The sequence below is a fragment of the Thermobia domestica genome, chromosome 8 (assembly GCF_964235325.1).
Source record: "Thermobia domestica chromosome 8, izTheDome1.hap1.1, whole genome shotgun sequence".
Classification (NCBI taxonomy): Eukaryota; Metazoa; Arthropoda; class Insecta; order Zygentoma; family Lepismatidae; genus Thermobia; species Thermobia domestica.
In genome coordinates this window covers 106,995,971-108,149,403 of record NC_137461.1, presented here as the reverse complement: position 1 = coordinate 108,149,403, position 1,153,433 = coordinate 106,995,971, and the positions used below count along the sequence as shown (strand labels likewise).

The window sequence follows — 1,153,433 nt, the reverse complement described above, 5'->3', positions numbered from 1 at the left end:
TATAGCTCATGAAATAAAAGCCCATCTACGTTTGTGTAAAATGTTAGTGAACTATAATGGATCAATATTAATAACGGAAGAAAGAAGAGGAATAATAACCGGAAAAATAACTCTAAGAAAAGGAAACCCAAGGTCCCAGGGTTCTGATAATCTTCAAAGAAGATCATCGTCCATGTCGCACGCCATTTATGAGCGTGTGGCCCCCCTCACTCCCATTCCATTTTAAATTCTCCCAGTTTTCCTTGGCTGAATTGGAATGAGGCCGCATGGATTATACGTCGACGCAAACTTTGTGTTAGTTTTATCCTTTTTATGAGTTGGCAGTGCTGTGAGCAGTAACTTGTATTTCCGGTTGACCGAACAAAAAGGGACATGATGTGGTGATGTTCCAAAAAATAGTGCCGTAGTTTCAAAAGCCATCCTAAGTTGTTTTTATTGATTTCAGAATTTTAAGTATAATATATCAATGGCAAGATTATTTATCACCCGTGATCCATATTTTTGTTAACAATACTGCTTATGGATATTTTTTTTTAAATAATCCTTTGGTGTGATTGGAGTAAGCTAACCGACGCTAGAAGAAGAAGGCGGGAACGGTGTGCGCGAAAATGGATGCAGCAATGAATAGAAGAGGTACTTGGGACAGCATCAAAATCCTAAGTTAATTCACCAATCCTTTGGGAAATCGCATCAATATAAGTCGAAGTGAACTGCAGAAATTGTGTTATTCTATATTTCAAGTAAGTTTCAGTGAAGTTCTACGAAAATAATACAAAATGCCTCAAAACAGCTCCAACTAAGTACGAGCACACCTTTTTAGTTTTGTGACAGCGTTGTTGTTCAGCTCTAAACAACAAATCTAATGTTGAATTTCACTCATGTTATGGTAAAGGAACATAGGTAAAACAAGAGATCAATATATTTTGTAAATTGTCAATCAGTGGAAACATAAGCCAGTACATTGCCAACTACGCAGCTGAATGATGAGAATAGAAACTATGTTGGAAAACAGGACATCCCTTCGAAGAAAAATGGAAAGAAGATTCTAGAAAACTGCCCTCCAATACATCTATTGGCCTCCCCCTTCCTTTTTCAAAATCTCCAAAGCCCCAGTGCGTGTGTGAATTGGTGATTTGTTAAGCAATTTGCCGGCTTCGTCGTTATAGTTCAAAAATTCAAATTCAAGTGTTCAAAACACCTTTTTTTTTTATTTTATTTTATTTTTCTAATAAAATTCATGGGCTTGTATTCAATATGGTAAATGACAAATGAAAATCCTAAAATATAAAAATCACAGAGGTATCAAACTAAAACGTTGAAGTAAGTATGTATGTTGTATGTATAATATTTGTGTTTAAGTAAATCAATATCATACATGCATTATGTTTCAGTTGCTCCATACCAGTTTCTCACGCAAATCACTACTGGAACGGTAAGAATATTTGGTTGGTGTAGAAATTGTACGGATGTGCATCGGGCGTGTCACTGAGCGTGGGTACGCGCATAAACTGATTTGGATCGAACCCATCTTAATTAATGACTACATGCAATTCATCCCACAATCTCTAACCACTACTGCACAAAAGAGAATTTTATACTCCGTTCCATCATTCACATTCATTACAAATGGGAATTCTCAGTGTCTAAATGAAATAATTATACTTAGTGAAATCATAATTCAGTCGTACCGATCAAGACACGAGCCCCACAGGTCGTAAGTATACCTGCCCCGAACTGGAACCGAACCCAACACAATCCAATTGTGTTACAAAAATGGCTAGCCCGAACAGGAACCGAACCAATTGTGTTATATACTTTTCGCATACATGTATTCTGATCAAAAGCTAAAAGCAAAGCAAAGATTAAAAGAAATACGTCGCTTTCCTGGAAGAAAAATTTGTGTTAGTATAGGAAGTCTCTGTTACCTTTTTTTAATGAAGTGAACCTCACTTAACATCTGTTTTAATTTCTTCTCTCTGCATAAATTCTATGCAATTTTAATCCACCGGTAAGGTTAGGTGCCATTAATGGAATACACGTAGGCTCCCAATATGGTGAATTGAAGTAATAATGTAACGAAGGATCTCCTAAATAAAGAGATAACAAACGGGTGGTTGATAAGTTATTAACCTGTAAGGGATTTGAATTATTCTCATCGGACTTGTCGTTTTCGGATTTTGACAAGTTAACTTCTCCACTAGGGGAAAAAGAGATTGGTTCTTGAGTTTCATTAACAGATGACAAATTAAGGTCATGCAAAAGATTTTCTGGTAGTTGGCTTCCAAGGCCATCCAAATTTCACGGGTTGAGCGGGAATCGAACTCGCGATCCTTTACGCGTGAATCGTGAATGCTCCACACTTTGCCACACCGTTACTTGGTAATTTTAGGCATCGTATATATACGGCGAGTCGAAACTTTAAGACGCATTTTCTAGGCTATTTCTGGTTATTGCGCTCTCCCAGTTTGTAATATTAACATTTTAAATATGCACTACTACCTCGCGAAAGTCGATTTATCATAGTATCCTCTTTCCTTGTAAGATATAGTCATTTCAGGTAAGTAAATAGAAACAAATGCAAAAAGAAAATAGAGACCCTAAAAGTAAAATGTAGACAAATTCACCACTGTTCAGAGGATGCTATATACAGTGCACTAAGCAGAGTGCGTCGGTGGGTCGTAGTGAGTCTGTATGTTATGGTGGATCGCTGGTTTATGGAGGGTCACGGTGGGTGGAGGATTGCAGTGGGTCGCATCCTGTTGACCCACTAACCGACTTACACTTCTTGACCCACATGTCTCACTTGACACAAGACCCACTTAATTTCTGGTAAGAAGTTTCCAATTCAGCATGGGAGAGACAATATAGGCTTTGTTAAATCCGATACGAGACGACAAAGCGTCTGTCTCGTCTCGTTTTCCGAGACGAGACGTGACATGTCCTTGTCTGGACTCATCACGTTTTAAATGTCTCGATAGCATTCCATAGCCCTCTGTTGTCCGATTATCAATTCTAACTTGTAAACTTCATTACATTTCGAAGTCGCATGGCTTCCAAGTTCACTTCTGTTATTATGAGGTTTAAGAAAATTAGACGAAAGCAGACGAGATAACAATTTGTCTCGTTTCGGAAACACGAGATGACACTGGGATAGCCACGAGACGAAACACAGGCTTCATCTCGCATCGCTAAAATGAGACAATTTAACATAAGGAGAAGAAACAGACAATCATGTTGTGTCTAGTGGATCATAATTTCTTTTCTAAAGTTCTATTTTCATTTCATTATCAAATTATTTCTCGACGTCCAACATCGGATCATGTTTCATTGACCGTCACGGTTCCGGAACCTTAGGTGATAATGCTTGCAATTATCACTTTGATGTTTTATAGTTGTTTGTATTTCGCATTCTCATTATGTAAGCGTCTATTTGTCAACTCGTTGATTTGAATGGAAGAACCTCACTCTCAGTTCCGAGAACATATATATCTCTCTCTCTCTCTCCGTTTCAGAGGTGATGATAGACAAAAGGGCAAAATTGCATAGAAATTTTACGGCATTTCTGGCAAGATGGTCTCTGCAATAGGCACCTTTCTGAAGAAATTTGCCTATCGTAGAGACTCACATGTGCGAAATTCGGGAAAATTTGCAGTTTTTGAGATTACCACCCTCTGATATATACCCCTGATTAAATATACCTGCTTCCCCGTTTTCATTGTTTCACTTCTCTAATAAATTTCACCGAAATTTTTAACTCTTTTTCATTAGCGTATTAAACGGATAATACGCTCTCTTTCACCACCTCTCATGTGCTCTATGCAAAAAACTAATATATATATATATATATATATATATATATATATATATATATATATATATACTTCTTGAAGCAATTCGAACCGCCGTCCTTTGGATTTGTAATCTAGCGCCTTAACCACTACACGAAGATCGTTACTTGGTAAACGTTTAGTTGTTGGAATATATGTTCCCACTTCGACAATTTCTACTTTCTTTTTCTCCACTTTCTCTGTATTGATTTAATTCTCATATTCTAGATGGTTAGAGCGCAGGAATGTAATGGCTAAGACGCTAGATTGAAAATAAAGAGGACGTAAGTTCGAATTCACTACAAGTAGAATGATTTTTTGATAATGCATACAGCACGCGAGAGGTGGTAAAAGAGAGCGTATTACCCGTTTGAGATGTTAAGTGAAAACTTGGTAAAAAATTCCACTGACATTTATTAGAGTGATACAATGAAAATTAGGAAGCAAGTATATCTAATCAGGGGTATGAATCAGAGGGCGGTGATCGATAAAACGAAATTTTTCCGAATTTCACACATGTGAGTCTCTTCAATAAGCAAACTTCTTCAGAAATATGCCTATTACAGAGACCATCATATTCCACCGATTGCGCTAGCAAAAGTTAGGTTAACAATAACAAATAGTGTAGTGTTTTTTTCCTTAGAACGATAAATTAAAAAGTGCATACTGCAATGAACGAAGTGTTTCAAATGTCCTAGTAATTTCCTTGCCCTTTCCCAATTAACATGCGTAAATCGTCTCTATCATGATACAAGTGTTTGCGTCGACTTTCTTAAGGATTGCTCATTTAGTATGAGAAGTCACTCTGATTCTTCACGATTGCTTTGAAAATAAAATAACTTGAAAAGGATTTGAAGCTATATTGATTATCTGTATTACTCACAAGTCCAGCACTTCACCCCTACATTATCTTCACATACAACATCATAAGCTAAGTATTGCTAAGTTCAGCCCTGATGTTTGGAACGAACCGGTAATGTTCCTGTAATGATATTTCCACCAAAGTGCATGCCAAAGTTAATTTATTCGATGATCTGGAGACAATTTAGTGCCCATTAATAAACTAAATAACATACAATGGAGTAAAATTACAGAAATGATATCGTATTATACATAATTTCACCGTGCAAGTTCAATAGTATAATAATAATAACAATAATAATAATAATAATAATTTTTCATCGGTCCTGCACGGAAAGTGAGAATTAAATCAATCACATGTCTAGTCAAGGTAAGGAGAAAAGCCTAAACTGAATAAGACATTGAAGTGGGTCACAAGCTGGGAATAAGAATAGTGCATGGTGTAAATAAAGGACGACACGGAAAGAGAAATCCAGAAACAGCAGGTAAACGGAGAAAAAAGAGTAGAAATTGTTGAAGTGGAAACAAAATACGAATAGGGATGAGCACGAGTCGAGTCAAAGGTAATTTTCTCGAGTTGAGTTCCGAGCCAAGTCGCTGTTTTCGAGGTCGAGTTTCGAGTTGAGTCGAGTTTGATAATGGCTCGCTCGCTCGTTCAGCTCGTTTTAACTCTTTTTGAAATAACGGCCTGATTAGACTGGAAAGCGAAAGCCTTGAGAAATGTAAGCAGTAATGTGGAATACTTTTAGTGTTGCTCACGACAGGGGTGCATCTCGTCTCGTAATTTTAGTGCATCTCATGGGGCAATTTTAATGTATCTCGTCTCGTCTAGATAACGAGAGAACAAGAGTTTTTTCTTATTATTACAAGACAGCCTCAAATGTAATCACCAATATAAGTATATACTGTAGTTCTTAAAATCAAGGCAGAGACCTGCACGGTCGAATTCTTTAGCCTAACCAGAAGACCAACCCGGGTAGTGATATCAACCTGCTCTGCTCGTATCAACTGAGCGACCAGCTCGAGTTGGCTCGGCCCAATTGAGCCGATGACCTGAGCCGGCTCAGTTGGAACGACCCATCGACTCGGCTCAATGGAGCCGATGGCTCGAGCTTTCTCGGTTGGGATGGATCACCTACTCGGCTCATGTGAACCGGTTCGAGCCAGCTAAGTTGAAGTTAGTCCATCGGCACGGTACGACTCAGCTCAACTAAGCCGATGGCTCAAATCGGCTCGGTTGGATGAGCTGTTGGCTCGGCTCACTTCTCGGTTCGGTTCAATAGTGAATGAGCTGTAAGCCGAGCCGTTGAGAAGACTAAACCCGGTCCCAGCTGTTTTGAACATGTTTGGCTGAAGCCTATAAGTTTTAACTTATCTATTAGGCTTCTAAACTTATCTATTAGGAAACTACCTGATGCAATGGTACTCCAAAAGGTTAAGCAAATATAATTGTAAAGTTTAACATTATATAGTAAAATCATTGTTACTCTGCGTATGTTGTGTGCAAACTAAGGATGGCCAAAAATTTTCGGATCCGGATCTTGCCGGATCCGGCTCCGAAATTCGGATCTCGGATCTGGGTCCGGACCTCGGATCTGGATCCGGATCTCAGATCTTGATTCGTATCCAAACCTACATCTGAAATTGTGATGATAAAATTGAATATCTAAAATTCGTCAAAACTTTTTTCGGATTCACTGATATAGTAGGTTGCTGTGCTTTTAAATGTTTCCATAACACGTTTGTGCTACCTTTGTTCTTTATTTTATTTTAACCTTGCAGTATTTACATGTTGCACTTTCTCTCGAAGTCTCTTTAGTAAAATGTTTCCAGGTTTGATTTCTTCCCATTTCAGAGTATAGTGAACTGTCTGAAAACTGATGTAAATTGTAACAAATTCTTCTGTTTAGCTCCTCTTCGAAACCTAATGTTAGCTTCACATTGAAAATATTTATTTTATTCTTAGAAAATAAACTTTCTTCTTTTCTCATATACAAATGAAATATCTTTTAGATAAGGCCCTTCTAATCGCAGGAATACTAGACAAAACAAACTCTTTATTAATAGCAGTTTCTGACTCACTAGAGTTTAACCATCAACAAATGTAATAATGAATATCTTTCACTTCGAAGGTATATACAACAAAAAATATAGACTGGTTGGCGTGGAACAACAGTAGATTTTTAAACATACACACGAGAATTTCAGGAGAGCGATATGGTTGTGTTCGTTGTATGACTTTATCACCTAACTTATGGCTCGCCCTTCTGAGGCCGGGAGTTTGTTGAAGGAATAAATATAAAAGAGATTTCTGTTATTTTTTCTTCACCCTCCAGGTTTCTTTAATCACACTTTGGAGGACGTAACCAAAACATATCCATGCATCGTATCATTGAAGCGTTTTGTGTTTTGTATATTAAAGTATTCAAAAATATTTAACATATTCGCATTTGTTTATGTGATATCAGGTTCAATTCTCGGTGGGAACATACATGAGAAAATTGAAAGCTGAAACAATATGAAAATAGTATTTAAAAGTCAGGAAATTGATATTAAAACTTTAGCTATCTATTGGGACTGTAAGGCTGTAGTTAAATTAACCCACACGTTTCGTGGAAATATATTACGTCGTTATTGTTTATTTACTATAAGCTACCAGATACATCCTCAGAGGCCACTTTACACTGTAGTAATCAACATATGAAAACATTGGAAAAGGAATGGAAGGAAGGTCTCCAGAGCCTTAGATCAAGATACTAACCTAGCATTTGCCCAGTATAACTGAGGAACAACCCTGGAAAATCCTCAGTCAGGATGGCTGGTCTCCGAGTTCGAAGCCGGTATTATCCAGTTGCGAAGCAAGAATCCTAACAAGTAGCCTGAGCTTGCTCCGTATTATTATTATTATTTAATTAACGTAATGTTTTAAAATTAGTGCAAATTAAACCCTACTTTCCTTATTGCTGATGTTATAGTTAATAAGCCTACATGAGACATCAGTCTCCCATCAAGAAAGAATACTAGAACTGGAATTGAGGAAACGAGGGTGAACAGATTAATGAGGATGAGGAAACTATGTACGATGCAAAAACTGAGTAATTATGACCGTCACAGATATATTCACTTACATACGTCAATTAATATTTCTCTGATACAGTGCACTCTTACTTCCTATAGTGGCAGGAAAATGGCCCGCTTTTGTAAACGAACACACTAAGCATGCGTATAGGCGCAATGTCCGTGCAAAGAAACATAGGTAAAACTAGAAAAAAAACAGGGAAAGCGAGGGGAAAATGATAAACCGTCCTTAAACTTAAAAAAAAAAAAAAAACTAAACTTAGAGCTACGAAAGACGCGAGGCGAATTTTATTGAAGAGAATGTTTTTCCTTAGTGATTAGTTGTGCTATGAACATGAATTAAAAAGAAAGCAAGTAGCTAGCTTTGAGTTTCGCAAACTAATTGCAAAGAAAGTATTGGATAAAATTTAATAATAAAAAAGGCATTTATAATAATTAAAACAAACTAAATTATTGGCACGACAGTCCTTTGGTTCCTACCAGCGGGCTTACGTTGAAAGTGGGGATGTGTAGTCAACGCATCGACATCCGAAGTCCCTAATGCTGGCTTTCTAGACTGGAGTCCTCTACCTCTTACTTAAGATACCTCCCCAATTGTCTTCACGATGCTGGGTCAACATCGAAATTGTTGAGTGCCTCTCCGGAAATTGAACCCATGCCCACGGGCACCGAAGGCACGCTCTCCGTCTTCTATAGACGAAAAGCTATAGTTACTCACATTATCTAACACAGAAATAAGTTCTGATTCTCTAATAGCTGCTGATGGTGATAGTCAAGGTTCACCGAAGCATGATCCCAAACCCAAACTGAGATATTGATGTCACTGGAAAGTCATTGTGGGTAAGTGAATTGCCCACTTGTCAGGATGAAGGGCGATGGTGATGTGAAATGCGGGGCTGTCAGAGGTACTACTTATGATAATTTGAATTATAATATTCTATGTTGCCATAAACCCTCTTCAGGAACATAACTGTTAATCTTAGCTTCGAAAATGTTACATAAGGAGTTTTATTGCTATCATTAGGTTGCATTAGGAATTATCGGATTTATTTTAACGCTTAACTTTTACATCTCTTCTCATTTACGAATATTTAAATCGCGATTATCCCTTTAAGGTCAATTAGTGATATTTTAAATCATTTCGTACCAACTTTATATACGGCTGGTCTTGTTATATGGGAATAATTGAGACCAGAAGCAGTCTACAAGCTAAGTCCAAAAGTATCTTGGCCGACTCTCATCCGGATTAAATCAGATTATTTTTTAGTAGGGCAAGCATTTGATCTTTAGTGTAGATTGAAGGAGACAAATAGACTTGTAAATATTCGTCTTAATTTTCTGTTTTCTTCTTCACTGTCAGGACTTCGTGAAATTACTTTCGGCTAATTTTTGATATTCAAGTTTATCACAATTTGGGTGGGATGTGGGTTTGGATAAGAATCAAGATCTCAGATCCGGATTTCGGATCCAGATCCGAATTTCGAACCCAGATCCGAGATCCGAATCCAAATCCGAGATCCGGATCATGATCCGAGATCCGGACCCAGATTCGAAATCCGGATCCAAAGGATCCGGACCCAATCAGATCCGGATCTTCGGATCCGGCCATCCCTAATACAAACCCTTTCTGATTTACGGTGTTTCTCGTTCGATAGTTGCCAACTCTTGGCACGTGATTGAACTACGTTATACGTGTTTCAATTTTCTCACTCGAGGTGCCAGTTAAACAACACTCAGCAGCTCAAACAGACGAAACTACTCAACATCTTAAATCTGGTGGTGCCTGGCATAGAAGAATCAACTATATACTCGATTTAAAAAAAAAAAATGCTTAAAATAGACTAGAAGATACCAAACACAAATAGTTATTGTGTGTTCCCATTATATTCCACATGATGCAAGTGTTTGTGTTTTTATGACGAAGGTTTCAAAACAATAAAATTTCCATGTAATTTTATTTCAGAGCCTTGGTCCATCTTTCACGTTATTGATTAGTTTCGTGTAGCCAAAGTATAATAACATACACAACCTATGACAGTGTTTCTCAAGTTTTTCCTAGTAAGAATCACCATTATTAATCGGCATGTTTCACGGCCACAATACTCTTTCTCATTCGAAAGCAAATTTATCATTTCTTTTTATCTTTTAACCTTACGTTAATGTTAGTATACTCATGTTTTTAAACCATTAATAACACTGGTCTACAGTGGATTTTTTACAGAAACGAAAGTAGCCAATCTTTATAGATTTTGAGGCGCTAAACACGAATATCACACTTAAAATTAGCTGGTATCTCAGGGTTGCCAGTAAATGTGAAATTTACCTTTAAAAAATCATGTTTTTCACATTTATTTTGTTAGGTTTTACTCAGGAACGTATAATTACGTCCCTATTTATCGTTGCGGAATGTGTTATACCTCTTTCTATTCGTCGATGACCGTACTTTCTGAAAATTTAACAATCGTTCCGGTAACCGGTACCGTTGGGAAATTATATACCCATATATTCGAAAGTATCCCGTTTTGGAGGAAAATCCGATTTTTTAATTTTTTACTGGCAACCCTGCAATAGTAAAATTATAATTTATATTTGAAAAGTAACCTGTTAATATTGGGAATGTTTTCTGCAAATGTCGTCATGATCGAAGCGAGCCGAACTGTGAAAAAAAAATATCCCTTCTACCGAAATGCCGAAATTTTCCCTTCCTTTACAACATGTACATTAAAAATGTAATATTCACTTCTGTATGCCGAACAAAACTATAAGACTATACATTCAGACAATGTAACTATCATTTCGGTAGTCTGTACTGGGGTGGGGGATTTTATGTATTGAAATATTGCACGAAAAATTCCCTTTCTGCAAAATTTCGATTTTTTTCTGCCTACAGCTGGCAATCCTGCAATATATAACTGGAAAGAATGCTGGAAAAGTTATTCTAAGACTGGTAACATTATGTGCCATCAAGAAGACCGAACTGAGAATAAATATTATCCTTTGAACTGAAATACCGCAAATTTCCCCTTTCTACTACATTGTTGGCCAAAAAATAAATTGGTTCTCGGACCTTCGTTATTGCTGCACAAAAGTAAATTGTACACAAATGTATTGCCTAGGACAAATGAATGCACTCACCTTCAATGAATATGCCGTTTCTTTGCCTTCCTCTTGTAGGTTGTGTCTGGAGCATCCCTCTGTAGCGTCCAGCAGAAGTCAGCCAACATTGCAGCTGTCCACCGACCCGTGTATCGATGTTCCATGAGAGAAATATCCCTGTGAAATCTCTCGCCGTGTTCATCACTGAAAGCACCAGTTCTCTGGGAAGACATCGAGGTGTGAGTGAAAGTGCATTTTCAGTGCCATGTTGCAGCCAATGTTTTGATAAGCATGAATTAATTCATCCACAAGGTCCCCGTAATTGTCGGCTCTCTTGTTTCCCAAGAACAATGTAGTCAAATTACGGAAACAACGCCACGAATGCAGCTGATCAGGGGTTAGAATGGCCTCAAAGTAAGGGTCATTTAGGAGCTGGCGTATCTGTGGACCAATGAATATTACCTGTTTGATCTTCTCTGTACTTAATCGTGGAAACTTCATGCACAAATATCCGAATGCTGCTTCATTCGTGTTCACTGCCTTTACAAACGCTGTCATAAGTCCCAACTTAATATGCAGTGGTGGGAGAACAATTTTCTGAGGGTTCACTAGTTCATTGACAATATTTTTTGAGCCAGGAATCAGAGCTGTTCTTAAAGGCCACTCCTTTTGTGTATAGTGTTTATCTCTTGCGCGACTGTCCCACTCACATATATGACAACAATACTTAGTATAACCTCCTTGCAAACCCAACAAAATCGAAATTACTTTGAAACCTCCACATACTAGCCATTCATGCTGATTGTAACTAATGACGCGTAGAACAGATTTCAATGTAGTGCACGTTTCTTTCGCTAAAGCAGCATATGCGACAGGGATGGACGGTCTTTCGTTATTATTATGTAACAGTACACCCTTCAGGCTTGTTTTGGAACCATCTATGAATAGTCTCCACTCGTCAGGTTTGTATGAAATATGTATGTCATGAAACAAACCTTCAACATCACTGCAGAATGTAATGTCACCTTCAGTACTGAAATGGATCTCAAGTTCTTTCTGACGATTCCGAAAAACTGACACTCGCACTGTTTCAGCTAGAAGGTTCCACTGCTGTAGTCGTGAGGCTAACACTTCAGCTTTACACTTCGGGAGGTCTAAATCCCTAATCAGATCATTGAGTTCATGTTGTGTGATTTTTTGTGTTTCGCTGGATGAAGATGGCGTAAATGAAGGATCAACAACACTGGTGGATGGATGCACTTCTTCGGCTGGATGTGTAGGATCAGCATTCTCGGTATCACTGCTTGATGTTGTTGCGTTTGGGGGAACAGGAACTGGCAGTCCTTGTCCATGAGGCACAGGGCGAATTACAGATGGGATGTCAGGGTATTCGATATTTCTCTTCCTTAGATCGTGGGCACATAAGTGAGCTTTACGCATTGTTGCCAGATCCAACAAGTACAACTTGCTTAACGACGGCAGCAAAACCGTTGTTACACTTCTTTGTATATTGCTATTATAACAACAACGCATTAATTTGTTCCCTAAGTACGTGTGACATTTACCCCTTCGAAATTTCTTGACAATACGGTCATCCCACGGGAAAAACATTTTTTGTGTGGATTTAAATAAAATATAAATTGTTGGAGTCAACGTATATTTAATGATTATATTTATCGGAGGATTGCCAGTGCAGTTATTTATTGCAGGATTGCCAGCTGTAGGCAGAAAAAAGTCGAAATTTTGCAGAAAGGAATTTTTCGTGCAATATTTCAGTACATAAAATCCCCCACCCCAGTACAGACTACCGAAATGATAGTTACATTGTCTGAATGTATAGTCTTATAGTTCTGTTCGGCATACAGAAGTGAATATTACATTTTTAATGTACGTGTTGTAAAGGTAGGGAAAATTTCGGCATTTCGGTAGAAGGGATAATATTTTTTTTCACAGTTCGGCTCGCTTCGATCATGACGACATTTGCAGAAAACATTCCCAATATTAACAGGTTACTTTTCAAATATAAATTATAATTTTACTATTGCAGGGTTGCCAGTAAAAAATTTAAAAAATCGGATTTTCCTCTCAAAAAAGGATATTTTCGAATATATGGGTATATAATTTCCCGGCGGTACCGGTTACCGGAATGATTGTTAAATTTTCAGAAAGTACGGTCATCGACGAATAGAAAGAGGTATAACACATTCCGCAACGATAAATAGGGACGTAATTATACGTTCCTGAGTAAAACCTAACAAAATAAATGTGAAAAACATGATTTTTTAAAGGTAAATTTCACATTTACTGGCAACCCTGAGATACCAGCTAATTTTAAGTGTGATATTCGTGTTCAGCGCCTCAAAATCTATAAAGATTGGCTACTTTCGTTTCTGTAAAAAATAAAAAGTGAAAATTTGTTGACCAGTGTAATTAAAATTTTCTTAACTCTATTTTTCTTATTATTAGAAGAAAATATATCTTACAGGTTAGTATCCATTAATACTAATTAAAGGCTTGATTTGATTTTTAGTTTAGCGTTCCTTTCAGCAGGGAAGCTATATAAGACGTGGACCTACAGCTTAACGTGGAATTCGTACATGAACTCCCGCCGGGAGTCGAAACCACGGTAGAGGCGCATACGCTAAATGCTTAGCCATAAGGGAGCTCGTAAAGGGTTTTAAAAATATTATACAGGGTAGAGTGATATATTTCATAAAATATCAGTCGTGGGGAAGAAAGCGAAAGATGCTTGGTTGCAGTGGCGGATCTAATTTAAGGTAAAATCTGGGGGAGGAGGCAGCCAGAACCCAGACTATATCATGAGTTTATTACAAACTTTCAAAAATATATAAATAATTTCAATTATTTTTGTAATGAAAAAAAAAACTGCGGGGACGAGGCTCTCCGACCCGGACTGGGAGGCTCTCCGACCAAGTGCTCGGTTTTGTAATTTTCACACTATGTTTGTATTTTCAACTATATCGTGTGAAACAAAATTCAATTAACCTTTATTTTTCCTACATGAATTCCGTATTTTTTTCTGTCTTTATTTCGACTGATGTTCACTTTAAGAGGACCACATCTGAGAGATGCTGGATTATAACGTACGTAAGAAGTGGGTCGAAGGCAATGATTAAAAAGCCGGACACAATGACTTAGAAAGCTGGACTAATATAGATTTGTAAACCTTGTCCCCACATATGAGATTGTTTTTAAGCATCTTTGGCTTAAGCAAGCTGGGAATCCTACATTTACGTTACAAATAGCTACATTCACATGTTAAAATGCAATGCCAATATAGGGCCATTCCACGCGAAAGTGAGTCTGAACCCAAATTTTCGAAAACTGTCAAAACCAATGCATTTTTACATATATATGAAGTAAATAGAACGAAATTTACTTTTTCACAAAGAAAAACTTATTTATACTTAGAATTCAGGTAAAATTTTAAATCTAAATTGTGAATTTGTAACATGACAGCTGCAAGGAATTTTTTTATTCTTGTTATCGGCAACATTTTACGGAAATTTGTGCATGTTTGGCTGAAGTAACTTCGAGCTATTTAAGATGCTTCTTTTTGCTACAAGCTGCAGTTGAAAAAGTGTTTACAGGATAAAAATTGTTTATAATTTCATTAAAGATATAAACGTCAACTTGAGTGTCCTGCCTGTGACAGAAAACTACCAAAAGTTATTGTACTGAATTACTAAATTTGAGAATGTGGTTCGTACTTAGTAGAAATAACAATTTGCATGCGTACTTCACATTTACCAAATTTTGGACTAATGCTAATAATATATTTCGATTTATTTGAATTTGAAAACTTGTCCTGCCCGTGACAGTGGGCATGCCATTGGTGGGAAAGTTTGTGTACATTGGTTATTCATGATAGAAATTGATTCCATGTGTACTAAAATAAAGTTTTCTAAGCATAAACATTATTTACTTAAATAGAGGTTTATCTATTACTGTCAGTATGATGTTTTAACTTAAAATAAGTGCCATATAAATATTATCATTAGCGTCACCTTTCTGTTCGTTTCAAGGGAGCAGTAGATGGGATTGGAGTGCGTACAAAACGGCCAGTATGGAACTTTGTGAAACAAAATAAAGTAATTGTAGAATATGCTGCTGATTTCGTAGCAGCTTTAAGCTCTTCGTTTCAAAATATATCTGTTTTATTACTATCATCAGCAGAAATTGAAAAAAAAAAAAAGACGCTTTGAATAAAAGACGGGAAAATATGAGTGTGAACTTAGCAGGACCACTTTTGAAAATTATAAATGTTCGCACACCATACGATTGTACTGCGTTTGTACCGGTTTGTACCTTAAAAATTTTCGTTTGTACCGGTCCCAAATTCGAAAAAATCGAAAAATAAAGCGGTCCTGCTAAGTTCACGTGAACATAGCAGGACCACTGATAAATTTCTACAAATTTGATGATTTTTCTGTACGATTCGTTTGTACTGCGTTTGTACCGGATTGTACCGTAAAAAGTTTCGTTTATACCGGCCTCAAATTCGAAAAAATTGAAAAATAAAGTGGTCCTGCTAAGTTCACGTGAACTTAGCAGGACCAGAATAAAAATTTCTGCAATTCTTAAGATTTCTCTGTTTGAATCGTTTGTTCTGCGTTTGTACCGGATTGTACCGTAAAAAGTTTCGTTTCTACCGGTCATCAAATTCGAAAAAATAGAAAAATAAAGTGGTCCTGCTAAGTTCACGTGAACTTAGCAGGACCACTGATAAATTTCTACAAATTTGATGATTTTTCCGTACGATTCGTTTGTACTGCGTTTGTACCGGATTGTACCGTAAAAATTTTCGTTTGTACCAGCCTCAAATTCGAAAAAATCGAAAAATAAAGTGGTCCTGCTAAGTTCACGTGAACTTAGCAGGACCAGAATACAAGTTTCTGCAATTCTTAAGATTTCTCTGTTTGAATCGTTTGTTCTACGTTTGTACCGGATTGTACCGTCAAAATTTTCGTTTGTACCGGTCCCAAATTCGAAAAAGTCGAAAAATAAAGTGGTCCTGCTAAGTTCACGTGATTTTTCTGTACGATTCGTTTGTACTGCGTTTGTACCGGATTGTACCGTAAAAATATTCGTTTGTACCGGTCCCAAATTCGATAAATTTCTACAAATTTGATGATTTTTCTGTACGATTCGTTTGTACTGCGTCTGTACCGGATTGTACCGTCGGTCTCAAATTCAAAAAAATCGAAAAATAAAGTGGTCCTGCTAAGTTCACGTGAACATAGCAGGACCAGAATAAAAATTTCTGCAATTCTTAAGATTTCTCTGTTTGAATCGTTTGTTCTACGTTTGTACCGGATTGTACCGTAAAAATTTTCATTTGTACCGGTCTCAAATTCGAAGAAATCGAAAAATAAAGTGATCCTGCTAAGTTCACGTGAGGTTGGGGATTAGGTTGAGCATTAACTGAGACAGAACCACGGTCAGTGATACTTTTACAGTCCAAAGTCAACAAAACACTGGTCTTGTAAGATCTTGAGGTTAAAATCTACTAAAAAAAGAATTGTGCTAGTATCAAACGTTTTAGTTTCAGTAAAACTATTGTTCATTGTGAATAGGATACTAAACAAACAAAATTTTTATTGTATAATATAAATTTGTGATTCCAAATATAAAAATAAGAAAGTAGAGTATTTTTTTGAGTTAAACTGGCAGATAATTGCAAGTAGCCGAGAACGTAATGGGTCGCCCAATTTGAAATTTTGGTAGGAACTTTTGGATCAAAAATTGCCCAATCCGCTTCTTGTAGCCCAATCTGCCTACACTGTTGAGAAGGCGCACGAATCATTGAAACCACCTTTCCAAAAAAAAAAAAAAAAAAGCAACTGATTCATTCATTCATTCATTTATTTCGTCTTTTTAGTCATACATATTGCACGATTACGTGCGTATGAATAAGACTCGTCAAGGGTACAAATATATAAAACACGTAGTAATGACAAATACATACCTATTGAAATAAACTACTATGCTACATCTACGATATAAAAGCATTACATAACAATATATTTCCAAAACTATCAATAGACAATTGAATTAAACTACTATGCTACCCAAAACTATCAATAGACAAATTCACTTACATATCTAAAAATTCGTTTACAGAATAAAAACAGTGCTGCAACATATAGGTTTTCATTAACCTCTTGAACTCTCCTTTTTGTTCTGTCCTTCGAATATTCTGAGGTAGTTTATTGTACAATATAGAACCCATAAACATTGGATTCCTTTCATATAACTTAGTGAAGTGCTGTTTGCTGGGGATTTTATCCTTGCGCCTGGTATCATATTTATGTGTTGATGGTGTGTTAAATAAGTCAATGTTGTTTTTGACGAAGAGCAGCAGTCGAAACATGTAAAGAGAGGGTAACGGCAAAATTTTAAATTCCTTAAATATTGGCCTACATGGGTCGTTTATTTTGGCCCCTGCTAAAGTTCTTAAAAGCCTTTTTTGTATTACAAACAACATATTACTTTTTCGAGAATTTCCCCAGAAGATTATGCCATATGTAAGTAAAGACTGAAAGAGACCGAAATATAAGTTACGAATCGTGTCAAATTGTAAAACATGTTTAATTGATTTTAATGCATAGAGCATTTTATTGAGTTTTTGGGCCAGTGAAAATATGTGAGTTTCCCAGGAGAGGTTGTGATTTAGCCAGAGTCCCAAAAATTTGGTTGACTTTGAGTACATGATTTTATGATTATTTAGCGCTATGTCAATTTCTACGCACTGCTTATTTTGAATGTGATGGAAATTTAGAGCTGTAGATTTGTCTGTGTTTAATTTTAGTTTGTTTTGGGCAAACCAGTGTTCTAAACTACGAGTTGTCTCGTCAATTTTATCGCAGACAATATCATAGTTTGTACCTGTTATTGTTAGGCTTGTGTCATCTGCGTACATAGTTGTACTTGCTAATGATACGTCATGTGGCAAATCATTTACGTATAACAAAAATAATATGGGTCCTAGTATCGAACCCTGAGGGACGCCGGTAGAGATGCTTCTAAATTGAGATTTATAAGTTGCTGATTCAGCTGTGTCTGACGAAAAAGATATTTCAACAGCTTGGGTGCGATTTTGCAAATATGATTTAATCCATGAGTTAACGACTCCTCTTAGACCGTAACTGTTAAGTTTTTGGATAAGAATGTTATGAGGATCACGAAGATCGAGAAGCAAGAGGCGATTCGCGAATTAGCAACATTCAGTTAGAAAAATTTAAGGTATAGGTTGGAGGGACCAGTATAAAGAAAAAAAGCTCCAATCTATACTTAATATTGTTACTGACTGTACAAGATTTATATGCTACAAATATTGTCAATCCCAAACTACCGTGTCTTCCTCAAAACTCGTACTCCTAAAGAAACCTAACTGCCAAAGACCATAACCCTAGAAGAACCACGTCTCCTTAGAAACTACGACTCCTGAAAATACACGAATCACCAAGAAACACGACTCATAAAGTACAGTCGATCATTCCTAGTCAGAGACGACAAACTCACTCATCCAAAAAAGTAGTCAAAAGATTCGGTTCATCGCGAGCGACACATTATTAATTAATCTTTAAATTCGTACCATAGTTTGACACCTAGCGTTTTAGCAACAGATAATGCAATAGAATATAATGAAAATTGTTTCAAAAACTATTACACGAATGTCTCATTTTGTTTTAGCAGAACACTTTCCTTTCCGAGTTTTTGAATTTCACGCCGATACAAACGAAACTTTTTACGGTACAATTCGGTACAAACGCACTACAAACGATTTGTTAAGAAAAAATCCTCAGATTTCTAGAAATTTGTATTCTTGTCCTGATACGTTCACGTGAACGTAGCAGGACCACATTGTTTTTCGATTTTTTCGAATTTCAGACCGGAACAAATGAAAATTTTTAAGATACAATCCGGTACAAACTCAGTACCAACGATTTGTTAAGGAAAATCTTCAAATTCGTAGAAATTTATCAGTGTTCACGTGAATTTAGAAGGATCATTAATTTTTCGATTTTGTCGAATTTGAGACCGGTACAAACGAAAATTTTTATGGTACAATCCGGTACAAACGCAGTACAAACGAATCGTACAGAAAAATCATCAAATTTGTAGAAATTTATCAGTGGTCCTGCTACGTTCACGTGAACTTAGCAGGACCACTTTATTTTTCGATTTTTTCGAATTTGGGACCGGTACAAACGAAAATTTTTACGGTACAATCCGGTACAAACGTAGAACAAACGATTCAAACAGAGAAATCTTAAGAATTGCAGAAATTTGTATTCTGTTCCTGCTATGTTCACGTGAACTTAGCAGGACCACTTTGTTTTTCGATTTTTTCAAATTTGAGACCGGTACAAACGAAAATTTTTACGGTAAAATCCGGTACAAACGCAGTACAAACGAATCGTACAGAAAAATCATCAAATTTGTAGAAATTTATCAGTGGTCCTGCTAAGTTCACGTGAACTTAGCAAGACCACTTTATTTTTCGATTTTTTCGAATTTGGGACCGGTACAAACGAATATTTTTACGGTACAATCCGGTACAAACGCAGTACAAACGAATCGTACAGAAAAATCATCAAATTTGTAGAAATTTATCAGTGGTCCTGCTAAGTTCACGTGAACTTAGCAGGACCACTTTATTTTTCGATTTTTTTGAATTTGGGACCGGTACAAACGAAAATTTTTACGGTACAATCCGGTACAAACGTAGAGCAAAGGATTCAAACAGAGAAATCTTAAGAATTGCAGAAATTTGTATTCTGGTCCTGCTAAGTTCACGTGAACTTAGCAGGACCACTTTATTTTTCGATTTTTTCGAATTTGGGACCGGTACAAACGAAAATTTTTACGGTACAGTCCGGTACAAACGTAGAACAAACGATTCAAACAGAGAAATCTTACGAATATCAGAAATTTGTATTCTGGTCCTGCTATGTTCACGTGAACTTAGCAGGACTACTTTATTTTACGATTTTTTTGAATTTGAGACCGGTACAAACGAAAATGTTTACAGTACAATCCGGTACAAACGTAGTACAAACGAATCGTACAGAAAAATCATCAAATTTGTAGAAATTTATCAGTGGTCCTGCTAAGTTCACGTAAACTTAGCAGGACCACTTTGTTTTTCGATTTTTTCGAATTTGAGATCGGTACAAACGAAAATTTTTACGGTACAATCCGGTACAAACGCAGTACAAACGAATCGTACAGAAAAATCATCAAATTTGTAGAAATTTATCAGTGGTCCTGCTAAGTTCACGTGAACTTAGCAGGACCACTTTGTTTTTCGATTTTTTCGAATTTGAGATCGGTACAAACGAAAATTTTTACGGTACAATCCGGTACAAACGCAGTACAAACGAATCGTACAGAAAAATCATCAAATTTGTAGAAATTTATCAGTGGTCCTGCTAAGTTCACGTGAACTTAGCAAGACCACTTTATTTTTCGATTTTTTCGAATTTGGGACCGGTACAAACGAAAATTTTTACGGTACAATCCGGTACAAACGTAGAACAAACGATTCAAACAGAGAAATCTTAAGAATTGCAGAAATTTGTATTCTGTTCCTGCTATGTTCACATGAACTTAGCAGGACCACTTTGTTTTTCGATTTTTTCGAATTTGAGACCGGTACAAACGAAAATTTTTACGGTAAAATCCGGTACAAACGCAGTACAAACGAATCGTACAGAAAAATCATCAAATTTGTAGAAATTTATCAGTGGTCCTGCTAAGTTCACGTGAACTTAGCAAGACCACTTTATTTTTCGATTTTTTCGAATATGGGACCGCTACAAACGAATATTTTTACGGTACAATCCGGTACAAACGCAGTACAAACGAATCGTACAGAAAAATCATCAAATTTGTAGAAATTTATCAATGGTCCTGCTAAGTTCACGTGAACTTAGCAGGACCACTTTATTTTTCGATTTTTTCGAATTTGGGACCGGTACAAACGAATATTTTTACGGTACAATCCGGTACAAACGTAGAACAAACGATTCAAACAGAGAAATCTTAAGAATTGCAGAAATTTGTATTCTGGTCCTGCTAAGTTCACGTGAACTTAGCAAGACCACTTTATTTTTCGATTTTTTCGAATTTGAGACCGGTACAAACGAAAATTTTTACGGTACAAACCGGTACAAACGTATGGTGTGCAAACATTTATAATTTTCAAAAGTGGTCCTGCTAAGTTCACACTCGTCGGGAAAATGCTCTTGTCAATTGAATGTCTCCAATCAAAACAGATATACGGTATATTTTTCCTGCAATTTGACAGCGAAAATATGGTAGTTCGTCGACCTTTTAAATCAGAGCTTCATCCCGTGTAAAATCTTTAACTCCTAACAGACTTTTATTCAGATTCTGAAAATGATGATTCCGAAAGACATGAAGCTATCCTGAGCGACGACTTAGGTTTGCATGTTAACAAGGCTTGTGTTAGGCCAGCTGTTGAAGATATAACACAAGGAACATTTTTGTTGGTGGAATTTTTCTCTAGTGGACAGAAAAAAAAAAGCATAAACATGCAACCAAGGATCTTATAAAATTTTTAGATATATTTTATAAGATCCTTGCATGCAACTATCTCACATAGCCCAGAGGAAGAGGACGAAGAAGTCAAGGAAATTCATATGAAGACCGTAAGCGATTGCGGTAAAATTTTCAAGACTGTTGAAGTGTCTTACATGCATTTCAATCAAACCTGTGATACCAGCAGTGCCGTGGCGTTGGGGGGAAGGGGCGAGCGGGGCGACGGCCCTAGACGTCAAAGCATGGGGGCGCAAAATTCAGGAGGAAAAATAAAAGATATATAAAAATGGAAGGAAAAAATATTATATAGTGCTCAAAATCAAGGAAAAGCATGGTTTATTTTTGAAAATTTTCTTACGCATGGCGCCAACCATGGTGACGCTTTGAGGCTGGTCTGTCGACCTCACTCATATTTACGGGGGCGCCGTCGTATACTCTCGCCCCGGGCGCTGATTTTCCACGGCACGGACACTGAATACCAGCACCTATTTTATATACTGTTAGACAGTGTTTTGTACGAATTTCTCTACAAGGTGCATCTAAATGGACAAATAAAACCATTTACTAAAGTATAGGTGGTGAGAAATAAGTGTACTACATATTTTTATATTATGTGATAAAAGCGAGTCCCAAGTAAAGTAAATAGAACTATTTGTTGAGTTGAGTTGATTTTTGTTTAGCATCCCGTTCAGCAGCGAGGCTATATGAGAGGTGGACCTACTGATTAACGTGGAATCCGAACCACATGAGCTCCCGTCGGGAATCGAACCCGGGTCTCCCACACCAAAGGCACGTACGCTAACCGCTTAGCCACGAAGGAGCTCTAGAACTATTTGTGTACAATGATATAACAGAACAGCAGAAATTGACTTATTTTTGATTTTATTTCATTTTTGAAATCATTCTTATTGAGATTTTGTGTGTTGATTAACACGGTGTCCTGCCCGTGACAACCATGTGTCCTGCCCGTGACACAGTAAAGTTGAGTTTTTTCACTAATATAAATATTTGGCAAATTTCTCTTAAGTGAAGTTTGGTAAAAATTTCATCATTTATATTTTTCCGTTTAAATAAAAACATTTTGAGCTAAGAATTCACAGAGTTTTGTAACATTCACTTGGTGTGTCGAAAGTCACTTCTCTTTTTTGTCCCCGCCCGTGACAGACAATTAGGATTTAATATTTTCTACTCTAATCAGAAAAAAATACTGAAGACATCAGCTACATATACTCCTAATGGGGCGTTTACACTTAGTCGATTTCCGTTCGATTCAGTTGAATTGACGTCACTTTCAACTTAATCGACCGTGTAAACGGGACTTCAACTTAATCGCTTGTTGATCGAAGGCGACTAATCGACTGGCAACTGAATTAAAAGACGTTCTATTTTCTGTGGTTGAAATAATTGAACACATCCATCAATCTGATTCGGCCTAGTTGCTTCGATTTAGTGGCAAATGCAGCGAGTCGATTTAGTCGTGCGACTAAATCGACTAAGTGTAAACGCCCCATAAGACTGTACTGCTTATGTATCATACAATTAGCAGGATTTATGCTGTATTTTTAGAAATATACAACTTTAAAGCATCAAAAATGTAGTGTAAATGTCCTGCCCGTGACGATGGAATGGCCCTATAATAGTTTTCCTATGAAATTTTGAAACTCTACACTTTTCTTACTTTACAACTTACAAAAATGTACTGAAATAATTTGCAAATTCTGAGATGTCTGAGACTGGACCATCGAGACATCAGAATAATGGAAAGACAGCTGAAAACCAGAACAAAATAACGGGCGTCCGCAATGGCGTATTTACGATTTTGTTTCGGGAGAGCTTTGCTAACTTTCGGGGGGGGGGTCTTTGCCTGAAAATGTGAAAATTCTGCAAGATATTTCATATACTTTACTATAGTAAAATTTTGGGGGGGACTAAGTGCGGAATCCCCCCCTAAATACGCCACTGGGCGTCCGGCTCGACTACTAAGCCAGACACGGGACAGGACCTCCAAAAGTCAGACTGTCCGACCAAAAGCAGGGCATCTGGCTACCATAGCCAGACTTCTGGATCCCCTCCAAAATGGATACTTTTCTGTAAATTTAATGTAATTTTAAGGTTGATTTTTACTTTTAATACAATTTATCCCCGTATTGAATTATTGAACTCCCCCCAAAAACCTATGGGCCCTTTCCGAAATAAATTCCTGCGTATGTCTCAGCCTATAATTATACTGAGATGCCAATGAACACATGAAACCTAATACTTTATCGGTTTACCGACGCAAATTTTTGTGTTTGGGAGTCATTAGCCTTCCACTTTTTTCACAACCTCAACATGAAATGTTATTAAATACATATTTTGTGTTGCGTTAGTTAATAGTATTAAATGCAGGGGCAATTGACCCCCTGCCCTCTCCAGATGACGCCCCTATTCGAATCGAACATAACGAAGTAGTGAGAATCAACAACTACTTAACTGTACGAGATAGGCTATAGTAGAAACACACACTCAAAAATAGTTTCAATTGTATTCTAAGGTAATTAGTTTCGAAGTAGTTTATAACAGCTATTCAATAAATCTTCGCACAATACTTACAAGTAACACTTCACATCGTTGCTGCCGGTCTGACGCTAAACTATACATTTTCGGAAAGCACTAGTCCTAAATAGGATAACTACACAGTGCGACGGTCAGACGTTGCCGCGTTCAGGACTTATGGAGCGTCAAACATTAACATGGGGTTTATGAGAGTTACAGGAAACGAAGAAGAACACAAGGTTTGTGACGTTTGAATCGACGTTGTCTGATTGAGCACTTGTTTGCGTAAGTTAAAGGGTACAATCAATGTGCAAATCGTCGAACAGAGCATGAGAGATGCAAAGAGTGCGCTCACAGTGTGCACACTTGACGAACGGTAGTTCGCCGCACGTGAAGCACACGTCACCTTCGTCGAGGGAGTCAAAGCAGTACTCGTGCGGAGAGATCCACATTCCCGGCTCCTCGTCCAGATAGCCAGCCTTGTGGAAAGCGTACCGGATCAGGTTCTTGAATCGGGGTGCGCTGAACTGGTAGAGTGAAAACGACTGTAGTGCCAGGAATCGATCGCGATGCCAGATATCCATGACACTGTCCATGGCCAGTGTGTCGGTCACAAAGCGTACAAAGGACTTGTACTGACGGAAGAAATGCACATCTAAAGGCTGAATCTTTCCAGTGCAACCACCAGGAATCAGTCTCTTGTGCAACGCAACGTCGGCAGGCTTCAGTGCGTTCGATAGATTGTCGTCCTTGTTCAGAGTCCACGAGTCCAATAGCAAAACGATCTTCTTCCGATCATCAGGCATGCTTGGCCAGAACACTTGCTCGTAGAAGTCCTTAAGGTCGTCCCTGTTCATGTTGGACGTTTTGCCAGCAAATGATTTGATGTTCGGTGGATCTGCAGGCTTGTTTCCCGGAAACTTTCCACTTGGTTCCGACACCAGTACATACATCGGCCGCAGAATCTCTCCGGCCATGGTGATCACGGGCATGATCATGTAGCTGTGGGTTGTTGCGCTCATGGATCCCACAACCGCTCGCACGACTGTTGTTCCTTTGGTACGGAGAGTGCGAGTACTCTGCAACAACTTCTTGAAGCTACTCTGATCTGCATTGGCAACCTGCGTTGGTGGGATGCTTTCGCTTGCAATGAGCTCGCGAGTCGCTAATACGAAAGCATCAGCCTGCTGCTGCAAGTCCAACTCTTTCAGTTGCCAGGTCCTGCCGACCCTGTGGGTGATTGCACGGTCCACGATGTTGTTGCGCTTCTTGAATCTGTACACCCACGACGGTGATGCCTTGAACTTGAGACTCTTGTTAGGGTCCAGTTCATTAGCTGTTTGCCTAGCCCAAATTCGCAACGTTCGATCGTGAATGATAGCAGTGTGCTGTTTCTCCGCGAACATGCCCCGAACTGCCTCATTGATCTCTGCCATCAGCGTCTTCTTGTCATCTTTGCCTTGTGTTGCCCCAAAGTGACGTAGCACGCCAATGTTCCGAATATACCTGAACTGATTCTGCAGAGTCGAGTGGGTAGCACGACCGGTCTTTGTGTTCCAAGGCCTACCTGTTTTTGGATTTACCGTCCAGTAGGCATAGGCTTTTGCCTTGTACTCGCGCCACTGCTCTGGTGTCATTTTGGAGTCTTCTGGAGGCTGATCCTGGAACTTCGGCTTCTTCACAGGAGAGGGCAGGTATTCTGACGCTGATGAGCCAGATGCGGAAGACGTATGAGACTGCTGCGATGACGAAGGCATCTCTGCATCCTCCTGCTCTTGGTCTTCCTCGTCTCCAAAATCCATGTCTCCGTCCCCCTGGTCACCATCACTGTCACCGAAGCCGAGCGTACGAATCTCTTCAACGACTTCCATCCCGCTGGTCAAAAGAGACTTGATGTGTGCCACCATCCTTTGCTCTTCCAAATTTGGATTGCGCTCATTTGTCCCGATCTCGGCCACCAGAGCCCAAACGACCACTTTCGGATCCATCTTACAACGCATACCTAAAAAACACAAAAACAACACAAATGTTAGCACAGAGTACAAATGCAAGACGAATTAGCATGAAATAATACGACTGCTACAACACACATGTTAGCACAGAGTTCAAATGCAAGACGAATTAGCATGAAATAATACGACTGCTATGGTTACTCTCATAAACCCCATGTTAATGTTTGACGCTCCATAAGTCCTGAACGCGGCAACGTCTGACCGTCGCACTGTGTAGTTATCCTATTTAGGACTAGTGCTTTCCGAAAATGTATAGTTTAGCGTCAGACCGGCAGCAACGATGTGAAGTGTTACTTGTTAGCTTCGTCTACTTTTGTTCAAATGTGTGACGTAACTTATCGTAATAGCCTCTTTTTAGATGTTCTTCCATGCATATTATATATATATATGTTTGAAAGCATTGACTTCTAAAAGCTACGATCATTATCACATGTCACAAATGTGAACAAAATGAATGACTGCGTTTTCTTCAATACAAGTTTGTTCAGGAATATCATGCATGAGCGTGCACGAGCCTGTTTTGACTAGAGTGGTATGCTAGTTTCACCATTACGTCACAATATTGAACGTCATATGTCGGTTAACTGACGTCAGTTGGAACTGGCCAATAGATTTCAAATTACTCCCAAAACAGGTCGAAGTAGATTTTATAATGGCGGATGTGACTGATGCATGGTTTTGAGATCTGTAAGTGTATTACGTATTCGTGAAAATGGCACCGAGTATTGGTGTTAATTTACGTGTTACTGGCCACTGTAATCAAGGTGGACGTAAGTATATGGAGGATATGTTTTCAGTGGCATATCAACAAACGGAAGACGAGAAAGATCTGGAATATGCGTTTTTCGGGATATTCGACGGTCATGGCGGACGAGAAGCAGCAATGTTTGCGAAAGAACATCTGATGGATTCAATTGTAAATCAGAAGAATTTTTGGTCTGATAAGGACGATTGTGTGTTGAAGGCCATTCACGATGGGTTTGTGTCTACGCACTATGCTATGTGGAAAGAATTAGGTAAGTGAAAGTGTACTTGGAACTTTCTCGTTTTTGAATTGACACAACCGTTAATTTCCTAGAAACCATCGTTAATGTTCAGAATTCAAATTTCTCGTGTAGATATGACCATTGCGATAGAAGATAAGTCAAGACGTATTAGTGGTATTTAGGTATAACATGAACAACCAAGCAAATATTTACTATTTGTGGGGGGTAACATGAGTAATATCCCATACGTTTAAAGACAAAAATAGAATATACATAATTGTGAGATTTGTCCGTTTGTAATTAACTGACGTTGTGAATAAACATTTTTAGGATATACATATTTTAAAGGTATTCAAATAATTAACATTGTATTTTCCTCAATTATAAATGTACGTTGAATCTTTTCTAATGAATCATCACCAGTTATAAGGGAGATTTGCGTTGAGTTCCAGATTATATGCAACTTAACCTTTCGTTTAATAACGGCGGATCATGAGGAATAATATAATCAAATTCACGTACGTATTTTTGTAGTGTGATTGCTAGAAAAGGACTGTAAACTCTCAAGAAATCTCTCCAACGAAGAGAAGCATAACCTTTGTACATAAATTTGACTGAATCACATAGCAGTACGCGCAGACGTCATCTTTCATATAATTCTGTAGTTGCAGGGTAAATTTAAATACACCACATTTTTCAAAATTTACAGATAAAATTGAACACTACATAAAAAAGATATTCTTACAAGGAAGGTATTCCTACAGGCGACTGATTTATAGTAAATAATACAACTATATTTGTTGTGTTGGTGTAGTTTTGGTGCACCATTTGTGGTAGATTTACAGATAAAATCCAATACTTTGCTCGAAAAAACATGTTTATAACGAACAAAATACTGTAGGCAACAGAATTAAATATACAGCTGTATTTTAGGTTACTCGTGTAAAATCATTACAAGTGCTTTACGACAGATAAAATAAGTGAATGCATATGAAAAATGACGATTAGATGCTATTTTCTTCCGGCAGTATATTTCTACACAGTGTACAGAGCTTGTATTTTATGTTTACAAGTGGAACGTTACTAGTGTGAAACCAAGACAAGTGCTGTTGAAATTAGTGTCATTGCCAAAACTCAGTTCTTTTCACTACTTTCGCTTACACGCATACCCACCATCGCTGACATGCCTGCATCGGACGCACTATCGTGTGAACCCGCCAAGTTCGGGCTTTTCTCAGATAATTTTGGTGGATTTTAATGTCCACTTACCACAGGTTAGTTTGTTTTCGCACTGGCCTCAAAAATAAATTAGTGGAGAAGCAGTTGAATTTTTAAATGTGAACATCGTAGTGATGATGTGGGTGTATTATGAAATGAACTAGCCTAACCTTTTTGGAAGTGAGGTTATGGTTTTACGCGTATGCCCACCGTCGCTAACATGCCTGCTCCCTATGCACGTACGCATATCCTACCGGTGTGCCCATCAGCTTCGTCCTGTTCTGACTCAGCGTTCGTGCTTTTTTGTGGCCACCTAGCCAATTGGCGTGTAATTTTTATACTGCAGTTTTTATATGTCTGGACGCAGTGTTTATTCGCAAGACGATAAAGTCTTCATAAAAGGATGTGTATTGAGGAATGAAACTCCTTTTTTGAGAAGCGCTTACTTGGTAGATGACATCATTTTAACTTTTTTAAGTCTGAACAGGTTGAACATGCTCTATAGCACAAAGGCCTAAATTTCGCAATGAATGTATTGGTTTAGTTGTACCTTAAATGAGGCTAAAAACGATTTACCTTGTAAATGAGGTTAATCCTCTATGTTCTTTTCCGATAGTTTCTGTTGTATTTTGGTTCAGTATGTTACTTTAGCATACGTAAATAGTATTAGTTAGTTTCTTGTTTAATAACCTTTATAGAATACACCAGATACGTACATTTTACATTTGTTAGACATTTAAGGCGAAAGTGAAGCCTTACTTTTATAGCACAGATTACAGGATAAAGGTTTCATAAGAAATCAACCAACAGTATTTGATTATTCAATAGTATTAATGACTTTTATAGTGTAGTTTTGATATCAGTATTTACAAGATGACAGTGACGTTGGACCATTTTTATGTTGGTTTCTCTGACCTGGTCTATGAATGATCAGTTTGGTTTCTTCTGCTTGCGCGTGAATTATGTGGATATCTTTGTTGTTCACGGGTGTGTGTGACGAGGGGAACAGGGGGGACGTGTCACCCCGAAAATTCTGTGTCAAAAAGGAAATGAAAGAAGGTTGAAGTACTTCTATTGAAGAAGTAAAATAAGGAGGAATGTTATATTTGTTCTTAAGTAGTAGTATTAGACTGTGTATATATATTCGTATTAAATTTGTCTTCTGAGAAGAAATTTTCTTCTGAATACCGTGGTATGATCGGAGCAGAACATGAGAAGAAGAGAGACTGCAATTAATGGGTAGAACTAAAGCATTTAATTGTTATATCAAGACAATGAACACAATGGTTTATAAAATGCGAAAATTGTCAGGTGCAAAAGTTTTTTTTTTTAATATATATATATATATATACTGTCCCTGTCAAATATCAGTAACTTTTGTGAAAAAAAATGTCATATTGATAAACGTTGCTGTACTTTTTCTTTAATGCTTAAGTAACTTTGTTTGGGATTGAAAATATTTTAACGATTGGGGAATAATTCGAAATTCAACCCCAATACTTTCACTTAAATGACATAATTAACATTTAATATTAATTCCTAATGTTTTTTTCTTCAGTTCGCGACTTCTATTATAGGAGGAGAAAGATCTGATTTAAATCAAAAAAATCGATTTAAATAAAAAAAATCAACAAAAATGACTTTTAAAAAAATCATGATTTTTTTCCATCCTGTTTTATGGGTAAGTGAAATGTACTTACGAGCAGTTGATTACTATTTGTCTCTATGGAATAAATGTTCTCATATATAAATATTCACCGTTATTTATTCCTTATGTAGATGCCAACGTCATCCGACACCTGTCATGAATACCAGGGAATTTCCTACCAAAGGTCAGGGAAATAGATTTCTCCAAATCAGTAGGAACCCTGGAGAAAGTAGACACAGGAACAAACTAGTTGTAGGAATATTTTGAACTTCGCGAATAGAGGTAGAGTATCATGAAAGTAGCACAGCAAAGAAACATGGATTGTAGAAAAAGCTATACAAACCAAGGGAAATGAAAACATGGAGCCAGGGTTGGCTGGTTTAAATTCAAACTTGGCTGGCTTAGAAGCTCAAAGAGCTAAGTCGGTCAGAGTATCTTTTAGTTGGATGATGCGAAGATAGACCATCGGGTTTCGATTGTCGTATATTCCTGGTTTCTTAGCTAGATGAATCTCCCTAAACATTTTTAAATTTATGTAAAAGTGATCAGTAAAAGCAGTTCTAAAACCAAAACTGGAAAGTGCAACATGCGAAATTTTAATAGTAAAAGTAATCTAATTAATCATTTGCTCATTGTTCATCGAATAGATGGTTTATTTCACACTCAGTTTTCCAGTTTAACGCTCTTAAATTTGCTTTGTGCTCTTTTTACGTCTGTGAACAGCGACAATTTTATTCATGTTAAATTTTCTTGGTGCCCCTTTGCAAGATTTGATTTTCAACACTAATTTCCTGCTTTCTTGTATTACATTAACCATTTTTCTCCAAGGCATTTTTCCTCGCATAGAGCTCGAAATACACGACATAAGGTATTCCTGTCAACACCTGGGCTCTACAAAGATTGATAAGAACAAAAGAAAAATAAAGCTGTAGAGCAGTTTCTGGGACAAAAGTAATGAAGCATAAATGCCATAAGTGCCTCATTCCTTATTCCACTCATAGAAATTATGGCAGAACACTCAACTTCAGTGGTACCAAAAGTCATAGTCAATATATATGATGATATTCTTTGAACAGTATTTTGTTCTGTAATGTCAATTTTAGCGAAAGAAAAGTACTATCAGTTTCTTCTTTGAAGTTCGGACACCTTTCGCGATATCCATTTCTCCGTTTTGGGTACTTGATTCTCGGATCCAAGGTCAGGTATCCAGTTCTCGATTCTGGATCCAGTTAACCCGAATCCGAAATAATCTGACTATCTGAAGTATGTATTTAATTGACCGTTGTTTTTTTTTTTTTTTCCCTCGGCGTTTCAGAAGTGTGAAAGACGAGAATTGTAAATGTAGCAAGTGAAGTGTAGTAAAGTTGGTACCTCTTGAACCCAGGAAAATTATTCATGTTAGTTTTCACATGTTAAATATTACTTTTTCTAGCGAAATCTGAAACTGAAGTAATTTGTTGTATTTAGTTGTCGATTACGAAATGGCATGAACGAAAATTTATTTACTTTTGTTTGTTTAATTTTCAGAATCCTGGCCTAAAACAGCGTCTGGACTTCCAAGCACTTCAGGAACAACAGCAAGTGTAGCGTTCATTAGGCGTGGGAAAATATATATTGGCCATGTTGGTGATTCTGCTGTTGTCCTCGGCTACCAAGAAGAAGGTAAGAATGAAAAAAAATTACATTTCGAATATATATGTACGAATGTTAAGTCATGTCATGGCCTCTTTTTTTCTTCGAATTGAGCATAACGGACAGATCGAAGGTACACAGTGGTAAGCTTATGGCATGTAAAGTCGAGTGGTCGCTTTAGATTATTTTATTGAAATAGTCTGAATTGATATCTTGTGTCCACCTTGTTAAATTTGCTTTCTCATTTTTGTATTATTTTTTAAATAGGTTTAGAATTCGATAAGCCCGAAACTGTGAATGTTAATAATGGATTGGACTGTGATACTACACAGATTACATTGAGAGTTGCATTCAATAAGAATGTTTCACAGTATATTCTGCTCGAAGCACTGAAATTATCCAAGCCTTTAGACAAAAATATTACCGAATTTTAAGAGTTAATATTTGGACCTGAATAAAATAACAGTAGTTTGAGATAAAATAGTTATCTGCAGTGTCGTATGGGCGTGATTAAAAGGAATTTAAAAGAGCGTATTGTCGCGTAAGGTAAAGAGTTACAAAATGAAACATCAAGATAAGTTTGAATTATGGGACACTAATAACTGAAACGTTCAATAAATTAGTGAATGAAATTAGACTCGTGATGCGATCTCTTTTACTGTCACGCGTTAGAATATTAATGAATCAAATGGCATACAGAGGAATTGGCACTAAGGTAACACAGTGGAAAGGTACTAAGGGAACACAGTGGATATCTTTTTGTAATAGTGCTAGCATTCAACTTTAAACAGCTAACAGTGTTGAGTTTGAAATTCAACATATGTAAGTTTAACTGTTTAATAGACGATTAATATATTCACTCAACACAACACACGAGACCCGGGTTCGATTCCTGGTGTGAGCTAATGGGGTTGGGGTTCGACGTTAATCAGTAGGTCCCGTCTCATATAGCCTCGCTGCTGAAAGGGACGTTAAACTCAAAATCAACTCAGCACAACAAACATAAACCTTACACATTTTAACTTAATAGTATCCGACGACTGAAAGAACTGCGGCTTATAATTTTCTTCCATCTATACATGAATGCTTGTTGCAATAAATTGCAGATTCTTTACTATTAAAAAAAAAAAAAAGCGCTAGGGTTCGAACCAATGCTAAATTAAGTAGTAGTGTAATGTTCCGTGATGCTACCCATCAAACCACGAAAACATGAGTTCGGAAGTGCTCCGTCTGTGTATATCTAACTTTCTTGGTGATCGTTCCTTTACAGGCTTGAGTCATCCTGTATTACCCAATATGCTAGATTTTAACTTTTATCTATCCATATATCATTTATATATTTCGTTCTGTAAATTGTTATATGCCAATTATATATTTACTTAGCAGCCAAGTCTATTGCTCTCGTAAGGCTACGCATGTTATTGTCAGAATGAAGGGAAAATAAATTTCCCTTTAAGCACAAATCCAAGGGACATAAGGATCTAGGTTCAGTATCTGGAAGACAGTCGAGATTTTTGTGACAGAAGTGTACAGCATTGATTTTCCCCGATGTATTCGTTCTCATTTATTTCCTTATTGCTTTCCATGTTTCGTTTAGTTATCTTGATCAAGACTAGAGAAGTGCCGAGAGCTATATATGTGGTATTATCGGAAAGTACAACTAAGAATGAGTATGATAAAACTGAGACTCCCGTACTGTTTGTTCGATTTTTCGACGCTAACATTCATTCGTTTGTACTTGGGTATTTAGCTTGGTGAGAAGTCAGACCTAGGAATAAACGAATAGCGTTGCGTAAATATATAACGTATTTTACATATTTCCGAACTTTAGCTATATGCGTATTTGTACTGTCTGTGTATTAACAATCTCGCAAAATTTCATCAGGATTAATGAATACTTCTGCAAATAAAATTCAGAAGTCCCATAAATGATTAACACAAGCTGAAGCTAACAGTATTACATGTCATTCAGCATAGGCAAGTGCGGAACGTTTTTAATTCCTTTCCTTCCTCCAGTTAATGAGTAGACATTATATATCACTCCTGGGGCCGCGGTGGCTCAGTGATAGAGCGTTCACCTCTGGTGCTTGGGGTCCCGGATTCGATCCCAGCTCCCGCCAAGTAAATTTTGTGGTGGACAAATACCGTGTGCGTGGGTTTTCTCGGGGTTCTCCCACTTTCTTTATTCCACCATTCCATTCATTACTCATCATCGCCGTCTCATTTAGCCAAACCGACATATCCGTGGGACGTAAAACTCAAAGATTTCATTTCATTTTCTATATATCACTCCTCTTTGATTCTTCTTTCATTCATCACACAATGAAGCTTTTGTATGACCTCTCTTGGTTCTATAGGAAATGCGTAACGGAGTAATGATAATAGATGTCTGTCTCCACTGATCCATAGATCTCCAGTGTAATTAGTCATGTAATAAAGTTAATTACGTAGCAGGTTCTAGTATATTAGTGCAGTGTATGCTTAGATTGAATCAATAATAGTGATTTTCGTGTAATTTTGAAATCACAGAAACATATGCCTAATATTTTTTTTCTTTCTATATTAGGTGATGGTACATGGAAAGCGTGGCCTTTAACACGTGATCATAAACCGGAATGTGAATCAGAAACAGTTCGTATCCAGAAGTCTGGTGGGAAAGTAATATGCAAGTCTGGAGTCCCGAGAGTAGTTTGGAATAGGCCTCGGTTGGGACATAAGGGGCCTGTTCGTCGTTCAACGCATATTGATGAAATTCCCTTTTTGGCTGTAGCACGGTCACTAGGTAAGCACTGTTATTAAAATACTTATTATTTTGAAAGTGACACAGTTCTTTTCGCTGTAGCTCAGGCCCCCCCCCCCTTTTTTTTTAAGTGGATAACTTTAAGATAGTGAAGAATATCGAATATATAGCAGGGTGGTTTGATTTAAATCAGTTAATTTTTTTCAATAAAAATCGTTGATTTAAATCAAATTCCGAAGTAATTTAAAATGAAAATAAGTAAAATCCCGTTTCTGTTCTGTTATTTCGATTATGGAAGGTGATAATCATAATACAATGAGACGCAAATGTATGTACAGCACAGTGTGATAACATGTTTTTCATGCAAGAAAATGATTAGGGAAAATCTCATTTTGAACGGGTAACTGGACAGTTCTGCTTTCTTATCTTCGTAACATAGGTTTGTAAATCGTTAACTACTCCACCGGGGAAACCACCATTGACATTTAAGAAATCTCTACCGACATCGAAATATTTTTGTATGCAGGTCTGTTCCAGGGTGTTTATCGGTCACGAAAGTCACGAAATCAGAAAACGGTCATGAAAGTCACGGAAAAGTAACGAAATTTAGCTTTTGGGCCACGATTTTTTAAATTGTGAAAATGTAAGTACAGATTGGAATTTTTTTTTCTATAAAACGTCAAAATTCACCACCAAAAATGTTTATAGTCGGCCTTAGACGCTACCAAATCGCAAGCAAAATACGTTTCTATCTCATGGATGAAAATTCCGCCTCATTCGTACCCAAATTCGCTCTTAAAAATGTTAGAAAATTTTATGATTGGGTACAGAAAAGGTCACGAAAAAGTCACGAAATTTCATTTTGGAATTTTAGTAGATACCCTGTGTTCGTTCCCAGACAATTGGGACGTATTAAGAGGGGTCCGATCATTCTCCGAATCTTATCCATATATATATTCGAAGGAGACATATCCGAGGAGGCTGACAACCACTTTGACTATGTTCATGAAGAATGTTTTGAATCCAGTTTGGATAAATATACATTGTTGGAAGTCATGGCTAATACCGGATTGATGTATATATATATATATATATATATATATATAACTTAAGGCGAAATTTATGTTTCGTGCCGCAAGTTAGTTCCGATTTTTTTTAAAAAAAAAAAAATATGCCCCTGCCGAATATCAGTAACTTCTGTGGAAAAAAAACTGTCATGTTGATAAACATTGCTGTACTTTTTCCTTAGAACTTAAGGAACATTGTTTAATATTGAAATAGGTTAACGATTGGAGATTAATTCACAATTGAACCCCAATACTTTCACTTAAATGGCATAATTAATATTTAATACTAATTCCTAATGTTTTTTCTTCAGTTCGCCACTTGTATTATACGAGAAGAAAGATTTTATTTAAATAAAACAAAATCAACAAAAATTATTATTATTAAATATGATTTTTTCCCCCACCCTGATATGTAGTAAGTCAGAATCCATAAAACGGGGTGAGCTTAGTGGAGAGTTAATTTCTAGAGCAGTTTACGTTGTTTATGAACTAAATTCCAAGCGTTCAATGTTTCCTGACCTTGTACAGGTTTTTAAATGAAGTTGATTATCCGCTGTCTAGGAGGCAAGAAACAAAACTGCCCGTATAGTTAATTTCTAATACTACAGGGTGTCTACTGATACTGGAAATACTTGAATTATACTGGAATTTAATTTTAATACTGGAATTTTAATCCGCATATTAGAAAAAATCATGAAACTGGTAATTTGTTAATCTTTTTTGTAATTATATTAATAGTCTTGGAAATAATTTTGTATCAATTGATATTGCCAATTTTTCCAAAGTAAGAGTTGTATACATTTTGTAATTAGACATTTAAAGTAATGGGTAGAGTGGAGGGCTGTGAGGGGAGTTTAGAGGCCCTTTTTAAAATGTTATAAGATCATTGTATTAAAAAAAAATCGAGGCTAGCTAAATTTATTAAAAATAAACTAATCGTTTGATGTAAAACAATTACAAATCTGAAATCATCAAGAGTGTGATTATTTCTAAAGAATTTTTAAAAGATCATTATATTAGGTATTGGAATAATTACACGGAATTGCTGATAATTATACTGAATATACTGGAATTTTGAAAATGAAACTCGATAGACACCGTGTTCTATTTGGCCTAGGAATTAATTCATGCGGTTGGTACGCACACATTGAAGCTGTAGTACAAACACAAAATACATAAATACCTTAAGAAAAATATTGTCCATCGCTAGCCACCACTTTCGCCCATCTGTCAGGCAATGTACGGATTCCGTGGCGAAAGAAGTCCTCATCCTTGGAAGCGATCCAGTCAGAGACCCATGTTTCGATATCTTCTGAAGAAGTAAACCGCTGTCCAATCAAATCGTTGTTCATGCAATCGAACAAGTAGTAGTCCGAAGGAGCAACGTCTGGTGAATACGGCGGGTGGGGTAAAACTTCCCATCCGACATTTTCTAAATAGGTTTTGACCGGTTTTGCGACATGTGGGCGAGCGTTATCATGTTGAACAATAAGTTTATCATGTCTGTTCTCCCATTCTGGTCGTGTTCTGGCCAGAGCTTGCTTCAACAGGGTGTCTACTGACCTGGAAAACCTTGAAAACCTGGAATTAGCCTGGAATTTACTTTTGGACCTGGAAAACCTGGAAATAGCCTGGAATTGGACGAGGAACCTGGAAGTTTTAAAATTGTTTTTAAAATACCGTTTTTGGGATTGGTATGGAATAAATATATTTTTGTAAAATGCAATAAAGTTACATACTACAACATAAGTTAAAAGCCAATAATAACTTATTCAGTGGAGACGTAGTTGAGAAAGACAGACAGACGTGAGCAGAGTGCAAGCGGTGAATGTTTTGGGAAAGTATGTTGAGGGTAGAAGAAGAGACTGAATAAGATTTTATTTGTTTGGCATGTGAATAACAGTGACTACAAAAAGAGCTAAATTAGTCCCCGATGATGAAAGTAAGGTAATTAAAAAAGTTAAATTTTATTATCTATTAAGTTTGTGTCTTACACTGAGGGAATACTGGCATACAAGCTAGAAGCTTTCTCTGTAGTTGCTGCTTATTTGCATAGTATGAATCAAGCTTATTTTCTGCTTTGTGAAGACATTGGTTTACATGTTTCTGTAGCAAGAGTAGTAGACAGGTCTGGAACAACTTTCCGCTTATACTCCTGTGCCGAAGCTTTTTAACAGGAGTTCAAGTCCGTGGATGTCGCAGTGAACACCATTTCCGGTGGCCGAAAGGTGTATCACCGGAAAAAAAGTAAAATTGCCCACATCTTAACGGAATCACTTTTTGTATTTAGGTTAACATTTTACTAGTCTTGCAATAAATCCTGTTACACACTAACAATTAACATTTTATTTTTCAACCATTAAAATGGGGGAAAGTAAAACTAAATTCCAGGACTCGTGGAAAGGCCAGTGGAAATGGGTTATTAGGTCCAACGATCCATTTAAAGCAAGTTGTAAACTCTGCAGAACTGATTTTGACATTTCAAATATGGGAGCTGGATCATTGAAATCTCATGAGAAAGGAAAGAAACATCAAATAGCTGTTAAAGCTCTTAATGCACAATGTTCGATCGTAAAGTTCTCAAGCAATGTTAACAAGGAGCCTTCCTGTACAAAAAATTCTACAGCGTCTTTCAGTTCAGTGACTGGCACATCATCTACTCCAGTTGTTTAGGAGAAAAATGAAAGCCCAGCAAAAACTAGTGGTGTAATAAAGAGTTATCTTATCAAAGATCAAGTGATGAAAGCAGAAATAATCTGGATATTGCACAAACGTTACAAGTCATGCATCGGCCAGAAGCCAAGCGAGTGCAACGGATTTGTTTCCTTTAATGTTTCCTGAGTGTGAAGTCGCTAAAAATATGCAGTTGCACAAAGACAAAATAGGCTATGTCATCACTTTTGGATTGGGTCCATATTTCCAACAGACATTAGTTCGTAAACTACAAAATTATCGTTCGACGAAAGCGTAAACACTATCTCACAGAAAAATTAAATGGACTTAGTAGTTCGTTTCTGGCACAGTGACGAAAATAAAGTTTTAACACGTTATTTAACATCAGTATTCTTCGGACATGCTACTGCCCAGGATTTGTTAAGTGCGTTTATAAATACTTTCAAGGACAAGGGTCTCGATTTTTGTAAGTTACTTCAGGTTTCTCTTGATGACCTCAACGTTAATTTGAAATTTCTGAGTGATTTGAATCCCTATCTGAGTGAAGAAAATGGTGAAGGTCCACAGCTTTTGGAGGCAGGAACGTGCTCTTTACATATTGTTAATGGGGATTTTAAGACTGCGCATACCAAGGCTGGTTGAAATGTGACAGAGTTTTTGAGAGCGTTGTACTATTTATTCAAGGACTTCCCTTCAACAAGAGCAGATTTCGTGGCAGCATCTGGAACAGCAGTTTTCCCTCTTAAATTTTGTTCTATTAGGTGGGTGGAGCATTCTAAAGTTATCACCGTGCCATAACTATGATTCCTGCCTTAATAGTTCATGTTGATGCAGTGAAAACAAAACTTCCTGAAACATCACTCCTCTAAAGTAAAAGCCCACATCTCTGATGTACTGTTGCCTGCTAGATTAGGGTTCCTTCAGTCCGTATCTGTAGAACTAGAAGAATTCCTCACTAAGTACCAGACAGACAGTCCATTTGTACTACCGTTTCTATGGAATTACCTAAACACGTTGATTCGTAGTCTGTTAAGCCGCTTCGTGAAAGATGTCTTAAAAGTAGCTAAAAAAAACTTAATAGATGTTTTTGATAAGGACATCTTAAAACCACTTAATCTAGTTGATGTTGGATTTTCTGCGGTTACATCGCTTAAAGGAGTGAAGGATGTTAATATATATTGAACTTTAAGAAAGAATGCAGAAGATTCTTGCAAGAACTGTGTAAAAAAAAAAATATGCAAAAATGTCCTTTAAAACACAGTGTAACAAGAGCCGCCAATTGCTTGTCTCCAGAAACTATGACCAACGAAACCCTTCGTGAATCACGTATCACACTCGCCCTGGAGACATTTGTCTAAATGCTGATATGGTGAATTTGGAATATTTAAAACTTTGTTTAAAGACACAGGACGAAAACTGTCAAATTTCAGTTACAAAAATGACAGACGTTTTTCTCCATGATCTGTTAAGTAAAGAAGGTGTCTCCAATGTATTTAAAACATTCATGTTTAAGATATGTGTACTTTTCCATAGCAACGCAGCAGTGGAAAGGAGTTTCTCCATTAACAAAGAGTGCATTGTTAAAAATCTCCAAGAGGACTGCTTGATTGCCTAGAGAAGTGTGTTGGATGCTGTGCGTGTTGCTGGTGACATGCGTAATATGAATATCACAAAGAATATGATCCAGTATGTGAGGAATGCATCAAGCAGAAGAAATGAGTATCTGAAAGATCGCGATGAAAAAGAAGACAGAGCAGCTCGAGAAAAGAAAGATGTTAAGAAGAAAATAAAAGAGTTGGAATTAAAGAAGAAAAGAATACTAACTGACGCCGAAGCAGAAGTAGATGCGTTGGAAGAACAGGCGAAAATGTTAAAAGGGATGTTGAACTCTAGAAGTTAAATGTCAAAAACTGTTCACTGTGAAAGTTGTTTTCTATATTTGTTCATATAATGTGTGTGGTTCCATAACTTTCAGTTTTTTAAACTTTCACGTTACAATACATTTTTAAATAAAATATAACTGATGGCCAGTCCCCATCCAAGAAGAATGTGCAGTAACGTTTAACAATATGGACTACTTTGCGTTAAATTTTTGTATTATATATGATCATTTTCTTTTTACTTCTAAACTAATACTAGTTTGACAAAAATGGCGGGAAAATAGCTTACTCACCGCTAAGTCCTACCAGTAGTTAGCATAAAATACCACAAGAGTGCTTTAAAGGGGAGTGCTTGTAGTAAAATACTCTTGTGGTATTTTATCCCATAACTTAGCGGTGAGTAAGCTATTTTCCCGCCATTTTTGTCATTGTTCATCAACATTCACGTGCTACTACTATAATATTAGTTTATTTGAAGTATTGTTTTTGACGGAAATTTATACAGGGTAAACCTTAACTAAACCGATAAACTTCAGGAGGCGATTCTCGAGCCCGAAACAAGAAGAAAATTCCTCTTAACTTTTCTCCACGGTACATAGTTTTGGAGCTACAAGGTGCCGAAAGTGTGGAAAAATGATCTTTCGAGTTCTATATTTCCAAACCTATCCAACGTAGAGAATGCAGCTTAAAATCTCTGTAAGGAAATCTTATCTGTTCTGAACATATGATTTCCTTTGTGAGATTTTAAGCAGCACTCTTTACTTTGAATAATTTTGGAAATATAGGCGTTGGAAGTTCATTTTTCCACATTTTCGGCACCTTTTAGCTCGGAAACTATGCGCCCTGGAAAAGAGTTAAAGAGAATGTTTTTTTTTTTTTTTTTTCTTGTTTGGGTGCCGGGAATCATTTCCCTAACTTTGTCGGTTTAATTAAGGTTCACCCCTGCATAGTATTGCTACATTAGGATATGTAAAGCTACTGCACATTTTTCTCAACCGGCCTTTTGGTAGGAGATTTTTTTAATTAAACATTTGCTTGTGTAGAATGTTTTGAAAAACTACATTTCACTCAGTTTTTTTCTTTTCATCTTTGTCACTTGAAGAAACTATCACTTCCCATATGCATTCTCTAATTAGAACCAGTTTTTGTTAAGAACTATATAAAATTGCATTAACTTATACGTGTTATAATAAATGTCACTCTACTGAATAGACCTGGAAAAAAAGGAGAAAAAAACCTTGAAAACCTTGAAAAAACCTGGAATTTGAAAATGAACATTTAGTAGACACCCTGTTCAAACGCATTAATTGTCGTCGATAACGTTCTCCATTCATAGTTTCACCCGGTTGCAGCAGCTCATAGTACACCACACCTTTCATATCCCACCATATGCACAGCATAACCTTTGCACAGTGAATATCTCGTTTTGGTTGTGATGGACCTGGTTCACCTGGTTTCACCCAGGCCTTTTTTCGTTTAGGGTTCTCGTAATGGATCCACTTCTCATCACCCGTAATAATTCGATGCAGAAACCCCTTTCTGCTCTGTCGTTGAAGCAGCAGTTCGCAAATGGTTTTTCGTCTTTCAACGTCTCTGTCTTTCAATTCATGTGGAACCCAATGTGACATCTTTTGAATCATTCCCATGGCTTTCAAGCGTTTGGAGACTGTTGTTTGATCAACGCCTAATGCTGCTGCAAGTTGTTCCTGCGTTTGACACGAATCCTGCTCGAGCAATGCTGTCAATTCTTCGTCTTGAAATTTTTTTGGCTGTCCAGTTCGCTCTTGGTCTGCCAAGCCGAAATCACCACTTCTAAACCGTGCAAACCACTTCTGACACGTTCGCTCAGCTAGAGCATGGTCACCATACACTTCCACCAAAATACGATGACTTTCAGTCGCACTTTTCTGCATGTTAAAGTAATGCAGCAGGACACCCTGCAAAAACACTTTATCAGGCACAAATTGCGCCATGTTCACTTAACTACAAACTGGTGTTGTTGACGCTTTAATCCACTGCCCTATACTACGAACGATACGCGATGACAGGGGTTTGCAACACATGTGTGGATACACGGAACTGTGGGACGCTCCGTTCGTTGCGCCATCTCTTGTCCACCCGCACGAATTAATTCCTAGACCAAATATTTTTATCTGATATGTGTGAAATTGCTGGCGTAATAATGCTTTCTTTTTCATTTCTTACATCCACGTAAAGCAATCAAGTATAAGAATAAGAAGTTTATAGAATTAGGTGATAAATTGTCTATAAAGTAGGCTTCTAAGGACGAAATCGAAGGTGTTATAAATAATACTGTAGTAGTTCTGTTTATGTATAGGGTCTCCATTTTTATGTAATGAATATGTGAAGCATTTTTGAAATATTTTAGTTTTGATGTTCAGGCATACATGATACAGTCAGTGTCTATTATAGGGGAAAGAACTGGCCATCCTATCCTTACCTTTACCGGGTTAGTATTTTCACTTTCTGCATTAAGTAATTTAGAACCTCCCTTTAAATAGAACGCAAGGAAATAGGAGCATTTGTACTTAACGTCTTGCAGGTATATAGTCAATATGTGAAATGTCTGGCATTCTGGAAATGCTCTTGAATTTCTCGTGCTGGTAAAAGATCCGAATTACGTACTAAATGGCAACAGCGGAATATTAGAAAAGTAATAGGTGGTAGAGAAGGTACAAACTTGATCTTAACCTGTTACAGTGTCGCGCAAAAGTTTCCATAAATCTCAGTGTGTTCAGCATAAAAAAAAGAAAAAGATTGTTTGCTGCTTTGTTTTCAACAAGTCATTTATATGGGAAATGTCAAAGTTATCGCTATTGTCACAATGTATTACTGAGCATGATGAAACGTACTCAATAATTGGTTGTGGTTTGTCAAGAAATTTTCAGTCAAAATCTAGGTAGCGCTTCTGAATTGAGTGCAACTCCACTGTTGAGTACTTTAAAACTTGCACGGAAAATTTACAGCTTAGGCTAATAATCTACTTATAAGGATCTTGGTATTTTTTCTCGATTTAAATTCCAACGAAAGTATGTAAGTATTGTATAATCGGGTCCGAAAGTCTCTTACAGTCTTTAGTATAAATGATGCACAGAATGAGTTAACGAAGAATAAAGGTTACTGTAAGATTGTTGAGGAAGAAACTCGTGTTGGTTTCTCAAAAGCATCGAGTTGCACTTGCAGACTGGGTGTTTTATGAACACAGGAACAATATAATGAACTGAAATAGAAGTTGCTCTTAGCAACTCACTTTGTGTTTTTAAAGTGTTAAAGGAAGAGAAATGTTTAAATTTCTCTTTATATATATTATTACTGTGTGTATGATTAGTGAAGCAATTGGAAAGAGCTAAGAATCGCTCATAAATGGAAAGGATTTCCTTAAATGTAGGTCAGTGGCTTAAAAGTACTAAATATCTTTTCAATATGTATTTTATGCCTTTCTTTTGTGTAAATAAACTTCTAAAATCGCTTTAAAAACCGCAGTAAAAGTTATTTATGGATAATCCACAGAAAAAAGTTTTTAAGTGTACAGTATATTGCTACTAATTAACAACAATTAAAAGGCGGCGCGGAAGACCTGGGTTGGATTGTCGGTAGCTAATGCAATTCGAATCCTACATGAAGTTGTAAGTCTATATTGGTACTGAAAGGAGTTATAGGCACTGATAAGAATAATATAGTGCGTTATAATAATTTAAGGAACTAAACTAAATCGTGATTACAAGTATTAACTTAGATTTAGATGTTATATAACTCTTTATTTTGATAGTTGTCGAAATTTTCAATAGGAACCACCACCTGATAGTGGCATTTTCTGTAACTTTTTTTGCGGCACGGAGCTTCGCAAACGTTAGGTAAAAGGTGGTATAATACAAGTACCACCGTGCTTCAAAGAGTTAAAACATCAACTGTAAGAGTTAAAACATCAACTGTAAATCTCAATTGAAATCGTACAGCATCAATCGTCATATTTCTAATAAAATCCTTTTTTCTAAAAATAGCAATTTTATATTTACACACACAAACTACCTCACTATCATCAGGAACGGAAATTATATTCTTAAATATCTGTGCATTTACGCTGATACTTTTCTCGAACTCAGAACTTTCCAGATAGGTGCAGATGTACCTTATGATTACAACCTTGAGACTAAATAGTATTAATTTACTACTTCTGAATAATTTTAATACACTCAATTGATATCCTACTGTTTTGGCCTTTAATTTATGTGACATGTGAAAACTTTTTTTATTATTATTATTTATTTTAAATAAAGGATCTATTATACACTTCCTTCTACAATTTATATACTATATACTTCCAACTTCATCATACACTTGTCACAGTCAATTTTACTTTTAACAAAAAATTATGTTAACGGTGTATACGTTTGTCAGTAATTTTTATATATACAGTTTGTGAACTTTGTTGATAGCAAATATCACCCAGTCAGTTTCTTGAATTTTATCGAATTCATTAAATATCTGCTTATTATTGCATTGTACATGAAAAGAACATTGCTCATTATTTATAGTAATCGCGAGAAGTCGCGAAGCTTGACCTAGATTTACCAATTTCACCTCCCAATAGAAAGCGAGGGTGTGTCCTGGTCGTCAACTTTACTCATGATATTTTGCCAGTGTCGTCTCGCGCTATACGGAGAACATCATCTGAGAATCCTGTGTTGTCGCATTACCGAAAAAGTTTCGTTTTGTTGTTGTTTTATATTTTTGCTATTACTATTTTTACGGTTTAATTCGAATAATTGTTAGTGTTCGTGTTATAGTTCTTAAGGTTTTTTTTTAAACTCTTCTTTGCCATGTCTTCTAAGTTTGACAATGTTGTTGGTACACTTCTGTTATTTCATTTTTTATTAAGTGCGCGTTTGGGCGACAGCTTCACGAACGTTTCGAACTCTTCCGATACATTACAGGTGAGAAAAGCAGTTCTATGATTCGTGTAGAGCCCAGGTTTTACGAGTCGTCGCTGTTACTATAGTTACGTTCAATAAAAGGTATCCGCCACCTTTCTGAAAAATCCATTCTTTTCGGTTGGTACCTGGTCGAAGGTTTTTTCCAGTATATATGAATATTATAGTAAACCGATTGTAACACTGATCTTTCTCTGAATTATATTCTCTATTTTGGCTTCACCGTTCATTTGCATATTTCTTAATTTCAACTAGTAAACGTGAAAGAAGTTTCAATTTCTTCCATTAATAGTATTGTATTGAAAATATGATCCTTTTTTGTTGAGTTTTTTAAGGGGAGGCATTTTTGATAAAAAGCTAAAGTTTGTAGGTTCAAATAATGGTAGTAACGAAGAAAAAGTAACTTCATTATCAATGTACCTTGCAGTACTTGGAGATGATTTTTCGAAGATACATGTACAATGATATATTGAACATTGTTTTACAGGTGATCTTTGGAGTTACAATTCTACGTGTGATGAGTTCGTTGTGTCGCCGGAACCAGATGTAAAGGTGATTCCTGTTGATGTGATGAAGCACAGGTGTCTCATCTTAGGGACTGACGGGTTGTGGAATATGCTGACGCCTGAAGCGGCTGTGCAAATTGTATTGGAGGCTGAGCGCCACAATGAGAAACATGTGCTATCCCAAGAAGGAAGTAATGTAAGTTTGCCTTCATATATGCATTATTCTTCGTCGTCAATCTAAATTATAATTTTCGTAAATATTAGCCGCGTCGGTTACAAAGGCAAAATACTTGCAGAGGGATACTTTATATTAAAGGAAACCTACTTAGTCTTCAAGGAATTCCGCAATATGTCTAATTTATGCTCTTATGTAGTTGTCCCCTCACTTTAGTTTTGGCTTTTCAAGGACAACTGCATAGAGCATATATTAAAGACATTGTAAAATTCGGCTAAATTATTAATGTGACTATTGCTTTCGTAAAACGAAAATTGATGGAAAATATAGGGATAATTATTAAGGGCAATCAAAAATCGAAATTAAGTCACTGAATACTTGTCCCTAATTATTCTTTAAGGAAAACAAAACATACATAGGGTGTCTACAAGTCAAGAAAGTCTTTAATTTGGACTAATAAAAGTCGTTGTTAACTAACTTAAACTAGATTAGTTCTTCTGTACTCCGTAGTACTTTGAAATTGTCCATATGTAATTCTGTATAATGGTTTCACTTGTGCAACTGCTTATCTTTTTGTCCTGAAAGGACTCGTGACAATTATATTAAGAAGCATGTAAAGATCAGTACAGTAAAGATCAGGATTCCTTCGTGAATGAGTCGGCAGACATCGTATTTGTGGCCAATTAGTCCTGGTTCCGAGTTCAAATGGAGGACAATTTCTCTCGGATGTAACTCGAGAAGCGGTTTTTGTTCCGCTTTAACATAACCCGGTTGTTGCATAATAACATCAAAGCGAAACAAACTTATTTCTGTCCATATATGATATAAATACATAGAGCAAATTATTTAAACCAAAAAAACCTGTTTAAACAAAAAAATGGTTTAAACCAAAAAAGTTTTTTTTTTTTTTAATTTTTTCAATAAAAACTATGGTTTTTGCCAACCCTGATGTAAACTAAAAATTGCTACGGATGGCTGTGGCCCAGTACGCAGCCAAGGCTCCCCAGATATAAACACTACACTCGTCACACTCAGGGCGAAACAAAAGCGTAGAAATTCTCGTAAACTTAATATCAGTTCACAATTTAAAAGTTAACTGGTCGTCGTCGTTATGTGCTTGTACTATTCACAAAAAATGTTGTCTTGGGAAGTATCGTATTTGCGCGAATATAAGTCGCACTTTTTTTTCTTCTTCTTAAATTTTGTGTTAAAAGATCATGGTGCGGCCTACAATCGAAATTTTTTTTCCGTCATATAATAAATCGTCAATTTCAGAATGACATGTACAGATATTTTCTAGGTTGAAATTAATACCATTTTAAATTACTGCGGTACTTCTGTAAACCATCAAAGACTTAAGAAGAAAATAGCAAAAAAAAACTTATCGTGTTCGCAAAAATTGCCATCTTCATTGGGTACCGATAATACCTTATACTGTTTAGCAATACTGCGTGAGCTTATTTGTACTCACCCAAATCAAGCACAGTCACTTCCCACCACCTCAGCAACACCAGCGTCTGATTGTACACCCTCGCTAGACAAGCCAGAATGCTGCTCAGAGTCACTATCACAGAGGTCATCTTCAGTCCCATCAAGATTTGGAAATTTAGTTTTTGAAACTTTTCATGACAAGTTCTTCCGATATTGAGCGCCAAGCAGCCAAGTCCAACGGCACACTTTTGACATAAAAGCACGTTTCAGTCTCCTGGCGTCAGAGTTGTTTTGTTCGTGATGTAATTTCTAGAAAACTATCTTACACTAGCTTGAATGGATGACTGGAACAAACATCCAAAATTGCATCACACAACTTTCTTGTAAATTTAGTAGTGCGGTCTATACTCACGCAGATACGGTATTTAATGAGTCAATCCGCAGATATTCTTCAACTTTCTCGTACGAACACATATTTCACACTCCGCCACGAAGAATCTCGGCTTTCCTATTTCAATAAAACCATAATTGGATACCTGGAAATGACTGTATTAAGAGATAAAGAACCTGATGCAGTCTTGTAGGTGTGTGGAAGTGGGAATAGACATCTGTTGGCTTTATTTTAAGAGGATACAAAGTTGAACGAATGAAAAGTAAATCGTATACAGCAATGATCATTATCAGATGTTTCAGAATTATCAACAATAGAATTGACTCTATTTCAGAAATTTATATAGTAATTGTTTCTATATCAAATTGTAAATGTCTTAATATCGTATCACTTACATACATCGACATAACATGCCTTTGCATATCATAATATCTTCCTACACAATAGGATAGAACAGGAGTAATGAACGGAGAAGATAAATAGTAAATAGCAATAGAAAAGAAAACATTGAGATTTACCAAAAATAATGGTATGTGTTTTGGGATAAGAAGATGTGAATCTAAACGTTGTAGAAGTATCAGTGAGTGTTGATGTGGATCGAAAGAAAAGTTGCGAATTTCGCCGAAATATATTACAGATACTCTTTATTTGATGTGCCGAATTTGTTGTTCGTGTGACTTACGTTGGAGTAAATAAATAAATAAATAAATAAATAAATAGGTGTGTTAGTTTATATGTAGATGCTTAAGATATTTAATGATCTAATTTAATGATGACAGAAATATAACCATATCTAATGAACGAGTTAATGCAAAAGTTTGTATACTGGTACAGTTGGTGCAGGTTTATTTAATGTAATTACCATCAACTTCAGTAACAGTTAAGATTGGAGGAGGATACATGCACAAATCAGATGGGTATTGCGTGCTTTTCGGGGGCTTTTAAAGAATCAGCCGTATTTTGGAAGCGTTTATTACTGTCTCGTTCAACAATGTCCCAATAGTTTCACAGTTTTAGATTTGGTGAATTAGATGGCCACAAGTTTGGTGTGATATAATCGTGCAGATTGACTGCCATTCAATCGTGGGTTGTCCCGACCTTATGCGCAAGTAGAGCTCTGCTCTGAAATATGTATGGCCTTCTATTGCATACGTTGTCAATCTAGGGCTTGAAAATGGTTTCCAGGCTTTCAGTGTAGCCAGAAACATTCATCCGAAGACCCTGTGGAAAGAAATGTGGTGACATGACATCTTCGACTACCCATCACCATTAGAACCATCACAGTTGCAGGAAACTTGGTATGCATAACAAGCTGTCTTTTTTTCTGTTTATCTCTTGAATTTTTTTTTTCTCTCCATTGAGGGGGAAAAATGGCGAGGTTCTTCCGGATGTTGACCTTGTTTAGTAGTCGCTTTGCTCGAAGAAGTTCAATGTGTGATAACATGAACTTCATTTTCTCGTTACATATGAGTTGTATATCTATTGTTCTCATGCACCACAGTACGGATTATGCCCTCAGACACTTTCAAACCTCTGAGAATGACTCGCAGAATTTTTTGGGACTCACATGAATAATATGCTGCACTTGCTTATGAACTATGATGTTCTCATACTGTCCGAATGGTGCATGCTCTTTACGCTTGGTTACAGGTGACATTTCTCCATAGGAAGCTTCCAACTCCCAACTTATATGGGTATGATTTAAGAAGCAAAGGAAGTATGTAAATTGTAACAGTTCAATGTTTTTATTATATGAAAAACTTCCCGACGAAAATACTGCTAATACAGCAGAGGGTTCAGATCAACAACGTACGTTCATGTAACTTTTTTTTTTCTTTCTTATTTTGTAGTAACGAAAAGTGTGTATGCAAACTTTAACATGTATTCACTGTGTTATTAACGTCATACTATCTTTGAATGTCATCGTATTTATAACTTTCTCCAGTTTGTTTTGTTTTGTTTTGGTAGTTATTGAAGATTTTGTGTCCACTTTTTGCGTGATACAGCTTGACTTGTGGCTGAGCTGTTTAATTTAGTATAATAATTAATATCCATTTCCAGAGTCGAACCTGGATCAATCCTTCAAAAAGGTTGGTTGATGGTGCGCTGGAGAAGTGGACGGCTACAAAGCTGCGCGCAGATAATACTAGTGTTGTTACTGTTATGCTTGATCCCCCTGGACCTCCACGCGCTCAGGTGAGTTTTATAGTATTACTTAACTATTCAGTAAGTACAAAGCACGTCTAGAAAGTAAGTTCCATTGGCAATTTATGCAACAGCTACGTTGCAAATGCAAGAGTGCGCATGTGCGCCGAGTAGATAAAACCATGGCACGGCAAGGATGCCAGTGTTAAGAGTAGACAGAAGTCTTAAGGATCGTAGTGATTTGTGGTAATGTTAAAGAAAGAAAACCGAAACACCCGCCGCGCGCAAAGTATGCTCAGTCATACGATTTTTGAATGCATTTAATTTGTCAGCATCTAAAATTCACCATCTAGTTGAAGTGTATGATGAACAAATCAGAAGTATTTCAATCGTATAGAAATGCGTGTGACAGTTTAAGGAAACACTGTGTGCATGATGAGGAACGCTTACAGACTTCGCATGGAAAACATTTCCTTATCATCCGAATAGCCCAGAACTTATCTTTTGATTTTCATCTCTTTGTGTATATGACGCTTCCTTGCTAACCAGATGGCAACCAACCTACAAGCTGTTAGCACGAGATTATAATCATAGATGGCATAATTCTTCGATATGGGGATTCAATATAAGCAACAGGGATGGCAAATATATTGAAACATAAGAATAAACAATCACCTACTTCTGTATTCGATAACAAATTTTCTGATTATTTGTGTATGTCTGTCTGTTGAAACCTTCCTCTACATCAGTATTGATTGTTGAATTCTATTTTTTATTTACGTAATTATTATGACTTAGTGATTTAAAAAAAAAAAGACAAAATACAAAATTAAAAGGAATTCGATATTCGGTAAAAAGAGGCAGTCAGATTTAATTCACTTAAGAAAGAAAGAAAAAAAAAAGTGATGTGGTTTCTAAGCGAAGAACTGGAGGAGTAACAAATAATACACCAGTAGTTGTGCTTCAGATAATCGTGCATGTTTATTGTTTTCCGCGACAACTTTCAACAATGATTATTTAAATTTAATATATATATGCAACCAATATTGGTATTGAGGAAGGCTCAGTAAATGGAATTATGGTAAATAATGAGGGAATTCGGCACGAGATACAGAGGTAGGTTATTGTTTATTCGTTTCACATGTATCTTGCAGCGTCCATCAGTAAATATGTTGAAACATTAGTACAAGGCATGTACTTCAGTGTACAATGAAGTGTTGTGTTCCATTATAGTTCGAGGTTTATTATTATTATTATTGGCCAATGGAAATTATTATCTGGATGACCCTGTATTTACAATCTCCTGAAATATAATAATTCAAATATAATTTGGGTTTATGCAGTTCATGATACCTTGTTTGTTAGTTCAAGAATAATTGTGTGGTAATTCATAATCGACTACAGATTTTGATAATACTATAATGATAAGTAAGAAAATAAATTCTGCATTCATAGTGTATGTTTCTTTTATTTGAATTATGATAATTTCGATCCTAGTTTCAATAATCTGGGATCTTGTGAAGACGTCACTGATATGTTTGAACCTAGTCTTCACATGATTTTCTCCATGCGAAGACTACACATGGAGAAAACACAACTTTGCAAAGACACTGCTGAATTCCCATACTTAAATTATCACAATTAAATTACATTGGAAAATGCGTATGCGTAACAATCTTCGAGTGTATTTTAGTTGTGACAATTTAAGTTACAGGATTTCAGCAGTGTCTTTAAGAAGTTGTTTGCCAGCTAATGGAGAAAACTATCATATGAAGACTCCATTTAAATTCTTCAGAAGCACGTACTCAAAAATGGATGCCAGATTGCCGTAACAGGTATTTCTCAGGATTCAAATATAAGGAATATTCACTGGATACGAGGAATTTACTTTCGTATTTATAGATAAAGGCGATTAAAATGCATATTCTAGCATAAGTTCGACCAGCTAAGTTATTTGTACAAAACTATGATCTCCATAAGTGAAAGAATGTTACTCAAGTCTTTCTATATTTTAGGTGTTGTCAGAATTTATAGTTCATAGAGTTTAGTCTAGTATCGAAAGAATAAAATTATAAGTATCTTTTAGGTAATATATATTTGAGATAACGGATACTAAGTTAATGAAATAAATACAGGTGTTGGCGTTTTTCACTATATTAGAGACTTGGCAATCTTTGTAACTGTTCGTGATCGTTAAATTTATTCGTAATTCATATTTTTGTTTTCGTATGACTTACATTTTAATTTAGTTACCAAAAATATTGCACAGGTTAGTTTGAAAGTTCCACTGGATTGCTTTGATTTTGAATTTAGCGTCTTTTCAGCAGCAAGGTGTATGAGACGTAAACCTACAACTCCTCACGCGATCCGAACCGCATAAGCTTCCACCAGGAATTGAACCTGGGTCTCCCACGCCAGAGGCGCGTGCGCAAACCACGTAGCTACGAGGAAGCTCAGTCCAGCTGGATTTGAAAACGTCATGGATTCGAAACGAAAGAGTTGCATCGTTATGAACTTTTGTAAAACTTTCCTTAAATTTCAAATTTTGACAACAATATGCAGCTCTTCAATGCCTGACCTCTAACCAGGCTCCTTTGTCGTCCAAATAATGTCCTGAATAACAATTCTAATTTTCTGTTTTATGTTATTCATATACTACAATCGGAGATCGGTGGTCATCAAATTTGAGGGCCGTGATATTTCCTTTGTGCAACTAATCCATCTCTTTTTCAAGATATCTCACATGAAGAGTGAAGTAGGAACTACTACTACTTGGGCATTCCTTCTACTTAGCTCTGGACTCGTTAGAGCATCTTCATATAGAGTTTTGGACTCTACAGCGCTCTCTCGTGCTGTGAGGTCACTGGTTCGATCGCAGCTTGCGCCAGATTGACTGTGGTTGACAAACACCGTGCACGTGGGTTTTCACGGTGTCTTCCCACTTTCTTCATTCCACCATTTCATTCATTTCTTATTATCACCATCTCCTTTAGCCCACTCGGCATAAGCGTGGGACGTAAAACTCAAAGATTTTTCTACAACACTTTTTCCTTCACCGAGTCAACCATTTGTTTAAAGTTCTTAAATAATTCTCAGTTCTCTATCGTCATTAGCTTTCTCTCTCTCTCTCTCTCTCTCTCTTTTTTTTTTCTGAACTTTTTGTAACTTCCACATTCCACGTCATGTTATGACTTGACTTCTGTTCGTGTAACTTTGACGTCATAGTGTTGTCTATTCTGAAGTTTACATTATGACATTCATGTTAAAAGTTATATAATATCGATGTAACTCTCCGCTCAGAATCCATAACTCTTTCGACTCTGATGAAACTTACTGTACTGTAAAACAATATTAAAAAAGGGATACGAAATATTTTTTAATTTCCAACCGTATTTTCCAGAGTAGAAAGAGATGGTTATATCATTGGATATATTAAATGGAATATAGCCTATTAATCAGGTTCATCCTATGTTAATGGTCAAATATAAATTTTGAATTATTGCTTTTTTAAAATGACATTGCAGCTAAGTTAGTAGGAGGAGTTGAAGAAAATTGGAGTTCATGGTTGATTCCGAAAACTAATTCTTAATCAAAACGAAAGAGATTAGCAAAGGACTTGTAACACTGAAAATGTTCTAGTTTTCGATGACTAAACTGTCAATGGTGATAAAATACGGATGTTTATTTTTCCCTTCACAATACGGATATTTGTTTTTCTTTCTTTCTTCAAAATACTGTCTTTGTTTTTTCACTTAAACTGCTGATTGTGCTGACAAATGACTAATATTAATTATATAAATTAGCTTGTGTCTTGTTCATTATAGCTTTGGAAATATTCACAGTATTAATAAAACAAAACTGACCAAAGCACCAAATTAATAGTCTAATATTTGTGTTACAGTTTTGGCAGTGTAACATCACCTTTATCAGACACATTATGCCTTTTAACGTGTCTGATGAAGGCGATGTTACATTGCCGAAACTCTTACACAAATATTATTAATATATAGGAAGAGGAATCCAAAAGAAACAGGACTTTTATCCCGAAAAGTTAATTTATTAAGTTTTAAAAAAAATATTTCAAAGTACTCTGCGCTTCTCCAGTCTTCTTTCCCACTGAAGCACTTCTGGAACTTTTCAACTTTCATATCGTCCAGTGCTCTGTGCGAAGCTCTTTTTACAGCTTCCACATCATCAAAAAACGCTTCCTTTTTAGATTGTTTTGTTCTTTCTTGGGAACAAAGAAGTCGCACGAGACTGGGTCTGGCGAATACGAAGGGTAGAGAGTGATAGCCCAAATAACGGCTCACAGACATCGCCGTGTGTCAGCAGGCGAGGAACAAACTTCGCGGCAACACGTCTCATGTGGAAATCCTCAGTCAGAATCCACTGGCGCGAGCCCCAACTCAGTCCTGTTTGTTCTGAAATTTCCTCGATCGTGAAACTTTTTTTTTTTTTTTTTTTTTTTTTTAATGAATTTTAAAAAGGTTTTCATCGTTTCGAGATGATGAAGGGCACCCAGAACAAGCACGATCTACAACACTCATCTGTTTAAAGTACCCAAACCATTTGGAAACTTGGGTGTGACTCTTACCATGTTTCCTGAAAGCCTGTTGAACCATTTGCTAAGCTTCCGCGGTCCCGAGTTCTCAAGCAGGAAGCAAAATTTCACACACACTTTGTTCCTTTAAATCTGCCATAATGATTTCACAGGCGGCAAAGGAGAGCAGTTGAGAAAAACACTACAATCAAACATTAACCTCTTACGCTGACGCCGCTTAGGCAACTGATTTGAAAAGGTCTCTACTAGACCCATTTAGCAAGATAACTTTACTATGCTTAGGAACGGCCGCGTGCTTTCGATCCGGTTTCTTTTGGGTACCCCCTCGTATTTAATGCTTTGATCAGTTTTGTTTTATTGATATAAATTAGCTTCTAAAGAGACCCTTTTCATCAACTTCGAAATAAACATATTTTATGTAGTAGAAGTGTTCAGGGATCCATTATAATAATTTGTTTTTGTTGCAGGTTCTTTTACGACAGAAGCAGCGGGACATGGCACAAAACCAATCAAGACCAGAAGCGAACGTGCCTTACCTTTCTAGTCATTCTCAGTCGTGTGCAGGCAATCAGCATGAGGAGCCGTGTACGTCAGAGGCACTGGAAGCTGTTCCGAAAGGAGGAGTAGCTATATTTACGAGACATCCTGTGACAGGAGAGTCCATGGATTGTACTGGAAGTTCTTCTGTGAACTCGGGATCTATGCGGGAGAGTGATGATTGTATGGAGAGAATCAGTCCCGATAGTTCATCCGGAGAAGGAGGCAGAGTGAGGGAAGTGACGCGGATATTGCATGAATCACAGCCGAGGAGGACAGCGCATCATAAATCCAAAGGCAAAAGTGGTGATTCTGTGTGCAAGCAAAATCAGTCGGACCCTCAAAATAGTAGCGGTAGTAGTAATAGTAATGTAGTAGTGAAGTGTGAGGACAAGGCGAATTCTTCCAGTGAAAAAAGTGGAGACATTCAGATTAATGAGGTGTCCAGTTCCATGGAGGAGGATGATAAGACTAAATATACGCCACAGCCACCAAAAGAGAAAACAGCTACGAAAGCTGTTAGCCGTACTGCGTCTTCCGCGATTGATGAACCTTCTGGAGTCGGAATTGGCACAAAACGTCGACATAGTGTAGCGAAAGTAGAAACCTCGACGGATGACACGTACGAACCTTGCCAAAAGAGACGCACTCGGTCAGAGGATAAACGGGTTGCAGATGACGAGAGTGCTAGCGATACAGAAAATGAACGAGTCTCTTGGACACAAAGTCGAAAACTCCGTGGAAAGAATAGTCTTAGTTCTTGGGAAGAAATGAAGCTAGAGTACAAGAAGTTAGGTGAACATCTCAAGCAGATCGAGAAGAAGGTAGAGCGGAACGCACAAGAGCTGAAACAAGAGGTAAAGCTGATTAAAACTTCTCTCATGTTACCGAGTAAGAAGTCAAGTGAGGGTGTCATCGATACATGCAGTGAACCAGCGCGCTCACTCCGTTCTCGGACTTCGCCGTGTCCTTCGTTGAGAACTTTGCGTTCAAGAAATGTGAATATAACGCAGCTCCCGTCAGAGAAAGTGAAGCGAAAAGCAAGCTCTGTTGCACTGGACTCTTCGGCAGCGAAATCCCCTCGCGTATCTCGGGGCAATAACAATAATAATACGTGGACTGCACCGTCACGCCGCATGGTGACGCGCAGTAAAATGAGGTTTCAAAAATGAAAATTGTTTTGTTGTAGGAAAGTGTTGACTGATATTTCTGTGACAAAAATCGTTTCTTAAATGTATACGATGTGATGAAATGATATATATATGATTTTTTAAACAGTACTGTTATAATACTCGAATGAAATGCTTTTGTAATCATCTCATGCAGATGAATGTGTTATGGTGTGATTTTTTTGGGCAAGGGATTGTGTTTCTGATATTTTTCAAAGAAAAAGAGGAAATCTAAAAATGAATTTTTCTAAGGTTGAACTATTTTTAAAATAGTGAACGATGACCTGTTTTGTCAGCGTGTGCCGATATGCCGGTTTATAAAATGCACACTGCTTTATGTTACCATATGTAATGAACATATCAGAAGATGAAATTGCAATATTTTTATAAATCGTTAGTAGATGAATTGTGATTTTATGAAGTGATGACTTTTTTTTTCTGATTGAGTCTATTTAATATTTGAAAATTGCAATGTGTGGACAATGCAGTAAATACACTGCAATTGTAGTTCCTACACTTTTTTTTCTCTGAATTTCCATACTGGAAAAATGGGCGGAAAGGGTTTTTAATTACAAATTTTTAATGAAATCTCTAGAAACGTATAATAGTATATATAAACAGGCTGTGACGGAGGCGCGTGTGCGGTGAGTGTGCTGTTTATATTGTTTTTAAAAAGTAGTTGCTCAAAATATGTCTGCGAAAAGCAGTGACCACAGAACATGGGAATAGCGTGCTGTTGGTGAACAGAATATTTTGTGATGAAATAGAAAACAAAGCGACAAATGTAAATTGTGATTACAAGGATTGTAATGTCTTGACGGGAGTTAATAATGTTGACAGAAGTATTGTAAGTAAATAGAAGAAAATATTTAAACTATGTCTTTGTAAAATATAATGTAAGAAATTAAGAGGAAGAGCAGAGAGTTTGTGTCAATCCCTATATTTGCTATTTATTGATCAACAAAGCAGTTGCTGTTGAACAAATTGTGTTTTTTTCATTTAAAGAATATGCTGTTATCAGTGTTGAAAAAAGTCACCTTAATATTCCATAAAGCAGTTGCCTGTCTTGTAGATTTTGAAGATGTTCAGTTAAACGTGCAAAGTTGGTGTCTCCTCTATAAAACCTGGGAACGTTTCGTGATATATAAGAGACATGCAAGCAACATTCTATTTTCCCAATACCTATTTTCTACTATAGGTGAAATTAACATTGAATTTCAGAACAAAAATGTGCGATTGGACCTGATTTCAAATCCGCTGCACCACAGTGTCACTGTATTGGCTGATTATGAGAGCACTGCTGTCAACAAAAATGTGTGAGCTAGTCTCGGGGAAAACTGCGTAACTTAGTTGACAACGTATTAGTGCGGTAAGTTGAAATAATAGTAACGTTCCTGGATTATCCTCTTTAGACTAAAGGAGACGGATGATTAATAGAAGTAACTGATTATGAAACAATTGGTCAATTGAGAGTTTGTAGGAAACGGGAGAGACTCAAGAAAACGAGGAACACGAAGTTGCAATTGAATCCGGAACCCGTCGCATCAGTGGTTAGAATTGATTCAATAGGATGCATAGTGAATACTCATTAAAAAGTACATTTAATGAATGCTTAATAAAAAGTTTTTTTGACATTGACGGTGACCAACATACGCAAGTTTCACTGTACATCATTTCCATTATCGAATCATAAATTAGTATGTTACTACTATTTTTTTTCTCTCTCTCTCATCGTATTGAAAAAATCTCAGGTTAAATTAGTGTGAACAGTTGCATGAGAAAGGACTGAAGTCGAGACGTTGGCTGTATTCGTATTACGAGACCAAACCATAATACGGTTAATAGAATGAGAAGGGTATTATAGTGTGTGACCTGAGCCACGAATACTAAAGTAATAAAGAGTATGGTTGATATTTATCGTAATAAATTGACAATATTATATTACAGAATATTAAAATATGAACTGGAAATGATTAGAAATCTATAAGAATGTCTGCCTTTGCAACAGAATTCGGATAACTATTTTTCGCTTATAGTTACTGATGTACAGTGGAATTTTAGTGTTAAATACGTTAGAATTTCCTGGAGATCGTGCAGGCTAAGGATGAATGTTACACTCAATGAGTAGAGTTAGGGTTATTCCTTCTTTTATCTATGAATTCTGCATCGTTATTTACTTGAACATTTGAATGCAGCATATACTAAGGCATCTTAGATACAAAGGTAGGTTTGTTTCTTACAGGCATACCGGGCGTGTCTTTCGAATGCGATACTTAGGAAAGTGTAGTGCTGTATGTTAGTGGTTGGTAAGAGTTACAGACCAGTTAAAGTGACATTGTTTTGTGAATACATATATATATTTTACGATTATGCAAAATACAGTATGACAGTGATTGACAAAATAGACACTGCAAGGTTAGCAATATTAACAGGCGTACAGTGGCAAGGGTCACCCGTTACTGTAGAAACACCGGCCCTAGGTATCAAGATGAAGACGTAAAATACACACGATGATGGGCCTCCCACCAGGAAACCACTGGTTGTGCGCAAAATACGTACACCTATTCTTACGAACTTCCCGCCATCTCCGAACGCCACCTTACAACAAACGCAGTGTATCACTAAGCACAGTCGTACCATTACCCAAGATTTGGACCTGAAGAACCAGCAGAAAGTGAAAGGTAAAAAGTAACACAGGCATATCAGGGGAGATGGATGAATGCATCAAAGCTATTATACGAACAGTATCTTGCAAGTGACAAATTGCACTGGGTTGTCACACTCGATGAAGCTTGCGTCTACGTCAGTAACTCGAGGGCCATTTTATGGTCACAGCTGATGCGTAAGGCCCCTTTTGAGTTTGTCCAGGAATATCGAGATGACTTCCCAAATAGCTTGAGGTTTCTGGGCCCATGCACAGTTGCAAATCAATAGTGTCCATTCAAAGCCAAGGTAATTAGAGCCTTCTTCCAGAGGAAGTTACGGCATCCTCATGCATAACTTAAAATTCTGGAATTATGTGGCAGTAATATCCAAAAGTTGTGCATCCACATGATACAGTCCTGTCCACTTTTCTAGTTGCTGATGTGCGCCTTGTTCCAAGGTCCGTTTCCCATACAATAGCTTTGAAATTCCAACGCATTGGAGTGATTCGGATTTCGCCTTAAACTGTGGGCCCACGTCTCAATAAGCTTCGGTGCTGGAACGAATAGCTAAATTCAACCACATGGGGAACAGAAAATCCAGGCATACCGCTCGGAGTCCAGTGGTGTACTATCGATGAATGAAGATTGAAACTGATGTCATTCATGTTGTCCATAGATGCTTCCCCAATAACACTTCTGTGCCTTTGGCTTGCCGAAACGAGAACTCCCATGAAGGCTTCCCATTATATTAGCAGTTGTCTGGAAAGGCTTCAAGTAATGTGAATCTGTAATTCTACTCTCCCATCACCGTCATGCATTGCTACAGTGGAAATCAAATTTTAAAGCCATAATCAAATTCTGATCACATATAGCAAGGGACTACCATGCGCACTTTTAGGAGTCTACCCTTCGTACTATGTTACAACAAACAGTTACACTCGATGAAAAGTTACAGTGTGTGTGTCTAGTAACGATAAAAATATACGTAAGTATGAGGACTGAATTGGCAATGTCTTGAACCGAAATTGCTCCCAGCAATACTTTTTTTTTCGATACGTTTCTCCACCTGGCAATAACATGCAGTGTATCATAGGGCACAGTCGTATCATCATGCAATATTAAGCTCTGTATAACCATCAGAAGGCGAGAAATCAAAAGCTAGCACCCAGGCATGTTAGGAAAGATAAATGAACGAATGGAAGCTATTATACAGTATGGCGCTAAATTCGTTGTACAAAAGCAGAGGAGTGATCATTGAGAGTAAAACAAACAAAAAAAAAAGTTCCTATAAACATAGGGCGAAAACCCCATCTTTACGTGTTATAGGCTGCCGAAAACATGAAAAAATGAATTCTAAAGGTCCATAGCTCCAAAACTATGGGACCTACTGTAGTCGGGTCAAGACTTCACTTAGGAACTAGTGTGTGCTCTATCCAAAAATACATGTTTTAGAATCCTAAGTTGGAGAGTACTTTATATCATAGGCCCGTAGTCAAACTCCCTGAATAAAAATTGTGGAAGCACCTCAGTATTCTGAAACACGTATTTTTGGATAGGGCACATACTAGTTCCTAAGTGAAGTCTTGACCCGACCAAGGTAGGTCCCATAGTTTTGGAGCTATGGACCTTTAGAATTCATGTTTTTGGTAGCCTATAACACAAACGATGGGGTTTTCGCCCTATGTTTATAGAAACTTTTGTTTGTTTTACTCTCAGGAATCACTCCTTTGCTTTTGTACAACGAATTTAGCGCCATAGTGTATAAAGAGTATCTTGCGCAACGGTCCAAGTACTTCGTGTAACCCACTAAATAAACAAAATCTTGAAAAGGGTTACATTCTATTGTGTGTTCTCGGTGCGTTTTTTAATAGACAGCCTAGTTGTGTGTTCCAGTTTCTTCCTTCTCGAAAATTTTCAGATTAAGCAAGATTTTATTCCCTCTACACCAACTTGGAAACGAAAGAGCTATTAAACGAATTCGAAGGCTTATAGGATAATGACGCTTATCAAACTACCACTCTGTATATCCAACGTCATAGTAAACAAAGAATTGTTGTTCTATTACATTTCAATAGGAAAATACAGGTTGTAAAACACTTACCTGTAAAAGTTTTCAGAAATAAGAAATCAGATTTTCACGTCTACCAACACAACGAATGTCACAATCACAAGGAAACTGACTAGACCATCATGGGAACGTGAGGTAGTAGTTTCTTTCCTCTCCACTTGGAAGAAACACATCACAGGTGAGATAATGAGGTATTCCATAATACCCGAACTTCCTCTACTAGAGATTGCACTTCCGACCTCGCACTCAAGGGGTTCCTTGTTAGTATATTATCTTTAGAAAATTCGTTTTCTGCTTCCAATGAAGGAAGAGATTCATCCAAAATGAATTTGTGATATTTTGAGGAACCTCCATCTGTTTCCGGCTCTGGAATTCCAAGACCATTTTCTTTGTATATCTACAAACATTCTTGATAAATTTGTTCGAATGTTGTTCGTTGAGAGTTATATTCGCCAGACCTCATCTTCGACAGCGTTTGAACTAGTGAACCTACAAGAATCAAACCTTCTGACATGTCTGCATCTACTTGAGAGTGATCTCAAGTTTTTCCAGCCCGAAAACATTCCCTCCCGTACAGATCACACTTATTTGCCGGATGCAATGATGGAAGTAAATAAATATCACAAGTTCCAGATTTGGTTTAATACCGCATAATAATATAAACAGTAATTTGGTAGATAAACTGTATTAATAATAATAAACTAAAAAGTGATGGACAAGAACAAATGTTCTTAAGAGACAAACGTCGCACAGAAACAAGAACTGAACTCTAACAGGACACTGATTTGCCGTCCCAGCTCATTTTAAATTTTAAGCCTTGCTCTTGAAGCTTAAGTTTCACTTTAAAGTAAATTGCCAATAATTGTGTATTTTTAAAATTTCAGAGAAACCCCGATTTCACGCTCTAAAAATATGATACCCTAATCGGTGACAAAACTAGACATTTGGTGCCCAGGGCAAATTTTGCGATTACCATTATCTACATCTACACCAATAAACACACAGATTAGTTTGCGCCCGCAGCAACTGCTTCGGTTGCAGCATCTTGCTTTGGTCTGGCCGTAGTGCAATTATTTTTGGTTACTTTTCCCTTGAGCTATAAAACAGTAATGAATGTGCCTTTACTTTATTAAAAGATGAAAAAGTGAGCACTCATTGAAGCAAAAAGACGAAATGTGTTTATCTTTCTCTAATATCAAACAGTGTTAGAACAGACATTTCAATCGGGACTCCTTACAACAAAAGAAGTATATGTGGCCTTCTTATTTCTTTCGCTTGTTTACCTTCACTAGTTTTTAGAATTTTGCGTGAATTCAAATACAGAAACACTTCACACCCACATCTAATGGCCAAAGCTCAGCGGTAGAACATCAGCTTAAGATTCGGAAGATGGTGTGATCGATCCCTCGTGGATAAATATTTCGACTGAGGAGATAACTAAGATTCTTTCCCGGTGTGTCTACGGAAATTTTTATGGCTCTATTGACTCATTTCACTTATTTTAATGAGTGAATAAGTCTCTGAGTCTCGGATGTTTCAAAGCCAAAATAAATTCAAATGTAGTTGAAATAACGCTACTATCCCGTAGTCGATGGTAATTAATATTGTTAGTCTTAAGATTAGATTTGAAGGAGGGACATTAATTAGTATATCCTGCTGAAAATTCATGTCACCACTGACTTACTGTTCTGCATAATTCCTACAATGTAGTTTTCTTAGAAATGCTTAATGCTTAATTTTCTCAGAAATGCATATTTTGACGGAGAACAAATATACTGTGAATCTGTGATAAAAATGGGTATTCACTGGCTGAACTTACTGAGTGAAATATCTGTGGACCAGTCCCACAAACTCCTCGTATATCTCTGATTACTAAACATCAGATAACGGGATGATACAACCTGGTCACGGGAGTAACTACCACTTTTACACAAAATAGAATTACTGCCGCGACCAAGTTGTAGGCCTATCATCTCGGTATGTTATCTGATGGTTAGTAATCAGAAGATTGTAGCACTGGCTCTGTGATAAATTTCGGAATTTCTCTAATAGTAGCAGTTTTGGGATTAAGGTACAGTTAAAATCGTTTAAGGTGGATCACTAGGTGTTCTCGGTGCTATGTTAAACGCTGCTTGAATAGTGCGACATTGCCAGATAGAGTCGGTGTTTACTGATGTCAGATAATAAAGGGAGTAGAATAATCATGGAATTCTGCTTCGATACTTACTGGAGAAATTATTTTGCGAAACTTACCGCGATTCCTTTTCTCAAACTGCAACGCTAGAGTCCAGGAATTTTCTTATTGTGACTACTACAGTAAACGTACAAATTTGGCAACAACGCATTATGGCGTTCTGTGTAAGTTTCGTCTCAAAACCTATTTCCCTAAATGTAAATTAATATTTAAATAAAATATGAAACATAACACTAAAAACGGTCAAACAATATAGCTATGTCGTAATAAGATTGATACTTTAAAATACTTTACGCATACAAATAAAAATGTCATGAAACAGAGCACTTCTAGTAAGATCTAACAGCAAGTGCCATCTTGTGTGCTCATCGTCAAACGAAATCAAATATTTTCTTTTATTTGTTACCTTTTTCGATATCAGAAGACACAATCAAATGAATCAGTGTCTTGTGTTGTAGCTGAAACATAACTTTATCTTATAGTACAATATTTATAATATGTAACGTTTCACTGCGCAGTAGTACCGTAAACGCGGGCTACTTGGACCCAATTTTGCAACAAATTCGTTCATTCGGCCTGTTTTCATCCACGAAAACTCCAAAGTTATTGTCATAACCCATATTAAGTGGAACTACAGGCTTTATTGTACATATCCAGGACAGTTTTAGTTACATATATTGAAAACAAAACACAGGCGATTATTGTAAAAAATGGGTCCAAGTAAGACTCGCGTTCGGGCTACTTGAACCCACCCCCATATTTTCCTACAGAAAACCACTGAAATCTGCTCTGACACTAAGTAGGACGTAGGTGTTCCAAGAACAACACTTTTTATTTACTGCAAACCACAAAGAGAACATATTAAGAGGTACTATCAAATATAATGACTGTAATAGCTGATTACGTTTTTTTCTACAGCTGCACGAGCCCTATCTATATTACCAGCGAATCTAGTCGTTGACTGGAGGTGCAGTTTCTAAAATAACTTCACCCAATCTTGACTGGGAAGATTGTCTTAGAAAGCAATGACAGTTCTCCCATGCATGGCTAAATAGGACTTCACAATAAATCTGAAATCAAGTTAATTAACGAGGAATCCTAAATCACAAACTTTATCAAGATGACTAGCGAAGGCTAATTCTTCTTCTTCAGTGAACACTTTCAGATGGTCCGGATTCTGCCTTGACCTATTCTTTAATCTTCTTTCTATGGTGGAACGACTTATCTTGAAGTGAGTTTCTGTTTCTTTTCGCGACATTTTCCCCGACTGAATTGCTGGTAAACATTCTTGAAGCTGTTGTGAAAAATCAGCATATTTTCGACCTGCAGGCAATCTTTTATATTGATGTACCATTTTGTACCGGTATCCTTAAGGAAACAATGAAAAGTCCTTACTTGTGTGACACGTGACAACAGACCTTTATTTTTCATTGATAAAGATAACAAAGGATGGGGTGGGATAAAGATAACAAAAGATGTGGGACAAAATATCCGTGTTTTCCAGGTCATATGTACACACTTCATATAATGTATAATGCAATTACACACACATCTTATTGTATATGAGAAAGTTTACCATGTCAGTTTCATTAACCTATATGTAACTACTTATGTGTTTACTTAGCATTGGTTCCACTTCCTTGCAAATAGTGTCCACACATAAAAGTTTGGCGCTCAATAAATACACTCTTTTCGTCAACGACCTTTCTCACCAATGCTGCTCAATCGTAGCCTACCACAGAACTAGTTTCAATGTCTGTACGCCTACATTATGATCCCATCTAACGGATCTAACTCTGAACTCACTAATTATTGCATTGCATATGGGACTTTAAACGAGTTTTTGGTATGGGTCCAAGTAGCCCCTTAAGGGTCCAAGTAGCCCGCAATTACGGTATAGGGAATGAGCTAAAATATGTACTGACTTCCGGATGGTGATCCACCTTAAAAGAAAATACTTCTGAATGACTTATTTATAAAGAATCACTTATTTTTGTTAGCCTTATTTCCGCAGGCTTTAGTTAGTAGTATAGGTCCACCAAGCGCTGACTACGTTTTCCTTTGAGATCGCTAGTATCGCTTGTTAACATCGCAGCAGAAGGTGTCTACTGAGTTTCCACGGCCAGGAGCGTTAGGAAACTAGACGTACTCGAGACAAGACAAGAAAGTAGTCGAGAAGGAGAACCAGTATCAGTAGCAAATAGTAGGTGTTGGTAGTATTCAGTATCTTAATTTCCTCGAACGATTGGGATATGAACAACAGAGAGAATGACAGAAATAATAAAAACTTCTGCTCTCTTCTTTTACTGTATATTAAACAAGACACCTCGATATTATTTAATAATAATACCAAATTATTTAATGGATGTTGTGTGTTTGTTCTATGTCGCCATAATCAATGGAAATTAATCAGTGATTTATTTGTGGATTTTGTAGAAGGGGGAATAGTTATGCAAGATTGTGTTCCGTATAACAGAACAACTTTAGTGGGGTTGGGACTACGTTATTTTTAAACCTACCTACTTTGAAATTATGGTACTGGTTTGATAGGAGACCCCCAAGTTCATCATTTTTTAAACTTTTTTGAAAACAATTTTGTGATAAATACGGATTACGGATAGGTACGTTAGATAAGATTTTGTTAGGTAGATTAGATTGCATGCGTTAGTTACCTTAATACTTTTTGGCCTTCTGCTGAGGACAAGTGTAGAGCATCCAGTGAAAGCCCTATAGTTGCATTGCAATCTGCACACCTTGTCATAACAAGTGTCACACTCCTACGTAAAAGGGTTTTGCTATGGCAAGTAATTCTTTAGGCTGTTCTAATTTGGTCCTTAAAGACCAAATTCACCGTCCGATCAATAAATACAACATAAGGTAAGAGTTTGCTTTGAGCAGAACAGTGATAGGTTCACATATACTTGAGCCTAATTTTATTAAATAGAAGGAGAAAGACGCTACTAAATGTCATTCCTCATTGTCATAAGTAAGTTTTAGTACCATTTTGCTCCTTGTACTTAATAAAATTAGATTCAGGAGTGTATGCACCTATCAATGTTCTGCTAAAAGTAAACTTTTGGCCAACAAAACATACTGGCATTAAAATGAATCCAGAATTGAACAAAGACAGGGTTAAGCTGAAGCATGATTTACAGCATGTTATCTAACACTGTCTTTAGAAATTAACAATACTTTCACACAGTGGCGGCTAATGTTAGCGTTGCGCAACCACCAAAGTATTTCAAGAAGAAATATTATCAATAGTAGTAAAGAACAGAAAAAGTACTTTTTAATACTCGCATATACACACTTTAAATAACATACTTTTTACTTCTGTAACTGTCCGTTCAGTTAATCCGTTTTAAAAAGCGAAAAATAATCCGTCACAGAGTCTCTAATTTATATTGTGTTGCAGCGAGCTTACAACGACCAGATTCCTTCAGCGCGGCAATTGGAGCAAATGTAAAGTCTCCTTTCCCTATCTCAAAAGTTAAAGGGACTGGTCGTTGCAGTTCTTCTGCAACACAGCACGGTTTCCAGTGAACGAGAAGGTTTCTCGCGCTAAATAAGATTTCTGAATTTTCTTTCACTAGCAATTAACAAATGGAATTTGTTTTTATGCATTCATATTTTTAAATTACGGGACCATACTGAAGCAAAACAATATAATGACAATTAAAAAAAGTGGTTGCAGAATTACAAAATAAGAAAGAAAATATCTAGTAGAGAAGAAAACAAATGAAAGTAGGCCCGCATTTACAAGTTAATTCTTAGCTTATATTGATAATAAAGGCTTCTTCTACAGTAATTTGTGAATCAAATATTAATAAGTCAGTATGTAGAATCGCTCCCTCCCCCCTCTGTGGATAGTATTTTAGTATAAACATATTTCTTTTATAAAATAAGTATATTTTATACTCTTGATAATTTCCACATAAAACTGTATGATGGGGAACGCCACATTGAATTTGGGACTAGTTAGCAATGCTCAGGGGCGTATCCACGAGAGGAGTCCACCGAGTCCGGACCTCCCAAAAATTCGAAACTTGACTAATATTTGTAGACTTTCTTAATGAACTATACTTGTTTAACAGAGAAACGATTGAAGTAGGCTAAATATTTTATTTTACGCCTCATCATGTACTCTTCTTTTCTTATAAAAATAATCGTTCTATCATTTTTTTCTAAAAAAATATAGGTGACAGTAAGTAAGAATTACTTATCGTCTTTTCGGGTGCAGAATAAGACAGGTTGCATATTATGTAGATGTATTAGACCTCCCTAAAATACTTTGGACCTCTCCCAGTTAACATTTCTGGGTGTAGAACTGGCAGTGCTTTTTTTTTTATGTTCTTTGATTTTTGGCTTCTGTTACATGCTGATCCTTCATCTGGCGGGTTTCGAGGTTTCCTTTCCAGAACATATCACATTGGTAAGCGTTAATTCGCCTCATGTGGAAATATATTGTGTTCATCGTGCATTGCGTAACAACCAAGACGGATGATTTGGAATGTAGTTTTTTCTTTTATGCACATGTGTTGATGTATGAATATGTGACATTCGGAATTCATATACTAATACCTCTTTTGTATCAGCTGTTTTAGTTTTTAATTATTAGGTTTAATTTTTTGTGTGTGGTTTAATTCTGTAAATAACTTACAAATTCTGAATGAATTGTATACCATGACTTCTGTGAATAACTTACAAAAAAAAAATATTGACCAGCTTTCAACTGAGGAAAAATTTGCAATTAAGGCTTAGACAAAACAAGCAATGGGCAATTCAGGAGAGTGTTCGAAAAAAAAATCCAGTTTAAATTTACAGGATATCTTATGGCAGTAGTGTTGTTTGCACCAGATACATTTCCTCAATTTATTTTAAATTTTCCTGGATAAACTGTGAATAAAGTGTGTTCAATGTACATTTTTTTAATAACACTAATCTCTGCTACGAACTCTCTTCAGTCAGCGCTGAAGAGGAATTCGGATCACTGTCAGGGACTGAGTTTGCTAGAATGAATCGTTCGCAATATTCTAGAAAAAATATTTAGTGAATCTACAAAGCTTCTGAAATTAATATTAACTGTACCTATGGCCAGGGCCGGCGAGAGCGGTCGCGGGCCCCGGGGCTGAACAATCCCGGGCCCCTTACATGTTTCCTTATGACTTTTTACGTACTTACCACTTTGGACGGGAATAAACTAAAATGAACATTAAGACTTATTTTGAACTCTTTATTAGACCATTAATGCGTTCAATTTACATGTTAAACGGTATTGCTATATCTCCAAATAAGTGAATAATAAGAACTCTGAACCTAACCTATGTTCACTGTTCGCTGAAAAAAAAAACACTTCATTAATTCACTATTTATGATTTTGTTTAGACCCTATACTTGTTGGTTCTAAGATTTTTGAAGGCTTCAAAACTAAAATGAATAAAAAAATATATATATTTAAATACAATGGTATCAAAATATAGAAAAAAAAACAACTTATCTATTTGAAATAGCAAATGTTCTCCCCTAATACTCAATCAAATGCTCAAAACAAACTAATTTGTGAAGGAAATACAAAAAGAAAGTATTAAATAGTTAATAAAAGTTGAGAAAGTAAATGTTCTCAACCATCCAACCTACCCTGTACTATGCATATCTTTGCACAAATTGTTGCTATAAATAATTATATAGAAGTAAGCTATGCAGTTAGTCTTCCTTGACTAGAGACATGAGGCATTAGGCCTAATTTAGTTAATTCAATGACATATTGCTCAAATTAACTATAGTGTGATTAATAATGTGATATTAATAGTAATTGTCTGTAGGAGAAATTTATTATATGTATTACTACTAGACAATTGTTACAGTTACAATGTATCCTTTTCTACGTATAGTTACAATAAAATTCCCTTTCTGGCTTTTTTTTCGGGGCGAATTCATCAATGATAGCATCCAGTTTGGTACACTTGATAAGTTTTGTCTCCACTGCCAACAAGCCTAAGCTTGATAAAATGTCTTGACACATTGTAGAGTGTAAAACATTTTTTACTCTATTTAACAGAGAGAAAGAGCGCTCTGCACTAGCAACGGTAGCAGGGATTGTGGCGAATATACGAAGGGCCACTGTCAGATTTGGAAATAAAGTTTCTAGATTCAAAATTTTGATGTTATTTAGGAGATCCCATGGTGAAAGCGTTTTGTCACCAAAATTGGCCGAATATATCAATTTCAGGCTATGCAGTTCATCAGAAAAATCACCTCCTAAATCTTTTTGTGTATCGCTGGACTAGTGCAGCTGCTTGTTCTTGGATCTGGTCACCTGTCATTTCTTTGCAAGACCACAGTACACAAAAATTGTTACACAAAGAGCGCACTGATTGGAAGCGAACTGAGTAAAAATATACAACATTTAGTAATTCTTTATCCTCGGCCGCCGGGCCCCCTTTGGAGCCCTGGGCCCCAGGGCTCTGGCTCCTCCTGCCCTCCCCTCTCGCCGGCCCTGCCTATGGCGTCAGCAAAAGACGAAAAGTTTTTTTCCACATGAGAAAGAATTGACACTTTCAAGGAATTGAATGTCCCAAGAAAGGTTATCGCCATTGGTTATGCTTTCCATAGAAAAAGACCTGACAGTAAGAATACCAGAATTCAACCAGCATGTATTAGACAGATTTGCTCCAATCAAAGAGAGGATAATGAACTTACTAATTAATTAAGGTGATTAATCGGATAAAATGTTCTGCATTTTTATTTTTAAAAAACAGAATTTTATTTAATTTAACATGTCACATAGCATTTGCATCTAAAGTTATGCTGATTAGTCAATGAGTCAACTTTATATCTTCTGTTTCTTATCGTTCGTACTGCAACACCCGAAACCATAATCCACCAGCCGCCACTGCTTTCACACCGTACCTCACTTTAGCAATACGTAGAATAGTGTAGCAATACGAGGTTGTTTTACATCGGATACCGTCTTTTTCCCAGTTGGTTTGTTGGTAGTTTACCATGATATCATGATGTCCATTTTTTATCCAGCTGATGGCATACTTTTCTGCATTGAACGAGGTAATATCTGGTCCATTAAGGTTTATAAAAATAATAAAATCGAGGGTTTTTACAGATAAATTGTTTATAGTATCAGTATGTTGGAAGTTTAAGCTGGAAAAACCTTTCCATGGACTGGAAGAACACTGATTTCCATGTTAAGATTTTGTAGATTTGGGCCAATATTAGGTTTCATCTTATGCTCTCGAAATTCCTGCAGAATTTTGGCTGAATCATCAGAGGAAAATTTTAATTATTTTATTTTTATTTTTTTTCTTTTTATTTATTTTATTTTTGAAATTTGCATTACTTCTTTGTCGCCGTTTAACTTTCTTGCAGACAATTCTCGCCAATTGGATTCTAGCAAAACCTCGGCCCCACTGAACGTTTCGAGCATATGTTATCTGCTAGACCCTTGCAATCTTATTTTCTGGTACTTCTCAAGAGAATTGTCTAAGGGTTTTGCAGTGAGACTTCACAAAACTGATCAGTTTCTTCAAACTGACGTAATTGTTCCATGGACATGCCCCTTTTTCTTTCAACGCTTCCAGAACATTAAGTTTTTCAATTTTGCTTATTACCTGTAAAAGGGATGCAAACTTTTCTTGTAGAAACAGGCTAAGGATATTGTGGTGGGCTAAAGTGAACGTGTTGGGCATAGCCAGATTTCAAAATTAAAATACTTAAATATTTGCACCACAATGGTGGAGTGCCCTGAATGGACAGTCCCAAGAAGTTTTTAATTAAATAATTAACATAAGTTATGTAAATGAATTATATGAATTACTTGTGATTACTTAAAAGATTAAAGATATAAAAGAAATATTCGGTAGAGCTTTTTTTTTTTAAAAAAATAAGTGATTTGAAATATACAAAATACTCTTCAACTCAGGTAATCAGTGGCTTTACTTCAACTCAGATGCTCCATTGAAATGGTCAGATCACAACCATACACCCATCTCTGTACATGTTCTTGCCATGCTGTAAAAGAAAAACATATGCGAAATTTCCCACATACCTTAATTGATGTCTGGAATCCGTACAAGAAAGACTTCCATGTTATTTTGTCGAATTTTTAACGTTGATAAAAATAAAAAAAACACTCCTCTCCTCCACAGAAATCATACAGATTTTCAACACTGATATTCACACACATATATAAAAAAATTATTTTATATTCACACGAATATTAAATCGAAGTGACCGGTCGATAAAAAAAAATAATTATTATTTTTTTATGAAAATTTGGCCATTATACATTTCTGTTCATAGTTCGTGCACGTATAGTTTTGATGCGTTCTTCATTGTCTTCTTCCTTCTGTCCTCTCTCTTCTCACTGAAGTTCGCTCGGCATCCTGGAACCTCCTAGATGATAACAATTGCTGCTACTGGGCGCTGCTCTGGTTGTTTGTCCGCTGCACTGGTGTCTCTCTATTAGTATCTCTGGATCCATTTGAAGACATCTGGTTCATGCAGTGTTACTGGATAATTATCATCTGTATTGCCTCAAAAGTCTGGAAATGTACTGATTCTACGGTCCAGTTTCAAAGTTCTCACTACACTGGCCACATATGACGCACTTTAAATTTTATCTTTCGAATTTTATATATATATCACACGGCAAACTACATACGAGAGTTATACGCTAGTAGTCATTGTCCTAGCTGCAGGTTCAAAACTCAGTCTCTGCATCTATATAAAAAAATATTCTATCTCTCCTTTTTTTTAAACATCTCGTCTCGCAACATGTGTTTCCCGTAAAACACAGTTAAGTTCTGAGATGACGTAAAGTTCTGAGAAAGACTTACTAGAGTTGATATTTCAGATCGAGACGGAAGAAAGAAAAAAAACTCAATCTCGAGTAACGTCGCAATTCAGCTATTTAAAATGTGCCTATCTCACAAAACAGACCATTGTCACGATGAGTCTTGCACTAACTGTCACAGAGGATGACCTCTGTATATCGCGTCTTAACACCAACTAACTCGCTCCTTCCCTGTCAAACAGTTTTCTTTCAAAGGAAACAACACGTTTTTCAAAGGCTCTCTCCTGACCTACCCAAAATTCAATGTATAGTCCCTTTTCGCGGACCCTAATGGTTTTGTCGCCAAAATGTCTGGGTAGTACACTTTCATGTAATCTTTCATTTATTCTTAGATTATTATTGCTTGTCATCTATACTGAGTTTGACCACTGGATAGAGGAAATACTAAGCTTTAAAACGGTGTATCATACACTTTGTTATTCAAATGTTGAATACTTGTTTTCGTATTGTTTTCCCCGGCGTCACTGTACATTTTCTTTGTAAACAATCTTCCTTGCCGAACCAGTCCATGTGCGTTTGTTTACATCGCCAGAGTACTCTAGCGGTGATCTCTCGCAACCTACACACACACATTTTTTCATGGTTTTTCACTTTTTTTCACAATAATTATCATGAATCAACAATATATTCTATATTACATTGTACCTAATATTCCTCTGATTATATTTACATAGGATTCCAGCAGTGACATTCAATTTAGAATTAATAATCAATAAATATACACATATCGGCTGCTATGACATTCACGGTACTGCGTATCGCTGTCGTCTCAATTACAGCAATGTCAACACCAAGCACAGTAAAGTAATAAGCTTTTGTTTTAAAGTTAAGGTAACAACGAAAACATCTTTTCTGACCAAAATTACATCTTATCTTACATTTCTACAATTCTAAATATGTAATAATGCTAAGATATGACTGCATTCATAATTTTCAATGGGGGAAAACCCACTCGCAGGAAGAGCAGAAGCTCTTCCTTGTCGAAACCGCGCTTTGAAGAAAAAAAAATATAGGCAAGTTTTCTGGCGGGATCCAACCCAAGCTATCGAAGTTTCTAGTGTCAAAAATGGTCACTTGAAGGAAATCTAACACCTTATTGTTCCCAAGAATTCTAACTCATTTGCTAAAATATCTGAGCAAAAATATACAAAGGTAATGGGATAGGATCTATGTCGCCAGGGCACTATCTGCAGCAACATTAGCAACTCTGCTCACTTCTACCTAACTAAGTTAGAAGTATGATTTAAATATATGACCTAGATAAAATTTCTCTCATACCACAATTCTTCTTTAACCTTAGATAGCAATCCTGGGTGCATGTACACAGCTTTTAACTGCTACGGAACATTTTCTTCTTTCTTTCTTTCTTTTTTTTTTTAAACTCAGTGGAGCTTTTCCAAGTTAGGTTTTCTTTCCTACATATATTTTTATATTCCAAATAAAAATGTTTAATTCACCTATTTTATATACTAATTAACCTAACATATACAGTGTGCGAATTAGATAATCTATATTGGGGGGGATAAAATTAGGCCAAAGGACATAGTCTGAAGGTTCAAATTTCAAAATGAGACAATAAATGCCTTACCCCCATATATATATATATATATATATATATATATATATATATATATATATATATATATATATATATATATATATATATGTGTGTGTGTGTGTGTGTGTGTGTGTGTGACATCTGTAATAAATAAGAGATTTATTAATTTAATAAATCTACCGACAATAACTATGCACATATATATTGTCTGACATACACACATCCCACTAAACCTTTCTGAACGTGTTTTAATGTTGTACTCACTCTTGTCCTCGTAGCTCTCTAAGGTTTATTTAGTTTTAAAATCGGTTCGAGCGATAGCCATGATCACAAGCATATGTTAATTTTTCCACTCATATTGAAAGCTTCCACTTTGCATTAATACATACAAGTTGCGAAAAGAAACCTACTTCAGTCTTGTGAAAACCACTAAAATTATCAGTTAAAACGGACATTTTATTATTATTATTATAATATATATATATATATATATATATATATATATATATATATATATATTTAAGAAAATCTAGATATTAGCCTATCAAATAAGAAATGGATTGTTGCTGGTCCCGATTTCTCACATCAAGGTCAAATCGAAGGCCAAATATTTAAATTCTCTCAATTCAAATTTCGAGCTTGTGCTTCCACTTCCCGCTAAAGCTGTGCTCATCACGACTTTTTTCTCCAAATATCGATTCCGTGATGGGCACAGAAAGTCAACACTTAAAAATTACTTTACTGTTAGGTTGAAGATGAGTTGATTCACTATGGGCTACGTTATTCAAATAAAGTAAAATATTACACTGAAGTTTTTCAGACCATAGATGTTCATTTTACTTCGACCTCACTCACCCTCGCCCTCGCAGTAGCAGTTGGCCCTCACCCTCGATCACCCTCGCCCTCGCGAATGGAATTGTCCATCGCCCTCGCGCGCCCTCACCCTCGCTGTCGAAACTTGTCCTCACCCTCGCGCACCCTCACCCTCGTCGTCGAAGCTTGTCCTCGCCCTCGCGCACCCTCGCCCTCGCGGCCAAAACTTGTCCTCGCCCTCGCGCACCCTCACCCTCGCCATCGAAGCTTGTCCTCGCCCTCGCGCACCCTCACCCTCGCCATCGAAGCTTGTCCTCGTCCTCGCGCACCCTCGCCCTCGCTGCTAAAACTTGTCCTCGCCCTCGCGCACCCTCGCCCTCGCTGTCGAAGCTTTTCCTCGCCCTCTCGCACCCTCACCCTCGCCATCGAAGCTTGTCCTCGCCCTCGCGCACCCTCACCCTCGCTGTCGAAGTTTCTCATCGCCCTCGCACACCCTCGCCCTTTTCGTCGAAGCTTTTCCTCGCCCTCGCGCACCCTCACCCTCGCCATCGAAGCTTGTCCTCGCCCTCGCGCACCCTCGCCCTCGCGATAGGAGTTGTCCATTATCCTCGCTCGCCCTCGCCTTCGTGCTGAAAACTTTTCCTCGCCCTCGCGCACCCTCGCCCTCATTTCATTGAGGGCGAGGGTAATTGAGGGTGAGGAGACCTCGAGAGGGCCTCCTTCGTGAGGATCAGAGCATCAATTATTCAACCTATTTGTTGAATTATTTCCTTATCGTCAGTGGCGGATCCAGGGGGGGCCATCGGGGCGATCGCTCCCCCCCAGAAGAGGAAACTTCTTTATTTTATATATACAAATAAAACGCATTCCAGAGTTTGGAGCTCTTAAAAGTAGCTCTAAGTAGCAGTATTACAACCCACCACCCCCACCAGAAGTCCGTTCTGGATCCGCCCTTGCTTAACATACGTCCTAAAGAAAGGAAACTAAACATATCATCGTATAACTTACTGTGGAACACCTAAAATGGAACAACTGTTACAATGGAGATCTCGGTCGATAGTGACGTTTACATCATTTATCAACAGTATCCAATGCCTTTACTTCAAAATATTCCTTGAACTACGATGCAAGCATAAGTATTCAGCCACACAAGGGCGGCTCTCGAGGGTGAGGGTGAAATCAAGGTTTGATGAGTGGCGGTAGAGTGACTGCTGCGGACTATCTGTCAGAATTTAACAGTCAACACGTTGGCCATCCCTGATGTATGTAGCGTAACTGAGGAATTTGAACAAATTCAAAGGGAAAGATCTAAAGAGCTTAATTTGGAACTCCGTCAGCAAATAAAATACTTCAGAACACTATTGTTGAATTATCACTCGGAAATATATACCCACTCTAACCTATAACATGAATGACTTCATTGATTTGAATGTGAATCTAAGTTAATTGGTATTTTAAAATATAAACTGAAATGTGTCAACGTGCTTGTAAGGTTAATTTCGATGCTCAAATATTGTTAATATTCACCACTAATAGAGATACATTTGTCCTACCTTAACAATGTTAAAATTTTGATTTTTTTTTCAATAATTGCCATAAATATGAAACTTTGTCTTAAGAAACTACCCTAGGGGCCAATTTGTGCACTTTATCACTTTGGTCTTGGTTCATTTTTGGCAGCTATCATTGTTGGAAAGTTTATTTTCAGTAATTCCCACAATTATGAAATGATATCTTTCAAACGTTGTCTCAAGGATTCCTTACACTACAAATACGTAAAGGCAAATGAAAAATGAAATCTTTAGTTTAAGATCCCACGATTGTGCAAGCTAAATGCTAAAGGAGACAGAAGTGAATGGTGAAAGAAATAGTTGAATGAGAATGTGGTAGGAAACTGGAGAATCCCCAGAAAACCCACGAACACGATGTCCTCCACCACGAACTTACTTGAACGGGAATCGAACATGCGACCCTTCGAACAAAGGTAATTTCTCTATCGCTGAGCCACCGTTCCTCCCTAAATGGCACGCTAAGAGCTTAGCGCCTCCAGGGGCTTTGGAAAGATTATCGAGCCTAAAATGATTTAGCACTGACTTTTATAAATCCACCAATTCAATAATTAATAATGTCGTGCAAACTTTAAGATTGTAGTAATGAAAGAACAGATGAAATCTTTAGTTTAGCGCCCCAGAGTTATGTAACTGCTAAAGGAGATGGATGAAATTGCAAGTGAATGATGATGAAGAAATGGTGGAACGGGAAAGTAAGAGAACAAACCTTTATTTTCTTTAGCACAAATAATTAAATGTGTAGATTAATTGATTTCCAGAAATTTTATTATAATTAGCAATTAAAAACTGAAAGGGCGATCACAAACTTTTCTTGCCCAGGACCTCGCAACAATTTGTTACACGCTGCCATACGGTACATCATTAAAACAGAAGTAGAGTGACTGAATTATTTTGCTCTGTGGTTGAAAAGTAATAATGCAAAACAGACAATTATTGACTTGAAGAGATAGGATAGTTTAAAAATTCTGACTGGGGAATAAAATCTTCATTTTTACGTCCTACGATTATCGCAGTCTTGTAGCCAACCTGGAACGAAAGAGATTCAGCCCACTGAAGATTCTTTGCGAATATCATTTCAATGTGAATTTCGAACAGAGATCTAAGCTTATCTTCATGCTTACGTTACGTCAAACAACTAACATATAAGGTGGAAATTATTCAACTTTTTTCATAAGATGTAATCCAGCTGACTAATTAAAATTTTATAAGCTTTATGTGTTATATGTTGATTGATTAAATGTTGCACCTGATAATATGTAGTCGTTACTGCTTGTTACATAGTATTAGCGTGTGTAATGGTTGTATGGGGGAGAGGAGTATTTAAACGCTAATATTCTAAAGTGAAATATTTACATAAAAATTAGGATAATTAAACATTTTCAATAACTCCCTCTTAGACTTCGACTCTGGTTATAGGTCGATTACCGGTGATTACTGAAAGTTAATGATATTGAAATATACAAAGAAAGTTAGTATAGTGTCTAGCAAGCATGTCAGCTTTGCAGCAAAAGTCTCAGGTTCGATTCCCTTGAGTGAAGTTTGAACGCATTATGGTGGTTCGGATCCTACCATAAACTATAGATTCACGTACCATTTAGCATCGGCATCGGTGATGAATTATAAAGGGACATTAACTCTAATACGTCAAAATACAGACAGATCGACTGATTCCCAGATATTAATAAGTAAAACTTATATTTTCCAAAACAGCAAATTACGTTAGTAGAGTGCTATTTTTTTCTAAATATAGATCATGAACGGTTTGAAATTGTTTATTCTGTTGTGTGAGAACGTTTCTCTATAGTTAGAATTGAGGACATCCTCGAAAGTTCCCCTTCGGGAGGATGAACACTAAGAATCATGAAATTATAGGTGTAAACCTGAATGCAGTTTTACCCACTTATCTCAATAGTAATCTATGTAAATGTAAGGTCACTTGACAGATCCAAATCTAAGGTCACTTGACCAAAGGCTTAGATAATGTCCCCACAACCTCCACGATGCGGGGCCACCAACTCCAGGGATGTAAAATATATAGAAAATGTTTAGAAAGTAGAGGCGAATAACTAGGGGCTGCAGCGGGCAGGGGCTGTGTTGCAATAATAGACTATCAAAAACTTCCTGCTCAAGTCCTAAAATTTCACACGGCGTACACCATAGTCTTAAAATTTTCACAGAGTATACGCTAGTCTTAAAAATTTCACAGGTTATATATGCTAGTTTTGAATATAGTACTACACGCCTTGAAGCAGAAAGTATGCGCAAATGACTAAGATTGAGCAATACACCTTCGTATACTCTCGACTACACCCCTGAATATATGCTTTTATTTTCTTAGTTTGCTTACATACGTGTGACGAAAATCTGGGAGGAACGCGACCACCCAAGCCCCTCGTTACGACGCCCATGATTAGATGAACCATAGCCGAATACTTCAGGTAGTTTTGCTTCTTTATTTCTAAGTTTTCCTATGCTTTGCTGACTAAATATCAGTTGTCAGGGAGCTTTAAAACTTGCGATATAGAACCAAATCATTCTATTTTAATATCCTATTTAGCAATAATAATAATAATAATAATAATAATAATAATAATAATAATAATAATAATAAAAACGTCGATAATGAAGGGTAACAGATCACAGAAAGAAGCCTACTGGACGCCCAAAATAGTCTCCCTTTTCAAGACTGTGCGCTGCATATTCTTACACTATATTAAAAACGCTTTCAGAGATATCAATCTTAAAAAAATAAAATAAAATAAATCTTTAGTTTAACATCCAACGGTTATGCCTTCGATGGCTAAAGGAGACTGATGGAATTGCAAGTGAATGATGACGAAAGAATAGGTGGAATGAGAAAACGGGAGGAAACGAGAAAATCCCGAGAAAACCCAAGTATACGCTATCGTCCTCCACGAACTCACTTGGCCTGGGATCGAACGAGTGACCCCTGAAACCAGAGATTGGCTGTAGCACTGAGCCAACGTGCTCCCGTCCAATAATACCAATCGTGTTGATCGTTTAATTGCAATAAATATTTTCGTTTTTAGTTTTCAGTATTGACTTAATAGTTTTGCAACTGGGTACTTGGAAAACGGATAGGATTTCAATTAAAAACAGTTTGTGGGCTGGTCTAGATAGTTGCGATTTACACTTAACGTAATTATCTTAGAATGAGATTTTATTTACAAAATTGACAATTCAATTAAACCATTAACAGTAGTGATTTATAAGATAATCCTAATTTAAGATCAATTAAAATTATTGATCAACTAATAACTGACTTCGATGAAGTGGATTACACTAAGTGTTATCAATTTACGGTGTCTACATTTAATTCATTTAAAAAGTTCGTTATTGAATTCTTCGCCCTCGCGCCTTCGCTTTTCCTCGCCCTCGCGCACCCTCACCCCCGCCATCGAAGATTGTCCTCGCCCTCGCGGATCCTCACCCTCGCTGCCGAAACTTGTCCTCGCCCTCGCGCACCCTCGCCCTCTTCGTCGAAGCTTTTCCTCGCCCTCGCGCACCCTCACCCTCGCCATCGAAGCTTGTCCTCGCCCTCGCGGATCCTCACCCTCGCTGTCGAAACTTGTCCTCGCCCTCGCGCACCCTCACCCTCGCCATCGAAGCTTGTCCTCGCCCTCGCGCACCCTCGCCCTCTCAGCCAAAACTTGTCCTCGCCCTCGCGCACACTCACCCTCGCCATCGAAGCTTGTCCTCGCCCTCGCGCACCCTCGCCCTCGCGGCCAAATCTTGTCCTCGCCCTCGCGCTCCCTCGCCCTCGCGTCACTGTGGGCGAGGGAACTTGAGGGTGAGGATGCCCTCGAGAGGGCCACCCTCGCGAGGGTGAACATCTCTGTTTCAGACAACATTAATTGTGTGGACAGCAAACTGTAGACCTACAGCGAAAAGATGGAAAAATGAAGGGTTAACTTAAAAAAAAAACGCTCCAGTTGAAATGCTTATACAGACACGGACAATGACACGGAGAACCAGTCGTATTAACAAATGCTGAAACAAATCTCGAATTATTCGCTTATTCACCAAAAAATCACCTTCATTAACATGTCTGCTCACTAGGAGCGTATCCCCCAGCGTGTACGTTAACATATACTTACGAGAGAATACCTATATCTCAGATTTTGAGTACAGTTTCAAAAGTTCATTTCCGTAAACTGTAAAAGCAGTGATTACTATGCTAATTATCACAAATTAAATGCAACTTTTGAGTTGCATACACACAACCTACTAGGGAATGAAGACCACATGCTAACAAAGAGTACACTGGAAAATGAAATAACATGTTATAACAAAAATTAAAATAAGATGATAATCGATACAAATATAGAGGATGAATATGACATACCCGAACTTTGCCAAGTATGGTAGAAGAAGCTATTTGTTTACTTCTTCTTGGCCAACCGCTAAGAACATTTATAAATTTATATGTGGCTTTGTTATACGCAATTAGTACATTCAAATTCACAAACGATGACGAACTGAAGGGTACGAAGGTACAGTTGCAAGTAACAACCGTAGTCATAATAATATAGTTCTACTAAACAACGTTGAAAATAGTGGGTAATTAGGTGGTAAGTAGAAATGACCAAAACTGAACAGTTTACATCGATCATTTCGAAATACAGCTAGATTAAATTTACAAGAAATAACAAAAATCAGTGAAATTTGGAGTTATACTAAGCATAGTTTGAGGGGGAAAGCGAGCATCCCCGGTGGGGATACTTCAACTGACTTCTTTGGGGGGGAACAAAATGTGATTGAGGGGAAAATCCCCCTCATCCCCCCGGTAATTCGCACCCTGTATATATATGTATATATATATTCCTAAAAGTATATATATATATATATGCATAATCCTATGCATAATTCCAAGAATAAGTGAAAAGAAAAACTTCTATCCTAAACTAACTTATATACTCTTAATTAACATATAGATATGTAAATTATTCTAATATAATGCAAAAATTTCGGTTGAAATTAACATAAAAATTTTAAATAGAAAATAGCTATATGTGTGCCTCTTATAACATCCCCCTTTGAAATTTTTAATGTATTCCTAAGTACATTTAAAATTTCAACACCTCTACATATTAAATAACCTGATATATCTACATACATATACAAGAAATTATTGCTACAAACAAATCTAACCTCTAAATAGTAAAATGTATACTAACAGAGCTATCTGAGTCTGAACTTGAATACATTTTTCTTCTTTTCTTTTCTTTTCTTTTTTTTCTTCTCGAGAGTACCTCAAGTTCGTATTGTTAACCGCACTACCTGTCTCAGACTTCCTGCGGTGTCCTTGCCTTGTATCGTTTAATCGGGTAGGCGTTTCTCCTACATTTCTCTTCTTTTGTCACAGGGTCACCCAATACATACACATTGTGTTCTGTCTTCTTGAGGATAGAAAATGGCCCGGAATATAATAACAACATTTTCCTTGTAATTCCTGAAAATGCATCAGATTTTGGGAATACCCTAATTAAAACAAGTTCTCCTACCTCGTATTGCACTGTTGCATGCCGTTTATTAAATTCCCTCTTTCTTTTTTCTGAACTTTTCTTTAGATTTCGGGATGCTATCTCTACATAATACTCTATGTCCTTTCTATCTTCTATCTCTGGAATTTCAAATAATCGTGCAATGTCTTTTGACATTGTTTGTCCAAAATGTACCTCATATGGACTAAGGTTTGTTGACAAGTGTTTGGCCGAATTCAAACACTTCTCCACCTTCGTTAAAAATTTTGGCCATTGAGTCTGTCTGTCGTGACAGTACTTTCTCAGCATTCGCACTGTGGATTTGACACTCACTTCTGCCATATTTCCCTGGGGATAATAAGGCGTACTAGTAATGTGTTTTAGCCCTAATTCTCTTATCTCGTTTTCCCATCTCTGAGATTTAAACTGTGTCCCATTATCAGTTAACACAAAATCCACATTTGGACATAGTTTTAGGAACTCTCTAAGCTTTCTAATGGCCGAACATGACGTAGCTGTCTTGCATGCATATAGGCCGATCAATTTCGAAAAAGCATCCATGCAGACTAATACATATTTTACATTACCAACCCCTCTTGGAAGTGGCCCTAGCCAATCTAAACATATCAATTGGTTTGGTCTCTCTACTAGCACTGGATTCAGTGGTCCAGGTTGGTAACACTGAGGCGGTGATGCCTTTTGACATATGTCACATGATGTTGTATATTTTCTGATGATGTTCCTCATCTTAGGCCAAACGAAATATTCAGAAAGAAGTGGAAAAAGCTTACTTGCAGATAAGTGACCTCTCTCGTCATGGTAGTACTGCAGCAAAGGTTCTACCAGCACTTCGGGAATACAAATGCGCAGACCGTTACAATCGCGTTTACACAATCTTCCGTTACTTATTTCGTAAGTGTGCTTATCACTTCTTATCTTCTTAGTAACGTCTCCGCTCTCTATACACTTCTTTATCTTTCCACAGAATGCATCGGATGATTGCATTTCAGGAAGGATTGTGATCAACTTGCGCAATTCCCCGGGAATCCCTGTCAAAATTGTCATCAATGACTCTTTTATCTCTAGTTTTCTATTAACGTCGAACTCTTTTCCTGTGTTAGGGGGGTATCTCGAAAAATGATCACTTAAATTCTGTTTTGAAGGCACATACTCGAATTCGAAGTCTAGCATGCTTAACGCTAACACGAACCTTGCTATTCGTTGATTAGTTATTCTACACAACAAAATAAATTTTATCGATAAGTGGTCAGATCTAATCTTGAACCTGTTCCCTATCAAATAGTGCTTGAATTTGTTTACACCATCTATTATCGCAACAAATTCCTTCTCAGTTATCACATAGTTGCGTTGAGCAGCGTTAAAAATTCGCGATGTCATTTCGATAATTCTAATGTTGCCATCATCATCTATTTGATATAAGTGCGCAGAACAGCTGACGTCTGAAGCATCGCATTCAAGAATAAATTGTTTGTCCGGAAGGGGCTTCTTTAACACCACATCTTCCTGAAAGATTTCCCTTATTTTTCGAAATGCCTCCTCATGAATATCAGTCCATTGAAATTTTGCTCCTTTTCTCAAAAGTTGAAATAAAGGAAAAAGGACTTCTGCATACTTTGTACTAAATATGCGATAAAACTGACAATACCCAATGAAACTACGCAATTCTTTCACATTTCTGGGCCTCCTAAATGTCATTATCTTCTCAAGTTTCTCAGGGCACTTTCCTATCCCATCTGGGGACAAGTTATATCCCAAGACGCTAATTTCTCGTCTCGCAAATTCACATTTCTTCAGACGTAAAGTCATGCCTGCTGCTTTAATTTTGCCTAACGCAATGTCTATATGACATATATGTTCGTCAAAAGACGAACTTCCAAGGATGACGTCATCAACATAATTACCGCAAAACTCTCTGCACTCTGAGAGGATTGAATCAATCGCTCTCACACATGATGAAAGAGATTGCTTTGTGCCGAAAGGTAACTTTTGGAATACGTAAGAAATTCCATTATGTAAAAATCCTAAGTATTTTTGACTGTCAGATTTTACTCGGATTTGCAGAAATGACTCTACACAGTCAATTGAAGTTTTCCAACGTTTATCACATAGGTCTCTTAGTGTACTAAGTGCTGGGACTGGCTGATCCCTTTGACTAACAGTGACCTCTGCCAAACGTCTCGCATCCAAACAAATACGAACAGTTCCGTCCTTTTTTGGAACTACAACAAGCGGGCTGGTGTAGCAAGTCTCAGATTTTCTAATTATTTTCCATGCTTCCCACCGATTAATGATGTTGGTCACCTGATTCCTAAACTTCAATGCATACGGATACATTTTAGCTTTGAATTTCCCTTCTTCGCGCAATTCTATACTGTGTTCATAACCCTTTATACACCCTGGTTTTAAATCGAACACTTCTCTATGCTTCATTAACACTTCTTTTAATTTTTTCTTTTCGACCACACTGAGGTCAGTGTACCCTTCTACAAGGCTAGAAATCTCAGCTGGTGTGACTTTAGTTTGTACTTTATTCCATTCATGCGGGCTGTACACTACATTGGCGAGTTCAGTAGCTGTCGGATATTTTCCATCATCCAGATGGGTTCTGAGAGAAGTCATCTCCTTACTATGCCCTTCTCTATTTCTTACATCATCCATCTGAAATGCATAGATGGATTCTATACCCGTTTCGCCCATTTCACCTATTTCGCCCATTTCGCCTATGGGAAAAGAATATAAAAATCTCTCTTCATCTTCAACTCTAAAGTCAAACTCCTGACCACTAACTCACTTTCTTCGATTTCTACATCTCGAAAACTAACCTGAACCTCAGTTGGTGAATTTAGTCTCAAAACTCCCACATTATAATCTAGCACAGCCTTGCTCTCAGCAAAGAACTGTGACCCAATAATCAAGGGACGATTTAATCCTTGTACAATTAATCCCACAGTATAGAATTCTTGATTACTGAATGTCATTACTAGCATCACTTGACCAAGGATTTTGGCTATAGATTTTCCAAAAGCCGAACTAACCTTTATATTGTTTGCTTTTAGGAATGCAGGGGGTGGAGTGGTATTCTTTACCTGTGCCCATAAGTCACTACTAATTGCACTAATTGATGATCCGCTGTCAAGAAGACCACATACATTTTTACCAAATAAACAAGTTTCTACTTCTGGTAACGTTATAACATTGTTGGTAGGTACATTCTCCCTTTCATCTGTTTACAATAAATCTCCAAAAATGGCATTTGATTCATCAAAAGGACCTTTATTTAATTTAATCTCTTTTCCACTTCTCAAAAGCAAGCATAATTCTTTATCTTTACCTTTGGCACCTTTATCATCCGAAAAATATTGTTTATTAATAATTTTGTCACATTGTATGCAATCTCGGCTATTATTTTCTAATCCCATAATTTCTAACTGTTTGACAAGAGTTTCGCATTCTCCCTTACTATGTTCAGCATGATAAGAACTATCCTCATTACGCACACTACTAGGTAAAAATTTAGCACTATCAGATAGAGAACAGTTATCTGTAGCTCCTAGACAGCGTGCGTACGTTTCTCACTGTCTAGAAACTGTTTGTCCCATATTCCGGGGGCTCTGTGACCTAGATCTTTGGTTTTCACTTTCATTAGAAGAACCGTTACCCCTACTGAATTCCAGATTATTAACCTGCTCTTCACCAGAGTATGATCTCCTCCGACCTCTGGGATTATTCCTGCCCCTGAAGGAACCTCGGTTGTTTGAACGACCCTGAGACCTTTCATTGTTATTATTCTCACCATTTCTATCCCTTGGTGGCCATGTCGTTCCATGGTTGCCAAATTGCCTACTCGTGTTCCCTCTATCTCTCTGTGTATTTCCACCACGATTCTGATTATTGTGATTCTTTCGTGGGGAATATGGGCGATGTCTATACGATGTACCGCTAGACCTTTCATTATCACTTTCTTCTATTGACATCATATTAATCCCCCTTCTAATGTTATTGTTTCACTACTATTTTGATACGTCACTTGCAATTCTGCCACCAGACCAACCAATTCTTCAATTGTTTTAGGTTTGGATGATATCAGAGACCTGTAAATCCAAGATGGCAGTTGTCTTGGCAGAATCTTTAAAAGTACTTGCGGTTCTAATGGCGGCGATAAAATACTATTCTTATGCAGCAAGTCTAAAAGGTACTCCGTGGGAAGCCTATTTGAGCGGCTATCAAACCGAGCCGTTAGAATAGTCGCACGTAAGTTCGCCAACTTCTCTTCGCTCAGATAGGTCCGTTTGAAATGCATGATAAAATCGTGATACGTCTTGCACTTAATTAAGGTTACTTGAGCCCATTGCAGTGATGTATTTCTAAAGCATTTCGAGACAAACTGTAGCTTTCGATCTTCCGGTACTCCCGTGAGATCAAAATAATTATCGAGCTCGACAAGAAAATTATGAGACTGCACTTCACTTTCTAAACCAGAAAATATAGGAAGAGACAGATCACGATGCATCAGTCCCACAGCTGATGCTAGCTGGCACGTAGAGACAGGTGGCTGAGCGTTTGACGAGACGCGGATTCTGTCTCGTCTCGAAAGACAAAACAAGGAGCGTCTCGATAGGTACCGGGTTGGTTATTGTTTATTCTTTCACCTCTGTCATCAATTTCTCGAACCGCTTTCTTTAAAGAAGCAAGTTCTTTCTCTAATTTGGTGCAAACAGATGTAATATTCTGTTGTATCTCTTGCATACCATCCCGATATTCGCTCCGCACCTCTTCAAGCTGGTTTTCGTGACCAACTTCTTCGCGTAATCGACCCATTTCTTCTGTCCATTGTATGCTTACACGCTGCATATTGTTCTCCGCTTGAGCAATTGAACCCTCAACGCTTTCCAACCTACTTGTCACCTGTTCTACACAAGTCCTGACGCTTTCTACCTGGTTGTCTACTCTCAGAATGTCTTGTCCTAAAGTTAATTGTATTTCATCTAATTTTCTATTATTACTCGCCTCGAGCTGCTGTACCCTCTCATCGTTCGCTCTTATTGAACCTCGTAACTCGTTGCATGCTCCAGCTAATCGCTCATTGAACGATTCAGCTGTTGCATCCAGCCGAGTACTCATTTCAGCTATACTGTTCATTAATCTACTGCTATTTACTTCCTGTCTTTTCACTAATTCTTGTACTGACTTTTCCTGCTGTTGTGCGATTTTTTCCTGCTTATCAACTAGTTCCTTTACTGACCTTTCCTGTTTGTCAACGAGTTCTTTCACAGTGCTCTTTACCAGCTGTTGTAACATTACAAACAGTGGATTCATAGATGGATCCATTGTCTCCATGTTCACAACACTGGATGGTCCAGGGATCGATTCCTTTTCGTTTTCCTGACTTCCCTGATTTCCGTTTCCGTTACTAACTTCTCCGTGACTTTCTATATTCGCCATTCTCTCCTCTAACTCTAACTCGCCGAGCTGATTCTGCGGAAAGTTAACCAGGTCTTCTTCCATTTTCTTTTTCTGTAGTCTAGTGATCACCATCAAGTTAATAGAAATACTCTAACTTTCTAAGATATGCTAATTTCTGTATCTTATAAAAATAACACGCAAAATAAATCTTATCCCCCTCTTAAATTTTCCGACAGGCACACATGGAAAAACTCTAATCAAAATAACTCTAAATTCTTACAAATAAAACATGTAATTTTGGCTGTTTTTTTTCGAAATAAACAAGAAAACAAAGAAACAAAATTCGTAAATAAAATGTTGCCGGACACAAAGCTTATTACTTCATTTGTTGGTGTATGGCCCTGAACATTTCATTGACAGCATCCACTTTTTTCTTTTCTTTTTTTTTAATATTACAACCCGTGACACTGAAGTGATCTCGCCTTACGCTGGGTAAGCCAGATTTTGTGGTGGGCTAAAGTGAACGTGTTGGGCATAGCCAGATTTCAAAATTAAAATACTTAAATATTTGCACCACAATGGTGGAGTGCCCTGAATGGACAGTCCCAAGAAGTTTTTAATTAAATAATTAACATAAGTTATGTAAATGAATTATATGAATTACTTGTGATTACTTAAAAGATTAAAGATATAAAAGAAATATTCGGTAGAGCTTTTTTTTAAAAAAAAAATAAGTGATTTGAAATATACAAAATACTCTTCAACTCAGGTAATCAGTGGCTTTACTTCAACTCAGATGCTCCATTGAAATGGTCAGATCACAACCATACACCCATCTCTGTACATGTTCTTGCCATGCTGTAAAAGAAAAACATATGCGAAATTTCCCACAAACCTTAATTGATGTCTGGAATCCGTACAAGAAAGACTTCCATGTTATTTTGTCGAATTTTTAACGTTGATAAAAATAAAAAAAACACTCCTCTCCTCCACAGAAATCATACAGATTTTCAACACTGATATTCACACACACATATAAAAAAATTATTTTATATTCACACGAATATTAAATCGAAGTGACCGGTCGATAAAAAAAATAATTATTATTTTTTTATGAAAATTTGGCCATTATACATTTCTGTTCATAGTTCGTGCACGTATAGTTTTGATGCGTTCTTCATTGTCTTCTTCCTTCTGTCCTCTCTCTTCTCACTGAAGTTCGCTCGGCATCCTGGAACCTCCTAGATGATAACAATTGCTGCTACTGGGCGCTGCTCTGGTTGTTTGTCCGCTGCACTGGTGTCTCTCTACTGGTTCATGCAGTGTTACTGGATAATTATCATTTGTATTGCCTCAAAAGTCTGGAAATGTACTGATTCTACGGTCCAGTTTCAAAGTTCTCACTACACTGGCCACATATGACGCACTTTAAATTTTATCTTTCGAATTTTATATATATATCACACGGCAAACTACATACGAGAGTTATACGCTAGTAGTCATTGTCCTAGCTGCAGGTTCAAAACTCAGTCTCTGCATCTATATAAAAAAATATTCTAACTCTCCTTTTTTTTAACATCTCGTCTCGCAACATGTGTTTCCCGTAAAACACAGTTAAGTTCTGAGATGACGTAAAGTTCTGAGAAAGACTTACTAGAGTTGATATTTCAGATCGAGACGGAAGAAAGAAAAAAAACTCAATCTCGAGTAACGTCGCAATTCAGCTATTTAAAATGTGCCTATCTCACAAAACAGACCATTGTCACGATGAGTCTTGCACTAACTGTCACAGAGGATGACCTCTGTATATCGCGTCTTAACACCAACTAACTCGCTCCTTCCCTGTCAAACAGTTTTCTTTCAGAGGAAACAACACGTTTTTCAAAGGCTCTCTCCTGACCTACCCAAAATTCAATGTATAGTCCCTTTTCGCGGACCCTAATGGTTTTGTCGCCAAAATGTCTGGGTAGTACACTTTCATGTAATCTTTCATTTATTCTTAGATTATTATTGCTTGTCATCTATACTGAGTTTGACCACTGGATAGAGGAAATACTAAGCTTTAAAACGGTGTATCATACACTTTGTTATTCAATTGTTGAATACTTGTTTTCGTATTGTTTTCCCCGGCGTCACTGTACATTTTCTTTGTAAACAATCTTCCTTGCCGAACCAGTCCATGTGCGTTTGTTTACATCGCCAGAGTACTCTAGCGGTGATCTCTCGCAACCTCCACACACACATTTTTTCATGGTTTTTCACTTTTTTTTCACAATAATTATCATGAATCAACAATATATTCTATATTACATTGTACCTAATATTCCTCTGATTATATTTACATAGGATTCCAGCAGTGACATTCAATTTAGAATTAATAATCAATAAATATACACATATCGGCTGCTATGACATTCACGGTACTGCGTATCGCTGTCGTCTCAATTACAGCAATGTCAACACCAAGCACAGTAAAGTAATAAGCTTTTGTTTTAAAGTTAAGGTAACAACGAAAACATCTTTTCTGACCAAAATTACATCTTATCTTACATTTCTACAATTCTAAATATGTAATAATGCTAAGATATGACTGCATTCATAATTTTCAATGGGGGAAAACCCACTCGCAGGAAGAGCAGAAGCTCTTCCTTGTCGAAACCGCGCTTTGAAGAAAAAAAAATATAGGCAAGTTTTCTGGCGGGATCCAACCCAAGCTATCGAAGTTTCTAGTGTCAAAAATGGTCACTTGAAGGAAATCTAACACCTTATTGTTCCCAAGAATTCTAACTCATTTGCTAAAATATCTGAGCAAAAATATACAAAGGTAATGGGATAGGATCTATGTCGCCAGGGCACTATCTGCAGCAACATTAGCAACTCTGCTCACTTCTACCTAACTAAGTTAGAAGTATGATTTAAATATATGACCTAGATAAAATTTCTCTCATACCACAATTCTTCTTTAACCTTAGATAGCAATCCTGGGTGCATGTACACAGCTTTTAACTGCTACGGAACATTTTCTTCTTTCTTTCTTTCTTTTTTTTTTTTTAAACTCAGTGGAGCTTTTCCAAGTTAGGTTTTCTTTCCTACATATATTTTTATATTCCAAATAAAAATGTTTAATTCACCTATTTTATATACTAATTAACCTAACATTATATATATATATATATATATATATATATATATATATATATATATATATATATATATATATATACAGTATGTCACATTCTTATTCGTACACACATTAATTTGAAAGAAAACCACTATGTATTAAACATACTAGTGGTGAAATTGACAGCAGATTGCTGAAGGAGTGAGGTAGGACAATGATAGACAAACCCAGTGCAGAAAGGGGCCAAAACAAGGACACCATAGAAAGGCAGAAAAGAAAACATATGAGAACTCCCAAATTTACGCCACATTGTTATTCGTAAACATGTACACAGGTTTACATTTCACATACTAAAAAGGAAAGAAAACAGTATTAGAACACGAGCATAGCTAGTGTGGCGTACAGGAAAAGGACATATTAACAGCTGGTCTTAATCGCGCTGTACACAGGTAAATAAACCTTCAAGAATGGGGAAGAGTAAGGAGCTAGGAGAGAAAGTCAAGGAGACAATCGTAACGCTAGCATTACGGGGATGGTCGTTAAGAAAATAGGACAATTAATAGTAAAAAGGCACACAGCAGTTCAATGTGTAGTAAATAAGTTTAAGTATAGTGGTTCAATGAGAAATAAACCAAGAAATTCGATGAATAAGAAGTTAAGTGAGAAGGACGAGAGAGTGATTGTGAGACAGATGAAAACAAATCCCTGACTAAGTACTCCAAAAATCCAAAAGATAATAGAATGTGCTACAGGGAACAAAGTAAGCACTGAGACGATTCGTCGAGTGCTACACAAATACGCTTACCGTGGTCGAATATCTCGGAAGGGGCCATTCATAAGTCGTAAGAATCCTAAGTTACGACTTCAGTTTGCAAAAGAACATGTTAACAAGAGTCAGAAATTTTGGAACAATGTCTTTTGGTCAGATGAGACTAAAATTAATATCTTTGGGTTTGATGGGGTCCATAGGGTGATGGAAAAACCCAATTTGGACAACAATATTGTCAATACCATACCCACGTAAAACATGGAGATGGTTCTATTATGTTTTGGGGGTGCATATCGGCAAAACGGGTTGCTAAAGTTTAGTTTATTAATGGTACAATGGACAAGGTTATGTACCTTGACATTTTGAGGAAGAATGTTAAGCAAACTGCAGAAAAATTGGGCATGCTACCAACTTTTATGTTCCAACATGATCACGATCCCAAATATAGGCAGGTATAAATAGAGACTGGTTAATTTGGAATGTAAGCAAACAATTGCACATACCTCACCAATTCGCTTACCTTAACCCTATTGAACACTTATGGGTTTATCTGAAACCTAGGGTTCACAATAAAAATGTTAAGTCAAAAGAAGACTTAAAACGGGTGGTGACGGAAGAATGGGGCCAATATCAGCCCTGCCACGTGTACTACTTTTGTCTATTCTATACAGCAGCGATGTATGGCAATTATTAAAGCCAAAGGCTACGCTGCAAAGTATTAATTATTTTGTTCTTTCATAAAATGGCTTCTTACGTCAATGTTTATATCTAACTGTACGAATAACAATGTGGCGAAATATTGCGTATCTTAATTTAGTTACGTACGCATTTTATATTATATCGATTTGTAGATTGTTTCTTTGTATCTGTAACAACAAACAAGTGTTTCAAATGTATTTATGTTCAAGCAGAAATAAATGTCCTTCATTTGTTTACGCGCATCTCTCTATTTTCTTTATGATCACCATGTGTACGAATATAATTGTGACATACTGTATATATATATATATATATATATATATATATATATATATATATATATATATATATATATATATATATATATATATATATATATATATGCATAATTCCAAGAATAAGTGAAAAGAAAAACTTCTATCCTAAACTAACTTATATACTCTTAATTAACATATAGATATGTAAATTATTCTAATATAATGCAAAAATTTCGGTTGAAATTAACATAAAAATTTTAAATAGAAAATAGCTATATGTGTGCCTCTTATAATATGTAGAGGTTCCAGCGCATCTCGGGACATGGACATTTCATAAGCAAAGTTCCACTTAAGTTTTACGTACACATCTGAAAATATTGCACGCTGCTGAAAGCTTCTCTGCAAATTTGTAGAAGCTTCTCGAAAGTGTTCCACTAGAGCAGGGTAGGACTTGCGCAATGCTTCTACTGAACGGTATGAAGAGCCTAACCACCGTAAATCAAAAACTTTAGTAATATTATAGAAGCGAATAGTTAGTTCTCGTGATATTAATTCGATTTCTCTCCTGTTTTCGGGGACATTAAGCAAACACCGTACAATCGCTCTATAAGGCTTTGAAAATGAACCATATCTGAAATCGTATTTACAACGTAGTGAACAGCCAGTTCCAGTTTATGACTCATGCAGTGAAACACAATAAATTGGAGTCTAATTCTCGCTGGAGTAAAGAAACAGTACCATTTATTTCGCCTTGCATGTTATTTGCGCCTTGGAAAGATTCATGCTTTCACATATTTTAACTATGGAATCACAAACCTCTCTGCCTATTGTTACCTATAATTCAAATAAACCTAAAAATATATTGCTACACACCTGATTAACTACAGTACGGATATACACAATGAGAACAGATTTATGAGACAGTGGAGGATTCGTCCATCATTAGCGCGAAGAGTTCATCGGAATTCGCAAGATACTAGGTCATTTTTCGTTCATTTCTGTAGCTACAAAGTCAATAACATTTGAACACGTAACATCAGAGTAGAGAACTTGTTCGAGGTTCATTCCATTTATTTCTTACTATTTAGTAAGATGCACGGTAAACGACAGATGATTTTGCGCAATAACATAGGCAGTTCTAAATATCACAGTTGTATTTTCAACACGAATTTCATTCACATTTAACACGAAAGTCTCTTACTTTCTTACTTTGTGTACCGGAATTACTTGCCTTTTAATCGTCAGGAGCTTTTCCTTTATTAAAATATAGTCTAATATCCATTTCCTTATGTTTTTTAAGGTGCTTGTCAACGAAGAAACTACCAATTCACATCTGCCGTGACTGCTCACTAATAACTGAATATGTTTTATTATTATTATTATTATTATTATTATTATTATTATTATTATTATTATTATTATTATTATTATTATTATTAGACCCTATTATTATTATTATTATTATTATTATTATTATTATTATTATTATTATTATTATTATTATTATTATTATTATTATTATTATTATTATTATTATTACTGTGCTACTCAGATGAAGTATGATAATCAGTGGAATCAGCTGCAATATTTTTCTTCGGGAAACAATTCTATAAACAAGACCAGCATAGCTCGCGACAATAAACATACTAAAAAAGTAAAGATTTGTTACTAAAATATGGAGTTGAATTATTGTACTTTAAAACAGATTGTATAGCCTAAGAAAGGTGGAAAATATCTTCCCAGGCTGGGAAGATAGAATTAAACCTAGAGACAGGGAAACCAAAACTTCGGAGGGGGAAATTCCCAGGCTTCCCTGGCTACAAATAAATCCCTGAAATTACTTCTTTCGTCCAACACAAGTATAATATTTTACTGCAGTGCATGCTATTTGTAAGTAAACATCTCTTAGCGAATGAGAATGCGAATGCCGACTGGTTTTGCTTTTTTTTTCTGGTTCTTTGGCGAAACCAAAGATGATAACCAGATAAGGTACAGAGGTTAAAAGGAACGTTCAGATGGTGACGTCAATGCATGCACCTTACAGATTTCGATTAATTAGATCTTGCTGTACTACAAACAAAAACGAGCCGGAGATGTTTACTCGGAACACAGACTATTGCAACATACTTTATTCTGCAGTTGGTAATTCTGTTGTCGAGACATGTTTCGGTAGTAGATTCACTTGTGGCCACTATCAACTCACCGTTTGTCGACTTATAGCAGTATCACTGTGGAGGAGGGCCAAGAATTTGAGCAAAGGGTCCTGGCCCCCCTAGGCCCTCCCTTGGCTCTGCCACTTCTCTCGGTCCACTCGTCTGGTTCCCAGGCCGCACACAGATAGGCAGACAAGCATACTCTTTATTTTATTTATATTAGTCAACATATTGATGAGCTGAAGTTATTTCTTTCTGGCTACGCCATTGGAATATAGCAGGGGTGTAGCCAAGGGGGGGGCATGAGGGCCAGGCCCCCCAAATGGTTTCCTGCCCCCCCCCCAAATGACCAGCTTTTAAAACATCATAGTAAAATTATCTCGCTTCATTCATTTAAAAGTAACAAAGTTTATTGACAATTAATAATTTATGGTAAAATAGTATGGAGAAATATTGTTTTTCCATACCGATCGAAAAATAATATAGTATCTCTTCCTTATACCGATCGAAAAATAGGATACTTTTTTGTGACAGCAGATTACATAATTTACTGCGATTTATATTTGACAGTTTGAAGACAAACGTTTTAACAAGGTACTACAAATACAGCCATAAAACAAAGGTACTAAACTGATTTGTAAGTACAGTTTATTTTTATATGCTTTAACAAGTGTTTTAAAAGACATAGAGGATGGAAAATTTGGTGAGAAACAATGCTTTTATTGAATTTGGATTTCATTCGCTCTCTCTTTTATTTCTACTCAGTGTAATGAAATAATGTTTTTTTAGTCACGAATAATAAATAAACATTTTTGTCAGGAAACCGTAAAGAAATTAAGTGAAATTTCAAAGAAAATCAATCTTGTGTAGATAGGTTCTGTATACAAGGCCTTAAATTTAAATATAAAGGTAACCAAGAAAAGTTTTATTGCTTTTTCACCCACCACCTTCGAACATCGATGTCACCTAACCTGGAAGATCAAAAATAGTCCTCATCAGCATAGACGACCTTCTGAAAACGTTCTGGAAGGCCATGGAATCCATGACGGTAGAACTTGTTGGGCCGTGAGACGAAGAAAGTATCAGGTGCATTTTGGACTTTTACTAGGGATTTGAACTAGCGTCCTCTAAACTGATTGTCCAAAGAATGGAACAGGTGATAATCGGACGGTGCAATACCCGGGGAATATAGTGGTTGCAATATTCTCTCCCATCCAAGGCGAAAAATGGTGTCCTGAGTCATCCTAGCCACGTGGGACTTAGCATTGTCCCGTAAACGAGGACCCATTTGCAATTCAGAAGTGATGGCTCCAGAGTTTTGAGTTTTTTCTTGAGCACAGCTCAATTGCTGACACTACACAGTCGCATTGATACTCTGACCAGCTGGTAGCAGTTCCTGATGCACGATGCACCAAACACACAGAAGGACCTTCATCTGGTACAGTGCTGGTTTCGGCTGTTTTGAAATCGATTCATGGGATGGTAACCAATGATGACGGCGCCGTGGAGCTTCGTATAGGACACACTTTTTATCACATGTCAACCCCCTGTCCAGAAATGGCTCCGAAACAGTAAATAAACAGGCGACTGCCGCGTTGCCTTCTGGCCCGGAGTCAAAATATGAGAGACCCATCGACCCAACTTGTAGTGCTTCACAAGTTGATGGATGTGCTGCCGAATGGTTTCTCCACACACTGAAATTGTAGTCCCAGTTCCTCTTTGTACATGTGTTGGTCTTCTGGCACGTGGTGTTTTCGGGTGTTTGGTCATCGTTCTTAAGCTTGTTAAACCATCGTCGCAATGTCCGCGTCGGCACGACACCCTCACCAAAGGCCTGGCATATCTTCTGTCCCGCTACAGCGGCGTTTGACCTCCATTTGAACTCGTTCAGCATACATGCTCTTATGACGCTCTGTGGATGTCCCATGTTCCCTCTGTCTTTACGCAAGTTCACGGTGTGTCTGAATTGCCACAACCAGGTAGTATGTTGGATATACCCACACCAACAACTAACGTTCGCCTTATTTCCACTCGCATTCAACTCACGGTGTGAGGTCCAATTGAACACAGACCTCCACGAAAAGGAACAGAACTTTCTTGGTTACCTTTATAGTTATGCACAAAAGTATAGCGTTTGGTCCCGGGCAGTAGTTCTTGATTAAGCATAATAAAAACTATCTTGAATATAATTTATGGATAATAATAATAATAATAATAATAATAATAATAATAATAATAATAATAATAATAATAATAATAATAATAATAAGAAGAAGAAGAAGAAGAAGAAGAAGCTAAAATAGTGTCTTTAGTTTTCCAGAAGGAAACCAAATTTTCCTTTCTTTCAGGCCTCAAAAACACTAGCAGCAACACATTTTTTGGCTTTGTACATTGTAGCTGGCCCCCCCCTCAAAAACGACGCCCCCCCTACACAAACCTGCTGGCTACACCCCTGGAATATAGATTGACTTCGAAAACTGCGAGGGAGTAAATCAAGACTGTTGATTCAGAAATGTAAAGAACGCTTATCGATCGATATCTCTTTATCTCTTTTCTTTGCATTTCCGAGATACAGGATATCGCATCCTGTTGGCGCGCTTATTCAGAATCTGGAGACTGTTTTTCGTCCTTGATCAATAACTTTGTTCTTGAGATGTTAGAGATACCAAAAAAAATGTATTTCTGGCGATGCCATAGAACAATGATAATTTCAGATTTCCACCGGGGAGATTTCAATACACTGGGGATCACAACTAGTAGGCTACTGCCAAATGCTGGGAATCCACATTAGGTACGATAAGAGATATAATTCCTGAGGAAAATTCCGTTGCATCAGGGCTGGGGAGTTTCCTTCCGGACTATCTTCTGAAACAGTTAGGGATGGTACCGAGACCGAGACGGACCTTTATATACCGAGACGAGACCGAGACCGAGACGGACTTTTAAATACCGAGACGAGACCGAGACCGAGACAGACCTCTATAAATCGAGACGAGACCGAGACGAGACTTAGGCCAGTCTCGAAAGTCTCGGTCTCGTCTCGAATATTGATATTGATAGATACTAAAATTGCCTTCACACAAAATTTGTTTCGTTGCTGTGTTAGATAATATGAGAACAGTTGACTGATGTAAAGTGGCGAATTTTCGGGGTGGTTATCGGGCTTAAACCCCTCCCGAAATAAATAATTTTGTGATAATTTTTTGCATTGCACGTAAAACGCAAATGTTTCTAACTCGTTCCTCAAGCCTCTCCCGAAACAAAATCCACTGCTGATGCAAATAGAATTCTCTTTCTCTCTCTCTCTCTCTCTCTCTCTCTATATATATATATATATATATATATATATATATATATATATATATATATATATATATATATATATGTGGTCGTGGTGCCACCCAGGTCCGCCCTGTATGGGTTCCCGGAACCCAACTTTAATTTTAAATGGAAGCAAGGGGTGAGTGGTACCTCGTTCGATAGATCTTGAAAAACTAAAAAGCGTTTTGGCGAAAGATCTTTCATATCGGGCACTGTATTCAAAATGACCGCCAAGACATGTTGCCTCTATCAGATACAGTAAAACGTGCAGTACCACTAATATGAAAACGGTTGAACATAAATGAACCGATCAAAAACTCAAATAGAAAATGTCATGTGGCACATCTTTTGATATTGTCGCGGAGACTCCCAGGGCCACCCTTCATGGGGGCGCAGGGCGCAACTTCAAAATTGTAAATGGAAACATGGGGTGAGTGATACCTCGTTCGACATATCTTTAAAAACTAAAGAGTGCTGTTGCAAAAGATTGTTCATATGGGTAGTGTTGCCACGAGACGAGACGAGACGAGACTTCAGGCTGTCTCGTCTCGTCTCGTGCAAAGCATGTCTCGTCTCGTGTCTCGTCTCGAAAAAACGTGCTCGTCCCGTCTCGTGTCTCGTCTCGAGAGGTTCTGTCCCGTCCCGTCTCGTCTCGTCTCGTTTGTCTCGTTTTGTCTCGTCTTGTCTCGTAAAAGAATATAGCAGCATACCATGGGAACGAAAGTAAAATGTACCAGGCTGCACCATGCTAATCAAGATACAACTAAGTTATTACCCAGAACAAACAAGACAAGAAATGTCACGGTCAGAGTTGGCGTGGGTCAATGAAAACTTGACCCACGACCCACTGACCCACCACCAACCGTGACCCACGACCCACTGACCCACCACCCACCATGACCCACTCTGACCCACCATGACCCATCACCCACGGTGACCCACTCTGACCCACCACCCACCGTGACCCACCACCCACCATTAACCACTCTTATCCACTTTGATCTAGTCTGACTCACCAAAATCTATCGTCATGAAGTCTGAACACGATCCACGGCTTCTTCTGAACTGACTAAAGAGTTTACACTTGTAATAAAACAAGACTGACATTGTCACTAATCGGAGTTTGAATTTCTAGTCAATCGCTCAAGCACCACTCTGTTACAATAACGGTGGATCTGACCTTTACGATATAAAAAGGTAAAATGTTTGTCAGTGAGGAAACAGTTTGAGGTGGGGGGAAATTAGTGTGTGCCTAAAATATACTTGTACTAAGAGAGTATTGTTGCTATTATTGCTAAGAGAGTATTCGTTAAATTTAAGTTACAAATATGCATAATTACAATTATTATGAATATTTATTGAAACGTAGTTTACCTAAACCAAAGAAGAGAGTTACTAAAAAGTAGGTACAAAGTTGAATAACACAAATAAGCCATTAGTAATACAAGTATACATTTTCCGTAACTCGTAATTTTCCACCTTAAAACAAATCTGAAATAGGATTTATTTCCTGTTGGTAAATTTCTGGCGGTAAATCATCCGCAGTGGAATGATGTTCATCCTTCAGCCAAGAAATAACTAGCTCGTCTACTTTGAGCTTGTGGGGAATCTTGTGAATAAATTATCAATTAAAGCCCGCTAAACTGATGATTTCTTATTTGTTTATAAATTTAATTTTTGTAATTACACATGAAGGTTTGATACCATTACCAAGTTTGTTCCCCCGTCTAGAAAGCGAAAGGGAACGAGGTTTCTGGAAAGTATTCAGAGGTGAATGGGAATTTCCCTCCTTCTTCAACTTCAATTACCACACTGCTGTTTGCCATGTGCCAAATTACGATGAGTTTCAGTTAAATTATCATAGTATAATTATTTCCTTGTTGAATTATCAATACTTCTCAGTGGAAAAAGGATGAAATTTCGAAGTTCCAAATCAAAGTAAGTAGACCAACGTAAAGGGAAGAAAGTAAATTTTCCATACAATTATGCGTACAATCCAAATTTCAAATTTCCGTGTAATTAAGCTTACACTACAAATTTTATGTCTATTTTTCTCACAACTTTATGGGTTGATTATCCTGTGCTGTGAGCGCTCCATATAATAAACATAAGCTTCAGCAATTATTATAGCAGAAAGCAATTTATATATGAAGCCAAGCACTGTATTTTTTGTTTCTGATTTTTTTTCTGAAATAACATCGATCGTTTTCGATCCTTTTTACAAACCAATTCACTACCAATTTTCCATGTATAGAAAGTGCGCCCCCCTCCCCACATAAAGGAGCATTTTAAAAAATGCTAGGACACATTCTGTTTATTTTCAATAAAGAGTTAATACACTTAATTTCAGCTCCGTAAGTTTAACGGCTTGCGAGATACTCATTTTGTTTCGCAAAAATTCGGATCCTCACTACCTCCTTAGGATATTATGCATTATAATAAAAGCAATATAACATCCTAATTTGGCTTAAGGCCTAACTATATACCAAAAGTAATTTCATTTGACTTTGCAATTTGACCGTGATGATCAGGCACACATAGTTACATTCAATTTTTTTATAAATAATTTATATATTACAGTGATTCAAAAGTGATTTTTTCCAGTAGTTAGCTCTAAAAACCCACAGGTCTTGAAAGCCAAGTTGTAGTGTAAGTCCTATTGCTATTATTACTATTAAAATATTAATATCCAAAAGTGCCCGAAGTTCTTTTTTCACTTGGTTAGATATACTCACCTTAGGGAAGTAGACAGAAACAAGTGGAAAAGAAAGGGAAATGAAGGTCTTGAAAGTAAAACGGAGACAAATTTACCAGTCTTCAGAAGATACTCTCTACAATGCAGTGAGCAGAGAGGGTCGGTAGATCATACTGAGTCGGTAGGTCGCAGTGGGTCACGGTGGGTGGTGGGTCGCAGTGGGTCATGGTGGGTGGTGGGTCGCAGTGGGTCACGGTGGGTGGTGGGTCACAGTGGGCCATGGTGGGTGGTGGGTCGCAGTGGGTCACGGTGGGTGGTGGGTCACAGTGGGTCATGGTGGGTGGTGGGTCGCATGCTGTTGACCCACGACCCACTGATCCATTTAGAAAACTTGACCCACTTGACCCATTGATCCACTCCATCTCTGGTCACGGTAGCTACACCGTGAAGCATTTACCTCTGGTGTGTGTGGTAGTCGGTTCGATCTCGGTTAGTGCCATGTGAGCTTTGTGGTGGACAAACATGGAGTGTGTGTGTGTGTGTTTTCTCGAAGTTGTCTTGTATCCTATCACTTTCTTCATTCCACTAATTACCCCATCATCATCTATTCGGAGTGGGCCAAAGTTGCCTGAAGGTCTTAAAAATAAATTCAAATAAGCTGACAAGGTAAGGGCAAATAGTTTACAAGATAATATATCTCTGCTGTTAGTTGTCTGAGGCTTCTCGACCCTGGCCTTTTTTTTTTTTTTTTAACATTTTGAAACATTGAAATTTGTTTTACCAGTTTCAATACACGAATATATAGTAAATTGCTCATAGGTACGTGGAAGATGAAGACACTAATGTCAAATGATGTTTTCACGACAAGCAAAGTCCGATGTAAAGGTGTCACCATCCCCGACACTACCGTATACTACCAACCACCATATAGAGGCCCACTTGCTTTATAGTGTCGGTATATATATATATATATATTAGATAGATAGATAGATAGATGTGTGTGTACACTTTGATTTCATATATTCCAGCCTTTAGGTTTCACAGTGTTAACCCATACCAATCCAAAAACTACTTTCCATTTTAGCATGTTTAGATTTGTTGCAATTATTACATATATATATAAAATATATATATATTTTAAAAAGGCTTGGAACCAAATAATTTTATTGAGTAATGGAAAGTATTTGATTGAAATTTTATAGGTTACTGCACAGTAAGCTCTATTTGACACATCGGAGGAAAGAATGCTTGGGGCCAGTCTACACCTCCATGGTACAAATCTCTTCCCATACCCGCGGGGTGTGTGCCCCTATATGGTGGTTGCCCCGTTTGTGTAACAAACTCATGACAGTATACCCAGATTAGCTTGTGGTCTAAAAAAAGGATTTTTGGGTGGCCATTTTGGATTAAAGTTTCTTATATTGTCGTGATCTATTCGTAATCATACAACGTACATCTTCATACCAAACCGAGCAGTCTGCGGTGATAGACCATCGGCTTGAAGGCCACGGGTTGAGTCCCGGAAGGGTCATGTGTATGGATTTTAACAGCATTTGTTTTTCCGTATTGTGTCAGGGGGCGAAATCGTACGGAATAAACGGATTTCAGTCTGAAAAATTTGGAGAGAATATCCTGGCCAGGTTACTTTCATGGGAGTACGGAATTAGTAAAAATATAGGATATACATTTTATAGCAGGGTTAAAAATATGGTTTGGGTATCCTATTTCTTTTCTGTTAATTATGTTCTTCAATGTTCGAATTTTGATCATTGTCATAATATTTTCTGCTTTCAAGGAGTTCCATGAATATCATACCAAATGTTCTTTACATTTATTAAGTTCGAAAGGCTTAATGCGCCTGTAAGAAAACATTTTTGAAGATAATTCAGGTCCTAATGAATATTTTTCACTAGGAAAGTGAAGTATTCTTCTCCTCCCAACATAGAAGCAGAGGGCAATTTCGCACTCTGGTCAGATAAAACATTTCCGCATAACAAAAGGAAGGCCCCCCTGTAAAACCTCTTCAGCTCCAGGGTTATTGTTACTATAGGGGTACCATAAATTTGCTGAAAGCAAACAATTTGAAGGGTTCGTCGACAATATGTTTGCTTTCTTTGTCCTTCGCCGGCTTCCAAACGAAGATGTGAATTTTTCAACATGACTGCTGTAAGCGGGCGATTGGTAAAACGGTAAAAGTGTATTTTTAAGTGTGTGTGTGTGTGTGTGTGAGGGAGGGAGGGAGGGAGGGAGAGAGAGGGAGAGAGAGAGGACAAAACTTTAGTTGCAAGATGTACTTCAATTGCCGTTTTCAGTTCATTTAGTAAAAAGAATACCGCCGCGCCACCAGGGAATAAAGACAAGTGTTGTCTGTTTCTTTTTGCCACCTCAGCCAGAACTTTCAACTACAGCCTATGATGAGTATAGACCTTACCCAGTTTTCAAATTGAATAGCTGGTGATGGTAGTTCGGTTTCTTGACCTTGTAAAAACCTTCCCTGTCTTTGTTTCGTTTGTCATCATTCCAGCCAGAAATGAAAAAAAAAAAAATGAAAAATCCTTGGTTTACAGCAAGGAGAATTTGGGACAAGAGATTAAGGATGATATTCCTGGAAGCTCACGTATCACGATTGTTTCATTCAATAGACAGAGGACACTTTTCTATGAAGGCTTTTCAACATGTTTTCTCACAAAGGGGATTTTCCTTTTGCAATCTATATGACCACTGGCAATTTCAATCTTGTCCATTCCCGCCAGCGTTTTGATTTTCGAGACACGAGACGAGACGAGACATTTCACGAGACGTCCCGTCTCGTCTCGTGTCTCGTCTCGTTTTCGAGACGAGAAAAGTAGCCTGTCTCGTCTCGTGTCTCGTATAAAAGGGTTCTGTCTCGTCTCGTTTACGAGACGAGACGAGACGAGACACGAGAAATGTCCCGTCTCGTGGCAACACTACATATGGGCCACCGTTTTCAAAATGACCACCAAGACATGGTACCTGCATCAGGTAAAACGTCCAGTATCACTAATATGAAAACACCAGAACAAATATTCGAATAGGAAATCACAGAGGGTACTTATCATTCTATAGCTCTGGAATGTTGCAACAGTCGAAAAGATTATTAGAGTGAAAGTGCCATAATGGAGAGGAAGAAATCTAACTCCTAGAAAAGTATCGCTCCAACCTCTCTCTGTACGTGAGTGAAACGGGAAGGATCGGTGAAATTGCAAATGAGAGCCTTAGTTTTTGCAAATTGTATCTACGAAACAAAGTTATTTGAAATGTGTTTTTATAAGAGATAAATGTCTCTGTAATGGGATAAAGTATGTAAAATTCTTGTTAAATGGTACCTTCCACTTTGATTGCGGGCAATGGTTTGATGCAAAAATGAATCAACTGAAATGCGAAACCAATGTGTCGAACAATGCAATTTTAGAACAATGTTTACAAACGTTGGTTTTGTTCAACAGTCGTCTGCATGATATTGGTTCGCTTCTTTTCCTTCTATGTCTTCTTGCATGTGATAGAATATGAGTTTCACTGAGATGTCCACAGTTACATTCCGAATAACTTTCAACGGTAATTTCAGTTGTGATCCTTAGTAACGAAACGGTACATACTGATGCAGATATGTCCCAAAAATCTTGCACGCAATGCGTTAAATTATCAGGGGCGAAGAGTCGGTAAAATGTTGTTAAACTTGAATTTCACCTTATTTTTATTCACCTTATTTCCTTTATGTTTATTAATTATAGTACCAGTCATTTGTACACACAAGTGTTTCAGACAAACCATATCTATTGCAAATAAAACTGAAGTTCTCATTTGAGATTTTAACATTCATTCCCGCTTCACCTACCTACGGGCAGAGATCGGAAAGATAATTTTCTATCATTTCCTCTTTTGCATCATGTCAATATACTTTAATAATCTTTTTCTTCGTTGCATTATACTCGAGTCGTGGAATGATAAATACCCTCTGTGCTTTCCTATACGAGTTTAATTCTGTTCATTTATGTCCAACTATTTTCATATTAGGGGTCTAGCTGTACTGGACGTTTTATCTGATACAGACACCATGTCTTGGCGGCCATTTTGAAAACGGTGACTTATATGAAAAATCTTTTGCTACAACACTGTTTAGTGTTTCAAGATTTATCCAACGACGTATCACTTGACCCCTATTTCGGTTCAAAAATTTATAAGTTTGACCCTCTTAAAAGGCAACCCTGGGAGCACTGCGAGAACATTACTCGACGCTCCCCATGCCTTTCCTGTTTCACTTTCTGATTGTTCGTTTATCTCCAACTGTTTTCACATTAATGGTACTGGACGTTTTATCAGATACAGGCACCATGTCTTGGCGGCCATCTTGAATACGGTGACCGATATGAAAAATCTTTTGCCACAACGCTTTTTACTTTTTAAAGATCAATGGAACGAGGTATTACTCGCCCCATCTTTCCATTTAAAATTTTAAAGTTTGGCCCTGGTACCCCATGAAAGGCGGCCCCGGGAGGCACCGCGACAACACCATTCAGTGTGCCCCATGGCATTTCCTATTTGAGTTTTTGTTCGGTTCATTTATGTTCAACAGTTTTCGAGATATCTCCGTGGAAAGATTAAGATAGTAATATCTCCTCCGTGGACCAGTATATGATCAAAGGAGGGGCTAAACCATGGTTTGCCGCTTTGTTCAGTGAAAAGAAAGTAGGATTGAAGCCCATTTTATCCAGTGCATATCTGAGCGTTAAGGGGGGCTATAGTCCCTATAGCCCTCCCCTAGGATCTGCGATATATATATTAAAAATGCTGAAATTTTGTACCAAGTTGGGAAATTCTTCTTGATACTCTGCAATATCACTAGATAAACAAGCAATGTTGCTAAAGCAAAATAAAGTTGTATTTTCTCAAAGTGCGCAATGTAAAATATTACATATTTCTTATTTAGTTATTTAACAAAACTACAATAGCTCATACATTATTTAGCGTAGCTTGGAAATCTCTAATAACCCAAATGGCATGACGGTGCAATGCGCATCAATTGTACCTTAGCGTCAAATACTGTGATCATAGTATAATATATTTCGAATGAATGAAGGAACAAAGTTACAAGTAACGGAATGTTTCTAAAGACTTTACTTCGAAAACGCGCTGACATCACGTCTCATCATGCAGATGCTTCCAAAAGACATAAATGCTTATAACGCCATTTACAACAATTGTTATTTCAAATCGTTTCAGAGATACCACATTGGTAGTGATAGTTATACTGCTTAAAATGACGTTATTTGTATTATTTTTTTAATAATGATTATTGCTTTCCTTTGCTTTTATAACATTACAACAATAGTTTTTGGTGGTTTTAACATGTCGCAGTTACATTATTTTAAGCAGTGTTGTCCACTTAAATAAATTGCTAAATATTATTCTAAATATGTGCAAATAACGTAGATAAACTGCAAAATGTTTTAAAATTACTGGTAATTTGTTTCATGGTGCAGGAATGCTTTCAAGAGATGGCGTTTTTCATAGTCTTTGGGCTACTTATAATGTTAATGTTTAAATCTTCGTTCCAGCAATACATGTAAATGCAAATTGTAACTGAAATTAAATGTAACTGATACATTTTCAGTAACACTAGTTGTTCTCCCTAAGCCTTAGGACAGGTGTACACTTTAGATTAAGATCGTGCTTAATTAAAAGTTTTAATTACACCCTAATTACATTTCACTTGCTTTAGTTTAACCACCGACCACCTCAAACTCAATACATACCATATAGCTATATGCAATTATTCAAGGACTTACAGTTAGTAATACACAATGTTCACTTTTGTTTTGTTTTGTTTTAGTTTAACGTCCCACACTTATGCTAGGGCGGCTAAAGGAGACGTGGAGCTAATGATTATAGTGGAATCCGAACCACTTCAGTCGTTCAACTTTACCCAGGAGTGTAGCCAAGGGGGGGCCCATCGGGGCCGGGCCCCCCCAAATGGTTTCCTGGCCCCCCCCAAATGACCAGCTTTTAAAACATCATAGTAAAGTTATCTCGCTTCATTCATTTAAAAGTAACAAAGTTTATTGACAATTAATAATTTATGGTAAAATAGTAAGGAGAAATATTGTTTTTTTCCATACCGATCGAAAAATAGTATAGTATCCCTTCCTTATACCGATCGAAAAATAGGATACTTTTTTGTGACAGCAGATTAAACAATTTACTGCGATTTATATTTGACAGTTTGAAGACAAACGTTTTAACAAGGTACTACAAATACGGCCATAAAACAAAGGTATTAACCTGATTTGTAACTACAGTATATTTTTATATGCTTTAACAAGTGTTTTAAAAGACATAGAGGATGGAAAATTTGGTGAGAAACAATGTTTCTATTCAATTTGGATTTCATTCGCTCTCTCTCTTATTTTTACTCAGTAATAAAATAATTATGTTTTTTTAAGTCACGAATAATAAATAAATATTTTTGTCAGGAAACCATAAAGAAATTAAGTGAAATTTCAAAGAAAATCAATCTTGTGTAGATAGGTTCTGTATACAAGGTCTTAAATTTAAATATAAAGGTAACCAAGAAAAGTTTTGTTGCTTTTTTACCCACCACCTTCGAACATTGATATGTCACCTAATCTGAAAGATCCAAAATAGTCCCCATCAGCATCGACGACCTTCTGAAAACGTTCTGGAAGGCCATGGAATCCATTGCGGTAGAACTTGGTGGGCCGTGAAACGAAGAAAGTATCACGTGCATTTTGGACTTTTACTAGGGATTTGAACTGGCGTCCTCTAAGGTGATTGTTCAAAGAATGGAACAGGTGATAATCGGACGGTGCAATACCCGGGGAATATAGTGGTTGCAATATTGTTTCCCATCCAAGGCGGAAAATGGTGTCCTGAGTCATCTTAGCCACGTGGGCTTAGCGTTGTCCCGTAAACGAGGACCCATTTGCAATTCAGAAGCGATGGCTCCAGAGTTTTGAGTTTTTTGTTCAGCACAGCTCAACTGCTGACACTACACAGTTGCATTGATACTCTGACCAGCTGGTAGCAGTTCCCGGATGCACCAAACACACACAAGGACCTTACTCTGGTAGAGTGCTGGTTTCGGCTGTTTTGAAATCGGTTCATGGGATGCTAACCAATGATGACGGCGCGGTGGAGCTTCGTATATGACACACTTTTTATCACATGTCAACGACTCCGAAATCAAAGAAATGGCTCCGAAACAGTAAATAAACACAGGCGACTGCCGCGTTGCCTTCTGGCCCGGAGTAAAAATATGTGAGACCCATTGACCCAACTTGTAGTGCTTCACAAGTTGATGGATGTGCTGCCGAATGGTTTCTCCACACACTGAATTGTAGTCCCAGTTCCTCTTTGTACATGTGTTGGTCTTCTGGCACGTGGTGTTTTCGGGTGTTTCGTCATCGTCCTTAAACATGTTAAACCATCGCTGCAATGTCCGCGTCGTCACGACACCCTCACCAAAGGCCTGGCATATCTTCTGTCCCGCTACAGCGGCGTTTGACCTCCATTTGAACTCGTTTAGCATACATGCTCTTATGACGCTCTGTGGATGTCCCATGTTCCCTCTGTCTTTACGCAGTTCACGGTGTGTCTGAATTGCCACAACCAGGTAGTATGTTGGATATACCCACACCAACAACTGACGTTCGCCTTATCTCCACTCGCATTCAACTCACGGTGTGAGGTCCAATATTTATTGAACACAGACCTCCACGAAAAAGGGCAGAACTTTCTTGGTTACCTTTATAGTTATGCACAAAAGTATGGCGTTTGGTCGCGGGAGTAGTTCTTGATTAAGCATAATAAAAACTATCTTGAATATAATTTATGGATAATAATAATAATAATAATAATAATAATAATAATAATAATAATAATAATAATAATAATAATAATAATAATAATAATAATAAGCTAAAATAGTGTTTTTAGTTTTCCAGAAGAAAACCAAAATTTTCCTTTCTTTCAGGCCTCAAAAACACTAGCAGCAACACTTTTTTTTTTAGCTTTGTACATTGTGGCTGCCCCCCCCCTCAAAAACGACGGGCCCCCCCTACACAAACCTGCTGGCTACACCCCTGACTTTACCCCTACCAGAAATCGAACTCGGGACCACGCGAACCGAAATCAAGAGTGCTAGCCGCTAGACCAAATGGGGTCCTCACATTGTGTTGATTTAAATCATTCAGTCAGTGTTGCCAGATCTGAGGATTAAAAAATAGCGTGTCTGTACTCCGAAAGTAGCGAATTCGAACTATTTGTAGCCCAAATATATAGAAATAAATACTGATGGTGCTAATGAAATAATTTAATATGAGCTGGAAAGTGTGCTGGACGTATTGCAAGAAGAAATTATGATCGACGGACAGAAACAATTCTAGACTGGATCCCACGAGACAAAAACAGCCTAGGAAACCTCCGCATACAAGAAGATGTGACGAAATCAAGAACCCCGGAGGAGTAACCTGGAAAAGAATTGCCCAAGTTAGATAGTTGTGGAGAAGACTTGGAAAGACCTTCATCTAGCAATGGATTGATAATGGTTGATTATGATGATGGTGATGATTTTGTTATATCTGGACCTCGGAGGTAAACTAAACCAAGTCATAATTTCGTAATTTTACAGAAGCGAAAAACCGGTTCCTCAACTAAGACTAAATATATAACTTTTACTAGGTAAGGTAGGGTAAAAATGGATCCAAAATTTAATGAAAGTCATAGAGCGAAAAACAAAATTTGACTATTCAATTCATCATGTTGCAGCAAAACTACGAAAATTAATACAAAAGAAAACTAGAAAGTTTAGAATCACTTGTTTTGGCGAGTGAGAAAAAATAGACAGATAACTCGAATTGCCTATATACTTATATAATATGTATGTCCATGTTTCGCAAGTAATTTTTAATCAATATAAAATTTCAACATAATGAACGCAAGATTAGTTTTCTCGAATAAAGATTGCATGCACCGTTGTGAGCTCAGAAATAAGATTAATCCATGTTACGGCACTGGATATGTGCTTACGTAATGCATTACGACCTTGTGAACTTGTATAAGAAACAGAATGCACTTAAAATGAGACGCGAACTATGTGAAACATCGGACTTCGAATCTAACTTGTTTTGTGATCCAACTCGAGACCTCACATAGCAAAGATGAGTGTAGAAGCTCCCACCACAAGGTTCAGGACGTTCGTGTTATAAAGTGTCAATTAAACACGGAGATGTGAAACGGTAATATAGTATTTCTTCAATTTCAAACAAAATACGTATATTGTAGTAATAATTTACCCTATTTGTTAAGATAATGAAAGTTATATTTTGTTTTTAAAATGACAGTCAAAGCAGAATGTATTGAATAATAAATGAGAAATTGTAAAGTTTCAATTTCGGTAAGATTAAATACATTCGTGCTGCTATGTGTTGCGTTATCCATTAGGAGGTATTGAACAATTCTGATTCAAAGGAAGGAAATAAACTACGGTAGAGTACTGGAGTTAATTTAATAGAGTTTAATTGTATACGCAGTTTGAGACTATATGAGACAAAATCTATTGTTGAAAGTGAAATATGGGTTCTATTAGGGTTTTAGCGTGATATACCCACTAATCATTGAACCTGGAATACGCGCATGGAAAGCATTAGCACTAGCAAATTAGCTACGAAGAGGTACACCATACCATAATTCTAAGTCAAAATGAAAGGAAAAAATAAGCGGAAACGAAGGACTGTACGAGAACAATACTTTCACTATTTAATTTCACAGCATTTATTTCGAGACTTTCGAGACGAGACCGAGATTTGGTACTCGAGACCGAGACCGAGATCGAGACAAGCATCTGTTGACCGAGACGAGACCGAGACCGAGACGGTGATTTTTTACTCGAGACGAGACCGAGACCGAGACCGTTATTTATCAACCGAGACGAGACCGAGACTGTACAAAGTCTCGTCTCGTCTCGTCTCGATACCATCCCTAGAAACAGTGCCGTAACAATGGGCGGTGCAAACGGTGCAACGCACCGGGGCCCCGTCGAGGCCGTTAATTACTAAGTAGTTTACTGAATACTTATATTTTATTATTCATTTCTTATTTGCGAGAGAAAAGCATTGTCAATTTTAAAATTGCTAGCAATTTTAGTAATATTTTTATTTCTGTTTTTGGAGCCCCCAAGCCTAGAGGCCTCACTGAACTCGTTTATTACTCAGTACTGAATATTTATATTGTTATTCACTTATGTGCGGGAAAAAATCATGATCAATGTTAAAATTACCAATAATTTTAGTAAATTTTGTCCCCCCCCTACACAAGCCTATAGGGCCATTTCTTATGTGTAAAAAATAATCAGTGTGGTGACATTCTGATTACTAGTAACTTTCGTAACTTTTTTTTTCGTTTTTTGGACCCAGGGAGCTCCGCTAAACCCGTTTATTACTCGGTTCTGAATACTTATATTCTGTTATTTCTTATGTGGAGAAAGTAATTATTTGAAATTTTAGATTATAAGTAATTTTGGTAACATTTTCTCGGTTTTTGGGCCCCCCAAGCCAAGGATCCATTGAACCCGTTTATTAGTCAGTATTGAAAAGGTACTTATATTCTGTTATTCGTTTCTTATGTGAGAAATAATCAATATGAAATTCTAGATTATTAGTAATTTTGGTAGCGTTCTTTTCTGTCTTGGGTGGCCCCTGTTAACCCGCTTATTACTGAATACTTGTATTCTGATATTTGTTTCCTATGTGGAAGAAATAATCATTGTGAAATTTTAGGTTACTAGTGCAACTTTGATACAATATTTTTTTTCTGGGAATTCCTTTCTATGTCAAATTGCAAGTTATGTTGGAAAGTAAAACTGATTTCGCTGATTCGTATTGTGTTCATAATAAAGCAGAAAAGAACGTAACAGCTGATTGTAAACACTGACTGAGGTCTCCTTCTTCTTCCATCTACTCCCTTCTCCTTTTTCTGACTGGTTTGTATCTTACCTTTCAATACCCAACACATAGAGGGCACTTCAGGAAAAACGTTTCCGACAGATTGAAGCGGAGTTTTTTGTCTTATGGGCCTTGCCGACCACATATTAACTTTCCTGTCAATGTATTTACAAAATACAAGTTTTCTGAAGATTATAACTTTATGAGAACAAAATCAGAGGTTGAATTTCCTGGACTGTGGTTGAGTTATTCTCCTCTCATGGATAAAGTGTACTGTAAAACTTGTTGGTTGTTTTGTTGATAGAAGTGCAAATCATTTTAAGACAGAATGAATCGACGATATTGATGATTGGGGTAATCTTTCTTAGAAAATAACTGTTTATGAGGAAAATGTGATTCACATGGATGCTATGAAGGCCAGAGTTAGTTGGATGATAAATGAAACAATTGATGAGAGTTTCGAGCATCAAATTTCAGAAGAGAGTGCGTTTTGGAGAGAAGTTTTGGTGCGTCTCATTAAAATAATACCTTCTTTAACATCTGGAAATACAGCGTTGAGAGGAAATGAAGGTTAAAAAAATGTGAAGACAAGTTTACAGAAGGAAATTTTCTACGAACAGTGAAGTTATTCGCAGAGTTTGATCCGGTTTTGAACACACTGCTACAAAAACAGAAAGGTGAAGTTAAATATCTGAGTCCCGCAATCAGAACGAACTCATTATTTTTGAAAGTGTTCGAAAATCTCAGTTACTTTCAATAATCGTGAATTCAACATTGGACATTAAAAAAAAAAAAAATGATCAGGTTAGTGTCATTCTTTGCTACGTTGTTGTGAACTATGAACAAGCGACATGAGAAATTAAAGAAAGTTTCGTAAGTTTTCATGCATTACCGGGTGCATGGTGCCGAGAACTATGAACACCTCGTTCGTGAAATTTTACCCACAAACCAAATCGGCATTCAATAGTGCAGAGGGCAGGGATATAATGGAGCATCAGTAATGAGCGGAGATTATAGTGGTTTATAAGCAAGATTTAGTGATACTACTCCAAACGCTGCGTGCGCATAATCTGAATCTTGTTATTGCCGATGCTGCAAAATCTCCACATATATTTCCATTTTTTTTTTTTTATGTTCTTCAAGATATTTTCCTCTTTCTAGTCCTAGTGATCCTAGATGGTCACTTTTAGCTATTGGTGGTGAAAATTAAAAAAGAAAACTCTAAAAAAATGTATAACTAGGAGGGAAACTAAACATACTGCTGTTAGCTGCATGAAAGAGAGAATTGCTGATGTTCAAAAGTCCCTTATCCGCTTTCTCTGACAAGTAAGAAACCAGATGAGTTAAAAGCAGCTGAGGTATTAAAGATGATAGAGACATTTGAATTTGTGTTGATGCTAGTCATTTGGGAAAAGCAAAAAGTTTTGAGTCTTCTGATATTTATCTACCAATAGCAGAGAAAAATCTGAAGAGAGTACATCAGCAAATGATAGATCTTCGGGGAAAGTATGACGAGCTTGTAAAATCCACAAAAGATCTGTGATTCAGTGGCGTAACTAAAGGCTTGGGGGCACTCCCGCTGATAGCTGGAGTGGGCCCCTTCACGATTTGGGGACCCCTTTATGCCTTGGGGCCCCCCTACAATGCGAGGCCCTTATTTACCCCACCCCCCCGGCTGTGGTCGAAATGGAGTATTTCAGAAACATTTCAAGAGAAATTCAAAACATTTGCAAAGAAATATTTTGATGAACGGGCTACGGACAGTAGACTAGATGTATCGGAAGATGCATTTCGTGTTGCTGTATTTTATTCTATTCTGGATTGTATTGTGTCACAACTTAGCAACCGTTTCCACGGAATGACTGAAGTGCTCAATAGCTTTTCTTTTCTCACTCCAGAAACAATGTTGTCTGCATCTGTGGAAGACGTTCAGAAATCTGGATATGACTTTGCTACAAAGTACAGTAGTGATGTAAGCTCAGATTTTCCATGGTAAATATTGGCATTCAGAGATTATAATAGAGCTGAAATAGGTAACCTTCGAACAATTCGGGAAATAGTTTTGTTTAGTGGAAAATGGGTATTCTACGTCTTTTCCTAATATGCTTACCACAAGTGTAATTTTTCTAACAATACCAGTAAGTGTGGCTTCTGCTGAAAGCTCGTAAAGAACTACATGTACTTGAGAAGTAATACCTCACAACAAAGGTTAACAAATGTTGCTATATTAAACGTAGAATGAAAACATACTTCAAGATTAAACACAAAGATAACATAAGATCCTAAAAGGGTTTAAGAAGTAAAGAGGGAATATCAGGGATGTTGCACAACTGCTGAAACAATTTCAAAATAAAATTATTGTTACGAGTTCAAATATTCAAACATGCAAAGTACCATACAATACAACAAAATTTTAAAGTTTTTTTTTAAAAAAAGCTTTTTTCTCCTAGCTTTAACATCAGCAAAATCTGAAACAATCTTGTCTATGATGTTCTTTTCTGTCAATAATATCTGTATTACTATGATACACTATGAATAATATCATTTCTTAATTTTTTTGTTTTCTCTTAAAATGTATGTGATTAATACTCTTTTTTTAATTTTTACTAATACTGAAAATACATTTCACTTACTTTGCACGATGGATATAGTGCTGTGATTTTTAAAAGCTCTGTAAAATTGTCGTAAATTGTGAAATGCTCTCGTAGGCCTATATAAATATATCCTTTCTATCTTATTCCATTATTTAAAATTACTTTGGAGAAAAGTATGGGTCTAGGTCAAAACCCCCACAGCCAAAAAACCCCACACTCAAGAAATGTCAAAACGCCCACACAAACGGTCATGACCCCCACACAAATGGACAAATCTCCCAAATACACGAACGGTCATAACCCCCACACTCAAGAAATGTCAAAACGCCCACACGATCGGTCATAACTCCCACACAAATGGACAAATCTCCCAAACGCACGAACGGTCAAAACCCCCCACACTCAAGAAATGTCAAAACGCCCACACGATCGGTCATAACTCCCACACAAATGGACAAATCTCCCAAACGCACGAACGGTCAAAACCCCCACACTCAAGAAATGCCAAAACGCCCACAAAATCGGTCAAAACTCCCACACAAATGGACAAAACAGCCACACATAGCAACGGTCATAATCCCCACATATATGGACAAAGTCCCCACACAAATGGTCAAAACTTCCACATGCAGAAATTGTCACAACTGCCACACAAATGGACAAAAAACCCACATAATCGGACAAATCCCCCACACTCTGAAATGATCGTTATTGCACGTCTTTTTTGCGGCTCTTTATGACGCCCACTTTACTGTTTCTGTCATTAGAAAACAGTGCAAGAAGAATAGTTGCAACATCAGTTTAAGTGGAATAAAAAATGTTATTAAAAAGTACAAGGGCAAGACATGCAACCAGGATCATTTCAGAGTGTGGGAGATTTGTCCGAATGTGTGGGGTTTCTGTCCATTTGTGTGGCAGTTGTAACAATTTCTGCATGTGGGAGTTTTGTCCATTTGTGTGGGGGTTTTGTCCATTTATGTGGGGATTGTGACCGTTGCTATGTGTGGCTGTTTTGTCCATTTATGTGGGAGTTATGACCGATTACCAGTGTGGGAGTTTTGGCTGTGGGGGTTATGACCGTTCGTGTTTTTGGAGGATTTGTCCATTTGTGTGTGGGTTATGACCGATCGTGTGGGCGTTTTGACATTTCTTGGGTGTGGGGGTTATGACCGTTCGTGTATTTGGGAGATTTGTCCATTTGTGTGGGGGTATGACCGTTTGTGTGGGCGTTTTGACATTTCTTGAGTGTGGGTGTTTTGGCTGTGAGGGTTTTGACCGGTTCCCGAAAGTATTTCTCTGTGTGTGTGTGTGTGTGTGTGTGTGTGTGTGTGTGTGTGTGTGTGTGTGTGTGTGTGTGTGTGTGTGATATTGTGTTTGCTGCTTTTATCATTGTATTGGAAAATACGTTCGCTTGTGGAGGGCCCCGAAATATCTTCTTGCACCGGGGCCCCGAAGAGTTTTGTTACGGCACTGTTCTGAAATCACCATTGCTACAGATCATAATATTGAAATCTGCTGTTCGTTTTACGGAATCCAATCTAAGTCCACTTGTTCATAGCATTTTATTTATTGAATTAAATTTCATTTATTTACATTTACTTGTTAGGTATAGGGCATTACACATAACCGAAAAATATATTCTGGCAATATCATTGGTTAATAGACATTGAACGGTAGATAAAGGGAATATGATGTTCTAACTGTAAATCTGTTGTAGTTTTTTTTTCTTTCGTTCTCTAGAAAGGGTGTGTTTTAGAAAAAAAAAAGTTGCAGACACTATGAAGGTAAAGTAAACGTAAACACGGCTTTTGTTATAAAAAGGTTTTTTTTTTCCCTCCATCTTTAGATAAAGCTAAACGGCTGCAATTAGTAGAAGTACAGGATATACAAGATTACAGCAAGCACTTGCATAAGTGTGCTAATGAAGTCTTGTGCTAAATTGTTCGTTTGAAATATACCGTTTGTTGAAATTTGTAAGATTGTTCGCTCCATACATAAGTTCTTATGTCGTCATTTCAAATTCTATTCGAGGATAAAGGAACCTTTGTTTTTCTCATTTAAATGTTGAAGGCGAGACAACTGTGAATACTTTTAATTATGCAGTTGTCTTTGGAATACTATAAACGAGAAAATGAAATTTAATTGTAACTATAGTAAAATACAAGTACAGGATGGCGCAGGAGAACGGGAAATTTTGAAGTAACGTAATATGTACGAATAAATACCCCCCCCCCCCAAAAAAAATCTTTTATTGACGAAAGTGTATGTATACAGTATGCCATTTATGTTTCAGTTACAAAAGTCATAAACTGTTTCTTTACTTCTTAAAGATGACATCGGAAAGATGTGCTCCCTTTCGGCGTTCACAGTCTTATAGCTTATTATGGCAGCTTGGGAATGCTCGGTGTAGCATATTTCGGGGAATGGCAGTGGTTTCATCTTCAATCTTCTGTTCAGTTCATGGATAGTTTCAAGATGTGTGCGGTATACCTTGCCTTTAAGATGTCCCAACAAACTGCGTCATTGAAATATTTGGGGAGGGGTAAAAATCTATATAAATATTTTGAGGGGGTGTAAAAATTAATCGATCAGATTTTTTTCCATGGAAGAACACCTACGGATAGACAATTGAGGGGGGTGCGTCATGGACATGAGGGGGAGTGGGCACCACTGCTTCCAGTTAGAACCTCACTCTTGAGCAATGAATTCGATTTCTGACTTTGAACTCTCTACCTCCTGGCCAAAAGTGATGATGATCCATCAAATTGTTTTTGATGTTTTGTCTCCCGGGCGGACGAACACTTGGAACAAAATAAATATATAAAGGAGTTTTGTTAAACCAAAATCCTAAATAAATAACAGCAATTTTCCTTTAAATCTGATGTTCTCTTAAATAATACCCAAATTTTTAAATATATTTGGTGAGATCTTGTGTTCATTTCGTATTTTTTTTTTTAATTAGTGTTCAGCGTATTATCAACGAACGTAAAACTAATGTAACTTAAAATTTAGTGGAGTTTCCTCGTGGCTGGTTAGCGTACATGACTTTGGCGCTGAAGACCCGGGTTCGATTCCCGGTGGAAGTTCATATAGTTAGGATTCCATGTTAAGCTGTAGGTCCACATCTCATATAATCTTGCTGCTGAAACTCAAATCAACCATCATTAAAAAAAGAAAAGAAAAGAAAAAGAATCTGCTAAAGTAATCATCTGATTAGAATAATTATTTGCTGTAATAAAGCCAGAGTTCATTACCCTCTAAAAGTATTATCTCCCTGAAAGAATATTACTATTAAAGAATAGCCATGTTACAGTAAAATGATTGTTCGCGTGCACCAGGTTGAGTTTAGACATAAGTAAGGATTTACTTTCACTTCTAACAGTTCTATCCACCTGCACCTGGGAACTCCATTTAAATGCCTTTCCCTTTGCCGTGGTTGGTTGATTTCCATTTATCACCGAACCGATCCCAGAAATTCGCAGTTCATAACTTCATGTAACAGCAATTAGCACGCCTAAATGATTTCATTGCTGACAGCCGCTAACAAGAGTGGGCAGATACCCTTTTAACACAACTTTTAAAACTTATTTTTCCTTCTGTAGTTTAAAAAACTTTGTACAAGATTGTGTAGGAAGAATTTTAACTTCTTTTATGTTTTGTATGTAGAACTTCCATGAACTATAACTGTTTCAATATGTAATTAGTTCCGCGGCATATATGGATATTTTCAATTAAAATATTCCTTAAGATTTGCAATAGTTTCGTTTTCGAAATTATGTATTGAAGAGTAAATCTGTGTTTCCCTGATGGTCCATAACACATGTCTTTACCTAAATTTTCCTGACTATTTCCCACCTGCACGAACAATATCTACTTTTAAATTAACGAAGTGATTCTGACTAGTGTGTAATCCATTTCCGCATAACTGTAATCTTTATTCGGTTTATCAATCATTTTATGATTTATGAGAGCACACTATTTTGTCAAAGAAGATGGGTAAAGATCAGTCTTTTTTCGCCTATGATAGGCATAAAAAGTAAAAGTGTTCATAAAAGCCAGTAATATTATAGTATATTACATGAAGTTCAAACATTAAACATTACAACTAGGTAAGATGCATATGAAACATATTGTAGCAAGTCATACAAAGAGCCTCGCAAACATAGCATAGTTGTTGACATTCTGCTAGTTTAAACGTTTTTTCGAACTTGCAACAATTTTAAGAATGAGGACTTCATGAACCATTATGTCTTGTTTTCGTGAAAAATTGAGTTAATAAGCTTATTAACAAACATTCATATAGTGTGGTTAATGAAACGCCTTATCTATATATATAAAAGAGAACGCACAAATCCTTTGTTACCTCATCACGCTAATACGGCTGAACCAATTTCTTTTATTTTTGGGGGGTTATTAGGATTTGGACCCTAGATGGTTTTTATCATATCACTTTAATTTTTAATTACCAGTGTCTTGAGATAATTGACCATTCAAGTGTCCATAACGTACAAATCCTTTGTTAGTTCATCATAGGTAAAAATAAACGTATTTATATGCAACCCGCATGACCGTGTCACTCGGCGGGTTAACATAAATGACAGGCGATATAATGTTAACATTTACTGCAATCTACTATGGTTTTTATCATATCACTTGAAAGCGAAAACTTCCGGGGTGACCGCAGCGAAGCGGGGCGGGTTAACATAAATGACAGGCGATATAATGTTAACATTTACTGCAATCTTCTATGGTTTTTATCATATCACTTGAAAGCGAAAAAGTAAAAATTATCTAAGTAACAAAGTTTATTGCGTTCCGGGGTGACCGCAGCGAAGCGGGGTGAACGCTGCTAGTCTAGCTATATATTAATAGCGATGTTTGTGAACAAGAAACTTGATACAAATACAAATTGAAAGTGACTATGTTTGTGACTCTTAATCTCTTGAACCACCCGACCGATCTCGATCAAATTTTTGACGTAGATGCAGCTCTGGCCTGGGAGTGATTTTAGTTATTCATTTTGACGGTAGAACTTACGGGTGGAGAGGAGGGGAATTATAAAAAAATAAATAAAACGTAATAACTCTTGAACCAAACGATCAATCTCGATCAAATTTTCAATATAGATCAAGTTCGAACCTGGGAAGTTTTTTTATTATTTCACTTTGATGGTAGAACCTAGAGAAGGGGAGGGGAGGAGGGTAAATATATGAAAATGAATAAAACACCTGACCGATCTCGATCAAACTTTCAAGATAGATAAGGTTCGGAAATGGGATGTTTTCATCATTTTACTTTGACGACACAATGTAGGGGAGGGAAAGGGGGAAAAATAGAAGTGACTGTCTTTGTGACTTCATCACGCATAAACAACCGAACCGATCTTAATCAAATTATCAATATAGATGAGGTTCGGACCTGGGGTGGTTTTTATCATATCCCTTTGACAGTAGAACTTAGGGTAGGACGAGGGGAAGGGAGAGATTTATAAAAATAAAACTTAATAATTCTTGAACCACCTGACTGATCTCAATCAAATTTTCAACATAGGTGATGTTCGAGCCTGTAAAGTTTTTTTTTCACTTTGACGGTAGAACCTAGGGGAGGGAGAGAAGAAGTTGAAAAAATGAAATATTTGAGTTTTACGTCCCACGGTTATGCCGGCTAGGCTAAAGGAGACAGTGATGATGAGTAATGAATGAACTGGTGGAATGAAGAAAGTGGGAAGAAACGGGAGAACCCCAAGGAAACCCACGCACACAGAACTTAATTCTTGAACCACCCAACTGATCTCGAACAAATTTTCAAAATAGAGGAAGTGCGGGTAATATGGACCCCATTTTCATTTTTAAACAAAAATTTGTCAATATACATATGTATTGAATACTAGTATGAGAAAACAGTTGTTTGTTTATTTGTACACTCCGCATCAAAAAAAAAAAAATTGCGACAGCTAACGCCGTGCAGTTAGGCCATCCAATATACACCTTATCCCATAATCGTGTCAGGGAAAGAGACCCTCTCTCTCTCCTCTCCTTGCTTCTCTCCCATACTAAAATTAACTAACAACATGAGCGCAATTCTTATTTCAAACTACACATGTATTAGTTTCGATAAAATGAAATAATAAAACCAAGACGAAACAAGATTCATAAGTTGATGTAGGGAGAATCTGAAACACACACGATGAAAAGTTGAAACCAATGGATTTCTATTACACAGAGATTCAAAAATGAGGCAGAGAGAGAGAGAGAGAAGAAGAAGAAGAAGAAGAAGAAGAAGAAGAAGAAAAAGAAAAAGAAAATGGAGAACAGATAAAACAGTGAATTTCAAACGTAGTAAGAAAAGAACCTAACATTATAATGTTCCGTTTCCGAAAATCCACCACTAATATAGAAATAACGTTTGTTTTCACCACCGCCTCCTCGATTCACTTACCTGCCTGTTCATTCTTTTCGAAAACCATTGCCTTCCGCGTGAACGCTTGTTTTCTAATTTCGACGTTAGAGTGCAGCACGTACTGCCCATTTTTTGCGAGTAAATCTTTATGGTTTGCATAGGAATGACCACGCTTTTCCAATAGTTTAGAAAAGAAAATGGTCTTATATTGTTGGGTATCATTCTGCAAAGCAAGAAAAGGCAAGTTGGAATACAATGGAGTGTTATTTCATGAAATACCATCCGATAATGAACTACGTAAGAACATTAATAGGGGTATACATGAGAGATACTAGATTTTCCGTTTTTTCCTAAAGCCTTTGGCAGTTCCATATACGAAACTCTCTAAGTCAATAAACTACCTGTATACTCCACATTTGATGAGTTGAACAATGACGTATATTGACGAGGAGTTATAAAATGAAAAAGATCTCCAGTATTAGACTTCCAAACTATACTATGTATAAGTGTTGGCAGTCTTATAGAACGGCTATGTCCTTCGGTTGACAGGTATCGGAACAAAAACGGCAAGAGCTATCGACATGCAGTTTTCGGGAATCGATTCAGTGTCCCTGGAATATTTTCCATCTCTTTTGGACTACCTTCTACGTAAGCCGGAAGTGGTTGAAATCGACCACTTCCGGTTTCAACAGTAAAGCTTATAACTCAAAACGATGATATATAACCACAAACTGTTTTCGGAAATTGATTCGTGGTCTCAGAGAAATAGCCTCTGCACCCCTATATTTTAGTAAAACTGGAAGTTGAAGAAATTCAGTACTACGTCAAGTTTCAATGTTGATTTTCATATAGCAAAAATGATAAGAGATTTTGCGAAACGTTTCTCAGTAATCGATTCAGTCCCAAGACCATGTCTTCAATATAGTATTCAATTTGCATAGCTTGGAAGTCTACTGTAGTTTCACAGTCAGAAACGATAAGGACTTGTATATATTGGATATTGTTGCTCTCGAGACAAGATTTAAGCTACTTCATCTCAAGAAGCTGTTGCTATATTGTGAGACAGCTTTGTCATCTCGTTTCTCATAGTTGCTGTTTCGTATCGTGGACAACACTAATTTTAATATTAAAACAATGTACAATTTGGCTTAGAGTAAAAACAATCTATATAACATGTTGTGGTGTGGTTTGCGATAGCCCAAAGTTTATTAGAAAAGGTACAATTCTTTGTGTTTCACATTTGTATTAGTAATGACTAGTGTTGGGGTTTAAACTTCCTTATGATATATATATATATATATATATATATATATATATATATATATATATATATATATATATATATATATATATATATAGAGAGAGAGAGAGAGAGAGAGAGAGAAAGAAAGAGAGTGGGTGGCTCAAAAGTAGGTATACAGTAACTTACTGATCAACCCATTGCTTTTTATATCATTTCTTATTGCTATCCATAAGGTAGACTTAGTTTCTTTATTATTTATTCTTAATGTCTTTGTACTTATATCTTAAGCTCGGAACAGCCGAAACAAATGAACCTATAAGCTAGAATGTTAGAGGGTATACCTGATCAATGCAGGGGTGTAGGCGTATACCTATTTTTGAACCACCCTGTATAATTTCTCTTATAGTTAATGGCACAGATTTCTCAGTAAATTTGGGAGGGGGCATTCAGATGCAGAAGACATATATGAGGATTTTAAGACAAATTGCATTCAAATTATACCGAATATCGCATATTCACAAGTACAATGCGGGGAGCCGAGGCCCCCGCCCCCCAGGATCGGCACTCTTGCTTATAGCATCAGAGTTCCTTCACACGAAAGCATAAAATTATATATATTCTATTTAGGCCAATATATGATTGAGCGTATTTTCATTTTTGTGCCTCAGCCGTAACATTAACAAATGTGTTTCTATTTGAACAAATATTTTTTTTCTACTTCTTCAATGACTATCGCATATTATATCTTTTACGCAAACCATTTAGATTTCTTTACATTCTTTCTATTAGCATGTATTGTGTACGTACAGATGTCAAACTGCAACGCAACAGGATTGACTGTCAAACGGTAGGATGCCATGGTAGGACCTGCCACCTAGTGGCGAATTCGTGATGAAAGGTACACGCATTTTTTGGCTGATTGAGCAGGCAGCTTAGAGGGAGCGGACGGATGTAGAAGGCAGTGGTTTTCACATATTTTTTCAGAACTATTCGAATATATAGAGGATGCTTTAAACATTCGTTATGTCACTTTTATAATGGATAGCATACCCAATTTTCAGTAGAACTGTATTACTCCGAGACACATCTAGGACAATGTCAAAAGTTTAACACACATGCTTTTTTCCGCGTGGTTCGATTGCAAATTCGGTAGTGTTCATTGGAATTACTGATCCAAAAACAATTCTAATATACCCAGAAGATAGCGTTAGTCATATCCTCCATTTTAGACTACTAATGCAAACTGAACAAAAAGAAAGAGAGACGAAAAGAAAAAGAAAGATAGAAAGAGAAAATTGAAGAGTGCTATTTTACTGCTAAATTTCTATCAGATATATCCTATATTAAATGTCCAAACTGTATCGTAATGAAAAGATACAAATGTTCGAAAGCAAAAGTTTGTTTCTCTTAGATGTAGAATGTTTCAAATTTCAACGTGAATAAAAGACATTGAATTATAGGATGGAAACAAATTTTGTGTCGAATTAGTATAAATAAAATTCTGTTTTCAAATAACCAAAGAGGTTACCATTTTCTAGTCTTTTCCGAAGATTTATCTGTTCCGAACATCCAGCATTGATTTCATCTCTTGTAGATATAAGTAATTTGCACAGATAGAATGAACATGCTAAGAGCTCAAACGGATCATCGTGTCAGTCGGATGATGTAGACCACCACTGGGTCGAGGATTCAAATCCGTAGTGACCCGGTAATTTGACTGAGACTCGGTAACCCAGAGGGTAAAAAAGAGATTTTACTTATTTCCGTGTGTTTAAACAGTATTTCTGTCACAGATGGCCAGGACTGGAGATGTTATCCCCAGAGCACGAAAAACACGATGCCGAAGTTCGCAGTTAATTAGATTCTCCAGACCAGGTATATCGAGCTCTTGCTCCGTTTTAACTTTGGAACATGAAGTCTGTGTGTGTATGAAAGAGAGAGAGAGAGAGGGAGAAGTGAAAGATGCAAAGACAGGATAGGGACGTCAAGAAAGACAGAGAGAAGGGATGAATATAAATATGAAACATACTTATCATTGCAGTGTATGATGTAGAACGCACACACTGTTTACTCAAATTATCGCCAGTGATGCTTTGTAAGTTCTCCATCAGAAGATAAATCTCTGCAACCATTATTTTATGCGGAAAAATCATACTACCTGATGGGGAATCGAACCAAGATCTCCCATTTGGAAGTCTAGCACGCTACCACTACACCACCGATTACTTTAGCCAACTTTGTTTAACAAATAGAGCAGTGTTTCTTTCTGAGAACGATAATACGAAAAGTGTATACTGCAGATCAATGATGTCTTTGGAATGTCCTGGTAATTCCCTTGCCATTTTCTTTTTTTCTTCTTCTTCTTCTCTCTCTCTCTCTCTCTCTTTCTCTCTCTCCCTCTCTCTCTGCCTCATTTTTGAATCTCTGTGTAATTGAAATCTATTGGTTTCAACTTTTCATTGTGTGTGTTTCAGATTCTCCCTACATCAACTTATGAATCTTGTTTCGTCTTGGTTTTGTTATTTCATTTTATCGAAACTAATACATGTGTAGTTTGTAATTAGAATTGCGCTCATGTTGTTAGCTAATTATAGTATGGGAGAGAAGCAAGGAGGAGAGAGAGAGAGGGTCTCTTTCCCTGACACGATTATGGGATAAGGTGTATATTGGGTGGCCTAACTGCACGGCGTTAGCTGTCGGAATTTTTTATGCGGAGTGTACAATGTTTGAACACAGCAATTTCACTTACGCTATATTAAGTTTTCAGTTATTCCTTGTTAAATAAAAAATGGCGAGTTTTGCCCGTTTGCAAAATGGTTGGATAAAGTGGACCTCCGGATCACAAAAACATAAGTAATAAAAACAGATGAACAATAACTAAAATAAAAATTACTATGCGCTCTTCATTCACTTTTATGCTAGAACAATTAACAGTTTAGAATTATTTGAGCACTACTTAGCTATCCCGAGCTGAGCAATATATTATCTACTCTTTACACAAATCACAAACAAGGCTCAACAGTGCATGTTTCGTGCAACCACTCAAAACGCTGTACGCACTGGATACACTGTAGGCATCACTGCTAATAACTTCATAAATTTTACGTTATTCATGTAATAAATAGTAACACAAAGAATAAAACACTCTATTGAAAAGATCGAGCAAAGTGGACTCTACTCCAGTTTAGCCGCCATATTGGGATCCAGTTTAGCCTCCAACAGGGATGTTACATGTTTCTTGAATAAAATACATAATATTCATTTTAAGGCCACGCGAAGCTAATGTAACATACAGTGACATTTCATTCGTGATACAACATTGTTTATATAATCCTGCATGTACAGATTATAAGAAGAAAATCATAAACAAACATACCTTTGAAAAATGTTAGAATCTTCTTCATGCATATAATATCTTTTGACTCGATTTCAATGACCTCCTTACTGAAAATTTACGTAGATGACTGGGGACGAGAGTGACACCTTCTGACAGTGTTACCAATTCGCTGTCCTTATTTATTCCGGAGAAAAACAGGGGGTTCACTTTACGTGCCCGGGTCCTCTATACCCGCACTTCCTCTACATGACATTCGGGCCTGGGATAATTTTTATTGTGCCGTGGGCCGCAACATGGGGAGGGGAGAGGGATATATAAAAATCACCGAAAATGACCAATATCAAAGAGCGCTTTAGTAATAGTAAAAGCGGAATATATTACTATTTTTCCTTAATTTAACCCAGCGAAATCGGGGTGTCTTAGATTCGAGGACGTCTTAACTTCGAGTAATTAAGTGGAGTTTTAACTTCTGGGACAGGAAGTAGTCTGCGGGAGGCAAATCTGACAAGTATGGTGAATGGTCAATGATACTGACTTGAGTTTTGACCAAAAAGTGTGTTGCGATCTTAAAATTATGCGAGAGGAGATCTGCTAACTGCAACATTTTTCTAATTCATCTCCTGACTCACTTTGTACCGTAATGCCTGTTGTAAATGTGAAGGTACAAACTAATATAAGTTCAGGATCTCCTCAAATATTTTTTTCTGGAAAAATTACAAGTTCTGTACGTTCACGTGTTTATCAAACATATTCTGTGGGACTTACGTAAAACTCAAAAGTGGCCACTGTTAAGTAGGGTTAAAATATTTTCCGTAATGTTAACAAAATTAATATTTTGGCTAGAAGGATACCTTCTGCAGTACTTCAAATTCTCACTCGCTTTATCATCATGAGTATTCTACCATTGAAGGGTGGTTACTTAAGCTTCCATACAATTCTTGACTGAAAAAAGGGGTATATTATCCATTTTAATATCACACATTATCCATTGAAGCATTTCCTTTCTTCCCTGATCTTGTATAATATGCATCATTACTGTTCTCAGGATTAATATTTTGATCAAGCAATGTGCTAACTAGTTTTTCGTTTTATTACATGTATCAGGCAGGGAGTATTCTACACCCCCACGACACCTCCCTAATACCCTCCCAAATTTCTTCACACACACCCCTGGATGGAAAAGGAATATCCCCCAAATCCAATTGTATCAATCAGCATCACATAGGTTATTTATTAAATCAAGTTAAAAAAAAGTTTAGTGTTCAGGAAAGAAGGCAATATTCTTAATATTTATTTATTTCACTTGAAAACACGAAGCGACCTCGTTCTCATGTACGGCTTCGAGGATCACGACATTGTGTCGGGCGGGTCTACTCATACCTACCCTCCTGAGCTCCGGGGTCGTTTCCGAGAAAAGAGATTGATGGACAGATGCAGATGACTGAAATTGGCAACGTCTTGAGCGGTCATTCACCTAGCTCCTCCTTAACAAGAAAAAGTGTGACAATATAGTAATAAGCCTATAGGCTTACCAGATTCAGCCATTCTCTGCAAGTGGTATATCAACGGACGGCAGTTAGAAGAGTGTATAGTCAAAACGTTTTAGAAATGAAGAGATCGATCGAAGTAAGAATTATATATTTATAAAATATATAGGGTAAGTTTGGGTGAATATATATATATAGGGTAATCCGGGTATATATATCCGGGTATCTCCGGTATGTATAGGATATATATATATATATATATATATAGGTTGGGTGAATCCGGGCAGTTCTGATATTTCTTTCTTTTACTACTACCCCGCTAAACGAAAATATCCAACAATTCGTCATATTATTTAATGATATGTTGGTACGCATGTACAACTGAAATAGTTTTCCTGGAATGGCAAGATAAGAAATAAAAAATAATTTTCTAAAAGTTGACAAAATCTTTGATTTGCAAATTTGGAAGGGTGAATCCGGACAGTAGGTTGGCGATTCCGTACACTGAACGTTGAAGAATACATGATAAGTATATTTTAGCTTACTATCTTGCTACACTAACATTCTAACATGATAGGTACAGAATATAAATACAAATACATGATAAATACATTCAGATTACTAACATAGTAATTTCTATACTAATTACTGTTGAAATTGTAAGCAAAATGCACAGTAGTGTAACTATCGCTATAGCGTTTAATCATTAAACATAGTAATCACATTTGGTTCCATTAGAACCAAATTTACTACTTTTTTCTAGTAACAACTAGATTATTAGTAAAATGTATATGTGTGCACTGAGACCAGCATTTATTTATTTGCATTAATGACGTCTGCCAGTTTCGTGAAGCACTAGTCATAATTCAGATACATCGTCCACAGATAAAATACAGTTCCTTATCACTTCCCACACATCTTTCTTGAAACCAGGTCTTACACACAGTACAGGACACCCAGGAACCGTATTTGCTTGATGATGGTGCATAATAATTCTTCCCACAAAATCCACAGTTGTTTTCATCCATACCTTTGATTGTGTTTAAGGAGACAGTTTGAAACAAACTGCAGTTCGTGCTTAATCTTTTAGCAACACCTGGTTTTTGGGATGTGGGTTTGGAAGAAGCAACAGCAGGAAAATATATGAACTGTTTGAGGACTCTGAAGGCGATTGAGTCGTGTTTGAGGATGAGTCTGATGACAGAAAAGGAATTGTTTCCAGCTACTGGCGGATCATATTCCTTCGACAAAAGAAATGCATGTTCCCGAACTTGTTGCGAATCAAATGGGAATATACCAGATGATGTAGCCATTCGCTAGTGTAGAATTTTTGAGCATCTTGTGATTAGTATTTTGTAATTTAGTTGTGTTTGTAGATCCTAAGATAATTTTATAGCCTTTTCTGGTGATTCCTCGGAGTCCATTTATGGCAAAAATGAATAGACGCTAGATATAAGCAATAGATCTCACGTACTGTTTCACACTCATAAACGTGAAAAGCGGGAGAGGAGAGTGTTCTGAATCCTCTTAGTTCATTAATCACATTCTCCGGATTCAGCTTAACGTAATAAACGTGTCCCTATTCACTCTTCCCTAAATGTCCGGGTTCGCCCGTTTTGAGCACTGTAAACTTTTGCACGCGTTGAGCAGGCACTCGAACAGTAATAGAATTCTTCCAATAAGCAACGAGTAAAGTAGGGTCTTCGCTTCGATATATGTCTTCCTGAATCATTTGCTGATAACCGACTGAAAACCTTTACATGTTCCACTAAAGTTACATCAGGTCAAAAAACGTGCATGAACTTTCCTGTTCCTTCTTCTTTCCCCCACCGTCGAAGCTACGTATAACACTCTTTGCGCTTCATACTCAGCACTGGACTGTAGGAAGGTACAGAGCTTCAAAGAGGCATCACAAGTCTCCACATGCGAAGAACAGTATTATCGTATGCTTAGGATGTCCGGATTCAGCGACTGTCCGGAATCACCCAAACTTACCATATATATATAAACACCCTGGCCAAATGACTTGTCTCATATGTTAATACTTAGTACTTCCACCCTTAGCATGGAATACAGATTTCACACGTCGTGGAATTTTTCAATTAGGGCATGGCATTTGTCGAGGGAGATATCGCTCTATGCTTGATGAAGTGCTGCGTCCAGTTCCGTCAAATTTTTGCGCACCCGGTCAAGAAGGCGTAGCTGGTTTCCAACTCGTCCCACAAGTTTTCAATCGGGCTCATGTCCGGGCTTTGTGCAGACCAATCCAGATGTCCAAAGAGCCCATTATTGTTCGTGAATCAACAGCCTTAGAACGATGTGGTGTCGCGTTGTCGTCCTGTTAGATCCCATTGCCATCCTGATACCAGTCTTCCATTAAGGACTTGACAACACCCTCCAGATGTTCCAGATACTCCTCGCCAGTTCTGTGCCGTTTTAGAGTAATTAAGGGACTCACACCATTCCATCCAAACGCTCTACAGACAAGCACACCGCCGCCACCAGCTTGCACAACAGGATCGATGCAATCTGGATGAAGAGCTTCGTGCTTTTCCCGTTGCACTCGTCGTCTCCCAACAGTTGTAAAGAATGTAAACCGGCTCTCATCACTCCAAACTGTCTGTTTCCACTTTTCTACTTCCCACTGACAATAGTCTTTAGCCCAAACATGCCGACACTTTTTGTTTGTTGTGGTTAAATACGGTTTGCGAGTGGGGCGGCGTCTTGCAAGCCCCATAGTTTTTAGTGCCCGTCACAGTGTATGTTCGGAAATTGCTTTATCTCGATTCTCATTAAATGCCTTCGTGATTTTTAACGTTGCCATGCGTCTGGTTTCACGGTTTGCCTTCACTAGTCTCTTTAGATGACGACGATCACGATCCGACAGGGCTTTGGGTCGATGGTCACGGGATGTTGAAGCACGTTTTCGTCCCTCAATCAGGTAGGCTTTATACAGTCTTGATACACTTCTCGTTGATATTTTTAACTCACGAGCTATGGCCGACACTTTCTTTCCACATTGTTTCATAGCTACAATCTGGCCTCTGATGAAGTCGTCTATTGCTTTCGTGGACGCCATTCACCACGGCTTAAACTGGTTCAATTCTACACAACACACAGCGTATAAGCCGAGTAGTACCACAGCACACTACTACCAGCGCCAACTATCGATAGGCATACAACTGGCCGAATTACTTGCCTTTCACACGTATATCAATGTATATAGAGTAGCACGTATATATTACACTGAGTCTAGTATTATGCAGGAACGCATTTGTCGCTAGCTTAATTTTTTGTAAAGTATATTTTTATTCACGTAAATTCATTGAGCGAATTATTAAAATTAGGCTACATTAAAAACGACAAAATAGAAAGATACAAAATATTTGTAAATTGAAAAACTGGATTTCTGGAAAACAATTAAATCAATGAATAATTTTCTTATGAAAAATATTCAGAGTCAATAACGTAGCCAGGAAGGGGCAGGAGCGGAGATTAAGAGATCAAATAATATTACAACAATTAACGTTAACAACAGGGTTAGAATATTAAAATAATGAAATTGCAACTGTGTACAGTATTAATTACTAAACGAATGTGATTTCAGCATGGGACGAGGAAATTTTTTTCCAATTAATATTTTGGAAACAAATCACCCACTAAAACTTGCTAGAGGTGGATAAATTGAAATAATGGCAGAATTTTGCAAAATAATTACAATAATTCGTATGTAATCAATTCAAATGTAATTACTGGGTAAAATAGTGGTGGTTAAAACCTATGAAACATCTCTTAACGGACATAATTATCTCAATAGTGCACACCTTCATAAGAGGACTTTTCTTATTCTCCCATGCCATAAATATGTTTGGTGCGGTGTTACGAGAGAGAACCTGTCATTTACAGATAAATAATCGTGTCCCACCGTTGTCCGTTTTGAGAGTTTCACTGTATTACTTAGCTTAATAATAATAATAAATGCTCAAATGTGTGAACTTCCTTTATTGAACCTACCACCGCGAAGAGCTGATATTATTATTATTATTATTATTATTATTATTATTATTATTATTACAGTGCGTCCCACTAGCTTTCGAACCCGAAAAAAAAAGTTATAATTTCCGAACAAATGTACATAAGAAAATGAAATTCACAATACACGTACCTTGTTTCATGCTAAACACGAGAAAGGGTTGAACAGAAGCGCACACGTCAAAACAAAGACGATAGGTGGCGCCAGGGGAAGTGCTGCTTGGCGTGGCGCGCATGCGTTAGTGTGACTCGAGTCGCTGCATCGCGAGGATGGTTCTGTACACCGTACAGGAACGCGTGTTCATTGTTTAAAAATATTGGATATCGGAATCGTATCAGACCGTTCAACGTGAATTTTGCTGTGAATTTGGATGCCGTAAAGGACCATCGAAATCATCAATACATCATATGGTGAACAAGCTCGAAACAACAGGAACGTTGCTTACGGGACATGGAGGCGCGCGTCCACGATGTCCGAGGAGACAGTACAGAATGTGCAACAAGGTCTTTTGCAGTCCCCTAAGAAGAGCCTGCGTCGATTATCACAAGAGGTAGGGATGTCAAAGCCAACTGTGCAAAGAGCCGCCAAAAGAGCCAAGCTGTTTCTATATCGCGTTACAGTCGTCCAGGAGTTGAAGACTACAGATTGGGAAAAGCGTGTGATGTATTGTCGTTGGTTGCAAGCTTTGTTGCATGACAATCCAGGAATCCTAGACTATACTTGGTTCACAGATGAAGCTTGGTTCCATCTCTCCGGTTATGTCAAATCGCAGAATACTCGGGTGTGGGCCGCCGAAAATCCGCATGTGTAGTCTACCATGAGGTTCCACTTCATCCCTTGAAGGTGGGAGTTTGGTGTGCAATTTCCCGACAGCGTATCATTGGATCCATCTTCTTTGAAGATACAGTAAACACACAAGTTTACTTACACATCTTCAGTGAATTTGTAAATCAGCTGGACGATCAAGAACTACGTCGCGGTTATTTCCAACAAGACTGAGCAACATGCCATACTTCCAACGTGGCCATGGCAGAAATTGAGTCCTTTTTTGGTGACAGGATAATCTCCAAAAGATTGTGGCCACCAAGATCCCCGGATTTGACACCACCTGATTTCTTCTTCTTTGGGGGTTTTCTTAAAGGTTGTCTCTACAGAAACAACCCACGATCACTGCAAGAGTTGCGAAACAACATTGAGAATGCGATTCATGAGATCACACCGGAGACTCTACATCGGACTTTTCACAATATAGAACGCCGTGTACAAACATGTCTTGACGTCCAGGGAGGACACTTTCAGCACCTGCTGTGACGGTCATGTATTCAGCATGAAACAAGGTACGTGTATTGTGAATTTCATTTTCCTATGTATATTTGTTCGGAAATTATAACGTTTTTTTCGGGTTCGATAGCTAGTGGGACGCACTGTATTATTATTATTATTATTATTATTATTATTATTATTATTATTATTATTATTAGTAGTAGTAGTAGTAGTAGTAGTAGTAGTAGTAGTAGTAGTAGTAGTAGTATTGCAATAGTTGCGTAACAAAATATACAGTTTTCTTTGAGTTTGTTTAAAATGTATATCACTATTCTGAGAGTACTCTCCCTTTTATTTTGAACTCCTTTTCCATCCAGGGATGTGTGTAAAGAAATTTGGGGAGTGTTAGTGGGGTGTTGAGGGAAGTAGATTACTCCCTGCAATATACGTTAAAAATAAGGTTAAAAAAGGGGACAAAATAAATTGCACCGTGCTATGCAAAAATGAACTATGCGCCAAACTTTGAAAATCTACGTAAATGCGACGATTGGTTCCTGATAAGCATTAGAACGTTTTGCACAATCGAAAAGAGAGGAAAACCAACACCTTTCCAAAAAAAAAGAAACATAATTTCACTTTTGATTACGGCTACATTAATGCTGGACATCAACCTTTATACGTAATTTTCTTAAAAGTATGAAAGTGGCGCTTAGTTCATTTTTGCAGGACACGGTACAATTGTGGATCATCACATTGATCTGCTTTAATCATGAGAAATCTAAACATTCACATGGGATGAAAATACTATTCTGAATGTTGAGCACTTTTGAAAATTTTCTTTCTCTGGCAGATTTTTTTATAAAAATAAAATAAAATAAAAATAAACATATGTTTAAAACAAATTTTAAAAAATGCACGTTTTTAAAACATTTTTTTTAAAAACGTATACAAAATTTGTTTTAAACAAAATAAATTGTTTAAAACAAGTTTTAATCATTTGTTTTAAACAAAACAACCCTGCTACATATGCACAATTTTGTTCAATTATGTCATTTTTCGGAAACACCAGAACTGGACATGCTGTGGTTTCTGGTTTTAAAAGCAGGTGGTTTTTCACAAGCTTCTTTTAAAACTAACTGAATACCATTCAGAGAGTTCTACAGAGACACAAATAAATAATATTTTGACGGTGCCAGATCCAGACTATATGGTGGTTGCATTAAAACATTGCAACCAAGTTCTCTTAACTTTCTGACGTGTCGTTAAATATATATGCGTTCTGACGCTCTCAGTGTGGTCAATTGACTAGTTCCGACCATTTCTTTTGAATTGCTAGACACATTCGTGCTAATTGTCGACAGTACAGGGTCGAGTCCAACTCAGTTTTTATAAAATATTTTTAGATATGGGGCGTTCAGAGAACAAGGGATTCAAGTCCCATTTTCAGAAAGGTTCACTTTTGCTCAACAAACGTATAGTATCTTCGTAGCTGAGGGTACGAAATAATTGAAATAAAAACTACGTGAAAGGATGTGAATTACAGTTTTATAGGACAACCGCTAGACAAGTAAATTATGCATAATCACATTAAATAAATGTAGGATGTGTCAAAAAGAATACACCGATGGAAAACGTCATATCTTCGCAACTACGAATCCGAAATGAAAGAAAGAAAAACTACGTGACAAGGTGCAATCTAGAATTTTATATAATTGCCCCTGGAGAGGAGCATTTGTTTAGAGGTCATCCGCCCCTTACCCTGAAAGGGGCAAAGGCCAACATAAAACGTTTGAAGTCCTTACACCGAATAAATACGGATTTTGATCAGTTATAATCCATTTCCATTGGCCGTAAAGAGCTATAGGCCTATATTGCTCTGTTGTATATTTTTTGGCCCAAGGATTCCAAAATTGGCTCTACTTTCAAGTTTCGGGCCTGCTTAAAATTCTGGAAATTGGGCCTAAGCAACTTTCCAGTTTTAATCATCTGTCTGTTCTCCGTATTCATTCGGTGTAAGGACATCAAGCTTATCAAAATATTTCTAAAACTGCCTTACTGCCCCCAAAATCTGAAATCCAGAGTGAGGATGGGGGTGATTGCCCTCCTATCCCACTGATGTCCCTGTCTAGCGGCTGTCATATAAAACTATCCCACGCCATTTCACATGGTTTTAGTTACATTTGTTTTGGACTCTTGTCTGCGAAGATTACGTTTTGAAATAGAATTCATTTGCTCAGCACTGAACTTTATTGACAATGGATTTGGATCTATTGTGCTCTGAACGCCCCAAATATGACCTTTTTTCAATAAATTATTGAGTAAAAGAAAAAAACAACCAATTACATAAGCTTGCAGAAAATATTCTAAAGTTAGCGCAACATGGAGTGTGCTTCAAATAACTTACTTTTCGAAAATTTATTATTTTAAAATAATTTTATTATCATCAGTGTTCTGAAATAGTAATCAAATTTTGCAACTAAAATTTCACCCGCATCCATAAACCGCGAGCTTAGCCCATAAAGGCATAACTAGAAAGGTTTCAGAAGCGGTAACTCCGAAATGATTCCGTAGGGCTAAAATAACCACACAGCCGTACTTCTGGTGAAATTCTAGCCTTAAAACATGTAACATGACAGTAGTACTCCCCCGCGTATATTGAGCCGAGTCAGCAAAAAATTTTGTGACGTCATAGGTCAAAGGTCAATGACCTTGGCCCGGGGTCAATGACCTAGGGGTACCTAGGACCACCCCCTCTAAATTTTGGCAGGGGTACAATGGCCCACCCCCTAAATTTTGGCAGGGGTACATAGGACCACCCCCCTTAAATTTTGGAAATTGCCAAATCTAAAAATTTGGTATGGTAGGGTAGGACCATAGTATGTACCTCTATCAGTATTGGGGGTCTATGTCGTTCCCTTTCATGGGTAAAAAATTGCCAAAAATTCAAATTTCGGGGGTTTTTGACCTAATTTATCCCCTTTGATGAGGTGTTATTACCTTATATAGTTATATAGGCGTATACAGGGGTCCATTCCCTTTCATAAGACATGGGTATATTGGTGCACCCCTTGAAAAATTTGGGAGGGGTACCTTGGCCCACCCCTTAAATTTTGGAAATTGACCAATTTCAACATTGGGTATTATAGTACAGGACCCTAATATGTATTATGATAAATTTGGGTGGTCCACCTCGTTCCCTTCTAGGGGTACAAAATTGCCAAAATATAAACGTAAGCAATACGTAGTACCACGTGTTTGGTTTTTGGTCGATTTTATCCCCTTTGATGAGGTGTTATCATCCTATATAGTTATATGGTTATGTATAGGGGTCCATTACCTTTCATAAGATATGGGTATATTTGTGCACTCCTTTAAAAATTTGGGAGGGGTACTTTTGCCCACCCCTTAAATTTTGGAAATTGCTCATTTTACATATTTGGTATTATACTACAGGACCCTAATATGTATTATGATACATTTGGATGGTCCACTTCGTTCCCTTCTAGGGGTATCAAATTACCAAAATATAAAACGTAAGCAATACGTAGTACCACGTTTTTTGGTTTCGACATAAGTTATCCCCTTGGATGAGGTCCTATTACCTTATATGGTTATATGGTCATGTATAGTGGTCCATTATCTATCATAAGACATGGGTACATTTGTGCACCCCTTTAAATTTTTGGGAAGGGTACCTTGGCCCACCCCTTAAATTTTGGAAATTGCCCAATTTAAACATTAGGTATTATACTACAGGACCCTAATATGTATCATGATAAATTTGGGTGGTCCACCTCGTTCCCTTCTAGGGGTACAAAATTGCCAAAAATATAAACGTAAGCAATACGTAGTACCACGTGTTTGGTTTTTGGTCGATTTTATCGCCTTTGATGAGGTGTTATTATCCTATATAGTTATATGGTCATGTATAGGGGTCCATTACCTTTCATAAGATATGGGTATATTTGTGCACTCCTTTAAAAATTTGGGAGGGGTACCTTGGCCCACCCCTTAAATTTTGGAAATTGCCCAATTTAAACATTTGGTATTATAGTACCGGACCCTAACATGTATTATGATAAATTTGGGTGGTCCACCTCGTTCCCTTTTAGGGGTACAAAATTGCCAAAATATAAACGTAAGCAATACGTAGTACCACGTGTTTGGTTTTGACCTAAGTTATCCCCTTGGATGAGATCCTATTACCTTATATGGTTATATGTATAGGGGTCTATTCCCTATCATAAGACATAGGTACATTTGTGCACTCCTTTAAAAATTTGGGAGGGGTACCTTGGCTCACCCCTTAAATTTTGGAAATTGCCCAATTTAAACATTTGGTATTATAGTACCGGACCCTAACATGTATTATGATAAATTTGGGTGGTCCACCTCGTTCCCTTTTAGGGGTACAAAATTGCCAAAATATAAACGTAAGCAATACGTTGTACCACGTGTTTGGTTTTGACCTAAGTTATCCCCTTGGATGAGATCTACCTTATATGGTTATATGTATAGGGGTCTATTCCCTATCATAAGACATAGGTACATTTGTGCACTCCTTTAAAAATTTGGGAGGGGTACCTTGGCCCACCCCTTCAATTTGGAAATTGCTCATTTTATATATTTGGTATTATAGTACTGGACCCTAATATGTATCATGATAAATTTGGGTGGTCCACCTCGTTCCCTTTTAGGGGTACAAAATTGTCAAATTTTAGTACAACCACGTGTTTGTTTTGGCTCAATTTATCCCCTTGGATGAGGTCCTATTACCTTATATGATTATATGGTTATGTATATTGGTCCATTCCCTATTATAAGACATGGGTATATTGATGCACCCCGGGAGGGGTACTTTGGCCCACCTCTTTATTTTGGAAATGGCCCAATTTAAACATTTGGTATAATAGTATAAGACCCTAATATATATTATGATAAATTTGGGTGGTCCATCTCGTTCCCTTTCATGGGTACGAAATTGCCAAATTTTAGTACAACCACGTGTTTCGTTTTCACCTAATTTATTCCCTTGGATGAGGTCCTATTACCTAATATGATTATATGGTCATGTATAGGGGTCCATTTTCTATCATAAGACATAGGTACATTGATGCACCCCGGGAGGGGTACCATAGCCAATCCCTTAAATTTTGGAATTTTTTTAATTTAAGCATTCGCTATCATAGTACATGACCTCAATATGTATCATGATAAATTTGGGTGGTCCACCTTGTTCCCTTTCATGAGTAAAAAAATGCCAAAATATAAACATAAGCAATATGTTGTATCACGTGTTTGGTTTTTGGCCCAATTTATCCCGTTTGATGCGGTTCTATTACCGTATATGGTCATATGGTCATGTATATAGGTTCATTTCCTATCATAAGACATGAGTACATTGATGCACCCTTTAAAAATTTGGGAGGGGTATCTTGACTCATCCACTCAGTTTTAGAAATTGTTTTAATATAAGCATTTGGTATCTTCGTACAGGTCTTCAATATGTACCACTATAAATTTGGATGGTCCACATCGTTCCCTTTCATGGGTAAAGAACTACCAAAAATCAAATTTCGGAGGTTATTGACCCCTATTTAGCACGTTATATGGTTTATTACCTTTATATGTTTATGTTCTCTTTTAAATTTGGGAACTATAAAATAACATAATTTGGTAAACGTTTTCTAGGACCCATTGGTGTTCCTCTTATGGCCAAATATTCAAAATTTAAAGGTTATTGAACGGCTTTATTATTGAATAACTACAGGATTTATTACTTTTTCATAAGACACAGGTGTATTTGTGTACCAATCTTAAATTTCGGGAGGGGTGCATTTCTTATTGTCATATCAATAATTGGTAATTGTTCTTAAAATTGGATAGTATTTCATTCATTGGGTAAATCATTATGATCACGTGATCAGTTATTGACCTATGATGGGATTAGGAGTCCAGGACATTGGTACATTTAAACTTTGTAGGATAATTTGAGAATGCGTCATTGGTATTGATTATTACAGCCAAATATAAACGTAAGCAATACGATGTACCACGTGATTGACCTTGATGAGGTAGTGTACAGGGATACATAGCTAACCTTATTGAATCTTATGACTCATAGTCTTAAGGGAATACATGCTACAACACTGGCAAAGTTATTGTTGATGTAATTTGATTGGTTGATCACTATCTTTCGTGCAATCTGATTGGCTGATCACTATCTTTCGTGCAATCTGATTGGTTGCTGATTTTCAAATCTTTGCTGCATTCAGTTTTAAGTTTTGTTTAACATTTAAAAATCTTGGTTTCGTTCAACATTTTGCACTCACTGATAAATATGATCAAAACCGTTTATTTGTTAATCGAATAGTTAAAAACCGGATAAAGTTTGACGGTTAACCGTGAAACGTAAAATTTTTAGTTTGACATTTTTTTGTTTGAAACTTTTTGTTTGAAAATTCTTGCTTTCAAATTTTTGTTTGAATTTTTTGTTTCAAAATTTTGTTTGACATTTTTTTGACAACTTTTGTTTCAAAATTTTTTTGTTTAAAAATTTTTCGTTTGAAATTTTTGTTTGAAATTTTTCGTTTCCAAATTTTTTCGTTTAAAATTTTTTGTTTAAAATTTTTTGTTTCAAAATTTTTTCGTTTGAAATTTTTTGTTTCAAAATTTTGTTTCAAAGATTTTTGTTTGAAATTTTTGTTTCAAAGTTTGAGTTGACATTTTTAAAAGTTTGTGCACTTATTAGTAAAGAACTGGAACTGTTTAGAGCAAAAACCTTTGACAACATTGTGGTGCAATAGTACACGTCAGAACCTGGGGTTGTACTTGAAATGAAAAAACACAATTCATTTTATTACACTCCACATACATCCATACCAGATTGTGGTTCTGGATATTGTCGATACAATGTATTTTGAACTTCTTGCACTAGTTTGTCTTTAGCATATAATTTTAATTCCAGTTGAAGTCTTTTAAGGTCTAATGCAATATCAATTGGTGGAAACTCAATGTCCATTTGATCACAAATAAACTGTTTATCAATACAGGTATGCACCCACGAACGATGTTGACAACCATCACAATATCTAGATACATGTTGTACAATATGCATAACACATTTTTGAAGGAATATACTTGTTTTGTTGCACACTTCCACTGCATGTTTCACACACGGAAATACGCTGATGAATTTGTTCCATTCAGTTTGTGTTAGATACACCATATTGCGAGGGACATGGAATGTACTCTTTTTACGTAACAGCACCATCTTCTCTTCGAGGACTGTACACAGCACCACTTCATGATTTGAGCCTAATGATTTGACTATGGTCACATTTAGCTCATCATGAAAATAATCGTTCATTTGGTCGATTCGTGAACATAATATTTGCCATTCTTCACAGGTCAGTTGTACACCAAATTGTTCTGCTTTGCCCAATCGAATCACAGGTTCAAATGTTCTAGCACTGATACCAATCATCACATGTTTTGTTTATTGGATAATAGCTTGCGAAGATGAACTCTTTATCGTAAGAAGTACAAATCTTTCCTCCTGAAAAGCACTTGCTCAAATGATTTCATGAGCTGACACTGTATTTGCTGGTTTATAGTTATTGCTGACGTCATTGGTAAGGAATGTGCTGACGTTTGAATTCATGGTTTCATCACAGTTGCTGACGTCATGCTGACCAACCAAATTCATACAACTATGTCTGACGTTTGAATTCATGATTTGCTGACGAATCCGGCTGTGTACTAAATTCAAGTTGATGACTTCGACCCAAGAATCCTTTGTAACATAAAGATACAGATCCAGTATTTAAGAAACGCAGCAGTTCTTCTTGTTTTGATGCTTCCATGGGTAAATATCTTGCTGGTAAAATTATATTCTTATCATTTTCAAGCTTCACTACGATTCTTAATCCAAACTTTGTAGGGATCATTTGGCTAGCTAAGATTCTATAAGGTACATTCTGTTGTAAATTAGTAATCTTGGTAAATGATTTCATCACATCACGTGTGTTTAGAAACTGCAGACAAGTAGCCATGATGACGTTATCATGAATACTAACTCCAACGATACTTATATATGATGCAAAACTGATGACGTTGCATTATCATGTTCTGACGTGCACCACAACGTTGCCAGATGTTTTTGTTCTAAACAGTTCCGGCTAGTGCATACCTGTATTGATAAACAGTTTATTTGTGATCAAATGGACATTGAGTTTCCACCAATTGATATTGCATTAGACCTTAAAAGACTTCAATTGGAATTAAAATTATATGCTAAAGACAAACTAGTGCAAGAAGTTCAAAATACATTGTATCGACAATATCCAGAACCACTATCTGGTATGGATGTATGTGGAGTGTAATAAAATGATCCATTTCAATGAATTGTGTTTTTTCATTTCAAGTACAACCCCAGGTTCTGACGTGTACTATTGCACCACAATGTTGTCAAAGGTTTTTGCTCTAAACAGTTCCGGTTCTTTACTAATGAGTGCACAAACTTTTAAAAATGTCAAACCAAACTTTGAAACAAAAATTTAGAACAAAAATCTTTGAAACAAAATTTTGAAACAAAAAATTTCAAACGAAAAAATTTTGAAACAAAAAATTTTAAACAAAAAATTTTAAACGAAAAAATTTGGAAACGAAAAATTTCAAACAAAAATTTCAAACGAAAAATTTTTAAACAAAAAAATTTTGAAACAAAAGTTGTCAAAAAAAATGTCAAACAAAATTTTGAAACAAAAAATTCAAACAAAAATTTGAAAGCAAGAATTTTCAAACAAAAAGTTTCAAACAAAAAAATGTCAAACTAAAAAATTTTACGTTTCACGGTTAACCGTCAAACTTTATCCGGTTTTTAACTATTCGATTAACAAATAAACGGTTTTGATCATATTTATCAGTGAGTGCAAAATGTTGAACGAAACCAAGATTTTTAAATGTTAAACAAAACTTAAAACTGAATGCAGCAAAGATTTGAAAATCAGCAACCAATCAGATTGCACGAAAGATAGTTATCAGCCAATCAGATTGCACGAAAGATAGTGATCAACCAATCAAATTACATCAACAATAACTTTGCCAGTGTTGTAGCATGTATTCCCTTAAGACTATGAGTCATAAGATTCAATAAGGTTAGCTATGTATCCCTGTACACTACCTCATCAAGGTCAATCACGTGGTACATCGTATTGCTTACGTTTATATTTGGCTGTAATAATCAATACCAATGACGCATTCTCAAATTATCCTACAAAGTTTAAATGTACCAATGTCCTGGACTCCTAATCCCATCATAGGTCAATAACTGATCACGTGATCATAATGATTTACCCAATGAATGAAATACTATCCAATTTTAAGAACAATTACCAATTATTGATATGACAATAAGAAATGCACCCCTCCCGAAATTTAAGATTGGTACACAAATACACCTGTGTCTTATGAAAAAGTAATAAATCCTGTAGTTATTCAATAATAAAGCCGTTCAATAACCTTTAAATTTTGAATATTTGGCCATAAGAGGAACACCAATGGGTCCTAGAAAACGTTTACCAAATTATGTTATTTTATAGTTCCCAAATTTAAAAGAGAACATAAACATATAAAGGTAATAAACCATATAACGTGCTAAATAGGGGTCAATAACCTCCGAAATTTGATTTTTGGTAGTTCTTTACCCATGAAAGGGAACGATGTGGACCATCCAAATTTATAGTGGTACATATTGAAGACCTGTACGAAGATACCAAATGCTTATATTAAAACAATTTCTAAAACTGAGTGGATGAGTCAAGATACCCCTCCCAAATTTTTAAAGGGTGCATCAATGTACTCATGTCTTATGATAGGAAATGAACCTATATACATGACCATATGACCATATACGGTAATAGAACCGCATCAAACGGGATAAATTGGGCCAAAAACCAAACACGTGATACAACATATTGCTTATGTTTATATTTTGGCATTTTTTTACTCATGAAAGGGAACAAGGTGGACCACCCAAATTTATCATGATACATATTGAGGTCATGTACTATGATAGCGAATGCTTAAATTAAAAAAATTCCAAAATTTAAGGGATTGGCTATGGTACCCCTCCCGGGGTGCATCAATGTACCTATGTCTTATGATAGAAAATGGACCCCTATACATGACCATATAATCATATTAGGTAATAGGACCTCATCCAAGGGAATAAATTAGGTGAAAACGAAACACGTGGTTGTACTAAAATTTGGCAATTTCGTACCCATGAAAGGGAACGAGATGGACCACCCAAATTTATCATAATATATATTAGGGTCTTATACTATTATACCAAATGTTTAAATTGGGCCATTTCCAAAATAAAGAGGTGGGCCAAAGTACCCCTCCCGGGGTGCATCAATATACCCATGTCTTATAATAGGGAATGGACCAATATACATAACCATATAATCATATAAGGTAATAGGACCTCATCCAAGGGGATAAATTGAGCCAAAACAAACACGTGGTTGTACTAAAATTTGACAATTTTGTACCCCTAAAAGGGAACGAGGTGGACCACCCAAATTTATCATGATACATATTAGGGTCCAGTACTATAATACCAAATATATAAAATGAGCAATTTCCAAATTGAAGGGGTGGGCCAAGGTACCCCTCCCAAATTTTTAAAGGAGTGCACAAATGTACCTATGTCTTATGATAGGGAATAGACCCCTATACATATAACCATATAAGGTAGATCTCATCCAAGGGGATAACTTAGGTCAAAACCAAACACGTGGTACAACGTATTGCTTACGTTTATATTTTGGCAATTTTGTACCCCTAAAAGGGAACGAGGTGGACCACCCAAATTTATCATAATACATGTTAGGGTCCGGTACTATAATACCAAATGTTTAAATTGGGCAATTTCCAAAATTTAAGGGGTGAGCCAAGGTACCCCTCCCAAATTTTTAAAGGAGTGCACAAATGTACCTATGTCTTATGATAGGGAATAGACCCCTATACATATAACCATATAAGGTAATAGGATCTCATCCAAGGGGATAACTTAGGTCAAAACCAAACACGTGGTACTACGTATTGCTTACGTTTATATTTTGGCAATTTTGTACCCCTAAAAGGGAACGAGGTGGACCACCCAAATTTATCATAATACATGTTAGGGTCCGGTACTATAATACCAAATGTTTAAATTGGGCAATTTCCAAAATTTAAGGGGTGGGCCAAGGTACCCCTCCCAAATTTTTAAAGGAGTGCACAAATATACCCATATCTTATGAAAGGTAATGGACCCCTATACATGACCATATAACTATATAGGATAATAACACCTCATCAAAGGCGATAAAATCGACCAAAAACCAAACACGTGGTACTACGTATTGCTTACGTTTATATTTTTGGCAATTTTGTACCCCTAGAAGGGAACGAGGTGGACCACCCAAATTTATCATGATACATATTAGGGTCCTGTAGTATAATACCTAATGTTTAAATTGGGCAATTTCCAAAATTTAAGGGGTGGGCCAAGGTACCCTTCCCAAAAATTTAAAGGGGTGCACAAATGTACCCATGTCTTATGATAGATAATGGACCACTATACATGACCATATAACCATATAAGGTAATAGGACCTCATCCAAGGGGATAACTTATGTCGAAACCAAAAAACGTGGTACTACGTATTGCTTACGTTTTATATTTTGGTAATTTGATACCCCTAGAAGGGAACGAAGTGGACCATCCAAATGTATCATAATACATATTAGGGTCCTGTAGTATAATACCAAATATGTAAAATGAGCAATTTCCAAAATTTAAGGGGTGGGCAAAAGTACCCCTCCCAAATTTTTAAAGGAGTGCACAAATATACCCATATCTTATGAAAGGTAATGGACCCCTATACATAACCATATAACTATATAGGATGATAACACCTCATCAAAGGGGATAAAATCGACCAAAAACCAAACACGTGGTACTACGTATTGCTTACGTTTATATTTTGGCAATTTTGTACCCCTAGAAGGGAACGAGGTGGACCACCCAAATTTATCATAATACATATTAGGGTCCTGTACTATAATACCCAATGTTGAAATTGGTCAATTTCCAAAATTTAAGGGGTGGGCCAAGGTACCCCTCCCAAATTTTTCAAGGGGTGCACCAATATACCCATGTCTTATGAAAGGGAATGGACCCCTGTATACGCCTATATAACTATATAAGGTAATAACACCTCATCAAAGGGGATAAATTAGGTCAAAAACCCCCGAAATTTGAATTTTTGGCAATTTTTTACCCATGAAAGGGAACGACATAGACCCCCAATACTGATAGAGGTACATACTATGGTCCTACCCTACCATACCAAATTTTTAGATTTGGCAATTTCCAAAATTTAAGGGGGGTGGTCCTATGTACCCCTGCCAAAATTTAGGGGGTGGGCCATTGTACCCCTGCCAAAATTTAGAGGGGGTGGTCCTAGGTACCCCTAGGTCATTGACCCCGGGCCAAGGTCATTGACCTTTGACCTATGACGTCACAAAATTTTTTGCTGACTCGGCTCAATATACGCGGGGGAGTACTACTATGACTCCCTTTGCATTTGAAATTTCGATTACCAATCAAAGATGTCCGGCATGATGCTTGATAGCACCATCTGATGTGTCAGACCTCTTCCAAGTTTCATTATTCTCCCTCAACCCTTTATCAATACACAAGGATGGTGAGGACTTGTTTTGTCATGTATATTGATAGGTTGTATGAAATCTCTATAGTAGGCAGATTTTAAAATTTACCTAAAAAGCTTATTACAACAAAGAAAGTATTTGCGAGAGTCACTGGCAAGAAGATGTAATAAAAAGGGGGTCATGATTTGAAATAAGTTAAGAATTACTAATTTATACTGAAATATTCTGTACCCAACACAGTATAGTCTTAACGAGAATAAAATAAATGAAAATATCGGTTGCCAGAGCAAAAAAGTCTTAATAAATACGTTATTACATGATTTTGAAATATGTTTAAAATAGTGTTTTAAACTGTTCAAAATGTTTAAAACATGTTTTTTTCTTTCGTGTGTTTTAAAACTCGTTTAAGACATTTTAAACACCTTTTTCATATTTTAAATACATGTTTTGTTCTTTTTGAAAAACAAAAAAAAAAAAAAAAAACTATTTTTACCAACCCTGATATGTAGTCTCATAATGTTATTTTATATTCATAATAAATGTATTCTTAGTTTTGACCTTCAAAGGTTCAATACAACCTAATATTATTGTTTTCTCCCTCTATTGTTCTTAGAACTTGCTTCCATTAAACTCAACTAATTTTATCTATATTTATACTACTTCCACATTACAAAGGGATGCACTATGTTTTTAATCGCTTTGGCGTAGTTTCTATGGTTTATAATAATAATAAACCTATTATTATTATTATTATTATTATTATTATTATTATTATTATTATTATTATTATTATTATTATTATTATTATTATTATTATTTGTATCTCTTTTCAAACTCACTGAATCTCTATCATAAAAGTGAGCATCCTAGAATTCAACCACACTGAGATCTAGGCAGTATTAGCTCTTGAGGGAAATCACGTTGGTAAAAATGTAAATTTTGTTGCTACAATCTAAGGTAACGTAGTTCATGAAGCTGTATTCAATAATTAGTATATTAGGTATAGTTTCTTCCCTGAGCTTGTGGCAATAATATTTTAGTTTTTGCCGTTTCAACTTCTCTCAAGAGCCGGAACTGGTTCTTGGAAACTTTGGAAAATGATATACGTAGTTCATAGCTTTCTTTTTCTTTCTTTCTTTTTTTCTTTTTTTTAAATTCCAGTGCTAAGTTCTTCCGTTTAACGGTACTCACTTGATCCGAGAGATATATCTATTACAGTCCATGATATGCATATAAGTATTTACAGTATAAGTAAATATATATATATATATATATATATATATATATATATATATATATATATATATATATATATATATATATATATATATATATATATAAAAGTAAATCCACTGACTCACTGACTGATTCACTCATCAACACATCTCCGAAACTATCAGGCGTAGAACCTTCAAAGTTTGTACAAGTATTCTCCTTGCAGTCTAGGTTGTAGATACGAAAATATTAGTACGGCAACGTACTAGGTAGAAGTAATACGGCAACTAAAATACAGTATCTTGATTTTTACTTTTTATTTTTTTTTAATTTTTTTTTATTTTTATTTTTTATTTTATTTTTATTTTATTTTTTTTTTGTACACATGTTCTCCTTACACTCTAGGCTATAGATAAGACAGTATTTTGCGAAACGTTGCCCCTAAGGGAGGATAGGAAGGCTTGACTGTTGTTCCCCAGATTTCCGAAACTATTAGGTGTGGAAACTTGGAATTTTGTATAAATGTTCTTACCCACTTACCCTAGACTTCTTCGAATTTTATCAGATCTTTGGAACTTTTGGGCACAAAGACTTGAAATTTTGTACAAATGTTCTACTTGAACCTTAGGACGGGTGTAATGTAGAGTTTTATGAAATGACACACCTACAGGGAAGAATGGTAGTATTAAACCTTTCTGCCAGATCGTCAGAACTCTTGGGTGTAAAATTTGAAATTATGTACAAGCTTGCTCATTGAACCTTAGGCTGAGGAATGAGATGTGCACCTACTGATTAACGTGGAATCCGAACCATATGAGCTCTCGACGGGAATCGAACGCGGATCTCCCACGCCAAAGGCGTACGCTAACCGCTTAGCCACGAAGGATCTCTATAGTTAAATTGAGATGTCTAGGATGGGTAGTACGTATACGCTCATGAAACAAGGTCTTAGGATGTGGATAAAACCACCTTAATAGAACTGGATTAACAGTTGGTACAGAATATCATGGTATTTTGGCAGTTTTTGTTTCTGTGGCTTTTCACCTGCGGGTTTCGTGAGTCATGAATTTAATTAAATCATATAAATTCCAGGAAGCTTTTACATTCTTAATTCTTAATCTAAAATGGATGCAACTGCCTGTCTTATCTTAATTTTTACTTGTCTGAGATCTCATTAGCCCACATTACTTAGAATAATCTTGACTTGCTGTACTTCATTAGGTGGGAAGTGAAATGAAAACTAGATACAAACATAACTTTCAATTCAGTATGAACGAAAAAGAAATCGTAGGATTTAATCGTTTTAAAACCATTCCTAATTAAAGCATTTTGTTTATTCTCTGTCTTTGTAAGTAGTCCATAGGGCGCTGTGTGTGTCAACATCTTTTGTGGCCCCTGGCATTCAGTGTGGAGAATAAATTGCATGGAGGTGGTAGCCGAATTCCAGTTGTCGTTGGGCGTATTCTTCTCACTGTTCGAGGCATTGGGCGTATCAGCGACCTTGAATGCACCAACTCTGCAAGTGTTTGGTTCCTTTCTATTCATCATAACGAGCAGGGCCGCCCACAGGGGGGATGTATGGCGCAAGCTGCGCCATTGAGAAAAATTTTGGGGGGGGATTTTACTCTACTTTGGAACTAGCAATTTTACTGACGGAATAGCATTACAACACGATACGATTTTGAGAAGCTAATTTTCAAAAATTTTCCGGGCTGAACCCCCGTACTCCCTGCTTCGATACTCGATGAATGAAGTACCGCGCAAGTAGCCGTATGAAAGGAAAGGTTGGTTCGTTTTAAGAGAGAAGGGCTGCCCACAGGAGGGATGAATGGCGCAAGTTGTGCCATCGAGTAAAAAAAATTGGGGGGAATAAAAAAATTGGGGAAGAATTTTATTCTAATGTCGAATAAGTAATTTTGCTGTCGTCAGAATAACATTGGAACACGATGCGATTAAAAAAAAAAAAAAAAAAAAAATCGAGAATGAATCCTCCTACCCCCTGCTTAGAAACTCTATGAATGAAGTACCGCGCAAGTTGCTATATGAAAGGATGGCGCCAAGTTCTGGTGAACAACAGTTACAAACACTCAAGGAATCACTTTCAAATTTAGATTTGAAATTTGCCTATGTTGTCTGTTGAAAATTATAAAGTAGTTTGACATAATTGTGAGCTAGTGGTAACCATACAGACAACAGCCGTTTCAAATCTAAATTTGAAGTGAGCCAGTGAGTGTTTGTAACTGCTGTCCACCAGAAATTGGCGCCTATTTTTCTGATTTCAAATCTTTTTAAGGCCACTCGTACTTGGCTCTTTTACAGGAATGTTTTTTGTTGGATATCACTTCTTTTTGTAGGCTAATTTCGAGGATAAGATATTCTTTTGGTATCAAACTCAATAACTTGTAACTTACGTCTTACTTTTCATGTACAAGGGGATTATATCAATATTTTGTAAAGAAAAAATAATACTACTAATTGTAAAAAAAGAATACCTGTGCCATACACAGAGTGTAGAAGTTTTTATACCCTTCAATATCCTTATAGAACATATTTAGTATTATACACTACCAAGACTACTAATAAAAGTAATGCCATTTTTATAATTACTACTGCCCCTACTACTACTACAAGCATTCTATAATACTACTACAGGAAATAAAAACAACAAAAATAACAATTACTAGTACTATAAAAACTACTGCTACACTGGGCAATTGTTTTTAGAGGACTTGAGTTTTGAGGAGGGAAGAGATTATTAGTTTTGGGGGGGAGTGCGACATCAGCTTTGGGGGGGATGGGCACCCCTGATAACGAGTACATAAAGAACTGTCATGAACTCTCTGTACACAACAAATTTCAAACATCACCAAAACAATTCAATTTAATGTAATTAAAATCTTATCTTTAATTTAAGTGAAAACTAAACGAAATCATTAGTTCAAAGTCCCCGTAGATAGAGAGGTTTGCGCGGATACGGATATCCGCGGTTACCCGCACCAATAATGATTTTTGCGGATATATATTTTTATTTTCCGTTCGGTTGGCGGATATTTAGGTGAAAAGAAAAACAATTTTCATGAAAGCACAATTAATTATTCATTTCTTGTATTAAAGTGTTGTTACTTTATGGGACAAATGGTGCGTTCGTTCCACAAGGGAACTAACTTTTTTAAAAAACATATACTATTCATTCTCTCTCGTGGAAAACTTGTTGATGATTGATGCGAATTCACATTCACCTCTAGCTCTGAACCCAGATTTTTCTGAAGTCATCTGTACCGTACATGAAATTTCTTAAAATCCATACAAACTTACATTGCTTCCAAAAGTTGTAGAATGTTAGTTATTAAGCTATCAAAACAAACAAACAAACAAACTAGTTCTACTTTTCAGCACCTTTTGTTCCATCTTTTGTACTATTGGTCAGTTTAATGCAGTCAAAATTAGTGTTGCCCAAGAGAAATTTTATTAGTCTCGTAGGTAACATAGTTCACCAAAGTCTTAGATTTAAAACACTGTTTTAATATTGGGTAGTATAAAGAAAATGATAAATTGATTGTACGAACAAAATGAAGGGCATTCATCAACGTTTGACGATACCCAAGTAATTACACAATATGCTCACATTATAAATATGGTTTACAAGAATTATATCACACCCTTCGGGGATCTCTCGTAACGTATGAAGAAAATCAGAGCACAAATTTTGTACACCAATTTACAAAATGAGAAGAGCTTTCTGAAAATCGAGACGAGACTAAAACAGAATTATTCGAGTTTCGAATTGAAACGAGACTTCTAGAAAATCGCCGAGACGAGACGGAGATCATGATGATAATGAATGATAGAACGAAGCAAGTAGGAGGAAATGGGACTACCCCGAGCGAGCTCACACATTCGCTGTTTCTCCACCACAAAATCCACTTGGCGCCAATTTCATTAACTTTCTTTATGTTTAAATAATTTATAAAATGCAAGGAAAATTAATGTAAGCATTTTATGTGTGTGTTCTTTTTTTTAAAAAATAACAATGGAAGAAAAAAGACATATTAACATTTGGAGAAGATAGATTGTAGATATAGGTAGCGCCGTAAAGTAGAAAGGTGGTTTCCAAATTTAAATTTAGTTTATAGCGAATTAAACGGTGCGAGTGCTATTTTAGTGATTTGCCTACAAATATTATTCGCTTCAATAATAATAATAATAATAATAATAATAATAATAATAATAATAATAATAATAATAATAATAATAATAAGAAGAAGAAGAAGAAGAAGAAGAAGAAGAAGAAGAAGTCTTCCTTGCTGGTCTAGTAACTAGCGCGCGCTTCTTTGGTGCTCGAGCCCTGGGTTCGATTTCTGGTAGCAGAATCTCCCACAAGAGAGGTCAATCCCTAGAAATGTCAAGATCCGAAAAAAAAAAAAAAAGATTTCTTTCTCCTCATTGTTTTTCATATTTGGAATTCCCGACAGCGATGAAACAATCATAACTTTTCTGGATATTAAATTAATTCAAATCAGATTTAAAATATGGATTTAGCGACTTTCTAAATACCATTTGATGAAAAGAGTAAAGTTTAGCTCTTAAACTCAACCAAGTTTATTATTATTATTATTATTATTATTATTATTATTATTATTATTATTATTATTATTATTATTATTATTATTATTATTATTATTATTATTATTATTCTTTCAGTGCTTACAACAGCAAGAATATAGTACTTTTAAGTTTGAACAAGGATGCAACATATCGGAGAGAATGTTACAGTAACTTAAACAACATATTAATAATAATAAAAATAACAAATGTAAAACAAATACAAAACATAACGTAGATAAAAATCAATTAAACAGTATAATTTCCTTGTCACGGTGCTAATATTTAAGTTTTTAACCTAATTAAATCAACTTTAAAAAATAATAAGATAAGAACGGCAGTCTTAAAAGTACATTTTAGCAGAATGTTGCTAAACTTATCACTTAAAATAATCAGTCAGACATTAACAAAATGTTACTTAATGGGAACAGTTGAACTAAATTTATCTGTTTAAAGAATCTGTCAAGATTTTTTAGAATTTCACATTTTTCCAGTGTAGAGAAACTAATATCGTACAATTTCTTATAACTTCTCTGATCTGCCACTTTCAAATCCATGTTACGTAACAGTATTAACTGACAAATAATAATAATAATAATAATAATAATAATAATAATAATAATAATAATAATAATAATAATAATAATAATAATAATAATAATAATAATAATAATAAAGGTTGCGCAGATAATGGTAATTTCAGACATTTTATTTTTTCGTTGGCAAGATTGAAACCACATTAATTTCTCCCCGCAGTAATACCATTTAGAATCTAGAAATTTTACATGAACAGCATGCATTTGCATTAAAATCAGTTTACAAAAGTAAAACTTAGAAGCTGCAAAACGAAGGTTTCGACGTCATTTTCAGCTTCAGCATCATGATGACCATGGTATTCAATACGTTTTGCACAAAGGGGTATAATATCTTCACTAGTTGCAATATCATGATGAAATATTAGGTGAACATACTTTGATCCTTTAGCTTCAAAATGGTTATAAGTTGTTTTCTATTGTTCATAGAACCACAATGGACACTGAAATAGATATCAGGACCCGACAACGGTCGGTAATGAAATTCCTGTTCCAAACCAGTGGTGAATTATCCTTATCAATTCATAAGAAGTTGGTTTCGGCTTATAGGGATCACACATTTTACCTCGCCAGTATTCAATGTTGGCTGCAGCGATTTAGAAACATACATTTTCCAGATCAGGCCAGAAAATGATGTCCTCCTTTTCCTGGAATCAGTGCGGTACCGTGTTCCTAGACTTCTTGGAATATAGCTCCACAATTAACAGAGAGCGTTATTGTTTGTCATTGGATAAGGTACGACGTCCTTTCTATCCTAAGAGACCAGAGTTACAAGGTAAGGCATCCAACTCCACCATGACAATGCCAAACTTCACATGGCCATGATGACACAGCAGAAATCATGAAAATGGGATAGAAAGTTATCCCTCACCCTTCCCATATTCCAGGCACGTAGCCAGGACTTCGAAATAGGGGGGGGGGTCCGTGACGAAATACTGTGGTTATCACACCAGGGGCTCGGTCATTCTAAATTATTTTAGTGGCAACATATTTTCGTTCGTTTAGCCAGGATTTTGTAATCGGGGGGGGGGACATTAAATATAATGGTTACATACCAGGGGATCGAGCAATCTAAACTATTTTACTGACAACATACCCATATTGGTCTTTTAGGACAATTCTTGAGTAAAAGAAAATAAAAAAGTATTGAAAACGATATAGACTTCCGAGGTCATTCCAGCTCGGTTCTAATTGTCTTCTTTCTTCTTCTTTTTCTTATCTTCGTTTAATGCCATCAAGGATAGCAACGAGATACTCTTTCGGGAGTAAAGACATCCTATTAGAGGTGCCGCGAAATTCAAAATGGCACATATTATTGGTGATTCTGGGCATTTCTTAAGTTCTACCTGAGAGTCTATGTTATCTATGCAGATAGATGGAATTCGGAATGCTTCATTACAATAATACCATTTTTCAACTCCCTCCACCCCCCGGTTTCCTCCACACAAAGCTTCCCATAAGAAAGAGTAACCAAACATTTGCTGTAGCTTTATATTTTTGACGCTGATTCATCTTTTTCTCGATTTTTTTTGTTTCATCCTTCCTTAATATGTTTCATTTCTGGATCCGAAGGGGGATGTCCGGACCCCCCGGACCCACCCCTTGGCTACGTGCCTGCATAGTCCGAACTTGGCTCCTTTAGATTTCTTCCTGTATGGTCGTCTGAAGGCCCACCTGCGAGGAAAAACATTCGACGTTGACAAGGCCCTCATTTCTTGTGTGAAACAATGATATAAAAGCCAGTCACCTGAATTTTACCAAAGTGCATTCAAGGCAGGGTTAGAACGTTGAACGCGATGCGTCACAGCAGATGGAGGCTACATTTAAAAAAAAAACATGGTCTTGTAGTCAAAGAATCAAAGTATGTTCACTGAAAATTTCATCATCATATTGCAACTAATAACAATACTATAACAATTGGTACACATTTTGTTGAATGCCGTCGCAAGTTTCCGTCAGCTTACACAATTAAAGACCTGAATCGAGAATTTTGAAACAATAGGATTAGCACTACGCAAGGAGCATCAGAGACGCTAATTTGCAGTTCCCACTACACTTCTTAATAAAGGTTAATGTTTCTTAATGAGAGAAAGAAATACGCATTCTGATGGCCTGAACGATATTTACGGTGCTACAAAAGAGCAATAAACTTTTTCTATTAATAAAAGAAAAGACATCAAAGTGTGCTCACCAATCTCCTACTATAGACTGTATCGTTGTAGTCCGTGCGTCATCTGGTAGTTCATACAATTATAAAAAAACAATTCTGAAATGATTTGTGTTATGTGGTGAAACAATATACTTTTTGATTTAAAAAAATAAGCTGCTATAAATTGTTTAGCATAAATATTAGATGTTAATTATTCTTATTGTTGACTTACTGATGTAATGGAGGGTCTACAATTTACCTAATGCATCATAGTTCGGGGTATATTCACTGTAAATCAGAGATGTAATGGAGGGTATAAGGGTCAGTATAGCTTTACCTACCAAAAAATTCTTACTGACTAAGAATACAGGGACAAATGTAAAAGTGAAACTCAAATTTAGCTATTAGTGGAAATAGTATCTTCATGCTTTCTACACTTTATTTTTGTTGTTGTTGTTTACGTACACCGATACCGAAAAGGTTGTTGATAACCGATTATGTTATCAGCAATTTATACAATGAATAAACATCAGATTATAGAGAAAAACTATTAACATTCTGTTATTACAACAATTTGGCTTCATGTAACTATAGCTATCAAGACATTAGAATAGAGAAAAAATGAAATCTTTGAGTTTTACGTCCCACAATTATGCCGGTTAGGCTAAAGGAGACGGTGATGATGAGAAATGAATGAAATGGTGGAATGAAGAAAGTGGGAGAAAACGGGAGAACCCCCGAGGAAACCCACGCACACGGTGTTTGTCCATCATAAAGTTCACTTCACGGGAGGTGGGATTGAACCCGGTACCCCATGTACCAGAGGTGAACGCTCTACGACATTAGAATAAAGAATAACTTATTTATTTACAAGAAAACGTCCTGTTCCTGTTCAACAAACAGAATCTCATATCTTGGTTGTTCTATGAGATGCTCTCACCTCCCGAATGCGTTTTTGATATTTGTATGTAATTTATTTTGCAAATAAAGCGTATACAAAGATCATATCGGAGTGAGCCGCGTTGCACAAGATATTACTTCTTCTGACGGGATCCAAGAATATTAAGTACGGATATCTGCAAATATTTCAAAGTGATACTGGCTGTTAGCAGATCCACCCTCTCTTCAATCAGAGGGAAACAGCTGTTTACCTAAAAATTGTAGATCCGCTTTTCCAATCAGGAAAATGACGCTTTCCGTAAAAACTCTGTGAAATATTTTTCAAAGTTTTGAAAATACACTGCATTGTTGGATCAAAAGATCCAATATATTTCAGACAGAAATTTTCTTGTAGGCCTTATATTTGGAGAACTACATATACTGTAGCCAAACCAAAACTACCACTTAACTCAGTATGATGTCCTTATTCCGAAAAAAAAAAAAAACGAAATCTTGATTTAGGGGCCAATTTAAAATTTTTGTGGTCCCTGATCCAAAAAATCCAATATATTTCATTCAATTACAAACCTTCTTGTACGCCTTATATCTCGATAATTACATACACTGTAGCCAAAGCAAAACTACCACTTAACTCAGTATGGTGTGCTTATTCCGTAAAAAATATGAAATCCCGATTTAGGAACCATTCAAAATTTTTGTGTATAACGACCACTAAATGTGTATTAACATGAAAAACACCAGTTTATAATTAGCTTAATGCTTGTTTTACATATTTTATATGTCGTTATAGCCCTCAGTCCGTATATTTATATAATCTAGGTTACTGTTTTATCAAAATCCATCTAAGCACTTCATTTAGGTATTACCTTTACACACTTTTAAATATTGTACATGTATATATCACAAGATGGATTCTCTATATATATTATATGTTTTCCTTTGCTATGACGACTTACAAAACATGTTATATCACTGTCACAACATAACATCAATCATAATAACAGAAAAGAAATTACATCTATTTCTCTTTATATTTTCTTCTTCTTCCTTTTGAATAGCTTGTGCATATTTAAAAAGCACATTTTGCCCGTAAACACAAGTTATTATATAAAAATTACACAATACCGTTACATAATGTCGCCCGAAAAATGGGACTTTTTGTTTAAAAATTTTAAAAAAATCCTGGACTGTTGGATATCACATGTTGGTTATTTGAGTTTTCGAATGACCCTCGTATATACAATGATCACACTTCATACAATCATATATCATATTTTACTTTTATATCAATATTATTTTCATATTTATCTTAATTCTTATAATTTATTCTTATAATTTATTATACAATTCAACATTGACAATAGAAGGTTCATTCAAATAACGTTATAAAAGTTGTTTAATTTAAAGTCCTTTCGAGGTTATCAATACGTGTTACAAGTTGGAAGTTAACAAAATCTATGTCATTTTCTTGCAAGGTATATAAAATAACAGGTAGCCCCAGTTCGCGATTAGCATTCTGATTGGTTCCCTGTCCGTGACGTCATGTGGAGGTATCGGTGAAGATTTTTTTCGCTTGCCTGCTTGTTACACTTCGCACTTTATTCGTAAAACTGGGTTCAAAACATAATTATGATATTCCTTGTCTTTCCAAATACAAATAATGAGTTATTTCTACTCACAGATGAGACAATATAATGTAATAAATATATAAATACCGTCAATAATGATTAATTATCTATACAAATAAAAATGAATATAATGTTTACATGCTAATTCATTCTAGAGCTTTGGATCGATTTTTATAATTTTTAGTATCGTACTTGAGTTGACATGGCCCTTATTACTTTGATTAAAGGGCGAATCTTAAGGGATAGAAGGGGTTCAAAATTTGTACCTAAAATACAGTATCTCAAGAACTTATCAAGTTAGAAAGATGAAACTCGATATATAAACTCCTCATTAAGCTTAAAGAAAAATATGTCCCATTGTTTTTGGAAATTTCCGTTTTAAGGAGAAGAGGGGGCATTTTCTATTCATTATAACAATGTTTGATTGCTAACTTCTCCTCGTCCAACTTTAACGATTTTTGGTACTTTAATGCAGCCAAGCCTAACTTAGGATCTTATCATTTTTTCGCTCGGGATGAGAGGAGATAAAAAGGAGGTGACAAATAATCAAAATCAGCCGAAATTGGTGTCCAGTCCATAATTTTCAGGATCAATGAAATGAATAGTGACTTTCCCGGAACAGTTTAAAACCAAATTCATCCTCTTTGGGCGTAGGGAAGGGGTGGCATTATGGATTTTTGTCCTTGCACTTTCATTGAAACGTGAATTCTAAGGGTGGAAGGAGTTCAAATACTTTCCATAAACCAATCCTCTCAATAAAAACATTTCAGGTAGTAAAGTACATAAAGCAAACATTATTCAAAATTTCAGAGATTCCGGGTATGTGATAACAAATTAAGTTAGGTTGTGTAGGCCAATGTCCTTCTCCTTCATCTGCATATCAAAATGCAGATGAGGGACACATTTACATATCATTATGTAAATAAATTATATTTGTAATACAATTAATTGCTTAAATATTAATATACTTATTAAATATTATCTAGTTATTATAATTAAAAAAAATGTTTAAACACCAAGCGTAGTACGGAAATATTAATACAATATTGTATTTATTTATTTATGTTATTTCCTTTATAGGCTAATTATATGTAACTTTACCGCTTGCATCTCATTACTGGGTTATTGTATTATATATAGCATACATAAAAATAAAAAAAATAATATGAAAATACTCTACGTTGAATTAATTAATGAAAAAATAAGCATATTCTATGGCATCATGCATTGATTTTAAAACTTAAAAACAGAGCTAGCGCTGACAGAATTTTTTTTTCTCGTGACTCTTCGTCGCCTAGGATACTATATGTGAGGTCTTTCACGACTCACCGTATTAAAAAATCACTAAATGAGTAACTAAATAAGACTCATTAAACCCAAGAAGGTTCCTACTCACTTTTTTAGTAAAGCAACGCTAATTTGGAAACAGTGGTTACAAACACTCAACTTCTATTGTTGAAAAAGTTTTAAAAATTTTAGCGTCAACATGTAAGTTTTTAGATTTCTATAAGTGTAATTTTCTTAGCAGCAAGCTCCAAGCGTCTCTTCCGCCCCCCTTTTACCCAGGACCGGTACCGTCAGCCGACGGACCTAGGATTTTTACCCAAGATGCAAAGCCAATTTAAAATGTTTATTTTATTTTAACTTATTTTTCTATGTAAAATATTAATATTATCGTATTACGCTAAATCGTTCTTGGAAATACTGTTCTAAATTTCTAACTTATTTTATCAACGTGTATCCCTTCCGTACAAAACATTTGGCTCTTGTAATTGTCAAAATTAATAATAAACAAAAATGTTTCCTCTCCTCTCTCTCCATACAAACATAAATGCCTTTAGTAGCAAACAGTTTTAAAGGACAGCCGCAAAAAATAGGCTTATTTCTGTTACTGAGAGAGATGACAGTTTATCACAAGTATAACAATGTATTCTATGTATATTTTACTTTATTTCTGTATATAATAACATGTATTTCTCTTATTTGTAGTGGTTGTTATAAGTAAAAATAATTATATTGTTTTAAAAATCTCAAAAACTTCTGTTGTAAGCAGAAGTTTCCAAGTTCACCGTCATTTGTAATGACAGCAGCACCTGTCAAAGGGTGCTGAAAAAACTACAACGGGAGGCAGCTAACCGAGCTTAAAATTTACAAGGACCTTCCAGAAGTATTGCCAAAAGGCACATTACTATTTGTTAAAAACTCAAGAGGAAGCGAGTCTTGCCTTTTCTGGTTTTTGTGCAGTAAATATACTTGTTTTGGTTATTAACAAAAAAAAGTTTGTTGATAGCTCTGGTAAAAAAAACATCAAAAATACAGCGGAAGGAAGTCACCTATACTTCCTCCATTATCCGGTAGTTTAACCCAAGAACTGTTGAGTTTTTTTCAATCTCCCAGGGATTTTCCTGTTAAAATACATAAGCCGAACATGTATCGGGAACCGTGTGTGTTTGGTAAACTTTAATATTACATATCACCTTATTTGTGGCATTCATCAGTAACTAAAGCAGTGCCAACGTTTAAAGTTAAAATGCTCAACAACGTCAAATTAACATGAGCAGTTACTTTAAAAAAATATTTTTTTAACACAGTGCTTGTTGTATCTCTAATAAGCAAAACAAAGTAAACATTGTTGTCTAAAACCCCACATAAGCACAGGGGCATTTACATATTTTCATTATGAAATTGTTACCATTAAATATTTTATATCTCTAGTTGAAATAAATAGGCCTGTCACGTCATATACGGCAGGGCCTCCTTGGACATTGAAACAAGGATTCAAGCAATAAGTAATTTGCTTGTTTTACAGACATATGATATGTCAGCATCCTGATAAATGCGTCGTCCGGCGTAAAAAAATGTAACAAACTTTCAACTTTCTCCGGTGGAATGGAAATGTGCAGCAAGGTGGTGACTTAAGCCAAAACAGTGTGCGTGAGTGATATCCACTACAGGAACAGTGCATCAAACCAGTTTAAATATTTAATCATTTTATATTCTTTAATATTTCTATTCATTCCCATTATTAATCAATATATATTATGTGTTTTAAATTACTCCTCTCTGAAACTGTCAGAGACTGTAAACTCTTAAACATAAGAAGATAATGAAATTGTGTCTATAAAATTTTAAATCATTTCTGAGATCAAACAGATCTCATTTTCAAATGTAACACGTCCACTTTATTTTGTTTTTTTTTCTCTTTGTAAAAAAAAGTTTTTAAATATATATATATATATATATATATAGTTCAATAGTGTATGTTTCGTAGTGCACTACCAAAAAAAAATCAATACTTGTAAAAATGGAGTGTTAATGGGTATCTTCAGTTGTTTTTAATGCTATACCAAGACAAAATAAACCGCCATCTAATCCCAGTATCTCTGTTGTTCTGATTTTGCTGCAGGGTAAGTACCTGTTACTAATCAAACATGTTTTGTTTCAGAAATGTAAGACAAGGAAGCATTTTTCCTTGTAATTTGTGTATCTAACCAGCTCTCTGAATGGGGCCCAGGAAGTATCATGCCCATAGAACCAATACACAATCATAAGTATAGTGAGTTTTAAAACAGGCTGCTACCTGTTATTTTAAAGTAAATTTTTTTTTAACCTATTTGGTATTTACATAAACTCACTATAGTAACTTCTAGGCCATAACTGACATTACAAATAACCCTGAAATCGGTTGTTTTAGTTAACTAAATTGTTTTTTTTATGGTCTACCAAATTTACATGTGTCAGTGGCGGCTCTTACAGGAAAGTACCCTTATCTCCAAAAAGGAAAGTAATTAATGCAAATGCCTATAATTTGCATTTTTTGTAAATTTTGCTTTTAATTTTAAATATTCCCAGCCACCCCACCTAAATTATTTATTTTATTTGTGTTGGTGTTCTTTTGGTATTCTTAGTTTTGGCTTGGGCTACCTGCACCTCACAATATCTTGGCGCCCAGCGTGGGGCTCGATAGTCCACGCTCTTGCGCCAACATTATCTTGGCGCCAACAGCGTTAAGGGCAATAGAGTATACTTCATATACTCCCTGGTCAGAATACAATTAAAGTAAATTTTCGGTTTATGTTTGTATTATTCCCCAGAAATTTCCAAGAACTACGGTGTTTATATGTTCAATTTTATGTTTTTGTGTTTTGAATGTTTAATCTACAACAGTGTTACTAAAGAACTCAGGCTTTGAAGTTAGGGGGGAAGAAACCTTTGTAAAAATTTTTTCTTTATGGTCGTAACACGAGCACAGGCTCGCAAAGTAAAAAACATGGACCATCAGTTTGGTAATGAAGATTTCGCTCAGGGAGCTGATGAGCTCACAGAAGAAATTATTGTTGAAGCGCAAGGCGCTAACGAGCGCACGGACAGCGTAGTGGGAGACGCTGACGTGGTGGAAACGGTTCCGCCAGTCACCGGTAGGGAACCGGAAGTGCCGTTGCGGGAGAAAAGGGACGAAACATCAGTAAATCCGAGTGTTGTTAGCCCAGCCGTGAATGAAGGTAGCATGTTGGATAATATTAGTAATTTGAATCTTGCGGCCATTTTAGGCGAAATATTGCAGGGCCAGCGAAAACTGGAAGAAAGTACTAGGAGCCTAGAGGAAAAATTAGAATTAAAACTCGTTGAAAGTGCGGCAAACTTAGAGAGTAAATTTGTAGAAAGTTCACGAAGCTTAGAAAGCAAACTTGAAAAGAAGATAGAAGAGAGCAACCACCAGGTAGAAACTAGTTGTAGTAGGCTAGAGCAGGCTATAGAGTCTAGCAATGCTCGTCTTGAACTCCAGCTGGAGTCCGTGAGTTCAAGACTTGAGCAAAGTGAGCGTCAACTAACGGAGCGTTTGGAGCTCACCACTGCCGAGCTAAGAGGGGAGATTCATAGTACCCGTAAAAAACTGTCTAATCGTGTAACCGAAACATCAAGTTGGCTAGACGAGGTGCACGAGAATGCTAGCAGTGTAGCCAAACAGCTAGAAGAAAATTATACAGATCTTACCAAAAACATACAACAGGTCTCGTCTCGTGTTAAACAGACCACGTTACAGTTGAATAATCAGGTCAGGAGAGTGGAAGTGAGTTTCGCTTCCCAACTAGCCAGACTCAGGGGGGAAATCGAGCAGAAAACGCCACTCGAGGAGATAAGATCAAAGTGTAATGGTAGCATCCAGCAGATGCAAGATACCGTGCAGGATGTATGCACGCAGTTAGAAAAGAAGATGGAGGAATGGAAGAACTCCATACAGAAGGAGACGAGCGAGGTGATCGAGGGGCGACTCGCGAACATCTCTGTCTCCGGCGCACAAGAACGACCTCCTTCTCAGAACAACACCTCGAGTCGCGACTTGCCCGGTTCTCAACCTGGGAACCTAGCTACAGCCCACGAGACAGACCCTGTTCCGTCAACATCTCGCTCATGTAGTCATGAGACGAGACAAAATCTCGCCACAGCGTTAGGTCTCATACACCAAGATGTTACGTTGCCTGTATATACGGGAAATGAGACCGAGACCAAAACATATAATTTCCTGCAAGACCTGGACCGGTACTTCGAGGTCACTGGGGTTCCCGACGAGATAAGACTAAGCTTCATCCCGAGGGCGGTGAAAAATACCTCATACCAGTGGTTCCAGGTGAACAGAAGTAAGATTCGCACTTATGAGGATTTTGTGTATGAGTTCAGACAGTGTTACCTTAGTGAAGAACGTTTGGCAAACCTACGGGCTAACATACTCACTTCTCATTTCGATAGCCGTGTGCACAAATCTCCAGCGGAATATCTGCTGGATTTGCTGCACAAGAACAGCATTTTAGAACCACGGATGTCAGATGCTACTTTGTTAAAAGTACTCCCACGGCATTTTCCAAATTGGTTATTTCGGGCAATAGTCTCGTCTCGCCCGAAAACCATTGCTGAACTTCTTAATCTAGTGCAAGAACTGCAGTCGTCGATGACCAATCGCGACCAGTTCTACCAACAGAACCCTAGGAAAGGGGTCAACATGCTCCACGTGAGCATAGACAACGAAAACAATAACCCCTCAGGCCTGAGTGGTAAGCCGCTGGCTCGTAAAAAAATATACAGAACACGAGATAACCAGCGTCCTTACCAGAGACGCAGACAAAACACAAACCAAAACAACCACCAGCGCTCACCGCCTCGAAACCAGAGCAGCGGAAGTGGGTCAACTGGTTGGTCACGTGGGGGGAACTCCCACACCCACCACAACAACAACAGTCGTGTAGCCCGCGGTAGGAGGGGAGGAACACGAAATGCGGATAGTCAGAGAGGGAATTCCTTCCGTAGGAAAGAGGAAAAAATTCAACTGCTCAAACACTATGACCGAGCACCCCCTCCTCCCACTCAAAATACAAACAGTACCAGGAGTAACCAATCCTCATCTCCTTCTTCAAGGGAATGAGGATTGTCCGCATATACTTGCGACGGCGGTAGGATGGACACGGAGAGAACTTGTTCACCCGAGTTGACAAAATTACATCCCAAGTATGTGCGAAATACAGAAAATAATTTAGAGAATAAAAATGTTGATAACTCTTGCGAAACCGCAGTGAAAGAAATTTATGTAACGAAAAAAAAAGAAGAAGAAAATTGTAATTTGTGTTTACAGATAAAATCAAAGAAGCATTTTAATGAAGGCATGTTTGAAAATAAATTAGTATTGCTTAGTAGGAACGGAGAACATATTGACCTAGATAGGGAAATTTATGAGGAAGCGAATGGCATATTTAAAAACCTTTTTAACTCTTGTAATGATGCATTACCTGCAAATAACGTCATCTCACTACCAAAAATACAAGTGTGTTTATTTGGAAAAGATGTAAATTGTTTATTAAACACCGAAGCGACCTGCTCTGCAATTTCAAAAGAAATTTGGGACACCGTCTCAAATAGCCAACCTCCACCCGTATTTTTAAGTGCAAAAAATATACGGGTAACGTCCGCTTTTGGTAGTAAATCAGCGGCGATAATTGACCAAACTCTGTTAGTCATTGCAATACAAGGGAAGGAATATCATACTCTAGGTATTATAATTTCAGAACTGAAGAGGTCTTTGATATTAGGGTCCAACTTTTTCACCGAATCTCGTGCCGTGTTAAACTATGACACCGGACTTCTACATCTCAAACATCCTTATGATGTAGAAGTGGCGTTTAGATCAGTAGATTGCGAGACTGAGGAGCTAGTAGTTCGTTGTTTGAAGTTAAATGGAGAGTGCCAGAAACCATTTAGTATAATGGATGAAGTAGATAATTTTGTTTGTAATTTTTTCCCGTCAGACAAAAGACGGAAGGCCATACGGGTTAATGCACAAAATGAGTATAAGACCTCCAAAGAGCAGGCCACTCGTGCCCCAAACTTGAACGATGGTAGATTCCCAAGTGCCCAAAAAATGGCAATTCACATATTCCCACCAAAAGAGTGAATGAAAGTGAAAACTCGCGCCTCCCATTCAGAGATAGAAAAGTTTATATCGAACTACTCAGATCTCTCAGCCTCCCAAAAAGAAAGTTTGGAAGCTGTGCTGCTCAAGCATCAAGCCCTTTTCGATGTCAAGCCAGGTTGCATAGCTAACTACGTGCATGAGATTGGAGTAACGGACAAACGTCCAATCAAGACAAAAATCTATCCTTACCCTAAGAGATTTAAAAACTTAGTATCCAATGAAATTTCGAGATGGTTAGCGTGGGGGGTGATCAAGAAACAGCCTACGGCGTATATCAATCCACTGGTAGTGACACCTAAGAGTGACGGACGTATTCGAGTCTGTATCGATGGCCGAGCTCTGGCCAAAATATCTGGCGATCTTTCTAACAGACCAATGCCACCCCTATCTGTTCTCCAGGACATTTGCGATAATTCTTGGTTCAGCTGCGTAGATGCAACCAAAATGTTCCTACAAATCAAAGTTAAGGAAAGCGACCAAAAATACTTAGGATTCTTACATGAAGGCATATCTTATGTCTTTCAGAAACTTCCGTTTGGGACTAAACAAAGCCTTGCTTCTTGTGTCAAAGCTTTAGATATGCTTATAAAAACTGAAGCGCGAGAGTACTGCGGCGCGTATGTTGATGACCTAATTTTAGCCGACAAAAGCTTCAATGATCATCTTGTACAGCTCAACAAAGTGTTGGGTTTACTCACTGCAGGCAGCCTAACTCTCAGGCTAAAAAAGTGCAATTTCGCAAGGAAAAGCTTAAACATACTTGGTTTCCAACTTTCTCAATCCGGTATCGGTAAAGATCCGGAGAAAGTAAAGTCGGTTTTGGATTTCAAAACACCCCAAAACGTAAAGGAACTGCGTTCCTTCATTGGCTACTGCCAGTATTACAGATGCTTCAGTAGGAAGTACTCGAAAGTTCTCCATCCGTTGTTCAACCTACTGAAAAAGAATGTGAGGTTCAAGTGGAAACCCAAACATCAGGCAGCGATGGAGAAGATCAAGGAGATCTTCCAGAAAGAAGTAGTGCTTAAAACCGTCCTGCCTGACAAACAGCTAATATTAAAGTCTGATGCGTGTGACATTGCATGTTCATCTATATTGTACCAGCGTAATGATAATAATGACATTAGGGTCATTGCATTCACATCACGTGTGTTTAATGCGGCACAAAAGAATTACTCCGTAACCGAGAAGGAGTTTTTTGAACTAATAAATGGGGTTATAAAATTCAAACAATATTTAGTAGGTACTAAATTCATAATTCGCAGCAACCACCTTGCTCTTAAGTTTATTTTATACTGTAAGCTTACAAACCAGCGCATCATCAGGTGGGCGATGCTGCTCTTCAATTTCAACTTTGGATTTCAGTTTGTAAAGTCCAAAAAAAATTTGAGTGATTATCACTCTAGGTACCCTCCTCACACAGAAAAAGACCTCAGTGTTGCACGGAAGCCTATCCTCCAGGAGTCGCTGATGTCCATCCTGACGGAAATTCCATGTGAGTTGAGGAAAATAATAGCCATACTACCGGAGATGCAGTCTTCAGATCCTATCTACGGCAAAATCAAAAGAGATGTAAAAGAAAAGACGGACTCACCAAGGGTGAATGGTGCTTGTCACCGTTTTAAAATGTTGAACGGACGCTTATGTAAGCGTGACCGGGAAGGAGTCCGAATATGCATCCCAAAAGTGCTAGTAATTCCACTGCTCGATTATTACCATACAGATCAAGGGCACATGTCGGCCAGCAAATTACTCCCACTTCTATCTGAATTCTTCGTATGGCCAAAGATGCAAGCAAGTGTAAAAAAATTTTGTGCTTCCTGCAAATTGTGCCAGAAGAGCAACCCTCCCCAATGTTATCGTCCGGGACCACTGAATCCCGTCGTCGTTGAGAAGCCAGGCTACTTGGCCTGTGCTGACTGGTTAGGACCCATAACCAAGGGAATTGGGGGGGTCCACTACATTTTAGTGTTCTACAACGCATTTTCAAAACTCATTGGTTTATATGCTTGTAGGAAAGCAAACACTACCACTGCAATTAAAAAACTAAAAAAGTACTTAAAAGTAAACCCTAGTGTAAAACTCGTCTTAACAGACAGAGGGTCACCTTTCCAGTCTCACCGCTGGAAAAATGAATTAACAAACCTTGGTATCAGGCACATCACTTCTACTCCATATTATCCTCAAGGAGAAATGGCAGAAGTGGCCGTCAAGGCAACCGTACGTTTACTACGTAAATTGTGTCAGAATAACCAAAATTTGTGGCCCAAATACTTAAATAAAATAAAAAATGTCTAAATTCGGCAAAACACCTGACAAGCGTGTCAGCCTATAAATGTCACTTTGGACAGTCTATGTCTAGAGACATAGCCAGGCTATTTAAAATCCCAAAAGTAAATCAGCGCCATAACGTGCAGTATTACATTAAAATTACTAAAAAAAATCACAAAAAAATGCTGCTGCACGAAAAAAACTTCAACAAGTCACACCGTACAATAGTGTACAATGTGGGTCACAAAAAAAATGCTGCTGCACGAAAAAAACTTCAACAAGTCACACCGTACAATAGTGTACAATGTGGGTAACCTTGTTTTATCTAAAGTTTTCCCCAAGTCAATTCTTGCTCTTATACTCAGAACCGTAAAAAATTGCCGCTACCACGGGAAAAAAATATCTACACACTAGCAAATCCTGCAACAAATAAGGTCAAGATGACCAGAAATGCCTTCCTCTTAAAACCGTATATTGCTAAAAAAAAGCAAATCACAGTGGTACTGGTGCAATAGAAATGCAATAGTATCACACATGGATGCATCAAACCCCGAACTGGACACAAGTGTACATAGTGTTAGTGCTATAGTGTTATTTAGTGAAATAGTGTATTAATGTATTTGTGTATTTATAAAAATTTATGTAATTCAGGTTTATGTAAAGTTAGGAATTCCTGAATTCTCTACTTTAGCTTTTGTTTATTGGTAATTTTGTTATTATGTTTACTATATGTTTTATTTTATATGTGTGTTTTTTTCGTGAACCTATGTATTGTGTGATTATATTTCAAAAAAAATGTGCCCTCTTTATGATCTACGTCCTGTACTAGCAAGTACAGCACCTAGAATCATAGGGGGGAAATACTGTAGAAGGCCAATGTCCTTCTCCTTCATCTGCATATCAAAATGCAGATGAGGGACACATTTACATATCATTATGTAAATAAATTATATTTGTAATACAATTAATTGCTTAAATATTAATATACTTATTAAATATTATCTAGTTATTATAATTAAAAATGTTTAAACACCAAGCGTAGTACGGAAATATTAATACAATATTGTATTATATTGTATTTATTCATTTATGTTATTTCCTTTATAGGCTAATTATATGTAACTTTACCGCTTGCATCTCATTACTGGGTCATTGCATTATATATAGCATACATAAAAATAAAAAAATAATATGAAAATACTCTACGTTGAATTAATTAATGAAAAAATAAGCATATTCTATGGAATCATGCATTGATTTTAAAACTTAAAAACAGAGCTAGCGCTGACAGAATTTTTTTTCTCGTGACTCTTCGTCGCCTAGGATACTATATGTGAGGTCTTTCACGACTCACCGTATCAAAAAATCACTAAATGAGTAACTAAATAAGACTCATTAAACCCAAGAAGGTTCCTACTCACTTCTTTAGTAAAGCAACGCTAATTTGGAAACAGTGGTTACAAACACTCAACTTCTATTGTTGAAAAAGTTGTAAAAATTTTAGCGTCAACATGTAAGTTTTTAGATTTCTATAAGTGTAATTTTCTTAGCAGCAAGCTCCAAGTGTCTCTTCCGCCCCCCTTTTACCCAGGACCGGTACCGTCAGCCGACGGACCTAGGATTTTTACCCAAGATGCAAAGCCAATTTAAAATGTTTATTTTATTTTAACTTATTTTTCTATGTAAAATATTAATATTATCGTATTACGCTCAATCGTTCTTGGAAATACCGTTCTAAATTCCTAACTTATTTTATCAACGTGTATTCCTTCCGTACAAAACATTTGGCTCTTGTAATTGTCAAAATTAATAATAAACAAAAATGTTTCCTCTCCTCTCTCTCCATACAAACATAAATGCCTTTAGTAGCAAACAGTTTTAAAGGACAGCCGCAAAAAAGTAGGCTTATTTCTGTTACTGAGAGACATGACAGTTTATCACAAGTATAACAATGTATTCTATGTATATTTTACTTTATTTCTGTATATAATAACATGTATTTCTCTTATTTGTAGTGGTTGTTATAAGTAAAAATAATTATATTGTTTTAAAAATCTCATAAATTTCTGTTGTAAGCAGAAGTTTCCAAGTTCACCGTCATTTGTAATGACAGCAGCACCTGTCAAAGGGTGCTGAAAAAAACTACAACGGGAGGCAGCTAACCGAGCTTAAAATTTACAAGGACCTCCCAGAAGTATTGCCAAAAGGCACATAACCTTTTGTTAAAAACTCAAGAGGAAGCGAGTCCTGCCTTTTCTGGTTTTTGTGCAGTAAATATACTTGTTTCGGTTATTAACAAAAAAAAGTTTGTTGATAGCTCTGGTAAAAAAAACATCAAAAATACAGCGGAAGGAAGTCACCTATACTTCCTCCATTATCCGGTAGTTTAACCCAAGAACTGTTGAGTTTTTTTCAATCTCCCAGGGATTTTCCTGTTAAAATACATAAGCCGAACATGTATCGGGAACCGTGTGTGTTTGGTAAACTTTAATATTACATATCACCTTATTTGTGGCATTCATCAGTAACTAAAGCAGTGCTAACGTTTAAAGTTAAAATGCTCAACAACGTCAAATTAACATGAGCAGTTACTTTAAAAAAATATTTTTTTAACACAGTGCTTGTTGTATCTCTAATAAGCAAAACAAAGTAAACACTGTTGTCTAAAACCCCACATAAGCACAGGGGCATTTACGTATTTCCATTATGAAATTGTTACCATTAAATATTCTATATCTCTAGTTGAAATAAATAGGCCTGTCACGTCATATACGGCAGGGCCTCCTTGGACATTGAAACAAGGATTCAAGCAATAAGTAATTTGCTTGTTTTACAGACATATGATATGTCAGCATCCTGATAAATGCGTCGTCCGGCGTAAAAAAATGTAACAAACATTTCAACTTTCTCCAGTGGAATGGAAATGTGCAGCAAGGTGGTGACTTAAGCCAAAACAGTGTGCGTGAGTGATATCCACTACAGGAACAGTGCATCAAACCAGTTTAAATATTTAATCATTTTATATTCTTTAATATTTCTATTCATTCCCATTATTAATCAATATATATTATGTGTTTTAAATTACTCCTCTCTGAAACTGTCAGAGACTGTAAACTCTTAAACATAAGAAGATAATGAAATTGTGTCTATAAAATTTTAAATCATTTCTGAGATCAAACAGATCTCATTTTCAAGTGTAACACGTCCACTTTATTTTGTTTTTTTTCTCTTTGTAAAAAAAAGTTTTTAAAGATATATATATATATATATATATATATATATATATATATATATATATATATATATATATATATATATATATATATATATATAGTTCAATAGTGTATGTTTCGTAGTGCACTACCAAAAAAAATTCAATACTTGTAAAAATGGAGTGTTAATGGGTATCTTCAGTTGTTTTTAATGCTATACCAAGACAAAATAAACCGCCATCTAATCCCAGTATCTCTGTTGTTCTGATTTTGCTGCAGGGTAAGTACCTGTTACTAATCAAACATGTTTTGTTTGAGAAATGTAAGACAAGGAAGCATTTTTCCTTGTAATTTGTGTATCTAACCAGCTCTCTGAATTGGGCCCAGGAAGTATCATGCCCATAGAGCCAATACACAATCATAAGTATAGTGAGTTTTAAAACAGGCTGCTACCTGTTATTTTAAAGTAAATTTTTTTTAACCTATTTGGTATTTACATAAACTCACTATAGTAACTTCTAGGCCATAACCGACATTACAAATAACCCTGAAATCGGTTGTTTTAGTTAACTAAATTGTTTTTTTATGGTCTACCAAATTTACATGTGTCAGTGGCGGCTCTTACAGGAAAGTACCCTTATCTCCAAAAAGGAAAGTAATTAATGCAAATGCCTATAATTTGCATTTTTTGTAAATTTTGCTTTTAATTTTAAATATTCCCAGCCACTCCACCTAAATTATTTATTTTATTTGTGTTGGTGTTCTTTTGGTATTCTTAGTTTTGGCTTGGGCTACCTTCACCTCACAATATCTTGGCGCCCAGCGTGGGGCTCGATAGTCCACGCTCTTGCGCCAACATTATCTTGGCGCCAACAGCGTTAAGGGCAATAGAGTATACTTCATATACTCCCTGGTCAGAATACAATTAAAGTAAATTTTCGGTTTATGTTTGTATTATTCCCCAGAAATTTCCAAGAACTACGGTGTTTATATGTTCAATTTTATGTTTTTGTGTTTTGAATGTTTAATCTACAACAGTGTTACTAAAGAACTCAGGCTTTGAAGTTAGGGGGGAAGAAACCTTTGTAAAAAATTTTTCTTTATGGTCGTAACACGAGCACAGGCTCGCAAAGTAAAAAACATGGACCATCAGTTTGGTAATGAAGATTTCGCTCAGGGAGCTGATGAGCTCACAGAAGAAATTACTGTTGAAGCGCAAGGCGCTAACGAGCGCACGGACAGCGTAGTGGGAGACGCTGACGTGGTGGAAACGGTTCCGCCAGTCACCGGTAGGGAACCGGAAGTGCCGTTGCGGGAGAAAAGGGACGAAACATCAGTAAATCCGAGTGTTGTTAGCCCAGCCGTGAATGAAGGTAGCATGTTGGATAATATTAGTAATTTGAATCTTGCGGCCATTTTAGGCGAAATATTGCAGGGCCAGCGAAAACTGGAAGAAAGTACTAGGAGCCTAGAGGAAAAATTAGAATTAAAACTCGTTGAAAGTGCGGCAAACTTAGAGAGTAAATTTGTAGTAAGTTCACGAAGCTTAGAAAGCAAACTTGAAAAGAAGATAGAAGAGAGCAACCACCAGGTAGAAACTAGTTGTAGTAGGCTAGAGCAGGCTATAGAGTCTAGCAATGCTCGTCTTGAACTCCAGCTGGAGTCCGTGAGTTCAAGACTTGAGCAAAGTGAGCGTCAACTAACGGAGCGTTTGGAGCTCACCACTGCCGAGCTAAGAGGGGAGATTCATAGTACCCGTAAAAAACTGTCTAATCGTGTAACCGAAACATCAAGTTGGCTAGACGAGGTGCACGAGAATGCTAGCAGTGTAGCCAAACAGCTAGAAGAAAATTATACAGATCTTACCAAAAACATACAACAGGTCTCGTCTCGTGTTAAACAGACCACGTTACAGTTGAATAATCAGGTCAGGAGAGTGGAAGTGAGTTTCGCTTCCCAACTAGCCAGACTCAGGGGGGAAATCGAGCAGAAAACGCCACTCGAGGAGATAAGATCAAAGTGTAATGGTAGCATCCAGCAGATGCAAGATACCGTGCAGGATGTATGCACGCAGTTAGAAAAGAAGATGGAGGAATGGAAGAACTCCATACAGAAGGAGACGAGCGAGGTGATCGAGGGGCGACTCGCGAACATCTCTGTCTCCGGCGCACAAGAACGACCTCCTTCTCAGAACAACACCTCGAGTCGCGACTTGCCCGGTTCTCAACCTGGGAACCTAGCTACAGCCCACGAAACAGACCCTGTTCCGTCAACATCTCGCTCATGTAGTCATGAGACGAGACAAAATCTCGCCACAGCGTTAGGTCTCATACACCAAGATGTTACGTTGCCTGTATATACGGGAAATGAGACCGAGACCAAAACATATAATTTCCTGCAAGACCTGGACCGGTACTTCGAGGTCACTGGGGTTCCCGACGAGATAAGACTAAGCTTCATCCCGAGGGCGGTGAAAAATACCTCATACCAGTGGTTCCAGGTGAACAGAAGTAAGATTCGCACTTATGAGGATTTTGTGTATGAGTTCAGACAGTGTTACCTTAGTGAAGAACGTTTGGCAAACCTACGGGCTAACATACTCACTTCTCATTTCGATAGCCGTGTGCACAAATCTCCAGCGGAATATCTGCTGGATTTGCTGCACAAGAACAGCATTTTAGAACCACGGATGTCAGATGCTACTTTGTTAAAAGTACTCCCACGGCATTTTCCAAATTGGTTATTTCGGGCAATAGTCTCGTCTCGCCCGAAAACCATTGCTGAACTTCTTAATCTAGTGCAAGAACTGCAGTCGTCGATGACCAATCGCGACCAGTTCTACCAACAGAACCCTAGGAAAGGGGTCAACATGCTCCACGTGAGCATAGACAACGAAAACAATAACCCCTCAGGCCTGAGTGGTAAGCCGCTGGCTCGTAAAAAAAATATACAGAACACGAGATAACCAGCGTCCTTACCAGAGACGCAGACAAAACACAAACCAAAACAACCACCAGCGCTCACCGCCTCGAAACCAGAGCAGCGGAAGTGGGTCAACTGGTTGGTCACGTGGGGGGAACTCCCACACCCACCACAACAACAACAGTCGTGTAGCCCGCGGTAGGAGGGGAGGAACACGAAATGCGGATAGTCAGAGAGGGAATTCCTTCCGTAGGAAAGAGGAAAAAATTCAACTGCTCAAACACTATGACCGAGCACCCCCTCCTCCCACTCAAAATACAAACAGTACCAGGAGTAACCAATCCTCATCTCCTTCTTCAAGGGAATGAGGATTGTCCGCATATACTTGCGACGGAGGTAGGATGGACACGGAGAGAACTTGTTCACCCGAGTTGACAAAATTACATCCCAAGTATGTGCGAAATACAGAAAATAATTTAGAGAATAAAAATGTTGATAACTCTTGCGAAACCGCAGTGAAAGAAATTTATGTAACGAAAAAAAAAGAAGAAGAAAATTGTAATTTGTGTTTACAGATAAAATCAAAGAAGCATTTTAATGAAGGCATGTTTGAAAATAAATTAGTATTGCTTAGTAGGAACGGAGAACATATTGACCTAGATAGGGAAATTTATGAGGAAGCGAATGGCATATTTAAAAACCTTTTTAACTCTTGTAATGATGCATTACCTGCAAATAACGTCATCTCACTACCAAAAATACAAGTGTGTTTATTTGGAAAAGATGTAAATTGTTTATTAAACACCGAAGCGACCTGCTCTGCAATTTCAAAAGAAATTTGGGACACCGTCTCAAATAGCCAACCTCCACCCGTATTTTTAAGTGCAAAAAATATACGGGTAACGTCCGCTTTTGGTAGTAAATCAGCGACGATAATTGACCAAACTCTGTTAGTCATTGCAATACAAGGGAAGGAATATCATACTCTAGGTATTATAATTTCAGAACTGAAGAGGTCTTTGATATTAGGGTCCAACTTTTTCACCGAATCTCGTGCCGTGTTAAACTATGACACCGGACTTCTACATCTCAAACATCCTTATGATGTAGAAGTGGCGTTTAGATCAGTAGATTGCGAGACTGAGGAGCTAGTAGTTCGTTGTTTGAAGTTAAATGGAGAGTGCCAGAAACCATTTAGTATAATGGATGAAGTAGATAATTTTGTTTGTAATTTTTTCCCGTCAGACAAAAGACGGAAGGCCATACGGGTTAATGCACAAAATGAGTATAAGACCTCCAAAGAGCAGGCCACTCGTGCCCCAAACTTGAACGATGGTAGATTCCCAAGTGCCCAAAAAATGGCAATTCACATATTCCCACCAAAAGAGTGAATGAAAGTGAAAACTCGCGCCTCCCATTCAGAGATAGAAAAGTTTATATCGAACTACTCAGATCTCTCAGCCTCCCAAAAAGAAAGTTTGGAAGCTGTGCTGCTCAAGCATCAAGCCCTTTTCGATGTCAAGCCAGGTTGCATAGCTAACTACGTGCATGAGATTGGAGTAACGGACAAACGTCCAATCAAGACAAAAATCTATCCTTACTCTAAGAGATTTAAAAACTTAGTATCCAATGAAATTTCGAGATGGTTAGCGTGGGGGGTGATCAAGAAACAGCCTACGGCGTATATCAATCCACTGGTAGTGACACCTAAGAGTGACGGACGTATTCGAGTCTGTATCGATGGCCGAGCTCTGGCCAAAATATCTGGCGATCTTTCTAACAGACCAATGCCACCCCTATCTGTTCTCCAGGACATTTGCGATAATTCTTGGTTCAGCTGCGTAGATGCAACCAAAATGTTCCTACAAATCAAAGTTAAGGAAAGCGACCAAAAATACTTAGGATTCTTACATGAAGGCATATCTTATGTCTTTCAGAAACTTCCGTTTGGGACTAAACAAAGCCTTGCTTCTTGTGTCAAAGCTTTAGATATGCTTATAAAAACTGAAGCGCGAGAGTACTGCGGCGCGTATGTTGATGACCTAATTTTAGCCGACAAAAGCTTCAATGATCATCTTGTACAGCTCAACAAAGTGTTGGGTTTACTCACTGCAGGCAGCCTAACTCTCAGGCTAAAAAAGTGCAATTTCGCAAGGAAAAGCTTAAACATACTTGGTTTCCAACTTTCTCAATCCGGTATCGGTAAAGATCCGGAGAAAGTAAAGTCGGTTTTGGATTTCAAAACACCCCAAAACGTAAAGGAACTGCGTTCCTTCATTGGCTACTGCCAGTATTACAGATGCTTCAGTAGGAAGTACTCGAAAGTTCTCCATCCGTTGTTCAACCTACTGAAAAAGAATGTGAGGTTCAAGTGGAAACCCAAACATCAGGCAGCGATGGAGAAGATCAAGGAGATCTTCCAGAAAGAAGTAGTGCTAAAAACCGTCCTGCCTGACAAACAGCTAATATTAAAGTCTGATGCGTGTGATATTGCATGTTCATCTATATTGTACCAGCGTAATGATAATAATGACATTAGGGTCATTGCATTCACATCACGTGTGTTTAATGCGGCACAAAAGAATTACTCCGTAACCGAGAAGGAGTTTTTTGAACTAATAAATGGGGTTATAAAATTCAAACAATATTTAGTAGGTACTAAATTCATAATTCGCAGCAACCACCTTGCTCTTAAGTTTATTTTATACTGTAAGCTTACAAACCAGCGCATCATCAGGTGGGCGATGCTGCTCTTCAATTTCAACTTTGGATTTCAGTTTGTAAAGTCCAAAAAAAATTTGAGTGATTATCACTCTAGGTACCCTCCTCACACAGAAAAAGACCTCAGTGTTGCACGGAAGCCTATCCTCCAGGAGTCGCTGATGTCCATCCTGACGGAAATTCCATGTGAGTTGAGGAAAATAATAGCCATACTACCGGAGATGCAGTCTTCAGATCCTATCTACGGCAAAATCAAAAGAGATGTAAAAGAAAAGACGGACTCACCAAGGGTGAATGGTGCTTGTCACCGTTTTAAAATGTTGAACGGACGCTTATGTAAGCGTGACCGGGAAGGAGTCCGAATATGCATCCCAAAAGTGCTAGTAATTCCACTGCTCGATTATTACCATACAGATCAAGGGCACATGTCGGCCAGCAAATTACTCCCACTTCTATCTGAATTCTTCGTATGGCCAAAGATGCAAGCAAGTGTAAAAAAATTTTGTGCTTCCTGCAAATTGTGCCAGAAGAGCAACCCTCCCCAATGTTATCGTCCGGGACCACTGAATCCCGTCGTCGTTGAGAAGCCAGGCTACTTGGCCTGTGCTGACTGGTTAGGACCCATAACCAAGGGAATTGGGGGGGTCCACTACATTTTAGTGTTCTACAACGCATTTTCAAAACTCATTGGTTTATATGCTTGTAGGAAAGCAAACACTACCACTGCAATTAAAAAACTAAAAAAGTACTTAAAAGTAAACCCTAGTGTAAAACTCGTCTTAACAGACAGAGGGTCACCTTTCCAGTCTCACCGCTGGAAAAATGAATTAACAAACCTTGGTATCAGGCACATCACTTCTACTCCATATTATCCTCAAGGAGAAATGGCAGAAGTGGCCGTCAAGGCAACCGTACGTTTACTACGTAAATTGTGTCAGAATAACCAAAATTTGTGGCCCAAATACTTAAATAAAATAAAAAATGTCTAAATTCGGCAAAACACCTGACAAGCGTGTCAGCCTATAAATGTCACTTTGGACAGTCTATGTCTAGAGACATAGCCAGGCTATTTAAAATCCCAAAAGTAAATCAGCGCCATAACGTGCAGTATTACATTAAAATTACTAAAAAAGTCACAAAAAAATGCTGCTGCACGAAAAAAAACTTCAACAAGTCACACCGTACAATAGTGTACAATGTGGGTCACAAAAAAATGCTGCTGCACGAAAAAAACTTCAACAAGTCACACCGTACAATAGTGTACAATGTGGGTAACCTTGTTTTATCTAAAGTTTTCCCCAAGTCAATTCTTGCTCTTATACTCAGAACCGTAAAAAATTGCCGCTACCACGGGAAAAAATATGTACACACTAGCAAATCCTGCAACAAATAAGGTCAAGATGACCAGAAATGCCTTCCTCTTAAAACCGTATATTGCTAAAAAAAAAAAGCAAATCACAGTGGTACTGGTGCAATAGAAATGCAATAGTATCACACATGGATGCATCAAACCCCGAACTGGACACAAGTGTACATAGTGTTAGTGCTATAGTGTTATTTAGTGAAATAGTGTATTAATGTATTTGTGTATTTATAAAAATTTATGTAATTCAGGTTTATGTAAAGTTAGGAATTCCTGAATTCTCTACTTTAGCTTTTGTTTATTGGTAATTTTGTTATTATGTTTACTATATGTTTTATTTTATATGTGTGTTTTTTTCGTGAACCTATGTATTGTGTGATTATATTTCAAAAAAAATGTGCCCTCTTTATGATCTACGTCCTGTACTAGCAAGTACAGCACCTAGAATCATAGGGGGGAAATACTGTAGAAGGCCAATGTCCTTCTCCTTCATCTGCATATCAAAATGCAGATGAGGGACACATTTACATATCATTATGTAAATAAATTATATTTGTAATACAATTAATTGCTTAAATATTAATATACTTATTAAATATTATCTAGTTATTATAATTAAAAATGTTTAAACACCAAGCGTAGTACGGAAATATTAATACAATATTGTATTATATTGTATTTATTCATTTATGTTATTTCCTTTATAGGCTAATTATATGTAACTTTACCGCTTGCATCTCATTACTGGGTCATTGCATTATATATAGCATACATAAAAATAAAAAAATAATATGAAAATACTCTACGTTGAATTAATTAATGAAAAAATAAGCATATTCTATGGAATCATGCATTGATTTTAAAACTTAAAAACAGAGCTAGCGCTGACAGAATTTTTTTTCTCGTGACTCTTCGTCGCCTAGGATACTATATGTGAGGTCTTTCACGACTCACCGTATCAAAAAATCACTAAATGAGTAACTAAATAAGACTCATTAAACCCAAGAAGGTTCCTACTCACTTCTTTAGTAAAGCAACGCTAATTTGGAAACAGTGGTTACAAACACTCAACTTCTATTGTTGAAAAAGTTGTAAAAATTTTAGCGTCAACATGTAAGTTTTTAGATTTCTATAAGTGTAATTTTCTTAGCAGCAAGCTCCAAGCGTCTCTTCCGCCCCCCTTTTACCCAGGACCGGTACCGTCAGCCGACGGACCTAGGATTTTTACCCAAGATGCAAAGCCAATTTAAAATGTTTATTTTATTTTAACTTATTTTTCTATGTAAAATATTAATATTATCGTATTACGCTCAATCGTTCTTGGAAATACCGTTCTAAATTCCTAACTTATTTTATCAACGTGTATTCCTTCCGTACAAAACATTTGGCTCTTGTAATTGTCAAAATTAATAATAAACAAAAATGTTTCCTCTCCTCTCTCTCCATACAAACATAAATGCCTTTAGTAGCAAACAGTTTTAAAGGACAGCCGCAAAAAAGTAGGCTTATTTCTGTTACTGAGAGAGATGACAGTTTATCACAAGTATAACAATGTATTCTATGTATATTTTACTTTATTTCTGTATATAATAACATGTATTTCTCTTATTTGTAGTGGTTGTTATAAGTAAAAATAATTATATTGTTTTAAAAATCTCATAAACTTCTGTTGTAAGCAGAAGTTTCCAAGTTCACCGTCATTTGTAATGACAGCAGCACCTGTCAAAGGGTGCTGAAAAAAACTACAACGGGAGGCAGCTAACCGAGCTTAAAATTTACAAGGACCTCCCAGAAGTATTGCCAAAAGGCACATAACCTTTTGTTAAAAACTCAAGAGGAAGCGAGTCCTGCCTTTTCTGGTTTTTGTGCAGTAAATATACTTGTTTCGGTTATTAACAAAAAAAAGTTTGTTGATAGCTCTGGTAAAAAAAACATCAAAAATACAGCGGAAGGAAGTCACCTATACTTCCTCCATTATCCGGTAGTTTAACCCAAGAACTGTTGAGTTTTTTTCAATCTCCCAGGGATTTTCCTGTTAAAATACATAAGCCGAACATGTATCGGGAACCGTGTGTGTTTGGTAAACTTTAATATTACATATCACCTTATTTGTGGCATTCATCAGTAACTAAAGCAGTGCTAACGTTTAAAGTTAAAATGCTCAACAACGTCAAATTAACATGAGCAGTTACTTTAAAAAAATATTTTTTTAACACAGTGCTTGTTGTATCTCTAATAAGCAAAACAAAGTAAACACTGTTGTCTAAAACCCCACATAAGCACAGGGGCATTTACGTATTTCCATTATGAAATTGTTACCATTAAATATTCTATATCTCTAGTTGAAATAAATAGGCCTGTCACGTCATATACGGCAGGGCCTCCTTGGACATTGAAACAAGGATTCAAGCAATAAGTAATTTGCTTGTTTTACAGACATATGATATGTCAGCATCCTGATAAATGCGTCGTCCGGCGTAAAAAAATGTAACAAACATTTCAACTTTCTCCAGTGGAATAGAAATGTGCAGCAAGGTGGTGACTTAAGCCAAAACAGTGTGCGTGAGTGATATCCACTACAGGAACAGTGCATCAAACCAGTTTAAATATTTAATCATTTTATATTCTTTAATATTTCTATTCATTCCCATTATTAATCAATATATATTATGTGTTTTAAATTACTTCTCTCTGAAACTGTCAGAGACTGTAAACTCTTAAACATAAGAAGATAATGAAATTGTGTCTATAAAATTTTAAATCATTTCTGAGATCAAACAGATCTCATTTTCAAGTGTAACACGTCCACTTTATTTTGTTTTTTTTTTCTCTTTGTAAAAAAAGTTTTTAAATATATATATATATATATAGTTCAAGAGTGTATGTTTCGTAGTGCACTACCAAAAAAAATTCAATACTTGTAAAAATGGAGTGTTAATGGGTATCTTCAGTTGTTTTTAATGCTATACCAAGACAAAATAAACCGCCATCTAATCCCAGTATCTCTGTTGTTCTGATTTTGCTGCAGGGTAAGTACCTGTTACTAATCAAACATGTTTTGTTTCAGAAATGTAAGACAAGGAAGCATTTTTCCTTGTAATTTGTGTATCTAACCAGCTCTCTGAATGGGGCCCAGGAAGTATCATGCCCATAGAACCAATACACAATCATAAGTATAGTGAGTTTTAAAACAGGCTGCTACCTGTTATTTTAAAGTAAATTTTTTTTAACCTATTTGGTATTTACATAAACTCACTATAGTAACTTCTAGGCCATAACTGACATTACAAATAACCCTGAAATCGGTTGTTTTAGTTAACTAAATTGTTTTTTTATGCTCTACCAAATTTACATGTGTCAGTGGCGGCTCTTACAGGAAAGTACCTTTATCTCCAAAAAGGAAAGTAATTAATGCAAATGCCTATAATTTGCATTTTTTGTAAATTTTGCTTTTAATTTTAAATATTCCCAGCCACTCCACCTAAATTATTTATTTTATTTGTGTTGGTGTTCTTTTGGTATCCTTAGTTTTGGCTTGGGCTACCTGCACCTCACAGTTGTGTTAGGATAGGTTAGGTTATGTTAGAAATCTAATCTGCCCTAACCTAATATAACCGAATCTAACCTAACCTAACTTGACTAGGTTAGGTTAAGTTAGGTCAGGTTAGAGATCTAACCTAACCCGTTGTATTTAGTGTGTATTAACCAAATTGTCAGAAATAGTGATTACAAAATATTTCCTTTACATTACTAATATTTGTTTATTATTCAATATAACACATTTTGCATTATGTATTACAGGTTATAAGTTGCACAGATATCTATAGAGTGTTATACATACATAAAAGAACCATCTTTACAGGGGAAAATTTGCAGTTATTTGTCCTACACTTTGCCCTTTGATTTATCGGAATTTAGTTTTTGTGGCTTAGCCCCCTCTCTCGGCCAGCTCTTCAATTATAAGAATATCGTAAGAGTGCACTTTGATCAGAACAAATGATTTTGTCACACGGTGTGGCATTCGAGAAGAAATAAAAGAAATGTGATTTGTACGTAACAGGTACGGTTCGGTTAAACAAGTTCCGCCTTATGCAGAGTCGTTTCGACGTATGATTAGCATCATACTAAAACACTGACTACTGCAAGAGACTTATGTTAGTTGAATTCTTTAGCATGGCACTAATCGCGCTTCAAAACGACTCTGCATAAGGCCCGATTAGATTAAGTTAGATTAGGTAAAGTTAGGTTAGGTTCGGTTCCTATGAATGTTCTCAAAGTGCACTTTGAGCACTTTGCTAGAATAATGTTTCAGATACTTAACAAAACTTACGAATATCATTTAAACTAAAGAATATATGAGAGTATACATTTATATTCTCGTTGGTACGCCCTTCCACTTTGCTTTACGTACATAAACTACTTAAGCTTCAGGCCCTCAGAAACAAATGACATAAAAGTGAAATTAATTATTGTTGTTACACACCTGTTTTTTCAACTTGACTAGTGCCTAGTTTATTTTTCCCCATGCCAGTTTGGTATCAATAATGAAGGAACTGCGTCAGATCTTAAACACTACTTATGCAGGAAACTTAGAAGACCGTTTTTTCAAACTCTTTGATAATCCTCTGGTGAAAATTGAGCAGAACATATTCGTGCGTTATCCACATTTAAAGTGTTCTTTCACTTACAGCGGGAAATCAATTTACTTCGAAGTTCATCGTTTTTAGGGAATCGATGGAACATTATTTCATTTGTATTGCTTCCTATGTTATTAGAATGAGCTACTGCACAAGTAAGGTAACTTTTCCCCATCTTGAAACAGTAGTGTTATTGTTTATGCAGAATTTCACTTTAAAAAAAAAAAATACCGCGATACCTCCACGTGACGTCACCGACCGCAAAGTATCCTGGGAAAAATGAGAGCAGAAAAGCTATCCCGAATCATAACATACACTAACATAAATAAAGAAATTATCATTTTAAGAATTAGTTCAAAGATTAAATGTCATTCATGTTAATTTTGGTTACAACTTCCGAAGGAACTAATGTCTTAACTAATTGCATCCATTTGCTTTTAGTATATTTCGAAGGACGCCATAACTGAAGTTGATCAATATTGCTTAAGCCCAAAAGTTTTCCAGTCTTCACGCCCATTAATTCGAAAACTTTAGGATTAACTTGTCTTATACATAAATATGATCCAGCAAATAAATCACAAAATTTATAAATCCTTTTTAAGGACGCATCGCTTTGAGGGTATAGTTTTACAAAGACTAAATCATTTGTTTGAACATTTATATTATCTTCATAGTATTCAAATAAAGTACAAATAACAAACGAAATCATAACGATATTTACAGTGAAAATAAACAAAAATCAATTGATTATAGTTTTCTCTGACGCCGTAACTTTAGCTTAAGTTACATGACCAGCGAATTCGTTTAGGTTGCATTGAAAATAATAAATCGGAATACAATCTTGCGCGTTATTTACATCTACAGTTCTTTGTTTCCTATTTCGAGAATTTTTGCCATCTAGGAAATTTCTACGAAATCCATTTCGAGGGAAATTAGATCTAATGATTACATGCTTCCTAAGTGTAATACGATTACTATTACTGTTGTTACTAAGATTAGATTCGGTTACATTACTGGTACACGTGAATTTAACATTACTTTTTACATTGGAATCACACTTTAATCTCACATGGATATTTCGAACTTGGTTTCGAATATGGTTAGTTTGGTTCAGGTTAGTATTGTATTGCACCATTGGTGAATTTTCAAAATTTTGCAATGTCATACCTAGATGATTGAAATCAACGCATTGCATCACGTTCTGTAAAAGCACCATCGGATTGTTCACTATTATCATTTTGGTCTTTTCGTTGAGTGAACATTTCAACAGCTCCAACTCAATCAGCCAATCACTACAAGCATTGATGGAAACACACGTTCTCTTTCTGAATTTCACGAATACTGGAATCAATTTTCTTCCTGCTACATGAACCAATATCGTGTACATATCATTAAACGATTCTATTTTAATTACTTCTTCTCCAGAATTAATATCATGTTGAATATACTGTGAATACAAGCAACCAATAGCATTCACTAGACGAAGATGACCATAACTTTTCGCATATTGATGCATACTGAAATCTTCGTTACACGTAGCATCAGTAAGACCATCAAAAACATTCGAATAAAGAGAGAAGTCGGGATAATCTAATTCAACCAGTACCGCAATATGTTTTTGCGAACACTCAGCAAATTTCATCCACGCACATTTAAATCAATGACGTCATATTCCTTCGTCGATGCAAATTTAGGATCTACGTTCTCTATAGTTTCCATGAAAGGTTCAGGTTCACTTAATTGGTTACTGTGTTCATTAATTATAACTACAACTTTCTACAACTTTAACTGAATTTTGCACTTCGGTGAACCTACGTAGTATTTGTTCCATTTTGTGATCACTCTGTTCAATTCGCTGATTTGTATTCTCAATTTATTGTGATAAATGTTGACTACTACTGTCGAGTTGTTGCTTCAATTGTGCAATCTGCTGATTCATTTGCTTACCAAAATCTTGCTTCAATTGTCCTATCTGCTGATTCATTTGTTCAACAAAATCTTGCTTCAATTGTCCTATCTGCTGTTTAATAAGGTCAGCTAGGTCAGAGGAAGTGTACATTTTCCTATTACCAGTTGCTTCAGGTGTATTTTCACTACCAAAAAGACTCATTTTAGTATTTCTGAAAATTTTTCTTCCGCTCCTTAATGGGCGATTCTCAGCGTTACGCACGGGACACTTGTACACAAAAGCTGCTTTTTTAACCAAAAATGTATTTTCAAATAAAATAAAAAGTATGTCAAAATTATGGGGAAAACTATTAGTGCATAATTAAATAAAATGAAACACTCAAAACAATTGCAAATTTGAGTTATAAGCCAAAATTAAGCGTTACGTGCGGGACTCAGACGAAAAGCTCATTTGACAACTTCAAATTCATTGGACATTCTCTGCGAATTATGGCAGCATTTCATTTTATATGCCATCACTTATGTTCTACATTCATTCTCCTTACTGTGCATTATGTTTTTAAATTGGAAAATAGAATTTAATTAGCGTCAGATTATGTTTTCATTTTTGACTCGCCGTTACGCACGGGACAGAAAAGTAACCATGCAATTGTTTGGTTGTTCTCAGACTATTATTATGCAATATCCTTACTAAAGAGATTGATATTTTAACATTAACATTTGGACATTAACAAGCATAAAAAATTTGCATCCTTAATTTAATTTAAATGAATTAAATTACATTCCAAAGTATCAAAGTCGAACTTTGCTAGGCAACTCGCTTTGTGCTATTACCATGTCTTTGGGGTATTTGTCTGAGTGCTGATTGGTGGCGTTCAAACCACATAATGTTGTACAACTGTTGAGCTGCTCGATCCTCTGTGCTACCTACCAAACGTTGAGTTGTTTGAACGCTGACATTGTCAGGTGAAATGCGGGAAAGTGAATTGAAGGGAAACAGTTGGTTTTTGGTGTGATTGTTTGTTACTTTACAGTGAAGATTTGCTTTAGTGTGACTTTTTAAATAATATGGATTCACACGCAAGTAATTCTGTTCCAAGTAGTATTGTCAGTGATGAACTGAATCAATCAACAAAAGCAATGATGGCGCTGAAAGGGATAGAAAATATAGACTTAAACATAGGAACAATGTGAGACTGAAAAATAAAGTGAGAATGCAACGTTATAGGCAAGTAAAAAGAACTCTTTCCTTTCGCGAAAATCATTTCTCATTGTTTCGTTGTTGGCCATTTAGAAGAGGAAAACACTCTTAATTTGAAGAAGAACAAGGTAATTCAAGTTAGATGGTTCAAGGAAAACGAAAAGAGTGTCAGTGTACAGAATGATATATTTATCAAGTGGTGAGAGCGACATTAATTCAAAATACAACTTTGAAGACGATGTTCATAATGTTATTCGAACTCTCTAACTGTCGGGCTCAGAATGGACAATATTAGAGCACGTGTATTTCTCATAGTGAAATTTGATTGTGGTTCTTCCAGAAATAGGATTAAATATCGGTATGTATCTGTGTCTGAAAGTGATGTAGAAGAAGATGGGGACATTCGAGTAAGTAACAAATCTAAAATACATGGACAACAGTTGTACAAAATTTAGTTTTGATGAAAAAAACAACAGATCTTGTATCTCATTTGATCAAGTTCTAAATATACCTTAAGCACCTAATTTGCTGATAAAGGGTGAAAGAATATAGTATAAAGTTCCAGAACCAATAGCCGTTTTTGTACAGAACTAAAGAGTTTTGAAGCAAATCCATTTGCCCCCTACAAGACAGTCAAACCAACTTAGATATCTACTTTTCTAATGAAAAGAAAAATGTGTAATTTATCATGATAATTTGTTTTTAAGCCTCATGTTTCTATGTAACTTAACGTAGACGTTTTTAGTAGTTATGTTTAGCTGTGTTCGATTTAGTATCTCTCAGCAAATTCATCTTTCTTTAAGTTAATATAAAAGTTTATTCTTCATTGTTTAATCTTAGTAACAATAAACACGCATTGAAATCTTAATAACTTAATTTTATTCACTTCCTTGCATAAATCTGTAAATGCCCCGTGCGTAACGTTACGCACGGAACAACATTTCTATACCTCATGAAATAAATAAGGAGAATAATAATAAACTTTAATAAGTACCACTAACAAGCTAATCATAATTCTACTTTGAGCAAAAATTTCAATACTTTATCTTCTACAATTACAAAGAAAACACGAAAAATACATGTTTTGCGTTACGCACGGGACAGCAAAACATGACATGAGAAAACTACGATTTTTGCTTACCAGAATAAACCATTAATTAAAACAAAATTGTCAAATTTTTGCCAAAGGTCCACTTCATATTTTTCGCTATTGTTCACATAATTACAGATTTAGAATTTAGTTTGAAAATTATTTGAAAATTGGGATATATGGACAGCATTGAACATGGTGTAGAACAGATAAAGTTTATGTGGTCAAAACCTTGTAAATATATTTTACAAAAAGATTTTAAATGTCTCAGTATATAGTTACACTATTTCTTGATAGAAAAACATAAACATCATAGTTTCAAATTAATTTTGAATTTTTACTGACAATGGACCACTTGCCAGAGAATCGCCCTAATAAGGTATATTCCGTTTTGATGTATTTAATAAAATTACTACGTAATCTTAAAATCAATCTGCAGTTATTTATTTAGGAGATTGTTTACTTATCTTCTCACAAATCTCCTGAATTCCTGAGGCGGCAAACTACCAATTTTGTGGCTGCTGACCCAACATCTAATTATTGGCCAAGATCGCAATCTTTTGATAAATTGTTTGGATCATTCCTAAAATTCTTGTTTTGATATTTTACTGTGTATCTGCTATTTGAGAGAGACTAGGTGAACACAATGGACACATAGCGACAACCTGACAACTGGTACTAATACTTCACTCTACTCGCTAATTACTCGATGTTTAGGTCCGTACATATTCTTAATGACAAAACTTCGCATCTATATCATCTCAGGGAAGCATATCAGAAGAGAGTTAGCAACAATCCCATCTCTAAGTGTTTTACATCCTAGTTTTCTGGGAAAAAATAAAGTTTGCAGCTTAGTTCTTTCCAACAACTGATGATATTTCAATATTTTTAATAACATTCTGCGTCTTTCTTCTCTTAAAAAATATATGTTCTTATCAGGTATATATATATTAGGTTGTTTAACATACATAAATATTCTGGAAGTTCCTACATAAATCATAATTATATCCACTTTAAGTGAAGAGTATATGTAATAAAATAGCAACCAGGGCCTAGAGTTGAACGGCATTCACCAGGTAAATTTAATAGGGGATGGTAGGAGAACAGTAGAAATAAATGCAGGAATATTATTAAACGCTTGCAGGGACATGGGTTTAGAAGTAAATGCAGAGAAAACTAAATACATGGAAGTGCGTCGGGACCGTAATACGGCAAATTGTGGAGGCGTTAAAATATTAAATAATACTTTTGATAAAGTGGATACTTTCAAATATTTAGGATCAATATTAACAGACGAAAATCATATTCACGAAGAAATTAAATGTCGACTAAAAGCAGGGAATTCGTGTTACTATTCGGTTCAAAATCTCTTGTCGTCGCGAATTCTGTCGAGGAATTTGAAGCTTAAAATATATAAAACGATAATCATGCCTGTTGTTCTGTATGGTTGCGAAACATGGTCGCGTACTCTGATGGAAGAACATAGACTGAAAGTATTTGAGAACAGGATCCTGAGAAGAATATTCGGACCCAAGAGGAACGAGAATGGGGAATGGCGGAAGCTTCATAACGAGGAACTACATAGTTTATACGGTTTACCCAACATTGTTAGGGTCGTCAAGTCTAGGAGGCTTAGGTGGGCAGGTCATGTAGCTAGAATGGAAGAAAGTAGAAACGCTTTCAAAGTCTTGACTGGTAGACCCATAGGAAAACGACCATTGGGAAGACCTAGACGCAGATGGGAGGATAATATTAAGATGGATCTCGCAGAGATAGGAATACAAAGTAGAAACTGGATCCAATTAGCTAAGGATAGAAGTCAGTGGAGAGCTTTTGTGAACGCGGCACTGAACCTCCGGGTTCCATAGGCCATAGAGTTAGTTAGTTAGTAAGTTAGTTAGTATATGTAATAAAATAGGATAATGCGAAATATTTGCATATATGTATACCTGAGCATTTGATATAATATTAAAAGATATAACAATTAGAAATAAAATATGTAAAAAAAATAAAAATTAAATATCTGTAAGGAAGTTTGCATTATTTTCATATATGTAGGTAAATATTTCGGGCGTCGTGTCAATCATATCATTTACAGTACGCTGCTAGAAAATTGAGTAAATTACTAAAAAATATTCTGATCATTCCTTCCTACACTTGCAATTATTACTTGTTAGAGTGTGTAGACCTGAATGTGGTTCTTGCCTCTCGGATAGTCATGGAAAATAGATAATGGATTCAATTCATATTATTCATAGAAAATATGTTATAATTTTCCAGACAAGTAAGTTTGCATTTGGGAAAAATATAAAATATTTTTCTCCTCAGTGTGGGTGGGATGTTGTTGTTAGTTACATAGTGTAATAAATGAAGAATAAACTTTGATGTCGCTATAAAATGGAAATTACGTAAAATTTTCTACTTTCTATTATGTCCAATTTTTGTGGTAGTTTTTCGCTGTTTGTCAGAAAGTTAGCAGATCTCTTTTTATTAGTCCACGAAAGAGAAGAAATATCAGTAGTACTAATTTGGAAATTAGATTAGCAAGAACTATAAAACATTATTTGTACCGCTGATATGCATAGTACTTGAAAGATTAAAAATTACAATGAAATTTTTTGGTGCAAAGCCCAGACATTCAAAGCAAACAGAAGAAAATGACACCAGAAGGTGACCCCATGAAACCACACATTTTGCTTGTTGCTAAGAGACACTCTTTAGACAACTATGAAAAGAAAATTAACAGAGGCGTGTATATATCTTCTGGTATTTATTTCCTTGTGTAGTAAAGTTGAGTGTTCAAAGGGCGGAGGAGTGTTGTATGCATAACAAGAGGCGCTGCTTCGTGTTGTTTGGAGAATGCTTGTTGTCTTGTCGGTTGAACTGAGAAGTAAAGGGGTCTAACCATTCGGTTCCCATTAGCACCAAAGCCGAACATACACGAAGATGACCGAAGTTGCTTGTTCTGAGCAAAGAGACGAGTGAAGGTACGCGATGCTTTCGTAGGTAAGAAACCCGATCGCAGGTGAAGTGGAACCGTGCATCGGAACAAACGAGGGTGCCTTGCACTACGCTCGGACGGAATCCAGGTGGGCGAGTGAGTGGAGCGAAAGATATTGATCTTTCTTTACGAAAAAAAATAAAAGAAAAAGATCGAGCGGGAGAGAGAGTGTGTGGTCTTACTGTGTGTTGTGGTTTTGTGTTTTTCAGTGGATAATATTGTGTTCAACAAAAAAGTGTGATGTGATGTATAATAGTTAAAAGTGTGTTTAAAACTTCTTTTTTTTTTCTTTTTAAATTAAAATTTCAACATCGTTGACAGACAATACAGAAGAAACAGGTAAGGATATAGAATGAAAGTTTTCTATCATTTCATTCCTATATTATTATGGTTATTATCGAAAGAATCGAATAATGCACAAAGCAGGAAGTATTACATGCTGATTCACTTTATTTTGTAATATATACATTCCAATAGATCAATATGAAAAAAAAAAAAAAATACCGCTCGAAGAAGAAAGTACCACTAACTACACGACATAATTATCGAATTTTTTAAAGAAATAAATCTGTACACCAAAATATATAAGTTGTGTTCTAGCAGTTCATTTATTTTAATATCAATGTCACATATTATTAAATAAATAAATTAAATTAAGCAATGAAAGCAATCACAGCGAAGATACGTACGTAAACTAAATTGTTTTCAAAGAAAATGGAACATATGCAACAAAGTCAATTATTTTCAAGTAAATGTTTATTTAAAAATAATTCATCTTGTTACATGTGTATTTATGTATAGTTTCCGATGCTCTAAAATGCATAGACTAATTTGTACCATTTTCAACTTCATTTCGAAATTGATGTAGACGTACTTTACTTCTAGAGTTTTAAAACTCTATAAAATAACGTGCCACTGATATGAGAATTGAAAAAAAAAAATGGAAATATGTTCGGTTCCAACATTGATATTTCATAAATTATAGTCATACTGTTCATTATTAATTTAGCTTAATTTTGATGAAACAGTAATGCAAATGAGATATTCCTTGGTGAAAAAACGAAATAAAACCTAAGAAATGGATTTGCCTATACTTTGGGAAAGTGTATCTTATGATAACATTAATGCATTTTGCATTCTAGCAACAGAAAGTCAAATTTTATATTTCCTTTAGAATATATGTGTTACATTATTAAATTTGATATAAACGAACATATAATACTTAGGATAAAATTCTGTTCGGTATTACATCTCTATAAACACTATTAGGCTTACTTCATATTGTAAGGTTTCTTTGTTATAAATTTATTTCAAATTTTATTTAATTTTATTTAAATTCGAAGATAAATTTTGTCTTCTGATCCAAATGATGACATCATCTAAGCACTTAGCCAAGGGGGATCGGACCCGCCTTCGAGACCAGAAATGAAAAAAATTAAGGAAGGATGAAACGAAATGAGAAAAAGAAGGATCAGAGTTAAAAAAAAAACTACAGGAAGCTTTTGTTTACTCTTTCTTATGAGGAGATTTGTATTACTTGCAATACATGGTGGTGAATGAGCGGGATATCCTGAAAAAGTCCGGGAATTTCAAATTTCTAGAAAAGTTACGGAATTTTTAGAATTTCTCCTACTAGTCATGGAAATTTCAAGTTTTCGAAAGCATAGTGCCATTCCGTAACAGCGTAGACATTTTTTATCATAATTTTTCGTCATTGATTCTCTACAGTATCAAACATGTCATTTCAGAAACAGTTTTCTATTGCTCCTTCAACCTGTCATTTGGAGCAGACAGTAGTTGACGGAATAATGAAAACAAAAAAGTTATGTGGATATTGTAAAATAGTTTGCAAGACATTATTGAATATGTGGTTTTTATTATAGTTGAGGTCATAATGAAAGGAAAATTGCTATATTTGAATGAACAGAGGAAGGAACATAAATATTTTAAAATCTTTTTCAATTTTTTTTTATTCCTTTACTCGAGATTTCTTCATAGTTTGTTATTAAAATACCTACTAACATATGCTCATTTTATTGTCCTAACAAACCAATATGTTGCCAGTAAAGTAGTTTCGCTTTGTGGAGCTCCTGGGCTTTTAGTATTTCATGTTACCCCCCACATTACGAAATCCTGGCTAAACGAACCAATATATGTTCCAATAAAATAGTTTAGAATAATCGAGCCTCTGGTGTGATCACTACAGTACTTCATGTCACGGACTCCCCCCCCCCTTTACGAAATCCTGGCTACGTGCCTGGTTGATAGTAAAGTAGTTTACATTGATCAAGCTCCTGAGCCTTCAGAATTTCATATCACGCCCCCCCCGTTACGAAATCCTGGCTAAACGAACCAATATATGTTCCAGTAAAATAGTTTAAACGTGTGATGATCACAGTATTTCATGTCACGGACACCACCCCCCTTCACGAAATCCTGGCTACGTGTCTGCACCATCAGTAAATATAAGTGATAGGCCTGTGTCAGTAACAACTTGGTAGTCAATAGACAATTTAGAGGATCTCATATTTGTTAACCATTCTACATAAGGAAAGGTAAAATTTAGATGTGTGAGTGTGAGGGTAGGTGTAGGACGCTATTCATCTTAAAATTTGTAACTCTAAATGCCTCTATACTGTATTTATTAATGTAGCTAATTTTGTTGAGAATTTCAGAATATTTCTTGATTAGGGATGCGCACGAGACAAGATTTGAGGATGTCTCGTCTCGAAAATGTGCTGTAAAAATGATGTCTCGACTCGAAAAATGTATTCTTCTCTATTGGAAGAGCTGCGTCTCGACTCGAATTTTGTCAGGAAAATTCTGTCTCGACTCGTCTCGTGCGCATCCCTATTCTTGATAAAACAATGAAATAAAACCTAAGAAATGGATGTTCCTGTACTTATGGGAAAACACGTTTTGTATTTTCTTTGAAATACACATGTTATATTATTAAATGTAATAAACAAACGAATACATAAGCTAAACGCATCATTTCATATATAATTAAATGATGCAAATAAGATCTTTAAGGTGTTATTATTTTACATTATGAATATTACTGTTAATTGTTATGAATATGACAAATATTCGGTGTCCCAAAAGTTCTAAAATAACCGTACTGAGACTTATAAATCAGAGATAACCGTAATATGGCATTATAGAAACATGTTATGACAAGGAGCAAAATTGTTCGTTCTGGTAACATAGATGATGATGACCATATTGGCAACCGTCATCTTGGATTTCGCTTCGTTTCTTAATGGGATAGGGGGAGCATGTGACACATCATTTTGGGCTAGAATTTTCCATGAAAGTCGATCTAATTAATCAGTTGGGAGGACAAGATGGCTCAGTGGTAGAACGCTTACTTCTTGTGCACGGAGTCACTGGTTCTATTCTCTGCCACGTAAATTTGTGGTGGACATCGTGCTTGTGGGTTTTCTCTCGCTTTTTCATTCCATCAATTCTTCCATTACACTATGCAACAAATTTTAACTTTTTCTTTTTCTGTTCTTCAAATGAAATTATGTGATTCTAACTAAATGGCAGGTGCTGAATTCGTTGGTGAAAACCAAAATGTTCTATCACGTCATGTTTTTGTTGAGCATACCAAAACACATTATACGAAATGTACATTTTTACGTATATTTGCTATCCAATGTAGGCTAGAAAAGCATATTATACTAACATTAAATTTTGTTGACTTACCCTTTAAAATACTTTCTTTGGTCGCTTACGCTTGTACACATCTTCTGGAGTCTCTCTGACAATAGACCAGCAATACTCAGCAAGCATACTTTCAATCCATTTTCCACTGTAACGCTTTTCAAATGTGGCAATGTCCTGATGAAACCGTTCTCCGTGTTCATCACTTACTGCGCCGAGGTTTTGAGGGGAAAAAGTCGAGATGTGAGTGCAAAAAGTGTAATTTTAATGACATGTTGGATCCCATGAGTTGAAATCTGCGCATCATGTCACTAAAATAGCTTCATAATTTTCATCCTTTACATTTCCAATAAAATCTGAACATACCGATTTAAATGGCAGCCAAACTGATTTCTCAATTTCAGAGAGTTTAGTTTCAAAGTCTTCATCCTGCATGACTGTTTTAATCTGTGGACCAACAAATATTCCTTCTTTAATTTTTGCCTCACTTAAGTTTGGGAATTTCTCCTTAAGGTGCGTGAAAGCAATACCTTCTCTATCGAGTGCTTTAACAAAAATCTTCATCAGCACAAGCTTGATATGTAGTGGTGGCAAAAATACATCTTGAGGGTTCACAATTGATGTACGAGATACGTTCTTGGTGCTGGGAATGAAATCGTGTCTTTGAGGCCAGTATTTACAGATGTAGTGGTTTGCTTTGCCACGGCTATCCCACTCACATAGAAAACAATACTTGGTGTATCCTTATTGCATTCCTGTGAGAATACCAATAACTTTTAATTATTGGTACATACATGCCATTTGAATTTTTTATATTCAATGAAGTCCAATATCGCACTTATAACTTCATACGTCTCCTTTGTGTGAGCCGCATATGCTACAGTAACAGATGGGTGAACACTTCCAATATGGAGAAGCACTGCCTTCAGACTTAGTTTCGAGCTGTCAATAAACAAGCGCCACTTGGCAGGGCTATGTTCATGTCCTAAAGACTAAAATATGTCATCTACATCTTTGCAATAAACAATGCCTCCATTTTCAACAAAATAGTCCTCAAAATTACTTTGTCGTTTTCTAAACAAACTTATTTTAACATCTTGAGCTGAGAGATTCCAACCTTATAGCCTGGAGTCCAATAATTCCGCTTTTCTTTTAGGAAGATTTAAGTCTCGCACAAAATCGTTAAGCTCTTTTTGTGTGATGAAATGAGGTAACGTTGACTGGGATGTAGAAGGCTTAATAGTCTACATCTTCTCTGTTGCTTGGAACGTCTGAGGTATCTTCTTCCGAATCAATAATGTAATGTTCTGGAGGTTTAGGTGTAGGTACTGGGGAACTGGTCGGATAGCTGACTTTAAATTAGGGTACTGAATCATATGTTTAGATTTAGAGGAAAAACCGTTTACATCAGTCAAACAAAATTAACAGTCAGTTACATGATTTATTTGTTCGCGCTAAATCATAGGAACATCAAATTTCATAGAAATACGTTTTCCTTGTAGCCAGCTTCTCAAATTTCTGGAACACGTAGTGTAATATATGTGTGGGGCCCAAGACTTATCCTGATCTCCGACCCTGCAGCCAAAATACACTTCATAAGCCTTTTTCACTAAAAGCGTGAGGCCATTTTTTTTAAAGTTTTAAATGTAATTTCACCACACACATAACAAAATAAATCGGGTTTATTTTTACACGCATGGGACATTGCACTTCACTGCATGTAACTAAACGTATTTTCAGCACTTTTTTAAAACCCAGATGCGCAACAAACACTACCACAAAAAGACACAACGCGACAAATCCGACCACTCCAAACGAAACACACTTAGTAACTAACAATACAATCGAGCCAAAAAATACTCAAATGCTAGAACATCTGGCAACAGAGTTAGGCAACCCAAATCTGAACTCGCTTATCACTAGATGTTAATGAGTTACTACCTGAAATGAAGATAAAGAGTGAGAAGAAATATGGGAAACTAGTGTTTCCTATTATAACGCAGAAAAAGACTTACGTATTAGGAGAAAATTAGGGGATGAGACCCCTCTTTAAGCAGCGTATTCCTTCTGTAAAGAAGTAATATTGTCGTTTGGATGGTGTTTAAATGAGCGTAAATTGTAATAATTTTTATCTTAAGTACATTTCTGCCTCTCCACTGATCTAGTGGGTAGCATGTGAGCCTTTGGTGCACGGGGTCTCGAGTTTATTCCCGGTAGGAAAACATTGAGCGACACGGAAACTTGGATTCAACATTAAACTGTAGGCCCACGTCTCATATAGCCTCGCTGCTAAAAAAAAGGTACGCTAAATTCCAATAACCAAACCAAAATTTGATCATATTTCATCACATCCCGTAAAAATACGGGATTTCACAATACAAAATTTCAAACTTTTCAATTTTTCACAAAATTGGTACGTGATACATAAAAAGTAATCAGTAATCACAGATTTGATTTTCTCATGCAAAAATACATAAGGAAAACATATTTCCATGTAAAGGACAGATTTCGTGTTGCACAGTGTTATCATTTACTTGTTTTAATCATCGTCTCCCTTAGCTTAAAAGGTATATACGTGGGACGTTAAACTCAAAGATTTCATGAATAATCAGTTATGCTGTATTCCTTTGTATCTCAATGGAAATGTAGTGTTTTGAGCGTGAGCGGGTTTAGGGTCTGTCTGCTTTGGGGGTATGGTTCTTCCGGGGGTTTGGAATACCTCTCAGTCGAGTGGGGGTTCCCGGAGCATTCCCGCAGGAAACTGTTAATTTAAATGCTCAGTTTTTGAGCATTTACGTACATATAATTATCTATAAAACAACATAAGGGGATACTTTTATTTATTTCAGAAAGTTGTTGGCGAGGGATCAAAGTCTCTCCATGACTCTCCTTACCCCTCGTAATTAAAGAGAGGCTCTCCAATGGTTTTCAGTCATTATGTAAATAGAAATGCAATCTTTTAGGCAACATACCCTCACTGTATTTCAACATTTAGATAGCCGGTACATCGAGTCAAAATCGTAATAGAATATACCACCTCTGCTTTTCTTCCACTTCGACCCCTGGGCGACAGTACAGGTCCAAGTCATTGTTCTGTCCGGCAGCAACAGCTCGTAATGCGCGATGCCCTTCCAATCCCACCAAACGCAACATACCTACCTGGACGTCAGCGTGCACTTTGCCACAAACTGTTGAGCTTCTACTTGCTTCAACCACGATCTTCTTCAGACATTGTTGTGGTATGTTCTCCGCTTTCTATTACTCGTGATCAACTGCTTCAGGAATGCCTCGATCTCTTTACTTTTCAACTGAGATTTGCATATGGAATTTCGATCGAATAATGTTGTAAATCAGATCTTGTGACCCCCTAAACGTCAGGCTTCTTTTTATTGCCAACTTTCTCTAAATGGCTTAGCACTGTTTGGTGATGCACCTTTGTTGAAATGAAATGATAAAATATAGCGTAATATTGAGGAAATTTCACTTACCTTCACGGCACTTACCTTACGTTAAGAATTCCCACATCTTTTGCATATTTACTAGCTTCAACTGGCTGCTGTCAGGCCTGGCCTGCTGTGCCTCATATACACGCCGTAGCCAGCTCAAAAACGTAGGCGGGGGGGGGGGGGGAAGCGGTAGAAGTTACTGGGCCGGATCCAATCATATTATAGCCTAGTTCATTTGCAAGCCTACCGTAAATATTTTAGGGGGCAGCAAAAATTTAGGGGGGTCCGGCCTCCCTACACCTCCCGTGGATACGAGCCTGCTCATATACTCTTAGATTTTGGATATTAGCGCCATCTCGTCTGCAAAAGGGTCAAAACTTTTTAAACGAACTGATATTTGGCTACTATGACTAGTACATTTCAGTCAATAACTATTGACATATTACTCGCCTTCGAATTCAACTTCGTACCTTCATGAAAAAATATACATTGTTTCATAAGTAGTTTAGTGACAGAGTGCTCACCTCTGGTGTGTGGGGTCCATGCACAAACACCATGCACATGGATTCTCTTGGGATTTTCCTATTCCCTTACAACAGGCTACTAACCGCAAATCTCCCATGGACTATAGTTCTCTACTAATCTCTTCGTTTTGACTTCAGAATTATTCTCTTTGGCAATTTCAAACTTCTTCCCTTCTCTGCTTACCTTCCACAATACCTTTCATCACATTCATAAGAATATTTTCTTATGTAACAATAGTTTATAGCTTTTTAAAACTATCTCCAACTATTCTTCCTTGCTCAGCCTTTGTTAACATTTCCTCATTGATTGTCCATTTTTCTAAATACCTATGTTTTCAACGTTTTCAGAAATTATTTCAGGACTAAATTTATTTATTTATTTATTGTCAACACAATAGGCTATAGCCCAATTACAGTGTTGTAAATTACGCAATTACATGTTCGTAACTCTTGATAACATAACTTGAGTTCACAACTCTTGATAACTCATGATAATGGCATTCCGAAATTTCTTAGGCGACATATCACATATATCAAATTCATTGCTATTTGTACACATTCTATTATACAAAGCTGTTGTCCTCCAGATTGGTGATTTCATCATTATATTAGTTCTTGATTTTTTGCAGTAATAAAGACCAGTGTTTCTACGTTCTTTTAATGTGGGGACATGAAAATTCAATAAAGAAACTAAATCAGGACAATCCAAAATATTTTGCGTTACTTTTTTGAATGAATAATAAATCAATCATATGAATAACTGAACAGCAAATAAGTGTGCAAACGTCACTACGCGTCGTGGACATGAGAAGAGCGAAATAGACGATTTCACTCCAGAGGGACCCATATCGAAACGCGCCTTTTGATTTCGCGAAATTGGTTCAAGTATAGGACATGCTCCATGATACTTTATATTAAAATGAGGCCCAATCATTTTTTTTAAAAATATCAACCATATTCCTTGTTACAATTGTTTGTAATTTAACAATGATGTCATTGTAGCATAGTTATCGGTGATTCGTTGTAAATTTACGAAATGATCTTTTAGCTTCGTAAGTTATTTTATTTTAACAAAATTGCTTTATGTATAATGTATTCATCAATTTCAAATAATAATAATAATAATATTTTCTTTTTTGTTTTTTTAAAAAAATGTATTAGTGATTTTCAAGACTGTACCATATACAGATAAAGTCAGAGTGGAGGGAATATTTCTTTTTCTTTAAAAGGAAAAACACTTTTAAAAGGACTTGAAAATAACTTAAAATGACATTTTATCCTATGTAAACGTGAGAATCATAGAAGAATTCTGAATCAATTTCTCCTTATTTTGAACGGACTTTCCTATATACATAGATGGATACTACTATGAAATTACGATTCGACTCAATCCATGTATTTTTATCAAGAGATCCACATTGATCAACGAAAGGATATTCCATCCTTACAGTGCCAATAATTTTGTAATGGAAGAACCCAGTTAAGTGCGGTTTTCAATAGCATACACAGAATTATGTTCTTTACAACTAAGAAAATTGCAATGTGTATTTAAGTTCCAAAATATTTTTATTTTATTTTGCAGACTTTGAAATTTGTATCACTTCCCAAACACAGATGGAGTGGGTCGATGGTCAAGTGGGTCAAGATTTGGAAGTGGGTCAGTGGGTTGTGGGTCAACAGGACGTATCCTACTGCGACCATCATCCACTGTGACCTAACGACCCACTCTACTCAGTGTATTGTAGACAGCATCTTCTGAACACTGGTAACTTTGTCTACGCTTTACTTTCAAGGCCACCATTTTAATTCCTTTTTCATTTGTTTTTATTTGCTTACCTAAGATGAGTATATCTAACAAGGCAGGGTACCCAGGTGTAACACGCCGATTGTGATAAGATTCCACAGACATAAAGAACATCGAAAAAGAAGTGACACGTATTTTTTTATATCGGCCAACAAGCACATTGAAAGGGTCAAATAGGGGTATAAAAATGGGGTCAAAATGAGATTATGTGGAATATAGCGAGAACGAGAAGAGATATCGGAAAAGTTTGAATGTACGAAATACTACCCATAGTCGACGCAATTCAATGAGGTAGAACGTACCCATGAGAAGAGAGCAGAACATCCGGAAATGGACCAATCACGTGTACAACACTGTCACAATGTGTTACGGAAATGAGCGAAAAGGGTGATAAGGAGCAGGAAGAAAGAAGAAACGAAAAAGAAAATACGTGTTTTTGCTTTGGATGTATATGTTGCCCGTATGCGAAAGAGATGCAGATTTATCTTATTGCCCAAAGATGGGATAACACGCAGGAAGGATGCAAATGCCGTTCATATAGACAGCCAGCGAGACAGCACTGCGCGGTAGGTTGCATATATCGCGTAATGAGAACAACGATGAGATGGATGTTAGAAACGAAAATGTGTGTAGGCAGTAGTAACACAAAAACAAAATTGTTACTATTACTGTTATGTTGTCCGCGTATTTTCGTAGTGATATAATGTTGATAATCATGTGTGATACTGATATTAATGTTGCTGTTTATTTTACGTATGTGGACCATCTGCTATTACATTCTACTGTGCTATGAATTTTTGTTCCCATTACCCGATATATGCAACTCACTGCGCAGTACTGTCTCGCTAGCTGCCTATACGAACGGCGTTTGCATTCTTCCTGCGTGTTATCCCATCTTCGTGCATTGAGATAAATCTGCGTTTTTTTCCCCCGCATATGGGTGATGTATGCATTCAAAGCAAAAACATGTATTTTCTGTTTTTGTTTCTTCTTTCTTCCTGCTCCTTATCACCCTTTTCGCTCATTTTCGTAACACATGGTAATAATGTTGTACACGTGATTGATCCATTTCCGGATGTTCTGCTCTCTTCTCATGGGTACGTTCTACATCATTAAATTGCGTCGACTATGGGTAGTATTTCGTACATTTAACCTTTTCCGATATCTCTTCTCGTTCTCGCTATATTCCACATAATATCATTTTGATCCCAATTTTATACCCCTATTTGACCCTTTCAATGTGCTTGTTGGCCGATATATATATATATATATATATATATATATATATATATATATATATATATATATATATATATATATATATATATATATATATATACGTGTCTCTTCTTTTTTAATCTCTTTATGTCTGTGCAATCTTATTACAATCGGTGTGTTACACCTGGGTACCCTGCCTTGTAAGTGGAAAAAGAACTTCAGGCACTTTTGGATATTAATATTTGTAATTGTAATAATAGCAATAAGACTTACTACTTGGCTTTCCAAACACAGCCTGTACGTTTTTAGAGGAGCTGACTACTGAAAAAAATGCATTTTTGAATAATCCTTAATATATAAATTATATATTTAAAAAATGAATGTAAGTTTGTGTGCGTGATCATCACGGCCAAATTTCAAAGCCAAATACAATGACGTTTCGTATATAGTTAGGTCCCAATCCTGACTAGGGTGTTATGATATCGTTTTCATTATAATACATATCCTAAGGGGGAATGGGGGGTTTGCGAAAAATTTAGCCGTTCAACTTAGGGAGCTGAAAGGCATTAGAAATAAACAGAACGTGTTCCAGCATTTTTTTTTCAAATTCTCTTTTATGGGGAGGGCACTTTATATATATCTATATATGAAAAATTGGTAGTGGGTTGATTTGTAAAAATAATCGAAAACGATCGATATTAGTTAAGAAACAAAATTGTGTAATAATTATTAATTGACAAACAAAAGCTACAGTGCTTCGCATCTTATATCCACTGCTTTCTGTCATAATAATTGCTGAAGTTTATGGTTATTATATAGAGCGTTCAGAGCATAAGGCAATCAAGCCATAAAGTTGTGAGAAAATTAGACATAAAATTTGTGCTGTAAGTTTAATTACATGGAAATTTTAAGTTCGTACGGTATGCTTAATTTTATCATGGAAAATTTTATCAGGGTCAGAGTTGATAAAATTTGGGTTGGAGTTGGTCACAGTGGATCAGAGTGGTTCATGGTGGGTGGCTGGTCGTGGATCACAGTGGGTCACAATGGGCTGTGGGTCAAGGTTTCGTTGTCCCACGCCATCTCTGTTCCCAACGTGTTCTCCCTTTATACATATGTACATATTTTTCGCAACATCGATGTCGTGGTTTCGTGGTCGCCAAGAACGTTTCATTTATTGATGTGTTTTCAGAATTGGTAAATCGTTGTTGTCATAGCAGCCTGACTGGAATGGAAACTAAACGTCCTGTAAAGTGATTCATTGATGTGAACAGAAAAAAGATCACTGGGAGCGAGCTCTGGTGAATAGGAATAATGAGGTACCACTTTAAAGTTGTTGTTACGAAGAAGATCATGAGTTAGGAGTGCCCAATAGGTGAAAGCATTGTCTTGATAGAAAAGCATCCCCTTTTATCTCTTTGGCTGTAATGCTAGGATAAGCTTATTCTTCAAAACATGCTCGTAAGATGCAGCCGTCACTATAGTGTGCTCTCTGAAACACAACAAGTGAGGATTGCATTTTTACTGTCTTAAGACATGGAAACCATCACCTTCTGAGTACTGGCGGTAACTTGATTATTTTTGTTTTTATTATTTTATTTATTTATTGTTCGTGTAAGGAGTAGGGAGAAGTAGGGAGTCTGTGTGCTACCGTTGTGATGAGTGTTATTTCGCTTCAGGATTGAAAAACACTACCCATGCCTAATCTCTTGTAACAATTGACGAAAATAAGCACCGTTCACGACGTCAGCACATATTAACATTGAATGACACATTTCTATACGCACTGCCATGACATCAAGTCAGTATTCTGGGAAGCCACCTTGAAGAAACTTCTCGCATTTTCAGGTCTTCATGTAGATCCCATGGAAATGTTAAGTCTAGAGGCGATCGATATCACGCACAATCGTTAGTCGTCCTTAACAACTTCTCCTCTCACACAATCATGTTGTCGATCCGGCTTGTCCGTGGTCGAGGTTGCTTGTCGTATTACACGACATTCAACCTTTAAATTATCACACCCACAAACGCACATTTTTCACGTCCATATACCTTGAGTGCATTGAGTTATCGACCAATATGCATAGATACCACACCACGCAAGTGGAGAAAACGTGTAAATAAACACTGTTCTTGCACACATAACGTCACCATTTGTCGTATCGAAAACGCCGATCACCCTAGTAGCTGTTGTAGGAATTACGAGTACTAAATAAAAATTCACAAAGAGTTACCGCGTATTTTAAAATTAACTGCATTTTCCCGTCTGCTCTCAGCACAAGAAAGAAACAATAGGGGTCACGTTTAATCTTCCGCACCTCAGAGGTCGAATGCACCTCGTATTGTAATTTACAAAAGAACATGCATAGGGATACCTTATACCTTTACCAATGACCAGTGTAGAGACGTGTACTGATACTGAAAGGGAGCGTGCTAGCTATGATACATACAAATCATACAATAAATTTGCAGAGTTCCCTCGTAACTGAGCGGTTAGAATACGCGCCTTAGGCGTGGGAAACCCGGGTTTGATTACCAGGGGAGCTCATGTGGTTCGGATTCCATATAGGGTTGCCAACTGGCCGGTTTTTGACCGGCCTGGCCGAAAATATTGCTGTTATTTTGATTAAAGCCGGTGACCGGTACAAACTTCTTACCAGACCCTTTATGACCGTTTTTTTTTCTTTTTTTTTTCAAATTTGCATCTAGTTCGAAGCAATTTCATCTAGTTCGAAGTAAAAAGATTTTAAAAGTAACTTTCATTCTGTAAATCCAAAACTGTCACCTTTCACCATCTATCAACGATTAATATATTTTGTTCATCTGTTTAGATAATTTTAAAGAGATGACAGGGACTTATCAGGGAAAATTTGAAATTTACTTGTAAGGAATTTTACACATTTATTGAGAGTAAAAAACGAGTACTTAAAGCAATTTCCTGAACTTGAAGTATAAATTTAAAGAATAAATTTCATTTTACAAATCAAAAATTGTCACGTAAAGATTAATATACTTTTCTTCATCTGTTTCGATAATTTTAAAGAATTGGCAGTTACTGGTAAATACAATAAAATGATCAATGCCGTTTTCAGCTTCTCATTTATAGCACAAGGTCATGATTTGTCTCGACAGTGTTGGTTCTGTTCAGTTTTCTTCTGGTTTTTAATTATTACAATAAATAATGTTTTCTTTAAACACAGTCTGCAGAGTGTGAATTCATAAACTCATTTTAATTGATCGAATTGCCTGCTATCAGATTTTTTTCTTTTAATCTTGTTATCATTTTAACAACAAACTAATTTTTGTTTTCCTTTCTTTCTGGCGGGTTTGTGATAAGACACATCTCGTTGTTTGCAGAACATATGGATGAGAAGCAGAACTTTCTCGTGGATATATGGTTAACCTTGGATTCTGTCTCATACACTGGCACAAATTCTGGGGGATAAGAGGGACATAACCCCTCTAATCTTGGAACTGGGAGGACTGTCCCCCCCAATAATCTGATTTGAAATGTGTTTTTTTGTGGGGGGGAGAAATGTGATGATTTGTGTCCGACTGTCACAAAGGAAAGTGAAATGAAATTGATGTCCCTTGCTGTATAATATACAACAGGTTCACCTCAGGAATCAGATTCATCTACCGTAATATGAGTTTCATCTTCCACTCCCCTTACAGTTAGAATAAGCCTCAAATCTACCCGCCTCTCAATGTTGAAGACAACTCTACTTTCCTGATCCTCCTCCACAACACTGTTTTTCAATTTCAAAAATAAACTCAAATCCTACCCAGTGAATATGATGCATTTAAGTTAATATGATAGGAAAATACCTCAAGAAAAAAGATTTAGGAGGCCAAGAAAAAGGTTAGGTTATCCGTAAGGCAGAGTCTTATGAAAATAGAATTTAACAATCCTGATTGGATTGGATTGGACTGACACAGAATAGAATCCATTTTTCTTTCTGCGACGAGAAACCTCCATGTTTCTTAACCCATGGAGTGAGTGAGGTAGATGCAGTCAAAGCATTCGAAGTATTGTTCCTCGTACGTGAATGTTCCTATGTTATCGCATTAAACTCCTGTAGTTTAGCGTTTAAAAATAAAAATTAATATGAATGTTTACAAAATAGATAGAAACCAAATTCGTGAGCGAAGCCTGTTGTCCTCCACTCTGGAGTAATCTCTTCGATCCAATCTTCAATCACAAAAGCTCCCATGATCTGAGTAAAATATGTTGCTGCGTTGGAGATATTCTCTTCGATGATAACCGCAAGCATTTAATGTTTTAGAATAAAGCATTATTAACTTGTTCGTGACAACAAGTCTAAAGGTCTCCATAATTTTCTCGAACGACCATGAAAGGGCAGATAAGATCATCACCATTGATTATCACCTGATTTGAGTAGGCGAGCTCGGAGAATAATGGGGGCTCTGTAACACCTTCTAGTTATCCATACTCTATACTTAACAAGACTAGAATGTAAATCACGCATAAATAAAGTTTTTATTATATTACAACGATATGCCACAGGATATATATTTTTTGTGGTTAGCAATGAATCCAGCTAAAAAACGTTATAGAGAATTTTAAACAAGTCTGATATTTCATCACACTTAAACGATGCACCTTCGTTACTTTGAAACTATAAATTCTTATAGAGCAGGTGTTGTGTCTCAATTTTTCTTGGATATATTAAGAACATATTTCAGCTGCTAGTAAGAACGGAAAAACTGTGAGTATTCTGAATTAATCTGTAAATTTTTAAAATATTTCGCACTAGATATTAAAGCAAAATACCCCTGAGTAACTGATGGAGTGATTGGGTTGAGCATTGTGCCATATCTTCGGAACCCCTCGACCTACTTCCTAGGCGCTCAAAAATTTGCTAGGAAATTTATATTAGACAAACATCAATATAGTAGTCATGTAGGAATCTCATTTTAAAATTTTTCTGTAGTGTTAATTTTTTAATAATGTTATCATACTTTTGTTGCAAATTTCCTATATTAATAATAGTTACTTATTTTTTTTTCAATTTCTCATTTACGTCAATTAGTTAGGCAGGTGGTTATTTAACTAACTTATATATGGGCGTAATGATACTTTACCCGTTGAAATGCATATATTTAGGGAAATATTTCTAAACTCTATTAATTTACGTCATTTTAGTATTATCGTATTCTAAATATTCGATTTCATTAGTTGGGGGATAAATATTTGCAAAATTATTCACTCAAGATACTTAGATAATTAAAAACTAGCAGACTATCCGTTCTTTGCACGTGAAGAAAAAGTTTTATTTTTGACATAAAGGGCTGAGTTTAGATTTAAACGGCATCGGAAATGTCACTATTTATCTCAGTCACCCCGAAAACTATGGATTCGACACTAATATCGGTCATTTTCGATCATTTTAAATATCTTTCTTCTTCCTCTCCTTCTCTTCTCTAAGTTGCACCGTCGAAATTAAATGATAAAAACCATCCCGGGCCCGAGCATCATCTACGTTGAAAATTTTATCGAGATCGGTCGGGTTTTTCAAGAAGTCACTAACTTAGTTACTTTGATTTTTATATATGTAGATAGATAGGTGGATTATATTTATAATCTTGTATGTTTACATTTCTATATACTTTAATGTAACGTTGCCACGGAAACTACTTACTTGATGATGGTATTAAAAACCAAAGTCAGTCGTAAGGAATTTCTTGTTCCTACTTTTATTTTGCAATTTTACTGATTTTAACAGAAGTATGTTGAGACACCTGAAATTTAATTAGTAAAGCCCAAAATATTGAACCGAAATTGTGGAAGAAAATTCCCTGAATAAAACAAACAAAAAAAAATCTCAAGTGGAAAAATACCTCTAGATTCTTGTGACCAGATAGGCTATTGTTTCATCAGTGATTTAACTTGTTTCATATGTTTGCTGATTAGTAAATTTTGGACAGCACCGTAAGCTAAAACATTATTTTGATTGAAAGATTCTTTAAAATGAAGGTAAAACTAGACATAACGTTTTGGAGGTTTTAATAGTGACGTTCATATTACTTTTACTTGGCAGAAGTTGAATTTTGAAAGCATGGTAACCAAGGATCTTATAAAATAGAGGATCTGCCCTTACAACAAAATCTTGAAGCCATTTCGCCTCCCCTACTCTGCCCACTCCGCCCAATAGGATCGCAATGTTTTGAGCCACAATCATGGCGGAAAAGAAAGGTAGCCAATCAGATGATGGCAGAAACGAGAGTTGCCAATCAGACGTGCCGATGCTCGGTTGTTTTTTGCTTCATCGATTTAATAGGATGAAGATACATATGAGCAGATCCTCTATTTTATAACATCCTTGATGGTAACGAACATGATTCATGGCTAGTTTTATTTTAGTCCCTCCTTCTCACAGTAAAATGACTCTATTTCCGAGTATCGCACAATATTTTACTACATATCTAAATTATTAATATCTTGACAAAATGAGAGTTATAGTGAATAAAAATGATTTTTTTTAATTCGATCACATTAAAGGTATAGTATTGACAAAATTCTTTAAACAACTTTTATGCCGTAAAAGTATTTATTATTGCACATAATTATATTCACAGCAGATAATTATTATCAATGGAACAAATACAGTTTAATGGATGCTTTTACTTTGTTTAGAATTGTTCTTGGTTGGTACTTACAAATACTAACAAGGGGAAAGCAGACTTTGGCAAATGAACTTCGGGGCCATTTTTTGCAAGGTGATAGCGCACATTTAAAGTGTTCATATTACAAACTGGGAGAATACAATGGCTAATATAGCGGAGAAAAAGCGTCTTAAAGTTTTCTACTCGCCGCATATATCGTACTATGCTCAAAGTTATCAAGTGACGGCATGGCAGAGTCAGTAGCGTCTGTGACTCACGTACCAAGGTGCCCGGACTCGATCAATGCTGGAGTCAGCTTTTTTTTTTTTTTGCTTCAACCAATAAAGTAGCCATTTGTACTTAAAAGTAAAATGTTAATTCACCATATGTTTATAATAAATTAAAACAATAGAAATGTTCAAATCAATTGTAAAATCTTTCAGTGTTCCCTGTTAACTAGCAATAAAATGTGGTTACCACAATCGTGTAAAAAATGTTCTTGACGCTTCGTGTCTACGTCTGTTGACAGTGTGCCAATTACTGGCGCAAATGGCACGGGGGATGAGGGGAGCGTGTCCCCTCCACTCTTAAAACTGGGGGACTGTACCCCCAATAATCCGATTTGAAATGTATTTTGGGAAGAATTGTGATGATTTGTGTTCGATTGCCACGAAGGAAAGTGAGAGAAATTGATATCCCCCAGAATAAGCCTGAAATCTGCCCGCCTCCCAATGTTGAAGACAACTCTGCTCTCCCGATCTTCCACAGCATTGTTTTTCAACTTCATAAATATTTTGAATATCATTTAAAAAATATGGGAACCGTCTTACCCGTCCTTCCTCCCCCCTCCAATGTTGAAGACAGATTTGCGCCGCTGATTACAAGGGAAATAAGGGGGAAATCTCCTTTGGTTATAGCAACATACAGTGTTTCCAAAGGGGATTTCTTTCTCATCCCACCTTGTAATTCTCACACTGTCAACAGATATAAACATGAAGCGTCAAGAACATTTTTTATATAACGACTGTGGTAACCATAATATAACTCGTGTTATCAATATATTTACGAATTAGCTTACATTTTGTTGCTAGTTAACATCGAACATTGAAAGATTTTACAATTGATTTGAATATTTCTATTGTTTTAATTCATTATAAACGTATGGTGAATTGACATTTTATTTGTAGCCACAAATGACTACTTTGCTAGTTGAAGCAAAAAAACCAGAAAAGTCGACTCCAGTGGGAATCGAACGCGGAACCTTTTGTACGGAACACACATGCGCTACTGTCTTTGCCACGCCATTACTTGATAACTTTGCGCATCGTATGATATATATGGCGAGTCGAACACTTTAAGACGCTTTTTCTCCGCTATATTAGACCATTGCGCTTTCCCAGTTTGAAATATGAGAACTTTAAATGTGCACTATCTCCTTGCAAAAAATGGACCTAAAATTCATTTACCAAAGTTTGCTTTCTCCTTGTAAGTTTCACAAATACTTAGATTACCTTCCTTTTTTTTAATTTTTGGAATAGATGCATGCTTAGTGGCCCAGAAAAAGTGGTTAGATTGTGGTGTTTAATTATAAGTAATTAAATATGAATTATAGAATATAAGTGGTACATGAAATTTCTATTTATGTATGGGCCAATATTAGAGGAAAGTAGTAATATATGTTATAATACGTGTAGAATGCATGCAAAGCTACTACCTTATTTTTGATTTGGTATGTATATTGACATTACATATACAGAAAATAATTTAATATTTCATAAATTATGCATGTAAACACCTAAGCACAGATTTGTATGAAAATGTGATATTTATTTTACTTAAAGTTTGAGAATTTACATATTTATTAAAAAACTTATTATAGTGACGACTCTTAACAAAATTGTAAATTGATACAGATCAGTTGTCACTGGAAGTTCATTGCAAATGATTTTATTTTAAAATACCCATAATAATTTGCTGTGAATAAAGATTAACCCATTTACTACACAGTTTTATTTTCATATTAGGTAAATAATTTTCTTGCATTTTAGAAGTTGTTTCATAAGAATTCTTCAGTGGTTTGTCAATTATGAGAAATTAGTTTTTAACTAATAACAGCAATAGAATCCTCATGTGTATAAAGACGAACGTAAAACGTACCTTCTGAATTATAAGTTGACAGGTTTATAATAAGTCATATTTGCAATTCCGAAAGAATAATAAATTTTAGTTTTCATTTTAAGGAAAATTTTGTTTTTAACATTTGTAGAGACATATTTCCTAACAGCTGCTAAAATGGCGGTTCTATATTAAATATCCAATTTACATAATTTATTACATATTTATTATGAACACATACTGTAAATAGGTTACATTCTATTTTGATAATTAGGTAGTAATTAGGTTATATGGAGTTATTTCACTGTTTATTTTACATACTAACTTGGCACTACAGGGAAAAAAAGTAAGCGTAGTGCATGTAATTTTGGAATGCTTCCAAAGTGTTCGGTGAGTTTTCCTGTTAAATGAGAAAATTAGCTCATTGTTTTTTTCAAGAAAATATTGCGTCTAATACAGTGATCGAATTGGACCGGTATGGCATACCGAAAATAAATTAAGATACCAAAAGTCATGCCATAGCAGTAAAAATTTAAGAGTATTCAAAAAAATTCCCAAGTGTACACTCGTCCACTTCTCATTTCTCTCTGTCTGTTTTTTTCTTCTTCTTACTTGTTTGAATTGTATAAAGTCATGCAAAAGAAAAGGCAGATTACTCAACTACAAGGATTCTGGAAATACTGCTGAAAACGAGTGAAAAGGGATAACACAGGCCAGTGGTCCCAGCACGACTGCCACTTTATCATTTATATCAAAACTAAGGAACCGATATTGCGATTAACATGGGCCCGGTATTTCCGATTTGAAACAAAGCCAGTTTCGAATGGTGGTAAATTAGACGAAGGTGTTAAATTTAGTGTAAAGAAACACGACAGTGGTGTTAAAGAACTAGATGAGCAATCAAAAAAATCGCGGAAATAGGAATACCGCCTCGATGTTCATTCAATAGATGTTCTATATTGTAATCTGCAAGCCATTGAAGTATTAATACTGATAAATGTATTAGCAACGATTAGCAAAAGTATCACAGCCGCTTCGAAATCCTATGTATCAGACAGATACATTTATACTGTAATTTTTAACGTACACTCTACCCTCAGAGATGTCAAATACAGGCCGACAACATTTGGGATGTGATTCCTGACACCAAGATAAGGCAAAAAGTATAGAACAACCTGGGTACACAAATGCTTTCTTTCGGAGTTATAGGCTGTCTAAAACATGAAAAAATGAAATGTACAGTATTGATCCATAGCTCTAAAACTATGGGACATACCGTAGTCGGGTCAAGACATTACTTAGGAACTAGTACGTGCTCTATCCAAATATTCACGTTTCAGAATCCTGCAGTACTTTCGCAACAATTTTTATAGAGTCACTTGATGAGTACTTCAAATTATACGCCTGTAGTCAAACTCCCTTTATAAAAAATATTGCGAATTGTCGTGACTGGATATTCATGGATATTCATAAAATTGTCTTTAATTTTTTTTTGATGGCAAACAGTAAATGATATTTTACTCATATCTATTCATGAGTATCATTTAAGTTTTTACGCGTTATAAAAAAACTGTCTAGGGTTAGCAGACATCCTCTTCTTCGAGCTCTAACAATAATATTGCGAATTGTCGTGACTGGATATTCATGGATATTCATAAAATTGTCTTTAATTTTTTTTTGATGGCAAACAGTAAATGATATTTTACTCATATCTATTCATGAGTATCATTTAAGTTTTTACGCGTTATAAAAAAACTGTCTAGGGTTAGCAGACATCCTCTTCTTCGAGCTCTAACAATAATTCATGAGGACTTTTTCAAAGGCAGAAATGCTCTCTTTTGGGGGTACAGAAACTGCTTCAATTTCTAGATTCGTATATATTCGTATAAGGAAGAATCAATATTTGCGTAGTTGGCATTGTAAAAGATTGATAAATTATATTTTCTCGGTTTGCAATTGGGAGATTTGTCGAGTAATGCATTAAACTTTTTTTTTTTTTTTAAATGAAATTTAAATAATGTCCCTTTCTTAAAGGCCGTCATATGGTAACTCTGCTCGCAGCATGAATAACGAAGTTCATTCAACAGGGGTCATTGTTTGGATATCTCTGTGAATTTCTGTGTAATGGACAGGAATAATATCCATTGTTACAAAATGGAAGAATTGGATGCATGAACATCGTGCTGTAAACCTTTGCTGTCTTGCACGTCTATATTATACGTCATTAAGCTACTGAAAGCATTAAGAATAAACAAACATTACTTTTTAATGATTGTGCTTCTACGTATGTGGATTGCCACTCTCTCTACTTATGGATAGGTAATTTGTCACGCATTTCGTGTTAAAAGGAGGCTGTCTCTGTGAAGTGTAGAACATAACATGGTTACAGAAAATAAAGTGCTTTTTTTTTTTCCTTTTACACTTCATCTGTTGAAATCAGTTATAGTTTACAGCTACACGTGGATTCAGTGTAATTCATACACTTTTTTCGTCACTTATTCTGATGTTATCCTGCAAAAAAAAAGTTCTACAAAAGATGTCACTTTCTATTATTGTGGGCCGTAATTATTGCTACAGCCAATGACTTTCTATAGTTTTTCTCTGGTTGTCTAGGTTAAGTGTTTAATCGTTTATTAACACATTTATAACTCTTTCAGTACTCCAATCTAAGACATTGACAAAAGTGAATGGATTATCTACTGTTTTTATTATTATTGTTTGAAATTTCCAGTTAGCCTGTCTCTTTAGCTTTCTACGCTTGTTTGAAACGATTTACAAATAGGCTATATGCTGAATTGTTTGGCGGACTGTGAGAGTGCAGTATGATCATTACTTTGACAATGGTGCGAAATAACTTCATTAATTGCCTTTTTGAAAGAAGTTGTAACAAAATACGTCAAAGAGAAATGTAATTTCTTCTCTTAATGGAGAATGTAAGACACACTCAATTCGATTACACTGGTTCCATCGACAATTATCGGCTACTCTTCGTTAGTCTTTTGCATACAGCGCTAACGCACTGGTTGTTTGTTGTCCCTTCATCTGTTCAATCTTCGATATTCCATTACGCGGTTTGTCCATACTAGAAGACAAATTTCCCATTGCGTTGTGCGTGATTAACGATCTGTCATGGTGCCTGAGGTTAAACTCATCTGCAAAGCAGGAAAAACACCAGGTTTTCGTCGTGCGTCAACGTCTTTCTTTTCTCATTCAGCTTTACACAGTGATTTGAAACGATACAAGAATAAATTCGTATGTCACCTGTATTTTGATTCATCCTGTACTACAAACAACTAGATACCATCCGATGCAAAACCGAACACATGACAATTATTACATAAAGGGTGGCCATATATCCGATATAGGTTTGGCCTGAATGTTTTCTGCTCTGAGTGTTTGTTCCGTCGATCAGGTTGTGTGTTGTCAGAATGGAAATAAATAAAGGTGATTTTTTGTATAGTAACAACAATTGTATATTCAAGTTAATTTAAGTGAAATTAGTTTTAAGTAACTAACTTAAAATAATAATAATAATAATAATAATAATAATAATAATAATAATAATAATAATAATAATAATCTTGCTGAGAATAGCTGAAAGTAAAAATTTAGCAGAGCTTGCGATGTAATTCAATGCTATTATTGTGATACTATACAATAGGAATAAACAGAAAACAATAAAAATCAGTTGAGAATGCTCCAAGAGCACTGCCAGAACGGACTTTAAAAGAATTTTTCTTATTAACTTCTACAGTCTTTATATCAATTGTTCTATGTACTTTATTATTATACTCATTAAACAATTCTTGTAATATATATATATATATATATATATATATATATATATATATATATATATATATATATATATATATATATATATATATATATATCCATTTATAATTTCCTTGAGTACTACATTTTTTTCCACATATTTTGTTTAAGAGTTCTGTTAAAACGTTCTACGATATGTTGTTTTACGAAGACATGCTCAAAATTGAAAAATTCGCAAAATATTATCTCGTATGACTTACGGTTCCCGAGATATGGCTCCTTAAATCTCCCGAAATCGGAACTTTTTTGGCCAATATCTCGGGAACAGTATGAGTGACGCAAAAAAATTCCATCACTTCGTTTAGATAGTTTTTGACACTCTATCGAATGGAGGGCTCAAAATTAAAAAAAAATCGCAAATAACACTCACACATTCAGGGACATAATGAACTCAGTAACGAACTTTTAAAGTTCGTTGTATATAATGTCAATTAGATCTAAAATCAATTAATAAAAAACTCGAACAATAAAATCAGATTTTACGTTTTAACAAAAGAGACACTGACCAAAGCTTAAAACTTTATTTTAAATTATAATTTGTAACTGTTTCGGATATCTAGCATATCCTTCTTCAGACACGATCGAAATTAATGAAAATACAGACATATATATCCATCTTTACGTTTTAAGATGGTTACGATTTACGTTTTAAGTTAATACAGTTTTAAGATACACAATAATTATAGTATGTACAAATCTTGAGATTAAAACATGTTCCATGTCACTCGGTTGAAACAATATTTTACCCCTGTACCATATAGGCCTACTAATTACACGTTTTTGTTTAAATGTTTATTTAAATATAGCCTGCATAACATTGATTGTCAAATATCTTTTCCATAAAATTCGAGTCAAGCAACAACAATAATAATATTCTAGGTAGATCACTTTTAAAAATGTTTTGGTTTGGGTAAATTAAAATATTGCAATCCTAGAAGTTATGTAATCATTTCTGATTCACATGCTATTCTTTATGCTTTCTATTTACTTAAACTGAAATACAGTATATTATGTAAGTTTAACATTCCAAAGACTTTGAAATTCTTTCTCACATCGCTAAGTGCCTGATTCGAAAAGATCTTACTTCATGGCGGCCTGGAAGCGAAAAAATAGAGCTTGTGCGCACCTAGTAATTAAATTAACGTTCGTTAATTGGCAGCGTTAAATATAGACCGCATCACGTGTGGATGTGGGCTTGCATATTGGGTATACGTATCAGGGACTCATTAGAAGTCATGTATTTTGTAACTTAACTTGCGGATGATTTTTTCTTATCGACTTATAATCTCTCTTTAGTTTCTTTGACCACCTTCTCGTGGTTGTTTTACTGGAAACTAAAGCAATTTAAGTTTGTCTCTATAATTAAAGTAATAATCACCAAGTAAAAAAAAAAAATGTGGTTTATAACTTGGTAAACTTACCATAAAATTAACAAGGTGGAGAACCTAGATTGTATGCAGAGAACAGTAATTTCCTGATTGGCTTGTTGGAAAATGCGTGGTGACTAATTATGGAGGAGGTCTTTTGTCTATACGTTAAAACTTGTTGGCATTGACGAAGAGAATTGCCCTTTTTGGATTGTGTTTCCACACATGTTTTAATAATCAATAAACGTTAATTGCAGCTCTTTTGACGATGGAGATTTGTTATTATGCGTCGAGTAAGCCTTTTATCCCCTAGTCTCCAATGCATTCTTACGTAGAAGTTTCGACAGACCGGATAGAGGCAAATTTATCTTATTTTGCAGCAATGTAAGTTCATCATTTTTCTTTTTGAGAAATAGGGAATAATTGAAGGGTTGATAATCCAATCCGGATATGTCCACAAAATTACATATTTACCGGTATATAAAAAAGAAAGCTGTATCATTTATATTGTAAGACGTATTACAATCTATCGTAAGATAAATAAATCTAATTTTTTTCCTACTCTCTGCAAAGTCAATATCTTGGACATATTCGATGTTTGCTATTACTCTTTCGGTTATTTAAGACGCTATGCTCATAGGTTTGTAATTGAGATGAGTTGATTAAAATTTGGTGCTGTGTTTTGATCAAGACCTGGTTTCTTTTATTGAAGTGTCTGGTTTTACGAAGCTTTAACTCAAAGAAGGCTCTAATAATAATGACTAAATCGGAGTTCTCAAGTTGAATTCCGCCCACAAAACCCAAAACTAAGTTGAGTCTAACATGTTTAGGGTTCAATTGCGAATTGGATTCATGAGTGAATTTGAATTAAGTCTTCCTATTAAAGCAAGTTATAAACAGATAAACAAAATGTTTCTTCCCAATATGGTATAACAAAAAATTTAATCGTACTTTAAAAATTTATAATTGTGTCATGCAAATTTGTTTAAGAATTTTGTTTGCGATTATAATATCATTTGATATTTAAAGATCTAAATAGTGAAAAAAAAAAAAACGAATAATAAAAGCCTTCTTTCTTTTGCGATTCATAGTTCACATTTTAACAGACATGTATACCACTAAATGTCAACAAGTTGGTTAAATTAACAAATCGAATGTTTGAGCTGGGACGGTAAAATATTTGATTAAGGTTAACATTGAGAGATTTATAGCAGATGTATTTTTCATGAATGACTAAGTATATTCAGCCCTATTGTTGAGAAATATATATAACTAATCAGTTGTAATAATTAGTTTTCGTTACAACTTATATGACTATCTTGCTAAAAAGTACATATACATAACTTTTGGCGAAAACATTGCATCCGTCTTTAAGTTCTTTGAAATTATTTATTGAAATGCAGATGTGTACGAGTGCAATTTCTTGATGAGTAATAAGTATACTAAAGGCATAGTCTATACATAACTTCTTTAAGTCCATGAATTGTGACCGAACCATTTCAGTGAACTTTTAAATATCTCATCTGTGTACCGCATATCTACTTCAAAAAAAAAAAAGTTAAAAATGCAATGGCTGTCAATTGAAACAATTGTAAGAACTAAAATATTGTACTTAAAAATGTTAAAACATTTTTTTACACATTTTGAAACAATTTACAGCGAACTCAATTCGAGAACAAAATGTTGTGGCAGCAGACTTAGCTTATAGACCATTTCTAACATCTACTGGGCATTTAACTCAAGAGAAACGTTAAAAGACGGAACAACTCAGAAAACCTTTAAGTAAATATTTTGAGTTGCAAAATAAAATAAATTAAATAATATAAAAATTTGTATTAGCTCAAAATTTGCACAAAATATACAAATGCTTCAAACGAAATTTGATACTCAAATATTAGATATTCCATGTCAGTGATTGATGGAAGGATGGTTTGACTTTTCCAGGATCCACAATTTTTATTAGGCTTTAACATTACTGAGGAATGACAGTTCAAAAAACTACACAACGGCTTTTGTTCTGAAAATTTTGACTACCTATTCGCCCGTATAAATTATCTTAATATACGAATTTTCTTTATTATTTGTAATCTTTGACGAACGGGGACACTATACATTCTGTACTATGACGAAGCCTGCCCCCAGCGGAAACATACACTTGATGGAGTACTTTTATGTTAAATATTAGATATGAGTATCCTGAGTTGGGGACGAAGTGTTTCGTGTAATACGAGTATCCCTCATTTTTAGTTAAAAGAGATTATATGCCGAATTTCATACCTCGAACTTAAGTGAATCCTCACATTGCGCACTTTCTGAATAAAGAAAGTAAAATTTGAATATTTTAGAAGTACTACTCTCTTATCCTTATGAACGAAATTTTTGTAAACATAAACACCCTATATTTAATTATCCAATTTCACATTTCCAACTTAAGCCACATTCGAAACTTTTTCAATAAGGAAAGAAAAATATGGATATTATAGAAAAGATCTTCTTGTTTTCCTTAGAAGTGGAATTTTCGAGAACACTGAAACATATGTTTATTTTAATGAGAAGCCTGTATGCCGTTTTTTTTTCTCTCTCTCTCTCTCTCTACCTTTAGGAATCCCTGAGATACGGCAGAAAGGTTAATCTCCTTAGGATAAGCGTTTCAAAAAATTCTTTCTTCTCTCTTGTTTCCGTGACAAAAAGAATCTACTACTACTACTACTACTATTACTACTACTACTACTACTAATACTAATAATAATAATAATAAAGTCCAAATTTTACGTTTCTACTTATATGGCTTGGGTCAGTATGAGTCATTCAGTACTCTCTCTCTCTCCCTTTCTATATATATATATATATATATATATATATATATATATATATATATATGTCATAGTACAAATAAAGAGCTTACATGGCAAAACAGAAAGCAGACGAAATAGTGATTTATTGAGACATGAATAATACTACCATATCCTTAGTTATGGTGTAAGTGTTAAATGAAGTAGAAAGTGCATCTAGTGAATAATTATGCTGGAATACTTGGGATGGAATAGTAATACATGCACAATCGAATCGTTTTTTTTTTTTTTTTTTTTTTTAAGTTGGGTGATTCCAGCAACTCACCCTTGACCGATTTCACATGAGTAATTCTTAAGAGTCGAAAGAAACACACCATATTTCATGAAAACTTTATTTTCTTTTACGGAAGTTATCCTCCTTTTTTAAAAAAATGGGAGTGATTTTATCCTTTTATAATTTACTAATTTCCACCCTAAGCAATAGGTGCCGTAAAAAAAGCTTTAAACAAGGCATATGCCATGTTTTATGAAATGTGTGTATTTCCTACAGATGTTACGTTATTTAGCAAATCTTTTAGTTTTATTCCTCATAGTCCTTTGTGTTCTGTAAAATATATTATGATAATGAAAAAAAATGACAAAACGACAATATTTAACATTCGTGGTATGACTGGGATTCAAACTCACAACAGATAACTCTTAAAATCGTTAACTTTATGCTTTGGACCAGTTTTTTTAATTGACTTTATTTTTACTGTGTGTGTACATTTTGTTACAAAATCAATTTTATAATGTAATATCAACGTGCATACCTTTACATCAATGAGAAATTTGAATAATCATAATTTTTCACAATAACACCTTGAGAAAGTTCGCAAACGTTTCTACTTCTTCTACATTCTTTGTTGTCATCCATCTTGATCTTTTCAAAAAGCTATGGAATCTTCAACCTGCAACCCTGTAAGAAATGTTTTATAGTATTCAATATATCAAATCCTGTTTACTATTATCCAGTACATAGTGTAATAATTACGTGTATATAGTCGAGACAAATTACTATTTCAGAAAAAACATCCTAAAGCAAGAATCGTTACAAATTTAATCTGTCTTTTATGTTCGTACAAATTGTAAGTCTGTCTATTACAACAGCTCCATATTTTAGACATGAACTTGGATCGGAGCGTTGTAACTATCTCAGATAACACTGTTCAACAAATTTTGATCAAAAGTATGTAAATTCTTTGAAATTGCGATTTTCACATTCATTTAAGCATAATATGAAAGGAAATGATAATAGAAGAATTTTCTTAGCTCAGGTTGTAAAAAAAAACACCCTTGTACAACAGTAGCTGTATATATACAAATGTATTAATATTTATAGAACATTTAAGCAAAATCCTTGTAAAAACCTACATTTCAATTTTTTTTATCTATTTCACTGTGATGTGATAAGCTGGGGAGTTAAGAAGTACCCTAACCTATAGCTTTCTATACCCTTGTACTTCCTTTTTCAAAATTGCGCAAATACCAGTTTCACAGCGATACAGAAAATAAAGTAACCGTGGTCAAGTTAAACATTAACAATTCCGTAATAAAAATCAGTATTAACATCAAAACATGAAAAATATGTACATTGTACAAATACCTTTTTGTGCAAGAACTACACTGCAATGTAGACAAAAGTTTCAAGTGATCCCTTGTACAGGATTATGTTTATTTTATTTTGAGCGTCTTCGCTTGGCTTGCCTTTTGTAGGTTACATCTGGAGCATCCCTTGCAATAGTCCAACAGTAGTCGGCCAATATGTTAGAACTCCACTTTCCCTCATATCTCTTCTCCATGGCTGCAATATCTTGATGGAAACGCTCACCATGTTCGTCACTTACTGCTCCACAATCTTCGGGAAAGAAGTCTAGATGTGAATGAAGAAAGTGGAGTTTCAGAGACATATTGCAACCAAGATTTTCGTAACACAAAAACAACTTTGCTACCAGTTGTTTGTAATTTGTTGCTCGGTGTCTTCCCAAGAACTGTGAACAAACACTCTTCAAGCTTTCCCACGCAGCTTTCTCCTCACCTTGGAGAATTTCGTCGAACTTGTGATCTTTGAATAGTTGCCTGTGGCCCTATGAAAACACCCTCTTTAACTTTGGCATCACTTAATCGAGGGAATTGTCCTCTTAGGTACTTATAGGCCTCATCCTCTTGGTTCATGCTCTTAACAAAACTTTTCATAAGACCTAATTTAATATGTAGAGGGGGAAGCAAAATTCGGTTACGATCTACCAGTGGTTCATGCTGCACATTTTTCACTCCCGGCTGAAGAGTTTCTCTGGTACTCCAATCACTTTTGCGGTAATGAGATCCACGATCTCTACTGTCCCATTTACATATAAAGCAATAATACTTTGTATACCCTAATTGCATACCTAGCAACAGTGCTATTACTTTAAGGTCACCACAAATGAGCCACTGAAAATCGTAATATTTAATGGCTTGAAGTAAACGTTTCAAGTTTTCATAAGATTCCTTCATATGAACTACGTAACCTACAGGAATTGAAGGAAGTTCATTTCCAATATGTAAAAACACTGCCTTTAAACTCACCTTGGACGAATCTATAAAGAGCCTCCACTCCGTGGGTTCGTAATTAATTTTAAGTGCCCTCATGAGACCATTTACATCTGTACATGCCACAAGTGTGTCTTCCATAGTAAAAAATGAAGTGAACATCTTGTCCCTATTCCGATACACTGAAATATTTACTTTTTCCTGCAATAAATTCCATTGCTTTAAGCGTGACGCTAAAATTTCGGCTTTGCTTTTCGAGAGGTTCAAGTCTCTGATTAGATCACTTAGTTCCTCTTGAGTAAGTTTATGTGGTTCACATGGAGGTTCTTCTACAACAAACGTAGGGTCCTTCGAAGTACTTGATTCAGTAGCTTCAACTTCTTGATCATCATCAGAAAAAAGATCCTATTCTTTAGGTGGGTCAGGAACAGATAGTCCTTCTCCATGTGGAACAGGGCGCATTGCAGAAGAAATGTTAGGATAGATCAAGGTCCGCTTCTTCTTCGTGGAAATTCCCTTCTTGACGGAAGGAACCGTACAAAAATAACAGTCTCTGATGTGGTCGCTTGGCTCCCTCCAAATCATGGGCACTGCAAAAGGCATTGAGCGCCCCTTCCCATTAATCCAATTTCTTAGATTGCTGGCACAAATGTTACAACAATGTGGGTGTCCAAGATTTATCTTGGTCTCCAATTTTACAACCAAAGTAATATTGATAGGCTTTTCTTATTAGTGGTGTTATAGTCTGCTTTTGTGAGGAAAATGTTACTTCCCCACACACGTAGCAGGAGCTATCCGCACTGTTTACATAATTTCGCGGCATTTTTGTTTATTGAAATCCCCAAAATGTCACTTGAAATAGTTCCGACAACTATTTAAAAATATACATTCGAAATACCAGTATTTTTGCGTACTTGTAGTTGTATTTTTATGTCCTGCACTACATAAACGTCACACCCAAAACGCTGATAACTGCACCAAACCTGTCTTTTCTAACAACAGCAGAACACTACTGAAATAAGGAACACAATGAAACCAAGCGTTCATATAGTTTCTCCAGTGTTGCCGGATCAGTGTAACATTTTACCCCAAACGAAGCGAATATACGGTGTATTTATTGTTAAAGCGTTATTATTAGACATGCCTGTAAAACGAAAAGTAGAGCTAATATTCGAAAATAACTTTCAAATTCGTGATCAGCACCACAAAATCAATAAGAATTAGCTGATTTTGTTCAATTTACATTTTCGTTGTTGAACAGTGTAATCATTGATGTATTATTAATAACTCATGAATAATCATATATATCAATAACTGCACTTGACCAAATCAGCCGGCAACGAATTTTACCGTTAAACATGTTTTTCTTAATATACGATGAATTGATAGCTTTTTGCCCCTAATTGATTTCAATTCTTAAGTAAGAGTTGAGAAGCCTCGAAGAAAGTAGACGCCATGTTTCATGATTGATTGATTGTATTTATATCATTTGCCAACAGCGAGGTTATATAGGTCTCGACTTAGAGTTTAGAGTGGGATATGAACCACTGATTCAGCCGCCGAAAATCGAATTTTAGACCTTTGCTCATCAATGGTACACATATTAGCCACTATATCAGAGAGTGGAATTCCATGTAGGATAAACATTATACATTTTGAAAGGGAATTTTGGCTAACTTTCTTTTTAAAGATATATTGTTGTATTCATCCCTTACCTATGACTAATTTCAACCCTAACTAATAGCCGGGCACTTAGTTTAATAATATCAAACTACAAGTAATACGCGCTATGTTTCACGAGAACCGACTAGTTTTTTTTTTTTTTTTTTTTCGATATGATCTATTTTAAGATGGGTAAAATTACCAATGGGTAAAATTATCACTTATTCTTAACCGATCTCAACCTCAAACAAGAAGTGACTGGAAAGCCTCAAACAAAAATATCCTATATTTCATTAACATCAATAATTTTGATGTAACTTATCACCGATTTTTAAAAATCGCATTCTTTTATATTCGGAAGATCCCAGTTCAAATGAAATTTACCTCTTTTTTACCTGTTCTATGATTTTTTTATACAAAAGTTGCCGTGTAAAATAATGTTAGTATCATAATTTGTTTATAAGCGAACTCCCAACTTCGAATTGATTTCCTTAGTTTCTGAGAGAGCATATGCAAAATTCTATTAAAATTGTATAAATTTTACAAAAGCTATTAAGAAACTGATAGATAGAAAGCCGGGCACACACACACACACATACACACACACATACATACATACATACATACATACATACATACATACATACATACATAAATGCAATTTGAATAACATCAATATGCATTTGTATATCTTTCTGGTTGTCCGATGATGACGCTTATATAATTTATTTAATTTTAAGCAAATACTGTACTTTCTTCTAGGGTAGGGAAACAAGCTTATTATTTGTGATTAAAATCCTTCGAAAATAAGGGGAAAATGTCTACATGTTGGAGGTTTGCATATGATACGCGTAGATACGTAATGTGAAAACAAAACAATATGACTCCATAACTTCTATAAAAATCTATTAGAGTTTGAAGCAATATGGCGCATGTTTTCTATGGGAATTTTTGATCATCTTCATTACTTGGATTGAAATCCGTCAAGGGTAAGGAAGATAAAATTAGTAAATCCTATTCGATTTGAATATTTTTCCTTATATATGATGCAAAAATAATTTTCCAGCACAACTTTCGTCATTTTTTTTTCGATTTTGGCGTATTACGGTATATATTTCTTTGAAACTTCCTAATCATCTGGATAGTTTGAGATTAAAATCAGCCAACAGGAAGGGGGGTGAATTTACATTCTTCCCATAAAAAAAAAGAGTTCTGCAACAAATTTCGGTTAAAAAACTCATATCTTTTCGAAACATGTGTGATTTGCTTGTAAATTAATATTTACTCCTATTGTTGGGGTTGAAATTAGTAGGAGACAAAAGAGCAAATTCACCCTATTTTGAATAACAATAGTAATGTTTGAAAAGGGTTGTTGCTTACAAACAGCCAATGATCACAAGTGTGCTAAGAGAAGTACAGAAAACTATAACGACATTATTCCAATACAGATAACATTAACACAATTAACTTAGGCAAATCTGTGCAGCATAATGAATGAACATACAGTAATTACAGAAGCGTAATGTATGAAAAAAGGAAAGAAAAGAAAAACGTGCTGAAAGTACAAAGTACATAGTGTATTAGTAAAAATAAAATGTTAAATATTTTGATAATGAACAAAGAGTAATTAATTATTAAGAAGTTTAGTCATTATCAACCATAATTAGCACATATATAGTAAATAAAATACAGATTGCAAAGATGATATTCATAAAAGTTAATAAAATACGCTAGAAACAGAAACATTGGTGTTGCATGAAAATATATACATTTTAGTACATAATATATTGCAAAAACAGAAATAATAAATATTTCAGTTTACTTAACAATACTATTATAAGAGAGTAACATAAAATTATACATGTAGTATCTGATTGTATAAGAAATTAAAAGATTAAAAGTTTTGTAAGTATTTTTAATTTTTTTATATATATAACAAGAAATGTAGTCTGAAAAAGATCCAAAACAGTATTGAACTTATTTGCGGTACCTATATAGTTATAAATTGACGATTTTTGAAAGAGAATTAGAACAAAGAAACGAAAGGAATTCCTTATTTAATTATAAGGGATTTTCATGGGCGTAAATCAATCAAAGTAAAAAAAAACAATGAAAAATATTATGAAAGAACTTTAGATTAAAACCAATTGAGGATGTTCTAAGAGCATTGCCCAGAACGAACTTAAAAAGAATTAATTTTCCTTATTAACTTCTACAGGTTCTATATAAATTGTTCTATTGTACTTCATTATTATACTCATTAAACAATTCGTGTAATATATCTATCCATTTATAATTTCATTGAATACTAAATTTTTTCCACGAGTTTTATTTAGTAGTTTTGTTAAAACTTTCTACGATATGTCGTTTTACGAAGAGACATGCTCAAAATGGAGGGCTCAAAATCGAAAAATTCGCAAAATATTATCTCTTATGACTTACGGTTCCCGAGATATGGCTCCTTAAATCTCCCGAAATCCGATTTTTTTGGCCACTATCTGAGAAATGATGGCCAGTTAGGCAGTGGCCACCGGTTAATATTTGGTACCAAAATGTTCACCATCCCCTTATGTATTGAGCAACACCAATATCATCTCTATATGACTTACGTCCCCGATATATGGCTCCTTAAATCTCCCAAAACCGGTACTTCTTTGGTCAATAACTCTGGAACGAAGGGAGTAATATGAAAAGTTTCATCACTTCTTTCTTTTCCTGCTCTATCGAATGAGGGATTTAAAATTCAAAAATTTGCAAATAACAGACGCACACAGAGAGTGAGACATAGAGAATTCGACAACGAGCTTTTTAAGTTCATTGAAAAGATAGCGCCTATCGTTCAAGTCGTGACAAATATCTGCTATAATAATAATAGGCCTAATAATAAAGTTTCACGGTATTTTTTTTTTTAATATTGCCCGATTTTCATGAAACCTGGCGTGCACTTTGTTTTCCGATTCCTAGTGAGACATATCGTTTCGAGTTGAAATCAGTTAGGAGGTACAATAGGGTGAATTCACACACACACACACACACACACACACACACACGTATATATATATATATATATATATATATATATATATATATATATATATATATATATGTGTGTGTGTGTGTGTGTGTGTGTGTTTGTGTGTGTATTCTAAAAAGCTAGAAATTAGCTTCAATTTCATCAAGCATGACATGTTCATTATTTGAGGTTTCCAATAGGGTCTCTTAGGCAAGACGATAAATTCAGTCTCCAAATTTAAGATCTTCTTTGAGGTTAATATTCGTTAATGGTTGATATAATACTTGACGTGTATTTCCTTGTAGCATTAGGAATTTCCCGTAATGGGTGGAGTTGAAATTTGTGAAGGGTTAGATAGTGAGAACCTCTAATACTACGTAATAATAATTCGTAGTAATTTTCCCCCCTCTTGCTTCTGCAGTGTATTTCATTAGTATATGTAGCTATAGTAGCCTATAGAAACATGAGAAATTTGAAAAAGCAAAGTACTTCATGATACAGAAGGCAGTCCCTGTTGGAATACAGGACAAAATAAAGAATGAAGAGGTGCTATTAGCAATCCATGAATTTCATTGTACGATTTACGATGGGGAGTCCGAAAATAACTTTCCCCAGGCGACTGTGGACAGAGGTGAGATGCAAGACCAAAAATAGCTTGTGGCATCAAAGACCAAATGTATCTTTATTTTTCCACATAAGTACCACGTAGGTTGAGACATTTGTCATACCGGTCTATAAGCTTCAGAAACCCTTCCAAGAAAAAATAAGCGCTCTGCATACGGAAGAAGCGTCGAACAGCTTCTGTGATTTTAGCATTGCTTCCAAAGCGCCTGCCACCAAGAGTCTTCTTCAAATCCGGGAACAGATGGAAGTCACTGGGTGCAAGATCAGAACTGTATGACGCATGACCAAAGCGCTCTCATCCAAGAGTTGCAAGAGACTTCCACGAGGCGGTTATGGATTTCTATTCCCGATATGCTATGCGCCCATTCATAGTGGACAACCGCTCGCACTTCCTCCTTTGACCACGACGTCAAAACGCGTAGCTACAAGGCTCAAACTGAGAGACTCGTCTCCACTTTGCGCAGGCGTTGCGACGACGCCATCTGCAGGATCGTGGACAGACGATACTCACTTTTGTCTAGGTGTGTTGCGCGTGCAACCGCTGTCTTCCCCCCATTGCTGTTCGCTTTCCTAGGAAAAACGATAGGGAAAACTTATTTTCGAACTCCCCTCATATAAGCCCTTCTCTGTAGTACAACCAACATCATTAGTTAGGATTGAAAAGAATATATACATTTTATTTCTGGGTTAAAAAATAACAGACACATTCAAGAGAAACAAAAGGAAAGAGAATAATTATTCTTTTAATTTACAGCATTTTGTCAGTAGTAAAAGGCTTAATTTTCAAAATGTTTAATTTTTTAAAAAAATTATTTGCATTATTAATTACATATCTTTTAAAAACACAAAAGAAGAGGTTTGCGAAGCGTGAACAAATGCCTTAAGATTTCACCACATACACAAAAACCATTAATAAGTTTTTCTCCTGTTATATAATTTTTCTTTCGAAAATCTCGCAATAGAAGTATCAACAACCATACAGTAGAACCATGAACAGCGATGATGCATACAAGTATTAAACAATTAACTAAGTACAAATTTACCTGTTACGTAGACATAAGAAAACGAGGAAGAAAGATTATTTAATGAAAGATCATCAAATTAGCATAGTACTATTCTTGGAATTGTTTTTTGATTAAGGCGAAGAAAGTGCGACAGTAAAATCAACATTTTGAGAATTATGAGTAATCACTTGATTACGAGCCATGAAGCGGAAACAATGGTTGCCTATTTTAATGGTTAAATGTTGTCATAATCTACAAACCTTTCAGTATTGTCTAACATTATGTGTAGTCACGTCTAAAGAAATGGATTCCCTTCCTTTGAAATTTTAAAATTTATTTCCGTTTGAATGAATTTACCGAATTGATTCGCAAGAGAATTATGCATAAAAATAGCAACAATAGGAGAGCCGTCCAGAAAAAGGACAATTATGATCTCAGGCGTCAATGACGAATGATATGAACAGTCTTGTATAAATAATCTTGGTCACCTCCTTTCTTTAAAAGGCAATATTCTGGTAACAGTACGTAGGAAACTCTTAATACCTTGAGTTTAAATAAAGATTTCAATTAACCCAAAGAAAAATCACTTTATTTGATTTTATTTCGACTGTAGTCAAGAACATAGGGCTTTTCAAAGAGAGATGAGTGGTCAGACTTATTTGTACAAGAATGTACAAGACTTATGATACAGAAAGTACTGATGTTATTCTCTTTTTCAACATATTCTCAATATTCATTCAAGCAATTATAATAACGTGATACCATTTTTTCTATACCATCATTGTTCTTTGTAACAGAAAATGTATTCAAAGCATCTTTGAGTTTACCAACAGTTTACTGCAGACAGGAGTCTTTCAGCTTTCGAATCAATGGGAATCAAAATCTTTACCACTAGAGCTATAGGAATTTTAACTACAAAATTTTGTTTTGAAAAGTACAAATTTCAAATACAAATGCAAACAGCACCAAAACTAATTAGCCTATATCACATATAATGACAGCTTCACTGGTGTACTAAAAAGTCTGCATAATACAAGCCCTAGAACTCAATGTTATTAGTTACAAGTCCAGAAAACTTAGAACAGAAAACATTTAATGATTCAGTGGTTTATTATTATTATTATTATTATTATTATTATTATTATTATTATTATTATTATTATTATTATTATTATTATTATTATTATTATTATTATTATTATTATTATAATGAAGCTGCATCTCCGGCCACTAAGTAAGGCTCACAGCTTGATTAGCTTAAGCACCCTTGGTATGGGAAACTCGAGTTTAGTTCCCAGTGAGTGCTTATCTTTTTCGGACCCCACGTTAAGCTGCAGAATCGCGTCTTATATAGCCTTTGTGCTAAACGGTACACTGAAGCCAAAATTAACCCACTGGGTCACTAAGTAAAGATTTGTACGTACAAAAGTACTCAACAATACCGACTTGTGATAGCCGGTTTGATGTTGCTACTTCCCTTTGCTTTCTGTTCACTAGCTTTTGCCCAACGGGACTTCACTGAAAGAAATGTGATGCCGCACAGGCTCAGGTGTGCTTTCTTTATCTATTGTAGAAACTAGGGATGGGCAAAACCGGTTTTTATAAAAACCGAAAACCGGTTTCTATAAAAACCGAAACCCGAAAAACCGACATTTCGGTTTTCTCCAAAACCGGTTCGGTTTTTCACCGAAACTGGTTTCGGTGAAAACTTCTCGAAAACACATAAGACTATTTCTGTGGAAATGGATTCGGTTTCCGGAGAACAACGAAACACCATTCTGGTCAGAAATAGAATAAATTTTGAAAAAAAACGGAATCGGTTTTGAAGAAAACCGAAACCGGATCAGGTAAAAAAACCGAACCGGTTTTGGAGAAAACCGATAACCGGTTTCGGAGAAAACCGAAAAACCGGTTTTTGTGCCCACCACTAGTAGAAACAAAATTTGAAAAAGGAGCCAAAAAATACAAAGTGCAGAAAGGTGATGACATTGAGAAAGGATGCAAAAAAGTACTTGCATTCAAAGAAAGTCCAACAAAACACAACGATATTTATTTAATGTTTTCTTTGCAAGAAAGTTAATTTGCACATTTTTAAAATAGTAACTAGCTAAACCTGCGCTGTTTACACAGCATACAATTCTAGTATGAGCGTAAATCTCCTTCCCATTTCTCACTATATCTGTGCAAGTCCCTTTACGAACACAAGTAAAAGACAGGAAGACTCTCAAAGGGAGTGAATTGCTATAGACAAACACATAAATGTACTATTTTAATATATAAAATGTTGGGGGAGTTTGTGGCAAACTTGGGTAATTAATAGATGATACCAAACGCAAATATTTTTTTCTTGTAATTCCATATTCAAGTACTCCTTATTGTGGTTCCACAAGACTTCGAAGTTGCCAGCTTGCAATAGGTTTTGTCATTCAGATTGCTTGAAATGTCCATCAATCCGCTATACGTAGCTCCTATACTTGCTGCCTTTCACGAGGGTGTCAACCTAGTTGCAATATTAAACTAATAGACCCAAAACGACACCTAAAATGTGGAATAGAAAAATAAAGACAAGTTTGTTTGTTTGTTTGTGTGTTTGTTTTTTGAAAATTTGAATGAGAACAAATCTACACAAAAGTTGGAATCGACCAGCTAAAACGGCACGTTTCTAGCAATTGTAATTTTCTAGATCTCATTGTTTAAAGATTGATCACAAACATACAGACTTTTCTAGCATTTTTATATATGGACTAGCTGAACCTGCGCTCTCTATACAGCGCATCATTCACATATCAGTATGAATCTCCTTGTCATTCCTCACAACATCTGTACATGTCCATTTACAGACACAGGTGAAAGACATCTTGATAAAAATCGGCAAGGAATACCATGAAGGGGAGATTTTTCGGTTATTTTTTCAAGATTCTAGCCTACTTCCGGTTGGAGTTTCTAATTCATGTATGATCAGTGTTTTCTTTCTTCTTGCATGCAGTATGTAATAAGCAAATACATTAGATATACAATTAATTATAATGATAGTGATATATTTTGTTCATTGGGCAAAACACTTCAAATAATAAAGATTCATCTTAGACAGGGGATTTGTTATCCTTCGTTTTTCATTATCATTTGGTCACGAAACAAATGCCTGGGAGAAATGCAACCCTTGTGTACAAATATGTGATGTTGAAATGTATAACTCGTAGGATATTATGATTTACTTTTTTAAAAATTTCAACACTTCCAGTGTATCCCTGAAAATGTCATAAAGAAATAACTGCCATATATTTTTTAAAATATTCAATTAGAACTGGACAATCTACACAAAATTTGGAATCGACCAGTGAAAATAGCACGTTTCTAGCACGTGTGGTTTTCGAGATCTCTTTGTCATATATAAAGCGTAGCACCTAAAATTTCTACTTCTACTTATCACACTGTGCTGGCAAGATTCTCAGTTTGTGACACATAATCAAGACTCACCATGCGATAGTGTTCATATTCACGTCTGCACCGTATTCCTGCTTTTCTCAAACTGAGGGGGCATAGGTGAATTATGCTGCATGCTATAGTCAGATGTTCCTTCTTTCTGGAAAGCACTTTCTCATTGCTGATTAACACAAAGATGGCTTTCATTCGTACTTTATGGGGAACATTGTGCAATGATGGTATAGAGAAACTGACATCACGCTGTGATAAATATTTGAATGTGTTCGGTGAATATGTTGAGAAATTAAGGGGATACGTAGTTTCTATATCATAAATCTTTTGCATACATCATTTGTGGTATGTTTATCACACCAAAATGTTATTTCTTTTCTCTTTCTGGATTGTTCCTGTGTTCGCTACTGAAGACATAGTAACAACATTGAAATATGATTCTTAAGAATAAAGAACCATGGAATTTACAGTAGCTTTTGATAATTCCTTCATACTTGTAACAAATTATCATATCGCCTAAGAAACACAAAAGTTTATTGTCGCAGAAACAAAAGCCAGCAATTGGATTCGATAATGAGGACAACCAAATTCATTCCGAATTGTTATTACTGTCCTCCTGTTTATATAATGATCTTATGTTCTTCTTCACCTGCCCAAATTTCTTTATCGCAAAGGCTTAGATATACCTACTAAGTCTCCCTATGGGCACGGTAAAATTTTCAATTCAAGTAGTTCTTTGAAGTCTACATGTTTTGTAAATCTGTAAGTTTTACGTCCTAGCTATGCTGGCTAGACAAAAGGAATGAATGAATGAGTAAGGGGAGCAATGGGGACCTCAGCATCGAGGCTCTATGTCCCCGTCACGATGGACTCGGTTGCTCAGGACTGCGACATTAAAACAAGAAAAGGCTAAAACGAATAAGGTTCAAATGAACAAAGGTGCTGCAAAATGAAAAGAAGAAAAAAATACAAAAGAAAAAGTACAAGATAAAAGAATAAGATAAAATAGATAACAATAACAATATATAGAAAACAACACTAAAAACTGAGAGAAAATATAAAAATTTAGCAGCAATAAAACAATCACAACAAACTAAAACAGCTCAGAGAACGTGAGCAACCCCGCTACGCAAAAGGAGACGTTGATGATGAGAAATGAATGAATGACGGAATGAAGAAAGTGGGAGGAAACGGGAGAACCCCGAGAAATCCCACGCACGCGGTGTTTGTCTACCACAAAGCTCACTTGGCGCTAGCTGGGATCGAACCAAGAACTCCATGCACCAGAAGTGAACGCTCTACAACTGAGCCACCGCGGCCCCCTTTACATGATTTGTATGCATTGTAGTTTCTTCACCTCCTCTATATTATTATAGTTGACAGTTTCCATTGTTTATTGAAAAGATTGCTATGTTTCGCTAAATACTTCGGCTTATCCATCTACTATTCACTTCTTCGAGCTCCTCTGTGACTAGAGTAGATGCCTTCGTCGCGAGAGACTCGGTTCCAATTTTCGTTGGAAGCTCCGACCCCACGTAAAGCTGCAGGCTCACATATCATATGGCATCAAAGGTGAAAAGAGCCCAACCAATCTTATCTTCCTAGCTTATCCGATATCCTACGTTCATAGGCAACCTTGTATAAATCTTGGTCTTGCAGAGTTGCATACCTTTGTTATAAAATTTTTGGTTCTAATCAAGAATTACAAATTAAACTACGCTTTTGTAGATGATCGACGAACGTTGTTTTATCAGGGAACAACATTTCCTTTTCTATTAATTGTACATTCAAAAATTGATTTGTCCCGCTTCTTGGTTTGTTAGTTGTCTGCTTTGCCAATCAACGATGTTCTAAGAAGGAACAGAAACCGAATCATTCAGATTCATCAAAAACAAACAGCCAGGGCTCTGTCTTCCTGAGTTGTCGATTGATTTTTCTTCTAGTAGATGTGGTTGTTTTTTTAGATTTTGTAATCTTTAAAATGGTAATTACTTGATTGTTCCTATGTAATTTTAACTTCGTTCATTGACGGTTTAAGCAATGCTAATTATTGTCATATAGTATGTTTAAAAAAATATACAATTATGACTTAAGAAAATACACGTTGAATTACGACACTTTAATATGACAACGCCACGTATCATTGAAGCAAAAACTGTGGAATCTACAAGAGGGATGAAACAAAAAACTTAGGATGAATAGAAATATATTTTCATTTTAAAATAAGTTTATTAAAGAAATACGACTATTTTAAAACATTAGGACTTCTCTAATGCAGAAACTCGGGAATGTCGTGTAATGTGTTGAGAGTAAAATCAAACTTGTATCATTACTGTCGTCCTTTTGATGAACTCAGTATGATTTGAGTGCAATGTATACATTTACTTTGAAATTAAGTTCAATATATGTGAATAATGAAGAGAAAACTTTGTTCATTCTAAAGAAAAGATCTGACTGAAACAAGTCGGGGAGGTGACTTCAACTTTCGCCTATTCAGGATTCGCCTAATAGCCTCAGGCAATGGAATTTGCAGATGTTAATTCAAGAGAAAGTGTAGGCGAATATATATTTGTTACATGAATATATATTTGTTACATGCATATTTGTTACTTGCATGAATATTTGTTACATGAAGGTTCAAAATGTATTACGGAAAACATAAAATGAAGTAACATAAATTCTACGTGAGTTTGCATAATCATAAAGCACCAAGAATCATAATAAACAAAGCACCAAGAATCGCTAGTCACGTAAATGAAATGCATTGAGACACTGTATCAACGTACTGTATTATGTCTATTTCTTGTGATTCCTTTTAAGTTTCACAATACGTCGATTAAGACGACACTGCTTTGCTTTCCTAGATTTAGCGAGTACCCCATTTGGAATTGATATATTGTCATTTCATTTTCTGCTTGATTCTGTTTTAAAAGATCTATAAATCTGCATGGGCCTTATGCAGTCATTTTGACATATGATTAGCGTCATACTAAAGACCTGACTACTGTATGAAATATGTATATGTATATAATGCCAATTCTTTAGTATGGCATTAATCACGCGTGAGAACAACTCTGCATAAGGCCTTATACAGAGTGGCCCAAAAGTAGGTATACATCCTTGCTTTGATCAAGTATAACATTCTAACATTATAGGTTTATTTGCTTCAGCTGTTCCGAGCTTAAGACATAAGTAAAAAGACATTAAGAACAAATAATAAAGAAACTAAGTCTATCTGATGGATAACAATAAGAAATGATATAAAAAGCAATGAGTTGATCAGTACGGGACTGTATACCTACTTTTGGGCCACCCTGTACATTCAAGTGTGGATTCCATGCTTTAGTTTGGAGTGCCGTGACTCCGCATGACTAGTCGTCCTTTCTCCTTTGTGGTCGTAGGCTTGTGTCGCTTAATCTTGTATCTGTTTGCTTTAAGTGTATTTTTCCGATTTTTTTCAAACTCTTTCATAAAGAAGCAGATTGCATGAACCAGCCAAAATGTTTTAATACATGAAAGTATAGGAGGAAACATGGATGATGTGATACTGTTTTTACATGAATTTTCAAAAAGTGACGCGACTTTTTCTATTCCAGAAAGGGAAGGAAACTTGTTAGAAACTACTCGAAAGATAGACTGTTAATTGTAACAGGTTGTGAGTATTTTCAAGAAATCTACTATGAATCCTGAAGAACTAGATAAAAGTGGAATAAGATTTCCAATTACACTTTTATGCATCGCATGATGGTTACGCACTGGCTTCCTGTCAATATTTCACATACAGAAGACTTATTTCACACCAGTCACTCATCCCTCAATTTTACCCATAAGAGCAAGTGCTAGCAGACGACACCTATTGAAAATGTACCATCAGGAGCAAACTTGGATGAAGCAAGATATTACAGCAATTGATTGGGGACCGGAGGAGAAAATAAAGAATGCTGCCTCATTACTTGTTTGGATATATCAGCACACTTTTTCGGAAGCTTGTATATTGCAAATGTAAAATTCTCATGTACTTAGTCCAACTATTCTTCGAGATTGTTTTACTCAGATATGTGCATTAATTGTAGGGAAATAACATTTTGGGAATCAGAAAACAACAGGATGAAAGTGGTATGTTGTCATTATCTTAGTGGTAGACTACCCTCAAATTTACGTTACTTTTATTAATTTTTCGACGTTTCTTCTTCCTTTTTCTTTTTAGTTTTTCAGTGATTAGTACCTTTCCTATCCTGAAAGAAGTAGAGTTTATTATATGAAACCTAACAAAACTAACTAACTAACTAACTCTATGACCTATGGAACCCGGAGGTTCAATGCCACGTTATATGAAACCTAAATTAGTAAAATAAACGCTCTCCTTAAAATTCATTGTTTCAACGACTTTTTTTTTTTTTATCTGAAGCAGCAATGGATCTGATCCAACAAAACTGTGTATGTCTCAACAGTGTGCTTTGTAAAAATGAAAAATGAAATGAAATCTTTGAGTTTTACGTCTCACGGTTATGGCGGTTAGACTAAAGGAGAGGGTGATGATGAGTAATGAATGAAATGGTGGAATGAAGAAAGTGGGAGAACCCCGAGGAAACACACGCACACGGTGTTTGTCCATTACAAAGTTCACTTGGCGGGGACTGGGATCGAACCCGGAACCCCAAGCACCAGGGTGAACGCTCTACCACTGAGCCACCGCGGCCCCCACAGTGTGCATTGTCAGGTATGGGTTAATTTTTTGTCTATGTACTATACAGTAAACTATTTCTATCGTTTATTAAAGCTGAAGTTTACTTAAATAAAATAACGTTTTCTCTACGGACTATTTTGCTAAATAAGTTTACAGAAACTTCCGTATAATATTCCGTTTTTCTCAAATGCACCATATTTTGTATATTGTACTTATGACATGTTGACATATTTTCCTTTTTATTTTTATAAAATACTGTATGTTTTAGAAAACAATAAAATCAGAAAAAATATGGTTGAAAGAAACACAGGTACAACATTAAGGGATATAAGCCTATTCTATCATTTGTAACTTTATATCTACTGACTTACAGAGACGAATTATATATCAAACAACGGAAATTTTATTTACAAAATGTTTTGGTATAAGTTCCAAAACCGTAGAATTGAACGTAAGGTAAGAAATCAAGGAAAACATGATTGTTTTATAGACGATGGGGCCAAATTGGATATGGTAGCCATATTGGATGAAGCTCAAAGGGATGTTCAAGGAACTTCCTTTTGGGATATTACTATACTTGATGAAACTATCCTGCATGTTTCATTAAGCTACTAATTTTTGCCCCCTACATACTGAACTATTTAATAAAAGCGTGAGAATAGTTTCAAGTGGTGCAGAACTACCAACGTATGCGAGCTAAACTGAGTTTTTTTTTTTAAATCAACTTTCGCCAAATAAGAAAATGAACTCTTATCGTCGGTTAGATTGACGTTAGCATAGCTACGAGATATTAGGCGAATCATGAATAGACGAAACTTGAAGCTCCGGTCGGGGAAACCCGTCCCAAGTCAATATAATTAGAATGTTATTATATATCTTCCTAGGATTGTGATCTATGTTACCTTCCTACATTTTTCATCGCTTACCCAAATATCTCTTTCGTAAGAATTTCTCAACTAAAACTCTATATTCAGCCTACACCACTTCACGTGTTTTCCAAGCGAGCGATGTAACTATCTATCTTAAACCTCTTAGTTATTTAACAAACTTCCTAATATAGCTAGTATTATTGCCCATGAAATCAGACAAGTTTTTTGTAAAATTCGCGTCTCGTCTCGATTTTCGGAAAGGTTTACTCGTCTCATTTTGTAAATTTATGTACAAAATTTATATCCTTATTTTTTTCTTAATTTCATCTAAAAGTTACCGGAATCCTTCCACATCACGAGAGGTCCATGCAGAGTGTGATGCAGCAGCATTTAAACCATATTTATTATTGGAATATGTTGTGTAATCACTTGATTATCTTTAAAAGTTGATAAATGCTTTTTAATATACGAACAATCACTTTATCCGTTTATAGCTTTCATACTATGAATCGTATAACTACTGTCTCCATTTAGTTGTTTGACCGTCCATTGACGTCCACGTGGGGGGGAGCAAGATAAGGCCGTAGCCCCTCTCTGGAATTATTCAAATGAAGCTATAATTTACGTTAAGTTTCCGCGCACGAGAATATTTTCTAAATTTAATTCTTCAATATTTTCTTACGTTTTCAATTTCTATTGCAAAAATAACTATTATATGATACTAGGTAGAGAGCAAAATATGACAGCACTTGTCTTTTGGCTGAGTTATGCTGTGAATATCGGGAATGGTACCATAAAAATCAGCTCTAAGCGACTCCTTTGCACTTCTTTTCCTTTCCCTGTCCGAAATTGAGCTTTATATGCCAAAAGATCATTAAAGAGAGAGAGAGAGAGAGAGAGAGAGAGAGAGAGACAACAACAAACTTTACCTCCCTCCTGTGAAAAATCATGTGGATGCTGATGTAACCGTCTATTTTAAAATTGCATATTTTCCTCAAATGTTTGGTCTAAAAAGAAACAATCTTCATTCATCGTTACCTGAGAACTTCCACATGCATATAACAGACGACAAAAAATTATGATTAAATAAATTTAGTATTTAATATTTTTTCAGTATTACTCGCAAGGTTTATGCACAGAGTAGTAATAAACATTTCAAACTTTCTCGAAACGAACTTCTGCTTTCTACATAGGAATCCGTCAAATAAATAACTGGATCGTACATTGAGAAAATGATCTGCCCTTTTCCTGGGCGACATACAGAATACTGCACTTGCAAACCAAAGGTACTGCAAATTACGTAAGCATATAGCTAATTAAAAGAAAAAGAGAGAAATGAATATAAAGTAGCCATGTCGTTATTTGGAAGTACCAGCTTGTCTTTGTCCCGTTGAATAAATATCCAAGGAAAGTGCTCACCGCTAAGACATTTTTTAAATTAATTAATTATACTAAAGAAATATTGTACCTATAAAATAGGCAGTTAATTACCTTGTTGAAACTGAGAAAACGGAGTAAGGACGTATGTATATACATTATTTCGTTTAATAACCTCCTGTTCAAAGCAGAGACGGCGTCTATATTAATAGGAGAGAGTCTGGAAAAATCTGATTCAGGTGGGAGTTATTAAAATATTTTACATGACGGAAACACTAATCAAAAAAAGTGCCGGAAGGAAACAATGAATTCTGAACGGGAAAAGGAAATTCTTTCGTAACATGACTACTACTCCATGAGACTGGAAGGAAACTCACTACCCAGCGGAATTGTGTCTGCTATTTTTTTTCTCCTTGTTTTATAGGACACCGACCGACCGAGTTATGGAAGATATTTTTGTTTTACTTTAGTGTATATGTTTGTGTGGGAGGATATTTTAAACAATATATATATATGTATATATGTGTGCATGTTTTCAATGTAAGTGAAAGTTTAAAACTTAGAAGGATATGGTGTGAATTAAGCTTGCCATTTGCAAATTGCTAGGTGACTCTGCACGTGGAATTAATTAGAATACAGTGGGTAGTTTTACATAGTTACGTATGTCAGCTACGACAGTGTGTGTATGTGTATGTGTGTATTTATTCCGTAACACGGTCTCCAACCGTATTTAATTCAGTGTATTTTTTGCCAAGCACGTACAGTTATTAAAAATTAAAATCGCAATGTATCGTTTTCTGAGTGACATAAAATGTTGCATAAATTTGCGTGAAACGATTGTACTCAGTAAGTGAACATTGTGTTTTATTTCCTGATCATTGTACAATAATGCACTGATTTGTGTCGTTTATTATATGAGGTTAGTACGCTTTTGAGTAACTTTTCTTAAAATTTTGTTTAGTTTTGTGCTTTTCTCGTGTAATTCTATTTCTAATATGTGATTTTAAGTTTTGTTTGTGCATTCAGGTTGAAATCAACGACCTGGTAAGTGTAGGGCAGGTCATAAAACGAAATCAATAATCGTATATACTAGAGCTAATTAAATTCAAATATACCCTAACTCATTATTCGAATATTGGAATCAGTGCGTATGCAAGGGGGTTTCCGGGTTTTATGACACCTTGGAACAGTGCAGATCTAACACGGGGCCGGGGAGGCCAGACCGCCCAGGTTTTTGAGTGACAAAAATAATTTAAGCTATATTTATATATTTTTGAAAATTTATAGTAAACTCATCATAGTAAACTGGTTCTGGTTGCCCCTCCCCGCGTAGTTTTTACCTTTTAGATCCGCCACTGCGTTAAAACAAGAAAACGTGTAGAAGTAAACAGTTACCATGTTAACATACCTGAAATGATATGAAACTGGGAACTTGAATTCCTTCCCTTGATAAAAATCTGAATACGCTACTAATTAGAATAATAGATTCTTTGAATATTTGCTATTCGAATAAAATTCATTATTGGACTATTTGAATAACGAATATTCATTCGAACAATTATCCAGATAACGAATAATCATTCAAACAATTACCCAGATAACGAATAATCATTCAAACAATTATCTAGATAACGAATAATCATTCAAACATTTATCCAGATAACGTATAATCATTCGAACATTTATCTAGATAACGAATAATCATGCAAACAATTATCCAGATAACGTATAATTATTTAAACAATTATCCAGATAACGTATAATTATTCAAACAATTATCCAGAAAACGAATAATTATTCAAACATTTATCCAAATAATGAATAATCATTCAAACAGTTATCCAGGTAACGAATAATCATTCGAACACTTTTTCGATGACGAATTATTGTTCTAATATTGAGAAGGGATATTGAAATAACACAAAAAATCATACGAATAATTATTTGAATGTTTCTAACAGATCTAGTACATACTTATTTTATTTAACTCTCCGTACGTTAATGAAAACTGCACTTAAAAATAACCCGTTCATTTCCAGCTTATTGTTTGAAGAGCATGTAAAGAGCATGCTGACATACAAACCTTTGTACGCAAAACACAAATACTTACATATACAAATTTACAAATTTCATTTACCCTATCAATTAATGTGTCAAAGAAGTAAAACAAAATTTCATTCCTTTCAAATCTTACCTAAATTGCATAGAATAATAGGGCCTACATGTTTATATGTCTAGTTCAATTTGGTACACTTTACGTTCTTCGTATAGAAAACATTTTTAAGTAAATAATTACTTAATTTAAAATTAAATGAAATTACTTTCGCTAAAGTAATTTGGAGTTAAACTAGTTAAACAAATTGGATGTGATCTCTTTATTGCTATATGTCTTATCCTTGGACACTATTGTTGATAAATAAAAATTAATATATAGATCATGATTTTGAACTATATATATTCATTAACCATACTGTATACGGTCGTCTTGCTAATGTTATTATGTAAAAAGACGTGGGACCTTTAAGTAAAAGTTTTAAGTATGGAGAATGAGATGTACTGGACGGAAACGACGACTATGCAGGAAAGAGAATTGCAAAAATGGAACTAACAGGAGGAAGGAAGAAGGGAAAATCCAAGATAAGATTGAAGGACAATGAAATAAAATGAAATATTTCAGTGGAGATGATGAGTAAAGCAAGTAGATGATGATGGAAGAAATGGTGGAATGAAATATGGGAGGAAACGGGAGTACCCCGAGAAAACCCACGTAAGAAATGTTGCGGTTATCGTACTGTATCAATTATCAGATTTGCAAGAGATTCATTTTTCTCAAGTTTCTCGAAAAATGAGCGGGAGAATTTACATTCCCTTATACGATTTTGTTCAGCTCATTAAGAGCTGTTGAACGGTGGATATCTCATCTTTGGATTTTTTTTTTCGCTAATCGCTAATAGTATCGTAGAATGTCTTCTCCATACTCATTTCTCAGACTTCTGATATAGTTCCTCCTTCTTCGTCGTTTAAAATATTTAGAAAAGTAATTTGTAAATTGTCAATAAGCACATTGTACAATTTATCGCTAAGGATTTTTTTTTATTATTGTCGTTGTTTCTATGATGCATTGCATATAAAAATGCGTCTTTCTCGCACTGTTAGTCTCTTAATGAACTTCCCGCTTTGGAAGGTTGTTGCGGTGATGGTGATGCTTTCGTTCTCGGGCTGATTAGCTGCCATCGCTAAATGAGCCTCGAAGATTGATGACACCGTCACCGCAGGGCTTCGTCGTTTATAAACCTATAAAAGCCACAATCCTTGTCTCACGTCTCATTATCCTTTCAATCAAATTGTTTGCTTCCATACTTTGACTAATTATAGCTCTTCTTAATGCGTTACCAATAGCAAAGTAAACTTTTCGGTTTTGTTTTTGTTTACTGTGACGCAAATCCTGAAGAGTTAACTGTAATTACTAGTTCTATAATATCTTACGTGACATAATTATTTTGTTTTTGTAAAGTATTTTTGTTGGCGTTGAAAGTATGAAAGATAACCCCATTAAATGTTACCTTATGTATTTCTTTTGTAACTACAAACTCCAATTGTCCGTACTAAGGAGTTCGGGATGCAATCTGGATATGTAGAAGAAACCTCGATAATGAGACGATCATAAAAACGTGTTATGTTGTGAAATTCTGTAAAAAAAAAAAAAAAAAAAAAAAATCTTTAATAATAATAATAATAATATAAATAGTATGTATATTGTATGTTCACTAGGGTGACCAGGCTTAGAAAAAGAGAGAGAGAAACGGGACATGCGGGAAACTGGCATAATTGATTGTTCATATTACATATATTGATTGTTCTATCGTTATTCATCCCAGTGAGGAAGATATATCCAGCTTTTTATAATAACCAGATTTTTATTTATTTAAACTTATTCTAATTTTAATTGTTACGTTTCCTTTTAACATTTATCAGAAAACCCAGTTGAGAATGCTCTAAAACATAGCTATCTCTAGACGGCTATGTCCAAAAGCATTGTCAGAAAGAACTTAAAAAGAAAGATGTTTTCTTATTAACTTCTGCAAGCTTTATGCCAATTGTTCTATCTACTTTATTATTATACTCATTAAACAATTTCCTGTATTATATCTGTCCATTTATAATTTCCTTGAGAAGTAAAATTGTTCCACATGTTTTGTTGAACGTTCTGTTAAAACGTTCTACGATATGCTGTTTTACGAAGACGACAACATTACAAATGGATTTAGCAGATATGCAAAATATTGCAAAGTATAATAATAATAATCACAAATATTATGTTGTATTGATATTTTTTTCACGATATGCATATTGTGTTCCGTTAAAAACAAAGAAAAGTCCTGAAATTTTAAAAATAATATTAATATATATATATATATATATATATATATATATATATATATATATATATATATATATATATATATATATATATATTAAGTTGCCCGTGTTTAACAGACAAACAGATTTAGGTGGTGAATTTTATAATCAACATGTAAAACGTCTGTTTAAAGAATACGAAATCAATCATTATAGTGCTCAAAATGGAGGACTCAAAATTGAAAAACATCCCAAATAACAGGCACACACACAGACACAGAGAATTCAGTAACGATCTTTTCAAGTTCGTTGAAAATTAGGCCCATTGATTGTCACTTGAATGTCATTTTTTAATGACAACTTTCTTGTAGAATAGTTGGTCTTTTCTTCAAAAGCTATAGAAGTACATTCAAGAAATGGTTTAAAATGGCACTTTGGGATTATACCTTTTAACTTTAAGTCAAAAACGAAACACTTATTTTTATTTTATTTTTACATTTTGCTTCATATTTGGATTTCCCATCCCATTTAATACTAAGTTTGCGCGTAAGACAAGACGAGACAATTTTTTGTGACAAGTTTCGAGACGAGCGAGAGATCTTCCAATAGAAACATATACAATTTTCGAGACTAAACACATCACTTTCACAATATCTTTCGGATACAGGACAGCCTTTAATTCTTGTCTTATGTGCATCTCTACTAAATACATAGCAACTATCTGTTTAAATAAGAGATACTGAAGATGACATCAGGCATTGCGTTGCGGGTTCTTTCTTCAATGTTTTTTCCATCTGTTGCAAAATAGCATTTGCTGACAGTATACTTGGTATTTTGATGGATGGATAAGAAGGAATGAGCTGAAGATAAGTTTGTGTTTATATTTCTGACATCATCAGCTGCAGGAGGCATTTGTTGATATCATAATCTTAGTTCATCGTAGACATAGTACAATGACCACCATTTGAAGATTAGGAAAAAAAAAACAATAAACAGCTTAAAGAAATATTTATAATATATTTCTATTATACAAGTGTCTATATTTTTAAGTAGCCATGAACAAAATAGAGAAAAAGTTAGTAACGTATGAAGTGGGAATTCAATATTTCAATGGCTTCATTTCATGATTGGTACATACAGAGTCAAGTAGCAATGTCGCGTGTACATCACGTGAATTTAGTCTCGTTTGTATAGCATGATATTTTCTCAATTAATATTAAAACCGGAAATGCTTGATTTCTGCCATTTCCGGTGAATTTATGACCTCTATCTGCAAACTTGTTTGCTAACTGTTGACCTTCTGCATCCTGGTCAAAATTGATGTGATCCATCTATAATAGTAGTTCTTCAGATTTTCTCTCCCGAACGGACGGACACGCACTTCTTTTTTGTCTCCTAAGACAAAAAAGACAAGTTGAATATATCAAGTAGTTTTGGTAGCCTTATTCCTTAAAAATAAAATGAAATAAAATCTTTCATTTTAAAGTCTCTGAGCTAAGGGAGACGGGTGATTAAGGCAAGTGAATGATTATGGAATAATTGGCGGAATGAGAATGTGGGAGAAAACGGGAATACCATGAGAAAACCCACGGGAACGGTGTTGTCCACCACAAAATTACTTGGCCGGAGATCGAACCAAAGATCCTACACACCAGAGGTAACCGCTCTATCACTGAAAACACCATGCCCCCTTAAGTAGAAAGAAACAGATTTACAATATTGGATTAGTTTTAAACATAGTTTATTCAAAAGCTTCTTGTTATAAGTAGGTTTGAATTGAGTAGGCCGACATATTTAAACTGTAGTTTTGTGTTGGTCAAAGAGTTGTATTCTTTAGAGAATCAGTAGTTACTGATGGAAGCTGCCAACTATGACGATTACTCGGGGCTCGAGCGCCGATCCTGAAGAGCCGAACCCCTCTTCTAAGTCTGCTTGGGCTTCCAGAATTTGGATATATTTTTAACAAAAACTCACATACCTGAACCAAGTTATACAGTGATCGACCTCATTGGCGTCGTAAGGAGCCCTTGGTTTCTTAGTCTTAAAGAATAATTCAGAATAATGTCTTAGTGGGAAAATTTCCTGACTTTTTAAAAAATTTAAATCAACGTATAGAAATGTAGTGTTTTAGATTTTATAATTTATTTTTCAAACTTTTCCCCCTAAAACAACATTTATTACTCTAAGTCTTTTGTAGTGACATGTTTTTAATTTTCACCTACATAGGGATTTATTCAAGAATTAATCAAAATCAAAATCATGGCTAACCATTGCCCTAGAAGCTTTGCCTCTGGCCAGCACTTGGATTGGGGAAACCAGAATATTGGCAATGCGGCATCCATCCAAGGGAATGAGAAAATTGGAAAGCCATTATAATGAAACGAAATCTGGTCAAGAAAAAGCTACAACAATGGCAAAATAATTCACGATATGTTGACCACACATTCCCTAACTTTAAAAATCACTGGCCTAGTTTAAATCCCACGATTATGCAGTGAGACTAGCGAACACGATGATGATGATGATAATAAGTGAAATGTTTAAATAAAGAAAGTGAGAGACAACGAGAGAATCCCGAGACCCACGCAAAGTCCATTTGGTGCGAGCTGGGATTGAACCATTGACCACACGCACCAGATGTGCTTACCATTGAGACCCTGAGAGCAGAGTGGACAATTGTTTCCTTGAGTTTGAGAATTACATGTCAGGTGTTAACTAGTATGCTAATAAAAAGTGGAACTCTTTTGTCGGTGGAAAAATCTCCCCCTCTCCTCCTTCGCAAATAACATCTGGAATGACACCGCTGTAACATAGAAAATTCCTTTTCGAATTTTTGTTTCCGAAGTTATTGACGAAAAGAATATACAAGAAAAAGAGAGAGAGGAAGGAATTTTAATTAGTGACATTATACTGTATGTAAACTCGCTTTTCTTTATGTACGAGGGCTAGTCAAGAAAGACTTGGACTGATTTTTTTTCTAGGCAATTTATTATTACTCAGCAATAGGCACATGATCCTTTTCAAAGTAGTCCCCGTCCATTTGAATGCACTTTTTCATTCTCGTCTTCCAGTCCTCAAACACGTGTCGCAGGCCATTCTTTGAGAGGTCCTTCAAAACCGCCTCCGATGCCTTCAGAACCTCGGAAATATCGGATAAGCGGCGTCCACGCAGTCTGGATTTTAGGGCAGGGAATAGAAAAAAGTCGCACGGTGCGGTAGGCGTCTCCACCATCCTCAAACCTTTGCAACAGCTCCCTGCAAGTCTCCACTCGAACGGCCTTCTGCTCTGGTGTCAGGAGTCGCGGAATCCATCGCGCACACACTCGGCTCATGTGGAGGTGGTCATGCAAAATTTTGAAGGAACTGCCATGAGATATGCGTAGTGCGGCTGCCAGATCGTCGATACTGATGCGGCGATCTTCTCTAACAATGACTGCTGCCGTGTTAATGTTCACCTCAGTAACAGCTGACGCTGATACACCTGGTCCACCAGCTTTCGTGATTGTCATTCGGCACTCTTTAAACTCTTTGAACCACCAGAACACGGTACTTCGTGGTAGAGCGTCATCTTTGTAGGCTGCTCTCAACATTCCTAGAGTTTCTGTTGCACTTTTCCCCAGGCGATAGCAGAACCGTATAGCTGCAAATTGTTCATCTCGTAATGACTCCATTTCTTCTACAGGCGACTTCTAGAGGCGGCGCAGAACATCACCTGCAATAAAAAGTCGTGGTTACCAAACATGCAATGATTCCTTAACAACATTTTATATATATGCACAGCAAGACCCACCCTACTTGTATGTCAAACTATGAAGCTTCAGCGTTAACAGAACTGCCGGGGAAAAAACCAGTCCAAGTCTTTCTTGACTTGCCCTCGTAGGAATCATAAAATGTACGAGCCCATCGAAATATTGAACTCCTTATTTTGTCCATTATAAGTGTTTTTCCACTCTTTGTTGTTCTTAAACACATAGAATTGAGTATTTATATTTATATTTATTAAAATATTTATTATAAATATTTATTTATATTTATTTATATTTATATTTATTAAATATTTATATTTAATGGAAATATAAATATTTCTTTTTCGTTTAACCTTAAAATGCTGGACATGGTATTCTGTCCACCTACTTCTTTTTACATTTCAGTTCGTAAAAGTCTCATAATGATTCAGGCATCATATTAATTAGTCATTTAATATTTCCAATGGGTTAGGTTTTCTAGGAAACAACCTCTATTAACTTCTATTCAGGAAGTTAGGTGTGAACTTATGTTTTTTTTAAACATACCGAAAATCGTTGTTGACACCTGTTAATGTTCGTTCTCGTCAGTTTGTAATTGCCATTGTGACCTTGGTATAACACAGGGAAAGTGATATCCGGTATGTATCTTTTTGTGTATGTGTGTGTGTGAAATAAAACATGTTTGTTGCTTTTAATCGTAAGATTTTTTTTATGAAGAAAATAATAATAATAAAAAAAGTCTTCACTCAGCTGTCGATGTCCTGTTGTGCTCTGATTCCTTTGTCCTTGGATTCCGTTTCAACTTTTACTTTTTTCTTGTTTGTTTGTTTACATTGTAAAGGAAACAAAATAAATGTTTTTTTTTTTTTTATTTCTTAAGATCGGATTAGAAGAAAAGGGAGGAACATGTTGAATAAGGTCGTATCAATCTTCTTGAAAGACTTGTTATAAATGTCTATTTTTATCGCTGGTTTGACAACCTAACGGAGGTGAAGAAGAAAAGATTAATCTGGAAAGTCGTGAATCTTGTTATAAGCAAGGATTCTCAAACTCAACGCAAACTCTTGGGAAATATATTGAAAGGTGCTATAAAGTACGGTAACCATGCTTTTGAAGGAACAAAATTAAAGTCAAAGTGAACAATTAATTACAGTGTACGATAATAGCACATAGATAGTCAATGAAGTAATAAATTATGTCTACATGACAAGTAACAATTTTACTTACTTTGGAATAAGTAAATACTCCTCTTAACTGACAAGTAGATGAACAAGTTTGTAAGAATTATGTTGTTCACCATAGAACATACTATCTGGTATTTTGCAAAAGATTGATTGTCTTGAAATTTACAATTCCTTACATCATTTTCCTCCAGGTTAAATTGTAAGGAACACTCAAGTGAAATCGTAAAGTGAAGCGTTTCTCAAACTGTGATTCAGGGACAATAAGTAGTCCTCGAAATCTGCCTTTGTGGTTCTCTTAAATTGAGCATTAGTAAAAAGAAGGCAAAAAATAAAGTCTAAGTGAATTACAGAATGTAATCAAAGCAGGATACTTGTCAACGATTCTTTGTAATTTGACCGAAAAGTGTCACAGTGTAATACCACCTATTTTATATTGTTTTAACTTTTAGTTTGATCAGTGACTTTAACTTTTTTTGTTCTTCCTTTCGAATTGTCTCACCTTCTTTCTTCCATAGCACACCTAGTGATAAATAAATTTCTTCGGACAGAAATCGCTTATCTGCTATATTATCATCCATTAACAGAATCCATTTAACTGCATTCAGGAAAGAATGAGCAAAGAAACAATGAGCATTTCCACATTTTATATACGAGGGCGGGGTGAAAAGTTCTTGGCCTGATCCAGAGATGGCACTCCAATCAGCAAAATTTTATTGTTCTTGCCTGGGGGCGCTTTTCAGTTGTTCGTATAACTTGTTCTCTCAAGTAGTTTGTGTGCAGGCATTGTTGCAATTAGACGTCTTGCGTGTTAGTTGTGAAAATGGATAAACTTGAATATCGTGCGGTAATCAAATTTTTCGTTTTGGATGGATTAACCCCTATGGAAATTCATCTGAAGATGACAAAAGTTTACGGGGACTCTGTTCCTTCCATGTCAACCGTTAAAAAGTGAGCAGCTGAATTTAAACGTGGTCGCACATCCCTCGAATATGACCCACGTGAGGGAAGGCCGAAAACCGCAACCACACCGGAAACAATCGAAAAAGTGCATGATATCGTGTTGGACGACAGGCGAGTGAAGGTGAATGAGATAGGTGAGAGTGTGGGGATATCGGAGAAACGGGTGCGAAACATCTTGCAACAAAGAACTAGGGATGCGAAAGCTCTGCGCAAGATGGGTGCCGCATTTGCTGACTGCCGACCAAAAGCAAATGCGAAAACAATTTTCGCAACAATCTTTAGACCGATTCAAAAGGGATCCGACCGACGTTGTGCGGCGATTTGTGGCAATGGATGAGACATGGGTTCACCACTATACAGCAGAAATGAATCAGCAATTCAAGGAGTGGGTGGAAGCCGGTGGTGCAGCGCCGGAGAAAGCGAAGACTATCGTATCGGCCGGAAAGATCATGGCCAGTGTGTTTTGGGATTCGAAAGGGATCCTGTTAATTGATTACCTTGCAAAAGGGAGAACAATTACAGGCGAATATTACTCCGACCTTCTTGACAAGCTGGATGCCAAAATTCGCGAGAAGAGGCCTGGCTTGAAGAAGAAGAAAATCATCTTTCACCAGGACAACGCACCTGTGCACAAGAGTGCGTTGGCGATGGGAAAACTGGGATTTTCGGTACGATTTGCTCGGCCATCCCGCATATTCTCCTGATTTAGCACCATCAGACTTCTATCTATTCCCAAACTCGAAGAAATTTCTTTCTGGGAATCACTTCACATCGAATGAAGAAGTTGAGAGGGTCGTGGATGACTATTTTCACAATCTTCCAGACTCTCACTTACGGGAAGGAATACTGATGTTGAAGAAACGCTGGACCAAGTGTATTGAAGTTAAGGGAGATTATGCCGAAAACTAAAACTTTTGAATTGAAATTCGCCGTCTTTCATTGTCAGGCAGAGAACTTTTCACCCCGCCCTCGTAATAAATGAAAGTAAACGTATTTCGAATTGGAAGACCTTAGCTTACTTTTCGGAAATTATATAACTAGTAAAAACAGATAACTTAGCAGTACCCATATATATGACAAAAGAAAGGTACTGTCGGATTTACAGCTTTTAAAACAAATGAGTTTCGTTTCAGAGTGAAACTACAGTAGACTTCCAAACAATGGAAATTCACTAAAACTTGAAGTAATGCATCTATAACTGCTGGTTCCAATAGATTAATAAGATCGAAGATGGAACCTGTTCCTCAGACGCTAAAGCTATATATAAAGCTATATCGTTAGTTTGAACTACTCCCATATTGAATAGATGTATAAAGGAGGAGATTCTAACCTATTCTTGGAACGCTAAATTGATTGGAGGAAACCGCAACTTGATATATTTTACCGTTTTTGTTTTGTAGAAATCAGTATTGAAACCGGAAGTAATATTAAGTTTAACTATTCCTGGTTTAAGGAGAGTATCCGGAATAATCATGGCAACTTGCCATGAGACACTGAATCGTTTACAAAGAGGAAAAAGAAAAGCAGCTTCTCGCTATATGTTACCGTTTTTGTTTTATGGTGATAAAAGTTAAAACCGGAAATGACTATTTTGAATCATTTCTGGTTTGAATAAAGAGTTAAGATGGAACCTATTCTTCGAACGCTGAATCAATTGAAAAAAAATCTCGATATCTCTTACTGTTTTTTGCCTTATAGGCTACCTGTCAACAGGCGGACGGTCCAGACAAAGCCGTTTTATACTGTAATACTTCCGACACTTATGCATAGCATGGTTTGGAAGTCTAAAAATGGAAGAATGAACTGGATCCAGGTAGCATATGGGTGTGGAGCGTATTGAGTTTTTTTTTTTTTTTCGCTACAAAATGAAGATTCACTTCGTGGTAGAGATCTGCACGGACTACTCGGGCCGAGCCCGCGTGCTTAAGCCCGACCAGCTCGCGGACCGGACTCGGGCCTACAAAGCATATATCAATTCGGGCCCAGATCGGGCTCGGACCGTAAATTTTAAAATATATAACCACATTTTTAGGGTCTTTTCGGGCCTAACTTTGTAAATATACTGTACAACGATATTTTTTGGACCGTTCTTTCTGGAGAACCTGTAAAGCACAATTGCAAAATGAAACCTCTAATTGCTTTAGGCCATACAATTTTGTGTTAATTATTAAGTAATTTGGGCTTATTTCGGGCTCATTTGATTATCAACCAGCTCGGGCCTAGATGCTAAAGCATATTTCGGACTAGGATCAGGTCTTACATTATAAATTCATGGACCAGGCCGGGCCAGAAATTCCGGCCTGTGCAGATCTCTACTTCGTGGGGGTACAGGGTTCTAATCCCTTTTTTTTTTTGAGAACATTACGGATTTAGCAACAAAAAAAAAAAACTCCTTATTGAACACATTCAAAACAAGCTAACATCTTAGGTAATCTGTATACTCGAATAAAAAGTTGGTACTTTTAAGGTATATATAATTCATTATTATTCCCTATTTTGCTTTTTACGTACGTTGTTTACGTCCATGTAAAATAGTAAAATACATAAATAATGATTTACTTTGGTTCCGAAAATGCGATACAAAAATTTTAGGTCGCGACGTAAATGCTCCGCAAAAAACAAAATCTTAAAAAAAAAAAAAACTGTTACCGGTATATATATATTGGTTGTGTGTAATAGAAAAAATAGGCCTATACCTTGAAACATTTCGTTTTGTCCTTATAGATAGTCTGTTCCAGCAATGTAGCGTGGTTCTCTTGTTTGTAATGGATTATTCGGAATATTTAAAGCATTGTTCTGTTTACTCAGGGAAGGTGGCGCTTTCACAGCTTCCATTCCAATATGGGATCCAAAATTCGTACTTAATTCCTGCTTGTTTGATTGCTTGATTTTGGTTTAGCGTCTTTTTCAGCACCGAAACTATATGGGACATGGATCTACAGTTTAACTTGGGATCCGTACTATATGAGCTCCCACCGGAATCAAACTCAGGTCTCCCGCGCTAAAGATGCGTACGTTAAGTATATAGCCACGAGTAAGTTCACGAATTCCTGCATGTATTGCCTTCTTGTCAGGTGTGATTTTTGTATTATTATTATTATTATTATTATTATTATTATTATTATTATTATTATTATTATTATTATTATTATTATTATTATTTTCCATTCCGAAGATGTGCTAGAAAATATTCCAAAGAAAGGTGGGCCCAACGAACACGTAAGTTAATGTATCGTTCAGGTTTCTGGTGACTTCACTTAATATATTATGTTTAAGCTGACCTTTGATCGACTACAGATACTTACAATACTTATACTAAGATTTTGAGCATTTGTTAAGAAAAGGTTGAAATGTATTGGTTTTCTGACTTGCAGTTATTACCAGCAAGGTTGTACAGTACAGGTTCCGTGAACAAGTTGACTGTTGACCCCGTGGCGGTCGGAATGTGTGCAGTTTTTCATTTGAATATGTCGTAGTGATGTGTAGGTTGACCTTTGGTAGTTTGTGACAAGAATCTGCAATGCGAATTTAATTGACGGTTGCAAAAGTAATGCGGCAAATAGTTGAAAGTCCTGTTGTAATGTTCAGTCGTCTACTCCTTATGGAAATTCAAATACCGCTACATGAAAATATACTCACACATTTAAGACTTTAGTTATACGTTGGGCTGCGTTAAAAAGAAAAAAAAAAGTGTTTTGTAAAACACAAGAGTACCGGTATATCCCATGACAATTAATAATGTTTTGCAAAACGTTATTGTACGCTTCTTCATGGATAGTAAGTACTATATACCCTTGAACCGCTTCTTCTGCTTGATTGCCATGCATGGATTTAACTTTTACATCTGTGTCAGTGGTGAAATTCAGGAAAAACTCGAGAAGCTGAGTCCCAGCATCGATTTTACAGGGGAGAAGTAGCTTTCCCACCAAATCACTGTTAAAAATAAATTCCATCGATCTTAAAACTTTACGTATAAAGATTTGTATTTTCCAATACTAATTTTAACAGTAATACTAAATAAATGAGAATTGATTATGACCGTAGTAATACTGCAAATTATGGATACGTTAAAATGTCAAATAATACTTTCGATAGAGCGGATACCTTCAAATATCTAGCATCAATATTAACGAACCAAAACCACATTTACGAAGAAATTAAACGTCGGCTAAAAGCGAGGAATTCGTGTTATTATTGAGTTCAAAATAATTTGTCGAGGAACTTGAAGCTTGAAATACATAAATCGATAATCATGCCTATTATCCTGTATGGTTGCGAAACATGGTCTGTTACTCTGAGGGAAGAACGTAGACTGAAAGTATTTGGGAACAAGATCCTGAGACGAATATTCGGACTCAAGAGAAACGGGAATAGGAAATGGCGGAAACTTGATTAAGTGCATAATTTATTCTGTTTACCAAACATTGTTAAGGTCATCAAACCTAGAAGGCTCAGGTGGGCAGGTCATGTAGTCAGAATGGAAGAAAGCAGGAACGCTTTCAAAGTTTTAACTGGAATTCCAATCGGAAAACGACCATTAGGAAGACCCAGGCGCAAATGGGAATACAATATGAAGTCGGATCTCACAGAAATAGAAATACAAAATAGAAACTTGATCCAATTAGCTAAGCATAGAAGTCAATGGAGAAGTTTCGTGAACGCAGCATTGAACTCTAGGTTCCGCATAGACCATAGAGTTAGTTTGACTTCCTTTGCGAGCTGCAATTGGGTGTAATCTTTCTAAGATTTTTAGAAAATGGTTGTGACGAGAACTACTAAACTTGTAGTCGTTATCTTTATATGGTTCTTAATAAACATGTACGCATTCTAAATTATGAAGTAACATAAGATTTACTTATTATTATTGGCCGTAAAATGATAGTCTTACCCTATCAGCCGCAGATTATGTGAACGGTAATGGATTTCCAATATTGACAACGCCTTATCGCCTTACCAGCTACGAAAGTGCGAACGATTACCACTCAAGTAGCCACTGCCTTGTACAAATTCGTAATAACGAAGATAAGATCTTGAAGTGTTGTGATATTTAATTCATCAATTTTCACCAGAGCAAGAAAACAAAGTTTTAATCACATTTGTTCTTATGCCATACAAAGAAATATAGTGCCTTTTATTGAAAAAAGTGTTACTGATTTATTTTCACAACTTGAGATCTTAACGTTTGTTTATTCATTGCACGATTCTTAGTCGTGTGTTAATGTTAAGACTTTTTGCACATTTGTTATCCTTGGTGACAAAACAACCGCAACAGTGATCATAATTCAAGCAAGTGAAGTTTCACACTATTATTTTCGTCATTGCGTAAAGTATGTGTGTGTGTACTTCGGTCTTCTCAGAGTCGCATTGAAGATACAGTACGCGTCCCTACTGCCTTAAAAGGCGAGGAAAAGGATTTTCAAGTGGTCTTGTGAAAATATTGTTTTTAAAGAAAAGATTTAAATGAGATTGCTACATGAGGTACAAGAGAAATAGCATATGAGATTAGCAATGATTTTGATACCAATTGTTGTACCATCTGCTTAGTTCTTCAAAGAAGTCTTGCTGTTACAGATTTGTGATTGTTAGGACGATAGTACCACAATTCTATGTTCTAATCTCAATCTAGCATTGGATGAAAGACAAGGAAGGATTAAATTCTGTGTTCATTAGAACATCCTGTTGATATGATCGTGTTTGTTTGATATCGTCGCAGCACTCCGTTCTTGAACTTCCACGTCCGGTTCCTCTTTCAGTGTTTCAGTTGTATGTTAGTGTTCAGAGATGTCTAAACCCGTGAATCAAGCTGTCGGGCCCAATCAGCCTCGAACTCAATAGTTGAGCACAAAAAAAGAGCCACAACTACTAGGTGTAGAAACATTGGGGTGCAAAAGAGCATGAACCCCAATGAGGAAAATGAGGGTGCTCTCGTCTTTGGTACGAGCGGTCCCGGGCTCGATTCCCGGTGGAGACACTTGATCGAAAAAGTGTAAAAGCTTTTTTAGACCAGCCAACCTGAGTGAGGTTTTCCTGGGTTTTCCTCATTTACACGAGACAAATGCCGGGATGGTACCTAACGTATAGGTCCCAGACCACTTCCTTCCCTCCCTAATTCTTTTTTCCTTCCCTTTCCATAGATAGTATGATCACCGAGGGACATAATCCCTTATACATAACGGGCTAGCATGGCCATAGATGCTGAAAGCTCGGAAATCTAATTCCTAAATCCTAAAACGTAGGAAAATGAGCACAAGATCGAGCCAGCGCAAACGTCATTGAGGATAGTGAGCCGGAGCTCGAGTGAATATGAGTCTGAACTAGCGTGATGTTCATTAAGATTAGTGAGCGCGAGCATCACTGAGCAAGCAAGCGTGAGCCTGAGTTAGCTCCTTTTATAAAATGACGATCTTGGACGAGAATGACGAATTAAATGATCCAGTATTTCTTTTGAGACTTTCATACAATGACATGCATAAATATCTATCAAAAATAGATTCTAATAATAGATTTCAGCTTCCAATCAGCTTCCAATCTTCCATTTCAGCTCTTACCCTTCTATTGAAACCGGAAGTGGTAGATCTACCATATCTACTATAACTTACGGTTTCAATATTGATTCCAGTAGAGCAGAAAATGTACGAGTCAGCAAGAAACGTTTATATATATGGATTCAGTGTTCCAAGAACTGGTCCCATCTCTAACTGTATCCCTCTACTGAATCCAGAAATGATAGGGTCTATTTCTTTCGGTTTCAGTATTTGAATTTCTTATTTTGAAGCGTATATACCATAGTTTTATATTGTGAAACGTACACAACTCACATGTTCGTGGGTTTTCTTTAAGTTTTCCCATCTTTCTCTGTTTATTCATTCCACTATTTTTTTCATTATTATTTGTGTATTTACATCAACTTATTTTGCATGTCGGGCATATAACTGTGGAGAATTAAAACTGGAAATGCATTTCATTCCGATTTCTATTATCACATGATCCAGTATTTGTTGTGGGAATTTCAGGAAATAAATTGTGTAACTCTTCAAAAACTTAACATCTAGCTTTCTATGTAGTTTTCTATCATAAGTAATATTTCTATGCTTATGTTAATCACCTATAGGCTATATATAGGCCTATATAATAAATCCATTAATTCATTGATTCACTCATTACCAGATCTCCTCAACCAGTAGGCGTTGTAATTTGGCATAAATGAGTCCTTGCATCTTTGCTAAGCTGCTGTACATAAGATGAGATTCTGTAAAATGTGCTCCTCTAAAACTATCAGGTGTACAGCTTTGATTTTTTAAAAAATAAGTAATCACTGGGTACTGTTGACCAGGGTTCTAAATATTTTCCACCAACGTACTACCAAACCATATTAGTTATTATTATGACTATAAGTCATACATATCACAAACAGCAGCTCGCGTCCTACAGACTAAGAAACCCTACCTTAGATTTTATACAGGACTTGATTTTGCGAAATTCAACTCACCAAAACTATTATACGTATAGACCCGAACCGAAATTTTATAGAAATAATCTCACTGTACACTAGGCTGCAAGTGAAACCAGATTTTGCTAGGTGAAATCCCTGAAAAGAGAAAAAGGGAGTAAGAAAATGTTATTGCTATTATTACTGGGAAACTATTAGGTGTAGAAACAAGATACTGTTTTACGGAATGGGACTTCTCAGGGGGGAACGCGTTGAGATTTTACGTAACTTCGGTGAAATTGAACTTTATATCAACAAGTATTGTGAAAATCATTTTTTAAAAAATAAATCATCTGCTAATATAATATAATTGAATTGCACTCAGATATATCTTTGAAATTGAACGGAATAAATGTTAAAATTGACCATTTTCCGGTGCTAACAAAGTGTCACTGGGTGTTTTAAAGCATTTAAATATTCATTGAAACTCAGTGCTCTTATTCCATAGTCTTTGCCGTTTACAAGGAAGAACAGCCCACACATTTATAAACGCAGTAAATGGGATGAACAAATGTTGAAATGTCTTTGTTGCGTGGACGGTGCAACAAACTGCAGGTCGCCGTCACTGTTGCATTAATTCACTGACTCATTCAGTCAACATTTTGTCCTTCCCTATTACGTCATCACTTAGTAGGTCGTAAAGAAGACACTGCCTTCGGTTTCTTTAATAGTTTACTATCCTCAAAGAAGAATAACACCGTAGTGTGTTTAATAGTTTACATCTGGCTCGCCCTACCTATTTTTTCTATTTAAATAGTTATCCTCAAAAATGCTTTTCCTGTCTCTTGCTGTTATTTTTATTATTATTATTATTTTAAAGAATAGGCGTATTAACTCATGCGGTAGTTTCCAGGGATCTAAGTTGTTTAATTCCTGATTATCTGTAGTGATAATCAACTCCCGGAATGCCAATGATACAATGTGTCGAGAGTAAAGGATATAGACACCTGATTTATTCCACTTCTAATATGGCAGTGGCGTATTTACGATTTTGTTTCTGAGGGAGGGGGGGTTGCTAATTTGTCCTGGAAATGTAAAAATTGTGCCAGATATTTCATTTACTTAGTATAGTAAATAAAATTTCGGGGGAGCTTAAGCCCGGAAGCCCCCCTTAAATACGCCACTGAATATGAGGGCACTTTGGCTCAGTGGTAGAGCTCTCAGTCCTGGTACGAGAAGTCTCTGGTTCAGTCCCACCTCCCGCCAAACGGTCCTTGTAGTGGACAAACACTGTGTGCGTAAGTTTTTTTTGTGTGGAATCTCCCGTTTCCTCTCACTTTTCTAATCATCATTGTCTCCTTTAGCCTCGGAGCACCATTGTGAGACGTTAAAAATAAATTACTTTGTGTGTATGTTTTAAAATTATTCCGGTAACACTGCACGGCAAATTAAAACATAAGTATTCCTAGTGGAGAACTAAAGTTAATAACATGTGTGCCTATAGATGCCGCACCTGGTTACAATGCACGTGACAGGCGATTTCACACGTTTGTCTGAGATGATGATGATGATGGTGCAGATTTTCTACAGATTGCTGGTGGGCAGGTGGATCAAGATGGTGTGGGCTGAGAATACTTACGAAGAAGAAAGAAAAAAAATCGTAGGAGAGAAAATATTACCGAAGGTCAAGACCCCCACCGGTCAAAGATATACTTTTTAAAAAAATCGTGACAGAATTTCAATTAAACTTCCTTTTCTTGATTATGTTTTTTTTTTTCACAAACAGCTTTTAACTGAGTTGATATACAAACAAATGAAAAAATAAATAAAAATCATATAACAATGAAATACGAAATGTATTAATACATTTATCTCCAGTGCTGTCAGCTTACTTTGGACGATTGTCTGTCAGATTTAAAAAAAAACACTACTGATTCGGCTTAGTGTTGTAAAATTTCCGGAAATTTCGAAGCCGTTGGTAAAAAAAAAAAAACCTTTTTTCCGGTTTCTTTCCTGAAATTTTGGAAAAATTGGGAAAATAATAAAAATCTTTGTATTAGGTTAATTTTACTAGTAATGGAACCGTTTTTTTTTCTCCAATGCGTGCAAGTGTAAGTTGAGAAACTTCAATATTGAGAATATTTAAAAAAGAAATAATTGAAAATAAAACTGTTGTAATTATTCTTGAAAATTTATAGTCTGCACTCATTTCATCTATATGCTTTTTAGTCGTTTATTCGTGGTTGTGCATTAATTACAGGACTTTAACAGTTGCATACGCATCATGAAGCGTTTCTGTTGCAACAAATAGAGCTCTTGAATGAAAATGAGTTCTTAATGTGCTCTTTGATCTGGTGAAATTTTGTTAATTTTAACCAAATTAGTTCTTAAAAGAGACAGCAGTAGGCAAATTTCAGTAATACTCATGCACTAAAACATATAATTACTATTATTAAATACTCTAATATATAGACTTTTATATAAACACTATGCACAAAATTTTGTATGTAGGCGTAAACAAATACCTGTTTCCTAATGTGACAAATTATACAGGGTGTTTCAAAAGAATACCGACAACGTTTGGGAAGTGATTCCTGACACCAAGATAAGACAAAAAGTATAGACCAACCTGGGTGCACAAATGCTCCCTTTCGGAGTTATAGGCTGCCGAAAACATGAAAAAAAAAATGAACTTCAATAGCCCATAGCTTCAAAACTGTGGGACCTGCCGTAAGCGGCTCAAGACTTCACTTAATAACTAGTATGTGCCCTATTCAAATATCCATCTTTCAGATTCCTGCTGTACTTCCGTAACAATTTTTATAGAGGCAGTTGGAGAGTACTTGAAATTATATGACCGTAGCCAAACTCTATAAAAATTCCTTCGTGAGTACCTTAGGATTCTGAAACATGTATTTTTGGATAGCGCACATATTAGTTCCTAAGTGAAGTGTTGATCCGACTACGGTAGGTCCTATAGTTTTGGAGCTATGGACCTTTAAAGTTCAATTTTTCATATTTTCGGCAGCCTGTAACTCCGAAAGGAAGCATTTGTGCACCCAGAATGGTCTATACGTTTTGTCTTATCTTCGTGTCAGGAATCACCTTCCAAACGTTGTCGGTGTTGTTTTGAAACACCTTGTATAAAAATGAAAATAACTATATTTGTAACTTAACAAAATTTGAACCATCAGATCAATTTTGATAATATTTTCAACATAGATGGGTTTCGGGCCTCGGATGGTTTTTATCATTTCACTTTGAAAGTGCAACTTGGATGAAGGAAGGGGGGATACATATTGAAAATGACCGATATTGGCGTCGAATCCATAGATTTCGAGGTTGCTGAGATGAACAGATTTACAGTTACACTTCCGATACCGCTTAAATCCAAATTCAGCACTGCAACTTAGGGGAAAGGGGTGTTAAGTTATTATGGACCCAAAATCTACTGGTGTAATCCTCACACCTAAACAATAAAAAAAGTTCATATGAACACAGGGCAAAAAAACGCGTTGTTTCAAAGTTACAGGATGCCGAAATCGAGAAAGTTGTAAATTTGAGTCTGTCTAGCTCGAAAACTATGAGAGGTATCAACGGCGGTTAAAGACAGATTAGAGGAACTAGTACGCTGTCTATCTAAATAACCGTGTTTCAGAGTTGAGACGTATCGGCGGAACGGATTTTATAGAGGAAGCTGCGGTATAGGTTCCGCTCTTCCTTCCCTCTCTCTAAAATCGTATGCGCCTGTATAACCCAACTCTGAAACATGGTTATTTAGATAGACAGTGTACTAGTTCCTTTAATATTTGTTTAACCGCCTTTAATATTTCTCATAGTTTTAGAGATAGGTAGACTCAAAGTTACAACTTTCTCGATTTCGGCATCCCCTAACTTTGAAACAACGCATTTTTCGCCCTATGTTCACATGGACTTTTTTATTGTTTAGGTGTGAGGATTTCACCAGTGAATTTTGGCTACATATATATAATGATCGAAAATGACCGATATTAGTGTTGAGTCCATAGTTTTGGGGGTCTCTGAGATTAACATTCACACTTCCGATGCCGTTTAAATTAAAATTCAGCACTGTAACTTCATTGAGGGGGAAGTATTGATATAGAAAATGATGATCAAAAATGACCGATATTAGTTTCGAATCCATAGTTTTTGGAGTCGCTTGAGATGAACAGTAACACTTCCTATCCCGTTTAAATCAAAACTTGGGAGAGGGAGAAGGGATAGATACTTAAAAATGATCGAAAATGGCCGATATTAGTGTCGAGTCCAAAGTTTTCGGTGCCCTTTATGTTCAAAATGAAACTATTCTCCCCGTGCGAAGAACGAGTATTTTGCTAGTATTTAATAATAACGAACGGAAGTTTCAAATGTTAAATTCTTTAATATATTTCTCGCTGCTCAAATTTACACTTGTGCGGTGTATATGTAGGCCCTATGTGTAAATAAGATCGTCTCTCTTTCTGAGTTGTACGAAAAATATACAAACAATAAAGAGGGATTTTTACCAGAAATCAGTAAACTAAAAAGTAAAATTAAAATGTGTTGCTTTAAGTACTTTTCCTGCTAGCCAAATACATTGTACATACGCTGCACACACGTTGCAGCAAATAAGATTAACATCAGGCGAAGAAATAGTTTTTAAATTATATTTTCCGGTTTTTGCCGATATTTCTGAAAGATTTTTTAAAAGGGTTCAAAATTTCCGGAAATTTTACACAGCACAAGTAAGATACGCATCTCCGTAAAATATATATTTGATTTTAACATACCGGTATTAAGTAAAATGATTCTGGTCCCGTTATTTTAACACTTCCGTGCCATAAAGCGGGAACTTCATAAGATTACTTTAGATAATTTAAACGCATCTATCTTAATTAATTTTATTTTAGTATCTTTTGTAATCATAACTCCATTCTATCACGGTTCTAACATTAAAGGAGTGGTTCACATCTATTTGTTCACACAAAATTTACCTATTCTAATAGAAGAAACATAAACACTCAACGATCTTAACTGTAAACTAGTAAATATAAAATATTTTTAATTTTGAAAGCATCATGTAGTAAAATATTCGAAAATTTCATTTTCCCCCCAAATTTTCCGTTTTTTTCCAAGCTCGGGGAAAAACCGGTAAAAAACTGTTTTTTACTCAAAATTTCCGGTTTTTTGCAGGCCTTCACAACACTAATTCGGATACATCATCAAGTGCAAGAATTGTCAATTTCTTTATATTAAATACATTAAAGTGACGAACTCTTCTTTGCTTGTTTTCTTGCAAGTTTTATCTTGAAAACCAACCTATCGGTTGACATGGAATCAGGTTTAATATAGTGTTTTCAGAACGGTATTTAGCTAGGTTTCTGGAAAACTCATTTAGAAGCTGTTTGTATACCCACATCACCAAACATCACCAAGCTACCCACTGATTTATACGGGAAATAATTTTACTTTCTTTCTTTGAAGCCTATAGTGATATTAAAACGAGGTGCGTATTAAAAGTACTTACCATTTTGACATAGTTTAAAAACTAATAAGAGTATATATATATATATATATATATATATATATATACAGGGTAGCCCAAAAGTAGGTATGCAGTCCCGTACTAATCAACTCGTTGTTTTTTATATCATTTCTTATTGTTATCCAATCAGGTAGACTTAGTTTCTTTATTATTTGTTCTTAATATCGTTTTACTTATATCTTAAACTCGGAACAGCCGAAGCAAATATGCCTATAAGCTAGAATGTTATACTTGATCAATTCAGGGGTGTATACGCACTTTTGGGCCACCCTGTACTTGTGGTCAAGACAAGTCTATGCGTTTGTGGCCATTTCTTTTTGACAATGAGATCTTGGAAACTACAAGCTCTCGAAACGTACTATTTTACAGGTCTGCTTCAAATATTGTGTAGAGCTGGCAATTCTCATTCTTTTTTAAAGTGCCGTTATTGTTCTATTCAACATTTTATGGATCGTTTTGAATCCATAAGTTTAACGTTGTCGCTAGGGCGAAGCTAGTGATCATATCCTTGTGTTAGGCAACCAGTAGAGTAGTTACTAATGGTGGATTGATGGACATTGCAGGCGCTTTGCTTAAATCTGAATGGCAAAACCTATTGCATTATAGAAAATGCAAAGGCCTCAAGAGCCACAATGAGGCGTATTCGGACGGATGTGGATTTAAAAGGGGAAAAAATCCATTTGACTAGTGATGAGCGCAAGAGTCTTGCATGCAAGACCAAGACCAAGACCAAGACCAAGACCAGGAATCCCGATGCAAGACCAAGACCAAGACCAAGGGGTGCAAGACCAAGACCAAGACCAAGACCAAGACCAGGAATCCCGATGCAAGACCAAGACCAAGACCAAGGGGTGCAAGACCAAGACCAAGACCAAGACCATACCTGCAAGACCAAGACCAAGACCAAGACCATACCTGCAAGACCAAGACCAAGACCAAGACTCTTGCGCAAGAGTCTTGCACAAGTACCGGTATTAATTGAATGTTTTATAGAACGCAAAAAAAGGGGGAAAAGTCATTACAACTTTTACTTGAATTTTTTGGCTTCAGTAAAAATGCCGTTGGAGTGATGTGTTCTCAGTAGTTTATGCAATCCATGTGAGTCGATCTGCCTGTGAAGCATATAGCTACAGTATGTCGTTTTCTGAATTTGTTGTTCGCGTTTTCTGTAGATATTGCTCGTTTTCAAGCCACATAGGGTCATCTTGCGCCAGGTGAGCTTTTTCGGTGGACAAACACCGTGTGCGTGCTTTTCTCGGTGTTTTACCGTTTCCTCCAACTTTTTCATTACACCATTTCAGTCATTTTTCATCATCACTGTCTTCCTTAGCCTTGGTTCATAACTGTGGGACGTGAAACTAGATACTTCATTTCATTTCGAAGCATATTAGTGGTGGTGTTCTTCTTAAAAAATAAAGAGAAATACAGTATTGAACATCGGTAATTCTGTACACACAGATACCGACTACATGGGTATGGCTTTGGCTCCGAGACTGAAGCATCCGTGGGAAATGTTTAATGTGTGCTCATAAAATTAATATCGAAGTAACATTTAAATGACATTGACAAGAACTTACATGTGTATGCGACCGCAAGTTTGATTTCATGGACGCATGCTTATACGTTGAACAATTGTTTATCAATAAAACTTTTAGCCTCATTAGGTATACGGCATATCAAGGATTGAGCGATATAACATACTACAATAATAAATCTATATTATAAAATTGAAAATGAATATGTTTGTGACTCCTAATCTCTTGAATCACCCGACCGATCGCAAATGATTGATATTAGAGTGGAATTTATAGTTTTGGAGGTGGCTGAGATAAACAGTGACACTTCCGATGCTATTTAAATCCAAACTCAGCCCCTTAGTTTGGTGGATGGGAGGAGCTATATATATATATATATATATATATATATATATATATATATATATATATATATATATATATATATATATATATGATCGAAAACGACGAATGTTAGTGTCGAATCCATAGTTTTCGAGGTCGCTGAGTTGAATACTGATACTTACGATACAATTTACTACCAAATTCAGTCCCGTAACTTGTAAGACGAGGAGATACATAAAAATGATAAGAAATGACCAAATGTTAGTGCCGAATCCATATTTTTAGGGATATCTGAGATGAACAGTGACACTTCTGATGCCGTTTAAATCAAATTCAGCCCCGCAACTTGCGGAGGAAGAGGGGAGAGAAATCATCGAAAATGACCGATATCAGAGAGCGTTTTAGTAATAGTAGAAACTGACTGACTAACGAAACATTTAAAAAAATAACCCAACGAAGTGGGTAATTGATGCTAGTAATCCACATTCACAATTGTGAATGATTTTGTACAGTTATTTCAAATAACTTGGAGATTGATGCCATTATTTTGTATTTCTAATATACTATAGGTCAAAAGTATTTATATAAATTGAGTTTACACAAAAGGCAGACAGTTGAGTCGTTTTCAGTTTTCACTCAATTTATTCTAAAATATTAAGAGGTTTTATTAGAATAATTAATATTTTATTTTTTCTTCTTTTTCGGTCAATATTGCTGAACATATATATCATCATCATCACAGCTATTCTGCCATTATTGGCAGGTTGCTTGCTGCAACTGAGAAGCTTCGATGTACGGTGGTCCTCAGCTAGTCTCTTTGTCTTGACGTAGCAATTTTCTGTCCTTCAATTACAGTCTCCTTCACTCACTCCCTCTCTTTCCTTCCACCATATCCTCTAGCGCGTCCCTCATAAAACAGTTTCTCCTCATCCAATATCCCAACCAGTTCCTCTTCCTCCTCTTAACAATATCTAAAATTCTTCTTTTTTCCCCTACTGCTAATATTTCTAACATCTCATTCGTTTTCCGTTCAACACAGCTAATTCTCTCCTTTTTTTCTTCATGCCCACGTTTCGAAAGCCTGTTATTTTTGAATCGCTTTTCCGTAATGTCCATGTTTCTGCCCCATAGATTACATATTGGAATCAGTAAAACAAAATCTCAATATTTAATTGGAAATTTGTTCAATACAAGGTGTAGCTAAACCTTGAAAATGGTTGAAAAGAAAAATATGACGCCTTTAGAGTGTAAAAATAATTTTGCACTTCATGGTATTTTAATAATCTGTGCCGTTTTGATTTTCTTTCTTGCGTTTCACGGGTAGTCTCCCCAGTTTGGGAACCAGTGGAGTGTTGGATCGGATAAACATAACGAAACTTGTGATTTATCTTATAAGTAGTGAAGCGTGGGCACTCATTAAAAAAAAAATAAAATAAAATAAAAATAAAGGTCATCATCTACGTTGTACACTATCATCATATTACAAGAAAGTAAAATATATCACATTTAGAAACATCCATTGTATTTCCGTTACTATTGGCGAATTGTAGAGTTTATTATCCCTTATATCGATAGTAAAATTTACCTATGGAAAGCTTGAGATATCTTAAATGCAAGACTTGCAAGACTCTTGCATGCAAGACCAAGACCAAGACCAAGACTGGGTGTGCAAGACCAAGACCAAGACCAAGACCAAGAATTCGAGTGCAAGACCAAGACCAAGACTGGATGTGCAAGACCAAGACCAAGACCAAGACCAGCCCGGTCTTGGTCTTGGTCTTGCATTTGCTCATCACTACATTTGACATCATATGTCACTTCTCCAGGTTTGCCACAATGACTAACTTTAGACTGTGTAAGGTTTCAACCTTGCATCTATGTTCGTTTTTTGTATATTTATATGTGAAAGAAAGCCTTTTTTGATCCTGACCTGAAATAACGGACTTCACCGTACAAGTGTCGAACAAATATTTTGTCTACATGTTGTAAAACAGGTATTCATATTTATTGTCAGTGAAAGAACGTGGAAACAGTGCTCTTGCTGACAGAACTGTGCCGAAATTGATGCATGAACTTATGAACAAGGGGAGGGAGCGATTCAACTGAAGATTTGTGAATTTCCGGAAACCCATGCATCCATCTCAGATGATATTGCTCTTGTTGAGGCCCTGGTCATGGAGGATAGAAGGGTAACCGTTGAGAATTGCTGTAACCGTACAAGAATCTCTCATTACATTGTGGAAAGAGTTTTGACGAAGATGTTAAGGACGATTCATGTTAGGTCCCTCGACAGCTGGATGAAGAGAAGGTCACCCGGACAAGAAAGCTTTTTACAGGGTAAAAAAAAGAACATTCTTCCAAAGAACTATCCTCCAGTGACCTCTGACCATTTTCCAAACTTAAGAATTCATTGTGAGGTAGAGTTTTCCCTTCAGAACTGCCCTCGGAACTGACATATTCCAGTGCCTAAAACGCACACTCCAAAATTACTTAATGATGCTTTTGTAAGGTGTATACACAGACTGCGATGGTGCGTGCAGGTAACTGGAGATTACATTGCAAAATGACGGAAAGGTCTCGCCCAAATATTGAACATGACTGGTGTTACATGTAAACGGCACGTACATTTGGTACGTACGTCGTACTTTGATTTAGCTGATTTCTTCTTCAAAGTAATTTCAATGTTTCTTACTTTGTGAAAATTAAATTTTGTGATGCATAATGACCATACAAAATAAAGATGGTGCCGATAATAACACGTTCCTGGCTTACAACGTTACAATATATCCATGAGATAATGTTTATAAAGATAACGTTCTTCTAGTTCTAGACTGTATTTTATGGTTAATATTGTCTTCAATTTTCATCAATTAATCTTTTTTTCTTTCACTACGTATTTATTTGTGAATTTAAATAGCGATTTCTTTAAATATTTAGAATTAATATTCTAAATAGTTAATAGTAGAATTAATATGATAAACGCAAGTGAAATACTAATGCTAATGCTAATGCTACTAATGCAAGTGAATACTAATGAAATAATAACATAGTTAACGAACAGTGAACGAATAACATAGTTAAAGGAAATTAGAGAATCCCGAGAAAACAAACTGGTACCATAACTTTACGTGACCTTCGTCATCCTTGTAACGAATATAGTTTTGACATAGACTAACTTGTGGTTGGAAAACGTTACTTCGAAGGTTGTCCAGTAATATGATAGTCTATGTTCTCAATATAAATGTATTGGTTCCGTTGCTTGATAATTGATGCAAGCATAAACGACCTTCTATCATTCGGCTTAACATGCACCGTATGCATTTACGTTATCTGTCAGTTCTTTCGGTTCCATGATAACTTTCGTAAAATTTATCCGATTTAAATTATGTTTGTTGTATGCTGTCTTTGAGGATTAGAAAATAAGCTTATTCCGTGAATAAGGGAGTAAAATGGGGGTGCACAGTGAAAAATGACTATGTTAATTCAACACAATGGCTTGGTGTTACTCCAGGGATAAAGGTGGATCTGAAAAGGAGGGGGATAGATGACGACATGCCGTACTCCACGTTTGCCCATTGTAATTTGTTAGGAAGTGGAGGGACGCCATAGATATTTTTGGAAGGCAGAATGGCGTCCTCCTGCGTTCCCTCTCACTTTTATCCTGTGTTACCCGACTTATGTTAAAATTTGACTCAAGACTAGCGCTACTTAAATTCCATCCCATTTTGGAGTAAAATGTTAAAATGATAACCTTTAAATTAACCACTTGGCAGATGAGGAGTCATTTTATAACAACTCATGATTGCTGTTTTAGAACAACTGCCAAAAAACCACTCATACGAAACATTTCCTTCCCTATTAAATGGACATGACTCTTATGAGAGATAATAAAGTGTTGCATCAAGTATTAATAAGTGATTACAAGGAACGAAATATAGTCGCTAACGAACATAGTAAACATAGGAACAACGGATGGGAGCGCTTCTATTAATGTAAATGGTAGATACTCTTACACTCACAAAACTATTTTCGTTGTCAGGAAATATAATACTTTATTCGCTTCTTGGTATAAATGTCAAATATACCGCGTAAAGCTTTGTTATAGCAGAAAATGAAAACTGTAGTAACAAATTCTCAACGTCAATTACTGGATATTTTCTTGGGATACAATATGGACGCTTAAAATTACAGTATAACTGTATTCTCTGTCCGATACACAGGGTTTTAACACGGCTGTGACACTTTCGCTAATTAATTGTTCTTAGCAAATGAAAGGTTTCGCTGACCTCTGACGAATAAACGTGAAATAATATTACAGTAATATCTCAATGGATTGCTCTCACCATGCTAGCTGGGATGTTACTAACAACATATGGTATAAATAGAAAGACCACCGTGGTGCTGCTCCTATTTCCACTTTCATTCATCCATTTCATTATGTTCTGTTATATTTCTACGGTGCCATTTTCACACATTGAAGTTGAATGAACATACTATCTATGCTGAGATCACTGGTCTGTGTTCAGTGGCGTATTTAGGGAGGTGGCTTCCGGGCTTAAGCCCCCCCCCCGAAATCTATCTTAGTATAGTAAAGTAAATAAAATATCTTGCAGAATTTTCACATTTCCAGGCAAAGCCCCCCCCCCGAAAGTTAGCAAAGCCCCTCCCGAAACAAAATCGTAAATACGCCACAGTCTGTGTTAAAATTATGTTGTTTTACAAGCATTATTTCTCCCCTATATGGATGTTATCAACCCTGAGTTGGAAGTTTCTGTGTATATATAAAGGAAGAAAGTTCTGTCGCTTTTTCACCCACCACCTTCGAACATCGATGTGTCACCTAAGACGTATCTAGAAGATCAAAAATAGTCCCCATCAACATCGACGACCTTCTGCCAACGTTCTGAAAGGCCGTGGATTTCATCGCGGTAGAACTTGGTGGGCCGTGAAGCGAAGAAGGTATTAAGTGCATTTTGCACTTCTACTAAGGATTTGAACTAAGGACAACTTGATAGAGGTGCTGCCGAGTGGTTTGTCCACTCATACTGAATTGTAGTCCCAGTTCCTCACATGTCTGGCCACTGTTCACCTCAATTGCTGCCTGAAGATTTTCATTTTGTACATGTGTTGGTCTTCCGGCACGTGGTGGATCTTCGAGTGTTTCGTAGCCGGCGATGGTTTCGTCACCCTCCTTAAACTTGTTAAACCACCACTGCACTGTCCGCGTAGTCAAGATACCCTCGCCAAACGCCTGGCATATCTTCTGCCCAACTGCAGCGGGATTTGCCCCCAGTTTGAACTCGTACAACATACACGCCCTTATGACGCTCTGTGGAGGTCCCATGTTCACTCTGTCCCTACGCAAGTTCAGGGTGTAACTAAACTGCCACAACCGGGTAGTTTGTTAAATATACCCAATCCAACAACTGACCTTCGCCTTATCTCCATTCACAGTCAACTCACGGTGTGAGGGCCACTTGAACACAGACCTCCACCGACAGAACTTCCTTGGTTCCCTTTATAGCTTTAATAGAGTGATAACAAAACACTTTTCAATGGTAAAAATTATTCAATTTTGATTAAGTACGTCATTTTAAATACTAAAAGATGCCTACTTATCACATTACTTATGGTTGAAATCGGTCAAGAACAAATGATTAAATTTACTTCCATTTAGAAAATAATCTTGCAAAATAAATTTCGTGGAAAATGTTTGGTTTTCATCAAACATCAGTGAGTTTTCTTTGAGAAGGAAAAATATCCTTATTGCCTGGGATTTCAATTAGTCAGAAACGAGGGGCGGTTGCACCCGATTATTATTATTATTATTATTATTATTATTATTATTATTATTATTATTATTATTATTATTATTATTATTATTATTATTATTATTATTATTATTTACTCCAACTTTAAGAGAATGTTTCAAGGTACTTTCGTAAATGTTTTCCTATTTGCATGAAATGTAAGATGCTTTTGCAATTTTGCCTGGGGTAACTCGGAAGGTGAATCTGATTCTATTGCCCTGTCTCTTCTTGTCTCGTGAGAAATGCTTAGCCTCCCACTCAGTATCTAATGTAGGTACAAGTTGTCTAGTTAAACCTAATTCATTTCTATCTCCAATCTGTTCTAAAAGGAGATAATATAATCTTTAAGTTTGTAAAAATCTTTCATTCATTCCTAAATAATCGTATAATATTGTGTACCAAAAGGGTACACAATATTATACAACATGTAATATACAACAGTATTATTCAACATGTTTTATTTTATTAATAAATATCTTGTAGATGATATGTGTTCTATATATACTACTTTACATTGGCCTGCATCCTCAATTTTTAATACATTTCTTATATAAAATATTGTTATATACGAACATCTTTTTCCACACTTAGAAATATTGATTTTTACTCGTTATTATTATTATTATTATTATTATTATTATTATTATTATTATTATTATTATTATTATTATTATTAGTGTAGTAATAGTAGTAGTAGTGGTGGTGTGGTGGTGGTAGTAATACTACCCTGCTTGTCTTATGTGCCAATGACTGGACAGTTAGTTTTCAAATTATTGAGCCGGCCTATCGATGAACTTTCCCCACCTTAGTTCTTAGTTCTTAATTTCTATTTCATGAGCCATCTTAAGTCATTGATTTACCAGAAGGAATTCCCAAATTTGCGTCATCTGTATCCTCACGTTGTCGACGCCTGCCATTGCAACGCTAGATGTCTTGCAACGTGACCCTCAGATCGGTGAAACCATTTACCTGTTTTGGACTTTTGAAGGTCTTCATGCCAAGTACATGTGTGAATTAATTACATAAATTAATTTTGAACTTAAATTTTTGTGTAATAACTATGTGTACAGTAAGAATATTTGGTATAGGTTATATGAGTTTATCGTCCAAGGCTGTTAGAGTTCCTTCCAAAAGTGCAACGGAATTGTTTGTAATGAAAGTATACTGCCACTAGGTGCCTACAGAAGCAAAGAACTATAGAATGTATTAGCTATAATTCGACAATTAAGGAAATACCTATAGTCACACAGATTAAAATAAATTGATATTTAATTCATTAATTCATTGATATAATTAATACTTCAAGATAAGAACATATGGTTTAGACTTCTTTATTGGTTATTTCTGCACTAACCCTTTATATTTACAACAAACTTTTACTGGTCATTTCAGTTGGTACCTGCCCATTCTTCTGTATTTTGGTGTTTGCCGGTTTACTCAAATAATTATTTTTATGTCCGACTTACGGTGAAGACGACAGTGAAGAAGAACAACATAGAGAGACACTATTACACAGTGTTTCGAAACCTAATACCTTCGTCAATGTGTTCTTATTTAAAGGATTTAAGTGGCTTGGAGCTGCAACTCCACGAAATAGATGACCGAAGAGGAAATACTGTACAGACGAGTGTGTTGCAAATGAGGAAAAAGGAAAGAAATGGCACCCATTTCAAGAAGCTGAGGAAAATTTGCTGGAATATAGATCTACTAAGAAATCCAAAACGATTGTGTGACGTCAGAAGTAACCAGTACAAGGTTTAAACTTATATGACATTTAGTGTTAGTATAATATTCAAGAGTTATATCATTTATCATGTACGTCTATCTTTACGTAATATATCAACTTCTTTCTTCGCATCTTGCTTTTCGGATAAGTTTTAAGGATCTTAAAAGCATTTCCTTGGTTGCGAGAGATTTTCAATGTAGAAAATCAGCTTCATAGAAAGGGCTAAGAAACTTAATTTTAAAAATCTGTTTGCTGGCAATATATTTACAATAATATTTTATAGCAAAGTTGTCGTCTTTATATGTCATAATTTCCAACAATTTTAACACTTTTATTTTGTTCTATAAGGATAGAAACAACTATTAAAAGTTTGAGTGACTTTAGTAGTCTTAGGTTACTGTTTAGTATTTATGACGTATATATATAAGCACACCCAGGAGGAAAATTTTGAAAATGTCGGCGCCGCTTGGGTGAGGCTGTTGTTCATCTGTTAAATACCTTTTCTTGTTGTCAACCTTGATCTTTCGGTTGCATCTCCCACGCATAATCTCACTCGCAAAAAGGAAGATGGATGTGCAAATAGGCACCGCTAATTAGCAATAATTAGGAGTAGGCGAAGAACTATTCTGAAAGGGCGAGCGTCTAATGGTTAACAAAAGAGATTGAAGACAAGTGGTTGAGCTACATTTCAGAGCGGCTAGGTGGGTTGCAAACCAATAGTTATTTCGATTTCGTGACCACATACCAAAGTTTTACCCACCATCTGCTTACATTGCGCAAACCATGGTAATGTTTATAAATATTATGAGTTTGGAATCTGGAGCAAAGAGAGACATACAAGTAAATTTTTATCTTTTTATGTTACCAGACTCAGCAAAAGAACATAGGCATAAGTAAATACTGATTATTAGTTCTTTAGAAGTGTATACACTGAGCCCATTAATATTGCTGACAACAGCGAATTTTACAACAGAACATAAAATTGGAATTTTTTGAAGAATTTATTACCTTGGGAATAAAATGGCATTAAGTCTGTTTTATAAGCATACATTTTTGTTACGATTAGATTAGAGGCTTTAATAGCATGGTTTTGTGTTGGAAGTAAAGGATTTTGAATGTCGAGAATCAACTTGCAAAAACTCCATTTTGTGGATAAAACTATTGTCTTTCGTAAGTTGATATAGTTCAGGGATAAAAGGTACACATTAGTTGTAATATATATATATATATATATATATATATATATATATATATATATATATATATATATATATATATATATATATATAGAGAGAGAGAGAGAGAGAGAGAGAGATTCTACATTCTACGTACATTAAACATGAAAAAGACTATATACGTTTGGTACTTTCTTTCAGTGTTGATAGTGGTAAGGTTTCCGGTAGCTAGATTAATATTGGCAACCCTAGTTTCCAACAGCAAACTAGCGTGTTTCCGGAGAAATATTAGAAACTAGAGTTGTTAACTGAATCAAAAATGTTTTTCCTTCTGGTTCCGGAATCTAAATAAACGATTTTAATTCGGCGTGCTTCGGGAAGAGAACCGAAATTATTCTGACATATCGGTTCTTTTCACGGAGCCGAAAACCATAATTTGTAGTGTTTTCAGAAGAGAATTGAAATGCCTTTTGAGACCATCATTTGCAAACATCGTTAGCTCAATATCATTACCAGCTTCAAAAGATGTTGAGACACTCAAGGGAAGCAACTACAGTGGTTTTGTTACAAAATCTATTTTTCTTTTCTTTGTAAAATGAAATGAAATGAAATCCTTAAGTTTTACGTCCCACGTTTATGTCGGCTAGGCTAAAGGAGACGGTGATGGTGAGAAATGAATAAAATGGTGAAACGAAGAAAGTAGAAGTAAACGGGAGAACTCCGAGAAAACCACGCACGCAATGTTCGTCCATCACAAAGCTCTTTTCTCTGTAATTTTACTTTCATTTCATATCGGTTTCGGTTCCAGAACCAGAACTGATTTCCTCAAAATATCAATTTCGGTTCCGCAACCGGCATCGATTTTCTTCGAAAATGTTTCCTGTATCGAATCCGAAATTGTTTGTATAATATCGGGTCGTCTAAAAAGTATTGAGTCTTTTGCGCACAGATGATGGTAACATCCCAAATCTCAGGGCATATGAGTCGCAGCGGGTCAGATCTAATGTCATTCCACAGCTGACAGTTGAACCTAGTAGATATGCAAAAATTGTTGAAATTCTTAGAATCAGATGGGGGGTATTGCGCCGTGAATATGAGTGAACTTCCTGCAAATCTGCTCTACGTTTACAATTTTATTTCGATAATGGATGGCTCAGTAGTACAGCGTTCACCTCTGGTGTGTAGGGTTCCTGGTTTGATCTCAGCACATACCAAGTGGACAAGCACCCTGTGCGTAGAATTTCTCGAGGTTATTCCGTTTCGTCCCACTTTCTTTATTGCATCATTTCATTACTTTTTCATCATCGCTGTTTCCTTTAACCTATACGGCATAACCATAAGACGTAAAACTGAAAGATTTCATTTCATTTATTTCGATAAAGGTACAAATGCTGCACAGATTCGTGAAGAAATTTGTGATGTTTACGGACAAGATACGTTATTAAAAGCAATAGCTAAAATATGGTTCAGTCACTTTCGTCGTGGAAATTTCGATATCCAAGGTATTCCTTGCAAGTGCGAACAATTACAGCAAAAGTGCATGATATTCTGACAAAAAACAAAGAAGACCGGTATGTAAACAGTTATGACATCACTAATGGCCTAATCATCCATCACCAGTGTTAAAAAATTTGGGGAAACTTGGCTACAAAATGGATCTAGACGTTTGTGTACCACATGATCTGACTATAAAACATTTACTCGATGTTGTTTCCATCTGCAAACCTATACTGAAACCTAATGAACTAGATCCATCTCTGAAGCGATTGATCACAAGTGATGAAAAGTACATATGACAACAATGTGCGGAAAAGACCGTGGTCGAAATGACGAGAAACTCTACAGTTTAAGATCACACTGATTCCCAGGAAGGTTGTAATGTGGGATTGGAAGGTGGGGATCGTGTATCACGAGCTGCTCTGCCAGGCGGAATGATAGACTCAGACTTTTACTGTCGATAGTTGGCGTGAGTGCAACTAGCAATTGAACTGGTCAACAGAAGGATGTTGTATATTACGCTGACAACACTAAACCGCATATATTTAACGACCCGTCAGAAGTTGCGGAAACTTAACGGAAGGTTTCAATGCACCCACCTTATAGCCTGGATCTGGCACTGTCAGATTATAATTGGTTTTTAGTTTCTGCAGAACACCCAGAATAGTGTTAAGTTAGTTTCAGAAGAGGTTTGTGAAAGGCACGTGTCACAATTGTTTGGCCAGGAACCAAAGAATTCTATAGCGATGGGGTTATGACGTTGCTGGAAGAATGGAAGAACATCATCGAATAAAATGCTATGTGTGTGGTTTCATCATGTTAATTTCAAATCGTAATATGTGTATTCTAAACCTTGACCTCCAAAAACTAAATAAATTTTAGAAAACCTGCTATCAGAAAATGTCTTTAGGTTCTGCGCCAACAATTGTTCTCTTTTTCTACACGTGAATATTGATTCCGGTATCAGTACCGGAACCCATCAGTAGGACCATTTTATGCCCATGGACTCCGTTACTCCATCTCCACACTAATCTCTCTCTACTAAGACGGAAGTGGTAGAAATCTACTACCATTTCTGGTTTTAATATGAATTGATAAAATATCACGCCATACAGAACAAACTCTTTCACATTGTAGACGTGACACTGATACTTGCTTACACAACAACAATTGTTCTTAGTGTTTTCTGTCAACGAACTTCAATTATACCTAAGAATATACAACATTTGATCTTTACAGTACGTGGTCACAGATATATGAAAGATGAGTAATTGTGATTTCATTACACAGCTATTCATTTCATGTGTCAACTAATATTCCTCCGATACAAGATACTGTAATTTCTTAGCGTATTAAAGAGCCAGAACCCTGACAGAGACCGTGTCCTGCATCAGTGCTGTCAATGTTCCAGTTATCTCGTGTTGGAATTCTATCAATATATTCGAAGAATATATTCTTTTAATATATTAGTTATTGAAACACAATACTGTTTCGAATACGCGTTCTTACGCAACAGCGAGGTTATGAAGGACAGTTGCTACGAAACCAGGACCAGAACTTGAATCAGACCAGTTGCGGGTATATAGACTATCATGCAAGGTCAGCTTGCCTCCAGTCCTTTCCAACCTTTTCCTTATAGCAACATCCTATTAATACACATAGTAATTTTACACAACAATTCTTCACGGTCTTTTTTCTTCCGTATACTAAACGTTCTGGTAATAGGACACCTTTAATTCTTACACCATGCGAAATTCAATTTAAGATATTCTTCATTAAACAGTCTTATTTTCCTATTCTTACAACATTATAAGAACAGAGATATCTAATGTTATCATTAAATGTTACTCACATAAAATTGTAGAAATCAATATATCGATCACACAGTTAAACACACTGAACAAAAAGGAAAGAAATTTGCTATTATTTTATCATAAGTTTTGCATTCATTCAATATTTTAATATCCTGCACGTGGTTTTATATATATATAAGGGTGTTCAAAAAGTGGTCTCTTGGTCTCTATTTTTTTTTTTTATTCGTTGCAGGAGGAGAATGAAATTTTTTGTGAACATACTTGGAACATTTAGCTATACACTGAGCCTACTCAGTGTAGCTTCCATCAGCTGTGACGCATCTGGTCCAACGTTCTTTCTATGATGTAAATGCACTTTTATAAAATTCTGGGGATTGACTTTTACACCATCGCTTGACACAGGAAATAAGATCTTTCTCACTGTCAAATGTTTTACCGCGCAGGTGGGCCTTCAGACGTGTTTTGCTCTCAGGTTCGGACAAAAACAACCATGTTTCATCCTGGGTAATCACGCCGTCAAAACACTGTTTCCACTCTTCAGTAAAGGTCGTCGTGAGACCCTCGCACACATCCTTCCTCATCTTTTTCATTTCTCTTGTCAATAATCTAGACAACCAACGTGCACAGATTTTTCTGTACCCTAGTGACTGTACCACTGATACTACACTACCCAATAACAAACCAGTCATTACAGCAAGCTGTCGTGTCGTCACACATCTGAAATTTTGGATGATTAGATTAATGGTCTGCTTATTCACATCACTCACTACCGTCGACGGTCTACCGCATCGTGGATTGTCCAGTAGAGAGAAATCACCTTCTTTAAACCTCTGCAACCACCGCTGGATACTGCTGCATCCAATGTGTCCTCCCCATAAACAGAGAGCAACTTCCTGTGAATCCATGTGGCAGAGTCATCGCCGGTCTTGAAGAGGAACTCCATCACCGACCGTTGTCGCAACCTGACATCTACTTCACGGTCCGTTATGGCTCACCTGTAAATAAAAGAAAATACTTTTATGTACCAACTTATAGCTAAATGTTCCAACTATGTTCACAAAAATTTCATTCTCATTCTCTCCATTTGGTCATGTGATAAAAGAGAAAAACCAGTTGTACCGCTGCTCAGAAGAGGGTATAAAACTCCATGCATCGCCTCAATCGATATCAGTTTCGGCTGGTCATCTCCCCTCTCTTAGCTTGCCTGGAGCTTTTGAGAAATCGTAACGTAATTCAAGCCTCCCAGCTTGTCTCAGCTTTGAGGTCTACCCACTCAGCTTGCCTGGAGTTTTGTGGGAACCCAACTACTCTTTTAGCTTTCTTAGCTTGCGTGGAGCTTTTAGGGAATTCTAACCGCAACCAACTAGTTTGCATGGAGCTTTGTGGTTTCCCTTCCCGCTTAGCTTGCTTGGACCTTTGCGGGACTCAAACCTATCTTTGCTTCCCTGGAGCACTGAGAATCCTAACCCACTTCCAATCAACTTCCCTGGAGCTTTGTGGGTATCGTTCCTTTGGCTGCTTGCGCCTTGGGACATCTATTTACCCCAACTACTTAGTATATTTTGCATTGGTCTTAGGACCACACTTATAGTGAATCTGTGTTGTATTGTTTTATAACAAAAACTTTTAAAATAAAATGTTGTGCGTGAAAACCGAATCCTGTGCGTAAATTATTCTATCTTCTATCTTAAAAAGGTAATTTTTCAATGTTCTGAATTTATGACAAGCTACTTCGCAATGCCCAACTTGGAAAGCTCTGATAAAGATTATCCTCCACTGAACTCGATAGGGTTATATGGTTAGTGGATGCGGGGGAGACACGGGTTTAAGTCCCGGTGGAGCTTATGTGGTTCGGACTCCATATTAAGCTGTATGTTCACGTCTCTTATAACAGCATCGCTGTTGAAAGAAACCCTAAACTCTGCTCAACCAATCAAACATTCCCCAGTACAACATCTTTCCTCCAGGAGAACTGAATTATGGGATCACACTAACCAATACGGCGAATTGTTCGAATAGCAAAAACGTGTTCGTATTAAAACATAAATATTCAAATAATATTAAAAAAAAAAAAAAAACAACATTAATTCGCAATTGATAAACTCTAAATGTTCTACTGTTTACTTATAAATTCATGGCACATTTCTTCCTCCTCTTTCTTTTTTCCCCTACCATACTTTCTATCACAACTCTCATAATATAATTTATTCTCAATGTTTTACCCACTTTCGTTTCTCAATTATATTCCGATTTCGTTGTTTTTTCTATTTTTACAACTCTTTTCCTTAATGCTAATTCCTACAAGTTAATTTTCTTCATTCTTCTCAACATCCACATTTCAAAAGCTTTCTAGTTGTTTGTCATTTTTATACAAAAGGAACCTGAGCTTTATATGGCAAGTAGTATTAATGATAATAAAAACTAGCTGAACCTGCGCTCTCTATACAACTCATCATTCACATATGAGCATGAATCTACTTGTCATCTCTCACAACATCTGTACATGTCCGTTTACAGACACAAGTGAAAGACGTCTTGATAAAAATCGTCAAGGAATACCATAAAGAGGAGATTTTTGGATTATTTTTTTTTCAATATCTCGCACCGATTGCAAGATTTGAGACTATTTCCTGTTGGAGTTTCTAATTCATGTGTGATCAGCGTTTTCTTTCTTCTTGCATGCAGTATGTAATAAGCAAATACATTACATACATAATTAATTTTAATGTCAGTGATATATAGCGTTCATTAGGCAAAACACCCCAAACAATAAAGATTAATTTTAGCCTGGAGAAATGGTTATCCTTCGTGTTTCATTATCATTTGGCCATAACACAAACGTCTGCGATATATACAACCCCTGTACACAGCTATGTGGTATTGGAATGCATAGGATATTATATGATACTTTTTTAAAATTTCAACACTTCCAGTGTTCCCCTAAAAATATAATAAAGAAATAACGGCTACGTATTTTAAGTATTCAATTAGAATGGAACAATCTACACAAAAATTTGGAATCAACCAGTGAAAACGGCACGTTTCTAGCACTTGTGATTTTCGAGATCTCAATGCCGAAAAGATTGGAGACAAACATATTGAATTTTCTTTGGAAACAAACATATAACCTAGCATTTTATTATAAAGTTTACCAAGAAAATTCTGTCGCTTTTTCACCCACGACCTTCGAACATAGATATGTCACCTAAGACGTACCTGAAAGATCAAAAATAATCCCTTGAGCATAGACGATCTTCTGCCAACGTTCTGGAAGGCCATGGATTCCATCGCGGTAGAACTTGGTAGGCCGTAAAGCGAAGAAGGTATCAAGTGCATTTTGTACCTCTACTAGGAATTTGAACTGTCTTCCTCTAAGGTGATTTTCCAAGGAATGAAATCGAACGATACAATGTCCGAGGAGTATGGCAGTTGCAATAGTGTTTCCATCCAAGGCGTAGAATGGTATCCCGGGTAATCCTAGCCACGTCATCCTTAGCGTTGTCCTGTAACTTGAAGACCCCTTTGCGATTTTGAAGTACTGGCTCCAAAGTTTTGAGTTTTTCTCGAACACGGCTCAACAGTACACAGTTGCGTTGATGCTCTGACCAGCTGGTAGCAGTACCCGATGTACGATGTCGCGAGCAGTCCACCAAACAAACAGGAGGACATTCTTCTAGTGCAGTGCTTGTTTCGGTTTTTTTGGAACCGGTTCATGTAATGCTAACCAATGACGACGGTGCCGTGGAGCTTCGTAAAAGATCCACTTCTCATCACATGTCAACACCCTGTCCAGAAATGGTTCCTTCCTCAGACGAGACAGCAAAGAACACAGGTGTCTGCTCATGTTGCCTTCTGACAGAAGTCAAATCATATGGGGCCCATCGACCTAACTTGTAGTGCTTCCGAAGTTGATGGAGGTGCTGCCGAATGCTTTCTCCACTCACACTGAATTGTAGTCCTAGTTCCTCACAAATGCTGCCTGAAGATCTTCATTTTGTATATGCGTTCTTCTTTCGGTACGTTGTGCGTTTTCGAGTGTTTCGTCACCGTCATTAAACTTGTTAAACCACTTCTGCACTTTCCGCATAGTCACGACACCCTCACCAAAGGCTTGCCATATCTTCCGCCCCGCTGCAGCGGTGTTTGACCCCAGTTTGAACTCGTACACCTACACGCCCTTATGACGCCCTGTTTAGGTCCCATGTTCATTCTGTCCTTATGCAAGTTCACGGTGTAACAGAAGTGCCACAACCAGGTAGTATATTGGATATACCCACACCAACAACTGACCTTCGCCTTATCTCCATTCGCATTCAGTTCTTGGTGTGAGGGCTAATTGAACACAAATCTCGACAAAAGCGACAGAACTTTCTTGGTTACCTTTATATATAGACTAGTTGAAGCTGCGCACTCTACCAGCATATCATTCACATATTAGCATGAATCTCCTTGGCATTCCCCAGAACATCTGTACAAGTTCCTTTACAGACAGTCTTGATAAAAATCGGCAAATGGTACCATAAAGGAGAGATTTTTGGATTATTTTTTCAATATCTCGCACCGTTTGCAAGATTTGAGCCTACTTCCGGTTGGAGTTTCTAATTCATGTATAACCAGTGTTTTCTTTCTTCTTGCATGCAGTATGTAATAAGAAAATACATTACATATACAATTAATTATAATGTCAGTTATATATGGTGTTCATTGTGCAAAATACTCAAAAAAATAAAGATTTATCTTAGACTCGAGAAATGGTTATCCTTCCTTTTTCATTATTATTTGACCATGAAACAAACGCCTGAGACATATACAACCCCAATATACAACATTGTTTTGTTGGAATGTATAACACATAGGATATGATGCTTTTTTTAATTTCAATACTTCCAGCGTACCGTTAAAAATGTAATAAAGAAATAATGGCCATGTTTTTTAATATTCAATTAGAACTGGACAATCTACTCAAAATTTCTAATCTATCAGTGAAAGCGTCGTCTTTTTAGAGCCTGTAGTTTTGGAGATCTCATTGTCGAAAGGACGGCCACAAACATATAAACATAGTTTAAAAGAACTCGGAAGATGGAAGCACAACTCGCATGCATTGATTTTAGAGAAGGCTTATTAAAATACAAAGGCTTTGAACAATAATTTTATATCACAAACCTTATGAAAAAAGATATAGTTAACTAATTTAGACTATTTAAACTTTAAAGTACAATTTTAAAGTACAAATACTTAAAATGTTTGTCTCTGTTAAACGTGAAATCACACACAACCGTAAATGAAAGATTTGAAAGCTAAAGTTATAGGTTGAAGTTCAGACGCTTGTAATTGCTGTTGTACCATTTTAATAGATAGATAATAAATAATAATCCTTATTACATATCATTTTGTAAGTGACGCTAATTTGCAAACTTCGCAACATATAAGAGTTACAAGTTGCAGAAACTTCTAAAGTGAAAATATTTGTGAAGTTTTAATCGTTATCATAAACACAAGACAATTCAGTCAGTTGGTTACACTAATTTCTAATAGACTACTTCACAGTTACGCTAATAATCGTCGCTAGCTGCGCTACCCCATATCTGACGCCAAGAAATGTTAGTTAACGCAGGCAATTTGCAAATGAGCCAAAAGTTAGGAAGGAACAACTAATAATAATACACATCGTGTGACTAAATGTGTAAGAGCTACTGCCATACATGTAACCAATGACAAATTGGCTGAATTGAATGAATGTTTGATAATCCAATCTTCTTAATTTGACTCTGGATTTCTAGTCTACCCTACCATGTGTTTTATTTATTTTTTTATCAATGTTACAAGTAACATTTTTTTAACCCTTCTTGGATGTTTTTGATGGCAGCTGTAGCGTGTGAACCTAATGACGCAAGTGGAAATGGATCTGACAGCTGCGGTACAAGGCTATATGGCTCTCCTTCCTCCCGAAAAGATATCGCTTCCAGTTACATACATATACACATACACAAGAACATCAGAGTTGAGTTCCTGTTTTGTTGTTAGTCGTGATGTTGAGTAAGAGTGTGTGTAAATGTAATATCACTGAGGAAGTGGTAATACGTATGTGTATTCTATTGTGCTTTTGAAAACCATGATATATGTGTTTGTGTGTGGTCTTTATATGAAATGAGATTTCTCATACATAGCAGCACAACAGGTGGGAATTCTAGTCTTATAGTTTTTATTGTTATCACATTTTCGCATGTTCGGAAATGGTCCTCACTGGGTGGGAGATACAGTTAATTTTCTTACTCACAGCAGTAACTGTAAAAAGGAGAAAGAAGAAACAAGTATGCAGTGATCATAAAATTAATCAAATTAAGGTTCACAATATTGATCGATGTCCTATGATTTCTTCTGTGTAAAGAATGGTTGAACTTGGTTTTAGTTTTAATATCGTTGTCATTCTGTTACTTGGAAACAACATTGGGAAACATATACATATGTGTAAAGTTGTCAATAAATGAAGCAATCATCATCATCATCATAGGTATTCTGCCCTTATTGGCAGGTCATTTGCCGCAGCAGAGCAGCTTCCATGCTCCATGGTCCTCCGCTAACCTCTTCGTCTTCACGTATGATCTTTCTGTTTTTATATAATTCATTAATTGTAGTCTCCGCCCCCCTCTCTCTCTCTTCCCCGCCACCATACCTTCTAGCACGTCTCTCATGATACAATTTCTTCTTAAGCAATGTCCCAACCAGTTCTTCTTCCTCTTCTCGATAATATCTAAAAGTGTTCTTTTCCCCCCATCATTTCTAACACCCTCTCATTCGTTTTCCGCTCGACTCAACTAATTCTTTCCATTCTTCTCCTCACCCACATTTCGAAGGCTTCCTGTCGTTTTTCATCACTTTTACGTAATGTCTATGTTTCTGACCCATACAGTACAACACTCCACAGAAGCATTTTATGAGTCTTTTTCTCAACTCTTTATTCAAGGTCCCACGAAAAAGACTCATCTTATTCCTAAAGACTTCTTTCGCCATTTCTATCCTTGCTTCCATTTCACGTTCGCAATTCATGTCATTACTAAGAAAACTACCCAGATATCTAAAACTATTAATGTGTTCGATTTTCTCCCCTCCCACTTTTATATTTGACGCAGAGCGCTTCGTTCCAGTCACCATAGCTTTTATCTTTCTAGCATTTATTTTCATTCCATATTCTTCAAAGCCCTTCCTCAGGTTCTCTAACATCTTATTGATTTTCTTTATAGATTCTGCAACAAGCTCCATATAGTCTGCAAATCTTATAGATCTACCAATTCTACCTCGTACGGAAACGCCTCTTCATCATGTAGGCTCTTTTTCACTATCTCATTTTAGATAGATATTAAATAGTGTTGGCGAGAGACAGCATCCTTGTCGAACTCTCCTTCTAATTGCACTCTCCTCCGTCAGTTCTTCCCCTATCCTAACACTATATTCTCTTTTTGCTGCCAGCAAACTAGGGAAAAATAGAGCGGTGGTTTCCCGTTGCCTTTCACCACGCAGTATCCCAGCCGTTAAAGTCAATCTGACGACGCCTGAGACTAATGTACAAGTTGCCGTACCAATTACTATGATTTCTGCCAACTTGGCTACTGGAGAACTGCTGCCTTCTCCCAGAATACTCTTCGTCTGGCTACTCCATTTAGGCGAGTTCGGTGGGGGTGGCCCTTCTGGTAGTGAACTACCACCGACATAGCTCTAAATTTCACTATAGCAGCATCCTGCCTACCCGACACATAAGTTTGTTCGTAAAGATGGTGTTTATCGGGGAGGAAATGAAGTAAAACACATGGTAGCGTAGACTAGAAATGAAGTAAAACAAAACTAATACAGAGTGCTCCAAAACAGAAAACACACTTTAACATTAGTTGCAGCAGATAGGTATACAGGTTTTGTGGTGTTGTGTACCTTAAGGACATAAATGTTCAAAATATCCACCTTCCACCTCTATAAATCGTTGACAACGATGTAGAACAGAGCTACTACATACCGATGAATTATTTCTAATGATGTACGGATAAAATCGCGCGGCCGAAACTGCCGTCCAAAATCCCGTGAATCAAAATCTGTCATGGCCGAACCCTTGCTGTCCAAAATCCCTTGGGCCAAAGAATCACATACAGATCTGTCATAACAATTTATTCAGTGCAGAATGGCACTATGTTCAACACATTTTTATCTAGCATAATTACAGAATGTTCAATCCATCACAAGCATCCAAAGTTCGGAGGTCTTTACAACAGTAGAAATGCAAATGAGACGGAGGAGCTATACACATCCAAAGTAGCTTAGTGGTGAATAGTATGATCATGGTACATATGAATACAGACAAAGTTAAAATTGATTTAAAATTAGGTATTTTTTAGAAACGCTTTATGTTAAAAACTATTTGGGTAAGTATCATAGGCCTACCCAATCACGTACCTATTTATCAAAAGAAGTAAAGATTATAATTCCGTTTATACTAATGTTATGTATCACACTATATAGTAAGCAACCAATACCATAAAACTAATGATACTCTTGTCATAAACGAACAGTCACTAGTCAAATTGTATAGATTCCTCCATCCATGTAGGGGTCGCGGTGGCTCAGTGGCAGAGCGTTAACCTCTGGTGCTTGGGGCCCCGGGTTCGATCCCAGCCCCCGCCAAGTGGACCTTGTGGTGGACAAACACCGTGTGCGTGGGTTTCCTCGGGGTTCTCCCGTTTTCCTCCACTTTCTTCATTACACCATTTCATGCATTACTCATCATCATCGTCTCCTTTAGCCTAACCGACATAACCGTGGGACGTAAAACTCAGATTTCATTTCATTTCATTTTCCTCCATCCACGTAATTTTAAAATTTTGAGAAGCTTGATCGACCATATTTACTTTTATTTCTCCTGGGTCTCCATTCTTTATGCGTCTAATTTGAAGTAACTGGATTATTTTTGTAGGTTTGCATTCAAATTTATTGGTATTTTATTCTGATATGTTTTACTTATATAGACCCATTTGCCTTGTACAGCTTTGAGAAATATATTCACTCTCCGTCACCCCAAAATGTTTCCGTCTCCGTCTCTGTCTAACATACGTACTCATCAGTGAAATGAGTTAAACTTCTAGCTATAAGTTGTCAGCATCGAGGCCGTATGAAACGTGGGTTCTACAGAAATCTGGTATCCGAACCAGATGGTTACCACTCAGAAATCGAGCCTGAGTCTTTCATGCTGAAAAAGTGAACATTATGTGAGTGAGCTCATATGCACGTCCACAGCATATTCTGTTGGACTCATTTGACTTCCTCTTACAATTTGTGTAATGTGCTCAAAATAAATTACATGTTTTAAGCCAGGGGTGGACTGGCTATGTAAAAAGGGCGCGGTCACATACTCTGGGAGGGCGCCGTCCATCTGAGGCTTTCGCTTTATGGAATACCCCCTCCTAATAAAAGGAAGTCCGGGGGCTTCCTTCGGAAAATTAGTACACAAAAAACAACAAAAGATTAAGTAGCTATTACAGTTAATCATGATAGAATTATACAAATTCAATATTTTCATAAACAAACAAAGAGACTTTGAGTACTAAATACGAAGCGTATTTTTTTAAGTAAGGTCCGTTTTGTTGTAGACACTAGTAGTTCGCGCGCATACCGCAACTAGCGTGTGCGTCGTGTACCGGCATGCCTCGGGAACAACTGTGCTCAGTTTCAACTCTGTAGCTGACCTGTACGGTTGTGTTCTGTGCTTTCACAATGTTTAAGACTATCAAGTCGCCCGCCGCGTGTGAGGTTCGCTCAGTGATACGGTTTTTGTCAGCAAGTAACCTGTCTGATGCAGAAATTCATCGACAGATTTGCGAAGTGTACGGTGATACTGTTACGAGAATTCAAAAATGGCCGTAACAACGTCCATGATGAGGACCGCTCCGGTCGCCCTTCTTCGATTACAGACAATTTGGTGGCTTCAGTTGAAGCGAGAGTTCGTGAGAACAGGCGCTGCACAATAACAGGTCTCTCAAACGAATTTCCTGACGTGTCGAGATCAGTGCTTTACAAAATTGTTTCTGAACACTTAAAGTTTAGGAAACTGTGCTCACGTTGGGTCCCGAAACTCCTAAAGAGGACCACAAAAACCAAAGATTTGAGTATGCTATGAAGTTCTTGACTCGTTATCACGAAGAAGGTGACGGCTTCTTGAGTCAGATCGTAACTGGAGACGAAACATGGGTTTCGCATATCACGCCCGAATCGAAGCAACAGAGCATGGAATGGAGACACACACACACTCGCCTGTAAAGGTAAAGGCCAAACAGACTCTGTCCCAGTACAAAATCATGGCGTCGGTGTTTTGGAATAGGCATGGTGTTTTGTTGGTCGACTTCATGCAACGAGGAACCACTATCAATGCAGAAGCATACTGCCCAACACTGTGAAAGCTAAGCAGAGAGATTCAAAACAAACGACGCGGCATGCTGACAAAGGGCATTGTTCTTCTCCATGACAATGCAAGACCTCACACTGCAGGTCAGACCCGCGATTTGTTGGACAGTTTTGGCTGGGAAGTTTTAGACCACCCACCCTACAGTCCTGATCTTGCGCCGAGCGATTACCATCTGCTCCTCCACCTCAAACAACACCTCAGTGGCAACCGTTACAATGATGACGACGATGTGAAAACGGCAGTGAACTCTTGGTTATCGGAGCAGGCGGCAAGTTTTTATGAAGAGGGTATTTTGAAATTGGTTGAGAGGTATGATAAGTGTTTGAACATTCTTGGCAACTATGTCGAAAAATAGAGTAAAGTATGTACTTTCTGAAAATACATTTACTTTTTTGAAATAACCTTTCGTTGTGTACTTATGTTCAAACGGCCTTACTTAAAAAACACGCCTCGTATATTAGGCCTATATAAATCTGCATACTTTAACTGAGACTACAAAAATCACACCAGTTTTTTAAATTCTTCGGCTACATTTGTTAACAGCCTAATTATAACTGAAGATTTGAGTTAAGTTTGGGGCTTATGCTATTTTTCATACTTCTGTCCTTTTAAAGCTATGTTCATCATAACATTAACTTATTTTTCATCTATTTTTAAAACCGTTAATAAAAAGCATACATGAAACATTTACTACAAATTAACAAAAGTATATTTAGAATTATATACCTATCTAGCGAAAAAAGAAATTCAAAAACAAAACTGGAAAATGAAAGTAAAGTCACCACTTTATGCTTGAAGGAGCCTTCGCATCTCCTTGCTTTTATCACACATTTTGTCAATAATAAGATTGTTGTCTTTTTTGGTCAGAATGTCTCTTTCTGAGTTCATCAAGAACAATGATTCCAGATGTTCATCTGTAAGTCTTGAACGGAGTCTTGTTTTTATGTAACGGCGGGAATGGGAGGGAGAGACATGTAAAAATGATCCAAAATGACCGAGATTAGAGTCAAATCAATATATTTCGAAGTCGTTGAGATCATTAATGGTACCACTAAAGCCTAAAACAGAAAGGACAAGGCCGTAGGCCGAGTAAAGACAGTATCTGGGGGCGGAGCAGTGGGGGTAGGAGGGTTGATATATAAAAATCATCCAAAATGGCCGATATTAGAGTCAAATCTATAAATTTCAGGGTCCCTAACATCATTATAATGACATTCCCAAAGCCAAAAACAGAAAGAGCGAGGCCGCAGGCCAAGCAAATACTGGGATTTGGGGCGGAGCGTGGGGTTGCTAAGGGTGATATGTAAAAATCGTCCAAAATGACCGATATTAGAGTCAAATCTATATATTTAGGGGTAAATCTAATATCATTAATAGCATTTCCACGCCGAAAACAGAAAGAGCGAGGCCGCAGGCCGAGCAAATACCGGGGTCTGGAGTGAGCCCTAGCTGGCCAAAGGCTAGCGAATTTATAAAATTATGTAGCTTTTTTTTTTTTTTAATGTGTTCAGATAGGAAACTGTGCGCCTTCCCGAGACTAAGACGGGTCTTAGCCCCTCCCGAGGAGGGCGCAAAGGCACTGATATGAGGAGGGCGCAGCGGCCATCGGGCCGGTACTTGATTATGGCCAGTCCACCCCTGTTTTAAGCCTGGTGCAATTTATTCGAAACAAAAATTCGAAGCTTGTGATTTACTTAAAGATTAAAATAATAATAATAATAATAATAATAATAATAATAATAATAATAATAATAATAATAATAATAATAATAATAATAATAATAATAATAATTATTATTATTATTATTATTATTATTATTATTATTATTATTATTATTATTATTATTATTATTATTATTATTATTATTATTATTATTATTATTATTATTATTACTTTCGTTAACGAACACAACATGCAAATAGTTGAATATGACAAATCAGGAAAAAGCACAATGGCTTTAAAAGTTGTGTTCGCAGAACAAAACGAAAAGGGCGTCACCCTATTGAGAATTCTATTTTTCAGTGTTTAAAAATAGAATTCGCGCGCCAAATGCTTTTCCAATGTTAAGTCTATGGGCATCCCGTTTTTAGGTGATTAACTCTCAATGGTGTCCGATCGAGATAATGCGACCCTGTACGATATACAGCGCATGCTCTCGAATCATAATCTCAAATTTGAAGAACTGTTCAAGCATCTCAGAGGAGTATCAGGATAAATTAACACCTAAGTCGACATGTTTGATAAGTTTGTCTCGTTTAAGTGGCAACTCTACTACCATCACTTGACTTGACTATTCAGAATTTAATGATATTTTCTCACCAACAAGACTAACTCGGAGAAATTACAATGATTAACACTTCTATTGTTCACGATCTGTAACAAGTTCTCGCTTTTCCGTATACGCCTTTTGAGAAGCTAATAATTCAACTACGCGCGTTTAAAACTTAAAAAAAAAAAAAAAAAAAAAAAAAAAAAATGCATGGGCCAAAAATGTTTAAGTACAATATTAATATAAATATGTCAATTATAGAAAAGTTATCATTTTATTCCATCCTTAAATTTAAAAAAAATGAAAAATACGGGAGAGAGGATAATAAATGAACTGATAGCATTTCTGACAATCAAAACACCTGTTCCTTTAATTTTCGAAATAATATTTATGGGAAAATGGTACCCAGCTTAGCACTAGAAGATGTTGAAAGGGAAAGCGTCTATTTATGTAGCATGAGTGATTGAAGTAAAATTTTCAAACAGAAATCATTACAAAGTAACCAGGTTGACCAGTTCCCCACTGGTTACCACAATAAACTTAACATTTGGAGGCGGGACATTTTAGTAATGAAAGGACAATATATCCTCCTTTCTGATTTTAGAAATCTTGGTAAACCCTAACGTCAATCGATTTCTCAATATGAGAGATGATGGAATAAGAACTGAGATTATTATTCAGTAAAAATTCGTGGTAAATCTTTCAAATTGCAAATGGTAAGGAGTACTTTGAACGTAAATTGTGGATTGTAAATAAATTTATGTTAATAAAGAAAAATATAGGCCTATTTCTTCTTATTTTGATCATACCTTTATGTGCTTCCTTATGAGACGACTAATCATATACATTGATTTAATTCACGTGTTAGGAAATGATTTTCTATCTAAAGAAATTATCTATTTAAATAAAATATACCGGTCTTATTTAATAGAAATAATTAAGTATATAACTTCTAAATGTTAAACATGTATCTAACTTACCAAGCTGGTTGGTTGTAATGGTACTGGATACTTTTAAACAACACCATAGTACATACAAATATCAAACAAATCGTTCCCATGAATCGTTTTAATTCTCTCTATAAGTATAAATACTTGTAGTTTTTATTTTATTATTATTATTATTTGTCAGAGAACGAGTAAGACGAAAGCCTAAAAGGAGAGCTAAATGGGAAATTCATGTAAATTGCTTTGGAGGTGGAGGTTACGTTCCTTCGATACATCGCTTTTCACGCCTACACGAAGCCAGGCTATATAATAACAAAAACGTATTTTTAAAACGCTTCAAGTTTCACAGCACTCATTGAACACTTGTCTTTTTCGCTTCGAGCAGATGTTAATTTATTGCTATTGGTCCAGCTGTTGTAATACAAGTTTAGGAGAAGAAGGATTAAAAATTTGTGTTTAAACTTGTTCGTGAAACAAGAATATAACGAATGTCTTTGTGTGGATTTCAAAACAGTAAACACGTCTAAATACACAGTGAATATTTTAAGTCCTTCATGGTATATGTATTCAGTGTTTCATTCAGAAGCACTATATCTAATTGACTTTAGAGAAGTTCTTGTATTTCTTATCCTTATGCAGGACCGAGGTTATAAAGGACGGGATCCACTGGTAGGCTCCGAACAACGCCTGGGGCTTGAATCCAGTGGAGTTTGCGGCTCATAGACCATCATGTAAGATCAGCCCCACTCTATTGACCATTCTCCACAACACTATCTCGCCCATTGTTCATATTTTTCCTTAAGAAAATTTCCCCCTACAGACACTAAAGTATATCCCTTTTCTTATCAAATTTCCCTATTTTTGTTAAGTGTCCAATTCTTATGACAGAAGTTATATGGTAAGGTTAACTTAGCTATATTAAAGGAAATGCCAATCATATTTGTTTTGTTAATTTGTTTTTCGCTTTTATTTTTTACTTTTTGCTTCACTTTTTTTAATCAAAATTATGCAAAAAACACACCGAGCCAACAATGGATGCAAATTATGCTACTTTGAACCAAGAATGTTATAAATAGAGGATCTACCCATATGTATCTTCATCCTATTAAATCGACGAAGTCAAAAAACAACCGAGCATCCGCACGTCTGATTGGCTACTCTCGTTTCTACCATCATCTGATTGGCTACTTTCGTTTCCGGCATGATTGTTGGCTCAAAACATTGCGATCCTCTTGGGCAGAGTGAGCAGAGTAGGGGTGGCGAAACTGTAACGTATGGCTTCAAGATTTTGTTGTAAGGGCAGATCCTCTATTTTATAACATCCTTGCTTTGAACAAACACATTATTGCTATTATCTATATATTAACAAAACACTTCTGTGAACAAAAAAAAAAAACTTCAAATACAAATTGAAAGTGACTATCTTTGTGACTCTTAATCTTTTGAACCACCCGGCCGATCTCGATCAAATTTTTGACGTAGATGCAGTTCTGGCCTGGAGTGTTTTTAGCTATTCACTTTGACGGTAGAACTTAGACGGGGAGCGGGAGGAGGGGAATTATAAAAAAAATAAATAAAACTTAATAACTCTTGAACCAAAACGACCAATCTCGATCAAAGTTTCAATATAGATGTCGTTCGTGCCTGGGATGGATTTTACCATTTCACTTTGACGGAATAACGTAGCGGATGGGGAGGAGTGGGAGATATATAAACACTAATATAAATAAAAATAAAAGTGACTATGTTCGTGAGTTAATAACCCGATCGATCTCAATCAAATTTTCAACATAGATGAAGTTCGAACCTGGGAAGTTATTATTATAATTATTATTATTATTATTATTATTATTATTATTATTATTATTATTATTATTATTATTATTATTATTATTATTTCATTTTCATGGTAGAACTTAGGGGACAGGAGGGAAGGGGAGGAGGGTAAATATATGAAAGTGAATAAAACAATAACTCTTGAACCACCCGACCGATCTCGATCAAACTTTCAATATAGATAAGTTTCGGACCTGGGATGTTGTCATCATTTTACTTTGACAGCACAATGTAGGGGAGGAGAAGGGGGACATATGTTAAAAAAAATAAAAATAAAAGTGATTGTCTTTGTGACTTCATCACGCTTAATGCACCGAACCGATCTTAATCAAGTTATCAACATAGATGAGGATCGAACCAGGGGTGGTTTTTATCATATCCCTTTGACGGTAGAACTTAGGGTAGGACGAGGGGAAGGGAGAAATATATAAAAATAAAACTTAATAACTCTTGAACCACCTGGCTGATCTCGATCAAATTTTCAACGTAAAGCTGTTCCTTCGAGCCTGGAAAGTTTTTTTTTTTTTTTTTTTTAATATTTTCACTTTGACGATAGAACGTAGGGGAGGAGGAGGAGAAGGAGATATTAATATATAAATATAGATAGAAATTAACTCTTGTACCACTCAACCGATCTCGATCAAATTTTCAACATATATGACATTCGGGTCTGGGGAAAAATAAATAGAACTTAACTTTTGAACCACCCAAGCGATCTCGATCAAATTTTCAACATACATGAAATTTGGGCCTGGGATAATTTTTATCATACTCTGCCTCGCAGCATGATGGGGAGGGGAGAGGAGTATATAAAAATCACCGAAAATGACCAATATCAAAGAACGGTTTAGCAATAGTAAAAACGGAACATATTACCAATGGCGCAAATCCCGGGGGGCTGAAGGGGACATGTCCCTTCCAAACTTGGAACTGGGGGGACTGTCCCCCCAATAATCTGATTTGAAATGTACTTTTTGGTGGAAAGTGTGATGATTTATGTCCGATTGCCACAAATTAAAATGAAATGAAACTTATGTCCCCCACAATAAGCCTCAAATCTGCCCGCCTCCCAATGTTGAAGACAACTCTGCTTTCCTGGTCCTCCATAGCTTTGTTTTACAACTTCATATATGTTTTGAATCGCTTAAATATTTTATATATTTTACCTCGTATTATGTGTGTATATATATAGTGTTTTTAGCTATTCACTTTGATGGTAGAACTTGGGGGAGGTGGAGGAGGAGAGATAGAAAAAAGAAATAAAACTTAATAATCTTGAACCACCAGACCGATCTCGATTTAATTTTTAACATAGATGAAGTTCAAGACTGGGATGGATTATATAATTTCACTTTGGCAGAACAACGTAGGGCAGGGGAGGAGGAGGAGATATATAAAAATCAATATAAATAAAATAAAAGTGACTATGTTTGAGTTAATAACTCTTGAACCACCCGACCGATCTCAATCAAATTTTAAACATATGTGAGGTTCGGGACTGGAAAGTTGTTTATAATTTCACCTTGATAGTAGAATCTAGGGGAGAAATATTTAACTCAAACCACCCAACTGATCTTGATCAAATTTCCAACATAGATGCTGGTTCGGACTTGGGACAATTTTGTCATTTTACTTTGACGGCCCAATGTAGGTGTGGGGGGAGGGCAGAGAAATATGCAAAAATAATAATAATAATAATAAAAGTGACTGACTGTCTGTGACTTCATCACTCTTGAACCACCCGACTGATCCCAATGAAATTTTCAACATAGATGAGCTGGGGTGGTTTTTATTATATAATTTTGACCGTAGAACTTCGGAAAGGGCTACGGGAGAGGGCGATATACAAAAATAAATAAAACTTAATACCTCTTGAACCACCCGACCGATCTCGATCAAATTTTCAACATAGATGAGATTCAGGACTGAAAAGTTAGTTTTTATATTTTCTCTTAGACGGTAGAACTTAGGGGCGGGGGAGGAGAAGAGAAGATATGTATATAATAAATAAAACTTAACTCTTGAAACACCCAACTGATCTCGATTAAATTTTGAACATAGATGGTGTTTGGATCTGGGATGATTTTTACCATTTTACTTTGATATTGCAACTTAGTGGAGGGTAGGGGGAGATATATGTAAAAAAAAAAAAATGAAAGTGACTATTTTTGTGACTTCATTACTTTTGAACCAATCGATCGACCGACCTCAATCAAATTTTCAACATAGATGAGGTTCGGGCCTGTAATGATATATATTATTTTACTTTGACGGTGCAACTTAGAGGAGGGAAGGAGGGTGTGATGCGAAGCTGCAACATTCCCAATGATATATATTGTTATCATATTACGTTTGATCCATTTTATCAAATTACAGTAACGCATTAAATAGCGTAATAATTTTAGAAATGTGTAGACGAACTCTTCAGTAACATATGGAGTAAGACTAATCCAAACAAGCAAATTTATGCCAATGTAGTGCAAATGAAATGGACAATAATGTTTATTATGGTGATTTTCGTATGAGCCGAAAACGTCTCTTAGTAATAACTCATCCTCTGAACTTCTTCAAGTTCTAAAGAATTTAAACCTGACGAACATAGTACACACGCCAAAGCTAAAAGCCACCCTAGGTTTGCTCAGCAAATTCACCATCCTGGAGGATTTCTTCTCTGAACTATTACCGTAGAGTCAAGAAGTCTTTTCAGTACTTCAGCACTTCATTGCTTGTTGTAGGAAGCCTTTTTCTTGTTTTATTTGTATTGCTCTGTATTTTAGTATTTTAAATTTTGTATTGTAAACAGCCAAACTCGTCAATAAATAAATAAATCTGTTACCCATCTCCCAATGAAAACTACAAATAAATAAATACTCATGGTCCAAGAAAAGGCGTTACTTTCTGCTTCAGATGCCCATCTTCAGATGAAAATGAAATTGCACTTTTAAAAATGAAGCTATCATTATTTAATCTATTAATATAAAGTAGTCAAATTTTGAAGATTGATTCACAGGGCTCTCAGACGTCTTACTTTAGCTGGGACAGTCCTGGATTTACATCTGCGCCCGCAAAAGTTGTTCAAAACTCCAAATCTAGCAGTTTTTCTCTAAGGCATAGGCTTAAGTTAATATTTGTGCGATATTGTTAAAAAAAAAAAGTCTTATTACTCACCGATACTCAACTAGTAGAAATGATCTACTCTCTGCCACTCATTTCTGGTGAGTGTTAATCTTTCTGATATTTCAGCAAAAAGCAAGTGCGTTACTATATCATAAAATACCCCAGTTTTTTAACCTGAAAATTTTGGATCCCTAATATATGTTCAGGTATTGCTCTGTAGACACTAGGACTATATTATATATTGAGATTCATCTATGTCAGTTGCGAGATATTCTCTTTAGTGTTTCTGAACAATGAGCTTTTTTTTTTTTTTAACACTACCAATTTGAAATTACAGTATTTTGTGTGACCATTGGAAAGTTGCAACACTTCAATATTGTATTTTTATTTATTTATGTGGTAGCATTTTGAAATTGTTAAAATTAAAAAAAAAAAATCCATTGTAAAATTGAATGAATAGCTTTAATCATACAATAATCTCTAATAATATTGTTTGTCTATTTTTTTTCTGCAGGACGTTTATTTTTGCTGTGATAATCGAGCATTGAACCGATGATCCAGTTGAGTTTAATATCTTCTGGGACAGAGAAAAACGCTTGGATAAAAGCATTTACTGCAGAAGTCGGGTGAGTGAAAAGGCAGCGCTGCTGTCCTTGCATTTCCTTCAAATTAGAAGAAAATCACGTTTATGTCCTTTGGTCCCGTTCTTCTCCTTTTCCATATTTCTTTGTGTATGAGAATTTTCAATTATCTCAGAAAGAAAGGAATAAATGTTATGCTCATGATAGTGAAAGTTCGCTGTACTGATTTCATCAGTGTTGCAAGCTCCTTTTTTCAAAATAAAATTCACTTTTTGTTTCCTGAAAAAAAAATAATTTCATTTTCTAACTTGGATAAGTCTGTATAGTAGCCATACATTTTACAACTAATAGGAGAACTGATGAACATTACTTTACTTCAATGACGTATGCAAGGAGGGGTTCGGAGTTTAATCCCCTTAAAGAACATACGTATCATGGAAAAATTAATATTTACTATATATTTGTTCTAAAAGCAAATGAAATTGAATCTTTGAAATCCCTTCTTGACGAAATTCCACATACGCCAGTGGTTTACTTTAATTCAAAAGCACATATCACATGTCCACTACAAACCTAAACACTTTTCCTCGAGAATACCACTCTTTTCTTTTTCTTTGTGAATTCTTTTAAGTATGTGAACGGGTTAAAGTTTAAGTCACTTTGTCAAACTGAAAGACAGACACACAGGAATTAGATCTAGATAAGTCAATATATTAACAGAAAACGTAAATCAGAAACTTCATTCAATTGCTAACAGATGGCTGTGGAGCTTCTAGTAATAAAGGAAACAGCTGTTTTGTTCCCGAATGTATTACAGTATCTTTCGTGTTATTTTCTGAGGGAGAAAAAAAAAATCACACCATTGTTAGGGGGGATTTAAGACTATTGTAACTTTAACTGTTCCATATTAAGAAACAGAGCAACTGTGTACCAAGCTAAGAATTTTCTTTTCAAAGCTTTATAGGGACGTTTAGAATTGACAACTCTTTAGGTGAAACCACCGTTAATCAGAAAGATGACAATGAGAGTGAGCCTGTGAGCCTCAGATATAGTGGAAGTTTCTGACACCAAACGATCTCAATCAAAGGGGTTTTTGTCCGTTCATGTTGGCAAGTGCCATCGCGATATATTCAAAAATAAACGAACCATCGCAAAATCAAACTACCTCGTCAATTATTTTTAAAATTTATTATCACACGAAGTTCTGGATATCAATTCGCAAGAATCATCAGCCAAACTAAGCGATCTTCTTTGTCACTTAAAGGCCAATATTCCCATTCTTCGTCGAGTTCCACGAGCATCCGTTCATCTGTAGCAGATTCTTTATGTGAAATAATTAAAAATATCACCTCTTTCCATATGTGGTTCTATGCATCCCACCACTTTCTGAAAAGGTCTCAAATCTCACCACTTGGGTGAAACAAAAGTCATAAACTGGTCCCAAAATCATCGGGAAGCACTATTAGACCAGCATTTAAAAGCCTACTATAAACCTCGCAAAGTAGCAAAAGCAAAGCCCTTCAACTCCAAGATCATCGAACAGAAATTATCAGACGGAGATATTAGTGGTGCAGTGAGATTATTGATTTCTGAAAACACAATGACCACACCAGATGCGTCAGTGTTGAAAGTTCTTAGAGAAAAGCATCCTACTCACTCTCACTCATTCGCTAGTCCAGAACGTCCTGAAGCCTCTACTTCTGTACCCAAAGTATCATCTGCAGAATTCTTAAGCGCTGAAATCCTTTCCTTCTGGTTTGGCTGGTGGAATGGATAATATACGCCCCTCAATTCTAAAAGATTTGATACTAAGTCAAGACTTCGAATCAAAACAGCGTGTGATCACTTATACATGTGAACTACTACATTTAATTATATCTGGAAATGTATCTGTCGTGCTTCGACCTATTTTCTTTGGTGCGTCACTTATAGCCCTCAAGAAGAGAAGTTGTGGTATCAGACCAATTGCTGTGGGAACTGTATGGAGACGTTTGTCTGCTAAGATTGTTTGTTTCCGAATGCGTGACTCATTAATCGACATTTTATCATCACATCAATTAGGAGTTTGCGTACCATCTGGGGCAGAAACTGCCGTCCATACAGCACGAATGTATTATTCATCTCCTTACACTCAAGTGAAAGCATTTTTGAAAATTGATTTTCGCAATGCTTTTAATGAAATCAACCGCGGCTCTATGCTTCTTTTCGTCAAAAATAATTTTCCAACCTTCTATTCATACATTTACCAATGTTACTCTCAATCAAGTAACCTTTTTTTATATAGGAGAAAATATCATCTTGTCACAACGCGGAATGCAACAGGGCGATCCGCTAGGCCCGGCTCTGTTTGCTTTGACTCTCCAACCCATTGTAAGTGATATTAATACAGAGCTGAACATTTGGTATTTGGACGATGGAACCATAGCAGGAAATAGGGATTTAGTGTTAAGTACGTTAAACAATATTCGAACTAATACATCAACCATTGGCTTATTTTTAAATTACTCCAAATGCAAAGTGAGCTTTCTGGGAGCCACAGATGATCAAATTGAGAAACTCTATCAGAGTTTTAATGAATCAGCACCAGGAATTCAGTTTCTAACATAATCTAATGCTGAATTGTTAGACACTGCCATTTCGACTGATGCGCGGAGCAAAATATTATGAGAAAAGATCTCCAAATTAGATTTATTCTTTTCCAGATTAGCCAAAATTTCAATCTATTCTGCATATTATACATTACGAACATCACTTTCAATATCAAGGTTATTGTACTTCCTCCGATGTTCTTCTTGTTGGCGAGATAGAATCAATTCTCAACTGTTCCTTAGACGACAAACCATGTCTACAAGCTTCTTTACCAGTTGGAAATGGAAGTCTTAGCATACGTCGCGCGTATTCCATTTTTCCTAGCTTCAGCCTATGTCTCTCGACAATTAATAGGATCTCTGCTCCAGCGGGAAGTCGATATAAACACGGATCAAGATGTGCAGGACTGCATGGCCAAATGGACTGATTTAGTAAGATTAGATCCCCCAACACTCGAAAGAAGAAATATCCAGTCAGCCTGGGATGAACCTATAATAAAGCATGATATAGCTTCACTACTAAGCTCAACTGATAACCTCGAAGATAAAACCAGGCTTCTTGCTGTCACATCATCTGAAAACGGAGCATGGTTTCAAGCTTTACCTTCACCTTCTCTGGGATTACATCTATCTAACGAGAGTTTTTGAGTAGCCACTGCTCTACGTTTAGGAGTAGACATCTGCGAGCCACTCCGTTGCTTCGCATGGAACGACCATGTAGATAGAAAAGGATTGCATGGCTTGTCATGTAAAAACAGTGCTGGCAGGATTTCACGACATACCAGTGTAAATGACATTATCTGAGAGCTCTCATTTCAGCAGGCGTTCCATCAGTGAGAGAACCAAATGGATGCAGTCGCAATGACGGAAAACGGCCTGACGGAATGACGTTAGTGCCATGGAAAAAAGGGAAGGCACTTGTTTGGGATTTCACCTGTGCAGATACTTATGCTCCTTAAATGTTGCAGATACATCGACTCGAGCAGGACTCGTAGCAGGACGAAGAGAGACCGGCAAAAGAAATAAATATGTCAATCTATTGGACAAATATTGGTTTGTTACAATAGCAATTGAATCAAGTGTTTCATGGGGACAAAAAGGGCTAAATTTCATCAATGAAGTTGGCCAACGCATATCGCTAAAATCGGGAGATACCCGAGCAACAGCATTCCTAATACAACGGATTAGTATAGCCATTCAACAGGGGAATGTGTCAACTATTTTAGGAACTTTGCCAACCGGCAAAGAATTAGAAGAGATCTTCCTGTTGTAGGCGGTTTATGAACTTATGTTATGCGAATTTGTAATAAAATACTTCAAGGAAATATCTACAAAGTACGGTATATATTTGTATGTTCTGATAAAACACTATGCAGTGTTGAATTCAGACATTTTCACCCGGGGGGGAATGTGAACTCCTCGGGGGGGGGAAGGGTTGTTTTTCTGTATTTTTGCAAGAAAGCAACATATTTAACAATTCCATTCACATGCACATCTTACCTAATATTGAGACTAATTGCTGATAAATATTCAATGTGAGATTATAATTTTAAAAAATCGTTTAATTTTATCTAAAATATTAAATAGAGACTGGCAAAAATATTTTAGACTAAATTTTAACTGCTATTTACAGTAGCTATTTTTGTTATTATTTCCTATGTTCAGTAGTTACTGTTTGTTACTAATGTAGAAGTTTTCAAAAAGATTTAAATTAATGCAAATATTTTTTTTTTTTTTTTTTGTCCTAAAACAAACATACATAGGAATATCTTAACAAAAAGTTATCATTCTTTCTCACACTTCTGATTCTAAATCAAGAATATTAGCCTTGGTTTCTTCATTGCATACACATCAATAGTTTAGTTTACGAAATCTTCAGTAGGACTGTCTTCAGTAGGATTTTCCACGACTTTGTCCCGTGTTGTGGAAAATCAGCGCTTGGGGCGAGAGTATACGACGGTAGCCCCGTACGTGTGAGTGAGGTCGACAGACCAGCCGCGAAAGGTGAGAAAATTTTAAAAAGTAAACCCTGCTTTTCCTTGATTTTGAGCACTTTTTATTACTTTTTTTCCTTTCATTTTATATATGTGCACATGCCCACATGTGCGTATGTGTTTCATTCCTCTCTTTTTTCTTTCCTTCTTTTCTTTTCTTTTTCCCTCCCGAATTTTGCGCCCCTTACTTCGGCGCCCGGGGCCGTTGCCCCTCCCTCATTGCACGGCTCTGAGCAGGATCTTCGTCACCTTCAATAGCAATCTTTCACTTATATACTACTATTATATTGATACATTCTATATAAATCTCTAACACAGGAGGGAAAGCTGTTCCTCCGATTCCTCCCTGATCCCTCTAAATCTCACCCTTTAACTCACTTATTTTTAGTTAAAGAAAGGTGTGTTTACTTTAACAATCGTAGAACACATTTACGTCTGTTACTTCCGATGCGAGAAATGGAATTTAGGCGCTCTATTTCAAATAATGCAAGAACTGTACATTTTCAAGAACTGAATGAAGTCTGCTGACATCAGATATCATATGGAATGATGAAAACCCTATCTTTCCTTTCCTATCTCAATCTGTGCTAGTGCTACCTACAGTACTAATATATAATATAGGACGAGAGTATAGTCCCTACTAAAATACAAACCTTTCTTCAACAGAGGACAATTTCATGTTCTGCCAAACTCGGTCATAGCTTTAAGAAATACAGGTTTTATTGACTATTTTGGTATTCTATCTTAGATGTTAATTGAGTTTTACGTCCCACGGTTATGCCGGTTAGGCTAAAGGAGGCGGTGATGATGAGTAATGAATGAAATGGTGGAATGAAGAAAGTGGGAGGAAACGGGAGAACCCCGAGAAAACCCACGCACACGGTGTTTGTCCACCACAAAGTTCACTTGGTGGGGGCTGGGATCGAACCCGGGACCCCAAGCACCAGAGGTGAACGCTCTACCACTGAGCCACCGCGGCCCCCTTAGATGTTAATTGTTTAATATTTATATAGAATGGGTCTGCGTCATTTATAGATGTATATTGAGAGATCGGATTTCGTTTGCACGTGCACGGAAATAAAAGCAAATAATTAGGTGAAGTAATTTCTACATTTTGTGACTGAAATTTTGGAAGTTTCTCCGGGGGAATGAATTTTCTTCGTGGGAGGGGGGAGATTCCCCCCGGGCTACCCCCTGAATTCATCCCTGACACTATGGTATCTACAAGTCCCGTATTTAAAAATCACATTTGCGGTATACCAGTATTAATTGTAAATATAATTAAAATAAAATTCGAATGTTATTGTTGAGGGAAAAAATGTTGAAAAGTATTCGAAAATATGTTTAAATCTGTTCAAAAAAAAATACGACATATTTTATTTTAATTAGGCGACCAAGGAGTTACGGAACAAGTTGCTGAATTAAGATTGTAATACGTTAAAAACACATAAAGCCAAAGTTGAATTATTTTAGAGTAATAATTAAATGTACCAAACCAAACATGGTATAAAACGTTACAATAATAATTTAGATAATGAATTTATTTCAAAAACTCAATGTTTATTTTCTTAAAGATATTTATTTTGACTTAAAAAGGATTATAAAATTCCAATGATTAAAATTAAAGTTCGAGCTATACTGTGTTAAATTTTGTTTTATTAAATGTGAACTTGCTCGTGTTGATATAGTTACAACTCTCTCTCTCTCTAACGAATAAAAGAATAAGAGCGTGAGAGAGAAATGGAGTTAGCAATCTTAATACAGAATATATATAATTTACCGGAAATCTCATAATTTCCATTAAAGATATAAATAAATCGTCTACTTTCTCTGTTTTTTATAATATTTTCTCTGTGGAATTAAGTCCTTTAGTTAATACTTTATTTCCTATTTATTTATGGTAAATGAAGAAATCTCAAGGAATCGTGAAAGTATTCAAGACTAGACCTTACAGTATAGAACAAATCAAGTGACTTGTGCTGCAGACATGGATATCATTTTGTGTTTTAGATGCGGTGGAAGCTGTAAGTCTACGTCTTATAGCATCACTGCTGAAAAGAAACTTCAAATAAAAACTATTTTTGAATTAAACTATAATTATAAGACTATTTGATCCAAATTTTAAAATTAATTCGAAATATTTCTTCCAATATAGACTTACATTAGATTTATACAAAACTTGTATTATAGTTGTTATAATTCTATTAAATGTTTACAATTGAACGTAAAATGCATAGTAAGGAATGCTCTTAGCTCTTGATATAAAACCAAGTGTTTTTATTGTGGACAGTGATTTCAGTTGATGGCTCGGAAGGAAAATTGCCCTGAGGCCATATCTCCTATCATGCTAACCAGTATTGTCGCAGTTTTACCGCCCGTGTATTGAAAGTTCCCAGGCGGAAATCTGAAATCGTCACTGAATCTGGAGGGTGTTTCAGAACAACACCGACAACGTTTGGGAGGTGATTCCTGACACCAAGATAAGACAAAAAGTATAGACCAACATGGGTGCAGAAATTCGTCATTTCGGAGTTTTAGGCTGCCGAAAACATAAAAAAATGAACTTTAAAGGTCCATAGCTCCAATACTATGGAACCTACCGTTGTCGGGTCAAGACTTCACTTAGGAAATAATATGTGGGCTATCCAAAAATACATGTTTCAGAATCTTACGGTACTCACGTTAACAATTTTTATGGAAGGAGTTTGGCTATGGAAATATAATTTGAATTACTCACCAACTACCTATATAAAAATTGTTGCGGAAGTACCGCAGGATTCTGAAACTTGGATATTTGGATAGCTCACATACTAGTTTCTAAGTAAAGTCTTGATCCGAGTACAGTAAGTCCCATAGTATTGGAGCTATGGACGTTTAAATTTCATTTTTTCATGTTTTCGCCAGCCTATAATTCCGAAATGACGGATTTCTGCACCATGTTCATCTACACTTTTTGTATTATCTTGGTCTCAGGAATCACATCCCAAACGTTGTCGGTTTTGTTTTGAAACACCCTGTATATAGAGTTTAAAGGGGAAAACATCAAATATATTGATTTTTGCACATGCTTCATTATTCCATAGAATTTAGTGGAACAATGAAATTTAAGTGGTGGATGCCCTTCGCTATGGGTCTGAGAAGCAGCAGTCATAAGAGATATCTATTTTAGGAATCCCACCCTTTTATATATGCAAGCAGAATGTTTAGTATTCTGAGCTTTTTGTTCATAAGTATATATACGAAATGAAGAGCACAGGGAAGATAGGCAAAATGTCACTTTTTGGTCAAAATTGAGTTATGGATATAAGTGTGTAAGCCTTGAGGAGTAGAATCTTCTATCCTAATGTTATAGACAAATAGTGCCTTGGCTACATATTGCCAATGATTTCCTGTTCTTGTTATATACTAAGTAGACTGTGTTTTCAAAGTTGATTTTTTTGAGAGGGAAGACAAGTTGGCCTTTCATTTTTCTTCCCTGTGGTCTTCAAAATGCTTCTAAAGATTTGGCGTCCTACTTACATTGTACCGTACAGTATAACAGTCAGGTCCAACCGGGAATTGAATCTTCAACCATACATTAAAGATTGATGTCTTTTTTTCATTCGATTTCTGGGGAGCTATCTTAAATTTTCAGACAGATTATTTCACGAAAGTTTCATGTGATGTTTCATGTTCTAATATATAAGAATACGAGAAAAGAAAAAGAATTTGAAGAACGTAAATGAAAAGAAAATACGATGATGATTATTATTATTCAGTGAACACTTTACTTATAGGTACATTTCTTGACCATTTTTGTTTATAAACTTTGTATTATAAGTTAACTTTGGTTAGTACATAAATGCTCAATGTTTTGTTACAATCAGTAAATAATTAAATAAAATATTTCAATTTAACGTTCAACGATTATGCCCTTTAAGTTAAGGAAGACGATGATTAAGGCAAGTGAATGATGATGGAAGAATTGGTGGAATGAGAAAGTGGGAGGAAATGGGAATACCCAGATATAACCCACGGACATGATGTTGTCCACCACAAACTTATTTGGGCGGGAATCGAACCAGGGACCTGACGTACCAGAGGTAAGCGTTCTACCACTGAGCCACCGTGCCCCCTTCTGGTAATCAAAATGATAGAAAATGGGATTTAGTTTGAACTAAATATTAATCTTACAATAAAAATAAACTTTAAAATATTAAAATTAGTTTATATTTAAACCTATGTTTACTCATAATATTTAATTGTAAGCACAATACACCTATCTGGACATCTTTTTTGTACATAATCTAGATCTGAGTGTTCCACCAGAACACAAGTACTGATACACTTACCCTAATGTAGCTAGATGAGGCCACTAGGCCAATAGCATAGGAGTAGAGTGACCAGTTCATTTCCCTTATGGTTCAAAAATGATCCTATCATGATGTTGAGAATTAGGATTAGCGATACCACTTTTACAAAATTTGTGGTATTATGGTTTCATTACTCAAGTGAATGCTTGCATACGTCAGTTAAAATTCTTCCGACATCACAAAGCACTCTGACTTGTTATAAGGTCAAGGGACCAGAATCTTCACAGAGAGTTTATATATGACAGTTGAATGAATTTGAGTAATATTTCCTTTGGTATATTGTGAGAAAGTAATTCTATGTAAGTTGCCGAAGAACGTACCCCTAGCAACCTTGAAAGTTGGCCCATTTAAAAAGCATAGCAAAGTTTTTCACTATTTTCTTCTTTATTATTAAAGTTACAAACGTCAAAATTTGAACAAACCTAGAGGAGACACATACCTATGCCTTGTGTGTTTTAGATTTTGAAAAAAACACAGTAAAAATGCTTCCATGTTTGACTTTGAAAACTTGGCAACGCAGATGTAACCCTCCCACTCAAATTTTGAGTTCTTGTCTCCTTTTGTTGAAATGTCTATTGGCTCCTGTGTGAACCTCCCTGTCCGCGTTTAGCGGTCGTCTTTCTGCCTGTCCTTCGAGTCGTGGTTGCTTGAAATGTGAATATCGACTGATAATCACTTTATGAGTGACAGCAGGAGGGATAGCAGTATAAATGTCTGTGCCGTGAAAAGACAACGGAAAGCAAGATATTCCTGCCGACGAGGAAAATTTCGCACCGACTTTCGCCTTCAGAAACATAAGAAAAGAGAAGAAAGAAGTGCTATTGTGTTTCATATTTCTGTGGTTATTTCTTCCGTTTCTATATACCTTTATTTCAATGCAGTATTTGAATGTTGAATGAAAGATGATAAATCGAACGGTTGATAAACAGGTAAACAGATAGAAGTAATATATACCAGAGAGAGAGAGAGAGGGAGACATAGATATAGATAGATAAGCATATAAATGCAGAAAAATATTTTCTAAAAACGATAAATAGCTAGAAACGATGTATAGGACCTAACACATCAAACTGAAGTTCTTGGAAAGTATGTACAATAGTAAAGAAATACTTTCAAACAGTGGCGTACTTTAAGATGTATTGGTACAGGTTGTAATCCCTCCTTTCATATCTATTGAAATGAGAAGATTTTAGCTTTCATGTTGGATCAACAACAATCTTCCTGTGTGGAGAAGGGACTTACATATGCGTACGACGACACATCACAATGTTTAGAAAATGTAAATGAGTAGAGAATATACACACCCAGGCAGAGGTCCCTATTTTCGCCTGAAGGTTACCATTCTTCTCATTTACTGTTCTCCCTCCAAATTTACCCTAGTATTATGACAAATACTTATTTAAAAATGTTATTCATGCTAAGTTCTCCTTCATACTTAGTGTTCAGTCGGTGGCTATCGAGCTCAAGGTCCCCCCCCCCTCCGAAATAAATTTGTTATATTCACAACTTCATTAAAATTTGTCGGCACCTAAGAGGAAAAATATAAGTGCTTATTCTCGTATTGTGCATACCCCTTCCCGAAACAAATTCCTAAATACGCCACTCGTGTTCATAAAAGCATCATTGTGGTATAATTAAAATTCGATTGTTCCACTTTCAATGACAAATTATGTCCCTCCTCTAAAAAAAAAAAAAAAAAAAAAAAAAAAAATCATAGGTGCAACCTGTGCCCCAAAACCTGACTGTGGGCACCCCTGTAATCCAGAGAAGGCTAGGAAATGAAGTTTCTTTGTTTAAAATCTTTCCCAACCCCATAAACACCCCCTAACACCAACCACACTTTCTTTAAACACATCCCTGGGCGTAACAAAATATATTGCTTCCTTTGCGTTTCTGTAAAATGTATCACTATTCTAAATGCTCTCCCTCTTGGGTTTTGCAATACGATTGCAATACGTACATTTCCAGGGTTTCCCAGAGGGAAGTATTGCGTCGCACACTACACCACACATCTTTTAGGTGAGGACTGTTAATTTTATGCAAAGATTGAAGACTATAAAGAAATGCATTCCAGTGAAATTAACAATAAACAGAGAGACGGACCACCGAGACTGATTGGAATCTAAAGATGTGGGGGTGGGGGTGGGAAATGTTTATATGAAGACGGGCAGTGTCAGAGGAAGAAGTCTACATCTGTTCTACGAAACACAATACTAAGCGGATATTATTATTATTATTATTATTATTATTATTATTATTATTATTATTATTATTATTATTATTATTATTATTATTATTATTATTATTATTATTAGGGGCTCTATATTTAAACCCGACTAACGAATATTTCTGACTACGCGTATGCCTTCAAACATAAGTGGAAAACATTCTTGCGTATCTTATTTTATCCTGTAGGGATGGCATAGAGACTTGTAGGCGGATCCTGAGGAAAGGGTCGTTCGCCACCTCCAATGGCACAAGCACCAGTGATGCAAAAGTTCAATTCTGTACATAATAAAACTAAAGTAACCCTAAGTAGCAGTGTTACAACTCACCGCTACCCCATCCCTCAGGAATCCATCCTGGATCCGTCCCTGTGTCGTCTGGAGTCGAAAATATGTCATGTGAAAAGAAAGGTATGAAAAATGTCATCTTACAGCCTTTTGCGTCGATTTCCTTATAAACTGTGAGAGGCCCGTCCTAGTGTGCTAATTGACGAGGGGATGCTAGGGATTTCTCCTCTGAGAAATTTTTATCCCCCTGCAAGAGAAAATTTTCATTCCAGACAGGAATAACTTTTCCCCACTCTTACGTGTGTGATGGCTGGGTGCGTATATGAGTGAAATTCATCCGCCCTGGGAAAAATATTCAATTCGCACACTGACCCGTCGAGTTATCCAATTTTTATATAACGTAGTGAAGAATTTTTTTGCGAAATAAAGTAGTGGTGTTTATTTTGTGAAATAAAGTACTGGTACTGAGGAACCTACTTACATAGTTGTGCAACTACGGCGGGGGTTAGGGGGATAAAATTTTTATCCCCTCAAACCACAATGCATCCGTATGACATTGATACGGAGACCCAGAATTGTTACAATTGCCCCTCTAGCATATTTATGCTCCCCAAACTTCAGTGGCTGGTTGCGATCCTGGTCAACAAGGTTTTCACAGATATTACATAATTTAAACAAATTTGTATAATGCAAAATAAATTTACTACTAAATCATGCTTAGGGATGCGCACGAGACGAGCGAGACACGACTCTTCCAATAGAGAAATATACATTTTTCGAGTCGAGACATCACTTTTACCACAAATTTTCGAGACGAGACAACCACAAATCTTGTCTCGTGCGCATCCCTAATCATGCTCAATTTTAAAATAAGCCAACATCAATCATTTACTTACAAGAACATAAAATGTTGCGTGAGCTGTTACCCAACTTTATCAAACTTGGTTCTCTTCTGTTCGAACTCACAATGAAAGTTTGCACAAGATATTTCACACGAATTTGATCGAGGGTGTATCTATGCACATGATACCCAGGTAGAATCTCACAGCCTTCAGGCGCCTTGCGAACTTCATTTATTAGGAAAAAAAAAAATCTAAAATTAGGAAATGCTAGTGTGAACATTACATGGATCTATATTTTTTTCCTTCTCCGCTTCCAGGAAAAGGGAGATATAGACATTACACATGAGTATATGGTAATTTATACAATATTGTATTGTCACCGGACATATGTGCATGAAAAATTAAAAAAGTTCTAGGGGATAGTATAGAAGTGGCCATGTGGACAGGCAACAAAGAACGAAAGTGATTTTTAAAAAAGCAGGCCCCAGGAATTTTGCCCACATGCCATTTCACTTGATCATGTTTCCCTCAAAAATTATTCATGTAAATATCTTTCAATTATTTCTGAAGAGAGGGTTTTGACCTCGCTTTCAAAGGGTAATTTTGTCCTAGATTGATTCCAACAATATTTTTTCTATAATCTTTCCCAAAGATCACAAACTGACATCTATACTATGTTATTTTGCGAAAATGGTAAGCTGACAAGTGACAACTACCCTTCCAGGAATTCGCAGAATGAAAAGAAAGAAAAAAAGAGAGAGGGAGAGAGATGAGAAAAGAAGGTTTCGATTGTACCGCTGTTTATGAGTCACCTGATTGGAACAACTTGAGCGAGGCAGAGAACTGAACTTGCCGCTCGACTCGGGCGGAAAGGAAAACTATACCGTCGCAGGGAGTTCAGGTCTTACTGTTGCCATGTTTTCAAAGTTGAAGATAAAAGTTTCCTTACTGTGTTTTTTTTTCAAAATCTAAAACACACAAGGCATAGATATGTGTCTCCTCTAGGTTTGTTCAAATTTTGACGTTTGTAACTTTAATAATAAAGAAGAAAATAGTGAAAAACTTTGCTATGCTTTTTAAATGGACTAACTTTCAAGGTTGCTAGGGGTACCAGATCACCTTAAGTGGTCCACTCATGGCAACATAAATGTAGAAAGCATACCTCCGTGACATGAATAGACTGCATTTTATTTTAAAATTAAACGATGTTCAGATGACTATAAAGTTTTGAACTAATGATGATTGAATGACCCGTTTCTCAGACAATGGATAAGGAGAAACAGCTCTTGGAATGGACACTATGTGCACCTGACCTTAACCCATGGACACATCGGAAATTTTGAAATCTGATGTGAATGGTGAGAAATTCCAATCGGGAGAGGATAACCATTGCTCAGTGGCTGTGAATTGCCATACGTTGAAGAAAATTCAGTGATACATAATCTAACATGTGGAGAAGTGTGTTGAGAGTAAAGTAAAGTAATGTGCTGTCCATGTATTCCTTATTGGCTTCATACTTCACGAACGCCCTATATTAATTGTATTCTATAAACCAACTTAAGCGGAGAGTCTGCCTTCTATAGTAATTACTTATTACAGCAGAGTTTCACATTTATTGTGTCATGGAACTGCTAATAATAATGTGTTAGAGTTCCGAAAAGAAACAATAATGCTTGTTAAGCAATACTGCATAACACCTTACGAAAAGTATTGGTGTTGAACAATCGTAAATATCTCCTTGGGAGGAGAAATCAGTGTAATCTATCTATAAGGTGTGTATTCTCACCCTGAATGAATGAATGGCTGGGACATTGCGTGTGCTTAACAGAGCAAAGCACGATTATGAAAGATATAACATGTTGATAGCAACAGATACAATATGCGATAAGCACAAATTAGTATAGAAATAAATGATCGTGTTAAAATTAATGACTGTAGTGGAACGCTTTGTTGTGCTTCTGTCCTCGATTTCTATAATGGTTTTACTGTAGGAGGTTAAGAATACTGAATGTCTGTGTGGGTTTACCAACTACTGCTAACCAGTAAATCCATGAACTTTATGAATTCATTATTTTTCTCTAGTTTTTATTATCTAATTATCAACTATGTTTGGATTTTAATCCCTGTTCATTCAGTAATGCCCCTATGTGAAGTAAAAATCTATAATTTATCACTGGATTTGAACCACATGAACATTTACTGGAAAATCGAACCTTTAACACAAAAGGTGACATCTTTAAGCATTTGACCACGAGTGAACTCATGCGCTGTGTCTGTGTGTGGGGGGGGCGGTGGCTCAGTGGTAGAGCGTTCATCTCTGGTGCATGGGGTCCTTTGTTCAATCCCATCTCGCGCCAAGTAGACTTTGTGGTTGACAAACACCGTGTGCGTGGATTTTCTCGGGGTTTTCCCGTTTCCTCCCACTTTATTCATTCCACCATTTTATTCATTTCTCATCTTCACCATCTCCTTTAGCTCAAACCGGCATGATCGTGAGATGTAAAACTGAAATATTTCATTTCCATGCACTGTGTTCATTGCTACTGTTAATCTATGTGATAAATGAAGGTGATATGTTGTTTGATTTGAAATTTAATGAAAAATCGGAATCACATGAGCTCCCGCCGAAAATCGAACCCGGGTCTCCGGACCGAAGACCGATAAAATAAGAAATAACGTCACGCACCGAATACAAAATAGTGTGTAATTTATAACGCAGCAATATTATTAGCATTTAACAAAAATAATTTAAAATACCAATCATTAGATACTATTGTGGTGAACAAAGTGGTATGGGTAAGGGATGAGTGTAAAATCTTAATGCGTAGAATTCGAGAATATCAAGATAAACTCTTTTGTTTGTAAACGTAAACATTGACGATGTACGATAATTAAGTCACGTATTAAGATGAAACGGATAGTAAGACGCAGCCGTTGGCAAGGAGAGGGAAAGGTGCCCCATCCTTGAATTTTCAGTTCTTCGAACTCCATGTCAAGACATGCTAATATGCTTATTCACATACTGTAGTACTTAATACATTTATATTCAATTCTATAGCATTGTAGTTTATTTACTGTTGTTAATATGGATATATGCGTAAATAATTGTTGTTTTATATGATGTATTATAGCCACGCGTACGTCAAAGTGTGTGTGTGTTCGCGACTGACTTTAGGTGTCGGTCTTTCGCCTCCACTTTCCCCCTCCCTTCCGCCCGTGTGCACAGTCTGATTTATTTTAAAATATATGGTTATAAATTAAACTTACCTAGACTATATGACGATATTCTTATTATGTATGTGACAAATTTTATTGGTGTCAAAAATTAAAGATTATTTTCGTTTCTATATATATTGTTATCATTTTCATTTTATGCGTTTTGTCTTCAATGTGTATAGGTACTGTAGGTAGTAACGTAATTTGAAAGCCGAGATTTGGTCTCTAATGTGGTGAACGTCCGTATTAGTGGTGTTAAAATTATTCCAATATTTTTTTCAAATATTTTTCGATTATTCGAATATCCGGATATTCATTTTCAATATTTGAACAATGATTTGATTAATTATTCATAATCAGAATAATTGTGTCAATAATTATTCTTTATTCCAATAATTATTATCTTTCTTATCTGAATGAATTATTCGAATTTCAAGAGCATTAGTTCATATACCTACGTGTAGGCCTATAATAATAATAAACCTATAATAATAATAATAATAATAATAATAATAATAATAATAATAATAATAATAATAATAATAATAATAATAATAATAATAATAATAATAATAATTATTATTATTATTATTATTATTATTATTATTATTATTATTATTATTATTATTATTATTATTATTATTATTATTTCTCTCATTCGTATTCTTAAAATATTTTCTCATATATTCCTACTGAAATGAAATAATACGACATTTCTAGTTTAATGTTTCATACTTACTCCCTTTAGGTTAAAGGAGGCGAGGGATTAGTGAAAGTGGATGATTACGAAAGGATTGGTGGAATGAAAATGTCACACGAAATGAGAGAACCCCAAGAAAGCCCATGGACCCCAAACGCATGGGACCTAGAATCGAATCAGATTCCTCCTCGCACCAGAAATGAGAGCTTTACCACCGTTTCTTGGTTGAAAGGCTTATTTTTTAAAATTTTACACTCACTTTCTTGTACTTCTTATGATTACTAGACTCGACCGGGACACGAACACAGGAAAGGGGCTCAGTGGTACAGTGCTCACCTCTGGAGCGTGTAACTCCTGGTTCAATCCCGGGCCAAGTAAGTTTGTGCTGGACAATATCATGTCCATGAGTTTTCTCGGGGTGCTCGCGTTTCCTCCCACATTACCATTCCATCAATTCTTCCATCATAATTTAATTACCTTAATCATCCGTCTTCCTTAGCCTAAAGGGTGTAATCGTGGGACGTTAAACTGAAAGATTTAATTTCCTTCATTCTTACGAACACAGGAATATCGAGGAAAGTAAAGTCGCCTATTCTCTTTAGAGGGTCCTGAAATTCCCGATGGATTGCCTTGTGATTCGGAGCAGAACGACCGAAACTAGACGGCTATTGCAACCGGCTTCACTGAACCACCGTAAACTATTTGGATGTGAAATCTTATGCATGGACAATTTCAAGCATATTTATTTATTTATTTATAGCAAAAATTGATAGGGGCATGGGCAGGACTGGATTAAGGTATCTGGAGGCCCGGAACTAGAAAATACAAGTGGCCCCTGCTAGCTTCATCTAATACATTTCTGTGAAAGTACAGTAGGGAAGTTAAGGGAATAGGTTTCATATTTTTGGTCATATTTTATTTTATGATGATGATTGTATCTTCATGATCCTTTTTAGATAGCCAGTTGAGATTTTGATCAAAGTGGAGGCCCTGTCCACCTGGAGACCCGGGGCTATAGCTCCCCTAAGCGCCTCCCTTAATCCGGCCCTGGGCATGGGACGGTCCTATTTACACTGAATAAGACAAAGGCATGCATCAATTCAATATTAATTATACCATCGAGTTCATGTCTAAACATGTACTAAAAGCAGGAAGCAATAGAGCAAGGTAACAGATGTACCTTTTATTGCAAAATGCTTCATGAGAATTAGCACATGTTGATGTTGCGAGATCTCAGATAACTTTATCTTGAAAGTAAATATCAGAAAATGAAATTATGACTCGCATAAACAATAAATAAAATATCTATAAAATAATTAATAATACCTCTTAAATGCTTCATAGCTTCGTTTTTTAGATTTTATGTAGATGTGTTTCTTTTAACCACGCCCTAGTGTACGCCTTGAACAAGAATGCTATTTTTTATGAGTATTGCGTACTATAATATTAAACGTTCTTATTTAAACAGATTTCGCTAGACACATATATAAACATAGTTAATTGCCATTTATTCCTAACTTGAAAGGATTAAGTTCAAAGTAGGCCTGCAGTAATTAAATTAGTAACTAGTAAATTCAAGCAAACCCATTAAAGAATTTGAAAGTTACATCGTAATAACGCTATAAAATGTAGATATTCGTCTTAGTACACAATGCGTAAATTTAAAAGTTGGAATGGGTCGCCAACAAAGTTTTAAGTGGAATAAGATGTAATGTTTTTGACATTAAAGTATAGTTATTTACTGTAAATGATTTACGATATTTAAACAACTTACATAATCCCATTACGAAACAAAGATTTGCACATTGTATTTATGTAATTGTGGACTAAGAATAGTAACTTCAACTTATAATCACCTTTTTAGAGTTCATAAGCTATGGTGTTCATAAATAATATAAGAAATCTTATATAGCGGCTATGTCCGTTCGTCAGAAGCGGATCCATAAGGTAAACCTGCGGGAGGGAGGGGGAGAAACCAGAACCCAGACTATGATAGATATATCATGAATTTACTTTTTCCTTTAAAAATATATAAATAACAGCCAGGGGCGGATCCAGGACGGACTTCTGGGGAGGGGGTTGTAATACTGCTACTTAGAGCTACTTTTAAGAGCTCCAAACTCTGGCATGGGTTTCATTTATTTTATTTATTTATATTTATTTATTTATTTAACAATCACCAGATACAGCTCAGAGGCCATTTTACACTGGATATCCAACAACAACAATGGAAAGGATTTGGGAAGATATCGGCCAGGGCCTGTTTATTAGGTACCATCCCGGCATTTGCCTGGTAGGACTGAGGGAAACCCTGGAAAACCTCAGTCAGGATGGTCGGCAGCGGGATTCGAACCCACGACCTCCCGAATGCGAAGCCAACGCTCTACCTCTTGAGCTACTTCGCTCGGTGCTCAAGTATATAAAATAAGAAAGTTTCCTCTTCTGAGGGGGGCAATCGCCTCGACCGCCTTCCTGGATCCGCCCCTGATAATAGCTTAAATTATTTTTGTTGCTCAAAAACTGGGGTTCCTGGGCTATCCCCGATCCTGGGCTATATCCGCCATTGCCGTTGGTCTGTCGACAGATGGGGCGCTCAGTGCACAAGGGATTCATCTCCATTTTAAATCATTTTGGAGATCTTTCATATTTAAGATGTCTACCTGCTGAAGCTCCTTTCAGTCAGCAGCGTATGCAGGAATTTATTTCGGGAGGGTCCAAACTCAATATGAGGGTATTTTATATTAAAATTCTTAAACTTGCCCCTAAAATTAGGCTAAATGTTCACAAAAGTCGAAATTTCGGGGGGGGGGGTCCGGACCCCCAGGACCCACCCCCTGCGTACGTTCCTGCACTCAGTGCTTGAATGATTCCAAGTCTAGATATTATAAATAGCTCTTATAGTGTTCACTTTTACAGTGCTCCCTTTTACATGTATTTGAACAAAGTGTATAAACTTCATGTCTCTTTTTCTCACAAATTTGGTAATTGGACTTAAATTCCTTGTGTTCTGAATGCCCCAGATATCGGAGTAAAGATGTTAACGACGGCAGAAACGGTTTTATGATATGGATTCATTGTCTAAAATAGGTTATATTTCCTCTCTTAAAGCCTCTGTTTAAGCCGGAAGTGTTGGAAGCCAACCATTTCTGGTTTGAACGTTCATCACTAATTCTCCATAAACAAAAACCGTAACCAGGTAACGAAAAACAGGATTTTTGACCTGAATTTAGCATCCCAATGACAGGTTCCTCTCCACTCTAACTCTTTACTGATACCGGAAGTGGTAGAAATCTACTAACACTTTCGATTTCAATATTTATTTTCATAGAGCAAAGAGGTAAGAAGTATATAGATTTAACATCCCCAACAAAGGTAAGTTTAATCTCAACACTTATTCCTCTAATTCAAACTGAAAATGTGAGCTACGTAGTGGATAAGCGGTTAGCGTACACCCCTTTAGCGTGCGAGGCTCGGGTTCAATTCCCGGCGGGAGCTCATGTGGTTCGGATCCCACGTTAAACTACAGGTCCACGTTTTATATAGCCTCGCTGCTGGACGGACGCTAAACTCACAAAGCAAATAAAATCAATAAAAGCGGAAGTGGTGAAAATCTACGAGATTTCCAGTTTCAACACTGATTGTCGTAGAGAAATAAGTGTAAATAGGCGTCGAGAAGTTGGAATTATTGTCTTAAAGAGTAGGCTCTATCTCTGCTTTTCCCTATTAAAACCGGAAACGGTATAGGAAAATTTGCTACACTACGTTTTCAATATTTATTGCCATAAAGCGGAAGTGGTGATAGGATGACAAATTGTTTATTAATATGGATTTAAGGTTCGAAGAATAAATGCCATGTTGGTTCTTCGTCTTCTCTTGAAAGCTAAAGTAGTAAAAAAAAAAAAAAAATCAGTACAACTTCGAGTTTCAGTACTGATTTCTACAAAACGAAAACTGTAAGAGATAGTGACAAATTAGCCTATTTGTAATTTGAATTGAGCCTTTCTCGGTACTGAGTTTTGAAAATGTTCTTTTGACAATAAAATTGTTTTTTTTTTATTATTGTTTTATCATGTTATTCGTGTTATCATTTATCATTTTATCTTTTATCATCTTTGTCCTTTTCAGTCAGTCCTGCACAAGCCCTGGCGTATTTTGTTGCACCATGCTTGGTATTGATTTAGTAGTCATGGAATCACAAATACAGAAATTACACCTACAAAACAAAGTATTCCTAGACGGTCACGAAATAATGCATACATTGCTGTAAACAATCGGCAATGTTCTGAGTTAGCACAGTACTAATAACGGATTCTTACCTCTATTGAAATAATAACGTCCTTTCACGGAGATTTCCCGAAGCAAACAACACTGCGCGACGTGTCAGTCTCAGTGCTGTCTCCCGGACTATTCGTCAAATCGGACTTGTCGAAGACCGTGGTACATATTTGGAGGCGCATTTTAGCGGATTTCGTCCGAAATGTCCCAGCACTGAACACTTCGTGTATTTAGCTGTACTGGTATATATATATATATATATATATATATATATATATATATATATATATATATATATATATATATATATATATATATATATATATATATATATGCAGTTACCTTAATTCAAAGTGTTGTTAGTACTATACTTAATTTGTATGTATTTGGCGTAAATTGGTAAAAATATCCTTATTCATAGAAATGCTATACGATTACTACAAGGTAGAGCAAAATTCCGTTGCACTTAGGGATGCGCACGAGATGAGTCGAGACAGAATATTCCTGACAAAATACAAGTCGAGACACAGCTCTTCCAATAGAGAAGAATACATTTTTCGAGTCGAGACATCACTTTTACAGCACATTTTCGAGACGAAATAGCCTCAAATCTTGTCTCGTGCGCATCCCTAGCACTTATACACTTACATACATGAGGGTACGACATAGTGTCAGCAATGGAATTCCTTTTGCATTCTGTCTTTGTTTCTGTTTGAATTAAAATTGGTTGAATACTTTTACTGGTGCAGCACGATGATCAACGATAATACGGATTTTAAAATGTGCACTAAAATTAGGTAAATAGAAATGTCACTCTATGATGTAATATTTTCTCAATATTAAAACCAGAAATGGTAGTAGATTTCTAATACTTCTGGTTTTAGTGGAGAGATTACAATGGAGACTGAATATATTCTTGGAACACTTAATTGATTGAAGAAAACTGCTTCTCGCTATCTATTACCGTTTTTGGTCTATAGTGATCAACATTAAAACCGGAAATGATTATTTTCTACTACAGTTTCTTGTTTCAGTATCACCTCTAGTAATGAACAGGATTATTAACTTTAGATTCTGTCCGCCTTATGCAGAGTCGTTTTAATGTATGATTAGCGTCATACTAAAGGCCTGACTACTGCAGGAAACAAATGTTAGTCGAACTCTTTAGTATGGCCCTAATCAAGCGTCAGATCGACTCTGCATAAGGCCCTGTATATCTTGGCCAAGGCCAAAGTGGCACACACGAGTATGTCACTTTTTTTAAAATCCGCTCCTGTGTGGACACTGATTAAGATATCGGGATAATTTATTTTTGGCCAAATATGGTTGGACCATAGTTTATCATATTAGTTTCTTTTTCTTCTGGGTGTCGAATTTCATTCTCAAATTTCAGTCCAAAGTAAAAAATTCGAGAATTTTCGAATTTCCTTCCTTTTCTTTTTTGTCTGTAGCTTTTTTCGTTCTAGTGAGATCTCCTTACGACTCGTCAGGTAGATACCTCGGATGGATACCTAATTGTTGACATCAATTTGACCAGCTTGCGAGCAGTGTTGCCAACTAGGGAAATCAAAATTTCCCTATTTTGGGGTAGAACAATTAGAAATTTTCGAAATTTACGTTTATAAATCCGTACATATATGTACGAACGCAGATCAACTTACGCCAGTCGAACATCAGTCCTTACTGAATAAAAGCAAGTATAGATTGTTACAATTGGGTAATTAGGGAGCGCACGAAAAATTCGAATTTAGGTTCTAAACCTTGATTTTTTTTTTTTTTTTACTTTTCTGTTTACCATAACCTATTCTTTTTAATTAGAAGCTTCGTTTCGTAGATATCGAGATGATACTTGTAGGATATATAGTGTACCAAAGTTTATTTTAAAATAGTCTGCGTCTGTCTGGTAGCAGTTTTTCCAGCCACAGAAAATTTTAATTCCCTATTTTAGGGAAAAAAATCGAAAAATATTCCTTTTATACTCTTGTTGGATACATGGAAACAAATGTACCAGTATCTGAAAGCCTTGTCTTTGGCCTACACAACGCACCATGGAAAGTTTCACTTGGTTAATTAAAGGAAGTACAGTTGAGGTTTACAGTAGAACTTACTCTCTAAGTGGAATGATAATTGTGATTTTTTTAAAAAAGTAAAACGATATATTTTTTTAAATGACATGCTTACTTTATTACACATCATCACGATACTTGTTGGATATATTAGAGGGATACCAAAGTTTATTTTAAGATACATTTTGTGTCTGTCTGATAGTAATGTTTCCAGCCACAAAAATTTTAATTCCCGATTTTAGGTGAAAAATCGGAAAATATTTTTCCCTAAAATATTTCTTTACCCGCTTTTCCCTCTATAATTTCCCTCTTGTTGGATGCATTGCAACAAACGTCCCAGCATATGAAACCCTCATCTTGGCCTACATAGCGCACCAAAAAACGTTTCAATAGTATAATTAGGGAAGCTGATGACCCTACATATCTGTTGATTTTTGCTTCTGAGGCGTAAAAAATTTCAAAATTTCATGTGTATGATGACAGAGAATTTTTCTTTATCTCTTTGTATAGCACCCGCAACTTCAGGTTTTCACTGTACCTTGTTAACACACCAAAGATTTTTTAGGTGACTTGGACCCATGTGGCAACAGTAGTGCTAGCTACTAAAAATTTTGAGATTCGGTTGGGGATTTTTAAAATAAATTTTCATCCCCACATTTTCCTCAATAATTTCCTTCCCGTTCACAACATTACAATGTAACTTACATCAAAAAAAACGAAAAAAAGCCGCATCTCTCTTCTAAAAAACAAGGTCTTAACCATATCAATCGGATAAACAGTTTTTGAGCAATAAGTCACTGACTGAAAATGTCGGAAAACGACAAAAATGATCTAGGTCCGAAAGGGTTAGTGCTGATTCATCGAGAAATTATTGAAATATTTTTGACTTCCGGACAGACAGACATATATATATAGATTACAAAATTTGACGAAAAATGTTACCGAATAGAGACAGCATAAGTTAAACAAACTCATGTTAAAAAACAGTTGATTTTAAGGTTAAACCTTGACCTAGGTTAAAAAAATTTTCTTAATCAGGTAATAGTTTTTTCTCCTGTTTTCTGCAGGTGGTCCACCATCTGTTCACTAGTGAAATTTTAAGCATTTCGTAGTAATAATATAATAAAAGATCACGTTAGTTCTCAAAACTCACCCTGATAGGACTGCAAAAACTGTACAATATACGATTAGTGACAGCGCCTGACATCTAGCGGTTATTCCTGAAATTACTTGAATCTATAGTGAGTAGCGATGCCGGAAGCAGGAAGGTTGCAATCATTGCGTAACCAGTCATGTGCAGCAGAACGAGATTCAAACGAAAATGAAAGGAGAGGAGAAACAAAAATGAGATAATAATGGCGTGGTTTTACTTATTTTTATTAAAATCGAGGAAAATCAAAATATACTACGAGTATTTCATCCTTTAGCCAGTATAGAATAAAGAAACAGTGCAAAGAAAGGTAAATTCTAATGTCCTCTGTAAGGGAACCCTCGGCCAAATGGGCTGAATAGTGTGTTGTAGGCAAGGGCGGATCCAGGACCGACTTCTGGGGGAGGGGGCGGTGGGTTGTCATACTGCTACTTTTAAGGGCTCCAAACTTTGGGGGGCATCGCCCCGATCGCCCCCCCCCCTGGATCCGCCCCTGGTTGTAGGCCTTAATCCGGTAATTGACCTTAATAATTTAACTATTAATTGGGATAAACAGAAGTAAGCCACACCAACACTACCTGAATTACTTACATCTTGTAAGTGTATGAGTAAAATGTATTAGAGTGACTACTACAAACCAGTTGAGAATGCTCGAAACGCATTGCCAGAACGAACTTAAAAAGAATGGAGAGATGGAGCGGGAAGGATAACTGTGATTGTTCCTACATGTAAAAGTAAATCTTTTTATCCGCACCTTCTTTTTTTTCTCGCAAAAATTCACAAAATATCATTTCTATATGACTTACAGTTCCCGAGATATGGCTCCTTAAATCTCCCGAAATTCGAAATTTTTTGGCCAATATCTGTTGGCCAGTAGCCAGTTGATCAGTGGCCATCGGTTACTATTTAGTACCAAAATGTTCACCATCCTCTTAGATATTGATCAACACTAATATCATCTCTCTATAACTTATGGTTCCCGAGATATGGCTCCTTAAATATCTGGAAATCGGCCATTTTTCCTGACAAAATTCGAGTCGAGACATGGTTCTTCCAATAGAAAAATATACATTTTTCGAGTCGAGACATGACTTTTACAACACATTTTCGAGACGAGACAGCCACAAATCTTGTCTCGTGCGCATCCCTACTTCCAGTTTCAGCAGAAGAATAAATCTGAGTTGAAAATTATTCTTCGGGTACTCGATCTATATAAAAATCATTTCTCGCCTACCATTATCGTTTCCGCTCTAATCGGAAATTTATTAGAACTGGAAGTAATAGCACATTTCTACCATTTCCCGTTGCAATACAGGAGTAAAGTTGGAGATGAAAACTATTCTTGTGGTACTGAATCCAAATTTTAAAAAAAACTGCTTCTCGCTATCTATTGTCTTTTTCACTAGGATGATCAGCGTTAAAATCGGAAATTGGACCGGTTTCAGTAGAGAAATAAAAGTGAAGTTAAAGCTTCGTCTTGGGACTCTGAATCCACACATCTCTGTAGCCGTTTTTACAAGTTCAAAATAAAATTTAGCATAGATTCATTGCTTCTTTTGATCACTTGTTTCGCAATCCGATACAGTTAACACAACATGCCACATGCAATCAACATTGGTTGAACAATGCCTGGGCTTCGGTGATCGATAACGCTGTGACATCATTGAGATTTTGCCACTTGTTCCTAAGGTGAGGATTCCAAGTTAAAATTTATACTTAAGAAAATGCACTTTGGGAGTTAAATGAACAGCCCTTGTATTATAAATTTCTTCCCGGAATTTGTAGAATAGAAATCAATTTGCTTCACTACATTAATTCTGTTATCTAAGAGATATGCTAAATTTAACACTGTATGCAAAATGTTATTTATTAACAATTATTCACTAATACAATTATTTTTTATAATGTTTATTATTATTATTATCATTATTTTTAAAATAGGTGATACTTTGTGGCAAAAATTTACTTTTATGTAACGATTCCTCTCTAATGCACTGCTTGCTTGCCTTATAAACATTTAGTGTGGCACGAACTAGAAAAGGTTCTTTTTGATTGGCATTTACTTCACACTGAAATATTTACGATTTTCAGGGAAATATCTGTTAGGTCAGAAAATCTGGATAGAATTTTTCCTTTTTCATGGTTGGTTTTGTCAGGTAGTGAGAGTCGTATAAAAACTCTTTTAGCACATGTAAGTTGCGTTGTAAAAACATGAACGAAATACATGAAATTTCATTGCATTGAACAGATTACAGGCAGTGATGTATATACATATTTCATTTATCACTCTGAAACTGCTTTTGACATAAACCTTTCTTCTACTATATATTTGTATCGTTTCCACTTTATTCACTTTAGGATTTACTTTTCAGCTTAAAAGAGATTCAGATGGCTATAAAACATTGATGATTACCTCGTAACTTTATAACGGAAGGCTTGAGAACGTTGGAGGAATATCTTTATGTCTGGAATACGTTCAGGCACAATGTAAATGAGAAGAACATATGGACGACTTAAAAACAATAAATAAGTCTCCTTCAGACACACGCATCCAAACTTTTTTTTTTTTTTGTTAAACCATGAGGTTAAACTACAACGTTAAACTTTCTTCCTGTTGTTATTTCTCTTCATTCAAGTTAAGGACCATGCACAAAGATATTACTCTGAAGAAAGAAAGAAAAAAGACTACTGTAAGATCAGAAAGAAATCGAAAGAAAATTAAATATTTCAGTTATACGTTCCACGATTATGTCATGTGGGCTAAAGGAGACGGTAATGATGAGAATGAATGAAATTGTGCAAGGAAGATAGTGGGAGAAACAGGAGAATCCCGAGAAAAAATACGCTTGTGGTATTTGTCCAACACAAAATCCACTTGGCGCAAGCTAATTGAACCAGATATTCCAAGCACCAGAGGTGAACGCTCTACCACTGAGCAACACGGCTCCGTAAGGACAGAGAGAAAAATGATATGGACGTTAATATTTCAGTTTAACGTCCCACGATTATGTCCTTTAGGGTAAGGGAGACGGATGATTAAGTCTTCATCCCGGCGAAATTAAAATACCGCTAATTTTACAGTAATTATGTGATATCTTCAAATAGATAAAATATAATCGAAATGTGGAATAAGAGCGCCCTAGACAATATTATTTTACATGAGAAACCGTTATCACAATTCACTTATCTGGTTTCGATTTTGAGCCATTTTGAAAATCGGCATTTATTTTCGCGTTTCTAAACAGCTGAAAACGGAAAGCCACTAGGTGACTTGTAATAACGGTACCTCACGCAAAATAATATTGTCTAGGGCGCTCTTGTTCCATATTTCAATTATCTTTTATCTATTTGAAGATATCACATAATTACTGTAAAATTAGCGGTATTTTAATTTCGCCGGGATGAAGACTCTTAAGGTAAGTGAATGATGATGGAAGAATTGGTGGAATGATAATGTGGGAGGAAACGGAAGTACCCCGAGAAAATCTACGGACACAATGTTGTCTATCACAAGCTTACTTGTCCAGGGATCGAACTAGTGATCCCACTCACCAGAGATAAGCTCTCTTCCACCGAGCCACCTTGCCTCCTATAAAGCCAGAAAGAAATGTTTACTTTAACCTAGCGCTACATGTCATAAGTGCTTTCTAAGATAACATACGTATCTGTAAACTGATCATTGTTGGACGCGCTGTCTCAGTGATAGAGCGCTCACCTCTGCAAGGGATCCTCTGTTCGATCCCAGGCCATGTGCGTTTATGGTGGTTAACATAGTGTCCGTGGGTTTTTTTTTTTTCATTTCTTCTCACGTTATAATTGCATGAAATATTTCATAAAGTCCTTCACTTTTATTATTCGTCTGTCTCCTTAGAACATAAAATTAGAAATTTCATTTCATTTTCAAATCTATCATTCGAAACATCTATTTAACATTTAATCAGTTACTCTTATTACAGAAAAGAACGTTGTTCATTCTCTATTACAAACATATGCTGTAGGCAAGGGCGGATCTAAGGGGGGGGCTACGGGGCTATAGCCCCCCCCTTGACGCTCAGGTTTACACTGGATAAAATGGGCTTCAATTCAGCTTTACACTGGATAAAACGGCAAATTATGGTTTAGCCCCTCCCTTGATCATATCCTGGATCCGCCACTGGCTGTAGGCACAGGTAAAAGTGGATCTGAAAAGGTAACGGGATGCATGACGTCACGCCGTCCGTCGTGCCTATCTTTACTTATTATATTTTTAGGAGGTGGAGGGACGCCATATATATTTTTTGGAAGCGGGGGAACGACATCCCATACGTTCCCCTAAGTTTTACCTTTGGCTGTAGGTCTAGTTTGTACTTTGGCTCGAACTTCAATAGACTCAGAATTGAAATTGTAATACTGCCTCTTGTTAATTCTTCTGCTGTATTCCATTTGTGCAATCAACCAATAATCTTGATTCGATGCCATGAAATATCCTACAATACTCCATTGTTTTATAAAATAAAATAGCCGACTGCTTGTTCACTTAAAATGTATATAATTCAGAAAGAAAGAAAAAGGAGGAAAAGAAAGTTCGTTTTATCAGCAGTTAGTTCTTACCATCTATGAAACACGCATTTGGAAAACTATTTATTTATTAATCGTTAAATAGACGGCATTCACAGCTTCCTCGTTTATTGACTTCCGCTCTCGCAAATTGAAATGTCCATGTTTAAATTTCCAAAAACCATGAAGGCTGTTTTACGTGAGTGCTGTTTTATGTGAAGCGTCTTATCTCCAGCGGCTGCGGTCGTAAACGTAGCAGAGTCATTTTGTCACCGAGGAATGCCTTTTAACATTCCACCATTCTCTTTTAATCAATGACTGCCATTACTGGAAAGGGCAGCTGGTTCGCTCTCTATTGGGAATAATATACAACGGTTTTGTTAACTTTCAATAATGAAATATGCAAGCCTGCTGTTTAGTCCCGACTGTCAGACCAAAGCCGTTCTGTTTTAAGGCATGGGAGTAGTTGTTTCTTCATATTGAAGGGTGAATTCTCTGGTGAGATGTTTCGATTATTCCCTCAAAAAATGTTTGGAAACATGTGCCAAATTGTAATTTTCTATTTGAAGGCAGTTCTCTTTGCAAATGGTCTTTTCCTCCGTAGTAAAACTAAAACTAAATTGCGCTACTGTCTACGAGGGGTTGAACCGGCCAGACTGAAATAATACGACTTCGATAGTCGTTATTTCTGAATTTATGAACTATAGTGATCGCGATGAATCGTGAAGCTTCATCTAGATCTATCAATTTCGGCATCCAATAGAACGCGAGGGTGTGTCCCAGTCGTGAACTCCTATCCATGAAATTTTGCCAATACCGTCTCTCGTGCTACACAAAGAACATCTGAGAGTGCAGTATTGTTGGATTACCTCTAAGTTTCGTTTTGTCGTTATTGCTATTATCATTGTTTTATATTTTTGCTATTATTATTGTTGTTACCGTTTCATATAATTGTTCGTGTTCGAATAATTGTTCGTGTTCCTGTTCTAGTTCTGTAAGTGCTTTTTTCGGCGCTAATTCGCCTTGTCTTCCAAGTTTGGCAACATTGTTGGCAGGGCTGGATTAACCCATCTGGAGGCCCGGGGCTAGAAAAAATATGTGACCCCTGCTGACTTCACATAATACATTTCTGTGTGAAAGTGCAATAGGAAAGCTAAGGAATATATTTCATATTTTTGATATTTTATATATTTTATTTTTTGATGATGATTGTATCTTCATGATTCTTTCTAGATAGCCAGTTGAGATTTTGATCAAAGTGGGGCCCCTGTCCACCTGGAGACCCGGGGCTATAACCCTTCTAAGCCTCTCCTATAATCCGGCACTGGTGGTGCACTTCTGCTGTTTCACTTTTTTTTTTTTTTTTTTTTTTTTTTTTTTTTTTTTTTTTTTTTATAGAGTATATTTAGGTCTTCATATTTGTCAAGTAGAAAGTCATTGAGTTTCATTTGAGCGTTATTAGTGTTTTACAGCCTGACCACTATACTAGCCCGCTAACTTCTATATCATTGCGGGTTGTCTACCAAGCAAGGCTGATATCCATAAGTACTCTCATAGTAATTCATGGGGAAGCGATCTTTAGTTGTCCATATCTCGAGACCAACTGAATGGATCACTTCCACGAAGGAACTCGATTCCCAATTTGTGAGCCTCTACATCTTGGCCAGAATTGATGATCTTTTAAGTAGTTCTTGAAATTTAATACCTCCTGGACGGGCAGAGTAAATGTGTAAATGAATTGGTTGGATTGGGGTTTTAGCGTGTTTATCAGCACTGAGACTTTGTGAGACGTGGACCTACAGCTTAAAGAGGGATCCGAACCTACCAGGAATTGAACCCGGGTCTCTCGTCCCGCCAAAAAAAAATATGTAAAGGAATGGCCGTCTGTAAAGCTCTACGGCCATTTGTTTCCTTTCATTAACTGAAACTCCAGGCAGTTTATTTTACTGCCATATATGTTTCAATATTTAGTTACACCGTTGCTATAATCAGAACGGAGAGTATGAGAGTCACATTGGCTAAACGGTAAGGTGTACTCTTCTGACGCGAGATGGTCCTTCGGTTGATTCCGAACAATATGAGTTAAACCATTAATTTCTGAGCATTAAACTCAAGCTTGTATTTTCATTGCAAAGAATAAAATGTGAACCACACAAAATTTGCTTATACATCGTATTATGAAGTATTTATTTAATATACCAGTGATTATTTTAGTGCCCTGTTGTGCCCTGTTATATGTTAGTAGGAATCATATTGCGAAAATATTCATTGAACTATTTCGAAACTAAGGTCTTATGTATATACGTATATGCAAAGATTAAACTGAAATTCTGAAATTTTTTGCCGTTATACGAAAATCAAATAATTTATTTTAGTATTTTAGGAAGGTATTTAGCAGAATTTTATTTTATTTTCCTTCCTGAGGAAGGTATTTAGCAGAATTTTACTTTATTTCCCTTCCTGTTTATATAACCCTGGTCGATTACTTTAGAATTTTTGCCAAAAGAAATAAACATTTGTGCACATTTCGATACTATTTTATCATTTGAAAAAAGAAAGAACGTAAGTAAGTTTTGGTCCCTTCAACCATCCACTAGTACTTATTCATATATCGGGTGTATATCTCAATTGACGTATTTTGATTTGTTACAGAGGTATTGCTGGAGATTTCAGTATTTCTCCTTAACATACTGTATTTGTATGCCTTGATTTGTTACAGTCTGGTCCATTTTAGTACTAAGGCAACATATACGAGAAATGAAATGGAATCTTTAAGTTTTACGTCCTATGGTTATGTATGTTCTTAGACTAAAGGAGACGGATGATAAATGAACGTCTACAATTAGGAGAAAATTGGTGAAATGAGAATGTGGGAGGAAACGGAGGAGTCTTGAGAAAACCCATGAGCATGATGTTGTCCACCACAAACTCACATAATCTGCGATCGAACCAGGGATCCTTCGCACCAGAGGTGAGAGCTCTACTACTAAGCCACCATGCCCTCCAAAGAGCAAGAAAAGAAAGTTACATTTTTCCTTTATTTGCTGAAAATGGAATCCGTTAGTTGGAATTCAATGTTTACAGGTTATTTTCAATTTATTCGTGATGCTGGGGGAAAATCGGCACTCATGTTGAAACAGTTAGTAACAGCATTTTGTATTTCAATAAAGTGGTAAAATTTGCACTCTTCAGCTGCAGTCTCCATATAAGGATAATATAATTTCGAGATTTAAAAAAAAAAAAAACAAAAAAAAAAAAAAAAAAAACACAATTGTTCTGATGAATGAGGAAATGCAGCATCGTATACGAAGAAAGTATCACGATTAGCAATCAGAAGTGGATGGGTAAACTTTGTCAAATGCATGCGTCCAATTCTAAAATATTCCAACATCATAAATCAGCTTTGCATTAAGATTTTATTATCGAATATTCTTCTTTTTTTTCTTTTTTTTCTTTTTTTTTTTTTTTACTTTAATTTCAAGATTTGGTTTAGAAAGGAAACGCAGGTTGTGCAAATCAGCTTTGCTTGGTAACACTTAAACTCGCATTTACACCACCTGGCACATTTGCTGATAAGAATGTGTAACGCATGATTTGTCGCCTTCCAATGTATGGATTAATACGAGGAACGTTCAGGCTATAACTCGAATTTCTTTTTCTTCTCTGTTACACAGAGAAGACAACATGCGAATCAATTACTGTTCTTTTTCAAAGTGTTCCCCATGTACACCCCGTGGGGCTGGCCGTATTCCTGCGGCATAGAATTAATTTCAGCCATTTCAACACATACGTTTTGACTTCGTCCTCAGTGTAGAATTTTTGTCCTCTCAAGTGCTTCTTGAGGGGAGCAAAAAGATGGAAGTCACAAGGCGACAGAGCGGGGATATACGGGGGATGGTCTCCCAATCAAATTTGGTGATAGTTTTGACCATTGTTGTTTCCCATGTTGACGTGCATTGTCATGCAGGAAGATGACGCCAACCTTCACCGTCTGTGACCGTTTCCTTCTCAAAGTCTCTTTGACTTTGGTCTGGAGGAGATTGCTGGAGATTGCTGCATTTTTGGCACCCATCTGGCTGTGATTTACCGGAAGTGCAGGTGTTCGTGGATGATCGTTTGCACACTTCCCACGCTGATGTTTGTTTTCGCACTCAAATCTCTCACACTGATTTGTCGATTACTCAGAATGTGCTTCTTCACCCGACAAATGTTAGTTTCGTTGACTGCAGTAGTTCGGCGTGGAGTACGGGCCACGTCGAGAACACACTCTTACACTTGCAACTGAGAGAGAATTTCTTCGCTATATTGCGCATTTAATCTTCTGAAGATTTCAGCAGTTTCACGCCTTCCTTTAGGAGGAACTTGATGAAGCATCGCTGCTCCATTGGGGTCGCCATCTCCACACTGCCAGGTTTCTATCGTCCATCACCGCTCTCTGAGACTCTATCTCCTCGGCTGCCCGTTGTCGCAGAAAAGTGTCAGGACCACCCTATCACAGGATGGGACACCGACGCCAAGCTGCGAACAGCAACACCTGGAAAGAAAGAAATTCCGATTATAAATTGAACGTCCCTCGTAGGAACACAATTCACTAAACAACTGAATCTCGAAACTTATGGACCAGGCCGTGTATATAGATTAATATGTCATGAAGTCAGATTGCGTTATGTGCGTGTGATACAACAATAGAGTACGTTATTGACTATACGATTTTTTTTAACAATCACACTCTTCATAGCGATGCTGTATGTAATTTTCAACCAGTACGAGTACTCAAAACTTCATTGCTGGTTCTCTTGTCACGTAGCGGATGATGGCATTTATGGAGAGAGAAAGATCACTTTGGTTGAGTTGTTGTCAGTTGCCCGGAAGGTATAAGACCACACCTGAGTGATTTCACTAGTGTCGTCCCACCCACAAGAGAACCATTATTTTAGGTTCAAACAGAGCAGAAATCCAATTTGAAGGTTCCACCTGGGAAGAAGTAATGTTGCACAAAAGACCTTGCTTTTCCATCTTCTGTTGTTGGTTGCAATAGTTCATGTGATTGATTCCTGATTTGAGTTGACCGCTGGAGTGTAGGGTATTACGAACAATTGTTTTTAAAACAATTTTATGTATTGTCTTCTTTTTCTCCGTTATTTTGTATAACTTACGAGAATGTATATTTCAGCCAAAACTTTCAGATATTTAATAAACTATTGATTATTTCCTCGCAAGTTAAGGGAATTAAAAAATACTAGCTGAACCTGCGCTCTTTATACAGCGCATCCTTCACATATGAACATGAATCTCCTTGTTATTCCTCACATCTGTACATGTCCTTTTACAGACACAAGTGAAAGACGTCTTGATAAAAATTGGCAAGAGATACCATAAAGGGGAGATTTTTCTGATTACTTTTTCAATATTTCGCACCGTTTGCAAGATTTGAGCCTACTTCCGGTTGGAGTTTTAAATTCATGTTTGATCAGTGTTTTCTTTCTTCTTGCATTCAGTATGTAATAAGCGAATACATTACACACACAGTTAATTATAATGTCCGTGATATATGGTGTTCATTGGGCAAAACACTCCAAACAATAAAGATTCAACTTACTGTTAGAGTGGAGAAATGGTTATCCTTCGTTCCTCATTATCATTTGGCCATGAAACAAACACCTGAGAGGTATGCAATCCCTGTATACACATATGTGGTGTTATGATGCTTTAGTTTCTTTTCTTTTTTAATTTCAACACTTCCAGTGTACCCGTGAAAATGTAATAAAGAAATAATGACCATGCTTTTTTAAAAAAAATATTCAACTAGAACTGGACAATCTACACAAAATTTGCGATCGATCAGTGAAAACGTCATCTTTCTAAAGCCTGTAGTTTCCAAGATCTCATTGTCGAAAGGATTGGCCACAAACATATAAAGTCTCACAAACGTATAGTTTAAAAGAACTCCAAAGATGGCAGCACAATTCATTTGCATTGATTTTGGAGAAGGCTTATTAAGTACAAAGGCTTTGAACAATGATTTAAAAAAATAAACTTTATGAAAATGATCTACTTAAATAATTTATTTAAAGTACACATACTTTAAAATATCTGTTTTTGTTAAACGTGAAATCACAAATAACCGTAAATCAAAGGTTGAAATCAAAAGTTATAGGTTGGAGCTCAGGCGCTTTTGTTGCTTTTGTAGCATTTTAATAGATAAATAATTTTAGCTAAGGTAATCATTAATAACAATTTGGATTTTATCTCCTTTATTATTGAACCGGCACTCAGCATAAAGTACACTCACTAGTCTTCCAACTAAGAAGTTCAAAACTAGAAGACACCTATTTTCAGTATCATAAGGAAAATTATTAGAAAGTTTGTTACAGATTTACGTCGTCCTACACAATTTACATCCAAAACGCGACTCTCAGTATTGTATTTCCGAATTCCCTTCAGACAAACACGTAATACATACCTTTTTCATATAGTACGACCTAGACTTTCAATAGTTCAACGTTCTCTGTTCTACAGGCTTCCTAAACTATACAACGAAATGTCACATACACCCATAGACTTATTTAATTCTGAAGTAGCATATAACTCCGCACTACGACGTCATTTTAGTGGATAAATTTTAGTCAACTATTAACCTTTTTTGTTACAACTTACATGTTATTTTATTATTATTATTATTATTATTATTGAATTATTGTACCATTTCTTAGATTTGTTAGATATACTAGTGTAAACGCGTTCAGCTGTATCTGGAATTATGTTTGTAAATAAAAATAAATAAATATCATGTAAATCAATGACAACTGAATGAATATGGAACCAGATACATTGAAAAGTGAGCGCTGTAATCATTTGACTATTTTATAACTCTCCTAAGAGAGAAGTTAGAGAATTAGATCGCTCAAATAAAGTAGCAGAAAGTGAATTATTATCATCTTATGCGTATTTTGATTTATGAAATATCCAAGGAGTAGGTTGTTTAGTACGAGTAATGCCACATTGGAATATAGTATTTCTGGTAACTGCATCGTCAGTGAAAATTTCGTAGAAATCCCAGCCGTTCCTTTTTGTTTTACCCACAGAGAGATCAAACACTATTCCTACGGTTTGTTCATTCGCTTTTGGTGAAGATCCAAAAGAGAAGTTTGTTTATTCACCATAGTGTTTAGTCTCTGTTGTACGAGTTAGTAATAACAAATATTGGCAGCAAATTTGCTAGTTTTTTAAATGTATATAAGAGATAGAAGCTAGATTGAGTCACCGTCAATTATTCTTGCTTAGACTCAAGGGCTCTTTTCTTTAAGCGTAATATTTCAAAGCGTACGTTTAAATTGTGAAATCAAAGCACATTAAACACTAGACTGAGAAAGTAGCCTTGTTTTCGACTAGTAGTCTTTATGCAAGAACACAATAAAATAGAATAGACTAAATTTGTAGTGTAATGGAATGAAATATTTTAATATTACGTCCTACGGTTATGCTGTGTATAGAAGACGGTGATTATAAGAGTGAATGAAATGACGGAATGAAGAAAAAATGGAAGGAAACGGGGTACCCACGTGAAAACCCACGCACACGGTTTGCCACCACAATGGCCGCTTGGCGCCAGTTGGGATCGAACCAGGGACCCCATGCACCAGAGGTGCACGGTTTAGCGCTGACCCACCGCACCCCACTAAGTTTATCTTAAGGGAGAAAGGAAACGAAACGGGGGAGTAAAGGGACATTTGTTCGTTTATTTACAACAAACCTCGTTCGATGAAAACAAAGAGTTGAGGAAAACGCTTGGAAAAATATAGCAAAAATAAACGAATTAACATGTGGACAGAAATTACAGAATGCGAAACTTCAAAATATCTAGAGTGTATCAGAATATCTTATATGATTTGACTAAGTTCCACAAGCGATAAGCAGCAATAATCCACAAATTTATTACAAAACAGAAATTAATTATTGGGGTCGCTAGCCAGAGAGTGTGTTTAAAAAAATGGGGCCGTGATATGAAGTACGTTGAAAAAGCTGATTTAGAGATTATCGAATATCGCATAATAGCACGGTGGCTCAGCGATAGCACAGCAAACACACGTAGATGCACAAACACTATTTTGTATAGTAATATTCAGTTTTCAAGATATGATAGAGTTATAATACAGATGACACTAGTTTGAAATTAATTATACCCCTCCAATAATATTGTTATGAAAAACTGTTATTATTTTAGGTTCTGGAGACATTATTTTAAAAGTATATTTAGTTTAGTTAAATAGAGTTTAGTTAAAGAGAGATTAAATAGAGTTTTCGGTCCATAGCTCCGATTACATATCTATTGCTTTGCTTTTACACCAATGCCACCTGTGCGGAAACTCCATGAACTATTTGAAGCCTGTATATTGCTGTCCAAACAAGCGCTGTTCATCTGGTTCGACTCCAGGTCATGTAAGTTTGCGATGTGAGGTTCTCTCGTTTCATACCAATTACTTCATAATCATTCATCTTCTTTAGCCTACAGCCAGTAGCGTATCTAGAAAGTAAAAACTGAGGCGAGGGAAGCCAGAACCCCTAAGATAGTATATTATCATGACTTTATTATTAACTTTCAAAAAATATATAAATAATAGCTTAAATTATTTTTGTCAGTCAAAAACTGGGAGCCTAGCCCCCAGCCTCAGGCTTGATCCTCCACTGCTTACAGCGGGGTTTCTCAAACTGAGGTCGCGAAGTGAGATGAAAAATATAAATGTACTTAGGATATAGAAGCGGAAAGTTATTATAATGATTATTTTGAATTTCTTATTTTTATAGACATCTTTATATTTCCATAATTGTTGACAAATAGAACAAAAAATATTAAACGAATGAAGAATTTTAAAAAAATCAATTGGAATAAAAGTGGAATGAAACTGGTGAAAAACGGGATATTGAAACAATTTGGAATGAAGGCTAAAGTGAAACTGGAGCCTCAGGGTGACTTCACTACACTTTACAAGCGATGATTACCAATAATAATAAAAAAAGCTTGTTACATACCGGAAATTACTTGTGGGGGTCACTAACAAGAGGGTATGATAAAAGGAGGTCGTGATATAAAATAAGTTGAGAAATCCTGAACTACAGTGCATTAGTGTGGGACGTAAAACTGCAGATTTCATTCCATTTCATTTCAATATCATACGAATAATAATATGAAGCCATAGGAAGTTTCTCGATGAGTTGAGTTGATTTTGAGTTTAACGTCCCATTCAGCACCGAGACTATATGAGACGTGGACCTACTCATTAACGTGGAATCCGAACCTCATGGTCTCCCGCCGGGAATCGAACCCAGGTCTCCCGCGCCAAAGGTGCGTACGCTAACCGCTTAGCCACGAAGGAGCTCTGGTTTCTCGATGAGTATAGTGTTTTATTCATACTTAGGAGACCTGCAAAGAAAAGAAGGGCCTTTTTGTAGTAGGTGGGTAATCAGTGGCTTATTTAAGGGGAGGCTTCCGCCCCCTCCCCCGAAATTGTAATTACTATATTAAAGTAAATGAAATATCTTGCAGATATAGGCTGCCGAAAACATGAAGAAATGTACTTTAAAGGTCCATAGCTCCAAACTTATGGAACCTACGGTAGTCGGGTCAAGACTTTATACAGGAACTAGTATGTACCCTATCCAAATATCTATGTTTTAGAATCCTGAGGTACTTCCGCAACAATTTTTATAGAAGTAGTTGCTAAGTACTTCAAATTATATGCGCGTAGTCAAACTGCCTCTATAAAAATAGTTACGCGAGTACCTTAGGATTCTGAAACATGTATTTTTGGATAGCGCACATATTAGTTCCAAAGCGAAGTCTTGATCCGACTACCGTAGGTTCCATAAGTTTGGAGCTATGGACCTTTAAAATTCATATTTTCATGTTTTTGGCAGCCTATAACTCCGAAAGGAAGCATTTGTACACCCAGGTTGGTCTATACTTTTCGTGTTATCTTGGAATCAGGAATCGCCTTCCAAACGTTGTCGTTGTTGTTTTGAAACACCCCGTATTTGCAATTATCAGTAAGTTTATCATCATGTAATTGAATTGCACTAAAATTGATTTTGCACACAACCGTAAACACTCAATAAAAGAGTGTTAAAATGCACGAATGGGATAATAGACCATTACGATAAATCATTAAGTCATTCCTCGTGTGAAGTTTTCGTTCAAAGTTAGAATATCTTCGTGCTGTCGTTCCGAATCGCTTGTCAGTACTGGAAGCGACAGTAACTCACGTGACTTCCAGTGAAATTGCAAAACAACATTTACTTGTTTCCATAAGGTGAGATCTGTTAACCCAATGATGGACAAACTAAGGTCCGTGAGCCAAACGCTGTCCTCTGAAAGGTTTTATTCGGTCTGCCACATGCTAATCTGACAAACCGAATTTCACTTTTGACAATCAGTGCATCCCAGTTCAAACCAGATTATGAGAGCACTCATAATTTTATTCATCATATTCCCCATATCTTTAATCTTTCAATCGTTAATAGGTCTTAGCACTACAAGAATTGTTAAGGTGTACCATCCTTACTTTTAATAAATTATATCGGCCCACTCTTTTTTTTTTTTTTTTAAGTTTGCACATCACTGTCTAAATCTTTCGAATATGGAGGCTACAAATCGGAAACCAATAGAGGTATCAGAGATCAACTGTGACACTGAGAGAGATTTTTAAATATTTGTTCTAGATTTTGTATCTAACGATTTAAACAGGATCTTATCATCTGCAGGGATTATAGCAGCGTTTTTCAAACTTTTTTGATTTGGAACCACTATTACTAGTCAAAATGTTGTACGAATTACTCTACTCTTCTCTTCGTCGAAACCATTGTTGGTGTTGTTTTGAAACACCCTATTATTATATAGAGTTTGTTTTGATGTTAATATCAATATCCTACGTATTTTAAGAATAGTAATAATTAAAATTTCCTTATTTGGTCTTCACAATAGCAGGACAGGAAGAGGCAAACGTATGGTATAGTATCTTCGGACGGAAGAAGTGAAAAAAACGTAAGTTCCAGAATAGCACAGGCTAAACAAGCATTCAATAGGAAAAGAGGAATGCTAGTATTAAGAAATGTGTCGTTGTACGATCGTAAACGATTTATTAAGACATTGGTGTGGAGCGTGGCGCTGTACGGATCAGAGACGTGGACATTGAGAAAAGCTAAAATATCCAAGCTGGAAGCATTTGAAATGTGGTGTTGGCGCAGAATACTGCGCATATCATAGACCGAAAGGAAAAGGAACGAAGACGTACTAAAAGAAGCTAATTAATGAAGGACGAAGATCATAAAGATAATAGGAAAAAGAAGAAACAGCATGCTTGGCCATCTTATTCGGCACTCCGATTGGATCACCGTGTAGATAGAGGGAAATACAGAAGGAAAACCAGGAAGAGGAAGGCCAAGGATAGAATCTCTATATGCAGTTATGAAGAAGAGACCTTATCAAAGTATAAAACAACTCTCCCAAGAGAGAGAAAAGTTTTAAAACTTCCGTGTTGGCCACCAAGAGGTGTGAAAGAGCATTTGGTCTTAAATTGGTCAAGTGCTATATATGGAGCATTGGACTGTATAGTTTAGACTTTGACATTACGGAAGTTAGAGAAGAAATATTTAGTGAGAGTTTCGAAATGTGGTATTGGAAGAAAATGGAGAAGATAAAATGGACAGGGAGAGCAACAAATGAAGATGTTTAAAACAGATAGGAGAGACGATGACATTTCCAGCGAGCATGCTTCGTAGGAAGGTGTAATGAGTTACAATTGGATTGGACACATCTCGCGAAGAAATTGTTTTCTTCATATCGCCATAGAAGGAAAGATGAAAGAAAAGCGAGGAATACGAAGAAAAAGAACACAACTGATCGATGATTTGAAAAATTGAAGAAAACATTGAGAGTTAAAAGAGGAAACTGAAGATCGAAAAACGTGGAAGTAACATTTTCAGACCAAAAAATAAAATAAACTCATTAGTCCCAGGACCTGCTGAAAGGCAATATACTTAATAATAATAATAATAATAATAATAATAATAATAATAATAATAATAATAATAATAATAATAATAATAATAATAATAATAATAATTTGTCTACATAGAAAAATACATATTACTTAGCTTTTTTAAATAACTGAAGACTATCAAAAATATTTTATAATAATATATCTATATAAGCTGTACTGACGCGATCTTTGCGTTGAAACAGTTGATGCAACGATTTAGGAATATGCAAGCGGAGTTGTGGCTTATTTTCGTAGACTTGTAAAAGCGTACAAGAATGCCCAGACAAGAACTGTGGCATGCATAAGAGAGAATGAAGTTTCTGAGGAACTGTTAATATAATAAGAGACATGTACGAAGGAGCGGAGACCCAAGTGAAGAATTGTGTGGGTGTGACAGAAGATTTCCTTGTGGAAGTTGATCTATATCAGGGATTAGCTCAGGGGCGGATCCCGGACGGACTTCTGAGGGGGCGGTAGGTTGTAATACTGCTACTTAGGGCTAATTTTAAGAGCTTCAAACACTGAGATGGGTTATATTTATATATATATAAAATAATAAAGTTTCCTCTTCTGGGGGCGATCTCCCTCCCCTGGATCCGCCATTGGATTAGCTCTTAGTGTATATTTATTCAATTTTGTAATGGATGTGATGGTGCTGGAAGTAAAAAAGTAGAATGCATGGAGTATACTGTTCGCAGATTATGTTGTTTTATGTGAAACATCCGAAGAAAAGACAGAGATAAAACAGAAGAAGAGGAGAAGTGTGTTGGAAGAAGGATACATAAGAATAAGAAGAATAAGAAGACGATAGCTTCTTACGGCTATAAGGAAAGTCTATTACCTACCTCGAAATTTAAGTATTTTTTAAACGTACTGTACCTCGACTGGGATCGAAGATTATATACACAAAACAAACACAGAAAACAATCTGTCTGACTGAACTGGGGAATGATGAGCGAGGTGCTGTGTAACAACAACAATAGAAAAAAGTAAGTTGCAGTTAAAATGCCGTATACTGTATGTAAAACGGTAATAAAACAGGAAATGATATACAATAGTGAAACCTGGGTAATTACAAGGAAAGAAAAAGCACAAGTGGAGGAGATTAGAATGTAGATGTTTATATAGTATGATGATGAAGGATAGAATAAGATTAGGATAAAGAACGATTATTTAAGAGGCATGGGTCAGGTGAGACCCTTGGGTAAAAAGCTTCAAGAATTGAGGCTCAGATGGTGTGGACATGTAGAACGAAGAAGAAACGACGATGGTGTGGGGAAGAGAATTGGGAAGATAGAAGTAACAGGAAGAAGGGGAAGGCCCAAGACGAGATGAAAGGATAAGAAACGAGATGATCATGTGAGCGAGAGGAAATAGAAAATAGAGGGTGCCAGGATAGAAGAGAGTGGACGAAAAGAATTAAAGGCGATAACGCCGATCTCATATAAACATACGAAAAGGCGGAGACAAGGAAGACAGGGTATTAGAATTTGTAAAATCCTTACCTTATTTTACATTGTATAATCTGTTATTTGTGTATTTTTTACTTGTTGGCCACTTTTTACTATAATGTATAATACGCAATTCAACTAATCTTTTTTTTTTTTTTAACTCGTACAATCTAAGAGAACTATAAGGGTAACATTAGACTTAACCAACATTTTGACCAGAAATATAAAAAAAATTAATGACTCCTTCCTTCCAAAATAGTCTATATCCTTAAGGAAATGTTAACTACAAACAAAGAGATTAAACCTTTAACCTAGATCTAACTGTTTCCCTCAAAATTAGAACATATCCGCTGAAGTATGTTTAAGCCTTTCTGTCTGAAAGATTTCTTCGATAAACACATTTTATTTGCATACTACACTGTACTGTTCTTACTAAAGAAATGAGTATGCGGAAAAACAGTCTGGAAGTCTATATATTTTTTTCTATATATATATTTAAAAAATGTATATATTTCGTGTGTAGGCGTCTGCCAGAAAACTCCAGGAAGATGTTCCGGTGAGTGGCTGTCGCAGTCTGTTTGCGATGGTGGAGGAGGAGGGAACCGAACCGTTGAGTCTCGTATAATAACGGAAGCATTGCAGCTAAATAACAACTGCAGAGGTAGACACAAGAATACAAATGGCAGTCCTCGTGCGCCTCCACAACATCTCAATCAACTTCAAAGTACCGTTGGCCATCGTCTTTCTTATCATGCAAACACAAACAGAGGAGGGAGAGTGTTGTAGCTGAATCATGGAATAAAGTATTAAGGTTCAAGCAAGTAGAGGAAATTTTACAGATGCGATTGGCATTAAATTTGATTGTGGCTGTAAAATGTTGTAGAAAAGTAATTGAAGTAAACTTGAGAGAATTTTAGAGAACGCGATTTACATTACGTTACATTTATTCATAAGGAAAATTCGATTTATTGGGGGTTATAAAATACTGTTTAAAAAGGCAGTGTTAATATACAACTACTAATGGTGTCAAAATTTAGTATAATCCCATATTCGAAGATTCTAACAATATATTATAGAATAACGAATACTCAGAAAAATAAGGCCGTACAGATATATCCATTCAGAAGCCTCGAGCTCAATAATTTAATGTGAGTACGAGTGCTATAGTTGGGTACTGCCGTGTCGTGACAAAACGCTGTATCTTTCGCGGAGAAGTTTTGCGAAAAAGAGCCGTAAAGTTTTCATCCGAAAAAGTGATCTGTATCGTGTAGAACCAGTGTAACTAGGCAATAATGGTCAACCAGTCAATTTTCACCAAATTTAATAACACAACATGCATTTACGTAACATTACATGTAACCACGTGTTCCCAAAGTCAAGATACATTGGTTCTACACGATACAGATCACATTTTCGGATGAAAACTTTACGGCTCTTTTTCGCAAAACTCCTCCGCCAAAGTTACAGCGTTTTGTCACGACATGGCAGGGTAGTGAGCCACAGTTTGAGTGTGAGAGAGTGTGAGCCCCATTGGTAAGAATTAGCCCGAGCCCCTAGCAAGCACAAGATCGAGAGAGCACAAGCTTCATTGAGAAAAGCAAGTCGGACTTTGAGTCTCAGCTAGTGTGAACCTCATTTAGATTAATGAGCTTGAGCTCCACTGAGCTCAGTACTGGAGAATACTGAGCCTCAGTACGCGAAGGGGCCAGTGAGCTCCGTCGCAAAATGCTTATCTCTGATGTGGTGTAGTCGAGTGGTCTGAGGCATTGGTGAGGTGAAACCTATCGGGTATTCGAATCTCTCTGAGGAGCATGGACTTTCTTCTTATTACTGCTTTCAGAGTTTCTGAGTTCGAACATTTAATGTTGTGTGAGTAACGAAAGTTATTACAATAAGGAAAATTTAATTCATTTTCTTTTCATACTTACGCAATAGAGAGATTTAGTGAGGGATTATTGTTTACATGGATTCCAAACCATGCCGAAAATTGAATCCGTTGTACAGACCATCACCTTGCACAGAACTGGCCCTTCCCCACTATAGTTTCTCGCCTCCAAGAGAGGTTATTAGAGAATACATCACAGCTTGCGAATGCTTGAGTAATAATGGAAATAATAACTAGCTTTTTTAGTAGGTAAGATACTGAGCTGAACAAAATGGCATGTGCGAATGTAAATCCTCACGAGTTTGAGATTTTCTTCTTCTTTCTTTTTTTGTAAACCTAAAAATTTATGCTCTACGAGGGATGTTGGAAAAGTCATGTCTATAGCGGGCTAACAAGAAAACCAATGAGCTGAGGGAAAAAAAAAAGAAACATTATTTTTCAATGTAATCACCTTCCACTTCTACACATCGTCTCCATTTTTTTTTTCCAAGTGACTCAATGCCTTCAACATAAAAAGATTTATCCTTGGAGTCAAAGAACTGCATCACAACATCCATTACCTGCTTGTCGCTTGAAAATCGCTGGCCCCTGAGGTATTTTTTTTTTTAATAACGAAACAGATAATAATCACTTGGGGCTAGGTCAGGACTGTAATTTGGGAGGAAAAGTTGAGTCATTCCCTGTTCTGTGATAGCAGCTTGCGCAAGATATGTGTCCAGACGCATTGTCATAAAGAAGCAAACTTCGACGATTTGCATCTCTGCGTCGTTTATTCTGAACTGCTCGGCGTAAATCTTCAAGTGTTTTTTTGTATGTAGTTCCTGTGATGGTATGTCCCTTTGGTATAGCTTCAAGCAAAAGGATTCCTTCCCTGTCCCAGAAAACAGTTTCCATAACCTTGCCATCCGATTTCTTTGTCTTTTTTTTTTTTTTTTTTTTTTTAGTTGGTAACCCCTGATGCTTCCACTGCATGGACTCTTGTTTAAATTCTGGGTCATACCAGTGAGCCCATGTTTCATCTGTCACTACATGTTGGTACAAGTAGTTATCTCCTTCCATAAAATCCAAATTTTCCTGACACATTTGCACCCGGGTTTGCTTCTGAAAACCGTTCAAATTGTGCGAAACCCATCTGGAACAAACCTTTGTGAGCCGAAAGTGTTGGTGTACAATATCCCAAACACTATGAATATCAATCCTTACTTCCTCCGCTATTTCTCCAATTTTTTTACGTCGTTTGGACATTACCAATTTTTGCACACTTTCCACGACTTCAGGTGAAGTTGCTGTTTTTGGTAGACCACTACTAGGCTCATCTTCGACGTTTGTTTTACCACACTTAAATGAGCTTATCCATCGTATTACCTGTCGATGCGAGAGTTCATCATCACCATACACTTCCACCAAGTTTTGATGAATTTCATTAACAATGACGCCTTTACGAAAGAAAAAACGAATCACATGTCTCTCTTGTAAATTAGTGTTTTCTGGGTTTTGCTCAACTTGTGCACTTGTGGAGGTTCTGGTGATCCGGTCACTTGACATTTTCCCTTGAAATCTTGTCCACCTTCTTAAATATGCTTGTCCTTTATGGCCAGGTTGCTTTCATTCACCTAAAAAAAAAGAAAAGAAAAGAAAAGACAAGAAAAGAAAAGAAAAGAAAATAGAGGTAATTAGACACTACTTTCCCAACACTTCTCGTATAATAACAATGTCAACTATTAAGATGAAGTTCATACTAAAGTATGTGAGCAAGCTTTTCACTATGACACTAGCAAGACAGAAATACACAATATGGTCAGTAAGATATATTCTAAAATTATGATGAAATCTTAAAGTTTAATTTTGTTTAATTATAATTTTGTCCAAAGATAAGACATATAGGCCTATAAATCGATAGATGGAGCGACGTACGCAGTGGGTAAGTCCTGGGAGGGTCCGGGTCCCTCTGAAATTCCGACTTTTCTGTAAATTTAGTCTAATTTTAGGGATTTTTTTTTTTTTTTTTTTTTTTTTTTTTTTTTTTTACAAATTTTAATATAATTTATCCTCATCTTGAATTTGGAGTCTCCTGAAAATGCTTTGGACTCGCCTGAAATAAATTCCTCCATACATGCCTAGGTGGATGATATATCGAAATAAACAAAATGAGATGCGTAAGAATAAATGTTCATAGTTATCAAGAAGATAAATATAAATACAAATATTTATGATATTGATAATATATTGATCGTTGATAATAATAATATTGATACTATTAATTCTGTTGAAACAGTTTATTTATTTATGTATGTATGTATTTATTTATTTATTTATGTACCTTATATGTAAAGGAAATACACTGATAACTAGCATATTGCTTGTGTTGTTTGTCTTAATAGTAACACAATTATTCCTAACAGTGCTGGATATATGACTTAATTGTTCTGATTTTTTTTTTTTTTTTTTTAAATGTTGAAAAGTTTATTGTTAAATGTTACAGCACTGTACTACGAAAGCTGCTGACACTCATGTATTGTGATTGACTGGGAAGTTTAAAAATATCTGAACGCTAAGGAAAAAGAAGTGTCGGGCTTCACCTTTGGATAGCGGATCTTTATTCAAAGACACTTTCCGAAATAGACTACTGAGAAATAGAAGAAGAGACCTTTTCGTCGTGACTCGTGAGCAAAGAAGAGCAATTTAGTGAAGATGTTTCCTTTTCTTTTGTAAGATGAATCTAGTACCTCTCTGCAAAAGCAATAAAACTTCTCTCCTGTTTTTCATATTCGTTGAAGAGTAAACCAGCAATGATGACGTGGGTAGAAGGTAGTCAGCTGTAACTTTCTCTCTTTCTCTAGGATTTCATTCTCCCTCTTTCATTTTAAACTCCACGTTAGTTTTCATATGCTGAAAGAGATGTGCAATATATATATATATATATATATATATATATATATATATATATATATATATATATATATATATATATATATATATATATACATTACCAAGTCAAAATAGTAATTATAAAATATTTTAGAAGCTTTAATGAAACATAAGCAAAATAAATTTCCAGAAATGTTATGTTCTTTTTGTATGTGTGTATGCATACTACAATAAATTATTTCGCCGGTCTTATGACTAATCGTGTGCTTTTGGTGCACAAGGTCCCGTGTTTGATTTCCGATGAGAGAGCATCGAATGCACTACTCTGGTTCAGAACCCACTTTAAACTGTAGGTCTCATTCCATGTAGCATCGCTGGTGACAAAGGACTAAAATACTCTGTCAATCATTCAATCAATATCTAAGGTAAAATATAATACTCATACGGAATGTCTTCTTCTGACGTAAGAACGGTACTTTTCAATATTGTACATAAAATAATGTAGCATTCTTCCCTTTCCTCTTTTAGTTTCTATTATGCCTTCTGAAAATACAGTATCGTTTGAAAGTTTTCGAACGCCCCAGATTTTTGTGAGCATTTATTGTGATCCTGTTATTTTCGTACGATAACTTTACCGTCTTGCATCAGATGTACTCCTGCCTAAAGCGTAGAACTTGACAACAGTTGAATCGAGGTCTGAGAGGTACTGCAGATGATATGTGAATTTATAATGCTTAAAATAGAAACCATAAAAGAAAATTTGATATAGATATTACATAGTATAAATAAAGGGTGTAAGGTGAGGCAATATATTAGTTTTGTTTGGAAAGTGTAGACATCGAGGATCAATGCAGTGACAAAAATTTGAAAGAGAAAGTATTTTTTCTCAGTTTTAAGAATTATAATTCGACGTATCATCTGCAATACCTCTCAAAGCTCGATTGAACTGAAGTCAAATTTGATGTTATAGGCTGGAGTACCTCTGATGCAGGGTGCGGTAAAGTTCTCGTGCCAAAATAATAGGATCACAGTAGATGCTTACGAAAATCCGGGGTGTTTGAAAACTTTTGAGCGGTACTTTAGGTTCTTCTGTAAGTTTTAATTAGTGAGATGCTATTCGATACACAAAAGAATATACACTGGTGTGTCAAATGACGTTACAAAATAACTTTAAAAAAGTAAATTGGATAACAAAAGTTCAGGCTGTATTTTTCTTTAACTTTTCAACTAGAATGTCAACTATCCAAATTACATTCCATAAACAAAAGGAAGATGACAAGAACTATTAGAAGGGAGAAAAGAGGAATCATCATAATTATAAAAAGTCAGTCTCTGCGTCATACTATTCTGTAATGTTATACTGTTTTGCATAAGAGATTTGTCTTGTTGGTTGTACAGAGACAAGGGAGAATGGGAATACCCTTTATAATAAACGGTAAATGTCTCAGCGCGTCCGGTTAATTCGTAATAGTAAAAGTCACGCTAATAGGTATCGTTACGTGCATTATTACTCACCTGCCTGACAGTGATGGATGTCGCTCCCTGTGGGATTGTTACATATAACAAAGTTCATGAATACTTACATAAAATATACCTGTATATAGTATGGTGTGCAAACTAAAAAATAAAATAAAATAAAGACGTAAAATAAATAAATAAAATCATAAATTTACAAATAGACTCGGATAGGTACCGTGAAGAGGATCACGCGAAACATACATTTATGAATGAATGGGTTTGTGCCATACGGGCAACAGTATAACAGGATTAACAGTATCTAAATATTTTCGCCTAGATGCTTATGCAATCTGTAACTTTTAAATGTTTTGTGGTTTGCATATTATCGTGTGGGGTAACGAATGTTAGGTACTAACATTATAATCTTATAAGGCCTACTAACACGATCCAAATAGTAAGTACTTACGGGTCGGGGGGCTAGGCCCACCCAGTTTTTTGAGTAACATAAATAATTGCAAGTATTATTTATATATTTTTGAAAGTTTATAGTAAACTCATGATATAGGGCATACCTATCATAGTCTGGACTCTGGTTGGACCCCTAGTTTTATCTTCTAGATCCTCCAATGCTTCTTCATACACACATTTCTAGAGCTTTCTAATCACCTTTCCATAGTGTAAATGTTTCTGCCACGTAGATTGATAATCTTAAGCCATTCAGAGTTTCGTGTCACAAAATTTAGTTTAGAGTAGAAAACTCCACACGAAACAATTGATTAGTCTTTCTCTTAGCTCCTTATTCAAAGAAATACCCACGAAATATTTTTATTCTTATAGTCTTCTATCGCCACTGCTTTCCATGATTTTATTTCACGTTCGCACTTTCTTCTTCACTGATTATACCGCATAAGTAATGAACACTGGTTCTTTTAGTTACTGTCTCCTCTTTACTTCTGTAGTTCATACAGACTGCTTCGTTTTGGTGACCATAAAGTTTGCCTTTTTTAAGATTTCGTTTTTTTTTTAATCATTTTACGTCATATTTATTATCGAAATCCTAAAATGAAATGAAATTTCTAGTTTTACGTCGCAGGATTATATCCTTTAGGCTAAAGAAGATAAGTGATTAATGAATGTGATAATTGTGAAATAATTGGTGGAATGAGAATGTGGAAGGAAATGAAAATGAAATGAAATGAAATCTTTGAAATGAAATCTTTGAGTTTTACGTCCCACGGGTATGCCGGTTAGGCTAAAGGAGACGGTGATGATGAGAGATGAGTGAAATGGTGGAATGAAGAAAGTGGGAGGAAACGGGAGAACCCCGAGAAAACCCACGAGCACGGTGTTTGTCCACCACAAAGTTCACTTGGCGGGGGCTGGGATCGAACCCGGGACCCCTGGAAGGAAATGAGAAAACCTCAAAAAACTCAGGGACACGATGTTGTCCGTCAGAATCTCACGTGAACGGAGATCGAAACGAAGATTCCTGTGACGAAACTCCAGTTAAGAAACAATTTTATGCTGGAAGCAATTGAGAATGAAATGAAGAAATTGATTTTGGAAAGAAAGCAGCCGGGATTTTTATATTTAAAGACGCCATCCCAGTATTTACCTGGTGTGACTGAGAAAGATATCCTAGAAAAAATCTCAACATGACCGGCTGAAGACTTGAACTTGAGACTATTCCTGAAAAATGAAATGAAATTTAATCTTTCAGTTTTACGTCCCGTGGTCTGCGACTGTTTCTGATGATGAAACTGTATCATTTATCTTCACAAATTTTGCATTTTGAATATTTGGAAGTTCATTTACTAATACACCATTGAGCTTGGAGATCACCGACCTCTTTTCACTACAAATTCCATCAGCTAACTTACACCAGGGCGCCAAGCATTGTCTATTTTCTTTTCCGTCTGTGAAAAAAAAAAAAAAAAATGGACTCGATACCTAGGAAGGTTCATTCTATAATGTATCATCAGATGAATGTGGTTGTTATATTTTTGCATAGAGAATATTCAGACTTAACAAAACTGAAATAATGAGACTACTGAACAAAATAAAAGCCATATTTTGAAATACTCAATTTGTATTTCTTACCTTTCAGTTTGCTGGTTGGCCACACTGTCCACTGTCTTTAAATTTAGCAGTATTTTTTTCGTCTAGGATGAGTAATGAGCATTTAGTTGGAAACACTTGCTTCCTCCGATCGATTGGTTCGTTTCCGACGCGGTTTGCTCGACCCACCCCATCGCTAGCACGCCAGTCGCTGCAACCAGCAGTCAGTCAATAGCCGTGTTTCCCGTGTCGTGTGCTGTGGATGGCTTGAAATGAGTTAGTTTGTTATACATAAGAAACCGAGTGATACATTACAGTTGTGGTGCTAGTGTTTATTTATTTTTATGTGGTGTGGTGTGGTTCTCAAACTCTGACAGTGGATAGAAATGGTCGTGGGTATTGATCAACTCCACAAAATGTGTACGTATTTTTTTATAGTATTCTGTGCGTGCGTGTGTTTATATCGTGTGTATGTTTACATCTTATAGAGTGTGTGCGCATGTGTCATTCATTTGTTCTAGACAAGAGCATTTCTATTGTATCCGACTTTAAATAATAATTCAATAGCATAATATAATATATTACTAGTACTTACAATGCGCAAAGTTTATAAATAAACTAACACTAGTTGTGTGTTTCGCGAACAAGTAGTGTGAATATATATTCAGTCACTGACAACGTAATTTTGCTATAGGGTACTTTTCTGGTTTCTTCCTTAGCAGATTGCAATATAACTCAGTAATATTTTGATTTTCAATTGTATTCCCAAAGCTTCTTTTTTGTTTGCTTCTAATAACATCAACTTTTACAATACTTCTCCTACATAATAGGTTCATATATATATATATATATATATATATATATATATATATATATATATATATATATATATATATATATATATATATATATATATATATATTACAACCTAGCGATCCTCCTTGTAAACTATTCGAACTCCATACCGCTCTTCACCCCTCTCTTGTTGATCTATACCATGCGTGCTTTTTTATCATGTGATCTCGAAACCTATGTTCGATTCCAGATGGAGGTTCATTGATTCATTGGAATAATTGTTTCTCCTCCTGTTCTTAGTTTATGCGACAAAACTGTTCAGTAGCTGGTGTCTCCTCCCCTTAAACGGCTTTCATTCTCTTCAAGCTGGAAATCACTCCAGTGGAGAGGATTTTTTTCATATGTTAAGGCCTTATTTCCATTACAACTCTTAAGGAAGATGTCGATGTACATCGAGCATTGATCTACTACGTTATTTGACTTATAAAGTAATAAAATTCTGAACTTGATTTCAGTATTCATAAAACATACAATCTAAACACATGATCACGACCAAGAAAGATTGAAAGTGAAGTATTACTAATAGATCACGTGTAAATGATAATTTTTATACGTACTGATTCACAAGACAAGAGCTATTGGGTCATCTACCACTTGTCGAAATTCTCGAGTTTAAGCTGCATAAAATGATCTTCTCCTACATAATAGGTTCATTATATACCCTCTTCATTATATACCCTCTTTAATAAGCTCTCGTACATTCTTTAGACCAGCATTTTTTAAACTATAATTTACCTTTGTGGTTCTCTTAGACTGAACATTAGTCCATAAAGACTGAATAAATAATGTTCAAGTGAATTGCCTATTGCACATAGTAGTTTACAACTGCAAAAAGATTTATAATCCTGTAATATAATAAGGTACTTAAAAATTAGAAAATTTCTAATAGCTTATAAAATATTCGTCATAGATTTTAGTTATACAAAGAAATACAATCTTTCTTTAATTAATCGATAACTTCTCCTAGACTATTGAACTGATATTGATGATTTTTGATACGTGTGGACGTGATTTTTGGTATTGGAGTGTTTATTATATTAGTGTTCCCGAAAGATGCATCCTAAGGGAAGTAAATGGTGTTCAAAAATTTATATATAAAAATTATATTTATATTTATATTTATATTTATATATATAATCTTAGGACTCCGTCGAGTTAAAACGATGAAACTGGGCATTTAAACTCCCGTTAAGTATGTATAAGAGAACACATGTCCCAGCGTTTTTGAAAATTTCTGTTTTAGGGGAAGGGGATTTATTATTATTATGTGCGTGTGTTGCAGCATAACTCTGGAATGTTTGAACAAAGCAATTTTAGCCAAACTTGGTGCACATACGTATGTCTGGAAAACATACCATAGGGGTAAGACACCCCTATTACGTACTAAGGGACAAAGAGGATTATATATAAAACCAATTAAAAACAACCTATATTGGTGTCTATTGGTGTATATTGGTGCCTATATTGGTGGCTTTTGGGGTTGCTGATATGGATAGTGATATTCTCGATGCCGTTTAAGTCCGCGTTCGCTCTTCAGTGGGGGCAAGATACGGCTAGTACCACTAAAATGGGGATGGGAAGGATTGAAATCTATAAATAATCAAAAATGACTAATATTAGTGTCGAATCTACAATTTTCAGTGTTGCTGATATGAATATTGACATTCCCGTTGCCGTTAAGTTCAAGTTCAGTCGAGGAGGGAAGGGTAAAAAATAATCGAAAACAATAGTGTGGAGTTCATAGTTTTGGGGGTTGAGGAGATGAGTAGTGACACTTCTGATGCCATTTAAGTCCAAATTCAGCTCCCATCGACACGAGAGGGATAAAGGGTGAAAAATAAAAATGTTCAATATTAGTGTAGAATCATAATTTTCAGGGTCATGGGAAAACGGCTGACTCTTTTGAAATGACCTTTGGAATATAGTCAGTATGAACCTCAAGCTGGGTTTTTATATGTCATTTTGATTAAGGAGCTCCGTGTAGGGGTAGGGTGTTTCAAAATTATGCCGAAGGGAGAGTAACATGAATATTATCATTACACTTTCATTGAAATGCGAATCCTAAGGGGAAAGGGAATTGTAATATTTTCCATAAAAAAAATCTCCCCTGCGAAGAACGGACATTTCAGTTAGTACCAATATAAAATCAAAGGAATTTTAATTAATCTTACTTTGAAAATATAAGTAATATAAAATTTAAGTATATTTTAAAAATATAAGTAAATATATGCTCAAACATTTTTAAAAAGTAAATAAATTTGTTTTGAAAGAGGACAAAACTAAGGTGATTCACAAAACATTCCAACTAATAAAAGTGATCTTCAGGTTAAATAGTTTGAGAAACGCTGATTTAGGCAATAAAATTCATTTCTTTCTTTTTTTTAAAAAAACGGCTTTGCTGATCTGTATTCTGAATAGACTAAAATACCCAATTCAAACTAAGGTAATACTAAAATTTGAGATATGAAGTAAAATTAATTACTGTGTTAATAAAGTGGGAAAACAGTAGAGAACTATTGGTGAGGGAAAAATTAGAGAAATAAAAATTTTGGAAGTAATTTAAAAATGGAAAAGAACTAATTGAGATACTGTTTGAGAAGCTGTATTTGTGATTTAACATGCAATGGAATGGTGGATATATATATATATATAAAAGGAAGAAGTTCGCTGTAACTGATGGATGATATTAAAAGAGGATAAACTTTTACGTGAAAATGAAATAATGTCGTTGTATATAATTATAATTGTTCTTTATTTTCTTTATTATTATATTCTTTAATAATAATAATAATAGTTGCACAGGTATGCTCGTTATTTGCTTACGTTTCTTTGACCTCAAAATATTGTTTCATAAGAATACACACTTTTATTATTATTATTATTATTATTATTATTATTATTATTATTATTATTATTATTATTATTATTATTATTATTATTATTATTATTATTATTATTATTATTAAGAATTACTATGTCACCAATAGCTTACAAATTGTACTTTCAATATCAGAAAGATCTTGGATGAAGTGATAATTTAATCCATTGTAGTTTAGAAGTACTGTACTTATAGAAGTTACGTAGAATATTATATATTTTCCTATTATTGGTAGTATATTATGCAATAATTAAGATCAATGCATGTACCCTGCTAAGCAAAATCAGATAGAGTAATCATGTCTGAAAATCGAGGTCTCATTGAATAGAAACATACGAATTTATTTGATATTGTCCGTACTTTTATCTAACGTTACTCAATCGTAAGCCCTTATCACTTATACTGTAATTATTGTCACACAGTCAATATCTTTCTTGGAAAAAGTAGAGAAAAAAACGTTGTCTATAAAAAGAACTCTTATTAGATTTGAAATGAGGGGGCCGCGGTGGCTCAGTGGTAGAGCGTTCACCTCGGGTGCTAGGGGTCCCTGGGTTCGATCCCAGCCCCCTCCAAGTGAACTTTGTGGTGGACAAACACCGTGTGCGTGGGTTTTCTCGGGGTTCTCCCGTTTCCTCCCACTTTCTTCATTCCACCAAATCATTCATTACTCATCATCACCGTCTCCTTTAGTCTAACGGGCATAATCGTGGGACGTAAAACTCAAAGATTTCATTTTCAAAGATTTGAAATGATATTTTATACGCTATGAACCTGAGAATTTCGAGATATGATGACTGGCTCTCGATATTTCCCTTGGATACATTCTTTATACATCAGTGCATACGAATGAAATGAACGTAAAGTTAGGAAATTGTAAAAACAAAGATAGTTAAAGAAATAATAAGTACAAATATAGATATACAGACTAAAGTAATAGTGAAGACTAACTAAAGTAATACCTAAGTTACAAAAGAGTATTAACAGTAAAATATCATTTAGTAATCAGTGTGTCTGTATGTATGAGTACTGAAATTAGCACTTTCATACATAAAACACAGCCAAGGACATACTGTACATACTGACTATTCTCGTCGTTTTCTATTGTGGAAAATCCGAGTTTAATTCCTCTTTGATTCGGATTCCACACTTAAGATGTAATCGCTAGATCTAAGAAAAGGAAAAAGGATGTTTAAAAAAAAAAACTGAAACAGTAAATGTTATTGCTTAAAAGGTTAACCACATAATTATGCATTGTAATAATTTTATAAATTATTTTTAGAAAAAACAAAAATTATTAATTGTAATTAATCACAATTGAAAATAATTTATTGATGCCTTAGAGTTCGATACTTAGTGTACAGTATATAAATTAATGCATTTGTATCAGTGATGCTTGCAGGGTTTCTACAAAGAGCAGAACACAGACACTCAAGTGGTACTACGGGGCGACTAGGGTGGGCTCAAACCCTCCAAAGTGACCCTATCTTCCTGTAGTCCTCTCAATACCAAGTTGATATAAACGCAAACTATTATATGTACGTACAAAAATAATTATTCGTATAATAATAGTGTATTTCTAATAGTCTCCCTAGCCTATATGGTAATCTGCACTCGCTTTTTTACTTGACTAGTTACTCAAATTTGGGAAGTATTGTTTTACATTTTTTATGTAGAATTGGAAATGCCTGAAATATTATGCAACTCTTCATACACTTCAATGTGTATGGTTGCATAACCCGTAAGGAGTATGTTTAACTAGTTCGTTGAATTTTACTACGTATTTTCACATTTTAATTATTAATACTATAAAAATAAATAAATAAAATAAAAGATCGTTTTTGTTAATTTTTTTTGAAGTTTGTAAAAAATAAATCGAACAAATAACCTTAAAACAGTAAAGAAGTCCGTCCGCCAATATTTATTTAAGCATATTTAATACGAGGAAGTATTACTTCTTTATTATTGTTTGTCGGGGCCGGTGGCAGGAGGCGATCAGAACTTTTGCGGCCACTGGTGAGGGAGTCCCACCACAGGTCACGAACATAAAAAGAGATTATTAGCGACAATATCTCTACCAAAGGTAGCCGAAATCAAACTAACAGAATAATTAATAAAGGACCACGAAAGGTCTCAAGAATATCACTGACTTAGAGAGTAGCCTGACATTAAAAATGTAATGGAGCTGAGCAGTCTATGGGGCTCGGCAATTTATTAGTACGGTAAGGAGGAGGTCCGTCCTGTTCAAACAATGTCCGACTAACCAGGCTGTCGGCAAGGTGAGTTGATAGAGAGAGAGAGAGAGCAGGATGAGTGCCTATGTATGACAATAATTAATTACAAAGTTCAAGCACGAGTTTACGAGATTATAAGGGAGCCTTGATCCATGAATGTCCCGCAGGTAATTGGCAGCACTTTAGGGCAGTGGCGGCTCCAAAGGGGGGTCACTAGTTAACGTGAAGCCCACACAACAACGAGATTAATTAGCACACCAAAATAATAGACAACTAGGACTCGTGCAAAGAAATAAATATTTGTAGCGGGACGACAACTTAATAATTAGGCACGTATTATACAACAATGAATTAAAATTAAAGCTAATGCAATGGAGACAGGATTATTAACACACTTAATGGACCTCAAATACATAAACTTCACAAGACAAGGTCAGGCTTGGCTATACTTAAATAATTCAGCCTAATAACAATTTAATCGATAAAACAATAAAAATGGAAGAGATAGTTATCGCTAACAACCTTAGTTGTAGAATCACTTTATAAAAACACAAACGTTGAAATCGGATATTGGGTGCACAGAAGTAGACGTGATTCTGAGTCGATGCGAGGAATCAAGATGCACAATTAAAATCACTAAAACAATTTAAATCACTCACCTCGCAATTGAACACCTACATAGATGAAAGAGTTCCAAGTGGCCTCTGGAGATATCGTCGAGTCCTGTATAAGTCCAGTTGAGCTTAGCGTGGTAACAAGATGTTCGTTGCAACCAAGAATTCCCAGAAGATGTCTGTATTGGTTCGAGCGGTAAAACCAACGAGATGCTTCCACTTCCTACGGAGAGTGAAGTTCTTTCTCCAATCGGAATTCTCACGGCGAATGCAGGAATAGTACTGGAGTCGCAGAACACACACACAGAAGGGTGATGGTTCACTCAACTACAGAAGATAAAGAGTTCGGTCCTCAACAGGCGTGACTGGTGTAGTGGTTCTCGTAGGAACCAGAGAACGGAAGAGATGTGATAATAATGACTTCGACGAACGGCTTCTTCGGAGGTACTTTCTGAGAGAATATAAGTAGGTGAGGTCGTACTTTGAAAACGTTAGATAGGCGTTTTAAATGACTGGGACGCCGAGTTAGAAGTAGTATGAGTTTTATTGTAAGTTGCTTTTGTACAGCGCAGAAGAGTTGATAAGCAATAAGTTGTTATACATCAGAGGTAACTTTAGATGACGCACAAGTCTAGTGGCGTATGCGTGAAACTTGAGAGGGGTCAGAATATGACCAATGATAAAAGAGAAACAAGGGCAGTTCAATGAAGAGATTGAATTACGACTGCCTGCATGTAGTAGTAGGAAACTTACTAGAAACAACGTTCAGCACAGTAACAAAGTTCTTACTGTATTGCACACACGAAATGAAAACAGAGATGGTCCTTGGTAGGAGAACGGAGATGACGGAGTTCTCCACTAACACAGTGTAATAACACACTCTGAGAATGCACTAGTAAACTTACTAGAAACAACGTTCAGCACAGTAACAAAGTTCTTGCTGTATTGCACACACGAAATGAAAACAGAGATGGTCCTTGGTAGGAGAACGGAGATGACGGAGTTCTCCACTAACACAGTGTAATAACACACTCTGAGAATGCACTAAGTTCTTCTCTCTATGACTCTAACAAAGTCAGAGAAGAAACGCAAGTCCGGCGGGCGAAGGACAGAAGCCTGAGCCCGAAGAGTGGGCCGGAGCCCCCGGCGACGAGCACGAAGCTCGTGCCTCGTAGACACACAATGATTTCCCCCTGAGAACAGCTTGTACATCTATTTTGTATTCAGGGAGTTTATTCACACGTTACGTACGTGGGAGTATAGTAGGGTGGTATCTTCCCAAAAGGGCGGATACTCGTGTGCAATGAAATTAGTCTTTACGTTTAGATTGGGTACTGATAATCTAAACGACTATTTAGGGTGTTAACTAGAATAGTCACGCATGCGCGTTATTACAAACAGTATAAGGCTTTAGCGTCATCTAGTACATAATATCCAAATTAAAAGTCAAAGGTTAATTTGATATTACAAAGAAAATCAAGCTTTATCCAGATTTTACAGGTTTCTTAATCGTTTCACAATGATACCAAAAATACAAGTGTTCCCAAGACACTTATTTTATACGGTGTCAAAATAGACATATTTAGTATTTTCGAAGTGTCAACTTCGGCGCCAAAATGTTAATTATACGTCTACCATGTTTTTGAGAACATCTGGGCTTAAACAGAGGACAATGAGAGTATTCAGAAAATAACATCAGACTCTCAGATAAGACACAAGGGTTAGATATTCCCTTGCACGTGCAGCGAATCGAAGGTTATAGGTTACCAATTCAGATCTGTTTCTCAAGATGCAAAGAGGGGAGAAAAAGATATGAGTTTCCTCTTACGAGAAAACAGCTAACTTTAAGTATTCGTCTGGCTTAGTTATTCCACAGAAAGAACAAAATATAAAGAGAGAAATTTAACATTGACTAATACCTGCAATAATTACATGGCAATAAAGCAAGTAAAAGGTTTTTAAATAGTAATTATGAATTTAATAACAGTAAGAAAAGCAAAAAATTAGGTCGGCCCGAAGGCGCCTCAGGTCGGCCGCTACAGTCCTCCCGCGTAAAATAAAAAAAAATAGACGAGGGAACTGAGGAATATTTTTTTTGACTACTTGGGCTTAAATTTTTTTTTGAGAAAAAAAATTAAGTGGCAATATTGTTTTTAAACTTTAGAGTTGGCAACACTTTTTAATCTTTAGGATTGGCAACACTGCTTAATACTCATACATAGATATATTCAATTAAAATTCCTTAGTCCTAGTTGGCAACACTTACTAATTCTTTAAGTAAAGTTCATAAAGGTAAAACTTTTTTTTTTTTTTTTTTGCTTATACCAGCGAATATTATTTTATACACAATTATAGCTAAATAATCGAAGTACTTAAATCCATAAAGTAAAAACCCTTGAAATAATTATATAGTATTAGGTAACACCATAATTAAATAATGACACAAAAGTAGTTATATCAGTAGTACAGAAGTACTCGTTAAAATCCCAAAATAGCTTAAATATATATTTTTGTGTATATAAGAAGATATACGATTATCTAAAGGTCTAATACCTAGGTCATACCCAAACAATTAAAAAGTTAAAGAAATGTTTATATATATACACCTATAACTAGAATTAAATATGAGAACCCAAAATTATTATTAAACTACGTTAATAAACAAAGTTATCATTAGACTACCAATTATTTAGATATAAAATCTCGATTGTGAGTGAATCACAAATTTAAGAAATTACTACATAGCTCTACCAATGGTTATATACGTATAATACAAAGAGTTCCCTAGTTGGTACGATTTGTTCCTACATATTTACAAAACTAAGCTTTGTCTATAAAAATATACAAAGACTAACAAGGCCAATACAACCTGATTTCGTATAAATACACTATACCTATTAAAACATTATAGCGAGGGATAACATAAATGACCTCAATTATGTACAGTACACATTTAAAATAATTTTTTTTTACTCAGTTTTTTTTTAGTTATTATTATTATAATACGAGTTCCTATATATACAAAGGATATACCTATATGTAAAGGAGATGGATGACCCATACTAAAATAATATAGTTAGATATTAAACCCAAGTAACATGCAATTATGCTATACAAATCAATTATAACTACAAAGGAAGTATATATAGATCACAAATATTTACACGCATTTTTTTTTTTTTTTTTTTTTACTAATCTACAATCATTTACGGTAGTTGGATTCTTAATCTCTCTAGACATTCAAGGAACTGCACATGTCCTAAACGAAAGTTCCACTAGGTATATATACAGAATTACTAAATTTAACAAAAGATTTGAATGACTTCTATATTATTAAAAAGTACAAGAATCAACTACTTAAAATTCTAGGGATTATACACACTACATAGAATCGCAAGACTACCGTATACAGAATATAATTACATTAGTTAATGAAGTATTTAATTCATGATTTTTATTATTATTATTATTATTATTACTATATGTAAATTTTCTTTTTCTCTACGTTTTGTTTTCGGATACATTAATTAAAAATTTACACTTTATCACTTACTCCAAAATTGTCAAAACAAACCATTAAATATAAGATAAGAAAGGGAGCCAGTTTGTTTTTATGTTCTTCTAGTCTTTACCAAAATTGGGTTACTGGGACTCCCTGAGGTCGAAGGTTATCCACTACCGGAGGGTAGTTGGGAATTGACGCTCAGATGTTTTCTATTCTTTTTTTTTTTTTTTTTTGCTACTACACTCCACGCTGAGGTCAGGGTGGTGTGAAGAAAAAGAAATTATACTACAGCCCTGTCTGGTAAGGGTCTGGTTTTTCTTTAAACAGAGAACGGCCAAAAGAAGAATTTCTATGTTTCATACAAGCTTTCGAATGAAATGAAGGCTGATTTCTTTTAGCACGAAAGGGATAACTAGAACATATATATATATTTTATTAAACGCTTTATAACATTCATCCTTTTAAACAATTTGAATTCAGTACGGAACAGCGTATGAATGTTTCGAAATGAACCCCTTTTAAATAGCATTTATATGGAACACGGCTCAATACAGGGTGTTCATAAACTAAATGGCAAGTTTATAGTTACGTCTAAAATACCTGAATTACAATATGACGCAAACGACCAATATACAAGATCAATTATGGTCTAAACTTTCAACTTTTACATTTAACAATATGCCAATTAACGCGTGGTTCAATATTATTGTTTAGTGACTATTGTCACGCAGTTGAACAGACGCTTAACAAAATCAATCAAATAAATCATCTCAATTTATAGAATGAACTGCTACAAATAATTAATCAACGCAGTTGAACAGACGCTTAATAAACTTAATCAAATAAATCGTCTTAATTTATAAAAGGAACTGCTACAAATAATTAATCGATAAGAGAGGTAGAGTTACAATATAAAATTTCAAATCAACATATATTTAATTGTACTATTCGCACAGAGGTACTTCACTTTTACGTCATTTTATTAACAAAGGAACCAATTATAACTGAAGTACTGACGTTTAGAAATTAACAATGAATTTAAATATAACTTCAGGCAATTATCTTGTTGCCTTACTATGATAACAACTACCTTTTACAGTAAAATATTGATATCATTCAATTGGTAGGTCTTAATTTCAACCTGGATATTCACCAAAATTCATATTAATTATCACATATAGTAGATATCAAAATACAATTATCATATGCATTATAACGCATAATATATCAAATGCCATTATCATATTTATTATAATGTATATTCACGTTAGAATATTATTAGAATTACAGCTTAAAATATCTATTCCTAGTAAATACAATAATCAATATATCCAAATGATAAAAATAGAATGTGCCACAACTTTATAGAAATACAATCGAACGGGAATAGACTATAATTACTTAAATACATTTAAGAACAATTAATACAATTCAACGAGAATTCCTTACAGGAGACATGATGTCGACTCTTAGATACAAATTAAGTTGGCACTCGGACGGCAGGAGGCAAGAGAGGTATAATAAAGATTACTTTTAGCCTATCTTCTAATATTAACTCATATGACCCTGGGACTTACATTTACTTCGCATTTATTCATAACTTTAGCTTTGAGGAATTTAACCGCGTATTTACATTTTAGAGACCTTTTGGGATATCTATACGCACAAAAGAACGATTTATCATTTCAAATAGGAGACAAGAAAGAGTTTATATGCAATTACAAAGTGATCAATAATGCACTTATTTACTAAACAGGGCGGCTGTATTTGACATTTAGGCCCGATAAGAATTTTATTCTAGAAAATAACTCGATTCCTGGACTTGCAAAAGCATTTCTTTTACTCATGATATTATAACATCACTAATTTACGCGGAAGCTAGAAAACATAACAATACTTGATACATTGGACAAGCGAATTTAATTCTCTCTTCGGACAACCTTAGATTTTCTTAAGGACTCGTGCTCGGACTCATTAGGGAGCAAGAGTGCTCAAAAGGATTAGGTCTACACAAACGCACCTTTGATTAGATTAGGCACTCGCGAGCAAGAACATTCATGACCATTTAAATACAACATTAGCTTCCATACATATCATTACCATCTCGAAAAGCACATAATTAAAACTTTAACACCATAGGGTGTCTTTCGAACGAAACACTGGGCTTCCTTCCGAAAGAACCAAGCATTCTCTGGTCGTTCGTTAGTAAACTGAACGATAATAAACAGCTGCGGGACCTAGGGGGTCCATAGCGACCTGGGATGTAATAGGAGGGTCCCGTACCTTTAAGGGGGTAAGCCTTCTCAAAGATCCGGCTTAACATCCTTACAATTACGCGGACGCACCCTTATACAATAAGGTCGATATAACAGAGGATCCACATCAGAGATTGCGCGATTCTCAGCTAATACAAGCGATAGAAACAAGCGACAATTTTCTGAAACGACCAATTTACGCTTTGGGGCTGATAATTATAGTTAATTATCACGTTTGATGGAATTGGTACAATAAGATCGATTCAACGGAGTATAATCATCAGAGATTGCACGATTCTCAGCTAATACAAGCGATAGAAACAGGTGGCAATTCTCTGAACGACCAATGTACGCTTTGGGGCTGATAATTATAGTTAATTATCACGTTTGATGGAATTGGTACTCTTTTTAGGAAAGGGAATTGACACATCCTAACCTAATCTAGACTCCATGAATTACTGCTGGAACAAGGGAGAGGTATGATCACTGTCTCAATCTTTTCCGACAGGGTGTCTCCCAACGACACGTTCCAAAATTAGATAGCTCGCTAAAATTTACAAAATAATTACACAACTCGAGGCAGTAGTGCTCGGCAAGGAATAGCAAAATTAATAACAATACTACAGAGCACGGTTTTACGTCCTGAACGAATGAAATTATTAACACAATGACTACGGTCGAATTTATCGTGACCGGAAAGTGATAAATTTATAGATAATTCAACTTCTAACATAATGAATAAGAAAAGATTCATTGATTAATAATGTCTACTAATAAATTATTTAAACGTCTCCTTAATTAATAACAATAGCTAAGCACAAACGGAATTGTTAGGATTAGTCTTTCTACTACATTAAGTTCACATATTTCTTCCTTAATAAAACAGCCTTACACTGGCAATTAAAGTTTACAAGAGCTTTATTCAAATTACAAAACTTTGATGCCAGGGACTTCAAAAGCATTAACGCATATCCTAATACTTTACGCTCTTATCATTTAATCAAAATACAAGGGATCTCGCGGTTTTTGAATACAGGGTACTATACTTCAGGGGTGTCCCACATTAGTGTTGTCTTTATTCAAACACGACTTAAAATAATAAAATAACGAGTTAGGATTAATATTACAACAACTTATTAAGAATGGTCTCTACTTAAAACAAATTACTAACTGAATTTATTGCCCTTTTAAACTTTCAATCTTGGTATACTTAATCCTCTCATAATTAACAAAAAGCGCGTCCTTTCATAAACAATAAAATTAAATTGGCCTCCAAGAGAATTTAAAATAATTTGAAAGCTTCAAAATCACAATAATGAATCTCATTATGAACTTTTACTGAGAAACGAAACATATTAAGGCTTTAGTTCGTATAGTTCGTGTAAGGAATCTCTTTAGCACCTAACATAATATTTAATTTACCACTAACGCTGAGAAGCCAGTCGGGGAAAGATCCAGAATTTACCCACAATCAAAGAACTAACAACGCGTGAGTATAAGGACTCACAGAATGAAAATTTCAAAATAAATTTCAAAATTTCAATGATGTTTGTTTTGACTGACTTGTACATTAATTACACAAGCAGAATTTGAATACTTGGAGTTCCTACACCAGCCTTACGACTGATGATTCTTGAAATGAACCTCGCGAAAATCCATTGCAAGAATCGAACTCAGAATACGTTGAGAAGCTTTGAATACAGAACGGAATAGCTTTCATCTCGATAGGTGAAGAAGAAAGTATCTGTTCCGTATTTGGCGCCTTAAACCTTCTCAAGGTATTATGTTGATATTTTTCCCTACAGTTTTTAGAATACTAAGGCAGTACACAACCGAGGAATGCTAACCAACACATTTCCTTTTTCTCGCTTTTTCTTTTCACAAAATATATAGATATATATATATATATATATATATTTTTTTTTTTTTTTGTTTTGCCCAGCTGGGGAAACTAACAGAGAACAGATGTTTTCTCTCTGTGTTGAAGAAAAAGGAACGAACTATTCTTTTGATATATGGACTGTTTCTTTTTCCTTCCCTCATTGACTTCTCTAGAACAAGCAAAATGATAGCTAAACTTTCAGGGTAGAAGGGGGCATTTGCCCAACGCAACACATCAACACAAAATGTTTACATTTAGATTTAAATTTCAAGCAACTTAATAGGAAACCTGTCATTTCAATTAACACAATTTAAACATTAAATTATACGTTACTCATCTAGAATATAGATGTGACCCTAAGCAAACAATATAACACAATGAAAGTAATAATATAAATAACTCCTGCTTTGTCATTTACAAAAGCAACATAGGATTCTATAATCAATATCAATTAACACATTATTAGATGACGAGCTAATGATCGAATCCCACTGTTGAACACCAAATTTATGTCGGGGCCGGTGGCAGGAGGCGATCAGAACTTTTGCGGCCACTGGTGAGGGAGTCCCACCACAGGTCACGAACATAAAAAGAGATTATTAGCGACAATATCTCTACCAAAGGTAGCCGAAATCAAACTAACAGAATAATTAATAAAGGACCACGAAAGGTCTCAAGAATATCACTGACTTAGAGAGTAGCCTGACATTAAAAATGTAATGGAGCTGAGCAGTCTATGGGGCTCGGCAATTTATTAGTACGGTAAGGAGGAGGTCCGTCCTGTTCAAACAATGTCCGACTAACCAGGCTGTCGGCAAGGTGAGTTGATAGAGAGAGAGAGAGAGCAGGATGAGTGCCTATGTATGACAATAATTAATTACAAAGTTCAAGCACGAGTTTACGAGATTATAAGGGAGCCTTGATCCATGAATGTCCCGCAGGTAATTGGCAGCACTTTAGGGCAGTGGCGGCTCCAAAGGGGGGTCACTAGTTAACGTGAAGCCCACACAACAACGAGATTAATTAGCACACCAAAATAATAGACAACTAGGACTCGTGCAAAGAAATAAATATTTGTAGCGGGACGACAACTTAATAATTAGGCACGTATTATACAACAATGAATTAAAATTAAAGCTAATGCAATGGAGACAGGATTATTAACACACTTAATGGACCTCAAATACATAAACTTCACAAGACAAGGTCAGGCTTGGCTATACTTAAATAATTCAGCCTAATAACAATTTAATCGATAAAACAATAAAAATGGAAGAGATAGTTATCGCTAACAACCTTAGTTGTAGAATCACTTTATAAAAACACAAACGTTGAAATCGGATATTGGGTGCACAGAAGTAGACGTGATTCTGAGTCGATGCGAGGAATCAAGATGCACAATTAAAATCACTAAAACAATTTAAATCACTCACCTCGCAATTGAACACCTACATAGATGAAAGAGTTCCAAGTGGCCTCTGGAGATATCGTCGAGTCCTGTATAAGTCCAGTTGAGCTTAGCGTGGTAACAAGATGTTCGTTGCAACCAAGAATTCCCAGAAGATGTCTGTATTGGTTCGAGCGGTAAAACCAACGAGATGCTTCCACTTCCTACGGAGAGTGAAGTTCTTTCTCCAATCGGAATTCTCACGGCGAATGCAGGAATAGTACTGGAGTCGCAGAACACACACACAGAAGGGTGATGGTTCACTCAACTACAGAAGATAAAGAGTTCGGTCCTCAACAGGCGTGACTGGTGTAGTGGTTCTCGTAGGAACCAGAGAACGGAAGAGATGTGATAATAATGACTTCGACGAACGGCTTCTTCGGAGGTACTTTCTGAGAGAATATAAGTAGGTGAGGTCGTACTTTGAAAACGTTAGATAGGCGTTTTAAATGACTGGGACGCCGAGTTAGAAGTAGTATGAGTTTTATTGTAAGTTGCTTTTGTACAGCGCAGAAGAGTTGATAAGCAATAAGTTGTTATACATCAGAGGTAACTTTAGATGACGCACAAGTCTAGTGGCGTATGCGTGAAACTTGAGAGGGGTCAGAATATGACCAATGATAAAAGAGAAACAAGGGCAGTTCAATGAAGAGATTGAATTACGACTGCCTGCATGTAGTAGTAGGAAACTTACTAGAAACAACGTTCAGCACAGTAACAAAGTTCTTACTGTATTGCACACACGAAATGAAAACAGAGATGGTCCTTGGTAGGAGAACGGAGATGACGGAGTTCTCCACTAACACAGTGTAATAACACACTCTGAGAATGCACTAGTAAACTTACTAGAAACAACGTTCAGCACAGTAACAAAGTTCTTGCTGTATTGCACACACGAAATGAAAACAGAGATGGTCCTTGGTAGGAGAACGGAGATGACGGAGTTCTCCACTAACACAGTGTAATAACACACTCTGAGAATGCACTAAGTTCTTCTCTCTATGACTCTAACAAAGTCAGAGAAGAAACGCAAGTCCGGCGGGCGAAGGACAGAAGCCTGAGCCCGAAGAGTGGGCCGGAGCCCCCGGCGACGAGCACGAAGCTCGTGCCTCGTAGACACACAATGATTTCCCCCTGAGAACAGCTTGTACATCTATTTTGTATTCAGGGAGTTTATTCACACGTTACGTACGTGGGAGTATAGTAGGGTGGTATCTTCCCAAAAGGGCGGATACTCGTGTGCAATGAAATTAGTCTTTACGTTTAGATTGGGTACTGATAATCTAAACGACTATTTAGGGTGTTAACTAGAATAGTCACGCATGCGCGTTATTACAAACAGTATAAGGCTTTAGCGTCATCTAGTACATAATATCCAAATTAAAAGTCAAAGGTTAATTTGATATTACAAAGAAAATCAAGCTTTATCCAGATTTTACAGGTTTCTTAATCGTTTCACAATGATACCAAAAATACAAGTGTTCCCAAGACACTTATTTTATACGGTGTCAAAATAGACATATTTAGTATTTTCGAAGTGTCAACTTCGGCGCCAAAATGTTAATTATACGTCTACCATGTTTTTGAGAACATCTGGGCTTAAACAGAGGACAATGAGAGTATTCAGAAAATAACATCAGACTCTCAGATAAGACACAAGGGTTAGATATTCCCTTGCACGTGCAGCGAATCGAAGGTTATAGGTTACCAATTCAGATCTGTTTCTCAAGATGCAAAGAGGGGAGAAAAAGATATGAGTTTCCTCTTACGAGAAAACAGCTAACTTTAAGTATTCGTCTGGCTTAGTTATTCCACAGAAAGAACAAAATATAAAGAGAGAAATTTAACATTGACTAATACCTGCAATAATTACATGGCAATAAAGCAAGTAAAAGGTTTTTAAATAGTAATTATGAATTTAATAACAGTAAGAAAAGCAAAAAATTAGGTCGGCCCGAAGGCGCCTCAGGTCGGCCGCTACATGTTATTATTATTACTTTATTATTATTACTACTATTATTATCATTTTGGTCACTAGTATAATAAATCTAATTAAAATAAAACTACAAGTAAATTACTGTTTTCAAGAAAAATAATCCTCAAAATAAAATAAAGTGATTTTTAAAAATTATTTTCACGTGTCGCTCTTATGTATTGTTACGCTAAAGAAGAATGATAATATGCTTAAGTAAAACTACGATAGAAGAATTTGCGAAAACTCACTAACATAATGTTATCTACCTCAAGTTTACATAGATTTTAATCGAACAAGAGGTCAAAACAATTTCTTTTTATTTGTTAAATAAATAAACTAAACGTCGAAATTAGCTCGTAAATCACTGAGGGTCTTTTCGATTTCTAAGCCTATGCCTTTAGTATATATTCATGTATATAGTAAACTTCTTTGATTAACTTGATTGCTTAAAACAGTTGAGTATTCGTACCATCTTCGTTTTTTTTTTAATGTTTTTAGTCCATTAATTTCTATTGGGAACTATTTATCCGTTTAGCTTTAAAATGAACTGGAATTTTAATGATGGTTTGAAATTAATTACCAATTTCTTCTTCAAAAACATATAATGCAAATATACTTCGACAAAGCACGAGACATTTTGACTAGCCTTGAAGAAATGACTTGGTGACAGCACGCCTAGTAGTAGAACGCCCACTCATTAAAAATGTGCCTGATTCGTGCCAAAACGCTCAGTATCGAACAAAAGATGTTATGAGCTGAAGAAAAATCACTCTGGCACTGATATGAGTGCCAAAACGCCCATTATCAGAAAATGAGAAATGGAAATGCACATCTAAATATAAAGCTACTTGTATCTATTCCTCTTTAAATATTGGGATTCATATTATAGAACTCGGGAGATAAAGTGGACATGAACATGAAATCAATCGATCAATTAATTAAGGAATGGAAAGTAATATTTTGCGCATGAAAGAAAACTAATTTTTTTCTAAGTTATTCTACCAACTTAGTTCCTCTGTAACGTAGTAGCATCAGAGACGATGTAGATGTAATTAATCATTCTTACACTTCACTAACACAAAAAGAATTACAAATGAAGTTCACTTATACCTCGGATTATTCTTCAAATTGGGATCAGTAATCCCCATTCATAATTGAATGCAATTCCAAAAAAGTGTACATTCGTGTCGGTATCGAATACTGTCTATAGAGAAATGTATATGGTTCAAAGACTGTTAACTATATGAAGAGAATCAACACATGGAAGGGCAATGATTCCATGTATTTTGCAAAGTTTCTATAAAACAAAAGACAATATAAAAATTTGGGAGAGAGATCTTTTTAGAACATAGAACGTATTACAAAATAAAGAAGAAACAAAATTTCCACATGTTATTTTTAGCTTAGAAATACGATAGCATATGAGAGATGAGAAGATGTATGAGATACTTCCTTGTTATACATCTTTTCGTAATAATTCTTACCTTGAACGAATAAAATAAGAATTAATATATATTTTCGCAACAAAAGAAAACTGAGAAAAGTAGCACTGAAATGAAAATTAATTATTAGTTTTAGTACTACATATTACCCGAGGTTTGGAAAGATATTGTACATATTTAGAAAAAGAGAAAAACCTCAAACTATCTGTTTGCATTTGGTGTGTAAGTATATAACCGGACTTAAGTTTCGGTGTTTGTTCAATTCGGGTTGAAAGGGAAAAAAGTTTACTTTTTTTTTTTTTTTTTTTTTTTTTGCACTTTAACAAGCATTTTGTCCGTAATATTCTATATATTAAATTTTGAGAAAAACAATTAATGAAATGGAATAAAAGAAAAAAAAATATCTGCACTCTCTGTGACTATGCATAGACTATCGTAATAGGAATGGGCGCTATGGCACTTCAGGTGAATGTAATTATCAAGAGATATCAGTCGTTTGTGACTGGGCGTTCTGGCACGAACTAAGCAATGATTTAATGGCTGGGCGGTATTACACTTCAACAAAGAAATCAGTAAAAATCAAACCTTTAAAAATCCAATTAATTTCAAACAAAGAAAATAGTACTTCCCCGTATAAATCAATCGGGTTGAAAGAAAAAAAAGATAGCGCAGATATTGAACATAATTAAGAAACTCGGATGATCATCACCATAGAAACAAACGTCTTCCATATCCTGTACCGCGACAATCCAAATAAGATCCTTTATTAGCCTATTTCCCGAGATTAAATTTTATATTATCTTCTCATTTTATGGGCCCATCCAAAGGTGTCTTTTCCCAAAAGCTTTTCAATTAAAACTCTATTTTAGAGCTTGTCATAAAACCAGTCTTTTTGGAAAGACATTTCCCATGTTCCAAACAAATTTCAGTTTTTGTGTTTTGCTTTCTAATGTAAGACTGCGGTTATGAAGGAGGGACTTACTGTTAGACTATGGCTGTTCGAGGACTCGTTTCCGATGCGTTACTCCCAGCAGCAAACGCAACGTAGGTGGCTACTCGGTAATTTTACTTTTGCCAGAGTTATAAATCATACTGTGAGCCAGTCAGGGTTTCAGGCCTTACTGCCTCACCCTTATTCTCCTTCATGCGAATGACGAGAAATAAGCCTATTGTGTTACATAGATTTTTCGGTGATTAGCTAATTTTTCGGAATTTCCTGATATTTTTGTGAATTTTCTTTTGTTATACACGCATATACTTTATAATAGCAGAGTTCCAACACTCTGCACAAAACGTCTTCGAAGGAGCTGTTTCTTACTAAAATCCCCTTGCTCGGCAACATGCCTTTCCTCCCCCCTCCCCCACCTTCCTTTAGACATGTTTTACTGATTCCGAAGCAGCAGACGGTCTATTGTTCCGAAACGCACCAAATATGCTCGAGCCGACGTATTCTGAGCATTATGATTAGCCATCCGCATTTAAATACATGGTCAGCGTATTCCAAGCGTACGCATGAGCCATAAAAACACGTTTGCGAACGCATCGAGAGCAATGCACTTAATGTGAGCTCCGAACCACGAGTGGGACTTGAATCCGGTGTTGTTTACTGGTGTACACTAGACCATCATACAACATCAATTCTCATAGTATAAGCCATTCCATATCACACTCGTATCTCGTCTCCAGAAGAGATAGATTACAGGACCATATCATCGGCCTCCTGAGATTGCCTACGAAACAAGAGTTGAGACTGTCGTGTCTCGAAAAGAAGTGACGTAAAACTGATGTGTTGTTTCGGAAAATATACCTGTTCCTATCCAAAGAGCTATGTCCCGTCTCATCTCGTCTCGTCTCATGGATAATCCTATAGGCGCTGACTTCCAGGTGTTGCATGTGGAGTATTGTACTCTAAGGGTCATCAACTGTGGACATTACTAGGTAAAAAAAGATTTTAAAAAAGCCACTTGCAGCTTTTGAAATGTGGGTTTGAAAAAGAACAGAGAAAATGTGTTGAGTGCAACGAAAACCTAACAAATCAATGTTAACGAAAATTGAGGAGAGAAAATCAATAATACGGATAGATAGAGTAAAAAAAAAAGCTATATATTGTTTTAAAGAAGAAATTACTATTTTCAAATGTGGTAGAGTGTGTGAAGCAAGATAAAGGACCTCATGGCTAAGCGGTCAGCGTACGTGCCTTTGGCGTTGGAAACCTGGGTTCGATTTCTGACAGGTGCTCATGTGGTTCGGATCCCACGTTAAGCTGTAGGTCCAATTCTCACATAGCCTCGCTGCTGAAAACGACGCTAATATCGAGGAAAGAAATGAGATAAATAAGGTAAAAGATTACTGCTGTTTATGGACAATATTAGAGAAGGCATCAGGCATCTCTTACACCAACATAGAAAATAACGGGGGATTGTAGTGCGTTGAAGCAACTAAATTTAGACAAGTTACCTTCAAGTTTATTTAATTTATTTATTTATTTCTACAACGTATTTACGAGTAGTAATTAAAATGTAAAAAATACACCGTAAAATTCAACAAACTGCCTAACAGTATTTCCCTGACTAGTTATGCAACCATATAAATTCAATTGTGTGATGGGTTGCATAATGTTCCAGGCATTTCATAGATTTAGAACATTTACTTACTATGGTCGAGCTACCCAAGTTGCTTGGGTTTAATTGAGTCAATTAAATATAATTATCACTTGAAGGAGATATAATTTTACTATTTTACAACCTTTAAAAAAATCATTTTAAGATATTTAATAGTGGCTTGCTATACATTACTCTTATGGGCATAAAGTTTCAAAAGCAAAACAATAGGTTAACTAAACTTGCCCTGATCGTGAAAACGCCTTCAAAATTGCTACTCGTTTCCCCCAAGCCTTCGGCTAACTGTACGCTATAGGTTAAAATTGTGAATAATTAAACGTTCTAGTTGTTTACTTCTATTTATTTATTTATTATTTATTTATTTATTTATTTATTTATTTATTTTTAGGTTGCCCAACCAACTTGCGATTACACAAATTAACTATTAATACAATATACATATCGTTACGGCCTGTTAATGGTAGTAGTATGCTTCATGTGGGTTGGCGGTAAAGCTTGTTAAATATTGCACTGCCCTAAACGTAGACGATAAGAACTACCTGTAGTTTATATAGTGTGTTCATGTTATTTAGTAACTAAATTGTATTCATGAGGAGTCCTTGACATGGAAGAAATATTTGTGGATTTTATATAATTACAACCTTATTTACATTTAATACTGCTTTTTGTTTCTAATAATGAACAGGAAAGCACGTTCACGTTCATCATCATCATCATCATCACTATCCATTTTCAAAGAAAATTAGGCCGATATGCAATCAGCAAACGTAGCGGAGGGCCGATTATTAACTATTGGAAATTAGTTAACAGACTGAGATGATTTTGTATTATAAATAGATGTTATCTGATGGTATCTGTAGGAAAAAATGGATTAATGATAATCCAAAAATCGGATTTGAATTGAGTTTTTCTTTCCTGCCCTAAGTCTCGTATAGTATCCAAAATTTCCTCAGTATTTGGAGCAGTGAATTGTTGCGTATCTTGAATACTTCCGATTATATTATCATTGATGTGTCAATGGACTTCCTCCACTCTCCATCATCGGAATTTCACTCACACATGTGGGCTGGACAAAGTACAAGAACATCTGGCCACATTGTTACTAATTCATGCGTGGATGATCTTATATCAAAGTACAATGGTGCCTTTTTTTCGAACCAGTTTATCTCTTTTTTCTTATTCATTCAGTTCTTATATCAGGAAACAAAAAAATGCTTATCTTCGTTCCCCTGTCAGTGATGTCATCTGCATTCTGAACTACTTCAACAGCTGCTGCCGCCTTTGTATCGAATAGTGCAGGGTTGGACTGAGTTTTATCTCATCACGAAATAATGCATTGTGAATGTTTATACAGCATTATCTTATTTTAATGGAGCTATTGTCCATATGTTTGTTCGTATATCCATTACTTTCGAATTTGCTACAATACATTTTGTCCATATTTGCCATAGCTTAAAAAAAAAAAAAAATCATTCAGGATAATTTATGAAGCATACGTGTAAGTAGTGGATCTTTAAATTTACTTAAATTAGCGTTGCTATATATATATATATATATATATATATATATATATATATATATATATATATATATATATATATATATTTGTCATCAATGTTTCATTTTAAGGATTTTATTAAGTAATGAAAAAACGTTTCTTTATACAAATAGCATATTTTTGAATAAGTTTAAGTTAGTTACAAATAACATGCTACAAGATATCTTTAAATATCAGATAGATATGAGGAGAAGGTACACTTCCCATTAAGGTTTGGCCAGTGTGGCTCACGAGTGGTGTGAAAGTAAGGTTCCGTACAATCTTGATCTCCGCACTTTCCCCAAGGCAACTATTTGAGGAGTTAGTGAATCCCTGATCAGCATTGAACAAACGATCATAGATCGAATCCGAGGCGTCTAGTTGCCTGGTCTTACCGGTGACTACGCCACCGTCTAGACAAACATACCAACACAAAGCTTACACTAGTAATACTACTACTACTACTACTAATAATAATAATAATAATAATAATGATAATAATAATAATAATAATAATAATAATAATAATAATAATAATAATAATAATAATAATAATAATAATAATAATAATAATAATAATAATAATAATAATACTGTTGATAAAGTGGATACTTTCAAATACTTAGGATCAATATTAACAGACGAGAATCATATTCATGAAGAAATTAAATGTCGATTAAAAGCAGGGAATTCGTGTTACTATTCGGTTCAAAATCTCTTGTCGCGAATTCTGTCGAGCAATTTGAAGCTTAAAATATATAAAACGATAATCATGCCTGTTGTTCTGTATGGTTGCGAAACATGGTCGCTTACTCTGAGGGAAGAACATAGACTGAAAATATTTGAGAACAAGATCCTGAGACGAATATTCGGACCCAAGAGAAACGGGAATGGGGAATGGCGGAAACTTCATAATGATGAACTACATAATTTATAAGGTTTACCCAACATTGTTAGGGTCGTCAAGTCTAGGAGGCTTAGGTGGGCAGGTCATGTAGCTAGAATGGAAGAAAGTAGAAACGCTTTCAAAGTCTTGACTGGAAGATCAATCGGAAAACGACCATTAGGAAGACCTAGGCGCAGATGGGAGGACAATATTAAGATGGATCTCGCAGAGATTGGAATACAAAGTAGAAACTGGATGCAGTTAGCTAAGGATAGAAGTCAGTGGAGAGCTTTTGTGAGCGCGGCATTGAACCTCGGGATTCCATAGGCCATAGAGTGAGTAAATTAGTTAGTTAGTTATTAATAATAATAGCTTGATATTGTCAAAATCTCACGTCGGTGATCTCTTCTTTTTCTACACAGTAGTTATGCATCTTCATTCTTACCCTCATATTTAGGGTTATTCATAAGACAAGAGTTAAGGCTGTCTCGTCTCGCATAGGTGTTGAGAAAGTGTTGTCTCTTCTCGGAAAGTGTATATGTTTCTATTGAAAGAGCGCTGTCTCGCCTCGTATCTCATCTCGTCTGGTTTGTAACCGTGCACAGAGAACCCTCTGTGACAAGTACTCATGGCCTCTTACATACATAGAGATACGTACGACCCATTTCAACTTAATTGAATACTTTCATATTAACTATTCAGTATTTTTTATTTAAAATATTTATATTTTATATTCAAAAATAATGTGAAAAAATATACATATATCATTAATGATGTCAGGGATGCAAATGATACGGTTATTATAGCTAGAACTGAAGAAGGGCTACAGGAAGTGATGAACAAAATAGTTGATAGTGGGAAACAATATGGAATGGAAAATCAGCGTCGAAAATTCGAAAGGCAAGACAATATGCCGTGGAAATGCGCCCTTACGGGTCAGAGTAGAATAAAAATAACTTGATGAGGTAGATAATTTCAAATATCTGGGAAGTATTTTGACGAGAGACACTTACTGCACCAAACAGATAAGGTCAAGAACAGCCGTAACCAAAGAAGCATTCAACAAAAAAAAAAGATGACTTAACTACCAAGCTTAATATTATACTAACTTGTAAGAAAGAAGCTGGTTAAGTGAAATATTGAACCGTATGGTTCAGAGACTTGAATATTGCGAAAGTTAGAGAAATATTTAGAGCGCTTCGAAATGTGGATTGGAGGAAGATAGAGAAGATAAATGGATGGAGACAATAACAAACAAAGATGTTTAAAACGGATAGGAGAGAAGAGCACGCTTTTAGCCAGCATTCTTCATGAAAGGCCAATTGGATTTGATACATCTTGCGAAGAAATTGTGTTCTTCATACCGCCATAGAGGGAAAGATGGAAAGAAAACGATGAGTAAGAAGAAGAAGAACACAACTGATCGTTGGTTTGAAAAAAGATGATGAAAATATTGGGAGTTAAAAGAGGAAACCGAAGATTGAGAAACATGGAAAAAACATTTCCATGTCTGAACCTAAGAAAAAAAAAAAACTCATTAGTCTTAGGACTTGTCAACGGGCGTATAAAAGCTCACTGTTAGCTGAAGGAATAAGAAAAAGTCGGACACGTGTAGTTATAACATGAGATAATTGGAAGTATTTCAAATACAGACTTATTTCTTATGAAAATTCTTAAAAGATCATAAAATCATTTTGTCGTATACCGAGTCTGTTTCTAATCAAGGATATACCCTTGAGAAACAGTACAAAAATCAGTGCAAGTTGTCTCTTTATGAGTGTATATATAGTGTATCGGAAATTCATTTTCTTCTTTTTTTTAATGCTATTCTTTAATGATTGAATGGTGCATTTAACTGAGAGAATAATCAATAGAGCTCTATTGATATGGATTTCAGAAAGTAAGAATGGTTGAGTCATACAAGAAGAAGAAGAAAGAAGTTTTCATTTCAATCTTTGCGTATTTCTGCATCTTCAGTCAATCCTCCTTTCTTGTCTGTGGTCAGAAATCCTAATTCAGTTACTTTCAGAGCGTAGTATACCATTTTAAAACGTGGACATGTAATTGCAGAACTCTTTGTATAATCTTTGTCATAAAAGACTATTAAAGATATTTATTTTTAAATAGTGAGATGTGAACCTGCCCGTGATTAAACTCTGCTCAATCATGAATGTAAAATTGTCGAAGTTTAGTAATGAGCAGTTTCAAACTCAAGAAAATTTGTCAAGTTGAGTTGATTTTGACTTTAACGTCCTTTTCAGCAGCGAGGCTATATGAGACGGAAAGTGGAATCCGAACCACGTGAGCTTCCACTGGGAATCGAAACCCGGGTCTCCCACACCAAAGGCGCGTGCGCTAACCATATAACCACGAAGGAGCTCACCAAGGAAATTTATTTCCAGTGTGATGTAAGTTGCTGAAAACTTCGTGTGCAGTACATAAAATTCCAAGATTAAAAATGTATCGATTATTTTTACTGAAGAACTGAAGTATACGTGTTTCTGCAGTTTAAAACTCAGAAATATATTTTCTGTATGTGTACGTGAGCGCTTGAACTCATAATATTCTCTTTTAGAACTTTATGTTCACGCGAGTCACACACACACACAAAAAAATCTAAGTTTCTTGGAGCATAAAGTTCACGAAGGAAGTACTATTGAAGTTAATACTCCTTATGTGAGAGAAACATCTTTAAAAGCCTGGAATGAAAATGAAAAGGGATCTTTACTAAAAATGTTCTATGGCAATGGAAAAATTGGAGGAATGTAGATAACTTTGAAGCAACGAGAAAACAAAAGCTGAGAATACACATGTCCCCCTAAACTCACAGAATTAAAGTCGAACCTGAGACCGTTCGTATCAGACATAACTTTTTCTTGCATTGCTTTCCTTTCCTTTTTTTATTTTTTATTTTATTTTATTTTATTTTTATTTTTTTTTTTGAAACTTGTAACATGCATTATTAAAAAATATAATTTGGCTTTAAAATTTGTACTTCCAAGCTATAAAAGTAGAATAAAATCGATTTTACACGAACATGCCTCAATTCAATGAAAGTATATAGTATCATGTTATGTACCAAGTTGATTATCTCCCTTTTTTTAAAATATGAATCAGGGATCAGCTATACGTATGAATTATCGAGATATAGAAGGTTGATCTCGATAATGACTGTAATTTCAAATTGTTTATCAGTTAGTAATGAAGATACGAAGTGTTTCTTCTAGTAGTACCTATGTAAAGTTGTGTTTCGTTATCTCCAGCATGGAGGGTTCTCCTCGGGTTTTTAAATAACCGGTAGGCGTGTCTCATATAACAAAAATAAAGATTGCGTCGGGAGAGGGGATGCACAAAGAACCCCTCCCTCATCTTTAGGGAAAAAAAACTTCAAAAACAGCAAGGAGGTAGAGGAGTGTGACGTCATTATGTGACGTAGCGGATACGTGATGGTAGATGATCGTGGAGCTAGCGAGGTTGCCGGTTGCCTCGCAACCAACGATGGAGCGGAGTTGCCTGTTTCCCATCCATCGGTTCTTCTTTCTTCCTACAGCCAGTTGTTGTCGGGTTCCTTCCTCTAATGACTCACGTGTTTCACTATTTGTCTATGTAGTAGTGTGATGTTATGACGACCAGACTCCACCGCTGTGTTGTGTCGCCGGCTTAGAAGGGGGAAATTGATTCATCTGGAGAGATACACCATGGGTAAGTGACGGACAGGAGCCTTTGCTTCCTTAGGTACTTCCAAAAATTTCTTTGGATACAGATTTGTTTGTAACGTTACTGATCAGATATAGTGACACTATATCAAAATGATTGACCCGTTTCTGAAATATGTAGTGGGAAAGACTATTTTCGCCAAGATTCTCAACATTATCGTAAAATAAACAAGATTGACAGATTGTCTACATTAACAGATAACAACCGAACGACCCTTAACATTCGACAAACCAATAATGATAATTCCTCGATATATCCGATCCGATCCGATATTCGTAAACAGTGGCGTGATACACACAGAATTTCAAGAAGGGGTGTTCATGCTATCAAGTTCACAACTTTTCAGGGTTTCTTTTTATATCTTAATTTGGTAAATTCTTATTTTTAAAAACAATACCTTGTTGAAGGAAGGGTTAAAATCCGAAATCCCCTCTGCGTACGTCACTGTCCGTAGGCTATCCCTAGCATTCATAGTCAGAGTCTGTGGTATTGCCTTGTACTCAGCTCCTTTAGATAGAGGTATCGTAGTAAGAAAGAATTTTGTAAGATGCCCTTACACGATTATCTATGTATTCCCTAACTGAACCGGATTCAAGTCCCGACGTTTTTGGATATGTTGTCCTTCATAATCTTTGTGCAGTAAGGACGTAATGGTAAACCAATCAACCTAGAGTGTAACTACTCATTAATCTTTTTTTTTTACTCCAGAAATGACTTAAACTGGTATTCGCTTCTGATACTATTCGATACTCTCTTCGGGATACTAATACTATAGAGCCCCCGCACTAATCTGGTGGCTAGCGCGTGCGTCTTTGGTGCGCATCGTACCGGGTTTTATTCCCGGTGTGAGGACACAGAAATTTTAATTTCACAAATATTTACTCATTAATTATACGTCTCATTTAGCCTAAAGATTATAATCGTGGGACGTTAAACTAAAAAAAAATCATTTCATCAATACTATAGACACACCTAAATTAAAACCAGGCTGTTCTGTCTATTTCAAACTTTTTGCAGATGAGGCTCCCCTCAACCACCAAAATCTGAGCGTGCCACCCCTGTCAAAAATGAAATGTGTCAACAACATAGATACACGTATTACTAAAAGAAAGCCTATCACTATGATAAACTATGTTTCATTTATTAATCACTAATGGAAATATCTCATTAACACAGGTGATCTACATTGTACACACTGACTACACCTTTTAATGTTATTAGCCGGAGTAAATAATTATAAGCTGTGGTAAGTCAGATATTTATGTTAGAACTGAAAAGTACGAGCAGAGAGAGAATTAAAATAATAAAAACCGGCCCATTTAAATGTTGAGCAAAGTCAATGGGATGTATGAGCTTGTTTTGAGTCACACAATTTATTAAATCTCGGCAAATTTTTGAAATGTCACGACACAGATCTTTTTTTTACGAAAGTCCTCGTGCCTGCCCTAACATCCTTCGGCGTTTTCCCAGGGAGGCGCGCCGCACAGTTTGAAAACCCCTGGGCTATGCAGTAAAGAATGCTAATGCAATCAGCGAAAGCTTTGCTTTAGAACTCTTTAATGATACAATGGTGTAAGGATAACATAAGAAGCTGAAGTAGGTTTCAGATTATATTTTTGAGATTGTCTTTGTTTTTGCCCAGTTCCTTGTCCAAGCCATTAACGTCACAATTGTTTTAAAGGCGTATTATTCAACAATGAGGAACATATCGATAACACAAATTATTTCACTAACTAGCAAGTAGTCTTTTCTAAATACTAAACAAATATGCAGATAAATTTATAATATAATTTTTTCGATTTCTGTGGCATTTTGAGAAAATATGAAAAATGTTGAGAAGGAGAACGATGACCATAATCAATTAAACAATGACAATGGATAAATCTAAAACCATTTATAATTCGCACTATTTAATAATTTCCTTCCTTTCCCAGCAAAGAAACCTCGAGAACAAAAATAGACTAATCATTTTCCCCTGATAGTTCTAAGCAGATATTTAGCCTCTATAATTCAAATCTATGTTCGAATAAACAGGGAATGAAAGTAGTACTCCGAAAATACTGGCAACCTAGGTTCAGCACGATCGAAAAAAAAAATCCCTAGGGGATTTCGTAACTTCGGGAAAAATTCTCCCCAGGCCACCAACAGAAATTATCACTGATTGGAATTCTTGCACAAATAAAACCTCTGGAAATCGAACTCTAGTGATCTGTTATATCCATCTTTTGAAGTAATTTCTACGTGAGCTGCGCAGTCCACTTCCAACTACCATTGTAACAATTAGAGTAAAATTGGCAAGCGCTTTGAAATAACGTATAATTACGTATAAACATTTAAAATTAAAATCATTGTTAGAAGTTTTTTTTTTTTTTTTTTTTTTTTTTTTTTTTTTAAGAGAAACCTATGCACATATTGTATATACAATTTTTCAACTTGAGTCAAATGCTCCGCGTTTTACGTGGAAACAACAATAATTCTTGATAAATCCCTTGAGATTCCAATTATACAAGTTCCACTGTATTACATGAACAAATCAGCCGTTAATGTAGACTAATCATAATCAGTTGAACCAATTCTATTATGGTGTTGTATAAATTAGTAGCGCCAGATAGATCCTAGATTTTATTTTGATTACCGGTATGTCTATGAAACATAGTCTACCACTAGCAAATAATGAATGTTCGCGAATAAGTAACGTTGCAAATGTTCACGTATAGTATTTACTAAACCTAACTGTACTTAAGCTTATATCTGCAAAAAAGGTATTTTCGTTATGTCCATAGGGAGTGTAGATAACAAGTTTTCGAACCCCCACAAATAAATCCCTATAATAATAATAATAATAATAATAATAATAATAATAATAATAATAATAATAATAATAATAATAATAATAATAATAATAATAATAATAATAATAATAATAACAGTTTTACCCATACCACGCGATTGTTTCATCGTCGATCAGCCAGTTAGAGCAGTTTTCGAGTAAATTCGTAGGTTTATTATTATTATTTTTGTTCATCAGTGAATTAAATATGCCACTTTGTTCGATTGGTCACGGGAAGAAAGAGAACTACTTCCTTCTAAGAATCTGTTGAAAATTTGGTTTAGAATGGATCCAGTCGTGAGCCATCCTGAGCTTCACATACAGTCAGACAGAGATCGTTTTTACGAAAAGTTCGACGACCTTGGTTCATTGAAATCTTGAATTCGATGCTCTTGTTTAGCATATACAAAACTGCCGTAACTTGTGGGGGCAGGGGGGCAATTGCCCTTCTCCCCCAGGGAAGTTTCCCGCTGTTCGAGGAGGGGAGCATTTTAAGACAAAATTTTCTTACTCCATGCACGATACGAACACGAAATCATAAATGAAGCAGCGAAACAGGTTTACTACATTACATAAACAAAACAGCACACAAAAGGTAAATAAGACAAGAATGAATCGTGGGCCCATTTCGATATAAGAGGCTCTAGAAATTCGGCTCTAGAGAATATTTATTCGTATAGCTTTGAGATTTGTCAATATTGTTCCCTTAATTAATTTGTCATGCATGGAACGGTCCCAGGGGCGTAACTAACGGTCTCGCAGACCTTGCCGTGCGTAAGACCCCACACGCCCTGGGGGACCCATAAAGAGTAAGAGAAAGTTGGAAATAGGAGGCCCAAATATGCGCATTAATGCTTGCCCCTCCAGAAAAAAAATCTAAGTTACGTCGCTGCAAAACTGTATACTTGTACTTGAAGTCCCCCAGTCTTTTAAAACCAATTTTAATGTGATAATGATCGGTAATTTCTATAACTTAATTCTGAAGAATATGTTTATTAATGAGTTGGCAACCTTGGTTTGTATTTAATATTTCTGAACGGGTCAACAACAGCAGCTATGCGTTTGGACTCACTTAAATGTGTTCACTGAGTATGTAAAAGAAAGCATAGAAAGACTGTTATGAACATCTGTAGATTTTATTTTATTTTAAATGTTCGTTCCGGTCACGGACACCATCTGTTAGCTTTAGCATAACTTCTTCCAGAACAAATACTCTTCAGCCCAGTTGTACTGTTAAATGACATAATTGAATGACAAGACAATTTGGTAATATTTGTGGCTGACAGAGTATGTTCTTTACTTGTGGTTGAGTAAATGCGATACGGATTTAACCATTGTCGTTTGTCATGGTTACACTGTACTGACTATTCATATTACGTTTATTAAAATAAAGTACATTACTTTAACACAGCGGAAGAAATTTCCTTGGTCAGCTCTGTGACAACTGTAGCAATAGAAGACTTACCAAGTCCATACAGTGACGAAATGGAAGCATAATTGTCGCTAATGTGGTCATATGAACAAAGCTAAAGTCTTATTATCTCCCTGCTTTATCACATGAAAGGTGAGTTGTTGAATGATCATATAAACGAAATACCTCATAAAAATAAGAGCAAACCCTCCTGCTCTATATTCAATATTAAATCCCGAAACAAGCTCCGATCACCCTGGTTTACTACATGAAAGGTACCAATTCACATGTTTATAGAGCTCCTTTGTGGCTAACTGGTTAGTGTACACGCTCTTGTCGTGGGAGACCCGGGTTCGATTCCCAGCGGGAGCTCATGTGGTTCGGAATCCACTTTAATCAATAAGTCCCGTCTCATATAGCCTCGCTGCTGAAAGGGACGTTAAACTCAAATATCACCATACTGGCCCTTCCCGCTAGTCTAGTGGCTAGGAGCCTGTCTATTTCAGGCGTGCCCTCTGCAAATATGCGAAATATACTGTGACCTCACCCTCGCCACCCTCTGACGAATAAAACTCACCCTTTGCATAGGGGAAAGAAGTGAATGACTTCAGTTGTGTGGCCAATTTGTCATTCAGTCGTTTGGTCATGACGAAGGAAGATCCTAAGCTACTTAGAATGGCTAACAAGACAGACTGAACATACATGACAGCAGCGCCAGAAGGGGCACAGTTGGAATAGAAAGACTCAGCGCGTGCACATTTGGATGTGCGGAGTCCCGAATTCGATTCCCGGTGGGAGAGCATTTTAAAATGTGAATGCATTACCGTACTCACATTAAATTGTAGGTCTATTTCTCATGTAGCCTCTATGCTGAAAAGAGAACACTAAACTTTAACAATCGAAGAAAGAAAGAAGATCATGCTATACAACCTGAAAGTTGAACTGTTAAAATTTCCACATGATCAAAGAGCTTCATATCACTTTACTACATGAAAAGTGAGCTATTTTCAAATGGTTACATGAACAAAGTTAGAGTCTCATATCACTCTGTTTTATCATAGGAAAGGTGAGATGTTTTCAGTTATTCACATGAACAACGTTAGATTCTCATACCACTCTGCTTTACTATTTGAAAAGTGAGCTGTTCGTATCAATTTAATTTTTCACAGTATAATTTATATTTCTGAAAAATGTTCCTTTTAACTTTTTAAAAAGATAAAATTATATGTTAAACGAATTTCAATCTTAATGTACAGCACCCACATTCACCTGGCATCATTAAGAAAAAGATAGGAAATAACTTGATTTCACAATTTTGCTGTTGCCAGTGACGGATTTACAATTATGTTCTTCATCCCCATCTAACTCTTTTTTCTTTTTCTTTTTTTTCTTTTTTTTAAATAAAATATATGCTCGTCTGTGTTATCGGAATATAACAATAAATGTATATCTTCCCGTATGCGTTCTTCAAAATCATTGATTGAACGAATAGACACATAAGTTAAATTTGATTAATGCTGTAATTTGTTATAATTTAATAATTCTATTCCCAAACCATCATATAATGAACTATTGCAATGGGGATGAAGTTCAATAATATAGGGGAGCCATTTTTGGGAAATTTTACAAGTGAAATCTGTTTACAAAGAAGTAGTGATGTATAAAGAACTTATTTACATAGGCGCCAAACATGCAAGTCGTGTATGCTACATTAAAATTGTGCTTCGTCGCCGTGTAATTATATTTAACCTTGTAAAGTTGAAAAGTAGGCACTGAGAAACAGTTTTTATGACATACAAGCGTCAGGTGTACATTTAATATCGTCAGTTGATACCCCCACCCACTTTCTTTTTTTTTTGTGTGTGTGTGTTTTTTAAGTGCCAAGTACGAGCTAATTTGACAGTTTCAAGTATTTGATGTTCCAGTATTTCTTTTCATTTTCTCGTTTGATCCTGAGTCCTGACAATTGAAAAGCCTGGTTTCATTTATTTTGGAGTCACTCCAGCTGTCATAGAAAGGTCATAAATTCGATCTTAGGTCACGTCTTATGGGCGTGTGGCGGATGGATCAATACGGTGTGTAGAAATTTTCTCTCCCATACTCTCTTTTCTTCTTATTTTATGAACCGAATACAAGGAAATGACGTTTTCTTGTTCGGCAATATGGATGTGTGTGAGATATCGAGAAATATTTTAGAAACTATTGAATTGTGGTTGTCACAAAATTGTTTGTAGAGTAAATTCCAATAATGTTTAGGAATAGCATTTCTCTCCAGACATATTACTTATCTCTCTGGATTTTAATATATTTTTTCTCTGTGCTGTATGTAGAGGAAGAGAGAGGGGGGGTATATTATTTATTTTAATTAAAAAAAAACTCATATAGTTATTTTGTACTTCGCCAGTTGTTTTACTTCAAAGATCTGGTTGCATTTGTCAGTTTCAACCAAATTTTCGACTGTTTTTGTCACACTCGCTCTGTTTGCTTAGACAGCGGCTCAAAAAAACTGTCACGATCACAGTGTTGGAGAGGCGTTTGTCTAGTCTGTCTTACCCTACGCATATGTTCGAGTGAATATGTCGCACGTTACGTGATGCTTGTCTACAGTACCCACAGTTCCCTGCTTGTACTATGCCTCGGCTTGCCTCAATATGCAAATAGGCTAAATATAAGGTTCCACACTTTTTAAATTTTGACACATACAGATGATGATGTAGTCAGCCCACTTTCCGGTCAGGTTTCCCCAGGTACCTATTTTACAGAACGGGGGTGAATTTCTGAGCTATATTAAAACGATCAAGGAACGGGGATCGAACCCAGACCGCGCAGGTGGTAGTTAGACGTCTGTTATAGTTTAATACTGGAGTACCATAAATCCTTCTTATGAATGAGTCGTGTTATTTTTATGTACGTAATTAAAATATAGTTTGTAAAGGTATTGCATACCCTACCTTAACAACATTATGCATTGTAGCCATATAACCAATGTTGATTTATTTGTGGAACCGTCATTCATATGGAAATTCCCACTATTTTCATCTTGATTTCCTGCTTAGTATAGGGAATAAAATCGGGGATTTATTTACATAGGAGGAAGTTAGGGAATTTTCCTGCTTGCCTTGCCTTTAAGGTTAATCCTGTCGTCTTCCTGAAACCCTTCTTAAACCACTTTTATGTACTCTCCCAATTTTAACATAATACGTACTGTACAAATATGTCTTACCTTCTACTTAGGTATTTTACACAAAATTCATAAAGCAAGTTCAATTTTATTATTAGTACAGAGATGTGAGAATATTGCTATTTTTTCCTAATGCTTTCGAAGTAGTTCTTTCTTTTCCTTTGTTCCGAACCGAATGTACATTTATGGTACGTGAATTTCGTTGCTGTGTGATGAAACCTTTTATTTTTACCAGAGTAATAACTTGCAAAATTTTCTTTGCTCTTTTGGGTTAGAAAATTCAGAAGGACCTACAAATTTTGAGTTTATACCTTTAGAAAATTATCCTTGCCTAAGAATATTACCAATAACACAACTGGGTAAAATTAAGGCAATGTACATATTCTCTCGCTACGTAAAGATTGTTTGATAAATGTTGGAATACCACTTCATGTAAAACAAAGCAACGTACAAGTTTTTGTTTAACACTTACAACAAATTGTTTCAACAAATTCAGAGCGCTGTTGAGCATTACAAGAAGAAAGAAAAAAAGTAACTGAAAGCATAATGGAAGACGTGATGTCATCAAATATTGAAGACCCCAAACTCCTTTCACCTTAAGTAAAAATATGAATATACTAAACAAAACTAGATTTTTCTGCAGTGATAGAATTTAAATTTTATGCTTCCACTGTATTATTAAAAATTTCATTACTTCATCCGTGTTGTCTTGTATGCGGTATTCTTTACCCCAATTTGTTAAGTTCTCTTTTTTTGTAACGAATATTGTGATTTCTGATTGCTTGGTACTTTGATTCCAACGCTGATAAATCTATGAATGTGAACGATTGGGTTGTTCAACCAGGAACTCGGGGAATGCAGTGCAGTTCAAATGAGATCAAGGCATTCTTGTAGCCAATTGAAAATTGTAGTGCAGAGAGGCATTGGCATTTGTCCAAAACTTCTCGGGGAAGACAGAGAGAGAGAGAGATAGGAAAAGAAGCCTCTGAAAGTTAGAACTTCCGTTTTTGTTATTCTCGCCTCTCGAACAATTGGATTGCGCTTTGTTCATATTTGCCAGAAGATTGGATCAATAGAAAGAGGAGCACCATTTGGATACGTTCACCGAGAAGTCTCTTCCGTTCGAACAAACGTCCACATTAAACTGTAATGTGCTATTTTATTTATTTATGCATTTATTTGATTTCAAGAACGTGCACAGTATTTCTTTTAGAGCTGGTCCAACGGTCGAAATTCATAGTTGTAACATTTCTTTTTTTAAATTCCTGTTGAAGTACAGTGTTTCAATATTTTGGAAGTGCAGTACAAATTTCAGTTTCTGATTGTCTCGCACAATCGGGTATGACCACTGTTAGCATAGTCACTGCAATTTATGATACTCAATTCCTGTTTCCCACAAGACGAGAAATTTACGAGTCTCGTGGGACAAAAGTGGTTCACCCTAGTCTTAGATCTCCGAAGTATAAAAAAACTATATATAGATTAAGTGATTGCACCAAATCAACGAGGAGTATTTACGAACCTTTAAAGATTGGCAAGTCATTACAGAATATACTTCAATAATAAATATGGCTTAAATGTTTTATACCACACCTTTCGTTAACCTCTTGTGACGTATGAAGAATTGTGATAACTTGTAGATTAAAGTAAGAAAAAGAAATATCGGGGTATAAGTTTTCTACACAAGTTTACAAAACGAGATGAGAAAAGCTTTCCCAGAATCGAGACGAGACGAACAAACTTTATTGTCCTCTCGTCTCTCTCATCTCATGGGCAAGCAACATTATAGTCAATAAACACATTCATACTTTTTTTTTATTCCCAAACTTATGCTCTAAACTTTCTCCGTCGAACAGTTTCGATTAGTGATTTACTTGATGATGCTGTCTTTCGATGGTTTAGTAGATAGTGCAATGTGTTGGTGAAAATACAGCATTCAGATACCATGGATATATTTAATACATTTTAAAAAGTTCGGTTTACCCATAGATGTTCATTTTACTCCGATCTCACTCACCCTCGCCCTCGCAGTGGCAGTTGGCCCTCGCCCTCGTTCACCCTCGCTAAGGGAGTTGCCCATCGCCCTCGTGTTGGGAATTTCTTCTCGCCCTCGCGCACCCTCGCCATCGCTGTCAAAGCTTGTCCTCGCCCTCGCGTCATTGTGGGCGAGGGAATTTGAGGGTGAGGATGCCCTCGAGAGGGCCATCCTCGCGAGGGTGAACATCTCTGAGTTTACCAAAATTCCTTTATATATATTTACCCTGTCTATGTGTCTGTTCGTCCGGAAGACAAATAAATAAATAAATAAATCAAGAACTACTTGATGGATCATGACCAAACTTCGTCAGAATGTAGAGGGTTAAAACTTAAAAAATCAAGTTTGCTTTTGGAGGTGATATTTAAATCAGAAATGGTAAATATTAACTATTTCCGGCATTTACATTGGTCTTTATAGCGAAAAAAAAAAGGTAATAGATAAAGAGAAGTGGTTTTCTGCAATTGATTAAACATTCCAAGAATGCATTATTGATTTCTGTCCTTATCTCTGTACTAAAACCGAAAGCGGTAGAAATCCACTAGAACTTCTGGTCTCAATCAGGTTCTGCATAGAGCATAAACTATATATATAAGAGATAGCGAGAAGCGGTTTCCCGGAACGAATTGAGTGTTTAAAGGATAGGCGCCATCTTCTCTCTTAACTCTGTATTCAAACCGGAAGTGACAGAAATCAATAACTTCCAATTTTAACCTTGATCGCCACAGAATAAAAACCGTAATGGATAGCGAGAAGTGGTCTTCTGTAATCAATTATGCATCCCAAGAATATATTTTATCTCCATTCTAATCTCTCTACTAACACTGGAAATCTCAGAAATCAACCACTTTCGGTTTTAAGGCTAATCATTATAGAGTGCTACAATCAATTAAGCGTTCCAATTATGTATGTATTGATCGATTGATCAAGGTTTAATAGGGACGTCAGCATCGAGACTATCTATTAGAGACCTGCACGGGCCGAATTTTTCGGCCCGAGCCCAATCCAGCCCGAATGTACGTAGGCCCGGCCCACCCCGGGCCCGAAAAGTTTAGGAGATTTTCGGTCCGAGCCCGGCCCGGCCCGATAAGTTTTTTAAAATTCTTGGCCCAAGCCCGGCTCGGGTCCGATAAATTTTCGAAGTTTTATTTTGTAACATTTTTCACGGGCACACTTCTTCAACGTTTGCCTTTATTCTAATTATCGTTTAACGAATGTCAATAATTATTAAAGAATTGCAATTAGTCGGCTCCAGCCCGGCCCGACCTGAAGAGAAAACAGTGTCGGCCCGCCCAAGCCCGGCCCGTGCAGGTCTCTACTATCTATACAAATACGCCGGTATTACTGGCTATTGACAAAATCTAACCTATTAGATGTTTAGATGCTTCACGCTCCAACTATTATCTAAGAATACCATATTAGATGTCCTCATTTTTCAGAGGCAGTCTTCGTATTTTATTTGTGTTATTCCCTGCTGAATCTTTCTCCTACCCCATAAGTATAATCGAATTTTCTTACATATTCCTTCAATTTTTCAAAGTTAGTAACATAAATGCAAAGGTTACTTAGGTATTTTTCCCCCGAAGTGCTTCGTTCTTAGTAAATGTTTCAAATATGAATACCACAAAATAACTTTTATCATCCTGATTGATTCCTGATTAGTGATTATCATTACCGTTGTTCAGTGTTTTGTTCAATGTAACTTTGACATTTGGGAACTCCTTTAGTGTTATTAACACAATCTTAAAGTTGTTGTTATTATTAAAGATAAATGAACCAGGTCACGGAGGGCGGTCAATCGCTAAAGTTCTATTATAGGAATTTGAGTAATATATATATTTTAATCAATTGTATACCAGTATACTAATAAAAAAAACAACAACGTAAAAGTCTTATGTCGGTGGGTAACATCTCCCTCCTCCAAGCAAATCTGTAATGATGCTGCGGGTATAAACACCAATTTTGTTTGCTATTAAGGGATTAAATAATCTGGATCAATGATAATTATTCTTTCTTAATTGTATTGATGTTTTATTATTTTTTTTTTTTTTAAAGCAGGAAATTATCTCAATACAATTCATAACGTACAGTTAACTCTAATCTACTAAGTTTCTCTTTATTTTAAACTTTTTTGACTGATTTTTTGGTGTACACTAAGTAGCGAACAAGTAAGATACAAATAAGGCGAGTTCAGAATATCTGACAATAATATGGGTACACAGATAATACTTCAAAACATACTTTGAGAGAGTACGTTCAAAAAAAGAGGAAAAAGCACAATAGATTTTTTTTTCAGGTTTGCTAGGAAAAAATTTGTATAGTACGTCCGCGAGAGTCAGTATTCTTGGATATTCATGAATGTTCTAGAAATCGAGTCTTTATTTTTTTAAAACTGAACTCCATATGGCACTGCGATATTGTACGAGTACAGTTCTTTTTATTATTTTCATTTAGTCATTGCATAAGGCCGTCTTCAATTAGCGAAGCCGTTACTGGACACTTTACGGCGTGTAATTCCTATCCTAATGACTCTTGTAAAGTCTTCTGACACCCATTGAGCGTGTCCAGTCGAGAAGTAGAGTAGACCGTACACCGCGTGCAATATCACGGCTCATGACGTAGCCCAATGTTTAGTTCTTTTTAAATTGCTACGATTTCAAGTGTAGGAGGGGAAAATGTTTTTTTGTTTTGAGCTGGGTGGGGGGACCAGTTCTCCCACATGGTAAGCAACGGTCGCCGTGTGGAATTAGTGTTTCCATCTATCTAGTAATGGGATTATTTACACGAAAATTAGTTATACTATTGCAGAGATTTAAAAAAGAAGAGAAAGAAAGAAAAAAAGAGCACTATAGCAACTACAGGTCAGAAGAAAACATGGGCGTATTTAATTTGATACAAAGTGTGAGTTAGTATTAAATATCAAACACATATATTTCTATGGATCTCCAGTCTATTTAGTTTGAAATTTCACGCAGTTTAAACACACATTGCTGCATAAAGTATTATGCACGATACAAAAATATTGTGAAAATTTAGTAGTAATTTATTAATAAATAGATATTGAGTCTGTATTCAGAAAGAATTAGATTGGACACTATTCCCCCCCTTTTTTTTTTATTTCAATATGTTTTCGTGACAACTGAATCTGAAGTGCCGGAGCAAAGAAAATAGTTGGTCCCGCTTGCATTCCACATTACTTCCCTAACTTCTTGATTAGACGTCTGCAATGCACTTAAGCTGAACTCTGGTCTACAGTTCACGAAACTTTATATCACTCTATGCTGCACATACTTCCGGTAGGTCTAGTGGCTAGGTGCGCGTGGTCCCGGGTTTGGTTCGAAAATTTGAACACATTACGGTGATTCATATTCCATTTTAATTGTAGTTCCATGTCTCATATAGCCTCAGTGCTGAAAAGGAACGCTAAACTTTAATAAACAACCAAATGAAGGCGCATATGAGTGGCCAAATTGCACATTCAACTGGATGATGCTTTTCCCGTGCATCTGATTTCCAGCGTCATTATCGGTGACTATTAGGACCACGCTAAGATTGTAATGCTAGTACGTCCGTCCGTCCATTACTTCACACGATGACTCTTGAACGAAAGTGAATTTTTGAATTATTATTATTATTATTATTATTATTATTATTATTATTATTATTATTATTATTATTATTATTATTATTATTATTATTATTATTGTTGTTGTTATTATTTGCCAATAGACAGGTAGAGCGATTATCTCGGCCGAGTTCGTTAATGAAGACCTTCACAGATAACGGTGGCTATTCATACCCCTTTCAAAATCTATAACATTCCCCAGCTTCTATGCAACCCGTGCAGTAGCAAAGAAATGTTGGTTGCCTATAATGAAAGGATATGTAACTTTTACTAGAATTATCTCGGGCGAATCCGTTAATGGATTCAATCTGTCAACAGTTTCACGGATAACGATAATTTTAACATAATCGCGTGATCCTCTTTACTGTCTTTAGGAGTATTTATTATCTTTGAATTTAAGTAGGACTCTGACTTGTCATATGATGCTGGTCAATGTCAAAAATCATGTGCCTCCATTGGAGATCATGTATATGTTATCCATTAGCCTACAAGGAAGAACATAAAAGGAGGCACACTGCTATAAAGGGAAGGTAAAAATCTGAATCGAATACGCTAGCTCTTAAGTATATCCGTATAGACAGATGTGAAAGTTTAAATTTGATCCAATTTCGTCTTCTGACACTTGGATTAAAACAGCACTTCGCCAATGCTGATTCGTGCTTGCTTTCTGCAGACTTCCAGCACGACTCGTACCTAATAACGGGAGTCGTACTAAATTTCGTAGGGGATGTTACATCTCTGTACGAATAATTTGCTTAAGCACAAACCACAAGGTGGCTCAGTGATAAAGTGCTCATGTCTGGTACGATCCTGGCCAACATTTTGTCCGTAGGTTTTCTCGGGATTCCCCCATTTCTTTCTCACATTGTCATTCCACCAAGTACTTCATAATAATTCACTTTCATTAATCATCCGTCTCATTTAAGCATAATCGTGGAACACTAAAGAAGAAATTTCATTTCATAAGCCGCTGGTACATTTCTCAGTAGTCAGTTACCATAATCACATAATGTTACCGTGTTTTCCTTTAATACGAGTAATTCTGGATTCGATTTCTAGTAATTTGATAAATTGAAAGGAAGATAAGAAAGAAAGGAAAGACAAACGAAGAAAAATAAACCGTGGTGTATATTGGCATAGACATATGTGGGGCATAGGAAGAGGTATGTGGCATATGTGACTTAAAAACTAGTCAGTTTACACTGAGGTGAAAAGAAAAAAAAACTCTTGCGCTGTTTGGTATTTTGCCTCCCGTCCACTGAACATTAGTTAAGGTAATACGCACACGCTGATACAACTTTAATTCTAAATATCACGGAACTGTACCATCTAAAGTTTCCTTAAAGTTATAGTGAAAAACCAGCGAATTTTATACTTGGAGGATATTCTCCACAGAAAGTACACTTAATTGAGAGAAATGATAGCTACGTGTTTCCAGTTGTGAAAATAATTTGCTAGACATCTTGAATATTCAGGGAAAAAATCATTTCTTTGTTTTTATGTTATTTTTCTGTTCTGGGACTAATTTTCTTTGTTGAACCCAAAGTACATATAAACAAATAAACAAGTTGACAATGCATATTGACTACTCATGTTTATTATTATTATTATTATTATTATTATTATTATTATTATTATTATTATTATTATTATTATTATTATTATTATTAATGACTCCATTGCGGAAATGAAAGTACAATCTATTTTATTCGATACGTTTGACTTGAGTTAGTCTTTTGTAAACAAGCTTCATGTTTAATATTTTGTTTCAATATGTTGAAGAAAACACAAACTGAATAGAGTTACAATTTAAGTATGCAGACAATATGACTATGTATGTAATAATAGCACCAATAGAAACAATTCGGATTCTGTTGCTATTACTTCTGGAATTTTATGTGTAATCAAAATACACGAAAACGCAGTCACTCCCTTCTATTAAAGACAATAGAAAACTGGATATGATATATACAAATGTTACTTAATTACAAGAAACAAATGTTTCATTCGTCCTTGTATCATGTAATATGATGTAGTCAAGCGGTATAAATATGATTTGAATGTTTTATGTGGAATGACCGGCATGAAATACAAATTCCAAGGGTCACTGAGTTTCTATATTTTGTCTTTGTATTATTTTTCTCCCCGAAGTCGACTTCAATTTCGTGTACTTTAGCATAGCCATTCGGACCGCTAAGCCATTAAAATAAGAGTGAAGGCGCCAATTTCTTCTCTCGGTTGTTTAAAGAAAAGATACAGGGCGATCAGAGCACAAAGAAATCTACTTCAATTACGAAAGTTGTGAGAAAAAGAGACATAAAGGTTGTACGGGCTCGTACGATTTGCTTAAGTACGTCAAAACTTAACATTACAGGGTGCCCGAGAAGTCCCTAACCATTTCTGGGAAGGAATACTTGAATTCCAATGAAGGGTTTATAATATAAAAGAAGATACCGTAAGTCAACGAAATCACAGTAGTTGGACATGACCGCCCTTTATATCCAAGCAGCGTTGGCACGTCTCCTTGGTGTATCTGAACACACGCTGCAAGATTGCTTGGGTAATTGCACACACCAATTCCAAAGTGCGTCAAATTCCTAATCTTGATCTTGTACGAGTACACCTGACTCTTGATGCGATCTCATATAAAGAAGTCGCATTTCGGCATCGTACAATTACCCCAGTAACGTTGCAGCGTGTGTTCAGGTGCACCGTGGAGAGATGACAACTCTGTTTGGATATGAAGGGCGGTCATATCGAACTGCTGTGATTTCGTTGACTTATGGTGTCTTTTTTGATATTATAAACACTTCATTGGAATTTAAGTGCTCCTTCCCAGAAATGGTTAGGAACTTTTCGGGCACCTTGTATTTTCCCTGTTTTCTTTTCCTCATTTCATTATAATGGTTGTTTACAATATCTGAACATGAATGTTCCATGATCTGAAAGGAGTTTCAGGTAGAGATCTTAAAGATGAAATGTGTCTAAAATGACCAAAAAGTGGATTTCGTTTTCTTATGCACTGAATGCACCATAGGGAAACTGGGAAATTTAAGAATTGGTGTGAAGGGTTGAATTGAGAATTATATATAAAAAAGATTATATAACTACGGTTACATCACACAGATATAAGAGATACGAATATTCATTTCATTCATTTCTCATCATCACCGTCTCCTTTAGTCTAGCCGGCATAATCGTGGGACGTAAAATTCAAAAATTTCATTTCATTTTGTTTCTATAAACGTTAGTGATGGGTACGAAAACTGGTTTTTCAGTTTCTTAAAATACCGAAAACGGTTCTTGAAAACTAAAAAAAAAAAAAAAAGTTTTTTAAAAAACCGGATCGATTTTCTGTCTAAAACTCAGTTTTCGGTTTTTCTGGAAATCGGTTTTCGTTTCATATATATATATATATATATATATATATATATATATATATATATATATATATATATATATATCATCCCTTTCCATGGCGTAAAGATATATCTTTCTGAGTTAAAAATATTCTAGAATTTGTTGATTATGTAACAATAACGTGGGATGTTGTATTTCCTGTGTATGTGTTAAACTGTCTATGGCAGATTACAGGACACTATCAAACAGGAAATATGTCACAAATGTTGAGGAAACGTACGTACATAATTGCGTTTTGAGTTCTAGATAATTTAGAGTCACATTGGTGAATTTCTGAAAGCAGAGTAAGAGTATATTAATAAACTCAATTCTGATTCATAACCAAGTAAATTTGATCCATGATTCGTTTCTTAAAAATGACCTTTACAGGAAATGTCGTGCATTATTTGATTTTAGTTGAATATTTTCTGACATAAATAGCTGGTCCGGAGAAGAGGTGGTCGGTCGGTATAAACTCCGTTCCAATAAGATTTGGCAATACACAGACCCTGTATAGAGAGCCCAATGCTTTTAAGTTCATATAGAAACATACTGTAGAAACTAGGTACGCGTACTTTCACTGCAGACCGTAACAGAAAACATGAAATACAAAAGCGCCGTTAATTAGTTCATGAAACTTCGACGCAAGGTCATTATATTGTTAATATGTTAAATGAAACGGAGGGTGACTTTTGCTGATGACTATGTGAAGTAACATTTCCGGTCACATAAGTAGATTTAAGGTCCAAGGATGCATCTCGTGCACCCTTTCAATAGAGATTTACGAAGCTTGGGTGGATCTATCCATGTATTGAAGATGAGTTTAGAAGGAAGTGTAAAAATTTGAAGAAAGAACATCAGCAACACTCAGAACATTTACTTCGTTACAATTTACGTATTATTACTTCATCCATAAAAGCTGTCTTGTAGACACAATGCAAAGTTGGAGGAATATTAATAAACATGTGAACGTTGTGTAATTAAGTCATGGTTATTTTGTTGTTCTGTACGTGGAATCTTATTCTTAATTTTCAATCTATCCCTTCATTCTAGTTTCCTAACTCTCAGTTGGCTCTCCTCGCTAGTCTAGTGGCTAGCGCGCGCCTTTGGTGTATGGGTGCGCGGGTTCGATTCCGGTGGGAGAATCTTAAAAGTAAAAACGCATTACAATGGTTCGGGTTCTAACTTAAATTGTAGGTTCACGCCTCATGTAGCCTCGGTGCTGAAAAGCGGACGCTACACTCAAACCAACCAAGACCAAAACCTTATTTTATTTTTTTCATGTTCTTTTCACTGGGGAAAAAAACTGGCCCCTCTGTTGACAGTAGCCGCACCTAACTATCTATAACAACGGGCTAAAGCTTGTCTTAAGGCAAAGCACTCTGACAAGACAAAGACTTTATCCACAATACATGAACCTTATTTTTTAAGAGAAATTATGTGTAGCTGTTTCGTAATATAATGATAGAAATAACTGAAATGAAAAGAAGAAAATAATTAGAAAAGAGAAGGGTTAATCGAAATGGTTATGCTCTTACAGCTATTTCTGGTCGGTAGCTGTGAACTAAAATCATTGAACTGAGACTGTATTTGGGTTTTCCACGCTAACCGCATTTGTAAAGACTCTTCCGTCAGGTTATGAGAGAAGCTATGCTGGTGTGGAAAGCAGATGTTGAATGTTGACCGATATTTGCTTATTTATCTCGTTCCTTCTTTATAGTAATTTTCAGATATAATATCTGCTCGGCCTAATGTTAGCAACGAGACGAAAAATGTCTTGTCTTGTCTCGATTTCCATTCCGAAAATGAAACGAGAAGTATGGACTATATTTATAAATAGAAATACATAATAAATAGAAATATCACGCTAAAATTGAAATCTCATCATATCATTGTCCATACTTCTTTGGTAATTTGAAAGTCTGACCAAGCTTACATTTACCTAAATCATTTTGTTTCGTCCAATGAAATGTATCAGTTGGTATATCTTTTATCTTTTGAACTTTTTCCCCCCGTTAAAAGCTAACAATATGGTGGAATTTTATACTGCCAGTAAGTTTGCAATGAAAGTACCAATTGGGGTTCTTTTGGGTACTTTTTCTTGTGAATTTGACTTTTATCAACTTCACTAGCATAACAGCAAAACATACAACTTTTATTTAATATATAAATCTAATAGGGCTATTCTTGCTCATCTAATCACTCAATATGAGCGATAGACAAAGGTGCTAACTGTTATTGACAGATAATTACAGTCATTTCCGCAACGCACTGTGGTCAATACCCGATAGATGTCATGTTTCACTTCATATGTGGTTTGGTGATGAATAGTCTATACACGCACTTCCGCAGTATAATGCTTGTACGCCCCGTGCATCACGTTGTTTCTTCCTACTGTGTATACATTGATGAAGGAGAAAGTACGTGCATCATTTTCGTTCTGTTACGTGTTTCCTAGTCTACAATTAAGGATAAGGACCAGGGGCGGATTAAGGCTTTTGGGGTCCTGGAGCCGACTATTTCAAGGGGGCCCTATATTACGAATAATTCCTGCGCATAAATTTTCTTTGCTGTCTTCCGCAGCCTCATAGGCTTATCGAAACACCGAGAACTACGCTGTAATATTTTAATGTGCTCCAAGTTTGCAATAATTAGTTTAATTACATTCATTATTATTAGTTAAATGCCCATATACTGCAGTGTAACACATAAATGCCAAATACAAGCCAAATGGTCATCAGCCCCTGTAAAAACATTAATAGAGTAAAGGAGATTTGAAAAAAAAACCCTAGATTTGTTGTAAGTAATGACAGAGATATTTCAGAGAAATTGTCACAAGCTAATAATTTGCTTTGTAATAGAGGCCCAAATAGCTCACTCTCTCACAAAATACGTATCGTGAAGACGCTAGTGGAAGAAGACTTAACTCTAATGATACCGCGAGCGTAGCGAGCGGAAAAAATTAGCGTGGGTCTGAAGCCTACAATATAATAAGATGATTGCTATATTTTAGTATTAAAGGGAGGGATTTGGGGGGGGGGGGGGGCTGAGCCAGGGGGCCTGGAGCCTGGGCTCCATTGGCACCGCCCTTAATTCACTCCTGATAAGGACTAGTTATAAATGGGAGAATTAATTTAGCTTAACTTATGGTTACACTATTTCAAATTCAAATATCTATTTTTATTTATTAACATATATTATTAATGGAGTCTGTCGTTTGTATTAAGTTACGCTGAGGAGACAAGGGCTGCGGAAGGCCTCGTCTCGAAAATGTATCGTTAAAGTAATCTCGTCTCGAAAAATGAAGGTAATAATATGTCTCTATTGGAAAAGCGAGCTGTTCTTTGCATTTTTGGATCAAAGGATCCAATATATTTCAGTCAAAAATTTTCTTGTAGGCTTTATATCTGGAGAACTATGGATCTAGTGTAGCCAAACCCAAACTTACTCAGTATTTTGTGCTTATTCCGTAGAAAATACGAAACTTCGATTTAGGGACCGTTCAAAAAATTTGTGGCTCCTGATCCAGAAAACTGATTGTTGGCCAAGATCGCAATCTCTTGATACATTTTTTAAAATTTCATTCCTAAAATTCTTGTTGTATGCATTTATTGAAGGTTACAAATTCACTCAACCGCAATCTTTATACACTAATAGGGCGTATATATCAGAAGTAAAACTTATGATATCTATGTTGATGATGGTCTAAATTATTATTATTATTATGATTATGATGATGATGATTATTATTATTATTATCATTATTATTATTATTAGGCAAAACTATTTTTTCTAGTTAACAACTTTATGTATGCTTAATAAAACATTTATTGACCTCCCTTCTTTCCTTTTTCTGCATATTGTTCATTTCATCAAAACATATCGTAACTTAATACATGACAGGAGTTAAAGAATTCTGGATTTTGGTGTACAGTGAAATCTTATAAATGTTCGAAAATCTGGGAAAAGGGTGGACCATTTTCATCAGTGACGAAAATAGAGATAGTACTATTAACTAATAGGCATATATATATATATACAGTATATATATATATATATATATATATATATATATATATATATATATATATATATACAGATAGATAGATAGATATAGCTATAGATATAATGTCAGTTTAGCGTCTCTACGATCATACACTAAAGGAAATTGTGATGATGATGATAACGAATGAACTGGTGTAATGAAGAATGTGGAAATAAAACTGGAAAACTCCGAAAAAAACCACGCACACGTTGTTGGTGCACATCGTAAAGTACACTTGGGGCGAGTTGGGATTGAACTAAGGACTCAATGCATCAGAGGTGAGCGCTCTAACATTGAGTCACCACGGTCCCGTATAAAGACAAAGATGAAAGTTCCAAGCACAATGTACGTGTTGTATGGTTAGTGATCTTTAGTCTTCCACTTTTTCATTGTGATCGAAGTAGAAATGGATCATTTTTATTATATACTGTGCATGAGTGAATTTATAGTTTATTAGACGTATTTCTTTCAGAAAGCATTGGTGAAATTTCTGTTGTGTTGCATAAGCAATTACAGTAATGAACCATTTATAGTGTATGTCAATTATACACAAGTGTAGGGTGGTTCTAAAATTTGTTCATTTTGTAGAAAACGCTGGCTGGAGGAAAGCCAATATTGTGATTCCATACCTACCATATGTCGACACGTTTTCTTTCACAATCCATACAGTTTCAGTCAGCAAAGTTCCACATTATCGTCGTATATATCTATATACATCGTTTACAAAATGTCTTCAGCTAGGGGATGGCACTGGACTTGTATTATTCTTGTAGTGTTAAAACGTTAGTACAGAGCGAGTCCTTTAAAAGAGGCCTGTGTAACATGTGTGATAAGAATGAGTGTAAGTGACTGTATTTACTAAATCACTGAATCTTATTACACATTTTCTTTTAAAAGACTCACCCTGTATATTATTGTTCAATTAAATGAAGAGAACAAATGTCACTTTTACTTGATGAAAGTATCATTCTATATATATATATATATATTTAAAAAAAAAGCTACATTTCTGTAATGTCTTTATTATTTGTTTTTAGTATAAATAATGAAGAACATACAATGAATAAATAAATGTGCGCTAAGCTACCCATATCTAGAGTACGGTACAGTATCAAAATTAAATGTTTTGAAGAAACAGTGACATAGAACTCCGTCTGTGCACCTCATCCTAAAACTTATACAAAGGAACAAATCCATATATATTGTGGGTTGCATATGTTTTAGAAATGTGTCATTTATTATGCCTAACACACACACATTATTCGAATAGTAGTATGTAAATCTGGGTGAAGTTACGTTCAAAATTTTATGGCGGAATCTCCTCTAGGGTATTCTTAAAAAGCAGTGATTTAAAAAAGGAGTCAAATTGATCTCTATGTTATTGGACACAATATCTGATATTGTCGTACATTTACACACATACAAATTGAAATAGAATCCAATTTCTTAATACAAAATTCCACTCTTGCTCTAGATGGCTTGTTAGTTTGGTAATGTGTGATTAGCACACCGATTATTGGAAGTTAATTAGAGTTTGACTTCGCTTTTCAGTGCCGAGGCTACATAAGACAAGAACTACTCCTTGGAGCGACATTCGAATCACTACTCAGATTTTTATTCACTGGAAATCCAACCTGAGACCACACACATAGAATGGATGTGCGTTAGCCACTTGACCACGCGTGTCATGTAGCACATCTGTTTCCATCGTAGCTGTTTGTGGTTTCTAGATTGGGATTAGTGTGAGTGGCGGATTAACATTGAAAATTCGTTTACCCTAAACTGAATCATTATTTCAATCACAGATTTGGATTGGTGAGACTAAAATAAGTCCCTTGAATCGGATGAAGATAAATTGGTGTATGCAAGAGGGAGTCAAACACTAGTTACTCATTTCTTATATACATAATATTCTTAATTTCTAATTCTCAACATCTCTCCACACCACAACTCTCTAATTACTATTAATGCATAAAATGTTCGGAAACTACAGGACAAAGAAACTGGCCACCCTGCTCATATGCTACTGTGTTATTGGCCGACTAGTTGGTTTATTTAAATGGCTTAACAACTCTACGGTCTGCAACAATTCATCATTGGTGTACTCTAAGTTGAAGTTTTCTTACCATGTTTTTCTCATAGACAATTCTGATGTACGTTTTCAATAATTTACCAGAAATCAAAAATGCGGAAAATCTTACAAAAATACATTATATATTGCTCACAGTGTATGACATCAATGTATGATTTCAGATGAGTTGTATTCAATACGAGTTGTATATTATCTGTGCTAGGGAAATGGGAAATTTAATGTAATTAATTCATGTTCTGTTTCATTCATGCTCTCCCAGTCTACGTTGTCAATCTGACTGTAGATGAAAGTGGGAAAAAGTTCTTGTTATCCTTCAATAATCGGCAATTGACATATACTCAACGCAAACGACATTCTCTATTTCATTTGTGCATTTTGAAACCTTCATTACCAGAGGCGGCTTTTGGGGCGGGCGAACCGGGCCGTTGCCCGGGGCCCCGCACAGAGAAGGGCCCCGCACATTAATTAAAGTATTTGTAACATCGTATGTTTTAATTTAATAAACATGAGAGAAAATATATAAAATATAACACAATAAGTGTACTAGAAATAATAGGCTGTGTACTAATAATCCTAGATGGCACTAAAATTTAAGTTGCTAATTTGCACAGCTAAAACTAAAACTGTACAGAAATTATCTAATAAGCTTAGAAAGAGTTTATAAATCAATATTCTAAGCGAGCAGTTTGTTTTTTATGTATTAGATAGTATTCATTTGTAGAATGTTTTATTGAGATTTATAACAACAGACGAGTCAACTTGTATAGCATTAGTACTTTAGTAAACATTTACCATGTATTCTTTTGTGGTGTTATATATATATATATATATATATATATATATATATATAAAGGTATGCAATAGTGATGTGAAGTCGGACTTCAACAAGGAGAACTTTTGGTTTAATTGTTGGTTAAAAAACTCGGAAGTGTTTCGGTTTGGATATTTTAATTGGAATGTCGCGTTAAGCCTGCAAGTTCTTAGATATTTTGGTTTACTGTGTATGACTAGTTTAGAAACATGACTTCGCATGATCTGGATGTCGGTAGAAAATTTGAATCAGGAAGTACCAAAAGAAAAAAAACTCTGAAAGAAGAAACGAGCTAGAAGAACAATTTCGTGGATCATTATCCAAATATTTAAAAACTGAAAATCAAGTTGAAGAAAAAGTGTTAGTGTGTGAATGCGTTGGTAAGACTGAGTGTGAACATACAATGGCAGTTGAAGTAGAAGCGGGACCCAGCAGCAGAGTTGAGGTACTACAGCCGGTACTACAGCTTGTGGATCATCGCGTTCGTCCTCATCCGCAATTTCGAACCCATCAGCGCAATCACCAACAAATGAAAGTATCTGTGTAAAGTGTCTAATGGAAATGTGGAGAATGACACAGGATTATGGCCACAGCAAATGAGTGATAAGGAGTGTGTAAGAACCCTATTCAAGCGAAAGTAGATGTGCTTCCCGTGAATGAAAATGATCGGCGTTTTAGCGAATTTCACTGTACTAGAATTTTAAGTAGTGGTGAGAAGCAAGATAGGCGTTTGATGATTTATTCCAAAGCAAAAGTTACAGTTTACTGTTTTACATGTTATTTGTTTTCTTGTGTAAGTATAAGTTTCGGTTCTTATAGCGGAATGAGTGATTGGAATTACCTTGATGATTTTATGTGAAATCTCACGAAACGATTTTATGTGAAATCCCACGGAGTGTGTATTGAAATGATTAGATTTAGGAAAAGGACTTACACTCGCAACAACTATCGACGTCATGCCTCAGACACAAATTGAAGCAGAAAAGCAGCACTGAAAGAAATTTTCGCAATGTTGCTCACAATCGTGCAGCGTTTAGCATCACATAATTTACCATTCAGGAGACACAAAGAGAAACTGGATTCAGATTCCAATGGTAATATTTTTGGACTTGGCCAAGTTGATAGCTTTATTTCATCCAACCCTGCGAGATCATTTGCAACAAGCGATAAACAAGGAATTTAAGGACAAATATCTTGGAAAGAATATCCAAAATGAACTTATACAACTGCTTGCAGTTAACGTCAAAGCTGAAATTGTGAAGAAAATGATGAAAATAACTATTTTTCAATTATTGTTGACTGCACTCGAGATGTCGCTCGTGTTGAACAGCTTTCACTGATACTGCGTTTTATTATCAAAACCATAGGGGAAATCGAGGAGCACTTTGTGGGCTTTATAGTTTTCACCGAAATCGAAGAACTGGGACTACCATTGCAAAACTGTAGACGCCAAGGCCATGATAATGGCGCAAACATACGTGGAGAAAAAAGCGGCGTGCAAAGAAGAATTCTCAATGTAAATTCCCTCGCTTTTGTGTACCCTGTGGAAGTCACAACTGGAACTTGGTGTTGGGAGACGCGGAAAATTCTTGTACACATACTAAGTCCTTCTTTGGAATTCTACGGATACTGTACACACTTTTTTCTGGCTCAAGTGAAAGATGGGCTATTCTTAAAGAACATGTCCAAATTTCTTTGAAACCTCTCTCGGAAGTAAGGTGGGAATGCAAAGTAGAATCCGTCAAAGTAGTCACATACTAGCTTAACAGTGGGTGCAATGCACTGCAAAGTTTGTCTGAAAGAAGTACAGACTGTTTGTTGGTCAGTAAGTGCCAGTCACTAGAAGCAGAATTAAGAACTTACGAATTTGTCATCTCATTTGTAATGTGGTACGAGCTCCTTACAAACATTAATGTCATCAGGAAAGTATGGCAATGTAAGAAAATAAACTTAGGTGTGACAAGGAAGCACTTGAAAGTGTTTCTGAAATGGCTTGAAGACAACCGGGAAAGTGGATTTCAGATAATCCTGCTAACAGCGAGAGAAGTCGCAGAAGAAGTGGGAATTGAAACCATTTTCAAGACTGTCAGAAAAAGAAAGAAAAATAAACAATTCTCTTACAAAGCTGAGGGCGAGGACCGAGAGCTTTCTGCAGAAGACTGCTTCAAAATAGAATAGGCTGTCGATACGATCCGACGAAGCTGTGAACTACGATTCGAAGCTCTGAAGAAGCATAAACACACATTTGGTTTTCTCTACCAGGTTAAAACTTTGATTGACATGAGCGACGAAGACCTTATGAAGTGCTGCAAGAACAGAACAAACATTAACTGCTGGAGAAAAAGTGACATAGATGGACTGGAACTGTATGAAAAATTGAAGATGTTCTCATGAGCTTCAGGAGCATCATGTCTCAGGAGCCTTAGTTCTCACGAGCTACATATCTCAGGAGTACCATGTCCTAACAGAGACTGGCCGCTCTCACCCTTCTCTCCATCGAAAATGACATGGCTTCTTCTTTAAGCTATCATACTTTAATAGAAGAATTCAATCAACTAAAAAGTCGCAAAGCTGTTTTTTTAAAGTAAGCATTCTAGTTTCCTGTGTTAGAGCAGTATGTACTACAATTCATCTTACAACAAAAGTTTGTTTTACATAAAAGCTCAGAAAGTATGATTGCGCGAGTGTTCACAATCCAAATAGTAGGGCCCCACGGCGTCAACAAGAACAAAGGCCGCCTCTGTTCATTACGCATACAATATATTCCCAATATATTCTCCATGTATTCAGATTCAAACTTCAAATCGTTGACAGAGAGCGAAAGAAGACGTCTTAAAGTCGTGCAGTCCCACTCCCACCAATTTCACCCTCTCCCAACCCGCACCCTGCTTGTGGTTTTCAAAATTCACTTGTTGCGATAATCAGTGCTATCTAAGCGCTAGACGTGTTGTTGGTACGTTTCGCTACGCTAGCACTGGCTCAATGAACTCACTCAACACCAGTGGCGGCAAGAAGACTTGCTTCCATCTTGCATCCAGTGGAGTACTGACAATCAAGATTTCATCGCATCGACGGTAAATGGCACCCAATCGGGAACAGTGATAACTAAAATTTATTATTCAATATTTTCCTTGCATACTTCAATACAACATATCCTTTGTATTCCTTATTATTGCAATGAAGTCATATGTCATGGAATTTGGGAGTTGTCAAAATGACAAAGCTTTTGATTGAAATTGTGAACAAAAGAAGTTCCAAGCATCGAAATCTAGCGCTGTGACTATAGACATGCCGAAATAAGCAGGTGGCCATATTGCAAATGACCTTCAACAATCCCAGCCTCATCGCTATTATCATAACACGCGGATTGTGAGTCCAAACCTCTTATTTTGTTCTGCTCTCTTTTTCACCTCACGTATTATGGTGGATCGTGTTGTAATGCAGAACTTCAATCACATTGTCTTGTTTCTCTCCATTTCTTTCACTTTGTCTGGTACGATATAAGCCCTCCAGACAAAAGTTATTGATACCTGTTTGGTGTTTGGTTACTTTTAGCATTCATGGTTATAGTCTGTGCGGTAGCAAGAACTACAAACTTACGCTAGTACCGTAATATACTATATACGTATGTATTTAAAGTTCCTGCTGTAACGATTTCACTTTTCGAACAAGTAATAATTCTTCGAAGAAGTAATGATTTTTCGAAGTTCTTGATGTATTGGACAGAAACGACTACATTTTAAGCTTTTGTGAACATCTACAATAATTCGAAATCGAACATACTCCAGTCTCCAACCAGTGTTTTCGTGAAATAACCCCACGAGCATGCCGCTTTCGATCCGATAGTGGATCGAATTTATGGTTGCGTATCAATGGTCTGACACATAATATGGCCAATTGTTCATGGGGAACTTTCCTATTTCCAGGAGAAGAATAATTCCAAGACCGGATTAACCAATCTCGAGGCCCGGGGCTAGAAAAACTATGTGGCTCCTACTGACTTCGCTTAGTGCTTTTCTGTGAAAGTACAGTAGAAAAGTTAAGGGAATATGTTTCATATTGTTGGTCATATTTTATTTTATGATGAATGATGATGATTGCATCTTTATGGTTATTTTTAGATAGCCAGTTGAAATTTGATCAGAGTAGAGGCCTGTGTCCACATGGAGACCCGAGCTAAAGCCCTCCTAAGCCTGCTCTTAGTCCGTTCCTGAATAATTGTCACAAATTAATATTAGTGTTGTGCTAATTGGTTATGCATTTGTGTAGTTCAAAGAATATATATCTGATCCGATTTGTACACTCTCTCTAACTGTCAGTACCACAATGTTGTACTGTAGAATGAAAATAAATAAATAAATAAAAATAAAAGATAAATTAAACCAAGTGTTGTAGCATTAATATGAAAAGTGTATTATGAAAAGTTTTCGGTTTAACACAAAAAGACGGAATCGAGTTTAAGAGGTTTGTTTTTCCTGTGTAATCATTTTTTGACATTACAAATTTGATGGAGCGCTCTTGATACAGTTGTATTGTCATCTTGTAGAAATATTTTGTTTTACTGGCATACTCCCTTTGCATAGCACTTGTAACTTTAATGGTGACCCTTCAAGTCCTTTTCGAAATTAGGCAATAAGAAAAAATCAAATCTGGGACGTAGGATGGATATGGTAATATTTCAATGCCATATACAATCATATAGCCACGTGAAATTTGAGACTTGAAGGTGGGTGCAGTATCTACATGAAGGAACGTCGTTCCTCTTTAATTTTTCCTACATATTAAGCAAACTGTTATTGCATATAGCTATAGTAGTTAACCTGTAGTTGCATATTCTTTAAGTAAAATGTTATATATAAACAACAATACAAACAAGGAACTTTTTTTTTTCCATCTGAATTAACTGGATTTAGAGTTTCAAGAAGTGTGGAGAATCAATTTGTTGTTGAGCTGTTGGACTCAGCATCAGCAAAATCAGAAAAGAGGCGCTTGTGACATTTTGAACCAAGCCCATCATGTCTAAATATCAAGCTCATCATGTAATCTTAAACACTTTCTCTCTGGCTCGCATTCGTATTTTGCTTCCTATACTGTCTTCTCCCAACCTTCTTTAAATTATTTGTTTCTCTTCAAATTAAGCTTTCAGTTCTTTTATTTTACTAATACAATGACCAATGTTATGGGGCTTATTTTACAAGATAGGAAAAAGAACACATCAATCAGAGGGAAAATGCTTGAAAATAACTTCATTACAAAATCGAATCTGAAATACTTCAGTGAAACTAAAAACCCATGGGCCGCAATTAATGCCTCATAATACCATTTTTCATCTGGATCTGTCATTTTTCAAGCAATGAAATAAGATCCTCGAGATATTCTGATATAATACCAACTAAATGAGAATTATAGTTCCAGCATGTTGCAGACAGTTTGGGCAGCAGCGTTCAATTTATAGTATTCAATATGACTCTTCTTTTGTGGACTTAGGAAAAAGTGCTAACAGTCTAATTAATATTAGAAAGATGGTAGAGGTCATCCTTGATGATAGAGGTCATCTGAAATAATACTAATTTTAATTCTTGTGTGAAACAATGGACGAAAATGGCAATACAATGCAATGTTCTAACTTTCACCTGAGGTCCATTCGAATGCCACTGCATCACAACTTTATGCTACTAACTTTCACAGTTGTATTCATCAACTACCCGGTAGCTTGTTATGAAGGGCTTCAGCTGACCAATGTCTAAAAACGTTAACGAAATCCATAATTTTCCCCTTAACTGTGTCATCGAACCCTGATTAACTAAATACTCAATAAAGCTGGGTCAAATTACATCTAATAAATCTGTAGCTTCATCCAAGATTATAGAAACAAAACTAGCTTCACAAATTTCGTGATATACACATTAGAAACATATTCTTTTAGATCATTCTGAAGTGTATTAGGTAATCTACTCAACGCATTAGAATGATCTAATTGGCTGTGTAATAATGGATCATAATTGCTAATTAGAGTTAGCAGTCCTACACAGTTTCATCTATTTGAAGAATCTGTATTCTCATTATGACCCCATAAACCCTTTTCTTATTTGCCCAGAAAACAAATAACATCCATGAAATGTCTAATAATGTATCTGTTTTTACGATCACTCTCATTGTGTTGGTAATCCCTTAAATTTTTTCTTCATTAAGCATATTGTAAAGTTCTGCTTATGCAAGTATAGGTAGAGCAAATTATAGTCCGGAATCGTTTTTTCCCACTACCAAGTTTTATTACAAAATTCTCTCTTCTATAAACAGTATACTGAAAAAGTCACTATAATATAAAATTCTCTAATATGTGGGTAAAATATGGTATCCCAGGGCCCCAGCAGCCTAGGGAATGAACTCCAAAGAGCTCCGAGCTGCAAGTAGTTTATGCTAGTGTGGTGATATCATTTGGAACTCGCGACAACTATTTAGCTTCAATGTCAAGGAAGAAAAGGAAAATAGCAAATTTTGGAAATAGGTTGGAATAAAATAAATAATAAATTAAAGAAATAATAATGTTATTTTTGAGAGTTTTACCTTTGGGTATGCACTACTTATTTTACATATATGAGGTAACCACCATTGATAGTGTGACTGTTTGAGGTCATATTTGCAGTGATGGTGTAATAGAATCATTCTTTTTTGAAGTAACTGTTACCAGTGACACATACTTTCAAATGTTGTAGCAAGTTGTCATTTCATAACTTGAAAATAACTCTAATTCAATTCACATGCCAACACGATACACCACAGCCTTACTTTGATGTTGTTATGAGGGATTTCGTGGATCAACATTTCGATGAATGGATTGGCCGTCGTAGTACGACAAATTGGACATCCTGTTCATGTGACCTTATACTATGCGACTTCTCCATGTTGGATATTGTGAAAGACGATGTGTTTTCTGGGCAATTGCAGGATTTGAATCATTTGAAATAGCTAATCGAATAATCATTCGAGAGATTGGATACCAATACTCGGTTGTATCATAATATTGGCGAAGTGCTGAAGAGATGTATCTTGTACATTAGACATAGTGAGAGACAGTTTAAGCAGTATTTATAAGTACAATGTAGATTGTTAAATCACCGAGCTTCTGTAGTATTGTAGTATTTCTTCACAGATTAGGGAAGGCAACTTTGTACCCACCCTGTATATATATTCCTTCAAATGAAATGTATATGTGTACATACAAGTAATGTGTGCATAATAGAAATGACAGTTTATTTATTTATTTAGTATTCATACATTATATTTAACTGTCTTCAACACTCGGCAATAGGCGCGCACCCAAAAGATTTTGTTGAGATAGGTCCAAGCTTTCTGAACGGGGTTCAATACTATAAGCCACCACCACATCTATGTAGTATTGAACGGCAGCCCTGTCTGCGTCTAATTTTGAGGTGCAAAACTTAATTTCTGGTTCAACTTCGAAACGGTACAAAAATAAATAAAAAAAAAAATATTAAAAAAAAAAAATATAATGGTGGATCATTTCGTACGCCACTCTGTACAAAGAACAGTACATTATTATGAACAATTGTTCAATATTTCAATATTTTTAAAGCAGCAGGTAAGCAACTATGTTATAAAGATACCACAATTGTGCACAATTAGTTTGATTCACCTTTCTATTGAAAATATAGCATTAAAAAAGGCATCTTTCTGTGAAAGCGTAACCAATTTTATATAGACAATGTGTTTATTTTATTTTATTTTATTATTATTAATGATGCCTGTACACAAAAGGAAAGAGATAATCAACTTCACAGACCGGTATGTGAATGTGGTTTAACGTTGGAGCGAAATTTCTACTGAAGTAAGCGATAAGATACAGTAAATAAGCAGTTTATTCCATATTCAGGATTTCCTGTTTCAGGACAGCTTTCCATTGAGAACAATGCAGTTTCAGGACCTATTTGGAATCGTGTCCACTTTTAGAATTCATATCAAAGGAGAGGAGGAAATACATTTATCTGGTTGGTTGATTTGGGGTTGTATGGGGATGTATGACTTCAAGTTATAAAATTAGAAATGCAGATAGACGTGTCATTCTAAATACGCGGGAAAGCACCATCAAACAATTTTTAGGACCTGTGGTACCAGTAGAACGTTCATCTCAGGAGCGTGGGGTTTCTAGTTCTATCCCAGTTCTCGCTAAGTGGGCTCCGTGATGGGTAAACACCGTATGTGTGTGTGTGTTTGCTGGGACTGTGTGTGTGTTTGCTCGGACTTCTCCTCTTTCCTCCCGCTTAATTCATTACAGCATCTCGTTAATTATCATACCGTCTTCCTTAGCCTTGGTTCATAAACATGGGACGTTAAGCTAAAAATTCAATTGCTTATTTTTTAAACTTACAAGGTTAATATAAACGAACAACTGAAAGTTGAAGAGAAGCTGAGAATGATCGCACAGGGAGTGACGTAGCCCCAATGGCCACCCCTAACTACGAGTCTAAATTCTAAGAACACGAAATAAATCTGAGAAATGTTTCTCTAACCAACTAACTAGCTCTATGGTCTATGGAACCCGCAGGTTCAATGCCTCGTTCACAATAGCTCTCCACTGACTTCTATCCTTAGCCAACTGGATCCAGTTTCTATTCCTATTTCTGCGAGATCCATCTTAATATCGTCCTCCTATCTGCGCTTAGGTCTTCTTAACAGTCGTCTTCCGATTGATTTTCCAATTAAGACTTTGAAAGCGTTCGTACCTTCTTCCATTCTGGCCACATGACCTGCCCACCTGAGCCTCCTGGACTTGATGTCCCTAACAATGTTTGGTAAACCGTAAATTATGTAGTTCCTCGTTATGAAGTTTCCGCCACTCCCCATTCCCGTTCCTCTTGGGTCCGAATATTCGTCTCAGGATCTTTTTCTCAAATACTTTTCAGTCTATGTTCTTCCCTCAAAGCAAGCGACCATGTTTCGCAACCATACAGAACAACAGGCATGATTATCGTTTTATATATTTTAAGCTTCAAATTCCACGACAGAATTCGCGACGACAAGAGATTTTGAACTGAATAATAACACGGATTCCCTGATTTTAATTGACATTTAATTTCTTCGTGAATATGGTTTTCGTCTGTTAATGTTTCTCTTCCTTCTTAAAATAGACTTTGTTGTTGGGTTAGATTTTAGCGTCTCTTTTAGCACCGATGCTATATGAAACATGGACTTACAGTTTAAGGTGGAATGCAAACCACCGTAGTATTCAAATTTTTCAAGGCTGCCTCACCGTAATTTAACACGGTACTCTATGCACCAACTCTATCGAAACCACCACTAGCAACTAGACAAGGAGAGAATGAGTTCTTAAAATAGAATTGCACTTCTCGTAATATAAACAAAACAAGAAAATCGTTTCAATCGTCTTATTGAAACAAAATCACAATGAGACACAACTTACGGTTATTTGTAAGTAGATGAGGTATGCTCCTTTAAGCTCAAGTTGGACTCAAGATACTAAAGATTGACTTGGGTCAAAATTCGCGGAAATTGAAATTTTCAGGAAAAAAAAATGAAAACTGGAAACAGTACTTTATATACTGTACATACAGGATGGACTATTTTCTAAGATTTAAACTAACTGATAAAAAATTGATGAAATTTTATAACGTGGAAATATCGACAGGAGGACATTACCAGTGTTGCCAAGCCAACGTAAAATTATATATTTTTAATACTCAAGGTTATTACATAGTTCAAATATGTATGTTAAATGAAAATATTTTATTGAAATGTGAAATGAAAGCAAACCTTTCAGTTTAACGTCCTACGATTATGCCCTTTAGTCTAAGGAAAACAGATGATAATAAGGCAAGTGAATAATGATGGAATAATTGATAGAATGATAATGTGGGAGGAAACGAGAGTATCCCGAGAAAACCCACGGACACGATGATGTCCGTCACAAACTTACTTGGCCGGGCATCGAATCAGGGACCCCATGCACCAGAGGTGAGCGATGTACCCTGAGGCACTGTGCCCTCTACACGATTTATTATTACAAACCAAGCCTGCTACAGTATCACAATATCCCTAAACATCCAGTCTTTCTGAACAAAACGTTTTGAAGAAAGTGAAAACTTCATTCCTTTGTAACAATGTTTGTGCTTGTTGGAAATTCGTCATACCATGGGCATAGAATTCGACACTAAGTTTCTTCCGATATACATTGACCAGTGGTGGATCTAGCTTGGGACTGGGGAGGCCGCCTCTAAATTAGACACTACTACTTCCTGTTAAGGAAGTACGTAAACGGATTTCAAATTAAAATGATTTATGTATACTCATGATAATTATATCTATCATAGTTTGGGTCCTGGCTGCCCCTCCCCCCCAGTTTTTACATTCTAGATCCGCCACTGACATTGACACGTACGTTATTACAGCAGGAGAGGCGTCTGAAACTTGGATGCTTACGATGCTAGTGAATATGTAATGTTCTTAGTTTTAAACACTGAATAATAAATGTGGTGTTGTAAGTTTTCGCATAACGTGCACATTTTAAATACAGAGTGTTTTAAAGTGAATGTCGGGGTTTTAAGACTGTAGTATTTATTACATTTAAGGTACAAATATAAATACCGGTAATATATCAAATGAAAGAGTAACTCAATCAGTTTTAGCTACAAGTAGTGCTCTCAACGGGTCGGGTCGTGACCCGAATTGACTGACCCGACCCGACCCGTGATCCGACCTGATTGACCTGACCCGACAACCCGACCCGAGCTGACCCGATTGACCCGACCCGAATAACCCGACCCGAGCTGACCCGACCCGAATTGACCTGACCCGACAACCCGACCTGTTTGAGAGCACTAGCTACAAGTGTTCAATGTGAGTACCATTCGTCACACTACGAAACAGTGGGTCGATAGGCGAGTTCTTCCCAAACCTTGATCAATGTGTTTTTAGTAATTGTTGCAACGACTCCTTCAATCCTCTTTCTTAAGTCGGTTAGGTCAGCTGATAGTGGAGGCCCATACACATGATCCTTTGGGGTCAGATCTGGTGAACGTGGAAGCCATGCGAAATTTGGACGTCCATGAACTTTCCACTGGGATATGGCTCAAAACACATTTAATTTAGGAAAGTATCGTTGCAACTGCGCTATCTCGTGGAGATTTGCTGACCTCCAGATGCGAACATTATGAGTGTTCACATCACCACTTAAGCGATATATCGATTCATCACTGAAAACGACACGATCCAGAAAATCATTATCATCAATTGTCATGCAGCAACTAGTCCCCATCCTTGCTACTATAGTATTCTCGCCGAGTCGTGAAGCTTGACCTAGATCTATCGATTTCACCACCCAATAGAACGCGAGGGTGTGTTCCAGTCGTCAACTCCCTAGTGTCGTCTGTCGCGCCGCGCTGCACGGAAAACATCTCTCGAGAGTAGAGTGTTGTCGGATTGGCGCCAAGTTCCGTTTTTTTTTTTTTTTTTTGCGTTATATTTTCGTTGTTACTATTCGTGTTATTGTTACCGTTTTAGAATAATTGTTACAGTGGTTATTGTTGTGCAGTATTATTATTGGTAATTTGTAAATGCTTTTTTTAAATACTTACTATCTCTTCAAAGTTTGGCAACATTGTTGGTGAATTTAAGCTGTTTGACGTTTCTCCAAGTGTGCGCTCGGGAGGCGGCTGCACAAATTGTACCGAAGTTTTCCGATGCATCGGAGCTCAAGCAAAATATTGCTGTGATTGGATTAGGGCCCAGGCTTCACGACTGGGCGTGAGTACTATAGCGCTTTCTAACTGCAGACAGAGGCGCATGCATTCGTAGAACAGTTGCTTTTTCATTTGATGTATTATTTATAATTGTAAGTATTACAAAGCCTTAAAACCTCAATATAAATTTTGAAACACCCTGTATGTAATAATCTGACATAGTGCTATTTTAGAACTAAGAACTTTGTGTTAGGTAGACAACACTGTTTATCGAGTGATATTGAGGAATACGTAAAACAGTGTTTCCCTATCGATACAATTTGCATATTACAAAATTTTATTGCATATGTTGAAACATAGCTGATTATGAGCTTTGCAAATCGTGTGTTGTGACAAGAATCTTTTCAATTTGAGCGCTGTCAACTGATGAGAAGGAATTCTTTATGATGCAATGAAACTCATTTTCAACGTTCATCCAGAGTTATAAATTTCACATTCCGTTATTAAGTAAACCAGAGGTAATGCAGGACATGTGATTTGCAGAAAAAAAAAAAAATACATCGTAAGAAATACGTAACATATTAGTGAAAGTTGTGCATAAGAGTTCAATTTTTTCTCATGAAATCTGCCTTCTCTTGTGCCTTTCTGAAAAAAAAAAAGTATCTAAATTTGTGAAATGTGTTTTTGTTTCGTAAAACTAGTCTCATCTTCATGACGCAAGGAGATGATGATTAATATTTTAAAATACAGTAAAACCACTACTAACGGACACCTCTATAAAGCGGACACCTCCCTTAACGGACATATTTTGTAATCCCCAAACACTATAATAGGAAAAAACATACTGGCAAACCTCTCTAGTACGGACACGGACAGTCTTTTCTGTCTTTAATAGGTACTATTTACCTCCGTATTACGGACACTTTCTCTAGAAACAAGTTGAAAAGTACTGTAAAATACATTTTTAGTAATTCATACATGTGTCACCAAGGAAGTATTTTAACAACATTTTGCTTCCTCAACTGTCTGCTCAGCAACCCAGACAAAGCTTCTCTGTTGAACAACACTCTCATGTCCTTTACTTACTTTCTATTCCCACCCAACCAGTTTTAGACACAAAAGTGATTGACAGTTGCCCCTTATTTGGGATGGCACATTATTCTGCTGACCGGCTGGAATCTCTAAGCAGAAGACAAGTTCGGTAGTTCTTGCCCGCGGTACACATATTGTCTTTAAAAAAAGTCACTACTGGACTGCAATTAATCCACAAATTAAAGAACATACTGAAAAAGCAGTAAGTAATGATAAATGTAAAGTGCAGAGAACTATAACATCTTATTTCCATGTTGTGCCTCGAACACAGAGTATTGGATGGCGGAGGATAATGCAGGTAAAGTAACATTTTGGTAATAATCGTAAATACATGATTCATGCAAAAATATTTTTTTTTTCTAATTGCATATTACAATGTTTACTAATTTACGTAAGAAAATATTGAAACCTCTTTAAGGCGGACACCTCTCTATAGCGGACAATTTTTGATTCCCCACGCCTGTCCGCTTTAGAGAGGTTTCACTGTATGTTGAAGAGATGTCATGATTAGTTGTTGTGTATTAGAGCATTCGGCACGCTTATATAAGTTAAAAATCGTGCTTAATTAAAAACTCTTAATTGATTACAGTCAAAACTTGTTTCCTGAGTGTGCTCACCAACCAACCAACCAATACGCAGTTACATGGGGCCGAGATGACTCAGTGGTAGAGCGCTCACTTCTGCACATAAGATAGAGTTCTGCACGTTCTCGGGCCGAGCCCGCGGGCCGGACTCAGGCCTACAAAGCATATATCACTTCGGGCCCGGGCCGGGCTTGGGCCGTAAGTTTTCAAATATACAACCATATTTCTCGGGCCTAATTTTGTAAATATACTTACAACGATATTTATAGGACCGTTTTTTCTGGAGAACTTTTAAACCACAACTCCAAAATTAAACCTCTAATTGCTGTAAATAAAAATACAATTTTTGCATTAATTATTAAGTTTCTGTAATTCGGGCTTATTTGATTATCACACGCGCTCGGACTCAGGCCTAAATACTAAAAGATATTTCGGACTCGGGTCGGGCCTCACATTATAAATTCATGGACCGGGCCGGGTCCGGGCTAAAAATTCCGGCTCGTGCAAACCTCTAGCATGAGGTCCCTGGTTCAATCCCAGCGATCGACAAGTGGGCTTTTTTTTTTTTTTTGTGGACAAACGTTGTGTGTGTACGTTTTCCACGTACTTGGATCATTTTCTCTCACTTTTTCTTCATTCCACCATTTCGTTCATTATTATAATCACTGTTTTGGAGTCTTCTTTTGCTTCAGAGCATAAATATATGACGTAAAATAAAATGTGTCTAATCTTAAGGGATTCCCAGAGATCTTATAATAATAATAATAATTAAAACCTGCATCCCTTTTCCTTCTCACCTCTTTTCTTCTTCTCTAGGACAACTATCAAGTTAAAAGTACAGGCCATCGCACTAAACTTTCATGCTCCAACTCCTTAAACTAAATCATGTTATCCTGCAATTATTAATGAAATATTATCTTGTGAAATATGAACAAAATTATAAGATCGGAAATTTTATCCGAAGAAAACATCTCCAAAAGTAAATTATCCCTTGTGGAGTATTTTTTTCATAAGATACAGTATAACTGATATTATATCAATTAAATAGCTCTTTATAAAATATCAACAAAATCGCATGTATCGCATTTGAGAAAATTGTCAAAAAATCTTGAGTTGAATTTGACTTTAATGTCCTTTTTAGCAGCGAGGCTATATGAGACATGAACCTACTGATTAACGTAAAATCCGAACCACATGAGCTCCCCGGGAATCGAATCCGGGTCTCCCTCGCCAAAGCTGCGTACGATAACCGCTTAGCCGCGAAGGAGCTCTAAAAATCTCCAAGAAACTATCTCCCGTATATGTTTTTCAAGACAGATAACGAATTATATTATCAGGTTATTAACGTGTTATTGTTTTTTAAATGAAGAAAATCGCGTAAGTCGTTTTTGAGAAAATCATTCGAAAAGAATTGACTTCAAGAATAAACCACTCCTCGTACATTTTCTCAAGAAAAAATGACATACTTCACTATAGGACTGTTAATGGAATATTAATATATGAAATATAAACAAAATCGTTAGAGCCGTTTTCAGGAAAATAGCAATTTTTTAGTTTTCTCTCCAGTAAATTAACCTTATATTTCAGAGGAGAAAGAAAATTCGAAAACTTTTGGAGAGAATCTTATTAAAACCTTATGGTCAAAGTTTGGTTTGGATATGTTCAACAATGTGGCTTCTAGAGGAGTGAAAATATTGACGCTGGACTAGGGTTGCCAACTCTGGAAAATAAAATAACCTGCACCCTCTCAAAAATCCCTATGATATGGTATCTCTGTTCGGACCCATCCATGGGAAGGAAATGTACTATCGTGAACAAAAGTGCATTAGCACCTGTATTCTGCATATCTTTAGCACATTAACTAATAATTTTAGTAGATACATTGTGCTATAAATGAGAAACTGAAAACGGCATTGATCATTTTATTGTATTTACCAGTAACTGCCAATTCTTTAAAATTATCGAAACAGATGAACAAAAGTATATTAATCTTTACGTGACAATTTTTGATTTGTAAAATGAAATTTATTCTTTAAATTTATACTTCAAGTTCAGGAAATTGCTTTAAGTACTCCCTTTTCACTCTCAATAAATGTGTAAAATTCCTTACAAGTAAATTTCAAATTTTCTCTGATTCAGTCCCTGTCATCTCTTTAAAATTATCTAAACAGATAAACAAAATATATTAATCGCTGATAGGTGGTGAAAGGTGACAGTTTTGGATTTAGAGAATGAAAGTTACTTTTTTAAATCTATACTTCGAACTAGATGAAATTGCTTTGAACTAGATGCAAATTTGAAAATACCGGTCATAAAGGGGTTGGTAAGAAGTTTTGTACCGGTCACCGGCTTTAATCAAAATGACAGCAATATTTCCGGCCAGGCCGGTCAAAAACCGGCCAGTTGGCAACCCTACACTGGACGAAAGAAGGATGGATTTGTTAATTTGAACCACTTCCGTTCTGAATAGAGAGGTAAGTGAGGAGATAGAACCTAATCCTGAGACGCTGTATTAATTGAAAAAAAAAAGTTTGTCACTATAGGCCTATGTTACAGTTTCGGTTTTATAGCGATAAATGTTGAAACCGGAAATAGTTAATTCGAACCATTTTTGGATTGAATAGTGTGTTAACAAAAAAGATTAAACCAGGGATGCAAATAAGCAACATTTTACTCGCCCAAGAAAAGATACTACTAGCCCACATTCCACAATAGAAATCATTTACTTACTTTCGGTATGATATTAAATACTCGCCCCGGGCGAGTGGGCGAGCGGTTATTTTCACCCCTGGATTAAACATGTTCTTTGGAAGCCGAATCGATTGCAAAACGCCACCTATCGATGCCTCTTATCATTTTTGCAATATGAAGATCAGTATCGAAACCGAACGTAGTAGTAAATTTCAACCACTTCCGCTATTAGTAGAGTATTGGAGGTTGTGATGATATGTTCTCTTGAGACCCTAAAGCAGTTGCAGAAAACCTTTTGTAGCTATCTATTACCACTTTTGCTCTATGGAGATAAATATTGAAACCTAAAATCGTTAATGTGAACCATTCAGGTTTGAATACACGGCTAATGAAGGAGATGCAACATATATTCCTGGGAAGCTGAATCGGTTGCAAAAAAACCGCATCTCGATATCTCTTACCGTTTTTGCTCTATGGAAATCAATATTGAAAGTAGAAATTATAGTAAATTTGAACCAGCTTTGATTTGGGTAAAGTATTGGGGATAGTCATGATATGTTGTCTTGAGATGCTAAATCGTTTGAAAAAAAAAAAAAAAACGCTATATGTTATCGTTTTCGTTCCGTGGTGATAAACGTTTAAACCGGAAATGGCGAATTTAAACTACTTCCACTTTGAATAGACGGTTAACGGAGGAGATGGAATCTATTCTTGGGACGTTGAATCGATTGCAAGTAAACGCACATCGATATCTCTTACCAAGGGCGCCCATCAGGGGGGTGCAAGGTGGGGCGCTCGCCCCCCTAGAGGAAATTGTACTTCAGAATATCGAAAATCCAATAGAATTTTTACATTACTTACAGCAAAATTTGAAACTATTTTTGAACCGTTGCTTATACTTACCCCCCCCCCCTTGTAAACCACAATATGGGGGCCCTTGTCTCTTACTGTTTTTGCTCTGATACCTGTCGACAGAAGGACGAACAGAGCCATTCCATAAACTTCCGACAATTATGCATAGCATAGTTTGGAAAAAAAAAAGTATCTTCTTTTAAATGAGCCAAATTTTCAAAATTCCTTCCTTAGTGGTACATTATGTCACAAATCTTACACACTGACGATGTTTCAAGTTGGCCTTGAGTTAATCAGCCAGTCAGTTATTAGGACTTCTTTTATGTAGCTAAAGAGACAATACAAAAAATCCTGAAGATTATGAATTTGGGAGCTTGAACATATGGTTAATAAAATTCTGCGTACGGTACTGATCACAAGCTTGGTTGAAGCTACCCTCAAAATGAATTCCTAGTGATGCAGCAGTTGCCAAAGTAGCATTTTATATATCGTAAATTCAAACCTTCAGTCACACTTTTCATTAAATAACCACATATCGAAATCCCCAAAGCGCGATACATGTATCTTTCTACGCTGATATTTTGCTTTTACACAGCTGAACCCTTATGCTTGCTATTCAAAAGATGTTACCTCATTTCTTTTTTGTTGTGGGTTCCGGGTGCCAACTGTTCTTTCGTTACGTCACAAAAATCTGGCCCATGATCCACCCTGATGAACTTCAGCTATCATGATACCAAAGCGACAACAGTACTTGCTTATTTATGTGTGATGTTAGGTTATTTGAAGTGTTGTTTATATGTGTGCAATGCAAACCTACTTTCCGCTGGTGGGCGTGCCCTTCTGTGTTGTGTTTGATTTGAATTTTGCGTTCCCTCATCCTTCTTTTTGGTAGGGGTAAGTAACTGTCATGAGGAGGGAGACCAGTTGTGATTGTGACCTTGACAAGTTAGAACCTGCAGCCCTGCAAGCTTTCAGACTGTTGGTTGAGCACAGGGCGCGCGCGTAAAGCAAAGCATGTGAGTTCTTCGGTTAACGGCTTCATTTGTTTTGATATGTGAAAGTGCCGAGATTGAATTTAGTGTGTCTGCTGGTGTTCCTGAAGTCAAGAGAGCGTGAATGTGATTTAGGACGTTCGTAAAGTTCTGTTTTTGTGCCGTTAATAGTGCTTTTAGAAGTCGAGACACGTAATCGCATGTTGTAGTTGAAGATATCACATAGTATAGTGATGAAAATATAACTACTGTAAGAGAGATGAAAGTAGTAAGTATTTGTAAAGGAACGATTAAAAATATTTTATTATTATCTGACCTTGAATTTTGTTTGGTTGAAATCTTCTGATAGATATTCAATATGCAATGATTCATTTCGGTAACTATTATTATTATTATTAAGCTGTATTCGTGACAGGACTTAAAAGTGGTCTTAAACAAAATTTAAGGTATTTAATTAATGTATTACATTAGTTAGCGTCTGTTATGTTTGTTCTCAACACCATTCATCATTGTAATAAATAGCTTTATAAAATGTAAGTGCAAGGCTAAATATAAAATGCGGATTTAAGAATACTGTTAATTTATTGGATTTGGTCGTCGTGTTTTGGTAGTACGAGAAATTTAAATTGAACAAAACTGTTTTCAAGATGTCATTAGCTTACTTAAAAGTAAAACACGAGTAGCACGTGTGGATGTAATTAGCGCCCAGATTCTGTAATGTATTTAGTATTTACTACAAAAGGAAATTAGCATGGTTTTTGCCGGCTTCTTTTACCTTTTCTTTTGCGTTATTCGTAACCATTTACTGCAATTCAGCCAAATTATTTTGTTTCCTTTGAGGAACCAAAACGCATTACTTTTTTGTTTGTTTGAACTAGCCAAAAAACACGTTTTTAATGTATTCGTGTTGTTTGAAGCGTTTGGGGGCTCCTGGGTATTGCTTCTTAGGGAATTTGATTCTTGAAAACGTGCCAAATATAATTCAGTGAAAGAGTGTTTTAGTGAAAGAATTTTTGGGATATGTCGGACAGAGGGGGGGGGGAGGGGCAATATAAGTGCAGACATAATTTACATTGAAATTACAAAGCTAACTTGATCTAATTTAAACTAAACTAACCCTACCTTATCAAAATTAGGCAATATTTAAAACAAATTAAAAAAAAAAAAATGCTGCCCTTCCATCTCAGGCCGATTATGCCGAATATTTTAGCAACTTTTAAAAACACATTGTGTTATGAATATTCTGTGCTGGTGTAGTTTCGGCGCACCACATTTTGGAAGATTTACAGGTAAAATTAAATATTTTTTATGAAAAGATATATTCATAAGGAACATATTTCTGCAGGCGGCAAAATTTTATACAAAGTAATACAGCTGTATTTCAGGTTTACAAGTGTATTATTATTACAAGTGCTTTACGGTGGATAAAATAAGTGAGTGCATATGAAAGATGATTGTTAGATTTATTTTCCACTGGCAGTGTATTTCTGCATAGTGTACAGAGGCTGTATTTTATGTTTACAAGTGGAACGTTACTAGTACAAAGCCATGACAAGTACTATTGAAATTCGTATATTTGCCAAAATTCACTTCTTTTTCAATATCCTCGCTTACGCCTATACCCACCATCGCTGACGCACCTGCTCCCTTCGGACGCACCTCCGCGCTCCCGCTCTACACCAGCTTCGCCCTACCCTGACTCGATTAGATAGCATTCGTGTTTTTGTGGCCACCTAGCGCAGGTTGATTTGTGTTTTTGCACTGTAATTCTTATGCTGTACATCCGAAACCGGTATTTATACGCAAATCGAAAAGGAATTGTAACTTTTCAAGAGTTATCTCTGTTGGCCCCCTTGAATTTTAACTATGCCAAGTGAGATATTTTCATGTCGCTCAGCGCAAATCTTTTACGAGGCAATAAGAAGGAAGTTAGTGGAAGAATTACAGGTTTTCAACAATTATTTCTAGTTGTGCGCCAAAACTACACCTGCACGGACTTTTCTTTAGGGAAGTTCTGGTAAGTGCTTGAATTTTTCTTTGATGAAATTTTGAATCCATGCTATTTTTCGTTAAAACTTGTCATAGTGTTTTCGTTAACTTTCGTTAAAATCTGATACAGTAATACCACCTCTGTGGTAATACTTGCATTAGTAGTCTGTATTAGGTCCCAAATTCTCACTCAGGTATACACCAAGCTCTTGCAACTTTTATATTTCATTTTCGTTATTCATAATTGTGCAGGTTATCATGACACACACACAACTACGAATGCCATATCGTACATGATACACTTTTTAAATGTTGTGTTAATTCTAATTGCGAGGGTCCACTACACATTATGAAGTTAATGTAACCTAATCTAACCAAAATTAGGCTATAGTTATATATATATATATATATATATATATATATATATATATATATAAAAGTATGAATTCTTAGGAAAACAATTCTGGGCCCCCGTAATTCGAATTTGTCCTAAACGTTTACTGATTATTTTAATCATATGGTAAATATTAAGCAGAAGGTGTCCAGAAGTACGTAAAAATTACAAAATTTTCAGGAGAATGCAAGTACTTAGACCTAATATAACCTAACCTAAACTATCTAGCTTAAAGTAACTTGAACTAACCTAATATTAATAGAAATAAGCGAAATTCTATCATTTTTTCGAAAATTATGCTGGACCCCTGCACTAACATAATCTAACCTAAACTATCCTAATGTGAACAGAAATTGCCGACATTGTAACGTTGTTTAGAAAAAAGAAGTAGCTGATCCCTTCGGCTAAAAATTAGCCAAACAAATTTCGGAGGAATATTCGTTGCATCGACATTAATTTTTCCTTCGTTTGTCGAAAACCAAACTTCCTATGCTTAATAGAAGATGCCTAAACTAAGTTAATTTAGATATTTATACATCTCAATTCAACTTGATGGATATGGCCCTTACATGTATATTGAGTAATCAATGAAAGATGCACATACAAAGACACCGAAAACGGATATAAAAATTATTAGTAACAATATAATAATTACTCTATGCCTATCAATACTATAAATGTAAAAGAGAGGATATCCGAAGGCTTTTAGTACCATTCAGAAAGTTCAAACGAAACAACAGTTAATGACACTTTTGTGCAGTGAAATGCGTTTTTAAGGTCTTCTGATGCTTAGCATCAAAGCGTTAAGGTAAGAATGATGATTTTGTTATTAAATGGCTGTTTATTTTCTGATTAAACCAAGGCTGTCACAAATATGGACAGTAACGTTCGTAAATAAATTCATGAGAAATGATTATTTTAAAAAGTATACATCGATTTATTGCTCTCCACGGAAAGTACCACACAAATGTAGTTCTTGATTTGAACACCTTATTTATATTTCTCATTAAGTAACTAGTTTTTATTATAAAAGAAATATACATAATGTGCGAAGAAGAATGTGTTCTTCCTGACAATCGAATTCTTGTAATATACAGTGTAACTTCACTATATGCATTTAATGTACATTGTGTTCTGGTGGCCTTCTTTTGAAAATTTCGAATCCGAAGTGTCTCAAAAGGCATATTGTTTTTAAGTAGATTTAAATATACTGTATATAGCAACATTTGTGCTATACGTAAGAATTTCAAAATTAAATAACCTTATGTTAAACAGATTAACGGTTCTATACACATCAGTATGCAATACGTAAAGTCATTTCAAAGTGTTTGTAAAAAAGATAAGTTGTGAATTTGTGGTAATCTTTCTTCAGAGTGATGTTTCGTATTAATCGAGTTTCGCATTTGCTGTTACTGTAGGTAGAATTAATTATTAACAAAGTAAACCGTAGTTTTTTTTTGTTTTTTTTTTCGAGTTAGACTTTGTAAGAGGACTATTAATTCATATTTGTTTATATGTAGGATTGAATAGAGAGTTTTACAGAGAAAGACGAGTGTTGTTTGTACACAGTATGCGAAGTATCAAACAAAATTTGACACACGAACGTGCGTTATTTGCTTGCGCTTTGACAGCAGTATTTTATTATTATATTAATGTCCATATAATTATGATAAGTACTGAATTTAAATTGAGGTAGTAATTTATTTAAAAGACAATCAGCCGTAAGCCTATTGCTATTTTCTGGTTGAATATAGTACTGGCGCTCTTTTCCTGAAATTTTAAAAGAAATGCCATTTAAAAAAAAAAATGTATTTATGAAGTTATTTTTTTCAATATAAATTGATTTGAAGACGAATAACAGTATACCTAGGTTTAATATGCGTCTAAAGGGTAACAAATCAATAATTTCTGCACCTGCTAATTTCTTTCACTTGTTGAGATTTTGACTCTTGCCTTCGCAGCCCCTAAAATCCTGTTTATATCAAAGAGAAACAGTTGATGGTTTCCATGATTAATTTCAGGAAAATAAAGTTACAGACATATTACAGTTCACAATAACTCGAATTTGTTCACATACCGGTGAGCTCTCCGTAACCCAATATTAAAATAACCTCTGTAAATCGAATATTTAAAAATTACAACCTTGATAAGTCAAATTTTAAGGGTTTCATAATAATATTTAAAAATCTCGTAACTCGAAGTTTCGTATGTGGGAATCTGTATGAGTCGAAGTTTACCTCTATAAGTCGAATTTCTCCTGATGTGACCTCGATAACTCGAAGCTATAGCTCTATACTTTTACATTATTGACATCGTTGTCAGTCCTGTCATTCTTGCCAATGTGTAATATAATTGTATTTTATTCATGTCTAGTATTTTATTTTTACTAATCAATTTAAGGAACATCCACAACTTCCAGTTTTTAGAGGTTGAATGAGTAAAACTTCTAGTTATAGAGGTTATATAGTCACGTTTCGTGAGGAACGAGGAACTTCGGTGTCTCGAATTTTTGTTATGGCAAGCTTGATTACTCGAAAGACTCAATAACTCGGATTTTTATCTATTCTCTTCTGGTTCGAGTTATCGAGATAAGTGTATTTCCTCTAAAGTGTACTTTTAGCCAAAATCTCAATATCCTCCAATGAATGGAAAACAAAGTCCTGTCAGATTAACCTTATAATAGTTTTATCTACATCATCTTAGATTTCGTATAGACAAATTCTGCACTTATATTTATCAAGAAAGTAAGACCGCCTTACACGTTTAGTACTAGCAAATCTGTGGACTCATGGCTGTTCCAATGTCGTTATTCTACAGTTGATATTAATGTAAGGGAGCTAGAGACGATGAGGGTATGTCGGAAGGTTGTTAAACTGTGGGAGTTGATGTAATAACAACATATTTCAGAAAATGAAGTTGTACGTAAGCCTATAAGACAAATCCTCTAATGTGTATTTCATTTATCATAAGAATTTAGTTGCAGTTTTTTTTTTTTCCAAATAGAAATAATAGCCTACATATTTGTTACCGTAGTCAAGCTCAATTTCTCTTTGTATCACACTGTATCAGTAAGTTGTTCCCTTTAATCAAAAATTGATGGACAACATGAAATGATTTTATTTTGTTTATTTAATATTGTTTGCCATAAAAAATGATATAATGGTCCTTTCCCGATATCGTTCTGATACTCTTTTCCTTCAACTTCTTCATTCAGCAGTAAGTTATATTCGTTCAGTGGCTTACGCACAACTTCACCAAGGGGTTAAGCACTCAATCTTATACCCTTTCAGGGCATGCGTAGTTTTTGTATGTATATCTTGCTCAGGGGAGGTTTAAAACCCCGAACCTCCCCTTGCGTACGCCACTGTTTTCATCTATTCGGAGTTGCGAATTAAATATGCTGTAATGTTACTTATTGTTTGTATCGCTGTTACTTGTTTCTCCCTACATTCTCCCTAAGCATTACACTTAAAATACCTCAGATTTTCTTTCTGATTATAGAGTATTCTTGTATTTGATCCATAAGGAGGTACACTCCATACAAACCTATTACTTTGTTATTGGGTGCAAAGGAAGAATGCCTGTTTCGCCTTTTCCTTTGCTACTTTTGACCCAATGTCTTTTTTAATCTTTCAGACCAAGAATGTTCTAGTTTCCCAACTAATTAAATGCCTAATCCTCTCATTTCTCTTCCTCTTATCCTTTCATACAGCGCTTGAGGACTTCATTTCATATCAAATTATTTCTTCAATTTCTTTTTCAGATTAGCTATTTCTGTTTGCAAAGTTTCTTTCTTTTCTGTTGCCAAGGAGCCGCTGTGGCTCAGTGGATAGCCCTCACCGCTGGTCTAGTGGCTAGCACGTGCGCCTTTGGTGTACGAAGTCTCGGGTTCTATTCCCGGTGGGAGAGCCTGTGCGATTTTAACTGTCCTCGATATTTTTGTGTTCGTGTCCCTGTCGTTCTCGGTAATTGGAAAAGCAAGTTAAACGAGTTAAGAAATAAAAACTAGTAATAAGTAATTCAAGTAAGTTACTGAGACTGAGTTAGGTTAGGTGAGTCAGTTAACTTTAAAAAAAGTGGTAGAGCGTTCACCTCTGATGTATGAGGTCCTTGGTTCGATCCCAGTTCGCACCAAGTGAACTTTATGGTTCGCTCAAACACCGTATGCGTGGGTTTTCTCGGGGAGCTCCCGTTTCCTCCCACTTTCTTCATTCCACAATTTCATTCATTTCTCATCGTCACCGTCTCATTTAGCCCAGCCAGCATAACCATGGAACGTAAAACGTTTTTTTTTTCTATTGCCGAAAGGAATTTTTTGAATAATCAACCGAAAAAATAAAAAAAAAAGCCTCACGTTATGTTTTTCATTTGACATCAGCCATTTTCACTAGAACGCATTGTGTATGACAAACAATCTTAAATATCTTTGACACCCTGTGTAATTTGTGAGGCCTATGGTACTGAAATACTGCGTACCCAAGATAGGTACTTAGGCCTATAATTTTAATTATACCTAGACGAAAACTTTTTCACAGATATTTCCACACAGAATATTTATAGCATAAATGATAATGATATGTTTATATGTGTATTTATTTTGCTTAAAGGCAGGTTCCATTTCGTAGCAGAGATAGGCGGGCAAGATAGCAGCAGAATGGCCAGCTCTCTTTCCTTGTAGTTTAACATTATATGAAAAAAAAAAAAAATCTGAAAATTAAGCATCTGTTGAAGGAGTTGACAATTAGTATTGAGGGTACTACGAATACAAGACCTGAGTAATTATGACATTATTAACGTACAACTCTTCACTTACACACGTAAATTAATTTTCCTCCAATGTAAATTACTGTTGACTTCTATATAGTGTCAACCAACGTACAGCTTAAAACAATATGCAGTAAAATTTGCCCAAATGACACTTATGGGTGTGTAAAAATCTTCATTTTATGTCAGTGTATATTTTCTTCTTTTTACGTAGTTCATACACGGTGATCTCCCATATGGCTAAATGTTAGCGTACTGTGTTGCAGGAGAGCGGATTTGGTTCCCGGCATGATTTAATGGTTCGGATCTCATATTAAGGGGATGTTATACCTTTTGCCACTGGTTTCTCAGTCCCCATAAGATAACATGTAAACTTTACTTCATGAATATCTAACGAAATATGGTACGTAACAACGTAAAATTTTTCATATGTATACAGAAAAGCAATAAAAATGAAATGGTTGTTTCAATTTCACGCTTAATGACGTAGATCAAGAGTAATGAACTTTTTAAAGTAACATTGTAATGGACTATATATTGAAGGTTGTGTGTTCCAATGTGATCTTCGCGAACAGATGTCCTGCTGATAGGCAGGTATTTCCCTCCCCCTCTTAAGTCATTTTCCAATGGGTGTGGTAGAACGCCGCGGGGTGCCACCCTCATCCCGTTTCTTTCCTCCGTTTCTGCAGAGCGGATAGGTTTTCTGTAAATGTTACAAAGAAAGAATATTTGCTTCCAAGACAATTTGAAATATTTGCTTCTTGCGATTTCAAGCCTCTGATGATGGGTAGACACCCCCTTAAACTAGATTCATATCTTATAGTGGCTGAAGCCAGACGTTAAACTTCACACAAGCAAGCGTGCATTGTGAAAATGCGAATTTGAGTAAGCATTCAATATAATAGGATCATTAAAATATAAAGTTGAGGAGTTTGGCTTTTTATTTATTTACCCTGTCTGACCGTCCGTTCGAGACAAAAACCTCAAGAACTATTTGATGGATCACCGTCGATTTTGGACAGGTTGTACGGGGTTTAAAAGTTAATAATCGATTTTGTTAATAAGAGGTGATATTCAAACCGAAAGTGGTAGAAACGAATATTTCCGGTTTTAACGATCATTATAGAGGAAAGACGGTAGTAGATAGCTAAAACGCTTTCGTACAGTCAATTAAGCGTCCCTAGAATAGATTTCATCTTCGTTCTTAACACTGTACTAAAATTGGAGGTGATAGAAATTCGCTACAACTTCGGTTTCAGTATTTGATGTACATGGAGAGCGAAAACAATAATAGCAAGAAGCATTTTATGTGGGGGAGGAGAGCGGGAGGGTAGGGGATTTAGCATTAACCCATAACTTCCCAGCGTGTCCGTATGGACACGCAAATAGGGATAACTTTTTTATGCCTGGGAGATTTTGTGTGTGGAATTTTGTGACACGGCTCACAGTGAACACATTACAACAATAACAAAAAAAAATTCGTTATTTTCACATTTACTACGATCATATGGAACAAACGTAACTGAACATATTATAAAATCAGGAAAAGAATTAATTCGGGCAGTTATGGGTTAAAAGAATATTTTCCATCGGCTCTCTTAACCTTCTATTCAAACTGCAAGTGGCCGAAATCAACCATTTCCGGTTTTAATGTTGATCTCTATATAATGAAAAGCGGTAATAGATAGCGAGAAGCAGTTTTTTTTTGCAACAGTTCAGCGTCCCAAGAATTATTCCATGTCCACTTTAATATCTTTACGAAAACCGGAAGTGTAGAAATTATTACCACTTCCGGTTTGAATATTGAGAAAATATTCGTATGTGGTATTATATAATCTTTGGCTTTAATGTAGATGTAGTGCTATTTGTGTATTTATTTAGATATACTTCCCTTGATTATTCAGTATGAGCTAACAGGGGCAGAGTTTTTACCGGTGATCCAGCGATGGCATGCCAATTTATGCGTTAAAAGTGATAATCTAGAACAATGTTTCCCATATTTTTGGGTTCAGTACGCCCTAAATGTAAAGCGGTTTTTCGACGACGTTCCAAGTCAGAAAGCTAAGGCATATATATACATAAATACAAATACATTAATGGTGTACATATTCATAAAAATGAAGCATATGTTAAATTTACAAACAATTCTTCGTGAAAAGCTTTGTCAGTTGTCGAGGTAAAACAAAACTTACGTTTTTTCTACGGCCAAATGTTATCTCAGTGAAAAGTTTCAAATATTTCGCGGCGCCCGTGTAAACCAGAGGTGCACAGTTTGAGTAACTTTCTTTAAAACAGTGGTATTTAACCTTTTCGCGTACCTTCAACAATGCTTTTCCACTTAGGCGTGTTTCCCCAGATTTAAACTACTCTTAAGTCAAATTATACTTAACTATATCAAAAATAAATTACAGAATTTATTACGTATTAATTAACCCAGTTTTACCATATGCAGGAGAATATGCTATAAGTTTAGTAGAAGTATGTTCTTCATTAGAGTTTATTATGATAAAAATTGTTTCATTATCATTCACGAAATATACAAGAGATATGCGTTATGGTTATTTTAAACGTTACGTACTCCCTAATTAGTTATTGCGTACCCCAGATTGAATATCATTGCTCTAGAAGGCACGTTGTACAAATACTGTATTGTCCTGGAATACTGTAGTCGTATTTGTTGTACTTACTGATGCCAAGAAAATAATTGTCAGACAAGATTTAATCAAACGAGAAGAGACATATTGAGAAGGATTCTGCTATGTCTCACTTGTACAGTTCTCTTGTAAGATTCTTCCGCCGCTAAAATTTGACATATTCTTCATAATAAAATATAGCAGGTCCATCTACTTGCATTATATTTTTCAGACGTTCTTACATAAGACAAATAGTTTAGTATTGGGATATCACATGTGACGCAACATTATGTTTTTGAAACCTCACTTCTGATTGCAATCCAGTTTTGATTTTTTTTTTTTTTTAATACCGTATCTGTTAGTTTATTTTATCGCACATGACCTTCTGCCGCTATCTTCAGTAAAGATCACAGATTTGAAAATTCTACAAATCCCAAAAATGACCTTCTGATGGAGTTAGACATATACTGGCATAACAATTCTAGTGACCTTAGCCTTTAGTCAAGTTCTTGTTTACTTAGTTTGTTGAAATGAACTTGCTTTTCTTCACATGTATTTTTAACTAAACTAAACATCGTTGAGCTATCTGTCTTAGTACGTCCTTGAACTTGTATTACATCTTGAACCATGGGTAACGACTAAAAATTTTTAAAGCGAACTACATAGACGTTATGTTTTCCGTGGATTCCAGATTTTGTTCACTCGACAATCTTATGGGACTGTTTCACTTCAAAATTCTGTCGATAGGTTCGTGTTTCGAGATTTATTCCAGAAACACCTTCCAAATTATATTGATCGCAATAGTTTTTAAAGATAATTTTTGGACTAGAATTTGTTAAACTAGGATAACGTTACTTTGAAACTTACATTGATAGGTAAGCATTTGTGATAAATGAAAAATAGTGACTTCTAAGTAGTGTGTGTGTGTATTGTCAGTCGACAGCACGATGCAGTTATTTGCATTATTGTAATTAGTTAGTGATTTAAGTAATACGATTTACTTGTATCGTGTCTTATTACGTGTTTCGTATATAGTGTCTTGATCGCTTTTAAATGAAATGAGTTTGAGTCCTTGTTAATCCAATCCATTCGTTCTGAAACATTTTCTGTTTACGGTATTTTTGTAAGTGTTGCATCTTAGCATAAATGTGAGTAACAGTCCATACGAAAGTCAGATAAAGCATTAAGAAGTGCAATCATTGTGGGAAACACTTTACTGAGAAACAAGTACTCGACGTTGTGTCGTGAGTTAATATGGAAATACTGAGGAATTGCACGTACTATTTGCTGTTATTCTATTCTTCCCTGGGTGCAGTGGCGTAGGGAAGGGGGGGGCCCGGAGGGGCCGGGCCCCCCCCCCAAAGAGGTCTCACAATGTACTTTGGTACTTTGATGTTTGTAATTTTTTATATATTTTTATGTTTATATATTTTTTTGTTTGTAATTTTTCTATATGTGCCTATAACAGCACTTGGGCCCCCCCCAAACACACATCCTGGCTACGCTACTGCCTGGGTGCATTTCATGCCTAACGTAACTCTCGTGACTGTAAGACTCGCTGTAGGAAACAATGTAAGTGCCACCTTGGAATTGTTTCACTTATTTTATTTTTTTAAATACGTTTATGCCTTGGTTAGATTTTCATACTTCGTTATATGCTAGGTTGTACTTCTAAGCAATAGTATTTTCTATTTTAGCACAATTCATAGCAATAGTATAGCACAATTCATTATCTTTTATCTCTACTCTTACAGTAAATTTTGTTTCTGGAACTTTGTTTTCTATAACGAGTCTTCAATTCAAGGAAATTACAATGTAATATCACAAATGGAAACGGACAGGACATAAACTATATAAAGTGAACATTGAACATTCTATTTTTGTCAATTTTGCGTTATTTCGTTACATATTTTGATTTTTTTTTTTAAAAAAAAAGCAGATTAAGGAATACTAAAATGAAATGAAATGAAATTTTTAGTTTTTCGTTACACGTTTACCTTCTTTAGGCTACAGAAGGCAGTTGACTAATGGAAGTAAATAGTCACGAAGTGATTGGTGGAATGAGAATGGGGGAGGAAGGTGAAGAAACCCGAGAAAATTCACGAACACAGTGATCTCTATTACAAGCTCAATTAAAAACTGGGATCTAAGCACCCCCCTCCCTCATACCAGAAATGAGCTCTTTGGCACTGAGGCAACGTGTGGCCCTATGAAAATTATGATGGAGGAAGACAGGAGACAAATTGCATAAAATATAATTTGTTTATTTCGTTTTAAATCCGATTAAAACTACTCGCTGAACAAAGCAATGCGTTTCTTATAAAAATTAATAACGTATAACAGTTTCGCCAACTATCCACTTGGCTTCGTCGGATACTATCTATAGGCACTGTTTTAATTTTTATAATAAAAGTATTGTTTTCCTCAGCGAGTAGTTTTGATCGGATTTAAGTCTACTAAAGCAAAGCCTGTACATGAAAAATATTATTTCGTTGCATATTTTATTTTTTAATGTAGAGATTACTAGAGCCACAAATATTCTTTTATCGTCTAAAAGATACTAAGTAATTTCTATCGTCTAAAAAATATTTTTAATTTTTTTTTAAACATGCAATTGATATATTTCTATAACAATAACATTAATTAATTTATTACATCATAAACATGTATGGTTCGTTAAAATTTTACTATTTAGTATTATTTTAGTATTTTAATATTAATAAATGCTGCAGATTCCACTGGCTCCAATCAAGGATTATGAGATTCACGATTCAGAACTCCTTTCTGAATGATATAGACATGTTTCATCTAGTACTCTGAGATAAGCGGAAATATTTGGTATTTTGTTTCAGATTTTGAATGAATTTAGCAGTGATGTAGCGTCTATGAGAGCTGTGGAAGTTTCGCTTCTCCACGAGTAAACAGAATAATGCATTAAAACAAATAATGCATTAATGATATGAACATAATGAAGAATATTAAGAATAATGTATTAATTATTCAGAACAGTGTTAAAAATAACAGAATAACTCTCCCCAAGTAGAAAATCATGCTATGCGGCTGGAATTCAGAGTGATTGGCTAGAAAAAGTCATAAAATTGATCTTCACAGATTAGGTGGACAAAGTAATTAATTGTGCTCCCATATAGCCGAATAGTTAGGTTGCGTGTCCAAGGTGGGTTCGATTATTTGTGAGTTAGTATGTAAATTGCCAATATCTCTTCTGCATTGATCCAGCACCATGAATGAATTCCATTTGAGGTTTCCCGAACTCAGATTGAAAAACCGGAAATAACTACAATAACACTTTGACGAGTTAACCATACATTACTCAGTTGAAGTGCGTCATCTGACTATCTATTTCTGTTCGTTAGGTGTAACATTATGTAGTTTGGTAGAGGCAGTGAGAAGGAAATGTCAGTTTTTCAAAGATGAATAAAATATCATAATTTCAATAAGAGATCCTATTAACTTTGATTCATGATTTATAATGCTCACTAAAGCGTATTGAATAATTATTATATTATATATATTATAAAATGTTATATATTATAAAAACATTAAAAATATCGTAATGTATTAATTTTTCTCTCCTTGTTTTGCAGGTAACGAAAGGAGTAACGATGAAGGGCGGGAGGGTGACCCCCGCAATATCGCGGGTCGTACCCCCAACCTCACAGACTTCTATTAAATCGGGTCGCGTGGTTCCTGCACATAAGACTGCTCTCTCCACGGCAGCATCAAAAGTGGCACTGACTAACAGGTTAGTATGAAGTTAATATCTTATTGTTTTGGATTCGGAAGTGATGTACACAAAATTTCATCAAAGTGGTTCAAAAGTGAAATTTCGTAACCCTTTTTAAATTTCGTGGTAAATTTTTATTTTTCCATAATATATATTGTAGAAGAGGTGGTAGGGGAGGTCAAACTTCTTGCCCTCTTTGCATACGCAACTGGGATATGATAATATTCAAACCAAATTTGCAGTATGAATTATTTGCTATTATACATCGCAGTCTCATATAAGAACACTTTTTGTGATCTCTTCGGGTTATATAGCCTAGTGGTGTGAGGCGCTATGCTGTGGTTGTAAAACATATCCTTTTCAGACTCAGTACTAGTTAGGGTATTGTCATTATCGGGAATAGGAGTTTTAAGGTCATTTCTCACAAGAAAAAGGAAATAGAAAGAAACAAAGTAAAAAGCTCACAAAAGGTGCTTTTTCTCCTCAGCTATCTTGACAGCTATTCTTCTATCTCATTGAGAACAAAAACAATGTAACAGAAACCAAGTACATCTCTATAACATATCTATATATTACTTATACCGGGTGTTCTAAAAATGGCGCCCACGGACCACAGAACACTATTCTTTACAAGTCAAAATAAAGCAAAAATGTTATATGATCGAATACCCTCCAAGGTCTTCAGCCGCTATGGGGAATCAAAATTTCACTATTTGGCAACGTCGCAGATTAAGTTCGAACCATTAGCATTGCTCTACAAATCCATCAAACAGTTATATCGACTGCTACATTTATAAGTGATGCTAGTGTCGACGTCTGTTGAATTTAACAGTCATCTGGAAAGAATCAATGCAACTTATATATATATATATATATATATATATATATATATATATATATATATATATATATATATATATATATATATATATATATATATATATGGATTGGTAGATCTCTATGGATGGTTCATTATATACGACATTGCCACATGGTGCAATTCGGGTCTACGTACGAGGACCCGAAAGGTATACAAATGTACCGTTATATATTTTTTGCTTTACTTTGACTTGTAGAATAGTGCTCTGTAGTCTATCGGCGCCATTTAAACACCCGAATATATTGAGTACGCACTTACATTATTTATCAACATGGGAGTTAATATATATACACAATATATAGCTGTTGAACTTAACATTAAGCAGTCCTGTTAAATGAAATCCTGTTTTATATTTTGAGGCAGAATGCCTGAAAATAAAACTTTGAAGCTGCAAATTTACGAACGCTAAGAGTAAATTACTCTTAGACTGGATTATAATTAATAAAAAGAGAAAGAAAGAAACTCGCCTTAAACCTAGACTAATATATGTAATATAAACAAATATTGAAACTCCAAATAATAATATTGTGCTTGAAAATATCCTTCTTTATATTATTGTGTTGTACACCTAGAAGAACAAATGAATTAAAATCATTTACAAATTCTGATTAAAGACATTAGGATAACATTTTAGGAAGTAGCATTGGCGAATAAGAGAAAAAGAGAATTAAGGACAGATTAATGGAATAAACGGACAAAGCTCTAAAAGTAAAGGGGATGTCCAAAAATGGCGGAAAAGATACTGGAAAATGACCTCTAATCTTATTTGGAGGTAATATTTAAATATTTTTTGAAATTCAGATTTTTTTTTTTTGCTTTAAAAGAAAAAGATATCCATAAATCCTAACTCTATTCAATATATATTTGTTATTAGATTTTATGAAAAAAGTGAGAAAAGATTTCTAATTACATCAATCGACTCTGTGTAAGAAGGGAACATTCAGACACATTTAGTTCAATTGAAAAACCAAATGATTGTATGCAAGAAAACATGTTTTTTCTTTCATTATTTGCTCTCTCTGTAATTTAAATAAAAATTTTAATATTTTTTATAGTATGATTTTCATGTCTTATTGGTACTCGAAATCATTATAATACAAAAATTCTTCGTTACAGAACATTTTTTAAAGTATTCTGATTATTTATATGTGTTCTTTTACCATCTGATAATGTGAATAAACTGCTGCTAGAAATATGGTCTATAAAGGTAGCCAAGAAAGTTCTATCGCTTTTTCACCCACCACCTGTGAACAACGATATCTCACCTAAGACGTACTGGAAGATCAGAAAGAGTCCCTATATGGTGTCCTCTAAGATGATTGTCCAAGAAATGAAACAGATGTTAATTGGACGGTGTAATGTCCGGGGAGTATGGCGGATGCAATAGTATTTCCCATCCAAGGCGTAGAATGGTGTCCCACGTGGGGCTTAGCGTTGTCATGTAACAGGAGGACCCTTTTGCGATTCAGAAGTGCTGCCTCCAGAGTTTTCAGTTTTTTCTTGAACACGGCTCAACTGCCGACAGTACACAGTTGCATTGATACCCTGACCATCTGGTAGCAGTTCCCGATGCACAATGCCGCGAGCAGTCCACTAAACACGCAGGAAGACCTTCTTCTACTGCAGTGCTGGTTTCGACAGTTTTGGAACCGGTTCATGGGATGTTAACTAATGATGACGGCGCCGTGGAGCTTCGTACAGGACCCACGTCTCAACAGGTGTGAACACCTTGTCCAGAAATGGCTCCTTCTTCAGACGAGAGAGCGAAGAAGCACAGGTGCCTGCTCGCGTTGTCTTCTGGCCCGGAGTCAAATCATGTGGGACCCATCGACCCAACTTGTAGTGTTTCCCAAGTTGATGGAGGTGCTGTCAAATGGTTTCTCCACTCACACTGAATTGTAGTCCAATTTCCTCACATGTCTGGCCACTGTGCACTGTCCGCTTAGTCACGACACCCTCAGCAAAGGCCTGGTATATCCTCCGCCCCTCTGCAGCGGCGTTTGCCCCAGTTTGAACTCGTACAACATACACGCCCATATGACGCTCTGTGAAGATATCATGTTCCTTCTGTCCTTACGCAAGTTCACGGTGTAACTGAAGTGCCACAACCAGGTAGTATGTTGGATATACAAACACCAAACCAAATTTGCAGTATGAATTATTTGCTATTATACATCGCAAATAATTCGCCTTATCTCCATTCGCGTTCAACTTACGGTGTGAGGGCCAATTGAACACAGACATTCACAAAAAAAACGACAGAGCTTTCTTAGTTACATTTATATATATAACAGACAACAATGTGGCTTTTTGTACGATGACTCCGAATACTGTCTATGTTTCGGATCTGAATCATTTAGTTAAATATATGGTGATTTAAGAATGTTTTTCCACCAGTGTTTTGTTTTTGTTATTTAGCAATGTAAGATTTTAATCCATTAGGTAGTATTCGTTTCTGTATTGAGCCCATTTTCAATCCTCTTTGAAACTGTGAAGTAACTTTAAAAAAAATAAAAAATATAAGATTTTCACTGGAACCACTCTTCAATCCCCCCCCCTTTTTTAAAAAAAATGTTCGAAGGTGACATATACATACTTAGTCGTATAAAAATTATTTAAAAGCTGTAATATTCAGGTTATGGCTCGCAAAATCTGCGGTGCAAAAAATTAACTTTTATTACGGGAATATTACAGTGTACAAGTGGAAGATGGCAAATGCCCTCTTACGTTTCGACGTTCTACAAAAATTCTGTTGAATAGCACTTAGTTTAAACAGGTTCAATACTTTTGTGTGGAGTAGCCAAGTTTTAGGGGTTTCACCTAATAATGCTCACGCGAAGCGATGTTGATTGAGAAAGCCTTTAAATTATGAAAATGATTCTTTAATTTATACCGATTAACAGTTTGAAAGTTAAGTTACGCAGCGTTTGTATTTTGTAAGCTTCATATAATAGTTTTTTTTTTTTTTTTTTTTTTAAATCTTCATTGTTTGCAACTCTATGCAAACTTTTAAAACCTCTTGAAGTATTCATCAGTATTCATGTTTCATTGTGCTCGTTAGTTTTGTGATAGTCTTCCAATCACTGATGTTGATTCTTTTCTCCCTTTGCAGACGTGGAGTGAGCAGAAGTCAGGACAATTTAACTCCAGTGACACCGAATTTGAAGAAACCGCGTATCGGCAGTGCTCCAACCGGGAAACCACTCGTTGAAGTTAATCGTCGAGTTGAAACAAAGTCTGGGAACCACGCTGCTCGACAAAACGTTCCACAACCTTCGAACAATAGGTGAGTACAGTTGCTTTACATGTTCCCCTGAAATGAAGTAGAACGGTTTTAAAGAATATAGGATTTTTTTTCCTAAACCTGCAATTGCTTACTTTTAAGGACAACATAACAAGTAACATTAGTAACGATCACCGTTCATTCAAACCACTTAAGAAAAACTGTTTCCTACTTGGAAACTCAAATGCGTACCGAGGAAGTATTCCTATTAGATGATTCAAGATACCGGGCCATCCTATAAGTAATGCCGTTTCCTGTCACTGAAAAATAGCCTGAATGCAGTTGTCAGGCATCGTAATAGTCTTATATTTTCACAGCCCTCTGCCACCTATTAACCAAGTGTTGAATCCCTACCAAGTGAAGTCACGAGATTTATCCATCATATATGAGTCTGTTCTCCAGGGTTTGCCCAAGTGGGCCCAGCCCGAAAAAACCCACCGGGTTTTTTCGGGTTGGACCCACTTGAAAAAACCCACCTGGGTTTTTGAGCTTTTTGTTAATATATTATTGCTACAACTAAGTTGATCACATTGAAAGTGATTTTTATCAAATTTTGGACTTTCCTCGGGCGAATTAAATGCTTTCACGTTAAGGTATACAACATCTACATAAGACCTTTATAAATTTCTGAATGCACTGAATAAATGAAAAAACCTTACCTTAGCTTGAGATAATTATATAACAAATTAATGTATTGATAATGCTTATAGCCTATTTGAAAAAAATGCAATTTTATATTTTAAAAAATACTTTCCGTAAATAGTGTGCTCGCCGACTCGGCTATGCCGAGGGACGTTATCCCTCATAGGGGAGACCGGGACACATTGTCACAATTTTCACGTTTTATTTTCTTGTGATGCTCGTGTAAGGCCGAAAATTACAATTTTTAGTATACACATACTTTGTTATCTTCTGCATAACATATATTTCTCTGTCCAATGTAACTCGCTCTGAACTGAAGTTATGTACTGTGTTTTATGATCAATACCGTTGTGACAATGTACCCCATATTCGGGGTAAGTTGTCACAACATATGGGGCAAATTGTCACATGTTATTCTTGTGGCACTTTCCAGAAATTGGTAGATATTATTAATGCAACTATTACTAATGCAAAAAGTCTGTAAATGTTACCAGCATTAAATACTTAGCGTCTGAAAGAGAATCAAAACATAATTAAATGAAAGGGGAAACTATATTAGTTAAATAGGAAAGAAAGTAGGGGGACCTGTAGCTTATATTTTCTCAACCTAACAGATTTATTGTTACATCAAGCTTTGTAGGAAAACCAAAACTGCATGAAAACAGAACTCATAGCTAAGGAATCAAAACTACAAACTGAAAGGTCATAACAAAATGACGAAATTATCAAAGCATAGCCTACATCTCCAATAGGCCTACACAAAATTAGCCAATTGCATTTAAGTTGTTTCTGATTGTAGTTTATGAATTGCAAAGAATTCCTCTGATAGGACTACTGTATAGCTATAAGAGGAGTAAATATTATTACGAAGTTTAGTTGCGTTTTATTAGTACGCACCGCAAACTAGTTTGAAAATTTTTATCCTTTAGCTTCGACAAAGTACCATACCTGGAGATCATCGTCAGAGTCACAGTTAATACACACGTAAAACAAGTTCTGCTTCCCTCAGTTTTCATAGGCTGATTCCGTACATCGAATGCACTGAATCCACTTCTCGCTACATGTACTCGCACTGTATGGATCGCCATAAACTAAACACAATGTATCGTCGTCCTCTGAGGAAGAATCGTAATCTTCTTTGGACCTTCGTTGACATTGTTTATAGGTGCAAAACTATTTGCTTGGGGAGTTCTTATAGCAAGATCACCATGTCTTTTCAGAAATACTGGATACCAGTCTGGGCCAGCAATGGCCTTTTCATTCCACGACTCTGGGCAATTCAATCCTAGCGCTTTTGCATAGTTGTAAGCCAAATCGCGAACCTCTTTTGTAGTGAATCCAAATTATATGTGCGAAGCTTGTTTTGGTATGATACTAGTAATTCTTCCTAGTATTAGTATTACGAAGAGTAAGCTAATGTAAATAAGCATTGGCCGAACTGTAGTTCGCCATCTGTAACACGTGCACAAAATCTTGCCAATGTTCTGTTGTGGACATGAAATTCTTTAGCAGCTTTAGGCCTACGTATTGATATGGGGTTGTTATTTCTTTTCATAGCTCTTGCTGCAACCAGTAGATCTTCCACTGGTGGTGCTTTCCTCTCTGTCTTTCTTTTGTATATTCTCACTGTCTGCAAAATCGAGATAATCCTATCGTTTGTATTATACATAACACACAGTGGAGCACATTGTCACAGTGACAACATGCCCCGTCTTATTTGTGACAACTTGCCCCACGCGTCACCATTACTCTTTTTACAAAATATCTATACCAAACGACAAGATTAGGCGCATTCAAAGTAGCACATTATGAAGCTCTATTTGTAGCCTACATAACACACACAAAAATATTTGCTTCTACCGCTTTCACGAACACACAAAACAGCAATTTCAGGACTCGGAAAATTTACATTCCGGCACTGAAAATAGACAAAGTTCAACCGACGCAGCACCGTTGTTCCCGCGCATCTCCAAACGAGTACAGTTAGTAGTGACATATAGTAAGTAAACAAGAAAGCAGCACCGGCGCGCTAATGTTTTCGCTTTTTTCAGAACGTGCCAACGTGCCCCGGTCTCCCCTACGTTTGACGTGTTTAAAGCCATACGTGCCGGTACTACAAGTAAATATGTAGTGCATTAGTAAAACAGTATTATTTCTTACCTTTGATGGTAGCACAAAAGTATTCTTCAATAAAATTTAGTTTTCCAACAATAACAGTTTAGTTCAGTTATTTGTTGCTACTCTTCAAATAAGCATTCTTTAGAATCAACACCAACAACAGCGTAAACATTCTTGACAAATTTAAGAAGCTTAATGCTCAGAGTTCCGAAAAATACGTAACACTTACTACATCAAGTGCTGAATTCAAACTTCCGTACTAGTGGAAGTTTCGATGTACAGTAAAGAAACCTGCATTTTCGAGGGGGGGGGGGGAACGCGAAAGAAATGCTCGGGAAATTCCCGCAATTGAACGCACAAAGCATCGGAACTGAATACTTCAACAATAAAACTATTTATTTTACGCTGGAAGATATTTAATTTCATTTAAGACATTTTGAAACATTTACTTTATAAAATATGAATTATATCTTTGTTAATTGTTTTAAATTAATTTTCTGGAAAGAAACGTCTTGCAACAAATGCTCGGGAATTTCACCTAATTGAACGCACAACATATCGAAAGTGACCTTCAAATAAAACCATTTATTTTACGCTGTTAAATTAATATATTTGGTGTTCATATTTGGCAAACGTCACTGAGGCTTCTGGGATGATTCGATCTACATTTGTTCGTTCGTCTGCCTGTACCACACATACTACAGGGTACCACCTTCGATGTTTTAAGTTTAAATTTTCAGGACACAAGCACGAGACACATTAAATTTCGAGTATAGATTTTGGCGGCATACCAACGTTCAATTTTAAAATGGTTGCTTTTTTTAAAAAAATAGCGGGTATTCACGCTACAAAGTGCAATTTTCGGTCTGTTAAGTTGAAACTTTTAGAATATAAGCACGAGACACACTAAATTAGCTGTATATATTTTGGCGGCGATCTAACGTTAACTTTCAAAATGGCGACCATTTTTTAAAACAGCAGTGAATAGAAAGTTGTTGCAAGTTGTGACAATGATAATCTTGAAATATAAATCACATTTTAACACTTTTACCCAAAGACATTGAAATATTTCGAAAAAACCCAATTAAACCCGAAAAAACCCGATTAAACCCGAAAATACCCGAAAAAACCCACATGGGCCCAGGTGGGTTGGGCTTTTTCAAAAAAACCCGGGTTTTTTCAAACCCTGCTGTCCTCCCTAATAAACATCGCCTTTACAAAGACACTTATGTGTCAGATGGGTAGAATTGCGCGTGCTACAGTGAAATTTAGAGCTATGTCGGCGGTAGTTCACTACCGAAAGGACCACCCCTACTGAATTGGTCTAAAGGACTAGCCAGATGAAGAGTGTTTTGGGAAAAAGGAGCAGTTCTCCAGTAGCAGAAATCATAGTGATTGTTACGGCAATTTGGACATTAATCCCAGGCGTGGTCGGAGTGACTTTAACGGCTGGAATACTGTGGGGTAGAAGGAAAGGGGTAACCACAACTCTGTTTTTCTCTAGTTTGCTGACAACAAGAAGAGAACATATGTAGAGTGGTCTTTCGTAGATCAAAATGTAGTTCCGGAGGTAAAGTATCCCCCATTCGGGTGTCCGGGAGACGAATGTCTTTGGAAGAACTATTGGGCGAGAAAGTAACAATGTGGAAAAGATAGATAAAGCAAGAAAGACAAGCAGGAGCAGAAGGTTTAGGATAGGGACATGGAACATACGTATCATGTTACTAGGAGAGATATTAGAAAATCTTAAAGAGGAAATGAAACAAAATAATCTAGATTTGGTAGGAGTTTATGAAGTTAGATGGGAAGATAATGGAATGTTGAACGGCGAAGGATATAGAATATTGTACTCCATATAAGAAGAGCAGTGATAAGGTGTCGGAATAATTCTTGTAATTCTTGGTAAGCGCTTAAAAGAAAAAGTAGTGAAAGTATAATTTGTTGTTGATAGAGTTACGATATTAAGATTAAAGGAAAAAAGAAGGATCTACTGGTGATACATACATACCGACTATTTCGCATACAACTGAAGAAATAGAGGAAAATTATGAGTGTAAACAGGGAAAAGCGGGGTGCATGATAATGGGAGATTTCAATGCAGTTGTGGGAGAAAAACAGGAAAGTAGTGTCGTAGGCAAAGAAATGAAAGGGGAGAGGGACTGGTCAATTTCTATAGATAGAATTCACTAGTAATTGGGAACATTTGTTTCAGTTAGCACAAAAGAAGAATATATACATGGAAATCCTCAATAGACGGCCGAAGGTATCAAATAGACTATGTTATGATTCAGCACAGGTATAGGGTTAACTTGAAAAACGCGAAGACACTTCCCGAGGCCGACATTTTCTCTGATCATGACATTATGCTGGCCGAAGTGGATATTCAACTGAAAAATGTAGGCACAAGAAAAATAGGCAACAATACTTTGAGTACCGAAAAGCTAAAAAACGAGGAAATAAGAAATCTTTTCGTTGAAAAATTTCAAGAAAACTACTCAAACAATAAAAGGATGGATGCAGGTAGTAACAGACGGTGAGAGCATATTAAACTTTGCATACAGCAGGCTGCAGAAGAAGTAGTAGATTACCGCGAACACAAAACGGCTATAAAACCATAGGTTACAGAACAGATGTTGCAAAAAATGAGGGAAAGGAAGACATGGAAACAAGTTGATACAAGAAGGCAGAAATATATACAAGAAGTTAAACAACGAGTTACAAAGGGAAATAGATAGAGCGAGGGAAGAGTTTTACGAAAGAAAATCCGAGAACATAGAAGAATTAGAAGGAGGTGGGAAATATGAGGAAATGTACAAGGAAATGAAATTGTGGAACTGCTATGGAAACAAGGGGTTATTACGATGGCTGTAGAAAGTAGGAATGGGAAGCTAGTCAGCGAGAGAAGTGAAGTCTTAGGAAGATGGAAATAATACGTTGAGGACTTATATGTGATTAGGGGTGGAAAGGCAACTGGGATAGATAATATACCAATCGACTTCATGAAGAATATGTGAGACAAGGATAAGAAAAAAATATTTCGACTCTGCAATGAAATATATGAAACAGGAGAGTGGCCAAAAGACTTCTTGAAAACTATCATGAAACCGACTTCAAGTTTTGCTTTGAATACTGAAAAGACGGTTGTATGGAGGAGCAAATGAAAACGTTGAAGGGGAACAGTTCGGGCACAGGAGAGGTGAAGGCACAAGAGAACGGTGAAAATTTATAGAGAAAGGGAAAGAGGTGTATGTTGTATTTATTGATCTACAAAAGCGTGAATTGGGAATTGTATGGAGTTCGAAAAAGGTTGAGTTAGAATGGAAAGAGCGAAGACAAAAAACTTATATATGAACCAACAAGTAAGTCTTAAAATAGGGGAGGAAATGACAGAGGAGAGTGCAATAGGAAGGGAGTTTGACTGAGATGCTATCTCTCGTCAACATTATTTAATATCTGTCTGGAAGAAATAGTAAAAAAGAGCCTACATAATGAAGACAGCATTTCGCTAATAGGTATAATGATTAAGTGTATACGGTTTGCAGATGATATAACGTTGTTGCGGAATCTGAAAAGAATCAATAAGATGTTAGAAAACTTTAAAAGCCTGTGAAGAATATGGGATGAAAATAAATGTTAGAAAGACAAAAGCCATAGTGATTCGAACGAAGCGATCGGTGTACGAGGGAAGAAAATAGAACAGGTGTCCAGTTTTCGATACCTGTGATATAAAGTGTGAACGTGAAATAAAAACATGGATAGTGAAAGAAGTCTTTAGGAGAAAGAAAAGTCATTTGTGTGGAATCTTGATTAAAGAATTGAGAAGATTAATGGTTCGTGTGGAATAGTATACTGTTTGGATCAGAAACATGTACATTATGCAGAAATGATAAAAAACAACTGGAAGCTTTGGAAATGTGAGTGTGGAGTAGAATGGAGGGAACTGGCTGGGTGGAGCAGAAAACGAATGAGGAGGTGTTTGATGTGATGGGGTTAGATTATTGAGAAGAGGAACAGATACTTACTGGGACTCTAGCTAAGAAGGAGCTATGTCGTGAGGGACGTACTAGAAGGTATTGTGTCAGAAAAGATGGGAAGGGAACGAAGGAGGCAACAATTGATGGATGATATCAAAATAGGAAAATCGTACATGAAGATAAAGAGGTTAGCTGAAGACCGTGTAGTATGAAAGCTTCTTAGTTGCTGCAAGTGTTCTGCCAATAATGGCAGAATACCTATGATGATATGAGTCTATTGATTTATGGAATATGAATAAAATTGTTAAAGCTATTTTCGCGTTAAAGAATTTTTATTTACCTTTCAGTAATCTACCATTATTTTGGTAGGAAGAAAACTCGACCTCTCCTATAGAGTATCGTAAGTTTAAAATTTGATGTGGATATGTTGAACAGTATGATTTCTAGGTGAGTGTACATACATCGAAACGAACGAACTGACGGGCAGATATTAAAAAAAAAAAAAAAAAAAAAAAAAAAAAAAAAAAAAAATGTATAAGGCATGTAAGGTCATGAAACGTGTAAATACGATGAAATCTCGGAACTTGATTTTCTCAAGATCGTCATACTTTCTTCACTCCTACCGTCGCTCGAAAGTAAAGAAACTGGGTATCCTACCTGTAGTACGCTGGTTTATGGGTTTGCCACATTCAGTAGGTAAATAGGCTAGAGCTACCCTACGGTCAGAAACTCAGTCAGTATAAGACAGTCATGCGATTAATTGATTCTTCTATGTAAAGTTCCACGTATCCACTCTTTAGTGATAAGCGTTCCCGCTTTCGGCACGAGAGACCTAGATTTCATCCCCGGTGTGAGTTCATGTGATTCAGATATAAGTTAAGTTATAGGTCCATACCTTATATGGCCTCAGTGTTGAGAAGAAACGCTTAACTTCCAAAATAACCAATCATTGTTCATACTGGTCACCCGTTAGCTTTGATCAAACTTAGTGGGGACACCGAGGCAATTTTTACAATCTTTAGCTAGACAATCTTTTACAATCAGAAAATACACTTAAAAAACTGAAACTTCAATAAGTACACACGGAATATTTAACAACGAATTAGATATTTATTGATCCATTTTAAGTTTTTCACAGATATCAAAGTACTGCAAGACATTATACAGGTACAATACTTTTATAACAGTTCCTTATACTGTACTTACCGATCATTGTGTAATAATATTGTTATTGAATTCAAACACATTCTCTTGGGCTCTTTGACATCGGCTGAGTTTAAGATATCATTCATTTCCCGACACTTGGTGAATGTTAAAGAACTTCTTTTTTCTTATTTTGTCTATATACTAGATATGGTATGTTAAAAGTCGTTCTTCTGTGATTTTAGCAATGTTGGGAAAATAAGAGGCATAATCGTGGACGTAAAACTCAAAAATTTCATCTCATTTTTCCAGTTTAATAGAGTGAGAGTAATTTAGATTGTATTATATTGCTCATAGCGAGCAAAACGGAGCTAGTAAGTTTCCATGTCGGTCGATAGGTGGTAGCACAAGTGTGGCAAGGAATACAATTCTCTTGCATGTTCTGCCATCTGGCGGAGAATAACAGTACTATTTATTGGTAAAGGTGAGACCGGAAGACGGTTTAAATTTAAAGTAATTTGTATCAGTTAAGGCAAGGATAGTAAATCCAAATTGAAGTTGAAACTCTGTAATAAACCATACTTTTGTTAAAACTGAACCAAATAATATTTTTTTTTAGGATAAAAATAATATTTTGAGAATGAAAGTGTATTTAATCAAAGGAAAGATAGTGTTTATTTATTCTTTCGTGAACTGCTTACATAGTCTTCTTTTTATGCCATCTTCAGAGGATAAACAGTTATTATGGAGCAATCTGAGTTAAAAATAATGAGAGTGAGCTTGTGCGTTCCTTTTTATTCTAGTGTAGGACAGTACAGTATTTAGTAGTGAAGCACAAATTGTTGTGTTTGGAAATCGTCTTCGTGAAGGAAATCGTGCTCGCTGATTTTCTGGTGCGAACTCTCATTTCATTTTACACTTTTTACCCTTTTTAAAAGACTTCCAAACTATGCTATGCCTAATTATGGCAAGTCTTATAGATTCTGGATAAAAGACAATAAGCACTTGCTACTACTTAAAATTGGTGCCATCATTTAACTAAAAGAAATCTAATTACCTCATATATCTAATAATAATAATGTTAACATTGAAATTAAACTCTACTGCTATAAAATTAGTGTCCTGAAAGTTAAAATGGGTAGTCTAATCTGTTTATATCATTCAAACATACACGGTCACGGTCACAATAATTTTGTGGTTATGTATAGAGTATCGGGCCGGAGCCCCTGACTCCATGAGGAATATGTTATCAAGAATATATCAAGATGTGCTGGTGGTTTGTTGGATGTTACTATTGTTTTGGTATGTATGGGAGACTACATCTGCAACTGTCGCAGAGTAGCTGATTATGAGTTCTTTACCAGTTCTGGAGAGATTTTAAATGCGTGGTGTTCGATGGACGTTCCGCAGTGCGCATTCGGTGCCGATATTAGCTATAGCTGGATTTATATGTCTGGGTAAAGTACGCCAGAACTTATTGTGGAGATGCCGTAGAACGTCTCTGACAGTGGGTAGCTCTAAGTCTTCCAGGATCTGGCTGTTTCGTGTATATCTGTCGTGTCCAGTGATTATACGACCAGCTCGAGTTTGCACACGTTCGAGAGTTTGTACGTGACTATGGGAAGCATGTTGCCAGGCAGGGCATGCATAAGAGATGGTAGACAGGATTATCATTTTGAAGATGTGAACTCGGACCTCGTGAGAAAGGGAGCTACAGCGCAAGATGGGGTACAACGCTGAGATTTTTCGTAATGCTCTCTGTTTTATGTCTCTAATGTGTGTGGCGAACGTTAGACCACGATCTAAAGTTACACCCAAATATTTGGCGTGCGTAGCATGAGGAATGCGTGTGTACTCATAGTTTAGATTTCGATGGACGCGGATGCGTCTTCGACTGTGGATGACAGCACAGCTTTTGTTTGCATTAATTTTGATTCTCCAACGTCTTGCCCATTCTTGAAAACTTATGAGTTGGCGTTGCATGTATGTGTAACACTGTGCAAGTGAGCTACTGGTCGTGAAAAAGGCAGTATCGTCGGCGTATATTGCAACAAAGCAATGGGGTAAGGTCGGGATATCTGCTGTGTACAGATTATATAAAAGCGGTGAAAGTACAGCGCCTTGTGGAACACCTGCTTTAATAGGTCTAGACGTGGATTTAACACCATCAACAGACACATGGAATTTTCTGCCAATGTGGTAGGAACGCAGTAAATGCAGAAGACGATCTGAAAAACCTTGCGTGTATAGTTTATATAAAAGTCCAGCTAACCATACTTTATCAAAGGCTTTTGAGACATCCAGGTAGACTCCAAGGGTGTGTTGTTTTCTGCTGAAAGCCACTGTTAAATGATCCACTACTCGCACGAGTTGTGTAGTAGTGCTATGTTGGGCACGAAACCCAAACTGATGAAATGGTAGAAGGTCTCTAGTAGCTACATGCTGTTTCAGCCTCCGGAGAAACACACGTTCAAAGAGTTTACTTAGGTGTGACAGAAGACTTATTGGCCTATAGTTTTCCGGGAGAAGTGGATTCTTCCCAGGCTTGGGGATGGTAATAATACGAGCTTCCTTCCAGGTCTTCGGGAAATAGCATAAGTGAAAGATGGCATTGAATAAATAGGTTAGGAAGACCAGTAGTTTTCTGGTTGGATGTTTTAGGATATCAGATCGAATTCTGTCGGGCCCAGATGCTGTCTTTGCCGGCAGACATTTGATATGTCTTTCTATTTCTCGAGGTGTAACTAAGCTGATGTCATGTATAGGGTTTTGTGTAGTTAGGCTATGTAGTGTGGTTCGGATATGCTGTTTGAAATAGGGATCAAGACGTGATCTGTTAGGCTGGAACTGTTCTTCCAGGGAGTCAGCAAAAATATCCGCTTGCGACTGTGGGTCCTGAGTCAGTCCTTGTGGGCCTTGAAGGACTCTAGCTCTGGAAGCATTTGTAGCACGCTGAAAGGATTTAGAGAATGTCCAAATTTTTCGATCATTGGCTGTGATATTTCGAAAAGTATCTTCCCAGTACTGTTGATTTTGTTGCTGTGTGAGCATCTTGAGCTTCGCACGTAGTTTATTCCATAATGTTTTGTATGCTGGATGTAGTGTGTGCTGCCATCGGCGTCTAGCCCAACGTTTTAAATGAATATAGATCTGCAGAGGTATACTGTCACATTGTCCTGTGTGCGTTGGAGAGATTTTAGTAGTGGAGCTCGCTGCCTCTGCTGTTCGAAGTGCGATCATAGTATTTAGTTTTTGTTTAAAGATATCCCAATCGGTTTCTATTTGCTTAAAAATAGGGGCACAATGAGCAATGCTGCGGTGTGAGACGTGAAAAATGACTGGATCATGGTCAGAGTCTAAATCTGAGATGACATAAGGATGGACAGTAAAGGACACGTCTTTACAAAGAGCGACGTCAAGCACATCGGGTTGTCCGCCGAACTTTGGATGATGAGTTGGGTCTGGCGGAGCACTGATGTTGAAGTTGGACGTGAGGAGGTATTGGTGTAAATCGTCTCCAGCACTGTTTGGAGTAATCGAGTTCCATTCTCCATGCTTAGCGTTAAGATCTCCAGCTAAAATGACCTTTGGCCCTAAGTTTGCGATGACATCGAAGTCTGTGGGCTCTAGTTGTGTGGCCGGGGACCTGTACCCGGTAACCAATATTAATGGAACGCCTGGAGTTATTAGCTCAACAGCAAGTGCCTCCAAAGTAAGTAGGGGTGGTATTGTAACCAACCTGACTGGGAAAGCCTTTTTGATTATAAGTAGTAATCCTCCTTTCTGTCTGCCCACTCTATCCTGCCGATAGACAATATAATTGGGTAGTCGCCAAGAAGTGATCCGAGCAGTAAAGTGTGTTTCTTGTACAAACATGACATCAACTCTATGGTGTGTAAGAAATCGAATTAGCATTTGTTTCTGCCCCTCGAGACCATCTGCATTCCATGTAGCGAGGATAAGTGAATGATGTAGGACGCTGGAGTTAGAAACAGCCATCGTCAACCATTTCTGCTATTGTTTCTATCACTGCTGCAGCCTTGGAGGCTGAATCTGCTGCTTGACGGAAACGGGTAATACCACGCTTAATATGCGTTATGATTTTGTGGAAATGTAACCCCTTAAGGAATGAAAGAATAGACTTTAGGTCCAGGTCTTCTTTGGGGCTCTCCTGTTTTTCGGCAGAAGCAGGAGGGGCTTCAGCGTCTTCATTGTCCGTAGCCATAGGTGTGACATTAATAATAGTGGGATCGGGAATTGTCTCTGCTGCTGGTTTGTTGACAGTTTTCTCCGCTTTATCTTGAAGTTTTCTTGGCTGCTGTGCCGGCAATTTAAGAGCCTCAGAATAGGATTTGAATACTGGACATCCACGGTAATTTGCCGGGTGATCTCCCTTACAATTTGCGCAAGTGGCGGGTGTGGAGGAGTCGGATTTACTGCAGGACTGGGTAAAATGAAATTGCCCACATTTGAGACAGCGCGGATGCGCTTGGCAGGTGTCCTGTGAATGCCCCAAGCGTTGGCATCTGTAACACTGTAGCACCGAGGGAGGCTTATATGGTTCGATTTGGACCTTGTAATGAAGTAGGTTGTTGATAGCATAGATCTCTTTAATAGCTTCACTTCGTTCCAGAGCAATCAAAAACAGTGGCATCATAATTTTCTTGTTATCTGTCTTGCTTTTGCGAGACATTTGATGAACGCTTGTTGGTTTGTAGCCCAGTCGGATAAATTCATCCTTCAGATCGTCTAAGTCAGTGTCAATAGGCAGCTTTCGCACAACCACCTTAATAGGCCTTTTGTTTTTTGCTACCCCTGTGGCATACTCAGTTTTCGTTTGATCGCAGTAAGCCTTGATAGAATTGTAGTCATCTTTGTTTGCCGCTTGGATCCGAATGCGCTCCTTAGTTGGCTGAGCTAGAGGGGGCTCCTTCAATGCTCGTGACAAGGTCTTAATAAATGTATAGGTGTTGGTAATTCCGTAGATGAAAATCGGAGGAGGCTTGAAACTGTGTGGCTGACTTGTCGTTGCAGTTTTAGTGCTAGTACTAGCATTATCTGATTGTGCTGGGGACAAAACCTCGAACTTATTACTGAGTGGAAGAGGTGGATATTCGGAGACACTATTAGTGAGGTGTTCTGTCTTGATGTTTGCTAAAGACGATCTTCGTCGCTTCAGCGTGCCTACTACCGTGAAGTCCATGTCTTCAGGCTTACTCGAAGTGGATGGTTGTGAAGCACTGGACTGCTTAAGTGCAGTGGATTTCAATTTCGCTGGGGCGGCTGCTTGCTTCTTTTTGCCTAAAGGCACTAGAAAATCTTCTGGTTTGTAGGTTGGTTTTGCTATTTTGCCCCTGAGACCTGGAATCCGGGGTGATTGTACTTTTTTATCTGATTTTGCTGCTGGCTTCTGAGAAGCCATCTTAATAACTAAACTGGGAGATGGCGCCAGCTTACCACAAAAGAGGGTACTGATCGCCCCTGTATACTGTGGTGTCTTAGAGCAATGCTCTAAGGGGTGGGTTTAAGTAAGGTGCCTACTCCTCCGAAGAGGAAGCACTAATATAAATCGTTATCCGGTAGATATGCCAAAGTCGTCAACTAGTTTTGGTGATATCAGCCTCCGAAGAGGAGAATATCGAAAACAAATCGTTAACCAAGAGAATAGCAAGTTCGTCAACAGTAAAAAATCAATTAGGTGTATTAGCCTCCGTGGAGGCTTAAAACCAATTCGACGGTTGTTTCCTTAATCCTCAGAGAGGTAAGTAATCCAACCGTGTTTTGAAGTTCGCGATTCAATCAGTGGGGATGGACACACTAAATGACTTGCTTATTTTTCTCCGCCAGCTACGGATACCCTATTTTTTTTACCTGGTTAGAGATTCCAGGTGGCCAGTTCGAAACATACATGACACTAAAATCTTTTATATACATACAGTGTATAAGCTTCAGTGATAGTTGCATCATTAGGCTACATTAAGAGTTAGGGTTCTTGCCCAGCTTCACTAAAAGACATTTTCTCGTTGCTCATAATTCTCTGCAACTTCTGTAAATTCAACCCACAGGTTGCTACTGTTTTCTCATAGAGACCACAATCTGTTACCTTCCATGTATTTTTAAAACCAAGTACAGAATTCCCCCTGTTTTCTGTGATGAATGTGTAATTGGTGCAGTGGTAAGCAAATAGTAAGTAATTAATTTCCGAGTTCAAAACAAAAATACGGACTTCTTGTCACTTTTTAAATAGTAGGATACGGATACATATTTAAGTCTTAAAATACGTAGAGTAAGAACATTGAAAACGGGAAGTGCTTTTTTGATTCGGTTTCAGCGTCCCAACAACAGTCATCTCTACCCTTATTACTTAAACTCTAGAGATGTCTGTTTGAGAATAGTAAATTTGTTCAATTCCCAATTTCCAATAATTCTCCCGGATTGCAAGATATATGTTAGTCGTATTTATTTCTGTATCTTTAAGTAACATTGTTTCCTAAACACAGCTGTATTTTATCTTACACTCAATTATCTAATAATCTTGATTTTTTTTTATTTATTTATTCCCAACTTGGCATTTGTTCTATATAAACACTTATTATCAACAGCGAATCTGTTGAAACTAGAAGCGGTTCAAATACATTGCAACTTCTGTTTCAGTATTGAGATAGGGAAAAAGAAGCTTTTTGATATGAATTTAGTGTCCGAAGAATAGGTTAATTAGAAGCGGCTCGTGAGGAAAGTCATACTGATAAAAGTTAAAAGTTTTATCGCTTGATACTAAGGAAATGATGGTTATCTAATGTATTAATTGTTATATACAACAATTAGACATCAAAAAGTTTCTATTTTTGGTTTAGTCTAAACCAAAAAAAAAAAAAAAAAGGTGTTATTTTTATCGGTGTGACTTCCGTCACGAGCCACCTCTGGGTTCAAAACCCTGTTGTAACAGGGCGTGGCAAAATTATGCCATTTCAAATTTGAATATTAATCACCAAGAGCAAGAACATCACGAGATAGCAATATACCGTTTTTTCAGTGGTCCAACAACAAATATCACCTCTGTCCTTTCTGCTGAAGTCGGAAATGGTAGAAATTTACTAGAACTCTGATATCAACATTCATCTGCAAAGAGAAAGAATAGATAGCAGGATCCAAGTTTTAAAATGTAGATTTAACATTAGAATAATTAGTAGCACCTCAACTGTAGTTGTTCTGTTGCTCCCATTTTCGGTTTAAATCTTGATTGCCACAGAGCGAAAGTTAAAAAAAAAAGTCCAAAGAACCTCCGCACTTTCCCCTCTATTAAACCCCACTTTAGGTTTAAATAATTACCTCCTGTCACTCCGCGCAGAGCCGGCTCTACAAAAAATTACGGACTTTGTCCGTTCGTTCCTGCGGATATCTCAAGCTTTGCTGAGTTGAAATCTTTTGTAGGGTAATTTCTACAGTTCAAATTTTGCTTCCGTCAGACGAACAAATAGCAGAAGCGCCTTATGTTGTGCAATTGGACAGCAGTTCAGATTCCTCGTGTTTCATGTTGGGATTCTGTCTGGGCGTCAGGAGATTAAGAAAAATTTATAAATAGTAGGGAGAGTTCATTGTTGCAGGAGTATATTCGATCTTATCAATTATCTCTCTATTACTACTTGGAGTGACATATACCTATATACCATTTCTGATTTCAGTAATGAATCCCCGATAAACAAAATCGGTAAGGTATAGAAATAGTTCTTGATACGAAGTCAATGTTCAAAAAGTAGGTTTCAATTCTCGCCCTAATGCCTTTATTGAAACCAAAAGTGATAGAAATATGCCGTCTCCGGTTTGAATATTGACACGTCATAAAGCAGAAACATGAAGAGATAGTGATAACTTGTTCTTTGGCAATCGAAGAGGAGTCTCTCTTTCTCCCCTTCCTTTTTCCATTTATTGCAGTCACAACTAAAAAATGTATCACTTCTAGTTAGAATATTAGACCGCTTTAGTATTCTACCGTAGTTCCACAATGTGAAATGAGACATGCTTGATTGTAACCGCTGTAAGCAGAGGCGGCTCGTGAAGAAAGTCACATATATTAAACTCTCTCTAATCGGTCCATTCCTTGCAAAGAGAGTTGCCGGATTATTGAGAGCGTCTGAAGTTTAGTTTAACACATAAAATACTATATACTTATTAAATCTAAAGTTACATACATTATCATAGAAAAATATGTAAACTTAGTTCTTGAGTTCGTACGTAGAGTATCGCTCACAATGAAACGTCCAAGGATTTTGAGTTGTCTTACTGAAGATGCTCGACGGCGGCATGATTTATCAGGCAACTGCTTTACAAGCAACAATGGATGGAGACCATAATAATACTATACCGGTATGTACTTTCCCACAGTCACAGTATAAACAAATACAATCGTTGACAGAGGCATATTGTGGCGCCGAATTACTGAGAGATCGGACTACCGAGGGCCGTAGTAGCGTGAATCTAATGTAGTTAAAAGTTTGTTTTATCGTCTCAAATTAAAGAAAGAAAAGTTCGCTAATATATTTCTTGTATACTATAGTTAGTACATTAGATATTTTTTCTTAATAATTTGAAACGATAGAACTTCTTCTTCTTCTTCTTCTTTTTTTTTTACCTATGTGACTTTACACACGAGTCTCCTTTGGTCATAAGTATTTTAAGGTTCCTGTGAACTCCCCCTTGTCCGAGCACTTCGCCTTTTCGCCACCAGATGCTCACTTTTTCATTTAGCAATCACTGCTGGTACCTCTACTGGGAAGAACTGAAAGATCGTACCGCTCAGTTTGAATGTGTCCAGGATATCCACACTTGAAGTGGGCGGGGAGAGGAATCCAACAGTTTTTTTTTTCGTGCACCTGCAGTCAGTCAGAGTCTATTTATACAAGCCGTGTTGTTCAGCCGCAGGGCAAAACTTCAACCATTGATGAGTAACATAAATCTTTTCTTTTTGCAGGTAGGAATAGAGTTTTGTACGAAAAACGGGAATTAGGTTGCAGAGAACGTCATTCACATCGCGTTGACAAATTATCTTTCGTACGTTTATCACATGAAACTCTTTTCTTTTTTTGATTATTACCAGAATATGATATAAAAAGAACCTAAATGGTTCTTTGTATACAGAAAACAGACAAACAATACTAATATTTTCTTACATATCAGTATTATATGATTTTTTTTTCTGAAGTGTATGATGCATGAAAAATGGACAAAATGAATTTTGACTTTTCTATTTGTCCCTATCCTTCTGAGTAGAGAGAATGATGTGGCGCAACTAAAGGGCCTGCAGGGCCCGCAACATTGAGAGGCCCAGAACAGAAAGAGGCCCATTTCAGTTTCGAAGTTAAACTTTATAATGTTAAGATGTTAAAAATTATGTGATGTTCCAACTATATCTCATTTTTACCTATGAAGACGGTAACACCTGAGCGATTATTTAGTAAATTAAATGCCAACAAAACTTTTACTGACCAGCGAAAACATTATGACCACTCGCTACTTTTTGAACGAAATCATCGGGCTGAGATAAGAGCTACAAGGATAACACAACCGCGCGCCAAACACGACAAGAATCTCACTCGATTAGTCAGTGTGATGCTTGTGCCTTGAATGGGGAAGGACGACGATATATCAGGGTGACTAAGTGGCTGGGAGCTTCATTTCGGAAACAACGCGACTTGTCGAGTTTTCGCGATCTGCCGTGCTTATGTATTTCAAAGATGGGAAAAGAACAGTGAAACCAGCATCGAACCAAACAACACAAAGTGGGACGACCACACCTCATTAAAAATGTAGGATGTCGTAGACTCTCGAAGTTGGTATAGCAGAATAGACGAAAACTATAGCACAATATAATAATAATAATAATAATAATAATAATAATAATAATAATAATAATAATAATAATAATGTGCATTTTTTTGCATATGAGCAAGTTGTGACTCACTAGATAGAACATAGAAAGTCAAAACTGTTCTCTGTAAATTTTACGTGACTCATGAATGTGGAAAGAGGGGGTCCGTTTAACATTTTTTGCGGGGAGGCCCATTTGTCCTTACTTACGCTACTGAGAGAATGTAAGGTAAAATAACAACACCAATATATATATATATATATATATATATATATATATATATATATATATATATATATAGATAGATAGATAGATAGATAGATAGATAGATAGATAGATAGATAATCCTGGCGCAACAGTCCCTTGTGATCTGAGCCTGCAGCGGGCTTATGTTAGTAGTAAGCACAACCACACCCAACGTCGCCGGCTGTCTAGATTGAAGTCCGCTATCTTTTAGTTTCCCAACTTTTCTCTCGATATTTGGTCAACACAGAAATGTTTGAGTGCCACACCGGGAATTAATCCCTGGACGATGCACATCGTATCACTTTCGCTAATCATTTGGTAAAATTCAGGTTAGGGTGGTACTGAATTAATTTTGGAATATGCCATTTCTCATAAGGTAAAGTTCAAAAGTATTGTGACATAATTAAAAAGCTCATTATCAACCACGTATTCTTGCCTCTAATATCTCTAAAAGTTTTCGAGTTATGTGTCAAAAATGGTTGAAACACTTGAAGTTAGTTTTGTAACTTGAAGAAGATAGTGGACTTATACATACATGATTAGAATTGCTCCAATTTTTATTTTTATTCTTCTTTCTCGTAAAGAAATACAAAATCATAATTTCAACCATTTTGGTACATTTTTCATAATTTGAAGCGCGAACAGCCGGTTTCTTTCCTTACGTTTTGAACTTGGGATTTATATTCTCCTTGTCACTTATCGTGAAAGTCATATAATAACATGGGTCACAAAGCTAGAATATCTTATGCGACAGAGGTAATGACAATTTTTGTCATTTCATCTCTCAAGATCTGTTAAATTTGAAATTTATTGAATGATATCGGTTTTATAATACGAATAAATTTTTCGCAATAAGGTGCGTATAGTGGTCGTAAGAAATGGCAAAAGCTACCACTGACCTTTATAGTTTGACTCATGCTTTTTCGATCATGGTATTCCTCTTAAATTTTGCAAAGGACAGTATGATTTTAATTATCTTAACCTAATTTCCTAAAGCATCTCATTCGTACGCTAAAAGAAAGATTTCTATTTTTTATGTATAAGAATTCAGGGGATGCAAATTTATTCAAAATTCCTTTACAATTAAAGCCGCCTAAACAGATATTCCTTCGAGATTTCTGTATTTTGAAAACAATTCACGATTTCAGTTCTTTGTATTTACTTGTTTCCATGTTTATTTATATCAATACTGTATGATCAGTTCCCAGAATTATTTTAGTTCCCCGGTAAATCCATTTATAACAAGCTCCAAATACTGCTACAATTTTAATGTGGTTTCAGGAGAATCTGCATATCTCATCCTTTTGTTACTCTCTATATATTCATCTACTACGTAAACAAACATCAGTGAAAGAAAGAGGCTGAGAGCTAACATGTGCTCCGTGAGGAACGTTGTCATACCTTGCACTGATATATCTAGAGAGTCTAGTGTTGCCACGAGACGAAACGAGACAAGACGAGACTTCTGGCTGTGTCGTCTCGTCTAGAAAAGATGTCTCGTCTCGTCTCGTATCGAATGGTTCTGTCTCGTCTCGTGGCAACACCAGAAAGGCTGAGGCCCACAAAAGAGCTGTTAAACCAAGTGGTTAAAAATTATAACTTTTAACCTAGTTTGGTTAACAGAGCACAACACAAAACACGACTGCAATCCTCCAGCAACGACTGCTTAGTTTCGACTGAACCCGTAATTACTTCGATAGGAACATTTGTCAATACCGTCAGTACAGACGAAAGGCAAGATTTCCCCATTTATTCTGATATCCTTTTTTCAGAACCCCTGGCGCCACTTCAACAAATAAGGAGGCCTATGTAACTTTCCCATTTAAAAAATGGTTTATCTTCGAATAACAGCATAAAAGGATAAAAAAGATAAATTTTATTGTCAAATCAGAATCTTTTTCGAAACTCAGTGTCGAGAAAGGCTGACACGTTTCTGTCTTGGTTCGGAACGAGAAAGACCATGAAACAATAGTTAGTTACTGATAAAATTGCCACTTCTACGCATACTTGTACTTCTATTAAAGGATTTTTATACGTAGATATCTCCACCAGCCCCCGGAATAAAATCTTCTGAAACACTGATCTCAATGAACGCTTTACATTGTATTTGAATCTGGAGCACTATCACAAAATAATTAAACTTGAATCGATTGAAAAATGGAAGTGAAAGCTGTTTGTAAGAATCATTTTTAAAAAGTGCTTTAGGTATTCCCTGTTCTTTGTAGGGTCTGAAACGTTGAATCATTTGGATCATTTGAAATAATAAAAGATGGTATACATTTCGAAGGCAAATAATTTATTCCGAGTTAATAAATTTTTAAGCAAATTCAGAAACTGTGTTTGTATTTTTCGAGACACGAGACAAGACGTTTTACGAAACGTTTCGTATTGTATCGTGTCTCGCTTCAAAGAGTCCTGTCTCGTCTCGTTGCAACACTAAGAGAGTCTTACGCATTATCTTTCCAAGAAAATGAGCTAGAAACTTGAAAAGCACATTCAGTCAATTGTTATCATAGAATATACTATGGGCATAGCCGCTGATGTGTAGAAGGTGACACAGGCGGAATTTGTTTTTGGCGAGTTGGAGCCGTGGGGCTCTATTATTTGGATTGGAAACATTGGTTCAAAAATATTTTACATTTAGCATACATACATATACACATATCATACGCACACACACACACATACGTACATGTGTGTTACATATACTTTAATTAATGTGTGGATCTAAGGACAAGGTCCGGTTCGCCCACCCAAAAACCGCCTCTGAGAGGTGGATTGGAAGCGCACCCCTGAAACATAGAATTATGCTAATCGTAATCTTCTGAGATAGACTACCCCCCGAGGAATAAGTAAATAAATAAAAATAGTTTATTAATGTTTATCTTCCGTATACGATTAATTGAAAAATTTTAGTGTCTCAACAATGAGAGCCATATACAGGTGATCCTGCGTTCCTGGCGGAACTTCCCTAGTTGCGGACAAAATTTCATACTATAAACTCTTTTCGGCTCTCTCCCTCACGGTAGGTTTTTTTTTTTATCTATTATCTACTCCCTTGGAGTAACTGTTGCTCTGTATTTTCACGGGCTTGCAACCGTCAGAATGAATATCTTGGCTGCCTTCCCAGCTACCCAATCAGCATGCAATAGATACATGCAATAACAATCAAATCCCACACAAACTACTCTACCCATCAAATATTTTAACATGGAAAGTTCTTTTACGCAACGTATTTCGTTTGTTTAAAATGGAATAGACCTAAATACATTTTTTTTTTAATGTTCTTCTGGAGATTCGATAGCGAGACCGCTCACATCAAAAATGAGAGAATTAGTGCTCTGACAATCTGGTAGAAATACAACATGCCATATGTACATTACTGTGATTACATTGCTATTTATTCAATGATTATTTTGCTTAGAGTTTTCTTACTCTCCAGGGTACTCTTCAAGGATATACAATTACTCTTCACTTATGTCGCGAAAAAATATTCAGCTTGCAAATTTATTTCGAGAGCTTCTCATTCCCTAATACATGTTTATACTCTCAATTTGTGCGTACAACCGACAAACTTACACAGAATCTCAACAGAGTTCAAATGTGAGGTGTCTGCTGTGAAACAAAGGTCAGTTATATGGGAGGGGATTTTAGAGTGCAGCTCTAGGAACACTGTGGGCTTTTAGAGTGTAATTCTAGGAACGCTGTAGGGGGCCATCCCGCTCCACCTAAGAAAAAAAAAGAATGAAAAGAAATCTGGCGGCACACAACTAATTCACACTGGTTACAAAGCAAGCACAACAAAGTTCTGAATGAAATATGTTTATTTTTTTGCACTATTCCATTTTCCGAACAATAACATTTACCGATGACTTGTTAGCCCCTCCACCACAGCCACCATGAAAACAAATTCAATCGGAATTTGGCCAGCTCGTTTGATCACGAATAATTATCGTTTGATCCCAAGCATAATGACGTATTACACACAATTTGGCTAGGGCTTGTTAGCCCTTGATAATCGGCATGTACCATTCCATAGACATTTCAATCGTAAATAGGTAAGCAAAGTTTCGTTAGTTTCTGGTAGAAAGTATGACAGATAAAGTTGATTGTTTATTTAACAATGGTGGCCTCTAACAATGAAACTAACAACAACAACTGAAATCGACAAGTACCATTTCATAGATAACTCAGTGGTAATCCGATGGGTGTGCCAAGTTTGGTCAGTTTCTGGTACAAAATATAGCAAAGTTGATTCTTTGTTTAACGATGGTGGCCTTCAACAATGAAACTAACAACAATATGTGGAATCAACACGTACTATTTCCTAGATATTTCAATCTTAAATGGGTGTGCAAAGTTTGGTTAGTTTGTGGTAGAAAGTATGTAAGATAAAGTTGATTGTTTATTTAACAAAGAAGAAATCCAATGATTGTTTATTTAACAATGGTGATCTTCAACAATGAAACAAAAACAATATGTGAAATCGACACATACCATTCCATAGATATTTCAATCTTAAATGGGTATGCAAAGTTTGGCCAGTTTCTGCTAAAAAGTATGGCTGATAAAGATGATTGTTTATTTAATAATGGTTTCCTCTAACAAGAAAACTAACAACAATATGTGAAATCGACACGTACCATTCCATAGACATCTTAATCGCAAATGAGTGTGCCAAGTTTGGTTAGTTTATGGTAGAAAGTATGGCAGGTAAAGTTGTTTGTTTATTTAACAATTTAGAAATCCATCGATTGTGTATTTAACAATGGTGGTCTTCAGCAACGAAACTAACAACAATACATGAAATCGACACGTAGCATTCCCTAGATATTTAAAACTTAAATTTGTGTGCAAAATTTCGTCAGTTTCTGGTAGAACGTATGACAAAGTTGATTGTTTATTTAACAATGGTAGCCTATAACAATGAAACTAACAACAATTTGTGAAATCGGCAGGTACCATTCCCCAGATATCTCAGTTGTAATCCGATGGGTATGCCAAGTTTGGTCAGTTGGTGGTAGAAAGTGTGGCAGATAAAGTTGATTGTATATTTAACAATGGTGGCCTTCAACAATGAAACTAACAACACTATGTGGAATCCACACGTACCATTCCCTAGATATTTCAATCTTAAATGGGTGTGCAAAGTTTCTTCACTTTCTACTAGAAAGTACGGCAGATAAAGTTGATTGTTTACTTAACAACGGTGGCCTCTAACAATGAAAGTAACAACAATAAGTGAAATCAACACGCACCATTCCATAGATATCCACAATCGTAAATGAGTGTGCCAAGTTTGGTTAGTTTGTGGTAGAAAATATTACAGATAAAGTTGACTGTATATTTAATAATGGAGAAATCCAACCATTGTTTATATAACAATGGTGGCCTTCAATAATGAAACTAACAACAACATGTGAAATCGACACATAGCATTCCCTAGATATTTCAACTTTAAATGGGTGTGCAAAGTTTGGTCAGTTTGTGGTAGAACGTATGGCCGTTAAAGTTGATTGTTTATTTAACAATGGTGGCCTCTAACAATGAAACTATCAGCAATATGTGAAATCGACCCATATCGTTCCATAGATATCTTAATCTTCAATGAGTCTGCAAATTTTGTTTAGGTTGTTGTAGAAAGTGTGGCAGAAAGAACTTGATTGTTTCTTTAACAATGGTGGTCTTCAACAATGAAACTAACAACAATATGTGAAATCGACACATACCATTCCCTAGATATTTCAATCTTAAATGGGTGTGCAAAGTTTGGTCAGTTTCTGTTAAAAAGTGTGGCACATAAAGTTTATTTTTTATTTAACAATGGTGGCCTCTAACAATGAAACTAACAACAACAACTGAAATCGACAAGTACCGTTTCATAGATATTTCAATGGTAAATGAGTGCGCCAAATTTGATTAGTTTTTGGTAGAAAGAGTGTAAGATAAAGTTGATTGTTTATGTAACAATTTAGAAATCCAAAGATTGTTTATTTAACAATGGTGGCCTTCAACAATGAAAGAACAACAATATGTGAAATCGACACATACCATTCCATAGATATCTCAATCGTTCATAAGTGTGAAAAGTTTGCTTAGTTTGTGGTAGAAATTATGACAGATAAAGTTAATCGTTTATTTAACAATAGAGAAATCCAACGAATATTTATTTAACAATGGTGATCTTCAACAATGAAACTAACAACAATATGAGAAAACGACACATATCTTTCCCTAGATATTTTAATCTTAAATGTGTGTCAAGGTTTGGCCAGTTTCTGGTAGGAAATATGGCAGATAAAGTTGATTGTTCATTTAACAATGGCGGCCTCTAACAATGAAAGTAACAACAATAGGTGAAATCGACACGTACCATTCCATTGATATCTCAATCGTAAATGAGTGTGCCAAGCTTGGTTAGTTTGTGATAGAAAGTATGGCAGATAAAGTTGATTGTTTATCTAACAATGGAGAAATCCAACGATTGTTTATTTAACAATGGCGGCCTCGAACAATGAAACTAACAACAATATGTAAAATCGGCAGGTACCATTCCCTATATATCTCAGTTGTAATCCGATGGGTATGCCAAGTTTGGTCAGTTGGTGGTAGAAAGTGTGGCAGATAAAGTTGATTGTATATTTAACAATGGTGGCCTTCAACAATGAAACTAACAACACTATGTGGAATCCACACGTACCATTCCCTAGATATTTCAATCTTAAATGGGTGTGCAAAGTTTCTTCACTTTCTGGTAGAAAGTACGGCAGATAAAGTTGATTCTTTGTTTAACGATGGTGGTCTTCAACAATGAAACTAACAACAATATGTGGAATCAACACGTACTATTTCCTAGATATCTCAATCGTAAATGAGTGTGCCAAGTTTGGTTAGTTTGTGGCAGAAAATATGACAGATAAAGTTGACTGTATATTTAATAATGGAGAAATCCAACGATTGTGTATTTAACAATGGTGGTCTTCAACAATGAAACTAACAACAATATGTGGAATCCACACGTACCACTGCCTAGATATTTCAATCTTAAAGGGGGGGGCCAAGTTTGGCCAGTTTGTGGTAGAAAGTATGGCAGATAAAGTTGATTGTTCATTTAACAATGGTGGCCTCTAACAATGAAAGTAACAACAATAAGTGAAATCAACACGCACCATTCCATAGATATCTCAATCGTAAATGAGTGTGCCAAGTTTGGTTAGTTTGTGGTAGAAAATATTACAGATAAAGTTGACTGTATATTTAATAATGGAGAAATCCAACCATTGTTTATATAACAATGGTGGCTTTCAATAATGAAACTAACAACGATATGTGAAATCGACACATAGCATTCCCTAGATATTTCAACTTTAAATGGGTGTGCAAAGTTTGGTCAGTTTGTGGTAGAACGTATGGCCGTTAAAGTTGATTGTTTATTTAACAATGGTGGCCTCTAACAATGAAACTATCAGCAATATGTGAAATCGACCCATATCGTTCCATAGATATCTTAATCTTCAATGAGTCTGCAAATTTTGTTTAGGTTGTTGTAGAAAGTGTGGCAGAAAAACTTGATTGTTTCTTTAACAATGGTGGCCTTCAACAATGAAACTAACAACAATATGAGAAATCGACACATACCATTCTCTAGATATTTCAATCTTAAATGGGTGTGCAAAGTTTGGTCAGTTTCTGTTAAAATGTGTGGCACATAAAGTTGATTTTTTATTTAACAATGGTGGCCTCTAACAATGAAACTAACAACAACAACTGAAATCGACAAGTACCATTTCATAGATATCTCAATGGTAAATGAGTGCGCCAAATTTGATTAGTTTTTGGTAGAAAGAGTGTAAGATAAAGTTGATTGTTTATGTAACAATTTAGAAATCCAAAGATTGTTTATTTAACAATGGTGGCCTTCAACAATGAAAGAACAACAATATGTGAAATCGATACATACCATTCCATAGATATCTCAATCGTTCATAAGTGTGAAAAGTTTGCTTAGTTTGTGGTAGAAATTATGACAGATAAAGTTAATCGTTTATTTAACAATAGAGAAATCCAACGAATGTTTATTTAACAATGGTGATCTTCAACAATGAAACTAACAACAATATGAGAAAACGACACATATCTTTCCCTAGATATTTTAATCTTAAATGTGTGTGCAAGGTTTGGCCAGTTTCTGGTAGGAAGTATGGCAGATAAAGTTGATTGTTCATTTAACAATGGCGGCCTCTAACAATGAAAGTAACAACAATAGGTGAAATCGACACGTACCATTCCATTGATATCTCAATCGTAAATGAGTGTGCCAAGCTTGGTTAGTTTGTGATAGAAAGTATGGCAGATAAAGTTGATTGTTTATCTAACAATGGAGAAATCCAACGATTGTTTATTTAACAATGGCGGCCTCGAACAATGAAAGTAACAACAATAGGTGAAATCGACTGGTACCATTCACTAGATATCTCAGTTGTAATCCGATGGGTATGCCAAGTTTGGTCAGTTGGTGGTAGAAAGTGTGGCAGATAAAGTTGATTGTTTATTTAACAATGGTGGCCTCTAACAATGAAACTAACAACAATATGTGGAATCCACACGTACCATTCCCTAGATATTTCAATCTTAAATGGGTGTGCAAAGTTTGGTCAGTTTCTGGTAGAAAGTACGGCAGATAAAGTTGATTGTTTACTTAACAATGGTGGCCTCTAACAATGAAACTAATAACAATATCTGAAATCGACACGTACCATTCCCTAGATTTTGTAACGTCCATTAACCAGATTATATCCGTTTTTGCTTAATTTTTGAACTGTTTATTTTATATTTGATTGTTTTAATTTTATTAGTTGTATATGTTAACATTGGTGACGGTGGCGCCATCTATCGTTTTAGACACAAACTGTTTGGACGTTCTGAATAACCTTAAGCACTTTCTGCGTTATTAGAGAAATACAGGGTGTCCGAGAAGTCCTTCCCTGATTACAGAAATTGATAACTCAGGCTAGAAATAAGATAGAAATATGAAACTGGTGTTGAATTGTTTACAAACTATAAAAGTTTTGGTCACATCAGTACATTTACACATGAGCACCCTTGGTAGCACGTAGCACATCTAGGCGATATTCAATTTCCATCCACACATTAGCCAACATCACTGGAGGGATCGATGCAACGACTGTGGTTATTCGTTTCTACAGGCTTTAATGCTCTTGACATCAGGTGGAGCCCTCCCAAATGTTGTCTGGAACTGTCTCTGCACCGTGGTTGGTGATCGTGTCTCATGGTACCACAGGACACACTGTGCCTTCTCCTGGTTGGTTGGCATGGCTTCTTGGGCTTCTTACTTACGTACTACAAACCTAAAACAAACAAAATTGAGACTTGGTAAAACAGAACAAACCTAACAAGTTTGTAAACAATTCAACACCAGTTTCATATTTCTATCTTATTTCTAGCATGAGTTATCAATTTCTGTAATCAGGGAAGGATTTCTCGGACACCCTGTATGTATTTCTTTTCGAATATGGGGTCTAATTACAGTTACAGGTAGGTTGCCCTCGAGACGAGACGAAATGAGTAGTAACATTTTCTCTGCTCGTTTCATAAATTTTGGCAGAAATCTAATCTCTTTTCGATTATCGAAGATTTTTCTCTGGTCTCGTATCGGTTCTACGATTTTTTTGTCTCGTCTTGAATTTTTTCTAGTCTCATTTTTTAAATGTACAAAATTGATGCCCTTATTTTTTTTCTTAATTTCACCTAGAAGTTATTAAAATCCTTTAACGTCACGATAGGTCCACAAACAGTGTGAAATAAGAACATTTAAACCAGGGGAAATATGACAATTAAAAAGACATTTTTGTTGTTTTTTTAATTTAAATAATATGTTTTATTAAAATCACTTGTGCTTGATTTTTTTTTAGATACGGAATATGATTTAAATGATATTCCTTTCTTAATTGGTAAACTACGCGAGTTTCAGGTTTCTTTATTATGTGATTTTAGAATAAAAATGAAATTAGGAGTATTCTAATATATATATATATATATATATATATATATATATATATATATATATATATATATATATATATATATATATATATATATATATATATATATATATATATATATATATATATATATATTTCTTTCAAGGTGTTTCTCACACGTAAAAGTTATTCCATACTAGTGCTACATTTTTATTTTTTCAACGTATAAAAAGGGAAGAGGAGGATTTAGAGTGATCCTCAGAAGTCACTTCACAATGATTGGACGATATATATACATACATACAGGACCGGATCCAGGATTTTCTGAGGAGGGTGCTCCAATAACTATCAGTACATTTGAATCAAATTTATTATTTTTAAAATGTCTTTAGGTATCTGTGATGTGTAACTATTGTGTTTAGCAAAACCGCTTTCTTTTAAACCCGAAACGGAAACGTGACATGAAAGTTTAGGAAAGTATTGCTATTTCCACTGCCTGGCCCTGTATATATATATATATATATATATATATATATATATATATATATATATGAAATCACTATTTTGGTGCAGAAAATATATATAAAAATGGTACTATGCACGGGAACCGAACTCAGAACGTCTCTCTCCGAATTCCAGTATGCTAACCGTATGGCCACAGAGTTCGGAACTGGCAATTCGCATTTTCATAACGTTTTAGTACCCCCTTTTTTGTGTGTCGATTCAAGCTCCATCCGTGAAGGCACTGTTTTTAATCCTGGATCAAATCACTTCCCTTTTTCAGGAGAATCCAAATGTGCAATAAGAAATGGAGATTCCCATTAAAAATTCTAAAATTACCTCCCATACCCCTGAAGAGTGTGATGATAGAGGTTGCGTTTGGTATCATTGTATAGCTTTTTCAAAACTATTTAACAGTGTCTTTGTTTTGATTTGCTGATCTGTATGTTTCGCGAGATATGGGACCGTTCCGGGACTTTTTTCGCACCCTTACACACACACACACACACATTTATATATATATATATATATATATATATATATATATATATATATATATATATATATATATATATATATATATATATATATATATCTAGGTATGTGTGTGTGCGACACCTTTTATCATAACTTTCTTATAATGGATATCACTATCTTTCACTTTAAAATCGTAAAATTTTCCAGTGTAAACTAATATATGAGCATGAATCGTGCATGATAGTAGAAGCACAAGGTTTTCAACAGTACTCTTGACACCATAAGCAATATTAGGCCAATACTTCAAAGTATGAAAAAGGACTGTGGTTAAATGATATAGTAGGACTTTAAAAGGTAGAAATATATTCTTACTCGATAGTTCGACATGAAAGTAAACATTTTGTGCTGTCTTAATTTGTAATCCAAACTTCCTCCCCAAACTCCTGTTTTGGTGTTTCGAAAGTAAGTGAAAACACGTCATATTTATTATTCTTAATTCATGGACTCTTTAGTATCTGTGTGATAAATAACGGTAGAAAAGGCAGACAAAATGAGAAAACAGAAATGGTTTATTCGACTTCATCAGACATTCTAGACTGGGCTGACCGGTTTCATAGTTATAGCTAGGAGGACCAAACTACCTTCCACATTGTAATATTGACTTCTGTTTTCCAGTAACAATAAAGAGGCCATAACTGTCAAGTAGAAAAGCAAGATAAAACGTATGTTCTTGCATCAATTACAGTAGATAAATTGTCAATTACAGTAGATAAATAATAGAAAACATCCTATTTTTTCTTTCACGAGGAATAAATAAAGTTATTATATGTGAGCAGTGAATTCCAGCTAAAAATTAGTTAGTTTTAAATGCCTGTGAAGTCAGTCATGGCACACATAGATCAGAAATAATATTTTCAACGAACTTCAAAAGTTTGTTACTGAATTCTCTATGTCTGTTTGTGTGTGTGTCCATTCTTTGCGAATTTTTCAATTTTGAGCCGTACTTTCGATAGAGCATCAAAAATTATCGAAAGAAGTGATGGAATTTTTCGCGTCAATCTTACCTCCGACTCCGGGAGATTTAAGGAGCCATATCTCGGGAATCGTAATTCATAAAGAGATGATATTGGTGTTAATCAACACCTAAAAGTATGGTACCAAATAGTAACTGGTGGCCACAGGCCAACTGGCCACCGTTTCCCAGATATTGGCCAAAAAATTCGGATTTCGGGAGATTTTAAGAAGCCATATCTCGGGAACCGTAAGTCATAGAGAGATGATTTTTGCGAATTTTTCAATTTTGAGTCCTCCATTTTGAGTACCTGTCTTCGTAAAACAACATATCCTTGAACGTTTTATCGGAACTCTTAAACAAAACAAGTGGAAAAAAACGTATTACTAAAGAAAGTTATAAATTGATGTTAGATATTATGTATTACAAGAATTGTTTAATGATTGATAATAATAATAAAGTACATAGAACAATTGATATACATCCTGTAGAAATTAACAAGAAAAATTAATTATTTTTAAGTTTGTTTTGGCAATGTTCTTGGAACATTCTCAACTGGTTTACATTATATTTTCGAATTGCATTTAGACTTCGCAAAGAAATATTTAATTTAACGTCTCACGCTTAATGCATTTTCGCTCAAAAAGATTGATAATGAAAATGAATGATTATGAATTAATTTGTGGAATGAGAGTATGGGAGGAAACGGAAATCACGAGAAAACTTAAGCTCATGATTTTGTCCACCACAAACTCGCCTGGAATCGAACCAGGGATCTCATCAGGAGGTAAGCCCTTTAGCGGTGAGTTACTGTGCCTCTATTTAGACTCATAAACTAACCCACAAAGTTCCGGTTCCAGGCCTGGATCCGAAAACCCGGTTAGGACAGTACCAATCAGGCGTCGTACTGTGTATGAAGTAATTTGAGAATTACAGGGCTCATAGCAAGTAACTTCTTTTTAAAAAACTAAACGTTACTTTTTTCAAGTTGGTCACTAAAAGTTACATCTTTTCAAAGTTGTCACTAAAAGTTACTTTTTTGGGAGTTAAAGTGACTTTATCGTGATTTATGTTTCGCATTGGCAGTTTTCTAAGAAAAATGTTATAAAAATAAATGGAAAAAGGCAAAAACTTGTTACTCATTACTCTTCTGAAAGCTTCGGTACTTTCTGCCACATGTGAAATAGTCAGCTTTATCCTCACTTCAGCTTTTATTCTTTCTAAAGCACAGTGGATATTTGGTGGATGCTTAAGCTCTCAAGGCGGTGCTGAGAACCCTTCTGTGTCTATTCTTTCTTCTATCATAATAGTCTTCTCTCGTAATAGTTAACGCTCCGCTCAACGTGTGTGTGTGTGTGTGTGTTTGTGTGGTTCATCATGTTCGTCTTGTGTCATGCTTCTTGTATGTTCTTCTTAAGAGTAGGTGATAAATTTGAATATTTCATGGCTTTAAGAACTCTGTGCTAAGTTAAATATGATATTCAAAGAAGAAATTCAGAAATAGGCCAGAACTGGTTCCACTTACTCAGAAGCTTCTTACATCTGCTAAGTCTGCTTACCGTAACTACAAAGGATACTTAGAAAACCTAAGAAAGGAGGAAGCTCAAAAAGAAGTAAAGAAAGAAGATGAAACAAAACAACAAAGAGAGAGGTGATGAAGAAATTGACAAAGGAAAAAAGGGGCATGATGAGATTTTGGTTACTTTTTGTGTGCTTTTGGTCACTTTTTCGTGTGCTTTTGGTCACTTTCCAACTATTTACAAGACACCATATCGCTATGAGCCCTGGAATTATAATATGCACAAATTAAAATATGTAATTATTCTGAAGAAGAATAAAATCATCCAAGAAACATAAGGTACCTCCCCTACCTTCCAATTCCTGGAAGAAATCTTTGTTTCCACCAATTTTAAATTCGAAATGATTTGAAAGCATTAATTGAGTGCAGAGAGATCCGGGTTCGAACTCCGTTGTTCGGATCTACGTCTCATACAGACTCACTGCTGAAAGGGACGCTAAACTCTAATCCAAGGAACCAACCAATTAATTGGGTACAAATATACTTCTAGTTCATTGAAAAGACGATGTTGTGAAGTGCTTTTATGTGATAATCATAGGTCATTTCCAATTTTCTTCGATTTGTAGCGGCAAGGAAACTGCTACTGCAATTGAGTTATGTGTCTGCATTGGACAGCTGTGTGCTCTTTGGAGTCCAGCCGAGGAGGAGAGCGTCTCCTTTTATTTGCAGAGGAGTTCTCCTTTCCTGCAGAGTCAAGCAGCTGGTGGATGGAGATCGATGACCTCAATAGAAAAATCTCATGCAATTGCTTATCTCACTGCACGAGACAGGGAAGGGGGTCGAAAACTCATAGAAGCCTTTATTTGTGCCAATGAGGTGCTTTTGCACGCCGATACACAGACGCTTGCTTGCTCAAGTGAAGTGTTTACATTTCGTGGCTGATGTCTGCCTGTGTTGCTTGGGTTTCAGGCACAGAGAGTTACTTCAAGACATAACCATAAATGTAATGATTGCACATCAGTAATGTTCAAAAATAAATAATATGAATAAAAAATAGATGAATATTTCATTGTTTTCGGCCTTGGGATAATGTAAAATAAAATCGAACTAGAAAGATATCATTCTTCGTCTCGGTTGATATTGCGCTATCAGTGTTCATGAAGTTGTACAGTTATCTGTTGTGCAAAGAGACACTTGTGATTTCTAATGATGTGGCTTTTTGTTAGTACTTAAAATCAGAGTACTTACATCTAAGACCATTATTAATTTACTTGTGCAAGTGAATGTCTCGTACACATAAGGGAGAAATCTGGCTAAAACTAGTTTCAGCACAGGAAAGCAGGAAAAACGAGACATTTTCCCGAGTTGTCAATAGAAACTGAAGCTAAGCTAAGAGGCTGGTAGTTGAAGACAGGGCCTATGGAATGGTTTCCAGAGCAATTCTAATCGGCTCTATCCGATGAAGGAAGGTAGACGGCCTACAAATCGAGCATAGCATAGGTCTTCGATATTCTGATTGATGATGATCTGATTGGTATTAGCTTTTACATGTACCGGTATTAAATTAAAGCTATAGTTGTTTTTGCATTATAGTAAAATATTTTGAAGAAGTAGTAGACCGAATTTCGTATTCCTGTCTGTTATTTTTTTTAATGGTTACAGGCAATTTACAATATTTATTATCCGGTTAGGAATAGGTTTCTTGGAGGGCACGGCAGTGACAAGACAACTCTGGTCGAGTGTAGCCTTAAAAATATGTATATAGTCCGGATGCACTGTAAGTCTACGTGCCATATGATCTCGATGCTGAAACAAGGTATTAAAATCTAATCAGTGAATGCTGGAATACTACATTATGATTCATGTGCATTATAAAAAAATAGAGAGAGAGAGAAAAAAGAAAGAATTTTAAAAAGCTTACCATGTTTCAGAAAGTAGGATAGGTGATTTTAAAGCATAGACTTTCAAATAAGGTTAAAAGTAGAAAACAATTTAGACCTTTGGTTCGTTGAACCAACTATATGTTGAGTGGTAGGGGTCGTTGAAAGTAAGATGGACGCTTCTTAAACAGGATTCTAAGTCAACAGCCAAAGTGTGAGTGCCAACCAAAATATGCTTTTCCATTGAACTTCCGCGTGAAGTCTCCAGTTGGAATACAATTTTCTGTACTGTAAAAAAAAATCTTTCAGTTTAACGTCCCACCATTATGCCCTTAGGGTAAGGGAGACGTATGATGAAGGCAAATAAATAATGATGGCAGGGTGTCTATCGGTCACGAAAGTCCCGAAAAAGTCACGAAATCAGAAAACAGTCATGAAAGTCAAGAAAAGGTCACGAAATTTAGCTTTTGGGTCACGATTTTTTTATCTGTACAAGTATAAATACAGACTGGAAAATTTTGTTCTATTAAACATCAAAATTCACCATCAAAAATATCCATAGTAGGCCCTAGATGCTACCAAATCGCAAGCGAAACACGCTCTTATCGCATGCATGAAAATTCGACCTGATTCGCACCCAAATTCTCTTTTGAAAATGTTACGAAATCTTACGGTTTCGTAAAGAAAAAGTAATGAAATTTCATTTTGGAATTTTAGTAGACACCCTGTAATGGAATAATTGATGGAATGAGAATGTGGAAGGTAACGGGAGTACCCCGAGAAAACCGTCAGATACGATATTGTCCATCTCAAACCTTATGTTGGATCGAATCAGGAACCACACGTACCAGAGGTAAGCGCTCTACCACTGAGCTACAGTGCCCAGAAAACAATTAAAATTGATTGACTGTTTCGAAGTTACTAACCAAAAACAAGGTGTATTGCATAAACCCATTTTTCATTCGTAGGTGATAAGTTTGGAATAAGTATAACCAAGTGCTGACTGGCATCCTGCTACCCTGCAAATGCAGGATGGTTACAGGGTGGGCCCACCTCAACTTCAGTTAGACCCCATTTAACCGAACAGCAGCATGAAACATATTTCTGGCTATCTTTATCTCATTGATGTCAAAATAAGTTAAATTTTGAAAACAGAATATTTTCTACTTCATATTTATAGATATCAAAAGATTCCATAGACAATCGGACCCTCAAATATTAAGGGCTTTTCGTCAGAGGAGAAGCTGATAACGAGCCATTTAACATTTTTTAAAACGGAAACATCAATTTTCGATTGCCCACTCCTATTCTATTCAGAAGCCCGTGATGTTTTAAATCGTTTCTTCCCAATTATTGTTGCGGAAAGGAGCGCTTTTGAACTCACTTTCCCCAGACCAAGGCTTAGAAGAAATCCATATTGATTTTATTTTATTTAACTAATGTATGTCCTTAATGAAAAAGAAAATAAATGTAGTCTCCGCATATAGGTCATTCCATGTCGAATCAACACAGGCTGGAACCCGACCATCTTAGATTTTTATGAAATTTGGGAAATATATTCTAATCATAGAATGTAGTTACCATGACAATTTGTAGTCCTATATCTCTTTTGGTTTTGCAATGATTCAAGGTCAAAGTTCACAAAAAATACAATTTCTGAAGATATGTACGAGCATCATCTCGTAGCTATCTTCATGTTGCTATAACTCTGGCCGTAATTGATCTAGGAACCTGAAATTAAACTTATTCCACAAGGAATTGAACAAACTTTCCAGTGACATGTAACAAACCAGTGTTTGGACAAAACATGTAGGCAAGGTTACGTGCTCTGACCTAACCTTGAATATCTCAAAACGTGACGCTTCCAAAAATTAAAAAAAAGTGTTTTTGGGGGGGAGGGGATATAAAATATGTATAGCTATGTGATGCATTAAATTCTTGTGTATATCATACTGGATGGTTTGTACATGTATAACACCCAATAATGAGCAAGACAGTGTGTGTAAGTGTTAAATTGACAGTCAGCATTACGTGTGAATTCTTTCAATCTGAAATCTTCCAACATTAGTTTCATATTTTAGTGAGTATTGCAAATACGATGCCTGTCCAGAAAATATCCGACTTTGAATTTCTCCGCGCACATCAGTGGTGCTTAGGCGATGCCATTGTGCACAGTGGAAGGAGACAGCTCAATGCACATTTATATATTTTTTTTCCTCTGCGTTTGGTTGTGTTAGTTGCTGCCTACTGAGCGCCGAATGTGGTTCTGTTATACGTGTTCGATTTTTTTTTATTTCTCTCACGATGACTGAACTAATTGAGCAAATATATTACATCAAATTTTGTCAAAAGCTTGATAGTGAAAGCGAAACAACATTCTTGAGATTCAACTGGTGTCAAGAGACAATGCTATTGGGTAACACAAATTAAGGAGTGGTTCAACCGATTCAAAAATGGCTTCACGTTAGTGGAGAGTGACCAGCGTTTTGGGAGGCCACAAACCACTTGGAATGCAGCTGTTATTGTGAGGGTGGAAAATCTGATAGAGGAAGATTGTCGTTTGACTGTTTAGAGATTGCCGAAGAGGTGGGGATCAGTATAGATTCCGTAGATCAGATTCTGCATGCTGATCTGAACATGCACAGAGTGGCATCGAAATTTATGCCCAAGGTTCTGTCGGCGGAACAGAAAGAACTTCGTCTTAAGGTTGCATGGGACTTGCTGGACACTACCAGCACTGATCTTGAGTCTCTGAACATCCTCATTGAACGGATACCTTCAAGAATTTGGGCCCCCACCTGTTTTTGAAAACAAGTATTTCCTTATATATATAGAGGTGGAATGACACTAAAACAAATGTAAATTTCTTTAGTTTTTGAGATTTTTACTTAATCCAAATACCTAAACCTACTATACATTGTTAAAAGAAAAAGTGAAGAAAGAGAAATGTGACGAAATGTTTTAAGCCAACGATTTGACAGATCATTCATATTACTAGGATTTTGAAAAACTAGTTACATTATAGTTTTAATATCTTGACTGAAACTCAGTGCCCCATAATGACCTCGATCTATCTATTCGTTGTTTAACAGAGGGTGATATCCTACCAGGCGTAAATTTTAGACTTTTCACTTGCACCAACCCAGTACATTATATTTCGCTTCTTTTCCTTTTTTTTTTTTTTGCTGCTTTATAATTTTCATAAATCTAAGAGCTCCACACAAGAAATTTGAAACTTTGTTGTCACGAGAAGTCTGTTCCACTCATCCTGAAATTTTTTATGATCGGAAAAATTTGCTCACTACAGCATTGGCCACTGGACCCTAACAGCACAAGATGTGCTAGGCATGTGTCATTTGGGTGTTCCAGCTACTTTTTAGGCACCCAACACTTGGCACATATGATATTCGTGTACTAAGTATGTACTTCAGCTTCTTACACTTTAGGCACTTGTTACACCTAATTGATATTTGCAACTATGCACCACAAATATAGCAGTTAAATACGTGGCTCAGTTTCGCACTCTAACATTTGTTTTTATGTCGTCACTTGGGACATATATCTACCATGTTCTAGGTATGTCCTTTAGGTACACATTGTTTCAGATACCCTAACAGCACAAGATGTGCTAGGCATTCGCCACTTAGGTATTCTAAATTCATCTCCCACATTTGATGCATTTGTTGCTTCTTTTTGTAAGCGATTGTGTATTAGAAGCAATAAACTCATCAACTTTATTAGATGGCAACTGTCGTCGATCATTTGAAAGTGAATATGGAAAAACCATGAAATAAATTAAATAGATACTCGTCAATTTGTTATAAAATTACATGGCGAGCAGATTTTATCTAATCCCAAACGGTTATAGTCGAATATATGCGGTTAAAGGAGCACTCTGATTAGCCGAATGAAAAAGACTTCAACAATTTATCCCTCTACAAGCGACGTTCTTTTTATCGCGTATAGGCGATTTAACATATTTTGGGGGAGTAATTTTGTGGTTCATTGACGCTTACGGCATGGGGAATATACCTAGAACATACTAGGCACGTTCCCCAGGTACATGTCAGGCATGTGTCTAGGGGCGGACATAGACTGTGACTATCATTTGCCATCCATGTGATTTCTTTCTCAGAAGTATATAAGGCACATACTGGACACAATCTCGTGTACCTGAGGAAACGTGATTGGCATATTCCTGCTATGCACTGTCAGTATAAATTTCAGAATTGTAAACCGTTTTGGCATTTCACAAGAGTTCGAAAGAAAATGTCTTCGCATTGATGAATGAGACATTCATTACACGTGTTAATATTACATATCCATAAGTGAAGCACCCTTCCATTGTATTGCCCGTATGAGTATTTTTTATTGTTGCTAAAATTTGGTATTTTCTATCAACATTTCAGTGATTCCGGTTTAAAAAAAAATACGAGAAAAGTCAGCATTGGGACATGAAAAGAAGGTGGGACATGAAACATTGTCGAACAAAATTGGGGCTCTTCCGATAAAGCTGGATTGTTCAACATTAGTTACCACTTCAACTGTAAAACTGTCACAGAAACTACTAAAAGTTAGAGAATGAGGTTTATGAAATTTTATTGCGTGTGTTATTCATCTGTATGAACTCTGTCAGAATTTGTAAGGATATATTGTGTGCTGTTTAATAAGACTGTACTTAACATAGGTGCTTTTGGTTTTCTTTTAGGGAGGCTGAAGTCAACCGGGGGCTCAAGGGTGGACGCAGCACTCCGCTATCTAAAGGAAGGTAAGTTTTGTGTTCTTTCATTAATACAGAATGTTATTTGGAAAATTGAAATATAATGGTACCACTTGATTAAATGTACATTTAAACCCTCCTAAAATGACCGAGACAATACCACATAGTTTCAAAACCTGTTAGTGCATAGCAGTCACGGATGCAAATGTGCTAACTTGATCATGTACTACGACTGCAGAACCTAGTGGTACCAACACTGTTGGTCACACTTTTCGCTCCGAACGCAAAATTTGGAATTATCGAACTCTCCGTTGTCTCCCGGTACTTACATCATGCGTCCTCGATGCGTAGAACGTATTCAAAAATACTCGAAAGTACTCAAATCTTCCAGACAAGCGCTTTTCCAGATCATGCTCTAGTTCTGCTACTCGCTACAAGATAGTACGGTATACTTTGACTATAGATATACCACATTGACTTGACACCTAGTCATCCATTCCAAGCGCTGCTATCGGCTGAAGGAATTCCACTCCCTTTGGCGTAGATGGCTGCAAGGCTCTCTCCTTAGCAACTGAACCCTCATTGGCTCAACGCGTGGGTGTGACCCTTAGTTCGCATTTTTTGCGACGGCTCAAGACGTTTTGGCAGCACTATAACCAAGCTTGTTTTGCGTAATTCCACCACTTCCGCCAAGATGTCGCTGGCGCTACACTATGTTGATTATATGAGCTAAAGTGATGACAAAATGTCGGGCCGTAGCAAAAATGCGAACTGAAGCTCATATCCTCGACACACCCACGCGTTGAGCCAATAAGGGTTCAGCTGTTGCTAAGCGAGAAAGCCTTTAAGAGTCCCTATCACTGCGAAATTAAAATACCGCTAATTTTACAGTAATTATGTGATATGTTCAAATAGATAAAAGGTAATCGAAAAGTGGATCAAGACCTCCCTAGACGATGTTATTTTGGATGAGGTATCGTTATCACGAGTCACCTAGTAGCTTTCCGTTTGCAGTTATTTAGAAACGCGAAAATAAATGCCGATTTTCTAAATGTCTGGAAATCGAAAGCAAATAAACGAGTCATGATAACGGTATCTCACGCAGAATAATATTGTCTAAAGTTTATTCAAGGAACGTTCAGTACCTCATGTAAACAAATACACGTGGTGATTGTTTCATTTTATTGGTTAAAGAGCCTTGGAACATCCATGCGGCAGAAGAAAATAGTCCATTGTTAGAAATAGTTGTTCAATGTTTTTGTTGCTTATAAGGCTCATTATCAGAAATGAAATTTCCTTACAGTGAAATAACAGAAACAACACGGTGTCTAAGAACTAAATTGATTTAATGCAATAAAAGAGAATACGCATGCGTAGAAGGTGGCTTTGACCCATCTTACGCGCGAATCACAGTTTACAATATGGCCGCGTGCGGGAAGTATGTAAAACACGGACAGGATACAAGCACGTGCTTCTCGAAAGAAGCGCTGACCGATAGCCAATCATCCGATGACTGGCGGAGTAATAGCATTCTGCAATGTTTACTTCTGGATCAGAAGGTTCGTTGAATGGACTTTAGGGAGATCTTGTTCCACTTTTCGATTATCTTTTATCTATTGGAAGATATCACATAATTACTGTAAAATTAGCGGTATTTTAAATTCGCAGTGATGAGGCCTCTTAACGACAGGGAGTGGAATTCCTTCAGCCGATCGCAGCGCTTGAAAGGGAATACTAGATGTCAAATTAATGTGGTATATCTATAGCTAGGTGTTGGCCCTTGGGACTTAGAACTAGGGATGGCCAGACGGATCCGGATCTCGGATATCCGGATCGTACAAGATCCGGATCCGGATCCTATAAGATCCGGTTCTGGATCCGGATCCGAAATTTCGGATCTTGGATCCGGATCCGAAATTTCGGATCTTGGATCCGGATCCGGAATTTCGGATCTTGGATCCGGATCCGGAATTTCGGATCTTGGATCCGGATCCGGAATTTCGGATCTTGGACCCGGATCCGAAGTTTTGTATCGTGGATCCGGATCCGAAGTTTTGAATATTGGATCCGGATCCGGATATCCGGTTCCTGGATCCACACCCGAAATTTCGAAGTTCAGATTCATACTCCTGTTTTGAATATTTTAGGCCTTAGATTGAGACCCAGAACTAAAATATCCATATGTATAAAATTGACTAGGTGAATTTTATCTAACTCAGTGGGAAGACAATTCAATTTAAATTACATCAAAATCTCATTTTCACATTTTTCGGGTTAGACCATTGTTCCGCACACCCCATCATTTAGTCTTTAGTATATCTTTAAACGTACTACAAGTATGCCACTTTCATCTGAAGTCAGTAGTTGTATAGATCTGCCTTTTGTTATATATTAATCGAGTTAGGATTAAAATTCGATTGTTTGTGAGACCTATGATAATATTTTCAGAATGAGTTATAACGTTGAAAAACTGCATAGTAATGCTGCATATTTTCTTTGTGCCACATTGGAATTTAATGTAGTCTACCTTATACAATCGGCTCTTATGGTTAATTCAATGATCTGAACTCCTGCAGCATTACGCTAAAATCATGGATGTCTTTGAATTTTCGTCATTTCTATTTTTTTTTTTATTACGAGCAAAATAAATATCATAAGCGGTATTTTACATAATACATATAGACGCAGATCAGTCAGTTGATTGCTTAAAGTTTATAGCAAAGCTATTACATTTCTAAGACACTGGCGGCCTTAGGACAAAATCCATGGCTTTCCCATAAAATCTTAAATATCTCTATATAAAAAGGGCAAAGTCCTGAGTGACTAAGTGAGTGAGTGACAGATCACCGTACAGACCAAATCGCTTAAGCTACAAACTTGAAATTTGGACAGTTTATAGGGTTTGTGACGTAGGATACCACTAAGAAAGGACTTTGGGAAATTCGACGAGGAAGGGGGGAAATGGGGTGGAAAATATTGATGATTCTTGACGTTAGATACTTCAAATTTGGTATTTGGGTTTCTCATTGAAAATAATTTGATGCTTGTTAAAGTGCTTTTTGATATTTAAATTAGAAGAGGAAGGGAAGATGTAGAAAGTAAAAGAACGGGTGGTAATTGCAATTATTGCAATTAGTATAATAATATGCCTATATCTCGGAAACTTAAAGGGTTAGAAACATGGAATTTGGTATTTGGACTTCTCACTTAAAATAATTAGATACGTATTTCAACGTTTTTTTTTATGTGTGGCCCAGAAGGGAAGAAAAGGGGCGAGAAAAAAATTAAGTGGGGATTACAATTATTGTATTAATATGTTATATCCTTTAAGGTTAGAGACTTGAAATTTGGTATTTGCACTTCTCATTGAAAATAATTTGACATGTGTTTGTGTTTTTTGACGTTTTAGTAAAAAGTAAAAGAAAAGAGATGGAAAGGAAAGAGGGTGGGGATTGTAATTATTATAATAACATGTCGATATCTGGGAACCTCTGAAGGTTAAGAGCATAGAATTTGGTATTTGGACTTTACATTTGAAATAATTAGGTATGTACTTAAGCGTTTTTTTTATGTATGTCTTAGAGGGGAAGTAAAGGGGCGGGGAGAAAAGACTTTTATATCTCGGAATCCTGGAATGTTAGAGAAATGAAACTTGTTATTTGAACAAAAATTCGTTATCTTGTGAAATGAAATGTTTTACATCCCACGTTTATGCCGGTTAGGCTAAAGGAGACGGTGATTATGAGAAATAAATGAAATGAAGAAAGTAGGAGGAAACGGGAAAACCCCGAGAAAACCCACGAGCACGGTGTTTGTCCACCACAAAGTCCACACGGTGCAAGCTGGGATCGAAACAGGGACCCCAAGCACCGGAGGTGAACGCTCTACCACTGAGCCACCGCGGCCCCTTAAAAATTCGTTATGTTTGCAGGCGTATGATGTGCGAGGCCGTAGACCGAGCAAATGTGTGGGCTGGGGGAAAAGCCCCCATGTACTCGCACTGAAATTCGGTATGTCTCGGGATACCGGAATGTTATTACATACAATTTGATATTTGAACTGAGATTCGGTATGGTTGTAGGTTTACGAGGTACGAGGTCATAGGCCGATCAAATGAGATATCAGAGGGTCTAAGGGCAAATTCCCAGACATTTCTTTTTAAATTGATTATGATTAGAGGCTTTTGTTGTGCGAGGCCCTAGTAACGGGGGTCTAGTGGCGAAGCCCCCAACTAGCCGAGGTCTATTAAGTATATAAATGTATTTGCGTAATGACTGGAAATTGCATGTATGCCTGTGGACAAAATTGCATAAGTAGCCACGAGAAATGACAATCCTTTAAGATAAAAATTTTAAAAAGCTACCAAAATGTACTCTTGAATGAGTTGTATAAAATTATGTTTGCGCAGGGGCGAATCCAGAACGGACTCTTGGAGGGGGCGGATGGATTCTTAGGGAGCGGTTGGGGATGCTAGCAGTGAAAAATTACTTAAATGGTCTGAAATTGCCACAAATTACTACTAAAATACACTGTTAATGGTGGCGCTGGGTAGGGGCAAACGACTTTTCGCCCTCCCCCTGCATCCGCCTATGTGTTTACATGAATGATATAGCTCCTTATACAACCTATGCAGAGTTAATAGTAGTGGATTACTAATTACAAAGATACGTGTTACTGCTCGAGACTCCATATGGTATTTTGTATACACATACAGTACATTAATACATTGATTTTGATACATTAATTGCCATTTAGAACTTCATCTCTACTACAATTCTTAATTCTAACTGGAGTGGTACGGTCACAGAGAAACGTATTTTTAAAGAAAGAAAAAAAAATGCTCATCAAGAGCAAGAAAAGGAAGTTGCTCCTTAATTTGATTTGATCTATATTTTATGGGCTGTTCTATTAGCAATGGCCTAGCCCATCACGACTAGGAAATGGCCTCATTCAGTGACCACAATAACTCAGAAAGAATTAGAAAAGTAAGCAGCCAGAGTCTAATGAAGAAGCTTGGGCTTGAGACTAAGGTTTCATCCCAGCATTTGACTAGTGTTACAGAATACAAAGGACAAATTTCCACCAGGACGACAGCTTTAAAAAAGATTTACTACCTTTTCGGTCAAGTATTTCCACTAGAATCTAATCTGACAATGAGATTGCTCTCACCTAACTCGACAGTTTTACTCAATCAAATTTGGAGTAATTGTGACATATTAAGGCACGAAAACCAAATATCAACAGAATGAAGGGAACGCAAGGCTGTCACACGATCAGATACCAAAAGTGTCTTAAAATCTTATTTTAAGCATAGGAATGAAAATCACTTTGTCAATAATTTCGAAAATTTTGCTGATTCGGAACACCCGAATTTTCTGACACGGAGTTTCGAATCCGGATTCAAGATCCGAAATTTCGGATCCGGATCCAAGATCCGGATTTTCGGATCCGGATCCAAGATCCGTTTTTTCGGATCCGGATCCAAGATCCGAAATCTCGGATCCGGATCCAGTGTCCGGATACCGGATATCCGGACCCAAGTGGATCCGGATATCCGGATCCAAAAATATCCGGATCTGGCCATCCCTACTTAGAACCATATGACGGGGCATTGAAGTATACAGAGTTCATTACACTAGGATTAACTGGTGGCGCCACCAGTAGCAGGTTCAAAAGTTGTTTGATCATCGGCGCCCGATCTGTGTGATTCATCAGACCGCAATATATTGTCACTCTGTGTAGTGTTGGTTGTTTCTTGTGATTCACGAGAAAATGGCAAGTGATACTGAAGGTAGTGACGCAAATGCAGTGAAGATAAAAATTCATTTCCAAGGAGGGATTGGACATTCCAATGCCTAATAGTTCAAAAAATGATGACTTTCACATTCGAAAGTAGTTTTTTTTTAATTTTTTAAAAAACTTAATATCGTCCGCACAAAGATAATCGAATAGTGTGTAATATAGTTCTTTATCTTGCCTTGACATTAATATTGGGTGTATGTACACTTTCTTCTTTCTTCGCCTCTTTTCATCAAGAGGGCAAGGAAAAGCATGCTTTCACTCACTGAAGACATTTTCTCATGAAAATATTCGTCTAGTTTTGTTTGCGCTACTGGTGGACGATACCGTGGCGCAATCAGTGGCCTAATGTAATAGAGCCCTTATGTAGCCGTTAGGCTAGAAAGTTTGGAGACCTCTGATATAGCTATTATTTAATATTTTAAAAAGCCAAGGATTCTCGCTAGGGATTAGGTTTCAGTTACTTCTTAAGGATCTTCGCTGTACTTCGCATTGCGTTTCCTTTTGGTTTGTATTTGTTTTAATTCTGTAATTGAGTAACAGACGAAATAATTATGGAAAATAAGCCACTTAATGCTGTCAAAATAAAATTTACTGAATGAAATAATAGATATTTTTCAGACCTGTTATATAGTACAGAAATTTGAGCGTTGTTCTAGTGGCTAGCGCGTGTGCTTGTGATGCACAAGGTCCCGGGTTCGATTTCCGATTGGAGAACCTCGACCGCCATAACCCAAAACTGCAGGTTTCGTCGTTGGTTGGACGTTAAACTCAAAAAAGTTTCCTTTCATTTGGTCTGTTACCCAGTTGCCGTCTACCTTCACTCTTTTAGCTTGCGAGTGTATTCTAGAAGATAGTCTTAAAGCCGAGATGCAATGTTGGGTGCTTAGTTTACCAGTTCCAGTCATATAAGTGACAATATTGCAGAGCGCATTGATCGGATACTCTGCACATTGAGTATTGAAATCGTGTTGCCAAAAGAAATGTTGCATATTATTCACAAAGATGACCTTTGCCTTTAAGTTAAGATAGTGCTTTTCTTGTCACCATTTGAGGTTCACGTTCTTCATAGCAAGAACAGCTTTCTTTTGAAGATATTGGAGGATTATTGTTATTTACTGAGTAATCTAACTACAACATGAGATCCGAGCCTACGGGATCTCACCATGAATTGATCCAGGTTTCCCATATAAAAGGCAATGACGCTAACCTTTTTAGTCACGAGGCAGCCCCATTCCTGAAGAAGATTGCACCAGTATTAGGTGATTAAAAAAATAAATAACAACTTGTAGTCAGCCTTTCGATCATTATATCTAGGTATTCGTATTTATGAGATTCTTTGTTTCTTAAAGTTTAACGTACCTTTTCAGCACGCGACTTTACAAGATATGGGCCTACAGCTTAAGGTGACATCTGAACTGCCTTAAATATGTTCAGTGCTCTTCTCCTGGGAATCGAACCCTGGATTACTTGCACCAAAGCCACACATGCTGGCTAAAGACCAGCTGGAAAGCAATCAGTTCTATTGGAATATCATAATGGGTTCAAGTGTTTATTTCTGTTTTAAGGTGCTGTTATATCAAGTATACTAAAAGAGTCGATAAAATGTACAAAAAATTATAATATAAAGTGTTTGGAAATGACAGTGTTCCATGAAAGCTTACTCACGTATTTGTTTGTGGCAAAGCGTACATTGGTCTATCCGGAGTCGAATTCAGGATCATCTGTCTTAATGTGAACCCTCTACTATAGATATTCACCTTATTTTGTTATATTTTCTGGGAAATTAAGGATGACATAATGCACCGGAACTAAGTTTTAAGAGGAGAGGACTTAGTCCTGTCCGATCTTATCCTTTCTGACGAAAGTTCATTTTCAATATATACTTGATTTTACATTTTCATGTTTGATTTTTTCTTCTAGATAAGAGAAATTACACATTTCATCTCCCACAAAATGGTGAGGAAGGGTAACTGCCTTCCGGCGCCACTGAATTTAATTAAGGGTGTCGACTTGATTACATTTCTTTGGCTTAATGGTTTCACAGAAACGTAAACATAATGTTATTCACAGAAAGTTGGTATGGATATTATAATTGAAGTAGGTAAACAACTCGAATGCCTTTCTTTCATATGATTTCTGTGCTGTTACCTAGACGGCCATTGTTCTTCCGATCGTGTAATGGTAGCGCTTATGTGTATGTATCAAGCAGTGGCACATAGGTAGCTGTCTGCATTCCGTTTCTGGGAATATTCTCATCACGGGGCAATCGACGGCGACCTGTATTCCCAACAGGTTTTGTTTCAATGCTTAGTGGGTTTTTGGCACACATCTTTCTAGGCTTTGTATATACATTCATTCATGTAGCTGAGACATGCATGTGCTTCCCTCGAAGACCCGGAAGTGTTACGAAGGAGAATAAAGTTGCAAGACTTGTAGCTTGCAGGAGACAAATTTTGGATTTTGAACATAAATATTACCATCATAACTGATACAGTTTGTATATATATATTCATTTCAATTGCAATAGAAGGGATACATACTCATGTTGAGAAGACATAAATAAATTTAAGAAGTTTGGGTTATTTTTCGACTATTGCGTTATGTACGTAGCTCAGCTAAGGAAGTATTTTCGAGAAGACGAGTCACTTAAAATTCATGTTGTTTAAATCATAATGCTTTCATGGTTTGTTGAAATTATAACAGATATCAATTTTGTTGTAATGGAGTGCGCGAAATTTTAACCCCTAGGATGGCCTTAAGGGCGAGCCACTACCTCCCCAGTGACCAACTGCGAGTAACTCTAGGCTTAAGGTGCAGTGGTGCCCACCCCCCCTTATGTCTATGACGCACCCCCCCCCAATTGTCTATCCGTAGGTGTTATTCCATGAAAAAATCTTCTTTTCGATTAATTTTACCCCCCCTCATCAAACATATTTATATAGATTTTAACCCCCCCCCAAATATTTCAATGACGCAGTTTGCGTCATAGCCCCCCCTTGTGGGCACCCCTGAAGGTGTATCGGTTTATCGTCGCAGAAACAAAAGAACACCATTGCATCCTGCCCAGTATAGGGTTACCTTACGAAATTATCGAATGCCAGACATTCTTTCAGAAAATGCCAGACATCCATTAAAAAGCCAAACTTTTTTTTTTTTTAAGTTTGAAAACACCTTACCTTATAATTGTGTTGATGATGTGCAAACTTCGATTGATTGGTTTAAGTTTAAAGGGACGTGAGCAGCGAGACTAGTTTGTTCCGGTCTCGATAAGGCCAATGACCGACACAAGCTGTACATTAAACATTCTCACAAAGGAAGGTCATGAACTGGCTCCGCTGAGATCCGAACCCGATACAATTGTGTTTGCATTCGTATGTTATAATTAGATGAATCGAAAAGTTATACGTGTCACCGGTCGGGATATCGTGAGTTAGAACATATTTTGTAATTAAAAGCTATTAGCTGGCAGAATAGTTTGAACCGGACCATTTGTTCAAAAACGATTGGGTAGATGAAAAACTCGACGAACACGTATCCCATCACTTCTCAAGGGCACACTTTTTGGGGTAAAAAATGTTTGCTTCAGGTTCCCCCGCAGGGTCCCAGACGGGTTCAACTCAAAAGTTTCAAATAGTAAGAGGGCTTAAGTAGCATATCGTTTGAAAGCTGTTGTGAAACGAAAGAAGATGGAGCAAGTCTCGACTCTCTACGATAACCCTATGCAAAACTGTCGGCGGGTCAAACAAACTAAAACTTAATTGAAAAGTCCATAGCCACCCCTATAAATCTGAAATGGTGAGAAATGTGAAAACAGGAAAACACATGTGGCATTATTTCCAAGTACAACGATTTAAAGTAAAAATGTCTTGTCCCAGGGTCCCAGGTGCGGTTCAACTCAAAAGTTTCGAAGGCAAGGGAGGTTAAGTAGCGCATCGTTTGAAAGCTGTTGTGAAATGGAAGAAGATGAGTTCACAATGACGGACTAATTTATGTATGATACAAACAGGATGGAAAATGAAAGTGAGAATAACAAAGAAATAAGAAATAATCGAAATGGTAAATAATAATAAAAAAAAATACAAAACAATAGTAGTCTCCGTTCTATGATGCTTCCAATCATCTGTTGCGGCGATTAGAGCTGCCAGCTGGTGGCAACAACTTCGGTTCTTCGGTCGGGTCATTCGTAAATCTCTTTATTTCAACGGGTCGAATGAATGAATATGCAACATAATTGAGTTTGATGTGATAAGGGCGTAAGCGAGGTTTCGCCCGTTTTGCATCAACCACATAAGTGGCTTTTACCATGCTTATTTAGCCTCCTGTCAAAATTCCAACTCAATATCGGAATAAAATGTCCGCATATTACATTGTTATATATATATATATATATATATATATATATATATATATATATATATATATATATATATATATATATATATATGATGTAAACACTACTTAATTTTCAAGATCGTTTTCCTCCAAATACATATTTCAGACTTACCCCCTTATTCCAGCAAACTCCTCAATTGTCAGCTGTGATTGCCAGATGCAACATAATTGTGAGCATTTACGTACAAACTCATTTTTCAGGATGGCAGTCATGTTGGATTACAAATGATACGTCTTTGACTTTCCTGTGGATATCTACTATTGACAATAAACGTAAATACCACATTTCGCTTCTCCAGCTCCAGTGGTTTGAGCTGGACATGGGTGTGATGCATAGTGTGGCATTTTGAACTCAAGATGTCGCGTTTTTAAACATTTCGTATCTTCCGTCACGTACGCTTATTGATCAACATTCGTGCCAAGTTTGGGTTTCCTAACTTCAGCAGTTTAGAGTGCCTATAATTGCGACATAGAGTTTAAGCGGCCATCTTGGACTCAAGGTGGCCATAGACTTTTCAATTAAGTTTGTGTTTACATTTTGACCCTCTATCATTTTGCACAGGGTTATCGTAGGGAGTCGAGACTTCCATCTTCTTTCATTTAACAACAGCTTTCAAACGATGTACTACTTAACCCCTCTTGCTACTTGAAACTTTTGAGTTGGACCCCGTCTGGGACCCTGCAGGGTTGTTCGTTGAGTTTTTCATCTACCCAATCATTTTCAAACAAACGACCTGTTTCAACCTATTGTGCCAGCTAATAGCTTTTACATTACAAAATATGTTCTAACTCACGATATCCCGACCAGTGGCACGTATAACTTTGGGATTCGTCTAGTTATAACATATCGAATAAAACACAATTGTTTCGTTCGGATCTCAGCACAACCAATTCGTGACCTTTCCCTTCAAGTGTAAATCAAATATAAGATCTACAAATTAAGAGAAAACAAAAACAATAAAAAATAGAAAAGAGGTCGCGGAAAGGCCAAATGAATAAATGACAAAATATAAAATGCATAACAACGAAAAAGCTTTTGAAAAACAAGTTACAGAAACTCGTAATTAATAATAACTAAACGTTGTTGACTTGTTACAGTATACTCACCACAACTGGCACCTGACAGTACCACATATTATATTTAAAACATAGTTGCCAGGTCATTTCAAAATCATACGTACGAATACCCATACCTTTACATATAGAACAAATTTACATACCTAATAATAATAATAAACATGTACGTGCTAACTCTAGTGTTTGTTCATTGTACACCATAATAAACTACCTGGTAATGTCTAATATTGTAAACAAATGAATTAAAATCTTAGTCATTCAGTTTATTAGTAAATAATAGCTGTTATTATCTCTTCGATTACGCATAGAAATACCAGTTATATACAGTTATTGTATATATACTGTTTGTGTATAGAAATCTTGACAAATCATGGCCTTAAATGCAGAGTGGACTAAAAATCTGAAACTGCGTACGGAGTCCTTCATGTCATCTGGCATGCAGAATAAGGCTATTCAGCTAATTCACTTATTGTGATCAACCGTGTGAATGGAATGGCATTATCAAGTGAATCAGTATGCTACAAATAAATGTTCCTATAATCTGAACTTTTAAGAGGTGTTTTATGTGTTAGCCTTTTTCGGGTCTCATATATGCTAGATATTTTTGGTGGTAAGAAGAAGCGGTAGTATAATATTGTATAGCTGAACTGTCTCTTCCGTAGAAGAAAGTCTTGATTGATCAGAGACGTTTCAAATGTTTGTAGAATGAGTGGGCTGAGTGTATGCCGGTCTATTTAGCTAAGAAGACATAGTTAAATAGAGCGCTCTGGAGACTTCGATTTGGTTTCTGATAGGAGCATATGTGGTTCGAGTGTCACTAAATTGTGTGTTTACGTCTCACATAAACACTTGGATTGAAATTAGAGATAGCATTAAAAGTTCAGCAGTAGAAAAATTGGGACACGCGGAAATACGTAGAAACAAACCATGGTTCGACCAAGAATGCATTAAACTAGCAGAGAAGAGAAAACAGGCAAAATTGCGGTGGCTACAAAATCCGAATGAAATAACTACACAAAATTTCGCAGATATCAGGCGGGAAACTTCCAAAACTTTTAGAACAAAGAAACGCGATTTTTTGAAAGCTAAAATTAAGGAACTTGAAGATAATAGTAAAAATAAAAATATTCGGGACATGTATAAGGGGATTAACGAATTTCAGAAAGGCTATCAACCTCGTGCTTATATATTAAAGAAAGCTGACGGAACAGTTCTCACCGATACGGATAGCCTCTTAAATAGATGGAAAGATTTCTTTGACGATTTGCTGAACACGCAGCCAAAAACTAATGCGCGTGGAGAAAAGGAGATACACACCGCAGAACCGTATATTCCAGAACCCAATCGAATAGAAGTAGAAGCCGCTATAAAGAAATTAAAGAAACACAAATCTCCGGGTGTGGATGAAATTCCGGCTGAGTTAATTTTAGCTGGAGGCGAAAAATTGTGGAACAAGGTACACAAACTCATTCTCCTTATCTGGAACAAGGAAGAATTGCCACAAGAATGGAAAGAATCAATCATTGTTCCAATTCACAAGAAAGGCGACAAAACTGACTGTAATAATTATCGAGGCATTTCTCTTCTGTCAACATCCTATAAAATCCTTTCAAATATTCTATTAGCAAGACTGACCCCATACGCAGATGAAATTATTGGAGATTATGACATATCAGTGCGGATTTAGACGAAATCGATCAACTATTGACCAAATATTTACCATTCGCCAAATACTCGAAAAAAAGTGGGAATACAATACGCCGGTACATCAACTATTTATTGATTTTAGAAAGGCTTACGATTCGGTTAGGAGAGAAACATTGTACAACGTTCTTACAGAACTTGGAATACCGAGAAAGCTAATTGGATTAATTAAGTTATGCTTAAGTGAATCCCAAAGTAAAGTCCGGGTAGGAAAATTTTTGTCCACGAGCTTTCACGTCGAAAATGGCCTGAAACAAGGAGATGCGTTGTCGCCATTATTATTTAACTTTGTGCTGGAATACGCTATAAGGAAAATCAAAGATAGCAACCAGGGCCTAGAGTTGAACGGCATTCATCAGGTGATGGCATATGCTGATGATGTAAATTTAATAGGGGATGATAGGAGAACAGTAGAAATAAATGCAGAGATTTTATTAAATGCTTGCAGGGACATGGGTTTAGAAGTAAATGCAGAGAAAACTAAATACATGGAAGTGCGTCGGGACCGTAATACTGCAAATTGTGTAGGCGTTAAAATATTAAATAATACTTTTGATAAAGTGGATACTTTCAAATATTTAGGATCAATATTAACAGACGAAAATCATATTCACGAAGAAATTAAATGCCGACTAAAAGCAGGGAATTCGTGTTACTATTCGATTCAAAATCTCTTGTCGTCGCGAATTCTGTCGAAGAATTTGAAGCTTAAAATATATAAAACGATAATCATGCCTGTTGTTCTGTATGGTTGCGAAACATGGTCACTTACTCTGAGGGAAGAACATAGACTGAAAGTATTTGAGAACAAGATCCTGAGAAGAATATTCGGCCCCAAGAGGAACGAGAATGGGGAATGGCGGAAACTTCATAACGAGGAACTACATAGTTTATACGGTTTACCCAACATTGTTAGGGTCGTCAAGTCTAGGAGGCTTAGGTGGGCAGGCCATGTAGCTAGAATGGAAGAAAGTAGAAACGCTTTCAAAGTCTTGACTGGAAGACCCATAGGAAAACGACCATTAGGAAGACCTAGGCACAGATGGGAGGATAATATTAAGATGGATCTCGCAGAGATAGGAATACAAAGTAGAAACTGGATGCAGTTAGCTAAGGATAGAAGTCAGTGGAGAGCTTTTGTGAACGCGGCATTGAACCTCCGGGTTCCATAGGCCATAGAGTTAGTTAGTTAGTTATGTCTCACATAGCTTTGGTACGTAAACCCCAACCACCAAAACATCTCTCTACAGAATCTCGCCATTAATTGGATTTAGTGGTCCGTTCAGCAGCGAGGTTATATGACACGTGGTACTACAGTCTAACGTGCAATCCGAATTACTGGAGCTCCCGCTGGGAATAGTACCTGGATCTTCCATGCCAATAGTACCCGGCTTGGTTCCATGAGAGAGTTCAGCCATTAATTGGAAATACCTGATCCAGTTGCGCCTATCGAGGTATCAAGTTTCTTATAGAATATAATACAATAATAGTGAATAATATCTTTAAAAAACAACTTATTACTGGGTATTCCTAAATACATATCAAGTCATTTTACAAAAGAACAGCAGAATTGAGTTGGAATTCTATCAGGAATAGCGATTCTTCCTTCTTTTTCGCAGAAACAGAACAAACTTTGTTTTGAAGACAGAAAGATGATCATTACATTTAATTTTTAAGGAGTTTGGTTTACCAACACTCCTTTTTATATTTACCATGTTCATCCGTCCGGGAGACAAAGTCTCGAGAACTACTTGATCAATCATTGCCAAACTAAACGGAACGTAGAGGACCAAAAGTTTGGAATCGAGTTCGGTATTTAGACCCGATATTCAAATCAGAAGTGGTAGAAGTTAAACATTTCTGATTTTAACGCTGATCGCTGTAGAGGAGGACTACTCAACCTTTTACTCTGGCGTACCACCAAAGCATTAGTGTCGTAAGTCGTACATACCACCCACAGCAGCTTGCGTACCACCAGTGGTACGCTTACCATAGGTTCAGAAACTCTGTTGTAGAGCAAAACGGTAGTAGATAGAGAGATACGGTTTTATGCAATCGATTAAGCATCCCAAAAATACATCACGTCTCTATCCTTAACTCTCTACTAAAGTCGGAAGTGATCGAAATCTACTATAACTTCCGGTTTCTGTATTGATCTACATAGAACAAAAACAATAACAGCGAGAAGCTGTTTCTTGGAGTCGATATAGCGTTCTAAGAGTAGGTACACTCATGTCCAAAATTATTGTCGCATATCTATAAATATGTTCTTGTAGGAATATAATTTGATAACGATTTTGCCTGGTATTTCTTACAATGTTAGTATGTGTATAATTGGCAAAGACATGTATGTGGCAAATTTCATGTCAAAAGAGCAGTAAATAAGAACAATAAAACTAAAATAAAACTTTCTTGTCCATTTAGCATCATTTTGTTTTATTTATTCTAATTTTCGTATTTATAATTCTTTTTCTATGAAATTTACCACAAATATACATTTCCGGATTATACACACAGTATCAGTATTAAAAGTACCCTGAAAGTCATTATCAAATTATATTCTTATAAGAAGACAGTTAAAGATGTGCGACAATCACTTTGGACATGAGTGTACCATCTTTCCTGTTAAGTCTCTATTCAAACTGGAAATGGAAGAAATCAATCACCTCCGGTTTGAACCTTGGCCACCATGGAATAAAAACTGTGATAGCTAGCGAGAAACATTTTTCTATAGTAAATTAAGTGCACCAAGAATATACTCCATTTTCATTCTAATCTCTATATAAGACAAGAAGCAACATAAATCAACCATTTCCGGTTTTAATGTTGATCGCTAAAATAAAAACGATAATAAATAAAATCTCTTTCCTGCAATCGGTTAAATATCCCAAGAATACATCTCATTTCCATCTGTAAGTGTCTACTAAAATCGGAAGTAGTAGAAATCCACTGACTTCCGGTTCCAATATTGCTCTACGTAAAGCTGAAACTATGAGTTCGGTTTTAACCAGGGTTGATTTGTTTAAAACAAATGATTTTTTTTAAAAAAAATTGATTTTATTTAAAACAAATTAGGTATACGTTTTAAACATTTTGTTTTAAACACGTGTATTTTTAAGACTTGTTTTAAACATATGTTTATTTTATTTTATTTTATTTTTGTGAAAAAATCTGCCAGAGAAAGAAAATTGTCAAAAAGTGCTCTCATTCAAAAGACTATTTTCTTCCCATGTTAATGTTTTGATTTTTCGTGGCTACAGCAAGTCAATGTGGTGATCTACAATTTATTTTGTCTATTCCCCCCCTTATTTTTAACGTATATTGTATTATTTAAATGCTTCTCAGTTAACTTACGAGAAAGTGTCGTAGTCTAAAGTTGGACTACTTGTAGAACTGATATTAAAAGAATAAATAAAATAATTATCATGGAAACAATTTTTGTTTTGTATTCAGAAAGCAAACAAAAAGTTATTTGCTAAATTGCGGTTCTGAAATTAAAATATCACAGGCATTCGTTGATACAGTACATGTTGGTAATCAGTTTCCGTACAACTTGGAATCGTTTAACGCGGGAAGAAAAAGAACATAATTTGGAGGAAATTTGTTAAAGTAACTCAAACTGCCCTCAGATAAGAATATAACCATACAAGCTGGTTACAAAACGTATAAGAAAGAAGTGGTTGGTTTAGTTGAAAGAATGAAGAATCATTATGAAAAATGCAATACTGTGAAAAAAACTGGAAAGTCAAACAAATGGTAACAGTGTTGATCCGAAAAATGCTTCTGATGATTCTAACGTCAGTAAATTGGTTGAGATGCAACTGGAAACTTCAGGTAAGAATTAATTTTGTACCATCAATTTTTTTCCCCCTTATATTATGAAAATTTTATTTTGTCCCTCTTCCCTACCTCAGTCCTAAATTTTCTTAAAAACTTTACACCTTGACATAGCTTGTATGAAGGGACCACGCGAGAATGCTCAAGATATGACAGTCTCCCGCGTAAATAACCATTAAAGCGTGATACTTATTGTTACATCAGTGCCGAATGTCAGTGTGTGGGACAATTTGATCTTAATTTTTTCGTCTGTTTGTATGTATGCACCACGCTACAGGGCGCAATTATCGGTCTTTTAACATTAAATTTTGAGGGTAGAGGCATGAGACATCGAAATTTGCTGTATAGATTTTGACTGCGATCCAACGTAAACTTTCAAAATTAGTGGTTCAGATCCCACTTTAAACAAAAATGCCCTGTCTCATATAGCCTTGCTATTGATGCAAGACTTAATCAATCAAACTAAAACTAATTTTATGTGTTTCGAACAAACTTGGATTGCAGGATAAATTTGGCTCCAACTCAGTTTTTATAAAATATTTTTAGAGCACAAGGGATGCAAGTCCATTTTCAGAAAAGTTCACTTTTGCTCAGCAAACGTAGTATCTTCGTAGCCAAGAGTCTGAAATAAATGAAACAAAAACATCGTGAAAGGGTTGTGGACTAGAGTTTCATAGGACAACCGCTAGACAAAGGCGTTGATGGAAAGGGGGAGAAGGGCTAATTTCCCCTCCTTTGTCATAAATTTAAGATATTAACATTATATAGTGTACGCTGCAGCGTGGGAATGATTAACAAATCAAGCTCCGAATGTCATAGTCAATGCTGCATAATTACGTTACGTAAATGCATGGTCAAAAAAAAAAAAAAAAAAAAAAAAAAAAAAAAAAACACTGACGGAAAATGTCATATCTTCGCAACCACGAATCCGAAACGAAAGAAAGAAAAACTACGTGACAAGGTGCAATCTAGAGTTTTATATGATTGCCGTTAGAGGGGCGTCTGTTTAGAAGTCATCCGCCCTGTACCTTGAATTTCAGACTTTGAGGTCAGTAATGCAGATTTAGAAACCTATTGCTGAGCAAAGTTAAAAAAAAAAAAAAAAAAAAAACCGAAGTCCTTAAAGAATAAATACGGATTTTAATCAGTTATAATCCATTACCATTGGCCGTAAGGAGCTATAGACCTATATTGCTCTCTTTATTTATTTTCTGGCCCAAGGATTCCGAAGGTGGCTCTACTTTCGAGTTTCGGGCCTGCTTAAAATTCTTGAAATTGAGCCTAAGCAACTTTCCAGTTTTAATCATCTGTATGCTCTCCGAATTTATTCGGTGTAAGGACCTCAAAGTTGTTCATTTGGACTGCTTATCAAAAGATTTCTAAAACTGCCTTACTGCCCCCAAAATCTGAAAATCAGGATGGGAATAGATGTAGTTGCCCTTCAGTCCCACTGACTCCCCTGTTTAGCGGCTGTCCTATGAAAATATCCCATGCCTTTGCGCATGGTTTTAATTATATTTGTTTTAAAAATTTTGACTGCGAAGATTACGTTTTGAAATAGAATTCATTTGCTGAGCAAAACTGAACTTTATTGAAAATGAATTTGGATCCATTGTGCTCTGAACGCCCCAAATGTTACCTTTCTTCAATAAATTATTGACTCAAAAAACAACCAATTACATAGGCTTGCAAAAAATATTCTAAAGTTAGCACAACATGAAGTGTGCTTCAAACATTGCTTTTCGAAAATTTATTATTTTAAAATAGTTTTGTTAGTATCGTGTTCTGAAATAGTAATCAAATTTTGCAACATAAGTTTCACCCGCATCCATGAAACGCGAGCGTAGCTTCTAAAGGCATAACTAGAAAATTTTCAGAAGCGGTAACTGCGAAATGACTTGCTTTTGAGGCTAAAATAACCGCACAACCATATTTTTGGTCAAATTCTAGCCTTAAAACATGTAACATGACTCCCCTTGCATTTGAAATTTCGAATACCAAGCAAGGATGTCCCATGATGTCAGGCCACTTTCAAGTTTCGTCATTCTCCCTCAACCCGTTCTCAACACAAGAATGGTGAGGACTTTTGTTTTGCCATATATTTTGATAGTGTGAAATCTCCATAGTTGGTAAATTTTAAAATTATCTAAAAAGCTTACGAGCGTCACTGGCAAGCTGAGAATTACTAATCTGTACTGAAATATTCTGTACCCAACACCGAGTAGTCTTAACGAGAATAAAATAAATGAAAAGATCGCTTGCAAGAACAAAAAGTCTTAAATACGTTATTACACGATTTTGAAATATGTTTAAAATCATGTTTTAAACTGTTCAAAATGTTTAAAACATGTTTCTGTTATGCCTAAGTGCTTATAACATTATTTTTCATATATTCGTACAGTATACATATTAAATACAAAGAACGTATAAAAATAACGTAATGTTATTTATAAAATTACATATTGGCCTCGGGTATCGCAGTTTGTGACTGTAAAATATATTTGGGAATATCTGGGCATTTGTGCTATTTTTTAAAGTCTAAGTTAAAATAGTAAAGCGAAGCGATAAACAATTTAGTTTTGTTGCAATTTCCACAAAGAGTTCATTGGCTTGGTACCGAATTTTGGAAAATGTAAGAAAGAACAAAATGGCGACATTCAGTTTACTTACCGATACGATTCTTCTCTTTCGATGGCATATCTATGAATTCACTATGAGATGCACAACACACTTTTTCCCATGCTTTCGTCTTTTTAAATTCTGTTGCTATAGGAATCACTGCTGGAATTCCGTATACTAGGTTGTGCGTGAATTTCTGCAATGAAAGCGTCTATATCGAAAGCTTCCATTGAGTTCATCTTTCAGAATGAGTATCTGATTTCTGTAAAGATAAATTGTGGCGCGTCTTCGACATACGAAGTCGCGTAGTATGCGAAGATCTTAGCTTGTTTCAGGTGGCAGGTTCCGGCAATAAGGTTGCGACAGTGTCGCGCTTGTCGCATAGTGTGCGGAGGTCACGCGTCACATCCATTGTTACAAATGTCATGGAATTCATTATTCCACAACAAGCCTGCCTCAGAAAAAAAAAAAAAAAATTGTTGCGCGTCTTCGACACACGAAGTGTCGTAGTGTGCGAAGGGCCTTAGGAGGGAACTGGTTATCCCACTGTTTGGACGTGTTCCTAAGGTATATTTCGGGAAACAATTCACCCGACTCGTTGCTTCAATAAGCAAACTCAGGGGAGAGCATCTGTTTTGAAACTGCTCAGTGAGAAGTGATTATTTGAAGTTAACTTTTATTTTCATTCTCGTGCTTATATGAAAGTAGAATCCGAACTTCAGTCGCTCACATTGATATTAGGTTTTTATTAGGAATTGCCAAAAACAGATTGGATTTGGATAATAAAACGTCAAGTAAACGTAATTTGTAAGGCAAAAGATACGTGGATATATATTGAACGCTGAAAAAAAAAAAAAAGTGGCACAAAATGCTAATCAATGCTTGGTAACAGAATTTGAAACAGATAATGGACCAAAAATACCTCCCATTAATATTCGGCCTTGATAACACCAACGGTGTTTATTCGTTTCTGTACGATGTAGAGGACATGGTATGGTGACAAGACATGTACTGCAGATGAAGCAGAAGAGAGGTCATGGCAGAGGTGCATAAGCAGCACTGAACGTTGTGAATCAAACAGGTTACACTGTACCACTACACTTCACTGTTATGTTTAGTGATAATAGTGCATTTTAAATCTGTGCACACTTGTATATGGTGCTATTTCAAATAAAATATTTTTATGCTGAGTTGGCAACACTGCTTCACCTATGGCAACACTGGTTATGGTTTTCAATAGGACATTTTCTTCTCATTATATTGTGCAACTTTTGCTTTCATTACTTTAACGGTTTTCAAGATATTTACTTTAAACGTGCTTAATTCCATGATATAATTTTTTGGATACTCAAATTTTGAAGCCTAGCTCCTATTCTTCTGGTCCATAGCACCTTAAATTTAGCTCATTTTCATTTCTCATGATGCTCTATCAGATGTGCTATGCGGGACTGAGATTTTAGCGACAACTTGTAGGACCCTCCCGTGTGAGTATTAGATGCTTAAATGCCATAAATAAGTTCAAATTAAAATTCGTGGATGTGCTTTTGCCGTACCATGGATATCAATGTTGGAACTTTACGATGAGAAAATAAACGTATAACTTACAGTTCTGTTCATGACTTTTGAGTTTTTTTCTTCTGGTTCTTCTACAGCTCAGCGCAATGGATACAAATAAGATTTCGGTCCATATTCTTTCCACTGATGCATTACTCATGGCTTCCTGCTCATTATCGAGGCAACAGTGGTGGAGAGAATGTGATTTTTGTCACATTCGTCAATTCCCCACTCAGTGTCAGGCGAGTAATTGTTGTAGCTCCGTAACCATGCATTTCCAGACATATGGTCATACGAACTTTTTTTTTTTTTTTTATTATTTGTCCCCCATACGATATCCATCTCTTAAGTTTGGCCGTGCATATTTGTTTACACCCTGTATGTTAAGTTATTCCAAAAAGTCTTTTAAAGAAAGAAAATAAGTTTAACGGATATTATGCATCCTAAAACACAGTTGTATGGTGAACTGTATGTGTTGAATTTCGTTATTAATTCGAAAGGATGGGCAGAGGCAAGAGTTTTTAAAAACATGGTATGGAGAAGAAGAAAAAACTAATGAGTGGGGAAAGGTTACATAATATATTCGTCATTGTCTATGTTGTGGATAATAATTAAGTCGAAACATTAATAAATTAACATACATCACATGCATGAGTCGTACTGGTACGGTTTGTTAGTGTAAATTCAACACACACAGTTATTCTTGCAGACTAAAATGCACTATAATCAATACCGTTGAAAGAGGTTGAAGAGTGCAAGAAAATTACAAAGATAAGTTTGTCCATCACAAGACTTCATTGTCAGATTTAAATTCGGTCCTGGATATAAAAATAAACCACTATTTCCATCTTTTAAAAGAACAAAAGCAGCATTTCACTTGTAAGTTTATGGAGACTGATAGGAAGAAGCTCCCAAGAGAAACAAGTTATTTGTTGGGTGGAGCAGAGCAGTTTATTTCCAGTAATTATACAACTCTTAATTACCGTGTGATGAGTTTGCTTTTTCACTTAATAAAATCCATGTGGAGAAAGTGAAGCAAAGGGAATTCGTTTTATGGTGCTGAGCGGATGGTAATTTTAATAAAACACTTTGCATAGAAAGTGCGGCTTTTCCTTCAGAATATTTTTAATTGCTTTTTCTCAAGAGATAAAAGTTCTTTTTTTCCTCCTTTACGTACTCTTGACTTGAACAACGTGTCTAAAAGCGTATGCAGTATGCACTTTACATTTGCAATGCTTTTACAGTGCATAAGGTGGGCCGGACCTAACCAGAATTCAGTGAAGAGTACGGAATCATTACGGACTTGCATCGTTATATTTTCATTAAAATGCTTTTGCTAAGGGAGGATGAAGGGGTTCGAATACTTTGCATAAATTTATTTTCCCGTTGCGAAGGAAGGACATTTCAACTAGTTAGGTTACAATTGTTGGCCTTCCATAGCCACAATATAGAAAGTTTTGAAAACAATTATTAGTTTATTTCATAGTTTACGAACATAGTATCAGGCTCACTTTCCATATTTTGGGTTGAGTCGACTTTGAGTTTAACGCCCCTTTCAGCAGCAAGGCTAAATGAGACGGAACCTACTGATAACGTGGAATCCGAACCACGTGATTATATATATATATATATATATATATATATATATATATATATATATATATATATATATATATATATATATATATATATATATATATATATATATATATATTAGATTTTGCTCATTGTTGTTAAGTTTTTACTAAAATTTTAAAAAGTGATTGAGCGTAGTGACTTATGAAGTGGCCAATTGTGTTTTAGAGAACCAGATTAAACTGATATAGAGGAGACGTGCCGGGCAAATCTAGTTGACCTTATAGAATTTGAAAACTATAACGATGTCTCATACATACACATACATACACCTACACACACACACACACACACGTATATATATATATATATATATATATATATATATATATATATATATATATATATATATATATATATATATAGATAGATAGAGAGAGAGAGAGAGGGTGTTTCAAAACAGCACCGACAACGTTTGGGAAATGATTCCTGACACCAAGATAAGACAAAAGTATAGACCAACTGGGTGCACAAATGATTCTTTTCGGAGTTATTAGGCTGCCAAAAACATGAAAAAAATAAACTTTAAATGTCTACAGCTCCAAAACTATGAAACCTACCGTAGTCGGCTCAAGACTTCACTTAGGAACTATTGTGTGACCTATCAAAAAATCCAAGTTTCAGAATCCTAAGGTACTCATCCAATAATTTTTATAGGGGGAGTTTGGCTACGGGCATATAATTTGAAGTACTCACCAACTACCTCTATGAAAATTGTTGCGGAAGTACAGCAGGATTCTGAAACATGGATATTTGGATAGGGCACATACGAGTTTCTAAGTGAAGTCTTGACTCGACTACGGTAGGTTCCATAGTTTTGGATCTATGGACCTTTAAATTTCATTGTTTCATGTTTTCGGCAACCTATAACTCCGAAGGGAAGCATTTGTGCACCCAGACTGGTCTATACTTTTTGTCATCTTGGTGTCAGGGATCACCTCCCAAACGTTGTCTATGTTGTTTTGAAACACCCTATATATATATATATATATATATATATATATATATATATATATATATATATATATATATATATATATATATATATATATTCAAAAAATAGAATTAGCTAGGGGCCTGTACCAGTAATTCGACCGGATATAACTCCATCTTAACTTTTTATGTTGCATTTATTTCATAAGGGTGTCATTGGCTCTAAAATTGGACTAAGTAATAGTAGTGGAAACGGAAAACAAAGGCAATCACGGAAAAACTCACGCTTTTATTTTTCAAAACGTCTGAAACAAAAGATGACAATTTAAAATCTCAAGAACATGGTGTCCTAAAACGAAGAAATACTGTAAAATGAAGTAGAAGAGTAGATTAAGAGAAAAGAAAGAGAAAAAACTGAGAAATTCGTTATAAACGTATCATATTATTTCTTAATTGAAAATAACATCAAAAACTTCTACTACTCTATTTCATAGAACTACCTAACTTTTAGGCCGCTGTTCTACAATTTTTAGTATTGTCTTTTATTTTTAAAAAACGGCACGAATTTTACTGCGAATTACTTCTTACATTAGCATTGTGCGCCAATGTATAAAGTTGGTGTTACAGTAGCACATATTGAAATGCGTGGAGGCATATAACACGCACAGAAGGGTTGGCGAACTTTTTTTTTTTTTTAAATAAAAAGACATTCTTTAAAACAGAAAAAAAGACATCTTGAAGTTGATCACCTGCGGCTCCTTCCAATTCTTTGTTTTCTTTTATCCACTCGTGATGAAAGGAAAGACATGGGAAGCTCACACGATGCATTTACACGGAAAGAAGCTTTTAAATGCATGTTGAACGTGCAGTGAGAAATGTAAAAGAAACAAAGATTCCATCACAAATTGTCATTTTTGTTCTTCTTCCTTTGTTAGCAATTTGTTTTTGTGTTAACTTCATCTTAAACTCTGCACTCGGTTCGAGGATGTGGTATGGTCGACCTTCCTTTGAAGTACTCAACAACAGGATTTTTCGTTTTTTTTTTTTTTAATTCTGTGTGACGTTTTATAGAAGACTATGTACCAGTGGGAATCGAACCTGGGAAGATACTAAGGACAAGAATGCTTGACATTACTATGTAAATATAATCGTAACATATATTGTTTGAGAAGTTCTTATTCATTTACTTAACTTGTTTGTTTACTAGAGTTATTAGATTTTGCATAATAATTATACATTCGAGTATTGAATAATTGTTATTATGAATATGCTATACTTAACACACAACTCGAGTTTTTCTTGCCACTACATAATTTTTGTCAGCTGTAACCAATAGTCAAAATTCATATGAATTATTGGAACCTCTCACGAAACGAGATTGTTGAACAGACATTCCTGCAATACCAAATTCTTCTGGTTTTGAATGGTATTTAGGTTTTGTAAATTGCTTTTTGTTCGCAGATTAATCGAGTTTGCTTCCTTCCTCTGCTCCCGAAACAAAATAGCGAATGTTAGTAATATATATCTTGGAAAAGATAATATGAGATGTGAAAGGAATGGATTGGGTGATGTAATTTTCTGTTTCTGTCGCAAATCATTGCCTATTTTACGGTTGACTTGTGTTGCGTACAAACGTTAGCAGCGAGTGTAAGGGATCTCTTTTTGTTCATCAGAGCTGAGAACTGAATGACTAAATTTAGTAGCTTCGGTGTATTAATTATTTAGTATAGTTTAATTAAATACAGTAATAAACTTACGTACGTATGCTGTATCTACCGTTCTATGTGCATAATTTATTTCTATAATCACAATTATATTTATTAAATGTAATTTGAAAATGTAATTGAATGTAATTGAATTGAATAATCTGCCTTGACTAAGGTTCTTTACGTTCAGCCACTTAAAAGAAACAAGTGAATAGCGGGAAGGCAATAAAGTTTAGGAAGTAAGCTTTAGTTTACAAAATGCTATTAAATAGACCAATGATGGCCAAATTCATGAGGCGCTCTAATAAAGATACGCATGATTTACTCTGTTAAAAACAAACAAACAAACAACAACAATAACAAAAAGTATTCGTAACAGAAGAGTATAGATTGTCATCATTGTATACGCGATTGGAGACTTGACTTTAACTAACTGAAAATATTTTATTTAACCTTTCGGCTACCAAGCCCATTCTGCAAGGTAAGACTGTTAGCCCAAGACCGATTTTAGAATGCAAATTTCGTAGAGTTGTGTCCAAACTTTTTTTTCTTTTTCTTTTTTCTTCTTTTCTTTTCTTTTCTTTTCTTTTCTTTTCTTTTCTTTTTTTTAAAGCTCAGGCCCTAATTGTCCTAAACGCGTGAACAAGGAGCAGGATATGCAGAATAGAATAAAGATTCAGAAAATATATGATCAAGACTCTCGTATTTCTAGAAAACTGGAACACATTATGAAAATTTACGTTATATTCATAGTGGTACACTTAATTCATGCTGGATTATTAGTGTTAATTAATTGGTCAACACTCACCAGAACTGAATGCTAGCATAGATTATTCCTACCATTGAGTATCGATAGCTAATAAAAGCCGAATATTTTGAAATCTCACGAATGATATCAACTTCAGTTTTGGAGGAAATCCTGGACGTTTGGAGTTTCGAAGAATTTTGGGGGGGACAGATTATATAGATCCGGGACTGTCTCGCCTAAACTAGGATGTATGGGACCGACCCCTTTGTATGGCTTACATGTATATACATTAGACGAACTGTCACCTCAAGAAGGGGCCAAGGAAACTGGAAGACGGCACTCAAATATGGTTCTTATTTTGTGCTGGTCCACAGTATATTATTAATTGGCCATCACTGGAATAGACTATAGCTAATTCCAGGTTATTTGTTTACAACTCAGAAACCTGAGATTGCAGTTCTGGGATGTCATAATTGACAGCCACTTGAATTTCTGCATTATAAGAATGGTGTAAATAACTGATAGTTTCAGTTAAGAGGCCTAATCCCGGCGAAATTAAAATACCACTAATTTTACAGTAATTATGTGATATCTTCCCATAGATAAAAGATAATCGAAATGTGGAACAAGAGCGCCCTAGACAATATTATTTTGCGTGAGGTACAGTTATTACAAGTCACCTAATGGCTTTCCGTTTTCAGCCGTTTAGAAACGCGAAAATAAATGCCGATTTTCAAAATGGCTCGAAATCGAAAGCAGATAAGTGAATCGTGATAACGGTATTTCATGTAAAGTGATATTGTCTAGGGCGCTCCTGTTCCACATTTCGATTACCTTTTATATATTGGAAGATATCACATAATTACTGTAAAATTCGCGGTATTTTAATTTTGCCGGGATGAGGCCTCTTAAGTACTAAGTGAGCTCTTTTTTCAAAACTACCGTATTATTAATTGTTATTACATTAGTAACAAAAACTTAGAAAAGAAGTGAGGACCATTGAGAACAGCCCCTAATAAAGCAAACCAAAGAGTCTTCCAGCAATATGAGGTGAAGAGATGCTTCTACATGAATAAAAGGTAAATTGTGCAAGCGTAGTAAGCTGACGATTTTATTTCCATATGAATAGTTTGAGGAGCGAATACCTGCTTTCACGAATAATTTCATTTCAAAATTATCGATTGATTAATTGTAATGCTGCTGCATTTGTTAGTAAAACATGGATAAATAATAGCAACGAGTAATTCTAAATAAGGATGCCGTTTACAAGAAACGAAAAATAAAATTTTCGAAAAAAAAAAAAATAATAACGGAAAGTCGAAAAATGAAATTTCCGAAAATCGGTAAACAGGTTTTCCGAAAAAGCCAGCTCTAATTATAAAAGCATTATAATAACGTAGAATCATGATCTATGTTCTTCCCTCTTTTCCGTTACTATAAGGTCTCATCAATCTTTTGCAGGAGTGGTCTTATTTCTCGCCCAGAAAGTCATAGTGTTTGGTTTTCTAGTGTCTTGAGTTGAAATCATAGTGGCTTGTAAGTACGGCATGTTTGTTCGTTTTCTTATCGACCATCGATATTCCACTTCTAATGGACAACGCGTGGGTAATAAATTACCCGATGAGCATTTACCTTGTGGATGTTTTGAAAGGATTTCGGTGTAGATGCCGAAGAAAAATATGATATGTAACACAAGAAAAAAAAATGACACTCTTCTTAAGTTTCGTTCCATCTGTAACTTGAATTCAGAAGAGAAAAATGAGTAGAAAGTGTATCCCCATGTCACGTAGAACGCATGAATAATTCAGAGAGCATTTTGTTCTGTATACCTTCCAGCTGAGAGGAATAGTTCTGCTAAATTAGAACAAATGAATAAAAAATAATTATCATGTAAGATTTCCTTCTCCGCGTTTTCGCAGCGCATTTACATTTTAAAAAGTGGTGTATTTTTGTGAGTCGAACAAACTGTACAAACGTAATAATTGTCTTATATTGTTAACAAGGACGTATTGTATATAAAAAGTCTTAATTTTAGTAACTTTTTTTTTAAATAGAATAAATAAACACACACAAGGACTGTTCATTTAATTCGCGATGATGCTGTATAATATGTGGTTTTGTTCAATTTCAGTTTCCCGTTAAGTGACAGTGATTAAGCTTTAAATAATATTGCACGTCTATTGGACATACATTCAGACGCTATTTTACGAGTTTCGCAAAGTGTATTAAATGAAGATGATTTTATGATTTAGGATTTCGCTTTTAATTTCATTCTACTTAGTGTCACAGTGGCTCAGTAGTACAAAAAAAAAGTGGTAGAGCGTTTACGTCTAGTGCATGGGGTCCCTGGTTCGATCCCAATGGGTTTTTTCGGGGTTCTCCCGTTTCCTCCCACTATTCATTGCACCATTGCATTCATTATCATCACCGTCTCCTTTAGCCTATCCGGCATAAGTGTGGAACGTAAAATTGAAAGATTTCATTTTTTTTTAAATTCTGCACACTATTTAACTGCAATTTCAATAAACAGTTTCCTTTCCATCGAAGTACTTAAAACAAGTAAGTTAATTGCGAGAAGAAAATGTGTTTGCTTCAATGAATATTTTTTTCGTTTGTGATAATTTAATTATTAGAGTAACACTAAACAGATGATGATTGAATCTGAATTAAAACTGATATGGAGGATATTATTAGTGATAGGGTATGCTTTGGTTTTATGTGCTAATACTGTAGCTGGAGTGGTATAATAAGATGTAAATCATTGAGCTATGTTAGCAGTTGCACACAAATTTACTTTTGAATTTCATGATGGAAACTTTTGGCAAATGATATACTTTATTCTGAGCAATAGAAATTATAGGCTTAGAATGATCACGACATTGCAATCAAAATTTTCCATACAATCTTGACAATGGTTTCAGGTTAGAAAAGTGGTTGGAGAGGCACTAAGTTTGTGATGGTACTATTTGAATTTTGCACACTATGCAGATAATAGTATTTAGTCTGTGATGGAAGTATAAATATTTTGTTTTCCAAAGTTTAGGTGTTATACCGAGCAATGCCAAAGGTGAAAATTGTTGACAATGCCTGCCTGTTGATTTTTCTCCCTTCCGTGGATTAATGATGTCCTCTGGTGAAAATGGCTTATTTTTATTGTTGTTGGAGAGAAAGGAAAGAACAACAGATTGTTAACCTGCTTCTGGAGGAAGCTTCAGCCACTTAAGAGGAGGAAGGGCATTCACCTTGCAGCTATTGACACGTTTACGAAACCAGAATAACTGAGAGAGCTTATAACTTCTTGTTTCTTGAATATAAAGAACTGTTACTCACACTCTGATTAAAGCGATTGCTGTTATCAGCCGCACTTAATTAAGAATTAACGGCAGGAAACTTTCACGAGAAATTGGCCTTTCATTTAGGGGGAGAAAATCAGAGGCAAATGCTGTTACGAAGAGAGGCCTTCTTAGAAGAGTTTGTTTCTCAATTACTTCAAAGCGTTTGGTCGTAAAAGGCAATATTTTCTTGCAAATATGAAAAGAACAATTATATACTGTGCAAAATGTTATATAGAATAAAAAATGTGAGAATAATTTTTATTTACGTTTCGGAATATTCATTCGCACAATTTGACATGACAGAATTCTTCTTTCTAATATTTAGTGGCATTTTAAAATTTCTTTTCTCATACCGTACTTTCTGGATTTTCCTGTCACTTAAAGTCCATAGAAGGTCGGCATCGAGTTAACCTGAACATACGCACAGGGTTAAACTAAACATGTCAGATCAACACAGCTATTTTGATCACCATCTCAAATTTTGATGAAATTTGGTGTGTTAGTAGGGCTTGATAAGAAACAACCAGAAATGAAAATTTTCATTCCTAGGTTCTACAGTTCTGGAGCTACAGCATCTCAAAGTTTGACATTTTGTATTTTAAAAAAGTCTGATTGATTATTAAAAAGGCTTGTAATTTTGGTTTGGTCCTAATTAAGGTAGAGATTTAATTTGATTGTCATTGTAAAGCTCGTAGACAGACCTTTCGTTTGATATGCCACACTTGATCTTTCCCATACAATTGAAAATTTGACCTTGACCTTTGTCTTTGAATAGCAAAAAAAGACTTGAATAGCATGGTTGCATAACATGGAACAGGGGGCCAATGAAAAGTGGTATACTAGATAGAAACTTGCAGATAGAGGGTAGAAAGAAATAAGAGCTAGTATAACTAGTCGTGTAATGTAATGAAATAACAGGCAGAATACACAACGACACACTTTATTTGTAACGTAGTATCTTACACAGAGTAGCACTACGAACTACTAGGTCATATCGTGAGTTTCGAATGCACTCCCTCACTCCCAGTGTGTTCCGCAACTGTTTACGCGCATCTTCAATGCGGTTTTGTAAGTCAGCAAGTTCCTTTCCCCTCCACATTCGAAGCTGTCTAGCTCCACCCTTGTCCACTTTCGGACTATATAGGTCATAATAAACTTTTTCTTGTTTTGGGGCCAGAAATCTGTCTTCATTTTTTACCATTACTTTTGGGACACCCTGTATAGGGACATTTTCCCATATATTAATTCGTTTCAAAGTGATGCACAGTTAAATCTTAAAACATAAATCGAGAATACGTGATAGTGTGTTGCAAATGGTCTTCTAAATAACAATTTCTAATGTATTGTCTGTCAAATGAAGCAAGAATGAAGTTATCACGAAGTGTCGAGAAGATACGGTGCTGTAAAATTTATGGAATAAGTTTGTCGGTAGCCATCTTGATGACGTCACATCGCGGTTTCCCCAATAATTTTTTTTTTCGGGGAGTTCACCAAGTTTTAGTTTATTGTAAAAGCCTGGGTTTTAACCATTTTTGTGAAATTTCACTGGCATACGCACCTACGTATATTTGATCCTTGTAGAGTCGGAGGCGGATTGTATGGGTAATTCGTAGGCAAACATAAAGGCAAGAGCAATTTTCTTGCTTACAGTGGAAACCACAAGTACAATCTGTGAAGCGGACTTCCTGATATAGAGTTCCAAATTATGATATGCGTAAGTGTCGAAAGTCTAACGGTTTTGTCCTTCCGTCCGTCTCTTGACAGGCATCAGCAGAAACGGTAAGAGATAACTAGATGCGATTTTTTTTTTTTGCAATCTATTCATCGCCCCACGAATAGGTACTCTTTCGTCTGTTAACTCTATTCAAACCGGAAGTGGTTCAGATTAATCAGTTCCAGTTTCAACTTTTATCGCTATAGAACAAAAACGGTAACAGATAGCGAGAAGCTGTTTTCTTTGCAAACGATTCAGCGTCTCAAATCAACGTACAATGACTATCCCGAACAGTCTACCGAAAGTGGAACGTTAAAATTCAATATTACTTCCAGTTTCAATACTGATTTCCATAGCGCAAGAACGGTAAGAGATATCGACATGCAGTTTTCTGCAATCGATTAATTGTCCCCAAAATAAGTTTCATTCTTCATTAACTCTCTATTCAAACCGGAAGTGGTTCAAATTAACGATTACAAGTTTTAACGTGTGTCGCAGAGAACAGAAATGGTATTAGATATCGAGATGCAGTTTTCTGCAAAGTGTTTCAAAGAAAACATATCATCACAACCCGCAACACGTTGACAAAACCGAAAGTAGTTGAAATTTACTACTACTTCCGGCTTCAATACTGATTTCTTTAGAGCAAAAACGGTGATAGATATCGAGAAGCTGTTCTTTGCCATCGATTCAGTTTCCCAATGGATGCTGTTTCCTCCCTTAACTATCTATTGAATTCGGAAGTGCTTCAAATTAAAGTTTTCTGGTTTCAGCCTTTATCGCCATAGAACAAAAACAGTAAAGCATAGCGAGTAATAGTTTTTTGATATGAATTCGACTTTAGTTTCACACTGTGAAATAAAACTCTTTTGTTATATTTGTTGTCCAATATGATACGCAAAGGTGTCGGGAGTCATAAAATGGCTTTTTCCGTCCGTCTACCGTCAGGTATCAGAGCAAAAACAGTATGAGGATCGAGATGCAATCGATTCAGCGTCTCAAGAATAGGATGTATTTTCTTCACCAATCTTCTATTGAAACCGGAAGTGGTTCAAATCATTTGCGATTTCAACGTTTATCGCTATAGAACAAGAACGGCAACAGAAAGCGAGAAGCATTTTTTTTAAATTAATCCATCCTCTCAAGTCAACGTACTATAACTATTCTGAATACCCCCCCCCCGAAACCGGAAGTGGTTCAAAATGTACTATTACTTCCGGTTTCAGTACTGATTTTCAATGAGCATAAACGGTAAGAGATATCGAGATGCAGTTTTTTTTTTTTTTTCGCAATCAATTCCTCTTCTCAAGAGGAGGTTCTATCTCCTCCCTTAACCATCTATTCAGTTTGGAATATTCCGTTTTAACCTTTATCGGAATAGAACAAAAACAGTACCGGTAAGACATAGCGAGTAATTTCTTTTTGGTATGGATTAAGCATCCGAGGAACATGTTATATCTTTGATCTTATTAATCTACTGCAACCAGTAGTTATAGACACCCTGCTTCAAGATTGAATATTGAAAAACTTGGGCCATGAAAGAAAAGTTTTATCGACGAAAGTAAGTGACTACACGCGTATATGCTAAACACATTTTTTGAAATTTCTTCAGATTTTTGGCGAGGTTTGATATGTTAGGTAGTCTTCAGAAATGAAATTCTCAGAAGCCTAAACACACTTTTTTTTTTTTTTTTTTTTGCTAAAGTTTCTCAAGTTCTCTTTGTGATTTAATTCTAATCCATATATTGTTGTGCTTCCGATTGATTCCAGATGTCCATTCATGTTCTGTAAAAATCTTTTTTTTTTTTTTTTGTTTGCATAATAATGCTGCAATCAAATGCGGGCTTTACGCGTAGCTTTTGAGGAACTATTACGTGTTGTTATGTGTTAGATGTATGTAGTTAACGCTTTCAGAATCAGTACACAATAGCGAAAACAAACATTGAAATGCCCGTGAAATAGTCGTGAATATTTCCTCCACTGGCTAAGAAGTAATATTACAGCTATTTGTAACGGTTGCTAAGTCTCTTTACTCTGCAATTTTATACTGCAGTAAATAGTTGCTCATCACAGACGTAGACATTCCCTGTCGCAATATTTGCATATACACAAAAATGATGCAAGATCATATGTATACACGTGTCATCTAAGTATGCTATATCTGTTTAATTATCGTGTCTTACAATACAAATGTGCTCAGGTAGTTGGACTGATGGAAAAGATTGCTGCAATGTTTTACTAATTGATCAAATCTCAAATGTAGAAAACGTGATATGATTGGGAAAATTAATTTTTATATAAAATTGCCAATAGGTTAATGAAAATATCAGAAAGTAAATCCGTGGCAAAAATACTCTGTACATGGATCGTAAAGAAACGAAAATTTCAGTTGTAGATTCTACTTACTAGTAAACAAAAGTATTTTTTTCTTATTAGTTATTTTATGTTGATTAAGAAACAAGGTCAGTGGAAATAATAATAATAGTAAAAAAATGGATGGAAGCTAGTATATTATTAATTGAATACTTCTTTATCCATTGTAGAAATGTCAGCATTATTTAAAATATTACTATGAAACGTATGCTGCTGCTGCTGCTGCTGCTGCTGCTGCTGCTACTACTACTACTACTACTACTACTACTACTACTACTACTACTACTACTACTACTACTACTACTACTACTACTACTACTACTACTACTACTACTATAATAATAATAATAATAATAATAATAATAATAATAATAATAATAATAATAATAATATCAGGTTCAGAAAAACAGTTCCCAATACAAACGAGAGAAAGATTTAGGGAAGGTCGAGCAGGTAATGTAAAGAGGCACCGTTGTAGCATTTGCTGGTGTAAGTAAGGAAATACCCTAAAAATGTCAGAATGGCCAGCCATAGTATTCAAACCTAGTACCTGACAATTGCAAAGTAACAAGGGTAGTCGTGCACCTACGATTCAGCTTAGAATTTTAAATAGTCCTGAATTTCCTTTCTACCTATCTTCAGGGTCTATATTCTTGAAGATATATTGTAATTTTGAGGCGTGACTTTTTTCTCTTTTATATGGGCGATGTTTATTTATGTACAACTCTCAATTATTGCTATTGACAATGTAATTTATTGCATTAGTTATATTCGCAAATCTTGACTTCATGGTGCAAAGATTAAGTCTGAGTAGAAATAAAATTTTATTTAGATTTACGTGTAAACTTCATAATTGCACTGCTGGGTGTGTGTTAAATGCCTTGGTGTGTTGGTTGAGAGGTCCCTTTTTGGTAACTGTTGTTGCTAAGGTCATCAAGATGCTACGGAATGTGGATGAGGCGCCGTGAGTGGAATCAAAAAACCTTTGAAGACAGAACGAAAAGATGAGTAGGCACAGGAAGAAGTTTATGACAGTGACTACTATGTGGGCTGCAAATCATGAGTTTGTCTCTTCAATTCGTAACAGAGACAGTGTTAACATTAAGATAATTGAGCAATGCGCTGAATCAATGTCAGTCTGACAAGTGTATCGAACAAGAAATAAGGTGCAATTACTTGGGTAACCATAACATTGCTAAAATAGTACCTATGTCTAAAGGTTACTTCATGTCATACGGATAATGAAATCTCCGAAGGTGAGAACTGCGTCGCTTTTTGAGCCATGAGCATGGAGTTCGTAAAGTTATATAAAGTTCTAGTGGAAAAATCTGTATAAAAGAGACACTTTCGGTATGTTAGAAATAAATAAGTGATGAAACAGGGATCGTCTGGAAAGCCTGCCCTGGAGCAGTCATGCACCAATCATATGCCCATCCAGCATACAATTTTGGAATTTAACATCTTTTCAACAGCGAGGTTATATAAGACGTAGACCTACAGTTTAGCGCGTAAACTAACGACGTGAGTTTACGCAAATACGCTACGAACGTAAACACACACTAATAATTGGCTGCCTAACGTGAGAAACGAACCACATGAACTTTCCTGGGAATTGAATCCGGGTCTCCCGTGCCGAAGACGCGTACGCTAACCGTCGCTGCAAGGAAAGGCGAGAGCTACGTTAGGGTCTGTTACTAAGACCGGATTAACAGCACCCAAACATGCCTTTCTGTTTCTATTTATGGCGATAGGCCACTGAGTCGTTGCAGGAGTAGCGAATCAACGGAATTTTCGGATTAACGTTCTATGCATGTACCATGTAGGGTAGGGCTAAAGAAGATGAATTAAAGGAAAGCAATTGATAATTGAGGAAATTGATCGAATAAATATATGAGAACAAAGGAAGATTGCGAGAAAATCCACAGACTCAATATTATTCAACACAAATTTCAGATTCACATAGGTCGAACTAAGAACCTCGGGAATCGAGTGTTACACCTGCTATTCGGTATTGAAGTCTTTATTACACTCCCCACCACCTTTTCTAAATTTTTAATAAAAATGAACAGTTTGATATACTTATAAACTGATACTGCATTAGGGTTGCGTACTAGACAAAGCGAGACCCAGTTTTCGTGATGGGATACAAGGCGAGACGGAGCTCTTCACTAGAAACTAATACGCTCATTCGAAATGAATTCATATTAGTTGATTTCAAACCTTATATTTCGAAAACTGCACCATTAGATTTCTAAGCTGTAGTGTGCGTTTATTTATTAACATTCTGTAACTATTTGACAGCTTGTGTTTTGAATTGTCGATTTTCTTTATTGTCTGTTATTCATGAATATTAAAATAAATAAATAAATCGGGAAGGGAGGAGGGTGTAGTAAAAGGCCACAACGTAAACTCACGTGTGCAATCAAAAATACAAGGGCTGTTATAAAAGTTTTAAGCCTAAATATGATAGGAGCAGTTGATGCGTTTCTTTTAAGATAGTCCCCTGACATTTCAAAGCATTCCCCGTCAATGTTCAAGTGCGTTTTGTCACTGGAAAGAAAGGCTTTTTCGAAGCCGTCCAGAATGTCATCTACGAGATGGGTGGCGCCATTGGTATTAAAATGAACACTTTCCAACTTCTTGAAGATTTGTGAGCAGATAAAAGTCAGAAGTTACCAAATTCGGCGAGTAAGATAGGGTCAATAGTTCGAATCCGCAATTACGAGATGCTTCCATTTCAAAGCCAGACTTACGACTGAGGGCATTGTCCTAATGTAAAAAGACGTGTTTTGTTCGTCTCTCATGACGCTTCTACCAAATATTATCACTCAGATTTCGTACAGTGCCCTACCATGATAATTATCTTCAGTAACTGCTTGCCACTTTGTAAAATAATCTACCATCACCATCTTTTCTGAATTCTCCAGAACGGTAGCTATCACCTTCCCTGCTGAGATCATTGAATTAGCCTTTGGATGTGTGACTGAGGAGTGTCCGGAACTCTAGTTTAATTCAGGTGGATAATGGTTGAGTCACATCCCTTCTACATCTATGAATCGAGTCAGAAAAAAAAAAAAAAACTGGATTTGGGGATCATTTGTGACACTTTCATGTATGTGTGCATATTTTTCCGAGTTAGTGTTCCAATGAGTCTTTCTGATTGATGGTCATCTTGAATGATGCTTCATTCCCTCCTAAGTAGAGATGCAAGGGCTCGAAAAAAAAAAGTTTTTTTAATAGAAAAAAAAAACTCGTTTTTTCTGCTTCGCTTTTTTGCTTGGAAAGTTTTGGACTTTTTTCAAAATTTTGCTTTAAATTGATAAAGCGTTTCGTTTTCTACAGCACAAGAGCTCATTTGATTAGTGGTTGATGTAGATAATAATATACAACTTCTAAAATAAACCATGAATTTCGAAAATATTATTTTTTATATTCTTAACATATTTACATTATTAATTCCAAAGGATTAACCAATATATATATATAATAAATTTTTAACTTCTTATACACAAAAATAAGTACTTTTTTTTTTTTAAAAAAAAAAGATACACAAATAACTAGCAAAATTGTATGTAGTATTTTACTTCAAAATATCACACACCCTCTTTTTGAAACAAAAAATAAAACAGGAGAGAAATACATTTATATGATAATCTTAAAAGCTGCACATCAAGAGCTTGGTTTCGGGTGGTTCTGTACATTCTTGAATTTTTTAAGTTTTAACTTTCATATACATTGTATGAATATTTCGAACAAATTTTTCATTCATTGATCACATACGCAATAATGCACTGACTGTTTCGCACATACGCAATAATGCTTGTTCGGAATCTGGAAAGTACCAAATTTTTTGTTAATGGATCATATGCGTAATGGATCATATCATTCATCTGATCGTGTGGTTTCTTAGACATAACTACCATCACGGTTTACCCAGTCCTGAAGGTTTCTGAATTTTTAACGACAGGAATTCAACATCATATTACATTTTTTTTTTTTTTTTTTTTAAGAGAAAAACTATGGAATGCATTTAAGAAGAGTGGAAATAATCAATCACTGTTCCAATTCACAAGAAAGGCGACAAAACTGAATGCAATAATTATCGAGGCATTTCTCTTAACAAGATTGATTCCATACGCAGATTAAATTATTGGAGATTATGAGTGTGGATGTAGGGAAATCGATCAACTGTCGACCAGATATTTACTATTCGATAAATACTCGAAAACAAATGGGAATATACTACCGAGTACATCAACTGTTATTGGTTTTAAAAAGGCTTATGAGTCGGATAGGAGGGAAACATTGTACAGCGGCGGACACTTCTAAATGGTACAGCCATATGGAGATTTACGGCTAAGGTGTACCATTTAGAAGTGTCCACCGCTGTACAACATTCTTACAGAATTCGGAATACCGAAAAGCTAGTTAGATTAATTAACATGTGTTTAAATGAATCCCGAGCAGAAAAATTCTTGTCCATGAGCTTCCACGTCGAGAATGGCCTGAAACAAGGAGATGCGTTATCGCCATTATTGTTCAGCTTTGTTCCGGAGTACGCTATAAGGAAAATTAAAGATAGCAACCAGGCCCTAGAGCTGAATTGTATTCACCAGGTTACGGCTTTTGCTGATGTAAATTTAATAGGGGATGATAGGAAAACAATAGAAAGAAATACAGATTCCTTATTAAACGCTTGCAGCGACATTGGTTTAGAAGTAAATGCAGACAAAACTAAATACATGGAAGTTCACCGGGATCGTAATATGGCAAATTATGGATGCGTTCTGGATGGATATCAAATAATACTTTCGACAAAGTGGACACTTTCAAATATCTGGGATCAATATCAGCAGACCAAAATCATATCCACAAAGAAATTAAATGTCGACTGAAATCAATAAATTCGTGTTATTATTCAGTTCAAAGTATTTTGTCGTCGCGAATTCTGTCGAGGAATTTAAAGCTTAAAATATTTAAAACGATAATCATGCCTGTTGTGTTTTATGATTGTGAAACATGGTCGCTTGAGGGAAGAATGCAGACTGAAAGTATTTGGAAATAAAATCCTGAGACGAATATTCGGACCCACGAGGGAAACTTCATAACGAAGTACTGCATAATTTATACCGTTTACCAAACATCGTTACGGTAATCAAGTCTAGGAGGCTCAGGTCGGAAGGTCATGCAGCCAGAATGGAGGAAGATAGGAATGCTTGCTCAGGTCGGAAGGTCATGCAGCCAGAATGGAGGAAGGTAGGAATGCTTTCAAAGTTTTAACTGGATATCCAATCGGAAAACGTTCATTAGGAAGACTTAGGCGCAGATGGGAGGACAATATTAAAATGGATCTGGCAGAAATAGGAATACAAAGTAAAAACTAAATCCAGTTGGCTAAGGATTGAAGTCAATGGAGAGCTTTGGTGAACGCGGCATTGAATCTTCGGATTCCATAGGCCATAGAGAGAGAGAGAGAATATATTTAAGTTAAACACAAGTGCACAACAACCATGAGTGAGTGGTTAGCTTTTGAGTTTGTATTGGAAAGTCAGGGATTCAACCGCGCATTCGACCATTTTGACAAAAGTTTTTCTTAATTGTAACTGTGAATGTAGAGATAATGTGTGTACTGTGAGTTCTGGCCGACTTCCTTTCTTATCGTTTTTAAATCGTTGTTATTAGTAATTACCAGGAGTGACGGATTTGCGAAGCGGGTTAGGGTGGGGATGTTTTACGAGTGAAGATTGTACCCCGAAATTACAGAATTTCTAAAACAAATGAAACATTTGTTATGCCTTTAGTCGTAAACTTCAAATTATTCTCAAATAAAAATTAAGTATTTTTAGAAAAACTAAACATTAATAAGAAACCCCCCTCTCAAAATACTTTTCTAAATCCGCCACTGATTATCAGTATAAAATTGTCTTCAAGGTTGTATCCGGAAGGTTATTGCTGAATATACAAACAAAACGAAATATTGGTTATGCTTGTACTCAAACTCCCAAATAAAAATTAGGAAATTTTTAGAAAAAAAAACAAACATTAAGCAGAAAAACACCTCCCAAAATATTTTTCTGAATCCGCTACTGATTATTTGTATAAAATGGTATTCAAGTTTGTATCCGAAGATTATTCCTACATCATTAAACAGCTACAGTATAACAAGAATGTGGAAGTACGCTTTGACAGATATACTGACAAACTTACACTCTGCCGGTTATATTGAAAAACAAAAGTTTAACTTATGTGCTAGAAGCTAGAGTAGGCCTACTAATCTCTAGGAAATGAAACACGGATGACTAAAAACAAAAGATGTAGAAAAGAAAAAAATGTCGATAACTCAGAAGTTAAAATAAATATCTTCTACAGTTTCTCTCAAATACTACGTACTTTATGTTTACTTTAATTAATAAAACATGTGTTCCATCCATCATGATGTTGAATTCCAGTGCGAAATATAGCATTTAGGTCATGAAATCTTATTTAACTTTAGAGTATACTATAAGAAAGCTATTTAAATAGAAAAATCATGAAAATGAAAAAAGCCAAAATTTCCAAAATTCTCGTTTTTTCCCAAAAAAGTCGGCTTTTTATGTGCAAAAAACCATCGATTCAAAAAAGCCGGCTCTTTTGCATCTCTACTCCTAAGTTCAGATGCCCAACTCATCACTGTATATAAAAAAGCACTGTCAAAAAATATGGGTATCGTGCGGCTTTAATACCCTTCTTATCGAGATATTCAGTAACAGCTCTTGTAGAGGTGTATCAAGATTTTTTTTTTTCTGAAGGGGTCCAAGACTTTTCAGGGGGACGGATTTTTACACACTAAAAGTGAACCAAAAGCCGTGTTTGAGAATGTAAAAGCAAACTCGCCATCACATCGATTACATATATATTACACTTATTGTTACTATTTGCAGTTGAAACATGGGTTTTGACTTCGTGCAAAATTAGATTTGATTCAATTTGAGCTTAGCGTCCCTTGCAGCAACGAGGCTATATGAATATACAGCTCAACGTTGGATCCGAACCATATGAGCTCTTGCCGGGAATTGAACCCAGGCCTTTTACGCCACTGTGCAAAATTAGAATCGCAGGTTGTAGGAAATGGGCCAATAAACTATTCATAGGAAAAGAAAATATTTTAGAAAGTTCATTTGTTTGACTTTTTTTTTCTCCTTTGTGTGTGTGAATAAAAGGTACAGACCATCACACTGAACTTTCTCACTCTAATTTCTTCAGCTAAACCAAAATAAAATGCCGTTCGTGTACTTTTGATGACAAATGACTATTATGTATTAGGGTTATGAAACATTTGTTTATGATGGGGATATGAACAAAATTGCATGAGTCATATTTGAGGAATTAGTAAATAATAATAATAAAAACTATCCTTGTAAATATTTCTGTGGCAAGTGATTTGAGTCACATTATAGAGTTATTAATGACATATGAATGAAACCGTCTGAGTCTTTATTTATTTATTTATTTATTTATTTATTTATTTATTTATTTATTTATTTATTTTAGAGAACCACCTTCAGGAATTCAGGGGAAATTAGTTGTCAAATTGTTAGGTTATTAATGAAACATGGAATACGAACAAACATGAATTAATTAAATATGAACAAAATCACTTAAGTCGTTTTTGAGAAAACCGTCCGGGAAAAACTCATCCCCAAGAGTAACTGCTACCTGTGATTCTTTAAAACTACGAAGATATTAAAAATAACTGAACGTGTGTTCCAGCATTTTTCGAAAATTTCGCTTGTAAATAGAGAAGAGGGGGAAATTTTGTATCTTACAAATTTTGACTCTTCATTGTGAAGCCAAATGTGAGGATTCACTCAAGTGAGAGATGTAGAACTGGATATTTAAACTCTTAATTAAAAATACATGTTTCGACAATTGCGCTTGTAATGGGGAAAGGAAACAGTTCGTAGAATATTCATATTTCGGATTCTTTATACAGGAAAATTTTATGTGAGTATTTATTTAAGTTGGAGGTAAGAAGTGTGCTACATAAACTCCTAATTGAAATTAATCAAAAATGTGTTTCAGTCTTTTCAAAACTTCGGCTCCTAAAGAGGGCAGTCTACAGGATTAAAATTTTCAATTCTTTATTCAGAAAATGCTTAATGTAATTGTTCATTTAAGTTGGACGCATGAAATTCGATTTATAAACTCATAATCAAAAATGAATAATTATGTGTTCCAGTGTTTTCACCAATTCCACTTTTAAAAAGAAAAGAGGAATAATTTTTAAATATATTCAAATTCCTTGTTTTATTTTCATTAAACCTTATTCTTCCCGTGTGATGAATAGACATTCTATTTGTTCTATTATAAGTATTCGTCATTTGCTGTAATAAATATATTTAAATAAGAATCTAACAGTCTAATTCTATTTGGAAAGAGCATTTGTTGCTACAGTCGTGATTTTTTTTTTTTTTTTTTAAAGAAACAACGGAATATATTAAGATATCAGGAATTAATACTATAAAGTCCGTTGTTGTTAATGTTTACTCATTAAAATCGTAATTACATTAAAGGCTATTCATGCTCTAGTGAGTGCAGAAGAATACGGGCTGATAGCTAACGCCTTCTGAACCGAATCAGCTTCTTGGACAAGTCAACTGAGCGTACTTTTATCATTAATCCATGGAGGAGAGCTTGTTCTGCGGACGGGAAAATAACGTAGTGATGCGATTATTATTATTATTATTATTATTATTATTATTATTATTATTATTATTATTATTATTATTGTATGAGCAAAGTTGAAATTAAGTTTTACTTAAAACAATTTGATAATGTTAAAAACTTTTCCCCTGATTTCTGCAAAACTACTAAAGAAGCAGAGCTTCAGATTAAAGCTTGTTTGTTTGTTTGTTTGTTGATATTCAGCGTCCTTTTTCAGCACCAAAGCCATATGAAAAGTATGAACTAACGCAATGCGTTTAATACTCTCCCAGCGGGAGCCGAACCCGGGACTAAATGCACTAGAGGCGCACGCATTCACTCTTTTGTTTTTCTTAATTCACTTCAGCTGGGACATTTGTCCCCACGGTCTTCTAATTGATCATGTTCAATATTTCAGTTAAATCCAGTACGACAGGGACAAGATCAAAGAAATTTGGAGGATAGTTAAAAATGATTTTGCTTCCCAGTAGGACTTAACCCAAGATGAATGGTGCCTCTTGATCCGAAGCCGAATGTCCGAGACAACTCGGCTGTTTTCACTGGCAGCCACGAGACTAGCAGGGAGAGTTCTTCATCGTAAACCCTGTTTATAATACACATGAAAATTGAAAATTTATCAAATTACACACTAATTTTTTTCTTATTTTATACCAACCTTTTCCAGCTGGTGGTCCGCGAATCCTTCAGGGATATCTCTGACATTATTTGGATCTCAAATTTATGAATAATGCAATGGATTCATTTATATATGCACTGTATGTTGTATTCTTATGACATCAATAAAGGTTTGTAATTTAAATTGTTATTAGTATTGATATCTACCTCTCTACTACTACTACGCAGATACCAAAATTTAAAGATGAGTTTGTATCTTGCCTTAAAAATAGAAAAAGGATCCGCAACTCCAAAGTCCTAATTGGAACCACTAGTATATATCATTTTATGCATAAAATTGTCATCATTTGATTTATTGATGAATTTCCGGATTTTACTTAGACATTTCAGCATTGTTTCTTGGTTTATTCAGATCAACCATGCTCTTCAAAACTTTGTGGCCTGTGTTATAAGATGCTTATTGATACTTCAAATAACTCTTTGATATTCTTTTTCATGTCTTTAGAACTACATGACGTCATGTATAAGAATACTAACATATGTAATATAGTAATACAATAGTAATTTATGAAGCAGTTTCTGTTTTTCTCCTGAGATTTTATATACCTGGAAGTACAATGTAAATAATGCAGGAAGAAATAAATGATAAAGGTACATTGACTCATGGAATAGCCTCCAGAAATAGTTTGCATGATGATTTTTTTTTCGTTTTTGTATTTTTATTTTTTTAAATCTCACATTCCGAAAACTTAAACTGAGAAATAATAGGACAAGTATGGAACACGCGTTGCGTGTATTGCATGGTTTAATCGACTTTTAACTTAAAGCCAAACTAGGTTTTGTTCTTGGTAAGTGTATTAGAATAATCTTACTTGCAGTTGATCTTTAAACATAATTGTAATATTAACGTTAATAATAAATAACAGTTTGGAGCTCTAAGCGTCCGAATGATGTACGTTCAGATGGCTGACTTGTGGTCACCAAATTAGTTCGCTGCTGTATTATTTCTAGTTTTCTTAACATCAGTCCCCTACTTAAAATACAAAATGTTATGTTCACTTCACATGTGAGAGAATTGTCAACGTTTAGAATGTCACTGAATATGAAAGAAGCCCTGATTGGTTAACACCTAGGCCAAACTGCTTGAACTAGAAACTTGAAATTTCGACAGTACAAAGAATTTGTGATGTAAGGCACAACTAAAGAAGGACTTTTGAAAATTGTACGCGGATGGGGAAGAGGAAGGGCAGGAAATGAGGGTTGCACCAAATTATAATAAAATCTCATATTTCGGAACTCCTTGAGATCTAAGAAAATGGTAATTAAACTTGTTAGTTAAAATAGTTAAACATGTGTTCAAGCTTATTTGGAAAATGTGATCTAGAAGGAAAGGAAAAGAAGTTTACTAAGTTACACACATACATGGTGTTCGAATTTCAGTTCGAACGAAATGTATATGAAAATCACAGAAGGGACGCAAGCTATTGTCCGCAGTAACACGTGAGACGGCTTTTGTTAATTGTTTATTACAATCAACACACGAACCCCATTAAATTAAGCCTTATACTCCACTTTAATTATTTGTGTATATAAATACTGATTAATTTAATGGAAACACATCAGGCATCTGGGCTGGCAGCGGTCAGGTGGCGACTGCAGCGCTGGGCTGTTGGTAGTGGTGTGTTAGGACATACTTCGTACTATAAATATACCACATTGACTTGATCCCTAGTCTTCCGTTGCAAGCGCTGCTATCAGCTGAAGGTATTCCACTCGCTTTCTCTCGCTTAGCAACAACTGAACCCTTATTGGCTCAACGCGTGGGTGTGTGAGGGTGTGAGCTTTAGTTCGCATTTTTGCCACGGCTCAAGACATTTTGGCAGCACAATACGTGAGAAGCAGGCGAATGCCAGTGTGTAGTGAACTGAGCAGATGGTAAAAATATTTGAAATGGCAATATGTAAAAGTGAAACATTAAATGTATAAATAATTGAAAACAACGTATATTAATGTCCAATGCATAGTTTTCTGGGTCTCTGAGATAAATAGTGACACTCCTGATGCTGTGTAAGTTCAAATTCATCCCCCTTTCGTATCATAAAGGGGAAGGGATACTTTCATATCGCCGGTGCGAAGAACGGGCGTTTCAGGTAGTCAAATAATGAGACTGATTTCCTATAGCGCAAAGAAGTCAAGTGCATGTAAATTTTAACTTTAACATGATTAGTAAAAAAGAAAATAAGTCATTATTCAAATATTGGAATAATGATTCTTTGAATATCCATTGTGGAATAAAGCTTTTTATTTTAATATTTGCTCGGATATTCAGATATTCGATGATTCGAATACTTTTAACCTTTTGTCACTCGCGCCAAATTTAGTAACATAACTACTCGCGCGTTTGCTTTTTTCCAACATTGACATTTTGAGGTACAGTAATATATTTAGTAACATTTATTGGAAGTAATGCATGCAATTGTTGAGTAAATTACTTAGAACATTTCGTGTTGTTGCTATAGTGCTGTCAAAACGTCTTGATCCATGGCAAAAATGCGAACTAAAACTCAAACCATCAACACATCCACGCGTTGAGCCAATAATGGTTCTGCTGTTGCTGAACGAGAGAGCCTTGACTAAGTTTCAGTCCTAGCATCCTTTTCACAATGTTTTTACACTTTGTCTTTGCCGATGCTGCCAGTCACTTCTTGCATTTATTTTTTCTGTCTTTCCCAATGAAAAAATCTTCACTATTTTCATTGTAACTGTAACTCACATCCATATCGTTTGCATTAATATTGTCAAGCCACTCAGGCCCGTAGCCAGAACAAAAATTTAGGGGGGGCGGTAGAAGTTAGGGGGGCCGACCCAATCATATTATACTTCATCACCATATTATAGTTCATTTGCAAGCCTACCGTGAAATTTTATGGGGGCCAGCCAAGGTTTAGGGGGGGCGGCCCCCCGTGGATACGGGTCTGAAGCCACTTCTGTATCTCACTTGTACTCAAGAAGCGAGACATTGCTTAGAAAAACAAAACTTCACTCATAAACAGTAATTATCACATTAACGATCGCGCGTTGGAAAATTTCAAACTCCATAAAAATATACGGTTGCTACTGTAATCACGGAACTAGTCGCGCGTTTGAAAAAAGCAAACACAGACGAAACTATTTTCTCAACCTGTACTGGAAGCTACTACAATTAGAGCACGTCACCGAGCTTTTGGTAGGAAGAGGGGGAGGAACCACTTGAGGAATAGCAGTGAGGGTGGCTCCTCTTATGCGACCGTTCATAAAAATCATTAGTTTTTATTCACCTGTTTGCTTTTTTCCAACAGCGCGAGTGACAAAAGGTTAAGATTACTAGTTTTTACTCTTTCAGTGAATAACTTAAAGAAAATAAAGAATAAAAAAGGAGAGAAAGTGATCTAAATAGTTTTTACAGAATGTTATTAGATAAACTAATAACTGCTTTGAGGTCCCTGCGTATAAGCTAGACATTTGGATCACAGTTCATGACGTCATAATTATCAGACATTTAGAAATTCTGTCCTATATGAAAAGTTGGTCTTGAAAACAGTTATTTATTAGTTCGTTAAGAACAGTGGGAAAGATTAGTTAAGTCTAGAACAGAAGTAGCTGACGATTTCAAAACATCTTTTCTTTATCCACTTTTGGAAACATTCCCCACTCCTTTTCTTTAGATTGTTTTCCACTGCTTCAAATACTTCTTTATGGTTAAATTGATAATAATAATAATAATAATAATAATAATAATAATAATAATAATAATAATAATAATAATAATAATAATAATAATAATAAGACAATGGATGGAACAGAATATAACCATAGATCAAGAAGAGTAGTACAGTTGTGGCCCATTGGTAAGGCGTTCAGATTTCGAATCCTGATCGCATCATATGGACTTTGTGTGAATATAGTTATATATATATATATATATATATATATATATATATATATATATATATATATATATATATATATACTCTTTACTTCTCACTCTTTCATTGAATCATTTCCTCGTCATGCACTTGGAATTTGCCAATCGTCTTCTGTTATCTAGAGGGTATTGTGACACAAGACATTAATAAAGTTTAATGTTATTTTAATTTTTTCATTTTCATTAAGTGCATAGGCAGAAGCTGCCACAATTAATCTTGATTCTTCCAGTGAACGGGAAGATACTTAGACTGGTAGGTGGGTTGTCTGTTCCATTTTATGTAAATTATCAAAATTTGGTTGGAGATAATTCTTTACATGTTGGGTCTGTGATGGAGGTTTTTGCCTCTTTCTTTGACGTAGGTTAGTTTTAATAATAATAATAATAATAATAATAATAATAATAATAATAATAATAATATCTTGAAAAACATACTGGACTCCATAACTAACTAGCTCTATGGCGTATGGAATCTGGAGGTTCAATGCCGCATTCACAAAAGCTCTCCATTGACTTCTACAGAGGTTGTTCAGCCTACGTTTGGCCGATTTCTTCCTTCCCCCTCCCGGGCAGAATGGACTCACCCGACCTGGCTCGCTGGCATCCTGCAGTGTTATGCAGTGGCTTCCTGGGAACGGAGATGTTTTTCTGCGCGGACGACAATAACGCACAAAACAGGACCATTGTTGTCAGTGTTGTGTTAAATTTGTTTCCAAGTGTGCGGGTTTCCGCTCTGTGACCAAAATGCCGCCCAAATTAAGCCGGTTTTGGGAAGGCTATGTTGCGGCTCTTTATGACGCCCACTTTAGTGTTTCTGTCATTAGAAAACAGTGCAAGAAGAATGGTTGCAACATCAGTTTAAGTGGAATAAAAAAAGTACAAGGGCAACGAAACTCCACCATTTGGATCACCAACGAAGTTGCCTAGGAAGCGGGAATGCACCAAGGCCACCTCCACCATGCAGAGGAAACTTCGCAAAATGGCAATGCAAGAAAATCCGCCAACACAAATGTGTATGGCTAATCGTCTTGACGTGTCTTTGGGGACTGTGAGCCGGACGTTACACCATCAACTCAAGCTGGGAAAAGTCACGGAAGCTCATGGCCATCTTCTCACGGATGCCCACCAAAAGAAACGAAAGTGTAACGCCCGGAAGCTGTACGAATGGCATGTGGCAAAACAAAGGTGGATGTACGTCGTAACGCTCAATGAAGCATGGATTTACCTTTCCGACTGCGGCAAACCGAGAGCCATCATGTACCGAGAGAAAGGCGCCAAGAACTTCAGAAGATGGGTCCGTATCTGTAAAGAATCCTTCTCAAAAGGGTTCATGGTCGTTACTGGGTACTGTTGCCGAGGTAAACTGAAGATTAATAGGGTGGCGAAGAACTGCAAAATAAATTCTCCGTATTTTCAGGAGCAGCTCATGCGGTCGATCTACGAGCATGAGATTCCAACAATGTACCGAAATGACGCCAATCTGGTGCGCATTCTTGCGTTATCACATACCTCACGATCGTCCCTCGCATTTTACAGGGAGATGGAGGAGGCAAGTGGTATACAGGTGATACCTTTCAATGAGGTACCTGTTAAATCTCCAGATGCAAGTCCTATGGACTATTGTGGATTTGGATTGCTGAAACGGGCTTTGGGAAAACGGCGTGTGACAACTGTGGAAGGACTTTGGAAACCTGTGCAAAAGGAATGAGACAAGATTCCCCTCCCAGTTCTTCAGAGAAGCCTATTAAGTGGAAATTACGCTGTCGGGCTATTGTTAGGAACCAAGGGAAACAGATCGAGCACTACGGACCTGGCGCCATGGATTCTTCTAAATTTTTAGGTAAGTCGAAATTGGCCAAATGTAGACTGAACAATCTCTGTATCCTTAGCCAACTGCATTCAGTTTCTGCTTTGTATTTCTGTTTCTGTAAAATTCATCTTAATATTATCCTTCCATCTGCGCCTGTGTCTTTCTAATGTACGCTTTCTGATTGGATTTCAAGTTAAAACTTCGGAAGCGTTCCTACTTTTTTTTCATTCTGGACATACTGGACTCTTTTAAAAGAAATTACTAAAATATTGATGCCAATCAAAAGAAACATTATTTCTTTTTCTTCTCGTGTTCTTTCTTTTATTCTGGGGTTTGCAAAAGTTTCTTACAACTCTGTGTGGTCAATGTTATCCTCTTCTGTAGGGTCTATCTTCTTTGCCGTTTTACACATTAAATTCCAATTTCTGGACGTGCCTTTTTCGAAGGCGTGTGGACCACTACAATATCTCAATTTTACTGTAGGTGTTTTCACATTTTTAGTCTTCTATCGTTTTCCTATGTTCTGGGCTAATTGTTTGTATTTTTATATTTTTTCCCTTTGTGTGATTTTTGCAGGTTTGTTATGTTTGGAATTTTGATGTGTATTAGATATACCTCTTCTTCTTCTTCTTCTTCTTCTTCTTCTTCTTCTTATTATTATTATTATTATTATTATTATTATTATTATTATTATTATTATTATTATTATTATTATTATTCGAATAGAGTGAAGTAGATATATTTTAAAAAACTGTTGTTTGGTTATTCTATTGTCATGTTGAATTTTATTTTTATAAGTTTAAGGTCTCTTTTCAGCATCGAAGCTATATGAGAAATTCCACGTAGTTCCACATGAACTCCCACCTGAAATAGAACTCTGACCTCTTGTAGCCATGAGGGAAGTCTCAGTTAAATTTACAAGCTATTACATTTGCTTGGAGTTCCTACCCTGTTCTCCTGTCGCGCTGAGAGTTTTATTTTATTGCTATTATTTTTAAGTTGAAATAATCTATAGTTCAAGTACGTGATATAACAGCAAGACTAGTTGGAATGAACACAGGTGTTCAAGTGCTTGTTTGACCTGTTCGTGACTGAGGAATCCTATTTTAAAGCTAGTGAAATATGGTTGGTAACATAAATACTTTTGCGTTGATCCGCTAAAGCAGCAATGCAATACAGCAGACAGTTGTCCCTCATCTGCTAAGGAATATATATATATCTTTTATCCCAATAAATTAGAGTTATGACAAGGAAGCTGTCGTGTACAAAGAATTAAAAGACATTTGTGCTACTGCATTGATCGTGCAGATTATTTGTATTGCGTGTTTTCTGATCCGAGAAACACTCTCCTCTGCCACGGAAAGCCCCTTTTAGTACACGAGATTTCCTCGTATGTCTGGACTTTTGTGTACGATCGATTTGTTACTCCAGTTCTTTATATATCTTTTTCATATGTATTATGTATGATTCGTCTGGAGCAGTATTTGTGATGAATCAGAAAGCTAAGTGGATTTATTTATAGTCTTGATTGACGACTTTTAACCTGAAAAATTATTATTATTATTATTATTATTATTATTATTATTATTATTATTATTTGGTTAATTGAGTCGTCCAGTTCCAAAATGGCTCTTGTCCAGTTACAGCTCGTGGCTAAGCAGTTAGCGTACACGCCTTTGCCGTGGCAGACCCGGGTTTGATTCCCGGTGGGAGCTCATGTGGTTCGGATTCCACGTTAATCAGTAGGTTCACGTCTCATATAGTCTCGCTGCTGAACGGAACGTAAAACTCAAAATCAACTCAACTCAACCCAGAAAACTTAGAAAAATTGTAGGATCCTCATGTTTTGTCTAACTGGGAATACTTCAATGTGTTCATGTTAAAATCCTGAACATCCTAAAATGTTTCCAGTTCCACAAAACACATCGATCCTACAGTTTTTCTTGCTTTTCTGGAATCTGATATAAATGGACAAGAGTCGTTTCGGAACTGGATGACTCAATACATGTAATTAGTTTTATTGTCTTGTTTGTCTGAAGTATTGTCTAAAAATCTCTAAACACTATAATTGGTGGAATGATAATGTAGCAAGAAACTAGAGAACTTCGATAAAACTGTGGACACGATGTCGTTCACCATAAACTGACTTGGCCTGAAATCGAATTAGAAGTCTGTCGCACTAGAGGTGAGAGCTCTATATGCTTTTGTAGTACAAAGTTATTTAGTAAAAAATGTTTGCAGAGTATTCCTTGTTGATACATTTGACGTCAAAGGATTAGGGTCATAATGGGTCACTAAAATAATTTTGGCGACAGAGGTCCTCTGGGTACTAAATACTATTTTGTAACTTAGAAAATTACACTAAAGGCGGAGGCGGGCGATAAGCAACGGTTGCTTACGAGACAAAGTTGAGTCTGTCTCGTATGGAAAAGGTGTCGTGAAGGTGATGTCTCATCACCAAAACTCTGTCCAGTTTCGTTTCGTAGATATCTGCCATTATTAAATGGTTTTGGTGCAAGAGTTCTGGAATAGATTTACAAAGTGGAAGTTTGTAATGCGTTTAGTGATGTCTCCAATGATAGGGATGTGTCGTTTGATCACATGTACCGGAGACGCTAATAGAACGCCCGATTTGTAGAATGTGTATTATTCTTCACGTGTCAACGTGTGTAGTTATTGGTTTATTTGTTCATTTCATGTTAAAATGCTTTTATGTTATTGTTAATATTTATCTGGGTAGTCAATAACAGTGCAAGTATTTTCATTGTATGTATGTATGTTTGTAGGTAATACGAGAGCTATCTAGAAACTAACTGACGTTTTGGAATTTAAAAAAAAGTGAAAGTAGACATTTTAAAGTGACACTTGTACACTACTTTTCTACATAGTCGCCGTACAAGTTTAGGCACTTATCATAGCGATAAACAAGCTTGCAAAGTCTATTACCATAAAAAGTTGCCGCCAGTGACTTCAATCATTCCTGCACGCCAGCCTGAAGGTCTTCGTCGCCATCAAAGCACTGTTTTGTAAACAAGGTATTCATGTGGGGAAACAAGTGGTATTCACTTGGTACGAAATCCAGGCTCTATGATGGATGGTCGAAAACCCCCGAAGGGAAGTTCCTGAGTCCGCTTGGGCGAGTTCGAGCGGGCGTTGTCATGATATTCATCAGAGTTGGACCCACCTGAAAAAAATAAAAAAATAAAAATAAAACCCAACTGGGTTTTTGAGCTTTTTGTTAGTATATTATTGGTACAACTAAGGTGATCAGATTGAAAGTTATTTTATCAGATTTTGAACTTTCTTTGGGCGAATTAGCTATACGCATTCACTTTAAGGTGGACAACAACATTCAACGTAAGACCTTTAAAAAGTTCTGAATAAACTGAATGAATGAATGAAAAACAGAAAAAAAAAAACTCCCCTTAGCTTGAGATAATTATGGAACAAATTAATGTGTGGATTATGCTTATAGCCCATTCGAAGTAAAGTAAGCAATTTTATATTTTAGAAAATACTTTCCGTGAATAGTGTGCTCCCTGACTCGGCGCTGCCGAGGGACGTTATCCCTCATACGTTGACGGGTTTAAGGTCATAGGTACCGGTACTAACAGTAAATATTAGTAAAACTATTAGTATTATTTCTTACTTTGGTAGTAACAAAACTATTCAGTAAAATTTGGTTTTCCAACAACAGTTTAGTTCAGTCATTTGTTGCTACCCTTCAAATAAGCATTCTGTAGAATCAACACCAGCAATAGCTTAAAAATTCTGGTCAAAATTAAGAAGCTTAATGCTCGGAGTCCCAAGACTACGTAACGCTTACTTTACTATTTTAAGTGCTGAATCCAAACTTCAGTATTAATTGAAGTTTCGATGTACAGTAAAGCAACCTGCATTTTTAGGGAAAACCCGTCGTGAAAGAAGTGTTTGGGAAATTCCCACAATTAAACGCACAAAGCATCGGAAGTGAATACTTCCAACAATAAAACTATTTATTTTACACTGGAAGATATTTAATTTAATTTATTACATTTTGAAGCATTTACTTTATAAAATATGAATTATAGGACTATCTTTGTTAATTGTTTTAAATTAATTTTCAGAAAAGAACCGTCTTGCAACAAGTGTTCGGGAAATTTCCGTAATTGAACGCACAACGCATCGAAAGTGAACTTCAACAATAAAACCATTTATTTTATGTTGAAAAATATGTATTTCTTATAAGACATTTTCATGAATTATGTCTTTATTTCAAATTAATATAGCTATTTGGTATTCATTTGGCGAACGTCACTGAGGCTCCTGGGATGACGATCTACATTTATTCCTTTGTCGGCCTGTACTACACAGTGTTCAACTTTCGGTCTTTTAAATTTTCAGGATAAATCTGGAGACACACTAAATTTTCTGTGCAGATTTTGGCGGCATACCAACGTAAAATTACAAAATGACTCTTTTTTTTCTTTTCAAAATAGCGGATGTCCACGCTACAAAGGGCAGTTTTCGGTCTTTCAAGTTTAAAATTTTCAGAGTAGAAGCACGAGAGACTAAATTAGCTGTATATATTTTGGCGGCATAAAATTTCAAAATGGCGGCCATTTTCAAAATAGCGGGTATCCATGCCACAGGGTGCAATTTTTGGACTTTTTAAGTTCAAATTTTGAGGGCGGAAGCACAAAACATTCTAAATTTGCTGTATAGAATTTTTCGGCTACCCAATAAAAAATGTCAAAATGGCGGCCATTTTTTTTCAAAACAGCAGTGAATAGAAAATTGTTGCAAGTTGACAATGACAATCTTGAAATGTAAATCATATTTTAACATTTTTACCCCAAAGACATTGAAATATTTCGAAAAAACGCAATTAAACCCGAAAAATTCACATGGCCCAGGTGTTTTTTTTTTTTCAAAAATACCCGGGTTTTTTCAAACCATGATATTCATGGACTTCTGCATTCAGTGGTCCTCGCATTTGATGTTCGCAACTTCTGTAATGTCTCATATTATTGTGAAACGGTATGCATGCATCATATTCCGAAAGGTCGACTAGCAGTACACTTTCCCTTTCCCAAAACACAGTTGCTATAAGGGTTTTGCAGACATAGTTTGCAAACATTTTTTTTTTTTTTGAACTGATGTGCCCCCACCCGATCGACTGTTTTATGTTTCACAGTTAACGTACTTAACCCAAGTCCCGTTCCCAGTAACGATACGATTAATAAAGGAATCGCTGTCTTTGTGATAGATCGCAAGAAATTTCAAGGCGGCTGCCATCCGCTGAGTTTTGTATTTCTTTGTGAAAATTTTCAAAACTCTCATTGCAGAAAATTTACGGTAGCCTAACTTCTGAGTCACAGTTCCATGCAATAAGCTCCATGAAACTTGCTGAAAGTCAAATGAGAGCTCTGTTATCGTAAAATGGTGATTTTCACGAATCTTGTCATCGATTTTTGCTACCAGTTTATCTGTCACAATACTCTGTCGTCCGCTTCGTTCTTCTTTGTGAGCATTTGTGTGGCCATCTTTAAACATGACGACCAGCGCCTCACTCGGTTTTCACTCACCATATCTTTACCGTAAACTTCACACAGTTGTCGATGAATGTTAATAAGTTTTTATTTATTTATTTATTTTTTCGCCACAAAAATCGGATGACCGACCTTACTTCACAACTAGCGGGATTTCCAATCGAAACACTCATTAGAAGCAGAAACTTCACATTCTAGAGCTGGATGCACATGGCCCTGAACAAAATAGCGGCGCTCGTCCCACCTCTAGCAGCACCCCGTCGAAACGTGATTGACTTTCTGGATAGTCCTCGTATATATATATATATATATATATATATATATATATATATATATATATATATATATATATATATATATGTTTGTTTGTTTGTGTGTGTGTGTTACTGTGATATTTAGAAGTATCCTGATAACCAGAAATTAACCGCGATTACCATTAATTAGTGAATATTGGAAATTTAATTTATATTTCCAGCTTCTACAAGTTAGTACCGGTAATCACAAAATTTCTATTGACGATTACTTCATGTCTGTGTTTGTAGGAAATCCACCAGTCCGGATGATGATTATTGGTAATCGTGGTTAATTTCCGGTAATCACATTTCCAACTCACACAACATATATACAGGGTGGCCCAAAAGTAGGTATACAGTCCCGTACTGTATTTTTATAATTTCTTATTATTATCAGACAGGTAGACCTAAACGGCGTGACAAACATCTTGGCATTTGAAGGCGGCGCTCCAAGTTCCCTTTAAATGCTGCTAGCAAATGAGAGGCCAGCGGTATTGCCACGTTTATTTTGCACAGATCCATGTCTATCCCCTGTCACCTGATCGCGCTGTAGTTTGTCTGCTTACCCATAGCCACACCCCTTTACCACTCGACAACGTCACGCCAGAGCTTGCGTTTTATTCGTTTAGCTGAAATGTCAAGATATTTGTCACAGGCCTTAATTTTTTTTTTTATTATTTGTTCTTAACGTCGTTTTACTTATAGCTTAAGCCCGGGAACATTCGAAGCAAATAAGTCCATAAACTAGAATGTTATAGTTGATCAATGCAGGGATGTATACCTACTTTTGGGCCACCCTGTACATATACCATATACTGTATATACTGTAGTAAGTGCAGTGGTGTCATTCAACCAGCTCTCCCAAACCGGTTGTTAAAATATCTTACGTACCCCAATCGAATGTTAAATGTGTCTTTTAACCTCCAGATCCACTGCTTACGAAAATAAGTTAATTCTTTATTCCCATTAAAAATAAATTAATATACAAAATATCATCAAGTTGCTATGACTTAATTCTAGTTACGTTACAAGTATCGTGGTATCATTGGAATAAATAATAACAATATAATCATAGAGTAATAATATGCCAGGTTACTATATTGATCATAAAACCGGTTGTTAAATACTAATAAGCCCGATGTTAAATTTGAATGACACAATTGAATAAGTGTACCATATGCAGTGATTAAACGAGAATTATGAAATCAAGAGATATATATCTACAGAGAATAATAATAATAATAATAATAATAATAATAATAATAATAATAATAATAATAATAATAATAATAATAATAATAATCCATAATACTTGGGTATCTGCTCAATCCCAAAATCTTTATTTTATATAAAGCTTATAGTAACTTAGAAAAAAATAATTTTCTGAAATTATATAGAAGTGTAATTAAATTGATATTATTGTAATCTATTTTAACCTAAAAATTATAATTACATGACGAATGGTACTGCTGTTTGAATACGCGACAAAACGTACCACCGACAAAACGTACCACTTACCCTGAGGGCTGCTTGTGAAGGGTTTTCTAAAAATACTTTAAATAATCACAAGCGACAAAACGTACCACTTGCCTGGAGGGCTAGTTCCGAAGAGTCTTCCAATCAGCCATCAAATAATGACAGGCGACAAAACGTACCACTTGATAGGACGGTATATAAGTATATATGTATCGGCCAAAATAAGGTTTAAAGTTGAACAGATTGGTGCTGAGAAAAATACCGATGCAAGACCAAGACTAAGACTAAGGGGTGCAAGACCAAGACCATACCTGCAAGATTCTCGTCAGACCAAAACCAGCAAGAATCTTGCATATGCAATATTTGAATATTTGCTTATTTCCATCACACTTTATCCAGGCTTTGGACCAGAGACGGATAGGCATTATTATAGGGGCGCGGGCGCTTTCTCCCACAAGGGCCACCAGCATCTCAATGTCACAAATCAATTGCACAGTTTTCTTTCTACAGTAAGTCAATAGTATTAACAATTGACAATTAAAACCTGATATTCTTTCATCAGTATATTATTCTGAATTGTTCAAAATATTATATGAAGTTCAAGGAGAACGTATACTATATTACAAAATTAGCAGATGTTTTAGTGTACTAGTTTTTGATGCTACTGTATCTATCACTTTTCAAATGTTCCTGAGACATGGTACTCGTTAGCCTATTTTTAATGTATTTCAGTTTATTTCGATTTTGAAAAATTTCTTTCACATGTTACCTGAGTTACGGGCAAAGTCAATAAAAATTTGTACGCTGGAAACCTGGATAAGTATTACTGCACAAATTACAATTCTGCAAAATTAAAAAACAGCACATTGGGCAATTTTGCAACACGTTTTGCATTCGCTTTCCTTGTAAACAAATGTATTTTCTCCTAATTCTGAATCACTTGCACCATCAGCATAGTCATTTTTCCTCGGTTGTGCTCGTCATCAAGACTGACTTTCAAGGATATCCACGTCCTGCAAAAGTCCAAGAGAATACATTTATAGTATTCTTGGAAACTTCTTAACTGAAGTTTTTCAGAAAATATGTAAGTTTATCGAAAGGCATGACTGGAAGTTCTGTTACTTGGTTGAAGTGTCTAGGGTTCAAATAATCCATAAAGTACATTGCTTCTTGAATCTTGAAGAAATATTCAAAACTACCATGTCCAATATTGTGTTGAATGCTTCGATGCAGTACCTGGTCATTCGATAGAAGCAGCTTCATCTTCATATTCACAGGAAAAATCTTTGTCCATCTCTGAAGGCGAATTGTCGATAGGTCAATAGAAAAAAAAAAAAAAAGAAATCACTTTCTAAGTCTTCAAATTTGTTATTGGCCCATTCTGCAAAGCTTAATGCTGCATTCTTAACGGATTCAAAATCATCTCTCTACTCTTTCAGTTGGAACAGAGTAGTCTGTACCATCCGATAGGACTACACTAGCAGCACACTCTATTTGGAGATAGTTTGACAGAGAGGTCGTCACTTGAAATATCTTAAAGAACATTTCTGCTGTCCGAATTGTTTTGAACTTGAGAAGATCTTTTATATATCTTTTCGTTTTACACCTAGCTTTTGGTTTGATATTTTCTGTAGAAGCAATTTTCTTAATTGTTATGGTCAACTCTATATACAAAGCACTTTTTGGGTTCGAAAAATGACCAAACTTTTTCTGAAAAACAGTGTGTTTTCTACCATCTTGTTCCCGCAATAACTGTAAGACGCCTTTGTTAACATTTGATCTTTCAAATGTACGTTCGCTGATAAGACTCACGCATAAATATCGCACAGTCATTCAGCAGAACAATGACACAGAATCAATGCAATTTTTTTGTCAGATTACATATGATATGATTGAGTATATGAGCGTAACACCACACGTGTAACTGAGTTTCTTAGTAGTTAAGCGGTTAGCGGTGCACCTTTGTCGTGGGAGACCTGGGTTCGATTCCCGGCGGGAGCTCATGTACTTCGGAATTCCTGTAAATCAGTATGTCCCGTCTCATATAGCCTCGCTGCTAAAAGGGCCGTTAAACTCAAAATCAACTGAATCACACGTGTAACTGATCATAGGTGAATTGAAAAAATCCGAATATTGTCCTTGCATGTTACTTGAGCCATCGGTTGAATTTCAAATACACTTCTTAATATCAGTGTTCAACTTCTGCAGAATTTCCAGCAGTAAGACACTGGCCTGTGGTAGATATGCATTTTACAATGACAACAATACTTTGTTTAACAACCATTATAACAACATACCGTAAAACAACAGAACACTGGCCCGAAACTACTATATCTTGAGTAGTGTCTAATAGAACAGAAAATATTGAAGCTTGAGAGACTTCTTTCGAAATATCTTCTCTGATAAGTGTGCTAATAGCATTCAAAACATAATTCGCCGTGTTTAGTAAAAGTTATGCGACCACTAGGCCTATCCTGCTTACTTCCTCGTATATGACTCTTCTCGGTGACCTTATCTAAATTACTTTTAAGCGGAAGATCAAATTTGCTTACGAAAGGAATAATATCCAAAAAGTTTCCATGATCTATAGCTGTGTCTTTCAGTTTATAGGCTGCTACATTTCCTCTGTAAATGAGCCCTCTTTTACCAATGAGTTTCTGCACTTTGACAACTCGATGCATTACCTGTCTGTTTTTCTCAACCTTATACTGCCGTTGTTTTACCTGCTCATGAGGTAGTAGTTTCTTAACATGAAGTAGTACGTTTTGTCGCGGATTAAATATCCGAAATGTTTTAATTAGTCCATGACAGGTTGTAATTTATATAAGTGGTACGTTTTGTCGTGGAGTAAATACCAGAAATGCTTTAAGTAATCCATGACAAGTTATCATTTATGACAGGTCGTCAAAAGTGGTACGTTTTGTCGCGAAAATTCAAGTGGTACGTTTTGTCGGGACACCCTGCTGTTTGGCCATGGAATTCCCCTTTATTACATTTTGTTTATAAACCTGACTGTTACAAATATTTATTGGAAAACTGGAATATACTAATAATTCATGCAAGTTGCAAGAGTAAGTTCGATTTGTCATGCTGTACATTTAAATTTAAATATCTAACAGTTGCTGGTGCTATCAAAGAGGAACCCTAAGTTTTCTACTAGGTAACTTTTCTTTCACAACGGGGTGAGTCTTCAGGAATGGGGAAGGTAAGGTATCCATACAATTGTGTACCACTGAGGAGGAAGGGAACTCTGATCAGGAGACTTCTGCACCTCTCTCTCCTTCCAATAAAGTTGTCAACCATACTTCCCGTTGTTGTCGGAGCACGTAACAGCCTTGATATTGTTGATAATTTAGTTGTGTTGAATGAATTATGATATACTAATTTTAAAACTTTCGCGCATGATTATCAACGCCGAATAATGATGTGCAAATCAAACTTATCAGAAGAAACGAACACAAGATAACCGAGACTGTCTTCGCAAAAACATTGTGTATAGACAGTCAACGTGGCAACATAGCTGAGCGAGCGGTTTGAAGGAAGGTGGCCATTGAGGCAAAGCGAAGCGAAAACCAGGAGGCGAGCGAGCAGTTGACGGTGTAACGCTGAGGGGCAATGTAAGTCGCGTTCGGCTCTCTCTTCTTCTCTGTTACGTTGCGAGTGTGACAAAAAACTTCCTTCAACAGGTGGTTTTGCTAACGAACAAAATAGTGCGTTTCGTTATGGAGCGTAAACAAATTGCTTCACATGATTGACTGTTTCTCCATGTTCCTTGTCAATGTTTAGAATATGTTTTTATGACTGTTGATTGTTTTGTTGGACGACGGCAAGTGTTCTTGCTTTGAGTGTGTGTGTCCCTGTCTGATATCATGATGAAGTTCAAATCGTTATTTCGCAGGGGCCAGCAGCAAAGCCACAAGGGGCTCCGAGGGGCCGGGTCCGTAAACAGCTTGGACAGTCACGGCTCCTCATCTGTTGCCGCGATGAGTAGCCTCCAGCTCGAGTCCCTGGAGAGGCAGGTTGGCGAGTTGGGCAAGGAAAAGGCAGCCTTGGAAGGACGTGTCGCTGAGTTACAACGAAGTGTTGAATCCCGCCAAGCTGAAATCACCAGCCTCAAAGGAGAAATTGCACAACTTAAGGTATGTAACGCACAAAATATACATACTTTTATTATTTGTACTGTTTGCTTTGGTAATACTGCATATGTTTGAGTGTTGTGTATCGTGTACGAAGGTTAGGGAGAAGTGTTAAACGTAAATATGGATGCCCATTATACACATCCGAGATTTTAAATCCGTGTTGAATACTATTCCTTATTTCCTGGAGAGTTTTATATATATAAAAAGTCGTACCCCCTAGTCAAGTCTTACCCTGCAAGTAAAGGAAGGGTTGAAGTATACGACAGCTACTTCCCGTTTGGGAAGGAGGGGAAATGTCATGAAGCAAGCAATTATCAGTTTATCACTCACTCCGTAATTTGACAGTCTGTCAATTGTGTCATAGAACACACTGTTAAATTGTGTGTTGATAAACAATATTTCACTGACAATTTGATTTCATTTGAGAAGAAATACTTCTTGCAAAGGACTAACAAAGGAAAAGGAGTGTAAACTCCAATCCAACCAATAGACGGAACTTTTTCAGCAGCTGCGATCGTCGACTATCATACGAATAACAAAATTGAGACTTCTAAGATGAGCCAGATAGATTCCTGAGATGAAAAATATACTGCCGGAGTTTTCATAATTCAGTTTGGGAAACTAGCTTCGAGTAGACCACAGGGTAGGGAGATCATATAAAGCCTAGGGAGATACGAAATAATCCTGATTGCATTGGCTCGATGCAGGATATGATTCAGTGTAACATTTTCAGCGGTGTTGAACATTAGTGTCCTTTAAACCATTGAGTTAGTTTCTTAGTACTTTCTAAACATTAGAGGATCTTTCTTGTGGCTATATGGTTAGCATACGCGTCTTTGGTGCAGGAGACTCGGGTTCGATCCTCGGGAAATGTACGGTTCGGAGTCCTAAACGTTAAGCTGTAGGTCTACGTCTTATATAGCCTTGCTCCTGGGTGGGCCGCAGAACTCTAAACTCAACTCCACTGTAAACATTAGACCGTTACGTAGGGTAATAGTATACATGAGAACCCCCTGATCTGCGTTTCTTCTGTGTTCTATTACCATTTCTACATGAAATACCATAAATTTTATACGTAATGCAATAGTAAGAAGTATTCATGTGCACAAAACATGCGATATGCGTTAAATTCCCCCCTTCTCCCCACACACATAGTCATAGATAAAGTACAAGGGCACTACACATGCAGATATAAAGTACAGGTACGTTCTTTTTTATTTTCTTATCAGTCGATAAGTACATAAGAGTCGCTTTGTTACCCCCTTTGTAAGTTCGTACATACTCAATGAATAATCCCTAAAAGTATGAGCGTCCTGCTCCTTCGGGAACTGATGCAGCTTCATGTATACTATATCCTTACGGAGCTCAAAATTTGACGTTGCCTTGTGTTTGCGCATTTTTGAAAATCCACCAACATCGAAAGTTTCGTGAACACTAAAATAAAGTACTATGTTTTAAGGTCTAAACTCCAATACAAGTACAATGCCTTGGATTTAAACAACTAAATGAAGTAATTTAGATTACAATTGGTAATAGGAATGGTAAAAATACAGTAAATTTTCTTCCTTTAGCTTGTAGCGATAACCTTTAATTTTTTGTCGATGTGACTTCCTTCAAGAGGTGCCATTGGCGTCACTTTAATTCCATTTCAGATTTTTATCGTTATAAACTCCTTACTTTTATCGTTGTAAAGTTCTCATTTTACTTGTTTCAGCCTATACTTTTAAAAAGTAGCTCACTTCCAGCTTTCCGTTATATTACTGGAATTTCGAAAATAAGTCTAGGAGATTTCATTTGTATTTTTTAAGTTACATGCATACTGTATACGGGAATCAGACAACGTAGTTAATACAGCCGAGACCGTTGATTCTATGATTTGACTGTCTTGGAGGTTTGGTTGTGTGTGTGTGTGGGGGGGGGGGGGAGAAGCTGGTGAAGGTTTTTACGTTCCGATGTTCCTTGGTGGTTAGTGTATCTACCAACTACATTCAATCTACTTTCAGGCCCCGATGTGGTTTGAAGCCCATGTGGATGTTTGATCCCTTGCTTCATGACCTTGGTATTATGCTAAGAAGTGAGGTAAAAATTATCAGTCGCTAAAATGGCCAGTATTTTGGCCGAGATAAATTATTAATTGAATTTACTTTTGTTCCAGTAGGAAGACAAACTAGTCTCTCAGAAAATTATTCTTCTGCTCAAATTTGGAATAAGCTTGTGACAAATATCATGAGCGTGATCTAGTAATATAGTTTCCGTCAATCACACTCGAGAATATTTCGAATGTTAATTTTATCCTAATTGTTATAGTAGATTTACCTTAATCGAACCGTTTAAAGAGCACATACTGACAGTTTTTCAGTTTCTTCCCAAGAAGGTTCATTCGGAAGTGACGTTACTGCCATAACAGACTGGACTGAGGTACCGTACTAGAAATAATTTGTAATCCCCGTAAACTATTCAAATTGAATTGCCATACGTATGATCCATATCCGGGAAGTAAGTTTATATATAGGTGCATCATCAGTCTAGACTACAACAGTAGCGACTCTGAGGGAAGTCACATCCCTAAAAATTTAAAATTTATCTCGACAGTTTTATCTTGAGAAAAGGCGGCTCACCTATTGTGCTAGTTCTGTTATAACTTTCTGCAGCTGTATAAATCCTTCTTCCTTATCTTTTAATGATAAAATATAATTTTTTTTACTGATGTGACTTCCTCAAGAACCACAATTGCACTACGGATTATATCGCCCATACACAATAATAATTATACATAAGTTTGCCCCATTTCCAATATTGAGCTATGGAATAAACTTCTGAATTCTCGAACAAAGTTTGAAGCTTGCCCCTTAAAGCACGCATTCTAATACAATAATTAACGCAGTTGCACATTGTTAAACATTGATACTACTTTGACAAATCATTTAACACAAGAGAAAGGGTATCTTGCTTGCTTGATGACGGTTGGAACCAGTCACCCAACCGTCAGTACTCCCTTTGGACCTTAAAAAGAATATTTCCATGGAACAAAGTTCAACGGCGAGGATTAAACTAATCAACAAGTGATAACTACTTTCCTCATGACTGGCTGCTGTAATACATTTTGCCAGTTTTCAAAATTTAATAGTGCAGTCAGCAATAAATAGCCGATCAGACATTCAACTTTATTAGTTTCTTTTTTATATTTGATATTAATTTGTAAATCAATGTTTGACAAGCATATAGCGGTTTTCGAATGCAGTGTATCTTTTCGATATGTTTATAACTAGTTGGCAACGTTGTTCGAAGCCAGCTGTCTGGTTGAAAAGGGATGGGTAAAGAAGAGGATGCGAGGAGCTACCTGCAAGCAATCTTCTTACTCACGAAGTTTGGGTGTGGCGCCGTTTCTCTTCCTTTTACCATTTGGGTTTCGAATGGAGATTACGCAATACATTTTTGCTATACAAATTAACTCTATCCACCTGGTTAGAGTTTTCACACTTTGGAGGAAGAGAAACTCTGAATTATATAATTCGTGCTCAAAACTAATTTTCTTGGATCAGACAGAAAAAGGAAGTAAAAGCCATTTGTTACTTCTATCAATGTTTTATGACACACTAATTCGGTATTATTACAGAAGATTTAAAGATACAAGTATTTTTGTAAAATCAACAACTGCTGTGTACATATGTAGTTCATGGGTTTACTAGATCACTAATTGCGATGAATACAGTTTTTTTTAATACATGAAAGAAAGTGAGATTAAGCATTATCTGAGCAATGTGGTACAAAATGTGTGCCTGTTTATTATTCACTCATTAAGTAGTAATCCTGATGCAGGTTTCACTAGATGCAGTGGCGTAGCAATAGGATAGGCAGGGTAGGCACTGCCTACAGGCGCAGAGAATTTCAGTATACTAGGGGGCGCCCCAGGTTTATACTAAAAAAGAAGCAAATTATATAAATAGAGCCCCATGTTTTTGCGGTCTTTCTTTCTGAATATGGCAAAAATAAAAATTCCTGCTCACTTCACTCGCAGTTTATTATATTTGCGTATTAAATTGACATTACTGTAAACTCGTTGAGGTTATAGCACATGTATAACTAAGAACTTAATTCTCCTGTATTGATACGATATCAGTCCTATATTACATGTACTGAGCTTACTAACTTTAAATGAAATTCCCCTGCACAACAGGCTTCAACAACAATGACTAATTCTATGACCTATAAAATCTGGATTAAAATGATTTACAAAGTGTTGCCATGATTATGAGGCACAGTACTATTGCTACGTACCGCGGCTACACAGAACCAAGCAGAAGCACCATGGGTCGGGCAAAACGAGCACCCCCAAAATAAATTTTCCAACATATTTTTTAATATCACTGTAATATAATGTTAAATATAGGCTAGGACTAGGTGGGGAGCGGCAAAAATACACTTTGACCATGAAAATTTTGCCCATGAATTGGGATATCTCTGAACTGATAGAAGAATATGCATAAGCAGAAGTGAGAAAGAAACATTTCTGATTTTGTATACAATTTGTCGATTAAAAAAAAAAAAAAAACTGAAAATAGAAAAAAAAAATGCTTATAAGCGGTTTCATAAAATTTTAATAATCATTTTATAATTATGTAAAATCATAACTTACTAATCACAACTTACCATTTGAAATCCTCTTGGTAATACTGGTTGATACATGACTTTACACTACCAATGAAAAAAAAAAAAATTACATGAGTATATTTTTAATGTCCAGTTTCTTTTAAGACATGCCACAACGATATAAAAAGAAAAACTGTCAATACTGTCCCACTGATGGTTTTCGGTTTATGGCAGTTTCTGCGCGTACGCATAAGTTAGAGATGGTCGTGCATGGGGTCTATTCGATGGGTAAGGGGGACGCCACTAGGGATTTTGCCTACGACCGCCAAAGACTTTTTACGCCACTGACTAGATGAATACAAAGATAATACGCACAGACCGCTTGTTCCCAGTCTGGACTATGCTTACCGCCATTATTATTTTTGAGACAGGCTGAGGGTGCACGGTGGCTCATTGGTAAAGTAGGGCTGTGCGATATTCGGATTTGCATATCGAAATCGAATTCTACAAGATACCGATTTTCGAATCATCGTTGCTATCAAAATATAACAGTACCGAAAATATCGATGAAAAACAGTCCATTTTTTGAGAAGTCGAAATAAGGAATAGTAATAAAGAAAAAACGAGAGGTGCCTTCCATTTCAACTCAGGCAAAAAAATATAAAATTGTACCATCACCATCTCAGATATTGTTGAAACTTTTTTTTATAGCAACTAGACATGTTTTTAAGAGGCCCATATTTTTTTGTTTTGTCGAAAAAAATTTTCCCGCCAAGTCATGGGCCATCAAAGACGGGGAGTACAATTTATGAATTGTAGAAGACATGGAAAATGGTCAATTTCGGAGCCTCACCATTCGGCTATGGAGACAGGTAGAGTTATAATTCTTGTTGTGGTATGTATATAGGGATATAAATAAACTATATTTTATTAGTTTGGTTTGCGCATGCGTATCTTTTTGTACATAAATTAACAAATGAACGTCAATTTATCTGAAAAGTCGAGGTTTGCGAATTTTTTTCGAGCACTTCCGGTTCGAATTTTAAAATTCTGTTTTCACGGTTGGTAAGACCTAGTTACCCGCTTTTCGAAAAATATTTTGTATCGCTTCTGTGGTCAACCGTTTTGTCGCAAAAAGTTCGAGAAATTGTAAAATTTTCAAAAATCGCCATTTTTGGGCGCCATTTTCTCGAAAACACCATTTTTTAAAATTCTGAAATTTTGTCAGATGGTTCAACTTTACCTGAGTAATAAACACACCAAATACCATTCTCGACCAATGCTTCATGGATTAACTGCAGCCTTTCAAAGTTAGCGAAGTTTCGCTAATTTTGATGTCACAGTTAGAAACACTGGGAACAATGAAAGTGCAATGATTTGATGATGTTTGTGGTTCACATTCATTAAATGAAGAATAAATGGTTTTCTTGGCTGTTTTTTTATTATTTTGATTAAAAAGGCTCTCTCAAATAGTAAAATGAGCCTCCCTCTACTCCTCCGTTTTCTTAAATTGAAGTAATCTGAGGTGGAAATTACGATTACGAAACACACAAATTTCAAGTTCACTTACTTAAAATGGTCTTCGGAAGCAAAATTTCACTTTTTTTTTTTTTTTTTTTTTTTTTAACATGGACCAATCATTTGCTTGGTTGTTGTCTTCTTTGCTAATAGCATGTAACCGTGCAGATGCTCCAATAGATGTTGGTTCACTCATAACTCATCCAGGAGTGGATCTAGGGGGACGATTGCCGCCGCCCCCCAGAAGAAGAAACTTTCTTATATATATATATATATATATATATATATATATATATACAAATAAAACCCATCCCAGAGTTTGGAGCTCTTAAAAGTAGCTCTAAGTAGCAGTATTACAATCCCCCCCCCCCCCAGAAGTCCGTCCTGGATCCGCCCCTGCGTAGCACATTGTCGATAGTCACAAAACACTTATTTTCACTCTTATGCTCTTCTGGAAACCTGTACCTTGCTGAAGGTTCATGTGGAAGCATAAACAGAACTTCACGTAATTCATGATTTATTCATAATATTTCTGCTACGCACCACTGGTTATCATACATATATGTATATAACAAAAGTTCCTTTTTGCAGATTTCTTAAATCTACACTTTGAATTGCAAAAGTTCGATTTTGGGGGAAGTATGAAGTTAGTTCATGGTGACCCGTTACTGCCATAAAAACTTCGCAATTTTCCGAAAGCCAAAGACAACTTCGTTGAATACCAGTTACCGGTCGCATACTTTCCCTTTTTTCTTCCGGAAGTCGTCGAATTCAGTTCCAGGTAACAAAACGAGAGTAATACCCGGAGTTTGTACTTGCACTATACTCACGAATTCTGCGGTTTTAGTGGGGACGCGGTGACTCAGTGGTAGAGCGTTCACTTCCGGTGCTTGGGGTCCCTGGTTCAATCCCAGCTCGTGCCGTTCTGCATTCCACCATTTCATTCATTTCTCATAATCACCGTCTCCTTTAGCCTAACCGGCATACGCGTGGAACGTAAAACTTAAAGACTTCATTTCATTTTTTTTCTTCTGCGGTTTTAATACTGTGTATCTGTTTTAGCCTAAGGCTATGGCGCGTTGCCACATTCTTCCCCCCCCCTTCCCCACTACCGTCGCAGAGACCCTTGCATGGCCGGTTTCACTGCAAAAACACTGCTTTATCGGACCTGTCTGCATCTCGAACATCTCAAAGCGATTTTTAAAGTGGGATGCAGCACCATCAGAAATCATTGACACGGTTTGGGAAATTGTAGACACCTATTTTCACGTATTCAAACCTTTTTCTATAAAATATATTTTCGCTTTTCTTCGAGTATGTTTAGAATCTTGTCTATGACTATGATTACATGAGCCGAATCGTGTGTTTTGTCGTCGTTTATTACAACAAAACTGTCAATTGTTTCATATTTTGGTGATAACTCTGAATTTCACTTTGCAGAATAACAGTCCAGTTTTCAACGAAGTCCACATGAAGTAAAATAGAATTTGTATCTTGAAATTTTATACGGTGGTTTTCGGTAGCAATTAATTCTCTTTGGATTTTCTTGATGTAATCATGAATTACAATTCTTACATTTAAACCGGCAATGTACGATACGAAAACAGAAAGTGGCAGGTTTTTTAACGAGATCATTATTCTCCCATATGGCATACGTAACCACTTTCATTTTCATCAGGATCAATAACTAAAGACACCACACTTATTTCTTCCACTCCAGGACATTCACCACATTCTTGAAGAAGACAGCTGTCATTTTCTACGGATCATACTACTAAAGGAAATAGGTCACTCATGACAGCTTCAATACAGGTTGCACCTTTGATTTGTAGCATCGCAGTAGCTAACTTAAAATTTGCACAATACACACACACACACACTTCCCTCTCAGGTTGCGGACTGACACACTTTAGTCGAATACTATAAAATTCCGAGTGACCCATTTCTATGCTGGGATTGTTCTGTTTAAAAATTCAGTAAATTTCTTTGGAACGCGTAAGAAAACGTTTCGATTTTTTAAAAAACTTTTTGTCATTTTTCGATCACTGTAATGACATCGCACTTAATTGAGACTTTGTCTGGAGCATTCCAAATCATACTGAGGTAATAGTTTAGGCCTTTTATAGATCATCAGAATTCATTGGATGGCGATTTCAAGTAAACTTAAAATTTGTGTGTTTCGTAATCGTAATTTACACCTCAGATTACTTCAGTTTAAGAAAACGGAGTAGGGGGGGCTCATTTTACTATTTCAGAGAGCCTCTTTGTTCAAAATAATAAAAAAAACAGCCAAGAAAACCTTTTATTCTTCATTTAATGAATATGAACCACAAACATCATCAAATCATTGCACTTTTATTGTTCCCAGTGTTGCTAACTGTGACATCAAAATTAGCGAAACTTCGCTAACTTTAAAAGGCTGCAGTTAATCCATGAAGCATTGGTCGAGAATGATATTTGATGTGTTTATTATTCAGGTAAAGTTGAACCATCTGACAAAATTTCATAATTTTAAAAAATGGTGTTTTCGAGAAAATGGCGCCCAAAAATGGCGATTTTTGAAAATTCTACAATTTCTCGAATTTTTTGCGACAAAACGGTTGACCACAGAAGCGATACAAAATATTTTTCGGAAAGCGGGTAACTAGGTCTTACCAACCGTGAAAACAAAATTTTAAAATTCGAACCGGAAGTGCTCGAAAAAAATTCGCAAACTTCGACTTTTCAGATAATTTGACGTTCATTTGTTAATTTATGTACAGAAAGATACGCATGCGCAAACCAAACTATAATAAAATATAGTTTATTTATATCCCTATGTACATACCACAACAAGAATTATAACTCTACCTGTCTCCATAGCTGAATGGTGAGGCTCCGAAGTTGACCATTTTCCATGTCTTCTACAATTCATAAATTGTACTCCCCGTCTTTGACGGCCCATTACTTGGCGGGAAAATTTTTTTCGACAAAACAAAAAAATATGGGTCTCTTAAAAACATGTCTAGTTGCTATAAAAAAAGTTTCAACAATATCTGAGATGGTGATGGTACATGCTCTGCCTGAATTGAAATGGAAGGCACCGAGAGAGGAAGGTGATTCTCCTTCATTTTTGTGTGGAGGAAAAAAATATATACATAAGTTGACCCTTCAAGGCAGTATCTTGGTTTTTGCGACTGCAACCAAGCAAAGAGCACCTGCTGGCCTTAAGTGTGTTTTTCTTGTAAATGTACAGTAAGACACTAGAGCAATAACAATAATAAAAATACATATGCATTGTAATCATCAACAAAACAAAATAGCGCAAAGTCATGAAATACTGTATTAGCTTTTTCTTCACCTCTTTAGAAAATAACTCCGGAAACTATGGATTCGACGGTCATTTTGGAACTTTTTTTCATACCTTCTCATCCTATGCAGATAGGACTAAAACGGCGTCTGGATTGTCACTATTCATCTCAGCGATTCTGAAAATTATGTACCTATTCGACACCAATAAAATTTAACTAAATAAATTAATTAGAGCTGATTTTGAGAAACTGGCATTTTTTTCATCCTTCAGTAAACTACCAGTATTTTTTTAAGGTAGAAAGAAAATTCGACCCCCTCCGCTGGATAATCTCAAAAACTCAAGGTTAAACTTTCATCGAGATACATTGAATTACATAGTTTCCAGGCAAGTCAAACTCATTGGGAAGAACGGTCAAACTTACCAATGTACGGAGAAACTGACATCGAAGAATCACTTTCCTGTCATGTAGAGATCTTAAAACGTGTAAATGCGTTGAAATCCCTAATTAAATTCATTTAGTGTTTAACATTCTTTCTTCTTTCCTATTGTCACTCGATTAAAAAAAAAAAAAGCCAGGTAGCAAGTATACTGTGAAATTCATAGAACTGTTAAATTGAACTATTCGATCTTGTATAGGACAACATCAAACGACTGTAAGTTCTATAAGAAACCTACCTGAAATATCCGCTTTTCGCATTTGGAAAATAGATTCATGAACCATCTTTTCGAATATGATAAGCACTTGAATGAAAGTATGATAAAAACTCGTAAGATACTTTATTTATTTGCCTGTTTTGCATACAAATGAGAGTATTCTCGAGTACGCATACAGTTGTCAAAAATTACAAAATAATTACATATATGCTATAAAAAACTTACAAATAGTAATACATACATAACTATGGCTTTTATAAGCTTACGCATTCATAACATAATTAACAAAAAACATTTATACATTGTCTTCAAAAAACTAATTTACCGAGTAGTAACATTTATCTACTAAGAACTTGTGAGGATCAGATTTAAACAGACAGAATATGATTTGTTTTGCTTTAGAAAGTCAGGTAACTTATTGGAATTTTTTATACAGTTTATATATACGCTTTTTTGAAAAAACGAAAAATTTTGGGGGTTAACATAAAAGTTATTAACGAATCGAGTATTGTATTTATGGACGTTAGTGTTTTCAATAAATAAGTGTTTGTTACTTACAGTAAACAAGATAATTTTGTATAGATACACACAAGGTAATGGTAATATTTTTTGTCCTCGAAAGAGAAAGAAGAAAGATACTTTTCTTTTAATTACTTTGAGTCCTCTATCCCGTTAGGATACTCCTCTTAAAGTGACATGATGATAATCCCAGCTTGAGGAAGGTAGGACAAGGTAGGACTACCATGTTCCAAGATACATTTTAACTGATAAGTCTTTTTCCTGTGATGCGATCACAAACAAGTCAACATCATTTTCAATGTAGCACAAAAATATAGAATATGCCCTCTTTTTCCGCCCGTAAAGCGGTAATTTTCGGAAACGTAGGGTGTTTCTGCTTTTATTTATATATATATAAAATCATGTGATATTCTATTATCGCGTAAATTTTAAACCCCTTATATCCTTCTGAAGATACACATGTTAATCAAAGCAATACTATGAAAAAAACACAGTTTGAGGTAAGAATTATTCCAAAGTACATTTCTAACGGTACATGTTTCCGTTGAGAGCTCATGTGGTTCGGATCCCACGTTAACCTGTAGATAAGTCTCATATTTCCTCGGTTCTCTCGTCTCGTCTAAACCCTAATCTAACCAACAAGCAGACAGTTCAACCGGTTTCGATAATGCGATCCTACACAAGATAATATCCATTTTATGTATTGGATTAAATGAAAAATATCGGCATATCGAAAAATATCGAGGTTTCGAGAATTGTTGATATATCAAAATTTATCGATATTTGAAAATATCGATCGATGTATCAAAATATCGCACACAGCCTTATGGTAGTGCACTGCTGCGAGCGGTATGATATACGATAATGTTTTTTTTTCCGGTTTTCCCAACATTTTCATTCTACCAGTTATTTCATAATATCCACTTTCATTAATCATCCGTCACTAGCTTAATGGACATAACAGTGGGGTTGAAAGCTAGAAATTACATTCTATTTCATCTGAGACAGGCTGACGTGTTATTTGTTTACGCAGAAAACTCAGAAATTCACTCAGTTAACATGTTCTGCCATTCGTTCTTTTCCATAATTCAGTCACTAGAACAGTATGATTTTACTGCAGTATTTAATTAACATTTCGGCATAAAATTAGTTTAGAAAGCAGTCTTCATATAATCGTGTCACTGTAAAGCTGTATTAAATCCCAAAACAAGTCATTTTTTTTTTCCGACATGTACAAAATTGAATTGTAGACTTTGCTTGTTATCGATTCATAGTTAATGATTACAAAGTAAACAGCTATCACCCATTCATGTATTCAATGACATTATTTTATATGTACAAATTTGGAATAATTTTGATGGAACTATAACAAATTTCGTTAGTCTCCCAAGCAAGAGCATCATTTCAGGTTTTGCTGGAGAGGCGGGGAGAGAGGGATTTCCATCGATATAAGTAGGTTTTCACTTTTTCATCAGAATATTATGCCATTGATTAAAATACATATACTTAAATCTGGATGCAATTGTTCCTACCCTCCTAAAGCATGCCCCTGTTACAAAGTGAGAATTTATCGAAATAATATTTTAGACATGTGTTTACATCCAGTGGTGTTATTCTACTACATCCAGTGGTGTTATTCTAATTTTAGAAAGAGAAAGAGAGAGAGTGAAAGTGTGTAGATGGATAGGTAGGTAGATATAACTCTCTTAGGAAGGAAACCATGCAAAGACGACAAAAGCATATTTTTATTAGATACCTGAAGTGACAAGTAAGAGATCTAACAGCATCGTAGTACAGAATGGTGTGACGAAATTAGGTAGCACTGCGAATATCTTGGAAACAATTATCCAAGATAGATGCTTGTCAAAAAGTATTGGAAAGACCTGCAATAGATCGATAACTCTTGAAAATAGTATTATGCATTCTAAATATAAACAACCCTCACTACTACACTCAAGTGACCCCAATTCTCATTCTTGATATCTGAGCATTTGAGATTAAGGAATAAACGCTTATACCTTGTTCTGAGAGATCATATGTTTAACCCTGTAACTGTAAGAATTTCTAAAAACGTAGTTAAACTAAAATTTACTATTCCTGGGTATAACTAGATAAAATTTACTGTTATGTTTGGGTATAACAAACTGTTCTTCGAACTTGAAATATTTTAACAACCGGTTCTGGCGAACCGGTACGAACTTGCTGAATAGCATCACTGTTTACATCCAGTTCGTATTTTAACCAAGTTACAGACTACATTACAGTTAAGAACTTTAGACTATAACTCTTAAACGACAGAAGAAAGAAACAAATCCCTTTAAAGTGTATTTAAAAATGCAAATTTTTCTGTTAATTCACAGCACTTTCAAAAATAGCATTGTTTTAAAATATGTGATCTTATTGACGATAAGCAATAATGGCATTTGTTTCTAATCTCTAAGTGAAATAAAAATAAATGAAATGAGAGTTAATGAATTATGGGTTGCGGGTGGTTAAAAGACTTTTACACGTGGATCAATTCTGTCGCGTGTCTGCACTATTGTTTCCTCATATAGAGAAACAGTAATTTGAATTCGGTGCGTATCGTTGCTGTCCTTTCGCTTGGTCACTGAACATTTAAGCGGATTTCACCTCAGGGAAGCGAGGGCGCCCATTACAGAGATGAACAAAGCTGATATGCGTGCTCCGTTAATACGATTTTCTTTTATATGCTGTGATAAATATCTAGATTTTCAATTTAAAAAAATAAGCAAAACACCGTTAGAATTATTACTGAAGCATTTATGGAAAGTAGTTATTTAGTAACGCAAGCAGCGTTAGTGAACAATTTGCCCTGATCCGGGTGACAAGTGGATGCGAAATGTTGAGTACAGAAGGAAGTTCCTTGTCAAGATAGTTTCTTAAGTGAATTACAAACTTGATCAAAAGAAAGGAACAAGTAGTTTGAGAGTTGAGGATCCTTGCTTGTTTTATGGGAATAGGAACATTTTTGTCACTTTTTAACCTTATGCCAATAATTTTTAAATGGCGGCAACGGTAGCGTTTGACCAAGTTAATTATTCGATAAATAAATAGCTTTGCCATAGACAATATGCCATTTAACTGGGTGCCTTATCGCGCGCGTGCACACACACACACAGACAATAATAAATAGATAAATAAGGTGAAGGAATGCCTTCTGCGTCTGCTACACGTAATCTGTAGCTACAAAGTAACAGAAATGTAGTAGCTTAGTGGCAAAATCGTACTTCAGTGACCCTGCAAATTACGTAGTGGCAGCCATAGTACGAATAATTCAGACAACACGTAGTTCGTATTTGATATAAAGAATGATTGAAACTAATGCACATTTTACTGAGTAATGTTTTCAGATAATATACGTTTGTTTCCAGGCGCAGTTATTATTGCTTAAGTATTATATGGATTTAGACCAATATTCAGTTTTAATACTACATTTTTGTGTAATATTATTTTAATACATTTTTATGTATTTGCGTTCTGAGTAATATGCACTTTTGAGTACCTATTTTTGCTTTGGTAATATAAATAACAGTTCTTGTGTTGCTACACAAATACTAGGTGCTTGAATTAATTTTCGTATTGCCTAATAGTTCAGTAATTGTGCTATTGCGACATAGCGGAAAGTGATACTAGACGTATATAAAAGTACTATCAATAAGCGTAAATAATAGTGTGTGATCTTAGCTAGAAGTGAAAAGAACATAATTAATTTATTGAAGATGTCTGGTTTTGTATTCCCCCCCAAAAAAAAAAAATAAATAAAAGTTGTAGGAAGTTGTACTTTTCTGCTTCCATCTCAAGAAATATGTTGCTGCAAGTCATCGTTTGATAGTGGAGGCGTATGAAGAGCATGCTTTATCTAAAACAACTTGCAGAGATTGGTGTACACGGTTCAAAAGATAATTATTTTGACATGAGTGAAAAGAGCGTCTTCGTCCACCGAAAAGTTTGGAGATGGAGAGCTAGAGGCATTAGAAATACTGAAAGAAAATTAATCATATCAGACTTTTTAAAATGTTGTCTGAAACACTAAGGGCCTTATGCAGAGTCGTTTTGACGTATGATTAGCGTCATACTAAAGGCCTGACTACTGCAGGAAACATATGCTAGTCGAACTTTTTAGTATGGCACTAATTATGCGTCAGAATGACTGTGCATAAGGCCCTAAATATCTAAGCGTTAACTGTTAGTGAAAGTTTAAAAACAATAGGAATGATCCCGAACTGAGCAAACTGTGTACCACACGAACTGACAGGAAGAGACGTTTCGAAGTGTTTAAACAATTTGTGAATTATACTTCAAAAACAAAAACGGAATTTTGACTGGCGATGTTAAATTATAAGTGTGTCCTGGTGAACAGGGTTTCTTTCAGAAATAATGTTCCGGGGAGAACACTTAGCAGGGTTGGCAAAAACCATGGCTTTTATTGAAAAAAAGGTTTTTTTTTCAAACCTGTTTTTTTGTTTGTTTAAACCAGGTTGTTTTGGTTTAAATAATTTGCTCTATGTATTTATATCACATATGAACAGAAACAAGTTTGTTTCGCCTTGGTGTTATATTATGCAACAACCGTGTTATGCTGGAAGGGGTCACATAAACTTAAAGCGGAATCCAAACCACTTCTCGGCTTACATCCGAGTGAAATTGTCTCCATTTGAACTCGAAACGGGAATTAATTGGCCACAAATGTGATACGTCTGCCGACTCACGAAGGACTCTGATAAAAATACATTGTATTAGTCTTTACATACTTGTTAATATAATTGTCAAGAGTCATTTCAGAAGGACAAAAAGAGATACAGTTGCACAAGTGAAACCATTTTACAGAATTACATATGGACAATTTCAAAATACTGCAGAATACAGAACAACTAATTTAGTCCAAGTTAGTTCACTACGACTTTTATTAGATGACGTTAAAGAAATACGACGACTTAATGTGCATATCAGTAAGAACAGTGAATAAAGACATGAATTATTTGAGTCCACTTTGGCTCTGACTCATTTATACATAACTAGATACACAAGATACTGCTGATTTCAATAAATGCCTCTCCTGGAGTTTGTATACCCTCCCCCCCCCCCAAAGTACGGAATTTCTATGTATTTTACATGGAACAAACATGGAACAACAAATACATGGAACAAACGTTAACTTAAGGCTAAATGTTAAATAAATACAGTTCGTACTTATAGATTTGCTACAATGAATGATTATTTTTCCCTCTCACCATCTGCAAACGTAGTATATATGTATTATGCCTCCCAGTGGAAGAACAAACCTCCACAAATAGTATCTTACGTCGAGTAGTGGATGATCCATATTTCTGTCGTAATGAAATATATTAATTTAAAACATGCTGATATAGGAATGGAAGTTGCCAAAATGTATTATGTTGACCAAGAGGTAATGGCAGAAACAAACTACATTTGTTCTTTTTGGCTTCAGGCGTACTTATTGAACCATATAATAGGCGGAAATTCCAAGAGACTTGGAACAAGCGTATAACGCCCTGCGATATGGAGGTACTTTCTTTTTTATTATGAAGTTGGTAGTTTCGTCATTCAGTGGATGCTGATATTATATCGTAGTATGAACTCAATGCTCATCGAGGCTGTTCATAAGTTGAACAGATGAGCGTAGCCAGAAATTTTCGATGGCGGAGATGTTACAGATGATAATATCAGTTTTGTGTTTCGAATTATACAAGTTCCCTTCTTTCTTTGACACTGCCTCTTTCCAATAAACACGTCCAACCCCCTCCCCCTTCCGTAGTGTTCAGGTTCCAGGGACAGAATGCCGGTTTTTCGCCTTCCCATTATTCGTCCATTTTAGTAGAATGGATCAGTTCGATTGTAGTTTTCCTTATATACAAATAAGTGTTTGGACTTCCTGGAAATGCATGTACGACAATCGGGAATCTCCCCAGTCTCTCTCTCCTACGTAATGCAATGGTCTGGCGCCTCAAGCAATCGTTTATACATTTTCTTCAAGCTTCGGTTAGGTTTACATGATCAGGTAACACTCAGATCGCTAGAACTGACGACAAAGGCTTACCTTTAAGTTAGTACAATCTCCTTGCCTTTCTTGGATAAGTATGTACTCTAGTCCATTCACACCTTCTAAACATTTGTAAGTAATAGGTCTATAATGCCACATATATAAGTTAATCTTCCTCCACACACGAACTTTAAGATTTAACAAAATAGAAATTTTCCCTATTTCAGTAGTATTTGAAAGATTCAATTAAGAATTACAGTCCTCTCCCGTCGTTATGGTGGCATTTGGTTGATCATCTTTATTTTCAAGTGCACATGGAGAATTTTCAGTAAAATTACAGCGAATCACGGACATGATTGTTAAAGTAGAATTAGTGTAATGCGAAAAAATAGGTTTCATATTAAAATTTTGATATTTTTATATTGCAATAACTTGCAGTAATTAATAATAACGATAAAACTTAATAGCAACCGTATTGTCGTTACGCTGGATTACAATTTAATAATGGTAGTATGACTGTATATTTGCTAGTGTTTCGTTGTAATTTTACCGAAAACATGAGATCTCAAATCTCAGCGGATAGATAATAATCATTTCTATTGAATATATCTTATTAATGTTCCCTGTTCACTTGGTACCAATCGCTGGAAGTTCTTTTGGGAGTTTACGTTGAATTTTTACATATAAATTAGAGACTTTAGACCATGATCTATTATGATGGGGACAGGTAGACATGTTAGTAACGCCATATTACATGTCAATCAAAAATTTTGAATGTGATTGCGCAAATAGAACTGAGATGGTACTCAAATGGTAGTGTTATCCGGATATACTTGCTGACAGTTCGTAATTTCTGGTAACTTACACTATATGGAAGAGTAAAGTGACTCTCATTAATATCCAGGTCATATTATATAGCTAGAAACATCAAATGTGAATAGAGCATTTCTTTTTGCCAACGATGCAAAGGATAATAAAGGATTTTGGAAATAAAATATCGTAAAGGGAGTAGAGGTACAAGGGCTTGTTTTTTTTTTACTGGAAATTTTGTACTGCTTTAGATGTCGATTTTAATGAAGAAATAACAACTTTCATTTTCCCATTATAATGTGAAACAAAAATTAGTTACAGTATTCTGGGGGGGGGGGGGGGGAGTGACGAAAAAATTTCAAGAATTAGTGAATTTCTACTTCCACTCAATTGTTGTAGACCTTTCAAGAATAACTTTCAACATATGTATATATATATATATATATATATATATATATATATATATATATATATATATATATATACTATGTGGTCAAAAGTATCCGGACACCTGGCTGAAAATGACTTACAAGTTCGCGGCGCCCTCCATCGGTACTGCTGGAATTCAGTATGGTGTTGGCCCACCCTTAGCCTTGATGACAGCTTCTACTCTCGCAGGCATACTTTCAATTAGGTGCTGGAAGGTTTCTTTTGGAATGGCAGCCTATTCTTCACGGAGTGCTGAACTGAGGAGAGGTATCGATGTAGGTCGGTGAGGCCTGGCACAAAGTCGGCGTTCCAAAACATCCCAAAGGTGTTCTATAGGATTCAAGTCAGTACTCTGTGCAGGCCAGTCGATTACAGGATGTTATGGTCGTGTAACCACTCCGCTACAGGTCGTGCAGTATGAACAGGTGCTCGATCGTGTTGAGATGCAATCGCGATCCCCGAATTGCTCTTCAACAGTGGGAAGCGAGAAGGTGCTTAAAACATCAATGTAGGCCTGCGCTGTGAGAATGCCACGCAAAACAACAAGGGGTGCAAGCCCCCTCCAAGAAAAACACGACCACACCATAACACCATCACCTCCGAATTTTACTGTTGGCACTACACACGCTGACATGACGTTCACTGGGCATTCGCCATACCCACACCCTGCCATCGGATCGCCACATTGTGTACCGTGATTCGTCACTCCACACAACGTTTCTCCATTGTTCAATCATCCAATGCTTGCGCTCCTTACACCAAGCGAGGCGTCGTTTGGCATTTACCTGCGTGATGTGTGGCTTATGAGCAGCCGCTCGACCTTGAGATCCAAGTTTTCTCACCTCACGCCTAACTGTCATAGTACTTGGAGTGGATCCTGATGCAGTTTGGAATATCTGTGTGATGGTCTGGATAGATGTCTGTCTATTAAACTTTACGACCCTCTTCAACTATCGGCGGTCTCTGTCAGTCAACAGACAAGTTCGGCGCAAATGCTATGTACGCTTTTGTGCTGCACGTGTTCCTTCACGTTTCCACTTCACTGTCACATCAGACACAGAGGACCTAGGGATGTTTAGGAGTGTGGAAATCTCGTGTACAGACTTCTGACACCAGTGACACCCAATCACTTGACCACGTTCGAAGTCCGTGAGTTCCGCGGAGCGCCCCATTCTGCTTTCTCTCGATGTCTAATGACTACTGAGTCGCTGATAATGAGTACCTGGCAGTAGGTGACAGCACAATGTACCTAATATGAAAAACGTATGTTTTGGGGGTGTCCGGATACTTTTGATCACACACACACACACACACACACACACAATTTTATATATATATATATATATATATATATATATATATATATGTGTGTGTGTGTAAATGAGCGATCTTTTCAGGCGAACTTTCATTTTCGAAAGTTCGTTTCCGAACTTTTCATAAGCAACTTTTCCCGAACTTTCGCTTTCTTTTATTTACTAATTAGCGACACTCATTTTTATAATAACTTATTCTGAACATAGCGTGATGACTGTGAGCTACCTATGTATTATACAGTATAGTTATTTGCACCATAATGATACAAGATGGACTGACACATATTGACATTATACATGATATGGATAAACACGTTATTGTAACTGAATCAGTGCTTTCCACAAAGAAAAAATATTAACTAAAATGATTAATTCTGTATTGGTAATGCGTGAGTTTATGATATAAACTTGTTTGTGCAAGTCAAATTTAAGTTTTCGATTGTCAGCATCATGTAAAATTGAAAGTTTCTGCCGAAAACATACTGTTTTATGATATAGGCTTGAAATTTGAAATACATGCTTGTAACGCTCCGTAACATCTTTTGAAAAAATGTGAAAATTATGTACTATTAGAAAGAGAAAAAAACTAAAATAAATTTATTTCGATTTTTAATATACCAAAATGTTTGTAATTTTACAGGGATTTTTTAAATGGACAATTTAAAAAATGAGTCGAACTTTCACGCGAACTTTTCATGAAATTTTCCAACACTATATATATATATATATATATATATATATATATATATATATATATATATATATATATATATATATATATATATATATATATATATATATATATATATATAATTGAATACTGTTAGCAATAACCATTCTGCAAATATAGTAATTAGATTTTGTGGAATATTATAGTTTACAATTTATGCATAAACTAAAACTTTAATCAATAACGTTTTAGGAGCAAAACAAATTTCATGTAGGGGATTACGGGGAACAAATGTCTGTCTACGTACATAGCATTTATTGAGTTTAAAATTCAAGAAGACTGTTAGAAACTCAGTACCCAAGTTTCCTGTCTCAAAACGGAAACATATTGACACAAAAATAAAGTAGTTCTGTTAATAATTAAGTTTTACCACTGTTAAACTAACATCATATTCCATACTACCAGTAATAGCTTTAATTTTGTAAACTGAACGTACTTGATTCTAGTAGAATATCTGATGCTCACAATAGTGTTTCAAAACTAGAAATTAAATTAAATATTTTAGTTGAACGTCCCACGGACATATTCTTTAGGCTAAAGGCGGCAATGAGAAATGAAAACTTCTGAAATTAAATTTCACCGGGAACCGAATCTAGGATCATGTGTACCAAAGGCATGCGTACTAGCCACTAGACCAATGGGAACGTTTTCCAAACGAACATCACATTATAATTGAAATTTTATACCAAAAGAAAGTGGTTTTGTATCTGTTTCTTCTTTATGATACTTTTTTCTTGCCTGCTAGTTTGAATTTAGGCAACGAAATTGACACCTAAGGTATGTTGGTTGCATAACTTGTAATCACTGACAGCAGCAGAAATGCCAGTTCGAAAGCAGTTCTGGACTGAACATTGAACTCACAAGTAGTGAATATTGTAAAGGCCCTTTTTTAATTGTAGAATCCACTAGAGACAACTAAGAATGATTCTTGAATAAGTCACAAAGAGAAAAAGAAAAATCAGAAAAGCCTGTTTTTATGGACAAACCCCTGTCCCCTCCAAAACGGCTTTTTTATACAGTGGGTCAAAAAAGTTTCCGTACAGATGTTTTCCGGTTATGTATTGTAATACATCTTACAAAGTACAGAAAGAAAATGACAATTTCTATGAGTTTTCTATAAGGAACTCTATAATAAGCATATACATAAGGAAATAAAATATTTGGAACCTTTAATTCAGAAGAAAATCAAATGTACACGACATACTGACCATATTACAAATCAAAAAAGTTTCCCTACACATAAAGAAATAAACATAAATAAGGGCACTACTTTGCGTTTCGACCGCAGTTAGATATCAATTTGGCCTCCTTTGGCCTTAAGTACTTCTGGCATTCGTTTTTGCATTGCAGTGACCAATTTTGATGTAGTTACAAGGAAGATGTTACTCCATTCTTCACGTAATGCATTTTTCAACTAGTCCTTGTTTCTAATATTGTGTTTCCTAATGAACAACCCTAATTCATCCCTCAGATGCTCAATAGAATTACAGTCAGGGTATTATTTGAGTATGAAGTTGTTTCGGCACATTATACAACAACCACTCTTTCACTTTTATGCAGTATGTTTAGGGTCGTTATCTTGCTGGAATATAAATGAGGCTCCCGTGTTCAGTTTCTTTGCACTATTGTGGAGATTCTGTTTCAGAATGTTTAGGTAAGCATGTTGGTCCATTGTACCTTCGATAAAATCCAAATTTCCTACTCAAACTGTACTCATACACTCCCAGGAGAGCACACCACCACCTCCATTCTTCATAGTAGGACACAGATACTTGGGTTCCATGTGCGTATTTGGTTTCCTCCGCACAATAACTCTTACGTCGGATCCATGAATGTTGAATTTGCTCTCCTCACTAAATAAAACAGTTCCAGAAACTAATTGGCTTGTCAACATGAGCTTTTGGGAACTCGACACATTTCTTGGCGTTTGCTTTACTAACATATGGTTTCTTTCTGGCTATGCAACAGTTGTAGCCCGCTTTTCTAATAACAGTGCGAAGTGTTTTAGGAACCATTTGTACACCATAGTCAGTTTCAAGCATACTAGCTAGTTTTGGAGCACTTGTTTTGGGTTCATTTCGGATAGTTCTTAAAATAACATGTTCATGATTATCCTTTAGCTTGGTTGGACAGCCACTGCGCGGTCGATCCTTGCAACCATTTGTTGCAATATACCTATTTAGAATGAATTGTACTGTTGAATGTGATTTCTTTACTGTCTCTGCTATGTTTCTAAGAAATTTACCTTCTTGTCTTAATTTTACTATTAGTTCACGTATTGGAATTAGCACTTCCATTTTGACAAGTCGTTTTACTGCCTCTGTAGGTCTCCCTTGTCCAAATTTAACTGCAGTAGAACCTTAGCACTAGTAGAGCACGGTACTGTCATCTTTAACCACTGCAGATGCTGTTTGGTGTGCGTTTTGCTTCCTTCTTTTGTATATTTGTGCCGTGTACGGAAACTTTTTTTGACCTTAATTTTCAGCAACTTAACTTAAATCGTTAGCTATACTATCGGTATATTCAATACCATCACTATAATGTGTACACATTATAAGTAGACACGAACAAATTCAGCTAACGCAATTGCGATTTATTTATTTATTTTAAGATATTATAACATTTTGAAATTACTGGTGTACGAAAACTTATTTGACCCACTGTATCTCTAAAGGGGAGTAAAGGGAGATTTTTTGGGGTCAAGAATAGAGTATCTCACAAATCCCTAAAGTTAGGAAGATGAAAGTCGGCATATAAGTCTCTCAATAAAAATAATAACACTTGACTCAGCGTTAAAAAGGAGAAAAGAAAGGGGACATTTCTATAATAGTGCGATTTCCGATTTTGTATTCATAAAATGCTGAATGTCGGGATTCATTTAACTTGGAGGTGTGAATAAACGCGTAATTAAAAAAAGAAAAAAATTGGTTCAATGTTCGAAAATTTCGCTCTTATGGTTCAAGTTACAACAATTTCTATAATATTCAAATTTCTCTGCCCTTCTCCAAAGAGTGCCCGATGTGAGGATTTGCTTAAATTGAAGGTATGAAATTCCGTATAAAGAATCTTAAAAGGGATCTAAATGTTCAAGCGTTTCCGAAAATTCCAGTCTAAAAGGGGGAGATGGTGGGGACAATCCGGCACAATATTAAGTTTTATAGTTTTATATTTATTAAACCTTATTCTGCCCGTGCAAAAAGGGGTGTTTCTGTTAATCTATTATAATCTTACACAATATCACCCAATAATCTAATTTCTGTTCTATCTAGAATTGATATTTTTCAGTTACAGTTGAATGTTCGTTTGAGAACGTGATCGTATGTGCTTTATGGTTGCTTTACAGATTATAATAAAAGTTGTTAACGAATTGTTTTAGTTTTGGACTTTTTCTATTTTCCAACGTGTTTAATTGGGCTTGAAGATGTTCTGAATCACGGCAAAGCGCTAAGATATGTATCAGAATTTATCTGGTATTAGTTTGTACCTCTCTCCTTAAATATTTATTTTCTCTTGAGAAAAAAAAAAGTTAATTTATGTACGAAGGAAAAAAATAATGTATCAAGATATTGAATAATAATACTTTTTCTAGGAATAAACATGAATAAATTTGTAGGTTATAAACTAGACTTCCTGTGTTAACCAGGTAAAAAAAAGTGAATTAATATTTTAATTAATACCATTATAGTCAGATTTAACTCTTTTAAAGTATATTAATATTGAAAGGATAATAAAAGTCTATACCTTCCGTAATTCCTTAAATGTGTGTGTAAAAGTACTTTTTCCTTTCACTCATTTATATTAAGTGATGGTCATAAGATGTTGCTTAAAAAATACATAATTTTACACTATTCTTATGTTGCGTTGAGAGATTATAAATTTTAAATTCTGAGAATATAAATTTTAAATTCTACTGTGGTACGTCACAAAATCTTATTTTCTAAACAATATTTTGTATTTTCCTACTCTTTGAAACAAAATAATAGTCTTGTTATTAATTGCGTGTAAGTTGCCGAAGTAAATCAGAGTAACGTACCATATGACTGAAATTTCGGATTTGATAGATTTACGATTGTTTGACAGTATTATCGTACAAATTAATTAAATTAATGAACCATCTGATGATGGTAGCGTGATTGAGTAGGAACAACAACTAAAGTGAAATTTGGAGTTTTTCACATGCGTCAGTATTGTGACTACTGATCCCCCTCCTCGCTATATAATGCGTTCGGAGTTTCCCCTCACGTAAGCATACTTTTTAATAATACTAATATACTTCAGGATGTTCTTGGTGCAGAGTAATATTGTTTTTCTTTGCTACAAATTTGAAAATAGTCAACAAAATAACCAAATGATAAGGCGTATAACTTGTAGGTATAAATGATCAATTTGATTACATAAGCTTGCAGACGAGCTAGGTTATAAAGACAGCCAGACCCCGATCAAACTTAGGACTCAAGAGTGCTTATGCTTTAAAACTTCTTTTTTTTTTTTTAAATTGTGGAATCTACTGCAGGAACGTAAAATTGGTAGTTAGAGAAATTATAAAAATTAACAAAATAGATTTTTTATTCCCCGTTAAAAAGTCCTTTTCCGTCTTTACCTCCTACGTCTTTCCATTTCAATATCCTTTTTTCACGGTTTCTATATAAGTAACTTCCCCGGTGTTATTTATTATATGTATTTATGTACTCATATTGTTTATATAATATTTTACTCGGATATAAACTATAGAAGTATGAAAAATTATAGATTTTATATATAAAGAATGTTATATATAGTCCTATTCTTTTATGCAGAAATATATATATTACGTATGTCGTATCCTGCAGTGGATATCCAAGCCACAAGAATGTTACTGTATGTGTAGTAGATTTGGAAGCTTTAATTCAACGATCCAACTTTTTGTTTTAATACTTTTTGTTCTTTAGGAGTTGAATGATTTTAACCATTTCAGGTCCATCTACAAATTCGACATGAATGCGTTATGTTTATTTCTCGCTGTAGATTGTGAATGTATAATATGTGTGTATGTGTGTGTGTTTAAAAGTGAAAATATTTACTAAAGCATATGAGTCGTCATATTGGACTTGCAGAATTAGAGAAGATTAGGTAGTTTAGATACAAAAGAGTGATTTCTTATAATTAGGCTAAAAACTTTAAGCACTTCAACGTAAATTCTTCAACCTGACTCAGAATTCATGTATATAACCTACTGATGGCAGAAGTTTTCATTATCTTCTGGCACACAAAGATAAGATTAATAGCTTTTCATGAGAGAAAGGAAACTAAGAAAGTGCATTTATGGTGATCTTGACACTGCTCAGAGTTGGATTATATACTATCAAACAGACGTCATTTATCAAACTACAGATAACGACATACTTCGTTGTTGCTAGAACTTCGTATCTCCTAAAAGTAAACATTTAGTATGTCATTCATCCCATGGATTACTTGTTTTGTTCGAAATGTACAAGAGAAAATTATGGAATCACTGAACAGTATGAATGCGAACATTGATATTTAAGTTCATTTTTAGTAGTAGGTAGTTAGATTAGAAGTCTTAAGTACATTTTTGTTAACCGATTTGAGATTTAAATTGCGAAAATATCGTTTTAACGTGTCATTTTGGAATTCGTATCTAACGTTATAAATTTCTAATATTTACCACATAATTGAAATATTTATCGAATTCGTAAATTTCTTTGGTAAATCCACTTACACTTACTAAATGAAATATCTCAAACCATTAAGAATTCATTGTTAACCACCTGCTTAGAAGTTATATTCAGACTTGAAAAAAGAAAGAAAATAAAAAGCTTACTCATGTTCATAAGAACGAAAAACTAATAATTCAGGACTGTAGCAAATCTCATGAGACGAGAATCGCTTTCATGGCACCTTTTTCGGAGACGAGACAACCTAATTTTTTGTCCTTCTGGATACATTCAAAACTATATTTTAGTCTTAGTTGTAACCTTATGTTTCTGTTCCTGCCATGCTTAATTTAGAATCTTCTGCGACAAACAATCCTCAGCTGTCCTGTCATGACCGTCCGAATATGTCTGTGACTTTCTCCGTAAATATGTCTAAGTATCAAGTGACACTGTATTGGGCATACTCTTAAATAAGTATCGTATCTACTATCAGCACTACAATTATTTTCGGAATTGGCAAAAGATTTAGTGATATTAGTCTGGTATTGAACTGAGTTACCACCGGGACCTCATCTTGGCTTTCGTATGACAAGGCAAGAACTTTTCTTTTCATCTTTAGTTACTCAGTATTTCAGCTTTGAAGGTATTTACTTTATTTATGTATTTAAAAAAAAAACTTTAAAATACAGCCTAACTACATTTAAAACTAAAGCAAGCTAACGTAATACTTGAGTTGTTATATCATGTTTTGTATACGCGATAATAACTAAAATAACCAAAAGAGACAAAATTTGTAGTAGCATCGAAACACTTCACATTATAATCAGTCTAAGAAGCTATCACGTCGTAAGAATGATGGAGTGAGTAGATGTTTAGTCTAAAATAGAACACGAAATGTTAGCTTACTGGACATGAGAAGGTCAGGCAGGAGCTGTTCATGCTCTGTTGATTATAATGTTTAATATTATTACTATCTATTATATATTAAAATGCCAGGTTTATATGTTTGTAGTCAAGAAAAGTTCATATGTTTGTGGCCAATTCGTCGATAATGAGATCTCGAAAACCACAAGTGCTAGAAACGTGCCGTTTTCGCCAATAGATTTCATATTTTGAGTGACTTTGTCATTGTCATTCAAATTCTTTAAAAAAAAAAAAAATCCACATTTTAGGCGTCGTTTTGAGCCTATTAGTTCAATATTACCATTAGAACGTTGATACCCTTGTGAAAGGCAACCAGTAGAGGAGTTACGTGTAGCGGGTTGGACACTTCAGGCGCTTTGTTTTAATCTAAATGACAAAACTTATTGCAAGCTGGGAACTTCGAAGGCTTGTGAACCTACAATGAGGCGTAATCGGATATGAAATTATAAGAAAAAAAATTGCATTTGATATCATCTGTCACATGTCCAGGTTTGCCACAAACACACCCCAATTAAAATACCACTTTTATATATTTGTCTATAGCAGTTCACTCCCTTTCATAGTCTTCCTGTTCTTCACTTGTGTTCGTAATGAGACTTACACAGATATAGTGAGAAGCGGGAAGGAGATTCACGCTCATATTAGAACTGTGCGCTTTGTAAATAGCACAGGTTCAGCTAGTTTTCATTAAAATTTTGTTGAAATTAATATCCATCAACTTAGTGTTACGTGGCAGCATCATTTAACTATCAACTCGGAACGTGGTAGCTTCCTAAATTGACTAGACCCATGCTTCAGGCACTAAAAACATTTAAAGATATGCCAACTGCCCGTTAAATAAACAACGAAAACGAAGACAGGTTTGTATTGTGTAGCCATAAACTTGCAAAGTGAAGTAGTTGAATATTCATGACACGAACGGTGTGTTGTAATGCAAGCGATCTTTTCTCGCAGTGGGACATCAAAGACAGTCCGAATGTTACGTCTAAAGGTGCCTTTGTGGAAATACGTATAAGGATACGAGTTTTAGATATACTAATGTGTTTACTCGAGATTTACAAAATCTTGTCCTAAGTAATTTCAGAATGTTATTGGAAGGATATAATTCGAAAGTAAACTGTACGGTCATTGCTTTTTTTAATTTTTTGGTCAAGTCTAGTACTAAGACTGCAGACATGAGTTTCTGGTGTCTCTCTTGAGACTTTATTTCGTCAGATTCAGAAGTTGAAGTGATGCTGTATCTTCTCTAGAAATTGGACTTTGAGTTTAATGCTTTACAGTTAGCTCTGTAGACCAAAGAAAGTGTCAAGAAATGTAAAGTAACACAGAAAAATTGCAAGACTGTGTGAAATAAAAACTTTAGAGGAAATAACAATATTCTATGAAACACATGCGTATAGATTGAGTGCTGAAAACTTAGACATTGCCAGCTGACGAAATTGCGGCAGTACGTATAAAAGGTGAGGATTCATCCTCTGAGGCAGTACAATTGTGCATATAAGAATTCTAGTGATTTATATATATATACAGGGTGGATTGATTTAAATCACTTGATTTTTTAAATAAAAATCGTTGATTTAAATCAAATTCCAAAGTAATTTAAAGTGAAAATAAGTAAAGTCCCATTTCTGTTCTGTTATTTCGATTATGAAAGATGATAATCATAATACAATGAGACTCAAATGTACAGTATGTACAGCATAGTATGAAAACAAGTGTCATACAGAGGATGATCAGGGAAAATCCCGTTTTGAACGGGTAACAGGGCAATCCAGGTTTCTTCTCTTCGTAACATAGGGTTTATATTGTAAATCGTTAACTATTCCAACGGGGAAATCACCATCGACATTTAAGACTAAGATTCTTTTGTGTGCGCGTCTATATATTTGTTCTCAGATAATAGGGCGTATTTAGAATTGTCCTATCCCCTCTTTTTAGATTTTATAACTTTAGGCAAAATTTATGTATTTCATGCCGCAAGCCAGTTACAATTTCCTTAAAAATATGCCCCTGCCAAATATCAGTAACTTTTATGAAAAAAAAAAAAAAGTGACAGTTTGACAAGCGTTGCTGTACTTTTTCCTTAACGCTTAACCTTTTAAATTATATCACCTATTTTTAGATGATAGGATAAAATCTCCATTATTCGATTAAAAAAGTACCAATAAAACTTTTCACTTCGTTTTTTCAGAACTGAAGGCATTGTAGAACACGTTACATATGCTTTCACGCCTCTCTGCGTCGAGACATAGGATGTGATGACGTCATAAATTTAAAAAATATTTTTTGTTGTGCCTATTTTTACTATTTTTTGGCGGGCCTACATTTTGCATTCAAAAGACTGAAATTCTGCACACTCGTTCAGTGCACCCTTAGTATTTTTCAGATGATTTCAGATCTCTACGCGGAAGCAGGGGGGTCTAGGAGGGCAAAAATGTAAAGGTTATTTTTAACAAAAAATAGCTTTCTTCGCGATTTTGCCGCCTAAGATGGAGACAAATGAATGGTACCATCTGAAAGGTTGTTCTATTCTGAAGAGAATGATGTATGAAAGTGAAATGAAATCTTTGAGTTTTACGTCCCACGATTATGCCGGTTAGGCTAAAGGAGACGGTGATGATGAGTAATTAATGAAATGGTGGAAAGAAGAAGATGGGAGGAAACGGGAGAACCCCGAGGAAACCCACGCATACGGTGTTTGTCCACCACAAAGTCCACTTGGCGGTGGCTGGGATCGAACCCGGGACCCCAAGCACTAGGGGTGAAGGCTCAACCACTGAGCTACCGCGGCCCCTAGAATGATGTATGAACCATGATCTTAGGATAAATAGGGATGTCTCAGGAAACTGTTACCTGAGATCCTGTTTTATACGGGAATCTGGGATATTTGGGGATATTATTTTTCGCGGGCATACTTTTGCATCTAGAAGTTTGAAATTTTGGACACTCATTCACTGCACCCCTTAGTATTTTTTCAGATTTGTTTCAGATCCTTGCCTTTAAACAGAGGCGGTACAGAGGGGTAAAAAGTTAAAAAAAAAAAAAAAAAGATATTTCTTAACAGAAAATACCTTTTTTCGTGATTTTCCAGCCCCAGATAGCCTACAGGATGGAGATATTTGAATGGTACCGTTTGAAACTGTTTTATTCTGAATAGAATAATGAACAAATCATGATTCTAGGATAAATAGGGATGTCTGAGGAAATTTTTATATTACATCCGGGTCATCTGGGGTATTGTGGGGATGTTCGTAGCTCATTGTTAAATATTTTTCCCACCCTTACTATTCAAGATAGAAGCTTGAAATTTTGTACATAAATTTAGTACACCCTTAGTATTTCCCAGTTGATTTTGAGATCTGTTTGTTAACATTGGTGAGTCCAGAAGGGATCAACATTTAAAAAAAAAAAATCAGAAATAATCCCGACTTCTCTCAAAATTTTCCGCTTCACGGACATGATAGGGAAAATGTGAATGTTACCGAAGAGAAGAAGGTATGAACAGTGATCCTAGGATAAATAGGGATGATGCTTGACTGAAAGTCTATAATTTACAAAATAATAATAATAATAATAATAATAATAATAATAAATAAATAAATAAATAAATAAAATTGTTAAGAAACATTGTTTGGGATTGATATAGGTTAACGATTAGGGATTAATTCAAAATTCAACCCCAATACTTTCACTTAAATGACATAATTGGCATTTAATACTAATTCGTAATGCTTTTTCTTCAGTTCGCGACTTGTATTATACGAGGAGAAAGATTTGATTTAAATCAAAAAAATCGATTTAAATCAAAAAAATTATCAAAAATGATTTTTTAAAAAAAGTCATGATTTTTTCCACCCTGTATATATATATATATATATATATATATATATATATATATATATATATATATATAAATCTTGATTGCATCCAGACCTTGTAATAATAATAATAATAATAATAAATGAAATCAGTTTTACATTCGACGATTATGCCTTGTTGGCTAAAGCAGACGAATGATTAATGAAAATGAATGATGTTGAAGTAATTGGTGAAATGAGAATGGGAAAACACCGAGAAAATCCGCTAACACAAAGTTGTCCACCATAAATTCACATGACCAGGGATCGAATCAGTGATCCCTCGCACCAGAGGTGAGCGCTCTACCACTGAGCCGCCGTGCTCCCTTCGCTCATAGTTTGAAGACTACGTTAAAAATAGGTTCCATCCTTCATAATCTGTGTTAAATAAGATATGGTCAGAAATCTAAAAGTACGTTGTACAAGTTTTCGTTTTGTCATTTTGTATCACTGTTTGCAATTTTATATGGTTAGACTTGGATGAACAAGTCACGAATATCCGCTAGCACTTAACGGCTGTAAAATGCGAAGTGTGATTCTGCTATGACTTTTTTTTTTTTTTTTTTTAATTTCTAATTTTCAGTTGTCAAGAAAATACATATTAACCGTTGGAGGGGAAGATAATAACACGAGGGAAGGCCGAAAAATTTTTATGATTTTGGTATCGTGCAGGCGAAATTTTATTCACTAATTCTTCTCACCCTGTAGGTATTCGCTTCCGATACCCGCACACTTCTCAATGTCATCAGGTTGGCGATATTCGTGACAGTTAGTTCTTCATATCAGGAATGACAGTCATTGGAAGCGTCTTCCCCATAAGTGTGTATGTGTCCATAATTCGGAAATAATAGAAATCGGAAGGCACAAGGTCGGGTGAATACGATGGATGCGAAAGTTCATAGGTACAACAGCGAACAAAGCATAGATACAAAGGCTTGACTATTTTCTATAACTGGTGTTCTGGTATATCTAGCAGCAACAGACTTTCCTAGCAAACCTTGTCTCTTTTCCTTGCAAGGGAAAAATTTGCATGTTTCTAGTATGCTTTATGGAAGTCTCCCTCTCTTTTTTGTAATTTATTAGTAGGATCACATCTCTCTGGTCCCAAAGCATAACCATGACCTTGCTGGCTAAAGCGCAACAGCTGTATTGTTCCACCTAATTCTGAGGCTGCGTATGGTCGTCAATCTTTCGTGGATTGTGAATACTTGTTCTTCCACATTTGTTTTTCGTTCAGTGCTAGACATTATCTATTGGACACTCACCACCATACACAGCTGGCGTCCGTTTATGACCAGTGTATGTAGATTTCCCTAGATTACGATCTTGATCACAGCTAGATATGAAATTTGTAGCTCAGCCAGCACCATCTTCAACAGGATTTGTAGTGCTATAAATGGCATGTTAATCATTATTCAAATACTAACCTACTATGTATTTCAGGTCCCTAGCACCATATCATTGTAATAGGAAAGAAAATTAAATTTCCTTACATTCAAAACTCATTCGTCTTTATTACCGCCTGGATAATTTCATCACGTACTGGTGACATCTAGCGTCAATCAGTTGAATTACACTTAAACATGCATACTGCAATCAACATATATAAATCGTGAATTGTAAGAAATTCTTACGTGATATGAGAAAACTAGTGCCAGTTTCGGTTTCAGCATGTTCAAATACATATAAAACACCCAAAATTATAAAAACAACAGAACCTGTGCGGCCTGTGTAATCTATTATGTAGGCTGAAAGTCTCTGCGCCGGATGAAGCTCGCGGGCCTTCTGTTGTACATACCTATTCTAGGTCGTAGGAAGAAGTGCACTTTTAAACTGCATTTTGTGCAAGGCACCCGTGAGTTATTATTCTGAGTTGGAGAGTTGTGTAAGCATTGCGTTTTAAGTTATCCGTTGAGTTTTAAATACTGTAATACAATGTAAACTAACTGTTGAATGCGTACTTCGTTTCTAGAATAACGTTTGTATTAAGTTATTTAGATCTCTAACTGTTCTTGATGAAGATCGTACATCCGTATGTCAAGCAGTGAGCGCAGTACTTCAAGGATGAAGATCGCCATGGACTCTTTGAAGTGCTCTGAAATGCTAGATGCAAAGTACTTGTGTGACGCATCGTGGATGAAGTTGAAAGAAATTGCACAAGTGAACTAAACAGGCATTGAAGGACGCTTACGTTATTATTAATCTCCTCTAAAGACAGTCAGTCTGTCCTCAAGGCTATTGATAGTACTGGTTGTACTTTACTAATGAAGTGTGAAACAGAACGTGATTGAGACACATCTGTTCGTACAAATGATACCTCGTTTGTACTTAAATGTCGGATTTACATGCTCAATTGTGATTAATCAGGTGGTATTTCGAAATACATGACTTCATGACTCAAACAAAACATAAAAACCTTATCCCAGTTTATAGATCAGCATGACTCTTCAACTGTTTGGTTTCAAGTAAATGATTGTTAGCAAACTGGAACGTTCATCTGTCGTAAAGTTGCTTATTCTGTATCTACGAAAAGAAATTCAACAGCTAGGTATATATTCATTTAAAGAGTTTAATCATTGCATTAAACTAATAATTTCATTTATATATTTATCGAGTGCCACTACGTACGTATAAAGAACATTGTGCTCATATTTACATTTTCAGAAGATACATTAGTGAACAAAATCGAACACTTATCAATATGAGAAAGTGATATTTTAAGTTACATTCAAGCGTTTATGAAATGTATTTTAGAATTATTACAGGAGGAAGAGAAAAGCTTTCGTGATTGCCCCCCTCCCTCTTACTTTAGAAACCGAATTCTAAAACATAATTAAAAACTTAGAGAAAAATGAGGGGGGAAATTAAATATTTCAATTTAGCGTCCCACGATCATGCCCTTTAGGTTAAGGCAAGTGAATAATGATGGAAGGATTAATGAAATGAAAATGTGGGAGGAAACGGGAGTTCCCCGAGAAAACCCATGGACACGATGTTGTCCACCACAAACTTACTTGGGCGGGCTCTAACCAGGGATCCCACGTACCAGAGGTAAGCGCTCTACCATTGAGCTATCATTCTCCCTATGAGGGGAAATGCATATGTGTTCTTAAAAATTGTAAAGACAATATTTCTAGACAACTGTATTCATGGGTAAAACGTCCTTGAAATAGTTTTTAAAAAAAATGCTTTGACACGAAAGAATACAGGGCAAGTCAAAATAATGATCCGATTTTAGAATTTTATTCTGTAACTTCTAATCAACATATGTAATTGTGAGACATGCGCTTCGAAAGGTTAACTTTCAAAGTTTAGTTTCCACCCAGTGTTTCCACTTTTTACCGCTTTCAGCAGTGAGCATGAAATGAATTGCTGATATTGACCGCAACGTGCTACCAAAAATTTGGCAGAAGACAAACTATTGGCTTGATGTGTGCCATGTTACGGGGATTGATCTCATAGAACATTTGTGATATGTTTGAAGCAAACTTTGACAGTTTACCTTTCTTAGAACGTGTCACACGATAACATAAGTTTATTAGATTTCACAGAATAAATGTCTGAAATCGGGTCCATCATTTTGATTTGCCATATATGCTATTTGTTACAATCCTACTTGTGGGGGTAGAGGGGTCTGTGATGCGAGAGATCCGTGGTTCGCACTTAGACCATGTGAGTTTGTGGTTTACAACATCGTGTCCATGCGTTCTCCAGTTTCTCCCACATAGACCTTTTCCCACCAATTCTTTTATAATAATCCATTTTAATTAACCACCTATCTCCTTTAGCCTAAAGGGTATCGTGGGACGTTAATCGTTTCTGAACGAGATATCGGTATTAAATTTATTCAATATTTTGTTAGAAAGGAAATCTTGATTGGTGAATTGGAAATATGAGACAGAATGAAGAATTAGTAAATTAAATTGACTTCCCACCATTGGCTACCCTTTAGGCGAAAAGGAGAGGATAATAAATGTAAGTTAATGATTAGGGAAGAAGTGATGGAATGAGATTGTGGAAAGAACTAGTAGAATCGTCAGAAAACCCACACTCAGTGTCTACCACAAACTCTGTTTAGGGTTGAGCCTGGGACTCCCCGTACAAGAGATGAACATTCTACTACTGAGCTAATGTGCTCCTTCAAATTAACAAAATAATTATTTTCCACGAAAACTAGACGCTATAGAATTCTAAACTAGTACTTGGAATTCAAGATTTATTTACATTCGTATGGTATCAGATACTATTAGAATTACAGGGCTCGTAGCAAGTCACTTTTGTTAAAAAAAAAAAAAAAAAAAAAAAAATTACTTTTCTGAAATCTTCAGTACTTGCTGCCACATGTGAAACAGAGCTTGATTCTCACTTCAGCTTTTATTCTTTCTAAAGCACAGTGGATGGTTGGTGGATGCTTAAGCTCTCAAGGTGGAGTTGAGATCCCTTCTGTGTCCTATTCTCTTCTATCATTAGTCTTTTAGTTTTTCTTGCAATAGTTAACGCTCCGCTGAACGTTATATATATATATATATATATATATATATATATATATATATATATATATATATATATATATAAAATATGGGGGGGGGTTGATCATGTTCGTCTTGTGTTATGCTTCTTGTATGTTCTTAAGAGTAGATGATGAATTTGAATATTTCATGGCTTTGAGAACTCTGTGCTAAGTTAAATATAATGTCTGAGATGAAAAAATTCAGAAATAGGCCAGAACTGGTTCCACTTACTCAGAAGCTTCTTACATCTGCTAAGTCTCCTTGTAACAACAAAGCATACTTAGAAAACCTAAGAAAGGAGGAAGCTCAAAAAGAAGTAGTAAAGAAGAAGAGATGAAACAAAACAACAAAGAGAGAGTTGGAGAAATTGACAAAGGAAAAAAAGAGCATGATGAGATTTTGGTCACTTTTTCGTGTGCTTTTGGTCATTTTTCAACTATTTACAAGAGACCATACCACTATGAGCCCTGGAATTAAAAAAAGAAAAAAAAAGACTAACATTTCTTATTCATGCTTTCGGTTCATGATAGTACAAAGGGTAATTGTAATGATATTTTTATCTGATTTAAGAATTCTTATATTATTCTACATTTAAGTTTGGCAGTGGCTAAACTATTGCGATTCTGTCTTTTTATGCAGGAAACCTGGTTAGATTCTCGGTAGGAACTCGTGTAAATCTACGTCATATATGGACTGGAGGCTGAAGAACGCAAAAGCAAACAATTGGAGAAGTCTAATGTTATAGTCAATATACTTTATATACCTTTTATTATCATACTGTATTGTAACTGCTAAATTCCTTGGAGTTATCAGGGACTGCCCTTAATTACGTCAGTTGTATTAAAGAATCAAATTACTTTGCTGAGGAATGTGGTTCCCAGTCGCCCCTTCTCTTAGAATAACTGATATTACCGACTGGAGTCTTCTTACACTGTGTGGAAGTGGAATTGTGGGAGAAACACCAAAACCCACTTCAGTCTGTTTTGTTCTGAAGGAAGGAGGTCACCAATTGAGGTCATCGTCTTGATAAAAGTCGCACACTGAAGTAACGGACAGCTTTAGGTATTGTAATGTAATATGATACGGAGATTAATTCTAGCTTAGAAACTCATTACTACAATATAATTTTTTACTAACATGTGTAAGATAAGCAGTGAGAATTGAAGAGTTAACATGTTTAAGATTGCTTGCTAGCTCTCATGCACATTGAACATATTTAGCCATAGTTTTCGACGAAGGTTTCCTGATTCGAAACACTTGTAAAATTTCAGAAATTAGTTCCCTTTTTAATATTAGAATTATTATGTAATTTGAATTTTGATTGTTTTGATCCACATAGTAAATATAATAGAACTTTGTTAGTTGAATCGAAACATTTGAATAATGGAAACTACTTCAACTTTGAATTGGGGTTGGAACTAGTAAAGGTATTGTAGATTACTCCAAATGGAAAAAGGAATGCTGAGGGTTTATTTAGCTACATTCAAAATTTGTCTTATACCACTGTGTTAGTAGAACTTAACATATTTGTATAGATTAAATTTTGAGAAAAGCAAGTCTGTTATATATATATATATATATATATATATAATATTATTATAGAGTCTAAATTAAACACATTTCACATTCTTATATTTGAACAGGAATTCAAATATTTCACTAGCACCAGTCAACTATGTAATTACCGAGAAATACAATTCCTGAAGTTTAGGAACCAACCAACACATTGGTATTTATGGTAGTTATATAAAAGAAATTAAAACGATGCAGTTTAGAGTTTACACTCTTATTTTCGAATTCAATAAATACGAACACAGAAGTTTAGTTTCTGATTCAGTCTTCTTTAATTAAAGTTTTCAGATTGCTGAAACACAATCACACAATTGTTACAATAAAAAAAAAAAAGTACAGAACACATGTTTTCACTGTAATTATCCCCTCCCCTTTGTAGAATTCAAATATTTCTTATCATAAATAATAATTTGTTGTAGTAAGCGTTGAGTAATTTAAATTTTAACACCAAGGCCATATGGAGCTTGAATCTACATCTTTACGTAGATTCAAAACCGAGAATTGAACTGAAACTCTTGCGCTAAAAGGGACTTACTTGTTTAGCCGCTATGAGGGAGCTCAGTTGCGAATTCTAGTTTCCTGTGTGTTAGATGTTATACGTTCAGGTGACTGAATCTTCATTTGTGCAACTTAAATACTCATTTTAAGATAATGAATGTTACTACAGAACGTCTTAATAAATTCGACACACGTGTAATCAGTATTACTAAGGGGGTAAACTACTAATTTTTTTTTAAAAAGCTAACAAATTTTCTTTTGCCCGTTTCTCGTAAATGAAAAGAGATAATGAAATGCAACTTACCACAATAATAGATAATGTTATTCTACACTCTAAATTATGAATCTGAAGAATCGTCAGTGTTGCCATCCATAGAAATAAATTACAGTGTGTCCAGAATTTGAATTACCCAAAAATCTAATTAAGACAGCGACTAAAAAAATGAACTAAACTGTAGTTGATGACTTTTCATGTGGTCTTGGTTTCTTGTTAACTACTTTTTAGATAATGTTTGTATTTATGTTGTAATAACTTATGTAATTATTACAAAATAGATACAAATATTATTTAAAAAGTAGTTAACAAGGAACCAAGACATGACAAGTCATTAACTACCGTTGAGTTCATTTTTCTAGTCGCTGTCTTAACCTAGCTTTTTGGGTAATTCAAATTCTGGACACACTGTAATTTATTTCTATGGATGGCAACACTGATGATTCTTCAGGTTCGTATTTTAGTGTAGAATAACTATCTATTATTGTGGTAAGTTACATTTCATTATCTCTTTTCATTTACGAAAAACGGGCAAAAGAAAAATTGCTAGGTTTTGAAAAACATTTAGTAGTCTGCTCCCTTAATGCTTCTCAAAATTTTGGAACATTGTACACAGGCCCGTATCCACGGGGGGCTAGGGTGGGCCGGGCCCTCCTAAATTTCCACAGCCTCCCTTAAAATTTTCAAGGTAGGCTTGCAAAGGAACTATAATATGGTGATGAACTATGAGGTTGGGTCGGGTCCTCCTAACTTCTACCGCCCCCTCCCCTTACATTTTTGGGCTGGCTACCGGCCTGATTGTACAGTATTTAACAAGGACTTATCCACGTGTCATGTGGAATTGTTCGTATCAGTGTTGAGATTTCGAACATTCCTGATATAGAAATCATAAAAAGCATCTTCCTCATTTGTCACGGATTCCACGTTAAGCTGTGGTCCGTGTCTCATATAGTCTCACTGCTCAAAGAGGCTTTAAAATCCAGTTCGTAAATATTTCCTGTTTATTTTTAAGAAGGTGTTGTTAACTTGTTGGTTGATTCTTGACCTAAGTACTCAATTTACGCGGCATGTATTGTGAGATAACTCAGGCATTAAATAATTTTCTTGTATTAAGTAGTTGTGAACCACGAAATTAGTGTTATGGCTTTTATCCCTCAGTATGTTATTAAGTATGGAAGTGCATTATTACATATATTATACTGCCAGAAATTTGTAGTTCTGTATGAATTCCCCATTTCTCTTGTGATATAGGTCTTAAACAAGCCAACCAATTACTTGCTTTTTAACGCCTGCCATTGTGTGTTCCTTTCCAAATTCACACCAGCATTCGCACAAAAATCATTTATGTGCTGCGTTCTTTGTTCGTCGAATAGTTGCCAGAAGAAAAAGAAATTTATGGAAGTAGCACGTACGTTTTCGTTAACAATTCATTTGTGTGTGGGTGGAACTAATTTGCATCGGTAGTTAATCTGTAGAACTTTCCACTATGATATTCATTACATGCTGTATTGTAAAAACAGCTGAATGTGGATTGAAGTATTTTACCATTCTGTAGCGTTCTCTGTATTTTTTGGTCTTCGATTCGATATCGTTGGCAGTTTGCCAAGATAGCAAAACTATTTGTGTTAATTGCACTACGTTCCGAAAGTCAAACGGAAGTGTCTGTAATAATAATAGGAAGAAATAAAGAAAACTCCCTGCAAATTGAACTTAAAATCTGTTCTTTTTGCTTAGGATAGTATTAAAAGGGTATCTTTGGTATATGGGTAAACACCAATTATGATTCATTGAATTGGGCCAGGATAGAATCCAATCAGGTCGAGAGTTAGCAGTAAACAAGCCAATAATATTTACTTATCCGTACAGGATAAGAAGGACGTTTAGCTATAGTAGCAGCTATTTGGTCGTGAATACAAGAAAATACTATGAGAGAGATTAATATATTCTGGCTGTAGGTTTGAAGAGGCTCATCACCCGGACTGAACTGTTAAAAGGAAAATTACGATTTACACGGTTGGAATCAGTAATATTGAAATTAAGACAGTACATTGTAATTTTTGTTCAATATTTGGCACTATTTGTAGCAAAGCAAAAATTTTTTATTTTCACTTTTCCACAAGCATAGTTTTAAGTTTGAGTATTTCCATTTAACGATGTTGCTAATATGAAGAAAACACGAATTTCAGACGTCAGAAAACGAATTCAAATTATATCTGTTCATTTGAAAACTGTTGGTGGTTGTCGGAGATCCCAATGAATGGCTGTATTATTTAGAATAAGGGCCTTTGAACTTTGTATATCATGTCAGCAACTTATCACTGCATTCGTTGGCATAATGCTACAGTTGTTCAAGGAAGGTCAGCATCTTGTCAGTGTGTGTGGGAGGGAGGGAGGAGGCTAACGATCTTATTTATATTTTTATTATTATTTTTAACGATGTTTGAGATAGAGAACTTCTGGTGTTGCTCTTAGTAAATTTACAGAAATATTGATATTTCTTTGCAACAATTCAATACGAGTTACTAATCTATCGTAAGTTATTATTATTATTATTATTATTATTATTATTATTATTATTATTATCAAATATAAGTTAGGTAATTCTTGATTTAGAACTTCACCTAATAAAATTTGTCTTCCAATTCACCACTGTTTAGTTTGGTGTGTGGTCAGCACATCGGCTCGCATCTGTTGTTTCTGGCTTTTGAAGCTGGAAAGTTAATAATAATAATAATAATAATATAAAAACTGATTTTCCGTACCGTCCGAATTCACATATCTATTAAGCATTTTCTTTTTTCGAAAGAAAAAATGAATAATTGTTAATTACCGTAAAGAGATGCTTTTGATGCTTTTATTAAATCGGAGAGTTCTTGGGTTTGGACTGCATGAAATCCCCCTCACGTAATTTACATATCACAGTTTATCAGGGTTTGAAAAAATCCGGGTATTTTTTTGAAAAAACGCCAAATACGAATACCAAATAGCTATATTAATTTGAAATATACATAATTCATGAAAATGTCTATGAAATAAATATTTTTCAACGTAAAATAAATTGTTTTATTGTTGAAGTTCACTTTCGATGCTTTGTGCGTTCAATTACGGGAATTTCCCGAGCACTTGTTGAAAGACTGTTCTTTCCTGAAAATTAATTTAAAACAATTAACAAAGATAAGCCTATAATTCATATTTTATTAAAGTAAATGTTTCAAAATCTCATGAATGAAATTAAATATCTTCCAGCGTAAAATAAATAGTTTTATTGTTGAAGTAGTTCACTTCCGATGCCTTGTGGGTTCAATTGCGGTAATTTCCCGAACACTTTCACGACGGGTTTTCCCAGAAAATGCAGGTTGCTTTACTGTGCATCGAAACTTCAATTAATACTGAAGTTTGGATTCAGCACTTAAAATAGTAAGCGTTACGTAGTATTGGGAGCTGCGAGCATTAAGCTTCTTAATTTTGACAAGAATTTTTACTCTATTGCAGGTGTTGATTCTGCAGAACGCTTATTTGAAGGGTAGCAACAAATGGCTGGACTTAACTGTTGTTGGAAAACCAAATTTTACTAAATACTTTTGTTCAGGGTTGGCAAAAAACATGGTTTTTATTGAAAAAAAAAAAACTTTTTTGGTTTAAACTTTTTTTTGTTTCAACCATTTTTTTGTTTAAATAATTTGCTGTATGTATTTATCACATATGGACAGAAATAAGTTTGCTTCGCCTTGGTGTTATCCAACAACCGGGTTATGCTGGAATGGGTCACAAAAGCTTAAAGCGGAATCCAAACCGCTTCTCGGCTTACATCCGAGAGAAAGTGTCCATTCAAACTCGAAACCGGGACTAATTAGCCACAAACGCGATACGTCTGCTGAGTACTGACTCACTCACGAAAGACTCCTGATAAAAATACGTTGTACTAATCTTTACATACTTGTTAATATAATTGTCAGTCACTTCAGAAGAACAAAAAGATAATTGCATAAGTGAAAGTATTATACAGAATTGCATATGGACAATTTTCAAAGTACTACAGAGTACAGAGGAACTAATTTAGTCAAAGTTGGTTCACTACGACTTTTATTAGTCCAAGTTAAAGAAATACGAGGACTTACTTTGCATAACAGTAAGAAAATTGAATAAAGATACGAATTATTTGTCCACTTTGACCAATTTATACATAAATAGATACCAAAGATACTTCTGATTTCAACAAATGCCTCTCGTGGGTTTGTATGCCCCCCCCCCCCCACCCACGATTTCGATGTATTTCATCAATAGTTAACATTATTAAAACGAAACAATATTTAGATTTTTTTTGATTGCAGTTGCATAACAATAATAAACTATAAAAAATCACGAAAGAAACATTCATAAACTTATATAAAAAAATGCTTTTGTAGTATGATATCTGAGTAATGAATAAGGAATTTAGGTCTGAATATAATACAAATAATATACGGGAGCGAAAGGTGATAACCCACAAATGTGTGTTCATCAAGATTTTACGAATAGTTACTTTTACAAACATTTTTTCGTTTTTGGGTTTAAATCAGTTAAAAAAATGGTTTAAACCAACCAATCCTGTTTTTGTTACCGTGAAAGGTAAGAAATAATACTAATAGTTTTACTAATGTATTTACATATTTACTGTTAGTACCGGCACCTATGATCTTAAACCTGTCAACGTATGAGGGGGCGCAGTCAGGAAGCACACTATTCACGGAAAGTATTTTCTAAAATAAAAAATTGCTTATTTTACTTCAAATAGGCTATAAGCATAATCTACACATTTAATTTTTTTCTATAATTCTCAAGCTAAGTTTTTTTTTTTAAAAAAAATCAGTGCATTCAGAACTTGATAAAGGTCTTATGTTGAATGTTGTTGACTACCTTAACATGAAAGCATATAATTCGCCCAAAGGAAGTTCAAAATCTGATAAAAATAACTTTCAATGTGATCACTTGAATGTGATCTACCAATAATATACTAACAGAAAGGTCAAAAATCCAGGTGGGTCCATCGGGCTGGGTCCTCTTGGGCAAACCCTGCAGTTTATACCAGTGCTCTATTAGATTATCCATTTATTAGAATAATTACATTTATCGTGAAGATAATTCTATAGATTTTTCATTGATTCTAACGTAGAACACGAGATAAAATACGGCAACGTACCGTTTTACATGCTATGTAATTACGGAAGGATTTTTCTTTGTAAGTGGAAGCTTACTTCACCCATTTCCATGTAAAGCCAAAGAAATGTCAGGGTCCAATTGATGAGAGGGACGTTAAGCGCAAAACATACCAAGAAAATATAATGCAAAGTCCGTTTGTCGATAATTCAGTTTGTTTTTGAAATGTGATGGATTACAAAAGCAAAAACTGATATGCAGACCGTAACATGAAAAACTACCGAATAAATCAAGTATGCTTGCTGGTTGTGTATCTGAACTTCATAGGGCACTTGTCCTTCTCGAGGTATAATCTTTACAGTGAAGCGGACGAGTGACCCTGCGTGGCGTAGTCGCCAACACTCCCGTTTTTGATTCGAGCGGTTCCGCGTTCGATTCGTGTAGACACTCGGTCGTAAAGATGTAACGACTTTTTCAAACCAGCCATCCCGAGTATTTTTTTCTGGATTTTTCTCATTCACACCATCCAAATGCCAAGATGGTATCTAACATACAAGTTCCAGATTTCTTCCTTTCTTCCCGCTTCTTCAGATAGTGTGCTCGGCGAAGGATATCATTTCATACATGACAAGCTTAAGGTTATAGATATCGGTCATGTTCAGAAATACGTGTAAATAATATATGAATAATAAAACAATCACAGACAGGGCATGAGATTGGAAACGGTAAGTAAATCAAGGATATTATTCCGAATTGAAGTTTCTTGTCGATATAACTTGCCGTTATCGAAATACAGGTCATTGCGCATATATACAGACGGACGGAAATACAAACGGATTAAGTGTGCTGATTCTAAAACCTAAAGTCAGTTTGTTATTAGTTTCTTTCAGTTTTCGTATACAGGGCGCTACATACATTCTCATCTAACAAATATCTTGTATGATTTCAAAGATTTTCGATAGTTGCCTCTCCTCTGGAATTGTTTTCTCCAGTACTAAATGCACTTCCCAATTTTCTCTCCTCCTGGACCAAGGAAAAGGAGACATTTCCACGATTTTTTTCTTTCGAATTGAGAAAATTGCGAAAATTACGCTAATGAAATAGGAAAGTCGAATTGGAAAAGGAAAGAAAAACTTTTTTTTTTTTTTATTCACATTCCTTTAAAACTAAGTTAAATCCCTGCTTCTTTCTATTAGGGAAGGGGGGAAGGATCGAGGTTTGATTTCGCTCCTGAGGAAAAAGGAATACATTCTAAGAAATGCAGTCCTTCCAAATATTGAAATATACAGGATACACAATGTCACAGATGTGGATCCTAAAACTCGTCGCCGAACTAGTTTTATATAAAATACAAATAAAAGAACCAAAAACTGAAATAAGTGTCATGAGACAATGATGTCCATTCAACAGCATGGTGAAAATATTGTGCCAATAAGCAGAAATGCGGTCATAGGGCTACCAGTGAGTATCAATATGACGTATGTCTATAAATTTAGCTTCGTTTGTAGAGCTTGTTCCCTAACTTACTCTTTTGACAATAAGTTGAATTACGAAACTACTTCACTGGAGTTAAAACAAAATCATCCATACTTTGTGTTCTAAATGTAATTTATGTTGATTATCTGTCCTAAACAGGAAACTAGCTTCTAAATTAAAATATCGTATATTACTTGAATACAGATAGCTTTTGTACTTGTATATCTGGTGGCGTGGTAAAATAAAACTACAACGGTTTGAGTTTTTTTCTTGTCTTTCTTGAAACCATTGATCCCAAACTCTTCCTATTAAGGTTAACCTTAATGAAAAATAGAACTTGCCTAATGTATATAATTTATGATGGTTACAGATTCATTGAGCACAAGTTTCGGTATTAGTTAGCAAATGTGTGACTAAAACATTAACCGTTCCTAATATATGTAGTTGTTGATTTTGTACTCAATCTCATTAATCATTATTTTTTTAAAATTCTTTAAATAGAAACGATTTAATGTGTATGGTTTGCTGTGTTTGTTTAGTATGTTTTGTATTAAGGTAGTCGCACAAAACATAGTATCATTAATGAAACCAGATCTTTTGCATAATGTTTCTAGATTAGAAATGGAATGGTAAATGTCACTGAGTGAAACTGGTGGAATGGTAAAGTGAAGGTGGGGGTGGCGGTTCTATTCTATAAAGTCCAGATGACAATTTGGAACAGAGAACGCGAAGATTGCAGAAGTATAGCCGAAATTTTGTGTTCATGCAGGAAGGGCAAAGTAAGAGCAGACAAGCAGACTTTTTTTTTTCTACTGATAGTAAACTGTTATTTCTTAGTAATGTTGAAGTCTTAACACGGTTTGTTGGTCGTGGGAAATACCCTACCCCATCAGCCCCTTTTTTCTCTGTCGGCCTCTGCTACAGATGTACTATAAATTCTAATTTTCGACGGGTTGCCAACAGAGGCGGATCTAGAAGGTAAAAACTGGGGGCAACCAGAATCCAGATTATATAGGCGTATGATGAGTTTACTATAAACTTTTAAAAATATATAAATAATAGCTTCAATTATTTTTGTCACTCAAAAAACTGGGGGAGGGATAGATCTCCCCGGCCCTGGGCTATATCCGCCACTGGTTGCCAACTTCAAAAGAATTTTGAATTTCATGTGGAAACACTACAAGGACTTTCGTAAAATTAACGTGCTTCTGAAGAGATTTGATTGTTTGAATATTGTACTAATTGATATTCCAAAGATGGTTTCTTTAGAAGTCTTAAGTAGATTAATTAGGTGAAAAAGGAACACGCAAACGAATCGTAAACCAAACAATTCTGTTATAAAAACGTAAATAAACCATAGCTGACTAGCTTCGAATGAACATAAACTAATCTTTAAATCTCTTAGGGCCTTATGCAGAGTCGTTCTGACGCGTGATTAGTGCCATATTAGGAAAGAGTACGACTAACATATGTTTCCTGCAGTAGTCAGGCCTTTAGTATGACGCTAATCAAACTACTTTGCAAGAGGCCCTTAATGTATTGTCTTCAATCCCGAGATTAAAACTACATATTTGTCGGTAATGGGAGCCCAGAATATTTTATATAAGAAGGCACCATACTTGTGAATATTTAAAAATGACTTTATTTATAGTAAGTATCGAGGATGAGAACTTGCTTTTAAAGTCCATAATTTTTATGTAGTCAGCAGTTTCTATTCGAGAAATAGTTTAATCTCTATACGCATAGTCGAATCGACTAAAGTTAAATATTTGTTTCTTGTTTAAATCCTCCTTTCCAGTTATTCCACATGCTATGCAGTAAGAAATTCTTGTATATTTAAATTCTACACAATTATTATTATTATTATTATTATTATTATTATTATTATGTCTTGTTCTATCATAGTTTACGGGTACACTGCCTTTTTCATTTTAATAATCACATTCTTGTCATTGAAGTACACGTGATTTACATTTATATTCTAAGTGGAAGAACATCAAAATTTAAAGGCAATAAATACCATCTTACCGCCTTAAGGTTCTTCCCTAAACTCACGCCACTTTTAATAGTGAATAACTAAACAGTAGCGAAGAACATCAAAAATGTAGAAAGTAAGCCAGTATAGTATGTGCAAAATGCTGTTGAATAACCTAATAATTGTTTTAAAGACATTTCGTATAGTATATAAATTTGGGTACCAAAGAGTTTTGACATCATAAATTGCGCAACCAAATTTCTGGTCTGTAGGAAAAGTTTTGAAAACGGATGTTGGTTTATTTAATGGCATTTTGTAGATATTACCTGGCTTACTTATCTACATTTTTTATATTCTTCATTGTCTTTAAGTTTAGTCACAAATTCAGAATTTGAATTGGGTTGAGCTTAGCAAAGATCCTTAAACTGTAGTCCATGTCTTGTTTATAGCCTTGGTGCAGAAAAGAGGTACGAAACTTCAACAAACGGATATAGACTTTAAAGACAGAAATAAAGAAATGTACGTCTGTATGCATGGCTTTTCTTCCTGAAAGCAATTCTAGTCCATTTACCCACCAGGGCTGGTCTAGTAATCCTTCTAGTAGCAAAAGCAGGGCGAACGTTTTAAGGGTAGCTATATGATGACTCATAAAGTGCTTCGTGTGGAGTATTGTGCTGTTATGGGTCAGAAGCCTGAACGTTACGCAAGAATGATGAACACCGACTGGAAGCTTTCCAAATATGGATGTGAAGAAGACTGGAGAGAATTAGCTGGGTCGAGCTGTAAACGAATGAGAGGGTGCTAGAAATCGTAGGGAAGAAAAGAACGATTTTTACATATTATTAAGAAGAGGAAGAGAAATTGGTTGGGACATTGGCTAAGAAGGAACTGTATCATACGAGACGTATTAGAGGGTGTGGTGGCAGAAAAGAGCAGGATGGAGCGAAGGAGGCTACATGTGATGGACAATGTTAAAACAGAAAAATCATATAAGAAGACGATTAGCTGAAGGCCGTGGAGCATGGAAGCTTCTCAGTTACAGCAAGTGACCTTTCAATAGTGGCTTGAATATATGATGATGATATGATGAACTGGAAACTAAGTAACTGGGGTAAAGTTGTAGAGGAGAATTAGGATTAGAGGTATACAAAAAGTGGTAATATTGATTCTATGTTTACACTACGTTTACTTGCACAGTTAGTATTTCTCCGACACAGATTTTTGATGTCGTACTGCCAAGAAGTCAGATTTTTACAAAAGTAATAAAATGTAAATGTTATACCAAATTTAAAATCTTTCACGTTTGGCAAAGGAAATTAATGTGTGTGTGTGTTCCAACCAACTTCAGAGATCCAGAGTGTTTACTTTTATAAAAGAAGACATGGACAATAAATTCAGTCTCCAACTATGACATAAGCAAACGGAAAATGAGACTGTGTGCAACACATCCTTGCTATCTACAGAACGAACTCGTAACAATACTGGAACTAAATGTTCATTAGTTTTGGAGTATGATAATCTATTACATTTTGCTCTGATGACGTTTAAAAAAATCTTCCTTCCTCTTTCCACGTAGAGACGTAAACATTGGAGGACAAGTAAGACCTTCGGTAAATGGCTTGTAAACAAGTGCCAGTATGCTAATTATTTCGTTTGAGTCTTTCATAAATTTCCATGAATTAGAGAGTATGTGTAACTAATACATAAACATGGGTCACAGTTTCAGAATGGAAGTCTCGTTAGCTATCATGACTAATTAATTCTTAGAAAATTGGTGACGTTTCTTGAAATAGATATTGAAACAGAGGTTTCTTTTGTAAAATATAACATTAACACAAAATATTCTCTCAGCTTATTGAAAACTCTGAAAGCCCAAACTCATAGAAGAGGGTTGATAGCACTTGACATTTTAGACTTAAATTCTATAATAGCATTTAACGAAAAATAAAATTTAAAAAAAATGTTCACAAATGAGACATACCAATTTTGAGACAATTGCAAAACTTCTTTTTGTGATCGTAAAACATGATGCTGTATGATCAACACGTCACTTATTAAAATCAAACATACTGAAATATACACTAATTAAAGTTTTCATTATGACATTTGCAAGACCACCGTACAATATGGTTAATGATATAGACCAAAGCTACAATTCTTAAACTTTAATTATTATTTAACTATAATATTGCCAAATCACAATGAGCTATGCAAAACGACATACTTGAAGATAAATTCAGGAGTACAGAAGCAAAACCTGCTAAATCCATTTTTCAATCTTGTCAGAAAAAAAGTGACTCTCTTATGTTTGAGGATTGTTGAATAATTCTTTTGTTTAGTTGTCAGTACTTAATGTAGATGAGTGAATTCTACCACTAAAGAAAAACAATTGTTCAACAATTTTGAAACATAAGGAAGTCACTTTTTTTTTTTTTTTTTTGACAAGATTGAAAAATGGATTTAGCAGGTTTTGTTTTTATATCCCTGAATTGTGATGCTAGTTTTCGAGAAAATTTATAAAAACTAACTTTATGGCGCTAAATGTGTGTGGTTCGTTGTCAACAACTGATAAGTTTTTATTCTACGGGAACAGATTGTTTCCTTAACTGGTGTAGACACACACACATACACACACACATTATTTGAGAAAGTCTTGAGGTAATCTTGTAGAATGTAATTTATTGAAACTAAAGCACATTGTTAAAATAACTTCAACCGTTTTGGGATTTTTAGGGTAAATTTTAGACTTTATCAAGCAGCTACTTCATCAGTATTTATCCTTGGATCATGGTGCGTATCTCGTTCTCTCCAGAATAAAGCAACCTTCCTAACAGTGCCATTCACACGTCCGTATCAAACATCTGAAAAGGGGAATTCGAGGAAAATGTAGATTTTTCTAAAAAGAAAAACATTTTTCAAAAGTTTGGACCCCCTCTGGACCGGCCTTGTGTTAACGTACAGAACTCAGGAAATTGTAGATGAGGATAGGAGGAGGGAAGAAACCATAATACATGTTCTCTGTCAGTCATGTCGATGACATTTATCATGACGATGACATCCCATAAAATAGTTTAGACAGCATTTCAGAGAGAACAAAATAAACCTTTTATGTTGTACCCTTGAAAGCCAGACAGATGACGTTATGACCCCCACCAACTTGATGAGTTCCTGAAAACACATGTGACCTGTTTCGCAATGAGTGTACCACTGAATAATAATTAAAAAAAAATCCACCTGTAATGGATATTAAATGAGCATTTTAAAATATTACACATGTATAGTTGTATATATCCCGAAAAGGTTAAAGAAAATAGCCGGATTTTGTTTCGACTAGATTCTTTTCACAATACTCGAATCGTAACATTCTGTCTCTTCTAAAAATAGTCACTTTTGATGGTGCTTTTCCATTCTTTAAAATTCTGTCAATTGTAGAAAACTGTGACCTTAAGTACGAGATCACGAACAGAAATTTAAAACGTATGATTTAGCAAACAATCTACTTTTTGTATAAAAGATACTGTTTCGAAAATCAGAATTCATGGATGCTTTCTTCATTCAGTTAACTGGAAAGTGAAATTCGTTAAATAAAAGACCATGATTTTGTAGTTTCCGAAGAAATCTGATATATCAGTACCTTAATAATTACAGTAGAGAAAAACTGTCGTTGAATTTGTCAAAGATGAAAATGAAATGTGTCGTTTTATGTCCGACGGTTATACTTTGAAGGCTAAAGGAGACGAATGATTAATTAAAATGAATGAAATAATTGGTGGAATGAGAAGGAGAAAATCCACGAGCATGTCTGCCAAAGAATTCTTTCTTGTATTTGTAAATTGTAAAGAAAAAAAGAAAGAAGAAAAAAACAAGAATTATATTGGGAGCCAGCTGCTTTCGATACTTTAAGACAGTTCAGTTAATTCTATAAGTTTACAATACTAATGATACACTGAACATGAACAGTGTGTTCGATTAATCAGATGGTTAATATTTTTATTGTACATTTACAAGCTCAGTACGTCAGGTAAGCAGAATATTATTATTTAGGACTTTTCTGCTGAAGGTAGGATTGAATGTTCTTTCATGTGAATCACCCAGCTGACGTGTAATCTTGTGCATATGCTGATACATACGTGAAGAGAGAAAGAAACGGATGCAGAATGCTTTCTTTCTTCTCAGCAGTGAAAGATTATCAACGCCTATACAAAAGGATGAGAGAGAGAGCACCCGGTTAATTTAAAAAAAATCTTTACAGCTAGAGATTTTTTGTGACGAACGAGGTGACTATTCAGTTCTAAGAATTATATTTTTATAAGAGACTGCAGTATTCACGTTGGCATATCAAAAAATAAATGTTACAACATGTGTGCAGGCGCTAGAAAGACTGTTTTGAGAGTACATTAAAACTTCCTTCACGTGGCCGGCTTTTATTATAATGGCATTGAAAGTCAGTTCAGTCGCATGTAGGTCAGGACTGAGTGAAAACAATGTTGTAAAATGGTGTATAAAGCTAACGAATAATGGCTATTTCAAAATGGCTTGATCGTTACATTGAATGACGAGTCATAGTTTATTCAAGTTAGATAATAAGTAAGTGTTTGAAGACATGCATTCGTTATCGGAAATAAGTTGTTCTCTGTAAACGGTAACAGTTTGATGCAAATGTAGCAATAGTACAAGTTTAATCGAATTTGAAAACATTAAATGTATATATTTCGAATAAAATTTGAATAAATATTTGTGAGAGATGTACTAGATAAAATAGCAAGTTAATTATTAACTATTGCTATTCATCAATGGTTCATATTCTTCTGTTCTATATTCTAAAACAACTTATACTATCTGCATAAGTACTTGCTTAGGACCTAATTAACGAAGTCATTATTATTAAGTAGAAAAAACTAGTATTCGTAATTTTTTTTAGCTCATTGAGTTTTTTCTGGTCATTGATTACCTCTGCGCCTCCTCACGGCCGGAGATTTTCAAAGTACCAAAATAGTCCAAATTTGACCTACTATCATAAAATAAGAACATTTTAAGTATTGGCAACTTCACATGCGAACAATTCTGCATGCAATGTAAAGAAAATGCAGAGATCTGTCCTGTAGTATGAAAGTAAGCATGGGCGCACACAGAGGGGGGGGCAATTGCCCCTCCCTGGATTTTCGAAAAAGGTTAAACATTTATAGGCTCTTCTGGTGACAGTAGCATACTTTTAAAATCAACATTCACTAAATAATTTAGAGTAACAAAATTTAGTGAAATACATCCCCAAGATTTTAATCTACTTCTCTCCCCTATGTGACGTTTCATATTTTCTTCAGTAATAATTATATTCAGCCTGATGCTGCGTGTACTGCTAAGTATTTTGAATGATGGTATCCGTCAGTTGAGTTGAAAAGATAATTTCGCTCTTTGTTGTTTCTTTTGCTGACGTGGTGCTGATAGCAACGAAGTTTTGTCTGGTTGGGTTTCATTCTAGCAATTGTGTGTGTGTGTGTGTCTTCCGACCCCCCCCCCTTTTGGAAAATATCCTGCGTGCGCCCATGAATTTCAAAACGGAAAGATTAAGAGTACCCAGGAGAATCATTCACGGTGCCTTAGCAAATTAGGAAGATCCCAAACTCAACTTGGGATCTCCTCAGGCATAGTAAATATTTTAACTAACATAACTTAAAATGTACATGAAGAGCAAATTTTAAATAATTTCGTATAACATTTCTTCTAAATACAACATATCTTATCAAAGTCAAGTCACAGTAGAGTGTATCTTGCGTCCGATCCATTATATGATCTGTATCTACCCATATTTTGGACTGCCACCAGTATTATGAAATGAGATCATGAATACTTATGGAAAGTGAATTTTATTCATGTAATTCTTCGACCACAAATAGCTTAGTAAATTGTATACCATCCATTAATATGAATATTATGTGCGTGTTTATATTTACAAGTACGTTTACTTGATGAACTATCAAATTCCATATCAAAATGTTTATTGCAGCGTTACAAGAATATGTAAAATTGTTTATAAAAGTTCAGCAGTATCGAGTGTAGAGAGTACATTACAAAATATTTTAAATTTAAAGTTCTGAAAATGTTGAGGAAGAGTTATGATAACCAGATACTCTTATTTACCCTGACGTGCGTTTTTTTTCCGGACCTTAAAAATGACCCGAGCAGATTTATTGGAAATGGAATGAAATGAAATCTTTCAATTCCACGTACCACGAATATGCTGTGTAGACAAAAGGAGACTGTAACGATGAGTGAATGAAAAATTGTGAAATGAAGAAAATGGGAGGAAACAAGAGAACCCCCCAAAAATCTACGCACACTGTTCATTATAAATCACATTTGGCTCGAGCTGTGATCGAACCTAGGACCCCACGCACCAAAGGTAAACGCTGTGCTGCTGAGCCACTATGGCCACTTTAGGAAAATGTACTTCACTATTTTTTTTTTAAAAAAATAAATTTTATGTTTCACGATTATGCCCTATAGACTAAAGGAATCGGTTGATCTATGAATGTGAAAGAATTGCCAGAAAAAAAAACTAGGTACACGAGTATACCATTATTACTCAAGTTAATCTCGGATAAACTAAGAGGGCATATCCGTTGTTTTCTACCAGCTATAATGATACTTCAGTTGGCTCAGTGGTAGAGCATTCACCTCCACTGCTTGGGGCCCCTGGTTCGATCCCAGGTCGCACTGTGGACTGTGGTGGACAAACCGTGCTCGTGGGTTTTCTCGGGGTTCTCCCGTTTCCTCCTACTTTCTTCATTCCACCATTTCATTCATTTCTCATCATCACGTCTCCTTTAGCCTAACCGGCATAACCGTGGCGCGTAAAACTTAACAGAGTTGGAAAAAAATACAGCCTCTTTTGAAAAAGAACAAATCGTGTTTAAAACATGACAAATTTCTTAAAAAATGTTTAAAACATGATTTTAAACATATTTCAAAATCGTGTAATATATTTATTAAGTTTGCTCTTGCAACCGATCTTTTCATTTATTTTATTCTCTTTAAGATTACACTGTTGGGTACACAATTTTTCAGTGTAGATTAGTAATTCTCAACGTATTTCATATCAAGACCCCATTTTTTTACACCCTCTTGCCAGTGACTGTCATAAGTATTTTCTTGGTTATAATAAGCTTTTAAGGTAGATTTTAAAATCTACGTACTATAGAGATTTCACATAATCTATCAATATACATGTCAAAACAAAAGTCCTCACCATCCTTGTGTGTTGAGAACGGGTTGAAGGAGAATGATGAAACTTGGAAGTGGTCTGACACATCAGATGGTGCCGTCAAGCATCATGGTGGGCATCTTTGCTTGGTATTCAAAATTTCAAATGCAAAGGGAGTCGTTACATGTTTTAAGGCTAGAATTTTACCAGAAATACGGTTGTGCGGTTATTTCAGCCCTAAAGCAAGTCACTTCGGAGTTACCGCTTCTGAAACTTTTCTCGTTATGCCTGTAGGGGCCAGGCTCGCATTTCGTGGAGGCGGGTGAGATTTTTGTTCCAAAATTTGATTACTATTTCAGAACACTGACGCTAATAAAATTGTTTTAAATATATTTTCGAAAAGTAATGTTTGAAACACACTTCATGAAGTGCTAATTTTAGAATATTTTTTTTGCAAGCATATGTAATTGGTAGTTTTTTGAGTCAATAATTTATTGATCAAAGGTAATATTTGAATCGTATTTCAAGCAAAAGAATCGTATTTCAAGACGTAATATCTTCGCAGTCAAGAGTTCAAAACAAATGTAACTAAAACCATGCGAAACGGCGTTCGATAATTTCACATAATAGCCACTAGACAGAAGGGCAACCGCCCCATCACCATCCTGAATTTCAGATTTTGGGGACAGTAAGACAATTTTAGAAATCTTTTGATAAGCAAAGTTCAACAGAACAAGCTTGAGGTCCTTACACCGAATAAATACGGAGAACATACAGATGATTAAAACTGGAAAGTTGCTTAGGCCTAATTTCCACAATTTTAAGCAGACCCGAAACTCGAAAGATCAACCACCTTTGGAATTCTTAGGCCAAAAAATATACAAGAGAACAGTATAGGCCTTACGGCCAATGGAAATGGATTATAACTGATCAAAATCCGTATTTATTCGGTGTAAGGACTTAAAATTTTCTATTGGACTTTGCTCAGCAATAGGTTTCTAAATCTGCATTACTGCCCCCAAAATCTGAAATTTAGGGTAGGGGCGGTGACTAAACGAACGCCCATGTCTAGCGGTACTCATATAAAATTCCAGTTTGTATCTTGTCATGTAGTTTTTCTTTCTTTCATCTCGGATTCATGGTTGTGAAAATTTGAAGTTTTCCGTCGGTGTCTTCCTTTGGACACGCCCTGCATTTATTTAACGTAATTATGTATCATTGACTATGGCATTCGGAGCTTGACTTAATCATTCCCATGATGCAGCGTCAATAAAATGTTAATATCTTAAATTTATGAGCGAGAAGGGGGAATTTAGCCCTCCTCCCCCATTCCATCAACGCCCTTATCTAGCTGTTGTCCTATGTAACTTTAGTCCCCTAGTCCTATGAAACCCTTTCACTTTTTTTTTTTTTTTTTTGTTTCATTTATTTCGTATCCTTGTCTACGAAGATACTACGTTTGCTGAGCAAAAGTGAACGTTTCTCAAAATAGACTTGGATCTCTTGTGCTCTGAACGCCCCACATTTAAAAATATTTTATAAAAACTGAGTTGGAGCCAAATTTATCCCGCAACCCAAGTTTGTTTGAAATGCATAAAATTAGTTTGTTTAGTTTAATTGATTAGTTTTGCATCAGTAGCAAAGCTATAGGAGACAGGACTTTTTGTTTCAAGTGGGATCCGAACCACTAATTTTGAAATGTTAAGTCGGATCGCAGTCAAAATCTGTACAGCAAATTCCGACGTCTCGTGCCTCTACCTCAAAATTTAACGTTAAAAGACCGATAATTGCGCCCTATAGAGTGAGCATCCACACAGACAGAGACGAACCAACTGAGATCAAATTGTCCCAGACACTGACGTTCGGCACTGATGTAACAATAAGTATCACGCTTTAATGGTTAGTACGCGGGCACGTCTCAGCAATTACATCATAGCTTCTTATTTTATCCATGTTTTTTGGTGTTTCGGAGCGAGCCTTGTTCTGATCTTTAAATGGCCGCCACGCTCCCTATAGGCCCTATTGAAGCGAGATATTTCACATGTGAAGTATACTCGGTGTGACCTTTTTTAACGATATATAACACATGCAGATCCCCGCGTACCACTTCATGTACTTTCCTAGTTAGAGTTAAGTAAGTAGAATCTGACTCTTCGTTGCTGGATCACATAGTCACAGACGACGAAACGTGGTGCGATTAATATAAGAATCCATAACAGTGGGAACCAGGTGTTTTCAATGACCTGTGCTTAGAAGGGCAGATACTCTCTTCAGCTAGTCCTTGTGTGTCCTCCAAAATAATATTATTATAGCCTTAATCTCACATGAGAAGTAATTGTCTGTCATTAGCAGTTTGAGTATCAACATCAGTTCTGAAATTTTGTCAAACCTTGGGTAACGAAGACATTATCGCGATGTTCTTTCTTCATCTAGAGTTTATACTTCAGGCTTGGTGGTCACGTAAGCACTTAAGAGAACAAGTACTTTAAAAAAATGAAAAGAATACATTAGTGTGTGTCCCCTGAAGGCCATGTTCCATCCTGTGCTGATACAGCGACTCCGAAGAATGCTGAATCATCTTTCAGGTGGACGAAAAAGAATTAACATTGGAGATGGGGAAGAGAGAGGAACCAGGCCGTCAACCCAAGATGCATGTCGCAACTTCTCTAGTTGTCCCGTTTCATCGCAGGTTGTTGCCTTTCTCTTTCAAGGGCGGTTGTTAGTTCCACTTCTGTCTGTGACCTCTTCCTCAATAGCTTGCTTTTCATTATAATATAAAAATAGCTTGTAGACGCCGGATTAATTGTAAACACGCTTTTTCTATATGAGAACTTTTTGGTTCTGTGTTGAATCTTTGAAACAAAAATGACTGATTTATTGTTTTCCGGTAAGGTGACTAACCCGAATGGCCAAGTATTTGCTTCTAAAGGCTAAAGATGCTAGTTACCAGCTATTTTTCTTTTAGCAATAAACAAGGTTTTTTAATGCTAGAATCTGTTAATAGGAGAGAATTAATTTTTGAATTATTGGTCTAGTATCGTAACCAAACTGCACAACTTTAAAAGAGATTAACGGAATTTTGAGTATCTTCTTTATATCAATCCTGATACAAATGTAGTTCCGTTGTCTAAGCTTTTTCAACATAAATGTTTTTTCACAATATTGAGCATTTAACTTAATCGTCTATTATGAATTTACTTTGAGAGGGGCCACAGTGGCTCAGTGGTAGAGCATTCACCTCTGGTGGGTGGAGTCCTGGTTCAATCCCAATTGGCGCCAAGTGAACTTTGTGGTGGACAGACACCCTCAAAACAGCTTGAGTCGTGCCTTGTTATATATATATATAAGCCTTATCCAATTTTTTTCTTAAAAGTACTTTGATGAATTTATTTCGTATATAGCGTTTGTGTAAAATTCTGTTAATTGTAGCATTAACTAATTGTTGAAGTTGCAGTTGTTACAATTTCGGAACTTAAGGAAGCAGCGATGGAGCGCTCACCTCTGGGGCGAGGGGTGTCTGTTCGATCCCCGGCCACATGAGTTTGGTGATGGGATTCTCTCGTTTACTTTCGCATTTTCATTCTGTCAGTTATTGTATACTCAGTCATTGTCATTGATCTACCGTCTCCTTTTATCCTTAATGGCGTAACGTGAGAAATTTCATTTCATTTCGTAATGTTAGTGTATCAGTAGTGATTGAATTTACAACATAATATACGCTATGAGATAGAACGGTAAAATAGTTAGAGTATCGTATAAGTGAGCCGAAATATTGCAGCTTACGGTTTGGGCGTCAATTATCTATATACAATGTGTTAATGTGCGCGGTACGAACATTAACACTCTGTATATAGAACTGATTGGCGCCTGGTAGTTGATTCCACATTGAAGACCAAGCATAAAAGTCCACATGACAAAATGTCGGAAACTACTACCTATCCAAGTTGAGTGCATTGTGAAAAATGAAAAAAAAAAAAAAAAAAAAAAAAAAAAAAACTTTTATTTGGAATAGCCACAAAGCGAATGCGCATAGGACGGTGGTCAGATGGCATGTAAAAAAATTAATAATAATAATAATAAAAATAAAAAAAAAACCTTTCGTGTATTATCAAAAAGATCGAAAGTGACATGTAATGAACGAGTGCGCAAGAAATTTCCCACAAATTACGTGAATACGATGTGACCTTCGCTCTTTTGGACAATAGCCGAAAAGTTTCTTTACATTGCAGCCTTACACCGCCGTCTTATACAGTGAAAGTCATAAGTATTCGTACACCGGCTGCAAGCTATGAGTAAATACCTGTAGCTCCGACTTTGTTGGAGATAGAGTATTGGAACAAACGGTACTGCATTCTCCATTAAGTTCTTTATTATTTGCAAAACTAACATTGTATGACTTCGAAAACATAGACAAATAATGGCAAAAGAAACGGAAATGAACATGGTTTTGATCTGTCAAAAGTATTCGTACACTGAAATTAAAAACAAAAACGTCCAGCTGTTCGAGCTGTTATTAACATAGAACGCCCTCTGGAGGTTTGCAAAGCTAAATACAACTACAGGCAAGCGAAATATCATTCGAGTTCAAAGTGTGATTCAAGACGGAAGAAGTAATGGGTCAAAAAGGGACAGAGATAACAGATGCAGAAAGTAAAATAGTTATAAGGCTTTATAACGATCTACCATTGACTGCAAATTCCTACGGGGGATATCAGATGTTATCGGACGACCACATTCGACCGTGCAGTCAATCATAGATAGCTTTTGCGAAACAAACACAGTCAAAAACATACCGCGAAGTGGACGTCCATGGAAGATCTTTGGACAATGTGAGCGCATACTGCTGAATGAAATTAGGAAGAACCCAAGAATCAGTGTTCACAGATGCTGGCATAAGCAACCAAATCAGGTATGTTAGTTTCGGAAAGTACTGTGCGTCGTGCGTACAACAAACAAGGTTATAATGGACGCGTTGCTTGAAAGAAATTGTTTGCTTCCGAGATGAATAGGAAGAAGCAGTTCCGGTTTGCAAAAGCTCACGTGCACAAAGATGTAGCTTTCTGGGAAAAAGTGATATTCTCATATGATAGTAACTTTAATGTGTTTGGTTCCGATGGTAGAAAAATAATGTGGTGGAAGCCAAATACAGAGATGAACCCGAAATATCTGCAGCAAACCGTCAAGCATTAAGGTGGAGAAGTGCTAGTTTGGGGGCGCATGCGTGCTTCGGGAGTGCGAAATTTGACAATTATCGACGGTATTATATACCAGCATATGTATACTGATATCTTGAAAAAAAATCTACGTCCTAGTGCTGATCAAATGAGCCTGCAAGACCACTTTATATTTCAACAGGATAATGATTCCAAACATACGGCACATAATACAGGGCTCTGTTACTATACAATGTGCCAAAGTAACTGTCCACTCCTCATCAATCGCCTGACCTCAATCCGATTGAGTGTTATGGTACTGACTCGAAAAGAAACTCCGCAATCGCAGCATTACGAGTAAACGTTCTCTGCAAACTGCGCTTGAAGAGGAATGAGTTTCTATAACAGTCAAAGATTCTCGACATTTGGCGCACTCGATGCCGAAGCTGTAATTAGGGCCAAAGGGTATCCATCCAAGTATTGCATCATGCACAGTCATTTTCTTTCTGGACGTTTCGTACGTGTACGAAGACTTTTGACACATCAAAACCATGTCCACTTTTGTTTCTTTTGCTATTATTTATCTATGTTTTCACATTCACGGAGCGTTTGTTATATAAATACTAAAGAACTTAATTCAGAATGCAGTACCGTTTGTTTCAATGTTCTATGTCCAAGGAAATCAGAGCTACAGGCATTTATTCATAGTTTGCAGTCGGTGTACGAATACTTATGACTTTCACTGTACACATTCGTTTTGCACCAAAGCTGATCAAAGTTCCTATTTCCCCATTTTCATACTCCCTTAAGTTGGACAGGAATAGTGCTCTCAAACGGGTCGGGTCAATCGGGTCATTGGGTCGGGTCAAATCGGGTCTTCAACCCGACCCGACCCGGTGAGAGCACTAGACAGGAAGCAGTTTACGACATTTTGTAACATGAACTTTTGTGCTTGATTTTGCTCCCCGGAGGAGACAAAAATAATACGTTTATATTATAATAATAAATAGTGAGTACCAGCAGTGTGTGTGTGTCCGGAACACTTTTTTGAAAGAAACACTGGTCAGCAGTTCTGAAGTATTCGGTTTCTGTGATTAGATATCGAAGTGATATTGAGGCATCACTTTCTTTCTTCTCTCGTATTAATAAAAGTACTTGCGCAATAAAATACACGTAGTCTTAATAGCCCTTCTCCCAGGGGCGGACCAAGGGCCGGGCAACTGCCTGGGGCACCACAGTCAGGGGGCGCCAAAATGAGCCTCAAAAAGCAAATTTTATAACGTGTTTTCCACTGACTTGTTTGGTTTATATTCTTGTAAAGTAGCGTCAATTACATGTAGAACCTTTTGGGAGGGGGGCTGTATCGACAAATGGAGATATGCACTGAGAAAAATCCATTCTCCGGACAGCGGTATATTGCACAAATATACGGAATCCTCTTGCTTTCTACAGGAATCAGTATGGAGCATACGTTATCCAAATGCTACATACGCACTGTTCTTAGATGTTACATCATGCCGTTTCAGGACGTCTGATATCTAATAGTTTTCCGTATATCATGCATATACTTGTGTTACATTCTTCAACTATGTGTTATATACGTCCATTTGTATGTGAGATCCTCACCGGCTGTATTGTTTCATACAGAAAGTACGTATAGATAGAACACTTATACGGAAAGTATTATAAAATATGCGTTTTCGGTTATACGTCTGCTGTACGTTGTCCAAAATCTACAGGAGTTACGCATGTAACCTACCTTTTTAAGTACGCCCCCTACATTTCCCCCTCAGTGTGGCATGTAGAAGAAAGAGTGAAGGGGGAGTTGGTATTTGCTAGAGCGGGCCATGTTCTTTGTGAACTTTTCGTAGAGAACATTCTTCAAGACATTGACATAGATGTCATTGTCAGATTTTGTAGGAAAAAAAAAAAAAAAAACATTGTAATTGTTGTGAAGTGCTGAAAACAAATGTATTTAACTTTCTATTTATTTTTTCTTAAGGTTAGTTATGCATTAAAGTTGCAAAATTAGGAAAACAATTTGTGTATATTTTTCTAGATTTTAAGGTACTGCTTTTATGGTAGAAAAAGATACGGACGCTTTCTCATAAATTGACTTTAATATGGTTTACTTACTTATCAAACTTACAAAACTTAGAGGGTTTCTGATACTTGATTAAACCTGTTATTAATATTTAGTCTTGTAAAAGTGTTCAGTTTTTGTTCAAATTCATGAGATACGTTTTATGAATGCTATGGACCTCAACTACTAGGATCTACATTTAAAAAAGTGTTGTTTATGTTGCTGTGCGTAAAACACTTTCAACATATGTGAAATGTATTTATTGGTATTTCGTTATTAAAATAGATTGTTACATAGTCGGATATTTATGGTAAAATGACTCCTGATGTTATTGATATAACAAAACAATTTACAATATAGCAGTACTCTTGTCACGATCAGTAGTATTTAATAAATACTGTTCGATATTGTTTAGACGTATCGGTATATAATTAATAATAATAATAATAATAATAATAATAATAATAATAATGGTATGTATTTGATATCATATGTATATCTTTAAGTACTAAATATACATATACTGTATCATGTATTTCAGTATTAATTTTTCTTTATGAAAAATGGTTTTAAAATATCAAAATTACTGCAATAAAATATAAAATATAGGCTAGGACTAGGAGGTGCCAAAAAGTCACTTTGCCCGGATGAAAATTTTGCTTTGATCCGCTCCTGCCTTCTCCGCATACAAAATCTTAGTCTTGTGTAGCAGGGGGCTTCAGCCCCAGACTCCCATATTTGATCGGCTTACTGCCTCTCATTTCTCATATCTCTTACACATCTCCAAACTTAAAAGATTTTGCGATATGACCATCGTATTATAACAATTGCAACCTCCACCTTTTTCTTCCCGCCTTTCTTCCCCTCTAAAGGAAACGTCCAAAACATCTGGAACAGTCTCTACTCTTAAGGCATTTCAAAATATGGCCGTTATTTTAACAATTCCAAACCCCATCCTTTTTTCTTTCCTTCTAAGGAAAACATCGGAAAACCCTGAAGTATAGTTGCTTATAAATTAAAAGCCTATAAACATAAATTTCCATGTCTAAGAGATTTCGAAATATGGTCATCTTATTTTAATAGTTGCAAGCTCGACTCTTTTTTTCCTGTTTTTTTTTTTTTTTTTTTTTTTTTTTTTTTTTGTAGGAGAAATACCGAAAACGTTGAAACATGTCTTAATTATTTTAAATGAAAATTCTAAATACCAAATTTCATGTCTCTGATCATAACATAATATTTCGAGATATGGCTATCTTATTTTAAAAATTACAATCCCTACACTTTTTTTTACTCCCGCCCGTTTTCCTTCCCTTCTAGGACAAACAACAAAAAAAAAAAAAAAGGTATAACATATGTCTATTTTAATGAAGTCCAAATACAGAATACCATATTTCTAACCTCAAGAGATTCCAATATCTAGACATTTTAAGATAATAATTGTCATCCCTTTTCCCTCCTTTCCCTATCGAGTTTTCAAAAACCCTTTCTTAGTGGGACCTTACATCACAAATCCTGCGCCCTGTCCAAAATTAAGTTTCTAGCTTAAGCGGTTTGGCCTGGGCTTTTTATGTGTTTATGGAGACTTAATAGCTTTCTGAATCTCTATTCGCTAAGAGAATTTTAGTTTAGTACTAGCTGAATCTGCGCTTTCTACACAGCGTATCATTCACATATGAGCATGAATCTCCTTGCCATACCTCACATCATCTGTGCATGTCCTTTTACAGACACAAGTGAAAGACGTCTTGATAAAAATCGGCAAGGAGTACCATAAAGAGGAGATTTTTCGATTATTTTTTCAATATCTCGCACCGTTTGCAAGATTTGAGCCTATTTCCGGTTGGAGTTTGTAATTCATGTATGATCAGTGTTTTCTTTCTTCTTGTATGCAGTATGTAATAAGCAAATATATTACACAGTCAGTGATATATGGTGTTCATTGGGCAGTGCTGTGCCCTGGAAAATCAGCGCCCAGGGCGAGAGTATATGGCAGCTTCCCTGTATATAATTTCCCCTCTTTTCTTTTTTCCTCCCGAATTTTGCTCCCCCTTAACTTTAGCGCCCGGGGCCGTCGCCCCGCTCGCTCCCTTCACGGCACGGTACTGTCATTGGGCGAAACACTCCAAACAATAGACTCATCTTACGTTAGACTGGGGAAATGGTTATCCTTCGTTTTTCATTTTGGCCATGAAACAAACGCTGGAGAGAAATACAACCACTGTATACAATTATGTGGTGTTGAAATGTATAACTCGTAGGATATGATGCTTCACTTTTTTAAAATTTCAACACTTCCAGTGTACCCCTAAAAAAATGTAATAAAGAAATAACGGCCATGTTTTTTAAATATTCAATTAGAAATTAGAACTGAATAATTACACAATTTGCAATCGATCAGTGAAAATGGAATCTTTCTAGTAGTGGTGGCCACAAAAACGGGGTTTTCGGCTTCCGCTTTTTAGAAAAGCCGAAACCGGTTTCTGAAAATTTCCAAAAAAGCTGTTTCGGTTTTCTTCAAAACCGGTTCCGTTTTTTCCAAAATGTATTCTATTTCTAACCAGAATAGTTTCGTTCTCCGGAAACCGATTCCGTTTCCACAGAAATAGTTTTGTTTTTCAAAAGTTTTCATCGAAATCAGTTTCGGTGAAAACCGAACCGGTTTTGGAGAAAACAGAAATGTCGGTTTTTCAGGTTTCGGATTTTCTAGAAACCGATTTCCGTTTTTTATAAACCGGTTTTCCACATCCCTACTTTCTAGAGCCTATAGTTCCGAGAATTCTCTGTCGAAAGGATTGGCCACAAATATATAAACTTTTCTTGAGCACAAACATATAAACCTATGTAGTTTGTAGACTAATTCATAATTCTAAATTGGATATCGGAATTATGCTGAAATTAAACCATAGGGGACTACATAATCAGTGAAAACTTGTCTGAATTTGTTGTTGCAAAGGATTAAATGAAAAGAAAAAAAAGTTGGCTGTTTTTCCTTATGCAAGCTGACAATAAGCTTATGGAAGCATTAATAATGTACAAGTAATGGCTATTTATTTGCACATTATTACTTTGAGTAAAGCACTGGTTTTCCATACGTCATAGTAATTTGTCATTTGCGTTATCTTGCGAATTTTCTTTTTAAATTCTGTTAGTGCTTATTGAAGGTTACTTAGCAAGTTATCTATTCATAGTCATTGTTTCTGCACCACCCGTGCGTGCCAAGGTCGTATTATCACCTGAAGAGGACTTTCTATATAACCACTCTCTCCTCACGTGTTGTTACAGTATTGCACCTTATCTGGTTGTGTTTACACTGCATTTTATATGTAGACAGATAGTTGATACTACATAAACTTGCAGCCAAAGTTTTTACCTGATGTTCGAAATGAAGTACTCCAAGAAGTTAGCAAAGATATTAACCTAATCCAACCTTCCAATTTTCCCTGTCATTCCAGCAGACTTAATATCTTTTCGGCAGCGCTACTCTCTCTTATGTCTTTCTATTTTGTGTGTGTGTTCTCTTTTTGATATAGAATACTTAGGCAGTTGGCTTTCTTTCTCCGAAAGGTGGGGGGAGGGGTCGTGTAAAACAATCATTCCCAACTTGCCGATCTATGATGTAGGAAATTTTACAATCAGCCAGGAGAGAGAGAGAGAGAGACCGAGACCGAGACCAAATTGAACAGAGTAGTAGTAACAAGGTAGGTGGAATAGAATAAAACTGATAGTATTGTCAGTGTTCGATGAGTCCTGAGTCCGCATGTAGTGTCTCCCCTAAACCACCAACTGACTACACCTCGTCTCTGCCTTCCATCAACGCTATGCTTGCTACTGCCGCCTTGCTCTGAATGGTTTACTAAAAACCCGAGCAACAAATTGTGACGTCACAAGCATACAGTTGAGAAGGACTGGTTTAAAATACCTGTAATTATTACACCAAAACTAAAACTATTATGATTCTCATATTACATACAAACATAATTCTTTAATGTAAAGAACACAACTACTATTTTATATATCTAAGTAGCAGAAATGTCCGTTCTTCCCGGGAGGAGATGGGGGGAGAAAATTGTTTCATAAAAGTATAAAACTTTAATTATCTATGAATATTGCAAAGATTGCTTGAATATAATAAAAATTGGACCCCTTTCTTCCTAGGAGCCGAATTTTCGAAAGTTCTGAAACATTATTACTTTATTTATCAGGCCATCTAATAAGTATTGAGCCTTTATTGTATGAGATGACGTTAGTGCCCCAAATCTCAAGGTATATGTGTCGCAGTGTCGTTTGATAGCTGACAGTTGAAGCTAGTAGATGGGCAAAAACTAGACGTAATGGGCAAAACTTATAATTAGACGTAAGTTATTGTACAGCAAAGATATGTAAACTTTTCGCAAAACTGTGCTACATTTTACATTTTTATTTCGATAAAGGCGCAAATGCTGCACAAGCCCGTGAATAAATGTGTGCTGTTTATGAGCAAGATAAGTTATCAAAAGCACCAAAAGATGGTTTAGTCACTTTTTGTTTTAAAAATGTCGATGTCCAAGATGGTTCTCCCAACGGGTGACCAACCACAGCAGGATGATATTCTGATAAACGTCGAGCAAGATCGGCATGTAAGCAATCATATCGCCTAGAACTTAAACACTTATCAGCTATCGCCAGTTGTAAATCACTTGGAGAAAGCTCGCTACAAAAGGAAGCTCCACTTCTAGGTGTCACATGTTACTCAAGAGCGTTTACTCGATCGAATTTCTACCTGCGAAACTCTACTGAAGCGTAACCAACTCGATCCATTTTGCGAAGCTGTTGATTACGAATAACGAAAAGTGGGTAGCCTACAACAACAAACCAACAATGTGCGAAAGGATCGTGGTTGAAATGAGAACCTCCAGTCTGTAGCAAAGGCCTTGCTGAGTCCAGGAAGATCACGCGGTTCATTTGGAGGGATTGGAAGGGCATTGTGCATCAGAAAGCTGCTACCACTGAGTAGAACGATAAACTCGGACCACTGGCGTCGTTAGCTTTTTAAATCTAGGGGGGGGGATGAATCAAAATCAAAATTCTCTTTCTGACAAAAGTTATATATACAAAGTAGTATAGTTTCTTTAAATATATTTGACTAAAACCTGGGTGACGCGTCCCCCCGACCTCCCCGCTAACGACCCCCGTGCTCGGACCTGTACTGCCAACAATTAGTGCGAGTATATTTAGCAATTAAAAAAAAATTAATAAAAGGGGCGGAACTGGTCAACAAAAATAGTGTTGTATACCACATTGACAAAACCAGACCGCATACATCTTTATAGACCTGTCAGAAATTGCGACAACTTTACTGGCAGGTTTTAATGTATCTACTGTATAGCTGGGACCTGGCACCATTAGACTATAATTTGTTTGTCGCTGCAACTCCTTTGATGATGTTAAATTAGTTTCAAAAGAAGCCTTTGAAAGCCATAATTTTTGACCAGAAACTCCAGAAGTTTTATAGTGGCAGGATTATGGTATTATGGCCGGGAAAATGGCAGGTCATGGAACAAAGCGGTCAATATGTATTTTCATATTTTTATTTTCAAAATTACAATAAATGTGTTCTCAATTTTAATCTCCAAAGGCTCAGTACTTTTTGGCAACCTGATATAGTTTTAAGTGTATACGCCGCATTTCATACCTCCAAACCAGATCTCACATTTTGCACATTATGAATATAACAGCAGCATTATGAATATAATAGCAGTAGAATGTTGAAATTACCTCTTCCTTTTTTTTTTTTTTTTTTTTTTTTAATGGGAAATTTTCGAAAATGCTGAGACACGTTCTTAGTTAATTTTAGAGGGTTCATATGCTGAGTTTTGTCTCGAACTTCAGGGATTAGTAAGATAACTTTGAAAGAGAAAAAAAGAAAACTTTACAGCTTAGGATACTTATGTCAATATCCTCTTATTTCTTTGTTCCATGACAGTAGTTTCTATGCATATTTCACGTTTCTAGCTATAGTAGTCTATATGGTCTGGGCGTTGAACAAATTTCTTGTACTCTTAAGTTACCATTGTGTTCTACAATCTAAAAACAGTTTTTCCTATTGCAGCACATTATTACTAATTAATAAAGACCTACTATGACAATGATATAATTTTATTTTTCTATGTATTTATATATCGATTTTTAAATCTATATTGGCTCTTTCTGCTAAGGCACAGCTCCCCCCCCCCTCCCGCTGGTCTAGTGGCTAGCACGTGATCCTTTGCTGCATTACGGTGGTTTCGGGTTCCAGCTTAAACTGTAGATAGTAGGTTCCAGATTATCTTGTATAAATGTTCTTTCGTATAAAATGGTTTGATGTCTAAACGTAAATGGTGTTCCTGAACAAGATATTGAATAAAACATCTTGTGTAATTGTAAAGTTACCATGATTTAAGAAAACCATGATATCATAAAAGGTAACTTTTCATATTCTGGTCAGTCACTGTTCTGGCTGATATACATATAATTGCCTAATAGGTAATATGACCTTGTTCCAAGAATTTTCTTAAATTACTGCTACGAAGTTTATCTTACGTTTTCAAAGATAATGTCCAGTCATGTTGTAACACTACATATAAGTGAAAACAGTGAACTTAAAAACAAATTGTATATTTCATAAATAGTAAAAGTATCCCCTCCACAGACATGGTTTAATTTGTAATAGTGGCAGTCATTTCATTTCGTCAACTGGTAGTCATGCAATGGCGTATTACTCTTGAGAATTTGAAGAAAAAAAGTTTCGAGTAAGCTTGTTTGAAGAAACAGTGTAGCAGAAAGTAAACGAGATGACGTAATTGACTGTTGGCTGGCACGTTAAGCTCACCCAATGTATATAGAGCGCACCATGTATTGTGACCTTCAATGTCCATGAGGCGTTAAAGAATTGCAAGTGAAACTTATGAAAATATAAATAAAAACATCGTTGTTGGTGGTGTAACTAGTAGTAGCATTTGGCAGTTGAAGGCTATTTAAAATGATTTAAGCTATTGTCTCTTTAATTATTGGATTATAAATACAGGTACGCAAATAACTAAATTTCTTCTATACGGTTTTCTGTGTGTGTATGTAAGAATTACGTTTGTTTAAATATAAATTTTGGTTTCAAATATTTTTTTCCCCTGTAGTATTATCCTGGGAAGTGACGTCGTTGACTAAGGGAATTAAGATTTGTGGGAGAAACACAAGATATATATATATATATATATATATTGGATTCTCATAAAATACCTAGCATGCAGGGCCGGATCCAGGATTCTCTGAGGGGGGGGGGTGCACCAATAACTATCAGTACATTTGAATTAAATTTGAGTTTTTAAATGTCTTTAGGCATTTGTGATGTGAATGAGGAATTCCTTTGGAAATGCTAAGTGTCTGCTCTCGATAAATTATGTTCCTTCAACCTTCAGAAAATTGACAAACTATTGATTTTGCAAAACTCTCTGCTAGCTTCTCACTTTAGGTAGTGTATATTTACGACGACTGGGAATCAGGGTTTGCCCAAGTGGGCCCAGCCCGAAAAAACCCACCGGGTTTTTTCGGGTTGGACCCACCTGAAAAAAACCATCTTAAAACCCACCTGGGTTTTTGACTTTTTTGTTAGTGTATTATTGGTACAACTAAGGTGATCACATTGAAAGTTATTTTTATCAGATTTTAAACTTTCTTTGGGCGAATTATATGCTTTCATGTTAAGATAGACAACAATATTCAACATAAGACCTTTATAAAGCTCTAAATGCACTGAATAAATAAATAAATAAATAAATAAAACCCTCACCTTAGCTTAGATAATTGTAGAACAGATTAATGTGTGAATTATGCTTATAGCCTATTTGAAGTAAAGCAAGCGATTGTATATTTTAGAAAATACTTTCCATGAATAGTGTGTTTCCCTACTCGGCACCGCCGAGGGACGTTATCCCTCATACGTTGACGGGTTTAATGTCATAGGTGCCGGTACTAACAGTAAATATGTAAATATTAGTAAAACTATTAATATTATTTCTTACCTTTGATGGTAACAAAAGTATTCAGTAAAATTTGGTTTTCCAACAACAACAGTTAAGTTCAGTCATTTGTTGCTAGCCTTCAAATAAGCATTCTGTAGAATCAACACTAGCAATAACGTAAAAATTCTTGTCAAAATTAAGAAGCTTAATGCTCGGAGCTCCGAAGACTACGTAACGCTTACTATTTCAAGTGCTGCATTCAAACTTCAGTATTAATGGAAGTTTCGATGTATAGTAAAGCAAGCTGCATTTTCAGGGAAAACCCATCGTGAAAGAAGTGTTCGGGAAATTCCCGCAATTGAACCCACAAAGCATCGAAAGTGAATACTTCAACAATAAAACTATTTATTTTACGCTGGAGGATATTTCATTTCATTTTAGACATTTTGAAACATTTACTTTATAAAATATGAATTATAGGCTTATCTTTGTTAATTGTTTTAAATTAATTTTCGGAAAAGAACGGTCTTGCAACAAGTGCTCGGGTAATTCCCGTAATTGAATGCACAAAGCATCGAAAGTGAACTTCAACAATAAGACCATTTATTTTACGTTGAAAAATATTTAAGATATTTTGATTAATTATGTCTTCGTTTTACATTAATATAGCTATTTGGTATTCATATTTGGCGAACGTCACTGAGGCTCCTAGGATGATTCGATCTACATTTGTTTGTTTGTCTGCCTTTACCACACAGTGTTCAACTTTCGGTCTTTTAAATTTTCAGGATACAAACCAGAGACACTCTAAATTTTCTGTTTAGATTCTGGCAGCATACCAACGTAAAATTACAAAATGGCGCTTTTTTTTTAAAAAAAAAAATAGCTTATATCCACTGGCAAAAATCCCGGAGGGATGATGGGAACATATCCCTTACAATCTTGGAACTGTCTCCCTCAATAATCCGATTGGAAATGTGTCTTTTAGGAAGAAATGTGATGATTTGTGTCCAACTGTCACAAAGGAAAGTGAGATGAAATTGATACCTCCCAGAATAAGCCTCAAATCTGACCGCCTCCCAATGTTGAAGACAACTCTGCTCCCCTGCCCATGTTGTCCCGGAGTCCCACACAGGGGACATAAAATATGACGATATTATTAATACTTTACAACTTTAAAATCAGACTGGCAACATTGAAAACTGTTTACAGGGAATTATCATATTCGGATCATCCCTTGTAAACAGTTTTCAATGTTGCCAGTAGGATTTTAAAGTTATAAAGCAATTATAATATCATATTTTATGTCCCCTGTGGCGGACGCCGAGTCTGACATGGGTAATCCTCCCCAGCATTGTTTTTCGCCTTCATAAATATTTTGCACATCGCATATATATATATATATATACCGTCTTACCCATCTCCCCAATGTTGAAGACATTTGCGCCGCTGCTGATATCACGCTACAAAGCGCAATTTTAGGTCTTTCAAGCTGAAATTTTCAAAGTAGAAGCACAAGGGACTAAATTAACTGTATATATTTTGGCGGCATAAAATTTCAAAATGGCGGCCATTATTGAAAATAGCGGGCATCCATGCTACAATGTGCAATTTTCGGACTTTTTAAGTTGATATTTTGAGGGTAGAAGCACAAGACCTTCTAAATTTGCTGTATAGATTTTTTCGGTGATTCAATATAAAATTTGAAAATGGCGGCAATTTTTTCAAAACAGCAGTGACTAGAAAGTTGTTGCAAGTTGTGACAATGGCACTCATAAAATGTAAATCATATTTTAACATTTTTACCCCAAAGAGATTTAAATATTTCGAAAAAACCCAATTAAACCCGAAAAAAACCGAAAATACCCGAAAAAACCCACATGGGCCCAGGTGGGTTGGGTTTTTTCAAAAATACCCGGTTTTTTTCAAACCCTGCTGGGAATGCACATGCACCTTTGCACCCCCTCTAAATCCAGCCCTGCTAGCATGGTTCAACGTTTGCTATTTTCTACCTAATTAACCTCTTCTCGGATATGGCATCAAATGATGCCACATATTTATCGGGAAAATAATCCGATTTTTTTTTTTTTTCACGAAGAAGAGTGCGAACTGAAGGTAAGTAAAAATAATATTCTGAAGCACTTGTTTTTACCTACCTTCAGTTAGCATTCTTCTTCGTGAAAAAAAAAATCGGATTATTTTCCCGATAAATATGTGGCATCATTTTATGCCATACCCGTGAAGAGGTTAAACAGTTTAGTTTTGCTAAAAGCATTTAATTGAATCATTAAGGGCTATGCTTCATTATTGATTATGATTATCTATCTGTAGAGACTGTAGACATTCATTATCAATACTTACTGTCTGCTTTGACCATTTTTTCAACGAACTTAAAAGGTTCGTTACTGGGTTCTCTATGTACCGGTATGTGTGTCTGTCCGTCTGTCTGTTATTTGCGATTTTTTCGATAGAGCAACAAAAACTATCAGGGAAAGTGATTAAATTTTTCGCGTCACTCTTACCGTTCCCGAGATATTGGCCAAATTTTGTAATTTAAGCAACAATATCTCGAGAACTGTATGTCATAGAGAGATGATATTTTGTTAATTTTTGCGAGAAAGGGAAGATGCGGATAAAAAAATTACTTCTACATCTAAGAACAATGACAGTTATCCTTCCAGCTTCATCTCTCCATTCTTTTTAAGTTCGTTCTGACAATGCTCTTGGAGCATTCTCAACTGGTTTTTAATTATGTGTAATTCCAAACTATAACGAGCAGCCCTTCTTATTGTTCATATGAATTTTCTACTAAAGCATGATTAAATTAGCTTTAGATCGTGGAAACTTTCAGGTGATTTATAGATGCAAAAAAGCAGTTTTTTGAATCGATGGTTTTTTGCACATAAAAAACCGGCTTTTTGGGGAAAAAAAACGAGAATTTTGGAAACTTTGGGTTTTTCAATAGAAAAATCATGAAAATGAAGTAGCTTTCTTATAGTATACTCTAAAGTTAAATAAGATTTCATGACCTAAATGCTATATTTCGCTCTGGAATTCAACATCATAATGGATGGAACACATGTTTTATGAATTAAAGTAAACATAAAGTACATAGTATTTGAGGGCAACTGTAGAAGATATTTAACTTTATTTTAACTTCTGAGTTATCGACATTTTTTTCTTTTCTACATCATTTCGTTTTAGTCATCCGTGTTTCATTTTCTAGAGATTAGTAGGCCTACTCTAGCTTCTAGCACACAAATTAAACTTTTGTTTTTCAATATATCCGTCAGAGCGTACGTCTGTCGTCGTCAAAGCGTATTTCCACATTCTTGTTATACTGTAGCTGTGCATTGATGTAGGAATAATCTTCCGGATACAAACTTGAATACCATTTTATACAAATAATCAGTAGCGGATTCAGAAAAGTATTTTGAGAGGTGTTTCTCGGCTTAATGTTTGCTTTCTCTAAAATTTCCTAATTTTTATTTGGGAGTTTGAGTACAAGCATAACCAATATTTCGTTTTGTTTGTATATTCAGCAATAACCTTCCGAATACAACCTTGAAGACCATTTTATACTGATAATCAGAGGCGGATTTAGAAAATATTTTGAGGGGGGGTTTCTTATTAATGTTTTTCGAAAAACACCTAATTTTTATTTGAGAATAGCTTGAAGTTTGTGAGTAAAGGCATAACAAATATTTCGTTTGTTTTAGAAATTCTGTAATTTCGGGGTACAAGCTTCACCCGTAAAACATCCCCACCCTAACCTCCTTCGCAAATCCGTCACTCCTGGTAATTAATAATAACAATGATTTAAAAACTATAAGAAAGGAAGTCGGCCAGAACTCACAATACACGCATTATCTCTACATTCACAGATACAATTAAGAAAAACTTTTGTCAAAATGGTCGAATACGGGGTTGAATCCTGGACTTCTCGATAGAAGCGCAAAAGCTAACCACTCACTCATGGTTGTTGTGCAGTTGTGCTTAACTTTATATAATATACTCTCTCGCTCGCTCTCTGGCCTATGGAATCCCAAGCGCGTTCACAAAAGCTCTCCACTTCCTTCAATCCTTAGCCAACTGGATCCACTTTTTACATTGTAGCTATTTCTATTTCTGTGAGATCCATTTTAATATTGTACTCCCACCTGTGCCTAAGTCTTCCTAATGGACGTTTTCCGATTGGATTTCCAGTTAAAACTTTGAAAGCGTTCCTACCTTCTTCCATTCTGGCTGCATGACCTGCTCACCTGAGCCTCCTAGACTTGATGACCGTAACAATGTTTGGTAAACCGTATAAATTATGCAGTTCTTCGTTATGAAGTTTCCCTCATTCCCGTTCCTCTTGGTTCCGAATATTCGTCTCAGGATTTTATTTTCAAATACTTTCAGTCTGCGTTCTTCCCGCAAGCGACAACGTTTCACAGCCATAAAACAGAACAGGCATGATTATCGTTTTATATATTTTAAGCTTTAAATTCCTCGACAAAATTCGCGACGACAAAATACTTTGAACTGAATAATAATACGAATTTCCTGATTTCAGTCGACATTTAATTTCTTTGTGGATATGATTTTGGTCTGGTTATATTGATCCCAGATATTTGAAAGTATCCACTTCGTCGAAAGTATTAGTTGATATCCATTCATAACGCATCCATAATTTGCCATATTACGATCCCGTGAACTTCCATGTATTTAGTTTTCTCTGCATTTCGTTCTATTGTTCTATCATCGCCTATTAGATTTACATCATCAGCATACGCCGTAACCTGGTGAATACAATTCAGCTCTAGGGCCTGGTTGCTATCTTTAATTTTCCTTATAGCGTACTCCGGAACAAAGCTGAACAATAATGGCGATAACGCATCTCCTTGTTTCAGGCCATTCTCGATGTGGAAGCTCATGGACAAGAATTTTTCTACTCGAACTTTACTTTGGGATTCATTTAAACACATTTTAATTAATCTAACTAGCCTTTTCGCTATTCAGAATTCTGTAAGAATGTTGTACAATGTTTCCCTCCTATCCGAGTCGTAAGCCTTTTTAAAACCAATAAACAACTGATGTACTGGGTAATATATTCTCATTTCTTTTCGAGTATTTATCGAATAGTAAATATCTGGTCGATATTTGATTGATTTCCCTAAATCCACACTGATAATCTCCAATAATTTCATCTGCGTATGGAACCAATCTTGTTAATAGAATGTTAAGAAAAATGCCTCGATAATTATTATATTCAGTTTTGTCGCCTTTCTTGTGGATTTGAACAGTGATTGATTCTTTCCACTCTTCTTAAATGTATTCCATAGTTTTTCTCTTTCTTTTTTTTCTTAAAGTTTCGTATTGATATGTTGAATTCCTGTCGTTAAAAATTCAGAAATCTTCAGGACTGGTAAAGCGTGATGGTGGTTATAAGTCTAGGAAACCGCACGATCAGATGAACGGTCTATTACGCATATGATCCATTAACAGAAAATTTAGTACTTTCCCGATTCTGAACAAGCTTAAGAAATAGTCAATGCATTATAGAATTCGGAATTTTGCAGATTCCAAGCACCTGATAGATGATAACATTATTACGTATGTGATCAATGAATGAAAAGTCTGTTCGAAATCATACAATATATGTGAAAGTTAAAACTTAAACTTAAAATTTCAAGAATATACAGAACCACCCGAAACCAAGCTCTTGATGTGCAGCTTTTAAAATTATCATATAAATGAATTTCTCTCCTGTTTTATTTTTTGTTTCAAAAAGAGGTGTGATATTTTGAAGTAAAAATAATACATACAATTTTGCTAGTTATTTGTGTATTTTTTTTAAAAAAAAAGTTCTTATTTTTGTGTATAAGAAGTTAAAAAATTAATATATATATATAATATATATATATATATATATATATATATATATATATATATATATATATATATATATATATATATATATATATATATATATATATATATATATATATATATATATAAGGGTTAATCCTTTGGAACTCATAATTAGAAAAAAATCTTTTCGAAATTCCTAGTTTACTTTAGAGGTTCTATATTATTATCAACATCAACCACTAATCAAATGAGTTTTTGTGCTGTAGAGAAGCGAAACAAAGTATGCGTTATCAATTTAAAGCAAAATTTTGAAAAAAAGTCCAAAATTTCCCAAGCGAAGCACGTGGTAATGAATGAAACAAATGTAAACTTTCCTTGGTTGTGTTTAAGGTTTTTATTTCACGCCAAAATACTAAGTTTTAAACTGGTTTCATAAATTTTCTTACAATACAAGTATTTTTTAATCTTTCATCCCCTAAAATGGTTCCATATCAGACCAGAGTAGCCCATGAAAAAATTTGGCACAATTGAATGATATTTATTGTGATGCCCCAAACGACCTCAAGTTTTGCATGCATTTACAGTATACAATATAAGGCAAAGATATCTTGCAAATTTGGAATGATTAGGGGGAGTGATACCATATCTTGAATAGGAGTAATGGAAGTAAAACCGCATCCACTACTGTATACTACCATCATGGTGGTCATCGTGCAGGTCTGTTTTGGAGTACCAGTTCACACACAAACATCTGACGATATTTCCATTATATAATAGTTATTACCTTCATAGTATATGTTTATTAACTTAACAATTGTTTTTCCAAACTTACAAAATAACTCTTTCTCATGTTGTATACTGTAAAGTCATTCATAACTTGAGGTAGCGTGGAGCATCATTTATTATTCAATTACGCTAATTTTTCTCATAGGTTATTTTCGTCTATTATGTAACAATTTAAGGGGATGAGAAGAAAACTCAGAAGTCGAAAAATAAGGACCACCCTAATATATTAATATATATTTTATATGTCTAAATGATCTTAATTCAGATGTTATTTTGGGGGGGGGGGGGTAGACAGGTATAGTATGCGTGGGTTTTCTAGTTTCTCCCGTTTGCTCCCACTTTCGTAATTTGACCAATATTATCCATCTCATCATCGCCATTTCCCTTAGTCTTGATACTTAATCGTGAGATTAAACTAAACAACAACTACAACAACAACTACTACTACTACTACTACTACTACTACTACTACTACTACTACTACTAATAATAATAATAATAATAATAATAATAGTCCCCATTTGGAAGACTATTTGGGGGAACTCTAGCCTACGCCATAAGTGTGGTGTAGTTTGCTTCCAAATAGACCTTATTGCAGAGACGAGTAAAGTGAAAATTATTTAGGGGCAAGGAAGTTTGTATTAAATTACGTTCAGATATTTAGCTTTTCAGAAATTAGTTATTTGTTTGGTTGCTTTAATGTACTATTATTATTATTATTATTAGTAGTAGTAGTAGTAGTGGTCAATGTGTTTATTGCCATCCTATGCATATTTACCAAAATCATAATGGGTTGAATTAAGACATTGCGAACAGTTGTAGACATACAAAGTGGAAGATTGTGTATTACTATAATGTATTAATTTCTGTTTCCGTAGGACCAATCTCAGGTGGCGGAGTTGGAAGAGCGCCTTCAACAGCTGACTGCAGAGAATCGAGCTCTTCGTGGAAGACTAAAGGAGCTCTCATCGCAGCATCCGGAGGGCTCCCCACTTTCTGACACTGAAAAGGAACTTCTTCTGAGACGACATCCATCATCTGCACCACCAAGTATTGTTGGACATGTACGTGTTATGTTTGTTTCAAATTTACAATGTAATGATAAAACTTTAACTACTACAATAATATTAGCATGAAAGATTACAGTTAGCGAACGAAGGGAGACGCGTGTTCCTGGTTCTCGACCAAAAATTCGTTCTTGCATTGGTCTTAAGATATAACATTGAAACTTCAACACATTTAACTGTGAACTCTTTTGCAGAGTGTCTTTTAACATTTAATTTTTGTTTCCTTAAAAATTAACAAATAGTGAGTTACAGCATTTTAAACAACCAATGCGTGCAACTGCCATCAACTATTTAAAGAATCTGATAAATTAGTAAACGAAGGGTTAAAACCTGTTTTTTCAGGCTTCGGTATAAATTTACAAGGACTGTTTAGTTACTCTCGATTAGCACAAGACATTAAAGCAACTTCAAGGCCACCATGTCCTTACACATGGATTTCAATATTGATTTTAACGAATTTCTCTATTCTTCCTGCACTAACATATTAGGAAAGATCGTTCTGTACTGACTTAAAACAATATTTACGTAGCTTCCAATCCCTGTGCAATGGAATTGGTTCGTTAAATAAAATATTGGAGTTCCGCTATCCCATGCCGGTATAGTTTTAAGATTTTGGCAGCAATTTCAGATAGAAAGTTTGTGGAGCTTTCTAAATACATATTTTATAATTGTGATAATGTTAATATTGAGTTCAACTAATGCATTACAATCTCAAAAGGTTAACATGCTCTTTTCCACACCAAAAACAGTAATTCGGGTTAGGTCTTACTCCGTAATCTGGTGGCTAGCGCGCGCGCGCGCTTTGTGAACGCGGTCCCCACATTAGATGCTGGTGGAAGAGTATTAAAATTTAAGCTCATTACAGTGCTTCAGATTTCACCCTAAACTGTAGGTTCACGTCTGATTTAGTCTCGGTGCTTGAAAAGTAACTCTAAACTTCAATTAACCAAACCAAATAATTCGGGTGTAAATTTAGTAAGTATCAACACTATTGGTGACACTATATTAAATGTTTCCTTGATTTTAGAAATCAGCATACTGCTTGGATTTAAAATATTCTTTATCATTGAGTAAAAATTGTTGAAGGATTAAATACTTACGTTCCACACTGTATACTTACTCTTACCTTCATACTCACACTGGCGTTCGTATTATTTTTAAACGGTACTGCTGCAAAAGCTATTGGATCTATTCTTCAGATCTATAGAATAAAAATGTAAGGTTACAAAGAAAGGGAAGTATTAGTGCGAAATTTTCTTTGGTATCTTGGACGAGTAAACTTCTGGAAGAATAAAGTTTCTGAATCTTTCGATGAAAGAAGGATTTGATCATATTTACCAATTTGTTTTTGTCATTCGAGAGATATATCAGCAGAAGTTTCTGGTGGAAATAATAGAAGTTGCTATGCCTCAATCAAGGCATTGCGTTAATATTTATTATGGTTGACATCGAGCGATTATCATTATTATTAATGAGTTAGTAACAAAATATAGTAAAAATATCTTCATTGCCAGATAGAAATAGTATATTTTTGAAGCTACTGCTGTGAAATAAATTTCAACCCTTCGGTAGTTAAAAGTTGAGCTTAAGATCAATCGCAAATTAATTTCATTTTAAAAAATGATATAGTTTGAATAGGAGTGAGTAGTTATACAGAACCTAAATTATGTATAAAGCTATTTATAGTTTTAAAAATTTTCTTTCTTCAAATAGTAAATGTAACATTGTTCATGGAAACTTAACATTAATCTTCCTTTATTGCCTTTATGTAACAGGAGAGATTACATAACGTGAAACGTTAAGTGAATAATATAGCCTTAGAATTATAACAAGACCAAATGTATGATGTTTGTTCTAAGTTTATTTTTTTATACTGGCAAAGAATAACTTGTTTGGAAGAATTCTTAAACAATAGGGACTGATGATACTGCATGTGGGATGTGCTTAATAATAAGTGTGCGAGCGTGTGTGTGAGATTTTTGCAAAGCAGCACCCAAGGCCGACTACGCCTTACTGATGAGTTATCTCGCATGTTGATGAGGACAAATAATTACGAGTCACAGCTTGGGTAGAGTCTTGTTGTCCTGCCTGACATGTGACTAGAATTTTATCTTTTTAGCAACAAGATCACATCCAATTTCGACACGTTGAAGTTTTAGCATGTAATATATATTTAATTAATTCTGCAATAAAATAAGTATTTAGTTGAATTATAAATTTAAACTTATTTCGAAGAAGTTCACAACAGTTTAAAAGTCAGTTTTAATGTAGTGGATGTTGTTTTAGGTATAACGAACATCTGGAGCAAATTAACAATTTTATGTAAGAAGACCGCTAAAGTTTTCAAATAAAAACAGGTGGTTATTATTGCTATTATGTAATATTTTGTGACATAATGGTGTACTTCAATCTTTCTAAAATAGTAGACTGCGTAAGAAATTGTTCATTTCTGCAAAGCAAAATGTCAGAAATGTAGTTTTGAAATGTTATGACATTTATTCAGATGTCTTTTAAACATTAAATTGTGACTTTTCAAACTAGTCCTTCAATGCAAAAAGTTAATTTAAAATAGTGTTATTGTGAGGCAAAATACCAGGCGCGTGGTTTTCATACTCAATTTCGTATCATTCATGTTCTCCGATCTTGAGAAATACGAAGAAATATTTTTAAAAATCCTCCCCTTTTATATCACTTAAGTTGATTTTTCTATAGTGTTAATATTTCATGTGAACTGAATGAATTCTTAAGATGTGTGGAGACTCTCCTTTTTGATGATATAGAAAGTACTTATGGTAGAAAGTGTAATTTGACATGCCCTTTATTACGCAGCTCACTATGTAATGATTGATTACTCAGTTTTTGTATATGTGGAATACCTAATTCTAATTGTCAATCTCTCTCCTCTCCACTCTTTTCAGTTTTGTTTCTCATATATTTGTTTGAGCCACATGGGAGGACTAGTCGCCTTATCCGTGCTATGTAGTAGATAGAGTTTAGGGTGCAGATAAAGAAATAACTACATTTACCGCTCGCGACATTTAAATAAGTTTGGAGAAGAAATCAGTAAACATCGAACCATTAAAATTCCACTTCATTTCCAAGTAAACAGACAAGTAATTTCCCACATAAATCAATGGGCTTAAAAACAGAAGGCGCGTGTATTTCACATTGTTAAGCATAGTCCCAACGAATTTCGTATTTTAAATCTTCTAATTATTTCCTTATTTATCTTAACCATATTCATTCATTTTTCCATATAACTTCGTATTTCGTCGCAATTTGTTGGTTGCGCATTACCTTTGTTTTTCGTAAATCGATTTTTAGTTTTTTAATGTTTCCCTTCAGTTCATCCATTTTATTGTAGATCTCTTGGACTTCGAAGCAGATTATGTCGTCAGAATATAAGACAGACAAGAGTTTCGATTAACTTTTATTCAGAGCCTTCCCATTTCAGATTCCTGAAAACTTCCAGCACTGGAATGAACAGTTTTGGAAAAATATGAGTCTGTCTTACTCCTTTTTCAAAGCTGCCTCTTTTCCTGAGTTAATTTTGGTAAATTTAATTCAAATTAATTTTGTTCAATTCGTGGCAAACTAATTTTCGTAAACATTGTGTAAAGGACTGACAGAAAACTGATTGGGTAATAAACCCTCGTTGAACAGATTAATTGGAGAGAAAGGGAGTCCGTTAAATTGAGTATTGTGTTATGAACAATATTCAAAATAGAATAATACACTTGTTCTATATAATTTAAATGTAAAATATTTAATGTAGTCTTGTTCAAAAAATAAATAAATAATTAGAAATGGCCACTCACTTCTCTTCAGAAATTTGTGTTCTTGCCTACCCTTGCAAGTAAATCAAATACATGTGGATTTTCTTTGCCAATAGAAGTCTTTATATAGATTCAAAGTATTAGAATTTCCTATTCACACTTGTCAGAATATAGCCTTCTAAACCAAGATAGATGAAGATTGTTATTTTGAACAGGACAATAGCATATTAGTAACAGAAGCTACGAATTAGAAGAGGAAAAGCTCAGTTATTTTCGCTTTCAATGTTTTTCTTAATAATCAAAGATCTAAATTGTGTGAAATGTTCGCATTAATCTGTCAGTCTGACTACATTAATTGAGTCACTGTCTTAAATCTAAAGTCTATTGATTCGAGATTCTTTAAATCGAGGTTTACAATGCATTTTTTAAAATTCTCTTGTGTATTGTAACAATAAGAATAGCATTAGTTCAGTTTAACTATATTTTTCTTCTTAAGTATGATGAAAGTGGTTTTGTAAGTTATGTTAAGAAATAATGTTTTGAAAATGCTGTTGGAAGAACGAAAGAAAAACAAGCTGGAAATTGTAAATTTTTGGTAACTTTGAGAATAGTAATTTCTAAACGTAATTGAAGAATTTGAAATTTGCGTGATAATTTCCCTTGAAGTTTAAAGGGAAATAATTTGAAACAATATTTAAAATGCCACTTATTTAAATTTTAGGAGATGTCACCACACACTGAAGGAGAACTTGGGGATACTGTGGATGCTTCTTGCCCCACTCCAGAATGGGACAAGCAGTCAAGCAGCAGCCTCAGCGAGGTTTCTGTTGCTTGTTTGCAGGACCGAATCTTGCAGATGGAGGAGACGCACTACAGGTAATAAAAATAATTTTTCTTGACTTCAGTCATGTGTGTGAAATTTTCTTATATCTATTGTAGAAGTGGATAAATATTTAAATTATGGGCCAAAAATTTTAGGACATATGTTTGAAAGATTCTCATTATTAGCGAAGGTTTGTTTCAAATTTCATGTTTTGTTCGAAATATTGTATTAATTCAAAGGATACTGCTGAATTTCTATAATTCTCTACCATTTCATTCGGGAAATACTAAGTGACTGGTGTTACTGAAGTATATTCTTTGATACTCCATAAAGTAAACAACCTCTCGAAATCACAACTACTAGATTTCCAACACCAGAAATTTGTTTAAAAATGATAAGTACGTAATGTTATTTGATTTATCAGTTGGTAACTTTGGAAGATGGACTAGAGAAAATCCATTGCTAGGTGACAATTTGAACAATTTTGAATGTAGCTGTACATTATTGAAATATTCTGCGCATTATATCATTCCTTTCAACCTTGAATTAAATGATTGTGCACTATGCACACACTCTCATATTTGTTTTCAATCTTGTTCTTTGCTGTTCCGTGTCTTAAAGCAAATGATTAACGTTCCTGCATATCAACCCACAGTTCAGAGGGGTCGAGTAAGCTGCCTGTTTTCCGAGATTGTTATTCGTATGGGTACCCAAAAAATTTACTTCTGTTTTAGGGTAGTTTTGGGTGATGTTGATAAAGATTCAGTACAATGTACATAGAGTACCTAGTTGTAAATGTAGCAGGAAAAAAAGACTCACAAAGCACTCTTCAATTATATTCTCAATCCCCGTTGTTTAAGTTTAAACACCTTTATTTGTTAAAGTTGGGTGCTGAACCTTTTACTGTCCGTGAGCTGTATTAAAACTTATAAAGGGTTTTGGGGACCGCAGCTCCGTTCCTATCATACTGTTACAACAAATTACAGGTTTATTATTCATGGAACAGGCTTTCGCCGGGTCATCCCATAAGTAATGTATTTTCGCCCCTTGAGGGAAAGAACGATAAATAACCTGCAACACTACTGTTAATCAGGAAAATAGTCTCCATCGCACTCAGTATTCTGCCACTTGTCAACCAGTTGTTGAATCCTCCACTGAAAGAAGTCACTGGAGGCAAAGAACTGGGTCAATGTTATTTTCATCTTGCAGGGTTTTCCTGGAAAAAAAGTGGTTTTGTAGGCTGCGAAAATGACAAGTCTCTCCGTGCAAGATCGGTGAAAACACCGGGTGGGGATTTTCTCGCAGGTATATTTTTCAGTCTTAGCATAGGCCCTTCTTACCGTATACGGACGCGTGTTATCACCTTGGATGAACACACCCTTGCGATAAACCAGAGCGAAGCGTTTTTCCAACAATGCAGTCCATAGGCGTTGAAGTTGTTGACAGTAGACCTCTGCATTGTCTGGTTACGTTGCAAGAGCTCAAAATGTGTTATTTCACGGATATCCTACCACTCAACATCCATCCCTTTGCAGGAGTGGAAGTCCTGTTTTAGCACAATTCCTGCGGCTACCTTTCATCCTCTGTCACCATTCTGCCCAGAAGTGACTCACATTTATGACGGGTGAGATAAATGCTTCTACTTCTGTTGAAGCGTTAACGCGTGGAGTATCCATTTACCAAGCTTCGACACGTATCCAAGCTCCTGCAGATGATGATGATGATGAGCAGTCGAATGGGTGACATGGAGTTCGCTGGGTAGTTCAACAGTTTGTATTGAATTTATCTCCAACGCTGCTCGCAGGTCATCGTTGTCCAGCTACACAGATTTCCCTTCTCATGGTTCATTGAGGCTGATGTCCCAAGCCCGAAACCTCTGGAACCATCTCGAGCACTTTGCACATCCCCAGCACCCTCTGACCATGTACAGTATCGATGTTTCGTGGCACTGCGTTGGTTGAATGTCCCTGGTGTAATTCATACAGCATGACATGCCGTGTTTGGTCCTCAAACATTGCTATGATCACTCAAACTATAATTCCAAAACGTGTAGTAGACCGTTCTCCTTATACACACTGCTTCACAATACTTCCCTATATGACACATTATGGCATGTGCCGTCTAAAGTATTCGCTCGTCAGAAAGCGTTATTTCAGCAGTCATTGAAAAAAAAAAAAAAAAAAAAAAAAAAACTACATATGGGATGGGCTTATAAATCAGAGGTATTTCCTTTCATACATTTTGCATTGTTAATCTTCAGTGTCTCGCGAGCTGGACATCCCTGCTTTGAGTTCTTCATTCTTACTCTTTAGGTAAGTTGCTTTCATGTACAGGCTTAGAATAAATTATGCTGAAAACACATACGTGCTTTGGTTGTCTTCATTTTCACGTAAAAATAAATGCAGAATTTCTGAAGGCAAGTTGATGTTGTGTGTTTTTAACTTGATTGTATGTACAGTTCCGAAAAAAAAAAAAAGAAAAAAACTTGGCCATTCATCTCTCAGAAAAGTCCTGTACTCTCTTACATGTGGTATTAAAATCAAACAAATGTTAATTTTCTTAGGCTACTTGAAATCGTTTAGAACTAAACCATTTGAATTCTCTGCACGGTTGCCAGAATATGGGCTTTTAAAGCAAGATAAGTGGCCAAATTTTTTGAACAAGACTATACAATAAATAAATAAATAAATAAATAAATAAATGAATGAATGAAAAAAATTACTAAAGTATGTGTGTACATATTTAATAAAATGTTTTGATAAAACAATAGTGCTGTTCGAAAAAAAGTACTCAAATCTAAGTATTCTTGAAATTCGCACAGATAGTGATGATGATTTATGTAATGTAATAGTCTGTAAGAAATAGAGGAAAAAGTAAACTACGTCAATTCGATGTGGAAATAAAATTTTCAATCATCTAAATAATAATTAATAATAATAATAATAATAATAATAATAATCACCTTCTGGCATTCTGTTAGTGTCACCTGTTGAACTTACTTAAATATTCGGAAGAGTGATACTACAATTCGTAAACGAATGCTGAATCTGATTTCTGAAGATTATTTAATTGCATTTCAAACAGACATAAGGTTTTCGTGAGTATTTTGTGACTTTTTAAGTAAAGTGGAGATTAAAAGATTACTTGGTTGCAGTACAAACGAGGAACTCCAAGCAACGTTACAAGAGTTGGCGGATTTGCAGACCCAGTTGACGGAGCTCCAGGCAGACAACGAGCGTCTGACGGAGGAGAAAGCGGTGCTTCTGGAATCTCTCTGCCGGCAAACGGAGAAGTTGGAAGATACAAGAGGCAAAGTAGACACTCTCCAGCAACTTCTATTGAGGGAAGGAGAGCCACCAGGCCCCGACAGGGAACAAAAACTTGTCGATCTGTTAAAGGTAAGCTAAAATTCTCTAACCTAAGCGAGTAGCAGAGTATAACAAGTTTAGATTTCGAAAGTTGTCGAATTAAAAATCAGAACAGAACTCATGCTAATCTTTGCAAACAGAGCCACGTGGGTTGTACGTTTTAATGTTTGACACATGTAAGAGTATTTGCTATGAATATTTGCTGTCGATCAAAAAAATATTAGGGGGTTTATAAATACAAGGTGGTTATGTCTGAAGCCATTGGAAGATCTAATAAACAGCGTACTACTACGTACTATGCACAAACGCTTATGTCCATCGTCATTCTTAGTACATTTTCTCAAATATTCCATGGGTTTCTTTAAATTCCCTTCATATGAATATTCAGAATAGTCGTTGCAGTAGTTCCCTCTGTGATGATACACGCCACAGACTTCAAAATTTTCCATTCAGAAGTCATGAAGTTATATAGAATGAGTGGAAAGTCCCAATACACTTTTGTTTCTAATTATTCGTTCTATATACAACTAAAAATTAAGTTTCATTATATAAATAACAAATACAAATGGGCCTCTTATGGATCTATAAAGTCATTGTAAATTCCTCCACTATCACAACAATCTGATACGCCGCCATTTACTCTTATGTACTGTATTTTTCGGAGTCGTCTCTTAGGTGTATCGAACAGCCACTCGTAGAGGTTCGTTGGAATCACAACCGCACTGCCTAATCTTCTTCTTAATGAAGCCCCACAATGCATTACCTGCGTAGCACGACAATCACAAGTATCTCCTCTACACTGAAAATGCCCGTGTCCATTGCAAACTCTTCACAAGAGTCCACCAGATGTTTCCCGTATCCAACACTCATAGGAAACTCACTCCCTCATACGAAGGTATCAAAAGCCTATTTCTGAAGAAGAGCTAAATTAATTTTATCTATTTTGAGTGACTTAACCTGAACTAACTTTGGCAGATCTAAATATCAGGGAGTGTGAACCAAAATATCAACTTATATTTGATATTAGAATAAAATTATTTATTTGTTTTGAAGCTTTGTAATAATTTTAATCTACTACTATATTACATTTCTTTTTACCGTGCTGGAAACAATCAAGTAGAATATTCAGAATAACGCCTTGACTGCTTTTCGTGAACCACATTTGAAAAAGTAGTAGTACTTTAATACAGAGATGTATCGAAAAATTTGAGATAGCTGGACCGTTAATGTGATTCATAGCTAGTGATGTGAGGCGGAAAATTTTCCGCGGAAAATTTTCCATTTCGGAAAATTTTCCGGAAAATTTTCCGCTATATTTTTCCGGAAAATTTTCCGTTCTAAAAAAATATCAGTAATCAAGTAACAATTCCTCATCAATCATGAAATTGATTGAATTCATGTATAGAAATGTTAAAAACTGAAAGATCGTTTAAAGAATCAGAAAATTTTCATGGCTCAGACAATTTTCAGTACTATGTAGGAACAAGTTAAACAATTTTTCATGAATCGAAATATTTTCTGCATTATATGGAAAAATTGAAGAATTTTTTATGAGTCGGAAAGTTTTCATCATTTCCAAGCAAGAAGTAAAACAACTGTTTTCTGAATCGGAAAGTTTTATTGCTCTGTAGAAACAAGTGAGAGGAATTTTCATAGATCGGAAAATTTTCATCACGATGTAGAAACAAGTGGAAAACACTTTTCATAGGCCTGACAATCTTGGACATTATGTATAGTGATGTTAGGTGGAAAATTTTCCACTATATTTTTCCGGAAAATTTTCCGTTCTAAAAAAATATCAGTAATCAAGTAACAATTCCTCATCAATCATGAAATTGATTGAATTCATGTATAGAAATGTTAAAAACTGAAAGATCGTTTAAAGAATCAGAAAATTTTCATGGATCAGACAATTTTCAGTACTATGTAGGAACAAGTTAAACAATTTTTCATGAATCGAAATATTTTCTGCATTATATGGAAAAATTGAAGAATTTTTTATGAGTCGGAAAGTTTTCATCATTTCCAAGCAAGAAGTAAAACAACTGTTTTCTGAATCGGAAAGTTTTATTGCTCTGTAGAAACAAGTGAGAGGAATTTTCATAGATCGGAAAATTTTCATCACGATGTAGAAACAAGTGGAAAACACTTTTCATAGGCCTGACAATCTTGGACATTATGTATAGTGATGTTAGGTGGAAAATTTTCCACTATATTTAACTGCACATAGAGCTACAAAATTGAATTTCAGTAGAGGAAGGTTAGTCAGCAACAAATTATAATTTTCCAATTAGCTTTCGGGAACCGGAAAATTTTGTATTTCAAGTTGGGAAATAAAATTTTACACAGTGTTTCTCTCTATATATAAAAGAAAATTCTCCACCTCACATCACGGTTAAACAACAATGTAGGAATAAGTAGACTATTCTTTTACGAATCGGAAAATTTTCCGTTTCAAAATTTTTCGGAAAATTTTAATCACTGTACAGGACAGACAATTTTTCGATTCATGGAAAACTGTTCCACTTGTTCCTACATAGTACTGAAAATTATCTAAACATGAACATTTTCAGATTCTTTAAACGATCTTTCACTTTCTAACATTTCTATATATGAATTCAATCAATTTTATGAATACTGACGAATTGTTACTTGATCATTGATATTTGTTAAGAACGGAAAATTTTCCGGAAAAATATAGAAGAAAATTTCCCACCTCACATCTCAACTAGACAACGATATAGGAATAAGTGGAGTATGTTTTTATGAATCGGAAACAATTTACAGGACAGACAATTTTTCGATTTATGAAAAATTGTTCCACTAGTTCCTACATCGTACTGAAAATTGTATGAGCCATGAAAATTTTCAGATTCTTTCAACGATCTTTCACTTTTTAACGTTTCTATATATGAATTCAATCAATTTTATGAATACTGATGAATTGTTACTTAATCACTGATATTTGTTAAGAACGGAAAATTTTCCGGAAAAATATAGAAGAAAATTTTCCACCTCACATCTCGACTAAACAACGATGTAGGAATAAGTGGAGTATGTTTTTATGAATCGGAAAATTTTCCGGAAAATTTTCCGTTTCAAAATTTTCCGGAAAATTTTCATCACTGTTCATAGCACATTGTCATTTGCAGTTACGAAGTTTTTAGTGTTGCTGTATGTAGAACAAGAGAACAATAGAAACCAGATTCTTACAGAAATTTTGGTGTATAATTATATAGGCGTTATAATGTTTAGGATTTTGATGCTTAATTATTGTATATAATATCTCTTTGCATACGGTGGACTCTACCTTTGTCAAAGTTTATTTCTAGATCCTTAATCCTAATAAGATCCGTAGACTAGTTTTTCGAGAAGTGATGTCTTGTGTAAAATTCTTATTTCTTATATCGTATGCTTGGTCTCCTTCCGAGCTGTTTGGACAATCCCGAAAGAACTAATTTTTTTTATCTTTTTAATGTATTTTTTTTGGTCAGCCCTGTTTAAGACTTTATAATCACAGACCGCTTCTTAAATACTTGAATTGACCATACTATCTACAGAATAACTTTTGTAACCTGTTAGAAAAGGCGAAAAGGGGGGAGGGGGATAATCACTACTCAGAAACCATTCTTATGCAGTTGTTTGTAATCTGTTAGTCCTGACTGTAATGGGAATGAGGTTGAGTGGTCTTTATTATTATTCTTAATGGACTTGATATTTTGAGTTTGTTTTTGTAGATTGCTAATGCTTTGATTCCATTTATCTAACATGCCATTACCATTTAGAGAACTAAGCCTTTATAAAAGTTACATCTGCTCCTTTGTGTTTTCGTCCTATAACACTAATTTATAGACTGTTAAGAAGAAATTAGTTCAAACAATAAATTTTATTCTGTTTGAATGAGGTTTTTTAAATGTAGAACTGACAAGCATTAAATTCCCACAGATGTTAGTATGGTATTTCCAATTAGATCTAGTAATAAGTATATCTGGGAAATTAATTTATTTTCTAACTCTGTGAAAGATTTTCTTCTGAGTTGTATCGAGTTTAACTCAACCGAGAAACCTCTGTGAATCTTAGTCTTCTCTAGAGATAAAATAGAAACATCAACATATATTTAGTATTTTACGTATTTAATAAAATGTAGTTTTAAAGTGATATTTCGTAATGATTTAAACTATATTAGCTAGGAGTGTGGAGAGAGGGTTCTACCCATAGCTTGACCCTATATCTGTTTATAGGATTTATTTTCGAAGGCGGTAATTCTAATATAGAAAGTATTATAATGCATTCTTTAACGGTTTTCATTTTATAGTTACAGTCTACTTACGATATAATTGCGAAAACAATTGTACTGTGGAAACAATGAAATAGCAAATGTAGGTTTTCTACAAATTAGCTTAAAAAGAGAAACTATCCTATTATAACAAGATTTTCCAAAAATGTATAATTTCAGACTTGAAAATGGCAATCGTTATTTGCTTAATGATTAATCATTATAGATGAAGTCAGTTCTATTTCCCATTTGCAATCTGCCGTAACAAATATTTAGTCTTACTGAAAACAAGTCAGACCTAGTCATTCCTGGTAGTCGTTCATCTTTGTACAAGCACTTGAAAAGAAGTCATTCGTAAGAATGTTTGTCTTAGTTTCTCGTAATCTTACTGATTAGGTTATAGAACATCGGAAAAGATGTGGGGGATTGCTTTTTCTGCTAATTATACTTGGGCTTAAGAGTTCCACTGTAAATTCTCGTTCATTATGTGTGTATTAATAAAGAATTTTAACTTACTAATTAAAAAAAAAAATGATTTCTTACCTGTTTATCAGAATATCTAAAATACATAGAATCCATTCCTCAGTATTAACATTATTTTAAAATAAGTGTTTTAAAATTTCAAATTGATTTTTGAATCTAATCTAAAATCATTGTTAAAATTGTTAAATAAAGATCAGTCATCACGTCTAATGATCTGTAGCTGTACTGCTTGTTTGACAAAATTTTCATTCGTAGACAAATGGGTTGATTAAACATTGGAATATTTTCAATTGATAAAATAAGAATGTTGTTGTTATTATTATTATTATTATTATTATTATTATTATTATTATTATTATTATTATTATTATTATTATTATTATTATTATTCAGAGTTCGCAGGAGGAACGTGAGATGCTTCTTCTAAAACAAGAAGAACTGACTGCTCAGCTCCAGGAACTCCGTGTGTCCGCAGAAAACAAAGAACAAGAACTCGCCCAACTGCAGGACCGTGTGAGACTCTTGGAATCAACGGTAGACGCTACACACGCTGAGAGGAAACAGTTGGATCAAGAACTAGCTTTGGCTCGCGAGGAGAGTTCCTCACGACAAATTGAAATCAGTCGATTGTCTACTCTTTTGGATAACGCTCGAGCAAAGGTAAGTTAGAAAAAAATATTATTTATTAATTTATTATATATATTTATATATATATATATATATATATAATAAATATATATATATATATATATATATATATATATATATATATATATATATATATATATATATATAAAATATTATAAGATTGTAATGTAGAATTTATTACTGTAAACCAAGAATTATCATGTGAAACCATATTATTTGGTGACAATCATTAATCTGCACAACCAATTTTGGTAAGGATATAGGGTTTCACACATGTAATGTATATGTAATAATTTGATTCATCACCGTGTAATTGATACACAAGTGTGGAGATCTTATGTATGGAGAAACAGGAGGGAGGGAGTGGAAGGTGTGAAGTAAAGAAAGAATTATGCACGGTATTCAAAGTTGAGTACAGTGGGCTAACTACTTATGGGCAAATGAACAACCATTGAAATGACAGGTAAGTACGCAGAAAATGCCTGAAGATTGCAATATGTAAATAGTGCAATTCCGAACAATGTTTGAGCTAACATACTTTGTCTACAGATAACAAATTAAAATTTAAGCGAAATTTAGAATAACCACCATCGCTTTGCGCCTGCTTCCCACGACGTTCCTTTCCCGCGAACCCAGCAGTTTTCGGCCCCCTAGACTGGAATAGGAATCTTGCTGTAGTAGCCACCTAGCACAGGTTGGTGCGTATTTTTCGTACTTGTCGCTCCTATGGCAACATACAACGAGGAATGCAAAACCATCCCCCCCCCCCAAAAAAAAAAAAAAAAAAAGATTATTGAAGGTGCTAAGAGTAGATTTACTGCAAAAGGCAGTATATATGCAATCAATTTATATATGTACCCCTTTCGTAAAACTACATCCATTTATTTAAATATACATAATTAATTTCATTTCATTTATCATAAGAACAACTACTGTCACTTAAACTAGCTCAACAGTGTGGAATAATAGAGCAATTTACATCGACATTATATCTAGTTTTGTGTGTAAATTAATAATAGTTATTTTAGTTTCCACTGTGGATACATAGACCTATCTGTATTTAATTTTGTAGAATTAAAGTTCTTTAGTTTTTCTCGTCACACCTTGTCTTTAAGCACATTCAATTGTTCGAAAGTTATTATTATTAATTTTATATATATATAAGTACCCCGTTTGAGATATGAAATCACATAAAGTATAGAAACTATTAAACTTATGTAATCTCTGTTTTGACTTGTGCATCAAACTCAGAAAAGCGAACTTTTCTTATTTAGTGTAAATTCAAGAAGATAGCGCTGTCATCACTTACTACGCTATTCACATTGACGTCGTTAATATTTACGGGTACAGAATGCATAAACAGTTACCTTGCAGGTAGTCACTGCTCAAATTAAAATACAGTAAGTAAAATTTATTGCTGTTTACTTTGGGTTAATTCCACTATTGATTCATAGTAAATCGCACTATTAACCTAACATACTCCAATTTACATCCATTTTTAAAAAAATGTTCTTATTTTTATTATTACTCTGGGTTACTGATGAATGAACTTTGGGAGGAAACAGCTTTCACAATTTGATTTTCTGGAGAACTCGTATTTTTTTTTTTTTTTTTCAGTAGTAAGCCAGAATTTATCATAAAAAAAAAAAGTTAAAATTAATTATTGCATTAAAGCATAATGGAGGAGTTTAATGTCTACTCTTAGTTTTGAATAGCTAAAGTTTATTTTGCTGAAGATTGAAGGACTCTTATTTTATGAAATTGTCACTACTCTTACTAAGACTATCACGGGACAACCACCACCACCCCTCCTCTTTCTCGTACAATTGCTTAATTTCTGCGTTGTTTTTTCTATCTTCGTAATGCTACCATGTGAACTTATGACGTGAAATTATAGTTTTCGAGTACAAATGTAGTTATTTTTGTATAGATTCAGGGAAGGATCGTAGTCTGTGGTCGTAAAGGAAATGAAAGTTATACTATTGTGTATGTTAATTGAAGTTTTATTTTTATTTTTTTTTAAACAAAAAGTTCAACTACTAACAGGTGAACTCTTTTGGAAAGTCAAGTACTGATGCAAGGTATGTGGCTATGACAATCAAGTTTACAATTTGTGAAATACTGTTAATTTCAGATCGAGGAGCTAGAACAAGCTAGAGAATTGGCCGACAAATCCGAATTGGATGAACTTCTAGACAATGCACGAAAAGAGAAAGATGCGTTGGAAATTCGAGCAGCTTCACTACAGGAGCAGTTAGCACGTAGTCAGTGCGAAACCTCTCGGCTCAAGGAACAAGTATCGTCTTTACAGCAGGAGTGTAAGGTGTGTATTTTATATATATAATGTATAATGTCATTTCCTAAAGAAATTATAAATTTAATCTGAAATCTAATGTCAAAGTTTGATTGGAAAATAACAGAATTAAGGAAATTATATGCATTATTATTAATGATGACATGAAATCTATTCAGAATATTGCTGACATTGTATCTCGTAAATTGTCGAACAGAATTAACGCAACAGTTGACTTTTTCGTAAATAAATTAAATATAGTTAAAGAAAAAAAAGTTTTCAATAACGTTGAAATATTCAGATGAATTTCAGATGTTCAGGCAAAGTAATCTGTGATGATACAGCAAAGGCCAGTACGAGCCAGTCGCTTTATTTATATTTAGTTTAGTAAATCGTTGACGTTATATAATTTTCCTTTTAGACGTTTCTCTGTAATGTCGGTTGAGTGAAAAGTTGTGTATTAATTGGATACTTTTTCAGGAAAATTCTCTCTTCTTCTTCATAGGTCGCTCGTAACAATGCAAAGTCAGCTTTAAGTGACCTTGAATACCAATTGAGCCAGGTACAAAAGGAAAAACAGCTACTAGCGGAAGAAGTTCAAGCGTTGCAGGACTCGGTCGCTGAGCTGCAGCTCCAATGTCAACATCACTTGGAAGATAAACGGCAGCTGAAGGCGCATTTGTCGGAAAGCCAGCGGAATCTCATCGAGAAAGAACAGCACTGCGAAGAACTGGAAAAAAATCTCAAGGAAGAGAAGAGACTGCGGAAAGAGGAGGTTTGTATATTTTCTCTATGTATCTTCAAGTATCATGTACGGCTCTCGGAAAAGGTAATGTCCTGTTTAATTCACAGATGCGTTTTCTTTGACTGTAACATAAATATCTGACTTTCAGGTCTTTCTAAGCATAGTAAAGGGAACAAGTAGAAAATTCAAAGTTTTAGGTTATTTTTGTGTCAAAATTTTACATTAAAAGAGGCGTTTTTGAAGCTTCCTTGCCAAAACAAAAGGAAAAAAGAACATTGAATTGGTAATGTTTCAAAATAGCAGAGGACTGTTATTTTCGAACATCTCTTCGAATTTTTAACATTCGTAGCAAAATTTTCTTCTCGCCCACAGTTCTAGCTTGTTTATCCTGTATTTCTCTCCCACAGTTTTTCTTCTATAATTATTGCAAATTATCAATTTTATTTAGTGTAATCCTAATTAATCTTTTGTAAACCATCTTGTTCTTTTATTTTTGAAGGTGGCTGCTGAAATTATATTAGTTTGGGGATGAATTGTCCGCCCCAGGTGTATTATTTCCAAATGCCAGAAAAATAGAAAACTACATGGTTAATCAAAATAGTCGACATCTGCAACCACACATGTTTCCATTGCTGAACTATTGGTTTCCGTGTCGAGAGAAATCTGATGCGAGGAAGTCTTCAACCGCGCTTAGCATCGCTCAGTCTTCAGCGAAGATCTTGTTGGCATCTCGATCACTTCTTGGAAAAAGTGGCTGAAAAAGAGTTTCATACTGTAACTGATGCATTGTTTGTACAGACCTTTTAGCGACATTAGAACACAATGTGTGTTAACCATTGCTGGTTACTTGTGGATATGTTTGGGCTGCATTTCATAGGGTTCAACATTGTAACGATTTGCATTAATGATTTCATCTCGCCTGAGAAAGACCTGATGGACCACTACACGAACAACACATTGGGTGAAGAAGTGATCCAACCATTGTCCTGGTCATTTTGATTTTCATAGCAGATCCATTTTTCATCAGAATTGACAGTCCGATGGAGGAAGCTTTCCCGATTATTCCTTACTCAGACTCTGGTGCATGGGGTCCCGGGTTCAATCCCAGCTCCTCCAAGTGAACTTTGTGGTGGACAAACACCGTGTGTGAAGAGCTTAATCTACTTAATAGTGCGTAAATCCATATTTACGCATGGACCGTGGCTAGGAGTAGCGACAAATTTCTAGGACCATTTTTTTTTCATAATCCAGTTATGGAAATTCAAAAATGTTACGTGTGTACGTATATGGTACGGAATTTTCAGATTTATTTTACATATTTTTCCACTTCCACTTTGATTATTGACTCTACCGTTTGATTATTGACTCTACCGTGTCAAATTTGCAACGTCAGTTTTTAATTATATTGGTGTGGCGGCAAAAATATTAAATATGAATCTGATAGTGCCGCATTAAAACTCAAAGAAATCAACTGGTATCCATGCAATAAATGAAGACAGTGAATATCGCTTGGTTGAGGAACTGAAGGCAGATGAGATTTTTTAAAGTTTTATTTTATTTTATTTTTTTATTTTTTATTTTATTTTATTTTTTATTTATTTTTTATTTATTTTATTTATTTATTTATTTATTTTCGTTCTTAAGTATATGAGAGTCAGTTTTAGTTACATTCTTGGCAAAGTAGAACATCTCTTAATATATTTTTCAAACGACTCTCCGCATTATAAAATGAATATTGCAGAAGGAAAAATCGAACAAGAGTAATAAACATAGTAGTAATAGAATAAATTGTAATGAATATTTACTTATCTTGCTCTTTCAGTTCCTCACTTATCTATTTCCAGCAATTGTCAGTTAAATGTCTGTTATGATGGTTTTGTTTTTCTTGTCCCACACCTTAGGCATATTAAAAACAGCTGCAGTTAAGGTTTCATCATTCATTTTATATCACAGTACCCAATTAATCGGCGCGTCCGGCAAACTTATCGGCGCCGATTTCAAGCCTGATAAGTCGGAACCTGCTTTTACTGTGTGCCATTTTAATTACAACCATGCAGTTATTCTGCAAGCGATTAGGGCAGATAGGGAACGCACGCAGCGTCCTTTTCTGTGCGTACACTTAGAAGTTTGGTCAGTAGAAATTATTTTGTTCATGACGTTGATCGTTTACGTATACCAACTATTTATTTTCTACAAAATGTACGATTGTATCTCTACTTTTTATAAGTATCTCTACTTTTTTTAAAAAAAGAATCTTGTAAAAGATCTATAGATTTATCAAATTTTAATTTGCAGGGTACCAAGAAGAAAAAATCTTTCACCAATAATTTTAAAAGCTAGTTTTTCTGATGGAATTCTTTTTAACGAAGTACGATTTTGTTTTACTGCACTTCCCCTTCCCCCCGCTCCCCAAGTGATCTAGGATTTATTTCATAGAAGTAGTTAGTTTTGTAATAGAAGTATTTCTTTCTTTCTTTTTTTTCGTAATGAGAGGTAATAACATTTGTATTTACAAATGAGTTTTACTATAATTCTAATGTTCCTGTTTTATATTTTGCTTGTAAGTAACAAATGAAGATCTATTTAAAGACAATAATTGAAGCATTCGTAATATTAATTTTTAAAGATTTTTTTTTTTTTTTTTAGTTCGTCTCACGAATATGCACGAAGTAAAGTATAAAATAATGATACTGTAAATATGTTGATGAATAAAATGGTGTAACGAATAAAGTGTGAGGAAATGGCAGAACCCCGATGAAACTATGCACACAGTGTTTGCCCACCACTAAGTTCACTTAGCTCGAACTGGGATCCCACGCATCAGATGTTAGCCCTCTATTACTGAGCCACTGTGCCCTCTTAAAGGAGATAAGTGTAACATCTTATTAATTACGTGTTTGGGTTTTCCAGAACAGTTGCAGCACTTTTTCTTTGGCCTTTTACCCAGATTAAAGCAGTCATGAAAATCGAATCCCTTCATTTGTACTTAATATAATTATAGTAGATGTACTTAAAATAATTGCGTAGATGTTCAGTGGTATAAATTACATCATGAAATGAAGTAGTACCTAAGAAAGAGACTTACGCAGCATTTGTGTACAGAAGAATCTGTAAACCTCAAATATTTTCATGATTAAATCACTTAAGCATTTTTTCTACATAATAACCAGTTAAGCAAGAGATGTTATTTCAGTTTTAGAACTTTTGCATCTAAAGTGCAAAATGTTTTCATAAAGTGATTAGATCTTGAGGGACCTCATCTGGTGAAAAAGACAACAAAATAGTAGTTGAAACGGTTCAGAAAAACCTTTTAAAGATTCAGTTGTAGTAAGGTAAGAGTTACGCCTTTCTCCTTTGAAAATTAGTATTAACACTTGTATTGTGAGAAACTATTTCCTGGTAAGAGACATTCTAGTTTTACATTTTCTTGTATGATATGACAATGTGGACTTTAGTAAAGACTTTACGTATAATAAACTTACGTATAATGTTTTGTTAAAAGATAAGCTCCTCTATTCATGACAGGCCAATGTGGCCCACGGGCTCCATGATTTCAGCATATTGTGGAGATGATATGGCCAGCACTAAGTTCCGGACACCTTTTACCCTCCAACTTTTCATAGATACTCATTTTAATAAAGGCTGAGTGACACTCTGAGTACATTGGAGCAGAGAATAAATCCTCCTCCTGCTGAAATCGAATACGGATCATGCGGTTGGTAGTGGAGGCTTTATCGAGTACGTCATCACTGCGGCTTTTCTACATGTAGAAGAATGACTAAAAACAAATAATACTTATTTGTACTTGTTTTTAAATTGCGAAAAGTAACTATTCTTATTTGTTGAAATAATAATAATAATAATAATAATAATAATAATAATAATAATAATAATAGTCAACCGGTACTGTGACAGTATGTCGCAGTGACTGTGTTGCTGCAGGGCCTTCAGCGGCTAAGCAGGGACATTTCCATCTGCCCGTTATCTACATCCTCATATTTCTAAGTAGGAAGGGTCGTGAGGTGGTCTTGTTTTTAGATCCTCTGGTAGTGCTGAGAAGCGATTTCATGTTTTTGTGTCTGTGTTTTGGATGGTCCTTTTCTTTGTCTTGCTCCTTAGGCCAGCGGAGTTGCCCTTTTCTTTTCTTTTTGATGAATGTAGTTTTTGTCATTTTTTAATATGCCACCATTGTCCATATTGTGATCTCCCGGTTTACGGAAGACAAAAAGCTGTTAAATGTAAGAAATGTACAACTAAATATCATTTATTATAGTGGAAACTGAAGGAAATTATGTATGTGAAAATTGTATGGAATAAAAAGACTATGATAACACTGGAAATAGTAGTGAAATGAATAAACAGAGTAAATTTAATCTAAATGAAAATCCTTCTTTGGCTACTTTTCAGCGGCTCATTGATAATTCTTTAGATGAAATTACTCAAATTTTCTTGATAGAAATAAGAGCTCTCAAAGCTGAGCTAATTTCCTTACGTGATGACAATTATCAGTTGAGGTCTCTTTTACAACAGAATGTAATTATGTCCGATCATGTATCTAATATGAAATCGCAATTAGAAAATGATCAAGGAGTCAGGTTAAAGAATTAGATCAAGAAAAAGTTTTCCACCGCTTGTAAGTTTTAATCAAGCATCAGGTACGACTAATCGGAAGGATGATTCCGAGGGAAGTTGGGTTGAAGTAATTTCGAGAAATCGAAGAAAAATGAGAAGTAAACCTGTTAATAAAAACAATGTAAACCTAAATCAAAATCCGAATGTAGGTATAGGAGTAAAGAATAATTTACGTAAACTGAATGTTGGTCGTGGTAATACTAAAACAGAATTGGTTTCTAATGCAAGGAAAAGGGCTTTGTTTGTTGCAAGATTTAGCCCATCCACTTCTGTTGAGGATTTGAAGAATTATTAAGTGAATATGTAAAATCTGTCGAATGTACTAAACTCAAAACCAAATATGACTCTTATTCCTCATTTCATATTGAGGTCCCTGAGTTTGATTATAATGTTATAAGTGATCCTGAAATTTGGCCTAAAGGTATTTTAGTTGCTCTGTTCTATGGGAAACTAAAGAAATTAAATGTTATAAATAATATGGAAGAAATGAATGAAAACATAGAGACTCATCATGGAGAACATTGAGTTATGGTACCAAAATGTACGTGGATTACGAACTAAAAATAAACAGTTTTATAGTTCTGTGGCATACTGCAAATACGATGTTGTTGCTCTCACTGAGACTTGATTAAGTAACACTTACATTAATGATGATTATTTTCCCGACACTTGCTCTTGCTTTCCAATAGACACTATGAATCTCATGTTTGTGAAAGATGTGGTGGTGTTCTCTGTGCAGTGAAGAAAAACATTAAATTTTTTGAGGAAAGTGTTTGTTTAGAATTTCCAAGGAAAATTGGAAAAAAATCTTTTATTTTGTGTGTATTTCCATCCTAATTTACAATTGAATGTACTTAATGAATTTTTTGAGGCCTTTTCTAATAAAATAGATATTCTACATTATGACATTTTAATGGTTAGTGATTATAATGTACCTAAAGTGGATTGGGCTAAGAAACAATTTTTAACAGATATTATTATGCTAAATGTAAAGCTAAAATTTTATTTACATTTCTAGATGATCTCAATCTCAGTGTTGATTATAATATATCTGACTTAGATTTGGTAATATCTAATTTTGATTTGTGTGCTTCCAAGAATGTCCAACCGATTGTGGTGCCTGATAACTTTCATTATCCTATTGAAATTACGTTTCCTTTTTATTTCAATACTCCGTTAGTTGGTAATTCTTCTCATTGTGCTTATCATTTAAAAGGTTGGACAAGCTTGCTTATATACATAATATGGAGAATGCATTAAGTAATTCACCTCAAAAGTTTTGGAAGTTTGTTAATAAAAATAAAGCCAAATAAACCAAGCCACTGGACTTATGGTTGATGTGAATGTGTTTAATCCTAAAACTTTAGCTAATTCATTGGCTCAATTATTTGAGACTATATATCAAAGGCGTTCTTCTTTACATAATATTGACTTATCGGATTTGGCGGGTAATGATTCTTTTTATCCTTTATTACAACTGAGCAAGTAACTAAGGCTATAAACAATCTTAATGCCAAATCATCTTCTGGCTTAGACGGTATACCTGCTTTTATACTGGAGGGCATTGTGTCCATCATTGCACCTGTCTTAATATCTTTGTTCATCTGGAGTTTACTTACTTCTATTTATCCTGAACATTGGAAGATGGTCGTTGTTGTTCCTATTCCCAAGACTGATGGGAAAATTTTATCCGACTATAGACCTATTTCTCTGTATCATACCCAAGGTTTTTGATAAGTTAATATATGTATAATCATGTTTATCCCAATATTACGATCTATCAACATGGCTTTATGAAAAATAGGTCAATTACAACTAACTTAACATGTTTTATGGCTGATACTGTTCCTATCTTTAAAAGTAATGGTCAAATTTATGTAATTTATTTTGACTTCTCTAAAGCCTTTGATAAGTTACCACATGATATCTTAATTTACAAATTGAAACATTATGATCTCTCCATTGTATTTATTACTTGGTTAGTATCATACTTGTCCCAAAGAAAGTTTGTGGTTAGGTATAGGGGTAATCTTTCAGACGTATATAACACATACTCCGGTGTTCCGCAAGGATCAAATCTCGGACCACTTCTATTCCTTATGTTTATTAATGATATAACTGAAAATTTGGATTGTAAATGTTTGATGTATGCAGATGACCTCAAAATCTACAAAACTATTGTAAATTTGGATGATTGGTGCTCCAAAGTAATATTAATAAAATACTACTTTGGTCTCAAAACAATGTAGTACCTTTAAACTGTAACAAAACCTTTTCAATGAATATTGCGAATAAAACAAATCCAATTTTTTTTCACTTACATAACATACATGATACTCCAATTAGAATTGTAGATATTATTAAAGATTTAGGTATTGTTTTTGACAGCAAATTGCATTTCAATCATCATCTTGAGAATATAACTTCCAAAGCGAGAAGGAATCTTGGAATTCTTAAATGGATGTCCAAAGATTTTAAGTCTGTTAAAACATGCCTTATTCTTTATTATTCCAATATCAGAAGTCATCTTGAATATTGTTCAGTCATATGGAATAGAAATAGATTATATATCTACTTCTCTGGAGACAATTCAAAATCTTTTTCTTGCTTGGTTAAGCTGGAAGTTTGTGTTATGAAGTTATGTCTTTGGATGAAGTTAGGATGTCTTTAGGTATTTTAAGGTTGTCTGAAAGGATTATTTTGGATCTTAAAATGCTACATTTATTTCTTCACGGTAATTTAAATTTGTTATCGATAATAACTCTGTACACAACCAGTTATCATATAAGAAATCTGATCATCATCATCATGCATCATCATCATCACATTCATCATCATCATCTCAGCATTCCACCACCCCACCACCACCACTAAAAAAACAATCCACCATCCAACCCTCCCTCCCAACCCCCAACCCCAAACCCACCCCCACCCCATCCCCCCCCCACACCCCACCCCATCACCCTGCACTCCCTCTGCACATATCACACACCGTGGGCATTATCAATTGTATTTTATAATGTATTATGTTTATTTTTGTTGTTTGCATGTTATTTGTATGGAAATTGTAAGTGGGAAGTTCTGTCTGTAATTTCCAGTATGCAATAAAAAAACTATTATTATTATTATTATTATTATTATTATTATTATTATTATTATTATTATTATTATTATTATTATTATTATTATTATCATCATCATCATCATCATCATCATCATCATCATCATCATCATCATCATCATCATCATCATCATCATCATCATCATCATCATCATCATCATCATCATCATCATCATCATCATCATCATCATCATCATCATCATCATCATCATCATCATCATCATCATCATCATCATCATCATCATCATCATCATCATCATCATCATCATCATCATCATCATCATCATCATCATCATCATCATCATCATCATCATCATCATCATCATCATCATCATCATCATCATCATCATCATCATCATCATCATCATCATCATCATCATCATCATCATCATCATCATCATCATCATCATCATCATCATCATCATCATCATTATTATTATTATTATTATCATTATTATTATTATTATTATCATTATTATTATTATTATTATCATTATTATTATTATTATTATCATTATTATTATTATTATTATCATTATTATTATTATTATTATCATTATTATTATTATTATTATCATTATTATTATTATCATTATTATTATTATTATCATTATTATTATTATCATTATTATTATTATTATTATTATTATCATTATTATTATTATTATCATTATTATTATTATTATCATTATTATTATTATTATCATTATTATTATTATTATCATTATTATTATTATTATTATTATTATTATTATTATTATTATTATTATTATTATTATTATTATTATTATTATTATTATTATTATTATTATTATCATTATTATTATCATTATTATTATCATTATTATTATCATTATTATTATCATTATTATTATCATTATTATTATCATTATTATCATTATTATTATTATTATTATTATTATTATCATCATCGTCGTCGTCCTTAGTGCACTAATTAGATCATTTAAAAAATCTGGAGATCGGAACACCTGAAATATAAAAATTTATCAGATAACCTGACCTACATATATCATAAGATTCCTTAGTTCACTACTAATTAACTGTAGCTTGTGATAAATAATTTTACACTTGTAGTAGTCTTCTAAAATCAAGTTAAAAATTATTCATTTCATCTTCAAACAAATATTACAATATCGGTATTGCATTGACTTAAAAGTCTGTAATTATAGCAATTTAACAAATTAGTCTGTTCTGTGAAAAATCTTTCAGAGCTTGTTTTAAAGTTAAAACATCTTCGTCAGTCGGTATTTTGAATTTTTCTTTTATTGATATGAATAATCCAACGATACACAGGAACAATGTATGGGGCTGTACTAGTTAAAATATAAATGTGACAGTACGTCATAAGCAGAAGTTAAAAGTTAATATTACTTCCATAACAAAGTTTTTAAAACATTTTCTTTCGTTGTGCTTTGTTAATACTAAATACCTATTTTCAGAATTTTGACATATCTGTTTTTCTGTTATACTTCAGGGTACCACGCGAATCACGTACTTGATTCTTTAACTTAGTTGAAAAGTCTTAACACTGATTCGTTCGTGAAAATTTACGGGTTATTATTATTATTATGAGGAGGAGGAAAGGGTTGGAAACTAGATAGTAGAAACTGACTAAACGATCATTCGAGCGGTTACCCTATGAGACAGCAACATTTGGCCGTTGATCTGTTCTGACGCGTCTCTTTCTGTACATTGTGAAAGATTAGATCGATGAAGAATTGGAAATGTGTATGCATGTGATTTTCCCTTCCTTTCCTTCTTCAAAGCGCGAGATAAGAAATCAAGATTTTGATCTAAAATTCGAAGAGCAAGAAACACCTGATAAATCTGACCAAATGATAACAGTTTGGTTTTAAGTCCTGATTAAATGTATGATATACAATGTAAGGTGATCAATCAGTGATTCTTTGTCTTGTTCTGTCGTGTTTTTGAAAGCTTTACCTGTTAGTATATTTTACTTTTAATTGTAACGTCTTATGTTCAAAATGGAAGACAAAATTTAGTTGATATGGTATTTTGAAGGAGTAATAACGTTAGAAAATTCTTTTGAATAGTGATGAAAACTTAATTATCTAAACACTTTCAGAATGAAGAGTGGGAACAATTCCAATCGGATCTTCTGATGACTGTTCGAGTAGCCAATGATTTCAAGACGGAAGCGCAGCAGGATCTTGAAAAGCTATTGGTTGAGAACAAAAACTTAAAGGACAAAGTGAGAAACCTCGAGAGTGAAGTCGAAAAGTTAAAAGGTATTTGTAATATTGCTTTCGTACAAGTTAAAAATTTAAGGAATAAAGTACTATCTATGTATAGAATGTAAAACTCGTTTCTTCAGTGTCTTCTTGTTTCTGTCTATATTTATTTTTCGGAATTATCCTAACTCAAGAATGTACTATTGGCTTCTGGCAAAATTATGAATGTAAGAGCATTATTAATTTACTGAGAGATTCGTGATGATGAGTGTGTTAAACGATAGAAAGTTATTTGGTGAGCTGACTTGTCAAAGTAGCTTACACGTACTACAGTGAAAGCCAGTGTAATTTATTTGCTGATATATAGTAGAATTTGGTTTTGTGCTTCGGAATCAATGCGATTCGTCGTTGCTCCGTGTAGAAGTAACGTCAGTAGACTAGAGTTCTGTCAAGGAACTACTAATCTAACCAACGATATTTCAGGTTTCGTAGAGATCTCCTGTCCCGCGTATTGTATATCTTCCTAGAAAACTTCAGTGCTAAGGAAAGTTGGATCATAGCACTAATTTGCTATAGTTTACATAATTGCTTTAGAGTTCAAACTTTTAAGGTAACATTTTTAGCGACAAGGCTATATGAGACGGACATACAATTTCAACATGAGATAAGAAGCTCATGAGCATCCCACCTGTGATAGATGTTCGCACGGAAGATATATCTGGGAACCATTCATTGTATGCTTGGGGAACCATGTTGGAACCCACAAATTAAGTTTGCTTTCAATAATGCACTGCATTTCATTGAATAAGCACTTTTAAACAATTGAAAATATAATAGAATTTTTAGTTTAACGTCCATCGATTGTACCCTATAGGCTAAGGAAGCAGATGAATGATGAAAGCATGTGATTATGGGGGGGGGGGGGAGATAGAATGACATGTGATACAAAATGGAAGAAAAAAAATCATGTTCACGGTGTTACACACCAAAGGTTTATATAACCAGGAATACCACGCATCAGGGATAAGCACTGTATCATTGATCGACCGTGCTTCCCTGTTTTTAAAGAGGACTATTACGCCACAGAAAATTTCGTAAAATTAGTATTTTGGATCTGACTTAATTCTAAAAATCGTGTAATTATCCAATAGAAAGTGTGTTCAGCATATTAATTCAAAGGTTTTCATAATTAATATTAGTCAGTTTTCGATATGCGCCCAGTTCTCACATAAACTTACAGTATTATTGGATTATTAGCTCTAAATTTAATTTTCTGGAAAGGAATTCTTAACCTTGAAAATGTTCAAGAGATGAAGTTTCGGTCAAAACAATTTTCAGTTCCGTACTTACAAGTTTCAGATAGGGAGGAAACAATCATAATTTTGCCACACTTCTTATTTGAGATAAGACTGTGTATTTGTAATAGATAAAAATATTACTCTTCAGTGCTAACGGCATTATCTGTTGCAGCTGTTAACTCTACCTCTTTCGCTTCTTCGTGCATGGAACCAGCCCAGCATGTATTGCATGATCAAGTTGACTCCTCCAGTGCAAGGAGCAATGTTGTATTTAGACCAAAGAAGTGTATTCAGCGATCAGTATCTGAAGTAATTCCAAGTAAGTTGATACGTAGTGGTGATGGTGATGGGAATAATATGGAAAAATTTCCATTTTATTTCGCTTTCAGGTGACCATTAGTACAACTTGCACTGGAGAATCTGAAGAATTGTTGCTTTGTAGTAATATTCTGCATGAAGTTGAGCATGAGTTCAGTTTGACTGAAAAGGGGTAGATATCTGCAATATATTTGCTATAGAAATTACTTCTGTTTTTAGTTGAAGAAAAGAAAGAAAAATCGAATACCAGAAATAAAATTTATTATATGAAGACTTTACAGTAGATTTATGTAACAATACGTAACATTTCTCAAAAGTGTATAGCGACACAGCTTATTGCAATTACAAATTTTGCCATTTTATGCATAAGGAGACCTAAAATAATAAATTGGATGAATTGCATCTGGTTCGGAGCTTAACAAGGGCGGGTTTTTTAATGATTCGTAAGATTTCAATATTAGTAATCAAATGGAGAAAGTGAAAATAAGTTGAAAATATACAGAACGGGCTTCTTGGAATCTTGAAATTGATTCTATCATTCATTACTACTGTGCATGAAGTATTGTTACTCCTCTAGCACTGTATAGTTTCTTCCTTTCTGTCATTAATGCAAGTGATATTTTAGGTATATTCGAAGCAAAAGAACTGAATTGACATTAGGAGGAGCCCATGTTGCAGTGTTGCCAATTGTTGAATATTCCGCTAAGGCGTCCACTATTACTACGCTACACTCTCAAAGAGAAGTATCTTTATTTTTCGTTTGGATGCATGACTAAATCTTGTGTTAGGGGGCGCGGTGGCTCAGTGGTAGAATGTTCAACTCCGGTGCTTGGGGTCCCTGGTTCGATCACAGCTCGCGCCGTGTGGACTTTGTGGTGAACAAACACCGTGCGCGTGGGTTTTCTCGGGGTTCTCCCGTTTTCTCCCACTTTCTTCATTCCACCATTTCATTCATTTCTCATAATCACCGTCTCCTTTAGCCTAACCGGGATAACCATGGGACGTAAAACTGAAAGACTTCATTTCATTTTTTCAATTTTACGTTAATATGTGAGAGAAGGAACAGGGTGGAAAAAACAGACTGTTTACTTGTGATCGTTAAATTTTTAAGTTACTTAAATATTTTAGTTTTATTTGTTACATATATAAATGTATGCATGTTTTCTACCGTAACTCTGGAATGCCAGGAGCAATTTTAACCAAACTTGGTACACACATTACTTAGTCTGGAAAATAGTACTGTCGGGGTAAAACTTCCCTAGCACACCTAGTGGAGAGAGGGAAATATATAAAAATAATCGACAATGACCGATATTTGGAGTCGATTCCATAGTTTTCAGTGTCGCTGAAACGAACAGTGACACCTCCGGTGCCGTTTAAATTCAACTTCAGCTCCCATTAGTACTCCTGAGGGGGGTGTATGTTGACACGTAAAAATGTCGAAAACGGCTGATATCGGAACCGCATATAAAGCCACAGTTGCGCTCGGGCAGTAGGTACGTGACACATGAAACCAAACCATACAAGAATGCCACAGTAGGCATATTAGACTTGCAACATACAAGCTGCACATGCAGTCGAAATCATGAAAATCCACACACAAGAAATGATTACATTCTGAGATAAAATGACATACGATAAATAAATAAATAAAAAAAAAATATTAACAAAGAAAATGAGATTATGCAGTATCTGATCATACAACAACAAAAAAAATCTTAAACCTAGAGGAAAAAGAAAAATGAAAGGAAAATAAATAAATAAATAAAAAAGAAGAGATGGTTAAAATTCAAAGCTAACAACCCTTACAAAGAAACTAATGGCACCACAATGAATTATATAAGTAATACTAGAAGTTCTTTAATAATTGAATAAGTTCCGAACAAACTTCAAGAAAGTTTGGAAAATATCTAGAATAGAATAAAATTTATTTGCAATGTTGATTGTTTTAGAAATAAATTATTTCAAAATAGAAGCTTTAGAGATTTTTAAAAAAAAAGAAGAAAAAAAAAAGAAAAAGAATTTTTAGCGTTGTGGTAAGAATTCTTGTAGAAACAAAACCATCAATAAAGAAATCTCTATGAAGAATATTATGAAAAAATTAAAATCTAAAATAAATCTGCTGTCGTCTAAAGACAAAGAATGCTTTTTTGATATACCAGACATCTTTGAAATATTTGAACTTCCGTCGCAACCATGCTAGGAAGTTATTCTGAATACTCAGTAGTATTTACAAAATATTTGACTCTATTGTTCCAAATCACCGCACCATAGTCCAAATGAGAACACACATTACATATGTAGAGAATTTTGCAAGTATTAATATTTGAAAAATTACGGTAAAGCTATTTTAACATAGCTAAATTTTTCCCTGGCTTTAAATATGATTACTTGTAAACGTTTTTGAAATAATTCATCTAACATTATTCCTAGACTTTTAACCTAACTTCAATTTCGTGATTACCCACTATATATTTATAAAACAAAAGATTGTTGTTTGCAGTGACATTCAACTTATGCTATCGAATTCCAGTAATCAGGTTATTGACTGTTTCTTTTTTGTATGTTGAAACACTTAAACTTCTGAGATCCTTATGACTAGGTTTGAAGAAAGAAAAGGAAAACAAAAAGGAGACTTCTGAAGACTTCATGAAGATTTGCTTGATCAGCTGATGGTAGTGAGGGTTTGTGTTTATAGTGCGTCCAGTAAGAGAACGTCTCTGACAGCTCGCAGTGACATTGGCACTACGCGCGTGTCAAGGATTTTTTCGGTGCAATTGTAGTGGCAATTTAATTAATGGTATAAGACAGAGTGATCGTGGTTGGTAACACTGGTATCAAAGTAGGGGCTGCAATGTCCCACCGCATGTGGTAAGAAACGTCAAAGACCATCTCTTGTTGGCCGTGCTATAGCACAAGTGGCTTTATCAGTTAGTTGCATGGACAACTTTAAGATCAGAGAAATTATCTCAAATGGATATTTTACGTTTTCGTAAGAACTGTTCCCATTTTAACATGTGTTTGCAAGAATTTTCTTATGGTACTGTATGCCTTTCTTCAAATGCAGTTTTAAGCGAGAAGTTTGAGAAAGAAAAAACGTGACAGAATTGCTTGTAGAAAATCATAATTTGGTCCTGATGAAGTTGAAGACTTCACAGTGCAACTTGTACTCAAGAGTCAGCTAATACACGCGAAAAACTTTGACACAGATAGGATTGCTTGGGTCGCTTACGCTGGTTCATTCTACAATGGTTTGTTTTAACAATTTTATGAATGTTTAATACAATTCCACAATTAAAATAAAATTCACATCAACAACACTATGATGTTCCAGCTATAGGCTGCGCACATACTCCCAGACTATTACTATATACAGTTTCAACAAGTGTCTACTCGACTTGCTTCGAACAAACATCTTTTAACGAAACTAAAAAACTTAAATAAATTATTTAGTACTAAACAAACATCAACTTTTCAGTATTTATTAAGAAGACCTATGTATTATTGTTGGTAAACTTTTCTGTCGAACGTAGTTTGAGTATGTAGTATGGTGTGGATAATCTACACGAAGAGTGTAGTGCATAATGTTATGTCCTACAGAAGTGTTCAGGTACTGCCAGTCTCGAAGAAGGTGGTTCGTGCAACAAGTGTGAACTAGAAAAGGCTTTTAAACGGAGGAACGCATCAACACAAGCTGAAGAAAATAGTATGAAAGAAGAAAAGAATGCTGCACAACTGAAGAAAACTAAGGGGGAAAATCTTTAAAATCAGCAAGAGTAATTAAGGAATTTGATTTTTTAAATGAAAAATTTGAAGGAAGGATAGGTCACATAGAGTGATTATTTCAACCATTTTTAATTATATTTTAATTACAATGACCAATTTTTATATATCATATGAACATTATTATGCATCCATACGTATGTATTATCGTGTTCTCATATTATTGGTTTACCTTCTAGATTCTAGAATATTAGAAAAACAATGTTAAAAAAGTAGACGGATAGGATTAAAGCGCCTTAAACAACACCGTATTTGTAGATAGCATTTTTTATTAGTGACTGATATATATGTTCCCCAGTATTAATTTTTGAAAGTCAAAATATACTGTACTTATATAAACCCATTCTAAGATTTTCTATCAATAATTATAAATAGCGAAACACTCAGATTGTATGCCTTTTAACGTGTATTTCACTTTGTCACTAATAACTAATTCTTTGCTTTCCAACAGTATGTAATAGAAAAGATTTACATTGAACGACATAAGTAAATCTTCAACAATGCAAGCAATAAAGAAGAAAATGCTTCTTTTTATTGCGATCTACCTTTGCAATTAACTCAATACTTTTTGCTCAACATATAAATGAATAGGGTTTATTTAACTAAAATGTAATCTAGAAAAATGTTAGTTTGGAAAGCCTGGAAGAGTCCAGGACATCCTGTTGAATGGTTTCTTTGTGATTGCGGGGAGTTTCAGCCGTTATTTGCAATAATTCGATTGTTTCAGAGTATACAATCTGTGTAATTAATAAATAGAAGCAGAAACTTTTCAAGCAGTTCTGTGTAGAGTGCTGTTACATTAGTAGGGAAAACAAGACTTGGGCCTGCTGTGATAACTTATTCACTGCTGTGGTGCATCACGAAGAACTTGCCCATTTATGGTACACAAATTAACAGTTGCCGACTCTTGTTCACACACATTATCTTTACTACAAGATATTTTGAAGGCTTTTCTGCAATATTGTTATCAAGACTTAAAATATTCACTAAGCATTTTTATTTGTTACGAGCAAATTTTTTTTCATTGATTACTTTTAATGTTGCAGCCCAAAAGCCAGTGTCACCGCCTCCAATCGAAATGCGAGCTCTTCGTACAGTGTCGAATCGCTTCCCTAACAATGAGAACAATATGTTGACGTCAGTTACACAAGAAATGACAGCACGAAGACAGAAAGCTGGAGTTTGTAGGCAGGACAGTCAGCTTTCTGTTAAGTCATTAATTGAAAGTATAGAGAACGCAACGAAGCAGGCCAAAGCAGGTACGTAAATAATAAAATTCAGATATTTAACAGATATTTAATTTCTTTGAATTATTGGATTTAAAACTAATGGAAAATTATACATATCGGAAGCTGGGTAACAGTGAAACACCTTTTATTTTCTTCAAACATTCTAAATCCACTTTCTCATTTTTTATGCTCCAAAGATCCATGTTTATTCCAAGTGATCACATATTCTGAAAGCAATAATCCTCACATTTTCTGTTACGTGTATAGAAAAAAGCCAAAGTGACTTTCCTCACTGTTACCCTTTAGTGGAGAACAAAACTGTACATACATGAAAAATGGGATACTACTTTCAAATTGTCATAAGTGCGCTTAATTTCAGTGCTTCATAAGCTTTAAAAGGCTTCTAAAATCTGCAGCTAACACCAATTCTAAATATTAAGTAGTATTCTAATTGTACATTTCAAGAATTCAGAACTTAACGTGGATTAATGATAAATCGAAACCGTCAGAAGTTCCTGATTACTAATCCAGAATAAGGTGACTATGTGAATAGTATATTTATTAGAAGGTGTTTCTATCTCTTAGTGTTTCTTAAAAAAAAAAAAATAAAAAAAAATAAAAAAAAAAAGAGCAAAACAGTTACTTGTAAATTAAAGTGTTTCGGTTAGAAACTATAGATTCAATAGTACTTACTGGAATTTTTATATATATATATATGCAAGATTGTATGATACAAGCTACGAATCGGCTATTCATTTGGGAAATACAAAGATTAAATCGATTAAATTTTGTTTGCAGGTCCTGGTGGTAGTCGTAGTAGTTCGACATCGAGCCTGAGTAGTATAGCAAGTGATCCACGAGTAATGCCCCTTACACCCACCACTCCAACTCCACCATCGTTCCGAAACTCCGACTCGGAAACGTATATTAAAACCCCGTTGAGAGATCAGCAACAGAATAACCAAACTGCCAACAAAGTGCAAAGAAAAACCTTCACAGGTAACTTTATTCTTCAGTTCATATTTGCATGTTATGTTAATAGAATACACCCTAGCGCTATTTACTTAATATAACTTCTGTGTCATGTGTTATAATGAAAATCTAAAAGTAGTTTCAACCGAACTTGGAGAAATGGTAAGTTTACCTATTTTGAAAATATTAAACTTGAAGTTGGAGAATTCGTGTAAAACTGTTATGTTTAAATAAGACTTGAACACCCATTAAGGTCTGTATCCGAACCCTGGATAGGATAGCAGTTCGCTGTTTAAGGATTCTTCCGTTCCAGCTTTTATATTGAAATTTGTTACCTACTAGTGCAAGTGGTTTTGTAAGAAGTTGAGTTTTTCAGAGTAGTGAAGTTATAATACTGTACGTTAACCGTGTCTCAACAAGAACGCCGAATTTAATATGCTCCAAAAGGTGTTTATTTTTAGAAAATGGAAAATATTTTTACATGGATAAATCAGGTAAATGTTCCGATTTAGGAATAAAAGATGTCTGTCATATGTCATCTATGACTTGCTCTGCAGTATCACACACTCTCGATGAAATTCATATTTACTTTTTTACACATACGCCTATCGAGGTAGGGTACACGTTCAGTTCCCTTTTGTAAGCTCTTGCACTATTCTGGGTTTGTTTGCGTAAACACTTGACTTCAGGAAATCCCAAAGAAAATAGTCCCAAGGAGTAAGGTCACATGACTTTGTGGTCAGTTCTGATCACCGTTGCGAGCGAGTACTAAGCCGAGAATTTCTCTTGAAACAAAGCAATTGTCATGAGACGAGTGGTAGGTAGCGGTGTCTTATTAAAACCAATGCGCTCAATATCAATTCGTTAAACTGGGCGGTACCTTTCCTCATTAACTGTGTTTCCATCGACGACTTGACAGAATTAAGGCCTTATCACTCCACCAACCTAAAATCCGCACCGCGAGTAACTTGTGGATGCAATGATGTCTTATTTCTCGAGCATTTCCTGTTGCCCAGATGAAGCAGTTTTGTTTGTTGACAGCACTATTCAGATAAAAATGCGCTTCGTCACTAAACATTATTTCTTGCAAACATCTTTATCCACTTGTTGCATCCTCAAAACCCATTTTACGTAATTTTTCCTTTAAAAATGATCATTTGGTTTCAGTCGTGAGTTCGTTGAATTTTATATGCATGCATGTGCAGATCTTCCGCGAGAATATGATGTAGGAACCTTTCGAAACGACGCCGAACAGATTTTTTGGGACTTACAATGACACTATCATGCATAATAGCGATGCCTTCGATAGAGTGGGTCGATAACGTGGCGATTTAACGTCTGCTATCGAGCCTGTCGTCAAATTTCTTCATTAGTCAGTGAACTGTTATTTGATTAGGTGGACTTTCACACCGAAAGATGGCATGAAGTTTTCTAACAGTCTGTGCATAACACTCACCATTCTTGTAATGAGTTTTCACAATCAAAACTCGCTGTTCCTCTGTGTGGTACTCCTCGTTGACTAAGCTGCAACAAAGCTGCGAAAAAAAACTTTAGATATAATCCCAGTGTTGGCAGGTCGAATCAAATTCAACATTCTTAAATTTTAACGTTTACCTGTTGAAGCATGTAAAAATAGTTTCCATTTTTTTAAAAATAGTGTCCTTTGGGGCATTTTTGTTGGAACACCCTTTATAATGTCCTTAGAAGTAACAAATTCAAAATTTCATTTAGTTAGGTTTTTGTTTGTTTCAATGGCGAGGAAGTTTAAGCAAATTTCTTTTAGTCTTAAAAAAAAAAAAAAATCCCTGTTAAATGTGAACGTAGTCTTATCTTCTGAAGTTGTAATGCTTTACAGTGCAAACTAGGCCTTTTCTTTATTTTGCTTTTGAAATAATTTGAGTTTTGTAAGTTTTGCACATCAGATTTGATTTTGAATGGATGAAATACTGGAATATTGAATTAGCAGTCATTATTTAAATTTTCATATTTCTTTTATTCAGAGTCTATCTACTCAAAACCCACCCTGAGTGACTCTCTCAAAGGAGGAAGTGGAAAACTAAACGAGGAAGTTTCCCAACCTTTAAATCCAGTTTCTATTCTTTCCAATAAAATGGAATTCACAAGGCGGAACAGCTATGCAGACTTAAGTAAGTTTTTTTTTCTTTCTTTCTTATACACCAAATGAAAATATTCCATGGTTACATGTGTGTTGATTATGCAGCTAGAGAATAAGAGAAATTGGCTAAAATTCAAAAGCTGGTCAAGCAATCTCGCCGAGATATCTAAATTTAAATATAAGTTAGCTCATTGCATTCGAAATTTCAACTCCAATCAAGAATATTATTTTCTGTATAGGTAAATGTTAACAAAATGGGTCAAATAGAATTTCAACTTACCAATTTCTCAAATCTACGAACATATAATGATAGTTAATTGATATTGTAGTATATGTATACTAACTATATTTGCCGTTTTTCATCCCACGCGTATGTTCTTTAGTATGATGGACACGGAAACCGTGAAGGGCAAATCCGGAATCATGCGTATCAAACAACAATTTAGCTGCCTGAATGTCATTATAGAGTGAAAGTTTGTTCTCAGTCAAACGAAAATTAAGCTGACAGAAGATAACAGCTACATATATTTTGTAGTATAAACAATTATTTTCATAAATATGTAAAATACTTTGGGTACTATTAACAAAACAATGTAAAAATAATAGCAATTTGTATTAAATGTATTGGAGAAAGTGTAGTGATGTAAATTTTCTGCGCGAAACATCCATATCAGGATATTTAGCCTGTTGACTCACTGATACGGTCAATTGAAAAACCAAAGCTATTGCGGTAAATTTTATATTAGCTTTATTAAAACCGATACTTTTTAACCTCTTCGTGTTATATTACTAAGTTTTAATAGAGAACAATTGCATTATTTGATAAAATGCATTGCTTGATAAAAACCCTTTCCCAGGTATTAAAAATTATTTGTGACATTTACTTTTATGGATCTTGGACGTACTAAATGTTTCACTATGCGACATGAAAGGACTTAATAAATGGTGAATTAGTCCCATAGTTTATATCTTAAGTATATCTATTAAAAAATGAAATGAAACATTTCAGTTAAACTTCCTTCGATTATGCCCTTTAGGCTAAGGAATAGGGATAACTAAGGCAAGTGAATGATGAAAGAATCGGTGAAATGAGAAAGTGGGAGGAAACGAGAGTACCAGGGACCTCACACACCGCTCTACCACTGAGCCACCCCAATGTACGTATTGAGTGTAGCTATATTGCGTAAAGGGGAACACGGTGGTTGAGCAGTAAAGCGTTCACCTCTGGTGCTAGGGGTCCCTGGTTTGATCCCAAATCATGTGTGTTTGTTGGACAACAGTTTCCGTGTTTCTCGTGATTCTCCTGTTTCCTTCCACAATTTGGTCTCACCAATTTTTTTCACAATCATTCACTGTCTTTATCTACCCGTCGCCTTTAATCTAAAGGACATAATTGTGGACTTACTGAATATATTGTGTAAGTTCCATTATTTCAAATACTATTTTATCTTGTAATACATAAGGTTGATCCATCTGTGTGTGTGCCCGATTTTAAACCTTCACCCCTGCTCACAGAATCGACCGATCCGAATGGTTCAAATAGCAGGAGAAAGTAAAGGCCTCTAGCATCGCGCCAAGTTCGCATGTGTGTTGTATATGCATCGTGACTCTCAAGGTGAATCCGTTTGGGAAGGCTGCGTCGTAGCACTTTTCCACGCCAAGTTTTCAGTGATACGGGTTCAAAGAGAGTGGAGGGGAAAATGGAATGTGCTTTGGGGTCAACGACCATCAAGAACATCATTAACCGACATAAACATCTTAACGTTCCAGCACTTCGTTCAGCTAGTAAGGAGAATAGAAAGTGACCGGTACAGCAGTGACTCCATCTGTAGCTCTGAAGTTAAGCCGAGTTGCCTTGGAGAAAAACTCTCCTACACAACGTGTGATGGCAAGATAACTGCACTACCGCGACCTACGTGGTAAATTAAAGCTCCGGGTGGTGGTAGAAGTCATGACATGTCCTTACTGCGGCCCATCGATGGGAGAGAAAGACGCACTGCGGGCGCCTCTACAAACGCCATCTGTCAGAGGAAGTTTGTTGTGCCACATTCGATGAAGTACGGATTTATCTGTCAGATTGTGACAGAATTCGAGCCGTAACTTATACCCCACGAGACACAAAAACCCGTCCTAACTTCATCCGTCAGTGCAAAGCAAGTTTTTCGAAGGGATTTTTGGTTGTTGCGAGATGGTGCTATGAAAGCAAATTAACGATTCGGCAGGTGCCTAAAAACTGCAAAATCAACTGTGTATTTTATCAGCAACGTATCCTCACACTAACTTACACAAGTATTATTCTGCCTTCTTTGTATGAAAATGCAATAAATCAAGTTCGTGTGCATATGGACAAGATTTCATCACATATCCCGTTCTACATAGATATTTCTGCAACAGATGGCGCAGACATCGGCATTCAGGATATACTAGTGAAATCACCTGATGCCAGATTCATGGATTTTTGCGGGTTTGGTCTGTTAAAAAGAGCACTCGCTTCTCGTCCTGTCACCATTGTCCGTGGCCTCTGTAAAGCTTGCCCTGAGATGTGGCTCAAGATTTCCGTTCCTGTACTTCCAGTGGAGTCTCCTACAATGGAAGATACGATGCAAGGTTGTTACCAAGACACATGGTGCTCACATCGAGCACAACTGATGGTGGTTTAATGGATTTTCACACACAAATGGATCAACCTTCGGTATTTATAATGATTTAATTTTTCCATTTTGTGTTTTCTTGTAGCGGAAAGAAAGGATCCTTTAGCTGCCCTGGTGAAGAATGGAGGTTCGAAGAGAAACGCATTGCTCAAGTGGTGTCAGAATAAGACTGTTGGTTACCGAAACATTGATATCACGAATTTCAGCAGCTCATGGAATGATGGTCTAGCTCTTTGTGCTCTCCTCCATACTTACCTTCCAGATAGGATCCCTTACGACACACTCACCCCCAACGAAAAGAGAAGGAACTTTTCGCTGGCGTTTGCTGCTGCTGAATCTGTTGGCATTCCTACAACGCTGGTAAGTACTTCTGCATAGTCTGAATCGTGTTGGTATATAGTGGTGGTTTCCAACCTCCAGAGGGAGGGGCAACGTGAAAAGCAAGCCATCGAGGCGCAAACTACTTTAAGAAATACGAATGTTGTAACTAAGAGGCATTAAATTAAATACCGTATACACAAAATAATGAGTTAGAACTGTGGTTTCATTAAGAATAAATCAGGTAAAAAAAAATAATAATGCATAAAATGTACGCAACAGTCTTGCTGGAAGTAAATAAAAGTTGGTGAGAATATGGCTGCTATTATTTATTTATTTATTATTGAAAATTTGAGAATTCGGTACTGCACTTGAAGTCCCATTAAGGAATCAGATAAAAAGCATGTATGACCAACGAGCAGGAAGAAGGGAGAGGGACATGGAGTATGCAGGTTTACAAAGAAGGATGCCGGGTAAAACAAGGTTGGGAGCCACTGTTATAAAGTGACCTCGAAATAAAGGTAGGAAACGAATTACTTTCCAGAAGAAAATGGAAACAACCAAATATGCTAAATGCACTTGAGCTCTTTTGCTATATTACTTCATCTAATAGGAGGGAAAGAAAGGAGAAAGTGAAGAAAATTTAAAGAGCGGAAAATGATGAGAACGTTCAGACAATGTTGGAATGCAAGATCACATGGTAGTGTTACTAGGTTGAATATAGAGAAGGTTAAAATTATAATTGGACAAATAAGTCGTTAAAAGTGCAGAGAAGCGAAGAAAAATGGGAGATAACGTAAATAATGAAATATATATATATATATATATATATATATATATATATATATATATATATAATGTGTGTGTGTGTATGTGCGCGCGCGTGCGCAGGAAATAGTTGGAAATTAATATTAAAATAAATTGCAAAAAACAAAAAAACAAGAACTATATATGGGAAACTGAATGTAGTGAGGTAGGGTATTACAGATTAAGACCAGGAGGGTAGTTCGCAGGCAGGATGGTAATGTTTTCCCATCTTTTTGAAAGGCATGGAAGAGTTTGGGGAAAGCATCTTGAGCACAGCTACTTAACGCTTGGTTATAAATATTCGAAGAATTTGAAGCTTGAAATATATAGAACGATAATAATGCTTGTTGTCCTGTATGGTTGCGAAACATGGTCGCTTACTCTGAGGAAAGAACGTAGACTGAAAGTATTTGAGAACAAGATCCGAAGACGAATATTGAGACTCAAGAAGAAAGGGAATGGAAAATGGCGGAAACTCCATAACGAAGAACTGCATAATTTATACCGTTTATCATTGTTAGTCATCAAATCTAGGAGGCTCAGGTGGGCAGGTCATATAATCAGGATGGAAGAAGGTAGGAACGCTTAAAAGTCTTGACTAGAAGACCAATCAGAAAAGACCATTTGGAAGATCTAGGCGCAGATGGGAGGATAATATTAAGATGGATCTCTCAGAAATAGGAATACAAAGCAGAAACTGGATCCTGTTGGCTAAGGATAGAAGACAGTGGGGAGCTTTTGTGAATGCGGCATTGAACCTCTGGGTTCCATAGGTCATGGAGTTCGTTAGCTAGTTAAAAATATTAACTTTAATTTATTATAGGTCAAAATATTTACAAGCAGTGCATGGGTTGCTCTTAGGAGAAATCAAATAGTAATAGATGCAATTCACAATTTAACAGTACATAAATAAATAAATAATCTATTCTAACAGAGAGAGAACTACAAACTTCATCAGATTGGCAACGAACGACATACTTTTTAATGTCATAAAAATTAGTTTTTTTGATCGCATGAGGGTGTGTATACTTATATCATTTTGTTCAGCTACACGAGACCTATTGATTGTTGTCCCACCTTTTGATAGTTTTTTTTTCAGTTAAACTCGAATAATACTGGAGACTTTTTGCTGGAATTTTTAATGATGTACTCTTATCACCATTAGCAGCTATTATTCTTAAAACATAAACTGCTATTTTTATAGCTTGTGGCGTCAATCATATTTTGGAAACGTTACTAGTATAGTGTATATGTATTAACCGGTGATTCCTTAAAGGAGTAAAAACAATTAGCTCAATGGATGGTTCGTAACAAAATATTTGAATGTTTATAAATATTTAAAATAAAATGTTTAAAATAAAAATGTACACTTTACTTGAATGATTAAACTAATATAACTCAATAATAATAATAATAAAGAATAATTACTTTTGTTTCTCCAAATTATTAGATTGTTAAAAAAAATAATAAAAAGTATAATTTTCTAGATGTATAATGATTTTGAGGAGAAAACTGAGTACGTTTTCATTTTGATAAAATCACTCTTAGAACTCTTTACATTACAATGGACAACACTTGCACTTGAAATCTCTGTAACTATAAAATAGTACTCACGTACTAAATGATTGGTTTGTTCAAAATAACATACTGAATTCCACTTGAAGTTATTTATAACCTTACCAAAATCGTAGGTATATGTATTGCACAATATAAGCAAAAGTGATGCAATGCGTTGGACTGCAACAACCGTTTTATTTCAAACTTTTGAATGTTTGTAATAACATATAATGTACTTACTTGATATTTTGTTTCGATAGATCAATGGAACGTTACTATGTAACATCGAATTATTCTGTGTGTGTGCGCCGTGAAAAGCCGTATGCGCAGAAGTTAAAATGATTAATAAATAATTTCACATATAAAATATAATATAATATAGGGTAACTCAGTTATTATCAGAGTTATAACAAAATGTAAGAGGAAAAACCATCTGCAAATATGATGTTTTCAATCTAAACTGAAGAATTTTTTAAATCTGACAAGCAGTTTGGGCAGTATTCTCTTTATGCGCCAAATGCTAAATGAAAATACAACGTTGCCATTTACCTGGACCCATAACAGAAGTGAATGAAGTTACCGTCTTTTACGCTAACATATCGATGGCCAGCCCCCATTTCAAACAGTAACTTCATTCACTTCCTCTTGTGGGTCCAGATAAATAGCAACGTTCCATTTTCATTTAACATTGGTCACATAAAGAGTGTACAGTCCAAACGGCTCGTCCGATTTTAAAAAAATTCCTTCACTTTGGATTGAAAACATCATATTTGAAGATGGTTTTTCCTGTTACATTTTGTTGTAACTGATAATAGGTTACCCTAAACCCTTGAATATATATAATATAGTCGTGAATTTTTTCGCATTTATAAGAATTTCAAAGAAGTTTCTACCTAAATATGCACAAACATACAATGATATATACATCAAATTAAAGGGAATTTTATGTAGAATCCAAATCTACTCTCAGAAGTTACGGATTTTTACAATAATTGATGATATTCAACAAAATGTGTCGGAAAGGAAACACAAATCCGTCATTCTAAATGTTCATTTAATGGATAACTCGATGTTGTTTTCAGTGAGGTCCGCGCTCAATAAGGTAATCCACGTTCCAAGCGTGCAGTATGGTTTCTGCTTCCTTATTTGTTGTGTCGGTGCCCTGGGTTACGTAATTGTGTTGTTCTAGTAGTGTTACTTGTTCTAGTAGTGTTACTTTTACTGACGAATTTGAAAGTGATAGTTTTACCCATAAATATTGATTTACCGTTTATAAATTATTGGTATCGGGCATAGACATGGGTAAAACGTGGTACAGAATTCGTGAAATTCATTACACCACAGAAAGCCACTAGAATCAAAACATTGAGTGTGGCAAAACTGATGCTGAAATAGCCCGGATAATGCAACTTCATAAAAGTACAGTGGGTAGGCAGCTGACCAAGATTCGGGAAGCAGGGTGCATAAAAAATGGAAGAATTGGCAAATGTGGTCAAAAAATGAAATCCTCACCTAGAGAGAACAGTACACTGTGACGGTTGTGTCTTGCAGATAGGTTTGAGTCATCAGCAAATCTTGCTAGAAGTTGGAGGGAAACATCTGGTGTCGACGTTTGTCCGCGAACAGTGAGAAATAGGTTAATCAAGGGGGTTTGCGTTCACATAGAACTGTCAGGAAGCCATATCTTACACTCGAACAACGTAAAAGGTGCGTAGAGTGGGCCAAAACTCTCAAGGATTGGAGAAGTGACCAGTGGCGCAAAGTTCTGTTTAGTGATGAGACAAAAATAGCCATTTATGGCAATAATTCACGCGCTAGAGTTTCTCATGACTGGTGAAGCACTTAGATCCTAATTCTGCGTGTACTGTAAAAACTTCCAGGTATTCTACCAGTGTAATGATTTGCGGATGTTTTTCTTTTAGTGGAATTGGTAAAATTCAAATTTGTGATGGTGGTGTTAATGCACAATCGTATAAACATATTCTTAAAACGACAATGATACCTGCGGGTAGAGATTTATTCAATAGTGGTTCCTTTATTTTTCGAGACTATTCTGCCCCCTGTCATCGTGCCAGAGTTATAAAAGACTATATACTGTTTTTATGGCATGTTACCCAATTTCCTTGGCATGCTAATTCACCCGACTTAAACTCAATTGAAAATTTGTGGAGTGTTTTGAAGGATAAGGTTCGTGCAAGACATCCTACAACGAGAGCTGAGTTAATTCAAGCAACAAAAGGACGTCTGGCAACACTGCATTTGAATAGAGACAGACTTAGTGAACTCCATGCCACAACGATGCAAAGACGTTATTACTAAACGTGGACATCCAATCAAATATTAGCTTGGGCCAAAATAAATTGGGTGCGCTTCACTTCACTTCACTTCACTTAACAATTGACGTCATATTTTGTTGAATATCATTGTTGTAAAGATACATAACTTCTGTGAGTAGGTTTGGGTTCTGTATAAAGTTTCCTTTAATTTGATGCATATATCATTGTATGTGCACATTTAGGTAGAAACTTCTTTGAAATCCTTAATAAATGCGTAAAATTCCAAAGAGGGTTGCTATTACTTTTTCCATCTCTCTCTCTCTCTCTCTCTCTCTCTCTCTCTCACACACACACACACACACACACACACACACGTGTATACGCGTATTTGCGTACTTGTTAGCTCCGAGTTGGGAGACCGACTTGTTGGAACCAAATGTGCATAAAAAACTAGAAGAGATACAAAAACGAGAGTGAGATCAAAATGCATTAATTTTATTCATATTTGCGGTGGGAAAATACTTATGTCGCTATTTCTGGCAGTTTCTTGGGAAACACGTGTGGTGCCGTACTATATTTATTGGATCCTGGTGCCAACATCACCTGCAAGATATAATTGGTACCGGTACCAATAACATATCTGGATGATCTAATGTCACACACATACACACTATTAACATTCTTCTACAGAATTGCAGGCGCTGTTGGGACCTCTACAATGTTGCAATATTTCAGTTATCTACAGTGTAAAATAATAGCACAAAGTAGATAAGTACACGCAGTTTCGGGGAAATAAGTCTACAAGAATTTAAAAGTATGTGGAAAGAAACTACATATTATTATATTTAAATTACCAGATATTCGTCAAGTAAACTTCCTACACTACTCCTTAAACCTGGCAACCACGTTAAACCGGGAGACACTCTGTATGTTTGGTCTCCACTTCGCTTTATCGGAGTAGAAGTGGGTATTTAAAACAAGTTCTACAAGGAAAGAAACAACTCGTTCGTAAACGGGCGAGAGGCAGTTTGAGGTTTGCTATGATTACAACTGCTCGCTGCATTTGTTAATAAACGCTCAGAAGAATATATCCACCTTTTCGATTAACTCTCCCGCCATTCAAACAGTTCCTTTCCCTTCTGCGTGACGATGACGTAGAAACATTCTCACGACAGTGAGACTCGTTTTATATCACATTCGTCGATAGAAAGGAAAAACATAAGATCTGAATTGTTTCGAAAGAAAAATGTTAATACAGAAACATAAATAGGATATGCTGAGAATTTTAACGCGTAGCTACTTTTTGCATTTTTTTGCTAAGCACTTAGACGTTCAATATGGGACATTTGGAATTGCTTTTCGAATAGATGAACTGGACTTTTGATCGGACTCTTGTACTGATCATATGAATTTAAATGTTTTCCACATTTGACACTTTAAAGAACAACTTAATTACATTGAAACATGAGCACTCAGTACAAAAATTGCACATTAGAAAATGACTGTGACAACTTTGTTTCCACAGTTTGTATGTAAATTCTAGAATTAGAAAATATTCTTGTAATAATCCTGGTCACTGTGTAAGATTATTCTTGTGGCCATCATTATTACATTACTGAATACGTCTCTAACAAGGAAACTTACAGAAGTGTAACTCACCGATTTGAATGAAACTTTGCAGATTTGTACAACATCGAAAAAGAATCGACACGTATTTTTTTTTTTAAATTTCGGCAATGGTACGGATTTAAATTCCCTCGTTAACCCTTTGAACGTTAGGGAAGGTTTTGAAGCATAGACAGAAAACAATCATTTAATATAGAAAACATACTCCCAGGGAGGTTTTAGGACAGCTGATTCAGAATTTGATGTCAAAATTAGAAAATTCAAAATGGCGATTCAATATGTTGATTACAATTACAAAAGTATTCTGGTTTGAAATGGTTTGCAGTTAGCCAAGAACAATTATAATTGGCATGAGTTATTGCGAGAAGGTTGCAAACCGATTTGAAACCCCTTTCTGTACTTATTTTAGAGGCATGTTTGATTAAAGTGAGTTTCTGCACCTCTCACTACTCGGGTGCTTATTTAAAGTGAGTCCCCTCGCTTCTCACTATTAAAGGTGCTTATTGAAAGCGAGTCCCCTCGCTTCACACTAGTCGGGGTGAGTATTTAAGTGATTTATATTCCTACTTGAGTCCCGAGTTAAACCACAAAAGTGTATCTCAAAATAGAAGCCATTCCTGCAGGAACAACTGGATTTAGTATCTTGATGTATTTTCATTATGAGTCCCTGGAAAAACTTCTTGGGACATTTTTCTGACATTGTCCTTCTCTATAACATAAATTTACCTATCCGTAATAATATAATTAAGATCCAATCATTGATTCATAAATAGCTTTTCTTCTCCCACATTTGTAAATATTAGGTATCTAGGATACGAAAGCGGTTATTTGTAACAAAAACCTCCTACATTTGACAATCCCGTAACATTTTATTTCAAAGATTGTGCATCATTTTGTAATTTGTGCGCAGTTATTGCTGTAATAAGGTGTGCGTTGTGTGAACTATGTTTATGCATCACACATCTTTTTACGGAATATCATAACTGTAAAACGTTTTTTCAATAAATTCATAATTATAACAACTGAGGAAATATGAAACTCGGACATATTGACAAGCGAGGAGACTCACTATAAACAAGCACCCCGAATAGTGAGAGGTATAGAGATGCACTTTAATCAAGTATCTCGTTAAAATAAGTAGAGAAAGGTGTTTCAAATCGTTCTGCAATCTCCTCGCAGTAACCCCTACCAACTATAATTGTTCTTGGCTAACTGCATACCATTTCAAACCAGAAGACTTTTGTAATTGTAATCACCATATTGGATCCACCATTTTGCATTTTCTAATTTTGACGTCAGATTCTGAGTCAGCTGTCCTAAAACCCCCTGGCAGTATGTTTTTTTCTACATTAAATAATTGTTTTCTGGCCACGCTTCAAGATCACCTCTAACGTTCAAAGTTTGTTTCTACTCTTAAACCTTCACCAATGCCGAAATAAAAAAAATAAAAAAAATACGTATCGATTATTTTTCAAAATTTTACAAGTCTACAAAGTTTCATTCAAATCGGTGAGTTTCACTTTCGTAAGTCTCCTTGTGAGATAAACATCTTATCCATAAATGTTTAATCTGTCTCTGAAATTAACTTCTTAGATTAACATTTATCTAAAACATGTATTTTATATAACGTTTGATAACATAGTGCTTTTCTCAATATTCACTATCGCTCCTGTGCCCTGGAAAAAAATAAGTTGTTTAATGTAATCTTTTGTCGTGCTGAACGTACATGGACATCTCATGTGCTTCTGCAGCTTGATTGATTGGTTGGTTGGTTCGGATTTTAACATGCCTTTTGAGCACTGAATCATTTGACACAAACTTCCGCCTTATCGTTACGTCCTAACCCCTTCAGTTCCCAGCCGGAATGTTGTTGATTTCAGCTGAGCGTCTCTTTCACCAGCGAGGCTATATGAGACGTGGACCTACTGATTAACGCGGCAATTGAACCACTTGAGCTCCCGCCGGGAATCAAAATTGTCAACTTGTGAGGTGGAAGTGGTCGGATCAAAATCACAATCTAAATCGTTTTTTGAATTTGTATCCGAGATCTGGAATTTAATCTAAATTGGAGATATAGTTCTTGTGATTCAGCGTGTTAGTAAACAAGTAGTTACCCAACTCTTTCCGGCATTTGAATCATATCAATATTAGTAAATGGAAAGTATTGGTAAGATACCGAAATAGAACATTTATATTTCTTTACAGGTAATTTCAGTGAAATTAGGGTTGCCACCCTTTCGGAGTTTGCCGAGCATGTCCGACATTTTGTGATTTTTCAATGTCAAGACATCATTTCAATTATTTTTGAATAGTCTGACATTTAATCATATTTCTATTTGTTCAATATTTTGGTTGAAACATTAGTATGTTTCTCAATTGCGTTAGAAAACTGTCCTTCATTGGTTTTTAATGAACTCTTTATTAAAATTGATTCTCGAAAATGTGTCGAAGTCCAAACTTCAAATTTGATCTCATCTAACTCGGGAACTAAAAGCCTGCAAATCATATTTATTTCATATGAATACAACGTTGTCAAGATTTACAACCATGCCAAATTTAATTCAGATCAATGAGTTTGATTGAATTTGTACTGAATAAGTCCCTTTGATCTTTCAGAAAATAATCAATGAAAGACGAAGCTATAAATGACGAAAGTTATGTAAGTAGTTATACAAGCATAGGCGTATCGCATATAGCCTAGTCCTAATAACTCATTATGTGTCCGTTATCTTATATGAGTTCTTAGTCTAGAATGAAAATTTAACTCTTGCTGAAGAGTAGTGATGGGCATTTTTCAGAAATAACAATAGCATTGAAATTTCCAGTGAACTTTATCAACTTTATTTTGCGATTTTAGCAGTACGGTAATGCAGAGAGTAAAGAGTGTTTTCTCTAATCAATGCTTAGTGTAAAAAAAAAAAAAAGGTCGTTAATAGAGTCAGTTACGGGATCGATCATTGTCCTAAAATGTACGTAGTTTTATGCACATGAATTATGAAGAATTTTACAAATACTTGTTGCAACAACATAATGCATTACTTCGGTCAAAAAATGCTGGCTGGGGCAACTACAATTCTGATTTAAGAACCAATGCAGATTCAACATCATCCACACAATTATAAGGCAAAACGTTTTCAAATTTACATGTAAAAAAAAGTCCAGCTTTTTAATAAAAAGTCAGCTATTTCCTGAAAGAATGTACATCAAATGCAGACTTCCCACTACCGCATCAGTTAAAAAAAATCATAATAACAAATCACTGTATGAGGGCAGATAATAAATAATTAACATGAATTTCGGTAACTTTCGGGATGAACCTGATAACGAAAGCACATGCATCAACACCAGGGCCGGATTAAGGGAGGGACTTAGGGAGGCTATAGCCAGGCGTGTAGCCACGGGGGGCCCATCGGGGCCAGGCCCCCCAAATGATCTCTTGGCCCCCCTAATGACTAGCTTCTTAAAACATCATAGTGAGATTACCTCGCTTCAATCATTTAAAAATAACAAGGTTTACATATGATTAATAATTTACGGTAAAATAGTGCGGAAAAATAGTATATAGTATTTTACCATACCGATCGGAAAACAGTATGGTATCTCTTTCTTATAGCGATCGGAAAATAGTATGGTATACTTTTTTGTGACAGCAGATTACACAATTTACGGTGATTTGTATTTGACAGTTTGAAGACAAACGTTTTAACAAGGTACTAGACATACTACCATTAAACAATGGTACTAAACTAAATTGTAAGTACATTACGTTATTTATATGCTGTAATTATTTTTTTTTAAATTATCATATGGAAAATTTGGTGAAAATAATTTGGTGGTTTTTATTCAGTTTTTTAGTTTAGATTTCATTCGCTTTTTTAAAATGCTACTTCGTGTAAAACAGCTGTAATAATTTTTTTAGTCACGAATAATAAATAAATATTTTTTTAGAAAATCTTAAAGAAATTAAGTGCAATTTCAAACAAAACCAGTCATATGTATAAAGGTAACCAAGGAAGTTCTGTCGCTTTTTGTGGAGGTCTGTGTTCAATTGGCTCTCACACCGTGAGTTAAACGAGAATGAAGATAATGCGAAGATCAGTTGCTGGGGGTGGTACATCCAACGTACTAGAGCCTTTCTATCTCAACTATGCCCTTTCTTGCGCTACTGTCGATGTGTGTTTTCCTATACCTTCCCTCGAAAGAGGAGGGACAAGTTGCTGCGACCAAGATCTTTCAATTATTGGATGCAGAATCGTTGCCAGAATGAATTATTTCATGCACTTCGCTGTGCGCTATCTTGTTAGCCATTCTAAGTAGCCTACGATCTTCACTCGTCAAGACCAAACGACTGACTTCTCCCTACGCAAAGGGAGGGTTTCATCAGTCAGAGGGTGGGGTCGAAGTACAGTTCACATAGTTTCCGAGGGCACAGGTGGAATAGACAGTCTCTACCTGCTTCTGGCAGTTCAGTTACACCGTGAACTTGCGTAACGACAGAGTGAACATGTAACCACCACAGAGCGCCATGTGCTGTACGAGTTCAAACTGGGATGAAAGATATGCCACGGTGCAGTAGAGTAGATATGCCAGGCGTTTGATGAGCGTGTCGTGACTACGCGGACAGTGCAGTGGTGGTTTAATAAGTTTCAGGACGGTGACGAAACACTCGAAGATACACCACGTGCCGGAAAACCAACACATGCATTTAATGAAGATCTTCAGGCAGCAATTAGGCGAACAGAGGCCAGACATGTGAGGAACTGGGGCTACAATTCAGTGTGAGTGGTGAAACCGTTCGGCAGCATCTTCATCAACTGGAGAAACACTAGAAGTTGGATCAATTGGTCCCACATAACTTGACTCCGGAGCAGAAGGCAACTTGAGCAGACACCTGTGTTTCTTCGCTGTCTCGTCTGAGAAAGGAGCCATTTCTGGACAGGATGTTGACTGTGATGAGAAGTGGGTCCTGTACGAAGTTCCACGGCGCCGTCATAATTGGTTAGCATCCCATGAACCGGTTCCAAAACAGCCGAAACCAGCACTGCACCAGAAATTCCTCCTGTGTGTTTGAAAAACTGCTCGTGGCATCGTGCATCGGGAACTGCTTCCAGCTGGTCAGATAATCAATGTATCTGTGTACTGTCAACAGTTGAGCCGTGTTCAAGAAAAACTCAAAACTCTGGAGCTAGCACTTCTGAGTCCCAAAGGGGTCCTCCTGTTACAGGACAACGCTCAGCCCCACGTGGCTAGAATAACCCGGGATACAATTCTACGCCTTGGATGGGAAACACTATTGCATCCGTCATACTCCCCGGACATTACACCGTCCGATTATCATCTGTTCCATTCCTTGGACAGTCATCTTAAAGGACGCCAATTCAAAACCCTAATAGAGGTGCAAAATGCACTTGATATCTTCTTCGGAAAATGCAAGTTCTACCGCGATGGAATCCATGGGCTTTCAGAACGTTTGCAGGTTGTCGATGGTGATGGAGACTATTTTTGATCTTTCAGGTACGTCTTAGGTGACATATGAATGTTCGGAGGTAGTGGGTGAGAAAGCTATAGAACTTTCTTGGTTACCTTTATAGATAGGTTCTGTGTATTGAAATATTTATGCACAAAGGTATAATGTTTGGTTCGGGGCAGTAGTTCTTGGTTAAATATAATAAAAACTACCTGGAATATAATATATAAAAAAACAATAAATAAATAAATAAATAATCTAAAAAAGAGTGGTTTTAGTTTTCCGGAAGGATATTAAAATTTTCCAGTTTTTCAGGCTTCAAAAACACTAGCTGCAACACTTTTTTCTTTTTTTTTTTGGTTTTGTATATTGTAGCTGGCCCCCCTTCTAAAACTACAGGCCTCTCCTACAGAAACCTGCTGGCTACACCCCTGGCTATAGCCCCGGGCGTCTAGGTGAATAGGGTCCTCCAATCTGATTAAAATCTCGGGTGATATCAATAAAAATAAGTAACTACTCCTGAGAAGTCCTGCTCGAGAATCGGAGTAACTACAGCTAGAGTAATATCCTCCCTCAATTTCGTATCAATAGAGCAAGCCACTACTCAGGTCTAGACTGCTCCAGATTTATGAACGTTCGCTCGCGTTTCCTCTGCGCGTGGCAGAGAGTCGTATCAATAAAAGAAGTGATTATTCATTTCTCCCATCCGTCGCGCGGTCATTTCGTTGTTTTTAACCTATGGCGTAGTATCCTAAACGCCATGGAACGGGCAAATAGCAACGATAGCTTCAAAGTTCATTTGTGGATGTTATAAAAGAGTTTCCAGTAGTACTTTAAAAGTCACAGTTACCAGAAAGTAAACGAAGGAAAGCCGAAGCTTTGAAGGCAATTACAGTGAACTGCAACGAAATATCAAATACATCGACGACTGAGACACAAATCAAAAAGAGAATATTTAATATTTGAGCGAGAATAAAACAAAAATAAAAAAGAAGAAAAAACGAGAAACAAGAGAGTAACATCGAAACCATGGGAACGAACCTATTGGAGCTGATGGATGTTGGTTCGAATCCAGCAATATCAAGATTAACACGACAAGTGCATGTCACGTGTTGCCAAAGGTCTTTGTAGATTGTTTGGCTTTAAGAACGAAATCAGACACTTGGCCCCTTTGTTTTCTTTTAAAAAAAAGTTAAGCCAGTCACGTCATAAAGCACGTCCATCTGATTGCGTTTTCTACACCATACGTGTCCCCTTTCGCCTTGACATAAACAAAATACATTCTCATGTAAATACCCTTCCTATCAACGTTGAGTTGAGTTGATTTTGAGTTTAACGTCCTTTTCAGTAGCGAGGCTATATGAGACGGGACCCACTGATTAACGTGGAATCCGAACCACATGAGCTCCTGCTGAGAATCGAACGCGGGTCTCCCATGCCAAAGGTATGTACGCTAACCGCTTAGCCACGAGTGAGCTCTTCCTATTAGTGTATTCGTCTCCAAAATACTAGGTTTCTCAGATTTCGCAATAATCGCATTCATTACACTTGTAGTAGTCATAGACACAGTACCTTGAGCCACACCAGAATCCCCTGACATTCCGATCTGGAATGCCGGATCACTCATGTAATGCAAGAAAACCCGCATCTTTTCCTCATTACGTAGTGCACCACCCGGAATTTCGGTTGATTCTCCTTTAAAAAAAAAAATGTTGTGCTAATCACTTTACATTTTCTTTCATGAACCTATAATGTTTTTTTGTAATTTCCATTTGCAACATTACTATGCAGTTTACAAGTTTTTGTACGTAGCAAAACAATCATATACTCTGTCATATTTCGCACGGAGTCACCTATTGAGCTTGCTCCACAAATTTGAAGAAGTTACTAGCATCACAGAGGAATCTTGGATTTTTATTGATATCAAACGCGAAGTAGTTGCTTGGCTTGAGATTAAAGGTGTGGTTACTTCAAAAGGGCGGGGCTTGTCCGAGGTCAGCTGAGACGAATAGTGCTCAGTTCTCTTTTTATTGATACCAATGCGAGTAACTACTACAAAACTGGGAATAATGAGTAACTTCTCCGTTTTATTGATATCACCCCTCAACTTGCTTTCTAAAAAGAATCATGGATATATAATAATCATCATAAAATAAAATATGACCGAAAATATTAAACATATTCCATTAACTTTCCTACTGTACTTTAAGAGAAATTTATTAGGTGAAGTCAGCAGGGGCCACATATTTTTTTCGTAGCCCCGGTCCTCCAGATAGGTTAATCTAGCTCTGACTAACACCTTCCATACTACGGAAAAGCATTAGAAAAATGAAAATATTTCAATTCTTTTCCCTGTTAATCTATCTTAAACCAGACTCTTAATAAATTATCTTGAAATACGGAAACTGAAGTGACGTTCTATTGAAACAAAGATTCTTCTTCTCTTGTAAACTTAATTCCTTTCACATAGCACGAGTGCGGAAAAATCCGAACAGTGGAGAGAGTTGAATTGATTTGGCTATGTATTATTATGGCTGTGTGGAACCTAGGTACATCATTGCGGTCCAGAGTCCAATCAACGTAGCATGCAGTGGCGGCTTCATGATGTCCACCCCTCAAGAAATTCAAGATAATGCAATCAGATGGCAAGATTATGGCAATTATTTTTTTTCTGGGAGGGGATATAGTAAGGGCATACTTTTCATTGATTATCTTCAGGGTCCAACGACAATTACAAGTTACTACTATTCCCAACTGATTCCAAAAGTAAGGCAGGCAATCAAGGGTAAACGCAGCTACACATGAAAGTGTTGCTGCTGCAGTACAATGCTTCTACTCACAAAAGTCACCTTTCCTCCACCGCTATTGCCGATGTCAGGTATGAAATACGTAAGCACCCTCCCCACTCTCCAGATCTTGCCCCAAGTGACTTTCACGTGTTTTCCAAGATTAAGTAGCACCCGCGAAGAACAAAGTTTGCCAACAATGAGCATGTTATGCAGGCTGTCGAAGAATGGCTTCCAGTATAGCCGTTAAGGATTTTTTTAAAACTGGTATTCATGCTCTAGAACATTGTTGGGAGAAGTGCATTATAGTGAAAGCGGACTATGTGGGAAAATGGAAGATCTTCTATATCAGGAATTATCGAACACTCCTCGTTATATCATTCATTACTGCCTACATTGCCTAATTCACCTATATATACCGATTTCCCTTCCTATAGAACGTGAGAGGGGCGGTTTACAACTCCTATGCATGAAATTTTGCCTCTGCCGTCTCCCGCATTGTATGGAGAATATCTCACGAGGATACAATGTCTTTAGATTTATTTAGTATGTGTTTTTGCGAAACCAAATCATCATCACGTCTTCAAAGTTTGGTAATATTGTTGGTGAACTTTTGGTGTTTGACGTTTTGTCAAGCGTGCGTTCGCAAGACGGCTCCACGAATCGTATACCGAAATCTTTCGATGTGTCAGAGGTAAAGCATAACATTTATGTGATTGGTGTAGAGCCCAGGTCGTTTGGTCACTGCAGTTAAAGAAAGAAAACAATCTATAACCCAAGACAGCAAAGAATAGGAGTGCAGACATGCCAACACCTTACAAAAATAAACAAAAGTTTTCAGTGCATAACTAAGGTCTGACACTGATATTAATTATGCAGCAACTTGGCACAGTGGTGACGGAACCGGTTTTGTCTGATCCATCTGTAGACTAGAACAGTGATGGGCAAACTACGGCCCACGGGCCAGATGCCACCGGCTGAAACATTCTATCATGTCCGCAATATGAAAAATGAAATGAAATATTTAAGTTTTACGTCCCATGCTTATGCCGGTTAGGCTAAAGGAGACGGTGATGATGAGAGATGAGTAAAATGGTGGAATGAAGAAAGTGGGAGGAAACGGAAGAACCCCGAGAAAACCCACGAGCACTGTGTTTATCCACCACAAGGTTCGCAGTATGAGTCCTGATCTATAGAATTTAACTTCACTTCTGAAAATCCGTGAATCCCACTTTAATCAATATTGTGAGAAACTTGTAGAAATGTTGTACAAATTTCATTTAGCACTTCCACTTTACAGTCTTTCAATCATGGGCTTAGTATTACGTTTTTTTTTTTTTTTTTAAGAAAATGTATAGGCCACTTAATTGTTCTTTTTCTTTGAATATTAGCCCGCCAAAGTGTTTTTATTGTTTCTTTTGGCCCCTTCCTAAATAAGTTTTCCCATCACTGGAATAACACCCAAGCCCTGTGCAAAACAGTTTCAAGCTTCACCCCTCCTCCAGGGGTCTGGAGGATCGTTACTACCACCTGTTTGCTTGATAATATTATTAGCACTGTGGGTTTAATTAATAATATGCATGCTTGCAATAGAAGAACACAAATTTATCGAATTAAAAAGTTGGTGATTTAAAAAAAGTTGGATCATTATATAACAGTTAAGAAGCAGTTCTTATCAAAAACAGAAAACCATTATGGCAGCCAAGTTTTGCTTCTCATCGTTCTCTCTAACTAGACCTGATACAAAGAATGTATTGATTTTATTATATTTAAGTCAGATATACGAGGGTTGTTCAAATGGAAAGGTGAAATATGACACTGTGGATATAATCGAAGTCTTTGTTCGAAAGTAATTACCAGACGCCTGAGCACAACTATCCCACTGTTAATGCTATCCAGTGGGTGTGATAGCAGCCAGTCTTCCACTGTTTCTTTCAGTTCTTGTCCGAGTTCAAGCGCTTGGCTTTGAGATGTCTTTTTAGCGGACCAAACAGATGGAAGTCGCAGTGAGATATGTCCAAACTGTAGGGCGGAGCTGCTCCCACTTCAACTTATTCAGTACACTTCGTGTGACCTGCGAGACGTGTTGACAAGCGTAATCGTGGAGCAGAATCACTCCACTTTCTCACTGACTTGTTGGACACACAATCTTTCCCGTATACACTCACCATCCGGCGATGAATATCGACCGATTAAACCTCTTTTCCCAGTCAGAAATCGGATAATACCTCGCTGCTCCTCACTCATCGAATGTTTCATTGTGAACGCTATTATTTTCTCACACACACTGCCGAGTCAATTGGACTTGGACAGAACACATAATTGCCTGATTCTCTCCTGCATCATATGAAAGGCAGCCGCACATGGGCACAACCAGGCCGGACACTACATTCTCTCCTTAGTTGTCGCAGTACTTAATTTCAAAGCGATATATTCCTATTTCAACATACGACGTTTGGCTTCTACGACGTTTCGTGCCTTTTCATTTGAAAATTCCTTGAATATATGACCTCGGAGTACGGGTCATAACAATGAGACCGCGAATGCACTTTTGGTATACGTAGTCCCGCACACATTATCAAGAAATCCACATAATTACCGCCATTGTATGTCCTTCGTGACAGATTATGATTATGGTTCCAAATCAGTTATGCTAACTTCAAACGTTATAAAATTCCACTCGTGGTGTAGAAATTCCCATTTTGCTCTTGAATTTCCCATGTTATGCTAATTATAAATTTACGAAACTTGCAAAATAAGAAAAACAGAAGTACTGAATGTTATTTTCTGCGATATATAATTAATTATCCGCAAATATAGATTTTCTACGTTTATCAAATAACTTTTAAAGAATGATTTTCCTTGAAAAAAGCAATTTAGTATGTTGACAGAAATATAATATATATATATATATATATATATATATATATATATATATATATATATATATATATATATATATATATATATATATATATATATATATATATATATATATATATATATATATATATAGTTTCCAAAACTTATTATTTCTGCCTTTCCTTTGTGCCATCATCTTGTACTGGATGTATCAACAAAAATGAATATGAAAATAACAAGTAAAGGAAATAGGAAAAATAAAAAAAAACATCTTCATTTTGCACTATATATTTTCAATGCCAGAGCACAATTTAAGTTTGTTGGAGGCCGATAGCAGTTTTTTAAAGACATTTTCCTCTACCATGTGTTTGTAGCAGAAAATTACAATTAGCCTGATTTTAGATTGAAGATTTATTAAACTATTTTCGGTCCGTAAAATAATTGTTGGCGTCGATGAATTGTTAAAATCCCACATAAACCTACGCTGCCAATTTCGATGAAAACTTCCTTTATCCCTTTTCTAAAAGCAAATGTTAAAAAATCCTACAATAGGATTTATCCCACAAGTTTGTATCATTGGTTCAAGCTTTAGTGGTGGTAGTTGCTTCAAATACAAACCCGAGCAATGTGTTTTGGACATTACATTAGTGTGCCTCTTGTGATATAGCCTAGGTGCTAAAAAGGGAGACTTAATTCCAACCAGTCGATCAATGAGCGTCGTCAGTCATTGGTCATTATCACACATTAGAAAACCAAAAATAATTTGAGATTGGAACCATAGTGCTAATGAAATGTCATTATAAAAGCCCTCCAAATCTTCGTGGGTTGTAATGTTAGAACTTTTATCGTTATACAAACACCTAAATCAACTTCTTTTCTTAAAAACAAATCTCTTCTACATGAAATCTTATGTCAACTTTCCATTTTTAATATGAAGTTTTCCTTTTAATGAGCATTCTCCCGGTTTCTCCGCAATTTACCTATTACACTTCTAGGTTCGGTGATTTTTCGATATATATCCGTCCGCCCGTTCGCTAAGTTTTCTTCAAATTAGAGTAGTTTACCGAAGAGTAAAAATCGAAAAACACGATTTTCTCAAAAATGACCAACATTTTTTTATGTTTCATAAATCAATATTTAATTAAGAACCCTATATTGTGGTATAAGACATTTCCCTGGGAAAAATCTGCGAGGGGTAGTTTATTCTTGGGGTTGAGCTTTTTATCGATGCTTTTCTCAAAAACGGCTCAGGCTATTTTATTCGTATTTCATAAATAAGTATTTCATGAATAACATGGGAATATGGCATAAGTCATTTGACGTGAAGAAATATAGTAGGGGCAGTTTGTGAATTGGGGGTGAGTTGTTTATCGACGATTTTCACAAAAATGTCCCAGGCGATTTTGTTGATAATTTATAAATATTTCTTTATAACCCTATATTGTGGTAAAAATCATTTCCCTGGGAAAAATCTACCAGGGGTAGCATATTCGTGTATTTTCGGCTACTTTTCGTTTTAGAAAACAACTCAAGTGATTTCATAAATAAGTATTTCATTAGTAATCTAATAACATGAAATAACTCATTGTTCCTTAAAAAAAAAAAAGGTAGTTTACTCAAGGTTTTTCCCGACAATTTTCTCAAACGACTCAGACTATTTTGTTCAAGTTTCGAAAATAAATGTTTCATTAATTAGCTAAAATATATGGCTAAACTCGCAGGATCGAAAATGATCCACAATATGTAGTTTACTCTTGGGGTGAGATTTCTAACGATTTTCTCAAAAATGGCTCAGGTGCTTTTGTTAATATTGCAAAAACAATTATTTTGTTAATTGCTCTAATATAGAGTATGACATATCTAATGAAAATATCTGAAGGGGTGGTACATTTTTTGGGAGGAAGGGTGAAGTTTATTCAATTGAGTTTTTCAAGACAAATTATTTGATTCCTATTTCCCAAATACAAGTTTCAATAGGAAGTGTGGCCTAACAGTTTAGGAAATTGGAGCGTCAAAGTGTAGTGCGGTGGCCCGTACGTTTTATAAAAATCAAGGCTATAACTTCTTACTACTCCTTGTACTTATTGTTTATCAAAGCAGAATTCTGTCCTTATTAGTTACACAAGACGATAATTTTATCATTTTCATTACCGTTTCTGTTGTTCTCTTAAGCTTTAGTTCATAAGCATTAACCATTATTTTTATAATCATGCATCAAATTAAGCAATCATGTTGTAATTTTCAGCTGCGGTCGTGAGATTTATAATCAATAAAATCCTACTGGTGGTTTTGATTGTACCTAAATCAGTGACATAGTCAAGATATATTTAGGAATTTCGACTTTATACTGAAAATAAAAAGAGTTATCGAACCTACATTACAGTGTGAGTTATAATCTTCGCCTTACTAACGTATTTCCAAAGTCCTGACCTGTTTGGTGGTGACGTCGCCGAGAATCTATCTTGAAGCAGCTTTGACAATGAGTATTATATACGATATATACGGTATACTCGTATATCCTTCAAATTAAATAGAAAAACACTGTCAACGTTTAACACTGGACGCTTTACAGTGTGGAGCGGAAACGGCTGGAGCGATTGGAATAAATCCGAGATTTTAGATTGAAAACCTTCTATTTCCAACAACCTTCCTTTTTCTGTTGTTGCATCTTTATCATAACAAAGTTCCGGTATTTTGATGCACCCAGTATACTAAACGAGTGATCTGCAACCGCCGTACCGCGGCACCAGAGTGCCATGGCAAGGTGGAAAATGTGATACAAAATTTTAGACATCGTAAGAACTTATTTTTTTCGTTATTATTATTGTTATTAGAGTCTATTATTATTCCAGTTACTATGCTTCATACGCTTGTATAGTATTTCGTTCTCTGTCGTATTTTATTCTCTATATACTAATTTCGTCGGTTGTTGGAACAAAAAAAGAAGACGTTTATGACTGCTACGCAGTGACGACACTAGAAGGAACCAGGGGAACGGGCGCCTTCCGATCACATCGTCCGCCTTCCGTCCTCGTGACAACCCACGCTTCCCAGGCAAGCTGTATTATCACACAGCAGTTTTTGGGTACACAAAATATAACTGGGTTTCCAAAAATGTATCTGCCTATTCACACACACCCCTTCCCCCAAGAAAGTAAAGCTGGTGTCGTCATTGCTCCCACGGTGCGTGTTTCGCAAAAAGTACAGATAGCTAATTATAAGATATCCGAACTTACCGTTAAGACCAATAGATCACACACAACAGCTGAAACGTTGTTAATGCTACTTGTAAATAGATGGTGAAAATAGTCCTAGGCTTAGCTAATAGTGAAATTCCAAACTTTCTCTCTCAACCGACAATCAGTCTCCGAGTTCGTTTTCAGCTAGGTAAGGGCACGAAAGATACAATTTTGTTATTTAACAATCAGTGAAATGCAGTTCGTAGAAGGAGGGACTATAACAGAGGCCGGTTGTTGCATTAATGTCATTCTCCGTTATGTTCGTTTGTTGCGTGGAGCTATCGGTTCGAAGTTTCGTTTTATGAATGTCAATGCTTGTCCGCATCGTACAGCTGCCGTGGCCGCCCTCCTTGAAAAAGAGGATATTCATTAAATCTGATGGCCAGCGTATTCCCTGGAGTTCAACCCATAGAGCATGCTTGGGATGCTCTAGGGAGACGTGTTGCCGAGCGTATACCTCTACCAAGTACTCTTCCAGACTTTCGAAAAACTCTTACGGAAAAGTGACAGACCCTGCAACAAGAACTGCTTGCCAAAATACGATTTTTATTAAATAGTCTGTATTTGTAAAAAAAAAAAAAAAAAAAAAGGAGTGACAATTACCGTCTATGTCCTCCCAAAATGAAGTTCCTGGTGGTGAGGATTTTTGTCTTCTAAATCCGCGATTATTTTACGAAGCTTAAATTTTAATAAATTCACTTAAAAATTTGGCATTCTTAATAGATACCATTTATTATTATTTTCGTTTAAGAATATAGAACAGAGTAGAACGATAAACACTTATAGAATACTGATGGAGAGATATAGAATATAGAGAGATATAGTGATATAGAATACTGATACGAAGCTAAATCTACTGATACCTCAGTTGATTAAGTTATGATAAAAAAAGGAAACTGAAACTTTATCCAAACTGAAATGATCAACAAAACTTTTAAATACATTTTTCTTGCGTATTCTTGTGTTTGAAAATAATTGAATTCAATGCTTCATAATGGCCTAACATTTTATGATAAAGGGAAATATTCCTGTAAAAACTAAAATGAGGAAACGTGTGAGCGCGTCCTGACACGGGTACTGCTGAAGCTCTAGGCTACTCAATCGAGAAATATGAAAATGTACAAAGTAAAAGAATAGCTCCTCATAAAAGACAAAACGTTACTGGATGAGCACAGAATAACTCCATATAAGCATGAGCGTCTCTTGAATGTTATAATTGATGGGTACAATAAAAGCATTATAATGCTTGTAGACTTAACTAAAGTTATGTTGAAATGGTAAGGCAATTAGATGGATATTTGAATTAAAAGCTAATGAGTTTCAATTTTTAGTCTTCCAAACTATGTCATACAGTAGAAACTCGATTAACCGTCACCCTCGGGACCGGGACCATGACGGTTAAGCGAATAGACGGATAACAGAAATATCGTTATAAACCTCTACAGTAAGTAGATTTAAAAGGTTCTGGAAGAAATAAATAACCTTTTACAAGTGAATAATACATGTCCATGCTTTTTTCCATAAGGGTTTCAGTACTGTACCAAGTTTTATGTGGAAACTAGCATGACCGGAAGTGACGCATGACTATTTCAGTCCATTTCGCTTACACTTTATTCCGTGCTCTGTACGGCGCACAGCGTCAATTACGGCACATTTAAAGTACAGTGCTGTCCGGAGCAGTGACGGATAACAGAGAGTGACGGTTAAAAGGGTGACGGTTAATCGAGTTTCTACTGTACATAAATATCGGAAGTTTTACAAAATGGCTATACCCGTCCTTCCATTTGTCGACGGGGATTAGAGCAAAACTGGTGAAATATATTGAGAAGTGGATTTTCGAAAATCGATTCAGCGTCTCAAGAATAGACACCATCTTATCCTCCGTTAATCCACTATTGAAGTCCTAAGTGGTAAAAGTCAACCTTATGCAGTCTCAACATTGATCGCCTTAAAATTAACACAGCAATAACAGTAATAATCAAAAATCTTTTCAAGACTTTTCGCAATACTATGATTATTCTCAATGCGAGATGAGCTACCTGGAAACATCTCGTATCATTGGCTATCACTCATGTAACTTCTCACTTGAAAAGAGCTGCAGAACATGTTGTTTTCAGGAATAAATTCCTTTTTAAAAGATTTTAGAATCTTCATCCATATGGTAGTAAAACCGAAAGCATTATAAATTTATGTTACTTCCGGTTGAAGTATTGATATCCATAGAAAAAACGGTAAGATATATCGAAAACCAGTTTTTTAATCGATTCAGCGCCCCAAGATAGGGTTCTTTTTACTCCGTTAATATGCTGTTCAAACAGAAATGGTAGAAATTAAGCATAACAAAAGCTGTCCTAGATATTGGCAAATAGTTTCCAGAAATCGATTCAGTTTCTCAAGAAAAGAATCTGTATTTCTTTACTATAATTCGAAATTGTATTATTTTACTACTGTTTCCGGTTTCAATATTAATCTACACAGAGGGATGGAGAGATAGAGAGCGAAAGTAAGATATAGAAAATGCGGTTTCTGGAATCTATTATGCTGCTGAAGAATAGATTCAATCGGCTCTGATAAGTCTCTATTCAAACTGGAAGTGGTAGAAGACAACCGTATCCGGTTTCAAGATTAATTGCCGTAGAATAAAAGCGTCAATATATAACGACAAGTTTTTTTTTGGAATGGATTGAGCGTGTTAAGGAAATATATCTGTCGTCTGTCTGCTAAAACCAGAAATTATTACTATACCTTTTTTCACATGAAAACCTACTTGAGCGGTAGCCAATGATACGCGATATTTCTAGGTACTGCGGCAGATATTGACAAAAATCATAGTAGTACGAAATTCTGTGTGTCTATATACTGTCTGTCATCTGCCCCACAATGATGACAACTTCGCTTCACTGCTATTAAAGGAGCAGGAAACCTTCTCAAAGGTATTTAACTTGACATTTGAAAAGAGCTATAGTCAGCGTTTCAATATCAATCTCCGTACAGGAAGAAAACCGTAAGGTATATCAAGAATGGGTTTTCTGGAATTGATTCGCCATTCCAAGAATAGCTTCCATTTTCTCCGTTAACACTTTTCTAAACCCGAAGTAGTGGAAATAAATATTTTACGGTTTCAACACTGATTACCATAGTAAGAACACAGTAACAGATAGCGCCAAGCGGTTTTCTAGAATTAATTGAGCATCTCAAGAAAATATACCATCTTCACTCTCTCTCTCTATTAAAGCGGAAATGGTAAAGGAATTACTACTGCTGCTAGTGTCAGTATTGATCTGCATTGAGATAAAACTAAAAGTTATGTATGAGAATCGGTTTTCTGTGATCGATTCAAGGTCCCAAGGATCCATTGAGTCTTTGACCATTTTAATTAACAAGTGGTCAAAGTAGACAATTTCTGGTTTTAACGTTAATCTCTATACAGCAAAAATGGAAATAGATAGCAAAAATCTGTTTTTTGTATTCGATTCATCGTCCCAAGAATATTTTTTTCACTCTTACCTCGGCACTAAAGGCGAAACCAGTAAAACCGAATACTACTTCCGGTTTCATTGTTGATCTCCATAAAGCAAATACGATAATACATAGAACTTTTTTGTTGTGTATTCAGCGTCCGAAGAACATGTAACCTCTAATCTTATTCCTCTATTGTAATCGAAAGCTATATATCTCCTGCAACCAGTTTTAATATTGAATGTTCATAGTTTCAAAGTGTACCGTGTTCACTTTGCGACACGAAATACAGTTGTTGTCTCTACTACAGTATTATATAATTCATTATAGCTGTTTGCCATCTCAAGTAGACCACTTGAAGCGAATTTTCATCGTTGCGATTCTCAGCAATTTTATCGTCCTCATATGCGAATTGTCAGCTTTAATACCATCATAAATTGTAGTATTTATCCCTTTTCCTCTCCCATGTACTACCGACTCTCCCACAATACAATTTGTTCAGCAGTGATGGCCTAACCTATTTTTGTCTCCAGTTACGTTCATTTCTTCTATATTATTCCCTATGGGCTCCTGTGAGTAGGATCCCTGGTTTGATTACGCCAAATAAACTTCGTGGTGGACAAACACCGTGTGCGTGGGTTTTCTGGGGGTTCCTCTGTTTTCCCCCATTTTCTTCATTACACCATTTCATAACCATTAATGTCTCCTTTAGCCTAGCCGGCATAACTGTGGCACGTAAAAGTGAAAGATTTCGTTTCATTCCCAATGGGCTCTTTGGTTTTATGTTTTGCATAGCTACGGTCGCATTTTTTCCAACACAAAAATTTTGGATAATTTTAGTTTCCTTCTTAAGTTCCCTTGTAGCTAAATCACTGTCGTTACAGTCTTCGATGCAGAAAACCTGGATTCGAAAAACATTACTCATATTACTGAATAAACTAAATTAACCAACGTACTATTGCGTATACGCGCTACCTACAAATAGCTTTAGAGCACCACCATACAAAGACAATCAGACGCCAAGGCCATTCGACAAGAAATACTGTCACTCATGGCGCAAACATAGGTCGAATGCTTTCATGTCGCAGGTATGCTTATCGTTTGCATGAGCTTGTATAAGGCTACTGAGTAGTCCCTTCTTAAATTGTCATAAATAAAGAGTCCAGGGGAAAAGGAGATGTCCATTTTTACAACTTTTTCAGGAAACGATTTTTAAAGTTCAAAACATTTTATTTCGGAAACTAGTCGTGGAAAATGCTTCAGATTTGGTTTACAAGTTATTTATTATATTGGAAACTAGCTTACAAAATCTTATGTTCAATGTATATTATTGTAAGTAAAAGAATACAAGAAAATTGACATGAGGTTGGTATATACTGGGAAAAGCGGGTCTATTGCAGGCAAAATAACGGAAAAAAGAGGCAATTGTTTATCAAATTATAAATAATATTATTAAAAATATGACATCTTTGTTCTCCTTTACTCCGCTAATTACTTCTCTTTTGAGTTTCGTATAGAAGGCGTAAGCGTATAGGCTGCATAAGACATTCAAAGCATACAGATCCTACCATTTTTCTTCCTAGATAGGCAACTTCAATTTAAGAAAGAGGAAACGATCTTGTAAATCCCACCAATAATTGATGTTGGTCATAGCATCCTATTCAAACTGTTCTCAACCGATTTAACCCAGTTCCTTAATGTACAACGAAAATCTTGGAAATGTACTTTTATTCTCTAATCAATATCAAGTATGGGAGAGTGAAACAAGTATATGCGGTCCTTTGCGCATTATTGCAGTGTTATTGAGTTGTTGAGTTGAATTTCAGTTTAGCGTCCCTTTCAGCAGCGAGGCTATGAGACGTGGACCTACTGATTAACGTGGAATCCGATCCACATGAGCTCCCACCGGGAATCGAACCCGGGTCTCTCGTGCAGTGTTATAGTACTATATTTCAACATTAATACAATTTATGGTAAAAGCGTCCAGCTTACCGACGCGAGTCATTTATGGATTAAAGAATTCTCCCTCCAATAAATCTGGTTGTGGTGGGCCATTTGTTAATAGTAGGTGAATCACAGAAGAAAACCAAAGTCCATTATAAGTCTCCCTAGGTATCACAAAACATGGGTGACTTTTCTCTACTCGAAGCTCATTATTGTCCTAGAGTGGAATGAGCATTTTCCCAAGTACAGTGATTGTAAGAATGATATCCAATCTCGAATTATGAAACTGTAAATTCACTTACTTTATATGGTGAACGTTTCACTCTGCTGCCTTTGATTACATTATTCCAATCCTCTGGTATTTGATCTCTTGATTTTATGTTAACCAGTCTCATGTTCTTATCACGTTCAAGGTAGGAATGACACGAACTGAGAATGTCACTTGAAAGAAAATGAACCCCTGCCTTTCATGTGCAATGCAATGATAGCATCTGAATAAAGTATAATCCTTATTTTGACTACTGCAAGAGTAACAGAAATGCTCAAGAGTAACAGAAATGCTCAAGATGAATGTTGGGAGATGATTTGTCTTACTATTTTTTTAAAGAAACAGATTGTTGAAGCTACATTTAGCTGTATGATCAGTCAACACTGGAACATAAATACAGTTGAACGTTATCGACAAAAGAGACAGAAAAATAAGAGTAAAATGAATTCCCCTTTCTTCCACTGCAAGTGATGACGATATCTCCTTCCATTTTAAAAGGATTTTGAAAATGCTATAGCAGGCTAACAGTAACCCTTTCCCCTTTTCGATATATTGAATGAAACTCACAGCGTGCTCAACAAGATGGCATGAAAATCGAAATTTCACCCAAAAGTGGACATCCCGCATTTCCCCGTGGACTCCTCAAACGTTAATTAGACGGTTGCTATCTTTTCTTTAGTCGAGTTCTTTCTATAAAATAACGTTTTTCTTCGTTTCTAAATTTCTCAACAGTTTCAAAAAAATCATGACCTTCGTTGATAGTCGGATTTGGAATGCTTGGTTTACAATTTTGTTACAAGTTCTCAACGAAATTACTCGTTCTCCAGTTATTTTTTCCTGTAAAGATTTGTAACAGCGTGTTAATGTCTTTGCTCTGTCTGCACGATGCTAGGAGGGTTGAGCTTTTGCATTACCTACCCATACCTCAGGAGCGGAAAAACTTCTTTGTATTCAATGTTTTTTCTCGGTGTTCTTCTGTTCCATAACGGAGACAATTGGACCATAAAATACCTGATTCCCAAAAATGACAATATAATCACGGGCACTGGCACAACCGGTATGCGTCAGCACAGAATCTACTGAAAACAGCATATTTGAGACAACAACGACACAGAACCGTCGACATGTTTCACTGTTGACATTGTGCCAAAGCGTCATGGTCCATTATGAAGGCCATCCATGTCAGGTCACATTCATGTCATGTAACTTGGCAGACTGATTGTCGACGCCGGTTGAGGAAGGTGCTATTTGTTTCTCCATTATTTGCTCCGCACTCAGACGATGATTCAAAGTGACAATACGCCGTAAGGCTTGGCGAGATCTGTCAACGGCGGTATTGTTCCATCCACTCTTTCACTTCGCGGATGAGGATTTACCATCGGTTTTGTAGGTTGTAATCACTTAGGACACTGTCCTTTGCGGCACACCTAACAGGCCTGTAAGTTTTGTCGCGCTTGCAGAACGTGACGGAGAAACAATTTTCCTTCCTTCAAAACTAAATAGAACTCTCATTTTACACTAACACTGCTCAGCTCACTGTCCATTCACGTTCTACTACCCCTCACGTAGTATGGAGTTGCCCGTAACACGCCACTACCATCGTCTCAGATCTGTGGTGGAAGCGTAATCTTTGGTGACCCAGATATATGACGTGTTTCCAACTCCAGGTGTGACTGTTAAATAGTTAAGCATTTGTAGATCTGGAAGAACAAATATTGGTACGTTGGGTATATGGGCATTGAGTGGAAGCGTATTTAGTGAATTCGTTGATAGTCCATAGAAAATACAATTTTAATTTCGGATACTCTTAGAAAGACTTACTAGACTTCCGCTTTCATATTCTCTAGTGGTTACATGGTTAGTATGCGCGCCTTAAGTGCGTGAAACCTGGGTTCGATTTCTGGTGGGACCTCATGTGGTTAGGATCCCGCGTTAAGCTGCATTTCATGTTTTCTATAGTCTCGGTGCTGTATAGGATGCTAAGCCCTGAATCAACCAACAACTCTTGCGTAAGGATCTGAAGAAACGGATGAATGTGATGCAGATATGTAAAGAAAGAAAGCTGAAGACAAAAACTGCCAAAGATGGACTAAGGTTGGGTGTTCGAAATCAAAAAGTTTCAAGTGCGCTAAGTGAAAGATTTTTTTTGTGTATTTAGAAAACAGAAACTGTCCTGATGATTTGCATGTAAAGTAAAACAGATATGAAATACAGAAGAAAGAAGGGACATGATAATAATAACTATTACAATTTCAACACCAGACTCGGCTCCGGAGGGAAGTCATGTCCGTAAAGCTTAAAAGTTTTGTCGCATCAGACTGAGAAGAAATGTTACTTACTGTTCCTATTTTTGTAATCAACAGTCAGAACACGAGAAAGTAATACATCTGTTTGTTTTACGCAATATCATTTTATTTTTTACTGTCGTAATTTACCTTACAAGCCGCCTTTGCTAGACACCTTTAACATATTGTGCTCGTATTTTGATAGTTGAACAACTCTAATATACATAGTGCACTAGATAACAAATATACTGAAATTCACAGGTTTTTATTTTTTCGATTAGGCAGGTTCGGGTTATTTAAATAAATATACCTAGGTACTGTCTTCTTACAAAACGTCATTTCTATGTTTTATAACACTCCAATTTTAAAATATACAAATTTGCTTTTCCTACGATACAAATACACAAATATATAAATTTGTATGATTGCAGATAATTACCTGGGATTGAAGAGGTTAAATAGAAAATATCGTCATATTGTGAAACATGGATATATTAAAGCATTAAAAGTATCGAAGAATCGTAATATCGTAATACTGAAAAATACCGAAATATTGAAAAATATTGAAATATTAAAAACACCGATCTTAAAAGTTTTCGATACTTAAAAATATCTACTAATCGATATATCGTAATATCGCACAGCTGTACGTGGGACCTGTCACCAAAGATTTTTTTAACCACTGTTCCTCTTCGAGGATGTGGTTTCCCCGTAAATTTTGTAGAATTTCATCACTTTGACCGTCACCTAAATGTTGTTACTCCTGACACTGTCAGCATACTTACCACTTTCACCACGCTAACATCATATATCCGAGCTTTAATAATTTGGCCTCTTTGGAAATTAGTTAATTTATTTTACTTTATGACCGCTTGCTCGATACAGGCACACTACTATTCTACTGAGACTCACAGAATACGTAGTTAGCCCTATCACCCCCACCAACAATCAAGGGCTGCGGTCGCTGCCTATCCTTTGCCAACCCAGACATCTTACGTGTTTCCTATTCCATATGTTTGAATTAATTTAATAAATCTGTATGCGACATATCTGTAAACTATGGTTGTGCTTTTTTATTTGTTAAAGATTAAAATAAATATTTAGTTTATTATTATTTTTAAACTAATGAGTTTTGTTTGACAAAAGAAGGAAATAAAATAGTGTGAAAGTTGGAACATATACTATGTAGGTATGTATGAATCTGTGCTCTGTCAATGTGCTTGTAAGTCTTCAATCTTAGACAATTCTAGTGTACCTCTTAGGATACATTTGTTTTTGCTCTTGTTCAAATAAATTAACTTTCGCTTCAGACACTGGTCCCAGACCTTCTTACATGGAGCAACAGAAAATCGAACTACGTGTGTAGATAGAAACAATAATTGTGTCCCGATAAGATCACGCTCTGTGTATATGTTTTACGCTAGCCTATCTTCCATTCATTTATCACAAACTTTGTTTCTGTTCCCACCGTTTCTGGAAGTACTAGTTGTAAATATATGCATATACGTTTCTCCAATTGTGATCAATGCCTCCCCCTGATTTCAACCCACCTTCTGCTCTTTAACTATGTCATGTGACAGGCAGGCTACTGTGAGTAGACGCGACTGCGCAAACGAAAATTTCAAGGTTGCGTCGGTACCAACAAGCACTGTGCAAATTTGCTTGTGTGTTTATTCCCCCGCACGACTCACCTCCTCTTTCCACTCCCCTTACGTTTCTCCATCCCGTAAGCAGGGCAGTGCTAATAAATGCGGTATGCGTCATATTTACACACCGTTTCTTAGTTAAAGTGTGAGACCACCAGGAGGCAGCTAATTCGGTTGAGCATACACACGGTATACACAGATTCTCACATTTTTCTATAATTATTGGGACCTTCCCGAAATTCGGCCAGGAGGCCCAGGACGTCGCCACGAAGCTCCTGTAGGCTTAAAAATTGTTGGCACCGGAAAATGTCCCAACAATTTTTCCGGTCCCAACTGGTAAGGTGTTAAACCATATGCAGGTGCCAACAAGGATAGGAATGCGGGAACACACACACACACACACACACACACACACACATATATATATATATATATATATATATATATATATATATATATATATATATAATTTGAGAAATTTGAAAAGATAAATTTACAGAAATTTAATTAAAAAGAACTGCTTAGCCACTTGTAGATTGTTAACTATTTAAGATTAAGCCATGTAGCTAATAATCTTGGTTACCAATATATTTAAAATTTACTAATTTGGTTTTATTATAGTCTTTAGTTCAGAATGAGTTACGGAATTTTAACGTTGCTCTTCAAATTCTCCGAAAGTAATTTAAAAAAAGGTCCGTGTCCCTTCCGCCATTTTTTAAAGCGTTCATAGCGTTTGTAAGAGTATACTTATATCTAGAGGCATGAGTTTTTCACAATGCGCGATAAAACTAAATGCATCAGAGTTAAGTAATTTTCACTTTCTTGGCGTTTGATGATATTCTGTGTATATTTTCATTGGTTTCCGTTGCGCGATAATACGCGAAATTTCTAACAATACGCGAAATAACGCGAAATTTTTAAAATTCGTCTGTTTTCATTGATTTAAAACGTCAGTTTTCCGCTGACGGAATGGTAGAACGTGGCATGAACGGTACATTTTGGGTGATTCGGACACTGCTATACAGTACATGTGGTACTTCGCAGCTGGATGAGAAAGAGCAATTTTAATTAACTAATCAATGGCATCATTGCAGTCACCTTCTGTCTTCTGCTACTCAGTCAACCGCATAAAACACGTTGAATGTGTTAAGTGCTGGCGCCAAACTGAACGCGCCGTCACCTTTGTTTGAAAGTCTAAGTTTTAGAGTGACATCCTGGAGATCGAAAAGGATGTTTTTTATGCTTTTGGATCTATTATATTAATGTCTCTCTTCCACAAGAGCTACAAAATGCGAAACTTTATTTGGAAAATGAGACAAAATGCGAAATTTTCAAATTTTATAGGTATAAATGTTAAGATAATGCAGCTAATATTTATAATAATTTCATGACAGAAGAAAACTGGACAGTATCTGAGAAAATGTTTCGTATGTGATGGATCTAAATGCACGATAGCTCTGCTCTTCGGAGTAAAGTTTCAAGGTTTAGCGTTCAAGAGTACGAATTCCCTTGTAAAGTGTTGACAGTGGAAGAAAGGTAGCCCATATTTAAGTATTTCGCTTTTAATTTAATTATTTTACCGTATTATTGAATAAAAATACTAAAAATGTGGGTACAATTTCCTGCTGTTGAAACCAACAAACATTTCGAATGTATAAGAAACCAGAAATATTTTTTATAAAACATCTTACAAGATACACGACTTTTTTTTTTTTTTTTTTTTTTTTTAACCTGGTGATACATGTGAGAGGGGAAGTTCGCTTATCCTTGAAGGTGATGCAAGGTTACTTGAGTCTTCGTCAAAATATTATGAAATACGAAAAAGTAAAACACGGTATTTCTATTAAATATATATACATGAAGATTCTAGTTTCCATTGCTCTATCTACGAGACCTGGTTTAAAATGTGAACTATATTTTGCCTCGAATTATTATTATTAGTATTAATAATAATAATAATAATAATAATAATAATAATGCTTGTTTATCGATAATCAGAAAAATGTGTGATTAACTGAATAAAGAATAACCTTGTGTGTATTTTTTGTAGTCCTTTTTATCCGATACTTCACTTTCGTTTACTTCTGAAAGCTTTTTCCAGGATCCAATTTCCTAAGAAATTACCTTGAATGTCTTACCTTACATTTCAGTTTGATTCTTCTTCATAAGAATTCAACGTCTAGTCCAAAATTAGTGAATATTAAGAAAATTGATGAGAAAACTTGTAAAATAACACTTCAACTATCTTAATATTCACAAATTTAGGACTAATTAAAATCTTACCGGCGTGAGGAATATTAAAACTAAAATATAACGCAAGAAGACATTCAAGAATTTTTTTTCTTATTAAATTCAGCCCTCTAAAAGCTTTCAGAAGTAAACGAAAGCGAAATATCGAGTAAAAAGGAAAACAAATAATACATAACGCTAATCTTTAAATATATAAATGCATAGAAACATTAAATTTATAACATACTATAGGAAAATGGGTTACTAATTTCAGCGCTAAGCTTGTTTGACACTATTTTCTGTTTCCGCAGAATATCAATGACATGATACAGCAGGAGAGACCCGATTGGCAGCAAGTAATGTCCTATGTGACCTCTATCTACAAACACTTCGAAACTTGATTCACCGTTTGTGGCCTAACTAACGAGAAACAACCAAAGTCTGCTGTGTGTGCCTTTTTATTGTACTGTGAATGTTGGATAAAACCAGTGTGTTCTAAGATATTCTACTGTGTCTGTGAGGCTGCACTCAATGTCGCTATATAGCGTACAAAGCAACGTGAAAATGACGTTAAAGCGAGTGAACATTTTGCAAGATGAAGAAAACGACATAGAAAATTTGTTCTCATTATTAGGCGACACCTTTTCAGCGTTACGATTAAGTTCATTTTTGGTCATAACTTATTTTTTTAATGAAACACTTTTTTCATCATTTCGTTGTAAATCACGAAGTTTAATTTCAAAATTTCTCAGTTCACTGAAGCTTTGCTCCGCAGAATAGAATTTAACATACGTAAGCACAAATCAAAAAGTTAGTACGAATTAATAGGTGTGAATAATTTATTAGGAAAAGAATTTAGTACTCGTTAATTTCAACATTTCTAAAGTTAGAATGCAAGTATCTAAAAGTTCCTTGTGGTAGATATATTACTTCATTTAATTGAAATAAATGTATTAAAAATATTTTTCGTAGGAAATAATCTAGTCAAACGTAAAGATGTTCCAACTTTACTTCTGATGTACAGAGATAAGATGAAAATTTAAATTGGGACAAGTACTTCAATAAATTCTCTTTTGTGATTTAAACAAATGTACACATATCGTTGATACCCTTTCGTGGATTATGAAACAAGAAAATAAACCCGTTCTCCAGTAACTTCATTAGATTTCATCGTTACTTTGACTTCTTAAACTATAATGGTGGTACGACAGTAGGAAATAGAATTGTTTTCTCTTCGTCTTTACGGAATTATCACGATTACGATTTCGATTATTTTTCTTACTTCTTTGCTGAAGGCGAAGCTAGAGAAGTAGATATCGTTTGAAAAACATTGGAGGTTAATATTATACTATTTTAGGAGTTTTTTGTTAGTTAAATTTGGAGCTGCGGTGGCTCTGGTGCTTACCTCTTGTTCTATCCTAACTCGTGCAAAGTTGTCTTTCGTTTGGACCATCGCCGAGTGTGTCTGTTTCTCACGGTTGTCCCACTTTCTTCGTTCCACTATTTCGTTTATTATCTGTAGCCTTGACACATAATTGTGGGACGTTAAGCAAATAATTATTATAATAATGATAAGTGATAAATCTGAGTGTATCAAAGTAGTAATAATTTTGTTAGCAGATGATAGTTTAGAAAATAACTGTGTCCAATGTGAGTATCCAATGTTGAGCTATATTTTCTCATGTCTTTACATGCTCTTTGGATATTGATGTTACCGCTAAGTCAGGTGTAATGCCTTTTGGAATCCGATTTGGTTACAACGTTCATTGAACATATCATTGGTCATAAGCTGTAACACCAAGAGTTGTTTCTCACGGTTAACTTTTCACGTTAAAGAATACTATCGTTGCTGCTATACTGCTTCTCTGTATTCATTACAAATTCTAATGGAGAATACCTTTTCATAGACTGAATTCACAGTAATTCTTTATCTGCGGGACAAGGCTTGATTGAACAAGTGAGAAAGTAATTGATTCAAAAACAAAAAGAATGTGAATAAAGTGAGCAGAAGGAAAATGATTGTTCATTGATAATGCCTTTTTTCTATAAATATCAAAAAGAAGGCAGTTCAGAGTTTTTTTTCTTTTTTAAAAAAATAAAAACTGACTAAGTCTACTGCTGTGTTGCGTAAGTGTGAAGAAAAATATATTTAAGATCATGTATAAACGAACGCGTGTGTGGTTATATATGTATGTATGTAAATAATGTGTATATAAATGTGTATAATGTATGTATGGAGAGTCAATGTGTGCTGTGCTTATAAGTGTCTACGCACGTAAGGCTGATTAAAAAGTTATGTAGTAGCTGACTGCATAGAATCTAGTCAAAAGGACTCTGGCTAGCATACGAATATGTTGCATATCACCTTTTAAAGAAGCTGTTAAAAAGGAACCGAAATAAGGCATTGTAATGTATGACAAAAAGTCAGCCGGATCGGTAAAAAAGTTCGTTACAAAATAATATATATAGTTGTTTTGTACTTGCAAATTTCTTGATTGGTTCGATTTCCAAAGCCATTTGCTGAACTTTACTGTGTTTGGTAACAGACTTGACGTGAAATAAGCATAGGTTTTCTATTGTGTTTTAAGACTCGAAAAGTACGAAGTAAATTATAGATCTTATCCCCTGCTTTACAAACCAAACAGAGAAATTAACAACAATTTTGATTAGTGTTAACATGTCCATTACAAATATATTTTATCTCACTCCAGTTTAACTATCCAATTTATCGTGGTACAATCCGCGGCAAAAAACCTGAAACATGAGGATGTAAGTTTATTGTGAAACCACGCCTAATAGCACAGGGAATGAACATAACGTCTAAGTGGAACGAATCACGTCAGGATAAATCTCGGCCTCCTCCCGTGCACACTTATTTTGGAGCAAAAGACTTCGTCATTTCACAATAAACTTATATGCTCATGTTGCAGGTTTTTTGGCGCGGATTGTACAATATTAGCTGGTGTTATTCACGTACATAAAATGAGTTTCATTTAAATTCATAACAGTTTGTGATATCAGTGCTACACTTATCCATATTACAGCAACATCATAAATATATAGTTATGAATATACTAGACATTCCGAATTACCAGATTGTTCAAAACTCAATATTTTGTAAATGAACAGCTTAAATTCGTAATTCAAACTTTCGTATAAACACCCAAAGCAGAAACTTCTTGAGAGTAGAACTTCATAGCTTTCTTGTTTATTTGAAAATCTTGTGGCTGAAATTTATACTAACCGAAAGAAATATTGAAGTTGAACAAGCAAACTAATTTTTAAGCCGGTGTCTTTCAACAGATTTGACGAACTGAATGAACTGTCATATACATAACACCAGTGCTATCTGAAAGGTTACAGAACTTGAGTTCAATGTACCGATATTAAGCAAAGACTCTCAATCAGTCAGGTTGTTTCAACAACTCGCTAAATAAATGTACAACTCTAATTAGACTTGCTTGAACACAGTTGAAACAGCGTAGTTCACTACTTTACCAATGAGGAATTCCTTATCATTGACCATACTATTGTGAGATTCAGGGTTGGCAAAAACCATCGTGGTTTTTATTTAAAAAAAAAAAAAAAAAAAAAGTTTTTGGGGTTTAAACCAGTTTTTTTTTTGGGGGGGGGGGGCTAAATAATTTGCTCTATGTATTTATATCACTTATGGACAGAAATAAGTTTGTTTCGCCTTGGTGTTATTATGCAACAACCGGGTTATGCTGGAAGGGGTCACATAAGCTTAAAGCGGAATCCAGATCGCTTCTTGGCGTACATCCGAGAGAAATTGTCCTCCATTTGAACTCAAAACCGGGACTAATTCGCCACGAATGTGATAAGTTTGCCGATTCACTCACGAAGGACTTCTGATAAAATACGTTGTACTGATCTTTACATACTTGTTAATATTAATTGTGAAGAGTCATTTCGGAAGGACAAAAAGATAACCAATTGCACAAGTGAAACCATTATACAGAAACAATGGACTGGACAATTTCAAACTACTGCAGAGTACAGAAGAACTAATTTAGTCCAAGTTACTTCAGTACGACTTTTATTAGTCCAAGTTAAAGAAATACGACGACTTAATTTGTATATCAGTAAGAAAAGTGAACAAAGGTATCAATTGAATCCACTTTGGCTCTGACCCATTTATACATAAATTAGATACCAAAGATACTTTTGATTTCAATAAATGCTTTTCATGGGTTTTTTATGTCCCCCCCCCCCCCCAATTACGGCAATTTCAATGTATCTTATCAATAATAAACATTATTAAAACGAAACAATATTTAGAATATTTCTTTGATTGCAATTGCATAACAATAATAATAAACTATAAAAAAATCATCACAAAAGAAACATTCATAAACTTATTTAAAAAAAAATGCTTTTGTAGTATAATCTCTGAATATGAATGGGGAATTCAGGTCTGTATATAATACGAATAATATACGGGAGCGAAACGTGCTAACCTACAAATGTGTGTTCATCAAGATTTTACGAACACTTACACTTTTACGAAGGTTTTTGGTTTAAACCAGTCTTTTTAACAAGCTATTTTAAACCAACCAACCCTGGTGAGGTTACCAGATTTTTTTCTTTCATTCATTGAGTCTGGGGACGCTTCTTAACTTCAGCCATTGATCATATGAATTTTAATATCCTATAAAATGTAGACATCGTTCCCAGAATATGAGGGTATCTGGTAATCTATACTATTAACGAGAATTATGTAAATTGTTAGTATAATAACAACACTTAACAAACTTCGAACCCCGTTTATCGTACCGGCTTAAGATTCTGGACAAGAATTCCACTTCTACTGAACCACAGATGGCGGCCCACTGGACCAGTTTGCTTTGTTTTGCTTTGCTGAGTCTAGGTCTACCACATTTACAAGAGGAAAGCGATTTTCTTCAAATCTGGAATTCTAAAAAATGTAAAACCAAAAATTTTAAGCAGAATAGTTAATTTCTATACTATTCTACAGATCGAATGTTTTGTGTCTGTATTACTAAGTTCCTTACCATTTAAAGGCAATAGAAACAAATGTCTTAAACATGACAGAATAATATAAGAAATGCTTTTCAGATAACACTATGTAAAACGACTTTTAAACTAATTTTGCGATTTGAAAGTAGAACTATTGCATTACTTATTATGTACTTAGTTTCGAGAAAATTGGATTATCTATATATGTTAGTTTTTGTGACCTCAAAGTAACTAAAGCACTGTAGATACCGTACAGGTTAGCACAAGCTTCTTTACAATTTAAAGGACCGATATTTCGGCGTGGAGAGGGAAGAAGAAAAAGGATGGTAAACTTGTGTTTAATTTCACTTGAGAAGATTAAGTGAATCGGAAACAAATTTCTGAAGTACATGGAATAGTGTAGTAAAAATTGATTCGTACTCTGCTGAATTCAGTTTCTGTAGAACTCAAAAGTCTCTACACTGATATGTTTATTTGGTGTATATAAACTTGTTTTATGATTGACTTTGCGTTCAATTCTCGAAAAGAAGACCATGACTTAAATTCTCAAAGCATCACCATGCTTATATTGTACGTTCTCGTTTTTCTGTATATGGATAATGGAGTAGTAATGTTTTTCTGTATTGCAGTATATTATGGTAAAATTATCACTGTAAAAGCAGGAAGTCGATATTTGATGCGTAGGTATTGCTTATTATTAACAAGTATTTTTACTTCGTGAGTCTCATTTCTGAAATGCTGCTAAATTTAGTACGAAGTTGGGAATCAAGTATACATGCTAAACTTAAATGTGTATATATTCCAATAATAAAATAGTTTATTTAAAATTTCAAAATTCGTGTTTATCATGGCTTCAGTTGTTTGATACAAGATTTAAAAAAAAAGTAAAGTTAGTTTATTTATGATTTGTATTATGTGTAACTATTAAAATTGTGTAATACAAAACTCGTTCTTTTACTTGAAGCTTTAATTTGATTTGTAATGTATGAAAACTGCTTAACGCTGGGGTACAGATCTGGCTTAAAAGAAAAATACCCTTGTTTCTTTTTGTAGCAACGCTGTTTCAGTATAATCGTGAATCTAAAGAAGCCATTTTAACAATGTTTTTGAAATAACTACTGTTAAGATATTTACTCTGCATTTAAAGTGACATGATTTTATCTTCGCAGATATTATAATCTGTTGGAAAGAAAAGGTCACTCAAGATGTAGCGAACTGGAAAATTCTGTGGCTACAATTTGCACTTTTAATTGTACAAAGCAACACTGTTATTCACGGAGAGGTGCATGAATGCTTTCACAAGTTCCTATAAGTTTGTGGCTCATATTTTGGAAATGGTAGTCAAGAAAAATAAAACACGAAAAGTCAGTATTATTATGTAAACAATTGTATATTTTCAATTATCTTTTGTATGGTCCTATGCAATGTATAGGGCCAATTATATATATATATATATATATATATATATATATATATATATATATATAATATATACATAAAAGCTTGTAAAATTTATATATATCTACACATACACAATACACACTTTTACATAAGCAATAAATATGTTTTATAGAATAATAATGAATTATTATTTTATAACTGCAGAAACCAACGATGTAATGAAGTTTGCTATATGTTGTATTAAATAAGTCAATAATGTTTGTAAACTGGTGTTGTCTGTCTGGTGGTTGGAGAAGGCGAAAAGTCGTAGGTGAAAACAGTTATATTTGAATTATTGTGGTTATATGGTTAGTGTGTGGGGCAGAAGACCTGGATTAGATTCCCAACGGGAGCTTCTGTGGTCCGAATCCCACACTAAGCTGTAGGTCTACGTTTCATATACCCTCACTGCTGAACGAGACGCCAACTCCAACTCAACCGACTAATCAATTACAATCTGTATCAACGGAGCATAAGTTATCATTACGTAAGAAGCAGAACATATATTGAAAAAAAAAAAAAATATCAATGGCCATACCCTGAATTGAGAAGAAAGCGGGGATACGGAGGGTCAAGCTTCCAAGCTCATATCAATTCAGGCGTTTTTTTGCGCATCGAAATGTGGTAAATGTTTATTTTGCATATCTTGCTCAGGAAAGGATGGGGAATAACACCTCGAATGCCACTGGAAGAAATACTACTTCCAGAAATAAATGTCTTTAACACATTAAACGCATTTGAAACTAAAAGAATTGAGTAAATAGCTGGTCACATCAGTATTTGTCAATTTAACTCATTTCCTTTTCCACAGGTAATAATAAAAATTAATTAAAAACTCGAATATTAATTTTATTCTGTTTGCAGGAATTTTAAAAGAAGGAAATTTCATGGATGTGCTGGTATTCAAACTGCATTCATGTGAATATTGTGAACATTTTAGACCCTTCTAAGAGGAAGTAAGTATGAGATCCCTTTCCCTCCGTGTCAATTTAGTTTTCTGTTCCTTTTCTCATAAATCTTTTTCCATCAACTAAATTGCATTGGTCAGGGCAGTGATTTATCTACACCCCCTAACCCCGAGCACCTCCTAAAATTTTCGGACACCCCCGGAAATAAATTCCGTACACCCCCAACTAGGGGGGTGCAATATTAAAAAGATTCATTCTCGTTCTGCCTAAAACTCTCCAGCACTTTGTAGAAAATATTTTAAATTCTTATTTTAGGCAGAACGGGAATTCCCGTTCTGCATAATCTTTGGAAACAGGGAGTTCTATGTGAGGAGAAAATTTTTAGGTAAATGCAGCACCGAAAAGCTTGGCTTCTAGCATGTTTGAATGCAGATCGGAACTCATGTATAAAATGGCTGTAGTAACGAAGGCGGGAACCTAAATCCAAGCGGTTAAAATGCAAGGAAAATTCTGACGAGGATAAAATCCAAGGGACAAAATCACAGGAGTATATATTGGATGTACCAGTGCACACGTTATATTAATTTTTCCCTTCAATTGTCATATATTCTAAAATCTTATTTGTATTTTTCAACTGAAATAACTTTTTCTTTCTTTTAAAATGTTACAAACTCAATAAAACATAAAAATGTTATAATAAAAGAGCAAATTAGTTTTAATTACATTCTCACATACCCATATGAAAAGTTCTAGGTCTTTTTATTATTATATCTTTAATACATTTGAAATACATTTATCATATTACAGTAAGACCATTCATTTTAATTATGAAAAAGTAACTGTGATGCTATTTGATTTTTTTCAAAAAAAAGTCATTCTTGTGTAGTATTATATAGTAGTCCTTTATTTTGAGTAATGTATAAATATTAATTTTAATTCTGAAATACTGATCAAGATTTTTTTTTTTTTTTTTTTTAGCAAAGATCAAAATGTGAAATATATACATATATATATACTAGGCTGGTCCTTATGGTGAAATTTCAAAATTAAGCAATTTATTCTCAGACCCTCTCAAAAGTCTCCTTTCCTTATAGAAATAATATGTGCAAAATATAATGTAAGAATTTTAATATTTAGAGGTAGCTCAATAGTAAAGTTTTACCATTAAAAACCTAATGCTAATTGCACAGCCATTTTAAGAAATGCATCATACGTGGCCGCCGTGTTTTAATTAATAAAGAACTCATTTTTATAGTTTATATATATATATATATATATATATATATATATATATATATATATATATTAACTGACAACACTTCTTGTCAATATTAACCAAGTTTGAGTAATGGCATACCAGGAAACTTACTCTTAGTCATACATTGTAAAATATACGGTATCAACCATGGAAGAAATTCCAAAGTTATCTTTTCGGAGTGGAAGGGCTACCGCTCACGCTATGTACAGTAGTGTGAACGAATGAGGACTGGAAAACCTGATCCTTGCCATGCGTTTTGATACTACTAGTTCCAGCACTGGTCATTCATCAGGAGCGTGTATCATTCTTGAACAGCTACTAGGTCATAGTCTTCAACATTTCGGATGTCGTTCGTTCGTTGGTCTTGACGGGGTTTTGAATGTTCCAAGTTTCGAGCGTTAGCTCTTGCCTTGCATTTGTCGTGTGTTCTCCTGGCTTTTATGTGGTTCGTATTTGCGTTTCTGGGGCTGCAACTGTCGCATACCCTCCTTGGCTTCATTGTAGGTTAGTTCACTCCTACGGTGGTCGTGGCATTCTGAATGTTACTCGTCGGGGGAGGATTGTTCCAATGGCTGCGATGTCATCGTTTGCGTGGTTGTGGACTGTTGCCCAGAATCTGGCAGAGTCGTTCCCTGACTTCTTGCAAAAACGGAAGCTCCAGGTCCTCGTGTATTTGTGCAGTTGTTGTTCCGATTTCGTGCCGAGTGATTGCTCGTGCCGCTTTGTTTTGTACAATTTGCAGTTGTCTGTGGTGAATAGGTGCAGCGCGCTCCCAGGCCGGGTGTGCATACAGCAGCAGTGGTCGTACACAGGTGGTGTAGATATTCTTCCTGGCTTCGTGTGAGAAGTTGGCACTGAGTAGGATGGCCATCAGTGCGCCGAGTCTTCTTGTTGCCTTGGTCGCTGTGGCAGACAGGTGGCGTCGAAAGGTCAACCGGTGGTCCAGGATGACTCCGGGGTACTTGCCTTCATTGGTGACTTGGAGGATGGTGCCGTGCATCATCAAGTTGTAGGCTCTGGCCCTGTGTGCCCAGGTGAAGTCAACCAGGGTAGTTTTGTTGGGATTGACTTACAGTAGATTTTCCACTTCTGTGTCCACTCTTCTAGTTTCAGGATGTAGCGTTGCATTGCCCTCTCTGCGAATCTGACATTTCGGTTTTGCGCGAAGACTGCTGTGTCATCCGCGTAGTTGGCCAGGAAGATCCCATGGTCTGTTGGGATGTCGGCCGTGTAAAGTGAATACAGAAGTGGGGAAAGGCAAGACCCTTGTGGTACTCCTGCTTGGATCTATCTGCTGTCCATGAGATGCCCTTCGTGGAAACCTTGAAGCGGCGATTTTGCAGGTAGCTCTGAATGGGTTTTACTTGGTAATATGGTAATCCCGCCTGGAGCAGTTTGTGGACGAGTCCGTCGTATGGATGACTCGTTCCACTACCTTCCCCAGGTGAGAGAGCAGACTGATGGGCCTGTAATTCTTCGGCTCCATCCTGTGTCCAGTGGCTTTTGAAATCATAATGACACGTGCTTCCTTCCGTGCTGGCGGGAAGTGGCCAGTCCTCGTGATCCCGTTGATGATTCGTGTTAGGAGTACCACAGCCTTTCTTGGTGCTCGCTTCAGGGCGAGAGGTGGTATGGCATCAGAGCCTGCTGCTACGGAGCCGTTTGAGGATGTGCGTCAGTTCCCTCGGAGTCTTCAGAGCTGCAGGCGGAAGGTCGTATTCCTGTTGGAGGATACGCAGGCTTTCCTGTATTGCTGCTTCCGTGGGGAGGTCCGGTGGCGTGTTGTTCAGCTGGAACGTTTCCTGCAGATGGTCAGCGAAAACGGTTGCTTGCCCAGCTGGGCTGTACACTAGGCCATGCGAGCCGCGGAGTAGTTGAGTGCGGGGCGGTCCCGGAGGGCGTAACACTGCTCTCAGGAGCTGCCAGAAATACCTCGATGGTGCTGCAATGGCTCGTAGCTTCTCGTCCCAGGCTGCATATGACTGTCGCTGGAGGCTGTTCTTCACCCGTTTCGTCATGGCATTCCACAATATTTTGTATTGCGGGTGGCGGGTTCTCTGCCAACGGCGTCTGGGCCAGCGTTTGATCGCGATAGGCGCTGCTGGGTTGTTGAGGCCAATCTGTACGCTGACCTGATGGCTGTAGTGAGTGTTTGGACGGCGTCGACATCTCATCCTGGATCTTATATTATCCTCTGTCTTTGGAACATGCTTAGAACCAATCTTCTTACTAGACATTCTCATATTCAAACGTTTCAAACAACAGTGGCTCTCCATTGATCAGGGAAAGTATGAGGATGCCATCTCAGACTATTTTGCAGCAGCATAAATTCGTGATGTCCAAGATACAGAAATTTCTTTCTGGAACATCAACTGCAGATCGTGAACCGCGAAGTGATTATCGAGAACTGTTCTTGTTGATGTTAATCTTCTTGGAAAGTTCACCGTCTAGTTCATCAACCCAGATCAAGTTCCGAGCTCCTGGGGTCAATGCATCAAGCTCGCTTGATGACGAAACAATATAGTCTTAAGATTTGATTGTTCCGTTCCCAATTTAAGCTGACACAGACCGAGTTGCAGGGATTGCGAGATCTCAACATATTTCTCGCAAAGATTTATGTTAAATCTGTTAAATCTTTGGCACCCCAGGCTCCTATGGCAATTAGAAATGATCTCCAACTCTTTAAGGAACTTCATGCTTAAACTCAACATGAGATTGATGAAGCAGCATCACACAAAATGATATCTGTGATACCTATCAGAAGATTTGATCATCCTCAGTCTCTTTGATCTTATGTTAGACTCTGACACAAAACTAGTGATGATGCAATCATCAGCTGAGATACTAGGAAAAGGTCTATCAATCCGAGCAGAGGTGGATTTGGCGATGGTAGAAAGTAAGACACACGTCGATTTTGTGACAAAAAGAATGAGAAATATATTTGTTCTTTTTGGCATCCCAGATGGTTTCCTCAGTGAAGACCCTGTTAAGAAAGGGGTTACTTTAAGGTCGCTAAGGGAGTTGTTTGCTCATTATCAACCACAAATAATCGTGTAGAGCGTGGTAACTTGCGAGGTTGAGAGTGTAGACAGGGCTATAATAATGTCACTGCTTTTCGGTTACCCTCCTAACATGAGATATACAGGGTGGCTGAGGCAAGGTTGCAATGTTATGTTGGGCCAGATACGCCACCACTCGGAAGGCTGTGTGGCTCGGCGCATTGTCACGATGCAGTCGCCAGGAGTTGGCGATGGCTGGGCGGACGCAGACGATGCGTTTCCTCAGCCGTTCCAAGACCTGGAGATAAAAAACTGCATTAACAGTCAGTCCGTGTGGAATAAATTCCCTGTGGATCACTCCTTGTGAATCGAAAAAGCAGATGAGCATAATTTTCACTTTTGATTTCGTCATGCGCGCCTTTTTGGGGCGTGGGGAATTTCGGGTGTGCCATTCCGCGCTTTGACGTTTGGTCGCAGGGTCATACTCAAACGTCCACGTCTCGTCCCCAGTCACCACATTGTCTAACAAATTTGGATTTTCTCTCACTTCTTCGAGAAGGTCCTGGCAGATCTGTTTGCGAACGTCCTTTTGCTCGCCTGTCAGTACTCGCGACACCAACTTTGCACAAATTTTCCTCATTTGCAATTGCTCGTGCACAATTTTGTGAATTTGGGTTTTAGCAATGCCAAGTTCATCGGCAATCATGCGAACAGTTTCTCTTCGGTCACTGTCCAGCAAATTCTTAACTCTTACAACATTTTCCTCCGTTTTGGAGCTCGAAGGTCGTCCTTACCGTGCAGCGTCTTCAACTTCTCTCCCCTTCCTAAACAGCTTGTGCCACTCAAACACACTCGATCTTCCAATGGCGTTATCACCGTACGCAGTCTTGATCATTTCATGAGTCTCTTTCCCAGTTTTACCGAGCTTCACGCAAAATTTGATGGCGTAACGCTGTTCCAAACGATTGGCCATGACGCAGCGTGACGAGGGTCACTCGCAGAGGTTACGATGATAAGCTTATCTTTACCCTGCTATGGATGGGAGCCGACTGGCGCTGCTTCCTGTCTTTCCTAAGACCCACCTCAACCAAAAACAGGTGAAGTAACCGCCGTAAGTCTGTAAAAAAAAAAAAAAAAAAAAAAAAAAAAAAAAAAAAAAAAAGTCCTACTACTTTAAGGACTGACTCTGTAGGTCGTATTTTTTTAAATTGTGCTGTTCTTTCAGGGCGCAAATGTAGACAGAGAAAAGCGCCCTATAGATAAGGATACATATTATATTTATAAATTTACATGTCTTTAAGTTTATTAATTTATTATAATATATTGTTTATTATTTTGTTAATGTTTAATATTATTATTTATCATTAATTTATACATGATTAAATGAACGATTATAATAACGCGATAGCATGTCATATACAACTTGCATTGTGCTCCGCGGCAGACTATGCAATAAAATTCAGATCCCTTGAGCCACCTCTAAATATTAATCAATTTGACTGAAATTTCACAGAAAATTGTTTTTCGTAGAAAGGAACAATATGAAAGGGTCAGACGTTGAAATTTCAGACATGTGAAAATAAGAACCACCCTAATATATACTTACTGAACAGTCTTACGTCTTGCATTGAGTTTTGAGCTTTTTTTTTTTTTTTTGTTTGTTTTTTTGTTTTATTATTTCCGTAAAGTGAAATATTTCAGATAACATTTTAGATTCATAACAGTTGAAGAATAAATAATCATTTTTTTTTTTTTTTTAAATCTGCGCCTATGATTCTGTCCATTTTATCTGATTTTCCGAACAATTTTGTCTGCTGATTGGGTTTGTCCTTTTGAATTTTGTTCTGCATTCGTAATAATCTTTTTGGTAATTCTAACAGAAACTGTAAGAAGAATAACTATTTCTTCAAGTTTCATCATAAATTTTAGATGTTATTCTTCATGTTCTCGGGAAAATAATAAGGATACAGTTCTTTATCAGCAGTGTTATTTACATCTACTTTAGTAAATATGAATGTGATTAAAAAAATAAATAAATAATACCTGCGGGCAAATGGAAAATTGATTGACTCAGTTGCAAGAAAGCCGTTTGACATTGTAACTGAAACGAACATAAAATAAACTTAATTTGGTATATCAAATTATTTCACATAAAGATTTTATTTACTTTTTCAGTAGTTTATCTCTAACATGCTAAGAATCGCAGTACGTAAAATGTGCCACAGTTCACATCCTCAAGACATGTTCGGCCATATATTAAGTAAACAATGCAAGAGGATGCACAAGGCGACTCTTAAGAAAGAATGTTAATGTTCTACATCACAACTCTTTTTTCAGCATCACCTTATCAGCTGATTTGTCTTATATACATAATTCTATACTATATACTTTTATATTGTCAATGTAAATAGCAGCAATACAAAATATAAATACCAATATTGAAATACTTGTATGCTTTTTTAGTTTGAATCAAATCAAAAGGTCAGATAATCGGGGATAAGGGCCGTCCCACTACTGAACTATGACTCTTCGTTCTACATTTGGTTCCAGGAGTGGGCAGCCCACTAACTCGTCGCAGAACGGATGCACTGCTAACCATTTTGCTGCCCTTCCATCCTCTCTATACATTGCGCAAATGTGAATATAATTTGATGTGCCCTTCTTGGTAGTTCAGTTTTAATGTTCTGCGGTGTATTTGATTTATCGGTACTTAATATGAATATCACTTTTTTTAAACTTTTATTTTATTTATTTATTTATTAGTTCGCTTACATGGTACTTAGAAATTCTTTCCATTACCTGGATAGAGAATTCAATACAACAAATGCAGAGATAACGAAATCTTTGCTTTTTCGAATAGTTCAACATTTTGTAAATGGGACTTTTTTAATGCGGTAGAAACGAATATCTTATTAATTTGCTGCAATTTGGGAAATCCATTTCGATAGGATGAGGTCAGTGGAGAAATCACATTTCTTCTCCACAGTTGGGTAGCAAGGCATAACTTTTATATATATATACAGTATACGATATCTAACTGGAAATTTTATCTCACAGGGGAGACGTGAGACAGGATTATTAGATGTTTGTTCTGAACTGATGCACATAAAGATATGTTTGAAGGTATCAAAACAGCAGCAGGATACATTATAGATACAGCAGGATACATTATAGTTCTACATATAATAAATGTAGAGAAATTGAATTTTAGTCGGTTTATTATATATTTAGAACATAGTAAAGAAATAACCTATTTATTAACTGTTACCAATTAGTCATTAAATAAAAGTAAATCAACTTGGAACTTTTGATACCTTTTATTGTAGTAAATTATTGTTCTTTTCAGAGTTAATTACAAAGGATCAAACAAAGGTAGTATAAAGTATCAAAGATCCTGAGTTCTAGGATCGTGCTGTTTAAAACATAAAACATTTCAACCTAGATTCACAGCATTAATATGTAGCATAAATATTACACAGCATAGTTATAAATGTATCCAAAGAGTCATTCGCCATAAAGACGAATTTCGAGAGAAAGCGATATTAAGCTCCCTATCTACTCCAGAATACACCTGGCCAATGTCATAATGAGACCTAGTTAACTATATTTTGCACTATCTTAATTAATCAGTTATGCATACTTGTAATATACGACTTATTGTACTTACATAATTACAACCATTCCTACACTCATAGGCGCCGACTTTGGGGGGCAGGGCACTTTTGGCCCCCCCAATATTTAAAGGTGGGGTCCTCGCCCCCCCAATATAATCCAGTTGAAGAAGAATTACCAAAGAGGATCAAAAATTTCTGTAGTAAATTTACGTCGTGCCTTTAATTCAATATTAGGAACAGCCTTCTTATTCAATAAAAAGCACCGTTTTCAAATCGGCGTTTAACCTTTTTAGGATTTCCACTTTTTGAGGTACATTTTAGACTTTCACTCAAACAGCTACTGCTTCCTTACTATCTATCGTAGGATCGTGGTTCATACCTCGTTTCTCTCAGGATAGATCATACTTTCCAACGGTACCACTCTCTGGTCCGTATTATACACCAGAAATAAGAAAATAAAAAAATGAGATTTTTCAAAAAAAAAAAAAAATCGAAATTTTTGTGCCCCTCTGGCCCGGGCCTGGGTTCACGTAGGAATCTGAATCTTAAAAAAAATCTTTTTATATACATAATACGTGCGCAAAATTTCGTTCTTGTGTCTTGAAAACTGAAATCGGGAGAAATTTTTGAAAGTCTGAAGGTGACCCATCTTTTCATATATGTATATAAATAGAAGAAGTTCGGGTATTATGGAATAGTCGGATAATATGGAATACCTCATTATCTCGCCTGTGATGTGTTGCTTCCAAGCGGAGACGAAAGAAACTACTACCTCACGTCCCCATGATGCTCTACAGTCAGTCTCCATGTGATTGAGACATTCGTTGTGTTGGTAGACATGAAAATCTGATTTCTTATTCAGGAATACTTTTACAGGTAAGTGGTTTACAACCTGTATTTTCCTATTGAAATGTAATAGAACAACAATTCAATATTTACAATGACGTTGGATATACAGAGTGGTAGTTTGATAAGCGCCATTATCCTATACGCCTTCGAATGCGTTTAACAGCTCTTTCGTTTCCAAGCTGGCGTGGAGGGCAGTATGGAATACCCGCAAGAAAAGCATGGTATTCCGTATGGTATTCCGATTACAAAAATATCTATTGGTATTGGGCAATTAAACATACATTTATGATAACAACAATGCTAAGTGTAGTTTTTATTACAGCTTATGTCTGATGATATAAGGGGTGAGCTTGGGTTCAGCGTTCATCATGTTTAATGTGAGCACACAATGACTGTGCCGATCCTGAGGCAACATATTATATTTATGACTTTTGCAAGTAATCACAGTCAGTTATGGCTTGGCATTTAGAATTTTCATATATTGTCATGTTCAACAGAAAACTTTTTTCTTTTCTATATAGCATTTGTACTCCATATTAACCGACTATTTCATATTACCCTCCAAAGTGGTTTCTTTACAAATCATACATTTTACCCACCCCTGTAACGAAACTTCTTTATCAAGATATACATAAATAAAGCCAAATATGTAAGGCGTATACTTGTTTTTCTTTTTGTTTCAATGTGCAATTATTAACTGTTACAAGCGAAACAAAAATGGTATTCCATAATACCCGAACTTCCTCTATATATACTGTATCTAGGTATAAAATATTTTAAAAAAATGTACTGTGTCATTTCTATTTAGCCATGGTTCAAACGCCAATTTCTTCAGTATAATAACCCCTTTTCAACGGTATCACTCACATGTCCGTATCATACACCTAAACCAGATAATTAAGGAAAAACTCGGAAGTATTTTTGCAAATCCAACCAAAATATTTTGCCCCTCTGGCCTAGGCCTGGGTTGACGTAGGGATCTGATTTTTTTTTCTTCAAAAATACGTTGTTATATACATAATACGTGTGCAAAATTCCAATCTTGTATCTTAAGAACAAAGGGCAGAAAAATTGTTGAAAGTCTGAATTTAGGCTCTCTCTTTATACACACACATACGTATATACTTATTATAAAAATTTACTGCGTCATTAATATTTAGGCTAGAGTCATGGCTTAAACGTTATTTTCTTTAGTATAACAAGCTCTTTCCAACGGCTCCACACACATGTATGTATCGTATTCCTGAACCGGAATAATCGGGAAAACTGATTTTTTTTCTTAAAAAAAAAAAAAACAGCCCCTCGGAAAAAAATCAGCCCCTCGGAACATTTGCGGCCCTCGTGCCCAGACTCGGCTTCACGTAGAGATTTCAGAAACATTTGAGAAATATCCAAAGGTACATACAACTCCAATCTGATATCGTGAAAACTACAGGTGTGAAAAATTTTTGAAATTTGCCTTAAGAAAAGTAAAAAGTCACGCCCTTCCGCACCCGCTTAGCACATCCAAGTTGACCATCTGGTTCCAAAACGCATCTGGGGAGTTCTTTGGTCCATCCTTGACTTGACTAATAAAAAACGACTTAAGTACCTGTTATAGAACCTAAATAAGAGGTCAAAGACCATAGTACGCCATGGTAACAAAAGTTACCAAAAATCCTAAAAGAGTTAATAGAGCACTGAAGCTTCAACCAACACTATGGTAACACTGATGTGAGAAGTGAAGATCAATGTGGTTTAGTGAAGTTCCCAGAATTTGAACTTGAATTTGTTTTAATGCGTTCACACAAATTTGACTTAGGTCATGAATTTAGAAGCGGGGCGGATGCAGCAGACCGAGGTCTGGAGGGAAGGGGGCCTTTATCCAGCAGTTGGTAGAAAACGGCTGAATATGATAATATATTTATTCATTGTTTTGGCCCCCCCAATATTTTCTTCAAGTCGGCGCCTATGCCTACATTATATAACAAAATGTAACGACGAGTAAAATTTGTGATTTCAGAAAGTGACAAACACAAGTACGCTTTGGCCGTAAGTTAATTCAGCTAGGTGAGAAGTCTCGGAGCTAATTATTTACTTGCCCTACAGACCACGGATGGGCCTTCGCGGATTATGAAGCACGATAGACTGCGAAGAGATCCAGCTCACGCATGGGTCTGAATCGTACTGATTTTCGAATAAACCGAAACAAGTCGTTATGATCCATCTCAATTCTCTTTCATATTACAAACCTAACTTTGACCCAACTACGTCATAGCCCTGTATCCTATTCCACTTTGGCCATAATATTATTTTTAATATTTCTAAACCCGGTCACTGCTTTCTATCCATTTTGTAATGAAGGCGCTCAGATGTATTTCCGTCGAAGAACTTATTTCTTCTGTTTCTTTTGACTGTGACGTCACTCAAAGACTGTTAGATTTTCTGTGCAGTGGCTGTTAATAGTTTTGCGAAGAATTCTCTTCCGTGTTAAAGACAGTTATTATTTTTGCTTTGTATAAAGTTACTTCTTTCTATTGTTCACTAAAGTTGTTGATGCCTCTCATTTAGAAGTTTTTGAATAAAAAAAGAAAAATATTTTTTTCTGGATGTCGTCCCTTTTCTCCACTGGAACGTGGTAATAGATACACGATAAATTTATTACATCAGGAACTAGTCCAGTCAAGATAAAGATTGACCTTGAACAAATTGTAATAGAAATTAAACATGCGCCAAAATGATGCTGAACACATTCTAAGCAAACCTGAAAAAGTCCTCAAGAATATTCAATCTGGAAAGTCGTTAAATCCAATATGGCCGCCGTTGGCGGTCATTTACGGCAGACATAATAAACGGAGTAATTATGTGACTTTGTAACAAAATTACAAGCTCAAAATCCCTAATAAAAGTTGTTCACCATTATGTGTCCTTTCGAATGAGGCATTGAACATACCTCTTATACACAGGGTGTCTACAAGTCCCTTGATATAGGGTAACTCTGTTATTATCAGCGTTACAACAAAATGTAAGAGGGGAAACCGTCTCCAAATAAGTTGTTTTCAATCTAAAATGAAGGAATTTTCTAAATCGGAGCAGCCGTTTGTGCTGTACACTCTTTATGCGCTTATGTTAAATGAAAATGAAACGTTGCCATTTAACGGGAGGTGGATAAATTTTGTAAGAGTATGATGAATGGAGGCATGTTTGAAATGAGGGCTGACCATCGATACGTTGGCGTAAAAGACGGCAATTTCATTCACTTATGTTGTGGGTCCCGGTAAATGTCAACGTTGCATTTTCTTTTAACATTGGGCGTATAAAGAGTGTATAGCCCAAACGCCTCCTCCGATTTAAAAAAAAAAAAAAATGTTCACTTTAGATTGAAAACATCATATTTGGAGACGGTTTCCCCTCTTATATTTTGTTGTAACTCTGATAATAACAGCCCTGGTTCGATCCCAGCTCGCGCCGTGTGGATTTTGTTGTGGACAAACTCCGTGATCGTGGGTTTTCTCGAGGTTATCCCGTTTCCTCCCACTTTCTTCATTCCACCATTTCACTCATCTCTCACCATCACCGTCTCCTTTAGCCTAAACGACATAATCGTGGGACTTAAAACTTAAATATTTCATTTCATTTTCTGATAACAGTGTTAACCCTATGTCATATGTCTTTTGAGACACTCTACTTTATTCATTACCTACACATAGTAGGCACTTCTTGTGAGTGTAAATGTAACTCTGTGGTTATTGTTTTCAAATAGTTGAATGGTTGAATACTGAACTGAACTATTTATCTCAGAAGGAATGCCAAGGAATTCAGAAAGCGAGTGAATTATGTGCAGCTGCACTGACAGCCAATAAACCGAAACAAGTCGTTATGAACCATCTCAATTCTCTTTCACATTACAAACCGTAACGTTGACCCAACTACGTCATAGCCCTGTATCCTATTCCACTTTGGCCATAATATTATTTTTAATATTTCTAAACTCGGTCACTGCTTTCCATCCATCTTGTAATGAAGACGCTTCAGATGTAAAGAAATATATGAATTTCAGTCAAATCAAGAAGGATACGCAGTCAAGAGTACCGACCGATAAGATGACATTTTCATATATTTCTTTCGGTATTCTTGATGTACTTTTTTATTTATTTATTTATTTATTAGATTTGGCTGTCAGTGCAACTACACATAATTCACTCGCTTTCTGAATTCCTTGGCGTTCCTTCTGAGATAAATAAAATTAAAATCATTAGTTACAGTTCAGTATTCAACCATTCAACCATTTGAAAACAATAACTAGAAACAGAGTTACATTTACACTTACAAGAAGCATAAAGGTCCTACTATATGTAGATAATCAAAAGACCAAAGACGTAAGGTAACACTGTTATTATCAGAGTTACAGCAAAATGTAAGAGGGAAAACCGTCTTCAAATATGCTGTTTTCAATCTAAAGTGAAGGAATTTTTAAATCGGAGGAGGCGTTTGGGCTATACACTCTTTATACGCCCAATGTTAAATGAAAATGCAACGTTGACATTTACCGACATGTTGTTCACAATACAACATAAGTGAATGAAGTTGCTGTCTTTTACGCTAATGTCGATGGCTAGCCCCATTTCAAACATGCCTCCATTCATCATACTCTTACAAAATTTATCCACCTCCCGTTAAATGGCAACGTTGCATTTTCATTTAACATAAGCGCATAAAGAGTGTACAGCACATACGGCTTCTCCGATTTAGAAAATTCCTTCATTTTAGATTTAGGGGTTTCAAGCGATCTGTAATGCGTAAACTGAGTGCTCCTTCCGAGAACTTAAGCAGTGTTCATTTTTTTTCCTGCTGTGCTGGTAAAGCAACAAAAATCTAAAGACAGAGATAAAAGAATCCAAACACAAATGTCACGTGAACCAAAATTTCAACTCTGTAAATAATAATTGTGCGCTGAAAAATTGTTGCTAAGCTTCGCCAACTAGTAATTAGACCATCGACTTTGTGAATGGGATAGGATTTGAATTTTTATGGTCCCTTCAGCAAGTTAGCCCTTCACATGACTAAGGGATGACGTCCCTCGGCGAGCACACAACCCGAAAAAGGAAGAGAGAAAGGAAAGGAAGAAGTAATTAGAAGAGGAAGTCACGGTCCGTAAAGAACGTACCATCCCAGCATTTGCCTGAGGAAAACCGTGAAATAACCTGTCACGATGGCTGGCCTCGAGGATCGAACCTCGGACCTTCCGTATGCGGAGCCGTAACGCTACCGTTGCGGCATGGCTGCTCGTTATTGACTTTGTGGGGCTGATATGCTAATAATAATAATGCTTACAATATTCTACAATCACAAATCATTGGTTTCACAGCAAACAGAAAACTATTTAGAGAAATGTCTATATTTTGATTTTAAATCCAAGAAATTAAACATAAAGAAAACGTTTCTACCCTGTTTTAAAATTTAGAAGAGCTGTCGCATTTGTTTAAAAAATGTTCATTTAGTGTTTCTTTTCAGGGGTAAAAGTAAGGGGGAACGCGAGGGGACGCAAACGTAGTATCTTCGCAGCCAACGATACGAAATAAATGAAACAAAAACATCGTGAAAGGGTGTGGACTAGTTTCAAAGGACAACCGCTTGACAAAGGCGTTGATGGAATGGGGGAGAAGGGCTAATTTCCCCTCCTCTGTCATAAATTTAAGATATTAACATTATATAGTGTACACTTCAGCGTGGGAATGATTAACAAGTCAAGCTCCGAATGTCGTAGTAAATGGTGCAATAATTACGTTACGTAAATGCATGGTGTGTCAAAAAGAATATACTGACGGAAAACGTCATATCTTCGGAACCACGAATCCGAAACGAAAGAAAGAAAAACTGCGTGACAAGGTGCAATCTAGAGTTTTATATGATTGCCGCTAGAGGGGCGTCTGTTTAGAAGTCATCCGCCCCGTACCTTGAATTTCAGATTTTGAAGGCAGTAATGCAGATTTAGAAACCTATTGCTAAGCAGTCAAAAAAAAAAAAAAAAAAGTCCTTAAAGAATAAATACGGATTTTAATCAGTTATAATCCATTTCCATTGGCCGTAAGGCCTATATTGCTCTCTTATATATTTTTTTGGCCCAAGGATTCCAAAGGTGGTTCTACTTTCGAGTTTCGGGCCTGCTTAAAATTCTGGAAATTGAGCCTAAGGAAGAAAATTTATTATTTTAAAATAATTTTATTAACATCGTGTTTTGAAATAGTAATCAAATTTTGCAACAAAAATTTCACTCGCATCCACGAAACGCGGGCTTAGTCTCTAAAGGCAAGTAGTCATATTGGGAAATGTAACCAATACAAGGGGTGGTAAACACAATAGAAACCTATTGTATTCGTAATAGTGGAGCACCAGCGGGGCGTCCGGAGACAATGGGTAGAGAGTATAGTTGTATAGAAATACACTATTGTTGAAATGACATATGATGACAGGTAATGGTTGTTGTACTATTGTATGTATAGTAGTGACACAAAAGAGAATAATAAAAGATGTCAAAGTTGTAAAGATAAATGATTTTAAAAAAACCTTGGAAAAATTGTTGAACAATGTGAAGCTTGTTATAAAGAATAATAAAAGAGAAAAACATGCAGGTGTATGTAAAGAATAATAAAAGAGAAACCTTGGGAAAATCATTGAACAATGTGAAGCTTGTTATAAAGAATAATAGAAGTATACAATACTTTGCAGATGTATATAAAGAGAAACCTTGGGAAAATCAATGAACAATGTGAAGCTTGTTATAAAGAATAATAAAAGAGAAAAACATGTAGGTGTATGTAAAGAATAATAAAAGAGAAACCTTGGGAAAATGAATGAACAATGTGAAGCTTGTTATAAAGAATAATAAAAGAGAAAAACATGCAGGTGTATGTAAAGAATAATAAAAGAGAAACCTTGGGAAAATCATTGAACAATGCTAGCTTGTTATAAAGATTAATAAAAGAGAAACCTCGCAGGTGTATGTAAAAATAATAAAAGAGAAACCTTGCAGCTGTATGCGTTAAAGAATAATAATTTAGGTGCTGAACAATAGCGGATTGTTATAAAAAGACTTTTTAACCTGGCAGCGGAAACGCGGACGCGGCGCGGAAAGGTGCGGGGACGCGAACCGTTGGGCGCGGATGGTAATAAAGTTGAAAATGAAGTAAAAGAGAGGACCTTGAACGTATATATGAAAAGAATTTTGGGATTTTTTTGTTAGTGCAAAGAAAAGTTTTTATGTTTTTTGTATTGTGTTATTAACATGCTTAAATATTGTTTTGAAAAGGAATAGGTGACTTGTATGAACTTGATGGTATTAGAGGACGCCATCTTGTTTGTTGGAACTGTTTAAATACGAGAGTTTTGGAAAATGTTGTATGTATTTTAGCTATGGCTGCTATACAGAAAGAAGATTTTGTGTACGCGGATGAAGAGACGTTGTTTTATCCGCCATCTGTGGAGCATAACCCGAATACCGAGAATAGCATTTTATCGGTAAATAGCAGAGCAGAGTCTCCAGACAGTGTAAAAACTATTTATTTATCATCATCTTCGGATGATGATGATGATAATAATATTGATATTGAAGAAGATGAAGAATTTGTGGGAGGATCACCATCCTTACTATCGAGGACATCAAGGTTGTGGAGGTTGAATTGCCGCTGCAGTAATTATAAAGTGGACATGAAGTGTATTGTGAAAGCGATTAAAGAGTGGGAAACAGATAAAATGTTAATTTGTAGCGGATGTTATGAAAGTGTTAACAATCAAATGGGCGATGAATGTTTATTCATGACTGATGAAGAATTGGAGGAACGTGCCATATTAACTTTAATAGATATAGAAGTTGAAGAACTGTTTTATACATATGCCAAATCGCATATAATAGGCATATGTACTCAAGAATTGTTTTATGAATTATACTATGATTTGGTTGAAGAAAGGGATAAGACATTTTTAAGTGATGTAATTGAAATTTTTAGAATGAAAGACAGAAAACATGTGTGAACTGAACTACAGATGAAAAGTGAACCTTATGTTTGTGTTTGTGTAGACAGAAAAAAGTGAAAGAAAGAATTAAATGTACTCAAGAATTGTTTTATGAACTATACTATGATTTGGTTGAAGAAAGGGATAAGACATTTTTAAGTGATGTAATTGAAATTTTTAGAATGAAAGACAGAAAACATGTGTGAATTGAACTACAGATGAAAAGTGTACTTTGTGTTTGTTTGTGTTTGTGTAAAGACACAAAAAAGTGAAAGAAAGAATTATACTTTAAACTTTTAATTATATATGTATACATATTACGTATTTTGAAAATAATTTTTTGTGTATCGTATAGTGAACATCATACAAGTGCATACTTACGTTTTAATAATAATAATATTTCTTGTGAACAATGTTTATTTTATTATGATATTGGAAATTTTGCTGTAGGATATTTATCCAACGATATAACTTTTATTGATTTATTTGAAGAACATGATACTGAAATTTTAAGTATAATTTTTACACGCAAAATGCGTGATCATCGAATTTGATGTTACGTTTTTTTGTTAGAAAACAAGATGCAACCTTTTATTGTAAAGGTGTAGAGAAAAATCACATGGATTAAAAATATTTTTGTAATATCTAAAATTTTTATAACATTAATTGTATTGTATACAAAGAAGAAATAATTATTATTTTATGTATTGAATGAAAATAACATCAAGTTTTTTTGTTAATGTAATTTTATTGTATTGTATTGTAATGAAAATATAAAGAAATAAACTTTTGCATTATAATAATTTTTGTTGTTTTTCTTTTTAAAATGAGTAATGAAATAAGTAATTAGAAAAATTTGAAAATGATTGCAACTAACATTTGTTTGATATTTATTTTCTTTTGCATTTACTTATATTATTTTACAATTAGTATTGTTTCACACGTTTGCATTTTTTTAATTTTTCATAATATTATTTTACATTTTAAGAAAATATTTAAAGATAAATAGAAATAATAATAAAAGTTTAATACTTAAATAAATTTATGTTGAAAACAAATGAATTTTGAAAATACTAAATTACTTGAACACTTTGTATTGTCGTGTTAGAAATCGCAAAGAAAACTTTACATTTGTATTTTATCGGTTGTTTTGGATAAACTTTTTTTTTTGTATTATGTAGAAAATGTTTGGAGAATTTGTTTTACTAACTAATTTTTTATTTTTAAACTTACGTATTATTATCAAAATTGTTTTACGAAAAGTATTTATTTAACATTGCGTAATAAATTACACGACCATGTTGTGTGAACTAATAAAATTGATTTGAAATAATAAAATGTGCAAAACATATATTAATATTTATTGTTTTGGATATACAACACAATTTTATTTTGTTTGATGAAAAATACATGTAAACATACATACATACCTGCATAATGAAAAGTAAAAATCTTATGTTGCAGTTGGAAGCTCTGTTAACCAATGGAAACTATGTTTACCAATGGAAAGTAAAATACCAACTTATAACACGCATGAGCATTTGTTAAAAGTTTATACGCATGCGCAAATTTATTTGTGAAAAGGAAAACACATGTTGGAGTTGGAAGCTGTGGTATCCAATGGAAAGTAAATATAAGTTTGTAACACGCATGCGCATTCGTTAAAAGTTTATACGCATGCGCAAATTTATTTATGTATACACAGGAAAAATACTTAAATAGTATAGTATTTGTGAAGATGTGTAGTAGAAAAGTATCCCATTCCGAATATATTTCGCCACGAGAGAAAGAACTTAAACTTGTTAATAGGAAGAAAGTTATTTGTGAGGTGAAATTATTACATTCTAATGAAGAACATTGTAATTCGTTTAGAAGATTTTATCGAAATGATGATGAAATACAATTTGAAAAAGTGTATCCTAATACAGATATTGAAATTCGTGAATTAGATATTATAAACTGTAAGTGCAATCGCTTTAAAGTAAGTAAGTTGTGCATAAAAGAACTTTTTGAAAATTATAAACTGAATGAACCACTACTTTGTTCTGCTTGTTCATTAAGAATACCAGATGAGCGCCTTCATTTATGTTTATTAGCATATAATAATCGATTAAAACGTTCTGTGTGGGAATTTGTAATTAAGAAGACAACTCGTGACATAGTGTTTAAACTGTATTTGAAGAAACATTGTTTACACGATAATTACAAACAAAACAAAACGCTTTTAAATAGATTTAATTTATCATATGAATCACTCACATTTTGTGATAGTTATATTTCTGAGTTAGTGGAAGTGTTTTTAAAAAGTGACAAAAATGCCTACAGGAATCAGACCGTGTCTGTATAATTGCACTTCTTTTTTTGTGAATGAACAGTGCGTGTTGGATTGTATTTCAAGATGGAAACCAGAATATAAACTAGTATGTGAAGGATGTTTCGAAAACTCTCATATTATAGAACACCATGATTGTATTACTTGTGAATATGAAATGATGTGCTTTAATGCATGGTGTGTTATGGTACGAGGTCGTACTTTTGATGAACTGTATGAAATTTTTTCATCATATCATGATATTGAAATAGATGATTGGACCTTTGTTTATATGTTATATAATATTTTATTAAACAAAAATTATGTTGATTTAATTACAGAGCTTTTGTTAAAAAAAGATTTTGCTTACAATTTTTATAATTTTTTTTAATTTGTTTGATGTGTTAGTGAAATAAGTAAACGAAGTAAAAGTTATACATTGTAAATATAGTAAATTTGAAAACAATACTTATTATAATTTTAGTATGATGAAATTGTTTTCATGTACATGAATTTAAAATTAAAATAGAATATAACATTACATATTTATTTATATGTAATCAGTTTAAATTATGTGAAAAATAAAAATATTATTTCTATAAAAGTATTTTTGTTATTTTTTATTTGTTTTAAATACCTAGTTTGTAATTTTTGTACGCACAAATAGTCTGTAATGTTATGTGCAAACGGATTTAGTTGTAATTTTGCACGCATTGGAATTTATTTTACATACATGATTTTATTTTATATTTGTGCATAAAATTGAATTACATAATTATTTTAATATCATTAGGTAAATTATTAAAAAAAATGAAATAACATTTGTAAAGAAAAAAAAACTTTTCAAAGGTAAGTAGAAAAGAACTATTGTTTATATTAATACTTTAATATGATAAGAAGAAATTTTTAACATCGAGTTTGTTTTTTAGTATACGTAAATATTATTAGCACAAGTTTTTTACAATAACTTTTTTATTACGCAAGAGAATAACTATTAATGAAAAAAAATAAGACACAACGTTTACAAAAAGTTTACGAGAAATTATTATAAACGTTATTCGTTTATGATATTGATATTTTCGTTAACAGTTTATTTTAATATTTCCCTAAAAGTATAACAGTAGGAATAAAAAAAGATTTCTTAGTAAACATGTATTACAAATACTGCAACTTAAAAAGTTGAAATCGCATATTACATAGTAATAAAAATACTGAAAAAAAAAAGTATTAATCATCTGATACCTAAAGATAGTTTTTATGGTGGAATGTTTTAATGCCTTGTACGAATGTATCAGCGATCAGTCTGTGTTATATTGTGATGTTACAAGTCTTTACCCCTGGGTGATGGTACGTAAACCTATAATATACAAGGGACATGACTTTCCACAAGTGCAAAGTATTCATGGATTAGTGAAACGTATCTCCTAAAGACTTATATTTTCCAATTTTACCATATACATGTAATGATCGCCTTTTGTTTGGGTTATGGAACAAAGTGACAACAATTGCATCCATAATGATGCCGAGCGTGTCCTTACTGGTACATACTGTACTCCTGAACTTCATGTAGCTTTAAATTTCGGATACAAAATTCTACAAATTATTGAAATTTGGGAATTCAAATTATCCGATTTAAAAAATAATTTGTTTAAAGATTATGTCAATTCCTTCTTAAAAATGAAAGAGGAGTCTTTAGGATTTCCTAGCTGGTGCAAAAGTAAACAAGATCAACAAAAATATATTGCAGAGTATTATGAACATGAATGCATTCAGTTAACGGAAAATAACATTGAATCAAATCCTGGTCTAAGATATATTTCCAAAATATTTCTCAATTCCTTGTATGGGAAATGGGGACAAAGAACAGATTTATCTCAATCTGTAATTGTAGATACTCCAGAAAAATTTTTGAGCACCACAATATGAGGTACAAACTGTATTGCCTATTGGAGAGCGGCATCTCATTGTATGATATAAAAACATTGAAAACAAAAAACAAACCATGGAAATTTTCCAATGTTGTCCTTGCAGTGTTTATTACGTCGTGGGCACGTCTAAAACTTTATGAATTATTGACAGTTATAGATCGTGAGCGTGTATTGTACTGCGACACTGATAGTATTATGTTTGTACAGCCACGTAATGAAAACCCTCCACTTTCTATGGGTTCTTATTTAGGTGAGTTAACTAATGAAGTTCCTGATGGGTGGGAAATTGATGTCTTTATAGGCTTAGGACCAAAAAATTATGCCTATAGGATGAAAGAAGTTCAAACAGGGAAAGTAGATTATGTATTTAAAATTAGAGGAATTACTTTAAATCATCGTACACGACAAGAAATTAACTTTGATCATTTTTATCAACTAGTTCGGGATAAAGCTGACAAGAAACAGTTACACAATCCAGGAAGAATTGTTCGTAAGCCTGGGTTTGTCATCGTATCCAAGTCTGAAACTAAAGCACATCAGAAAGTTCAAAATAAAAGACGACGATTAAATCATAACAGTATTACTGACTATAGAACATTGCCATATGGTTATCAAAGTAATAACTGTGTTAAATGATTGGTAGGTGTGTGAAATGAATGGTATTCTGTATATATGTAAATAGTAAACTGTCTAAAGGTAGCATCATGGAGTAACATGGTCATAATATCATCAAATATGTCCATAAGTTTTCCTATCTGTTGGTACTTGTACGTATATATCATGTAAATATCTTATTTATATATGTATATCAATATTCCAAAATACATTATTGTAGAGTATATAAATACAATTTATAATAATATGTTTTATTTCTCCAAACAAATATTCATATCATACGAAGTATCTGTATTCTATATAAGATAAAGAAAGAATACGTATGCTTCATATAAGGTTATTTATCATATTTTATGTTCGTACAATAAATAACTCTAAGTTGGAAACCATAATGATGGCATAATGTCTTCTACAAGGTGAACAAGCATCTTAGAAGTAACTAAAAGTATGAATACTCTAATGAATTAGAATCTATATGTAAATGGGTTATAACACAGTGATATCCTTTGTGCTTCAAATATCCGTACAACATCTTTGGTATGCTCACATTTTGAGGTAACATCTTTGGTATGCTCACATTTTGAGGTAACATCTTTGGTATGCTCACACATTTTAGTATTTTTCGGAACATCTTTAGTATGCTCACACGAAGTGTTCGAGTAATTTATTACGAGAGGTTAAATAAATAAACAGTTTGCTTAGCAATTTAAATACGATCACACTCTATGAGTGTTCTATTAAAAAGATAAGCAACTAAAATTTTAAAGGAAACGATACAATAAAATATATGAGAGGTTAAATAAATAATGAGATTGCTTAGCAATTTAAATACGATCACACTCTATGAGTGTTCTATTAAAAAAGATAAGCAATTAAAATTCCAAACGAAACAATACAATAAAAAAATACAAGAAGATAAATAAATAAAGAGTTTGCACAGCAAACGATCCAATAAAAATTAGGAGTTTGCACGTCAATTTAAATACGATCACACTCTATGAGTGTTCTATTAAAAAAAAAATCAACTAAAATTTACAAATTACATCATATTGTGTAATATCACTGTTACTAAATTTAAAATATGTTAAAGTACCTGTGTACGAGATTACAAAACGTAATGCTTTTGGGTACGAGACTACAAAACGTAATGCTTTTGGGTACGAGACTACAAACTGTGTTGTAGCCTATACAGGTAATAGTGTTATACTTCGTGTTAATATTATAATTATTATTTTTGACGGTAATTAAATTATATTTAATGCAAAGTATACGTATACTACACATGTATGGTAAATCATATTACATTTTTATGTTTATGTTTGCAACCATTCGTGTAATACATGTACACAAATTGTAAATAAACTTTCATATTCATGTTCGGTTAAGTTCGGAACTATTCGTGTGGTACATTAACCAATATGTACAAAATTCTACATACATTTTTGTTTGTTCGGCAATGTTCGGAAAAGTTCGGTTAAGTTCGTGTTAACTTGTTTAAATTTTTAATTATTACTGTTTTTAAAAATAATGTATACTAGATTAATGCACATTAAAATCCATCCGCCATGTTTGTTTCTTGAAAGAACAACACCTGTACCATAACATTCACATTAGTGTGTATAAGACTGTGCGTGTGTGTACATGTACCATAGCAAGTTACCGAGTGTTGTTTGTTTTTTATAACCGGCAATACCCCGCGCAGTTTCCGGGCGGCAATATTTTACGCGTCCCGCGTCGCGAAAACGTTTTTCCCGGCGCAAATACAGCGCGGCGCGTACCGGTCGCGGTAAAAAACGCGCGGCGCGCACCGGTTGCGGTAAAAAACGCGCGGCGCGTACCGGTTACGGTAAAAAACGCGCAAAAATGGTATTTATTTTAGTAATATTATTCATTTTACCTATTCATATAAAAATATATCTTTTAATAAACATATTTCCAAAGTTTCAAAAAAATCGACGCCATATTGATTATGCAAATTCATTAAATTTTTATTTTAAAGTAACATTGTTCTAATCTGTATAGTAGTGTTCCTTAGGTCCTAACGATTAAGAAAATACCTTTCTTTTGTTTCTACGACCCATAGTTTGCTCAAAAAAGCGAAAAAATAAAAAACTATACATTTGGAACACCCTGTATATAAATTTCAAAAAAAATAAAAAGTGTTCAAATGTATCGTGTAGGGTGTCTTTCTATATAGATTTTGACCTGATAAATCGATTTCTGGTGTCCATTTTGTCCTACAATGAACCGTTTAGGATTTATGAGCATTTGAAATTATTTTCAAGTTACAGTGTTCTAATCTGTATAGTCATGTTCCTTAGGTCCTAACGATTAAGAAAATACTTTTCTTTTGTTTCTACGACCAATAGTTTGGCCAAAAAAGCGAAAAAATAAAAAACTATACATTTGGAACACCCTGTATATAAATTTCAAAAAAAATAAAAAGTGTTCAAATGTATCATGTAGGGTGTCTTTCTATATAGATTTTGACCTGATAAATCGATTTCTGTAATCCATTTTGTTCTACGATCAACCGTTTAGGAGCTACGTAGTAATGTTCCTTAGGTCCTAACGATTAAGAAAATACTTTTCTTTTGTTTCTACGACCAATAGTTTAGCCAAAAAAGCGAAAAAATAAAAACCTGTACTTTTGAAACACCCTGTATATAAATTTCAAAAAAATAAAAATTGTTCAAATGTATCATGTAGGGTGTCTTTCTATATAGATTTTGACCTGATAAATCGATTTCTGGTGTCCATTTTCACCTACGATTAATAGTTTAGGAGCTACGCACATTTAAAATTATTTTCAAGTTACAATGTTCTAATCTGTATAGTAGTGTTCCTTAGGTCCTAACAATTAAGAAAATACTTTTCTTTTGTTTCTACGACCAATAGTTTAGCCAAAAAAGCGAAAAAATAAAAAAACTGTACTTTTGAAACACCCTGTATATAAATTTCAAAAAAATAAAAATTGTTCAAATGTATCATGTAGGGTGTCTTTCTATATAGATTTTGACCTGATAAATCGATTTCTGTAATCCATTTTCTCCTACAATGAACCGTTTAGGAGCTATGCCCCATTTAAAATTATTTTCAATTTACAATGTTCTAATCTGTATAGTCGTGTTCGTTAGGTCATAACAATTAAAAAGATAGCTTTCTTTTCTTTCTACAACCAATAGTTGGCCGTCAAAAGCCAAAAATGTAATGTTAGAGCCCTACATGTCCACCCGCCACTGTTGGCCCCCCACAAAAAATTGTTCAATTTTATCATGTAAGGTGTCTTTCTATATAGATTTTCATCTAACAAATCGATTTCTGTAGTCCATTTTATCGTATAATCAATCGTTTACGATTTATGTTCATTTAAAGTTATTATACGGAAAAAAAAATCTTAGTCTTTATGCATCAACGCCATCTATATAGCAACACGTGTCAGTAGCATACGTGCTTTTGTGCGGTTTACATCAAATCGTATCGGTCTCCTGTTATTTGTACAACCGGCATTTCCTCATTCGTTTACCGCCGAAATCATTTTGTCGTTTCCCATCTTTTTTTCCCGCCATATATTAGTGCTTCGTATGTGCTTCAAACATTAAAAGGATAACATTCTGTGTTAGGTAAGTATTAACATTTCTATACTTTACATGTGTTTTTTAGTACACATCATAACATTATAATCTAACTTTACATATTTAAAAAGAAAAAAATAGTCACTTAGAATTTCAATAAACCACACGCATATACACCACTGATATCAACATATAAATTATTTATTTTCGTTCCTTTGCTATTTCTTTTCTCTTGGCTTACACAAACTTTTGCAGTTTCTGTGTTCAAAACAAGATTTCACCGTTCCTTTTAAACACCGTAAATTCCATTGCATTCAGCTAAGAATAAAAAAAAAAAAAGGCCTGAAGCAGGTTAACCCCGCGCCTTCCCCCTGTCTTCCGCTCAGCAGCGAACGTATACATGCTTCGCTCTACCTCTCTTCCTCTTTTGGTCAAAGTAGAAGCACCAAAATCCTCCCACCCCTCTCCTCTCCTCTTACGCACCGAACGCATTTATCCAACCTTGCAAACATTCTCTCCCTATCTCCCTCTCTTGCTCTTTTCGCCAAACTACAAACACCCCCTCCCGCCCTCGCTTCATAGCATGCATTCAGCGTATATGCATGCTTCCCATATTATTTCTCTCTCTCTCGCTGTCTTATGGTAGGTAACCTATCCGTTTACTATTGGGCTTCTTGGTGTTTTAAATATCCACAAAATACACAACATTTCTGGTTTCCGTATTTCAATCTTAAATTTCCCGTAAAAAATCTCAATGTCTTTTCCGGTTATAGTTAAAAAAGCCGTACTTACCATTTAGGGAAGGACGAGAAACGCTATACTTTTAGGAATTATTCATTCATTATCTAGGATGTTAAAAAGTAGGTAATAGACTGAGTTCTTACCCTTGTACTTAGAGTGTTCAGGTAGTGCAACAGTAAGATGTATCCTCATGCACGAAAGATGACAAGTAGCTGTTCTTAACTATTACCTCTTTTTCGTTCATAATAACGCTTACAAAAACTTTTAATTCAGCTTTATTCTTAACCAATTGGATTCATGCTGTACTTTATGCAATATTCATTTTAATATTCCCATTGATTTTCGTTTATGTTATAAGTTTCACTAGTGAAAAATGTACATAGGATTTCCTTTTTTAAATATCATACATATTCAGTGAAGTCTTGTACACATAATGATTTTTTATGAAATATTTTTCAAATTAATCTATTAAAATGCAGCAATCGATGAAATATGGAAATAATCCCATGGAAATTATGAGTTATATATCAAAATTTTAAGTAAATTTTCCACTTAGAAACAAACTTGGTCTTGATTTTCAGTGTTCCTTCAATCAAGATCAAAATACGTTACCAATACATAAGTTATAAAGCTTCAATAGTGTTTTTTAAGGGAAACAAGCAAAATTATTTTAAAAAACGGGTAGCAGAAAAGAGGTAAATTTTATTTATCTTTCTTGTTCTTAATATTATTATTATTTTCATTGCATATAAAATTAACTAACTAAGTCTATGACCTATGGAACCCAGAGGTTCACACAAGCTCTTCACTAACTTTTATCCGTACCCAATTGTATACAGTTTGTACTTTGTATTCCAATTTCTGCGAAATTCATCTTAATATTTCCTCCCATTTGTGCATAGGTCTTCCTAACGATCGTTTTCCTATAAGTCTACCAGTCAAGACTTTGAAAGCATTCTATTAAACCTATATGACATGCTCACCTAAGCCTCCTAGACTTGATAACCCTAACAATAATGGGTAATTCTATAAACTATGTAGTTCCTCAATATGAAGCTTTTGCCAATCACCATTCTTATTCCTCTTAGCTTCCTAGAATTCTGTTCTCAAATACTTCACTCAGAGTAAGAGATTATGTGTGACAACCATTTCATTGCATATAGTTTACGAAAAATTGTCTTTTTTTTTCTTTATATGAGTATAAAAGGAAAAAGTAGAAGGAAAGCAATGGATACGAAGAATAAGATAAGCATAATTTTTTTTTAAAAAAAAACAGAGTCAAAATTATTTTCCAGGTCTGTCAAATGTATAATAATAATAATAATAATAATAATAATAATAATAATAATAATAATAATAATAATAATAATAATAATAATAAATATTTAGATAGCTGAGCTGGATTCCAGCTTGCACGACCTAAAATTTGTCTTTTAATCAAGTTCAAAAAAGCATCTTTAGTCAGCAATTGGAAATTATATTTTCAGCAAAACAATCTTAAATCCCTGTGAAACTAATATTCTTTGCTGGGTCTTCCATAAAAAATTATACAATACCTTACTCCACTCCATTTGTTAGCTGAAGTCTTCCTACAATCCACCAGAAAACTGAAAGAGAAAACCATAAAAATGTGGTCGCTATAAAGCCTTCCAACCACCCAAACAACCAAGTAACCTTAAAACCTGATTTTTCTCAGTTCAAATTACCTAAAGTAATCATATTGGAATTAATAAAACACACAACTTATATTGTCTAATCTAATTTTCTTTTTTTTTTCTTTTTATTTCGTATATTTACATTTTTTTCTTTTTTTTTTACATTTTTCTTCTCTTTAATTTTAACTTTTCGACTGCTTCCACCCGTTTAACAGCCAATATTAACAATTTAGCTGTTTCCTCATCCAAGGGAAACAATTTCCACAGATCTTCTTCTTCTTTCTTCATTTTTTTTCTTTTTTCCTGTTCTTGTTCGCCCTTTCTTTTTTCGGATTTGTTGTCTTCATTTGCAACCGCCAATAACATTGCGTCTATTTCGTTAAATGAGCCAATAATCTCGAATGATGTGGTTGGTCCCTCCATTCTGCAAAAAAAAACAAAAATAAACACTTATAAATATCAAATAATACTATAAAATTTTACATGTTATATTTAAGCAGACGTGCTGTTAAAAATATATCAAAATAAATATCAGCTTATTTTTATGTCTCTCTCAATAATTCATTCAATCAGTTCAGTATTCTATTCTCAAAATAAATAGCTACTGTACATTGAATACTCAGTTATCAGTCTTATAGTTATTCGTTTAGCGCCTATAAGTTAATCTGTCAAAGTTATTTCATTATTTAAATATCAGTTCTTAAAAGTTGAATCTTCAATACAAATAATGACTGTAAACAAGCTGCTATTATTTATTTATTTATTTTCCATCAGTAAAAAACTCTGGCGAGCTAAGTTCCCTAAATTATGATTATAAGGCAATTTACCTATATTTCTAACAATAGTAATATTTCATTCCTTCAATCATAAACATTCTATTTTTTTCTACAATTTTTTATCTTACTTTTAAAAGTAACCTACATATAACTGTCTACAATACCTTAAAAATTACCAGTTTGAAACATATTCTAACAAAATTACTTTGTAACCCTCCCAACAAAAAATTTCAATGTCTGTCTCTGCCTACATATTCAAAATATCAAATAACATACGTCCTTATTGCCATTGTATGAACATATTCGTATCATTTATATAAAATTCCACACAAATTAAGCAAAAGTTTTTTTTTTCTAGGAAACAATACTACCAAGATAATATTCAGTTATCATTACGTTTTTATTTTACTTTTTCCATGCAAATCCTAAAGTAATTTCCTCTAGTACATTTAATTCATAATTCTATTTTCTGCTTAAGTTATCATTATAGATATTTTGCCTTTAATACCAAGTCACTTCCCACAGCTAACAAGCTTCTATGCTCCACAGTCCTCCGCTGACCTTCTCGTTTTCACGTATAATCTTTCTGTTTTAATATCAGCCATTAATTGTAGTCTTCTTTGCCCCCTCCCTTTCTTTCTTCTCAACATACCCTCTAGGACATTCCCTAACAAAAATTTGTTTAACTAATCTTATACTAAACAATATTATCATCATAATTTTTTCGGAATGCTTCCGTTTCCTTCCACTTCCTTAATGATTATCTCCTTTTACCCTGACTCGCATTACCGTGCAATATAAATTGCTAAGTGTCATAAAAAACAATTCATTATTTTCAATAAATTAATATAAAAAAAAATAAAATCCAGTTTTTTCTAAAAAAAACTATTGTCGTTCATAACCTCCGACATTTCTAAGCGTTAACGTACGCACATTTCGCGTGGGTAACCAGCGTTTGCTTCCCGTGGCAAACTCATGTGGTTCCCATTGCACGTACAGTTGTAGGTCCACGTCTCATATTCCATGGCTGCACAAGTATACCTAAACACATAATCAACTTAACTCAACTGAAATCTTCTTTATACCTACATTTTAAATACGGTCATTTGATTTTTTTTCTATACTTATATTAATATAATATAATTCATAAATTTACTTTCAGTCTGAGTAAATATTTTAGCCCCTCAATGCTTTTATGTTTCCTGTATTTTTATTTTTTATTCTTTCGGACATAAGGCCAGTTACATAATCTTATACAACAGGTATAACGCCATATATATTCCAAAAAATAATAATAATATTTAAGTCGCAAGCACACGCCGTGAAATAGTGATATTCCCAATAAAAAGTCCATATGGGTATTAATTTCAATTAAATTTAGGCATTAAAACATTTCTCTGTACGTTATTAGTTAAATCTATACTAATATTACACATGCATGGTTTTGCCCAATTCTTTACTTAACAAATATAATTCAATTATCTCTTTTCCAAAATAATTATGACACACTTGCACCTACATTACCAATTTTCATGTCATAAATGTTGGTGAGTGTTTCCAATATTAAAAAACTGTCATTGCCAAACTGGCACATAATAACAGTCTGTTTTAAATCCATGGCATTTTTACGTAACCTTCTATCTACACGCAAAAATATATGGCAAACTACACTTTTCCAATTAAGCTAGCGGTGCATTAAACGTAAAACAATTCAGTTCAATTCAACACATTTACTCAACTAATTTCAATTGCACATTATCTTACATAACATTGCTTTTGTTTTTTCAATTCATGAATTAACTAAAAGTTTATATTTCATATCCTCTTTCTAATAATAAATTCCAATATTTGTTAAAGCCAGTTTGCGGTACCGCGCGCCTCCGGTGCTTCAAATCTCTCATACAATCCCAATCCGCAGCAACTCAAATTTATGCTGCGCAAACACCGTATGCGTAGGTTTTGTCGGGGTTCTCCCGCTTCCTCCCATTTTTCTTCATTCAACCATTTCACTCATTTCTCATCATCACCGTCTCCTTTAGCCTAACAGAAATACACAGCAACGGTATGCGTCATAGCTACTACGTCACTGTAAAAAACCATGTAAGTACTCTCATCATGCATTTTCTCGCAATTTTTCCCTTTCATCCCACACTCTCATTCCACCATTTCATCCATCTCTCATTATCACCCTTTACCCTAACCTGCATAAGGGTAAAACGTCAAACTTAAAAATTTTATTTTCTATATCATTAATAAACTTTTATTTTTGCACCATCTTGTGCTTTTTTCTCCATATGTTCCAACGGTACCTCAATGTTATAATGTACACCTCTGGTGCGTGCAATCCCTCCTTCAATTCCCCCGCAAATTAACTTTGTGTTAAACATCATTCTCTTATTGGGTTTTCACGTTTTTTCTCTCACTATCTCATTCCAACAATTATTGAGTTATTATTTATTTGCCTTAATCACGCGTCAGTCTTAGCATAACTGGTATAACCGTGGGACGTTAAACTTAAAAATTTCATTTTCTATCTTTTCATCGTTTCCTCTATATATGTTTCAACGGTATCTCTCATGCGTAAGGTCTTTCATTTAATCCCTAGACATGTAACTTTTTAGTGGACAACATCGTGTTCGTGAGTTTACTCGGGGTACTTCCTTTTGCTCCTACTTTCTCATTCCATCAATTCTTCCAGCATCATTCACTTGCCTTAATCACGCATCAGTTTTAGCCTAAAGGACATAATCGTGGCACGATAAACTGAAATATTGCATTTTCTATGTTATTTATAAGCTTTTATCTTTCCATCGTTTCCTGCTTTCCTCTCAATAAAACTAGGCTACACATACTATACTCAAAATGTTCGCAACTAAAACTAATCTTTTCCAAAAAGTCAATTAAACATAATAAGCTCCACAGTTTTCCTCTCTTAAGTTTAAAAATAAATAAAATAATTTATTTCTTACCTCAAATGTAAAAATTCCTTCAAAAATCGCTTCACAATCGATCCAGGAAAAATCTAAAACAAAAATAAGAAAAAATAATTAGTATAAATTCAACACATCCTTCACAAGCACACAATATCATTCTCTCTCTCTCTCTCTCTCTCTCTCTCTCTCTCTCTCTCTAAATATATATATATATATATATATATATATATATTAAAAGTTTAATAAAAATTACTTGGGTGGTTTACAATTAAGTTCTATGCTATTATATAAATTTAAAAATTAATTCCACCATCAGCTTTTCAATATTTCTCATTTTATTTTTCTTAAAAGTCAATAAATAAAAATAAACTCATATTACAATTTACATTAAAAATGATATTATATTCGCACTTCAATTATCTATAAAAGTTAAGTTCTTTCGTTATTACTTTATAGAATAAATATAAAAAACAAAATTCAACTTACCTTCCAAATATAGATATTTCCGGTCAACTAAAAACTCCTTTCCTCAAATATCACACGCAAATGTGGTATCACCCAGTAAGCTCTAAACTAGAAATAAGCGTGTTCTCCAAAACAAGATATTTATATTTTTTCACAAATAAAAGAGTCAAACTAACGCCAAACAATTTACGCTTTCTTTTTTTTTTTTCAAATCTTAGCGTCCCCTGCAAACACTTTCGTCCAATTACTGTGTGTCTTAAAGCAAAATTCTTTTAAAAGGATGTCCCCCCTACAACTTCCCTTCAATACAACACAAAATTTACGCAAGTATCTCTCTACAAACAATAAATTCTCACATAAAAGATACTCTTTCCCTTAAATACAGCTTGTAGCGTCTAAATAGTTCACAATAGCCAAAAAAAAAAAAAAAAAAAAAAAAAAAATACAATACACTTTTGTAGGTTCTGCAAAACGGAAACGAAACCAATGGTTTGCCTTTTTTCAGTTTTATTATCTTATTCAGCACTGGAAGAGCTCTTTTCCGTCTCTCTCTCTGTAAGTATAGCACCATACATTGACATAATTCTTCAATACTAAGGCGTTCAGTTTTCGTGCTTCAAGTCTCAGCTTCAGTCACACTTTACACCACATACATATTTTAATATATCTATAATTCACGTTATACAATATTCCATCTAACGTACCAAAGGTTCAATCCCCGACCCAATCAATTCAACTTTATGTTAAACAAAGACCGTGTTCGTGGGTTTTTTCGGGATTCTCCCGTTTCCTCCCACTTCCTATATACTTTTAAGAGCTTATTTTAGCTCCCATATTTAGTTCAAACACATTAGATTGTTCAGAGTTTGTAAAAAACAAACGAACCAAAAAATAATCATCGTCTCCTTCACCTTAGCCGTACACGCATCAAAGGTGCGCGTCCTAGCTACTACGTCAATATAAAAAAAGCATCTAAATACTCTCATCACGTATTTTCTCGCAATTCTCCCATTTCCTCCCACTATCTCATCGTCTCCCTTAGCCTAATCCAAATAACCATGCAACGTAATCTTAAAAATTTCAATTTCAATATTCCAACTACAAAAAATATAAGTTTGTAAGCATCAGTATTATACACGAATTATTCACTAACTTCATGCCTCATGTAGCGTCGCTGTTCAAACCAAAGCAAAACTAACATCAAGTCAAGTCAAAATCCATTCAATTCATATTGTGTTCCTTCGAATTTTCATGTATCTTCCTATCAATTTTAATCCAATTATCACAACACTAATAAAATATTTATCTTTAATGTATCAAACATCTATGTTCCAATCCTCAGCTCACAGCATATATATTTTCCCATATTTTATTCTATTTTTTTTTCTCAGCTATAATATAATATCAAATCAATCATGTCTCTTCTCATCTGCATCTTTTCAACTATTTGGCATAAAAATTCAACTAAATTAAAACTTCAAACAAATCCATAACCCCGAAATATCTAAATTTCTATTGCAAATATTATCTTATTTTCCACGTAAGTTTCTCACACTCCTTTTCAAAACTACAAAAATCCATTCATGATAGTATCCCTAACTTCAACAATACTTTTTTTCTTTTTTTTCTACCTCTCTTAAACCATTGGCATAATAGCAATCTTACTCACAACCTGTCTGTTTTCGCCCTTTCGTTTTTTCACAAAAACAAGTACAATAACTATTCTTTAAAGTTAACAAGAATCTTTTCCAGAAAAATGGCTTTTTCTTTCTTTCTTTTTTCATTCTAACAGGGCATGCTAAATGGAACATTTTTCTGTCTAAGTCAGAAAAATCTTTTTTTTTCTTTTCTAAAAAAAGTTACGTTCAACTCAAAATTACAGGGGGTCCCATCCGTCAACAATAAATGTCACATACGTTTTTCTCAAATAACTTTCTATATCCTAACAACTTAAAAGATCTTTTTTTTCTTTCTTTTCTAAAAAGAGTTAGACATACATCTGGGTTAAAAGTATCATGGCGTTTTCTCATCCACACACAAAAAAAAAAGTTTCGCTTTCTATTGTAGTAATTTTAACTATTCCCACGTTAATTTAAACTGGTCCTTTGGTCAAAAGGACACTACACTTTCCCTATGTAACATTTTCAAGGTATTTCTTACATTCTCTCTCCTTCAGTATACTCATTGCTCTTTCTCCATAGGGTGCAAGTTACACTGTCAATTAACCCATGTCCAGAGCACAGTACACCCCCCTACACCTCCAAAAACCATGGAACACACACACACACACACACACACACACACACACACACACAAACAGGTGTCTCCTATTTCTTTCTTTTCCATGCAGTGGAAATTACAGTGCCCCCAATTAAGCAGTGTCCAGAGCACATTTCGCCCTCCACCTCCAAAAAACTGGACCACCCAAAATTACAGTACACCTGTGTATATGTTTCTTTCTTTCTTTAGTACACATCAAAGAATTCTCTCCCTACTCAGGCCATTCTTAGGTTACATGACTTTCTTACGTCCTGCTGTTAAAGTATTTTCTGGCTTCCAACAGTTAAACTTTCTCAGACACCCATATGTTACGTTTCATTGACAGTTTTCTTCTTTCTTTTAATGACACAATGTTCAAATTGTAACAGTGTTACAAAAAGCTTTTCAATTTCGAATTCTATCCTTTTCTTTCATGTTTCTCATGTTTCTCCGCCTTCCAACAGTTAAAGTATTGTGCAACATCCATATGTCACATTAAATTGACACTTTGTTACTTCCTTAATTGACACAATGATGAAAATACGTGACAATCTTACAAAGAGCTTCTCTCACGTTTATAAAGGGTGTTGGTCGGCTATTCAATGCATAAAGAACACCCACGAAGGTTACATTTCCCAATATGACTACTAAGGCATAACTACAGAATTTTCAGAAGCTGTAACTCCGAAATGACTTGCTTTTGGGGCTAAAATAACCGCAGAACCGTATTTCTGGTAAAATTCTAACCTTAAAACATGTGATATGACTCCCTTTGCATTTGAAATTTCGAATACCAAGCAAAGATGTCCGCCATAAAATACTTGATAGCACCATCTGATGTCAGACCACTTTCAAGTTTCATCATTCTCCCTCAACCCGTTCTCAACACAAGAATGGTGAGGACTGTTGTTTTGCCATGTATATTGATAGTGTGAAATCTCCATAGTTGGTAAATTTTAAAATTATCTAAAAAGCTTACGAGCGTCACTGGCAAGAGGATGTAATAAAAGGGAGTCGTGATATGAAATAAGCTGAGAATTACTAATCTATACTAAATATTCTGTACCCAACACAGAGTAGTCTTAACGAGAATAAAATAAATGAAAAGATCGCTTGCAAGAGCAAAATAGTTTTAATAAATACGTTATTACACGATTTTGTAATATGTTTAAAATCATGTTTTAAACTGTTCAAAATGTTTAAAATATGTTTCTTTTCGTGCGTGTTTTAAAACATGTTTAAAGCATTTTGAACACCTTTTTCATGTTTTAAACACGTTTTGTTCTTTTCTTTTTCTTTTTTCTTTTTTAAATACTGTATTTTTTCCAACCCTGGGAACTAGTATGTGCCCTATCCAAATATCTAAGTTTCAGAATCCTGCGATACTTCCGCAACAATTTTTATAGAGGTAGTTGGTGAGTACTTCAAATTAAATGCCCGTAGCCAAACTCCGTGTATAAAAATTTTTGCATGAGTACCTTAGGATTCTGAAACATTTATTTTTGGATAGCGCACATATTAGTTCCTAACAAGCTACGTTCGCGAAGTGTCTCCTCGGGATTTTTGTAAAATCGATTCAAATGCAGTTTTCCGCTACCCAATGTGTATTGTACTAATTTTAGTGGCTCATACCGGTAATTTGCATATTTATGGGCCTTCATATATCCGGAATTCAATCATTCACTACCATAACGCTCGGACACAAAATTGCTTTTAGTATCTTTAGGTGTAACTGGATATGAATGTGAGCATATGCAAAACAAATTGGATCAACTATTGCTTCTCTGACACATGTTACCATGTGTTTCTCTGATCGATAGCATAGTAATACTGTAACAAACAAAAATATGACATTACTTATATCGGTGAAGTATCTTGACCTTCTCAAAAATAAAAGTAATGCTACTGAGTTCCTTATGTTAGTGAAATTTGGTCTTATCGGGAACCAAACCAAAGAACGCGTTTATCAAGAGAGAATGAGCTTAGATAAACATTCGATAACTGTGAAACGTAACTTAATCACAGTTAATACATTTTTTCCAGAATAACACACTGAGCAAGGCTATGTGATAATACGTAAAAAACACAATCACGTAACAGTTTCAACACAATAATTGTGTCTTCATTAGACCAAGGTGACCAGAACTTTTATTTTAAAAAACGGGACGCATACGAATCGGCGACGGGGGGGGGGGGGAGTGTTTCCACATTGCATTTCGAGTCTCAGCAGTGTTTTCAATTTACAAAATACAGAAGTAAGAATGATAACATAGCGTTTCTAACTTAAGTACTACCCAAAAATACTTTTAACTACTTCAAAACTCAGAATTCCCACTCAATTCCCACTTGAACCACAGAACACGCAATTCTTATTTGAATATTCAGAAGTTCTAGGCACGGCTGAACCTTCCCAATGAGTGTTGGTACGGAAGAGTGTAGAATTAGCATTGACCATTTATATTTTGAATAATAATTACGGGACACCTGGGTCATGTTCGCTTAAAAACGAAACATTTAGGCGTCCCGTTTGAGAATCAGAAAAAAAACGGGACAACGGTTGAAAATAAGGGACTGTCCCGGCTAAAACGGGACGTCTGGTCACCTTGCATTAGACATAAACTCCTTTTCTTGACTAGGAAGGAGTGGAAGTCTAACGAAGACTCAATTATTGTATTGAAACTGTTACGTGATTTTTTTTTTTTTTTTTTAACATATTATCACATAGCTTTGCTCAGTGTGTTATTGTGTTTTAGTTTGACAATATGAAAAGAAGATCTGATAGAACAGTTATTATTTTTTTCTCCATATATCGATGTAATGTTCAGGTGACTTTAGCCCTAAAGCTTCCTCCTTTCGACTTAATGAATCAAGGAATAACTTGAATTCGCAGAAGATCAATAATACCACTTCTCTTTCACTTTTTAATCGTGCTGTAAGAAAAGAAAAGAAGAGAAATGCCCTAAGAATGCAAATTCAGCAAATGAGCTCTCTGTTATAAGGCAAAGTTCACATACTTTAGTACGTGTATTTTGCTGAAACTACATGCAGATTTGATTTCAAGTATAAGCGGGTTACCTGTCCTCTGCAAATCCTTGGAAACCTAGCACTGCACAGCAAGATGATGGTAAATCCTTATTACTACTATTTGGTCAGGTAAGTGCACAATTAATTAAAATAGTTAACTTCGGAAACAAATTTGTTTCAGATTTTCTGTTCATACCGTCAAGAACTATACGAAATCTTTCTTTTTTCTTTTTCTTTTTTTTGCTCCGCAGAAGAAGAAATCTTTTGATTCGCCAAAAACATTAATAGGAAGAAGCGGTTTTCATTACTGTCTCTTTCAGTCAATGGCGTACACAAAGGAGAATCCAGATTTTAATTCCCTTGAACAAAATATTATAAAAAAATGAACATTTACTGTATTAAGATGTGTGAACAAAAATCACGTGTCCTGAAACGATATGGGCTTAGATGTTTGATACCCAACTTGATATAACTGGGAATAGAGATATTCCACACACACACACACACACACACATATATATATATATATATATATACAGGGTGTTAAATTAACTATACCGACAAACTGTAAGAGGTGATTCCTCACATCAAAATAAGAGGAAAAGTTTATATGGGCCTATTGCGAAAAGTGCATAGTTTCAGAGCTAGGGCTGTCCAAAATCGCGAAAAAACTGGATTTCAACAGGCACTTATGTCGAATTATAGAAACTGTGGATGGTGGTCCTTATCAGCGTATAGTCTAGAAGGCGTACTACAGACGACTGTTGCATGGAGATGCATAGAGAATTTCTCTTCAAAACTTGTTTCCTATATGTCTAAGGATAGTTTTTAGCTTGGGTACGCGTTTCTAGTATGGGGAGGTTTCTGTCAACTAATGTTTAACGTTGGTGAAAAATAGCCTATATCTCCGAAACTATTGCTTTTAGCTCAAAATTCCAAAGGACCAAAATTAATCAGTACATATTTTTGGATGATGTGCAAACAGTTTTAAAAGAAAAAAAAATAGTTTTAATGATTATAAAAATCTTTATTAATGAAAACACTGCATTCTTTGCAACATGACTAAGATAAAATATACATTTTGATAAGTTACACAATCTTAAACGTAGGAGTGATTATAATTAGGTCTATTAAAAAGGAAAAGCAGTAAATGGTTATTAATAAGGTCTAATCTCTATATATAATACAACAGAGGCTAATTCGAATCATTGTTGCAATTTGAAAGTTCACGAGTACAGAATCTGGAACACGCTATTACATTCTTCTGGCTAGTAGAAATGTGAGGGAAGTCAGGAGGAAGGTGTTGTGTGGTAATTTGAGAAATACACCGTGTTTCAAATTCCACATATCCATATTCAATAAGATTATGTAATTATACCGCATAGATCTGTTAACAGACTGTACTATCAGTTAGCTTGTAAATATGCCCTCTCGATATGTAATGCCGTACTAGATGATGTTGGTGGAAGCTGTGTGAACTCTAAAGTTTACAATCGATGGTATTTTATTACTCTTAAGTCATCCATTTTCCTAAAGACTTTAGACAACATCCTTGTCAAAAACTCTTCAGCATTTTCAGTTATTGAGCTTGATAGATCATCTTTTCCGAAGTCTTTTGAGTAGTCTTCTGGCAGTTTTAAAGCTGCTCGTTTTGTACCAAATTTGCTGGTAGTATCACACAATTGAAAAAGATTTTTGTAAAAAACATTCCTACTCTCAGGATGTTACACAGATTAAAATTCTTCCCATTTGGACAATATTTTAGGGTCATGCCCCCCGTATCCTTTTGCATATACAAATGAAATATTTTTCGCATTTTTATTGTAAGCTTAAGAGCTATGAATCCTGCAAGTTTCGTTCCAATCACTCAACTTCTTCTAGGCTAGACCCAAATCCCGGTCCTTAGAATTTTATGGGGAAGTATGCCCCATCTGCTCCCTCCAAATAGGAATAAAAAAAATTAGAAACCATGTAGACCTATGTTTTCAGGATGTTACACACATTAACATTTGTAAGCTGTATTCTATTTGAACAAATTTTTAGGGTGATATCAATAGGGTGCTCCTTCCAAAAAGGAATAGAAAAAATTAAAAAAATATTTCTGTTCTCAGGACGTTACGCAAATTAAAATTTGTAAGCTTTATCTTATTTGAACATTTTTTTAGAATCATGTCCCCCGTCCCCCCTTTGTATGTGCAAAGGGATTTTTTTTTTTTCAATTTTATTGTAGGTTGAAGAGCTATGTATCTTGCAAATTAAGTTCCAATCACTCAACTCCTTCTAAGCTAGACCCAAGATCCGAACTCTTACACCAATGACCATTTTACAGTTGATAAGCTCAGATAATAAAGGACAAGATTCGTGAAACTATCATTAGACCCATTTTGCTATCATCCACCCTGGCATTTGCTTGGTAAGAAACGCAAAGAACAGAATTTTTACCTGCATTCTGCGTGCAAGCAATTGTCATATTTTTTCCCCGCACGCAGATTCAATAAGAGGGGGGGGGGGAGGGGGAGACAATGATCTACGAGCACACTTTCGTTTGAGTAAAACCAGGCTAATTATTCAGTACCATTTAATAATTCATCTTTAGACTGAAGGGATAATAGAGGGCAGTTAATATTTATTTTAATTTAAAGACGTGAAAGAAATATACAATGAACTAAAAGAGTAGAGTAGGGAAATAAGCTTAAGTGAAAATAATCGTCCTCACACTCATTTTCACCAGTATTAAATATACAGTAGGTGTAATGAAACTAATCAGAGTGTGAAACAAGCAATCGCGGTAATAATGTAAAAAGATTCCTCATAACAAGTGGAAAATTATTAGCAATAAATTGGAGATCAATCAATGCAAGACATGCAAACCCTTTCAACATACAGCAAACAACGAGAATATGCAGTGATGCCAACCTGTGGGAAAAATCCCATATCGTGGGAGTTTTTGACCTTATTTTCTCGGAAAGGGATAATAAGCAGCATATATGGGATTTTTCGAGAAGATCGAAATTTATGGCTTATTCATTTAGATATTGCAAAAAGTGACTAACACAAAGAAATTTAATTTTTAATATTACAGCATACTTTTAATTAGTATAACGTGGGAAATTCACACGTAAAATTGGATTTTTTTTTTCTCTCGACATGGGATTTCATAGTGTTTCAGGTTGGCATCACTGAGGATAGGAGCATTACAGAGTTGAAATACTGATCGACAACCTATTTTATAACATTTATCTATTGTTTGGATATCGTCGAAAACTGATTACTCACCATGCGAATACACTGTCTTGTTTTAGTATTCTGTTATCAGCATACACTTTCAACACGCCTCATGGCTCATGTTCTAAGATGGATACAATGAAAAACATGGCGAAAAAGAAGTTGGCACGTGATCCCATCAGTCAATGAAAACGAGCCTTGGCTAGGCTGGGGCAGGAATAAAAATTATGCGTTACGCACTTTAACCTTTATTTTACGGCTTGTCAGTACACTGCCAGAATAGTAAATCCGTTCTTTCCCGCGTGTCACTGTAGTGACACAGGCGAAAGGTCTACTTTGACCCGCGAGCACACCGGTTGAGAACCAACGTTTTTGGTTCCTTTCACTATGGACTATCTCTTCATACAATAAGGCACATCATTTAAAAAAAAAAAAAAATATGTGTGCTCGCGGGTCAAAGTAAACGTTTCGCCTGTGTCAGTACAGTGACACGCGGGAACGAACGGATTTACTATTTTGGCAGTGTAGTGACAGCCGTAAAATAAAGGTTAACGTACATTAGTTAACGATAGGATTAATATTACTGCAAATTTCCTCATAGAAGATGTGCATTCTCATTGGCTAATTCAGCAAAAGTTAACTTCATGAGTTGTCTCTGTTTCGTACACTTTAAAATTGTTATAATATTTCAGCATCAAATATATATGCTCCATTATTATTATTATTATTATTATTATTATTATTATTATTATTATTATTATTATTATTATTATTATTATTATTATTATTATTATTATTATTAAGTATTCTGCCCATCGGCAGATCCTGGGACTAATGAGTTTCTTTTTTTCTTCTTTTCTTCTTAATTTTTTAGTTTGGGCCTGGAAATGTTTCTTATATGTTTCTCGATTTTCAGCTTTCTCCTTTAACTCCCAATATTTTCTTCTAATTTTCAAGTCACACTCTGTTTAAATTGAAATTGTTATAGTAGTCTAAAACTCCTACTAAAAAATGGAACACAAAATATCAAGTCAAAAGGTGCATAACTCATTTCCTGTTATTACTATTAACCTGGCAAGTCATCAACAGTTTAACCATAACCAGAGGTCCGGTTAACTTTAGCAGAGAGCTTAACGTAACCGAACGTAACGTCACACCTAACCATGAATGATGAAATCAAAATTATTTGTAGCTACAACTCCGTTAAAACACTTTAATGAGAGATTGATTAAAACCCTGAGAGGCCCTAAGCATTTAAAAGACTTTGATGCCCCCACATATAGTAATTGAAAATATAAACAGTAATACTGTAAACCATAAAATAAAATTGTATTTATCGATATTAAACTAAAACTCTCAGTAAGATGGAAAATAATATTTATTTTGAATCTTTCACTTTATTTATATTTGAAAAGTTTTTTTCTTATTTTTTTTTAATGCAACGTCTTTTATCAGATCATCAATCCCTAGATCAGGTTGTAAAAAAACAAAACAAAACAAAACAAAAAAAAAACTATTGAGCCTTTGCCATTTCTCCGGCAGCAGCATAATTCAGTAGGTGTAGAACTTTATGTCGTATGTGGTTTTCACAAATTTCTTTTGAAATTAACACAATTAATTAAATTGTGCAAGTATCGAAATAAATTATAATCTGATGGTGCTATGTTTGAGCATTAAAACCATCCAGCCAAGCTCGCTCTCAATTTCTGACGGGTCGTTAATGGTGGTCTAGCGTTGACAACACGGTATAGGACAACCTTTTCTATTTACCAAGTTCAGTCGTCTCCTTTAAATTGCTAGGTGCATTCGCGCTGTCGACAGTATAGGCATCGCTACGTGGATATCCAGGTGGCGTTGGTATAGGCCCGAGCCTTTTTCCCCGGTGGCAGCAGCTCGTGATGCACAATGCCCTTCCAATCATAGCACATTAAAAAACATAACCTTTCTGGCCCTCAGTCATAGAATGGGCTTCTCGTCGGTTCGATCATGATATATATATTTTAAAAACATTGTTGTCTTATGTTATTCACCTTATATCACTCGTGATCAACCGTTTCAGAAATGGCTCGAGTTTGTTACGTTCCATTAGTAAGGATTCCCAGATAGAAATCCAATCAAGAAAATGTTTTTGAGTCTAATCGTGTGACACGTTGAGTTTCTTTCTATAGTCAACTTGGGAGCGCGGTGGCTCAGTGGTAGAGCGTTCACCTCCGGTGCTTGGGGTCCCTGGTTCGATCCCAGCTCCCGCCGTGTGGACTTTGTGGTGGACAAACACCGTGCTCATGGGTTTTCTCGGGGTTCTCCCGTTTCCTCCCACTTTCTTCATTCCACCATTTCATTCATTTCTCATAATCACCGTCTCCTTTAGCCTAACCGGCATAACCGTGGGACGTAAAACTTAAAGATTTCATTTCATTTCTATAGTCAACTTTTTCCCAATGGTTTAACAGTGTTTGGGGATGGATGTTTAAATCATTGACGATGTCAGGACCGCTAATATGCCGGTCTTGACTGACTTTAGCTAGAATATAGTCTACTTTTGCTGTGATTGGTTTCCCAGTGCAAGGAGCACCTTGCACATCGAAATTTTGAGAACCAAAGGGACTGAACCACTTTCTGCTGTTGGTTTTGATAACGTATCTTGTTCATAAAGAGCACAAGTTTCTTCAACAAATGTTCGCAGCATTTGCGTCTTTATTGAAATAAAATTGTAAAATGTTTTACGGATAGTTCACTCACCTCTTGTCGCCATACCTTACTTCTGATTATAAGAATTTCAATACTTTTTAGACATCTACTAGTTTCAACTATTAGCTGTTGAATGATATTAGGCATGGTCCGCTGTGAATGATATATCCTGAGATTTGCGACACTAACGCCATCTCGTACAAAGAATGCTCATTACTGTTTGGACTACTTGGTATATCAATCATTATACCTATCATTACTTTTATTCAGGGTGCGAATTACCGGGGGGGATGAGGGGGATTTTCCCCCTCAATCACATTTTGTTCCCCCCCAAAGAAGTCAGCTGAAGTATCCCCACCGGGGATGCTCGCTTTCCCCCTCAAACTATGCTTAGTATAACTCCAAATTTCAGTGATTTTTGTTATTTCTTGTAAATTTAATCTTCTAGCTGTATTTCGAAATGATCGATGTAAACTGTTCAGTTTTGGTCATTTCTACTTACCACCTAATTACCCACTATTTTCAACGTTGTTTAGTAGAACTATATTATTATGACTACGGTTGTTACTTGCAACTGTACCTTCGTACCCTTCAGTTCGTCATCGTTTGTGAATTTGAATGTACTAATTGTGTACAACAAAGTCACATATAGATTTATAAATGTTCTTAGCGGTTGGCCAAGAAGAAGTAAACAAATAGCTTCTTCTACCATACTTGGCGAAGTTCGGATATGTCATATTCATCCTCTATATTTGTATCGATTATCATCTTATTTTAATTTTTGTTATAACATGTTATTTCATTTTCCAGTGTACTCTTTGTTAGCACATGGTCTTCATTCCCTAGTAGGTTGTGTGTATGCAACTCAAAAGTTGCATTTAATTTGTGATAATTAGCATAGTAATCACTGCTTTTACAGTTTACGGAAATGAACTTTTGAAACTGTACTCAAAATCTGAGATATAAGTATTCTCTCGTAAGTATATGTTAATGTACACGCTGGGGGATACGCTCCTAGTGAGCAGACATGTTAATGAAGGTGATTTTGAGGTGAATAAGCGATTAATTCAAGATTTATTTCAGCATTTGTTAATACGACTGGTTCTCCGTGTCATTGTCCGTGTCTGTATAAGCATTTCAACTGGAGCATTTTTTTTTTTTTTTTAAAGTTAACCCTTCATTTTTCCATCTTTTCGCTGTACGGTTTGCTGTCCACGCAATTAATGTTATCTGAAAAATTTCAGTGTAATGTTTTACTTTATTTGAATAACTTAGCCCATAGTGAATCAACTCATCTTCAACCTAACAGTACAGTAATTCTTAAGTGTTGACTTTCCGTGCCCATCACGGAATCGATATTTGGAGAGAAAAAAGTCGTGATGGGCACAGCTTTAGCGGGAAGTAGAAGCACAAGCTCGAAATTTGAATTGAGAGATTTTAAATATTTGGCCTTCGATTTGACCTTGATGTGAGAAATCGGGACCAGCAACAATCCATTTCTTATTTGATAGGCTAATATCTAGATTTTCTTGAAAAAAAAAAAAAAAGTCCGGTTTAACTGATAATTTTAGTGGTTTTCACAAGACTGAAGTAGGTTTCTTTTCGCAACCTGTATGTATTAATGCAAAGTGGAAGCTTTCAATATGAGTGAAAAAATTAACATATGCTTGTGATCATGGCTATCGCTCGAGCCAAATTATTAACTAAATAAACCTCAGACAGCTACGGGGACAAGAGTGAGTACAACACGTTCAGAAAGGTTTAGTGGGGTGTGTGTGTCAGACAATATATATGTGCATAGTTATTGTCGGTAGATTTATTAAATTAATAAATCTCTTATTTATTACAGATGTCACACACACACACACACACACACACATATATATATATATATATATATATATATATATATATATATATATATATATATATATATATATATATATATATATATATATATATATATATATATATATGGGGGGTAAGGCATTTATTGTCTCATTTTGAAATTTGAACCTTCAGACTATGTCCTTTGGCCTAATTTTATCCCCCCCAATATAGATTATCTAATTCGCACACTGCTTTTATTATTAATTTTACTGGCGCCAAGGTTATATTTTTGACGAAGTATGTGTGTTTTTTTCAACTGACGCTGTATATAAGATATACAAATTTCACAGACTGCATATAGTTTCCCCTGCTTTTATTTAGTCAATTTGGGAGAAATTTTCCCCTTTGCTTCCATGGCCTTTGGGGAAGGTCAGTGCTCTTATTATTGCATACATCTTGTGCATTTTTTTCATCTATTGTGGGTGCCCATTTTGGGGATTATCGGTTCAGCTGTACTATTTGCAGTATTCTACAATGTCCCAAGGACAGGTACATTCAGCTATGGAAAATTTCTCTGGTGCTCCGTTTCTTTGATGCCCTAAACACGTGTTTATTTTGCTTAATGGTTAATGTACCTACGTTAATGAGATAACGAAGATTGGTTAAAATGGCTATTGGAGTTGTACCTAGAACTTTGTTAATAAGTAACTAAACAAATGAGCATAAACTGCTCCTAAGCTTGTGTTGTAGTGGTAAATTAGATTCTTTGTTAAATGATGTTAAAAGATATGCAAATATATCCGATGTTAATCCATATATTCCTAGTTGTTTAATTAGCTAGTTATTCTAACCAAGATTTCGGCACGCTGTAACACCATAGATTACAACCGTGCTCAGTTAAAAGCTGTAATTGTCTTACATTTAACTTACCTTGTTTTCTTTCTGCCTCCTTCTCCCCCCTTTTTTCATTAATATCCACTATCCCAAAACTATCTCCACTATCTCAATCTCCACTATCCCAAACTCCATACCATTATATAGGCAAGCGAGAATTGAGGCAGAGACATCTATTACTGTGAAGTGCGGACTCACAGTGAGATGTTTGCAGTTTATTATGAGGATGATATAAGATGCAGTTACGAGAGCTCCTTTTCCCGCGCAGCAATAACCAGTGCATTCATGGAAATGATAACAATGGTGTGGTGTATATAAACAAAAAATAAAGTGTAAAAGAGACGCAAATCTTTTCGATTGTCATGAAAAGAGGCGTTTTCGTTATTTAACTGTGACGTAAAACATTCACCATTGTTGAAATCGACATGATTCTACTAACCTAAATTTTTTCACCTTCTGTCTACTAATGCCTGAAGCAAAGACTCGCACACGGTTTCTTTATGGTTCTATATTTTTGTATGCTCATTGCGAGGAAAAGCTAAAAGGTGAAAGGCACGTCTAAACTGTCTCTGAGAGACATCACAACATCTCTACCCACGAAGAGCATCACACATCTTGCATTTCATCTTCAGTGCACGTGCATAAAATAGTAGTGCCTGTAAGCGCGGACGTTTTGGAAAAAAACTCCTGACCAGCTTGGTAACATGGAAATCATTGTTTATATTACGTAAGTAACTTCAGAGTTGTGACATTTTCAAGTTCTCTATAAGGAAAAAAGTCTGTGCACTCGCTACAAGATAAATTGAAATGTCAAATGCAATTTTCAAGTTCTCTATAAGGAAAAAAGTCTGTGCACTCGCTACAAGATAAATTGAAATGTCAAATGCAATTTATTGAAACAGACTTTAATAATAATAATAAGAGGAAAAATTTATTAGAAAGAACTCTTATTTACTTAATTGTAACTGAATCGTAGATTTAATATTTTAAAAGACCATGCGGAAATCTCATTTTATGAAACATAGAATGGACTATATCACTCATAAACTATATGATCTCAATTGAACGTGAGAGATGAGCCACAATAGCTAAGTGATAGATCTCACGTCTAGTGTGTGTGGTACCAGATAGCACCAAGTAGGCTTTGTGGTGCGATCGCACCAAGTAGGCTTTGTGGTGCGATCTGGTATCATTGCATCATTTTATTATCATCTACTTCTCCCTTTACTTCGGTGCATAGTCGCATGACGGTAAAATCAAGAAAGAAAAATAAAAGCTCAACGTCAGAACGTTTTTTCAGCCAGCACTACTAAATATGCTCTCCCTGTTGGTCTAGTGGCTAGCGTGTGTGCCTTTGGTGGGAAAGCAACATAAATAATAATAATAATAATAATAATAATAATAATAATAATAATAATAATAATAATTTCATAATCATTCATTTTCATTAATCATCCATCTCCTTTTTTAGATTAAAGCGATAAAGGTGTAACGTTCTAACTATCCTGAAGCAAATGATACCAAACCTTATTTTATTACCAGCTATAAGATGATCATCAGAGAAATCAAATGATTTCGATTTCCTGTGGCTACATATTTCCAAGAGTTGTTCGGAATATTTCGTCTCTTACTTCGTTTGTTTGTAGAAGTTTAGCGTTCCTTTTCAGCATTGAGGCTATATGATATGTGGATCCACAGTTTAAGGTGGAATCTGAACCATACTAATGCGCTCAATGCTCTCCCAATTGAACCCGGGCCACGCTTACCGAAAAAGCGAGCGTTAGCGGAAGACTTTTTTTTTTTTGGCAAAAAGTATTGGGAAGATCCTAATTTAGCAATGGATCGACACTTGTTGGTAATGATAGACCCCTATATGTGCGTTTTAGATATAAATAACCCTCACCACTACATTCATGTGATTGAGTTGTCATTCACTACATTCATGTGATCACCGGCTGGATACTACCACTGAATATTTGTTAGGTTAGGATTTAGATTTCTGGGCTTTCGGCATCTAAGGCCATTTAGCACTTCACGTTTTGAGGGATGACGTCCTTTGGCGAGCACACAATCTGGGGAAAGGGAAGGAAGAAAGGATGGGGGAAGGAAGGAAGCGGGACCTATAAATTAGGTACCACTCCGGCATTTGCCTGGTGTGAATGAAGAAAACCTATTCAGGGTGTCTGGCCTGAAAAAGCGTTTTACACTTTTTCGACCGAGTGCCCCCACCGGGAATCGAACCGGGGGACCGCTCGCACCGAAGGCGAGAGCGTTAGCGACTACGCTACGCGGGACCACCACTGAATATTTGTATATCTAAAATAGTTAGCTTGCATGTGTCTTAGCTAGTGATCTTTTATTTAGTCCCTGGCGGGTACACCATGCTCTTCAGAAATCATGCAAACTTAAAGACGTTTCATGTAGCCTCGTTATTGAAAGAGGACGTTGAACTCAAACAAACAAAGCAATTAAGCTTACGAATTTAAACAAAAGTAGACATGGAAGTTATTCCTTGTATTACAAGAAGAAGTAGCTATTCAAAGTAATCATTATTAATGATTTTAGACTAGGATAAATTCAATGCTATTATAGAATCATGATTTACACAAAAAAGAATTATTACCATTGTTTGCTTCAAGAAAATTTCTCTTGGAAACAGCTGCAAAACTTAGAGCCAACGAAGGAGATGGTATAGAAATGAGAGTTCATATTATCTGACACACTATTAACTCGCGTGTCGTTTGTGTGTGATGAGTTAGCTTGCTTTAACTGTAGCTCCTGCTTTATCATGATGGAGACAAATAGCTGATGTTCCTGTTAAACCACAACCAATCAATCAACTGTAACTTCTAAAAAAAAATCTTTTCAATATACCCTAGAAATCTTTCAAATATCTCTGAAACTATTCGAAAAATATTTTGTGCTCCTTCGTTGATTAATTTTGAGTTGATCATCCCATTTAACACTGAAGCTTATGTAACATGAACCTACAGCTTAACGTAGTATCCGAACCATATGAGCTCCCAATAGGAATCGAACATAGTTGTCCTACCTCGAAGGCGCCTACGCTAACCATATAGCAACGAGGGAGCTCCTGTGCTCTTTCGTGGCCAAATGGCTAATGCGCATGATTCCTGGTTCAATTTCCAATGAAGATGCTCGCCTAAGATAAAACCTCGTGTGATGATTCGGATTTACCCACTTTCAGCAGTGGCCTCCCCTAATATTATTCGGCTATGAAAGGATCACTGAACTCCTACTAAAGAGATTTAAGACATTTGCGAGAGCCGTTGTCAGTGGCGTACGCAAGTGCGGTTCGGAGTTTTAACATGTTATGTGCCACGTGAGACCACGTTGCTCTCACATAAAATCTTTTCTTATGGCCACGTGCTGCGAGATTGGTCTCACATAACCTCTCTGTGGTGACTCACTGATGCCATTTTTTTTACATTAAAATCTATTGCAGTATATAGTAGTCGGTCTGGTAGTACGAAAAACAGCCTTGGCCTATGGAAATGTGAGTCCAACGTGGTCTCACATGGCTCTAGCCAAAGTGGCAAAAAATAGGTCCTACTTTCCACATTAACCATTATTCTATATATTATTCAAGTCACTCAAAACTGAGGCGATATAACAATCACGTGGAGTTAAAGTACAACAAAGCGCAGTCGTTACAAACTTATGCGTTTGCATTTTCCTGAAAAAATTCCCACACAATCGGATAAAATTTGCGTGGTGACAAGTTGGTCTTACGCGGCCACTAAGTCTATTCCGGGCGACAGTCAGCGTTGCCAGACTCACAGCTCGGAATTATTCCAAAACCTAATCGAAATTATGCTAGATTCGGTCAAATTATGCTAGATCCTTATAATTACTAAGAAAACAAATCGAAGTTGAGACACGATAACGTAACTTAAAATACGCAGAGCGCAAGAGAGCGTGGATAGAACTCAATACTTCACGCACCAAAGCTTTAACTCAACTAAACTAGTGCAGTCGTTGCCAGGCCCAATGGCGTATATATCGTATAAATGAATGCAAAGTGTTTGTTTACACATTTTGAAAGAAAATTACCTCGCAGCATAAACGGAGCTGGGGGTCAGATTTTTGGTCGATCTCGGACCTTTCATTTCAGGAATAAAGATGGTCATGAAGTCAGAAATAAAGATGGTGAAGTTGTCAAAAAGTTGGGGGGAGAATGGCCCCCATAGCTCCGCCCATGCCTCGCAGTTAAAGGATTAGAAAATCCTGGGTGGAGCCACAAAAAAAGCCAAAAACCGTTTCTAACTTACTTCGGAAAATGAGACTGCCTGTATGGTTTACCGACTGTATGAATCAATGGGAGAGGATAGATTTCTGCCGTTCTTTTTCTTCCCACGACCAACTTCTTTCTCATCTCCAGGTATTGTGGCTTTTTTATAAACTTGCTAAAATTATGCTAGATTTGGGCAGGATGCTAAAAGCAAGATGCTAGATGCTAAAGACATGCAAATTGCGCTAGATCTGGCATCATTATGCTAGATCTGGCAACGCTGGCGACAGTCTATCTGGTGCCACGTGAGTCTAACGTATCATTACGAAAGTATCAATACTACATAGTACCGATAATACAGAATGACCTAAAATGATTTTAATTTTTTACTTATGACATACAGAAACCAGAAATGGAAAAAATAGATTCTGTCTATAGGAGATGTTTTTGTTGTGATATAGGTGGCACTTAACCTCTTAAACCTTCCTTGAGCAAGAAAAGTGAAACTAAACATTTATCATATATTTGTTCCTTATTGTTGTATTATTAAATATGTCATCGCACTGAGGTTTGCATTTATGGAACGGAAGATGATCAGTGAACTTAAGCATTCTTCTAATTAGAAAATCTGAAAAATTAATTAGTTTAGACTTCAACAACACTAGACGGACGACATGATTATTAATTTTAATTCTTTTAAATCCCACCAATTGTTTATTTATTGCTTTTGCGTTTCTAATTATGAAATTCTCGATCGTATTTCAATAAATTATTCCCAGTGGCTGCCACGTGCGTATTCTGGTCAAGGCCATCCGGTATTGAGACAGGTTGTGTTTGTCTTGTCAAGTTGCAAGTGTTTAATGGAATTTTCGCATCTCACCGTCTGTGACGCAACTTTAAAGACCTTGTCGTGGGTCAGGGGCAACATTTACGTGGATCAAGATTTCAAACGAAACCATGTTCGAAAACAAAGATTATACCGGCAATTATTACTAATTACTAACCAATCGTAGCTCATAAGGTGGTTATACATTACCCACGCCCATGTTTATAACATGTTAGCTATACTTTTCAGGTACTATATGGTGTTATCATACTGAATGATACAGGTCTTATTTCATATCAGCCTTAGCAAAAATTGCGGAGCATATCGCAACTCAAAAGTGCTAAGATCAATTATAACTGGTATGGCTATTATCGCAAACTAAAATACATATTTTGAGTTGCGTTTATGCAAACCTTTGTGTAATAGACCCACGGTTCAGGTCGAGTTACATTAGCCCAGCACAACTCCCAGGGGTGGCCTTAGGATTTTAATTTTATGTAAGCCCGTTCCCATGGATACATATACATATTTGATTGATTAATGACAGTAGGAAATTACCTCTACAGTAGTGGTTGAAGCTATTTGTTCAATAATTATCTACCATTAATATAAATAGCGGAAAATATATATACTCTTTATTGTCTTTTAGCGTTTATATATTTCTCAAAAATTTTGGGTAGGTCCGTGCCTACCCGGCCCGGACCCGGCCTACCTGCTAAAGCCGCCAGTGACAACTCCGCACGGGTACAAAAGCTACTTTTCACACTAGCGTTTCAGCTTCAAGAAAACCCACCAGGTAGCAGAAAAATCACTCAAAACGTAGTCCACTTCCATGCAAAATTTGGAGGAAAGTTTAATGTTTCGAGATTAGACCTAAGTACATAGAAGTTTTTCAATCTCTTCCATTCTTGGTTCAACATATTCTTTGTCGTATTCCGACCCGTCTTCTCAATGTTTTGTGACCACAACCAATTCTAAATATCGGTAAATATTTTGTAGAGCCTCATTTCGTATTTGTTTACGTCAACGCAATGCAAACAGTTATGTTTGTGATATTCAACATCACACATCAACTTTGTGAATTTGTGTTAAGAATACGTCGCCAGTAGTACAAATTGTGGGTTTTGCTGTCCGCCTATTGGTTGATCTCCCCTCCTTAACTTAGGTTCTGAAAATTCCACGTTTCTCGATCTTCAGCTTCATTCCTTACTTCCATTATTTTCTTCTATTTTTCAAATCATCTATAAGATGTGTTCATTTTCTTCTTCTCGCTTTCTTTCCATATCACCCTCTATGGGAGTATGATAAAGGCTATTTCTTCGCAAGACGTGTCCAATCCAGTTGGCCTTTCTACAAAAGGATGCTGGATAAGATTTTCCTAATCGTTATAAAACATTTTCTCTGTCCATTTTATCTTTTCCTATTTCCTCCAACACTACATTTTGAAGCTCTTTACGACCATTTCTTCTCTAACTTCCGTAATGTCGAAGTCTCTGAACTACATATACACAATCTCATGCTCTATATATAACATTTGACCAGCTTCTTCCTTAGTCCAATGTTAAGCCTGTTACTTAGGAGTGATCTTTTCTTGTTGAATCCCTCTTTTGCTACAGCAATTCTTGACCTGATCTCTTTGGTACAGTAAACATCTCTCGTCAAAATACTTCCCAAATATTTAAAATGATCGACCTCTTCAAGCTCTCTTTGTTTTACTCGGATCCTTACGGGTGTGTTTTCACGGGATATTCTTATGATTTTTCAACTTTCCGAGGTTTATTTCTATTCCATATTGTTTTCCAGTGGCAGCTATTCTGTTTATCATCTGTAGTCCTTCCTCGGTTCTGGCTATAATAACCGTAACTGTCCAACCTAATTTTCAGGATCGCTAGGGTGAATAGTAAAACACCCGATATGGTTTAAATTCCAATTCATCGTCCATCAGCATGAGGGTGAGGGATGGTGTGGGAAATGGTAACGCGTCAAATCATTAAATATAATCGAAATTAGTATGCGATCCATAGTTTTCGCGGTAGCTGAGATGAATAGTGACACTCTCGATGCCCTATAAATTCAGATCTCATTGGCATGAGTTTTGTGGGAGTGAGTGGGAAGGAGGGTGACACAAAAGAAAAAAATAAACGATCGAAATTACTGTCCAACCCATAGCTTTCGGAATCGCTAAGGTGAATAGTGACACTCTCGATGTCATTAAAGTGGAAGTTCAGACCCAAGCGAAATGGATTGGGTAGGTATAGATGGGGAGGGTTACGCATAATAATAATCGAAAACCGCCGATGTTAGTGTCTAATCCATAGTTTTCGGGATTGCTAAGATGAATAGTGCAACTCTGTATGCCATTACTTCTTTTCATTACATGATCATACCACTGTAATCTTCTCTCTTGTACTTTCTTTGACTTCTTAATTTCTTTAACACTGGCTCTCATTCCTTTGTTTCTGATATTATCCGACCTAATAACACCATACATCTATCTGAGGATTTTCATTGCTATTACATCCAGTTTCTTCTCTTGTGCCTTCTTCATTACCCAAGTTTCTGTTCCGTATAACAACGGTCTCACTACGTTCCTGTAGGCTCTTTCTTTCATCTTGACACTATATTGTCCTTTTATCGCAAAAACAATACCTGAGATCTTCTCCCAGTACCTCAATTCTATCTTAATCAGTGCTCCATTTCTGCATTTAAATTCATATCCTTATTCACAGTGGAAGCTACGTATTTAAATGAAATGTATTTATTTATTTTCTTGAATCCTGTCCTTCCATCTGTACAGTTTTCTCTCCATCTCCTCTAAAGTTGATAAATTCAGTTTTCTTTCTATTGATTTTTAATCTTCTGTCTTCCAAAGGTCTTCTCCACTCTTCTAGCTTTCCTTTGTTGGTATTATATAAGAAATGTCATCTGCAAATTGCATACACCAAAGTTATGTGTCTTTAATACCTTCAGATAGGACAATCATAATTAGGTTGAATATATGAGTGGCTCGGCTGAATGTAATGGTATGTCACATATTCTAACTCTTGAGTAGGCTGGAAAAGAAGGTAGACCATTCCTATGCAATTAAATGCAATGACTCATATCAAACAAGCTTCCCGTTTCTTCTGCTGGCACATTTCTAAAATAAAACTACCTGCATACTCTTCTGTGATTTAATTACAACCAATTCCTCCTAATTCCATCGGAACTGTTGAGTATCATTAAGTAGTGAACATAGTTTTCTGGTGCACCTCTACTTCTTATGCATCTCCACTTCTGTTGATGCGATACTTTGTCATAAGCTTTCTCCAGGTCGATAAGCACTTCATATATTTCTTTCTTCTTTTCTTGGTATTTTTTCCTTTATTTGTCTAATTGCAAAAATTGTATCTGTTGCTTCCCGATCTGACATGAATCCGAATCGTTCTCCTATTTGTCTTCGTGAAGCCGTCTCTCAATGATTCTTTCCCAACTCTTCCTTGTGTGGAACGTCAGCTTAATCAATCTATAATTATTGCAATCTTGAATATCACTCTTTTTGAAAACTGATATTTATATAATATCTATCTATTGTTTGGATATCCTTTCTTCAGAAATATCTCTTGCATCAAATTTAACAATAGATCTATTCCCTTTTCCCCGAGGCATTTCCATACTTCCACATGCATTTTATCCGAGACAGTTGCTTTGCCATTTTTCATTTTACGTAGCGCTAATATAACTTCTTTTCATGTTGTTTGTAACTTCTTGGTTTGGTATACCGTTCTCAGATTATCTCGAGTTTCCTTAATTTAACAGTTTTCTATAGTAGTCTTTCCGCCTTCTATTCATTTTACTTTATTCCTAGAATACCTTTTTCGTTCTTTATATATATAATATGAAAGTAATATTTTGTTACTTTGTCTGATGCCCTGTTTATTCGTGAGAGTTTTCTCTCATTTTTGCTAGTTTCAAGTTCTTCGTAGTTCTCACCAGGTCTCTGACTGCCTTTTCCATTTCTCTTTTAGCTGTTTTGTCCACTTTCCAGCATCATTCTTGATTGCCGTCAGTCCCTGATTTATCCCATTTCACTTTCGCATTTCTTTTCTCTTTGATTGTTTTCTGTACGTCTGCATTCCAGCACCGGGTGTTTTTATTTGCTAGAGCATCTTTCCCCGAAGTTTGACCTAATACACAATCTTCTATTTGTTTAATGACGCCACTGTTTCTCTTCGATCATTTCTTGGATCCTTTACTATTTGTAATCTTTATAATACTTTTTCTTTAAACTCACATCTTGGATTTGAGTCTGTGAGTTTCTATAACTTGATTTTAGATGTAGTGTTAGCAATTATTTTTCCTTCTGAGGGTGAACTCAAAATCCAGTACTAGGACTCGGTTTTATTCCAACTGCTTCTCCAATGTTAATGATTTTACAATTCTATATCTCTTTCAAGCGTTGACTTCTGCATAAGGGAAAATCTATTCGGCGCTCCATTGTCTACTTTCATATGTAACTAACTGCTTTGTATTTTTGGATCAAAAGATCCAATATATTTCAGGTATTTTTTTTAGTAGGCCTTATATCTCGAGAACTACGTACCTAGGTATACTGTAGCCAAACCAAAACTACCAATTTACTCAGTATGATGTGCTTATTCCGTAGAAATTACGAAAACCCGATTTATGGACCATTCAAATATTTTGGGGCCCCTGATCCAAAAAAAAAAATCAATATATTTCATACAATCAAACATTTTCTTGTACGCCCTATATTTTGACAACTACATATAGTGTAGCCAAAACAAAAGTAACAATTTACTCAGTATGATGTGCTTATTCCGTAAAAAATACCAAAGCTTGATTTAAGGACCGTTCAAAAATTTTGTGGCTCCTGATCCACAAAATTCAATATATTTCATACAATCAAACATTTTCTTGTACGCCCTATATTTTGAGAACTACATTAATGTAGCGTAACCGAAACTAACAATTTACTCAGTATAGTGTGCTCATTCCGTAAAAATTATGAAAATTTGATTTACGGGCCGTTCAAAAATTTTGTGGCCCCTCATCAAAAAAATTCAATATTTTTCATTCAATCAAACATTTTCTTGTACGCCTTATATCAGGAGAACTACATATAGTGTAGCCAAACCCAAACTATCACTTAACTCAGTATGATGTGCTTATTCCGTAAAAAATACGAAAACCCGATTTCGGAGCCGTTCCAAACTTTTGTGGCCCTGATTCAAAAACTAATTATTGGCCAAGATCGCAATCTTTTGATGCATTTTTGAAATAGGGTAATTTGCCCGAGTGTCTATTTTCGCAAGTCTCTAAACCAGAGTTATTTCCTACAGTGGTTATCTTTTTTCTTAATGTGATGATCATCAACCGAAACTGAAGGAACACCTGCTGCATTCTTAGCAAATATCAGAAAGGGAATGGGTGATATTTCGCTGCAGTTTATTATGAAATATCTCCGATAGACAGGGTTGCAGAGTGTCAGATAAAATTGTTTATATATATATATATATATATATATATATATATATATATATATATATAAAAGAGAACGTACAAATCCTTTGTGAACTCATCACGCTAATACGGCTGAACCGATTTCTTTCATTTTTGGGGGGTTGTTAGGATTTGGACCCTAGATGGTTTTTATCATATCACTTTAATTTTTAATTACCAGTGTCTTGAGATAATGGACCATTCAAGTCTCCATAGTTCATCATAGGTAAAAATAAACGTATGTATATGCAACCCGCATGACCCCGTGACTCGGCGGGTTAACATAAATGACAGGCGCTTGCAATTTGAAAGCGAAAAAGTAAAAATTATCTAAGTAACAAAGTTTATTGCGTTCCGGGGTGACCGCAGCGAAGCGGGGTGAACGCTGCTTCACTCGGCGGGTTAACATAAATGACAGGCGATATAATGTTAACATTTACTGCAATTTGAAAGCGAAAAAGTAAAAATTATCTAAGTAACAAAGTTTATTGCGTTCCGGGGTGACCGCAGCGAAGCGGGGTGAACGCTGCTAGTATATATATATATAAACAATTTTATCTGACACTCTGCAACCCTGTCTATCGGAGATATTTCATAATAAACTGCAGCGAAGAGTGAAATAACAACATAGTTTTCCCACCAGTGTTGCCACCGTCCTAGCTCTGGAGTGGGCTGAAAAATAGTACCAAATTGAAACAAAAAGGGCTGAATTCATTATTTTATAACAGTATAACACATGGCTTTATAACGCGAAACTAAAAGAGGTAAAGTTCTAAAATACTCCCCTCATCCCTCTTCCAAGAGTCCATATCAAGAAAGTGCTCTTTTTAAAAATTACTTTAAAAAAAAATCCAAATAGGATTTTCGCGAACAACCGTGAAAGTAGATGAAACTTTTCTCGCATGTAGGAAGTATAACAGAGGCCACAAATTAAAAGGGAAAACAGTTATCATCTTTGGTATGTATTGTAAGAAAACCAAACATGCCTCTGTTTGAAAGTGACCAATAAACTAAAACGGTATTATATCCATATATGAAAAAATATATAAAACGAGGAACAAATCAATAATCTTCGAGTTTGTGTGTAAATAGTACGGTATAATAAAATACTAAAATATAAATTATTGCACCTTATTTTCGCTTATCCCATGACCGAAGGAGGATAATAGACTGTAAGAAGAATACAAGGTAAGTAAACTGACATTTATAAAAAATGTAAAACCGGTCCAGGGTTCTAAAACCTTCCTTGAAAGACACCACTACACATTATTAATAATTTTAAGTATTATAATACGAAGTATTTGTTAAATGGTGCTGAATTTGATAGAATTGTACCAACTTTTTCACAAAAGGGGCTGAAAATGCCAGCGTAGTACCAACGGGCTGATGAATGACAAAAAGGGCTGAATTTGGTACAATTGTATCAAGTCTGGCAACACTGTTTCCCACTGACACAGATTTACTAATATACAGTACATCTACTCATAATTCAATTTGGCCCAAAATGACACATAATTCCTTTTAACAATGACATTCAATTCTACAATGCAGTGTTAAATTAGCCACGCAGCATATCTGAACATTGAAATAGTAAATAATATTATATTTCAATTTAGATTTATTAATTGTAACTAACGTTCTTTCTTGTAACTTCAGTAAGGTTCATATTTGCACTTGGTGTTGTCATGTCACTAGCGTCCAACCTAGATAAACCAGAAGGTGCAGGTTAACAATAACAAAGGAATTTAGTATCTATCACTTTTCGAAATAATTAAGCTTATTTCAAATACTACTTCTAGACTGAAACAATAACGGATACAACCCACTCAGAACTGTTCTAGTGCACACATTCATTTATTTCTCAGCAAAGGAAAAATTGTATTATTTTTTCGTTTAATAAGTACAATATACTTTGATTATGCCTAGTTTGTTAACTAGTTGAAAGGAAAAGAAAAGATCAATATTCATAACCAGGAATTCTGAAGGAGGGAAAGTAGTCTCTTGTAAAATTCAATTCTCCGGGACTTTATCACCAGCAAAAGGACAATAGATTTTTTTTTTTTTTTTTTTGTCGCTACATTAATTATGTATTTGTATTATTCAGAAATAGTGATATGCACTCATGTTCAAGGAACTCAGACATTCACTTTCGGAAACTTTATATTGGAGTGATTTCAGAAAACATAGGCACATGTTCTTCATTCTTTTGAAGTTTTTCGTGCATCAGTATCTATCTCAACATTATAGAGTGAGGAAAGAAATTTCTGAAAAGAAAAGAATTACTGTACATTATATATATATATATATATATATATATATATATATATATATATATATATATGCCAACATGTTCTGCAAAGCCCTTCCGTATATGTCTGTTATCTGCATCTCTTCCTTGCTTCTCGGTAGAAATTCCTTTAGTAACAGTATATCAGGAGCGTATCTAAGGGGGTTGATGGGGGTAGTAACCCATTGCATTGAACTTTCATGTACTACTTAAATAGAGTGGATTTCAGACTTAAATTTTGGAAAAGTAACAATCTTAATGTGTGGAGGACGGTTAATTTGTAGGTATTACATTACGTCGCTTCCAAATATTCAGAAAATTTTTAACAGACTACAGTATATACTTACCCAGGGAAACGAAATAAATGGATATTTTAACCGAACCGTGAAGGAAATGTAGAGACGATTACTTCAAACACCACACTATAACTGCATTGGACAGGAGACCTGGATGAGATCCCCGATTGTATTTTATATATTTCCAAAGTTTTCCAGAGTGGTGTATTGAATTGCATAGAAGTTTTGAAAGGGGGAGGTAAGATAAAATTCCAAAATATTTTATTATTTGTAGATAAAGAAGGAAAATCAAGTTCACTTATTTTAGTTAAACAAATAATGTGGAGAGGGAATATCGGGATTTGGTATTTGGAACCTAAAATCAAGGAGTGGAGGAAACATGAAGAGTACGCGGGAAGAACGATGAAAGTCAATTTTCCCATATAAAACAGTTTTAAAGATAACTAGTATCTCAGAAATGTGAAAATATGACTTTCATCGTTCGTCCCACGTACTCTTCATATTTATGTGGAGAGGGGGAGTGTCAAAAAGAGAAGTGAACATACACTCTACGAAACACAATACAAAGATATTATTATGATTATTATAGTTATTACATATCCCTTCCCATCGAATATTTCTGCCTAAGCCTATGTAATATATATATATTCAAATTTAACTTCTCTCAATTACGCTCAAAGGCTATGGTAGACATTGATGAATGAAAGAAATTGATGATAATGCAAGAATCGATGACATTAACAACATTCCCAAGAGAGAACACCCTCACGAGGTTTGTGTATCACAAAATATAACTTGCACTTGCCGGGATTAAACAGCCCTCATCAGAAGTGAGCTACTGTATGTATCACAAGTGTTGCTTGAAAACAAGATTTGGGGTATCTGATTTACAGTAGAAAAGATGTACTCAGTACATTGTTATTGGATTTTTCTTTCTCTTTTTGTCCCTGTATTGCCTAGAAATCTACAGACAGGTTTTGGGGCGCAACCTTTAATTGTACCATAATAATACTGTTAAGAATGAAAAAAATCCCGAAATTGAATAAAAGTTAGTCTACATAGCAAGTTATCATGGTTAAATCTGTCTCATCTATTACTTTTGGAAGGCGAGAATGTCATTTTTCAAAGGCTTTGCATCCATGGTAAATTGGGAATCTCATTGAAGCCAAGTTATGAAATTATTAGAACTGAACACATTAAACTTTTAAATTTCACAGTTAACAAAGGAAATTGTTCCTTATAATATAGAACATCTCGTCAAGTTCTGGCAGAATTTATTAGACAAATCAATGCTATTGCAACTTTCCCTCACACTTTATCTAGGCTTGGAACTAGCTATTTTCTATGTGAGATACATAAAATAGGCTGCTTAAAGTTGCAGGAAATTGCTTTTGTCAAAAACTACAATTAAAATATTTGCAAGGTATTTCCATTGTCAAATAAATTATGTACATGTGAAGCAGTTCTTAAAAATTTCACTGGTTTACTCTAGTTTCTGATAAATTATATACACGTGAAGCAGTCCTCAAAAATTTTCACTAGTTTACTGTAGTTTCTAATAAATTATATACATGTGCAGCACTCCTCAAGAAATTTCACTGGTTTTATTCTAGTTTTTGAATGTAAGTCATCTTTTTTCTGAAACTTCCTAATATCTATGTGAACTTCATATTCTGCGCACGTCTTTCTAATATTCTCATCTGATTTGACATATTTTGTCTTCCTCTTCTTTCCTTCTGTCCTCTTCTCAATTTCAGGTTAGAGACTTGAAATGTTGTGTTTGTCTTTCTCATTTAAACTAATTTGAGATGTGTTTAAGCGTTTTCTGATATTTTAGTAAAAAGAGAAACAAAAGTGGTGGGAAAAAGGTAGGGACTGCAATTATTATAGTAAGATATCACCCCACCCCATATATATATATATATATATATATATATATATATATATATATATATATATATATATATATATATATATATATATATATATATATATATATATCCATGGACGGCAATTAGGAGGGGCAAAGGGGGGCAGTTGCCCCCCACTTTTTTGAAATTACCCATTAATGTATATAGTTTAATATGGTTCATTCCCGTTGTGCCTACTTCCCGTTCTGCCTACAGACCCTCCAGCACTTTAAAGAAAATATTTTTAATTATCTTATCTCTAGGCAGAACGGTAATTCCCGTTGTGCCTACTTCCCGTTGTGCCTACTCTTTCGAGACGGGGAATTATGTGCAGGGAGGAATTTTTGTAGGGAATATTTCTTTAGTATTTCTAAAAGCTTCTGTAAAAACAACCACCACCTCTACAAGTTTCATCATACATGGAAAATTGGTTGACTCAGTTGCAAGAATGTTAGACATTGTATGTGAAACACATTAAAAAAAAAAAAAAAAGATCTAATATCAAGCAATTTCAGAACAAAATTTTATTTGGGTTTCCAGTGGTTTACCTCCAGCATGCTAAGACTTGCAGTACTAAAAAATGCCACAGTTCACATCCCCAAGACATGTCTGGCCAACTATTAAACAAACAACGCAAGAGGATGCATAAGGCGGCCTTTAAAAAGAGTGTTTGTCTCCATCATATCTCTTTCCTCGAATTGATTGATTCAGTTGCCAGTAACCCGTTTGACATTGTATCTGAAACGAACACGAAACAGACTTACTTCGGGCTAATATCAATTCATTTCACAACCGAATTTTAATCGGTTTTCCAGTAGTTTATCTCCAGCATACTAAGGCTTGCAGTACTAAAAAGTGCCACAATTCACATCCTCAAGACATGTTCGGCCATACATTAAACAATAATATATAATTCTTCACTTTATTGAAATAACATTTTCTAAATACTGAAAACCCAACGAAACACATAAGACTGTTATAGTAATCAGATGCGTAGCTAGAGGGGAACGAGCGGGGCTGTTGCCCTGAGCGCTAATAGTAGGGGTCGCCGAACAAGCAAGAAGAAAGAAAAAATATGGGAAGTCAGTAAACGACGCGTCGCCCTGAAAACGTATTGGCGTCCGATTAAATCAATATTGTTAGTTTGCAAAGAAATAGATATGATAAAAATTTTCTTGCTTGCTCCGCTCGCAACATAAACGTTTCAATAAGAATCACAACAAGCTTTTACTTATTACGTTAAAAAGTTATTATATATGATTTGTTAGTGTCAGTGTGATAAGCAAGGTGCCTAGTAATGACTTATAGTCTACACAGGAGTGTTTTCAAAATTAGAAACGGTCAAAGTATGAAATACGTGTTCGGCGTTTTGTTGGTGATGAGTTTGCTTAGATAATCACGCTTCTCTACCCAATCGGATTACTCACGACGGTGAGAATGAAAACTCTGAGAAATTCGCAAAGAAGGCTCCTTCTGAATTTCCATTACATTTCACAGAATATTTTTACCGTAAAATAATCGAAATTAAAATGCTATTTGTGTGGTCACATACAGAATAAAATCACAGATATTTACGATTATTAGGAAGGCTGGAACCACGTGTAATAGGCTTGATGGCTTACATAGATGTGGTTGCATACTGTTTACATTTTGAACAACGATTATGAGATCTTTATTTAAATTACATTGGGTATATTGACGATATGTGGTATTTAGTATTTACATTGACAGTATAAATGAAATGAAATGAAATTTTTAAGTTTTACGTCCTACGGTAATGCTGGCTAGGCTAAAGGAGACGGTGATGATGAGAAATGAATGAAATAGTGGAAAGTAGGAGAAAACGGTAGAACACCGAGAAAACCAACGCACACGGTGTTTGTCCACCACAAAGCTCACCTGGCTCGAGCTGGGATCGAACCATGGACCCCATGCACCAGAGGTGAACGCTCTACCCCTGAGCCATTGCGGTCCCATTTTTTTCTTTTTTTACAATATAAGTACGACATATTGCGTGTAATACAGAATCATGTATAGAGGACAAAGCACCTGATCATATATAGAGGTGATGCTGGAAAAAGATCTGTGATGTAGAAGACAAAGGCTTTTTTTAGAAAAAGAAAAGAGACCGAATTATGCATCTTCTTGCATTGTTTGTTTAATATATGGCCAAATATATTTTGAGGATGTGAACTGTAGCACCTATTACGTACTGCGAGCCTTAGAATGTTGGAGATGAACTACTGGAAAACTGAATAAAATTTTGTTGTGAAATGACTTGATATTAGACCGAAATAAGTTTATTTTCTTGTAACTGAATCAATTAATTTTCCATTTCTCTGTAAGTATTAAAAAAACACATCTCTACTAAAGTAGACGTGAATAACGCTGCTAATAACAAAACTGTACCTAGTCATTTTTTCTGAGAAGAGCAAGTAAGATAACATTTAAAATATATGATGAAATTTAAAGGAATAGTTATTCTTCTTACAGAATCTATTAGAATTACTAAAGAAAAAATCCCTAGAAAAGATCCCTCCCTGCACAGAATTCCCCGTCTCGAAAGAGTAGGCAGAACGGGAAGTAGGCACAACGGGAATTACCGTTCTGCCTACAGATAAGATCATTAAAAATATTTTCTACAAAGTGCTGGAGGGCCTGTAGGCATAACGGGAAGTAGGCACAACGGGAAGACACCGTTTAATATGGAAATATATAGTTTTGTATGTATTATTGGTTCATAGAATAAAAATGGTGCCATAAAATATTTATCGTTCCATGAGTACGTATTGGTTGTCTTTCCGTGGAATTAAGAAAGCTACAGGAATTGCGTTTGAATTGCCACTAAAAATGGCCCAAAAATTAACCTATTGGAGCGCCACAATTCGAGCGTACTTTAATTTCTTCTTGCAAGGGTTCGATATGTTAGTCAGCCGCTCTGGAACTAATTGAGAACATTTTGCAAGAAAAGAAATCCTTCACAAGTTATTCTTTAATTGCACAAAAATCGACAGTTCCTAAAATGTATTTTCTTCTTTCTGATAATACGGAATATTTTGATTTGATTTTTTTCAGTTTAACATCCTCTTCAGCAGCGAAGTTATATGAGACACGGAGTTAATGATCAACGTGGAGTCCAAACCACGTGAGCTCCCTCGAATCCCCGAAATCGAGCCCGGATCTCCCACGTCAAAGCCGTGTACGCTAACCGCTTAGCTACGAAGGAGCTCAGTGAGAAATATTAATTTTGCAGTGTAATATACGAGTTTAGGGGTGTACATATACAGTTTTGTATATACAATTAAATTTAGTGAATTCAGCATAATTCTAGGTTTTAGGATTATTTTGTATAACTGAAATGTGGGTTCCAAGAAAGTGAAAACTGTACTTAATGGCAGCGAACATGTTTCGGGAAGCCGCAAAAGTATTTATTTAAATGTCGTATCATATGCTTGTAGTATTCACTGTCATTCTAAGAGTAATAACACATATAATAGCATGCGTGGAATTAAAAATATAAGTTGTTCATTAATTTCCATTTTCAATATAACTTCTGCAAAACAAGCCCCATTATTCATTACTATGATTATTTGATTAATATTATCCTTTATTTGTTTTGCAAATTTGTTATTAAATAGGACCCTAATCTGATCACACAATTTTCCAGACAGATATTCATGAGCAAGGAATATAATCTCTTCTTACACCTTCGTTGTTTAAGAGTACAAAGGGCTAGTATCTACTTGCGTTGCTCTTGTCAATTTACTTAATAAATATGAAACAAGATATACGCTATTTTAACTGAAAAAGACAGTATCCTAATAGTTATACAACCTGTCGTCAAACAAAGTGTTACAAGCAACCAGGAAAACTAACATTGACATCAAATATTCAGATCATGTCTTGCCCCCTACTTTTAACGTTCAACCGCCGCCACTGTATATATCTGGCTTAGAAGGAAAGAACAAAAGGTGAGGATCACAATTACAATGAGATGTTCATACTTTTGGATGCCTGAAGATTAGAGACATGAAACTTGGTATTTGAACTGAAATTTGGTATTCTATAGGTTCATGGGATTTGAGTCCGTAAGCCGATCGAACGGGGGTTTGGGGGCGAAGTCCCCTGGTACTTGAAATGTTCAGTGTATCTCGGCATTCAGGACGGTTAGTATTTGAACGAATTCGGTATACTTGTAGGTTTAAAGGAGTGAGGCAGTAGCTGAACAAATGCAAGAGTCTGAGGGCGAAGCACCCAACTAGTCGAAGTATTACAATTATTAGAATCATGTAGTGGTAAAAATTATAAAGTTAGGACGTCCGTCCGTTACTCCGCACGATAATTTTTGAAAGAATGCGAATTTTTAATTTTTTTTCCATAGATAGATAGAGTGATTATCTCGAAGGAGTTCGTTAATGGAGGTGCTTCCCCCACCGGAAGTAGTAGAAATGAGCCATTTCCAGTTAACACATCACTGTAGAGGAGAAACGGTAATAGACAGAGAGAAACGGTTTTCGGAAATCGATTACACGTTTCAAGGACAACTTTCATCTTCATCGTTAACACTCTAGTATAACCGAAAGTAGTAATTAGTCACTTCCGGTTATAATGTTGATCACTATAAATTAAAAACGGTAATAGATAGCGAGAAGCGATTTTCTTTAATCAATTAAGTATTCCAAGAATATATTCCATCTCAACACTAATCTATCTACTCAAACCGGAATTGAAAGAACCATACAACTTCCATTTTCTATATTAAATGATAAAATATTACATAATCCTCTTTACGGTCTTTGAGTTTATTATAATAATACATTCCTATCTGGGGATCCCGAAAGTTAGAAACATGAAACTTGATGTTTGAACTGAAATTAGGTATGCTTGCAGGTGTATGAGATGTGAGGAAGTAGGCCGAGAAAACACGGCGGTTTCTGGACGAAGTCCCCAGATAACCGAAGACTAGTTATTAAATACATATTTTATTGTATTCTGATTATACATACAGTAGCAGAAGTTTCCGTTCTCCTCACGGGAAGATAAGTTGTAATAAATATAAAACCTGAAATTTAAATTGTCATACTCGGCACTTTATGTACAAATAAAAGGAAATTTCAATATAATAAATATGATCTTCTTCCTGCTCTTGAAACACGTGTTCCCTTATTTTTAATTAAGAATCTATGTACCGAATTCCACACCTCCAACTTAAGCGAATCTTGACATTCGACAGTCTCTGAAGAAAGGAAGAGAAATTGGAATATTATAGAAATGTCTCCGTTAGAAACGGGATTTTTGAAAGCGTTGAAATACGTATTCCCTTATTTTAAAAGAAGAGTTTATATGCTGAGTTTCATCTCTAATTTCATGAATGTGTGAGATGCTAAATTCTTAAAAAATAAAAATAAATAAAAATAACTTTAAAAACCTTTTTATTTCCCTTGAAATGCATGCTCCAAAAATCCTTTCCTATTTCTTGCCTCCGTGATAAAAGGAATAGACCTAAGCCGGGAGCGCACAAACAAGGGCCTACACTGAAAAATAAGTTTGGTCAGATTGACCAAAAAATAGGTGCTGATTACCAAATCGTTTGGTCAATCTAGCGCCAACCAAACGTTTGGTCACCAGCACGAAATCATTTGGTTACGATTTGTTTGGTTGCAGAAACCTAGTATTTGGTTACCAGTATCAAATATGCATTTGGTAATTTTGACCAAAGAATGACCAAAGAATGGCAAAGAATAGGATTTGGTTGGGAATATCAAAAATTTGGTTAGAATGATCCAAATTTGGTTGTTGGAGCTAAATAATTTGGTTGTAAATACTAAACCTGCATTTAGTGAATTTGACCAAAACATTTGGTAGAAATTACCAAATACTGTTGATATAGGTACTAAACTGAAAATAATCTGGTTATCGCAAAAGTCATGAGAACTTTTTTCTAACAAATATCGTCACAAAGCATGAAATTCTTAAACATGCAAATGGAAAGTTAGTACATGTGTAAATATTACGTGTAGGTTACACATTCCATAATAACTTTTTTAAGGTTTAAACCATTTTTTAAAGTACAAACAAGGAAACTTAAAAGCAAAAAGTCACCAATCGTGTGCACTTCATGGTACGTTTCCACTTATCTCAAACCATCTGCGTTAAATGATTCCTAACGGCAAAAGGCCTACTGGAACTTCCACAATATGAAATGAAATCTTTCAGGCTTACGTCCCACACTTATGCCGTGGAGGATAAAGGAGACGGTGATGATAAGAAACGAATGATATGGTGGAATGAAGAAAGTGGGAGGAAACGGGATAACCCCGATGAAACCCAAGCACACGGTGTTTGTCTACTACACGTTCATTTAATGAGAGCTGGGAGGGTACCAGGGACCCCATGCACCAGAGGTGAACGCTCTACCACTGTACCACCGCGACTCCTCTCCACAAAATAATTCGTTTCACGTACTATGTTTGTGCCCTTTATGTCAAAGGTAACGGGTGATTAATGGAAGGGATTGATTGCAACAAAAATGGTGGAATGTGAATGTGTGAAGAAACGGGAGAATCTCGAGAAAACTCACGGACACGATAATGTTCACCACAATCTCTCGCGGGCGAAGAGAATTGTGATTTTTTAACAATTACTTCTGATGCCCCCCTTGAATTTTACCTATGCCAAGTGAGATCTTTCATGTCGCCCAGTGCAAATCTTTTAGGAGTCAGTAAGAAGTATATTAGGGAACATATATTTCTTCAATAATTATTTCGAGTGGTGTCCCAAACGTAAACTTATACGCTTTTATTAACATATTTCTCAGGAAATATCGATCTCATAGGTAAGAAATCCCATATTTGAATTCCATATGAAAAGTTCTTCAAAAGTATGCTTCATATTTCGGATGACATTTGGTATCTCTCCCAAATCCATCGACGGCTCCGGAGTCGGTAATGTGACTTACAGTGAGCTGTTCTTAACTATCTCGTTAATATGAATAGCCACCGTCGCTGACGCGTCTGCTTCCTACGGACGCACACCGTTGTTAACCCTCGGGCACCCCTGCTACGCTCCTGTGCTGACTCGATTAGATAGCATTCGTGCTTTCTAGTGTCCACCTAGCACAAGTTGGTTCGTGTTTTATGCACCGTAGTTACTATACCACACGTCCACACTGCATTTATATTCATGAGTACATCACAGTTACAAATAACGAATGGTAACCACTACCAAGTGAGCCAGAGTGAATACCAAGTGATCTGGGGAAGAAAGTAAACTCTACTCCTTATTTCTTCCGTATATTTTGGATTTTGTGCATCTATAAACTGTGAATGCACTAGTTTATTTTGCAAACTTCTAGTGTTAGTGTCACTTTATTTACCCCTTTCCGGAAGTTTCTAGTGGAGGAATAGGAAATTAACCAACCCCTGCCGCTATAATTTTGCTCCTTGTCCTAGCGTCGTCAATATAACTTGCGCGCTTCATCTGTATATAAAGGCCTATTTGTTATGCCAAATATACGACCACTAAAATAACCAATACATATTACATTACAATAAAGTAATATATACAAAAAAGTAAGCTTACCTCGATTTATATAATTAATCACACACTTCAAGCATTCATTCTGTGCAGCTAAATAGTCAGTTTTATTTGTCACTAACATACGCTCAAAACACTGATAGCTTAAATAAATATTACCCAGAAGTCAAATCGATACACGTGACTTTGTAAATAAACACTTTGGTCAGGAAAACCAAATCTTTACCAAATCACTTAAGATTTATTTGTCATAACCAAATTAATCAACCAAATGTTGTGACCAAAAAATATAGTGTTTATGACCAAACATGTTTGGTGTAAATTACAAAATTTTGGTTAGACTAACCAAATAAAGTGACCAAATGCTCTGACCAAACAAATTTGGTATTCCTGACCAAGCCTTTTTTTCAGTGTATGTGCGATCATGACATAAATAACAAACCTCGAGGGCACAAAATATGATACTATGATACTCCATTTTGTCAAACAGTTTTTGACAATAGTGTTTTTTTTTCTTTTTCAAAATCACCATTCTCCACCCTCGAAATAAATATTGCATTATCACTAGGCACTTAGTGGTGGAGAAGAAAACAGAATTTGGAGATACTGTAGGTCGACATATGACGTGTCATGCCTTTATACTTTCATATTGTTAGCATATACTTAAAAAAGTAAACTGCTGTTCCCTATTAACATAAGATAATCATTTTCAAAGTAAACAGCAAGGATAATTGTGCATAAATAAAATTCAAGAATCCTACTTTAAATTGTCTAAAACTGGTACACAAACAAACTTAAATCTTCAACTTGACGAAAGTTACACATTTAGCGGTACTTATACTGTGGTGGTAGCCAATAATGCTCATTTTTTTCTTTTTTATAGGTGCAAACTAAAAATAGGTAAATGCCAATTAAAGACAGATCGTGGATATAAAATTTACTATATACTAATATTACGTACGTATATGTTATATTTCTTGCTATTTACCCTTTAATACAAAAATATCTTCCCATATTTTTCAAAAATCAAAATGTGACAATTAATCGTGTTATAATAAACGTCTATTATATTTCTTGATATTTGCCTCTCTATGTAACAGAAACAGTCTCTTATATTATTTGTAAAACAAATCCAAGCATGATAACGTAGCATCGAATATTATGCGCTCGGGATACCATAAGCACTTTCTTTCGTTTCTTTGTGAGCTAGTGGAGTACACCGAAGGAATGTTCTGTCCAAATTTCACGTTTATTTTTACCTAAAGAAGTATGATTGTGACAATTACGCTCACACACTCAATTAATTGTTCATATATTCAAATTAAAACATATTTATATGTAAATTCAATTTATTTTAAAAGTCAAGGAAAATTTTATTTTGTTTCATTTAGCAGCCAAGCGAACCTCTTTCATTTGTCCCAGGTAAAGAAGTTTCTCTGCTTTTCAGAAAGAAAAAAAAAAAACATAAGACGGTAACCGCACTAATTGACCACCCACTTTTCTACCTCGCCAGTAAACGGTAATGGAATTTGCTATTGTTACTCCAGCCATACTGTCGCACTACCTAAGTACCTCGATATCGCAAATATCACGTCACAGACACACAGGAACCAAAATTTTTTATCTACAATCTTCGCAAGTGCTTATGAAACTCTTTAACATCACGTACTAGCCCAGAAGAGACGCTAGAAACCCAAGCCAAATTATCAACCGATTTTTGGGAAATGGTGTCACGAACTTAAAGCGGCGAATCAGAATCCGAAATTCAAAATTCACAAAGAGAAGAATGAAGCGTCTATTTTTTTTAAAAAAAATAAGGAAAGCTGAGAGAACGCCTACACGGAAGAGAGGTTACTCTAAGTCGACACTTCATCGTGAAAACATCACCAACACGCGATTCATAAGCGTACGTCAACTCATATATACATATATATATATATATATATATATATTTAAGTGTTTAAATTTCAGAAAAATGGCTAGCTAAACACCCGTTAGCAGCCAGTTACTTAAACCACGCGTTATCCACAGCAACTTCGTCGTTACAAGATTATTTATACAAATATTTAAAACATCGACAGATAGACATAATTCTTATCATCTTACGGTAACGCTACATAAATGGTGATGTTGAAGTGAGTCTGTGATTCTATATACGTTGATTTCCCGCATAAAGTGCAAAGACAGGAAAAGTAGTGCGATGTATGGCGGATATATATATAAACTGTGCGAGTGAAATTTAAGTGCAGATGGATTTGATAAGTGACGCATCGTTGCATTTCAACAACATGGAGATGAAGGACGGAGACACGGGTTCGATCCCCGATACTCGAGACAGATGCCTTGCCACAGGAAGACCCAGACGCTTCAGACAAACGAGGACCTCTTCTCCGGGAGTTGAATCCAGAGGACAGCGGGGTCTGAGAAGGGACATTAGGAAGCATTGTGACGGTCAGTTAAGTACAGTGCAGTTTTCTTCTGAAGTGTGGAAATATAAGCGGAAGGACTTATTAAGGTAGGACAAAGTATTCTGTTATTTTCGTTATTGAAGAAGGACTATGGCCAATATTTCCGTGATTCGTGATCTCCATACTCACCTTTTTCTAGAAACTTCGGGACATTGTTTATTCATACGGAACTGTCCGTAAACATTTAGAGCATTTTTTTTTGAAGAAGTAAACAAATAGCCTAATGCCTTGGTTGCATTTCCAAAATTAATTCACTGATATAGGAACTGTTAATTTCATTCTTGAATAAGTACCATAAAATTTTTGATTATTTTACTAGTGAAATTTGTATACATTGATTTGATCTTCAATCATGCATTTATTTGTAATCGTAATGTGTCAATATTTAGATCCTTGAAGCCGTCATTATAATCATTTATATGCAATCCAGTATTTATTTATATCAAGTATGAATTATTTCTCTTTTAAACATAAATCGCGTTTAAGATGTGTGAATGTAATGTAATTTCTGTTTTGAGTAAACTATGATTTAGCGTCAAAGTCTAGTTTTTCAAATTTTAACAGTTGTATAGGTTGTGTTAGGGAAATATGTGTCAGAGCGGTAAACAGGCTTAATATGATTTTATTGTAACTTGTCAATTTTTATTATACTCATTCTTAAAAGAAACAATCAATATAAAGCTTACAAAGACGTGCTATGTTGAGTAAGTTTCAGACAAATAAGTGTAAACATTCTTATCCCGTAATATCGTTAGAGTCTCGTAAATAAGGTAAACAAATTTAAGATACTCGAGTAAATCCCTTCGGAGGTACCTATCTGAGCAACGAACCCAGATAGGGTCCATAGCTATGGAGAAACGTGTATTCGCAAAATAAGGAATCAGTGAGAAAATCAGCAAGCGTCGACAATATAATTATTTTGATCAATTGGCCAAACTATAATAATGGTAGTACTATATATATATATATTTCTGTGTAGTGTACTTGAATATGAAATATTTGTGTAGTTAGTGTTGTGTAACGATTTTTATTGTGAATTGTATTATTTACCAACTGATATAGTATGTGTACAAAGCTATGTTTTGTTTATGCAAATCTTTTAATATTGAAAATTCATTAGAGTTCATTAGAAACAGTGCACTAAATTTTCTCAAAAGCATACTATCGCTTCTAAACTATTTCTCCAGTAAGTCTTGCAAGCAACCTAAATCATTAATTCTTTCATTCCGCAATCCGATTCTTAAACTTATTTCCATTTCTTTTATTAATAAAAAGAGGTAGTAACTGTGGGCGAATTACTTAATAGTCGTTTATGTCTAGGGGGAAAACAATAAATCATTTTGTTAATTAATATTCAGTTTAATAGAAATTTTTGTTTGTATAACTACGTCATGGTAATTATAAAGAATCTAATATTGTCAGTTTAGTTGAGTAGAAATAAATTGTTGCTAAATTTTACAGTCAAGATTAAATAATTTGAATATTACGTTGTACAGTGAAGAATGTGTTAAGAGAAATCATATTATTTGGTCAAAACAGTCAAAAGTCTGATTCATTTTCAGTAAAGTCAATTAATTCATTTTTTTGTAAATCCAAATTAACTTTCTTGTTGATTTTTGTAAATATAACCTTCTTTCTCGTTAAACTTATTAAAAGTCTATTTGACGTTAGAACCAAAGCATTTATGTGGTTATCATTTCAAAGATATGCCTATTTCTTTAACTGATATTAGCATACCTAGAAGTTATTTCAAATTACCCTGAACAGAAAAAGTTGAAGCACGGTTACATTGACCATCAGAAATTTTTATCTAAATTAACTCATTTTTTTTAAACTTTAAATTAAACTTTCCTTGTTTGTTGCTTTTTAATTATTTTTTGCTATCTCCACACACTTCGGTGACAGAGTGATAGTCAGTGTAGCCAACTGAACAAGCCATTAGCGAAAAATCTTTCTTTCAGCTTTGCAGCTTGTGAGATTTTTGCTCCGCATGTTTAAATCACTTAACTATTAACTACGCACCTGTTTTCCTAGCGCCTTGGAGACACCGTTATGGGGAAAACAGGATCGATTAGACTTAGGTCATCTTTCGTTATATATATCATTTTTTTTAATTCCTAACCATCTTAGCAAAACTGTATCTTTACCTTGGAGAACTGAAGTTCGAGCCCCGTGGAGTCAACTTCAATTCTCCAAACTCTCATTCATTTTTTTTTATTTGTGTAATAGGCAGATGAGTTGCCACTCATCAATACCATTCATTTTTCAAGTACAAGGTCAGGTATTCATTTTTCTGATGCATATTAGGCTCATCCGTGAGTGCCTTAATTATTCATTCTAGTTCAGATTAAATATGCAAATTAGAGATAAGGAATCGAATTCCGAAAACAATACGTTTCATATTCTTCGTCGCCCAAATACGTAAGATCTGCTTATTCGTAATATCACGCAGTAATTCTATTTGGCAGCCCGAGCAGAAATTTTCCTTTAATTATTAGTAATTTTCTATCGTTGCAAAACTTAGCGCCCGAGACAATAGCATTATCATTACCAAACTTGGCTTCCAATACCGGAACCCCCAGTGTTACAAGAAATGGCTTCCCGAACAGGGACCCGAATGCGTAGTTAATCTTATTTGAGGGACCCGAATGCGTAGTTAATCTCATTTCAGGGACCCGAATGCGTAGTTAATCTTATTTGAAGGACCAACATGCGTAGTTAATTTTATTTCAGGACCGAAAAGCGTAGCAAGCGTTAAAAAAAAAAAAAAAAAAAGTAGGAAATTTAGTTTGGAGAAGCATACATAGTAAATTTCGAACAGCGAACGAAAACAGTAATCAAGTCTATTACGTAATACTAAAATTAAGAATGGGAAGCGTGATAGGAAATTAGGTAACTTTGTATTCAAAGAATCATTATTTTACCCGTAGGGAACGATTAAGCGTTCTACTCCCCCTCGCAACCAATTTTATTTCATTTTAGCACATGCGTAAAAATAATAATAATAATAATAATAATAATAATAATAATAATTGTTCTTACCTCATGTTTGTTTGTTGGTTTGTGTGATTGGAAGAGAAAGGAGAAAAGAGATACACCATTTTGTTTGTTTAAAAATAAAAAAAGAGAGAAGAAAAGAAGGAAAGAAGAAAACAAAAAGGTAATGCACCAGGTAAGCGACTAATATAAGTGAACATGCAAATTCTTGGCATATTGATGCATAAATTTAGCTAAGTTTGTTTCTAATGAATGACATTAGTATTAATATAACTATATATTCATATATAGATATATGTTTAGAATAAGTCAGATTTAATACTTTTATTTACACATGCATTTTATTACTTACATATTATTGTGTTTTAGATATTTTATCTGTTAATTAATACACTATTTGTATATACACATAAATATACATGTGAATATATTAAAAAAAAAGAAAAAAAAAAAACAAGAATGAACTAAGTTGTTGTGGAAAACATGTGGTGATAAAGTAGCTTGGCATGCTACATTGATGAAATAGTAATATTTTTGCGTATTAAGGTGAACTTAGAGTACGAAATTTAGAGTGATTGACAGCATAGGTCAGATAATTAGAATTAATTTTAGACAAATTTTAATAAGAATTATCCTGACAATCCAGTTATTTAAGTCTACTTGCAGATGCCACAGTTGAGGCCATCTACCTTGAGGCAACGACCAAGAAACAGGATGTCTGCAATGGAAGAAGCACAACGTTGTCGCACGTGTGGACGTGACCTATGGGAACAGGATTTGGATCCCACGGATGAGGCTCGAAATTGTCCTGAATGTGGTGACCAGAGGAATACAAGTCCAGTTATGGAAAATGATGTCACTCAAGGAAGTAGAGACAACATTCAACAGCATCACAGGCCGAACAGCACTAATGGCGATTTTCAGGAATCTCTTCTATCAGCGTTACATGAGTTCATGAGACAACAAAAAGAAGAAAACAAGAAAAACGAAGAATTTAGAGAAGAACAGAGGAAGAAAAACGAAGAATTTAGAGAAGAACAGAGGAAGAATATAGAAGAACAAAACAAGAAAATCGAAGAATTTAGAGAAGAACAGAGGAAGAATATAGAAGAACAGAACAAGAAAAACGAAGAATTTCGAGAAGCACAGAGGAAGAAAATAGAAGAACTAGATAGAAAACTTGACAAGTTCATGGAAAAACAAGACCATTTGGCAGAATACCTCTCGAGGAAACGACAGGAGCAAGCCAGGAGACTGGACGAACATGAGAAGTCAAACACGGAAGTACTGGAGGAACTTCCATCAGAACAAATTGTGCAGGATACACACCAGGAGGTCAAACAGACCCCCACACCTGTAGAGATAAGTACAAGTGTTTCCAACGCTGTGGACGCTCCAAAATTCAAGAGCAAACGTAAACTGCGTGGAAGAATGATCCCTGGGAGGACAAGAATACAACCAAGACGAAACAAAAATACAAGAATGAAAGGTTTCCACGACAAACGTGCTGGATGGCAACGCAGCCATAACTATGTCAGGAGGAATAATCACCCGAAGACACGGAGAAAATGGGCAGAAGACTCCAGAAATGTAGAAGGTAAAGGAGTACTTGAGTTCGAGGACCAAGACTCATGGACAACTTACAACGGCCAGAGAAGTCCATGTAACCGGCAAGATATACACAGTCAGGCCAGAGTAGTAGAGACACAGGAGATAAGTGACGATAACTGGCAGAACGAAGCAAATCCGCCAAGAAGTAATTTTTATGATGAAGGCACCAGAGAAGAACGCAAGTCAGAAGCAGAATGTAAAAATGGCCAACAGGATACATTGATTGCCAATAGGAAGGTGGTGAGCACTCAGGAAATGAGCAATGACAATTGGCATTACTCACAATGTACCAAGGAAAGCCTGGAAAATGACAAGAATGGTATCGGCATGGTCACCATTCACCCGGCTATGACATTTGTATACTAAAAATTGACTTCAACGGTCCAGGTTCGAGTCGAGGTTACGTGACAGCTTGCTGGAAAACAGACTAAAATACATAATGGCATGAAAACTAATGGAAGCACAGAAATACAATGATTGTAGGCAAGAAGTAAAGAAAAATTGCAAGAAGATACTGCAAGAAAAGTATAAGTCAAGAATAAAATACTAGCGCGAAGAAAGAAGACTTAGCAGGAAACTGATGAAAGAAATATAAGAGAATTTTGTTTATGGCATAGCTCAGTTGAATGTACCTGCATCTCTTATCCAAGCGGCTAACCCTAGAAGATAAATACAAATAATAAGAAGATGAACTATATGGAAGCATAATGCCCAGAAATGAATTTGTTTACCAGCATTTGTTTTAACTTTATTTCAGATATCGGATGTGAGGCAATCAAAATTACAGAGGAAGATTGGAAAAAGATGTTCACCAATGTGCGCAACACAGCATTGAAACCGGCCCAGGAGATATAATTTTTGTTATGCACGAAGAAGTGCCTGTATACGGAGCAATCGGTAGAGATGGATTCCCGATTTGAGCTCTCTGAAGTGGAGTTTTGCGTTTAGAGCAGAGACTCAACGCACCCCTTCGCCTTGGTGATGATACCTGCGAAAACGCGCCGAGCCTAAGAATAGTGAGCTACGAGCTGCGAGCAGATGACAATTCCACCAAGATGTTTGCAAGTTCCCACAATTGGATGTTCGCGACATGGAACTTTGCCTCAATAATTTTACTCTCCTTATATTTTAAAGTTATGTTACTGAAGAAAAATCATGGCCGAAGAAGAAAAGCAGAAGTGCGAGCAGTGGCCTTGCCCTCGCACATGGAAGAATTGAAGCTCCATGCCACCCTCTGTAACCAATGCTCTCTTTCCCGATGATACAAGACGCTAAAAATTATATAATATTGTTGTTTTGTTGGTTTGTTACCTAGGGCAGCCAGCACTTTGGAAGAAATATAAGAAGTCGTATCCCGCGCATAGAAAATAAAGAAGAACTCCAAGAGACAATTAAGAATAAGGTCATATTATTTAAAACATGCCTCATAAGCTTGTGTCCAGCAGCTTGAACTGACCAACAACTCAATACCTGAGACCTCTCATCTAGATTGAGATTATCTCTCTCAGCTTGCACGAAATTTTAACATTAGGGTTCGGATTTTTGGTGAATTTATAAATTTTCTTCAACATAGATTAGGGTTAGGATTTTCATGTATTTGTACTTTTTGTTAGAATTTGAACTTTTATATTTAGCAAATGTTACTTCTCCTTAGATGCAGCCGTGCCTCACGCTGTTGCAGCACTTGCTACATCTTGGGAGGGGGGTATTGTGACAATTACGCTCACACACTCAATTAATTGTTCATATATTCAAATTAAAACATATTTATATGTAAATTCAATTTATTTTAAAAGTCAAGGAAAATTTTATTTTGTTTCATTTAGCAGCCAAGCGAACCTCTTTCATTTGTCCCAGGTAAAGAAGTTTCTCTGCTTTTCAGAAAGAAAAAAAAACATAAGACGGTAACCGCACTAATTGACCACCCACTTTTCTACCTCGCCAGTAAACGGTAATGGAATTTGCTATTGTTACTCCAGCCATACTGTCGCACTACCTAAGTACCTCGATATCGCAAATATCACGTCACAGACACACAGGAACCAAAATTTTTTATCTACAATCTTCGCAAGTGCTTATGAAACTCTTTAACATCACGTACTAGCCCAGAAGAGACGCTAGAAACCCAAGCCAAATTATCAACCGATTTTTGGGAAATGGTGTCACGAACTTAAAGCGGCGAATCAGAATCCGAAATTCAAAATTCACAAAGAGAAGAATGAAGCGTCTATTTTTTTTAAAAAAAATAAGGAAAGATGAGAGAACGCCTACACGGAAGAGAGGTTACTCTAAGTCGACACTTCATCGTGAAAACATCACCAACACGCGATTCATAAGCGTACGTCAACTCATATATACATATATATATATATATATTTAAGTGTTTAAATTTCAGAAAAATGGCTAGCTAAACACCCGTTAGCAGCCAGTTACTTAAACCACGCGTTATCCACAGCAACTTCGTCGTTACAAGATTATTTATACAAATATTTAAAACATCGACAGATAGACATAATTCTTATCATCTTACGGTAACGCTACATAAATGGTGATGTTGAAGTGAGTCTGTGATTCTATATACGTTGATTTCCCGCATAAAGTGCAAAGACAGGAAAAGTAGTGCGATGTATGGCGGATATATATATAAACTGTGCGAGTGAAATTTAAGTGCAGATGGATTTGATAAGTGACGCATCGTTGCATTTCAACAACATGGAGATGAAGGACGGAGACACGGGTTCGATCCCCGATACTCGAGACAGATGCCTTGCCACAGGAAGACCCAGACGCTTCAGACAAACGAGGACCTCTTCTCCGGGAGTTGAATCCAGAGGACAGCGGGGTCTGAGAAGGGACATTAGGAAGCATTGTGACGGTCAGTTAAGTACAGTGCAGTTTTCTTCTGAAGTGTGGAAATATAAGCGGAAGGACTTATTAAGGTAGGACAAAGTATTCTGTTATTTTCGTTATTGAAGAAGGACTATGGCCAATATTTCCGTGATTCGTGATCTCCATACTCACCTTTTTCTAGAAACTTCGGGACATTGTTTATTCATACGGAACTGTCCGTAAACATTTAGAGCATTTTTTTTTGAAGAAGTAAACAAATAGCCTAATGCCTTGGTTGCATTTCCAAAATTAATTCACTGATATAGGAACTGTTAATTTCATTCTTGAATAAGTACCATAAAATTTTTGATTATTTTACTAGTGAAATTTGTATACATTGATTTGATCTTCAATCATGCATTTATTTGTAATCGTAATGTGTCAATATTTAGATCCTTGAAGCCGTCATTATAATCATTTATATGCAATCCAGTATTTATTTATATCAAGTATGAATTATTTCTCTTTTAAACATAAATCGCGTTTAAGATGTGTGAATGTAATGTAATTTCTGTTTTGAGTAAACTATGATTTAGCGTCAAAGTCTAGTTTTTCAAATTTTAACAGTTGTATAGGTTGTGTTAGGGAAATATGTGTCAGAGCGGTAAACAGGCTTAATATGATTTTATTGTAACTTGTCAATTTTTATTATACTCATTCTTAAAAGAAACAATCAATATAAAGCTTACAAAGACGTGCTATGTTGAGTAAGTTTCAGACAAATAAGTGTAAACATTCTTATCCCGTAATATCGTTAGAGTCTCGTAAATAAGGTAAACAAATTTAAGATACTCGAGTAAATCCCTTCGGAGGTACCTATCTGAGCAACGAACCCAGATAGGGTCCATAGCTATGGAGAAACGTGTATTCGCAAAATAAGGAATCAGTGAGAAAATCAGCAAGCGTCGACAATATAATTATTTTGATCAATTGGCCAAACTATAATAATGGTAGTACTATATATATATATATTTCTGTGTAGTGTACTTGAATATGAAATATTTGTGTAGTTAGTGTTGTGTAACGATTTTTATTGTGAATTGTATTATTTACCAACTGATATAGTATGTGTACAAAGCTATGTTTTGTTTATGCAAATCTTTTAATATTGAAAATTCATTAGAGTTCATTAGAAACAGTGCACTAAATTTTCTCAAAAGCATACTATCGCTTCTAAACTATTTCTCCAGTAAGTCTTGCAAGCAACCTAAATCATTAATTCTTTCATTCCGCAATCCGATTCTTAAACTTATTTCCATTTCTTTTATTAATAAAAAGAGGTAGTAACTGTGGGCGAATTACTTAATAGTCGTTTATGTCTAGGGGGAAAACAATAAATCATTTTGTTAATTAATATTCAGTTTAATAGAAATTTTTGTTTGTATAACTACGTCATGGTAATTATAAAGAATCTAATATTGTCAGTTTAGTTGAGTAGAAATAAATTGTTGCTAAATTTTACAGTCAAGATTAAATAATTTGAATATTACGTTGTACAGTGAAGAATGTGTTAAGAGAAATCATATTATTTGGTCAAAACAGTCAAAAGTCTGATTCATTTTCAGTAAAGTCAATTAATTCATTTTTTTGTAAATCCAAATTAACTTTCTTGTTGATTTTTGTAAATATAACCTTCTTTCTCGTTAAACTTATTAAAAGTCTATTTGACGTTAGAACCAAAGCATTTATGTGGTTATCATTTCAAAGATATGCCTATTTCTTTAACTGATATTAGCATACCTAGAAGTTATTTCAAATTACCCTGAACAGAAAAAGTTGAAGCACGGTTACATTGACCATCAGAAATTTTTATCTAAATTAACTCATTTTTTTTTTAAACTTTAAATTAAACTTTCCTTGTTTGTTGCTTTTTAACTATTTTTGCTATCTCCACACACTTCGGTGACAGAGTGATAGTCAGTGTAGCCAACTGAACAAGCCATTAGCGAAAAATCTTTCTTTCAGCTTTGCAGCTTGTGAGATTTTTGCTCCGCATGTTTAAATCACTTAACTATTAACTACGCACCTGTTTTCCTAGCGCCTTGGAGACACCGTTATGGGGAAAACAGGATCGATTAGACTTAGGTCATCTTTCGTTATATATATCATTTTTTTTAAATTCCTAACCATCTTAGCAAAACTGTATCTTTACCTTGGAGAACTGAAGTTCGAGCCCCGTGGAGTCAACTTCAATTCTCCAAACTCTCATTCATTTTTTTTTTATTTGTGTAATAGGCAGATGAGTTGCCACTCATCAATACCATTCATTTTTCAAGTACAAGGTCAGGTATTCATTTTTCTGATGCATATTAGGCTCATCCGTGAGTGCCTTAATTATTCATTCTAGTTCAGATTAAATATGCAAATTAGAGATAAGGAATCGAATTCCGAAAACAATACGTTTCATATTCTTCGTCGCCCAAATACGTAAGATCTGCTTATTCGTAATATCACGCAGTAATTCTATTTGGCAGCCCGAGCAGAAATTTTCCTTTAATTATTAGTAATTTTCTATCGTTGCAAAACTTAGCGCCCGAGACAATAGCATTATCATTACCAAACTTGGCTTCCAATACCGGAACCTCAGTGTAACATGATCTAGGAGGCGATAATGAGCGAATCACTTCCACTCTTTTATATAGAATATGGTATTACTATTAGCCAACATAATGTCGAGGGAGAATTTTCGAGATGGCATCGAACTCTTCCAATAAACACGTTTTTAAAGACAACACTTTCACACCTTCTTTTGAAGACGAAACAGCCTTAAGCCTAGTCTCTTTTCTAACACTATTCTTAATCTTTGTTATACTCTACGTATAAAACATTTTGTTTCAAACAATTTCGTAATATAATTTCCTTCAATACAGTTCATTTGAATTATACTGACATAACCTAAGAAATTAATGTGATTTATTGAAGAATTCGTACGGTGTAAAAGAACAGTTTGTTCTAAAAAAAAATATCGTCTGTAATCACGGGCGTTTCTGGCAGGGGACGAGGGGACGTGTCCCCCCAACATTTTGAAGTACAAAATATTCAATATTTTGTTCTGTCGTAACAGAATAACATATAAATAATAATAACTATATTTATTTGGAACATTAAATTCAGGCTGTGAAACGATTACAACAGAATTCTTTATATACCTCAAGGGGTCCGTGAAGGTAAGCAGTAAGGTAAGAAATGGAATCGAAGATAATACACAAGTTGGGCTAGGTAGTACCATTCAAATCACTTTCTTTGATGCCCCGCCCCCCAATTTTCATGCCAGAGTCGCCAGTGTCTGTAATTATTTATTCTCTTTTTCTTAAGTCTTTTAAGCAATGAGAGAAATCCAGTTTGTACCTTGAATTGCTCAGATACAACGTTTTACCTTCGTAGTATGGAAAATATGATACTGAGAATGTGATAACTGCTAGGATTGAGTCCTAAATTGCAAGCGCATGGATACTTCAGGAATATTCAGATCTTCTTTGACATAAATGATTCACGAAAAACATACAATCTTATTAATAAAAAATCATAGTAAAATTTTTATCTAACTTGTGGCAACCCTGCGTATATTTTATCATATATGAAAATCAAACCCTCGTTTTGGCCATTACTCAAGATTTTCGTGGCTGTCATGGATTTCCAGTTCATGATCAATAGTAAGATAAGGTAGTTTGGCAAATGCCCAACATTTTAACGGTTGGGGAAAACATACTTGAGCAACTGACCCGATCCCTGCATTTTTTGGATCATTCCTAAAAAATTTTGCCAAGATGGCAATCTTTTGATCCATTTTTTTATTATTCCTAAAATTCTTGTTTTGGAAAATAATGTGACATATAGCATAATCAGATGCCAGTGCAAAAGTTAACATTCTGTCCCTTCTCTAGTACCAATATACCCGTTGAGATTGCCATCCAGAATCACTCTTTCTTTGGTACAGTAGTTAACTCTCTCTCTCTCTCCAAATCACTCTAGGAAGCAACATTTTCTTCGCCCTCTCATCCAATTTGCGGGGCGTTCACACTCACAATATTAAACATTTCTTCATGGCACAGTTTGACACGTATTATTCTATCACTCTTCCTAATTATACGAACACTACATCGAGTTAATTCCTATACAAGACAATTCGTACTCCATTTCTATCTTGTTGATTTTCTTCACTATACAATAGTTTATGTCCACTTCCTAGGTTCTTTGTTTCATTTCCTGTCCATTCTGTTTGCTGAATACACAGTGCTTCTATTCTTCTTGCCATTAAATCTGTTGCTTCCTTTACTTTCTAGGTCACAGATCCCAAATTTAAGATTCCGAATCGTATCTGGACCAGCTTCTTTAACCGAGCAAATTTTAAATACTTATTTCTTTTTTTCATAACATCGACCACAAATATTTCGAATCCGGATAATTTTAAAGTGCTGCAATGTTAAAAAAAGAGGCTTATTTCCACGTGAAAGTCAGGAGAGAATTCAGTTGAAATCCATAACTACTGATTAAGCGTTTAGCTAGTTTGATTAGAGTTTTGCGTTCTTTTCAACACCAACATTATATGAGATCTGGGACTACAGTTTAACATGGGATCCGAACCACATGAGCTTCCACCGGGAATCGAACCCAAGTCTCCCACACCGAAGACAACTAAGTGCGTTTAAGCGCCAGTTTTTATTTTTTCTGTAAAGTTTCAATATTTGCAAATAGCAGTTTTGAAACTACACGACTTAACTACAAACGTTCTATACCTTATTAAAATTTTCCTTTTCAGTTGAAAAAGAAGTTAATGGACTAATTCAGTGGTTCTCAATGGATGTGTCGCGTTTACACTGGTGTGTCACGAAGTTCCCTTAGGTCTGTCCCGAAATTTTAGAATTTAAAAATCATGAAGAACTAACAATTAGTTAAACTCGGGACAGACTGTACCAGTCAACACTTCCAGCGGTAGCAATAATGCTCACTACTACATAGAGTTGAGTTGATTTTGAGTTTAACGTCCCGTTCAGCAGCGAGGCTATATGAGACGTGAACCTACTGATTAACGTGGAATCCGAACCACATGATCCCCCGCCGGGAATCGAACCCGGGTCTCCCACGCCAAAAGCGCGTACGCTAACCACTTAGCCACGAAGGAGCTACAAGTGTTACATAGAGCCATTATAAAAACTAATAGGTTTCACTATTATAATAGATATTATTATTATTTACAATAAAAATATCAAACAAGTATCGCGATGTCCTTTACGTTCAGTAAAATGTGTCGTCAGTCAAAAAGGTTGAGAACCACTGGACTAATTTATTTAAAAAAAAAGATGTGTTATTCTTTGTTATTCCAAATGTTATTCTTTGTTATACTTTGTATATTACACATAATATTGAATATACATAATTAAAAGCTAAATACCTCAACTTTTTGAGTCAACCATGCTTATATGATTTTTTAAATTGAGAAAATGTATATTTATTCTTCAGAAAACAATACTACATATGTTAAGAAATCCAAGTAATAATACTCATAAGAAAAATCATTGGGAGAAGAAGACGTTATTTTGAAGAGCAATTTTTAAAAAAATGGATATAATACTGAAAGTGTAGCACAAAATCATTGCTCCTTTCTATTTCACAGGTTGGCTGCATTGCTTCTTTCAAATGCTTACTCTGGGACTGTTTTACATTTACCAATACCTCATTATACAGCTTCCTACTACGTAAGTTTACTTTCTCTTTGTTTTGAAAGTATTTATTATAAGGATTCGTTTCATTATAAGTTATAAAAATAATCGAATAGCTAATAACCTCTAAGGAAGAAACTATAAAAATTAAAATAACTGATATTTATATGTATTCACTGTGTAAAGTTTCTCTTTAATCTATGCACGTTAATAAGCCAATCATATAGGAACTTTATGGGTATCTCTGTTGCCTTCTTAATAGGAGAACATTAGACCGTTTAATATAGTACTTGCCTTGTGTTTGGGATGAAACAAATCATTTGATATTATATATGGTCTTGCATTATAACAAATATCATATAAATTAAAGTATATAAAGGTCCGTTTTCTACGTATTATTTTGTAATAGTTGTTGATATATTTCCAAAATGACCTTTTTCCTTCCACGCAGTGATTGTCGGGACACCAACATTAATCGACAAGTTCTTGCTCTAAAAAGAACTGAATAATATTAAAATTCATTAGATATTTTTCTCCCATTATTCTTATGTCCGTTACTCGAAAAACAATTACAAGGTCTGTGAAAAATGTTCCTACTCTGTCCTACAGCCACTTCTAAAATGAAATCTTTGCTACATACTTTCTCCTGAAGGTAGCTACTTTTACTGAAAAGATAATTGTAACCATAAAGTTATTCCGCATCCGGAATTATGTGTTCTTTTCCGTATTCTTATGCTTCAGTCAGTGATAAGCAAATGTCACCGGGTGAATTTTAAGAACGTCTCTTGATATACAGGACGTTATACTATCTCTTCTGAAATGAACCATACTTACAGTTATGGTAAGTAGAACCTGTATCCTTCAGTTTTCAGTGTCGTTTTCTCAGAGTGCAATACACTTTTTATGCCAAAGCTTTTCTTATATTTGAATTCCAATGTTATACAATTGTGCTTTATTCCTCAAACCAGCTTGTCACAATGTTTTTCAATGTGAAATGTTTTCCTCTGCAGTTCTTTCAGTTTAGAGAATATTCTAAACACAATGCTCACTGGAGACCAAATTTGGGAGAGTAGAGTGGATGTTGCAAGATTTGGAACCCAACAGATTTTCAAGCAGCTCTTGTTGGTGTGCCCTTGTGATTTCGAGGAACTGAACATCAGAGCACAATATTTATTCTCGATAGAATTAGAAACATAGATCTTGTATAGGAGGTTGGAATAAGTATTTACTAATGATTCATGAACCACGTTACAGAAGTTTAGAGTGACACACTGATCATAACCCTCCGAATTCCAAAACAGGATGGCTATAACCATCCAATTACACTGAAATATTATAACGCATAAAATAACCCAATATTAGACAAAATAATTTGTAACACAGTGGACGAAAATGTGGACGATTGCTAGTTTTGGACGGAACAAATGCCAACTTACTGGACAATGGTTATTGCATAGAGTGGCTTACTCCTTTGTCATTTCAACATGGAAGATCATGATCAGGTAATTATAGGTCAAATCAAACAACAATCTTCTTCCGCCTTCATCAAGGATTAACTCAGAATTAACTGTCACACAATCCTTAAGATGGAAGGAGTTACTTGTTAGTTCCAGAGTAAATGGAAATTACGTGAATTATGCCTAACTTTGCGGCTATTTGAAAAATTTTTCGGACATTTTGATTGCCTAATCGACTATTTCAGCGTTCTTTACTTTTTTGCCATTTCAATTTCCATTGATAATTCCATTCTCCATTGATAATTCCGAAGACCTTACTTTTATCAGTTCCACAAGGGCCGGATCTACGAGGGGCAATTCGAGACATTTGCCCCGGGGCACAGCTGGTTGTGAGCATGTAGGGGGCGCCATTTCGAGGCAAGATAAACACTGGCAAGTTTGGAAGGTCGTATGGATGGTGATGGGATCGTTGGTGAATGAAGAAAGTGGGGGAAATCTGAGCTGAAAAATGTTGTCACAGCATTTTATAAAATTATAACCACTTCCTCTAATTCAGAAGTCAAATCAGTTGCCAAAAAATTAATGAAATCAATCAAAGATCTTAAATTTGTAATTAATTTAGTATTTTGGGACTCAGTTTTGCATGAAATAAACGGAGTTAACAAAGAAATACAGAATAAGCAGTGTTTCTTTTGATAAAAATGTTCCTTGGGGGTACACTCAGTATTCGGAAGGGAACATATTATTTTCACATGGTAGTATTTTATTTATTATTATATTATAGACGTATTATTTTGGTCCGCTCCGGGGTGTAGTGCCTCCCTAGAAACATGTCTGGAAGAAACACCGAGAATAAGGATTTGACTTTGCAAAAGTCTCTTGATTTGTTATCTGATCTTTTGAACACAAGCTTCAGGTTCAGAATTATGGATTTGACAGATGGCTGTCGGAAGCGAAGGTTACTGTTAATTTGATGGAAGATCAGTTGAGACTCTTAATAACCAGGCTGTTCTATTCTTGCCGGACCTCAAGAAGTCCACCCCAAGGAACATATTCGACATGATTAGCGAAAATGGCCTCCAAAGTGTCTGTCCAAACGTCTCAATGGCTCTTAGAATTTTTCTTATCCTTCCATGTAGTGTGGCAACTTGTGAAAGAAGTTTCAGCAAACTAAAACTCATTAAAACATACTTACGTTTACCCATGGGACAGGAAAGGCTCTCAGATTTGATAACATTAGTTATAGAGAACAAGATTGCTCAATCAACATCTTATGGAAAAATTAATGAAGACTTTGCATAAAAGAAAGCCAAAAAACTATTTTTGAGCGCAAAAAACGAGAAGGGAATTATATAGAATACCGTTATTAATTGATACTATAAATAAAGTACTTGTTCTCCATATTTATTGTTACATATAAATGGATGTGAAACATGTGTAACTATTTACCTTAAACTTAAGCATATTACTAGAAGAATTATTTACACACAGGTGGAAGGCCCACACATAGAGTGAAGCCAATATACACATGTGAGGAAAAGGCAATATAGACACGCGAAAAGCCAATATACACATGAGAAATGCCAATATATACATGAGAAACGCTAATATTGCATGAGAAAAGCCAATATCACTTGAGAAAAGTCAATATACATAATCATGTACACACAGGTGGAAGGCCCACACATAAAGCGAAGTCAAGCATACAACTGAAAAGCCAATATACACATACAGGAGGAATTATAAAGTAAGTCAATGAAGAAGAATTTCCTCAGCCAATAAAAGAAGAGGAAGCTGCAGGTTATCAAGTTAAGGGGCCGTATTTATAGAAAAAAATGTTTTTAAATATGGAGGTAATCAAGGAAGTTTTATCGCTTTTCAACCAGCACATTCAAACATCGATATGTCACCCAAAACGTACCTGGAAGATCAAAAATAGTCCCCATCAGCATTGACGACTTTCTGCCAACGTTCTGGAAGGCCATGGATTCCATCGCGGTAGAACTTGGTGAGCTGTGAAGCGAACAAAGTATCAAGTGTATTTTGCACCTCTACTAGGGATTTGAACTGGTGTCCTCTAAGGTAATTGTGCAAGAATGGAACAGGTGATAATTAGACGGCGCAATGTCCAGTGAGTATGGAGGATGCAATAGTGTTTCCCATCCAAGGCGTAGAATAGTGTCCTGGGTCATCCTAGTCACGTGGGGCTTACCTTGTCCTGTAATAGGAGAACTCCTTTGCGATTCAGAAGTGCAGGCTCCAGAGTTTTGAGTTTTTCTTGAACACGGCTCAACTAGTGACAGTACACAATTGAATTGATGCTCTGACCAGCTGGTAGCAGTTCCCGATGCACAATGCTGCGAGCAGTCCATCAACCACACAGGGGAATCTTCTTCTGGTGCAGTGCTGGTTTTCGGCTGTTTTGGAACCGGTTTATGGGATGCTAACCAATGATGACGGCGCCGTAGGGCTTCGTACAGAACCCACTTTTCATCACATGTCAACACCCAGTCTAGAAATGGCTCCTTCCTCAGACGAGGCAGCAAAGAAACACAGGTGTCTGCTCGCGTTGCCTCCTGGCCCGGAGTCAAATCATGTGGGACCCATGGACCCAACTTATAGTGGTTCCCAACTTGATGGAGGTGGAGCCGAAAGGTTTCTCCACTCACACTGAACTGTAGCCCCAGTTCCTCATATGCCTGGCCACTATTCGCTTCAATTGCTGCCTGAAGAACTTCATTTTTACATGTGTTGGTCATCCGGCACGTGGTGCGTCTTCGAGTGTTTCGTCACCGTCCTTAAACTTGTTAAACACCGCTGTACTATCCACGTAGTCACGACACCCTCACCAAAGGCCTGACATATCTTCCTCCCCGCTGCAGCGGCGTTTGCCCCCAGTTTGAACTCGTACAGCATACATGCCCTTATGACCTTCTGTGTATTTCCCATGTTTACTCTATCCTTACACAAGTTTACGGTGTAACTGAACTACCACAACTGAACTATGTTGGATATACCCATAACAGCAACTGACCTTCGCCTTTTCTCCATTCGCACTCAACGCACGGTGTGAGGGCCAATAGCGCACAGACCTCCACAAAAAGCAACAGAACTGTCTCGGTTACCTTTATAGTTTGTTCGAATTATGTTTTTGTTTTCTTTTCTATTGCAACACTAATATTAATTTGGGTTAAAATGTGAAGGACATTTCACAATAGATTCCAATACATGTATATACCAAAGTTGCATCTTCTAGAACTATGTATTTCTTACAAGGAAAATCTTGAGAATTTTGTTTTCAGTATAACAGAGTATTTTATTTGCGAAATAAATAAGCTTCAATAACAACAACAACAACAACAAAAACGGTTTCAGAATTTAAGTTTTAAAAATATCAAATATTTAATATAAATAAAACGTAAACATTACATAATGTATCGGTTTGTGTTTCGATTAAACGATAAGATGAATTTTAATACTTCTCACTTTATACCGTAACTTTTGGATACGCTTCGTAATTGGTTTCAAACTCGTATGTGTATACAAATTTCAGTAAAAGTTATAAAAAGGTGAAAGATGACAAATAGTTTAAACTTTTTACAATATATACTTTAACCTAAGATGTGTTCCAATTCCTAACTAAAGTATTTAGACCTGGGAGGAAGGGGGCCCCAGAAAAACTTCTTTACCCCGGGCGCAATATTTCGTAGATCCTGCCCTGAGTTCTACATCACCTTCCACTTACCTGAAGTGCACTGGGAACTGCTTATACGCACAGTCAACTTGACGACAACAGAAGAAGATCCTAGACAATTCTAACAATTGTGTAGTTTCAGTTTTCTCGACTAGCATAGGGTATTTTCAAGTTTACATTCGAATATTGAATATAATTGGAATTGTAACAGCAACATTTGAAGATGCATTGAGGAGAAAAAGATAAAAAAAACTTACTAGCTAATATGATTCGAGGATGGAGTCTTTTAGCATATTTAATGAACTACTTCTCTTTCTGGTTACGAGTATCTACATGCGACAAAGTGTTTCAGCAGTTCTTACCAGAAGTAACACTCTTCTTTTTATAGAAAACATGATACAATGTTTATCTGTTTAGTACATATTCTACTTTACTTGTAACAGCATTTCATCGTATTCTCGCTCTTACATGAAAGGGAGTCAATTATCCTGTATTGTTTTAACTTAGATGAAAGTTCTAGACTGCACCCCAGGGAATACACTATAGAAGTAAATTAGACAGATAATAATTAAAAAACAAACTAGGCGGCTGCCTAGGGGACCCAATCTTGGAGGAGGGTCCCAGCTAGGGCACCCGAAAATAATGTCAATTTTTTTTCGAACGAAATAGAAAATTATTCGCGTCGTAATGCAATCTATAATTATAAATGCAAAAATTGTGTTATAAAGGTATAGTTTGTACTTGTCTATTTAATTTCTAAGACTCCTTGTCTATTTTGTAAAGTCGAAGGAATTTAAATAAATAAAATATAAAACTAAAGATTCTTTTTCTTTTTCTTTCTTTCTTTCTTTTTTCTTTTTTCTTTTTCTTTTTTTTGCAAAATTATCAAAAAACGATGGTTCCAACTTTATTAACTGCGTAGGGGCTCTGGGTCTCTAAGTCAGAGCCTGCTAATAGAGAACATCGTTCTAGTGGTTCTGTTTCAGGTTATTTCATATTTATAGGTGTTTGAGGTTATTTAATCACAGTAGAGTAAGATGACTCTAGTTATAGAAGGAAATTCCAAATTTGGGCTTGATATAGTAGCCTAAAAGAAGAAATGAAATTTGTTTCATTGTATAACTCTTCAGGTTATTTATTATGAGCAGCAACCATTTTTTAAACTGCTAGTCTTTAAGGTTCTGTCGGCTGATGTTGTTTGGAGTTTCGATCCTAAGAGTTTAGCTTAATATCTTTTAACTTTGCTGGTTAGAAACCAGAATTCCGTACTGTTATAAAATTAATTCATTTTCATGATATCCTGGAGAAGTTTTCCTTGTAAGTGAAAAATGTATGACTCAGATTGCGATGCTCAATGGAAAGAATCTAATGCGCAAGCTAGCGTAAGACGTTTTGTGGGATCCTACAATATTTATACTACATATTTTTGAGATAAATTTAACGTTTTTACATTGCTTTTAGACGACAGCAACTCCGGAAAGAGCAGTTTGCCATTTGGTTAAAGGAATAGACAACTCGACCGTGTCAGGAAGTTTAATGCTGGAGCAGTATCCTGGAAATCCTCTTCGAATCTGGGGCAATATTCAAGGACTTTCACCTGGATATCACGGCTTTCATATTCACCAAATTGGCAGAACTGATAACAATTGCAAATCTGCAGGATCACACTTCAATCCAGACCAGGTAATCATTCTTTCATTCTTACATATATAGTATTTCATCATAAAATTTTATATATAGTGTTGTTGGATTCACCAGTTCACCTGAGGTGAATATGTGGAAAGGAATATAGCCCTGACTTTTAAGGAAAAATGATAATCTGAACGCATGGTATGTCCATGTATTATGTTTTTCTGCCTCCTATTTTAGTCGTATGTTCTGATGAATAGAATAAGGTCTCGTCGTATATATATATATATATATATATATATATATATATATATATATATATATATATATATATATATATATATATATAAGAGAAATAAAACAAAATTTAAGCCTGCCCATAAAATTTAGAAGAATAAGCAAAATAGGGCAATTGTAGTAACTTTAATATATATTATATTTTAACTCCTTTGCCTATTGCTACCTGCACTATACGTAAGTTACTGTGAGTTAGATAGTCTCATCTTTTGCCTCGTAAGGATGCCACAAACAATCACAGATACTTGGACTGAAAGTTTGCGTCTGTCTGCCTCTCCACTCTGTGGGCCACATACACACATTAAATTCTCACACTTTGATACGTCGAAAGAGAACAACATTTACATGTGACAAACACAAACCGTGCTACTCACTATGCAGCAAAATAAGATTGAAATTTCTGTTGAAACGCTAGGCTTAATAACAACAACGATTTATTGAAGGGAGAAAAGAGAGGAGGAAAAGGGACTGTTGTCTTACACACCACTACACTTGTTATATTTACACACTCATATTCACAAATATAACTTGGAGAAGACATTTTATATGTATTACTTTGACATATGTTATGTATTTATTTACATATATTTTTTATTCGAAAGTTTCGTTTCACAGTTAGCTTAAATTTTATTTAGATCGTATTTCTGATTTACACCGTTCAAGTAACTGCACTCACAAAAGAACTTGATATTTCTATATCTGAGCAGTCACTTCTATTAGAAAATATTTCCTTATAACCAGTTCCTTTGTTGTAATGTCTGGTCACTACACTCTCTTTTCTTAGAGGGTTTATTTCCTGGATGAGCCCGACGATTCCTCTTAAATGGCAGAATTCTATAAAATTACCTCTACTTTTCTGAGGGCATTTTCATGTAGTTGTTCTCTCTCTCGTGAATAAAATAACTATAATGCAGATACACCCTTGTCATTTATTCTAACACTCCACCGCCAACTGTAATCGCTGCCTGACTGTTGCCAACCCGTCATCTGACTCCACTCAGGTGTTTCCAATAAATTGATAAGGATCTGTACATGTCATTTTTAATAAATTAAACTTGACATATTTTGTTCGTTATTTATTCAAACACTTTACCAAGGAACATGATTTCAGAAAGTGAAATTTTTGTTGGAGGGCAAATGTTTAAGGACTGTCTATATAAATCTATGTATATACCCTTATATAGAGTGGATCATTTATCTTGAAACCCACTTGTAACTTTACACTAATATATAATAAACGACGGTATTTTGTACAATGAAATATCAACAGGGATATTGTTTATCATACTCTACAATACTACTAGTTGAACAGTATTGCTAACCTACCAATAAGTTATATTTTCCAAATGTCACAACGTCAGGTCATTATATACTTCAAATCTACACTTAAATGAAAAGTAACAATACCACAGTTATTATTCACTAATGCAAACTAACAACGCTACAGTATCACAAACATCTTTTCACAAACTTTGGATGGGACAATACACATCCAAAGTGCCTTAGCATCGAATATTATGATCATTATATAAGTATCTCGATAAATAGTTACAAAATTATAAGGGATTGAAGTTTTGACATTTTTCAAAAGATTTTATTTCGAAAATGCCGTTTACAACAATTTTATATCTCAGACTATTTTAGGGATATGATAAATATTGGAAAAGTTTCCAGCAGTGCTTAAAATCATATAGTTGCGAAAAGTTGCTGTAATTACAATTACTACTACCAAAAACTGTTACTGTAATGTTATAGAAGCAAATAAAAGAAACAATAATTTTTACGAACTTACCACAATACCATATTTTAAGCAGTATAGCAGTTTCACTTTTTTTTTTTTTTTTTTTTTTTTTACGGTTTTGAAACGGGTTAAATAATTTGATACGTTTGTGATTTAGTAGCGTCCTTAGATTGTAACACTGAATACTAAGTGTGGTATTATAGGTTTTTGTTTAATATGTGGATTTGAAATATGTAATAATCTGACATAGTGCATTTTTTAAAAAAGAATTTTACTTTGATTGACAACACTATTAATCTGGTTGTATTGTGCAGTATGTCAAATTTAGTTACCCTGTGAAACATTTGCATTGTAAAAATTTCAATGTTTTTATGTATTAGTTTAAAAGTTACTTGGGCGTTTGAGGATAAATGTTCACTCTATATGTAAGCACAACTACACAGGCCGGTAGCCAGCCCAAAAATGTAGGGGGGCCCGATCCAACCATATTATAGTTCATCACCATATTATAATTTATTTGCAAGCCTACCGTGAAAATTTTAGGAGGGCGGCCCCCTAGACCCCCTGGATGCGGGCCTGACTACACTCCGTATGCTACCCTAATTTCCATGTCAAAACTGTTCCAGAACCAATAACTGCCTTTTTATTGCTTTTTTAAACAATGTTCCTTTTTTTCGGAAACTAATTTATTCTATTTATATATTTCATCATATACTGAAAAATTAAACATTTAAGCGCTATTCTAGGTGAGAAAACGGAGTGAAAACATGTTAAATGTTTGTTAAAAAGAAATTTCCAACTTCTGTTACACATGTAACGAAACTTTTGTAGGTGGTAATTCTATTTACATTAGAGTGGCAAATTTGATTCTAAAAAATACTGGCTGATACTCCTATCTTTTTCAGGCTCCCGCATGCTATAGTACTAGTCCTGCTATAGTGCATACCTATTGCCTTAATCAGATATAATTATCTAAAACTATCATATTACCTCTTCAGCTTTAATATTATATATCTTTCAATCAATGTTTTCAGAGTTCTACGTATTTCTTACAATTTCAGAAAAAATCGGGGTTAATAGTTTAAACTAATTTTCGTCTACACAGAAATTAATGGAAGTTTTAATATTCGATTGTAATATTTAAGTGCAAATTCAGAGATGTTTTCCATGCAACATTAACAAAATAGCTCAATAGCATTACTTTGAAGTGTAGGCTATCATGTAATTCACATGTATGCAATATTGGGTATTATTTTTACTATAAGAGCAAAAACACGGAATTTATCTTGTAGCGCTAAATACTAGTGATGTTTAAATTCGAATTCGAATATTCGATATTCGAATAATAACAGGAAAAAATACATTCAAATAATTTTAAGAGCACTACTTAATAGTTCCGTCATTGGTAATCTATACATTTTCTTTCATAGTGTATGCGTCAGGATTGGAATTTCGAATTGAAAAAAAAAGTAATGGAAATGAAATAAGAGACTTTAGATCAGTGGTCGCCAAACTTATGAAGCTTCTGATTTACCTATCGTTTCTAAATCCTACTATGAGATACCAACCACAAGAACTAAAAACTTTTATTTATTATTTTTTTTTTAAATCTTACATTTATTTATTGCCGATAAACTAGGCGTAATCAGAGCGTTAAACGGTTTGGCGATCACTGCTTTAGATACAGTGGAATGGACGCTATTAGATACTTCCACGGGGAAAGTAGCAAAAACCTCGCCTTTCATGTAGATGTAATAAATTTGTTAACTTTTGCTAACAGACACATGACTATATTTATTTATATTTAAAACAAATAAAGTAATAAAGAGTTTATATAATCACCTAAAAACGCCAAATAGTTGTATAGAGGGAAATCCTGCGAGTCATGCACATAAAGGAACATTAAATATATCATACATACCAAAAGGGAGAAGTGAAAATGTGTTAAGGAAGTGTTTTTGGAGACACATTTACTTATCACACAAAGCGCCATTTAGAACACAGTACAGAAAGTGTATCAAACCACATATAAACCTACACAATAGTTATATATTGTATGATTCAATTGCACTAAATACTTCTCGATATTTTTATTTGTTACTGAAGTCATATGAAGGTCTGTGTTCAGACATGACCTGAGATCGAACGTGCAATTCTGTTTTTCAGCTCAATCATTAACCTTTCTTAGAAGTGTATTATTCTACTGTGCAGTAGATTTAAATACATGTATAAACAATGTTATCAAATTCATTACCAATCACTAATTTTTATTTATTTTTAGTACCATCATGGAGGTCCTTATGACACATTGCGACATGCTGGAGATACAGGGAACATCTACGCAGACGAGAGTGGCGTTGCTGCTGTAGATATACACACGACTCCTGCAAGTCTCTTCCTAGATCGCTATAATGTAATTGGAAGATCCATTGTTGTACATGCGAAGGAAGATGATTTGGGAAAAGCAGGAAATGAGGAAAGTTTGAAGACAGGGAATGCAGGAGGCCGACTGGCATGTTGTGTTATCGCTTCCCCATACACTGGTTATTACCATAAATAATAATAATAATAATAAAAGTTTTTCCCCCTAACTTTTGAATTGTATAGGATTCAAAGGAAGACAAGGCATAATGATAAAGTATTATATGTATTTATAATGTAACTAGGTATTTATAGCATGTTACCAAGATGATACATAGAATTTCTTAAATAAACCAGACATTTGTGATTTTCACATTTGCAAGATTATATACGGTAAAGGTGAGTTACGGGAACAAGCTCTCAGGGAACAGTTATTGTGTGTGGCAGTCGAATTGATGTTTGACCTTGAGCGCTGCTTCCAGGGTTGCCAAATTTTTTTAGATTAATTAAGGAGGATTTTATACGATTTTCAGGGAGGAAAGGGAAAATATGAGATATTCAGAATTTACATATAACAAGCACATCTATGGTTTCACATAATAATGGGGCAGATTCATTAACAATAATATTTTAACATTACATAAAATACAAAAATGTATATAACAATTCGTGTTGGGAGCTCATGTGGTTCGAATTCCATGTTAAGGTTCTCGTCTTTATATAGCCTCAAGGCTGAAAGGAACACTAAACTGAAATTCAACCAATCCATTATGTTACATATATCTTCCTTGCTTTTTAATTGTATTTTACTGGAGACTTTTCATCTACGATATGATCGAAACAGTGTTGATAGACGAAGGCTATGATGCTAAAAACCAAATTATTCTTAAACACAAAGTTGGGGTGCCGGTTATATTGGAGATAAAAATGTAACCTGTTGCATTTTTCTCTGAATATTAAGTTACATAGGTTGCGTTGTCGACAGTTTGTGAAAATAAGTTCGGCAGTCATACACTGCATATATAAGCCTTCGGCTAGCTAGAGACTTCTCCTCAGACCCCCGCATTTGCTTGGCCTCAGGCCTTATATTTCTCATATCCCCAACATACTAACATATCTATATAAGGGATTTCGAGGTATAACTATGTTATTTTAACAATTGCAACCCAATGCCCTATTTTCTTCCCATTTTTTCCCTTCTAAGGGAAACATCAAAAAACGCTTGAACAAATCTTGAATTGTTTTAAATTAAAAGCCTAAAACACTAATTTTCTTGCCTCTAACCTTACGAGATTCCGAGATATGGGCATCTTTATATATTATACAATAATTGTAATTCCAGCAACGTGCAAATTAAGCAGTGCCTGGGTACTGCTTGAATAAAAGAAATTAAATAATATCATCTTGAAAATATCATTTCTTATTTTTATATTTATAAAAGTAACGATTATAAATCCATATATAAAACCTCTTTCTTTATTTAATAATGAAACTGCGAAGTATTTCTAAATCTACTTTGTACCTTACGATTGGATCGAATGTACATCTCTCCCCGGTCTCTATGAGAACAACTTTGTAACCAAGCATCCTGTTGAACGAATGGGCTAATAGGCTAGTATTGCATTGTAGTATGTGCTTTGGCCGTATTGTTCCCCCCTCTATCTCTCCTTCTCTCGTGTATCGAGCTCCCCAAAATGTGGAACCCTCGGAAGAAAAATTTCTGGATGAGTACCTGCTGTATCTTAAAATACGGCAACATACTCGGCACTGTGGATTAGTGGTGCCAGTGTGGTGTAGTCTATCATTCTGAGTCAAACACTATCCTAAAGTACCTGAAGTACTCTGTCTTTTTGCTACTTGTAGTGGGTTTTCAGTACTCTTCTCCGAATCAGCAAAGCTCACAAAAATTCTTGGTGACTTTCTATATCGGCGATTACCATACGTTTACCAAACTAGATGGAATTACTCAATTACTGGTCACGATTTGTCAATACTAATTATGAAAAACGGTGATATTCGCCAAATCTTTTTTACCATATTGGAACATCAATTAACAGTGGAACATGATACTTTTTCCGTTATGGGGACATTTATCAAATTTAGAAAACTTTGAATTTTGCTTTCTTCCTCCAACATTCCACAATATATTTTGACCAATTGATGTTTTGTTTAATATCCTATATATTCTTAATTATATTTTGTTTACTGCAGAAGAAAGATAACCGAAACACAAATTACTGTGAAATTTCTTAGAAACTGTTCGAGAAGTAACTGTTTCCGATGTTAGATTCCAGGAAAAACACTGTTTTTTTGTAGTATTCCAATGCATTTTTTATTTATACTTTTTTAAAGTTAGTAATAGCCTATTATAAGTAGCATTATTTCAGCTTTGGCCATGGGGAACAAGATGTCCATTGACATAAGACCTTCGTGTTTTTTTATTAGTAAATTAGTATACAATTTATTAAAAAGCATGTGATTCTCAATTGCCTCCCTGCCCTCCTTAAGTGACGCTCCTGCATCAAATATAAATAATACAAGGGAAAAAACTTGATTATACTGCTGCTAAGGTAATTTGTTGAGTCACTCACGTCCCTGTGTAATTCTCACCCATTTTTTCTTCTCAGCCCCTTCTCTTCCCTTCTAGATCTAAGATCAAAAACGCTGAAAGATGTTTCTAATTATTTTAAATAAGAAGTCCATATACCAACTTCTAAGTCTCTAACATTCAGAAATTCCGAGATGGCATTTTAAGATAACAATTGCTATCCTCTTCCCCTCCCCTTCGCCGTCGAAATTTCCAAAAAGTCCTTCCTTAGTGAGAGCTTATATTACACATTCTACGCCCTATCCAAATCTCAAATTTCTAGCTTAAACACTTTGGTATGGGAGTTGATTAATCACTCACTTACTTAGTCGGTCAGGACTTTGTTTTTATATAGGGTCTAGAGATAGAGATTTCGCTCTTACTTATGAAAACATTTTTAAAATGTTTAGGAGTATCATTTTTAATATTCATAGAAACAACGTAAGATATCATTTTACGAGGAAAATGAAGACATGTCAAAAAAGCGTAAAATTTACGGGGAAAACATCTGGCAACATTGGCTTCCAGCAACGTTGCCAATGTTGTGATGTTGAAGTCGGATTCGATCGACATGCTGTATGTTTTTAGTGAGGCAAGAACTTTGTCAATATGTAATATATGCCAACTGAAAGTAAATTTTTCACAGGAAGTTTTACAACAGCGCATCGTGAACTTGATGCCAAACGTCAAATTCGGCTGCTGAGCACTATAAACCCTTCACTGAAGTGGGAAAGCATATACGTAATAAACCATTATTTAGGTCAATAGTTTTCTATCTTTTATGATTCACCACACCCGGAAAATTTATATGTAATTGGCGTGCTTCTTGAAAAGAGACAAAAACGTATGCTTATAGAAAATATATTGTAAATGGAAATAATATATAAATACATGAAGTAGTCTATTTCGCACGATAAAAAATAATTGCTATAGGCAATGTTTTAATTTGAAGTGTAATTCTGAAGTCGACATTAAGCATATTTTTCCGAACAATAGATTCGGGAACTGTTTCTGCTCATAGAACACGTATTTCCTAATGAGTTTTAAAAAAAGAATGTTTCTAAATCGAGTGACACATTATTCTGCATAAAAATAAAAATTTCGGTGAAATGAAATCCTATCACGTTATGCATATTGATGCTTTATAGTTGTTTCGTTTTAAATGTTATTCTGTAATTTCAACTCTTGTGCAGAGTTTAAAGCGTTCTGTATGTCTTCTAGGCTATTATGTTAAGTAAAGTGCCAGAACGAAATTTTCAGACTTTTAAAAGTTCATAAATCATTCATTCATTAAATTCTATATATTTAGTTGTCGATAAATAATTGATATTACATAGCTATTACATGTGTAATTTTTTGTTCTATTGGAGAAAAGGCGGAAAAGTATTTCCTCCCGAGGAGGAGAAGTAAATTAACTTAACGTCCTGTTTTAGCATGGATGGTCAAGTTTTCTTAACAATTTCCTTAATATTTTACAGTTTTTACTCTTTACGACCCTTTTGTATTTCCCGAGTTTGTCTGAATTGGTGTGAACTAGGAATGAGCACGAGACAAGATTTGAGGCTGTCTTGTCTCGAAAATGTGCTGTAAAAGTGATATATCGACTCGAAAAGTGTATATTTTTCTACTGGAATAGCTGTACCTCAACTCAAATTTTGTGAGTAAAATTCTGGTTCGACTTATCTCGTGCGCATCCCTAGTGTGAACTAATTTGTCAAATTACAGGGCTTCGTATGTAAATGATAGGTTTTCAAAGTTGAAACCCACTACATTAACGTTATCTACTAAAGTAGGGATGAAAATCATTGTTTAAAGATTGTCCATTGGATGCAGTGATTTTTTTTTTTTAATGAGCAATCAGTACTCGCCATTGGACGAAATCAACCGCAAGAAGCATGTCGAATGACCTCATATCGGACTGGTATAGCAAGTCCCAATCGACAAAGGATCGCAAAAAGTTAAAACTGGACGCCAAAGCACATGTCTTTGTGTTATAAACATATAAACCATTGTATTCATTAATTTTATTGACATTAAAATCCATGAAAAGAACAATTATTAATGTATTTACATCTGTACATTTTTAATTTTATGCCTTCTTTGAATTTCATTCAGCCATCAAATAATCATAACAATTTCTGAATTTGTTGAAAATATTGTTACATTTTTAATTTATTGTGTCACGGTATCAATAAAGAGGCTACTGTTTCCACTGAACGCAAAAAATACAGCTCGATAGCAATGACTTTATGTCCAAGATGGTGATGTTACAGGAAGTTATGGACTAGTACAACTCTCTGTTGACGTCTAGGTCTATTTATAACGATTGATCGAAAATAAATCTTTTCGAGTCTCCAAACACCAAGCCAGCTCTGCAGGAGGGTGAAATAAGGAAGACAGTTATAATGGATTGACTATAAAAGTTTCTATAAAGAAGTGACTCTATGTAGTACCGAGCATTGCTGCTACCACTAGTGGCGTTGACCAGCACAATCTGTTCAAAATTCATTTTAACTAATTATTAACTATTTCATGATTTTTTAAATTCTATAATTTTGTGATACACCCTACGGGACTGCGTGATACACCAGTGTGTTGCGATACACTGGTTGGGAATCTCTGGTTTAAACTATGATTGTTCATAAGATAAAATGTATCTCATAAATGGTTAGAATTCAGTTATGTCACTTCGTGATATGATAAAGCATGTTAAGGCATGCCTGCTACTGGCATCTCTCTTCTCTCTTTTTATTTTTATTTTTTTATAGGCCGTGTTCGTAGGTTCGATTTCTAGCTATACAGCTCTTCTAATTTGATTATATCACAGATTGTTACAGTACATTTTACCACATGAGTGTTCATTGACGAAGACTGAATAACTATGTACTTTCATTTTTTAAATACTCATAACGGATTCTGGAATTTCATCATTTTCGGAATTGATTTCGATACATTCAAATGCAAAATATTTTCAGGACAACGTTCTGGAACTTAGGTGCTTAACAAATTTTAATACATAATAATTATTAGCTGAAATTCGTTTCCCAAGGCACAAGGTCACACAATTATTATGTTGCTCGGATAATTCATTTTTCTTACCTAGGTACAATCTGGTAAGAAAATTTGGGGTAAGACATTCGAAGTTAAAGGTAGGGTACCGGTCTACAAAATCAGAAATAAAAATGGGAGTCATGCTGAACACGTATACAGTGCAGTTGAAAGCTGTCTGTCCGACTACAACCCTTCGATTAGTTGCTGATTTAAGAGCAGTTATTGCCAACTAGATGCACTATGACGGAACAGTTTGCTGCCTTCTTTATCAGGAGAGTAGACAAAGCAGGAAGGAAACCTGGTATTGAAAAGAAGTAGTGTTGACCGGCAAATAACAACATCGATAGTGTATAGTCGATGGGTTGGCAAGCATACTTACTCGTGGATCTACAACTATCCACACACAGTGGGAAAACCTGTTCTTTTCATTCTTTACCTCATTCCTTCCCCTTCTTCAACTGATTGTAAAAGTATGATCTTACGTCATACAACAGACTAGATTTTGTTTTTTAAATGGACTTCAAAGCAGTTGGACTTACCCATCTTGAATGGTGAAGGAAAAACTTCACAATTCCTTTGAAGCAATCATTAAGATATATCTTTTATAGTTCCGAATGATATGGATTGATTTACTCACACTGCTGTCCTTTTCCGCAAATATATATCATATATATAGTTAGATAGATAATTTTAGAATGTTTATAAATGTCACTATGTAAGACAAACAAAATAGTCAGAAATAGTGCACATTAACGTTACCAACTTCTAACCAATAGTAAAATCACTATTCTGGTGACTTCTCTATCTCATCCTTTCGTACAATACAATGCGATGTGCGCTTTTAGATTGTTTTTGCATATATATTAACTGTTTCAAATATAATTTTGAGAAATGATCCCAGAAGCAAATGAAGTAACAGGAAAAAATTCTTGTTATCTGAGGAGGCTACATCAGAAGGCTATAAACAACATTTTGTTTTAAAATGTTTGTGTTTAGACCGTCATTTTAACAGCAGAATTAATCCTTTAGGTATGGTGCGAAATTCTCCACGGCATTACTAAAGTGATTATAGCAAATGTATTTCGAGCGGCTTCTTTACGTCAGTTGTGTGGCAACAAGTGCTGGCAACTTTCTGTTTGATATATTCCCACAATGTTTTGTCATACAACGACAGATTGAAACTTTTGGGAGACCAATCCAGAAGTGCTGGCAACTGTGATGACTCCCGGTCAATCTATCTGTTGACAAGAACTTCATTTATATTTTTCTCTCATGGCATGCGAATAACGTGCCAGTGCTTCATCTTGTTGAAACCATACTCCATTGATAAGTCCTTCTGCTTGCACTTTAGAGTCAAACGAGTCTTGTAACATGCTTAGGTAAGTTACGTGGCTAACAGCACTTTTCAAGAAATGAACTGTACAGATATTCACAGACAGTCCGAATTATTGCAATTGGAGGTTTCCCGTTCCAACTCTTCAAAGAAGTGAAGATTTTCTTTACTCTTCAGGTAAACGTTTTTCGTTTTTGCAGTGCCGTATGTCACACACACATCAGAAAGATATTACTTTTCCACGCAAGGGGTTTGTCTGGAAAACGTTGACCAATCGCTCATATATGTTATAGCGTTTCATCCTGTCGTCATTACTTAATACATTAAATACAAACTATAAAACAGTGAGATATACTTACAATGAAACATGCGACAGTTCTCTAATGAAACACGTAGAGGGTCAGCAGTCATGTCTCACATAGGTAGGGGATAATTGTTTTTTTTTAGTTCACCCTGTATATACAATTGTAATTCGTTCTTTCTATGCTAAGTAAAACTATATTCAAATAAATTCAAAAGTTCGAAAACTATTGGAGAGCAAATATGAAGGGATTTTACTATTTTGTTGTCAGTTGTACATTATAATCAATATCAATAAAATGTTGGCCTTTAATATAGCTCAATGTAGACTTATATATATATATATATATATATATATATATATATATATATATATATATATATATATATATATATATATATATATATATATATATATATATATATATACTCAATTATACTGGATTGACATTTAACTATTTTTCAGAAAAGGTACTGATTTCTTTTCTGACTCCATAGAATAATTTAAGACTTGATAATCTAAACATTACAATAACTAATTCTTTTAGCTTGTATCAAATTTAACAAAGTTGAGAATAGCAAGAAAAGGTTGTGGAAGTAAATATTTAAATATTACTAATTTACAAAATAATTTATTCTGCTCTCAGAAACCTCATAATAATTTGTTTCTACATCACAATTACAACTTAATTTGAATATTTTATAGCATAACTTGATAATATTCAAACTTTATAAACACTATTTTAGAAAAACATTTACAATTTAATAATTCAATAAATAATTGAATTTAGAGCTTAATTTTAACAATACTACAGTATGTGTTTCTTCTAAAATTGTTGTTCATTTGAATAAACATTACAAACCATAGTGATACAGACATATGTAAGACCAGATGAAGATATTCGAAATTTGAAGCATATTCGAGAACGCCATGTATAAAAATATATTATGCAAAATAACTTCTCATTCCTTATTTTTACAATGGATTTTTTTCCTGTGTAGATCTAATCTCGAGATTTAAATGTAATACTTTGCGACTTTTGTTTTAATCCAAGAATATGATATGAAGATTATGAATTTCCCATGGACAGTGAATAGAGCCACGTTTTAAATAATGAACAAATCCACATATTAAAGACTCTTGGCACTCTTACCCGCAGATGAGATAAGTGGAGAATAGTGGCTCAGGGTTACATCGCTTACCTGTGAAATGAAGTTGCATCGCTGTTGAACTCCCTGTTGAACTCTCTGTTGCATCCTTGTTGTAGTATTTGTGATATGCAAACTTGTGTGCGTGGGTTTTCTCGGAGTTCTCCCTCTTTTTCATGCTATCATTTCCCGTTCCCCATCATTAACACTTGCTTTTGTCAATCGGCCTCTTTATTCTATAAGGCATAAGGATTACAGCAAAAAATGTAATATATACACCATGTCTTTTTCAAGATTCCCTTGTAAGCCTCCTGTATATCTCACTTAATATTTGCGAAAACACTTTTCTTAAACATATGACTGTATATTCACCTAAATAAGTAGTACAACTCTTTCTTGTTTTAAGAGTCTTAGTCTTAGTTTTAAGAGTAGTTAAAAGAACATGAGTTTGGAAGCTATAATAAAAGGAAAAATAAATATTAAATCAATAAAGAACACACTTGGTTCTAAAAAAAAGATTATAAATACAGTTCCCGAAACTTAAAAAAGATGTCAATAATTAACTTATTTTGATCATATTCGTATAAGTTAGGGTATCACCAGAGAGCAGTTCCTGAAAGACATGAGGGTTACTGATGTGGATTGATGAAAACATTGATTATACACTTTTCGTAATATGATTATAATGATAGCCGTTCCAGCCCGGTTGCACTGACTTAAGAGTCTGCCATACTAAGAACAATACAAATTTTACCATTTTTCTTTTGCTTGTTTATCCATATACGTGAAAGAAGATAATGAAATGCAACTTACCACAATCATAGATAATGTTATTCTACAACAAAAAATATGAACCTGAAGAATTTTCAGTATTACCATCCGTAGAAATAACAGTGTTGCCAAAATAACAATTCCCTCAAAATCTAAGTTAAGACAGCGACTAGAGGAACGAACTCAACTGCATTTGATTATGTATCATGTTGTCTTGAAATCCTGTGAATTACTTTTTAAATAATAGTTGCATTTAGTTCGTAATAAACAAAATAGTTTTAACATACAGTTATTAAAATTAAGTAATAATGTTATTTAAAAAATAGTTCACAGGATACCAAAACAACATAACACGTAATCAAATGCAGTTGAGTTTGTTCCTCTAGTAGCTGCCTTAACTTAGATTTTGGGGGAATTATTATTTTTCTGGCAACACTGTAATTTATATGGATGGCAACACTGAAAATTCTTTAGGTTCATATTTTATGTTGTAGAATAATATTATCTATGATCGTGGTAAGTTGCATTTCATTATCTCCTTTCACTTATGAATAAACAAATAAAAGAAAAATGGTAAATTTTGTATTATTTTTAGTATGTCAGGCTCTTAACAACTATATAAAAGTCTGCAAGAGGAAGGAAACAAACGGACGGAGTTCGATTTTTTTTTGAAGGGTGTCATAACAAGTTTTAATCTCCTTCGTCTTCTTCATCATCTTTAATAATTCCGAGCTTCTTCGCCACTGACTTGACATTGTTGATCACCTCCTCCTGCACCAAATTAAAACTCATGGCTAGCAGAGCAATACCAAACAGCAAATACAACGAGCAAAGTGCTATACTAACTTCGGCATTGTCTTTCACTCTTTGAGCTGGAACGAAATCACCAAAACCGATAGTTGTTAAAGTGATGAAACAGAAGTAGGACGAATCCAGGAAGTTCCACCCTTCCCATTTGGAAAACAGATAGGCACCAGCAAAAATATAGCTAACTACGAGAAAGACACACAACCAAATAGGGACGGGTCTATTTCTATCTTGAGGTTCGTCCTCATAATCATACACTAGTTCAAAATCGAAATCGTCAAACTCATCCTCACGAAGTTTGGCTAGTCTGGAACTTCCGGGACGATTGTACCTGTTGAATCCAGAAGCTTGGCGACTTGTTACTGGTGTTTGTGGAGCGGAGAAGGACTCGGTATATGCACCGCGGCCCTTCAGTGAGTCTCGAGGATCATATTGTGGAGTCCCAGCAGCATCGTCTTGTTTTGCATTGGAAGACGGTGCTTTGTTAAAACCTTCCTCTTTGTCTAGAATGTATTTGTTTGGAATTACTGGAACTCTGGAAGTATCTTCACCTCCAGATGCTGGTGGGGATGCGTGTTGGTACGAAGGAGAATTTGGCGTTGGCAGCTGAAGATTTGTGTCCGATGACCTCGAATGCTGAGACGTTCTATTTCTTTGAAGTCCTGTTCCTACCATTGGCAAATCTCTCTCGGGATCATCATAATATCTGAAAATAAAAAGAAAAGAAAAAGAAAACTATATAACATGATTATAACTAATGACTATAAATTGACCAGTATTAAACATGTCATATTTTAAAATAATATTTAAAATAAATAAGTCCTTTTAACTTTCGTCGTTTTCTATTTTCGTTGGAACAAGATAGCCTGACACAGTTTTGTAACATTTTGTCCAACCCACTTTTTATATGGTTGATTGATTGACTGAAAGTTTGCTTTATTTTGTTTGATAATGACCTTAAATAGACGAAACACCCGTTTGCCTTGCTGTATATATATATATATATATATATATATATATATATATATATATAACAAACTTTGTTTGTCTATTCCTTTTCTCATTGCTCAAAAAGGTATCTTACTAGTTAGATTTTTTTATTTTTTTATTCACGAAGCCAAAAGTGTTGGATTTACAGCTTCAAAGCTTTCTCCTATAGAGGTTTCAACAGCTTAGTAGTGTAGAATGAGAATAGTTACGTTAAATTTCTCCAGCAAGTCTCAAAGAGAATAGCTATTTTTATCCATCATCGCACATTGGTTTTGATTAAATTAATATGGAATCGTGTGTCGTTTGTCAATATTGCAGGCAATAAATCCTTGTACCAAAATAAGATAAAAATACTAATTATATGATCATTGTACAGGGTGATTTTTTTTAAAAACTCATGGATTTCATTTGGGTCTAGAATTTCTAACAGAAGTCCGATTTTCATGTGGTTTGTGGCAAATGATCAAGGAAGGATGGGAGATTTATGGGACCATGTTTACTGGTTTAAATTCATCAGGGGTAATATCAGCCACAACTCTAGAAAAATCGCAAATATTCGCCAATGTACCTTATAATTGGAATCAAGTGCGGTGCGGCGTGAAGATTTGAGTTTTCTTCGTACATGGAAACCTCGCCAAGATTAATAAGAAAAAGAAATAGGAAACTGGGCCGTTGTATTGTGAATTGCGCTGTACAATTCTGTGCTACTGTGTGAGTATAATCAGGACACAGTGAGAATAGTGTACTCTTTGGAGAAACATGAGTTTATCGTTAAAAGTTTTTGGTAAACATAATCTGTTGTTGCTTCACGAGGGTCATTTAGAAAAAAATTGCCTCACTTTCTGCCTCAAATTTGCCACAATATACCTGTGGTCGCTAGTGAATAAATTGGAAGAAACAGGATCGCTTGTGAGTGAGACAGGGAAGCATCGAACCCTGTAGGCAGCTCTTGGGAAAAATGTCATTTATTGACTCCTTAGGTCGCCCAAGAAATCTCTCCGTTGTTTGTCGCAAGAAATCGACTGAAGCTATTCAACATATTATTTTTGGATGTTACCGCTAACACTTAATTTGTATTCTCACTAACACTTAATTTATATTCTGCAATTTCGCTTCAAAAATCCAAAACCTCATTCCAATTGCAAGGTACACTGACGAATATTTGCTGTTTTTCTTGAGGTGTGGCCGATATTACCTCGGATGAATTTAAACCAGTAAACATAGTCCCATAAATCTTCCATCCTTACTTGATCATTTGCCACAAACCTCATGATAATCGGACCTCAGTTAGAAATTCTAGACCCAAATGAAATCCATGAGTTTTAAAAGAATCACTCTGTTTATTCGTCTTTCATTTTACTGCTAGTTTGCAGTGAAAGAAATAAACGTATGGACGAGAAGAATATGTTTCATGGTTCTGACATTTTATTGTACAGTGCTGCATATCGAAATTTACCATAAATATTTGAAAGAATTTGAATTTGCGTGCAAGTAGACATTAATGTGCTATCTTATATTATTTCGGATCTGTCCTATATGTTCCTTGTAAGTTCAAAAGGAGATCAGAATCACTTGGCTTTGTACCCGAGGCTAGTTACTCCACTGGTGACTTAAGCCGGGACCACACATACTAAAAGCATTTCCAAATATGAGCACATATTGTAGTATCTGTTAACTAATATTGTATTGAGTATAATAGCACGGAGTATTATTAACTAATATAATCAGTAAATAAGACATTAATGTAATTGCTCAGTCACAAAATATGAAAACACTGTAAAGGAAATTGTCATAATTGTTTGTAGCCAATAACAATTAATAAATGATAATTCAAAAACACGTTCCATAACCAGAAATCGAACTCGAATTCACAAGGACAGAAAGTACATGTGCTAATCCCTCGGTTACTTAACAGACCTTAGCAACTGCAGTATTCACGATTAGTGTTGTGTATGGGGTAATCTTAAGAAATAAAGGTAATGGGTCCGCTATCACCATACTAAACAGTAAAATATACACTACGTGGTTATAAGCAGAGATTTTTCGAACATTTATGGTGACTGGTGTGCAGTCTTTACGATAAATGACTAGAAATATGAATGTATTTTCTATTCTATCATTTATGGCAAATGTTAATTTCTTTTAGAGTAACTACCCTATCAGAATAGTTAGTAGGCCAAACAGTGGCAAACATTAGGGTGGCCAACTATCAACGTTAGCCCTTTGTAATTGGGCACTTTGCCGATCATTTGTCAGCTAATTCAGTTGCCAACGTAACCCCTACGAAAGAAGTAAAACTGAGAGTAGGAGTACAAGGTTGAAACTCATAGGCGTAACTAGAAAGAAATGAGAAGGGGGGCTAGGCTCTCTATAACACCATTGGACCACAGCCTCAAATGTGATTATTAAGAATATTTTGAGAAATAAGAGCGTGGAGATCAGTTGAGGAATCCTAACGCAGGGATCCCGAAGGAATTCACTTCAATCTCAAATAAAGTACTTCAAGTTGCTATAGGACTGACTGTGATCTCAGTAGCATGTGGGAGCAACGCATCCAAACATGACTGAGAACTACAATTATAAAAGATATAATTTTTAAACTTAGCCCTGTTTAACATTGAGACTCAATGTAACAGCACAACGAACACTTTATTAACTATTTTTCTTGAAAAAAAAGGGTGCAAAATGCAGAAAGTTACGTAATCTTTATACAGGATATGTACTTCCTTGTTTTAGCTATTACTGTATATCATACTTCATGAAAGACTGTATAAAAATATGTAGCCAATTGCAAGTTAAAAATGAAAAGAAATAAAACTTTTACTTTAACGATCCACCATTTCGTCCTTTAGGCTAAAGGAGACGGTAATTAAGTAATTAACTTTTCCTGAATCCCACCGGGAATTGAATCTCGGTTCACAACTGCAATTTATGTATTTACATTTATTTTTAAAATGGCTAAATTACAACATGGCGTTACATGGATTTGTATTGATTTGTCTTGATGAGAAATGAATATCTATTTGTATCTATTTGTATTGATGAGAAATGAAATTCTAAAGTAAATGATGATATAGGTAAGTGTACGAATTTGTTCGTTTTACTCAACATTGTAACAGTAAAGACTCTATAAAACTGTAATATAGAAAATAATTTGAAAAGGTGAGAACTAAAATAGGGAGGGAGTCACCAGCCATAGGGGGATCAGAATGTAATGTAAAAAGAATAAAAATTTCTTCCGAAAATTGCAAGAAATTTTCAGAAGTAAAGGTCTATGGCCTTTCTAACAAAATGTTGTAGTTACACCAATGTCGAAACTGTTGCATAAATGACCTGCCGACCAACTGACTGTAGGGCAAGGCGAACGACATCTGATTATGGTATGTTCATCCCAACATTTTCTTATTTCGGTTTCAAGAAATTTGTGCTTGCAATATTGACTGAGCTTCCAGAAACCGTTGTGATAATTATATATCCACAAGGGAGCGGAGAAGACAAGGTTAGTCGATTGTAATATGTGTCTTTATTCGGAATCAAGAGGTATGATTGTAATCTTACATTCGCAGGGTATAATAACCAAGGTTTTAATACTATTAACTTCAGGAAAATCACAAAATGGTAAATCATCGTAGAAATCGTAATTTAGCTAAGGATGTGAAAAATCGAATGGTGAGATGAAAGCGGGTACTTGGGATTCAAGGGGGTGAATAACGTACCTGTAATCTGTATCAGAATACGAAGATCTTGTCATAACACTATCAGAGAGGCCCAGAGCACTATCGGCGGATCTCTGAGACGTTCTGGCTGATCGTCTGAATGATGCTGGACGGGAACGTCCCTGGTAACGTCCTCTGTGTAAGGGGGAAAAAAAGAAAGAAAGGAAAAACAAAAAATAAAAAGAGCAAAATAAAACAGAAGTTTGAAAGAAAAAAGAAAAAAATCTTAGTATTTAAAACAAAGAATAAAATAATAAAAAAAAGAGAGAAGTAAAATTTAACAAAAATTAATTTGTTTTCTGAGTCATTTAGTCTTTTTTATGTCATAAATAAACCATTTAGCAAATAAAATCGTCAATTTGTGGCTCTTTTGTAACTACGCAATTTTCTGATACTGACTAACACAGTCTTCAGGAAATTCGTAACAAAGTTTGAACACACACACACACACACAAATAATAATATGCGATAATATATGAACACTATTATAAACACGCAAGAAAAGTCTTCATCATTAATTAGCCTTCTTGTTTCGTCTTACACAAGCTTTCGATCTTTTTAAAACTCTCTTGGGCAGGGGCGCCCGAAGAAAAGTTTCTAGAGGGACCTATATCCATGGTTGCTATATTACATTTAGTATTTCTGGTATTTAATATACGTGGTTTGCTGTATTATGTATACATTTTCGTGACCCAGGGGGCCGGGCGCCCATGATCTGGGAGTGTTATCATGACAACGATATTAAACTCTTATTTAAGGGGTAGCAACACTCCCTGTTTTACCTTGTTACCACTTCATCTTACAATTTGAAGGGGAATTTGGAAAGTATGATCTGATTTTTTTTCTAGGAAGAATAGGGGAAAATATTACTTGGAAGATAAACAATCGAATAGCGGTAGAATTCACTTAACAAAATTGTGCTTAAAATGTCAATTTTTCTTAAAGTTACAGGAGAATCAGTGTAACTGGTTCAGAATCCAATAATTTAACATTAGATTCAACTGAGATGTATAACACAGCCTATCTACGAATCTTTTGATAATATCGTATTAACTTTCTCACAGGTGTAGCTTTAGGATTTCAATTTTGGGTAGGTTCACTCTCCGTCACTCATGTATACATATGCATGATATTTTATTGAATAATGACAGTGGTAAATATTGGTTGATATTTTTAGATGTATAAATGTAAATCATTCCATAATTATAATTTTAATTATAAATCCAGTATAGCTAAGTGATATAAAAGTAATAATATAATTATGAACCAAGACCTTAAAAATAAATAGCTTTAAACTTGGATCAAGTTTAAAAAGATTCAGGCTGGTTTAATGCATATATATACGCCAATATATATGCTGGCTGGTTTTGGTGCCAGGAACCTGTGGTTTCATTTTTCACCATTACTTTTGGGACACCCTGTGCATATATATAGGTTAAAACACATCATTACATACTATTTACTTGAGTTAAGATGAGCTTTGGAGAACCAAAGCTTTGGATATTATACGTACAAAAGTGGTTGATGCTATTTATTAAATAATAATCTAGTGTTAATATTGCACTAATTAACCATGTTTCTGTTTATGTATTGCTTTTGTTTCTTTACAGTATAAATATACTTACGGCGGCAAGCAATTATTTCCATTAGTTATTTATAAATCATGCATCCATGAAAACTCATTCTTAATTCTTTTATTGTAAATATTTTGAAAATGTACTCTATATCTAATTAGCTAATCATTGAAAGCTTTTGCAGCCTACTTCATACCACAACCTCGTTTTATCTCATCTTCTTGTCAGCGATTTTCATAAATAATTTCCAGTTCGTAATAAGCTTTTTGATTATTGCTGCTTATCGATAGTGAAGCCCAGTGAAATCACAGCAGGATCATGTTTCATACTAACCTCCATTTTGAATTGTATTTCAATATCCAGTTTTTGTTGTATTGGAAATTTCTTTTTATTTCAATATGCAATTTTTCACCAGTTTCACAGGTCTTTTAATTAAATCGTTTTAATTTATTTGTTTACTGCATTTCATAAGTGTGGAAATAAAAATAAAACTATCAAAATAAAAAATTCAAAATAATCTTTAAAACTACTTGTTACATTTATCCTTTTCACCTCCCTTTGCAACCCCTTTAAAAGTCCCGAGTCCCAAATTAAGAAATCCCTCTATAAACGGTTTCTTCAATCGGGAGAAAATATCAAAATCAAACGTGCTTATATCTGAGTTGCATGAGGGATATTCAAAAACCTTCATCATGCTTCACAAATAGACGAACTGCTTCAAACTATTGCCGTTTTCTCCACAAAGTAGAACGAAGACGATGCTCTAAAAACTGTCTGTAGTACGCAGCATTTACTGTCAGGCCTGGAGAAACATAATTATGCACAATAGAGGATTTCACTTCAAGATGCTACTGTCACTTTACAACCGTCACTGAATTTCCAATAAGTATTTATTTTCCGTTTATTGTTAATGCGATACAAATAATTGTGGTATGAGAGGAGCTTACTTACTGTACAAATCACATAGGTAGGACTTACGAGGAAACGGTCTCAAGTGTAAACAACCGATTTGGCTGGAGCCCGGATATGTGGTACAGGAGACCAAATGAGGAGAAACGTATTTTGGCGTTTGGGCCCATACGCAGAAATTTCCGAAATACGGGGCCCCAAAATGCCCTTACATGCTATAAGTAGGAAGCGAATGACGTTACTTGTACACAACCGATTTGGCTGGGATCCGGATATGTGTTACGGGAGACCAAAGTAGGAGACACGTATTTTGGCGTTTTTTGTCCATACGTAGAAATTTCCGCAATACGGGGCCCCAAAGTTGCCCTTCATGCTATAACTTGCTACTTTGGTCTCCCGTAACACATATCCAAAACCCAGCCAAATCGGTTGTGTACAAGTAACGTCATTCGCTTCCTAGTTATAGCATGTAAGGGCACTTTGGGGCCCCGTATTTCGGAAATTTCTGCGTATGGGCCCGAACGCCAGAATACGTGTCTCCTACTTTGGTCTCCCTTAGCACATATCCGGACCCCAGCCAAATCGGTTGTGTACAAGTAACGTCATTCGCTTCCTACTTATAGCATGTAAGGGCATTTTGGGGCCCCGTATTTCGGAAATTTCTGCGTATGGGCCCGAACGCCAGAATACGTGTCTCCTACTTTGGTCTCCCTTAGCACATATCCGGACCCCAGCCAAATCGGTTGTGTACAAGTAACGTCATTCGCTTCCTACTTATAGCATGTAAGGGCATTTTGGGGCCCCGTATTTCGGAAATTTCTGCGTATGGGCCCAAACGCCAAAATACGTTTCTCCTCATTTGGTCTCCTGTACCACATATCCGGGCTCCAGCCAAATCGGTTGTTTACACTTGAGACCGTTTCCTCGTAAGTCCTACCTATGTGATTTGTACAGTAAGTAAGCTCCTCTCATACCACAATTATTTGTATCGCATTAACAATAAACGGAAAATAAATACTTATTGGAAATTCAGTGACGGTTGTAAAGTGACAGTAGCATCTTGAAGTGAAATCCTCTATTGTGCATAATTATGTTTCTCCAGGCCTGACAGTAAATGCTGCGTACTACAGACAGTTTTTAGAGCATCGTCTTCGTTCTACTTTGTGGAGAAAACGGCAATAGTTTGAAGCAGTTCGTCTATTTGTGAAGCATGATGAAGGTTTTTGAATATCCCTCATGCAACTCAGATATAAGCACGTTTGATTTTGATATTTTCTCCCGATTGAAGAAACCGTTTATAGAGGGATTTCTTAATTTGGGACTCGGGACTTTTAAAGGGGTTGCAAAGGGAGGTGAAAAGGATAAATGTAACAAGTAGTTTTAAAGATTATTTTGAATTTTTTATTTTGATAGTTTTATTTTTATTTCCACACTGAGAAAAAAAATTGTAGGTGGCATACTTAAAAAGATAGGTTACATGCGTAATTCCTGTAGTTTTTGGACTTAACGTACAGTAGACGTATAACTGAAAAAGCATGTTTTATAATACTTTCTGTATAAGTGTTCCATCCATACGTACTTTTCGTATGAAACAATGTAGGCGGTCAGGATCTCACATACAAATGGACGTATATAACATATAGCTGACGAAGGTAACAAAAGTATATGCATGTGATATACGGAAAACTGTTAAATGTCAGACATCCTGCAACGGCATGATGTAACATCTAAGGGCAGTGCTTATGTAGCATACGGATAACGTATGCTCCGTATTGATTTCTATAGTGAGCAAGAGGATACCGTAAATTTGTACAATATACCGCTGTCCGGAGAACGGATTTTTCTCTGTGCACACTTATGAAATGCAGTAAACAAATAAATTAAAACGATTTAATTAAAAGACCTGTGAAACTGGTGAAAAATTGCATATTGAAATAAAAAGAAATTTCCAATACAACAAAAACTGGATATTGAAATACAATTCAAAATGGAGGTTAGTATGAAACATGATCCTGCTGTGATTTCACTGGGCTTCACTATCGATAAGCAGCAATAATCAAAAAGCTTATTACGAACTGGAAATTATTTATGAAAATCGCTGACAAGAAGATGAGATAAAACGAGGTTGTGGTATGAAGTAGGCTGCAAAAGCTTTCAATGATTAGCTAATTAGATATAGAGTACATTTTCAAAATATTTACAATAAAAGAATTAAGAATGAGTTTTCATGGATGCATGATTTATAAATAACTAATAGAAATAATTGCTTGCCGCAGTTATGACCCTTTGCCCACATTATAGTTGCAATATCTTAAAGTAGCACTTGTCATAACCAGAATGACAACGTTTAAATAGTAAAAGTGTGCAGTGAAGTAAAATGCAAATCCGACTTTATATACGTAATTTGCTATTATCAAAGATTCCTCATTGCTCTACAATAATTTGGACTGGATCACGGATGATAAGTTATAGTTTCGGATTTACATCGTATAATTTTTGTAGTGCATAATGTGCAGACAATATACATATAATAATGCAGTATATATATATATATATATATATATATATATATATATATATATATATATATATATATATATATATATATATATATATATATATATAACGGATGATGTGATGGATAACGTGGTGATACCAAATGACGAACCTCATGATAGTATATCTGAGTTCACGATTCATGTACTTTTCTAACTTCATTACTTAATAATAATTCTTGTAATAATAATAACAACAATAATTTTATTATATGTTTAAAGTGCCAGAATCACTGTTAGCAAAGTACACCACTAAAATACACAAGACATTTGATATTGTTTAAAATACTGTATTTTTTTAAGCATAGAAATGAAGTATACAATTTGAGATTTGTACGTAAATATTATATTTAGTAGACGTAGCACAAAATACATTTATAACTACTCTTATAGCACTAATCACTTTTAATAATAGATTTTTCCATTGTTGAATATTTTTAGTAACCTCTGTGGACTATTAACAGAATCGACTTGAAAATGTTTACTTCTCTTATTGCAATGTGTTCGTGTTTTAAATAAGAAGTTATTTATTATAAAAAGAATATATGATTTACTTTTTTTAAAGAATAAAACCTAAAGGTTTAATGTCTTCTCTTCTCAGTGACAGAAATCTCTAATTCAATCTCTCTTTCCCATCACAATAATATTGACACTAATGTAAATGATAATACAAGTATGTGGTTAATGTTTCTTAACTCGTTTTTTATATTGTCTTAATTTGTTTTACCACATACTAATCTTTAACGAAACTACATTTGTATATCCTAATTTTGGTATGGTTAGTTTTATGTAGCCTTATATATGAATTATATGTTTGAAAAGAGACGACTTTCTAAACAAGTTACCAAAGGCAAGGTTTACTTGTCTGATCATGTCTATCACATAATTGTTAAATGTTGATTCGAATTTATAAGCTAAATCCATGCACTTGATATTTCTTTAAAGGTTGACTAAATACATGTAATTGCTATAGTATTTCTTAAACCTACTATTTCCCAAACTGAATTCATATAAAGTTTTGTCTCATTTTGTTATCCTTTGGCAATATTATATTGGCTACTAAAATATAATAAAGGAGTCACTAATGGAAATCGTACTAATGCTACTTCAGCATCACTTCTCAACCAGATTTGGAAAACCAAAATATCCCATTTCACAATTGAAGATGATGTCAGTGAACACTATGTCAAAATACATGCGTGAAACAAAGGACATGATTAAACAACCATATTGTTAGTAGGATCAGATCCTAGGATCGAATATTTCTTTCATAAATTTCCTTGATTTTCTTCTTCCTGGCACATGTAAATTAACAATTTCCATATAATAAGCTAACTAATGGATTAAGGGAATGTATATACTTGTTTACAGGAAGCCCATTAGCTTACACCAAGTATTATGCACTTTCTAAAACTCAATAGTGATATGATGTAGGGAGAGATACGATTCCAAAGTATACCGTGATTGAAAGTAGTCAATATTTTTGAGATGGTTCTTACTAATGACCTACACATTAGATTTAGGAATTTCTGATAAGCTTTCAATATGTATTTTACCTTCATCTCATATTAATAGGTTGTAAAATCGAATATAAATCTTTACTAGTTTTATTTATCAGTTAAGACACTGAATGCTTATCAGAATACTAGATAATGTTCTTAGTCCGTAACTGAAGTCCGTACTGTCAATTTTTTTGGCCAAAAATACATATTAGTCAGCAACGCTTGGATTGGGACAATAATATATTTCAGAATGCTCAGATTACAGATCATGTTATTGTAAATACTTGTACTGTACAACGTAAAATGTTAAATTCTATAATCTTTATAAAATTTTGAAATTATGAAAGTATGATTTGTAATACTTTACCTTCTTTTAAAGAAAAAGGAATGGTATCTATTATTTCGCTTTCATTAAAAGATCTTGATATTTAGGTAATAATATAATTCTTTTGAATTTACACTTAGGAAATTATTGATAGTATAGAGAAACTGAAAATGGCAATAATAATAGATTTTAAAATTCAGTTATAAACATAGTATTAAATATGTTTATGGTGAATTTAAAGAGACGGAGAATATTGTAAAAAATAATTCTAAAAAGTAGAAAATAAAGTATATGTCGTTACGTAGTGTATTTATGTATATACCGTAAGAATATCTGAGTGTATTTTTAAAAATTTGTCTTAAAATAAAAGATGATAATTTGCTTCGCTCTTCTTTCTAATCCAATACTTTTTAAAATAAATTATTATTATTATTATTATTATTATTATTATTATTATTATTATTATTATTATTATTATTATTATTATTATTATTATTATTGGTGCAAGTGGTTCCGGGTTTGATTCTAGGTGGGAGAGGACAAAAATGTAATTTCACAATTATTACTATCATTCATCACCTGTCTCCTTTAGCGTAAAGAGTATAATCGTGAAACGTCAAATTAAAAATATATTATTATTATTATTATTATTATTATTATTATTATTATTATTATTATTATTATTATTAATGAGGGTTTCCTGGCAATTTTGTATAATATTTGCACAAGAAATAGGATCCAGGATGGATCAATGACATATTCTGTTAAAATGTACTATTTCTCAATTTGCCTTGTATGATAGCACTGGTGATTGAAAGGCCAGATTCATGCTGTGGACATATTTTAGAAACTTCTGACTAGTTTGTTGACGTGATTTTGAACATTTATCACGTTACATGGTTGAATTTGAGTTTAATGTCCCTTTCAGCAACGAGCTACGTGAGAATTGGACTATAGCTTAACGTGGGATTCGAACCACATAAGCTCCCGCTGGATATCAAACTCGAATCTCCTAGCAATTATCATGTTTTGATATCTCATTTTATGCTAAACACTAAAAAATTGCACCGAGTAATTTGTTAATCTAACTAATTTTTACGTTACGAATATACTTTATTATATCAATAGCCATGCTTTTACTATCAACTAAGGAAACGTATAATACTCGTGAATGAAAATAGATTAAATAGTTGTCTTACCCAGAATGTCTAATAGTCCCTCTCATACTGCGTCCTCTTTTTGATTTCTTTGGCTTTCTCGTGCAAACGTAGCAGAATACTTTCCAATAGAGGAATCGGAAAGAGTGAGCCATGATGTCACCAATGTTAGATAAACAAAGAAGCATTAAAGGGATTCCCAAAATGGCATAGAAAATTGTCACTACCTTTCCCCAGTGGGTTTTAGGTGCAATGTGTCCGTAGCCTGAAAAAGAAAGAAAAACAAAATCAATGAGTTAAAGATATTTTAGTATTATATTTCGTTAAATAATTTTTTACAAAAATTGCATCAATTTTAAAATTTTGTGGACTAATACTGTACACTACTGCTTTCGAAAAGCGCAACTCCAACAATGACTGACTGAAATGTGTCCAAACTCTCAGAGCGTGTACGGGACTACACGACAGAACGACTACAATTTCATCGTATGTGTTGGCTTAGTATGCTACTCCTCAGTTTGCTATTCAGAATAGGACGGCAACAGGGCGTTTTGCGCAGCAGACTGATAGTTTAGTGTGGACAAACATATGGGCATGCATCAATATGCCTCGCTGACATCGAATAGCACAATATACCACGACTACGTTCGGACGAACCAGCATGGTAGATCTAAGAGATAACTTTTCGTAACGCAAAATTGGTGCGCGTTCTGAGCATGCCATCACTACAATAATGGATGTATGCAAGCGATAAATAGAAAAAACCGTACACAGTAACAATTGGGGAGTAGATTGTGCAATCTGATCACATTATCAGATGACTTTTTTTTTTGTGCATGGTCTTGACGGACCACACAGTGTCGTCCACAGTTATCTAGTTATTGGAGCGCGGTAACGAGTGTGGATTTTAGTGATTAGAAGTTTGGCACTTTTTCTTGAATCGATTCCTTTCAATCCATTCCAAACAAAATTCGTTTCTCCGGATCAAATTCTTTAGTTCCGGTAAATTGTATGATTCCAACTTAATCGGTTTTCCCTTTTCATTCCTCCAAACAAAGATTCAATTCTTCTTCTGGATGATCGAATCATTTCGTTTCAATGAATTGGATATATCCTACTACTCACATGATCCTTTCCGAGGCCAACATTTCCTCTGATCATAATCTCGTGCTGACTGAAGTGCATATTCAGTTGAAAAATGTAGTCAGAAAAAAGGAGGCAACAAAAAGTTGAGTGCTGAAAAGTTAAAAATTGAGGGAGTAAGAATTTTGTTTTCGTTCTCGAAAAATTAGAAGAAAAGCACTCAAACGGGGAAGGATAGGTGCAGGTAATAGCAGACGTAGGAATCATATTAAAACTTTGGTCTCAACAGGTTGCAGAAGAAGTAACAGGTTACCGCGAACACAAAACGACTAAGAAACCATAACAGAACATGTGTTGCAGAAAACGAGGGAAAGGAGGTCGTGGAAACAAGTTAAAGCAGAAGAGAGCAAAAAGATGTACAGGAAGTTAAACAACGAGTTACGAAGGGAAACAAATAGAACAAAGGAAAAGGTTTATTAAAGAAAATGCGAGGATTAGAAAAATTAGAAAGAGTTGGGAAATATGAGGAAATGTACAAGGAGGTGAAATCTATGGAACTTCGAAGGAAACATGGGTTATTACAATAGCAGTAGAAAATAAGAATGGGAAGATAATCAATGGGCGGAGTTAAGTCTTAGGAAGATGGAAAGAATATGTTGAGGAGTTGTATAAGAGTAGGGATAGACCACTTGGGTTAGATATCGAAGTAGAAAATGTACAAGAAGATGGTAAAGGGTTTAGTATTCTTTGAGATGAGTTTGGAAAATCTATATTCGAGATTATAAATGGAAAGGTAACCGCGATAAATATAAGCCAATATACCAATTGAATTCATGAAGGATATGGGTGCCAAGGGCAAGAAAGAATTGTTCCGATTCCGTAGTGAAATATATGAAACAAGAAAGGCACCAAAGGATTTCCTGAAGGTGACCAATTTACCGTTAGCTAAAAAAACGAACCCAGATAGATGTGAAGACTATAGAACTATCACATTAGTATCATATTCCATGCAGCAAAAATTATGTTTCGAATACTGAACAGAAAGTTGAATGGAAAAACAAATGAAGAAGTTGAGGAGGAATAGTTTGGGAAGGCAAGACCACAAGAGACAATTGGTTTATTAAGGGTGATCGGTGAAAGGTTTATAGAAAAAGGGAAAGAGGTGTATGTTGTATTTACTGACCTAGAAAAGGCTTTTGACTGTGTGAACTCTTAATTGTTGTTTGGAGTTCTGAAGAAGATTGAGTTGGAATGAAAAGATCGAAGACTCAAAAGAAACTTGTATATGAACCAACAAGTGAGTATTAGAATAAGGAAGGACACAACAGATGATCATGCAGTTCTAAGGGAGTTCGATAGAGACATTGCCTTTCGCCAACATTACTTATGTAGTAGAGATAGTGAAAAAGAGCCTACACAATGAATGTGCCATTTCGGTAGGAGGTAGAATGATTAGGCGTATACGGTTTGCAGATGATGTGAAGCTTGTTGCGGAATCTGAAAAGAAACTAGATAAGATGTTAGAAAACTTGCGGTCAAGAATATGGGATTAAAATAAACGTTAGACAAAAGCTAGGATGATTGGAACGAAGAGATCGGTGTCAACTATAGTAGTGGAAGGCGAGAAAATAGAAGTTTTCGATTCCTTAATGATGATAGGAAGTGTAAACGTGAAGTTAAAGCAAAGAAGGAATGGTGAAAGAAGCCTTTGGAAGGAAGAAAAATCTATCTTGTGAGTCCTTGAATAATAGATAGGGATGCGCATGAGACGAGTCGAGACAGGATTTTCCTGACAAAATTCGAGTCGAGACACGGCTCTTCCAATAGAGAAATATACATTTTTCGAGTCGATACATCACTTTTACAGCACATTTTCGAGAAGAGACAGCCACAAATCTTGTCTCGTACGCATCCCTAATAATAGAGACTAATAATACACATAAAATGCTACTTGTGGTGTATTGTACTGTGTGAGGCAGAAAAGGTGTCAAAACGGTTATCTTTGAAGCCCTTTTTGATCTTGGAAAAGAGCCAGAAATCCGTTTGTGCTAAAACCGGTGAGTAGGGAGGCTGGTAGAGGAGGGGAATGTTAGTTTTTGCGAGCCATTTTACTACTGTAGAAGATATCCAAACCAACACGATTGCTGAACTTCTGAACATACCAGAATAAGATTTTCAGCGGTGTTTTCAGCAATTGTAGAAGCTGTGGAACAAGTATGTGTGTTTGCAAAAAGCCTATTTTCAAAACTATTAAGTGAATGTGCACCTATATTGTGGTAATAAATAGAATGAAATTCCAAGGACTTTTTGACTGTTCCTCGTATTCAAATAAAGCAAAATATAAAAAAAACGTGCCCCTTGGTTAAGTAACTTCCGTTAGTATCCAAGTATTTTTCTGAATAATATGTAGTAAAATTCAGTGCTTTTCGGCAAAATTTTACAATTACAAAATATTATGGAAACAATTTCCAAATTATTGAATGATTAATATTTAAACAACATCAATAAGGCATGGAAACCCCAAAAACAAGAAAAAAAAGATGAAATTATCAGAGATCAAATTCCAAGAATAAGGGCGATATTTTACTTAATGAAAAACGTTCTACCAGTTTAACTGTGTATGGATTATCTCATGAATCATTCGTCAGACTTTGCTCTAATTTAAAAATAACTTAATCGTTTCATCCTGTTTTAATTAGGAATGTGATTTGATTTACAAACTTGAACTTTGCTACAAATACAGAAATAGTTTACATTTTATCTTCGGTGACAGAGATCGTGATGGAGTGAAACTCAAATAAATGAAGTTTATGATAATATTTATTCTTCGTTAAGTTGTGTAACTTCTGGTAATTAAGTCTTCCATATTCATAGCAAGTTGCATCTTTACCTTATGCCAGGACTTTATCTTCTAGTTGACGCTTGTGTCATATGAGACTAAGTCCTTTGTTTACCTGAAGGTGTAACATGTTGATATATAAAGTAATAATTTACGAAATAAATATTTTGTGAGAGTAAATCATTTTTTCTTTTAACCTTGAGAAATGTTTCCATGAACTATGGACTTTTATTTATTGTTTGTTGCATAAGGTGATCGTAATAAGAATTCAAGAATTTAGGAGTTTTAAAAAAATGAAAAGAGCCGCAGCAACAGTACTTATCAGTTAAACACATGACTTTTGTAAATCAGTTTATCTCTGCAGATTAATATAATAAACCAAGTCGCAATCTTCCTATAGATTGATTTCCATGCTGAAAAAGTTTAATTAAAATTATAAATTTTGTTGATTCTTCGGGCGATGTTAAAGTATTGATATAACAGACTACGCTTCAAATTGAACTAAGAAACTTAAGAAATACGTATATTACAAGCAGTATGAGTGTGACCGTTAGGTGAAGATAAATACAACGTGATACTCTGAAAAATACCCTAGCTGCTGGCATATGCATTAAATCACAATGTGCCCACTTAGTGTCATATGTTTTATATACATACATAGTGTATAAATAAATGAATCATTTGTTCCAGCATAATGAAAGTATCGTCACTTTATTTAGTTTAACCAAGCCTGTAAATTGGTATATATCGCACCTTTGAACGTTTTCCCTATTATACTCGAGAAACATCGTACAATTAGCCTATAGTAGTAAGAGAAATATGAGTGGTATAATATATATTTTTAGACTTTAATCTTAGCCTCAAAATAGCAATTATTATTGGATGCCTGATTTGTGAGATGACCATTGCCGAGTTCTCAAAGTTCCATATAGTCTGAAAGATCTTGAAAGTAATTGGTGGTTCATTTAATAAAATTTTATAAGTACTATATGACTTCTCCAAATTTTATAAATATGTAAGTTTACGATTAACAACATAATAGAGACAGTTGAAAAAAGCGTTGGACTACTATTCGCCCTCAAAGCAATTTTGATATGATATGGATGGAATGGAGCCATACAAGTCGTGAATGATACCAAATGGAATATTACACTATCATTCAAATCTGTGAGAGAAAGTAGAGTCCGAAATGTGCGCAGGATTCATGTCTCCGAAACGGGCTACACTTATTCAATTATGTTCAGGTATTGAGCGGACCAGATGAGCTGTTCAACTTCGTCCTAATGTTCCTCAAACCATGTCACAACAGTTCCAGCTTTGTGAATGGGCGCCCGTCTTTGGGTCCACCACACTAAAACACGACACATGGTTTGAAGTATGGTGAATGACGACTCATCCGACCATATAACACGTTTCCAGTTATCACGGTCCATTTTGCATGTTCGTGGCACCATTGGAATCGTACCAAAGCGTTATGGTGCCAGTAATACTAACTGTTTTATGCGCGGTTTGGCCCGAAGTCGGCTCTAATTGGCTAACAAACGCCACATGACCAGATATTGTGGTATGACGTTGTGTTCAATATACAATAAATAAATAAATACCTTCTAAATTTTGCCAGGGGTACCTTAGCTTTCCTTTTAAATTAACGGAGGAAACATAAGACCACATTCCTTAAACTTTTTGTTACCAAATTTTAAAAAAATCAAACGGCTGTAAGTTTGAAACGGGGTATATACGACTGTAAGTTTGAGTGATCCATTTTGTTCCCTTTCATGGGTAAATCATCAGAATTTCAAATTTCGGAAGTTTCTGACCTATTTTATCCTCTTTGATGAGGCTATATTACTTCATATGGTTACATAGTTGAGTACCGGTCAGAAGTGGTGTGGGTCAATGAAAACTTGACCCACCACCCATCGTGATCCATCAACCACCGAAACGGATTCTCATCAACTCTGACCCATAATCCATGCTCTTCTCTCCATTGACTAAAGACTTTGCACTCGTAATAAAACAAGTGACTGTGAAATTAATGTGATTACTGTGAAATTATCAGTAATTGGAGTTTGAATTTCTACAACACTCGATCACCACTCAATCGCTCAAGCACCGCTCTCCTACAATACCGCTGGACCTGACCTTCACGATTTAAAATGGTAAAGTGTTTGTCATGGGCCAAATTACGATGAATTTCAGTTTGATTATCATATATAATCATTTCCTTGTTGAATTACAGATACTTCTCATTGGAAAATAGAATGAAATTTAAAGCCTCAAATCAAGGTAAAGTAGACTAACGTAAAGGAAAGAAAAAGTGTAAAATTCGGCAATCTCAAAAGCCAAGTAGTAAGTCCTATTCCTACTATTACAATACAAATATCAATAGCAATATCCAAAAGTGCTTAAAGTTCTTTTTTCACTTATATATACTCATCTCAGGTAAGTAAATAGAAACAAATGAAAAAGGTAGAAAAATGGAGGCCTTGAAAGTAAAACTTAGACAAATTCACCACTGTTCAGAAGATGCTGTCTACAATCCAGTGAGTAGAATGGATCAGTGGGTCATGGTGGGTCGGTGGATCAGAATGGATCACAGTGGGTCACATACTATTGGCTCATGACTCACTGACTTATACACAAATCTTGATCCACTTGATCCACGACCCACTGACTTACAGCATTTCTGGTACAGGGATTTATTCCTTTTCATAGGACACTGACGTATTCCTTTCAAAATTTTGGAGGAATATGTTGGCCTACCCTTAAATTTGGTAATTGTCAAAAACCAATAATGGTTAAATTTTCTCTAGGACGCAAATAGGCATTATATATTTCTGTAAATTTGTTTGGTTCTGCTTTCTTTTTTTTATCACTTTCAGTAGCTAAGTATATGATTCCATTGTCTTTCAAAGGATATGGGTACATTGACGCTCTTATATTAACTTTTGGGAGGGATACTTTGGGTCACCCTTAACTTTGAGAGCTGTCAAAAAACCAAATTTGATAAGTATTCTTTGGGACTCGAATATACAATTCTGTAAATTTCGGTGGTTCACCTTGCATACTATATGATTTTTTTCTTAAAATGCTAAAAACTATATGTAAGTAACACTTTATATTTTGACAGGAATTTAAAATTTTGACTTGAAATTAGAATTAGTACGATTCCTCATGGTGCCCAAAAGTTGACTAACATGAGGTTTCATGGCAAGATATAACTATATCAATGAGTACAGGACATAGTCTGAAATCATTGGTGGAAAGTTATCTTTGGTGAAATCTGATTGATTGATTCCTTCCTTCTTCTAACTCCAAATTTTAGGTTTGAAGCCTGATAGGTAGACTAATGTATTAGTATACATTAACAATTTCACACTTTGAATGTTAGGATTGTACTTACAACTAAATCTATCATTGGTGTAAAAATTTAGAACTTGGAACCTGATACGTAATTTTTAAAAGCCTATGATATGAAACAATAACAATGTCTCGCTTTGAATTTTAGTTGCAACACATAGTCTAAGATAATTGGTGGAAAGTAATTCTTGATGTAATGGGATTGGCTTATCACTTTCAAAGCTTTGTTTAAAGGGCCTAGCGGATTAAGCATGTGAAAACTGCCCCCAAGCATATCTGCACTAAATTTACAGTATCGATTAACATTTATGAGAAACTCAGTTCCCAAATTGAATTTTTTTTTTCTCCTGAACGGCTGAACCGATTTGCATGAAAAAAGATAGGTGTTCTCAACAAGAGAAAAGTCGGAAAATATTTTTTGGAATTTTTTTGGGGTTGAAAATTGGTCAAAATTTTTTTTTGAAATTTTCAAAAAAAAATGTGGAAGACTAACTGGGACACCCACAATTTTTTGCCAGTTTTGTCTTGAGAGGGTCCCTAACAACATATATTTTTTTTCATTTTGTTTGCAAGTGTACCTCATAGTGAAAAAAGGCAAATACACATCTATGTGGTATACATATGATACACACTGTACACCACTAGGATAACCAATACCTTTGAATGGGGGGATGAAGTTGTTATAACATTGGAATCTTATAATAACAAGTATTTTTTTTGTCTTAATGGTAATTGGTCTCTGAGGATGAAGGGGGTTCTTGACCCTGTTCGCACCTCCCTTGGCTACGCCCCTGCTGTACATAACAGAAATTATACATTCCCGCATTTTGTGTTAATTTTGCATATAATCAATGTTCTGTTATATATATATATAGATCTTTGTTTAGTAATTGTTCTTGTTTTGTAACAGTTGGTTAATAATATGTCTGTTGTTAATAGGTATTTATGTTTAGTTTGTTTCGATGGTATTACTGTATATGTGTATTTAATATGATCAAATAAAGAATGAATTTTAAAAAAATAACCCTTATCACTGTTTTCGTCCGCTACTGAAACAATTTCGGTTTTCGTGAACAGAACTATTGGCTGCTGTTCTCACGTTGCTGCTATTGTGTATTATTTATCATATGCGAGATATTATCGAAAATCATTCGACCAGCTGAAATACTCAGTAAAATGTGTAACACACACACACACACACACACACACACACACACACACACACACACACACACACACACACACACACACACACATAAGTCCGGACCTAAAGGTCCTGGGGCTCTAAATCCATCCCTACCCTCACTCATATTGCACAACTGTAAATAGCAATTATGTATCTTATTAGTATATTTCATCAACTTTTAAAAGAATGAGCAGCAAATTACGACAGAATTACGCAGAAATTCAAGTTAATATTTACGTCCTTTATCTCAAGTGGATACTTTCGCTCGATGTTGTCTAAAAGCTACGCACTTGTACGTGTTACTAAGGGAAACGTGATTTTTTTTACTTTAAGTTCTTTATCGTAATTCATAAAGAAAACAATAGAACTTTTCCATTATGTTATATTGCTGTGAGACATTTTTTTGGCACTTTAGTTGACGGGAACAAACATCGTAGATACACAAAATGTCAACTACTAAGCTTATAATGTTTTGAACCCTTCTTATGTAAGCTATTCTGAGGAATAAACGTAATACCAGAAAACAAATCTTGATAAAATATTGTTTAATTGCGGTACAATAAAAGAATCATAAAATATAGTAGAAAAATACGCTGCCAACTTCCTTATAAAAGGAACCGGCAACATTACGGAGTTCAATTCAATCTCAACATCATATTAAGATTTGCTTGGAAAAAAAGTTGAATCTATAATCATGTTTAGGTAAGTTTTACATTATCCATAAGAATATTTAACACTTTTCTTATTTCTTTTAAATCAAGATTTTGCGGTATTCTAGGATGAAGTATTCATTGGTTGTATATACTTCAACATGCAAAAATTTATTTTTGGAACGATAGTTATTAAAGAAATAATGCTCTAGTTGCATTATTTTCAATTAACTTGTATTTGTCAGCATATGGAATCTAAATGCTATTTCTAACGTTATAGAGCTCTCTTCTTTTCTGCTGAAGATCCTAAACAATTGTTATACAAAATTGTTTAACGTTAAGATTATTCCCATCATCATATCGGGAATCGAACCTGCAACTATATATACACACAAAAAGTGATTTAGTTAGCCATTCAGCTATCGAAAAATTTCTTTATTTATTGTTCTATAGTACTACATGAAAACTAAATTGAAATTTTATTCAGTTCTTTCCAACTAGATATATGAGAAGTTCTAATTCAACAAAGTTTGGTTGAAGAATGTGAGAAATATTTGTAAAACTTCAGTAAAACAAGATTCATAATGAAGTTATTTTTATGCAAATAGCTCTCCTTGCCATTAAGACTCTTGAAATCTTGTATTTTAGTTTGATTACTGTGTAATTTCATAAGAATGTCATCAATAAATCAGAATCAATTTTATTAATACAAATATTCATTAAAACGAATACAGTACTTGCTACTGTAGAGTTTTAATAATTAAAATTTAAACTTGTAGATACAATACAAGGTAATATCATATTTAGAGGAAACAAACTTCCAGACTACAGATTAGATTTTTTCTAAAATGTCATTTTGTTTTAGATAACTTCTGCAATCTGTTCTCGTATAAACTATATAAACAGATACAATTTCTCTTTTTAATATCTTTAGAATAATTATGTTGTCCAATTAAGATCCATTTTTTTCTAGGATTTTATCTATCTATATTTATACATATCTATTTATCTATCTGTAAAAATATATATGAATTATCTCTTAGTACAGAAACTTGAACTGAACCCATACATCTGTTAGAACTTGTAGTTACTATTTAAAAACGTATATGTATTGATAGTAATAATAAAGTATAATAATTTATGTTAATTTGGCCACCGTTATAGCAGATGTTAGGAACATACCTACAAATGCTAATAACGAAATTTTACTTGAAAATAAAATTAATCTTAATATTTATTATTCTTTTGCAACGGCAATCCGTAAATCTGTCAAAATTGTAATTCAGAAGTTATATTCCACGTTCGTCTTTGAACACTTGAGAGATCCCTACTACTATTACTAAAAAAAAGAAAAAAGAAAAGAAAGAAAGAAAGAAAAGAAAAAACTCTTAATGGGAAAATACATTGAAGAATTCTTATAAAACGAGTTTTAAACTTTAAAGAAGTTATCTAGCTAAGTACAGAAATAAATTTGTGTATTGATTAAATTAATCTTCCTTCACAATAATATGCTCCTATATGGATTTTCTTCAGCAAATTCAGCTTAATACGTCTTTTTGAGCTTTATTAATTATACCTCATTTGTGAAACATATCTTACATCTAAAAAAATCTGTTAAATGTATTCTAGAACCGACCTTAAACACAACTAGCTTCCATTTACAATTACTATCAACTAATTAATCTCGATCTCAGCCATTCCTCAAATCAGGGGTTTACACGCCTATTTCCATGGTAACATTTATATTAAAACATATGGAAATGAAAACATATACAAGACTATGAATATAATCCGCCTATTTTTAATAGCCATCAAATTTCCTGGGTGAATAATTTTGAAAATATTTATCCCAATTAAAAGAAACGAATATTTAAATTACGAAAATACTAAAATGATATAATTCACATAATTCAGAAGAATTTTCCTAAATATATGTATTTCAATGGGTAACAAAATTGATCAGTAGTATTACTACACCCACATATGAGCTAGTCAAAGCAAAACATGAGTAATTGAAATAAACGGAAAATTGGAAGGATTGAATAAATATTAATACTGTAATACACGAAATTCGCAACAAATTATGATATTATATAAAAAATAAGACTGTAGGAAAAATTCAAATTGGGATTCCTACACCGCTGTGTCTCCTGTCAAATGGCAAGTGTAATTTCTTGAAATTATAAAAGATAATTCGAAGGAATATTAGTGAACACATACAACAATTACTCAGCTGTTGTACAAACAAGCTAGTTTCGTATCACATTGTGAAGCAACGATAGACTTTCAAACTATGAGAATCTAACTGAAAACGGAGGTAGTAAACCTACCATTCCTGGCTGCAATAGAGGAACGAGTTCTATGATGGAACTTACTTGTGCGGCACTGAATTCACACACATAAACACACACACACACACACACACACACACACACACACACACATATATATATATATATATATATATATATATATATATATATATATATATATATATATATATATATATATATAAACTGCATCTCGATGTTTATTATAAATTTTTCTCTATGGTGATCAATGTTAAAACCGGAAATTGCAGAGTTTTTTCCACTTCTAGTTAGAATAAAGAAATAAGGGTCTAATGGAATTTACTCTTGGGATACTGAACCAATATCCAAATACTATTTCTCACTGTCCTTTCTACCATTGTTACTCTAAGGAGATCAAAAATGAAACTGGAAGTTGTATTAACTTTCTATTACTTTGGTTTTAATAGAGAGTTAAAACTGAAATAGGAACATACTCATGGGACGTTAATTTGGTTCCAAAAACTACTTATGATTAACGTTATAACTGCAAATAGTTGATTTTTACCACTTTCAGTTTGAATAGAAGTTAATGAAGGAGTTTGAACTTTTGCTTCGGACAGTGAATTCGAGACCAAGTGCTTCGGACCAAGAAAACATTTATTGCTATTTATTACCGTTTTTGGTCTACAGATACAGGGACGAAGCCGCTATAATGGTTTCAATACTTACACTTAACGTAGTTTGAAAGTCTAATGATATTTCAGAATCCATCCCTTCACGCTAATCTTCTGATTTTCAGTTTTCCTTTTTCAATCACAGGGAAAAAGAACTAACTTCCATTCTCTTGATCTGCTGCGCTCAGTGACGTTGCCTAGCTATGTTAGAAATTCTAATAAACTTGATCATACCTATAGACAAAACTTTAGGTAACAAGTAGTTAAATTCTCTTAAGTAATTAACAGAAACCATTAATTCACTGTTGCCATCAGAAATATAACTTATCTAATGCTTGATTAATCTTGTTAGAGGAATTAAGTTGGGTAATGTAAAGGTAGGTTCCTAATTTAGCTCGAATTTGCACTTAATGGGGTAATATTTCCTTCTACAGGATTGCTATTGTTCTGTTCGCCATACTTTGTCTCACTACTTCAACTGTGCATTGTGGAAGCAGTAGCAGCAGCAGCAGTAGTAGCAGTGAGTCTATCAGTAGCCAGAGTGTAAGCAGTGAATCTTCCAGCAGCGAAAGTCAATCTTTGGAATTAGAAGAGAAGTTAAGAATTCGAGACGCATTACTAAATCTTATCTATGGAGGCAATGCTGGAGCAAGTGCAAACGGGTTGGTAAGTAGGAACAAATTTAATATTTATCATAAATCTGTAACTTAGTCTAATATTATATGTTGAAAAATTTTCAAGCTTAAATTATTAAAAAATAAATCTTGTAAACGAACAATTATTTTCGTTACATTTATAATTTTGTCCTCTTGGCCTCGTATTTATTCAAGCTCTCAATTCATCCTAAATAATAATAATAATAATAATAATAATAATAATAATAATAATAATAATAATAATAATAATAATAATAATAATAATAATAATAAAGGTAAAGCAGTATAACTATTATGTTACAATATGTTTCAATTTTGTGGAGAATACTCAAAATGAGAATCAAAGTAATAACTTGGTAATAGGTGGAATTTTGATGGAACCAGTTATAGTTGTATTTTTCAAAAGTTCAATTAAATTCTTAATACTGAACAAAATGTCCATAATACATTTAATTTTCATGGCCCTAAAATAAACACAAGTAAACAGCAACAGCCTTTTCTATACACATTTTTTAATAGACTAATTTTCAGTATTGGTTTTGTGTATCTTTGAGACGAATCGTATTGTGTTTTGCAAAATTACTATAAAGCGTTATAAGGGAAATTAGTTTTATCAACATTTAGATTTAAATCTTAAAGATAGATTTTATTGTAATTTATACGAGGGAAAAAAATGGTAAGATTTTATTTTAAAGGATGGATGTAAAAGGATATGTTGAGAAAGTAATGGTACGTTCAGCTTTGTCTAAAAATATAATTTACAAATATGATCTACTAAACACCTTGAATTTAAGAAATTGCATGAATTTTACTGGATCGGCATGAATTGAATGTCATAGTGAGAAGGTGGTATGCAGAAAAGATTGTGTTGTTTACCTTCAAATCAGTACTATCAGTACTATTTTAAACATATACCGAGGTTATCTTAAAAATTTATAGTAAGTTCTCATGAAACACATGAAAGAATCACATGTATTGATCAAATAGGTGAAGAAGCAATACTTGCTAATATTTATATACAAAAATGTTACGTTTATGTGTTCATGGCCTATTTCTTTTGACAATAAAGCCTCCGAAACCACAAACTCTAGAAACGTACCGCTTTCACTGGTCGATTTAAAAATTTTGTGTAGATTTTCAGTTATCATGGAAATTTATAAAAAAAAAAGTGAAGTTATTTTTCTATTCAACATCTTATGAGTTATAAACTTAACCTTGTCACTTGGGTGTTGCTAAGGTTGATATCCATGTCTTAGGCAACCGATAGAAGAGCTAGTACAACGGGTTAACGTACATTGTAGGCGCTCTGATTTAATCTGAATGACAGCATCTAATGCCTGCTAATAACTTCAAAGCTCTGTAGAGCCGCAATTAGGCGTACCTGGATATATATTATAAGAAAATATTTCCACTTTACATCGTCTATCACTTCTTCAAGTTTGCCACGAACTCATCCCAACATCTATATATAAAATGATGTTTATGTGTTTGACTGTAGCAATTCATTTTCTTTCTAATTCCTTTTTGTGCCTGTAAAAGGACATGTACGGATATAGTGAGGAACTGAGAAGGAGACCTATGCTTATATTAGATGTAGGTTCAGCTAATAATAATCATCTTGATTCTTTTCTTAGGTGCGATCTAGGCGACAAACTGGAGATAATGGAGAAACAACTAGCGCTGCCTACTCTAACATACAAGACCCAGTTACTCTTGTTATTGTTGGAGGAGTAAGCCTAACCCAAAGAGGAGCAGCTGCACCCGTCAGAATCCAAGGCTACGTATCTAATCTACCAGTTGGAAACCACGTTCTTACCTGGAATCGTAGTGGAGCATGTCAAGGAGGAGCTGTAAGTACGAGTGTCAAAATAATTTCATCTGATTTATTGATCTGATTAAGATCGAGTCCGTTGAACACCCCGAGCACCGAGCCTATGTACAGATGCCAGGATTTAGTAATTATGTGCGGTATAAATCTCTATTCGGGATTTATCAAAGAATTAGTATTCCCACGGGAGATCGATCACACTTACAGAAAACACACGCGTTAGATACTTAGATACCAAGAGGACTGATTTTCAAAGTAATATTGATGATGTTTTCCTATCATGGTTGCTGGTTATTTCCAGATTGCTACATCAAAGAAAACTCACATTGACTCACTATTTATTAACGGTGTTCAAGATTGAGATTATACATTATCCGGAGATTATACATTAGAAACTTTTAGACCAGAAGATGGAAATTGAAGAAATATTGTAATGGAAGTTGACTGAAGCGTATTAAAGATACAATCCCAATGTTTACTTGATGAGACTGAGGAAACCTCTGAAAAAAAAGATTACAGTCAAGATGACCATCACAGAGTTCGATCCAGATTATAAGGCAAGAGCTCTAACTATTCACCTACATCCGCTAGTCCCAAAATTATTTAACGAAGAGCATCTTTGGGCTGTATCTTTGAAAGCAAACAAAATTAAATCTGAAACAATATATATATATATATATATATATATATATATATATATATATATATATATATTCAAAATTTATTTACACTTTTGGAAGGGTAAATTCACATTAAAAATGACAAAATCACATTTTACAGCAAAGTTTTTGAAACTTATTAATAAAGTTTTAATGTATTGTAAATTACACAAAACACCAAAAATATTTGAAGAAAAGATCGTATTTTATATAACATTTTCTAATCTAAACAGATAAAAATTGAAGACCTGAATTGCATAACATCCCAAATTCACTCTGTTTCTTCGGATTTTGCGGTTTTTGGTTTTTTATGTTAGCATCTATGTTTTAAGGGCTATTCACTTGCATAATACGTAAATCCAAATCAAAAACCCCGCTTTTTTTAAGAAAAAAAATCAGCTAAACAGAATTGTATGCCAAGTATAATCTTGTCTTTCTTCTAAAATCACAAAAGTACTCCGGTGGACTTGGGATGTTCTGCAATTCAAGTTTTCAATTATGGAAACTATATTTTATATTTATTTTACTCTATTTTCATCTTATAGATTGCTCTTGGAAACCTTGTCACCTACGCTAACGGAGGAGCCAATATCTCTTTGAATTCAACTGCTATTTCTTTGGATCCTGCAAGCTCTTCATACGCCGTTGGAGGAAGTATTGTTGTAACAAATACAGCTGGAAATGTTCAAGCCTGTGGAACTGTTAATCCTAAAACTACTCAAGGTTAAAGACCGAAGAATGTAATGGAATTTGAAACATTTTGTTTATGGACTGTACATATGTAAATATATATTTTACGTAACTCAGCAAATAAAAATTAAAAGAAAAGCACGTATACATTTTATATACCTATATATTGTAGTGCTCCACTACGTGCGTTACAACAGTTAATTCTATGGCTTGATTTGCAATCCGCAGGTCATTTTAATGTTATGAAAGTTAGTTTTAAAACAGTTGAGAAATTTATATTGTTTAATTAATTTTATCAGTAGTACCCAGATTATATATCTGTACTTAAGTTCATTTGAAAACATCTTTATAAATAGACCATGAACACTCTGGAAGAAACTTATTCTCGGAAGTGAAAAAAAAGAAAATATATTATTCTGTTATTGAAATAAATACGTTTTATATTCTGCAATTATTAAACTTCAACGAAATTTATAAAATTTGTGCAGAGAAAGAATCGCAACGAAACAAATTATTGAAGAAATTCTATCTTCAGTGTGAAGTGAACTAGATAACATTGCCTGAATAAGAATTGATTATTTTTGTAATAGAAAGATATGACAAACAAAATGATAGCTTAAATCTTTTAGGCTTGAGGGTCCTATTCCCTCAACACCACCGAAGCCTTCGGACATGATATAATCTTCATATGGATAATTCTGTCAAAATTATCAGTACTAAACATGCAATAATAGTTGATAAAATTCCCGTACTTCAATAAGTATTGCAGTATGTATTCTAAAATGATGGTAAGTTTTCTGATTATTACTGAATACGTCTTTCTTTTATCTGGATCTTTTGCAATGTATATCAGGTCAAGAAAATATTGGATGTGCTGTGGTGATTCATGGGTATCGAAGCGAATATATATATATCTAACGAGGAATTTCATAGTTATTCTCCAGATTTTCTTAAGGCTATCTAAATAGAACACAAATATGTCTTCTTCGAATTTTAAAAATGTATTAAAGGTGAAGTTAAATATTACGTAGTAAATATGAAATACGAATGAATTACTTTGATATGACCGCAGAGGCATATCGCATCTTGTATGAATAGTAGATATTTATTGTATTTTGTGATTCGTGGAGATAGTCATGCCTATTAACTTAGGGAGAATAGGAACTGATTTACTAACGATGTGTATATTATTGTTCTACCATCGTATTTTTGTTCGCTGTCGACTTTAATAGCCCGCTTGGATCAACAATGATAAACTTATAATCACTCATCATCGCACTTCTGTTACTAAGAATAATATCTACCATCCTACTTCAACTACTACTGCTGATGTTGTTATGTATCATGTTATGAAATCTAACCTCACATAATCTACCTTTTTTTATTTTTTTCTACTAATATTCATAAATTAAATAAGAAGTATGGAAATTTTATACAAATTGAGATTCATCATAGAAGATACATACCGGAGTTGTCCATAGCCAAGAATTACATCAGAAATCCTTGATTATTTTCTTTTGTTTTCTTTTGTATCTGTTTCTTGTATTAATATTAGTTTTGGTGATAATATAATATCAATTCTATTCTAAATTTTTGGTTATTGTCTATTAAGATCTTTGTTAATAATTTGTTAATAACGTATCATGCTGCCCTCTGGATGATGGCTCCAGTATGTCGTCTTTAAGTCCCAATCCAACGTGTCACACTCGATATCAACGAATCCGGAATGAAATAATCTACAGATGCGTGTTCTTACGATCCCTGTCAAATAGAAGTTTTCCGTTGCGCAATACTACTTATTTCGAAAGACAGGAGCTACATAGTGTGTTGAACAGTGCTTATTACAATATTAACACGAAAATGAAATGGCAGCAATATGCCAAACCAAACAATTAACAAGGATTGTTCCGGGAGTAAGGTTTTTAGAAGTGTTTATCTTTGCAGATAGCATCAGAATCTGATACTGATAATGAGCCAATAGAATTAGAATCTTGCTGCAAATATCAGTGTAATTTTATTATAAAACTAAAGATTGGTCACTCTAAGAAGGGACATATGCAAACCGTGACAGTTAGATATTTATGAAAATTAGTACTCTGACTAACTGTGGATCACTAATTGTCGTGGTGATAGTCACTCGGTGCGGAAATATCTTGTTTACCTGCTACGTATAATATATATACCAAGCAGTGGCTGGGTGAGGTTGTGCCAAATAATACCTCAAAAACTCCAAAAAAAGGCAGAAAATGAAAAATGTATTCAGGTAACCTGATAACTACGGGAGGTGGACAAGTAACCAAGAACACTGCAGTAGTGTCACATAAACAGTGTTGCCATCCCTACTCAAACTTATATTTATTCAAATAGAACGTATGCAATTTTATAACATTAAATCAGTTGGTATTAAACGTAAAAGGAACTAAATAAAAGGTGGGTTATCAGTGTTGGCAAATAAGGGAGATATGAGGCTCTAAATTTGAGAAATTATGGGGATAGGAATTAAACTAAAACACGCACAGCATCAGTGACTAACGGACTTGATACATTATTCACCAAAAAGGGCACATGTTAGAGTAGCCGTAGAAAGAAGTGCCATGTGACATTGTGTGGAAATGGGAACAAGTCTTCCTTTAGCGCAGCGATTCCAATTCCATTATGTTAGGAACCACCCCGAAATTTGCCCGGTATGAATGAGAAAACCCCAGAAGAAGACTCACTTACAATTGTTGGCCTGAAAAAGCTGTTACACTTTGCGACCGGGAATCGAACTCGGCACCACTTGCACCAAAGGCGAGAGCGTTAGCGACACTGCTGGGATATTGGTAGCAGCTGTTTTCAATAACACAAACTTTAAGATAAACAAAATTATACTGTTCTGAACATTCTACTATTACTAATTCTACTACTGCCACTACAAGTATTACTACTACTGTAATAATAGGTCTAATAATAATAATAATAATAATAATAATAATAATAATAATAATAAGAAGAAGAAGAAGAAGAGAAAACGAAGAAGAAGAAGAAGAAGAGAAGAAAGCGAAGAAGAAGAAATATAACAAAATCTAAAGCTATAACAAATTATAGTTTAATACTACCTTTGGAAAGAAGAAGTGTAGGCAACCAGTTAACGTTGTGATCTGGCGAGCAAGCATGCCAGAACGAAATTGTTGACCATAGCTCCTGTCCTAACTATAAATAGTGGCTGCGAAACCGGCTGTGACTCTCCCCCCATGTAAAACCAAAGAACAAGTCCTATGGGAATCAAGTTTCATAACTTGAGGAAGTCCACACACATTGCGGAGTTTTTGGTGCCCTTATCTTTGCCATTGTCTATAACTTTGTTAAAAGAAGTATGGCTCTACCAATATTACCTGAATTATGGAAATGATATGATAAAAATTTAGTTTAACATATCAGTTATTTGTCCTGAAGGTTAAAACAATTATTTTAGTAATAGATACAATGTATCTAGAATTATATTAGCGTTTAATGAACATCTCAAGTTATTTCTAATACGTTTGTTACAAACATTCATTAATAGTTAGAACCTGTATGTCATCATCATCATCATAGGTATTCTGCCTTTATTGGCAGGTCACTTGCTGCAGCTGAGAAGCTTCCATGCTTCACGGTCCTCCGCTAACCTTTTCGTCTTCGCGTATGATCTTTCTGTTTTAATATCATCCATTAATTGTAGTCTCCTTCGCCCCCTCTCTCTCTTTCCCGCCACCATACCCTCTAGGACGTCCCTCATGATACAATCTCTTCTTAGGCAATGTCCCAACCAGTTTCTCTTCCTCTTCCTAATAATATCTAAAAGTGTTCTTTTCTCACCCACCATTTCTAACACTCTCTCATTCGTTTTCCGCTCGACCCAACTAATTCTTTCCATTCTTCTCCACACCCACATTTTGAAGGCTTCCAGTCTATTTTCGTCACCTTTACGTAATGCCCACGTTTCCGCCCCATACAGTACAACACTCCACACGAAGCATTTTATGAGTCTTTTTCTCAACTCTTTGTTCAAGGTCCCACAAAACAGACTTTTCTTTCTTTTAAAGGCTTCTTTCGCCATTCCTATCCTTGCTTTTATTTCACGTTCGCATTTCATGTCATTACTAAGAATCTGTATGTAATGCTGTGTAATTCATATATGAGTGAACTGTGTTATTTTCCTGCAGGTTGATTCGCCTCCTCGTCGTAGCATTCTGTTTGAGTAATTCCCAGGTGCATTGTGGAAGCAGCAGCAGCAGTGAATCCATCAGCAGTATCAGCGTAAGCAGCGAGTCCTCCGAAAGTCGCTCTTTGGATTCTGAAGAAAGACGAATTCTTCACGAAGCTTTACATTCGCTCATCCACGAGAATTTAGGATACAAAACGGTACGTAGCTACTGCTTCTGTCTTTCTGTAGATTTCATCTAGAGAGTACAACCGACTTCCAATAGGAATATTAATTTTTGACCATTCAATATTAGGACTATGGGAAGTTAACCTCACCACATTCAAAAATTTAGAAACTAGATAGCAATAATTAAGTCACAATTTATTCCAATTTGTTCACTATGTCCAATAATTAGTTCACACTTACTTACGGAGACAGAGAGAGACCAAATTAAGGTGGATCTAACTTCACACTTGCATATTCAGAATCAATTCAAACCACTACCCATATTTAGGCCACAGTTTGTTCCAAATTTTTCACTATGTTCCATAATTAGTTCAGCCCTAGATTGGGATACAGCGAATAATTAAGGATAAATTTGGGACAAAGATAGAATTTTGATTGATTCTGCAACATTGAGTATGTAAGTGTGATGCTGGTGCCTTAACTTGTGTGAAACACTCTCTCTCCATTAATAAGTGTAACAGATATCTTAAATAATTTAGGCCTATTCCAGTATGGATCTTAATAAATTAAGTATTAATACTGTATATCGTAAATGGAACATACGGATGAAGCGAAAGAAGCAATCAACACCAAGTATGATAGTGTTTAAAATTTTAATATAAAATATGTAAGATATTTTTATGCAAATATTTGAATCTGATGACGTTTAGTTTTAACTGAGCGATTTAACCAGGGAAGCCGCTGCTGCCCTTATAAATTTGGTGCGGGGCTGAGCCCCCTCAGGTCCCCTAAATTTAATGACTACTCTAAGATGGTTATATCTCTAGAATCAGGTACGTGCGCAGGAATTTATTTCGAGGAGTATCCAAAACTTTTGGAGGTTCCAAATTCAATATGATAATGGGGTCTAAGTTATAATAAATCTGTAAAATCACTCCTAATATTAGACTAAATTTGCAGAAAAGTCGGGATTTCAGGGGAGCCCAGATCCCCAGGGCCGGATTTTAATGAATATTACACGCATGTGGCTATATACCCTTCATTCCATTCTCTCAGATTCTAGGTCAAATATAAAAGAACAAAATGCAGAAACAAATTTTTAATTATTATTATTAATAATTATTAATAAATAATTATAACCTTGCGAAATTCAGAAATATGGAATATTATAATGATTACAACCTCTATTTCCTCCTGTTCCACGTCGAATTTTCGAAAATCCTTCCTTAATGATAAATTACGCCACAAATCATGTGTATTTTCCAAATTAATATAGCTATAAGAAATTTTATAGCTTAGTAGTTTGGTTTAGGAGTTGGTCAGTCAAGACTTCTCTTTTTATATAGAGAAATTTCAGTTAAATTAACTATTGAAAATTATAGAAGAATACAAAGTTAGCAAGTCGCTAATTAGTTTAGATGCTACATATTTACTATGACACATCAATTTGATGAGAAAATTTAATACAATTCTTGCAATATTAATGTTGATTTATGTATAAATAGTTCTCCGCGAGTCACATTTATTGTGTAATATAAGTTCATTATTCCAGCTATTCTAATTTTATATAGCTTTCCCACTGCTTCATTTTGTCACATTTGTGTGGAATTATATAGAATCAGTCGTATTCTGTTTTTACTCCATAAGTTTGTCGCCTTTGTAAATTGAAAATTTTCTGTGGAACCAGAGCAGATAACTGGTGGAAACAAGTTTTATTGTCTTCTATCACTTCACAAAGATTCCTGAATCCAAGATAAGCAATTTTTCTGTCAAATACACAAGTGAAGAAATACCATACAGTGAAATACCTAAGTGATATGTTAAAAAGGCAGATTGAGAAAAAAAAATAGATTCTCACCTACGGAAAAAAAAATTCGAAGGTTAATTTGGGGTCACATTCTCGCATTATCTATGCTACGAAGAATTATCATAGTAGATGGTATTTTTTCATTCTATAAACTATAAAGTAATTGCATATTGCATTCAGAAGAGGCACTCTATGTAAAAATAGCTTACAGTAAGATTTTTCGTACAACAGATCAGCTCATTTTGACAATAGAAATGATTTAACCTATAGTGTTAATAGGAATCTCCTTACAAAAGTCTTACAGCATTGTGGTAAAAACTTACTTGTACATTTTTCCACAAAACGGTTAGAACAAAATGTTGGTTAAATTATTATACATAGTAACAGTGTTACTATTCCAATTACACTAACTGAGTCAATCTTTTTCTTTTGATTAGGGACGATCTAAGCGAGCAGATGGTGTTAATAGAAGTTACTGGACAGGATCAAGGTTTCGAGCAGCCTACTCCAACCTACAAAACCCAGTTAGCAGATTCATTATTGGCGGTGCAACTCTTATCCAAAGAAGAGAAATTGAACCTGTCATAATCAAAGGCCATGTATCGAATCTGGCATTGGGGACTCATGCTCTGACGTGGAATCCTAGTGGATCTTGTAAAAGAGGAACGGTAAGTTTTAAATTAGCAGCTATAGTCCTACACACAAAGAACATATATTTTTACTTCACTGATGTAATTGATGCATTTTAAACACTTACAAATGTTTAATTTCATTTTCAATAGGTTTGTGTAGTTTACAGATGGGAGTAAATTTCGTTCGGACGATTTTTTGGATTTTCATGATTTGTTCTTATTTCGTCTATAATTCATTAATTCTACAGTATGACATACATTTTATCACAAAATGTTGGAAGGATAAATTATTGGTAGGGGCGAGTTTTGTTTGGACGAATTTCTTGAAAATGCCCATAGGGGTAAGTTTTTCAAGAACACCTACGAGTACAACGACGTTGTTCATTTCATAAAAAAATTATATATTAAGATAGTATAATCTATTTTTCATGTAATTCATTAGCGTAATTTCTACAATCTATTTCTTTATGAGAATTTTGTTCCATTTCTAGAAATAATAGTTTCATCAATATCCCTACAGTATGGCATGATTAATAGGAATGAAAACATATGGTGTCCAGCACCCTTTTTTAAGTAGATGATTAAACATTTTTATTGACTAAATCATGCTGTATATTTTGTTGTTAAGCAAATATTGCATGGGTTCCATCAATGGATCTGTATATAGAAATATACTGGAAACAAAAGACTTTACTTCAATCTCATTGTGTCTTATTATCAAGAGAAACGCGGCTTTACTAGACGTTCTAACGATGGAGAACACTAAAAATATAAAATAAATTCTTCATGTTAGACTTTCAGTTCCCTCAGACCCTTCCGTTTGCTTTTTAAGTTGTCGCAAACACGGAGGAATTTAAGTTAAAATATCAGTATTTTTGGTTTAAGAAATTTGAATATTTATTTACGCAGAAACAAAACCCTTTATTGAATCATACCCGCCATCAGAATTGATAATAATGTACCCTTTTCTAAGTTCTTGGTCTACCCAAAGGCCTCTTTCGCAAAGCCTTTCCAATTAAACATTCATGTAACCTCCACATAAGTACTTTGTATGAGAATAACTTGTCTTTCCCGTGTTCATTTTTTAAATCTAACTATTCGCACTGTAAGCGGATTTCCTCGATGTGTGAACTTCGCAAATTCATCTGTTCGTCTACTTTTGGAACCAAAATTTCTCTCCAAATTTTGTTTCTGGAAACTTCCAGTCTGTGCTCTTCTCTCTTTTAGAGACCAACGTTTTGCAATAATTCAGCAAAACAGGCTAAGCTGTTTTTCTTATAGATTTGACTTTTAATTTCTTCAATAATAATAGATTTTCTACGGAATAAGACCAGCATTTCTCATAAAATATGTCAAATTATATTCACACATTTCAAAAACTATCTCTAGGAATAATCACAATCTTGATGGATCTTCTGAGAGCATATGACGATTGGAAATTCAGGCTACTGATCTTATGATCGTGAATGGGTAAAACGGAAACATACTCTGTGTTACTTGTGACTGCACTGAACTGATTAAAATATTTATACACAAACTTTTTTGTTTGTTTGTTTGTCTTATAGGTAACTTTGGGAAACTTGTACACATATGCCAATGGAGAAGCCAATATCGCAGTGAGTTCCACAGCTATTTCTTTGAATCCTGCGAGCTCTTCATACGCTGTTAGAGGGAGCCTTGTTGTAACAGATGCAGCTGGAAATATTCAAGCATGTGGATTAGTTAATCCTAAAACTACATATGGTTAAAGAGCAAACCATCCTACGGAAACGAGAGAATTTGGATTATACTGTATATATGTATACCTGTATATATTTTCATGTTTCATTTGACAAATAAAGGCTGAAAGAAAACATATATGAACGTTTTTAAAACCTTATGATAGGTATATTATTGGATTAATAGGTAATAGTGAAGAGCTCTTGGAAGATGAGAAAATTTGTTCCTTTTTAATGCAATTTCTAATATTGTGAAAGTATTTATTCGAAATGTTAATCAATTTGTCAACTTGCTTCAATGTGGAAATTTATTGTTATAACATAGGACATAGGGGTTTTAATTCCTATCATTCCTTTTGTTATGACTTAGCTAATAAAGACCAAAGCATTGTATCAAAGTGTATGAAATGAAATGAGGAAAGTATGTAATTCATTTTTGTTGAACCCACTGTTTTACCAGAACTCGATTTATGGAACAAACATAGCTACTTTCAACTAAGATCTTCATAGTAGGATGGTGTTTAGATGTAAGAAGTTCCTTTAAAAAAAAGAAGAGGAAAATATCAAGTAGTTTTCACATAGATCAAACACTCCATTCCATATTCTTGAATGTATTTTGACATAAAAGTCCAGGGAAAATAAACGAAAGATTCGGGATTTCCAGAATATGAATCCACACATTCGATCAATCATTAATTATATAATAAATCACCACAATTTAAAGATTATAACTACTTTTGTATGATTCTGCTAATGATGAGGTTCATTTATTCAAAAGTTCTTCATTAAAAACAAATAAAACAGCAGTAAATAAAAGAAGCAGCTGTACCCGTTGTTTTATAAAGAAGGCACGTACCTTCAGGAATACATGCGGCCAGGCATTGTTCTGAAGTAATATGGTATCTGGAGTTGTCTGAAAGGAATGTGTGACCTTAGCACGTAGAAAATCACTGATATAGAGGTTACTAGTTTTCCTCAATACGTGACAGCAGAGATAGTGATATACTGATGGAGCTTCACATCAACACACATAACGCTCGACCATGATGACGCTTGATAATTCAAGCTGGCAGATTGAGCTCGTCACAATAGCATCTAATGTATACGAAGCCACATTGTAGGACAGATTACAACAGGATTTGTCTATCTCACAGCATGTCAGTGACGGTGTTTAGACAATCATTCTGTCTTGAGGCGATTATGGTTCCGAGTCCATGGAAGCCAACACAAAGTTATCCGTGCTATCAGTGCAACATTCAACAGGGGTCATCAAACAGTCGATACACAAAAAGTTCACACCCGTTACCGTACTTCAGCGTCGAATTAATACTGTGGAAGACGCTGCTCGATAGACCATGGCCATGCGAACAAGATGCTTTTCATGATTGAGTGGTTCACTGACTGAATACATTTATGTTCTGTCCATTGCATGTATACACCCGTCATTGTTGTGGGCACACGGCTGTACGCGCTCTAATTTCGTGTTACTAGAAGGCCGTCTTTCCAAAGACTGAATACATCCTGTTCGAACTCAGTCTTGTTTCTATATTTTACTTTTTGACTTTTTTGCGTAATAAACGCTTGCTCACACGTTTCCGGTTCACTTGTTCTGAGCATGCCTCGTAAATCGCTCCTAGCCGTGCGCTGTCTCCCTGGAAATGTAATTGTTTATTGCACATACGCTGCCGTAGAAATCCTGTTGGTATGAATGCATTCCTTTTTACAATTTTTACAAACGCAATATCATATTTCAAACGAATGATTAGTTTAACCACATGTTATTATCTACAAGATAATTGAGGCCTGCTTCCGAACAATGGAACAAGCGCAAATTTGAGGAAAGCTGTGATTTTTAGTTTAATATCAAGATTTAGACTTCCCAGATCGTGTCTCAGTAACTTCTGGAACCTTTCTGTTGATGCAAAACTGGGTGGAACAACGGAACACGTGCATAGTCCTGGATGGGAGCAGCATGAGCTGCAGATTTTAAAATTATTTGTCCTGTACAATTTTCAGTGGCGTTTGTCCTTTATTCGGCCGCACACCTCCATTAGGAAATAAAAATGTTAATGAATGTGAACTAAATTACTGATATCATGATTGATTGGTTATTAGTGTTGCTTTTGTATTACCACGGTTATTTGAGACGGAACTTACTGATTGGTAAGATCCGAACATCTACTCGGAATTTTGTGCGTGTCTTTGTAGGCTCACAGGAATTGAAAATATGCCTATACACAGAAAAAGCATGTACTTGCCCTGCAAGAAATTCTGGTATTATGATAGCACGAATTTCCATATGATAACACGATATAACACGAAATCACATAGCATGACTTGGGGTAAAACTCGTAAATCTGCACCCCAGAGGTGAGCGTTTTTGTGCTCACTTGTATCTAAATGAAGCCTGCATCTAGCCTGCTGTGCATGATCCTAAATCCCATTTCCGACAGAATTAAATTTTCAATGAAATGACTGTCCTAACATTGAACCAACTTTTCCTTCTAATGTTTAGTTCATGTTTAAAGTCCGAAGTTTAATAATAAGGATTATGGAATAGTTTATTACATTATTGGATTATGGAATAGTTATTTGTCAAACTTTTTTAAAAAATGTACAAGTATAGTACATAACATACACAGTATCTAAGGTAATACTAAATTTGGAATCACAATTTATTGCCCTTCAATCAACCTTATATTATATACTTATTAGATAATTGGTGTTAACTGGTACAAAAATAAACAACAGTACGATAAGATTGGCAGCTTAATAAATAAATCGTAAAATGCGGGTTAAAAAGTTCCTTATAAAAGGGAAATGCAATTGTGAGACGTTCAGTTCAGTTTCCCATTGCCACAGACTAAGAAGCGTGTCTTGCTATATTTTAGATTTTCTCCTGAGAACATACATACAACAGGATGTTTAGGTAAGGTTTTCTCTGCTTTTTATTTTCATTATTATATTCTTAGAGTTGCCTTTTAGCTTCAATTGACAAACTATTTCATGCTGAATTTGTACTGGGTGTCTCACATAATACCTATACGCCTCACGCACGAGATTCAAGTAACACTTTAACAGCAACAATGAATACATAATAGTAACATTAAACAGTTACCTATTTATAAGAGATGCTGGAAGTGATGGCCATGGGCATCCAGGCATCACTGATCTTGTTTGATGACGTTACCAGCAACACGCTGTAATTCTGCAGGCGTGATGTTAATTTCTCTAGTAATGTTCCGTTTAAGATCGTCTATTATGTGAAGATTGTCAGCCTGTCCTTCTTGATGGAGCTTGTCTTTATGTAAAATTCCAAAAATATCAATTTGCTGTTCTAATGCAAACTACCCCATTTCTGTCACAAATGTTCCTTGTTACTACAAGCACTGATTCAGCACATAACACATTGCAACAACTCAACAATACGAGCTTAACTGACGCACGAACACACTGCTGCACTCAACTTTTCGATAAAATGAAGTGTAGTCAACTTTCGAGACAGTGTTGTCACCCCACAAGCAATTCAACTAGAGATGATTAACCGGTACGTGCAGCGTGCCGGTTTCATGTGGGACACCTTATATTAGGAACCTACAATAGTTAGACTATATCAATCTGCATACACTAACAGCTCATCACCTGAAGAAGTTTAAACTCCTTGTCAGATTGGCGAAGGGAGAGAACATTATGGCAAATACACGGGGAGGGCGGAGAGGGCGACCGCGAAACGATTGTTAGTTTATTTTGTAGCAATTTGAAAATACTATCTGCTCATTTTCTACACTTCTGATATTTTCCATTATCTTTAAGTTCTTCATTAAAATTTAAAGGAAAAAGTGAGCTTAAATGTTCCACGAAGGTACGATATAGTGCCTCTCTATTAGTGGCTGAAATCGGTCGCAAAGATTTGACACAGTTCTTTGGCTTTTAAATGCCAAGAGTCAATAAAATATTATCAATTACTGAGCACAACTTGTTCAAAATTTTGGTAATGTCAAAACAAAACATTATTAGTGCAGGCGCAAAGAAAACTATTAGTAACATTTTTTTAAAAAAATAAAAAGTGAAAAAGAACTCTTCAAAGGTATCTCATAGTACTGTTCTAATTAAATCAAAAAGGATAAGATATTTTTAAAATTTATTTTTCTCACAGAACTTGTGGTTTACATATGCTGTAAAGGAATTCAACCCAAGAAACCTTAATACTAAAGATCTAGTTGGGAATTTTAATGTTGCTTCATGTAATCATTACAAATACTTATGTATTCTAGGTGCTACTTAAGAACACTTGAAATCGATGAGAAATTCCTAAATATAATTAAACACTGCAATTCATGAAGAATTGAACCCGGAACTATGCACAATAAATTATTCCACTGCAAATTGTGCTTGTCAGTTGTTATTAAACATACTTTGTAAAGAGAGCTGATCGACTTCGCATTCATAGATGGAGAAATAAATTCCGTTCAACCGAAAACTTCTTCTAGCAAAATTCCTGGTAATTATCGGTTAGGTAATAATTTTAACAGTTCTCGATGATTACTCTTGATGTTGAAAACTCGAACTTTAGAGGAGAGCCTACAAATTCTTAAATAATAATAATAACTGAGACATGTTCTTGTGTGTTTTCTTTACTAAAACAGTGAATGGATACATGTGTCTCTGTAGTAAACCACACAGGGTCAAGGGTTCTGCCAATGGTGATTTCTAACCAGAGGAACCTAAAATTTTAAGTAGCAGTACACAATCATAAGGACGAGGTAATTAAAATAAAGCATATAAAAATTAAAATCAGCAGGTCCTAACAGAATGTTTCAACACAGAGCAAGAATTCTGATATAGTTCAAATACAAAATCACTTATTATGTTTGTGCATTACATTTAGTTTCTTAATTTTTCTTTTAGACTCACAACTTTCATCGTCCTATCCTTTTGCCTGGGCGTTTTGCTCGTAGATGGACGAGTTCTGAAAAATAACCTGGTGAGTAGACCGCTACTACATACTCTTCTATTATTATTTTCCGTAACTGTAATTTTTATGAGAGAGCTTTATATATATAACAGAATAGTTTCAAATGAAATAAAAACAAAACATCATGTAACAAAACACAATGTAAAACAAACATGTAACAAGTAGCCTATCTAAAATAAGCAATGGAAGTTGACATTAAATTAAGAAACCTGAGAATTTGTAAAATCATGTAAAGCTCATATCGACACATTAAAATACTATATTGTATTCGCCCCCCCCCCCCTTTACACTTTTCAAGAGATCAGAGAGAAAATGCAGTAAATTAGGGTAAATTGGAAATTAGGGGAAATGAAAAGGAGCTCGAAAATATTCTACTGCCGTCACATTCTGCTTACTCATCCATGCGTAAATGTTGAATGCTATAATATACAATATTTGCTAAATAATGTACCCTGTACTTTGCACTGTTATAAACTTTACATATGTTCTCTTTCATATAGTAGACCTCTTTTGTTGGTCTAGCGGCTAGCGCGTATGCCTTTGATGCAGGTGGTCCCAAGTTTGATTCCCGGTAGGAGAGCACAATTTTTTTTTCACAATCGTTCACTTTTCACTAATCACCCGTCTTCTACGAATATAGCCTAAAGGACATAACCATGGGGCATTAAACTAATAAATAAAATACAATTTTATTTCCTTTCATACAGTAGTTCAGCATGAATCAATCTCATTATTATGTCATAATTTGTAAAGATATTCGGTCCATGAGCAGAGAGTACCCCTGCATAGAACTACAGCACTGAGTGTGGAATCCGATAGTTAGCTTGCAGATTACGAGTGTCACCACAATTTTATTGTCACTTCCAATGCAGTGTGTATGTACAAGGCGTTTCGAAACAACACCGACAACGTTTGGAAGGTGATTCCTGACAAAAAGATAAGACAAAAAGTATAGACCAACATGGGTGCTCAAATGCTTCATTTCGAAGTTATAGGCTGCCGAAAACATGAAAAATGAATTTTAAAGGTTCATAACTCCAAAACTATGGAACCTACCGCGGTCGAGTCAAGACTTATTGCAAGAAAATTGCAGGAAAGTTTAAGAATGATTGTTTATTTTCAAGAATTATTATGTTTTCATTAAAAATGTTCAATTTAGTCGGAGTGCTATTAACAGCATACATTCATGGTCAATGCAAGGAGTCAGAAAAGCATTGATTTTTTTTTTAAGTCAGGGAAGAGCGGGTTACTGTCCAAAACAACAGAATCATCTGACGTTAATTATTTTTACATTTCTTCCTCCGTAAATTGAACCTAATTTACTTAAACTGTTTAAGATTACCCTATATAAATTAGTTTTAGATAAAGCTGTTAGTATGGTTATTCTTCGTTGTAGGAACGAGCTGCATATACATTCCGTGCTGCTTATTCGAATCTGAGAGCTCCAACTAGTCAAGTCGTACTCGGTGGAGTAAGTTTGGTGCAAGTGAGAGAGATTGACCCTGTTAAAGTTGAAGGCGAAGTGTCCAATCTACCAGCAGGAACCAACGTTCTCACTGCAAACCCCAGCGGATCATGCGAAAGAGGAGAGGTAAGTACCACAGAAATAATAATAATAATAATAATAATAATAATAATAATAATAATAATAATAATAATAATAATAATAATAATAATAATAATAATACGGCACAATTTTTGTTTTCGAATGTAAGGTTACTGTATTACAGACTAAGCACTATCCAGGACCTTCCTTCTTGTCTCTGTAAGAAGTATGAATGAGAAAAAATAGTACGTAATTAGCATGTACAATGAATGAATCCATAAATACTCAATTGCTTTATACATTGTCTCTAAACCTAAGCCTTACTCAATCTTCTATGGCAATTCTTTAATTTCCATTATACTACATACCACATTTGAGATCAACAGTAAAAAGAGAGGGTCATGGAGTAGGAGACCCGGGTTCGATTCCCGGCGGGAGCTCATCTGGTTCGGATCCTACGTTAATTAGAAGGTCCCGTCTCCGAAAGGAACGTTAAACTCAAAATCAACTGAACTCAAAAAGAGCGAGTCAGTTTACTTATGATCTAATTGCTTAATGATCCCAAAAGTTAATCTAGGTAAGTTGGTTAAAACCTAGGGTGTACAGAAGTCAAAAGTGAGAGATGTGTGAACAGATTTTTTTTTCACAAAATACTGTAAATATACAAAGGCCGAAAAAAAAACCACTATTGTACTATCCTAATCAAAATTATAAATTATTTGATTCTTCAACAAGGAACTAATCTCAATATATATATTCACTCATTTATCACTACAAAAGTAATTTTAATTCAATTATTATATTCATAACTAGAGAAAGAGAGAGAAACCTCTACTCTTATGAGAACAGGGAAAGTCCTGAGACCCTCCATGCATTAATACATAGAACTTGAAATACACTGCTCCACAAAACTTAAGCAACCTGAGAGAACATGGAATAAATTACTTGTGGGACCCATTAAACATTGGTAGGAAGCATGTATATACAAAGAGACACACAAGAAAGGCGAGAGCTCGCTATAGTGCGTGCTTAGCACCGTCGCAACTGCAGTGAACAGATTTCGCCACGAAGCGTACATGACAGCCCACTTGTGTCTGAGGCTGCAAACAGTGAGTTGGTGGGATACAAATGTAGACACCTTGCAATGGCTGGCAGACTACACTTGAGTGACGTTGATTGCGGGAGAATAATTGGGCGATTGGAACTCGGCCGATCCCAAGTGGATGTGGCACAGGAATTCAATGTGAATATAAGTTTTGTATCAAGGCTGTGGAATCGCATTCAAAATGGACTTACAGTCAGTAGACGTAATGGAGGAAGTCGTCCGAGGAAGACGTCGGCCGCTGATAACTGGTTTCTCACTATTACTGCCAGATGTGACCATCAAGCGTCATGCTCTCAACCGAAAAATGATTTGTTTCAGGCGACGGGATAACGTGTCAGTCTTGAAACTGTTCGTCAGCGGCTCAATATAGCAGGACTGTATGCCAGTAGGCCTGTGCTGTGTGTGCCATGGAAACGGGAGCAGAAACGTGCACGTTACACATGGTGTCAGGAACTTGTTCCATGGAGGAAAACCAGTGGGCGAGCGTTATGCTCTCTGATGAGTCTCGATACATTCTTTCGTCTGATTCTGGTCGGACATTAATGTGGAAAGAGCCAGGAATACGCTATCACCCAAACTTCATTGCTGAACGGCTGTCCTTTGGTGGTGGTTTCATTATGGTATAGAATGGGATCATGCTGAGTGGAAAAATGGATCTCCGTATTGTGGAACATGGCACTTTGACGGCACAACGGTTTCGTAATGAAATTTTCCATACACATGTGCGAAATTTCCGCGAAGCATTTGGTCCGGACTTCTTGTTTATGGATGACAATGTCCGCCCACACCGTGCGCATCTGGTGCCCGAGTATCTGCAGAGCAAAGACATACATATATGCTTTTTGGACGGTGAATAGCGCAGCGCAATCCACCACCACCCATTCTTCCTGAACATGCGAACAGCTTTCCTCCAGGAGTAGCGTCATCTGCCTCAAGACTTGTTCAACACTCTGATTTGCAACATGGAAGCCAGATGTCGTGCCTATGTATCTGTTCGTGGTGGTTACACGCCATATGGACTGCCTATGCCCTTGCACAGTCCAGTATTAGATGTAGAAATATTGTGGTTCTGAACTTTCTGGCCACACTGTACATCCTAACTGTATTCTTGCTCTTCATTTGTGTTGCATTGTTCATCTGTACCGTCTTTATGTTGATTATACTTGGTCCAGTAATATTGTCGTTTTATTTTGTGTTACTTCCTTCGAGTTGCTTAAGTTTTGTGGAGCAGGGTATTAATATTTTAATGTACAGACGGAGCTGAAAGCCCCATTACCCTTATATAGGTTTCGAATATGGACGTTGATGGATCTGAAATAAATAGAATATAACAAGAGAAGATGCATGTTATCTGAAGAGGTTATAGAGTATAGATAATATCTTATTCTAGACAGCCTGTATGTACACTATCATTTTCAACAGAATTAAATGCCTGCAGATATGGTGTAAAATTCTCAACAGCATTACTGGAGCGATCGTAGCAAATTTCGAACGGCTTTTTTAAGTCTGTCAGTTGTTTGATTACTATTGTTTAAAACTTTCTGTTTGATATAAGCCCACAAAGTATTCTCATACAATGGCAGATTGGGATTTCTGTGAGACAGCCCAGAGATGTTGGTAACTGTAGTGAATCCCGATGAATCCATCTGTTGGGAAACACTTCATGTAGATATTATTTTAGTCCGAGTAAAAAAAAGAAAGAAAAAAGAAAAAAGAAAAACGGTGTCAGTGTTCCAATTTCAGCGGCGGGGACTAATCAACCAATCTCGTATAACATGCTAAGATAGGTTACATTGCTAACAGCACCGTCAATGAAATATGAGCCGAACAGGGATATTGCAGATATTCCAACTTGAATCATCACATGGGGAGGGGTCTGTTCAACTCTTCAAAGAAGTTGGAATTTTCTTTATTTCACAGGTAAACGTTTCACGCTTTAGCACTGCGGTAGATCCAACTGTTGCCAGCGATGGTCACACATACATCCGGAAAGAATTACTATTCCACGCAACGGAATTGTCTGGATCTGGAAACCGTTGATCAATCGCTCGCGTGTGGCGTATCACTTCATCCTGTCGTCATCACTTAATACACTACAAAAATATAGTAAATACAAACAACACAATGGTATGGGGTACTTGTAATGAAACGTGTGACATTTATATCATTATGTCGAATGAAACGCGTACAGAGTAAGCATTTATATCTAATACAACTAGTGGGTATGGAACTTTCTACTCTACTGTACATATTTACCGGAGTTTTCGTCAGATATATTTAGAATTTTGGGGATGAGTCAATATTATCTTGATTTCAGTCATGGACTGATATTCCTGATTCTAGTTCTTAACTCTTCAATTAAGTACAATATCCAATTATTAAATAACCTAAACACATTATTGATTACTGTTGAGTTATCAATATATTGTAGTACAGGGGCGGATCCAGGACCGACTTCTGGGGGGGCGGTGGGTTGTCATAATGCTACTTTTAAGGGCTCCAAACTCTGGGATGGATTTAATTTATATATAAAAAATAAAAATGTTTCCTCTTCTGGGGGGGGGGCGATTGCCCCGATCGCCCCCCCCTGGATCCGCCCCTGTTGTAGTATGTCCGAAAGGATGTTTCTTGCTTTCTTTAGTCATCAGAATATTTTCCAGAAATCGTTTAAGACTGGAATACTCTAAAAACAATACTCTGTAGCTTCTTAGCGATGAATATATGGGCGAATGAAACCAATATTGCTTTGTTATTAGGTATACATATGCTATTGTAAAGCTTATTAGCTAATTAATTTAAAACATATTTCTGAAGAGAAATAATCGTTTTGAATTTTCTGATTCATTCTTGTCCATTAGTATTAATATGAAGTAATCAGTATAAAGTTACGTCGTTTAAGTAGGTAAATACATAGTCAAATAATCCACTTGAATTCATCTTTATTCATTTATATAAAGTTTTAATACATCAAAAGTATAGGGTTTTAAAAACTACTTATTAACAGCAATCAAGATAACTAGCATTAAAAATATATTATACTGGTGGTATTACATAAATGAAATTAGGTATTTTGTTGTACTTGTCAGTAAAAGTTATTTGCTCTAGAAGTATATTTTTCAATGGAGCTTTGTATTGTCTGAATACATTTGGAATTGGCAGTCATTACTCACTTTAATATTTTTCGTAGTGAATACATTAGAAATAAGACAAGCAAAAATAATTCAATTCTGTTTAGGAATTCGTACGTAGAAAGTTAAGTAAAAATATTTCTATTCAGCTCTTGATTAACTGTACGCTCATGTCCAAAATGATTGTCGCATATCTATAAATATGTTGTTGTAGGAATATAATTTGATAACGATTTCGCCCGGTATTTTTATAATGTTAGTATGTGTATAATTGGCAAAGACGTATGTGGTAAATTTCATGTCAAAAGCACAGTAAATAAGGTCAATATAACGAGAAAAAACTTTCTCCTCCATTTAGCAACATTTCCCACAAGACAGTAATAGATATGCGACACTCATTTTGGACGTACCTGTACATTGCATTGTGTATGAGATAAACTAGAACCCTACGTTTATGTGTGGGAAGGCATATTATACGCATACAGGCGAGCACCAAAAGGTATTTGGTTGGGGGGAGGGGCAATACTACAAGCCACTACATCTATGTACTATTGAACAGGTATTATTCTGCACCCGAAAAGACAATAAGTAATTGTAAAATACTTCCACCTATATTTTCAGGGGAAAAATGATAGAACTAGAATGTTTTTGTAAGAGAAATAATACAAATGATATGAAGATCAAATTTTCATGCTACATCAATCATTTGTCTATTAAACAATTATAGTTTTATTGAGAAAGTATACAAATGTATGTTGGATTAGGAAGTTTTGGGAGAGGAGTTCCGGACTCGTTAGATTCACTGTATATACCCATATTACCCTATACGCTGGATTCACTGTATGTACCATTACCAATATTACCCTGTATATCAGCGTTTCCCAACCCTTTTCAACTTGCGGCACACTACGGGTGTAAATTGAATTTTCGCGGCACACTCATAGATATTATTATTAGTAGTAGTAGTAAATAGAAAATACCGTCGTATTTTTTTTTTCTGTGATTACTGACCTCCTTCTCACAAAGAAAAAAGCTCGATCACTGGTTTTCCCTCATCGTAAATCATTATACCTTTTTTTCATTCTAATTCAAAAAATAGAAAACAATTCCAATGAAATATAGGACTCAGGCTTTTAAAAATACACTTTCTTTTTGAAGACTGTATCCAACCTTTCACTAAGGAAGATCATTAAATAACAAACGAACAAACAAATATCTTGTACTTTTAAAACAGATGGAGGTAATTTGTATGAGTGCTTTATCAAAAGGGTAGAATGGGATTTTAAAATTTCAAATTACGGAATAACCTGTAACAATAAAGAAGCAATAATGGTTATAACAATGATAATAAATACTTTTTGAAAATAAAAAATGTAAAGATAAGTAATACGGTGTGAAACTTATAATTTATTAACATGGTTAATATACGTCATAATTTTTAAATATTAATAAAATTCTGTTTTCGAAATACTGTGTAGTAGTAATGTATGTATATACAATAATATATTATAATTACAGTATTTTTTCCATTGTAGAGGTTCATAGTAATGTGAAATAAAAAAATACACATTTTTCCTGTCTTGTAATTTGGTTGCTATATAATTCATAATTTTGTTCTCATTTCCTCGCGGCATACCAATGTGCCGCTGCACACCGGTTGGGAAACGCTGCTGTATATCATTCAGTTAACTGAAAGAACTTTTATCATAAGTTTAACATGACTAAAATTTCATTCATAATTAATTGTCTGATGAAGGCAATGATACCTTGTCGAAATTGTAACATTATTATTTATTAAAAGTGTTTTGATTTGGTCAGATCTAGGCAACGCAGATTCAAAGCTAGAATGAACGGCATTCAAATTATCAACATTTAGATTTTCTACATATAACTATATTATAACCAGTGAATGGAAAATATCCATCATATCACAGATTACCAATCCACATTAGTTCTAACTTTCTATATGAGTGATTAAATCATTGTTTCCTTTTAATTTGACATTTACAGATTGAACTTGGAAGCTTGTCTTCTACTGTTGACAGAGGAACAACTGTTTCTTTGAACACCGCAGCTATTTCTTTGGATCCAGCTAGTTCTTCATCTGTTGTAGGAGGAAGTATCGTGATAACCGATGCAGCTGGAAACGTTGCAGCCTGTGGACTTATTAATCTTAAATCTAACCAAGGTTAAGAAGAAAAACACGAGCTTCAATTGTATATTATATGTATTTATAACTTGAAAACAACAAATAAAATAAAGAAATGGATATATTACTCGTTTAAATTATTCGATTTATTTGCTTAATTCTATAAACATTGAATGTTTAAAGAAATTCCTTGGGCTTGGATAGTGAGAATTAGTAAATTAAAACAAAGATTAAATAAAAATTAATGTGAGAAAAAATATATGTTAAAATTAAAATTAAATCCAAATTAATCTATACTGTTGGCCATTAAAAATGCAACACCGAGAAGGAGATAAGATAGCAGTGCCAAAGTTAGCAGACAGAGACGTGATAACACAAGTCACTCTATGCAATGTTTGACAACGCGGCGCAGTGAAGCAGAACTGGCGACATTCTGTAGCCTGTGAACTCATCATGGGCGGTGAGAATGACTGCAACACAGCGAGGTATCGAGAGGATGACACCTTGGTAAGTCAATCCATGTGTCTTCGACATGATGCCCCAAGCTGATGAAGTTCCCAAGTGTGAGAATTATTGTGAAACTATCGACCAGACAAGTTTAATCGGCTATAGATCTGGGAAACTCGGCGGCCAAGGAAGCACAGGAGAATTGTGTCCACCTAGAAAGTGCAGATCAGTACGTACAACATGAGGGCATGCGTTATCCTGCTTGAATGTAGTTTCCCGCAAGAACCTACATTAAAGGGACCTCTATCGACTCCATCACCTCGTCAATGTACTGTTGGTTGGTTGGAAATATTCGTCAATGTATAGAAGGCAGGAACACTTAATCTTTGGTACCCCACATCATAACACCTAATGCCGGACTGACATGACGATGCAAAATACAGACGTCGCCCAGACTAGTGCCACGATAGCTCCAGATACGGGGGCAATTATCATGATGCTGCAGACAGAAGCAGGATTCGTCACAAGAGGATACACTCCTATTCCACTCTCCATACTCGATGGTTGCGATACCACTGTAGTCTCCAATACTATGATTTGTAGTCACAAATCTTCGTCTATCTCTCATCTGTGGCTCCCTGGCCGGCCTCCACTTGTTATTACTAGATGGCATACACCGTACTGTCAGGTTAATCAATTCTTTATTCTATGCTCTACATTTTTTTTTCAAATTTGGACATCCTACGATATCCCCTTCTTGGTGTTGCATTTTTAATGGCGAGCAGTGTATAGTAATTAAAATTAAATATAACGATTTTCACTATGAGAATTGTCTTGAGTTGTAAAAATTGAAGTAAAATTTAATGGACAAAATTAAAATTAGAGCATAAGAAATTAAAAGATAATTATGAAAAATTACTGTTTTCAAATAAAACATAATAAAAATAAAGTAAAAAAAAGTCGTAGATTAAGAAAGAATAACTACAAGATGCATTTTAATATATTTTTGTGCTTCTGTTAGTTCAAGGAGGAACACAGGTTTTAAAATATACGCACAGAAAAGTTCTTTCAGAATAGCCATTTTACATGATTTTCGAGAAAAATCACAATTAGTTTTTTAATCGTTATCATTTTTTAAAGGCTCTCAACTAAAAATGTACTTCTACAAAACTTAATTGATTACATTAAAAACTAACAAAATTTTTAACTGATTAACAACTTAAACGTTAATTTTTAGTGGATGAATTACAAGCCTATTTTACAGCATCTTTAGTCTAAGGGCATAAACGTCGGACGTAAAATTCGAAATTTAAAATGAATAAATCCAATTAACTTGTAGACATGACGACAGGTGGCATGAAAGAAATTAATGTTGTTCTGCCATCTGTTGACGAATTTTAAAACTGCTTCTCACTGAAACTCATCATAAGATGTTTTCTTTATGTGAACGATCTATTTTAGTAGCTTTACTGGTCTCTTCTAAAAGCTTTCCTATTGCCCCTTTCTTCCTAAGATATGTCTAGAGGCAACCACTGGTAGAGTGTAGGAGGTAATTACTCCCTTGAGTTTGAAATACCGTGTAAAGGTCTCCTTATACTATGAAGAATCTTCCTTTACCTCCCCTCTCCACAACTTAGTAAAATCAGAAATGATGCTGAAGGGGGACAATTCTTATTAACAAGGGTAGAACCTTGTCGATAGTGCCGAGAGCAAGTTATTTCTATCTTTTTCCTATCGAATCTCGGCACCCGATTGTAGAAATATATACGACGCTCGTATATACAATAGGGCCGCAACTACAGAGGGGTTTACAGGGTCTGCCCCCCAAAAGAAACTTCCGAACGCAACATCCATTTGTGTGCTTTCTCAATAAAACTATACTTGTTTAACAGGGGAAGGATTGGTGTAGCATAAAAATTTGAACTTCCACTTCATCTGTACTCTTTCTCTTAATACAAACGCCGTGTGCGTGGGTTTCCTCGGGGGGTTCTTCAGTTTCCTCCTACTTTCTTCATTCCACCATTTCGCTCATTTCTCATCATCACCATCTCCTTTAGCCTAGCCGGCATAATCATGGGACGTAAAACTCAAACATTTCATTTCATTTCATTTGTTTCTTTTATAAAAGTAATCTACATCTATCTTTTTTTTTTTCTGAAAATGAAGGTGGACGTATTTTATAATTACTTACCGTCTCTTCGTGTGCAAAATAATATCCATTCAATACTACACAGACGTAGTGGCTCGTAGTATTACTCTCGCCAAAGCTTGGAATCCTCCCAACAAAAATATCTAGGTGCACGTTGATACACATATACACATGCATTCCTTTTATTTCTCTCTCTCTCTCTCATTTTAACACGTATTCAATCTCAAGGAGATTCAATCTTTGTCACCTTTAACTTTTTCTATTCCTGGTTGCATCAATGACTCGTGCTTACCTTTGATTCAAGTTCAAATATTCGTGGCGCATGTGATCTTCACATGAATTTCGTTCCACATTACATTTCAAGGTTAGAGTTACAATATATGGGGGTTCAACATTGTAAGTGGCAGTAGAACTATCACTTGCTGTCATGTTTGAGGGACAAAAATCGGAGATAGAACCTATTCTTGAGATGTTCAGTTTATATGAATGAATAAAAAAAGTCGCTATCTATTACCGTTCTTGCTCTATAAGATGGAAATCAGAATTGGAAGTTGTAGCATATGTAACGGTATTGTGTAATTTGTATATAATAAATTGTATTTACGAGCAAAATGTGCTTTTAAAATATGCACAAAAGGAAGCAGAAGAAAATATAAAGAGAAATAGATGTAATTTATTTTCTGTTATTATGATTGATGTTCTGTTGTGATATAGTGATATGACATGTTTTGTAAGTCGTCATAGCAACGGAAAACATAATATATAGAGAACCCATCTTGTGATATGTACATGTACAGTATTTAAAAGTGTGTAAATGTTTAATTTATTACGTACTACAATAAAAAAAAAAGGGTAATACCTAAATGAAGTGTTTCGATGGATTTCGATAAAACAGTAACATAGATTATATAAATATACGGACTGAGGGCTATAACGACATATAAAATATGCAAAACAGGCATTACGCTAATTACAAACTGGTGTTTTTCATAGTAATACACATTTAGTGGTCATTATAAATCGGTGGTTTGCCGCCTCAGGAATTCAGGAGATTTGTGAGAAGATAAATAAACAATCTCCTAAATAAATAACTGCAGATTGATTTTAAGGTTACGTAGTAATTTTATTAAATACTACGTAATTTTTTCTCTCTGTGTGTTTCTCTAAAGAGAGAAGCGAGAACATTAGAAGCAACACAAGCATACACACATACTGGTACACCTATTTGAACCTACGAAGTCAACGTTAACGTTGTCATATTCAGTGCAGTGAGTTTGGAACACGTACGGAAGAATAATCCTGTAAAAATTGAAATAGAAGTATCCAATCTGCTGACAGGAAATAATGCCCTCATAACAAATCCTAGAGGATCATGGGAAAAAAGAGCAGCAGTCAATACATCAGAAGCAAGTTAGCCGCATGGCTTATTTTATTCATATAAAATATGTACCTAGGTATATGTTTAAGATACTTTTTAGTTAAATTATAGAAATTGGAAGTCATACATTTTAATAGATGAAGGTGTGCGTTTATTTCACAAAATATTTTGTAAATTATTGAAAGTTGGATCTAAATAAACTAGAATGAACTTCCTCATTTTTACTTACTGTACTTCTCCCATTTGATTTCTTAAGCATGGATACTACATTATAGACTAACAAATTGGAATGATGTGTTTAGTGAATTCAATATTGAGAAATTAATAGCATTCAAATATAACATTGATCGTACAATTAAACTTGTGTCGAAGATAATGCCTCAAATTAAAGTAATAATCATAGTGCAGTGTATTTTAATTATATTATTAAAAATAGTTCTCAAAAAACGAAAATGGATAAAAATAGAAACCAAATTTATTTTTATTATTTACTAATTGACAAACCCTTTCTTCGCACGCAAAGAATTAAGGTTAATGGAAAAGAATTCAAAAACCTGAATGGTAGGCAACGTGGACAACACAAAAAATGGTTCGGTTGCTTACCTCACATGTAATATGATTCACTATACATTTATCTATTTTAAATTGACTCCCTAATCATTCCACTAGTAGAAAATCGAAAAGAAAACGGCTTCGTACGCGATTATACCGGGTGAAGATTTATCTGTTTATCGATTTTGGTGGCTCTGGGTGACTTCCTTCTATGCGAAACAGACATATTATTATTATTATTATTATTATTATTATTATTATTATTATTATTATTATTATTATTATTATTATTATTATTATTATTATTATTATTATTATTATTATTATTATTATTATAGATTTGCTCTTAAATTTGTTTTCTAACTTTCGCATGACCAATGTTTTGGATTTCTGTAGCAGCGTTATGCCCAAGTTCGAACTCATAAATTAACAGTTTACGTATCACATGTTGTTGAGCACTCATCGTCACTACCACTCAAAACTGACTGAATATACTGACGACGTAGCGGCGTCCGTGTTAAATAGTCCGTTTATCACAGTCCTTCTAGGGCCAGTTTGACGTTACACTTGACTGTTCACGGCGTATACACACGCCTGCTGTTAAGGTTGACCTCTGCACGGGCTTGGGCCGAGCCCGCGTGCTTAGGCCCGGCCCTGCCTTCTTGCCAAACTTGTGTCTACGAAACACATATCACGTCGGGCTCGGGTCTGGCTTGGGCCATAAATTTTTCAGCATAGACTACAACCATATTTCTCGGGCCTTTTCGGGCCTAACTTTGTTAATATACTGTACAATGATATTTAACGAACCGTTCACTCTGGAGAATTTTTAAAGCACAACTGCAAAATTCAACTTCTAATTACTGTAAATAAAAGTACAAATTTCTGTAATTCGGGCCTATTTCTGGTTCACACGGTTTCAGAGCTAAAGGCTAAAACATATTTCGGACTCGGGTCGGGTCTCATATTATAAATTCACGGGCCGGGCTGGGGACGGGCTAAAAAATTCCGACCCGTGTAGACCTCTACGTTAAGGTAGTGGAAACACTACAAACCTTATTAGTCTCCCTTGTATTTCCTAATGTTGTGAGCAATATCAGTTTACCAGTATGATTATGTTTTATGTTACGCATAAGACTAGACAAGACAAGAAATAAGGTTTCTCTTCTGGTCTCATTTTGATTCTCAAAGAGTTATTTCTCATGTCATCTCGATTCACGAAAAATTTTGTCCCTTCTCGTTTCGTTTTGTAATTTTTTTTTAAAAAAAAACATATGCGTAACTTTTTTTCTTAATTTTATCTAGAAATTACCCTTCCGCGTCACAAGAGATCTGCGATGGGTGTGATATAACAACACTTCCATGATATTTATTTTAGAAATATTTATTGTATAATGATTTTTGTATCTTTAAATGTCGATAAACGATCTTCGTTGTGTTAGTACAATCACTTTTTCAATTTATAGTTTCATACTATGAACTATATAACATTAAAATAGAGTTTTAGATTTATGACTTGGATGATCTGGTGTTGCCAACGAGATTCATGAAGTTTCTCGTCTTGTTTTGATTGTCGTCTAGAAAAAAAAAGAGACGAGACTCGTCTCATTTCGAAATTGAAGATGTACTTTTCATTTCATCGGCAACACTACTTATATTTCTAAAATGGTCGTAGTGATAGTGATACTGTACTTTGTTGAAGAAGTAAGTTTTTTCTTCATCTTTCTTCTCACTAATTTCATCCCTAAGCCCTAGGCGTATGTCTCTAATCCCCAACAGAATACATACTATGTTTTATAAAAAATCTTGATTTTTTAAAAGTAAATTTTCACAAAAAATGTGTTAGTAAGACTATTCATGGCTTTGGATTAATTGTTTTAACAAAAGAGACACTGACCAAAGCTTAAAAGTTTACTTTATTTTAAATTATAATTTGTAACTGTTCCGGATATCTAACATATCCTTCTTCAGACACCATCGAAATTAATGAAAATACAGACATATATATAAATGTTGTTATAACAGAGTTTAAATTCTTTAACCGTCATATATATATATTCATTGTTATAAAAAATTTAAACCTTGATTTTATCAGAGAGGTAGGCAGACGCATATCTATCGTTTCTGGAGATGTTCGTTCAGCATCCTTCTTATTCCAACGTATATCCATTGCGGTCCAACGTGGCAACGTTTCGTCAGTTCTTGGTACGTTGCCACCTGGAAAGGAACTGGAGGAGGTGTTTCTTCTCTAGTGCAACAGAAACAAGCGAACAATAGAATAATAAAAATAATATATCAACTGTTCAAAAATTTAAATTCTTTTAACAGTCATATATATAGTCATTGTTGTACTTTTTTATTTTTATTTATTTATTTATTTTTCTTATTTACCGAGGCCTTCAGCCCATCCTATAAGTCTTCGTGTTCACTTTCCAATTAATCACTTCCTTTATTTTTGGTTCTTATAAGGGCCTTTTATTTTTATTTATTTTTTATTTTTTATTTTTATTTTTTTTAATTTTTATTTATTTATTTTTCTCTATGTTATTCAAACTTCCTTGCCATGATTCATTAATTGGTAAGCCCCCTGTCCAGTTCATCAGTTTATCTCTTCCTACCTTCTTTATCCAATCCGCTTCTTTCCACTTCCTTATTATCATTCTTTTCTCCATCTCCAATACTTCCGTCTTATCCCAATTAATTGCCATATACCAAAATGTTAAGGAGACGAATCACGCAATTAATTGGGATAAGACGGAAGTATTGGAGATGGAGAAAAGAATGATAATAAGGAAGTGGAAAGAAGCGGATTGGATAAAGAAGGTAGGAAGAGATAAACTGATGAACTGGACAGGGGGCTTACCAATTAATGAATCATGACAAGGAAGTTTGAATAACATAGAGAAGAAAGAAAGGATAAAACAACATGAAGATGATGTTAGAAAGAAAAAAGATACCAATGCCATATACAAACATGTTAAGGAGAAGAATCACGCAATTAATTGGGATAAGACGGAAGTATTGGAGATGGAGAAAAGAATGATAATAAGAAAGTGGAAAGAAGCGGATTGGATAAAGAAGGTAGGAAGAGATAAACTGATGAACTGGACAGGGGGCTTACCAATTAATGAATCATGGCAAGGAAGTTTGAATAACATAGAGAAAAATAAATAAATAAATAAAAATTAAAAAAAATAAAAATAAAAAAATTTAAAAAATAAATAAAAATAAAAGGCCCTTATAAGAACCAAAAGTAAAGGAAGTGATTAATTGGAAAGTGAACACGAAGACTTATAGGATGGGCTGAAGGCCTCGGTAAATAAGAAAAATAAATAAATAAATAAAAATAAAAAAGTACAACAATGACTATATATATGACTGTTAAAAGAATTTAAAATTTTTTATAACAATGAATATATATATGACGGTTAAAGAATTTAAACTCTGTTATAACAACATTTATATATATGTCTGTATTTTCATTAATTTCGATCGTGTCTGAAGAAGGATATGTTAGATATCCGAAACAGTTACAAATTATAATTTAAAATAAAGTAAAGTTTTAAGCTTTGGTCAGTGTCCCTTTTGTTAAAAAAAATGTGTAATTAAAAAATCCGATAAAGCGTATTCCCTCAATATTGCCCCATTCCAGCTCCAAATAGTTGAGACAATTGGAGAACTTCAGAAAATATTACACCATATTCAATCAAAATTGTTTTTTTTTTTTTTTTTTAAATCATCATATAACTTCAAAATCATGAAAGGGAGAGGGGTAAGTGACTCTTCATATATGACTGACTTCAACCCCAAACATTAGAGGTTATATGGAAACCTCGATAAACACATACACCGTATTATTTCAAAACCGATTTTATTTTCTACGGAAGTTATCGTAGAACATATTTTTAAACCTAACGGAACAGAAGACAAGGTTATTCTTTACTTCTCAATCGATTTTAAAACTAATTGTAGTAAGTGAACCCTCAAAAAATATGCGACATTATATGAAAATTCAATAATTTAACCCTCTCCCCAAAAATGCCATGGATCATATTTTTAATAGTGGGTAGAGAGGGAATTAAATAGGGATGCGCACGAGACGAGTCGAGATAGGATTTTCCTGGAAAAATTCGAGTCGAGACACGGCTCTTCCAATAGAAAAATATAAACTTTTGAGTCGAGACAACACTTTTACAGCCCATTTTCGAGACGAGACAGCCACAAATCTTGTCTCGTGCTCATCCCTAGAATTAAATTCACCGCTTAATTTTGACATTTTATTTCCAAGTACTAGAGAATACGGGAAAGAGTCAAAGAAAACATGCATGGTATTTCATCTAAACTGAATGCGTTTTATAAAAGTTGTCATGGATCTATAAAATAATAAATAAATAAATATTTTTAAAAAATAAAACAGGGCTGGGGGAGGTAAATGAATTACTTTATTCTTTAAATATTTTAACTCCACGCTAGGGGAATAATCGAGAATCTTCAAGGAAAATATACAACATACAATATTACACCAAAATCGAACATTTTTTTTTTTCAAAACGAAAATTATCTTGAAACATTTTTTTTTTAAATTACAGAGAATTAAGTAATATTTTCATTCATGACAGATTTAAACACCAAGTTATGTGAAAGACCAAAATGCTCTAAAGAAACTATATATTATCTTTTGTCATAATCAAATAATCTATACATGATTTACATTGGAAAAGTGCCTAGCATGAAAATATTCATATTATATATATATATATATATATATATATATATATATATATATATTTAGCATGAGGCAAGTTTTTGTCCATTTTACTCCTTATTCTTGATAGATTTCAAAATTAAACAATAGATTCCAACCTAAATGAAGGCAAATACCAAGTTTCATTAAAATCAAATGTTTTACGAGAGTTATCCGTCCAAGAACAGACGGACAGACTGACACACAAATACCGATCGAATCAAGTGGCAAAAGCGTCGCTACACTCATTCACTTCAATGAATTAAATTTCCTTAATTTTACATATGATATAAATAGAAAAAGATACACATTAGTTAAATTATCGGTTACATATTAGTATTTTAAATTCTAATTATAGACTATCTTGAATATTTTATAATAATGCCTGTATATAAGCTATTAGAATTTATAAGCTTTCCCTTATTAAATTGTACGAGGGCTAGTCAAGAAAGACTTGGACTGATTTTTTTTCTAGGCAATTTATTATTACTCAGCAACAGGCACATGATCCTTTTCAAAGTAGTCCCCGCCCATTTGAATGCACTTTTTCATTCGAGTCTTCCAGTCCTCAAACACGTGTCGCAGGCCATTCTTTGAGAGGTCCTTCAAAACCGCCTCCGATGCCTTCAGAACCTCGGAATTATCGGAGAAGCGGCGTCCACGCAGTCTGGATTTTAGGGCAGGGAATAGAAAAAAGTCGCACGGTGCGGTAGGCGTCTCCACCATCCTCAAACCTTTGCACCAGCTCCCTGCAAGTCTCCACTCGAAAGGCCTTCTGCTCTGGTGTCAGGAGTCGCGGAATCCATCGCGCACACACTCGGCTCATGTGGAGGTGGTCATGCAAAATTTTGAAGGCACTGCCATGAGATATGCGTAGTGCGGCTGCCAGATCGTCGATACTGATGCGGCGATCTTCTCTAACAATGACTGCTGCCGTGTTAATGTTCACCTCAGTAACAGCTGACGCTGATACACCTGGTCCACCAGCTTTCGTGATTGTCATTCGACCCTCTTTAAACTCTTTGAACTACCAGAACACGGTACTTCGTGGCAGAGCGTCATCTTTGTAGGCTGCTCTCAACATTCCTAGAGTTTCTGTTGCATTTTTCCCCAGGCGATAGCAGAACCGTATAGCTGCAAATTGTTCATCTCGTAATGACTCAATTTCTTTTACAGGCGACTTCTAGAGGCGGCGCAGAACATCACCTGCAATAAAAAGTCGTGGTTACCAAACATGCAATGATTCCTTAACAACATTTTATATATATGCACAGCAAGACCCACCCTACTTGTATGCCAAACTATGAAGCTCCAGCGTTAACAGAACTGCCGGGAAAAAAATCAGTCCAAGTCTTTCTTGACTTGCCCTCGTATAGTCTTTGGCCCTGAGGTTCTCCACTCTAGTGTGTGGTGCGCAATTCATATGAATGTTATTTTTTCTGTCTTCATTTATTTTTATTACTAATGTTCAAACTAAGAGGACGCCAATGACAGAACTTGAGCACAACAGTTTCAGGAATACAGATATACTGGGAACAAATTGAATATCCATTATTAATAACATAATACATTACACCTCCAGGTTTCAGGTCTATAAAAAAAGACATGGATGTGGTTATATTATTAATACATTTAATAGTAACTAGCTTAACCTACGCTGTCTACACAGCGTATATGAGCATGAATCTCCTTGTTATATCTCACGATATCTATACATGTTCCTTTACAGACACAAGTGAAAGATGTCTTGATAAAAATCAGCAAGCGGTACCGTAAAGAGGAGATTTTTTTTCGATTATTTTTTCAATATCTCGCATCGTTTGTAAGATTTGAGCCTATTTCCGGTTGGAGTGTCTAATTCATGTATGATCAATGTTTCCATTCTTCGTGTATGCAGTATGTAATAAACAAATACATTATACACACAATTAATTATAATGTCAGTGATGTATGGTGTTCATTGAGCAAAACACTCCAAACAATAAAGATTCATCTTACAAGGTACATTCGCGAAGTGTCCCCTCGGGATTCGTCTAAAATTGATTCAAATGCAAAGTTCTCCGCGGCCCGATGTGCAAATTTTAGAGGCCCATACAGGTAATTTGCATATTTATAGGCCTTCATATATCCGGAATTCAATCATACACTACTATAACGCCCGGTCACGAACTTGCTTTTAGTTTCTTTAGATATAACTGAACATGAATGTGAGCATATGCAAAACAAATTGGATCAAACTCTGCTTCTCTGATACCCACACCGGCCACCATCTTGAATCCGCCATATTGAATTCAACTTTCGGTTTTGGGGATAGGTGCATATGATACATCAAATTCATAAATTATTTTCTCGGAAATTCATTGCTGTAGTGAGTTTTACCATAGTTTGACCGTTTGCAAGATATTTCATATTAAATGTGAGGCATTCCACGAATATTGAACTAAATAGAAAATTGTGCAGTAACCCCTGTGTATATGTAATCTTTTACATGATTTATCGTTGACGAAATATTCTCTGAACGTAGATACACAGAGACACACAGACGTAAATACGGAATTGGTAGGTTTTCACTCAAATTTGGTCGTATCAGATTTACATTAGGCATTTTGACCATAATACAATACTTTCTTGTTATAGTATAACATGGAAGTAATAACAATCACTCACATAAATATAATAAAATCATGACACCAATGTTGTAGAGAGTTTGTTTAAACCTACAGTATTTTTTTCAGTTAGAAATTGTTTTGATTTGTTAACATCAAAAACATAAGCGTAACTGGTACTACTCTGCAATGTCTATTTGCGAAGTGACTGAAGGGATTTAACATGCAATGCCTTCCAAACGGTACAGTACAAACTACGGTAAAATTGACTACACCAGTGAATTTCCGAGGAAATTGTACATAAATTTGATGTATAACTTGCACCTATTCCCATTTGAAAAATCGAAAATTGACTCCAATATGGCGGATTCAGGGTGGTGGCCGGGGTGAGTAACATGTGTCAGAGAAGCAGTACTTGATCCAATTTGTTTTGCATATGCCCACATTCGTGTCCAGTTACATCTAGAGGAAACTAAAAGCAATTTGTGTCCGAGCGTTATAGTAGTGTATGATTGAATTCCGGATATATGAAGGCCCATAAATTGCAAATTACCCCTATGGGCCACTAAAATTAGAAAACTGCACATTGGACCGCAGAGAACTTTGCACTTAAATGAATTTTCGACGAATTCCGAGGGGACATTTCACGAATGTATCTTGCTAGGCTGGAGAAATGGTTATCCTTCATTTTTCATTATCATTTGGGCATGAAAAAAACATCTGAGAGGTATACTACTCCCGTATACAATTATGTGAAGTTAGAACGTATAACTGCTTTGGATATGATATTTTTTTTACTTTTTAAAATTTCAATACTTCCAATGTACCTCTAAAAATGTAATAAAGAAATAACGATATTTTTTAAATATTAGAACTGGACAATCTACACAAAATTTTGAATCGACCAGCGAAAATGACACGTTTCTAGCACTCATGGTTTTCGAGATCTCAATTCGAGGATTGGAGACATATAATCCTAGCATTTTAATATATAGATCTTTCTAACATTCTCAAATTTTTTATTCTCTTTACATTCTTCACCAGAGTTCAAAAAGTGATGTAATACGAAACAAAGAGTTACAAATGAGTTTTGATAAAAGCTTATTAAAACTGTATCAAGATGTTAGCACCAACTCTTTTTTTTTTTTTTTTTTTTTACCAGATGGTAAGAGAATTTTGGTGTATTAATGTACCGTATAATGTAATTTTGAGGTGCCATTATTTATTTGTTACCAAATAATCCAAATAATCTTGGCCAGGTCTATCAAATTAAGGACCAAACTAGAATATTTATGGATTGACATTTTACGCATGGATCGTTGGTTGAACATCCTAGTTCATAGAAATGTGCATGAAACATACAAAAGATTACATACAGATAACTACGTAACCTGGCAGTTCCTGTTACACGTAAGCAAACATATTACATACTTCAAATCTAGCTTATTTCATCCCGGAATATAAACATCCGGTTCATTTCTACGCAAAATAATAATCAACTACCGTGTCAGAGTTCAACGAAACTATCACTATCAGGTAAAAGGAGAGGAATTATTTTGTTACCTTAGTATTTGGACGTCATCTAAGCAAATTTTGTGAAATCCTTAAGTACATATAAGTATGCATGTTATAGTTCTTGTACTATATTGGGTCTCTTACGTAAGTAAGTTGGGAAACAAAAGAGAAGTGAAGAAGTTTTGAAAATATGTGTAATGAATGAATCATAAAATTTAGGATAAGAAACAAGTCAACTATAAATTTCTTATAAAAGCAAATGAGAATAGTAAGCCATTCATTTCAGTTTGTGATTTTAACAGAATAAGAACATAACAGTGCAAGGTTGTTATAAAAGAAATACACAAAATGATATTTAGGTAAGTACCTCTCTATTGCAATATATCATGCAGAAAATTAGCAACATCCCAATAATTAGTATAATCTAATTACTGCTTTTTAAAATTAGTGTGTTACAAATTTAATTAATTGTGCGTTTAAGTTGGTAAACGCGTTCTATTTTCAAGTGTGCACTGAGAAATAAATGTATGTGGCATACGTAAAATCGTCTACATTTGTAAATCCTGTAGTTTTTGGACTTAACGTACAGTAAACGTATAACTGAAAATGCATGTTTCATAATACTTTCTGTATAAGGGTACATCTGTACGTACTTTCCGTACGAGACACTGTCAGGATCTCGCATACAAATGGACGTATACAGGGTGTTTCGAAACAACACCGACAACGTTTGGAAGGTGATTCCTGACACCAAAATAAAACGAAAAGTATAGACCAACCTGGGTGTACAAATGCTTCCTTTCGGAGTTAGAGGCTGCCGAAAACGTGAAAAAATGAACATTAAAGAGCCATAGCTCCAAAACTATGGGACCTACCGTAGTCGGGTCAAGACTTTACTTAGGAGCTAATATGTGCTCTATCCAAAAAAAAAATGCATGTCTCAGAATCCTAAGGTACTCACGCAACAATTTTTGTACAGGCAGTTTGGTTACGGGCATATAATCTGAAGTACTCACTAACTACCTCTATAAAAATTGTTGCGGAAGTACTGCAGGATTCTGAAGCATGTATTTTTGGATAGAGCACATATTAGTTCCTTAGTAAAGTCTTGACCCGACTACGGTAGACCCCATAGTTTTGTAGCTATGGACCTTTAAAGTTCATTTTTTAATGTTTTCGGCAGCCTCTAAGTCCGAAAGGAAGCATTTGTGCACCCAGGTTGGTCTATACCCTTTGTCTTATCTTGGTGTCAGGAATCACCTCCCAAACGTTGTCGGTGTTGTTTTGAAACACCCTGTATAACATATAGCTAACGAAGGTAGCATACATATATGTATGTAATATAAGGAAGACTGTTAGATATCCGACATCCTGCAACGACATGATGTAACATCTAAGGGCAGTGTCTATGTGGCATATGGATAACGTATGTTCCGTACTGATTTCTGTAGTAAGCAAGAGGATTCCGTATATTTGTACAATATACCGAAGTCCGGAGAACGGATTTTCCTCAGTGTGAGAGCAGGTTGTATCAACGTAACGAAGAGTCATATTTAGAATTTGTTTTGGTAACCAATTAAATATCAAATTAAGGTTAAAGACTACTTCGAATTTTACGAACGAGCTATAGTAAAATGCCATTGGTTGTTAAATATTTAGAAACTTAATGTGTAATTCCGATTGAGTTATATTATAACTCGCATTTTATCTGTTCAGTTTAGCTTCCAAGATAATGCGATCAAAATATTATGTACTGCAAAATTGTTAACAGATTGTCTTCAACGTTTACTTGTTCTGATTTGGACAATAATCCTTGGAGAAAATATGCTAAAGCACACGTTTATTTAAGAAGACAAAACAAGCTTACCAACTGAAATAATGTTTAAGAAGAAACAATGTTTAACTAACTCTGTGACTTATGGAAACCGGAGGTTCAATGTCGCATTCACAAGATCTCTCCATTGACTTCCGTCCTTAGCCAACTGAATCCAGTTTTCACTTTGTATTAATATTTCAGCGAGATTTATTTTAATATCATCCTTCCTTCTGCGCCAAGGTCTTCCTAATGGTAGTTTTTCGATTGGATTTCCAGTTAAAATTTTCAAACCGTTCTTACTTTCTTTCATTCTGGTTACATGACTTGCCCACCTGAGTCTTATAAACTTGAAGACTCTAACAATGTCTGGTAAACGGTATAAATTATGCAGTTCCTCATTGTGAAGTTTTCGCCATTCCCCACTCCCGTTCTTCTTGGGTCCGAATATTCGACTCAGTGTTTTATTCAGTATACGATTTTCCCTCAGAGTAAGCAACCATGTTTTGCAACCATACAGCACAACAGGCATGATATTCATTTTATACATATTTTATAGCTTAAAATTTCATGTCAGAACTCGCGAAGACAAAAGACTTTGAACTAAATAATAACATAAACTCCCTGCTTTCAGTCATTTAATTTCATCGTATACATGTTTTTAGTCTGTTAATATTGATCCTAGGTATTTCAAAGAATCTACTTTGTCGGAAGTATTATTTGATAATTTGACATATCCATACTTCGTAGTATTACGATACCGGTGACAAAAACCCATTTCTCTGGAAGCGTTTAATAAGACCTCTGCATTCTTTCTATTTTTTTTAATATTATCTCCTTTCAGATTTACATCATCAATATAATCCATAACAAGGTGAATACCATTCAGCTTTAGACCATAGTTGATATCTTTGATTTTCTTTATAGCGTATTCCAGAAGAAAGTTGAATAATATTAGCTACAACGCATCTCCCTGTTTCAGGCCATTCTGGATTTGAAAGCTCGTGGACAAGTAATTTTCTACTCAGACTTTACTTTGGAATTCATTTAAACACATCTTAATTAATCCAACTAGCTTCTTCGGTATTCCAAATTCTGTAAGAATATTGTGCAACATTTCCCTCCTAACCAAGTTATAGGCCTTTTTAAAATGAATAAATAATTGATGTACCGGGGTATTGTATTCCCATTTCTTTTTTAGTATTTGTCGAATGGTAAATATCTGGTCAATTGTGATTTCGAATAAATCCACACTAATAATCTCCAATAATTTCTTCTGCATATGGGGTCAATCTTGCTAACAGAATGTCTGAGAGGATTTTAAAGATACCTCCATAATTATTACAATCAGTTTCTCGCCTTTCTTATGAATTGGAACAATGACTGACGCATTCCACTCTTATGACAATTCTTCCTAATTTCAGACAAGAAGAATGAATTTGTGTATCTTGTTCCACAATTTTCCCCTTCCAGCTAAAATTAACTCAGCCGGAATTTCGTCACACCGGGAGATTTCTGTTTCTTTAATTTCTTTATGGCAATTTCTATTTCTGTTAGGTAGGCTCTGGATTATAGGGTACTGCTGTGTGCATTTAATTTTCTCCCAGAACATTAGTTTTTGACTGCGTGTTAAGCAAATTGTCGGAGAAATCTTCCATGTATTCAAAATGCTATCTGTATCAACGAGAATTGTTTCACCAGCTTTCTTTAATATATAAACACGAAGTTGATACCCTTTCTTTGATTCGTTGATGTCCTTGTCCAGAATGTTTTTGTGTTTACTATTATCTTCAAGTTCATTAATTTTAGCTTTCAAAAAGTCACGTTTTTTTTTTGTTCTAAAAGTTTTGGGAGTTTCCCGCCTGATATCAACGAAATTTTGTGTAATTATATCGTTCGGATTTTGTAGTGAAAGTAACTTTTCCTAGTTTCTCTTCTTTGCTGGTTTAGTGCATTCCTGGTCGAACCATTGTTTGTTTCTATGTACAGTATTTCCGCATGTCCCAGTTTTTCTTTTGGTGAAATTTTAATGCTATCCCTAATTTCAAGCCAAGTATTCTCAACATTGGTGCATTCCGAAACTTCTAAAACCAAAGTCTGTTCCCATACTTCAATCTGGTATCCCTCTCTAGCCTGGCTCTCCTCTAATTTCTTTAAGTTAAACCTATCCTTTTTCAGATGTTGACTCTTCCCTTTATTCAACGATAATATCTCTTATTATCGCTACTACCAGGTAGTGATCAGTGTCACACACTGAGAAAATATGTATGTGGCGTACGTAAAATCGTATGTTATATTTGTAATTCCTATAGTTTTGGGGCTTAACGTACAGCAAACTGAAAACTCAACGCATGTTTTATAATACATTCTGTATAAGTCTTCCATCTGTACGTAATTTCCGTATGAAACAATATAGGCGATCAGGATCTCATACAAATGGACGTATATAGTATATAGCTGACGAAGGTAACACACATATATGTATGTAATATAAGGAAGACTATTAGATATGAGACATCCTGCAACGGCATGATGTAACACCTAAGGGCAGTGCCTATGTAGCATATGGATAATGTATTTAAATATGCTCCGTACTGATTTCTGAGTAAGCAAGAGGATTCCGTATATTTGTACAATATACCGCTGTCCGGAGAACGGATTTTTCTCAGTGCAGTCAGCTCCTGTAAACGACCGAACATCAATTATGCCAAATTGCCTTTTTTCTATCTACTAAAACGTGATCAGTTTGATTATGTGTTTTTCCATCTACTCTGGTATGTTTATGAAGATTGTGATGTGGGCATTTTCTAAAATGCCATTTTATTCCATGTAAATTTAGAAATTTAAGGAGAAAGTTCTAATCATCCACATTCTTTTACCTGAGTACGGCATTTTCTATTAATACTGTAATGTAATGAATTGAAAATTGATAAAAAGAAAATAAAAGTTTTGTAGCAGATTCATTTATGGCAAACCATTGAAAGATTTCTAATAAAATTGAGTTTGGATGTTTTTTTAATGTGTCATATTACTTTCAAGAGGACAAGTCAGAATCAGAATTCTCCAAAGTTTTAGGAAAGGTTTCAATGAAAATGTAACCTTTCCGCTGGCGTTTAATATCTAGTCTTATTGTTTGCTTCGAGTTCTTCTTTTTTAACTGTACATGATATTAGTTCTTATACTCTGCTACTCTGAGAATCCTACTTTTTTTTTTAGACGCAAATCTGTATAATAATATGTTTAATAAATTAATCACATTAGAATCTTTAAACTGAATTATTGGAAATGTTTGTTTCAATATAGGAAGTTTTGAGTCGTTGATACATTTCTCTCAAGTTAAAAGCTGATCGTTATATTTAAAATCAACAAAACATGTTTTAAGTCTTAATGCGAAAAACGTACAAGTAGTGTAACTTACAGCAAATTATAATTGATGTTATATACACGTATATTATGAACTTTCCAGCTCGCCCATTAAGAAAAAATCTGTAGGTTGCGCTGGAGTCTTCAATTCACGCCCAAAAGTTTGTAAACATTTCATGCGACTTATCGTTATGTGTGTGTGTGTGTATATGTGTGTGAAACAACATTTGAATTTAAATTTTTTCACTAGATTTGCGTCTGGATCATTGAACTCGGTCAGAAACATTAAAAGCTAATTAAAAGATTCTATAAATCAGACTTTTCATCCAAGCTTTCTGACTATAATTGGTAAACCATGTAATGTTATTGTAGAAAGTGAAAGAAGGATACTTAAGAAATTTCTGTATAATAGCTTTAAAACTATCTAATGGGAAGAACTCAGTATGTTTGTACGAATAAGAACGACAGTGAAATGCATGTTGTATGATGCTCTACAAGTTCAATTCAGGACGTTTATTAATTTTATCACTTGAATCTGATGGTAAAATTACATTAGTTGAATGTGATTAAGTACGCTATGGGACGTAGAGTATTAAGCAATTAAAAATAAAACGTGGAAGATATTGTTGTTGTTACAATAATGGTAGATAGATTGTCTTGAAATTTAGGCAGAATTTAAAATGTTCCCTCTTTTACTATCTATAGTAGAGATGTAAATTATAGAGGGTTAAAAGAACTAGTGTCCACAAAACATTTACGATTAATCTTAGCCTAATGTTTTATATTCATGTTGAATATTTTTGTCAGGTCAGCAATCTTTCGTTTGGTTTAACACAGTTTTCCATTCTTCATTACCCTGAGTCAGAGTTTTCGTTTTCCTGTACTCTTTTTGCCCCTTTATCTTGTATTGTTTGGATTCTTATATTTCAGTTGTGGCCTTTCTCGAGGTACTTTTCTTTAAGCCATTTCCTCCATAGCTAATAGCATGATTCCACCAATCTCATAACGCGTCTAATCATCCTGCGTATCTTCTTATCGAAATAGTTATATGTTTAAAATATCGAAATATGTACTCGTAGAAAAATTCTGATAGTTGAGATACTGTAAATTACGTAAAGTGTTTGCAGTTGGCCTTACCAAATGTGATACTCGTATATACGTAATTTTACACAATCACATGAATATCTTATAGTCTAATACTATTCAAATAAACTTAAATCTCGTTAGAGTTTTACAAAAAAAAAAATCGTTTAATTTATCGCACTGGCGTAAATAGGTCTTCCTTTGCAGTCTAAATATTTTGGTTTCGAATATTATGGTGGACCATTCCAACTGAGTGGTTTTCCTATAGATCCTAGTCGATTCCTTCCATTTCTGCCGTATTTGTTGTTGTTTGTTGATCCTAATTATTCTACTATGAATCGTTCTTGTAAGTTATACCTGGAAGTTTGGTAAATAAATAAATAGATAAAGTTTAAGAATATACTTTAAAATGCATGTTTAAAATGACAAACACTTTGTTCCTCAAAGAATTGTTACATTTCTTTTTATACGTGCTATTCAAAATGGTAAATTGTCAAATTTTCAAAATTGATTTACTGATCCCAGGCTGTACAAATATGTAGTAGCTGTAACAAATCATTTGTATGCAAAGATCTTTCAAGCAACATTTTACTAAATTTCTTTAAAGTGATATATTCCTAAACCTACTTGGTGCTACCTCACTTATACTCTGGTGACAGTCCTAATCCAATATTTTTATTTAAAAATTTTATCATCACAAATTAATGAAATACTGTTTGTAGATCTTTCTCCTATGTTAATTCTATCAAGACACTTTTATTATAGGTTCAGACTTCTTTATAGGTATATTTCTGTAATTTGCGTGTCCATTTTGGATAGATGTTAATAGAGGCTTCGTATTTGCATCAAAATGTTTATGTGGCAAACACCTTTCAAGTACTACGTACACTTGTACAGAAGAAATAGTTGTATTACTAGATTCACTCGGTATTTAACATAATGTGATGTGAGTTGCCTCCTGTATCCCCTCAGGATACATTTCTCGTTGATCAAAATGTTAGGCTACATTGAATTTGGTTAATCAAAACGTCAACTTTGAACTAAAGTAATATTTAGTTTAGATATTTCATAATTATTATAAATTTTTAAAAGGTTTTAAAACAGTTTTACGTAAAACCATAGAGGAATCCACATATTTTCTTGATAAAACATAATGGTGCATCTAGTATAAAGATCTTCATAATTTTATATGTCACGCAAGCAGTTACCATTTGTTTTACTAACATATATTTTAATTTTATTATCCTTTCAGGCCAGTCTTTATTCTTCTGTTGTCCTTTGTTGTGACTGTTTCGCTTGTGGAATGTAGGAGAAGGAGCAACAGTGAAAGTAATGAATCTGACAGCAGTAGTGTCAGCGTAGACAACAGCGCTTCTAGTGAAAGTGACAGAAGTCGATCTAGGAAATCAGAAGTAAGAAGATATAACGATGTTTTGCGATATATCCTTAGAGGAAATTTTCCAACTGGAGGAGAACTTAATGCCAGACGTGGTCTTCCAGAAATTCCAAATACAAAAGGAAATTTTAATGTAGAGAATAATAAAGCATCTTCATTCTCTTCAAGTAGATTTCCAGTAAGATCCAGAAGCAAGTTCAATTTGAATGATCTGTTTTTAAGAGCTGCTCCAGACAAGAATGCAGACAATGAAGTAGTTCCCCCGTTAGAAAGAGGTTATATTTTAGGTGAAAGGCAATTATCACCTGCTTCACGTGATGATGTGTTCTCGTCAGTGGTAGGATTCATTGAAGAGCCTGCACAAGAAGAAATTCCAGATATAGAAGAGCTTATCACCTCACGATCAAAGAATAGTCCATCACCGTCACGAGACGATCTAGTGTCATCTTTATTAGGTTCTAATAAACCAGGAAAATCAAATCTAAAAGATTTATTTACAGCACAATTAAGTGACGACAGAAACGCTGAAGGCTCTGGCGAAGAAAGACTATCGAAATCACCTTCACGTGATGATATATTGTCCTCCTTATTAGGATCTACCAAATCTGGAAAACCAAATGTACAAGATCTACTTTCATCATTAATAAGTAGTGGTGGTAATGCTGAAAGTCCATTTGGAGAAGGAGAAGAACCTTCGGAAGTACAAATTCCGGACATCGAACAGTTTATCTCCTCGCGATCAAAAAGTGATGGATCGGCTACACCATCACGCTATGATCTTCTGTCATCTCTATTAGGCTCTACTAAATCAGGAAAACTGAATGTAAAAGATCTACTTGCAGCGCAAAAAAACAGCGACGGAAATGCTGAAAATTCAGTCGAAGAACAAGAATCGGAATCTCCATCACGTGCTGAAATATTGTCTTCACTGTTAGGTTCTACCAAATTACAGAAACCAAATATACAAGATTTACTAGGAAATGCTGCAAATTTGTTAGGCAAAACAGAATCCGAGCCCTCATCACGCGATGCCTCATTGTCTTCAGTACTAGATTTGGATGGAGCTACTAAGTCAAAAAGCCTAAACTTAGAAGATTTAATTTCCTCACGTACGAACGGCGATGGATCAGCAAAGTCATCTGAACAACGAACTTTGAGCAAAAGATCCTCCGATTCTGGCTTAGTAAGAGAGAAATTAGCAGGCCTATTTGCAACTAAAACTGCTAATAGTCGAGCGACTGGAATCGACCTCATAGGAATTTTAAATAGATTGTTGAGTGGTGCATCTTTAGAAGATGGATCTGTTAACAATAAAGGAAGAAATTCTGGCAGAAGTCCATTTTCTTTACTTTCCAATTTATTAGGAGGCACTTTGAAATCGTTTTCCTTCCCAAGTTTCTCAGGAAGAGGTTCGAGTTCGGTAAGTTAATATTTATTTATGTTGTTTAGAAACAATATGAAATAATATTACATAGAATCAATACTTTATGTAACAACAGAAATAAAAAAAATATTGAGAAGGGATTATTGATGTTAGAAACTTGATATAGAATATATATATATATATATATATATATATATATATATATATATATATATATACAGTGGCGGATCCAAGGGGGCTATTGGCCCCCCTTGACGCTCAGGTATACTCTGGATAAAATGGGATTCAATCCTGCTTTACACTGGATAAAACCGACAAACTATGGTTTAACCCCTCCCTTGATCATATCCTAGATCCGCCACTAAATATATATGGACAGAGAGGGAGAGAGAGAGAAAGAGAGAGAAGGTAAATATTCAATTAGAAATTGTTTGGAGTGTTTTTGTGTTGTGTAATTGAGCTATACATACATTCACGTAAGGTAGCACGAGATGTAAACATTACTTATTCGTTAACAGCTTATGACAAATAAGATACAAGTTAAATTTCATAGCTTTATTTGAAAAGACCAGTGCCAGAAACATGTATCAAAAATGTTATGTCAGATTTGAGATTGACAACTTATAACATCCGTAGTTAAATCGTATGGACATGATTATGATGACAGCGTAATAAATGAGCACAGTTGTAACAACGTGATGTATTAAATAAGCACACATTGTGTTTCTTGATATGCAACGTGATAATTATGCACATATTACATTTCTGTCATAGGCAATGTAAAAAGTAAACAGACATTGTATTTGTTTGATAGAGAAAGTGATAAGTAATCGTATATTTAATTTCTCTGATAGTCATTGTGATAAATAAGCATATATTGCATTTATTTCATAGGCAATATGATAAATAAGCGTAAGCAGATATTGTATTTATTTCATAGGCAATCTGATAAATAGGTAGATATTGTATTTCTTAGATACATAAAGTGATAAATAACTATATATTTCGTTTCTCTGATAGACAATATGATAAATAAGCAAATATTGCAATACTTGATATACAACATGGTAAGTAAGAATACTTTGCAATTCTCTGATAGACGATGTGATAAAAAAAAAGACATTACATTTCTTTTATAGGCAAAGTTATATTTTCATTTATCAATCTCAAAACTGACCTAACATTTATTACCTTATAAATTTATAGTTCATAGCATCAATATGTACCAAAGATGCATGTCTGAAAATGTTCAAGTATACTTTAAATATTTTTAAAATCACATATTGATCATGATTATTCATAAAATAAAGTGTATGAGAAAAGTTACTATGGAGCTATGTTTGCAATTGTATGTTGGTTAGTATTGCCATAGATAAATTACACACTACTCAATAATAATGATACAATACTACAAGTTACAAGCGCTCTATATTCATAATAAATAACTAAATTACATTACTAAATGTTTGTAATAAATGTAATTAAAAATAAGTATTACATTTAAACTTCAATTAACGTGAAGATGTTGATCGGCGTATTGAGTCGGATTAACGTTTCTCTTCAACAGTAAGACTACATTAAATAAAATCTATAATTTAACTGGAAATCTCAATTATAACACCTCATAGTGAAACTTCACAAATGGAAAGTAGGCAGCACGGAAACATTAATTTTCTACGTACCAAAATGGAGGCTATTAGGCTACACATAAACCCGTTAAAAGAGAAGCTTCAATACTAAACTATGGTACTAATATTAAATTCTATATATATATCTTATTAAAACAAAAAACTTCATTTAATTTAATTCTACTAATAGTATTAGCGTGTTATTGAAAATGTTCAATGGCAGGACATATATCAATCAATGAGTTGAATAAAACGACATACATGAAGGCCAATCCTCATATATGGTTTTCGAGAAAATTGATAAAACGAACTTTTCTGGCGTTAAACCGTGGAGCATGGAAGCTTCTCAGTTGCAACATGTGATCTGCCAATAATGGCAGAATAGCTATGAGGATGATGACGAAAGATAAGTAGTTTGGGATCAACAATAACAAGCTCAATAACATGCTAGGATGGAAACAGAATAATCATGATTATGATGATGATAACACACTGTCTAATTTTGCATATCAAGAGAACAGTACACACGATGATTAATGAAATATAATAACTTAAAATTATCTTAAACTTTAAATTAAACATTTTTAATTGTTTCCAGAGAGGTATGTATTTCTGGTACTATATATATATATCTTTATATATAAAGATAGCAATGCACAAGTTGTTTCATTCTTTCTTATTATTATTTCTAGCTGCAGGGAAGAGAAAAGCGAGAAGCTAGATACTATGGCAATCGCTGGAGAGGAACAACTTTCCGTGCTGCCTTAGCTCACATACGACCAGCATCTGCTCCCATCATCACAGGCGGAATAAAACTTGTCCAAGTACGAGAGGCAGAACCTGTCAATGTTCAGGGTGGTGTATCAAATTTGCCTCCAGGAAACAATGTACTTACTGTGAATCACAGTGGAGCTTGTCAAAGAGGATCGGTAAGTAAACATGTGTGAGGACTGTGAAATTAGATCTAGTCAACTCTGCTACTTATCCTACAATCAGATATCTCTGTTTTTCGGAAACTTGTGGGTTGTCTACGCGTGTGGTTCGTGCACCAAATTACTTAGCGTTACTAAATTTGGATAAAAACACGAGTATTGGTACAAATCTTGTTCGGTTGGTCAAAAAGATTCGTTCATTTTTTATGTACAAGAATACAATACACAGTTTTAATTTTCATCAATAACTTTATTGCATAATCTATCAACCCGTTTATACCACTACCTCCTGCTGCTACCTCTACACGACACAACTCTGTAACTCAATCTCCCTAAAATTTTTGATTTTTTTTTTAAATAAGTGCTTCACGTCCTGTTTCAAAATCTCTAGGAATTAAACTTGTTGCCATTAAGAGCATTTTCTTTAGTTCGAAATAAAGGAAATCAGATCATGCAATATCGGTAAATACAGTGGATAAAGCAGGAATTCTCAGCCAATCTGTGGAAATATTTGCCTGGTCATCGAAGAAACACAGTTTTGTGTTATCTTGATGGAAGATTGTATTTTCTGTTGACTAACTTCAAACGCTTATCGATGAATACCGCTTTCATTAGGTCTAAATGATAGTAATACTTGGAAATAATCGATTAGTTTATCAGAAGAGTCTCATACCAGAGAAGGCCCTTTCTTACGTAATTCCACCATGGATGGAGATTGGCTTTAGGTGCGGTTGGTGGTGATTTATTTCATTTGCTCCACGATCTTGTACGTTGAATGTTATTGCAAAGTGTGCACTTCTTATCGTCCAGTACTATAGTTATTTCTTAAATGTATTGTTTACGTTACATTTTAATAGAGAACTGCATGTGGATTTGCGGCCAAGTTTCATTTTCACTTAACTTATGTGAAATCCAAACATCAAAGCGATTGATATAACCAACTTGGAGCAAAGGTTTTAAACGCTTGATTAGATATTTTTAAGCATGTTAACTATTCTTCGCATGCCATAACGTGAATTGTTTTCAACATCTTTATTTGGTAGCTATTAATTTTAACTGGTCTACTTGACTAGCAAAAACAATATCCAACATGAAGTTTCCAAACTATTTTTCGACCGATTCGACTAGTCACAACTGCTTTTCCATGCAGTGCATTTTATCGTGTTCAAGTTACATCTTTAACTTTTTTTAAAAAATAACAAAAGATATGTTGAACATGTTATTTATTTAATAGTATGTGGTTAGATAAACAATTCAAGGCTGGACGAGACCGGAAATGTGTGGTGGTGCGACAACTGTTAAAATACGACTCAACTAAAGTTTCGAACGAAGTAGGAAAACCAAACGCACTTTCTGGTTAACTTAACACTTGAAGACACTTTAAGCCGATGGTTTTGTCCCATTTACCTCAATCTGGAAACAAATTAAACTCCATTTAATCAATCAAACATTTATTTGCAAAAATCCAGTAGAGGTACTGTAAAACAATCTCTAACCAGAGTAGATAGTATTTACTGTTTTCAAGTTGTATTACAAAAGCTATAACCCATTCAAAGCAAAACAAATTAACACTAAAACACTTCTATATTGTTGGGTAAACTCTGTGGTATTTTCTAATTTTCCAAAATAGTGAAAGACAGAAAGTGCGAATTACAAGGGGAAAAAAAGGCGAGGTAATAAATAATGTTTAAATAGTGTAACACAACTTTTCAATGTTTAAAAACCAGAGGTCAGCATTAACAAATGATTCGGTGTACTATTTGAGACATTGTTCATAACTTCGTAACTCGGCCACTTGTTCTATGACGTATGCAGTAACTGTTGGATGGTGAAATTAAAGATTCTAACCAGTTTGTTTACTGCTATAAAACTCAAAATTTAATTTGATTTTTAATTGAACCGTTGAGTTCGAAAACCGGTCATCTCCATCGAAGCTAATTTGAGAGGAGTAGCAAACAAAACTAAATTACTCAATATGTATCTGACATATAGGGACATTTTCATTTTCAGAAAGTAGACAAATGTCAGTTCTACGGTCCGAATGCATATTGAGTAATTTAGTTTTGTTTGTCACTCCTCTGAAATTAGCTTCGATGGAGATGACCGGTTTACGAACTCAACGATTCAATTATTTTTTACATTACATAAAAAAAGAAAGAATCATAAGATATTTCCTCTTAATGGTTGCAAGATCTTTACTCAGTTCTACTCTCTAATTACTTTATATTATTAGTTCTTTATTGCACAGAAGGGTCCAAACGTTATTTACGTAAAACGTCAAATTTTCACTCTTTAATAAGGAATTCAAAGAGAGTAGAGGCATATTAGGCTAGGTAACGCTAGGTTAGGTTGAGCATTTTAGTTCGTGCGCAATCAGATCTTTTACGACACCAATAGACAACATACAACAACACTTGCTCCATTGTCAGCTTCAATTTCTTTTATACAAAAATAGGCCTACCCTTCACAGTCGATACTTTCCAACGACACTTCACTCCATTAACGCAACGTTCACATTCGAATTTATAACTTTCTTTCATTTTCTTTATCTTAACTTCCTTCTACATGTTCCATACTGTCCCTTTGCAAAGCATGTTGATCTAAAAATATTCACGTTTCTTCTTTTTTACCAACAAAAGTTTGTGCAAAACTTAAAAATTAAATTTTGCAACCATTACAAAAAAGCCACCATCTTTGTTTCTAACGCACTTCATACTCATGAAGCATGCGCGAATTACAAATAGTCCTATGAAAACTATGCGTAAAAATACTCAATAATTTGCGAGTATAATGTATTGTATTTGATCATACGTACAAAATAAAGAAAAACAGTAAAGTTAGCCTGTTTTCATGTAAATTGTGCTAATTTTTCTTATTTCTGAACCCCTTCTGTAAAACTTAATCCTATAATTGCTTTTGCAATAAGTTTAGGGTTTTTTACAGTCCCGAAGCTATGTGAGACGTGGACTTACAGTTTAAGATGCAATCCAACTCACCGTAACGCATTCAATGTTCTCTCACCGGGAATTGAACCAGGGACCTCGAGTACAAAAGAAGCGCATGTTTGGCACTATACCAGCGAGGAGAACTTTTACTGTTTTCTTGTCGAATATTTTAATTGTTTCTTTTTTTCTTATTAATGTATAAATGTATTTATTTTGTAGATTGTTCTGGGAAATTTAATTACAAGAGCTAATGGAGAAGCTAATGTGTCCTTCTACTCTTCGTCAATATCTTTGGACCCTTCCAACGCTTCTAATGTTATTGGAGGAGCCCTTGTAATAACAGACGCTGCTGGTAATGTTGCTGCCTGTGGTAACATATATCTCCAAGCAGTTCGTTACAGAGGCTGAGTAGTAACGAAATAACAACAAGAGAACATAGACTGTTTTAGACTCGATTATGTGTTTCCTCAATGTAATTTCTATTACTTAATTCTGCAAATACAAGCAATGATATGTATAAAATATTTTTAACTTTATTAACAATGATTTTACACGATTCAAGATTCTTGAACTGATTTGATCACAATTGCTATTCCCTAATTGTCAAACTTATCTCTGCTCTCATGCGTCTAATAGCTACATCATGATATGGAGGAACTACTGTAATTATAGTATTTTCTATTTATTACTGTAAAGGTTGAAATTAAATTAAATTAAATTATAACTGTAGACTATTATTTCACTCAGGGATTAAAAGTACTGCTTCTGATTTCACCTACTTATCATCTATGTTTTCTTTTATATATATACATTAAAGTCACTATGTTTGTGACTTAATAACTCTTGAACCACCTGAACGATCTCGATCAAATTTTCAACATAGATGAGGTTTCGGGCCTGGAATGGTTTTGGTTATTTCTCTTTGACGGTGCAACTTAGGGGAGGGGATATATATATATATATATATATATATATATATATATATATATATATATATATATATATAATCGAAAATAACCGATATTAGTGTCGTCGAATCCATAGTTTTCGGGGTCGCTGAGACAAACAATGACACTTCTGATGCCATTTAAACCTAAATTCAGCCCCTTTTAGTACTCCTAAGGGAGAGATGACACGTAAAAATAATTCAAAATGATCTATATTAATGTTGAATTCATAGTTTTTGGGGACTCTAAGTTGATTGGTGATAGTTTTGATTCCCTTTATGTCCAAAATGTCCTTCCATATGTATTAAAAGATAAAGTCTTTCCTATGGGCCTGATAGGTTGTGATCTAATCTGTTTTTATAATATAGTGGCAGAAGGTGAAATTTATCAGTAACCATAGATTAGCAAAAAATATACTCTATTGGGTTATTCACTAGTATTTTCTAAAGTAGTAAACTGCAGTGCTACGAATCAAATTATTTTGATGCTGAAAAAAAAATCTTTTAGTTTTACGTCCCAGGACTATGCTTTGTAGGCCAAGGAGCTAGAGGAGACGGGTAATTAATGAAAATAAATTATTATCAATTGGTGGAATGAGAATGTTTGAGGAAATGAAAGAACCTAGGGACAGATGGACATGATGTTGTCCATCAGACAATGTTTTCTCGAGGATCTCCTGTTTTCTCATACATTCCCATTCCACCAATCATTTCATAAATCTCCTTTAACCTAAAGAGCGTAATTACGGAAACTAAAACTGGAGGATTTGTTTCTATACAAGTCTTAGCTAATATTAATATAAATTTTAAACGGAGCAATGTGAAACATCAGAGGGACAAACAATTGTTTCTTCTTACGTGCTTAGTACTTCAGATCATCATTATTTCAAAAGTATTCTGCAGTTATTAATGGTTTAGTTTCGCAAATTTTTCATTTATCCGAGTCCTAGCTAACTATCCATTTTGGCATCAATTTCAAACTTCATCTTATCCCTTGTTTTTCTTATATATGCCGTTCCTTCTGTTATAAACATTAAAATATAGTTGATTTTGTTTTAAAATCTGTAAATCTAAAAGAAGGTTAGCGTTCAGAATGGCATGACGAGAACTAAGACAAGAGGTTAGAGAACCTTTAAAACCTCCCTCACGCTAGTTACCTTCTTCCCGTACTCTCATTAAAGAATATTTTCTACTGTAAAAAAAAAAATTTAAAAAATACTTAAAATGCATTGTCAGGGTGGCTAATTTTGGAAATCTTCCAGGGGAGAATCCCTGGACCCTCCACTGAGCCCAAGTGAATTACATACTCCAGGCTATGAATTAGAGTATCCCCATTGATTTTCAAAACCCATGCTTTTGCTTATCCTTGTTTTCATCTTCAGCTGAAATTCCAAATCTTTGCTAATACATAATACTGAAAGAATTTCTTACGAAATATTAAACAAAATTTACCGTAACAACAAAAGTTTTGGCTAATTATTCTTTGTTTATACTATACGACTGACTTTCTGGTAGTTAAAATCATTAATACATTTTTTAAGTATTCTAACGAAAAAATGGATTATCAATAATAGATTTGAATAAAATAATTCGTCTTATGATTCTTTTATTTCACTGAACCAAATCATTAATTTATTACAACTTCTGGTAATACTTAAATAGAGAATTTGACATCTACATAATATCTTATTAAAATGCGTTTGAAAAGCCAAGGCTGTTTCCTTCTTATTATGATTTCAATAGACATCATCTCAATCTATGGAACACAATACATAGAAATAGGATGGGCTATGATGGGAGAACACAGGATAATCTTAACCAAGATTCCGAATTCAGAGAATTGAATGCCACAACGACAGCATCGTGTTACATATTATTTTTTTATTTCTTTCTAGTCTTTTTTTTTTTTTTTTTTTGTCATACTTAAAAACTGAAGGACAGATGCAGAGTACATATCTAAACAAAAGAAATTGACACTACTTTCTTTCTTCATGCTAATTTAAGAATTACATGATCTAGGAATTTTTCGTTGCGTGAGTTTGAAACAAACTGATACATGTAATTTAGCCAGACACAGCTCCGCTTGCTCTGGGCGTATTATTCAAAACAGAAAACATGAATTTTGCATCGAAAACATGCATTGAAAACGAAGTTACAAGATATTGAGAATTGCATGTAGTTTTATCTATAGTGATTCACATATATTCAAATGGAGATATTGCACTATGCATCTGCAGGACAAATGTAGGTCAGCAATTTAATGCTGCAATAATACGAGTATCTTGCCATCGCGAAAAGAATAAAGAACATGTTAAAGCATTTTATTTGCACAACATTTCGCTGTAAAAACGACGGCGTTGGAAACGACTACATTGAATCTATGTGAGTTTTGCATAAATTTCCTCAGTGAGAAAGTCATCACCAACCTTTCTCTATATATCTAATGACCAATGATGTAGTACTTCAGTTGTTTTGAAAATTGACTATACCTTGTCACAAACATTACTAGATTTTCAAAAAAGTAAAAGTTTTAATTTTACAATATTTTTTGTCTTTTAAGTACTTCTATGTTTCTCATACATCTAGTTACTTCTGTTTTTGTATTTTACAATAATTTTTAGTTTCTATGCACTAATTGTAAGTTTTCCAATTTATTTTTTTTAAGCCTTATAACCTTTATTTCTATGAAGGTAACTATAAGATTCTCCAAAGGGATTTTCGAATTTTGTTCCTAACCTGAAAATTACGGATGAATTACTGAACATTGAAAATGAAAAAAGGCGTTCACCTAGATAACGACTCTGATAATTTTGATCATATTTTATAGATAAATGTTCCATTAAGATTCTCAAATTTTCAATAATAATAATAATAATAATAATAATAATAATAATAATAATAATAATAATAATAATAATAATAATAATAATAATAATAATAATAATAATAATAATAATAATTATTATTATTATTATTATTATTATTATTATTATTATTATTATTATTATTATTATTATTATTGTTTTTGTTGTTATTATCATCACTAATTTAGATTTATTTCCAGTAAGATCTCTAGATACATTGTAGCGCAGTATCATTATTTTCCAGCTTTTTTAATCAAACAATAGTTTTTAGTCAATAGTTATTTTGTGTTTGTTTGGTATATAATTTAACACCTCTTTGAATACAACATTCGTAATATTTGTACTTACGAATGTAGTTTACACCTGTTGGTAGCTTGCACTTTCTTTCTCACCCTTACGCCCCTCAGTTTGGGAACCACTGATCTAAACATTTAATTAAATCACTGGATAAAGTACAATTATGCATTAACAGAGACGTCATTTGGGGATCCGGAGGGGGGATTGAACACCTCTGAGTTTGACATTTGTATACATTTTAATCCATAAGATAATAATACCAATGAGATATCTGAAAATTCGCTGACATTCAGGATTTGTCCCTCTCCCAGCAAAATGTGAAATGACGCTGCTGTGTAAGTGAAATTCAGTTCACATGATCAATATTGAAACATTTTGCTTTACACTTATTAAACGTGCTATGAAACGTTGTTATTAAATATGCAAATTCTTGGATTGGGACAGATTGTTGTAAGTTGCTCTGGAATCAAACAACAATTTTTAAGATCGAGTAAATAGCAAAGTGAATGCGAGTAATAAACGAAATCATGCTTCCTTCTAGACTGATGGATAACGTGGGAGATTTGGGTGGGTATTTCAGGTATCAATTTATAATGAGAGCACACATTTTTCTGTGCAGGTTAAGCCTAGTAAGGCAATTGAAGAACCATCTAGATTATGAGGTAGTGGATTTCAGTCTGAAAAGCCTAGCAGTTTGGGTTGATGGGATGACCAGACATTACCCAATTAAGCATGTGTTCAATTTCCCACTCATAATCATAGTGGGCAGTAGTGCGAGGGTTTTACTTTCCCTTTTCTATTTTATTTTTAATTTTAAGACATGAAATGAGATGTCCTTCTGATAGGTCTGATCTTCACTATCTGTTAGTTAAGCTACATCTATTTCTTGGATGTTCTAGAATTCGTTAGACGCCATTTCATAACAATACATAGATGATATGAAGCTGACCAATACATATAGATATTATCTTGGATTTGAATCCAGATAATGTTTCGTCTCTACATTTTATAGAAATCTTGTCTCGTCTTGATTTAAAATGGATTCTTTCCCTTATCGTCTCGTTTTGTTTTGTTACAGTTATATACGTGACATGTAAAAGTAATGTTGATAGAATTTTGCACTTATTAATAAGAAATTCAAATACTATATGAGAATAACTGTTGAATAATTAGCATTATTAAAAAGTAAACACATATTATTCGAGTTCCTTAACTGATGCTCATACTCACACAAACATACGAGTTAAAGTTGTTTATACACAACTATTAATAACCCATTTTAACAAGGCAAATTTTCAGACTTTACATAAAATGCAAAGAATAGTGACTAAACTTGTGACCTCTTACAGGTATAAGTAGTGTTACCTATGAGACACGTAAAATTTCTCATTTTAAAAACGAGACTAGGTTGTCATGTGTCTCGTCTCGTCTCGAGTTTATAAAGGCACTTCTCGTCTCGTGAGCGACACTAGTTTTCGCAAGTCATTTATTATAGTTAAATATGAAATTAAAAATGATTCTAAAGTTTGTAAGGCATCTAATGAAAAAATAAGTAAATATAAATATATACTGTAGTTGGGAAAAATATATAATTAAATCAAAGAAAAGAATATTTTTTTAAAAAAAAATGTGTGAATTGTAATGTTTTTAGCTTGTGTGAAGAAGTTGTAACTTCGCTGTTACATCATAATGGAACTGAAATGGGGAATTCTTCAGCAACTAGCCTATTATTAGTGATGCAATTTGTTGAGGTAAAAAGTATAAAGAGAAACAAATAGCAAAATAATACATGTTTGTAATCGTTGTTTAGTGAGAAAAATTCATATTTTACCATAAAAAAGAAACAACCAACATCAGAAAATTCATCATGCGTATCGTGATGTACAACACTCTGTATGACGTGAAATAATAGAGAAACAGACGAAACGCCAGTTGTCGACGAAATACATAAACAGAATGCAAATGCCAGTTACTCAATGTGTTTGCATGAGGTGCTAATGGTATTTGTACAACAAGCAACAAATCTTCCACCTCATTCTTGGTAGTTTTTAGTATACCATATGAAGACCTGATTAGTAATCATTTCTCTTAGTAATTACGCATATTATAGTTCCTTCAGCTCTATGTTATAGGTGTACATTAAACTAGCGATTCCCAGCAACAGGTGTGTCGCAAAATTTTTTAGTTTCTGTATATGACACATTGCATTTTTCACCACCAAGCCATTAATAATGTTAAAACCAACTTTGAGGCCCTCATATTGAATTTAATAATACACCTAAGTATGTCGTGGTGTGGGCAGTGTGTAATCAGTCAAAATAAATTGGAAATCACTACATTAAACGATAAAAGGCCACCATACTTTCTTGTTCAACTGCAATAAGAAGCAAATTTCAAATGCAAACCTAAACAAAAGCCCCACATGCTTACACTATAATATTCAGAAAGAAACTGTATCTTCTGCTTTTCCCCAAAAGAGAATAATGAATGAACCGGTTTAAACCATTGTCGTTACCGGTATTCTTGAATTTCCATCATTTGTCATTGTTATTATTCATACCAGTAGTGTTATTTAATTCATTTAACAATTCGTTCTATGATTAATATAATAAGTTAACTTACTATTATCATTATTATATGTTTATATTATTATGTATTTGTAAAATATTAATGTTATTTATTTCAATGATATTAACAACAGCGACTAGGATTATGTCATAAACATGCTTATATTGACATATTGTTGGCAAAATTCACCAAGTGTTGGGCTAGGTATAGAATTAAAGAAGATACCAAAAGTCAAGTTAATGATTAGAACACTTCAAGGTTTCTTTCTTCTAAACTCAACAATCAGCAGCTCTATGAATCACTTCGATCGGTTTGTGTAGCGCAACGCAAAGTTACGTTTTCGACAGGAAGCTAAACACATAACAGAAACGAGATGCTCCTGCACACTGTCAGAATTACATTTTAATTGATGGAATACTATAGAAGTTTCAAATGTATTCTCAACTGTAGCATGTCTTAATTGTCTCCCTAAAGGGCTAAAAGGAAAAACAACTATACTAGATTTTCAAAAATAGCATTAGAAAATTATCATTATTTTCGTCAGTAGAGAGGCAATTTTGACTCCAACCGGTTTGAGCAAACCGGCTGAATAGTACCACTGTCATCACCGAAGATTTTAATTAGAATTAACCATACAAAATCATCTGAATCTGCAAAATCAAAGGTAAAATATAAGAAACTTCCAGTTAGAATCAAATTTGCTCACACTTCTCTTCGTCATCACAATTGTCTAGGGAAAAAGGGAATAAATAAATAGACTAAATAAATAAAATGCAACGAAAGCAAATTATTCAACATCATAGCAGTAATGTTGGCATACTTTTTCATTTCTGCTATTCTTAATATATTAGTACTCTATCTTTCCAAAATAAAACCATACCCCTAACAAGGGAAGTTGCGGGAGGAAGCATTCGTCTGCAAAGAAACAAGGCATTCCATTTGAAGGACCAACTGATGCTGATTACAACAAGCTAATAAAATTCCTGTACGGTTGAGAACTCTTCGAGAGATTCAACTATATATATATATATATATATATATATATATATATATATATATATATAATATATATATATATGAGTATATGTGCATTTAAACGCTTTAAGTATAAAATTATTAGCAACGAATTGAAATCTATCGGAGGTAACAGAAAATACTTAACGGGTATGTAAGTTAAAATTAATCATAATACTATTCACAATAATGATAGATTAATGATGAAAATTAACCATTGTTGTTTTTTCTGTTCTTTGAAGAAATGACGCAGGCAAAAGAATTCCTTGTACCATGAATATTTTATATGTACAATTATGTTGCATCCGTTAAGGAAACAGTTCGCATAATCAAAGCGAAAAGCAAATTCGATAGGTGATTCAAAAGGCATATAATTTATTCGGTAAACTGCCTTGTGCAACGCAAATTTAAACAATGTGTCACCCTGATCAGAACTGATTCATCAGCATGCGCACGAACTTCATTTGATTGTTTCGTTCGTACATCATAATATTAATATTAAATAAGAAGCAATTGTGATATATAAATGAGAAAATAAAATATAAATGTATTGAAATTTTATATGAGGGTAATTCAGCAATCGTGCATTTAACGTTGAATCTCTCGAAAAGTTTTCAACCGTACAGGAATTTTATTAGCTTGTTGTAATCAACAAGAATTGGTCTTTCAAGTGACATGCTTAGTTTCTCTGCAGGCGAGTGCTTTCTCCCGAACTTCCCTTGTAAGACACGTTTGCTTGATGCCCCTAGACATTTTGGATTCTCCATTCCGCAGGGGTAGAGCCTGCTGGTTTAGCCTTGCCATTCAATATACAAGATTGAGTGAGTGTTAACTTCATAGGCTATGAAGAGTTACATCCAAACTACAAGGCCTTAAGGTTCAGTTAACAGTTCTCTAAAAGCTGGAACCAAATCCATTTCAGGTACGTTTACGATACCATTATGTTAATAACGGTGTGTCATGAACATGAATAGCTAGAGAAGTAGAATTTTAATATTATTGAAGCGTATGCATCATTGAGGAGATATTAAAGGAACAAAACTGGAAGACGCAAATCCAGTGGCGGCTAATGTTAGTGTTGCAGCGTTGCGCAACGACCAAAGTATTTCAAGAAAAAAATATTATTAGCAATAGTAGTAAAGAACAGAAAAAATACTTTCTAATACTCCCATATATACTTTAAATAACATATTTTTTTACTTCTCTAACTGTCCGTTCCGTTAATCCGTTTTAAAAAGCGAAAAATAATCAGTTACAGAGTCTCTAATTTATATTGTGTTGCAGCGAGCATGCAACGACCAGATTCCTTCAGCGCGGGAATTGGAGCAAATGTTAAGTCTCCTTTCCCCTATCTCAGAAGTTAAAGGGACTGGTCGTTGCAGTGCTTCTGCAACACAGCACGGTTTCCAGTGAACGAGCAGGTTTTTCGCGCTAAATAAGATTTCTGAATTTTATTTCACTACCAGTTAACAAATGGAATTTGTTTTTATGCATTCATATTTTTATATTACGGTACTTATAGTGAAGCAAATCAATATAATGACAATTAAAAAAAAAGTGATAGCAGAATTACAAAATAAAAAAGAAAATATATAGTAGAGCAGAAATCAAATGAAAGTAGATCCGCATTTACAAGTTAATTCTTAGCTTATATAGATAATGAAAATTTCTTCTACAGTAATTTGTGAACCAAATATTAATAAGTCAATATGCAGAATCCCCCCCCTCTGTGGACAGTATTTTAGTATATACATATTTCTTTTATAAAATAAGTATATTTTATACTTTTGATAGAACTGTATGGTGGGGAACGCCACATTGAATTTGGGACTAGTTAGCAATGCTCAGAGGCGTAGCCAAGAGGGGGGGGTCCACCGGGTCCGGACCTCCCCAAAATTTCGAAACTCGACTAGCATTTGTAGACTTTCTTAACGAACTATACTTGTTTAACAGAAAAATGATTGATGTAAGCTAAATATTTTATTTTACGCCTCATCATGTACTCTTTCCTTTCTTATAGAAATAATCGTTCTATCATTTTTTCTAAAAATATAGGTGACAGTAATTAAGAATTACTTATCTTTTCGGGTACAGTAAAAGACACGTTCGTTATTACGTAGACGTATTGGACCTTCCTCAAATACTTTAAACCCCACCCAGCTAACATGTTGTTCCTATATCTGGCGGGTTTCAAGGTTGCTTTCCAGAACGTTGATAAACATTGTTTCGCCTCATGTGGAAGTATATTGTGTTCATCGTGCATTGCGTAACAACCAAGACGGATGATTTGGAATGTACTTCTTTTTTCTTTTACGCAGAAGTGTGTGTGAGTGTGTTAATATATGAATAGGGTTGCCAACTCTGTAAAATAAAAAGAACCGACACTTCCTCAAAATTCCCTGTGATATAGGTCTCAGCGTGAAGTATCTCTGTTCGGACCTATCCATGGAAAGGAAATGTACTATCGTGAACGAAAGTGCATTAACACATATATTCTGTATGTCCTTAGAACATTCACTAATAAGCTTAATAGATACATTGTGCTATAAATGAGAAACTGAAATTGATCAATCGGTATTGATCAATTTATTGTATTTACCAGTAACTACCATTCCTTTAAAATTATCGAAACAGATGAATAAAAGTATAATAATCTTTACGTGACAATTTTGGATTTGGAAAATGAATTCACTCTTTAAACATATAGTCTCCACTTCAACTATAGGAAATTGCTTTAAAAAGTCCTTTTCCACTCTTAATAAATATATAAAATTCCTTGAAAGTAAATTTCAAATTTTCCCTGATACAGTCCCTGTCATCTCTCTAAATTTTTTTAAACAGGTGAACAAAATATATTAATCGTTGATACATGGTGAAAGGTAACAATTTTGAGTTTACAGAATGACAGCTACTTTTCAATATCTATACTTCGAACTAGATACAAATTTTAAAAAAAATGGTTATAAAGGGGCTGGTGAGAAGTTTGTACCCGTCACCGGCTTTAATCAAAATAACATAAATTTTTCCGGCCAGGCCAATGAAAAGCCGGCCAGTTTACAGCCCTATGTATGAATATGTGATATTCACAATTCATATACTAGTATCTCTTTTGTAACAGCTGTTTTGGTTATTAGTTATTAGATTTAATTTTATTGTGTGCGCTTTAATTCTGTACATAACCTACAAATTTTGAATGAATTGCATATCATGACTTCTGTAAATAACTTACAAAAAAAAAAAAAAAAATGCCCAGCTTTCAACTGAGGAAAAACTTACAATTAAGGCTTAGACAAAACAAGCAAAGTGCAGTTCGGGAGAATGTTTCGAAAAAAAAAAAAGTTTAAGTTTACAGGACACCTTATGGCAGTAATGTTGTATGCACTAGGTACATTTCCACAATTTATTTGAAATTTTCCTAGATAAATTGTGAATAAAGCGTGTTCAATGTACATTTTTTTATAACATTAATCTCTGCTACGAACTCTCTTCAGTCTACACTGAAGAGGAATTCGGATCACTGTTAGAGACTGAGTTTGCTAGAATGAATTGTTCACAAAAATCTAGAAAAAATATTTAGTGAATCTACAAAGCTTCTGAAATTAATATTAACTGTATCTATGGTGTCAGTAAAAGAAGAAGTTATTTTTCACATCAAGAAGAATTGACACTCAAGAAATTGAATGTCCCAAGAAAGGTTATCACCATTGGTTATGCTTTCCATCGAAAAAGACCTGACAATAAGAATACTAGAGTTCAACCAGCATGTATTAGGCAGATTTGTTCCAATCAAAGAGATAAGAATGAACTTACTAATTAAATAAGGTGATTAATCGGATTAAATGTTCTGCATTTTTTATTTTTTAAAAACAGATTTTTATTTAATTTAACATGTCACATAGCATTTGCATCTAAATTTATGCTGATTAGTCAATGAGTCCACTTTGTATCTTCTGTCTCCGATCGTTCGTACTGCAACACCCGAAACCACAAACCACCGGCCGCCACTGCGCAAATCGAGTATGGAACTCTGTAAATGAAGTTCATCTGAAAAAGTAGAGTGAATATAAAACATGTTTATCGCATACTTATGTTTTGAATCCAGATATGATTATTAGTTACGAACAATGGGCAATATATTTTTCTTTAAATTATCTTCCCGAAAAGTAGACGTGTGGTACATGATAGGACACTAGTACAAAACTTCCAAAGTAATACATTTTTCAGCACTTAGGTGAAAATATTTTATTGAAGGTTCTTAATTTTGGGAGAAGAAAAAGAATCATGAATGTTAATAGCCAAGGTCGGTCTATTATACGATACAAGTAGGTTGCTAAGAAATTCTAATTAAAAGAGCAAATCTCAAGGAAATTAACAAAATAACGTAACAATAATTGCACTCTCATGTATGTAAAGAAACAACACAATGTGTAGCAGGTAAGCGGTCAACATGTAAATTATGACTGATTCGAAGTTGTAACAAGTAAGCGAATATTTTATATATATTTTGTTTATTTACTAGTAAATAGCATGTGTGTCACTGTTAAGAGAACTCAAACAACAATATATATATAATTTGCTAGTTAATAGTGTACATTTTTATATAAATAAATAAATAAATAATCTATTTAAACACAAGAAAACTATCAATTACATCAGTTGTCAACGAACAACTTAGCAGCACAGTATATATATTCTTGAAACCTAAGGATAAAAGCTTATTCTCAAACATATCATTTTGTTTAGCTCGGTTTGATCTGTCAACTAATATTTACCTCATCTTTGGTCAATATTTTATTTCAATAAAAATTAAAGTTTAAAAGTTAAAGATCCCTTTGGGCTTTATTTCATTACACCATGCCATATATTGTTTCCTTGCGGGTGTCATAATGAAAAGATTGATGTGGATATATCTCGGAGTCAATTTTACCTGAATAGCGTGGTACTTGTACAGCATCAATTTTAAGGTTTGCAAAGAAAAGCTTTTATTCTCGAAAGCTACGCAAAGCTATATAATTTCGTCCAGCTTAATAATTATTCTATCACTGTTGTATGTTTTCCTTTTGGGCATTTCTTTCTTAAATAATAACAATATGTTGTAGAATTCATTTCAAACATTTATATACTGTATATTCGATGTATTAATTTCATCACTTGTGTTTTTTCGATTTCGGTCCTGAGCAGTACAAATTATTATTATTATTATTATTATTATTATTATTATTATTATTATTATTATTATTATTATTATTATTATTATTATTATTATTATTATTAAGACTAGGCCATCTTCAACGATCACGGTGGCTAACTGGTAGAGAGCTTACCTCTATTACATTGGGTCCCTGGTTCGATTCCCGGACAAATAAGTTTGTGGTGGACAATATCGTGTTCACGGGTTTTCTCGGGTACTAACGTTTCCTCCCACTTTCTCATTCCACGAATTCTTCCATCGTCATTCATTTGCCTTAATCATTGCCCTCCTTAGACTAAAGGCATAATCGTGGGACGTTAACCTGAAATATTTCATTTTAAATCATGTTTATGACTACTGTAAGACAATATTGCCTTGCTATTATATTACGACATATCTCTACATATACGAAACCTTAGTACCTCCAGTACTTCTCATTTATATACGTATTAAGACACATACTATGTATATGAATAACAAACGCCAGCAATGCTAAAAATATAGAAAGCTTTAGACCAATTGCAATTCTATCCCCATTTGCAAAAATTTATGAATATATAATACACAATCGCTTACTTAATCATGTTAGATCCAGCATCTCCGTATACCAACACGGTTTTCTCAAGAATAGATCCACTTCAACTAATTTGACAATTATAACAAACTTTATAGCTTCAGAACTAGACGAAGGAGGGCTGGTGGATGTAATTTATACAGACTTTCAGAAGGCGTTCGATTTAGTTAACCACGACATTTTACTTGAAAAACTAGCTCTTATGAATCTTTCTAAGCAAGCATTAGTACTTTTCACATCATACTTATGTGATCGTAAACAATCTGTAGCTTACAAAGGTCATATCTCCAACAATTTTAATGCTACATCGGGAATACCGCAAGGATCAAAACTTGGACCTTTATTATTCCTCATCACTATCAATGACATAACTAAGCACATCAAGAAATCGCATACTTTACTCTTTGCAGATGACTTAAAATGATATACTCAAATTAAATCACTTGAAGACTGTAAAAACCTCCAGAAAGACTTGGAAAATGTAAAACACTGGTGCCACGTGAATAAATTTAGTCTAAACATAACTAAATGTAAAGCTATTACATTTACTAGAAAAGGAAAATACATAAATTATGATTATACTATTGACGGTATAAATCTTTGTAGGCCGGAAACTGTTCAAGACCTTGGTGTTACCTTCGACCCAAAACTGACTTTCGGAAATCACATTGAAACTATTGCAAATAATGCTTATAAGGGTCTTGGATTTGTTTGTCGTGTAAGTAGAGACTTCCGTAGCCACATGACAATTTTAAAACTATATTTTTCGCATATCAGACCCCAACTGGAATATGCTTCTGATATTTGGACTCCTCATAATGGAAAATATATCCAAATGATTGAAAGAGTGCAGTGCAAGTTTTTGAGATTACTAATGTATAAAAAACTGGATTGTACCCAGCATACATATCATACCCAGAACTAACAAACGATTTCAATATACCGACATTAGAGCAACGTAGTATGTTAATGATTTAGCTTTTCTACATAAAATAATAAATAATAAAATTGATTGCATAGAACTAAGTTCTAATTTATTTCTGCATGTTCCGACGTCTAGAACGAGGTTGACCAATAGTAGTACCATGTACTGTAAGAAAGCACGTACTGACATCCTGTATAAATCCCCTTTATGGAGAATGAGCTCTCACTACAATAATATTGAAGAAAAGTGTGAAATGATAGACATATTCAATATGTCTGAAAAAATGTTTAGGAATACAATTTGTAGGATGATGAGCTGAGTTAATTAATGAAACAATAAAAATTTCTGTAAGTTTTTCTTCTGTAAAAATAGACATTTCACCACATATGTAAACAAACACTGTAAATGGGCAGAACGCCTGTTGTGTTGTTACAATAAATAAATAAATAAATTTGGATGTGCAATTTTTCATTTCTTTGTGGAGATAGGTAACTCTCAACTACCGTTACAAGAATTTGACTCTGCATTTTACGTTCTTACTAAAACTATAAACGCGACTAAAAGATCTGCTAAAAACAAAAGACAATGATAAACAATAAGTCATTACAACATAACTACGTATCTTTCCAAATTACCATGTCATCACTATTGTGTTTTGGTAATGAAGAAACTTCTCGAAGGTCACCTGCATACTACCTGTTTATTAATTTTTTATTACTTTTTATTGTTATGACAGTGCGTGTGAACTTGTGTTAATGGCATAAATTATATACCAGTACAATTTTAGCTGTTCAGAGTTGTTTATTTCCATTTTCTGATGTACAATCTTGTTCAAAATATCCTGACCACTAGTTCGCTTTTTTTTTAAAAAAAAATAATAATAATAATATAAATTTATCCGTACATGTAGGATATATACTCCAAAGCAAATTAAAATACTACCTACTTACGGTTCTAATAATACGTACAACTTTCTAAAAACATTCAGGTGGCCAAATTTACTCAACAAGACTACAAAGTTGTCTAGTTAAATTGAATTTTTGATTCTTTTTTGTGCCCAACACTTTTCTTTTTATTACGTATGTTATACAAGGGTAAGTCATAAGACTTGCAATATTTCCACAAATCAAATAGCAGGAGTGTGTATATGCCGTGATCAACCTTAAGTACAAGGTCAAACTGGCCAAAAGTTACTGTGGAGTTACTGTTACTGTGGACTATTTAACACAGAGGCTGTCACTCCGTCAGTATCTTCAGTCAATTTTTAGTGGCAGTGACGGTGAGTGTTCAATAACGTTTGATAAGTGAGCTGATATTGTACTGTCAACCTCGGACATAATACAACCGGCAGCAACCCAAAACATTTGTCATGCGAAAGGGAAAAATGCAGTGAGCCACAGTACAGTAACTCCTTTGTTCCAGAAATTTCGTGCAGGTTGCAAAATGTCAATGATGAGCTAATGTCCAGACGCCAGGGTAATATATTCTGAGGTCACACGACATGCTATTGAGGAAAATCCTTCCAGCAGCACACAACGATTTATCAAACCAACTCGGCATGCATCGGCATGTGTCAGTCCACTAGTGTCACCTTCACGAATCCGAAACAAAACATCAGGAGCTACCACATTGTGCCACAGGAGTTGGCCTCAGCTCATTTCTATAGGAGAGTAGATGTGTTCCGACAACTGCCGCAAAATTCGCGTAATGTAATTACTGAGACGGATTGTCACTTGCGACCAAAAGTGTCTGTTTTTTTTCTTCTTAATCCGAATGGTGGCTCAGGGGTTACATCTGGTGCGTGGGGTCCCTGGTTAGATCTACGACCAAATAAGTTTGTGGTGGACAACATCGGGTCAGTAGGTTTCCTCATGGTACTCCCGTTTCCTCCCACATATCATTCCACCAATTATTCCATCATCATTAGGTTGCGTTAATCATCCGTCTCCCTTAACCTCACAGACATAAACGTGAAAAGTTAAACTAAAAGATTGTATTTTCATTTTCATTGCTGCAGTGTGTGAAATATTACAACGTATGTTTATTTTTTTAAAACCTAGCACAACTTAGTCAAACTAAACGTAATTTTATCTAATATAGGCCTATCTTAATCTTACTAGTAAATGGCTTTTTATGCACATTTTATATTTCTCTTTCTAATTTTAAAAAGTTTGAATGAAAAAAGAACATATTCCAAAATGTTTATTGAAGTTTTACCTACAAATAGTGTTGTCACGAGACGAGACGGGACGAGACTTCAGGCTGTCTCGTCTCGTCTCGTGTAAAGCATGTCTCGTCTCGTCTCGTGCCTCGTCTCGAAAAAATGTGCTCGTCCCGTCTGTGTCTCGTCTCGAGATGTTTTGTTCCGTCTTGTCTCGTCTCGTTTGTCTCGTTTTGTCTCGTTTTGTCTCGTCTTGTCTTGTAAAAAATATAGCAGCATACCATGGGAACGAAAGTATAATGTAGCAGGCTGCACCATGCTAATCAAGATACAAGTATTACCCAGAACACACAAGACAAGAAATGTCACGGTAGCTACACCGTGAAGCCTTCACCTCTGGTGTATGTGGTAGTCGGTTCGATCTCGGTTAGTGCCATGTGAGCTTTGTGGTGGACAAACATCGAATGTGTGTGGGGGCCGCGGTAGGTCAGTGGTAGAGCGTTCACCTCTGGTGCTTGGGGTCTCGGGTTCGATCCCAGCCCCCGCCAAGTGAACTTTGTGGTGGACAAACACCGTGTGCGTGGGTTTTTTCGGGGTTCTCCCGTTTCCTCCCACTTTCTTCATTCCACTATTTCATTCATTACTCATCATCACCGTCTCTTTTAGCCTAACCGGCATAACCGTGGGACTAAAACTCAAAGATTTCATTTCATTTTTCGAATGTTTGTGTTTTCTCGAAGTTGTCTAGTATCCCACCACTTTCTTCATTCCACTAATTTTCCCATCTTTATCCATTCGGGGTGGGCCAAAGTTCCCTAAAGGTCTTAAAAAGAAACGTAAATAAGCTTACAAGGCAAGGACAAATAGTTTACAAGATAATATATCTCTGCTGTTAGTTGTCTGAGGCTTCTCGACCCTGGCTTCTTTCTTTCTTTTTCTTTTTTCTTTTTCTTTTTTTTTTTTTTTTTTTTTACATTCTGAAACATTGAAATTTGTTTCACCAGTTCCAATACACGAATATACAGTAAATTGCTCATAGGTACGTCGAAGATGAAGACACTAATGTCAAATAATGTTTACACGACAAGCAAAGTTCGATGTAAAGGTGTCACCACCCCCGACACTATCATATACTATCAGCCCACTTGCTTTATAGTGTCTGTATATATATATATATATATATATATATATATATATATATATATATATATATAGAGAGAGAGAGAGAGAGAGAGAGAGAGAGAGAGAGAGAGAGAGATGGAAATATATATAGATAAATAGAGAGATAGATATGTGTGTACACTTTGATTTCATATATTCCAGCCTTTAGGTTTCCATACCAATCCAAAAACTAGTTTCCATTTTAGCATGTTTATATTTGTTGCAATTATTCTTTCTTTTTTTTTAAAAAAAAAAAGCTCGGAACCAAATAATTTTATTAAGTAATGGAAAGTATTTGATTGAAATTTTATATGTTACTGCACAGTAAGCTCTACTTAAAGTGCCATAGTAATGGGAGCTGAACGACACATCGGACCAAAGAATGCTTGGGGCCAGTCTTCACCTCCATGGTACAAATCTGTTCCCATAACCGCGGTGTGTGTGCCACTATATGGTGGTTGCCCCGTTTGTGTAACAAACTCATGACAGTACACCCAGATTAACTAGTGGTCTAAAAAAGAAGTTGATTTTTGGGTGGCCATTTTGGATTAAAGTTTCTTATATTGTCGTAATCTATTCGCAATCATACAACGTACATCTTCCATACCAAGCCGAGCGGTCTGCGGCGATAGACCATCGGCTTGAAGGCCCTGGGTTGAGTCCCGGAAGGGTCATGTGTATGGATTTTAAGAGCATTTGTTTTTTCGTATTGTGTCAGGGGCGAAATCGTACGGGATAAAAGGATTTCAGTCTGAAAAAATTGGAGAGAATATCCTCCCCAGGATACTTTCATGGGAATAAGGAATTAGTAAAAATATAGGATATACATTTTATAGCAGGTTTAAAATTATGATTTGGGTATCCTATTTCTTTTCTGTTAATTATGTTCTTCAATGTTCGAATTTTGATCATTCTCATGATATTTTCTGCTTTCAACGGAGTTCCATGAATATTATACCAAATGTTCTTTACACCCTGTAAGAAACCATTTCTGAAGATAATTTAGGTCCTAATGAATATTATTCACTAGGAAAGGGAAGTATTCCCCTCCTCTCAAGATGGAAGCAGGGGGCAATTTCACACTCTGGTCAGATCAAACATTTCCGCATAACAAAACGAAGGTCCCCCTGTAAAACCTCTTCACTTAAAGTGTTATTGTTAGTATCATAAATTTGCTGAAAGCAAACAATTTGAAGGGTTCGTCGATAATATCTTTGCTTTCTTTGTCCTTCGACCGCCTTCCAAAGAAAGAGGTGAATTTTACAACATGACTGCTGTATAATAAGCGAGCGATTGGTAAAATGGTAAAAGTGTGTTTTTATGTGTGTGGGGGGGGTGTTTGTGTGTGTGTGTGTGTATGTGTATGAGAGAGAGAGAGAGAGAGAGAAACAGAAGACAAAAGTTTAGTTGCAAAATGACATACTTCAATTGCCGTTTTCGGTTAATTTCCGTTCATATAGCAAAAAGAATACCGCCACCAGAGAATAAAGACAAGTGTAGTCTGTTCTGTTCTCTTCCGCCATCTCAGCCAGAACTTTCAACTACAGCTTGTAATGAGTGTAGACCTTATCCAGTTTTCAAATTGAATAGATGGTGGTGGTAGTTCGGTTTCTTGACCTTGTAAAAATCTTCCCTGTTATTGATTTTGTTTGTCATCATTCCAGCCAGAAATGAAAAAAATGAGAATTCCTCAGTTTACAGCAAGGGGAATTGGGGACAAGACATTCCCCCACGTGATATCCCTGGAAGCTCATGTATCACGATTGTTTCATTCAATAGACAGAGAACACTTTTCTATGAAGGCTTTTCAACGTGTTTCCACACAAACATGTCTTCTCCTTTTGCAATCTATATGGCCACTGGCAATTTCAATCTTGACCATTCCCGCCAGCGTTTTCATTTTCGAGACGGGACAAGTAGCCTCTCGCGTCTCGTGTCTCGTCTAAAAGGTTCTGTCTCGTCTCGTTTACGAGACGAGACGAGATGAGACACGAGAAATGTCTCGTCTCGTGGCAACACTACCTATAAAATGTAATACATACTCTGTTCATATAATACAGTGCGTTCTACTCAACAAACAGTACAATTCTTTAATAGGTAATTTCTTTATTTAAAAAATATTTGCGAAGAAATCCGTTTTTTTTTCGATTTTTCAAAAGTTGAAGTTTTTGGAATTTATACCTTTTTCAACTCACCGATTCAATTGTTCAATACTCTCTGGTGCAAAAAAGAAAGAAAGGAAAATATAATATATCTTGACACATTTCTCCATGCCAATAATTACCTTCTTTGAACTCGCAAAACGTACAAAATCCTTTCAAATCGGAACATTACCCATGGAGAACCCACGTTTCATTTTTTGGAAACTCAATATCATAATGCCATCTTTTTACACACTTATGGCCACTGTAACGCTCTCGGACAGATCCGTCAAGCTCACAGTAAAGAAGTAACTCCACATGCCAAGTAAGTCAATATTAAGTCACTTGACTTTAATTTAGAAAGAAGCAATAAGCAAATATGCAAGAATTGGTTGGTTTACAAACAGCACCACAGAGAGGAACGAAGTGGGTACTATTGAAATATCGACGAAGACCAACTCTCCGAACTTGAACATCAAACTGACACGAAACTCAGGCTGATAGAGACAACATGCAGTATTACGTATCCTACTAGACTGCGATTTATACATAGTTCAAACCAATGCTGTATCCCTAAAATTTCCTCGAGGTATACACAGATTTGTAAACATATGTGATTATAAAAGACATATAACACAATACCAAAGCGATCTTTTAAAAGTAAATTGGGTGAGAAATGCGTGTAATTATTAATGTATTTAATAATTCTATTAAAATATAAAGGCTGTGATATTCTTTCATAGTCTAAAAGATTTTATGCTATTTTCTTGATTGACACTTCTTAGATAAATCGCATTATTAATAACATAAATAGGTATAGGTGTGCAGTAGGAACATAAAAGAATCATTCCCGATGTATCCAGGACTAATCGAGAGTAGACGATGGTATACTCTTAGTCATTGGAGTATAACTTCTGCTTCAAAGACATAAAGTTACTTTTCTTCCGTTTCTATTTGCTTACTTTAATCCGGTCATGACTGCAGTGATAAAGTGACTATATCACTTTCTTCCCTATTCTAATCTTAGCCTCTATTCAAATATATCGATCATGCAAAAAAAAAAAAAAAAAAATCCGTTGTTTTTGACTACTCTGCGATCACAAAAAAGAGAGACAAGGAGAGAGAGGAGAGTAATGAGGGAAAGCAGGAAAATAGAAAGATTACGTCAGCTATTTCTATGTCCAAGTTCGTGTTGTTCTAATCAATGAATATCAGCACAAAAGCTTTGTTTAACTGTGGTATTCATATTTCCCTCTGCTCCTCACCACAATCTTCTGAATTCCTCCTGGTACGTGCCCGTTTTGTAAACTCATGTAAAAAAAAAAAATGTGACTTTTCTTTTTTTTGCTTAATTTCATCTAGAAGTTATCAGAATCCTTCCGCGTCGCCAGAGGTCCACGAATAGTGTAATGTAACAACATTTAAACCATATTTATTATTGGAATACATATATTGTGTACTGATTTTGTATCTTTAAATGTTGATAAATATTCTTCATTATGTTATTTATGTTGTAAATCACTTTATCAATCTATAGTTTTATTCTATGAATCATGTAACATTGAAAGAGATCTAATATTTGGGGTCACTAATGTTGCTTAAGACACTCGAGAAATTTGTCGTCTCGTCTCGATTATCATCTCGGAAATGAGACGAGAGTTGCTATCTTTCTCGTCTTGTCTCGAATTTAAAAAATGTATTTTTTGTGTTGCGGGCACCATTAACAATCACCTACAGATAATATTTCGAATTTAACTTACACTATCTGCACCGGTACAGGAATGTAACAATATCACTATAAATTTGCTTTATTTACAGTAATTCATCGAGTTGCAAATAAATGTAATTCATAAACAACTTTCATTAAACTGTTCATAACATCACATCTGTTAAGCTAAATAACCCATCAACTGTATCTAAAACCTATCATACAAACATGTTCATCATTCATAAACATTTCTCAATTGAATCTTGTGCATGTATATTAATCATCAACATCAAATATAAACATTCACTGCAAATGAACTTCTAAGGGAATAATTTCTTGAAGCAATTTTGTCTGGTTGACTCAACTACGTAGAGGAAAATATACTACTCAACAATGAAGATCTTCATGACAACAATTATTATTTTAGATTACAGCACTTTGTAAGTAAAGAATGATTAGTTGTAAGATCTTAAATTTTTATTAACTTATTTTAATAGATTGACAAACATGAAGATACAGTATTTATAATTAAACAGACAGCCTAATTCACTTACATAAAGCTTGGAGACATGTCAAATTGTGTCTAGTCAGCATATGATGTATGCTCAGTGGTGGTAGAGCGTTCACCTCCGGTGCTTGGGGTCCCTGGTTCGATCCCAGCTCGCGTCGTGTGGACTTTGCAGTGGACAAACACCGTGCTCGTAGGTTTTCTCGGGGTTCTACCGTTTTCTCCCACTTTCTTCATTCCACCATTTTCATTCATTTCTCATAATCACCGGTTCCTTTAGCCTGACAGGCATAACCGTGGGATATAAAACTCAAAGATTTCATTTCATTTCATTACAATTTGGGACACAAAATCATGAAAATGCGATTCATCTCTGATCATAGTTTATTGCTAAAATGAACTGTTTTTTGCGGGAAAAAAAGTATAATATTGTGTTTTTTTCATGGTAGAATGATTCTCGTTCTATTTCACATTTAGGTAAAGTTCAATACCTGTCAAAAACATGATATTTCCACTTAAGTGTTGTGATTTTCATAACACATAGTGATTTTCACACTAATTATAGGTCTGGATTAACCATTAAACAAAATAAGCACGTGCTTGGAGCATCAAGGTAAGGGGGCATCATAGAAATGTTTCAATAGCTAAGTTTATTATAGTCCGCAATCGTATAGTGTAATACTGTAAATGGTGTAGCTGTACCAGGATCCGCAAAGTGGTCTCAAACATTAAATATGGAAATGCATATAGATACCTACATACAATAATATTAGGAGCACTCACAGAATACAGACTCCCACTAAGAATTAAGAATTCGGGAGGGAAAATCTCCCCTCCCCCCGTATAACCTAAATAAAAGCAGGGGAAACTGTATGCACTATGTGAAATTTGTATACTTTCTGTACAACGTCAGTGAAAAAAAAACATACTTTATCAAAAACATAACCTCTTGGCGGAAATAATAATGTTAATGATAGAGATAAATATTGATAATAGTAATAATTGAAGATTGCATTTTTTTAAAAAAAGTAGGAGACAACTTTCCAAATATAAATAAAGTGGAATCATACAAAAATAAACATTATTTGCCATCTTACTATGAGTTTTTGTTTAATTTTGATAAATAAAATATTATTTTATGGTTTATTATTGTTTATGATTTGAATTGTATATATATATGTGGTACCAAAATCTTTCATGTGCTTAGGGTCTCTGAAGGCCAGAGTCCGGCCCTGATTACAGACTACACAACATATTACTGGTGACTAGTCATAGAGCTATTGAAAAGCAGACTATATGCACTACAATATTTTATAGTAGCTGGAAATGAATCACCTCAGTGATTTTTCGAGATACAAGACTTCAGTTTACTTTTTGCGAACTAATTATAATAAAACACGGAACTGCAGCATTATTTCATTTTCTACACTTCTTTCTTTTTATAGTTCTTTCAAGCTCTAAGTAAGGGGATCCTTAAATAACACATTTAATTGTTTTACGGCATTGGCTCAGAAATATTCTTTTTGCTATGTCCTCTCGTCTTTCAATTGGAATGTTGGAAGAAAAAGTAACATTCGGTTTAGAACACTAAAATATGAAAAATGGAATGGATCTTAGTAGCATTTGGTTGCAACATGAGAACGTAAACATTAGTATGAGATTAAGTAATTGTGTTTTTGTAACAAAAAAATGAAAATTCACTTCGTGGACAGCACAACTTCAATCACAAGCTTCTTGACGACATCACGGATTCAGTGCTTAATAAACACATGCAAAACCAGCTATTGGCTTAGAGTATGCAGAATGATTTAGTTAGTTACGTAAAATTATCATTTACTGTTGCTTTCATTATCACTCTGAACTTGTTGGTGATATACAAATAAAAAAGGTATTAATTCATATCCACATAAAACGGAAAAGTAATAATAATAATAATAATAATAATAATAATAATAATAATAATAATAATAATAATAATAATAATAATAATAATAATAATAATAATAATAACAGCGTACACGTCTTTGGCGAGGGAGATCCTGGTTTGATTTCCAGCGAAAGCTCATGTGTTTCAGATTCAGCGTTAAAACAGGGAAGTAACTAGGAAGAAGCAAAAGGGCATGTGTCCTATACCTGAAAGGGAAATATCTACAGATGGTGATCAGAAAAATGGAAACACCTGTAGTTGGCAACACGTCTGATATATGGGTTAGCAGTGGTGTCGTGGCGCCCACAGCGCCGGACCGCTGGTGGTGGTGTGTTAGGTCGGTCTCCATACTACGTCAGGCGCAGTGAAACAGCAGTGTCCAGTGGCTGCAGCAGACGGAGGTAGTATAAAATGGGAGACCTTTGAGATTTTCAAAGAGGGCAAATAGTTGGTGAACGGTTATGTGGAGTGAGTGTGACGGCAGTGGCTACTGTGTTAGGTGTGTCGCGTGGGACAGTGTCGAAGGTGATGACGGCCTACACAACACACGGGAAAACCACATCGGGGAAGCGGAACAGTGGGCGGAAGAAAATCATGAGTGACAGGTTACGCCGGGTATTAAAGCGCATTGTCACGCAGAACCGTCGTGCCACTGCGGAGCAAGTAACGGAGGAACTCAATCAGCACCTCCCCCACCCTGTTTCGACAATCACAGTGCGCCGCGAATTACATGACATGAACTTACGGGGTCGTGTTGCACAGGCCAAACCGCTCATCAGGGACCATAACGCTTTCGCACGCCGCAAATGGTGCCGCGACCATGCAGCTTGGACCGTTGAGGACTAGAAACGTGTGATATGGTCGGATGAGTCATCCTTCACCCTATTCCCAACCACGGGCTGTGTTTATGTGTGGAGAACGCCCAAAGGAGCTTATGATCTGCAGTGTCTCCGCCCAACTGTGAAACATGGCGGCGGCTCGGTGATGCTGTGGGCCGCCATATCATGGTTTTCATTGGGTCCTGTGGTCATGCTTAGCGGACGAATCACTGCCAACGAGTATGTCGCAATTTTAGGAGACCACTTGCATCCTATGGTCCGGATGTTGTTCCCGGACAATGACGCCATCTTCCAGAATGATAATACACCCATTCACACAGCTGGCGTTGTTGCAGCGTAGTTTGAGGAACATCGGGATGAAGTTCAACACCTCCCCTGGCCCGCCCAATCCCCAGATCTCAACATAATTGAACATCGTCCCAGGTCGGTCTTGGAAACACGACTCCGGCGACGATTTCCACCTCCATCTTCTCTCACGGAACTGGCCGATGCCCTGCACGAGGAATGGTGTAAAATTCCACTTGCTACCATTCACGACCTCTATGCCTCCATCCCACGTCGCATCAAGGCTGTTCTGAAGGCGAAAGGTGGCCCGACAACATATTAATCTGGTAAGTTGCAATTTTGTTCAGGTGTTTCCATTTTTCTGATCACCATCTGTATATATTAAAGGAGCATCGAATTTCGTGTTACCTCAGGTGACACAAACCGTAATTGCTGGTCTGCGTTAAGCTGTACATTCATATATCATCAGGGCACACCTACAGGGTTCAACGGATCCGGATTCCCCCCCCCCCCCCAGAAAAAACTTCCAAACTCAACATACATTCTTAATAAAATGATATTTGTTTAACAGGGATTATAAAATTATATTTAACATTGATGTAGCATGAAAATTTGATTTTACTCTTCAACAGTACTCTTTCTCTTATAAAATAATCTAGTTCTATCATTTTTTCTGAAAATATAGGCAGAAGAACAATGCGCGTTCAGTAATAAATACTCGTAGTGGCTTGTTGTATTGGACACCCCTTAAAGCTTGGACCCCCAACAAAAATTTCTGGGTGCGCGCCTGCGTCTCATGTAGCCTTGGTGCTACAAGGGCCCGAAAATAATTCGATTTGGAGGAAGGGATAGAGCTAGTGTAAAGTTACCTCAGTCACTTTTCCTGTGTCCTAACTTCTCAACAAGACCAGCACTAATTATTGGAATCGGGTATTAATTAGCACTAACTTCTGGAGCGAAAATTTTTGGATTCGTTGAAAGTGGTTGGGCCAACTTCATAAGCGTGTGCAAAACTTAATTACCTTTCAAATTTAATTTGTTAGAGCAATGTGCCGAGTAAAAAGCAAGCTATGAAGCCAGTGTTACACATTTATACTATTTCTATAGTATGCTATAGGAAATATAGACTGTTTTTGTGCGTTCCAAACCACGCTCAAACATGAATTTTGTACAGTTGGTGGATGCACACAAATCATCATGGAAACCATTTCACACAAGGTGTTCCGTTCAAGTTCCTTTATGTAAGTCATGTTATTTTTCAAGAAATCTCTTATTTTTCTACATTCAGAGATAATAGTTTTTTCTTTAATTCTATGCTTGTACTAGTATTTTCAAACTTACATTTCTTCACAACATGCTTCATAAATGCACACTTTGTCTAACATTTTTTAACCAAACAACATTTTAAAAAAATCACTTGCGCATTGAATAATTGTAAGGAACGATAAAGTGTCATTGGAGGTGCTTTAGATAAAGAGTAAAGTAGCTGCTCTTACAAAGTGAATGAATTTCAAGGAATATATATTTTATTGTCAATGAATCACATTGTTTAAGATCTTCCAAGTTCTCCATACAAATGTTTTTTAGACTTCAAAACTATGCTATGGATAAGTATTGGAAGTATAGAACGGTTATGTACGTCCATCCGTCAGTCTTTCGACAGGTATCAGAGCAAGAGTAGTAAAGGATATCGAGAAATTGTATTTAGGGCCTTAAGAAGAGGTTCCATCTCCTTCGTTAACCCCTCTATTCAAACCGGAAATGGTAGAAATTAACCATTTCTACTTTCAACGTTTATCGCCATAGAACAAAAACGGTAACAGACAACGAGAAGCTGTTTCTTTTTGAATCAATTCAGCATCTCAAGAGAACATATTATCAACACCAGCAACATTCTACCGAAACCAGAAGTGGTTGAAATGAACTATTACTTCCGGTTTCAAGATTTGCCGAGACAGAATAAGAACAGTAACAGACAGGGACAAGCAGTTTTTTTTTTTTTTTCAATTGTCCCAAGACAACATATCATCACCACCAGCAACACTACCGAAACCGGAAGTAGTTAATATTTACTAGTACTTTCGGTTCCAATACTGATTTCCATAGAGTGTAAACGATAAAATATATTGAGAAGTGGTTCTCTGAAATCAATTCAGCGTCCCAAGAATAGATTCCATCTTCTCCATTAAGAGGCCTCATCCCGGCGAAATTAAAATACCGCTAATTTTACAGTAATTATGTGATATCTTCAAATAGATAAAAGATAATTGAAATGTGGAACAAGAGCGCCCTAGACAATATTATTTTGCATGAGGTACCGTTATCACAAGTCATCTAGTGGCTTTCCGTTTCCAGCCGTCTAGAAATGCGAAAATAAATGCCGATTTTCAAAATAGCTCGAAATTGAAAGCAGATAAGTGAGTTATGATAACGGTATCTTATGTAAAATTATATTGTCTAGGGTGCTCTTGTTCCACATTTCGATTATTTTTTATCTATTTGAAGATATCACATAATTACTGTAAAATTAGCGGTATTTTAATTTTGCCGGGATGAGGCCTCTTAAGCCTCTATTCAAACTGGAAACAATATAAATAAACCATTTCCAGTTTCAAAGCTGATCGCCATTGAAAAAAAAAATAGCGACAACTGGCTTTTTGCAATCTATTCAACGTCTCTAGAGAATACTATCAGCACCAACCGCAACCAGTATTGCCAATTTGGAGGAAAAGTCACTAAATGTAATGGAATGAACTTCCAAGATAGCGATTTTTTTTGCGATTGGCGATTTTTAAATGACGATTTGGCAACTTACAAATAGCGACTTTTGTGCTACGAACCACTTGTTTTGTAATGAAGCACTGTTAGTAAGCGCCTATCCGGGAGGAACGAGGGGGCCAGGGTTTCCCCTAAAATTTACTTGGCCTTCTACTCGTTGATGTCTTATAAGACGATATCTCACAGTCTTTTTTTTTTTTTTTTCAATAGCATGACTCCCAAGAATGTCTTCCATCTCCTCCGTTAACCCTGTATTCAAACCGGAAGATGTAGAAACCAAACGTTTCTGATTTCAACGTTGGTCATCATAGGACAACAGTTAATAGATAGCGATAAGTTTCTTTTTTCAATCGACTCAGCGCCTCAATACAAGGTACCACCCGCAACACTATACCAAAACCTGAAATTTATTAGTACTCTGGTTTCAGTATATATTTCCATACAACATTAAGAGTAAAAGAAAGCGAATACCTTTTGATATGGAATCAGCGTTCGAGGAACAGGTTCTATCTTCAGTCCTATTCCTCTACTGCAATCAGTAGTTATAGATTACTACTTGAAGTTTTATAATAATATTGAATTAGCATAATTTGGAAGTTTACCGTAGTTTCACACACTGTGAAACGAAACTCACTTGTAAATATTACAATTGATCAAATAAATAAATTAAAAAAAAAAAAAAAGTCTTTCCAATGGAGCTACTTTAAGATACTTGAACTGAACAGTATTTAATACAGTAGACTTTAAATACAAAATTCATTCTAGAATTTAACCTAACTATTTTAAGCAATAAAACTTTTCTTTTTTCTTTCGTTAAAGAGATTTATAGAAGCCGTCATTACCTCTGAAACTTCTGAAACCTGTACTGCGAAAATAATATGATATATGACTGTTCATAATACTTTTCACCCTGCCAGTTCCCAGCATTTGTTTTCTTGTCTTTTATATTATATTCACGTCGCATTGACGTTGCCAAGGCACTAATGATAATATCTGCTGGAACAGAGCTCGTTCATCCATTGGTCGGTCACAGCACACGAAGATTTCGTTTTTTCCCGTAATTATACGCATACACAAACAAGAAGAAGAATATGTGAAAGAGACGATTATAAGGTGGTACTTTTATATTTTTCTTCTGGAGGTTGCACGAACTACGCAAATGCTTTGAGTGAAGGTGCAAAAGAACAAAGACATTGAAGCAATACGTGCTGTGCTGTGAGTCTAAGAGGTTTCTCTGAATACGTACCAAAGATGAACAACCCTTTAACGTAAGTAGGAAGTATTAGAACTTTGCATGCAGTACAAATATATTGAAGAAATCCATCAAACAAATCTAAAATTCATTGTAAAAAGTTCTTTTTTTATATTTAGATTATAATATTCCATAAGTAGGAGGTATTAGAACTTAGCATGCAGTACAAATATATTGAAGAAATCTATCTAACAGTCCCAAATTCATTGTAAAAAGTTTTTCTGTATATAAATTATAATATTCCGTAAGTAGGAAGTATGAGAACTTAGCATGCAGTACAAATATACTGTTCTTTCTCCAACTAGTCTCAAATTCATTGTAAAAAAAATACTTCTTTGTTTATATATTATAATATTCCATCTTATAATTTGATAACATTCCTGAAGATTTAATTTTTGGAATCTACCAAACAATTGTAGGTACATTTCAGATAAATAAACTAAAGAACTCTCTGTTCATGTTTGTCTAACTAGGAAAAATCTTTGAAATGTTTGAAATCTTATATTTGATGTCTTTAGCCCAGTACTTAAACATGAGTTTAAGGTAAAAGGGAACATAAAGTAATTAAATAAACGCCTATATTTTACTTTTTTTTATTGATTTCTGGAAGTATTTTCTTTAAATATTTATTTCAGTTTGTAAAATTAAATGAAAGACTTTTTTTAAAAAATTATGTCCGCAGTTATGCCCTTTAGGCTACAGAGGAAGAATAATTAATAAAAGTGAATGATTGTGGAAGAATTGGTGGATTAAGAATGTGGGAGGAAATGGAAGAATTCAGGAAAGATCTACCGACACAATATTGTCCACCACAAACTCACATGGCTTTGGATCGAACCAGGGACCTCTTTCACCAGAACTCTACCGTTCCCCCCATTTCAGTTTGTAGAATATGGAATAGGACAGGAAACGGAAATATCCTTAGTTGAAAGTATAATCCTTCTGGAAATGCTATTAATTAATTCTTAAAATAACTGCTACACCTGTACGTGAGTCCTCTACAGTAATTTTCGATGTTGAGCCAGCATAATATAAGGCAACTGGAAAGACAGTTGGACTAAGAGATACTGAGTTCCGGCTCAGAAGACCCGACCTAACGACGAGTAAACGAAAGTGTAATCTATGTTAATCAACATGACAGTAACATACACAGTATTAATGAAAAACGTGAACCGACACGGAATCTTGACATCCTTCTTCACGCAAGTAAAACCTCAAGTGTCACTCCTATGCTGAGTACACATCACCCGGCTCAAATCTGGACGGCCATAGCCCATTGTAGACCGCAACGCTAGTGAATTTAAGTTTTTTGTTGTTGTTTTTCATTATTCACTCCCATAGGCGTTTCTTCTGTTAGGCAAACGATCGCAAGAACTGTATGTCCGGAAGTTGAATATTAATAATTTACATCCTCAATTTATGTATGGTTTTAAATTGCAAATACATGTATGTGAATAGATGCATTTACTGATCTCAATTACTAACTTAAAATATTCATTTGGTTTCATATATGGTACAAGTAACAGAATGAAGTAATGTGACTATATTATTACTATTACTGAAAGGAAAATATAATTTTAGCCGAGACCATCATAAGAATTTTAATTTCATTCATAATTTGGCATTTACCCAAAAATGTCCCTATATTGATGCCCTATAACTCAATTTATATCATCATCACCATTTCATAGTCTTTTTGCATACACTAGGTAACAATGTTTTTCGAAGTTTTATATTAATATTTGTACTTTCAATACTTTAAAAACTATTTTTAATAGGGTCTACGGTAACATCTTTGTATATTGACACATTTGAATGTGTGTTTATTAAATTTATGAAGATCAGTGTGGTTTCACAGGAATAAATTTTGTTTTTCACTTGAAAGGTGGAATGCGCTTTAACTATTAGAATAACCGTCAACAGTGGCGTAGCCAAAGGATCTGATTCGGCTCAACCCCTTTTAGTGCAGTGATATTGAAAGTGGATTCTGATTACATGCAATGTTACGACGTTTTTTATATGTATAATTTGACACTACAATCGAGTATTGTACAGTCATGGTGAAAAAAAACTTACCTCTTACGGTTAGAGGGTCTATATTTAACCACTCATAAGATTTCAGCGAACTATGCTGTATTCTTAATCTTTTTCAGCTCTTTCTCAGTAGCAAATGTCTCAAAATATACTGTATTTGCGCGTGCGTACGTACATACATACACGCACACACATTATATATATGTGTATATATAATGTGTGTGTGTGTGTGTGTGCGTTTGAGTCTCATCCTCTAAAATGGTTCCACATCACACCAAAGTAACCTTATGAGAAAAATTGGCGTAATTGAATAATATTAAATGGTGCCCCAAGCGACCTCAAATTGTAAATTCCTTTACAGTACACAACATGAGCCAAAGGTATCTTGTAAGTTTGGAAAGACAATTTTAAGTTAATAAATATATATTATGAAGGTAATAACTATTAAATGATTATAAATACGTTGGAAATAATGTAACGTATGTGTTTATAGTGAAAAGCTACACTAAAACGGTATGTGAAATAGCTTTCTTCTTATTAAAAATTTTGAACCTGCATTCAAGCTGGTGGATTTCAAAATTGCCTTCATGATGGTGGATCCTACTATACAGTTACAGATACGTATTTATACCCCTGTCCAAGATATATTGTCATTCCTTCTATCAGTTCCAAACTTACAAGGTACCTTTGTCTTATATTATACCTAGGGTGCGAAATCCGGGGAGGAGAAAGAAGTGAGAGGAAATTCCACCTCATTTAATACTTTTGGAAGAAAATTTCCCCTGACTAAAATCTTACTGGTCATGAATACAATTTGAAGCTTTAAATTAATTACACATTAGTAATTCATATAGAGAGCTAATTAACATAAATTTCATATGTAGATCTAGTTAATAGTTAACTGAAGCTCTAATCTTACATAGTTTAGTAATCACTGATGTTCAAATATGTGAACTCTCTAAGCCGAAATATTTCAATGAGAAGACGTGTTTTTTTTTAAATTCTGTGTCCCCCCCCCCCCACTTTGACTGTTATGATTTCGCATCCTAATTATACACTGTAGATACATTAAAAATTTTAGATCGCGTGGAGTGCCCTTTAATATTATTGAATTTACTCGATTTTTCTCATGAGTAACCTTGGTGTGATATAAAAACATTTTAGGGGTGAACTAAAAAAAACTCGGAAGTAACAATAAGGACCACCCTATATATATATGCATGCTTTGTGTATGAGCTCTACCTTTGATGAGTTTCTGGCTACGCCACTGACCAATTGTGTTTCCTTTTATCTGAACATTAATCTTGCACATAGCTTTCTTGTTAACAACAATTTCCTAAAAATCAAACAAATGTATAATATTAATTTGTAACAGACGGATTCTAAAAGTGTATTCACTCAACTGGCAATGCTGTTAGCAGCAGATTGTAGCAATGCGGTTGTTTTTCTTTTTTCTTTCTGTGAGAAGAAAAAAGTGAGCTGTCCAAAGATAGAAAAGAAACAGAACTCATCAAAATAGCAAAATGATGTATTTCTTTAAAAAAGAAAAAAAGAAAAAAAAAGAAAAGAAAAAGGAAGAGAAGACAAAATATATATAACTCCCCTGTATTTCAAAATGAGAATAACATTATCGATTTTGCTATTCACCAGCTAATAGCTTTTGTCGTTTGACTCCAAAACTCAGTTGGGCTGTAGAATGAGAAAGATGGCGCTCCATCTCTGATTAATTATAGCTTTTAATGGTCATATATGGGTTTATGGACACAATTGTCCTTTTTAATGGGATTTTTTTGTTTAAACACAGAACGTTCAATATATATTCGTTCCTAAAATAAACTGAGTACGGGTGCTAACAATATACAGTTCTGAGTTAACATAGAATGGAATGAACAGAATAAGCAGTATGTTCAGTGGCGTGTTCAGGGATAAATTTGGGACTGATATGTGTACACTATGTATAACTCATCTGAAATTGAGGCCATTTATGGTTAAAATTAATAATCAGCCTTAGACTTAACACAAATAATTATATAGAATTAGAATAATCTTAAATCCTCCATTTACGGATTGTTTGTGGTAAAAATCTGCAATGAGTTAAAATCAAAACTGTTAGTAGGTCTCCCCCGAATCCATTATAACATGTTAATAAACTATTCCCAACAATGATAATACTTCCCTCTTCGTGATCAAATAAAACTACTAGCACAAATTAATTATCGACATCCTAGAAAAGTTCTTCATATTGATCTTGTCTTGCCAAAACCAAATAACTGTTTATAGAGAATGAAATAAATGAAAGATATTTGCAGCCTTCAATATAACAGCTTCAATATAATTACGACCGCTCTGAATCACGTTTGGGATTTCAATCTGCTGCAGATATGGTTGTAGGCAGGGGTAAAAGTGCGGGGGAATGCGGGGAGACGTCATCCCCCCACTTCCATAAAATATTTGTGGCGTTCCCCCGCTTTCTAAAAAAAATTACAATGGGCTACAATGGGCAAAGATAGGCACAGAGGACGACTTGACGTCATGCGTCCCACTACCTTTTCAGATCCACTTTTATCCCTAGGACTATATTCTGGTCCCCTCTGCGACCATCTTCACCCCTCGAAACTTTGAGTTATCGTTTACATAAATACAGTGTAAGTACAAAAACAGTCCCTGATTTGAAAAGGGCATAACTTTAATACCAAAACTACTTTTCTCCTCAAACTTTCGCAATAGTTGTATAAACTCAAAAAATTTTGGTTGTGTTTATTGAATGGCAAATACGCAATGTGCTCGCAAATTGTTACGTGGGAACTATCGATACGATAATCCAGCTCTAGCCAAATCGTAATTGATGTAACGGAGTTTATAACTGCACTAAAACATTCTTGAAGATCTGGTAATCCTAGTCTATGTCCTTACATAATTCAGAACCCTCATATGCTGCCACTGCATAAATTCTTCCAACATAATTCACTTTCATTAACGATTGATTTCTTTTAGCTTGAGAGGAACAATCAGGAAACGTTAATGAAATAGATACACTTCGTCTCGTTTCAAAATAGCAATAAGCAAGTATTCCAAGTGCGTCCATCCTTATGTTCAAAGGCGTGTCATACCATACAACAGTTCAAAATCGAATTTTTTACTTTCGACTCCCTCTCTGGATTTTTTATTCAATTCCTATATTTTCAGCAACAATATTAGTTATAATGAAAACAAAACATTAATAGATCTCATAGAGTTGAACAGGAAGGTATACACAAGAAAAAAAATATTCATGTGTAGTTTTGAAGAAAATCGGGAAAAACAAGGCTCTGAAAGAATTGCCATTCGTGGTCAACAATAACAGGCTCAAGAACATGCCACTTATTCAAGTGAAAACGATTCCAAAACATATTCCATCACACTTTCCATTATGACGCTAGCCAGGGAACAGTTCATAGTACACAGCATGGTTAATGAGAGATGCCGCGTTCAGCGTACAAGAGAATTCAACCCATCATGTCCAGATTTTGTAAATAACTTTTCAAATGTAAAGAACGGGTTAAACTATCTCATGTACACTCATGTCGAAAATGATTGTCGCATATCTATAACTGTCTTCTTGTAAGAATATAATTTGATAATAATTTTGCAGCGTACTTTTAATACTGATACTATGTGTATAATCGGGAAATGTATATTTGTGGTAAATTTCATAGGAAAAGAATTATAAATACGAAAATTAGAATGAGTAAAACAAAATGTTGCTAAATGGACCAGAAAGTTTTATTTTCGTTTCATTGTTCTTATTTACTGGTCTTTTGACATGAAATTTGCCACATACATGTCTTTGCCGATTATACACATACTAACATTATAAGAAATAGCGGGCGAATTCATTATCAAGTCATATTCCTACAACAACATATTTATAGACAAGCGACAATAATTTTGGTCATGAGTGTACATACTTCAGCATACCGTACAAACTTTGTATCTGTTTTTATCACAACTTTGTTAATCGGACTTTATTCTCTAGTGCTCTGAACGACCCATATCGCATATTTTTTTATTAAAATGCTACGTTTATGTTTGTTCAAATCCCTTTTGACAAGGTAATCTCGGAAACCACAAACTTTAGAAACGTGCCGTTTTTGTTGATCGATTCTAAACTTTGTATGAACTTGCCAATTTTTATTGAAATTTTTAGAAAACGGTACAACGGTTACAAAACGGTTAGAAAACGGCCATTATTTTTCTATTTAACATCCTATTCTGATTGACACATAGAGTGACGTGCCCATGCCCATGCTCCGTCTGTGCCACGACCGTGACCATTCACGCATACCATGTCCTGCCGGGCCGTCCAGTGGCGTAACTAAAGGCTTGGGGGCCCTCCCGTACACAGCGTGGAGCGGGGCCATTTCTCTGCGTCCCACTTTTCGATTTGGGGTTCCCTGATGGCCTGAGGTCCCACGCAATGCGGCGTCTGCGGGGCCCTTATTTACGCCCCTAGTGCCGTCCCATTATTGCTTTCTACTTCCGAACATCCTAAGATGCATTGCAAGAAGGCAAACTTCGTGTCTCTTCGAGTACTTCGAGAAAAGCCAAAGTACCATGGTCGTCGAGCCGTGACCTGGGTAGTTTCTCTTAAAGGCGACATTGTCAAGACACAGCAGGGGAACGGCACAGACCATTTCATGTGAGAATTAATAAAAGAAAGCTCAATGAACTTTCAATGTTAAAGTCTGAAAAAGAATCTTCGTGGTCCACGGCATGGAAGGGGAACGGCATTCTTTAAAGTGAACTATAAATTAACCTTTGAGGGTCATTATGAGCTCATAAGATTAATATTGTCGAAGGCCGTTGCTTGGTTAATATCCTTGTGCTAGGAAACCAGCAGAAAAGCTAACTATAGCGGGTTGACGGACATTGCAGGCGCTTTGCTTTAAACTGAATAATAAAACCAATTTCATGATGGCAACTTCATATACGCTGGTTCTTTCTCAAATTTAAGGCAAGTTTGCGTTGGCCTATCAAACTATTATACTCTCGTATACACTACATTATACTCTATATCCTTGGCTTAAAGCTGTTAACCGAATTTGGTAACAGGATTCGCTCTTTTCATGGAAAATCTGTCTACCCCATTCCCCCTCTCCGCCAAGTGAACTTTGTGGTGGACAAACACCGTGTGCGTGGGTTTTCTCGGGGTTCTCCCGTTTCCTCCCACTTTCTTCATTCCACCATTTCATTCATTATTCATCATCACCGTCTCCTTTAGCCTAACCGGCATAACCGTGGGACGTAAAACTCAAAGATTTCATTTCATTTTTCCCATTCCCCCTCTCAGTAACGAAATGTCTAAAGAGGGAGAGTCAGGTAACCGCTGCCAAGGACCGATTACCATCCACATTCCTTTGCATCACATTGTTTTCTTTACCTACAAAGGACTATAGTCATTTTTTTAGTTTTCTATATAAATGTTTCTTTTTAAATTTTTAGCAATTATTTTAGAGTATGTTGTACATTTCTGTGTTCTGTATTGTGCTAGAACTTTCATTAGAGTGATATGCAGTAAAATATTATGAGTTGTGAATAATCGATTTCTTATTCCGTAAACCTTGACTTTTTCGGTAATTCATTATTCTGTCAGTTCATATTAGATGCAGTTTGCAAGGCTGAACTGTAATAATAATAATAATAATAATAATAATAATAATAATAATAATAATAATAATAATAATAATAATAATAATAATAATAATAATAATAATAATAATAATAATAATAATAATGGTGATGATGATGATGATGATGATGATGATAATGATGATAATAATAATAAGAAACAGGAAAGGTAATTTTGTAATATTGAATATTTCCTGAATCATGGCACGTCTCACCATCAGGGAAGGAGTTTATCATTATTGCTCAAATAACTGACACATGCATCACATATACCAGTATTGTTTCAAAGTGGCCCCTGTTTCTTTCTTCCGAATTGAAAATAAATAAAACACTGAGTTGAAGGTTAAACAAACTCGTCTTTCTCATTCTTCAATAATTTTAGAATCCATAAATACTTTAGTTTTCCATGTTTATGAATCTCTCTCTCTCTCTCTCTTTGTACAGAAGTGCATTCTCTTGTGCTCACGTCGACATTTTTTTTATCTTTCTCAAAAAAGTAAGAACAAGGGAACCTCATAATCTTACATTGATCATGCACTTGTCATACGCTAATCACTCAGTTAGACAGTCATACTGACACACACTTGACTCATTCATCGGATTAAATTCATGTCTCGCTACAGCCAGTTTTCATCTTGACAAAATCCAGCATGGTAAACTATCACTATAGAAGTCTGTTCCCAAATCTTTACTTACACTCACTCATGAGGATGTTACAAGTTGGTTTACGTGAATAAGTCTCTCATAATGTATGTTTTCTTCATTCTTTTATTTAATTACCCCCCACTAATTGTATATGCTCAAGTATTAGCATATGTCTCTAGCACTATTAAGTTATGAGCTACGCACTTTCACCAGAAGCATTAAATTTTTAGTTTACAAAATTAAGTCAAAAGAAAATTAAGTCAACTGATATGAATCGTATATCAACAACATTCTAATTAAATATCTAACTTTGAGCCTCACCCTCACAAGTTATTGGAAGTACGACCGGTTTTACTTCTTCAGACGCACTCTACCCTGGTATATAATTAAGTTAGTGTTTTACTTTGCCTTTGAAATCATCGCGTGTATCATCTTGCAACTTTTTGTCAGGAATTCCCTGTTCTTTGTATAAGTTCTTTATGATTATTTTCTGATTTTTTTTTTTTTGTATGGAACGTGACAAACTTCTATTAAAGAAAAAGAGTTGTGTACATTGCAGGGATGGAAAAAGAACCGGTTCTGACCCGCTTTTGAACCGGTTCAGGCATCTTACTTTTTGAGTCCTTAATAGTAAGGGTTACATGAATAGGATCAAAACTTCGTAGCATCCAAACTGTGTAGGATCCACATTGCGTACGATCCAAGCTGCGTACTATCCAAACTGCGTACGACTGAAACTGAAACCGGCGTAGGATCCAAAACAGGTATGGTCATATGATGGAACAATAAAAAAACAATTATTTTATAATCGCAGAGTATAAAGTAATAATATTTTTTGAAGTTATATAGGGAAAAACCGGCGTAGGATCAAAACTTTATACGACCGAAACTACGTAGCGTCAAAACTTCGAATGATCAAAACTGCGTAGGAACAAAACTGCATAGAATCCAAACTGCGTAGGATCCACACTGCGTAGGATCCAAACAGCGTAAGATCCAAATTGAGTAGGATCCAAACTGTATAGAAACGAAAATGACAAATAAAATAGTGGCAAATATAATTAAATAATCATACAGGGATGTACCCAGGAAGTTTTTCTTGGGGGACTATGACTTATTCAGGAGGGAAGGAAAAGGTAACCGAAAGTCTTGTCTCAGCAGGGGTGTCGTTAAGGGGGAGAAAGGGGGAGCCTCCCCCTCCAAAGTCACCAACTTCTGATCAAGTTGGCAAATGCCTTGTTCAGAAGATTGTCGTTACGTTCAATTGACTTACTTAGCTTAACATTTTCTTAGTTACCTAGCTGCTGTGAATTGTCACTTCTTTTATAGACTTTGCAGGTGGCAAAAATGAAGGTTTATGTAACTAGTCTAGGCTTTTGCTACGTGGGACTTCGTCCCAAATTTACCAATTTCAGAACAAGCTGGCAAATTAAAATGCCTTATTAGCAATATTTACTTAGAAGAATGCCGCTACGTTCAACTGACTTACTTGGCTTAACATTTTCTTAGTTACCTAATTGCTGTGAATTATCACTTCTTTTTTGGACTTGGCAGTTGGCACAGTTGAAGGTTCATGTATTTAGTCTAGGTTTTTGCTAGGTGGGGCTTCGTCCCAAATTTACTAACTTCTGACCAAGTTGGAAAATTAAAATGCGTTGTTGTCAATATTTACTTAAAAGACTACCGTTACTTTCAATTGACTTACTTGGCTTAGCATTTTCTTACGTACCCAGTTGCTGTGATTTTCAATTTCTTTATGAACTTGGTAGTTGGCATACTTGAATGTTTGTGTAATTACGAGTAATCTAGTTTTAAGTAGGTGGGAATTTGTCGCCAGATACAAAATTTCCTCATCCTACGGCCTCGCATCTCATAAGCCTACAAACATACCAAACTTCCTAGTTTTTATTCCGATTTCAATTACAGTACCTAAAATATGAGATTTTATACATCCAAAAAGTCTATTTAAATTACATAGTTTTTTTATTGTCTCTTTAAAGCTATTAAAAATGGAAAATATCCACTTTTGGTAATTTTCCATATAGTTCCAGGAGGCCACAAACTTTGCCAAATTTAATCGTTGTAGTCCTACTGGAAATGCCTAATCATTTTTGGGTGTAGAAAATGTTCCATAAATACCTTGGGATGCTTTAAATTGAAATAACGTGAAATGATTTTCAGTTCCTCATAAAACACAACTAAAGTTTTAAACTATTTTATTTATTTATTAATTTATTTATTTATTGTAATTTTCATAGACAACCCTATCCAGACCCTACAATACCAAATTTTAATTATTTTTTAAATTCCAAGTTTTGGCTCCTGTGGCGTAGTCGCTAACGCTCGCGCCGAAGGCAAGAGAGGTGCCGGGTTCGATTCCCAGTAGGGCCACTAGGTCGAAATGGTGTGCAGCTTTTTCAGGCCAGCCACCCCGAGTGAGGTTTTTCCTGTGTTTTCCTCACTCACACCAGGCAAATGTCGGGATGATACCTCACATATAGGCCCCACACCGCTTCCTTCCCCTCCTCATTCCTTTCTTCCCTTTCCTTCTCCGGATGCTGTGCTCGCCGAGAGACGTCATTCCTCAAACGTGACGGGCTTAAGGCTGTTGATGGCGCTAACGCCATAAAATTGTATAAATATATAACATATAAAACTATATGAACTGACAGAAAATAACGCATACTTCTGGTTAACGTGGAAGCTTCAAATTTGGCATGTTTGTTTGTTTCCGGAAATGACCGACCGAAAAAAGTGCCAAAAATGAACATTTTTAATTTTTAGGAGGTCTAATGGGAAGGAGAAAATTTTCTCCATGTTATTCTTAGGTTTTTTTTTTTTTTTTTTTTTTGGACATAAATTCTTGTGTTTTAGGTACCTAGAATTGGAATTAGAAGTTCAAAGTCGGTATCCTTTCCGATGGCATCATAGGTGTAAATCAACAAAAATTTTTAAAAATTCCAAATTTATTAAGGTTTTATGGGCAACTGAAAAATTGTAGCATTCCGGGACTAACCCACAGGAAAATTCCGAAAAGTGAATATTTTGTGTTTTTAGGGATCTAATGGGAAGGAGAAAATATTCCCCATGTTACTCTTAAGGGAGATGTTTTGGCCACCAAATTATTGGCTACTTCGAGTAGGGCCCCAATGGTAAGCATTCGCATAACTGTAGCATTCTGAGTCTAACTCAGAGGAAAATTCCGAAAAGTGAATATTTTCAGTTTTTAGGGAGTCTAATGGGGAGGAGAAAAAACTCCATGTTATTTAAATGGACGTTTCCTTGAGACATAAAATATCATGATTGAAATGGGAATAGGAATTTAAAATTCGGTATGGTTGTAGGCTCATGAGGTGCGAGGTCGTAGACCAAGCTAAAATGCATTCCCCCTCCCTGTGCTCCTTTGTTTCCAGGTCCATTCGGCTGAACTTGGGCCTCGCTGAAACGATAGTGTTACTAATCGTGGCAGCTACCCCAAATACTATTAATTCGACACTAATATATATTAAGAAGACAAAGAGGCAATCTGACTGACAAAGAGAGTTGAGTTGATTTTGAGTTTAACGTCCCGTTGAGCAGCGAGGCTATATGAGATGTGGACCTACTGATTAAGGTGGAATCCGAACCACATGAGCTCCCGCCGGGAATCGAACCCGGGTCTCCCGCGCCAAAGGCGCACTGACAAAGAGAAAATGGAAATGAAAAGGATAAGAACGAGAAAGGACATAGTAGTGGAACAGGCAGGCAAAGGGGGAGCTATAGTTGTGATGGATAAAGTATGGTATGAAGAAAAACTTCTGAAAGAGATCTGAAAGACGAGACATATGAAGATGTGGCGGAAAAAGGACAAGAAGAAGGGATAAAGAAAAATATTATAGAGGACTGCAAAAAGAAAGGGTTCAAGAAGTTAGTGAGAGAAGAAGGAAAGTTACCTAGGATGGAACGATTTTCAAAAATCCACAAAGAAGTAGTGAAGTTGAGGCCGGTGCTTAACTGCAGGACTAATATGTTAGAACTGTTGGAGAAAAAGCTTAAGAGGATAGCCGAGGCAGTGAGAGAAGGACAAGAAAGTAGGAGAGTAGAGAATACGCAAGAGGTTAAGAGGATGATAGATAAATTAGGAAGAAGAAATGAGAGCACAGTGCTATTTAGTCTGGATGTTAAAAGAGTATGTTCCCGAGCCTTAAGAGAGAAGAAATATTGAGAATAATAGAAGAGAAAATGGGTGAAAAGAGAATAGAAAATTGGGTACAGTAAGAAGGTAAGAAAAGGATTAGAGGCATTGTGGGAGAATGGATACTGTATAATCAGAGACAGGATTGGTAAAATGAAGGAAGGACTTAATATAGGATCTTGTTTGAGTTCAGTACTATCATATATAATAATGAATCGATGGGAGAAGGAGACGATAGAAAGATGAGGAGAAAGACTGCTTCTTTTTTGCCGTTATGTGGACGACTGTTTAGGAATATGGAAGGGAACGAAAAGGTAGCTGGACAAATTCATAATGGGCGTGGAAGATGAAAAGAAAGGGATTAGACTAGAAAATGAAATAGAAGTAGACAAGGAGATAAACTATTTAGATATGAAAATAAAGAAGTCGGAAGGAGGTGAGTTTATTACATCCTGGTACCAAAAAGAGTGTGCAGCGGGAGTGTATTGCCACAAATGAAGTGATGTGGATGAGGATACAAAGAAGAATTTCATAAAAACCATGGAAGAAAGAATAGGAGACCTAAACACAAATGAAGAACAGAGGAAAATAGATTTAAAGAAGTTCTGGACACAACTAAGGAGAAATGGATACAACGAAGAGGATAGGGTCACAAGATACATAGCAAGAGAGAGAAAGAAAGAGGAAGAAGACAAGAACAAAAAATGGTTTGGAATAGAAAGCCTAGGCAAAGAAACAGAGAAGATGCTTCGGAAAGCAGGAATTAGGACGTACAAGAAAGGAGGAAGCAGAATAATTGAACTAATCAGAAGAACCAAGAGAAAAGCAATAGCGGACAAAGATCAAAGGGGAGTAATATGTAGAGTAGGATGTGCGGAGTGTAACAAATTTTACATAGGAGAAACAAAAAAGAAAATCCAAGAAAGGATTAAACAGCACCAGGATGTAAGATTCAAAAGGGACAACAATGAGATATACAAGCATCAGAAAGAGACAAACCACAGGATAGGATGGGAAGGAGCAGAGGTCATAGAAGTAGAGAACAGAACTTTGGTGAGAAAATGGAAGGAAGCCAGGGAGATTATGAAGGCAGGAGACAAGGTGATGAATTGGAATGCAGGATTCTCGATAAATAAAGAGTGGGAAAAGATTCAGCTTAAAGAAGAAGAAATGAAAAGGAAGAAGAAAGAAAGAGAAAAAATAATAAGGAAAATAAGCATAATTAGAGGACGGAATGTATCCAGTGAAAAAAAGTAAACTTTTAATTGGAGACGTGTGCAGTTAAAAAGTTCAAGTGAAAACTACACAAGTGTTACTTTTTAATGAAGGGGCGGAGCCTAATTAAAAGTTGATCTCCGGAGACTATATAAGTGATGACCAACTCCCAACCAGCTAGAAAGAGTGGAAGTCTGATGAAGACACAGTTATTGTGTTGAAACTGTTACGTGATAGTGTTTTTTTTTTTTACATATTATCACATAGCCTTGCTTAGTGTGTTATTGTGTATTAGTACGAAATGGAAACAAGACCTGATAGAAAATATATATATATATATATATATATATATATATCTTATATATATATATATATATATATATATATATATATATATATATATATATACATATATATATATATCTTATATATATATATATATATATATATATATATATATATATATATATATATATATATATATATGTGTGTGTGTGTGTGTTTGTGTGTGTGTATGTGTATGTGTATGTATGTATGTATGTGTGTGTTTGCATGTGCTTGTAAGTTAAAGAGATTTCTTGGAAAACTCGATTTCCGTACCCCAGAATTCAAACATTTTTAAAGAATGACACTGGCGAATACGGCTTGTCTAGGAACTGTTTAGTGACATATTTTGGTTTGAAATATAGTACATGACAGGCAATTGGTGTTTATTCCAAGAAAAAAAAAATACCAATTTTAAAGTACCAAAGTACTTGGTCGAAAACATTTGGGGGGGCCCGTGTCCCCTGGGCTCTCTCCTTCCTACTCCCCTGCATAAACTTTACAAGATTGGGAAGACATATTCTTATTTATATTGTTTTTGAGTATGTATCTATGACTAGTATCTGTCATTTATTTATATCTACAAGTCTTGGCCTATATTGTATCATGGTATTAAAATAGTAATTGTTTGCCAATTGTATGTTACATAAAGGAAACGATTATAACACAAAAAGTGTACTGATGGAATGAATGGATAATGAAAAAATGGTAATGCAACAATTCCTCTTAGTTCATCAAATAAAAAACATACAGAAATTTGGTATGAGTTTACTCTTTACTTTTACCACACTAACACAAGAATAACACTTATATTTGACTAATGATACATAACTTGTATATTACAAACAAAAAATTACAATATATTGTCTTCTTCCTTCTCTTCTACGATTAGTGCCGACTTTGAAAAGATTCATCGCCCCTATTTGTGCTCAAGCAGTATTCGTTAACAACAACTGTACAATGTTCTCTGAAAGGATTTGATGCTAGAATAGTTAACAAGCATTACCTCCGTACAAAACATAACAAATAAATATCGGCAGGGGGACATTTTCTCATGTACTACTCGATACCACCAAATTAACAGTGTTGCCAACCCAACACGAAGTTATTTGTTTTCAAACGGCACTACGTCAGGTTATTACAAATTTTAAATTTACATTTAAAACAAAAACAAACAATACCACACTTGTTGTTCTGTCTTGCAAACTAAAGAATCTACAGCATCAGAAACATTCCAAAATATCCAAATTTTATAGGCGTCTACAAGAGTAATAACCAGGGGTGTAGCCACAGAGGGCCCTCCCCAAGTGATTTCCTTGTCCCCTCAAATGACCAGCTTTTAAAATATCATCGTAAGATTACCTCACTTCAATCACTTAAAAATAACAAAGTTTACATATAATTAATAATTTACGGTTAAAAAGTATGGAAAAATACAATTTTACCATACCGATCGAAAAAATAGTATGGTATATCTTCCTTATACCGATCAGAAAATAGTATGGTATACTTTTTTCTTGACAGCAGACTACACAATTTACTGTGATTTATATTTGACAGTTTGAAGACAAACATTTTAACAAGGTACTATAAATACTACCATAAAACAATGGTACTAAACTGATTTGTAAGTAGGCCTGCATTACATTTTTTTATACGCTGTAACTAGTGTTAAAACAAACATATTTATATCAGATAGAAAATTTCGTGAAAAACAAAGTTATTCGGTTTTTCAGTTTGAACTTCAGTTAATCGGTAATTTTCAATTTATTTTTACATGTTACCATTCCCCTTAGGAGTACTAATTGGGACTGAATTTGGGTTTAAACGGCATCGGAAGTGTCACTGTTCATATCAGCCAACCCGAAAACTATAGATTTGACATTAATATTGGTCATTTTCGATCATTTTTATATATCTTCCCCTTCGATCATTTTTATATATCATTTTTATATATTTTTATATATATATGTGTATATAATATGTATAATATATATAATGAAAGTAACTACATTTGTAAGTTAATTCTTGAACCATCCGACCGATCTCAATCAAATTTTCAACATAGATGAGGTTCGGTGCTGGGATGCTTTTTATCGCTTCACTTTGAAGGTGCATTTTGAAGAGAAGGGGAAGATATCCGACGAATTAGGTTTTTAATATCTTTTGGTCTGCAAATCATGGATCGTTCCGTCGCGGAAAATACTATTTCACGAAAAAGTGTTTCTTCTGATTCACATGCGAAATCTCTTAGAAGAAAAGAGTGGATAATGATTAGAATCAAAAGTTTTAAATAATATTCTCAGAAATAGCGATACGAGTGGGAATGCGAAGAAATTTTAAAGCAGTGGTTATGTTCGGCCGCATTTCATTACTCTTTTGTTTTGTATCTGGCAACGCTGGACGATTGATAGTTTTTTATAAGTGCCAATGTGGCGTATGTGACTGCATAGTGTGTAGTTGCTTATGCATAGCAATTATTGTATTTAGTTGTGTGTTTACCAGTGTTGGGTAAGTTACTTGTAAAAATGTAACGCGTTACAAGTTACTTTACTTTCTCATAAAATGTAACGCGTTACTAACGCGTTACTTGCCCAAAAAAGTAACTGTTACTTTACTTCGAAAGTAACGCGTTACTAACGCGTTACTTTTAGGTCGGAAACTTTGAATATGTGAAAAAATCTTATTACTTCAATTTTCCGTACTACTATTACTGCTGCTATTTTTATCATTATTATTATTATTATTATTTTATTATTATTATTATTATTATTATTATTATTATTATTATTATTATTATTATTATTATTATTATTATTATTATTATTATTATTATTATTATTGCACGTTCTGAATTGCTTTATGTAAATGCAAGGACAAATTTTTACTTGACAGCTATATGAATATTTTAATATTTTCATGTAACATTGACTAAAATGCCATACTGCGTTACTCTTAGGGATGGGCTACGGTGATGAGACGTACTGATTTTCGCAGTACAGTACTGTTTTTCAAAGAGCTGTCCTGCGTGTTGCGAAGACGCCTAGAAAGTCGAGAAATATCCTTCTTTTAAAAGTTCTGCGAAATGTCCAAAGTTAATTTATTTGCAATATCTTAATGTTTCATTCTTTATTCACGTTTTGAATCAAAGGCACTCTTTTCCTGAATGATGAACCGCTGTGTTTTTTAACACTCCTCAAAAGACTAGGGATGGAGAACAATCAACAAACCATTTTTTTTTTTTTACAATACATTCATTGCTTTTACTGAGAAGGGCTTGTTGAGATATCGGTAAGGTAGGAAAGTTTATTTTTCAACTTATGTCAATGATGATCAAGTTAAGTACCTGTAGAAGTTCCCTTGTGCCGGTCTAAATTTTCTCTCATTTCTTAAAATAATACCACGCTTGGAAAATCTTTTTTTTTTTTTTAACCCAACACGAAGTTTCACTGTATGTTCATAAAATAAATCATTTTGTCATTCATCAAAGCACCTGGAGTTTTGTTGAATTCCTGGAATACTTTAGTTCAGTGCTGCTTCTTTTTTAAAAAATGTTGATTAACTTAAGGTTAACATTAAATGAAATAAGGATATGCGTATTGCCGACGCAGTAAACTACCATATACTATTATACCTGTGTCTTACTTTACGTTTGTTAGAATCTGGTCACTGTAGGATGGGCGAGTTTTTTTGAAACTCGATTCGACTAGAAACAGACATCTTTGAGCTCGACTCGAGAACTCAGATCGAGAAATTTCCTCCAGCTCGACTCGAATTTCGAAGGTCGAGTTTCAAGTGGAATCGAGCCAAATCTGGTGTGTAGTTTCGAGTACTCTCTTCAAGTATCTTACATAGACAATATAGGTTATTAATGATACTATTACTATTATTATTATTATTATTATTATTATTATTATTATTATTATTATTATTATTATTATTATTATTATTATTATTATTATTATTATTATTATTATTAATTATAACAACACTGTGTTTAAACATGAAAGGTAGGCGGTTTGTATTTGAATACTAAAAAGCTAGTTGATTGCCAACCTCGGTGTGAAGTCTAGGAGTCAAGGACATTGTTCACGAGCTTCTCAATTTGGGTTGAGGGTCTAGGTTGAGTATTCGGCCTCGAGTCAAACATTGTTAAAAGTTATAGGGCACTGGCCAAATATCTTCAAAATTGCTCGGCCCAGGTTTAGAATTGTCAACGACTTGAGCAGCTTGACGAAGTGAGCCGAGTCAACACCTCACCCAACCGAGTCGGCTAGAGCCTTTGGCCCAGATGAGCCGAACCGAGCAAATGGCTCATCCCAACCAAGCCAGCTCGAGCCGATGGTTCACCCCAAGAGAGCCGGCTCGAGCTATCGGCTCAGTTGAGCCGAGCCGGTCTCGATATTGAGACGAGAAGAGATGCGAGCAGTGTCCCCTCTCGTGAGGAACACTAAAAGTATTCCATATTACTGCTTAGCTTACATTTCTCATGGCTTTCGCTTTCGAGTGGAATCAGCCCATTATTTCAAAACGAGTTAAAACGAGTGAAACATTTATCAAACTCAACTCGACTCGAAACTAGACGCCAAAAACAGTGAGTCGGCTCGGAACTAGACTCAAGAATATTACCTTCGACTCAACTCAAAACTCGACTTGAATCTGAGTCGAGTTTTAGCTCGACTCTTACCCATCAATATGCGTTAGAAAAATTGATTGCTTATTATTCTTTTGCTAAACTAATTATATAATAATAACAATGTTGTTATGTAATATTGAAAATACAGAATATTGAGAAACATTACACTACAACTAATAAAATGAGAATCAAAACTTGCAAGTAATTCTAAAATCGATACATGCTTTTTAAAGCTAGTTGTTCCAAACTCTATAATCCACGGGACTCTAGGATCCGCAAACTGAAAGAACTCCAATATTACAAATCATCAACAAACTATTTTCTAGTAATAAAGTGGGCCTGCTCATCAGAACATAGTTTATTTACATTAACCCCTTACTCTATATCGTTAATTATGGTACCCTAGTTGTTGACAAAATTTCCCGCCGGGGCACCACTTTACTTTTAAATTCTGTCCACCATCATCTTGAGCTTTTAAGAAGAAGTATCTTTCAAATGTTCGAACGGTAAAATATTTTTGTTCTCCATCTTTATAAAAACAACACCAATCAAAGTAAAATAGACTATCGGTACAATTGCACTCGTAGTTCACTCAGTGAATGAATTGGAGCTGTCAAAATCTATGACAAAACTTTCCAGGTGCTTGCAATCAGTACACGTGATTTCCCTGAGGCTGTCCTCATCTTCGAAAAACAGCAAGTGGTACTATGATCTTATATGATTCTTTGAGTGCCGGTGCCTGACTGTCGGTCAGTGACATCGTTCATGCTCCATTCCGAGAAATTCACTTACAGGAAAGAAACGTTTGTTTCCGAAAAATAATATACATATATTGTAGTTACTCATCCGAAATGTAACGCGAAAAAAGTAACGCAAACTAGGTACGTTACTTAAAAATTTGTAACGCGTTACCGTTACAGTTACTTTGGGAAAAATGTAACGCGTTACTAGGAAACGTTACTGAAAAAGTAACGCGTTACAAGTAACGCGTTACTTGCGTTACGTTACTTCCCAACACTGGTGTTTACAATATAATAAATAGTATATTGTGCAACGAACTTTGTGTTGAAAATAATACAGTCCACGAACAGGTTACGATCACTAACAACTAACTCCAGAAAAGCGTGTGTCGTAAATGCAATGCTGCTATATCCACAAAATGGAGCTTTATTGTATTGTAACACACAGGGCTCCTCACCAGTCGTGCTGGTGTCTAGTGCGTTTTCGAATCCCTTTTGTGTGATTCAATTTATATAGGCTCGTAACTTTCCAAAATAACGGATATATATAAGTCCAGAAAAGGTCGATGTTATTTCTCTAGACCCTGTTTTAACTGCATCTTCCGCAGCACTTTCTCCTTGCAAATTACCACTGACCTAAATGATGGGTGCGATCTTCTTTGGGAAACGACAGTAGTTTTGGAAAATTAGGATTGGTTAATAAAACAACCTTATGGGGTTAAAATATTATTATGGGTCTACCATTTTCTAATACTTGGATTTGTTGGCGAAAAACGCTACAAATATATTCATAATAATATTATCATTTTGTAATAAAAAGTTATACCATTAAAAATAGTTTCTTTCTATTGTAATAGCCCCCAAAATAATCAAAATTGGTGGTAAAAGAAAAATCAAAAATTGTTATATAACAAAGGAGGAGGGGTTCGGCCTTGCGTTACGAAGTGTCACAAGAGGATAACGTATGCTACATAGGCACTGCCCTTAGATGTTACATCATGCCGTTGGAGGATGTCTAACATCTAACAGTTTTCCGTATATCACATGCATATACTTATGTTACCTTCGTCAGCTATATGTTATATACGTCCATTGGTATGTGAGATCTTGACCGCCTACATTGTTTCATGCGGAAAGTACGTATAGATTGAACACTTATACAGAAAGTATTATAAAACATGCGTTTTCAGTTATACGTCTGCTGTACGTTAAATCCAAAAACTACAGGAATTACGCATGTAACCTATCTTTATAAGTACGTCACCTACAATTTTTTCTCAGTGTATGCAGTGTCGATTCTACGCAGTTTGGATAGTACGCAGTTTGGATCCTACGTAGTTTGGATTCTACGCAGTTTTGACCCTACGCAGTTTTGATCCTACGCAGTTTCGGTCATTATTGAGACCACGAATATAACCCTAATTGATAGCTGGACAGGTTAAACAAATTAAAGAGATAATAAAATTTTTTTTTGAGCGCATGATTAAAACTTAAATTATTTCAGGGCAATGGTGTAGGACCAAAACTGCGTAGGATCCAAACTGCATAGAATCGAAACTGCGTAGGATCCAAACTGCGTAGGATCCAAACAGGTTTTGAGCTGAATATTTTGTTCCTACCCAGTTTGGATCCTACGCCACATTTCCAATAGTAAGGCACTGGGCTACATGACCAAACAACATACAGTTTCTTCAGTGCATGTGTCTTAGGGTTTGATTTCATATGTCTTAAAGTTTATTTATTATTATTTTATTGTATTGATCTGTGTAGCAAGGATATATGAGGGATTATTTTAAAACACAAGTCGCAAATTTTTAGCCACGAAAACGAATTAATGAAAAAAATAGCGTTGGAACTCGATACTTCGTAAGTTGCTTGCTGGTTGAAGCTCTTCGGTTGATTTATTTCCTAAAGTTCTATCAATGATCAGAGTTATAATGACTATTTGCTATATTTTTTCATCTGTTTTCCAAGGAAGTTTAGCCGCTTTGCTCGAATTTTAGCTTTTAAAAACCTACCTAATTCAAAAAATACGTTCGTTACTTCTAGGTTTTATAGATTTTTGTTTAGAGAAAAGGGGCTTGAAATTAATTACACTGAAGCCTGTCTATGTTGATCACCATTGGTTTCAGGTATCCAACTTTTAAGCACAAGTCAATAAATTTGTCCGAACTGGATTACCAAATGTTTTGAAATGTAGATTATGAATAGAAAGACACAATGGCGTCAATCTGCTTATAAACTCGCGTTGAAGATCGCGTAGGTTTCCAACACACAGAGGTAAATTAATATTAGCAGCGTAAGAAAAAGGTTGTTTGAATGTTGTCCAAGTTCCAAAATGGACGGATGACCAATTTATCGAGTAATAAGTTATGCATGACTTATGGGTAAATGAAAGTTCCTTAAATATTAGGCCACTTTAGGCGGATGTCTAAATTTGAGAGGTAGCCAAGTTAATATCTTATTAAATCAGGCTATTTTTTTATTTCTGAGATTACCAATTGTATATATATATATATATATATATATATATATATATATATATATATATATATATATATATATATATATATATATATATATATATATTGCCCTTTGCAGAATTCGTTTACTCTTCTTCTCCATCAGTTGTTTGTTGTTGGTGACAGCCGATGAGAGGCGTGATAGACTTTTCCATGAGCTGTATCATCGAGAGAAGCGAGATACTTCATCTAGTTCCAGTTCCAGTTCTTCCAGTGACTTTGACCGACCAGGGGGTGGAGGAGGAGGAGGATATGGGGATGGCGATGGATTTGGAGGAGGCGGTGGAGGGAACGGATATGGAGGAGGTGGTGGAGGAAACGGATTTGGAGGTGGTGGTGGAGGAAATGGATTTGGAGGAAATGGACCGGGAGGAAATGGATTTAATGGGAATGGGAATGGTTTTGGAGGAAATCCGAACGTTGCACTTGTTAGATACAAGAGAAGTGTTGCTGACTCGGAGAACAATACTAATGATGCAGATGAAAGATTCAGTGTTAGTTCCAAGAGATCATCGAGCCAGCGTTCCAGTAGCGAAAGCGACAGTGACAGTGATAGCAGCTCCAGTTTTGAATCATTTGATCCGGTAAGTTCTTCAACCTAATCTGTTATTATTATTTTACAAAATAGAGGTTTGCTTGTATGCCTTCTATTGTTAAATCCGTCAAATTTATCATGTAAGTTAAAATTTAGAATCATAACATTTCAAAACTAGGGTTCATTTTTATTAAAATTATAGAACTTTAGTTTTTCTAGATAACTATGCAGCTATACTTCATTGTAAACCTGAAATTCACCATCATCAATTCTGTCTCAAGCGGAGAAATGAACAAATAAAATATAAAATCACTTTTACGTGCTATGATTATGTCTTGTAGGATAAAAAAGAAGAGTAATTAATGAAAGTAAATGATTGTGAAAGGTAGGGTATATTGATAAAATGGGAATGTTGGAGGAAATTGAAGAATTCTGAGAAAATTCACAGCCCAATGTTGTTCATCATAAACTTACTTGGCCTGTAATCGAACTATGAACCTCATATATCCGAAATGAGCGTGTTCCCACAAATAATGATAATGCTTTGCGTCAGCGTTATAGATACACTTATGAAACGATTTTGTGGAGAATCTATATATACATATTTCGAAAAAGAAAGTATAAAAGACGATTAAATGAGTTTGAAATAATGGATTGGACTGGATTAGCCTGGAAATCAGGAGGAAATTTGCAAAATATTGAATCTAAAATTTCGTGTGAAATTATCACGAACAGGGATGGAGTGGGTAGTGTGATTCAACGTGGCACACCACTCGATGTGACCCACTCTGACCCACCGACCACAGTCACACTTTAACCCAACGAACCACCGAACCACTCTGCTCAGTGTATCGTAGACAGTATCTTCTGAACACTGGTGGAATTTGTCTACATTTTACTTTCGAGGTCTGCATTATTCTTCCTTTTTACTTGTTTTTATTTACTTGCCTGGGATGTTTTTATTTACTTGCCTTGAAGGTTAGCCCCCTCAGCTCAAGGCAGCTTCGCGAGGCTTGGTTGTAGAAAGAACCCCTAGTCCAGTGCGACCTCGGGAAGGATAGGTGTACCCCTAGTCCAGTGCGACCTCAGGGTGGTGTAGGTGATCTGATCAGTTGGGCAACTGATGCTGGGTCCCTCGGTTCTCCGCCTTTTATCTGTCCTCTTCGGATCCTTCCATGAGGTCCGTCTTCTTTCGGCGTTCCTCGGTGTCTTTCGTGTCGGCTTCTTGTCTGCTAGGTTGTTTATAATCAATAGCACGTGTTGTATTGGCATGTGCTCTTGTCGTGATGTGGGGATCCTTACAATATCTAAATGAAAAAAAGAACTTCAGGCACTTTTGGATATTAATATTGTAATTGTAATAATAGCAATATGACTTACTACTTGACTTTTGAGACACAGTATAATTTTATACTTTTTTTTTACGATAGTCTACTTTACCTTATTCGAGACTCAAATTTCATCCTATTTGACACTGAAAAGTATCTGTAATTCAACAAGGAAATAATTATATTCATTCAAAGGTATTCTGCCTTTATTGGCAGGTCACTTGCCGCAGTTGAGAAGCTTCCATGCTCCACGGTCCTCCGCTACCCTCTTCGTCGTCGCGTATGATCTTTCTCTTTTAATATCATCCATTAATTGTAGTCTCCTTCGCCCCCTCCCTCTATTTCCCGCCACCATACCCTCTAGGACGTCCCTCATGATACAATCTCTTCTTAGGCAATGTCCCAACCAGTTTCTCTTCCTCTTCCTAATAATATCTAAAAGTGTTCTTTTCTCACCCACCATTTCTAACACTCTCTCATTCGTTTCCCGCTCGACCCAACTAATTCTTTCATCCTTCTCCACACCCACATTTCGAAGGCTTCCACTTGATTTTCATCACTTTTACGTAATGTCCACGTTTCCGCCCCATACAGTACAACACTCCACACGAAGCATTTTATGAGTCTTTTTCTCAACTCTTTGTTCAAGGTCCCACAACACAGACTTTTCTTTCTTTTAAAGGCTTCTTTCGCCATTCCTATCCTTGCTTTTATTTCACGTTCGCACTTCATGTTATTACTAAGAATACTGCCCAGATATCGAAAACTATTCCGTCTATTGGTGATTTCCATGTTTATCTTCTCTTGTGCTGATTGAACCAAGTGTTCCCAATTACTAGTGAATTCTGTCTACAGAAATTCACCAGTCCCTCTCCCCTTTCATTTCTTTCGCCTAAACCATATTTGCCTACGATACTACCTTCCTGTTTTTCTCCCACAACTGCATTGAAATCTCCCATTAGAATTATGCATGCACCCTTCTTCACCCTATCTATAATTTCTTCTATTTTCTCATAATTTTCCTCTACTTCTTCAGTTGCATGCGAAGTCGTCGGTGCATATGTTTGTATCACAGCTAGATCCTTCGTTTTCCCTTTAAATCTTAACATCATAACTCTATCATCAATAAATTCTACTTTCACTACCTTCTCCTTTAAGCGCTTTCCAAGAATTATTCCTACACCATTATGACCGCCCCTTTCATTACCTGAGTAAAACATTCTATATCCTTCGCTGTTCAATACCCCATTACCTTCCCATCTAACTTCACACACGCTTACCAGATCTAAATTATTTTGTTTTATTTCTTCTTTAAGATTTTCTAATTTTCCTCCCTGTAACATAGTACGTACGTTCCATGTCCCTATCCTAAACCTTTTGCTCTTCCCTGTCTTTCTTTCTCTGTCTGTCTTCCCCCCATTATTACTTCCTCGTCCAATAGTCCTTCCCAAGCCATCCCCCTCCCGGAGATCCGAATGGGGGGATATTTTACCTCCGGAACTACATTTTGACCTGCGAAAGACCATTGTTCATATGTTCTCTTTTTGCTGCCAGCAAACTAGGGAAAATAGAGTGGTGGTTTCCCGTTGCCTTCCATCCCGCATCCAACCGTTAAAGTCACTCTGACCACGCCTGGGACTAATGTCCAAGTTGCCGTACCAATCACTATGATTTCCGCCAATTTGGCTACTGGAGAACTGCTGCCTTCTCCCAGAACTCTCTTCGTCTGGCTACTCCATTTAGACCAATTCGGTAGGGGTGGTCCTTCTGGTAGTGAACTACCACCGACACAGCTCTAAATTTCACTGTAGCACGCAATCCTGCCCTCCCGACACATAAGTGTCTTCGTACCTTAAGGTGGTGTTTATCGGGGAGGATTGCGTGCTAATAATTGTATATTATAATTAAATTGGAATTCATCGTAATATGGCTCATGACGACAAACATTTTATATCGTAAAGGTCAGATTCACCGGTATTATAACAGAGCGGTGCTTGATCGATTGACGCTAGAAATTCAAACTCCGATTAGTGAGAATTTTACAGCCTTGTTTTATTACAAGTGTAAACATTTTAGTCAGTGGAGAGGAGGGTCAGAGTTAATGACGATGGGTTTTGGTGGGTCAGAATGGGTCGCGCTCGGTGGTGGGTCATGGTTGTTTAGGATCAGAGTGGGTCACGGTGGGTCAGTGACTTATGGGTCAATTTTTCATTCACCCACGCCATCCTGATCATGAAGTCACAAAGCCACCTATCAATCGGCTATGTAAATTAGTAGATATATTCTTTAAAAAATGATCGTTAATTTCTTGAGTATATGGACGAGAAAAGAATAATATTAGGATAATTCAACATAGCATTTAATGAAGAAAATAACCAAAGATGAGACATATACCAATTGATAGACCATGTCGAGCTGAACAAAATGATATGAAGGAGTGTAAAATCAAAGAAAGCTCTTTTTTTAAAAAAGAAGAAGATAGAAATTGATTATGTACAATAACCACTGAAACTGATACTAAAATATGTTGCTAGCAACACAGCAGCACATATTATGGTTAATGAGACAAAGCTCAAAATTATAATTACCTTTTAAACCTGAATTTTTCTTGAAATAAAATATTGTCCAAAAATATTATACTATTACATACACGTACAAGGTAACCAAATAAATATTGCCTTGTTTGAGTCGAATTAAGCATGCGCTCACAGAGAGGAAACGAAATGATACACGTGCCTGCCACGCAATCGGGAGTTAGTCTGGCCATTGATTTTCAGCAATACAAGCACGTTGCCCACATACAGCAGTCCAGTGTCAAAGAGGAATGGAGATATCGAAGCAGTTTGTTCGCTTGTGCTTATTGTATGTCTTTAAAGTAGGCCTGGCAGTTGCCGTATCAAGTCGACGCATATGCCAGGCATCTGGGGAGAATGCCTGAACGAACACACTGCCAGGCATTGGTTCCAAAAATTCCGTTCGGGAGATGAAAACCTTTCGGATGAGCATTACAGTGGATAACCAATGTGTTGGATAACGAGACCCTGAAAGCAGCTATCGAGGAGGACAGTGGTGTAACGTATGATGAACTTTGCAGAAAGGTACCACGTTTTCGCTGAAACAGTCAGGCTGCAACTGCATGAGATAAGAAGGTCATATAAGTTAAGCTAGTGGGTACCCCACACTTTGTCGGCAGCCAACAGGAAATAATGAGTGACAGCTCCTGTTTATCCTTCCTTACTCAGAACCTGAACACATCCATCTTTGATTGCTTGATCACTGGTGACGAAAAGTAGTTCCTCTATGACACTCCCAATCATACCAGACATTGGTTGTCGCCACGTAACCCTTTCCTTACAACGGTAGACCTATGTTGCATGTTGTATATTTCATTATTATGTTGTACTATTATCTATCTGTACTGATCTTAGGAATAAGATCAGAGGTACATGGAACAAAAATATATTATTTCGTTCCTTTCCCGTGGTTCTTAATAAATATTACTTGAGCCACAATATATATAAAAGAACATTAGAACGTAAATATTATTTATTTTTAACTTCGGTTAGTGTTCAGGATACAAACTTTTAAGTACCGGCGGGAGCTCATGTGGTTCGGATTCCACGTTAATCAGTAGGTCCACGTCTCATATAGCCTCGCTGCTGAAAGGGACGCTAAACTGAAATTCAACTCAACAAACTTTTAAGTCCTTTAACATCAATTGTTCTGAGGACTTCCTAATCTTCTACCTATCATCTTTTTATTTATTTTATTCAATACCGTAACTAAGGAAAGAGAATAATAATTAATAAATTACAATTTCCTTTTCTTCCTTTACAAAATCTACTCCGTTATTGCACCTCTGATCTTATTCCTAAGATCAGTACAGATACATAATAGTACAACATAATAATGAAATATACAACATACAACATACCGTTGTATCCTCACACCTCAAAACTACTTCTGCATACACGAAAGTTTATGCTCTCTGTATTGTGGAATTGTTGGCAAGTGCTGCAGTACGAGCTTCTTTCACCTGGTCATACCATCGCTACTGATCTCTACTAAACAGTTGCAAAGGGTGCATTGTGCATTGCGGAAGAAGGAGCTAGCATTGGTGAATCGCAATGGTGTGCTATTTCTGCACGACAGTGCCAAGTCACATATGACGAAGAGGACCCGGAGACCCTTCAGCAATTTGGCTGGGAGTCACTGTGCCAATCACCATATTTATCGAACTTTGCGCCAACAGATTACCACCTATTTCATTTCCTCGACAATTACCTCCATGGGAGATCCTTCGAAAATCAGGGACACTTGAGGAACGCCCTCACCGACTTATTTGCATCCACGACTGCCGAATTTGATCCCTATAGTATTGTGCAAGCTGCAAGAACGTCGGAAAAATGGTGATGGATTCTGATGGAGATCACTTCGAAACCTAAAGGTACGTGCTGTCTACTGTATTGCTCTTTGTTTATTACTGCTCTAGAAAGGCAAGAACCTCTTTGGTTACCTTGTATATTTGGACAATATTTTATATTTTATTTCAAGAGATAGGTTATTGGGATTTGGAGATAGGGTCAGATTAGATCAGTTGATACTTTTTATAACAGTTATCAGATCCACTTGAAAAATGTGGCATGCTCAAGGATAAATTCTCAGGTGTACATTTCGAGAAAATCGAGAAACACCAATTTTCATGGTGCGAAAGGTAAGACATTCGTTGACAATGTGATTCAGTTGATGGCTTTTATTCTTTTGCGCTAAGAGGAATGTGAATTCGGACAGGGGTAAAATTTTGAGTTAAACCAAAGAATTTTCAGATGGATGTAAGGAAACTATAAGAAATTGTGGTAGCATTGCATGCACCTTATAGACTATCCATAATCGTTATCAGAAATGTCGTATCGTATCGTATCGTAAGTGGTGCAGTATTGGCAATTTGGAAGGAACTTCTTTGCTTTAAAATAACAATATATATCACGATTTTATACAGAGGTTAATGGGCTTCTGGTTTTGAAATATTCAGGCGCCTATGATAGTCTGTTCTTCCACCACCGGTGGTATTCTGTGACAATTAGCACTCTTGGTGATTGTATGAAAGCGCACTTTTCACTGGAGAAGCATTCTCTGTAAGTATACAATAAATAGTATTTTATTCCAGTCCTGCTGGGACGCTTTCCAAAAGCCGGTAATTTTATGCGTTTTACGAGAAGAAAATTGTTTTTTCACAAGTACAAAAGCACAGTAGTTCACTAGACTTCTGCACTATAACACACGCAATGCCTTCCAAATTTCTTATACATTGCTTAAGGACTTGTTTCTGGATTTATCCCAGAAAGCTCAATCTTAGTCTGGATTCACGTTCCTCAAATTCTCACTGTGCAATAGGTTTATTATTCACGGTCATTACAAGTTACAACTTTGGCAATTGTTACACTTTCGGCTACAAAATCTATTTTCCGATTTTTCAAAACATGTTTTACATGTTGAAAAGCATTCTTTGTCAGCTAAATGTCAAACTCCTTTTCCCTTCACTAATTCCTCTACTGTCTTCGTCATTAATACTTTCAATCCTACTGTAGTTCCGGAACGACAGGCTGTAAACTTACGTTAAATCCGAGTGTCGTTCGGGAACGACACGTCCATTTAAAATTTAAAATAAATTTAAAATTTTAAATGAATTTTGTACGCTCTTTTATTTGAGAAAGTAATTTTGAGTGCTTTGTAAATTATCTATTGACGAATCTGATATAAGAATGCCTTTCAGTCATTGTAGAAATAGAACTAAAAAGGTGTATCATTATTATTCATAATACTCAAGCATTATTACTTTGCAGTAAACAAAGTTATTGTTTGCAATGATTTTTCAAGTAGCTCTTGTTCGGAAACTGGTATCTTCTAGTAGATTGGTACTTTTTCTTTTATTTCTGAAAGTTTCAACCCTTTAGAGTAAAAACTTAAGAAGATATGGTTTTTAAAAATAACCCTTATTTTCTCCAGGACACAGGACTTTGTCAATTTAAATACCCCTAGGATTGAAAGTGTTAATATCAAGGCTCTGCACATGGCTTTTTCCATAAAGTTGTAAAACCATTTATTTTCCTTATATTACGTATTAATAATTATATAGTGATAGTAGTCCATATTTTGTAGGAGGAATCATCAGAAAGTGTGAGTTCTTCTCAAAAGGGGTTAAAGTACAGGTCAGCATGGACATTCCTTCAACCAGCTACCATGGACGAAGTAACTGGGGTAGTTGATATCTACCAACGTACACAGAAAGATCCAGTTGTCTTCAAAGGGGAGCTGTGGAAGATACGTCCTGGTAATTATGATGTACTTCTCCACTCACAGGCGAAATGTGAAGAAGCTGCCAACGAACTCGAGCCTGATTATGTAAGTACAAGTAATTTATTTACATTAGACTAGCAATATATAAGTAACTTTAATGCAAATTAGATCTTTCTATAGTACAACATACGGTACGGTAGGGTTGTATTGAAGGCGAAACTTAATATATCCTCGATGTAATATAATCATCTATAATCTAACTTCACTCTGCAACTATCTGTACTGAACTCAAGAAATAAAAAGTATTCATGTTTTTTTGGATATAATCTATGGATACAAACAAACAAAAAAGTCTAGATTCTCCTCAGTATTTAAAAAATGCGCGAAACAATTTTCTCACAAAGAAATAGACGGCTAGATGGATTCAGCAACATATTCTATAGAATGTTGTGTAATAGTACCCCTAACATTATGTCCTTCTGCACTACATTATTGCTTTTGCGTAACTACGTAGTTATCCATCCTAGCAATCGTAGTGATCATTATCAACTCGGTACACCTCATTGTGCCGTAGGTACCTCCTAGTATAATGTTTATATTAGGTTAGTGGCATGGTGGTACTTTGACAGTGATATGTATTTTTTCTAATGAAATGGTGATACCGCTAATAACAAAATTGAGTGTGCGTACCTACATAATAAGGTTCAAGGGAGTCCTTTGGAAGTTCCACAGATTCTACATTTATTCAAGACATTGGGAATAATAATGGTATAGTTGAAGCGGAAAAAAAATATTCGAGCAAAGTATTTTAAAGTATTTAGTGATGCATTTGTCCGAAGCTGTCACTAAGTTGATGTTTGAAAACAAATGCTTGTTTATGTTGATCGAGAGATCAAATATTATCATTATAAGCAAAATCAGTGGATCTGTACAGTGGTGAATGTTCAAGACTGTCAAATCTATACTAAAACAAGTAGTTATGGTATTTGTTTAAATGTCTTAGCATAAAAAGTTAAAGTCATACTTCAGTCGATAATTTAAGTCATATCCTCTTTAGGCTTACAGGAAGTCAGTTGGTCATAGTCTCACGTAATAAGCCTAAATGTTAATTGGTTTGTAAGCGCTCTTCATTATACAGAAAACTGTCTAATACATGTCTAACAAAGGGACATTTAAAATGAAATGAAATCTTTAAGTTTTACGTCTTGCGATTATGCCGGCTAGGCTAAAGGAAACGATGATGATGAGAAATAAATGAAATTGTGAAATAAGGAAAGTGGAAGGAAATGGGAGAACCTCGAGAAAACCTACGCACACTGTGTTTGACCATCACAAAGTTCGCTTGGCGTGGATCGAACCAAGAAATCCATGCACCAGAGGTGAGTGTTCTACCACTGAGCCACCGTGGCCCCAAAGGGACATTTAAGTCCTTAATAAAAACTTTAAGGTCAGTGGTAATATGCAGATGATTTCCTTTGAATTCCAAAGATATGTGTCCTATATGAGACAATGTTTGGATGTTTGAAAATTGTCCTGCGATTAACCCACAAAGACCTTTAAAAAATGTTCCACAGGAATCCACACGAACATTCTGGACTTTGGCGAACATCTCGTTTTCTACAGAATATCCACAGGACGTCGACTGGCAAAAATTGCATTTCCGCTCAGTGTTGCCACTAGAGGAGAAGTTCATTTTCAAATTCGAGACCAGACGAGAAACTTGACAATTCTCGAATCGTTTTTAAAACCGAACAATACATTTCTCGAGTTGGCAACGATAGTTTATACGAGTCTTAAATATCAAATATTGCTTTAGTGTCACGTGATTCATAGTATAAAAGCTATAAATGATAAACTGATTGTACGAATACAACAAAGATTATTTATCAAAGTTTAAAGATACTCAAGTCATTACGCAATATACTTCAATAATAAATATTTAATAAATCTTGTTAGATTTTACCCTCCAGAGACCTTTCGTGATGCGGAAAGGTTGTGTTAACTTCTAGATGAAATTAAGAAAAAAAATAAATCAGGGCATAAAACTTTGTATAGAAATCCAAGAAAGTAGACGGGAAAAGGTTTCCGAGAAAGAATTCTTTGAGCACGAGACAATTGAGACGAGATAATAAACATCTTATTTCTCATCTCGGTGTTAATACTACGTCCCACGTCGTAATATCTCAGGAATGACGTACCTTTACTCAATGAACGTTCCTGTTTTTATGTCTTTTGGCGTGTTCCATATTAAGATTAATACACAAAGATTTAAGTGTATAACATTGTGTATGTTGTGTAATGTATGAACTCATATAATTACTGTTGTAGGCTATACTGTACTAACTACCAATGTTTACATTATCAAATGTTATTTATCTCACTTAATCACCCAACTTGTAATTTCCGTCATTATTATCCTTGTGAATCAGAAAAAAAAAACGTATTCATACAATATAAAATTAAAACAGTCATGTGTAGTAAATCTGCAATTAAAAGAGCATCCAATGGTGTCAAGACAGTACAAGGTTAAAAGAAAAGTTTAATCCGTCAAATAATATCAAAAATAGGAACTTAACGCGTTAACAGGGAATCTGAAAGTTACATCATTACTATAAGATATTCACGTAATAGTCACATATTCTACTCTTTATTATTATTATTATTATTATTATTATTATTATTATTATTATTATTATTATTATTATTATTATTATTATTATTATTATTATTATTATTATTATTTTTGCTACGCAGCACAACAAAGTCTTCCTATTAATACAGTTAGTATATATTTAAGTGTATTTTTCAATATTTCATATTGTGTTCTTAAAGAATATTGTTTTATATGCCAAAATATGTATTTTTTTTTAAAAAAAAGGCAGTATTTTTTTCTTTTTTCATAATGATACCCAGCACTTAAACGAGGCTCACGCTGAACTGAGTTCTATCTTATGACTGACCGCGAGCGACGTAAAATTCAGCATACACAATCCCGAACAAGAACATGCCATGCCTACATGTTATTGAATTCAAAAAAGAAAAAAAATAGCCTGCATGAATGTTGCTATTTTAGACTTTTTCTTTTTTTCTATTTTTTTCTTATATTTATTTTAATCTAATAGATTACTTAGCAATTTCACAATTGTATATTGAATTTGTATTCACCTGTTGTAATTGGAGCAATTGGCTCTGTAATAGGTGTGTGTGTTAAATAAATAAATAAATTTGTATCAAGATTTCCCTTTGCCAGGAGAAAGGGAATGAGAACGAATCTAGATTAAAATAATCTCACATGACCGCTAGGTAAGACAGACTAGAAGAGTGAGAATTCTATAGTCTTTTTACTCTTCCTAAATTTGCAAGCCAATATGAAAAACTACGTGCTAGCAAGTTATCCTATATTTCAAAGCTGGCACGAGGACTGTGGTTGTGCTGGTGTGAGGTAGGCCAACTCTAGTAAAACGCGTAGAGAATTTCAACTCCACCAAATTGAACTTGTGAAAATAAAATGACATTCGTATTCCAAAACCCACTGTACTCAACACCGTTGCCTCTAAGTCAAGCATTTCAAAAGAAACATGTAATAATAATGAAATTTAGCGTCCCTTCTGTCTTCAAAAATTGTTCAGTAGATATGAAAAAAGTCGACTAATATTGGGAGTTAAGACTTTTCCTATAAAAGTTGGCTTTGGATACAAACCAAAATTTTGTCTTCTTGTGACTTTTTATGATTTTTAAATTCAAGTGTCACCTTTGCTTTGAATTCTACATTTAAAAAGCGCCTTTAAACATTCTCTACTTTCGAGTTCTATATTCAGTCCGGGACTGGCTATCTTCATTAGTTTTTGAACTGACATTTCATCGATCGCCAATAAGGTTAAGTTATGCAACCCAACACATCATAAAAGTAATGTTGGTTACCAAACCACCTTATCAAGTCCTAAAAGTTACTTATCTTGTCGTGTTTTGTTATACGGGTTGAGTAACTTCAAATTAGCAGGCAAGAATAAAAGCATCATAAACCAAGAATCATATACAAACAAATATGAATTATGTTAGTTTAGAATTTCGCTTACACCTCCTTCTCTGTTCCGGAAACAGTTTATTGTGAGCAGTGATGCCAATTTTGCCTATTTTTGGCTAAATCTAGCCTATTTGGAGAGGTATTTAGAAATACAAATGTACGAACAAATGTACAAATGTACAAATGTACAAATGTACAAATGTACAAATGTAAGCCATAGCTTTAAATATGGCTTATCTTATGAAATTATTTTGCCGTTTTTTTTATTAACCGTTCGATTAATTCTAATAATACTGTTTCTTTGAAAATAAAGTGTAATTTTTAAAAATTAGCCTATTTGATATTATATATTATTGTATTAATTGATTTCTCTAGACAAAGGGTGTGTTATTATGCACGAAACACTTGTTTTTCCTTCTTCTTCTCTCTCCCCACCCACAGATTTACAACTTCTCAGTAGTACTTATCGACTCAGAAAAAATTTTAATGCCGCTCCCATAACGATCCCGTTTGCTACTCTTTAATTATTTTTATTTTTCCCATTTCATTCTAAGAATGAAAGTTTTCTAATAAAAATTTAGTGAACTGTTCCGTTCTTTAAGCCAGGGAGAGGTTTTTTTTTTTTTTTTTTTTTAATTAAAGGAAACAAATAGTATATCTAATTAGCTTGAAAACTCTCAATGCAATCATGATGATTCATGTAGATCTCCGGAGAAATAATAAGTGTTTGTAAGGACTGGAAGAAGTTTTACTGAAAATTGGGATAATGGCAGTCTACACTAACACAACCAATTCACAATCTAAAGATGGTGCATCCAACCACTACCCTCGGAAGAGAGAGAAGGTCGTGATCCAGCTCCAACGCCTCGGCTAGCGGTGACGTCATTGGTGATAACTTATTGCAATTCAACTGATAATATGGCTGTTGACTTTCACAAATCAGATGAGTTGTTAAATGGATTTTATTGTAATTTAAAATCATGTATGCTGCTTGTTAGTCTTCAGCGAATAAAATTCAACATTTCAAATTTCACTAAAACTCACTTATAATCCTACATACATAAAAGGGGTTTAAAACCTACAATGTGGGTTATAGGTTAGCTGTTCAAAACCTAGCCATATTTCTGCGTAAAAATCTTATTTCTGAAGGTCATCTAGCTTATTTTCTTCAGAGGCAACACTGATTGTGAGTTTCGGATATTTTATTAGATCCTAACAACGTTAAAGCTATAAATGGCTGTTTTTGATATGATATCAGTTTAGTGGTAGTAAAAGTTCATTATTTACAGAATATATTCTTTCTTTTATTATATAGTGTCAATACATTTGAAATATGAAACTTGGTTAGAGTGTTTTTAACCTTCTTCCTCTCGAATTTTAATGACCTCCATAAACACTATCTCTATAAATAGATAACAGTTTTGTCCCACCATTTTTAACTACATTTTCAGAATGGTTTTGCTAGCACTAGTAAATTTTCAGTGAAATAATTTTGTTGTAGTACATTATTCTAATACCTCTGCAAACATTTCATTTGAACTAGAAAACCCATTGCGTCCACCGATATGCTCTTAGTCTTTCTTATCGAGTGATCGAATAAAGTTAATTATTGAATTCTCATATTTTCCCCTTCAAAATGCAGTAATTAAATGCTTTTTCGTATTATAAAAGGGAAAGAAGAGTAAAATGTACTGCTATTTCTTCACTAAAGTTGAATTATTTAAAAAAAATCCCAGGGAAAAAAGCCGTGAGAAAAGTTCATTTTTAAAACTTTTTTTTTTGAGCGCTTGCAGCTCTATTGTTGACCCACCAGTCATTTTACCAAAAATGTCCCGATGTCCAAAGTAGTTTTTGGCTTGATGATGAAGTCACAAGTAACTCCTCCAGTAGCGTCATTTCAGATTTGGCTTGGTGGGAAGACCCCTTGATATATGTAAAATTTCGCGTTTTTCACTGACTTACTACTATTCTATTGATAAAATCTATATAAATCTCAAACTCAGGGGGGCAAATGCCCCTCCCTGCACCCCTAAATGACACCCCGGAACCCCTCTCTTTATTAATTACAGTAGAACGTCTGTAATCCGTCACCTTTGGGACTGGAGGTATGGTCGGAACGCAAAAAATGGTCGGTTTATCAGAAAATACACAAAAAAATACGGATTTTCAGCACTAAACAAACGAACAGTAAGCACTAAAAACTGCATAGTATAGTACAGATAACATGCACAACGAAAGAAACAATACAAGGGATGACGGAGCAATAAAACGGATATATGGTAACAGCAAGTAAACAACAATGCCGCGACGGCAGTAAACAATGGCTCTCTTGAGTCACCGAAGAGTCGGGACAAGTTCGGCTCGAGCATGGTCTGAGAGTGGCGGACCAGCCGAGAGCGAACGAGAGGGGTTCTACTGTATCTACATAATATGATAGTATTGTATAAAAATATTACATATTTATATCATCTAAGACATTTACTTCTTTTTCAGGCAATGCTGGGAAACATAACAATAACGAACAACAGTCGCAAGTTCCGTCTTCAACTTCCAGGTATGTCTTTAGACCCTGAAGCAACCAACACCATCGTTGGAAAGACGTTATCTATTTCTCAGCAAGATGGAAGAACATTTGTTTGTGGTCGAATATACCTTTCAGTCTTTAACCACAATCAGTTTTAAATTTTGATCTTCTTTTATATAGGACATACTTATTAATCAGCGGATTTAACCATAGAGGAAAAACAGAATAATGTAGTGGAACAAGCAAGAAATTGTGCATTAATGTTATTTAGGCTTATTTTTTAAATATATAGTATTGTATTACAGTTATAATTATGACGTAAAACTGTAGAGGAATTTTATCTTTTGTAATAGCAATAAAATATATACACATATTAATCTTTAATCTTTTCAGTTGCCTTATGGACAATTTTTAAAAGAAGAAACATTCACGTTCTCCATATTATTCTATTTTCTTTAATTTATGTTTAATGCGGAGTTTTTCAATTTGAAATATATCTAGAGGAATACAGTACATTGGGGCTGCGGAAGGAGATTAGAAAGATAAATGTAATTAGAAACGGAAAAATATATATTTGAAAGATTATTTTGAATTTGGAATTTTGATAGACATATTTTTATTCCCATATCTATTGTCAAATAGCAAAGAATAGTAAAATTTTAAACTACTAAGAAATCAGGTAAGAAACAATTGAAATAAAAGAGAAAAGAAACTGGTTAAAACTGCATATTCAATAAACAGCAATAATCCAGTGCTAATTCCAAACTGGAAATTAACTATCGGGATCGCTGGAAAGAGGATTTAATAGTATTCTCAATTGCCTGGTTTGCTGCATCTGTTTTTCTAACATGAGTGTTATGTTACAAAGAATAAAAATTGAAGTAGGGTAATTCAAGTAGGTATGAAACAATTAAAATTCTTATTAAATAACTGATGAAAGTACAAGAAAAGTGTATTGGGCTCAGAAAACATATGCACATTATGCACATAACTTTGATCCACCACTATAAAGGAATAGTTAAAAAAGATACACATGTAAGTAAATGCTTTACCACGAAGGTCCTGACTCTACATCTTCTACCTTTTCAACATTCTTTATAGACTGACATACAGGGTGTCCGAGAAGTCCTTCCCTGATTACAGAAATTGATAACTCAGGCTAGAAATAAGATAGAAATATGAAACTGGTGTTGAATTGTTTAGAAACTATAAAGGTTTTTGTCTGTGTTAGGTTTGTTCTGTTTTACCAAGTCTCAATTTTTTTTTTTTTTTTGTTTTAGGTTTGTAGTACGTAAGTAAGAAGCCCAAGAAGCCATGCCAACCAACCAGGAGAAGGCACAATGTGTCCTGTCGTACCATGAGACACGATCACCAACCACGGTGCAGAGACAGTTCCAGACAACATTTGGGAGGACTCCACCTGATGTCAAGAGCATTAAAGCCTGGTATGAGAAGTTCAAGAACACAGGGTCGGTGTTCTGACGAATAACCACAGTCGTTGCATCGATCCCTCCAGTGATGTTGGCTAATGTGTGGATGGAAATTGAATATCGCCTAGATGTGCTACGTTCTACCAAGGATGCTCATGTGGAAGTGTACTGATGTGACCAAAACTTTTCTTATTTCTAGCCTGAGTTATCAATTTCTGTAATCAGGGAAGGACTTCTCGGACACCCTGTACTAGTACCATTTTAGCATTGCAGTTGCACATATAGATTTATATATGATTGTTGCTATGTTACCAGATTTAACTTTGCAAATAATCATCCAATAACAGTTACTGAAAGTTCGGCTATAAATGTAGTAACTGAAAATACTCAATTTTCAATTAACAACATACATTTGAAAGCCAACAGAAGTATTTAGATAATACAGTAGTTTCGAAGAATAATGTTGGAAGATATTTGAGAAATACTTTAAAAATAGTGTTTATACAGTAAGTTCAGGGTGGCCCAAACTCTAATCTACCTACCAATTTCAAATTGTAAATAACTACTGAATGAAAGGAAACAGAGTTACCATTTATGTTTTAGATACATCCTGCCATTTAATCATATTGCAAGATGTTAAATATGCTTACTCAAAACTTGAACGATTTTACGCAATCTTATCTCAAAATCTGATACAACATGCTGGAGCATATTCATTGATATGACAACAATTTCCTGTTCTATAGCTTACTTCATTTTCAAAATATAATAATAATAATAATAATAATAATAATAATAATAATAATAATAATAATAATAATAATAATAATAATAATAATAATAATAATAATAATGTCGATAACGTGAAGAAGGAAATATATTTTGAAAATTTAACTTTATTTTTATTTATTTACTTAATGCAGATAGAAGTCTAGGCATTTAAGTTAGCTAGAAATATTTTTCATGCTGCTGTGCTTGCTGAGGTTTAATGAGCCCCATCTCCACCTGAAGTTGAGGTGAGCCCATCCTGTATTTCCAGATGCAGAAAGCTGGGTCAGTCCGCTCCAGTGGCAGCTTTAACGGATTGCCCGGGTAGGCACGGGCCTACCCCATAATTTTGAAAACTATATAAACGCTAAAAGATACAATAAAGAGTAAATATATTTTCCACTATTTATATTAATAGTAGAAAATTATTTAACAAATAGCATCAACCACTACGTAAAAGTAATTTCCTACTTTCATTAATCAATCCAATGTGTATATGTATCCATAAGCGAGGGAGCGGGCCTACAAAAAATTAAAATCCTAAAGCTGCCCCTCCGCTCCTGCTTAATGGATAGGTTTTGCGCCACCGTGTATATGCATTTAAAATAAAATGAAGGTTGGTTAAATATGTCTGAGTAAATTGGAATTAAAACTACGACATTGGAATTAAAACTGATATCAAATGCATATACAGGCTGTTTCAAAACAACACCAACAATGTTTGGGAGGTGAATCCTGACACCAAGACAAGGCAAAAAGTATAGACCAATTTGGGTACACAAATGCTTCCTTTCGGAGTTATAGGCTTCCGAAAATATGTAAAAATGAACTTTAAAGGTCCATAGCTTCAATACTATGGGACCTACCGTAGTCGGGGCAAGATTTCACTTAGGAACTAATATGCGTTCTATCCAAAACTTCATGTTTCAGAATCCTAAGGTACTCACGCAACAATTTTTATAGAGGGTGTTTGGCTATTGGCATATAATTTGAAGTACTAATCAACTATCTCCATAAAAAATGTTGTCGAAGTATCGCAAGATTTTGCAAGATGTATATTTGGATAGAGCACATACTAGTTCCTAAGTGAAATTTTGACCCAACTACGGTAGGCCCCATAGTTTTGGAGCTATGGACCTTGAAAGTTCATTTTTTCATGTTTTTGGCAGCCTATAACTCCGAAAGGAAGCATTTGTGCACCCAGGTTGGTCTATACTTTTTGTCTTATCTTGGTGTCTGGAATCACCTCCCTAACGTTGCCGATGTTGTTTTGAAACACCCTGTATATTGCAGCAGAAATACGTACTACTTCTTACTTGTGCTGATGCAATACTTGTCTCATTTATTCCATTGCCGAATTTGTGAATTTGCAGAATTCGTTTCAACACTAGATGCATTTATAATGCATAAAAGCACACAAGAACATGAATGTGATGATTGGAGATAGCTGTTTCTCTTCCTATTTTCTTTACAGCTGATTCCGATTAGCAGTAACTCTTACGAGGTTATTCTTCGCTACGAAGCAGCAAGGGCCATCGAATTTCGTTCGTGGCACTCAGTTCAGTAATTGTTCCGGAGGAAAATGTCCAGTCTTTCAACATTGTAGGTCCTTGGACAATCCCATTTCTTGTTTAATTGTCTCTAAGTAATAACGGTCCAATTTACCATTCTCAGTTTGCCGGCCACTAAACTCATTATCAAAATTTATGTTTGTAAACAATCAGGTGATGAAATACTTAAGTTATTAATACCAAGTTATCAATATCAATACCATAGTTTTTTATCCTGACCAAATAACATCTGACCGATTGTAAAACATCTTTTTTTAAAAAAAAATATTTGGATATCTGAATTGTATACAGATTCCAAACATCATGACGAATTGTCAAGAGACTCCAGTAGGAACTCTAAATCCTTTCCTAAACCTACTGGCACTTCAAACAGCTTCTTTCCTACTCGTAAACATACTAAAAGAATCCATGTGCCATAGCCGTTAAAGAAAGGAGTGCCAATTGCTTCCGCCTGAAATCATCTTTGACGACAGGGCTCTCGAACTTTGATTTGATTGAAACAGTCGTAAACCAGAAGTAATGGGGAACTAACTTGTGACGTACGGGAAAGCCAAAAATAACATTTGAAAACGAAAGACATAATAACTTCAGTCGTATAAAAGCGCTGGCACAGCCACAAAGTGGGTCACATATGGAAAGCTGTTAATGTTTTTTCTTTGAAATGGTAAGTTTCGTAAGTAATTCAGTTATAAACTTTTGGTTACAGCTCCAGATGGTTCATTGTGACGAAATGGATATAAGGTCTAATGTCAAATACGAAGTTGATATTGGAAAGTTGCTGAAGAGAAATGAATTTATAGTGAGCCAGAATACAGACAAGATAAAAAATAAATCAGTAGAAGTAGTGGATCTGAAAAATCGATATGGTTACAATCGTGGTAATACATTTATTTCAAGAATCCATATTGGATTTCAGTTGTACTTCTAGTAGTTATTTTATTCTCTTTTTAATTCATCGAGAGAGAAGAAAACTTTTTAAGTAAACACATTTTTTATCTATTTCTTCTTCAAAGTTATGCAAATTCACTTCCGAAGAGGAATTCAAGAAAACGAAGCAATGGTGCATTAGCGTAATACCTGGTGGTTCCTATGCGAGTGTAATAAATAAATTAGTGCAAGAAGTTTAAGAAAGAATGAATGGAAAAATAAGAAGAAAATGTGAAATATAAAAACGTTGAAATGCAAGAAGGAGATAATGATAAACATACACATTTCCAAGGATTGTTCCACTTTTCTTTCTTTAAGACAAATGAGAGGACTGTAGATCATAATATTGGATACCAGTGAACATTATATGGAGCGGTACGAAGTGAAACTGGTATGAACTTAGCAAAAGTTTAAGTCAGGATCCGATAATGTGTCAATAGATAGTGAAACATTCAAATGTTGACGGATCAACAAGTTAATAGAAAAACTTAGGACCATGTATGTAACTCAGAAACATGGAATTTTAGATAAAGCTATTAAATTGAAAATCATGTCTTACACTTTTAAGTATTATAACATTAATATTATTGTCCATTGGATCCTCGTTTTCCGGCCATAATACATATAGAATACTTTTCTGACCTCAATGATAGCTTAAAGAAACATGAGAGTCAACAAATTAAAATACTTCGGACGATTTATTAAAATACTTCGGTAACTTGTCACGTATGAGGGTAGACGTCTTTCGGCGACCACACTGTCCGGGGTATTGGGGAGAAGAAATGAATGGGAAAGGATAGAAGCGAGCTGGGATCATTATGTGACATATCATCCTACTATTGTCTGGTGTGAATGAGGAAAAACTCACCCAGGATATCTAGCCTGAAAAAGCTACTACACTTTTTCGACCGAGTGTCCCCACAGGGAACCGAAGCCGAAGCCACAGACACCAAAGGCGAGAGTGTTAGCGACTATGCGGGGCCACTATTCGAACGGTTGGAAATGTAGTAAGTGACGTTTTCTTCCAACATTTCTGTTAGAAACTACTTTATGCAAAAGAAGGGTTTCATGTATGTATTTCAATTTTGCAGATTCGACTGTGTTAGATATTTATTCTTCTTCACGTTAAAGTGTTATTGCTTAAGTGAAGAAGCAGCAATGCTATAATGTACACTACGTGAAGCAGTTTGGTTTGTCATAATGTACCCAAAGTAGAAACTGAAGTTTGAATTTATGTATTTCTAAACACTCTATTGCTCACTCAAAAACTTTAATGCATAAATATTTAAGTCGAGTAAAGTCATTTAGTTTTATTTTAGTGTTGTATTCCAAGGACATGTTAGTATTCTGCATTCTTAACATTATACTAACACGCTAATCTCAATAACACTGCGGGTAGTCTATCAAGCAAGGATAATATACATTATTACTCCCATAGAGATACATGGCTAATCGATTTTTGATTGTCAGTACCAAAGAATCTGTTGGATGGATTACCTCTTTCAATGAACTCAATTCTTAACCCTGGCCAAAATTAGTGCTGATCCATTAAGTATTTCTTAAGATAATGTGTCTACCCGGATGGACACACGGACACACAGCAATACACTGTATTAAGGAATATTTGGTAAACAGGACTTTGGAATTGAAAGTTATGTTTTACAATACAAAGCAAAATGTTACGAATGAGTCAGATTCTTAATTAACGTGCTTAATGGTCGAAAATGAATTGAAATGAAATGTAACCTAATTAATGAAATTCCACAGTTACGCTCTGTAAGGTAAAGGAGAGAAATGATAAATTACAAGTGACTAATGCGCAAACAACTATTGAAATGAACATAATAGGATGGTATGGGATAATCACGGGAAAACTGAGTGAGGTGTCTTCACCATAAACTCATATGGCCTGGAATCGAATGAGACACACCACATCTCTTTATTTATGGAATATATATATATATTATATACGTATGAGAAGTGTTCAAGGATTATTGTCAGTGATATGGGAGGGAATTTATTTTTCCACGAAGTCACCCATTACAGAAATGCAAATCGCCCACCTTCGCCTACTACAGCGAAATTCACTGACTACTTATTTTATCACTTGGTACAAGGAGACACTATCACCCAATTAACTAATCATATCAATATCAAACTCCGTCGGTGTTTGGCCTTTCATCTGCAAATATTTAATCACGGCACACACTTCAGTTTTCCCCATTTTTGCAAACCGAATGCAATTGCTACCTGCAAACCACAGAGAACACTACTAGTATCAATGACATACAGTACTTCGGCGCACTTACTTTTCAAGTTTTAGAGTACAACATTACAAATGCAATATTTTTGTTCAAGTCCTTCTATTTCGGGGACATGTAGATCTCGATGCAATAGTGGTTTAACCAGAATTAATTTAAAGATGAGAAACATAGACTTAAAGTTTCCCATTCTTCTCTGAAAATTATTTCACATAGCTTATATTTGGCAGCTAGTACAACAAAACTCTCACATAAAATAGTGCACTGTAGATTTGGACTAGGAGTTGAGATTTAGTTTGCAATTTGACTTTTATTTATGTGGTGAACCTAGGTTTGTTAGACCACTACTGCTCCCATGTCCACATGTTGAGCAATTCTCTAAGGGGCGCTACCACATGGGGGTCCACCGGGTCCAGACTCCTCCCAATAAACTTCGTAACTCGGCATACACTTTCTTAGTAAAATTATACTTGTTTAGCAGGAGAATGACTGATGTAGGATAAAAACTTGATCTTGTACTTCATTTGTACTCTTCTTCTTCTTATACAGAGTGGCCCAAAAACAGGTATACACTCTCGTGCTCATCGGTCATGACATTTTATATCATTTACTTATTGTTATCCATACAGGTATTGACTTAGTTTCTTCCTTATCTGTTCTTAATTAATTTTCATTTATATCTTAACCTCGGAAGAAACCAAAGAAAATAAATTCATTATCTCAATAAATTAAAATGTCATACTTGATCGACGCTATTCTGTATACCTACTTTTGGGCCACCCTGTACAAACAATCTTCTGATTTTTTTCTGAGAATATAGGTGCCATTACATAACAATTATGTACTTATCGTCTGTTCAGGTTTCGAATAATATCGATCCAATGCTACATAGACACAGTGTCTTGTAGTACTGGACCCCTTCCTTAAAAAAAGAAAAAGAAAGAAACAATAAGAAAAAAATTGGATTCCTCCCAACAAAAATTTTTGGGTGCGCGTTTGACTCCTCTTTATGCATAACACAAGAACAAGATTCAATAAATCGCTAGTAAGACAAATGGCTTCTCATCCGTAGTAAAGCTGAGTATTATATAAGTTATTAGACACGAAAGAGAGTCCTCGACCTATCTGAAAGAAGTGGGAGGAACCTGAAAAGAGCTTGGCATGCATTACAAGAGTAAGAGATGGAACACTTATGCAGCTATCTTATTAAAATATCATTAACTTTCACTTGTAGTAGAAGCTTTAAGTAATAGGTCAACTCATGCACCATATATGTTTGTTTATTGTAATGCCTGTTACCAGAACATTACGAGGAATTCAGAATGACCTACAAGATCTTAGTTCCAAAGTTAGAAGTATATTTTCAAATTTTGTTTATTAGTTCGAGAATTGTTTTTATAATTGGATATACTCGTATAGTAGAAATTCGATAATTCGAGCCTCAATAATCTGATGTTCTGCATTAATCAAGTCCACCAATAGACCAGAGCGCTAACAAATAGGGTCACGCACGAGACGAGACGAGAATACTCGTAACTGATTTCGAGACGAAAGAGAAAGCTCTTTCAATAGAAACAGATATATTTTTTCGAGATGTGACATTACTTTCATGACACATTTTCGAGCCGACACAACCTCAATTCTCGCCTTATCCTTCAACAAACAGAAATTCCATTCCGAGCCTACACTAGAATTCTGTTTCATGTACTTATATCTACTAACAACAACAACAGGAGATGTTAGCTACATTTTTATTTTCAACCGATTTCAAAGAAAGAACTGGGTTCTCAATTTAATCCTTTTATATACGAGGAGCAATCAAAAAGTTCATCGACGAAAGACCTTTTCTTTGGTATCTTCCGAAGTTCAATCGTTGCGTTGGTTTTGATAGCTTCTACGATGGCGAAACGGGTACCGATGCTGTTTTCCTTAAAGCATTGTCACCTTAAACTGACTTTAAGTCTATTAAGGTAGGCATCTGAAGCAGTTTTTCCCAATTTGTATAAAAACTTAATGTTGGCGTGTTGCTCGAACTGCGGCAATGGACCAACTGATCACCACATACTATTCCGTTTAGATACATTACTCGTAAACTGACTGTTATGACCTGTTCACACTTGTCATATTCATAATTAGTCAACTTAAGGACTGTACTGTACAGTGATTGTATCACAAATGCCAAAAATACAACAATATTCCGGCAACTTTTTGATTGTTCCTCGTATATGTTGTAGGTATGTTTACACATAACTTTAACATACTTGCACCGATTCTTTTCTTGTTAAGGGGCGCGGTGGCTCAGTGGTAGAGCGTTCACCTCCTGTGCTTGGGGCCCCTGGTTCGATCCCAGTTCGCGCTATATGGACTTTGTGGTGGACAAACACCGTGCTCGTGGGTTTTCTCGGGGTTCTCCCGTTTTCTCCCACTTTCTTCATTCCACCATTTCACTCATCTCTCATCATCACCGTCTCCTTTAGCCTAACCAGCATAACTGTGGGACGTAAAACTTAAAGAATCTCAACTTAAAGAATTTCATTTTATTTTTATTTTCTTGTTAGAAAGAGCATACCTTCCTGCTGGTCAAATAAAAATTTCATTAGAATGTAACAGGGCCGTAACTTGTGAGGGGCAGGGGAGCAACTGTCCCTCCAGGAAAACTTCCCGCCGTTCGAGGGGGGAGGGTCACTTTAAGACAAAATTTTCTTACTCCATGTACGATAAGAACATGAAATTATAAATGAAGCATCAAACAGCTTCACTATATTACATAAACAAAACAGTACACAAAAGGAATATAAAACAAAAACGAGTCGTGGGACCATTTCAGTTAGAAAATGTGTACTATTAGGGGCCTTAGAAATAATATTTATTCGTATGGGTTTGAGATTTCTCAATATTGTCCCTTTAATTAATTTTTCACGTATGGAAGGGGCCCAGGGGCGTAACTAACGGCCCCGCAGACCTTGCCGTGCGGGAAGGGCCTACAGTCTCCGGGTGGCCATAAAGACAGAGAGAAAAATGGAAATAGTTGGCCCAAGAATTAGAAGTACAACTTTTTCTTGGGGGCCCAAATACGCATATTAACGTTTGCGCCCCCCCCCCCTCAGAAAAAATCTAAGTTATGGCCCTGGGATGTAATGATAGTCTTCGGAGCTAGATGATAACACACCTCAAAGGGTGCTGTGTTGAAGTCGGTTAAGATTTTTTGTTGAAAAAAAAGTTAATCCGACTGTTTAATTCAAAGAATGTGAGCTACAATTAATAGAAATCTCTTTCTTACATATACGAAGTTAGAAGTACTTGGGGAAATTAGAGTTAGACATAGTGGCTCAGTGGTGGAGTGCTCTCCTCTGGTATAGTGGACAGCAACTTGTCCATGAGTTTTTTCGAGATTCTACAAGTTTCCTCCCACATTCTCATTCCACCAGGTTTACCTAATCATTTTCATTTACTATCCGCCTCCGTTACCCTAAAGGGTTTAATTGTGAGACGTTCATCTGAAAATTTAATTTTATTTCATTTTCCAGAAGCTAGATTAAAGTAAGAGCATACAAATTGTTGCTGAATAGAACTATATTCTTCATAATCTCGAAAACCAGGCATGATAATTTACCTTCTATCATGACATTTTGTACAGCTCAATATTATGTATTGATTGATATGTTTTACCTTTGGACGGCGTTATATTTAGACAAAACTTAAGGTATTAAAAATAATTATAATGTTGGGGCATATCTTATTAACCATGGTATGGACTCTTATCTAGTTAGTGTACTATTGAATAGATTGATGATCGTATACTTCAGTATTAATTTCATCTGAAGTTAATAGATGGCGTAGTTACCATATACAGCGTCAATTTTTGTAGTTTACAAAATAGAAATTTTGTCTATTTTCTCGAAAACTACGCATGCAAATTTAAACTCACCTTTATCATTTTTCTGTTCAGCTCAATAAGAACTATCTTTTTCATTTATGTCTTTGCACACACTTTCTTTTCGTTAAATGCTAATAATGTTGTTGGTATTATTTTATATTCTCTGCTTTAATGAACTCTAAAATATTTTAGAATAAGATTGAATGAAATTAAGTATACCACCGAACAAAGAAATGTGTTGGAATTATATTGGTAAGTACAGACGTTGAGTTTTATCTTCATAAAGCACGTCTTCAAGTTCTCAAATACCATTCAAACTTTTTGATATAATCTGTTTTATTTGACCAATACATTTCTGGTTAATTAGAACTAATCACTGCAGTATACTTCCATGAAATGTTGGTGGCACAGTGGTAGAGCGCTTACCTTTGGAGCGTGGGGTCCTTTGTTCGATCCCTGGTCAAGTAAATTTGTGGTGGATAACATCGTGTTAGTCGTTTTTTCGGGGTACTCCCGTTATCTCATACATTCACATTCCACCGATTCTTTCATCATCATTCACTTGTCTTAATCATCCGTCTCCCTTAGACTAAAGAGCATAATAGTGAGGCGTTAAACTGAAAGATTTCATTTCATTTTCATTTTTGCTACCATGAAATAATTGCTTAAAGCATAACTCGAGAAATATTCTTGATTGAAAAATAACATTGATTGACCATTTAAAAATTAAAAAAAACGACCAAATTTCTTTTAGGTTTGCGCAAGATGCAAAATGAAACTAAGCTCTTCCAATACGAACATACATATATTTTGACATTACTGATCAATTTTAGGACACATTCTGGAAGAGTAACAACTTCACCTCCTCTCTTGTGTGGATCCTACCTTATTCATAGTGTCAAAATTTCTTTGTAATTTAACAGTAGTGTTGCAGCAATAAACTTGCCAAAGGTTCGTTGTAATTTTACTAGAAAAGTTTTATAACGAAATAAAGTGCAGTTTCTATATAAAATAGTCTTGATAATTCGAATTAGGTAAAAGACCAAGACTACCTCGGAGTACCAAAAGTTCGGATTTAAATGTGACATATTCTATACTTACAGATCTTGTACCTTATAATAAAAGTAAACTATTCTATGTTTATTTTGAAACCAAGTTATTATTGTGACTAATTTATAACATGATGTATGTTAACTCAATTACGTTTTCTCTAACCGTATACTGAAGCTTCTGGAAATCGTTTAAATAGGAACTGTTCTATTTTTCTCCTCCTACTTCTAATAGTTTCCTACCATTGCAATACTCAAGTCATATTCTGCAATATATTTTTTTTTAAATCCGTTGGAACTAATTATTTATTTATTTATGTACTGCATAGAAAGAATTCGCTATTTAGTAGATTGTTGCTGTTTTTAGGGTTATCAGATTTTTTATACTTTCTTTCTTTCTTTTTCTTTTTCTTTTTTCTTTTTTTCTTTTCTTTCTTTCTTCTTCTTTTTTTTAAGGTATGTGATATTCATATATCTTTCACGACAAAAGGTGTCAGAAAACTTGAAAACTTGCGCGAAAAACTTAAGATCTGGCAACCTTAGTTGGTTCTTCCCTTCCTACGGTGACACATATTTCTAGCAGTGACATATATATTCCTAAAAGCGACATTTAGAACTTGTAAATACTGCTCCGTTACAATATAAAGATTTAACGATCATGCTACTAGTAATGAAAAGATCCCACGCTTGCATAAATTTCTAATTAAGCTTTTAATACTAATTTGAATATGCTGAATACAAACCAAATTTTAAAAGATGGGGTCTATGGGGTGCCTAGAAAAATGATTTCGAGTTTAGGATACAAATATATATATATATATATATATATATATATATATATATATATATATATATATATATATATATATATATATATATACGAGGGTAGACCCAAAAAACTTTGTCCTAAAGAGATTATTATTATTATTATTGTTATTATTATTATTACAAAATTTTTTGTCTCCTTCAAAGTACTTTCCATTTTATGCGATGCACTTCTCCAATCTTCTTTCCCGCTGTTTAAAGCACCTCTGGAACTCTTGATATCGTCCATTGTCCTCTGCGAAGCTCTTTTTACAGCTTTCCCATCATCAAAACGCTTCCCTTCTATCTCGAATTTTTCATATCAGAAAAAAGTCACACGGGGCTAGGTCTAGTGAATACGGAGGGTTGGGAACGATAGCTCATCCCTGAGACCAAAACCTAGCGTTCACAGGTGAGTAACAAACTTAGCGGCAACACGTCTCATTTGCAAACCCTCAGTCAAAATACTCTGGCACGAGCATTCTCAAAATACTCACTTCTGTCTGTTCAAAAATTTCACCGATCGTGAAATGACGATTCTCGTTGGGTTTTGGTGGATTTTTTCAGTGTTTTCGTCGTTTCAAAATGATGAAAAGCGCCCAGAACAAGCAGGATCTTTAACATTCATCTAACCACATTTAAAGCGCCCAAACCACTCGAAAATTTGTGTCCGATTCATAGCATCCTTCTTGGAAGCCTGTTGAAGCATTTGATAAGCTTCTGTTGCCGATTTTCCAAGTATGAAGCAAACCATGCTCTTTGTTCTTTTAAATCTACTATAAAAATTTCGCAGTTGTAAACGAGAATAGCTGAGAAAAACAACACTACGATCAAATCTACGCGAACACTGTTTGCGCAACTGATTTGGGAAGGTGTCTACTAGGCCCACCTAGCGGAAGAATCCTCTTCTACGTCTAGGAACGGCCGCGCGCTTTCAATTCGGCTTCTTTTGGGTCCCCGCTCGTAAATATCACAACTTTGAGATCATGTTTCTCGTGACCCCAAACTAATATGTTCAAAAAAATGTGTCCATTGAATTCAGAGTCCTCAAATTAGTCTAAAAAGCGCAATGAGAAATGTATCAAAACGTAGCATTTTTCACTAGTGTAGCATGATCATTAGATCGTTAAACGACAATAGTAAAAATGCAATCATCTGAAAATACTCTTATAAGTTATTGGTTGAATAAGCTTGCCTGGCAAGGAAGAATATTTCTATTGTATGAGCCAGGGTTCCTGTAACCTCTGTGATGGAACGGTTCCCTCCACTGGAGTGTAAGGTCACAATTTCGATTCTAATCTTCATGTAAATATTTTTCTCAGATTACTTCCGTTTCCTTTCACTTGATTGTTCCGCTACATTATTATCATCCATATGCATTTTCTTATTGTCTTCAGTAACCTACAGGCGAAAAGTACTTATCTTGCATAATTAATATTTTAGTTTAATGTCACAAGGTTATGCCCTGAATGACAACGGAAATAATGAATGATGATGGTCAAGTTTGTTGGGATTTTGAAGTAAGGGAGGAAATGTAAACACAAATGTATGATCTAACAGTTTTGTTATGGTTAAATAGTTGACATTCTTGCCTTTTGCGCGAGATTCCTGGGATCGCTTCTCGGTAGAGGTACTCGTGAATTGAAACCCACGCTAAGCAGTATATTTATGTCCCATAAAGAATTAGAGCTAAAAGGGAAAGAAAACTCCAAACAAAAAATCTAATATGCGTTTATATCTAAACTGTACAATCGGCAATCGACTAAGTACTTAGAATAAAAATGCTGGTGACAATTCCCACGACTCTGGTGAAATCAAAATTGCATAATGTCACTACTGTCGGTAGTAAAAGTAAACAGTGCAACGATACAATATTAGATTTCTCCCAATAGAGATGCTGGCAACTGGGATTTGAGTTTGGTAGGTTGGAATTTTATTATTATTATTTAAACCGGAGGCTATATGCGAAGCTACAACTTAAGCTGAACTCGAACCACCGTAATGTGTTCAAATTTCAAGACTTTCCCTCTGGGAATCGAACCCGGGACCTTGTTCACTAAAGGCGTGCGTGCTAGCCACTAGACCAGCACGAAGGGCAAGACTTGAGATTTGAATTGTTAGCATGCATTAGTCTAACAACGGATATTTATCTTCATCAGTAACTTAAAACATATTTTAGTTAAAATTAAGTGCATACTTTGAACTGCAGAATTTGTAGATTTATACTTTCGTTGTGGAATTGGATTTACTGCTGCGAGCCGCCGAATGCAGTGATAACTTAGGAATCTGGTGTCATTAGGCACTAGATCCTTAAGTATGCCTATGGTAATGTCTAATGTATTCACATCATACACTCTTAATATTTTTCAGTGAGTTACAATGAATCACTAGCCATGTTATATTTGTTAAATTATACTTCAGAATAATAGACCAATACGGTTCACGTTCACATTAATAACAGTTGTTTAGTAATCTTAATATTAATTGATATTTTAACATTGATCATCTTTTGTAATTCAACAACAACATATGACCGGAAATTTTTACAGATATCCCTGCAATTATCGGTAACGAAACAGAGATCTTATTATCATTAGCATGTTATTATTTCCTCTGATAAGCAAAGATTTCGTCTCAAAATAAAAAAAAATGAAATAAAATCTTTAAGTTTTACGTCCCACGGTTATGCCGGTTAGGCTAAAGGAGACAGTGATGATGAGAAATGAATGAAATGGTGGAATGAAGAACGTTCAAGGAAACGGGAGAACCCCGAGGAAACCCACGCACGAGGAAATCCACACGACGCGAGCTAGGATCGAACCAGGGAGCCCAAGCACCGGAGGTGAACGCACTGAGCCCCCGCGCCCCGATTTCGTCTCAGGTGGTGTATAGTAATGATATGGCCCAGAATATGTATGACATAAGTATTGAAAACTGCAAATAATAACCAAAATATGATTGTTATTATCACATAAAAGCAATTTTTTAAAGACCCATTTCTATGAATACAAAGCAAGAGTGAAACTTAAGTTTAAGGAATATTATTGTTACAAGCGCTAATGGCTTGGATTGGATTTGAGTTTAAGCTGCGAGATTATATGAGACGTGGACCTACAGCTTTACGTTGGATCCGAACTACATTTATTCCTGCCGAGAATCGAACCCGCGTCTGCTACGACGAAGGCGAGTACAGTATCCACATAGCCACGAGGTAGATCTATAAACAGTGGCGTACGCAGTATTTCGTCGCGGGTGTTCAAGCGACGCAGGTGTTTCTCTTCCTTTTAGGACAAACATTAAATTGTTTTAATATAGCCTAGTAAAATATAACTAGAAGTATAGTAAAGAGTTTTAATATAGTAAGGAGATAAACAAAATAAAGAAAAATATTAATAAAATCTTTTTAAAATAGGCAAAATATATTGCTTAATCACAACTTAATTAGCGTATGCTAAAACATTATTGTCTTAAACTTATAATGGAAAGAAAACTAAGAAAAAATGACATACGAAAATGACGTCCCTTTTAACACCGAGACTTATGAGATGTGAGCTTGTAGCTTAAGGTGGAACCCGAACCGTCGTAATGCGTTTAAATTTTTCAAAGGCTCTCCCACCAGGAATCGACCCCTGAACCGGGTGTAGAAAAGATGCACATGTTAGCCAGTAGACCAGTGTGGAGGGCTATGTTCTCTTCGTAGATTGAGAGTCTATAAGACATTCATTTCTAGTTATGTTAAAGTCCCCTAACTACTTCCTTTGCATATAGTAGTATGACACCTAATATGGGTAGTATTTAATAACCATAAACAGTATATTACAAGACTATGATCAAACACGTGACCTTGGGTTTCAGAGTCGGGTATCCTATTAGTAAACCAATGTGACCGTCGTTTGTACTTCAAAGTAAATAAGTGAAAAATCCACAAAACAATAATATCAAAAATCAGAAAACATTCTAGTACAAGGTCGAAGCTCAGCATGGGATATTACATAAATTGCGTGATTCTTATCAATATATTGAACAAAATAAATATGATTATCCCCTTATAAATGCCTGTTAATTACTCATCCGAAAAGGTAATGGCTACTCACTGACTGATTTGATTGACTGCACCCTTACGTAATCGTGTGTTGTGGTGCTTTACTGGATTGGAATAGGGAGCATTCACTTATAATCTGTTGGGTGTTTGGGTGTCTCGTAGGTGCATTTATTGAGGTCAAGATCGCTTACGTATCCTTTTCTTATTCCTTTCTTTCTTCTTTTTCCATTTCTTCCAACTTTCTTGTCTTATGAATCCTGCGCCACTGGATTCGCCCATCCATAAAAAGCAGGTTACTTTCGGTGTTGGCTGCCAGTGTTTGTGGTCATTGTACGAGAGGGGTCTTATCTCATCCTTTGAGAGGTTCTCACTTTACACTTCAGTGTTTCACATCAACTACAACACAATGACATGTGAGTTTATTTTGCTTTCTTTACTTTTTTTTTTTAATTCCATCTTAAGCAGTCACGTTTTCATGACTTCCACATAAATTCAGAGTAAACTTCTGTTTGTTTAATTTTAATTGGAATCATCGAAGCTTATTGGAAAAGTAATTGACTGTTGTCTGGAAGATCGTGAGTTCGATCCCAAGACATGTAGTTTGCAATGAATAAACACTGTTAGTTGGATTGAAGTTTAGGATCCTTTTTCAGCACGGAGACTGTGTAAAGTGTAGAGTTATACTACAATTTAAGGTGGAATACGGACTAGCGTAATGCATTCAAATTTTTCAAGACTCTCACCGGGAATCGAAACCGCGACCTCCGTGCACCAACGGTACACATGATAACCATTAGGAAGCGAGAAGGTTCAATAATTACTGTATTTCGAGATTTTATGTCGATTTCTTTCTAACTCGTTTGTAATTAACAAAAGGCAGGAAAGACACTTTACGCTGTCAAGGAAGTTGTCCAAAGAATATACATTCAGAACGTACTATCCCGATTCTAGCCTAGTAGGGCTGAAGAAACTTCAGTCTAATTGAATGGTCGCGGGATTCGAACTCAGAATCTCCCAATCACTTGTCGAGAATAATGTTTATCTACCGGCTCAGTATTTACTTATTATATAACATAAAAGAGAAAATATGCTGTGCTCAAGATTAATAAATGTGTAACGAAAAATATGAACCGTGTTTATTATACACAAACATGTTTGCAAACTTAAGTTGCATATGTACACACTTTAGCAACAAGTAACTTCTAAAATGATCTACCGTATTAAATATTAATATCAAGTGGTTCTAGTTGTTAGTATCCAGTCTGTAACATTCAGTAAGAAATAAGTTTTTAAGAACCAAATTTGGATAGATTTCCCGTCTTTTTATTATTATTATTATTATTATTATTATTATTATTATTATTATTATTATTATTATTATTATTATTATTATTAGTAGTAGTAGTAGTAGTAGTAGTAGTAGTAGTAGTAGTAGTAGTAGTAGTAGTAGTAGTAGTAAATAGTTAAAAATACGACTGTAAATAATTACAGTAAAGAAAACATTAACATTGCTTCAATTAAAAGAAAATCAGGATTGTATTTAAGAATGCTATAATATTTAAGAAATACCAGGAAGTTTGGACACAATACTCAGGTATTTTTAAAATAGAAATTACAGTAATGATGTTCGGTAGTATTAACGATGCTGATACTTACACAATCTTTATTTTTTTAGCCCATTGATATCTATAGGCAATTATTTTTGTTTTCTTTGACATTAACTGGAATTTTACTGATTTCTTCATCTCTAGTTAACTTCCTCTTATTTTTTTTTCAAATAAATTTCCGTTATTCCAACATTTAACATTACATAAATTAAATTTTTATTACTACATATTAAAATTTTAAATATAACAAAATTTAATATCTACGAAGTAAGGGAGTTATATTTTGAAGAAGAAAGCGGTAAAATCAAACCATTAAAATTCCAGAATATTTCCAAGAAAACAGAAAAAAATACTTCCCAATATAAAACAATGGAATAAGCAACAAATAGGTATTGTGCACAGTTAAGGAATCAATGAATCTTGAGGTGGAAATTGTTATTGTATTGCATTTCCCTGCAGCCGTATTAGAATATCTTACAGAATCCAAAAAGGGTGAGGAAACTACCTAATTCTGGTTCTTAATAATTGATAACTGAGGAATTTTGTGAGTAAATAAGTTTTGGAAATGGGTATGAGAAAGAACTCGAAAATTCATTTGAGAAAGCCAGAAAGTCGGTCATGGTTGCCCTATTACGTAGATAAAGTAGACCAATTTGCATTTCTTATCGTCCCCATTTGCCATAGTATTGGATACTTCAGTCACTAAGTACAAATTTTGAAACAATAAACATTAAGCAAAGAAAGAAGAATGTTAATAGTACGTGATATGCTGTTTCTTCATAAAATACTTGCGAATAAAATAACCTCAAATGGACTGTTTTCAAGTTTTCAAATAAGAGTTTCTAGCAGAAAAATATGCATAGATTCTTTAATAATAATAATAATAATAATAATAATAATAATAATAATAATAATAATAATAATAATAATATTCAAAGGCATGGATGAATTTAAGTCACTAATATAGAGGATGAGTGCAACGCACTTCAGTATTATTCTAACCGAAACGCTGAATCAAATAGATATAAGTATCTAGGCATTTATGGTGACAGCCTTACTGAATATGGAAGTGAATTTTGAACACTGTAATTGAGTAATACCATCTGTTGTATTTTATTCCAATATAAATAGTAATTAATTCGCTATAGTCTTCCTATTTAGCATACCCATCACATTTCATTTTTTCTTTTGCTGAGATAACCAAAGGAAACACTTATATCCATTTTGTCAAAATATTGTCTTATATTTATACTGTATGTCTCAATAATAATAATAATAATAATAATAATAATAATAATAATAATAATAATAATAATAATAATAATAATAATAATAATAATAATAATAATAATTAAACAACTAAGAAATATTTAAATTAAGATCTGACCTAAACAAGGATATTCTGGATGGAAGTTGCGAAAATTAAACTACATTTCTTCAATTCAAAATTTTGATAACTCCTTAAATAAAAATTAGAGTGAGTTACTGGTAACTCTACCACACAATTTTCCACTTATTAGAAGTACAAAAGTACAAAGGAAGTCATAAAATATATCTGGCTACCTAAGTAGATTATTTGAACCTTTCGATTTTCTTTTCAATATGCCCACACACCTAAAACGAAATCTTAAGAATCTAAAAATTAATTTAGCTACAGAATAAGAGTAGCAATCACTGAATGAAGAAGTGGTTCATTTAGAAACTAAAGAATTCACGAAGCCTGCCCACCTACTTTCTTTTAGAAACAACAAAGTATTCAAAATCAGGTAAATGAGACTTTTTTTTAAATTAATGGTATGTGTTATAACAAAGATCTTAACGCTGCAATGAGGATTCGCATCGGTTTGATTTAATTCTATTTACAGACAAAATAAGAAGAGTTTCCAAATGAAAAGTGCGTCAGTAATTTTTAATCTGTCTGTACATACGGTGTGATTTGGTCGCCAATTATTTTTCGAAAATATATTAAGTAAAATATGCAACAATAACTACTTTGCATTGGTTCTCTATCAGTTGCTTCAGCAACAAGAAAAGGTCGAAAACATTTTTTTAAAAATTACATTTTATGCAGATAGATTAGTCACTGCCTATGTTTTCTGTTTCGGTCTTCCTTTTCCTGAAGAATCTACTTTTTTCAATCTTCCAAATTATGATGTGCATAAATATTTGAATTCTTATACAACTCTACCCGTCTGGTTGTCTGTCGAAACGCATCAGAGTAAAAATGATAAGATATAGTGAGAAATGTTTTATATTACATATATTAGTAGAAGTGTCTCCATTCTTCGCACTGGAAGAATACAACTTAATGAATATAAAAGTAGAAATTTAAATATTGTGAAAATTACCCCCTTTTAGGAATAGGATTCTCGAGAACGCTAAAAACACTTCTTGGTTTACTTTTATTTAAGAGTTAATATAGGCCTACTGAAATTCACTTCTCCAACTCAACCTAATCGTTACATTAGGCATTGTATAAAGAAACGAAAATTTGACTATTATAAAATTGTTCACTCTTTTCCCCCCTTAGGAGCGAAATTTTCGTATACACTAAAACATCTTTGCTTCTAGTTAAGAGTTTAAATACCAAAATTTACATTTGAATCGTAAGCGAATTCTCACATTGGGCATTTTCCGATTAAATAATGAAAAAAAATCATAGAAATTCCTCCTTCTCTCTTTAGGTACGAATTATTCAAAAATACTAAAACACATGTTTACTTTTTTTAAAGTGAAAAGTTCAAAGGTCGAGTTTCAACTTCTTAATTCCTTTCTGCATGATTGTTTTCTTTTATCGAAAAAAAATCAGTATTGGAAATCCTCATATGGGAACTTGAAAAATGAATTAAAACTTGAATTTTAGATTTTTCACTTAATTCCGACGAGAAATAAGTAAGTGCCATATATGACACACTTACAACTCACAAAGAACATGCCAAATGACACCAAAATTTCTTATTCATACACGTCAATATCTCACACAGCAGACAAAACAGTCATTTGGTGCCTTCGATAAATCACAAAAAAGCTAAAGTGAAAAAAGGTTATGTGCCATATATGACACGGCATGCGGTAAAGAGTTAACTTCAGGGATTCGTGTGAAACTAGGAATGCGCACAAGACGAGTCGAGACAGGATTTTCCTGACAAAATTCGAGTCGAGACACGCCTCTTCCAATAGAGAAATATACAATTTTCGAGTCGAGACATCACTTTTACAGTACATTTTCGAGACGAGACAGCCACAAATCTTGTCTCGTGAGCATCCCTATGTGAAACACAATATTCTACGCAAAAATTCCCCATTAGGATACGCAATTCCAAAAGATCCTTTGTTATCCATTAGTTTCATGACAATCTGTCCAAATTTCACCTTTCTACTTATAATACGTAGTATGGCCTGAGTGATGATGAGTCAGTCTCCCTGTGTTTACTCTAGTCTCCCTTCATCTATACATCATAAGAATTTGATCAAATTTTGAAAATATTACGTACTAGAAACGAGAAACAGTGTATGGATATGCTAAGTGTTTAAAAATTGGTGCATCTGAATATGTGAGGTGTCTAGAAAGAAGAAGGAAAGTATCGTAATAAAAGGTGATTGAAAGACGCATAATTTCCAAGATGAAGGTACTGAAAACATGATAAACTTAATTTATTAGCGAATCTAGCGTAAAAGGAAATGAAGTTTTTAAATAGCTTTAACTTCGTGCGATTATGTCTTTTATGATGTGGATAGTGGATGATTAATCAAAGTACACAATTGTGAATGAAATGATGGAATGAAAATTTGCAATAAAAAGTTTTTTTTTTTTTTTTTTAATGAAGTTAGACCAGGTTATATCATGCGAAAACCTACAATATCACACTTACTAATCAGTGCTGCAAACTAGGGACATTACAGTATCATAAACGTGCAAATTTTGGAGGTCTCTACAACAGTAATAATGCAAATGAGACATACAGAGCAATGCACATCCAAAGTAAGGGAAGTTGGGGTTAGAAGTGACAAGGACAGGTAATGACAAGGTGTTTCAAATAAATAGGAACATAGTTACAAGAAATTGAAAATTTGACTTTGTTAAAAGATTTATTTTGAGCAAGTGCCTAGATAAATGTCACATTTAATCACAGAGGTAGTTTTCAATAGATGTAAAGATCATATTGCCGTCTACGGCAAATTGATCTCTCAAACCTTCCGGAGATATGATAAAGGGAAACACTTCTGAGATAGGAGTGAGCAACACTAATTATCTAGGTGTATATATTATTAATTATACATAAACAAAGAACTTAAGATATATGATCTACCTTCCAATGGACAAAATAATTAGTGGGCCTGTATAATTCGTTTACCAAATCATGCATAATATATATTCCATTATATATACAGTATATATTGTGCATGATTTGATGAAGGGATTATACACGCCCAGTAATTATTTTGTCCATTGGAAAGTAGATCATGTCTCTTAAGTCCTTTGTCCATATGTAATTAATAATATACATACCTAGGTAATTAGTGTTGCCCACGAGATGAGACACGGCGAGAAATAAAGTCTCGTAAATTTTGTAGAAGTCCCGCCTCGATTCTTGAAGGATTCTTTTTGGTCTCGTTTCGATTCTCGGAAAGCTGTCCTCTGTCGTGCCTCGAAATTTTTCTTGACTCGTTGTGTAAATTCATGTGCAAAATGTATTATTATTTTGTCCTTATTTTAATCTAAAAGCTATCAGAATCCTTCCGCGTTATGAGCGGTTCAAGAAGAGTGTGACATAACAACATTTGAGTCATATGTATTATTATTGTGGTCTAACGTATCTTTAAACGTTGATAAATGCTGTTCATTTTGTTTGTATAATCACTTTATCGACACTAAAACAGTGTTTGAGGTCTAGAGACTTGGGTGGTTTACTCACGAGACTCGAGAATTTACTTGTCTCGTCTCACATTTAGAATGAAGGAACTCGTCTCCTTTTTAGAGACTAAAATCGAATGAGGCTAGAAATTTCTCGTCTCATGGACAATACTATATAGTAAAATGCAATATATACTTAAATGCAGGGCCGTGCCGTGGGGGGACGAGCGGGGCGACGGCCCCGGGCGCCGAAGTAAGGGGGCGAATAATTCGGGAGAAAAAAGATAGGAAAAATTGCTTGGAATATATGTATGGGCGCCGTCGTATACTCTCGCACCGGGCGCTGATTTTCCACGGCACGGCCCTGCTTAAATGCATCTGTTTTGTAGCCCTCAAAGAACAATATATAGCATAATTTGTATCTGAATGTCATGTGTAAGGGGAACTTACCAACAATCTAGGAAAAATCACAGTGTCAGACGGAATTTCCATTATCTCCAGGATAAACAAAGTACCAAAGTCAAGGACAAGAAGGTGCAATAAAATTGTGATAATTTTGTTTACTGAAAACACATTTCTGCTGAAGATTAAAAAGATCTTATCAAGTATCAGCTGATAATAAGTGTCTATCAATGAACCGACTATCATAAAAACAAACTGTTTTCGAACAGAGGTAGAATTCCGATCTTTACGACAGGGGGAGGGGAGGAGGAATTAAGTGATCCACCAATCTCAAATTTTTCCAATGGCTAAATTGGTAACTAAAATTCATTAATTCTAAAAGGTAATATTATTTTTTTATAAAGTACACGAGTACGCTAATAAAACATATAAATGTTTAATTACAATATGTGAGAAAACTAAAGGAGCGTACAGACATACCACTTATTGCTATCCAGAATTCTTCCATTAAACAGAATTTTGGCGTTTATTTGCATATTCTTTGTGTTCAACTATAGAACTTGCTTTGTTAAAAACTTCCTAGAATCAAAAAAGTTTCACAATGCAACATGAGTACATTACTCTTTAAAGGTGGACGACTCATATGAAGAGATTATAAGACTTATAATCTCTTCATATGAGTAGTCCAGTTCCAAAACGTCTTTTGTCCATTTCTATCAAATCCCAGAAAACCGAGAAAAAGTGTAGGATCGACGCGTTTTGTAAAACTGGCAATAGACTATTTGAGGACTGAGAACAGTATTCCCAGTTCTTATGCAGATCCGACATTTTTTCTAAGTTTTCTGGGATTTGCTGTAAATGGACAAGAGCCGTTCTGGAACTGGACAACTCATATATACTAGGGATGGTCACAAAGTTCCGGTTCCGCGAGGAACCGGTTCTTGGAAATCCGGTTTTCAGAACCGGTTCCAGGCCTGGATCCGAAAAACCTGTTCCGGAACCGGATACATGCCCGTGAATCCGAAAAACCGGTTCCGGAACCGGATTTTCTTGGGCCGGGTCCGTTAAGAGCCGAAAACCGGTTTCATCAGGAACCGGTTCTGGTCATCCCTAATATATACTTTCTATGACAGTCAAATATTTGTAAAGTTATATCAAATTTTAGTTTGAAATACTAATGTTCTGAGAGAAAGAAAAACAGAGTCAGTTTTCTGTTTCCTGAAAAATTAATGTTTTGGAAATGTTCGGTTTCTGATATCGACCCTTCAATTACTATTTTATGAATTACAATTTATCATTATTATCATTAAAATTCGGAACATGATATATTTATTTGATAATTGACAATGGATGTCAACTTTAAATATTAAATTACGGAATACATCATCCCTCAAAGAGAGTACTTATTAGTATTTTTGTTTGGAGAGATTGTTCACTTCACTTCATGTCGGTTGACTTGGAATTTAGCGTCTCATTCAGCATCGACGTGGCCTTCAGCTTAACGTAGGATCCAAACCATATGAACATCTACAGGAAATCGAACTTGGGTCTACCGCGGCGAAGGTGCGTACGCTAACCTTATATTCACAAGGGTGTTCAATTTATTTTAGGGTTGATATCCCACAAATGGGACGGGCTGCGTGAAACATTGGTTTCACCTAATATAAAGCACATAAAATTTTATTTATCATTCTAAATTGGTTAATACATTGCAGTTCGACATTTATGAGATTTCGCCAAAATGGTTTATTATTTACAACTGTTTTTAGTATTTCAGTCTTTATTGACCTTTAAAAGTAAGCTTGACGAATGATGTCATTGGTTGGTTATGTTACTATATAAATTTGAAAGAAGATAACCACAAAGGAAAGTAAGGTATAGAAAGTGTCTATATTTTTCTTTCGTTGCAACCTCATTGCTCTAAACGAATTTCCGTACATACCAAGAGAATATAAAAAGAAAAGTGTAACTGGTGAGAAACCATAGGTATTACATTTCCTTAAACTTAAACCATATCAAATTTCATCTCACTTCTTACTCAAGCATGCAATGTTGATGAACAAAAGCTACGGAAAAGTAGAAGAATTTTGCCTTCATTGACTAAAAGAGTTTTAGACTGTCGCCAGCAAAGGTTATAATACCCTTAAAGTGTACTCACATTAGTTGATTATTCTAAAATTATTCAGAAAAGGGCAAATAGGGGAATGTATACTTTTCAGATGATGATTTTTTTGTGTGTGTATGTATTGTAAAACTTGTTAGTTGTAAGGAATTAATGTGCTAATTGCTAAATCTGTTTCTTAGACACCTATTTCGTGGTAAAATTTACCCAAAGAAACTGAATTAGAAGTCTACGTTTAGATTACATATCTTTAAATTATTTTTCGTTGAATCCACGCAAAGAGTATGCTATTTCTTTGTCTTTTCAAATTTAATACCATAATTGCAATTACCATATTGAGCATATACAATTTGGTTTTCACACTACTTATAATCATACAGGTCTCTTGTCGTTTGAAAGTCCTATTGTAAACTAGCCCGAGAATGTTATCAGTTAGTTAGTTAACAGCTTTAAAAAAAACATTAAAAAAGCCTCTATTCGGTTTCTGAAAAATACACGTCGATTCACCATTACCTTTAATCCTTAAGTACTCGTACACAAACCCCCAAACAGGTAAATTTTGTGTTGCTAGCCACAAGTCTTGATGAAAAAGTATTACAAAATGTCTCAAAACGAGTACAAAAACAATCTACTTGCAGCAAATACTTTTGAAAACATGTCTAGAGTTATACTGCATTGTCTTAATTATTTTTTTAAAATATTGTTTATTGTAAAAAAAAAAATCATATCAATTTCGGGGTCTGTTGAACCCCCGAGCGAGTACTGCTGTCACAGAAAGGGGCACGAGTACTTACGGATCCCTCAGAATAATTTGACTGGTACAATCTTGCATGTTACAACAAAGTCAATTAATAAATTGATGTCCAAGTTCTGAAAATAAATAAATAATCTTCTTACGTTTAAGCCTGTAGAAGGGACTGATGGAATAATAATGTAGAAGGAAAGGGAAGAACCTTGAGAAAACACATGATGTTGTCTACCACAAATTAACATGACCTGGCATTGAACCAGAGACCCCTCAACAGAGATGTGAGTGCTCTATCACTGAGTTTAAAAAGGTGGAATATGAGAAAGTATAAACTGTCTGACGTAGTTCCAAGTTCAATTTGTGTTAGAAACAGAGCTGACTACAAAATTTCTAAGTAAGTGGGAGCCTAGTTGAACCAAGAGACACCGAATTCTGATTTAGAGATTCAGAAACAATGATGATAGCAGTCGACATGCTAGCCACATGTCACATAACTGAAAACCATCCGATCAGCCATACACCTTCATTTGTAACACCAGAATTTTTATTTTAAAGCTTAAAATATAATGTAATATTTTTATTAATTCAATATTAAACTCAAACACTCCAGATTTAATCTCTATATATAAAAGAAAAACCTCCTGACTGACTGATCAACGCTCTCTTGAAATTTGGACAGTGCATAGGTTTTGATGCGTAAGGGACCACTAAGGGAGGATGTTTTTTAAGTTCAACGTGGAAGGGGAGGAATGGGGATTGTGATTTTTATCATAAGGTGTTCACATCTCGAAACTCCTTACGTTTTCAGACATTGGATTCGGTATTTGGACTTCTCATTTGAAATAAGTAGAAACATGTATCTTTTTTAAAATATTTGTTCTAGAAGGGAAAAAAGAGGTGAGGAGAAAAAAGTTGAGTTGATTTTGAGTTTAACGTCCCTTTCAGCAGCGAGGCTACATGAGACGGGACCTACTGATTAACGTGGAATCCGAATCAGATTAGCTCCAACTGGAAATCAAACACGGGCCTCCCACGCCAAAGGCGCATATTACGGTTAGCCACGAAGAAGCTCTGAGAAGAAAAAGGGATGAGGTTGCAATCATTAGAATGAAATGTCCACATCTCGGAATCTCTTAAGGTTAGAGATACTAAATTTGTTCAGACTTTTTATTTAATACTTATTTCCGCATTTTCAGATGTTTGACCTAGCATGGAAGACAAACGGGCGGGTGTAGTTCAGAAAGATGCCAATATGAGATGTTCGAGACTTTAAGTTCAGATGGATTTTATATGAAAGAGGCAAAAGGAAGAACGCAATATATATTGTTCGCAGTAACAAGTGGGGGGCATTTGGTGGTAGAGACATAAATTATGTAATTTATATACTATTTGTTTAGATACGTAAGAGACCATTTTTCTCTGCATTATAGAATAGAATTATTATTATTATTATTATTATTATTATTATTATTATTATTATTATTATTATTATTATTATTATTATTATTATTATTATTATTATTATTATTATTATTATTATTATTATACGTTTAGCACATAGGACAATTTCACATTGTATTACCGAATCTAATGTTACTACGCAATGACATCTTACATTGCTCAGATTGAGAAACAGTTTCCTGGGTTCTATAGAATTCTTAGAAAGTTCTCAGTGGATAGAAAAAAAAATTAATGGAAAGAGAACCATACATAATTTAGATAAGTAAAGAGTCTTACTGTGGTGCATCGGGCGACTGATTCCGTTATGTATGAAAACATTCAAGTTAACACCCTTGTCGGGTGACACCCTTCAACTCAAGCAGCTTAGAAGCCAGCCACCCGTAGTTCCTTCTCCCGATTAGCAGTCGAAGGCTACGAGATAGATAAAAAAAAGTATAATCGTACGATATCATTCAGGAGAAAGTGTCGGGTGGAACTCCCTTTATAAAATAGCTTATCTATACACACAAAAAACTTGTGCTATATGACCTGGTTAACACGGTGTAGTGATAAATATCTGGTTTGAAAACAAGAACAATTACAAATACTCATTATTCTCTGTCTACATGAGACCACATATAGGCAAGAATGTATAAACTGGTCTCCTACCTTTTTCTCTCCGAATGCAACCTTATAACTGTCGGAATTAAACATTTTAAGGATTGTATTTGACATAGTTCACTTCTTTCTACCTTAAAATCTCTTTAAGAGATGATATAATTCAATTCCAATATAAGCTTTATCCGCTAGTCTAGTAGCAAGCGTGCACGCCTCTGATCGAAGGAGTACTGGGTTCGATTTCCGGTGGCAGAGCCTTCAAATTTGAGCGCATTACGGTGTTTTGATTCCACCTTGCGTTGGTCCACGTTTTATATAGCCTCGGTGCTTAATCTAGGACGCAAAACTAAAAGTAAGCAATCAATTTTAACTTGTAGTATTGTCTTTTTTCAAACTGATTATGATTAACGTCGAACTCTTAGTCTTTTACATGACTATTCCGTGTTTTCTGTGCGACTAGTCGAAGATACGATTATCTAATGTAAACCCGAGCTGTTCTTCGGATTCCATTTTAAATATTAGGTGTCCCCTCATATAGCTACAGTTACTTACTGAAGTTATATCTTATGTTACTCCGCGAATGTTAAAGCCATTCCGTACCCCCACTTCGCAGTTTATTTGCTGAACTACATGCCTTTTATTAAAAGTAAATATGATTTTACTTTTGATGTTTAGTTTGAAGTTTGTACTCTACACGTTCCTGGTGACGGAGATTTCCTTCTCAACCCCTAGCCTCAATGAAATGTGTACTAATCAAGCAATGTGATACATTACAACTGCAAAGTTTCCTCTACACGAGGGATTTTCACCCTCGGCTTTGTTGTGGAGTGCATCTCCAAGTACGTTTACCAGCGGGAGTGTATTCTCCATCATCCATTGGGTATACAATTTCAGGCAAAACCAAAGAGTTCAATGTAATACTTCGGTCATCTGTACTTCAAAATATTAACTAAGTGTGAGATATGGAATCACATCAAACTAGGCATTTATAGAAATGACTGTATCCTTGAAAGCATAGTATGATTAATGTTGTTAAATATTTTGTTCATGATGTCTCGTAAGGATTCAAATTAGCCATTACACTAGACACAACGTGGTGGTACCTGGGTAGGTGTTTGTAAAACTATGTTATCGCCCACTCTCGATTTCTACACACTCTTAATATGGAAGGTAGAGTTGGCCTTGAGTGAAAGTTACCCTGGACTTGGTATTTAAGAGAACAGCAAACGTGGATGATGAATACTGACTAAAGCAGCCATTTAAGAAATTGTTGAGAAGGTCAATAGCACAACTTTATATACGTATTTCATTCAATTTTTGCATGTGAATGAGCAGAATAATCAATTAAAGACTTTGACGCATGGTCATCTGAATAAAGCTTTGTAAATTTATTACATTTTCTTGCATAATGGAATGGACAAATTAAACCGTAAAGCAGAACTTTGGCTTAGATTAGTATCTACAGCACTTTAAATCATTTTTTAAAAAGATAATCTAAGCTAAGCGTGCCCCCCCTTTTTTTAAAGTTTAGTTAATAACTTGAAGACAATGAGGACATTGAAAATGTAGAAGATAAACTTGGTAATAGCTACAAAATATCCATAACCTATACTAAATAGCCTAATAACTATTTCCTTAAAGACCTGTCCTTATAGACTAGAAATTTGGTTGCATATATCATGACGTCATCATTGATGGGCATCGAATTAAAAAAAAAAAACTATACGAACGATCTTTAAACAATCATAATTTGTATAATAGCGTTGCGTACATGATATCCGCTTACTTTCTACATTTACGATAATCTTAATTGCCTTTACATTATTCAAGAGGGTTAAAAAACTGAGAGTTAACTTAGTGAAGAACATTTTAACATTTTAATATTTCGAAGGTTATTCAGATAAGTTATTTTCATTTCTTAAAAATTAATTTTGTACCTTTTGAATGTTGCAGATTAAAAAAAAAAACTTTCCTTTAGAAAAGAAATTCTTTGAAAAGGACGCCACTGCTTTAAGTAGATTAGAACCTATCTTTAGAAAAGACAAGGCACATAAAATAATGTTTAGGAAGTCCCAAATATAATTCCTCAAGGGGAAAATATTTCTCATGTATTTTCGTGTTTGTATGAGTAGGTGCTTTTTCACATTATATTTACTGCATGTTTTAAACTATTTTAGCTCACCCTACTGCTTTGAAATTATCCGTATATAATTTATATAGTACAGTGCACTATTAGTATTTATAATTTAGTGTGATGAGAACTAATAAGATGTATCTCAGTACTCGAAATTCCATAAACTGAGAATCTACGTATCTCTTAAATATTAATATTGCTGTAAATAGTCCACAAAAAAGCTATCTTTGGCAGGGTATAACTTATAACGACTAGAATTTTATTTATTTTGGATTTCTGGTATTAAAATGATTAAGAAACATGGTTAATATATCACAGCACAATTAATTTTAGTGTTATTTGAAAACAATACAGCACAACTAAATTAAATAATATTGTTTTAATACTACAAAGATGATCATAATAAAGATTAAACTATGTTCTGAAATCTTCATTGTTATATTTAAAATGATCTCATCTTAATACATAATTTTATTTCAAACAATTTTCATTTAAAACAACGGTTCAAATTCTTCTATTATATATTTAAAATCTTGAGTTTTTCAGACTAAAGTTTGGCATTTTCCGTGGAATTGTTACGTTGGGAAATATTTGAATTTCTGAATTGAATTTTCTCGACAACGGTTCAAATTCTTCTATTATAGAATGAATTTATACAGAGCATCATAATATGATTTACATATCCTATATACCTATACATATGAGCCCTCTCTGCTGATCTAGTGGCTAATGTGGTTCGACTTTGATTCGCGTGGCCCCAGGTTCAATTTCCTGTAGAAGAGCATTGGACCCATTATGGTAGTTCGGATTTCACCTTAAACTGTGGGTCGACGTCTCATCCAGTCTCGATGCTGAAAGGAATGCTACACTTTAACATACATACAAATCTCTGTGTATATATACATATTTGTAATATTTAATGTGAGAGCAGTAACAGGGGGTCAGCTTTTAGCATTTGTGTTTTCCTTTCATAATATGAATCACAAAAATTTAATTTATTCTAATCTATTTTGAATTGAGGATATTTTAAAAATCAATTTTTGTCTCATCTAAATTAAGGGTGTTTTTAAAAATCAATTCTGTTAGATATTTGATGGAAATTATTGATGAACTTGAATGTAAGTAACATGATAAACACAGTTTTTATGATGTTCTACAAGATCTATAATACATATATTGTGGTACTGTACTTATATGCAAATCTTAATCTTAGTTCTTGTGAAACAAATACATTATGACGCATGAACACGTTTGGTATTCTGTTGCATCAGATGATCATTTTTCCCTGTTGGCAGTATTTGCTTTTCAAGGTTTTGTTTTTTTCAAGAAGAGAAAGAAAGTTACTGATTCTCAAGAACACTTGAGACATTTATGTCAACCCACGAGACAGCTGGATGGGTTGGTTGAAAGTGCCCACGTCAGAGGCAATCTCTTACTCAGAAACTCACCCACAAGTTATGAAGTTGGGTCTAGTGCATTGGGTCAAGGTCCTTGATAGTAACTTTATATATAAGGTAAAGGCAGATTACTCAGCCTTCATGGGTTTAATGGGTTTTTAAATATCACTTAATACTCATATGGAATTGCGTAGCTCAATTTTGGGTTGTGATGATGATTATTAGTGCAGACCAATAAAAGGATTCTTAGTAGATCCACTTCTTTATGGTCAACAAAACAAAATTGATTACTACGGTGGATTTATTCTATCTCAGTTCAAGTAACAGTTCTCCCAAAAGTATTGAGATTATTATCTCCCTTAAAAGTAAATAAGTAAACTCTTTCTTTCTAAAATAAAAATAATTCTTTAGAATTGTTATGAATATTTTTATTTATTATTTTATTATTTTCAGTTATTGCATTTTTATTATTTAATATTTTCAGTTATTACGTTTTTAAAATTGAAACTTTAAAAAAAAAATAATAAAATGTGTAGAATTACTTAGTTTCAAGTGTAATATGCTCCAAATAATCATAGACGCTAAGGCATAGGCCTATTTTGAACATTAAGCTCTTAAATTATGCTTTTTAAAAGTATAAATAAGTTTAAATCGTTGTAATTAGAATGCTTTGCCAATCTCAATACGTGAGTCAAACTCTGTATTCGAAAAAGTAGTTTACAATTTATTGTTATCAAAGCAAGATTGAATGTACACAGAGGCAGAAAAGACAATAGAGCAGTTCATCAATTAGTTGTAAGAATATTGGAATATAACACTCAAATTACATATTGTAATACGTATGCATACATTATACCATAGATCATAGTGTGGTACTATAATATATATATATATATATATATATATATATATATATATATATATATATATATATATATATATCGGGTGAGGCATTTAAAACTGTTTTTTTGAATATCTGGAAAACTACAAATCGGATTTTAAAAAAGTTGTAATAAAAATTGTTCGTCTCAAAGGGGGACATCCAATGATACCACACTCGACCCCCTGCCCCCACCCCCCGAGGGCGGGAGGGGGGGCAGCTTTGAAATCTTAAATAGGAACCCCATTTTTTATTCCATATTCTGATTCTCCGTGAAAAACTACGTAACTTTTGTATTGAACATTTTTTTCGTTGCGTGATAGATGGCGCTGTAATCGACAAAAATCAAAATGGCTCACAAACATTTGAAAAATGAGGCATTTAAAACTGTTTTTTTGAATATCTGGAAAACTACAAATCGGATTTTAAAAAAGTTGTAATAAAAATTGTTCGCCTCGAAGGGGGACATCCAATGATACCACACTCGACCCCCTGCCCCCACCCCCCGGGGGCGGGAGGGGGGCAGCTTTGAAATCTTAAATAGGAACCCCCACTTTTTATTCCATATTCTGATTCTCCGTGAAAAAAATACGTAACTTTTGTATTGAACATTTTTTTCGTTGCGTGATAGATGGCGCTGTAATCGACAAAAATCAAAATGGCTCACAAACATTTGAAAAATGAGGCATTTAAAACTGTTTTTTTTTTTTTTTTGAATATCTGGAAAACTACAAATCGGATTTTGAAAAAATTGTAATAAAAGTTGTTCGTCTCGAAGGGGGACATCCAATGATACCACACTCGACCCCCCTCCCCCACCCCCCGGAGGCGGGAGGGGGGCAGCTTTGAAATCTTAAATAGGAACCCCCATTTTTTATTCCATATTCTGATTCTCCGTGAAAAAATACGTAACTTTTGTATTGAACATTTTTTTCGTTGCGTGATAGATGGCGCTGTAATCGACAAAAATCAAAAAGGCTCACAAACATTTGAAAAATGAGGCATTTAAAACTGTTTTTTTGAATATCTGGAAAACTACAAATCGGATTTTGAAAAAGTTGTAATAAAAGTTCGTCTCGAAGGGGGACATCCAATGATACTACACTCGAGCCCCTGCCCCCACCCCCGGAGGTGGGAGGAGGGCAAATTTGAAATCTTAAATACGAACCCCTTACTGCAATGGGTGAAGTTGGTACTGTTGCAAGAACATAACTTTTATTTTAACAGTTGTGGAATTTGAAGTGCCATTCATTTGGATTCTTCATATTTTCTTACGATACTTACTTCCAGTTGTACAAGGCAGTTTCGTCAAACATCTCGATTACTATTTATGATTACGGAACACTTTAGCATATCCTTTAGGCTGTATCATTGTATCACGACCCTTAAGCTCAAGCTCAATCCTATTATAAAACACGATGAGAAGTGAGATAGGAGTGTCCTGGAGAAGTTAGATATAGTGCATTCATTCAGCCAATGGAACAAGATGCAAATCTTAGCAGAGTTCTTATTCTGCCTTGCATATCCATCTACAAAGTGTCGAATTTCTGATACGCCTTCACATGACGTGTTTTGCAGACGATGAAACACTACTGATGCAATTTCCGATGATCCTTTGGCTACGTGTGCTTCTGTCCAATAATATACTGTGTAAACAATTTGTTCTTTGTTTGCCTATCGGTTGACGTTCCTTCGTAAATCGTAAAATTAAACAACTAAAATTGTGCTGCTGTAATAGGCGGTTTGATCTGGAACTCGAGGAAGAACATGATTCTTTTGCGAGTCGAATAATAAAGTGATTGCATCATTGTTTCTACTTTTCAATAAGGAATGAAAGGCTTCACCTTTATCTTATGTATCGAAAATTCAGTTTCACAAGAGGTATTCCTTGATTGAAGTCTCAACTCAAACTGCATACATTTCGAACATTTATTTACAGCAGGACTTCCAAAACTTATATTGTATTCAGTTACAAATAAGAGTATGGAACCTGAAGATCGTTTTCCACATCGTTATTGTAGTGAAGTTTTGCTACAGACAAATAACTTGGCAGCTAATGCTTCTTTCTATTTTCTCGTCTGCAATAATGTTTCTGTACAGGAATTAGTCTTTCACAGGCCCGTTTTTATAATATTGTGCCCCTATGTGCCCTTTTGCTGCCTCCCCGCACAATTTTGCCGCCCCCTCAAAAACGACCAATATTATTATAGTTGAATTTAGTTATTCGGGTGGGGGGTCGCTGAGATGTATAACGACAGCTTTAATACATTTCAACTTCAAGGTCATATTCCACTCCCCAGGAAGGGGGCGAGATTTTAAAAGTAATCGAAAACGACAGATATTAGTGTTGAATTCATAGTTTTCGAGGTCGCCAAGTTTAACGGTATCATTTTTCATGATGTTTTAAGTTCATCCTCACCGCTTGGAAGGGTGGTGGGAAAGGATGACTTTTTTAACATATTTTCTCGCCCTTGCGCGGGACTCTGCAGATTGCTAGTTTTAAATATTACTTTATTGTGAATCTTAGAGAAATTCCAAAATTTTGCCGCCCAATAAATTCTGCCGCCCTGTGCTCGAGCATAGAATAGCACTTACCTAAATACGGGCCTGGTCTTTCAATGAATGTTTTAACAGTTTTCTTCTTGGCTTCAAACATATGGGACTTATGGTCTCCTCCTCTGTTTTCTGATGCCAGCTATCCACTTTCAAAATTCCGTTTACATATTAGCTTAAACCGTTTCTCAGATACTCCTAACACACAACAAAAAAATTCTTACACACTATCAGCAGTGTTTTGATGTCACTATCACATTTCGGATCGTAATATCGAATCCAAAGCTGTGTTGCTTCTTCCCTGTTGTTCTTTGGTCTTTTTCGTTGTGGTGTTGAAGGTTTCGTATGCTTTAATATGAAATTGTCTTGGATTATTTTATTTTTAACCAAATAGAAGCATTGGTGAAATTTGCAAATATCTTGCATACACATTTCTGTACATCTAAGTCTTTCCTCCTACATGGTTACAGTTAAAGTGTTTCGTGCAAACATTTGGGTGAATAGGTTGACTCTTTTAATTTTTACGTTTTGCGTTTCCACTTGTCAGGATTACGCATTTTCTTCCTGCCGTTTCCAGGTGGACTTGGTGTAATAATAACATCCTCCTCTTTCAAATCTTTTAATCTTTCCATCTCCGTGGACATTTACGCCGGAAAGCTTCTTTTTAATAGGACAGAGTGATTTCATTACACTCTTCAAGCTACTTTTGCTACTCCAACAATGGCGTCGTAGTAAATAAAACCAACCTTATCGTTAAAACCTTATCAAATTTTCAGTTATAGCCGGTGATAACACAATATTCTTTCTTGAAGGAGAAATGAATGTAAATCCCGTGAAATTTAATTGTTTATCACTATTATCTTGCTTGCTGATGCAATGCATAGCATTGGGACAAAAGACAATTTGAACCGAAAATGGCAACTAGTCATTCAATGGTTATAGAAAAGAGCCGTTTTATAATTAAAAAATCCTTTCCTTATCAGTGCGCCATGTTGTTGTGGACAATATCACTTATGAACAAAAACCTACTTTTCAAATTACTTTTTTTAAAATGTTTTAGACAGTTTTGGCAAGAAACCAATTCATAAACAGAAAGATACGACCTCAAAGATTTCAAAGCTACTGATATCTCAATTTAAAAAAGAAAAAATGGACAAGATCCGTTTTGAAAATAAACTCGACAATTAAAACTACTTTTAGCGTTACCCAGGAACAACGACGTGGACGTAGTAGGAATTTGTTCCCTTCGGGGTGCTTTTTTAATGTGAGTCCCCTTGCCTCTCACCATCGGGGTGCTTGTTTCAGGTGAGTCCCCTTGCCTCTCACCATGGGGGTGCTTGTTTTAGGTGAGTCCGCTTGCCTCTCACCATCGGGGTGCTTGTTTTAGGTGAGTCCTCTTGCCTCTCACCATCGGGGTGCTTGTTTAAGGTGAGTCCCCTTGCCTCTCACCATCGGAAGCTCCATATTTTACCGAAGCAAATGTTCAAAATGGTGTCCGTTTTCTGCAATACACATTACAACTCTGTTTCTGAAGGACAATTCTACTGCTCTAAGTGTCTCTTCGCTAATGTTTGCACATGCATTGATTATGCGCTGCCGCATATTTTCTGGGGTTGTTGGTTCTTCCGTGTAACATTTTGCTTTTAGCGTTCCCCACAGGAAAAAGTCGGAAGAAGTTAAATCAGGGGATCGTGCAGGCCAATTTTGAGGACCACCTCGTCCAACCCATCGATCAGGATATTTTCTATTCAAAACCTTACGAGATATCCGTGAATAATGCGCTGGACATCCGTCTTGTTGAAACCAAATATTCATTCTTGTTTGAAGTGGGACATCTTCCAGTAGTGTTGGCAAAATATTATCTAAAAAATCGGCATACATTTGACCATTCAAATTCCCGTCTATGAAGTATGGGCCAATTATTCGAGTACCTAAAACACCGCACCAAACGTTCACACTCCATGGACGTTGACGCTCGGCTTGCCTTAACCAATGAGGATTATCTACTGACCAATAATGCATATTATGCCGATTCACTTGTCCAGTATTCGTGAAAGTTGCCTCATCAGAGAAAAGTATCTGTGAAATAAAATCATCATTAACTGCTAATTGCTGTTGTATCCAATTGCAAAAGTTCAAGCGGTGTTGAAAGTCGTCCCCATGTAGTTCCTGATGCAACGAAACGTGATATGGATGGAATCTGTGTTCATGCAGTATGCGCAGAACACTTCTTTGCGACATTCCTGAACTTCGTGCGATTTGCCGAGAACTGATGTGAGGATTTGCAGCAACTGCAGCTAAAACATTCACTGCGGCATTTTCGTTCGTCACAGGCCGTGATCGGACTCGTTGTCTGGGTTGAATACTTCCAGTTTCAATAAATAATTTAATAATACTGACATAACCCTGAATGACATGTGAACGTACTTTGTGAGTACGTTATGTAACATTGTCTTTCTTGGCGCTGTCTAATAGATGGCGCTCTAATAGACAACAATCAAAATGAGTAAACACCGCTGACAAGTGATAAGAAAATGTTCGAAATTGTGACTATTTTTTGCGATATATTTTGCATTATTCAAACTACCGTCTACGAAGCAAGAACTGCTACCACGCGTAGCAGTCCATGGTTAGATTTCCTGTAGGTGTAACACTTGCAATTAGGGATGGGCACAAGCGAGTTCGAGCAAGTTTTCTTTGAAACTCGACTCGACTCGACTCGAAAAACTTCTTCCAACTCTACTCGAAATTCTACTCGAATTCGGGTTAAGTTTCGAGTCGAGTCGAGCCAATTCGAGCTAAATCCTGTGTGTAGTTGCAAATACTCTTTTCAAATATCCTACGTAGATAATATAATTATCAATGATATTACTAGTAATATACTACCACTACTACAACTTATTATTATTATTATTATTATTATTATTATTATTATTATTATTATTATTATTATTATTATTATTATTATTATTATTATTATTACTATACGAAAGACAGGCGGTTTGTATCTGAATACTAAAAACTAGTGACTGTCTATCTGCGTAGTCGACAAGTCTTTAGGAGGCAAGGACATCGGTCATGAGGTTCTGGGTTTGAGTTCCGGAGGAGCAAGCCAAAAATTGATAAAAGTTATAGGGCGTCGGTCAAACATGTTCAAAACTGCTTGGTCCGGGTTTAGGGTTGTCATCGGCTCAAGCGGTCGGCTCACAGCTTATTCACTATCAAGCCAAACAGAAAAGTGAGCCAACAGCTCACCCAAGCGAGCCGGCTCAGTTCAGCTGAGTCGAACCGAGTCGATGGGCTGCTTTTAATGGAGCTGGCTCGAGCCGATGGCTCACATGAGTCGAGTTGGTGGCTGATCCGAATGGAACCGGCTCGAGCCATCGGTTCAATTGTGCCGAGTCGCTGGCTCGTCCCAACCAAGCCGGCTCAATTGAACCGAGCCGATGGCTTTCCATCCCAACCGAGCCGGCTTGAGCTGTTCGCTCAGTTGAACCAGCCGAGCCTATTGACATCACTGCACGGATTGGGCTTCATCTGGGGCTCAAAAAGTCGACCGTGCAGGTCTAAGCCTAGACGGTAAGAACTACAGTATATACTTATATTGGTGCTCACGAAATTTGAAGCTGTCTCGTTATAAAAATCTATTGTTGTCTCGTTTTCGAGACGAGATGACATATACTAAACGTACCCCCACCAGATGTACCTCTGTCGTGAGAAATATTAAAAGTATTCGACATTACTGCTTACATTTCTCATGGCTTTCGCTTTCCAATCTAAACAGGCCATAATTTAAAAACGAGTTAAAAAGAGCTGAATGTGCGAGCCATTTATCAAACTCGAGCTCAAAACAGTGACTCGGCTTGGAACTCGACTCGAGAAAATTACCTTTGACTCGACTCGAATTCAACTCGAGTCGAGTTTAAGCTCGACTCGCGCCTATCCCTACTTGCAATGTGTAGTCTATTGCAGAAAAGGGGGACCATTTCGAACGTTTGTTCGTTTGTTCAGTAAACAATGAAGATGTGTGAGAGGCAAAGAGACAACCCCAAAACAAACACCCGAATGGTAGGATGCAAGAGGCTCAACTAAAACAAACACCTCGATGATGAGACTCAAGGGGACTTACCTGAAACATGCATCTCCTTAGTGAGAGGCAAGGGGACTCACATTGAATCAGCAAACCAAAGGCAACAAACTAATAGATACTACGTCCACGTAGTCCAATTGAAGTAAATTTCACCTACATCGGTAACAGAAATTACACCAAAAATTTGGGCAATGTAATGAATTATGTTCTGGAGAATCAAGTGTTTTGCTTAAAACATTACAGTTTCTCATTAAAGATTTTAGAATAACCACCTTTCAGAATAACTGAGATAGCGTTACGGTAGTCAACTATGGTGTCATTTGATAGCATTTACAAAGATATCAAAACTATCTACTTTAATTTTCTTAATCTGATGCGTATTTCTTGGATATTTTTCAATTATTCGTAACAAATTTTCGTCGATTACAGCGCCACCTATCACGAAACGAAAAAAATGTTCAATACAAAAGTTACGTATTTGTTCCCAGAGAATCCAAACCTTTATTAAAAAATGGAGGTTCTCGTATAATATTTCAAAGTTGACCCCCTCCCGCCCCCGGGAGGTTGGGCAGGGGTCGAGTGTGATATTGTTGAATGTTCCCCTTCGAGATGAGTGAATTTTTTTACGTTTTATTTTTTAAGTCCGATTTTTAGCTTTCCAGATATTCAAAAAAAACAAAAAAAACAGTTTTAAATGCCTCATTTTTCAAATGTTTGTAAGCCATTTTGATTTTTGTCGATTACAGCGCCATCTATCACGCAACGAAAATATGTTCAATACAAAAGTTACGTATTTTTTCACGGAGAATCAGAATATGCAATAAAAAATGGGGATTCCTATTTAAGATTTCAAAGTTGCCCTCCTCCCGCCCCGGGGGGTGGGGGCAGGGGGTCGAGTGTGGTATCATTGTATGTCCGCCTTTGAGGCGAACAACTTTTATTACAACTTTTTCAAAATCCGATTTGTAGTTTTCCAGATATTCAAAAGAAACAGTTTTAAATGCCTCACTTTTCAAATGTTTGTGAGCCATTTTGATTTTTGTCGATTACAGCGCCATCTATCACGCAACGAAAATATGTTCAATACAAAAGTTACGTATTTTTTTCACGGAGAATCAGAATATGGGATAAAAAATGGGGGTTCCTATTTAAGATTTCAAAGTTGCCCCCCCTCCCGCCCCCGAGGGGTGGGGGCAGGGGGTCGAGTGTGGTATCATTGGATGTCCCCCTTTGAGGCGAACAACTTTTATTACAACTTTTTTAAAATCCGATTTGTAGTTTTCCAGATATTCAAAAGAAACAGTTTTAAATGCCTCATTTTTCAAATGTTTGTGAGCCATTTTGATTTTTGTCGATTACAGCGCCATCTATCACGCAACGAAAAAAAAATGTTCAATACAAAAGTTACGTACTTTTTCACGGAGAATCAGAATATGGAATAAAAAATAGTGGTTTCTATTCAAGATTTCAAAGCTGCCCCCCTCCCGCCCCCGGGGGGTGGGGGCAGGGGGTCGAATGTGGTATCATTGGATGTTCCCCTTCGAGACGAACAACTTTTATTACAACTTTTTCAAAATCCGATTTGTAGTTTTCCAGATATTCAAAAAAACAGTTTTAAATGCCTCATTTTTCAAATGTTTGTGGGCCATTTTGATTTTTGTCGATTACAGCGCCATCTATCACGCAACGAAAAAATGTTCAATATAAAAGTTACGTATTTTTTCACGGGGAATCAGAATATGGAATAAAAAATGGGGGTTCCTATTTAAGATTTCAAAGTTGCCCCCCCTCCCGCCCCCGGCGGGTGGGGGCAGGGGGTCTAGTGTGGTATCATTGGATGTCCCCCTTCGAGACGAACAACTTTTATTACAACTTTTTCAAAATCCGATTTGTAGTTTTCCAGATATTCAAAGAAACAGTTTTAAATGCCTCACCCGGTATATATATATATATGTGTGTGTGTGTGTGTGTATGAGTAAGTGAGCGTCTGTTTCTTTAAAATGTATATAATAATTTCGTATTTTTTTACTTTCTAATTTTTCTGTTATTGTAAAGTATTGTCTTAGAATTTTGTATCATGTTTAGGTAGCAGATAATGCTTCTTATAGCCTTAATCTCAACATGTAAAACATGTTTAAATAAATAAATAAATAAATAGAAAGTGAAAGAATGAAAAATAGAAGTCTAAAATTCAGCCAAATTAAATTCTTTTGTTTCATCTGTTTCACTCAGCTCTGTTGTGCTTATGTTTTCTTCTTCTTCTTTTTCTTTTAAATAAACCAATTAGTTCGGAAAAAGTGAATTTTTTAATAGAACGTACTTCAATTATGCTCTATAAGCTAAATGAGACGGATAATCAAAGAAAGAATGATGGTGAAATGAGAATGTTGGAGGAAACAGAACTCCGACAAAATCCAAAGACACGAAGTTGTCCACTACAAACTCACGTGACCTTGCACCAGCGATAAGTAATCAGTTGAAGATGAGTATCAATCTGGAATGGAAATGCTCCTAATTTGATTTATTACTTTTACTATTCATTTCATGTTATAGAAATTTGATCGGGTGCGGAAGTCGTATAGGCTATCTCGTAAATAATTAGTTGTACATAATGTACTCATTTCAGTTTTATTTTGAAAATCGTTCAATTTTTTTTTTAAATCAACAAACACTTGTGTTTAATATCAAACACTTAAATTTGTCTCTATGTAAAAAAAAACGTTTCTCAAACTTTTTTTCGAATGGTAGCTATTTTCATTAGTCAGAATATTCTTGGACAACTCTACTCTTGTCATCTTCCGAAGCAAATTTACCATATGTTTAGTGTTTTTACTATATAACAGTATGTTTTTGAATGGTATTTATTGAAACTTCCTAAATTTTATATGGGTATTAATAGGAGAACAGTACATATTAGTTTCTGTTCTGTTTTCTCTTTATTATTATTATTATTATTATTATTATTATTATTATTATTATTAGTAGTAGTAGTAGTAGTAGTAGTAGTAGTAGTAGTAGTAGTAGTAGTAGTAGTAGTAGTAGTAGTCTTTTTTTCATCAAAGAAGAATACTACGACAGCAGACCTCGAGAGCAACTTGTGGTTAGTTTACCACAGTTTGAGAAACGCTAGTCTTGATTCACAACTGTCATGATGACTAGTTACTACTCCCACTGAACACTATAGGTTAAAATATGCTTAATTGGAAACTAATTGTTTACATTGAACAATTTTATTTATATTTCATTATTTCCGAGTTTGCCTACTAACCATACAGAACTCCATAAAAGGACTTCTTTATACATAATAATTCTGCAGGTAGAGACATCTATTAGCATCAAGCAATCAAGTGATAGCGTATGTAGCGACATCTATTTGCACAATTGTTTACTATTTGGAATCAGCATGACTCACTGACAATGAGACGTTTGTCATTTATTATAAAGAATTATCATTGTGTCCCTTGCCTTTCTACAACCGACTTTACAAATATGTTAAGCAAGGTGGTATAACCTTTCAGGATAGTGTAACGCACAGACTAACATATTTCAGTTTCATAATTACGATGATAACAAGAAAACTGCACAGCAACTTTTTTTTTAATGATCTTTGATTTAGAGCTATTGTATAACCAGAAGAACTCGCATAACGTTTGGAAGACCTAGTAACAGATTAATAAATTCTCAAACTATCTGCTCTGACTTTCCATTTTGAAAAATGGCATTGAGGAAAATCTTCTGTTGCTGAATCTCTCCCTTTTTCAACTTTTCTTTCTTTATTTCCTTTTTTCTTACTATCTTAGTTGGCAAAAACAATGATTTCTCCGTACGTCGTGGATGTGCTTGCGGGGGCTGTCTTCGTGGGAATATTGCCAAATGTTAGCACACAGCGCGTGGCTCTGAACGGTGTTGGCACACAGAAGCGCGATGGCTATCTTAACAGGCAGGGAAGGAAGGACTCTCCGTCGACGAGACGATGTCATTTGACGTTTACGGGAACTTCTTTAGTGCGCCACGTTATACCTGTGCCAACTGTCTTTTGATACATGCTTTGAGAGTGTGGTTGTCTCCCATATATTTATGTAAACGGGGTGTCTGAAAAGGTCGTTGGTTTGGCAGGAACATGAGACTCTCAAATACCTAGCACTAAACAACATGAAATTCGCATCCTGAAAGATGTTTACCCATATGCATGAATGCCGACTTCATTTTTTATATCTTTCTCTAGTACATTGTGTAAGCTTTACAACATGCAGAAAAAACTTTAAATAGTTCAAAATAGCAAATTACTATAGCAGAGTGCTTCTCTTACAAACTTTTTTTTTTTTTTTTTTTTTTTTGCAATTGTCCTTGTGCAATACCGAAATTATGAAGGGGATCCGACTAAGTAAGCTGATGCACAGTCCACGCCAACAGTTCTAGCAGCTTCTTATATCCAGTAGTAGCAGTAAAGGTCCCTCACATGTCGCGGTCGAAGTGTTCCTGTGAAAATGAACTCCTATAGAATAGTCCACGAAACGAGACGAGACAAAAATTTTGAGGAGATTCGAGACGAGACAAAACTCCTACAATATAAACATACTTTCCGAGATGAGACAAAACTGTTACAATATAAACATACTTTCCGAGACGAGAAAGCACTTTTACTATACATTTTCGAGACGAGACAGTCCCCATATCAAGTCTCGTGAAGACCTGATAAATTACAAAGAATTACACAATAATAGATTGCAGATTGCTTTATTGTTGGTTAAATCCATTTTACAGCTGAATTGCATCCAATATTACTTTGTAAATATGTTCAAATAGGTATTTGTAATGAAACTTGAGTATAACAAAACTGCTTAATTTTACGTATTAGTATTCTTTTGTACTGATCTTCCATGTGTCTTCTTTTTTTTTAATGTTCATTTCGTTTTATGGCTTGTATCATTCTATCCTTAATGTACTTTCTTTCTTTTATTTTCAGACCTCTTGCCGTCAAACCTTTTGCACTTGTTACTTCTCCTCACTGTAGGAGCTCAGGAACGATGGGTCTGGAATGGAGACTCTCCTACAAGAACCTTCCACAAACCACACAAACAGAGACCTTCTTATCAACAAGGTTACTACAGGCCGCCTTCATATCAACCTCAACCTGGACCCGTGCAAGTCACTCTCAATCAATTTTATAAACCGACACAATCTCCTCCTGTCGTGGTTGTTAATAAGGAACCTGCATACTACAGACCACCCACAATTGTTAAACCAACGCACTATGAAAATCACCATAGCGAGTACCATGTACACGAACCTGACTATCATCATCATCACACTGGATACTACGAAAAACAGCCTCCTTATTATAGTACGGGTCCTGGAGTTCTTGTTGGACCTGGTTACGACAGCAAGCCCTACCCTGGATCACGACCACTTCCTCATAATCCAATCTACAATGCTTACGACAGATGTAAATGTGTTACAGATTATTACTGTAAACCGCCAGGAAAGCTTTTGGTATGTAGATTAAGTATTAGATAATAATATCTACAACATAACTAGGAGATAAGGTCACTTTATGTCTTTTCCATTTGTAAGGATAAATTCTTTCCCGCTTTTAGTTTCATCAAAAGAAACAGAATTTGTTTGTGTTTGTACTGCGTATCTGATGCGTTACTGCAGTTGTTTCGAAGACACGCTGCTGTGGTGGTTATATGGTGTTATTGGTTGAAGGAGGTATTTGGAGGGGTGGTTTATGTGGTTTGCTTCATTATTTTATAGGGTTGCTAGAACCTAAGAACAATAAAAGTCAGAAGATACTAATTTCTCCTTTGTTTTGTTATTGCATACAATTGTTCAAGTGACTATCGTGGTTTGAAGAGAAAAATGGAAACATTATAAATATTGCTGCACAAAGTAATTTAGATTGATACTGGAAAAATTATAAATAAAGTGTTAAAATTCTACAGAGAACAGAAAACCTACACGGTCTTAATGTTAAGTCTTTTTAAAATGTTATTTAATGTTCAAACTTCTTTTTAAATAATAATAATAATAATAATAATAATAATAATAATAATAATAATAATAATAATAATAATAATAATAATAATAATAATAATAATAATGTAATTTAGTTAGCAGCCACCGGGATGGTTTAATGTTTGATCACATAGTAAATAAATTTACACATTCAGCGAAAAACGACTTAGATACAGAACTGCTCTCACACAAATTTGATTAAGTCCAATTTATTCTTTTTATTTTCTTGAAAATCTTATGCACATACTAGAAATTTCCTATAAAAGCAATACCTCTGACAACACTGCCATATGTCTGACATCACTTATAAATAATGAAATTAGTTTTGCAATTTTTCTCGGAATAAATATATCAGACGTGTAATACTAAAGGTGCTATTTCAACATTTACTTGGTGTTAAAGGCAAAATCAATAAATTCTTGTCCTAAAGAATTATATCGTCACGACAGAAACCAGAAACAGTTTTCAATTAATTTTACTTTAAACCTATCTATGTGTGAAACAAAGTACTTACTAAAAAGAATTCTAAGAATTTAAAAATGTTTTTAAAAACTATGTGAATGCCTTATTAAGATTAAAACATCTTAAGAGTATATTCTTATCTATTTCAGGGATCTTGTGACTACGATAAACAGTACTGCTGTTATAACACCCGACCTGGTCCTGAATATGGAAGACCTTATCAAGGACCTCTGTCATTTCCATCTGGTCCTGGTGGCTATCGCCCTGTTGGATACGAGCCGCCTCCACTTCAAGATCCCGATTTCGTAGGTCCATTTGCACGAAGTGTTGACGCCAAAGACAAGAAGAAATCGTAGGAATATTATTTAATCGAATAGACAATTTGAAGTAATTTATAAACTATTTTTTAATCATATTGTCTACTGTAGATGTGCTAAGCTCCGATTAGAGTTAAGCACAAAAAAAAAAAGTTTGATATATTTTACGTAGCAACACATTTTTTACATCATCAAATACAGAACTTGCCTTATTCACATAGAGATTTTTTTAAATATAAAACCGTAACATCTGTAATTCTAATAATGAATTTCACAACTATTGCTTTCGTTTTTCGAACTCTTTGGCAATAGGATTGTATTAGTCTTCATCAATTTGAAGACATCAATACATATAGAACTGAATACTTTCAACTTTGGATAAGATGTGTTTTGCATTTGATAGGCTCGATTGCTTGGAAGGTCACAATGCATTAATATAAACTCAAGAAGATGGGTAATTTTAAATATTTTAGTTAAATTAGATGTGTTCCTTTCTTGAATAATGTTATAAGCTATTAGCTAATATTGATTAACTGACTAAACCAATATAGCAGAATGAGAAAACAGATACATTATTGAGATTACAATATACAGATATACTATTCCTTTTACCAAAAACTTGTATTACATTGCTGCAACTCATCAGACAGGGGGAATCTAATTGTTTAGCTAAAGTAAATTAAGCGGGTGTTCTTTATTGGTATGAAGAATCACTTTGATTCTATTTGTCACAATCACCATTTACTTAGTATGTACACAATTAAAAAGACGCTCAAGAGCTGTGATTAAAGTTCTAGATGCATGATCATTAAATTTATTCTGAAAAGTGATATAGATGTTTCACCATCTTTTAAGAGTGTAAGACGAAGAAAAGAACTGATCTTTACGCAGTAACAATTATCCAAGAGTGTTTTTAACCAATGTTACTAATGAATTGAAAACGGCTTTGTTGTTTATGTCAAAACAATACTTCCCTACCTTTTATTTTAATATTTTAATCACAATTCATTTGTGACAATGCAATGTGATAACGTACAATAACTGCACCTATATAAACATATCTATAAGATTTCCATGTTATCTAAATGTATAATCTTACAATAACTGATGTATATTTTCAGTAGAGAAAAGTACAGAACGAAATAATATATTTATGTTATTTGTAATGTCAAAATTCTTATATTTTGTTGTAAAGAATCGAAATGGGTACCACATTAACGCCCCTTCATTTAAACGAGTAAAACATTTATCTAAAAGTTTTTAAAACTCATGAGACGTTTGTATTTTTTTTTTCATTTTACGTTACTGTACTTATAGTTATCTGGGATTATAGTTATGCTTAGCTCACACAATAGTAAACAAATTACTATTTCCTGTGTAAATTATGTAATATAGTTGTATATTTGTAAATGGTTTCCATATTCATCACTACACATTATTTTTATGACCAAGCATAAACTTTTCTACATTTTGTCATGTTCATTGCATTTAATAAGTATTCTATGCACTAATTTACTCATTAGATTGTATCGTTCTTTTGACTTGTCCTGTCAGTCAGCTGTTTCCATCAGATCACATTGTTTCCATTAATCATAGGGCACCAAACTAAATATAAATACATTTATATATAAATATCAAGGTAGTTAGCAATGATCTGTGTACGCTGCCGTCAGAGGAGTTTAAAGCGCGAGGAGATATAGTAACATATTTCTCTCAGTATGGTGTAAAACATATTTTAGAGCATTTCAGAACATATTTGCAAGTTTATGGCCCTAACTCCAACATTTTCTATAAGCCATACTAAATCATAGGACCTTAAGCTAAGAGAAAAATAAAATTATATTAATATTGTAAATAAAATGTTTTAAACGGATTTAAAGGTATATCAACTTGTTAATATCTGCAGAAATAACTTTCACGTTCATTTTTTAAACATTCTATTTTAACCCCTTCAAGTTCGTAAGTATTGTAAGGCAGGTAGAACATAGTTTCTGAGCTATTTAGACTAAAGCTGACATATAGATTTCAAAAATCGTCATAGCAAGTTTATGACTTAAATGGTTACCTAGTTATGGCGTGGGACAAACATGTTCCTATGATCAATAAAAAATTTAGAAAAACAAATAAGCATAAGTAATTCTGTCTATGCTAAGTTCTTTCAATCCTCATATTACTTTTAATAATGTTAGCAATGGTTATCTTTGCGTATGCTGATAGTAATGTTTCTTATATACTTCATAAATCCATAAATACCTGGTAAATGTTACAAAAGCCAGAGACTGATTTTCAAACTATTGTTGAGCAATTTGTTGCTTATATTCATTCAAATTCAGTCTCATTCAGCTAATCCCTGAAACTTTAACATCAAACACACGAAAATTGAAACATATTGACCCAACACAAATTTAGGACAGTTTAAAGAAATGTGTCAAATTTGTCCCTTGGACATGAAGGGGTTAAAAAATACATTACATTAAGAAGAGAATGTGCAGTATATCTATACTTTTAAGTAGCAAACGCACATCTTTATCACAGTAATTTTTCTTATAAAACGGCAAAAACAATCATGCGTGATTCTAGTTGATCTTCATCAGTATACATAACATATAAAAGTAGCGTTATAAATGTAAATAATGTAAAAGTACTTACCAAAAATGTATGAGTACTTATTTGAGTACCTGTTGTGTGAATGTAGTATTATGATTATACTCTGATGTAAAATATTTGATTCGTTGAAAACAGTAAACCATTTGTCTTGAAAATTTAGTTTTTCTTTAATCATTCTTCTACACCATAATGTTTAAATATTTCTGAGGGTAGATCTATAATTTATTCAAATTTTTATCATGACATTTCGAAAATTTTTCCGAAATTTCATCTAGGTTGTTTGGGTACTATCACTTAACACTTGTATTATTATTATTATTATTATTATTATTATTATTATTATTATTATTATTATTATTATTATTATTATTATTATTATTTGAGTAGATCAAGATATGACGTATTACAAGCAAACAAATTTAAATAGTGTATTGGTTCTTCAAATTTTAATTTAATACAGTACATCCACGGGCTATGGATTCTTCAACAATTTTAGTACCTGTATTTACTTCACTTCCATCCGCAAATTTAACACGACATTCTATCTTTCGAAAATCTTTAACGGAAACACACCAAACTGTCTAAACAGTAGAAGACACAGTTCTATTAGCCAGTCTTAGACAGTCTGTATAATTCTGCTGTAAGTATTGTAAAAATAAAATTAGTCTTCCATCTTCTGGTTGCCCACGAGGCGAAACGGGACACGATTTTCTTGGCAAGATTTGAGACAAGAGGTAACTCTTTCAATAGAAAAATATAATTTTTTCAAGACGAGATATCACTTTCATTTCATGACATATTTCAAGACACGAGACAGCTTCAACTGTTGTTCCGTGCGCACTCCTATCCGTAGTTTTCAGACATTTCATTAGTTATAAAATGGAATAGTTGCGTGTCTTTAGGCTGTTTGTTGTTGAATTTAGTTTCAAAATAATAAATGTAGGCTAAGGGTAATATTACGATTTTACAATGTAAATCCAATTTATAGACGGCAGAGGTCTCATTGCGTGACTGTAATTCCCAATAATAAACAGTTTTGCCAATAGATGTCGCTACACTATCACATTTCTGCTTGACGCTAACAGTTGTCGCCAGCGTGCAGGCAATTTGCAGATTTAAAACTATTGTGACGATACAATTGCAACTTGAAAACTCTAGTGTTTCAATTTAATTACTTCCAAATGGATAATGATGATTCTGAGCATGAAAGTGTTTTGCTATTTATTTATTAAGAGAAAGGCCGCAAAAGATATTTAGATCGTATCGGAAAGTTTGCGGTAGAGACATTTGAGGTATAACGATATAACCAGTTTTTCTGAGTCATTTGCGTTCTGTTCAAACTTTTCCCTTACAAAGGAGATATTAGCTGTACATAACATGCAACGTGTGCTATAATCTTGGTGTCTTCCGTGGACATACACAATAACTCAAAGATTAGAGCACATTGATAATATTAATAAATCTTGACCAAACTGAGTGCGCCTCCTAAGAGAGAACATGTAATGGCATCAATTCATAATGTAACATTTTACTTTGTCTTTGAAGTAACTTGGAAGAATAATAGTTTCCTAGGAATATTTTATCCTGTTTCCAATTTTTCGGATATTAAAGCCATCTTGTCCAAAATGAGTGTGTATGTTAAGAAATAACACAGAATGATATTAATTTATAATGTAAGATTTTACTTTGTTTTCGAAGTAACCAGGAAACGAAAGCGGGTATTAATTTCCTAGAAACATTTTACCCTCTATTAAATTTTCGAATATAAAACCATATTTTCCAAAGTGAGTGCGTCTGTTAAGAGATATCAAGGAATTATATTAATTGTTAATGTGATATTTTACTTTGATCTTGAAGTAATCAGAAACCGACCGGGAATTATAAATTTCCTAGGAAATTTTAACCCATATCAAACTTTCGGATGTAAGGCGTCTTGTCGAAGGTAAGTGCGTCTGTTAAGAGATAACACAGAATGATATCAATTTTTAATGTAATAATTGACTGTCTTGAAAGTAACCAGGGACAGACCGGGGGTTATAAATTTCGTAGGAAATTTTTACTCCCTATCAAATTTTTGAAAGTAAAGCTATCTTGCCCAAAGTGAGTTGCGTCTCCTAGGAAGTAACATAGAATTAATTATATCGATTTGTAATGTAACAATTGACTGCCTTTGAAGTAACCAGGAACCAACAGGAAAGTATTAATTTCCTAGGAAAAAAATTTTCCTTATCTAATTTTCGAATATAAAGTTCTTGGTGCAAGTGAATGCATATGCTGGGTGATTATATTCAATGGTATCATTTTCTAATGTGACTTCTGACTTGTTCTTTGAAATAACAAAAAACCGACAAGAGTTAAAGATTTCCAGGAGATAAAAAAAATAAAGATTTTCACTGGGTAAAAGATTTCCGGGATACCCAGTGATACCAATAACCTTCCTGAAACGACGATGGTCCTCTGGTAGTACTTGTTTTATCTTGGCTTTCGGTCTTCTATAGATTATTATTGTCAAGATTTTTGAAGCATTAGTAAGGTAAGTAAGTTCAACGTTCTGTGTTTCCCGCATTTCTCAGTATCTACTGTTTTTAGTATTGCATTATATTGCTCTTATAGAAGGCGTGAAGATACCCTTCCTTCTCCATTAACTGATGTTTATTAATTTAAACCTATTCTGAATTTCTTGCCCCACGCTTTCTACGATTTTTGCTAGGATCTCATCAGTACCTGGGAATCTTTTATGTTGTAGATCTTGTAATGCTTTGTCGTACCCTAACCTGAGTATGAACTCTAATCTTACCAGCTCTTTCTGTGCTTTCTGTATGTTTTTCAGTTTCTCTAATTATTTGTGGCTTCCGTAGAGCCTTCTTAAATGTCTCATACATTCGCTTTATCTTCAGCTTCAGTCATGGGTCTTCTTTCTTTATCTCTTAGTACATTGCTATTTGCTCTACGTGGTTTGAAGTTCTTTTTAATCTTCTTATGAACCGTATCTAGTCTACCTGTGTTCATATCCTTTTCCATTTCTTCACGTTGTTGTCTTATTTACTACTCCTTGGCGAGTTTACATTTTCAAATGATCTCATTTCTTACTCTTCTATACTTGTCCTTAGTCTCGTTGGCGTTGATATTCTTCCATTTTCTTCTCTCATTCACTAATTTAAGAATTTCTTTGGAGATCCATTCTTTCCTTCCTATTTTTTCTTCGTGACCTATTACTTCCTTTGTTGTAGTAAGTAGGCCAGTTTATATGTATGCACATTCATGGTTAATTTCTTTCTTTGTTGGTTTTTGTTTTATTTTTTCAATGTCTTCTTCGCAAAACTTTCTTGAAGTTTTTGCATTTCCATTTTTCTTCTTTTTTTAACTTTGTAAATTTCAGCTCACTCTTTATCGCGACCAAGTTGTAGTCACTGTCCATATCTGCTTCTGGGTAACTTTCACAGTTCTTTATTTTGTTTCGCAAGTATGTAATCTATCTGCTATCTTTGTCGATCTCCTGGCATTTTTCAAGTATAAAAACTCTGCGCTTATGTTTCTTGAATAAAGTGTTTGCTACTATTGTAGTTTGTTCTTCGTATAAAACTCAACGATGAGATTTGTTCTCCTTTTACGTTTTTCCTAACGTTTTCAATTGTTTCATGCACTTACTCTACTTCATCATTGTTCACTGCCGTTGGTATATATTCTTGGGAGGTAGTTGTGTCCTTTGGTTTGGTAGTTGGTTTTGCTGCTATGACTCTGTTATTTACTATGTTATAACTTCGTATTAGTCGTCCTCTCTTCTGATTCATTATAAATCTAAGTCCAGTGACTCAGTTTTCCGTTCCGTAGTTGATAATTTCATATTCACCGTATTGTCCAAAAATCATATTGTTCTTTCCGTTTTACTTCACTGATCCCCACTATATTCACGTTCAGTCATTTCATCTCTCTCTTTAGATTTCGTACTTTACCTACTATGTTTAGAGTTCCATCATCCATTGTATATTGCATGTCCATAACCAACCGACTTTTTGCTTCCCAAAACTCTGCAACACTGATTGATTTTACAGTGTGGGATTATACATTTTTTGCTCTAACCATTTCGGATAATTTAGTTTTAAAAATCGTTCTCGTATTGCATGTTCTTCGGAGTGGTGACAGTTTTCCGTTGCCTTTAATCTGGTTTCTGCCATTGTCTACTGCCACTGCAGGCATACCTAGACTTTTCCTGTAGACTGGGCTCATCACTGTGAAGACCGCTCTACAGGCAAGAGCATTGTTGCTCATGACATCCGTAAGAGACATGCTCGGTGTCCTAACATACCGTAGTATATACAAAATACTGTAATTTAAAAATAGCCAGTATTATCAGCAAGTTCTTCATACCCTACCAAAGCGAAATGATTCATAATTTCACTTACATTCATCTTGAGAATAATGAAGAACTATTTGAAAAGATTATCTAGAATTTCTGAATGTATCCTTTCGTAAATATTAAAAATGTATGTAAATGTATCATCTTTTATCTTTAGCTTATAGCATCATGCAAGTACTATAAAATTACGTTACGAAATTTAATTATCTTTTGAATTTAGATTATAATATTTTGTAAGAACTTAAATGTTAGATTGTAAAATTTTATCTTTCACCATTGCATTATTTCACTTTGAAAATATTAAAAAGTTTCCCTGCAAAATTTTATTATTATCTTTCATCTTCAGATTTTAGAATTCTGTAAACACTAAAAAATTGCATTAAAAATTATCATCATTTGTCTTTAGAGTATAGCATATTTTAAATATAAGAAATTTTATTATTATCTTTTGTCTTTAGATTATAGCATTTTGAAAGTATTTAAAACTGACATTATAAAATTTTACTGTTAGCTTTAACATTTAGATTATAACATTTTCCCAATTACTAGAAAGTTATGCCTTAAAATTCGAAATATATCTTATCTTTTGGAATATTTTGAGAATTTTGAAAACAAGCTGTAAAGTTCAGAGAATACGCTTGGAGATTAAGCGAATATTTAAGAAGTGACGCTGCTTGGAATCTGACAGCAAGCAGTGGTGTTGCGTACGGAATCCACAACGGAGACCGCAAAGAGAGAACGAAAGATGCTAATTTTCTGTTGGCAATCACCATCTGCTTTGTATCGGACTTTTAAAATTAGTACCAGATCTTATTTAGCTTTTGTTTACGACACGCTCTTGCCTTCTGATGTTCCGTTCAGATGACGTCACACAAGTGGATGCTTGGCCGAAAATCGCGTTGGCGGAAGAGCAACCTCGCAAATAGAACAGTTGGTCCGGCATTTGTGGCAGCCGCAGCCTATTTCATACACAACAATGAATACTAAAAGATGAGTCTTTAATATTATATTTACCAAATATATTTAACAACAAATTATTCAAAGAATAATATTTTTAAAAAAGAAAATCGAATATTTTTCAAAAATATTTTGAAAAACGAAATAAAAGTGTTGCTCCTTCAAGTGATAATAATATTTAATGCATTTGTTTACATTATAGGTTCTGAAACTTTCCTACCTTGTGGCCTCTTTCTAAACCATGCAAACTCCATACACCCTCGTTAGTCTAATGGGGGTGGCCATAAACTTTGGACCCCTCCCGAAATAAATTCTTGTGTACGTGCCTGAACGTGTGTTATTGTTCCAATAACATTTTAAGCTATTGACGTAGGCTAATTAATTCTACTTTAATCTCTTCGGCTTTAGGAGATGATGTTCCTCCTTGTTACTGTACAACTCTACGTACTCATATATATTCACAGAATACGATTTTGGCTGTAAGTCGCTTTACGATTTTGTATAAGAGAGGCAAAAAACTGAAGAAAACTATCTTTACAATATTTGCACCATAACATGAAAATCGAAGGCGTCGCGATGCCTATTGTTATTCGGTGTCGTTTCGGTGTTAATTAATGATCCATTGACCCAGGGACGGATTTAGGGGAGGTGCAAAGGTGCACGTGCATCCACTTCGTTGTAAATATATACTACCTAAAGTGAGAAGCTAGCATTGAAAATATCAACACTTTCCGAAAATTTCTGCTGTCATGTCTCCGTTTGGGCCTAAAACAAAGGGAAGTTTTGCAGAATCGATATTATAAGTCAATTTTCTAAAAGTTGAAAGAAAAGTATTCACCGAGAACAGACACTTAGCATTTCCAGGGCATTTTCTCATTCACACTACAGATGCCTAAAGGCATTTTAAAATTCCAATTGAATTCAAATGTCTGTTAGTTATTGATGCATCCCCTCAGAAAATCCTGGATCCTACCCTGCATCGACCTATTACAAACCAAAAGGAAATGTGTAAATGTTGGGCATGTTTGCTTTCTGCAGTAAGCGGTTCATATATATATACACTAAATTTTGTGCCTACAACTCCCGTAATTCAGAAAAAAATGTATATATATATATATGGGGTAGTTATTATCATCATCATCCTTTACCTTAGTTTCAGAGCATAATCTTGGGACATCAAACCCAAAATAAATAAACAAGTAAAAGCACTACAAAAACGACTCTATACAGTAACCCATTCTGCTTAAACCGTATGCATTAACTGAACCTTGAAGGTTTGATTACTCATTCCCCTTTGCAAAATAAACTATTCTCTTTAATTTAGTTCTCAAATGATATTTCAACTTTGGTAGTAGGGCACACTGTTACTTTCTTGCTCAAATATCTTTTCTCATTCCCCTTTGCAAAATAAACTATTCTCTTTAATTTAGTTCTCAAATGATATTTCAACTTTGGTAGTAGGGCACACTGTTACTTTCTTGCTCAAATATCTTTTGATAATGTTTTAAACCGAAAAATCATTCAACGTTGTAAACCTATGAATATAAGTTGACTAATACAATAATTAAATTTAAAAAAAAAAATATATGTCCTGAACATTCCTCGCTAGTACACCAGCATCTTTTCTCTTCTTTTTGCAAGCAAAACTAAAACGACATCTCAACAAAACATCCGAAAATGGGTTACCTAATCAGAACCTATTCCAATTTTCTTCAAAGGAAGCAATTCGCTATCCTTCCATAGAAACACACACATGTTTCTGTGACACTGACAAATGAAGATCGTTCAGGCAAAATCTCTTGGCATCCATCAAAGGGAGGGGGAGCGAAACAAGAGAAGCACCGTTGTGGCCTCAATCAGTTGATGTGTACCTGGAATTGCAAAAGGAATTTTTAAGGTCTAATGGCGGACGATAACGGCTGCCAAGAATTGCAACTGGAATTCGCAAAGAGGAGAAAGAATACACGCCGAGAACTACGTGTTCTTGATTACTGTACAGAAAAAATATATGATTACCATGTTTTCCTTTCACTTTAGTAATTGAATTTAGCATAAATCTTTTCTGCAAAAAATATTGAGTAACGAAATGAAGTGAAGGCGTGTATATTTAAAGAATTGCATATTCATGGTTTAATTATGTAAGTTAAACGGGATGAACTTTTTAGCAGCTTGTATAGCACGTTTGCAAAAAAGTTTTAGCAATTTTTTTACATTGGTATGGTAATTTTGAACAAATGAGGTAGCGAACTCCATCAGTTTATGGTCATGATAATGCTCATTAATCCTAAAAGCATTAACAGTATAATGAACAGTATGTGACGGGCCGGCTGTATATAGTGATGAGCAAATGCAAGACCAAGACCAAGACCCGAATGGTCTTGGTCATGGTCTTGGTCTTGGTCTTGCTGCAAGAGTCTTGCAGGGTTTGCTTTTAAGAAATCTTATGCTTTTCATAGGTAAATTTTACTCTGGATATAAGGAATAATAAATTCTACAATGCGCCAATAGTAACGGAAATACAATATATGTTACTAAATATAATATTATTTACTTTTGTGTAAGTATGATTATAGTGTACAACATCGCCGATGATCTTTATTTTTTTCAATGACTGCCCACGCTTCTCTACGTTTCGTAATCTTTTTATATTTTTTAAAAGATCCAATACTCCACTGGTTCCCAAACTAGGGAGGCTACCCCTGAGACACATGAAGGAAAATCAAGACGCCAAGATTATTGAAATACCATGAATTGCATAATTATTTTTACACTCTAAAGGTGTCAGATTTTTTTTTCTTTTCAACCACGATTAGCTAATTTTTGTATTGAACAAACTTCCAATTAAATATTGAGATTTTGTTTTACTGATTGCAATATGTGCTCTATGGGGTAGAAACATGGACATTACGCAAAAGCGATGAAAAAATGTGAGCTTTCGAAACATGAGCATGTTGAAAAAAGGAGATAATTAGCTGGGTTGAATGGAAAACGAATGAGGTGTTAGAAATACGTAGAAGCAGTAGGGGAGAAAAGAAGACTTTCAGATGTAGGCCTAATTAAGAGAAGGAACTGGTTGGGACATTGGCTGAGGAGGAACTGTATTATGAGGGAAATTTGAGTGAAAACTGAAAACGATTCAACTGTCTATGTCTATCGTGTAAACTCAATTTATACAAATACTTTTGACATATATTAGAAATCGAAATAACAACATCAAACTCTAAGTTATTTGAAATAACTGTACAAAATCACTCTCACTTGTGGATTATTTATTGTTGTATAATATATCGCTCAATCCTCGATGTGCAGTATACCTAAGAAGGCTGAAAGTTATATTGATAAACAATTATTCAACGTATAAGCATCCGGCCATAAAATCAAGCTTGTGGTCACATGCACTAAGTTTTTGTCAATGTCATGAAAATATTATTTAAACATTAATTTTATGAGCACACATTAAAAATTTCCAACGGATACTTGAGCCTCAGAGCCAAAATCATACCCATGTAGTCGGCACCTATGTTGTACGGAATTACCGATTTCAATACTACATTTCTCTTTAGTTTTGAAAGAGATTTTGAAATGAAATGAAATATCTAGTTTAACGTCGCTCGATTATGCACCGAGGTTAAGGGAGACGGTGAGAGAAATGAATAAAATGGTAGAATGAAGAAAGTAAGAGGAAACAGGAAAACCCCGAGAAAACCCACGCGCATGGTGTTTGCCCCCAAAAGCTTACATGGTGCAAGCTGGGATCGAACCAGGGACGCCATGTACCGCAAGTGAACGCTCTACCACTGAGCCGGTACTTGTGCAAGACTCTTGCGCAAGAGTCTTGGTCTTGGTCTTAGTCTTGCAGATATGGTCTTGGTCTTGGTCTTGGTCTTGCAGATATGGTCTTGGTCTTGGTCTTGCATCAGGATTCCTGGTCTTAGTCTTGGTCTTGCATGCAAGACTCTTGCACAAACTGCAAGACCAAGACTCTTGCATTCATCACTAGCGGTATGCTGTTTACTTCGACCAGCACCCACATACACACAAGAAGTTCGTACAATTGACTAGCAAAACTTTCTGTAACCTCAAATTACAACTCGAGCGGTAAAATCACAATAACGGACAGAAGTTTAGCTATTAACTAATCTGAAAATCTTAGTTTTACAGTGTAGCCTTGCCTCGGCCAAGACTTAACTTCAGGGAGCTGGAAATCATTATCATGTTAAAGACTTGATAGTCAGTAATCCGAGATATATCTTTTATTAGGCAGCAAATTAAAGAATATATATTCATGCACAGTGGCTGCTTTTATTAATCTTTTGGAACAATGCAGGTTCCACGAGTAGAGTGAGTGAGCTGTGTGAAATATTCTCTAAGTGTTTAGAAGGAAACAACTTACAAAATACAACAGCAGAGCTTCTATAGGTTTATAGCTTACTTTCCTAATAAAATGTAAACTCTAATAACTGGGAAGATGGGAATCAGGTCCAGATGCTTGCACATAGGTAGACTATTGCTTGATGCCTTGTGATACAGGGCACATACAGGGCCTTGTGATAAAGGAAAGAATATTATCTTGATAGCTGATCACGGCGTAAGGTTTATATTAGGTTTATTATCTTATACCAGGTCTCAGATCTTGAGCTTATTGTCTCATAGCCTTTGATTTACTTTATAGGAACTTAGTCCGACCAAAGCTACTAGATATCGTTCAAAATGACTGGGATAGTCTGCAACTCAAAGGAAAGGATTGATACCAGGCCGTGAACCAAAGGATACGGTATTAGCTTGATATCCGGCAGAGAGTTACCTTGATGCCGGCCGATTTCTAAGAAAAGGGTGTTACCTTGATACCTGTCTGTGAGACCTAAAGATTAGGGTGTTATCTCGCGTACTCCTAGCAATGTACGATCTTGAGTGTGAATCTATTGATAGGGGACCTAAAACCAGAGACTAGCTGTGCAGAGGTAATAGCATGTTCCAACAGTGCACTGTATCCAGTGCGTAACTAACTAGTGAGCAAAAAGCCAATGGATTGACTTACAGAGGTTTTAAAGGGCTGAAGTGTGCCGAAAATAAAAGTGTGGAACAATATGAACCTATGGTCTGAGAGCAAATTTGAAACTAATACAAGGCTGCATACGGCAAGAAAGTTCAGAGTCGAGCATACGTGGTACGTCAAAATTCCTTCAGATGCGAAGAAGGTGTGGTTTTCTCTGAAATATACGTAATTGGTGTGATATCGATACCAGAGACAAAACTTGATTAGTAAAAGCTCCTTCATGTGGATCGTAGAGGTCGTTCCAATCTTAAAATGCTCTGTGCTTGGAAAACGTCATGAAAGAAATGCACCAGTGAGTGAGTCATGTAGAGAGTAGATGTAACGTGCTATGCCTCCGTAATTGTAGGTGGAGAGAAGCAGCATCTTTGTAAATATGTTTGTGTGTTCACCAAGTCTGGAGAACTTTTATACTTATCATTGTTACAATTGTTATACATAATAGTTATAAAAAATATAGCATAAGAACAAAAAGAATTACAATTACATGATCCTGAAAATTAGAATACACATTACGTTTGAAGAACAGAGAAAAAACTGAAGATTAAAGATGAAACCGACATTTGTTTTTATAAAAGTCTATGAAAACAGGTTTATATATATAAGGGTAACTTCGGCAAATAACGCCACCAATTCAATATATTGTTCTGGTGTTCAAGTGTTTTTATATCTAGAACTGCGCAAATTACATGGAAGATGGAATAAACCCTCCGCTATAATACACTGAGAATTGGAGTGAGTATGAGATGGCGTTATTACCAGACGTGTCGGCAAATAACGCCACTTGCTTTACAAGAACGGAAAGGTATTGTAATCGTAACGAAATACATTTTGAACACAACTAAACAATGTTCTTGGCAATATGTTTCCTGTTTTGCTGATACACAAAACTCATAGTCATCGTACATGTCGTTAACCGGTAACTCTTGTGATGATTGTGAACCTCTTAACATAACAGCTGCAGTCATATGGAGAACTACTCGTCGGAGCCAGACAACAATGCACAACCAGCGTCACAAAATGTTCAGAAGCCACATTTAACAATGCTGTCAGAATCGAATAATTCGTGAAAAAAAATCTTGCATTCAATACATCGAATCCACGTTTTAAGACCCCCTGAGATCATAGTAAAATCCTCCACAGTCCCCACGGAGCATATTTCCGTCCTTCGTCTTTCCAGGGGATGCTTGTTTCTTCGTGCCTGAAGAAGTGAAAGGGCCGCTCTTGCGAATAGGTTGGAATGAGATTTGCTCCTAGTTATTTTAGCTGTAGGCAGAAGCTCGTGGATGGAGTGGGCACTGGGTGGTGTTGAAGAAGAGATGGAGGCTGGTCATGTGCTTGGAGTGTTGGTGGAGGTTGCTGTTGCTCTGAGACATCATTTGGGGAAAAAGCGACATCGGGTATAGCATTTTTGTTAAAAGGACACCCTGTAGCGCTGAAGCCTGAAATTGTGTTCTGAGGTGTTGCTGAACGGAACCATGCTTGTGAAAACAGTTTTGGAAACTGTAGCTTCCCAAGTGTTCTTCCAGCATGCGTTCGTCGATAACTGTCAACTGCTTCAAAGCAGTACAATTTTAACGATTTGAAGAAGCTCTTGTCGAGCGGTTGAAGTTCATGGATGCAGGCAAGCACAGCAGTTTAATATACATGGTCTCAGCAGCATTTAAAATGGTAATATCAAGATAACTGGGATGGCAATCTACAATAAGCAGTGCTCGGCCAGGGATCCGATGTTTTTTGAAATGTTCCAGAAAAGTACGGAATTCTTCCTATGTAACATAGCCTTTAGGTGTCATTGCATAGGTGTTACCTGACCTTTCTCGCCAAGTACTCGCCTGCTCCCTTTCTGTGCCAAAATTTTTAGGCTACTGTTGTACGTTAGTTATAGTCCTGCATTTAATCTGCATTGTAAATAAGTTCAGGATTGTCACAAAAGGTTCATAGCATCAAGTGTATTTCCCAATAGCGTATACAATTCGTTCGCATAGTTCTGTTGAAACGCATGAGTTTACCATAGCTCAAATTCTCCACCTTTCTGCACACGATATTAGAGTGTCTTGCCATGAAAGCATAAATTTAGACTTTTCCGGCTCTACCACTACGACAAAGAAAAACAAACTTTTAACAGTAGTATTAGTTTCGATTAGCGATTAGATGGAGTGACGTTATTTCCCGACACGATAGTGGCGTTATTTCCAGAAACAATAGACTTTGATTTAGCCATTTTTTCTATATCAAGAATAGCGGTCCTGCATATTTTATCTATATCATAATATTATGCAAGTACGGCCCTATCAACGCATACCTTTTGTAATAGTAAAAATCTTACTTTTACCCAAATAATTGCCTACCTCGTTTGACACACTAAAAATTTGTGAGCTGTTCCCTCTGCTCCGCGGCTGTCACGTCAACATTTGTTAACTGGTTTCTTTTTACTGACGCCTGGCTGACCACTAGTCTTTGTGTCTACAAAGACAACAGGCATCACTGTTTATCACACACTCATAATCATTGGTCACCTTACGAATCACGTGTTCATGCTAGCACTGTGGAGAGCTTTAAATGGCGTTACTACCCGACTGGCGTTATTTGCCGAAATTACCATATATATATTTAGGGAAGACACAAAGCTTATTGTGTCCAGTAGGAGAATTAGAAAAGATAAAATATTATTCACTAAGAATATTTTCGAATATTATTCAATTACAAACAGAAAAAATGGCGTGCAATTTGGGGCCACAACATTTAAGAGGTTTCAGGTATTTTTAAATTTTATTTTGTGGAAACTGACCACAATTTCTGAACAATGTTCAGTTCTTGGGGAAAATCTTGAAACTATTTGATAGGAAGTTATCAGCTCTTTCAAACTGTTCCATTTCATTTTTATTTATAAGATTTTTGAGAAATTAACGAAAAATCGAATAAAGATGTCTCTTTGTCCGGCATATTTCTAGCATACCGGCCATAGCATAATTCGAATCAGTGGGAGCTTTAGAAAACTGATGAGAAAAAAGTACAACATTACTATGAAGAGGAAATATTAATACTGATTATGTCAAAGATCGATAAATACCTAATTCGATTGACCATATTAAGTTTTCTCAATATTTCATTCGTATACGCACATATATTTAAAAGTAGACTATTTTTCACTAAAAGAAGTGATTCCTAAGTAATGAAAAATACTATTTATTTTAATCAAGTCTAACATCAGTTGAGTACTCCTTCAAACCTTAAGCTCATCATGTTAGTTTGACGATACAAGTTTAATTTCGTCACTAAGCCTTTTGCCAACAGATGTTGACGTTGACTAGTGTGTGCGTACGTCATGTGCATGTTGATTTCACGGATGCACTCTTATTTCGTTCCACTTTGTCTAAAACTCAATGCTAGAGTCGGCAATAAGTGAACCTTACTCTACCAGAAAGGTTTAAACTGCGTGACGCTAAACTAAGCACATTAAAAGCTATAACTGTTACTTTGACCTTTGTAATCCAAGGAAGCGATTGTCTGACAGTTGTTCGATTTTCTGACGATACAGGGTCATTATAAAAAATTATACACTTCTATTGAAGTTTTAATCCGGAACCACGAGAGGCAAACGCAACCCTGCTCTATCTGGGAGCTTTCGAATTTTGATATTTCACCAATAACACTGCCCAACAAATAAAAACTATTTTTATACCTCCGCGATCAAAATAAGTGATTCTTAAGGAAACGGTCACGCTGATTTCGGCAGTCACCATAAAAATGCCCTGTCACTTCAGGCTCAAAAGATATGAACAGATTTATTATTCGGATTATAGACAGTACAACCACGATTATCCGACACAGTTTTAAGAATATTTGTCAGCCCTTATTCAACCGATTTACAGTAAATTTGAAAGATATGCTTTTAAGGATATCTAGTTATATTCCTCAAAATGTGAAGCAGATCGATTGAGTAGGGACTGAGAAATAGCCCGCAAACTGTGTCAGATAATCGAGGTCCTACTGTATTATACGCACATTAAAACGCTTCGATACAGATTGTTACATGGTCACGCCTATAAGGTTTTTAACATACTTATAAAATCGTGTAATTCTCTTTTTAAATCAGCTTATTGAATTATTCGTAACAATGGCGTAGAAAAAAAAATTGAAAACCTTTGAGGTTCACAGAGATAAGATGTTTACAAAAGGCCTTGAAAATATCTATTCAAACTTTTGATGATGATTTCATTATTATTAAGTGTCCCCCTTTCCCTCTTTCGCCATTTTCTAACTCTAGAGTAAACTGCAAACGGAAGTTGATCATTCTCATACATTTCAATGTAGTGATACGTACCAAGAAATCTTCCCCTGCCATCTGCAGATATTTCCGAAATTAAACTACCTACATACTCTTCTGAAGTTTGATTACAACCCATTCCACTAATAACTGAACTCTACCGAAAGTGGCACTTATCATTATGTTCAACCGAGCCGCTCTTATATCCAATGGCCGATTGAAATCAAAATGGTTTTGTTTATTTGGTAATCAACGAACTTTAAAAAGTTCGTTACTGAATTATCTGTCTATGTGTGTGTCTCTGATATTTGAGAATTTTTCAATTTTGAGCTCTTCATTCGATGGAGCATCAAAAACTATCTGAGAAAGTTATGGAATTTTTTTAAATCACTCTTGCCGTTCCCCAGATATTGACCAAAAAAGTTCTGATTTAGAGAGATTTAAGGAGCAATACCTCGGGAACCGTAAGTCACAGAGAGATTATATTTTGCGATTTTTTCAATTTTGAATCCTCCATTTGAGCATGTCTCTTCGTAAAACAACACATCGTAGAACGTTTTAACAGAACTCCTAAACAAAACATGTGAAAAAAACTTTAGTACTCAAGGAAATTATAAATGGATATATATATATATATATATATATATATATATATATATATATATATATATATATATATATATATATATATATATATATATATATATATATATATATATATATTGCAAGAATTGTTTAATGAGTATAATAATAAAGTTTAAAGAACAATTTGTACGTAGAAAGCCTGTAGAAGTTAATGAGAAAAATTAATTCTTTTTAAGTTCTTTCTGACAAAGATCTTGAAGCATTCGAAACTGGTTTTATTTTGTTTTGTTTGTTGTAGTTTAGTGTCCACTTATTACACCGAGTCTATAGAGAGTAGGGATGGACACATTTTCCGGAAAAACGGAAAACGGAAAATATTTTTTTCCGGAAACCGGAAAATTGAAAACGGAAGACGGAAAATTTTCCGGAAAATCGGAAGACGAAAACTTTTCCGGAAAACGGAAGACGGAAAATTTTCCGGAAAAACGGAAAACGGAAAATGTGATTTCCGGAAACCGAAAAACTCTTTTTCCGGAAATGGCCATCACTAATCGAGAGTGCTGACTAAAACCGTTATAGTTCATAGTTTAATTAAGTACTATATCGATATACCAAGAAAAGAAATAGGATATCTAAAAAGAAAAAAAAAACATTTACTAGAGACACTTGAAAATATCTTTAAAATGTCATATTTATCCACTATAAACATAAGAGTTTCTTGGAGGAAATTTCTTTCTGCTTTTTAAGTAAGGATTTGAATATATACGGGCATGTTCCAACACTCTTTTGCTTGATATATATAACTATTATTTTGGACCCATAAACAGAAGAAGATGAGAGGACATTTGACTTGACACATCATCTGTCTTCTTTAGCCTTAAACAACCTCTTTTGCGTTTTTGAAAGACGAGGAACAATCTACATATACGAAGTAATAAACTGCTGGAGTTCGCGCTGTCACTATTATATGACGTAGACAAAAGAGGTGTTAGTTATTGGCTAAAAATAGAGTGCATATCTGTCTTGATTCTCTTCACTCATCTTCTTCTTCGTCTTCTTTTTTTAAAGTAAAAAATCTTATTTCTTTCACTCTTTTTCGTTGATTGCGTCCTTCGTCTGTTTTTCTCTCTTAAATGTTTTAGAAGGCACTGATCCAAACTATTTGGAGGTGATTTGTAACCCAATTAAAGCTTATCACAAAATATTACTTGACATCACGTATGGAATGAAACTTTGGTGGAACGTGTCTTTTATTTAATACAACTAAAATTTGACTTTTGCAGACCTTCAATTTTAATTTTCGAGTTTAGATTTGTTTCTAAATAAATTGTAACATTTTCTTAGGAAAATTGACCTTGTTTGTTTACAAAGAATCAAAATGTAGGGCATTCTTGTACATTTTTAGAAAACTTGTGGCCTTGAAACATGAAAGAAGCTGGAAAAAATGAATGTAAGATTTATTTTTGGTGGTAGTTTAGGTATAAAGGAGGAAAAGAAAAGCAACATTCTGTTCTGATCATGGTCTCATGTGACCGAATGCTTAACACGTGTATAGTATCTTTAATATGCATGATCGTTGATTCAGTTCTTGTTGGGAGCACTTAAAATTTTCATTATGGAATGACTTATGTGACAAATTAAACGCAATTGAGGCTCATAAACCACACCTATTCTCTACGTATATATATATCACCCGTTCTCAATCGAACAATCAACTGTATTTACATGCCATTCCTGGTTTCGAATTGGTTAATGATTGGCATTTTATTATGAATTAACATAATTTTATTCTGAAATATCATATTCCCTGCATTACGCAAGCTATAATTTAACAACGATACCATGGCAGACTTTGCCAGTGAATTGGTGTAGTTTTACTACAAAAAAACCGGCAGTATGGAATATTGGAAACATACGATAGGCCATAAGTCGCTTGGCAGTAGCAGTTATTCAATTCTCAATAGAATAGAGTAGCAGTAATTGATTTATATAAGCAGTACGCTATAGTATGATTCGTGAATAATAGGTGGTTCGTGGATAGTATGTTGTAAAAAAAAAAAAAAAAAAAAAAAAGTGACTTTATAAAAGATTTAAACCTTGTTACATTTGTAATTAAGTAAGTTTACAGTGAATTAGAAACTTATCAAAAGTTGAACGTATATTAGTACCTCAAAATGGTAATTACATTAATATATCAGTTGCCAAGAAGTGATTGAGTCATTTGGACAGCTTTTTCCGAACACTGTACCTCCATCTTAGCAAGAACTCCAGAACTTGATTAAAAGGTTTGGAAAGACTGGTTGTGTAGCGAGTCTTCTTAGACCAGGTAGTCTTTAATATGTGATTACAAAATAAACATATTATGACTCCAGCGTAATGTTCTGTGCAATCTCATTCAAATTAATGAACACTGAAAACTTGATTACAACTTGTAATAACTTCAGAGTTTCATAGTTGATAAATAATTAATTTCAAATACGTTTCTAGTCAAGTATTTTGTTATCTGCATTAACAGGTAACAAACTACAATTTAGAAAGTCAGAAAAAAAAATGTGTTTGAAAGCTAATGCACTAACTACTCACTGCCTAGCCAAACGTTATCCATTTGACTTACCAACATAGCCTTTCTGTGGATATAGCTCGAGAAATTAATTTTAAACACGGACACATAACATTTGTTCAGAAATTTACTCATGTGCTTGCTTAGTTCATTGTTTTTCTTTCTTTTTTTTTTTTAAAAAAAAGAAGGAAATGGAATAGTAAGCCACAATTATTTATAATAACTATCAAACAATTTTCAACCTGTGAGAACTTTTCTCTCCTAGATAAGATACGACAGGGATGCTGGTTGCATTGCAACAGTAAACTTATTAGGGTGCGTGAGGAAGTAAATAAAGCTTCACATTATTTGACTATGAAACTAACACGTGGTCTCTCTATCTTGTTATTTTGTCTCGCCATTTTTGGAACACATTGTCAATCAAATTTTAGGTCGACTACATCAAATTTACAGACAACGAGACCTTTTTTCTTTTTCTTTTTTTTTTTTTTTTTTTTTGTAGAATTCATAGTAAGAACACAGAAGATTCATTCATCGTCAGAAATAACTCGTAGGAAGAAAAGAACAACAACACGATGATGTTTCCAAAGTTCCTGGTAATATAGAAAAAAGACAGCAGCGCCAGAATTGGAAACACGGTAGAAGCTGCAGTCTTCCATAAATAAATAAACTATGAACCAATTCGTTCTAAAGTTCCATGTGTGTTTAGACATGTGTCAGAATTTTATGTGCCCCAATATTCTTAAAACCAAGCAATGAATGGGTTTTTATTACGAAAAACCAGAAGCATATTTCTGTTTCATCTTTTTTTACTTTCTTTTAATTTCAGGAAGAAGAAAAAACTGTTAATTTCTTTCTTGACCGTACTTCCCGATATGTTTTTTCAAAGTATTTCTTTTAGATCACTGTTTTATAGATTTGTTTGTTTACTTTTAAATATGTTGGAAGTTTCAATTGTTTACAAACTGAACGTAGTGGCAAGTGCTTCACTATGTATGATGTTCTATTTTTAAAGAAAAAAAGGTATATTTACATATTTTAATTACAACTAAATTTTCACATCCTCTCAAGTCTGCGGTAATATATCAAATACCAACAAAAGATCTAATTAAAATAAACTAGAGCTCTACTGAAAGTATGTTCTTGGTGTTCATTTATTCCTTTGAGATGAATATGATTATTTTAACACTGTTATTTCACGGTTACTTCTCAAATACAACATACGTCAAACACTCCACTCCATAAATTTTATGACTAAGTCAATTACAAAAATTAGACATTTTATTTTTATTTTCCTACTAGCAGCGTTCACCCCGCTTCGCTGGGGTCACCCCGGAACGCAATAAACTTTGTTACTTAGATAATTTTTACTTTTTCGCTTTCAAGTGATATGATAAAAACCATAGAAGATTGCAGTAAATGTTAACATTATATCGCCTGTCATTTATGTTAACCCGCCGAGTGACACGGTCATGTGGGTTGCATATAAATACGGTTAGATTTAGCTATGATGAGCTAACAAAGGATTTCTACGTTATGGACACTTGAATGGTCAATTATCTCAAGACACTGGTAATTGAAAATTAAAGTGATATGATAAAAACCATCTAGGGTCCAAATCTTAATAACCCCCCAAAAATGAAAGAAATTGGTTCAGCCGTATTAGCGTGATGAGCTAACAAAGGATTTGTACGTTCTCTTTTATATATATAGATTCAGTAGTATTCATTTGACTTAATACACAGGTTGATTGGCCTGTTTTTAAGATCATGGTGTTGAAAATGTCTTCTGCTGGAATCTTTTTTCAAATAACTATTACAGCCTTCTAAATCCCACCAATGATATCAAATTTTGTCAATGGGGGCCAAATCCGGTGAGTATGAAAGTATGCATATGTCGTTTAGTTTATTTCTTCAAAACTGACGGATACTTGCGTTGTTCAAATGATTATAACGCATTACTTGCATGCGTGGAATTCCAGGTTCGATTCCCGGCGGGACTCAGAATTTTAGATGTTGACCCAACATCATGAAGCAATTGAAGAATTAGTTGAATAAGATCTACTTAATTGCCTTATAGACAAACTACAAAAATAGAGACCGATATGCTGAAACAGATCACCATTCTAATAGCCTTTCATTTGTTGACTGTCGAGGATTAGTGTTCTCGAATGAATTAAACCAATTTAAATATTTTAAGGACTTTTTTTTTAAATTCAATTCATAACAATTTACGAAAATGCTTTTAAAGTGACTATTATTTTCTTAAGACTTCACCTGTCCATGGTTCGATCCCTATACATTAAAGAAGATCCGTGATAAATGGAAGTGAATGATCATGAAAAAGTTGTAAAATGAGAATAAGGTTGATTGGTTGATTTTTATTTTAGCTTCCCGTTCAGCATCGGAGAGAGTGATGGGATCTGAAAGCTCAAGTGTGGTATCTGAACTACATTACTCCCAACAGGAGTCAAACCCAGGTCTCCCGTCCTGAAGATGACAATAAAGGAAGTAAACGGAAGAACTCAGAGAGACTCCAAAAACATGATGTCCACCACAAGATCAAATGATCAGGGTTGGTTGTTGGCCCAGAATTAATGGCAGATAAGGAGAAGCAAAAGTCTATACGGCGCTTTGAAGTGAATGTTCTGTGTTGTAAGCAGTGATGCCAACCTATGGGAAAAATTCCATTAATTTTTCGAAAAGGTGTAAAGGGTAACACATATGGAAATTTAAATATATGCACACATATATAAAACCGACGTCAAGAAAATTCTCTACCAGCAGAAACTAAGCATAATGAGTCATCAATAAGCGCGAAATCAATGTAAATTCTCAAACTTGTGAGTCTTTCCTTTGCTAACGGAAAAGTGCAAACTAGTCCAGAAATGGTTTGTGAAATGACTTCAAAATTCAAGCGCCAAGAAACGTAATTTGTGCTAGGACATCATCACCTACGGCTCGGGTATTTGCACGGGAAGTCGCGAAGGATAAAAATATGTTAATCTGCTTTCCAGTGATATTGCAAGATTATGTAAAATGACGAAGTTGTATTAGTTTATTTTAAACGCATGAGAACATCTATTGATTAAATATCGTTAATTTTCTAATTATCCATTTATGTATTGATCAGTTTAGGCTATCATACCCGCTTGATAATAACGAGGGAATGAGGAAGGTAAAGTTGAAGGGAATTCGGAATTTCTAATACATTAGGAAACTTACGTGAGGATAAGAATAGATGTACAGAAAGATTTGGGAAGGTAATATTATGCTTTTCTATTTTCTTCTGTTTCATTATTACCGATGCTGAGCATTGTAGAAGCAAGAGATCTCCCTCTAATTTAAATCTTAATCTATAAGAGTAAATCTCTAATTTCCAGCAAAACATACTTTGGTCTATATTTGAGTTTTTTTTTTAATAAATTTACTGAAAATATATAAAAATGGCGAGAATGCCCCTCCCTTATTATTGCCCATTTCAACTCCAAGTAACTGAGACGATTTGAAATCCTTAAAAAAAAAAAAGAAAAGAAAAAAACTAATATTTGACGAAATTGGAGTTTCCTTTTTGTTATCATTGAACTTTTTCTTTTAATCTTGAAGGCAGGTTAATTGAGTCCCCATATTCGACTGTTCTTCAATCTCAAACAGTAGGGACTATACGAAAATCTCTATAAATGTATATACCATATTGTGTCAAAATCGAACTATATTTACAAAAGTTATCATAGAAAATACAGTATTGTTTTAAACCCGAGAGAGAGGGAGAAAGAGATATGTCCATCATCTCGTTCTTGATTTATTTTAAATCCAAGTACTGGGAATGATTGTGAAACCTCAAAAAGTATGGGCCATATTCCATGAAAATCTTATATTTCTACGAAAGATATCGTGAATAATGATTTAATTCAGGGGAGGAGGAAAGTAATCCTGGGAGAATCAATTTTCTGAATAAATAAAAAGTAAAATTGTGAACATGCCTATTTTCTACGTGGTTCATCAATTTCAAAACTTCTTTTCTTTTAGCTATGGTTCACACGAAAGTACAATGTAATTAAAATTTACAACAAAATAAACACAGAAAATCCATAAGTTATGGTTGTTCTTGTTCCCATAGGACTGGTGATTTGGACTAACTGTTAATTTCTTTTTAACAACTGTTCTTTATTCGAAGTATTTCGCTATTCGAATATTTTTTTTTAAAAAAGTAGTTTTTAACTCCAATAGTTTCTAGAAAATTGTTTATTATTCGACTTATTACTTGTCACCAGTGGCGTATTTACGATTTTCTTTCGGGGGGGCTTTGCTAACTTTCGGGTAGGGCTTTGCCTCACAATGTGAAAATTCTGCAAGATATTTCATATACTTTACTATAGTAAGTAAGATTTCGGGGGGGGGGCTTAAGCCCGGAAGCCCCCCCCCTAAATACGCCACTGCTTGTCACCATATACATATTCGTAATTATCTGCACAATTGTCAATTATTTGAATAGTTATGAGAACAATTGTTCGTTATTCAAACAATTTTGATCGAAAATTCGAATATGGGATTACATAAACTTTAACAGCAGCAGTTTGAACTGACTTTCAATTTTTGAGCTCTCAGAGTTTATAACTTAGTTTGATAGATATTTCTTTAGTCAGTTTCGACTGACCGTAAACAAACTACAGAGATTCTTTTAAAACTCACGGATTTCATTTGGGTCTAGAATTTCTAACTGATGTTTGATTTTCATGCGGTTTGTGGCAAATGATCAAGTAAGAATGGGAGATTTATGGAACTATGTTTACTTGTTTAAATTCATCCGGAGTAATATAGGCCACGCCTCAAGAAAAACAGCAAATATTCGCCAGTGTACCTTGGAATTGTAGTGAGGTTTTGGACTTTTGAAGCGAAATTGCAGAATACAAATTAAGTGTTAGTGAGAATAGAAATCAAATGTTAGCGGTAACACCCAAAAATTCCATGTTGAATAGCTACAGCCGATTTCTTGCAACAAACAACGGAGAGATTTCTTGGGCGACCTAAGGAGTCGATAAATGACATTTTCCACAAGAGCTGCCTACAGGGTCCGATGCTTCCCTGTCACACTCAGAAGCGATCCTGTTTCTTCCAATTTATTCACCAGCGACCATAGGTATATTATGTTACTATCTGTGGCAGAACGTGAGGCAAATTTGTTTCTAAATTACCTTCGCGAAGCAACAACAGATCCCGTTTACCAAAAAGTTTTAACTATAAACTCATGTTGCTCCAAAGAGTACACTATTCTCACTGTGTCCTGATTATACTCACACAACAGCACAGAATTGTACAGCGCAATTCTCAACACAACGGCACAGTTTAATATTTCTTATTCTTATTGGTCTTGGCGAGGTTTCCATGTACGAAGAAAACTCAAATCTTCACACCGCACCGCACTTGATTCCAATTGCAAGGTATACTGACGAATATTTGCGTTTTTTATTGAGGCGTGGCCGACATTACTCCGGATGAATTTAAACCAGTAAACATGGACCCATAAATCTCTCATTCTTCCTTGATCATTTGTCACAAACCGCATGAAAATCGGACTTTTATTAGAAATTCTAGATCCAAATGAAATCCGTGAGTTAAAAAAAAATCCACCCTGTACATTTCAAACTCCAGTGATACGTCGATCAGCACAAAGACAAAAGGGAACGAACAGGAAAAGAGTTATGAGGTACTAGCAATAAAATTAAATATTCGTAGCAATTAAAAATTGTGTCAAATGATTCGTTAAGCGGATAATGCTTTATGCAGTAGAAATGTTTTGTTTGATTAATCAATACATTTAGCTATTTAAATTAACACAATGAAGTGCGTTATTTCCTATTTTTATTCAAATTAAACTTGACACTGGTATCTAAAGTAATTTATGGGTTCCTAGGTATTTATTTATTATGTTCTAACAACGTTTCGCATAAAATTAGAGAGCCATTCTACACAAGTTAATATTGGAGCGTTATATCTGTAACTTTAAAAGATTTTGGAACTTTTTACATGCAGAACAGAATTGAAAATCAAAAATGAAATATTTCAATTTAACGTACAACAAGTATATCCTTTAGGCTAAGGAAGACGATGATTAAAGCATGTGAATGATGATGGAAGAATTTGGTGGAATGGGAAAGTGGGAAAACACAGGAGCATCCCGAGAAAACCCAAGGACACGATGTTGTCCACAACAAACTTACTTGGACAACAGAATTGAAAATGGCTTATTTCTTTTTCCAGATATTTGAGTAAATAAGCATTCAATATCTATTGAAGAGAACTATTTGAGAATGAGAACATATAAAAATGATACTTCGGTAGGAAGTACAAGGATTAAGTGTTTTCATTTTGTAGGAAGATATTGCTCTTATAGTGGAGTCTAAAACTAGAATTAACAAAATGTTAGAAATTTTTAAGAAAAGCTGTGAAGAGCACTGGACAGGAAAATATGTTAAAAGGTAGAAAACAACTGTGATTGCAAGGAAGGAACTATGAGACGTATATAAGTTGTAGGGGAGAAAGCAGACCAAATGATAAGATACCTAGTTAAGCAATACTATTGAAAATCTGAAAAGCAAACGGAGAATAAGAGCAGGGACAGAAATAGCAAAATAAAAGTTTAAAAGAAAAAAAGTGTTATGTTGCAGGTTGTTAGTCAGGGGATAACGTAATAGAATTACGAAATAATTCGTGTAATATAGATAGTTGTACAGAGTAGAAGCGAAAACATTAATAAAGAACGATTAAAAATGATCGAAACGTTCAAAATATGGGTATGGAGAAGAATAGACACAAATAGCTGGTAAGGCAAAGATGAAATAAGTAATTATTTTATCAAAATTCGAAAGAAAATAGTAATAATGGAGACAGTTAAAGACAGAAAAAAATCAAGTAAAACTTTATTTGAGAAGAAAGTTTTATTGTTAAGGATGTGATATAATGTATGGTAGAAGGTAAAAGGGGAGAGAAAGAACACTGCAATTTATGGGCAATAATCAAGAATGTAATGGATGTTCAGAGCAAATCAAGTGCAATTACCGAAGTTGTAAGGGAAAAAGAGGCATGAAGTTTGAATGGTAAGCTTAAGTACATGGAAAACTTAGCACTATTCTATTACATTATAAGTTATTTACGATGTCTGCACATGAATTGTTTAAGCTTTAAAAGTAACTTCAGATAGGGATTTTAAAGGTGAAATATGTGCAAAATGACCCAAACGTGGACTTGATTTTCTTGTGCACTGATGCACCAAATATTAACAGATTATCGTAGAAGTTCATGGGAGCTTTACATTTGCGGGAAGTGATTTGTCAGTGATAGTACGTAGAATAGTATGATCATGTGTTGTTTTTCCACGCTTGCAGCTTTGAAAGAAGTGTGCTTAGCCGAATTTTAAATACTTATGTATTTATTACGTGAAGAGTCCTAAATATGTGAAAAGTATTTCTTCTTTATTACGTGAAAAGTTTATATGTGAAGTGTCCTGAATATCCTTATTTCACTTCATTTTAGGCGTCAACTGGGGCAACATTTCGAACATCGTGTTTATTAAGTAGATATTACGACAGTCACAGAGTATTCCTCGTATCGTCTATTATTACAGTTTGAGATAACATATTCTAATATACTATAGTAATGGTCATGTTTGCAACATACGCTTGGAATGTGCATGCCCCAAGCTGGAATCCTTAGTTATATTACCGAAAGTGTCATCTCTTGAAGGAAGTCAATCCGTAAAAAAATAATTTTTGTCCCTTCAAGCTATGGGAAGAAAGTTTCATACAGCTTCACAAAACTGTATACAATAATTAGTATGGAGATTGTAGTGGTTCAGTGGTACAATGCTCATCTCTAGTATGTGGGATCCCTGGTTCAATCCTAGTTTGCACCAAGTGGAATTTATAGTGGACAAACACCATCTATGTGTGAGTTCTCTCAAGATTCTCCAGTTTCCTTCTACTTTTTTTCATTCCAGCAATTCGTTCATTACCATCACCATCACCGTCTCCCTTAGCCTCAGAGCATATTCGTGGAACGTTAAACTAAAATATATAGACATTACATAAGCTTGTTTTGACCGTTGTTTATTTCCTCAAGGACTGTCATTGTTTTACATAGTTTGCCAAAGCAGCTTGTATTCATTAGTCTTGCAAGTCCATGAACTGGAACTAGAATGGCGATCTCGTAAGTTTTCAAACATAAGATTATGGCAAGCTTACTACAAGCTTACTTTGCTATATGAGGCGTTGGATGGAAAAGTGGAGTAACTCAGTTTTGAGACATTGTGAGATGTTGAGACTTTTATTAGAATCGACATAGAGAAAGCGGGAAAAAATCGTTTCTTTGTGCGGCCATCTTTTGTTGTATGGCCTGGTCTTTTAACTCTGAGATACGCAACTTTGCCATCCAACAGGTTAAGGTTTCAAGTTCACGGAAATAACTTTATCTAATTTTTTTTAATGAGTTACGCTACTTTGCCATTTAACACCTCATATGTGACCTTATGTAAAGTCATTTTATCAATACTGAACTCACAGTGTGTCCACTAAAAGTTAAATAAAAATTGTTTGCGAGTGAGGACTAAGTAAAACATTCACTTAATCTGCAACATAAGTAATCTGATTACTACTAAATCTAATTAATTTATAAAATAGTTTAGCGTACTTACCAATAGTAGTAATAACAATAATAGAATAGAAGAGTGCTCCAGCGAAAGTCCACTGGACACTTTCAGGATCTTCAGATCCATCCCAACCATCTTTCTTCATTGCCTTCAACAGCTCCGTCTCAAATTTCTTCAGTCTCTGAACAACGTTGTTTGTCCAATTCTGTTCATGAAGTACATCTCCACCATATTTGGTAATTTTCCACAAATCTTCTGTCACGTTCTCTCGTATCTTGACAATTCCTCGCTTCACGTCTAGTTCATGCTCAGCTTCCAGAGTTTTAAATGTATACGCGCCAAGAATGCAATAAGCAACTACTAACGATACTAGGATCACGTGAGAAAAGATGCACGTGCATATTTTCCACGTGTAATACAGAAATGTTGAACATTTGCTGCTACTTGGAGCTTCTTCGGAATCCACAGACTGCATTTTCCACTGCTATTTTTTTTTTCTTTTTCACTACTCTGACTGAAATTAACTTATTGACAAATACACAGGGATATGTGTCTATCAAATTGAAACTATCATACCTGTTTTTTTCTTTTTATAGTTTATGAAATGTATCATAAGAGCTAAAAGAAATAAACTATGGATATTGAATGGAAACTATAGATTCTGCAAAAATGCGTTTATTATCAAAAAATGTGTAAAGTTCCCCTTATTAACTTATAGATTATACCCCCTATGTGTTTGTATGGTGAATTTAAACACATATTCACCTGCAAATGCATGTCATAAGAGTATATGAATGCAATGGTAATTTGTGACAATTTATCATCAGATCATTATCTCAAATGAATCTCAACGTAGTAGAATGAGTGACAGGATCAATTCAATTTGTTCGATCTTTTTTTTTATTTTTATTTTTTAGAAAAATAAATTGTTTAATAATTTAAATATAACTATAATGATAGGAAAAGTATGTGTATTTCTTCCAAATTCATATAAAACTTTCTCAAACTATTTTCTTCCCCTAACTAGTAACACAGATTATCATGTTTAAAAATTGCCCACTGATAATAGTATTTATTAAGATTATGATTTATGTCCATCCTAATTTTTTTTTAAAAAAATCTTAAAACATTTTACGAAGCACCAATCACACTTAATTAACACTGATCTTCATGTCGAGAGGCCAGAAGAACGATTTCACAAACAGAACATAAACATGTGTTCACTTCTAAGTACCGTCAACACACGAACACTTAACACAAGAGGCACATATAACATACGATCACCCGAACTCCCAGAGAACGACGAGATGACTGCATTTTAGCTCTAGTCTCTGGTCAACGAAGACTATTCCAAGATCCAACTTTAAAAAAAAAATCGGATTCCCCCTTTCCCCCTCTGAACACACGGGCCGTTCTGTGTTCACGTCATACGCACCTCCTTCATCCTCTTGCCCCCTCTCGTTTACCTCACCTCTCTTGCTAAAACTCTTGCCAGGAAAAGCAACAATAAACGAGCACGCTGTTCGTTAGCTGTCTATACAACATTCAACGCCAAGGAAGAGTGCGTGAGAGAGAGAGAGAGAGAAAGAGAAAAAATAAATACGATGAAATGGTGCATTCGTTACGATAGTAGAGATTAACTATTAATCTCCTGTAACAAGGAGATGTACTTTGGATTGGCAATCAGCATGTTAAGTTTACTACTTGAATTCGTCAAATAATATAGGGTAATATATCATCATATTTTCTATAAGAAATCAACACGAGTAGATAGATTGGTTATTGAAATTGAAATATAGCCTCTCTTGTCAGTACCACTGAGGCTAAGTGAGACGTGAACCTACAATTTAAGGTGAATTCGAACCACTATAATGCGTTCAAGTTTTCCACTTGAATTCAAACCCCACTAGACCAGCAGGGAATGCTGAAGATGGTTAGAGAACATAAGTTAAAATTTATAACAAGTGGTTGAGACAGTCGGTGAACCGAACTTATAACCACATAGGCCTATATCAATATATCACCTCAGTTCGTATATATATATATATATATATATATATATATATATATATATATATATATATTAGCATAAGTAGTAGAAAATGGATCGATCTGGGCCAACCTAGGACATAAGAGAACAACTCACAAGCCCCTGAGAAATTGAGCACCGTACACCGTGAGCCCACGGTCTTTTACGACCTCCATTTTAGGGGTGAATTTATTCTCTTTTATGACCACTTTTTAAGGGTGAACTCGTTCCCTTTTATGAGCTTATTTTCCAACCCCTATTCTGAACATAGCAGATAACACATAGAAGAGCAGATAACACATAGCACTATTTTAACATAGTAGGTAACATAAGATTACGAACACATATAAGAGCAGAAGACTACATAACATAGCAGGGTGAACTCGTTCTCTTTTATGAGCACTTTCTAAGGGGTGACTAGTTCTCTTTTATGAACACTTTTTAGGGGTGAACTCGTTCCCTTTTATGAGCATATTTTTCAACCCCTATTTTAACATAGCAGATAAAACATAAGATTACGAACACATATAAGAGCAGAAGACTACATAACATAGCAGGCCTCCATTTTAAGGGTGAACTCGTTCTCTTTTATGAGCATATTTTTCAACCCCTATTTTAACATAACAGAAATGACATAAGAATACGTAACATAGCAGATAACTCATTCCAACCCTTATTTTAACATAACGAGCAAAGATTACAATCGAACACCCACGGTCTACAGATAATCATTTTAGAGGGAGTATTCATTCATTCCCTTTGATGACCATTTTTTCACCCCTAATTGAAATTACATAGCAGAGCAGATAATATATAAGATTCGTTCTCCTTTATGAGCACTTTTAGGGGGTGTACTCGTTCCCTTTTATGATTACTTTTTCAACCCCTATTTGAACATTTTAACATAACAGAAATTTATGAACACATTCTCCACCCCTATTTTAACGTAGCACTGATTTCGTTCCCAACCCCTAATTTAACATAGCAGAAATGACACAAGCATGTCCTCAAACTACTGACCATCGTGAACAAAGGTCAAACTCAAAAACGAAACAACATATCGAGGTGCTGTTTCCACATTTAGCAATTGGTCATCAACTACTGACCATCGAGATCAAAAATCAAAACTCGAAAACAGAGCCACATTTAGTAATTGGTCATCAGGTACTACCTGTCCCAAAATTAGTGGCCATCGAGGTCAAAGGTCAAAATACTTAAAACCCAATAACTCGAAAACGGAGCAACACATTGAGGTGGTGTTTCCACATTTAGTAATTGGTCATCAACTACTACAAGTTCCAAAATAATGACCATCGAGGTCAAAGGTCAAAATACTTAAAACCTAATAACTCGAAAACGGAGCCAAATATCGAAGTGGTGTTTCCACATTTAGTAGTTGGTCATCAACTACTACAAGTTCCAAAATACTGATCATCGAGGTCAAAGGTCAACATACTTAAAACCTAATAACTCGAAAACTGAGCAAAATATTGAGGTGTTGTTTCCTCATTTAGCAATTGGTCATCAACTACTACAAGTTCCAAAAATAATGACCATCGAGGTCAAAGGTCAAAATACTTAAAACCTAATAACTCGAAAACGAAGCAACGTATTGAGATGCTGTTTCCAAATCTAGTAATAGGTCATCAACTAGTACATGTTAAAAAAGTACTGATCATCGAGGTCAAAGGTCAAAACTCGAAAACGGAGCCAAATATTGAGGTGCTGTTTCCAAATCTAGTAATTGGTCATCAACTACTACAAGTTTCAAAAATAATGGTCATCGAGGTCAAAGGTCAATCTCATAAATGAAACCATATATTGAGATAACGTTGTGTGATCTATTCAATTTTGTACAAAGCAGAAAAAAGTGAAGAAGGAATAAATTTGAGTGGCTTATTTACTTTTGTATTAACAAGAAAGAAAGCAAAGATATGCCATATTAACTAGCTGAAAATTATATGTCATCTTGTATTATTTAAACAAAACGAAAGGCTAAATTTGACAAAGCGAACATGGACCATTTTACTCAAATTTGGATGGAGTATTTATCTTTGTATGAATCAGAAAAAAATGAAGAAGGTCCGTTTTAACTAGTTCAATATTTCTGTACAATTTTGTACTACCCAAATAAACGAAATTTTATTTTTGTACCAATCACAAGAAAATCAAAGAAGGGTCATTTTATACCTTTTTCTGCTATTCAAATAATAAATTTCAGTGGTCTATTTTATTTTTGTACCAATCTGAAGAAAAGCAAAGATATGCCATTTTAACTATTAAAACAAACGAAAAGATAAATTTGAATGACCTATTCAATTTTGTACCAACGAGAAATGCCATTTTGTACTAATCAAATGAACAAAAGAAAACGAAGAAGGATTATTTTACCTTTATACCATTTTGTACTACTCCAATAAACGAAGGAATACCAACCAGAAAGAAAAGAAGTGAAGATTAGGTGGATTATTTTCTTTTGTACCAACTAGAAAAGAGAAGAAGAGCTACTTTAAATAGCTCAGAATTTATGTATCAATCAGAAAAAAGCGAAAAAAGACCATTTTCAACAAGCGGAGAATTTATATACATTTTGTACTAATCAAATACACGAAAGAATAAATTTAAGCGACCTATTCAATTTTGTACCAATGAGAAATGTCATTTTAACTGGCTCAGAATTTTACTACTCAAATAAACAATGGAGTATTTAGTTTTATACCACCGAGAAAAAAAGAAATTGCACCATTTTGGAGTATTCAAATAAACAAAGGACTTACAATTTGTGTCAACACAAAATCAATTAAACGAAGTAATACATTTGAGTGAGCTATTTAATTTGAAAAAACCGAAGCAGGATCATCTTAACTAGCTGAGTATTTTATACCATTTTGTATTATTTCAACAAACAAAGGAATAAATTTATATTAACCAGAAAAAGCAAAAAAGACCATTTTAACTAGCTGCGAATTTTATATCATTTTAAACTAGTCTAATAAACGAAGGCATAAATATGAGTGAGCTATTTAGCTTTGTACGAACCAGAAAAAAGTGAAGAAGGTTCATTTTATACCAGAAAGTCGCAATAATGCCACATTGATCTACTCGCAGCAGGATTAGTTAAAATGAGCCTCCTTCAAATTTGTTTCTTCGCTACAAAAGGCACATAAATGATCTCTCTTTGCTTTTCCTTCGTTTATTTGTAGAACGCAAAAAGTAGAACATATAAATTTAAGCCGGAAAATCTGAATACAAGAGATAAAATGGTCTTTCTAAAAAAAGCCAACAAATTTTCTGCTTAGTACAAAACTGAATGGGTTACACAGATTTATACCTTTGTATATTTGAGTACTACAAAATTAAATAAAATGGCCCTTCTCCGTTTTCTTCTGTAGAACATTCAATTTTATTCCTTCGTTTAATTTAGTAGTACAAAACTGAATAGGTCACCCAAATTTATTCCTCCTTCGGTTTCTCTTTTTTGTTGGTACATAAGAAAATAGTCCATCCAAATTTTATTTGTTCTTCACTGCTTTTTCTTATTTTGCTTGATACAAAACTAAATATTCCTTCATTTATTTGATTAGTATAAAATGTTAGTTCTTTCTTTTTTCTTCTTGCTACAAAATTGAATAACCACTCAAATTTATCCCTTTGTTTGTTTAAATAGTACAACATGGTCTAGAAATTCTGAGCTAGTTAAAAATGGCATTTCTTCGCTTTTTGTGGTTATTACAAATTTATTCCTTTGTTTATTTGGGTAGCTTTTTTTCTGTTTGGTAGAAATATTACAAAAAAGGCATAAAAATCTAAGCCTGTTATAAATGGTTCTCGTTGGAACAAAAGGAAATAGGAATGGCAAAAAATGTATAAAATGGTCCTTCTTCGCTTTTTTTTCGAATGAGTACAAAAATAAAATAGACCACCCAAATTTATTCCCCCGATTATTTGAATAGTACCAAAAGGTATAAAATGAACCTTCTTCACTTTTTTCTGGTTCGTACAAAGCTAAATAGCTCACTCATATTTATGCCTTCGTTTATTAGACTAGTTTAAAATGATATAAAATTCGCAGCTAGTTAAAATGGTCTTTTTTTGCTTTTTCTGGTTAATATAAATTTATTCCTTTGTTTGTTGAAATAATACAAAATGGTATAAAATACTCAGCTAGTTAAGATGATCCTGCTTCGTTTTTTTCAAATTAAATACTCACTCAAATGTATTACTTCGTTTAATTGATTTTGTGTTGACACAAATTGTAAGTCCTTTGTTTATTTGAATACTCCAAAATGGTGCAATTTCTTTTTTTCTCGGTGGTATAAAACTAAATACTCCATTGTTTATTTGAGTAGTAAAATTCTGAGCCAGTTAAAATGACATTTCTCATTGGTACAAAATTGAATAGGTCACTTAAATTTAATCTTTCGTATATTTGATTAGTACAAAATGTATATAAATTCTCCGCTTGTTGAAAATGGTCTTTTTTCGCTTTTTTCTGATTGATACATAAATTCTGAGCTATTTAAAGTAGCTCTTCTTCTCTTTTCTAGTTGGTACAAAAGAAAATAATCCACCTAATCTTCACTTCTTTTTTTTCTGGTTGGTATTCCTCGTTTATTGGAGTAGTACAAAATGGTATAAAGGTAAAATAATCCTTCTTCGTTTTCTTTTGTTCATTTGATTAGTACAAAATGGCATTTCTCGTTGGTACAAAATTGAATAGGTCATTCAAATTTATCTTTTCGTTTGTTTTAATAGTTAAAATGGCATATCTTTGCTTTTCTTCTGATTGGTACAAAAATAAAATAGACCACTGAAATTTATTATTTGAATAGCAGAAAAAGGTATAAAATGACCCTTCTTTGATTTTCTTGTGATTGGTACAAAAATAAAATTTCGTTTATTTGGGTAGTACAAAATTGTACAGAAATATTGAACTAGTTAAAACGGACCTTCATTTTTTTCTGATTCATACAAAGATAAATACTCCATCCAAATTTGAGTAAAATGGTCCATGTTCGCTTTGTCAAATTTAGCCTTTCGTTTTGTTTAAATAATACAAGATGACATATAATTCTCAGCTAGTTAATATGGCATATCTTTGCTTTCTTTCTTGTTAATACAAAAGTAAATAAGCCACTCAAATTTATTCCTTCTTCACTTTTTTCTGCTTTGTACAAAATTGAATAGATCACACAACGTTATCTCAATATATGGTTTCATTTATGAGATTGACCTTTGACCTCGATGACCATTATTTTTGAAACTTGTAGTAGTTGATGACCAATTACTAGATTTGGAAACAGCACCTCAATATTTGGCTCCGTTTTCGAGTTTTGACCTTTGACCTCGATGATCAGTACTTTTTTAACATGTACTAGTTGATGACCTATTACTAGATTTGGAAACAGCATCTCAATACGTTGCTTCGTTTTCGAGTTATTAGGTTTTAAGTATTTTGACCTTTGACCTCGATGGTCATTATTTTTGGAACTTGTAGTAGTTGATGACCAATTGCTAAATGAGGAAACAACACCTCAATATTTTGCTCAGTTTTCGAGTTATTAGGTTTTAAGTATGTTGACCTTTGACCTCGATGATCAGTATTTTGGAACTTGTAGTAGTTGATGACCAATTACTAAATGTGGAAACACCACTTCGATATTTGGCTCCGTTTTCGAGTTATTAGGTTTTAAGTATTTTGACCTTTGACCTCGATGATCAGTATTTTGGAACTTGTAGTAGTTGATGACCAATTACTAAATGTGGAAACACCACTTCGATATTTGGCTCCGTTTTCGAGTTATTAGGTTTTAAGTATTTTGACCTTTGACCTCGATGGTCATTACTTTGGAACTTGTACTAGTTGATGACCAATTGCTAAATGTGGAAACACCACCTCAATGTGTGGCTCTGTTTTCGAGTTATTGGGTTTTAAGTATTTTAACCTTTGACCTCGATGGCCACTAATTTTGGGACAGGTAGTACCTGATGACCAATTACTAAATGTGGCTCTGTTTTCGAGTTTTGATTTTTGATCTCGATGGTCAGTAGTTGATGACCAATTGCTAAATGTGGAAACAGCACCTCGATATGTTGTTTCGTTTTTGAGTTTGACCTTTGTTCACGATGGTCAGTAGTTTGAGGACATGCTTGTGTCATTTCTGCTATGTTAAATTAGGGGTTGGGAACGAAATCAGTGCTACGTTAAAATAGGGGTGGAGAATGTGTTCATAAATTTCTGCTATGTTAAAATGTTCAAATAGGGGTTGAAAAAGTAATCATAAAAGGGAACGAGTACACCCCCTAAAAGTGCTCATAAAGGAGAACGAATCTTATATATTATCTGCTCTGCTATGTAATTTCAATTAGGGGTGAAAAAATGGTCATCAAAGAGAATGAATGAATACTCCCTCTAAAATGATTATCTGTAGACCGTGGGTGTTCGATTGTAATCTTTGCTCGTTATGTTAAAATAAGGGTTGGAATGAGTTATCTGCTATGTTACGTATTCTTATGTCATTTCTGTTATGTTAAAATAGGGGTTGAAAAATATGCTCATAAAAGAGAACGAGTTCACCCTTAAAATGGAGGCCTGCTATGTTATGTAGTCTTCTGCTCTTATATGTGTTCGTAATCTTATGTTTTATCTGCTATGTTAAAATAGGGGTTGAAAAATATGCTCATAAAAGGGAACGAGTTCACCCCTAAAAAGTGTTCATAAAAGAGAACTAGTCACCCCTTAGAAAGTGCTCATAAAAGAGAACGAGTTCACCCTGCTATGTTATGTAGTCTTCTGCTCTTATATGTGTTCGTAATCTTATGTTACCTACTATGTTAAAATAGTGCTATGTGTTATCTGCTCTTCTATGTGTTATCTGCTATGTTCAGAATAGGGGTTGGAAAATAAGCTCATAAAAGGGAACGAGTTCACCCTTAAAAAGTGGTCATAAAAGAGAACGAGTACACCCCCTAAAAAGTGGTCATAAAAGGGAATAAATTCACCCCTAAAATGGAGGTCGTAAAAGACCGTGGGCTCACGGTGTACGGTCCTCAATTTCTCAGGGGCTTGTGAGTTGTTCTCTTATGTCCTATGTTGGCCCAGATCGATCGATATTTTAGTTATTACACATATTAAAGATAGCTTGAAGAAACATACACCAGTCTAAAATTCTCAAAACACTATATTTGACGATAATGTATTTTACTTCACAATTCAAATTTATACTTCTAACTATCATGGCGACTCACGTAATTATATCTCATAAACATTTCCTTGAAAACGAATTCCATTACCGTAGCAGACAAACAAAAAAATATTGATCAATCTACTGATATTACTTACGTTCTTTCTTTCTTTCTTTCTTTCTTTTTTCTTGTATTTTGTGGCTAGTGCTTGAGCACTGCTGCCCTGATTACTATGTTAAATATATAATGACAACACACAACGTTATCGTTGTATATTGCTCTTACAGTTAATTTAAGAAAGAATCCTGGACTGTTCATTAGTTTACATGACATATATACATGATAGTCCCATATCTTTTTGAACTGCCCTTACATAATAAAATTAGAAACTCATTAACATTAGACTTTTACATATTTATTTCAATATCTAAATTATTATTTTTTCATTTCATAATAATTAATTACATTTTATTTAAACAACGAAGAAATAGGCATATTCAAAATTTGAAACTTCAGTTGTTTTACTTTGGTTCAAGTGAAATTCTTTTCTTAGGAGTTATAATTATTATTACAAGACAAATAAAATATAACGATGTTCTTCTGTTCGGGCGTAGTTGTAAAATCAGAAAACGTAATTCGTATGCCAGGCAATAGAATTAAATTTTACAATAAATCGTAATGCTAATCAAAGAAAAAGAAACAAACACTAATTGGTATTGCCTTAAAATTATATATGGAACAGAATCATTTTACTAAGAATGAATTAATCAGAAAAATCAAACGTTATTTAACCTCCTCCGTGGCAAATTTACGTTTTCTTTTTACGTTTATTGAAGGAAAACAATGAAAACTGCCCAATAATCATTCAAATGCACTTGTGTTCATTGAATTGCAGTGTTTGGTGTTCATTGAAGATTGTGCATAGACAGTGTTGCTACTTGTTGGCCAATCATTGAACTACTAATGTGGCCATGATAGTGACTGTGACTGTGCTTGGTGAAAATTGTGCTTTCCTCGTGCTTTAAAACTGTGTTTTTATTGAGTAAACAGGGCTGATCAAAATAAACAATTGCTCGTTTGTGTATTGCAGGAGACTAATTTTGAATATTATATGCCAAATAACACTCATATTATTATTTTTATTTGCGTTAAAGCGTACTTTGAGAAAAAAACATGTACAGTATACTGTACATTTTACCTTAGTCCCGTGGAAAAGTTCTACTCCGTGCAGTGTATTTCTGGTTGGATTCTGTTGCAATGCAGATGAAAAAAAAAGTTTACGTCACACGATTATGCCAGCTAGGTTAAAGGAGACGGTAATGATGAGAAATGGAGGAAATGGTCGAATGAAAAAAAGTGGGAACAAACTGGAGAACTCCGAAAAAACCCATGCACACGGTGTTTGTCCACTACAAAGTTTACTGACAAAGTGTAAAAGTGGTAAAGTAGACCATCTTCCTATTCATGATGGTCGGGATTAACCAACCCGTCGCAAATATTAGACATACGGAAAGTTCAGATATCATTTTCTTTGTCAAAAATACCAAGTACATTTGTGTCTAAACCAAAAAAGAAATTGTGTCTATGAATTCCACCAAAAGGGTTTGTTATGGTGCGTAATCACAAAAGAGACCTTTCTATAGTACACTCTTTCATACTCAAAAGTCTAGTAGTGTTCTGAAGTTGGTCATTTTATGTGTACTATATACAAATGCTACAGGGAAAATGTACTTTATAGTGTACATCTTGAAAAATATACAGATGGTGATCAGAAAAATGGAAACACCTGAACGAAATTGCTACTTACCAGATTAATATGGTGTCGGGCCACCTTTCGCCTTCAGAACAGCCTTGATGCGACGTGGGATGGAGGCATAGAGGTCGTGGATGGTAGCAAGTGGAATTTTACACCATTCCTCGTGCAGAGCATCGGCCAGTTCTGTGAGAGAGGATGGCGGTGGAAATCGTCGCCGGAGTCGTGTTTCCAAGACGGACCACAAATGTTCAATTATGTTGAGATCTGGGGATTGGGCGGGACAGGGGAGGTGTTGAACTTCATCCCGATGTTCCTCAAACTACGCTATAACAACGCCAGCTGTGTGAATGGGTGCATTATCATCCTGGAAGATGGCGTCATTGTCCGGGAACAACATCCGGACCATAGGATGCAAGTGGTCTCCTAAAATTGCTACATAATCGTTGGCGGTGATTCGTCCGCTAAGTGTGACCACAGGACCCAATGAAAACCATGATATGGCGGCCCACAGCATCACCGAGCCGCCGCCATGTTTCACAGTTGGGCGGAGACACTGCAGATCATAAGCTTCTTTGGGCGTTCTCTACACATAAACACGGTCCGTGGTTGGGAATAGGGTGAAGGATGACTCATCCGACCATATCACACGTTTCCAGTCCTCAACGGTCCAAGTTGCATGGTCGCGGCACCATTTGCGACGTTCGAAAGCGTTATGGTCCCTGATGAGCGGTTTGGCCCGTGCAACACAACCACGTAAGTTCATGTGATATAATTCGCGGCGGACTGTGATTGTCGAAACAGGGTGGGGGAGGTGCTGATTGAGTTCCTCCGTCACTTGCTCGGCAGTGGCACGACGGTTCTGCGTGACAATGCTCTTTAATACCCGGCGTGACCTGTCACTCATGATTTTCTTTCGCCCACTGTTCCACTTCCCCGATGTGGTTTTCCCGTGTGTTGTGTAGGCCGTCATCACCTTCGACACTTTTCCACGCGACACACCTAACACAGTAGCCACTGCCGTCACACTCACTCTACATAACCGCGCACCAACAATTTGCCCTCTTTGAAAATCTGAGAGGTCTCCCATTTTACACTACCTCCGTCTGCTGCAGCCATTGGACACTGCTGTTCCACTGCGCCTGACGTAGTATGGAGACCGACCTAACACACCACCACCAGCGGTCCGGCGCTGCGGGCGTTACGACACCTCTGCCAACCCATACATCTGACGTGTTGCCAACTACAGGTGTTTCCATTTTTCTGATCACCAGCTGTATATATTTTAAAAATTTCATTATAAAGGACCTTAAGGGTCCAAAATAAATATTAAGACGAATAATTATAATTTTTTATCTCAACTAAATCAATAACTGTCCCTAAAGCATACCCAAGTTCGATGTACAGTATACTGTGCAAATCCACGGAGGAGGTTAAATTAACTTTGGATAACACTTCTGAGTAACCCAAGTTTTAATAATTTGTACCAGTTTACTTTAAGGTATTTCACAAAATAATTTGTTTTTCGTATGAAACGAAGGACATTTTCACTATTTGAAACATATATCAGTTTACACACTAAGTTTTAGTTGTTAACATGATCTTTAACCTGTTCAATGCCAACAGGCGTTAGGTTAAAGTAGTCCTGTACGTTGTGTCAATTAGGTCACATTGCACCTCACAATCTTGTACAGTATTGCGTGTAGAATTCGATTCATTATTCGCTTGTCTTCTACTACAAACATTTCTGCCATCTATCCCATTCCGATTATTACCATTAGCTGTATTAGGCTGACTGTACCGATTATTTCTATACCTGTTATTTCTAAAAATCAAACTTACCATTGGGTCTGGTATTACAATTTTCAGTATTTGTACCTGGTTTTATGCTGATGTTACATATAGGAAATGTATTGGTAAGATTATTACGTATATTCTTACTTCCACTATACTGTACAAACATCTGTTTTTCATAATTTTGAACAATTAACAGTAAATGATTGAAGTTCATGCACTGTAATTCAGTAGTTCTCAAAGTGGGATCCGTAGGAACTAGCCAGGGGGTCCGCGACGCCTAAAAATGCAAATGTGTTGTAATAAAATGGAACTCACAACTGTTATGCAAGAAGATTTTTTTTTAGTTAGTAAAAAAGGGCCTATGTTTAGCAGAAGGGGTCCAGCTCTTTTCTCTAAAAAAAAGTTACAATTTTGGTAATTTCTGTTCACATTAGGTTAGTTTAGGGTAGGTTAGGTTAGTTTAGGTAAGTTTAGGTTAGGTTCGGTTAGTTTATATTAGTATATGGGTCCAGCATAATTTTCCAAAAAAATCATAGAATTTCGCTTATTTCTACTAGTATTAGGTTAGTTTAGGTTAGTTCAGATTAACTTAGATTACCTGAACAAAACTAGATTCAGGTTATCTTAGCTTAGATTTGGTTACGTTCTGTTACGTCTAAGTACTTGCATCATTCATTTTTCCTGTATATTTTGTATTTTTTACGTGCTTATGGACCCCTTGTACTAAACATACTCCGTAAAAAGAAAGCAATTAGAAATTATCCTACGTTTGCAAATTTAAATGTTTTCCTACTTTACTAAATTTCTGTCCTGAAGTTGGACAATCGTTATATAGGATTACTTCAAGTCAGAGAAATTCCTTCTTTGTTAGGGCACTTTTTCAAAAGCAGTTGTACATTAATGCGCGACGCTTTGTAATTTCAAGGATTTCATCTTCAAGTGGCGGTAAGCTCCCACCACTACCACCTATTTCAGACTTTAAAAAAAGAAGAAGTAAATGTTAGTCATTCTTGTGCTTATAAACATCAAGCCTCCCCTAATTCTGGAATTTCTATTTAAAAAACTATGAGAAAACTCCTCCCAAAATAAGTTCCTAGATCCGCCACTGTGAGTAACTCTTGGCTCAAATTGGTTTGAGTGTGCACTGTGAGTATGAAGAGTTGTCTAAAGTAGCATCGTGACATTTGATGTTATGTAAGCAGAACTTTTCTGCTCTTTGCAGTATTAAAACTGTAAAGCAAAATCGTCTTAATACGGAATCGGACCTAAGATTGATGGTGACAAAAATTATTCCAGATTTGAATGCGGTTATGGAAAAACACCAAGAATTTCATTCGTCTCATTAGTAACCCCACATTTGAGAACGTTGTTTATCAAGTGGAATTTATGTTCTTTAGAATAAATTACTTATTGCATTATTTTTCTTGATCCTTTTCTTGTCAGTGATAATTCTAATTAGTATATATTTTTTAATACTATATGAAATTTCAAATAGCATTGCAAGGGGGTCCGCAGATCAGTTCCCCAACGAACAGGGGGTTCGCGTTATTGGAAAGTTTGAAAAGCACTGTTGTAATTTATATGGTAGTAAAATCCTGATAGACGCTATCCGCCTTATGCAGAGTCGTTTTGAAGTTTGATTAACGTCATACTAAAAGCCTGACTACTACAGGAACCTTATGTTAGTCGAACTCTTTAGTATGGCATTAATCACGCGTCAAAATGACTCTGCATACGGCCCTATAATTCTGTAATGGGTTGGAAAGGATAAGTTGTTTGAATTCATTGTAAGTATTGATAAACAAAACCATACTACTACGATTTAGTCCATTGTCATATTTTTTGTTCCTAATTTGGGCATCACAATAAATCATGTTCAAAATTTGCCAACAGAATGCTTTTGAAATCTTCATAGGTTCGTAATCTAGACCTAATTGCCATGTACCACGTTGAACATGGCGGTGGAAATAACGCACAGTGATTTTGTTCTAACTGTTCCAATTTGTTTGTCATTTGATCAAATTTACTATTATGAGACTTCAATTAACTTGTTATTTATTCTAACTGATCCCTATGTGATTGTTCTAATTGCTCGAATTGACTTGATAATTGACTACTCTGAGATTCCAATTTGTTTGTCAATTGACTTGACAATTGATCAAATCTACCATTCTGAGACTCCAATTTACTTTCAATTAATTCTTTCATTTGTTGCATAAAACGCTGAAATTCAGAATATTATAGTTCTGAGAGCGGTTCATTTCTTCCAACATCTTCCATTCTGTTGTCCATTCTTTGACTGGTAGTAACTAATCACTGATTTCGTAATGACATGAAAACTATTTTAGGTAATCTTATTATCCATCAGATTAAACTAAGTCCTGGAGTGTGACCAGGGCCGGCGAGAGGGGAGGGCAGGAGGGGCCAGAGCCCTGGGGCCCGGGGCTCCAAAGGGGGCCCGGCGGCCGAGGATAAAGAATTACTAAATGTTGTATATTCTTGCTCAGTTCGCTTCCAATCAGTGCGCTCTTTGTGTAATAGTTTTTGTGTACTGTGGTCTTGCAAAGAAATGACAGGTGACCAGATCCAAGAACAAGCAGCTGCACTAGTCCAGCGATACCCAAAAGATTTAGGAGATGATCTTTCTGATGAACTGCATAGCCTGAAATTGATATATTCAGCCAATTTTGGTAGAAAACGCTTTCACCATGGGATCTCCTAAATAACATCAAAACTTTGAATCTAGAAACTTTATTTCCAAATCTGACAGTGGCCCTTCGTATATTCCTCACAATCCCTGCTACCGTTGCTAGTGCAGAGCGCTCTTTCTCTCTGTTAAATAGAGTAAAAAATGTTTTACGCTCTACAGTATGTCAAGATAGATTATCAAGCTTAGGCTTGTGGCAGTGGAGACAAAACGTGTCAAGTGTACCAACCTGGATGCTAACATTGATGAATTAGCCCTGAAAAAGGCCAGAAAGGAAATTTTGTTGTAACTATACGTAGAAAAGGATACATTGTAACTGTAACAGTTGTCTAGTATTAACACACATAATTCATTTCTCCTACAGGCAATTACTGTTAATATCACATTATTAATCACACTATAGTTAATTTGAGCAATATTTCATTGAAATAACTAAATTAGGCCTAATGCATCATGTCTCTAATTAAGGAAGACTAACTGCATAGCTTACTTCTATCTAATTATTTCTAGCAACAATTTATGCAAAGATATTCATAGTACAGGGTAGGTTGGATGGTTGAGAACATTTACTTTCTCAGCTTTTATTAACTATTTCATACGTGCTTTTTCTATTTCCTTCACAAATCAGTTTGTTTTGAGCATTTGATTGAGCATTGGGGATAACTTTTGCTATTACAAATAGATAAGTTACTTTTTTCTGTACTTTGATATCGTTGTATTAAATATATTATTTTTTTTTATTCATTTTAGTTTTGAAGCCTTTAAAAATCTTAGAACCAACAACTATAGGGTCTAAACAAAATCATAAATAGTAAATTAATGAGTTTTTTGTTGTTGTTTTGTTTTGTTTTCAGCGAACAGTGAACATAGGCTAGGTTCAGAGTTCTTATTATTCACTTATTTGGAGATATAGCAATACTGTTTACCATGTAAATTAAACGCATTAATGGTCTAATAAAGAGTTCAAACTAAGCCTTAATGTTCATTTTAGTTTACCTCCGTCCAAAGTGGTAAGTACGTAAAAGGTTATAAGGGAACGTGTAAGGGGCCCGGGATTGCTCAGCCCCGGGGCCCGCGACCGCTCTCGCCGGCCCTGAGTGTGACCACTATAAATATATATAACGTAATCTCACAAATAACACCTCAGTTCGTATATATATTCGCATATATTTTACTTGTTACGCATATTAAAGATAACTTAAAGAAACATACACCAGTCTAGAATTCTCAAAACACTATATTTGACCGTAATAATGTATTCTATTTTACAATTCAAAATTATACTTCTGACTATCATGGCGACTCACACAATTATATATCATAAACATTTCCTAGACAGCGAATTCTATTATCACAGCAACGCACAAACGAAAATATACTGTATTGATCAATCTATAGATATTACTTACATTATTTCTTTCTTCTTCTTCTATTTTGTGGTTAGTGCTTGAGCACTGTTGCCCTAATTACTATGTTAGATATATAATGACAACATACAACGTTATCCTTGCAAACTGAGAAACTTCCGGCTGGTAAGCTCTGGTCGAGGTGAGTCGAGCCAAGCAGTGCCTGTCTCTGGTCTCTGATCACGATAGCTGAGCTACAACAGTTAGGCTAGGCTAGCTGACATAACCAATATAGTGTTCTTTGTATTCTTTATACGATTGGTTACTTACTCAAAAAACTTGGTTTAGATCTGGCCAGTAGTTTCCGAGAAACAAAGTAGCACATACAAAAACGCATGCACCTGGAATGAAACTGTAAGTTCTCATATGCTTACGCCAGCAACTAAAAAGGTGTATATATTATATTTTATGCAGCGTATTTCAGAACGAAAGGTGTTGTTAAATGGAAAAACATACTATTCTAAGTTAATGGATATTCATATAAATACTGGATATGATGCATCGGTGGTAGAGCTCTCACTTTTGTGCAAGGTGTACCTGGTTTGATCCCAGATCATTTGTGGTGCAAAATATAGTATCCGTTGGTTTTCGCGGTTCCCCCATTTCTTCTCATACACCATAAAATCAATCATTCCACAATCTTTTGCTTTCATTAACCGTCCGTCTTCTTTAGCTAAAGAGCATAATAGTGGGACGTACAACTAAAAATTCACTTTGTTTTTCAGTTAAATACGTGTCCAAGAGAATTACTTGTTTAATTCGTTTTTAACGGCTCTTTTCAGATGAGTCCGAACTATCAAGATGTTTGCACCCAGATATCATGACTATCACGATAAATACTAAATAAAGGCAATAAATTAGATAGAAATGTTATAGTTTGGACAGAAACAAAAGTCAAAATCTAAAGGTAACGTTATTTAATGAAAGAGTTCGTAATTCTCCATTTTCTCTTGACGAAGAAAGCAGGTAACTGTGTGTAATACAGGGGCGGATCCAGGGGGGGGGGCGATCGGGGCGATCGCCCCCCCCCAGAAGAGGACACTCTTATTTTATATATATAAATAAAACCCATCCCAAACTTTGGAGCCCTTAAAAGTAGCAGATTAACAACCCACCGCCCTCCCCAGAAGTCGGTCCTGGATCCGCCCCTGGTGTAATAAAGGGAACATTGCCCTATTGACAGTTCGCGTGTAGCCACTGATATTCTTTAGATAGTTTTACCATTGATAAGAAAAGTTAGTTTAATTTGTAATTCAACTATAACTAACTATTTGAATTTGGTATAATTCAAACAATTTCATCATTGTTCCGACGAGAAGCTACTTGTACAAAGGTAACCAAGAAAGTTCTGTCGCTTTTTCACCCACCACCATCGAGTATCGATATGTCACCTAAGACGTACCTGAAAGATCAAATATAGTCCCCATCAGCATTGACGACCTCCTGCCAACGTTCTGATAGGCCATGGGTTCTATTGCGGTAGAACTTGGTGGATGAAGCGAAGAAGATATCAAGTGCGTTTTGCAACTCTACTAGGGATTTGAGCTAGCGTAATCTAAGGTGAATGGAACAGGTGATAACCAGAAGGTGCAATGTCCGGGGAGAATGGCGGATGCAATAGTTTTTCCCATCCAAGGCGTAGAATGGTGTCCCTGGTCATCTTAGGCACGTGAGGCTTACGAGGAAACGGTCTTAAGTGTAAACAACCGATTTGGCTGGGGTCTGGATATGTGTTACGGGAGACCAAAGTAGGATACACACATTTTGGCGTTTGGGCCCATACGCAGAAATTTCCGAAATACGGGGCCCCAAAGTGCCCCTACATGCTATAACTAGGAAGTGAATGACGTTACTTGTACACAACCGATTTGGCTGGGGTCCGGATATGTGTTACGGAAGATTAAAGTAGGAGACACGTATTTTGGCATTTGGGCCCATACGCAGAAATTTCCGAAATACGGGACCCAAAGTGGTCCTACATCCTAAACTAGGAGCGAATGACATTACTTGTACACAACCGATTTGGCTGGGGTCCGGATATGTGTTACGGGAGACCAAAGTAGGAGACACGTATTTTGGCGTTTGGGCCCATACGCAGAAATTTCCGAAATACGGGACCCCAAAGTGGCCCTAAATGCTATAACTAGGAAGCGAATGACGTTACTTGTACACAACCGAATTGGTTGGGGTCCGGATATGTGTTACGGAAGACCAAAGTAGGAGACACGTATTTTGGCATTTGGGCCCATACGCAGAAACTTCCGAAATACGGGGCCCCTAACTGGCCCTACATGCTATAACTAGGAAGCGAATGACGTTACTTGTACACAACCAATTTGGCTGGGATCCGGATATGGCTATTATAAGCCCAAGTCGAAGACATGGAGAGTTTCTTCTGACCAAACCTGACAGGGCGGCAAACTTTACTTCCGCCACTGTGCCCGGTTTCCTGACAGCACACTTCGTATCGATTAAATATTAATGTTCACTCTCTTGCACAAAAGTGTACCGCTCGGTTTCCACACATCCTAGCCATAAAAATACAAGCGAAAAACGCAAACGTTCTTTCGCTCCGTTGACACCCTCGTAGTCAGCATATCCTCCTCGACGCCTCGTGCCAGCTGAACATGTATGTGTTCAGACTTGCATGGATACCACATGCGCCAACTTCATGGCCTTATTGAAAATCTAGCAATATCGGATCCTGTACATTCGATATTCCTTTTTGTGGGACCTAACAACAAACACAAGTCTCATACTTTTGGATATATTATAACATATTCGAACCCAAGCCAACATTCTGTACCTGTAACGTCATTCGTTTCCTAGTTATGGCATGTAGGGCCACTTTCCGCCCCGTATTTAGGAAATTTCTGCGTATGGGCCCAAACGCCAAATTACGTGTCTCCTACTTTGGTCTCCCGTAACACATATCCGGACCCCAGCCAAATCGGTTGTGTACAAGTAACATCATTCGCTTCCTATTTGTAGCATGTAGGGCCATTTTGGGGTCCCGTATTTCGGAAATTTCTGTGTATGGGCCGAAAAGCCAAAATACGTGTCTCCTACGTTGGTCTCCCGTAACACATATCCGGACCCCAGCCAAATCGGTTGTTTTTCACTTAAGACCGTTTCCTCGTTAGCGTTGTCTTGTAACAGGAGCCTCCCCCCCTTGCGATTCAGAAATGCTGTCTCCAGAGTTTTGAGTATCTTGAACACGGTTCAACTGCTGACAGTACATAGTTGCATTGATGCTCTGACACACAGGAGAACATTCTTCTGGTGCAATGCTGATTTCGGCTGTTTTGAAACCGGTTCACAGGATGCTAACCAATGATTACGGCGCCGTGGAGCTTCGTACAGGACCCTGTTCTCATCACATGTCAACCCCCTGTCCAGAAATAGCTCCTTCCTCAGTCAAGACAACAAAGAAACACAGGTTGCCTTCTGACTTGCTCGCGTTGCCTTCTGGTCCGAAGTCAAATCATGTGGGACCCATCGTCCCAACTTGTAGTGCTTCCCAAGTTGATGGAGGTGCTGCCGAATGGTTTCTCCACTCACACTGAATTGTAGTCCCAGTTCCTCACATGTATGGTCATTGTTGGCCTCAATTACTGCCTGTAGATCTTCATCTTGTACATATGTTGGTCTAACGGCACATAGTGTGTCTTCGAATGTTTCATCACTGTCCTTAAACTTGTTAAAGCACCGCTGCACTATCCACGTAGTCACGACACCCTCACCAAAGGTCTGGCATATATTCCGCCCCGCTGCAGCGGCGTTTGACCCCAGTTTGAACTCGTACAGCATACACGCCCTTATGATGCTCTGTGGATGTCTCATGTTCACTCTGTCCTTACGGAAGTTCACGGTGTAACTGAACTGCAACAACCAGGTAGTATGTTATGGGGTACGTAAAGTTTCTAGTGTTGGCCCCAAGAAAGTCATTTCAGGTTTGACTTGGGGAAGAAGGGGAGGATTATACACCGATGTAAATAGTTTCACGTTTCTAATTAAGACATTATTTACACCATACAATTAATTAAAACATATATATCAAACTGTGGGAACAATTGACCCCCTAAATGACTTCCCTGATTGCCCTTTGGGATAAATATAAAACTACACGTACATAAAATGCCCCTTTCCAAAGTAAATAAAATCGTTGTCGTGCTAATTAGGTTACCAGCCATTGTTAATCATGCTTTGTTATCTATATGTTGTATTCATAGTAATGTAAATTGTGGTTATGGAAATGTCACATTGAAAAGTTTCAGGTAGATTTGATACAAACAGTCAGGAGGTAGTGTCCTATGCGCATATGTTTGAATTCTTCTTTTTCTTTTTTAAATGGTCGCAAAAGGTTGGCTCGTTTTTTTCAACAGTGTGACAATGTCTAACAAAAAGACTGGTCTTTTTTCTTAGTAGAAAACAAAAAGCTTTGAAAGACAAGAAAAGTGAAAAGCAATCAGAAAATTTAAAGAGTATTACTCTCTGTACTACTTGTGTTCCGTAAAGTCACACACTAACAAGATCATTCAAAATGGTAACTTAAGAATATTCAGGTACAAAGAACAACATGAGGCAACAAAAAGTAGTGAACATCTTCGGTAAGTATAGAAATGGTAGTTAATACATATTCCTTACTAGTCATTAGTACAAGCACTATCTAAGGTTTCGTCAGTGCATTCATAACAAATGTTATGAATATACAGGGTGTTCATTTATTATGTAGCCAAAAGCCACTGGTGAGATCCTCTCATCTAAACAAATAAAATAAGTCCATACCGACATTGGGCGTAAACCTTTTTGTTTCAAAGTTACACAATGCCGAAAACAAGGAAAGTGTAACTTTGAGGCTGCCCAGCTCGAAAACTAGAACACATATTAAAGGCGGTTAAAGAAATATCACAGAAACTACTACACTCTGTATCTAAATATCCGTTTCAGAGTTAGAAATGAAATGAAATGAAATCTTTGAGTGTTACGACCCACGGTTATGCCGGGTAGGCTAAAGGAGACGGTGATGATGAGTAATGAATGAAATGGTGGAATGAAGAAAATGGAAGGAAACGGAAGAACCCCGAGAAAACCCATGCATACGGTGTTAGTCCACCACAAAATTCACTTAGCGGGGGCTGGGATCGAACCAGGGACCTCCAGCACCAGAGGTGAACGGTCTACCACTGAGCCACCGCCACCCTTCAGAGTTAGGTCGTACCGGCACAACGAATTTTATAGAGGGAGCTGGGCTATCGGAACCTTGATTTAAGCATGGTTAGGAAAAAAGAAGTTACGTTTTGGTAGAAAATGTCTAGTTATCGGTTTATTAAACTGTTGTGACGTGTACATGAATATTATCATTTGTAAATTTCACATTATCACTAATTTTAATATCTGCAATTATGCAACCACACGTAACACAGTTTAACAACAAAGAAAAATTGTTGATAACACTTACAAACCAAGTTCAAACGCTAAATATCGTTTGATAACGGTAATCTAAGCAAGATAAAAACAAAAGATCATAAACAAATAATTGCAGTTATACAGAAATCCGAAATGTTGTCAAAAAGGACATCAGGGCAAAGGGTTCGAGAAACTAGTTAAGGAAGAGCGTAGGTTCCGTAATTGAGAAGAACGTTACATTTATGTTCAGAAAGTATGAACGTGCATGCGGACCGAAATGAGCATGGAAAAATTATTAAGAACAGAAACGATAACATATTTAGGATGACAGTTGGTTCTACTTGTGTGAGTATATAAATACAATCTAGAACGGTGTAAATGTAAATATACGAAAGCTTACATTCAATGTCACAGTTTCTACACTTAAGGTTCGGGAAATGAAAATGAAATCTTTCGGTTTAACGTCCCACGATTACGCTGCGCCAGTTAGGCTAAAGGAGACAGTGGTGATGAGAAATGAATGGAATGGTGGAATGAGGAAAACGGGAGAACCCCTAGAAAACCCACGCACACAGTGTTTGTCCACCACAAAGTTTACATGGCGTGAGCGGGAATACAAGCAAGGACCCTACGCATCAGAGGTGAACACTCCCACTGAATCACATTGGACTGCTTAACATTCAGAAGTTAAGTGAATGACTACGGAAACATCTGTGAAATAGGAAAATAAGGGGAAAAGTAATAAGTGAAATGAGATGAAGACGAGATGAGGTGGTACTTTTGTGATGGTAAGGACAGGTTTGAATGCAAATTAACACGTCCCATGTTTCGTTTTCTGAATTTTCATTTCTTTAAATAGATATCTACATTTTCTAACACGTTCAGATTATTCGATTGTACACTATTTCTTTCAAGATCAAATAAAAATGACTTGCGGATTCCGAAACCTCATCGAACTCTGAATAACAAGGGAAAAAGTACATTAAGCAATTTGTGTATAGAGATCATAAACATAGTAAAATAATAATAATAATAATAATAATAATAATAATAATAATAATAATAATAATAATAAAAATAAAAAAAACACTTGTATTTGGTAAACAAACCTGGTATTGTTGTATTTCATACATACTGTACATCTGTACTTGTTTCATCTGAATAGATTCACCTGGTGTCGTCCTCTAATAGGCGTGTTCGATTTTAGTGTAATTCTTGTAGGCAGTTTAGTTGAATAGAACACATGGTGCAGTGAGTAGCGTTCACCTCGTAAGTGGTATTACTCAAATGGGATCAATGTAGGCGTACACATTTAATGAAATAGTTAATATGCATCTTACGTATGGTCGTGCTTATGGGATCCCACATTAAGCACTACGACTATATCATGAATATTTTCCAAATCGTGTTCTTCCTAATCCTAGTACTTTTGCTGCTATCGATACGTCATGTCCGCGCTACATATGATTCAATTGGGCGCCCTCGGGCAATCTTGACTCCTGATCGAGAAGAGAGAATTCTTCAATACTTCAGATAATTAAAGAAGATCCTTGTACCAGTACATAAGGCTAGCAATGCTAGAAAGTGTTTCCCATAGGATAGTTTGGAAAGTGTTTCGCGAAAAACAACTGTATCCCTAACAATTGCAACATATGCAAGGAATGGAAGAAAGAGATTATCCTCTTCGAAGACACTTTCGCGAGTGGTATCTTGATCGGTGTGTGAAAAACCCTCTGTTTCCTTCATTAATCATATTTACTGATGAGGTTTGGTTCACGCGAGATCGTGTTAACAACATCCACAACGAACACCAATGGGCAGAAGAAAACACTGACACAAATTTACCTGCCCGACACCAACATCAATTCTCGATTAATGTGTTTGTAGACATATTGGGGGACGAACTTCTAGGGCACATATTTTATCACAACGTTTCACAGGTGTAACATATCTGCAATTCCTTCAACAAAATCTTTCGGAATGGTTGAAAAATGTTTCTTCTCGAGAAAGTCTCAACTTTGGTTTATGCATGATGGTGCTCCACCTCAATTTTTGCGAGACGTTCGTGTATTTCTTGATCCGAACTTCCAAGATAGATGAATAGGGCGGAGAGGACCCATAGAGTGGCTTCCTCGCTCCACTGACCTAAATCATTTGGATTTTTATTTGTGGGGACATCTCAAAAGTATACTTTACAAAAAACAAATAAACAAAATACACGAATTGGTGCAAAAAAAAAATTGATCGATTTGGATGATTGGTAATATGGCTATGAGATTCAATCGTGTACCTGAATCACTGTCAACTCATGCAGAGTATTGTATTGATGCTGACGAAGAACACATCGAACATCTATTATAATTATTATTGTTATCTGAATTCTTGTTCAGCGTAGTACGAAGAACACAAAATATGTATGCTCTATTAATACGTCATAGTACATAAATGCGTGGTGGACGACATCTTGTTTATAGGTTTACTCGAGATTCCCAACTTTTCATCCTCCAACGTTTCCTCCAACTTTTCTTCTATCATTTCTTTTATCATCATTTACTCCCAACATTTTCAGTATCTACTATTGGATAGAAAAAGAGAGATAACAGTGAAGGTACCATGCTACACCCGCTCTTCGGCAAATAGTTTTTCGAATCCTTTGCCCTGATGTTCGTATTCACAGCATTTCTGATTTCTGTATCTCTGAAATTATTTGTTTATGGTCTTTTGTTTGTATGACATTTATCTTGCTTAGATCACCGTTATCAAACGATATATAGCGTTTGAACTTGATTTGTAAGTGTTATCAACCACTTTTCTTTGATGTTAAACTGTTCTTTGTGTTATGTGTAGTGTTGTAAAATTTCCGGAAATTTTGAACCGGCTGGTAAAAAACCGTTTTTTCCGGTTTCTTTCCGGAAAAATTGGGAAAATAACAAATAGAACACGTGAAAAATGTAAGTTGAGAAATTTCAATATTGTGAATATTTAGAAAAGAAGCATTAGAAAATAAAACTGTTGTAATTATTCTTGAAAATTAATAGTTTGCACTCATTTCCTTTATGTACCTTTTAATCGTTTACTCCTGATTGTGCATTAATTACAGAACTTTTACAATTGCATACATATCTACCATCATGAAGCGTTTCTGCTGCAACAAATAGGGCTCTTGAATGAAACTGAGTTCTTAATGTGCTCTTTGATCTGGTAAAATTTTGTTAATTTTTACCAAATTACTTCTAAAAGGAAAGAGCAGTAGGAAAATTTCACTAATACTGATACACAAGACATATAATTACTATTATTTAATATTCAAATACAGACTTTAATATAAGCTTTATGTACAAAATTTTGTATGTAAACAAATACCTGTTTTCTAGTGCGACAAATTATCTACATGAAAGTGACTATATTTATATATAACTTAACTCTTCAACCACCTGATCTCGATAAAAATTTTCAACATAGATGAGGTTCGGGCCTGGGATGGATTTTATCATTTTACTTCCCGCAAACTGTGGGAGGAGGGAGATATATAAAAATGATGCAAAATGATCGATCCTAGTGTGAATCCATAGTTTTCAGGGCAGCTGAGATGAACAGTGACATTTCCAATGTAGTTTAAATCCAAATTCAGCACTGCAACTTGGGGGAGGGGAGATACATAAAATTATCATAAATGAGCGATATTAGTACCATAGTTTTCGAGGTCGCTGAAGTGAACAGTGACATTTTCGATGCCTTTTAAATCCAAATTTATCCCCGCGAACTGGGGGAGGAGGGAGATATATAAAAATGATGCAAACAGTGACATTTCTGATGCAGTTTAAATCCAAATTCAACCCCGAAACTTGAGGGAGGGCGAAGGGGGTGATATATATAACTGGGGGAGGAGGAAGATATATATATAATGATTGAAAATGACTGATATTAATGTCGAATCCGAAGTTTTCGGGGTCGCTGAGATAAACAGTGACACTTCTAATGCCGTTTAAATTCAAATTCAGCGTCGTGACCTGGATGCGGAGGAGAGGGGAGATCAGGGTGCGAATTAGGGGATTTTTCAAAGGGGGATAAACTAAAAAAAAAAAAAACATTCCGTTTAAACCAACTTGATATAATCGTGCCAACCCTACTGACAACAAAAGCATCGGAAGCACACAGTACAATGATACAACGTACAGTAGTCTTCATTCGTTAGTACACTAGTCTTAGTCTTCACATTCGTGTCGCGGTGGTCCACAGTCAGTTCTCAACTAGTATTGCCAGATCCTATCAATCTCATACACTACTTCACAAACTATTAGAATTAAGTGATGGCTATGAGTTAAAATTACTTTATACAAAGAATTTCCTATTGACAATTTACAAACGGATATACGTTTTGCACATTGAACTGAAGAATTTGAATAATGTAAGAAATATAACTGATGATAGGAGAGGAAAGTAGCACCACCACCCCTGGGAATTTTATTCTGACTTTCAGCTAGTGATAAAAGCTTTCCAGAGGGGGATTTTCCTCCTCATCCCTGGCCGTAATTCGCACCCTGGGGGAGATATACAAATGATCGAAAATGACCAATAATATTGTCGAATTCATAGTTTTGGGGGTAACACTTCCGATGCCATTTAAATCCAAATTCAGGCCCGCAATTTGGATAGGAAGAGATACATAAAATTTCCTGAAAGTGACCGATATTAGTGTCAAATCCATAGTTTTCGAGGTCGTTGAGATGAGCAGTGACATTTAAATCCAAAATTCATCTATGCAACTTGGGGGTGGAGATATATATAAATATGGTCGAAAATGACCGATATAACTGTTGAATTCATAGTTTTTGGGGTCGCTGAAATGAACAGAAACACTTCCGATGCCTTTTAAATCAAAATTCATCCTCGTAACTTGGGGCAGAAGGGATATATATATATATATATATATATATATATATATATATATATATATATATATATATATATATATATATATAATCGAAAATGACCGATATTAAAGTCGAATCCATGGTTTTGGGGGTCCTGAGATGAACATTAACACTTTCGATGCCGTTTAAATCCAAATTTACGCACTTGTGCAGTGTATGTGTGTATATGTAAATAAGATAATCTCTCTTTCTGAGTTGTTCGAAAAATATAATTACAAATAATAAAGAGGGATTTTTATTAGAAATCAGAAAACTAAAAAGTAAAATTAAAAGCTGTTGCTTTAGGTATTTTTTCTGCTAGCGAAATACGTTATATATATGCTAAAACACGTTACAGCAAAAAGATTAGTACGGGCGAAGAAGTAGTTTCTAAATTATATTTTCCGAGTTTTGCCAAGATTTTTTCTAATGGGTTCAACATTTTCGGAAATTTTACACAGCACATGGAAGATACGCATCTCCATAAAATATAATTTGATTTTAACGTACGTGTATTAACTAAAATGATTCTGGCACTTCCCTGCCATAAAACGGTAACTTTATATGATTACTTAAGATAATTTAAATGCGTCTATATTAATTAGTTTAACTAGGATTATATATAAGGATCTTTTGTGGCCATTAACTAGATTCTATCACGGTGCTAACTTTGAAGGGGTGGTACAAATATATTTGTTGCCACAAAATTTCCCTATTCTAATACAAGAAACATAAGCACTCAATGATCTTAACTGTAAACTAGTAAATATAAAATAGTTTTCATTTTAAAAGCATAATGTAGTGAAATATTCGAAAATTTCAATTTTTCCCAATTTTCCCAAGCTTGGGAAAAAACGGTAAAAAAACTTTTTTATCCAAAATTTCCGGTTTTTTTCCCAGGCCTTTACAACACTAGTTATATGTGGTTGCATAATAGCAGATATTAAAATTAGTGATAATGTGAAATTTACAAATGATAATTTTCATGTACACGTCACAACAGCTTATTAAACCGATAATTAGACATTTTCTATCAAAACATATCTTCTTTTTTCCTATTTATGCTTAAATCAGGGTTCCGATACCCCAGCTCCCTCTATAAAACTCGTTTCGATGGGATGACCTAACTCTGAAATATGGACATTTCAATAGAATGTACTAATTCTGTGATATTTCTTTAATGACCTTTAATATGTATTATAGTTTTCGAGCTAGGCAGCCTCAAAGTTACACTTACCTCGTTTTCGGCATCGTGTAACTTTGAAACAATGTGGTTTTCACCCTATGTCGATATGGACTTTTTTTTTATTTGTTTAGGTGAAAGCATTTCACCAGTGGATTTTGGCTATATAGTAAATGAATACCCTGTGTGTATATATATAACATAATATTTCCGTAAGTGAATATTTGAAATGAAGTTTTACACTTCCAAACTATGCTATACATAAGTGCCGGAAGTCTGATAAAATGGCTTTGTCCATCCTTTCGTCCGCCTGTTCACCTGCAAGAGATATCGAGATGCAGGTTTTTGGAATTGACTCAGTGTCGCAAGAATAGGTTCCATTTTCTCCATTAACTCTATTCGAACTGTAGTATTATTCGAATTGTTCGTGTTTTTCTGTAACTTTCAGGTTCAGCTAGAAACAAATCGAAGAAGAGCTTTTGCTCTTTCCTCCGTTTCTCCGCTGATAAGTAACAAATAAGTTCCTTTTTCTTATTTTATGTCTACTTGTTGTGTATGAATTTGCATTCAAATTGTTTGTGTCTTTCTGTGGATTTCAGCACCGGCTCGAACAAATCTCAGAGGGGGGCTTTTGCCCCTTTAAATCGATTTTCCGCAAAAAAAGAAAAATTACGTGTTAGCTTATTTTATGTCTACTATATGTGTGAGAAGTTTCGTTAAAGATTGACGAAAAACATTACATTCACTTGACAACATGTTTGAAGGCGGCTTTTTCCCTTTAAACCGGTTTTCTCGAGAAAAGAAACACGTGTTCACTTATTTTATGTCCACTATTAGCTTGAAGTTTCATTTCAATTGTTCGTTTCTTGCTGTAAATTTTCAAAACTCGTTAGAAACCATTTCAGACTGGGGCTTTTGCTCCCTTTAATCGTATTCCTGCAGAAAGAAAAGACTCGTACTTTCTACCTACAAAATTTCATGAAAATCGGAGTGGCATAATTTGCGAAAGTTCCTTGTAAGAAAAGGAGAAGTACGGAAACTGAAAGCGTTTGAGATGTGGTAATGGTGCAAAAAGCTGATTGTCCCGTAGACGGCGAAGAAGAAAAGCGAAGACGTGCTAAAAGGAAGTTAATGAAGAACTAGAATACAGAAAAGAAGAGACAACAGGATTAGTCACCTTATTCGACTGGATCAGTGTATTATTTGAGGGAAAAACAGAAGGAAGATCGGGAAGAACAACAAAAGATTACTTTGATGAGATTAGGAAAAAGAGGACTATCAATCTCTTAAACTGCTCTGCAAAAAATGTTTTACATATTATCCAACAACCTATAGTTAAGGAGAGAAGAAGTTTGCCGTACAAATTTTGTATATTTTTCTCACAACCTTGGTAAGTGGACCTGATCCCTTGTTCTCTGAACACCTTATATACCGATAATGTTTTTTTTAAAAAAGCAATATTAATTTTGGTATAAATTTTATTTATTCAATTGTATAAAAATACGTATACAATATTAAAACACTACTAATAAATTTTCTTATTAGAAAAACCTATGATAAAAACTGTTTTCTGAATTTTACAGGTGACGCTGTTTAATTACTATGATCACATTGAATAGAAAAAATACTTGATAATAGTTATTGTCCTTTTAAACAACAAAAAGAAAACTCTAATATGTATATATACACAAAAAGAATTATAAAGTTCAACAAATCTTTAATCAATGTTTCATTACGTAAATACATTTTACTTACTTTTGGGATAAAATAAATTTCTTTATTTCACCCTCTTGAACATTTTTAAATATTGAGACGCAACATCAGCCATCAGCCGAAGGAGTGGATACGGCTATAATATTATACGAGTTAGGAGTTTCAATTTACTGTTGGTTATAAACACTTTTCATTATAAATCTCCGTTCTAAAGCAGATACTTGAATACAGCTTTACCAATGGAAGCTTCATCCGCATATTAAGGTTGTAAATTTATTAACAATCGATTTACTTATAGTCTTCGATTATATGAATCACAACTATAGCATAAGCATGAATCTTCCCATCGGTACAGCTCTGTTAACATATCTGTCGTTTAATTTGATCTAATGTAACCTTTTTTTAAAAAATCATACCCGAGATAGACAATGAAAGTGTTTAAGGCCCACATAAAATCGAAGTTATTAATTTATACTGGTTGTATCCCTTTAAGTCCAAATTTAGGGAAAGCAAGTCATATACACTACGAGATTTCTTCTCGCATGAACGTCTCAGAAAAAGAAATCATGGAACTGCAGTACGTAGGCTCGGAACTGAGAAATTATACGAATCTGGGAAAATAGTGTAAAGTTCCTTTTGCTTTTAATGTAAAACCATTTTAGATTTAACCCTCTTTTTCTTGTCTCCGCAAAGTTGACATCAGAATCTGAACATTCACATGTAACTACATTTTCACGTGTTTTCATATGGATCTGCATTTTGCTACATCTTTATTTTCTTCCTCTTGAAAAACAAACACCACAATTTTAAACAGCCTTGGAATAAAACTTGCTACTAGACTAGGATCTGAAAAAAAATACCAATAAAACGTCTCAATTTTATGTTTTATATTTAATGGCACATTTACACAGATTTTGTAAAAGCATTTGATGGAGTTAATCATAACGCATTAATAGACAAATTTCGTCAATGTAGTTTGTTTGCACAATTAACCTATCTACCTTAGTCATATTTGAGGGACCGAAAACACTTAGAAGTATATATAAAGGATACAAATTAGCCGATTACTTTCAACTAACTGGAGTTCCACAAGAGTCAAATTTGAGACCCTTACTATTTGCAATATTTATAAACGATATAAATGAATGCGATAAAAATTCCCATAAATGTAGATTTATCTATTAGTAAGCATTACACAAAGTGAATGAGGCCATGTTATTTCAATGTATGGCCATACGCTGGTGTTCCTGATTTATATATATATATTAGGGTGTCCCTTATTTTGGGTAATTTCGTGTTGCGATACGCACACACCCCAAATGTATTCTGTGACCATAAACACGCATTAGTGAAATAGCAGCTCTCTACGAGAACGTTAACCCGTGCCGTCTTGACGACAGTCATGAAATTGTGTTTTCACATTATAATATAATTTAGAATTCCCAACCGTGATAACGGAGAAACTAAAAGAGACAGAGGAACGAAATTTTGAACGAAGCAACTAAAGAAGGGGCGACATCTGTACATGTATTGACGAACAGCACCGGATGAACAGTGTTGCCAACCAAAAACAAAGTTGTGTTCTTGTGAATGGAATGACCTAAATTGAATATCATCATTGGAAGCAGCAATAAAAAAAATACAAAAGAGATTGTAAAGACAGATCAGTGTTTCAAACTTTTCGAGAAATAACTTGTAATTTGTGTTGGCGCACCCAGGGAGTGAGGTTGTAATGTTTTGTACACTTTAAATCAGACATTGACAAGAATTGTTTGCGTTGACTCTAAGTCTAGAAGCATCCGCTTAACAGTGTTGCCATCAACAGAAGAGCAAAATTGAGTTTGGAAGAGATACAATAACTCGGAAAAGGTCACTAGCGCTGTATGCTTTTAAACCTATAATCCAAGGCGGTAGAGCATGAGGAGTAGAACTGTGGTTATGTGTGATCGATAACTCACCGAGATATATGATATTGAAATGAAATGAAATCTTTGAGTTTTACGTCCCATGGTTATGCCGGTTAGGCTAAAGGAGACGGTGATGATGAGTAATGAATGAAATTGTGGAATGAATAAAGTGGGAGGAAACGGGAGAACCCCGAGGAAACCCACGCACACGAACCACTCAAGCAGTCGTCACATGCTGACACATCACGCGGTAGTACGAATCACAGTAATTTTGACATATGTGAATGTCATGATGTAGCTCAGTTCTCACTTGACGTTTGTATTGTCTATGTTCCGTTTTCAGTGACGTGATTTTCTACACTTTTAAGGCAACGAAAATAACCACTTCAGTAGTTTAATGAGTCCAGGACTGGATATATATATATATATATATATATATATATATATATATATATATATATATATATATATATATATATATATATATATATATATATATATCAAGGGCGTCCGAGGAAAATTTCCTAGGGGGGGTTCATCTGCCGGTTGCTATATTACGTTTGGTATTTTTATTTGTATTAAGAAAATCTTAAGAAATTTAATACTTTTTCGTGAGCGAGAGGGGGGCCCGGGCCCCTTTGTCCTCCCCTTCGGGCGTCCGTGATATAGCCTATATATAATAGTTATTAACAAAAAATATAAGTCATTTTACGAGGACAATAGAAACATACAACGTAAAACGTTCCAGAAATAAACCTAAAACATGCGGGAAAACTAAGCTTAGGCACAAAAACTACATTGATGTATTTCTTTGATTTGACGTGAAAACACTGAGAGGACATGAATTAAAAATGTAAATCATTGCATTATTCACCTCGTATGACTGAGAGAAAAGAATGGTGTGTTAGGATTCTTGTCTAAATCATGATTCTGAGACCCAAATTTGAAATAGTCCGTTTTGACTGAGATTTTTCCTTATTTCTCTCAGGCAAACGAGATGAAGTGGTCCCAAATTTTGTAACAAGGTAAGAAATCCAACTAGCAAAACCTCGTTAAAATATAATAACTGTTCAATTTCTTTTTTCTTTTTCTTTTTTTTTTTTTTTTTTTTGCATTACTTTGCACTTTTTCTTTAACAGAAGAAACTTTTAATGGACTTGTAAATCTAATGTAAATTAAAACGTTAGCCATTATTTATTAATTTTCAATTAAATTTAAATTAATATTCAAATTAAATAAAAATGCATTACCTGATGTTATGCTTTAACAACGGCTTTGCCGATATTTTTACCCCTCAGCATGTCGATAAAGGCTTGTGGCATGTTTTCAAATCCTTCAGTGATCGTTTCCCTGCATTTGATTTTGCCCTTAAAAAATAATTTTAAAAAATAAATCTCATATTAGCTGACGACAAGGATAGAAGCCTGAAGCTAGTGATCTCAAAGAAAGAAAAAAAAATCAAATTCCATGGAAACTCATGTACCGTATTTGATTCTAGAACACTGTATACAAATAGTGTGAGAGTCTGCATAGTGAATATTTGTTGAGAAGAATGGCCAATTATGTATTTCCAGAATTTCTAGTGTATTGATAAAACACAGTATATAGATAACAATGAATCAATGCTCATTAAACAAAATAAATAAATATATAAAGTTCTGATTCTAGAATGCTCAGTAGCTCTTGACAACCCTGTATGAAAAAAAAATCAACTTTGGCGTCCATACCAGGTGCCAGAGTAAAGCAAATAAGATATACGGAGAATTGATTTTTTTAAAGCTTTTAAAGTTCACTATGCATATGCATAAGTATGGAATGTGTTATAGGACGGTTATGTCCGTCTGTGTGACTGTCTGTCGACATGTATCAGAGTAAAAACTGTAAGAGATATCGAGAAATGGTTTTCTGGAGTAGATTTAGCATAGATTGCATATCATCCGTTAAGCCTCTATTCAAACTAGAAGTAGTAGAAAATAGCTACTTCTAGCTTCAATTGATCGACATGGAACACAAACGGTAATGGTTAACCATAGTTTTCTCGTTTGTTTGTTTGAATAAGTGTGTCTAGTGAAGGATCATATTCACCCAATCTCTCTTCCAAAATTAGAAAATGTAGTTAGTTCTTCTGGTTTCAATATTGAATTCCCATAGCTTGGAAGCCTGCCGTAGAGTCACAATGTAAAACGAAATCATTTGTGATATGAACTAAGTGTCCGAACAATCTTGTGAGAAATTGGAAGAAATTTTCTGGAAGGTGTTAATGCATTTACTAGCACGAATATGACACCGTGAGACTATCATTTGTTTCCATCTCTACAAAACTTCCTGAATTGCATCAGATTAGCTTCGAAAGGAGCCTGTGAAAACCACATGAAAACTCTTTTTGACTTGAAATCACGATCTCCTTTAGCGATGGGATTATGATACTGCCAAAAAATGATAGGTGGTTGGTCTAACAAGATGGTGCATGTGTGGTTTCATAATGCTATTTTAAATTCACAATAAATATATTCCCAACATTGATATCCAAAGACTCAATACTTTTTAGACAACCTGATAATTATTTATTTCTACTCGTAGTATCTCCCCTTCATTTCAAACGGGAAAATTCGATTTGGGATAGTGTTGTCTAAGAGATGAGAAATTTCTCATTTCGCCTCGCAAACAAGACGTGACGAGAAATATCTCGAGTCTCGTGGGCTAATCTATTTCATCCAAGTCTTAGATCTCAGACACCTGTTTTAGTGTTTAGGTTTTGCATGATTCATAGTATAACACTTATAAATGTAAGAATCTACGAACAAAATGAAGAGCATTTATCAACGTTTAAACATACGCCAGTCAATACACAATACAATTTATTTGTAAATAAGATTTAAATGTTGTTATATTACATACTGCGTCGATCTCTTGTGACATGGAAGAATTCTGATAACTTCTAGGTGAAATTAAAGAAATTCAGGGCATAAATTTTGTATATAATTTTATAAAATGAGACGAGATAACCTGTTTCGAGAATCGATACAAGACAATAAAGAATTATTCTAGAATGGAAACGAAATCAGGCTTCAACAATTTTACGAGACGAAAACAAAGAAAAATTATTTCTCGTCTTGTGTTGTCTCGTGTGCAACTCTAATTCCAGATACGAGACCATCATGGTTCGAGGTAAGTTTCTGAAATACATTAAATCTCGTTAGTCGAGGTATTACTGTATTATCTTTGACATTGCAGCTTTTTTTTTCTTTCAAGTTACGCTATAAAGTTCAGTCATAGTCATAAAGAAATAGTCAACTATTCCGGTAATTAGAGGATTTTTTTAAAAAATTTCCACGTGGCTCTTCCTTTTGTCATAATTCAGTTCCGCTGTGCTATTTAAAGTCTTTCAGAATAGATTGGTCAATACTGTTGAAGTATCAAAGATAACGAGATAAACACATAATCTAGAACCTATCTTAACATAGAATGAAGGTGTTTTTGACAGTCACGTATTTTTTGTTAACATAAAGGCTATATCAGCATTTTATTTTATCAAAGGTTTGATATGGTGTGAATAATTGTAAATCTGGTTATCAATGATCATACATTTGCAATATCATCGAAAAACCTAATACTTATTACTGTGATCAGTCATTATTTATCTTTAGTTCAAACAAATTCATAGGACAATGTAGTTGAACAATTCCAAAAGTAATTTATTACCATCGTAGAGTGTTTCTCAATAGGACAAAAGCCCGAGAGCAACTAATAAAATCATTACTATTCTAACAAAATTTTAAGTAATTGTAGCAGATAGAGAACTGATAACAAAATAAAGAAAAATTGTTACAAAAGATCATAATATTAATATATTTATTATTTCTTACCTCTTTCACCCACTGCAGCATTTGATTGAAGCCCTCAGACCATTTTTCTTCAAACTGAAATGCTTCAAAACCCTCCATTTTCAATTGTTTCATCACAAAGTCAATTTGTAAAGCTGGAACTTTGAAATATATTTAAAAGTTATAAACGAGGAAGAGTTAACATATAAACTAAAATGTTAAAAGTTGCTTAAAAGAATAAACATATTTTTTTAAAAACATTTAGATGCGTTTATTTCAAAAGAACGAGCTGCAATATATACTGAAATAAGTATCAAATAACTTAGTAATTGAAGTCAGACATTAGAAAAAGTTTAATCAGAAATTTAACTCAAATTTAATTTCTGGAGTAGGCTTTTTCTAAAATATTATATCTAATCAGCCCATGAAGAGCTATTAGGAAGTTTGCATGAGGTTCTCTCTCGATTGACATTATTCAGATATCATTAAAAATATTCGCGAATGAATCTTTAGATATCCTAACTATGAGCCGAATACACTACTAATATTTCATGGTGCGAAGAGGGTGGATCAATGAAGAACATTTACATCTAGTCTGATGAGCCTCTGGATCGATTCCAATCCTTGTATTATGATGGATCTCATCTCCATCGTCTCCATGAGTTTTCTCGGGAAGTTTCCTCATCTCACATTCTCATTCCATTGTTTTCTCATTATCTCTCACTTGAACTTATTCTATCTTTATTCATCAGCTATCATGTCGGAACAACTTTCAAGATTTCATTTATTTCATCACGGTTATACAGCAGTTTATCTCTATTCAATAACACTCACAAAACTTTTAGAAGCACTCTTAAATTTGCGTTCTTATACGCCTTTCTGTGTTGGGAACGTACGAGGTAATTATTATTCAAATGATGATATTTTGTAGACAGACCTGCTTTCAAACTATTTCCTTGAATTGCTGGTCTCTTTTGAAGTGGAATTCCTTCACTTCTACTGTAACTTTCTCAAATCTTGTCTTTTGAGATGAAGGATCTCTTATTCTACACATTGACAATTTTGGCACCATCTTCCATGGAAGACTTAAATCCAGAAAATTTTGTCCGAGAGAGGAAAAACTCAAAATTTGATAGGCCTGCACTGGAACATCATTTGCTGAAAAATTATCCCTGTCAAAGAGCGACATGTGATCGCAAGTTAATTTATCTTATGGAACGTGGCGGTTAACAAACTACGTGGAAACAAAGCCTCCCGGAAATATACTTTTAAAAACATGGATCCAATAGATTGTGAATTTTGCGTGTAACACCCATCTAAGCATATCGTGCCTTTTTGCTTTGAAATATTTTGCAAATTCAATTTTTCCTGGGAGAGATAATAAGTTCATATATGATACCAGATACCTTTCTGTCGTCACTTGTGTTTAATATTCATATGAATTTAATATAACATTTTACTTTTAATATAATATAATAGCTCATTTATAAATTTTTATATGAAGAAGAAGAAGAAAAGAAAGACGATAGTTTAGCGATCTTTTCTGTGCATTTCTGACTTCCTGACTACTTTTCCATTAGAAAATACACATAGAAATATGCGAATTTGAGACAATTAGTTATGCAACCATCAAAACGACTCTACTTTACAGGTTGCGTTTTACTGATCTTATATAAATTTGAGCAACTCTCAAAATCCCACTATTGAGAACTCCCCTAACAGCTAAATTCTGCACAAAACAGTGTTGCAATTTCATCAAAGTAGAATAAAAGTTAACATAAAATTCTTAAGTTTAACGTTCTAAAGGAGAATTATGATAATCGCAAGTGAATATGATGGAATGAGTTGTGGAATAACGCACAGATGGGCAGAAGTGTCATAAGAAAGATAGATCTAGTGTGTCAATGCTTTTCTTTTAGCAGCACACAACGGTATGTAATACCGGTACCTTTTCCCCTAAGTTATAAAAATGTGTTTTTTCTAGCATTCTCAAAATTTTGGTTTCTATGTGTTTTTTTCAATTTAAACCAGTTTGAAGACTGAATCAACAGTGGGCCGCGGTCAGGGGGTGCTCTTAACCTATGTCCCGAACCTCTACTTTCACGCTCTCTTCACAGTGACGTCACCAGCGAGGAACTTAGAGCTTGTCGTCTGCTTGGCGCGCGAAGATTTGCTAGTAAGACCACAAACAATTATTTATTTATTTTGGGTTTTTGCTATGTTGAATTGTGTTGCTTTCTTTTCTGGTGGTGTACGTGGACTAATATTATTTAACAGAGAAAAGGACTATATCTCGGAAGATTTCTTTACGTGGGCTTGGCTGTACAGACATGCAATATTGCAAGATAATGTGAACTTGAGTACGTGTGTACATATGTATTTTTATCTGTATTTGTCTTTCATCTCCAAGTGTTGCACATTATAGAATTAGGGATGTACCGATATATCGGTATCGGTAATATCAGCCACTTTTGGGAGTATCGGTATCGGCATTGGCAAATAAACAATATTTACCGATACATTTTTCAAACTATTTTCAGTTTGTTTAATATTAACAATGACGCTTATATTTCATCTTTTTGTTTTAGAGTTAAAAGTTGTTCCAAATTATTATCAACTGTACAATCAATCGATTTCTTTATGCATGTGTACGCCTTTGATTTGCACTATTCATACTTAACTGATAGTTTTAGTCTCTCCATGCCAAAATAGTGAAGAAAAGACAAAGGTCCTCAGTCAGGATCATAGGCACCCGAAGAAAATTTTCTAGGGGGAGCCGATTTCCCGATATCAAAGTAAGATAAAGTAAGTTTATTTTCCTTATTCATTTTCATAAATTTCTATGTATGCATGAAGTTCATAATTTAAAATTATTTTTCGATATTTATTCTGCTTATTGGTCCCCTAGATGTTTATTTGAGTTAGAAATCAGAATAAAACTCCGGGACGTCGTGTGGATAGAACAGGTGGGGCTGTTGCCCCACGCCTTGCACCACAGAATGGAAGAGTTTGACCGTTGAGGAAAACTGACAGGTTAACTATTTCTAATTCATTGTTGAGATTAGTGTTGTCCACGAGACGAGACCGAGGCGAGAAATGTCTCGTCTCGTCTACAATTCGAGACGAGAAGAATCTTTTAAATTCGTTTAAATTTAAAAATATGGCAAGATGAGAAACTTCATGACTCTCATTGGCAACACGAGTTCACCCAAGTATTAAACCTTAAACACTGGTTTAGTGTTGCATGGTTCATCGTTAAAACCTATAAATAGATTGTAAGAACACAATGAAGAGCATTGAAAGATACACAAGTCATTACACAATATACTCCAATAATAAATATGTTTTAAATGTTGTTATATCTCATTCTTCGTGGATCTCTCGTGACTTTAGGAAGTCAGGACAAATTTTGTACACAAATTTATGCAAGAGGCTAGAGAAACTTCGAGGCGTGACGAAAAGAGCTTTTTTAGAAAATCGATTCTACAAGACGAGAAAACCTAATTTTTCGTCTCGTCTTGATTCGTAACACTAGTTAGCACACAAATATTTAGATATAAACCAAATTCATTTTTCCGGACTGTGTACTATTAATGTCACGAAGTGCAATCATAGCAAATGGTTACATTGAATATAATCTGTGATGGATAGTCGACATGACGTTTAACACGGATGGGTTCCGTTTTAATAGTCATGTGGAGAAGATATGAATTGGCAATTTTAAACTTTAAGCCTGAGTGCCGTATATTGAACAAAATAAATTGCTAGGCATCAAAGGCCTTCCGCAACTGAATGCATCGACGATCTATTATTATTATTATTATTATTATTATTATTATTATTATTATTATTATTATTATTATTATTATTATTATTATTATTATTATTATTATTATTATTATTATTACCCATGGTTTTAAGTATTTATTGAGATATTCCTATCAGTAATCACAAAGTAATCTATTTATGCCAGGTGTGGAACTCACCTTATCATTGGTTCCGCAATTACATTAATTCCAGACACCGGAAATTTCAGAGATTGCCCTGGTAAAACACATATTTATCTGCAACTTAGCTTAAATACATTCACAGTAACATTTCAGATAAATACATTTAAAATGTAATTATAATTCAACACTTATCTATCTCATCAAAAAATAAATGAATGATCGTGCAACACAGGTACATCGTTAATTTTCCATAATATAAATTGTGTTAAGAAGATGTTCTATTTATTGCTAGCTTATTATTTATTTATTTGTAGTTTGTGTGTAAGAGAATGTTGTGACAGCGAAAATGTTATGCATAAAGAAAGAAAAAAGACATTCTGGCTGCTTCGTACACCTCTATACCTACTTGCTGTTCCTCGCTGGTGACGTCACGCAAAACGAGGAGCGAAGCGTCTGTGCGTATAGCCCAACCTTTCCTTCTAGTAACCTTGGGCCGCGGTGGCTCAGTGGTAGAGCGTTCACCTCTGGTGCTTGAGATCCTGGGTTCAAACCTTGCTCCCGCCAAGTGAACTTTGTGGTGGACAAATACCGTGTGCATGGGTTTTCTCGGGGTTCTCCCGTTTCCTCCCACTTTCTTCATTCCACCATTTCATTCATCTCTCATCATCACAGTCTCCTTTAGCCTAACCGGCATAACCGTGGGACGTAAAACTCAAAAATTTCATTTCATTTCATTTGAATCAACAGTATACTGTATGCATTTAAAAGATAATAGATCAATACTTTCCAGCACATGTTATTATTTTTTTCTACTTATTTAGGTTTTGCCTTCACAGTCGATAAAATTCCGTTTAAATGAAAGAGAAGCAGTTTGTAGCTTCCGTGAGTATCTTCACAAAAAAAGTCCTGGATATACTATTTCTTGTATAGCACACTTTAGCCGCAATTGCAAAATCTCCAGTGAATGAAAATGGTTCTCTCAGAAGAACCTTACAGTAAGTTCATGTAGATCATCACTGCTTGTACGAACAAATTGTGCACTGATATTCATCAGGATAGTAGGACCACCTCTTACAATGTTTTAACCGTAGAAAATACGTTGATTCATATTTGCTCCAATGTCGTCATTCTGCGTTTGATACCAAAAATAAGAAGCGATCTATAGAGGACAAAGGTATGTCGAATATGTTAAAAGTACGGAAGTTACTGTAAAAATATATACCGCACTTTTTTTTTTTTTTTTTTTTTTTTTTTAGAAAAAACACTCCTAATATCACTAACACATAATATCTCTAGAGAAAAATGTTATAACAATGCTTTGAAGTAACATTACAGTTGTGACACTTTATTATTTTGTCAAGTAAACAATGTTCACTGCAGATCCAACAGAAGCTACCGGTCTAAATATTAGTACCGCAACTTAAAATAATCTAATAACGAGGAAAGGGGATGGGCATGGAATTACCTTTTTAAGTTGCTCTTATATTGCAGTATTACTATGACCTCTAAACAAAAACTATGCCTACCCTAATAAAATCATGCACGTATCAGAATTAACAATTAGTGACTCGGTATTTGTAATTTCAGTATCTGTGAGCTAACACTGAAGGCCTATTCCATTTCAACTCAGGCAAAATTAAAAAAATCTGTCCAGTGATTCTCTCAGATTTTCATGAAATTTAAATATGTTATACTAGGTACAAAAATAAGGGACCCATATTTTTGCGTTTTGCTCAAAAAAAATTTTTTGACCAAGTTATGCCCACTTGAAATTTTGGGTCAAATCTCCCGCGCTTTTGGGGTCAAAATCTTTAAATACATATATCTCGAGAACTGTTCAAGATATTTTCATTCTGTTTTCTTTCTCTGAAAGCTTTACAAAATGAGACTAAATTCAATGCTGTAAGTTATATACATACTGAGCTATTATTGCTGAAAGGAAAAAATAGACCCATTTTTGGGTCAGTATATCTCAAAAACCCCACCCTTAAAAAAATTCATATTTTCAGGATAGATTCAACAAGATCCCAACATGCTTCTGTATAAATTTCAGAAAGAGTAAATGCTTGGTTCAGATGTTACCGCCTTGGTTGTACAACACTGTTCAATTTTCTCGAGAATTGAGCAGTCACAGAGCAGAATGGTTTTATTTTATTTATGTACCTAGGTATTACTGACTTCACGTAAGGTGAAATTAGCTTACGTTAACCGTGGTAAAAAGTACTACTATTCTGCAGTGAATTGAACTGAGCTGTGCAAGCAATATTCGTGCCACGAAATTTTTGGAGGAACTGCACTATTATAATCGTTAATATACGACAAAAGTAACAAATTATCTTTGCTACTCTTTAACAATTATCTACATACAAATTAATTTTATTTTATTATTTATGTTTCAGGATGATGTCATAATAATAAACTCGTCTTATTTCTTCTTTAAATAAGGGCATTTCGAAGTGTGGCTCAAAAGTCGCAACTCCCAGCCAATCAGAAGATGTGCTTCATTCAATTTTATAAACTCAGCTGGAAATTGGAATGTACGTTAAGAGTTGTGTACTGAGGGTTGAATACTTACTGGTATTTTTGTATCATTTCGGTAAAGTTCTGTGTACATCATTCTAAAAGTTATGGGGAAAAAGAGTGGAAAATCTGTTTTTTCTGGTGAAAGATATAAGTGCCCAGATTTTCAACATAAACATAAAAATGTAGTGTACAAAAGCACAACATGTAGATTTGTGAAACTGGAAGGTATGTCCTTTTTATTGAAAAACTTATTTAAACGTGATGATATATCCAGTGAGACTTTGGTTTGTTTCAACTGTTATCGCCGGTATTCCAACATGTTTGAAGTGAGTTCTGACGTCTCCAAACCAACAGAGTATGTTTCCTTTGTAAGTGCAAACACAGCAAATATTTCTACAGAAGAAAGTGATCCTGAATTCAATGTACTTGATGAGGACGCAACATTTAACGAAACTGAAGAAGTGATGCAAGCTATGAACACGACCATTTCCAGCCTTGAAATGAATGTGACACCACTGAGGACACCTACTGTTGTAAAGCCTGAAAGAAGAGGAGCTAATGTGACCAGAAAACGAAAGCAACTGATAACAGAATTTGAAGCAAAAACAAACGCTAAGTTGGCAGAAATTTATGATGTCCCTGTCCATGAACAAAATTTAAGTGCTCAGCGTGTAGTGTGTGTTAACTGCGAACAGTGGCATAAGAAGATTAATGCTGCCTTTGAAGGATGCCGCTCTTACAATGAAAAAGTACGGTTGATGGCAATTGTACCCAACAAGATAACGAAGACGGAATTGCTGTCCCGGTTTCCCCACGTGACAAAGCACTTAATAGACAGATCCAGAAGAATACAACGAATGCATGGAGTATACCATATTCCTGATCCATATTTAGGTCACCCATTACCTCCAGAAACTGTGGCACTTGCAAAAAGTTATTACCTTAGTGACGATGTTGATTGCTCTCTTCAGAGCCCCAATGCTAAGGACGTTATAACAGTGAGAGAAAATGGTGAGCGTATTCAAAAAGTTAAGCGCTTCTTAACAAGAACAGTTAAAGAGATTTACCACAAGTTCACAGAAGACCATCCGAATGTAAAAATTGGCGTGTCAAAGTTTTACACACTTCGCCCGAAATGGGTTATTCTCCATCCACCAAGAGAAGTATGCGTTTGCATATATTGTGCAAACTTTGAACTCTGTTGTGCAGCGTTAAAAAGTTTCAGCACATCGCTATCTAACAGTTGCAAAATCTGGTGCTGTGCTCCCCTCCACGTGAATCTTGCCTCTATGGAGAATGCGCAGATTGTCCGGGAAAGGAAGGAATCAATTCAGGGTCTCTTGGATTAGTGGAAAAAGAAGAAGATGACGAAGAAATTTCATTTGCAGTGTGCAGGAAATCTAGTGAAGAAGTCAACAGAAGTACATGTTTTCACTGAAGAAGTAGCAACATGGACTCTGAAGGCAGTGACTCATCTTCACATCAAAGAAGTACAAAGAAAAGCCATAGCCGCAGAGAAGATGGTAGTTAAAGAAGACTCTCATCATCTGATGCTCCATGTAGATTTCGCTGAAAATTGGACGGCCATAATGAAAGATGAGATTCAAAGCTATCATTGGAGAAATGACCAGGTCACTATATTTACAGGAGTTTCTTACTGTGCCAACAACACTAGAAGTTATGCAGTTGTTAGTGATGACCTTACCCATGATTCGGCTCATGCTTTGCTGGCAACAAAGAAGATCATCTCCTGCACTGAAAATTTAGCTGACATTAAAACTTTCACAATGATATCGGATGGGGCAGCGAGCCATTTTAAAAATCGTATCAACTTCATGAACTCACAAACTTAAATTTCGAAAATAAAAAATGGCTGTATTCAGCAACAGGTCACGGAAAATCTGCCTGTGATGGAATAGGCGGAAGAGTAAAGCATATTGCAACGAAGCACAACCTGACATCAGAGCATTTGGAATGCATTCAAAATGCAACAGAATTTGCTGCCACTGTTGCAACATATACGAAAGCCATCACCATTATCTATCTTGCATCTACAGAAGTTCAAAAATTTCGTGATGAAAAAATTGCTCAGTGGACCAGTGTACGGGCTGTAAAAAACATACAGAAAAGTCATTTGTGGTATGTATGTGACAAGAATGTGTACACTGCATGCACAGCAGAACAGGAGAAAGAGGAAATTTATGCAGTTACAACATATATGGCAAGTGTTGTTTCACGTAAAATTCAAGACATCAAAGTTGGCTCATTTTTGGCTGTGATTTATGATGATAATTGGTGGGTTGCTAAGGCTAAACAAGTTTATTTTGAACTTCAGGAAGTGCTTGTGCATTTCATGCTGCCCCATGGACCGGCCAAAGGCTATAAATTTCCAGAGGGGAAAAGACAGCGAGCTCATAAGTGCGCAATACCAGTGAAAAATATTCTCAAGATTCTGTCACCACCACATCCTTCAAGACAGTCAGGAAGACTTCACGGTATAACACAAGAAGAAGAATCTGACATTCAAAATGCTTTCATGTACAGAGCTAATTTGTAGTGAATCTGAAAAACGAAATATGTATAATTTCTCCGGCATAACCACAATTAATAAATGTGTCCTAACATCTGAACCAAGCATTTACTCTCTCTAAAATTTATACAGAAGCATGTTGGGATCTTGTTGAATCTATCCTGAAAATATGATTTTTTTTAAGGGTGGGGTTTTTGAGATATACTGACCCAAAAATGAGTCTATTTTTTCCTTTCAGCAATAATAGCTCAGTATGTATATAACTTACAGCATTGAATTTAGTCTCATTTTGTAAAGCTTTCAGAGAGCTTTCAGAGAAAGAAAACAGAATGAAAATACCTTGAACAGTTCTCGATATATATGTATTTAAAGATTTTGACCCCAAAAGCGCGGGAGATTTGACCCAAAATTTCAAGTGGGCATAACTTGGTCAAAAAATTTTTTTGAGCAAAACGCAAAAATATGGGTCCCTTATTTTTGTACCTAGTATAATATATTTAAATTTCATGAAAATCTGAGAGAATCATTGGGCACCCTCTGCCTGTCTTGAGATGGAATAGGCCTGAAGATTCGCTCTACTTTATCGTACGGTTCGAGCGACGTATTTCCCATTGAGTGGAAAGCCAGTAATGTTACAATTTCAAATCCTACTGTATTGTAAAAATAATTTCTATTGAATTAAAATGAATTACTTACCTAGCACAGGTTCTCCTAGTTTGTTGTAAGAGGAAATAGCGCCACATACAGCGATTCTTCCCCCTTGTCTCATCCTTTTTAAAACAACACTACTGAACTGTCCACCTACCTATTTATTAGAGAATAAAAAAATAATATTAACAGTTAAATAGGAAGAAGTGTAGAAGTTTTGTCTGCTACACAGATGCTGCGATTTTAAATGGTTGTGGTATCAGTAAGTAAAGTGAAATTTTGCAATACTAAGTAAAATGAAAGAAAGGAAAAAGTACTATTCAAATATTAAAAATAGACTTAGGATGTTGGCCTCTTCTGTTATCTCCATAACAAGAGCGCTTGCTTTTATTATGCATGCTGTAGGTTCAAACACTGCTAGGAGAGCAATGTCTTAATTACAGAAACCCAAGTACAGTAATTCCTTGGAGCCTATGCCCTTCATCACCTTGTTCTTACCCTTTAACTTCTAAGTTAAGTCTAATCTTTTAATATAAATTTACAAATCACTAATAAGCCTTTCCAGTTTTTTCTCAATTAAATCAGATCCTGAACTCGATAATTACAATCCGCTTGTAAATCACAGATTTTTAAAAAACTATTTGAAACGTATTTTCTGTTGTAACCAAGCAACCGCATAATCATATTTGCTATTTGTTGAACATATAATTGAAACATTAGATTTATATTTTCAAATTTTCCATGTATAATTATCAGCATGTCTACATATGAAGAGAGAAAAAGTAATAAATTACCATAGGAAGTTCGTGAAATAAGTTCCATTTTGATTTTTTCCGCGCAGTAGCGCCACAATAGCAGTTCCGCATATACTCACTAGTTACTCGGATCCTAGCAGAACGAAATGACGCCATTTTGAGATCGCTCTGTGTTGTGTGTCGTTCGTAGTGATTGTTTATAATGGCAGCGTTGATCAAAAATCCCGCCGCTTGTGAAATTAGTTCTGTGATTCGTTTTCTGAGTACAAAGAACGTAAAACCAAGTGACATTCATTGACAAATCTGCGAGGTTTACGGAGAAAATGCAACGAGTGGTTCAACAGTGAGAAGATGAGTGCGACAATTTAAGGAAGGGCGTGATCAAGTGCATGACAAAGAACAATGTGGGTGTCCATCTGTGGTTTCTGATGAACTGGTGAGTGCAGTCGAAGAAAGGATTAAGAACAATCGTAGGTTTACGATTAATGCTTTTAGTCTTGAACTTCTACAAATTTCACGAACAGTACTTTACGAGATTGTTACTTAAAAAACTGGGTTTTCGGAAACTTTGCGCACGTTAGGTGCCTAAACTTCTTACTGAAGAACACAACAAATAACGGATGGGCAGTGCACTTGATTTTATCTGACACGTTATAATGATGATGGCGAAACTTGTGTTGCTTATAATACCCCTGAAACGAAGTGGCAATCCATAGAATGGAGGTACACTTCGTCCTCAACAAAGGTTAAACCAAAGCAATTCTTGACACTCCGAAAAGTCATGTACACAGTGTTTTGGGACGGACAAGGCATTTTTCTGATTGCATTTTTACTACGAGGTGCAACAATCAATAAAGATGTTTATTGCAAGACGCTTAAGATACTGCGTCGTACAATACAGAACAAGGGCAGAGGAATGCTCTCAAAAGGAATGATTTTATTCACGACAACGCCCGAGTACACACTGTGGATGTGACTAAAACAACTCCTTGAAAGCTTTCGCTGGGACGTTTTTGGCCATCCTCCGTTCAGTCCCGACCTCGCTCCTAGCGACTTCCATCTCTTTCTGCATCTGAAGTCTTTCTTCGATGGTAAGCGGTTTAACAACGATGAAGAATTAAAAGAACATGTTACCACATGGTAGACAACACACGCGGCAACATTCTATGAGCAGGAATACATAAACTTATACCACGCTATGAAAAATACCTGGAAAAGTACGGAAGCTGTGTGGAAAAGTAGTGTAAATGTTATTGATTTTTGTTCAATACTATGCTTTCTTTATCTGTATTCGATTTATTTGTTTTTTCTTTTTTTCTTTTTTCTTTTAATCACCAAACGGAACTTACTTTCTGAACGAACTTCGTAGTTTGAAAGTTAAAGATGTAATCAATCACTATACTATTCATCCAAGGCAAAAAATATCCATACATGAAACACTTCGATGCTTCTATAAGTCAAAGAAATCACCTCAAGTGTGAAAAAGTGCATTTAACACGATCAAAGCATTTGTAGGCATTTTATAGCTCGTGTATTCTGAAACCTTTTTCTCCCTAAGTTCTTGATTTTATTGAGAATAATATACCACCGAGTGATAGTTACCTATGAGATAAGCATAGAAATTATCTCGTCTCGAAAAATATCGTGAAGTAATGTCTGGTTTCGAAAATATAAAAGCTCTGCGTTTTCTCATGTCTCGTCACAAAATTCTGTCCGGTCTCGTCAACAACTCTATTAAGTCCAAATTAATTTTATGTATAAATTGCATGTCCACTGATTCATCAATGCTTCCTCCTGATAATACAAGGATGATTCATAAGTCTTGTAATATTCTGATACACAACATGCCTGTATTACAGAACAATGAAAGCTGGTTAACATTCAAACTCATAGTACTCATCGTCACTGCCACAAAAAAGTGACTGAAGATACTGACAGTGTGGTTGCCTCCATGTTAAATACTCCGAAACCAGTTTGCCCTTGTACTTGAGGACGATCATGGCGTATACATGCGCCTGATGCTTGAGTTGTGGAAATATAGCAAGACTTAAGGCTCACTTGTACTTTGATTTAACCGATGAGTCAAAAATAATTCTAAAATACAGTGATCAGTATTCTAGGTATTGATGATTGAAGGTATGATTTAAGGTATGATTTATAGTGATTGAGATTAAAAGATTGTGAGTAATAAGCCAGGCTTCTAACTCAATTGATCCATATTGCTCTGTATATATATATATATATATATATATATATATATATATATATATATATATATATATATATATATAAACAGAAAATCAATAGATGTACAAACGATTAAAGAAAGAAAATTAAACACTAAATGAAAAACGCAAATGAAATGTTAATGTTCACCGAGTAAAAAAGACAGCCTTACAAAACTTAGATTCAACCAAATAAAATCTGAGAACTGGAACATCATCAGAACATAAACTTCGCCTCCAGAAAATAGTGGCCCGCCAAAGCTCTAAATTTGAAAATTCGCTCCGAAATCCATGCTGCAAATCTGAAAGAATTGGATTATCGATGACTGGCTTTTGAATGCCAACCTCTATTTGAAAAAGAAAGTTATATTTAAGACCACCTATACACCGATACATGTTGGCTTAATACAATGACAGGCTGACAGAGTAACTATTAAATTGTAAGGTTACTTTCCATCTTAAACATATACCTCCCACTCTAGACGTAAGGATATGATCAAGTCATTCCTTTAGGAATGTTTTTCTTTGATTGAATATCTCTGAACTAACTCTAGATTAGTGGTGGAAATGATATTCCAGAACTAAGTGGACGGTCAATAATAAATACAGTCAAATGGGAAGTACCTGTTCAATGAGAGGCATTCTATCCATTTTTTTTTTTTTTTTTTTTAATGTACAATTGTAACAAAGGATACAATTCCGCCGTTCCCTCGTCTACTCCCACATTTCCACCACTGCTCTAGATTAAGATTTAAAACCTTGAGTTTCAGTGTTTCACGTCCCATTCTTCTCAACTATCAACAACAGATATAAATTTGACTTACGTTATCAAAATAACAATCAACACCATTAGGAGCAGCCTTATCCAAGGTTGCAGCTAGATCTTCAGTTTTGTAATTGAAAACATGGTCAAAGCCCAAATCCTGTTTTAACCAGTTGACTTTTTCTTCACTTCCACAATAGCCAATCACAGTGCAGCCTTAAGTAAAATAGAGTATTGTATGAAAATTATTCATTGCAAAAAGAAATCTTTTAAATATATATATATGAGAAAATTGGAGCAACACTATTGGGAAGGGGTAGCAAAGGACATGAGAATTTAGTTTTATTTTTATTTTTATTTTTTTTTTGGCATTCATTGAATGAATAAGTTGTGCTAATTAGTATAAAATTAGTAAATCTTGTAAATAAGTCAGGAAACGTTGAGAGAGAGCATAGCTTCAAAAAGCAACATTTTCGAAACATACAACAACTTATTGATTTCTCCACAAAGTATTTGGAATCTACATTTTGAGTTTCTGCCTTCTTCTGCTGTTAAAATGTGAAATAGAATCGCAAATATATATCCAAGGAAAGTGAGGGGCCAGCCTTACTGTTAGTGCTCGTAACAACACGTTAACAGACAAATATCTTGGATAAGACAATCCTAGGGGTTCTAGCTATTAATGATGCTCTAAATAATAATAATAATAATAATAATAATAATAATAATAATAATAATAATAATAATAATAATAATAATAATAATCTATCAGAGTTCTACATTTTATAAAAGCAGCATACTATACTTCCTAACGAAATCTACATTTCAGTAGAACAATATCTTCAACACAGTTCTTTCATTTCATTATGATAGAGACACTGAACAGAAAACTAACAAACATTTTATATCTTCAGAGTCCTGTCATTTTAAATCATATCACTCAAATAAACCAAGTTATACCATTTTAAACTCCAATTGATTCAAATACACCTCACATATTTGAAAGTATAGTACATACTTACAGCTATTAGGTGATAGTCTTTCACCAGAAAAACTTCTAGAGGTGCTTCAGCGGGTTGGATTTAATTTTGTAAACATTTGAACACCTTTAAGAATATTCTTGCTTTCTGTCTCAAAGGAAGCATACTAAGTATATAATCAGAATTTAATATGCATATTATAATGAGTTAAGCTCAGAAGCATAAACGTTTTCTAAAAAAAAATTACAGATTAAACAATCAATGGCACATTAAAAGCTCATGCTGAACAAAATTAACAGAGCATGGGTGTAAAGAAAAGGAAGTTAACTGGAGTTGAACTGCGCTTGTGATAAAATAATGTAACAACAAATGGGCTAAAGAAGATGTAGATTTAGTTGGAGAAGAGAAATTAAGAATACAAGTCCTAAAGCGGTCATGTCAGACAAAACCAATTTAAAGGCAGAAATTTCTAAAATAGAACCCAAGGACAGGAAAGGGAAAAAGATCTATGAAAAGAACTTGGTCAAGTAATGGCTTGTGACTGGTTGATGGATGATAATTCTCTTACTTAGGAGAAAAATTAATCACCTGAAGACTACAACAGTATTTTAAAGAATATGTGGATAGATGGTACAAAAAAATTTGTCTCCTCGTAACAAGCGAAGAGCTGATCACCACTGTTAAAATTTACAGTTTAATCCATTCCGTCAACTTCCACTGCTATGTATATTACCTGTAAACTCTAAGCTGTATTGAAAAAAGTTTCTGAGCGATTATTCGTATTATGAGGCGTTAAACCATCTTTTCTATAGTGTGGTACTCGAAAAGTTCCAATTGTTTTGGTCTCGTAAGAACAATGAAACAAATTTAGTAACTTATTGTACTAATGTGATGACAGTGTCTGTTAATAACAATATCGTATATAAGGAATGTTATAATCAAGTCGTACAGAGCAACACTACAATCAAATCGTACAGAGCACCGAAACATATGGTTACAAAACTTGCAGACAACCTTCAAGGAGTTTTGATTCTCTGGCAGTTTTCCTTTTAAGAACAAACTTGTAAGTTAAGTTCGTTCGATGAACTTCTACCAAACTAATAGATTCTCGTCATTTTTTAAACTTTAGTTAACTTCAGGCTGTAATCAGCAGGGAAAGAAATCACTTACCTTTAATACGAGCAATTTGTCCAACGAGGCTCCCAACAGCTCCGGCTGCACCACTCACGACAAGTACATCACCCTTTCTTGGACTACACTTATCCAGCAGACCAAAATATGCCGTGTTTCTGAAATATTATTTAATTTACTGTATGCACTTTCAATATAATCAATCTATACTAATTACTCAATAATGTACGAAACCTGTATACATAACTTAATTTTTCTTTCTTTTTCTCTTTTTTCTAAATCCAGTAATAGTTAAAACGTAAACTCGTGGAAGCAAGTTATGCAATGAAATCTTTTCATAATGTAACTTTGATTTGGAACCTGAATGTTCAATGTCGGAAAAAGATGGGCGTCAGTGTGTTAATGCACTTTACTCAGAATTACCCTTATATTATCGTTCCAGCTCTTTCTCAGTCTACCTACAGGTCTTTTCTCATGAGACTTTCCGACAAATAATGTAAGTATTCCACGTGAACGTTATGTGCCCTATCCTGGAAGGCATTCCTATCTAATTACTCTTGAACTTATATTTTTCATATCAAGATTAAAAATAAATAAATAAATGTTCGTGATTAGTGGAAATGTCCAACAACTCTTTGGGATGCATATTTCGTTAGTAGACAATATTCTGTGCATTACTAAGTGCTTAATTTCATTGAATCATGTATTTGCATGTAGTCTTGGTCTTTTCATTATATTCATTCATAGTTTTATGTTGATCAGTCATGACAATATTTTTTAAAGAAAGACAAAATTACCATTCTTTAGATGCGAAAGAATATTCAAATAATATGTGTGTCGCCGTTACGAGAAGACAAACTACTATCACAAATTTAATAAATAAATAAATAAATAAACAGTCTATACTAGCAGAAAGAATGTCAATTATTATTGGCAACGAACGATATACTTAGCGCCATAATAATCCGATTTTTTCTAGATTTTCTCGGAAACTACGCATGGGTATTTATCCTCGAGCAGGGCCGGATTTAGGGGGGTGCAAAGGTGCACATGCACCTCTCCCCCTTCGTTGTAAATATACACTATCTAAAATGAAAAGCTAGCAGTAAAAATACACTTAACGAAACTTTCTGCCATCATGTTTCCGTTTGATACTTAAAAGAAAGCAGAGTTTTGCAAAAGCAATAGTTTATGTCGATTTTCTAAAGCCTGAAGGAAAAGGGTTCACCAGAAGCCAGGAGGAGAGGAGAACATTTTTTCTGCATAACACTTGCGATCCTCTTTAATATACTTTCCTCAGTTCTATGCATCAGTGTTGTCTGGGGTAAACAATATTATCACATGCCACTTTGAAGAGTTTCAGTGTGATTGGTTATTTTGGTAGTTATTGGTACATCCCCCTCAAGCAATCCTGGATCCGGCCCTGTCCTCAAGCATTTCATTTTGTTTAACGCGATGTGATTTATGATATTATGTCGATTGATCTTTGCTCAATATCTTAGTTAAACATAAATTATTATTTAAGAGTAAATGACGATTTTAGGCTATGTCCCATTAATCATATGAAGTGCTGTCGTCTTGTTAGTGTGATAATGAAGAGTTTAATGGCAACGCTTTTCAGTATCAGTTTCATCCGAGTATGTTGCATGATTCTTGTACAGCATCACTTTTTAGGTTTAGAAAGAAATTAGCTTTGGCTTTATTTTGTTTAAGACTACGAAAATCACGCATATCATTATATTCCACTCAATAACATCTATCAATTGGAATACATCTTATCATTGGACATTTTTTAAAAAAATGCTAATAATATAGTAGAATAAGATGTACCAGTGTCTTCATTTGACTTATAACAAAACATCAATATAAAGACCTAACTTTGTTTTCGAGTAGCAGAATGATTTCCAACTACTAGCCATGTACATGAATAGAATAAGTCGTTACATACTAAACAAGGGGAGGATACGGTAGCTCAGTGGCAGGACATGGTGGGTGCGGTCTCTGGTTCGATTTTCGGCTAAGTTTGTGGTGGTCAACATCGTGGCCGCGGATTTTCTCGTTGTAATTCCGTTTACTTTCACATTCTCATTCCACAAATTCTTTCATCATCATTAATTTGCCTTTATCATCCTTCTCCCTTAGCCTAATGGGCATTATCATGGGACGTTAAATTGAAATACTTTGTTTCATTTCATTTCACATGCTTAACAAGATAATCGAACCTTGTAGCCTCGTGGTTAGCGTAACACAAGTACTACGATAACAAATCAATATTTTAATATCGATACTTTGTTTAGTACTGTATTTTCAAGTAAAAAATAATAATTAAAAATCTAGTATGGATTACAAGAATGAAGTATTGTGTTCGTGACTGTTAGAAGATAAATAGCAATACATACAATCTACTACCTAGCAGTTTATTGCTTCTATATATCTATACAGCACATAAATTTGAAAAAGTCTATTGCAGCATAGTAAAAACTGTCAATTATCTTTTGGCAACTAACGATATAATTTTTAAAGTAATTAAATTTCGTTTTTTCTGTGTTCTCAAAAATCGCTCATGAAAATTTAGCTTCAAGCATGGTAAGTAATAAACATTCTCCCTACTATTATAATGAAAAGCATGGTGAGGATACAGTGCTTGAAACTGATACAAATACAGAGGGAAAATAGAAGAAGTCAAGAATGCGAAGGATGGATAGAGAATATACGCGTATATTTACAAAATAACGTTGTATACTTTACAAAATCAAAAACATGTCAGTTTCAGGTAGGTTAATGACACGTCCTTTTTACAGAAAAAGAGAAATGAGATTATTGTAGGGTGGAAATTGTTATAAAGGCACCTATGATTACTTCCTGTTTTGCGCCCTCTACAGCACTACTCCTGATGCGTCTCTGAGATTCAGCTGACACAGTGCAATAAGAGAAGTGCGGGTGTGAACGCCTGTGTGCTGTTATGTAGGCCATGCCTCATGGAAAAGTATTGTCGAGTGAAGAACAAGCATGTGTCTGTGCGTACAAGAACATAGGCCTATCAAATCGGCAACTTGCAAAACGATTAAATCGTTCATGTTGTGTAGTTAATAATTACTTTCGGTTGGGCACACAATACGGAAAGAACGGGAAGTATGGTAGAACGAGAAAACTTTCGGAGGCTGCGAAACGATTAATTGTGCGCAAGGCAAAGGCCAGAAATAGTCCTCTTCCCAAATTGTTGCTGCTTACAATTTACCTATCACATCCAGAAGAATGCCTCAAGATCCATACCTTACCTTCAAGAAACGGAAGTGTAACCACCTCTTAGTGCGACGCACAACTAGGCGAGACTGTAGTTTACAGAAAGAAATATGGCGTGGATATCCGAATGGAATCACGTTGTGTTTAGTGATGAGAAGGAATTAAACTTAGATTATCCGGATAAGTTTCAATACTATTAACATGACCTTAGGGAAGAGAAGCAAGTGCAAACGAGCAGAAATTTCGGTGAAAGAAATGTGATTTGGGCAGCGTTTTGTGTTCAAGGTCCATCCAACATGGCATGGCTCAAGACCAAAATAAATTCATCGACGTACACGCAGATGTTAGAAATAGAAATGTTGCGAATGTATGAGAAGTTGGACGATCAGAATCTGATTTTCCAGCAGGAAAACGCTGCTATCAAAAGTGAAAGAGCAACCCGACAGTGGTGTCAAGATAAAGGCATCAATGTTATGGAGTGGTCAGCGAGAAGTCCAGATCTTAACTCGACAATCCTTGCGTTCAATGTTTATCGCAATGGACGGGAATTTGGGACAGTTGCTGAGTTGAAGAAACAATTACGAGAAGAGTGGTCAGTAATTCCACGACATACAGATCTCATAAACACAATGTCGAAGCGTACATTCAAGACATTCAGAAGAAGAGAGGGCCAATCAAGCACTGAACATTTATTTTCCATTCTGTACTGTACATTATTCTTTCATTTTTGTCAAGGACACTGGGTGCCTTTATACTAATTTCCCCCCCAAATAGTCTCATTTCCATTTTTGTGTAAACTACGCGTGCCATTAACTTATTAGCAAAAGATATGTCTTTGATTGTGTACAATATACAACGCTACTTTCTAAATATATCATCATTATCCATCTTCGCTATCCTGCTTTCTTCAGTTTCAAATTGAATCAATGCCTTTATACCAATTTCACCACTGTATGCTTCATCTTAATGGATACCGTGGTTACCATACAATATCAATTTTCAGGTTTACAAAAAAAAAAAAAAAAAAAAATCGTTTTTTCTCTAGAAAACTACACAGGAAAATTTACACACACATCCATATCATTTTGTAAGATTCGGGTAAGCATCTATCATTGTACTTTTTTTTTCATCAAAAAATACTAATAACACTGTGCATACAGTATATAAAAATCAGAAAAAAAGTTAAATTAAATGTAAATCTTTCCGTTTGACGTCACACAATGCCCGTTAGGCTAAAGGAAATGGATGATTAAGACAAGTGTATGAATTGGTGGAATGAGAATGTGGGAGGAAAGGAAGTACCCCGAAAAAACCAAGGACATGATGTTGTCCACCACAAAGTTACTTGGCCGAGGATATCCCGCATACCAGAGGTAAGCGCTCTACCACTGAGCGACCATGTCCCGATATAAGAATTTGAGTCATTTACAAAATGTTACACTTAAATTTTAATTATTACTTACAATAAGAAACCAAAGTGCAAAGATACTTACATTCCCAACAAAGAAAATTCTGTCCATCTTTAAACACTGAACAATTTATTCAATATTATTATATACAATTTAAAATGTACCCTATAATAGTAGAATAGTACTTCCAAAATATTCATTTGATACAAAAACCAATAATTAATTAATTAGACAAAAGTGTAGTTTTTAAAAAATGAAAAAAACTTACCCAGGCATTCCTATTGCTCCTACAGCCAATGATATAGGAACAGTTCCGAAATCTGGAAGGATAAACGGCTTTAACAAAGATGGTTTGTTCGAAAACGTATTAGAGTGGATAATTGTGTGTGACTGCCATCCAGAGTTTAATACTGCGTAGCTTCCAACTGGAAACCCAGGTTGCTTGCTCTGCACAATTCTGGAACGAAAATGAAGAAACAACTTTATATAAAAACGCAATTAAAAAGGGGAAGACAATTTCATGTTTTAAAAATATAGTCTAAATATAAAAGCTATAAGATTCACAAGGAAAGAAAGAAGAAAATGAAGCTCAAAATAAGAGATTATCCAGAGAAAGAGATACACGAATTCCGTTAAAGAAGTAATAAAATAACGAGCGATAATAGGCACAAACAAGATGTAAAATCCAGAGTAACTCAGAAAAAGAAGATGTTTTGAAGAAGACAAAATTTTCTAGCAGGAAATATTGATATAAAACTGGAGAAAACGGTGATGAATGCATACATATGTAATATGGCGTTTTATGGATGTGAGATATGGACTGTAGAAAAAGAGTAATGAAAAAAATGAACAATGGAAACGTTACAAATATGGTGCTGCAGAAGAATGTTGAAAAATAGATGGGCAGAAAAGGTAACAAATGAAAGAGTAATAGAAATTGTAGAAAAAATTGAATGTACTGAAAATTATTTCAGCAGGAAGAGATACGGTGATTTGAGTTATCATAAGATATTAAAGAATCACTATACCTATGGAGGAAGGCCGCAATTGAAAAATACGGACCAAATAATAAAAGATGTAGAGTAGAAAAATTACAAGGAAATTAAATGCTCGGGACAGGAAAGAATGAAAAGCTGCACGAAATCAGTAGAGAGATTGCTGAACCCAAGACAGGAATACTGCTGTGTAGCCAAATAATTACCTAATGTACGTAATTCTGACTTTGATTCTCGGGATGAAGGGAAATAGAATGTTTTGTGTTAGTTCAACTTCGTCAAATAATTGATAAGCTACCTGAATTAAGAGCTATAAAACCCCGGTCTAGAAAGCCAGAAAGAACGAAGATTGGAGCCAATATACCGCACAAACATTCAACTGAAATCCGTCTTGTCAACTATAGGCTTCCGTGGGTTGTAACTTGACGGAATTCAGCTTTATTTAAATATAAGTATATACAAATAAATAAAAATGTACCTGACCTGATAATGATTTGATTCCTTCATAATGAATGGCACTATTTTCATTGCTGTTGAACATACTTTGCTTAAACATAGACATTGAAGAGATGCAATTAGACTTGTTCTCTATAGTTCTGATAATTTACAAACAAAATTTAATTTTTTTAAAAAAACTTAAATTAATTTTCGAATTATCGTGAATACATTTTCGACATTTCTAAAACAGTGATGGCCAAATGGAAAAATGCAGGCAGATGGATGCAGACCATGAATAAAATTTTATAAGCGTATTATTTGTTCTTTTTTTTTAACTTCATATAAACAGGAAGAGTAAAACTGATCATCTTATATACGTGTCTTGTCTCTTCTTGATGCTCATTTTCTTTAACCTTTAGATTTAGTGAAAAGAGAGAGCGCGAAGAAAGAGAGAGACTGGAATCATGTTTGTTATAATTACGTTAATAGTTCATCACTGGAAAGAGCAAACCTTGGTGAACATCGGAAATTTCTTATTTCAAGTAATCTTGAGCCACCAGTGTTGCCAATTTAGCGACTTTGTCGCTAGAACTAACGACTTTTGGAAGTGTCTAACGACAAAAATTTTTATTTAGCGCCTAGCGACAAATCTAGCGACATTTAGAAATTCAAATATTTTGTTCTATATTTATATTAAAGTATCCAAAATTTTGCAGTTCGTGATATTAATAACTACTTTTACACACTCAGTTGCAATACTGCTATGAGCTACCTACTTCGTTGGATTCATCGCTGCTATGAGGATTATGCCCTTCTTCACTGCGGTTCGGAAATCCGGGAATTTCCCGTATCTAACTAGTTGCGTAAAAGCTGGTAACCTCTTGCATTGCACAGTGCGCACAGTGACAGTGACGCTGGAGAACATTGTGCTTTTCTGGTTCAGTGTAGTGCGTGTGATTTATATATAGGGTGACCAACCGTCCCGTAAAAACAGGATTGTCCCGTTTTTTCACTACCATTCCCGGTGTCCCGAAAAATTTTCCCGGGATGCCAAAATGTCCCGTATTTACGTACATTAAATACAAGAAAGCTTTCCAATCTAAAATTTCTTAATTTATATTATTATTTCCTAATCACATAGCTTAGAAAATACTAATATTATTATTTTCTAAGCTATGTGATTATATTGGAATATGTCTAATTACTGAACAACGTCATTACGACGTTTGCGATGTTGGATGTAGTGGCTGCACTATTTTCCCTCCTAGGCCTCCAAGACTCCCACTCCGCAGACGACAGTGCAAGGGGCTGAAAGTCTTATGAAAAACAAACTGTTTTTACTCTCTGTTACGGGCGGTGGAAGACTGAGGCACTGTCACCAATACAGTACAGTGTTTTCGTGATTTGACTAACGTAAGATGTAACATATTGTCATTTACGAAAGGGAAACAAAAGTATAGAACTATAAAAGTGAAAGTAAAAAGAAAACTAGCTGTAAATGAAATAATGTTTAAAAGTAAGACAAAGCAAATAAAGGGAGTTGAAATCCGATGCTCAGAGTAGTTTGTTAAAAATTCTGCCACTGACAGATTTTGTTGATTGACAGATGTTGATGAATGTTTTATATATATTTTAGTAATGTTTTCAAAATTTCATTTTTTGTTAGTTGCTGATAGTTACTTATTTAATTAATTCCACAAACTTTTCAATAGGTTTTAAAATGAAAAAAGTGTAAATTTGCCCTTTTTTGTGAGGTACACACACACACAGAGAGAGAGAGAGAGAGAGAGAGAGAGAGAGAGAGAGAGAGAGAGAGAGAGGAGAGAGAACGGAAAGGCAAAAATATATATTTAGGGGAGTAACCTGTCCAAGTGTAAAAAAATGTCCCGTTTTTTCTAGTTGAAGATTTGGTCACCCTATTTATATATTAATTGAACTGCGGTTGTTCTTAATATAAATTATACAGAAATTTCGTGGGGTGAGTTCGGTGAAGTGTTCCAATACGAAAGCAACATGAATTCCCCAACCCTTCCCCCCCCCAAAAAAAAAGATAATCGTACTCAATAAGAGGGAATGGGGAAAAGTGATCCAAAATTTTAAGTATTTGCAAACTTTCAATGCTATATTTATTAATTTTGTATATTCAAAGCGCATAGTGCAGTATTTTTGTCAAGATGGCCATTTTTTTAAAAGAAAAAAAATACTCGAGTCTTCCATTGTATATGAAAAATATTTAAATTATTTTAATTCCTTTGTAAAATTGCATAGCGACATTTCTAGCGACTTCTAGCGACTTTAGAGTACTAAACTAGCGACATTTCACACTGGCGAGTTGGCAACAGTGTGAGCCACACTTAATTTTTAATAAAAGAAAACGTTGGTTCGTTCCATATTAATACTACTGGAACTACGAGGACTGACAAAATGTATCATGTATTCTGTGTCAGAAATACAAGGTTTGTTCTTTCAGCAGCAGTCAAGAAAAGAATCAAAATATAATTTAAAAATTATATTATTTCTACTCCACACGACAAGGAATATACTGTCTGTTAAAGATTGCAGGCTGCGGCAGCATTATTTACTTAGTATCTCTAGACGTAAACTTACCTTGCAACTTGCAACCCAATCATAGTACTTCCTACTTTAATGGGAAAAGCTCTGAAACAAAGAAAATATCCTATATAAGATATTTATTTTGCGTTATAACCATTTCATACAATATTTACTGTATTTAAGCAACAAAACAGTTTATTGTTAACGTACTAAAACGTTATTAGGGGCAATCAGAAAACAATTTTGAAGTCAAATTCTAATGTTCTACTTTTAAAATTAATGAGGTGATCTGGCGTCTCAGTGTTAGAACAATTATCTCTGGTGTGAACGACCATAGCTTCGATTTCCCATGTAGTATGACATATTTCCTTGTCTTGTCTCGTCTCGAGTTTTCATAAATAAGACACACTGGTTGTTAATCCAATGTTCTCGAGACTGCTGCCAGAGTGAATGTTGCTGTGCTGAGCTTTCGTTACATACAGCGGTAACATCTTCAGAGCTATGGGTTGAAGACTTCAGGCTTCAGACTTGTTCTTGGCAGACTTGTTTGCCTCTGTTTGAAGTTTCGGGCCGAAGCCCTTGCCTTCCTTTTTCTAGTGTGATTGTATTTTGGTTTTTCCTGTTCTTATGTAATCTTTATTTTGAGAAGTCGCAACTGTCGCGCACTCCTTGGTTCATATCTGTGTTGTGCTCAGTGAGGAGGTTGTGGCATCTTGTAGATGTTGCGTCGTGGGTTGGCGGTTCCTATACGTTGGACATGAGGGTGTGGGGATGTTCTGATGTTGCACCAGAAGGTCGCTGGTCGTCTTCTTCTTTCTGCATCCAGAAATGACAGTTCCAGGTCCTCATGGATCTGCTGCAAGCTTGTGTCCATTGAATGGCCAGTGATGGCCCTGGCTGCTCTGTTTTTTAGCGCTTGCATTTTACGTAGTCTTGTTCTGGAGGAGTGTTGCCACTCAGGGTGAGCATACAGGAGGATGGGTCGGATACTCATGTCATAGACGTGGCGACGTGTCTTATAAGAGAGGGACGGGGAGAGGAGGATAGGAAGGAGAGCCATGAACCTTTGCAAGGCTTTCTTTGTAACGGCGTTGATATGAGCTTCGAATGTGAGCTTCCGGTCGAGCTGGACCCCCAGGTATTTTGTTTGATCTTCTTCAGGTAGTAGGCCTCCTGCAAAGTGGAGCTGCGCAGGAGTCATGTTTCTTCGCTTTGTGAAGTTTACTGTTGCTGTCTTCCTGGCGTTGACCTGGATCTTCCAAGTTGAGGTCCAGCCGTCGATGAGTTGCAGGTATCGTCGCAGGTATGCGGTTGCATATCTCTCGTTGCCATGACTCGCGAAGATAGCAGTGTCATCTGCAAAGGTTGCAAGGATGGTGTTTGGGATGGTTGGGATGTCGCTTGTGCACATAGCGTAGAGGATGGGGGAGATACAGAAGCCTTGTGGGACCCCTGCGAGGATCGTTCGTGGGTGTGTACGTTGTTTTGCGTGGCAGACGAAGAATGTTCTATTGTAGAGGTAAGATGCGATGATCCTGACCTGGTAGTGTGGAAAATCCTGGAGGTGGAGTTTGTGGATCAGCCCTTCATGCCACACCTTGTCGAACGCCTTTTCTATGTCCAGAAAGACTCCCAACCCAGTGTCGCCGTAATGAGTTCCACCACTCGGACGAGCTGCAGTTCGGCACTGTGTCCGGCTCGGAAGCCGAACTGATGTTCTGGAAGAAGCTGGCTGGCGTCGATGAAGTCTTGCAGCCTCCGTTTGAAGATCCTCTCGAACACCTTGCTTGTGTGCGAGAGGAGGCTGATCGGTCTGTAGTTGAGGGGGGTTCTTCTGGGCTGTACCTTGTTTCAAGATCATCACAATATTGGCTTGTTTCCATGCCTGCGGAAAGTGTCCCGTTATCAGGATTACATTGAAAATTCTGCAGAGCAGTACCAGGGCCTTGCGTGGGATGTTGCGTAGGACTTGCTGGATCTCTCAGAAGGTGGTGAGTGCAATTTGTGGTATTGGATTTTCGAAGTCGGTTTCTTCGATGATCCGTTGTACAACTTCTTGGATGGTCACTGGCACAGGGGTGTTGTTGTGTTGTAGGATGTTCTCTAGTGTGTCTGCAAACAGCTCGGCCTGCTCCTTTGGTTCATAGAGAAGGCCTTGCGGGCCTTGGAGTGGGTCCCCCTGCTGGTTTGGAGAATCCTCTGACCAGTGTGCTGGTCGTACACTTTATATTGTAGTCTTAAGGAATTGTTGTGTTTCTATTGGTTGTTGTTATTAGCCAATAGCGTGCTCTGATGTTGCCGGTGGAAACTGTTCTCTGATTGGCTGTTTGTTCTTTTCGTACTGAGAAGCTGAAGCCAGATATCAGGTAGATGATAACCTGCGTCTCTGTTGATGGAGAGCTTGTATGTGTACGAATGTATGTGTACGAATAGAGTTTCATGTATTTTCCTGTCCCAGAACGGTTTGCTTTTCTTTAGAACTTCAATTTGGTCCCACATAGCCGTATGATTGTATTGTATGCAGTGTTCGGCTATTGCAGATTTTTCCGGTTGTTTCAGTCTGGTGTGTCGCTGGTGTTCTTTCATCTTGTCTTCAATATTCCTTCCCGTTTCGCCTATATAAGTGGTGTTATATTCAAATGTGATCCTATAGATGCCCGGTGTCTTTAATCCCAATGGAATGGGTCTTTTTGGGTTGGTAGTAAACTCTTGATATTCGGTGGAGGGCAGTGTGCTATCTACAGGAAACCCACGCTCACTGATCTCTACCTCGATGGTTCCAGTTTTCATCATCGTGCAACATCAGGATCCACCGGCATCATCAGAGCATGCTATTGGCTAAAACAACAACCAATAGAAGCCTGTTTTACTATCGTCAAGAAAGCTATATTCACGAAGGGGAACAGTACTTTTTGTGTTTTAGGTTCTTCACATTTTTGCCTCATAACTGCTGATATAATATAAAGCTAATTTAGCTAGCACTACATTTAAGTCAAAGTAAAATATATCTTCACTGTGAGTCCTGAGCTGTCACTGTTGAGGCAAAATGTCCTAAACAAAATATTCAAAAGCGATCGAAAGCGCTACAGAGAAACTAGACAGTTTAGTGGTAGTAAGAATCCTTTACAATATAGACAATTTAGGGTTTTCAAAGATACAGATTTAGTGGTGGCAACTATGCTTTTCAATTTTCAAACCAATTGTTTTGCGTTGTTTTCTGAAAGATTTTGTGCTGCAAGGCAAGAAACTCGGAAGTTGTTCTGCATCACCCGCAGTGGGAAAAGAGGCGTTTAATAGTATATTGTGTAAATGAAGTTTTGGTTGTTATTTACAATCAGTAATTGTAAAATACAAGTTAAGACGACTTTCTAATCGATTTTACAATCAATTTTTCACTTTATATGCTCTTGAATTTTGTGAGGTCTAATATGTATGAATTATGTTATAATTGCTAGCTAATTACGATGGTGAAGCAGATCTATTCTGCAAGTTATCACACTACTATGACATCTTCTTAAGCACCGAAACGAAATGCATAGTAATGCATCTTATGTGCCTTTATATTAACGAACAAGAGAGTGGAGCTTACCATATACTGATTACTAAATCTTACCAGTATTTTGACTGCGGGAGTTTTAAGACTTCTTACTGCCCTTCCCCACTTTGCTCTTATTTAGTACTGATTTCAGCAGCAATTGAGCTGCTCTGTAATGGGAAGTTCGGAAGTCTTTTAAATGCTCTTTATGAATTCATTGAAATAAGGTTTCATGTTAGTGGAATAATAGAAACTATGCTTTTATAATACTGTATCATAATAAGATCAAGTCCACATGAACATGAAATTATGCGAGAACACGAGACTTCTACAGTTGCCTTCTTTTGCAACAATACCTAAAGTTTCTTCTCGCAAATGAGATGAGTTTTTTGAGTCCATTACTCATGGATTTATATACATTCGAAGAGGCAATTATGTCTTCCTACACCTTTTAGATGTTGATCAATATGTTCTGACTTGAAATAGGCTAAACCTTTCAAGCAGGCAAAGAAACAGTTTTACGTCCCACTCTTGTGTCTTGCAGGCTAAAGAAGGATGATTATGAAAACGAATGATTATAAAATGATCAGAAGGTATTAAGTATGGGAGAAAACGAGATAGCATTGAGAAAACCCACAGACACGATGTAGTCCACCACGAACTTATATGCTCTCGAAAATAACCTCTTTGCCTTTGATAACTATATGTAGGATTTTTTTTATATAACAAAAGACTAAAAGGGAAGAAAACTTACCGCATATAAGGATCAACACTCAACCATACTGCTTCGCAAAGTATTTCTGTAAAATAAATAAATAAAATAAAAAAGTAATAATTGCAATAAATGTTTATTTTATTAAAATGTTTATGTATTTGGTCTAGGAATTAATTCGCGCGGTTGGTACGCATACATTGAAGCTGTAGTACAAACACAAAATACATAAATACCTTAAGAAAAATATTGTCCATCGCTAGCCACCACTTTCGCCCATCTGTCAGGCAATGTACGGATTCCGTGGCGAAAGAAGTCCTCATCCTTGGAAGCGATCCAGTCAGAGACCCATGTTTCGATATCTTCTGAAGAAGTAAACCGCTGTCCAATCAAATCGTTGTTCATGCAATCGAACAAGTAGTAGTCCGAAGGAGCAACGTCTGGTGAATACGGCGGGTGGGGTAAAACTTCCCATCCGACATTTTCTAAATAGGTTTTGACCGGTTTTGCGACATGTGGGCGAGCGTTATCATGTTGAACAATAAGTTTATCATGTCTGTTCTCCCATTCTGGTCGTGTTCTGGCCAGAGCTTGCTTCAAACGCATTAATTGTCGTCGATAACGTTCTCCATTCATAGTTTCACCCGGTTGCAGCAGCTCATAGTACACCACACCTTTCATATCCCACCATATGCACAGCATAACCTTTGCACAGTGAATATCTCGTTTTGGTTGTGATGGACCTGGTTCACCTGGTTTCACCCAGGCCTTTTTTCGTTTAGGGTTCTCGTAATGGATCCACTTCTCATCACCCGTAATAATTCGATGCAGAAACCCCTTTCTGCTCTGTCGTTGAAGCAGCAATTCGCAAATGGTTTTTCGTCTTTCAACGTCTCTGTCTTTCAATTCATGTGGAACCCAATGTGACATCTTTTGAATCATTCCCATGGCTTTCAAGCGTTTGGAGACTGTTGTTTGATCAACGCCTAATGCTGCTGCAAGTTGTTCCTGCGTTTGACACGAATCCTGCTCGAGCAATGCTGTCAATTCTTCGTCTTGAAATTTTTTTGGCTGTCCAGCTCGCACTTGGTCTGCCAAGCCGAAATCACCACTTCTAAACCGTGCAAATCACTTCTGACACGTTCGCTCAGCTAGAGCATGGTCATCATACACTTCCACCAAAATACGATGACTTTCAGTCGCACTTTTCTGCATGTTAAAGTAATGCAGCAGGACACCCCGCAAAAACACTTTATCAGGCACAAATTGCGCCATGTTCACTTAACTACAAACTGGTGTTGTTGACGCTTTAATCCACTGCCCTATACTACGAACGATACGCGATGACAGGGGTTTGCAACACATGTGTGGATACACGGAACTGTGGGACGCTCCGTTCGTTGCGCCATCTCTTGTCCACCCGCACGAATTAATTCCTAGACCAAATATATATAAGAACAACAATGGAACTAAAATAAATAATAGTAATTTCAAAAGTTATAAATTAAGTGATTAAGCTTATACTGTGCTTGGGCTTTGTGAGCAATATAAAGTACGAAATTTGTTTTCCTTTCTTTTTTCTATCTTGAGTCCCCTCAGCTATTGCTGCATTGTCAATGCACTATAAGTATAAATTATTCTGTGTAATTTATTTTATCCAATATAAATTAATTTTTTGATTGACACATTTGAATTGGCGAAAGTTTATAGTTTATATATATATATATATATATATATATATATATATATATATATATATATATATATATATATATATATATATATATATATATATATATATATATATATATATCGGGTGTTGCAAAATAAGTGTTACACTCCCACTGCGACTCCTCCCACTGCGACAAGAAAAAAAGTTCTATTGAACTTTCGGCTATCGTACATAGTTTCGGATCTACAAGGTGCCGAAAACGTGGGAAAATGACTTTCGGACGCATATAGTTCGGAAACTATCCAATGTAAAGAGAGCGGGTAAAAAATTCATTGAAGAAGTCATACCTGCTGTATTGAATTTTGCATGTTTCACAATCCTACCATGCACGCGCAAGGGATTCCCCAAAGGAACGTAGGGAGTCCCGGATAATCTGCCAAATGAAAATTGGTCTAAATGGATATGAATTGATAGGGTTTCTACCAGGTAACAATAGTTTGTTTTTATTAAGTCGATATCTGAAACAAATACAAAATGGCGGACAACTTCATTTCCGTTGTGTGTGGTTGCATAACCACCAGGTACGGATGCTGGCCAACAGTGACGTTCTGAGTATTAAGTGTAGCGAATTTGTACTCAAATTATCTAGAAAGACATCTGGAGTCTGTAGAGCACAACATATCAAGCAGGGTGATTCACATGTGTGGAAACACTTAACGAAAAATGTCCAGAAATACTCAGTAAACGTGAGTTCAAACCGTCGGAAATGTAAGGAATAGCATCAAGAACATGAAAGCCATTGCCAATTCACCAATAATATTTCCTCAAACCGATGCAATATGATGTGCGCGGTTGCATACCAATAAGGATGCAACAACTGAGGCCAAGTTGAAATTGTGCAAGGGGACTCACAAAGAAACTGGGTAAACGGAATGAATGTCAGTAGTGGGATCGCATGATCGATATTGAAATGTGGCCAATGTGTGTGTTGATATCAACATGTAGCTAATGGACAAATGTCAGCATGTCCCACTACTGCTAGGACAGCGTCTCACGTGCTAAAACTAGAAAAATAACGTTGTACTGTACATTCTGCTATTACATCTGGTGCACTTTTTGGTAGAACGTAACTACAACACAATTGTATCAATGCTCCTCTTTGTTTGGAACATTGTTCCACAGTCGACACATATGGAAAGAAATCTCTTAATCCATGGTTCCAATTCTGATAGAGCGTGAAAATAACAAACTTTTATCATGTCCCACGTCTTCTGGGACATATGATGTACTCGAAATATAGGAAAATACCTCCAGAAATTCGTATCTTACACACAGTGCACATGCCAAGACAAAGACGAAAATGAACCAAGTTGGCACATGTAACACTACTGCTGGAACACCATAGATATGGAAAATAAAACGACATGAGAAATAGGAAGAAATGTCTTAAAGCTCTGATTGTTTACAACTGCGCAGTAGGAATAACAAACTGAAACACACAAGCATGTCGGGTGGCTGTACAAGAGCGATTGCCAAACTAAGTGGGTACTCCTCAAAGAAATGAATACAGAGAAAGTGATTCTCCCTCGAAGCCTCAGGACTAGAGCGCTCGCTTTCGCTCGCGTGGTCGCAGTTTCCAATCCTACTGGGAGCCTACGGCCTCAGATTCAAGACCCAAGTTGTTATTTTCCTATTTTTCGCACGTGGGAGGGTGTCCCAGAAGTAGCGGGACATGTTGACATTTGTCCATTTGCTACGTGTCGATATCAACACACTTCTTAGCCACATTTCAATATCGATCATGCGATCCCACTACTGACATTCATTTAGTTTACCCAGTTTCTTTGTGAGTCCTCTTGCACAATTTCAACTTGGCCTCAGTTGTTGCATGCTAATTGGTATGCAACCGTGCACATCATATTGCATCGGTTTGAGGAAATATTATTGGTGAATTGGCAATGGCTTTTATGTTTTGATGCTATTCCTTACATTTCCGACGGTTTGAACTGAAGTTTACTGAGTATTTCTGGACATATTTCGTTAAGTGTTTCCACACATGTGAATCACCCTGCTTGATCTGTTGTGTTCTACAGACACTCCAGATGTCTTTCTAGATAATTTGAGTACAAATTCGCTACACTTAATACAGAACGTCACTGTTGGCCAGCATCCGTACCTGGCGATTATGCAACCACACACAACGGGCATGAAGGTGTCCGCCATTTTGTATTTGTTCCAGATATCGACTTAATAAAACAGATTATTGTTACCTGGTAGAAACCCTATCAATTCATATCCATTTAGACCAATTCTCATTTGGCAGATTATCCGGGACTCCCTACGTTCCTTTGGGGAATTCCTTGCGCGTGCATGGTAGGATTGTGGAACATGCAAAATTCAATACAGCAGGTATGACTTCTTTAGTGAATTTTTTACCCGCCCGCTTTACGTTGGATAGTTTCCGAACTATATGCGTCCGAAAGTCATTTTCCCACGTTTTCGGCACCTTGTAGATCCGAAACTATGTACGATAGCCGAAAGTTCAATAGAACTTTTTTTCTTGTCTCAGTGGCAGGAGTCACCTCCCAAGAGTTGTAACACTTATTTTGCAACACCCGATATATATATATATATATATATATATATATATATATATATATATATATATATATATATATATATATATATATATATATATATAAACCGGATGATTCAATAAGAACGTACCAGGCCTATAATGCAGGTAATACTGCACGTAGAGCCTTCAAACAAAAAAAAATGCATTACCAAATCGTATGTGTAGAATCCAATAAAAATAGTAGTGACACCAGTGGCGTATCGTGAATATCTCCAACGGGGGTCATCTTCAAAATTTGATATGGAAACAGGGGTTGGTTGTGCCTCAAGGTCCGTCGACCCTACTGTTCCGCGCTTTTACAGGTCCCTTCATAACTCGCTGTTTCTGCGTAGCCACTTTCTCCAGCTGTAGTGTGACGTCACCGCGGTGAAGCAGGAACAAATATCGTGTGCTAAGCCTATGTTCCGCTGTAGCGATTTGCAAAGGGAAACTAATTTTTAAATGCAATAAAAATAAATACATACAGACACAATGTGTACTCATTATAGCATTGAGTAGCACTTGAAGAATAGCTTTAAATCCACTATCTTAAAGAACATTCCTCCTGCGGAGTTCCTGTTTTTTTTTTTTTTTTTTTCTATTCAAAAACCGAATTCTGAAGTATGTCTTAGCCGTGTCGAATAGTTTCAAGATCGAATTGTCCTTCTTAGGACATAAAACGGTCGGCCAATCACATTCTTTTTATTTTCTTTGATTCACAGTTTTTTGTGAAATGTTCGAAATATAACTTCATACTATTTTATTGCTTCCATCCACCTGGAAGAAGATGAAACGAGACCACCACGTAGCCTCATATTGCCACCATTGAACTTCGAAAGAATCGCAACTATCTTGAATCCTGAGACTTCAACTTTCGATATGATTTCGAAGAGTAATTTTTTACTCAGCCTTATCGAAATCATAATACTTTGGCTGTTTCCACACATCTATTAAGCCTCGAATCATTGCCACCTGGACATTTTTGTGTAGTCCTAAAAATAAATAAACCTCTTGGTCATAGCATACGCGCCTATTAACATTCAATTCATCAAATATAAGCACTGAAAATTTTTCCACACTCTTTAAGTAGCGCTCTTGCTAAGTCAAAATTTTCAAAACTGGGGTAAGAATACCAGGAAAAAACGGTAATTTTTGCATACAACGTCGAAATGTTGACACATTGGGTACGGGGATTCGAACTTGTAACCGCAGATGATTGTATAATTTATCAATGAGGCGTGTTGTGTTAATGCACGAATGATATCTTAATCAATCCACCTTAGTTTTTTCTTGCCATTTATTAGCATGTTTACTTGGTCTAGTGTAAAACTTTTTCATAATATGTCATCACCCGGTTATTAACCACTTTATTGAAACGAACACAATATTATATTTTAGAACTGGCCTTTGAAATTAATTCTTTATTATATTTGCTTTCCAATTCTTTTAACTTCGTTTGTAAACATATTATTTGGCTTTGTACTATTATGAGCAAAATAAATGACGAGTCTCTTTATTTTGAAGTTTTTTGAAAATATCTCCGTTTTCTTTATATGTTCGAAATTTCGGAAGGTTTCCCCAGCAGGACAGGTTAATAACAAACCCGTTTTTAATATTTGTGTTAGATATTAGCTTAAAATAAATAAATTAGAAGCAAAAAACATTAAATCGACAGAAATCTCGAGAATTACCAATTCTGCTAAAGTGGGAAATTTTCAAGAACGCGAGGGAATTCTGCAGTTCAACACGAAGCAGCGACATCTATGTCATTGAGAGAAGCGTGGATTAGATCTACAAACGAAAATTTTAACGAAATACTTCTAGTATGTCTTATTATATGCATTATCAGCGAACTCCAAATATATGAATCTATGCTAAGTATTAACGTATAGATAGTGCAAATAGTGGAAATTACCTATGGAAAAAGACGAATTGTTAGCCCAATCGTAATGAAAAATCGTCTTTACTGTAGAACAGGTTCAGCCTACGTAAGAAAGCAAATAGCTAAGTTAGATAAAGCAATGAGTTTGTATACCGAAGGTAGACGGTTCGAATCCCGTGGAAGTACTGTTGTCATTTTTATCACTAAGGTTATTTTATTTATTTTTTATTTGGGAAAGAATCAAATTGTAACATATGTGTAAAACTCATGACGATACTAAAAAAAAAAAGAGAGAAAATATCGTCGCATTTGCATTAGTGTCTCTAATTTTTGTTTGCAACCAAATTCGTAATTATTTCCCCTGTGCTCACTGATGCATAACGAATGTTTTCCAGTAAATGTTAATTCTAATTTGGAGAATTTTATAGTTTCACAATGTTTCTCACTACATAGTCTTCTATCTACGTGTTTGGATATTTTGATAACAGATTTCCCTATTAAATGTTTAATTTTCTCTATAAATATTTGTCTTAAATTGAAATTGTTTTGAATTTACTACATAAGCAAAGTTGCCCGAAGGAGGAGAGCTCAAGTAATAGATATTCTACGTAAAAGCAACCTATTGTAGAATGATGATGCTTCTTACCTTCAGCACATAATCTTAACGTTAGAGAGTCAGAGAGAGAAAAATCCTGTTTTTCCTCCCCTATGACCACTCATCTTAAAGCTCTACCTATAATGATTCGTGTCACATAATTTCGGCTCTCCAAAGACATTCATATTTATTATTATTATTATTATTATTATTATTATTATTATTATTATTATTATTATTATTATTATTATTATTATTATTATTATTATTATTCCTGAATATGCCACCCTTACATAATGTTGTAATTTTAGACATCTTAGTTTAAAGTGCTTTCTCTTTAGTAATAATTTGAGCAACCACGTCACAAAATTTAAAATGTATGAGGGGGCACGACGTTTTATTTCCCCTCCTCTCTTTTCAGCACCCTCCAACAGAAGGTATATAATTTCTGAGAAGCAGGGCAGACAAAATGAATAAGAAATATATTTAGAGCATCCTTTCCTCCTTCGTGAATGGAATATCACGTAGCATTTTTTATTCTACTGAAGACGACCCTAGGCCGTTATGGTTAGGTAACAAAAGAAATACCTAATATATTTATAGCGCCCCTTAACTGTAATATTACCTCTTCTATATTTGTTCGAGGCTTCCCTACACAACCAAGGGTGACAAAAAGAATAGGAAAAGTGTCTAAAGATTACAAAAGACTTTATATTTTGTCAGAAACAAGGCAGTATATACACAACATTGCTTTCGTTAACAAGTGTTTCACCCTTGAGTCGCTTATAAAATTAGGCAGAATAACTTTTGCCGATAATTGTTCTAGAGGGATTTGTCCAGGATGGTTTGGTGTCGAGCTAATAACGATGAGTATGTTTATTTACATCACTGTTAAAGAAATAGCAAACTTTCTGAAATGAACTTACTTAGGAAACAGATCTTCCTTCTACTTAGCCAGAGGCCACTCTGAAAAATTGCATCTGGCGTTCTGAGTGAAAGTTCTATGGAACTATTAAAAAAATATATTCCCGTTTTTACGCTGATGGTAGAATTTCTTAAACAGTTATTGAATTACGTTCGAAGGGTAGGCGTAAATAGGAACCCCGCAACAATGTGGCGTGGGGACCGCACAAGCTGCAAGGCCAAAAAATATACAGAAAGTACGCAGGGGCGGAGCAGGCCAAATTTTCACATGGGCAAAGTGACTTTTTGGCGCCCTTCCCCTAGTAGTAGCCTATATTTTACATTTTATCATAGTGTTTTTAATAGTTTAAACCAGGAGCGTCATTTCAGATTTTGCTTTGGGGGGGGGGGCAAGACCTCTTGATATAAGTAAAATTTCGCGTTTTTCACTGATTTACCACTATTCTAATGATAAAATCTATATACATCTCAAATTCAGGGGGGCAGATGCCCCTCCCTGCCCTCCCTAAATAACGCCCCTGTTTTAAACCCATTTTCAAAAAGAAATCCATTACCTAGGAAAACTTCACAAAGAATATGGCCCGCTATAAACAATACCAACTCCACCCCCCTGGTCTAGTGGCTAGCACGCCTGCCTTCTGTGGTACCGGGTCCAATACCCGGTGGATTACTGTTGAACGATAAAAGTGGTTCGGATTCCACTATAATTAGTATCCACATCTCCCTTGCCCATTAAGGCATAACCGTGGAACGCTAAACTCAAGCAAACAAACAAACAATACTTAATTCCGGGCACTCTTTATTCTACATGCCATCTCTCAATTTTTCGATACAGCCCCCTTAGTACTATGAAACTCTCTTCTTCCATAGTGAAATGGAAAAAGATCATATAATTGCCACTACTTTACAAGAATATAAACCAAAAACGTCAGTAGAAAGCACATTATAAAATTTACTTTTTGAGGCTCGTTTTGGTGCCCCTCTTTCTCTGGCGCCCCGGGCAGTCGCCCGGCCCTTATTCCGCCCTTGAAAGTACGGACGCATAACTAAGGACTGCGGAGGAGAGGTTAACCTTCATGTTATGCCACTGGTTTGACGTGTTTGAAATGTTCAGTAAGTGATCGGTTAGTGAAATAATTTCGACGGTTACTGATGTTTAAAGTTTAGCTAAGACAAAGCTACCTAATCAAATACATTTGATATCGCGATGTCACAATTTGATTTTTCCTCACATAATAAAGATAAAAACAATAGTAATAAAAACCCTTACTCGTACTGGGCTCCTAACTAACTAACAACCTAATTCTTACAGACTAGTTGCTCTGACCAACTGAGTTTCGATTTCTTACGCGAAAGAAGTCTGTTATATTAAGAGGCATGCTTTTCATTAGCAAAACTGTTCGAAGTAATACGAACATGGCTTAAGAACAGAGACGGAACTGAATTACCACTCGATTGACCTTGAGGGCAAATCACCAAAGCGTAGCTATAAACGTAAGTTCAGCATGCATTTCTCTGGAGTTGTGTTCAGTATTCCTATCTGCCAGTCATGCTTGTTCGTAGGAGTAATATGTTACAAACCTAACCTTTCGATAGAGCACAATGACAGAGAATCAGAGGAAAGGAATTCTTGCCATTGTGAACGTGGGATACCACCATGTGCAATAAAACTGACGCGTCTCCTTGAAGTGATATTTCATCGAAAATAACTCGTTTTCCTTTATATAGTCTATCCGAAGTTTTTGAGGGTTTCGAAATGAGGAAATGTTACTGACAAACAAGGACGCATTTAGGGGTTGGTCCAAGGGGTCCGGACCTCCTCTGAAACCCCAACGTTTCTGTAAATTTAGCCTAATTTTGGGGATTATCTTTTAAAATTTTATTATAATTTATCCTAATATTGAAGTCGGACCCCTCCCGAAATAAATTACTGCATACGTGTCTCTGACAATTTTCAATATATTCGTTAAATAATAAAGTAAAATAACTAAATTAGGAGCATAAAGCTTTAACACGGGCTAACTTTTGTCCACTGCCAATATTGCTAGAAGGGATATTAATAGCAAAAACTGCTAGTCAATGCTAAACCTTGGAAAGTCATCCCGAACAACAAGTCTATTATTGAGAACTACATATGAAACATGTTATTAAAACTTATCCAGCTTTTATCTGGTATGAAAGTATTATATACACCAAAATGCACTCTCCTAAAATGTGTATCTAAACATTGCTCTACGTATCTACGAAGCAGTGAAAATTTTTTATCGAAATATGTGAGCAGGAAACTCGAACAGCCAGCCATTTTATTTAAACCCTAATCAACCCTGTAACCGTACGTTAACGTGAGGACAAAGCTTGGTCCATTGGTGAATTGTTTGAAGAATAAAATCTCAATGTTCGTAGGTTCGAATCTATCCAGTCACCACATTTTATTCTTATGTGTAAAGATGATATAAGAAAAAATGTATAACCGTTAAGACAAAACTTCAACCAAGTCTGAAGAGAACAATACTAAAATAGTAACACAATGACGTCAACCAAAAACTATTTCATGTAGCGTTTGGACGAAATTACAGCTGTTAACAATTGCAGAAATAAAAACAGGCTGATAGCTGTAATGCAGTCTTGACTTCTGAATGCATTTACTTCCTGTAAACTTCCGTCTCGTCATTGGTATGCCGTTAATCATTGTAAAACCTTTCAATTGGAAGTGAAATGACACAAACTAAAACAGTTTTAAATCAATAAATGTCTATGTGTAAAAGTAGGTGTCTTTTATCTGTAGTTCTGAGTTCCTTTTACTTTGAAGTGACAAATGAGAGAAGAAAGTATGGTGTTCGAAAAAAAATCAAATTTGAGATTTCAACGAATTTACACGTATTATAGCCGCTAACACCGAAAAAGTTATTTTTCGAAACATGTCTATCTGTTCGTCCGTCCGTTCGCTACACTTTTCTGTGCACTCGCCTAGAGGCCATACCGTTCAACTTATCTGCACCAAATTTTAGTTTAAGATTTTCATAGTATTTCCTATAGTTTTTTTATTTCCCTCCTACTCCCAATACAAGGGTAGTTTGTAGTTTCCTGTACGATGAAAATAGAAAAAAGATATTTTCTCATAACTGGCTCTAACGATCTGTTTTCTTTCTTTTTTTATAAATCAATATTTAATTAGCAACCCTATTTTGTGGTATAAGGTATTTATCTGAGAAAAGTCTACAAGGGGTAGTTTATACTTAGGGGTGAGTTTTTTCTCAGTGATTTTCTCAAAATGGACTCAAATGTTTTCGTTCATATTTCATAAATAAAGATTTCATTAATAACTTATCAATATGGCATAACTCGTTTGTCCTAAAAAATGCGAGGGGTAGTTTATTATTGGTTGAGTGTTGTCTCGGCGATTTTCTCAAAAACGACTCAAAAGAGTTTATTCATATTTCAAAAATAAATATTTCGTTAATAACCGAACAATATGGCAAAACTCGTTTGTCCTGAAAAAATATGCGAGGGGTAGTTTACTCTTGGGGGTGTTTTTCCTCCACGGTTTTCTCAAAAATGAGTCAAGCAATTTTGTTCGTACTCAGAAATAAATATTTCATTAAAAACCTAGTAATATGGAATAACTCGCTTACCCTGAAAGAATCCTCAAGAGATAGTTTATTCGGGGAGTTATTTTTCCCTCACGATTTTCTCAAAAATTACTCGGACAATTTTATTGATAATTCATAAATAAGTATTTCATTAATAACCCTATATTTTAGTATAAGTCATTTCTATGAAAAACAATTACAACGGATAGTTTATTTTTGGGGTCAAGGTTATTTCCCCGACAATTTTCTCGAACGACAGGCGATTTTGTTCAAATTTCGCAAATAAATATTTCATTAATAACCAAAAGTATATCTTAACTCATTGTTCGAAACAATTCACAAGAGGTAGGTTACTCCTGACGTGTTCTTTCTGAACAACTTTCCCAAAGTGACTCATTTGATTTTTTTCATATTTCATAAACAATGATTGCATTAATTGGTCTATTATATGTCTAATGAAAATGTGCTCAAAGTGTGAGTTAGTTTTGTAGTGTGGATTTTCTTCAATCGAAGTTTTTTATTCGATAATCTGACATTCGATGTATTTGAATAATACGATAATTTTATTCGTATTATCCAAATACACACTTCAGTAACAACTGCGGCCTAACACAGTTAAGAAATTGAATTGAAAAAGTTTAGTGCGGTGGCCCTGTAATTGAATATTTTTTGAGAAACTCCCTAGCTTTTTGTGGTAAACTCAGGCTTTTCTTTTTCGAGCGACAAAAGAGAGAAGAAAATATAGTGATTGTGAAAATAATATCAAATTCAGATTTCAACGGATTTACATGTTTCATGGCGTCTACATACCGAAAATGTGACTTTTCGACACCCGTCCTTCCGGTCCGTCTGTTCGGCACACTTTTATATGCACTCGCCTAGAGGCCATGTTCAACTTATCTACACCAAATTTTAAACTTAGGGTTTACTTAGTATTCTTACAGGAGCTTTTCCATTTTTTCCTACCACCTAAAATAAGTGTGGTTTACAAACAGCCGAAAATCGAAAAACGCTATTTTCTCAATAACAATTTTGTTTATTTTTCATTAATCAATATTTAATTAACAACCGTATATTGCAGTATCAGATATTTCTCTTAGAAAAATTTACGAGGGGTAGTTTATTCTTGGAGGTGACTTTTTCTCGACGATTTTCTCAGAAAAGACCCTGGCGAATTTTGTACACACTTCATAAATAAATATTTGACCTTACAACATAGTATAAGTCAATTGACCTGAAAAATGTATGAGTAGTAGTTTATTCTTAGACTTGAATTTATTCCCAGTGAGCTTCTCAAACACGACCAGTTGGCAACCCTGTATCTCGACAACGAAGCTGAATTCGAAAACTGCAAGAGGACTATTTGTCTCCTTTTGATGTCACGAATCACCTCCCGAAGTTTGTGGACATCTTTCAGGTTCACCCTTAATGAAGCTTCTTTTCGAAAAGTTAACTATTAACTTTAGGCATTGTTTATCTTTTTTTAAATCACAAATGTCGTTATTAATTTTAAGGCAGAGAACTACTTCTGAGAGAATAGATCTTGAAAAATAATTTTAAAACTTAGACTTTTGTTTTCGAGACATTCCAGACAAGACGAGACATTTTACAAGCTATCTCGTGTCCAAAACATTTGCCTCGTATTATCTTGGATGTCACAAAGCGCGTCTTGTCTCTTTCTCGAGACATGTCTTATCTCGTGCGCATTCGTTAACACTTGGAAAGGATTATCTTTCTACTCAAAGCATTGTTTTTATAATGGTTGCATATTTATGATAAGTGCTGTCCACTTAAATTACAGTCCTTTCAGTTGAATTAATTTTTATTATTATTATTATTGAAATTGCAATATCTAGTTTAACGTTGGACGATTATGCACCTACGCTAAGGGAGAATGATGATGAATGAAATGGTGAAATGAAGAAAGTGGGAGGAAAATGGAAAATCTCAAGAAAACACATACCCATGCACACGGTATTTGTCCACCTCAAATTTCACTTGGCACGAAGTGGAATCGAGCCACGGACCCCCTGCACCAAAGGTCCCTGCAATGCTTTATTATTATTATTATTATTATTATTATTATTATTAATAATAATAATAATAATAATAATTGAAGCGAGCTTAACGAGTTTCAACCGTACGACTCAACCAACGTTTGGGTGCCTGTTCGTTCGTCTGCTCCTCTCATAAAAGACCTTTCATTTTAATGAAACTAGTAAGTGCCTTCTTTTAGCTCTGCGAAGTAACTATTGCTTGGAATATGAATCTGCAAAACATAAGAGGTAAAATTAACCAAATGGTGCAAGTTTCCACTTTATATACAAAACAATTTTGCAATATCAACTACGTGAATCTTATCCCATAAAGAAGCCGAAACCCCTACACCGAAGAGCCCTCCGAGATTCGATCATTGTCCACACGGACTGAAATTGTCATTTGAAGCCAAGACTTTAATATGAAGCCAATAATTTCTTTAAAATAGACGGAAAATTCGGAAGTTATAAGCATTTTCATATTTTTGCCTTTTCCCATAAGGGAGCCGTAGCCCCCTATACTGAAGAGCCCCCCCCCCCCGGAGATTTGATCATTGTCCACTCGGACTAAATTTGTCATTTGGAACCAATACTTTAATACGAAGCAAAATATTTCTTTAAAATAGACGAAAAATTCGAAAGTTATAAACATGTTAATAATTTTGCCTTTTCTCATAAGGGGGCCGTATTAGCCTACACTGAAGAGCCCCATGAGATTTGATCATTGACCACTCGAACTGAAATTCTCATTTGAAACCAAAACTTTAATATGAAGCCAAAAATTAAACTTTTACATCAATTTAAACTGACTGGGTTCCGGTTCCCCCCACTATTGTTTAGTTTAGTTAAGTGGTAATTTGTGACAGCTTCACATCATCAAAAGAATGTTTCACTTCCCCTCCCCACCCCCAGGAGTTCGTGCTGGATCCACCACTGGAATCAATAGACACTCTTCCTATTCTTTTTGTCACCCTTGATTGTGTAGGGGCTCCCTCATACAAATAAAGAAGCGGTAATATTACAATCAAGGGGCGCTATATATTAGGTATTTTTTTTAGTTACCTACCCCTAACCGCACAGGGCCATCTTTCGTAGAATAAAAAATATTACGTGATATTCCAATCATGAAAGGGGAGAGGATGCTGTAAATATATTTCTTATTCATTTTGTCTGTCCTGCTTATCAAAAATTACTTTCTGTTGGAAGGGTACTGAAATGAGAGGGGCAAAATAAAAAGTCGTACCCCCTCTTACATGGTTGCTCAAATAAGTACTAAAGAAAGCATTTTAAACTAAGATATTTAAGATTTAAACTAGGAAACTAAGATATCCTTACATTATGTAAGGATGACATATTCAGGATTATTATTTTTATTTCTATTTTTATTATTATTATTATTATTATTATTATTATTATTATTATTATTATTATTATTATTATTATTATTATTATTATTATTATTATTATTATTATTATTTGAATGTTTTTGGAGCACCGAAATTTTGTGAGACGAACAATGATATGTAGAGGTTTAAGATGGGTGGTCATAGAGGAGGAAAAACCAGGATTTTTCTCTGTCTGACTCTCTAACGTAAAGATTATGTGCTGAAGGTAAGAAGCATCATCATTCTACAATAGGTAGTTTTTACGTAGAATATCAATTACTTGAGCTCTCCTCCTTCGGTCTACTTACCTTATGTAGTAAATTCAAAACAATTTCAATTCAATACAAATACATTGTAAAACTTTTCCGTAATTAAACATCTAGGGAAAATTAAACATTTAATAGGGACATCTGTTATCAAAATATCCAGACAAGTAGATAGAAGACTATCTAGTGAGAAATATTGTGAAACTTTATAAAATTCTCCAAATTAGAATTAACATTTACTGGGAAACATTCGTTATGCGCCAGCGAGCATATGGTGAGCAGTGAGCACAGGGGAAATAATTACGAAACTGTTTGCAAACAAAATTAGGGACGCTAATGCAAGTGCGACAACGGCATTTTTTCTTTTTTTGGTATCGTCATGAGTTTTACACATACGTTACAATTTGATTCTTTCCCACATGAAAAAATAAATAAAATAACCGTAGTGTAGTGATAAAAATGACAACGGCACTTCCATGGGATCGAACCCGCTACCTTCAGCATACAGACTCGTTGCTTTAAATAACTGAACTATTTGTTTTTTTACGTGAACTGAGCCTGTTCCGGTAAAGACGATATTTCATTACGATCGTCCTACCAATTCGTCCTTTTCCATAGATAATTTCCACTATTTGCTCTATCTTTATGTTAATACTTAGCATATATTCATATATTTGGAGTTTGCAGATAATGCATATAATAAGACATACTAGAAATATTTCGTTAAAAGTTTAGTTTGTAGATTTAATCCACATTTCTCTCAATGACATAGATGTCGCTGCTTCGTGTTGAAATGCAGAATTCCCTCGTGTTCTTGAAAATTTCCCACTTTAGCAGAGTTGGTAATTCTCGAGATTTCTGTCGATTTAATGTTTTTTGCTTCTAATTTATTTATTTTAAGCTAATATCTAACACAAATATTAAAAACGGGTTTGTTATTAACCTGTCCTGCTGGGGAAACCTTCCGAAATTTCGAACATATAAAGAAAACGGAGATATTTTCAAAAAACTTCAAAATAAAGAGACGCGTCATTTATTTTGCTCATGGTAGTACATACTGTTAGACTTCAGTTTTTCGTTCTCTTTACGCAAAAAGGAGAGCTGTTCTTTTGGTTTATGCCCCTCACTCTCCACAGAACTAACTGAAAATAACATAAGCAAAGAGTTATTTTTTGTTTCAGTCACAATAGTTATTTCATTTGGTTGTACCCCAATGTCTGATTTGTTTTTAGTTTAAACACCTAACTTCAGTACATTTAATTCTTTCATTATTTACATCAACAGGTTCCGTATGGTAATGGTAAGTTTAGTGAAGGCACATCTTGTTTAAACTTTTTCTTGAGTAGAATATTTAGAAGCTCACATTTTAAATTATGTCCATAAACTTCGGGAATAAAATGATCGGAATAGACGCTGGCGTTTTCAACTTTAAAGATGTCTTTCCGACAGCATTTCTTTTGCCAAACTTTCCGCAAGAAATCCGAGGGAAATACATGATAAATAACTCTGGAACCCGTAGTATTTCTTCTATATGCTTATAGGCTAACACGAGCACTACAGTAATTGATGTTTTCTTAATACAGGAAAGCAAGAAACAAGCAAGGGTGAATGACAGGAACCTTGGGCGAAAGCTGTTTCTGCTCCCGCCGTGACGTCACAATTTTACTGCATCTTCGGTTTCCAAAGAAGGGTAGTTATAGGGTCGACGGACCTTGGTTGTGCCTCCATAGAGGAAACACCTTGGCATATTTTTTCCTCATTGGTAGCAACACGGTCGCAGTTATGCCGGTTAGGCTAAAGGAGACGGTGATGATGAGAGATGAGTGAAATGGTGGAATGAAGAAAGTGGGAGGAAACGGGAGAACCCCGAGAAAACCCACGAGCACAGTGTTTGTCCACCACAAAGTTCACACGGCGCGAGCTGGGATCGAATCAGGGACCCCAAGAACCGGAGGTGAACGCTCTACCACTGAGCCACCGCGCCCCCAGCAACACGGTCGCATTACTAGGTGAAAGTCAGATGGTGCGAGGGTGTTTCCTCTCGACGTTTCTCCCATTGTGCGCTTGTTTCAATGGAGGCACAACCAATCCCTGTTTCCATGTCAAATTTTGCAGATGACCCCCGTTGTAGATATTTACGATACGCCACTGGTGTCGCTACTATTTTTATTGACGTCTACACACATGATTTGGTAGTTCAATTGTTTGTTTGACGGCTCTATGTGCATTATTAGCTGAGATAAAGGCCTACTACGGGTAGTCAGATACAAGTCTGCAACAACGCCTCTAGCGGCTAAATGGGAAAGAATATGACAAAGTTTGTCCTCTAAAAGTTGCATGACAAAAAAAATGAAATGAAATCTTCGAGTTTTACGTCCCACGATTATGCCGGTTAGGCTAAAGGAGACGGTGAAGATGAGAAATGAATGAAATGGTGGAATGAAGAAAGTGGGAGGAAACGGGAGAACCCCGGGAAAATCCACGCACACGGTGTTTGTCCACCATAAAGTTCACTTGGCGAAGTTGCATGACAGTGGCGTAACTAAAGGTTTGGTGGGGGCCTCCCCGCAGACAGCGTGGAATGGGGCCCCTTCTCTACGTCCAACTTCACGATTTGGGGGCCCTCCGCAATGCGGGGTCTGCGGAGCCCTTATGTACGCCTCTGTTGCACGACATTTAATGTCCTTTCGAACGATTCCAACAGTTATACCATTTCCATTGCAAATTTTGAAGTTGCCCCCCGTTGGAAGTATTCACGAGACGCCACTGGTTTCGCTACTATTTTTATTGCATTCTACACATACGATTTGGTAATGCAATTTTTTTTTTTTTGAAGGCTCTATTTGCAGTATTAGCAGCGATATAGGCCTGGTACGTTTTCATTGAATCACCCGGTATATATATATATATATATATATATATATATATATATATATATATATATATATATATATATATATATATATATGTGTGTGTGTGTGTGTGTGTGTGTGTGTGTGTGTGTGTGTGTTTATTTGCTACTTTTAATAAGTCCAGGTAAACTGTATAAACCTGATTTTTTTTTTTTTTTTTCAAGAAAACAAAAAGTGCATTTTTGTTTGATCTGTTTGGGCCAAATATTACAATATTTTTGTTTGTTGGTTGCTTTTCTTTGGTTGGTTTTCTGTTCCCAAAATGTTATTTCATTATGTTAAATGTTATGTCAGAGATGATGAATATTCGAAATTTTTAAAACTCGGAACAAATAATTATGTGTTTCACTTTTATTCTATTTGTTTGCCTTTTGATGATTAGACTCATATTTCTTCCTGTTTGTATTTGGGGAAAATACAACTTTAGAGACTGAAACAGAAAGACTGTACTCAGAATTGTTTGGTTTGGATGAATTCGTATTTTAAAAAAAAAAAAGAAAAAAAACAAATGAACTACTTATTAGACTTGAAAGTCACTCCGAATAACATGTTATGTTCTGTAAACTTAAAAGTTTTGAGGAGGATAATTCTGGCTCCAAGTATCTCCTCTAAATTGGCCTTCTAAATTCTAATATGAAGCCATCGCTTTATTAATTCTCATGTTACCGTACTATCTTCATTTTCATAACAAATTGAGCGTTAATATGTAACTCAGTGCATAAAATAAGGTATAAAGGCGAAAAAAGTGTCGCCTAGTGAAGTCATACTGCGGGCAAATCGACTTCGTGTATGAGAAAATTTTCACTTTTTTTTTTTTCAAAAGAGTATGTACAATTACCCATAAAAGTGTACTTTCGGGGGGGCATGAAGAAATGCACGACAGGAATATATGTATTGGAAATTTACACGTGATTTGAAAAAGGTTTGCTCAATAACGATAATGCTACAAGTGATGAAGAAGATGACTCATCTCATTCTGGCTTGGAACCTCTTCCCCAAAGAGGTGCTGTCAACTCTCTTGTCCCCACTAAAAGGTGTTGGTCCGCAATAAGGACAGAAATGGTATTGAGTTGTAAAGAAATTGTTTCTAAAAGATTTCATGATGAGCAACAAGGCATTCTGAATTCAATAAATGCACTTATTTTGGCAAGAAGCGTGAATGAAGTGGTTCAAGCAGCACACTCTCAAGTTGAAAATTTATTTGGAAAAATTGCAGTTTGTTCTTTGACAGACGATATTGTAAGTTTATTTACTGCTGAAAAACTTCATGTTTCTTTGAATTTCAGTAACTCCATGGCAAAATTATACGACTGTTTAAAGGTGTCCAGACTGCACTCTGTATTTTCAAAATTGGTGCAGTCTTATATTTGTTTGACCCCACATAACGCTGGGCCCGAGAGAGCAGTATCAGTTCATACGATATTGAAAACAATGACCAATCGAGTTATTCAAGGGAAGCTCTTAATTCAAGAATGCATAATGCTCTTCATGGTGTTGGAACAGTTGGAATGACCAAAGTCAATGATCTCACTGCAATTAGTCAACTATTCAGAGAACTTCACTTAGTAATTACAAAATGAGATTATGTTGACTAAAATTGAATATTGAAGATATATTTAACTTTCTGTATGCAAGTTGATGCTTTTTGAATTTTACACCATGTTATTATTACTTTCTGCACTAAAAGTGAGTTAGTGATCACGCACTTGATGGGCAAAACAAATTATACGTCATTACTCCGCGTTCTGGTGTGATAGTAATCAACAGAGCGGAGGCTATAAAGAAAATTAACCCTCCGATGTCATTTTACTAGCATTGAGAAGCTGAATAACGTTATCTGAACACCTTATTTTCAGATTACAACGATATATTCAATTACTGAAGAAGTCATCATTCAATGTCGCTAAATTTATAATAGATATTTATATATAAAATAGATAGGTAAAATATATATTTATTCTGACTGCCTTACAAAGTTTAAAAGTGAAATTACGAAAAATATGTTATTGCTAAGCAGAACAACTCAATACTGAGCGGCATATATAATAGTCAGTGTTGCCACACTTGGTACAATTGTACCAAATTCAGCCCTTTTTGTCATTCATCGGCCCGTTGGTACCACGCTGGCATTTTCAGCTCCTTTTGTGAACAAGTTGGCACAATTCTACCAATTCAGTATCATTTAACACATAGTTGGTGTTATAATACTTAAAGTTATTAATAATGTGCTGTGATGTCTTTCATAAAAGGGCCTAGATTCTGGACCGGTTTTTACTTTTTTTTTTTTTTTTTTTTTTTTTTTTTTTTTTTTTTTTACAAATGTCAGTTTACTTACCTTACATTCTTCTTGCAGTCTATTATCCTCCTTCGGTCGTGAAAAGCGAGAATAAGTTCCATAATTTATATTTTAATATTTTATTATAACGTACTGTTTACACACGGAGATGATTGATTTGTTTCTCGTTTTATATATTTTTCATCCATAATATCGTTTTGATTTATTGCCCACCTTGAAATAAAAGCGCGTTTGGTTTCCTTGCAATACATACCGAAGATGATGACTGTTTTCCCTTTTAATTTGTGCCCTCTGTTATACTTCCTACTTGCGAGAAAAGTTTCATCTACTTCCACGGTTATTCGGGGTCCACCTATTTGGATGTTTTTAAAAAGTAATTTTTGAAAAGAGCACTTTCTTGATTTGGACTCTTGGAAGAGCGGGAGAGTGTTCTAAAACTTTACCTCCTTTAGTTTCATTCATAGAGTCATTCATTACACTGGTATAAAATAATGAGTTCAGCCCTTTTTGTTTTAATTTGGTACTATTTTTCAACCCACTCCAGAGCTAGGGCAGTGGCAACACGATAACAGTTCAAACTTCCTATATTTAAGAATAGTACTTGCATGTGTTGTAGCTTCGCCTCCCGCCCCTGGTTTAAAGAAATCCATAAAGCTTATATAATATTTTTTCATTGCATTATGTAAATAAAAACATGCAATCTTACCTCCTTCTTTCAGTGTAGGCAATTCTTCCTTCACAAGCTCAAAATCACTCAATTTAGGCTCTCCGTCAAATTTGTGTTTCAATATGAATCGTCTTGAATTGACCATGTTGTTGCTTCCAAGGTGAAACGAAACAATGGACAAAAAAAGAAAAGTGAGACAACAATCAATCTTAAATTATAATGATAATGGACTATCTCTGTTATAAATTTTTAGTAGTTGTTGAAAATTTCATTCTACACAATGAACTAAGATAACTCGAGGTTAATAAGAAACACCAGGTCAAGGGTCAACGGCGCCGATTTCTCTGTAACTTTGGGGAGGGGGGATTCATAAAAATACATACAACAATACATATAACAATAAAAATACATACAAAAATTCATATTCATAAAAATACATGGGGGCCCACATGAGCTTTAGGAGGATCGGGCCCCCGGCCTCCCAGGATTGGCGCCCTTGTCAAGGGCCAGATTTAAGCCGATTAAGCCGCGCTAGAAAGTAATCCACTCTCGGTTGTAAAATATACGCGTATTTGGCCCCCCTAGAAGAAGTTTTTCTAATTCTTGGGCCCCCTCTTTCCATCTTTCTCTTACTCTTTATGGGCCCCGGAGCCTGTGGGCCCTCCTGCACGGCAAGGTCTGCGGGGCCGTTAGTTATGCCCCTGAGCCCATTCAATACATAAATTAATTAAGAAGACAATATTGACAAATCTGAAAGCCATACGAATAAATATTATTTCTAGGGTCCCTAATAGTAGACATTTTTTACTGAAGTGGGCCCGTGACTCATTTTTGTTTTATTTACCTTTTGTGTGCCGTTTGTTTATGAAATGTAGTGAACCTGTTTGATGCTTCATTTATAATTTTATGTTCGTATCATATATAGAGTAAGAAAATTTTGTCTTAAAATGGGCCCCCTCGAATGGTGATCATCTCTGGGGGGAAGTTGCCCCCTCCAAGTTACAGTCCTGCTTGTAGCCTTACATGTGTGCCATTTTATATATATATATATATATATATATATATATATATATATATATATATATATATATATATATATATATATATATAGGGTGATTCAGAAGGAATGTCACATATTTTGTGAGGTGATTCTATATGTAAAAATAAACCGAAAAAGTCCTATAAACATGTGAGCGATTTTCAATCGTTACGGAACTGAAGCGGGTTGAAGTCTATACACATCCATAAATGATGAAGACAAGTGTGAATATGACTTACTGAAATGCTGTGTAGGCGCTGTGGTGGATAGAATAATGGTGGGACAGATGACTGATCCATCCTACAAGAGGTGTGGAAGATCTCCAACAGATGGCAACACTGTGACGTCACACCGAGGCAATAGCTGCAAGGGTACCCAGTATGCAATCGTAGATTAGATCAGTGAGCAGTCGTGAGGCCGTGTACATGTTGTGCTTAAGTGTTGTTTAATTGAGCAAGTCCATTGTGTCCATGAATACCAACATGCCACATACGTCCACCCGTGCAGAATACGCAGACATGTTTGTTTAGGGCTGTGACAGAATACCAGAGATATTTCTCTGATTGACGAACCCTCTGTGCCAGTGTATTTCCCAGGGTTTTTTAAACATTACATGAATCCAGAACACTACCCAGTTTACACGTAATATCAGAACGTGATGCCGTCCAGTCAGTTGAGGAAAGGGGAGACATTATTGCAGCAATGGTACAATAGAGTCGCATCACCAATACACGGTGCATTAGCCGTTAGCTTGATATTCCACTAATACGAGTTGGGTATGGTTGACTCTTGACTGTATACAGAGACGTCGTGTAATACACTTTATTTACATATGAGGCTACATTTACACGCAATGGTATCGTGAACACCCACAATTCTCATACATGGGAGATGGAGAACCCACATGACACTAGGTAAACAAGACTTCAAGTTAGGTTCTCAGAGAACGTCTGGTGTGGTATGATTGATGACCTGGTGATAGGGCCTGTGGTCCTGCTAAATCGCATGACAGCCGCAACATACGCACATTTCCTGATAGAAGACCTACCTGCAATTTTGAAAGATGTGACATTACAGCAACGACGGCAAATGTACCTGTAACATGATGGAACACCGATTCATTGTACCAGACAAGTATCCCAGTATCTGAATAATACATTTCCTCAACGGTGGATTGGCTGTGGCGGACCTATTAACTGGCCTCCCAGGTTACCAGATCTAACCCCCATTACACTTCTGTTTATGGGGCTGGTTAAAGAGGGATGTGCACGCTACGAAGGTGGATACATGTGAAGAACCTGTCGCTCGCATCACTGACGCTATTGGCCGTATTAAAGCCCGCCGAGATGATGATCGATGTGCAATACAACACACCCTCCAACGCGTTGACAAGTGCATTGAGATGGATGGGGACTTTCTGAACACCTCTTGTAAGATAGATCAGTCATCTGTCCACCACAGCATCTACACAACATTTCGGTAAGCAATATTTACACTGTCTTCATTATCATTCATGGATGTGTGAAGTCTTCAATCCGCTCCAGTTCCGTAACGATCGAGAATCGGATACATGTTCATAGGACTTTTTCGGTTTATTTTCACATGTAGAATAACCTCACAAATTATGTGACGTCCCTCCTGAATCACCCGTCCGGGGGGCACTCTCAGAACTCCGGGGGGCAGTACCCCCCAAAAAAACGGGTCTAGAAGAAACGCTGCAGAACAGTACAAGAAAGATTGTGCATTGAAAATAGAATCACGACTTTCAAGAATCTGACTAAACAAAGAAATTTCACATCTTTCCAAAAATTAATTGAAGCTAGCGTATGCAAACTTCTACCATTTCAACCAATATGTATTTTTAAAATCTATCTGTCTGTTCCTCAGCAACTTTCTTAAAAATAAATTATCCGATTTTAATGAAACTTGGGTTGTGTTTACCTTCCCGTTAGTGCTTAAATTGAAATAATAACATACTAACTGGACCTGTGCTGTCTACATAATACATCGTTCTAATATGAACATGAATCTCCTTCCCACTTCCTTACTATAGAAAAGTATCTGTATATGAGCCTTCACAGACACAAGTGAAGGACAGCTACAGCAGTTATTTCCTTAAAATATCAATTCTATATTCATTTTTGTATCCTCGTAAGCAAAAGTGCCTTCACATCGTGTCTTGCCACACAAGGTGCCTGCAGAGTATATTACCATGATTTACTCATTTGGAGTGCAGATTGCATAGGAATCTGTGATAAAGTTTTTATGTTGACTAGAGAAATAAGTTAACTGTCGACTGACAGCTGTTTGTATATCTTGTCATTGTAAATATTTTAAATATAACAACCTAGCATTACAAGTTCCAGTACTTTAATTCTTGCGTTATTGCAGAGCGGTTCTATTTAGCTTACGTTAGCGGTAGAATGTTAGATTTACAATCAAACGTTTGTCGCTTTAAATCCTGTTCAGGATATATAATTTAAAAAAAAAAAAAAATCTTGAAGAGAAATGTATCCATGTTTTCTTTCATCTCACAATTCTAGACAGAGATATTAGAATTCTCAAATAATTATTAAGTATACGAAAAAGATAGAGAAGTGGTTACACTACTGTATTGACAATTTTAATTATATTTGCGCTCTTCTAGGATGTTTTTTAAAAGTTACGATTTTTAGATCTTTTCCCTCTTTTATCGGTCTTGTAAATCGAGTATAATTGTTTACGAGTAGTGAACCAAATAAATCTTACAGACGTTATATGTCTTTCATTCTTTTTTCTCTACGTCATCCTTGAAGATGAATATTTCGAAAAATACACTGCTGAGGCATTTTTTTAAAAAAAAATATACAGTCACCGATACGTGACATGGTGCTTGGCTAAACGAATCAGACAAGAAATCAGGGAACTAAGAACCCGAATCTCTTCAGATATGATATTGCACTAAGGCTGCAAATCTGAATCTCACTTAATTCTCGATAGACTTTCTTCTTAATTCTGGAGTTAACATAAAAAAAATATCTATCACAGATTCCTATGCAACTGCACTTTGAACAAGAAAATCGTAGTCACGGGAACTAAGAACCCGAATCTCTTCAGAGATGATAGTGCACTAAGGCTGCAAATCTGAACCTCACTTAATTCTCGATAGACTTTCTTCTTAATTGTGGAGTTAACATAAAAAAAAATATCTATCACAGATTCCTATGCAACTGCACTTTGAACAAGAAAATCGTAGTCACATACTCTGTAGGCACCACATAGCTTGTATTATATGGCAATGCGCAATGTCAAATCACTTTTGATTACAAGGATACTTGAAAAACAAGAAAAATTCCTCTGATTTTTTGCATCTTAAATGTTCGGAGCATAGATGGCATTTTATCCTGTTCTACGAGCAAACAAAAGTACTTTCAAATCATAAACGCTACATATTGTTGAAGGATATACACAAGACTACAAATTTTGCAAATCTCTCGTACGGATTCAAAAGACCACTAAAACGCTGAATAATAAGGGCACTTTTTTAAAAATTTGAATAAGAACTGGCAAATCTACACAAAATTTTGAAAGTGGTAATTTTCTTTATTTTGTGGTTTCTCGGATTTCGTTATTGAAAGTTTGGTCACGAAGATATAAACGTAATTAGTCACAACACATAAACTTAACATTTTAATATATAGACTAGTTTTTTTTATTTTTTTATTTTTTTACAAATTTTGGTTTTAGTAGGGTAATAGGTCGTATCTTTCCTTGCGACACTGAATAGATTCCAGAAAACCGATTATCGCTAGTTTCTGGTTTGAATATAGGGTTGACGCAGGTGAGATATTCTTTGGGTGCTAAATCTATATTTAAAAAAAAAAAAAACTGCTTCTTGCTAGCTCTGATTGTGTTTGTAATATGATATAAGTTCATGACGTCATAATTGTTGGGCACTTAAATTTATACACTATTTTTTCATAAAATCTTGGAAACAATTATGTATTAGTTCATATCATAGGTTTTGCACTTACTATCTAGCTCACTTTCTAACTTTTTTATGTTCTTCATTGTCCTTAAGTTACTAAAATTAGGAGAATTGGGGCTGATTGTGAGTATAGAGAAAATATTTAACTATAAACGGAGTTATTATACTGAAAGTATCTAATGCAATTTTTCTTTATTCAAAATTAACAAAACATGTCTTAATATATATTTTTAACTTTCACTTATTCGTGCGTTATTATTTTAATTAATGATAATAAACATTTCAAGATTTTTGTGTGTTGGTAATTTAGTAAAGTTTTTCCTGACTTTGTGATTTATTCTTGTTTACCTAGCATCAATTCTAGTAAAAACAGAGAAGTGGAGAATATCCATGTAAATATGTACTAGAGTAAATAATCTACTTTAGATGTTCTAGCATTTAAAATTCTCTGCGTTCGTTTCTGATGTGCTGGTGTTGAGGATATAACGTAGTCTAATTTATTTGTATAGCAATTCATCTGTTTTAGTTTAACGCCTCATGATTATGCTCCCATGATTATCTCGAGTCTAAGGGAGATGGTTATTATGATAATGAACGCAATGGTGGAATGAAGAAAGTGGGAGGAAACGGTGTGTGTCCACCACAAAGCCTATTTGACGCGAGCTGCCTTCGAGCCAAAGACCGCACGCAGCACAGCTAGGCACTCTTCCACAGACCACCGCAGCTCTCATAACAGTTCATAAAACGACAACTGATAAAGAACAGCGGATTTGTAAGCATGAAAATACAGGAATGAAAGCATGCCGATAACGAAAGCAGTTTCGTTTAATTAAAACAGAATATTACTGCAAATCTAGCTTTAAAAACTAATTAGAAGCAATAAAAGGAAAAGAGTTTAACATTCTGACTTACAATCTTAAATTAAACGTGGTTATCCTTCTGAACTTGAACAAAGCTTCTACTATCTTCATTTTGAAGAAGAGCTGCAACTGCCAAGGACATCTCGTATCCTGTTAGATAGCATGATTTTTTCCGCTGTAGATAAATACATATAAAATGAAAACCAAAAATCAAGAATCACCGTACCTGTAAGATGTGTATTCCAGTTATGCTTAACAGAACTTTACAACAACACTATACTAGGCAGGTGGTAACTGAATGGTCTGGCTCAAAAGGTACTGACTGACAGGCGTTTCATTCTACTGACGATTATATTATATTGATGATGAAGATAATAAAACTAGAAGATGAAGTGCAAAAAAAAAAATTAAGAAGAAAAATGTCAGAATGAGTTGGCAATTCTTAGCCAGCATGACTTGAAAAGAACACTATGCCGTACTACAAAAGTCGTCGTGACTATCATTGAAACTTCCGCTTTCTGCGCGATAAATAATTAGTGTAGCCAACTAGTCAGACACATATTACAGTGCAGCATATACATAAATATTGTTAACATAAGTGCATTTTCCCCACTTTTCTTTTAGTTTTGTTATATAGGACATAAATGAAAATAGATTATTTACTAAATGAATGAGGGGGGAGGAGAGCAAGAAAATAAATCAATATATTGAACGAGATGCAAGTAATAAATAGCTGTATTTAAGAAATAATTATATTTATATGTGGACTGCAACAGTTTATGAAAGGGAATACGATTTTCTTCAGTCTACACCAGTGGTCCTCAACCTTTTTTCACTGAAGACACACTTCATTGAACGTACAGAACATCGCGACACACTTGTTTGATATTATTATTATTATTATTATTATTATTATTATTATTATTATTATTATTATTATTATTACTAATAATAATAATAATAATATCTAATATAAAATAGAGTTTGTTTGTGTGTTTGTCTGTCTATCTTTCTGCGGCCTGGGGATCAGACAAGTTGACCGAGAGTTACCAAATTTTGGTCACGGATACCTTGATCGAAGCCCCAGACCAAGGCGAAGCGTGTTTCCAAACGTGTTTTGAAATACTATACGCTATGTATTACAACTCAATAGACCCGTTCACCCGCTTCAAACAGCGATTTTACTGTTATTTCGGCTAATCCGAACAATCACGTAATCCGAACATAGTTCGGTCCCAATTAGTTTGGATTAGCGGGATCCCACTGTAATAATAAAGTAACGTATCTGTCTGTCTCTCTGTCATAAGCTTTTCGTAGACCAAGAGCCGCCAAATATTGCACACAGATAAGCCTTCACCAGATCTAATCGCATACGAGAATCCTTTTTCAAATTTCTTCACAGACAGGGAGAAACTACAGGGAGTCAAAATGAATGCCCAAAAGGTTATAAACACCCGGCACGCCAGATATTAGTGTCAAATCCATAGTGTTCGGGATCGCTGAGATGAATACTAATACTCGTGACGCAATTCAATTCTAACTTTAGCCCACATCATCACGAGGAGTTAAGGAGAGGGATGTGAAAAATGCTCCAAACGACCTATATTAGTGCCAAACTTGTAGTTTTCGGGTCGCTGATGAATAGTGACACTCTCAATCCTGTTCAATTCCAACTTTAGCCCACACCATCATTGGGGTTAGGGGGGGGGTGAAAAATTACATATCCCAAGCGACCTATATTAGTGTCTAACTCGTAGTTTTCGGGAACTAAGAGATGAATAATAACACTCCAGATATCCTTTAAGTATAAGTTTACTCTCCTTGTCATGGGGATCTAGGGGAGCATGAAAAATAAGACAGAAAATTACCGATATTAGTGTCAAATTCATAGTTTTCGGAGTCTCTGAGGTGAATAGTAATGATAATATAATAAATAGTGACACTTCCGAGACTATTCAAGTCCAGTTTTAGCCCCCATCGTCATGGGAGATTGGGAAGAGTAGAAAATAACTTGTTTAAAATTACCGATATTAGTGCCTAATTTATGGTATGTGGGATCGCTAACAGTTTCGATGACATGTGACCTCAAATTTAGGCAAAAAGGGACATCATATCTGGTCCTGGAACTGACAGGGGCAACGTCAAAGACGTTGCTATTCCTTATCTGGATCGACAAAATTTCGTATTTTATTTACTTCACTTGTATTGAAAGCGACAACGCTGGAGGTATTGTTATTCTTTATTTATTTTCTTCACACATTTCTTTACATTTAAATATGATATATTGCATAAACCTTACCCACCCCGTGCGAAGAACGTGTATTTCGGCTAGTAAATAAATAAATAAATAAATAAATTCTTCTAGCAGAATAAAAAATATCAATTATAATTGGTAATTTGTGTGCCCACGAGAGTTCGGGATGATATGTACGTTTTCGAATTCGAGACGAGATGAGACAAGAAACATACAATTTTCGTCTCATAACGAGACGAGAATTTTGTAGAGTTTCGTGGATAACAATAGTTCATATAACTCTTAGGTCTCGAACACTGCTTTAGTGTTATGTGATTCACAGTATAAAAACTATAAAGTGGTAAAGTGATTGTACGACCACAACGAAGATGATTTATGAATTTAAAGATACGCAAGGCATCATACAATATACTTCAATAATAAATATGGTTTACATGTTGTCATATCACACTTTCGTGGACCTCTCGTGACACAGAAGTATTCTGATAACTTCTAGATGGAATTAAGAGCAAAATCAGGGCAGCATAAAGTTTGTACATACATTCAGGGGCGGCTTCAGGATTTTAATTTTGGGTAAGCCCGCTCCCTCTCATACGGATACATATACACGTTTGACTGATTAATAACAGTGGGAAATTATTTTTACAGTAGTGGTTTATGCTATTTAGTTAAGTAATTATCTACCATTAATATAAATAGTGGAAAATATATTTACTCTTTATTGTATATTTTAGAATTTATACAGGGTGTCCCAGGAGGAAGGGGCAATACTTCAGAAAATGGTAGTATGGGTGAGTCTAAGCAAAAAAGTTCATATGAGCATGGGTTCTAACCTCAACGGTTTGAGAGTTACAGGTTGTGAACCATTTTTGACTTTATATTGCATATTGCTCATCCTATAGTTATTCTACAGAGATAAGACATAGCAGATTTGAAAGATAATCATATGGCCTTTCCAACGGTATACAATATGTGGCAGTGGTGTCTTTGGGGAGTAGTTAGGTCTATAGAGGGTTATTTGGGAATCAGTGTTCCCATCCAATTTCTTTAAATAACCTTAACGCTCCCAAATTTCCCTCAATAGCTTCCCTTCCACAGATACAACTGCCACATGTTGCATATCGTTCGAAAAGCCCCCATCCCCTTTCAAATTCGCTGTGTCTCACCTCTGTAGGGTAAATACAGGGTGGACAATACACAACATAAAGTCAAAAATGGTTCACAACCTTTAGCTCTCAAACCGTTGAGATTAGGACCTATGTTTATATGAACTTTTTTCTTTACTTAGAATTACTCATACTACCTTTTCCCAAAATATTGTCCCTTCCTCCTGGGGCACCCTGTATATTTTTTAATGTTTTTGAGTAGACCCCTGCCTACCCAGCCTATCCGCTAAAACCGCCACTGAGATAATCATGTTTTGGGCTATATCTTATTAATCATTCTGTATATTATCGTCTTGTATGAAGGTACAGTTCAGGATCGGTTTCATCTCAGTAGGTGACGTGCTTATCATACAACATCAATTTTTAAGTTTACAAAAAAAAAAAAAAGTTTCATTTTTCACAATTTTCTCAAAAATTACGCTTGAGGATATACATTCATTCGTATCATTGTATTCAGTTTTAAGTATATCAATCGATTGAGATATGTCTCCTGTTTGTTTCCTTGTATACCTACTGTTTATTTCTTTTCCGGTCTTTTTTAGTGTTTAACGTCCCACTATTATGCCCTAAGGCTTAGAGAGACGGTAATGATGATAATGAACGAAATAGTTGAGTGGAAAAAAGTGGGAGGAGACGGGAGAACACCTAGAAAACCAACACATTTAGTGTTTGTCTATCACAAAGCCTACTTTGTGGGAGATGGGATAGAAGGGTCACCACACTAAAGCTGACCGCTCTACAACTAAACCACCCTTATTTTGTTTATATACAACTGACCCATAGTAACATAATTTATTTCTTTGTTTTATTTTCTATTAAATGCGTTGATGGTTGTCTTTAGCCTATAAACAATCTAAGTGAAATAGATTAATTCATTTAAGACTTACTGCAACATTTCAATTGTCTCAGCTGGTACAAACAGTGGGGTGCAGATGAGAGACCATCAACCCCAAACCATGTTTCTTCCTACCCATCCATCCATCCATCCAAATTTGGAATTAAAATACAGTAACATTCAAATTATCCCTTTTGTAATTACTATTTTGTAATCATTAAAGCTTAATTGAAAAGAATTTACACTAGTGAATAAACAATAAATCAACAGCTCTGTCTGAACAACGAACGTTAAATGTGTTATATATTTGTTTATTTGAATATAATGTTTACAGACCTATCTATTGATTTATTTTTGAGCTTTGCATCCCATTGGTTATATTCTATAGGCCATTGTCCATCAAGAAAGTGCTCTGTTACGTATTCAGCAATCGCTTCTAGCTTCGAACGAGTTTGTAGCCTAGGTTGGAGTATAGAGCTGCTTTGAAGCCCTGCTTACAAGGCTTAGAAAGAAAAGTGTTGTCAGCTAATTGGTGGTATTATGTCAAAGAGATTGCAACATATATTTCGTACGTCCTCATGCGTTCCCAGAAGTAAATTTATGAGTAAAATCTGTATGCACTATTCTCTCAAATCTCAAAAAGTGCAACGTGCCCAATCTAGTACGAGGCGCTGGCTGATAAATACAAGCCGAAGAAGTGGGTTCGAATTCTGTATGCGGTAAATAGTAGATTCTAATTTGAATAAAGGGGTCAAGTGGTCGAGCGCCTATCTCTGGCGTGTGGGGTCCCTGGGTCGACCCCCTGCCAAGTAAGTTTGTGGTAGTCAGCATTATATCCGTGGGTTTTCTTGGGGTACTCCAGTTTCCTCCCTCTTTATCATTACAACAATTCTTTCATTATCATTCATTTGCTCTAATTATCGTCTCTCTTAGCCTAAAGGGCATAACGTGGGACGTTAAACTCAAATATTTTATTTATTTTCTAATTTGAACACTTTAAATTGCAAAATATACAGAAACTCATTTCATGAACTCACTTCTGCTTCCATTCTTTACATTCCAGTTGGAATAAGAATATTATCCACTCTATTGAAAACTAAATATTAACAAAAGAACGGTTTGTAACTGTTCGAAATCGGTTTCACAGTTTATTGACACTTAGGTCCTACCAAAGCAAGAGTTTATACATGAAGTTCAAGACTACGCAAACACACTTCAGCAAATAGCGTTATCTTGAGGTGAAATATGTAACAGACTGTTAATTCTGTTCCAGTTTTATTTTGTCTAAATAGTTGTATTCAATGTTTAATTATTGGCATATTTATTTGCCTAATTTTGATTACTGAATGTTATTTTAATTTATTAAATTTTATTAGAATTTTGCATTCATGTTTATAAGCTTTATGTACTAGAGACCATGTCATCTCTTTAAATACTAAGTAGGTGTATACAGTGGCGGCGTAAGGCAAACTGGGGCCCGGGGCCAGTGAAGTAGATCGGGGCCCCTTTTCGAACAATCGTAAGTCATATACTTCTATTTTTGACATTCATTTACATAATCAATTTTTCTGTTTACTCCTCCCCCTATTCATTTAGGTGTGTGTGTTTAGATCATTTGAATCTAATATATATATATATATATATATATATATATATATATATATATATATATATATATATATATATATATATATATATATATATATATATTCAGGCTGGTATCTAAAAATAAAACTGAACCAGGGCTATCATTGCATATTGTTTTCTTTTTTATTCATTTTTTTTAAACAAAGGACACGATAGAAAAAGGATTAGGGATACAAGTGTAAGGGAAACTACAACCCACGACAGAAATAACATAATCTTAAGAACAAACAAAACTTAATAATCAAGAGTCCAGAATTTATCCTACACCTATACTATCCTAGTATCAACGCGTACTGTAATTAGATGGAATAGTGGAAGTAATGCTCCTAATAATACATTTAGAGACAAATTTACCTACAAAATGTAACAATGAGCTGATATTGCAAAAATTGCAAATAATAATATAATTGATGCGATTTCTAAATGTAAGCTCTCTGTTTTCTAGAATTCTTTGTTCGGTTCTCGCCTTTGGTGTTTCTCCTGTGCAATTTCTCATATGAGTCAGTTTATTCATAGTTTCTCCCTGTCTGAATTTGCGCTACATGGGTTTTATTTGATTAGATTTTTCTTCTGCAATTAAACCCATTCACTTTAACATTAGGTTCCTCTCCAGTGATCATACAGAATATTAAACACTTTTTTTTTATTGAACTATCAGTAAATAATGGCTAGAATAGATTTTTCTCCTGTGTGTCTTCTTCATTTATCTTTCACTAGGTTTCTCTCCAGTGATAATGTACGATCTATTTAGACCCACTGCTTTTGCCGAAGTATCAATGAATAGTTAAGCACTAAAATATTTCTCTCCTGCTTGTCTATTTTACTATTGTTTCCAGATTTCACACTTGTTTCATAATTATATTATTTTGTATTTAATAATTCAGTCATGTTTATATTCTGTCACTTATGACTATTTTCATTCTCTCTTACTAACATAGTATTAGAATATATTATAACAAAAAAATCTTGAATATATTGAATAATTGGGGATATATTATAGATTAAATATGTAAGCACAGAATTCTATTACGTGTTATACCATCCTACTTTTCATTACCATCTATCACCAGTCAATTGACAGATTTTGACGGCTTTTTATTACTCTTTTGGTACTTTTTGGGGCCGCGGTGGCTCAGTGTTAGAGCGTTCACCTCTGGTGCTTGGGGTCCCAGGTTCGATCCCAGCCCCCGCCAAGTGAACTTTGTGGTGGACAAACACCGTGTGCGTGGATTTTCTCGGGGTTCTCCCGTTTCCTCCCACTTTCTTCATTCCACCATTTCATTCATTACTCATCATCACCGTCTCCTTTAGCCTAACCGGCATAACCGTGGGACGTAAAACTAAAGATTTCATTTCATTTTTTCTTTTGGTACTTTTGTATTTTTATTGCCTTTACTTGAAACATGAAACTACTTTCGACAGTAGTTCCACTACCATATTAGCCTGTGTTCCACCAACATTCAGAAGATACCTTTCTTGCTTTGGTAGCCGCGAAAGTCTCAACTATATTATCAAAATCCAAAGTGGATGCTAGTTCATTTTCGATAGAAAGAATGTCCAGATTCGTGAATCCTTCTTGACTCATTGTGGGACGAAAGTATGATTTTATCAATTTCATTTTGCTGAAAGACTTTCCATACGATGCGACAGATACGTGCAGTGTTATCAAAATCTGAAGAGCGGTTGGCAAACTTTAGTAAATTTCAAGTTCCATTGAAGATACATATTTCAGGATGCCTTGTGGGGAAAAGTCAAACTGTTCTTTAGCTTTCTGAGCACGCCTTAGCGAAGGGATTATATCCTTACAATCCTGAAATAATTCTAAGCCATCCAGGTCATTCGGGTAGAAGAAAGCCAAATCAGAGCAACATGCTTTTAGCCTTTTCTCGCTCTCATCATCTAGCTGCTGCACAAAGTTGGCCATAGAACACATGAATCCAAATCTGTCGTTCAGGTCATGCATCTGAGTAAAATAATCATTTGTTGTCTCATCTCATCTAAAATTTCATTGATAGAGCGCTTCACTTTGGTCTGTGCAGTCAGGTTTCATTCTTTGCTTCTCCAGGCATGCATCTCCTTCTACTGTGTGTATCCACAGTTATGTTTCATGCCCTGCAACTTCTTTCAGCTGTGGATATGATTTCCTTGTCAAGCTCAAGTCTCCAGATATTAATGGTGTTAACCAGGCTCTGTAACTGAATAAGAGTTTGATTGAAACTCATATCCTGAGATTGAAGGCATTTTTGGATCCGATCAATATATGACAGATTTGCAGACCAGAAATATAGTAAAGCGATGAAATTGAATTACTGGATGCTTGCAAGAGGTAGACCAGTATCTCCTGTAGTACCATACCAAGTGTTTCAATCGAAGTGTCACGCAGATCTTCCAACGGATCAATTACTTCATCCAATTGACTAGAAAGTGCCCTCAAAGCTTCTGTTTTTGAACTCCATCTAGTGTCAGTTTTACGTTTCAGACCAATTTTTACGTGATTTTGCAGCACATTTCATCGGTGAGTAGATCTAGAGAAGAATACCAAAAACATTCCATTGCACCAAACAAAGTGTTCGCCAGAACGTTAACGTGCGCAGCATGTAAGCCACAAGGTTTAATGAATTATTGTTACAAGGAACGAAAATCGCCACCAAAGGACTTATATTCTGTATCAAAGTTTGAACTCCAGAATATTGCCTGGTCATTGTAGCCTGATTATCACAAGATTGGCCTCTGCAATCTTAATATCAAGCCTATCACGTTGTAGTTACTCCAGTATTTCAGCAGAAATACTCTCAGCAGTCTTTCCTTTTACAGAGATAAAATCAATAAATGCTTCCCGAACTTGAATAGAACCACGTTGTATGTCAACAAATCGAATGATTTGTGACAACTGTTCCACATGAGAACAATCAGGAGTTGAATTAAATATAATTCTGAAGTATTTTGAATATTTGAGCACTTGTTTTCTTATTAAAAATTTTCTTCACTCTAAATTTGAGGGCTGAAATGTAAATTCATACGCCAAAAAACAAGAGCAGAAATTGGGAAACCAGCTGAGCAAAAGGGTTTCGTTCGCTGAAAATTCGACTTGTAAAGGACAAAAGAAAAAGACAGAAGAAAAGCAAGTTAATCTGTGATTATAGCGTCTGCATCAAAGTGATTTCAGTTAGCAACAGAATACTAGTACTCTAATAAAGCATTACGTTCATCCCTTCTTTCTATCCTCTTGAACTGATATGTGTATAAATAAATAAATAAATAAACAGTGAAGTTTTAGGAGTCAGGCTAGCAGATGGGGCCCCATTACCTGCATCATAAGACCTTAGAATGTAAACAACACAATATACTTTGACTTTCTTTTTATTATTTTATTTTATTTTATTTATTTTTCACCTACATTCAACTTTTTTCTTTGATTTTCTTGGGGGTCCCAAGAAAATGAAACGCTTACTTTATTTTTCATCTATATTCAGAAATTTTTCCTTTAAATTTCTTTGGGAACCTCGAAGATAATGCAACTTTTATTTTATTTATTTTTAATCTACATTCAGTTTTTTTTTCTTTAAATTTCTTTCGGGTCTTCAAGAGAGTGAGGCCCGAAGCTTATAGCTTGTATAGCTTATACGGAAATCCGGCACTGGTTAGCTTTATTAGACAGATATTTCTGTTGTTTCATCCGTCATTTGGTGTAATGTTGATTGACAATTAATTGCGTTTCCTTTTAGGGAAGGTTTTTTTTTGGGGGGGTTAAGGCCTCCACATTCCCCTGCCGTTGCCAATTACTTTTGGACTTATTATAGGGCAGTCGCAACTTTGCCTCTGCCTTTATTTTCTCTCTTTACTTTTATTTTCGTGTATATCTCTCTTTTTTCGGCTATTATTCCTCAGCAGGTTGAGGTGAGGCATATTTTTCTAGCATGGCATCTAATACTTTAAACCATGCCCTTTAATGTACCTTTTTTATTTTTTTTTTATTATTTTCATTTTTATTATTATTATTTTCCTTTTTTTTACAAAAACGGACAAACCTGTAAAAGAATATTACAAATATATATAAGATATTTTTTTTTTTTATCATTTGTCATTCATTAAAATTTTTAATGCACTATTTTGGGCTGCTTTCTCTACCGCCACCTGAAAGTAAATTAAAAAGAATATACATTAATAACAATATAACAACAAGAGACACAGTGCGAAACAAATATTGGTTTGTACAAATTTCTTCAGAGTTTTTCCTGTCTTTTATTACTTCTTTTTATGCTATTATTTTGCTTATTTCTTGAGATCGCACCAAACATTCACATATAGGACACACGATTTACAATATGACACTAGCACTGACACTAAACACTAAACACAAAACAAGAGTAGCGTCTTCCTATTCCGGTTTTCATTCCAGGAATTTTATAAAATGCATTTATTATTTGTAAACAGAATTCTGTGTGTTATACTTTCTCTAAAACTAGTTTGTGTTCCGTTCTCTTCTTCTTCTGTTTTCAATTCTTCTGTTCCACATGTTTCCCACTACGTGTTATGTCAATTCTTGGAACTTCTGTAGCTTTATTTTATCCTGTCTGATGTTTTCCCATGTTTCATTTTTGAGTTCGTCTCTGATATTTAATCTTCTCTAGTTATGAAGTGTACACAAGTCCATGTTACATGTTCGGATGTCTGGGCCATTCCGCAGATACATGTCTGATTTTCTTCTATTGTGATCCTGTATAAATGTGACTTAAATGGTCCATGGCCAGAAAGTGTCTCCATGGTCTCCTTATTTAGGTTTGGCATCTCTCTCCTTATTTGTATCGTCGGTATGTATTCTTTTAGTTTCTGTCCTTTACTTGAGTTTTCTTTTAGGGAAGGTGTGGATTATAAACCTTGACAGCTCTTGTACGGCTCATGCTAACAAAGTTCCTTAGTAATTATTTTTTACCTACCGCCGGGGCCCCCCAGAAAGTGGGGCCCGGGGTGAGGACACCGCTCGCCCCGCCCTTACGCCGCCACTGGGTGTATATTTTTCTTCTAATGTATTGTGAGAAGATGTAACAAAGTGTGTTTCTTAGAAGAAAGATTGGAATTATTATTCCTTGCAAAAATTTAGAATTATTTTCATTATTAGAAATAGGGATGCACGCAAGACACGAGACGAGAGTGAAAATTTTATGCGAGACGAGACTAAACCACGCGAGACGAGACAATAGTCGTTTTATGAGATTTATTATTATTCAAGGTTGATTTTCAGAATTAAAGCCTTCCTTAGTTTCTAAACATCATTAAAAAAGAAAAGCTTTGTAAATTGGAAATTTATTACAGCATCGATTTAGGACTTTATTTTGCGACACAAACACATACACGCGGGCGCGCACGAATACATGAACTTCTGTTTTTGGCCTGACAAGCGAATAAGACTCCCTATTGCTGCGAAATGTGATATTTCTGTTATTTCTGTCTTTTTCACATTAATACTAGCGATTAATGTTGGGGAATGGCGGGGAAATCCCCTCTCGTCAAAGTTTATCCCCGGCCCGGCTCGCAGAAATAACGTGATATTTTTACATGGAATAAGTATTTTCTTTCTATATATTTATCAAAAACATCCCCCTCTAGTTCGGAAGTTTAATTCAAACACTGGTTTGGTAGGATGACCCTATATGTTTGGTAGGAGATGGTAGGAATGGCCCTATATCTGTCAGTAATTTTATTTTCTAGATCTGACAACACTACATAAGTTGAAAGCGAAAGTTGATAAAATGCGATAATGCAACATTGCTACAAGCGCGAACGAACCGAAAGAATTGGATCGTATTGTGTTGTGAGGAGTTCTTTTGTTGTCTACAAGCGCTAGTGCTCTCAACGGGTCGGGTCTTGTCGGGTTGAAGACCGACCCGACCCGACCGTAGTAGTAGTCCCCCCCCGTTGGCGCGAATGACTCATCCTCACTCTCTTTTATGACCGGGGTGAAAGGTCAATGACCTGGCCCGGGGTCAATGACCTAGGGGTACCTAGGACCACCCCCTCTAAATTTTGGCAGGGGTACATTGGCCCACCCCCTAAATTTTGGCAGGGGTACATAGGACCACCCCTCTTAAATTTTGGAAATTGCCAAATCTAAAAATTGGGTGTGGTAGCCTAGGACCATAGTATGTACCTCTATCAGTATTGGGGGTCTATGTCGTTCCCTTTCATGGGTAAAAAATTGCCAAAAATTCAAATTTCGGGGGTTTTTGACCTAATTTATCCCCTTTGATGAGGTCTTATTACCTTATATAGTTATGTGGGCGTATACAAGGGTCCATTACCTTTCATAACATATGGGTATATTAATGCACCCCTTGAAAAATTTGGGAGGGGTACCTTGGCCCACCCCTTAAATTTTGGAAATTGCCCAATTTTAACATGCGGTATCATAGTACAGGACCCTAATATGTATCATGATAAATTTGGGTGGTCTACCTCATTCCCTTCTAGGGGTACAAAATTGCCAAAATATAAACGTAAGCAATACGTTGTACCACGTGTTTGGTTTTTCGACCTAATTTATCTCCTTGGATGAGGTCCTATTACCTTATATGATTATATGGTCATGTATAGGGGTCCATTACATTTCATAAGACATGGGTATATTAATGCACCCCTTGAAAAATTTGGGAGGGGTACCTTGGCCCACCACTTAAATTTTGGAAATTGACCAATTTCAACATTGGGTATTATAGTATAGGGCCCTAATATGTATTATGATAAATTTGGGTGGTCCACCTCATTCCCTTCTAGGGGTACAAAATTGCCAAAATATAAACGTAAGCAATACGTTATACCACGTGTTTGGTTTTCGGCCTAATTTATGTGTTTGGATGAGGTCCTATTACCTTATATAGTTATATGATCATGTATAGGGGTTTATTACCTATCATAAGACATAGGTACATTTGTGCACCCCCGGGAGGGGTACAATGGTATACCCCTTAAATTTTGGAAATTGACCAATTTAAACATTTGGTATTATAGTACAAGACCCTAATATGTATTATGATAAATTTGGGTGGTCCACCTCGTTCCCTTCTAGGGGTACAAAATTGCCAAAAATATAAACGTAAGCAATACGTTATACCACGTGTTTGGTTTTTGGTCGATTTTATTCCCTTTGATGAGATGTTATTACCTTATATGTTTACATAAGCGTATACAGGAGTCTATTACCATTCATAAGACATGGGTGTATTGATGCACCCCTTTAAATTTTTGGGAGGGGTACCTTGGCTCAACCCTTTAATTTTGGAAATTGCTTAATTTCAACATGTGGTGGCATAGTACTGGATACTAATATGTATCATGATAAATTTGGGTGGTCCACCTCGTTCCCTTTTAGGGGTACAAAATTGCCAAAATATAAACGTAAGCAATACGTTATACCACGTGTTTGATTTTTGACCTAATTTATCTCCTTGATGAGGTCCTATTACATCATATAGTTATATGGTCATGTATAGGGGTCCATTCCCTATCATAAGACATAGGTACAGTCAGCGACAGTAGAAACTGGAGGTTGGATACATAAGAAATGATAGCTTTTTCCAGTAGCAGAATAGTTTCACTGTATGTCTGATAGTTGGACAACCAACATGACAGCAAATACATGCCCGAAAACATAACATGCCAGGATATTCCTCCATTTGGAGGAAAAAAGTATTTGGAGGAGAGCATCATTTAGAGAAACAACCACGAGATAAATCTACAGAAATTCCATTTACTTTAAGATCAAAGAGATAGGAATTAATGCAAAGGAAACGAAAACAATAATACGCATTATGCAGAGAAGAAAAAGTATGGAAAGCTAAACAAAATTAGAAAAGAAGGAAAGAGGGAAACGAAAGAGCAAAAGACATGGGAATAAATTAAATTTTAACACTTAAGGATAAACAGTGTCCGTCTTTCCCCCTGACCCCATCGTGGGTTTTCTCCCTTCATAGGATAAATCTCTTTCAGTATCAAACGCGAACATCATTTATAGTGTTGAAAAAAAATTAACTCAGTCTAGGCCGAGACTCGAACCCCACACCCTTAGAATGACAGTCTCACGCGGTATCCACTTACCTACACAGGCTCTATCTATAAACGAGCTATTACCCGCGCTGTTATCAAACGTGTTAAATCAGCCATTGTCGGTGAGCCACCCCAGTTCCATTTGAAGTTTAAATTTTATTTACCTCACTTAGCCATCTATGGGTAGCAGTCCCCTTGCTTTCATAAAAAACATTTGTTCTGTAGATTAAAATCAAGAATGAATTAATCTGTACTCTTGGGAGCTTACTGGTGCACCAACATATCTATCTATCTATCTATCTATCTATATATATATATATATATATATATATATATATATATATATATATATATATATATGTGTGTGTGTGTGTGTGTGTATGTATGTGTGTGTGTGTCGAATTTATTTTGGATTAAAAGAGCGACTTCGTAAATTTACGGAACGCGTGTTAACACGACAGTAAGGACATCTCGTAACGTTGTTAGGTAACACACGCCGTGTAAATAAAGTTTCAAAACCAGAAGTCGGAAGATATGCCGTGGGTAAGTCGGTAAGACGTCTGCTTGCTGAGTGGAGAAATTCGGGTTCAAATCTGGGCTGTTACGTTTTTTTTATTTATTTTTTTTGTTCCGTTGAAAATACATTTCTATATTTTTGCGTTTGAAATTGCTTTCTTTCATTTTTTGTAGATTATTTTAAATTAGTGAAGGCCAAGTAAGGTCAGATTACATATATGTCTGCTTTATCTGTGTGTACAGTCCAGAGATGGAGTGAGTCAATTGGGTCAAGATTTGTGAGTAGGTCAGTGGATCGTGGGTCAACAGGATGTGACTAACTGTGACACACCACCCCCCGTGACCTCTCTGACTCACACTGACCCTACGTTTTAAATTTTAAGGTCTCCCTCTTTATTCGGCCTCCCTCCTTATTATTAAATTCAATGTATAGATAATTATTGAGTTGAGTTGATTTTGAGTTTAGCGCCCTTTTCAGCAGCGAGGCTATATGAGACGGGACCTACTGATTAACATAGAAACCGAAAAACGTGAGCTCCCGTTGGGAATCAAACCAGGGTCTTCTACGCCACAGGTATATAATAGTGTCTTATATAGCAGTTAATATTCTTGCTATAAAGTATCAAATAACTAAACATTTGATGTAAATAAATGAGAAACCTAAAATATTGCAGATTACTGCAATTGCGATTTAATTCAATTTTAAGCATTATACATCCATATGATTGTTAAAGTTGCTTTATAAAGATGCAGATTATGAATTATAGTAATTTTTTCAATGAAATGAAATTAAATTAAGTTTGACGTCCCATGCTTATGTCGGCTAGGTAAAGGAGACGGTGATGATGAGAAGTGAACGAAAATTGTGCAACGATGTAGGTAGGAGGAAACAGGAGAATCCTGAAGAAACGAACGCACACGGTGTTTCTTCACCACAAATCTGACTTTGTGCAAGCTGGGATCGAACCAAGGACCCCATGCACCAGAGGTGAACGGTCTACTACTAAGCCACTTTGGCCCTATGAAAAATACAACCATATTTATTCTCTCTCTCTCTCTCTCTCCATTTTTATATAGGTATCAGAAGCATGAATAATTTTCATTTTGGGGGGTGCGGTGGCTCAGTGGTTCACCTCCGGTGCTTCGGGTCCCTAATTCGATCCCAGCTCGCGCCGTTTGGACTTTGTGGTAGACAAACGCCGTGCTGGTGGGTTTTCTCGGGGTTCTCCCGTTTCCTCCCACTTTCTTCATTCCACTATTTCACTCCTTTCTCATTATCACCGTCTCCTTTAGCCTAACCGGCATAACCATGGGAAGTTAAACATAAAGATTTCATTTTATTTCAATTTTTGTTTTGAACGTATGGTTTCAAGTTGGTATTAAACTCAGAACTCTGATCTTAATGAGTTGAGTTGATTTGGAGTTTAACGTCTCTTTCAACAGCAAGACCATATATGACGTGGACATATTGATTAACGTAAAACCCGAACCATGTAAACTCCCGCCGTGTGGTGGTGATTGTGATTTTGAGTTTAACTGCCCGGTCAGCAGCGTGGCTATAGGAGACGTGGACCTACTGATTAACATGGAATACGAAACACATGAGCTCCCACCGGGAATCGAACCCGGGTCTCCCACGATAAAGTCGTGCGTACGCTAACTCCCACCGGGAATTGAAATCTGTTCTCATTGTAAGAATTTTAACGTTCCTTATTTTACCGGTTTTTGTATAACTTCATGGACCAAATTTCACAGAAGTAAATCCCCACGGTAAGCAGGTTTGCATATCCAGACTCCTAAGTATGAAAACATTTACGCTCACTTCAACCTCAAACAATTCATGAATTGAAGAATAAAGGATAATATTCCCGATAAAGTATATGGTTTGAAAAATACCATATAGGAGAGGGACATATCAGTCCTTTCTGCTCATGAAGTTATTAAAACAGGATCATCGGGCAGTGGTCTTTACCATTGAAAGATATTGCTTCTAAAATATTTCCAAGTAACTTCCAATTTTCTTGTTCTTGTTGTGGGGCTCAATGGTAAACCGGGGGCCGCGGTGGCTCAGTGGTAGAGCGTTCACCTCTGGTGCTAGGGGTCCCGGGTTCTATCCCAGCCCCCGCCAAGTGAACTTTGTGGTGGACAAACACCGTGTGCGTGGGTTTTCTCGGGGTTCTCCCGTTTCCTCCCACTTTCTTCATTCCACCATTTCATTCATTACTCATCTTCACCGTCTCCTTTAGCCTAACCGGCATAACCGTGGGACGTAAAACTCAAAGATTTCATTTCATTTTTTTTTCAATGGTAAACCGCTTACTCTGGTGCGTGTGGTCTTTATTGTTTCGATCCCTGGCCAAGTAAGTTTGCGTTGGACAAGATCGTATCCGTAGGTTTTCTCAGGGTACTCCCGCTTTTTGCCACTTTTCATTCAACCAATTCTTCTATCATCATTGACTTGCTTTAAACATTGGAGAGGTCTTGGTCCCTTGAGCATTGCGGTGATGTAAGAAATCAGATTCGGTCCCAAGCATTTGGGCTGTGATGTAAACCTTTGCTGTGGTTCAGTCTCAGTATTTTATTACGCGAGATAAAACCATCCATACAGCTATAAATGTTGTTCTATCTTACGCAACCAGGTATTGATATTGAGCCAATGCGGAACCTCATTTTTGGCGCTTTGAGGCCAGGAACTGACTTCCGACATTACGCTGTTTTCAAACGACTAGGATCTTTCCAATGTTACCATCCGCGTCCAACAACCCCATGTTTAAAAGGGGAATAGAAAGAGCCCGTGTCTAAAACTTCCGGACCCAGTTTCTTGACGTTCAAGTTTAGGGATCGACTTCTGACATCACAATTGTGCTCAACGGATCAAAACCTTTCAAATGCCGCCAACGCCGTCCAACAACTTCATCTTTAATAGGTGAATAGAAGGGACCCGAATCCATAACGTCAGGACCCCATTCCTTGAGTTGCGTGGCCTAGGCCAGACTTCTGACATTACTACTGCACTCAGGGGACCCGGACCTTTCCAACGCTACCACTCGCGTCCAGCAACTCCATGTCTAACATGGTCGCCCTGACGTAGGAGAATCGACTCCATGCTTTTTTCATAATTATTCTCCAAATGGATTTGTATACAAGGTAGTTTGGCAAGTTTAGCAGCAGGTCTAAAATAAGCCTCTTGAGAGTGGCTCTTATTTGTTAAAGAATACATAACGATCGCTTTTGTTGTTGCAATGGTCTGTCTAAGCGGCTTGATAAAAAAGAAAAAACAGCGTAGCATAACAACAAAAAGGTGTTTCTCTTATATGTTAAAAATAAAAGCACAGAAAGAAAAAGTCAAAGTTTGGTAAGGTGAGTGTCGGGGGACGCCGAATTCTACTTCGCCCCGGGCAACGAAATTTCTAGCTACGGCTCTGAACTCCAACACTTATCGGTCATTCAGAGTCTCATCCCTTACCTACAACAGCGTAGTTTTTTTAACCTGTTATACCAAAACGTTTGGAAAGAACCTTTGAGTGTGACTTATTGATAGCTATGCAATATGTTGACAGAGTGCTAGTCTTCAGTTTTGCAACGAAGGTGCCCTTAGGCGAAATTTCACGTTGCTCTCTACTTTTGTCTGTGCCTTGTAAATCATAACATTATGTTTAAAGGCAAGCAGAAACAACGTCAGTTGTTTAGTACTTCTTTGCAGAGCCACTGATAAGGCGTTTGTGTCTTTTACACAAATAATTTTTGCCTGATTGCTGTTTGAAGCCTTTTTGTATTATACACTATAAAACAACATATCCAGATTCAGAGAAATACACAGAAAGTTTAAAGAAGGGGGGTTAAAAATATCGTTATTATTCAGATGCTTTATTATTATTATTATTATTATTATTATTATTATTATTATTATTATTATTATTATTATTATTATTTTCTTGAGTACAGAGATACAAAGAACAAGAACTCCGTCACCATTAACATGGAAGCGAAAATGACTTCGAATTGGAAATAATAGATCAATGCATTTAATTTCGAGGAGAGGCTATAGGGCAGACACGGATCCAGGGAGCGATCGGGGCAATCGCCCCCCTCCCACGGAAGAGGGAGCTTTCTTATTTTATATATAAATAAAACCCATCCCAAAATTTGGAGCTCTTAAAACTAGCTAAGTAGCAGTATTACAATCCACGCCCCCCCCCCAGAAGTCCGTTCTGGATCCGCCCCTGCTACAGGGGTACTTTAGAGTTCACTGCTTTTCCTTGCAATCCACGCTCATTGCTGGATAAGTATTATATTTTATTATATTATTTGTCAAATTGAGCGAAATAGTTTTACCACAGCGGCAAATTCAACAATTAGGTTTAGGAAAAACAACTCATTGGTTCAAACACACACAGAAAGAGAGAGTCCATTTGTTCGGGATGTTTTTTGAGGTTCGCGGCGTCTCCCAAGAAGAAATCTTGCTAAAACATATGTTGTTTTTAACAAGGAACGTAAATGGGTATCAGGTATATCAGTACTTTAAATGGAAAGCAAAAAGAAAAGAGAGATAAAGATGAGTAATTTCCTATACTGTATTTTTGGCATTGAAGAATACCGTTACTGTTTTATTGATCTACTGTACGCACTTCTACGTTTTACTAACCAACCCACAATCATGCTATATATACCATATATCGGCTAGGTCCAATCTGCTGCCAATGCGCCTTTTCTTCAAGGAACATTTTTTTTTATTATTACACGCTCAGAAACAAGGATAATCACCCGAAACCTGAGAAGATTTGGAGAATGACCCAGTAACAATAAACTGACAAAGGGAAGGAAATACAAAAGTGGAAAACTATTGTAATCCAAAGTCGAGGCATTTTTTCTTGCAATAACCGACCCTTCAAGTCGGGGGAAGTTTCTTGAAATAATAGTAATATATTTTTAACTTGCTCCTTATTTTAGCTTATGTAGTAATTTAAGACACAAAGATGTATCGCAATTTGCAATACATTTTTCAATTTGCAGTGCAAACATGTAAATGCAATGTTGCATTTCCATGTTTGCGCTGCATTGCATTCCCATTTGCACTGCAAACTGCGATGCGATACTCCATTTAAAAAAATGCAAGGAGATTCCTGACCAGTTGTTCTTTCAGAAAAAATGTTCGGGGTGAGGGGAGCACTGCTGGTACTATTCTATTTATTATTGTATTATAGACGTAATATTTTGGTCTCCTCCGGGGGGCACTCTCAGAGCTCCGGGAGGGGGGCAGTGCACCAAAAACATATCTGGAAGAAATACTGTTCCTGACACCAAGATAAGACAAAAGGTAATAACAAACCTGGGCGCACAAATGCTTAATTTCGGAGTTATAGGCTGCCAAAAATATGAAGAAATGAACTTTAAAGGTCCATAGCTCCAAAACTAGGCGACCTACCGTAGTACGGTCAAGTCCTTATTTAGGAACTAGTACGTGCGCTGTCCAAATATCCATGTTTCAGAATTCTAACATACTTCTGCAACAATTTTTATACAGGTATTTGGTGAGTAGTTCAAATTATATGCACATAACCAAAGTTCCTCTCTAAAAATTGTCGCATGTGTACTCTAGATTCTGAAACATTGTATTTTTGGATAGCGCACATATTAGTTTCTAAGTGAAGTCTTAACCCGACTACGATAGGTAGGGATGCGCACGAGACAAGATTTGAGGCTTTCTCGTCTCGAAAATGTGCTGTAAAAGTGATGTCTCGATTCGAAAAATGTATTCTTTTTTATTGCAAGAGCTGTGTCTCGACTCGAAATTTGTCAGGAAAATTCTGTCTCGACTCGTCTCGTGCGCATCCCTAACGATAGGTCCCATAGTTTTACAGCTATGAACCCTTAAAGCCCCGGATCCAGGATATGATCAAGGGAGCGACTAAATCACTGTTTGCCGCTTTATCCAGTGTAAAGCAGGATTGAAGCCTATTTTATCCAGTGTATACCTGAGTGTCAAGAGGGCTGTAGCTTCCCTTGGATCCGCACCTGTATAATATATATATATATATATATATATATATATATATATATATAACTGTTTCTGAGTGATTAGTTTCTTCAAAACTATTTTTAAAAATATGTGAAGAGTTTTGAGACATTCGAGTCGAATCAAGATTTTTACGAGCAGTCTCGATTCGACTCGAATTTTACAAATTGTGTCTCGACTCGTGCACATCCGGTTCGGTTCTCGGTTCGGTTCGATATTGAATAAGCTGTGAGCCAAGCCGCACAAGTCGTTGACAACCGTAGACCCAGGCAGAACAGTTTTAAACATGTTTTCCTGGCACGCTATAACTTTTAACAAATTTTGGCCCAAGCACGAATACTTGATCCTCCGGAACTCAAACCCAGAACCTCGTGAAAAATGTCTTTGTGTCCTAGATTTCACGACTACCGAAATCGGCAGTTAACTAGTTTTTAGTATTCAGATGGAAACCGCCTATCTTTCAAGCTTAATTACAGAATTTAATAATAATAATAATAATAATAATAATAATAATAATAATAATAATAATAATAATAATAATAATAATAATAATAATAATAATCTGTAGTGGAAGTAGCAACATTGATAATAATTATATTGTTTATGCAGAATAAGTGAAAAAGGAACTTGAAACTACACACAAGATTTGGCTCGATTTGGCTCGACTCGACTCGAAACTCGATCCAAATTCGAGTCGAGTTTCGAGTCGAGTCAGAAGAAATTTTTCGAGTCGAGTTCCCGACTCGAGCTAAAAGATGTCTGTTTCGAGTCGAATCAAGTTTAAAAAAAAAACACTCGAACTCGCTCGTGCCCATCCCTAACCACTGCCCCTGAGTGCAGTAGTAATGTCAGAAATCAGGCTCAGACCACGAAGCTCAAGGAATGGGGTCCTGACGTTATGGGCTCAGGTCCCTTCTATTCACCTGTTAAAGATGAAGTTATTGGACGGCGTTGGCGACATTTCAAAGGTTTTGATCCGTTGAGCACAATGGTGATATCAGAAATCGATCCCTACTCTTGAACCTCAAGAAACTGGGTCCGGAAGTTTTAGACACGAGTCCTTTCTATTTCCCTTTTAAACATGGGGTTGTTGGACGCGGATGGTAACATTGAAAAGATCCTAGTAGTTTGAGGACAGCGTAATGTTTGAAATCGGTTTCTGGCCTCAAAGCGCCAAAAATGTGGTTCCGAATTGGCTCAAAATCAATACCTGCTTGCGCAAGATAGAACAACATTTATAGCTGTATGGATGGTTTTATCTCGCGTAATAAAATACTGAGACTGAACCACAGCAAAGGTTTACATCACAACCCAAATGCTTGGGATCGAATCTGATTTCTTACATCACCGCAATCCTCAAGGGACCAAGGCATCTCCAATGATTAAAGCAAGTCAATGATGATAGAAGAATTGGTTGAATGAAATGTGGGAGGAAGCGAGAGTACCTGGAAAGACCCACGAATACGACCTTGTCCACCACAAACTTACTAGGCCGGGAATCGAAACAATAAGGACCCCATGCACCAGAGATAGAGCTCTACCACTGCGCTATCGCGCCCAACGATTAAAGCGTCAATGCTAATAGAGAAGTTGGTGGAATGGAAAGTGTGAAGAAGCGGGAGTACCCTGAGAAAAACCACGGATATGATATTGTCCACTACAAATTTCCTTGGGTGGTGATCGTAACAATAAGGACCCCACGCAAAAGAGGAAGCGCTCTACCACTGAGCTGCCGTGCCGAATGATTAAAGCAAGTCAATGATAATAGTAGAATTGATGGAGTGAAAAGTGGCAAGAAGCGGGAGTACCCTGACAGAAGCTACGGATACGATCTTATCCACTGCAAACTTATTTGGCCGGGGATCGAAACAATAAGGACCCCACGCACCAAAGTAAGAGGTCTACCATTAGCCACCGCGCCCAACAAGAACAAGAAAATTGGAAGTTACTAGGAAACATTTTAAGAAGCAATATCTTTCAATGGTAAAGACCACTGCCCGATGATCGCCTTTTAATAACTCCATGAGGAGAAAGCATTGATAACTCTCTCTCCTATATTGTATTTTTCAAACCACATACTTTATCCGGATATTATCCTTTATTCGTCATCCGGATGTAATCAGTTATCCGAATGTTCTATTATCCAGATATTATCCGTTATCTTAATTTTATAAATTATCCGGATAAATCCATTATCCGGATATTATCCGACATCCGGATAACATCCGTTATCTGGATGTTATCCGTCATCCGTTATCCATCATGCGGATAGTATTCGTTACCTCTATATTATCCGTCATTCGCTATCCGGATATTATCAGTCATCCATTATCTTGATATTATCCGTTATCCGTCATCCGTTTTGTTGTCCGTCAACCGGATATTGCAAATCCGGATAAGTTTCTATCCGATATCAGTATAAAAATTATCCAGATGTTACAATCCTTAATCACCATCGCAGGAGCTAAATATCTTCAAAGTCTGCTACACAAGAGCGGGGGCGGATCCAGTGGGCGATCATAGCGATAGCCTCCCAGAAAGGGAATATTTGTGTTTTTATATAGAAATAAAACCCATTCCAGAGTTTGGAGCTCTTAAAAGTAGCTCTAAATAGGAGTATTACCAACCACCGAGCCCCCAGAAGTCCATCGTAGATCCACCTCTGGACAAGGGAATGGGAAACACTTATTATTCACATTCAGTTTGCGCATCTGAACAAATAAACAATATTTTCTTTCACTTCTGCATTCTACTACTGCATTCTACTGAACTGTAACGCCTTTTATGTTTAAAAATAATTATTCATTTTTCAATAATTGTCAATGTTTATAAGTTCAGTAATTCACCATGAATAGAGTCAACTAGAAGTGTTTTTGTAACGAAGAAATAACAACATGAACTGTGAAATATCTTCTTACAAACTGTCGAGAATCGAGAGTCGACAAACTTTGCTCTTTCGTTTACCGATTACCTCGAAACCGCGGTAGCCAGAATTAGCCCAGGATAGGGGACTTATATTAAGAAAATGAAAATCTTAGGAAAATGCAGAAGTCTTTTAGTCTGAGAGAAAAAAGGAATGAAATCTTTAATTTCTAGTTCTGTTAGTCTTGTAGCTCTTAGTCCGTACCAAAGTACTGATAGAAATATGGCCAATGAATTATGACTATTTTGTAGAATATTCCACTTTAATATTACAGGAAATTCATCTTCCGGCTTGCTTGGTTGTGAAAAGTTATAGAGTGTATTGGTATTGGTATACTATGTAAAGTATGTGTATTGTCGCTGATTTGTGATAACAATCAGAAACAGAAGTAAAAGGTAAATTGCAGTAATAGTTTTCTGTTAATTTTTATATTCAAGGGGAGACGGAAAACCTACTTTTATCTTAACATTTGTTTTTCTTAAAATTTCTATTCGGGTTCACACTCTTCCCCCTCAACATTGAATACGGAAATGGAGAACTTATTTAGAATTTGATTGTTGATTCCAGTATATTTCAAGCATCACTTCTCGGACCTAGGCCTGTGATATGTCGATAAATCGCTATCGTCGATATATATATATATATATATATATATATATATATATATATATATATATATATATATATATATATATCATATATCAACATTCGATATCGCGAATATATGGACATGAATATATCATTCGAAATTTTCGATATCGATATTCGGGGGGCGGCGAGGTATAAGGGGCCCCTAAGACTGGCGATGGATGAAGAAATTAAACTTACTTATTACAATATTGTTTTCTAATCATAATATCTTTATTACCACAAATTGCAATGTAAATACATCCACTTGCAAATTTGCAATATTATATGGTATAATTTCTTAGGCGCCAGAACTTTTCTGTTCCCTGAAAAAAGAAAGAAAAAATCACGTGCAAAAGCAAGTGCTTCGAACTTTGAACTAGAATTTACCAAAAAAAACTTTTTTTATTTCTCTCTCTTGGAGATTGATTGATTGATTTTGAGTTTTACGTCCCGTTCAGCAGCGAGGCTATATGAGACGTCGACCTACTGATTAAGGTGGAATGCGAACCACATGAACTCCCTCCGGGAATCGAACGCGGGTCTCGTTAGAAATCGGAGGATAATAATGGGAAAACATACTTTATATTTTGTTTTCAGCTATGGATTTTAGATTTGCAATTGATATATTGTTCCGTCTTAGCTGAATTTGAAATAAAAGAAGTTTTCAATGAGTTATTCAAAGAAATGTTTTCCGCCTCCAAATGAAAATAGGAAGACACTTAGAAAAACTTATTATCGGGTTTTAACACACAAACATATGATTAATAGAGTATCGACCTAAACCACTCGACCATTTTGCATGCTTTTGCAGGCTTTCTTTTAACCTTTGTGAAAGCAGTTTACTGTTGCATACTCTCTTTTGTTTATTGCGATACGACTATGAGTTCTCAGTGAATATTTAGACGTCACAGCTCTTGCAATGTATAAAAGTGTTTGTAGAATAAACCACATTCAATTTTACGTCCTAATAACATATGTAAATCAGGTTGAATTCATGAAATGATTGAGGTTGGAGTGAGCGTAAATGTTTTCATACTAAGAGTCTGGATATGTAAACCCGCTTAACGTAGGGATTTATTTCTGTGAAATTTGGGACATGGCGAATAAACACGAGTGAGCTTGGAAATGTGAAATTTCATCTGAATTTGTTTTACAATCACTTCAAAATACAACTTTATTTATACTTTTAAAAAGCCATCCCTATTTTGAAAAAAAAAAATTACTATAGTCAGGCTCGAACCGCCGCCCTCCGGTTCTAGAACTTTAACAGCGCTATTAAGCACGCTTGACCACAGAGGCAACTCACGAAAATGCGTTGTGATATAGCTAATAGAATCGCTCCAAGCGCAGGTTTACACTTGGAATTTTAAATAGCCAGTTTCTGTCTTTTTCAGTAATTCCAACTGAAGATATTGACTGATTTCGCATATTGGAACTTTGCGTGAAGTGTGAATTGTATGCTCATTTCAAAAATGCACTATTTTCTGTTCTTTCAATTTTACGTATTTGTGAGTGTTCCTAAGACCTGTTGAGTGCAACGATTTTCACACAGTTAAGCGTTTTACTAACCCCCGGAGGCATAATATGTTAAACGTAGGCAGCATTCTGTTGTTATCATAGTAGTCACTTGTAAAGGCACACCTAGTATTAGTTTTTCATTTTTGTTCTTGTGTTGACCTTGAAGGACCAACAAATGCCTTTCGTGAAGCTACAAGTTTTCTTTAACTTTATACTTTATAGCAAGAATATTAACTGCTATATAAAACACAATTATATACCTGTGGCGTGGGAGACCCTGGTTTGATTCCAACGGGAGCTCATGTGTTTCGGATTACATGTTAATCAGTAGGTCCCGTCTCATATAGCCTCGCTGCTGAAAAGGGCGCTAAACTCAAAATCAACTCAACTCAATAATTATCTATACTTTGAATTTAATAATAAGGAGGGAGGCCGAATAAAGAGGGAGACCTTAAAATTTAAAACGTAGGGTCAGTGTGAGTCAGAGAGGTCACGGAGGGTGGTGTGTCACAGTTAGTCACGTCCTGTTGACCCACGATCCACTGACCTACTCACAAATCTTGACCCAATTGACTCACTCCATCTCTGGACTGTACACACAGATAAAGCAGACATATATGTAATCTGACCTTACTTGGCCTTCACTAATTTAAGATAATCTACAAAAAATGAAAGAAAGCAATTTCAAACGCAAAAATATAGAAATGTATTTTCAACGGAACAAAAAAAAAATAAAAAAAACGTAACAGCCCAGATTTGAACCCGAATTTCTCCACTCAGCAAGCAGACGTCTTACCGACTTACCCACGGCATATCTTCCGACTTCTGGTTTTGAAACTTTATTTACACTGCGTGTGTTACCTAACAACGTTACGAGATGTCCTTACTGTCGTGTTAACACGCGTTCCGTAAATTTACGAAGTCGCTCTTTTAATCCAAAATAAATTCGACACACACACACATACATACACACACACACACACACACACACATATATATATATATATATATATATATATATATATATATAGATAGATAGATAGATATAGATAGATAGATAGATAGATAGATAGATAGATAGATAGATAGATAGATAGATAGATAGATAGATAGATAGATAGATAGATAGATAGATATGTTGGTGCACCAGTAAGCTCTCAAGAGTACAGATTAATTCATTCTTGATTTTAATCTACAGAACAAATGTGTTTTATGAAAGCAAGGGGACTGCTACCCATAGATGGCTAAGTGAGGTAAATAAAATTTAAACTTCAAATGGAACTGGGGTGGCTCACCGACAATGGCTGATTTAACACGTTTGATAACAGCGCGGGTAATAGCTCGTTTATAGATAGAGCCTGTGTAGGTAAGTGGATACCGCGTGAGACTGTCATTCAAAGGGTGTGGGGTTCGAGTCTCGGCCTAGACTGAGTTAATTTTTTTTCAACACTATAAATGATGATCGCGTTTGATACTGAAAGAGATTTATCCTATGAAGGGAGAAAACCCGCGATGGGGTCAGGGGGAAAGACGGACACTGTTTATCCTTAAGTGTTAAAATTTAATTTATTCCCATGTCTTTTGCTCTTTCGTTTCCCTCTTTCTTTCTTTTCTCATTTTGTTTAGCTTTCCATACTTTTTCGTTCTCTGCATGATGCGTATTATTGTTTTCGTTTCCTTTGCATTAATTCCTATCTCTTTGATCTTAAAGTGAATGGATTTTCTGCAGATTTATCTCGTGGTTGTTTCTCTAAGTGATGCTCTGAGATAGTAATACTTTTTCCTCCAAATGGAGGAATATCCTGGCATGTTATGTTTTCGGGCACGTATTTGCTGTCATGTTGGTTGTCCAACTATCAGACATCGAGTGAAACTATTCTGCTACTGGAAAAAGCTATCATTTCTTATGTATCCAACCTCCAGTTTCTACTGTCGCTGACTGTACATTTGTGCACCCCCGGGAGGGGTACAATGGCCCACCCCTTTAATTTGGAAATTGCTCAATTAAACATTTGGTATTACAGTATAAGACCCTAATATGGATCACTATAAATTTGGGTGGTCCACCTCGTTCCCTTTTAGGGGTACAAAATTGACAAAATATAAACGTAAGCATTACGTTGTACCACGTGTTTGGTTTTTGACCTAATTTATTCCTTTGGATGAGGTCCTATTACCTTATATGGTTATTTGGTCATGTATAGGGGTCCTCGCTATCATAGTACATGACCTCAATATGTATCATGATAAATTTGGGTGGTCCATCTTGTTCCCTTTCATGGGTAAAAATTGCTAAAATATAAACATAAGCAATATGTTGTACCATGTGTTTGGTTTTTGGCCCAATTTCTTCCCTTTGATGAGGTTTTATTACCTTATATGGTTATATGGTCATGTATATAGGTTCATTTCCTATCATAAGATATGGGTACATTGATGCGTCCTTTAAAAATTTGGGAGGGGTATTTTGGCTCATCCACTCGGTTTTAGAAATTGTTTAATATAAGCATTTGGTATCATAGTACAGGACTCCAATATGTACCACTATAAATTTGGATGGTCCACATCGTTCCCTTTTCATAGGTAAAGAACTACCAAAAATCAAATTTCGGAGGTTATTGACCCCTATTTAGCATGTTATATGGTTTATTACCTTTATATGTTTATGTTCCCTTTTAAATTTGGGAATTATCAAATAACAAAATTCGGTAAACGTTTTCTAAGCCCCATTGTAGATGTTGATGTTCCTCTTATGGCCAAATATTCAAAATTTAAATGTTATTGACCGGCTTTATTATTGAATAAGTACAGGATTTATTACTTTTTTCGTAAGACCCAGGTGTATTTGTGTACCAATCTTAAATTTTGGAAGGGGTACATTTCTTATTGTCGTATCAATAATTGGTAATTGGATAGTATCTCATTCATTGGGTAAATCATTAGGATCACGTGATCGATTATTGACCTATGATGGGATTAGGAGTCCAGGACATTGGTACATTGAAACTTTGTAGGATAATTTGATAATGCGTCATTGGTTTTGATTATTCCCGCCAAATATAAACGTAAGCAAGACGTTGTACCACGTGATTGTCCTTGATGAGGTAGTGTACAGGGATTCATTTCCTTTGTTGTGGTACTTCTTAAGTTTGAGTACACACACACTTCTAGAAAACAGTTGGTTCTACTCAGGTAAACAATTGACGGACATTATTGACCTTATTGATATGATTAACTCTAAGACTTAGGTATATCAAGAGAAGTATTCTTTAAATTTGGGAATGATGATAAACAGAATTTTAACGTAAGGTGCGAAATTTGAAACAATACATTGAACTTTAGTCACAGCTCATAGTCTAAGATCATTGGTGGTGATTGATTTGAAATCTGATAGCTAACCTTATTGAAACTTATGACTCATAGACGAAAGGCAATACATGCTACAACAGTTTAAAATTTAATCATAAGGTGATGTAATCTGACACTAGCAAAGTTATTGTGTATGCAATTTGATTGGATGATCACTATCTTTCCTGCAATCTGATTGGTTGATCACTATCTTTCGTGCAATCTGATTGGTTGATGATTTTCAAATCTTTACTGTATTCAGTTTTGTTTTAACATTTAAAAATCTTGGTTTCGTTCAACATTTTGCACTCACTGATAAATATGATCAAAACCGTTTATTTGTTAATCGAATAGTTAAAAACCGGATAAAGTTTGACGGTTAACCGTGAAACGTAAAATTTTTAGTTTGAAATTTTTTTGTTTGAAACTTTGTTTGAAAATTCTTGCTTTCAAATTTTTTGTTTGAATTTTTTGTTTGAAACTTTGGTTTGACATTTTTCGTTTCCAAATTTTTTGTTTAAAATTTTTTGTTTGAAAATTTTCAAAATTTTGTTTGAGATTTTTTCGTTTGAAATTTTTTGTTTGAAAATTTTTGTTCGAAAATTTTGTTTAAAATTTTTTGTTTGAAATTTTTCGTTTCCAAATTTTTTTGAAATTTTTTTCGCTTCAATTTTTTGTTTGAAATTTTTTGTTTGAATTTTTTTTTTCGTTTCAAAATTTTGTTTCAAAGATTTTTGTTCTAAATTTTTGTTTCAAAGTTTGGTTTGCCATTTTTAAAAGTTTGTGCACTTATTAGTAAAGAACTGGAACTGTTTAGAACAAAAACCTTTGACAACATTGTGGTGCAATAGTACACGTCAGAACCTGGGGTTGTACTTGAAATGAAAAAACACAATTCATTGAAACGGATCATTTTATTACACTCCACATACATCCATACCAGATAGTGGTTCTGGATATTGTCGATACAATGTATTTTGAACTTCTTGCACTAGTTTGTCTTTAGCATATAATTTTAATTCCAATTGAAGTCTTTTAAGGTCTAATGCAATATCAATTGGTGGAAACTCAATGTCCATTTGATCACAAATAAACTGTTTATCAATACAGTTATGCACCCACGAACGATGTTGACAACCATCACAATATCTAGATACATGTTGTACAATATGCATAACACATTTTTCAAAATAGTACTTTTTCAGGAATATACTAGTTTTGTTGCACACTTCCACTGCATGTTTCACACACTGAAATACGCTGATGAATTTGTTCCATTCCGTTTGTGTTAGATACACCATGTTGCGAGGGACATGAAATGTACTCTTTTTACGTAACAGCACCATCTTCTCTTCGAGGACTGTACGCAGCACCACTTCATGATTTGAGCCTAATGATTTGACTATGGTCACATTTAGCTTATCATTCATTTGGTCGATTCGTGCCATTCTTCACAGGTCAGTTGTACACCAAATTGTTCTGCTTTGCCCAATCGAATCACAGGTTCAAATGTTTTAGCACTGATACCAATCATCACATGTTTTGTTTATTGGATAATAGCTTGCGAAGATGAACTCTTTATCGTTAGAAGTACACATCTTTCCTCCTGAAAAGCACTTGCTCAAATGATTTCGTGGGATGACACTGTATTTGCTGGTTTATAGTTATTGCTGACGTCATTGGAAAGGAATGTGCTGACGTTTGAATTCATGATTTCATCACAGTTGCTGACGTCATGCCGACCAACCAAATTCATACAACTACGGCTGACGTCATTGGAAAGAAATGTGCTGATTCATGATTTCATCACAATGGCTGACGAATCTGGCTGTGTACTAAATTCAAGTTGATGACTTCGACCCAAGAATCCTTTGTAACATAAAGATACAGATCCAGTATTTAAGAAACGCAGCAGTTCTTCTTGTTTTGATGCTTCCATGGGTAAATATCTTGCTGGTAAAATTATATTCTTATCATTTTCAAGCTTCACTACGATTCTTAATCCAAACTTTGTAGGGATCATTTGGCTAGCTAAGATTCTATAAGGTACATTCTGTTGTAAATCAGTAATTTTGGTAAATGATTTCATCACATCACGCGTGTTTAGAAACTGCAGACAAGTAGCCATGATGACGTTATCATGAATACTAACTCGAACGATACTTATATATGATGAAAAACTGATGACGTTGCATTATCATGTTCTGACGTGCACCACAATGTTGCCAGAGGTTTTAGTTCTAAACAGTTCCAGTTCTTTACCAATGAGTGTACAAAACTTTTAAAATGTCAAACAAAAATTTCAAAAAAAATTTCAAACAAAAATTTTCAAAAAAAAATTTGAAACAAAATTTTCCAAACAAAACTGTTCAAACAAAAATTTTTTAAACAGAAAAAAATTTTGGAAACGAAAAATTTCAAACGAAAAAATTTTAAACAAAAAAATTTTGAAACAAAAATTTACAAACAAAAAAATTTCAAACAAAATTTTCAAACAAAAATTTTTTCAAACAAAAATTTCAAACGAAAAGTTTCAAGCAAAAAATTTCAAGCAAAAAAATTTCAAACTAAAAAAATTTTACGTTTCACGGTTAACCGTCAAACTTTATCCGGTTTTTAACTATTCGATTAACAAATAAACGGTGTTGATCATATTTATCAGTGAATGCAAAATGTTGAACGAAACCAAGATTTTTAAATGTTAAACAAAACTTAAAACTGAATACAGCAAAGATTTGAAAATCATCAACCAATCAGATTGCACGAAAGATAGTGATCAACCAATCAGATTGCAGGAAAGATAGTGATCATCCAATCAAATTGCATTAACAATAACTTTGCTAGTGTCAGATTACATCACCTTATGATTAAATTTTAAACTGTTGTAGCATGTATTGCCTTTCGTCTATGAATCATAAGATTCAATAAGGTTAGCTATCAGATTTCAAATCAATCACCACCAATGATCTTAGACTATGAGCTGTGACTAAAGTTCAATGTATTGTTTCAAATTTCACACCTTATGTTAAAATTCTGTTTATCACCATTCCCAAATTTAAAGAATACTTCTCTTGATATACCTAAGTCTTAGAGTTAATCATATCAATAAGGTCAATAATGTCCGTCAATTGTTTACCTGAGTAGAACCAACTGTTTTCTAGAAGTGTGTGTGTGTACTCAAACTTAAGAAGTACCACAACAAAGGAAATGAATCCCTGTACACTACCTCATCAAGGACAATCACGTGGTACAACGTCTTGCTTACGTTTATATTTGGCGGGAATAATCAAAACCAATGACGCATTATCAAATTATCCTACAAAGTTTCAATGTACCAATGTCCTGGACTCCTAATCCCATCATAGGTCAATAACCGATCACGTGATCCTAATGATTTACCCAATGAATGAAATACTATCCAATTACCAATTATTGATACGACAATAAGAAATGTACCCCTTCCAAAATTTAAGATTGGTACACAAATACACCTGTGTCTTATGAAAAAGTAATAAATCCTGTACTTATTCAATAATAAAGCCGGTCAATAACATTTAAATTTTGAATATTTGGCCATAAGAGGAACATCAACATCTACAATGGGGCTTAGAAAACGTTTACCGAATTTTGTTATTTGATAATTCCCAAATTTAAAAGGGAACATAAACATATGAAGGTAATAAACCTCTGTACATATCCATATAACATGCTAAATAGAGGTCAATAACCTCCGAAATTTGATTTTTGGTAGTTCTTTACCTATGAAAAGGGAACGATGTGGACCATCCAAATTTATAGTGGTACATATTGGAGACCTGTACTATGATACCAAATGCTTATATTAAACAATTTCTAAAACCGAGTGGATGAGCCAAGATACCCCTCCCAAATTTTTAAAGGATGCATCAATGTACCCATATCTTATGATAGGAAATGAACCTATATACATGACCATATAACCATATAAGGTAATAGAACCTCCTCAAAGGGGAGAAATTGGGCCAAAACCAAACACATGGTACAACATATTGCTTATGTTTATATTTTAGCAATTTTGTACCCCTAAAAGAGAACGATGTGGACCACCCAAATTTATCATAATACATGTTGAGTCATGTACTATGATACCGAATCCCCTCCCGGGGTGCATCAATGTACCTATGTCTTATGATAGGGAATGAACACCTATACATTACCATATAAGGTAATAGGACCTCATCCAAAGGAATAAATTAGGTCAAAAACCAAACACGTGGTACAACGTAATGCTTACGTTTATATTTTGGCAATTTTGTACCCCTAGAAGGGAACGAGGTGGACCACCCAAATTTATCATAATACATGTTAGGGTCCAGTACTATAATACCAAATGATTAAATTGGGCAATTTCCAAAATTTAAGGGGTGGGCCAAAGTACCCCTCCCAAATTTTTAAAGGAGTGTACAAACATACCCATATCTTATAAAAGGTAATGGACTCCTATATATGACCATATAACTATATAGGATAATAACACCTCATCAAAGGAAATAAAATCGACAAAAAAACCAAACACGTGGTACTACGTATTGCTTACGTTTATATTTTGACAATTTTGTACCCCTAGAAGGGAACGATGTGGACCACCCAAATTTATCATAATACATGTTAGGGTCCAGTACTATAATACCAAATGTTTAAATTGGGCAATTTCCAAAATTTAAGGGGTGGGCCAAAGTATCCCTCCCGGTGCACAAATGTACCTATGTCTTATAATAGGGAATGGACCCCTATACATGACCATATAACTATATGATGTAATAGGACCTCATCAAGGAGATAAATTAGGTCAAAAATCAAACACGTGGTATAACGTATTGCTTACGTTTATATTTTGGCAATTTTGTACCCCTAAAAGGGAACGAGGTGGACCACCCAAATTTATCATGATACATATTAGTATCCAGTACTATGCCACCACATGTTGAAATTAAGCAATTTCCAAAATTAAAGGGTTGAGCCAAGGTACCCCTCCCAAAAATTTAAAGGGGTGCATCAATATACCCATGTCTTATGAATGGTAATAGACTCCTGTATACGCTTATGTAAACATATAAGGTAATAACATCTCATCAAAGGGAATAAAATCGACCAAAAACCAAACACGTGGTATAACGTATTGCTTACGTTTATATTTTTGGCAATTTTGTACCCCTAGAAGGGAACGAGGTGGACCACCCAAATTTATCATAATACATATTAGGGTCTTGTACTATAATACCAAATGTTTAAATTGGTCAATTTCCAAAATTTAAGGGGTATACCATTGTACCCCTCCCGGGGGTGCACAAATGTACCTATGTCTTATGATAGGTAATAAACCCCTATACATGATCATATAACTATATAAGGTAATAGGACCTCATCCAAACACATAAATTAGGCCGAAAACCAAACACGTGGTATAACGTATTGCTTACGTTTATATTTTGGCAATTTTGTACCCCTAGAAGGGAATGAGGTGGACCACCCAAATTTATCATAATACATATTAGGGCCCTATACTATAATACCCAATGTTGAAATTGGTCAATTTCCAAAATTTAAGTGGTGGGCCAAGGTACCCCTCCCAAATTTTTCAAGGGGTGCATTAATATACCCATGTCTTATGAAATGTAATGGACCCCTATACATGACCATATAATCATATAAGGTAATAGGACCTCATCCAAGGAGATAAATTAGGTCGAAAAACCAAACACGTGGTACAACGTATTGCTTACGTTTATATTTTGGCAATTTTGTACCCCTAGAAGGGAATGAGGTAGACCACCCAAATTTATCATGATACATATTAGGGTCCTGTACTATGATACCGCATGTTAAAATTGGGCAATTTCCAAAATTTAAGGGGTGGGCCAAGGTACCCCTCCCAAATTTTTCAAGGGGTGCATTAATATACCCATATGTTATGAAAGGTAATGGACCCTTGTATACGCCCACATAACTATATAAGGTAATAAGACCTCATCAAAGGGGATAAATTAGGTCAAAAACCCCCGAAATTTGAATTTTTGGCAATTTTTTACCCATGAAAGGGAACGACATAGACCCCCAATACTGATAGAGGTACATACTATGGTCCTAGGCTACCACACCCAATTTTTAGATTTGGCAATTTCCAAAATTTAAGAGGGGTGGTCCTATGTACCCCTGCCAAAATTTAGGGGGTGGGCCAATGTACCCCTGCCAAAATTTAGAGGGGGTGGTCCTAGGTACCCCTAGGTCATTGACCCCGGGCCAGGTCATTGACCTTTCACCCCGGTCATAAAAGAGAGTGAGGATGAGTCATTCGCGCCAACGGGGGGGACTACTACTACCGTGACCCGAATTGACTGACCCGACCCGACCCGTGATCTGATCCGATTGACCTGACCCGACAACCCGACCCGAGCTGACCCGATTGACCCGACCCGAGTAGCCTGACCCGACCCGAACCGTAACCCGACCCGTTTGAGAGCACTATGGTCACAACACTGGGTGAAAGCCAAGATGCACTCCCATTGGGATTTAAACCCGGACTACGTGTACCGAAATCTTACACGTTAACCACTAGCTAGATCAAGCGGGGGATTTGTATATGCATATTAATGAATATTTGGCACTTTTGAGGTTTGGTTATTTCTTTTTGTAACTGATACCAATGTCCGACGTGGGAGAAATTTATTTTTTTTTTCTTGCTTTAGTTCTATGTGACGAAATTTTTATTCAAGGTCAGTGTTCTCACCTGCTCGGACGGAAGGGGGTCTTCTCGGAAGGCAGTAGCAAGAGTCTCTTGGAGGAGACAAAAGGAAATCGTTTAACTACAATGATAAGGGTTGAGGAAACGGAAGAACACCTTTGATATTTCCAACCCTTCAACTTTCATTCCAAAATAGGTTCTTATGATTCCGGGACCCGCGCCACTTTGATTTTTCTTTCTCGGTAATTAAAACATATTTTACAGTATACATAGTTGCAAGTAAGAAGATACATAATATGAATTTTGTAATTTAAAATTTAAAAATACAGTATGATAATTAATTATAAAGTACTAATTTTATTTCGTCACTTTCAACCCAACAAATGAAATTCAAACAATTCGCACCCTGGGTCCTGGTCATCAATACTGCGTCTTATTCTTTGTCTTGCACAGTCAAGTCTTGGTCTTGCATTTCGTAGTCTTGGTGGTCTTTCATGCTATACAAGAGCCAAGAATGCTCGCCTCATCGGTACAAATGAAGACCAAGTGTGATTTTGATTATGGCATTTCATACTATACGGAAAGCAAGAAAATATGCTCATCGCTACTTGGTGATCACCAAAACAAGGCCAAGAGCAAGATTACTATGCACTTCGTCTTGCATATCCAATCTTTATCTTATTCTTGTATCGATGTTGTTGGGCTTGGTGAAATAAAATGAAATATTCAGTTTAAGGTCCCTCGATTCTGCACCGAGGTTAAGGGATATGGTGAGAATGAGAAATGAATGCAATGGTGGAATGAAGAAAGTGGGAGGAAACAGGAGAACCCCGAGAAAACCCACTATACGACGTTTCTCCACCACAAAGCCCACTTAGCACAAGCTGGAATCGAACCATGGACACCATGCACCAGAGATGAATTCTCTACCCTGAGCCACCGCGGCCCTGCTTGGGCTTGGTCGTACGTATCCAATCTTTCTTTTGGCCTTGCTTAAGCAACTTCTACTTTTGTTCTAAATCCAGACTCCATATTGGCGTAGATATTAATATTACAGTCGATTGGTAAAATCAATCTTCCACATTTAAAAATTAAAGTACACACAAGTACAAAAATAAGTATTTACCATAAAAACACTAGCTGCAAGTGTTCAAAATAGATTTATGGTTTCTATACAATCAATTGAAAATTGTTATTTTGAATTAGGCAGCTAGTGAAAAACAGCAGCTTTCGACTCCAGCCGAGTTTAAGCTCAATCTAAACTCAGTTGACCAAAGTGAACTGACGCGACTGACCCGACCCGACAACCTGAGCTAACCCGACCCGAGCTGACCCGATTGACCCGACTCGACAACCCGACCCAAATAGCCCAACCCGATAACCCGAACCGAGCTGACCCAATTGACCCGACCCGAATAACCCGATCCGAGTAGCTTGACCCGACAACCCGATCCGAGCTGACCCGACTGACCCAACCCGACAACCCGACCCATTTGAGAGCACTAACAAGCTCTTTTGGTGGTATTAAAACATCTTTATAATAGAAAATCACCCTTCAAGTAAACGAACAAAACGTGTAAGTGTTGATAGTGGCGACGATATTTTAGAAGAGTCAAATATTGCTGGAGACCTCTAAGCTGGAAAACAATGTTGGATCCACCAACAATTTATGCTGGTTTTGCTGTAAATTAAGCTATTAATTTGACGAAAATTAATGGTCCAGCAATCAAATTCCAGCACAACTTTTCTTTTAATTTGAAGCGGAGGGGACACAACTTCGGATACCATGTTGAACTCTAGGCTCCGTCTCCTTAGGATGTTATGAACATTCATCCCATGGAAAGCAATGGCAAACTACCATGTATTGACCTTGCCAAGGGACTTTTAGGTCAAATACCTGTCTTCTGACAGAATATCACACCATCATTCATTAACAGCAATAGAATAACACATTGCAAAATTTTGACCCAGAATATATGCGAGACTGCGAGACCGTGCGAGAAAGTCTCGCGCGAGACGCGAGATGAGACTCAAAATTTTATGCGAGACGCGAGACGAGACTTCACATTTGCGAGACGAGACGAGACGCGAGACGAGACCAACATTTGAGGATGCGAGACGAGACGAGACTTTTGCATTTCTCGTCTCGCGCGCATCCCTAATTAGAAATTTTAGATAGTTTGGTTTCCCTTTTTTTTCAAACAAAGGAACTTCAACTGTTCGATTAACTCACTACTCGTGCCGAACTTGTCTGATAAATTACTCCCAATTACAAGCTCCCCATGACCGGAACAGGATCCATCATATTATGAGAGGTTTCATAATAACATAGAGAGGTAAGAGGCAAATTACAAATATTGAACTAATGTATAGATACGAGGGAAAAAATCCATGCTAAATGTGTATGGAACAAGCTTTGGCACCATTTACCAACGATGCTTCAAATTTCAACAAAGGAATCTTGCTCTCAGTGACTTCTAACAGTATGTATAAATTAGAGAAGATAGTGCAAAAGTCTATGAATTTGATAATAAAACGCAAAACTTCACCATAAAAGGATTCTCGTTATATCTCACTTATCTCGATAATAATAATAATAATAATAATAATAATAATAATAATAATAATAATAATAATAATAATAATAATAATAATAATAATAATAATAATAATATAATAACTCTATTATTAATATTGATATTATATTGCATCATTTAAAAACTGCGAAAAATATTCTGTACCCATAACTTCAACAAGCAACCCTAGCCTTTCAAAGCTGAGTTAATGAAGTCCATCATTTTCTCACATAGAATCATAATAATTCTTGACCTAAAACATTTGGATATTAAAGGTTAGTGATTTCATCGTTCGTTTGATCAAGTTGCTTTTCAACACTGGGGCTATATGAGGCATGGACCTACAGTTTAGAATGAAATCCGATCCACCATATTGCGTTTAAATTTTAGTGCTCTAGGACAGTGGTTCTCAATCGATGTGTCGCGACACAATGGTGTTTGTTACGCAGTCCCTTAAAGTATGTCGCGAAATTTTAAAATTTAAAAATCATGAAGAATTTAAAAAAATAATTAGTTAAAATCGAAACAGACTGTACCAGTCAACACCTCCAGCGGTAGCAATAATGCTTAGAGCTATATAGTCACAATAAAAACTGGTTTCACTATTGTAATAGATATTATTATTATTATTATTATTATTATTATTATTATTATTATTATTATTATTATTATTATTATTATTATTATTATTATTATTATTATTTACAATAAAAATATCAAACAAGAGTGTCTTGAAGTCCTGGACGTATCAGTAAAGTGTAACGTCAGTCAAAAAAGGTTGAGAACCACTGTTCAAGGGAATAGGAAATAGAACCTAGGACAACGTGCCCCAAAGGCGCATGCACTAGCCATTAATAATAATAATATAGTCAAATCATAATAACAATGTATAGGCTACATTTATAATAATGTGTTATGTTCAGGGTTTGAGAAATCCAAGTTCTCTTCCCCGTCACATTCTCCTGTCTGTTGATCACTTCACAGTCAAGGTGAGACTCCACCAGAAAAGAAGAGTGATTATTTCCAAATGGCAACTGACAAGGACAAACCACATGAAAAGGAATACACAACGGAAGGTCAAATTTAAAAAGAAAAAAGAAAATCAGAAAGACCTTGTAGCAAGATGTATTTAACACACGAAAGGAGGTGATTTATTTTCTATTAGCAAACAAGAGTAAATTAAACGTGGGAAAACGATTAGAAAAAAAAAATCAAAACAATACAAATTCGCATGCCACTACAATTCCAGGCAAGATGTAGCCTAGGCCTATTCTATGAAACTTAAATTGTTTTGTTTAAAGTATTATTAGCTATAATAAAGAGTACGAGACACCGCACTAAACTTTCTCTCTTAAATTCTTCAATCTAAATCATGTAGTGCTACAACTATTAATGAAACATTTTCTTGTTAAATACGAAAAAAATTGTGAGATATTTGCAGAAAACTTCACAAAAAAAAAAAAAAAAAAAAAAACTCATCCCCAAAAGTAAACTACTCTGTAGATTTTTCCATAAGTTATTAGTCTACTTATGTCGTATTTTAGGGTTATTCATAATTTTTTTTTTTTATAAAATAATAACAAAATCGCATGAATGGTATTTTATAAAATTGTCAAAATGAACTCACTCCCATACTAAACTACGCCTTGTGGATATTCTCAGGCCCGTATCCAGGGGTCTAGGGGGCCCGGCTCCCCTTAATTTTTACAGTGTCTCTAGCAATTTTCACGAAGGCTTGCAAATGAATTATAATATGTATAATATGGTGATGAACTATAATATGGTTGAACCGCCCCATCCCCAAACTTCTACCTGAACCCCTCATCATTTTGGGGCTAGCTACGGGCCTGGATATTCTCATGGAAGCGATTTGTGCAACATTATAAAAATAATAATAAAATACGACCAAAATCGCCTGAGTCGTTTTTGAGAAAGTAATCCGAAAAGAAGCTCACCCGCAAGAGTGAACTACACCTTGCATTTTTTACGTAATAAATAATTTACATAATATTATAGAGTTACTAATGAAATATTTATTTCATTAATACGAACACTTAATTTATATATAATTTAATTAATAGTTATTTAAATATGAACAAAATTACTTGAGTGTTTTTTGCGAAAATCGTCCGAAAACTCACCCCCAAGAATAAACTATCCCTCTTAGATTTTTAAAACCCAACGAGTTGTGTAATATTGTCAGGGTAATAATGAAATGTTTATTTATGAAATATGAAGAAAATCGCCTCAGTCGTTTCTGAGTAAATCGTCCGAAAAAATTTACATCCAAGAATAAACTACCATCATAGATCTTTTCAGGTCAAATGAATTAAAGCCATATTGTTAGGTTACTAATAAAGTATGTATTTATGAATTGTGAACAAAATCGCCTAAGTCATTTTTGAGAAAAACATCCGAAAGAAACCCACCCCAAGAACGAAGAACCTACCTCTTGTAGATTTTTCCCAGAGAAATGATTTATATCACATGATATGGTTGATTTTGGAATATTGATTTGTGAAATGTAAACAAAATCATTAGAGAAAATCGCATATATATATATATTTCATTTTTACCCTTAAGTAAAGTGCTTTTATTTTTAGGGGTAGGAAGAAAATTCGAAAACAGCCCCGGGAGGATCACATAAATGCCTTAAGTTTAAAATTTAGTTGAGATACGTTTAATGGTATGGACTCTATAGGTGAGTGAACATCAGGACGAACGGACGAACACAACGAACGAAAAAACAGATGTCGAAACATCACTTTTTCGGTTTGTATGGAACGTACTGCGAAACGTGTAAATCAGTTGAGATCTCGAAATCGATTTTTTTTCCACGACCACCATACTTCCTTCTTTCCTTTTGCCGCTCGAAAGTATTTTTAAAAAATCTTTCATCGAAAAATTGTGATTCGTTGAGTTGATTTTGAGTTTAACCCTTTCGGCAGAGAGGCTATATATGACGGTAAGAGTAATTCGTGTTGATACTCTTGAAACAAGCAGAGACAATTTTCAACATGTGATATACCTATATCGTAGACATCACTACTCGCTCATAGACATCACTAGGCATCAAAGTTCCACTACTTACTAAAACCGAACGATAAATAACAGCACCTTTTAAATGATATATGATAATTTCCACCAGTGGCTCGTGAATAAAACCAATACCACTGGCACAAATCCTGGGGGGATACGGGAAACATGTCCTCCCCAAATAACCCGATTTGAAATGTGTTTTCTGTGGAGAAATGTGATGATTTGTGTTCGACTGCCACAAAGGAAAGTGAGATGAAATTGATGTTCCCATAGAATAAGCCTCAAATCTGTCTACCTCCCAATGTTTTTCAACTTCAGAAATATTTTAAACATCACTTGAAAAGAAGATTATAGGCGGAACGGTCTTACCGGTCCTCCCAATGTTGAAGACAGATTTGCGCTGCTGACCAACACGACTCATGCAGCGTAAAAACAGTGACAATTTTTCTTGGTTTGTTGATTGGAGTTCAGCGTCTGATATGAGACGCTGAGGTCATATGAGACCTCAGGTTATATGAGACGTGGATCTACAGCTTAACGCAACGCGTTCAAATTTCAAGGTTCTCCCACTGGAAATCAAACCTGGAACTTCGTGCAGCAAAGGTGCAGGTGCTAGTCACTACAACAGTGAGGAGGGCAGGCCATTTTCCTGAAGATTTCAAGGGAGCGTATGTTCTAATTAACTATATAACTAACAAAGTGTTTCTATATATTTGGTTGTTGCAAAATTGATTCAAAATTTCGAATTACTCCATAGTATACTGACTGATGCATGATTGTGATTATACAACATGTCAACTGACTGTATGCCATGTTGTGTTCATATGAAAGCTTGGCAATTTCTGATAAAATGCGCTATAGAAAATATTTATGTGCTTTCTTTTATTATCAGACCTGAGAATTAGGTTCTCAAAACGTAATTTTCGCCAAATCAAGTTTTTACAAACTAAAAGTTATCGCTGATGAGCGGAAAGCTCGAAGTGTTAATAAGAAGCAGGGTAAATGCAGTGTGAACGAGTACACAATAAAGCATTGGTTCCGAAATTCTGTTGAGACTTAAGGTAGAAAGATGAGTAAGGTCATAGATGTCATTCTGATGTTGATGACAAAATGAAATTAAATAAAATCTTTAAGTTTTACGTCCCACTATTATGCCGGCTAGGCTAAAGGAGACGGTGATGATGAGAAATGAAGGAAATTGTGGAGTGAAGAAAGTGGGAGAAAACAGGAGAACCTCGAGAAAACCCACGCACGCGGTGTTTGTCCACCATAAAATTCACTTGGCGCGAGCTGGGATCGAATCAAAGACCCCATGCACCAGAAGTGAACGCTCTACTACTAGGTCACTGCAATGTTGATGACAAGTAGAAGACAATCACAAAAGGACGTCCGCCGAAAACGATACTAAAGATTGCAAGGAACTCAATTTCGATCATTCGACCGTAGCACAGAAAGTGAAGAAAATAGACATGGTGAAGATATTACACAATTTCACCGAGAATCAAAGAAATGGATGATTTGAGTTCTACTCTATATTGCTCCTACGCAATAGAAATATCAATTTCTCGATTACATTGAAACATGAAAGGATAAATGCATCTCGTACAACCGATACATTCTATCAATGGTGGTTCACCCTTTGGCTCCTGAAACCTTTCCAAATCCCAGCGTTGCATTCAAAGAGGCTTACGATGACTGTGAGGGGCTCTGTAGTTACAGTGATCTACTAAAATTTACTTAATTACAGCCAAAAAATATTTTAAAAAAAAAGACAGGATGCACCAAACATTACAACTTTTATATCCGACATTGGTCAATTAATCAATAGGAAAGGTCCAATTATTTACTCGACAAAAATGTGGATAAATTATGCTGCATAAGTTACATGCATTGCGATAGGGAGCTCTGTCTTATCCATCATGCTCAGCAGACTTTGCCCACTGACTTTCATCTTTTAATACACCTGAATATAGGCAAAGCTGTAGCTAAGGGGGGGAGGGGGAGCCCGAACAAGCAAGAAGAAAGAAAAATGTTGGAAATAAATAAACGACGGGTCGCTCCGAAAACGTATTGGCGCCCTATTAAATCAATACTATTGCCGGTTTGCAAAGAAATATATTTGTTAAAAATTTTCTTGCTCGCTCCGCTCGCAACCTAAACATTTCAATAAGAGTCACAACAAGTTTTTAGTTATTACCTTTAAAAGTTATCATATATGATTTGTTAATGAAGATGTGATATACAAGGTGCCGTGTAATGACTTATGGTCTATACGCAGGAGCAAGTCTGAAATACGTTTTCGGTGTTTTGATGGTAATGAGTTTGCTGTTTGCGTAGATAATTACGATTTTCTACCCAATCGGGTTAATCATGACGGTCAGAATGAAGACTAAGAAATTCGCAAGGAAGGCTCCTTTTGAATTTCCGTTACATTTCACAAAATATTTTTACCGTAAAAAAATGAAATGAAATCTTTGAGCTTTACGTCCCACGGTTATGCCGGTTAGGCTAAAGGAGACGGTGATGATGAGTGATGAATGAAATGGTGGAATGAAGAAAGTGGGAGAATCCCGAGAAAACCCACGCACACGGTGTTTGTCCACCACAAAGTTTACTTGGCGGGGGCTGGGATCGAACCCGGGACCCCAAGCACCAGAGGTGAACGCTCTACCACTGAGCCACCGCGGCCCCCTTTACCGTAAAAGATCGAAATTAAAATGCTAAGTGGGTGGTCATATAATATTAAAATTACAGAAATTTACAAATGTTACCGGAAATTAATGCTGTCACCGATTTTGAACATTTCAAAAGCACGTAGTTTCTGATGTATCAAAATTTCATTTCTTATCGATAATATGGAACGTTGTAAATAGTCAGGGACGGCACTAAGGGTGGGCGGGGGTGGGCGACCGCACACCCGATGAATGGCCTTGCCCACCCATCCGCCCACCCCAACAGAAGTAGAATAATGAAGGTGACATCCTGTACTTCTAAAGCAATAGGTATTACTATTGATTGTAATGTAATAGGCTCTAGGACCATGTTTAACTCTGCAATGGACAATGATTTTATTTACAAACATAATTCCAGATACAGCTGAACGCCAATTTACATTGGAATAAGCAGTCTTCACCCTAAAAGTGAACATCTCCTCTCATTTGAGAAAATTGAACCACTTGCACGTCATTATGGATGTAATGTCGATAGTGTAGAGGTGGAAATGAAACTTCTCCCGAAAGATTTGAAACGTTATGAGGAGGAAACGCAATGCAAAATTACCTCCGTTTCTCAGTTTACTGAAGTGATGGATCGTTTCAAAATTGCTTTTCATGAAATTCACAAATTAGCCGTAATTGCTGTCACCATTCCTGTATTTAGTTCACCATGTGAATGTTCTTTTTCTTAGACGAGTTAAAACATACCTAAGCAATCGAATGGTAAACTGTAGCCTAAGCAATCTTTGTTTCCTTTCAGTAGAAAGAAAACTTGTAATGACTATTGCTGTACAGAAGGTGGTAAATTATTCTATGTTGGACATAACAATCAACGCAATGTACTCCATTAACGTGCAGGTATAAAAGTTTATTGTAAGCTTGTTCGTACCATGTGATCAGCCCTTCATAGTTTAAAATGCATTGTTGTTTCTGTGGATCATGATGAAGTGGTTTTTCTTTTTTTTGTTAATTGCTATTTACTTCTTTATCCAATTTATAATTGTTCTTTTTTTCAACTTGAGTTTCAATTTCAAAGATTTCTGTGTATGGTATGATCAAACAATTATGCTGTCGAATTTCCCTATTCTTTTAGTAACATAGATCTTTGCTGTTGCATATAGAGATTACAATTTCCCTATTTTTTTAGTAACATAGATCTTTGCTGTTGCATATAGAGATTACGTCAAAAAATCTAATGTGCACAAATTAAGGATATACGAGAGAAAACATAAATGATTTATATTTTTTGTCTCTTGCTTTTTTGTAAAAAAAAATTCTTCAAAGATAAAAAATGTTTGCAATAGCCTATTTTACTTTACTTACTTATTGTGTATTTTATGATATTAACGAAAGGTAGAGTATTATCTGTTAGTCTGTGCTGTTTGAACCTTCTTTTATTTCTATACATTCATGTGCCTTCTTGGAGGGAGAGAAGTTAAAGCTGTCTTGAACTTCATCGACTACACAGTACACACCGTTATTATTGTTAAAAAAAAAAAAAAAAAAAAACGAAGTAGAGGTAGTGTGTCTGATACGCGGAATTCGGTAGGTCGAGCATATAGCCACGAACTCCCGCAGCCCATCCTAAGCCCTGCATTTCTTCAGTCCCACCAAGCGAATGCCGGAATTGTACCTTCTATAAGGCCAAGACAGCTGTTTTCCACATCCTTGCCCCTCCTCTGTATCCGGTCTGAGCCTTAGCTAACTAAAGAGTTTAAAGACTGAAACTTAATTATTGTCCAAAAAAATGTCTACATTGCCCAGTAATTATTATCATTGTTCGCCCACCCAGCAACTAGGTCCGCCTTTTTCCGCCCACCCCATCAAACTTTTCTGGCGCCGTCCCTGTAAATAGTTGTAAATTTCCATAATTGTTCTCCATGTGGATTTGTATACAACCAAAGATAGTTTTGTCAAGTTTAACAGAAAGTTCAAAATAAGCCTGTTGAAAACAGCTCTTATTTGTAAAAGAATATATAACTTAATTATCGCTTTTGGCTGTGGCAATGGTCTGTCCAAGCACCTAGATAAAAATTCAGCGCAGCATGACAACAAAAGCTGTTTCTCTTATATGTTTTTTTTTTTTTTTTTTTTTTTTAATACTTGGTAAGGCAAGTGTAGGGGGCGTCGAATTCTACTTAATCCCAGGCGCCGAAATCTCTAGCTACGGCTCTTAAACAACGGCATGTAGGCATGCATGTCTTAACAACGAAGACAATGCTCAGAATGTTTTCAAAGTCTTTATCCACTACAGAATCGAAGATTTTTAGACTTCTGAGATAAATAATATTGTTTCTAATTGACAGAACTCGTTCTAGACAAAATCACTTTGTCATTAGGAATTAATAGCTGCTACATGTTACGGAATTATGAGTTAAATCTTCGCTTGGCGTTGGTGAATATAAAAGTAAAAATAAATAATTAAAAAAATTAAAATCTTAAATAATAATATTTTGCAAAACATTATATCTTTAGCCCTTCCTGCTGCTCTAGTGGCTGACGCAAGAGATTTTGGTGCACAGGGTCCCGAGTTCAATTCCCGGTGGAGAGTCTTGAAATTTAAACTGAGTACAATGGGTTGATTCCACCTTAAACTGTAGATCCAGCGTCTCATATAGTCTCAGTGCTGAAAGGAATGTTAAAGTCTACTCCAACTAACCAAACAACATTGTATCATACAGGGTGTCCAATATACAATGCAACCCGGAGTTTAGAATAGTAGAACTTTTGAACCTGAGGCGATACACAAATAATGGTTATACCAAAATGAAACCTTGTTGAAAATTGAAGTACACTAGGAATCACACAGTGTTGCCAGATGTAACCGAAGGTGTAAATCAATTTTTTTTGCAAAACATGTAAATTGACTCATAACTCATACGTATGGATGTTCTGTCATTATTCTTTAGTTTGTTTAGTTGGAGTAGCTTGGAAACTATGGAGCAGAAAAAAGAATTTTTCATTTCCACCGATAACTAATCGGATGAACCCTCTGTAAGGGGAAACTATTGAAATTGTAGTTTTCATAAATTAACACTCTGAATTGGCAACCCTACTGATGTTTCAGTGCATCAAAAGGTGTTTTAAGGATCTGTCTACATTATGCTATTCCTGAAAGCAATGAAAAACAAACTTTGAAGTTATCATGATCAATCAGCAAAGTTGCCAATTCAGAGTGTTAATTTATGAAAACTAGATTTCCCTAGTTCTCCCTTACAGAGGCCTCATTCAATTAGTTATCAGTGGAAATGAAAAATTCTTTTTTCTGCTCCATAGTTTCCAAGCCACTCTAACTAAACAAACTGAAAATTAACGACAGAACATCCATACGTATGAGTTATGAGTCATGTTTTGCAAAAAAAAAAAAAAAAAAATGATTTACAACTTCGGTTACATCTGGCAATACTGTGTGGTTCCTAGAGTATTTAAATCGTTGTTTCCTAGTTTAAAAAATATATGCATGAACAAGGTTTTATTTTGGTATAACCATTATTCGTGTATCATTTCAGGTTCAAAAGTTCTACTATCCCAAACTCCGGGTTGCATTGTATATTGGACACCCTGTATTATTCGAGATATCTAGTTACATTTTAATCTAATAAAGAACCGGTCGTAAAACTTTGTTATTTGATCCAGAAACTCGGACAGAAAGAAAATTGAAAGCCAAATACTATAAATCTTAAGAAATCACTAACTACATAGAATATAATTGAAAAACGAAGTTACTCACTGCTGCATAGGTTTGTGCAAAATTTATATTACTATTTCGGACCAAGCCATAGCACTTCCTCGGAAGGGCAAAAGTGAGTTAAAACATAGGTTATAAGTTAAAATACAAATTTAAAAGGGAAAAATGCCTTCGAAGTCTGTCTATTAGCATTTGTTCGATCACTAAGTTAAAAAAAAAAAAAAAAACAGTCTTGTACAGTGTATAAGAAGACTACGCACCTACATACACCATTTGGTGTGTGTTTCTGACGATATTGTGATATTCTTTTTGTTTCTCCTCCATCAAATTCCACAGTAATTGGCAAAACTATTTCATCTTTCGTTTAAACGATCAAAATATGTGTTAGCTGCTGTTTCTTTATTGAATATACTAGACTTTATTAACGAAAGTTATTCTAGATAGTTTACTAATTTAAATAGTAAATGATTTCCTTCAAACATTATGCTTAGTATATATGTGCAATTTGTGCAGTATTACGCTGAGCATAGAAGATAATCATATATTTTATATAATAATTCTATTCTCGTTTCTTCTATTATGAAAACACAATAATAAAAATTTGGGATTGCTGTAGTAGTTTTAAGATCTAAGATATTGCTAACTAATTTGAGACAATGGCTACTGTACAAGGTGTTAAAACAAAGTGAAATATTAGTAGAAGAAAAACAGATAGGATATTTATGGGGGAAATGATATATTTATGGGAGAAATGATGTATTGTGCGTTGTGTTTCAATTATTTGCATGAAATGATTAATTTCTTGCTGTATGGAGTTGATTATTATTGGCTGAGTGGCATCACAGAGAACCATCCGATGGGCCTTTCTCCTTAGATGGAATCACGGATAATGTTTCAATGACCAGAATATAGTTCATCAAAGTTGCCGGTATCCGTATTTAATTTGGGTTTCTTAAAGTTTTAATATAAAAAGTTTCTACTTCCTACCTCTGAGAGAGTTCATTCCGGGTGAAGACTACTTGGGTCCAGTACAAACTAGAGTAAAAATTCGGATCCTACTTTAACCAAAAGTCCAGTTTAATTTATCATCGATGGTGAAAAGAACATTAACCGTCAATATAATCAATAAATTAAAATTAAAAATGAAATTAAAAGCAAAAGTGATTTTTTACTATCAAATTGAACAATTCAAAGAGCTGCCATTCAAATGTGTAAATTAAATTTTAACAATATCGTTTCAGAACCAATCGGACTTTATCATTAGGTGAAAGTATTAAGAACATAGTTAAAATTTTGGCAAAACTATATGGATATTAATCTTAAACTATTAATTTTAAAATCTATAGACAGAGTCACAGCCTACATTATAGTACTTTTATGAACCTCAACCATTTCTCTAAAATTAATAGCAGGTATCCATTTCCCCAGTATGTTCCATTATTAATGTAATCTTTTGTTGTTTCTCTTCTTCAGAGCAAATTAACATAGGCCATGCAAAAAATGCATCTTCCACATCTTGATTTCTGTTTGAAGGAGTGTAAAGGATTAATAATAGATATTTTTGTAGCTGCTGTTGCTTTCCTCTATACTTCCGTGTGGTACTTATTATTATTATTGTATATTAACAGATCTAAAAAATTAAATTGATTGCATTGTTTCTTTTCAACCGCTATCTTATTTTTTTTATAAGTGTTACTAAAGGGGGAATGCGGCGTAGGATCGACACTGCGTAGCATCGAAACTGCGTACGATCGAAAAATTCAGCTCAAAACCTGTTTCGATCCTACGCAGTTTCGATCGTACGCAGTTTCGACGCTACGCAGTTTCGACGCTACGCAGTTTCGACCGTACGCAGTTTCGATCCTACGCAGTTGCCCTGAAATAATTTAAGTTTTAATCGTGCGCTCAAAAAATATATATTTTTTTCTCTCTCTTTAATTTGTTTAACCTGTGCAGCTATAAATTAGGGTTATATTCATGGACTCCACATGACCTAAACTGCGTAGGATCGAAACTGCGTACGGTCGAAACTGCGTACGGTCGAAACTGCGTAGCGTCGAAACTGCGTAGGATCGAAACTGCGTAGCGTCGAAACTGCGTAAGATCGAAACTGCGTAGCGTCGAAACTGCGTACGATCGAAACTGCGTACGGTCGAAACTGCGTAGCGTCGAAACTGCGTAGGATCCACACTGCAGGTAGGATGGACAAGTTACAGGCGTATGGATTGAGAATCAATTATGATTTGTAATGATGACTATGTCAGAAGTGTAATACTAACTTTGAAACAGCTTCGACGGAATATAATGTAAAATAGTTATGTAATATGAAGAATTTAAAGTAATGAAGAATATGATGTATAATGAATATTGAAGGATAAGAATAATAATAATGTTTAACGAATATTTCGATTGTAAAAATATTATTTCTAAAGGCTATCAGAAAGTTAGAGAAACAAAAGTCAGATAAAGATTCATATGCTGTTCTGTGTGTACTTGTCTGCGTAATATGAATGAAAATTTATATGATTTTATGTACAGCTTAACGACCTAATCACCAGTTATTCATATATATGTCAACAACGTTACAATATTGTACTTCGCTTTGGGAGTTTCTCATTTGTACGCTGAACCTCAAATCGATTTATAATTGGAACACGTACCCGTGGGGGTAGGAGCATTTCAATGTATTCCGTTACATTTCACAAAAATATTTTTAACCGTAAAAGATTCGAAATTAAACTACTATTCAAATAGAGAATAAAATTACGAAAGTTTACAACTATTACTGGAAATCAATGCTGTCATCCATTTTGAACATTTTAAAAGAACATAGTTTCCAATGTATTGAAATTTCATTTCTTATGAATAGTTTGAAACGTTGTAAATAGTTGTAAAGAACCTGCAGAAAATTCGTCAAAATCCTCCTACAATGGAGAAGCCGTGTTAGACATGGAGTTAGTGGATGCAGATGGTGGCATTGGAAAAGTCCGGGTCTCCCGAGCACAGTTGTGATATCAGAAACCGGGCCCCAGCCATGAGACTCCAGAAAAATGGGGTCCCGAAGTTTTGGGCGCGAGTTCTTTCTATACGCCTATTAAACATGGAATTGTATGTGGGTGGGTGGTGAAGTTTTTAAATGTTCGGGTCGTCTGAGCACAGTGTTAACGTCAGAAATTGGGCCCTTGTCTCAAAGGTCCAAAAATGGTGTCCCGAAATTTTGAGCTTGGCTTCATTATATTTTTCTTTTAAGCATGGAGTAATTGGATACATATTGTGGTGTTGGAAAGCTCCGGGACCTGAGACTCCAGAAATGAGATCCCAAAAGTTTGGGTTCAGGTCTCTTTTATTTGCCTATTTAACATGGTGTTGTACTATAGTGTTAGCGTTTGAAAGGTCGGGGTCGATTAACGAAAGCGGTAATGTCAGAAATTGGGCCCTGGCCTCGAAGCTCCAGAAAATGTGGTTCCGAAATGTTGGGCTTGAGTTCACTCTATTTCTCGTTTCAGCATGGAGTTGTTGCATACAGATGGTGACGTTGGAAAGATCCGATTCCCCTCAGCACAGTGGTGGTCAGGAACCGGGCCCCCAACATGGGGCCCCAGAAATGGAGTCCCAATGTTTTGGGCATGAACCCCTTCTATACGCCTATTAAACATGAATTGTTGTACGAAGGTGAAAAACTTGTATCTTCGTAAAAAAAAAAAAAAAAAAAAAAAAAAAAAAAAAAAAAAAAAAACTTGTATCTTCCTTATAATTATTAGATAATAATCTCAGCTCCTAAACACGTATAAAAGATACCGAAGTTATATTTCAGCAAAAAACAATTACCATAAAACATCTCTTTGCATGTGTAATGACTGAAATGTATTATACTTTGCTTCCCTCCCAAATAAATAAATAAATAAATAAACGATTACAGTCGATAAGCGTAAATCTGGCAGAACCTATTTTCCGAAATCTAAAACAAATCACGCAGATTGTTTATTGCTTGTTCGAGATTGTCCACATTACATTTTCGGTCGCGATTGTCCACATCACATTTTCGGTTTTTCATTGTATGTAATTAACTATACCATAACAGAAATTCCCGCTACGAACAAATTACACGTTAGGTATACGCCTATGTGTCTCGTCTCGAGGACTTCCGGGCCGCAGTGGCTTAGTGGCAGAGGGTTCACACATGCTGCGGGGCCCTGGTTCTATACCAACTTGCGCAAAGTGGGGTTTGTGGTGAACAAACACCGTGTGTGAGGGTTTTCTCGGAGTTTCCCTTTCCCACAACTCTTTCATTTCACCATTCCATTTATTCTCATCATCTGCGTCTCCTTTAGTCTACCCAGGATGACAGTCGGACATAAAACTTAAAGATTGCATTTTCATTTTCACATTTGGAGACCCTGTATCTGTATTCCTTGAGTGCCCCAAATGCTAAATAATAATGGGTTGGAAGGCCCATGAAGTTTAGTACCTGGTACACTCATTATCTCAACTTGCCCAAAAAAGTTAAGGGCTCACGTTAAGTTAACGCCCCAAAACTTTGATTTTCACACCTTATTAACTATATTGGCCCAAAAGATGAAATTTGTTAGCCCATCGATCTTTATCTCGACTAGCCCAGAAAGTTGGGAGGCTCTGGTGAAGTTAGCCCCCAAATTTTCGGCGCCTATATCACATTAACTATGGGAGAACGAAAGCTGAAATTTGGTAGCCTATCCAGCCCGTAGACAGTACTATGTAGGCCATTCATTCTCTGGACCAGCCCAGAAACTTTGGGGGAGGGGGGGGGGCTCACGTTAAATTAGAGCCCGAAATCTTTGGCGCGCATATCTCATTAACCCTTTCGGGACAAAATCGATTTTTGGGTTTTTGGTAAACTTTCAGTTAATGATTTATTGCCCAAACACTGTTATCCCGATTGATATCGTTTACGTCTTGTATTTTAGAAGAGGGACATGGCTATTTTTTGGTGTAAGTTAGATTGCAGTGTTGCTAACGGGAGGGATTATTGAAAAAATGTAGGAGTGAAATTTAAAAAAAAAATCCCTAGCCGAATTTCATGATTTTTTCTAGCTGGGAACACCGAAGCCACAGGGGTTCAAGTCATCTAAAAAGAATTTTCTGGTATGTTGACAAGGTACAGTAAAAACCTGAAGTCGCTGGCTGCCATACAAAGAGAGAAAGAAAAAAACTCTCTCATAATACACATCAAATTTTGGCACTTCTTACGCGTCAGAAGCAAAAATCAGCATACATGGTGGTTCACCGTCTTCCCTAATTATCCAATCGTGCTCCTCTATGGTGCGTTTTGTAGGCCAAGAATGATTCCAGACAGTTGTACATTGGTTTGAATATAGCCAAGGACACTGAAATAATAGGGGGGAAAGGATAAACTTCCCAAATTTTTTACAAACAATTACAATTAACATTTTCTGTAGCTGGCAACATTGCTACCACTCAGAAGCAAACAATTTTAAAGTAATCTTTGGCCCACCAATAATATATTCAGCTAGTATCATGATGATATCTCTCAAATTAAGCATGTAATTTTAAAAAGTATATCATTTTTCCTAGAAAGTCATTATTATCCTTAAAATTATGTAATATGGTATACTGTAAGACCGGAATTGTAGTGTCCCCAATTATCCAAGTGAAACTTTTTATAGTGCGTTGTGTAAGTCAAGGATGAGGCTTCCAGAATCTGGTATGTTCGTTCCAATGTAGCCAATAGAAGAGAAGGAAATAAGAGGCAAATTTTAGAAGGGAAAAAAGGGATTTTTTTACCAAAAAAAGTCTGGAAATAAATAGTTCTATGGCTGGAAATACTGCTAAGAGACAGATGCAACTATCTTAAAATAAACCTTAGCCCACCACTAATATATCCTGAAAGTATCATGTCGATATTGAATAAATGAAGCTAGTAATTAAAAATTAATAGATTATGGTAAATATAAAAGTGAGAAAAATCAAGGATTAGAACCTTAATACGAAAATGAAATGAAATGAAATCTTTTAGTTTCACGTCCTACGGTTATGCCGGTTAGGCTAAAGTAGACGCTGATGATGAGAAATGAATGAAATGGTGGAATGAAAAAAGTGGAAGGAAACGGGAGAACCCCGATAAAACCCACACACACGATGTTTAGAACCTAAATACGAATTTATGGTGCGCCTCCTAATTACGCAATTGCAACGATCTGTGCCCAAGTTTGTTCAGTAAGGACCGATGTTTGACTGACGTAGTTCACTTGCGCTCGGACGTATAGGTACGGAATTATAAACATAAACTTCGAAAATTGACAAATCTGAAAATACTTTATCTTCGCATTGAATTTGGACCCCTCCTCCAAAGTAAATTCATGCGTATGGTACGTACCACCATACTACGATTTTTAATTTCAGTAAAAATCCCTTTGTTTTCTTGTCCCCAGGATAACTATATACTCTGCCAGTTAATATGTTTAAAACATTTGGAGTGATGTATCGTCATGTGTATAGATTAACCTCTTGCACACAGAGAATGTTTCTTTTCCAAGATTTAAATACAACTGAAATGTTTTCCATTTCCATACAGAATTCAATTCACCTAAGATGTCCAAAGTTTGTGCGCTCACCTGCTCAGACAATTCCTTCCTCCACCAACGGTTGTGCTCGATGTGGCGGCCACGAGCCTGGACTATCGCCCTGCAACGCAATTGCCACTGAAGCATTGCGCGTAGAAGGTGTGTGAGGGGAATTGTAGACCACACCGCTTGACAAGCTTTCCAAAGCCCTCTATGGTAGTGGGACGCCTTTGTGTGAGTCCTTGTTTCAGAAGGCCAAAGGAGCAGAAATTCATTGGCTACGCATCTGGTGACTCCACAAGTTTGAACGAGAAGGGTATAACAGACACATCAGTCTCCGTGGCCATACGCCAATAATACGCGACAGAACTGCGAACATTATGGCTGGATGCTTTGACCATGTGGATCCACACCTTCTGGGTGTCCCTGCCATACAACTGTGGGATGTGCGTTCTGTATAAGGGTTCCATGATATTCGTTTGAAAGTAGTCTGCATTTACCTTGCCTTCGAAATTCACACGATGCATTGGCAACTTCCCACTGGCGCAGAAACCTGCCACCATCATGAAGCAATTCGAAAACTTCTCGCGACATTCACGGACGGACTCGCCGCGGCTCTTCGCATCATGTGGTGAATAAAAAATGGCCCTGGGCTTATTTGTGTCATCAAGGTAGATACAGGCTTCATCCAGAGTGACAACCCACTACCATTTTTCATCTAAGAGGTACTGTTCATACAACTTTCTTGAATCTCTCTTGAATGTACCTTGGTGATAACTTACGGCCCATCGCCTTATGTCGTTTTTTTTATTTGCAAATTGTCCTTTGTGAATCAACACATTGTGCTCTGAGACTTCCTGCATGAGATGGCACGTTTGCTTTGGGTGGGTGGGTTCTTCTTCACAACTGCTGCCCTGATGTTTCTCACAACGCGTGGTTTCCTGGCTGGACTCCTTTCTTCACTCTCACGACTTGATCTTGACATTTAGGGCTGGTGCTTTTACAGCGCTATTACCCTTCCTACTGCACGCTTGATGATGTTGTTGCTGCTTGCCGCACACATTTTCACAATCACTGACTCATTGCATTTTGCATCGGGAATTGCACATATGTGACCTTCGCAATAAGGTGTCACTTTAACAGAAATACTAGCTGCTCACCACAACAACTTCCACAGCGGTGTACGTTACTCACTACTGGATTTACAGGCTACTGACTTCTGGTTCCTTCTTCTACGTTGTGCTCGTTATCAGCACTGTAAACCACCTTGGGTGAACTGACCTGTAATATATGAAGGACTCAATGGGAGGGGTTACAATCCCCCCCTCTTCGGTACGCCACTGCCTAGGTATATGACATATTTAAACGGGATGTGTTGAGTAATAGAAAAGATCTTTTCGCAAACTCTCTCTAGTGCATTTTCTATTTACAAATTGTGGTTAGGTCATTATTAGGTAAGTAAATGTAGGCTCAGAAATATGTCTCCATCATGAGACATAACAAAATGGAACGAAACTTTATTCGGCAGGCCTGTACACGGCATTGAACCAGAAAACAGAAAGTCAGCACCAATATCGAATGGTAATATTTAAACTAAACACATGTGAGCATTGACTTTCATTTATGAAATACTAGCTGAAATGCCCGGTGTGCACAGGGAAATATAGTTATAGGAAGGTCTCAAGGTATACTTGAACTTAATTTCTCCTTCCTGAAATATTTTATTTTTGACAAAGTTTAAACCACTCCCCATTGAACCCCACCCTAGGATCCGCACCCAATAAAATTAAATATAGGCCTACTAGAGTCTTTTACAGACTATTATGTCCTTGATGAATTTACCTAGAAGGAACTTATATATTAAGTTTAATCTTCCTAACATAAGTGTCTCGACAGATATTCTCCCGAATTCGATCTCCGGTGGGGTAGATCCACGTCTTACATAGAGTCGCTGCTGAAAGAGACAGTATTCTATACATCACCCCACCTCGTAAGATATAATTTTTCATTACTTCTTACCCCCCTTTTCCGTTTTTAACCTTTTCCTTCCCCTCTTTCTCCCCTCCCCGCAAGATGCGCACCAAAAATTCTATATAGTCTACGTTTTCTTCTAGACTACGATATATTTAATAAAGTTAGTAGAAAGGAACTTATATATCAAGTTTCATCAACGCCTTAACCTTTGACCTTGAATATCTCAAAATATCCCCTCTTCAATTTATTTGAAAAAAAAAATTATAAGTCCAATATAGTAGCACCGACATGACAAATATAAAGATGGCACACCAAGGGCATCGTACAAAAAATATTTACCCACATCGCTGCATCACCGAAAATCACGAAAAAAGCACTTTGATGCATCTTAAGTACCATTTACTCTTATAAGCTTGAAAATTAATTTTACTAACAAGGGATGTATCTGGACTCGGACGGAAGAATCTAAATGAAACCATGTAGGTTATATAAATTATTGGACACAAAAACCGTGGGGTCAGCCATTCCCATGTAAAAGTCTGTGTTTGTCGACAGGCGGCATCTTTGTGTTCGGATATGGGGTGAACTATTCATCTTGATACGCCTTTATAACTTTTAAGCGAATAGATATATAATGCTGGGATTTTGCACATACAAATATCAGCAGGGTGACATTTTCTGGCATACTCTTCAATACCACCAAATTAACAGTGTTGCCAACCCATCACAAAGTTATTTTTTTAATGGCACTACGTCAGGTTATTATAAATTTCAAATCTACATTCAAAGCAAAAACAAACCAAACCAAACTTGTTGTTCATTGTTGCAAACCGAGGACGCTACAGCATCACCAATATTCAGGAACGCGAAAATTTTGGAGGCCTCTACAATGCTAATAACTGAAGTAAGACGGACGGAACAGTTGCAAGGAATTGAAAATTGCATTTCCAAGGACTATTTCGAAAAAAAAAATAGTGCTTAGATACGTACCATGTCTAATTACGTAGATTCTTTTTAAAGGTTGTGATGATCATAATACTGTTTACGGCAATTTGATAATCCAAACCGTTCTGGAGGTATAATAATTATTGTTAAAGTTACCAATATTTCCTAAAATAACGTAGTCCTAGTTGCGATAAATTTTGAAAATGACATGTTTCTTCCCGATCAAAATGTAATGTTGAAAAGCCTGTCAATAATTTTCAAAATGTACAAAATATTCCTCTCACACACAAATTCCACATAAAAGTTGTGCAATTCATATTTTCTTTTCTCAATTTAAAAAAGCATTACATTCACCACATTAATAAAATATTGTTCACGAAACCAGTCAATTAAAAAAATAATAAAATTTACAATATAATTAACCATATTTGCAGTGTAAAAAAACATATTTACAATATTTACCATAGCCAATTACATTCGGCATCATTGCTCATAATTAGGGATGCGCACGAGACGAGTCGAGACACGGCTCTTCTAATAGAGAAATATACATTTTTCGAGTCGAGACATCACTTTTACAGCACATTTTCGAGACGAGACAGCCACAAATCTTGTCTCGTGCGCATCCCTACTCATAATTCAAATACGTATTAAAGTAAAATAAATTGAAATGTCCCTTAATTTTTTTAAAAATCCACATAAAATATACATTCACTAACATAATGAAAATGGCAATTTAACATTTCAATCGTAGACTTCAAAGCAGCAAAAGCAATTTTCTTTTGGGTGAATTTAGGCACCCCAAGTTTTGTAAACACGCTTCTTGCAACATGTGTTTTAGCTCCCCTGGATCCTATGACCAAGGGGAGAACCTCAAATCGCTTGTTATCATGGACCTAATGTTTAAGTCTTTCATACTTAGTTATTTTCTCTTCTTTTGCCCTTACATCCATGTCATTTCCTTCAAACGTAATGATAATGTCAATCACATACTAACACAGTTATTCTCAACAATTAGGTCTTGTTTCAATTGTATACACGACTCCAAAAGTGCATTACCACCTGCTATTCTCCTTTTCCTGCAATAGCAGGCAACCCAGAAAGCTCGGCGGTCAGGTTGGTTGTGAATTCGAAAGGCGTTGGACCAAACCTCAATTTTGTAACAAATATATTAGTGTGGCAAACTGCAAATAAAAGAATAAAACAATTTGTTAAGAATGACAATTTTATTATCGTGACGGAATTAAATGACATCAAAACTTACAAAATTATCTTACTTAAGCAGTTCAAACAAGATGAATGGCAAGAAAGAGATAACAGAGGAAAGCATTTCTCTACTTCCGCCAAACAAGAATCTCATAAAAAAGAGAAGTTACATAATGTAAACGTTCAATATAAAAGCCCCACCCAAAATTTATAAAGTTGACACCCGAAAGGCAAGAACAACTGAACCGAAGTAAATGAAATTCTGCACAGATATTGCAGACGTAAAATGAGGAAATACGGTTTCGTATTTCCCTAAAAAAAAAAAAAAAAAAAAAAAAACGGTTCGAAGAGCACGGACCCCTCCAAACATTTGATCACGAAATATTAAAATTGCTATTAACAGTATGTCAGGTGTATGTAAAGGACATGAAGAATTGCAACATAACTTAACGTATGGACAATACACAAAAATTAACAAATACGTTTTATTTATTTTCTGCGGAAATACAGTTTAAGGGGGCAAAAGCCCTCACCGAAAGTTTTGAAATTTGAGGCCCGAAAGGCAAGAACAAGTGAACTGAAGTGAATGAAATTGTGCACAGATATTGTAGACATAAAATTAGGGAATACCTGTTTCTTAATTTCCTGGAAAAAACGGCTGGGTGAGGCACGGACCCCTCCAAACCTTTGATCATGAAATACCAAAAGTGCTAGTAACAGTATGTCAGATGTATGTAAATGACATCAAGAATTGCAATATAACTTTGTGTATGGACAATACGAAAAAAATAAACGAATACAGGTTTTTTATGTTCTGCAGAAAAAAGGTTTTAGGGGGCAAAAGCCCCCACCCAAAATTTTGAATGTTGTTGATCGAAAGGCAAGAAGAAGTGAACCGAAGTGAATGAAATTGTGCACAGATATTGTAGATGTAAAATGAGGAATACGGGTTTCGTATTTTTCTGGAAAAAAAAAACGGCTGGGTGGGGCACGGACCTTCCTAACTTTTCGTCATGGAATATCAAAAGTGCTAGTAACAATGTGTCAG

At 35.4% G+C, this 1,153,433-nt stretch overlaps 9 protein-coding genes and 1 long non-coding RNA gene across 19 annotated transcripts; 8 read left to right on the top strand and 2 right to left on the bottom strand.

Moving 5' to 3' along the window:
* Window positions 1-26,607: 26,607 nt before the first annotated feature.
* On the top strand, window positions 26,608-56,694 carry Pp2C1 (protein phosphatase 2C). The gene is made up of 6 exons (XM_081768867.1): window positions 26,608-27,015; window positions 31,379-31,513; window positions 34,050-34,265; window positions 45,283-45,497; window positions 49,360-49,494; window positions 54,472-56,694. Exons 1-6 carry the CDS (start codon window positions 26,712-26,714, stop codon window positions 55,711-55,713), a joined length of 2,247 nt encoding a protein of 748 aa, XP_081624993.1. The 5' UTR covers window positions 26,608-26,711; the 3' UTR covers window positions 55,714-56,694.
* A 129,679-nt stretch (window positions 56,695-186,373) lies between these two features.
* On the top strand, window positions 186,374-678,049 carry LOC145693133 (cytospin-A-like). Of its 6 annotated transcripts, XM_081768863.1 has the most exons (19): window positions 186,374-186,642; window positions 289,171-289,282; window positions 421,812-421,969; window positions 425,944-426,117; window positions 464,201-464,260; window positions 523,932-524,172; window positions 599,857-600,042; window positions 604,543-604,697; window positions 607,799-608,042; window positions 613,165-613,431; window positions 615,554-615,742; window positions 616,218-616,487; window positions 626,318-626,480; window positions 627,894-628,040; window positions 632,869-633,081; window positions 633,850-634,050; window positions 636,024-636,170; window positions 638,876-639,150; window positions 671,871-678,049. In XM_081768863.1, exons 3-19 carry the CDS (start codon window positions 421,830-421,832, stop codon window positions 671,958-671,960), a joined length of 3,162 nt encoding a protein of 1,053 aa, XP_081624989.1. In that variant the 5' UTR covers window positions 186,374-186,642; window positions 289,171-289,282; window positions 421,812-421,829; the 3' UTR covers window positions 671,961-678,049. The 6 variants fall into 6 exon arrangements, with proteins under 6 accessions (XP_081624989.1, XP_081624988.1, XP_081624990.1 ...); XM_081768862.1 differs by lacking the exons at window positions 186,374-186,642; window positions 289,171-289,282 and adding an exon at window positions 339,453-339,644; XM_081768864.1 differs by lacking the exons at window positions 186,374-186,642; window positions 289,171-289,282 and adding an exon at window positions 366,933-367,054.
* A 47,026-nt stretch (window positions 678,050-725,075) lies between these two features.
* LOC145693132 (superoxide dismutase [Cu-Zn]-like) lies at window positions 725,076-778,594 on the top strand. Its single transcript, XM_081768860.1, has 4 exons — window positions 725,076-725,263; window positions 762,725-762,806; window positions 769,383-769,604; window positions 773,870-778,594. The coding sequence occupies exons 1-4, from the start codon at window positions 725,241-725,243 to the stop codon at window positions 774,146-774,148; spliced, it is 606 nt and encodes a 201-aa protein (XP_081624986.1). The 5' UTR covers window positions 725,076-725,240; the 3' UTR covers window positions 774,149-778,594.
* A 3,142-nt stretch (window positions 778,595-781,736) lies between these two features.
* galene (potassium two pore domain channel subfamily K member galene) lies at window positions 781,737-1,004,599 on the bottom strand. Of its 2 annotated transcripts, XM_081768853.1 has the most exons (4): window positions 1,003,191-1,004,599; window positions 796,718-796,940; window positions 788,654-788,788; window positions 781,738-784,653 (listed from the first exon to the last, which is right to left on the bottom strand). In XM_081768853.1, the coding sequence occupies exons 1-4, from the start codon at window positions 1,003,618-1,003,620 to the stop codon at window positions 783,831-783,833; spliced, it is 1,611 nt and encodes a 536-aa protein (XP_081624979.1). In that variant the 5' UTR covers window positions 1,003,621-1,004,599; the 3' UTR covers window positions 781,738-783,830. The 2 variants fall into 2 exon arrangements, with proteins under 2 accessions (XP_081624980.1, XP_081624979.1); XM_081768854.1 differs by lacking the exon at window positions 788,654-788,788 and having other exon boundaries at window positions 781,737-784,653.
* LOC145693130 (uncharacterized) lies at window positions 805,717-812,732 on the top strand. Its single transcript, XM_081768858.1, has 4 exons — window positions 805,717-805,845; window positions 809,193-809,424; window positions 811,049-811,264; window positions 812,447-812,732. The coding sequence occupies exons 1-4, from the start codon at window positions 805,838-805,840 to the stop codon at window positions 812,627-812,629; spliced, it is 639 nt and encodes a 212-aa protein (XP_081624984.1). The 5' UTR covers window positions 805,717-805,837; the 3' UTR covers window positions 812,630-812,732.
* Window positions 825,959-834,055, top strand: LOC145693131 (uncharacterized). Its single transcript, XR_014132712.1, has 3 exons — window positions 825,959-826,083; window positions 827,471-827,665; window positions 833,864-834,055. It is a non-coding gene; the product is annotated as an uncharacterized LOC145693131 (long non-coding RNA).
* LOC145693126 (uncharacterized) lies at window positions 847,619-862,661 on the top strand. 2 transcript variants are annotated; one of them, XM_081768852.1, is made up of 4 exons: window positions 847,619-847,752; window positions 854,905-856,468; window positions 858,759-858,989; window positions 862,157-862,661. In XM_081768852.1, the coding sequence occupies exons 1-4, from the start codon at window positions 847,742-847,744 to the stop codon at window positions 862,343-862,345; spliced, it is 1,995 nt and encodes a 664-aa protein (XP_081624978.1). In that variant the 5' UTR covers window positions 847,619-847,741; the 3' UTR covers window positions 862,346-862,661. The 2 variants fall into 2 exon arrangements, with proteins under 2 accessions (XP_081624978.1, XP_081624977.1); XM_081768851.1 differs by having other exon boundaries at window positions 858,753-858,989.
* Window positions 890,817-928,280, top strand: LOC145693128 (uncharacterized). 2 transcript variants are annotated; one of them, XM_081768856.1, is made up of 4 exons: window positions 890,817-891,092; window positions 913,140-913,617; window positions 921,056-921,298; window positions 927,711-928,280. In XM_081768856.1, the coding sequence occupies exons 1-4, from the start codon at window positions 891,076-891,078 to the stop codon at window positions 927,897-927,899; spliced, it is 927 nt and encodes a 308-aa protein (XP_081624982.1). In that variant the 5' UTR covers window positions 890,817-891,075; the 3' UTR covers window positions 927,900-928,280. The 2 variants fall into 2 exon arrangements, with proteins under 2 accessions (XP_081624982.1, XP_081624981.1); XM_081768855.1 differs by having other exon boundaries at window positions 890,820-891,092; window positions 913,113-913,617; window positions 927,711-928,277.
* Window positions 944,758-976,869, top strand: LOC145693129 (uncharacterized). Its single transcript, XM_081768857.1, has 3 exons — window positions 944,758-944,883; window positions 972,283-972,809; window positions 973,946-976,869. Exons 1-3 carry the CDS (start codon window positions 944,877-944,879, stop codon window positions 974,150-974,152), a joined length of 741 nt encoding a protein of 246 aa, XP_081624983.1. The 5' UTR covers window positions 944,758-944,876; the 3' UTR covers window positions 974,153-976,869.
* A 28,382-nt stretch (window positions 1,004,600-1,032,981) lies between the features above and the next one.
* Window positions 1,032,982-1,094,521, bottom strand: LOC145693125 (prostaglandin reductase 1-like). 2 transcript variants are annotated; one of them, XM_081768848.1, is made up of 11 exons: window positions 1,094,122-1,094,216; window positions 1,088,243-1,088,355; window positions 1,067,404-1,067,449; window positions 1,063,169-1,063,219; window positions 1,059,397-1,059,585; window positions 1,054,516-1,054,634; window positions 1,052,427-1,052,581; window positions 1,048,671-1,048,779; window positions 1,039,014-1,039,132; window positions 1,036,398-1,036,514; window positions 1,032,982-1,034,086 (listed from the first exon to the last, which is right to left on the bottom strand). In XM_081768848.1, exons 1-10 carry the CDS (start codon window positions 1,094,178-1,094,180, stop codon window positions 1,036,404-1,036,406), a joined length of 1,071 nt encoding a protein of 356 aa, XP_081624974.1. In that variant the 5' UTR covers window positions 1,094,181-1,094,216; the 3' UTR covers window positions 1,032,982-1,034,086; window positions 1,036,398-1,036,403. The 2 variants fall into 2 exon arrangements, with proteins under 2 accessions (XP_081624974.1, XP_081624975.1); XM_081768849.1 differs by lacking the exon at window positions 1,094,122-1,094,216 and adding an exon at window positions 1,094,296-1,094,521 and having other exon boundaries at window positions 1,032,983-1,034,086.
* Window positions 1,094,522-1,153,433: the final 58,912 nt, after the last annotated feature.

What these genes read in the sequence shown, in the direction of transcription:
- galene (XM_081768853.1), bottom strand. Translation starts at nt 1,003,620, where the DNA reads ATGCAGTCTGTGGATTCCGAAGAAGCTCCAAGTAGCAGCAAATGTTCA. An exon ending in TATTGTTATTACTACTATTG is followed by an intron (nt 796,941 to 1,003,190) that starts GTAAGTACGCTA and finishes TTTCTTTTTCAG; the next exon opens with GCTACGGACACATTGCACCT. An exon ending in TATTCTGATACAGATTACAG is followed by an intron (nt 784,654 to 788,653) that starts GTACGTTATTCA and finishes TTTTATTTTCAG; the next exon opens with ATATTATGATGATCCCGAGA.
- LOC145693130 (XM_081768858.1), top strand. An exon ending in GAGCAAGTGCAAACGGGTTG is followed by an intron (nt 809,425 to 811,048) that starts GTAAGTAGGAAC and finishes TTCTTTTCTTAG; the next exon opens with GTGCGATCTAGGCGACAAAC. An exon ending in GAGCATGTCAAGGAGGAGCT is followed by an intron (nt 811,265 to 812,446) that starts GTAAGTACGAGT and finishes TTCATCTTATAG; the next exon opens with ATTGCTCTTGGAAACCTTGT.
- LOC145693132 (XM_081768860.1), top strand. Translation starts at nt 725,241, where the DNA reads ATGGAAATCATTGTTTATATTAC. An exon ending in ATTATACAGCTTCCTACTAC is followed by an intron (nt 762,807 to 769,382) that starts GTAAGTTTACTT and finishes CATTGCTTTTAG; the next exon opens with ACGACAGCAACTCCGGAAAG. An exon ending in CACACTTCAATCCAGACCAG is followed by an intron (nt 769,605 to 773,869) that starts GTAATCATTCTT and finishes ATTTATTTTTAG; the next exon opens with TACCATCATGGAGGTCCTTA.
- LOC145693129 (XM_081768857.1), top strand. An exon ending in AACCGCCAGGAAAGCTTTTG is followed by an intron (nt 972,810 to 973,945) that starts GTATGTAGATTA and finishes TATCTATTTCAG; the next exon opens with GGATCTTGTGACTACGATAA.
- LOC145693133 (XM_081768861.1), top strand. An exon ending in ATGGAGGAGACGCACTACAG is followed by an intron (nt 604,698 to 607,798) that starts GTAATAAAAATA and finishes ACTTGGTTGCAG; the next exon opens with TACAAACGAGGAACTCCAAG. An exon ending in CTTTACAGCAGGAGTGTAAG is followed by an intron (nt 615,743 to 616,217) that starts GTGTGTATTTTA and finishes TCTTCTTCATAG; the next exon opens with GTCGCTCGTAACAATGCAAA.
- Pp2C1 (XM_081768867.1), top strand. Translation starts at nt 26,712, where the DNA reads ATGGCACCGAGTATTGGTGTTAATTTACGTGTTACTGGCCACTGTAAT. An exon ending in GGCTGTAGCACGGTCACTAG is followed by an intron (nt 34,266 to 45,282) that starts GTAAGCACTGTT and finishes ATTGTTTTACAG; the next exon opens with GTGATCTTTGGAGTTACAAT. An exon ending in CTGGACCTCCACGCGCTCAG is followed by an intron (nt 49,495 to 54,471) that starts GTGAGTTTTATA and finishes TTTTTGTTGCAG; the next exon opens with GTTCTTTTACGACAGAAGCA.
- LOC145693126 (XM_081768851.1), top strand. An exon ending in CAGGAAGAGGTTCGAGTTCG is followed by an intron (nt 856,469 to 858,752) that starts GTAAGTTAATAT and finishes TATTATTTCTAG; the next exon opens with CTGCAGGGAAGAGAAAAGCG. An exon ending in GAGCTTGTCAAAGAGGATCG is followed by an intron (nt 858,990 to 862,156) that starts GTAAGTAAACAT and finishes TTTATTTTGTAG; the next exon opens with ATTGTTCTGGGAAATTTAAT.
- LOC145693128 (XM_081768855.1), top strand. An exon ending in GTTTTGAATCATTTGATCCG is followed by an intron (nt 913,618 to 921,055) that starts GTAAGTTCTTCA and finishes CATATTTTGTAG; the next exon opens with GAGGAATCATCAGAAAGTGT. An exon ending in ACGAACTCGAGCCTGATTAT is followed by an intron (nt 921,299 to 927,710) that starts GTAAGTACAAGT and finishes CTTCTTTTTCAG; the next exon opens with GCAATGCTGGGAAACATAAC.
- LOC145693125 (XM_081768848.1), bottom strand. Translation starts at nt 1,094,180, where the DNA reads ATGAAGATAGTAGAAGCTTTGTTCAAGTTCAGAAGGATAACCACGTTT. An exon ending in ACCACGTTTAATTTAAGATT is followed by an intron (nt 1,088,356 to 1,094,121) that starts GTAAGTCAGAAT and finishes TCACCTTGGAAG; the next exon opens with CAACAACATGGTCAATTCAA. An exon ending in ATTGGGTTGCAAGTTGCAAG is followed by an intron (nt 1,059,586 to 1,063,168) that starts GTAAGTTTACGT and finishes TTTTCGTTCCAG; the next exon opens with AATTGTGCAGAGCAAGCAAC.